The sequence below is a fragment of the Dermacentor andersoni genome, chromosome 7, assembly GCF_023375885.2.
Source record: "Dermacentor andersoni chromosome 7, qqDerAnde1_hic_scaffold, whole genome shotgun sequence".
In the NCBI taxonomy this organism is placed as follows: Eukaryota; Metazoa; Arthropoda; class Arachnida; order Ixodida; family Ixodidae; genus Dermacentor; species Dermacentor andersoni.
In genome coordinates this window covers 74,027,127-75,050,216 of record NC_092820.1, presented here as the reverse complement: position 1 = coordinate 75,050,216, position 1,023,090 = coordinate 74,027,127, and the positions used below count along the sequence as shown (strand labels likewise).

The following is a 1,023,090-nucleotide window of genomic DNA, read 5'->3' as shown; positions in this document are numbered from 1 at the left end:
ACTGAAGTGTCCATCGCGAGGCTACACTGTCGCGTACCGACGCTAAATTTCTATCAACACAGGTCTGGGTTGGTTACCTTACCACTGTGCCCATTCTGCCTGTGGCGACCCAGAGACAATAAACAATTCCTTTTGGTCACGAGAGAAAGACCTTTACTAACTCCGCTACGCAGTGTTTGTATCGATTCGTCCGTAGCTGTGTTACTCTATCTTGGAGCCTCAATTTTCGGTGTCAGCTACAGAGAGTAGCAAGCCAGGTACTCCGCTTTCTGGCCGACCTCTCTGCCTTTCCCAGTCAATAAACTTTTTCTTCAGCTACAGAAATATTTGCTCGCCTGCTCGAAATTTTCTTAGTAGCTCTCACGAACTTCCATGCTAAATTGATTCTTAACTTTTTTAATTCTGCTTTTAAAGTTGATTTCTTTTCTACTTCATACCGCAGACTAGACTTTTTATCTGTCACTTAGCCATTTCCGTTCTTTTCTTCCTCCTTTTCTTGTCCGTTTCTATATTTTGGACAATCGACAGCAGTGGATATGCGCCAAAATTATTAAGGACAACAACAGCAACACGCAATGGCACGCATCGCAAACGGATTCAAACTTGCTGTTCGTGAAACGTGCGAAATGCACGCCCAACGGCAATGCTTTTTTTTTTTTTTGTGATGGCTTACTGTACCGACAGCGCGAGCCCAACGTAAACAGTCTTTTTTTTTCTCCTTCTTTTCTTCTTTGTACTAATCTCTCATCTCACGCCTACTGTGCCGATGCCCTTTTCTTCCTCTTGCACATCGCTCTGCGCAAACCCGGAAATCTTGTCGGCCGAGCAGGGACACATGTAGCCCAATTACTAGCTTATAACGTCTGCTCACACCAGAAGACGGACGTGTAAACACAGGTCAGAGCATTCAGACTCAAGCTGTACAAGCGATGGTTGAATCCAACGTAGCACCGTGCTATAGTTCTTCGTGTTTTATTAGAATCGTTCGAACCTCTTGCTTAAAGGACGGACGCGTTCAGCCCATTCCCTATAACTCGCATAACTGTCATACGATCGCCGTAAAGATAGCGGTGGTTGTTGACAACACACGGTTACAGCGAAACGTTATGCCGGTACGAAACCTCTGCTAGTAAACATCTCGGCTGGTTTACGCGCCTATAAAAAAAAAAAAAACCGCGAGTCAGCACGTTCGTCAATAACGCTCGCCTCCCTTCCTGTTTACCGTTCTGCTAGCATCTTAGTAATGACGAGAACACACAAACACACAAAAAAATATATAGCTTAATGGACTGGACGTTGCAGCGACGCAACCATGAGATTTCTTTTCAGTCATCGCCGAGACGTTGAAAGCGACAACAATAAAATGAGTGCTCTTTGCTGACCGGGACTGCAGTCGCCCATTGATTAGGTGAGGCAAGGCGCCGCGGATGTGCGTCCGAGGCTCTCGAAAAGTGGGAACATTCCGAGACGCAATCACGTCTCGGTCGATCCCATACGTAGAGGATGGCACGCCGGAAAAGGGGGCTATATTTAGCAGGTGATCCTGTCGAGCCGATACGGAAGGCATGCAAGGGAAGCGTCTTCACTGGCGCACTGCACTGGTGTGTATACGCTTGGCGGGCTCTTGTCGCACCCGCTATGAGGTCTTGTCCAGTAACGCGTTGCGTTTCCACTTCTTGTTGTGTACTGTTCGAAGGCGAATGGAAAGCTTCGCGTGCGAAGGGCATGGAAGACTGCGGAGCTTGTCGACACACACAGAGACACATCAGGCGTTACTTCACCAAGCTGAACCGAACGCGGTGGGGTTCTTTTTTTTTTCTTATTTCTATTTTTATTGGACGGTGCACCTACGAAAACCGCTGAGAAATATCTGGCACCGCATTGTAAGAAGTATCCACAGACAGCCACGAAAGCTGTGTTCTTTTGTTGAACTTTCATTACATATTACCACGCATCGCCTAAAGGGCAACTCAACGGGTCAAGCGCGTTGACTTTTATACATCAATCGTCGAATGTTCCAGACTAATCGCTGGGACCCGTGTGTCTGCCACAAAGTTCTACACTATTCGCGTCACGCATACATGCAATCAGATTACACAAGGTTCGGTGACAGACAGCGGACGGAACCATCGATAACATTTCAGAAACTTCCTATACATGCAAGCGCGTCCTGCGCTGCGTGATAACATTTGTTAAGCGGTGAAACGTGGTCAACCGAGAAAAATAAACATGTACGTGTGTGAATATCATATATCCCTGGAATAAGTGCGAAAAATGGAATGTTACAAGCAGCGACCAATAAGACTGCTCTGAAATATATTCGTAATGACTACGCGGCCGCAATCCACATTTTCCCGGATGGCTCTGCAACTCGTCGCCGCTCTTCGCGCGTACTTGCAACGATTATTCTTCCATCTTGAGCGAGCGATATCCTCTACGTCAGCCGAGCTATTTGGCAATAAGGAGGTCCTCACGTGTGTACTTCGACCTCCACCAAGGCGCTGGGTCATACTTACAGATTCGAAAGCAGCCCTACAAAGTATGTGAATAAGGCACAGGCACCGCAACAACCAACTAGCGGCCTATGATGTCTATCTTCACCGCAAGGCCGACAATGCTGGGCGTTGCATCACGCACCAGTGTATACCTTGCTACTCCAGCAATTCGGCAAACAATATATCGAATGAAGCTGGCCGAAATAGACTTCAGTGCAAACATTTTTGACGAATGCTTTCTTTTTCTTTTTTTTTACGAAAGGCATACGCTTTGAACATGACAAAAAAAGATAAGCCTATGAAAACATGGATCGCATGCGGAGCCTGCCGCTTCACCAAGATAACTTCCTGCGATCGTTGTCTCCGGAATGAGATAAAAATCCTACGGCGACTTTCTCGTCAGTCAGGTACATTGTACCACAGGCTTCAACTGGACGTACCGTTCCCGAAGAGTTGTCAATATTATGTAGGGCGTACCTTTGATCCCTACTGTAATAACTGTGGCAGTTTAGAGGCAGTGGAACACGCAATATTTGAATGCCCCGCGCACCATGACGAAAGAGTTTGTCTTGAGGGCCAAAGATAACCTGATTTGTCACGATCCTGTAATGTTACGTGGCATCTTGAGTCCAATGCCCTACCTTCGAAACAGCGGCGGGCTTTGGACTTCTCTAAGAAACTGGTTTTCTCGCAAAGTTTCCAATAAGATTCGCATCACGGTGCCCCCCATCACCACCAAAATGTCGCCAGTAAATAAGCTACGCAGAAACAATTTACACGGTACAAGTATCACAACAGTGGCGAATATTAAAGCCAGTCCACGTAAACGTAAGGAACATCGTCTTCTTCATCCAGTGACCTCTCTCTTCTTCGGAAGTCATGTAGCAATGTAGAAAAGCCCAAATTTTTTGCCATCGCCTAAGCTGTGAATATCATTATCAGATTTACTAGCTCGTTTTGTTTTTATTTTCCTGTTTGCCCCCTCTCCTCTGAAATCTTTTAATCCCCTTTCCCTCTCTTTATACAGAGTAGCATGCCATCAGCGTCGCAAGCACGCCGGCAAAAATATTTCCAATAATCAAAATTCCAATAAAGAGCTTCTCTCTACATGCATATCTTGTTAAGATTTTCATGGAGTATGTTGAAATGGAGGCACCGCTAGAAATGAATATGTCATTTATGGTAATAACATTTTATTGAAATGTTTAATATTACTTAGCTACATGAGAACGCAGCCGTCTCCTAAGAAAGCAGCATGTGTAGGAGGAAAGTGTCTATTTATTTATGCTCCAGTGTACTGTCGTGGACTAGTTACGCCCATCGCGGACAACTAAAACACTAACAAGTTGGGGCTAACTAGAACGCCTTCACTCGTTTCTGCTTTTACTAGTACGTGTGATACCGGCGTGAATGGCCCTTGTGCCCTTAGCGGGAGGCGTATGCCATAGTTGGCGAGCGGCATCTACGCGAGGTTGGGCTATTAATTACGTTATTGTTCACGAAAAGTGTTTCATTTGTACATGACTGTACGCTAAGGGCGATTGCCATCCTCGCAAGAGAGAGGCACAAGAAAGGAAGGCAGATTAGCCAGAAGCGCGTCCGGTTTGCTACCCTACACTGAGGAGAAGGGATGAAAAGGCGAAGAGAGACAAAGAAGGGGATGCAAAGAGTCGCTCACAGGCATGAACGAGCACGCCGATTCTATTATGAGCATTCGCAGAGGCCCACTACCCCTGCGCGAGCACATAACAGAAAGATACCGAATCCTTTGAAAGATAAACACTATTTCAAAGTCCTAATTCGGTCTCTCGTCAGTACCGCATTCCTGGCACAACGCTCGGACACGGGAGTACTTACATTTTGTGAACGTTACTGTTGTGTGAAAATTTACGTTTTTTGCACACGAGCTTTGTGCACATGAGTGTCTCTGTATCTCACTCTTCTTACTCTAACTGTTCGTGTTATAAACAATAAGGGCACAAATAACAATTCAGAGAAGAGCAGCATATCGTGCCAAACAGAGGCGCCAACCTCTCCTTCAATAGAGTTAATAATAAAGTACTGTTTGAAAACTTCATTTTCGTTCATTTCGCAGTAAGTTCATTTTCAGAACACAAAATTAAAGCCAAATTTCGATTTATAGAGTTTCGCACCTAGACCACAGCGCCGGTACGCCTAAGTGACGTCACGAACGACAAAGTTTTTTTTCCGTATTTGAGCCGCCTTGGTGCAGTAAATGTTATTTTTAAAACTGGCTAAGTTCAGCTTTCGCTTTTTTATAATACAGTATATATCTTTCCCAACAGAAAGTTAGCTACAGGCCAGAGCAGACCTCGTCAAACTCCATGACGTGACGCAGATGACGTGACATACTTCGAAGAGGACAGTCGCCACCCATCTACCGTTCTTGGGTCTTTTCAAACTGTTGTCACAGTAGAATGACTTTGTTTGCGTTGTGAAAGATCAGTGAGCTAATACTACTTAGGTAATGTTTCATCTTTATTAGACTTCTAAAGCTATTTGAAGTAGCTGCGGCAAAACGAAACACCACTATTTAGAACGCAGCAACAGTGTCACTAAAGAATACACGCACACCAGCTTGCCCAATTTACCGCCACGTGATCTCATCGTAAGGTGCATCGGCACCGTCCTCTGTCAACAGCCGATCTAGAAGGAGAAGTACGATGACTATCGGTAATCGATGGTACAACCATCAGACGCTGATATGGCCATCAAGCGTCTAATATGCTCCTTTATTTTCATTTTTCTCAGCTGGAGAATGCACATACCCGTACATTTTGAGCACCATCAAACTGTCTCGCTTGTGGAAAGGTCAACTTCACGTCCTGTCTGCTGTTATGTTCTTTAGATGCGCATTCAATGTTTTGCGCTCGAATGAGGACGAAGCCTCAAAAGTTCAAGGGTCAACTGGAAACAAAGAAAAAAAGAGAGGTCTAGGCTTTTTTTCTGTCGTTTTCCTGCTGCTTACATGAAATTCTACTTTCCAAAGCTTTCACTGAAATGACGTGTGACAGAAAGGGTTATAGGACTGCGAATGCAGTGGCCGGAAACCCTTTAAGTAAAAAAAGAAGGAATGGGGAAAATACATCGAACGGAACGTCTGAGCATTCCAAAAATAGGAACGGGGAGGCTAAACCACGCAGCAAAATAAATTCTAGCCGGCTGTCCCACCAGCCAAACCCTTCCCCTCCGGGAATTCGGGTCTCTTCAAAAGAGAGAGCCCTTCCGGTCGGGCTAGGGATATAGTTCGAGAGTGCTGTGCGCAAAATATGTGGGAGACGGCAAAAGGGTGCCCTTCGAAGTTCTCCAGCTGCGCCGTGAGAACGAGAGAAGCCTAAGCGTACACTTGCCTTCCCCACCACCCGTCCCGTCCTTTTCCCCTTCGTTGCATTGCTTCACGCGCGTTTTATTACCTTCGTTTTTTAATACCCTCTGGTTCTCGTAGAGGTACGCTATAGTGCCGCCTACGCAGCACCGTGCCTGACCGAGCGCGTTTGTCCATGGCGCGTCATTCGGCCAATTCTCGAAGCGTGCACAACGCGTGGATGTCGCTGCTCACAATGCCAGGATCTCTAACGAAGGTTTAAAAGCCGATTACGGCGTAACAGACGATAAAAAAGCCTTGTCGTCTGGTTTTCTTTGGTCTTCAATAAATGAAGACGAAAGAAAACCAGGCGACAGAGCCTTTTTATTCTACTGTGCTTATGCAGTGTTTTCTAGTGTTTAGAGGCGTGAGAGAGAGAGAGAGCACAAACACACAATCACAGTCAATCATGATTGGCGCATATTATGACAGCACATAATCACATGTAGCGCAGTTAGCAACAATGATGGCTAAAGTATATTATGTAGGTTTGTGCTTTGTCGCCCTCTAGTGCGATGGCTTATAAGGTAGGCCTTCCAAAATGGTTCTTTTTTTACAATGTCCCTGAGCTCGATTATTCGGAGAGGTGGACATTACTAGCACGTGAAATCAAGACACATATTCAACTAATTAACAAAAATTAGCTCATTAACTTCTTAAATAATTACTTTACGGCACATACTGCAACGACGCATTGCAACACTGCATCGAGAATCACCACACCACCGAGAATCAAATCCACGACACCATGTTCAGCAACAGAACGCCATACTTCCACTGAGCCACCGAAAGGGGATCTCGACTCCCTTTTCAGACTATCTTGCTATCACCAGCGTTTCCCACCCGTAGGTTAGTGCGGGTAAAAGAAAGCAATTTCGGTTATATAAGCAACACGGAGATTCCCGTCTATTTAATATTATCACTCAGAAACTACGAAAACAGCAACAAAAATTGCGGCAGAACCAACGTTGCGATGACTGTAGAAAGTAATGCGTTAGCATTGAATCAATATAGCGACAAAACGTATTACCACCGTCGGAACGAGTTACGTATGAGCCGTGTACTGCAGCGGGACTCTTCTTTCGCGTTTCCATAAGAGCACTCAGTGCCATCTAGCGCCACTGGCGCTAAGCCGGAGCATGGCCTCCGAAATGCGTGGCGCGCCGGTGGGCGAGAACGCTGAGACACGCGTCGTGCAGTAACCGGGCGCTTCTTTCTGTAGACGCCGCGCCATCTGGTGGCACCGCCTAGAAGTCCGTGCGTGGCCTCCGAGACGAGAAGCGTGGAACGCCTGAGACTTAGAACGCTGAGAATTGTTCATCGACATGTCGCGCACCAAGTGACCACAGTTGGCGAGAGGCTCATTGAAGAGCGACACATGCAAAGTTCATTTGTGCCGTAGCCAGCTAATGTGTCGGGTTGCTGTCCTTCAGGAACCCTTGTGATACATAGTTTCAATTCCGCGAATTAAGTCTCGTCAGCGCTGTTTGCACCGGCGAAACGGCGTGCCTCCATATTGCAGGCCGCCATGACCTATCTTTATACACAATGAAAGAAACAAAGTGATCTGACTGCGCTTGCGCACACGAGGCGAATGTCAACGGGTGTCCCAAGCTGAACAAGAAAGTGAACACATTGAACCGAATGAGCAAGACAAGCATGTCCCACAACCAGGTGGCAGCGTCAGTGTATCATCGCATGAGGCTGTCACGACGTCGACATAAACAAACTGTAGGAAAGAATGAGAGCTTCCTGGCTTCAACTCCGCAGGTCCAGGAGGAGGGGGTTGAATCGGCCTGGGTTGATCTTCCAGATAGATTGCGTCAAGCTCGAGCAATGCAAGCCCGTACTGGAATGCATGCCCACGCATGTCGCCTCGGATTCAGACCTCGGAATGTCGGAACGAATGACGACTGTGCGCCGAGACATCCCTACCGTACTCTGCCATCAGGGTCATGCCGCGGCAATTATCGACGCCCTGAACTCGCTACTTTCTAACTTAATTATGCCGGTGGCGTGGACAGGTGCAGAAATAATGAATGCCATGCATACACGACGTCCTAGCTACGCTGCAGTAGACGCGACCCCTGCCCAAGAAGATGTGTGTACTGTGAAGCGTAATCGTACGCGTTTCACAGAAAGTACTTGCTGTGCAGCTCTCATGATGATCTTCATAATTATACCAACCTCCCTAGTCATCCTATCCATCATGCTCCCTCAACCCCCTTCACCAGCGTGGAGTAGCAGGCCATAGGGACTTCACTCAGGTTGACCTCTCCACCTTTCTGCCATTAAATTTCCTCTTCCTTCTTTCGTCATTGCAGAGCGGCACATTACCAGTGGCACATACCTAGTAAGCGAAGTTGGAATCATAGACATTCATTGAAGAGTGGCTGGGCCACCAAGACCCAAGGTCTGGCAGCCGCCTGAGAAAGGGGGCTCCGGTGGTGTTAGGCTCCCGGCCTAACATATTCATATTCATCACATATTCAGTGGCCCCATTTTGTGCAAAGGTTGGATTTGAACCCTGTTACCTAAGCACAGCTGCCTGATGCACTACCCTTTTGGCCACTGACTTCCCAGGGACCTAGGTAGGTGGAAAATGACTCCAGACAGACAGACAGACAGACAGACAGACAGACAGACAGACAGACAGACAGACAGACAGACAGACAGACAGACAGACAGACAGACAGACAGACAGACAGACAGACAGACAGACAGACAGACAGACAGACAGACAGACAGACAGACAGACAGACAGACAGACAGACAGACAGACAGACAGACAGACAGACAGACAGACAGACAGACAGACAGACAGACAGACAGACAGACAGACAGACAGACAGACAGACAGACAGACAGACAGACAGACAGACAGACAGACAGACAGACAGACAGACAGACAGACAGACAGACAGACAGACAGACAGACAGACAGACAGACAGACAGACAGACAGACAGACAGACAGACAGACAGACAGACAGACAGACAGACAGACAGACAGACAGACAGACAGACAGACAGACAGACAGACAGACAGACAGACAGACAGACAGACAGACAGACAGACAGACAGACAGACAGACAGACAGACAGACAGACAGACAGACAGACAGACAGACAGACAGACAGACAGACAGACAGACAGACAGACAGACAGACAGACAGACAGACAGACAGACAGACAGACAGACAGACAGACAGACAGACAGACAGACAGACAGACAGACAGACAGACAGACAGACAGACAGACAGACAGACAGACAGACAGACAGACAGACAGACAGACAGACAGACAGACAGACAGACAGACAGACAGACAGACAGACAGACAGACAGACAGACAGACAGACAGACAGACAGACAGACAGACAGACAGACAGACAGACAGACAGACAGACAGACAGACAGACAGACAGACAGACAGACAGACAGACAGACAGACAGACAGACAGACAGACAGACAGACAGACAGACAGACAGACAGACAGACAGACAGACAGACAGACAGACAGACAGACAGACAGACAGACAGACAGACAGACAGACAGACAGACAGACAGACAGACAGACAGACAGACAGACAGACAGACAGACAGACAGACAGACAGACAGACAGACAGACAGACAGACAGACAGACAGACAGACAGACAGACAGACAGACAGACAGACAGACAGACAGACAGACAGACAGACAGACAGACAGACAGACAGACAGACAGACAGACAGACAGACAGACAGACAGACAGACAGACAGACAGACAGACAGACAGACAGACAGACAGACAGACAGACAGACAGACAGACAGACAGACAGACAGACAGACAGACAGACAGACAGACAGACAGACAGACAGACAGACAGACAGACAGACAGACAGACAGACAGACAGACAGACAGACAGACAGACAGACAGACAGACAGACAGACAGACAGACAGACAGACAGACAGACAGACAGACAGACAGACAGACAGACAGACAGACAGACAGACAGACAGACAGACAGACAGACAGACAGACAGACAGACAGACAGACAGACAGACAGACAGACAGACAGACAGACAGACAGACAGACAGACAGACAGACAGACAGACAGACAGACAGACAGACAGACAGACAGACAGACAGACAGACAGACAGACAGACAGACAGACAGACAGACAGACAGACAGACAGACAGACAGACAGACAGACAGACAGACAGACAGACAGACAGACAGACAGACAGACAGACAGACAGACAGACAGACAGACAGACAGACAGACCGACCGACCGACCGACCGACCGACCGACCGACCGACCGACCGACCGACCGACCGACCGACCGACCGACCGACCGACCGACCGACCGACCGACCGACCGACCGACCGACCGACCGACCGACCGACCGACCGACCGACCGACCGACCGACCGACCGACCGACCGACCGACCGACCGACCGACCGACCGACCGACCGACCGACCGACCGACCGACCGACCGACCGACCGACCGACCGACCGACCGACCGACCGACCGACCGACCGACCGACCGACCGACCGACCGACCGACCGACCGACCGACCGACCGACCGACCGACCGACCGACCGACCGACCGACCGACCGACCGACCGACCGACCGACCGACCGACCGACCGACCGACCGACCGACCGACCGACCGACCGACCGACCGACCGACCGACCGACCGACCGACCGACCGACCGACCGACCGACCGACCGACCGACCGACCGACTCTGGAAAGTGCGTGGAGTACCCCAAGAATGCAAATGCATCAAAGGGGAAGATTATTATGAAGATTGTGAATCGCATTGTAATAGAGGCAGGCACCAAGGGAACGAAACATTTTTCTACCTATGCGAAAGTTAGAAATTTTTGAAGACGTAAGCATTCCTTTGCTTCTAGAAATACATTATTTAAAGAATTCACTCGACTACAATGCTTCATGTGATGTCTCCTGCAAAACTGGAGCATGAAAATGTACACAGCTCATATGAATGTGAGTGCTAGTTTGCGCTTCCCCAGGCTGACGACGAAGTGCCCTCTGAGCTAGGCTGCACTACGTCGCGTCCACATTTTGTGGTTTATCAAGCTTTCGTGACCAGGAGACAAATGTGATGTTACCGAAAACCACGCGAAAAGTGGCATCTGCACTTGATGGTCACGAGCGTCAGTAATGGTATCAATCTGTGCTGCTGAGTAGGGACTCCACATTAGGTGAAGCGCAGCCCCCCCCCCCCCCCCCCCCCGTGGGGAGCCCAACATGCCAAGAACACCAAAGCCAGAGCAAAGGCATCAAATGCGTTGAAAAGCAGCTTTAGACCTTTTGTAATTCGTCCGACGCTAAACGTCTAGTAAACGTCTTTTTTTCTTTGCATTAGGAGACTCTCGTAGCAGGGGTGCTTTCACATCAAAGGCACCTTGAAAGTTCGCCAAAGGCTAAAAACAAGCTAAACAATTTGAAACTTCGCAGAGCTTGAAAGATGGGAAGGCGTTCGTTTTATTTTCTTGCTCAATCTATAAATGTAGAGATGTTTCTTTTTCGTTCTGCTTGCAGAACCGCCAGTCAGAACATTCGGCCAAGGCGATACATCACCGACGGTCGTGCCGTTGTGTCGTCTCAAGAAAGCTTACGTAGGGAAAAGAGAAGCTAGCTTGGAATAGAATACTGGCCTTGATCTTGATCGTTTCGATGACTTTACGCAGCGCCGACCTTTCCCTAAAACCATTTTTTTTTTACCATGAACGCCTTATCTAAGAGGAAATATTATTATATATCGACATTACACCACGCTCCGCTACATGTTTTGCGCTACCTTCGCTTCGAAAAAGAGATTACACAAGAAAAGCACAGCACCGTCACGTTTCGCTGGTAAGACAATAGCCCGTTCTTTCGCTGCCACTTGAAAGTGTTATATAAAGGAAAATGAATTCTACCTAGCCGCAACAGACTGAAAAAAATAAACAAAGTACTTGATGGATGATACGCCATTATTCCAAAGTAATTACTGTCTAGGACAGCTGCGGTACGCCTGAGTCGTTATCGGCAGCAACGCCTTTCTTGTTTTCGCCGTAGCCAAGATCTCAGTGTCGAGCGAACGTTTGAAACCGATAACAACCTCAGGCTGCAGACAACGAGGGCTGAATAACAAAAAGAGGCGCGAAGCAGACGGCAACTTCGAGGCACAAAGCCACTGACCTCTTACATCGATTACCTTCTAGCAGACGACGCGAAGGAAATAAAAGGGCAGTAGGGAAAAGTACCGTGGCATAGCGGTGTCACCGTGGTGAGAGAGACAAATAAGCGTTTGTAAACGAGCCACCACCATGAGGGGGGTTGCATACACTCGCCTTGCCTCGTGTACGCGAGAGCGTTGTTTAACAGGTTCCCCGGCCACGAAGCAAACTAAACACCGCAAGCGCGTTTCGAGGGAGAGGCTTCTCGTGCCGTCAGACGTTAATGAGACGAAACTGCGGTTGTAACACTACTGTTTCTCCACTCCAGCAACCGTCGCGCGAAAAAAAAAAAAAAAAGCCTAATCAGAAGACCGGCACGTTGGGACCAACCCAGCGATGGTGGCACCGAATGGCAAAAGTAATGTTCGCGCCCAATAGCTCCACCCTTGCGGCGGGTAGTGCCTGTGGAGGCCAATGTACGTACACATGAGACCAGGCGGTCCAGTGTTGCCACCTCTCTTGGCGCTTTCGCATTCGCTGTAGCACTGTGGTAATTATGGCGACATTCAGGGAGCTGTCGTTAGAAAGGCTTACAATTCATTTCCCTGCACCGGTGGCAACTGGATTCACTTGGCATAGCAAGTTGTACGTGGTGTTTACACTGACTGCCTAAGCTTCTTGTCTGTCGTGTGTGTTTTAGAGATGGCTAATAACGCCTAAGTTTACGTGGGATAGAAATTCATTATTTCCGTTTGTACTGGTCTGCGTCATCTTGCGTGAAGCTGCTTGCGTGTCATATGTCTGACCATGCAAAAAAAAAGTAAAGCAGGAAAAAGATGCAGAGGTGTCAGCTGAAAGCTGATAGGAAACAGTTGTTATTATAGCGCGTGTTAGGAGGCTCTATTTTATGCCGCACCATCGTACACGTATATGCTTCACCTTAAAGACGTTGCAGCTACACGTTTCTAGCACAGGTCTGCTAAGTTGCTCCTAAAGCGGTGGTCAGTGAGCAAGAGCACTTACGCTAGTAACACCACATGCACCATAGCAAGTTGTACGTGGTGTTTACACTGACTATCTAAGCTTCTTGTCTGTCGTATGTGTTTACGAGATGGCTAATAGTGTATAAGTATACGCGGGACAGCAATTCATGATTTTCGTTTGTATTGGTCTGCGTCGTCTTGTCTGAAGCTGTTTGCGTGTCATATGTCTGACGATGCAAAAAAGTAAAGCAGGAAAAAGAAGCAGAGGTGTCAACTGAAAGCTGGTAGGAAACAGTTGTTATTATAGCGCGTGTTAAGAAGCGCTAAGTTATGCTGCGCCTTCGTACAGGTAAAGGCTTCACCTGAGGCACGTTACAGCTACACGTTTCTAGCACAGGTTCGCTAACTTGCTCCTAAAACGGCGGTCAGTGAGCAAGAGCGCTTACACCAGCAACACCACATGCAGCTAATACAGTTTCAGTCGCAGTTTATGCAAATAACATTTACGTTTTAAGGGATAAGGTTGAATTTGCGATAAACTTCACATTCTTTTGTAAAAGGACATATGAATAAAATCTAGAGAGACGACACCTTGTCGCCTGTGGGAGCTGACAAGTTGTCTTTTCGCAACTGTCTATTAGCCTCATGTGGTTGTCGGTTGTCGTTACGCGAGCACAACTGCCGCTAAGTAAAACAAAGAAGGCTAACATACGCAAGTGTCGCTACACACAGTCCAGTGTCCCAAACCAAATTAATCGGAGCTTTGGGCGTCAGAGGACTCGGGTGATTTTGGTGCGTCCGGTGCGCTCGATTGCTGCGGTAACAGACGGGTCAGTCGGTCTTTTCAATCCCTTCGCGAGCTCAGAAAAGGGGCCTTTGTCCCAAATCCGGGACAGTCCGGCGCCGTTGCGCCGAGGTAATCACCTTTTGCGTGCACAGATATTCTCTTTACATGTCGCGCCGCATGGACTCTTACGTCATGCACGTTTTGCAGACTCATGTGCAGCGTGCCTCTGGTTGCGTAAGCGCGGCGCAGTGTCGACGGAGATCGGTGCCGACGAACGAAAGGTCCACGTGGCTTGTCCGCCATGCGAGAACCGGGATTTTACTTTCGCTTCGCACAAGGCGCAGGTTCTCGGAACCTGCGTGGCGCGCGAAAGTCATCAGAAGTTGTCAAGCGCGAAAGTTGCGCTGTATGGCTGAGTCATTAGAGCGTCTGGCTTCTAAACAGCACATTTCTGCAGGGGCACGCGACCGAGTCCCAGTATATAGCGGATTTGAGCGAAAGTATGTTCATGCTTCCCATGTCGCGAACATGAAGCTGAGAATACAATGAGGTTGCGTGTGCGCCGATGATGACGTAAAGATACGACGCACACAGCAAGCACAATTTAAAGCTCTTGCTGCAGCCCCACTATAAAGCATTGATGCTAACGTAAGCAAAAATATATTCTGCGAGCACGGTTATATTCTGAATGAGTTCACAAGGAATTGTTACCTTCAACGAAGGCTTGATCAGTTATAAAGGCTAGAGAAGCGAAGAACAGATGTCGGCATCACCCTTGAAGGGCCCACACAAGACACCTCTGGTAATTCAAAGGACAATTTCCTGCTCCTTTCCGGGCTTTTCCTGTCTTCGCGCATCGTGAAGCCAATGGGGTCAGCCACGCGACGTCACCAGCTTAGAAGCTTTCGATTGGCCCATATACGAGGGACATCAATTTCAATCGGTCGGCTAGCACGCCACGCCCGCTATTCCTCCTTTTCTCGCGCGTCTGCCGTGCGCAGAGAACTGATTTCATCTCGTGCAGAGTGTTTTTCAGTGCGCTTGCGGACGTAACAGCGTCTACCAGAAAAAAGCGCACCATCGAGATAAGCGGAAGTTGGTGGTGTTATCAAACAAGAAATAATATCGAGGCCACAACAACAACGACAACAGCAGCCAAAACAAAAATAAAACAGTGTCTGGGTGACGTTACGGTGGTAATGTAGTGTCCACGTGAGTCCTAGAAAAGTACGCGGCAAGGAGAAGAGAGTGCGAAGGCGATAGAGAAACCGTTTGCACGCCTTTCCAATTCGAAGTGGTTTAGCGGCCCTTCAATGTTTGCACCCTCGTTGCTCGCGAAGACACGGATATTCGTAACGTGCGTTCGGGACTTGACGATACTTGGAGACGAAGAAAAAGAATATCGTGTTTAAAGGGAGCCGACTCAGCCTCGAGGCTTCCAGGAACAATTTTTTGGCCCATATAAATGCCCAAAACATAAACTAATATACAGTAACACCGGTGGTATGCCACACGAGCATTTCGGACCAACGTTCTCGGACCAAGCGCGGTATTTAAATCATTAAGCAGCGAAAGCATGACAACAAAAATTTCGCGCTTGTAATAAAACGTTTTATGCAAAAGGATTGGAGATGACATCGCAAGAGAAAGCCCCAACGTTCAACGCTGACCAAACTGCCTCCATTTAAAGGGCCTCTCACCAGGTCTCGCCATTTTGAGCTGACAAGCGCAGAGAATACATTGCGCGATAACAATCGTGTCTACAAAGTATTGCATCGCTACGCGCCGCGGAAAATCCTGGAATTTCAATTAGAACGCCGTTTCCCTCTTCACTCGCGGCGAATCCGCCCGTAGAGCGACGGTGACGTAGTAGGGCTCCTGCGCCTACGTAATCGTATCCGCAGTGTGACGTCGCTTGTGGTGACACGTGACTCGATAATTGTTCGACATCTGTTATCTGTGTGATCTCTTGCTTGAATTGACGAATTGAAGTTTTGAGAAATAATAAAACACACAAACGGAATGTCGGTGCGTGTTTTGTTTTACTTCGCATGGAAGCAAGGGAGATGTACTTCCGCTTCGTCTGCTTGTTTGCGCGGTCGTGCGGTCACGTGCGCAGGTACCGAAACTATGCCATTTTCTATCGTGTTCCAGCGCGTGATCACGCTCTGCTTGACCTGAAGGCGCGAAACGACGGTGGACGAAGAGGGAACACACACATACGCAGGGCGTGTGTTTTCCCTCTTCCTCCACCGTCGTTGTCGCGCCTTCACTTCAGATCATGCTTAACCAACAGGCCCAACTATTCATCATAACACGCTATGCGATCCGCTTGTTCTGCCTCAGTATTCGTGCGAGTCGGAGGAGGCGCGATCCCGGTAGTGACCACCATCCGTGTACTCGGCCTCTTCATGCAAGCTCACGGGCGCAACGGCAACACAATTCATAAACTAGAAGCATGCGTTCAACAGACGATGCGACTCATCTCAAGAATTGCCAACCGACAATCTGGCATGAAAGAAGCCAACATCATAAGGTTCGTACAAGCCTTTGTGCTCAGCCACATCACCTACATCACCCCGTACCACTGCCTCAAGTGATTGAGAGAGAGAAAATACAGGGATTTATCCGGAGGGCCTATAAACAGGCTCTTGGGCTACCTATCAAAACGGCCAATGCTAAATTGCTAGCCCTAGGTGTGCACAACACCTTCGAGGAACTTGTGGAAGCGCACCTTATATCTCAATACGAAAGGCTATAGCTCAGAGTGCCACCGCGCAAAACATCCTCCAGAATCTCGGCATCAACTACAAGTCGATGCAAAGCACTAAAGTAGACATCCCTCACGATCAGAGGCGCCATCTCAAAATTAATCCACTCCCTAAAAACATGCACCCCGATTTCCACAAGGAAAGGAGGATCGAGCGGTCCAAAGCCCTACATCAGAAATTCCACGCCTTCAAAAACGTAGTCTATATTGACGCAGCAGAATACATAGAACGCAACTGCATGTCCCTTGCAGGGGTGGACTCCTCAGGTCAAATACGCGCTGGTGGTTCAATCCGCACCAGAAGCTCTGAAACAGCGGATGAGGCGGCTATCGCTCTGGCGATAGCCTCCGCACATTGTCATTACATTATTAGCGATTCCAGAGCAGCAGTACGCAATTATGCGAAAGGTAGGATCTCGGCTCCCGTAAAACACATACTAGGCACCAACCAACACCCACGACCAATCCAGATCATTTGGGCACCAGCACACTCCTCCCTACCCGGCAACGATGCCGCCCACACCGCCGCTCGAGGACTCGCCAACCGAGCACCTGGACAGCTCATGCTGGGATCAGAGAGGGATCGTATGGTCAGTTACCAGGAAATACCTCAGCACTACAGGTTAGCCAGGACAGTGTACCCACCAGCACACAAATGGCTCAACAAGCGACAAGAAGTAGCTTGGAGACGACTTCAGACGAACACTTACCCCAACCCCGTAGCCTATATCACTACTACTACCCGGACCAATACCCTTATACATGTAACCATTGTAAGAAAAAAGCGGATCTGTTCCATATTATGTGGTCGTGCCCAGCAGAAAGTCACACAAATCACGATATAAGTAATACTGCGCAGTGGGAAGCCGTGTTGCTCAGTTCCGACCCTAACCTGCAGGCCAAGGTCATCAAAAGAGCTGAAGAAGCCGCCCGGGCCCAGGGGCCCGTGGCTGCCTAACAACAAGTCATCCGTCAATACCTTGCTTTCAAATAAAGTCTTTACTCACTCACTCACTCGTGTAGCACTGAATTATACCACTAGTCACGTTTCCTTAAGCACAGCACGCAAAATCGTGCGCAACAGCAGCTAGCGAGCGACGCCGTCGGTGGAAATGCGTAGCGCTGAAAAAAAAAAAAAAAAAGCGAGGGGTAAAAGAAAAAAAAATGAACGCGGGGCCTGTGACGTATGCTTCACGCGATCCTCGAGGTCCGGTATGGGAGAACGCAGGGAATGAATTTCGATTGCGTAGCTAGACGGGGCGAGTGGAGAGAGCGTCTTGCTTGGCACTGGAGCCCGCCTGCTGAAATCATGGGTTCGCGGCACTGAAATATTTCTGTCTCAGCTATTAATGAGCCGATTTGAAAATTTTTTGCGGCAGAACGCTTTCTATAGGACACGTAACAACTTCTAGCGTATAACCAAAATTTACTATGGGGTCTCGTGAGGGGCCCTTTAATAGAAGGAGTTGATGGAAGGGGAAGTTAACAATAACGCCACCCTTGCGCAGGGTAAAAATATTCTGCTAATAATATGTGCTGGGCATAGCACGACTGACATGAAGAATGAACTGAGAATAGGGCGACATACCGCTCTTACGAACGTCCTCTGGACAGTCTGAAATTGGTCCACACATTCGGTTTCTGGCATGTGTGTCCCACGTGGGCGTACGCAATGTCCCACTCTGCTGCACTCAACTACACTGAAAAGAAGTGCTGGTCGAGTTTTGCTGACTCTTGCGCAAAGTGTGATAAGGACAAGATGCTTAAGCCAGCGTATTTCATCGCGTCGAAATGGCGGATCCCGAGACGGCCAAAAAGCAGGCTGCATGAGATTAATCTCTTCTTTTCTTACTTTCTGGAATCCCTTTTTCTTTTACTTACCTTTAGTGCACTTGGACCCTATTCGAAAAAGTTCTCTTGAGTAAGGGCGTGTCATCGTTGGTCAACATTTAGTGGCGTGCCAATTATGATAGCGCTTAGCGTGATATAAGAGGACCTTCGCCGCGGTGATGGTTAATCACAGGTAGCACTTACGCAAATATATAGTTTCATGCATTATGAAATTTTCGTTAACGCCTCCAAAGTCTTCCTTGTAATATAACGCGGCAATGGGAGATAGAGAGAGAGGGATATAAGGAAGGCAGGGATGCTAACCAGTCAAGAGGCTGGTTGGCTACCCTACGCTGGGGGAAGGGAAATGGGAAAGAGAGGGAAGGGAGGAAGTGGGAGAGAGAGAGGGAGAGAGAGAGGGGGTATAGAGACGTACACAGATAGTCATTGCGTCAAAGCCGCTCGAGCAAACCAGACGTTCTCAGAAAGCACAAAAGTGCCTTCACTGCCTTCTCAGTCGATGATTGGTGGGGACGGTGAGTACTGTCTGTTCACTCAGACGACGATCATCTAGTTTCCTCAATGTGTTGGACAAAGAATGTCTTTGTGCTTGAAACTTGGGACAGTGGCACAATAACTGGTCAATGTTCTTATCGCATCCGCCAACATCACACGCAGGACTATCAGCCATTCCAATTAGTGCTGAGTAAGCTTTCGTGACGGCATCTCCCAGCCACAACCGACACAGAAGAGACGCTTTGCTTCCGCGCAGTCCGGCCGGAGGTCTGAGTTGCAGGGAAGGGTTTAGTATGCGCAGTCTGGTGTGCCTTGTATGTGCGGTATTCCACTCTGCTAAGAATAGCTTGTGGATAACATGGCAATGGAATCTTTGCAGTGGCAACATCAATGCCGAGAAATATAATCAAAAACAGTGAACAAATACTAGTCTTTGTTTTCTTTTCTGTAGGCTAAGCAAAAGAAAAAGAAGTACTGGATTCTTTCTAGGAGGATATTTGCGTGACGATGTTATGGTCAGCTTTGTTTGAAAAGAAAGCACCGTTTACCTCTGTGAACCACCACTGGCTGGCAATTGTATATTGTTCTTCAAAAATATTTTCACGCTTTCTCGCGGGGCATATTTATTGACTTGAAACAAGCATTTTATTCAATCATTGGAATATTTTGATATCCATTATCAGCTCCAGAAAAAAAATAAAATGTCCTAATTTTCTCAAATCTTGAAGAAATAACTATGCAATCCGCACAGTCTTTTCAATTTTGTCAAAAAAACATTTTTGTTATTTTTTGTGCCGACTGAAAAAGAATAAAAAAATCCCGCTTTTCTCTCGAGCATTGGGAATGTTCAGAAACTCATATCTACTGCGAAGCGCATACCGGGTTACAACGACAACCAGACATTAAGATTACGGACTTAATTGCGGTGTTTGCAGTGTATATGGGATGAACAGTGTCTCCGCCACACCACGTATAATTGCGTCTCCACCATGCGTCTGCGCAAGCATGCCTGTGCAACTCAGACATCCGGTGCTTCGTTTCAGCTGAAAGTTTTCGAGGGAGGCTTCCACTCGTGTCACAACATTGCTTTGTTGCATTTAGGTGTCACCTATTGCGTGATAGAGAGAGAGACATTCTTTAATAAGTGCTGGAGATGTTCTCTTGGACAATATGCCGCATGTTTCTCCAGATGAGATGAGTAATGCAGGAAATGGCTCCCTGATGCACATACAGTACACACTCACACAGAACAAACACAAAAAAAGCAAGGATGCAGACTAACGAAAATCTATTGCAACAAATTTACATACTTATCTTCATATTTTTTATTTCATCTTACATTACTAACCGAATCAAAAGGAGTGGCCGTCGCCAGCGAACCGCTACGACCTCTGTGCCAACATTCAGAAAGAGTTCTTACGCGAGCTTTCTTCATAAACGGAAACTCCAGCCAATCCTGCAGCTGGACATATCATTAGCGAAGGGCAATGGCGCAGAACTTTTACGAATGAAAGGCTATGTAATTAAGGGACAGTTTTTGTACGCTCTCATTAAAAAGAGTGGATAAATAAAAGAAGAGCCGATGTAGGCTCTGTGTGTGTGTGTGTGGGGGGGGGGGGGGGTATTCTAAAGACGGTACGCAAGTGTTTTTCTTTTTTTTTATAGGAATGCTGGCTCCACGGCTGGACACGAACACGCATTAAAACACACGCACGAACGCACCCACGCGATGACCACAGGTGACAAATACACAACGTAAAGTGCTCGTGGGATTATAGAAGCACAATTATCGTCAACAAGCGGCGTGGACGAAACATTGCGTGCGCTGCTGAAATGAACGAGGCTTCACGAAGCTTTTCATTTCTGAGAGGAAGCTTTAGCTCGGTGTTGCGTGTCAAAACGGAAATGAGAATTTTGTTTTTTACTGCTCATCACGAGGCGACACCTTGACCAGCGCCCGCCTAGACGAGGACGGAGCCCGGCGCCGACTATTTACGAGGTCAACAAAGAAGCTCCCTTCGAGGCGACACCGACCACCGCATTCTGTGGAAGTGGTGTAAGATCGTCAAGACCCCGCTTCTCAACTCGCTACAGGCAGACTGTCACGGGGAGCCCACTAATTGCGACAAGGAGCCAATGTCGACGACGACAGCGTGGAAGCCCTGTTACCCGAGCGCCGCCTCATTGTATTGTAGACGAGTTGGACGTAAGAGGCGGAGTCCAGAAGGTGGTGCGACCGTCGGCGGAGTTCTGTGAAGAGCGCGACGCCTCTGATTGACCGAGGCACGGTTATCAAGTGTCCTCGTCTAGTTACCTAGTGGGAACGGTTGTCTTAAAAGCGGACATCTTTGATGCAGTGTAGCGTGCTGACATCTGGCGTGCCCAGACGTATAGTGAGATCAGACATGTAAAGTGCTCCGACATCGAGTGTGCTCCCATATCCATGGAACGTTGTGAGTTATTTTTTGAACATCACCGAAATATTCAAGTAAGACAGACAAGGAGGTTGGAGGCTTGAACGCGTGAACAGTGGTAGGACAAGTAACGTCGCCGTAGCCAACGTTTCGACAAAGGAACTTGTCTTAACGAGGGCAGCGACAACTTTTCTTAGCAGTGATTCGTTCTGCGCGTAATTCATTCACCCCTACTCTCAATGAGGAATAAGGAGGAGAGTGAGCTGGTGCGTGGAGTTTCAAATCATATCAGCTTTAATTTTCCTTGAAAATACCAGGAGAGGGCAGTTGCAGAAAGCTGCATTAAGCAGCAGCCTCCACTGTTGGCGACTGCCCTTATAGCGGTCATTAGCCCACACAAATTAAGCAAACGATAAAATGGTAACAGCTGACCGACTAATAAAAAAAATAATTTGAGCAAGGTTATAGCACCAGAAACGCCAATGCATGAAACGCTATTGTATGAAATGTAAGCAACGCCAATGTATGAAAGCATCTAACCCTACAGCTAGAATAGAAATGGCAGAACTTTCTAAGTTAATCAACAAGCGTAAGACAACTGACATAGGGAACTATAATATGGATAGAATTGACCATGCTCTCAGGAACGGAGGAAGCGTAAAAGCAGTGAAGAAACTAGGAATAGGCAAGAATCAGATGTATGCGTTAAGAGACAAAGCAGGCAATATCATTACTAATATGGATGAGATAGTTCAAGTGGCTGAGGAGTTCTATAGAGATTTATACAGTACCAGTGGCACCCACGACGATAACGGAAGAGAGAATAGTCTAGAGGAATTCGAAGAGAGAGAGAGAGAGAGAGAAAACAAGGGTAGGAAAGGCAGGGAGGTCAACCAGAACAGCATCCAGTTTGCTACCCTACACTGGGGGTGGGGGAAAGGGGAATAGAAAGAGGAAGAAAGGGAGAGAGGAAGCACTGAGTGCGTGTGGGAGCGACACCATACACAAGGACACTATAAACGGTCTGTTAAGCCCGTGCACTTCAAGTACCGCACTAGTGCACGAATCGCTTTTCGAGCCAGTGACGGGTGTGGCCACGATCCGAGTATCTTTGACTCGGTGAAACATCTCGAGTCCAGTCTGCGTAATGTTGCCCGCAGAGAGAAGCGTTGGACATCGTAGCGAGGGCAGGTACACAATAGGTGCACGATGGTCTCCTCGCACCCACAGGAGTCGCACATCGGGCTCTCGGCCATTCCCATACGGTAGGAGTATGCGTTCGTGAACGCCACTCCCAGCCACAAGCGACACAACAAGGTTGCTTCGCCGCGGGGAAGGCTAGATGGCAGTTGTAGCCGTAGCGTGGGGTCCAGTTTACGTAATCTGCAATTTAGGCCACTTGAAATCCAGAGATCTTGGGACTTCTTACGCGCAAGTTGGCGAAGTTCTCTGGCAGCGTCCGAGGAATCCCACAAGTAACGCCGGGAGAAGTAAAGAAAGCGTTGGGAGCTATGCAAAGGGGGAAGGCAGCTGGGGAGGATCAGGTAACAGCAGATTTGTTGAAGGATGGTGGGCAGATTGTTCTAGAAAAACTGGCCACCCTGTACACACAATGCCTCATGACCTCGAGCGTACCGGAATCTTGGAAGAACGCTAACATAATCCTAATCCATAAGAAAGGGGACGCCAAAGACTTGAAAAATTATAGACCGATCAGCTTACTGTCTGTTTCCTACAAAGTATTTACTAAGGTAATCGCAAATAAAATCAGGAACACCTTAGACTTCTGTCAATCAATGGACCAGGCAGGATTCCGTAAAGGCTACTCAACAATAGACCATATTAACACTATCAATCAGGTGATATAGAAATGTGCAGAATATAACCAACCCTTATATATAGCTTTCATTGATTACGAGAAAGCGTTTGATTCAGTCGAAACATCAGTAGTCATGCAGGCATTACGGAATCAGGGTGTAGACGAGCCGTATGTAAAATTACTGAAAGATATCTATCGCGGCTCCACAGCCACCGTAGTCCTCCATAAAGAAAGCAACGAAATCCCAATAAAGAAGGGCGTCAGGCAGGGAGATACGATCTCTCCAATGCTATTCACAGCGTGTTTACAGGAGGTATTCAGAGACCTGGAGTGGGAAGAATTGGGGATAAGAGTTAATGGACAATACTTTAATAACTTGAGATTCGCTGATGATATTGCCTTGCTTGGTAACTCAGGGGACCAATTGCAATGCATGCTCACTGACCTGGAGAGGCAAAGCAGAAGGATGAGTCTAAATATTAATCTGCCGAAAACTAAAGTAATGTTTAACAGTCTCGGAAGAGAACGGCAGTTTACGATAGGTCGCGAGGCACTGGAAGTGGTAAGGGAATACATCTACTTAGGGCAGGTAGTGACCACGGATCCGGATCATGAGACTGAAATAATCAGAAGAATAAGAATGGGCTGGGGTGCGTTTGGCAGGCATTCTCAAATCATGAACAGCAGGTTGCCACTATCCCTCAAGAGAAAAGTATATAACAGCTGTGTCTTACCAATACTCACGTATGGGGCAGAAACCTGGAGGCTTACGAAAAGGGTTCTGCTTAAATTGGGGACGACGCAACGAGCTATGGAAAGAATGATGGGTGTAACGTTAAGGGATAAGAAAAGAGCAGATTGGGTGAGGGAGCAAACGCGAGTTAATGACATCTTAGTTGAAATCAAGAAAAAGAAATGGGCATGGGCAGGACATGTAATGAGGAGGGAAGATAACCGATGGTCATTAAGGGTGACGGACTGGACTCCAAGGGAATGGAAGCGTAGCAGGGGGGGCAGAAAGTTAGGTGGGCGGAGGAGATTTAGAAGTTTGCAGGGACAACATGGCCACAAGTAGTACATGACCGGGGTAGTTGGAGAAGTATTGAAGAGGCCTTTGCCCTGCAGTGGGCGTAACCAGGATGATGATGATGATGATGATGATGATGATGATGATGATGATGATGATGATGATGACACCATATACAGATCGCCACATGACGCAGAAAAATAATTGGTTGGTTGGATGGTTCGTTAGGGTGTCTACTAGAGGCGTTGTTAACCTGGCAGATTAGGCTGGCAACTGTTGTGCCTGTCCGTCTCTTTCGCTGTTAGGGAATCTGCTACCACATGTATATCAGTTTGTTATTGCATAGATGTTGGAGTAGAAGAAGGGAGACCTCCTTACGAAGTATCCTCGGTCCTTCGGGGCACACTTATTTATCGAAATATTCATTTTGATAATATAAAAACGCGCATGTGCAAGAAAAAAGAACTATTACACATGGGTGAAACACAAATGCATTGAAATGGCAATGATGTATAAAAAGCACAACGAATAACATAGATACTTCCAGCTCGAAGTTGAAGAAGAAGTTCACGCCGTGTCGTGAAAGCCACGTCGGCTTAATCGACTCAGTACAAAATATTGTGGGAGGGTGTGGGAGCGTGCTTACTCATTGTGGTAAAGGTGCAAGTAGAGTGAAGAGAGTCGAAATGTTTAAAAATAAAGGGAAAAGAATAAAGACGGGGGGCGGGGGAGGGAAGGTCGTTGGTGCTTACTGGTGACGATGACAAATCCCCTTATCGAAACATTGGTTCCAGCGACATTCCTTGTTCTACCACTGGTAAGTACCTATACCTTCACTGAATATATATTTGATTTTTATTTATTTATTTATTCATTTATTTATTTGTTTATACATACTGCAACCGCAAGAGAGTTATTTCTGGAGTGGGGTACAAAATTTAGGGTGCCACACCCACAGCAAAAGAGGGTACACAAGTCAAAGGTAGAATACATTCCCGTGTGTGTGTGTGTTCCCCGATTGATGCGTTTTCGCTCCATTGTGCTTTCATAGAACGTGTTAGTGGAATGCGCGTGCTTCTTTATCGTCCACATGTTACCCCCACCGCCCCCCTCTCCTCATTTTGGCCTCCTTGCGACTTCGTTGCCGTTGTGCACGATCGGTTAGTGATGCCAAACGCATTACTGCAGCTCCAGTTTCTGCGACGAAAAGTCATCAGCGCTCAAGATTTACAGACGTGGGAATAACACCGAAGGCACCATCTAGTTCCGCTTCTACCGGATCAATTTGCTATCAACGTTGGTCATCAGATAAGGCGAACAAAATTACAGCTGAAATAAAAAAGTACACAGCCGGTTCTCAAGGCGATCTTCCTTTAGTCGTCTATAGTCATTTTCTTGTTCTCTTTTCTTTTTTCATGTTTCATTTTTTCTTCTGTTTGGCGGTTTCTGTGCCTATTTGGCGCTCCAGCCAGTGCTATTGACGCAAGAACGGTGATTCAAGCAGTTCCCGCGTCTAACCTGAGTGAATGGCCGCTATGTGCAATTCGTCTTTCGAGACTGCGAGCTTATATTGTGGCGCAAAAAAATCGTTCGCTGAGACTTCTCCGGCACCATTATTTTTACCGAGAGAATGCCACCTTCACTGAGCAGCTTGTCTGCTCCATTCAGCTTCGCTACAAATGGTGATGGATAGTAACAGCTACACTCCATCAGCCATGTATTGGGGCGTTCGCCTCGAAGGTGCCCGCGTATTATTTTTTGTGGCGCGTAGGATTTGCAGAATCCACTCGTAAGATGTGCGCGCTATTCTCTCTTCTCTTATTTGCCATGTTCGTCGACAAAAAATACGCACGCGGCCATTCTTGCTGCCCGAGTAAACATTTGCTACGGGAACCCTGCATTAATGTATCGTGTGCTTAGCAGGAACGGTCAGGCGTAACAAGCAACTTAGCAAGGCAAGACTAGAGCTTGCCAAAAGTCAATGTTATAAAGCCTTTAGATGTCGCCTTCTTAGATCAAGCGGACAGATTTACCCTCTCGGTTGACCGAGCAACCGCAGTTTGCTGCTGCCGTTTACGTTATGGTGGCATCATTAATAGTGCTGCCGTTTGTTTACTTTATTACGGCTATAGCAATTATACTGTTGCCGCCACTGTCACGCTGTCCCCACTGAATCCACAGCGGCGACAGAGCAAGGGTGGTGTTCTTTCTGCCTTCGATTCACTGCTCGCTGCGATCGTTGTACGCACGGTACGCTACAAGCACATTAACGTTCCCGCTGAGCTGCTGCGCGTATGATCTGGTCCGAGCGAAAAACGTCGAGCTAACGCTGTTTAATCACTTCGCCGGGTGCTAGCTTACGCCGACGGCTTCTCCGTCGGTCTTCCTCTCGTGAACCGTCTGGACAAAGGACGCCCGCAAACGCCACTGGTGGCGCTCGTTACGTCAGTGTTGTGAGGTTCTCGGTAGCTGCCAGGGCGCTGTTCATTTGCTGTCAGTGCCTTCGTTCGTCGGACGAAAGTTCCGAACTCTTATTACTAGCGTAAAGAATCTTTCTTCGTTATTTTGCCCGTTTTCGTCATCGGTGGTTCGACGTTATGCACTTTCACCGATTTCACCGCCGTTACAAAGGTGCTGATCAAAACGCCGTTATTAGTATTGTTATTAACGTGATAGCGTTAAGGGCCCCAGCGTCGCAGTAAATCCGGTGTCGGCGCGCGGCGTCAGGCGTCAGGCGAAAAGAATTTCGAACCACGCATACCCAACCACGCAGGCCCTCCATGCAGCGCATAAATGTTACTGAACTGATTGAATTTCTCAAGGTGAGATACGCAGAAAAGTCGTAAAGTACGACTTACACACAACCTACAGACATGCTAGCGTCAGACTAATTTGAATACAGGCGAAAACATAATTCCGCTGCGCGGAAACTCAAACACAAACCCCTTTTAACGCGACAGCGTTTTCCAGCTGCTTGCCCACCGTCACAAAATAAAGAACCGCAAAGCTCGCCTTCGTGCATAGAGTTTCTACGCCAGCGTTTCCCGGTGAGCGTTACGGTTACATAAGCTGCAGTTGCCGGGAAGCGTGAGAAGCACTCGGGGAAACTTAAGCGTCCTCTAAACTTTATTATTATTACTATTATTATTATTATTATTATTATTATTATTATTATTATTATTATTATTATTATTATTATTATTATTATGCGCGCGCCAGGACTCACACCTTGGGGTTGTTCCTGGGCACGGTAACTTATTTATTTGTTTATTATGCCTTATGATTTTCTGCCCATACTAAACGCGTTGCAATGCAGGGTATGCGCTCACTTCGCTCTGTTTGTGGACTATCGATGGAATTCAATTCTACTACACCGTTCCGCAAGTTGTACACAACCATCTGTCTTATTCAACTCGAATATGCATCGGTCGTTTGGGATGGCTTTTCCAGATCCAACAGTGACTTTATACATCCGGTCCAGACAGAGTTTTTAAGCATATATCATCATCTCTTTGCGAACACGGACACCAAGCCTTGTTCCAACACTGCTAGATTAATTGTCATTGCCCTTACTTCGCTGCCAACGTAATCGCGCTGAGCTTCTGTTTCTTTTCAATCTCCTTCAGAAACTTCTTCAAACTCCTTTACAAACTCCTTCTTTGTTCTTATCGCCTTGTACTACGAAAGTTGGTGCACTCTCATGCAGCATGACTGTACTCAGAATGATTTGTCCCGAGAACCCCAGAAGACTGCAAAGACCTCCACGCCTCCATAATTCCCGTCTCAAACGCCAAGGGCATTAAGACAGCCGCGAAACCTCATATACAAGGACAAGGCCAAGGAAAAGGCCACAGACAGGGTCTGTTCTCGGACTTTGTCTGTAACAGAAAATTCAATAAAGGAAAGTGGAAATGAACAATGTGCTTTTGTCCCTTCTCTCTATAAAGCCTTCGGGCGTTTGATAATACGAAAGTAAGTAAATAAATAAATACATACATAAATAAATAAAATAGGTATAAAGAAAAGAGAGGACTGCTTCAAAGGTATTTTTACGTGGAACCTGGGGCGCAATAGGGTCCAAACTACGACGCGAAAAAAGTCAGCAGTTCAAAAGCTTAATCAAAAGTTGCGTGAAAATTAGGGGGAAAAAATAGACAAGAACTTATCGTAGGAGTCGAAAATTGGCTCAAGTATGAACACGCATGAGCGGATATACGGTCGAACATGTAGCGCCCCCTTGCGTCGATTCTTAGCTCACGCGTTATTATGCCCGATAACGTATCCGCACGCCAGACACCTTTATTGGATTAGGACGCAATAAGAACGAGTTCAGCTGAGATAGAACGGAACGAGGTAAGTATGAATGCGCGTTGCACATTATCGACGCACCCCCCGAAGGCGGACATGCCCGAATAGCTCCACCTCTCTCGATCAGGAACAGTGGAATCGAAAGCAAGGCGCGTCTTGGAAGCCGGGCCAAAGCGGGCGAATCTTGAATAAGTAAGCAGGCCGAGAGAGTATCGCAGTCTGGCATTTCCCTCGGGCTGCTCAGCACGGCAGACGAACTTGGCTATAACGGTCGTCTGCTGCCTTCCATATAGCACTCTCGGCTCCAGTCAGTGGAATAAATTTCAGTGCTGTGTGGCTCGAATATTTGCTTATTTTGTATGCGCATAGCTGAATCGGCGGTATATCCGTTCGCGCCTGCATTTTTTACACTCCCGTGTCTGCGAAAGAGGACAGGAAAGCTCAACGTGCTTCCTTTTACTTTTTTTCTTTAGCCTTTCAGCCATCCTTAACGCAGCGGTGAACGAGGCGTTATATAGAGCGCAGAAATATGCAGAGGCAGCTTTCCCGCCGTTCCACACTGTGACACGGGCATCCGCAAATGAAAATATGCAAATAACGACCGTAAACGCACGATCCCATACAGCTGAGATAGTGGTTGTACATGAAACACTGGTCGTATACGTTGGTTATCTCTTGGCTTCGCGAACAATCGTGCAGATGCGGACAAAAAAACGAGGGAATAAAAATATGCGAAATTAACCGTTGCTTTTTTATTCGGTACGCTCTCAGCATATATATATGGCGCATCCATCTTCAGATACGCACTGAATTTGTATGTGCTATTGCAGGAGGAGGAGGAGAAGATTCTAATGAAGAGAAAGGAGGAGAAGTCGGCCTGGAGAGCGTGTCTCTAGCCTGCTACTCCTCACTGGGGAAAGGGGCCGTGGGAAATACAGGGAAAGGTAGGTGGCGGGCAATTATGTTATGGTACAATGAGATACTATATACACGTTGTCCAATATGTGGATGCGCACTGTAGACGCAATACACGTAAGAGTAATCTTGTCCGCGCAAAAAGTAATCTTGTCACAAAAAGTTATTGCGCAAACACATTTCGCACTGACTGCACGTCTCACAGGTTCTCACAAACCAGTCTCACTTAAAAAGCTCAAAAGGGATTTTATGGCACGTTGGGCACAGTGAACACTCCTCCACGCGCCCAAAAGCTTTTCTTCTGAAAAGGGGTGGGAGTCCAAGCTGTCAACTGTAGATTTGAGTGTTCTTCGTTCGGCCGCATATTGAGGGCCCACGCATAGTACGTGAGCTATTGTCTCGGGAGTGTGACAGACGCTACAGACAGGGTCCCGTGCTTGTCCAATCAAGTGGAGGTATCGGTGGGTGTATGCCACACCCAGCCGTAATCTTTGAATGAGTGTTTCCTGGCCTCTCCGCAACCAAAGTGGAAGCCGGAATTGTAAACCAGCGTCAAGTCTATAGAGGCGCTCTTGTCGATGTTCGGGGTTTTCCCAATGTCGCGCCATAGAACTTTTGATGGAGTTACGGAGCAAGGCGTTAATGTCATACCGGGAAAAATGAATATTTATAATGGTTACTTTATGGCCAATGTGCGGCTTTTTTGCTTCCGCGTCAGCCTGTTCATATCCAGCTATTCCACAATCGCCAGAAATCCACTGCAGCACGATGGTATGCCCGGAATGAGACGCCTCAGCAAGCAGAGACATGATGTCATAAACCAGAGGAATATATGCGGTTCTGTCATTCATATAATTGCTGATGAGTTGCAGTGCTGGTTTTGAGTCACACAACACTGTCCACTTCTCGAGGCTTTGTTGCAGTATGCACCGCACTGATTCTCAAACTCCGGTCATATCAGCTGCCGTAGACGACGTCCTGTGTCCTATCTTGAACCGTTGTGGGATCCCCATTCCTGGTACCGTGTAGGCCGCCGCGGAAGAGGTCTGTGTCACAGAACCATCTGTAAAAACATGGTCGGAATATACACACATGTAAGCAATGTATGATAGCGCGAAATGCTTTAGCCCAGCAAGCGGCATTTTGGACTTCTTCGTTATTCCAGGGATTGAGAGTCTCACCGTTGGCTTTGCCATCGTCCAGAGTGGAACTTTGGGTATGTCATACGGTTCGAAGTCCGACGGCAACTAGTCTTGCTGCGACAACACGGCTTCTGAGCAGGCGGCCACAGGCCGTATGCTTGTCACGTTCGTGAGTGGATGATTCCTGTGTCTATTCAGTAGCCTTAGATGCACTCGCAATGGCTCATGTTGCAGATAAACTCGAGCTGGGCGCGCACGTGCCTCTGCAATAGTGCCCCAAGTAGACGCACATCGTGGTAGTCCTATAGGCAAATTCTCAGTGCGCGAGCCTGAGCACTTTCAAGTGTGCGTACAGCAGTTCTACTAAACCGAGAAAGTACAGGCGCACTGTAGCGGAAATAGCCAACAAAAAGTGCCTGGTAAAGCTGCAGAAGAGATGATTTGGATGGCCCCCATGATTTTCCAGACATATGTCGAATGATATGAGTAAAGCTAGCTGTCCAGCTTTTTTCTTAATCCAGAGAGGGGCTTCGACCAAGATAAGTCACGGTCGATGATGACTCCGAGAAACTTGTAGTGGGTTACTTTCCCATCAATCATAACGGGGTAGCAGGCCATTGACTTCCGTGTAAATGCCATGGTTACACTTTCTTCCGGTGAGAGCTGCAGTCTGCGACTGTTAAGGTATGTCGACGTTATTGACACCGCGCGCTGCAGGTTCGTTTGCACTTGCAAGCGCGTTAAGCTCGTGGTCCATATACATATGTAGTCTGCGTACACAGAGACCCAGACTGCGTGTTCTTTCACCAGTCCAATGAGAACGACATTAAATAAGGTTGTGCTCAATACACCTCCTTCAGGCACTCCACGATAGACGGGGTGGTTCTTTGTTTCACCATCTGCAGTTGTCATGAATATCATTCTCCCTTGAAGATAGCTGGCTATCCACTGATGCATACGTCCATCGATGCCACATTCCTCTAGGGCATTTAAAATTGCATCATGTAGAACGTTGTCAAAAGCACACTTATATCTAGAAAGACAGCAGCCGTTAATCGACGGCGACGTTTCTGATGTTCAACAGTTGTTACTAGGTCAATGACGCTGTCGATTGACGACCTACCCTTTCGGAAACCTGTCATTGCGTCTTGATGTCTATTACGCTTCTCAAAAAACCACTCCAGGCACGTCAAAACCATGCATTCTATGGTTTTACCTATGCAACTGGCAAGCGCCACAGGTCTGTAGGAAAGCATAGCATTCGGTGTCTTGCCTGGTTTCAATAATGCCATGATTTTGCTTGTCTTCCAGTGTGCAGGCACAGTTCCCGAGGACCAAGAGAGATTGTATAAAGCCAGAAGCTCTTCAGTCGCTCGAGGGCCTAGATGGCGCAAGGCAGAATAGGTAATGCCATCAGGACCAGGCGCACTTGAGTGTCTTGAAGAGGAAATCACTACACGTAGCTCTTGCAGCGTGAACGGGAGGTCGAGACGATCGTCCATTGTTGGAGAAGCACACGTGAGCACTGAAGCTACCGATGTTGTAGATCCGGAGAGGTGTATGCAGAAATCTTTCGCGATTTCCTTCTCACTGCGCGTCTGGATGATAGCCAAAGTTTGGAAGGGACGTAGCTGTTGTGGATAAGATGGCAGTGCTCGTACAACATGCCATATTGTGGACAACGGGTTTCTTGGGTCCAGGCTGGTGCAAAAGGACCTCCAACGTTGTCTGTCGAGCTTGTCTGAGTATCTTTGAATTTTCTTTTGCACACGGCGTGACGTCGTCAAGTCTGATATCAATTTAGTTCGCCTGTATTTCCTCTAGGCACGACGTCGGACTGCCCACAGCTCTTCATATATAACGTCAACGGATGTTCTTGAATTTGCGATTGCAGATTTTAGCCGTTTTCTGTGGGGCTGCTAATAGACACCGTCGTTGTTGCGACACCAACTACTTGCGTTTATTTCGACACGCCACAATGTAATCTTAGAGCGCGTGAGAAGAAAGCGCCGTGTCACCGCCGAAATATTGATGCGACCTTAACGTGGCAGCTCTTCCAAGAGCACCGTAGCCACACCGAGCAAACAGCCTTTGCTGTCGATAACATTTAATATGCCCGAGTGAAGAAAAGAACTGGGCTTCGGGGGAGCACATCTGTGGCCGAGCTTGAATAACTTTTCCGTTTGTAAGAACTGTTCCTTACTGTCCGATGATTTCGTCATCATCTGACCCTCTATTATTTGGACAGCTGCCATTCAGTCGCACGAAGAGCTTCTTGGTGAAGGAAAGGGTTTTTTTAATTCTTGAAAGTGATGCGGACAACAAGCAAACCTGAGCTCAGAAGTAACAGAGAAGCATGTGGGGACAATAGAAGGAAACACGGCGGCTTGACTAATATTTATTTCAAGTACTCTCAAGTTCCGAACGCGTTACAAAAAGAACCTGTAGGACAACAACAAACAGAAGGCATCGAAGGTTATCGTGAAACTGAGCTATAGCTTGTCCATTACACTGCCGCGTTTCTCGTGCCTTATTGGGGACCCCGGGGTACTCAATGACCACACCTGCGAAATTATCCGAAGCCATTGCTGGCATGCACCCAATCTTGATTTGTGGTGATGCCGGTGCATTAGCTGGCTTGTAAGGTTCGTTCACAATTAAAGCACGATCTTTAGTTGACCATGTCGTTGATTTCTTCGTTTTCTTTTGTTTTCTTTTTCCTTTATTTTTCGCAGGTACTGTGTAATTTCCACGCTCTTCAAGCGTGCACTCGTGGAAAGACCGTGACATCTTCCCAAACTACGAGGGACCTTCCGAATGTAAGGCTCGTCATTTATTTTCACACAGAAAATTTATTGGCAAGAAATACAGCATGTCAGCATAAACTACACCTCGAACTATTTTTCCACATAGTGGCCACTGAGATTGAGACGTTCTTTTCTTTTTTTTTTTTTGTAGTGGGCAATTAGTTTGAAGAAACCACTCTGGAAAAACTCGGTGGCCTGGCCTGGGACATGAACTCTTCACCATACACGATGTGTAGGCGTTCGTGTATGACGGTCACACTAGTCTTATGGGCTCATTCACACCGGATAACAGTACGAACTTTCACTGGTGACCACGTTGTCAGCACGCGTCTGCCTGCCATCGTGGTTTACACTCGAATAACCTCGGCCACGCCGGTCTGCTGCTACTCTCTCTTCTTCGGCGCTCTGCGCATGCGTCATTCTTCCTCCGCTGACGCTCCTTTCGTCGTTCAACCATCAACGGGCGTGGACATTTATGGCGATTGTTTATTTCACCTGGTGTACCATTTCCGCTTTAAAAAAATGACGAAACTTACTTTCGGAGCGTCCCTCATACTTACATCTTCTTCTCTAGGCGCTGCCATCGCAGTTCTTTTTAAATATTGTAATTTTCATGCCAGGAAACTGTACAACAGAACTGGATGAACTAGACAAAGACATTGGGCAGAAACCACCAGAGAGTGATCGTCAAAGTTACGATAGGCCTGCTGAGATATGTTGAGGCGGACATGCACTCATCTAAGCCGTTCGCCTTCGCTGCGCAGGTGTCTGCCCGTCTAATCATCCGGATACTCATCCTGGCCCTGGTTCCCGCCGCTTCTGATGCCACGGCCCTCAGCGAACCACTTCGCTGCGAGTGGCCCGCCAGCCCTTGTCTGCTGTCTGCTACTACAGATAGCCCGGCAGCGCCACCGCTGCCGTGCCTCAACTGCCCCTGGATTCACGCACCGTCATCGACAACAACCGAGGAGCCATCTATAAAAGACCATCACCAACGCGCGGCACTCTGTGGGCTCGGTCGCTGTGCCACGATGCACTCATCTAAGCCGTTCGCCTTCGCTGCGCAGGTGTCTGCCCGTCTAATCATCCGGATACTCATCCTGGCCCTGGTTCCCGCCGCTTCTGATGCCACGGCCCTCAGCGAACCACTTCGCTGCGAGTGGCCCGCCAGCCCTTGTCTGCTGTCTGCTACTACAGATAGCCCGGCAGCGCCACCGCTGCCGTGCCTCAACTGCCCCTGGATTCACGCACCGTCATCGACAACAACCGAGGAGCCATCTATAAAAGACCATCACCAACGCGCGGCACTCTGTGGGCTCGGTCGCTGTGCCACGATGCACTCATCTAAGCCGTTCGCCTTCGCTGCGCAGGTCAGTAATCAGTATTGTCTTTTCACAAAAAAATCAAGTAACTACTGTCTCCTGCAGCTACCGAGCCCACAGTGCTGCCTTTCGATTGTTGTTGAATGTTATGATGTAGTACGTACCTTGTTGCTGTTGGCTGGTGATATCGAGTCAAACCCAGGTCCCGACACTGTACTCGCAGAACTAAAGAAGCTGTCTACTGGTCAGTCACAACTACTCGCCGAGGTTCAAGGCCTTAGAAACCAACTAACAACTACTGAACAGGCTATATCTGACCTCAGTAACAGATTATCCAACCTAGAAACTCGCTATCAAGACCTGGTAACACTACGCACCGACATGGATGCGATCTGCACTAACACCACCCAAACAGCCAAAGATATCAAAGGAATAGAAGCCCGCCTGGATGACGCCGAAAATCGCTCGCGACGAAACAATTTAATTTTCTATAATATCACAGATAACAATGCATCGGAAAACTACGCCCAATCTGAAGAAACTGTCCTGCGCCTCTGCCGTGATCACTTAGGTCTAACCATTGACCCAAAAGAAATTGAACGGGCTCACCGTCTTGGGCGCCATTCTTCTGGGCGCTCTCGCCCAATTATAGTCAAACTGACATTTTTTAAAACCAAACAGCTAATTCTTTCAAATGGCCGTAAGTTAAAAGGGACTGATTACAGCGTCGGGGAGGATTTTTCACGCCCTGTCCGAGATGCGCGAAAGCATCTAGTTAGATTTGCCAAAACTAAAAACACAAAATTTTCCTTGCGCTACAAAACATTATTCATCGGTCCGAAACAGTACGCATTCGACGAATCATCGCAGACAGTAAAAGAAATCTCATAGCATACGGTTCATCGTCGTGTAACTAAACTTCCTGGTAGCAGCCCTCGTGGTAAACTTCCAAATCTTTCTTTTTCTATTATTTTCACAAACATACGCAGTTTCCTCCCCAAACGTGAACACATCTGTAATCTTGTTTCATCATCTTCCAGCAACATACTTGTACTAACTGAAACGTGGCTAACAGATGACGTCACTGATACGGAAGTTCTTGCCAATCTACCTAATTTTAAAGTTTTCCGCAAGGACCGCAAGGGCTCCAGAGGAGGAGGTGTTCTCATTGCCACTAACCAACAATTGCCTTGTTCTGTTATTAATATCCAATCAGAACTTGAAATACTATGGGTAATCTGCCGTTCCGCACCTCAAACCGTCATACTAGGTGTCTGCTACAGACCCCCCTACAGCTATCCACAATTTTCTTATTACCTAAATGATAGCCTAAATCAACTTACTACTACACATCCCAACGCGCGCATTCTTCTTTTTGGCGATTTTAACTTCCCGTCTATTGACTGGCAGAACTTCACACCAACAAGCAATGAAGAAATAACTAACTTCCTTGACGTCTGTCTAAATTTTAATCTCACCCAATTAGTAAAAGAACCTACACGCGTCGTACGTGATTCGTCAAACATCTTGGACCTTATACTAACTAATCACCCTGAAAGTTTAGCGAATCTTACTTATCTCCGCGAAGTTAGCGACCACAAAATTATACATGCTACTTTCACCTTCATCGCGGAATCGCGCCAAACGTTCCACAAAACAATTCGCCTTTATGACAAAGGCAATTACAATGAAATGAACAACCAATTGCTTGCTTTTTTTCCAGAATTCGAAAGAGATTTTCATGACCGATCAATTGAGGACAACTGGCTTACTTTTAAAACCAAGCTTGCAGAACTAACATCCAAATTCATTCCCACCATTACATTTCGTGCCAATCATAATAAACCATGGTTCACAAAGTCCTTAAAAATGCTCGAGAACAAGAAAAAACGACTTTTCCGTGCAGCAAAACTAAACCCAAGCGAATGCGCATGGAATAAATACTACGAGGTTGAGTCAACGTATTTGCGGTCCATTTCTAATGCCAAACATGCATTTTTTCATACTGACCTGCCGAAGATCCTAAGCAATAATCCCAGAAAGTTCTGGCAAGTTCTAAACCCTGATTATGCGCCTATCATCACACTTACCGACACGGATGGCGAGGAAGTGAGCGACGTTGAGTGTGCAAATATATTTAACACTGCATTTTCATCTGTGTTCACAAACGAAACTGATATGCCAACATTTGTCCCAACTTCCCAACCAAGATCGCTCATGCCACCAGTCACATTCGCTGCACACGGCATCGCCGGTATCATTGAAAATATTAAGATGTCATCTTCTGCAGGTACTGACGAAATCACCAGCAAACTCTTAAAAAACATACGTCATGCTTCTTCAGAGTACTTATCATTACTGTTCACACAATCACTCTCCACAGGTAGCATACCCAGCGATTGGAAGGTGGGGAAGGTCGTTCCGGTCTTCAAATCAGGTAACAAAGAATCGCCCCTTAATTATCGCCCCATCTCTTTAACAAGTGTGCCATGCAAAATCATGGAACATGTAATCTATTCTTGCATAATGGACTTTCTCGACTCTATTAATTTCTTTCATCCTTCTCAACACGGCTTCCGTAAAAACCTATCTTGTGAAACGCAATTAGCTATTTTTGTCCATGACCTGCACATGGCCCTTGATTCTAACCTTCAAACTGACTCAATCTTCCTAGATTTCGCGAAAGCCTTCGACAAGGTTCCCCACGAGCGCTTGCTACTAAAACTTTCTTGGTTAAATTTGCATCATAACATACTGCAGTGGATAAAAGAATTTCTGGCAAACCGTACCCAATTTGTTCACGTTAATAATCAAACCTCTAGGTCTCTTGCAGTAACATCAGGCGTCCCGCAAGGATCAGTTCTTGGTCCCCTTCTATTTTTAATATATATTAACGACCTACCAACACAGGTCTCCTGTAACATTCGCATCTTTGCCGATGACTGTGTTATCTATCGCACAATCAGTAACCCCTCTGATCAACTAACTCTTCAAAGAGATTTAACTTGCATCCAGGACTGGTGTAACCAATGGCTCATGGAACTAAACCCCGATAAATGCAAACTCATGTCATTTCATCGAAAACGTAATCCTCTCCTGTTCCCTTATACAATTTCGCACGTCACGATAGCATTAACACAGTCTTACAAATACCTAGGCGTAACGTTGTCTAACGATCTAACCTGGAACGCGCATGTCACTAGAGTGATATCATCTGCTAACAGAAGCCTTGGTTTCCTAAAACGTCATCTACGTCTAGCGCCACCAAACCTAAGATTGCTTGCATACAAGTCACTCGTACGCTCTAAGCTGGAATATGCCTCTGCCATCTGGAGCCCTAACCAAAAATATCTAACAAACTGTCTAGAATCAGTACAGAATCGTGCCACAAGATTCATCCATTCATGCTATTCATATAATGTCAGTATATCATCGTTAAAAGCAGAATCCGGCTTAACAAGCCTGACTTGTCGGCGTCGTATCGCTACTATGTACTTATTTCATAGGTTTTTTTACAGCTCACTTCATCATCCACCCTACATCAGCCCTCCTGCACGCATTTCTCTCCGCATTGGTCATCCCTTTCAAGTCGCCCGTCCACGTACGCACACTACCACGTTTGCCACATCATTCTTCCCACGTTCAGCCTCGGACTGGAACGGCCTTCCACACGACATCGCCGCAATCACCTGCCCATCGACGTTTTTGAACTGTATAATTAACATATTTACCAGCGAGCAAACTTGTACCTAAACATCTTTCCCTTGTGTATATAATTTATTTTAATAGCTACCCACCCCTTATGTAATACCCCCAATCCTGGGGGCCTTTAAGGTAATAAAGTGAAGTGAAGTGAAGCTAGGCACGTGCATGCTGTCACGCTGCTCGGCCTCCGCGATCGGCCCGCATTAAACACTCGCATGCACTGCTATCTGGATCAGCCAACTAAGTCATACTCTATGACTGCACTGTTTCCACGTCGGCTTATAGTCAGAGAGCCGTCCATGCAATGATGATGTACGGGAGCCCCTTTCTCCAGTGCAGACTAGGCAGGCTACTACTGAGAAAGCCGGCTGAAGTATGTCGCAAGGTGTGAGACCGGGCTAGTTAGTATTCCATGATGATATAACCAAATATTGCTTGAGAGGAGACAGACTTAGATTGGGATAAATTGAGCTTGTTTATTGCACGAAGCGCGCTCGGCGCCTTCTGAAACCCGTTTGCGCCGACCTCCCCCCCCCCCCCCCCTAGGTTGTAAAAACAATCGTGCACGGGGCCTTCTCTAGTTTGTCCATGGCTGTCCCCAGCAAAGGTCCCGGCCCCGCGGTCGGGGCACGGCACAAGAACGCCTCCACCCGTCGTGACGTAACAGCACCGCAGTCGTCTGAACGTGGTGCTCGGTAGATATCGCAGTCCGTGGCGTGTACTCGAAGTCGTAAACGTGGGTCGCGCTGGTGGTTGTGTAAACGGTCGCAGCCGCCGCTGCCCGTGTCTCCTGCAGTGGTTCGCGCCTGGCTCACGGGTGTACGAGGTGTTGACGGAGACATTCCGACCTACGTTGTCACGGAGGTCCGAAGGCGCGCTCAGACGGTGATGCCACGCTGCAGCAAGCGGTGACTCGTGTCCATCTACGGCGTTCCGCCTGCAATTCGGTTCTGTTTATGGAAGCCGCCCCCGACATCGACGCCTGTATTGCGGCGTCCACGTATTGCGTCAGATGCGGCGTCGCTTTGCCTGATACCTCCGCCTCCACTGCGTTGCATAAACATATCGTGATGCAACACGTCAATGTCCGAAGCCAATGTCTGTTGCTGCTCGGGAAGGCTGAGCGATACACATCGATTGCGCAAGGAGTGCATGCAAACTAGTGATGACCCACGTACTCTGCCAAAAGCCCACCGTGTTACGACCACTACCACATATGCAGGCATTATTTCACGCTTATTAAAATGTACCATGATCATCACCCTTACCTCAATGTATGTCTGCTTTCCGACAGCGACAACCCGTCTGCATTAACATTAAGCTTGCGCACTTTTGTGTACCATCATGAAATTAAACCTCTGTTGTAACAGTGTCTAACGCATCAACCCACGATCCCGAAGTCACTTCGGAGTAAGGAACTTACAGGGATTATGGTCATCACCACAGCGACACATGCGCCATAAAGCCGCGCTTCCAGGCACAGGGCCTATTTGACCGCATAGTTATCCCAATGAATTGTTGTCCAGCGATTTTGGGGCTCTTATTAGCTGCAGGCCAATGAGCGGAAGCAGATGACCTCTAGGCAACTAGTACAGAAGACAATAACACACAAGGCGTGCTTGTGCCTTCTAGCAAAAGGTTGGTCAACGGAGTGGATAGGAACCATCCGCTCCCTGTTCCGTGCACTCACTGATTGCATCTCTGCATGTACCGCTTAACATCCCTTGCCAATTTAGGGGCCTTGACACGCTGCAGTGTCTCCTTTTCGCCTAGACGAACCGACAAACTTCAACCGCGAGCGAAGCACACTGCACCTGCACGTATTGGTTGTGCTGCCACGAGTTGACTACGTGACCCACATTTTATGTAGTCTTTTTGGTTTAGTGGATAATCCATAACATTCATGATGTGGCTATGTGCTTGCGTTTTTCTACCGCCGCTTCCTTCAGTGTGCGGTCATCCGCATCACTTAACCTGAACCACGCACGTTTACCGACGTCTTCGTCTCGCTCCAGCTCAGTTGTTTGATCCACCTCATCACCAATACGCACTGCCTCAAGTTGCGCGTTAATCTCGGTAGGTCCATGCTTCACTCTAAACTTTACAAGTATCCCTTCACCGTGACGACGAGTTCATGAACAGCGATGATCTCCTGTACTAACGGTAGGCGGCTGGGGTAACCAGCGCATTTAGCCCGTCTACAAGCTTATCAGTCACTGCGCACAATATCCCCGCATCACTCGCTTTACGGAGAACGATGCGCGATTTGCGTAGAAGTCTGACTGGAACATGGGTTAGCTCAGCCAATGTCTGTTCGTCAAATGTTCCCCGTCAGTTTTATGCTTGCTCACCTCCATATAACCTCAAAACAGATTTTCTGATTACACGTTAGAAGCCGTCGGACTTGGTGGTAAGATGTATATGTGGGTGTGCAACTACTTACAGAGGAGACCATTCTACGTGCACACAGAAAATGGCCCGACATCCGAGCATTACAGTAGCCGAGGAGTCCCTCAAGGAGGAGTGCTTAGCCCGACTCTTTTCAATCTCACCCTCAGTGGATTGGTTTACAACCTGCCAAGCACGGTAGGACTTTCCATCTATGCGGACGACATCTGCATTTGGGCATCAGGTGTGACACGACTTCAGCTTCGCGCTCGGCTTCAGAAGGCAGCCACAATGACATCTTGCTACCTTCGTGAACAAGGACTTGAAATTTCGTGCGGAAAGTGCGCAATGGTGGCATTCACGAGGAAGCCAATGTCTGGTTACGGCGTAACTATAAACGGACAACTTATACCATACAGCAGAAGTCACAGATTCTTGGGAGTCATAATTGACAGAGACCTGTCTTGGACTCCGCACGTCAGTTACGTGAAAAAGCGGCTGACTGCTATCTGTCACCTGTTCAGGTTCCTTGCAGGAAAAAGTTGGGGAGTATCTATACAGGCTATGTTACAGCTTTACATGGCGTTGTTCGTTGGATTCCTGCGATACAGCCTGCCTGCAATATCCAACACCTGCAAGACTAACCTGCGTACGATTCAGAGTATTCAAACCCAAGCCCTTAAGATATGTCTTGGCTTACCACGCAGTGCATCAACGGCTGAAACCATTGCCCTTGCGCAGGATTACCCAATCACGACGCACATTACCGTTGAGACAATGCGGATGCATCTCAGGCATTATGCTAGGACCCCTTCCCACCACTTGGCGAGCCTCACTGCTGCAAGGCCCTGCTCGACCTTTAACAGTATTGTCAGTGCACATCGTGCGTCGTTTACTTCAGGGTACGCACCTGCGGCCAAGCCAGCGTTTCCTCCGTGGTGTTTGAGCCGTCCACAAGTACATCTAATGATTCCGGGACTACAGAAGAAGACAGATCTACCGGCCCCTGCTCTAAAACAGCTGAGCTTACTTCTTCTGCACGAAAAGTACAGCAACCACGTGCACATCTATACCGATGGGTCGACTACGTCGTGCAGTTCTTCTGGTGCCGTGGTTATACCAACGCGAGGAATGACACTGCGGTTCAAGACATCGCATGTCACGACCTCAACGGCGGCAGAACTAACGGCCCTGCGTCGAGCACTGGAATTCATTGATTCTGAAAGACCTAGAAAATGGGCTGTGTTCTGCGATTCAAAACCAGCACTACAGGGCACGCAGTCAGTTCTCCGACACGGATGTCATGACCAATTGACATACGAAGTTGTGAAACTTTACCATGATGTCCAACAAAAAGGTCACGAGGTCGTTTTTCAATGGATACCTGGTCACTGTGGAATCAGTGGCAATGATTCCGCCGATAACGCTGCTCGCACAGCACATCAAGGAGAGCACAGCGTTTCAATTCCGCTTTCGAGGACTGACGCTGCAAAGCAGCTTCGACACCTGGCACGCAGTCTCACAGAGACCGAGTGCAACTCACCAAACTTACGACTCACGCGACTGCATCGACTAAACCCCTCCCTGCAACTTCGACCTCCACTCGGACTTCCTCGACGTGAAGCTGCACTTCTCTGCCGCCTTTGGTTAGGAGTGGCCTTCACAAAGGCATACTCTACATTAATTGGAATGACTGACAGTGCAGCTTGCGAGGTCTGTGGCACCGAAGAAAACATCGACCACCTGCTGTGCCACTGTCCAAGATATGCCTCAGAGAGACAAGAACTTGCCAAAGCTTTCCAAAAACTGGACAATCGGCCGCTTTCTGTGCAGGTGCTGCTAGAACACCGCCCCCATCGCCCGTCGTCCCATAAAGCGGTGAAGGCGCTTTTGTGTTTCTTAAGGACGACGGGTTTGTGCGACCATCTGTGACCATTAACGCGATTTCTGTAAGACCACAGGCGTCAGCGAACTCGCCGCAATTTCCTTCTTTCCTTCCCTCCTCTCTCCCTGTGATCTTTGTTTTCCCCTTTCCCATTCCCCCGGTGTAGGGTAGCCAACCGGACGTTATTCTGGTTAACCTCCCTGCCTTCTACTTTTCTCTTTCCTCCTCCTTCTGATTACACTGGTCCCTGCTCCAGATTCAGTGCTTTCTTCAATTTCGAACTTGCCGCACTCCAGGATTATACTCTTTACAGAATTAAGTAAGAGGGCTACCATCGCGTGCTTCTGAGTCACCATCTCTACACTTAAACTGCTGTCCCTGTCTGGGTTATCTGTTAGCACCATATTCACTCTATCTTTCTGCGCCGTTGGAAAGTCTCGTGCACCATGCTTAATGGATTTACAGACAAAGCGCTGCCTGAGCCCTTTATCAGTATCTTGGTTGCCCCTAGTAAAGTATTGCTTGCATCAAGAAACATTCTTAGTCCTTGACTTGTGACGCCTGCGTCTGTGTTCAACTTTTTCATCATGCTTTCTTCAAAGCTCTCTGTCAGTACGGCGGTCTCAGATGTGGAAGGATCAGGGTCCTCAGCACATCATTCTGGTTGACAATTGTGCGGGCTTCCGAACACAGAGTTTCAGGAATTCTGCTTGTCACCACCAAGTTACTGAATTGCACCATACTGCACACTTTTTAGACCGTTAAAGTAATAGATCAAATAGTTTTCTATTCTCACCGCAAGCTGTGACCATGTCTCACGACTGTTTCTTAGATTGAGAAAACAGGCAGTGATACCTATATAGCGGAGGATAATCGAAATTCTTTAAGCGCTGAAGGAGAGTGTGCTGGGAGGCTAGTTGGTAAGACATATTTTTTTTTCTGTGAACTTGCACTGCGCTAGGGACGCGACACCGAAGTAGAAAACAGGACGAACGCAGCTCGACGTGTCTGCGTTCGTCCTGTCTTCTACCTCGGTGTCTTGTCCCTAGTGCAGTTCAAGTTGACAAAAAAAAATGTCTTTTAGCAGTACATCCTCCACGGCTTCATAATCCCTTTTTTTTTTTTGGCCTCCACTCAGATGGACGAACAAAATTATGGCCATTTCACTGAAACGAGGGAAAACCAGTCCTGCCGTCCACTCACGTGGCCCTTCGTAACTATAAAGTGTCGCTTCAACACCATCGAACCATGATGGAGCCAGCGATTCTCGGATATACATAGGCACGAACGTATATTTCAAAAACTCGTGTGCTTTAGCCTGCTTTCCTCATTCAAACCCACCTCGATGCTCTGAGTATTTGCGGCGGCCTTGGCCCTCTTCCCATTCCTAAGCGATCCCATGGATAGTTCCATTACCACAGGTTCGACCTTCATTTGCACATCGCCGTTTGGCCGGAGCCCGACACCCCCGTGGACTTCTCAGTGTGTGATGAGTGTACTGGACATACGGAGTGAACGAAGAAGTGTGGGCGATGGTGGGCGGCAGCGGGGCACGCGAGACCTGCCGGAAAAACTGGCGCGGGCCGACAAGGATCGGCAGTAACGTGTCCCTGTGGCGACCAAGGTGACTACAGGTCGGCTTATGTGCCGGTTTCTGAGGTGCAGCAGGACCAGCAAACACGATCGGCGACCGGTCCGCTCGGGCACATGCCTCGAGGACTCGGCGGGTCAGGGGACGACCCCGGGCTGCTGACCGGGGTGCCTTCAGTCCTTCCGGAGAGCTGCTGAAGAGACCGAGCGGCGCTACGGTTCGCGTCGCCGTCAGCAGTGCTGCCGGCCCAATTAATCTGGCAAACACCAGCGGAGCTTGTCGCCAATGGATTCCGCTAAGCCCCTCGATCCCGAGGTTGGCATACCTACCTCCCCGGCGCCAGGGCATGGACAGCTCCCCAAGACAACGCCCCCTCACATAGCTTGCGTACCGTGAGACTGTACATGGGATAGTCGGCTTTCAAGTGAAAACGGACAGACTTACGATAGCGTACTATACTGCTTATATACACGGATGGTCAACGTAGGGTAACGCAATATTTTCTTTATATGCTTAAGTGTTGTATGTGTTCTTGTTTTTGTTGTGTTTATAAGTGCCATGTCTGATCAGAACGTGGAGATAAAAACAATGATTGTTCGCCATGCATCCCTTACTGGTTTTTGAGTCCATGGGCCCCCGAACCTTCACAAGTGTCCCTAGTCACCTCGACGTTCAAACCCACATCCATCTGCTTCCCCCTCCTCCAAAGCTGGTTGGGTTCCATTCGACTAAGCCCGCAACTGCGCGAGTCGTACCCGCTGATCATAACAAGCTGCGAGCCAGTAACCTAGTGAGACATCCACCTACGCTCCTTGTAATGCCAGAAGTGGTGGCCTAGCCTCTTGGATCCACGCCCCAGAATACTTGTCCCAAATCATTCCTTATCTTCTCGTCCACGACGACGGATGTTCCCTCCAGTTTTCTCATCAAGCTATCCTGTCGACTGCGCCAGAGATGTTCGGGCATCCCTTTCTCCACTGCAGACTGATACTGAGAAAGCCGGCCCTGGTATGTCGCTGATAAGTGGGGACGCCGTATTTTAGAAAGGTGCTCGACTCTACACTCCATTCCGACTCGAGAAAGTTGATGGCAGCGCAGCCTGTCGGCAAAAGTGATCACTGTGATTCATAGACAGCACACGACCATTCTTAAGAAACATGGCATCATCTTCACCCGAGGGCGAGGGCGGTGCTCAACTCTGTGGACAGGAAGTTCGAGTGGAAGGTTGTGTGAGAATACAGTGGCTAGAGTGGGATAAATTGAGCTTGTCTATTGTACCATGCGCACTAGGCGCGTTCCGAAATCCGTTTCCCTCGATCCACCCCTAAGGTTCGTTTAAAAATGCTACAGAAATTCTGAGAATTGTCCACTAATGCGCAAGCATTTTTTGTCTTGGCTTTTATTTCGCTTTTGCCTGCTTATGTTGCTAGCTTATGCATGTATACTCATCGCATTTTCCAGAGCGAAAGAATGCTTACGCATTTGTAGAAAATTCTTAGAATGTCTCTAGCATTTTTGTTGCTTATCGTGTCTGTCCTGCTTAGACAATATCATAAAGTTCCGAGCACAATTCCATTCCACACAATCCCGGGGATTAAAATGTTCTTTTGCTGCGTTCTGTACACTGTTCTACTCTGAATCAGACAACTTGAATTTCTTCTCTGGAGGTAGGAAACATGGTTTATGTTATATCATTTTGTATCACTTGATACTTTTAATTGCATCAAATGACTATGTCCAGGCGACGGCGACGTGACGATTCTTTTTTTTTTATCGAGCATCGCCGTAATGGGTCGTAAGGTCGTAATGGATCCTCTTCTGAGCACCTCCTTTCATCTCGATGTCGATTATCTCGTAGTTCCTGTCGCCGTTCTCATTGTTCCTTCTGTCGACTACCATTTTCGCGAGTATCATTTTACACATTTTTTATTGGATCAAATCACTATGTCGAGGCTACGGTGGCGTGACCAGCTTCTTTAAATCGATTCTAAAACTGCCAGTCATATACAGTTACACTATTATAACGATTAAATCTCTCAACTTGACTAGTTGCGCATTTATTTTCCAGTTACAAGACGTTACTGGACAGACACGGTTTCTCCGGGGTACTCGTCAAAGAGTGCTTACGCATTAAAATGCTCCTGTGCGATGTCTTCTCTAGCTCTTCTACGGCTCTCCCAAGCGAAGGTCACGGTCCCGCGGTCAAGGCACGGCAAATAAGTGCCTCCCCCCGTCATGACGTAACACCACCGCAGTCATCGGGCCATGTCGCTCGGTGGAGTCGTAGTCGGTGGTGTGCACTTCAAGTCGTAAACGAGGCCCCGCCCATCGTAGTGTACACAACCGCCGCTGCTGCCCGTGCCTCCCGCAGTGGTAGGCGTCGGCCGCGAGGATGTACGAGGCACTGACGGAGTCATTTCGACCAGCGTTGTCACTGGGGTCCGAAGTCGTACTCCCGCGGGAATGCCACACTCAAGCAAGCGGTGACTGACGTCGACTACGGCGTTGCGCCAGCCACTTGGTTTTCCTTTCATTTCACGTAATTTCAGTTATTATGCCCTCAGAGCCTTACGACATTACATAGGGGGGTGGGAGAGATACACAATAAAGATCACTACACGCGAGAAGGTACAAACGTCTCCAATAAGAAACAATAGAATATTAAAAAAAAAAAATTCAGGACACATGTACAATCCGAAAACAAAGGGAAATCAAAAGTCCATAATCAGAAACAACATTATACAATCCAGGTTAGAAACGTTTGAAACAGCCAACAACAGAATACTTTATCTGTGGCAGCCACAAAACATTGACGTCAGTTCTGGTGCTACCGCGTTTTCCATCAGGCATCGCCTCGCTTTGGCTTTGCCTGACACAAGCTTAGATTTCCTAGGTATACTTTGTGGCGCAAAATACATTTCTTGAAAAGGGACAGAAAAAAGGGAGACAGTGAAGCGCCAAACTACCAACTGTTTAATGACAGCCTGAACAAACGTATAGAAGAAAATACAACTACCGCTCATGCGCAGGGAGCCAATTAAGGTGTGACAGAACAACATGGTCATGATAACATACTTTGGATGAAGCACATTTCTGCGGAATATTATACGATAGATGTATCACTGACACAATCAGACCATTTCTTTTTAATATAAAACGCTTCCAACAACTCCCTTGCAGTTTGGTTCCTACTTTTGCCAAGAATCAATACTAGTTCAAAGCATGGCCTACAACGACAGGCTTTACAGTGCGCAGGAAGGTGCGCGTTGTCACACTTGCCGATGCTATTAGCATGCTCCCTCAGTCTGTCATTAATACAACGTCCCGTTTGTCCGACGTATGACTTGCCGCAATCTAGGGGTATCTCGTAGACCACCCCTTCAACGCAGTCCTTGAAATGTTTGGCGTGCTGCTTCTGGCAGCCCCGCGGCCCCTCGCGTGTGATCCGGGGGCACAATTGAGCTAACTTGTTGGGAGCCGAAAAGGCAACCGGAATGCCATATCTGGTAGCTACCTTCTTGAGGTTATGGCTCACACGGTGCACATAAGGTACTACTTCTGGTTTTACTTGCTCCCTTTCCTTCGAGTGCGCTTTCCCACTCGCAGTGGTAGTTTTCAGCTTCTGTAGGAGGGGACTCGACCGCGGCATTTAAGGCAGACTGAGGGTAGCCTGCTTTTTGAAGTCTCTCAAGTTGATGAAAAAAACTCGCCTGCATTACATGCACACATGACTTGCGCAGAGCCGATTCCAGGCAAAGTAAGGCGATTCCACGCTTCACAGTCTTAGAGTGCGCTGAGTCATATCGTAGCAATTCTTTTTTACCTCGAGGAAGGAACGCACAGCAAACGTGATCACGCTTAAGTGTTAGGTTAAGGTCTAAAAACTGCAACGAACTGTCCTTCGGAAGCTCGTTAGTAAAAGTAAGTCCTTTTGCGTTTGCTCTAAAAACATAAAAGCTGCTCAACCATTTCATGGCATGGCAAAAGGCGTCTATTGTCAATAACAAATAAAAAATCGTCAACGTATCTAAAAACTTTAAGAACCTTTCGAACGATTATTAGTGAACGGAACACGTGGCAATATCAAGTCAGCAGTTTTTTGTTAAAATCCCTGCAGCTTCTTCAACTCAATGACCCTTTCTTGAATAGGAACTCGGATGAAGTTTTTGAATATTTCCGTGACAGCCAAGAAATAGGCTATGTGTTCTCCGTTGATGTAAATGACCTTTTTTACTCGGTTCCGCATACTGAACTTCTAAAAGCCGTTAAACAGTGCATTGAGGAAAGTGGTGAAGCTGATTTTGTGTCTAAAATGGAGATGTCGGCTTCGAATTTTGTTTCCCTCTTGGAAGCTTATCTCAACCGCACCTTTGTAACTTTTGAACATGGCATATTTTTGCAGAAAGAGGGCATCTGCATTGGTTCACGTGTAGCACCCATTTTATGTGACATCTTTTTATCATACTTTCACCACGCACTACAATGTGTTTTCACTTCATCTCATCCTAATGTTCTTAAAGTTTTTAGATACGTTGACGATTTTTTTAGTTGTTATTGAAATAGATGCTCCTTGCCATGCCATGAAATGGTTGAGCAGCTTTTAGATGTTTTTAGAGCAAACGCAAAAGGATTTACTTTTACTAACGAGCTTCCGAAGGACAGTTCGTTGCAGTTTTTAGACCTTAACCTAACACTTAAGCGTGATCACGTTTGCTGTGCGTTCCTTCCTCGAGGTAAAAAAGAATTGCTACGATATGACTCAGCGCACTCTAAGACTGTGAAGCGTGGAATCTCGCCTTACTTTGCCTGGAATCGGCTCTGCGCAAGTCATGTGTGCATGTAATGCAGGCGAGTTTTTTTCATCAACTTGAGAGACTTCAAAAAGCAGGTTACCCTCAGTCTGTCTTAAATGCCGTGGTCGAGTCCCTCCTACAGAAGCTGAAAACTACCGCTGCGAGTGGGAAAGCGCACTCGAAGGAAAGGGAGCGAGTAAAACCAGAAGTAGTACCTTATGTGCACCGTGTGAGCCATAACCTCAAGAAGGTAGCTACCAGATATGGCATTCCGGTTGCCTTTTCGGCTCCCAACAAGTTAGCTCAATTGTGCCCCCGGATCACACGCGAGGGGCCGCGGGGCTGCCAGAAGCAGCACGCCGAAAATTTCATGGACTGTATTGAAGGGGTGTTCTACGAGATACCCCTAGATTGCGGCAAGTCATACGTCGGACAAACGGGACGTTGCATTAATGACAGACTGAGGGAGCACGCTAATAGCATCGGCAAGTGTGACAACGCGCATCTTCCTGCGCACTGTAAAGCCAGTCGTTGTAGGCCATGCTTTGAACTAGTATTGATTCTTGGCCAAAGTAGGAACCAAACTGCAAGGGAGTTGTTGGAAGCGTTTTATATTAAAAAGAAAGGGTCTGATTGTGTCAGCGATACATCTATCGTATTATATTCCGCAGAAATGTGCTTCATCCAAAGTATGTTATCATGCCCATGTTGTTCTGTCACACCTTGGCTCCCTGCGCATGAGCGGAAGTTGTATTTTCTTCTATACGTTTGTTCAGGCTGTCATTAAACAGTTGGTAGTTTGGCGCTTCACTGTCTCCCTTTTTTCTGTCCCTTTTCAAGAAATGTATTTTGCGCCACATAGTATACCTAGGAAATCTAAGCACCAAGTAGCCCAAGAAGTCTTTTTGACACATGCTATGTGTGGGGAAGAGCCAAGAGAGAAACTATACATGTGCACATAACATGCATGCCTGACATGTACAATGCTACAGGTCAGATTTCCGAATAAAAAGAAAAGAAGATTCGCTTTAATGTATACGCCGTAAATAATAACGAAAGCGTGTTGTAAACTCCACTGAGGTTATTGGAATCCGGCATTACAGCGATAAATGCAAGAAAGTTGTTCCAGTGGACGCGTGTTATACAGAGAAAAGGTTTGCAAAACACGGCACGTATTAAGAAAAAAACTCTTAGGATAAAACCATTCGTAAGAGCAAATTTTAGCCAATCCTGGATCTGGACATATTATTAGCGAGAGCAGCCGACCAATGGCGAAAAAGCACTTACGAACGCAAAGCTTCGTGAATTCGGCTCCAGTTTCGTGCGGCAAGCTGACACTAACGCTGAGGATGGTGAAAAGAAATAGATAGGAAAAGCATAAGCTGAAGAGTACGGTAGGTACACTCTTGGCCAAAAAACTTGAACCCACTGTGAACGGCCGGGGAGCGGCTGCGCTCCGATATCGCGGCGCTACCACCGCCCGCGCACGCAGCCGCTCGCTTGCGCCGAGGATAAAGAGGACGAGGGAAGCATGTCTCTTTCTCTCAAGCATCCTTTCATAACAGCACTCGTGAAAAACTAGTGCAACGTTCGTTCTGCCAGCTGCGAGGTCGTCACGTGGCCGCCGTGGTACGGAGCTTTGTGCGAGTAGATGCGCTCGCCTGGGCAAAACTGTCCGGCTTCCATGGAGCGCATTATAGTATAAAAAATTGTCCTAATCATTGAAATTACCTATTACAATATTATCCTACACGTTCCAAGGCGAGAACCTTCACATTATGTTTTTAGATAAACATTTTTAATGTGTTTCTGAGTGCGGTGAAAACAAAAGGTACAATATAAACTTACATCTCTCAGTGCTCTCTAGCGTTGTTCCAGGTTTTATTGTAATATGCGGGCAATTCAATCATCGTTCGTTCAGAAAAGACCAGAAGAAGTAATTTCAACTCCAAATGCTCTCTTCGGAAAGGGCTTGTAACAACCGTTAGAATATTTCAAATACGTTGAGCGCACTTCTCCACTAAGGAACGACCACACGAGTGCGTTTGGCGTTGAAGTTGTTTAATTAAACCGAGAGTGAGATTATGAAAACCTTTCGGGACTAGAAGACGTTTGGCCTGCCTGAGTAGCCGATTGAGTTAGACCCATTCCCTCGGCATCTTGTAAAGTGGCCACTACCTCGCCTTTTTTAATATCTTCGTGCACACTGCCTCATTGTCGTTACGGCCCACTTTCATGCACACATGAGGCTAGTGTAAGTTTATCCTGTTTGCATTGGCATCACTCGTTTGAAAAGTAGACCAGGGCCACGAGATTATAGGATTCTCGCATAGTGAAGGCGTCATACCGGCGCTGCTGTCGCTGTCACGGGTTCACTGGAAGAAGTATTTTGTATATAGTTTACTGAGGTATCGTTCACCTCTACGAGAAAGGGCTTCACGGGCAGTTAAAAAAATGGGTTATACGTAGAAGAGACCTTGACTAGTTTGCGGTAAAACACATGGGCAAGTTGCAATTGTTCGGGGCGACCCCAGACCAATCCACACTCAATGTCCTGGAGGCATGCTTCCCCCTGTGATTTCGTCGAGAGATGCAGGTGCCACCATGAAGTTTACGCTTTCTTGATTAATTTGCTACTTGTGGTATTCATTATGACAAATACGAGATGCCGTTGTGGCACATTATTTATTGTGTCATTCAGCTGGCCGAAGTCAGGTCACAGCTGCGACCCTCGCAAGGTGCCCGTGTTCGAGCTTGCGCAGGACTATTCATAGCGTTGTTCCTTTAATTTGGTCCCGGAAAACATTAACTGATGATGACGATGCTCGGAATTGCGAAATTTGAGTGTATCGCGTTCGACAGCGGTCGCCAGAGACCCCCGCCCGCCCATCCAGCCTACGCTGCAAACGGCACGCTGGCAGGTCGGGTGGGTACCGTTTCGCCACCGTCGCGTTCGCGCCGCACTAGTTTTTCGCGAGCGCTGTTATCAAAGGATGCTTGAGAGACATGCTTCCCTCGTCCTCTTTATCCTCGGCGCAAGCGAGCAGCGGCGGGCGCCGACAGTGGCAGCGCCGCGATAGCGGAGCGCAGCTGCTCCCCAGCTGTTTACAGCGGGTTCAAGTTTTTTGACCAAGACTGTACATACATCCCACGCGTTTACAGCAGTCACAACAGAGTATAGTCCTCGTATTCAGGAAACAAACGTTCTGTTTCGAAATGTGAACCAAAGGAATAGCAAGTGAACTAGTCGAGGCATACCCTATATATGCACAAAGATTCGGCCTCGTGTGTAAGCCAAGCTCCTATTACCTTACCAAACAAAGAAGTTCTTAACGAGTGGCCTGAGTCTCTCACTCAGTCCGGTCGCCTTCTAAAATCGCAGCAGCCCTTATTCTGTGGCCTTCAGCAGTTGTGATATGCGAAACCGCACTTCTCGTCTTCTTTCTTTTTTTTCTTTTTGATTTTGAAAACACGCTGCATTAATAAGACAACACGATTAATAGAAACAGACACACATGCTTCCAAGTCATCGTGTTGTGCTTTTTTAGGACAGTTCGTTCTCAATATCAACATGTATCAACCAGCACCGTTTGTTGCTCTGCTGCCACAGTCTTAAGATTGTGTTCAACGAGAACAGCTACAAGTCCTACTGGGGGTTTCTTTGCAGGGTTAAGAGTGTCTTGTCCGTATTTGTTCGTTTTATTTCATCCGTGACTTGGCATTTCCTGAATGTGTAGATGTTGGAGTCCGCGTAGCGTTCATGCTGTCGTCATAATTTTCTTTGCGATACACTAGTGTAAAGCTGTGGGTTCAAACACGCAGGTCACGTAGGTGGTGGTGCTCTAGAAAGCAGCTGGGGCGTCACTAGCATCATTCAGTCAAAGTAAAGTCGTCAAGGCTAAATTGAAATCCGGAAACTGTGCGCAGCAAGGCTTGTGATAATGGCGTCATTGTTTTGTACTGTGCCGATAACATCATAACTATCCCAAGGATATGGTTAAAGCATCGGACACCACGCGAGCGGGAACTGTGAAGGTCACAAGAGGCATTTGTAGCGTAAAGAAACAGTTGAACTGAGTCGCTGTACACTACGTCACCATTTCTAGTGATCCTCATCAACATATTCGTCTGACCATATCGATCGGACTTTGGGAACATCGCGAAACGTGGTGGCCTTAGGGGAAACTTGTGTCATCGAGGTGTATTCTTTTGTCGTCTCTTGTAATAGGAAAGCGGCATGATAAAGTCATTGCCGCGCTATAGCGTTCGAGGTATTGTCGCAGCGATAGCACCAGTACCTGTAGCGAGCGCTAAATTTACATACCGTCTTTGTACAGCGACATAAACCTATAGAATCGGGAGGACATTAGTTACACAACCTTACCGGTCAAGTCGGCGCTTTAGTCTATCCTTCTCCATGGGCCGCGGAATGAGCTGAACCGTGGCCTCGTTTGCTCTAGTAGGACCACCGATATCCATTCTATAGGCATAAGGTGAGTTGCCATTATCTGTTCTACACATCATACGCGGCCAGCACAACTCTTAGGTTATCTGTTAACCTAATGCCTATCATATTTCAGTCTGTCATTCGTCGCCCGCGACAATAAACTTAAGCTCGCTCACAATAGGCACCCTGCATAGAAAAGATGGCGCTGTCTCTCATAGAGTTTCTCACTATAGCACCTAGAGGGAAATCTGGCGCCACCGTCTATGGGAGTTTCTTAAGGGGCGCCGCGCCGTCGTGGGAATGACGGTATATGCGTCTGCGGGGCTTGTGTTGGCTGATGTTGTAAGAGGCTTCGTCTAAAACGTGGATACGGCTACACAAATAACGCGTCCTTAAAGTAAAATCTTCATAAAATGTTTACATTCACTCAAATTGCATCTTTACTTACCTACGAGCATGGTGCACCGGATTCGCGTTGGTGTCGGTGGAACCGTTATAGACGTATGATAGGTGCCAGTGATACAAGCCCAAACTGTGAATGCTGTGAGGTGCCAAAAACAGTTGAACATATATTTTGTGCGTGTCCTGCGTACGCGCAAGAACGACAGCAACTTGTCTCTTCCATTGCAAATATCCATGAGAGGCAGCTATCAGACGAGCTTGTTTTAGGTCCTTAGCCTAATTCAAACAGCGCAGCCCTGGTAACAAGGGCCGTTATAGCTTTTTTCCAAGCCACTGGGCTGGACGCACGGCTTTAGAGATGTCACAACTCTCTGAATTTGTACATACGCATCTCTTATACCATCATCATTCATCAGCCCTTTCCCTCCCCGTTCCTTTTCCTCTGTGTAGAGTAGCAGGCCGGAGCAAGTTATAGCTCAGGCCGACCTCTCTGCCTTTCTATAAATAAATTTCTCTCTCTCTCTCTTACTCAACAACAATGCATGACGAAGGGAAGAAAAGCAAGAACAGACGACAAACTGTTTCAAAGTGAGCGCAAATCTTGTCTGTCCTCCAACTTTAGCGGCCCGCTGATACTTTTTACGTTTCATATAATTGTGCATGCAGTATCAAATTCTCATAGTTAAAAAAACATGTTTTTGTGTAATAATAAAGCCAGAACAGCTTTTTACGTGCTGTTTTAGTAGAAAATTAATCATTGTGACAGACGGAACGGTGCTTGCCTGGCTCTCCGAGAACGATGCCAATCCGAAGTCACAATATACCGGCATTCCCATGCATACCACAGCGCAGCAGCGCCAGATTTCCCTCTAGGTACTAGTGAGAAACTCTATGGTAAGTCTTCCATTTCTAGCACCAGCGTGGCCAACACCAGCCGCTAAGGCGGCGACGAAAAAACAAGAATTTCTAAAACAAAGCGATGCACCCGTGCATCTTGACTCGATTTACGGCTGCACACCAAGCTTTCCCGAGTGCCACGCCGGCCACCCGTCGGGTTGTTCGTTCGTTCTGCCGTATTCAAACACTACCATGCGTTACGGTTCCAGCACGGTTAGCGTAGCCTAACATTTACGCGTCTGGGGCGCTCTTACCAAGTGATAAGCGATCGAAAGTATCAACCGCAATCTGAATCACGTCCCTCAAATGTTGCTTTCTATCATCCCTCCCCATATTGTTGGGAACGCATTTATTGCCTAAGGTAAATACTAATTACGGTCGCTCTACACTACAGTTTACAGGCACCACAGTTTGGAATAGGCTTGATAGTAACCTAACCACTCTAAGAACATTGCATACATTTCTTAAACAATTAAAACACTCACTTATTGGCAATGCGTTACACTGCGCATGCTTGCACACGTCCTCACTTTTCTTTTCCTGTGCCGATGTTTTCGATGATGTACAAAAAAAAAGCTGCTAGAGAAATGTGTCTCACTTGTGAAATTTTCCCTGCTACTGTATCTTCTTGTTTTGCTTATTTCAGCTATTTCAGTTTTATGCGATTTTACGTTGTAAAAAAGCAGCTGCCATAGAAGTGTTTTTTCCTAATGACAATCGGTAGGGACCCTCTAACAAATTTGTTGGGTCCCGAAAGTGTGTATTTTTCAATTGTATCCGCTATTTATGTTAAATAATATTTCAAACTTCCCGATCGCTAGGCTGTGTATTGCGGCGATGCGGCCAATCGGGGAAAGCTTCAACGCCGGTTGCCTATAAACTGAAGAAACCACGGTTTCTCTAATTTGCTTACTAAACTACAGAAAACTACGAGACAACTAGCTCAACTGTGAAATATATTGCAGGTAAAACGAAGTTTGTGGCGCTAGTTTTATTTCGTCAGGCAACCTTTTCAATGACCTTTTTCTGTCCATCTTCCCTTGAATGTGGGAGATCTTGACTGTAGAAGAAGGTAATTCGAGGCGCTGAAATCATTTTTGCGTTTGTTGAACTTGAGATCAATGAACACCGGCAGGGCTGCTTGTATTTCTCATTCAATATGCAAAACAAGTACGTAAAACCACCGCGCAGCCCGGATCGCAGGTCTGCTTCTACTGCGATTCCCTTTTGATGTGGCGAGGCTGGCGAAACCTTTTGAAGCGTGGCGAAAATCTTTTCGACAGTGAGGGTGGCGTGAAATCCTTTTAGCATCCAATTTCCATCGAACAGACACGCTTTTCCTTTTAAGTATTTCCGGAAAAAAAGATTCCGAGTCTGGGGATGAAGAAGCTTTTAACACCGTGAAAACGCATATGCCGCGTAACGTAGCACACGCAAGGCCGCAGGGACAAAAGCACAACAGGGAAAGTACGAAACTCACCAAAAATTATAAATAAGATGAGATGGAGAGATAAATCAAGTTCCTTTGAAAATCGCGCAAAACACGTTACCGAATCTTTTCACACTGTCCTTGCAACGAAGGGCTTATCTCGGTGTGAAATTATTAAGAATAGTGTTCGGGCTTTTATCGCTTCGGGACCTCGCTGAAAGCATAATTGATGGAGGAAAAAAAAATACAAACATATAGATTGAACCAGGAATGGTTGTAAATATAATCGAAACTGAATCCATTTTAAACAAAGTTGCCTCAAGGAGCAATCCGTTTTAAGTGAGCCCTAGACAGGCCGACGTATACGGTGACTTTTTCATGGCGATCGCGTTTTGTGGAACTCAACTTGCAACACACATTAGGGTCGCTTAAGTGGCTAGTAGCTGGAAATTTACCCTCTTTATTCAAATACATGTCACACAATGAAGTGTACAACCACTAAATTTGTTTTTTGTTTTTTCTGAAAGAGGAATTGATGTTATAGTAGTAGCTGTACTGGGCATTGTCAACGTAACATTTTTGAAGAGTTGCGATGTCACTTTCTGCAGAGAAGTCAGCAGTGCGCGCCTGGTGCAACAATTCATCGAACATTTCCACACCTCGGTCAAATTTAAAAACCTAGTTTAAGGCGTACATAAAAAGTCTGCGTCTAATATATGTCACTACAATCAAGCTCTTGCTATTAAATTAAACATGTTTTATCCGACTCGGTCAGGGGTAAACTAAATCACACTTGTCTTCCTCTTACATTTATGTTATCGAGACCAACAGCTAGGACATTTTTTTAAGCGCCGTGAAACGCGTGAAATGAAGCAGGTCAACACGCTGCGCCTAATAAATATGCAAATCATCCAGTATTAGCAATAATGTGGACTCCCTTCTTGTTCATTTGTTTTACCTTGCGGGACGATCGATTGAGCTCACAGGTGTGAGCTGACGCACAGTCAAGTAAAGCAGTGCACTACCTACGTCATTCTGCTTGTGTTTACGAACAGCAAGTCCAATAACCTAACATGTGGGCTTTGCGCAGGAGGTGGGCAGGTTACAAATAAACACAAAAGAAAAAAAAGGCAAACACGATAAATTCAAAATATGCACTTCTGCAGAATGTACGAAATAAAACAGCGCATAATATGCAGTAGGCATTCTCAATATCCCCAACGACGTCCGTTAATTAATAACACTCTTTCCTCGACTTCTTATTTTTCTGTTTTATTTGCTGGTTCATTCTTTCTTTTTCTTGCTTTTTATGACGAAACTTGCTCCTGAGGGGCTATATCGTCTCCTCGGCCTGCATGTGGTGTACGATGCTGGGTCAATGTCTGTACCGCAGCGGTCGCGCGTCTCAACGCGACCACGGATCGTTACACAACCTCCTTACTACTTACAGGAAAGTGACCTGGCTTCCGGTTTGTGGCACATCTTTTTTTTTTTTTTGGTCCTTCTCTGTGAGGAATGTGAGCTCTGGTATTATTTGAGCTCTTTTTACATTCCTTTGGTAGTGCGTGGAAACTGAAGTGATTTTCTTTTTTGTTCCTGCGGACCCTTCTTTTGTGGCCAGAAGGAACGTAGCCCCGACAGCGCAATTTCGACGCCTAACAAGTTGCCTCCTTGCCGTGGTACATACGGACCGTCATGCTTTCCAGCGACAGCTTGATACCGTAGTGGTGTCATTGTAAATTAATGTCGTTCTGACATGTTTTCTCTGTAAATATAGCGAAGTCATGCGAGTCAAGGCTAAAAGCTACCTATCTGCTCTTTTTCGACTGCAAAAATAACTTTCAGACGCGGAGGGTACTAGCAGCTGAAGCATGTGAAGTGAATTTTCAGCTTAGATGTCAATTCCAGCTATTTGTGCTGGCGCTAGTAGGTACACATAGTGTTTTTGAAGCGCAGGCGTCGTCTGGGCTAGTTGTCTTGTGCAGCGCTCGAGAACACCGGACGCACAGAAGAAAACACGACGCAATGCTGAGTTGCGTGTGCGTCATTGTTCTTGAACGATGCGAAAGAAGTGATTAACACGTCAAAGGGACCGACAATCGCTCAGAAGATGAATCGAGAGGACCCTGCTGACCGAACGATTCCCTATCGTAGTGGCTAAAACGATCCATGCTTTTCTCATTAAACGTGGATTTATATATGTTTCTCTATTCATCACTACAAGTCGCGAAAAATGGCCTTTGGCGCCCCACGCGGCAAAAACACGAAGCCGCATAAGAGGTGCCCCACGTGACCTACTAGTGTACACGGTTACTGGTCTTTTTATTAGTATTTAAATGCAGTATATTTTTTTATTATGTAATGAAGCAGACGCGCCCCTGTGTACGTGCCGACTGAAGAGGAAGACGAAGGACGGCGCCGTGACCGCGAGTGAGCCCCGTGCTACGGACAGCCCTTGCAGTGCCTACCTGCACCTAGCGTTGCGGCAGCGTTGTCAACGACAATACACCTCGTCGCATTTGCCGGAACGCTAGGTACAGGAAGGCACTGCAAGGGCTGTCCGTAGCACGGGGCTCACTCGCGGTCACGGCGCCGTCCTTCGTCTTCCTCTTCAGTCGGCACGTACACAGGGGCGCATCTGCTTCGTTACAATTATTCTAAGTTTTTCGTGACTTACAATGTGCAGACAAGCCTTCGTTTGTAGTGAGCCCAAAAGTGGCGCTGCCTTCGCCTTCGTTTGCGATGAGTTGGCTCGGCTCGTCTTTCGACAGAACGACGACGACGGGGCCAGCCAGCCACGACGTAAGCGTATACTTGGGGGATAAACGCGGTACGAATATAGGAAATGTCGGTACACCAAGGCAAACTCATTGCACGAGCTTTTTTATTCGCAAAAGTGGTTGAAAATGTAAAAATTTAGGTGGTTACCCCCAGTTATACTCACTCCTGCGAAAGCAGAACGATGGGCGGCTTTCACAATTTGTGAGGCGGGCTATCGACATCGCTCTTACTTCTCAGCGTTAAAAAAAATTAAATTATGGGGTTTTACGGGCCACAACCACTTTCTGATTATGAGGCACGCCGTAGTGGGGGATTCCCAAAATTTGAACCACCTGGGGTTCTTTAACGGGCACCTAAATCTAACTGCACGGGTGTTAACGCATTTTGCCCCCATCAAAATGCGGCCGCCGTGGCTGCGATTCAATCCCACGACCTCGTGGTTAGCAGCCCAACACCATAGCCATTAAGCAACCACGGCGGGTCCTCTCAGCATTGCTGGAGGAGGGACTGTTACTTTTTTAGACGCTGCTCAGATCGAAAAATTCTGCTTAGTAAATTTTCTCGCGCTTTTGGGAGTAACCGCTGCGGATGTAAACACTACCGAGGGTGAGCTTTGCTTTTCGCCATAAAAAAGAAGAAAAAAACTACGTTCTTACAATTTGGTTTGCCAGTCCTTTTAACACTTCAGGTCTAACATGCTTATATTCTGCATTCGTGTCTTCTATACACCCGGTAGGGTGTCTCTCAACACGTGCATGTTGAAACATAGGAGTCAATGTGGAAAAAAAATAGCATTTCTTGTTTCGCACTAAATGTGACGTAGTTTCCGGTAGTAAAACAGCGCCAGAGAACACGAGGGACCAGACGAAGAAGAGCGACACGTACGCAGGGTTCACTAACAATTTACGGTTTATTCACGGCATGCGCATAACAAATACTGGCCGAACATGAATAAACACAAGATAGGTTCTAAGCTTGTAAAGCGTAGCATTGTTCATTTGTCATTCGACAATGCCTTAAAGAAATCACTCGTTCATCGGCTGCGAAAGAGTTTCTACGAGCAAGTTTTTCGACTAACTTAAGCGGGATACCCGCGAGCAGTGCTCTCTGCAGTTGCGGAGAAGATGCTTAAGCTGAAGAAGCGAGGCACCAACACCAACCGAGCGGGAACACAAGAAGGTTCAAAGAATGTGTCCTCTATTCCTTAGATACATTACGTTTCGCATAATCTGAAGAAAGTGGCGAAAAATGGCCGGAGTAAAGGTGGTTTTCACCGCCCCCGACAAGCTAGCAAAAATGTGCAGCGCGGGTGACAAAGGAGATGGGGAATCTGTGTGTACTAAAAATCCTCGCGATAAGCCCGTACAGTGCGCTGGTAACGTGGTCTACGCAATTCATTTGGAGTGCACCGCGTCTTACGTATGGCACACGGGAAGATGCCTAAATGAGAGATTAAAAGAACGTAAGTACAACACAACAAAAATAGTATCATGCACCTAGGTATTCATCCTAGGGACTGCGGCTGCACACCTTCATTGAAAAAAAAAACTATAATTATATCGAAATCAACACATAGGCTAACAAAGAAGAGCGTTGAAGCCGTGGAAATAAAAAAAACTGGGTGATTCTTGTGTCGGCAAGCCGTCTCTCATGCCCTCGGAGAAAGACGTCAGATTCCTTACGGGAATCGTTCTTCATGCACAATAGGCTTGAGCATGTGATGCTCTTCCATGTCTCTTATATTGTCCTATCTTCTGTTCGTTCATGTTCAAACAGCGCTTATTCTGCGCATCCAGTGAATAAACCTTCAGTTGTTAGTGCACCCTGTGTACGTGTCGTTCTTCTTCGTCTGGTACGTTCTGTTCTCTGGCAATGTTTTACTACGGATACTCTCACGGTCACCGATAGAGTCGACTGCTTCGTTCCATGAAGACGAAACGCCATTCCTCGGTGTTCTTGATACGGCCGCCGTTGCACACCAACAACCAACTAGCCCAAAAGTTCGTCTTGATTAGTAGCTTTCCAGCAACGCGCAATGTTTGTATAGTACTAGGCAACCGCGCGACAATCAACGTAGGTATGGCAGAGCGCGCTAAGCGAAACCATTTGCCAAAATATTTCACCAGACGGAGAGATACAGAGCGCAATTATTACTTTCGACAATACAGCCATTGCATGCACAGATGCACACAGAAAAATATCCACGAGAAAAAAATGACATGGAAAAGCAGCAATCACGCAGCGCAGCGAAGGGCCCTTCTCGCACAGCTAAGCACCGCTACAGCCAGCCGCACATACCAGCATCACCATCTTGCCCGGTCTGACGATAGATTGCGCCACTGACACAAGATGGTTTCACCCTCTAGAAAATGGTCTGTGCTGTCGCGTTCTATTCGTTGTCATTGTTTTACTTTAGTCCTTGTGGCCTATCATCTTGTCATTTCTTTACTCTTTCCTTCCTTTCTTCGTATCCTCCATTTCTATATGTTTCTGCCCCATATCCTTCCTGAAGAGTAGGCAGGCGTTGTGTCCCTTCTAGTGGCAATCGCCATTCGTTTAACAGCGCCAAAAAAAAAAAAAAAAAGAACATGGACAAGGAAGAGCACAGGACCAGCTCCGACTGGCAACATCTTTATTGAAGCCCGCACAAATTCGCAATGGGCTGAAAGAGAGAAAGGAAGAAAAGGAAGGCGAGTCATCGTCAGTCAACTCCTGCTGCGCATGCATCAAACGTAAACTATACAAATGTAAAACACACAATACGGATACAATCGAAACTGATTACCTTCTAAGGAACTCAACTCAAGTTCCTTATCGCAAAAGGCTATAAAAGGGGCGCTTACGCAAGTGGCTCCTAACTCACAAATTGAAAAGGCCTCGAAGATTTCCCTGGCCATCTGATCGCTGTATCTTCTCAGCTTTACATTTGACGCAGGCGCATCAAGAGTTGATTGACGATGACGCGCCTTCTCTTTCTTCCTTTCTCTCTTTCAGCCCTTTGCGAATAGTATATACCTGTGCGGGCTCCAATAAAGATGTCGTTGGCAGTCAGCGCTGGTCCTGTGCTCTTTCTTGTCCATGTGTGTGTGTGTGTGTGTGTTTTTTTTTTTTGGCGCTGTTTAAAATGAATGGCCCGTACCAACTAGCTCGCACCCAAACCCTTCTAAGGCAGTTGCCAGCCTCCTCGTTACTTTCTTTTGAGATCTTTCGAACGTAAACATGTTTTCCAGACAAATAAGATTTACTCTTCAGCCAACACCACCGGTGTCAGAAAGGCTTGAAGTAAGAAGCATAAGCTTCACTTTCAATAAGCTCTTTCATGTCGTCTGTGTGTCCAGAGTGAAACAAATCTTATGCTATGCAGTGCCCAAATTATGGTATTGTATGTGTTTTTTTTTTTGCAGGGAAAACGAATATACAACGACTCGCGTAATCTTCGGTTTTGTTAAACGCGTTTCACAAGTACAACGTTGAAGTAGCGTTTGTCTTATCAGTAGCGCTTGTCATGTCTGCTTCTCGGATCCTTTGTCCGAGCTTTTTCGCGCTGCTTTCAACATTCCGACCACGAGTGCGCACTAACTCGCCCAACTTTCGGTGGTTCTGAATAACGAAGAAGTGTGAAAATGCGTTTTCGTTTCTTTTGTCAGATACGGGTGACATAAAATAATGAACGACATCCTTTTGCATTACATACATAGTGCAGGCCAATGCCAGGGCGACGAAACTCAGAACTCGTTCATCAATCCTTACGTACTACGTGCGTGTGAACCTGCAACTCGCAAAGTACAACAGGGGAAGGAAAGACTAAACAGGCGCACTTTTGGCTGACTATCATTTTTAATCAAAAACGTAGGAACAGGTTATTCAGGAGTCAGGTCACGCTTGTGCCATGATAAAAACAGTCTGAACTAGAGCGTGTTGGTATGGCTTCATTACGGGAAAATAGCGCGGGACAAAAATGGGTGAAGGAGGCTGCTGCGTTCGCAAATGTCAGAGTGGTGTACTCGGCGGCCGTAAAACTGGGTTCCCTCTACAAGCGAGTGAATAGCTCTCGCTTGGAGAAACAAACCTGCGAAAAAAAATACATGCAACTCGCATCGTTCCCTTCTAAGCAGAGGTGGCGTATGAGATTTTTACGTCACGTGGACCCCTGTAGATAGGGCAGCCGAGCCATTGTATAAACGACCGTTTGCGTGATGGTGCTAACAATCCAGATGCGAAGAGCGGCAGCACTTTAGCTGTACACTCTATTCCAGTGCGGATGCAGCCCTCGTATTCGTTAGACGCGTACCGCGCGCAGTTAACACGATAGCTGTGCTCGGGAAATCTATGAGGCGTTCGTTATGCATTCTATAGGGCCTTCATGTGTCATTTCACCACCAGTTACAATAACTGACAAAGAGATTAAATATCTCTGCAGCCGAGCGCTTCACCGTCCTAGATAGGGCAGGACGCATCCGCGTGTTTTACCGCCCTCTACTGATGAGTGTCGACTTAGACCTTCTCGGCCGATTTCCGGAATCTACATCAGGAAACAAATGGGTTGCAGTCGCGGCGGACTACGCGACCCGCTACGCCGTAACCCGCGCTCTTCCGACCAGTTGCGCAACTGATGTTGCAGACTTCCTCCTGCATGATATCATTTTGATTCATGGTGCTCCGCGTCAATTGCTAACAGACCGTGGCCGTACGTTCTTAGCCAAAGTCATTGACGACATCATGCGTGCCTGCTCAATACAGCATAAATTTACCACCTCCTACCATCCTCAAACGAACGGCCTTACTGAACGTTTGAAGACATGACAGACAGACATGCTATCCAAATACGTTTCAGACGACCACCGTGACTGGGACCAGGCTCTACCTTACATCACCTTTGCGTACAACTCTTCCCGTCTCGACACTGCTGGCTTTTCTCCTTTTTACCTCTTGTATGGCAGTGAACCGACGCTACCACTGGACACTGTGCTTCCGTCCACCACAGCATGAACTAGCGCTTATGCCCGCGATGCTATCGCCCATGCTGACCGTGCTCGCCAACTTGCGGGTGCTCGTCTACAAGCCTCTCAAGACAAACAAAAGCAACGCTACGACATCCGTCACCGTGATTTCAATTTCGTGCACGGCAACCTCGTGTTGCTTTGGTCACCATCGCGTAAAGTTGGCCTTTGTGAAAAACTGCTTTCCTGCTACACGGGCCCATATCGCGTGCTTCGCCAAGTGACCGATGTCACCTACGAAATCGTTCTAGCCACGCCCACTACGTCCTCCGCTGTGACAACCAGTGACATTGTCCACGTCGCCCGACTCAAACCCTACAACTCTCTACGCCCCTTGGATATTTAACAGCACCGTGACGGAGCTTTTGCCGCCGGTGGGTAGTATTACGATATCATCGAGGATGCTCAAGGGACGAGCCGCCGCGAGAACGACGACGAAGTGGGTCTGTGCCTTTGGCGCGAGTGAATGCCGGCCTGGTGCTCTGGCTCCAGTCCAGTGTAAATAGCCTGTAAGTAGCCTCTTTTGTCTGTGTCTTTCTACATGTAACAATATATCCATGCTCGCAAAAATAGACACTATTGCCGCTAGTCAGCGCCCGTGCAGTCTTTATTTCTTGTCTCGGTTGTTTTTTTCGCGCTGTTTTGTCGTAATGTATCACGAATCGCAATACCTTCTGTCACACCGAAAAGTCGTGAAATGATCTTGGTGCAGAGAAAGTGAAAGAGTAGAAAGTGATATCCTCCTTTCCACGCCAAGCGTCCTTAAGGCGTTTAATTATTCCTGCGCTTTTAATAAATTTATATCTTGTAACTCGATGTTGTGTCCTTTTAGTCTTTCTTTTTTGTCTCTGTAAGCGCTGCAGTTCACAAGTATGGAACATCAACATGCGCAGCGTACCATTCGTGTAAAGCACATTGCTACGTTTGTGGACGCGTGCGAACAATGTAAGCGCTAGACCGCGTACGAAGAACGAATGCACTGAGTGTACGCGAGCAAAGTACGAACATGCACGCATGAATGTACGAACGTACGTTAGCAACGTATGAAAACATGCTCGCGGGATGGAATCCCGGCGACGGCGGCCGCAGTTCGATGGGGGCAAAATAAGAAAACACCCGTGTGCTTAGATTTAGATGCACGTTAAAGAACCCCAGGTGGTCCAAATTTCTGGAGTCCCCCACTACAGCGTGCCTCATAATCAGATAGAGATTTTGGCACGTAAAACCCCATAAGTTTAAAAAAAACGCATAAAAACATCTTCGCGTATGTGTACGAATACGAACGCCCACATGTGCAAACGTGTACACTTAAATGCACAACGTACGACACCAATGCACACGCTAGAGTGCACACATGTGCGAACGTAAGCGAACAACGTAAGAACACGTGCGCATGCCCGTACGAACGTACGTCCGCAACATGTGGAATTATCTTTGCATACTAGTGCGAATACGAACGCACAAATGTACGAAGGTGTACGCAGACATGTATAATGTACGCCCCTAACGTAAACGCTACAGATCATATATATACGAACGTAAGCGAACAACGTACGAACATGCACGCATGAATGTGCGAACGTACATTAGCAACGTATGAAAACATCTTCGCATACTTCTGCGAATACGAGCGCTCGCACGTACGAACGTGCACTCTTACATGCACAATGTAGGCCCCCAACGTACACGCTGGAGTGCACGCATGTACGAACGTAAGCAAACAACGTACGAACATGCTCGTATGTATGTACATGCTCGTATGGATGTATGAACATGCTCGTATGTATAGTATGAGTGCTGTATGTGGATACATTAATTGGCGTTTATTTCCTGGCATTCACTCTTCTTTCTGTCTCTCGCTTCCTTCTTTTGTTGTCGTTCTTAACTTTTCATTCTCACACGGCAGACGGCGACGTTCGTGGCAGGAGCGGATGGAATCAATTACCGCGCTCGACTGACGGCTCTGTTCGATCTCGCTAACGAGATTACGCCGCGAAGATGCGCGAGCCATCGCGCGTGGAGTTAAATTCATTTATGCTTCAGGGAGCATCGGCCATGCAGACAGGCCCTCGTATATTCCGCAGGTCGAGAGAGAGAGAGATAAGGCACGGATTTCGTCAGAAAGTAACGGGGTTCATAACACTTCCTCTGAAAAAAAAAAAGAAGATTGGCGCCGGCTAAAAATAGAAATGTGAGGCGCGTCGCGTAAATGAACCCATTCTATCAGAACCCATACAAGAGCCTGCGTGTGAGATGAACAGGAGCTCACGTTCGGTGCGCTAACCCTGTGTCGAGAGCCGGGTTATGCGCGCACCTAATATGGAAAGAGCGTCTAACGCAAGGCGTCGGCGTCAGCTTGGCAGAAACGCGAGAGAAACTCGTCTGAGACGACGTAGGCGGGCTACATGACCTTCTCGACGCCAGACTAAACATAGCTTAGCAATGCGATTAGGGCTGGAGATGCAAACGACGAGGACAATAAGAAGACGCCTTATACGAAGGGCAAAGCTCTCTAATGTAATGTGCAGAATAACACTATCGTTGCTTTTGTGGGTGTGGAAGGAACGCATCGGGCTATGATGTGGAAAGCGCATGGTCACTACGTATTACCGACCCCATAACTGGGCCCTTCTCAAGCGTAACACCGGTGATCCCTCATGTAGTTGCATTCCTTCTAGTAAGAACTCACTCTCGTGTATGTGTATGTGTGATTATATGCGCTGTTAGTGCTTATCACTGTATGTATCATAATCATCACCCCGCACCTGGAGTAGAACGTCAGGCGAACAGCCAGGCTAACATCTCCAGCATATCATCAAAGCTTGTTTCTCTCGCTCCAATGTAAGAACTGGGAAAAATAAGGCTCTTTAAGAAAAAGAACCGGTGGGTTTTATGCCCCTGTGACACAGGAACACTAAATTCAAATGATATTCGCGCCTAATATCATAAGCTCGCTGCTGCACAGGAATATTTGCTGTCATTATACTAAAATGATAGGTTCCTAAATGACGCACTCTAAATCAGGGTAGTCATCGTTGCTTCAGCAAATAGAGCTGCTTGTTTAGCACTTGGGAGAGCCAGTTTTCAGTTTCCTATATAACAATCTCTACATTGCAAAACAAATTAACAATATACGTAAATCTCAATGTGACAGCGACAGCTGGCGCTTTATTTCTTTCCTGTTTGAACCGACTTTCATCCGTCGATCGTTGTCGGCATCTCTGAATCAGAAGCGCTTAATCCTAATGAAATACTGTCGCAACAAAGAGATCAAAGAGAGGGGGGGGGGGAGTTGCCGCTTTCTCATTGGTGACTTTGCTTCAATTACTGTCGAATATAATGCGCAACAGCACCAAATACAATACATAGTACGCGTACGTGTACATCTGTTCGAATGCACCAACCAAAGTTTTCCTTTAGGAGTAAAAAATAATAATAAAAAAAAATAAGCAAGCCAGCAAACGCATCCCCCGGGCGCCAAAATAGAATTCTCAACTAGATAACACAATGCAGAGATAGAAAGACGGCTCAAAATATTTATGACCCAGAGCGGGCGGAGGGAATAAAATCAAACAAACTGTTCCGTTGAGCGACGCACTGAAAATTGTCTCTGTTCCATGCGAAGCGGAATTTCAATGCGCTGTTCGCGACATCTTCGAAGCGTGTGGCCGGGGCCTCGAAATTTGATTAGGCAGAGAGCTATACAAAGAGTGAGCTGTAAACATTTCGCAACGGCGAATTCAGCGTTCGTCAAACGAACCGAAAAGCCGTGGGCGCGAATGGAAGGAGGCAGCGCGGCGGAAGAGACAATCCCGTGGCAAATAACGCTCGGAGCAAAAAGGCTGTCTCGCATGTGCACAGAAATGCGGCGTTGACTTTGAGCTTCGCGGAGCGCATAATTCTGCCTTCGTTTATTGCCTCACTGGCGTCCTTTCACAGGGTATAAACTCGCATCTTTGGGAAATGTCAGCTGGCAGTTCGCTCTCACAAAAGTATAAAAAAATGGCGAGAGAGAGAAAGAGAGAGAGAGAGAGAAACGGCTCACTTAAACTTGTTACAGGAAGCGAATGCGGCGCCTGAATTGGTTAAATCTAGTTCTATACAGTGAAACTGTTTCTCACTGTATAAGTATACAGGGTGTTACAGCTAACTTTAACCAGAGTTTAAAAAGATGCCTATGCACACTCAGACGACTCGACCAAATGCATGTTGCTCACTTTTGTATGTAGTGTGTCACGCTGTCTTTGTGTTTTGCTTAATTACATAATTACCCAAGATTAATTAACCAACTTCTGAAGCAACGAAGTTAGGCAATAAATTCCAATTAGGAAGTCGCAAAACGTCCCATTAGACAGTTTCTAACTTTCTATCTATTAATTATTAGTGTTCTTCAGCTTACTGCGGATGCTCGCTAAAAAAAAAAAAAAAAAAGAAGATACCACGTGACACGCCTGCTTGCGCACCGTGGTTGCAGCGCTCCCAAACTGTCCGCGTACAAACGAACATTGCCTTTACATATGGCATCTAGCAGAGCGTGCTGCCGCTTAAAAAGCGATATGCCAGTGACGAAGGCGTTGGCTGTGCGATTTACGCTAGTGATATGCTTCCTTCGCGGCGGTTCATGATAGCGATGAGCAGACGCAGCAGCAGCACACCCGGTTAAATACTAATACTTAATAGGTAGAAATGAATGAATGAATCAATGAATGAATGAATGTGTGGTTTTTACTGGCGCAAGGGCCAGGTATGGCCAAAGAGCGCCAAGACAACGTTAGTGATTTCGTGGTGGAATGATGAGTTCTGTGAAGAATATGTGACTTGGCTGTAAAGGGGCGTGATATAGTCGCTGTAAAGTGCGTAAAATCTACGTGCTATAATATTATGGCGATGTCTAATGACGAGTACTGTGAGCCTCACACTGCAATGCGGGAGAATGATATGATATAAGAAACATGTAAGATACAAAAATTAACTACAGCACAACTGCCTCACCAGAGCCCTTGAAACACAAGGGCCTGGAGGCAGGTGCTATACAGTACAACTATCCCAGCGGCATCCTCCAAAGAGAGGAAGCGCTGCGAATGTATGGGACTAATAACATGTAAGACCACATCTCTGAGGAAACCTAGGACTGTGTCTGTAGTAAAAAGCGGTTCTGGTCCGAGAAACATTGCAGGATGAAGAGGAATGTGCTGCCGGTATGCTAAAGGAAAATGTCTCTTTCTCTCAGATTAGGCTTCCCGGCACTCCAGGAGGACGTGGAGTACGGTCAGCCTCTCCCCGCATCTACCACAGGTTGGTGGCTCTCTTCCAGTAAGTAGAAAATTATGTGTGCCAAATGTGTGTCCTATTCTGAGACGACAGAATAGGACATCTGTTCGGCGCGATATTGTAGTAGAGGGCCAGAGTCCTAACTGTGGCTTTATTAGGTGAAGCTTATTATCCGTTTCCGCGTCCCACATGCGTTGCCAGTGGTCCCGCAGCCTCCTTCGCAAGAAAGGCCACAGATCTGTGACAGGCACCTCAGCGGTAGGGTTAACGGCTCGCGATGCGATAGACGTGGCCATCTCGTCCGCCAGAACGTTGCCCTCGATGCTCCTATGGCCAGGCACCCAACATATAATTATATGCTGGTTAGATATGTACGCTTTACACAAGACGGTATAGAGTTCATTAAGTACTGGATTTTTGTGTCTATAGAGTGACATCAAGGCCTTCACGACGCTTAGGGAGTCTGTAAATATCGTTTATTTTTGAAATTTTGATTTTCTTATATGATTTACAGAAGACAGTACTGCGTAGGCCTCGGCCGTGAAGATACTTGTTTCCGGACGCAGTACACCAGATTCTGAGAAGAATGGGCCGAAGGCAGCATAAGACACCCCGGCATTTGACTTCGAAGCGTCTGTGTAGAACTCTTGTGCTGGAGTTCTAGAAAATGCATTCGGATTTTTATCTCTGGTGCGTGTTTTGTTACTTCTAAAAAGGATATGTCACATTCTATCAGCTGCCACTCTCAAGGTGGTAACAGCTTGGTTGGATGCATTAGGCGAAGCTCGAGGAGTGGGACACGCATTTCATCACTAAGCTCCCTCACACGAAGCGAGAAAGGCTGTCTTACAGAGTGACGGTTATGGAAAAGTGTAGTACATGTCATATCGTTAACAGTGTTAAAACATGGATGTTGATGATTGGAATGTATCTTCAGGAAATATGTAAGGCTGATGTAAAATCTCTGTAGATGGAGTGACCATTCATTTGATTCTGCGTATAAGCTTTCAATAGGGCTTGTCCTGAAAGCGCCAGTGGCTATGCGGATACCTAGATGGTGTACAGGATCTAGAATCTTTAGTGCGCTCGGAGCGGCAGAGTTATATACAACGGCACCATAATCCAATCGTGATCAAATTAGACTCCTATAAATATTTATCAGACACTTCCTGTCGCTACCCCATGTTGTGTGGGACAGAATTTTAAGTAAATTCATTGTCCTTAGACATCTTTCTTTAAGATATTTAATGTGCTGAATTAAAGTAAGCTTGGAGTCAAGTATAATACCTAGAAATTTGTGTTCTTTGTGTTCTTTGTTGATAGGTATTTGATGTCCACACAGTTGGACACAAGGATCTGGAACAAGGCATCTCTTTCTAGTAAAAAGAACACAAGAACTTTTGTGGGGGTTGATTTTAAATCCGTTTGTGTCTGCCCACTTGGAAACCTTGTTCAAGCCCTGCTGCACCTGCCTCTCGCATACTGAGAGGTTACAGGATTTGAAGCCGATTCGAATGTCGTCTACGTAGATGGAATAAAAAATGGCAGGTGGTAATGAAGCACGAAGCGTGTTCATCTTCACGATAAAGAGCGTACAACTAAGCACGCCTCCTTGGGGTACAACTGTTTCTTGTGTGAAATGTCGCGACAATACGTTGCCGATTTTCACGCGGAAGATACGATTCGACAAGTAGCTTTCAATTATTTTCAGCATATTTCCACAGATGCCAATTCCCGACAAGTGTCGCAAGATCCCGTAACGCCATGTTGTGTCATACGCCTTCTCCATGTCAAGGAATATTGATAAGAAAAACTGTTTATGTAAAAATGCATCACGAATATATCCTTCAATGCGTACAAGATTATCTGTTGTCGACCTGCCTTCTCTGAAGCCACACTGATAAGGATCACGTATATTGTTGAATTCAAGGAAATGTATGAGTCTGCGATTAATCATTTTTTCGAAAAGCTTGCACAGGCAGCTTGTAAGAGCTATCGGGCGATAGCTTGCCGCCAGGGATGGGTCTTTCTCCTGCTTCAAAACAGGGACCACAATTGCTTCTTTCCATGTGTGTGGAAGGTATCCGGCAGCCCAAATAGTGTTGAAGAGTGCGAGTAGTGCAACTTGTGTGTCAGTGTGCAAGTTTTTGATCATGTCATACACGACTCGGTCAGGTCCCGATGCAGTGCTGTTGCATGAGATCAAGGCAGCTCTCAACTCTGCAATACTGAATGGCCGGTTATACGCTTCCCCGTGTCTGCATTTACGTACAACTGGCTTCAGCTCTTCTATTTCTTTATATTTAAGGAAAGATTCAGAATAGTGCATTGAGCTCGACACACGCTCAAAGTGTTCCCCAAGAGAGTCTGCCTGGTCTTGCAAGGTATCCCCTTGGTCGTTCACCAGAGGCAACGGATGGATTTGTTGCCCTTGTAGCTTTCTCAAGCCATTCCACACTTTTGCCTCCGGCGTGTATGAATTAATGCCGGAGAGGAACCTCACCCAGCTTTCTCTCGTTGCCTGACGTCGTGTCCGCCTTCCCGGCGATTTAATCTGTTTAAAGTGAATTAGATTTTCGGCATTAGGCGATCTGCGCAATACGCCCCATGCCTTGTTCTGTCTCTCTCGCGCCTCTCTACAGTCTTCGTTCCACCAGGAAACACGTCTTCTTAGTCAACCACCATTCGTCTGTGGAATAAACTTCCCGGCTAAATCAATAATAAAAGCGGTAAAATATGCAATGGCATCATCTATAGAAAAATTATTTATAAAATCTGGTGATAAATAAGATGATTCTTTAAAATGCTCCCAATCCGCCGACGCTAATTTCCATCGAGGAATATGCGGAGGGTTCTCATGCAAAGTTATCTGGTTTAAAATTAGAGCGAAGTGGTCACTTCCATACAATTTATTGACCACGGACCTTTCCAGGTGAGGCACAAGAGAAGAAGAACCGATTGCTAAATCTATTGCTGAATATGTGTTGTGTTGGACACTGTAATACGTCGGCTCCTTCTTGTTAAACAGGCAGGCACTAGAGGTCAAAAGAAAATTTTCAATTAATCGACCTCTCGCGTCGCATCGCGAATCTCCCCACATCGTGTTGTGGGCATTAAAATCACCCACGAGTATGTAGGGGTCAGGAAGCTGATTCATTAGGTTATGGAAATCGGTTTTTTTCAGGTGACAGTTAGGCGGTATGTATAAAGAGCACACAGTCACCAGTTTGTTAAAAAGGATTGCCCGAACCGATACGGCCTCAAGGGGCGTCTGGAGGCCAAGCTGTTGACAAGCTACAGATTTATCCGCGAATATTGCAACACCGCCGGAGGCGTTAGCCTCATTGCGGTCTTTGCGATAGATTATGTACTGACGTAAAAAGATTGTCTATGTGGGTTTCAGATGTGTCTCTTGAACACTCAGCAACCTTGGATTATGTTTGTGTAACAGTTCTTTAATGTCGTCGAGGTTACGTAAAAGTCCTCGTACATTCCACTGTAGTATTTGTTTTTCCATTATGATAATGTATTGGGTGCTGTGTGTTTAAGAGATAAGGATTAGCTCACGGCCTTTTTTCAGGCGCCGTGACGGGAGTTTTGTCTCTTTTGGAGCGATCGAGAGTGCCTCGCCGCTCCTTAGGCGGTTGTGTCCATCGCCTCTTGCGAGGCGCTGGACAGGCGCTCATCCGAGCGCTTTGTTTGACGTGAAGGCCTCGGCACGTTGGACGAAGCCTTTGAAGTCACCTGCCAGGAGGTAGATGGCCTCTTCTGCTGGGTTGGCGTAGCAGCGCTAGCTGCAGGCGCCACCTATTCAAAGGTGGTGTTCACTGCCGCCTCACTGGGTGTGAGTCGGACAGTCGCCGGAGACCGTTGTGGCGCTGCCCCTTGACGCGCCACTTCAGCAAATGTGTTCTTGGGCAGGTAGGATACCCGCCTGCGTGCCTCCTTGAAACAAATATTTTCCTTGACTTTTATCGTCACAATTTCTTTTTCTTTTTTCCAGGATGGGCATGACCGCGAGTATGCAGCGTGCTCCCCTTCACAATTTACACAATGGAGAGTGTTCTCGCAAGCTTCAGAGGTATGTTTATGAGCACTGCACTTCGCACAGGTTTGACGGCCTCGGCAGCTCTGCGAACTGTGGCCGAAACGTTGGCATTTGAAACATCTGAGCGGATTGGGCACATATGGCCTAACACAGAGCTTGATGTACCCTGCCTCGATTGACTCGGGCAGGACACTTGATCCGAAGGTGATTATCAAATGCTTGGTTTGGATTTCTTTGCCATCTCGCCTCATCTTAATTCTTTTGACATTGATTACATTCTGTTCACTGAAGCCCTCCAAGAGTTCAGCTTCAGTGAGCTCCAGCAAGTCATCGTCCGACACAACCCCGCGGGTGGTGTTCATAGTACGGTGTGGGGTTACTGTTAGTTGGTTATCCCCAAATGACACTAGCTTAGGCAGTTTCTCGTATTGCTTCTTATCGCGGAGCTCCAGGAGGAGATCACCGCTTTCCATCCTGGTCGCTTTATAACCGGCTCCAAAAACATCAGTCAAAGTCTTTGATACAAGGAACGGTGAAATAGTGCGCACTGGTTTGCCGGGTATTTCCGAGTGAACTACATGGAAACTGGGAAGTTGTGGACTTGGCGTCCGAAAAACTGAAAAACTTCATCGGTGCGCCCTCTTTTCTGAGGGCGATCAGGGAGCGGAGGAAAGGAGCTATACATAAAGATATGTGAGATTTCGGCAGTACCCTTATGAAAATGACTGTTGAAAAGTTGTTGGCATATTGTTGACGAATTGTTGACTCAATAGCCTTTCAACAATACCTCAACAATTATTGAAACCACAGGCAATAATTCAAGAGTAAAATTGTTGGGCAGTTCACAACAAAAAAGTCGTTGACTAAATTCTGTTGGTATATTGTTGAATAGTATTGAGTATTATTGAGCCATTGTTGAGCAGTTTTCAACAATAAAGTCATTGACTAAATTCTCTTGATATATTGTTGAATAGTATTGAGTATTATTGAGCCATTGTTGAGTAGTTTCCAACAATAAAGTCGTTGACTAAATTCTGTTGATATATTGTTGAATAGTATTGAGTATTATTGAGCCAATATTGAGTAATTTTCGACAATGAAGTCGTTGACTAAATTCTCTTGACATATTGTTGAATAGTATTGACTATTGAACCATTGTTGAGTAGTTTCCAACAATAAAGTCGTTGACTAAATGCTGTTAACTTATTGTTGAATAAAATTGAGTCACGAGCAATATTGAGTTTCGAAGTACATGTGAAAAACACACGCACATATATATGTGTGCGTCTTTTGCACATATATGTTGCTTTACTGATCACTTGATCACCATTGCATATATACAGGGTGTTGTTTCACGTTACTTGAACCATAGACGTATATACACGTGTTTCAGCTAACTTTACTCAGAGTTTAAAAATATGCCGATGCACAATAAGACGATGCGACCAAATGCATGTTGCTCACTCTTGTACGTGTCACGCTATTCTTGTATTTTTCCTAAGTAGTTAATTAGTCAAGAAAATTAGCCATTCTGAAGGAACAAAGTTAGGCGAAAAATTCTAATTAGAAAGCTCTAGAGCACTTTGCAAAACGTCCTATTAGGCAATTTCTCACTTTCTATCTATTAAGTGTTAGTGTTTTTCAGCTTACTGCGGATGCCCGTGAAATAGAAAAAATATCACCTGACATATCCGCTTGCGCGCCGTGCTTGCAGCGCTCCCAAACGAGCATACCATCGAGCAGGGTGTGTTGCCGCTTAAAAGGCAACAGGGCAGTGACGAAGGCGTTGGCTGTGGTATTGACGCCAGCGACGTGCTTCCCTCGCTGCGGTTCATGATGGCGATAAGCAGACGGGTGTTCACACCGGTTATATGGCATGTTTTCGTTTGTGCGCAGAAGGCTTAGGAGCAGTGCAATCACGACTCGCAGGCGGGCATATGTCACGTGGTGCTTTTTCTATTTCGCGAGCATCCGCAGTAAGCTGAAAAACAATAATACTTAACAGATAGAAAGACAGAAACTGTTTATTCGGACGTGTTGCCAACAGCTCTGCAACTTTCTAATTGGAATTTCTTTCCTAACTTCCTTGCTTCAGAAGTTGGTTAATTATGTTTGCCTAATTAGCTAATTAAGCAAAAATACACAAATATCGCGACACGCTACATACCAAAGGGAGCAACATGCATTTAGTCGCGTCGTCATAGAGTTTACACTCGGCCTAAAGTTAGCAGAAACACCCTGCATATATATATATATATATATATATATATATATATATATATATATATATATATATATATATATATATATATATATATATATATATATATATATATGCAGTTTCAGAAGACAAACGTCCCTACAACCGATGATTGGACGCATCCTGCATTTCCATCGGCGTCCATTATAAGGGGCCAGTGCCCTGGCTGTGTGTTAGGAAACGGCATTGCATGCCTCCATGTTAAATATGATCAAGGTGGCGGAGAACGTTAACAAAATTCAAGTCTGTGGTTTGACGTGCCAAAACCACGCTTTGATTATGAGCCGCACCGTAGTAAGAAACGCCATATTTATTTTTGCCATCTGGGGTCCTTTAACCTGCACCGAACGCACAGTACACGGTAGTTTTTGCATTTCACCCCAATCGAAATGCAGCCGCCGCGGCCGGCATTAGATCCCAAGCACTCGGGTTAGTAGAGCAACAGCTCAGCCACTATGCCACCACGGTGGGTGCGGCGGAGAAAGGAGTGAACATCGTTTTTACAGAGTGCGTTTCGCTTACCCGTTAGCGCGCTATACAGAACGAAACGAAAAGCTTGGCCGATATGTACGACATGGTGCTCATATTTCACATGGAGGCCAAATTCTTTTCTGTGACCTAGACGGGGTGCTGGCGAATGTGTTCGGAATCTGCTCGGCCACCAAGCACAATCTGCGCTGCTATACGTTCTCGGTGACAAATCGCACAGCGCAGGAGCACACGCACAAATGTTTAAAGAATGGGACGACAGACCGCCCGCAGTTTGCCATGACGTCGAAATAAGAAGCACAAACAGCGACGTTTCTGTACTTTTCTGGTCAATAGTTCAGTTCGCATGGTTGCGGCACGCATTACCTTTTTTTTTTAAATCCAAACGACGAAAACTTTGCGCGCACAAATTAGCGCGGCGTTTGTGACGTTTGAATTTGGCGCCTTTTCCCGCGCATGCCATTAGCTCCGGCCGGTGCACAGCGTTACTGCGCTAAAGAAAGTAGTTCATCAAAAAAGCGAAGCAAAAAACTTTTATACACTTGCAAATCGCCACAATTGTTCAGTAATAACATGAGATTACATAATTTTTTATCCAATGGTACAATTTATGATAATATAAGCGTGTATTTGTATGAGTGTACATGTATGATTGCGCGTTTGCGATGTTGCTGCTTGGCGCATTCCGGCGAGTTCGTGCACGCCGTTAGCTTGACAGTTTCCTGCGTTTTCTGTGTTCTTTGTGTGCTTCGCTGTGACATCTTTGGAATATTCCTGCGTGTTGCTCGCTTTTTATGGACTTGTTGCCTCGAAGATCGCCATGATCGCCTCCGACTCAGCGACATCAAGGGTGAGTGAGTGTTTCGAATTCCCCTTGTTCGTCCATTGCGACGCGGTGAACGGAAGCGGGGAAATGATTTCAGCGCTTGTGCGTGTCTTCCGCGCGCGTCTTTTCTAGTTTTCATTCCTAGTACTATCCTTCCGTTGCGAGAATGGGTTGTACAGCACTAGATTTGTGGTAGATAACGTGGAGTTTTGTCCTGGTTTAACTTTACACTCCGCTTGTGGTGACGTAAGGCAGCTATGTGGTGCCACCTAAAACAGGGCATGTTGTACGCCATGATTTCTGATACGGTGTTCGAGCACCGATTGAGTTAGCCTTATTAATGAGCGCAAAACAATGCGACGTGAAACCATCCGATCTGTACTGTAATCGAAGATATTTCGTTTGCGCCACGCTAGTACAAGGCGTGTGAGCGAGCTTTCAGCAAAAGGTGGGGGGGGGGTGCGGTGGGATTGGCGAAAGTGTATTCTGTTGCGCTGTTCCCTTCAGGATCGAGTGACTCTGCGGTGCTTCAAGGCCACTATCTGACACGCCGTGCGGCCGATGTTCGCGCGATCGGAAAACACAGAGGAGGCTGTCGCGCAATAATAATAAAGAATTTCAAGGGTGTACATGCGATACGTGAGATACAATAGGGTTGATGCCACAGAGTGCTGCGAAATCATCGACTTATACGCCTTGCCAACCGCGTGCGTTTTGTTTTCCCCCAGGTCGCGCGCATTCAACTTTATTTTTTCATCTCCGTTCGTCGCCATCGAGTGCTTCGCCCAAACGGCTTCGCGTAGGCGCTCTTTGCATTCCCGGAAAGGCAGATTTCATGGCACTCCAGGTCCTACAACATTCAAAATAATGTAATTTCGTGAAATTGCAGCTTTTCGCACTTCAGTAACTGATTTAACAATAGTTTCAAAATCAGTAAAGGAACGAGATGCCTGGCATATCTGCGTTGTCGTCCCACTGTGTTTCGAGGCGGCATGTATACGTTATCGGCAACATAAACATCAATAATTAGCATTGTTTCTTGTGACTATAGAAGTAGCTAGTTATGTCGAAAAGCAATTTTTGCTTTGAATCAGAGCACTATAGAGTGAACAGATTGAAAGGGGAGCGCATCGTTGTGAACTAAATCACGACGCTTTGCCACAAGCTTGGAATAATGCTTTGTCGAAAGTGCAGTTCTGTGAAATTCTTTCTTTGAGAGTAAGCAAAACTTCAGTAGCATCAGGTAGACGGGGAGTAAAAGAATGTAACACTGGTTTTATATGAAGGAGCTGCCTTTAATATGTGGCCATAACAGTTAAGTAGATGCGTGGAAATAATGGTTAAAGTGACTAGAGGAATGTGAAATAAATTTTTTGACAAGCTCACACTGCCATTGGCAAGAGCGGCCACACTTTAGTGTATTCAATGACTAGTCATTTGTATCCGTCCATTTATGTCAGCCTAATGGTCAATGTAGCTCTTTTGATTGTCGCTTTTGCTGCATCGTGGCTTCACGTTTTAATAGTGACATCTTTTTTCAGATTCAAAATGAGCTGGGAGAGGCCCCAGCTGGAACGGTATAAGTGAATTCTTTGGCCATCCATTCTGTAGCGTCACGATGATCAAATACAGTGATACCGTGAAAATGTATTGCAGGAAGCAGAAAAAACAACAACATTGCTGATGCAACTGCAACGCATTTGCTCCAGTGATCAATTGGTGCAGAGTGCCTTCATTAGGAGACATGGTGCCTTTAAGCACTCAGCTTAAAGACTTTGCAACTGCACCGGGACTGGGAGTGAATTTCATTGTCACTTGTGAACATATTAAACGCGGAATGTGCCGTTTTCAGTGTATATGCCTGATATGAGAGGGGCGTTCAGAAACTTAGTGTGGACATTAGTGCACACTAAGTTTCTGAACGCCCCTCTAACTAACTAGAGTGCACATCTTTCTAGTTTTACCAGAACGAAGGTATTATGACCTACGTCATACAGCAGTGCACAGCTAGAGGTATCAAACCAGAACAGCAGCACCCTTTGAGAAAGTTGGCTGAAGAACGAGCAGCGATCGGGGCTTTCTGCATTTCAAGGGCCAAATTCCAAAAAGATTGATGCCGAGCTGGACGGTGTGAAGTGCCGGTCACCACATGCTGTAGCCAGCATGGCATTTTTAATCTCCTTGGCATTATGTCTCGTTAAGATACAGAAATTGCATCACTGCTCATAAAGAAATTGGAAATTGGGAGGTTGAGGGGAAGTGGAAGGGCTCCCCTCTGGAGCAGCCAGTGCATGCCCTTTGCTATACTGATAATCCTACCTTAATGAGAACCAGTGATGCATGTTAACCTATTACGCAGCGAAGTGCATTCCTTGTTTTGTATTAAGGGGACACTAATGACACCTTAAATGAATTTAAAATAAAGCATCGTCTTAAATAACTACTTCTGTAACTTTCTTGGTAGTTGTTTGATTATTAGAGAAAATAAAGCTCAAAGTTCAATTTTCTGAGTATCGCCCCAAAATCTTTGTGCTGACACCTCATTGTCACATCATAGATTCCAAGTATTTTTTCAAACTTGGGCTGTATTGGTTCTGTAAAAGTTCCTGACGCTTCTTATTTTGGGTTTTTGGAATACGATGAAGAACATCTTTATTTGTAAAAAAAATTGCTACACCTCAACAGACATCATCAAAATCCATGACGTCACAGCAAGCGGGTGTGGTAACTTCAAGGCAGCACTGCCACCAATCTTTCCTCTTGCTGCTTTTACAGTTTACTCAGCCTCTTGTCACGGTATGAGTGAATCTCTTGAATTGTAGGAAGGTCATGTACAGATACATCTAAAATAATTTTTCTCTTTAGTGCTTTCATGCCGTAGTTGCTTAGGGGTGTTGGCACAGCTCCGCTAAGCACGAGGTCACAGGATCAAACAGCCGCATTTTGATGGAGGTGAAATACAAAACTGCCCAGGTACCTTGCAGCCTGATTTGGTAAAAATTAGTCCAGAGTTCCCCACTAAGGCGTGCCTAAACATCAGATTATCGTTTTGGCACTTAATACGCCAGAATTTAATTAATTTCATTTTGCTTTAGTGCACCTTTAAGCTGTAGAATTCATGATGTTTGCAAAAACTCATGCTCAAAGTATTCTCCATAAAGATTAAATAAAGAGTAGATATAAGTGTCTATTTATATTTTGAATTGTGGTGATACATGATGACTATTAGAACGGTGGTACGAGACAGACAGAATTGTAATACAATGTATGACGGCACGATGATGCACATCGAGGAAATGACTGAGTTTCCCTAGAGGTCCCTGACGTGGACATCAACTGACTGTCCACAAACTTCTGAGTTCACTCCGTGATCTTGTGCAGCCTGTGCTTTGCGAGTCGATTAATTTAATTGAGGTGGTGGTTGGCACATACTGTCCTTGCAGCTTATGTACATTTCATACAGTGGAGTGGAATCTCGCATATTACTTCTGCAGCACAGCAAGCTAACGTGACGTGTAGTGGTAATCTTAGTAATGATCGACAATCATGTCCCTCTTTGAGCTCCTAATGCTGCTTGCCAACACAAGCAGCAGCAGTTGCCCAAGATAGCGGGAAGGAGATTCATTGAAAAGTGGCATATGCCCAGGGTCGCATACCCAGTCACCCAAGCTGTTCCAACGGTTGATTTTGAACTCTTCCCTTAACATAGCAGCCCAATCTCCCCATTAGACCATGGACTACCTATTGACACAATTGGATGGGAAAATAGAGACAAACACCTGAAAATATGAAGTATCCTAAAAATGGTAATCACAATAAATAGTACTAGATGTGCATTAGCGCAAGCTCTTGGGCCAGTTGGTGCGTGATGAACTTGAAAAAGGGGGGTACCAGCAAAACAAAGGACGCGCACACACGTAAAAGGCGTTAGACAGGGACGGACGCTGGTCCGTCCCAACGTCCGTCCGTGTCTAATGCCGTTTCCTTGTGTGCGTGTCATTTGTGTTTCGCTGGTACTCCCCTTTTTCAAGTACTATATGTTTGGATACTTTGGCTTATTATTCTTGTTTGTGCTGGATTGTTTTTCTGAAACATGTGGCGTCCAGACAGCATAAGAAGCTTGTAAGAAGTCAAGTTTAGCAATCTAGATTTGCAACAGGTACTTTTGTAATTTATTTGCAGTAGGGCTGTTGTGTGAATGTGCTTGAAATGCTTAAAACTGTTTTGCTAACATTTACTTAAACATGCAGGTTCACATAGGTTGAAGGAGTGCACATTGAGAAGGTTATCCTGGCACAGTTTACCATGGCCTGCCATGGTAGACCAGGAAAGTTTGCAAGGGCCTTGCTTCACCATGTGTTCACAGAGGAGGGGCTCATGGGCCATTTGGGCTTTGGAAATAACACCAAGGGGCAAAAAAGGCTCTTGACCCCACCAGGGTCAGTGCTGTTATAGGCAAGTACCATATATCCTGTCTGGTTGCATTTTTACATTCACATTTTTTTCTAAAATTATGAACTTGCCATTGGCATAACAAACGACTTTCAAGTAGCCCATGTGTTCAATTGTATGCGACAATAGCCTACTATTTGGATTGACTGTTCGTACGTTCTTAAGTTCCTAATGCCGCCATACTCAAATGCTTCTAAAATTTAAAAGCTGCCTTCACTGCTGAAAGTTTTTAGAGGCTCCACCACATAAAATGAGCTGCATTTGCGCATTAGCAGTGTTACTTGGCTGTCATTGCAAGGAATAGTTGTCTGTGAAGCACGCTCCAAATCTATTGGCATGGAGGACATGTTAGCCTGAAAAGTTATTCTAATACGCGAATTGCGGAGAAGGTATGCTCTAGTGTGGTTACTGCTCAGCTCGAGCAGGAGCATGTTCACCAAATTGCAGAAGTTAAAACAGCTCTCCAGGTTCTGAGATGTGAAACAGTAGTTTCACCAATTTTAACAGACCACATTGAATTAAGGTTGCTCCTATATTGAAGGAGGTCCATGTGATGCCAGACAGCAGCCTTTTAGCAGAGGGAACCTGAGTGGTGTGGCAATTTTCTTTTGGTTGTTTCAATCAAAGAAACAACAGGGACAGAGTTGCAAGCATTGCTGTCAACAGTACTACGTTTAGTGGGCGCTTACTCATTCTAAGCACTTAACCTATGACTCGTATTTATTAACGCACACTTTATCACTTTGTATTCTAAGATATGAAAAAAATATTTATGTGTATTCTAAGATATGAAAAAAATATTTTTGTGGCTTTTCCCCATATACTTCAATAAATTGAGAATAGGCTCTTGGGGCCTAATGTATAAAGCTTCTTACAGACCATCGGACATGTCCACTACTCCCATTCTGAAATTGTTAGAATTGATTCCTGCTTCCTTACTTCACCTACCTGTTAACAGGGTTATTATGAACCATTGCCAAGTAGATTATGGGCTTAAATTAATCAAAAAGATGAATGGGCTTTTCTGTCACTCTTGTTTAGCCCGTTGAGGATCACATTTTGGGGAGAAATATGCCTCTCTAATTTAGGAGTTATGTATTTTTTGTGGTGTACAAATGCTCAAAACTTTCGAATTGAATAGTGTCCTATTCAATTTAGTCTTTGAATGGTCACTATTTGTAAATGCGAGTATTCTAATATTTCGAAACACCAATAAAACATGAAATTTGAGCCAAAGTACGGTAAATTCTCGCCTCCAATAACATAGTGTAGACATAAAACGTAACAACTTCTAATAGCAGACCAGGCTACGTTACTTCAGTAGCTGTACTTTAGAGGCTGTACAGCAATCATTTATGCTTACTGAAGAGTCCTGTGCATGTGACGAAACTTTCTGCTGCTCCATTTGTGCTATTAATAAACAGCTTTTCATAACATAACAATGACAGAAACTTGCTAACTTTAATAATACTAGGATGTGAGCCTCATCTTACATTAATTGTGATATCAGCTGTTCATTATTCAGAAACTATCCATTATTTGATTTGCTTCTAGCATTATTCGGTTCAGCCTCAAAAATCACTTTTCGCGCACCCTTAATATTTTTATTGCAGATTTAAGTTCTTCAGAGTGACATTCCGAGAAAATAAACTGGTAAATAATATTTTTAAATAACAATAAAGTGGCAATACCATTTCAGTATTTGCAGTTTTACATGTTTTATTTTTTTATGCAGGATAAAGCAGCATAATTTTTTTGTGTAATGAAACTTACAAAAAACTTGTGGCAACACTCCCAAATTACTGCAATGACAGACACCAAGGAGCTAGGTGAAAAATCAGTTTTGGAGAAACCCAAGGAGCGACAGCACTATAAGAATATTTTCTAGAAGTCTCAGAAGGTTGCAGCACCTCCAGTGGGATGCTAGGCAACACTTTGTTCTGAAAAGGCAAATTTTTTTCAGAACGTTCCATCACAGCCACAGATGTACGGCAGTGAACCCTAAAAGGGTTAAAGAAGTCAGTCCTATCGCATATGGCTCTTAAAAGACTGCATTTCTTCGTCTCTGTCACATTCTGCATGTGTCATGCTAAGCAGCTTGGTGCACTACACGGAATCCTCATTAGAACAGTAATTGAGTCGTCGAGGCAGAAAACATACTTCACTATAAGCAGTGTCTTCTTTAATGTAGAAAGTCTTAAGTCATTGTAAGGCGAGAAGTACATTCCGATTGCATGTGAACTCAGGAAACCTAACATCAAATGAAGCTACACTCAGTTGTAGTGACATGACAGTATCGTATTTGGAGCATGGAAAAGCACAGTGAAGTGCAGCAAATTTTAATTATGAAAGTTACAAGAAATAATTTTAGTTGTCAGTTCAGGTTTATTTATGAACGACATGAATTTGTTTCACCATTTCGTTTCTCAGCAAGCAAAGCTCACATCTTTGACATTGAGGATATTCATAAAGTTATTTTGCTACAGTGTTTTGTTCCTCTTTGCCCTTTCCTGCATTTGACACTTAGTGGAGTCCTGTGCCGCACTGAATAAATTTAAATGGTCATGCTGTAAAGCTGTACCCGTGGAAAGTTGGACTAAAGCAACACAAATACATAAATCAATTTCGTTATAACGAGGGCAGATTGCATGCCATTCTTTTGCATTTGAAGGTGCTTTTTAAAACTTGTTCTGGCTTCTTGTTTTTGCAGGCTTCACGTGTCGCAAATTGCCTGGTACCAACATGCCCTATGTAAAGAACTGTGGCCTCGCTTCTCGCATGGGACCAATAACCTCTCAAGAGCCCAAGTTGGACAGCTCAAACCAAAACACAAGTGTTGTGCTTTTGTAACTCTCGACATTTTTATGTTCTGTGTTAGTCTCCTGAAGGGCCCAATTTGGATTTCTCAAATGAGCTTACAAATGTTGTGCCTTTCTATGCCTTCACATTTTTATGTTAATTTTATTTATGTTAATTATGCTAGTCTCCTGAGAGGTCCACATTGGATTGCTCAATCCAGAATACAAGTGCTGTGCTTTGTTATAGTTCACTACATTTTTATGTTAGTTTTTGGTATGGTTCTAGTAAGGAAAGTGTTTCCTTATTAGTATATTTTTTAAGTATCTTAAGCCATTTCATGCCAAACCACCCAATTTTGTCAAGAACTGTTCCATTATGGCAAACCATTTCAAGTTTGCTTGATTTTGAGTAGGTACAATGAGAAAATTTGCTTTCGTACATACACTTGAGTCATTCTAGGGCAACCAACCAACGTTCTTTTGACCATCACAGATATAGTTGAAGCTCCAAACTCTTGCTCCCCATTTATTTTCCTTCGCAAAAATTTTTTTGAACTTTGGCAAAAATTTATTGTTCTTGCCCAGCTAAGCTAGAAGGCACTGATACACGTTTCTTTTGAAAGGGAAATTGTATGATCCAAATATTCAGATGGTGTTCACGTCAAGAGACTGAAGTGGTGTGAGTGCCAAAATTTGCAAAGTTTGAATTTTCTTCTAACATAGGGAAATACAGAAGGCACAAAATAAATATAAAATCAGACTGGTTGACTTGGGATAGCTGCAAAATATTTCAAGCCTTAGAGGTTCAGATGATCAGCTAAAAAACTGTAAAGTTCAAATTTTTTGCAAGAAGCTTCGTGTTGAAGGTAAAAAAATTAGCTTTGGTGGTTGGCACAAAAGTATATGTCGCCCATCGTTACACAGCCCTACATGTCTGCTATACATGTGACAAGTAACAAAAAGGTATTATTGTTTAAGTGCGATAAATTATTTTTTATAATGTTGATTTGTGGATCACACATACAGCATAAATATAGCATAAATATATGAAGCCATGTCATCTAGTAAGGAAATATTGTTAATATAATTAGCCACAAGAACTATTCAACAAACTGACTGCCTTTTTTATCATTGCGAAGGCAGGTGACGTCTAGCGCTGCAGCTGCAGTCTCAATTCGTATTTTTTTAACATGAACACAAGAAGTGGTTGCCAATGGTGTCTGACCACATCAGACTAAACATGGCACATATGACTTATAGATGAGCATGTTCCGGCTCTAAAACAGTGGTAGCAAACAACACCACAAGAATTTGTTCGTACTCATGTAGGTTTTCAGTCCTAATTATGAAGGTGTTTTCTACTTGCATCGTCATTGGGCTTCAGGGAGCAGGGCACAAAGTGTCCTGCTCCCTCTATGTTGCATTGCACTGCGACATGCCCTTTTAAAGGCTTTGTATAAACAATATCAGTGCTCTTTCTGGATTTACTGTCTACATAATAGCTGATATTTCTTTTTGTAAACTGCACGAACCATATCTTTTAGCACTGCAGGATTCCCTCACGTATTTAATACGTACGAGGTCTGTTAGAAAAGTATTTGACCTTTTTTTACGAACACCTGATGAATATGTAACAAGTGCATTTTCATCAGCCGCCCTTGAACCTTTGTGCGCATGCACGAATTTTTTCCTGCCTGCCAATAGCGTGACTTGCTGGGACGCAGCATTTGAAGGAGGTAGTACACAGTGCTCTCGTCGGTTTTTTATTGCAAGGAAAATGGCGGAGTGACTGGAGCAGTGCTACTGCATCAAATTTTGCCAGAAACTGGGCGACAGCCAAGTGGAAACCATTCCGAACATTCAGACTGCTTTTGGTGACTATGCTATGAGCAGCACACAGATTAAGGAGTGGTACAACCAGTTTAAAGACGGCCACGCATCGGTGGAGAGCGAGCCATGCTCCAGTCGGCCATCAACATGCCGAAATGACCAGGTCATTGCCGAAGTGAACCCCGTGGTGATGCGGGACTGTCGTGTGACTATCCAAGAAATTGTGGTAGAGGTGGGCATCAGCACATTTTATCCACATTCCATTATCACTGAAGATTTGGCCATGAAGAGAGTTGCACCGAAATTCGTTCCCAAACTGCTCATGATGGAGCTAAAGCAACTTCGTGTTGAAGTCTCACAGACATGCTGGATTCCACAAACAGTGACCCCAACTTCATGAACACCATAATCACTGGTGACAAGTCTTGGGGGTATGTTTACGACCCGGAAACCAAATCCCAGTCATTACAGTGGAAGCATTACACGTCACTAACCAAAGACCGCTAAGTGCGCATCAACGTTAAAGTGTTGCTGACTGCTTTCTTTGACTTCCGCAGTGTGGTACACCACGGGTACACACCACAGGGTCAAACAATCACTGAAGACTACTACAGGGATGTCCTCCATGGCCTCTGTGATGCTGTGTGGCGCAAGATACCGAAGTTGTCAACAGGAAATTGGCGCATCCATGACGACAATGCTTTTCTCGCACTTGATTCAGACTTTTTTGGCGAATAACCAGACTCCTGTAGTTCGACAGGCTCCTTGCTCTCCTGATGTGGCCCCCTGCGACTTCTGGCTGTTTCCCAAAATCAAGAGGCCATTGAAAGAAGCGCGATTTCAGACAAGAGAAGACATTATGGCTGCAACGACAGCTGAGCTAAACTCCGTTCTGAAAGAGGCCTTCTCGGAATGCTTCTAACAATGGCAGCACTGCTGGGAGAAGTGACTGGAGTCCCAAGGAGACTACTTTGAGGGTGATTAGGTTTCCAACGCTCCAGTTATGCCAGTTTTTTTTTCTTCAGCCAAAGGTCAGATACTTTTCTAACAGACCTTGTATTGATAGTTTATGTGCAATGGCTGTATGGTTTACCTGGCCCACACCAAACACAAGCCTCGTTGCGTTAGATCATGTGGCCCTTAGCAATAAAATGCAGACCCTAACACCGCTTCTCTGTCATCTGTGTGGAGACAAAGCCAGCTTTGTCGTGTGCATTCCCAGCCGGCAAGCTGTGCGCACATCCGAGAAAAGTCGGTGCTGACAAAATTTCAAAAAAGAATTTCTCGCATTTAAAAATAATGCCTTCTTTAACTTCACACATGCATAGTAGACATGTAGAGCTATCCAATAATGTATCACATATTTTTTGGCCAACTACGAAAGCTGTTTTTTCCTTCAACATGAAGCTTCTTGCAAAAGATTAGAATTTGTTTCTTTTTTTACAGGCGATCAGCTGAACCTTCAAAGCTGCACATATTTTTTTGCTATACTATGTCACTTGGGCTACCATTCTGTATTTAAGTTCTGTCCTGTGAATTTTTCGTTACGAAAAAAAATCTAACGGATTGCAATTTGACTCATTTTTGCCGGTGCCAAAAGCAATTGAAGTATTCAAATATTTGAAAAATTGGCTATTTTGGCAGTTGCATCACTTCACCGTATTTGCACGCACACCATTTGAAGGCCTCGATCAATACAATGTGCATTTGAAAAAGAATGTTGATTGATGTCCTCTAGCTCAGCTGAGCAGGAAAACTAAACTGTCACCAAAATGCTACAAAATATCTGGCAAAAATTAATAAAAGTGGGCAACGAGTTTTGAACTCTAGTAAACACATGGCGATGTTTCAGCTATATGTGTGGTGTCAAAAAACACTGGTCGATTCGGCATGGAATCGCACACCTGCAAGTGCATCTGCGCCATTGTCAGAGTTCAGTAAAAACTGCATTTTACATAGCTTTGTAAACATGGTTTATTGCTATCTAAAATACATGAGTAAAAATTATTAGGTATAAGTCGGCTTAAATTTAAAATGCAACAAAAAATCTCCGGTCATGGCAATGATGTGCCTTTCATGTTTGCATGAAACCATATCTTTTTCTGAATTCTTTCGTTATTTTTTGTGACAGTGAATAAAATTGAATTCACAAAAGGAGTAACTTTGTTTTATTCCAGCACATCACTAATAGTTTTTTTTTTCATATAAAAATTTGAAGTAGTTAATATGAATAAGTCGCTTGATATGGAATGACCTGCGCAGGAACGTTATCATGGCAGAAAACGCAACTGTATCATGCAACAGCAATGCAGCATAATAAACTGCTCCCATAAGCATCACTTATTGTGATTGCCATATTTCAGAAGTATGTAAGGTTTACTGAAATTGGCACACACTATTCAACCAACAAATAAGGATTGTACAGTGGTCCTTTTTCAGTTTTACAGATTTTTTTAAAGTTGTCTGTGCCAGGTAGCATAATTTTTCTTCTTGAGCTGGATTATTCAGAGGTGGACATTACTAGCACAAGAAATGGATACATTAAACTGATTCTCATAAATTTATTAATTCACTTAAACATCACGGCACATATTTCAGTTTGCAAATTGTAGCCAGTGAGGTTGAAAGACATATTCACTTGAAATTAATTTCCAGGGTGTTACCAGTTGCGAGATTTTTTCATAAATGTGAGAGAAATACATGGGCATTCCGGTTACTTTTGTGCTTCAATGCATAACAGTGCGTTTTGTTAACAAAAAAGTGCTACAGCAGTGCATTTCTACAGCCAGTTTGATGGCATGTGTCTCGTTACTGGTGTCATTCTGGAAGTTCGTTCTTAGTGCATACACCTTGTAAAATTACCGTCTACAATTCGTAAAAACTTTATTAGGAACTGAGTTTTTCTTAATCAGCTGACTATGGTGTCTTGATTTCTCATGCAAGTAATGTTTGGCACTCTGTATCTAGAATTATGTTAGCTGCAACAGTCCGTGTTTAATAAATTCCATGAAACTTAAAGATAACCACCCTGCATATCAGGTCTCATTTGAGTGCGGTGGGCTCAAGCAAATCGTGCCATGGTAATAGTACCACTGGCTCCCTAATAGAGAAAGCAAGTACCTTTTTGAGTGTTCTTATTGACAGTCATGTCAGTCTGCTTCTACATTTATTTATTTAGGTATTTATTTTTTTAAATTTATTTCTTTTGGGAAATGTGTTTTACTTGAAGGCCACACATACTACACCTTCAGTATTCAATTTCGTTATGGTGTCAAGCTGCAGGAAGTTTGTACTGTGCAATAGTTTTTAAGTTTCTGATGTTCTCAAACTACAAATGGTTGTACATTTACACAGATGTTTGGTTACAAATAAACAGTTCACCTAGAAAAATGGTTTTTGTCTGCATCAGTTCAGCACTCTTAGTTTTGTGGAGGACCATTCACTCTGACAATTGAAAAAAGTGGCATAATAGTACTGCTAACAGTTTTGCAATACGTCTTATTACAGCCAATCTGGGAGCATGTTTTGAGCCCAGGGTGACAGAGGCCTGCGATACAAAACGGCTGTATTTAAATTTTATCCCTATCCTCTCACAGCAAACATACCAACGTGACATCAAAGGTAATTATATGTAACATAGCTCAGCAGTATCTTAAGGTAAGTGCAGGTTTAAACTGCTAAATACCCAGTGGGGCATAAAGGGATTTCAACATAATTTGTGTTGATGTTCAACAGATCTGCAACACTTCTTCCATGGGCTTTCAATATTGACGAACAACACATTTCAACAATACGTCAATGGGCTTTCAATTTTGAGACTGAACACATCTTCAACAATGCTTCAATGGGCTTTCAACATTGACAAACAACACATTTCAACAATACCTCAATGGGCTTTCAATTTTGAGCTTCAACAATGCTTCAATGGGCTTTCAACATTGACAAACAACACATTTCAACAATACGTCAATTGGGTTTCAACATTGACAAACAACACATCTTCAACAAGGCTTCAATGGGCTTTCAGCATTGAAGTACACCATAGTTTCAACGATATGCCAATGATCTTTCAAATTGAGAGGCCACAATGATGTTTCTGGTGAATGTCGCGGGCCAATTATCAACACTTGTCAACAATTTCCTCAATGATGTTTCAACAATTCCTCGATGATCTTTCAAGGTCATTTGTTGACGTTGAACAATGATACGTCAATAACCTTTCAACAATTTTTTTTGTAAGGGTAACGCCAGCCACCCACCGTGGAGTCCTACAAGGGGACGCTGCAGGACCCGTGAAACACGGCCTGCAAACGCCAGCTGTACGTTACCACTATAACCAAATATGAAATAACCTAGGTTGGCTATTCACACAAGGTTAACCCTTGCTGCCTGGAAAAATTGAAAGTAAAGGGAAAGCCAGAAGAAGACAGGAAAGGTGGAAAGTAAGGGAAAGACGACGGTTGTAGGGAGAGAGAGACAGGAAAAGGCAACTACCGATTTCCCCCAGGTGGGTCAGTCCGGGGGTGCCGTCTACGTGAAGCAGAGGCCAAAGAGGTGTGTTGCCTCCGCCGGGGGGCCTTAAAGGTCCGAACACCCGGCATCGGCTCAACCTCCAGGATCCCCCTTTCCCCGGACACGGCTAAGCCGCACACGGCTACACGCGGGAGGGTCCAACCCTCGTGTGCTCGGGTACGTGGTGTCGCAACACACCAAACGCCTGCTTACGCAGACGCCCCTGCGGGGTTAATAGCTAGAAAGACGGAAACTGTTTATTCGGACGTTTTGCAAAGCGCTCTGCCACTTTCTATCTATTATTTTAATGAAAGTGTTAACATCAGCAACAAACGCCTGCAGGAATGTCAGCTCTTGTAACTATAGGTGTGAAGCTAGCGGGGTCTCCAAGTTGCGGCACGCGCTTTATGTACCTGCAGAGTAAAACAGCGGAATGTAATGAGCACGATGATGATGATGACCAGGATGACAATCATGATCGCGACGATGATGATTAAGTGCCTCTGTGCATCTAGCGATCCACAAACGGTCTCAGCCGTCTTAGCGCAACGCCTTGACTGATCGCACGCAATAGTTGAGGAAGCTTTAGCTCGGGCTCAACTCCGATGCGGCCTATTCAAATACATGTAAAACGCAGAAATGTTTTTATGAGATAACCCCTGGACTTATTTTGATGAAATTTGTTGCATTTGAGAGAGAAAGTTAAATTATAGTGACTGTTGGAAGCGGAATTTTTATTTACGGCCTGAATATTGTTAAACGATTTTTCAAAATTTCGAAAGTTCGGAAATGATAGAAGCACGAAGTTTACAAATTAATAGCTCTGCATCAAGAACAGATATTGCGGTTCTGTAAACGGCATCCATTAGATCATTCAAAGCAGGAAAATTCTGAGTCAATGCATATCTAACGTGAACTTGTTACGTTGTGTACAAGGGTCCTGCAAAAGCTGTATTTGTATATTACTAACTTTTTTTAGGTTCATGTGTAACATATCAATTTTGTCCGCTTTAGATGTACTGTTAGATGCAGTTAACATAATTGTGATATCACCTTTTATTCCTGAGTTACAGAATTGTAAACTTGATAGTTTCGTTTTGTGATAATTTGCGATTTTTGCCAATCTTTAATGAAAAATTGGCGACGTAAATCGAAAATTCGAAACCAGCAATCACTAGATTTTCAGTTTTTCTTTTAAGTGCAACAAACCTGGTGAAATTTCGTGCAAGCGGTTACCGAGAAAAACGAATTCTCCTTTTACATGTATTCAGATAGGAGCACCGGAGCTAAAGCTTCCTCTTATGGCTCACTCACACCGGTGACTCGCGGAAGTCCAGCGATTAAGTCGATAGCAAAAGCGATCGGTGACCTTAATCGCGCGACAGCGGTCGCAGACCTACTCATAAGCAATCAGCGGCTCATGAGCAGGACGTCTGCTTTCTTCGTCTGGTGATGGCGGCGCACGAGAGCAGAAGTATAGTGCAGCAGCAGCAGCGAACGGCGTCAATGGCGACGCATTTCGATGTGGCGACAGGCCGGTCGCGGTAGGTCGCGTGATCTCTGTCAATCGTCGGTGTAAAATGCGCCCTGCCTCTCAAGCACCGCAGAGTCTTCCGCATCCTCAAGAAACCCGCCACTATCTTTTATTAACGTTAAAAGGAACGTATTGCTGGTTATGCGGACTCGTAAGGGCATCGTCCTTACATTCCTTCCCTTTCCTTTTACTTCATTGGGCAGTATTTCTTTTTCAACCGTTTTATCGTGTCGAACATGCTTGGAGAAACATCCGAAGCCAGCGCAGAAACGTGCGAGAGGGAGCACAAGTGTGTCGTGCCATTGATACGCGGTGCTTTAGGGCTGGCAGGAAAGCCTGCGTAACAGAAAGCGAACATCATCGAAAGAGTAGTGTTCCTTTCTCATTCTTTAGTAGGAAACGCATGCTGCCTAACGCTCACGTGGGTGCTCGCAGTCTCGTCACGCGTCGTGTTCACTTCGGGTTTGGAGTATACAGTATTCCTTATTTCCCACTCCACCTGATTGGAATCGTTGACTCGCATATCACGCGCTCCGAGCGAAGATGTGCGGTGACTATCGAGGGCCTTCTTTGCCACTGTTTCCTCTTCGACGAGCAGAGTGGACGACATCTGCCCCTTGCCGAATCGAGTCCTTCGTCTCTCATAAGCCCCAATGGCTGCACGAGCACGTCTGCGCTACCCGAAGGCAACAAACGCGGGTGCCCATCTATAGTATCGACCTGCTAAGCCTTGTCTAGTGCACCTGAGCCCTCTGGACACTTCCCCATTTTCTCTCTCTCTCTCTCTCTCTATGTGTGTCTGTTGCCTTTCTTTTTCTTTTCCTTCTCTCCCTTGAGAATTATGGACATAAAACAAATACATCCAAGACGCGACATTTCAGTCGAGAATGGCTTTCTCGTCGCCAAAGCTCCTCTTGTTGTGGACAAGAAAAGCTGTCCGCATACATTGTCGATGTCGTCAACATCACCTCAACGGCGTACGTACGACAAAGCATTTCTTTTTTCTTTGCTACGCTTTCTTTTTTTCGGCGTGCAACGGCAGCAACCTCAGCCCTTCACTTTCTTTTCTTTTCTTTATTATTATTATTTTTTTAAGCTGCGCAAAACGATAGGAAAGCCTACTCGAATGACCATTTTCGTATCGGTCGCATAGACGCCACGAAGGGCCAGCTCGAGCGCAGCTGCTGCCAGGCTCGCAACCTGACGCTGCAGCAAGCGCGGCGATGGCTTTGACGGACAGGCGCGTCCAATATTTGCGTGCGAGCCGAAAAGACGACAGGCGCCCATTCCCCGCGACGACGGTTGTAACAATAGAATCGGTACGGCGCGCTGACAACAGGCCGTCGGCCCTGTGTGTCAGCTAGCGACGGTACGTATACCATCGCTAGCTGGCGCCACTGTTGTCTTCACAGGCGTGAACAAGTGCTGACCGTTGGGGGAAACCAATGATATGCTGCTTAGTCGTATAAACGACAGGGTCCACGGCATCAACCATGTAGTAGCAGCCAGGCAACGGCCGTCGATTTGTAGAATAAACACGCCAGACAGAATGCTGACAGAACCATTGAAGGATTGTTATTTATGCTGGCAGCAATTATTTTTATAGCGCTAGCAATTATATGGACTCTCCAGGCGCATTTGTGCAGTCACCGCTGGCACCGACGCCGGCGACGTCGAGCTGTCCTGCTATCGATGACTCATGCGAGCACCGCGCGTGATTCGTTAAAAGCACACGACACTTGCCCGAAGAATGGGCACTCCCACGGAGCTACCTATACGGCACGCGGAAAGCTATTACTAGCATTCTTTTGGCTACTGATGGTGTTCGATGTCAACGGAATGCATGCGCACATGCAGTAGTGAGGCGGCCTTTACGAAAGCCGAGGTTGGTGGCCTACATTCAGTTTCACTTCCTGTTTCGGCTTCCTGGTGCACTAGCGCGTGTTCTGTGCCGAAGTGGCCGCTTGTATACTGCAATTTATTGTTTCTTAGTGCAGTGTAGCTCATAATAAGGATATATATCGGCACAGTATATTCTTTTATAAGCAATTATTTATTTGGCTTTGATTTGTATGAACGCGGCTATGTTCTTGCGTTTAGTAAGGGTACGATAAACAGATAGCACAAATGTGGAGTACTGCAATCTTACATATTTTACGAAAAACAATGTGGCAGAAAAAAAATCAATTTACTACACAGTGTCAAGGAAATGCCAGAAATGGCGCACATGTTCTGTTTAAAAAATATATGTTCGAGCTTTGGGTAACCACAGGAATAATATCCAGCTGCGCAGGCATTTAATAATATCAGTGCTTATACATGTATGCAGAAAACACCGAATACAGGAAACAGAAAAATTCACAGTCACTTAAGAGTTCTTACGTTTGTTGGATACGAAAATTTAAATTCACCCTATTCCACTTTACTCCAACTTAATACATCTTAATTCATTTTCACTCACTTTACTCCACCTTAAGTAACCTTACTCCAACTTCTAAGTTTGATTCACATTCATTATCGGCCTATATTATGTCCCCTGCCGGACGAAGGCCTCTCCCTGCGATTTCCAATTGCCCCTGCCCTGCGCCAACCGATTCCAACTAGCGTCCACGAAATTCCCAATTTCATCGCCCCACCTAGCCATCTGCCGTCCTCGACGGCGCCTCCCTTCTCTTGGCACACATTCTGTATCCCTAATGGCCCGCCGGTTATCTAAACTACGCATTACATGACCTGCCCAGCTATTACCCTGCTTATTTTTTAGTGCATACATCTTGGTTTGTTCTATGCCAAGTTTCCTTCTCACTGATTTCATGCTGCGTCCATTTTTTACGGCTTCCTAAGTGTTCCTCACGTTATAATTTCGAATGTCCCATATTTTCTCTTTTTTAATTAGTTTTGATAGTTTCGCGAATTCTATCTTAACTCTTGAGTTGCACACTTTCATTCTTTGTCGTTTCTTTATTAGGTCCTTTGTTACTTGGAAGAGCTTGCCTACTGATTGCCTTGGTGCCTTAACTCCTACTTAACTTGCCAAAGCTTTCCAAAAACTGGACAATCAGCCGCTTTGTGTGCAGGTGCTGCTGGAAAACCGCCTCCATCACCCGTCGGCCCATAAAGCGGTGAAGGCGCTTTTGTGTTTCTTAAGGACGACGGGTTTGTGCGACCATCTGTGACTATCAACGCAATTTCTGTAAAACCACACGCGTCAGCGAACTTGCCGCAATTTCCTTCTTTCCTTCCCTCCTCTCTCTCCCTGTGATCTTTGTTTTCCCCTTTCCCATTCTCCCGGTGTAGGGTAGCCAGCCGGACGTTATTCTGGTTAACGTCCCTGCCTTCTACTTTTCTCTTTCCTCCTCCTCCTACCTCCTACCTCCTACTTTAATTGCTGCCTCTGAAGCCAGCCTAATTACGGTTCCATTCATAACCTCTATCTCATCTTCATCTCTCTGTTCTAAGGCTGCATATTTGTTTGTAAGTAGCAGCCTGAATTTGTCTTCTTTTACCCTTACTGCGTCTAGATTGGCCTGTTTCTTCCTGACCAATTTTACTCTTTCTATCTTCAAACTGAGCTGACTCCTAGACCTCACCAACCTATTATCACTGCACTTTACTCTACCTAACACTTCAACATCCTTCACTGTGCTGGAACCGGCAAAAAGTAGGGCATTTACTTCATTTCTTATTTCTACATTAGGGCTTTTCCGGGTCCACTTTCTGTTGCTACGCTTCCTGAAGAAGGTGTTCATTATTCGCAGCTTATTCCTTTTCGCGAATTCACGTTACTTAACTGTAATTCACCTTAATTACCTTTAATTCAAATGATTACCCATGATTACAAATAAATTACGTTGTTATACCGTTTACTATCTTGTGTATAATTACTGGTGTCATATAAGACGCTGATGACATCACCTCCTCCCCATTGGCTGCGCCGTCACGTCTTCAACGACCGCATACACTAGGCTACACGTTTACTCAGTAAGATGGCTGCGACGTGACGTGTGCAATGACGCATGCACCAGGCCCACATTTAGCCAATGAGAACCGCGGAGTCACCGTGGCCTCGGTGAAGCGTGCTCGACTCGCACCACAGGGACCCGCGCTCGATTCCCACCCAGACCAAAATTTAGTGAAGTCTCTTCTAAAAGGCATTCATTTATTTTGTTTTCAGGAACCTCCTTAAGAAATGTGACGTCGGTGCGCGCGTTTCGTGGCGTGTTCTTGCTCCCTGCACAGTTGGCCATTTTTCCAACCATCGCTTGATCACGCCGGAGTTTCTGCCGCATGGGACGTATTTTACGCTCGCATGAAAAAAGTAACTGTTGTTGCGTTTTAAGCAACATTCGGAGCGCCTATTTCTCTACCCGCTTGGGGAGAGCACACCCCACGAATCCCACAGTAACATGCCGGAGCTTGTCCTAGGTGCGGTGCGTGGCCGTCACTACGACATGTGACGTGGGAATGCAGGAAAAGACCACGAGAAGCGAACTCATCTGAGATGCTTACCAACAGTAGGGAGCCTTGCGAGATCCTCCCCGCCCGGCCGGGGCTGCGGGCCCAAAGGGGCCTTTTGTGCCGGATGGAGAGAGTAGCCAGGATCACTGGGGTCCTGGAATAGGGACGCAGCCGCTTCCCTCCCACCCTACCGTTTTCCTTATTCCCCTCCTTTGCTTTATCAATAAAGTTTTTCCTCCTCCTCTATACGAAAGGTAGGGCATCTCGCGTATCTCGTTTATCACACGTAACAAGAGCCGCGAACATAGTGTGCATGTGAGAGTAGCCACGAATGAACTTTCGCACTGCGTTATATTGCTGAGCGTGGATCTGCGCGTGTTCTGACACCAGTGATTTTTGCATATCGATCGCTATGTTACTGTGTCACTCCTTGCGATCAGCATGTTAGCGAGGCTTTTTACCTTTCCATACACAGTGATGATGATGATGATGATGATGATGATGTGTTTAGTAGCGGTAGAGCCAGCTATATGGCCGAAGAGCACCAAGCGGGTCGTCATGAATTGTCGATGGAGACATGAATTGCTAATAGTAAATGTGACCCCACGCCCGCCCTCCCCCATGGCTGTATAGTGGCCTAAAATATTTTGCTTTATGGTTCCTTAAATATACAGGGCGTTTTTTTTTTAGCTGCACTAATTTTTTTAAAGCTTGCCTATGACAGATAGCACAATTCTAACCCTTGATCTAAATTACTCTGCAAGGCGGCCATTATTTGTCCAAGAAATTAAATGTTCGATTGAATAATAAACGTACACTAATGAACTTTTTAATTAATTACTTTACACCACATGCTTCAATCTAAGAATTACAGCCGCTGAGTTCGCGCAGCGTATCCACTAGGAACGAATTCTCTGGACAGCAGCAGTTGCCAGATATTAATTTTCAAAGTGTTCGACGAAATGCGTTGGCGTTCCAGTTACCCTTGTTAAGTGACCGCTGTTGTATGCACTGAAGCACGAAAGTAACTGGAATGCCAATGCATATTGTCGCACATGATTATTCCGGAGAGTAGCTATACACAGCTTCGCTGTAGAAACAGCGCCAAGTACATTGAACGTCTAACTTCACGCTTTCATGGCCAAGTCGTTGGCCATGGCCCAGTTGCAGAACTCTCCATCGAAATATGTTTACAAGTCTGTGCGTTCGATTTTCGCCACACGGCTGATCGAGACCACATTCGCAAACTCCATTGCGAAGTCCTGCTGACGCCCGTTGCCGTCTATCGCAGCACAGTAGGGACTCCAGTAAATCGTTTATACATTGTTTACTGTCCAGTTCTCTGCGTATCTGAACAGTTATACTTCACTCCTTAAAGGCTTCGCCTTCGTCAGTCAGGCACACGTCGCAACGCAAGTTCGAAAAAATACAAAAAAAGAAAGAAAGAAAAAGAGCAGTTGGCAAACGGCCGATGGTGATGCAGAAGTCGTTTTTCACCGTTAAAGTACGCGTAACATAGCTGCCAGCACTGGAGTGGAACGACGCAGCAAAGCAGGACAAATGAACCGGACAGCTCGAGAGCTGACGGAGCGCTGGAAGGAAGTTTGTTTCGCCCATCAAGAACACCACGCCAAGAGGAAGTAAGAGAACCCTTCGGGCAAAAATGACAAGTGTCACGATACTTTTGACACCAAATAAACACACGCAGAGAACGAGTAGAAAGACGCTCTTGGAGGTGGTAATATAACGTTCGTACAAGGTTTGTCTGTACAACTCAAGGTTGTTCCACTGTAGCCCACAGCACAAGCATCATATAGGAAAATTTTTTTCTGTTGCTTCGTCGAAGATACAAATAAAAGCCCCTGTATTGGTTGAGGAAAAAACACATGTATACCCAGAATGATGCGTCCTATGAAGGGTTGAACCAATGTGAGCCGCTTTGTGCTGTCACCAAAGCAGAGCAGCTGGGAGGAAGCTTAAAGAAGGTGTCACGAAGCGCAGGCCGAGCTCGACAAACTGTCAGGCATTGAGAGTGTCGCTCATGAGTGGCCAGCGCCTGCTGTACGACAATAGCAAACTAATACGCACATACGGTACAGCAGACGAGTAATTTGGCCAGTGAAAAAGAATTCCGCTGCTCTTCCCGCACAATTACATACATATTGCCTTGTATAAGTGTGCGATAAGGGGTAGTAAACAGTTCAAAGTAGAAAGCTTTGTCCAAATGGCGTGAAGCTGATGTCGCGACAGTTAGCGCATTAATATTGAATAGTAAATAACTGAGCACCGTCCTGTTATACTACTCTTGCTTTTGTTAATTCACTGTGTAATGTTTAGATCCAGTGCGAAGCTGCGTGTGTAGGGGGTCTGCATTTATTGTTAGTATCTTGGAGTTGTATACGAGTAAAATCGCATCTCTCGTGTTGCCATCTGCCTTGTAAGGGCTTTCCCGGCTCTGTCAAGCTGATAACGGCCGCATTAAGCAGGCGAACCCTTCTTGACTTTTCTCTTTTTCTGAGAAATACGGCAAATTGAATTAATATGCGCGGTACGACTCACACTGCTTCGAACAGTATCGATTGAAGAAAAGATTCGCAGGTCCACACGTGCGGTTTGCATTGGCGAGCCATGACTATCAATCAATCAATCAATCAATCAATCAATCAATCAATCAATCAATCAATCAATCAATCAATCAATCAATCAATCAATCAATCAATCAATCAGTCAATCAATCAGTGAAACGTATTAATGGTGTCATGCCTGATTTAGCTGGAAGGTCCGTAAAAATTGGGCAGATCTGACGCCTGTGTCGGAAATTTCAGAACGCCAAGCGATCGAGATGTTCTTGCCTGACGCTGATGCCTTCGTTGTTTAGTGCATAGCATTAGCGTCCTCTTTCGCCTTTCTGCTTCTTCAGAGATCTGCCTAGGCATCTCTGGTGGCCTCGTCTCACTATCACTTAGATTTACACCATAAGTTTCCTTGCCCGTAAGCAATTTCATGTCATCTCGAACACTTGGTGAGACTGATGCGTTGATGCCTCACTGTAGTGTGTGTCCGTGTGTGTGTGTGCTGTATTCGTGAGACGGTAGTCAGCCACCGCCGAGAAAACCCGGTAGAGTGTCTAAAGAAGGTTGCTCTTTAAAACACTTATCGGTGCAAACATAAATGCTGACGCCCTTGTACGATAAATAATGGGTTGCTGGTTTGCACGAGACCCTGGATTGTTCTGGCCCTCGAGGCCACATCTTAACGGTGGATTAAAGACTCCTTGTAGCCATTGTCAGACAAAAAAAGAAAGCTGTAATAGTAGAGGCGCAATGAAGAGAAATGTAGAGGCGACCAGAGCCACGGAGACGAAGGGCAGCAGTGGAAGTGTAAAAAAGGAAGGAAGGAGCGCATACCTTACCCGTCGCAGTGTGCAGGCGCCGTAGTTTACCATCATGTGGTCATCACTCTCGTACCAGTGTCCCTGGGTTCCCGGTATGCGCATCCCGAGACGCTGACACTGTTTCTTGGTACCAGCCACTAAAGGAATGCAAACGAAAGCAGTAAAACTGTTTGGAATGTTCTAGTGTTGCTTCTACAGAGATCATTTACATTTGTTTCGCCGAACAACGTCGATTAGGAAGCAATGCAGCAACGGCAAAACTTTCCTTCTGATTTTTACACTGAGAACGCTTTGCCAACGAACTTAGTGTGACAAAACGGATTCCACGACGTTCCCACGAACTTGGGCCGCTTCTTATGTAAGAAAGGGTCCGCGAATGCCGCAGGTTGAGTCCTCGCTAAACTGTGTGGTCGCCGTATCAGCTGGATCTCTCCTAAAGTCTCCATTGCAAATTTATCGCTTAATAAATCGACATTGTTGCGTTGTGTGGTCTCGGGGTCGGAGTAGCATTTACTCATTTTAATGTGTGACCCGCCTATGTCGAACTCTTGCGGCACCGAACAGACTTTTGAGCACCTCCTACAACATTGATCTCGTTTCGATGTTTAGCTCCCTCTTTACGGTCAACGTTAAAACAGCTGGAGTGAAGACCGTTTTCAGAGGCGCAAACCAATGGAGAATGGCCGCGCCCGTAGCCGCCACAGAAAGTAACGAGAGCGCTACTGCAGTTCCTGAAGTTGACGGGACTCGATGTATAACTCTTGACTTTCGTCGAACTCTTGACTACATCTAAGACTCGATATGCACCTACACAGGTGCGCACAACTGCGTCTCTTTCTCTCTCCACCAGTCTTTCTCTCTTTTTTGCCACTCGATTCCCTTCGCCCCGCGCAAGGTAGCAAACCGGAAGCGCGTCTAGTTAACATCCCCATCGTTCCTTGTTTGTCTCTCTTGCAGGCGATGCGAAATATCTTCGTTCACATGCGCACGAAATCAGGTGCTATCTGCACACACATTGTCACGGGAGAATGGTGTGGAAAGTTCCTGGTCGGCTTCGCTATCCACATTCCACTTTCGCGAGCTTTGGCAGCAAAGAGGCTTCCACTCGTAGCAATGGTAATCCGGACGCGCAAAACGTAAGCCTACAGAGCAACTTCGCACTTCTGCTCAATGACCCTTTAAAAGCAACAGCCAAGCCCGAACCACAGAGTAGGTGTCCAATCACAGACCATTCGTAATATACGAGTAACTTTCTAAATTCAGCATCCGACTCCCCCGACGACATTTCTATCTCCAGAAGTGCTACATAGCGTCTCTGAGAGAGGGCTGGACAAAGTGCGAGAGTATTGTAATCCGGCGGCGGCAAAGCGTGAAACGCTGTCCAGAAATTGGCTCACTGCCAAAACTGGCTCGGACTCGAAATCGCAAACGATCGTGCGATCTCGTCTCCACCACAAGAGCACTCGTTTATCTCCCGCCCACTCAGAAGTAGACGGAAACCAACGTCCAGACGTCTAGGCGGGCTAGCTGACGTCACCACTAGGAAGTCAAGGGCGGGAAGCCGGTGTCTTCCGCAGCGCAAACAGCTATTGCTGTAGCTGTATAGTCGCTGTCCACATCTCGATTTTTTTCGCCCCCTGGAGGCAGAGCTATATCTCAAGGATGACAGTGATAGACTGTCACTGCTTGGGTCAATAGGGCTGGCCAGGCCCATAGCTGTCACCGAGTGCCTGGCATACGTCGATGCTTCTTTTTATCTCCTCAGCAGGCTTATTGCGAGGGCTCTTGTTGGAACGAGTGCACCGATATTGGCAACTTATTGCACTTAGATTTATTTCGCTCTAAAATGTTTGTTCTATGGTCCTGTTCTGAGGCGCCTTTCGCAATGCTTATTTATTTGTTTATTCATACATACTGCAGCCCCTTTATGTGGCTATTGCAGGAGTGGGTTAGACAAAAAGATGTCATGCAAAAAAAAAACAAGTAAACAATAACATATTAAAAATTCACAATAAGGCAGATGACACAAATGAAACTCAACATAACAGCAACACTGAGAGTCAGTACAAAAACGAGAATGAGTCGATACGCTGTAACAACAAGAAAAAACATAAAATCAGGTGTAGTTAACTTTTAACAGGATATCGTTTCATGACAGTGACCTAATAGTTCCGGGAATTAAGTTCCAGAATTCAATAGTACGTAGGAAAAAGCTGTATTTAAATTTATTACATCGAGCAAAGTAAGGCTTAATATTAAGGCTATGGTGACTCCTACTTGACCGAAGAATATCTGAAGGAATATATATGGGATGTGAGACACGATAAGAAAAATTGGCGATGCCACGCAGAAACTTCAATGACTCAATGCGACGGCGTATGGATAAAGGGGTTAGGTTCAAAGTAGATAAGGCACGAGAGGGTAAAAAATAGTGATCATAGCGACGATATATGAACCTAATAGATTTTCGTTGTATGCTCTCAATGGAGTTAAAGACGCGCTGCTTATGAGGGTTCCAGACAGGAGAAGCATAATCTAGGATTGGGTGAATTAAAGTTTTATACATTAGTAACTTAGTTTCCTTTGGAGAATCCTTGAAATTGCGCCTCAAATACCCGAGCTTCCCTATTGCTTTAGTGCAAATGAAATTAATGTGTTTTTACCAGGACATGTTAGTGGCAAATATGACGCCAAGATACTTGTATTCCGAGACCTTGTGCAAGGTTAAGTCGTTGAAAGTGTAATTGATCAATGAAGGAGAGGCACTATTAGAAAATGACATTATCACAGTTTTAGTCAAATTTATTTTCATTTGCCGAGTGCTGCACCAGGTACAGAAGCTGACAAATGAGGAATTTAGTTCAAGATGACGTTCTGGTGTGTTAATCACGCGATGCAAAACACAGTCGTCCGCATAAAGGCGTATGTGGGAAGTGACGTTTCGAGGTAAGTCATTAATGTATAGTAGAAATAGTACAGGACGAAGAACCAAGCCTTGGGGTATACCAGATGGCACGTCAACAGAAGAAGAATGAGTTGAATTATAACATACGAATTGTGACCGATGAGAAAGGAAACTGGCAATCCAGCTAACCAAGTGAGAATTTTTCAAGATCATGTTAAGCTTTATTAAGAGATTAGAATGCAGTACAGTATCGAAAGCCTTGGAAACATCTATAAATATAGTATCGACCTGGGTGCCGATAGCAAGGGCGCAGAGAATGTCGTGTGAGAATTCAGCTAGTTGTGTAAAGGTGCTGAAACCTTTCCTAAAACAGTGCTGAAAGTTTGAAAGCATGTTATTAGATTCCTGAAATTCCATTATATGTTTGTGAATTATGTGCTCCAGCATCTTACACGAATATGATATTAATGAAATAGGTCTATAATTAGATAAGAGCGAATTGTCTTTTGGTGCAATTATATGTATTTGTTATCATCTGCCGCGCCAAGTAGAGCCTTGCGGCTATACTAGCAGTGCGCAAGCGTACTAGCCAATAGCGAACGGCGAAATGGGATCCAATAAAGAATGGGATCAGGGAAGGGATCTCTGGAAAATCTTGGACCCCATGTCACAAAGCGTCCTTTCCGCTATTATAGCGTAGCATGTGGGATCATTCACGAAACAGGATAAATATATAAAGGGAAACTGTTGAGGCATACTGTATAGTTAAAGCAGAAGATAAGTGCGTTGGCATAGCCTCAATTTGCCTATCAAAGTTAGAGATGTTTTCCAGGATAGAGGCCTGCACTTGTAGTGCCCCTGTGCACATGCTCGTTCTTGTTGTGTTCTCGACAATTTATAGATGCCCGGTGCTTCTCGAATAAACTTCAGTTGGCAGTCAGCGCTCGTACTGTCGTGGGTGTTTTCTTGTTCATGTCCTCACCCCTTCGCGCTGCTTCAAGTTATATTCAAGATGAACCACCTTCGCCCAAATCAAGTTGTTTTTTAGTCAGGATAAATATACAAAGCGTTTCTCTTACCTACTTCCTCAAAGCATTACTCTAAGGGGAAGGCTGCAGACTTATTTTCTTAAGAAAGGAAATCAAGAAACACGCACTTAAGGTTATCTGATAGTGCTTCATGTTTCAGCAATAGCTAATTTATTTGAGAGGGACAGTACAAACAACCCTCCGCTAAGGGACATTCCGCGCACGCCCCTGGTGCTTACAGGGCCGCTTTTCTAAAACAAAGACGTTGCAAATCAGTGTAATCTCCTGTCGAGGTTCGACCTCATTCCACGTGGCACACACGACACGCGCAAGTGTAGGAGGTGCACGTTGCAGCTGCGTATTTCAGGAGCTATTCTATGTGCCCGTGCAGCATCAGTATGCGGTCGGCGTTCAGACGATTGGGCCACCTGCTAACGAGAAAACGCAACGAAGTGAAACTCGACCAGAAGCTCTACGCACCTTTTGCACATATTGGTGAGATGACGAGGTGTGGGGTTTAATGGCGCAAGGGCCAGGTTTGGCTGAATAGCGTCAAGCCAGTGACCACGAGTTCTCAGTAGCTCAACGAATTGTGAAGTGTCGATGTAACATGGCTGTAAATAGGACTGTATTGGTGAGGGTACTACAGGACTGGCACTAAAATCTTCAAGGACGGAATGAATATGGAAATAAGCCTCGTTATATGGGGCGGCTCCATAGACGCTGACGGAGGCGTCTCGGAGGTCATAATGGTCTCCATGAACACTTCTGCAGGCTTGACTGATCTTTCTACAGACTACAGAGTCAACTGCAGATTTCATTTGGAAAATCCGTTACTGATGCACGCACGCGCCTGAGGCCTTGCAAACCTGCAATGTTTTTAAGAAACAAGTTAAACATAAACAGGCTGATTTGGTTATTCTTGTGTCCTCTACAAAGCAGTTTCTATGCTAAGTGCTGACATTGTCATGTTGGTAATCACCAATAATACGAGCGAACCAAGACGCGGGCCAAACGGAACCGACGGCACGAACGCTGACAAAGGGTAAAGTATTTTATGGCCACCCGGCAATAAAATTGCCAACTGTTAGTGTCAGCGGTTTGTTTCGTCCTTTTATTGTGTCTGTGTGTGTGTGCGTCACACTCTTCTTACCACACATCACGGCGTTTTCCTCACGCCTTGCTTTATTTCACAGTGGTAGATGTGCTGCTTGTGGCTGGGAGTGACGTTTACGAACGCCTACTTTTATCCTACGGGAATGCCCGACGTGCGACTCCTATAGGTGCGAGTAAACCATCGAGCAGCTATTGTTTAACTGTATTCGCTACAACGTACAACGCCTCTCTGTACAGTACTACAATACTGGCACTAAAATCTTCAAGGATGGAATGAATGTTGAAATAGGCCACGTTATAGGGGGCCGCCTCCATGGACGCTGACGGGGGCGTCTCGGAGTTCATAACGGTCTCCATGAACACTTCTGCAGGCTTGACTGATCTTTGTACAGACTACAGAGTCAACTGCAGATTTCATTTGGAAAACCCGTTACTGATGCACGTACTAGCCAATAGCGAATGGCGAAAGGGGATCCAATAAAGCATGGGATCAGGGAAGGGATCTCTGGAAAATCTTGGCCCCCCCTGTCACAAAGCGTCCTTTCCGCTATTAAAGCGTAGCATGTGGGATCATTCACGAAACAGGATAAATATAGGTAGGGAAACTGTTGAGGCATACTGTATAGTTAAAACAGAAGATAAGTGCGTGCGTTGGCGTGGCCTCATTTTGCCTATCACAGTTAGAAATGTTTTCCAGGATAGCCGCCTGCACTTGTAGTGCCCCTGTGCACATGCTCCTTCTTCTTGTGTTCTCGACAATTTATAGATGGCCGGTGTTTCTCGAATAAACTTCAGTTGGCAGTCAGCCCTCGTACTGTCGTGGTTGTTTTCTTGTTCTTGTCCTCGCCCATTCGCGGTGCTTCAAGTTATATTGAAGATGAAGCAGCTTTCCCAAATCAAGTTGTTTTTACGTCAGGATAAATATACAAAGTGCTTCTCTTACCTACCTCCTCAAAGAATTACTCTAAGGGGAAAGCTACAGACTTCTTTTATTAAGAAAAGTATTAACCGACTAGACTGGAGACAGTTCGCCTACTGAAAGATATTCAGACCGTGGCCACATCCGCCGCTGGCACAAAATGTGACTCGTGCACTACTTCAGTACCTGAACTGCACCGCCAGGGGCAGGGGGGGGGAGCAGATGGTGTCACCACCTGCTCACTGTGTGCGGGCCGGACAGCCGCCTGAAGCCGTTGTGTCGCTGCCCCCTGACGGGTCACATCGGCAAAAGTGTTCTCGGGCAGGTAGGATACCCGCCTGTGTGCCTCCCTTGAAACTTACATTTTGCTTTACTTTAATTGTTACAATTTTCTTTTTTCCAGGATGGGCACGACCGCGAGTATGCAGCGCGTTCCCCATCATAGTTTACACAGTGGAGAGAGTTTTCACAAGATTCAGAGGTGCACTGCATTTCGCACAAGTTTGGCGGCCTAGGCAGGTCTGTGAACTGTGGCCAAAACGCTGGCATTTGCAACGTAAGAGGAGATTTGGCTCGTATGGCCTAACACGAAGCTTGATGTACACGGCCTCTACAGACTCGGGCAGGGCAGTTCAGCCGAAGGTATTAGGTGATTGGTCTCGATTTCTTTGCCATCCCGCCTCATCTTAATTCTTTTGACATTGATGACATTCTCCTCACTGAAGCCCTTCAAGAGTTCAGCCACTGTCAGCTTGAGCAAATCATTGTCCGAGACAACGCCGCGGGTGGTGTTCATAGTACTGTGCGGGGTTACAGTAAGTTGAACGTCCCCAAATGAAACTAGACTGGGCAGCTTTTCATACTATTTCTGATCATGGAGTTCCACGATATCACCACTTGACATCCTTGATGCCTTAAAGCCTGGTCGAAGTGCCTCAATTAGAGGCTTAGAAACTAGAAAAGGGGCGATTGCTCGTACTTGTTTATCCAATTTTTCTGAGTGAGTGACGTGGAGTCGTGGGAAGCTTGATCTTTGACGTCCAAAGAACTGGAACACATTTTCGGTGCGCCCTCTTTCTTGAGGGCTATCAGGGAGTGGAGGGAACTAGCCATAAAGGTATCTTGAGATTTCGGCAGCAGCGCCCACCCACAGTGGAGCCTTACAAGGGGAAGCTGCAGGACCTGTGAAACAGGTCCTGCAAACGCCAGCTGTACGTTACCACTATAACTTAGGTAGGCTACTCACACACGGTTAACCATCGCTGCCTAGAAAGGCGGAAGTAATGCAGAAGAGAGGAGAAGGTATGAAAGATTAAAAGTGAGAGATAAAGACGAAGGTTGGAGAGGAGGATAGGAAAAGGTAACTAGCAATTTCTCCTGGATGGGTCAGTCCGGAGGCGCCGTCTACGCAAAGCCGAGGCCAAATGGGTGCGTTGCCTCCACCAGGAGCCTTAAAGGTCCAAACACTCAGAATCGGCTAAACTCCCAGGATACCATTTTCCCCTGACACGGTTAAGCGGCGCACGGTTAGACGCGGGAGGGTCCAACCCACTTGTGCTCGGGTACGTGGTGTCGCAACACACCAAACGCGTGCTGACGCAGACGCCCAAGAGGGGAAGTCCAAGAAGATAGAAATTTAAATTGAACATTTGTGAGCAAACCAGCAAAGCCTCAAACCTGAGCCAAATCTTCGACAAGTGCACTTGTATTTTTCAGCTCTTGCATCGTCGAATACAAGTGTCCTTGTTGGAAAATTGACTGAGGAGTGAAGATTCTCTTGCCCACACCCATGTTAAGAATAGAGAATTAACCATCAGGCGGATGCCGGCACGTTTGCAATATTTACAAGAACAACATTATACCTAAGATCCTAGCAAGCGTGAGCATTGAAATGCTGACAATTACGGCATTGCTGCAGGAGTGTGTGACTTCCTTGCAGGGTGGCTTAAGATCCATTCTAATTAGACTCCTCGCCCCCGCTGCCGTAGTGAAAATTGTCTTCCGAAGCCAGCGTGTTTTTAGCAAGCGCTGGTTAAATTGGCGACGTTCGTTGTGATATTACAACGACAACACGGTTTCCAGGACTTCTACGAAAAAATTCAGGTATGGTGGAAAAATTCGAGATGAGCAAGCAGCCCTCGCCGACCGTCACGGAGGGACAGCCAAAAGCCGCAAAGATTGGTGTGTTATAGCAGCATTCTCGGCGAGTTGAGATGCGTCGACTTGTATAGGTGGCGCAACCGCTAGCGAGTCTGTTGTGCCGTTGACCCCATCCTCCTTATAATTGGCACAAGGAGGATTGTGTTCGCGCTGTGTCCTTTCCCACGTTGGAATCAAAAAACGAAAGCGCAGGTGTTGTTGCGCTCCTTAATTCGCTGCGAAGGCGGAGTCAACGGTGTCTTCAGACCCCCTTACTGGAGGGACATGACATCACCGATTTCCCTGGTGTAGGTATCTGAGGAAGGCGAGTTACATTTAAGCAGACATCATGTGTGCTCCGTTGTGCTCGACATGTAGCGTGTTCCGATAATCATGCATCGATGTGTGCTCTGAGGGAGCCCCGTAATCCTGTAAATATGTGTGTCCCGTATCTGTATGTAGAATGTAAACAAAACCCTTTACTGTCCTGCAACCTCCCGACCTCTCACCAACATGCCACTTTCTTCGCGAAGATACGGATGACGGCGTGGCTCACTTATCCTACGTGTGACGCCCCTGCCCCGCATACAGGACAGCTAGCTCTTTTTCGAGACACTCCGACAACGTTCGCTAGCGACTCTCTGTGTGACGCCCGACTTGAACCACATTCCCCAATGTCACACCCTCTGTCGAGCGATTATATACAGTATACAGAGCCTCAGTTCTAGACAGGCTCACGTAACATGAAAATATATTTGCGCATTGTTTCTTTACGATAGGGATGCTTCGTGAGGCAACATTATCGCCTCGTAGCCCGACAAACGTGCGACGTGCTCTTCTGCGATGTCCGCAGATTAAAGTCAGCAGAGCTCACCTAGGCCTTTTCACCTCCTGACTGAACATGGCTTCCGCGGCCTTCATTATGGTGGCAATAGGCTACGACTTCATTGTACGGAAAGGCGGGTGCGCAGACACGGACACAAGTAGAACAAAAGGTACAACGCAAACGCCGACATTAATGTCTGTTGTCCTTCTCGCTCTACGTGTGCCTATGTTTGCACACTCACCCCTTCCGTGCACCTGCATCCCTACCGACTCGCTCAACTTTAGCCGTTCTGAAACGACTACTTGATGTTTCAACCCCGTCGCCTGATTCTGGCAGCCTTATCAACAGAGTTTCGAACACAAATATTGAACACGAAATAACTCTAATTTGAGGGCTCGAATCTTATGGCAACCTGGACGCAACTGTAGACACAGGTGCCACATATTGACGTCCGCCACCACAACAGGGCCAGTTATGATTGGCTCTGTGACGAATGAATCAACATTTCACACCCGTCAAAGAAAGCATCGGAGCTTCGTAAGTTGAAAAAAAAATGACGTTTCGCCCACAATGCAAATCAGTGACGCAATAGCTGGCGCAGTAGAAGCAGTATGTCTTGCACTGTTTCGTCTGCTATCGGTTTGATAGCAGACCAACACCCCCCCCCCTCTCCCTATGACGGAACGTATATACAGCCTCGAACTGCGCATCATCCAGCCGTCAAATTCCGGTGTAGTAGCGCCTGTGGTTAAGCTTCACTATTAAAAATTTCACGCAGAAACTCCTGTATGTATGGGTTGAGGCAAGCGTAAGCATTGCCCCACTTGCTCTTCTCCACGCAGCCGGATGTCATTATTCATGTTATTAAACTTGATCCGGCCAGTCGAAAACGACAGCGCTGCGGCGACACGAACTGGTGCGGACGGTGGCCCGAGGTGCTTTGATGACGCAAGCAAAGTACTGCAGGTGGCGGCGCCAGATGAGTTGATGACGTCCCGATCATTAGAAGCCTGCATCGCTGTTTGGCCTCTTTAGCGCCTTCAAACCGTTACAAGCGGCTGCGTATGGCACGGCCGCGCGGACCGTATCTTGAAAGCGATCTGCGATGCGGACAGTGAGTGCCGACTGCTGATAGCTTCGCGCGCTGTGTTCTCGCCGCAGCGTTGAAGCGAGACGCGTGCGCCCGTATCTTGAAAGCGATTTGCGAAAAGGGCAGAGGCAGGCGTGTGCTGAGAGCTCCATGAACGCAGTGTTCTCGCCACTTCATTGGCATTGAAGCGAGAGGAGGCACGAAGGTGAATTCACTCACCGCTGCGGGCGCCACTTTGAAAGCGATCGTTTTAAGGGACGGATGGACGTTTTTTTTTTTCGTTGGGTAAGCATAGAAACGCTTCTGCATTTAAAATAGAAGTTTCACGTTACGCAAACTTGCAGCGACACTTTCGCTACGCTTGCAGCTCAAACGGGACGTAAATCACTAGTGTAAAACTGTGGGTTGTTCGGGCCTGTCCTACTGCTCTCTCTCGCGTTCACGTCCCATTTTGCTTTGCAACCGAAATGGCTCCTTGCTACAGCATAAGCCTGCATAGCTCCAGACATCCGCCAGCTGCAAATCTTCTCTTTCTTTCTATTTTTTATCTCGTTTTCATCTCATGACATAGAAATTTTTAAAAGAGTTAATTAGCTCGTAAAGATAAACTCTGGAGCTTGGAAGTCTTAATTCTATATGACCAGTACAGCAGCGAGCAGTCATTTTTTTCTGTTGACCAGGGACGGGGCGAGAGAGAGTGGGAGAGGCGCGTGCCTAATGTGCCCTCTTGGCTACGCCACTGTATACAGCCCATCGTGTGGCGATGACTGCGAAAGTTGTCGAACAATGACTTGTATTTCACGCTGGCAGGCCTTCTGCCTTTACAGGGACCAGAAACACTTTTTATCGAAGTGGATAAATCCATTTGATGTTGAAATTGGGTTATTATAGTGAAGCTGTACATGGTATTATGATGGGCCTGCAGGGGTACCGACGTGCAAAATTTTCCCGGCTCGCTGCGATGACTCGCTTTGTAAAGACAACAATGTGCCGTTTCAACAGCCGTTTGGCGCCGGCATGTCTAGACACATTCGGCGGACCGTGTATTGTTGGTCGAATCGCGGTCGCCTTCACGGTTTGCTTGGAGCGGGGGAACTCCTGGAAAAGAATGTTTTGCGGTGCTTTCCCACGGGCCCCAGAAGCCGTCACAGTCAATGGACAGGCGTGGCGGCCGCTGACTGCGGGGTCAGCTCTGGGATCAAGAGGCGCCTGCTCGGGGCAAGACCCCTGTCTGCGAGGACCCTCTCGCCTCGGTGTGTTCAGCGGAAGTAAGTGTGTAAACCCTCCCCCTCAAAGGCGGGTCCGTTCAACGCCTTCTAGATAACACAAGGCCGGTGCACTCCGATTTGTGACATCATCCTACTTGGACCGAAATTTCCATTGCCAAGCCCAGCGTGACGAAGACGATGACGCCAAAACCACCGCGGCTCAATCGGGAGCGTCCCCATTAGATACTATGGCAGTCGGGTAAGGTAGCATGACGTCACGGATCGAAGTGCACCGGCCTTGTGTTATCTAGGAGGCGTTGGTCCGTTACGATGTCTATGGACGCTCCCATTGGTCGAAGGTTGAACGGCCGTTTTCTCTCACCTAGAGATTTAGGGAAGACAGAGTGTTTTTAAGCAGCCGTTGTCGGCTGTTCGGTGTGCATACTCTTTCAGTCATGCTAGACTGACGAATTGTAACGTTCTCCACCCTTCATGTTGATATTGTAAATAAATCCCATATTCCTAGTTCTCTATGAGAACAAGTACCTCCCTTCAACAACGTCGTTAGCGTGGATAAGCTTATAGGACCTTTACTGAGCCACAGCGGCCTAAGTGCCAAAACATAGCTTGAAATTCATGACCTCGCACTGCAGCCTTTGTTTTTCCTCTAGTGACGGACCACTCACGAAAAAATCGCGAAGTAGAATTTCAAACAGACACTTCATCAGTATAAACTCATGTAGCGTTTCTGCTTAATATCAATTCAAGCACGTGCTAGAATGCAGAGAATTTTCTTGGCGGGTAAATCGTGTGGAAAGATAGTCTGATCCCGATAAGACCTATAAAAAGTTGCATATTTTATATTTTATTTGCCTTAAACTGCGACCAGCACTCTTCACCTCAACTATTGGTAATCCCTAGAACTTTGGATGTTTTCAATGTATTTCGTCAGGGCTAAAGTTTATATCAACAGGAGAAAAGTCCAAGGACGCAAACCGTGGCTGTACACCATGGCTGCGCGAAGTGTTACGCTGCAGAATGTATAGCATGACACAAGACCCTCAAGTTCACGTTGCCCCTGCAAAATTTCGATAGCATCAGTGCTATCCTCAGAACTAAAGTATTACAAAGACATCCAAGTCCACTTGGATGTCGTTAAGATATACAGAGCGAGCTACCTTTAAGATTTGAATATGTGCATTCTACTTACACATACTGACATGTGTGTATACACTGTTTAGCTTGTGTTTTTCGGTGATTATTTTTCACCGGGTAACCACTGTCACAAAGTTATCGCTCGGCGCAAGCCGCGCCTACACGTATCTGACATTTTCCGAGTGTTGTGGCGGTTTTCTAGAAAGGGAGCTTTGCCTAATCATATTGCGCGCTCGACGTGAATGATTGCGTGCGTTCTCGAACCTATGCGAGCACTAACGATTACGCTGCAATGCAGCACGAGTCACGTGTACACAACCGACGCACGTGACTCGTGGATCAGATTCGTGTCCAAAGTGTGTACGTCGCCTTGTTAGGAACGGCCTGCAGAGGTGCCGACATGCAAAGTTTTCCCAGCCAGCTGCAGCAGCGGGGTTGGCGTTTTCTAGGAAGCGACCGTCAGTCTCCAGCCGAACGGCGCCACTAGGTCTACTGTGGAGACTTGTTTTGAAAGGTCGCGACAAGGCGTCATTCCGCAGCCTCTTGGCGTCACGATGTCAGCTGCGGCGACTGACTTTGTGAGGAGGACAATACGCCGAGTCATCAACTCTTCGTCGCCGGAATGCCGAGACGAGGTCGGCGAACGAGGCTTTGTCAGTGAACTCGCCATCACCGACCTGGTCTGCCGGGAGCGCAGGAGCTCCTGAAGGAATGTATTTGGCGGCAAAGTCTCACGCGCCTTTCAAGACGCAAGACAATGGAGAACGCGGCGGCCACTCTGCGGGGGTCAGCTCGGGGATTAAGAGGCGCCTCCTTAGGGCAAGACCCAGTTCTGCGAAGACCGTCTCGCCTCGGTGGGGGCAGCGAAACCTGTGCGGAAACGCGTGTGTAAGCCCTCCCCCTCAAAGGCGGCTCGGCTACGATGACTCTGGTCGAACGTATTCCCTCACCTAGGGATCTAGGGAGGACGGAGTGTATTTAAGGAGCTGTTGATCGGCTCCTCAGGGTGCTTTCTCTCGCAGTCATGCTAGGCTGATGAACTGCAACGTCCTTATGTACACACTGTAAGTAAACCCATATTCCTCGTTCTCGATGAGAACAAGTCTCTCACTTCACCAACGTCCTCAGCATGAGGATGAGTTGGACGACGGCATGGGCCAGCTACCATCTATTTCATGCCCGACTCCAAACATTACAACCTCACTGGTAGGCACTACACTACATATTGTGAGAATTCACGTATTGCGTAGAGTATACGATGGCGGCTCCGGACACATCCAAGCGAGCAACGAGTTACGACGGTGACGAATACACAAATTGTGTGCACTTACTTGTCATAGGCAGAGTAGTTCAGGCGCTGTCCAGAAGTTTCGCCAACGCTTCCAGAATGGCGTGTGTCGATCGGGCGCATCCATACACCTTTGTCGGTAGACAGACGCTCCAGCAAAAACGAGAGCCTGTCGTAGTTTCGATAAAACTACAAAGTCGCATTTCCTAGAGCTGTCTAAAGCTGGCACGCTATACAAAAAAAAAAATCAGGTTCAGGAACAAGGTGACGACGAAAAAAAGTGATGCGACCCTCTGCGTGCGAAGGCACATCGAGCTTGCGGTGTGATAATGTGGACATTCACCCTCTGTTCGGTATCACAATCACGTTTGCTCCGATTCGGTCGGAAATAGTGAAGTAGGAGAAAGCGAAAATCTTTATTCAACACGTCTCCCAGTCAGAGGCTCGGCGGGAGCCGCCAGGTGTCACCCAATACTCATGTATTTATTCATTGATACTGCGACAGCGATATCGGGATTATAGCAGGGTGGGGAAAAAGTACTAAGCAGTTTCACAAAACGGGCAAAGTGTAAACGAAACGAAATGAGGGCGCAGGTTCAAGCGCTGCAGCCAGCATCAGGAATACAACACTTCAACCAGATGTCAAACAGTAAAAATAAAATATACAATATATAAACTAAAGTTACAAAATATAGTCACACACACTAGGGAATATGTTGTGCGAACAACGTCAGTGGCTGTTGCAACACTTCTTTGTTAGTGAGATTATTCCAGTCGGCAATAGTTCGCGCAAGGAGCGAATACTTAAAGCAGTTTCTACGGACACACAAAGGAGTTAAAGTTAGCTGATGTCCTTGTCGGGTCGCGCACCCACACGAAAGAAGAAGTAAATGGGTGGGTTCAGTTCTGTAGTGTGCATTGCAATTAATTGGTACACGAGTTTAAGTCGTGCAGAACGATTTCGCTCATGCTTGTCGGACGTGTGACACGTGGGCCCATGGGAGCTCTGCTGATGCCTCGCATATTATGGCGAGCCGGTATCCCGAGGCAGTGGGGATGTGCGGGTGGGTGTAATGTCGAGTGGCCGTGTCGCATTGCCTCTTGTGTATGCTGGAAAAGCTAGAGAGGGGACTGTTACATCCTCCCCCGCTTATAACTCACAGGAGAATACTGCACTCTCATCTAGCATTCCAAGGTCTCACCCCACCCCCTCCTCTTTTCTTTAATTTTTTTTTAAGTATGGGGTTTTACGTGCCAAAACCACTTTCAGATTATGAGGCACGCCGTAGTGGAGGACTCCGAAAATTTCGACCACCTGGGGTTCTTTAACGTGCACCTAAACCCAAGTACACGGGTGTTTTCGCATTTCGCCCCCATTGAGATGCGCCCCATCGAAATGCGGCCGTCCTCTTTTCCTAAACGACGCAGTTATCAAGCTCCTCTAACTTCTACTTCCTCTCATTCTTCCGGGTATGCCATCCCGAATGACTCATCCCTCACCATCCCGAATAACGCCATCCCGAAAAACAAAAAAGAAGAAACGCCCGTGTCCCTTGCATTAGAGGCCCGTTAAAGTTCCCCTGTTGGTCAAAATTAACGCGGAGTCCACCACTTCGGCGCGCCTCGTAATAAGATCGTGGTTTTGACACGTAAAACCCGAGAATTCGTACAACTCGCACGCCCTCTGTAGCGCCCCACGGGCAACGCGACTTATTGGTCATATTAGTCAAGACCAATTTTCCACACTGTTACACTGATCGAGTGTGCCTCACAGGTGAGCGAGCACCAAGCAAGCGCCCTTGTCAAGCCGCGATATCGGTCTCTTCCTGTTCGCCCGACGTAGCAAGACGCGTTCCCGAGCTCCGCCCCTGTGGCTTTACCTCCGGAGCAGCTCCAAAGTGCGACGCCACCGCGTGCTCCAATTAACAGTAAACTTTATTGTACATGCGTAATGCGCGCACTGTTACCTACAGGGCTTGCGTACAGTCTAGTCACACGTCCAGTGACGCTTATCACAGAAATTGACGGCTGTGACAAAAACATAGCTGTCATGAGTCGCAAGCTACACGCCAATGAATTCTGAAGATTGGCGTTATATTGCCTAAATTTGCCAAAATCTTGCAAGTTCTGGCTTCTGGAAAATGCCTTGAAAATGCCGACGTAACCTACAGGTCACCAGCGAATGACTTGGTGCTCCTATTAGCAGTTGTTCACTTACCTTTAGCGGACTTGATCACGGTCGCGCAGAAGCCGACGGCCTCGTTGAAAGATAAACGGGCGATATCAGAACACCAAGAAATAAAACGAGCCAGTTTGTGTTCCTTTACACTTGCAACGTTTATTCAACAGAAAACAATTTCTCCAAGATGGCAGCAATAGCAGCAGCATAAGATGAAATATTATACAGGAAACGAGTACAGCGAAGCACGCAGCCTAGAACTGACCCAACACAATACAGGCGAAGGTCTCGAAACACTGCAGCGAGACACGCGAATAAAATATGCAGACAGCAATGAAGTGGGACACTGATTCTTCACAAAACAGAGAGGGAAGCGATTTCGGTAAAGCACAGCGAGAGCTGCCCCAAATAAGCACACGATATTTGAAACTTGAATACAAAATGCTATAGCCACCGGGTAATGGAATGAAACCGGAGAAAGCTTTTTCGTGATGCGTTGACATCTCGGATGCTTGCTTGTGCACTTCAACAAATACACTTCTGGTTTTCACCGTGACGTCCGTCACATGTGCCGAAAGTGACACGTGCTGGTAATTTAATGCAGCTAATGCGCAGTAACACGCTTGACACCTAACTGTTACGCCTATTCAAGCGTCTTACATAGTTCCAGCAAGTATGGGAGCTCCTTAAGGTAAATATATCGTGCATTGCATTCTATTTACAAGTTTAGAAACTGCGCATCAAATACATCTACGTCACATGCCAAGAATCTGGCACGGATGTTGCAGTGTAATTTAGGCGTGACACGCAGCGCTGAAGATCAAAACCCACCAAAACTTCATTTCACCCTTGTGTAGAAACTGGCAATTTTAGGTCGAGTTACCGAGAGCCAACCACGCCGTACCATGTTAAGCGTAACAACTTCAGCCGTGACCTTACCGTTTATCGCCCGATCCTTAACGCATATTACCTCTGATAATCAACATCACTTAGCACCCTCTAGCGCAGACCCGTCAGTAAAGTCGCATTTTATATTGCCATTTCTTCCAGCTACCCTTTTATCCTGTGTTATTCAAACGGGTCCTGTCACTTTCATATGGAAAATTCAGTTCGCGCGTTCCTGAACACAATGTCACGCTTATCGCATACGCTACATGGCGGCACTGTTCAAATCAATTCTCCAATATACCTTCCTTTTGTTCGTGCCTTGTGTTGCTCTGTAACAAACCTTACAATGTCTCCCATGCTGTCCACAACTAGCTGGGGTTTCCACGAACGCTGTACGCTCTTAGTTCGAAAATCGCGAACGAAAAAACATCCGCGAGCAACTCTGCGTCACGTGTTGCAGAGAACACCACAAAAGAAAAGAAAAAAAGAAACCAGCTGCAACCTGTTTTTGTAGCAGTGTGTCAGTCACACTGGTTTCGTGTATTTACACAGGCGTAGTGTACGAACAAATATACTCGTGGTAACAAGACTAATATCCAAAAGTGGACACATTACCTTATCTTACATTACATTTCACTTAAAACCGGAAGCCGAAAACGAACGATGGGCAAGGACTGCGTCATTATGTTCTACCGCGAAGTGCTAAACGCCGGTGGCTTGATAAATCGGCAATGAACAGCGAAACAGACAGAGATAAGGTCAGGCTGCTAATGGAAATAACGAGCAGATTACAACATACCGATAAAGTTCAGCAGGCCGGCTGGAGTGTATGACACAGCGCGAGATATTACGCCTAACGTGTGACCTAAATGACGACTAAAGAATAAGCAGGACCACGAGTTAACGAAGCAAGCCCTCACACCGGGGCACCTGAGCGGCGCGTTCGATTACAAGAGATGGCTTTAAAACGCTACTCTACGCCGGTGGGTAAATCTGATTTAGTCAAAATTATGAAAGAAGCAATTTACAGGCCGCCTTCCAGAGCACGCCGAATGCTGGATTTCGAGAGATGAAAAACGTACACGCGAAAAAGCCAAGTTGTTCACACAGTTCTACTATTTACACACCAAAAACCGACAGAACAGGAAAAAAAAAATAAAAAGAGCAAGAGGAGGAGCCAGCGTCTCCAAGAAGTTACGCCTATATGGTTGGAAAACTGTTAGCGCTAAGGGGGGCTTCAACACGGATGATAAAGCACGGACATTTCATTTGTATTCTAGACAAACCTAGCTACGAGAAACGGCAAGCTAACTCTTATTTACAGACATAGGTAAACCGCCATTCCTTCTTGGAACTCTCTACAGCCGCTGTGTCCCGCTCATGACCTATAGGCGCTTCCGGAACCGCGCACTGACGCTTGTGCACCTTCTCAACGCACTTGACCTTTCGGCGTACGAGACAGCACAATGTCTCAGCCCTAGCAAGCTGAACGTGCATTATCACAATCACGCATAGTCCCTACGGAAAAGAAAAATATCTCCAGCCTATCCCAAAGTTCCTTCTTTCTGAACTGAAAAGGAACGAGCGAAGAATGAGAAGGGACTATCCCCTCAGAAAGAAAAGAAAGGAAACGCACAGTGCGTTGGGATGACGTATGGGAAAATATGAAAATTTGGTTGGGAAAAAAATTAATGAAGGCTATTAATGCTTTGCTACGCTGACGACCGCGAACATGCCCTGCCGTATGTAATAGGGGGTATAGAAGCGATTCAGTTTCCTGCGAAAAAACGTAATGCAGATTCTATATACGTTGTGCGTATGTGCATACACCTGGTGTTAGAACAGTGGAAAGAATATGGACAAAAAGAAAGACCAGTCCTCAGATAGCGGATACTTCTAAAGCCGATTATCAGTGCACCAGTGATGAAATGTGAATATAATACGTCAGCGCAAGTTGATGACGAGGTTAGTGAATCTATCGGCTTTTTTACTTGCTGACAAATATGAATTGAGAGAGTAATAATTTCCGATTACGAATCGTAACCCTTACGCAAATTCGGTTTGCCATATAAACGCATTCTTAGAAGCGCGCCGATCAAAACTCAATTGACGCTGCCGTAATAGCTTAGTGCTCGTTCAGATGAGACTTTCACTTTGTAAAATATAAACTAAGCCTGACAGATCTTGCGTCACGTTTCAATTTGAGTTGAGTTGACGTAGCTAAATATATTAGCGACGAATGAATGAATGAATGAATGCACGCAAATAAAACGAAGTGTTCTCCCTTGATAAAGCTTCCCAGGCTAAAACTGGCAAACGCTTCGAAGACACGAGTATTATTAGGTGACGCCGTGCATGTTGTGAGCAAAGCGAAGCATGGTATCCTCGCAAGCGTCACAGGCGTCAATTACCTATAACAACATCAATGCACCTAAAGCAAGAATAGCGAGATACTGTCCGAGACACCGTTCAAGACTATCTACCTTTAAATACAATCATAACAGAAACAGATGTCTCGTACGAACGCGCACAACACATTACACGAGAATGACGTCACGAGTGCAAGAAGAAAAACCTGACACACCAACGACGGTTTACGGTAGTCCTAACGCTTATATCACCTCTCGCCACCTCTGATACGTCCTTACATTGCAATTGAAGGATCCTGGTTGATACTTCAGAAACCAGAAGCGAGGTTACGCTCGAAGCGCGTCCCTTGTCGGCTTCAACTCCTTATACCGCTTAAACTGCAGCAGCTTCACGCTTAGCAGTAGTACAGGCAAGCCTACACAATCGCCCGCAACGCGGCGGCAGAGCCGACATGCCAAGAACCTCAGCCCTCACTCTCCTTTATAGGTAACCCCCACGAAACCGCCTCATCCATAACGCACAAAGATAAAGGAAAATCACGCTCGAGGATGTATGCGGAACTTGTCGGGTTCGAAGCGAAACGCACTGGCGGGCAAGGGGTATCACGCTTAAACGTCACTCATGGGAGATGCGCGAAAGGTTGTGTGTCGCACAGGAAATTGTTGCGTTCGCAAAACCACCTACAGCACGACACCAGGGCGTTTCAAGTCGCCGCAAGGTCTTCGAAGGGTCGTCGAGCTTGTGCGATAACGGCCTCAACGGCGCCTCTTTCATCGTTCGAAATCTTACGCGTTATGCAGTTCAGTCTATGCGTGAACTAACGCACGTCGTTGATCTTATCACAGACCTTTGCGGATAAACCACTCACCCACCGAGAACGTATGGGTAATTCGTCACTGGAGCAATGGAAAACTGACCAGCCTCCCTAGGGCAGGACAAACAGCACGCTTACTGCGAGTTGTTTTCTCCTTGGGGATGACACAGTTAAATAAGTTGTTAAAAGGAAAGGGAATGGGGAAAAAACTGGACGGGGTGGGGGTGCTTGGACAAACGCCAAGCGTTGGGTTGATGAGTCTTTCCGTTTGGAATGTTTTCAGTTCGTTAACGAGTACGACATGCTCGTGAGAGGGGATACTTGAGTGACGCTTGTGACGAAATCAGAGCGGCCGAGGGCAAATCGCGTTCTCGGATGCACTTCGCTTGTCGCCTGCGAACTGACGACAAAGTGGCGGGGCATCCAAATTTTGAAGATTACAGCATTGGCGGTCGCCGTCCGCAACATACAGCGGCGATAGCGACGACGTCTTTACAGAGTATATTAGGCGACGCAGGCAGACGGAAACATGTCTGCAGCTGTTCAATCGTCGCGGTAGCTATTGAGCATAAATTGCAATTTTCTGCATCTGAAACAGCTAAAAAGCCAACTCCTTCAGTTCACGGTAGCTTTAGCGTCACCAATAGCAGTCTGGCCTAATAGCACGCAAAGTATCCATCGCAAAAAAAAAAAAAAGTTCGCAATGTTAAGCGTCAGCAGGTTCAACTATGTCATTTCTGTGATATGTTCGTGACCATGCAACTGCGTTCGTTGTCAAGCGTCACCAAGCTCACTCTGCACGATCAGGTCGCGAACAGCGTGTGGAATGCTGTTCGTGTTTGCCGAAGCCAGGGCCAGATGGCGCCACGCGACACGTCGCTGCAGGCGGCGCCGCTCGAAAGCTCGTCGCACTTAAGTGACCTTCGGAGCACATCGGCACGTGATTGCGATGGGGAAATCGAGGCGCGTTAAGCAAAACCTTTCCGATCTTAGCATAGTGAGGTGCACAAAGGTATAGCTTGCCAGGCCATCCGTCAAACAGAAAAGAACGAATTCCGCGTTTGTATTTGAAAACACCTTTAGACAATGCCCGTGAAGTTTTCGCGCAACCTCTTTCGACAATAACCTTCGCTCGTATTTTCTTCTTGCGGCGTCATCTTTGTTTAAATTTGTTCGAGGTTTTACATATTACCCACTTTGTCCTTCAAGCGCTAGTCAATGTATAGGCTCCCGTTTTCCAAAGTTACTTTCGTACAGCCCTGCACCAATCATGTGGCAGTAACAAAAGCTCATCAGTATACGCGGGAAGCCATACCATGGCGAGGGTCTGGACATTTTCCAGGACAATTACATTTTCCAGCGCTTTCAAATGACAGATTGTTCCAATACTGCAACGTTATACTTTCATGAGAAACAAATATAAATCTAAACAAGAATGAGTTGGGCACATTACTATCATAACATGCAAGAGTGTATGCCGATCTAGTGAGGATGTTCAGCCGTACATTTAAAAAAAAACAATAAAGGTTCTGGTGGCTATCCTTTTGAAGAAGTAAGAGCTTCTGGCAGACTTCTCATTTTTGAGAGCGTTCGCATCCCGTGACGGAGCGCCTCGATAGAACGAACGTTGCCTACCTTTGAGCACACGAAACTCGAAAACGGTAGTGGGAACGCAGCAGTTACATCCGGAAAACTGTCGGCACGCTCTAAGAACGAAGAGAGTGCTGGCGCTTTTCCATCGAACCGGTCGCACCCTGGCAAGCTTAATCACGGACACAATCGACTCAAGTTTCTTCGCCCAAGCACACAGGCACAGACTACACGACATCCGCTTTTTCGCGATTTCGATTCCCTAAGACAAGAAGGTCAGGTGACCGGTGTCTCCAAGGTCGCGGTAAGCTTCCCAGCGGCGTCGCGATGATTTGATGCTAATACGCGCTACTTATGCAACTGCTTCGTGCAACGGATTTGGCTTGGATGCGCCGAGGAATTTTGAGAGCCAGCGCCACGCAAGCACCACTGAATGGATCGCCACTTGTTACCGATTGGCATAGAAAGGAACGCAACTGCGGTAACCGAAGTGTCCCCAAAAGTTCTTTTTGACAGGGAGGAACCCGTAATACGAAGAAAAATAGTTAGCATACGGGTTAAGTGCACTTACACGACACTTATTGAAGCCCGCCGTAGTGGCATACCTCCAACTAGGCAACACAGGTATATCAGGGAAGTGAATAGTATGCAGGGGGGGGGGGGGGGGGGGGTAAGCGCGCGTTATGTATAGTCAACGAAGTATTGCAGTGTTTCACAGTTCTCTCCTGATACAGTCGAGAATAGGGTGGTTCACAACCATGAACCGGCATGCACATTGTTTAGCTTTCGTTGTGGTCATTATACGATCTTGTTCAAAGACGGGCCCTTTAAACGCCGGCCGTAACAGTTCTGATCTACAAGAACATAGGAAAAAAAAATTAGTATTTGCATGGTTCGAAACTTGAGCAGAAGTTGTGTTGTTGGGGTCTCACTTGAACTTGGGTTCTACTTTCAATAAATTGAAAAGAGAAGCGTCATTGAGTTCGACACCTTCAAAAGCAATGTGCTCGTGATGCTTACAGATGAAATTTTCGTTTGAAAACAAATGGAAAAATACACAAGTTTGGAAGTGCCGTGCATTTAGCCATTAGGAATGTATTAAGTGCGCGTCGGTTACGTCGCGCTAAATAACTCGTAGACTAACAGGGCCGCTACTACATTCACACTGCTTTCAACACGAACAACTATTACAGAGCGTTTCACGGGTGTCAAAACAAGAACGACACTGCACACAGGTGAAATAACTTTTTTTAGACGCATTGTCAACTTTTGACGGTGACTGGGATCCGTTACAATGTGACGTTTGTGAATCCACAACCTTTATTACGTTAAGATTATCAAGTATGAAATTTAATATGCCTGACAATATTTGTTCAACACTGCACACCAAATCATTAAGCGGAGAGAGCCTTGCTCTATTTGAAAATGTGAACAGGGGATATTAGGCGAACATCAACACAGCAGACAACACGAAGCAGACGACGATTTAACGTTAACAAGAGGAACAGATGACGACGATGACGACGACGCAGTCGCAGGCAGCGCCATCTTGGTACCGCACTTCTGGGCTCTCCACCTCCTCCTGACCACCATCGTCGGAAATACCACCGCCATGTGCCGCTCAGTCCTTGAGCAGCTTGGTGGCGCGCTGATTGGCCGCCGAGATGCGCGACTCGTTGGACTGCGCCTGCGCAAACGGAGGGGAATTGGCCCAAAGCCGGTGGCAATGCTGTCGTCTGCTTGCGGCCGCGCCAGCCAGTACCGTCTGCTCCGGGCTCCTTCCTCCTCCTCCACCACTCTCGCAGCTGTGCAGCTGCGCTCCTGCTTCATTTTAGCAGCTTTGTGGCTCGTTTGTTGGCCTCCTCGATGCGGAGCTTGTTGGACTCCGTCTGTAGGTGTGCGGTGGATGTCAATGGTTGGGGGGGGGGGAAGAAAGATGATACCAGACCATGAATGAAGCTATGGATGAAGCGTGCACGCACTGTGGGGTCGCCGTCGTTCAGTGATGACACTGAGAAAACGCGCAGCTTGCGATGCGACAACGCCACACGGCTACTGTCAGTGACGTCATCACTCAGTGACCACTCTCTCGAAAACCTTAGTTTCCCAACAATCGCTTAACTAACTTGAATGCAGAAACCTCGCACGCGATTAAGGTACACGACTGTTACATTTGTTCCTGTTTGGTTCCTGCTTGACGTAAAAATAACCAGTACTTCCAGGCTTGCGCAAATTATTTACGAGCATGCGAACGCTGCGGGTTTTATACTTCGACAGGACAGCTTAAAAAACTGCAGGCTTCTCGCACAAGGCTCCGCCTGAAGGAACTTTAATATTAAAGTTGGGTCTCCTTTACACATGGTCTCACTGACGTACAGCAACGGTCAATAAGACTGCCCGCAACACGGTATCCGGGGGCGGAGGGGCTTTATGTCTGTATGGGGGCGCCGACATAAGAATTGGTTTAGCAATTACAAACAATACGAACCGCGCTATCCAAGTGTTCGTATGTTTGTATCTTCGGTCCGCTCCGACCACGGATACCGTGTTGTAGCTCACATTGAACGCAGTTGTACATGCTTCCGTTCATTAATGGCCGCGTATTTCGAACGAACGATAAGTCTGCGAACTTGCTGCTGCTGCTGCTGCTCTATTCCAGCGCCACCTAGCGCACAAAAGGCGAATGACGGATGTTGCCTCCGAGAATTCCGTGAGCACCTCGGCATGTTTTATGGCTTCATTTTTTTTTTTACGTGATTAGCCGCACGTCCTACAAGAGGCGTTAAACAAGCGACTCGAGCAAGTGCAAACCCGATGCGCAAACACTAGGCACCACAAGGAACATTTTGCGAGATTACACATCTCGGAGGCCAACACGATACATTAGGCGCTTCATTCTAACCACTGCAGAAGCATAGGACAGCTTGTTACGGCAAGTAAAATGAGCCCGACGTTTAGACTAGCAACGCTGGCCTGACCGCACCGTCGGCACTTTTTAATGACAGTTGATGTAATGTACGGCGCCCCATGTATATGCGCTCATAAGATCACTGGCGAAGATAAAACATTGAAATTATTTCAATATATTTTACGATTCCGGCGGCGTCTTACCGAAGTGGCGCTGAAGAAGTTGCCACAGCAGGAAAATGGCGCGCAAGACCGTGAAAGTCAAGATGCAAGAAAATGGGGAGTCCGCAAGCAGTAATGTAACATGACGGAAAATGGCAGGTCACAACATGAGATAAAATTTGTGAGGGGGCAAGCGCAGTAAGCGCGAATTGCAGAGGGGAAATGACGGATGACAGTTCAAACATACCCCACAAGGCGACGAGATCTGAAAGTAGGGTTCTACGGCGATGCAGGTGGACAAAAATATAAAGGAAGAATGCCACCGATATCAAAATGCTAATCTGCTCAGCTAGAGGGCAGGAGGTTTAGGTGGAGCGAAAGCCATGGACAAATGCCATGGAAAATGCATAATGAATATCATGAAGCAAATTATTATTGAGAGTAACCATGGTACCCAGGACGGTGCAGGCAGACAAAGTTTTAAAGGTATGCATAAGGTTTCTGCTTATGCAGAACGCTTATGCAGGACATTCCCAAGAGAAGAAAAGCACTAAAGAAGGACACAAGAAGGACACCAAGTGCGTTTAAATTTTTTTATCGGAGCATCAAAAAAAAAAAAAAAAACGAAACCACAAAGGCGTGGCAATAAACACATTGTTCAGGTAATTGCAGCCTTAAAAAACAAGAACCGGTGAGGATATGCCGTTCACATATTGTTGCAGACAAGAGTCTCTTTTTTAATAAAAAAAAAGAAAATCGTCAGTACAGTCATGCAATCAACGAAAAATACATTAATGAACATAAAACCCCAGCCGAACGTGTATCACCGATTGCTGCCACCCGACGCAAATACATCTGCCGGGTGCCACAGGTGCAAAGATTACTGAATTAGTCAAAACAGGCTAAAATGCAAAAAAGGAAACAAAGAGTTGGAATAGACTAGGCAATGTTCAGCCTTTATCGTAGTTTCAATAGCCTCAATAAGCGATACATTTCATAATTTTTGCGGCTCGCCAACCCTAAAATTGAAGCAATAATTTCTGCACCAATGCCAAAAAATCTTTCAGAAAACTGCAGGAACGATCCTGCAAGCGTGCAACAAAGCAACCCAAGCAAGCTCTAACAGAACCATAAAATTTCTCAACAAAACACGCCTGTGCCAACGCTCGAAAACAGCGCAACAAACAAACGTCGTAAAAATAACGGTACACGCGAGCGAAGCCTCTCTTTGTAGACGGAATGAATTGGGGTGCGGGCAGTCGCCACTCCTTCAAACTGCACTCTTTCTCTCCCACACACACTCTCGCAACGCTGTACAATAACAAAGCTCCCAGTTGAGATCAGTACAGCACACACACGCACACACAAAAATCGAACCGGCGTCGCATGCTGTGCAGGGACTGTTTCCTTAAGCACTCACCATACGCAGCAGACCCCCGGCCCACGAGTTGTCAGCGCTCTCTACATAAACACACGTAGCTTTCCATACAGCAACCATCTCGAACTACATCGCGTGCGCCCGAGAATTGACGGCGCAATCATCTAAATGGGAGCGGCGGTTCCGCGCAAGCCCGTGACACGCCACAGATGTTGCAGCGTATACTATACCATACCACGCGCCGAAAATGCCACACGTGGCCGCCACAAAGCCGCCTTCAATATACGTCACGCGAGTGAAGAACCGCACCGCGTTCGCTGCCCGTACGTGCCATGCGGCGACCGCGCATGTCGTGCTGCATGCGTGCCTAAAAAAGGCTAAACGCCTCTTGCGGGCTCCCGAGCTGTCTCGCCTCCCTTTCCTGGTTGAACGCTTAGCTAGGTCTTGCTTGGCTCACGCTGTCAACGTTCATCTCAACAGGGGTACATCCTGAACTGCTCAACGACTGTCGTAGGGTTATATGCTGCGGGGGAAAAAGAGACGCGACACAGTATCCTGTCCTCGTCGCCTCTCAAATGCGTCGTGCGCCTTGACGATATTCTGCGAAGCCTCGGACTACGGTTGACCGGGGCGTCTCAGTTTCAGCGAACAAACCGCTGACTTCGCAACAAGCTCGTATTCGGCGCGCACTAACGTCTGCGAGCGCTAACGCTTAGAGAACGACGTTAGTGCTATAAGCGTCTGCATCACACAGTCACGCGCCTTACGTGCCATGATGTTCGATATACGCGGCCGATTAGCTATAGTCTCGCCAAACTTCCACTAGCTGTCCTGTCGTCAACGCCGCCCACTTTAGCAACGCTCGCGTCACATACACGTGGCGAATTGACCCGCTCGTCAAAAGCCACCCAGTGAACGACCACCTAACTTTCAGCGAACTTAAGCATATGACATCAGTAATACCTGTCGGGTCCTGCGGCGAAGGCTCGCTACATTAAACACTACGATGCACGACCAAACATCTTCCAAAATCGAGTCAGCCCCGACGCTTTAAACACTGGTGGGCCGGGTCACGCCGCACGAAAGTCCTTTCTATAGCCACACTCTGCTCGCACGAGTCCGCACCACGCTGGGTTCACAACAACACTGTCGCGACTAAAACGCGCCTTTCGGAACAAGGTAGGAATGCATCGCTAGTGACTACATAGTCGCGCCTAAACTACACACGGGGTTATTACACTCGGTGAATTTACCAGGCCCACTACCTTGCGTGACGGCACCGGGCCAGTGCCCGGCTGGCGAGGAGGTTCGCCGGGGGACGCATGACGCGGCAATATTTATTTGCCGCGGTGGAGGAGTACAAATGGAGAAAATATGTAGAGCTGTCAGTAGGAAAGTGGCAATATTGTCCTGACCACGAAAGCGAAAGAAAAAAAGAAAGGATGAAAGAAAGAAAGAAAGAAAGAAAGAAAAAGAAGGAAAGAAACATTTGCTGGCTTGCGAACAGGGAGCAGTGCAGTAATATACGGTGCGGTATGCAAGCGACACAGCCAAGCACAACATATAGAATGAAATGCGAAGAGAACAGGGTTGGGAGACCTGATCGCACTGATCCACGACCATCCAGAAATGTCCGGCGTGAACTATGCTGTGCGAAAGGCTGCCGGCAAGAAACGCGCTTAAGATTTGATGCTCGTAAGAACCGAATGTAAGGGCATGCGATAGGGCTTTCTACCCTGTATATTTTTTCCTTTTCGTTTGTTCACAGAGCATTCGTTTTAATGTAATGTTTTACGAGTTCTTCGTCCGCTACGTCTGACAAATTGGAATTAAGTGTATTTTTTTTTTTTTTTTCACATACACGCTGCGCAGACTTCCGCATGGATGCTCCAGTACTTCTGAAGCGATTCAGCACGTTACTCCTCCGGATAAAGCCACGTGTCAAGGCATCTAGGCATCACAACCATGCTCAGTTCGCGCCTCGTTGAGCCCATACGGCACATGGCACACATAACTAAAAAAAAAAAAGAAATATACTCAGTAGTACACTGCAAAGGAAAAAAAAAGTAGTGCAGTCAATGATATGCGGTGTTACGAAACGGGGATATGAGCTCGTTTCAACTGCTGAACGGATGATATAAGCCATAAAGCGCAATCGAAACATGCACATGACACAAAAGCCAAAGAGTAGCCACTGCGACACTAATGCTACATAAAGTAGCGCACAGTATACATGACAAATGAGAGTGTTGCTGCATTTTTCCATGGAAACTTTTTTTTCTTGATACGTTCTTTCTTTTTCTCTGCTATCGCTCATGGTTGCCGAAGCCACGCTAGGCAGTAGCGTCCCTATCGAAGAACCTTTCTAGCCCGTGGCGGGCCGATCAGTGTTCTTACAGTTCGCGAAAAAGAGATGCATGTATGACACCCTATACTGATGATCTGATTTGTTGCGAACGAGTGAAAATCTTAACACGTGCCCAAGGCGGACCAGAAACAAACGCCGTAGCCATAACACCACGCTTCAATCGGCCTACCACTTAAGACAAAGCGTACAACTTGCCTCCGTTCAGCGGCAACATCGTCAGAGAGTCTCCTACCTACCGTAAGGCGAAGCAGGAACGGCGATCTGATTTAGGTGACACCTGCGTGACCCTAACGTCTGAAAACTGAATAGAAAAACGGCAAGAACCCGGGGACGACCAAACGGTTCACTTCTTTGTGCCGCCTAACAGGCTAATCTAATAAGCTAAACCTCGTAAGCTAATCTAATAAGCTAGTCTAGCAGTGTATTCACGAGCCAAACTGCCCACGTTCCGGAGTAGGCGTAAGGACACGGACCACCAGCGCACCTGAATTTTCGAAAGCTAAACTTGCTACTCTAAGAAATGAAGACTTCGATGGAAGGATGCCTGCAATGAATTTTTTTTTAAATGAATTTCGGAACATATAAGAAAAAGAAAAATGAGCCAAACAATCAGTTTAGGTGGCTGTTCTGTAGGAGGCGGAGGGCGATGCCAGAAAAATTACAGCATAGGCGCGGACATTTCGTTGACGACAATACCTTCAGAAATGCAGTCCTCACGATCATTAAGTACAGAAACATGATAAACAAAAGCCAGGAATTACGGCAAGCTGTTAAAGCAGCATTCGGTTAGCCCTCTGAAAAATTTAAATAACGCCAGAGCAAAGCTGACGCAAAAAAGAAAAGAGAAAAATTTCGAACAGCCAAGTGTAAGGAAGGAAATATTCTTTAAAGCCACCAAACCCTATAGGAATCGAACTAAAGCTGCGAAAGAATAAAAAAAACAATATACAAAGTAAAAAGATAAGTGAATGACTAAATTAGAAAAAGCCTAACCAAAAGACCAATGAAGGCCGAAGCCGCGGGCAAACAGATGTGGATACACCGCTGGTTTAGAAGGAGAGCAGGTGTAGTTTCCAAGCCTAAGTTTAGAACGGACACACGCGAAATAAATGGAAATGACGAAAAATTACTACTTTCAAGCCCTAAACCAATAAAAATCCGCAAGAGACACCGTGGTGACTGCGCCAAGTTGTAAGAAGAAATTACTCGGATTTGCGCCGACTTGTTTCTGCCTACACATTCTCCCATCCGAGTTGGCTCGGGCGAAATGGCGACCCTTGGCATTATAAACGCAAGGCTCCAACTTCAGAAGAAGCTTCGCGTACGTGCAGTCACGTCGAGTTTAGAGCCAAGCCAATCCAGAAGAAGAACGTAGATGCCTCTTTCAAGGAACCAGAAGGAGGTGAGGAGGCAGAAGAAAAAAAAAACTAATAGAGGTAAAATGATGAAAAAAGATAAGGCATGGAAAAGGAATAGAGGCGCCAAAGTCCTAACGTCTGGAAAAGATCAGTGCAGAATTTAGGGCCAATTTTCTTGAGTGCTGCGTAGAAATACGGGAAGAACACGGGGAAGAAAAGAGCAGCCAGGACACTCCTACAGGCAGAAGAGGCCCGACCTTGACATTCACTTCCATATTTTTTTTAAGCACCTAAGGCAAACGATAATAAAGTGAGAGAATGCACGAGGCAGGCGAGGAGAAATATGGCTTTAATCTACTTGGCCCGAACGGGAGTTATTAACCATGAGCTTATGAAGAGGTCACCCTAGAAAACGAAAAACAAAGAAAGGAGGAAAAAAAGCACGACGCTATACAAAGTGCTATGACAATCTTGTCGCATGCTCATATATAATATCTACATGTACGAAGTAGAAAACGTCCCGAAAAGTAAACCAATAAACCAGAAAGAATGACCATTCTGCCGCCGTTCTTTTCTTCCTCCCTTTTCTTTCGTTCAAACTAAAACGCAACGAGCAGACTATTGGAGTGAAATGAACATTAAGTTCGAGGCAATGAATAAAAAAACCTTCGAAAGCCTGGCTTTGACGGGCCCTTGAAAAGGATGAAGAGGTGCCTGCTCCTTGGGAGCAATCAATCGTGCACTCCGAAGATGACAAAGTTTTTTTTTAAGAGAGGTGCCCACACGCCAAAGGAGAGGAAAGGACATAGGTATATATATATATTTAAAGAAGGACTATGGTTTTAAAAAAAATTTTGCAGGATAACTCTACCAGTTTTTTGCAAGAAACTGAACCTTTGATAAACTCGCAAGGAGGCCGTCTCGCTGAAAACGTGGACATACGAAAAAAAGGTCAGCGTAAAAAAAAACAAGCTGAAATTAAAAAAAAAAAAGAAACGAAGGAACGGACCACGTGGTTCCAAGAGTTTGATGAAAATGGCGAAACGGAGCGCTACATGTTTGTCCATTTCGGTGGGATAACAGCGAGCGGACTGTAAAAAAGGTGCAAGTGCCGTAATATGCCACAATTAATTACCGTGTTGGTCAAACCAGAGAAGAACGAAAAAAAAAAAGTATAAGAGCCATTAAAAGAAAGGCGCGAACGTCGAAACAAACGACATGCTATATAAAAAAAAATCAGTAACACTTGCTTCGCAACATACAGGCTTCCGTGAGCCGCTGTAGTTTCACGGGCGCTTTACATATTCACACACACAAAAAAAAGCACAAGTAAGAAAAAAGAAACTGTAGGACACAAGTTTCATTCAATCACAGCACCTAACCAAAAAAAAGAAGACACAAAGAACAAACTTCGCGCTCTGCAGTTAGGTGGAAAAAGAAAGAAGAGCCCTAACATACTCATTCATTATTTGCCTTCGACAGGAAGACAACGGCCGCAAGTTCCGACACTCTTGCGACACCCACTTTATGCGTGCCTAAGATAAATCTCGTTTCCGCACAACCACGTGAATAAACTCAGCCTGATGTGGCACGACAGCTACATTGGGCGAGTTGTCGAATATTGACACAGGGTGTCAATTATTCGACGACTCGAATATCGAGCCCCCTGTCATGTTCGGCGCGGTAACACTTCTAAACAGTGCCAGTGCACATGCTCGCGCACGTTCTCATGTAGATGCCTTGGAAACCTGATGGGCACTACGTTCTACATTATGTATTTTTCTTGCAGTTATTGTAATTTTATAGTTACTGCAGGCATACTTCCTGCCTTAACAATGCGCTCTCTGTTGCCCACACTGGATATTCGTTCATAATGAAGGAACATTTAGAATCGACGTGCTGGAGACATTTAAAAAAAAAAAATGGGTTATCGGTGCTAAATAAGGATTTAAAAAATAATCGTACGGAAACCTTTTTAAGACGATCTGACAGCGGCTGAAGCTGGAAAGCGCTTGCACCTCGGCATACCCCTCGAGAGACAGGACTTTGCTGACGCACTGTATTGTCCTTATCACATAAAGTCAGTGTCTCAAAAAGAAATAATAATAATAACCCTTCAGCGAAGAGAGGAAAGAAATTTAAAAAGTTGATGTGCAATCGCTTGTAGCAGGCAAGTGTAAACACAGCAAGTGCATGTGAGTGCGTGTGTGTGTCACGGGTGTGTCTCTGTGCAAGTGAGGACAGACTAAACGAACAAAGAAAGAGAAGAAAAAGAAACACCATCTGTACAATTCAGAGTGAACATTACAAATAAAAAAAATAAAAAAATAAAAGCAGACACGCAATCGTACGACCGGTGTGAAGACGTCCCCTGTCGGTACTTTTTTTTTTTTTTTTTTTTTCACTTTCGGTCTATCGCCAAAGTCCGTAGGAAGGCCAGGTGGGAGGGAAGAACGACACACGACGTCTCCCCGACGGTCGATGATCGCAGCCCTGTTGGTTCTTGGTGCGTCGGTTGTGTACGTGTTGTTTGTGTGTGTGTGAAGATAAAATCCGTCAGTGCAACATGGTGTAGTTGTGTGTAGGTGCAAAACGAACAAAAGAAAAAAAGGGTAAAGTAAAGTTGGTGGCGGAACGCCGCTCAACTCTTGATGAGTTTGGCAGCCCTCTCCTGTGCGCCTTTGACGCGAACCACGTTGGACGCTCCCTGTTCGTGAAAAAAAAAAAAAAGTGGAAGGAAAAAAAGGAGGGGGAGGGGAACGTGGGAGAGAACGAAAAAAAGCAAAACAAGTATAAGCAAATAAACAGGGAAAGGGCGAACGAGAAACAACAAAACAAACGACGTCGATCAAATTCTAAAAACACACACACACGCCATACTTATTTCTCGCGAAAGATGCCTCTGGGGACGGTTTGTGTGCGAGGCGAGAAAGCGGCATAAAAGATAAGACGCACTGAGACATCGGCTCGTTCCATTTACCCTGGTGGCTCGATCTTGAAGCTTTATGACATCGCAGATGTACGAAGCTGCGTTTGTCGCCTAGAAAACCTGGCAGAAGTCGTACGAGGCCTAGACGACCGAGTGACACCGCACGGTCGTGAGCTCGTAGCCTTGGCGCTAGGTCACAAGGGTTTGAAGCAAGCCGGTTCAGATTATGAAAATAAGGATTAGTTCTTAACCTGCTTTGAAAAGTGTAATGGCAACAGTGGACACCATCAACACCAATGCCGCCTACTCGCAGTACAGAAAACCGAGGGCAAAAAAAAAAAAAAAACAGCACCAAAATTATCGCCGGCTAACAAATTACACATCGGCTAACACGCTAGAGCAAACAAGCGTCTGTGCGAGGAAATTGTAAATTAATGCCACGCATCAAATTTACTGTTCACGGCTATGATGCACCTGAAAGTAGAGAGCTCCCTATCATCGGTGACAGGTGACTAACATCATCATCATCATCATCATCATCATCATCATCATCAGCCTGGTTATGCCCACTGCAGGGCAAAGGCCTCACCCATACTTCTCCAACTACCCCGGTCATACTCCCATACTTCTCAACTAACCCGGTCCAACTACCCCGGTGACTAACAAGCACGGTCAAATCGCACCGCAGCTAAAACACCGAGACCACCCCAGAGGCATGCGAACCTTCCGACCCCAGAGGCATCTAGAATGGAGACGCTGACTACAAACGCGCTGAGCTTCAGCATGTTCTACTAGAGCACTAGTGCAATACACAGGCACACGGCAGTACCCTAGAAAGGAAAGGCTAACACCAGAGCAATGCACTAGGCATTTCAATATCGGGCACGGTATCCCACAACAAAAAACTGAGCCTCTAGCCCTGAAACTATACATGCGGTAGAGCTATACCAGACCACAGCATCGACCTTGGTGCCCCTATACGGTGATATATTGAAAGTTACATGTTACTACAGTTATGTTCCTACAGTTACAAGTTACTTGAAACACATTACAAGACTCCAAACACGACAGGGCTCAAATGAGCGCGAGTACAGACACTGCTACATCTAACCGCAGGCCAAGTAATTGTGCCGACATGGTGCGTCGCTATCACTACTGCGCGCGTACCTAGTGCCACTACTCGATCACTTCATGCTAAGCTTTCGACACCGTAATTGGAAGGTGCCGGCAGCGCTGGCGGGACGTACGTGTCTATTTTCAGTGCTCTGCATAAGGCTGGCAAAGCACTACTCGGTTTTTACAATGACAAAAACAAACAGTCTGCTAAGAACGACGAAAATAAAGAAATACTCGCTAATATGACAAACAATTAAATTGAGGCGAAATTATCGAAGCAAATTAACACAAGCTACAAGAAAAAAAGAGACAAGACAGACAACCACATTCTAACTGAAAATATAAATGCGCAAACAACAGCGGTAGGAACAGGTGAACGGGGGAAAAAAATTAACCTAGGAAATGGTAACGCCGTGAAACCGAAGATTCCTCGGGATGCCGGGAAGGTTCGGCCAACGAGAACCAACAGAATATATTTTTGTTTTCTAAAGTTCGCTTCACCTGCTCAAGCGACACCTTTCATAAACGTAAAGCCGGCTTTCCTGCGGGGATGTTTGTCCAACTAGCGGGGCGGTGCAGTCGTTAATGCAAGCAGCACGTGACAAGAGTCGTTTGCGTGTCTAATCGCGTGGAAAAAAATGTATAGACGTGGCTCTCGCGAGCATACTATTCGCGAGAGACAAACCCCCCCTCTTCCCCGCATGCGCGGCTATAACCATTCGGCTACATTTGAACGCCAACTCGGGCAAACGTGCAGTACAGGGAACGCTCAGGAATTAGGGAAACGCGTTGACGGAGTGGATGGCTCCCCATTGTACGACCGACCTGGGCCAGCGAGGTTGCCGAGTGCGCTTCTCGACGCCAGGGTTACATTAGTGCTCGCGTTCCGAAATAAACGAGAAGCGCGAGTTGCTCGTGCTAGTAACGGTACAGCTACATTATTTTTGCCGCGACAGCCGCGTCATGTTCAATCGCGTAAAATCGCTATCCGCTCGTGTAAACATTGGTTTCCCCTCCCTGTTAGACTGGAAAAGTTTTCAGGCTTAAGAACAGCCGAGGCGTTACAGCGATCCTTAACGTCTATCTAAATCGGCTGAGACGGGTAGCCGTCGTTATCCCCACTCGAGGTACAGTTAGCAAGGCGAGGTTTGTCCGCGATGGGAAGGAACGTTTGATCACCGTAAATTTTTCAGGGTGTAGGTCATAAGCGCTCCCACATCCGAAAGCTCTTTGGAGACAGATTATAGAGCACGTTTAATAGAGCCAATAAGGATACATTTAACAAACAGCGGAAGAAAAGGAAAATAATTGCCGGAGAGTGGTCGGGAACTCAAATCCTGCGTTAATGAAGTTTGACGTTATCGGCGAAAAACAATTTTTTTTGACCCCGATTCTTAGCGACAATATCTACACGCACATGTTTGCCTGGATCACATTTCTCCTAACTTCATTAGCACCCCATTTTCTTGCCAATCTCGGCGCAATATCGCAGGTTTAGAATTCAAGCTATCCCCAAAATTTGTACCAGTACTTTTCTTTTTTTTTATAATTTCGCTGCGTTATCTATTCCTCGTTTAACCACAGCAACGTTAAAACCGCACGGCGTCAGCACGGCGAGGTGAGCAGGATTCCTCGAACGAATAAAAACAATCTTAGCGCCATTGTGCGTGACAGGTACGCGATGCGAAGTCTCTCGTACGAGTGTGCGTCGTAGCGCACCAGGCGGTGTCCAAGTGTACCGTGCGAGTGCGTGTGTGTGGGTGTCCACAGGCTGTGACAAGTTGCGCTAGTGTCGCGATGCCGCCTGACGCGCATCGGCATCACTGCAGTGGTCGTAGGCCACGCAGGTTAGCTCGTAAAGCGCACTCGATCCAAGAGCCAAGCGCAAAGAGCGGTGAGAACAATACAAACACAGGAAACAACAACAAAAAAGGAGCACGTTTCTGTCACCATTTGCTCGTTCTGCGCTCTTCGATCCGGGGCGCTTCGAGAAGTAACGTGAACCGCTATTTACTTGCTGCTTTCTGGCTACGACAAAGGCGTTATAGCTCTACAGACCCAATGGGCCAACTTATTTCCTCGGGCCGGTTAGTTCATCCGTGACTTAAATTATTTTTGTTCCTTTGACGCGAACGGAAACAGAACGCACACAAGCAGCCACTAGCGATAACAATTACTCCAATTCCAAGACTTGCACGAGTACCAATGGTAGGCGTTGCTTTGCCAGCAACGTCTTCTACTTTGGGTCCCGTTTGATTCTGCGCGTCGCATCAGCTTGACGTAAAGCGTCGTCTAGACGCCACCCCATTTAAATTCAGGGCCATCCGCGCGCTACTGACTGTACCATAAATGGAATGCATCATGTAACCGCACTGAAAAACAAGGGACAAGGAAGGAACACAGAAGACAGGCGCGGAACTTCAACACGCGCCTGTCTTCTGTGTTCCTTCCTTGTCCCTTGTTTTTCAGTGCGGTTACATGATGCATTCCATTAACGACCACCAACTAGCCCGCTTATCCCTGTTAAATGTACCATAAATGAAAAAAAAAGGCATACCCACATCAAAGATTAGGCAGAACGTTACGCTGCGTACCCAAAAGAGGGACTACAAACGACAAGTTTAAGAGAAAAAAAAAATCCGCACAACGTTTTCAGCTACGTGCAACGCTGTCGAACAACGTTAACGTCTTCAGCTCTATGGCACATAGCCAAATGATGGGAGAGCCCGGTTCCGCGGAGATATCATAGAAGTAAGCGTACTGTAGCGTCTTAGCTCAGTTTGCCTTAACACAATGTCGTGACAGCTAAACCGCACGCGCCGGATAAAATAACCTCGCGACGAAAACCGAAGAATTGAGCAGCAAGCCGCCACAATAGCCGCGTTTCACAGTTCCTCAGAGCTTAGTTATTTAATATTTTTCAAGGATTGAAGAAAAGCACTTGCGAAAATAGCGGTAGATAAAGATAAAATGACAATAAGAATAAATGTAAAACGCTGACATTACGGCTTACAAAAACTTAGCACTTATAGCATCCTAAACCATGGATACGGCAGTTGCCACTGACACAGAGGAACGCTATAAACTATAGATTTACGTTTGGAAAACATAAGCAACACATGTGCCATGCCACTTGCACAAATTAAAACAAAACAAGAAGTCTAATGAGGACACCTCTTACGTGTCATTACATGGTAGAGAAATGTGAAACGGCCCTGTAGCCAGTTTCTGGCCATTCTGCAGTAAAAAATAATCGTTTCGTGACCCACTTAAAAACAAAACAAGACAAAAAATTGGTAAACACCGGCGAAAATAGACACGCAACAAGGCACGCTAATCGCTTTTGACTAGTTCACGTTCGGATTGCTTCGTGCATACCAAGTATCAGTGACATTACTGAACCTTTAATGATGACAAGTTCGAATTCCAAACTTATGGTAACAGGACTTAAGTTTTTCCAAGTTCGCCGACTTCACGGCAACAATGTAACCATTGCTATCACGATTAAATATAAGGCCTGTACAGAGGGTGAAATGAAAAAAACAAAAACAAATAATAATAATAATAATAATAATAATAATAATAATAATAATAAAGAAGCAGGCCAAGAAATTATTACCAGACGATAACGTACAAAAGCGTTGTCAAATCTACCACCCCAAATTGCATCTGTGACACAGACTGTCATCAAATACCCCGGCACGCAGAAATATGACGGAGAGCTTGCTTGGAGAAAACAGCCTAGCATAGAGCTCTAAGCCCGCTTAAAAAAAAATAATAAGCGCACGCAAAGTACGAGGTCAAGTACACGAAGTGACAACAGATCTCCAGTTAAGGGAGGGTAAACAAGGAAGACTGCGTCATCTATCGGCCCAGAAGCTATAGCAGTTCGCTTAACGGGGGCGTCGTTCCATTTGCAAGCGGGTGAGAAAAGAATAGTGCACCGGCGTCGTAAACACGGCATGGCGAGCTCCGCACTGTCTCCTTCCAGAAAAAAAAGAAAAGAGAAAGGAGGAAGAGAAAGAGCGCTAGCCAAATTTCGACAAACAAACAGCAGAATTCCCCCGGCTCTTCCGAGGTCTCTGTTTTTTGTATAACGCCTGCCAGCCTATATCGACAATGGTGTTTACCGTTTCCAGTTTCCTAGATTTCGGTCATGCGTTCGTCCGCACACATACAAAGAAAAATGACAAGAATTAACGAAATATCGACACTGAAGTTTGCACCGTTTGTAAACACACACACACACATACATAAAAAAAAAAAAAAAAAAAACGCACTGCGTCCAGCAGTATCGTGTCGACTGTGACTCGAAAATGGCCGGCGAACGTTGAGTTAACACATTGCCTTGTCGTGAAGGTTTCAATGTTTCTCAATTTCAAACGCGAATACCGGCACAAGCAAACTTGCGGAAGACCCGAGGCCTATCGCACTGCTACTGTCCGAGCGGGGTATTATTTCTCCCAAGACGGCGCCGGCCCGCAAGTGTTTACAGAAAACAGCTGGGGGATAAAAAAAAAAGAAAGAAAAAGTAACGTACGCGGCAAAATTGCACGTAAGCATAGAGACGAAAGCCAACGAGAACTTGCTCAACAACGTCTACAAGACGTCTAGGCAAAGCTTCAAGTGTGGACGCCCTCTCAAAGGCAGAATAGAAGGCGTTTGAAAAAGAGAGGGAGGGAGAAGCCGCATGCGCAGAAAGCGATGACGTCATGCCATGAATGACTTGCGTCCCGACGCACGATGTGAAAAAAATGAGAGAGAGAAAAATGTATTCTGGATAGGAACATACGTCACCGTGGGTAGTCCGCACAGCTTCTGGTGGTGGGGAAGACGTTTCGGAGAAGACTTGACAGTTAAGACGGCATGCAGAAAGAGAGGTCGTGCAGACGAAAAAAGAGAGAAAGAGAGAGAGAGAAACAGAGGAACGTGCACACACTTACAGATGACGCAAGACATCGGTGCGGGAGGTCACGAGACAGCTGATGACGTCACGTCCGGTGCCGTGCGTTCGTTGCGGCCGGACGCGAAGAAGGACTAAAGTAGTTCAAATTTCAGTTTCCCTCCTGTCTGCCGATTCTAGAGAGCATGCCACTGAATTACAGAACAACGCGCAAAGACGAAGTGTCCACAAGTGAAATGGCATTGTGGCAGACGACACTTGGCTGAAGGAACTATATGGAAGATGATAGGTTAACGGGGTATGGTAGAAAAAATGGCTCATCTTGTTTTCAGCGTTATATTTCAACAACTGTCCCATATTTTGCTGTGAAGTCTTTCGTGTTGAATGAGAACGCATTTGGCCATCCCTGCATGTAATTTTTTTCACTGCAGCCTTTTTTATTTTTATTTTTTGTATTTGAGAACCAAATTTTAGGCTGGGTTGTAAAATTAAACGTATTCTTTTATCAGGAATAAAAAAATAGCATGACCGTGAAGTATTGCACAATAATTCCAAATAATAGTGGCCTTAATGCAAACCTAAAAAAAAAAAAAAATGGGTTCCTACACTTATCTCACAAGAAAAACAAATATATCGCCCTGTCAGGTATCGTGAGAGAGACTCATTTTTTTTTTCAGAATTATAAGTGAGCTTTTAAAAGTTTTGAGTTCTGACTATTTGCAAGACATTTCAGTAGAATTTGAGAAAATTTCAGCGTAGACAGTAGGATAGGTTTCCGGAAAAGGTATATCAAGGTTCGAAAAATTTGGAAAAATTGATTTTAGAAAAAAAAGAACGCAATTTTATGTTTAGTTTTAAACACCAGGAGGCGCGGTTTGTTTCGGACCATTATTAAATGGCTTCGAGCGCTCCTGCGCGTTCACCAATGCAAGGTTTTGCTGCGCATAGCGTATTTTCTAGTAATGAAATCAAAGAATAGCTTTTTGTTTTGTGTCCATTTGCCCTACCATACCCCCTTAAGAAATTAACCTCGGTGTTAACTAAACCTGTGCGAAACTTATCGTCCGCGCAGATTTTCTCGCGTTCAGCGCATGCGCATAAGTATACGGTGCCGTAACTCAACCTCAGTTGTTCCTGGCGACTTTGCGGAGACGCGTAGCGTGTTCGTAACACCTCGACGTCAGCGACGGTCAGTCCGTACTCAACCGTTCCAGACTTTGACAAAGACTGCGCGCTTTTTTTTGCGTCTATTCAGCCCACTATCGTGTTTCTCTTTCAACGAGCTAGCGCTTATTTAACCAAGCCAATCTTCCCCCAACATGGCGGTCATCCGACAGTCCCGAATTCACTGCTGTTTTCCTACTGATTACTGCTTTCCTTTCAAATGTAAGCACTCTGGACTAACACTTGCGCCTTGACAGGAACCACTCGAAAAGAAAAATTGAAATTTATACAGTAGTAAGTGTCCAATGCGTAAGTAAGGAGACGTGTATTAATGCGAAGAAAATGCGACGCGTAGTTTCGTAGCATGATTACTAAAGTAAAATTACAGCCTAGGCGCATAGCAATAGCTGGAATACAACGCCCCCCCCCCCCCCCCCCTCCGCCCCCCGCCCACACCTCCCTTCCATGCTCTTTGCTTTATTTCATTCAACTTCCTCAAAAACACGACATGTTTAAGTGCTGCAAGCACAGAAGTGCTGTTCATCCTGTGGCTACTTCAAACTTCTGTGCGGAAAAAGCTAGTTGTTCCGTTAGTTCGTTAATGACACCTTTCAATGCGAAAACTAAAGAATGGGCGGCTGGATAAGATAAAATAATCATTAACAAACAAAGCACTTGCTACCTTGTGTCCAATTAAAAGCTGGACGAAGATTCAGTCATTTTCTCTATTCGGGGGACTCGCATCCTTCGCTTACAGATAATCCATGCTGGGGGGGCTGGCTGGACCCCTCGAAAAACAACGCACAGGCAAAAGCTTTACGCCACCCAGATGCCAATTGGCTTTCGACGTGTCATTCTACGAACGCTGATGCGTCGCGTTCCTTTCATGCGGTGCTAGCATCTGGCCGCTGTGCTCCTGTCAGGCGAAGCCAAGTTCTCTTTAACTAAAGACACGTTAAACACACGCAAAAAGAAACCCCAATTTAAAACTTGCTTTCTCTCGACTTTGGCGCCGTCGCCGCTTTCGAAGAGTGCGCGCCTGCGTGTGGGTGACGTCGGAGGCTTCGCTTCAACCTAATCCTTTATTTTCTGACTCAAGCGACGACGCGGGCTCGAAGGAGGAGACACTCACTAAGATGCTCGGTCGTCAGTGAATTCAATTCTCGCCCAGCCCGCTCCAAGAATAATAGGCCCAAGTCCTGTCTGTTTAAATCCCGTGACATTCGCAGAAAGCCCGAGATGCTTTCTTATTACTCTTTTCCTCCTACACGCGCGTTCGACCGCGCTACCCTTCATCGACACTGAAGGATTACAATCACGCCCGCAAGCTTCATGAAAATTTGCATTGCGCGTGATTTGTTATGTTAATTAATGTTTTCTTACAGTTATCTTCCGTGCATGAATGCTTGTACACCTTTTCTGTGCGTTAGGCTTGCTTTTCGTCCTTTTCAATTTTTTTAAAATCTCAATATTTCATCAAACTAGCGGCGCCCCGCCGCAAGTCCACCTTTCTAACCAGCCCAGGCAAATCAGTATTAAAGCTGAGACTACTTCGCAACTAATGTAACCTCATGTGGATCCCACGTTGCGTACGATGAACAGAAGTTGTGAAATGCTGAGAACCCCGGTTAAATAGCTCGAAGAGAAACGCTGCCTCACTCGTCCTTCCCTGCTTTCGTCATTTCAACACGCTAAGAGCTTCCAAGAGCCTCGGTCAACGAACAGAGTACAAGATAACTGCGCATTCTTACATCATCTACATCATCATATTACATCGACAGAAACGCCCGAATTAGTAGTACTCGGCGTGAGCGATGAACAAAGGTTCGCTAACCTGGACTTCGGTGAATGACTAAGTCAAACGCAACGACCCACTAGACAAATGAGTTAGTGAAGGCATTTAGGGATGATGCGGAAAGGTGGAGTGAGTGACTGACGTCTGAGTGAGTGGGTTGACAGTGAGCGAGTGTATGAGTGAGTGGGAAACACGTCTGTGTGACAGTGAGAGCAGACGACACGGCACACCACCAGCGAGGACGAGGAGGAAGAGGAGGAGGAGGAGCACGGGTGCAGACGACGACGACGACCACGGGCACATCCACCTTGACGCGAACGCCCCCACTCGTCACCACGTAGAGCGAGGGCGCAGAAAGGAAAGAGAGGGGGAGGAGAGAGAGAGAGAGAGAAAGAAAGGACAAAGAGGGGAGGAAAGAGAAGGAAGCAAACGACACGGCAACACACACGAGACAGACATCACCAGCTCCACCACCACCAGTAGCGGTAACAGATGCATCGCCGGCGTCGTGACCATTCCAGCAAGGCGCGTCCCCCTTGCGGAGGAGCACCGCTATACTATGGCATTGTTACTCTCTTCCACTGAAAACGACGTGCCAGGATGATGAACACAGTACGGTCTGGAACATAGATAACTAACGTGCCGACAAGGCAAAAGCGGGCTGCGTCAATAATAACGATGACACTAAAGCTTACAGCGCCACCTATCACAATGGTGGCCTAAGCCTTGCATGAGCCAGAGCAACCGGAGAGGCATCGTCGTATGGGTTGCAGTACACCGAGTTAGAAAAAGAACTCGCAGCTTTGCGAGTTGTTTAATGTGATAACTTAGTGCGATTCTACTTGCGTTTTACCATAGCCCAAGGCGACCGCGTTTTGTAACGTCGGCCTCAGCATCGTCGATGCAGTGTTCCTGCATATGCTCTTACCTGCTGCGGAGGTTTTAAACACAACTTCTGAAACAGGTATTAAGTGCGAGAAGTGAAGCCAGGCTACCGCCATCTTACCTGGCGCCCGAAAAGACAGGGGCTTTACTGAAGAACAGGAAGTGCTTTCTTACTTCCTGCGTGCTTAAGAAGGCTAATTTCGCCGTACAGATCCTACTGAACGTCTATGTGCTATTATTACTTTAAGGATGGAACCTGAATGTTTTGGCACATTGTGTGGGAGACCATGATACTCAGTGCAGAGCCAGATATAATATTTACACCACAACAACTAATTTTTATTTTTCTGTTTAACCTAGCGTTTACATTAGCAGAGCGGAAGCACTTCAGCTGTGAGAGGAGCTCTAGCTGGCGGAGCTGAATTTAGAGGTAAAGTACGGACAAGCGCTGGCTTCACCTCTGCTGGTAAGAGTTAGTTAGTTAGTTAGTTAGTTAGTTAGTTAGTTAGTTAGTTAGTTAGTTAGTTAGTTGGTTAGTTAGTGAGCAAAAGCAACTGGGACTATGATGCGCCAACCACAATTTAAGAAGCTGCGGCGGCCATCCCTCTAGGGTAATACTCTGCTCGAAATGCAGGTAAGTGTCTCGCGCGTTTCTTCGGATGGTTGTAGGAGGCGTTCGCGGTACGCTACTCCACCTGTGGCTACTACGTTCACCCTGCACTATTAAAGAAGCAGCAGTCGGAAGAATGGCTAGCGATTGTGTCAGTTGTGTGGCACTGTGTCAGATTCATCACAGACTCACCGAGACGGTTACACCGTTACGAGCTACTTAAGCAAGCTAACTCAACAAAACCAGGCTAGGATTGGGCTCGGACCACGAAGGGGCCCTAAACGTACTCTATATATACCTACGATGGACTGGTAGAATGATCTCGTAGGCTTGTACGTCGGACAGTGGCACGCGTACGGTGGCTCCCTAAGTAACTGATCACCTCGCAACATCTCTCCCTAACGTCATAGGCTTTCGCAGCGTCCGCTTCGTGTTAAAGATTTGAGAAATGAAAAAAAAAATAATAACCCGGCCTCCTGATTGAGCAGCGTCAACCTGCAATGTTTTGTAGAATTTTCCTGCACTGAAGGGAACCAAACACGAAATACCGCCCTGCACTTTTCACGTCACGCTGACGTCTTCGGCGCGCGGGCTCGTCTGTTAATTCCGAAAGTAAAGTTCCAAGCTTGTTTGTTTGTTTCCCTTCCGCGTAAGGACTGAAAAAAGAGCGACGAAAGAATAATCCATCACTCGAAACCGACCTAGCGTTTCTCTTATGTAGGCAAGATGTTTTAACGAAACACCGGAAGAGAGAAAGTAGAGAAAAAGGCTCGCCTGCATAATTCGCGGGAAATAATGTAGTAGCGGTGCGCTGACTACAGTTAACTTGCGGCCCCTACGGCAGCAGCACGGGCTTCGTTCCCGAATGGCACCATCCGAGCGAAACGTTATTTGGAGGGAAACGTTATATCGAGGAAACGGAGAGCGAACGCGGGCGCCACGGCGAAGATCGCGCTAAACGGCGGAAACTTGCCGAGCCACTCGTACGCGTTGGGCTGGTCGTAACACGAACCGGGCAAAAAAAAAAAAACACCGACCGTCACTCGACGAAGCAGCGAATGCCGGGTGCTTCGCGTTAACGAGGAGACGCCGGCGCTGGCGCTGAAGGCCGGTAATTTGTGTACCACGTGCACGAACACGTCTGCTAGAACGTCCGGTTAAAGCAATGAAAAAAAAAAAAAAGACAGTTGGCTGCTTACTTGTAGAGCCGTGGACGTGATACCGAAAGACAGACCTCTTTGTTTCCCGACCTCACGTATACTATACAAAAAAAAAAAAAAAAAATACCAGCGCGCAGATTCGCTCTGCCTAACGCTGCTGTGTCTGTAGCTACGTGTTTGCGCGCGGAGCTAGTAGCAAATTTATTTCAACTTCCAATGATGGTGGTATATCCGTCTCGGCAGTTCGAGGCAGCCGAAACAAAATTTACCCTACATAGCCCATTAGGGAAGCGGAGGAAGTACTCTGAAATACACGTTAGAGCGATAGAAAAAAAATAATGAAAGAAAAAGGTAACCGGGCTACATACAGAGACAACGTTGCACTCTCGTGGACTTATAGCCACTACGCTAGCCACACAGCTATAGCACGTTATTAGGGTAAACTTCAATATGGCGTCACCACTCCACGTTTTCCGTTAGCACGCCACACCATTCGCTTCGAAGTGCGCGTGCGCCGTTATTCACGCGCATGCGTAGTAGGCGACCGACGGCTTTGGAAACGGCACTAACGGTAGAACGTTAACGCTGTGTCAGAGTGCTCCAGTATGCACGCCGAAAGGAATAGTTCTACTTCAGGAAAACGACAGCGTCCTCACCATAGTAGCTACCGAACTTTAGCCGATTTACTGAATTCAAGCTAAGTTCGCGATAGTTATCATTTCGGCCCTCACTGAAATAAAAATAAAGGCAAAAAGAAGAAATAAAGAAGGATGAGAAGAAGACGAGTTCAGCATCGTAAACATAGAGAAAGACCCTGGTGTAGCTGATAGGCTGCTATACGCTGGAATAGCGAACGACTAACCCAATACCGAACCGAAGAATATAAGGACTATAAGAAAGGTCGGAAAAGAAAAGGCAACCAACCAACCCACCAACCAAACAAACAAAAACAAATTATCTAACCCAAGTTACACAAAAAAATATGCTAGAACGGCCCATGTTGTGAGTATTCTAGGACGTACGCAGCTGTTTCATAGCCAGTACCGTAAATGTTAGCCGTAGTCGCAACCTCTTTGGCGTTACTGTAGGGCCACTTTCGCAAGAAGAAAAAAAAAGTAAAAGAGAGAAAGAAGAAAAACCGAAAGAACACCGATCCTGCGGTAGTGAGAGCGATTTACGTCGTAAATCATGTTGTTCTGACGAGATCGTTTTACGTCGCGGCGACAAAAGCCTCTTTTCCTCGCGAGAAAACCAACAGGCCCTACGGCAGCTGTTCTTTTCCGCCGTTTTTTCCAAGACTATCTGCGCTCGCTTTGAACTAGCTGTGGGGACGGGACATGTACCTTATGACTAAGCGGATGATCCTGTCATATCCTTGACAGGGTGTGTCGACCCCGGGACGCGTGGAAATCCGATAATGGTGTCGACAGCAATTTGCATATTAAAAACAAGGCGTTGCTCCACCGACAAGCCTCCAGCAGTCGGATGCAATACATTCGGTACCGAGTCGTCGACTTTTGCGCGCGTGGAGTCCTTTCGCTTTCAGCTGCTCCGCGGTCCCCACTCAATTATACCAGAACGGCGCAACGTTACGAATCGCAAATACGCTACGGCGGGCAACCTCTATTTGGAGAGACGGTGAATTCTGCTCAAATTGCGAATTCGAACCGATCGGATCGGTGCTCTCCCCTTTCTTGCTTCGTGCGCTAAAGAGAAGGTGGTCAGACGTTTCCAATACTTGATGCTTTATTCTCTGGCGGCAAATCTGATTTCTTGTGACTCGCGCTTGGAGGGCGATACGAGCCAAATCTTTGAAGCGCGCAACTTGGACGGAGGTCAGTAGCTACTAAAAAAAAAAAAAAACGAGATCGCGCATGAGTTAGGATAAATTTGATAACTCGATAAAGGCGTTGGGGCAATGTATATATGACGAGAAGTGTCCTGGGGCCTTGTAAAAATAAGAAAAAAAAAAGGCGAATGAAAAGAAAGACACGAAGTTGAGAACGGCGGCCGAACGTGAAAACCTTCAGCCTGGAACCAACGTCTCAATACGAGAGCATTTCTTGGTCATGACTGAAACTTTTGGCTGTACGAAACAGTCGTCAAGTGCTCTTTACTCGCGTTTGCTTCGCCACAGCTATACCTGAAGGGGAGCATGCCACTTGAGGAGGCGTTTTCTTAGGATTTGTTTTGGCAGCGAGTTCTGCGCCGACATTCGTCTGTCTATCCGATTGTTTCTATAGTGAATATGGGTGCCTACTTGAATATAAAGCGTAACTTGGGGATCTCCGGCTTTTTCTAACGTGCTGTTCAAGCCGCGTTGGTTCCACGTCCACCGCCTGCGCGGGTGCTTCGCGTGTCTTGGATCCGACGGGGAGGGCGTCGCAGCGAGTGTCGTCTCGGGGAAGACACGTTCCGTCTTCCATACGTTGGCAGCGCGCTGACGGTTCCGCTGTCAGCCAACTGCCGATCGTTTCAATTCTCCAGCTTCCCCCGACTTCGTCTGTCAAGTTGGGACGGCGTTCACAACGACGCGGTCTCGCAGTAGTCGACCACTTACTCCTAACGCGTATTAGAGTCACTGCGCAGTCCGCGGAAATTCTGGCCAGAATTACGCATGCTCACGTCCCGTGACGAATCGCGGCCATCCGTGATAGTAGACGTCGGAAGTACCTGCGCGTACTATTTCTACGCACGGGCAACCACGTTAACAGCGGGCGATCCTTCTGCGCATTTCGCAGCGCCGCCAGCACGTGGCGCGCCCGTGACCGCAATGCGACGCCATCTAGATTGCCGACGCCTGAACAGCCGTGAGCAGTGTGGGGAAGGAGGTAAAGGGACGGCAAGATGACAGAGACAGGTAGGAAGAGAGTGCTCGGGGCTAATTAAACTTAGCGGGCATAAAAATGCTCTGCCAGCAGAGCTATCAAGCTGCCAGCACTTCTCCGCCTTCCTATCCTTTTGTCACGTTCTCGTCCCTTCTCCTCCTTCCCCACACTGCCCACCGCTGCTCAGGTGTGAGCCGAGCGCTAGACAGTTACGGTGCGGTCGACCAAGCTTTCCTTTTCTCTGTCAACCCTCCCCCCTCTCTCTCACATCTTCACCGCGATTGGCCACCAACCTAATTCTACTTCTTGCCCCTGCATGGCGTCGCAGCCGCTAGCTGCGTGGAGCACTAGCATTGCCGGCTCCCACTCGCTCCCTATAGATACCGCCAAGTCAACTGCTGCTAAGTACAAGTGCGCACCGCCGATCACGCTGTCCTCTCGCGACCATGACGTCATGTCCGGCAAAAACGCTTGAAGGAAACAAACTAAGAACACTCGCCACGTAGCGCAGTTCGCGCCCTTCAACGTAAGGCAACTTTAACCGCGCACGACATCTTTCGAGCCTCTTTTTCACTTCCAAGAAGCGAGCTAAATTTTGATGCAGATTGTGAAAGACTTGTTTCCTTCCCAATTGTTCCTCCGCCCTTCGTTAGTATCTCACACGCCGACGCAACTGCCGTTATAACAAAACGCGACGGACGGTATGAAGAGAACGGCCTCGACAGAATACGTTTAACTAGAAAGTACAAACCCTGAAACTCGATACTGCTTCAATAACTGATTATCCGGCCGCGCACAGCGTGCGATGCACACCGGAAGTTTGCTGCACCGTGCGTTCGACTACCTGTGAAGGGCTCCTACGAGTAAACTACACGTTTTCTTTTTCTTTTTGAAAGACAGGGCGCAGAAATCCTGGATAGATCGGGAGCCGTTGGCAGTAATGACCTCGTGTGTGTACGCGAGAGAGGAACGCAAAGCAACGAAGATCAGCTTACTGGTGAAAGCAGGCTCGCCTGGCTGAAATATTTACACATTAGAAAAGCGAGCCTAGTTCCCGCGAGGAATGTAGCACCGGTCGTTACGCGGTAACGCTGGCGCGAGGGGGGGGGGGGGGGGGGGGACGCGAGCGTCGTTAAAGCTCGCGTCTCGAGACAGGAACGAGGCCCGTGCTGCCTAGGGGGTGTCGTTTGCGGATGGACGCATTCCTTCTTGAGGAACCGCCGCCTTAATTTCCTGCTTGTGGGGGACGTACATACGGTTGGCCCCTTGATGCGAGTCCAGCTCACCCTATCTGTTTCCAAGAAAAACCCAGATAGCAAAGCGATAACGCGAAAGCCTTATTATTCATTGCGTTGGTAAAAGATTCACAAGTACAAGCGAGTTTTGAAGAAGGAAAGCTTGGCCTTCCTGGGCCGACATCGCATGAATGCATCGAATGATTGCTGTGTGGTTATCTGAGCTCGTTTCTCGAAATTTTTCGCGTCTCGAGGCTATCGTTTTTTCCCCCTATATAGCAATGAAATAACTGATCGATAAATCACTGGTCGTGTACACGGTCTCTTAACTATTATTTGAAGCCTATCACTATTCAAGCATGCATTATTTCGACATCTCTTACGTTTCATTTGAAATAACAGGTCAAATCCCATTATCGGACGCACCTTAATCTTATCGGGAAACAAACAGCTTGTGCGAGACCCCCACCCACTGGGACTACTCGCCAAGAAGCCACACCTTAACGCCACCTGGCGCAGAACACACAACGCTAAGCTAGACGCGCGATCTGGTGCGTACGACAGTAGAGAACGTACGACGCCACGGCAAAAACACCTACAACGCAACCGGCTGTGGCACAGGTGCTACACCCGACAACTACGTTAAAATCTAGCGTAGGTGGCTAAAAAAATGCATTCAGAAAAGACCCGTGTGAGGCATTTGTCAGGTGTCTGTTCACTGAATATTAGTGTACAAGAGGTCTTTATATTAAATTGATCTGCGACCGCTGATTGAATGCTAACGCGGTATTTGTACTGAACAGGCACGGCCGCGTACGCCCGCTTCGCAACGCGCAAGTCCAAAAGAGTGGTCATCGCTGCACTAGATTAGGTGTGGCTTCTCCACCACACACGGGGCATATTAGGCATAAAAAAGGAGCGCATTAAACAAAACGGAAGAAGAGGTCGCTATGACGACCTTCCGGGTGACTAGACTTGAACAAAAAAAAAATTAATTAGAATTATGTTAAAGAGGGATAACAAAAAGAAGAATGCTGCGCGAGGATCTGAATTAATGCGCTAATGTATTTGACAAATGGCCTAAAACGAGAAACATTTGGAGAATATTAGAAGAAACAAAACAGCACACCTTGTCGAAGCGAAGAAGAAACAACCTCGAAGGATGCGCGGAAAGCTTTCTCGTTTCTGTCTCTGTGCGTTCTTTCGCACAGAGAAAGAAAACTTATCTCCCCTCACGTTTTCTAGCACCCTAAATTAACAGGAATCCAAGGAGCGGGGATATGTTTTCCTCTGTTCTCAAGTAGACAGAACATGACTACAGATATTCAAAAGCCTGGCTACCAGGACAAGGACACGTACGGTCGCTGTCGAAAGTTTGCAGTTTGTGAGCGCGGCTGGTTAAACAAAAAAAAAACATACAACACTGCGTTGTCGTTATACCTGCACAGATTTGAAATCGGAAGAGCACACTGCATGCCCAGGCTGCGGAAATATTCCGCTTTTTTTCTTTTTTCGCATATCCCAAGCACCGTAAACGTTTGAAGCCGACTGCACAGGTGTAGTACATAAGCACTCTGCCACGTAACCGCTAAGCGATATACAGTTGCTACTAAACCGCACGACCTGAAGAATTCAATCCGTGTTGCCGCCATACGGACAAAAGAGACGCATCTGCTAAACGGGACAGCGTGCTTCCTAACACCGCACCGCTCTTAGACTCCTATGTGATATATAGGCGGGAGTCTGCTCCAGTGTGACAAGGTGTGTCGGCAGGTGCTCGCAAAGAGAAGCGGTGTTGTTGTGTGACATGTGCGTGCCACGGCTACACTCCGTCTCAACGAATACAGGCGCCCGCCCCACTGGCCACGCGCCAGCCTGAAGGCCGGCCCAAAGACCGGCCCGTCATTCTCTATGACCCGAGCCGTGCTGGAAATGTGGAAACGGAATGAGGAAATGTAAACGCTATCGAGACAGGCAAGACCTGATCTAGTATGCGTTGCATATCGTTAGTATGTATTTGCATGTGGGTGCAAACCACAACAAAGTTTCGCGCGTCACTTTCTCGGATACAAAAATGTACGTGGAACATTAGCCTCCCCCCCCCCCCCTCTCCTCAGCTTACCTTCTGCACACATTCTTGCGTCGGCTGAAGCGGTCCCTACGATAACGCCGCGTTTACTCCGTACTCAAACGCAGGGTGAGATATCGGGGCACGAAATATGCAACGTCACGGTGCGATGTGCGCAAAAGCCCCTGCGCCAGCCAAGTGTATAGTGGTCCGCGTACTTCGGACAAACAGTGGAGCGTTGAGACGGAGTGAATATAAATGCAATGTGTGGCGCGATAATGGATGTGTGTCGCTTTAGCGTGGTTTGTGAGGAGCGCCGTCAAGGCAATGGTATTTTTTTTTTTTCGTTTCTCTTTTCTGCAGATGCGGGCGCGACAGACCACGTGCGCGTCCGAACGTACCTTCTGGTTGATCCTGTCGATCTGCCGATTTTGCGACTCAATCTCGCTGCCCATGTCGATTGCCATGTTGCGCAGATTCCCGATCATGGTGGACACTTGAACCATGTTGTCTTCCATCTCGTTCTCACGGTCGTCGTTTGTAATTCTGCAAAAAAAGAAAAAAGAAGAAGAGGGAGGAGGGGATAAGAGAAAGTCCCAACTGCACGGCTATGGATTGGATTACGAGGCTTGCGGTTATTTTCCCAGTAACCCAAATCTATGCACGCAAATGTCTATGTTCCCCAAATGTCTTTGCATGCCCATCTAAAAAAAAGAGTGGTTTCGACTAATGATGTTTTGTGTCCAAAAGGAATTAATACGTGAACTATGAGTGACACCGTAGTGGGAAAGGAAAGGGGGGGGGAGGCGACGAGGCAAGCTTCAGGTTGATTTTGACCACACGGAGGGCAGACTGCTATGACTCTCGGGTACTTAACACTCAGGCGGACGTTAAATAGCCTTACGAGTGGTCAAAATCAATCTGTATTAGAGCACTTTGCCCAGACATATCGGCTCAGAATTGATTATTATGAAGTCCTTCGCCACAAGCCACCGGTGAAATCGACCTACGCGCCCGTATTAGCTCAGGAAACGGGACCGACAAACAACCCACCTAAGGTCACTCTGGCTGCGGGTAGGGCCAATACTGGTCCGCGGACCCTGAGCTACTGGGGCGAGAATTCAATTATATTCCGGGGGTTCGCGCATCAAAGCCGCGATAGGATTACGAGGCACGCCATAGTAGGAGACTCCGAATTAACCTGGGAATCTTGAATCTATGCCTTAATCTAAGTACACGAGCGGTCCTCTCTCTCTCTCTTATTTTCAATTCGCCACTACTGCAGTGCGAGCGGCGCGGCAGGGGTCGAACCCGAGACCTCGACCTTAGCCTGCTGGCGCAATAAACGTCACCCAGGGTGGGTCTCCTACGTCGGCATTTTCAAATCGCCAGCTTTCTCTACGTTTTCCTTGTCTGTCTTTACGAAAATTCCCTTGCAGTCTATGACACTGGTGGTCTCAGGAGCAAGGAAAAAATCGGCAGTACATAGTCTGCCATGCTACCCTACTCCGGCTCGTAATATTTCGACAACTCTCCTACTACACGCCCTAAGCTTGCAAATCACGTGCGACGGCTGCGGCATCGGATATAAAGAGTGGACTGCATCTTGCGACATTCCAGCCGCCGGGTCGTGGCTCACCCTCCCAACAACAGCAAACGACACCGTTATTTGCCGGTCACGCACAGGTTCAGTTGAAAACTTGGGCTTCCTTTCGGCAGTGCCTTTCACCTCATCACAACCACTGAATGTACCATTTCCACCGATCAAAAGAAAGCACGGCGGAAATTCCACGGTAATTATTTCCCCGAACCCTTCCGGAACTCACACATTCCCTGATAATGGCAAGTTGGCGAGATTTTCCCCAGCGGTGGACGCCCACCCAATCAGGGAACATCCGACTAACACATACAAAGAGAAAGAAAGAAAGAAAGAAAGAAAGAAAGAAAGAAAGAAAGAAAGAAAGAAAGAAAGAAAGAAAGACCAGAGGCACGCAAATTGCGTCGTTTCCATTACGTTGCACGTGATGCGCGCTTTGTTCTCATTTGCCTCGAGGCGCGTCGCAGGTGGCGATCGATCGGGCTCTCGAAAGAATCTCTCGTTCTGCTCTCGTGCGCCACGCGAACCTTCGCGAGGAATGAAAGGCAGCACCAGCAGCTCGCCGGCATGCACGGCAGACACCTGCACCATCTCTTCGTGCTCGAAGCACCCGCACTGGTTTCTCGGCCCTCGGCAAGTCTGGGCATCGATTTATGCTTGAAGCGAGTCCGTTAGGCAGGAAAACGGTAAAAGAACAAGCAAGAATAAACAATCTCGCTGCTCGTTGGCCGCGGCTTGTTTAGCACCAGGCTGGCGCCCCGAGTGGAGGTGCTGCCTCTCTTTTGGTCCTCGCGTTCATTACGACGAAACACTCGTAAACAACAACAACAACCCAGGGCCACTCAAAACAAGCATTTCCTTTTCTCTTTCCCTCTGTTGAATCAACGCACTCGTAAATAACGCAGCCACGGCGAGCAACAACTTGGAGGAGTCGTGCAAACAGTTCAGGCACGGGTGTAAATCAAGACATGAAATTGAGGGGGAAAGGGGGAGGGGTGTAAGCAGGGAGGAAAATTATACCTTTCACCAAGCGATTCCAGCACACGGTACGGCCTAAACGAAGCCAGCATCGACGTTCGAACGGGCGTGAAAAATAAACAAAACAAAGAGCGAGCGAGCGAGCGAGCGAGCGAGAGAGAGAGAGAGAGAGAGGCCGCTCGCACAGCATACCAAACATGCGATAGAGCACAAGAAACGAAGATTGCGCAGCGGTACAGTAGTGAGTGCATTTGCTGCGGCTACGGCTACGGCTGACCATTTGCCGGGACCGATATCGAACCGTGGAAAAGGCCGGAAAGCCGACAACGCCGGTCTGGCAGCGAAGCAGAATCAATGGGGGCGTGCATATATAGCATGCAGGCTTATGATGCCGCAGCACGCACGGACCACGCAACGGTAGTTTACGGCTTAGAGAGAGAGAGAGAACGAAAGCCAAACCCGGGTTCGGGACGTTTCCTTCTTGTGACTTTGTTGTCGCGCACGAGCTCGTCCGCGCATGGCGTGACTACACAGCGCGCAGTACGCGACCGGTGCGGGTCATAATTAGACACGCGGGCGGGTTCGATTCGCGAGCCGCACAAAGGAAGGGACCGCAGGGAATCCGTCACGCGGCGCACGGCGGTCGGTGGACGCGCCACTGTTTTAACTCGTCGACTCTTACGTTACCCGACTATAGCGACCGGTCTCGTCACCGAACAGCGGTGACAGCAGCCGCCCGAAATTCTACAACCATACGCGGGTAGAGAGGCTTTCTCGAGGTGGCAATCCATGGCGCAATAAGAAGGCCGACGCACGCGAGCGGCGCTTACGTCCAACGATTTTCCGAAGACATTGTTGAAAGTGAGCGCCGTTTGCGCATTTCGATCTGCGTCCCCCCGCCTTCCGGGCTGTGCTCGCGTTGCCGTTACTACGTCTAACCGTCTCCGTGTAGTGAAGCGAAGGCTACAACTCCCGTTAAGTCAATCGGCATAAGCAGCGTCGGTTGTGCGTTCCGAGACGGAAGGAGCGCTCGCTCATTGTAAGCCGCTAATCCCGGCGAGAAGCTTCGATTGAGTCGGCGTCTCGCGGAAGGTGATCACAGGCGGACAATGTAAAAGCCGCCCCTTCTGGTTCTCTATCCTGATTGGCTGACGCGACGCGTTGTCTTCACGGCACTGTGGCGAGACAAGCGCTACTTCCACGAATAAGACAAACGGCGCGCATCGCCTCGCTTTTCTTGCGCGTCGCATTCATGTAAACTGTAGTAATGCGCTAGAAAGTCGAATCTAATTGACGCTACAGGTGAGGACAGTTCGTCTCGCGTGCTGCACGTAAAGGCTAGCGTGTCGCACTGACGGAAGAGAGATGCCTGCCGCCGTGCGCTCTCCTTTATTCGCCGGCGGAACGAAAAACGCTTGAAACCAGTCCCGGCTTGTTTTGGACGAGGGCAGATGCTGTTACGATCAGCCTGCGGGGGCTTGTGATCTTCGGAGAGTAGACCTCCGAACCCTCCCCGCCCGCTACGACGACTCGCTTTGCAAAGACAACAATGCGCCTCGTCAACATCCCGACGGCACCGGCATGTCTAGTGACGGTCGGCGGACCGAGTATTGTTAGTTGATTCGCCGTCGCCTTCACGGTTTGTTTGGAGCAAGAAAACTCCCGGAACAGGGCGTTTTGCGGTGCGATCTCAAGCGCCCCAGAAGTCGTCACAGTCAATGGACAGATGCGGCGGCTAGTGACTGCGGGGTCAGCTCTGGGATCAAGAGGCGCCTGCTCGGGTCAAGATCCCTGTCTGCAAGAGCCCTCTCACCTCGGTGTGTTCAGTGAAACCTGTGCGGAAGTATGTGTGTAAACCCTCCTCCTCAAAGGCGGGTCGACGACGACGACGACGACTTTGGACTATCCCATTGGTCGAAGGTTGAACGGCCGTTTTCTCTCACCTAGGGATCTAGGGCGGGCAGAGTGTCTTTAAGCAGCCGTTTTGCGGCGCTTCAGTATGCATTCTCTTTCAGTCATGTTAGACTGATTAACTGTAACGTGCTGCACCCTTCATGTAGATACTGTAAATAAATCCCATATTCCTCGTTCTCGATGAGAACAAGTCCCTCTCTTCAACAAGTCCTTAGCGTGAATGAGTCGGATGACGGCATGGGCCAGCTACCATCTATTTCATGCCCGACCCCAACCCTTACGATGCACCATACGTGACCGCTATCGGATAGTAATCCCTCCGATGCGCTGAAGAATGCAACACGCCAACGTCGCATTCGAGTAGACGTAGCTTACGTAGCAACGGCGAAGCGCACACAGAGGCTCCCGTGGGTTCCCCTCCGGCGAGACGACGCGATGCGTCACGACGGTCAACAACGGCGAAACTCGCGTTTCCGGGAGCGCCCCGCCGACGACGAGCGTCCCAACTTGGGCCCGCAAATATTAGCGAGCGTATACTGGGCATAAATCACCCGGCGACGCCACGTCGGCCGAACCGGCCGTCGGGGAGCGAGGAAGCGTGCAACGAGCGGGATGCACGCGAACGAGGTTTTCTAGAACAGGCGTGGCGTGCAAGAAAACGGCTTCCAAACGCGACGCTGTCTGGTAAGCGATCTTCATGCAGAAGCTCCGTAACGTATTTCTTCTTTTCTTTTTCGATGCGGTTAAGCGTGGAGACGGTGACAGTGACCCGTGGGTGCTGGGCCGCGTACGGGGGAGCGTCGCGAGTTATTTTGCTGCCCCGCCTGCGCAAGAACACAACCCTAACCGTGTGACAGCCTCACTTACAACAGGGACGCGTTAAGAAAACGCAGAACTCGAGCCGACTTCCTACCGAGTCTATTACGCGAATTACGGCAGCTTATACACACTCCGTAGCGCGTAACTCCTGCAAAAACCCTCGCATGCACAGACACACACACGTCGTAAAATTTGAGGCCACGGTGTAACAGTGTGACGCTTGGTCATGGTGCTGCGCCACGAGACTGCCACCTTTCGGGGTGCGATCTCGCGTTAAAGACTGCGCAGGAGCGGTGCTTCCCAAGGGCGACGTTAGGAGTGTATACACAGACTGCCGCAAATGACGTAATAAACTCAGTCGGTCAGCAATCGGCACGTGCCTTACATTTTCTCTGCACGTCCCTCGTGTGTTAGCTGCGCAGCTGCCATGCGGGTCGTTGACAACTCGCCCGATTCGCGATCCTTATAAGACGACCACGAAGACGTTGGGTCGTGAAAGAACGCTAAACCTGCGACCCGGTGAAATCGATACGCAGGGAAAGAACGCTTCGTCGCGATCGAGGCCGGCCACGAGTCATCCTAGCCGTTACCCTATCGCAAGCACGCACCTGACCTCCGGTACAGCAACCAACCGCGGTGATTGATCTGCTTATTTCAAAGCTTTCTTACAAAGTTAGTCGCTTTTAAGCTATTAAAATAGATGCTATAAATAAACAAAAGGGATGAGACGTAATAGTTCTGCGGAAACCCGCAAGGTGGAGGGACGTAATTAATAAAGAGAAAATGAGACATCCACCCAATTGTAGCAATTGCTAAAAAAAAAAAAAAACCCATACGGGTTCCTTCAAAGAAAAGCCTCGCAGTTGAAGAAAAATTCGTCGTGGTCCGGGACTCGAACCCGGGACCACCGCAGCCGAGTCCCGGACCAGGAAGAATTTTTCTTCAACCGCGAGGCTTTTCTTTCCAGGAGGCCGCATGGGTTTCCTTTGTAGCAATTGGTACAATTAGGTGGATGACTCTTTTTCACTTTATTAAAAAAAAAATGAATGAGACAAGATACACGAATGAATAAAAAAAAAACGGGGGCGGACTGGGTACTGGCGCTCCCTCTCGTCTGCAGCTAAATAAATTGTGGGCATTAAGGTCCCGAAACTGGGTCCTGAAGGACGCCGCATTGGAGACCTACGGATTAATTTCGAGCACGTGGTGCCCCTTCCAAATGCACCCGAAGCACGGCATACAGGCATGCGATCCGCAACGGTCGGCGACCGAACCCGCGACCTCCTGCTCCGCAGGCTAACACCATAACAGCGGAGCCACCTCAACGGGTCTTTCGTCTCATCGTAGCCAAGAACTTATACATACAGGCGGACTCAGTTCGATTATGAATTCAAGTGCGCCCGATAAGAGAGCTCGAGTTTGAGGCACTTTCGGAGGAAACGTCGAAGGTCGAGAAGACTACGAGAAAAAGAACCCGGCGGTAATTCGGACGCCGAGGAGGCGAACGAAGACTTCAACGCTGTCGAGTTTATCGCACGACCCAAACAGCCACGGCAACGTAATAGTCGCACGAGGCTTCGTTCCCCGTGCCTTTCAATAACAGGAGAAAAAAGCGTCGTGGCGCTGAGTACGACGCGTTACTCCGAGCCACCTGCAATTCTTCGCGCAGGAAATGGAAATGCATCTTACAGATCAGCAAGTGCATTCTTCGACGCTTGATTAAAATGCACGAGGAAATAGGGGCAAAAAGAAAAGGAACCTACCGCCTACACATAGGCCGCTCTGCGGGGAGAGCAATTTTCGGCGCGAAGAAGCCGACGATTCACACATAACGCTATAGCGTCGGCGCCACTTCCGAAAGCCGCGTCGGCGGAAACGCGGAAGTGGCAGCGGTAGGCGCCACTGCGGAAGGGGCGGCCGAGAATGAAGTGGGGAGGCGTCAAACGATTTCCTATCGCAGGCGAGGAAGCACCGTCTCTCTACCTCCCCTACCTTCCCAGCCACCGCTGCCCCCCCACAGTTCCCTTTCCCCTTGGCTTTTCAAAACACGTCGGCTACTCCAGCGCGCAACCAACCACCCCACAACTTCCTCCTCGAAAAAGAGTCAAAGCAACGCCTCCTCTTCGTCTAACCGTCGATGGCTGACAGGCGGGAGGGGGAGAAGGAGAGGGTAAGCGGCGGAGAATGGCGGCGCGTCAAAGGCAGCTTGTGTCCAAAACGGGTCCCCACAAGCGATCGAAGGAGAACAAAAACGGGACGATAGGGAAGCGGGCACTGAAGAGCCGGCGCATAAGTGGGTAGTTGCGCTTGCCCGCCGAGCTACCGTTGGCCTGCCTGCTTGACTGCTCGCTTGCTTGCAGGTTGGGTGGCTTCAGCGGGGCCCGATGATTATACACTGCCTCTGCGTCGAAGAAGTCGTTACCGAAGTTGCGCGCTGAGATGGCGGGGGCCCGGAGATGATAAGCGACTCTCGCGAGACGGGACGATGCGTCGGCGTACACAAGGCGCGAGTCGAAAGCGAATGAGAAAGTCGAACCAGGCGCGCGGAGAACAAAAGTGAGATGACGAAACGTTTTGATTCGATACGATCGAATCGAAGACCAGCAACAGTGCGCAGAAGAGACGCGCGACGCGAAGACCGACTTCCTGGAAGTGCAAGGTCCGAGAAGTCGCTTGCGGGTGACACAATACGCGCGAACGTGCGATTGTGCTTTGGCTGGAGGCGTCACTGATTGATTGATTGACCTATCGACCGACTAATTAATCTATCGACGGACTGACTGATATTTCGATTACTTGATTGATTGATTGACTGATTGATTTGATCCATTGACTTCAACGTCTCACTGATTGATTGATTTGATCAATTGACTTTAACGTCTCAAAGGTATCTGCCTACAAGAGACGCCGTTGTAGACCACACCTGAGTAACTTGATACGTTTGGGATTCTTCAACGTGCAACGCCATCTCAAAACTGAGTCAATTTTGCTTTTTCCGTCTTATTAAATTACATTATCGCGACAGTGAATCAAAGCGGCAATGCCGCGCTCAGGAGACAGGCATAGCCGCCAGAGCCATCGCGCCGATTACCCAGTTCTCGTGTGATCAGTTAAGGTTCCTAAGTGCAGCCCTTACATACCATAGAGAAATTAACTAAGTAAAATATTTGCAAATATACCTCCTACGGTGTTCGAAACACTTGTCTAGAACGCGCGAGATACGTACTTCGGACTCCGCTGGGGATATTAGCGACAGCAGGGATTACGAAACCGGGTCGACATGATCATGTGCGGCTCCTTTTACTAGATGCCTTGTCTCATCTTGCCCTGCTGGTCATCTATTGGGTGAGCAGCTGCTCTGATCGCCAGAAATGAATTAATTCTGGGGTTTTGCTTGCCAAAACCACGATTTGATTATGACGCAGGCCATAGTGGGGGGCACTCCGGATTCATTCTGACCACCAGTGGATCTTTAATGCGCCCTCTATGCACGGGACACGGGAGTTTTTTTTTTTTTTCCTTAATTTCACCCTCACCGAAGTGCGGCCCCCGCCACCTCGTGCTTCAGCAATCGTGAGCGTCAGGAAAGCGTGCAACACTCGGTGCAACGCATCTCGGCACAACACACACAGACTACGTCAGATATGCAGCAGCGAAAACGCCTGCGCCCCCAAAATTCGCCACAGGACCGGCCGGACACACCGAAGGTGCCAGTTTAAGCCGACGGCAGCACAGGTCCCCGGCACTCACCTGGCGATGTATCCGCTGGTTGGACCGGCTCCGTTGCGGTCGTCCATGACCCTGGCAGGCTGACTATTCACCACCTTCCCGTCCTCGTTGGCCTTCCACGTGCTGGCGTCTTCCTTGAACTCCTTGCCCCTGTGCGTGGGATAAATCGCATCGAGAGGAGGGATTGGTCTCATCAGTACTGTCCGCGTGTATAGGGCGCACCAAAAGTCCACAAATACTTAAGATATCTTCGTTCTGCTCAGCACTTCACCTCCTTTATTCTTCCTTCTTTTTCTTTTTTTTTTATTTGTTTTGAGAGAGCAGGCCGAGTAGGGTTCCTCCGACGTACATCGGAGAGCTTTCCTTCCGTGCTTCCAAGCACGCGAGTGTACACATAAAATGCTTTCTCCGCAATAATGGCAATATCGCTGCAAAGCCAGATTTACAGGCAGCTTCGATCCAGCGATAATTGCATCCAAGGTACACTTACTTCAAAATTCGTGTTTAAACCTTTATTATTTTATTATCGTATCTCTGCGAAAGTTAAGCAAGATGCCAAGGAAGCTAAACGAGATAAAATGTACTAGAGTTGCCATAAGGAACCTAGCAGCCACCCCTCGAACAAAATGAGCGTCATCAATCCCCGCAAGGAAACTTTCCTGCATATTGGGCATTCGTGCGGAGAAGACATACGGTACCCCTACAGCGTCGAATGCAAACTATATGCCGCAATTTCAGACGATTCATCAAAACTTTCGTGCCAGAATAAGAAAAAAGAAACCTCAACATATGTAGCACTCACTGAAACTAAAGCGGCTCAAGTAAGCTTTTTATCAGTTAGTTCATCGCCGAAATCTCAACTAGATAAGGGAACACATGGGTGATTTCCCACTTTATGCCTTAGAAATGGGGAAAAAGACGGCACGACTACAAAAAACATTGCCAAGCTCTCAGTAGACAATCTGAACATTTTTAAAGGAAAATGTTATCTATCTCGTTAACCTTGTGAAAGCCCAAATGCACGCAGGTAAGCAGTTATCCGTTATCATAAGTGACAGCTGCGAAAACACGCGACCCAAACGACTACACTAGAACAGGCGTCCCCTGCACACATACCAACCAAATACCAAGTGGTGCGGTACCTACACCAGATTACAGAAGGCAGGAAGACATCAAAATGTCTGACCCCCAAACGTTCACAAATGCACAACCACCAAGGAGGGGACCAACGCCAGTAAAAAAACGCTAAAGCAATCAAATGCACCTAATAAGCGATAGGCAGCAAGCAAGGTGAGGCCCACCACCAACGCAGTCACACCAACTCGACTCCACACGCCCCCACCTTCACCGACATTGCACATTCCGGTAAGCAGAGAGCGTAAAAGGCCCCTCTTAAATGCGACCCGATCAAAGCCAGCACCACAGCGTGCGCTCCACACGCAGCCCCAATGGTAGCACTTCGCAAGGCATTTACGTGAGTGTCATGGCCACTTCCTCAGCCCTAACCAACACCCTGAAAGGAGAAAACAAGACGAAGCGAGGTAGACAATGAGAAACTAATACAACGTGCACAAAGATAGGAGGAAGCACAGCTCAAGCCACAGCATCTGACAGGTAAGAGGAAAGGAATGGAGGTTAGCAGTTTAGGCGCAGAAGAAGGCAACGTGAAGATAAAGTGAGATATGATCGAAGGAAGGAAGTTCGAAAGAAATCGTGCACGTAATGAAGCTTACATTGGACACTACTATCTGCTACAGCATCTGGCAGGTAAGAGGGAAGGAATGGAGGTTAGCAGTTTAGGCGTAGAAGAAGGCACCGTGAAGATAAAGTGAAACATGAGCGAAGGAAGGGAGTTTGAAAGAAATCGTGCACGTAACGAAGCTTACATTGGCCACTACTATCGTATAATTGCACAGTGTCCAAAAGAAAACGTTCGTACACAGGTTCGCAAACGTTTGCTTTTAACTTGCCAGACTATGATTAAGGCAGCGAAGGTTAGTGGAGCAAGATATAGGCGCCGCAGAAACCAAAGACAGCAACGAATACGCTTCTGCGGTCCCACTTCGACCCACAACAACACCGCAGGCAATACAAGCAAGAAACGATCACCACCATTACACGCAAGACGACAGACCACGAGGCAGGCACATCACGACGGCCACTCGAAGGCGTGGAGCCGAAAAACCTCCACCGGAAAGGCTATAGCTGGCAAGAACAACAACGTTACAGAAGGGGAAAAAAACCACAATGATTCCGACAAAACGTAAAAAAAGTCCACTCGCCGCACAGTGTGTCACCATATCACGTGTACGAAAATGTCACAAGTACTTGCCATGCCTGAAACCAACACACCGGCGTACTTACCGTACCACTGCACGTTACCCGCCTCGTGAAACAGAGACAAAAGCTTTCACCTCCGAGATCCGAACCGGCTCTGTTTGAAGTCTGTCAAAGCGCTTGGGTTCACTGTATTGAAAGGGGGGCTGGCTGGACAGATAGTTCTCCCAAAAAACTGCCGCACTAAGTTTTTCACTATTGGGCGTTAGCGTGGGGTAGTTAGGAATACCACGTGCTGTTAGTCAGAAGGAATCAGAGATGATGTGACCCCGCAAAGGACACTGGGGAAAAAAATTTGGCTCTACTTTGACGCGTTGTTAGTAAGAGCGTCACGTATGATGGAAAGGTTTCAACGTGGCTGGAGAGGGTATAGGAAAACACAGCAAAGATCTACGAGAATTCTAAATGATATCTCTTTTTACACTTGCAAGCACCAGTGTGCCTTCTCCTGGACAAGTCTCAAACTCGAGGAAAACACGCCCTAACGAAGTTCCTGGCACCACCGCTTCGTGTCACATTAAGCTCAGATGCCCTCCTCTTCACATCGAGCGTTCGTCACCACATTTAAGGAAAACACCTAGTGGACATTATTTACAGTACAGTGAATGTCTTTACGGTAGAATACAATGAGCACAGCACCTATATTGCACTGACTCCACAGAAAGAGAAATAAAAAATGTAACCGATAAATGGAACACTTCAGCTTGTCCTCGCGACCGGCGGATTAGTCAATCCTAACGAGGTATCGGCTAAACGTAACTATCCTGAAATTCTGACAAAAACTCGCCACGATTCCACCTGCGGTTCTAAAGAATCCGTCGAGCCCAACTGTATATGTATATTCCTATCTTTACGCGCTGAACCACGAAGTCTGCTACAAAAATTTACGATAAGGAACTGTGATCCCTTAGTCCCTAGAGGAGCTGCATATACGGGCCGGTTCAGCCAGCACGGTAACGACGTGCCATGGATTTCCCTAAACTTGCTCCTCCTGACTTCGAAACGGCTTCGTGACTTTGCAAAAAAATTATAATTTTGAACAAAATATCACGTATACATCACACAATGCGTGATGATTATACACGCGCGAAGAGTCTTCTTGCATAGCTGTGGCTTATAGCGCTACGAGTGCTTGGAAATTTAGAAAAGGCCAAGCGTAATAAAACAAAGTTGCAGGAACGTTTGAAACAAGAAGCCCGTATATTGAACAAATCCACACTCTAACAATCATTTCTACAGCGATTCAACAATGGCAGCGCCAGAGTTCCCTGTGGTATACGTTTTGTAGGAAGCTCCGCGGGCTGAACACGCTGCGCGGGAGCTCTTTCAAATTGCGCGCAGTCACCAAGACGACTAGCGAAGCTCACGAGCATTGAATGTGATCCGCTAAGTACACAACGGTCGGAATAAACATGCGCGCGGGCCATTTCACGAATGCCGAATGCCTACGGTGTGTCGCTGGAAGCGAAACCATTTGCGTTTGCTCGTGAGGAGCCGGAGCACCGCAGACAGTAGCCCTCGCAAGAAAGAAAGAAAAAAAAAATCTGAGTAAATAAACCACGCGATCTGAGTGCGCAGAGAGGGCTGGACGAGATGGGAGAAAAAAAAATAGAAAGTTCATTTTCTAGAGACGTGAGTTGTGCGGAAAGCTTCTCTCCCCTCTCCCTCCCCGTCATTAGAGAAAGGGCAACGCCATTACCGCGAGACGCGCTTGCCGGGTTGAGAGCGGAGTAAGAAAAAAAAGAAGAAAGTAAATTACGCGGCCGGTCGACACAGAATAAAAAATGCTCTCGCTTCCCACAACGGCCGAGCTTCTCCGGGAGGCAGGAACGCAAGACGTCAAACACGACACAGAGACACGACGACTCGAGCGGACCAACGGGAGGCTGCGAACTTACTCGGAAACTCGTTAAAAATCGAGTTTCTTCTGTATTAACGGATCGACGTGCCGTCCTCTCGGAGTGCCTGACAGCCTCTCCGGTGGTCGTTAGGCCTATCAGAAGAGTAACTCAAAACGACTGTAAACCAGTCCAGTTTTTCTTTTTCTTTCTATTTCTTCTTGACGGCGGTCGCGATATAGAGCATATCTACGTAAGTTCGCGTCCGAGCTGAAATCCACAATCTCGAAGCTAATCTATGCTTAGGCGTACGAATTATGAAAACGAATTACCTAAAGGTCACTTGCACCAGGAGCAGGAATCGCGGCAGTTTCCCGCTTTTCCGAAGTGCCATCAAATGAGGTTTGAAACTACGACAAACATTAGCACATAAGCGAAGAAAGAAGGGCAATCTTCAATTTACGAGGCAGCGAAAACTTCCACTTAACAAATCCCAATTTTATGAGCCTGTTGATCGAAGGAGCGAACACATCACGATTCACTCGGACGGAGTCACCAAAGTCGCATTCTCTGTAACCACACTAGAGATATCAAAATATTACTGAAAACTTCTTCACTCTGCTCCAGTTGGAGTGACCTACGCTTGTAGCAGCACGTTTACAAAGCTCGGTCGCCGGAACGACACTCAAAAAACCAGATTGCGAGGTTTCACGAACAAAAGTGATGCACAGGCTATGCTAAACGCAGAGCTGCGGGTTAACTTACAGCGCCAGGGTTTCTTAAGAGAGCACCTAAATTTAAGTACACACACGAGCGTTTTCTCACTGCGCCCCCACCGTAATGCGTCCGCCGCTGTCGGCAATCGAACCTGCGACCTCGCGTTCGGCAGCCGAAAACACCAAAGCAACAGAGCCGCCACGCCGGGGGTGAACGAATCCTCCGAAAACAGGCGGACGCCCGGACAGTACGACGAGTGGCTCATCGGAAAGGGTCGTGAAGCTAAGGCAGGGAAAGCTCGGCATACGAGGTACGCCGCGTATCGACGGACCATAGGCCGGCCGGAAGCGGAAGTGAATTACGCTGCTCGTGGTATCGACCGGGAAGTCCTCCGCGAAACTTTCAGGCAACCAGGAGACTAAGGACAACAAAGAGGACGACAAAGAAACGATGGGTGATCAAACTCAGCTCGGGACGCCCCCCCTTCGACAGGACCGAAAGTGGCGCGTCACTGGTGTGCCCAAGGCGGGTAGAAAGACCGACGAGACGGAACTGACAGGCCCAGAGCGTGCGATGGCCCCCAATATGGAATCTAGGTCTTCCGACGTGATTGATCGGCCGTTCCGCTGAGAAACCGTAATAAACAGGTCCTGGTCGAACAGCTAAACAAAACGAAAAACAAGAAAGATAGAAAACGTCCTGCTAACAGCATGTAGAAACTACTACTCCTCGAATGACGGCATCGTGGGCGCACTAACTACCATCAAACGGATTCCTGTAACTGACCCACGTTACGCAATACAGCAAGCATCGTTGGATCGGGAGTGCCCGTTTCCTTTATTCTTTCCAGCAAAAACTTCTAGGCTCCGATGTGCGCGTCAAACACGGAACTAATTTCGATTCCGACTTTCCCTCAACCAAACTACAGCGTTGTTGGACTGGACTACCACGGCAGGTAACTTTTCAAAGCAGTCAAAGAACGCTGCGCTACCCAGAGCCACTCGGGAATAGAACGACGAAAACTCGCGGAAGATATCAGGCTGCAACTCACAACCTCCGGGTATGCAGAAATGTCGACCTCAAATGACCTCTAAGGCAGATTTCAATCGTACCTACTTTATTTTAAACGAGAAAACCATCGCAGTGACTATTGAAGAAAATTTTTACTCTAAGGCCTCGAGTTTTGCTTCATACGCTGAAGCAACCCGGAGAAGCCAAAACTTAAGATGAAAACGGGCTATTTTTGCAACTATAATCCGAGTAGAAAACACACAGACTTCACTGAACAACAATATATGTAACTTTTCAATCGGACATTTAGGCTTATCGATTTAATTTACATTAAATCCACAATAACCCGGCGCCAGCTTACGTGAGCTTCGCACATGCCTTAATAAAAAAGTAGTGACGAAGTCATGTATCATGCGCTGTGGGTTTCTGTTCCATTCTCACGCACCAACCGGTGCCGTTGACGAGACTGCGCTACCTATTTCCGGTGCGGAAGTAATGGGCCACCTACACAATATTTCACCGAGTTTTCTTAATTGAACCTTTGCCTATCCTGCGGGGCGCCGGACACCCTTTTACCCACATGGTGATGGGGTGCCCTAATCTTGACGAACACAACAATCAAGAAGCTCAACCAAGAACCGTAAACAAACGCATAGAAAAAGATTGGGAAGAAGCGTGGGAGGCCATGCTCGCGGCCCCGGACTTGGACAACCAGCGAAAGCTGGTGAACCAGGCCAGGGAAGCACCAAAGGCCAATGGTTACCCGGACTGAGGAGGCCACCCGCCTTGGGTGAAGAAAGAACTCTTCCTCACTGAGTCGCCATATTAAACGTTTGTTCTCTCTCTCTCTCTCTTTGTCGTCACTTTGAGTATATAAGAAAAATGTCTGCTCCTTAAATACGCTAAAGGTTCTCGTTTATATGCAAGAAATATAATAGAAATCTGTTTTCACGGTTATATGAGACGCGCGCCCCACTTTTCATAACTATAGGCTATTTGGATAATGAAGACTGCAGCCCAGGCTTCCCTTAGGTACGTAAGCGGTATAAGACGACACCACATCCACAATTTGGCGTTGTTAAAGAGCCTTTTGTATTATTTTCGCGGTGCCCTCAAACTCGTGACCTCCAATAAGCACCTCCTCGCTTCCTCGATAGCCCTCTTCCAGTTTCCCAGACGATTTCGGGTCAGGAGGTCATTACTGCTTACTCTTAACAATTTCTTCGTCGTGTTCGTCGTAGCGATTATCACCAGAGAAGCCTGTCCACTTTGACCCGCCAGCGCTTACATTTTTAGGATGCGTTGTCAACCCCTCCCCCCTCCTCTCACCCTCTCCTTAAAACGTGCGCTCCGGAATCTGCGCGCGCCCGTGTCCTCTCTTTCCGGTCCATTTCTTACGCTCGTTTCCGGCGGCCCCCCCAGTGAAGCTTCCTTATCGCCGACTGCCAGGTCAGACAGAGAAATGCGATCTCGAATCGGTGCTCGCGAGCTTCGTCTCCTTCCCCCTCGCCCACCCGCCTCCTCGCACACCGCCATCGGGAGCCATTAGCTGCGGCTACGAGCTCTCGCCAAATTAAGCCTAGCGACCGCGACGCCACTCGACCACGCGGCGTCGCCTTACCCGCCGCGCGCATCAAGCACCACGGTGTACGTTGTCCGGTGCGCGTGTATCCAACTCGCGAGCCGCACACGAACTCCGAGACCGCGCGGATCGCGATACGGCCAAGGAGGACGACGAATCCACCGCGAGGCACACAACACGGCGAAGCACATCGACAAACCGAAGGCGAGAGAGAGAGAGAGAGAGAGGAATGTTCGGTGCGCGCGCGGAAAATGCCAGAAGGTCGCGTCGGGTATATAGGCGAACGCGACGAGCAGCCCGAACGCTAACGCAACGACAGGGCGGAAAAAAAGAAGAGAGAAAGAAAGGACGATAAGCCACGAATCGAAGAATAGCGATGAGACTACATTACGCCGGCCCCGACAGCAATAGTGGAGAGCCCAGCGCTTCCCTGTGAGCCCACGTGCCACCGGATAATCACCGGTCGCATAACGACGCCGCACGGTGGAAGGCTGAGAGAGGGGGCGCGTAAAGCTCGGCAGCTTCTTGCCTTTCGCGCACGGGTTATACCTACTTCCTCTCGGAGGGAAGGCCCACAATTATGTGCAGCGGAAGGGGAACTCGCGAACGTGGCTGATCCGTATACGGCAGCACTGCGGCGAGAGTCGGGCACCTTTCCGAAATGGTTCCTTCTGCGTTTATTAATTGTGTTCACTTGCGCTGCTTCAACATCGTCATCAGATCAAATCGTGTCGACCGCATGACGAAGGCCCTCCCTCTACCAGCAACCTTTAATCAGCTCCTGTTTTGCAACCAGCTGGCACCTTACTATACCTGCAAATTTCCTAATTTCGCAGAACCCTTTAATTCTCTGCCGCCCTTGAGAAAGTGTCCCTTCCTATGGCGCCCATTCTGGAAATTTGGGGAAAAGGGAATTGCTGGTTGGTACCTGGCTTATTGCGCAAAGAAGCACGAGGACGGAACACAGACTGCAAAAGGCGTGTTTTCTTGCCATGTGTCCCATCATTACCGCTCTTTTTTACAAGAAACTGTTCGCACTCCTATAATTCCTCACGTTTACATCGCATAATTTGTGTAGAAGTAGAGGGTTTAACGTGCGCCGTGTTTTCTGAATCGGCCGTGCACTGAGCCTATTCTGTCTTGCGCATGTACCACCTTAACTGGCCCAAACGCTTGCCACATAACATAATGCTCTTCCGTACGGTAACGAGGAGCTAAAACTCACTAATAAAGCCAAATACATCCGGGCTGCGAATTATTTCTGCATGACTATTGAGAAAAGGGAATTAAATTGTGACTAAATAGATCGAACCATAGCAGCCGGGCAAGTTAATCAATGTTAGTCTTTAATAAATAGAAGGTGCAGCGAAGACAAAACACCACTCTCTCTCTCTCTCTCGTCGTCATACACTTATTTCCGTGTTTCGACGTTGTTGCGCTACTGCTGCTGAAAGACTGCCCGCTCTACGCTATCGAAAGTACCATTGCACGTTCCCATAATCCAGACGTCTTCTGTATTATTTATACGAGAAGGATAACGGAATGAAACGGAGTCAGTATCGACCGCATGCGAATACTTTTGGAAAAACACGCAGAGAGAGAGAGAGAGAGAGAGAGAGAGAGAGAGAGAGAGAGAGCCTTCACCGTACGAAACTAATGAAGACGACTACTCTCCTTCGGCTGTTAAGTCAGTAAATGTCTGACTTACGTACTCTCACGCATACTTATGGCCGGAAAATAAATCTGACAGCTTTTCTATCATTCGCCAGTGCGCTATTCCTTTTCTCTAAAAATGGGCGCCCAACGAGGTATGCAAATCATCCGCGTGCGTTAATGCGTTTCTCCAAGGAGGGCTCCAAGAGCCAGGCATTATAATAAATGCTATATATATATATATATATATATATCTTTTTCTCCGCTAAAGTGTTAAAATGCTATAACACAATTTCAAATCTGTGACGACACACTGATGCACCGAACGGAGCTGCGGTTTTCGTGCGATATGCGAGGGAAGATTCGCCTTCCTCTTTTCCACTCGTATTCTCTTTTTCTCTTTTTCCAGCGAAGGGATGAAAATATAGTTACGAGAGAGCACTCCACCAATCTAAGTTGACTGAGTGTCTTTTTTTTTCTCCTTAGGATCCATTTAAACTTAACCACACGCACTCCATTCGTGCGTCCTGCCAAGCTGCGACAGCAGCCAGCGCCACTGCACGAAACTAGGCCGCAGTAGCGGCGTGGTTTCGTGCAGTGGCGCTGAGACACAGAGACGAGGGAAGTGTACGCGTTACGAACGCGAGATCCTAATTGCCCTCGACGTGGCTTTTTTGCGACTTGTTCCGGATACGTCCTGTTTACTGGCCAGAAGACGAAATCCGATAGCCATGCCGAGGTCAGCGAGCCGTGTGCAACACAACGTACTCTGGCGGCTAGCGGTAAAGTTCCGGCCCAGAACGAGAGGGGTTTATTCCACGTGACGTATACACCTCGTGTAGGGTTTAGGTACCTCGTGAGTTACACACAGTTTGCCAATCGATGAGCTTTGTTTCATTTTATTTTTTTTCATTTTTTACTCTTGTTCTTGCGCTTAGCAACACAAGCGCGGAGTCATTATTACTCTAGCATAGAACTACGATGACTACCGTAATGACCGACCCTTGTATTCTAGAAAGTCCCTACACCCGACAGTCCATCTCGATTCCGTGGTGACGATGACAATGACTCTGATGATGACGTAGGCATCTCTCTACACGGGGCTGTCACATGATACCAAAGTGGTTCTCATACTTTCTGATATATTTAAATCTTTAAACATCCTTAACATCTAAGCTACGTTATTCACTGAATATAAAGTTAGCTTCATGCATGGTATACCTTTCATGGAGTCACCAGACTTCCAGAGGTGTTTTACTGATCTCAATGGACTCAGTTTCATTTATACTGTTTTTTTTTTAACTGACGATTCAGTGAAGCATCGGTACTCTAACCTCTGACATTCTAACATAATGACGAAATTTTCAGTAATTTGAAATTTTCATTAGCTTTAGCAAAAAGAACGATAGCCTACATTTAAACAAAAAATCGGCTTGCCGAAGTCCGTACATGTTATCTCATTTTTTTTTCTAAATTTTAAATGCAACAAACCTTTCTCAAATTCGGTGAAGCGAATGCCGAGCAAAACGATTTCTCCGTTCCCATGGATTTCAATAGAAGTTCCTAAGGCGCGCGCAATAAACGCGAATAAAAAGAAACACACACAACAAAGCCACCGGACACGGAAAGTATTCACCCAAAAGCAGTATTCACGCATTCGCAACTTAACGCGCGGAAGAAGAATGCCCTGCACCGAGCGAAACGAGCATAAGAAAAACGTTTTAAATTTCGCACAGGCGCACAAACAAAGTCTCCGCAGAGACAATACATCCGAACACAACAACAAAGCCAGGCGTCTCGGTCGAGTGGCGCCCACTCCGACAGTGGCGCGGCAAACTCCGCAAAAGTCATTAGAGTGCGCGCGCAGAAACGAGAGCGGCCATAACTCGTTCAATTCCGCGGGGCCAAAACCTTCCGACTCTCTCTTTCTCTCAAGAGTTGCACGAAGCACCGGCACACCGCTCTCTGTCTCGGACCACTGCGACAACACACGGCCTCCGCCATCGAGGCGAATCCTCAGGCAAATAAATGCCGGAGGGTAAATAACGACCGCCAAACAATGGAACACTTACACGCGGCGACGATAAGTGCCGACGTACACTGCCAAATTTTTTTTTTCTTTGGGGGGGGGGGGGGGGGGGGTCACAAGAGAGATAACAAGAAAGAGAAGGCGAAGGTACAAAGAAGAGTAGATGGCGAACGATAATCTGCGCAACGAAATATATCGAACAGGCATGCTCATTAAACGCGACCTCCGGGATTTCGGGTCAGTAGCATTGCGTCCATGTAACGGCGGATACATGGGAGATAAATTGGGCTAGACACGCGAAAGGCTGCCACGGCGCAAAGATAAGCGAACAGAGGGAGCACAGTGGCGGTCAGGCGAGCCGACAGAGTCCAGGAAAAAAAAAAAGAAGAGCAACGAAGATGTTTGGCGCCGACAGCATGCGGATTCTGTCCGTGACGGCCGGTAACGCCTGCCCGACCTACACAAGATGTTACCGTGGAACCGATAACCGTATACAAATTATTCCCACGTGGAGTGTTTATGCAAAACAGTCACCCTCGACTACGCGAATGTGAAACACGGACGTTTCGCGACGTCCTAAGTGAAGAACTTCGCAGGCAGCTGCACCACAATCCAAAGCGCCATGGCATGATGAAAAAAAAAAGAAAAAAACTATCTCGCGCAGTTGCTTATAAGGTCAGAACGACTCTTCAGGGCACGCGCAACATCGGAGAAGCCAAGACAGCAAGATTAGGAACAGAAATAATAATACCAAGAACAATAAAACCTGAGCGGCGCAAGCTGAGGTCCGAGCGAAATGGGTCCAATAGCAAGATCGCTCGTGCTGTTCGGATCCACCTGCCGTAATTTCTCAAACTTAAGCACCTCTTGAATTCGAGCACCTCCATCTGTTGTCAGGACGAAGAGAGAGAGAGAGAGAAAAAGAAAAGAATGAGGAATGAACTAATCTACGCCAAAGTTTTATTCGCTATTAATAAAAGGGACCTGCCTCCTCTAAGCTCCTCCAATACCACCACGTCGGTCACCACAGGTGCGAACGAAGGGGCACGCTTAGGTCACAGCAAATACGGTAGCACGCGAACGAAACCCGGGAATGAAAAACAAAGCAAGCGATTCACGACGGTGTTAATAGCGCTGTTACGCCAGCGCAATTAGGAGAACCCGGCAAAAAACAACAACGAAACTTTTTAAAGGTATATACGTGGTAGAATCTATTTGAAAAAATGACGAACACAAAACTTAAGGTGTGGACGCGAGGCTGGGACTTGCAGAAATAGAAACAAAAAGAATACGGCTGGCCCTTCATAGCGAAGGTCCTCGCAACAAAGTTTATTACGACGTCTTGATCGTGCGATCGCACCTGCCATTCGAGGGGGACAAAAAAGAAAACTTCAGGTAAATTCGCAGCTGACCAACTACACCATCGCATGAACCAAGCAAAGAAAATGAATGAATATATATATATATATATATATATATAATGTGCCTGTGTGTGTGCGTGTGTGTGTGGAAAGAAAGGGAGGAGTCCTTCAAATGACGCCCTAGGGACAAGTGAGGACGTAAACCTGCCGTCTGAAACAAAATAGATAAGAGAGACAAAAAACAACTGAAGAAAGCACGTCCACGAGAACGCGAGGCGTGATCAGGGGTTTAACCTTTTGCTCCCGCTGCCTAACGCTAAAAACAAGAGTTTGGCTGCTTGTCTTTACTAGGCAGCAACGTGAAGTAAAACGCGCGTAGCATCAACCATGCTTTTTTTCTGCGGCAAGCTGCCCAGTGCAGGGCGGTAGTAACAACCGCGTGAGAAACGAGTTTTCGCACTCTAATAACACTGTGTCACTGTGCCAGTCGGGAAAAAAAGAAAGCACATACCGGGAACCAGAAACACGCCCGAGCCTCTCCTTTTTATAATGACCGCTGCTATGGAGTCATTCCGCAAATCGTTTGTAAGTTCGACGCTACCCATCCCTCGAGTATCAATATCCTTCCTGAGAAAATAAAAAAAAAATCAATGAATAAAAACTACCATCGTTCCTCGGAGGAGGATGCGAACATGCGACCAACAGATTGGCAGTCCAGGATCCTACCTCTCAGCCACCCTGCCGATGCTACAGCGGTGGATCGAGAATACTGACTATGAAGAGCGTGATCGTACGACCAGCTGCCATGAGTGGCTAACGCCCACTCAACATATGTGAGCTAGAAGGTGTTGACACCTTCTTCGTGTGCCAGGCGCAAATTTCGCAAAGCGAATACGACTCATACGTCTTTTTCTTTCTTTCTCTCTTTCTTTCTCTCTTTCTTTCTCTCTTTCTTTTTTTCTATCTTTCTCTCTTTCTTTTTTTTCTATCTTTCTCTCTTTCATTTTTTCTATCTTTCTCTATTTCTGTCTGTGTCTGTCTGTCTGTGTGTCTGTCTGTCTGTGTCTGTCTGTGTCTGTCTGTCTGTCTGTGTCTGTCTGTGTGTCTGTCTGTCTGTGTCTGTCTGTGTCTGTCTGTCTGTGTCTGTCTGTCTGTCTCTCTCCAGCAAGCACCACACGAAACAGTCCACGGCTTATTTGCGCATTGTGCTTCGCCAGCTATCGCATCTCTAATTTACCGTTAAAAGCAAAAGCTTTTTTTTTCCTTAGAGGAAGACAGCACAGTGACGCCATCTATCGTCAGTCAAGGCGCGTGAATGCAAGGTAAATGAAGTAAGGGCTGAACCTGTAGGAAACAAGTTAAACAACTAAACAGACGCAAAATTACCCGCCCAAAATAATACCGGACAGATGCAAACGAGACGGATACCACCAATGCTAAAACTATAAAACGAGCAACATTTGGCACCGTTTGGGGCTTAGCTTGTGCCCGAACAATAAAGGTCATCAATCTTGCGACCCTTTCTTCCTTTACCGCTGAGCTCGCGGCGCATTTAGGTCACGAACCGCAAGAGTGCGTGTAGCGGCATTACACAGCGTTCCTGACAGGAAAGTAGCGAGCAGGGAGTGCTAAAGAAAGGAAGTAACGGAGATCTACGAAATTTATTGTTTAGGGATAAGCCACAAAGGGCGTAAAAGAATGTTCATAGTATGCAAGTGACATCTGCTTTAGACTGGTCGACACACGACAGGAATAACACCAAAGAGCATTTTTATGCCCCATGCGTGGCACTTATTTCTCTGCAATGCTAAGAGAAATGCCATTGGTGCAGTTACATATCTCCTTATGTCGTAACGCGAAATTAAGAACCTTAATAACCCAATGAGCGGCTCTCGCGAGCCGTAAAAAAAATGTTTCGCATGCTTCCTGCTTCGCGTAGCGCAGCGTTCGGTAAGCTCCGATTGTAAAGTCTAGCGCTCACAGCGTCAGCGGCTTCTTTTAGCGTCCCCTTTGACTTAGCGCTCATTGCGGGCATCAGGAATCCAGCGATCAACGCACGATAACCCGTCGTTGGTTAGAGCTCGCTTCTTTCCCTCGTTTGGAGCCCGGTCAAAGGCGCGATAGAGATTCGAAATTCAGCATTGCATTCAAAGCTTGACTTCCGTGAACTTTCGGTTTATGCACTCCGGAATTCCAGGAAAGAAGTTCGCAATTAACTTGTTCGAAAAGTCAGAAGGAGAGAGGTGGGTAGCACGTTAACCATCAAGCAACGTGGCGCGACACTTGCAAGTACGTGCTTTCCACGAAATCATGAGACCGACTGGCTCTCCGAGAAGCGGCGAGTTTAACGGGCAACAACCTCCGGACTAAAGGTCAGAAACTAGTGAGATGCAAAGTGCTCCGAACGATGCCAGGCAAAGGGAATCCACGCAGCCAGCTAACAAGTTCGCCCGCTTCCACCGCGAATTAAAAAAGGAAAAACAGAACTACAAGTGAAGCAACGAACCAAATAGATCAGCTTGCCGAGCCATCCCGATTAAGCGCGCACCGACCGGCTGGTTGTCGCAATTTAGGCGCCGACAAAAGCTCTGCTCATTGGCGTCACGCTCCGGTCTCTCGCCGCCCCCCAAAAAAGCTGCGCGTCGAAGCGACGGTTAATCTGCCGGACAAAGAACTCGCCACCACGTGGTCCGCGGGCGGGACCGGATCTAATCCGGCCGGTAGAGCTCGTTAACAGCGCATAAAATTTGCAAGCCAGAACGCGGCCCCGACGGCCCGCGAAGTTTGCCCCCTGTACGAGGCGCGCAGACACTCTCGAGAAAGTGCAAGAGAACGAATAGGAGGTCTCTACATTGTATTTCCAGGAAAGTTAGGGAGGGCGGACGGCGTTCCAAATGAAGAGGGTCGTAAATAAGACATCGCAAATGGAGAAGAAAAAAAAAGGAACGTGGTGAGGTGGAAGTTCAGGGCAAGCTCTTTGCAGAGTTCTCGGACTACACGATTAAGAACGGCCAATCGACGTAAGCTTTTTTCTTTCTTGTTTTTTTTTTTTTTTTTTTTTTTTTTTTTTGGTGGTGCGATGTTAGAAGTAAGGCTGGAATGTTGAACGTACGCATCGATGGGGCTGCAATGAATGTATATTTGCGAAGGGGAACGTAGTAAGGGAATACATGAAAAAAAAAAGATTGAGATTGGGGGATCATTAGGCGATCCGATTTAATGAAGCCAGGATACCGTTTCGAGGTGGCGGCAAATGAAGGTGTGCATACGTGCGGAGGGAGATCACGCGAGAAAAAAAGAAATTGTGAAGTAAGAAAGTTAGGAGAAATGCAAGACGGGGGAGGAGACATGGGGAAGAAGGTGGGGGGGGGTAAGGAGAAAAGAAAAAAAAGAACAAAAGAAAACGAAATCAGTGGCACTGGAAAGAAAAGAGAAAAATGAAACACTGGCGCAAAAGAAAACTCAACTTGCAATAAATCAAGAACATATCAACAAAAGGAAAGCATACCGTGAACTGAAAGAGAAGCAACACAGTAATTAAAACACAGGCTGAAAAAGATGTAATCGACAATGTTTCAAAAACACCAGGAGCTGCAACCAAAACCAGACTCATCTATTTTGTATCATCTCATCGTTGCATATGCCGGAAATACCAGCCGTCTTTAGCTTTTTATGATCATGGGTCTAAAACGCCAACGTTCACTTTAAGACACATAAATGTGCATATAGCTTTGCTTTCTCTGAAAACTCGTCAAGAACGAAAACAATAGAAGTTCGACCTTGTTTGTCGAGCAGAATTCCAGTAAACGAATGGAAATTTAATAACCGCACACTGCAATGCAATGTTCGATGGTCAATCACGGGGTTATTCATTCAGTCGCCAACTACCGCCAATACATTTATCGCTGCTGAGACTGTTGTGCCAGCTGTTATTCTACGACAATTATTATTCAGTTATCCGCCGTTCGATTATAACGAAAAGGACAACACAACACAACACTGTGTTGCACTTTTTTTGTTCAACTTGCGTCCATGTTTGCACGCCTGTCGTAAATCCTTTTCCGACTTGCGCAACCTGCAGTCGCTCTAAGATCGTACAGCTACGCAGGTCATAGTGGTAGCTATATATGTGCTCCTTCCACTGTGGTTCTACGATCATGGTCGACAGACCTTTCCAACGAGAGCTCCTTAGTCGCTGCCATTATATACGCGGCAGACTGTTGCAACTTGTGAACCACGTGTTGAAAAAAAAAAAAAAAAAGCACTATAGTGCTTTTTTTCGAACGTGCCGCCGCCGTCTACATATAGACGGCCGCGGCACGTTCGATTTATACATACGCCCAACAGGGAAAGTAAGGACGTGTTTTCGCTTGCCGACGACTGAGAGGTCTACAGAACAACATAAATGTCATGCTAAGCGATGCCCCCTCCTCCTTATTTTTCATCGTCCACATTTCAATTATGGGGTTTTAGGTGCCAAAACTACTTTCTGATTATGAGGCACGCCGTAGTGGAGGGCTCCGCGAATTTCGACCACCTGGGGTTCTTTAACGTGCACCTAAATGTAAGTACACGGGTGTTTTCGCATTTCGCCCCCATGGAAATGCGGCCGCCGCGGCCGGGATTCGATCCCGCGACCTCGTGCTCAGCAGCCTAACACCATAGCCACTGAGCAACCACGGCGGGTTTTTCACCGTCCACGGGTCAGGCGATTCTCCATCAACAGGAGCACCTATATCCAATGGAAGTATGCTGGCCGGAAAGATAGTGGTGAACGTATTTGCGTTCTTGACCTGAAGCTGCCATACCTGACCGTTTGCGACCGCTATGCGCATTTTTTCCCACAATACTCGCGACACTCAAACACAAGTTCTTCGCAAACAGTAGCGCCTGCACGAAACGAAAACTCCGGTATCCGCCTCGGACACGTGGCCCCCTATCATTATACAGGTTCACAGACAAAAAGAAGAAGAAAAGGAAAACGAAGAGGCAATGGGTTAGGGATAAGGTCAGAGAACACGGCGGCTGCCGACGATAATATGATCGTGTAGCGTGCTCGAAACGACGTATAAGCTCAAGCATTTCGAAAACCGCGAGCGACGTTATTTTTGGGGTATTTCGAGGTCATTTTGTGCAAATCGGACCACAGCACGAGCCGATACAAAAGCGTTTCCGTTTATGACGTCTTTCTTTGCGTGAATCTGCCTTAAAAAAAAAGAAAGAGAAAGATATCCCGGGGATACTTCGGACGAACCGCCAATGCCAAAAAGAACTCGCCCGCTGTTTGCTATCCAGTCGGGAGCAAACGTTCGGGGATAATGTTGGCGCGTGCATACGTTATTCGAGAGGATCCCGACTCGGCGACCCAAATTTGCATATGCGGCGCGCGCTTGGTCTGCGGAGCGTGACCCGGCCACGACCCGATCAACAGTGACCGCGCCGACTAACGGCCTAAGACCAGCAGACTCGCCCCCAAAGACGACTGCCCTAAATCTGTCCTAACCGTTACCATAACGATCCTTGTAATCAGCCGAAAGGCTAGGCCTAACGTCGGCGAATCGGCAGTCCTATACGCTAAAGGCAAGGCTGCACGCTGGACCCCCGTTAGATGAGAACGTTCAGACTCTAGTTTCTAAACGAATGCGACCGAAGACACCGTTTCACACAACATGCTCGGAGTACACAGAGAAAAAAGAAAGCGCGTAAGAACTTGAATTCACGCCGGACTTTGACTCCAATGTCCCGAGCTTGTAAAACGCGATTGCGAGTAGAGGTTGCGCACGTTTGTGTGACGCGAGCTGAATATTTCCCTACAGAAAAAAAAAAAAAGAACAGGAAATGAAGAGTTAAATGGCTGCTATTCACAAACGTGCAGCTTTAGTAAATCTTCACGAAGCCCGCTTATACTGGCTTTAAAGAAAGAAAAAAAAGAGAGAAAGAAGCTTTCAGTTCCATCGATACGAGACACGAAAGGTTTCAAACCATTATACGCCCCGTGGTTTGCACAGAGCGATGAAGCCGGCAATGTGTATTCCGGGCGGTTCACGCAGTTAGGCAACATTTAAACGCAGAAGAAGTTAAAACGAAGGCGTTTCGAGCGAATCTTCGCCCTTGCCGTTTGTTGTATCGCTTAAAGCTTTCGAGCTGCATATCAAAGCGCCGTATATCGCTCGTAAAGGGGTCGCTGCCCCGTTTCGCGAGAAAGTGCTCGCATAGAAAACACGAAGTCTGTGAAAAACGACTGCGTCGATTTAACATACGTGCGACAAGGGTTACTCACGGCATCGATTCGAGCAAGCTTAACAGCAATTTTTAAAGGGAAAGTTATAACCTTTAGAGTATGCACAACTTTCGACACACATAAAGAGAACGTTCTCAGCCCCAAGTACGCAATCTGAACATATACGCGCTGAAAAGCAACCTTCTCGGCAACAGTGCTCTTCGACTAAGCTTATGTGCTTAGAATGCCACTTATCCACAGAAGAGAGTGAATTCAGACAGGCGTGCTGAGGCTTGATGAACACATCAACGACAATAAACGACACCCTGCGTAAACCATTCAACCTTGAATGAATAGTAAGCAAGCAACACGAGACTGTGAAGTTGTTTGTGCTGATAGTCCTACTATGATAGAACTCTGCTCTGTGCGATACAGTTCTTATTTTTTTCGTATTGCTTGATCCTCATAAAGGAGACGGCAAGGGTATGCGACACATCTGCAGACAGGCTGCAAGGGCGCTGCCAGCATTCCAAGTCACGCACAACAACAGCAGCAGCCCCATCGCGTGCTTGCGAAAACGCCCGTCTCTAGTTGCCTATTTCACTAATTACCCATGGCGTACACGTCATTTAAGAACCGTGTATAGGCGGCGCGAGCCACCGTCGCATTACGCAACTAACCATGCATATATATATATATATACAATCAAAGCTCATTCGCAGTGGCTACTCCTCAGATTCGACATCAGCTGATGCTAGACTATGGTTTCTTTTTTCTTTCTATTTCTTTTTTTCCTCTCACAGTTGCCTGACGTGTCGCTTCTGCCTCTATTGAACGGGAAAACGAAATTGAAACGTAATTCCACAATTATTACGCATTCCTCGTTAAATATCACTATCACTGCGCTTCGGAGCGCTATAGCTCTTCATTACAAATGTCTTTTTTTTTTTTTTCTTTTTCTCGGCACTGCAGGTGCTTGGCCAACCGGCGTAGGAGTATACATGCTGCGCACCCGCGCGACACATTAAAGCACTGCTTGTTTGAAGCGTGAGCAACAGCAGCTGCGCAACAAAAGGACTGGAGAACAGAACGTGCATTCATCAGACGCGACAAAAGGAGCGCACCGTGATGCGTACTCACTTCTGGCAAGGACAGACGCAGATGCCACAGCACTTCTCCATTCCGGTTAGATTCTTCTCGGCCTCTTTCATGTCGGCGTTAATTTTGTCCATGTCCTCTTCGATGCGGTCCAGTTGCTCTGCGAGGGCGCGCCGCAAACAAAACAAGGGTTTCGCGCGGCACACATTACGCGAAGCACGAGCCAGGGTCCTGACGCCGGTTGAGAGCGTCTCGCCCGCGGTCTACCCTTCACCGAAGCCCACAATCCGCGACACTTCTACGAGATGAACACAGTTTCGGTTCTCATATTTGTCGGACAACACTTTCAATACTTCCAAGTATTGCTTCACTACACACGTCTTCAGTACACGTCTTCACGTCTTCCGACCTGATTACACTGGAAGAAATCGGCACGAACACGGAGCACAACGAAGCTGACATAAGAGGAAAGGAGCTGCGCTTGATTTTAACTCTGTGCTAACTGACCAAGCTGTCCAGAATGTTATTTCCAATCTTGAGACGGACGCGCTGGCTCCCAAAATTTTTTTTCTCTGTCCTTTCTTTGCGAATACCCTGCTCCGAAGACGTTCGCGCTCTGGGGCAGGGTTCAGTGGATTCAGCAGAAAAGAATTTTGCGTTGATCGCTCTACGAAACGGCGCAGTCCACACGACAAATATGAATTAATCTGTGGTCCTGTGACCGTATCGCAGATTTTGTTTCTTTTTCTTTCTTTTTTACATCTATTTGTGACTTTCGCGCTTTATATGCAGTGTGATGCTCAGCCTTATGTTTTCTTTTCTTTCACGCATACATGAATCTGTGTTCTTGCCTTGCCTCGAGTTTCCTTAAGCAATTCTCGCGTAAGCTCCTGCAGACACCCTGAATATTTATCTTTCGTTCTTCTTGTTTAAGTTGGTAGATCGGTAAAACCAATGCCGCGAACCCGGGGGCACGCGCCCAATCAAGTACACACTATATATATATATATATATATATATATATATATATATATATATATATATATATATATATATATATATATATATATTCGTCCGCGCTCCAAACATCCGTGGGATGTCGAATAAAGCTGATTTGAATTGAACAGAGTTGACCATGCTAACTATATCACGTGCCTCAAAGCACACTACGCGTCTCCAGTCATCGGACATGGTGAAAAGCGTTAGCCGGAGGAACCGCGACATCACAAGGGAAACGACCGGCACATTATTTCAACGTTAGCCTACGGGCAGCCCCTTACCGCCTTGCTTGTCGAGTTCCACGATAGTTTTGACACCAGCGTCCGATGCCTGGATTTTTTTGTCAAGTGCGAGGTAACGAGGGGCGACAAGTGTGCGAAAATTCGATTTTTCGAACGCAACGTCGCACATTTACCGCAGTTTTTTTTTTTTTCAGTCGTACGGGCGTTTGCAATGAGGCATGGGTGTGTGGAGAAGCAGCGTGTAATAGGCCAAGCAGACAAAAAAGAAAGAATAATAATAAAGAACGCAGACCCGAAAAATGCGTAAAACACAGCCCCGGGAGTGTTGACCGAAGCAATTCAAAAATTGTGACGCGTGGCACCCCAGCCGAAGTGAAGAAAAAAATAACAAGCAAACCAAAGAAAACCACAAAGAACACAAGGCATGGCCGGGCAGAATAGGCGTGCATTCGGGTGGCAGACGCAGTGCAGGTCCGGTGCACAGGCGATGAACGTGTTGCAGGATACAGCAGAGCGCGGGAACCAAGGTGTGGCAACCATGAAAAGAAAACAGAAAAAAAGAAACAGAAATGCGAAACTGAGGAAACGAGATAAAGAAAGAGCCATTCTCTTGGCTGAAAGCAGACAAGGAACGCAGTGGCCGCGCTTGCTTAGTGCGTAATATTCCTCCGCTATCAGTTGTAGCACACAACGCGATAAGGAATTTTATGAAATTACAGTGATAAATGAATGCACTAGACAGAACACCTACGCGACGGTTATTCTCGTAAAAAGAAATACTTTGCGCCTACATATGCAGAAAGCACGCTGAGGCTGAACATTACAATTGAACTCCGTTGTTTTACACGCAATAAAAGCCATGATTTGATTATGAGCCCCGCTCCAGTGTGGTGACTCCGGATTAAGTTTGTGACCACCTGAGGGTTATTTCACGTGCATCCAATGCACGGTAAGCGGGATCGAATATTTTTTTTTGTTTTTTTGCATTCCGCCTCTGCCAGAATGCGGAGCCGCTGGCTGGGGTCGAACCCACGACCCCGCGCTAGGCGGCGCAACGCCACAGCCAGTGAGCTACGACGGCGGTTAAGGTTGCCGATAGTTACGTGCAAGAAAAACTGCGGCAGGATGGGCGAGTAGTGTCCTTCAAAAGCACACCTGAGAAGGACCCTTCGAGCGCTGTCGGGCACACCAAAAGACGCGCTCAGCGACAAGCGCTAAGCGCGTTTATTATCAGCTCATTGTGGAATTTTCCACTCAACTTCCGAAGCTAAACTAGAGAAAATGTGCTCCGTAATTTAAAAAGAAGAGGAAACGTTGCTGCACTACGCAAGCGGCCGACCAGCGGCATACACTGAAGCAAGGAACTGAAGGTGCGAATGTCAACGCAAGAAAAAATAAAGAAAGACAAGTCGTCACTCATCTACGGCAAGAAAACGTCAAACGATCAAACGGCAACACAAGTGGCTCAAGCAACAAAATAGATATAAGTACACTATACTCCTACGACATCGCAAAACTGTAGAAAATAAAATGCGAGAGGACGAGGAGGAGGAGGAGAGGTGCTCGTGCGGGTCAGAAACCCCAAGCATGACGTCACGCTGGCCAGAGCGTGACGTAAGAGGCCCAGTCCTTACCTCCTTGTTCGTCGAGAGCAACTAATGTTCGTATGCCAGCTTCCTTGCTCTGAGGGGGAGAAAACGTTTGGGGCCAACCGCAAAGGGCGGGGGCAAAGAGGGAAAGGGTAAAGGCCGACACAGTGAGTAAGGACAGAAAGTATGTAACAGGAGGTTAATGGGGGGAAGATATCGACACTGGAGGGAGAGTAGGTATAATAGGGTTTACACTAAGGCTCACAAAGGGCAGAAGGGAGTTTCATACACTTCGCATTCTAGAGGAAAATCTGGCGCCACTCTGTGCCCCACCAATCGGGCTGTTTATCAAGCACGGGAACGATGGACAGTACAGGGATTCCCCATTGACTGTGTCGCTAAATTATTCAGTCACGGAGTTAAGCGTCCCGAAAATGTATACGCCGGGTTGCGAGGGGAGTCGAAGCAGAGGTGTTCTGGATTAATTCTCACCACGTGGGGTTCTTATCCAAGCACCCAAAGCAACGTACACAATCATTCTTTTATTCTGCTTCCAATGAAAAGCGGCCGCTGCCGCGGCGGGGCATCGCAGCCTCAACCTCGTGCTCGGCAATGCAACGGCTTTCGTTCTAACCATTCCAAACGACATTGAGGGATTGTTATACCAGCATAATTTTTTTTTTGTGCTCATCTTTGATCGCTGAATCTTCCTACGGCAACAGTTAGCCTCACATTTCCAGCATGCTATGCTTTCTAAACGGACACACACAAAAGTTAATGATACAGAACATACAATTACGCATTCTGAGAGTTGCCCAGCGAACATCATCTACATTTAACGACACGCACGCAAAGTAGCGGCGTGATTTATCGACGAGCTCGAAAGGCTCCTGGTGCTCCCGGAAAAGGTTAGCATGCTACGCAATTCGGTCAAAAAAAAAAATAAGAAAAAGTCTACAACTAGCTTGCCCAACGAGTCTAGGGGGAATAGAAAAATAACCCATGTGCTGCCTGTGGGTTCCAGGATGAGTGAAACAATTTCAGCGCCAAACTTTCCTCTAGTAAATACAATGTGAAACACTGCATACGAACGTAACGCGTTCACTGAGGCAACACAGTTGCTAGTTCCCAAAGATAAAGGTCACAGGGCTGCACGAAAAAGGCACAGTGTGGATGGATACACGAATTGTTGAGGAAGAAAAAAAATACGCAGCAAGATTCACATGGCAGAAACGTCAAACTTTAATTACAGGCTTTAAGAAGCAACGATGCTCGATACAGCAGCGTAGCGGGCGCCTAATTTCAGAAAGCGTTTTCAGAACGCGATATCTAGACGTGCTTCGACCCAGCCTGCTCGCATTGCGTTTGTCTTAAGAGACAATGCTTAATAAAGAGAAAATAAAACTTCGGGCGGCGTTCTGACAGCAGACGTCGCTCCACCGGTTACGACCCTGTTTCGAGACTTGCGCAAAAATCTTGCGCGGGGCGCGGGGAGACCCCATTATTATCTAAACATAGAACGCTGCACAAATGACCAGTGAGGTCAAACCCATCGCACCAGTGCGCGAGGCGTAGTACAATTCGAATGAAATTGCCTTCTGCAAGAAAGTTCTGCTCGCCATTATTGCTGCTGGTATGTTACCACGTCCTCTTTAATTTTAGCGAAGGAATAGATACGCATCTGTCACAAAAAATCAGAGGCTAAATTTATGTTGGCATCTCTACTTGCAACAGTCTTCGCTACCCATCCTGTTCGCTGTACCTCCTTTACTTCTTTCTTTTTTTATATCTCAGAAGAACGTAGTGGTTGGTCAGCTTGCGCAAAACCATCGGGACGCATTGCAAGCACCGCAGAAGGCTATTATTCATACGACAGGAGACACGCAGGACGTGATGAAGGTATCCGCGGTCGCATAAAAGCAAGAAGGATTTCTCGCTTTACTGCAGACAATATCCCGAACGAAATCGAAGGCTGAATGACGTTTGCCTTCGATGGCGAGGCGAGATAACATACTACAGGCGTGCGAGGCCAACCACGTGACACCGCTTAGAAACCACTGGAAAACGAGAGATACGTAAGTAGCGACGAACAGACAAAAAAGCAGATGCTAGCGCTTCCTTGCGGCAAGGAGTATTCCATTCGCAGTTTTAAGCACCAATAAAGAAACAAACAGATGCGTAGAAAACACGAATGCAGGCAGAGCGCTTTGCCGCGCGAGTCTCTTCTACGTACGCATGCATTTGCGATCGCTTCAAAAAATACGAATGAAACAGGCGCGCCTTTACGCAGATAGTTTCTGAAAGCGATTTTACGTGGTCGGCGTCGTAAAACTCTTCGTCGCGTCCTGCGTGTCTCCTGTCATATGAATAGCCTTCTGCGGTGCTTGCAATACGTCCCAACGGTTTTGCACAAGCTGGCCAAACACTACGGTCTTCTGAGATACACACACACACAAACACACACACAAAAAAAGACCAAGTAAAGGAGGTACAGCGAACAGGATGGGTAGCGAGGACGGTTGCAAGTCGCGATGCGAACATAAATTCAGCCTCTGATTTCCTATATAGTTCAATGGCAATATCGACAGTTCTGCCGCCAACCGCCGCCAACTCACCTCTTTCCCTTCCCCATCCCCCTTTTCGCCACTGCTGTTGCTTTTTTACAGCTGGGTCTTCATGGATGAAGACAAACATTTGTCTTAACGCGCACGCCAGTTGCGGCTGCGCAAGTTTCAAAAGCGAGGTCAAGTGCACTCTTATCAACAGAAGGTTCGGGAATCAATGCTACAGCGCCTGGCAGACGACACAGTAAAGTTAATTACGCAATGAAGGCCACAGGCTGCCTTTGGAATGCCGCAGTCAAAATACTGTCACGAACACAAAGCCATAAAGAATAAAATCATCGTTAAAGAAAAGAAAAGCGAAACGCTGCCAACCAATACATTTGCTAATTAATTTGCCACAATTAAACAGTCACGTTTGTTTTGATTCCCAGGCAGCCTAGCCTAGAGCGCAGCAAAATAGGGACATATCTGCGGCTAGTAGGATGATAATACTAAGGAATACGGTGTAATCGTGACAATGGAATTTCTGCCACCTACTAACATTATACAACTACTGTAAAGCTACAGAGATGACTAATATTAACAAATACTTTATATTTCCTCATATTTCTTTATATTTCTCGAGACGAAGGTGCTTAACAAGTGTTCTTGAAGTATTCGTTAATATTAGTCATCCCTGTAGCTTTATAGTAGCTACGTATGCATATATATAGCAAGAACAAGTAGACAGAAAGTCACAGCGGGAGCTATGAGAAAATGACTAAGGATCGCTAAAAAAAAAAAGACAAATAGAAACGACCGAGTCATCGCGCGGCGTCGCAAATAAATACAAAACGCTGGCGCGTTATTTACTGCTCTAGGCCTAACGTGCGGCGAACGGTGCAGGAGCACATCCTCCTACTTGTTCATAAGACAACAGCTCGCGACAGCTCCCGCCGCATCCGCATTCACAAGGCCGCACAGCCCCGCGCGCCATACTTAATTCATCCCACGACGGGCGCTCGCGAATCAGCGCTATACGGGAGCTACAGGTATACGGGCGCGTAAGTAAAAGTTCGGAACAACGAGAACGTCCCCGTAGCAGCGGGCATACGTGCGCGGACGGGAGGCCCGCCATTAATTTGCGTAAAGGTGTCAAGGAGAGAATAGAGATTTGTAGGCAGCGTGGTATATATAGGGCCCGTAGACTGCTTTTTGTCGCAGCCAGCGAAGCTGCGTGAACGCGGTTATAGGATCGCGGAATCATAAATTGCGAGCGCGTGAAAAAAAGAAAAGAAAAAAAAAAAAGAAGGCGATTCCGCTGGCACGAACGATCCGACACTGGCGCCGATGACAACGGCCGAAGATTAAGCTTTATTCTTCTCCTTGAATGCGCAGTAATGGAGAGTATCCAACGGCGCTGGATACGAGCTACAGGTGCCTACAACGAACGCAGGAGGAATGCTTTGCGGTGAAGAAGACCGACAAAAAAAAGAAAAGACGACGTTCCACGCAACGACAGTGAAATTGAGTCAGACAAAGGTGCCCAGGCGTCGGTTTTAATTTACAGCCTCACACGCAGGACGTAACAAAATTTGGACGGAAACAGCTCAGTGAACAACAAAAAGAGGGAAACAAGGCGAAACAAAGCAAGCAATAAAGCGTTCTAATCCAAGCTTACGCTTGGTAGCTTTTCATTTATTAGGGTATTTTAAACATACTTGGCGGTGTCTGAAAGGCGTATCCAATTTGTCACAATATGCGCAAGCCCTATCTAAAAAAAATGCCAGCCAGTCTGACAGGCGCATTAAAAGGAAATTCAGAATAAAAAATGAAGTAACAGCGCGCACAATAACGACTACGAAGTGTGGTAAAAAATATATATATAAGCAATTACCAGCCGGGTTGTAGAGCAAGGCCAAAACTGAGGTGTCCTCGCGGAGCCAGCGTGCCCTAGTTCCGTATTTGTAAACAAACTACGTTGCAGCCCGAGTCGAGCGCAAGATTATAGGGGGGAACATTTCTCTTGCGGAAATAAACAAGGCGGTAGCTCTACGGCGAAGACTATCGCCCTGGCGCAGAGAGAGAGAGAGAGAGAGAAAGAGCGAGAGAGAGAAATCCTCAGCGTCGGATGCTTATTAAATATTCCGGAACCCGGATGAGAAATGCCCTGGAGCGTATACTGCACCTCACACTCGCACCGTGGAGCGCAAAAAAAAAGAAATATATAAAAAAAAGTAATGCAGCCAGCGGCTGCGCTTCTTCGAGGACTGGAACAACGCGACATTTGCATACAGAGCTATACGTGGTTCCCTCAAGCCGGAGCGAGCGAGCGAGAGAGCTCTGGTGCATCACCCCGTTGTGTATACGCGCGCAAAAGCGGACAGGTGTGGCTTCGCCTTGCGAGCAGCGACTAGGAACACGCGAAGACGCGCCTTTCGAGCAACTTTCCCGCGCTTCGGAAACGCCGCCGAACCCAATTTCAATCTGGCGATCCTCACCCCGGACCACAGACCCGGACTTGGGCTTTGAAAATAAATGCTGCTTCTCTCTTTCTCTCTCTCTCTCTCTCTCTCTCTCTCTCTCGAAGAGCTGGAGCAGCAAGCACCGCAAGTTTCTGCGACGAATTTGCAAAATTACTGGACACGGGGGACTCCGCACTTCGCCTCGCCAAATCCGTCCTTGTGCAGCGAAGGCTAGGACTTGTGTCAGCCAATCAGCAACGAGAGTCGGCTTTGAGCCGCAAGAATAAGGGGTTCGATCTTTTTTTTCTCACTTACGACCGTACAAGGCAAGCAGACAACGGAGACGGGAAAAGCGAGGGTAACATTAACTGTTCTTGCTTTAACTGAAATGCAGAAATCGCCAGGAAAAGGGAAGGGAACGCGGACGCAAGGACAACTTGCTGCGGGAGGGAGTCGAACCTGCGTCTTCTACATTACGCAGGTGGTGCTTTACTACCAGGCTGCCGCGCAGTTGCCTCGTAACTTGAGTATTTGCTGTACGTGTACAGGGCTAGGCCTTCGAGCCTCAGCCAGAGCCACTGACGTCAATGGCGGCGGGTGCATCAAATCCTTAGAACCGCAGGCACCGCGTAGTACCCAAACTGCTATTAAAGTACTAAAGATATATTCAGAGCGTTGTTATTTTGCGTCTTAAGTTAACTTCACTGTTTCACCTCACACGATGTTGCTGCACACGATCTGTTGTGAAACGTTCTCAAAAGAACTCTTGAAAAATATGCACTACTAACCATCGCTTTCGAGTGGGCCATCTGTTATGGGCTTTTGTAGACAGCTTGAGACTTCCCGATGCAGCCGTAAGCGTGTAACGGCACTGCCAGGCAACTATTTGCCTACAAAATCTTACACGTCCTTTAAGCGAGTCACACGATCAAAGCAAGAATTGTTGCGCCGGCGCTTTCGAAACATTACACTGCTTCCTCCAATGCGACGTGCTTTCTAAACAACCTCACTATATGAGAGGCAGATAAATTCAGACGTCTCAAGTAACCTACCAGCAATACCAGGCCCACTGCAGACCGGTCTATGTAGTACATCAAGTAAATGAAACTAGCCTGGACGAAATTTGGCCATACGTTTCCCTCTCAAGAGGTTGTTTGAAGAAAATAAGAATATGGAAAGAACGTATGCAGCACAACCTTTTTTTTACGAAGCGAGGTTATGACCAGAACGACGTTTGGCACATTCGCCAAATCGAATATGCTAAAGAAAGCGCGATTCGGGGCAGGAATGCGAGAGCCGTTGCCATCGCGAACGACGTATAAATCTGACGCGACAGCCTGTCGAGTTGAATGGAGTTACGCTCGCTCGTTGGCGCAGCCCCAAAAGTGTCACTTCAACTGAGTTTCCCGCCCGAAAGGGAGGGGGGGCTGTGCCTCGAAATGCCTCCCGTGGAATTTCGCCGGCGCGAAGCGGGGAGTCTAAAATCAAATCCATTAAATTGACTAGGCCCAGAGTAAAAACGGCATAAAATGAAAGCGAAATAAATGCGCGTCTAAGTCGAAGACACAAGCTTAAGTTTGAAACGCGTATGACTTAGGAAACACATGCAGAAAAAAAGAAAGACAAAGCAGACGAGAGCGAGCACTTGCACACGACCACCAAAATAGCAGATCAGCTTTTCTGCAGCACTCCACTCTTTTCAAGATGTACCGTCTGCACTGGAAAAAAAAAAAAAAATCAAGGTAACGTGGTCGAGGAACGTAAAAACAAAAATAAATAAAGGGCTGGAGAAAAGGAGGCAACCAGGAGAAAAAAAAGGAACGTAAGGACAGGAAAGAAACCCAAAGGAAACAGAAATGCCTTGGATGCAGACGACCGAGCAGCGAAATGCGGTCGTCTGTTGCGATCCGGAGACAAAGAAAACGACCGAGACCCGAGGAAGGGAGTGTGCGGGTAGTTTCCGAGATGGCGGTGACGAATGCTACCGGAGCGGAAGCGGCAAGCAGTCCGTGCCAAACCTCGCCGAGGCTATTAGGAAAACCTGTCATTCGCCTATCCGTATATACACACAGCCCGCTTTTCTTTTTGCCCTACAAGAGACACCGGCAGCCCACCACAGGCTCTGTGTTCTCTCTTCATCCAAGTGACGGTAATGGGCACTTAAAGCAGAGGCAAACCATCAAAGGAAGCACCGATGTCTGCAATAGGCGGCTGTCTTTCTTTTCGTACTGGGGTTGAAACAGCTTAAAACTAAATGTCGCATAAAGGGGACCGAACATAGAGAAAGTAAACGCCTGCTGAGGCACCTGCGTCCGACGCTTTATTGAATTAAAACGGTTTAAACGGCGTCGGCGCACATTATTCGATTTTTCTTTCTTTTTAACTGTGTAATTGAGTTGCGCCTTCCGAACTCATTTCTCAGCACGAAATAAAATAACCTTAATAAATAAAAACTCTAGAAACGAAGCGTTGCCGTTCTGAAGACCCGAGTCCCGTAGTGCTAGAAAATGGATGCCGCATGCGAAACAAAAACGCACGCGGGATAAATTTCGGCGCGGTGGTCATCTGTGCGAATGGGCCGCGCAAATGGGAGAAAACTCTCGAAACGGTGGCCGTCGACGAGGCCGAATATGAGGCAATTTAAATGCTAACGACACTCCATGCAGACAGACAGACGGCCTTTATAAGCACGCGCGATTGATGCTCACAATGAAGAGAGGGCATACACAATCCGAGAAATCGTTAGCGGCCAAGTGCGCACGAACTGCCAAATGCGGGCGTATCGCATCTTCCGGGTTACAGTCGCTGCGTGTATGGTTGTGCACTGCGATGTAACGATACGTAATAACGACTATAAATAAAAATTTTGAAAACGCGTTGCAGACGTCTGAAGATAGATATTATTGGACCTATATAATATGTAAAACATAATACGCGCTAACTGGGAATGATAAGAACTGCAAACGACGACAAACCACGGCCGTCAAATAAGTTGCGCTTGCCTCGACAGCCTTCATTCGAATGGCGTCAATGAATTCTAAAGAATACTATTCCGTGCGTTTATTAACGAACGTTAACGAACCTGGGTTAATACGTAAGAGCGAGAAAACGCTTACATGCTATCTCTACTGTGGCTGGCGACTAAACCAATGCTGGGCGCAATGGGGAAACAAAAAAAAAAAAACGTAATAACGATAGCAAGAAATAAAAAAAAAGAACGAAAGCCATACAGGAGTTCTTGTTTATCTATTTTGATAAACCGCATCTTGTAAAAAAACTAATAAATGAAGAAATAAAAAAAATATACAGCTAATCCTCTTTTGACCTTTTCTTTTCAACATGCGCATTTCAAGACAAGCGCTGTGGACGGCACTAAAATCGGGCCGCAATATGCCACGCGCATTTTCATGGCCTCCTTACGACGCGATCGAACGCTCAGACGTGACCTTGCATGTTTCTTGGACGGCCGCGGTTCGACTTTTGCCATCCCACTGCCCTTCACGGTCAAAGAGACTTCCACGAACTCGTCGATAACGGCGAATGAAACGGTATTCAAATTCGGCCGGGCATAAAAGAAAGCCTCCTTTAAAAGGAGTCTGTCTACATCGGCGTAGGCTTGCGACCGAGTTCACTGAACTACTCGCTGCTGCGTCGTCTGCTTCGGAAACAGCATCGCAAAAGAAAATGCGAGGCGATGTCGCTAACAGGATCACGATCTCTCTTTTTTTTTTTCTCTCTCTCTTCTAGCGGAGGGCAAAAGCTGATGCGGCATAACTCTTTCGTGTCCTGTTGTTGCCGTCATCACAAAGCCTGGCTCAGGTGGTAACTGACCGGGCACTGTTCGCTGAACGTGCGGGCACGTGTGTAGTGGGGCATATGCAAGGCGCAGAACAGAAGGCGAAAGCAACGGGGTCGTTTCCTGGAAATGCCAGTCTCATCGTGACGCAAAGAGCTACGACATAGAAACTTATTTGCTGTAGGCTAGTCCGTGAATGTTTTGCATGGACACTGCACGGACATTAGACACAGGTAAGGTTATTACGCGAGCACTGTCTATCACACATAATATATTAACTTTTACTAACCGCTTTCTCTGAAAAAGTGACTTGGTGACGTAACCTTTTGGACTGTAGGGGCACATACAGAGCTCCTAATTCATGTAGTAACAAGACATCAGAGACCGCAGTGACAAGAAAAGTATATTTCTTTAAATGTTATTAGCGCTATTAAGCGGTACATAGTATGCAGTAGACAGAGTCCAAATAATTCACCTAAAACACACATGCACACAGAAAAAAAGTTGGCGAAACTTATTTTCCCGAACCTTCTGTTCCTTTTTTACGAGTGCATGACCTGCATGTTCGGTCCAAACATATTGCGACATGCGTGAAGAAATAGCGTCAACTATAGATGGATGCGACACTCGCGGTGCCCTCGTGACAGACAAATGGCTCATCCTCCGGGTCTAGACGGGCGAGCCCCATGTTTCGTCACTAGGTGCACAGGACAACCTTGGGTTCACTGCGCCCGTTCGCGGCCACGGCTTAAACACACGCTCGGCTAAGATATGCAACGCATCGCGCGCGCAGCTCTGTCCGCAGTTAGGGGAAATAACCTCGCTGGTGTCCGAGCGCTCACAGAAAACTTAAAACTGGCAGGCTAATGTCATTGACAGGAAGCTAGATCAAGCGTCGCACAAGGCACATAAAGGCACGCTTTCGCTTTGTACCCTCGGACTTCACACTTCGCATTTGCAGCAGCTAGTAATGTGCTTGTACCTCATGCCCTATTGTTCTCAATCCTGGATTTAACAGCGCAAAACGCAGACGGGACACGAGACGAGAAGACGACACCACAAGCGTTTTGCGCTGTTGACACCGGGATGGAAAACCAACAAGCTCAAGCTGCTATTCTAATGTTCTCAATATTACGCCACACTATATGCAAAGACGGCGGCATCAATACATAAGAAAAACTAAGTTTGCGCCATCAAGTATAAGAAATGCTGAAGTTATATTGGCTTGAATGTCGCTGAGGCGTTCACCTTGAAGTGGACAAATATGTACAACATGTAAGGCGTGTTCTAGTACTTAACCCGAACACGCCTTAACAGCCATTTTGCTTCTGCTGCGGAGGCTGCTGAAGAGTTCAATGCAAATTTAAGTTATTTCTGCACTTCGTATGCCAGAAAGGCGGGGAACCACCACAAAAGGCTTTCTCAATCGATAGCTTGACGGGATCCCGGTAAACTTAGTTTTGATTGTGTTGACTGGAATGTGCCAGATTAAATGTGCCTTCTTTTGAAAGCATTCAACGTTTACTCCCTTACAACCAGTGTTTGTTAATGCTATCCCGTTATAAATCTGTTTTCCTTGATCCGGTTAAGTCTGACGGCAGCTGCACGTGCCCTTGAAGCCACAAAAATTTACGAAGGCTTTTCGTACCCACTGCTTCAGACTCAGACTCACAGGAGTATAATAATCGAATAATGCCAGAAGCGAATCGAGTATGTTTAGAATAGTTTCCGAATAATGAACAGCCGCCTTTGCTATTATAATGAAACAATCTGCAGATTATCGTATATTCACAAGGTTGCCAAGTTTCTGTCATTATACTGCAATTTATAAGGAGTTGCTAATTAAAAGCCCACATGGAGCATTAGGAGTAAAGGAGGAGTTCATTCCTATCCACAGGGCACATTGGCGAGTGCGAACGACACAGGGCTACAAATTTGCCTCACTGGTTGACGTAACATGTTCCACTACCATACTTCGCATTTTATGTACAATACAGTCGCCACGTCAAAAATTTATCGTAACTTCGATTCAATCGTGTACTTGATCGCGCACAACTGGCGATTATTTAATGTGAGTTAGCGTTCCGAAATATTCTAAAGCTATTCGAAAACTAGTCGTATTTCCGAATAGTGACCACTCGATTCGGAGAGAGAACAAAAAAAAAAAAAAAGCAATATTCGGTTCCTTATTCGAAAGGTTCGAATATTCGCGTAGACCTGTGTGGATTTCGCCTTCATTACGCGTCGCTGTTAGAGCTCTGGCGAGTCAGGGAAATACTGCCCAAGGAAGGCGGGATACAGTCCATGGCATTTTGACACCACAACTTAGCCTGCGGACATAAAACAACGTCAGAGTAGAACGCAGACATTGTTTTGTATCCAGCTGCGTCGAAAGCTGGCAAGGCCCAGATGACGTTAATCCATTTCCCAGTCACGAGCTCGTAGATCTGTCACGTGCTTGAATGTCACTTAAATCGAGCGACTTAAACAAACAAACAAACAAACAAACAAGAAAGGAAGGGGGAGGGGCTGCATGCAGGCCCTCACAGAAAGCTACACATCACTGCACTTGCCAGGGAATTTCAGGTCGTACTGTAAACGTTTACTTGCGCAATAGCGCTGCGTAATGAAGAGTAACGAATTACACTTTGACAAAGACCGCTCAATTAAAGTGACATCCAACAGGCCACGTGCGACAGTGGCGTATGCCCAAGCGGATCCAAGGACGCGCTAGGAAGTTCGAGTCCTGTCATGTGGCGCGCAGTTAACGAGGCTTCCATGTCGAGCAAATGGCTCGGGAAAGATGGACCACAGGCGAGCCTTAAAGAGACACTCTGAACGCAACTAGCGTTTCCCGATTCGTCCGTGGCTTGGCTGACAGTAACGCCTCGCAATCCTCTCTCCCTACATCTACGGGCGCTGCACCGGTGATCGATACGAGACCAATACGCGCTAAGTACGCTCTTAGATTTCCGGTGTGGGGTGCTGAGACTGCGGTATTTCGCGAGAGAAAATACTGTCAACGGAGCCGAGGCCGGCAAACATTGCCCACGGCGCTGCCAAAGACAGTCGGGCGAGCCGCTATATACGCCTTTCCAGGAGGCACAGGAACAACCTAAAATTGAGCTCCGACTCCACGAACACACAAATACGCGATGACGGTAGGAAACGCTGAGGCACGAAAAGCAGCTCATCGTGCAAGAACGACCCTCCCGCTATGATGTTCCCGATTATTGGTTTCCTCTTTCGTAGCCAGAATAAAGAGCTGGAGAGATTAGCAGCACCTAATACCCACCTGCCCTCCACTCCCCACCCCGGCGGCCCACCATCCCCAATTTCTTTTTCTTCTTTCAACGCTATAGTAGCCAGCTAGTCCCGCTATGATGTTCCCGATTATTGGTTTTCTCTTTCGTAGCCAGAAAAACGAGCTGGAGAGATTAGCAGCACCTACTACCCACCTGCCCTCCCCCTCCCCGCCCCGCGGCCCTCCATGCCCAATTTTTTTTTTTATTCTTTCAACGCTGTAGCAGCCAGCTAGTAGCCAAGGGGCCTAAGCTGCAAACAGCTACGCAAGCGCGATTATCGCAGCGGGTCACCTGACGTACCACCCAGGCTTAGTTGCTAGGCCTCAATTTCGGCAGCTTGAGAGGGGTTACAGTGGGCCTCGTGGAGAGCCTGAAAACTGCACGCCACAGGTCACGCGTTCAAATCGCGAGTGCGCGGAAAGCACAAAACGGCAGTCAAAGCACGACAGAGAGAAGGATCAGGAAAGAGACGCTCACCTCTTCGCATAGTGATATCATGTTCCTCGTCCTCTCCAACGACTGCAAGAAAGAAGGAAAAAAAAAGAGTTAGAAATTGAAGGCCAGAAATCGCTCAGCAAAGACAGAACGAAAGAAATGTGCGCAGTTAAGCAACACACGATAACGGCGTACATCCTTGTCCAGGCCGAAAAATGGTAAAATTTGGCAAAAATGAAAAATGTGTTTTTACCCAACGAGTTCACAGCTTTGATAAATATAAGATTTGTTACGTCAGTACGTTGTGAACAAGCAACGTGCTCTACATTCTCAATCTATTTCCACATAACTTCATTTTTTCTTTTTTTTTTTTTTGCAAATACGTTCCACTTCGATAAACCTATGTGGAGCGGACTCCGAAAGTGAAGGCTATAGTCGTAGCAAGAATTATCTGAGCCCAAGACAAATTAAAATGTTCACGCAGTTTTATTGGTCAGATGTTGAAGTGACGGTAGCCGAGGTTTCGGTCGTCGTTATACATTGGCTTCGAAATGGGTGGCGCTGCAGCTGGTAGCTACGCGTAATTGAGCCATCCTTTGTAGCATACGACACAGAGGCTTCACACACACATACACACACACTATATATATATGTATATATATATATATATATATATATATAGCCGGAGGAAGACAAGACACGCGTGACGTTTGTTTCAACGGTACCGCCACAACAATGCAGCGGAAGGAAAGGAAACTAGATAGGCAGGCGCTTGAACCGTCGACAAAGAGGGCGTTGCCAACGTAGACATGGCCGACGCAGGTAGCACAGCGGCAAATCTTTGAGAAACCTCTGTTATCTACCTGACGACGGGACCGCCGCACCCAGGAGCCGAATGAAAGTGGACACGTGTGACGTTTCAATGGGACCGCCACCAGGGGAGAGCGGAAGGATAGGAAACCAAGAGGGCGAATTAGATAGAAAGTCTTTGCCCCCTACTTTTTATTAGCAAAAATAAGGTACATACAGGTAAGTACAAATACACGTACTATTCTACGTACCTTACACATTTTTTTTTTCCACACAGTCCCCGCACCGGTTCAGACCCAACTGTCCCATCGCAGCACTAAATTTGACATGCCCCTGCGTCATCAGTCAGTGACGCAGGCAGCCTCCCCGAATGCTCATTGCCATGCAAGTCTTCTGGGCCCTTTTCCGAACTCACAACGCCACCACATCACGCTTCTCAAAGCGAGATACCTTTCCCCATACGTGGGCTGCATTTCTCTGAGGAATTTCGATACGCGTTCCCCCCTCGTTCCATAGAAAACGGATCACATTTCGTTGGTCGTACGCCGTGGACGTGTGAAGCCCAACTGCCGTCTTCAACGACTGACAGCAGCGCCGTGCCGCGGATATGCCGGCAGATAAGGCCGGTCCGGTCCAAGAAAGGTCCACACCGCTGGGAACAGATGTGTTGACTTCCCGCTCACTGCCGTAATTTGGCTAAAAAAAAAAAAGTTGGGGCGAAGATCTTCTCATTCGCCCTCGTAGATACGCAAGCGCATCGGAGGCCGCCAAGGAGAGGGCGGTGCGAATGTATACATGGCCGACACGGGTCGTACAGCAACAAATCCTTGAGAAACTTTTATTTGATATCCCACAGTCTTTGACAGACTTGAAAGATATTGAAAAATGCTGCCTACTGATAACTAATCTACTCAAAATGCGTATCCAAGCGATGGCACGTATAAGCTTTTGCGTAAATTCAAACGATTTTGCACCCCGTGTTTTTTGCACAGGCAGAACAAAAATGCACCGAACCCTAGCCGTGAACAGCTTCGCTGTAAAATCAGGCTGTGAAAAATCGGTCGATGTATGCACCCGTCGTGTATTGAAATCCGCTTTGCCCTAGACTTCAAATCGGCTTTGCTCCAAACCGGACTCAAACCGGACTCAAATGAAATATCTTGAACTATTGATATCCTTACGACGATCGTAAGCGAGCTCTAAACAATCGGACATGTTACGGTGAAATCGTGCAAAGTTTACAGGTACGCAGATCACTTCGCAGACGTGCAAGCGGACCTCCTCTAGCATAAGTAGCACTTGAGAGCTCGATCAGGGCATCAGGGCATCAGACAAATCGAACTCCTGACCCTCGGCAGTTTCACAGCACCCGAAATTGCACGGCAAAGACGCGAGAAAGCAATTAACCAGCAACGCTCGCGTTGATAGCGGCTTGAATTATTTATTTCAAGAAAGGCCGAATACATGGATAATGTTGAGAACGCGGGCACCAGCGCGCGAACAAACAAACACTAACACACACAGACAGACATAGCGCGTTTCTCTTTTGCTTCGTTTAGTCCCCAATCGGCGATATTCTAAGAAACAATAAAGGGGAAATAGAGGAATAAACGCTGTTTCGTGACGAACAGGAAAGCCAACAGCGCGAAGGCGTACACGCTTTGGCAACACAGTTTCGACACAGAATTTCCCGCTAGAGTTTGAGGCTCTTTGAATGTAAACTATGTCAAACAAATATTTGTTTCTTTCCTTTTATTTTCCTGCAAATGCGACAGCGTCGCCCGGAAATTTCGAGAGAAAACACTGAACGAGCCGGGATTTTTCGCACGCAATGCTCGAGTCACAAGTTTCTGTCCGGCCACTGAGATATGCAGCAACGGGTTGTTAATGAATGAATGAATGAATGAATGAATGAATGAATGAATGAATGAATGAATGAATGAATGAATGATATTTTGTAGGGTTGGAGGAAAAGCAAGCATCTCTCTCTCTGCTGACAAATGGACTGTTCAGCAGGGAAGCACGGTCATTCCCAGGCGAGAGCACGGCCATTCCCAGGCGGCCTCGTTGCTGAGTACTTATATACTGACCAAGCAAAGCTTGCCGCTACGTTTCGACGACCTTTACGGAATCGGCGCAATCCAGCGTCACATGCCTGAATGCCGCAAGCCACCGCCCCCCCCCCCAAAAAAAAAAAAAAAGAAAGAGAAAGTTATCCAGTGAAGAACGGACACGGCGACCGACAAGGGAGCCCGAACGCATATAAAACGGCCAACACCATTTCCGGGGGATAACGAATTATCGACCGCCGGCGGCCGTAGCAGGCGGTCCGAGTTTACCTAGACCCGGGGTCTCACAGCGCTAGCCGACCTGTTTCCTTAAGGACCCCGAGCTGTGACGGGCACAAGAGTGAAAGTGCGCCATGTGCGCTAACAACGCGGGATCCCGTGCCGCTCTCGCTCGCGTTTTCGCAGGAAAAAAAAAAACAAAACAGCTCGCCGATTCGGGACGCAATCGAACTACAACGGAACAAGGGCTCTTCTTGGGAAGGCCGGGTATACCCACCACCTGATCCCCCAAACCGTTCGTTCATTTCGCTTGCGAGACCGAGAAACGCGCTGCGAAAGATGGCCGCTGCGAAGCGGAGCAGACGAGAAGGAGCAGACGAGAAGGAGCAGACGAGAAGGAGCAACGGGACACGCTCGGAAAGGAGCACCGTTCATTAAGGGGGCTTAATTAAAAACAAGTGCGCCGCACGCCGGGGGATCCGACGCGTGAGCCTCGAGCCCTGCAGATATGCGCCGGTATAAGGCTTTGAACAGGCCGGCTCGGACGCTCCCGAGAGTGATGACGCCAGGGAAACGGCGACAGATAGGGACGAAGAAAAGAGGACGCTGCCAAGCTGCGGCGCTGTACGGGGGGAAAAAAAGCGCAACCCGCTCTTCCTTGAGCTCACGCGAGCGTATACAGTGAAGCCGCTGAGCGCGCGCCCGCTAGCATGCTCGTCAGCCGGCATGAATGTGTGCACGGAGCCAAGGTACAGCAAAGCGATGGCTTTCATACAAAAAAGAAAGCCAGAGAAATTACAAAACGGGGACTCTGACGCTACATAGACGACGGGAGCTGCAAGCGAGGCGGTTTAGACAGAATGAGAATGGTGTACATGGATTTGCCTCAGCTCCGTTCTTCTGGCTTCAAACGGCATTGTTTGCTTGCATTTTTTTTTTTTTTTTTTGCGAACCAATTAATGCTTCTCCACGAGATATTGCACTTTAAGGCGACACATTATAGAGGCGAACGGTTTGAGCTGTGTTATTAAATCACCCGTTGTTAGATACGGGACCTTTTCCTGAGCCTCCTTCGAGTTCGCCAGACCACATCGAATCGCGCCACACCTAAGTAAGGAACGCAGAAGCAGATCTACCCTGTTCCCGAGGCGCGGCACGTGCAAACCAGTTGGCGTCCCCCACCTCTTGCGCCACAGGTGGAGCTATTCACTGCTTGACTCTTCCCGAAAGTGTAGCGAGAGCCTGGCACTGTTCCAGGTAACGTGGGTCCCGAGGCAAGACGGCTGTAATGCACCGTGAAGCCCTGGCAGCAATCCCCCCATCCGCCTTTGTGAAGGCAGTTGCAGACCGGGAAGGCAATACCGCAGAGAGAAGTAAGCCCTCGGACAATTGGGGCCCAAGGAGCGACCCTGTGCGCCGGGTGTGACACAATCGCACGGGCACCTACCATTGGCCGAACATGGCGTCACCTGAGCGGGCTCGCCGATTGGCCGAAAGTGACGTGACTTCGAGACACCGAAGGGCTTAAAAGCTAGAGACCGGGAGCAGCAAGGGGGCATTCCTTCATTCATCTCTTTCGAGCTTCTTGCCACGGGCCCCAGCGTCCGAGTTGCTGCCGGCCCGTAATGACTTTATGACTTAATTTCTTTATACTCCCACTGTAAATAATGTAAACAAACCTCCAGTTTTCATCTCAAAGTCCTCCTCAACCTCGGCCAACTCCCGCACCGAACGGCAAGGTCCAATAATCTGGGGGACAGCAATTGGGATCGTCCTCCAGATCCAACACCATCCACAACAACAAAACAAGCCTCTTCGCACCGCGACAAGACGCTTCGTAATCCGTAAAAGAGACACGACAACGAAAAGTATAGTGGCGACGCCGTCTTGAAATTCCCGCACCAGCTCGACGTGACGTCACGGTTTTGACAGCGTCTGCTCGGGCCTACAGTTCAATCTTTATCGACAAAATAGGAAGAGTCAGAACACAGAGCTTGGCAAGTTTCAAAAGCTTTTACTGAAGCTACAACTACTACAGCGACCAAAAAGAAAGGGACTTTGCAATACTTAACAGCACACTGACGTTTCGGCCATCCAGCTTCAGCGCGAAATTTTTAAAAATGAGACTTCAACCGTCACTTTCTGTTCTATTGATCAAGCTGTTACCGCGAAATCTACGACAGCAGATTTTTTCGACAATGCTCTATCAATTCAAATTGATTCAGTGTTACGCTTGCAGCTTGCCTTTAAATGCAAAAATTCGTAATGTGGACATGAAACTACTGCCTTTGTACCTTGAGAAAAAAAAAGAACATTTGCAAAGGGTAATACATAACGCCGCAAGAACATATGAAGCTACAAGCACGAAGATTAGTCCAACCGGTGTCGCATAATAGCTGATGCGCGCCCGCGGGGCGCTTCATTCCCCGCTGCTGCTAACTGCCGTCGCAAAAATGCGGAGAAAGAACGAATGCGTGCACAATGCACTCGTCACTGTTAATTGACGTTAATAGACGTAATTGAAATGTTCATTGACGTTAATTGTGTTGGTGAGAAAGGCGTCGTCCTGCATGCAATCATCAAGGTGATTTGACAGGCGGCACTTCAGAACTGCCCGTGGCACAAACGATCCCGGCTCCGTCTGCGCTAGCGCCTAGTGGTTTAGCTCACTGCAGTTTCAAGCTTCACCAAAATAAAGGGACAACAAAAAGTAGTTATATATTCGAGTCAGGAACCAGAACTCAACGCGAGGCACGTTCAGCTCCCATGGTACCTCAATGAAAGGATAGATGGATGCTATAAGCGTCCCCTTTGAAACGGGGCGGGGTGCTGCACCACGAAGCAGTTTTGATTTTGCATAATGTCCTACCTATCTCTTCGAACACACACACACACGCACACACAACACACAACACACACACACACACACACACACACACACACACACACACACCACCAAACCTCCAATCGCCTCCTACTAATCTTTATTGCGGACATGTTCACTTTCCCCTGCTATCCCTGAACCCAAGGGCTTCAAGCAGGCCAGAGGAACCTGAATCGACAGCTGGGTAGACATCTTCACATTCTAATACATGTTCCGTCATTACCTTAGCTTAACCACAGCAAGAACATGCTTCTTCCTTGGTGTAACTGGGTTTATAGCTACGCGTTCTAAGAAATCCTGATCTCGCCTCGAAAAGTGAGATTTCCTTTGAGTTATGAATTATTTCTTTACTGATTTCATAGTTTCCTTTTAGCTAGTTACTCACAGCAGGTTTCTTTTCCACTGCTGTCACCAATGTGAGTCTCGCAGCCTCTCTGACTTTCAGCTCAAACGTCCTTCGTTGCCATGATGCTCACCATACCGCTCGCATGCCTGTTGGTAAGCTTCCTAGTTCTTTTCCTCCACTGTGGATCAATTTTTCTCCCGTAGAAATATCTGAAAGCTCTCGAAACCCATTCACTTTCTTCGGTATTCCTCAATCATTCGTCAAAATCAATTTTACTCTGAGCTTCCCTCCCTTCAAACTAGTCCAGCCCATGTCATCCTGCGCAGCTTCATTTGTAGCCTTCCCCTGAGCGCTCAATGCGAGGCGTCCCACTGACCTTTGGTTAACATCGAGTCCTGACTGTCTGTGCCTCTGACTTAAGCAAACAACCGCATTTTCAAATGTAACTCCTGCAACCATTCCACTTTTCCACATACTCCGGAGTACCTCACACCTATTGTATTCCCATAGCACTCTGTGTTTCATTATGGCCGCATTACTCGTTCCCACGGATATTGTGTTTTCCTATGCTTCCAATATCTGTCGCCTTCATTTATACATGAACCAAGGTATTTGTACTTTTTTATCCGAGGTATTTCCTGGCCCTGTATTGGCACTGCCTATGCACCACTTTCATTGAATACCATAAAACCAGATTCTTTAAGGCTACATGTTAATCCGAAATTCTTACATCCCTATCCACAGACATTAACCACATGTTGCATATACTTTGCTTGTTAGCAAGACACAATGTCATTTGCCGAAAACAAACCTGGAAGCTGCTGCTCTACTATTGTGCCCGCCTGCTTGTATGAGATATTAAGCCCGATACCGATTCCTTCTAGCGCAATTTCCGTCCTCACCATGTACATCACAAATAGCAGCGGGGATGAAGGGCACCCTTGTCTCCCTCCCTTGGTGATATCAACTTTCCCCTCGCTCCCCATCCCTTCCCATTCAACGCAAACGGTACCTTCTAGGTAAATCTCCCTCAAAAGCTGTAGACAGTCGTTGCCTAAGCCTTTCCCTTCAAGAATATCTCACAAAATGTTGCGGTCTACGTTGTCATACGCTCCGGTAATGTCTAGTGTCGGTCTGCTTTCTTCTCTGGGTACCCCTTCAATGGATATCCCCTGAACGACCACCGCGCCAGCTCCCTGTAGAATTATTCTGTAGAAAACTCCTATGCAATAAAATGGAAGATTTGGTTAAGTTACGTTAGTAAATTAGGCTTCAGCAATGGCGAAACGGACGCTCCTGCCACGAAGGAAAGGCTTGACAAACTAGAAAAGCTGCGAGACCCGAAAGACAAGTGAACGACGCCGTTTCTCAAGCTCGTCGCGCAGTCGAAATTTCCGAATCTGATCGGCTCTGAGCAATCGTTTCTTGCTTAACAACAACATCATAAACTAAAAAGAAAACGAATGTGCGAGCTAGCAAGCCTCCAATTACCTTTTTCCTGCGCCCAAAACGGTCCAAATACGAGAAAGAACTTTCGAATTCTTGACAATCCACTCGCGCACAGGCTTACATGCAGGCTTAGGCACAAAATTCAAGAGTATGCAAGTAAGTTTTCCAATTACTTTCTCCAGATATAATCGACTTTCTTTTCGATCAGAAGAGGCAAAGCAGAGTTATAAAATAACACATTATTGGTTTAAATTATGTACCATGCATTTCAATGTCGCTTTCACAGACAAGAAACCGTGAGAAAACACAAATGAAAGAACGAGTATTTCTCGTTAAAACTTTATGAAATGCGTCGGAAACACAAGCCTTAGTATATTGTGGAACCCGTACTGCTTCTTCTTTTTTCTTTCTTGAGGATCAGGAGCAAAACATATAGGATGAGGAGCTTTATGGAGAGAAAGGTGGAGAGTTCGGTCTTAGTGACGTGCCCCTCGCCTGCTACTATCACGCTAGGGAAGTAGTTTGGGGAAGGAAGAGGAAGGAGGGTGGGATGAAGTTGGAAATCATATTCTGCCTTTTGGTCATGCATTGTTGTCATCCCGAATGTCTTGTCAAGGGTTTATTGGCCCGTCCAAGCTGTCCACGAAAACTTTTTGATAATGAACCCTATCCAGACACTGTTTTATCTGGGGGAAAGCAATATGATTTGATTTGAAGTTGATGAGAGCTGTATACAATACTGTTTCTATGCAATGCGTACGGGCACGCTTCAACGTATACCGACGGGGTGGAGAAGGGCCGTTATCTTTCGATAGGATGATTGGTGATGAATTTTAATCGACGTGCCCTTCGAAACGGGGCGGCGACAAATGGTCACCTAGCCTGCTTCAGCTAATAAAGCTTTACTACATCTAAAGTAGCCTAGAGCATTTTGCCTAGCTCTTTTCATTAAAGTCTGTATCTCTCAAATTGTAGTTACTTATGCCTGTACCGACACCGGCTCTGTTGATCTCTTCGATGTATTTCTTTTTCAACACCTTTACTCCAAACGACTACTGTGTGCGCATTAAAAGCGTAGCCTGCAGCCCCGGCGCGGTGCCATAGTGGTTATGACGCTTTTCTTGCGAGCACGAGGTCGCCGGTTCGATTCCCGGGCGCGCACGCCGCATACAACGAACACGGCATGCAAAAACCCAGCTCGCGCCGCGTCGATACGTCAGCACAGGTTAAAGGGACACTAAAGGCAAATACTAAGTCGACGTAGACTGTTTAAATATCATTCCAGAAACCTCGCACCACTTGTTTCATTGAACGACTTAGTTTACTACGACAAAATCGCATCTGAGGGGTTCGAACACCTTTATCGCAATTCAAATCTCCCGCTACCGAACCGGGAAAGTGGTGGCGTTGCATATGCCACCACAGCCCCTTGCTGCCCTCGTTGAGTTAAACGGCGTCCGACAGATGGCTGTACAGTTTTTCTTTTTTTTTTTTCGCATAAAACGCGAACCCGCGGTCGCAGAGAAACCGAGCCAAGACAAAGCGGTAGATTCGCCGCTGCTGCTGCTTTTTGGGGAAGTGGCGTGGACCGCTCGGGCATCCCGCATATCACACGGACCTGGAATTATCTGCTACCTTTAGTTCATGCCGAATTTCGCGAGCGATAACGAAACTACTGACACGCGAAAGCGCAGGCGACGGAGAGTCGATCGAAAACGAAACCTTTCGAACGCCACGTGGTTGTAAATCAATTCCTTTTTCTAAAGAATTAAATATAACTGGACAAGCAGCATTTTGTTTCGTCTTATAATTCAATACAACGGTGTATTTATGACCAGTGGTTGAGTACTGGTGACAGAATTTAAATGAGCAGCGCCTTCGTCATCGGGCAAGTACTTGAATGTCCCGGGGGAGTCTGCAAGCCTGCACTGCTTTTACGTCGATTTCTCGATTACTAAGGCTCTGTTCGCGATAATATTGACAAATTTGAGATCCTCGAGCACTAATCTATCACTTTAGTTTCACGTAATATTTGCCGTTAGTGTCCCTATAACTGCGAACACATCGCCCGTTCCCTCCCTTCTCTCCTCCCCTCTCACAACCATTCGGCAACCATGTTCATGGTTATAACCACGATCGAAAATCCAAGAAGGTGTGAGCTCGAGGCTCCCCAAGCCCTCAAAGTTGCATAACAAATGTAACCGAACGAAAACCATCAGAAACAAAAACGGTCTTCAGGTAACACAAAGAACAAGAAGCGCACGGAAGGAACGAGGCGGCGCCACTTGGCAAAAGACGCGTTGAAATCTTCGTCTACAACGCGCACACTCGTGACTAGCATGGCACACAAAACAAGTACGTTCCACACGAGGAAAAGAAAAGAAAAAAAAAACCCGAAATAACTCGAGCGAAGACCAATCGACAACGCCAAAGGCGGGGGCCCACTATACCGATTTGCCTCCTCTCCGTGTTCCTCTCTCCCTGTTCTCCCTCTCCTCCCGACTTTTCCCCCTCACTACCCATTTGCCTCCCCTCCGTGTTCCCCTCTCCCCCACGACTTTTCCTCCTTTCCGCCCCCAATGCTTTCGCCATCTACGATATTTCCGGAATGCGGAACGCGTACCACTCAAGCCAGAGTGGCCCGTCGATCTCGAATACAGCGGGCTTCGGGTCCGTGGTGGGAGCCCCGCGGCTCGAACGCCGGTGCGACAATGCAGGCGGCTTTCCCAGAGCGCGCTCGCAGAAAGGGAAGTGAAGGAGGGGGGGTATGAACGGCGGAAAGGGAATATATGATGGGCGAAAAATGTACCACGCGGGACGAATTTACCCGCGGCGCTAATCGCCCGTCCCTTCCGGGCTGTGCCGCCGTAAATCATTGTTCCCGACGTCGGGCGTCCAACGGGCAAGCGAGGAATGTTGTGACCAACCACGCAGCGACGGTATCGCCGGCGCCGCGCGAGAATCTAAATCAATGACGCGCTCACTCGCGGAGAGAGGCGGTTCGGAGCAAGAGGAAAAAAAAAAAAACTAGTCAAGATAAAGAGAAATAGCAAGCGAAGCACACGGAGTTAATTACCTGGCGACGCGAAGGGCCCTCTCCCGAATTAACAAACGCGAGCAGGGGCGCCTGGGTATACCTGTAACCGGTGAAAAAAGCAAAAGTTGGAAGAACGAAAGGCGTCTACCATCTATACGCCATCTTGAAGACGACACACGGCGGCGGGTCCGGATACGTTGCTGCTGTCATGAAGCAGACGTGGGGTGAGACCCCGTCCCAAAACGAGCGTTTCGCCAAGTCGTGACGCTGGTTCGTGCGATAACAGGGGAGGGAACTGCGGGTGCTCAAGCCGACGACTGGAGTTAGGCCATCCGGCTACGCAATGAAATACTTTTTTCCAACTACAGGGTGAGCTGCGCCGCGGGACGCGCCGCGGGACGCGCCGATACCGCGGGACGCGCCGTGTAAGTGCATTCAAATGTCTGTACTGTACGGAAGCTGTTCACAGAACCCGTATATAGCTTGAGCACTTATACCACAGAATGTTCATTCGAGACAGGTCGTGCACTTTCCTCACTTTGTATAGAGGCTACGAGACGAGCGATGCAGCCTGAGCACCGCATTCGGTACTGCCAGTGCTGTACTGGGCGATGATGACTCGCCTGCCCAGTACGTAGCGTTTTCGGAACGACCGCTAATAGTGCGAAAGAAGGACTCGCGCCTTCTCCTATACCGATTTCTGGCCTTAGGTGCTACTGGTAAGGTGTTCTGAATAGGGACATTCTAGGGCGCGGCCGCCGCCGAAGCTGAATGACAGGCTACGTAGCCCCACCTGAGCAGCAAGACATAACCAGTAGCACTGAGTACGAAAAACACGGGCTCAATAACACCGGCTATATTCTAGCCATTCCTTGATCATTTCGCGGTAAGTCAGAACTTCCAAAAATGATGCCGCATTAAAGAGTACAAGGACATGCGTATTGCCCGCGGAGAGGTTCGTATAAGCTCGTTTTTTGCTTTTTTATTCTTTTCTTTCTTTTTTTGCCGATACTCGTGACTGCGACAAGAAATGAGCAGCCACCACCAAGTATAGTGGCAATGCCTCGCGATGCTTTATCCGCTCAAAAATGGCGGCACCAGACGGCTAAAGGAGGCGGCGCCTTGCGCGCTTATCCAATCACTGGGCCGGCAATCAGGCTGGCCTTTATCGGAGGACAAGATTCAAGCGCCCATTAGCGAAGGAAAAGCCAGAAATCAAAGCACACAAAGAGCGAAGCTTCACACCTCAAGCCATCGTTCACTTCTTATGGCAAGGCGATGTCGCTCCATGGAGCAGAAAACAAGATCTGTCAAGGCAGCCACATTTCAGCGAAAGGGCTAGGCAACACTAGAAAGGCGCGCGCTAGCGAAACATAAGAGGAAAATGCAGTGCTTCGAGCTCGAGAATACAAAAAAAAAAAAAACGGTGACGTTCGCTCTCAAACGACTTGCATTCCTCTACCACTGCAAACGCGGGAGCCCCGAATTCCTGCTGCCAACAACTAGAACGTTATTGGAGTTAGAAAACCTCCTGCCTGTCGACAAGGGCACGCTCGATCGAGCTTATAGTTCACGATAACCAGAACTTGCGACCAGCGTCCAACCAATATGTAGCCGATCTCCATCCAATGTACACAACCAATGTCAAGTGCAGAGAAGGCCGAAGTCAGGTCAGTCTCAGGACCGGCGATTCACCGCCAACGTCCGCCAGCCAGCCATCGCCAGATCCAACGCGCACACATACCGAGCCCATTTGTGCAGCCCGCATTTCCTTTACGATCTCGGTCGTTTCCGCCGGCTGCCAAACATTCCCCGCGGACACACTTGCAGTTTGCGACGAAAAAAAGAAATAACGCGCGCACTATTTATGAACTCCCACGACGAGGGCCAATCCGCGGGGCAGAAGAAATAAAGGGAATCCGGGCACAGTCGAGTCAAGGCACGCCCGTAGACAAATTCGGCGTCACATTTCCCGAGCTGGTTAGCCTAGGGGAAAAAAAAGAACATCTAGCGGTGGACAGGCGGACATCAACGGAAGAACTCGTCGTCGTCGTCTTGGTGATGTGCGGTCGTTTACGGAAACCAAACTATTTCTCTTTCCTGGAGGCCAGAACACCTTTACTCAGACCTTTTGGTTCCCTTACAAAAAAGAAAGAAAGGAAAGAAAACATCGATTTTCTTTATATGCCTCGCTAAAGGTATCTCTGGCGAGCAGTCAACTGTAAAGCACCCCCCCCCCCTCCAGCAGTCCCCAAAGCGGCACCATTTTCTCTAGAGTTTCTTCGCCGAGATCCGGTCTCGTGAATGCCAGTCACGAAAGCCGCGGAATACGTTTTTTCTCTTCTTTCTTTTGTTATCTGTTTCTCTTTCTTTTAATATCTGTTTTTCCCTCGCGCAAACACTTTTCGCGGTGTATGTCCGTTACCCGGCGGCAAGTTTACTCCTGGGAAACCGTGGATTGCAGACGGCAGCAACAAACTAGCCGACTCTGGCTATTTAGGTTTATATATCCCATGGCCAAAAAAAAAAAAAAAAAAATACGAAAGGGACCACAAACGAAGGGACTGGAGAGATTGGCCGCTACAGTGGCGCCCCCGCGTGGTCAGAATGCGAAGTGCCTAGCAGTAACACCAGCAGCGTGGCAACGGGAGGTGATGCATTCGTGCAATCTATACCATCAATTCGTGGCTTAGTGACGGCACAGAGGGAACAAGAACTTCAGTATGTTCGAGAATTCCAGGCCCGAGTCCCATAACCATTGATCCGCTTAGCTATTTCATTCTCATGTCACAGTGTAGTAGAAAGCGTCGTAAACCTGGTAGTAGAAAGGCATTACGTACGTCGAACTCGTAAATACAATCTGCAGTAAAAAAAAAAAAAAAAAAGGCGGTCGTTTTTCTTTCTTGATATCAGCAGTGATAAATGCCTATTTACCTTAAACGGAAATGCAAGTCTGTCTTCCGTAAAATGCCTGGTATCTTTTTCATATCGGCGTTACTTCTCTGGAAATACTTCACAGGTTAACTTCATCAGCTTCGTGCATTGGAAATTGCCAATAGCTCGAGTGAAGGTCTATGCTGGAGGAGTATGGCGCCCCTTGCGAAGAATCAAGATCGTCCTCAATACGAGGCGTCGGATACGCACCCTTGCTGGTGATCTTGTTTAGCGCGGGGTAATCAACTCAAAATTGTGCCGATCCGCCTTCCTTCTGTACTAAAACGATGGGTGATGTGCTGAGAACTTGCAGAGGGGCTCGTGATGTTATTTTTTGAGCACGTCGCCGACGTTCTCCTCGATGACTTGGCGCTAGGCTAAATAAATGCGGTGGGTCGGACGGCACCAAATAGTCTGGCCATATCGGTGTCGATTCAGTGGGACGCAACAGATGTTTGTCAGAGCCACGAAGAACTGGAGTCATAGAACGCCTAGTGCTTCGCGAGGAAATCCAGCAACAGCTGACTTCGGGACTTATTCCGGCACCAAGGGCGGACGGAGTAGCGGATTCATTCGGCCGAGGGAAGAGTTCGAGAAGCACCAAGGAATGCAAGGGAGACTGGTAGAGTGCCCAGAACAGCAGGTCACAACGGTGCCTTACGTTAGAAGAGTGGTCTCTGGAGTGTTGTATTCAACGCTGTGATGAACGCAGATCCATCTTTAAAAACGCACCAGGCTTGAAGCGAAGACAACCCCACGGGAAGGACTGCAGCCCCGAAAGCAGTGTGAAGCACCATATGAATAAAGCGTACAGAGGGGACGCATGAGGCGAATCTGATACCGCAGGTGATTTAGAAAGCGCGGAAGTCCAGCGTTACATTTGCTACGGGTAAATTCGACTAAACCTGTACAACAGTGCCTAAGAAATGCAGAATCAACCATAAAAAAAAAGAACAAGCGTGTCGACAATGTTTGCTCGCCTACATGCAATCTACAGACGTTTCGTCTGGATACCGCGCTGTCGCGACAGCAAACAGTGAAAAAAAAAAAAAGAAAGAAACCGGAAATGCACAAGTGTAGTCACAATGGACTGCTTGTTTCTTTTTTTCTATTTTCTTACTTTTCTTACTATGCCCGTTTCATACGCATAACAAAGACGAAACACACAAAAAAAGAAAGATAGAAGGAAATAAAGAGTTCCGCCTACAAGTTAGGAGAACCTGGCTTTCACGTCAAGGCGAGTGAAAAAGCTGTGTACTTAAACCTGAGACAAATGATCCCATTACGTTTGCCTAAGCTCCGCGGGAAAGACAACGCATAAGCAATACCGTTACCAACGAAAGCGCGAACAAAGTTAAAGAAAAAGGAAAGGTAGTAACATTACTAATGTAAAAAAGGAAAAACGAAGAAGCTTCTGCCAGTACTTGCATAAGAGGATTTCTTAAAAGCAGGCAAACTTCATTACGGAAACTTCCAGCGCCCCAGAAGCAACGAACAACGATTCTAGTACCGCAAGTGCAGAGAATCGGAAGTAAGGAAATCGGAACGACAAAGGAAAGAGAACAGCATGCAAGAAACACATTCCTTCGGAGCAGCTTCGTAGGTTAGGCACAAATGCACAGCACACGGAGCCAGGCTGCCCCGTTACACCGCAAAAGAGGCAAGTATACGTATGCGGTGGCTTTCCTGAAAGGCACCCAACACGCACGAAGCTTGATGAAACATACAAAACAAGTGCACAAACAGCATTGGCGACAAACTAGCCTCTGTTCCTCCTCATTATCTTTGCCTTTTCGTTCCCCCATTTTTTACATCTTTTCGAACTGTCTGGAAGAGGAACTTTCGGATTCGATTATTCCGTGAGGGACCCAACCTTCGAGAGGAATGCCCGTCGTTCACCAAGTTTTATTCGCTGCGGCGCTTCTCCCACTGCGACGCCGAATGAGAAAAGAAGCAGAATGTAAAACAGCACGAAGAAACTAAATTATTTTGCACCCCCTCCTCCCTTCTCGAATGACGAAAAACTGACTGGCGGCAGACATACAGACAAGAAACGCAGCGAAGCGTTCCCCAATTTCTCGCTCCAAAGCGGAAAGCGTGAAGGCGAAAGAAGAAACCCAGGAACCACCAATATCCAAGCCCCCCTCCCCCCTTTTTTTTTTGCCCTACAGATCAACTCTCCGCATATTAGTGCGCGGAGTAAATGGAAAGCTCCGCGAATCGAAATCGGGAGAGAGAGAGTCGGTGCTGTCGCATAAAGTTCGACGTCGTCGACCGTGCGATTACAGGCGGAACGACAATTTAGCGACCTTGGATCACGAGCGACGCTAGACACTGCACTCCGACGAAAAAAATAGGAGGATGACGTACGCAAAAAGGGGGCCGCGGAGTCGGAATGACACGCGGTATAGGGAGTCTGTGAGCGTACGAAGAAGCAAAGCGTAACGCGTCTTGCCAGCTTCGTTAGTACGATCGCCGGTCTCCCGAGTTCGGCATGAATAGTCTACTCGCGTCCGCTGCTTTCAGAGATTCGAATCGGAATTACAGTGACGCGCGCTGAGGTGCATTACAGCATCCATCCCCAGATGCCTGCGCAGTTTTAACTACGCACGTGGATAGCACATTCCAAAACAACGAGATGCGTCCGTGACTTGGTGCGGGAGGTGCCGCTTCGCATAGCAGCGCGAGACAGAACGAAGCACGAAGGGACGAGAGAAGTGGTTCTTGTGGGGAAGAAGGAAAGGCTAGCACTATCTTCTGCAACCCATGCGGCGGCACGGCTCAGGGCCAGCAGGGTGGGGAGAAGGGATTAAAAGAGAGAGAGGGTAGGAGGGAGAAAGCTAGAGGGTCGTCCCACAGCATCAGAGCAGCCCGGCCGGGAGGGCCCAGCGCGTTCGACCGGAGGAGTACGCTGGAGGTAGACCGTCTAGGAACACGAAGGGACGCGCTTTTACAACGAAGCTGTTAACTCATTCTGTGTCGGTTTTTCTTTTTTATCTCTCGGATAATATAAAACGAACACAACGATTCATTTTCGGTTATACGGCAGGAAAAAAAGGAAGAGATGACGCGGGTAACTGGAATTTCACTCCTAGTATGGTGCCCTCACGAGAGGCTGGAGAACGTACAGGTACGTGGGTGACGCTGAAAGGGTAACGGGAGTTCCGCAGCGCTCTTAGGGCGATGCGGTGAAGGCCGCGGCGCGTGGTCGAAATCAAATGTGAATGCGACGCAACGTCTGCTGGAAGCCTCGAATATGATTTGAAACGCAACGATCGAACGATTATAAATTAAAAGTTACCTCGTGTATATCTCCTTCGATCAGAAAACAACTTCATTGCACGACTTTTTGAACCAGTAATCGGTAATTTGTTGTAGCTCGCGACGCGTTATACCGGAACCACATTGGAGGTTATAGCTAACGGATTCGATACGGCTGCGGCAATGAAAGTTCACGCCTTCGTGAGGCAACGCAGCCTGGCAGCTTCGAACAGCCAGCGGCGGTCGCGTTCGAACTTGGCAACTGCTTGGCCGCGACTGTGTAGCGATGCCTGCTGCTCGATTCTATGCCACTCCTATCATCCACCGTTCACAGCCAGCTGATCCAGTCGATAACGCGGGCGAGGCGTCGCTGTGACCACTGACGAAAAGCGAAAAGGAATAGCATCGATAAAAAAAAGATCGACGACGATACTTCCTAGCTAATGCGAAATTTCAGCGCAGCTGTATACCTGTTTTCACTTCGCGATATTCTGGCCGGCACGGGCGATCTGTCTCGTGCGGCACGTTGCAAACGGAGTGATGTGCGGCGCGACTGCCTCGATAATCGCGAAATCGCGGGAGGCGGCGCGTCAGTGACGAGTGGAGCACGAATTACAGCAGCCGCCGCAGAGAGACCTCCGCTCAGGCAGCGCTTTGTTTCCATGCAGACGACGCGCGCTATCCTGGCGCAATCTCGTAGCCTTCGCCGCCGCGAAGCCCCGGCATGCGCGGTACTACGCTTTTCTTCTCTCGCCTTTCACTATGCCCTCCTCCTCCTCCGCTTTTCGCCTCGTGGTTCCGCTGCACACTCATCCTCCGCTATCCTCGTCGCGCTCTCTTCGCTATCGCCGTCTTTCATCTCCCGCTGCGTTCAGCGTATGCTTTCATCCTTCGTTGTGTTCGTTCGCTCGGTTACGAGGGACAACGACTACGCTCGATGCAGGAATGGGCGCCTCAGAGCTGCGCTTTAAAACCATTGCTGCGTTCGAGCGCTGCCGTAAGCAAGGAAACTCGCTTATAGTACTTCCGAAGGGTGTAGATACTCGCTTATACATTTACGCTGTTTTAGATGCATCAGATGTGAGATCGGCGTACATCTCTGAAATTTTTTTTCTTTTTTTCTGTGGCACCATTAGCGAAGAAATGAACCCATACACCAACTCACCCAGCTTTTCGTACTTCCGAAGAAGTGATTTTCGTGAGCGGAGAAGAGCAAATAACAGACACCGCTTTAATGAGCACTATGCTGACCTGCTGTCGACAGCGTCAACGCCAATCACGTAGTTTGTAAGTAGTACTTTGGGGCGCACAGAGCTCCTGCCGCCACATCATATAATGATCTGTTTCATGCATCCTCAACGAAGCACTTCAGTTGATCACGCTCTAAGTAAGACCCTGCCTTGCACAATAAACGAGGTTAGATAGAGAGTGAGGGATAGACAAAACAATATAAAGGCGCGTTATCACGTCGAGTCTTCGCTAAGGACGTACTCTGTAATCAGGTAAACGAGCACCAACGATATCATCTACCCTAACCACCTACAGTCCTGAAGCGTGGTGCAAAGCTCCCTTATCACGTACTTTTATCATTAAACCGTAAAAGCCTAAGGGCTGGTTCGGAAAAGGCCGGCAGGTGATTACTTTTCGCCGAAAGGGCACGGACATATATAGCTGACGCAGGTTTAATTTGGAAGTCTGAAAAGCCTTCAGTTGCGAAATTCGCTCGTTAAAACCACTACAGCTAACAGGGCGCGCCCGTTTCTGGAACACGCCTCCTAAAGGAAAAATAAACTTGACTACGCAAACCAATTAGTGCAGATCAGGTATAGCCGCCGGCAGTGTGCCCACTTCGGCCTCTATGCGAGAGTCGGGACAGCAGCGAAGCAAAATGAAGAAAGCCTATCTTTCATCACATGGTTAAGGTTGAAGTAAGCGGCCATGAATGCGCGAACTGAAATCGCCGACGCCGAAAAGCAGATGGCACCGGTGAGCCCGACTATGTTGCCTCACGATGCGATCGAGGGAGAGACAGAGAGAGAGAGAGAGAGAGAGAGAGAGACGCAAACAAGATGTACTATCACCATCTCGGGCACATCCGCTCATTAAGGGATACATCACGGGTCAAGAGCTTCGGTTAAGAATTTGCCCCCACCGAACCCACTCATCCGTCTTTATTCCTTTTCGGCAGCCTGCACTTCGCGAATACCCCGGAGAGAGAAAGGGAGCACGCGATGCAAATGACCGCGTGCATTCGACCAGCAGCGCAAACAGAACCCCGGTATTTGCGTGCCTGCGAGGGGGGGGAAGTGGAATTCGAGAAACCTACGTGGACGACGAACCAAAGACAAAAAAAATACTACCAACAGCCGTTCGATGCGACATTCATGGATGAAGCCAAGAAAAAAAAGGAAAGAAAAGAACAAGAGGGAAAAGACCGGTAGATAACTCTTGCACGTGGGACGGCAAAGAAAGAGCGCAAGCAAAACCGAACAAAAAGGCAAAGGCAAAGCAGGGCAGGCACCCTTGTCGGCAAGCGCATTACGATTGCTTAAAGGGGCGGGGCACGCGCTACCCCTTCTATCGCCAGCGCCACTCGGAGAGAAGACGCTTACAACGGGAACGTAGCCTCCCTTTCTCCTTTTGAAGGAAGAAAGGAAGCGTGGATCGCATGGAGCGAGTGTAATTTAATCACACGTTTGTCCTCGGAATATTTGTTTTCTTCCTTCGGGCCACCAGCGACAGCTTCTGGCTTTGTGCCTGCGTGGAGTTCAAGCTTCAAGGACTGCATGGTATCCCTATGGATCGGGGAGCAAGATCACAGTGGATAGAATTGTGATGCCCATAGCACGAGCGCACAGCGGCCCAAGGCAAAAACAAGGCAACGAAGAAAACGTTCGAGAGAAATAATATAGACCACCAAGTTTAGATAGAGTTAAGATTAGATAGAGAGTTAAGATTATACAGAGAGTCAAGATTATACAGAGAGTCAAGATTATACAGAGAGTCAAGATTATACAGAGAGTCAAGATTATACAGAGAGTCAAGATTATACAGAGAGTCAAGATTATACAGAGAGTCAAGATTAGACAGAGAGTCAAGATTAGACAGAGAGTCAAGATTAGACAGAGAGTCAAGATTAGACAGAGAGTCAAGATTAGACAGAGAGTCAAGATTAGACAGAGAGTCAAGATTAGACAGAGAGTCAAGATTAGACAGACAGATAAGATTAGACAGACAGATAAGATTAGACAGACAGATAAGATTAGACAGACAAGATTCGATGGCTAGACAAGATTCGATGGCTAGACAAGATTCGATGGCTAGACAAGATTCGATGGCTGGACAAGATTCGATGGCTGGACAAGATTCGATGGCTGGACAAGATTCGATGGCTGGACAAGATTCGATGGCTGGACAAGATTCGATGGCTGGACAAGATTCGATGGCTGGACAAGATTCGATGGCTGGACAAGATTCGATGGCTGCACAAGATTCGATGGCTGCACAAGATTCGATGGCTGCACAAGATTCGATGGCTGCACAAGATTCGATGGCTGCACAAGATTCGATGGCTGCACAAGATTCGATGGCTGGACAAGATTCGATGGCTGGACAAGATTCGATGGCTGGACAAGATTCGATGGCTGGACAAGATTCGATGGCTGGACAAGATTCGATGGCTAGACAAGATTCGATGGCTAGACAAGATTTGATGGCTAGACAAGATTCGATGGCTAGACAAGATTCGATGGCTAGACAAGATTCGGTGGCTAGACAAGATTCGGTGGCTAGACAAGATTCGGTGGCTAGACAAGATTCGGTGGCTAGACAAGATTCGGTGGCTAGACAAGATTCGGTGGCTAGACAAAATTCGATGGCTAGACAACATTCGATGGCTAGACAAAATTCGATGGCTAGACAAAATTCGATGGCTAGACAAAATTCGATGGCTAGACAAAATTCGATGGCTAGACAAAATTCGATGGCTAGACAAAATTCGATGGATGGCTAGATAGGATTGGATAGCTGGATAAGATTAGATTTGATAGCTTTGATTGCATGGAGGTATAGGACAAAAGATTAGCCAGATAAGGTTAGATAGGCCAGATAAATAGATAAGTAAGAAAGATAGGTGAAGAACAAGAACAGAACGATGGATGAAAATCCAGCACAAACGTCACTGCCGAAGAGTGCAGGCCCGCGGCGGGTGCCCGCCTACCCTCGGGTTCCCTCGGGAGACTGCCACGCTGCGAGAAGAGTTGGGAACAGGAAGCGGGGACGAATAGCAAAACGAATGCAATCGCGGACGTGCGCGCGTTAGGGGAGCAAGTGCTACAGAAACAATCATTAAACAGCGCAGAAGGAAGGACTGACGCGGTATGCGCACGTAGATCCGGATATACTGTTCTTTATCTATTCTTTCTTTTTCTTTTGAATCACGCTCTCCACAGTTTCGAGGAGTCACTGCTGCTAGCTCAGTTCAACGTTCTAATCTGAGCAAGGGATCTCAAGTGAGCGATGCAGTGAGCATGATTGCTTCCAAACCTCAGTGTATAAAATGGGACGTTTTAGAAGGACAGGGACACCAAAGTCGGGGGATGCAATCTGCCGGACGAACAAAAGAACGCAAAAAAAAGCCTACAATGGTGTTTGGTTTGAGCACTGCGCCAGCGCTCCCTTCACCGGTTGACTCGATCGTGCTACAGGCCTCAACTGCGAGTGTGTGCAATGCGCTATCCCGGGACTTTGCAAGCATAAACGGGCTGTTTCATATCGGGAGCGGGATGGCGAAAACAGAACGACGGCTCTCTCTCTCTCTCTCTCTCTCTCTCTCTCTCTCTCTCTCTCTCTCTCTCTCTCTCTCTCTCTCTCTCTCACACACACACACACACACACACACACACACACACACACACACACACACACACACACACACACACACACACAAGAAAAGACCAATAAAAACGTAACGCACTTCGCAAACGATTATAATTATAGCATTATACCCAGTACACAACAGTAATAGGAGCACGGCATGCGACAAGAGAGTAAACTGATTCGTAGCCGATGCATACATCCTCGAGTACATCCGCAAGAACATCAACGTTGTTCACTGAAGGTTCAGTCTGTGTGGCGAAGTCGCAACGAAACTTTATTTCCCTACTCCGAAAACATTTACGGTCGGCTCCACATAGTTGCAAGTAAGACCACTTTCGCTGAGGAGGCGACTGACTCTCAGAAAGCACACACGACCAATGTCACAAAGAAGTTAGTTAAAAAGGAGCGAGGAAAAATTGATATACGTTATGGAACATGTAAAACATTGTGCGTTATTGCTAGCCACAGTGGTGCCACTGGAGAACACTAAAAACCACACGCAAGCAGCCGACATCGCCAATCATCAATCACTAATTTCAGAGTCAACGTTCCGAAATAATCTTCGAGCGAAAGAAGCATACAGAAGTTTTCGCTGGGAACTTCGGGGACAAAGAAAGGGAAGCGCTAAGGAAAATCTAGTAGCATGAGCGCAAAGCTAACCACAGACGCAACACTTTATTAAAAGCGACAGTGCGCAGTTTAAAATGCCGCTGAATGTGCCAACTTCAAGATCGCGAGAGCATAACACCGCTCTTTTTTTTTTTTTTTGCCGAGCGGCCGACGAAAGTGCTGCCCTCTGCATGCCTCGAGGCCTGTCACAAGTGCGCTAGCGTCTGAACACGCGGCGATTAATGAGAGCAACCCTACACGACGTCCTCTCGCAGCGAATTTCTACGCCGCGAAACACCCCAGGAATGCCAGCAAGATCTCAAGTGTTCCTTGAAGTAGGGGTATAATTGAAGCGGTGTAACTGCAGACGCCTAACTCTTCTACGAAACTTATGCGGACAGAGTCTCATACGACCGGGATAAGCAGCGACACAAAAGGACGTATACGTTGTACGGAGTGATTAAATTCAGGAGGGGGGGGCTCCATATATATAAGGAGGGACTCGGCGCCCCCCCCCCCCCCCCGTCCTCTTGGCAGGCTAACTGCAGCACTGCGGCAGCGGTTCGACAAGCGGTGGAGGTGATTTTTATTACCAGCAGTGCCTTTGCGAGGGGCAATTATAACTATCCAATTTTACGATTAATGATTTAACCGCGATTAATCGGATGATGTGGCATAAGTAAAAACACAGGAAGGCAAGTGTTATCGTACTGCTGAATGAATTTCCCCGAGACACTACACATGACGGTCACCCCCCTTGTTCGAATAAGATTCTTGACACGGCGTGCCGTTTCATGAGTCACCTGAGCGTGAAAATACCTGCTCGTGAATTGGTGAACGTTCTCCCTGATTCTTTTATAGGTAACTAGTTAATTTTCCCTCGTTTAGATGTGTATTACGAGCACTGTGTTATACCGAAGAAGCATGAATTTTGTTCACCTTCGTAGGTAAGCAACTGTGAAGCCCTAAAAAACATTGGTGTAGTGCATGAGGTTATCGATGAAGCAAGGCAACTAAGGTTCTGTGTTGCCGCTAGACTTATTTCAGAGATCTTTAACCCTTCACCTCCCGAGTTATTCCTGAAAAATCGCTTCGAAAATGTCAGTTTTTTTCCCCAAGTGCTTGATTGAATCGCCACATTAAATAAGTGCCCGCAATGCATTCGATATTTATTTGAAGCACACCTATAAAAATGTATCTCTCTCTCTCTCTCTCTCTCTATATATATATATATATATATATATATATATATATATATATATATATATATATATATATATATATAAGCGTTTGTGAGTGTGCGCGCATTACACTGGTCGCCTGCATAAGAGACCCCCCCCCCTCCTCTTCACTAAAGGAAGAGTAAGCTGTCTCGTTGTACGAACCTCAAACGGGCAACCTAGCTGACTGGAGAGAAACTGCAGAGTGTGACATCACAAAGGTATGTCGGTGCGGCACGTAAGATTCACTGAGGTTAAATCGAGGGGGAAAGAAAGACAAATTCTCCAGACTCGGCTACAGTGTTTCGTGTGAAGGCAAGATTAGAAGACGTGATCAAGTTTTTAACGGTTACCTGCCAATATATATATATATATATATATATATATATATATATATATATATATACTTGTTCGAAACTGCGAATAGCAAGAAGAAAGCCGCCATCTCATCCAATGCGGGGACCTCGTAGTGGCGTCGCCGAATATTTCCTCCGTGCTCAAGTAAAGCTTGAAGCAGCGCAATGAAGATGAGGACAGGAATCGAAATCAAACAACAGGACGAGCGGTGTACTGCCAACTGGAAAATTCTTTGCGCTGCTTCAAGTTTTACTCAAGATGAACCAACTCGCACAAATTAAGTTGTTGCTTCATTTGCGCGATTTGTCAGGCTTATAACTCGCCTCCGATCAAGGTCAGAGTGTTTTCTTTTTTGTGTGTGTGTTTCAGAAGTGTAATTTTTAGATAGAGTTTAACTCTACACACATCTCTTCGGCACCTACTTCATATCTGAAGGGCACTGCTTCAATCAATACGCGGTTCCAACGCACGAGCAAACATTAAAACGTATGCCAGGTAAAATTTGCAAATGATAAGGGAACGCTCTCATTCTCTGCAAACGCATCCCATCTCGGCAACGCAACTGCATAACTGAACGCAGCGGCGATGTACGATGGACAGAGCTTAAGCGAAACCAAATAATGTGCACAACGTCAAATGCCACGCACCAACCAATAAGGAGACCTACCTTTACGGCACCATTGCACATAACACCGCTAACGACCTAATCGCATGCAAGAGCGCCATAGCGCGCCCAATACTCTTTTACTCTTTTACAATACTCTTTTACTCTGCAGTCGACACACTGCAGGAACCGCGGCCTCGTGATCATGAGCTTCTTCACCTCCTTACTGCTGTACTTTCTCTTCTTCTTCAAGTACTTCTAAAGACTCTGCAAAAGCTGCATGTCTGTCAAAACACGACCTGGATAGAAAGTCCTTCGCTAGCGCCATTAGCAGCTAAGCAGTCTACACTTGTGCACATAATCTGTACTTTCTAATATTACTCCATTCTATATTCGATTTGGCTCGGATATTAGTATGTGAAGCTTTCGAAATATTCGAAACAAACGAATACACGTATTTTTCCGAGTATAAGACGCAGCCCCCCTATTACAACATTCCGGAAAGAAAAAGAAAAAAAGAAAATGTCCGAGCGGATAACCCGCGGAAAGAACTGCGTACAGCGCCTGAATATTTGTAAAAGCAGTCTCCATTCGCAGATGCACAAATCGTCCATGTCATATCTTAGGCCAGCTTATGTGTTCCCCACCTCTTCGGCGACACTGATGACGAAGAAATTTGCTTTAAGATGGTTTCACGGCATTGCGACTCTTATTGCCGTGAAGCCACCCCTCAAATCAAAATTCACTTTTTACTCTAAGATGGTTTCACGGCATTGCGAGTCTCGCTGCCGTGAAGCCACCCTTCAAGTCAAAATTCACCTTATATCTTGCACCCCAACTCTACTGCTATATATATTAATTTAGTCTGTGCAGTTGCAGAGCGGAACAGGCTAATCCCGCGTGTTGACGGAAAGCATCAAGCTGACTTTCCGCAACACAGCGTAAACTACCGGTATCGCGCAGGCAACGTCACACTTCACAGCATCGCGCAGGTGCACGAGGGGCGAGCGCGAAACGCTCCCGCGGCTTTCACCGACACAATATGTTAAGTAGACTAAAGCACAACAGTGAGCAAGAATCCGTAAAGAAATATGCTGCGCAGCTGGAGTTGTGAGAAATGTTGAACTTGAAGTTTGCATGAAGTATGTTAACGGCAGTCGGAAACAAACTGACTTCAGAGATGAACCTTTGATACTTGGCAGAACCAACTTTCTTAATTTCGTCAACATCTGGTTTTTATGTAGAGGCTTTATGTAAATCTCAAAACTATTTGAACTATTTGCTTCGAAATTATTGGACATTAATTGCCACTCACATCGAAACAAAAAAAAATATTTCGCACGAGCCTACAAATAACTACTAAAATGCCGAAAGATAAAGGTGTGTGTGTGTGGAGGGGGGGGAGGGGGCATGAGCAAATGAAAATGAAGCATTTCCCTGCCACTGATGCCAGCGTCTGCCTCGATGCTGCTATAGTGCTGCAACTGTTGGCTTGCGGTTCAGATATCAATTTGGGGAGCAGGTTAAGCATGGTGTCACAACATCAAATGCAAGTTATGGGGTTTAATATTCCCTAGCGTGGCGCTAGCCATGCAAGAAGCCGTGGGACGGGGACGGGGGGACGGGGGTGTGGACGGTGTTCCGGATACATTTCGATCACTCTGGGTTCATCACTGTACGCTTAAAACCAGTTTGCACACAAGCATTATTGTCCGAGCCTCTCCTACTTTGTTTCTTTCCTCCATTGCGGCAGTCAATTGCCAGACCGGAAGTGAAGTCACATGAGGTCTCATGTTCCGCCACTTGCCGACACCACGCAGCGGATAAGGTACCACACGCGAAAGCGATTAGGGCTAAAACACTAAAAACGCTTAGCGCTAAAACTACAGACTTGAGCGAGCGTACCATCCTCTCGATATAGTGCTCAGTCTGCACCGAGCGGCAGGCGCTGTGCTATTTAAGACCGTGATTCATGAAGCCTGGTACAGTACAGTCACGAGCAGAAGTTCACAGAACTAGGCATCCGCGCAAAAATTATTTTCTGGTACGGCCACGCAACGTGGAACTGTCTCAATGCATTGCACTGATCGAACAAGCACATGTAAACTGTAGCCCTCGATTTCAGCTTGAATGCGTCGGCTGCGATGAAAAAAAAAAGTTCTGTGCCATCTGTGACCCTCAAACATTTGTCCGAGGACTGTACACTGCACACCAAGGCTAATGGTTCCTCGGCAGCCATTGAAGTACACAAAGTACAATACTGCTACTAGGGGACGAGAGAAACTGGGTGAACAGAAAAGCCTTGTCCTACAACCAAACAAAGCCGATAGACAGCTAAGCCAATATTTCCACTACGTACCATCAAATTACCGACGTCCCCACTTAACGTCTAGAGCACTCAATTGAGAAGGCAGGTGAAGGAGAAATAACACGGTGTTTCAGAGCATCGGCTAAGCTTCACGAAATCTGCTCGTGCCAAGGGGCCGGCCTAATGGACAAACACACGGTACAGCCTTAGGCAATCAGTCTAGAATCCAGCGGCCGGTGTTGTTCCACGCTTTGTTAGCTCTGCCGTGCACAAATACAGCCCTCTGCAGACTGGCGTGTGGAAGTGTGCACAAAGAAGTTGTGCGACTGACACTGAGCACGTAGCAGCATTCTCAGCAATCTTCGCAAAAAAGAAAAAAAATATGGAAGTTCGCACAAGGACCTATTCACTACAGCAACAGATACCGAAAGCGACCATTTAAAAGGCAAGAATGATAAAACCATCTCTTCCTAGGCCTACTTCGTACGAGACGGGAACAATGCACAATACTAATTAAAAAAAGGTAGGGGAGGGGGGAGGTCTGAATAACGGAGTAGGTTAGAACAAACCAGGTAACGAACGGCGTTGCGGTCCGTTCGAGACGGAAATTCCACCTCGCTGCCAAGGCAACGGCGACAGAATTAAATTTGCAAAGCGAGAATAACACACCGACGCCACGCTTCGCGCACCCAAGACAGCACACTGCCTCGAGCGCGTTCCCACCAATTACGCAGCGCGGATAATAACTCTTAGTTACGTGCGCGAAGTGCACAGACACCGCACGTATACACGGCGACGCAGACGGGGGCTTCACGGTAACGAGACGTCCATTATTTTAGAGAACTTCCAGAAATAAGTCCGGACCTTTCGCACCACTTCGCGCTTCTGCAACGCTCGTAGGCGAACTCGATTTAGTGCGGCTCGTCCTCGCAAATATATCACGCTGCAACCGTAACAATGGAACACCTAAGGACGATGACGAAACGCCGGTGAAGCCCTTAGCAACCAGTGCCTAGATCCCGTTTCCACGCGCACTGTTTTCTGCCACAGCAGCGAGTCGGCTACTGAAGCTGTTAACCGAAGAGCCTTCATACCGACAGCAAATGAATGAATGAATGAATGAATGAATGAATGAATGAATGAATGAATGAATGAACCACAATGACAATTCGGAAGCGCGCTTCTCTGCATGGGTGATTTGGCTTAGTAATGGCGGCGCTTGTAATCGTTTAAACGATGACGGAGTGCCAAATGTACGAGCTGGGGCCTGCCTGTTGCACGTAGTTTGATCGCTAGAGGCACGTCTACATTTTTCCTCCCCTCAAACAAAAACTCCGCAAAATAGAGACTGCCGGAAACGTTCACTGCGCCACCGATACCTTGAAACACTGCCTGCCGGAAAAGCTAGCTTTACATTTTAGGGAAAGAAATAGTATATTCATGCATTTTAATCATTACTATCAGCATCGTTGTCGTCATAGTTCTAAATTACGTCCACTGCAGGACGATGGTCAGCCGATGGCGATCATTAATCTACCCTGTCCTGCGCCAGCCGATTTCACGCGATGACAGCATATTTCATCATTTAATCAGACCGCCTATTTCTCTGCTGTCCCCGGCTGCGCTTCCCTTCTCCTCGGCACGTATACTGTAATTAATAGACCACCGGTTATCACCAAGAATTTTTCGTTCCGTCGCTCGTCAAGCGGCCCTTAAGCTTCAGGCATCTTGTTTCACTACCAAAAACATTACGGTCACGAGAAACAATAATTCATCCACAAATTAAAAGGCGTATTTGCGGTTATCTCCTTGTTTACAATGAAACAAAAAATTGACCTTTTTTTTTTAAGCAATGATGAGATGTTTTTATTGAATAAACGCTCAAGCGTACATAACAAGCAATATATCAACAGAAATTGCTAACCGCACCTATATTCTAAAGATATAAAGTTCAGAAACATGCTTTAGAGTGTAATATTTCTTACAAATTGTAAAAAATTAACTTTACTCAAAGTACAGAAAAGTGTTTACGGTATCGTGCCGGTAACATGACACTAAAGAAACAAAGTACCCCGAAATATGTAAAATGTTCTCACTTCTATTTCTTACAACCCATAAAATCTTCTAGTGCATAAGCCACTTGTGCCACAAAAATGGTTTTCTACCTAATGGAAACTGCCTCTTTCCGTTGATTGCCACAAATATTGGGCAAAACGTTACACTCTGCTGGGCTGGCGGAAGCAAATCTCCACCATACGCTGTAAAGACAGTGCAAATAAGACCTATAACGTTGCGAACTTCTCTACAACACATCTCACGAGAATTACCATCGTCGAGACACCACCGTGCAAATCAAAATCCTACGACCTGACATCATTTTCAGCCTCACTGATACTAGCAGCAGCCACACGAACATCTAAACACGCAGCTGAATACTCGAAACCAACGTCGTCCTCACGAAGACCCATCTACCCGAGCGCCTGCCATCCTCACGATCACAAGTCGGGAACTTCCACTGGCCTCGTTAAATGTCGCTGCCACACGGAGAAGAAATAAACTACTGCAAAACTGAAAGTTTACTTGTTATACTATGTTGTAGATGACGCAGCGATTCCGTAAGGGCTGCTGGAGCCTCGAAATTGGGCGCAACACTCGTGAATCGCGCGTGACTCACGTTTAAACGGCAGTGGGTATAAGGAAAGAGCAAAGTTTCGTTATCGATTTCCACAGGAATCTGCCAGAAATCAAAGCCAGGATACCGCTTCCGCGCCAAAATAATAACATAAAAAACTAAACAAATTCGCGTTCTGAGGTGTTACCCAAACGGAAATCGAAGTCTGCGCCACCACAACCACTTCTGGCTTTCCGATTTTTCGACCGCTCGCTTTGCTTCCCCCCCCTTCTTTCTTTTCGGGCACGTGGCGACACTTAAGGATGTTTACACCGCACCATCTCGTAGCTCGCGCACGAATGGCCGTAAATGACATTTTGCTGCCCAACCCAGCCAGTGCTCTCTCGTACGTGAAGGCCTTCAGGGCCATTTCCAGCTCTCTAATACCAGAGGTGCCCCCCCTCTTCCGCAGTTTTTACATTTCCGCCCCAGTTTTCCGCCGATCCTCGCGAAGAAGGAAGGAGGAGCAAAGTAAAAAAAAAAAAAGGAAGAAAGGAAAAAAATAAGGGGGCGGTCTGCGTTCAGAGCAACAACGATGAAAATTCCACGCATGGCACGAACCGCGCATGCGCCGCCGCTCTACTCCCGAGCACGAGGAAAGCTTTCCTTTTTCCTTTTTTTCCCTCTAAGTACGATTCCCTCCTGCTCGCGGGACAAATTTCTTTATGCAGTACATTTCCCTTCACAGAGCAGTCGACTATGCCTTAATAACAATAATGCATGGAACAAGGCGCTGCGCGTGAGTCGCCATATAGCGCTGGGCGAGAAGACGCGAGAAGGGGAAGCGGTGGGGAAAAAAAGGATAGGGAGGGGGAAGCACTCGCCTTCCCTTCCGAACAGCGGCACTACACTGCTGCTGAAGGTCATTTTCCCTTCTCGGAAGTCAATTCGTGATGTAGAAAAGAAAGAGAAAGCGGGATAAGGAAAAGAGGAGGAGGAAGTCGACTGCAAAGATGCTTCCCAATCCTTCTTTCCCTCCTCCGGTAGAGACAGGGAGGCCATTATTCCCCATTCCCCTCCCCCTAAATCCTTCTCACCGTGCCAAGAGAGGAGAAAGAAAAGGGGGAAAACGGAAATGAACATCTTGCCGCGGGCCAACGCTGTGCGTGAATGCTACTGACAGAGTTGGGACGCCACCACCGCACCAAGTAAGTCGAGGCTTAGAAAAAAAACATTGATTCTCGAGTTTTACATGTCACGATCTTATTATTAGGCACACCGCAGTGGGGGGCTCGGCATTCCTTTTTTTTTTTTGGTCCATCCGGGGTACTTGCTAAATACGTGTCTTTGCATTCCGCAAACATCAGAATGCGACCTCCGGCGTCCCGGATCGAACCCGCGACCTCGTGGTCAACAGCGCAACGCCATAGTCGCCGAGCTACCGCGGCGGCGGGTACCCCGAGGTTCCTGAACAATCTCCTCGCGACGTCATGCATTCTGTCGAGGCCTGCTCGCGACTGTTAATAGCGCGTCGATACAAACCATAATTCCATGGTATTTTCAGATAGCTAAGGCTGCGACGGAGAGAATTTCGGGAAAAATGTCTGCAATGCAATGCAAATCTGTCCTGCGTCGAGAACACAACATATATACATATACATATATATATATACATATACATATATATATATACATATATATATACATATATATATACATATACATATACATATATATATACATATACATATATATATACATATACATATATATATACATATACATATACATACATATACATATATATACATATACATATACATACATATACATACACATATACATACATATACATACATATACATACACATATACATACATATACATACATATACATACATATATATATATATATATATATATATATATATATATATATATATATATATATATATATATATATATGCTATCTCAAATACCGACTTCCTAACTGCCAACACACACAAGGGAACACGATCCCTCATTGTGATTGAATTCAGTGTGGAAAGAACAGTCCAAAAGATTAAGTCAACCTACAGTACAGCTGGCGATCACTTCAGAGTGCAGAGGCATATGTACCAGTGCTCAGGTCAAAGGAAACTCGCACAGACACGCCAGCCGATTCCATTCGCTTACTGCCGCGACGTCAAGCGCGTTTAACACGGTTGGTTTCGCCGCACACAGATCTACGTTTGCGTCACTGGCTTTCAGTATCACGAGCGGACGCACTGGCAAATTTTTATGGGAGATCGCAATATCCATACTAAGCCAAATGTGGTAGTTTAGCTACAAGAAACAACGAGAGCTTACAATTCAACAGGTATCGCACGTAGCCTAGCAAATCACTTGCACTTAAGCTGGGAGCGGATTTCAGCTCCACCTGGCTCCACCTCCCTGGGGCACGGGAGGTGGAGCCAGCGGTTGGAGGTGGAGGAGCGGATGGCTCAGGTGGGCTGCGGTTTTGTAGGTGAAGATGGCGCTGGATTCTTACGGTCTTCAGCGATTACAGCGTTACTATTTGGTGTCCCTTTGACAAAAAAAAGGAAAGAAAAAGTTTCCCATACAATATTTAGCTATCGCCCTGCAGTATCCCCTGCACCGCGCGATGTAGACAACGCAAGAACCTGACGCCGCCATCGCGCTCCAAAGAAAAAGATAAAACGATGAGTTGCAGCCGGGGAGGGACAGAGAGAGAGAGCAAACAAAGCGCCACCCCACAAGGAAGCAACGCTTCGCTCTCAGCGGCATTCGTCGGAAGGAAGCGCTCTCGGTTGGCGCCCCAGAGAGAGCAGGCAGATGCGATGCTCTCCCACGGGTCAATATTGGCGCGCGCCCAAGCCGTCGACTGTACTAAGGCGGCCGCTGGTTTCGAAAGACGCACGGCAGCGGAAGCACGCAGGGGCGAGCGAAACAGCCAGCGTAATCGATCATCCCGACTGAATGCCGGGTTGATAAGAAAAAAAAGTAGTTCAAAGTACGCGACCATTGGGAGTATTCTCCAATCTTTCGTTGCTTTTGCTCGTTTCCTTCTTTCTTTTTCGAGCAGTTACGAAGTACCGTCAAGTATCTGTTCTCCTGCACTCGTGGTAGCATATACCCTCCGAGCTTCGCCACTGCTGCGAAGGAACTGCCAGATGTGTGACGCGGATCAAGAACGACCTGGCATGCGACGTACCGGCTTCGCGCGACCGCGGCGGTTCTGCGTGGGTGTGCACGAACAGTAATCTTTTGAGACCGAATCTAACGCGAATCGAACCGTGCTAGCCAAAAATGGAAAATAGAATATCTAACAGCTTTCGAATAAAGAAAGAAAAAAATGCGTTTTCACCATTAACATAAACGATGTTAATATTTGAGTATTAGATATGTTAGTAAGTTTCTGTCACAACGTTGCAAATTATAAAGCGTTGTTTCTTAGAAGTCAAACGGCGCATTCGGAAGCTATAAGCAATCTGCACACATATCTGTGATCCCTCGGGGAGTGGGAACGGTCGCTGTTCAGAAAGGAAAGAGTGGCTCCCTTGACAGAGCTACATAGGGCGCTATACTGCTAAACTTGGCGCGTTTCATGTCTGCTATAGCCACCGGGATCAAAGTAAGCGCAATTTCGCAACAACTTTATATTTCAATAAGTACACTTGAAGATTTAAACTATTCCAAAACTATAAAAAAATATTCGTTTTTACAAATACCGACTGTTCGAATCGAAGGCCGTATCGAATAGGGCTTAATTCGATTTGTTATTAGAGAATTTTCAGCATTTCGCACACTCGTAGTGAGCTTGATGTGCTTATAGTTGAAGCAATATTTTGCCATCTGGAAGACTTGTCCTGTAAAAAAAAAAAAAAGTCGCAGTTTCGCCCGAAAGGCGAAGCATCGATTGCGATAGCAAATTAGACAGCTATGCGAAGTAAGGATAGTAGTGTTATCGGCCGTATAACCTAGTAAATATTCGCTTACCAACTAAGTTTTAACAAGCATGCCTGGTGTCACGCGGGCAAAGGCAAACAAACGCATCTCACTCGATGACCGCGGACACTCGCTGTCAAAACGCTGGCGTGAGGAAGAGCGGCAGCAGCAGCGAGCGAATTGACGTTCGTACTGCCTCGCTTCAATGCGACCGAAGCAGTGATAACACAGCTCACAGAAAGCTATCAGGCCTCGGTGCATCTAGACACTGCCCCCCCCCCCCCCCCCGCGCTTCTGGCTACGCCACTGTTTGTAGCCTATGTAGTGCTTTTCGTACGCTAGTTAAGAGTTTTCATATTTCGATAGTACAGCAAACCAATTAATAATTATTTTCTGTAGTAATTAGATTATACTTAAAGAAAAAGTAATTGTATTCTTTTCACAAATGTTCAGGAAATACAGGTGAAATGGTTCTAATTTTCTTTGATGTGCGACAGCGAGAATTACATGGTTAAAAATAACTGAAACGAATCATTTCGTACATTTTTCAATAAGTGCATTACTCGGTTTCCTCCCTCTATTCCGTTTGATATGTTTTCCTTTCTCTCCTTTTGACTTTCTGGTTCAACTTTTCTGCTTATAGCTGTGCTTCCAATCTCCTTGCTCGGTACGCTCGTTCTCGCCGACTTTCGTAACGTAAGCAATACACAGCCACACCGCGTAAGTCCCCCGACTCGTCCTTCGTTCGGCGACCTCGGTGGGAAGACCCAAGTGCCCCCGAATCCAGAAACGCGCCTTAAACCTGCAAGCCCGCGTGCTCGGCTTGGCCTAGACAACGCCTGGCGCGTAGGTGCCCCAAGATACTCACCGCGTTTCCTTCGGCGCGTTTCCGGCAGGCGTCAATTTGATGAAGTCAAACATGGCCTTCCAAGTTAACGCGCATTTCTGAATGCGGCGAGGGGGGGGGGGGGGGTTTCCTCAGGTCTCCTTGCGCCGCTGAACACTAGCCTGGCGACGTTCTTAGTCAAAACAACGCAAGGCGACAACAGCGCGATAATCAAGTGTAATGAAAGAAAATCGCGCCGCGAATACGCCCCCGCAGTCTATATATTGTCACGTGGTGGTGACGTAGAAGAACACAGTAGCAATACTGTGAACGAGAAAACTAACTTTTATTGGGCGAACTTGTGCCCACAAAACAGGCTACACTTATAGCACAACGAAAGCGGCGAACACAGTCGGCGATCGTCGGAAATCTGATCAGCGGGTCAAGCGCGTCGGCTTTTATACAGGATCGTCGAATGTTCCAGACTAATCGTTGGGACCCGCGTGCCTTCCACAAAGTTCTACACCATTCGAGTCAGGCGAATAAATCAGATAACAGAAGGTTCGTCGACAACAGACTGTGGATAGAAGCATCGATAACTTTCCAGAAACTTCGGATACATGCAAGCGCGTCCCGCGCTGTGCGATAAGATTTGTTAGGCGGCCAAACGTGGTCGCCCGATAAATATAAGTACACGTGTCAATACCCCCCTCTTAAAAAGCATCGTCCCGATGCTACAAATATAAGAGAGCGACACACAAAAGGACACTTATTAAACATAAGTAACAAAACAACGAAAAGAAATCAAGTCTAAAAGTCAGTTACGCGAAGTCCCAAAGTTCGTCAACGCTGGTGGTACGGCTTGAGTCGCACAACGTGGACAATTTCAGGTCGTGAGCGACGCCGCTGTGACAGCGAAATGCCGTCTGGCACGACCTCATAGTCCAGTACGCCAATACGTCGGATGATCTTGTACGGTCCGAAATAGCGACGCAAGAGCTTCTCGCTCAGTCCTCGTCGGCGTATAGGGGTCCAAACCCAAACACGGTCACCGGGCTGGTACTCGATAAAGCGTCGTCGGAGGTTGTAGCGTCGGCTGTCGGTCCTCTGCTGGCTCTTGATCCGGAGGCGGGCGAGCTGTCGGGCTTCTTCGGCGCGCTGGAGATAGCTAGCGACGTCAACATTCTCTTCGTCAATGACGTGGGGCAGCATGGCGTCGAGCGTCGTCGTCGGGTTCCTGCCGTAAACCAGCTTAAACGGCGTGATCTGTGTTGTTTCTTGCACCGCCGTGTTGTAAGCGAAGGTTACATACGGCAGGACCGCGTCCCACGTCTTGTGCTCAACGTCGACGTACATCGCTAGCATGTCGGCGAGGGTCTTATTCAGGCGCTCCGTGAGACCATTAGTTTGCGGATGGTAGGCAGTTGTCCTCCTGTGGCTTGTCTGGCTATATTGCAGAATGGCTTGGGTGAGCTCTGCTGTAAAAGCCGTTCCTCTGTCGGTGATGAGGACTTCTGGGGCGCCATGTCGCAGCAGGATGTTCTCGACGAAAAATTTCGCCACCTCGGCTGCGCTGCCTTTCGGTAGAGCTTTTGTTTCAGCGAATCGGGTGAGATAGTCCGTCGCCACGACGATCCACTTATTCCCGGATGTTGACGTCGGAAACGGCCCCAACAAATCCATCCCAATCTGCTGGAATGCTCGACGAGGAGGTTCGATCGGCTGTAGTAACCCTGCTGGCCTTGTCGGTGGTGTCTTGCGTCGTTGACAGTCTCGGCATGTCTTGACGTAACGGGCGACGTCGGCGGTAAGACGCGGCCAGTAATACCTTTCATGTATCCTCGACAGCGTCCGGGAGAATCCGAGGTGCCCAGCAGTGGGATCGTCGTGTAAGGCGTGCAGTACTTCTGGACGCAGCGCCGACGGAACAACAAGAAGGTAGTTGGCACGGACTGGTGAAAAGTTTTTCTTCACGAGTAGGTTGTTTTGAAGCGTGAACGAAGATAATCCACGCTTAAATGCCCTAGGGACAACGTCGGTGTGCCCTTCCAAATACTCGACAAGGGCTTTTAGCTCCGGGTCCCCTCGTTGTTGAACAGCGAAGTCTTCCGCGCTTATTATCCCAAGGAAGGCGTCGTCGTCCTCGTTATCTTGCGGCGGCGGGTCAATGGGGGCGCGTGATAGGCAATCGGCATCTGAGTGTTTTCGACCGGACTTGTATGTTACAGTGATGTCGTATTCTTGTAGTCTGAGGCTCCACCGTGCCAGCCGTCCTGAAGGGTCCTTTAAGTTAGCTAGCCAACACAACGCGTGATGGTCGCTGACCACTCTGAATGGCCTGCCATATAGGTAGGGGCGAAATTTCGCTGTAGCCCAAACGATGGCGAGGCATTCCTTTTCCGTTGTGGAATAATTGCCTTCCGCTTTTGACAACGACCGGCTAGCGTAAGCTATCACGTGTTCATGTCCATCTTTTCTCTGGACTAGGACGGCACCGAGGCCTAGGCTACTGGCGTCAGTGTGGATTTCGGTATCGGCGAGCTCATCGAAGTGCGCAAGTACGGGCGGCGACTGCATGCGTCGTTTGAGTTCTTCAAATGCGTCGGCCTGCGGCGTTTCCCACTTGAACTCGATGTCACATTTAGTTAGCTGTGTCAGCGGCTCAGCGATGCGTGAAAAGTCCTTGACAAATCGCCTGTAGTAGGCACACATGCCAAGAAATCTACGCACTGCCTTCTTGTCGGTGGGCTGCGGGAACTTTGCGATGGCAGCTGTCTTCTGCGGGTCGGGGCGGACACCAGACTTGCTGATGACGTGGCCTAGGAACAGAAGCTCATCGTAGGCGAAGCGGCACTTTTCTGGCTTCAGAGTGAGCCCTGATGACTTGATGGCCTCGAGTACTGTTGCGAGCCGCCTAAGGTGTTCGTCGAAATTTTCGGCGAAGACAACGACGTCATCCAAGTAAACGAGACAGGTCTGCCACTTCAATCCTGCTAAAACCGTGTCCATCACGCGCTGGAACGTTGCAGGCGCCGAGCACAGTCCAAATGGCATAACCTTGAACTCGTAGAGGCCGTCTGGGGTGATGAAGGCGGTCTTTTCGCGATCTCTTTCGTCGACTTCAATTTGCCAATAGCCAGACTTGAGGTCCATCGACGAGAAGTATTTAGCGTTGCAGAGCCGATCTAATGCGTCGTCTATCCGTGGGAGGGGGTATACATCCTTCTTCGTGATCTTGTTCAGTCGACGATAATCGACACAGAAACGTAGGGTTCCGTCCTTTTTCTTTACCAGGACAACAGGGGATGCCCGCGGGCTTTTCGACGGCTGGATGATGTCGTCGCGCAGCATTTCGTCGACTTGTTCTCTTATAGCTTCACGTTCCCGCGTCGAAACTCGGTAAGGGCTCTGGCGTAGTGGTCGAGCGCATTCTTCGGTTATTATGCGATGCTTTGCGACTGGTGTTTGTCGAATCCTCGATGACGTCGCAAAGCAGCCTTTGTATCGTCGAAGCAGACTTCTGAGCTGTTGCTGCTTAATCACGGGGAGACTTGGACTTATGTCGAAGTCTGGCTCGGGAACTGCGGTTGTCGGGGTAGATGCGATGGAATCCGAGAGGACAAAGGCATCGCTGGTTTCCACAATTTCCTCGATGTATGCGATCGTCGTGCCCTTGTTGATGTGCTTGAACTCCTTGCTGAAGTTTGTCAGCAACACTTTCGTGTTTCCTCCGTGCAGTCGAGCGATCCCTCTTGCGACGCAAATTTCACGGTCGAGCAGTAGACGTTGGTCGCCTTCGATGACGCCTTCTACGTCAGCGGGTGTTTCGGTGCCGACCAAAATAACAACGCTGGAGCGAGGCGGGATGCTCACTTGATCTTCAAGCACACTCAATGCGTGGTGACTACGAGGGCTCTCCGGCGGTATTGCATGATCTTCCGACAGCGTTATTGACTTCGACTTCAGGTCGATGACTGCGCCGTGTTGGTTGAGGAAGTCCATGCCGAGAATGACGTCTCGTGAACACTGTTGGAGGATAACGAAGGTGACAGGGTAAGTCCGGTCGTGAATGGTAATTCTTGCCGTGCACATTCCTGTCGGCGTAATCAGGTGTCCTCCAGCGGTCCGAATTTGAGGGCCTTCCCATGCAGTCTTAACCTTCTTCAACTGGACAGCGATGTGTCCACTCATTACGGAGTAATCGGCCCCTGTGTCGACTAAGGCAGTGACTGCGTGGCCGTCGAGAAGCACGTCGAGGTCGGTTGTTCTTTGTCTGGCATTGCAGTTAGGTCTTGGCGTTGGATCACGGCTGCGTCGTGTTGAACTGAAGTTGGAACGTCGCGTCGTCAAGTCGTCTTTCGTCGGTGTAGTTTTGGCTTCCAGACTTCGTCGGGACGGCGGCGTGTCGTTATGTCGTCGAAATGGTCTCTTCGTCGTCTTCGTCGGCGGCGGAGGATCTTCGTCAGTTCGACGAACAGCAACCGCACCTCCATCGGTTGCTGCTTTTAGTTTTCCGGATATGGGCTGACGGACCGGCCCCGGGCTGGGCCAGTGTATGGTCGGCGCTGCGGCGACAGGTAGCGGCCTGGTGACGGCGAACGGGAAGCTCGTCGAGGGCTCCACTGAGTGGCGGCGAGGTAGTCGGCGATATCGCGAGGTCGTTCGCCAATCTGTGGCCGCGGCGCGTTAACGGCGAAACCTCGCAGTCCCATCTCCCGGTATGGGCATCGGCGGTAGATGTGCCCCGCTTCTCCGCAGTGGTAGCAGAGCGGGCGGTGGTCAGGAGCGCGCCAAATGTCCGTCTTCCTCGCGTAGGTCCGCTGGGCGACGGGTGGTCGTGCTGGCGCTGGCGGCGGCGGACGACGGAACTGCGGCGTGACAGGGCCCTGGCGCGGTCGCGGAGGGGGACCTTGACGGCGTGCGACGGCGGCGTAGGTCATCGCTTGCGGCTCAGGCTGGGGCGATACAGGGGCTACTCCAAGTTGTTGTTGGAGCTCTTCACGCACGGCGTCGGCAATCGAAGCCACTTGAGGCTGTGATGGTGGGAACAGCTTTTGTAGCTCCTCCCGCACGACCGCTCGGATAGCCTCGCGCAGGTCGTCGGTGGCCAGTGATTGAACTCCGGCGTAGTTCGTCGAGTTTGTGCGGCGGTCGAATTGCCGGTTTCGGATCTCGAGTGTCTTCTCGATGCTGGTGGCCTCGCGAAGAAACTCGTCCACGGTCTTCGGTGGGCTTCGTACCATTCCGGCAAAAAGTTCCTCCTTCACACCACGCATCAGCAGGCGGACTTTCTTCTCCTCGGGCATTTCAGGGTCGGCGTGGCGGAAGAGACGGCTCATTTCTTCCGTGTAGATCGCGGTCGTCTCATTAGGTAGCTGCACCCGGGTTTCTAATAGCGCTTGGGCTCGTTCTCGGCGTACGACGCTTGCGAACGTCTGCAGGAAGCCGCTTCGGAAAAGTTCCCAGGTCGTTAAGGTGGCTTCTCGGTTCTCGAACCACGTCCTGGCCGCGTCTTCCAAAGCGAAGAAGACATATCGCAGTTTGTCGTCGCTGTTCCAGTTGTTAAAGGTAGCGACTCTCTCGTACGTCTCGAGCCAGCTTTCCGGGTCCTCGAAAGTTGAACCGCGGAACGTCGGAGGCTCCCTGGGCTGCTGCAGCACGACGGGTGACGCTGGGGCTGCCATTGGGGTTGACGTGGTGGCCATCTTCCTAGTCGTCTCAGGCAAAAGCCCGTGCTCCGGGGGCAGTCCTTGCAGCCTGCGGCTACCTCGCTGGTTCTTGGCGACGTTGGTGTCTTCCGAGTGAGGGCTTGGGTCACGGCTTTGTGGGGGCGTCCGGTACATGAACGCAAAGCACCTCCACCAGATGTCACGTGGTGGTGACGTAGAAGAACACAGTAGCAATACTGTGAACGAGAAAACTAACTTTTATTGGGCGAACTTGTGCCCACAAAACAGGCTACACTTATAGCACAACGAAAGCGGCGAACACAGTCGGCGATCGTCGGAAATCTGATCAGCGGGTCAAGCGCGTCGGCTTTTATACAGGATCGTCGAATGTTCCAGACTAATCGTTGGGACCCGCGTGCCTTCCACAAAGTTCTACACCATTCGAGTCAGGCGAATAAATCAGATAACAGAAGGTTCGTCGACAACAGACTGTGGATAGAAGCATCGATAACTTTCCAGAAACTTCGGATACATGCAAGCGCGTCCCGCGCTGTGCGATAAGATTTGTTAGGCGGCCAAACGTGGTCGCCCGATAAATATAAGTACACGTGTCAATATAAACAGACGTAGCATACATACTTCCCTCTACGCCAATGAGCGAGCGTGCCGACAGTGGGGTACACGCAGGACAGACTACGCAGTATATTCGCTAAGATGGGGCAAAGCGATAAATAACAAACAAACGAAGACATAATAAAAGGACTCCTCCATTCCCGTGACTGCATACGGCATACAGCGAGACGAAATCACAACGAGGCTGATTATTCGACAATGGCCGGCACATCGGAGTGCTCGACGGAGTCGTCGATTTTTTAATATTATTATTATTTTGCTTTAGCGGGCGCACCCGCCAAAACCAGTCAGCAGCGGCAAGATCGCGAAGCCTGGATAAACAAATATAAAAAAACGCCTAGGGAGTGTTAGCGTTAGCGGCGATAAGGATAAGGGGAGCGGAAAAAGCGGGGGCGGCAGCGATTTTCCCAAATTACCATTATCGCTAGAGTAACATTCCTCGCACGCCATAAGCGCCAACCTCGCGTGGATATCCGCTTCGCGAAAGCGACCAACGTTCCCGGCTGGTCTCGTTATACCGCGGCTATTCAGTCAGACTTTTCCCGTTTGCATGTCGAAGATGGGGGTTCCATCGGGAATCCTGCAAAGACCTCATCAGGATTCTGTGCCACGAAAAAGAAAAAAAAAAGAAGACCGACGCTTGGTCTATTTAATGTCAAACCTCTGTTCCGCGGTATACAAGAGGATGTAACATGCTGGGTAAGACGGGGCAGAAACGAAAAAAGGCCCAAAGCGAATGAGGCAATAAACTCTGCAGGGTACGTCGTTGGGGTGAAACGGGTACTGAGGTGGTTCGGGAGCGTCAGCTGGTATATAACGCCATCTTCCCGCAATGTGACACTCGACTCAGATGGCGCCAATTAGGGAAACGACTGGTGACTTTCTTGCTGGAGAGGTATAAGCGTGGTGGTTCCCTGTTTCTTTTATTTACGGACACCTGCAACGATGGTTTCGGGGTATAATATATGACGTTACGCTGATGACAGTGAGGTCGCCGGTCCGATATGCATCCTTAATGACCGCGTAGCGTTTGTGCACGTGAAAGAACACCGCGTGCTGCCGCTTATAACAAAGAACTTCCTATAAGGGTGTCTTCTCACACATGAAGTCCAGAAAACGTAAATATACGACATACATTTATTTTAAACGCCGAGCATTTCCTGCAGAAGCATCCATCTTGTTAGCAGGAATTGTAGTCAATGACAACGCGACCACGTATTCTAAACTTCGCCCTATCGCACCACTCCCTGTTCTCCACTGCAGTCCCACGAACGCCTCGTCACAGCCTTTCTCGTCCCAAAGGTTGACCACTGATGGACGTGCTGTCACAACAGAGCACCGGCCGTCAAGGCACTCTTAAATAAACGAAGGAACGTCGAGAAAGAAAAGAAAAAAAACAGGGTAACAGCGAAAGAGGTCAGTGGCACCACGGGCACTCCGTCACTCCACCAAACAGCACCCGCGGGTCTTGCGCGTAACCCTGACAATGACACCCCCATGCCGTGACACGAAACTCTCCCAAACGGCTTCAACTAACGCAAGTGCCTCCCCGCTCCCATTCTGCTCAATCCGTTCATCCTTCCAATTTTCTTTTCTTTCCTGCACGTCACACACGCAAGCGGGCAGAGCCGTCGCTCATTCCTTAGCGGGTTTGGCACGGGAGGCGACGAGGAACGTGTGTATAGCAGATCAATACAAGCCGAAGCAGGCACGGCTGCAATCCGCCGATGACGTCATCAGCCAGCCGCGCCACCCGCTTCCTACCGGTCACGTCCGACACGGACACTGTTCCTCCTGGCATCCGGGAGACGTGCGCGGATCCAGAAATAAGACGGGCCAACGCGACGAGGCTGGCGCATTGCAGGGGCAGAAGCAATCATCGTTGGCCGCACGCCTACCTCGCCAGAGAAAACTATGCAGCGCGAAGAAGGCTGACGACGGAGCCGAGTGCTCAAGAGACTACTGGAACAACCGACCAGTCGCCTGACTAATTGGTTGATTAACGGGCTGACTGATTGGTTGAGGCTAACGTCGCAGAGCTACATCCCAAAATGGCCAGACTGACAGGGCTTAAAGTTCCAAAGCAAATGTAATTGTCTGATCGGTCGATTGATCAGTCCATGGATTGATCAGTCGCACTCCGTCGAAGCGGAGACGCGAACACACACACACACACAAAACAAGTACAATAAAAGCACTGCGTGCTGTCCCTCCTTGCCTCGCGAAGCTGTCTTCTCCGCCATGATTACCGACGCGGCCAGAGGCTGGCCTTAGATAATCTCAGCCGATTGGAAGTGGCGGTTCGCCCGTTAGACTGCCCCTGACAGGTCGAAGCCCTCGCGCTCGGACCAATCGGGACAGTCATCGAGGCGACAGCCAAGGGTCTACTCACTTCCGAGACGCTCTTTACGCGCGAAGGGGTGTTCCCGATTCGAACTGTAATTAGTTCGCCGCCCGCGTGCGCTTTAAGCGGCTCAGTTTAAGCTGCAACTTAATTGAGACGGGCGGCTAAATTATTCGCAAGACTTGTAGGCGTCCTAAGAAGATTGGTCGCCAACTTCAGCTCCGGTGTCCCCTCCCCCGTCCTCGCCTTGAGCTTACTGGGACTATTGGGCGGACCCCGCCACGCTCGAACGAGTTCGCAGTTTTGCCGAAGTGCGAAGAAGTGGGGGAGAGGGGGGTTTATGCCCTGGCAAGCTCCCGTTTTTTTTTTTTTTTTCTCTCACAGAAATAGAGCGGGCAAGAGCGACAACGACGACCCATGGAAGGGCGGAAAGACAGAAGCCTGCAAGTTTCGAACAGTTTTAAGCTTCAGTTTTAACAACCAATTTACAAAGCCCATTTCGCCGCACATTAGTCGAGAATTTGCAAATATCTGTACTTGAGGCACACGATAAGCATTCTTCTTTATTATTATTTGAAAACGTACAAACACCGTTTAGTTGGTAGCGCCAACTTGAAAAGACGCTTCTTTTTTTCTTTTCTTTTTCGGCATAGTATAGGTTGTTAGGATATACGACCGGAAGTTTCTTGGGGTCACGGGCACACTCTTGGCCAAGAGACGTGACCTGCCAAGGAATGTTTCCTCTTACCAGTGGTATCACGCGACTCAGTAGCGTCCATCTATAGAACAGCGGTCGCGCGTAGCTCACCACCCTCGGAATCAAGCAGTCGACGAAAACGGAATGACTAAAGCCAGCGTAGGGAACGGCGGATACACATGTCCACGCGGATAGGCCTGATCCCTTTATCAACGGCTAGAAGTTAGCCTTGCGCGTATCATTGGAGGTGTATATTTTAGCGCCACAATTCAAATATGAGAGAGAGAGAGAGAGAGAGAGAGAGAGAGAGAGAGAGAGAGAGAGAGAGAGAGAGAGAGAGAGAGACGAAATATCTAGCGTCTCTCTTCTCTACTTTCAACTGTGGTGCTAATAAAGCATGCCCCAACATCGAAACCAACCGAGCCCAGCAAGAAGCTCTTCCACCTCGTAGATCAGGCGCACCGACCATAGGTCACGTGTGCCACGTCACCCTCAATCACATACTTCAATGATTCTGGGCCAATCAATTATGCATCGCGCGCACGCCACACTTGAGGAGACCGAGCTCAGAAACCACACTGTGTGCAGGAAAGGTGATACGGCAAACGCCGACGACGGCACCCACGGACGCATCCGAGCGAGTCCGATTACGGTGCGCGTTAACGAAAGTACGCGGAATAACGTATAATAGGTTAGGGCTTTAACAGTAAATCATGCTTTTGCGGCTCTTATTACGTATACCGCTAAAGAGCAGGCTCGGTAAGGCAGAAAAGACGGAAAAATCGAAGACGGGAGGCGACTCGACGGAGAAGTTCCCGCGGCGGTTCGACGTGACGTCACGATTTCGACAGCGTCCACTCCGGTCTAGATAATTGATTATCGGTAAAGAAAAGTTCCAATTCTATTATAAAGGAACAACGGACTCGAAGTAGAAACTTTCGAGAATCATTCCCGTCTAGAACGGCACGACTACGGAAAAGAAAGTACTTTGATATCCGTGACGTCCCAATCACGCGCAGAAGCTGATATTTCGACGCGAAATTGTAGGAGGGGAAGTACGTATTCCTTTCCTCTAATAGCAATCAACTTAGCCACCACCCCCTAACGGTAGGAAATAAAGATTAGTATACTTTACGTGTCCTACTCCTGCCACTAAAGAACCACAGTCGGTCAAAATTCTTAAGGAGCTCTCCAGAACGATGAGGTCTACCATCGCTTCTGCATCGCTTTGAGACCTTAGCTTCAATCGAATCAGATACATCACGGAGTCGAGCAATCAGTCGATCAATAAACACGAGCCGAAGAACACGGAAAAGTTGACGCTGCAAGGTTTTAAAAAGAAGAAAAGAAACGAAACGACGTAAATTAAAGCGGTAAGCTGATCGAGCTGCCCCGCATGCTGCAGCAAGCACACCCACGCGCCCGACAGAGCTGCACGCTACTAACGAGGCCCAATGCAAAGGCGGCGGCGAGGCGGCAGTCCGAAGGTCGAGATCCATGATCGGGTCACTGCGCCCGCGATGGGGCCAGGAGGCGGACGCTTTCGCCGAACGACGAGGACACGGCCGCGATCGAGATGCCTGCCGTATATAGAGCTGGGCGCGGTGTAAACGTAATAAAGCTGGAACGAAGCAGTGACAGAAATGACGCGCGGACGTGCGTCTTTCGTGCGTCTTTCTTCTTTTTTTTCCACGGCGTGGCGAGCCCCGCACGATTCGTGGGCGGACAGCCCCCAAAGAGGATTGGCTCGGCTATTACTATACGGCGCAGTCGTCGTTACAACGGTCGTGTCGCGCTGGCCGGGGGTCGTGTGCACGTACAAGCCCCAGCTGAAGAGTACCGAACCAACACATCGCATCTCACTGCAGCGGGCGCAGACGCGATATTGTGAAATTGAGGCAACGGAGCAGTGGGCAGTAAAGTGAAGCAGCGTACTGTATAAAGCGGGCACGGGAGGGCACGTTGCGCACCGTACGCGATGGCACAACGGGAACTGTGACGTGTGGTGAAGTAACGGTTAAAAAAAAAGAGAGAGAGAGCGAGAGAGGTAGCAAGCGCGCCACTGCATTCGTCTGACCCACCGGTCGAAGCCGCTGCTGTTGCTAAAAGCCACCTACGAAGTGATTTTGCTTTTCTCACGCCATCAAAAACGTACGTAGAGCCTTCGAAAACAGGCATCACTTAAGAAACCGCGTTTTTTTTTTAACTATATTGCCGTTACCTATAGCTGCCAACGCTGTCGACCTTTCAAGCAGCATGACCATTGAACGTACATCTGCGCGGACAGCGCAGCTGCATGAGAGTATTTTGTGTTACTATTTTTGTGTGTAAATAGGACAACTATTTTTAAAGGTGTTGTTCGGTTTCGCGCTTCAAATTATAGGGTTTAAGGGACAGACATTCAAACTCAATGGAAGGCGCACGAGCCAGATGAGGAGAAAAAAAGGGAGCATTCAGCATTCACACCAGCAGTGAGTGTGGCTTTTACGCGGTAGCTTAAGCTTTTCATGCAGATGGGAACACGGAAATGTCCCGCATTCCTTATTCTGCATGTTCTTTATACCTTTGCACGAGACTACTGCCGCAGTCAAAGCCACGGTACAGCAACGGTGTAAGAAACTGCGAACCGAATGGGTGCCTAGTAAATCGGGACTAAATATTAGTAAAGCAGTTCTCGTGGGATCGTCGAATGTGCAAAACTGATGACGTCGAAGAACACACTTGGAGCACGTCTAGTATGTTCTCTTTCCTTCCTCTGGGAGAAGGATTTAGTGATATAGAGACCGCGTGAGAGAAGCTTTAGCTATCTCGTTAGCCGACAGCCTATGGTAAGATTACCGAAGCTAATCAGCGCAATCGTAGACGTATATATTGGTGAACTATATGAGCGGCGCTACTTCTAACTTCTGTGGGAGCAGGCAGACCTTTCCATTAATTTAGTTTCAAGAGTTTCCCAGAACTATCGGGGTGACGCAAACAGCAGAAAGAAAGGAAAGGCGAGTTCGCGTAATCAGTGCCCAGCGTCTCGGCACTTTGTGTGATTGCACTCAAACCGATTCAATCAGGGAGATGTCGATGCCGAGAAACCAGCGTGGATGCGCTGCGAGAGGGAAGTTCGCGATTTCATTACGCAGATGCGACTGACATTCGCCGGCAATATATGCAGGAGCAAATTAACGCCAGCGTTGGACCCTTTTCGAGGCGTGGGAACAGTTGCACGTGCTCGAGAAACGATTTTGATTTTGCACAGCGAGTGAAAGAAAGACTACACGCACCTGTACTGATGAGGCACGTAGTGCGCGAGCAACCGATTTAAATAGTTTTGTTTCTTCTTATACTCGAAACCGGAACGATTACAGAACAGCGATAGTTAATATATGCGCAGGAGAGCGTTACACTTTGAAAAAGAAAACGCCCGAATTGGCCAGTGATAGACAGGTTATGCGTGCAGCGAACCCGGAATGTACGCTCACGAGCTGAATTTGAAGACCACAGCATCAGCACAAAGAAGAAGAAAAAAAAACAAAAAACAACAAATTATTGGAATCAACGTAAGCGAAACCTTAATGTGCTGCTTGCATCGATTCGCGAGAATCAGCGGTGACGGTGGCGGTGAGTATTTAGTTTCTTCGGCGTTTAGTATGGTACGAGAGTGGCGAGTTGACGGTAAATGTTACCTTGCGTGTATGCCACCGCTGCTTGTCTGCGTAACACACGCAACACCCAGCGAGACGTGTTCGCCTGAGGCGTTCTTGTGCGCCATTTTTCGAGGAGGTTGGACTCCTCCGTGCCTCAGTGTCAGAGAAGGTTAGGATTGTCACAGAATCCTCATTGTCACAGAAGGTTAGGATTGTCACTGCCACCGCGTTTTTCTCGTCTTTCAGGGCGTTTATGCATGGACCCGACCCAGGCGGGTCGAGTCGGCTTGTCGGGCTGGAATGTGCCTGTCGAGCCGACGTAAACGCTAGCCGGAATTGCGCTGAACAAGCGTGGAGTCGGGCTGCAGTCAGCCCGACTGAATGCTGTCGGTTGATCCAGCCCGACCCGTTTGCAGCGTGCACGTAAACGCGGACGGGTCGGGCCCACCAGCGCCGAGACTCGCGCGGGACCACTGTGACGTCAGGATTTATGGAGCATAAGGACGAGGTCAAGACAAGCACCGTGCAAGTGCAACCTCATCGTAGCGATAAGAGCCACGAAATACAGCTGTTGCAGACGGCAGCGGGAACCGGAAAGCCCGGTTCGAACGCGTTGATGTGTCGACTAGACGCTGGGTGCCGTCGTTCTACCTAGGAGCCTGAGGCACCTAGATAAGAAAGATATTGTTTTATCTAGGGACCTTAGACTCGTCGGAAGCAAGTTCATGTAAATGCGGTCACGTCGGGCTCGGTGCGCCCGACTTCTGACTCGAGCCGCTCCCATCGCGTTCACGTGGCCTTTGTCGTGCTAGTCGTGCAGTGGTCGGTGTGATCACTCCTGACTGACACCGGCACGGTATACAAAATAAAATAAAAGTTCACGAAGCCCACAGAGCACGAAAGGTTGTGTTTTGAGTACTGTTTGCAGCGACAAGGGTATTAAAGTTATCCAGTTTTCCGCAACCGCTGTCGTCTCTAGCAGTAGCGTTTCCTCGCCTTCTCAAGCCGTCTCTTTTCTCTCCCACCTTCCCCCACATACATGGGAACTGCCAGCGAAGCGTCGCAGTGCTGACATTCACTCGTTCCACGACTGCGTCTGTTCTACCACTTCTCGACTTCATCTGCCTACCTTCCCTCTGGGTTGTTTGTTGCACGATAGTTGAAAGGTAAGCACTGCAATTACTGCGACGCTTTTGTGAGAGGTCACGGAAAATTACAGCTGTCAAGACGATATTGTGCCGACCCGCAGGCAGAGGCAGTTGTGACGACCGTCGACGGATGAGTTTCTCGCGTCGCCTTTCGTCTCTACCGCGCTCCTGACATGTAACTGCGCGATCTGAAACACCTCCCGAGGCGGATGTAAGACAGCAGTAGCAGTGGAAAATGCGAATGAAGGGACATAGAAGGCTTAGTCTTAAAAATTCATTTGTTCTAGTGCAGCTCCTCAACGTGGAATTGCTTGAATACATTGTATTGGTAGAACAGTTGTTTCAGCCGGCCAGAAAAAAAAAAAATCGTGGCGGCACTGACATCGAAACTTCTGCTCGCGACTGTAGTTGAAGTCTAACGAGCCAAACGGAAATGTGTCAAAAGCAAGATCAGCGTAGATACGCAAGTTTCATAAATATGCAGAACAATACCGAGAAATAGGCTCTCACGCACTTTCAAAGAAAAAGGCAACGTACTATAAAATGAAGGTAGACCGTTGAAAGCGCTCGTTTGTTCCGCAATAACAATTGGCATTGCCTAGCATCGCACCTTCTTACTTAGCCTCATGCTCAGAGGCGCTTGTTTCGCAGCAGCGCTTCAGCCCAAGTGAGATGCACATTTATCGACATGCACATGATCAACGTCGCCAGTCGAAAGCAGAGCACTCGAAAATGGTCGGCGTTATTCTTCTTCGACTTTGAAGTACAAGCGAGCGTATAGAGAAAACAAAAAAATACAAAGGGTAGGCAAAAGGGAACTAGTGCGATGTTTTATTCAATGCCAACAGGTAAAACCTACCTATGCCCTCCTCGGTGGTTACCATCTGGAACCGCACGATTACGAAACGTCGATATATCGCCTCCGATGTTCAGCCAGTGACACGAGCCTATAATGGACGGGACACGCAAAAGGTTGAGAAAGAAATAAGAAAGAAAAATAAATAAATATAAAACGTGTCGGTAGGTGGTTTCGGCGAGACAGCGGAGTAGTATATACCGTGATTATGACGAAGAGCTGCGTGGAACCAAGCCATGCCGAGCCGCGCGGGCAGCCGAAAGTGGTCATAACCGCGACGACGCCAGACAACGCCGGTCAAGCTCTGCTGACCATCGATTGATTCGTCCACGCAACGAAGGAGGCGGCCAGCGAGGCACGCAAAGGGCACGTTGCACGCTGCCTGCAAACGCTCGCCCGCTGCGTCGAGGTTTGCGAAACACAGACTATACTGCAACCCCGCTTTATAAATAGAGTTCTGTCCTTCGTCGCTCTGCACAGCGAATATATCTAGGTGCACGGCGCGTTGCTTTTGATTGTGTGTTCGCGAAAAACGTGCATGCATACGAAAGATAAGCTGTACGTCGGCAAACATATAAAGAAGAAGGTACACCACAAATTATTCACGGCGGCCGCAAAGAATAAGAGTTCGGGCTCAGGAGAGACCGAAAGCCAGTGTGGACGAAAATCTTGGCGTCAGGAAGCTGAAGAATAGATAATGATTATGGAAGAATGAGATCTTAACGCAGAAAAAAAAAAGCCGAGGACACCTCTCTGAGCGCAGAGGGCGTCGCCTACGGTTTCGGCCGGAGGAGTTCCCCACGTGGGATCTCCAACGGCTTGAAACTCCTCAGGACTTCAATAAAGTTTTTTACTGACTGAGGACACCTCTGCAATTCGCCTGAGTCGTGAACGCGAAATCGTTAATGTCCAATTGAACGGCGCTGAGCGGCATTTCGAGCTTGGCGCTGTGAGTAATGTACTATAGCAGTACGTGCTGCCCAAGCCAGCTAGCAGCAGCATCCTGTTGTACCAACGCCGCGTGCCACCGACGCGGTGATGCCCTCTCCCCTAAAGCCACACCTGGCGCGCTAAGGCAGAGCAGCTGTTCCCTTTCGTCCATCCTGCCAACGCCTATATATCGCACGATGCCTGTGCACTTCGAGCCATGACGTCATGTTGCCCCGCCCGACTGCCTTAGTATCTAATGGGCGTGCTGCCGAGTAAGCCGCGGTGATTTTCACATAACCGCGTTCGTCACGCCGGGCTTCACCGTGGGAATTTTGGTCCAAGTAGCATGGCGTTATAATGCAGAGTGCGCCGGCCTGTTATCTAGGAGGCGTTGTGAGCGCTCGTGCCGAAAGCGGCAGCAATGGTGACGTGGCGTCGCGGCGATGCCCTCTCCCCTCACGCAACACCTGGCGCGCTATCGCGGCACCTGCTCCCTTTCGACCGCTCTGCACCGGCAAGGCGCAGCTTGTGGCGCGGCGCCGCAACCGATAGCGATGCGAGTTTAGGTGCCGTTTCGCTTCTACAGACGACACCGGCTTTTTCGTTCAGAGGGTCACATTTGGCGCTTTCTCATCAAAAGAAAAAAAGAAGGAAGAAAACTGTGTGTTACACGCGCCTAGGTAATGGAGGCGGCAATTGATTCTTGAATTGCATGTTAGTGTCGTTTTGCGTTTTCCACCCGATTTTTGGTCAATCTCCTGTAGTGGTTATATGCGCCACGAGGCGAGAGAAAAACAGCAGCAGCATTAACACTTTACTGGCTCTTTGTAGCACGTGATTGTGCACGCACGTACCCCACAGGCCAGCGCTGATAATGTCGCCGCGAAAGGAGCACTCGTCAGATAACGCGCGTATCTCGAGGAACAAAAACTAACAGCGCCATTGAGGCACACATATTTTCAAACACATCCCGTAAAGCTGGATTCACACGAGACGGGACGGATCGCTAAATCAGTCCGCATACGGGTGTGACGTGGCTGAGCTACAACGAGTCATGTCGCAAGCAGCGCATCAGCGGCCTCCTCGTGCGAAGCCTCGATTCGGCGGCACTCAGCACCGTCATGCACGTCCACAGACTGAACTGGTGATCAAACCCGTCATGTGCGTCCAGCTCAAATCGTTTCGTGCCCGGTTAACTTTCGTGTAACATCTATCACGAACGAGAGGGGTCGTCGCATCTGCGCAGCTGACGCCACCATCGGCATCACCAACATGCGTCCAGGTTAACACATGTGGCAGCCAATTACGTCCACGACCGCTAAATTCAGCGCAATCTCGCCCCTCTCTATCCTGGTAGACTTTCAGGGACGGAGTGACTACATTAAGGCAGGCAACTTGCTCACATGCGTGAGCAAGTGAAGGAAAACACAACTAGGACACAACACCCTCGCATCTAAGTTCGAAACTCATAGGGGAGAGCTCACTCACTGGGAGGATTACAAGCAGGAGCTGTAATCACAACATGAAAGTGTGGTGGCAGCATACACGTGCGGATGCTGCCACCACACTTTATCCTTCCCTTTATCACATCATTCAAGTTTTCATAATGCGTGTCTATATAAAACCTCGCTAACTAGAGGATGCTCGGTCACCTTTACAGTTAGGGGGAAATACGCTTTCCTAATTTCGCATATTGTCTAAAAGCCCGTGCGAGGCTGACGGAGAAGCGTGGTGAAGAGCAGTAGAGAAACGGCTAATGGAGAGGAGACGCCTAGAAGTTTGCCTTTGACGTCTTCGCTCCGCTCTTTTCTTTTTGATCAATTCCTGCTTTTTTTTAGAACTATGCTACTTTTCTTTTCTTACATCGGCACTCTCTGTAACTTCTCTCACACATTTTCAGTGCCTTCGCACGTGATGAATTGAAAGGACATTACCACCAACGTCGCTATATAGTTTCACATGACGTTCTTGTCATTCATTCATTCATTCATTCATTCATTCACATACTTTCAGAGCAAGAGCGCCTTACAAAGAGCAGCGGCTAAGAAAACGTATCATTCAGTGCTTCTTGCAAGTGCCAGAATCAGGGGTCGCAGCAACGGAGGCAGGAAGATAGTTTTGAGTAACAGCTTGGCCTGTATAACTTAACTATTCCAATCTGTTTGTATTCCAAATCGGCCATTATCCCTCCGTGATGGATAAAAGTGGCTCGGGTTCTGCCTGTATGGATGTGGCGCCCGCCCATATGGGCTGGACCCGAACCATTCTGACCTATCAGGGAGGGCTAATGGCTCATTTTGTATAAAAACAGACTGGACTAGTTGATATTACGTTATAGGACCCATTGTTTGCGACAACACAAAAGAAGCATGGCATATATTCCTCTCCGAAACTTGGGCAGCTTTTCGAAAGCACCTAAAACACATCAGCCATCCGTTCGCGTCAATTCTTTTTCTGTCTGCTTGCGAAATTTGTCAGAGCAGCAATTTGTTAAACTACAAAAAGGCTTTGAAAAGATCTCGCGGACTCAGCTCAGCCCGGCTTTCAATAAGTTACCGACTGCGTCAGCAGAACGACGTTCTGCTGCCATTCGGTTGTTCCGCAGCCAGGCTGAAGGGATCGGGCCCCTTGTTACGTGCTCTTTAGCCTGAAATGCTGACGAGCGCGCACGTTGTCTGTGCCCTGAAGCGCAATCCGACTATACCTACTCCATCCCTCCCTCGCCAAGAACCGGCGCAGCACAAGTCGGCTACTTTAAGCAATCGCATGGAGGGAAACTGCTGGCACACTTTTGGACAGAAGTCGAAAGAGTGTGAAACAGTGAAATAACGCTTTCTGTATTCCATTGTGTTCTTGTCCCTGGAGCCTTCAATACTAGTCACGGCTTAGTGGCTGACTCAGACTTTCACTTTATACCACTTTTCTCGACGGGAAGGTCATATGCGCATAGAAGGTTTTGCCGTTACAGACTCTTTCTTCGAATATCCTCTACTTTCTCGCTGAGTAAAGCTATGGTAGATGCCTACAAGTAACCGAATTCAGAACTGCAGAAATCAGCGCTCATACGCATGTTTTTAAGCCAAGGCATACGTAGCTAGCACCGCGACAGTATTTGTTAAGCTGGTAACATAATCGCCCACCTTGTACCGCCTAAACGTGATAAACATATAAAGCCTAACATTCCAACCAAATAATTTTTCTGGTCGGTCGATAACAATAAAAAAACCTTTTTTTGCACTCGACTTCTGATGCAGGAGGTTATAGCCAGCTATGAGAAGTCGTGGCTGTTACACGGCGTGAACATCTCTCAGTTTAACCAGTGACTGCATGATAGCAGCTCTGGCGTAAGCCTGGACGTTATTTAGTTGTGGAATCACGCTGTCTCTAACAACGCAAAGCGTACACCAAGGTGACGCCACGCGATAAAATAATGTGTCGCCCTCAAACACAATCTTGTTCTTTGTTTGTATGTTTTTTTTTTTTTTTTTTCACAACGTCTATGCTATTCCGTCGCTTTGTGCTTCTAACAGAAACCAGTGCAACAAGCATGCTTCTTCTGTACACTGACTAAGGAAGACCGTAGTTCCACGCTTCGAATGTTATGCCGAGTGCCGCATATACGCGAATATAGGTCGACCTCGGTATATTCAACTCACCGAGAAATGAAAAAAGAAAAAATGATTATTTGAACACAGGTAAATCCATAACTTTCTTTAGCAAAAACGAAAAATGTTTGGACATGACACACCTTTATTTACCGAGAGGTCGGCTGCTAAATCCCGCTAGTCGATGCCACAAGCTGCATCGTCGTCGGAACTGCTTGAGAAGCCAACCTCGTTGTATGCTTCGCAGGCGTATTCGCCACACAAACAACCTCGTTATCGGTACCGTCCAGCGCGCTGAATATGCGTCACTTCTTAAAGCCAGTCTGGAGAATCTACAGACCGGCTTTCTACAGATCGGTGCTATTGCTAGCTTTGTTCACGAATGTAGTTCGAGATTCTTCGATCACGCACGATAGCCCATTTTGGGTAACATTCTCGATGAAAAAAAGAATATCTCGACCTATATTCGAATACATACGGTATTCTTAACTTCAACTAGACCTGTCTACAGAGAACGGCTTGTGATGTCGGTCACAATACTTAGTGATGACCAGAAAAACACGGGATATTTCTGACAGTGAAAATGATCCCGTATACAGCGCGACCCGGCCAAACATTTCTGGAGGGTAATTCAGTGACACAACTGGTTTTTTTCTTTTTTCCTTTTCGAGCCGAGAAACTTCCTAAAGCACACGCTGGCGCTACACAGGTCACAAGAATACGAAGTACGCACACACAAAATAAACGGCAACCCGAAAGTCTTTCGCCAGCACGCTCATCGGTGCCACCAAATTCGCGCGATCTGAAAACTTGCGGGGGCGGAGCCGAGCTTGTGTGCAAAAACCACGATGCGTCACTGGACACCGCTTAATCAGGCTGTGTACGGCAACAGCGGTTGGTTCCCGAACAAGGCTCATCTTACTCCTACTTATTTCATGCGCATGCAACTAGTTTATTATTTCCAGTTTTATCACTGAGCGGGGTGGGGGGGGGGGGGGGGGCGTCCATCTCGCAGCCTTCTGTCTCCCTAACTTTGGCGGCGCACCGCGTAACCCAACACCAGTCGTGTTCTCTCCACAAACCGGCAGCTCGCTTACCTAGCATTCGATACCCTTTCTTCCAATTCGATCGAACATCCTCACTGTCCTGCCAGGAGACACGGGGTCAAGTGGTCAGTCGAAACTCTAATGTCAACCCACCTTCGCGCCCTCAACTCCGTTAGTCAACAACCCCGTTATAGCCGACCTCTCAACAACACCACACCCTTTTCCTCCCAAGTCACTGCAGCGAACACCGTCCACGTCTGACCGGTTGTTGTGGCCCTGCTCGGCCATTCCCCCTCGCCTCCCTTGCCCAACCGTGCGTGCCCTTTCCACCATCAAACACCCTCGTCCGTCTGACGAGGCGACATTGTTTAGGGTTGCCCATGGCAACGCGTCGCACCGCGTCGCGTCGCAAACGCCATGCAGTCGAAAGCGGAGACTCTCCGCCCGCTAAGAGCGCAGAAGCGTCCTGCTGGCAACCTTCTGCCGCTCGCAGTCGCCGAAGGCACGACATTTGTTTTCCCTTTTTCGCTTGCTGTCTTTTTGATAACGTCGCTTCACGAACGATGAATGAAGACGCGTGATCTCTTCTACCTTTTTTTTTCTTCCCCCCCCCCCCCCCCCTCCGACACATCGAATCGGTAAAACGCGTCTGACACGTGAAACCTCACCGCCAAGCTTTCTTTTATTAGCAATACCCATTAGTTTAAGTACATTGGTTTCAGTACATTCGATGCATCGAATGCCATTCGATTCGAATGACATTAAATCTTCCGGTGTGACAGAGGTATTAGAGGTTAACGAAGAGGTTTGAGAAGAAGCTACCGGCCGCGCGAGGAGCGTTGGAAAAGAAAAATAACGGGCGAGAGGTGAAGAGACAGGAAAGATAGCAGCGCAAAGGATTGGAGAGGAAACGAGGTACCACATGTACTAAGCACGTGCTGGTGGGCGAGTTGATTATGCATGATTACAACGAAGGCGCCAAATCAAACAACGGACGAAGGAAGGAGACGTGCTAGTTGAAATTAAGAGGAAGAAATGGAGTTGGGTTGGTCATGTAATGCCCAAAACAAAACAAAAAATAATAATGGCGTTTTACGCGCCAAAACCAATATGCGATTACGAGGCACGGCATATGGTGATAGGCACCGGATACATTTTGACGTTTCGATTGGCACCACTGTCGAAACGCTTGCCAGCCATTTTTCAGGCACTTTACCTCTGTTCATCTACCTTCTATACCACAGTGTGCTACTCCAACCGTCGGCGCCCTTCTTGATATTTGGATTGCTGCATGGAGAATTTCAACGAACCACAGTTATACGCCGGGAGACAGAAAAGTCAGGGGAGGAGCTGTCCCGTGGGCGCCGAAATCACAGCACTGTCAAAATCGCCGTTTTCACCATTTCACCCCAATCTTAATACGGCTCGGAAGTAAAAAAAAAGAAAAAATAAGAGAAGTTGGTGAAGCATCGCATGATTCATGTAAAATTAAATCATGGGGCTTTACGTGCAAAAACCACTTTCTGATTATGAGGCACGCCGTAGTGGAGGACTCCGGAAATTCAGACCAGCTGGGGTTCTTTAATGTGCACCTAAATGCAAGTACACGGGTGTTTTCGCATTTCGCCCCCAACTAAATGCGAGCGCCGTGGCCAGAATTCGATCCCGCAACCTCGTGCTCAGCAGCCCAACACCATAGCCACAGAGCAACCACGGCGGGTGTGATTCAGGTACGAGCGTATGAAGATCGAAGTCTCACGAGAGCTTTATATGAGCCCCGTATGGAAGCCACTGACCCGACGAAATTATTATGCACTGTGCATTTAAAGTCAGCACACTTGTTTCTCTCTCTCTCTCTCTCTCTCTCTCTCCACGTTGGTATACGCGTAGTGCGCGCCGATGGATGCGCCACTAGTGGCGGCCTTGCTGAGAACACACGGGAGAGGAGCCAGCCTCGCACCGTAGTTTGCTGCATCGTTTATCGTGCTTCTCTGTCTTATTCACGTTTTAAGAGCAAAATGGGCAACACCCTTCGCATGTGTGGTGTGGCCAAAGCTTCAAGGAATGTCAAAGAAGAATTGTTGCAGGGTGGGAGGCTCAAATACAGGCAAGGGCGTGCCGGCGATACGGTTCTAATCATTCCCCGCAAAGCCCCATCAGCGAGAGCAACGGTAGCAATGGAGCGTCGCTTCGGCGGGAAATTTCTTGTTCTAATCCTTTCCTTTGTCGCGTCGGTGTTTTTTTTTACTCTCGATCATAGTGAGACGCGTAAGCGACGAAGTTCGTGTGCAGCGCAGCATGCGGTTTAAAGGCATTTCGCTAAAGTTCGGAATGTCGTTTGCCGCTTATATTGTTTTCCGCTTCTTTACCGCGTTGCGCTAGCTAGGCAGCACGACTGCACGAGCGCATTGTGTTGTATGTTGAAACTACCGAAGTTTGCAAGAACTGAAATTCTTGGTTTTATGTGGCCCGGTAAATCTTCGCACCAGCTGTTCACTCCTGGCCGTTCCTTGTTATACGCCTTGGTAGACTTCGCTTCGTATAGAGCTACTGACAGCGCTTCAAAATGTGCAAGTTGGATGTGGCTAATATCCGTCTCTCAAGATGGTGCAGTGCAGGACAAAGCCGCTGGCGCTCGCCGAGTAGCACGCCCAGGCTGGAGCATACGAGTGCGACTACGCAGTCAAGCTCTGTCGAGCACCAAGCAATCGCTGCGCATGCGCACTACAGTTACACGTAGCTGAGGTCTGCTATAGTTAGCGTAAACACCGCGGGGTGGCGCGACGAGCCCGCTCGCTGAGCACACAGCGGCTCGCTGAGGAAAACCGCGTTTGGCTTACGTTTGGAGCGACGTAGGCGGCAAATATCGGAAGTATAGTGGTGACTATGCGAACATCCAAAATCAAATTTAAACTGCGCGCCACGGTGACGTTTAGTAGGCGGAGCGTTGCGCGCACACCCCGCTCCGCCGTATTATTCGCAGTGCAAGGCATTGAGGAAGGAGCAGAAGCACCGCCAAAGGGGTTGCTTGATTGCCAAAAAATTCGCTTCTGCCGAACGCACCGAAGTAGTTCTGAAAAAAAAAAAAAAACCCTAAGTTTTCCTTAAAAAGCGTTCATCCACTTGGAAAGCGGTTCAGGGCCCCTTTAAGCCTACTCTGGGTTTTACGCACCAGAACTACGATACGCTTATAAGGCGCGCCCATAATGGGGGACACCAGTTTCATTTTGACCCCCTGGATCTTCCTTAACGTGCCCCCATAATCAGATGCACGAGCGCTTCTTTTTTTTTTTTTTTTTTTTTGCATTTCGTCCCCACCGATACGCCACGGCTTGAGTCGAACCCCCGACCTCTCGAACTCAGCAATACACAACGCCATGGCCACTGGGCTGCCGCGCATTGGGTAACAGAAACAAATAAAATTAAAAAAAACTGGAAAAACGCGCATTCGCACCGCACGCGCCCCCAACACACACACCACACACGCGCCCACGCAGTGCGCAGAGAATAGTCAAATGTTTGCTGTGCAGGCGTGTTTACCCACCGTCGCAGCGACGCCGTTCATTTGCCTCGGGAAACAGAGACGCCTCCCCGCGAGCCCACACACACACACACACACCGGCGTGGATACGGCTAGCGTGATTCACGCAGAGTCGGGCTATCGGAGTGCCTGGCATCGGGATACCAATCGAGCTGCGGAGATGAGAACCGACGGCCTCAAAGAAACCATCCTTTCGTTTTTATTTTTCGTTTTTCTTTTCCTGAAGAAAAAGAAGCGAGACAGACGGAAGAACGAGCTCGGAGAGGAAATGAAGTGACACCAAAGCGTGACCAAATAACTCGTTTCACACCGTGGCCCAGATCTCCGTATATGCGAGGTTAAAAAAAGATGAGAAAACTCGGAAAGGAGGGGCGCAACGCACGAAAACTGAACACGAAGAAGAATGCAGACGACAGCATACCGCCGCGTCTCGAGACCAAATTTTATTTTGAAAAGTAGTAGTCCTAAATATATAGCGGAAGATTGCTGAAAGTGACAGAAAATTGCACTTCACAGAATAGAGTAGATTAATATACAAACGTACTCGTCTACCTATTCCCAAAGCTACGCGTCAACGTTTATGCCAGCCTTCCAAAAAATTAATAACTCGTGCTCGTGCGGCATGACGTACCATATGCCGACACCTAGCTGATACACGTGGCGTTAGTTTTGGCGGTGTGAAAAGCATCGATAGTTTGCCCCAGTCAGCTAATCCCTACGATGCGGAAGTTGTAATGTCACGGAATAACGGCGAACAGCCATACTTGAAAACGATGGCCTTTCAGGTGCGAGTAACAGACAATGAACTTTTATTGAGGTCCTGAGGGACTAGCCGGCGGAGACCCGTCGGGGCCCCCGGCTCGCCGCTGGCTGCTCCCATGTCGGAATCGGGAGGCCAAGCCTCTCCGCTCTTTCACGGGCCCTCAGGACGGCCACGGACTGGAGCTTGAGTTCCGTACTAGATGTGGCCTCGTCCCAGTCCCGTTCGCTGTTGAGGGACGTATCCCGTAACGCAGGACACTGGCAGAGCATATGAGATAGAGTGCTAACCTCCTCCCCACAATCCGGGCACTGTGGGTCAATTTCTGGGTAAATCCTTCTTAAGAAACCTCGCGAGGGATATGACCTCGTCTGAAGCATCTGCATAGATTCGGGTGTGGAGGCGGGAAGCGCCTGCGTTCCTCTTCATAATGGGAGACGATCTCACGTGCGAGTAAATATTTTTTTTTTTTTTTGTATAGTGACCGTCTGTGTTCCAAACGCAAACATTTGTTTCGGATAGTAACCAACCCAATTATCTACATTATCTGAACCGTCCTTCGAATATATGTTAATAGGAGGCTTTAGATCCCATTTCCAGATTTAAATGCAATTGAAATTTACAAATGCTCCGGTTACACCAGCGCTTACACGATTTGAATAGATTTTGCTGCTGCACTTAAAGAAAACCAATTTCCACCAACTGTTGGAATTAAAGTTTTCATGCTCGGCTTCATAGCTTTTTACAAAAATTTAATGTCGAATATTAGAAAAAGAAGAACAAGAAGGAGAAGAAGAAGCACAAGCATTTACAAACTATAAGCTCCTCAACTATAAACCTTAACTGTCCGTTGTAGCTGTATCAATAAGTGCGGTTTATAGATCTCTTCATAGATCTGACACAGTTGAACGCTTCTTTTTCCTGTTTCCTTATTGTAGCTAATTCTGCGACATTAACCAACTTGTGCAAAAAAATAATAATATTGATGGCCTAAATAAAAAAAAATCAGCTCTCCCCACAATCATTAGATTTTACCTCTTTCATGAAAAACATAAGGGGAGGGGGGGGGGAGGGAGACCTGCTCAAACTTGGTGCAGTGGAAGACGAGCGAAACGGTTTGTCCCATTCACACAAATTGACAAATTTACACAGGAGGTCCAGGGGTCCTCTTAGGACAAGTGATGTCAATAACGACGACGCCAAGGACACGGGGACACGCGTCCAGTAATGCAGACACAATCCGCAAGTCTCAAGTAAGGACGACGCAAATAACAGAGTGAGGGAAAAAAGAAAAAAGGAAAGTCCTCAAAGCGAAGCAGCGTTGGTCGCGTTTGTCAATGCACGCAACCCGACGGTCGCGAGTAGGAAGCGAAAATAAGTTCTCGACGAGTGTTTTTTTTTTTTTTTTTCGAACGCAGGAGTGCATACGCGCAGAAGCGCATTCGCAACGTCATGTATGTTCAACAGAGTTCATGTATGAACAGAGTTCAAACAAAAAAGCACACCAATTTGGTGGCACAAACACCACGCACAGGGCCGTTACAGACACGTGGGCAAATAAAGAGCTCGCAACTCCAGTGAACTGTGTCACGATTAAAAGCGTGCAGCTGCGTGAAAACTTGAGACGCTCGCCGACCCGCAGGAAAGCCGAACTCGCGGCGTGCAAAGCTCCTCGCACGTAAGAGAGCGCTTTCCTTAGCGCGCACCCCGTGCGAAGGTTTAGCCAAATCACGATCGCCGATAATAGGGCACGCCCAGACCGACCAATCAATTCCGGACCGGAAGCGCAAGCAGAAGGATCACGTAAGCGGTAGCGCAAACTGCGCCGTAGTTGGTGCGCGTGCAACGGTATAGCGAGTTGTCGGCAGGATGCGTGGAGACTATACCGAGGTACGCACGCGTGGACGTTGTCGTATGTCGCCCGTTTCACGTTTTTTATGCTCATCTTCCGCCAGCTGCTTGTATAACCAACGTATCTGTGTGAAGTCGTCCTCCGAACTGCGCTGCGCGCAGAGAGCTGCAGGTTTCGTAATACTGCGTTGTTTTTTGGTAGCGGAAAATGCAAAAACATGTGGAGCTCGCGTGTGTCCCCAAACTAGCGCGGAAGGCCGCGCACGCACGGACGAACGCGCAAGCACATATATATACAAACATGAAAACGCGCGCGCACCACACACACACAAACGCAACACACACACACACACACACACACACACTCTCTCTCTCTCTCTCTATTTCTCTCGAAACTGTTACAATTACAGGTTCGAAAGTGTTACAATTCTCACTTCCGGCAGCTGCAGCGAGCGCAAGAGGCTTGCCACTCGACAAAGCGAAACACAACGGCGCAACGTCTGACACGAGCGAGCTGTGCAACACACAGCAGTTCCGGCGACGCAAGCATACATTGGAAAACAGCAATCAGCGCAAGGAGGACCCGACGTCGAACGCGCGAAACTGCGGCCATATATTACTTTTCCCGTAGCGCGAGGCCACGCGGAATCCGTAGGCGCCGTTACGAAGGGGGCGCAGAAAGAGAGAGAGAGAGAGAAAGCGGTCCCGGGGCGTCAGCCGGCGCTGCCCGAAGAAGCGCTAATTAAAAGTTCCCCGTCCCAGAAGGCCCAATTTGGCCGAGGCTCGTTCGAGTTAAGGCTACGCAAAGGACAACGGTGCGTACAGAGGGCCTGATAAACTTACAAGGAGCCTCCGTCGATTCCGGTTCCTCTTCCACTCAGCCAGACGCACTCCTCTGCCCTCCCCCCCTCTTTTTTTTTTCTCGAAGTCATTAGAAAGAAGTGGTGCGTATACGCATACGCACCCTCGGTTGTTTGGAAGCCGCCTTACATCTAGGCTTTGAAGCTTAATCTAAGTCTGCGCGCCTCTAATTAGGAACCTGCCCACACTTTTTCGGAGCGCTACCGCTTAGCTGATAACAAAGAAAGAAAGGCGGAAAACGTTGTCCTACGCTACGGTTGACTGAATCAAGAGAACGAAGAAGAACCCTTAATTTGTCGCTGCTCTTCGTGCTACCAACGACGCACTGACTTTCACTACGGCGCCTTGTGTCTTTGTTGGACGGCGAGCAACAACGACGGAGAAGAACGAAGCAGTGCGTTAGCGTCACAAGATGCACCGCTCAGAGTATGCACGGTCATGCTGTTATTTAACAATATCAGCGCATCAGCCAACCTGCGGCGAAGCAGACGTGGTCGCATGAAATGGAAGAGAAGGCGATCTTTACAGTATGCGTGGAACCTCGGCCCGCTCAGCGTATGTTCTGCCTAGTCATGGGCATGGACTTCAATATAAGTATTAAATGGATAGTTTACAATAAATCAACGTGTACTTAACACATTAAATAAAAGAACGTGTCATTATTCATTGGTGTGCGACCACTAAAGCGGCAGCTAACGGAAATTCATTTGCTTGAGATGGCCAAACTGAACACCCGCAGTGCCTTTTCTCTTTTTTTTTTGTTTTAAATCCTAACTGCGAGTTTATTACCATTTTCCGCCTGGGCATTTCGTAGACGGTGAAGTGCGGAAAACGACCGACAAGAGCTCACGTCAGTGAGAAGAAGAAAAAAAATTAAAACCGCATGCATTTTAATGCCTTCGCATTCCCATCGAAAAATTAGAACGGGGAATCTTAAGCATGTGCACCCAAAGAAGCCCCGTTTGCCTTTAAATCGTCTTTTTTTTCCTTCTATATCGCTCGGAGCTTCCATTTACAATCGTGATTTGCACTTCTCCCCGAGCACGAAACGGCCTTCCGAGCTCAGTAATGTCGATGGGCACGAAATTATAGGCACGACAGAAAGAATTTGCTTTGCTCTAGTGATTACTTCAGAAGCTCTTCGAAGCACTTTCCCCTCTCCATTACACATTCTTGAGCGATCAGCAATTCCGATCACGAATTCTCTGCTTCAACACAATGCGCCTAACGAAATCATTGACAAGAAATGAAAAAAAAAAATCTAGCATATATAAACATCCAGGTTTTGTAAGAACTCTACATACTTCGCGCCGTACCCGAATACCCAAAATACCAATGATATGTAAATGCCAAGGCATCGCCATCGAGAGCTAAAAATCCCTCGTGGAATTTTAGCTACGCACTGCACGCTGCAAATTAAAGCGAAAAAAAGAAGGGATAACACGTGTGGTAAGCCTTAATGCTCTCACTTTTAGTATTGTCCCGCGTTTCTCAGCTGGTCATTCAGAATCTGAATCGAAGGTGCATTGCTACGAGCAAGAAAACCGGTTATATAGCATCATGACGAATCACAGGGCGCGCCATAGAAGAAGTATATTACAGGAGCGACTGCGTTAACGAAACGACTACGTCTGCGCTACATTTGGCAAGAGCAAAGACGAAAGAAAAAACAAAGAAATAAAGCGGAGAGGGGCTGCAAAATCCATATTTGCGCATCCCCGCGAACCCGCTATAACCCACTCAAGCTACGGTACACCAAGCCTGCCTCAAGCACACGCGCAAAAAAAAAAAAAAAAAAAAAAAAAAAATGAAGGAAACCTCTTTCTCTCCTTTATTTGTTCCAATACCTTAATCACGCCTTAGTACAGAATCATATCTGGTAACCGAGCAGAAAACTGTTCTTCGCGAACCGTAGCAACTCAGAGCCACAAGTCCTGGCACCCAACTCGCTCTCTCCGCTAACCGAGAACACTGACTATCCACGAATCTCCGGCGCTTGCGACAACAACCAGCAACATCTTAACGCGTTCCCCCGCCAGATTAAGCGCGGGGAATCGAGGCCAGGAGGTGAAAGGGGCGGGAAACCGGAAGCGGGAAAATTGTGCACTGCTGTCCGAGGGAGCGAGACCAGAAACAAAGCTAAACAAGGGGAAAAAAACGTCAAGAAAGTTCCACGCCGAAAAGAGGGCATCATGAGGACCGTATGGCCCGGTGCCGCAAGAGAATGAAAGCGCAAGGACTGGTAGCAGTCTCGGCAACGACGCAAATGATATAAAAAAACAGAGAAAAGGGCAGGGAGAAGCACGGGGAGGGGGGGGGGTGACAACTCGTAAGGGAGGAGCCGAAGACGAAACACGGGGTGCGACAAAAAGGGCGCGCCAAAGCGGAACGACGAGGAACAATGGTTCAGACTCCCCCGCCGGACACCTCGGAAAGGACGGGTCGAAAGCCCGGGGGCTCTCGTCACGCAAGTACCGTATACTGCCGATAGGGCGCGCTGTTTATAAGAGCGCGGCCGAACGAGGGAACAATGGGAGGCGAGCGCGGGAAGACGCCTTTTACTGCGCACGTCAGTCGAGAACGACGGGCAACCGCCAGGCGTCACTATAAGCTCGTCGAGAAAGCCTGGGGAGGGGGGGGGGGGGGGGGTGTCGAAACACCGCCGAGGCTAAACAAAGGCGGCTTTCTCGATTCGCGAAGCAATGAGGGGGGGGGGGGGGGCGAACGATGGAATAATGAGCAGTCACAGCGACAGAGCGGCACACAAGGTGTGAGCGCATTCAGTGGCAAGAAAGCGCCTTTCACCTATGTCGTACGCGGCGAGGGCAGGACGCGCACGTCAGCAGTGTACAGTACGGTTCCACAGCACATGCGTATCACCTCGCAATTAAGCGAGAAGCAATCGCTAATACCAATCACCGGGCGTGAGAGCCGTAAAGGACGAGGAAGACTCCACCGATAAGCGGTCATTGCAGATATTGCGGGACTGAATAAGGAAGCGAAGAGTGATTACCCAACAGATAAAAGGGTGTGATGAAGTGAACGGACAGTGCCGACTAACGCAGTCGATCTGACTGATGCGAACGTCCCACAGCTACTCACAAGATATGCGACGGACGCCGGATGCATGTCTCGTTGAAAGCTGCACATTAGGTCATGCTTCCTGCTATTCCTTAAAAAGCCGTCGAGAGGGGGATTTTGCGTACCGGCTACATCGAGATGCGGAAGCCGCAGACACGAATCGAAGAACACGCGACCATCCCGATCAGCAGCTTAATGTGACAGCCAGCGAGCCAACTCGGCAAGACCTCTCGTATTTTCCAGTGCCCCCTATCCAGATTCAGCTGTCCACTCCATCAAATGTCCGAAATTTCCTGACCTCATCGCACCGCGTAATGTTCTGTCATCCGCTACTGCGTTTCCCTTCCTTGGGTACCCATTCTGTCCCACCGGTAATCGGCTTCAAGCATTACAAGAACTTATCCAACTTCGTCTTCCTCCTCTCAGACCGTACCATAGAATTCCATGTTGCATTACTGACTGTGTACGAGGTAAACTCGTTTGATCTGCTTTTCATAACCGAGTCAGCGTTGCGCCCACCATTCGTTCTGTATTTTTTGCACGGTCTCCGGCTTCTTCTCAAGCTCCTTTTAAAATAATATTCCCGAGTTTCAGCTACATGAGCTTCAGTCATAACCCGAGTGTAGCGAAAACAAATCCCGCTCACTGACCCTATAGACTGAGACGTGCTTTCCATATCCGGCCTTTGCAAGAGCCGATGCACAGAATGCTCGAAAGCGGGAGAGAGAGAGAGAGAGAGAGAGAAATCCGACTTTCAATGAAGGGACAGGTCAGGAACATACATTACGTTCCCATTTGAAGAGTGTCGTTCAACCACATTTAAGTTAGATTCTATTCCTACTTTTTATTTTTTTCCCTATCCGCGCCTCGCGATGGATGCCATCGATCAAACGCCAAGCCACTTCAACCATTCCCAGCAGTGACGTGACTCGGGTGAGAGAGCGGTCTCCAGTTTAATCAATCACACAGGCCGCGCATTATTCGTAGTCATTCTGCATGCTTCATATGTCCCCGCTCCCAACCATGTATGGGAGCACGCACACAAACATAAAACAGCACTCGAACGCATTCATGCACGAGCTTACGCATGCACAAACACATAGAAAGCACGAACACAATCTATGGTGGACGCTGGAGAATACGTACCGGCTGCCTGGCGGTACGTTCCGGTTGAAATACGAGCACGCCTACTTAAGGCAACAAAAAGGGGCTGACCTCACAGTGAACAATGACTAACAGAGAAGCCTCTGCCAAGGCAAACCGCGCTCTGCACGGGGATAAATGTGCTTCGCACAGAGCACTTTGCAGCGCTTCGCGATGTTGCCTGTTTAGCCGACAGGATATATCGTACATAGTTATAAATAAAAAGTGAGGACAAAAGAGCCCACGAAATACAACGGGCCGCACAATAATTTTGCCGAACAAAACCAAACCTGTCTCATCCCAGCAGTTCGCGCAGCGTACATACCTCCTGTACGTACTACGTGACACGGTGAATATCTGCTGGTTTAGAAACAAAAGGAGGACAACAAGCGCTAGTCAGACTAACTATTGGGTTAACATGGCTGTTCCAGGCGTCCTTGTCTAACTTATTCACACTTGTCTTTCCAGTCAACGTGCGAGACCAACTAGCAAAACGGTTAGTCCTTCCACTGGGTTCAGTGTTCCTGTGAACTGGTTCACGGCGTTACGCACAACTTGCGCGGGTTTCTGATCATTTTACGTAAACAGTCTGACTCGCAGAAGTAACGTTAACAAGCCTTTTCGGCAGCAGCGGAGGGCAATCAGATCTACCAGTGAGTGGCGCAATAGAACGATTTGGACTCGCCCAACAACCGGCCACCAAATATACTAATCACTCAATTATGCGGCGAAATGTGACCAAAATGTAGCCTTTTGCAGGAATACGTCATCGAGTGACAACGATAATCAAATAGGAGCGGTGCAGTGAACGCCAAAAACACTTTCCGCAAACGGAGAGAGAGAGAGAGAGAGTAGCCACCAGCCACCCCGTAGGTCTGGTGCGCTCTTCGGCACCGCTACTTGTACGCTATTACCAGCTATATGTACATACTGTATGAAGCTTTTAGTCTCCTCTCAGCCTGCTCCAAGAGTCCGTCTGCTCGTCTTAGACCCGAGTCGCAATAGTGGATGGTGGCTATGGGATTTGCAAACCAGTAACGCAACAAATACTGCGCCGATACGGAACATTTGCACATTGTAAGGAACAGTAAGCACTGCACCGCGCAGGTAAGGCCACGAAACTTAAATAGCAGACTGACTTTAGGAAAAGAAAAAAAATAGTTATTTGATGGCCGAAAGAATGGCAGCGTTCTGCTGAGAACGAGTGTCCCAGACCTTTAGCCCTTCCTATTAGGGACCTCAGAGTGTCCACGAGATGAAGATGCGAGCATAAGAGAGGCTTCTGCGAGCTAAATCTAATTATCCGCGCATGCGTATATTAGCCTTACCGCAAGGTCGTACTCTGATTTTTTTTTCAGCGCACGCAGAGACACGCAAGCACTATTCCAAAACCGCAAGAACCGATACACACTCCGGTAGATCGCAATACCTTGTATAGCTATGCACCGGTGCACCCTACCCAATCGTGCTCTACCTCTCAAAGTTGCGTTTCCTTGCGGACTGCTGCTTACAGGCAAAGTTACCGCTACTACACAAAAGGGCGCACTACAGGCGGTTCAGGCCGCACTACTCTCGTATGTGAACAGAATCTTCTTTCTGAAAAAAAAAATAAATAAAGAATTCGGAGACATTTTTTTTTTTTTTTTTTTTTTTTTGTGCACACACGTCGACCAACTATCTTCCATACAACACACGGCGCTCTCGGGCGAGCCAGGAGAGCTTGTTCCTAGTTTCTGCGCCCCCCCCCCCCCCCCCCCCGCCCGTGACGTTGTAAGAATTCTCAATCAACACAGACACGTGTGCTGAACGCACGAACAGTTCAGCCTTGATTGAAAAAAGGCACATAATCCGACAGCAGGATGATCAAAGGAATAAGGCGAAGCCCCGCGCGTAATTGAAGGCCTAAGGCGCCAGAGTTGCCGCCCTTCGATCTCGGCTGGCCGCAAGAGGCGGCGCCACGAGGCACAGGAACGCACAGCACACCGTCGGAATACGGGTCAGGCCTTGCCATCGGCGAATCTCGTTCGCACTCGGCTTCGGGCACGGCTCCTTCCGCCTGACAGACACAAGCCGTCTCCGTCGGGAGCCACGCAATTCTGCGCGGAAAAGCGGAACAAAGCCCGCGTCTTCTTCTCCTGCCCGTCTGACTTCGTTACGAGCCGGCCGAAGGGAAGACTGTGGTCGCCCCCTACCCGCCTGAATCAAGAGCAGGGCCACTTCAAAAGAGAGCAAAATACGGCAGTGCGTGTTTCACTTCGTTCCTGATCGCTGACGCTGCAGATTTTCGTTCACGAATTCCCGATCGCTATACCCATAGCTGCCCTCGGGGTTTCGCCGTTCCCCGTTCCCTAGCGGTGAACAAGTCCGGTTGAGCATGCCACGGTGGTCAAATGAAACGAAAGGGGTGCAGCTCGAACGTATAAAAAATAATAAAAAATTGTAATACACTAGCTGAGACGGGATAAATGAAGTGATGGCGCGTCTGACGAACTTCGCCGAGCGATGGACTGATATTGTTATTGCACAGCGGGTATCAACTAGGTTAACGCGGGTGCCTATGCGACGTTTCTTCCGGTTTACTTTTGTACTACTTGACAGTTACGTTTTCTTCTGCAGACTTGGCATGTCTCTGTGTATTTAGCATGCGTGTGCGTGCCATATGGTCAAAGCGCCAGCCTCAATTTTTTTTTTTTTTTTTTAATTCGAAAGCATGCCCTTAGGCATAATACAAAAGATGTTAGAAATACACGAACAGATTCGACTCGTGCAAGAAATCTAGGAGTGAACGATGATGGGGTCCATGAATCCAACGTTCAAGGTCGGGTGGGCGGCCAGGCCGAAGGCCTGTTGCCCGGAGATGGCGGAGACGGCTTAGATGAAGCCCTGGGCACGTCCATAATAGGTGTGTCACTGTCACATTTTGGATTCCTGTGTTGCAAAATGGGCACGATGAGCCATAAGGACCATGGTATTGTTGTGGCCAGAGAGCGGTCACAGACGGGGTGAGTGCGACCCCGACACGTAGCCTCCTTAACGTAACCTCCTCTCGGCGGGTTAACCCGCCAGGGAGGTCTGACCCACACGGAGGTATGAGAGCTCGTGTGGTACGTCGGAGGTTTTCCTTTTCCCGGATCAGTCGTCCACAGGCGTCTTCAGGAAAATGTGGAAGTAGGTATGTTGTAATCTGTGGGTGGGTTGCCATATCTGCTTCAAGGAGACCCGGCAGGGCTGCTCGAGGCACCCACTGGACGCGTATGAGGATATTCGCAGTGGCAGCAAGACGGTGAATGCTATCTGAGAATAGAGTGGACCGAGACACCCTACGTATGTCGTGGATGGCTTGAGTCGAGTCTGTGCGAATGATGAGTTGAGAGTAGCGAGCATCTTGAACAGTAGGTAGCAACGCGGCCAAGCCGTCTCGTATGGCAGCAAGCTCGGCAAGGTAGGCCGGTGGTGCAGGATCGGCAACATACGAGCACGTTTGGCCTGCCTCTGGTATCAATGGACACACGAGAGCTGTGTGAATCATGGTGCCATTAACACTGGCATCAGTGTATGCTACAAGAGTCGTATCGTCTTGATTGTCATCGGCACGATGAAGGCGGGAAACATGGGCATTCGCCTGACGAGGAACCGGGCTATACAGACGACCAAGAGGCTTATTGTCACTTAATTGTACCCTTTTCCACGGAGCTACAATTCTTTAACTGCGCTTTGGGATAAGAAGTTGTGATGCAGTTTACCTTCCCGTTCATAAACAGCTGCTGAGAAAACAAGCTGATGATAATGATTACAATGAAAAGCGAGAACTCATGTGGCTTTGTTATCACTTCTAATGCATCGGACAGTAGCTTGGTAGTACTCGCAACGAACAGAAAAACACAGATAAAGTACACCGCATAGTTCACCCCCAGCTCCACAGCACTAACAAAGCAAAGGAGAAACAAAACAACAACATCTATGCATTTCCTTACATCGTATGCGTGCAAAGCAAAACCCATGCACTCGGAAATATATTTTGACAAGAACGCGAAAAAGGAGAGGAGATGCAATATTGGAGAACTGGAGAGAAGTAGGGGTCCAGGACGGTAGTGATTACGCGCTTGAATTTTTTAGGACACGCCAAAAAATAAAATGCTGTAGGCAATACTGTAGTGTCCGCGTCCACTCATTGTAGCAAGTAACGCACAGAATGGTACCATTCTTTTTTTTTTTTTTTCATCTACTTCACGCCACAGGAATCGGTGGTTTTAGCACTCAGCATCTTTAACTCGGCTGAGCTCAGCTCTCTACAACAGACACTGGTGGCCTCAGAAGCACGGCATTGGTGCTCTTAGCTCTCCGTCACACTATGAATTTACGGCATCCTGTTAGAACCAACGACCGCCACCACCACAGCACAGCTCACGGTTCACAGGATTGCGTTCGCCGACATTTACCGTCACTGAACTCCAGCTGTGGTAATAACATTTCACTATTACAGCTCGAATCGTTTCACCACCGTTACGATTACAGACTACGGTTACACTACCACGCTATACGAAGGCACGTAAGTGAAGGAACCGAGCGAGAATCGCGTTTCGCCGATTCATAAATGGACGAAAGTTTCGCCGCCATTCCTTCCGGCCGGTGGCTTTGGGAATTTCGCCGCGCGAAACTTGCGGGAACAACTTTCGCTCGCGAAGCGCGCTGACATTATGGAGCGTGAAGAAAGTGCCCCCACGAAGTGGGAGGAAAGGGGGGCGGCAATCAATAAGCGGGCCACGCGCCAAAGGCTCGGCGAGGCCGACAGCTTGGAGATACAGAGTTGCTTACGCGCGCAAAGATTACCGCGGGGCCGCACACGCACACAATGCCCATTGTTTCGCGCTTGTGCCCATTCAGCAGAACGCTCACCACCCAGCCTCTCTCTTAACGGCGAAAATAAATTGGCCTACTTCGGAGATGAAAACTGCATTGTTTCGCTGAGGTGCAAATTGAAGCCGGACTTTCGCGACCACGGTACGGGCGTGCCGGTTATAGTCGCACGGCGCACCCAGTTCGTTCACACCCTAAGCGAGCGTTAAATTAATCGCGGCGGTGCTGAGGTGCGAGCGTTCGTGAGTCTCGCTGGGACGCACGTCGTAGTCGCAAACGGCGATTCCACTAGAAGCTGTTCCTCTGCTCCACGGGGGTGATAACTGAATTGCCTTCTAAAGGAGAGGAGAGGAGATGCCATGTTCCCCCCCCCCCCCCCCCCCCCACTCGCGCATGCTCTCCGAGTTCGTATGCAAATCGAATGTCATTGAATACGCTTCATTTCCAACACCTTGCCGTTTCTATAATAAGCGCATGATTAGACTATTCTGAGGCCAGATAATTTTTTTTTTTTTTTTTGATATCACTCTGGTCCTTCTCTGCTTATTACGCGAAACAAATATTGCAAATCTCTTCCTTATGTTTACTGTGCCAATGTTTACCCTTTCATAACTGCCTTTAAGCCCCGAGGTTTCATAGATATTGATCAAATGTTTTTCTTTTTTTTTAATGTATATTCCGACATTCGAAAAAAACAGTGCGTAATCGACTTCGCAGCATTTTTCGCATACTACGCACAGGTGATAGTCTTCGGTAGAACTCCTAGAACTTCACGTTCTTCTACAGCCTGCCCAGGCCTTAAATGTAAGTGCACTGCCCATCGAGTTATCGTAAAGCAGTTTCTTCTTGATCTGTTTCTTTTCCATATTGAGAGTATGCCATCGTTGGCATATTTTCGCTTTTTCTCTAACCACTGACTTCACTACACTTGTCTGCAGTTGAGTTTTATGCGTTTTGCCCAAGCGAGACGTATGAAGGCGCCCTACCGGCGAGCGGATCACAGCGCCGGCCATCGGCTGAAGGAGACACCACACTACAATACCGGTCTGCGACGATTTCTACGACAAAATCGTTGCTTGACAAACATCGTCACTCCAGTGCTTTTGAAAAGATGCCGACAGCACCTGGATAGAAAATTTTCGCTGAAGAATCGCCGTGGAGGGGGACATTCAAGTGCAGTAACCACTTGAATCGATAGGCAATGCTGCCATCCAGTTTCTTAAGTCCTGGTTTAACGTCGAGTAGAGGAACGTTCCGAAATGTAAAGGTCAGTTCGGACCGCCATCAGCTTCACTCGACCTTTACCGAGTTCGTTGCCGTTGCAGTGCTTCTAGTTAAAATTAAATTATGGGGTTTTACGTGCCCAAAACCACTGTCATCATGATGAGGCACGCCGAAGTGGCGGGCTCCGGAAATTTGGACCACCTGAGGTTCTTTAACGTGCGCCTAAATCTAAGTACACGGGTGTTTTCGTGTTTCGCCCCCATCGCAATGCGGACGCCGTGGTCGGGATTCGATCCCGCGACCTCGTGCTTAGCAGCCCGACACCATAGCCACACCAAAGCGGTACGCCTCGGACTACGTTCAATCCCACCAAACTGAACCGTCATTGCCTGATGTATGGCGGCTAAAAAAAGGTACAATATCACTAGTGACCTCACATAAGGTCCCTCCGCAACTGAAATCCAACAGGCGAATTCCTCGGGTTATTTCTTGGACAATTAAATATTCACGAGCGAGACAAATGTATTGAGATACGTGAAACAAACACAGCTACAGTTTGACCGAAGGCACTGCTACACCACGTTGTGAGAACGGCTTCGACTTGCACTATCAACACTCTCGGAATCAATCAATGCACTCTAATATAAACTGTGGGCACGAAGCTTAGTTACCATCACTAGAGCTCCTTTACACCGGAAGGGTCCCCACCCACTAGGCTAAATGGTTCCTCAGATACACACACACAAAAAAAGATCATAACATACTCAGTTAACAGCTTCGGCTGGAGAAATCTAAAATTCTGCTAAAGTGTCTCGTAACAGCGCAGGCGGTTGGCATGTAAGCTAGTCGGCGACTTGACATGACGAATAGATATATTGAAAACACAGGGCAACGGCTTACGTCTTTGAGCTGTCGTCCCGTGTTCAAGCTATTCGTTATTGAATTAATTGTTTTTGTGCGCGATACGTCATAGCGCCTCTGCTACAGGCGTCAAAAGCTTACGAGGCCCGGGTACCGCAAAAAAAAAAAAGGAAGGTAATCTACCGCAAAGGTGACCCCAACTGTACACTTGCAAGATGGCAAAAAAAAAAAAAGAGAAAATCACGTGTTCCCCTTTTAACAGTGGGCAGCAGTGTACAGTGCGGACAGCTGAAATACGGACAAGTTCGGGATAACTAGAACGCGTACTTTCGTTTAGGCTTTCGCCGATGCGTGTAAATGCAAACACACCTGCTCGTGCGCATAGTGTGAGGTCCATATCGCGAAAATTTGTTATAGGCAGATGGTCCGTGTGTTTTTGAGCGCTGCCCTGCCAGTGCCATCCGGCAGGGCAGCCAGATAACGACCGGAGAGGCGGCCGGTGCGAGATCGTGCTCTCGACTTATCAGTTGCAAAGTTGGTGCGTTTATTATCCATTTCTTGTTCGCGTCTCATTTGTCCACGAGTGCGTATTACGAATCTGCGCAAGCGAAAGTAAATTAAATCGAAGAGCTGGCAGCAGGCTGTGACACCAAATTCGACGCTGCCTCCTGCAAGCTTTCTTTTTTTCCCGCAGGTCCCAGACCACCTCAACGATTTTTTTCTTTTTAAAATGGTAATGTCACACTTAATTACGAAGTATCGCGCACAAAACGAGGGTAAGGCAATGGAGTCCTCCGGTGTACCGTGCATCAAATTCAAAAAGGAAACGACAACCGTGAAAAAAGAAGAAAAGGAAAAAATAGAGACAGACACTTTTGAAACTGCATCTCACAGAACGAAAAAAAAAGAAACACTAACAAAGAAATCACTGACCTCGGCTGTGCCATCGTCGATTTGCTGTTGCAGCGTTAGAGCAGTTAATTGGCCGCCCCCATTGGCGGCACCGTCGACGGCGGCGTCCTTGCCCTGAGGCGGTGCAGGGGCTGCGACGGTGGTCGCTTTGAACACCATATTTTTTTATTTTTTTTTGCCTCGGAGAGTGATGTCACGGGTTGAAGGTCACGGCGCTGTATCCCACAAACACACGCGCGCACACACTCACGAACTCCACGTATAGGCCGGAAAAGCGAATCCACGAGTGGCCGGACACTCGAATTGGGTGCAGGGGTCACACGATCCCGGTGTCTCTGCTAAACGCCGCACCAACCACCGGAGCCTCGAGCACAGAGTCTTGCAGGAGAAAGTTCGGTAACGAGCGGCTATAGCTAGCTCACCGGTAATGCACGTTTCTCGTTTCGTTCAACAAATTCGGAAATTCCGGGCGAAAGCCGGAAAGATGGTAGGTTCGAAAGACCCGAGGGGAAGTCAATAAACGAAGCCAAGGGAAGTCGCTGACGGAACTTCAAGGGCTTCTTGAAAGCAGCCAGAAGGCGGAAAGGGGAAAAAGAACAAACGAACTCGGAATGCTGACGCCAGCTGCCTCCGAGCACCTCGTTCAGACACAAACGCAAACGAAGTTTGCAAGAGTGCTCTCAGTATTGTGCGCGCGAAATGTCCGAGTCGCTTACGCACAAGTTTCCGACACCAATTCGTTTCTGCTTACGCTGAACAGAAGAACGGTACCTAGAGACTCCCTATACCACTTTCCTCTTCTTGTTGTGTACAAAAATAACGCAAAACGGCGGCCTTTCAACGATTATGCGTTCGATATGGCGAAACAATCTCCATCTAAATGCAGCCGTGGCTTTCGCACGCTTACACACGTAGTGCACAACGCAGAATATGGCTATTTCCAGAACACGCTAAAAAACGAGGCTTTATTATTATTATTTTTTTCTAGTGAGTGGCCGCGTTAGTATAAAATCTAATAAAAATAGTATTTATTCATTTAACGAGTAACTTATTTGCTGATGTTTTTTTTTCTTTGGCGTGAGTTACTTTGAGAAGTGGCTGAAACGACAGTGCCGCCAAGTGCACTAAAGAGCTTCCGTTCTGCAATGTCAACAACACCGATCTCGCTCAAGACGGGCCTGAGCAGAGCGGAAAGTCAAAGGTGGCCGAGTGGGAGTAAAAAGGTGGCCGATTCAATAGAGCTCAGCCCGAAGCGAAAATATGGTGAAACTGTTTTCGAGGAGATTCTGCGCCTTAGAGGTAGGGAGACAAACAAACAATGTTTTGTTGGCGTTGATGGTGGAAACGGGGTCGTTCTAAGACTGGAGGCCAAACTCTAAGGTAAGTGCGTAAGCTGCCACTTTTCTCTCACAGACTTTCCAAACTTTCACGGGTCACGAAGTTGCGAAGCCTCGCCACTGATCGTAAAAGCTAATCCGCAAAGGAGTCAACGAAAATATACAGTTTACGCACCAAAGCAAGTAGCAGAAAACCCAAGCGAGAGAACAATTGCGTTAAGAGCTACCAATCGTTTTCTCTTTTTTTTTTTTCTCTCTCTTAGGGGCTTCCAAAGAGGCTTAGCTCCCGAGAAAGTCGAGAACGCCTTTTAACGTCAACACGAATTTCCGCAACCTCGTTGGTTTCGACGCATCAACATTCGGCACAAAATGCCCCAGAAGTCGAACGAGTCTCGCCTAAAACAAGATCTGGCGGGGTCAGCCACCGAAATTTCTTAGATCTTGCAAAAGGACACCGATAAACGATGCAGTCACGCCACGAAAGCCGAGAGCAACCAGTGGATACAAACGCCAGAAAAATTTTACGTCGACCAAGGAACGTTACGTGCGAAGCAGAAAGGAAAGCAAGACGGCTCCCGCTGCTTGTTTTGCGAGTACCGACTGAAAGCCAGACTTCGGCGTCAGTGACGGTCACACTCGCCGAGAACACAACAGCACTGACGATGCGAAGACGACGTGCCGGTGAACAGACGACAAGTGAACGGTCCGCTTTCCACTGGAGTAAATTGTCGCACGCACGATGACGCAATCAGATGCAACCGTAACTGCGGCATGCGCACTCAGCTGTCGTCTGCTGTTTGTTCGTAGCCAACTGGATGAAGGATTTATCAGAGAATATCGAACGCAAACACTGGCTGAGCGCTCGAAGAACGCACGGTTGACGACGCTGGTTGTTATTGGGATAGCAGACGGAAAGCAGACGCGATCACGTTGGCGATTTCTTCTCCGAAGAACACTCAACGCACTCGAACGAAAGGTGACACAGCCTCAATGCAGAAGTACGGCACGAGAGCCGTAACGACGGCTGAGTTTTCTTGCTTTGTACTTTGCGACGAGATACCACGAGAGCTGCGTTTGGACAAACGAAGCGTCTGGTTCTGAAGCGGCTGGAACGTACACCTGAATTTTCTTCTTCCTCGCGGTATTACTACAGAGCACTTCTGCGCGCGAAACAACGGCCCGGTACTTATCAAGAATTCTAGTAGCTCAGGTGGTAAATGGGGTCACGGAATAATATCGTTCACATCGACGACATATCTATTATCTTTGGTAAACTGGATCGTCCTCAACAAAAAAAAAAAAATGAAATTGGCTGAAAGCACCACTAACGTTAGATACGCTTCCCGTTCTCCCAAACCTTTCGATTTCTACGACGTTACTCGGTTATTGCCTCAACGTAAGAAAACTTTCGGGACACAAACGAAACGCGAAATACCGCCCATGTTGGGCCATTCTGTGCAACACGCTGCACTCACTGTCGAACGATAGCAGCAAGGCGAACACGGTGTGTTCACGTCTAATTACGGGAAGAAACGGCGGTTTCAGAAGCTTGCTTCAGCGCTGGCTTGCAGGGAGAAGAGGTCAGTTGGAAAACGCGCAAAGGAAGTTCCAACGGCCGTTTCCGCAACCGGAAATTTGCTTCCTGTCAGCGGGACGCGCAAGCCGACGTCACGTCAGAGCAACGAGGGACGTAGGATCCGCGAAAAAAAAAAACGCCGCTGTCATCACTGAACGACACAATACGATGTGAAGACGCCAAGTTTCCCACAAATAGTTGCGCACTGTAACAGAACTTTCCAACTTCCGACGAGATTTCAACCGAAAGTTTCCGCGCTGGTGTTTCGGCTGACACAGATAACAGGTGCCTTATCCCGGAAAGCCGAGAAAATTATTTCTTTCTCTCTCTCTCCCCCAGACGGTGACGACCTCCCTAACGAGATTTTGACGATGTCAGAGACAGATGTTGCGTGGTTACTATTGCACCGAGCTGGGACGCTCGCCGAGTTGGGACGAATGCTGTGCCTCTCGCGGACTTCACTTCCTGTTCACAGTCTGTTGCAAAACCGGACGAGTTGAAGCAGCAAATCTCCAATCCTCGGAAGTTGTTGCCACGTGCCCAACGACACTTGTGCACACACACAAAAAAAAAGAGAATCCCGTATGTCGTCTTATAATCCAAGGCGGGCGAAGTTCACAAAACTGAAAAAACGCGGGGAAAAAAATGAAAACGAGAACACCCTCGGAACGACAGGATGACGACTCCAACCACAAATCGAGTCTCACACACAATGCTGCTGCTCGTTCCCGGGTTTCCTTCGACGCGGGCGAAACACGTTCCCTTCCCTGGTGGTTTGGGCCGGTAGCGAACAAGTAGGCGGAGACGCCCCGCACGGTGGCATGTTTACGGCGAATGGGGGCTGTTGTGGCCTCGTCCCGTCGCGACCACGACCAAACTCGCGTCTGACCAGCGGACGTGCCACGCGCTGGCTTAAATTCGCGCCGCTACGCGGGAAAGGCGAAGGGAAGCCGGGCGAGGGCTGGCTGCGGAGGATGAGAGAGGGCGGGAGGCGAGAAAGGAACGGAGAACGGGGAATGCCGCCGGGCGAGAGAGCGCATGCGCGCCCGGTACACGTCACTGATGACGAAGGACGCAGCACCGCCGTGACACCACCGCCAACGATTCGTGCGCGCGCGCGCGCGCGAACAAGGCCAACCAAGCAGCCCAACACTGGGTAAGTTTCGACTCGCAGAGCGGCGCGAAACGTGGCCGGAATGAAAATCGGAGGCGCCCGCGCGCTGAGCGGCAATACAGCGCATTCGACGAGTCGGGCTTTATCTTCCGGAAGGCTTGATTTGTGCGCGGGCTTTTAAGTGCGCCACCAGAGCAGAGAAGCGCTACAATCAAAGCAATCTCAACAGGCTACGACAAAAAGTGCAGTCAGCATCAGCTGGTCATTTCCCGTTTCCCGCGCGAAGCTGAGGAGGGCAACCTCTATGGCACCGCCATGCGAATCCTGTGTCAGTTTTTTTAACTTTAGTGGAATATCAAGACCTATGCATATTTTCCCAGTCCGCATCAACTGCGTCCCCCTAACATCCACATGGCGGCAGGAGTACCCACACAAACAGACGCCACTATACCAAAACCGGGCGGAGCTGGCCTGTAGAGGGTGCACCACTGCACAGATGGTGGGTATTGGAAAAAGCGAACTTCCAGTGAACCTGAAAACTGGACGCTCGCTTGACCAGAAGTGCCATCCACTCCCTCTTCCCTACACCCCCCCCCCCCCCCGAACCCTTCCCTCCCACTCGCCTCCCGTGTGAGAGACCAAAGGAAACATTGTCGCCTTGCCTGGTAGCTGCACTTACATAAGATGAATACGCATGACGAGGCAAAGAGCGATAAGAAAATCCGTTTCGACAACTGGTTTCGTGCTGCCATTCTAATACTTTATTTCCTATCGCGACACATTTTCTGTAAAGTACATGTGCATTAAAGCCAATGAAATTACATGCACAGGCAAGTATAAAAAAAGAAGAAAGAGAATTTGGAAATAAGGGAAGGAGGTCTCCCGGGCCAAGTACGCATGCGCCAAGCTTCCGCAACCTCCAGCTCCTCCACCTCGGTTCCAGCACTCAAAGCGCGGACTGTCAACAAAGACGTACTACTTTCCTAGAGTGAAATAACGCCCACGGTCTCAATAGAAAGCCTCGCCGTGAAAGCCATTCGCAGGCTGCGAATGGACCGCTGGCGGCGACATCCTTTCCGTGCCATTTCCTTCGAGCGCGTATCTGCCAGTACAAGGAAAACAAACTAGGAAAAAAACGTACCTTATCGAAAACTAGGAGAAAGAACGAGACGAGATAAAGAACACTCAACTCGAACGTCTTCAAGAAGGAGCGGGCCCCGGCGGGCACAGAAGACTGATCTACACACCTCCGCCAGTTTCGTATTGTGTTGTGCTTTCCGTCTTTCTGGAACCGACGCCGTATTAAAAGGACAGGCTTTTAGCACGAAAATTACTTCCCCGTCTACGACTGCTGCACTAGCGAAACGCGCGAACTCTCGAAACACCACGAACGAACCTTCAGAAAAGAACCCGCGGAACTCGTTCTCCCCATTTGCAAAAGCTTTACGAAAAAAAAAAAAAATTCCGCTCAGCTCGAAAAAGTGCGGCGAAGAATTAACCGCGCTTTGAGGGGCGAACTGTGGTGGCTAGGAAATTGTCACTTGAACGCCTTTATTCACAAATTTAGCGGCGACACGACAGTTAAACAGACGTGCGACGTGGAGCAGCAAATGACAGTACAGCTCTGCGGAAACTCGTGTCTTTGCTACACTCGAGCAGCGCGGAACTAACCTACCGAACAAGGATCTAACTATGCAGATAAGTATACTAGCATAGCGTTGTCCATGTACATCACAATGTCTTCTTATTTCTCCCGGCATGGTGCGACACCGTAATGGATGTGCTGTTGCGACGAAGAATTCCACACAAGTACAAAGGATGTCAGATACAGTAGAGCTATTGGGACAAGAAAAAAGAAAGAATCCGTTAAGCGTACTGGAAACAATGTGGAAGTAAGCAATACCAAACATAAAAACAAAGACTCGTAAGGCTTGCTTACGTAATCTCAACGGCTTTCTCCAGCGAACTGAACGTAGTTGGCAATGATCACGTATAGTTCGCAGAAATAGTAGGAGGGTTTTTTTTTCTTCGACTGCGGCACTTTCAGGCCACGCCTCTTCAAAAAAATCACTGCGCGTTTTATATCTCCTCCTCCACCTTCTTTTTTTTTTTTCTTTACGAATGAAAAAAAATTTCACCTGATTTTTTTTTTTTGTTGTTGTTTTACGTTTCAATCGGTCATTTCTCTTCGCCAGCTACGACACAAAAGCGGCGACACGAAGACTGCGGACATTCTATCAATTCTATTTTATTTTATTATCGTTTTCATTTTTCCTTCCCCCTCCGGAGTACTGCGAGCCTTTTGTAACTACGATCCTCTCACAGGGCTCTAAAAATAACTAGGAGCAGGCGTACACGATTTATTTTTCTAAGAATCTCGGTATCGGAACTGAAAAAAAAAATGCCTTCATTCTCCCTTGGAATAAAGAAAACAAAAAAGAGATGGAAAGGGCACCACAAGAAATGAAGAAATGTAAAAAAAAAGGGGGGGGGGGGGCGGGACCGCTTGAAAGCTACCAGAACAAGTAACTGTGGAACGACGACAGGCCGCGAGGGAGCACGAAGAAGTGTCGTAGATCACGTTTCTCTCTCGCACACCACGTGGGTTCGTGCGCCTTGGGGAAGAGCGATGCGGCAACCCCGTTCCGAATCGGCACAAGTCGCGGTGAAAGGACGGCCGCCAGTAGGAACAGCGCAGGACAGGGAAAGGGAGGGAAGCGCACTAGACGTAGGCACCGAGAGTCGTAAATCTGCGGGGGAAACGGTCAGGTGAGCACAGCGCCTTCTCCTTCTCTCTTTTTCTCTCTCTTCCACCTCTAAAAATTCAAGCGCTCCCGCTTCTTTTTTCTGCGTATCTCCACGAGCAGAAAGCGCGGTGACGTAAGTAGCACGTGGAGAACAAATGTGGTGACGGCACTGAATGCGGAAAGGTGCGTGAGGACGGGTCCGACATGTTTTGTCGCGCGCACGCGCAAAACATCGTTTGTATTTCAAGCACTGCAGGAGGGAAAACTGTAAGAGAGAGAGAGAGAGAGAAACCGAATGTCGCCATAGTTGGTACAAGAACAACAACAACAAACGGGTCTTCCTCTAGCTTCCCCCAGCACCGCGCCCATTATTCATTTCCGAATGCGACAGGATGAAACAGTGAAAAAGATGAAGCACCGCTGCAGCGCGAAACCAAGTTGTGAGGCAACAACGACAACAACACAGACAAAGCGCAAATGAAAACTTTAGAAGAGAAAACGGACCGAAATACACGTAGTAAACTATTCAAGTGTATACGAACGCTGAGGGGGATAGACAGCCTTCAAAAAAATTATTCAAGTTGACTGCGCCCTTCACCGCAGTTCCCAGATGTGCAATGCACAGAGCAGCAAAACACATAAATGACGTACGAAGTTTCCGTTAGTTGTGCAGCCAGCGTTTATGTAGAAGTGTCCTTGAACAAGAAAAAAAAAACGAATGTAGGAGACGCGAAGGAAAGTTTTTCAGCAGAGACGAAAGCAGGCGACTCGGGACACAATGCGACACAAAGGACATTTAGCATCATTTCAAGCCAGTATAGAAAATCCGAGTCGCTTTCTAGGTGCAAAGGCAAAAGGAAAACAACTCGCACAAGGGGACCTTGTAAAATGCACTGCGACAAAAACTTGTCCGCACTTAAGTGTCATTATTCATCCGCACAGCGAACCGAGGGAATTGGGAACACAGAGAGCTTGGGACACGGCTCTCACACCTGCGCCGGGGACTACATCTTTGTTTTCCCTACTTATTTCGCTTATTCTGTTCGCCCTCACGAACAGCGAACGATCAGTGAGAAGCTATGAGAAAGAAAGAAAGGACGGCCATGGATCCAACGCAAGGGCTTATCCCAAGAGAAGGCACTGCGCTGACGCCATCTGCCGGGGTTATTGACAGGCCAGCTGGCCAGCGCCCAATAAGGAGGTGGCGACGGTACTGTGCTACACCTCCCCCTTCCCTGTCCATCTATCTTTCGGTTCTCTCGGGGCGCCCTGGTCCACCGGAAACCGTTCTCGATCTCTCAGGAAGACAAATTTCCCAGCTCATCTTTATCGGGGCGAGAACCTAGCTGGGTCCATCGGCCACTATATACGTTGTCCCCCATGAACGGCGTGCAGCGCAACGAAGGCTGTAAGGCTCGCGAAGCCCATCGGTAGCGGAAGCTCTCTGCGCGTTCTGGCGGCAGAAGAAGGCAGAGCTGGCTCAATATTGGCTACTAATTATTGCGCGACGCTTCAATTTAGTGGGCGCATCACAAAGGACGATGAAAAAGGCAGACAGTGGCGCTGGGAGTTGGCGCTGGGATGGCAGACTGCTTGGCCGACGCGACCCGGAGCTTCCTCTGCAGTGCATGGGTGTGGTGCGACGAAGTACAAATTGAGCTGGATCAGCGCGTTCTTCGGGGCCGACGAGTGGTGCGATGACCCGTCCAAAATATGTGAAAAACTGAAGGACATGCATAAGAAAGGGGCGGATTGAAAAGAAAAAAGAAAAAAAAACGTTTAACTGTGTGGCTCCATGCGGCAACGACTGCAGGACACAAAGGAGCGGGAGGGGGGGGGGGGGCGCTCCCCCCTTTCTCTCGCTCTCCCCCTTCCCGATACATACCGGCACATCAGCGATGGCAAAACTAAGCGTGTAGTAAGCTCCCCCTACGCCGGGTTCACTGTCTTATATTAGGCCCCCTGCCTTTGCACCTGCCTCGGATCCATCCTCTGGCTGCAACCAAGAGTCCTCATTGTCGATAGTGGTCGGATAGGCAACCTTTGATATAGCGCACATAAACCGAGCAACTACTTATAACGACTTGCTGAGGACCAAATTAATTGTGCATGCATACTTGACACAGTCAGCGCACAAAACAAACACCGTCCAAATCAAAAGGGATGAACATGCGTACGCCCTTTTCCTTTCATCCTGCTTTCTTTTTTCTTTTTTTTTTTCGTTTTTCGCTCACTAACCCTGTCACGCAGCAACGCCGTCTAACATCCAATTTCCCTTTACTGCGATGTTTGAGTGAATCCAATGCTACTACTCATGCCTGCTCAGAGCTTTCCACGGATATGGTGAGGGCGTGCGATTACATATCTGTCGCCTGCACAGGACCTAAAAACACTACTATTTCATCATCAAAAAATTAAATCGTAACATATTAAGAGCGGTATAAAAGTTAAAAGTAGCGATACGGTACCTCTAGAAGGCTGGCCAACGTTCCGATAGTAGCTCCTCCTATCGAAACTTTGGCCAGACTTTCTGAGGCACCTTATATCCATACTCAAATATTACACACGGCCGGCTCCTCAGTCAGTCGGCGCCGTTCTTGATTTTGGATTAACATACGACGAGCGTTATTCAAAAGCTTCCGCGTGCATTGTCTTCTACCTTGAAATTTTCTTTTCTTTATTATTGCGCCAGAATGAGACGATATCCGTATAAATTTCGCATCGTTGCTGCAAGAATAACGTGGTAAAAATGCGGAATTATCACAGTGCGCGTGGGCGATATCGCTATTGAGTTAATTACCGCACATGACAGTGCAAAAAACCTAAAGGAGACTTCAGCCCGTCAGCCCAACACACGACAGAAAAGTCTATCTTTCCAAACAGTAAGAACGACTAAGAGAGTAAACGTAACATCATGGTGCTTTTACGCTCTCGCTTACATTACGAGTTCCGATACAGGGAAATTTGGGGTTCCAGGCTTCTACACCCACGACAACTCTCTCTCTACACACACACACACACACACACACACACACACACACACACACCCACACACACACACACACACACATTATATATATATATATATATATATATATTCTGTCATAATCAAAGGCTGGTCCACCAGCCAGAACGTCAGTACAATATACTGTGCTTATTCAACGTACGTCGTACTGCTTCTTGATTTTACTACCGGGGCCAGCGTGATTTGCTTAAATCATAATATTATATTATATATATATATATATATATATATATACACGTCTGCTTGAAAGCAAGGCTGTTTACTAATTTCAGATGCAAGTGCTCACTCACTAAAAGAATGTTCCGCAATCGCGCGTGTTTTGATGTTTCAAAGTGTGCTATGAGTTGGGAAAAATAAAAATAAAGAGGAACAGCTATGCCAGCTACCGAGACAACATTCTTCCCGGCTGGTTGGTTATATAAAAAAAAGAGGCTGAATGGCAAGTTTTTTTCTTCTTCTTTCAAGTCACTGATTACTTCGTGCAGTATGTTCAATCTGAGCCGAGCTTGTTCACAAAACGCCTTCAGGCTTCGCAGCGTTGAGTATCTAGTTTTCTTAGAATGCAGTGTAATTCCTGTTTATTCTTTAAAAAAAAAGAATTAGTGCCCGAGCAGACGGTTACCAAACTTAACGACGTCACAACAAGCCGGCGCGGGAAGTTTAAGCCCGTATTTTGCTATTGTGCCTTCTTCAAGCTTACCAAGACCCCGCTTACGATAAGACCGGCGCTCCCACCATCCCCCCCCCCCCCCCAACAAAAAAGAAGAAAACACTGCAATTTACCAGATCCAACTTAGTCTAACTTTAGCTTGCCTTTGATGGTTTGAAAGAGGCAACGGTGTCGCAGCGACCGGCGCTACGTCATCGCTGTGCACTGAAAGACAAGCGCGAGCTTCTCGTCAACCAGTTCTGACAAATGCAGTACCTGGCGTATTCGCACCCACGTTCTCAGCCGCCACAACCGTTTTCACCTCGACACGTTGCACGACTCCACAACCTGATTGAATGAGTGCACAGAACCCCACGCGCAAGTCAAGGCGCAACGAGGCTGGAGACGTCCAACCGAAATATCGGAAAAATAAAAAACGACGTAGGACAAGTATAAGAACAAGAAGAAGAAGAGCGATACGAAGACGGTTAAGAAGCAAGACAAACCTGAGAAACAGGGCGCAGCAACCAGCCCACTTTTGCCACAGGTAAAAAAGCAGCTCGAGAGCTTACTGAACGCATTACACGCATTCGCCCCTTTATCCCTGCGCCTAAACCCGGTATGGTATGGCGAAACTTTATTGAGGTCCTGCAGATCGTGAGTCACCTTTTCTTTTTCTTTTTTCTCATCCCCTTCCCCAACTAATGCTCATCTGGCCGCAGCACATGGAAAGCGAGGTGCGAGAGGGGGGAGGAGGAGAGGGTGGGGTCGTTCCTCTTGCACCCACGCTAACCGGAAGCAACTTCCCGAAAGCGGAAGTCAGAGAGCCGCCCACGGCACTTTCGCGGGTGGACGCGTCGGAGCAGGCTGAAAGGGCAGAGCAGGCCGGGACACTAAAATAACCGCGTCATATTTCTAAAGAAGAAGAAAAAAACGGGGAAACAATGAGCAGGAAAAAAAAAAAAAAGAAAAGTCGGAGTTGAGCGCTCTATTCGGCACAGGAGCGGATGCCGCGGGCTATATATAGCAGTCACCTAGCTCGCGACCTGTTAGGACGATAAGCTGCAACTCGCCGGTAGAGAAGATTACGACACGCTTGAGAACTTCGGCAAATAACGCCTGCTTTTCTTTCTTTTCGTTTTCTTCTAATTCCCTTTCGCTTCCTCATCACAACTCATGCGTAAGCAGCGACACCGCAAACAAAATATGCAAATTTCTTTAAGCATCTGCTCTCCATGCGCGTTTCGGGATAAATCGAAGCTGTCGATAATCCAGCTCAGGTCAATTCGTTGTCCTTAATTGCGTAATATTGGACAGTGAGAAGTTCATAGCAAACGTTACTGACGCCTCTAACTGCTTTCAACTCCATGTTAGGTACACTTGCCGAGATGTTACATTTTATTTTTCCTTCTTTTTAACACATTTGTGTCCCGCTAGATGTCAGCAAAAATTTGGCCAGTTTCCTTAACGACATATGCAGATGTTTAGAAAACAACTCTGTACGGTTCAAGGACACCTATACGAGCTACCTAATAAAAGTAAAACAAAACGACAGCCCAGTATATTTACTAGACTTGATGCAGTTGTAGCAGTTACCACCTATCAATGCAACTCGAATATAGTAACAAAAAGAAGTCTAGTGGTCCCGACAAAAAAAAGTAGGAAGTTTATCGGCGGGAGATATGATCCCACTCCCCTTCCAACAAAAAAAAAAGAACTACTTGTTTTCCGACACGTGAAATGAATGCGCTAGTGTTCGTGCATTACACTGTCTGCCTTTGGAACTTTGGAATATGACAATACCATTTAGGGTAATAATAATATATGTTAAAGAAAGAAAATAACTTCTATTGCACAGGCTCGCTCTTATGGTGCTCTTACGCAGCTGTGCCTCCAACAACAGCACCACTCACACCAACACCAACAGCGCCAACACCAGCACCAACAGCGATGTCACTCATTCTCCCTCATGAAAGGAAGTTTCGCCTGCTCCCCGTTCAGCAACTGGATACATACAGATTGCGCGAAACGGGCCCGACTAATGAAACGCTTGCGTTTCAATTGACACCCACCAGTGGCACGTCAGAACGTAATCGCTGCACGAAAGAGCGACGGAGCAAATAGCGCGGCGAACTGAAGAGCGCGTAATTAAAGGAAGAATGCAGGCGAGAGCGGTGGGCGACAATCATTAACCCTTTGAAATGCCAACGCTTCGTTCAACGCGCGACATTTGTAGCGCACAATACCCTACCTGCACACAGGCGGAGCGTTCTAGAGTGGGTGACATCAAATCAGCAAGCGCACGTCCAAAGCCGCGCAGCCCCAATTTTATCGCATGGATGAGAAGGCTTCGTTATTCGAACTCTGAAATGTCGAACCAATGAATGAATTAATGAATGTGCTCCTTTTTAAAAGGTGCTGCTAGGTTAGGGAGCCCTCAATGCAAGGCTCCCCTTTTTAGATTTTTCCAGGCGCTCCTGGCTGCATACTTCGTCTCAACAACTTGATGCAGTGCAGTGAAGATGAACACGTGTCGGCCAACGAGTAACGAGAGCCGGTTTGAGTGTTCTGAAAAGGGCGATCGGCTCGCCCATCGTACGCCACTAATCCTTCCATAAAGCCTTCGTTCGGCAGGCGTCGCGACGTAGGCGATCACATGCGGGGCGAACATGAGTCCCCGTGGTTCCCGAATTTGCTTCGCTGACTGACGTGACCCGTATCTTTGATTGCCCTGTTTGGAGCTGGCGGGATAAGCCGGTAGAATTGGTCGTGCAGGTTCTCGACGAGAATTACCGAGTCCGGTGAAGACAGGAGAAGAGCAGTGGCGGTTCGCATTTAGCGAAGCATAGTGGATGCCATGTAAAAGTCGGCAACCGAAGGCGACATGCCAGGTGCTGCATCTTTCGGACTATGGCTTCGAAGGTTCGCGAATCTGGCTTTGACGCTTGCTTACAGCTTTGAAAATCCAATCTGCATTGATTATGTGACCAATATTCGCCCGCTCCCAAAGAACCTCAAACAAAAAAAAGATACAAAGAGAGAGAGAATTGCGTACGAGTTTAACGTACAGAAGATACGAGTACAGCGCGAGTAAACGTTATTAACACGCTGAGAAATTAATATTTCAAAAAGCCCCACCATTGAAGCCACACCCAGGGGTGTGCAAAAGCGAACACACCCGAATTTACGGGCGTTGAAGTTTCACGGCATGGTGACAGACACTACCACCACCAGTTGTCTTGCTTAAAAGGACAGTGAACTCCAATCCACCGAGGGACAATAGTTTTCTCTCACTTCAATGAAAAGAACAGTGTATACAGTAAAAAAAAAATACAAATGGAGGTCTTGGAGGAGTTAAAATAGCCGATTTAGCAGAACGGCTACATTGTTAGCTTTTTTTTTTCCCCGAGTGAAGCAACGCGGCAATTTTACGCTGCGTGGCATACAAGCAGACGAAGGCTATCAAATGCAACACAAAAACCAGGAGCATGCAACGAGTCAGACGAATGACGGCGTTAAATCTTCATCTAGCGCCCTAAAAAACTTCAACGAGCTTCAGGGAAAAAAAGTCTCTGTCGCTAACAGGGCGGTCAGACAAGTGAGACGACTGCGGCCAAACGAAGAGTCGCATAAGGTATACCAGGTACGTTAGAATCACAAAAAGCTTCAGTAGTAGCAGTACGCGCTATATAAAGTGCACTCCTGCATGAAGAAACTACCTCCCCGCTACCAGGCAAAAAAAAAGAAGAAATTAGTAGTTCGGAAGAGACACATAAGACTGCTTGGGTGTGGAAATACGAAAGCATTACTGTTACACCTCACTTTACACACTCACGGTCTTGCGTCGGGAGTGTTGTTGCTGTTTCCCTTTCACATATTTGGCTCCCAGCCACTACGGGGGATTGGCCATTCCGAAATTGAAAGATCGTCCGCGCGCCATAGAAGACGATGACGACGGTGACCCACACACCATCAACATTGTTGCGTGAGCATTTGCACATGGGTGAGACGCCATGCCGGGTTGTCTAGTAAGACACTGAGAAATTCGTCGTCAATCCGAGCATTTTCTTGACGTGTTTTTACTCTCAGCGCCGTCGACCATCTTTTGGTACCATATTTTGGTCACGCTGACGCCGGATTTTTGCGAAATGGGGCATGTAAGGCTTTCGCCTTAAGATCATCTTCCAGCAGTCAAACCAATGTACCTGCTCTAAGTGAAAACTGTAGCAGCCAGGCAGTAATATTGATTGTAGGACATGGATTTCCTGAGCACTACGGAAAGAAGAGTGTTGCAAATAAACGCTTCATATTTGGCATAAAAAAGAATAAGACAGCTCAATTACACGCCTTCACCGGTGTTCGTCTGTGCTCAGAACTTCTAACCACCTGCGGTTCTTTACCGTCCACCAAAAAAACGCGGTACACGAGCGACTTTTCTCAATACTCAGCGTTTCGTTCTTGCTTCAATGAAGTCAAAACGCCAGTCGCCGCGGTCGGGATTCAAACGTGCGAACCTATGCTCAGCTATAGAACGAAGCTACTGGTCAATGCGTCACCACGCAGGCCGTACCAGACAGTCAACTGGAAAAAAAAAAAGAAAGGTAATAATGAAAAAAATATATATAAAACTCGCCATTCCGGCCCTGCGAAAGTGGATGTCCAGCGAAACTGTTGAAAGCCACCACTACAACTGCTGAGAGTGGTATGCAACGCTTTGTGGCCTTATAGTAATGGTAGTAATGGGAAATTAGTGTAGGGGTAGTAATGGGAATTTTGACAGCACGCCGCCGCCCATAGCGGCGCTGCAACAACACTGAAATCAGTTGCCAGGCTGGTAACTTCATATACGAAAGGCTAGGGACGTCACTCCCCACGCCGAAAGCTGGCGTCACGGCGGCAGCTTGTGAAACTATAATCTTTAGCGGAAAAAGGTATGGGGAGTGCTACATGCTTCGCATTGCTATCACGAGCGCCTCATCATCAATTATGTCGTTCGGATGCTTGTTCCTTATTGAAACGTATATGCTGTTCTGCATGTTTCATGCGTGGTTCCAAAGAATGTATGCAGTGTTAGCTTCACTTTGCTGATTAGTCGTAGCCTCTGCCTTACGGGGATGTGAGCCACTGCATCTTTTACTTGATTACGGGGTATGAGTGCTTAGTGTTTACTGGTGTGTGAGCCCTTGATGATGATAGTTTTAAGTCCACGGACGCGGAAGAACCCCGGGATCCTAGCCATATACAGCTTCGCTGTGAAACTAGGGGCACGGCTCTAGTGTAGGAGCTTTGAAAAGGTGACAGAAATCCTCGATCAATACCCCAGATGAGACAACGCAACCCTATGCAAGAAAGAAGAGAACGAAACGATCGAAGAGCAGGAAAAAGAATACACTAGTGTAGGGCGTGCTACAGCGTATGGAGCACTAATGTCGAAGACAGCAGAGGAGCAACGAGACGATCTCGCATTGTTTCTGGGCAGAATACGTATTCGAATAAGTTTCGCGAGGGTGTAAGAAGTGATAGCACGAAATCTGTGGCAACCGAAACGGAGACTGATAACAGAGACACAAAAAGCGATAACACGTGAAAGAGTGACACAAAAAACGTGGGCCGCATTTAGGATCAGCGCTGACCTAATTGATAACGAGAGCGATTGCAGCGAACTTGAACAATTGAAATTCTTGTCCACATAAAAACGAAGTTGCGGACTATGCTGCAACAGTCCGACAAGTTACAGCATGAACCTATGTCGACGGTAAGGCGCAACCGATAACCTTTTGCCAGAAAGCTACATGAAATCCGCATGAGAGCACCATGCCAAGAAAAAAAAAAAGGGAGGGAGGGGGGGGGGAAAGAGCTAGAACATCATTGGCCCGATTTAGTGACGCACTGGCCTCGAAAACAATGCCAGGGATTCTATGGCAGCTTGCCCTCGTCGCAGAACAATCGGGGGCGGCTGCAAGCAGATGAAGAAATACGTCGTGTCAGAGGTAGGTAACAGCGCGGTGCATAAGCCACCAGCCAGCCAGAGCCAGCCGCACACATAAAGCCCCAGTCAACGGCAGCGCTAATAATCCACCGGCGCAACACGGGCCACCGAAACAGCGTCGAGACCCCACCGCCAGCCCAGCACCGGAAGACGAGCAGAGCTATTCTTTCTAAAGAGAGAGAGAGAGAGAGAGAGAAGAGAAAGAAGGAGCGCGGGTAGACGGAAGCAACAGCAGCAAGGGAGCCAGACTGCATACAAAGTGCTGAAACCACCGCAACGCTAGGCGCGCAACATCCACCACCCCCGCTGCTGCAACGACAGCCAAAGCCGCAGCCATAACCGCAGCGACGAAGCCGATCATAGCTCATCCGGAGCCATAAAGGAGCCGTAACTGCGGGCACCCGGACGCCGCAACACGGCTCGGCACGGCGATAAACACGAAGTGCCGTGCGATCGAGAGAAGGAGAGAGAGAGAGAGAGAGATGGACGGTGATGACGCTTGCACCGGGAACGGCAGTCCAGCCACCGTAATCGTGACATAAAATAGGAACGAGATTAGGGGAGCAAATAAAAAAGAAAATATCGAGCACGGTGGGAGGCCGTAAAACTGTCATCGGCGACCCTTTGGGGGACACGAGGACAGTTCGCGCTCGTGCAAGCCGCTTCCTCTCGTCGTGGTCCTTGGAGGTGCCAGAGGAGGTGGCGGTAAAGAAAGAGCAGACGACGAGTGAAGGGTGAAGAAGAAAGCATACCTTGTTACAGCGAAATTAGTCAATATTATTTGAAGAAGACCACCGATACAATAGGAGGACAATTGGAATCTAAGTGTGCTGACTTTCAGTAATAAAGTGAAATGAAAAGTTAAAAAAAAGGGAGGGGGGGGAGAGCGGGCTAGGAAAACAATCGCGGGAAGGGAGAAAGATTCCTTGAAGTCGGAGACATGTACCTTGTACGTTCTCGAATGTACAACAACATCGAGCGTTCTAGCACGTCGCTCTCGCAGGAGTACGACCACCAAGCAGAAAAAAAAAATGAATGACAACTATACGAACTTCTGCTCGGCTCATACGTTGTAAGGATTGGGAGGCCAATCCCACCGTTCGTAACCAGTTGTCAAGATGTTGGGCATGAATTAGATGGTAGCTGGCCCATGCCGTCGTCCAACTTATTCACGCTGAGGACGTTGTTGAAGGGAAGGACTGCTTCTCATCGAGAACGAGGAATATGGGTTTATTTACAGTATCTACATGAGGACGTTGCAGTTCAACAGTCTAGCATGACTGCGAGAGAAAGCACACTGAGCAGCCGCACGAAAGCGGTTTATAAACTCTCGGTCCTCCCTCGATCCCTAGGTGAGGGAAAGGTTCGACCATTCATCGTAGACGAGCCGCCTCTTTGCGGGAGGGCTTACACACACACACTTCCGCACAGGTTCACGGTCCCCAACCGAGGTCAAACGGTCTTCGCAGAACTCGGGGCTTACGTCATGAACGGTGCGAGGGACGGGGCCTCCAAATACGTTCCCTCGGGAACTCCCTCGTTCACGGCAGACCGGATCGGCGGTGGCGTGTTCCGTCACAAAGCCTGGTTTGTCGAACTCATCTCGGCTCCTGCGACGGAGAGTCGAGGACGCGGCATTGTCCTCCGCACACAGTAGACTTAGTAACGCTGTTTGGCTAGAGGGTTGCGGTGGCTTTCCAGGAAAAGTCGACGCCGCTCTCGCACCTGGCTGGCAAAACTTGCACCTCAGCGGGCCGTTCTTAACAACGTCTTCTATTGCCCTAGGCGCATGTTTCTGCTGAGAAAGTCATACAATTTCGTGCGCGTTCTCCGTTAAAACACTATGCCAGAGTGACAAGTTGGATCTATCGCAGCACAACGCCGCATTTTTTTTTTTTTTTCGCGAGTCCGGCACAGCCAGGCGTCAACACTCTTGGCGTGCGGCCCGCACACGCGTGCGGTTAACAGGGCGGCCCCAGGCGCTACGACCAAGGCGGCGCGGTTCCTCACCGCGAGACGCCGCAACAATGAAAGAGAAAAAAAGAACAAGGAAAACAACATGTCTCGCAAATAAAAAAAATGAGAGATCGGAGGGAGGAAGAAAGAGAGAGAGAGAGACCAGAAAGAAAAAAAAAGCATCACGCCCGAACGTAATATGGCGATGCGGAAGACTAGCGCCCGAACCGCTGAGGAAGAAACCGCAAAAACAAAGAAGAAGAAAAAAAGCGCGCCCTGCATGCGCACCGATATGAGTGCAGCCGAAGAGACAACCGGGGTACACACAGGGGGACGCCGCAATAAACAGGCGACGACGAGGAGCAGCGCGTCCTGCACGCGACATGCGGGAGGACAGGAGGACGGGTCTTCCAGCCACAGTGTTCCCGGAATTGCATTAAGGGTCCCTCACGGCTGGCCGCCCCATACGTGTGCGTGCGTGCGGCATGCGACCCGGGGTTAAGCAGAGCAGACTAGGCCGAGTAAATTGCTTCTTTCTTTTGTTGTTTTCAATGTTACGAGGCTTCGGCTGCGGTGGCGAAGCTAATACCGGGCGAAGCTATCATAACTGTGTACGTTCACGGGAACCGCGAAGGTGCGAATACCACGGTAACTCGGAGAAACGACCCGTGAAACAGCGCTGCGTATAGCACAGCCGCGGTCAGGCTTAACCCGCACAATCAAGGCACACGCCTGGCAGCCTAATTCTTACACGGCCAGGCTATAGGGAGCAAACACCGAAGGCTTTGAAAGAAAAACGCGTAAAGCTAGCAGTTTAGACGCACCCCGGTCAAAAATATACCCAGCAACACCCGCAGAAGAGACTAAAAGAAATATTAAAGTTGTTCGGTTAACGTAATAGCTCTGCGGAAACCAGCAAGGTGGAGAGAAGCAATTATTAAAGGAAAAATGAGACGTCCACGCGATCGTAGCAATTGCTACAAAGGAAACCCATACGGGTTCTTCGAAAGAAAAGCCTCGCAGTTGAAGAAAAGAAAATCGCCCCGGACCAGGACGAATTTTTCTTCAACTGCGAGGCTTTTCTTTCGAGGAACCCGTATAGGTTTCTTTGTAGCAATTGCTACGATCGAGTGGACGTCCCATTTTCCCTGTAATAATTGTTCGCGTTAAGTATGGCGGAGGCTGTACATGGTTAGCAGTATAGCTTTGCTTCGAATTGCAACGTCTCGACCTTGCATAACCGCTCCGGATCATTTCTCACCACCCGCTGCGTGCTGAGCGACTTACACCAAAATTTGTGTGAACAAACGCACTTGAACACCTCAGCAAAGCGTTCAAGTGAAATCACCGAGAAAAAAAGCCTGCCGGACAGATTCACCAGCCGAGTCAATTTCGTCGCGACAGGATAGCAGCTAAATCGAGAGCACCACCCCAGAAAACACAAAGAACCGCCAGAGTGCCCGCGAATGTGTTACACCTCCGGCGAGCGACGATGCAGGCGTGAGAACACAGACAGAGAGAGAGAGACACACACACAAACACGCACACGAGCACACACTAGAGAGTGTCCTGACGAAGAAGTTGCTCGGTTTAACAAGGATTTACGGGCAGACACCGACTCCTCGCAACGCGTGGAACCGGCGAAAGTATTCGGGAGGGAGGCACCGGCGGCGCAGCAGGCGGTACGAACGTGCCGCGTATGAAGACGGTGGCAGGGCGCCAGCATCTCCCGCTTCCCATCTCTCCCGTCAAGCACGTGTGCGGGGAAGTTGCCAGGGAAGCGAAGGGCCTCCGGGGCCTGCTCTTCGTCGCGTCGATAGGCGTGCACGTGGCGTTGAAAGAAGGCGCTGTTTCGGAACCAGACGGCGCTGCCTTCTGCTCAGCCAAAGCAGACGACGTAATGCGCCAAGGGCACAGGGATGCTGCAATGCGCTGATGCGATAGAGAGAGAGAGAACGATGAACAAAGGGAAGTACAGGCAGGCTAGCTGCATGGGAATATCCGGTTTGCTACACAGGGAAAAAAGGTAAAGCAAGAGAGAAAGCCCACCATCGGAGAGACTGCGACACAGGTGCGAAAGCAAATTAAGCCGAAGTGCTGCAGTCGCCCGCACAAGCCAAGCTAATCGAAACAAGCGTACCATGTTCTGCGTCGAACCGCTTTTGTGGTGCCTACCTTTTGTACACGAAACGATGCCAGCTGTATACATACAGGGTGTCCCAGTTAACTTGGACCAAGATTTTTTAAAACCTCAAGAGCTCTAGAGAAATCGTACCGACTGCATAGTAGCGGCAGCCGTATGTACTTACAGCCAGTATTCTTTTCATCCCGAATTATTAATTTGTTACTTTTAATTAGAGAACATTTTAATTGTTGCTGGAATTGCAAACATATCAATTACAAAGTTGTGGAGCACCTTAAGTAACCTGCAAATCAAGCATTTATTTCGTGCTGAAGTGGTTCTGGTTGTTCTTTCCAAGAAAAAACCAAAGCCCGCAAAATACGCAAATTGCGAAATAGATGCGCACTCGCACGCCGCTACTCAAGCGCCTACAAGCAACGATCGAAAGATATACAGCTGCATTCTCTTATCGCCACATCGTACAAGACTCCGCTACGCTCACCAAAGCGTCAGCGGCGTGTTCTTTTGATGCCACGACCATCACATAGCGTGAAGCCCTGTATCGAGCTGCCGCCGCTAGTAAAGCCGTGTATCTGTGGATATTCGCTTGGGAGCGCTTGAGTAGCGGCGCGCGAGGGCGTATCTATATCGCATTTTGGATGTTTCGCGCGCGTTTGTTTTTTCTCGGACAAACCAACGAGGCAAAGATGAGCACTAAACAAATGCTCGATTCGGAGGGTATTTGAGGCGCCCTACAACTTTGCAATTGATATGTTTGCGATTCAAGCAATAATTAAAAAGCTCACTAATTAAGGGTAATTAAGTAATAATTCGTGATGAAAAAAATACTGGCCGTAAGTACATACGACTACGGCTACTATGCAGTCGGTAGGATTTCTCTAGAGCTCTTGGGTATCTTTAAAATATTGGTCCAAGCTAACTGGGACACCCTATATATCGCTTGCACTCCACTCGACGGATTCCAACAATGTGCTAAGTGTATCGAGTACACGCATGGTACTTGGAGCCGACGAGGAGCGCCGGTTGGATGAATGCGAGAGAACCAACGCCGGAGCATATGAGAACGAGGCCTGGAGTGAATTTCGAAAGCATTGTAGAGGCACGGGCTTCAAGCCCCGCCGTCGCTGCCCCTCATCAGGGCGTCGAAATGCACGAATAGTTGCATGCCCTGCGGTCGAGCGAATCCCGCATTTCGCGCTCCGACAGACGGAGTATGCCCGTGCACTGCAGAGAAACGCCGCTTGCGAGCCATTATACATCAAGCTTAACCACGTGCGAAGAGGCGAAGTATACGCCGTTTTCCGCGAGCCTGCAACGTCATGCATCGCAGTTACTCTCAAAACTTATTCAGAACAAGCGGGGCGCGGTGAGGTTACACACGCTATCACCGCCCTTTACTGTCGTCAGTGAGTAAAACGGTGCCCGACAGACGGCGCTACCGATTTTCCTCGCGCAAAACGCACAACGCGCGGCCATGGAGAAACCGAGCCAGGACAGAGCGTTGGATTCGCGTGCTGCCGCTGCTCTTGGTCAAGTGGCGCGAACAGTTCGGGGCGACATCCGATGAACGGGGCATTCTACGCTGCTTGCAGTTTGTGCGAGTTTGGCGAGCCACCAAAACCGGCGAAGCACTGCGCGATAACGAAAACTGCTGAAACGCGAAAGCGCGGGCGGCGCGGTGTCGAGCGAAAAGAAAGCCTTTCGACCACCCGCATCGTTGTCGGTGAGTTATTTGTCCTAAAAATGGAACACAACTGGACAGAAAACACTTTCTTCGGTCTTATAGTGCAAGGAAATAATCTTTTTATTACGAGTGGTTGAATAATAGTAACAAAATTCTAACGAGCAGTGCCTTCGTTATCGGGCCAGTACTCGAATATCCCGCGTGAGTCGCAAATCATGTCCTACATTTACCGCAATTTCTAGATTACTAAAGCTTTGTTCGCCATAACACTGACACCTTAGACGGTATCGAGCATTTATATATCACCTTAGCATGACTTAGTATTTGCCTTTAGTGTCCGTTAACAACACAGCAAATGACGGTGAAGAAAAAAGAAACTTGCACTAGCATAAAAAAGCTGAGCTTCCGTTTAACGAACGGAGATGAAGAGGAGAAAAATGAGCAGAAGAGAAATCAGACGAATAATGCTCATTAATAGCACGCCTGCTTTTTTTTTTTTTTGCACATATATTTTCTGTTCTTAGATAATCTGTTTGACATGCACGCGTCCTTTCGTCGCCCAATCTTGACCTCCCCCCCCCCCCCCCTTGTGGGTAACGTACCGCAGCAGAGGAGTATCATCATCATTCCCAGATCCACAACGAAAACGGGACCTACCGAACAGTTACCAGCTCGCCCAGCATTGCATTCTTGCTGAACTCCCGGTCATTTCCAATGCTTTTTCGTTTCTGCGGCAAACATCAAGCTAACGCATTTGTGACAATGTTAGATCATCCTGCTTGGCCACAGCTGGTTCAGTGACCTGGCAACTTAAGCCCTGTTATTACCAAAAAAAAATAAAGAAAACAATGACGGTCAGAGGGACACTGCTACTTCGACAGCGGCAAACAGGGAGCGCTGGAACAATGGAGCTGCCCTTATTATTTCTGCAGTCTGGGTCATTTAACGTCGTCTCAGGATTTCAGGGCTTAAGCTAGTCCGTGAAACAGGAGCTTACAGCTTTCAAGCCTGCTCTACGGTTTATTTGTACGCTATACGTGTGCTTACAATAGCCACTCGCGCGGCCACTGAAAAAAAAAATAAAACTGAGCCATAATCTTAAAGATAGCGCGAGGGTTCAATGCTCTAGCGGTAACGAGATGACCGTAAACATCATTGCCGAAGTCAATTTCCAAATTATGAAAGCTTTAACTTAAAGCAGCAATAAAAAGGCAAACTTACTACAGTAAGAGACGCCATGTTTAAGGCTGATATAACGACCGCGCATACAATAAAAGAAGGCGAGAGGACGTTACAGAAATGAAGGTAAAGGAGTGACAGGCAATCTTTAAAAGCTGTACATGCTTACTGATCAGAAAAAAGTGCACGAGCAGCTTGTAACCTCAATAAAATATTTAACAAAGCAAGAAATAGAGCGTTAATAATAGTTTTGGCAAAACAAGAACGATCTCGTTTCAGAGATCTGCGTCAGGGGCAGAGAACCAAGAGATGACCACGGCCGAAGCACTAGTTCAACGGCGCCAATACCCTTCAAGATTGCTACATTTTCATTCGTAATTTTTACGACCACCAATGTTTTTGGCGTCGTGATCGTTATTTCACCCTTTTCCTATGTTTTCACGTATATTTGCTCTTACGCTCTAATATTACAGTTATCTCAATGAGTTATGTAAGCAAGTGTAATAAAAAAATGAAAGGGAAGGAAGGAAGAGGTAGCAGCCATTAGACTAGACAAAAGAAGTAACGTGAAAAATACGAAATATTTAACCAGTCCCTTACAACTGTTATGCTTCCTGCACACTGGAAAATAGGAAAAGTAGTACCTGTTTTTTTTTTTTTTTTTATAGGTAACAAGAGTTCTATCGAAACTCACCGTCCCATATCACTAACCTGCATTTGCTGCAATTCGTTACAGCACATTATCGCATCCCGCATACACTCTCATCTTAATGTAATAACTATTTTTTACCGAAACAGCACGCTTTCTGAAAAGGATCTTCTCGCGAAAACGATCTATTAGAATTCACGTCAGACTTACACTGCGACATGAACAGTAATAAACAAATCGACTGCATCTTTTCGAACTTTTCAAAAGCATTAATCGTGTAGCCCACAGTCACCTGATATCAAAGCTCACTGCAATTAAACTTGAGTCACTAACCATATTACGGATTCGTAATTTGCTTTCTAATCGCTAACAGTTCACTGTTTTCAACTTTTCCTCTCCCTTGTCTGAAGTCACCTCCGGTGTACCTCAAGGCAGTGTACTCTGACCTCTTCTTTTTTGTTTGCATTTACATTAATGGCTTACCGAATAATATATCATATCGTGCCCAATTATTTGCCGATGACTGCATTGCATACCGTTCGATTAACTGTTCCGTTGACCACGTGGCGCTCCAAAATTATCTTGATCAGATCAGTGATTGGTGTGCTACGTAGCTCATGTCCCTAAACTTGTCGAATTGCAAAGTAGTTTCCTTTTCTCTAAAAACTGTTAGCTCTCACTTTTATCGATTTGATTCTAACATAGAATCCACGTCATAGAATATAAGTATCCAGGAGCTCTCCTTACGCACAATCTTTCGTGGACTAATCAGATCACCTCCATTTTAGCTAATGCCTGCAGATCATTAGCATTCCTGCGCCTTGGCCACTACGGAAACTAGCTTACTTAACTACTGTAGGACCGCAAATTGCTTACGCTGCTTCGACGTGGTCTGCTCATCAAAAATGCCGCATCGAACTGCTGCAGAGCATACAGAATAGAGCGAGTCGTTTCATTTAAAAAAAATGATATTCAGTCAAGTGTAACCTAAATAAAACGAGACTTTTCGTTGTAGCCACTAACTACTCGCCGCAACATTCCCCTTCCATCATTATTTCATAGATACCTCCACACAGTTATCGTATCCTGATCAAACCTGTAAAAAATGCATCCTCGACGCCAGAAAGACTCCACAATCTGTTCATCTATAGCCGAATTTATGACAGTACACACGCTTTTAATTTTTCAGCTTTGCCCCCTGCCGTCCTTCTATGGAGCTCTCTCCCAGACAATTTGACTTGTCAATCGAAACACAATGCACTTCAAAATCTTCTAACGAATCAATATGCCGTTTGAACCGTCTGACACATCTTGCCTTTCTCTCCTTTCTTTCCTGCATTATTCTACAAGTTAATAAAGTAATTTCAGTGATCATCTTTGCGTGCGTGTGTGCGTGTGCGCTTGCTTGCTTGCTACTGTGTTCACTGTTTTTAATGTTACTGCTCTTCACATCGTATTTGCTAACATCGTATTAATGTTCCATACTGCTGCGTTGCGTCAGCAGTGCTTCTATTGTACTGATGTTCTACTATTATTTTGCTTCATAATTTCTTACGAATGTGTTAACGTACTTGCCCCTACGCAATGCTTTGTTGAAGGCCAGTAAGGTATCTGTAAATAAATAAATAAATAGACACCTACCAGAACACAACGCTATAGCACTTCGGTCTGTGAACTGGTATCGACACCATGACTGCGCCGTGGGCAAACCAAGCCCATTCGGAGTTCGCTCGCCGACAAACGTGAGAAGAATAGATCGACCGTCAGCAGTGCAGTCCGGCTCCAGCTTGCTTTCATTCGACGCCCACGCCAATTCGGAGATGCTCGGGCAAAGGCGAGCCGCGTCTCGACGTTCCCCAACCTAATCAAGTGTTCCGCCATGATTTCAACACAGGGATAGAGAAATGCACATGAACGACAAAAAGAAAGAAAGGAAGAAAGAAAGAAGGAAAGAAAGAGAGAAAGGAAGAAAGAAAGAAGGAAAGAAAGAAAGAAAGAAATAAAGAAAGAAAGAAAAATAACTGCGGGATTGTGACAGAACTCGCCTAAGAGAAACGATGGGTTTACAGACTACGCAAGTAGACAGGGATAATACTGGCAGAAACAGGACAGAAAAATAACCCAAACTTCATCGCTCGAGGCCTGAAGACTGGCCAGGCAGACGACAAGTGTAACGAAGACACACGTTTATTTCCCGTCTCTTCGGTATGAAATATATATAGCGCAGACGAAGAACGGACGCAGCGAACGTTCTCGGACCCCGCGAGAGCACCTGGAGGAAAAAAAAAAAGCTAAAGTGGTGAAGGTAATCAAATTTTCTGCGCTTGAGAAGCCAGAAGTAAATGGACGGCAAAAAAATAAAGAAAGAAAGAAATAACTGCGTGCGGAACCGGGACTAGCACGCAAACAAGCGACAAAGGCCAGAACTGTCGTCGCACTGTATATGAGACGGTACACGGTCTGACACAACTCAAGGTTGAGGCAATGGAAGCACAGGGGCGACTTGTGCAACTACGCCAGACCAACGCTGAGTCTGAGCGAACATGAAATATGAACTTAAAGAAAAAGCAGACGAGAGAGAGAGAAAGAAAGAAAGAGAGAAAGAAAGAAAGAACGAGAGAGAGAGACAGATCGTGGGAGGGGGCAGGTTATAGTAAGAAAAGGAATGAGCTTTCGTGGCTGACCAGCGGGTGCAATGACCCAGCACCGACGTTTTCCTTTCCCAATACGCTCTCACTCGACAGTGCTTAAAGCCAGGCAAAACGGGGATACCAACCGCTACATCACTCGCAATGTCTAGAAAACCTTTCTCAAACTCCTATCAACGCTGCCGCAAAGCGTCTCACTCTGCAAAAGTGAAAGAAAAAAATACAAAGAAAGCAACGCCTAGCATTCTCCGGAAATACTGGCATACGTGCGTGGGTTGACAAGTAATCCTCGGACACTGCGACGACAGCACCACGTTTCCGAAGTGTCAAAACTGCACTTTGTAAACAGACGCGAGTCGCACGCATTGGCTAGGCAAATTCTCGCACACCCCCGAAACGCTTTCGCGACAGTCAAACTGCTTCCCAGACCGCGTCAACCGTGCAACAAGAAAACAAACACAAACGCACGCGCACGCAATAGCAACAAGGTGATCACTGAGGTTGGCTCCATAAACGACCCAATTACTTTCCCTCCGGCCAGCAATTTCCCTAACGCGATTGGGTGCGCACGATAAACCGCGAAAACAATTTCGCGGCAACCATCGGCGATGACTATCAATGTAAGCGCATAACCGGACGATTACGGTGTGCTATTAGCTGCATGAAACGAATAATGCCCTTGAAAGCACGTTTTATTGTTGTTTTTTCTGCAGCAACGATATTTAGGTGGCGTTCGTTGTTTGCGCTGCGTGATTGCGTAGAGAACGCAGCCGTTAATGAGCACGTCTGTGGCGGCAGTATACGTGGCTGCACGTATGTACTACATGTACCATCGCACCGCCCGATTTGTAAAATTCGCAACCTCTACACCTTCGGTCCCCCTAAAAAGGTCTCCCGCGACAGGACGCGCGTTTACAAACGCCAACATGCGAAAAACCATGAAAGCGATCGAGAGAGCCAAAGAAAGCTATTCGCTTTAACAAAGTGTGTGTGTGTGTGTGTGTGTGTGTGTGTGTGTGTGTGTGCGTGTGTGCGTGTGTGCGTGTGTGCGTGTGTGCGTGTGCGTGTGCGTGTGCGTGTGCGTGTGTGTGTGTGTGTGTGTGTGTGTGTGTGTGCTTGCACCGCTGCGTGACAACAAATCTGCAGGCAAAGTGCGTCGATAGCACACAGCGCCATTGTAAGCTTCGTTACAGCGAAACACAAGACACGGAAAACAGGCGCCATGACGACACGGCGCCATGTCGTCGTTTTATACCTTCCTTTTGTCCGTGTTCTAGTCCTAACCAAGGCGGCCTAACTTGCCGCCTTGATGCAGCACAGCGCCATATCCGTCGCGGTATTCTATCGAGACACCCTGTCGGTGACGCCTTTAATCGCGACCCAAAGAGGGAACCGATCACGCCTCTACATGAGCACCACCACCAAGAGGGGGGGGGGGGGGGGTGACACGGAAGCCACGGACGCAAGGAACGAGCCCGGGAATAGCCGATCCGAAAAGCGAGCCGCATTAACCCAGTCGCCGAGGCGTCGCAGATGTGATGGCGCGAGGTGCGCGACGACTCTGCGTGGGTGATCGAAGGCGGCAGCCGTGAGCGGAATAACAGGCCAGACGCCACCACCACCACACATGCGTCGGGGAGGGGGTGCGGGGGAGGGGTGGAGGCAAAGGTCAAAGGAACCGGACTCGCGTGAACCGCGTTGGTCGCCTCCATTCGCGCGCGCTTGGCGCGATAATTACTGCCGCTTGCTGCTCGAGCATTCCCACAACGATTTATGGCTCATCACTTCACCTACTTGCGCGCTTGTCTTTTTTTCTTCTTCTTTCTTAATACAAGACATTTAGGAGGCGAAGGTGCCTTTAGGCGCAGCCGGCTACTCCTTTTAACGCAGAACAAATGTGTACTAGTTACGAAATGGCAAGACCGGCAGTGAACGAAAGGAAGGCGATAAGCACGGAAGAGGTCAAGCAGTCTGTTGACGCGAGTGCACCAAAAACAAGTCCACGACAGAAATCACGTCGCAACACGTCGCAACAAAGTGATCGCACAAATCTGCAGAGAAGACGACTCACAAAACAGGTCGCATCAAACACACCGGAATGTATAAGTCGGCTTACGTGAATACAACAAAGACAAACCGTAAGAGAGGTCACGTAATAAGACCCGCTGGAACGTAAACTCCTCTCTCGTAGATAAAATAAATACAAAAAACCGCGTAACAGACAGGAATACAAACTGCAATCAATATACTTCCAACGACTGCGCTATCCGTAGCTTTAATTTAGACCGCACGCCGGACTCACCCCAGACTGCTATTAACACTCGCTCTGGAGGCAGATGTACTAATTCCCACTGGAGAGAAGGCAATTATTTGGCACCGCGCGAGGACGCTTCGCGAAAAATCGGGAATACTGGGCCGCCGGTTCGGCTAACGAACTCACAAGAACACCAAGAACCAATTACGAATTAATTTGCACTGGCGAACTGCTGCTTCAAGATGTGTAGTTTCTAACGCTGCGGACGAACGGAGAGCAGGCAACCAAAGGAAAGGCGCATAGGGAAGTCGAGCAGCGTCCGATCTGCTACCCTACACTGTGGGGGGAGGGAAAGGGAGAATCAAAATGAGGGAGAGCGTGAGCACCGCGCCCACGCACGAGGATGAAGTAAAGCACGGCAGGAAGAAAAAAGGATCATCAAAAGGCATTGCTCAATGCGATCGCAGCCACAAACGCGTCGGCCCAACACGTGACCGCCACGTCAGAGCGGGCGCGCGGTAGGTTTTTACGTGCTCCCGCTTCGCAAGCAGGCCAAAGAAAGCACGCATCTATTAAATACTACCGGGGGCCAAACATTTTCGCCCAACACGCCGAGTGTCAGAGGTGGCGTGACTGACCGTTAACTGCGAGGAGAATGGTTCCGCGGAGAGTTCGCTAGCTAAGGTTGGCGGGGTGACGTCATGGTCCCACCCAGTTGGTTTCTGTCCTTTCCTCCTCCGTGACAGGATGACTGTAAAACGGTCACTCAGAGAGGTGTATGCACTCCAACAACGCAGCAGATCGCGAATGGATTTCCGATGCAGCGACGAATGCGGCCACCAGTGTAAGTATTTTCGCCTCGGAAAAAAAAAATGTTCTGGCGTCCAGCCAGCTTCAGCGCGCTTTGTAAAGGGATGCGCTGGACTCAGTATTGAGGGAAATCGCACGACAGGAGTTCGGCGATATTTCCTCAGACCCGCAAGAGCCGCACGTTCGCTTTCCCGCCATTCCGATATACGGCGGGAAAAAATTTTAATTATCACGACGCAGAAAATAAAGGCCTAACAGGCATTCTCTTTTAAATTCCGGGCCCTATAGCCGCAGAACTGCGAGAGTCCGTTTGATGCCACGGATGTTAAATTACTTTCTCCTATCTGCGACGTTTTAGTCCACATTTTTTCAAAAGTAGGCATAGGCTCAGTCTCCAGTTTGTTTAAATGCCATTGCGTTGCTTCCTTATTGAGAAACAATTAGCTAGGCAGAAAGGGACGCTGATTATTATTATTATTATTATTATTATTATTATTATTATTACTATTATTATTATTATCTGGCTTAGCGGTACATCCACCCACTCCGGAGCGGTGGCTTTGCTATTGTAGGAGCATTGTTTACTAATTCGGCATAAAAATTAATATCCCTCTTTAGTGTCGCTTTGAACGAAAGGACCGACGGACGCTATATCGCCGAGTAAACGCCGCGTCTGAAGTTCAGCGACGGGTCTAGGTTCCGACGTCATGAGACAGCGCATTCGTCAGGATATTCCATATGGCGGGGAGATCGAGTGATAGAGCCAAAGTTAAACAGTTCACGGCCTAATTATGATCGTGAAGTAATCATGACTCTTTGACCGCTCATAAATCTACCGGCTCACGGACGGACCCACTCTTGGCTTAAAAGTGAAGCAGTCGATCCGCGCTATAGAAAAAAAGAAATACTTTTAGAAAGACCAATGTGTTAAGTGGCGTAATGCCGAAATGGTCCATCTATATTTCCCTATATATAATTATTCCATCTGGTGTGGCCATATTTCCGCCTTCGTCATATGGGTCATTTGGTAATAAAGGTGCTCGCTGTAATGAGAAATTCGACTCCATAGGAAAAAAGCTCAGAGTTTAAAGATATGTAAGATAAGCGAGGCAAAAACATCTAGACCAAAGAGGAAAATGTGTGTGCGTGTGTGAGTGGTGTCTGTCTGTCTGTGTCGATGTGTTCAAAGCTGCAGCAACATTCCGGAGCTTTAGGAAGCGGGACTATAGTGTACATGACGTAAAATGAAACGACAAAGTCGCAAGAAGATGCTATTTGCCATGCCGAGAGCGAAGAACCGCGTGGCAACGTACATTAATTGATTCGAGAAAGAAAGCGAGACAAGAACAGACACTTACGATAAAAGCTCGTTATCAAAACTTTCATGACATGCTAAAAATTATGAATAAATGGGACGCAGGATTAACGCGACGGTAAAAAACCGGCATGCGTATTACATTACCAGACAGTGCGTTTCATCCGCGCACGAAAGGCACCGCTCTCTGAATACGAAGTCTAGCGCGAACACCTAGCATTACGGGCGCCGACGACATCGCTTACGAAATTCCTCTCCTGGGCGCGCCCAGAAAAGAGGCACGGCGCCTTGACCTCACGAGAAATAAAGAAACAACGAAAGGAGGACGCCTGCAAAGCAAAGGCGTCATATTCGATGCTCTCCCTGGTCCATCTTCCTTGCCCAAGGTTCACTCAAACCTGTCGTTCCTAATCCGATTTCCGGATCTCTGCTCGCTCCCCACGCGAGACACGGAGGGCAAGGAAGTAACTTCCTCTCCTGGCAGCAGCAGCAGCAGCGCGACCAGCGAAGAAATGCAGCCGGAAAAAAAGAAAAGAGAAAAAAAAAGCAACATCGCCGAGCGATCGAAACACACACACCACATTCGGGCCGGTACATCTCTCCGAGAGCGAGGAAAAAGGTAGGGCCCGCCTGCGCTGCAACTACGAACGGAGCGAGAGCGCACGCTCGCCGAAACCTGGCACGCTCGCGTGGCGGCGCATCGCGCGGTCATCGCGAGCCCCACGCGGTATAGACGGTTTAGTTCCGTGCAGCAGCGGCGCGCTAGACCAGAACGGCGTTAGCCATGTATGTACAAAGTAGTGCGAAAGCATTTTTTTTCTTTTTCGGCGGTATGCAAGTACCTTCCATGCTTCGAGAATGCGTAAGGAATTGAGGGGGCAAAAATATCCACAACCGTGGCCAGCAAACGAGCGATATCTAGTCGCCGCGAAAAAAATCCGCGACGTACCTGTCCGTTCCTGTAAACTTGTAAACTTAAAAAAAATAAGAAGGAGACGATTGGTCTGATAATATTGTATAACGTCTCGAGTTATAAAGGCAAGCCGTATATAGCGGATGCTTCCGGCCAATTTTGACCATGCACCTCGGTTTCTTTACCGAGCACCCAAAGCACCGCACTACCTTTCTTTTTTTTTTTTTAAGCGACAGGTTTACTGGCCTCGAACTTGCGATTTCACCGTGGCGGTGCTCCGAGGAGGCACATGACGTCACAACGCGCGCCTCGCCGCGGATATTTCTCTCTCTCTCGCTCCCTAGTCACTACTGCACATGCGCCACTAATAGCACCGAGCCACAGGTGTTCCGCCGCTGCGCAGAGCCGCGCCTTCCCTCCGCCGCCGTTTGGTATGACGTCACACCGCGTTCCTCGTCGTTGCGCTCGCTTCCGCTGGCTTCACCAGCTGCGTCGCATGCCTGATAACATGTCGGAGGATGGAAAAGGAGAGCTCGCGTGCGCCGCAACCACATTTGAGGCGGCAGTGTGGACGGCGACAATTCTGATAAGTAGGAGGAGGCCTGGAATCGACATCGGAACGAGATGAAGAGGAAACGAGTCGCCCCGGAAACAGACGAACAGCGCGCCGAACGACTGGCTAAACGCCGCAGCATAGCTAGACAATCAGACTAACCTGGACTTGCTTCACCTTCAACGTAATGCGACCGCCAGCAAGGTCGCAGATCGAACGTGCAACCTCGCGCCATGAAACGAGCGCCAGCAAGCATTTCGGTCCCATTATAAGGTTTACGAAATAACCATGCGGATCCCCAGCGTCTGCAACAAGTCAGCGCCTGTACGTCTTGTGCTCTGCTCTCCGCTATACCTTTTGTCCCTTTTCGTTTTTCATTGACGACACGTAGCCCGGAAGCACTTTACCCCGTTTCGACGTCTGCCCTGCAATACCCTCATTTCAGCCCGATTAGGCCCTTAGGCGAGTCATCTAATTCGAACGCTAGTTTCCAGTTGACCTCCATTACAGCCTTGCAAAGCTTTCGGCGACAGAAAACTCGGGGCATTCACCTTACTGCCACGAGAGGACAGAAGCCCAGCCAGGTCGTTTCTTTTTTGACACGATCGATAGTGAGCGCGCGTGGTACTTGGCTCCTTTCGCATTCATGGCCGAACAGCAAGGACACGCCGCGCGGAAAAGCCCCAACTTTTGTTTTTTTCGCTGCAGTCAAAGTACGCGACGGGTGACCGCGAAAGGTGATTGCGCAAGAAAACTTCATTCCAAGTATGGAAACTCGTGCGCATACAGAAGAAACAGCCGCCTCGAGACTGAAAGTTCATTCTATATTCAATTCCTTCTGCACACGCCCGTACGGTACATTCAGTATAGGCAAGCACGTAGATTCACCGATATTCCTTACTCCGCTTAAAAAGTAACATAGTAACATCTCCCACAAGAAAAAAAAAACAATTCTTTTTCCTTGGTCTTTAGAATATCTTCGTTTCAGAAATACCGACGAAGGAATGTCGCCTACTGATTCTCACATCCAGAATACAAAAAAAAAGAAAAATTGAGATACATGAATAAACAGAAATAAAAAAGAAAAAGAAAAGAAAAAAATAGAGAGCCACGCGGTTTCTAAGGAGCGAGCAAATTTCAGACTGGGATATTTCGCGGACCCTTTTGGACCAATCTACGTTACCTGGACTAATTTGCATATAGACCGTAAGGCGCCTTCAGTTTATCTCCAGCCATATTTCGTTCTCGAGAACATAACGCGTTCCCTTCAGAGCATTCTGTTTTCTTTTTTCTTCTCTTCTTTCTTTCTCTTATTTTGAATTCGGTTTGTAGACCGCCCGTGCCATGCGAAGAACGCGGAAACCTAAAGAAGAGGCCTCACGGATAGTAACAATCATTTCAACTGGCAAAAAAAAAAAAAAATGCATGCCACTAACTTCCAGTACATTAACGTCTACGACGTACACCGGAATCTGCGGATGGCGCCTATTACGCTCCGACCGCGCTGCAGGAAGTATTGACACTGCCGAGGCGCACAGCGCCCACAGCCAGTCCTTCTCGCATTCGGGCGTTGCTGCGTGTAGATAGCGATGATGCACCGAACTACCGGGCAGCAGTCTGGCATCGATCGCTGCTATCGAAAGGCACGCACAGCCGGGCCTACAGGCACCTAGCGGCAATAACTGCGCATCGCCCTTCCGCCCGATAGCTATCGTGCATCGGCTCGGCTCGTCTGGACCACTTACGCTACCACCGTGCTCTGGAGGTTAGTGAGTGAGTCACGTGCCCACTGGCGAACTGTTGCGGATGCTGGCAGTCGTGGCGCCATGGACCTCCGAATCGAAGCTGCGCACGAAACTGAAAAGCGCTACGGACTCTGAGATGGCGGGCGACTGCCAGCTCACGCCAGGCCTCCGAGGTGGTGTGCACCTCGTGTACGGCATTTGGTAGAGCTGAAAGAGCTTTAATAATGACGATGATAATAAATAGTTCATTGGTTACAAAAAAAAAAAGTGTAGGGATGACCGCTGACTTAGACGGCCGAAAGACCCTGGGCGCCGGCGGCCTTAATTCTCGGCCGAGAGACCCCCACCGGCTTTTGCACAGCTGGGTCAGCGCTGCACACCAACCAGTGCCAACCAGTGCCTCCCACTGCTTCGTAATGTTCAAGTTATCGCGCGGAAAAGGTAGTTTCTTGCATTATCACATGATGTGGGTGAGTTTCGCGGATTCATTACAGAACTTACAAGTGTCCGCGTATCTATCTGGATAGATACGCGCGTGAAGCCTCGGTTAGCGATGTGTATTCGTCTGTAATCGGTGCCAGGCACGTTCCCCAGCCTTGCACAGCTGTTTACGGCCTGGCGGTAGTGTGCGACGAGCTAAGCGCGCGGTTACAGGGTCCACTGCGCGAGAGCTGCTTCTTTGTTTCTTTATGTCGGAACAGTTACGGAAGTTACGGTAGTGGACTTCACAGGCTGTCTACTGCTGCTGAGCTTTCCTTTCAAGAACGCATGACGTCGTATATTTGCAAACGCTCCGAAAGCCGCCAGCGCCGTAAACTCCAAGGAACTCGCCAAACGCTATCATTTCCAAAACTGTATTTCGAATATCCTTTATCCCAAGCAGCCGCTTCTTTTTTTCAGTTTCTAAGATTAGTAAACGAACAGACAAGCTCAGATGAATAAAGAATTGGATAGTCCAGCGACAGACATTCGAAGGACGCGGAAAGAATGTGCAAGACTGAGCGGTAAATTACGGTAAATGAGAATGTGGCGCCACCTGCAGAAGCGTGCAACAACTGCGACCCCTGAAGCACGGTTCCGCGCTGCGCGGGCAATCTTGAGTGGCCGTGCGCAGAGCACAGACCACACGAAAATGACAGTGCCCGCCTCCGATAAATTTACTATTTCACAGGCTTAATAGGGGAAGGGGGGGGGGCAGTCAATTTAGGAGCCTTTGTACCGCCTGGCCAAATTAAATGTCGCCAAGAGTTAACAATAAACGGACGACTTTAGTAAAACGGCGCCGCTGTAAGCTGATGAGTGTTGTTCATGCTAGTCAATAGAATATGTTCTTGCGGTAACCCATGAACATGACAAGCAAGCTATTTCCTTCAGTGCGCATGTGCGCACTCTTTCTGTCACACCTTCCCTCTCCCCTTATCTTTTCTTTATATTTCCGAGCGTGAAATAAACCCGGCGTTCTTCGGCTGGAACGACTGTCTCGTTCACTACGGGAGGGGCCTTGCCTCCGCCCGTCAACCATCGCAACAGTGGCGACGAGAACCCCCACGGATACGCAACAGCGACCGGGCACCAGCCACGACACGAAGACGCCCATCAGCCCAGCCGCGACCATGGCCCTCAGGCTTCCGGATTTCATAGAGGACACAGATAAGTGGAACGCATACCTCGTAAAAGTCGACGCTTACTTTGAAGCAAACGAGGTTACAGACGACGCCAAGAAGAGAGCCTTGTTGGTTGCGGCGTTAGGATCTAGGACCGTGGAAATTCTTTGCGGTAGAGTAGCACCTAGAAAGCCGAGCTCACTAAGCTATGAAGAAGTTGTTTCAACCTTGAATGAGCACTATGATCCATCTCCTAACGAGATATCGGAAAGTTTCAAGTTCTTTCATCGAAGCCAACAAGAAGGAGAGTCTATGCAGGCGTTTATCGTAGCAATTCGTCGAATAGCCCATAACTGCAATTTCTCTTCGATGTTGCAGCGAATGCTGAGGGATCGCATCGTTTGCGGAGTGCGGTCGAAAAACTTGCAGAAACAGCTACTAGCCAAGAAGGATTTGACTCTTGCGGAAGCCGAAGCACTTGCTCTAGCAGCAGAAAGCGCAGAGCTAGGTTCGCAACAGATAAGCAGTCAAGGTGACGCCATCGATGCGCTCAACTTTCAGCGGAAAGGGGAACCCGCAATATCAAGGAATGAACCGAGTATGTCAGTGCAACAATGTAGCTGCTGTGGCAGACAAGGGCATCAAGCCATTGCGTGCTCGCTGCGAAGGCGCCGGTGTTACAAATGCGGGCGACAAGGTCACTTGGCGCGAGTATGCTCGCGAACAGTTCCCGCCCATCGAACCTTGGCGATAACCGAATGTTCAGCTGACATTGAAGACAGCGGCAGCAATGCATTGCAAATATGGTCAGTAAAAAGTAATGAATGTCTGGTTCCGCCCATACAGAAACTTGTCACGTGGAATGGAATTCCGCTGAAAATGATAATCGACACCGGTTCGCCTGTCTTCGTGGTGCCTAAAGCAATATACGAAGCTCATCGTCATAAGTGGCCACCGTTTTGTGAGGCTGCGCTAACCCTTTCATGTTACCTTGGAAAGCTACCACTGCTGGGCGTTCTGCAAATGCAAGCTTCCTATAAGTCTGCGACAGTTGACTGCAATCTCGTAGTGTTGAACTGCGAAGGCCCTAGCCTTTGTGGCCGTGACTTACTACAGAAACTCGAAATAAAAGGGGCGCCGCTTCTTCAGATCACGTCGCAGTCAACCGAAGTGAAGCTGGAGAGCCAAGGAGCTGCACCCGTGATGGAGCAGTACGCTGACCTTTTCACGGAGGGCTTGGGACTCATCAAAGGGCCACCCGCACGGCTGCATATAAAGGATGGAGCAACACCAAGGTTCTGCAAGGACGAAGCGGACCAGGAGGATGAGGCCCAAATTGTACTGACCATGGACCAGTGGGATCAGTCTGCCATGCCGTTAAAGGAACTCAAAGCGCTCGCCGTCGCTGATGAGGTACTCTCACAGGTACGCAAGTACACACGGGAAGGTTGGCCGCGCAGTTCTGACATGGAAACGAAAGAGATGGCAGAGTTCTACAAAAAGCGGCATGAGCTCTCTGTTACTGAAGAAGTGCTCTACTGGGGTCATCGCCTTGTAGTGCCGACAAATGCGCGAGGGAAGCTGCTAAAGCTACTACATGCAGCCCACCAAGGCGTGTCCGCTATGAAGGCAAAAGCCAGGTCTTTATTTTGGTGGCCCGGCTTAGACCACGACATCGAGCGCATTGCAGCGACCTGCCACAACTGCGTGCAAACGTTACCGATGCCTCAGGCAAAAGAACCAGTAGGTTGGCCCGATACGCGCGAAAGGTGGTCGCGCTTGCATATCGACTATGCGGGACCAATCAAAGGGAAAATGATTCTGGTAGTCGTCGATTCACACACAAAGTGGATTGAGGCGGTTCCCATGTCGCAGGCTAACGCTCACAGCACCGTTAATGCCCTCAGGACAATATTTAGCCGTTTCGGTATACCGCGAACGGTCGTGTCAGACAACGGGACGCCATTCACAGCATGGGAGTTCGAGCAGTTTATGAAGCGAAATGGAATAGTACATATTCTGGCACCTCCCTATCACCCCCAGAGTAATGGCCTAGCCGAGCGAGCCGTGCGCACCGTCAAAGAAGGCTTGAAGAAGATAGGAGGCAGTTGCATCATAACGTCGTTGGCCCGGCTGTTGTGCAATTATCGAAACGCACCACACCAAGGAGGCCCTTCTCCTTCAGAGATGCTATTAGGTTACCGGTTGCGCACAAGACTGGACATGTCTTTTCCTCCCAGAGCCTGCCCTGCTAAAGCTGTGACTGACTCAAGCTGGAACTTTGCACCGGGAGACTATGTGTACGTGCGAAATTACGGCGTCGGCGATAAGTGGGCCCCAGGCACTGTGGAAGCTACCTCTGGCGCTCGCCTCCTGGATGTTAAGACTGCAGACGGGGTTGTCCGCCGCCACTTGGATCAAGTTCGTAAGCGGACCACAGATGAGACCCCAGCAGCCGTCGACCTGTCCAGGCTTCCCACAACGGGTTCCCCGGTATTAAAGGAACCAAGGACCTCTGAAACACCAGAAGCGCAACCTCAGGAGCTACGTCGCTCCACACGAACAAAGAAACCTGTCGTGCGTTTTGGTTACTAAGGGTGAAGAAATGCGGTAACCCATGAACATGACAAGCAAGCTATTTCCTTCAGTGCGCATGTGCGCACTCTTTCTGTCACACCTTCCCTCTCCCCTTATCTTTTCTTTATATTTCCGAGCGTGAAATAAACCTGGCGTTCTTCGGCTGGAACGACTGTCTCGTTCACTACGGGAGGGGCCTTGCCTCCGCCCGTCAACCATCGCAACAGTTCTTCATTGCGCAAAAATAACTAAGTTATTTAGCCAGCTATTATTTACCTTAAGTGATACAGACTCAATCCAAAAGCTGCGAAAGATATTGAGAAATGACTAACAACAGCATTTAGAGCAACCTAGGCTTCCTGCGACCTCTCGTTTTTTCGACTAAAAAAGAAATCCCGCCATATTTGAAGAAATAAAATTGAAAGAAAAAAAAAAAAAGAGGAAAACGTGACAACGCGTCTGCGCGCAAGCGAATGCTGCGGAAGAAACTTAAGTAGCCAACGACCAGGGAACGAGACATGAAAAGGAAAATGACAGCCGTTAGGTTAAGAAAAAAATCGGCGGACCCCACGCACTGCAGAAATCGATGTAAGCGAAGCTTTGTATGCAGTTTGCTTTGATTAGCGATAATTTGCGGTGATGTTGGCGGCGAATGTGTAATTACTTCAGCGTTTAGTCCAATACGAGAGCGGTGAGTTGATCTCACGCGTTACCTTGTGTGCACCACTGCTGTTTGCCTACGTGGTACACAGAACACACATGTAGAGGTGTCTGCTTGTGGTGTTGTGCCGTCGTCCTTCATAATGTCTGAGAGCGTTGGGCCTTACCATTGCCCCACATGGCACATCGCACCGTGGCAGAAGTGTTAAACTTTATTTGAATTATGGGGCTGCACGTGATTCAATTAATCGTTATAATTGTATGCATACATTGTATGCATACATTCGCGCTTTGCACCACGTTTCGCTGCGTAGCGAAGACGCTCCTGCTCCGCGCGATGCTTCGTTCGGGCCTGGGTGTCCTCGATGTTGAGTGCACGCTTTGGAGCCATTTTGCTGGCGCGTGCTTAGGTGCTGCTTCTGCATACGTGGCCAGCACGCTGTTAAGACGCCAGCTCCAAGCGCTCTCTTCAGGCCATGGACAATTTTAATGTTTACGCTATCACCGCCCAGCATGCGACCTCCACAGCCCAGCACCTGTAAATTTGTCACATAGGAAAGCAAGCACAGCACGTGCTATACGCACAAACGTCGCAACGCAACGCGTCTTCGCATTCTACTAAAACAAGCTCCGTCGTTTCCCTAGCTTTACCGCAGCAAGCACATTCTGCTACGCGCGGTGGCATGCGCCATCTGGTGGCGTTGCAAGAAACCCAGCAGCATGCGCGGGAAAGTCGAGAGAAGAGGAAAAAAAAAAGCTTCGCTTTAATAAGGCCGCAGTAACTGTACGCATTCGAGAGTAAATCCATATAGCCGATGTTCCAGCTGCGAACAAAAGGAAGGAATGAAGTTGAGCTAAGTATGCAATCAGCAGAGCGTGTGGTAACTGGTGGTCTACTGAATTAATACAATCGGTGCAAATGGAAGAAATACGTAGTCGAGGACGGTAGTGAATTAGGTTGTGTGATGAGATCCGAAAATTTGCAGGCGTTTAGCGAGCTGACTATAGACATGTAGGGATAATGACGAGAGGACCTTGTCCTGCAGTGGACATGATGATGATGTTCGTGGTGACACCTGCGAAATTAAATGTTAAGACTAAAGCGAACTGGATCCATCTTCTGGTTCTGCAGTAGTTCCGCTTGCGTGTGACGTTACAACCCGCAGTTTTTTGCCGCACTGCAGCAAACATACCTCGCGACGCGGCCATCAACTCCTGCATGCCCTTGCTGACAATGCCCTCTGCTACTAGGCCGACGTAAACATGGCGCTGACTGTGGGCCGTCCGAACATGTTTGATTTTTGAATTTCTTTCGACTGCCCGGCACGTTTGCTTTCCCTAGTTCAGCGGACCGGCACGAGCTGAAAATGAGAAGCACGCTAGTAATCGATCCGCTCTACGGCATTCGAAGACTGCACACAGTGGCCACGTGGCGCCATCTATGAACTGTCGCGTAAAGCACACTCATGTGCAGAGAGAGGTAAGAGCAAAAAAAAAAAAAAAATGTACTGCGAAATCAACGCGGGAGAACTGAGGGGGACATGGCGCCTGGAATAAAGAGACGAACTCAATAGGCTCAGAAAACGGAACGTTTTCAATTTGGAACAAGAAGCACTCGACAGAGCACAAAGACCGAGAAGGCGCTGGCTCACTCTTTGCACCGGCTTTAGCACTGTTTGCGACGACCTCATTTAGTCGCGCTGTTGCATTTTGAATCCAGTTTTATTTCCAGGGCATTTCGTAAGCAACACAGCTGCAGCTTTCTTTTCTCAATCATACCACGGCTATAGGTAACATGAATGTGTTCTGTAGGCCAAGAAAGTTCTATTCTTTTAAAGCTTTTTTTTCGGCAACTAGAACGCAGCATCGGCAGCACTGCACAATTAGCCTTGTTTCCGGAGGAATACTCACACTTATCACCATCTAGCACGCAGTGGAATTAAGCATAATCTAGGCTATATTATTGGAGCTGATGAAACGTTCGCAGCATTTTGAATCGTGCCGAAGGCTACTCACGAAGCCGAGGTGAGGTGCTTAGAACAAACCGTCATCGGTTCCAGCCCGTCAGGAAGAAATTCGAATGGACATTGGGGTCGCGGCCTGGCAGCGCCTAGAGCGGTTGCTTTTCTTTTTCCTAAGCGTGTTCTCCAGTAGGAGCTGCCACTGCATTTTCAAGCAGTCATCGCCTACATAGCGCCTGTCAGGTGCTTTCCTCACCAACGCCGAAGTGGCATATCGTCCACGTGCGTCCTTAGAGCCTCAGTATTCCGAAATTAACGAAGAGGAAGCTTGCGTACATAGTCACTGTTAGACCCAAAGCCAGATGACAGCAGCTATAACGACCCGTACATGCACACACAATATTGCTGGGTCGGTACGGTGGACTACGCAGATAAAATTGGCTACATCATAACGCCTGTCCATTCAACTCTATCGAAGGTCGTTAACGTGCACCGCGGATGTAATGATAGTCAGCTCTCCGTTTACTTCCGTGTGCGTGCGTCATTTACATTCGTGAATATACGAATAAAGAAAGAAAGAAAGAAAGAAAGAAAGAAAGAAAGAAAGAAAGAAAGAAGGAAAGAAAGAAAGAAAGGCTTTTGGTGACTCAATACGAAAGTTTACGGGCTGACAGCTAGCGCCACCAGGCTGTGCAGGGAGCAAACGGCGAGCTATTTGACGAGCGCCATCTGCTGAGCGCAAGGCGAGCCTTGCGCCAGTTATTTACCGAGCGCCATCTACGAAGCAGACGGAGAAGTGTTTATCGATCTGTACCGAAACAGACGACGACAAAACTCCGTAGTCTCGTGTGCCATTCTCGCCGAGCCTCGCAACCCTCGTGCTCTTTCGAGCCTACAATGCTTCGCCGCACGAGAAAGGCTAACGAGCGTTCGCCAGGAAGCGGTTAATCGAGCGTCAGCGCCACGATCAGCATGACGCTCGGGCGCACCCTGACCTTCGCACAGGATTGTTCCTGTCTTGGTCACCGTGCACTCGGCGACGTTAACGATACTGGCATCAAATGAGGCGTCCAGGGTCGCCCGCAATAAAGGACGCTTAGACGATCTGTCCACAGTAAAAAACGCTTGGCGCCCGGCTGATGCAAGTTTGTCTCGTCCCCGTCTGCTCGATATCGTACATTCCTTCTTCGTCTGCTGCAGTTCATTTCCGTGCGTCTACGCACTGTAGACCCTCTTTGGCGGAGCACTTTCCTTTAGACCAACGAGATGGCGCTATGGGCGGCGCATCGCGCGTTGCCTCGGCGAAAGCATGCAAATCCGAAACTATTACCGCTTCTGCCCTGCTATACTACTGTGCGATCAAGCTGTCGGAAATGCGACTGGCTGTTCGCTAACGCAATGTGCTCCATTAGTGCTGAAAAATGTGGAATGGTAGAGGGAAGACACGTGCAGTGGTTGGCTGCAAAAAAATGTGACTGGCACATTGAGGAATGTAATGAATCTGCGTGATCAAGTGCGCGGACCGCTGCTACGTAAGGACAGTCTGGGTAGCGGGCCGTTCGCGATGCACGACTTTCTCGGAGGATAAAAAAAAAATTCACTCTTCAGCCAGCGCTGTATCACAAACTTCCAAAGGAAGGCCTTCCGCCCGGTGTAAGAGTTGTCGGACGATCCCACCGCTGTCAAACAGATGTAGGAGTTGTTGGACGATCTCGCCGCTGCCACCATTTGAAGGAGATGAAGGTCGTAGAGAGGAACTCGGTGAACAGGATTTATTTACATATTAACATTTAAAACAAGACATACATCGACAGTCTAGCGTGACTCCCAAATGGAGCCCGCAAGACGACGCATACAGCAAACAGCTCACTAGTACATTTCGAGCATGACAACGAGCACGCAGCTCACTAGTACATCTCGAGCACAACAACGAGCACTCAGCTCACTACGACGAGCACACAACGAGCACACCCTAGCAGCCGGCAAACGCTGCTTATAAGCACTTGTTCCCCCCTTGATTCCAAGCGAACGGGAACGTTCGTCCAGTCATCGTTCGACGTCACCGTTCGACGTCACCGTAGATGACCCGCCCTTTTGGAGGAGGGCCAGGGCTGTTGTAGGAGGATGATGACTCACATACACGTGCCGCACACACACGGGTGAAAAGGGCCGGAGCCGACGTCAGAGGGCTTCGTAGAACTCTGCTTTGTCCCGGGCGGCGCGGCCGAGGACCACATTCCTGAGCTGACCGCGCGCCACGTGGCTGCCGGCCATTCGCAGTTCTCCGAAGTGCGCCCCGTCCACCGGATTGGAACACGTGGAGCGGGCTGAAAGCTGGCACGTTGTCACCCCGTACGGCCATTCCTAACACCGGAACGTCGGCAGAAAGGAGTAGCACCGCTTCCTGGCCAGAGTATGCTTCTCCCACTCTATCTACACAAAATCACCCATAACTCACAGGCCAACTATTTCGCTAACGTATCAAGAATAAGTGCGCCGAAGTACGGTTGACGTCTTCTGCACTGACTACAAAAGAATTTTGCAAGGCACAACGTTTCGTGGCGATCCACAGAGGGTAAGCGAGTGACTAGCGGTAACACGTCATCGCTACAAGCTATTGCAAAGTACGCAACATCCACGTTCCAAGACTTGTGCGCAGCAAAAACAAATGTACCGCAACCGAGTACACCTGCAAGCGATTAGGCAGAGAATAAACAAGCGTATTGTGAATGCACCGAGAAAACTAGATTGCAAACCGCTGCTTCAAAGCGCTTGGCGAATAAAGAATGATGAGGAAAACACACTGATCCCGAGATAATTCATAAGCGGAACGTTAGGACCGCTTAGGGTACGTCTTTTGACCCACTTTTAGTATATGCACCATACACGCTCACGCGTTGTTTGGACAAGGAGTAATGAGCAGCGAAAGCGCGTACGTTCCCTCTGAAGCTATAGCCAAAGCTTCGTATCGACGAGCGCCCAATCACCGTATAGGATATCCGCCGAAACAGAGGTTCGATCGATTGATTCGAAGTGAGTTTTTTCGATCTTTGACATTTCGTCACTGCTGAATGCTGAGCTAGTCGGTTGTACTGGCAACACGGCTGCAGCGCTAAGGAAGACGACAAGATTGGCCGCTCAGTACTGTGCCAATCCTGTGCAATGCCAAGGATTCCGCAACAGGGTTAGCCCTTTCTTATCGGAATTTCATAACTCAAGCGATAAATGTACATTGCGTGCATCTGAATGACACAAGGCAGAGAAATATAAACAAAAAAAAATGTTCTCAGTGCAGTTTTCCGTAACTAATCAATGTTTGTTTGTTTGTAACATTAAGAGGCTCGACATGTAGGAAAGCAGAGTTGCAACAGCCCAAAGCCAAAAAACAAAACAAGAAATTATCTGTAGCGCTCGCCGGCCTGCAGACTCAACCGAATGGTGTAGTAAGCGTCCTGAAAACAATAAGGATACAGTTAAGCTACGTAACAGGCCGGATGTGCTACGAAAAACAACCAAAACACATAGAAACAAACCAAAGCCGAAAATCAAACGCTCATAAAAACAAGCATTGCCGCAACAGAACGAGCCGTTATGTTCGCGGCGATAGCCAAAAAAACATATTCGCGCGTAAACAGGCGCAATTACCGTCACGGCGACAGTAAAACACTCTGTAATAAGGCGGATGGTACACAACGTTTATAGCTATCGCTCCCCTTGGCCCGCAGTACAAGCGCGGAACCGGTGCGAAATTTATTATAAGAGGAAAAGAGATGGAGGCAGGGAGGGGGGGAGGGAGAGAAACGAAAACAAGGTAATGTGGCCACCACCGTAAAAAGACAGCGCAGGCGCACGAGAAATCCAAATACCAGACCGCGCCTCCCGCCGCAGAGCCATCTCGTCGATCGATCGAGAACCGCGCGGTGCTTCAAGAATTCATTCATTCATTCATTCAACCCGGTGCCACGCGGGGCGGTATTCTCCCGCGCGTGGGAGCTCGCGTCGACTCCGGTTTGCATGCGATGTCACCCGAGAGGTATCCGCCAATAGGAACATCGCGGCAGAGTTCACACAACAAGCGAAAAAAAAAAAAAAGAGATGCGAGTACAGCTTTGCGCCGCGGCTGAGTGGTGCAGCGACGGTGGTCCACCGGTTTGTCTCTTTGTTTTTTTTTTTTTTAAACGAAATAAAAGACACTCTCGTGCATAAAGAAAGACACCGAGGAACCCCGGTGGGCGTTGCCGTGCGTGAATTATTTACACTGATGTTCTTCGCAAGCGACAGAGCGGGGCGAACATGCCGGAACAGATGCAAGATTGACGCGCCGCCGCTGAAGATCGCGGCGCCGAGCCGGCGCAATTGGAAGCGATACCGAGCACGCGTTACCCCGAAAGTGGTAAAACGTGGACAACAAATGCCGATGCAGAAGTAGAGAAAAAAAAGGGGGGTTGAGGCGGAAGAGGGCACAGCCGCGCGAAAGAAAAAGAAACGACGGCCTGCGAGCTGGGTATTTTTTTATTATTGCTAAATTTCGCCAGCATTTCTTTCGCTAGGTTCCTTCACGTCTTTCTTCGTGTCGCCGCGACAGAAGGGCGCCGTCTGCTGCGCCTGTCGAGCAGAGCGATGCGGTAAATTTGTTACGCGTCAAGCAGGCCGAGCAAGAAAAAATGCGTTTCTTTATCCTCCCCCCCCCCCCCCCCCCGATATTCTGCACGTTTGTATTCTTTTTTTTTTCTATCTTACAGTAGAAGCGCTCTCAGCAGACATGTCTACATGAAGAAGCACCAGATGTCTGGCCGGACAACACAATAATCACGTTAGAAAAAAGAAATATCTAAACTGCGAGTCCTACAAATAAAAAAAATAAAGGGAGGCTGAAATTAAACAATGGAAACAAACAAGCTAAAGAACACCCCCCCTCCTCCTATCAGAAATGTAAAGGAGGAATCAAAAGGTAGAAACAAGAAGGGAATGCTTAAAAGAAAAGAGGAATAGAAAAGGAAGCAGGCGCCTTCAACTACAGCCTTTGTCGCCGAGTTCGCGTGAAAGGTCAGGAGAACTGCGAAAAGGCCAAGGTCGTGCCATGTCTCGGCTCCAACCCCTTAATTCTCACTCCGGCTCTCTCTCTCTCGCTCTCTCTCTCTCTCTCTCTCTCATTTCGCGCATCCCTTCGCTTATACCTTCTTATCTTTCCTTCCTCTTGAGAGCGATATATGAACGAAGAAAGACGAATAAAAACTACAATAAATGAAACAGGCAAGATGCGGACGACCCAGAGACTCATCACCGGAACTACGAGCAATCTGCAGAGAGATAGCCGCCCTTGTATATCTGTTCACCAATTCCCGCCGGAACGAAGCGCGCCAGCATCTATAGGCGAGGCCAAATCCGAGCCAGTGTGCGGACATCACCTCCCCGAGCTGCTCGGTTCATCGGGCACATTTCACGCCACGGCAATGGGAGACACGCAAACTGAGAATGAGCCGCACCGACTGCCAAGCGGAAATCGAAAAAGGAAGAGAAAAGAAGGTCGAAGACGACCAGCGGCATGGACTGAAGGAGGGGCGCCGTGCAAATAGAGCCACGTTTTCTTCGAGCTCGACACCATCTGTCGTTCGGGATGCAAGCCCCCGGCTTCCTCGCGGGACCAGCCAGATCGATAGATGGGTGGTGTGCCGCGGATAAAATAGGTTCGTTACGAGCGAAAAAGAGTTGCGCAACTGTGTGTACAGAACTTCCACCTACGCAGCATCGTGAGCAAGGCTTCCGTAGCAGCTAGTTGCTACGGCATGGTTGCGGGTTACTATGCGCGTTTTACGCGGAGTAGCCAGATCAAATAAAAGAACTATTGCTAGTGACTGCGTACCTGTCTCTTCCTCTGTGTTGTGTGGTTACTGCGCTATCTATCGGCTAGAGCGCAGAAGGAGAATTCCACATTGTATACTTATTTGGTCAATATCGATGCCCTTAATCTGACTGCGAAAAGCGCGGCTGCTTTCAGATGCACGACACACAGCAATATTCTGGTGGTGTCAAAGATGGGATGACCACCCTTCAGGGGAAGCAACAGAAAACGTGCAAGCATACTTTACGAAAACAACCTAACATCAAAACGGACAAACAAGTAACAATTCTTCAGGTTACCACGCAATCATGCAAAAGTCGTAGTCCAGCCGCCGACTTAAGTCGGGTAATCATAACGGCCGTAATCTCATAACGGTTAATCATTATTACGAAAAAAAATTGCAGTAATATCAAGTGGTTTGAGGCTGCGGGCTACGTGGTTTGAGGCTGGGGGTTAGGAAATATGCCTTAGGCTTTAGCGTGAAGAAAACTTTAAAAAAAGGGGGGGGGGGAGGTATTCATACTTAATTTGCATCACCCAAAACGCACAAACATTGGGGAAAACGAAGTACACCAGCGCTTTTTCACACTGCCCAGTTGGGAACGGGATCGGGAAACGAACCCGAAAGCCTCTCGCGCTTAGCACTATAACGCCACACAGTCACCTTGCTACCATGTCACCTTGAATATACAGGCCGATCTTTCCGGAAGAAAATTCACCGCGTAAAAATCGCTTTTCTTACGTTTTTTTTTTTTTCGTTCACGTTTACGTAAGCACTGATTACGGAACCGGCCACGCCACTCGGCGACTGCTACCCCAGTGACCACATAAAGCTATATTTATACAGCTCATCTTCGTACTCCTCTCAACCCCCTCCCTGGCTGGCGATGGCAGCGGTATGGCGCCTTCGCTAACCCTGTCCGAGAGTAACTGGTTTTCCCGCTGCGTTGCCTAATACCGCTGGCTGCTGTCGAATTGATTGCTTCTGCTAAAGATTACGAAACCACGACCAGACACTCACTGCCAGTGCTCGATGGTGATCGCCATCACTAGACCCCAAAATAACTAATGGTGAGAAAAGGGGGCAAGAAAACGCAATGCACAACACCGGTCGTGTTTTCCATCGCGGTAGCCACGGACGCTGGAAGAAAGAGAAACCTGTGCCAAGTAGTTAAACCATGTCCGCTTTTGTGGAACGCAACTTCGCAGAACAGCACTCTGAATGGCGAAACGGTGCAGGTGCGTTTGTGTTCTAACTTTCAGGAGAAGCCAGACCAACCGTCATGACTTAAATTATGTCCGAAGACATGCGCTCGCGCCGTTCTCCGATATATATGCATTCGAGTTTACGCGTACAGGAGCATAAGTCTGCCACCTCAAGCACGACGACAAGAAGGAGGCATCACCGTTAACGCTAAGCTAGGCCAACAGAATAAGCTAAAGGATCACGCCTTCGGCAACTTGAGCTTTCTCCCGCATGTCGCCGTAGTGAATGCAGAAACGCTGGTACGGAAATCTCCGGAACTACAGAGTGCAGCAAGCATCCGGAAGCACAGAGCCCAGATGGGGAGAGACAATTTGACTTATTAACATACACTGCACGCGACACGCCGTACCATGGCGATATGAGAACAATACAGAGGCGACACAACTAGGCGAAAGGGCGCCAGATGCACACGTCTAGCGAACCACGGACGGCAGCCGTACGGAGAGTGGACGCAGTGAACAGGCCGCAGGAACCGCAGGAATGACGGCAGGAACAGGAATGACGGTAGGAATGGCGACAGGAACATCGTACAACTAGTAGCGTTATAGAAGCGTCAGGTCACCTATAGTACGGTCCTAAAAAAACGTTTTTACTAAAGTAAACAGGGATGAACTGTGGTGTAATTCACCAGACATCGAGCGCGGGTAGACGACCTTCTAACTGTTGCGGCTAACAGGCAGAGATCAAGTTGGACAGATGCACATAACGACTTGAAACAATGACAGGTGGTGCGTCATAGTAATCGAATGGGCGCCAAAGGAAATGCGAACACACCCGAGTCTGGCAGACGATTAGACAGAGTGATGAAACTGCGCAGTTTACCGGGAAGTATAGGGTGGGCTCGGTTCACGCACGACAGGGCCGCGCAGTTGGAGATCGGCGCTAGAGGATTTCGTCCTGCACTGTACTCGAAAAAGGCGGACGGCACCGGTGTGAGGAAAAAGAAACATTTAACGAGGACGCCACCTGAAATACGAAATCAAACTGCGGAAACTTTCAGCAACCTCTTCTTTCTTTTTTTTCGGAAGCCAGAAAACGAGGCAAGTAGGAAGCACGCCTAACCATGAAAAAAAGCAAAGAAAGACATCGGGGCAGAAGAAAACAAGGCAACTGTGAGTGTAGCTATCTCAGCCAGTGTGTCCCTCCTACGTGACGGAAACAGGACGCGCATTAGGAGCACGTCAGCCCGGGAAAAGCGGGCGGCGAACGTGACCAAGCGGTCCGAACCAGGCTAGCTCAAGCGCGTAACGTCGCATCGTGCCGTACAGGAAAGAAACAGCGCTACAATGCTGCAGCGCCGGGCGACTGCTTCGTGTCCTTGCCACGCGTGTCTGCACCTTACTGCTACGAAGTTCGAGTTACTTCGGCCGAAATTACGAGATTAGTTGTATTCTACGCTTAGTAAAGCTTAGACAGGACGAGAAAAAAGGAAAGCGGAGGGTGGGAGAGGGGGGGATGACAGGCGATACTCAGCCGTCAGCAAAAACGTCAGCAAAACCAGCGACTTTCATGTGGCACAAAGGAAGTTTGCGTAAGTTACGAACTTAGTGCGCCACGCTGAACTTCATTACAAACAAGCGTAAGAAAAAGTAAAAGCGCAAGCGCCATCGTCACAAAAGAAACGTGCTCGCGCGTGCCGCATTTACTCTCTGTCGTCAGGTCAAGCGAAAGGCTTGCCGACGACAAAACTGGTAATTAGGCAGCAGAGAAGTCAGGCAAGTTGGGAAGAACACTTCTCTGGTATGCATTTGATCAGGTCTTCCAATTATATCTGGCGAGACGAGAAGCATGTCAATGTAAACAATGAACTGCTAGTTTGGAAGTCTATTGTAAAAGGAGATATTAGGATTTATTGTCCGACTGCAATATATAAAGATGAAAAATATCCACCATATTCAAGGTATGAGTGCCTCTTTACTACTACGTGTACGTGTACGATTATTTATAACATTAGGCGTGAATCCAATGAATACTGGTAACGTGCGACAATGCTACCCAGTGTTTAAATCCCCTGTAAAGCATGATTTGCCTGTGTAGCACTAAAGCGTTAGAAGAAGAGAACGCAACAAGTGAGAGAAATACTTGACAGCGACTAAGTTCGAAGATTAACTAGCAAAGCGAGCAAGCTAAATGATTTCTGAAGTAAAATAATTTTCAGGGCGTTACTTGTTATTTCAGACATTCGGCGTGAATCCAATAAAACATTGGTAAAGTGCGACCACACCACCCAGTGGTTAAAGCCCCCTGTAAAGCGCGCTTTGCCTGTAAAGCTTTAAAGCGTTAGAAGAAGAGAACGCAACGAGTGAAAAATATATTAGATCGCAACTAAATTGCAAGAATTGCAACTAGGAAAGCGAGCGTGGTAAATGATTTCTGAAGTAAAATGATTTTCGAGGCATTACTTATTATTTCAAACATTAGTGTAGCGACATGTTTTCCCTATGCTAATGCATTTTGGTGCTTTTCGTGTTCGTGTGTGGCCGCGTTCCTCCACCCGAGGCGGAGCGGCTCTTGACACTCGCAAACGCCAAAAGCGTGAAAGGCATTACAATCGGGAAGAGGCATAGCTACAGAACTGCGGCCTAGGAATGAATCCAATGAAACATTGGCAAGGTGCGACAACACCACCCAGTGCTTAAAGCCCCTGTAAAGCGTGTTTTGCCTGTGCAGCTTCAAAGCGTTAGAAGAAGAGAACGCAACGAGTGAGAAATATATCGCGACAAAGTTCAAAGAATTGAAACTAGCAAAGCAAGCGAGGTAAATGATTTCTGAAGTAAAATAATTTTCATGGTGTTACTTATTATTTCGAACATTAAGTGTGAATCGAATGAAAGATTGGTTAAGTGGAGACAACACGACCCAGTGTTTAAAGGTCTCTGTAAAGCGTGCTTTTCCTCTAACTTCAAAGTGCAAGAAAAACACGCAACGAGTGAGAGAAATACCAAATCGCGACTAAGCGAAAAGAATTGAAACTAGGAAAGCACGCGTGGTAAATGATTTCTGAAGTAAAATAATTATCAGGGCGTTACTCATGCGTACGGCCAATTCTTTCTTCTTTTTTTTATCAAGCAAGCGCAGAAATGTTGGAAAAGACGCCTGGAAAATTGCTGTTTTTATTCAGTAAATCAGCAGATAGACCTTTAGCTTGGCCGGCAGGAAAATACAAGATGAACCTTACGGCGTAATTGAATCAGGGTATTCAACAGATAGCAAGCTAAAAAGCACGTGGTTCACAGTGGTTTAAAAATATAACAAAAGCAAGGACTCTGGTCATGACCATTCGTTCAGAGGCACTAGACAGATACGAACGCATTGTGGAACATTCCGTTTTACTGGTAATAACCATCTGCCAGGAAAGATTTAGGATACGCAACAATATTAAAGACCACGAGGCCACATCTGAACAATTCCAAAATTCTGAGGCTTCACGTGCCGAAACGACGACATGATTATGAGGCACACCGTAGCGGGGGACTCCACGTTAATTTTGACCACCTAGCGTTATTTAACATGCGCCCAATGCATTGCAAACGGGTGTTTTTTGCATTTAGCTCCGATCTAAATGCGGCCGCCGTGGCCGGCATTCGATCCCGCAACCACGGGCTTAGCAGCCCAACACAAAAGCCACTACGACACCACAGCGGGTTCCGAACAATTCCGAGTAACACCGGCGATTCCCTGAATAGGGAATACGCGGAAAAGGCGCGTGCCGAAAATGAATGAGCGCTACGAAAACGTAACGCGAGTTGTAAAGCGTGCTCCGCAAATAAGGCCACACCGAGCCCGTGGCAGTGTCAACGCGAGAGAAGATGGAAACCAGAGGCAATTGACTCCCGCGCAAACGCCTTTCGCAACTGTGACGCAACACTCGCAACAATTGCGTAATCGCGCACGCAACAACGCAACGAGCGACAGGACAAAAGCGCGCTTTTGTACGGCGTGTCGAAAGATCGCGCCGGCGCAGCGAAAGCGAGACGCCACGTCGATACGCGCACCAGACATGTTCGGCGAAATGCCCCCCCTCCAAGACCTCCGCGAATCGGCGGGTCACAATTCTCGTGCACTGCCTTCCTAGAAGATGCTACATGCATGGCTAAGGCCAATCGCGCCCCCCACTCCCGCGGGGAATATCAGAAGCCACAAATGTGCGCTCCAAAGAACTCTCCCTCCCCTTTTTCCCCACTGCGTTCCCTGCCACCGGGAATACGGCACGTGATACGCTGACAAAACAGAAGCCGCTTCGCCTCTCCCTTCCCGCCCCCGTCCGTAACCTTCCTAGAGCGTTCACTCTCAAACAATACTGGCACCCCAATGGTTTACCTTCTCTCGTCCTCAACCCAACACACTTAGTTTTGTTTGATCGTTCGACCCCTGTCTTTGGCCTCCTTTCGTCCCCATTTATTTCCCCAGTGCCTCTCTCCTACAGTTATCGTTCTCTCCCGCCAACTCCTTCACATTTCTTCTTCCTTTTTATTCTTTTCCCTCAACCCTTAACTCTCTTTCTTTTATGATCTTTATTTTCTTGACATCTCCCTCTCTCCGCCCTCCCTTTCTCCGCACACACACAAAGAAGTTAGGCGAAGGACGAACGCACCCACAGAGACAATCGATCCGGGAAAGCCGAGGTCACGCGCGCTCTTCGAACGCGACGACCACGTGCTTGATCCAAGTTTCGACGCTTGAACTCGAGGCGGCGCCACGCGCCCGGCAGCCGAGGCAGCCGACCGACGTCGCAGAAGTTTCCGGGCGCCGCCGGATGCATACAAAAAATAAAGTCGCTCGCCAAAAGAGAGGAGGCGAGAAAGGAACGCTCTCCCCTTCCGTCTGGGGACTCTCCTCCCCCGCTCGCACGTTTTGCGGCAGCGAGTACTTCGCGGCGCTCCGGCGCAGCACCCCCACAGGACGGGCGCCACCGCCCCTGCTTGCACGGACACAGACAGCACTGTCATGCGGCGTCGACACGCCAACTTGATGTCACGCGACAAACGCGTTAACAGACAGGGACGCGTTAATAGTCAGTATGGATTAGAGAGGGCGAATGCGGGGGAGCCGTATTCGATAACCCCAGCGTAGCCGACTCCGCGCAGTGCAGCCGCGTGAACTACGCGCCGCGCCAGCCAATCAGAAAAGAGAACCAGAAGGGGCTCCTCCATTGTACGTCTTTGGTGCCACTCCTCCGCGACACCGACTTGGCGGAAGCGTAGCGGTAGGACTAGCAGCGCATAACGAGAGAACCGTCATCTCTTCTGTTGAAACACGCCGCTAGCTCTCGCCACTGAGAGGCTGACAGGAGCCCTAGCCTTCGCTGCCGCTGGGCGGAGTTGGTGAGGCGCAGTTGAGATGCGAATAAATGAGCACACTTGGTCAAATCACGTACTGGGGGGTACAACGTATACCGGTGTTACACCGGTATACCGGTACGCGTTAATGGCACGTTAGTGTAAAATAACGGGTGCCAAGGGATGGGTAACGCAGTCGACGACGGCGGAAGTTTAGGTGGTAATGAGAGCAGGAAACTATCACAGGCACGCGACGGAGTCTCCTGGATAAGTGTACATCGCAGCGAGAGACCCTGGTAGAAGTATCTATAATTGGGTGTCCACTGTAATTACCCGCGCAAATGGTTTCCAACAGAGCGTACTGACACGGACAGAAAAGGACGATGACACCAACGAGCTCCTAAGTAATTACCGATCGCAGTGAACCATATTTCGGCTAGTAGTATAACAGCCGCCATCGCGAAATGCGACACGCACGCGCCGACGTCGGCTGACGTTTATACAGCGCGTTTTACGAGGGAGTGCGCCCTCTTACGGGGGCGCCGCGTGAGACTCTCCTGCGCTCGGAAGTAAGCGGAAAGCGCCTTCCTCGTATCAGGGCACGCCGCTACGCTGTCTGTGGGAGCCATTCGAGGGGCACGTTAAATGCCGCCGAGTGAGCCGACGAGTGCCATGTCCGCGGGAAAGCAGACATCCGTTTCTCAACACCCGTTCAAGAACTGCGCACGGCGATCCCCAGAAGGCAGTCAGATTTACTATCACATCAAAGGAACATGCTGGATGTCTCCTACAGACACAACAGTACACCTTACAGAGCTTGTGAGAAGTTAGTGCAGAAGAACAAAACCCCGAAGACCATATAAAACACGCGGAGGTGGGGCACGTAGTATGGTGACGTAAACGCATTTTTTTTTTTTATTTGCTCGATCAACGACATAGTCGTAGCGCTGTTTGATGAAACAAACCTTCTGTGGGTCGAGAAACAGGCGACCGCGAGGAAGTGTTCGTTTCGGGTATCCTTGCTACAGACCGTGGCGTTCGCAACGTTGTCATTGCACTCAAAGCCAGCACACTGACAATAAAACGCCCATTAAATATCTGCGAACAGAAGTAACAGCATCTCTTAACAGCTTATCTATTTTGCTACACACTACACCTACACTATGAGAAATAAATGTGAAAAAAAAACTAAGAAAGAATGGGAAGTTTAAAAAAACCAGCATATTCCACTACAAGAAAAAATGACTTTTTCTGTTTATCGTCAAACGTAAAATTTTTCGTGGTTTTACCAGAATCTATCACCATACGGTAAAGTGGATAATATTACACCAATATACTGTAAGCCAAATTAGATTTCTGCGTCTGTTTAGTACCCTCGATTAATATTTGTCTGCACCTTCACCAGCCCCACAAGTACAGGCAAACGGACCTCGTATCCGCAATAAAACGGGTCTTCCGTTTCTGAATAAGCTGCAGGTGCAATAAAGGGGGGAGTGATACTGCTCAGGTCATGACTATATAAACTCGTAGAGAAGATACTTCGATGAGTCGCGAAATGCGTATAGTTGGACGTGCGTATAGTGTGTACGTGAGTGCACACTTGGATGTGTCGCATAGAGGCTTTATGGGTGGCCACATCTTATATGTTGCACGCAGCTTTCTGTATGCATGTACAACGTACGAAGTGTCACAACTGCGTTTGATTCTTTCGTACAACATGAAAAATGCAGGCGGGAAGGTAGTAACAGTGACTCCCTTAAGTGAATAGACGATCTAACATTTCGTTTTTTTTTTTCTGTAGTACTACAGAAGGACAGCAGACAGTTTGTTTTGGTGAAATCACAGAAAAAACAAGTTCAGAGAATATAGAAGAGAACAGAAATTATATATTACAAAAATTACTCTAGAGAAAAGACGGGGAATGCGGCAGATGGAAATTCAAGACGATGAGCAAGACGTCAACAAGGTGAATGCAGGAGCCAACGTTTCGACAAGTGGACTTGTCTTCTTCAAGCCTTGAAGAAGACAAGTCCACTTGTCGGAACGTTGGCTCCTGCATTCACCTTGTTCACGTTTTGCTCAAAGATTACTCCAGTATCTTGGGTTTTTTTTTTTTTTCTCACAAAAAATTTCTCACAGTGTAGGAGCATGCCCCAAACTATAGTGCCATCATAGTGCATTTATACTAACCCTCGGCAAACATCTTCGCACGTGCAGTCTTAAATATAAGCTTTCTAGCTATATTTAGGAAACTCAGAATCACCCTTGATTTCCACCTGATTTGCGCTTTCAAAGTGCGTAGAAAATAAACTTGCGAACCGCTCGCGGAATATTTCGACAGAACGAGAGCTACTCTGCACAAAAGGAACAAAACGAAAAACCATTCACAATAATACGCAAACAAGAGAGGCTAGCAGGAGCTGTCTAGAGCGCAATTCGTCACCCATGTTATTAACGCGCTAGAAGGAGACACACACACATAAAAAAAATGCGCGGAAGAAAAACAGACAAGAAAAATGCGCGGAAGGCGTTTCATCCTCTGAAAAATGCACGCGCTATCGCGCTTGCTTTTGCGTGAGGAGATACCAGAGACCTTCAACCTGTCCTTATACGTTCCCCCGCTTAGGGAATGCCGGAGACGCAAAAGAATGGTCGGCAGAAGCAGCGCTACCAGCGCCATCTTATAACCGTTTCTTCGATCACAAGACATTAGAAACGTTCTCGCATTGCACGAGTGTACAGGTAGAAGGAAAAACAAACGAAAGCAAAGAAACCAATGCACGTTACTGATCGTACCGTTACCGACTCCTTTACTCCGGCAGCCGAGTGGAACTTGGTGAGCAGCACTACTGTGGGCTCTTGTTCAAGCCAGCGCAAACGAAATGGAGGCAGCGTCTACGCGTCCCCGCTTTTCGGTTAAGTGGTGACACGTACGCCGCACAGGCCACAACTGTCTCACAAAAGCAAACGACAAGCTTTACAAAGTCGCAAGGCGTACTTGAAGCACTTACTAAATATATGCATAGCTGAATATTTCGGGACGCATATAAACGGCAGTGCAAAGCGGCGGGAAAGCCACATTCGTCGACCATTCGGGACGATCGAGCGGAGAAAAGGCGTAAGCGGGCGGTTCGCTAGGGACGAGGGCGGACGCGACAGCGAGCAAGCGGCAGGGAAAGCTCACGAAGTGTTTGAGCGGAAAGGGAGACTGTTTGCGGATAAGCTGGAGTGGTTTAGTCGGTTCCGTCGCGCCGATATACTCAAGGCGACAGGGAAGACGAAAGAAGAGCACGCACGCACGCGGGCACACGATATCAAGAAAGAGAGCACTCGAAACTGTTTACAGAGCTGGGTTAAGGGTACAGAAAGCCCCGCGCAAACGCGGAAGCCAGTTGCGGCCAGTGTTTACCGTCCCTGCCGTCCAAGATTCGTCCAAGTCAGCGCTCCAGTTAGGGAGCGTTAACCATTTCCAGGTTAGCGCGCCCTAAGTCACCCATATGGGCACGAGGCGTTTCAGAAGCTACGCAACCAAGATAGATATGGGTGTACAAACGCAATAGACTACAAGACTTCCGATCTTCGACGCGCTCTAGGATCGTGCGTGAAGTGACGGAAGCGTCCCTGTTGAGCTTGAAATTTGTCGAGCTGATGTCAATAAAGCAAATGCGTGCGCTTGATGTAGAATTGTAAATTTACTTGTATAACCCTCTCTCTCTCTCTCTCTCTCTACTTGTACCAGTTTCTGGGTATTTTATTTATGAGGGTGGTGAACAATATATTCAACTACGCCGTATATTCTAGAGGAGTATACTTGGGCTCTGATAGGACACTCAAATTATGGCGGCTAGAGCAGCAGGTGTACCGACCGACCCGTCTGGAGCGTAGCTCGCCACTTCTCCACGTCATGACGCAAAAGTGGCGCTGCGCTCAGTAAAACCGTTCTCAACGACTCAAGTCGTTCGGTACTTGTGGCAGACGGCGCGCAACAAATAAAGCACGCGGAGGTAAATATTCATCTGTAGCTGTCAGTTTGTGCAATGAGGAGATACGAGTCTCTGTTAATGCGTGTTTGCAAGTTGCTAAGATATGTTGAAGCTTCTACGACAAAAAGGTGAGCGGCATGGTCAGCGGAAGCTCATCTCCGACGGCGAATAAGCGGAGTCCGCAGCAAATAGTGGCGGTATTTCTGATTCAGAGAAAATCAACAGGCACACTTATTTCTTCGCTCTGAAGTGTAAGCCAAAGGAGGCCTACAGCAGCTGCGGACACCTCTCGTGGGCGAGGGACGTCTTTAGGAGCTGTTCCTCATGCGCGATTTCACCCATGTTGTCGACTAAGAAAAGTTTATCAAAGATGCAACAATATTGTCATCCCGCTCATCTCTACACAATATGATGCCCGAGAAAATATGAGCAAACATTATTTGGAACTGTGATCACATAATGTGATTATGACCGCGAACTCTCGGAGAGATCAAAGCAGCAAACTGCGAATGAACCCTGCGCAGATTACAACGTCAAGATTTCTGTGACGGGGCTTGCGGAGCTTGTCATCGCGTATGTGTTGCATGATGCTCGGTCACTGGATCTGTAAGTGGAAGGTTTCAGGAGTCGCGCATTTTCTCCTTGAGCGAAATTAGTTTTGAACATCACGCTCGATAAGGTTCGATTGCAAGCGTAGAAAGTTATGGGCAAGGAACCGACGGCTGCACCGGATAGCTGTTCGCCTGTTCTTGAAGTATACGAAATATTGCCAGTTACGGCGTAAATGGTTGTCACGATATATTACTAAGCTGTAAGGAAGGCGAGCGACAACAAGACTTAATTACACGGTAGCTGTAAATTCAGCACTAAGTGCAACATCCTTGCTCTAAATGGAGTTCTTACCCACCGTGATGACTCGGCGGTTATTGTTGAGCTGCTGGTGATGAGGTCGTCGGTTCGTTTATGCGGCCGCGTCCTCATTGAGTCGCAATACAACACTCTCGTGCACTTAGATTTAAGCCCACGTTAACGACTCTCAGGCGGTGCAAAAAGTGTTCCGGAATGCCCCACTGCGGCGTCTCTCATAGCTATACCGCGTGCTCGTGGACGTTCAGCCTTTTTATTTATTTGATTCAAGCGATACTTGGCTGCCCCCGAATCTACAGTTCATAGCCTAAATCTCCAAAATAACTCCACGCTCGTCGTTCAAAACCGCTAAAGCCGCAGTGCGAGGTTCTTACATGGAAGTTAAAAAAAAAAAAGTAGTTCCAGCACTTCGCGCTTTCTGACAATAGCACAATTACACATACAGCTTTGCTTGCACGTCACAAAATGGTACTTGCAGCTTACGTCATAGCTGGTAGCCGCGGCAGGAATATCCCCAAACACGCAATTTGTCTTCTTTGCCTACACACACTCTTCGCCGCGTACGCATTAAGACGCGCGCAGGAGAAGCGTTGTGTACTGACAGCAGCGACATTTTTCTTTTTTCTTTTTTTTTGCGTCATGATGCGGGATTACCGGGGAACTAGGCTCGGTCGGAACACCTGCTCCTCCTCTAGCCAATCATACTCATGGCAAGGCTCCTCAACAATCTGTACCGCGTGTCTTATTTTTATTTTTTTTAATTCGCGTGAAAACGTGAACCGATACCTTTGCGCAAGTTAATTCTCGGCCTCACCAACATCCGTCAACCTCTCACTCGGAGTGAGCGCAACAACGCCGCAGCCACTAAGCCAGCGGGGCACAAAAGCGCGTGGAAATGAAAGGGCGCTACGACGGCGCAAGCGAAACCGGCAAGCGAAACAATCCGAGACAATCCTTAGTGGCCGGCCATAAAAATCGGCGCCAGTGACTCAACGGGCGCGCCTCCCCCCCCCCCCCCCCCCCCCCCGCCCCCGCGTAATTATTCGCATTCCTCTCCCCAGAGTATCACAGGCAAAGCGCAAAGAGAGAAGAAAGGATTACGACGAGCTTTATTATACCCCACCAACAAGGGTGGAAAATTCAAAACGACGATAGCGGGCACGAAATACGCGGAACACCCGATTCTCTGGCACTGAGCTAATGACGTCGGCAGGAAGAAGAGACAGAGGCTGAGGCCATAGGGAGATGGCGAAATGTTGAAACAGACGTCCATTACCATAACACAACGACCAGGTTTTGTGTCAGCTTCCTCTTTTTTTGTGCGTGTGTGTCTATTTTGCCTTAGAAGAATGAATAAGCCTCGATCATGAAACAGGAAGCAGTACGTATCTCGCTGGGGTCGGAACTCTAGAAAAAAAAATTTGCAAATATAACAGAACGAGATAAAACTATAACGAACTCGACTGGAAATCCCCCTAATTACCCCGTCCAATCGCCGTGCGCTGGGCTATGCCGGAAAAAAGTCGTTTCAAAAAACAAAACAAAAAATAAGAACGAAGAAAAAATAGGAACATTTCAGGAAAAAAAGGAAACAGGAAGCGAGAGGATAATTTCACCGTAAGTGAAGAAACAATAACCGCGCTCAATAAAATACAACAGAAGTGAGAGACCGGGAACAGAGGAAGCGAAAATTTCTGCCCTGGAACGCGGTGCTTTGGCGATCTGGTCAGGAAAGGTTGGGAGGCGATACAAAGCGTTGCGTAGGGAGAAGAAAATGCGACGCTTCCTCTGGCGCCCCTATGTTCTTTTTCTTCACCATCCCTCCCCCCCCTCCCTCCCCGCTTTGTGGTTGGTGGCGAGAGACGATCATAAAGCGCGCCAGGGACGCTGCGATACGTGTGGATGGTACGCGGCGCCACGCATACCAGACGTGTTTCTCTTTCTTTTCTTTTTTTCATTATTTTTTTAACACGTGAATGTTAGTCCATGGCACGCCAGCGCTCTCTTGTGCGGGGAATTGAATTATCGACGACCCGATTACGAGCTCGACGGAGATTACAGAAACAGCGTTTCTTTCTCTCTCTCTCCCCCCTCTCTCTCTCTGCTTCTTTTTTTTTTCTTTTTAACTATTTAAAAAGAACGTTTCGGCGAAGAATAGCCCTGTTTTCAATGCGTGGCTCCGAGATAGAGGCTCGATAATACTGCTGCGGTTCTGGCTCGCTAGATTCTCGTGGGTCTTTGCAGCGCGCAAAAAAGAAGAAAGCAAGTAAGGAATTTCGACCGCCTCACGAAATTATTCAGGCACTGCTGAACTCGCACAATGAACATATGTAGCCCAACGACGCTCTCATTAAGTCGGCGACGCGCTTCGTTTACATTAAATGTCTTTATTCACATTCAACGTATTGCCAAATTCTTGGCTTCTGAATGCGCTCCATTAATTTTCTTTTTTTTTTAACTGCCGATGAAGAAAGTCGTAGGTTTCTTCATACGGCGTTGATGCGCGTTGCTGAACGAACTAAGGCATATGAAAAAAATGAAACAATGCAATAATTAACATATGGTAGAGAATGTCATAATAGAGGCCCCCAATGCTTGCGCAACCCGATGAGCTTTGAGCACGGTGTCCTTGGGGCAACGCAGGAGATAAGGAGCGTCATGGATGCGGTTTCGCGCTTGCGCTTTGCGTCTCGCGCTCGCTACGGCCTGAATGGCCCTAACCAATCGGGTAACGAGTTACACGCATGCTGACTGTTTCTCCGAGACAGCGAGTCCATGCACGTTTGGTGCATGAAGCACGCGTGCCAACAGCGTGACAGGTGCATGCTTTGGCGGCAGAACTGCGAGCCATGCACGCCAGGCCAACCCCTCGTCCGCTGCCACGCCACCACCAGCACATCAGGTGCGTGGAGCGCCACTGCGCGGCTAAACAGCGAAACTATGAAACAATGAACGGTTGGCAAAATGAGCGCTTTCGGCGTACGCTAGTGAGACTTTTCAAGAAGAAACTTCAGCGTTAAAGGTTACGTGCGAACACTTTATTTCGACCACCTGCGGTTTCTTAGTACGCACTCGAAAACAAGGCACATGCGTTTTTTAAATATTACTTTAAGGGCGGGGGGTGAGGGGGAGAGGGTTATTTGCATTCCGCCGTCCTCCAAATGCGGCCGCCGCAGCTGGGAGTCTCACCTTCGACTTTGCGGTCAGCAGCGAAATTCCATCGCCCGTAAGCGAATACGGCAGGATAACAGGAATCCTGCCTGTACGCAAAAGCACTGTAGTTCGTGCGCGGAACAGGACTGTTTCTTTAGCCGGTTATACAAGCAGGACACGAACAAAAACAAATAGAGCTCATTTAATTCAGATTTATTGATTAAAAAAAAAAGAAGTAATTACATGACAAATATGCAGAGGAGGGTCCCAAAGTGACAAAACTGTAGTGGGACCCTCGGTCCCACTACAGTTCTTTTATGCTTGTATGCTTTTATGCTTGTACGCTTGTACTACAGTTCTTTTATGCTTGTATACGTAAATGGGATCTGCGGTAGCAGATCCCATTTTACGTATACAAGCATAAAAGACAAGAACAAACAAACGGAACACCGTCATTGTTTATTTATTCAAACTCATTAGTTTCACCGACAAGTAGCCTGAATGAGCATTCAAATTTCAAACGTGACACATAACGTCAGCCAAGCCCGAAATATTTGACCAAGACCAACTCATTACGCAGTAACGCAGGCCATAACAGAAGCACAAAACAATCAACAACCCCCACACTTTCGCCTCATTCGTTATCAAACATTTACAGTTCGTGCAGGTCTGAAGAACCATGTACATAAAACAGACCTGCAAAACATAAATGAGACTACACCTGAGACTTCACTAAGCGTTCTCAAACATCCACTTATACGCCGGTCTCCCATCTCTTCGAGTTGTTTAACGCATTAATGCAGTTTCACGCTAAAAGCGCGGGCGGCTAAAGGTCAGAAGCTAAACCCGTCGACCGGGAAGAGATAAACAAGATTGCTGAAAAAAAAAAGAATAAAGAACCGAGCGGGTTAATGCCGGCATTAAGAAGAAGCACTCGCGTGCTTGAAAAGATAAACATGAGCGTAAAGCAAGGAAAGCCACACTCACGCATTGATGTGAGGTTCGAGATCTTTTTCGAAGAACGCTTTTACATCGAGAGAGCCGGAAAAAAATATGAGTCGGTAAACACAGGCACAGAAACTGTTCCCGACAAAAGAAGAACGGTACACACGGGAAATAAGCTTCTATGAGTCGATGAGGAAGAATCACAGATCGCTTAGTAAAAACAAGCGACCATCAAAAGCGAGCTTAAGATTACGCCAGCCATCAGACGGACACGACAAGCTTCCTTAGAACAACATTTGTTCTTTGCGCTAGAAAGAAAAAGAAAGAAAGAAAGAAAGAAAGAAAGGAAGAAAGAAAAAGAAAGATAGATAAGGAAACGGACGAACAAACAAAGTGGAAGTGCTTGCTAATGATTATCAGTTCCGGCTAGTTGACAAAGAAAGACTGGTGAGAGATCGAGTAAGATGGAGCCGTAAAAGACAATTAACGAGTGCGCGATACATTGCAGTGGAGTTTTCCATTGCGAAGGACCATTCACCGCCCGATAACACGGAAACGCAAACATGGTCGCAGATGGAGAACAAAAGATATAAAGAAAAGAAAGCAGACATGTATATAAGCAAGACAGGTCAGGGACCATTAGAAAGGCAATAAGATTAAAGCTTTGGGCTAGCTAGGTTTGCAGTTCGCGAATATGATTCGAAGCATCTAATGAATGTATCTGTTCTTCCAGCGGACTACTATCCATTTCCAATAACCATATGCTTTGGAAGGATTTAGCGAACGTACGTGTTGCATTAAAATGTAATTTAAAGATAAGCAAATTCTCCCGACCTAGGAACATTTGCTTTCGGCAGCGTTACTCCATTCTGTGACGCTGTCCCGCCGGGAATTTTGTATAGCCTGGAGATTCTATTAAATATGTATAATTACGGTCGCACGAATGAAGAACGCTGCTTAACAAATATCTAGCAGCAACTCAGAATCATAACGAAGTGCAGACCAAATAACGAAAAAAGCAAGCGCCTCTGCAGCCCGTGCCAAACGGCACAAGTTATACAGAATGCCCACAAGGAGTAGCAGCAGGCAATCCCCATACATGATTTATGAATCGAATAACACGAGGCTATATTTTTGCTACGCTAAGCCTACAGAAAAACGCTGAAGAGGAAATGAAAACATCGCGGGCTGACATAAGCTAACGCAAACACGCCGTACTTGTAGATGAACAGATAGGGAAAGAAAAGTGCGGGGGGGGGGGGGGGGGGGGGGGTGTACACCAGAAAAGAGGTGGACAGGAGGAGCACTGTACTTAGGACTGCGCTTTATTCTTGAAGGAACTTACACGGATAAAAAAAAAATGTCTACTTCTTTCTTTATGAAGGCGTCTTCTTTCGCTGATTTTCTGTTCGTCCACAAGCAACTCGGCCAGCAAGAGTCTGCTGGGCAAACACGCCAGACGAACGCCAGCAGACGTCCGTCCGCCCGTCTATCCATCTACCTATCCATCTATCTTATCTTCTGGGACATTAACGATAAACAGGAAATGAACCGAGTAAAGCAAGCATGCGAGTAACATGAAAATCAGAAAGACGCCACAGAAAGAAAAGAACCGGAAAACCTAAGACATGAACCGAAGCAGGACTTAGGGAGACAGCGCATAACCATCCGCAAACTTCAACTGTACAGGAAAAGGGTACACAAAGGCGGGGTAAGAGCGGGCAGAACGAGGAGCGCACAAAAAATATTGCCCTATAAAGGACCGTGCTCATTCGCGCAGAAAGCGCCAGGGATTAGGCCAAGTGCAGCGAACGGGAAACTGGCCGCGAAGCAGCGCGAGAAAAGATTGAGGTGGCGCTGAGAGCGGGGGAAAGGAAATAGGGAAAACGATAAAATGAGGAAAAGGTAGTGCACAAAAAGAAGGACAAAAAAGGAGGGAGGGAGAGAATCGCGCTGAATAACAGTGTTCTCAGCCGCCTCCTTTCACTCTTAGGACTCAGCGGGCGTAACGAAGACTAATGAAGGACGTACGGAGGCAGGAGCCGCTAGGCGAGCGCTCAATCCGTCGGAAAAGGGCGTAGCAGACGACCGAAACAAGCAAGCCTGGGGCGAGACTACAGCGGACGACGGAATTAAAGGAAAAATTAGGAAACGAAGGACAGACGATAAGTAAAAGTTGCGGAAGCGTAGCAGACGACAGGAATGACGAGCAATGAGGAAAGCAATGGCAGCAGAAGTAAGGAACAAGGGGAAAGAAGACAGAAAGGAGATGAAGTACGATGAAGCTAGGCCTAAGAGTGAGCGTGCCCCTGGGTATTAAACGAAATCGAATAAGACACAGATGCAGCACGAAAACAAACCGATAAACAAGCAAACAAATCTGCGGCGATACCCGAAATGCAATGCGTAAAGAGATAAAGGAAAAACGCTAGGACAGTAGTGCCAGAAGACTAACAAAAAAGAAAGAAAACTTTACTAACAAGTAATAATTTGGAGACATACGACAGCTGAATGCCTAACTGTTCGTAATGCAATAAAAGGCGCAGGCATGAAAATCCTGCGTCGAATTCACGTAAATATCCCAGGGAGCATTAAGAGGCGCAACGAAGTAATTCAAGGAAGACACCGAGAAACAAAAAATGTGAACGTAGGAAGATGTAGAATAGGTAAGCGTAAACTGACACAATGTACAGTTAACAGGAAGAAGAGGCAAACAGTGCTTCCAGAATAATGAACAAAATGGAGAAAAAAAGGCGACGCAGAAAACAGGGTGAAAGCTAACGGGACGTGTCATCGGTAAGAATGGATTGTGCGCACGTAACATGTCATAAAACATTACCCAGCATTGAAAAGTAAGAAAAAAGCATAAAGAGGGAGCAGAAGATACAGAGGAAGACGAAATTAGCTTGCGAGACTGCAATCATCGCGTCAAAATGAAGGCAACGCAGTTGACAAATGACGGGAATCGAGAAGGCTGAAGAAGTACGAAAAAAAAAGTAAAAGGTAAGAAAGAAAAAGGGCCACTGATCATTTGCTTCCGTCATACGGGGTTGTCCCAGTTAACACGGAGCACGCTTTTGCTTGCTACGCGTTATCTGTCACACCGAGTTTATCACCGGGAATTAACACGACAAAAATTGGCGAAAATTAGCTGGATTCTGGAGTTTCGAGTGCAAAAACCACGATCCCATTACGAGGCACGCCGTAGTGGGAGATTCCGGAATAATTTAGACCACCTGGCGCCCTTTAACGTGCACCGAAATCGAAGTACACGAGCGCACACGGGGCCTAATTCGACAGCTCGAGCTCAGCTGCGCAACGTCATAGACACTAAGCTACCGCGACGGGTCAATAAACGAACAGAACGTACAAATATTGTGCTTTATCTGCAAGAAAGCAGTTGATGCCAAAATCACTGTACAACGCCTGCGATTACTCAAAGCATGCCACAAGCGTTTGCAGACGTATCGAATCTTATATGGCTACCCTCAAGATAGATGAGAGTTAGCATGTCAAGTCGACCATTGAGCTCCACGGCTTGCATGGAGCCTGGAGAAGACCTGGCAGATATTTGCGCAACAAAAGTACTCTTACTTTTCATAACCTCCTCTGCACCCCCCCCCCCCCCCTCGCGAATACACACACTTTAGGACACTTGACAAGAAAGTTCAGCTAACTTCCACTGCGTGTGTTAATGTACGTTGTCCGCGAATGTACGCCATTTTGTAGTACCTGTCATTCCATGCATCATTCATACTGTCAGATGTCGACAGTTGCCACTACGGCCTGGCAGACATCTCCACTTTTGATTAAATAACGTCACTGTTTTTCTCTGCGACAGGCCATTGAAGAGCTCTCCAAAAAATTAGCCGCGTGATACGAAAACAGAAAAAAAAAAGTATTGGCTTAGAGGTTGTTGCACTCTAGCGCAAGAGTAAACGCCGACGCATACAGATCCCCTCTCCCCACCCCGCAACCATTATATTCATGCAATACTCGATAGAGAGCTCGTGTGAGGACCTCCTACTGCACCCACCCGAATACTCGGGAGGCCGAGCGGAATCAGACGCGTCTGAAACGCGCGGACACTGCGCACACAAGAACTGACGACGCGTTCAACCCGATTGTTCAAAAATTGGTGGGCTCGAACAGCGACAGAAGAAACCTCAGGAACGCCTTGAAGGCCCCTACAAGCACATTCGTCGAAGAAGAACAACAGGCGAGACAGAAGAAGAGAAAAAGGTTCACCTACAAAGCTCACGCACATGAACGTCTCTCCGGGCTGATAGTGAGCACAGAAACGGGATATTCGAAGGAGGCAAATCCCCCACACAGAAAATGGAAAAACAATCACGGAAATCGAGACGTCTCGGGACATAGAGAAGTCTTTTTCGACAGCTACTGCTCAGGAAACAAGGTGCACGCGACGCAAAATGAGCTGGCTGACGCGAGGTGCTCCCAGGAAAGACACGAATCTAAACGGGAGCAAGAAGAAAAAAAGTAGAGGTGTATGTACGGAACCCTCGCGAGTCCACGAACGTTGATAAGCCCTCAAAGCAAGTAAGCAAAAATAAATAAATAGAAATAAAAAAGGACTACACTGAGTGTCGTGCACGACGAATAGGACAACGCGCGAGTGTTATCGTATCCCTGAGGTACAGAGGAACCAAGGAAGGCAAAGGAAAGCGAACGCCAGTCCTTGCTAGTCCGCTCGACTGGCGTGCGTGTACCGTTCCCATTTAGCCTGTATTGAACAAGCGTTCTTATTATCTATGTGTTCTCGGAAGGAGGGAAGAAAAAAAAGGAAAAAGGCAAAAGCGGTCAGTAGCAGCGCGTCTGGAAGAACATATGCCGTGTACCCGGGCTCCCTTTCTACCTTAATTGGTTTACCGCGCGCCCTTTATTTGTTCTTTGCTTAGATATCGCCTTCGTCCGTTTTCTGTCGCTTCGTATCGCCGCAAGACGGCGCTAAATGACACGCTGCTTCGGGGAGGCGATTCCGAGCACACGCTGGAGTCAGCACAGAGTCAGCGCGATTGGGCGCGTGCATAGGCGAAGATGGAAAGGATAACAGGCATTCTTGAGTACCTAGTCTTTTTCTGCTGAAAAGAGAAAGCTTTCTTGCTATGTTTTTGGCGTATTGAACGGTATTTTCCTTTAGGGAAAACGAGAATGGCTGATCCAGCTAAACAGTACAGGCGCCGTCGCGCGTGATAAGGCGTTTGCCTTCGCACAGAGCTCATCCCGACATGAATACAGGCCAGCTCTGAGCCACCGACCACGCAAGTCCATTCGCTGTCTCGATATCGTATAGTAAGAGCGACAGCGACAAATCCGGACACGAGACAAGACGATTAAGCGGAGAAACACGAGCGCATTTCGTGCTTTCTTTTTTTTTTTATTGCAATAAAGACTTGCCTTTAAGGCTTTCGTCCAACTACGTTCGGAAAGTTACGGGCCGACCAACCCAGTCAATCACGTCCTGTGGTTTCATTAGGTCAACCTAGCGAGTCAGCGCGTAAACGAGTGATGCTTTGAGCGGGTGATGAGGCGGAGGGGTGGATCAATTGGCGAGTGAATGAATTAACCAGCGGGCACGCAAATGTGTGCGACAGTGGGAGTGTACCCGAGAGTGAGATAGACCGAGCAACCCTGTCAAAGCGAGAATGAGCGACTGAGTGAAAGTAAGTCAAACCTAAAATGAATGGAATGAAACAGTTACTGACAAGTGACAACACGAATGAACGAACGAGCGAGCCAGTAGGTGAATAATGAACGAGCGAGCGAGCGACTGAGTGAAAAGGGCGGGAAACAATGAAAAGAAGCTATGCGCGGACAGTGAGCGAGAGAGGGAATGAGCAAAGTGCGTAACTGATTGAGCGCTTAATGAAATAGTTCATCATAATTAACATATTCCAATCAAATAGCTGAAACACTGCCAGGTTTACTTTCAAAAAGAAGGGTATATACAATATGCATAAGCTAGGCATCTGTGGTGCTTGCCGACGTAGAGTTAACTTTCCAGAGCGACACACGGCCTTAAAATAAAATGTGGCCTCTGTAAATCTGTCCCCGATCATGTCTCTGCAGCAATATTACGGCAAGATTCACACGCCTTAGTTAGCCGGATGGATATTAATACGCCTCCTGCATCCCGTCGAATAAAGTAAGATGCCGTTGTCAATCTGTCTGCCCGAAGCGGCGCACTCGTGTTGTATACGTCGCGCTGAGCGTGCGGAAAAGAGGGAAGAAGGGGACAGAATGCTTAAGACATGTTTCTTGTAAAGGTATTTCCAAAGCCGGAAAACAGACTTAAAGAACCGAACTTAAACGAAGATAGTGCTAACCCGTTTCGACCTATTTGGCAGGCAGCTCTCGTTCCATCCCGTGAGAAAACGAGGGAAAGCCGAACGGCGTTCTCCGATGAAAGACAAAAAAAAAAAAGATGGCCGGAATAAAAGAGAAGAGGAATAAGGAAAACGCATCTGGGGAAGGCGACGCGAGCCCTGGCACCCAAGGCCATAAGGTCCAGACCTCGGTGTGGGGAACGATGAAGTAGGGAATCTGGGGAGGGGAAAGGGAGACAGGGAACGCGGGGAGGCGTCGGGATGGTCGATTCGCTAGATAGGAGGGGGAGACAGCGGGAGGAAGGCCGTAGGAGCTGGTCCTGCAGGCGGTGGGAATTGAGGCCCGCGCGCACGCGCCCTCTCACGAGCGTTCTAGCCAGGGCGCGGTGGCACGTAGAGTAACGCGGCTAGGATAGCAGGGAACTGGTAACACGCCGCTAAAGTTCAGGAATGCTAGGCGGGCATGGGTCTCGAAAAAAAGGGGGATAGGGGGGAGGGGGGGGGGCGGCGCTGCTTGGTTCGGATGAACGCCTGGAGAAAAGGTCAATGCGTAGCTCTCTGCGGTCGCGCAAAAGGGGGCACGAGACATAAGAAGGCCCGATGCGTGGATGTAGTAGAAAAAAAGGAAGGAAGAAATGCAGGAGAACACACACACAGAGAGAGAGAGAGAGAGAGAGGAGACAGGAGGCAGAACCGAAGGAAAGACAGAATGATAGAATGCAGAGACAAAGAGAGAAGAAAGAAGAGAGGCAGGAAGGTTTACTAGAGGGGAATATCCGGTTTGCTACTCTACGCCGGGGAGAGAGGGGAAGGGGATGTAAAGTGATATGAAAGTAGAGAGAAAGAAAGGCAGCAGAGATGGTATGGAGGTGGATGGAGGCAGAGTTGGGGGCAGAAGATAAGCAAAAAAGGGCACGAAGAGATCGCTGACACGAAGGATAACGAGTTCCGAGGAGCAAGATGGAGAGGGTCAACTAATGGAACAGAAAATAACAAGGCATTCAGAAACAGAAAGACAGGCGAAGGAGGCGAAAATGAAAGAAAGGATAGGCGAAGGCGAGGATGACAAATGTTTCGCGCAAAATGAAGGAACACCCGGTAGAACAAGCAACTCCGGAAGAATGTGGGAAGTAAAAGACAACGGGAATACAGGGAACATGAGATCCATGGGGCTTCTTGGGGAAATATCAGAAAGGCGCGAGGAAGCGAGGTCGCGAAGAGAATGAAATTGTTCACCTACAGCATGTCCTCTATGAGGACAACATCGAGCTTGCGGGAAAGAAGGATGAAAAAAAAATAAAAAAGGAAGGAAGACTGCCAGAGCACCCGCAAGCCGGCCTTACAGCGTTCGCTGGGCACGGAGGATTCGCTCTGAAAAGTCGCAACGAAAAAGGTCGTGTATATTTTTATGTGCCGCCAGATTTGTCGTGTAATGAGCAGCACACGTGAAGCACTTGCCAAGCGGAATGGTAGTAAATAATAAGTAACCACGCAATACGGCGTCAGTACACCGTAAACTGCATCAACGCGTTGCGAAGCGCCTCCATAAATGTATTCAGGCCAATGTGGGCTTCCCTCGGGTTTCTCAATTACATCTCTTTCCATCTGAGACGCGAAATCCGGCAATCATGTTCATTTATATATTTTCCATACTCGGCAGCGTTCTGGAAAGGCTTACAAACCGACCGAAGGAAGACGCTACGGAAAGACCCGGTTTGTGAACGAGTAGAGCTAAACGCAGCTAACTGGACCGGAAATTGGAACCGTGCATATGTTGTCGACAAAAACGGACAGAAAAGCAGCTTGTACATTTGCGTATAGTTTTACAAAAGAAATATTGAACGTTTAGAGAAGCAGTTAACAAGGTGCCTCATGACTAAAGTTTAAATTTTTGTTTTGTCCAATTCTGTCTCGTCATATTAAAGCATCGCTGCAAGAAAGCTCACTTCGCTTCCATACTAGCTGCGTTTTTAGTTCAAAGCAAATCGAAGTCTCTTCAAATTTCGAATCTAAGTCACTAGCGAAACATGGCCACCCTGAAACAAGGCGCCTACCAAACCAGCTCCGATGCAGCTAATAACGTGCTCATTTATCAAATCCACAAGTTTCTATTCGTAACAACGTGGAATCGAGAAGCATTCACGCAAACTCTTACAAAAAGCATAAGAACACAAACTACAGGTCTTAGCCACAAATCATTTTGACGTTTCGTAAATTATATAAAAACATTTCTGTGACACTAAGACAAGGCATTGAAACGTCACTGCGTTATAGCAACGAAAAACATAGCTATGCGCGTTATGTCTCTAAACAACTTGAATTAAAAGACGCCGTTTCAGACAGCGCCTAGGCCACGTCGTTAAAAACCAAAAGCGCGAAGAAAAGCGGCTTGTCTATTGTTAAATGCAGGATGCCACTGAAACTGCAGCAGCAGAACCATGTGGGCTTCATAGGGAACAAAAGGGGGCGAATAATGCCACCGCGGGCGCCATATGTGAACAGGGAACAAAGCAAGAAAAATAAGTGATGCAGAAGGACTTTTCTCTATTACCCATCTCCGCGTATCGACCAGTGGGGAGCACTTCTACCGTCAGGCGCACGCAAAAGACGTAGCAAACGGCATCGCGTGATTCGTGCAGAACCCGGAATGCTATGATGCGAAGCAAAGTAAAACACACACACACATACATTCGGCCAGTCAGTCAGTCGATGGTAAAGTAAGGTTTCTGGATGCCGTCGCCTGCTCACAGGATCAACAATACCGAAAGCAACGCAAGAACTCATACAGGCCACGAAGGAAACGAGCGCTGACGGGCGCGTAGCGACAACGCACAGTGCATACAAAGGAGGCGAAAAAAAAATTTACTAATGGAAGAGCGCGACACAAAGAGCAAGAAATTCCATTATGGGAGTGCCAAGAAAGCATCAGTGGTAAGCATGAAAGCCTATTGTGAGTGTTGTGAATAGGTCGGGTGAAGGGGTGGGAAGGAGCGGGGCGTGCGATTTACCGGACAACACAATACGTAAGGCTTCGAATTCGTAAATAACACCCAAATGATGACGCTAAAGAAGCGAAAGTGCAATAATAAGAGAATGAAGCACGAGGTTCGAAAATGGAAGCGTTATTTACCCTCTGCAATCTGCGAGCGTGCGACGCACAACTGACAATGCCGGTCCTGTAAAGGGTGCACCTCCACGCTAACGTTCACAATGCGGTGAAGCACCCCGGCGCCTGGCTTCGATCGATGAAGTATCACAACGTGTAAAGTGTCGAATAACAAAACAAAACACTACCAGCACTAGTATTCGTGCGCATTTATTGCAATATCGATGTCTATTCGAGATACAAAACCTTAATAAACTAACTTGTAAAGGGCGCTCCACCACGCGAACCTACAGAGTGCGGAGCAGCATCTCGGCGATTGGCTTCGGTCAGTGAAGTATCATGGTGTGCAAGGTGTCGAATAATAAAAGAACACATTCCCAACACTAGCATTCACACATATTTTATTCAATCTCGTATGTACATTCAACAGACAAAAGCGTAATAAGCTATACTGAGAAAGATGCTAGTCCACACTCAGACCGACAATACGAACAAGCCCAACGTCCACAGCCTTCGTTTGACAACGACAAGTGCATGCACGTTATACGTGGCGGAAATGGGTAAAAAAAACCGGACTTTCTGGGCGTTGGTTAACGCAGCGTCAAAACTCGTCACCACTTGTACAACTCTATCGCTATACTTCTGCAATATTAAGGCAATGAGTAATAAACGAATGTCAGGCCACAAATGCCTGTAGTACGGTAATTAGCTGGGCGAGTTGGTACATGTGCATTATTATTGGTTACAGCACGCACTCAAAACAGGGACAAAGAAAAGAGAGACTCGTGTTTCATCTCCCTTCTTCGTCAGTGTTTGAAGTACGGGCTGTAAGTAATAATAATAGCACAAAAGCCTCTATCGAAGCTTTCAAAGACAAACTCGACAATATATCCCGCGTGCAATGAGCCAAGGAGTCACTCCGAAAAAGAGAGGAAAGGAGGAGGGGAGGTGGAGAACACGAAACGGAATGTCTAGACAGTCGTAGACAAAACGATGCGGCGTGCCCTTGCATTGATTTGACAGGTAGAAGAATGCTAAGCACATGCAGGTAGAAAAAAGATAGATCGCCAGCTGCCGACCAATGCGTGACCTGCACGAACAATCGGGCCTAGTTCCGTCACATCGTCGTGTCTGTATGCGGTGCAAGGTCTCCGCCTGTCTGGCCCGGTCGCCTGTTCTCTAGGTCACATCGCTTTCTCTCTCTCTCTTCTCACTCCCTTTCTCAAGGCAGCGCCATCTCTGGTTCAGCGGACCATAACTATCCGAACGAGAACTACTGGTCAAGCACCTTGCGCACCGGCGCGAGAAGCTAAAACGTGCCGGGAAACGTTAACGGCTGGAAGGCAAGTCGGCGAAACAGTCGATCGGGGCGGCGGGGAGGCTAGCGCGCGCCAGAGGTTCGACCAGTGGTCATCGACCGTCGTCGCTCGCGTGTCCCGCTGCCGCCATTATCGACCCTTCCGAACATCGTCGCCGGCAAAAAAAAAGACATGGCGCAGAAAAAAAGTGACAGACACAGTGAGCGAGAACTCGGCATCCCTAACGAACACTGCGAGGCCAAGAACATGTATGAAGCAAGAACACAACAGAGCGCACGCCCCCGACAGCTGACACGATGGACACGCGAAGCGGCGTCGTGGTCGTTGTTGTTCAGAGCGCTGGGCTCGGGTAACGATCCGGCGCTCGCCGTCGTCTTTCAATCAAGGGGGGCGCGCTTTACTTGATTCATCCCCCGTCCCGGGTGGCTAAGTGGAACCGGAACAAATAGCCCGCTTTGTTCAGAAAGACGCACGAAAGGAATTGATCTCGCGGACGCACGAGCAAAGAAAAATTATAACGAGAAAAAATAAATAAGAGAATACGTACATGCAAAGAATGAAACGAGGCGGGGCAGGTTCGTTCGCCTCCTGTGTCTATATTTCTCTTCAAATCTTGCGCACGTAAGACTATGTGCGCAAGCTAAGGTCAACAATTAGCCCACCTCTCTGTTTCGACCGAGGAATTGGTCTTTTGAGTATCTCCATGTGCTTAGCCGTAACAATGCCGAACTCTCTCTCTCTCTCTCTCACTTCCTCCAATCGTCGTAAATCACCCTCGACTGCAACCCCTTCAATCACCAGCGTTTAGTTTTCCCGCTGAGTCAACCTTCGATCAGAGAAACAACTGAAACCACGGCCCCGGTTTTTTCTTTCGTTTTTTTTTTTTTTTAGTGCAGTAACTATAACGTGTTGCTTTGCATTATTCATAGGCTTTGTATTTTTAGACCTTACAATAATGACAACAATTAAAGCTGCAAGAAGAAGCTGGTATTGGAGCAGATAAAAAAAGTGGCGGTATAGTGCCAAATGCAGAGAGAAATCCGTGAGCCTTATGTTGCACCTTTCTGAGGTCCTGGATCCATGATTCAAACCGCGTTCACTGTATTGGAAAATGTTCAGGAGATCACTCGACTCACGTCCTGCCTCTTCAAGCAGCGAAGTGCAATTGACGGTGGTCTGGAGTAGACCACTGTCAGTTGCACTATTACGCATGAATGCATGCATGCATGCATGTATGTATGTACAAATTACGGCTGTAAATGCCAAGTCAACATATTCATTCCCAGCAAAGGACGTTTCTTGGACCGGCACGGCGCTGCTGTCACTTGTTGAAGATGGCGGTTGTGCTTCACACGTCCGCGCTTGTCTTCATTTTCATAAGCGTTTGTCTTCGTCTTAGTTTCTTCTTGTGTCTTTGTTTTGTAGCGCTATATCGATAACATTGAATGAGCAACGAAGTGTGATTCCTTTACTATGGAGCAAGGGACGAAGGTGCATCGAAATCCACAGGAAATGCAGCCCACGTATGGGGAAAGGTGTCTCGCTTTGAGAAGTGTTAGTTGGTGGTGTTCTGAGTTCGCAAAGGGCCGTGAAGACTTGCATGACAATGAGCGTTCGGGGAAGCCGCTTGCGTCACTGACCGACCACAGGGGCGTTTCAAATTTAGTGCTGCGACAGGACAAATGTCTGAACTGGTGTGGGGACTATGTGAAAAAAAATAGTTTAAGGTACGTAGTATCGTGCGTTACATCTGTAATTACCTGTATGTACCTTATCTTGGCTAATAAATATAAGAGCAAAGACTTTGTGATCCGCGCGCGCGCGCGTGCGTGCGTGCGCGTGCGTGTACGCGTGTGCGTGTGTGTGCGTGCGTGTGCGTATACACGCATGCATGTACAGTCGACCGATTCTTGAACAGTACTGCGCGAGCGCCGACTGGCCAACCGGCAGCGCCTTCTAACGGCGCGAAACGACGAGAACGGCAAGAGTAGCACATGCGCACTAAGTTCACTCCAAGCGCAAGTTTCGTCTGCTAGGCTCTTCTTACCAGCACGACACAGCCCCTGACACGATTAATTCGGCTCAAGCTTCCCGGCTTATTGGAGATAGGAGGAGCGTGTGCCCCTGGCTTGCGTCCTTTTCATTTTTCTTTTTTTCTTCTTTTTTAGCATGTGCTGCTCTAGTGCGCATGCACAGGAAAATAATGAACGAAACGGGCAAAGCCGCGGTGCAACTGCATCACACCGGCAAGAAAGAGTAGCGCAAGAGGGGATTATCAACTTTTCGATCTAGTTTCAAGTGTGGCTCAAGCTTCCACTGAGTTAAGCGCTACAGGGGTGGTCTCATGCCTGTGGGAAGAGCCTAGAGGACGAAACTTGCGTTTCGAGTGAACTTTGTGCGCATGCGCTACTCCTGCCAACCTTGTCGTTTCGCGCCGTTAGAAGGCGCTGCTGGTTGGCCAGTCAGTCAGTCGAAGCTCGCGCGGTAAGAATCGGCCAATGGAACGGAAGATACACGAACTTCTAAGCTCTCCCATTTCTTTACCTCTAGCACTTTACCGGCTCCCTACACTTCACACATACAATACTTTACAGCGAAGCTGTTTATGGCTAGGCTTCCGTGCATTTTTGTTCTGCGTCAACAAAAACTAGCATCATCAGCAATGGCTAATAAGCAACAAATGCAATGGCTCATCCCTCTCGTAATGCAGAGGCTGTTATATAGATGTGTTTGATCACGATGACTACCGATCAAGACAAGGAATGTGTTCGTACCTTTGTTCAAAATTTTGTGTCACCTCGGTGTCATATGCTAAACAGATGCGCTGGTCCTCCACTTCAACAGACTGGAATGGCTGAGGATGCTCAGGGATCCAGACTTTTGCGGCTCAACTGCTACAATTCCCACCAACCAATGATTCCCGAATACGTGATAGAAACTGCTTCTTTAATTGATTCTAATGCTTCATTTGTGCTTTTACAAAGCAAAGCTCAACGACGTGGAGTATACCGAGATAAGCATGCTAACGTTGCGAATATACAAGGCTTTTAAGCAATGCTCGAAACGTACCGTCACTCCTTTCATGTGTTTCTAGCCCCCCCCCCCCCCTCACCAAAGGAACAAACCTCCAAAGCCGACCACGAAACAGATGTGCTGCACGACATCGGTTCACTCCAACGACCCGTTTCTCCAGCACTCGCACTTTTTCACGAAAGGCGCAGCCGCCATTAGATTTATTGCCTATTTTTTCACGCTCCTCGCATTTAGAAGCGCCAAACACGACCCTCGTCCTCCTTACGCACACATAAATCATGCACACTGCAATCGTAAAGAGTGTAAAGAACCGACTCCACTCGTCCTTTGAACACAGATGCAAAAAAAAAAAAAGAAAAAACGAGCAAAAGAGGACACGCGCATAAAAACGACGTGGAAGAAGCAGAAGACAAAAAAACATACGTAAGTAGCGGTTGAGTTCGCTGTCGGCCCGTTCTGCGGCAATGTGTCAGAAAAAACTTACGTCACGCCAGATCTCACATTTCCCACGCAAGACGGCGCCTTTCGGGTCAAGACGCGACAGCGCAGATACTTCAAGTCCTTTTATGCATACGCACATATTTTTCTTTGTCGCATCGTCTACATTCTTTTTTCCTAGGTCAATAAAAGAAACAAAACAACAAAAACGACTCGCGGGACCTCAAATTAAAGCCGGGAAACGGGACCCGTCGTATGAAGAAACACGAGATTCCTCCGAAAGCAGAGCTTACAGATGGTCGTTAGTAAACACGTACTGTCGGCTTTATTTACTCGAGGCACGCGAACCAAAGCGCGTACTCTTTTCCTTTCAGCCTGCCTATAACCTATTACTGAAGGAACTGAAAAGGGAGACGCCCAGTGCCATAGCAAAATGTTTCCTCTCCGTGATAAGTTTCCACGGTAAAAGCAACGAGGCTAAACAAAATGTGCCTGGGTGAACCCACCGTCCCAGTGCACTAACTTTCTCGAGTCGCTTTCTCGCGGTAAGCACTACGATAATGAGGTCGCGTCGTCCAAGCAAGCGACGCGAACTCGTTTCCCGACTGTTTATTCGGGCCGCTGTGCCCCGCACACGTGCACCGTTTCGCCATCATGTTATCGGCATTTTCCCTTTCCAACTTCACTCGCGCACTCTTCTCTCCTGTACTGTGTTAAAGCGGAGCAAAAAAAGAGAAAAAAAAAACTAAAGAAAATAAAGAAGAAGAGAAAAGCATTATAATCCCTTTAGTGAATTGTTTCCGATCGATGTTTTCGAATTGGGAGGCAGCGCGCTCGTTTTACACGCTCGTGACGTGGCGCCACCTCCTCCCCATTGGCTGCGCCGTCACGTGGCCAATGACGCACGCACTAGGCCCCACCTTTAGTCAGCCAGAACCGCGGAGCCGTCGTGGCGTCGGTAAGGCGTGCTCGTCTCGCACCCCGGAGTCCCGGGCTCGATTCCCACCCAGACCGAAATGTACCGGATTTTCGTTTCGAAGGCATTATTAGACCTTGTTTACCGAAACCTCGCAGGGAGATATGACGCGAATGAGAACATTTTTGACGCATTTTTACTCTTTGCGCCGTCGGCCAATTGTGACACCATCGCACGGTCACGACGACGACGACGGATGTTCGCGTAATGGGGCGTATAATCCTTTCGCATTAAAAACGCCGCCCTAGACGATGCGGACCACAGAGGGTCTCTCCCGAAATATTCCGGGCAACGACGTAGGCGCAGCTTACGCAAAGCTGATCTATTAAGGGGGTCCAGTGCGATGCTCGAGAGCCCCTCCGCTCCCCCCCCCCCCCCCTCCGACACACACACACAGACCACGGTTTACGAGTTTCCCAAAAGGCGAGCGTCACCACGTCGGAATTGAGCAAGCGGCCACGCAAAGCGGACGCCGAGACCGCGGTGTACGCAACAGCAGTGGTCGGGCTTGCGAGAGAGTCGCTGCTGGAAAGGTCAGACACGGTCGCTACCGCCGCAGACGTCTGGAGTTTAGACACGGGTTAGCGGAACTCCAATCTTCTTATCTTACCGCTGCAAGAGCTTCTTCGCCACCGAGGGTTATATAGTTGAACCGCACCCACTGACAAACCTTTTCTCGATGTCTTCTCGAGTTGCTGCGGCTTCGCGAGCTCTTTCATCGCTCGGCACTGATCGTCTGGCTAATCCTTCTTAGCGGCGTCAATGCGCCTACTCGTGGCGACGGCGGCGTTACACTTCCGATAACCTTGACACTGTAGTCCGAACTTTGTGGGAGTTTATTAATTACGAGAGCTGCAGGGCGACCGAAGGATGAAGGTTCACTGCTCTTCTCTATAGCCTTGCACATTGCGATGGAAATTAATTGGCCCGTTGGGTGCGCAACCGGGCCCTCAAGGCAACGCGCAACTTGATCAAACCGCTGAAAGTACTCGGTACGCGAAATATTAAGCATGAAATGCTTCTAGCTGCCGTCGTCGTCGACCTTCAAGTGACCTCGAGCCAAAAGCCAGAGCTGCTATCCGGGCACTCGAACGAGAACATCCAGGCAAGTTGCGAGAATGAGATCATCCGGGCAACCAGACAAGACAGCATCACATACTCAAGTTACTTCCAAAACAAGTTATAAAAAAAATATTGCTTCAGAGTTCTTCCTAATGTTTGTTCACAATAACATTCATGCTGCTAACTTCTAGTACACTGACGTTTTATTTGTCATTTCCAATAGCGACGCTCAAAAGGCAGATACAGGGCATTATAACACTCGATTGTCATCTTTTGGCGCCTGTGCTCTTTTCACCGCCAGCGGTCCGTTAAGTCCGCGGCGCGTCCGGTGGACCGGCAGCGCCGGTAGCGTCCGTCGTACCGTGGATGGCTGTTTGACCGAGACGAGACTTGCAATGAGGTCCTGTCTGTGAGTGAAAACTATTTCGTCCATTTGGAGCAGTGCACAGTATGGCGCGGTGCGGTGTAGCGTGGTGGGGTGTGCTGTTGCGAAATGCCCCATAACAATTTGAAGATAGTAGCTATTATCATCTCCAACCAATCTGCTTTGTCGGTAGCCATTGCATGCCTATACCTAGCCTCGATTACGGGAGAGCCAGCATTTCTTTTTTAAGTCACAATGACGAGTTCCGCTGATAGCAATGATATTTTATAAGAATTAAAATATTCGTTACAAATGCTTTTCTATCATGTCGTTTTACGCTGGTTTCTGGCACTGTTGACTAAAATAATCTTCAGTCTGAATTATGAACCGAGTTCGGCTTCCATAACGGTTGCACGCTCGGATCATCAGATAGTCTGTGCCGACGTTGGGCAGTGCTTTTGCAATAGCAGTATTCAACTACTTTTTAGCATAATGCGGTTCTTTGTTCGTATCCCCTTAGGGTGATGCTATGCACACATAGCAGCGCAGCAGCTTTGTAGTGGGAACTTGATGCCGCATTGAAGGTGGCATGGCCACGAAGTTTACAGCCAGTCAATCTTGGATCGGGCAGCCCCCATGAGAGCAAGTCAAAACTAATTACTTCAGAGTGACGCACAACTAAATCGCGCGTAGAAAGCTTGTCTGTTGACTCTGCCACTTTCCGCTCGGTAACGGCAATAATTGGTCTTTCAGTGTTCAGACTCACCATGGCCTCCATGTCATTAAAAAAAAAAAAAAAAAAACTCAACCACCTGAATGGCATCTGACTACAGGCAGCGCTTGTTTCTCTTCGTCACGGGTGCGAATTGGCTATCAACCCTCGTCTCTCTCCCTGAAAACGAAGGATTTCGCAAAATTTGGGAAGGCGGCGATCTCGAACTTGCTGTTCGCGCATAGGGTGACATTATAGGACAGAGTGCGGCCTTACATCCTGCGTCAGACCGGAATGTGATACCATGGAATAAAGGCGCCGGGTAGGTCGCAGAGGGCTTCGCGAAGACGAAGTTAAGCGCCCAGACGAACAGAATGGGGACGGTCCAATAGCGATTCGAAATCAAGCTGCCAAATACCTCGCGAACCCGGTAGACCGCGGGGCGAGGAAACAAGCGCACAGCACGGACACTCGGTTCTTACGCATCCCGTCTGCATTCAGCTAGCATTGGTTAAACTAGAAATACAGCAACGTCTTTGAAGATAGTGTTTGCTCTTTCTCTTTTTTTGTCAAAGTCTCTCGCGTACATTTAAAGAATATGGCTCAGGAGTGTTTACAAGGCATTGAATAAGAATAGAAATTGACGTATAAGAATGGGTAGGGGGAAATCATGTGTTCTTTTTTTCCTTGAAAGATATAAATCAAGACGAATGTTAAACTTACAGTAGTCTTTCGGGATCAGTATTTAAAAACAAATGCGCATACGCCAGAACTGCTCGTAAAGGCAGGTCCTGGCCAAGTGTGATGTTGAAGACGTTATTAGCGCAGGCGGCCCCGCCAAACGGCAAATAGCTCTTACGCACGAGAAGTTTCGCGAAGACTTCTCTCCATGCCCTCCCCCTCCTCCTCCTCCACCGTATTCTAGAACGTTCTCTCCAATCTACCCTCCACCTCGATCTGAGAAAGTGCATAGCAGCGCCACCCTTAATTCGGACAGAAGCGCTCACAGCTCTTCATTGTCGCTTCTCGGCAATTCTCGGAAAGTGTCCCATCTTTTTTTTTTCTTCTTTTTCAGTCGATTGAGTGGAGGAACTCGGTTGAGTGGTGGAAGAGCTATCGACTGAAGGAACATGGGAGTTCATCCCCATGTTCTTAACGAAGGAAAGGAGAAATTACAAAGGGCAATGTGCTCGCGCTCGAACACCGCACAAAAAAAAAAAGAACACGTTAGGGCGCGAGAACACGAAGGCGAGATAAGCGGATGTAACAATTATCCCCCCCCACCGCCACGCACGTTGCGTCCTACCACGCAAGGCACGTCGCGGATGACCCTCTGCGCGGCGCAGTTTCCAGACCCAGGGTCGATACGGACCCGAGCGCGTCGCACCCAAACGCGGGTCCGCCAATGTATGTATATCCCGAAGGCACGTCCCTTCCGAGAATCACAGCGCTTAACGCAACAGTTAAAAAACAACTGCCAGCTATAACGCGCAACACAATTAAAAAAAAAAAGGGGAAGAAGAAGCACGGGACCATGTCGCACCTTCATCTCGACCACAGACCACCAACTGCGATCACCTCGTGTCCACTTCTGGGAAGAATAACGAATCCTGGAAGGTCGACGCCCGGGGGCGTTATCTATTTCAGGCATGTTACAGGCGCGGCGGCGCCGCTGCTAGTGGGAACGCGAAGCCGATGACATCGCTGCGCCAAATGCCCAACCACCGGCGACTCGTGCAGGCTTACGGCGCAGGCGTAATCAAAGCGACTGGCGAAAAGCTCGGGGAGTCGTCTGCTACAGCGAGTCGTCTGCCAAGACTTCACGAGGCGCCAGGGGTGGCGCTGCGCGCAGCGCTACCACGCGCTCTCGTGTTCCCGCTAGCAGTGGTCGCGTCTGTACATGTACAGGCAGGGTTAAAGCATTACCTTATGCGGTATCTGCAAAGAAGCTGAATATTTCCCGAGCCCGGGCGGGCAGCCCGGATTTCAAGTGCGTTGGGCGTATTACGGCGTACGCGATCAACATAATGTTGCAGTGTTTCGATACCTTTAATCTACAACAGGGTTGATGCTCGACTATTTCGCGGAACCCGCAAGCGGTGAGGTTTTTCAGCCTACCTGTACATTCATCACGAGTGCGCAAACAAAACACCGACTGGTACACTTCGAAAACGACCCGCACCACCCCCTACACGCAAGCGCAATCACGATCTTCCAAGTGGGACAGCTACCATTACGGGTGCCAGATAGCAATGTCGCTCTTTTTTTCCTCCATCTAGAAAAGTTTGCGTAGGTAGATCAAATGGAGGATATTAATAACTGCCCCGAGCGCTATCGGTAAATATTACCGCTCCGAGTTTGAATTATCTCGTTAGGTTTTCATTTCGGACACGACGTGTCCACATGTCTCACATTGGGACGACTGAACCGTCGAGATGCATACTCCATAAACGTGAAACGGGTCGCTGGCAAATATTAGGAACACAATAGGGGCTTCGGAGTCCCGCACTGATTCGCAATTACAACGTGTCAATATACACCGAGCTGAGGCAATCTTCAACTTATTATCTATGCCCTTTCTAGTTTAAAAAAAAAAGTGAATGAAAGACCACGTTTTTGCCGCACTTCGGCAAGTTCAAATACGGTACCGAGCTCGGCGTAACGTCTCGCCATACGTAACGTTTACTACCGTAGCGTTTTTCGTAACCACGACACAACGGGGGCCACTACATTGAGGTGCTACGCGCTGGGAGGTTTATTTCGGCTTCGTTATCGATGTACCACCTGCCGCTGACCGACGTCTGATGGTCCGATGTGTGGTGGCATGCGGAGTATCTGGCGTCGTAAAAAAAAGGTCGCCGCACATATTCGGAAGGACGAGGTGCTTGAGTTGACGTTCAACTTTGTATAGGAGTATTATAAGAACAGTGCAATGGCACAAAGCACTGGTGCAATAGTTGAAGTATTAAACTCGCTCGACAGTAACCTGAGCGGAGTACGTGCATCCGATTGCACTGCGGAGATGAGGGTACCCGTCATCTAAACGAAGTGCAATGCAATTTATGTCTAACGCAGCCTTTCACAAACGGTCAAGTAAACTGTATATACAACTAAGCCCACGGCGCGTACAATTATCTTTATATTCATCTTATGCAACGTGTAATCTCAATGTTCATGCGCCGCGCAGGTTACAACTCTAATACCATGCAATGTGGAACAAAAAAGAAAAAAAGGAAAAAAAAAACGAATCACGGACTATCTTTGATGTGATTTCTACCAGTTACGAAATGATACGACTTCTATCAACAGGTAGACTAGGTAAACGAGAAATAATAAACATGAACAGACATATACCTTTATAGTTACCGTGATCTTCTTGTGTAGACGCAACTTCTGAACATTCCAGTTATTGGTGACAGGATAGAAACATTGAACGTAGCGCTGAATGTAAACGCAACCTTCTGCTAACGAAAAACAATATCACAAGTGGTTTTAGCATGAAGAGTAATACAAGACTTCGATATGTCACGCGGTGCACCGCCAAGTTTGACGAGAACTTGGGCGCGTTGCTCTGCGCCACTGCTGCTATAGTATTCGTTCTTGCGTCAGAAGTCACTCAACCGAATAACCAGTGCGTCTACTCGTAAAAATTATTTCGGTTCTTGTCGCGATATAACGCACCAACTATAAGAGGTCAATATTCTTAACCAATTTGTTTTTGCGACTACGACGACTCACCTGATATTGCAGAAATATTTATGCTACGGGAGCAAACTTGTATCGTTCTTTTTTTCTTTCCTGCAATGTTTGCGCCGCGTTTTTAAAAAAGAAAAAAATTGGGGACCTTAAGAACAGTAAGTCATATTTGGCGACTGAAGGGGATAATAATAAAAAAAAAGAAAAGAAAAAAACGCGTCTCTACGCTACGGCTTCCATCAGGGTGAAAAGCTCTACCGGCTGCAAACTCAGCTCCAGCCTCGTCTGAGCATTCCAGCAAAACACTAAAAAAAAAAAAAAAAAAAAAAAAAAAAAAAAAAAAAAAAAAGAACACCGAAGCGAAGGAGCGGTAGCGGCGAGGGAACAAATCCAAACACGACTATAACCTCGAACCAACAGCGAGTGGCCGACGTAGCAGACGACGACGTATATACGCGGAAGGGGGGGAGGGGGGGGAAACTTCGGTTAGGGGCACCAAGCCGAAAAAGACGATTCTAAACCACGGCGGAGAGTGCGTGTTCGTGCCGAGGCATGCCTGAGTGCAAGCACGAGCAAACAATGCCTGCGAAAAAGCGCGGCAATGTTTACCTTCCGCGTCGCTGCTCCCGCAGACTTAAGCTTCCGCCACCAGAGAGGGAGCGGGTGAGATACAAAAAAAAAAAAAAGAAAAACAGACGTGGGAGATAACGCGAACTTCCGAGAGCAGCTTAGGGTGTGATGCGCCGCAGTTAAATCCAATACAAACGAAGTAACGGTAAGATCCGAGAGACACTGGGACAACGCGCAGGCGGCTTTAGAAAGGAAGAGGATATCTCTTGCGGTAATAACTGCTTTTCCCTTTTTTTTCTTTTTTTTGATCTTTCATTGTTTGCGTTGTGGGTAAGACTGAAATAAAGGGGAAAGAAAGGCAGCTATGGGGGAGACAGGATGAAGTCTGTTTACGCCTATGACACGCTTCAAAGAGCCTTAGAGGAGATATTACGGAATTCCCGGGATTATTTTTTTCTCCCTCTCTACCTCCCTCTGTCTCTTGCCGCATCCAACACTTATCTGGCCTGCCGAATTGAGGCATCGGTGGCTGTTGAAAATATGAAGCCTCCCTACACTAATCCCCCCATAAGAACATTATACCTTTCCGTTGTTCTCCTATCCAACAATAGTCGTCTAAATAAAAAAAGAAGCAAATTCCGTGTCTGTACGTTCCAGAACCACAATACGATTATCAGGCGCGCCCTAGTGCAGGACTCCGGATTAAATTCCACCACCAGAGGTTCCTTGACGTGGAGCCAAACTTAAGTACGCGAGCGTTTCTTTCTCTTTTTTTTTCCTTGCATTGCGCATGCGCTTCCGAAACACGGTCGCGGCGACCGGGTATCGAAGCCTTGACCTCCTGCTCAGCAGCGCGACGTGCCCCCATGTAGACAGCTAAATATATAACAAGTAGAGAGATATATGTACAACCGTCTATACATGGCGCAGCATCACGAGGTCGGAGGCGCCATTCTTGGCGACGAAGGCCACATTTCGACGCAGGGCGGAACACACAAAAAAAAGAGAAAAAAAAAAAAAGTGAATAACGCTCCTGTGCTGTGTTTTCACTGCACGTAAAAGAACTCCGGTGTGTTAAAAATTATTGCGGAGCACCGCACCTTGGCGTCCCTCGTAATACACTGCGCGTTTTCGGGACGTTGAACCCCACAGTTACATTATTTTAGATATACTATAACAATCGTAAATCTTTCTTTCTGCCTCAAAGAGAAATACCGTTTCCATAACGAAACCGATGAAATACCATTTAAGTTATAATTTAATTATGCTATTAATTACATCGTAATCGGTGTGATAAGCTATCCACAACTCAAAACTCGCTCCGGCGAATCAAAAACAGTGCGATAGGCTATGATTCATGTTTCCCGTGCCTAAAATAAGAATTATAAGGTATCAGAACTGCCCAGCGTATCTGATATACGTTGGACATTACAGAGTTAACTATGGAAGAAACGCCTGCGCGTTTATTCCCTTCGTATTTGTTTTCTGAGATTTTTCACAACACGTTCCGAAATGACCGAGATGTTCCCGCTTTTTGAAGCACGGTGGAACCACAATGCAGAACAAGAAGCAGAAGCAAAACCTAGGAGCGCGCATTGAAGAGCGCCTGAAGGTGCAATCAAGCAGTGACAGGAAATAAAACAATAAAATGAATTAAAATAAATAAACCAAATGAACTAGAGAAAAAGAATGATGGCACACCTGTAGACTCACGACAGAAACTTTCCACGACGCCGATAGTCTTCATTTAAAAAAAAAAAGGAAAAAGGAAACGGCAGGAGTACAAGCAAGGTTTGGGTACAAGCTAGTTGGTATTCCATGGTATCAATCGTCACAGCGCATACATAGACGAGTAACAAAAAGGACGACGAAGACAACCGCTTGTCTTCGTCGTCCTTCTTGTCCCTCGTCTACGTATGCGCTGTAAGTGACGATTGATACCATGGAAGTACAAGTTCGGAATCTTGCAAACTTACCTCGCAGTAAAGCAACAATGTTCAGCAGCAAGCGAACGATGGCAAAAATAAACAGGAAAAAAAAATAAAGCGAAAAAAACAAAAGCGACAGGCAGAAAGGAGGTGACATTTGCAGAGGCAGCAATGACATCCGTGTAATGCAAACAATATATATATATATATATATATATATATATATATATATATATATATATATATATATATATATATATATATATATATATATATATATATATATATATATATATATATATATGCTACGGCTTGGAAGCGTGAAGAGGATCCATCACCGAATGACACAGCAGCCGTGAACTTTACGGGGCTCGTAACAAGAAGAAATACAAGGAGCAGCGTTAAAGCAAAATAAACGTGTCCTCATTCCCCTGCTTGCCCAGAGAGGCAGAAGAGCGTGGCGGGGCAATTCAGGTGACGTTTCTGTCAAGTAAGAAAATGACACCGTGCGCGACCTCAAATTAAGCGACAGTGGAAAAAAAATAGAAAACACCTCGGAACTGAGAAGAAGCATACACACACACACACACATACCATATATATATATATATATATATATATATATATCTTGCGAGAACCTTCACACTTGCCCATATATCTGGCTTCTTTAATGAGTTAGCTTACACATGCGAAGAAAGCGTTCGCTGTATGAAAAAAAAAAAAAAAAAAGGTGACACTGGAGCTCTTTTTTTTTTTAGCTCATTCATTCATGGCGTCGGTATTACGCAAGCCTTTCCAGATAGCCAGAGGCGCACCCGGTTCTAAGCACTACTCCGAAAGTTGTGCGGGCATGCATACGGATATCCGCTTCAATAGGTACACTGCACCGACTCGAATATCCCGTCTTCTTCAAAGCAGCGCCTATCTAGAACTACAAATTCAACAGGACAAAAAATTGTAGCGACCCCAACGAAGATGCATAAGCGAAAAAGAAATTCCAGCGTCAACTCACGCTTCCGGCAACACACCTGGAAGTGATGGTGAAGTGATGAAGGAACATTTTCTTTTTCTCTTTTAGTCCTACGTATACTTTCTTGCATACCAGCTTTATTTTCAGCAATCTTCCACTCGCCGCTTGCGAAAACCCTCGCCATTTGCATGCGTAGTCGATTACCTTTACCGCGTCTAGCACCGCCTGTTTTTCAGTGCACAGAATGAAAATATACAGGGCCTTTTTCTGCCGATTCTTCCATCAGAGCCATTTTATAATACCTGTATACGCAATAACTCTGACGCTCCCGCTATCCTTTCAGCAGCTTGATATCTGGCTTGCGACACCTCCGGCAGCTGCCACGTGCATTCCTTTTCCCCCATTGTTTTTCCTCGTTTTTTCGTGGTGGGGAGGGGGTGGGACGTAGTCACCTCGACAGCATTCGCCACACATGCGAGCAGTAAGAGCGCAAGAACTTGCGCGCATTTTTTTATCGTTCTTTCGGCGCCTCGACTCACGCTCGGCTCAGACCTCTATATACCGCCAAGCTTATTAGGTACGTGGGTGCAGCGCAGCTTCTGAATTGATCCCACGAAGGCCGGTTATACGCGGCAAAAAAAAATAAAGTAAGGCGGACAGGGAGGCATTTCCTACTCCGTTTCCACACAAAGACAGCGCAGAAAATACGTGTCCCGCTACCAAAGTCGAAACGACGAGCGCCACGCCGTATACAGTGGACCGGGCAACGAATTTCGAGCTCTATCGACCGTCTGCAGAACAGAACACCCACCCTCCAATTTCAATCGAAATCTCAAACAGAGGAAGAAAGGGGCAAGGAGGGAGGGAGGGGGGCGAATCGCCTGTATACCATTCAACACAAATGCGTGCAGCGCTAAAAGAAAGCGCAGCTGTCGCAACTTATGCTGAAGCAGTACATATTTTTTTTTTCATCAACTAAACCAATTCAATTTCGCCTGCCCAATACAAAGCGCAGCCGGATACACGTTACAGCATTGGCAATTTTTTTTTTTTTGCGGGGGGGGGGGGGGAGGTTTTGGAACAGCTAGCCGAACGTGCTAGGTGTTCCAAGAGCAATCGGAGTTAGCCACGCGATCCGAGTTTATTTTGGATCTCGGTCGCACTCCCTGGTCGAAGGTGAGAGCGCCTCCGAGCGATCTAAGCAGCACATGGCGCTCTGAATGAACCACGCGAATGTACTCCGAGCACTCGATTTCGTCGAGCCGAATGTAAACCGCCCCACGAGAGCGCTCGAAAGCGACCCGTCGAATGTGTCATAAGTGATATTGTGAAGCGGATGAAGACTAATTCAATATAGTCTGTAGCGGACAGCGCAATTCTGTGACGTGAGCTGCGTAGCTCGCACAGGTGGATGCCGTTACTTCAACGACGAATCGCCACGTGATGTTAGCCAATTAAAAGCCTGACTGATCAACCGCAATTATTAACTTAAGAATGCCTTTAGACCTCGTCATGTTCATATGCTGCGGTATTTGCAATACTACTATGTGTATATATATATATATATATATATATATATATATATATATATATATATATATATATATATATATGTTGATAGTTTCAATAAAGATCTAGTTGAGAGTTAGCGCTCGTTCTGTCTGCTTCTAGTCTTTGTGTCACTTCGCGCTACAATTGAAGATCACCCTGTCTCAATCGCGAAACTGTGGCCATGAAGTCCGCACCATTAAGCAGAAATGTCTGCAGTTAGCACCTGTTCCGTGAATGTTCCAGGTAACACGTAAGAGCTCTTCCATATTTTAAAAGTGCCTACAAGAGTACCATATAAATGCACTTTATAAAAAGAACGAACAATGAGCGGCGCATTTTTCACACCTCTCTATCCGTACCCTCGAACCGGAGTGGCCGACGGCAGGAGCACGGGTACCCAGCAGCGCACATCATATGCCGTATATCACCGCCGAGTAGGTCGACAGAGGTGGCTTGGACTCTGAAGCCCCCTGCTGATTAATCCACCGAGCAAAATAAGGTTTAGCTCACCTCTAGCTTTAACTCTCTCTCTCTGTCTCGCTATATATATATATATTGCAATGAGGGTGTTCGCCTAGCAGAAGGGTAACTAGATATAGGTTGTAGCGCTAGGCGTAAACAGGTCGGCGCTATATCGTAACGGGGAAGCAAGCACTTCTCGTCGTCTTCTCTTGCACCCGCACACCAGCACCATGCCCACTGCCCAGTGCCTTCAGTACAATTACTCCCCACCGAAAGAGTAGCCATCCTGGCGACTTAAGGACAGGAGAACACAGGGGGGTCATGGCACTGCTTGAGCCGGGAGACGTGGACAATTTCCTGGCCCCGACGACGCTGGTCGGAAGGCGTTTCGAGTGGCTCGATGAGGTAGTTGACCGCGGATGTTTGTTTCAGTACCCGATAAGGACCGTGGTACTTGGAGAGCAGCTTGGAGGAAAGGCCTGGAGGAGTAGAGGGCACCCACAACCAGACCAGCGAGCCAGGCGCAAAGCACGGAGCCGTAGTGGATGAATCGTGGCGAAGCTTTTGGCGCCACTGGTCCTGGGATGTGAACGAACGAGCGAGCTGGCGACATTCTTCGGCGTAAGCAGCCGCTCTAGAAACAGTCGTACACTCCGAAGCATCTGGCCGGTAAGGTAGAATCGTGTCCATAGTGCATGAAGGTTCGTGTCCGTAAAGGAGAAAGAAAGGGGAGAACCCAGTGGTGCTTTGCGTGGCGGTATTGTAAGCGTAGGTGACGAAAGGTAGAATGCGATCCCAATTCGAGTGGTCAGATGAAGCATACATGGCCATCATGTCACCAAGGGTGCGGTTGAAACGTTCGGTCATCCCATTAGTCTGAGGATGATATGCTGTGGTAGTGCGGTGAATGATGCGACACTCCTTTAGCAATGCTGAAAGGACGTCAGAGAGGAAAACGCGACCGCGGTCGCTCAGTAATTCTCGAGGTGCTCCATGGCGTAAAATCAGATTTTGAAGGATAAAACTGGCGACGTCTTTTGCTGTGGCAGATGCTAGGGCTGAAGTTTCAACGTACCGCGTGAGGTGGTCGATAGCAACAATAACCCAGCGGTTGCCGCTTGGAGTGTTGGGAAGCGGACCGTATAGATCAATGCCGACGCGGTCGAACGCGCGCGCGGGGCATGGTAAAGGTTGCAAGGGGCCGGCGGCATGTTGAGGTGGCGTCTTGCGTCGTTGGCATATGTGGCATGACCGGACATACTGGCGAACGAAACGGTACATACCGCGCCAGTAGTACCGAAGCTGCAGGCGAGAGTATGTTTTTAATACACCAGCGTGGCCGCATTGTGGGTCGTCGTGGAACGTGGCGCAGATGTCGGAGCGGAGGTGTCGGGGTATAACAAGCAACCACTTACGGCCGCTGGAATTGTAGTTGCGGCGGTACAGCAGGTTATCCCGAATGATGAAGTGCGTGGCTTGGCGACGAAGCGTCCGAGAGATTGGTGCTGGCGACTGGCTGGACAGGAAGTCAATAAGCGAAGAGATCCATGGGTCTTTGCGCTGCTCTGATGGCATGTCGGAAATGTTGAGGGCGAAGGCACCGCAGGTAGAAATAGACGAGTGGACAGGGCCAGAGGGCAGTGGTGACCGGGATAGAGCGTCTGCGTCTGAATGCTTTCGGCCTGAGCGATAAACAACGCGGATGTCGTACTCTTGTAGGCGCAATGCCCAACGGGCAAGCCGACCAGTTGGATCTTTTAGTGAAGATAACCAGCATAGGGCATGATGGTCGGTCACGATGTCAAATGGACGCCCGTACACATAAGGACGAAATTTGCCGATAGCCCAAATGATGGCCAGACATTCCTTCTCAGTAACTGAGTAGTTCGCCTCGGCTTTGGTAAGGGTGCGGCTGGCATATGCGACGACGTACTCTTCGAAGCCATCCTTGCGTTGTGCAAGAACAGCGCCGAGCCCGACACCACTAGCGTCCGTATGGATCTCAGTTGGAGCAGAGGGATCGAAGTGTCGCAGTACTGGAGGCGAGGTGAGAACGCGTCGTAGTTCTTGGAATGCGTCGTCGCACGCCGAGGACCAGGCTGATAGGTCAGAACGGCCGGTGAGAAGCTGCGTCAAGGGGGCAATGACAGAGGCAAAGTTACGGACAAAGCGTCGGAAATAGGAGCACAGGCCGATGAAGCTGCGAAGCTCTTTCATGGTGGTTGGTTTAGGGAACTCGGATACGGCGCTAAGTTTTGTGGGGTCCGGAAGGATACCGTCTTTTGAAACTACATGGCCGAGAATAGTAAGTGTACGAGCGCCGAAGTGGCATTTCTTCAAATTTAGTTGCAGTCCTGCAGTGGAGAGGCACGCAAGTACCTGCTCGAGGCGGTTGAGGTGCGACGCAAAGTCGGTGGAAAAAACCACAATATCATCTAAATAACAGAGGCACGTTTTCCACTTCAGCCCTCGAAGAATGGTGTCCATCATTCGCTCGAAAGTGGCAGGCGCGTTGCAGAGGCCGAACGGCATGACAGTGAATTCATATAGCCCATCAGGCGTTACGAAGGCTGTCTTTTGACGATCGGCCTCTGCCATTGGCACTTGCCAGTACCCGGAGCGCAAATCGAGCGACGAAAAGAATTCCGCTCCCTGCAGACAGTCCAAGGCATCGTCGATGCGCGGCAGAGGGTAGACATCTTTGCGCGTTATTCGGTTAAGGCGGCGATAGTCGACGCAGAACCGAATGGAGCCATCTTTTTTTTTAACGAGGACAACCGGAGATGCCCAGGGACTGTTAGAGGGCTGGATGATGCCACGCTCCAGCATGTCGTCAACGTGCTGGTCGATGATACGGCGTTCAGCAGCCGACACACGATAGGGACGCTGGCGCAATGGTGTTTGCTGACCGGTGTCGATACGGTGAACGACTGCGGACGCTCTACCCAAGGATGGTTGGTCAATGTCAAATGAGGAACGAAAACGTTGGAGGAGTTTGATGGTTTCTGTTTGCTGCGCAGGTGTGAGTTCTGCGTCGACGGCGCGAGCGAAGACGTCTACAGGGGCATCAGTCGCGGCAGGATTAGTGACGGAACAAATCGGAAGTGATGCCGTGTCGCCAAACATGGTGGCCGGGAGAACGCTATCGAAAGCTTCAGCGGTACCCAGGCACTCGCCGCGGAGTAGGGATGATGGGCAGGCGGACGGATTGCACACGTAAAGGGCAGCAGAACCGTCGCAAAAAGTGACGACAGCAAACGGAAGTAGAAAGTTCCGGCGGCGCGCACAAGTGGCCGACGGTGTAAACAGAACAGATGACTTCGCAGCAGAGTTACATGACACAGGAACCAGAGCGGCGGAGAAAGGTGCGATGTCGATGTCAGAGGCGGCAACAACTTTAGGAGAAGAATGGTCGTCATGGTCGCAGCACGGCACGGATAACGTAAGTTCGGCACGAGCGCAGTCGATAAGAGCTTGATTGACAGATAAGAAATTCCATCCAAGAATAACGTCGTGTGAGGAACGAGGTAGGACGACAAATTCTATAACATACATAACGCTTTGAATGACAACCCGGGCTGTGCACGACGCTGAAGGCTGAATGCGATGCGAGGTTGCCGTACGCAGAGAAAGAGAGGTAAGGGGAATGGTCACTTTGTTCAAATTGCGGCAAAGCTTCTCACTAATAATAGAAACGGCGGCTCCGGTGTCGATAAGTGCGTGTACGGTGACGCCGTCTACGGACAGTTCAATTTCGTTCACCGGGTTAGAATGAGGCCTTGAAATGTTCGACGTAAACGCAGTTCTTGCCTCTGGAACTGCGACTGTTAGTTTTCCTCACGGGCTGGGCTGGGTCGGCGAACCATCGGGGAAATGGATCGGCGACGGGGAGAAGGTGACCGGCGTGCATCGAAAGGGAGGCGACTGTAAGATGAGTCCGGAGGAAGGCTAGATGGGTCCTGACGCGGAAGTCGAGCAGGCCTGTAGCTTGAGGCGCCCCCACTGGCAGGTAAACGGGGGCTGCGACGGCGGCAGAATCGTGCTACGTGGCCCGGAAAATGGCAGAAATAGCATATTGGCCGGTTGTCAGATGTACGCCACGGGTTGACGACAGGCGCTCCAGCGGCCGAGTAAGGGACGACCATCGGGCGTGAAGGTGGCGGCGGCACATGGAAGGTGCCAGTGGCCCGGTAGGCATCAGGAGCCGGAGGAGCGTAAGGCCGGGCAACAACGTCAGCGTAAGTGAGCGGTCCGGCTGCAGGCTGCGGAGGAGGGGCAGATGGCAGCGCCGCGGCAACTTGGGTCTGAATGACGTGGCGAAGCGAGGGAGCCAAGGTTGTCGACGGCTCGGGTGTGCTGTTCGCCAGAGAGAGTTGGCGTGCCACTTCCTGACGGATGAACTGCTTTATCTCCGGCATTAAGGCAGAGATATCGGCAGCGTCGCGGCCGAAATCCAACGGAGATAGATCCGTGGTGTCCTGCTGAGCAGCGCGCGTTGATGCACGCTGCTTGCGCAGCTCGTCGTAGTGCTGACAGAGCTGTACGACCTCGGCAATCGTCCGCGGACTCTTCGCGACGAGCATCTGGAAGGCTTGGTCATCGATGCCTTTCATGACGTGCTTAATCTTGTCAGCTTCGTCCATAGATGAGTTGACGCGCTTGCATAGCGAGAGCACGTCTTCAATATAACTAGTGAAGGTCTCCTCCTGGCGTTGAACTCGACCACGCAAGCGCTGCTCAGCGCGAAGCCGGCGAACGGCGGGACGGCCGAAGACCTCTGCCAAAGTTGCCGTGAAAGCCGACCAGGTGGTAAAATCGGCTTCATGATTGCGGAACCATAGGTTTGCCACGTCAGTCAAGTAAAAGATGACATTTGTGAGCTTGGCGCGGTCGTCCCACTTATTATAGGCGCTTACACGGTCATATTCGGCGAGCCAGTCTTCCACGTCGTGGTCGTCTGTGCCGCTAAATATAGCCGGATCGCGCTGCCGGATGACGCCAGAACAGACGATGGCGGGGGGCACGGGAGCAGCAGCCTGGGACGGTCCCGGTTCATCCATTGCAACAGCTGGTGGTAGCGTTCGGCTGCGGAGTTCCAGGATGTCGAAGAGAAACCCCGCACCTCCACCAAATGCAATGAGGGTGTTCGCCTAGCAGAAGGGTAACTAGATATAGGTTGTAGCGCTAGGCGTAAACAGGTCGGCGCTATATCGTAACGGGGAAGCAAGCACTTCTCGTCGTCTTCTCTTGCACCCGCACACCAGCACCATGCCCACTGCCCAGTGCCTTCAGTACAATATATATATATATATATATCAACTGTGGTGGTAGCCGCATTTCAGTGGGGCCGACTGCAAGAACGATCGAACGGGATCCTGTAGCTATGAGGTCACCAACTCCATAGATGCGCAGTTCGACGCGACAACGAACTCGAAGTCAAATTCAAAGTAACAATGAGAGCCATATAGCCTGCTATGCGGCTTGGAGACGTAAAATCCCACCTTTCTTTTTTTTTCGGCAAAGCTACCGACCTCAGCCTCTCCACAGCTGCGCGTTAATTCTGCCGAGCCAGAACCGCGCGAGATGGGGTGGACGTCGGAGCGCTCGTCTTTCACCAAACAACGGGTACACCCCCATACCGAGTGCGTGCAACAGCCCCGGAAAACAAAGAAGACACCGTCTCGCTCCCCACCACTGGCCTGGCTATAGCTGGCTAAAACAAAGCGGCAGCGGCCATTTCCCGACCCAAATGAGCCGGCACTTGTAACGCCACACCTCGTCGCGCGCTACCAGACGATAAGGGTGAGAGAGGGAGAAAGAAGAGAAACAAAAAAGGCTATAGGGGAACCCGCTCAAGCACGGCGAAAGACGCTGATTTCCCGTGCCGAACGATCGATCGATCGACGCAAAGTGAACAACACGGTGCGCGGCAATACGATGCACACGCGAACTGTTCCGTCTCCCACGCCGAGCCACAGAGCGAACCGACGAGCGGTGTAATGAGGGGAAGCACCTCGGCAGCGAGCGGGCGCAGGAGAGATGTGCAAGACGTGCCGGGAATCGAGAGCGCCGGAGCCGTACCGTCCGTGAATACATACCGCCGCACGTAATGAGGAAGGCGGGATCGCGGGGTGGACGTCGCAGTGAGTGAGACGGGCGAATACGCCTTGCGCGCACTGCGTATAGCCGAGGGTCGGGCAGGTCAACAGCTGCAGCGGAAGGGACGAGTAACGCGGACGTTCGCTCGCTTCTTCGTACACGGGCGCGCTGCTCCTAACTGATCGCTTCCGCACGCTGAAATGCAAAGAGGTTCCTTTCGACGGCGTACAGTGATCGCGACGTGTAAAGACTGCCGGAAAGGAAGGGGGAAAAAGTTAAACGTAGAAGACTACGGTTCGAACTCACAGAAAGGTTCTTACAGTAGAACTCTTCGTACGTGCGCATATGCCAGCCAATCATGATGTTCGCAGACCTGCCAACCTCAGAACTTAAAATATACTAGCGGAAAGAAAAAGAAATAGAATGTGAAGAAAAATATTTAAAGTTTGATTTCTCAAGATGTTCATTATTAAAGATTCGTAGACTTTACCCTGTAGGAACACTCGACAGGCCTCTGCTCTACGGTCCCTTGCAAAAAAAAAAAAAACAGTTACTACATTCGACAGAATTTCAAAACAAACCTTATAGAGGGCCACAAAAAATGCAACAGAAACAGCGATTTGTGTAAGGGGTCGCCAGCAAGAATGTTCTGCGCCACAAATGTTTATGAAATGCATTTATGAGACATTCGCGTAACGGCGGTGCGGGTGACGCTACACATTGCGTCTACCGTTGACGTCGCTTATGCTCGGGTAGGTTCGTGTATTCTACCACTCCGAGAAGCAAGCAATTAAAGATCTGCCATGCCCTAAGCTAAGCATTAATAAAAAAAAAGACGGAAATAACCAATGTCAGCAAGTAAGCTGCGAACACGCTCTAACAATAGGGCACCTTACGATAAAGACCGCGAAGATTGACCGATACGTGTATTATGCAAATATTATTTGTGAGTCATCAAAACTGAGAGCTGGGCGAGTTGGTGTAGTTCCATCTTAATCTCTTTCACTTCTACGTTTTTTGCTCACTTTTTCATTAAGATTATTTGTGAAGGCGGCTGAACAACGAGAAAGGGGGCTTACGAAGGAAAATGTTCGCAAATTCTGAGCCGTGCAAGCATAGACGCAGCTTATTATCGCGAAGCCGTACAACCACTGCGGATAAACACACATTATCTTTTATTTTATTTGTTAAGGCGAAAGCCTTTCTAGGCTCAAGGTGAAGTTTGTGTCAGTGAAATTTGTGCAACGACTAAAATTCATCAGAAATGACTAAATATGCTTAGTAATGACCAGTAATGACTAATAACGACTGACATGGCTTGTAATGACTACTAATGGCTATGATATGACCAACATGTCTAACGACGGCTTGTAATGACCACAATTGATTACAAATGTCTAAAAATGCTTAGTAGTGCGCAGTAATGACTAAAAGAAAGAAGAGAAAGAAGAAGTTATCCATGTATACTGTCGCTGCAATAATAGGTTTACGAGTTCTGCCTGAACTCGACGTCACAACAATTAGTGAGAACACAGCTTTCCTTGACGGTCATCGAAACGTAGTCCGCACGAAATGATCAACGGAAGCCCTTGCCAACTGTGTGCCTGCACGCGTGCTTTCAACTTTATATTACAGCCACTTCAAAAACAGGCGGAATGAAATCGTAGAATTTACGTTCGCGCTATAACCGCAGACAGAGAGAGAGAGAGAGAGAGAGAGAGAGAGAGAGAGGGGTACTGAGCTTGGTACGCGAATAATGCATGGTCTGCGATATCACGGGGATGAAGATTTCACTGAACAGGAACGCAAGATAGCACAATGGCAAAACAACAACTATTCCCAGTCTAAAAGAAAAAGAAAGTTGGCTATCATTAGAGCGTCAATTCTGAACGTGCACGAAACCGACACAGAAAAAAAATCATGCATCCCTGCCTGGCGATTTTTTAGGTTTTTATTATTGTTCTTTTTTTTTTCTTATGATCAATCAATGCGTGCTAGATGGCACACACGATGGGATAAGCACCGGCTTAAACGCAAGAAACCGCGACGATTAAAACGGTAAAAATTGTAGCGCCACGCGCAGGATAATAATCATAGCAATAAAATTACCGAAGACAGGCGCGTGCTCCTGGACTCAAAGCAGCTTCCCTAACTCGAGTTCATGGCACGCGCAGCGGTGCGAAAATCGCGGGTTAGTTTCAGAACGGCCGCAGTTCAGAGCCATAACGGTAAATCCTCGAAGTGTGCGAAGTACCGGGGTGCGAAAGCGGAATTGGCCGGGCGACTGCCGGCGTTAATGCTCGCACCGAACTTCCTGCTTTCGAGCAGGAGAGGCTTCGAGAGGCCATATTCGCCGGATCGATAGCAATGGCGCCGAAGGCTGTGGGCTCGCCGGTTTTACGTTTATACCAGGACACGTTAGGCGAACGTACCGCATGCGATACATATTGGCTACAGACACCACGGATTTTGTGTATGACTACCTGTAGACTTTATGTGGCGAGGAAATTTTTTGGTAAGATCGAATATATACTTAAGCATAATACAAACATCTACATGGATCGGATGTACTGTGATATCACTTTAAAGAATGCATTTGACGAAATTGATTATGGGTAGATTGAATAGGCTTCACTTTTTCGTGCTCTTAATCGCTCACTTACTCACGAGTGAGTGAGTGAGTGAGTGAGTGAGTGAGTGAGTGAGTGAGTGAGTGAGTGAGTGAGTGAGTGAGTGAGTGAGTGAGTGAGTGAGTGAGTGAGTGAGTGAGTGAGTGAGTGAGTGAGTGAGTGAGTGAGTGAGCAGGATATTTCCAAGGCAAGAAGATAAAACGTGGTTGCCCCTAATAAGCTAGACATCCGAGAAAATTAATGCGAAAAAAAAAGATTCTCGCATTTCCAGTTTGTTTTTGTTTTTTTATCCTGCACCGGATGTGACGACTGCGCCGTCGCACCATCCTAACGTCACAGTCCAGAAACCTTGTCTATACATCGTTGCCTTGCCTACGTGAATATTTTCGCTTCATATACAATTTCCGGACGGTCTGGAATGTAGCACTCATTCAGGGTCACAAACATTATTTCGAACGTGAAAAAAAAAACTTGGGAAACGCTTAACCTTCGCCTTTAAGAGTACAACGCAAAAGCATTAAAGGGTCCCTGGCTGCTTCTCACGCTCCCCGGCAACTGTAGCTTATGCAGCCATAATCTTTACTGGGAAACGCTTACTGCGAACGCTATGCACGAAGGCAAGCTTTCTGGTTCTTTTTTTAGTTCCCCCAGCCCTCGGCGCAGTCGCTGTGCAGATGGTAGAAACGCGGCGCGCCGCGTTATGATTGACAGAAAGCACGCGGCAAACGCTGCTCTGTGATTGGTAGAAACGCGCCGCGCGCCGCGCTGTGATTGGTGGACACGTTTCGCTCACGGTCAACTCACACTCAATGACACGGACGGCGTGCTCCTCACTCACTGCGCAACAGCGCCCTTAAAGCTATCGTTTTCACAATGGTTTATAAAAGCTATCACCTCCGAAAGCCTAGCTCGGCGTACCGTTGTAATGAATGATAGTGGCCCACTTAACTACCAACCCCCCTCAGCGTACTTAAATTATGCAGTGCTCAAGAACGGATACAAATATTGCAGGTGCGAGGTACATCTTCTCTTTAAACCAGCCGGCCGTTTAAGGGAAGAGTGGTCGCATGAAATAATCCGCTTGTACCAGATTCCTCGTGGACAAGCCGAGCCAATTCCGTGTTTTCGTTCGGAAAGGCAAATCCGCTTCCTCAAGTATCATTCTGCTGCTCTGCTAGCAGGTTCCTTTCTTCCATGGCTGAAGAAAGGGCGCCTAATGCGGGCGCTCTCAAATTCCGTCATAATGTCGAATTTCGCCATGTTTTCATTTTCAGGCACTCAGAGAGGGCGTGGCCGCCCTGTGAACCAATCAGAGCGATCAAGATGGCGAATTTTACAATACGGCGGGACTTGGCAACGTCCAGAATGCATAGCGCCCGAATTGTAGAGCACAATAGGTCGAGACGAAAGCGAAAATAAACACGAAGGGAACGAATGTTCACCTGAGAGTGAAGGACTTACGATAACCTACATCAGCGGATAACTACGGATGTGAACGTGCGTCATTTTTTTTTTCGTCGACAGAGGTTTCAAGAAAAGAAATAATCGCAATTGCGTGAACGCTGCTTCTCTGCGTCTCGCATCGGCCTTACGGGTCAACAGATTCTTCAACGGTTTATTAACAAAGGATGAAGAAGGACGTACGTGAAGTTTCGCGATTCTCTTCTTTCCGGTCTTTTGTCCATAACTGCCCAACTTAGCGTCATATTAGATAAGAGCTTTCAATACGATTGGAAACAATGCTTGTATGTTCGCGGTTAAAGGCTTTAATCCTTGTAGTAAGTTCTTTTTATTTATTTACAACAATTTCTTTTATTTTCCTGCATAACAGCACAGCCCAGGAGTACAGGACTAAACGCACCTGATTAGGTGTATACGGAAGGGCAACCTTGTTGCCACAGACGCCCGCAATTTACAGGCCTCCTATATGTTTGCAAACAAAACTCTCTGACGTCACTCCCGCGCTGTTGCGTAGGGAAAAAAAAGCCTCCGCTGATCAGTGCGGTGATCTAATGCATACAGACACACTGAGTTGCGGACATCACAGCTTAGTAATTTCATTTCTTACGCACTCAATTCATATCAACGCTAAAGCTTAAAAGAAATGTAGCGAGAAATTTACGGAGTGCAGCATTTTACAGGCAGCAACAACTGCCGCCTCGAAAGTGGCGGTACGCATCAGAGTTTCTTGATACCGCTTGTCTCCTTTTATGAGGGCGCCGATACATTCCTCCCAATTGATTTAACAGAGCGAAAGACTGAAAAACGAAAGGGAAGAACAAAGTACCTACCGGTCACGCGGACAGCAGTGAATCCACGTTCACATTGCGGATCTTTGAGGAACTCATTAGGTCAACCAATCATTCAGCATTGAGGGCAACAAAGCCGCGACACTGAGGTGTGACAATAACAAACGAGGTCGTCTGCAAGAAAAACCGTGCGACCAATCACCGTGAAGGGAACAGAGGCGCTATTCTTAACAGCGCCAAATTCCGTCATGTTGTCGAATTCAGCCATGCTAGCGCTTTAAGCCAATCAGAGCACGCGTACGCAGTCGCCTTCTCGGATAACCAGAACTGACAAGACGGCAATTTCATTGTGGCCGAGTTCGACAGCGTCCTCAACAGATGGCGTCCGAAACACGGCAGCCACGACGTGCTTCCGGCTCTGCAAACACTTCCGGCGCATGCCGCCAGCAAAAGCATAGACTTCGAGATCTGTTTCCGTTACTCAGAAAGAGCAGTCCCTTGGGTGCGGATTTGGACACCGCCTACACAGCACGCGAAATGGCAGACGTGCCGGTGAGGAGACGTCCACGGTGAGCTGAAACCAAGAAACGATTGGCTGGGCGCCTGAAAGAGAGACGCGGGGAGGGAAAAAAAAAAACACCGCAAACGGGTGCAGCGTGCGCACTCACCTCGTCCGTCGTCTGGTTCATCTTGAGCTGGATCATCTCCAGCTCACTGCGGTTCGTAGGGGCGTCTTGCACGGCGGCCGCCATTGCTCTGCTTTAGCTCCGCGCTGGGGCCGAGGACCGCCACTGCGCATGCGTGAAAAGAAAAGAAAGAGACTGCGTCACTACTGAGTCGTCGTAAGGCACGGCACAACAATGACACTGGGAGAGCGTAGTGTGGCCACAGCGTCGGCGGAAGTACGCGCGAGCTCAAATGCGCGAAAGAGGACCGAAAACAAAAGCTTACAAAATGGCCGGGGTAGAACAGAATGTACAGCTTGAAAGAAGAAAAAAAGAATAGGCAAGGGAGTTAACCAGAGATTATTTCCGGTTGGCTACCCCATACTAGAAAAGGAGAAAAGAGGTGTGAAAGGTGAGAGGATAGCAGTAAAGAAGGTGCGGAAGAACAGGGGCGTGATGTTGCGGTATCTTCCACTCGATTCAGTGCCATTCTTATGATCCGGCATTCACGGCCGGGTGACGCCGTTGATGACGCAGACAGAGCGTAGTTCGGACCACTAACTAGCGAAGCGTGAAAAAAAAAGCAAGAGCATCGGGCAAGGAACCGCTACAAAATCGCGACTGTACGGGCGCTGCCACACTGTGAGGGCGCAACATCGTCACACTTGCACCGTCACACACGGTGTAAACGTCGATTACAGGCACATACAACGTCATAGGGCAGTGTCGCAACATGACAGATTTGTTTCGCAATACAATCTCCTAAGTAAAGCCGCAAAGCGTTTACGAGGGTAAATATAAAAGCTTTACTAAAGGTACATAACACGTTACGCGCAAGGTACGCTCACAATTAGGGCGTATTACGCCAACAGCTTCAAGAAGCGTAGCCTACGAAACACACACGGAAGGCCCCCTTCGCGAGGGTTTGAATGCGTAACGCGAAACAGGCGCGTTCTCGAATAGTCCCCCAAGCGGTTCGAACAGTTGCAAATCAAGCCGCTTTAGTTTCTAATAGTAACTACAGCGGCACCTAGCGAGAGCGCTAAATAACACGAAGATACATCCCTCGTCCCCGCTAGGCGCGATGCGAGCTACAACTCCCCCCCCCCTCCTCTTCCTCCTCCCCCCCGTCTGGCACTTCCAATGAAGAGACGCGTCACCTGCGTCACCACGTCTCGTAGCGTACAAGCACAGCTCGGCGAGGTTCAGCGGCGGCTGGCGCGCGCTGCAGCGAGACTGGAAGTCGTCCGTGCACCAGGTCGCCCCAGGTATCGCTGACGCGAGTCTTCCGTCTCCTTAACGCAGAGTGGAAGGCGAACGCGGAGTGGAAGGCGAACGCGAAGTGGAAGGCGAACGCGGAGTGGAAGGCGAACGCGGAGTGGAAGGCGAACGCGGAGTGGAAGGCGAACGCGGAGTGGAAGGCGAAGTATATATGCGTCCGACACGTTTGTCTCCTCTCCACAATATCTCATTCTCCGCAACGCGAGATCTACATGTGCCTCAGACGAAAAGATTTACATTTAGAGCGCACACACAGTCAACTAACAGCCGGTAGAATGAAATTCCAACGCAAAGATGCGGTTGCGCAAGTTTAAATTAAATTCTCACAAAATTATGCAAGCCGTGTGTGTGTGTGGGGGGGGGGGGGGGATTAATTGTGACCACCTGGGGCTCCTTGATGCACACCCACTGCACGGTACACGAGCGTGTTTATTTTTATTTGTTTTTTTCGCCCCTGATAATGCAGCCGCCACGGCCTGGAAGGCTCGACAAGTTGCGACTAAATTACGCTACACTAGATAACATTTACACCACGCAACTCCAACGGGCCGGGGCCACTTTCGGCCACCGAATACAGTAAGGACCATTGCAACAAGATAGACCCAAAAGAGAGGAACTTGCGTAAGCACGAAAAAACAGCGGTGGAGCACCAACGCAGGTAGTGGTGCAACCCATAAATGCAGCCTTCGAGAAAGTTCAACCGTCTATTTATAAGCGGCGAGAAACCTTCTCGACGAAACCGTCGAGACCCACTTTCTCTGATGGAAGAGGTTTCTCTCGAATTGCGCCGATGCCTCCCGTTTGCGCGAACAGCGGCCGGGGGTGAAAAGCAAAATATAAAAATAAGATGAACAAGAAAAACACAAACGCGCAAAGAAAGTTCGTCCAAAGGCGTGTGTAAAAGCAAGCCTTGCGCCCACCCCCTATTTCCATACCTTTTTCCCTGTTTGTTTCGTTTTCACGTCTACCATACCGAGACTTTCAAATTTCCAGCGTCATTCGACAGAGAATCCATTCGGTGCTGAAAAGCGCGAATATAGCGTACATGTGCTGAACGAAGGTCTGTTAAAAATGCGGGATCGCAACTGAAAGACGACGCGCCGAGTTCATTTGCATGAAGTAAAGGAAACGCAGTGAAACGCTACATATGTGTGTGTGTGTGTGTGAACGAGAAGAAAGGAAACTGAGGGGCCTGATTTCAATTAGTCACATCAAACAAGCCAACAAACAGACACCAGGGACAGCATAGGGAAATTACTTCTGTGCATTAATTAAAGAAAATGATAAATTAATGTAAATGATAGTGGATGAAACCATAAAAACTGCCCGTAGGTGGTATACGAACACACGTCATCGCACGCGTGCGAAAACGTGGGTTCGTATACCACCTGCGGACAGTTGTATTTTCATCCACTATATATCATTGCCATTAATTTATCATTCTCTTTAATTCACTTAATAAATGCAAGTAATTTCCTCTATGCTACCTTTGGTGCCTGTCTGCTGCCTTCTTTGATGTGAATATATATGTATATATACATATATATATTGAAATGAAAAGAATAATCTACTGTTTGGCGAAAGGTGGAAGCAATCAAAGAGCACATCGAACGAAAGAAATTGCCATAAAAAAAGCGCCTAGAGGATAAAAACAAGTACACATAAAAGGAAACAATCCGAGCTTAAACAGCGACTCCGCAAACACGTGAATCGGGAGCTTTACTCACTGCTATTCGCTCTAAAGTTCTCGAGTAAAACAATTACTCTTATCTCTATCTAAAGCAGGAACAAGAAAAATTGCTGGCTTCAAACGTAAACGTAACGTTTCATTTCGAGTCGATGCAGCGCGCGCATGTAGCTTGATTTTAGCTTGCAACATCTGGCTTCAGTCGTGGTCGGACCGCAGGCTAGCAAGTTTCCGAGCGACGGTTAGGACCAAACGCAGGTGAAACACCACCATTTAAAACGAACAAGCGCTTCGACGCTATTCTCCGTGGTCCAGTCACGTCCACGCACCTGTCCTGCCTAATTGACAGCCGAAGAAAAGGGGCGAGGGGTAGCAAAAGATAAATGGGTGCAGTCGTTAACGCAACGAAAAGATTAATGCGCTTAACTGGAATGTTTCGCTGACCACCAAACAACGACGCTTCCAATACCGCTAAGCTCACCTTGATGTAAGCCAGTGTAAACCGTTAAGAATAAATAAGCAAGAATAATATCTAATTGTTGCCGATCTCAAATTACACACACACAAGAAGCTGCACGTCATAATGTCAAAATGGGAGAAAAGGAAAAGTAAGCTAGTCGAGATAACACCGGTCGTCGGGCGACAGGGGAGGGGGGGAGGCGCCCCCTGGTGGCAATGTCGCGCGTGACCAAGCGTTCCGTGTGAGCCACTGTTTACACGTCTGCCACTTTCGCGTCAGGGCTATTTCCAGCATCTACACCGGAGAAGCCATTAGCGCTAAGCTCTAGCGGAACAGCCACTCTCGCATCGTCGGCGAAAGGGGCACGATGCGCTTACAACTGAGCTACACAGCAGCTGCAAAAGAGAGACAGAGAGAAAAGAGAATGAAACGGATGAAAACTTCGGAGGCGCTGTTTTTTCCACTGAACGCGCCTGGGATCTCTCTCTCTCTCTCTCTGACATACGATAAAGAGAAAACCGCCTGAAAACGGTGTCACCGATCTACCGCGCGCGCGCTCAATGCAGCTTCTCCGCGCGACTTTCCATTTGCCTTGTATAAGCTTTCTCCCCACATTACTATTCTCGCATACGATTTGAGCGATTGATTAATTATTTGATTGATTAAGTGTTTGATTGTTGATTCGAGTGATTGATTCGAGTGATGCAGTCTGCGCTTACGCGTTTGCATGCGCACGCGTTTTTTTTTTTTTTTTTTTTTTATGTTCCGCGTGCCCGTAGTTCTGAAATGGCAAGACCACGTGTCCTGCCGTTAGTAAGGATACGCCTTCGAGCGCAATGTGCCCGACTTTGTAAGACAGTTCCCTCTACGCCATTCCTAAACACCATCCATGCTAGCTACATCCGACCGTCGGCGTACATGGAGGAAACATGTTTCCGTATATTTCAGTCGAGTACGCAGCGTTACTCGCGCTGGGCGACGCGGAGTAGCATTCACGCTCACTATTTCGCTGACGTTCGCGGGCACCAGCTTTGCGCTAACGCTCGCGTCACTATCGCGCCTGCGATTCAAGGACGTTCAAGTTCACTAAAACTTCCTCAGATTCGTGTCTCTGCCCTCTAATTAAGTAACGAGCATGACAACGCTCATGGGCGAGTTGTCCGCAATTACTACCATTCAGAGCCTCCGCGACCATAACGTGTAGTAATTTCGCGCGGCTTTGCGGTTAAAGCATTCCCGCAGCGGAATCTGAGCTTCTTGAGCAATTTATCAGAAACCGGCAGCCATGGTGAAAAATTCGCATACTTCAGGCATTCCTCTAATACATTAAAGAAATATGAATGTGCATGAAAGAAAGAAAGACAAAGAGAGGGCCCGGCCCATAAACATTGAAGAGGAAAAAAGGAATGAGCATTGAAGGAAGAACAAAGCCGGTCTCCCAAGTAAACTTGCAACGCACATGGGCGATTGCATCATCTTTGCCAAGCAAAGCAAATAAATAAGCCCCTAATTATTGGCGCGTTCCTGTAATCTTCTTCCCATTTTTCGTTAACTATTTTATTTTTTATTTTACTTTTCTGAACATCGAATTCACTAACATTTCGTCAGTCTCCATAATTATTAGTAGTATTATTTCGAGGGCGGGTCTCATTCGGCACCCATCGCACGTGGTTTTCTTCATAGCTTGGCCCCCCGCGACCCTTAAAGCCGGCTGCAGCGAGTGCACCTTTTATTACTCCCCCCTCCCTCCTTCCCCCCTCTCTCTCTCTCGTGGCAGCCATTTGTTTATTAACGTTACTGCGGCGAGTTTTCCCCGCTCGATAGTCTTCGGCACTGGCAGCTGCCAGCGTTGGCAAACGAAAGTTTCAACTTGATGCCGACGTGCCCAGCGCTTCAAATCGCCTTCGCTTTTCGTCGACCTCCACAACCTTCTGTCGAGGTCGATGCCAGTCACTCCTCGTTGCACTCGAGACAACCCGCCTTCCTCCCCCACATTCCCCACCTCCCTCCCCCTCTCTGAAACCATCGTCTCACCTTAAAAACATGAAAGAAAGCGAGCCCTCTCGTACAGGGCGCGCGTCCAAGCGGGTCCCGTCATAAAATACCGGGCTCTCTCTCACTCGGGCGTACACACGCATGAAAAGCCGCAAACAATGAGATAAAACTAAACAAGCAACGCGAAGTCGAAGTGCCAGCTCGATGCGACGCCAGAGGAAGCTTCACGTGAAGAAAAACGGGTAAAAAGCTAAACCGTGTGCCAAAAAGCAGGGACGTCAATTGTTCCTGGAAATCCCTGTGGGGGCGGGGGGGGGGGGGGGTTTCGAGAGTAAGGAGGCAGATGATGAAGCGCTCTTTCTCCGCATGCTTCTCTTCTTCATCCCAGAGTTGCCACGCCAAAAAAGAAAAGCGAGCAAAGAAGAAATCGAGCAATGGTGCAAGGAAAACGACAGACGGAATAAAGAGAGAAGAAAGAAAGAGGCGGACAAGCGGCGCATTAAGCGGCCGGCGAGGCGTCAGCGAGTTCCGGCTCATCACACCGCGCGGGCGCCTTGATGCGAGTAAATGGACGAGGCTCCCGCCACTTTCCTTCACCCCTCTCTCTCTCTCTCTCTCTCTCTCTCTCTCTCTCTTGGCTTTCTCTGACATTCACGGCCGCTGCCGGCTATGCTACTGCCGACCATGCAACATCAGCTCCGACAAAACGACGACCGAGTTAGACGCGCATATCGTAAGCCGAGAGAAGCAATCATGTCGACATGCCGAAACTGGCGACGAATGTTCCCAAGAAAGAAAAGAAAGAACGAAAGGACACTCTCCAGAAGCATAAACAAGATTGTTGATGTACACTGCGGAATAATGACGGCGACCATTAACACCGAAAATAACACAAACATCCATATTATTGATTGACTGATTGATTGATTGATTTTCTTAAGTAGCACTGCGGCTACAATAAGCGTCGTAGCGAAAGGAAGAGTTCATTTTGACGATCCGGCGATCATAAACGCGCACCCACAGCGAAGTTATACACGAGCGTTCTCGTCCTTCAGTTCCGTCAATATACGGTCGCTGTGGCTGGGGATCGAACCCGGGACCTCCCGCTCCACCAAAGAACGCCACAGGCGGCGAACCATATGGAGACCAGTGAAACAACATGCCAGAAAATGCCGTACTTGCAGCGAAGGGCGAGGTAATTATATTCCTCGACGTGACGTCAAAGCGTGCGACGCAGAATAAGCAAAAAAGTTGTGCGGAGATGACCGCTATTCAGAGGCAAGGCTCTTGCCACAAATAACGCTAGGAGAAAAGTCAAACACCAATACACGCGCCTCCGCAATGTGATACACGAGTCTACGAGAGCTGTGCAAACAGGCACACTATACACACTGTACATCATCATCATCATCATCAGCCTGATTACGCCCACTGCAGGGCAAAGGCCTCTCCCATACTTCTCCAACTACCCCGGTCATGTACTAATTGTGGCCATGTTGACCCTCCAAACTTCCTAATCTCATCTGCCCACCTAACTTTCTGTCGCCCCCTGATACGCTTCCCTTCCCTCGGAATCCAGTCCGTAACCCTTAATGACCATCGGTTATCTTCCCTCCTCATTACATGTCCTGCCCATGCCCATTTCTTTTTCTTGATTTCAACTAAGATGTCATTAACGCGCGTTTGTTCCCTCACCCAATCTGCTCTTTTCTTATCCCTTAACGTTACACCTATCATTCTTCTTTCCATAGCTCGTTGCGTCGTCCTCAATTTAAGTAGAACCCTTTTCGTAAGCCTCCAGGTTTCTGCCCCGTACGTGAGTACTGGTAAGACACAGCTGTTATACACTTTTCTCTTGAGGGATAATGGCAACCTGCTGTTCATGATCTGCGAATGCCTGCCAAACGCACCCCAGCCCATTCTTATTCTTCTGATTATTTCACTCTCATGATCTGGATCAGCAGTCACTACCTGTCCTAAGTAGATGTATTCTCTTACCCCTTCCAGTGCCTCGCTACCTATCGTAAACTGCTGTTCCCTTCCGAGACTGTTAAACATTACTTTAGTTTTCTGCAGATTCATTTTTAGTCCCACCCTTCTGCTCTGCCTCTCCAGATCAGTGAGCATGCATTGCAGTTGGTCCCCTGAGTTACTAAGCAAGGCAATATCATCAGCGAAGCGCAAGTTACTAAGGTATTCTCCATTTACTCTTATCCCCAATTCTTCCCAATCCAGGTCTCTGAATACCTCCTGTAAACACGCTGTGAATAGCATTGGAGAGATCGTATCTCCCTGCCTGACGCCTTTCTTTATTGGGATTTTGTTGCTTTCTTTATGGAGTAGTACAGTGGCTGTGGAGCCGCTATAGATATCTTTCAGTATTTTTACATACGGCTCGTCTACACCCTGATTCCGCAATGCCTCCATGACTGCTGAGGTTTCGACTGAATCAAACGCTTTCTCGTAATCAATGAAAGCTATATATAATGGTTGGTTATATTCCGCACATTTCTCTATCACCTGATTGATAGTGTGAATATGATCTATTGTTGAGTAGCCTTTACGGAATCCTGCCTGGTCCTTTGGTTGACGGAAGTCTAAGGTGTTCCGGATTCTATTTGCAATTACCTTAGTAAATACTTTGTAGGCAACCGACAGTAAGCTGATCGGTCTATAATTTTTCAAGTCTTTGGCGTCGCCTTTCTTATGGATTAGGATTATGTTAGCGTTCTTCCAAGATTCCGGTACGCTCGAGGTCTTGAGGCATTGTGTATACAGGGTGGCCAGTTTTTCTAGAACAATCTGCCCACCATCCTTCAGCAAATCTGCTGTTACCTGATCCTCCCCAGCTGCCTTCCCCCTTTGCATAGCTCCCAAGGCTTTCTTTACTTCTTCCGGCGTTACTTCTGGGATATCGGATTCCTCTAGATTATTCTCTCTTCCATTATCATCGTGGGTGCCACTCGTACTGTATAAATCTCTATAGAACTCCTCAGCCACTTGAACTATCTCATCCATATTAGTAATGATATTGCCGGCTTTGTCTCTTAACGCATACATCTGATTCTTGCCAATTCCTAGTTTCTTCTTCACTACTTTTAGGCTTCCTCCGTTCCTGAGAGCTTGTTCAATTCTATCCATGTTATACTTCCTTATGTCAGCTGTCTTACGTTTGTTGATTAACTTCGAAAGTTCTGCCAGTTCTATTCTAGCTGTAGGGTTAGAGGCTTTCATACATTGGCGTTTCATGATCAGATCTTTCGTCTCCTGCGATAGCTTACTGGTATCCTGTCTAACGGAGTTACCACCGACTTCTATTGCACACTCCTTAATGATGCCCACAAGATTGTCGTTCATAGCTTCAACACTAAGGTCCTCTTCGTGACTTAAAGCCGAATACCTGTTCTGTAGCTTGATCTGGAATTCCTCTATTTTCCCTCTTAGCGCTAACTCATTGATCGGCTTCTTATGTACCAGTTTCCTCCGTTCCCTCCTCAGGTCTAGGCTAATTCGAGTTCTTACCATTCTGTGGTCACTGCAGCGCACCTTACCGAGCACGTCCACATCTTGTATGATGCCAGGGTTAGCGCAGAGTATGAAATCTATTTCATTTCTAGTCTCGCCGTTCGGGCTCCTCCAGGTCCACTTTCGGCTATTCCGCTTGCGGAAGAAGGTATTCATTATCCTCATATTATTCTGTTCTGCAAACTCTACTAATAACTCCCCCCTGCTATTCCTAGTGCCTATGCCATATTCCCCCACTGCCTTGTCTCCAGTATGCTTCTTGCCTACCTTGGCATTGAAATCGCCCATCAGTATAGTGTATTTTGTTTTCACTCTACCCATCGCCGATTCCACGTCTTCATAGAAGCTTTCGACTTCCTGGTCATCATGACTGGATGTAGGGGCGTAGACCTGTACAACCTTCATTTTGTACCTCTTGTTAAGTTTCACAACAAGACATGCCACCCTCTCGTTAATGCTATAGAGTTCCTGTATGTTACCAGCTATATTCTTATGAATCAGGAATCCGACTCCTAGTTCTCGTCTTTCCGCTAAGCCCCGGTAGCACAGGACGTGCCCGCTCCTTAACACTGTATATGCTTCTTTTGGCCTCCTAACTTCACTGAGCCCTATTATATCCCATTTACTGCCCTCTAATTCTTCCAATAGCACTGCTAGACTCGCCTCACTAGATAATGTTCTTGCGTTAAACGTTGCCAGGTTCATATTCCAATGGCGGCCTGTCCGGAGCCAGGGATTCTTAGCACCCTCTGCAGCGTCGCAGGTCTGACCGCCGCCGTGGTCAGTTGCTTCGCAGCTGCTGGGGACTGAGGGCCGGGGTTTGATTGTTGTGTTCATATAGGAGGTTGTGGCCAAGTACTGCACCAGGGTGGCCAATCCTGCTCTGGTGAGGGAGTGCGTTACCGGTTCTGGTCACCGGCATCAGGCCACACTCCAGGCCTGTTCATGCAATTTTATCAACACGCGGATTTTTTTTTTTAATCCGGTGGAAAATTGCGCGGCACCGGGATTCGAACCACGGACCTCTTGCACGCGAGGCGGGTGTTCTGCGTCTACGCCACCGCTGCACCCATTACACACTGTACAGGAGCTTTCTAAATGACAGAGACGGCCTTATTAGTAGGCCTGGTAAGATTACACATATTCTACACCGTGTAGGGGTTGATGGAGGGACTGCGGGATGAGAAACAAACTTGGGAGGGTTTATTTTACATTATATACAGAGAGGTGAGAGTCAAGTAACAGTAGTACAGTCATTACGGGCCGGCAGCAACTCGGACGCTGCGGCCCGCGGCAAGAAGTTCAAGAGAGGTCAATCAGGGAATGCTCTGGTCTCTCTGCAATGCTTCTTTTAAACCCTTCGAGGACTGGAAGTCGCGTCAAGTTCGGCCAATGGGAGAGTCCGCTCCGATGACGCCACCTTCGGCCAATGGTAGGCACCCGTGCGGTGAGGTCACACCCGGCGGCTCCCCGCGGTCTTGCCTTGCTGTGGTGCAATGCTCTCTTCAAAGGCGGCGAAGGGGGGATGATTGGGCTCCATTGTCCGAGGGCCCACCTGCTCCCGGTGGTACGGCCCCGCTGTGGTGGCAAATGCCTTCTTCAAAGGCGACCGGTGCGACGCTGCCAGGCCTTCCCGGTACATCACAGCCGTCTTGTTTCGGGACCCACTTTCCTTGCAACAATGCCGGGCGATCCCTTCGTTTTCTGGAAAACTCAAGCATTGAATAGCTACCGCGGTGTACGAACTTGTTGGCACGTGAACTTGTTGGCTCGAGCGATCCTCTGGAATGTGCTGCGATTCGATGTGGTCCGGGGAACTCGAAGTAGGCGCATGAAACAGCTCCATATCTAACAACCGTAGTATTGTTCATGCTTCATCTACCTCATAGTCCTCTAAAGACAGAAATAAATAGCACAAAATTCTTTGCGTCATTAAGGGTATACATCAGGCCCCTTGCATCTGACCGATGAGGTATAGCGTTACAGAAATAGTTAATTATGCATGATTCGCGGGCCTCTCACATTTCTCCTTGCTGCTTCTTTCTTCTTTTTTTTTATGGAGACGCCGGAATTCCAACCAGGAGTTTGTAGAAGTACAAACACGAGAACCTTGCGAGGGCACAGAAGCCCACAACTTAGTCAGTGCATGTCTCGGTCAGGTTGCCCAGCATTACGAAGTGCGGAAAGAAAGCTGACGATATCAAAGATGAGAAACGGACTTAAAGAGCGAAGAAAGACAACAGTCCTTACAGAAACAATTTTCACAAACTGAAGAATATCCTTTTCACCTTTATATTGTTTTCCTCTATTCAACAAATTATAATGACGCAAGCGAAAAAAGAAACGTGCTTGTGCTTGACAGAAGTGATAAAACACAGAGAGAGAAGTTCCAGGAATGGAAGCGTGAAATTCAATAACGCGACGGCACATCAGGGAACATTGCATGAATTCGCGAAGCCTGCGCGCAATTTCACCACCCCGAGTTCTCAGACGGCGAGAAAACTGGCGAGAAGATCAACAACACGACGAGCTGCACGAAGACTCTCTCAAAATAAACCAATAAATAAACAGTAGCGGGGGAAAGGACGATGGGCGTGTAAACATTTGCCGCACGAACCCTGTCTTGAGCACATGAAAAAAAGAAGGAGCATAAGTAAGAAACACGAGTGCAGAGAACAATCATTACAGAATAGACGAAGCGAATGCTTCAAGTTTGAATAATGAGGCTGGAACAATGAGTGAGAAACAACAAAAGAAGGAAAAGAAGGGAGAGCAACGGCCTCTTAATTGAATGCAGCTTGCACTACGATAACAGAGGGTCGCCCATAAGCAAGAGTCCACCAGCTTTATTCACTCATCATCCATATCGCCCGAGAAGGGTGAAGATCGAGGCGGTAGGCACGACTACACTAAACCAAGAATGACGCCCACGTCGCAATACGAGCGAGACGGAGCGGCATTCTTCACAACACACGCTGACGGAGACAAAACGGATTGGCCCCCAAAATGCTCTAAACGTAATAAAATAACGCGGCGTACGAGAGAACTGGATCGGGGAAACGGAACCCAAAATAGCGAAAGCGGCGTACACGGGGGATAAGACTGGGAACGACCGCTCCAGCCTCTTTCCGGCTACCGTCCCTCCTCCCCCCCCCCCCCCCCCCCCACCAAGGCCCCGCTCAAGAACCATTACGAGACGTGTTTCGGCCGGGAATTCGATTGATTTCGCTTATGCTTTCAATGTCGCCAGAGGCCGCCTATATATATATATATATATATATATATATATATATATATATATATATATACGTGTGCGTATGAAACGCGCCTTGTTCTCGACGCATCGAGAAAAAAGAAAATTGCTCCATGAACTGGCGTTCCGCCAGCAGCGATGCGCAGACGCGGGAATGCGAAACCTGAAGAAAACGCGCGGAGAATAATGCGGTTAACATCGCTGAGAGACGGTGAAGCGAATGCAATTTATTGGCTGCAGGTGTCGCCTGCGCGCGGCTCGATTTCGCGCCGCAGGCGGCAAAACAATAAAGAAAGAAAACAAGTAAGAAAGAAAGAAAGAAAGAAAGAAAGAAAGAAAGAAAGAAAGAAAGGAAGAAATTGCGCCAGCATAGGAAGCAAATGCTCTTCGCAAACAGATTAATTAACCGCCGAGTAGCGGCAACAGCAAGCGGACCCAGCTTAAACGACGCGTGGAATCCGAGAAAGTGAGTAGGCGGGCATAATTGAGAATCTGCTTCGGTTTTCTTGCTTCCTTTTCTTTTTCTTTTTCGCCGGGCAGACAATGCGCGGTAATTCTGGCAACCTCTATTCCTGAAACTCCCTAACAAACTTACTACGCTTTACATGCTGCAGCAGCACAGTGGACTGCGAAGGATGTCGCAGCGGAGCCGTCCGTCTTTCTCAAGGAACAATGGCGCGAACGAACAGAGACGGGCCAAAAAAAAAAAAGAACACAAACATGCGCAGACTAGCAACAAAAACACGCTAAATATGTACCCTGGCACGAACACGTGCAAGAGCTTATAGATTACTTGCTAAATAATAAATTTTTAGTTCGTGCAGGCTCGCGAACTAGAAAAGTCCGTATTAATTTTGGTTCGCAAGAGGCCCCCCGGCCCGAAATCTCAATTTACGTACACGAGCGCTTTTTCCTGTTTTTTTCTTTCATTCCACTCCCACCAATACGCAGCCGCCGTGGGCGGGATTCGACCGCGTTGCGTCACGCCCAACGTCAGAACTACGTATAGCCAAGAGCTACATATATAATCAGAAAGACAGGGATGTCACTACTTGCGTACCGAACAATTTCTACCAAGCTTTAATCCCGGAAAGGCAGCCTATGCCACCGACCAAAGCTTTTTCTTTTCTTTCTTAATACCATGCATCGCGTAACGCACATATATAAACCACAATTGACAGCAATTCGCTGCAGCTGAAGGGTCAACATTAGAAGAGCTGAGCCATACATTGCCGCGTTTAAACGTTTTACTAGCACCAACGGTTCACTGTAGGACAGCGAGCACACAAACATTGTTTTAATCGCGAAAAAAACTTGTAAGCGTTTTTTTTTTTTCATCTACACTTTCGCAGTTTAATATTCAATACCGAAGAATCGTGCATCCAAAGTTGTCTTTCGATTACATGTGCACCAACGGAAAGATAAGCGTGAGCTCGGTATATTAGGCGATAAAGCACCTTCAAATTAGGTAAATGAACAAAGAAGAAAAAAGAAACAAGGCGCCAAAAGCGCGCCCAAGCACAAAGGAGTTAGACGTATCGGCTTCCACGCGGGAGCCTCGTTCAGTTAATAAGGCTTCCATGAGGAAACCGGAATGTGTAACCCCTTTGAGCACACCACTTCAGTCGGCGCGTTCTGCTCTTCCGTTCCTCAATGCGAATTTCCTTTCAGACCCGACCCGACGAGACCTCGTCCAATTATCGATTTCGATCAGCGCACCCATTCAAATCGACGGAAGTGCATTACATTCCTTCGCAAAAATCGGTCAGTATAGTACGTCTGATTTAACGGCGTAAACGGGTACAGCGGGCCGTAGCAAGCTCGTAGCAGTAAGAAAGTGCGGAAAGAAGTCCTTAAAGCCGAACCCGAAAAGTGATACAGTGCACAGTGCAACAAGCGCCCAAGTCCAACGGTAAGCGTATCTTTAACGTCCGCCACAATCCCACTGGATGTGCTTTTTCTGGAAGTTTTTTTTTTTTTTTTCGAGAGTAGCTCTTGTTTTGGACACCGTCTGTTTTCAAAGTAGCAGGCTCAAAAAAAAAAGACATACTAAGCCTAATTGATTGTGAAGACTGCTCCCACGGCGAACAACACAGGCCTCAAGCCCAATACATCTCATATACATCATTTGTACTGTCCTATTATATTTTGATGATCCCAATCCTTATTATTATTACTAATTTTATTGTTACCAACCACTCCTTGCTGACGTTATTCTAATTTCCTCAAATGAACCCTTACCGCGATCGCTTCACTGCTTTCGGATCTAAGATCTAACCCTAACTAAACTAATCGCTGTGCCGATGCATTTTGATCACAAAATCTTAAATGGTACAAACAGTACCAATCCAACAATGAAAAAGTATCATTTCCATTTGCGAAAAGAAAGGTGCGTCATCGCATAATGAAAACAAAACATTCAAAGCCAAACAACGACTACAAAAGATTTTTCTTTTTTCAAATCCTACACTAAGAACATAACCTAACAAGCAGACTGGGAAAGGAAAACGTGTTACTACTTTTGGTCTAGCAGAACAGTCGATTATTACGCTTTCGCATGATTTCTGTCGCCGGCCAACCTTCCTTCCAGCTTAACAGTTGCGCTTGCCTTTGAATTTACACAGAGGTCAAGTAATGGACTAAAGTGAATACATTTGAGGCACTCATGGAATTGGCCTTCGCTCACGCTACCGCGCTTCGTCAACACACACACACACACACACACACACACACACACACACACACACACACACACACACACACACACACACACACACACACACACACACACACACACACACGCACGCACGCACGCACGCACGCACGCACGCACGCACGCACGCACACACGCACGCACGCACACACACGCACGCACGCACGCACGCACGCACGCACACACACACACACACACACACACACACACACTTCGCATATGTATTTCCGTATGCATACATGTCTGCGCGTACGCTCAAACGGCCACATTAAGTTTCTCCTATCACGCAAGGTAATGCCAAACGCAAATACACATTCCGAGCTAATCTCATTCCACTAACGTGGCGCCGACCTGCAAACGCGGGCACCTGGCAAATGCGCAAGCCCAGCACTAATGCTCGACAATAGCAGCGGTGCAGTCCTGCCCAATAGGTGTTTCAGGTTTCACGTCAGCGCAGGAAATGCGTTAGGAGCAGTGATCATAAGTGCTTGATGATGCGTTCCTAAACGCAAGACCACGACTGCCAAACCCCCTGTAAAGCGTGCTTTGCCTGCGCAGCAGAGCTGCTACGCGAGAAAGCCCATAGTGACCATACTGATACCAGCAAGTTCATCTACCTTTTAACAATCCCTGAAAGAGTTTTCTTTATTTCTTGTTCTTTGTCTTTCTTTCTTGCGACCACAGCATCCAGCTATAGCAAAGTCTAAACGCCAAAGTAATGCTTTTACCTCTGCAGGAAAACGGTATATTTTTCCATCAACCCAAATTTGGGTTGATGGAAGAATTTTCATTTGCCGAAAAATAAGTGTTGACACTTATTTTTCGGTGAATGAGAATGGCTCCCACAAAATATTCATATAATGAAATAAAAAATAATAACATGGCTGTGTTTGCGCCCAACGGCACGTGGTGACCTTGGAATTTAAAAAACTAAAAAAAAAGAAGTGAAGCGCCCTTCCATCAGCACCTAAAATATTCACGGGCGACAGAACAGCTGTTAAGCTAGCAGAAGCAAGAAAGCAACCCACCGTCATAAATATGACTATACCCATTAGTATCGCTCGGCTAGAAGAGAGTGAACTAATAAACAAGCTTACTAAAGAAGATTAAAAATATAGCAAGACGAGGAGAAGCGCGAACGAAGAAGGCCACCGGGGGGGTAGGGCCCGTCAGTCGCACGCCACGTTTTTGCATAATTGAGTCGCGCGGCGTAAATGGATAAAGAGATAGGGCGCCGAGCGCGAGCCAGTCGCTGCTCATGGCGGACAGCGTACCTGGCGCGAGACGATCTTCTAATTACTCATTTTCGCATTTCCTTTTTTCTTCTTTATCTTTTCGGGCTTCGTTAGTGCTCCCCTTCGACCGCAAAGCGCCCGATAAGGGCAGCCGAACAGGCGACGGACGCGCGGACATTTCGAGGGAGATACGAGAGGGTCACGCCGAAATCTACCACCGACGGCATTTCATTAGGGCATCAGAAACGACGGAAGTGACTAACGCGCCGCATAGCGAGACTGACAATGCAAGGCTCACCTGAAAATAAAATGAGAGCATGCGCACGCTGTCCTACGGACGTTCGTGGTACACGCGTCTCTTCGCGCCTTCTCGCTACGACGAGTACGACATCACCAGGCCATCGGCGAGTCCCTTCAGGCCCTTCAATCGAGGCATGCAATTTACGACCAACGGCAGGAGGCTCGTTCGCGTGGACTTTCGCTCCGCGTCGAACGACTCGAACCGGCAGTATACTTAAATTAGGGCCTGTATCGAACTGCCGCGGCGCTGGCACAGTAGGTGTGTAGCGAATTTGTACCGCACGCTGCTTACAACAGACGACCGCGCTCGCTGCTTACAACAGACGACCGCGCACACTGCTTACAGCAGACGACCGGCACTGTCGCGACAACACTACACCCGCCGCAGTCGCACATTAACGAGTTGCAACGACAGGCACTGGCTGTACAGGAGCAGCAATTGCGGCAACGTCGGGCCAGCAGCAATAATAATAATAAAAAAGAAGCGTGCCCAGCGGGACCAGACAAGCTCGGTGCCCGCCGCTAGATTACGCAGCAGCCTTCAAGGCCAGGCAGACCGACATCACTGTCCAGACAGACGACGGGAATAAAAGAGGACCCACGCACTCGATGGAGAAATACGCAAAAGGCGCGCACGAAATACAGGCATCGTCCAAAAAAAAATAGTAATAAAAGGAACCGAAGCGAAGCCCTACGCTCCCGCCTGCGGCTAAAGCCCTTCCCCGCCGCCAGACCATCGCGCTTGGCGTTCGCGCAATCTCTCAAGTCGCGCCCGACAGCGACATGACAGCGCCGACGCCAGAACGAGACGCAAGCGAGAGAGTGCCCCGCGGGCGAAGCCGGAAAGGCCACGAAGAGAGCCAGTCGGCACCGATCCAGGATTAGCAAGCGGGTACGCGCGTGCCGCTACGCATCACTAAAGGGGGGGGATCTCGGTGGGAAGTGCGATCGACGGCCCAACGCTGTTGCAGCTGAGATGCGCGAGCCATTTGGGCGAAGGGCGTTTCGCCGACGAGCACGAGGTTAAATTGAATAACGCGAAGTCGTGAACGAGGCAAAATCAGTTCTGCGGAAGGCGGCGAGGTGGAGAAAGGTATTTTGGAAGAGTTTATTGTTGGGCTAGGTGGTTTTCCGTAGCTGAACAAGTAACTCAGCGCAATTGAAACCGCAGACACACACATACACACAAAAAAAAAAAAAGTGGGCGAAGACAAGCGATTTGTCTACCTTTGCATTCGTCCACTTTTCCTGTTTCCGTTGTTTTTGTTGCGCCAAGTTACACGTCGAGAGATGGAGGAAGGTTCGTGAAAGGGGAAACGTCGTCATCCGCCCGACTGTAGCAAGAAGGGTTACCTGATAGCAAGTTTCCCAGTAGAAAGAAAAAAAAAACACGACGAAACCCGGACGAGGACGAACTTTCCTGCAACTGCGAAGCTTCCTAGGAAATCGGTATGGCTTTCCTTCGTAGCTTCGCGCTAGAGTCGGGTGGACCACATTCTTTTTTTCTTCCGTTCGTTAGATTATGAAGTTCAACATGCCACACCCGCACAGGCACGGAGTCCTCCACACGCCGGCATGCAGGGCTACGAATTAAATTTTTGACAGCGTGGGGTTCCTTAACGTGCGAACGTGCACTCAATGCGCGACACGCGAAGATTATGCAATCGAACCCGCGGCCTCGTGTTCATCAGCAGAACGCCGCAGCTACAGAGCTAACGCATCGGGCCACGAGCAAGAGGTCGGGTTTCGTTTCCTTAAGGCAGAGACCAACATCCGACCCGCGGAGGCAAGCAAGAACACTTGTATACCGCGCACTGGACGCACATGAAGTAGTATAATATGGGTGAGCATTAGTCTGCACCAGTCCAGTGCGATATCGCCCGATGTGACCCCGTAAATCCGTGCCATTAAACACACAGTCAATCAATCAATCTATCAATCAATCGGTTCAGAAAACGGCTGCATACTCCGATTTCAAAGCATTTGGAGGACGCTTAAGCTTCGCCTTTTAAGAGCGGAACGCGATAGCGTTCAAGGACCCCTCACTTCTTTTCATGCTTCCCGGCAACTGCAGCTTATGTAACCGTAACGTTTACCGGGAAACGCTCGCTGCGAACGTTATGCACGAAGGTGGTGGTAAACATTTATTGTTTGAGCCTCTTTACAACATTACTTGTGAGGGGGCTCAGGAGCGCGTAGGGTGTCCGGGAGTTTGTGGCCCTCGGCGACCCTCAGAGCCCAGTCCACCAGCCGTATTTGGTCGGCTGGGTTGGAGCTAGACACCGCGGTCTCCCATCCCTCGACGTCGGTGAGTTGCCACTCAGAGGGTGGCTGGAGCTCAGGGCATAAGAACATAACGTGATGGAAGTTAGCTCTAGGTGCGCCGCAGAGCGTACATTCCTGTTTATATAGGCCTGGATGAACCAGGGCGAGAAAAGCTGGAGAAAGAAAAGTTTGTGCCTGAAGCTGGCGCCAGGTACTTTGTTGGAATTTTGTTAAGGATTTATCTGGGGGAGGGTATCTCAACCGCATTTCGCGGTAGTGGCGAGCTTTCTGGTAGAAACGCGGCCTCTTGCGTGGGTCGATCTTCTATTATGGTTTCGCACTCTTAATATATCACTCTCAGAAGAGCTAACATAAAGGACATGCGCTGTCGGTGTTTCTTCCCCTTACATTTGTTTGTGGGCTGCCGTTCACAAAATTCCGAGGAATAGCTTTGTAAAGAATGAAAGACAAGGTGTGAGCAACTTCGGTGGTACAGAAGTGATTGGGTATGCGTGGTTCGGAATTTGCTAAGACATTCTTTTTGCCCAGGCGACGTCCGACACCGCACGCCCGATTTCCTGCGACACGGGCTTCTTGACGCTGTCGCGCAAGCCAGTGGCGTGTGTCGCGTCCATGCCTTGGGGTGGCGCCACCATCGAAACGACGACAGCGCGCCGCCGGCAGCGGTGCGAATACGTGCGTGTGCCATGTATTGGGCGCACGTTAAAAGAACCTCAGGTGGTATAAGTTAATCGGAAATCCGCCACTACGACGTGCCTCAAACGTATGGGGGTTTCGGCACGATAAACCCAAGAAGCTACTTTTAACTAATCACAGATACGTTTCGATTCAGCCATCGCCACCGCCGAAAGTTGCTCGATGCCAGCAATAGCTGCAAGTGTCCTCGGAGTCCGATAGAGCGTACAGACGAGAAAGAAAAACAAATGGGGTGAGCAGATGTCCACGACACATTCACATAGTAAAAGAAACTGCGGCGCCGACCAGTAAAATTGTTACTAGTCTCACTGTTACGCACAATGCGCTACGTAGCACGAAAGAACGAATATATATATATATATATATATATATATATATATATATATATATATATATATATATATACAATTAAACATAGTCTGCACCTCTGTCGTACGCTATATATACCATCGGTTCGCTTTGTCAGCGATTGCAAGCTTCGAAAAAAAGAAGAAAAAGACGGTTTCTCAATTCAGTTTCCCTTTCAAGCTTTCGCAAACAAAAAAACGCCGCAGGCCGACAGAAAAGTTTTAATGCGACGCAGCCGGTAGCAGACGGAAATAGAATCCCAACGTGGCAATCCATCCCGTGGGCCGTAGTCGAGACATCTCAGCCCACACTGCTGCAGAAGACATCATGGGGAGCGGCGCCGAGCGTTTATACCGAAAGCTTCGGTTGCGGTGTTTTATGAAACGCCTCCGCATAATAAAAGAGTTACAGAAAGGCGATTCGGGGACGTTATTCAATCGACAGATAAAAGGAGACCGAGATAAATAGAGGTATTTTGTAAAGCTCCCTTCTGCACAGAAATGACTCCCACGATTCCCTTCTTTTTTTTTTTTTTGAGCGAGACGTAGTGGGTTTTGTTTTTGTTTGTTTTTCACCTGTCTAAAAAAGAAACGGCGTGTATTGTTTTCGCAGACATCCTTGCCTTATATTGAACGACCTCTTACGTCGAGGAACGAGCTTCCTGGAAACTATTTTCAGCGTCGCAATTGCGTAATGCAGGCTATGCGACAAAAAGTTTAAATAAAGGCCGTATCTTGACACCCATGTTACGCAACGTCATTCAGAAAGAGAGAGGGAGAAAGTAATTAAATGTACAGATCACGAATCCAAGAAAAACAGGCACGTAGTATGGCACACAGCGGCGAAATCATAAAAAAAAGTAAGCAGGGCCCAACCCGGAGTCCATATAATGCAGAGGTCGTGAGCAATGCACCCTGAATGTTCTAGCAAGGATTCTAGTGTAGTACCTACCGCGCGGCGATCGCCGGAGACAGTGAAACGTCACCGAACCCATTCTCCTTATAACACTTAACCAATAACGCTAACTAATGCCGTATCCCCAGAAGCACATCTCGGCAGGTCTGCCGTGAAGCTATCGCTTAAGTTTGGTCGATCATTACAAATGATTTCATGAACTCGGCGGAAAATATAGGTAAGCCCTACCAGAGAAAACGAAGTCCAAACCCAACCCCCCCCCCCCCCCCATTCTTTTTTTTATTAATTTTTTATATCACGTCGATCTGCTGCGGGTTAACTTCCTGCCTTCTCAATACTCCACACAGGGTATCAGAATGACCATTCTTCATATTCTTTTTTTTTTAACCAGTGCAGCAGCATAATTAATTGACAGACCTTAACGGTTCTTCCTTACTATGCCTTTACGACAGGCAAAGCTTGCCTCTTTAGCTATATTTAACGTCGATGCTAACACCTAGAAACGAACGGCCACGCGATATCAGAGTCGTTCCCCCGCTACGCTTCCGTATTAAAGTAACGATATTCTATAATCTATCTGCACACCTGATTTTCCTAGGCAAGAAACCGTTGTGAAACGACGACGACGATGTGAACAGCTCGGTCCTAATAAACCCGGGTGCACGAGGTTTGGTCTGCTTGGTTGGACATAATCGAACTAACGCAATGAGAACTGAAGTGACGAAACACGGGCACTGCCAACCAACTGGCTCATTCTTTTAAGAAACAGTCGAGGTTCCAATAAGATTAAGCCTTGGCTTTCATCGGTGGAGACGGATAACGCGCTCGACACGCTCTCTTTTTTTTTTTTTAATTCAACGCCGTTTTACCTTCAACGTATAAAGCCTTCTCTTCGTCGCTCCAAATTAAATTACGTTCATTGCGTTCAGAGCATTAACCGAAAGCACAGCGTTGTGACAATTCGATTTCCGTCAAGGCACAACAGAGACAAAATGACTCCTCGTATCTCCTCTAACTCATCGTTATTGGGTGGAAACGAACGTCGCGCGAATCATTGATTTCTGCGAATACGGCTCATGAAATTTGAATAACGGAGCTAACATCTCCGTGATTAGTTCGCCGAGTTCCCAACGGTGCGTTGGGAGCGTCGTGAAGTTTGTCCACGACTGGTTCGCGGGCACGAACGAGTCCGATTGTTCTTTAAATTTTGAAATTGATATACTCGAGTGGGCATACAGTTGTCAACTTTAGGCGTGTTTACAGCCGCAGCGCTTTTTAATGAAAGCAGTGTACCTAATCAAGCATTATTTGAATATGGATTGATTCACATGACCTTTATATATAGGGTACGATTTTTTTTTCTTTCTCTTTGTACGCCAAGAACGATAAAATGACGATGCCCACAAATAAGTTTTAAAATATACCTCTAGGAAGCTCTTTGTCGGCGACGTTAAATTCAATGGAGAGTTGCATCCTGCTTACAAACGACATATTTGCTTCCGAAAGTCAACATCAAGTTCGCAATCACCTCATATGAACACTACGAATGGCAAAGTGAAGCAGGCATCTGTCGCCTGATACACATTCAAACTTATAATGCACGAGAATGGGAGCACAATACTGCTGTTTAAGAGGGGAAGAAATGCACCCTGAAGAGTTAGTTGCATGCATAGATGAGCCTTACGATATACAATGTCAGGGACGGCGCGCTATACGCGCTCGAGGAACGCAGCGGCCCGAAGCCTCGATGCCAGCCAACGACGCAACCTCTTTCACGTCGAGAACTAGGCCTCCTTCGTAGCAGTATTCACCTTTTCTTATATTTCCACCTCGAAAGATAGAAGCAAGAGAGTGCAGTGCCGTGCTCGGTCATAAAACCGGCCGTTATGGACGGCGAAGCACTGCTCGCGGTCGCATTGGATTGCTACCGACCGCGTGGCCATGGCGCGTGGCGTTCCCGACATTGACGACGAGACAGCCACAAGCGGCGCTGGTTGCCAACCGACGGTAGAGGCCCCTGGCGGATGCGGGTCGCCTACTGGCGGTCGCGACAAAACGGTTGAAGGAGCCAAGGAAAGCTGTTCGCTTCAAAAAGAAGAAAAAGAAACAAAAGCAGCCAATGCTGCCGCTCGTTCCCCCTCGTATATAGGAAAAACGCGCCTTCTCTTGGCGATCGTTTTTGACGGCAAACATTCGCAGTATATAAGCTTTTTTTTTTTTACGAAATTCTAAAATAAGATTGCCTGTGGCAAATAGCGCAGTTGTGACGCCTGAGGATTTCAATCGCTCGATGGGGCGGCTATTACATCAACGAGAAACCAAACGCTTAATTTAATAATTAACACAATTACGCTAATTGATTTTCTTTTATTAATTTTTCAGTTTAAGGCACATATTTCAATCTACGAACGGCAGCTGGTGAGACTGCGATGTATTTCGACTTGGAACGAATTCCGAGTATGGCAGCGATTTCGGGATATCCGCCGTCAAACTTGCGATAAAAATGCACTGTTGTTACGCTTACTTGTTTTATGAAAATGCTGTTTCAGGCACTGAATCAGGATAGTCACTGGAACACCAATGTATTTTGTCGGACACGTTAAAAACTAACTGGTGTAGTCGCAGATATTTGTTCCAAGCGGATACGCGCCTTGCGAATTCATCGGCTATAATTCGTAAATTGTGGTGTGTGCCTTAACGTCATGAATTAAAAAGTTATTTAGTGTAATTATGTTAATTATTAAATTAAGCAATTTGATTTCTAGTAGAAGTAATGGCCGCCTCATCCCGTAATTTTTAACCTCAATGGTTACAATCGTACTATCTGCCACAGTCAACATAAAAAAATTTGGTGCACCTAAAAAAAAGAACACCTGGTAGGTAGCAGTCCGTTAGTACCACGCAGTTACACGATGTTCGAGCTACGTAAAATTATTATTATTATTATTATTATTATTATTATTATTATTATTATTATTATTATTATTATTGTTATTATTATTATTATTATTATTATTACCTTCGAAGTGCGTGTAAAGCTCCTTGCGACGGTCCAGACGCAGTGTAAGTGAAAAATAAACGGAATTCCAAGCTAATTATTTTCATTATTTGTCTTCGTTCAATTTTCATTTCGAGTAGGAAGGTACCAGCAGCAACAAGAGACATGATAACAACGCCTCACATATTATTGCTTGAAAAGCAGCCCAAAATAAATGGCTTTTCCACGGGAAGTATAGTTTATATTACTCAAAGAACTGTCTTCGCGCGCACAAACCACCGCTACAACCATCATTATCGTTGTTACTATATTTCACAGTTTCACCTCCGCCTCCTGTTACTGCCTTGTATTGCTTGGGCGACCAAATTTACCTTTTCTATTCATTTTGTTTTATGTATTAGTTTTTAAGTGAACGAGTACAAAGGTTTCATAGCTGTTTCTGGGCTCTATAATAAACATTTGATTGATTGAATGATTCATTCATTCATTCCCTACTGATAAAAACCGTATTCCCCATAGCTCCTATATCCAATAACATGATATAACATACAGGAAAAACGGTTTTTTTTATGGGATAATATATGTTTAACATCGGATTATTGGATATGGGAGCTATCGTACAAATAGATTTTTCTATGGGATTCATTCATTCATTCATTACCATGCATTTATTGATTGATTGTTCTCGACACTGTATCCTACAATTCCACCGTGCGGACAAAACAGCCAGTTGTCTAGAGATCTCCGATCATCCCAACCCTGCTAATACGTTGTTCCCCACTGGAAGTGAAACGCAATGGAAGGCGGTGGTAGATTAGATTGAACGATGACGTAAAAAAAAAGAAATAAGTACACAGTATAAGCTAATCTGATGCTCCCAGAATACACAGGCACAAAGCTGAAATGTGCAGTATGTCCAACCATAGAAAACCATTTTAAAAAATTATATATATAAAAATGAAACACCATTAAGAGCACGCGAACTCGATTTTAGGTGCGGGTGTTTCGACACACAGTCGAGCAACAAACGAAGCACCCTCGGTTAACTTTGCGCAAGCTGCCAATGAAGCTCACGGACGACGAGGGAAGAAGCCTTGCAGGAATGAAAACAGCCGGAAGATTAAAATTACTCCGAATTTCAGCGGAACGTCTTTTGTTGCGGAAAAGCTTACAAGAACGAAAGGCGAGAGAAAAACGTATAACCCCGAAAAATGCCCACACCAAATTTCGCTCCGAGGTAGTGCCATCGTGTTGAAAAGGCAATACAGACATCTCGTCAACTTGTTCGTATGTCTTTATCTTCTTTGCAACGACAACTGATTGATTGATTGATTGATTGATTGATTGATTGATTGATTGATTGATTGATTGATTGATTGATTGATTGATTGATTGATTGATTGATTGATTGATTGATTGATTGATTGATTGATTGATTGATTGATTGATTGATTGATTGATTGATTTTCGCACTCAAGAGAGGAGGGTCTCCGAGAAAAAAAAAGGTCAGACAGGGCTTAGCGAGTTCTCCAGCGGGCCCAAACGCTTAATTGCTATATGCTTATGTCCGCGAGCGATAGCTCGTTTTATTCTCGCCATTTACACTACACGTGGGCTACAGCAATTGAAAATTATGAAAATATGCATTTAACGCGTTTGAACAACGCTCACGAGATTTTAAATGCACGTCAGTGCCGTTACTCTTCCGATAACTATATCTTGCCGAAAAGAAAGGAACAACAATACTTCGTACCTACTCCATTACCTGTTATTCTTTCGGAATTACGTGACGTGGTGAAATGCCTGGCGCGCAGGTTATGATTGCTCGAAAATGAGAGAAAGAGAAAGCCAGGAAACAAAGAAGGTTGCGAAGCCGAACCAACCGCTCAGAACTTCCACCCACGCGGAAAACAAGAAAAGAAGAAAAAGGCGCGACGAAATTCTCGCGGTTCACTCGCCGTCACCGCGTGTTTGCGCAAGAGGGCTTCACGGCCGATCCCCGTAACGTACCTCTCACTCAATTTAACACACCCTCTTCATCCTCCCTTCTCAATGTGGATACCCAGCAACTTCTTTCGCAGTCGGCGCTTAGCTATAGGCGCTCTCACATATATAGCAGCTATATAATACCTCCCCCTTGCCCCCTCGATACCCAATGCACTTTGAAAAACCACGTCGGTCCGAAATAAATGGAAGGGTAAAAAGGTCTCGCCGGCAAGCATTTACGCGGAGGGAAACGAGGTTTATAAAAGTCGATCGAATCCCTGCCGAAAGACCGCTCGCTGCACCAAAGCCCCCCCTCCCATCAGCCGAGGTTCCACTGCACACGCGCCGTGTCTACGCCGTGATAAAAGTAAATTCCTTTAGCGGAACAGCGTTCGATAACTTCAAGGCTGTAATCGAGAAAGGAAGCGTGATTAAGTTCCTCGCGCTGTCTTATTTTTTTTTCATAAATAACCGAACCATGTACCCTATCCAGCTGCGTCTATTCGTCTTCTGCGTGCCCCGATAAAAACGTCGGCATTTCGAAAAGAAGGCCCGCCGAGGCGACTCAGATGGAAGTCGGAGTTTGTAAAAGAACGGAAGCGAAGTTCGCAAATTGAGTCGTTTGCCCACAGCGCGGAAGAGGAGGTTTCGAACTGTTCACGTCGGCGACGGAATCCAATCAACATGCAGAAGCGAGTGGGGCGGAATCGTGGCTGCCGAAAGCGACGTACATGACGACGCGGCTCCTTTACGCACAATCACGGTCAAAGTTCCATTCCACGGTTAGTGTTCCGCCCCATACGGCAACTTAAAAGCTCGTGGAATACTTGCAAAGTATAAATCATAGTAATAACATAAAAAATAAGAGACAGGCTACGCCCTCAAGCAGATTTCGCGACATCGACCGCAGAAAAGAAGTGGGCGCGCCGCGACGTTAACGTAAATCGACGTTGGCGGGTAGTGCTCGTGATGGGCGCGTCAAATTATGCTCGCGCAATTACCGTCCGGTATTTCAGCGCCGCTGCGCCGTAGCGGCTCATAATGTCCAAACTGCCTTTCGTTCGCGAAGATAAACTGCAACGAAGTTTACCGAGTTTGACAGATCGTTTAATCCTTTGTTTGACTGATGGACTTATTGATCGATCGATGGATGGATCGATCGATTGGTTATCCATTGATTGATTGATTGATTGATTGATTGATTGATTGATTGATTGATTGATTGATTGATTGATTGATTGATTGATTGGTTGATTGATTGTGATTTTAACGCCTCAAGATATGCTAATAAGTTAGAAGCAATGAGCTCGCGTTAGCAATTTGCGAGCCGCGGTTTAATAAGCAGTTTTATTCAATGTTAGCAATGTTGCATCCCCGCCCTAAAAGTAGTAGTAGTGGATACGCCTTGCGAACTCACCGTACGCAGTTCGTAAATTGCGATGTTTTGCAGTAAAATAAGTTATGGAAAGCTTATTTAGTGAGTTTTTGTTAGTTATACAAGTTGCTTTCTCGCGCAAGCATAATGACCCCCTCTGCGAGTAATGCGGCTCCATGGCTAGGATTATGATATCTGCCCAACAGAGTCTCAACCCCGTAAAAGATTTAAAACAAAGGGCGGAAAAGCAACACCGCACGGCGCTCTGAGCCAGAAGGGACGCAGTAAACGAAAGCCAAGCGGCGACGCCATCTGCAAGCCCGCGCACCACAGTTCACAGTGATGACGTCACAGACATTCGAAGCCTCTATGCCGGGATAGTTAATTGCTTGCCAACGAAAACGACTGCAATGCGTTCTAAAGCAAGAAAGGGCTCGAACCAGCAACTCTCGAAAAGCTTTTTTCTGCGTGACAACGACGACCCGGAAACAGGAAAGTGCCGTGGAAACAATGATGCCACATTAGAGAGGTTTAGCTTGTCCGGTATTAGGGTAAACGCAGGCGAAAGGGGCGTTGGGGCGGAGGCATAAACGGGAGCGGTCTGCATGGTGCAGCAACCTGGTGGCGCAGAGCTCACAGAGACAAAAGCAGCTAATATTGCCATAAGCAAGTTTATTTTACTTTGCTGCGGATGTAAATTTTTGGCAGCAACAGGATTAAGCCAGTGCCGAAAATTTACACCAGCAGCGATGTAGAACACACTTGGTTACAGCAACATTAGCTGTTTTTGTCTGAGCTCTGCGTCACCAGGTCGCTGCTCCATGCAGGACGCTCTCGTTTACGCCTCCGCCCCAACGCCCCCGTTCGCCTGCGTTTACCCGAATACCGGACAAGCTAAACCTCTCTATTGTCGCGATCTCTGCGCGGTTGAGACGCGAAATCAGAAAAAAAAAAAGAAATCAAGCGAGAGCTTGGCTTTTGTTTTCTACGCAATAATGAAACCATTTAATCCTGAAAGAAAAAAGACAGAAATAATAGATAAGAGTTTAGAGAGAATTATGTGCTCGTATAAGCCGAATTGAAAGTGTGTTTATTACACACCCCTCGATGACTCAGCGGCTATGACGTTCTGCCGTCGAGCACAAGGTCAGGAGTTCTCGATTCCCGAACGTGACACAGTCGCCTCCCAATACTGGCGGAATGCAAAATGCACTCGCGTGTTTCAATTTACCAGAACGTTAAACAATCAGCGGCAGCCGAAATTACACGGGAACAACGCCCCTATACGGCGGGTAAACTGCAATTGTTTCTCTTTATAACATTCATTTATGAAGCGTACTACTGATTCAAGCGAGAACCCGGGCAAAAAAGGAGCCGCTACGAAAGAGAAATTCATCCCCCCCCCCCCCATACACACACACATCAGGGCGTGCAGCATCCCTTCTACAACAGCCAGCCTTTCGATCGTTTCCTTTTACGAGTTATCTCGGAGAAGCTATGTGCATTCGCTCTCCCGGCGGCGAGAAGTCACTCCAGGGAAAACCACCAGCGCGCGCATCGTGAAAAAAGGACAAAAAAAAGGAAGTAGGGAAGAAAAAAAAAGTCTGAATAGAGTTGAATGGTATTGTCGTCGATGGTAAAGTGCATCAAGCGACCGACTCCCTAAGCTCCCGTCCAACACACTTACCACCCTCCCTACCCCTCTTCCTCACCCTTCACCTCCACGGCCTCTTCGTTGGAAGCCTCCTCGTCGGCTTGTTTGAAAGGGGTGCCCGACGAAGATGAAAATATGATCTCGACTCGAGCTTAGCCAATTCTCCCTCCCTTCCTTTCATCCATTTTTTCTTTGCGTAAAACGATATTTCGTAAGAAAACGCGCGCTGGTTCTCAAAACTTGCCACTCTCAGGGGGGGGGGGGGGGGGGGGGGGGCAGGAGCGCGCGAAGCGTATAAAACACAAGAGATGTGGCGCGTGAAGACGCTTCGCAACAACAGAACCATGGCACTCTTCTTGAGAAAAATATCTTCCCGCTTTATTTTTATTTTTCATTGCTTTCTAGCACAATAGGCAAAGAAGCTACAACACCCGGGCCACTGTCAACATTTAAAACCCAAGCGAACCGACCACAGACAAAAAGAAAACAGCTGTCTGTTCTTTTTTTCTTTTTTTGGAAATTCCTAAGTTGAAGAGACAGAACGAAGGAACAAAGGGAATATTGAGCGACGCACTGAAAGTCCAGAGCACGCTCAGAACCTCGGGGACGAGATAAGGAGGTAACGGGACGGAGGAGAAAAAAAAAGAGAAGAAAAATAAACAAAGACACTGCCGGTTCCCCCAACACCCGCCCACCCAAAGCGGACGCCCACCGATGCACACAACCCACACGCACGTAAGAGCATGCGCACGCACCCTCTTCTGGTGTGGCCACCGGCGACGCTCTCCGGCGCCCAACCGCGCAGAGAGAGATAGGGAGCAAGGATGCGGCTTTCCACGCGGGTCATTTGTTTAGCCGTCGTAAAGAGACTGCGCCGGGGGAAAAAAAGGCGCCGCCTTTTTTTAAAGGTCCGTTCCCTATACTACAGCCACGCAGGGTCATTTTTATTTTTTAACGGCGTTCCTTGTTCCACGCCTGACTCGAGTTATACGCTGCACTTAAGGTTGAGTAACACTGCGACGGCAAGACGCATGTTGCGAAAGGTGCGCGGTCAAAGATCGCCAGAACCACGTCTCGCCAACTCCGCGCGGGGCAGCGAGGGCTAGGGCTACGTGTCGGTCGACCAGTAACGACCGCCGATTGCGATCATTCGGAGAACCGTTGCGAGGAGCTTTTATTCGACGTATTAGTTATGCGGAAAGCCGCAAGGTGGAGGGAAGTAATTAATGAAAGGAAAACTGAGACATCCACCCATTCGGAGTAATTGATAGAAAGGAAAGCCACACGGATTCCTCGAAAGAAAAGCCTCGCAGTTGAAGAAAAATTCGTCCTGGTCAGGGACTCAAACCCGGGACCACCGCCTTTCCGGGACAGCAGCTCTACCATCTGTGCTAACCACGCGGCTAGCAGATGGCAGGCCGAAGTCGAACTTACCAACATGTCGAAGCAAAGGCGGCGTAGTAGTTCTACGGAAATCCGCAAGGCGCTGATAAGTTCGAATTCGTCCTGCCGTGTGCTTGCCGCCAGGCTAGCTCAGATGCTAGAGCGGCTGTCCCGGAAAGGCGGTGGTCCCGGGTTCGAGTTCCTGTCCAGGACGAATTTGTCTTCAACTAAGAGGCTTGATTTTCTTTCGAGGAACCCGTATGGGTTTGCTTTATAGCAGTTGCTACGATTAGGTGAATGTCTCATTTTCTCTTTATTAAAGTTTTATTCAGTCGGCGTCGTGGGGAAGGTGGTCAAAGAGAGAAACCTTTACCGATCAGAAAGGCGGAGAGGTCGGCCAGAGAAGCTTGTCTCTAGCCTGCTACTGCACGACCGAGCTAAACGGTTAGGGAAAAACAGGGAAAAGAAGAAGGGAGAAATGAAGCGAGGATGCAACATCACAGTCAATGCTGGTAATCAGTCCACTGCACGGTACACACACCGAGTAAAGTTCTTACAGATGCAAGTCACGTGCTGCTTTGTGCTTATAGGAGACTAAAAGTAAGTTATACGGCCGCCCGTATGTCCTTACACGATTCTGTGCTACACATGGGCGCATTATACATATGCTAGGTACCGCGAAGAGGTACACGAGGGCTTTGCATTTAAGCATGTGCCACGTGGGTTAGCGAGGGTGATCAGAGAAGGACCATGCAGGAGCACTCCTGGCTCTCTTTTCTGATAGGCTAACGCGACCCGCTGCCTTCGCTTCGCTGCATGGCGCTGTCAATATGTAATATTCAGTGAAGATATAACTGCCAAACATCCCGTAAGCTCCAATATCACAACGGACGCAGGAAGTAACTTCTTCGAGCCTCTGTTAAATTTTTGAATGACTACGTCACGTTCGCGGAATGGTTGCCTCCGCGTTTCCGTCAGAAGAAAATATCCGTCAGCAGAATATATATATTTTCCAGCCTAACAAAATATTGTTACAGTAGGAACAAACAACAGCATAAGCCTATGGCTACCACAGTTAGGTCCCTGCTTAATCTTATCTTTCTAGACACCGACTAGAAGAAATGCAACTCAAGGGCCACGCAACGCAGAAAACAACCGACGATAGCACGCAAATGTAACCTACATTACGTCGTAACAAGTTTCATATCCTGTTCGTTACTATCACTCCATTATCATCTCATGGTGATCTAAGCACAAAAAAATCCACGACAAAAGTTGGAAAATCGCAAACACGAAACACGAGGTTTTTTAAAGACTGAACATCCTAAATGACACCTTTGACATCAAGCCAATTAGTTTCATAGATAACAGTACACATTCAGAAGAACGACTATATATTTATAGTCGTTCTTGCCTGTAAGAGTTGGGGTCGGGCACGTCAAAAAGGGTAACCCGTAACAACTTCCAGCGTATAACCGAAATTCGCCATGAGGCCCTGGTGAGGGTCCACCTGATTACCAAATTATGCGGGCATGAATGGGACCAGCCGGATAGAAACGACAAACGTAAAAAAAACAAGATTTTAAACATTCCAACAACTGTCCAACAGATACTGACCGTATAAGTCTGTGGCGAAATGGCTATAACACTGCAACAAACAGCTACGCGAATCACAAGCACTTCCACTGCCTCAAAGTTTCTGCTGACGCATCCAAAAAAAGGTCGAGAACCGGAGACAATACGCGCGGTCATTTAAGAAACAACCCCGCGCAAGGCGCATGCACCGTGCGGGGTTTAAAATTTCTAAAAAAAAAAAATTTAAATTTAAAAAAAAAAAGGGGGGGGGGGGGGGGAGTAGCGATGTCGTGAAAACAAAGTTACAGCTTCCACAAGTTCCGCGTCCCGGGAGATAAGCAACTCGGGCAATAAATTACAGTTCGTAGGGCGCATTGGGAACGCCAGCCATACATCGTTCGGCGAAATACGCGAAAAATAGGAAAAAATAAAAAACATCTCCCACCCTGTCGCAATAATTCAGTCGCAATCTTAGAGGGCAGCCCTGTAACTATAGGGTTGCAAAGTTCAGAGGAGAGCGTACAGAAGTTCTGAAGAAAAAAGGGCACTTAAAGCAAGAAACACGTAAGAACAACAAACAGAAGGAGTAAGAGACCCGCTAACTTCAGCGAGAAAACTCGACAAGCACCATTTGTTGTTTCTCTTTCTTTTGTATTTATGTTAAACAGCGGCTTGATTTTACGCACCAAATAACAGCGAGTAGATTTTTCTTCTCGCTTGGTTATCCTCAAAACTATGCGCATGCCTCTGAAGGCCATTCATTGAGGCACTGCCAGCGACACACAAAAAAAAGAAAAAGAAAAGAAGGTACAAGAAGGGGAGTGTGCTGTTCCAGAATATAAATGCGACCGAGCAGCCCGGCTTGGTTAGAAGCGCCAAGGCGAAGCCTGCCATCGCAGCGTTAAGCTTAACGAAGAAACAGGAAGCGAGCTCCCGTTTTCTTTTATATATTTTTTTCAGCGCTTCCATTTAGTGCGCCTCCCTTGATAAGTGATGATTATGCGCCACAAGGAAACAAACTACGCCGAACTGCTTTCTTCTCGCGAAGCCACTAGCTGATCTGGGACCACCGTAAACGCTCCTCCAGATATCCCTCCCTTGCTTCCGCTGTTACTCCTCTCTCTCTCTCTCTGCGTCATCCCCCATTTGCCTATTTTCCTTTTGTTAATGCATACCAGTTTATATGCCTACCCAACGAGGAAACCCATCTGTCCGTCCGTCCGTCTCGTATGACGAAAACGGAGAGAACAAGGCGCTATCAGTTCTATCGGCACTCGACGCACTTTTCATCGCAGATCGCTTTCAAGATAGGGCCCGTGCGGCCGCGCAATGCGCAGCCGCCGCCAGAGCACGCTTGATAATGATTCGCCACGGATGCGTAAGGCGGTAAAGAGCGATAAGGGCTTATGACGACAGGAAAACGTCATCGCACCTGGCCACCCCGTCGCCTGAAGTAGTTTGTTAGCGTCGTCAGTTCACCTTGCGCCGCCGTCCGCAGCAGTTTCGTGTCGCCGCAGCGCTGGTCGTTTCTACTGGTCGGATCAAGTTTCACAACAATGATAATGACAACGGGCTCCGTGGAAATAAGCAAGTGGCACAACGCTTACGCATGCTTATACAACTCCCAGAGAAGTTACTGCGTGTTTTTTTATATATATATATTTTTTTTGTGTGTGAGTGTGGGGGGGGGGGGGGGGGGGCTATAAAGGCGGCCAGCATGCACGCAGTGCTCAAAGGGAGGGAGCGCTGATCGCCGACCAAGCGTGCGTCCGTTTGAAAGGAACTAAGAACAAGTTTGTTTTACTTGCCGAGCGTTAACCCTTACAACATTTTTTTATAGAAAGTCTATAGTCTATAGACGTCTATAGACTGTCTATATATAAACGCGCATTTCAGACGTATAAAATTTTTGTAAGGGAAGATTCTAGCTCGCTGGTAGGACACTGTGGAATTTCAAGGACGCTGTCCCACGGGAATAAGCAAGCGCGAGCGTGCGCGTTCGCTCGATAGTTAGTACCCGTCTTGTCAAAGCGCTTGATTAATCCCACGTTTGATCTACTGTTACCACTCCCCGTGTTTTGCGAACTTCTTTTTTTTTTTTTTTGAATTGCGGGTATACACCGTCCAAGGCCGTAGCCGCTACAGACACTGCGGGCAAGCGCGAACCAGCAGGACGCGCTCCACAACAAAATGCGGAGGCAAAATTACTAACCCGGTCGCGGCACGCTTCGGGACCCGCGGGGGGGAGTCCTAACTATAGACGCGGCGATGCGCGGAAAACGAGGATAGAAGGAACCTCGGAAAAAAGAGAGGGAAAAATATGGGCGGACAAACAAAACAAAATAAACAGACCCAGCTGCTCCTGCCTTCCGAGCAGGATCCTTCGCGTCCACAATCCACCAAACCACAATCTTCCACTGCCCCTGCTCACCCGTATACCAGAAGAGCCTGCAGCGGTAGGTTGATACGCGCCTAACAGAAGAAGCAAAGTAGTGCAGCACAACGGACACAAGCGAATGTGTACGGTTCGTACCCAACGAGAACTGGAAGCCGACACAGTTTTTCGCCTTACCCGGGGGGCCTCGCGTCAGACGCCGAGCGGGTTCTTTTGACACGTTCATCCTCTCATAGCTAGTGTCGCAGCGAAAGTTCCCTACTATTTTTTATCCTTTTAGCGCGTTCTCGCTCTTTCGAACGTGCTCACAGGCTACCAGTTTATATGTTTCTTTATTCTTTCTTTACTTTTAGTGTGAGCTTCGAGGTATTATCCTGGCGCTTAAACACGTATACACCATGCGAGCACACGGCCTAAACAGCGGCTCTTTTGGACGATACCTTCACGGCGTTCGTCGTACATGGAGTCACGCTGCGAAGAACGGTGACATATGCTCAGAGATTTGTAATTCACGCGGCTGGTTGACGTATAAACCGCGCGAGTGCGTCGGTCGGTGCGCGCATTCTCAAACGCAGAGAAACGCAAACGAACCAAATAAAAAACAGAAAACTCGTTCTCGATTCACGTGACTCGCCTAAAGCGGCATCACGGCCACCACGTACCTTCGTGCGGGTGAGCTAGTTTTTTTTTTTTTTAACTTATGAATACTGCGGTCTTGTACACAAGATCATAGCAGGTGGGAAATATTGTGTTAAGATACAGAATTACAGACACAAAGAAAACAAAATTGCACATAGAAATTCAACAAGAGAATACAGCGACAAGGTCAATTAACAACAACCAATTCAAATGCTCTTGAAATGAATGTAATGATGTCTGTCTGACAACATCCTCCGTGACGTTATTCCAATCAGTGATGGTCCTTGGAAAAAAGGAATATTTCAAACAATTAACTCGCGGATTTAATGGTGTTATAGAAAGTGAATGGTGATTTCTAGTTTGGTACCCCGAGGAATAGGTAAGGATATTGGAGGTGTCAACTTTGAAATTATTATTAATTAATTCATAGAAAAACTTTAAGCGACATATGCGATTTCTGTTACGAATAGAGGGTAAACCGCTTTGTTTGAGGAGGTCACTGACTGATGCTCGCCCGTAAGTGTTATATATAAACCTTACTGCTTTCTTTTGGATTCTTGCAAGTTTATTTATGTTTACCTTTGTAAAAGGGTCCCAGATAATTACTGCATATTCTACGATTGGTCTAATAATAATTCATCTTGCTGATATAATTGTGGGGTTTAATGTCCCGAAACTGGCATTAAAACATTAGCGAAATTTTGGGGTTTTAAGTACCAAAACCACGATATGATTGAGGCACGCCATACTGAACAACTCCGCATTAATTTCGACCACCTTCGGTTCATTAAAATGTGTTCCCAAAGCATTGTACGATAGAGTTGTTGCATATCGCCTTCGTCGGGATGTGGCCGGGAATCGAACCCACGGCCTCGTACCCAGCTACGAGGCCATAGCAACTGAACCCCCGCGGCGGGCCACCCGGTCCTTCCAGGTAGGGGTGGGCTAATTAATAAGTAATTTGAATACGAATCAAATACTTAGATTTAGAATTGAAGTATTAGGTAGTAGAATTAGATATTTGACTTTTTTTACATCGATTGGGGCCACACGTACATATTAATCGCGAATATCTAATCCTATCTATCAAGCAAAATAATATATGCGTATCACTGGCCATCCGCGCTAAGCGAACTGGAAACTAAGGTGACTAATTAAACCTTTCATATCTTGCTGATTTAGAAGCTCACAGATGAACGGAACCACCAATCAAATTTACGTGTAACCGGGAAATGCGACGGTCCTTTTTTTAATCACTGTTCTTTTGCACGTTTATTTCTACTTACAGAGCAGAAATATATTCGGAAATCAATTTAAAATTTTCACTATTCGAACACAACTACATTTAAGCAATTAACAGTGGTTGAACGAGTGACATCTTATAAGTTTGAGCCAATGTCTCGACAAGGGTATCTGTCTGTCAGGGAGAAGACAAATAAGTGCCCTTGTAGAAACGTTGGCTTCGAGCTGAGACATCCCTCGTTCGTCTACGGCTGATCACTTAAAGGCTCCGTCATACGGAAAACCCATTTGACGACAATGCCTTCCTTAGCGAGTTACCCCCGTTGTCACCCCCCCCCCCCCCAACCCCTTTCTTTTTTTCTTGCGTGTCGAGTATCTAAGCTTATATTCTCTTTTTTCGAGGGAGGGGGGAGGGGAGCAATCCCGCGGGTATTTTACTGTCTAAAAAATGTGGTCCGATACCGAAGATAGTACAGTCAAAAAATTTAAGCTGCCCGACCTTCGCCCCCAACTCCCTCGGGAAAGAGATTGTCTTTGATCCACATCAACAGGCCTCCCAACTTAATTGTCTCGTTCACAACACCATATTTTAAGTCATACTGCCCTCTCTCACCGGCAAGAAGCCGCCGCGACCGGGGAATCGGGTCCCTAACCTCACGACTCAGAAGCGAGGAGGAGAAAAAGAGAAATCGGAAAAGCGTGAGGTCGAAGGTTGAAGGGCCGCACGCAAACAAAACTACAGTCAAGAAAGCGCTAATTTTCGCCGAAACAAAACTGCGCGCGCCGAGATGCAAAGAAAACGACCCCGGAAGCGAGGAAGTCCCAACTGCCGCGCGAGATATTTCACGGGAATCAAGATAAGAGCACCGCTGAATGAACGAGCCGGAAGGCTGTACTTCGCCTCACAACCACTATGCAGTGCAGTGAAACTCGCATCGTGCGGAAGCTGACATCAGCCAACCAGTACGTATCGATATCAGGCCGCGTGTTCAAGCGAAGGGAGCAGCGACTCGCCCAAGGCGCGCTACTACACCTTTCCGCGATGGACCTTCGGCATAGCGCGAAGGGCGATGAGAGGAGAACAATGAAATAGCCTTTTCTTTTTCTTTTTTCTTGTTCTCCTTTCTGGCTGGCTGACGCGACGCGGAGCTTTCTTCGCAATGTACGGAATTTGCGAGATGGAGCTGATAAAACGAGGAAAAACTGCCACCCACACGCTGGTAAATGAACTTCGAAGAAAGGTACTTTTGAAAAAGAAAAAAAAATAGCAGGAACGTGACACGACGGCACTGCGCTCCTTCTGCAGACGAAGGAAGGACGACGTATCTTTATACTTCCAGGACACGTTTCCTCTTTTTTTTTTTTCTTATCTTGGGTAATTCTGTATAGCGAGACAATATATTAAGCTCGGGAACATGTACCGTCGGACTCGCTAACAGAGAAAATAGAAATGCACACGTAAGCGCACGACTGCAAAACAAAAGTTAACTCGTGTCATATCTCTCGCGACATTCGACTTACACTTCGCACCATACAAAGCACAAACAAGCGTCAAGCGTGCTACTAACGCTACGTTGTGCCTGGAAGTGAACGCAACGTGAGATTTTGAGAAAATGTCGCCAGCAGAAAAACAGAAAGAAAAAAACTTATTCTGAACAGAGACAGTGCAGCAAAAGATATGTGTCGAAGTAAAATAATATCAACAGAAAATAACGAAATTAGCCGCGCAAGTGGGGTGTATATTATAGGAGAAGAAGCGTCGCGCAGCTATGCCATTGATGAAACACACTTAAACCAAACAACGATGCGAAATCTTCATCAAAATTCAACAAGGCTTTCTGATAATGGCAAACCTTTACACCGAAGGCAAAAAAATGCCACCAGGCTTACAGTGAAAAAGAAAACGCAACAGATATTTTAGCCTCAACGGGACGTAATCAGATAAAAAATGGCGTCCAGATCCCTTCTTCGCCCAACAACACAGTCCCTGTTGTTTACAACACACTACTATAAAAAAAGGATGAAACTAATGCGAAACAAATGCCGCAAGTGGCATCGAGCGGTATCGAGAACAATGGCCCAGAGGCGATCCGAAACGAGTTTCCGAGCAGAGTGAAACAAATTAAATAAAAGGAAAAGGAAACCGCAACGAAAAGAAACGGAAGGCACTTGAGGCCCCTGCATTCCGACAGAAAACTTAGCCGCTGAGCCTGGTTGTTACACAGAAAAGCCGAACAAACAGGACGCCGCCGCTGGCAAGCTGCCCGGATAGCCTCATCCTCCGCGAGACGGAATGAAAAGGGACAGACGGAATCCGAGAGGAGCGGAGGAAGTGAAATAAAAGAAAATGAAGGAACAAGACATCGGTTGAGCGAGTTCCGTTGTGCCACGACGCGGATCGAGGCTGATGAAGATGACGAGCTCTCTGCTCAAAGAAAAGAAAGTAATAATAAATAAATAAATAAAACAAATGCAAAGATCAAGGCCAAACCAAACGGAAGCCAAGCCAGACGTAAGGCAACGTACGCCGAGAACTCGGAAGCACTCTGAAAAGAAACTTCTCGCTTTGAAAGAGAACGGGGAAAAAAATCGACATCGAGCGTGAATTGAATAGTGATGTTGGATGACGAATGGCATATCTTGAAGCGCGGAAGTGCACCAAGTCGTAAAGAAACGGGGGGAAAGAATGTACAAAGCTTTCGTTTTCTTTGAATGGGGATTCGGTGCGCACTGTTCGTGAAGCGTAAGCGTATGCATCCTCTGCTGCTAACCACAGTTCCGCTGAAACAGGAGCTGCGCAGAATGGCCTGACGTCTGACAAAACCCCACATCCTTCCGGTTACGGCGTATATAACTAAAATCCCGGCGACTCGGTCGGTCACCGTCTGAATGCGCTGCCTGAAGTGCGTTCCTTTCCGTTCTTTTTTTTTTTCCGAGAAGACGCGAGAATGCAGACAAAGGAAATGAACAGAAGGAGAAAAGTGGAATACTGTTTTCGGGTGACAAGTTGCACACTGTGTCGCCCACCGACGCTGAACAAAAACGACTTGCACTGCTACAAAAAAAAAGAGAAAAAAGAAAGGAAGAAAGAAAGGTGAAGGAGTCAAAGGAAAGAATAACTACAAGTTGATATTATATATATAACTTGACGGCAGAACGGCCACCATGGTCGCTTAATGGCCGGTAGAACAACACCACGTGTGTAATTAAAAACAAAACTAAATATAGACTATGGGGACTTGCATGCCAAAGCTACGATCAGATTGCAAAGCACGCCGTAGGGTTGAGGACTCCCGATTAATTTAGACCACTTGAAGTCCTTTAACGTGCACCTCCATCGAAGCACCCATCGGTAAGCCGCAAGATGAATCACAGCGTGACGTAATACAGAGGTTGCGGACGACGTAAGAAGCTTTCATTCACTAAGTGGTGCCCCCTGGAGCACTGGAGAACTCACGCTCATCCGAAAATGGAAATGAACAACTTGCGAGAAGGACCCAAGAGAGAATAAGTGACGCGATGGTCGAAGCAAGACAGATCTCCGAAAAGGGAACAAAACAGAAACAAAAAATACTGTCGAGAGGGTTTTGGGTAGGAGGTACGAAACCGTAAACAGGGTTGGAGAGATACGTAATCCGGCAACAAGAAAGACGCAGTACGTGGAGTGCTTGAAACATCAGGGAATAAACCGGAGGGAAAGAGGGGGGGGGAGGGGTCAGAACCTCGGAAACGCTTAAGTGGCTTGGCCCGGAAACAACCAAACCCATTTGTCCCAAGATGGGAGAGAAAAGAAAAACTATACAAAAATAACAAGAACTCCTCCGGATACTATTAGAGTAAGGCGAATTGCAACAACGGAAAAGGACCGACGACCTAGTGACCGAAAGAAGCAGTGCCCGTAACATAAGGGGAGACGGGAAGGCAAAGAGCACGGAACGACCGAGTCAACAGCGCCAGGGAAGTGGGGTACGCCCGGAAAAACAGAAACCGCGAAGGAATAACGGCCAAACGAAGTCGGGTTTCGTAGGGCCTTTGCGAGCTCTCGCCGAGGCAAACAACAAAGGGAAGCGGTGTGCACATGTTTATGTGGTAGACGGAAAGAAATCTCCTGAAGTATTCATCGCGCCCAGTCTCGCAGCACGAGAGGAATATAATCCCCGGCTTTTTTGGGGAGGCTCCTGCGTAGACGGGACGAAGCAAGAACCGGCGAGAAAAAAAAAGGGGGAACAAGGGGGTCGTTAGGGAAATCGCCAAGTGTCGTTAGGGAAGAAAAACAACCAAACCAAGGCGCGGCTTATACGGCTCCAAGAATAGGCAATTTGAAAGTAGAGGGACCTTCGCATGCTTGTACTGGCGCCGGCGAACAAGGAGGCGGCCCAGCCGCGGTCGCACATTACGAGCATAGAAATCGCCACTCTGCGCTCGGAGGACAACTCGCGCATGAGCACCAGTTCTGTTCTTTTAACTTTTTCGTCAGAGTTTCTCTGTCTCTCCATAAAAAAAAAGAAACAAGAGGGCGCATGGCAGTCATTCTCGGCCATTTCCACAGCACACACACAACCGCGAGCGTCTGTGAATCACTGGGTCGTTTGGGGGCTCGTATATGGAGCGCGTATACGTAGAGGCATACACAAACGTGTTAAGAATGGCGGCGGCGCTTGCGAAAGCTAGCGCAACGTTCAACGGCGCACAGCGGCTTCCCAAGTTTGAAGATGGCGGCGCAGCGGTTACGCCACAGAGCAAAACCAACACCGCACGTTTACTGCACGGGCCAGTGCGTGGACTGGATATTAAAATAAGTGCGATACGAACGACACGCGTTCAAGAAGCTTGACTGGCAAGAAAAAGACCCTTCTTGCAAACTTGGTGCATTAGGAAAACATGCGCTGCGTGGGCGAACGCCAAACACATACGCGCGGGAAGAGAGGGAGTGGGAGAAGCTTAGAAGCGTTCCAGCTAAAAAAAAAAAAATAATAAGGTTAGTTTAACCATTGTTACAATACTTCTTTCAAGCGTCCACTGAAATTGGCAAGCCTCACTGATAACGCGAGTTGTCGCTGATCGCGCAAATTCCAAGAGCGGGCACACTTTCTGAAAAGTTATTCCTCTCGTATAGTTTAAAACAAACATACCGATGAAGCGCAACCTCGCAAATTTCAATAGTGTCCAGAAGCGTGCATGTGACGCGGAGACGATTTCGCAAAAGCTTACGGTCACATCGTTACGCGCCGGATTGGAACGGAGAGGGGGCAAATTCGTGCGTGCATTAAACGTTCTGCCTACAAGTGACCTCCCCCTCCCCCCGGCCCCCAAGAAGCGACTAGCGAGGCGTGGTTTCTGCAAATCAAAGTCGTTCCGAAGTCCACTGTCGGCACCGGGGCCTCGTCCGGCGCGAAAGCACGCGAGATAGCGCGTCGTTTCCCAAGTAATGGGGTCGCCGCGATAAGAGCGTGCGGATGTGCGCGAGGCCAGAGGTCCCCCCCCCCCTGCCTACCTCCCCCCCCCCACCCCCCGTCCACGACGGGCGCGCTTTCCCGTTCGCGCCATTCTTGGCGCTGGCCGCGGACACGAGCCGCCATTACGGAGACACGCGTACAGATCGGCAGTGACAGGTTAGAACGGCTAAGAGCTCGCTCTATAGCAGTCGTGTTAAGGCCAAACTACACGTACGCTTGCCGGCGCGCGACAGCTCGCGTCCTCGCGAGTAATGGCGGTGTGGACCCACATGACGCGCGCCGGCGCTCGCACCCACTTCTTGGTTGACTAGTTTCGTCTTGGTACACGTCGTTTCGTAATTTCGCGAGGCAGCCAGAGCACCTACATGCCACTGGAGAAGATGGCTGTGCTGGCGCCGCGTTTCGACGCGTATACGATCTGCGTAGCACCATCTGCGCATGCGCGCGCGCGTGGGGGCGAGCTTTCGCGCGCCGGCAAGGGTGCGTGTGGTTTGGCCTCTCGGTATCTCTGTTTATTCCATATTAAAAAATTATTGGTCAATTGATAAGCAAGTTAAACCATCCTACCGGTGACAGGACTGTCAATGGCATTAGCGAATGACAATGTCCTAATATGGTGAAAAAAGCACCGCAGTTACCCTTCAACGAAGATGTTTTCTTCTTTACCGTAGTTGCACCTAACTAAAGAATAGCTTGCCGCAGGAAGGCAGATATAGATCACGTCCAGGCAACATGCGAACCTGCCCACGCGAAATTAAAAAAAAAAAGTTTTCCCACTTGCACAGCAACGAAGAACCGCGTATGGCACTACTGCCGGCGACAGTTGGCCGGGGAAAATGTGGGTCTAAGCTAAACTAAACAAGGAACGCGACTTTCGCAAATTTCCCAGCTTCCTGCGAGGTAGTGCAGCACGTAAACCACGCCCTCGCCCTTTTGCTTTGTTACCGCATTGCCAAACTCACACGCGAATACCGACGAGGCAGGCTTTCGACCGCCTTCCGCCGCGAAACTTCGAAACCCGCGTGGCACAAAAAATTTGTCTGAAACAAAAGACTAATTACCACGTGCGAACCTTTGAAAACGTTTCCGCCGAAATTACAACGTACTGCGGCAGCACGTGGCCCTCCGTGCAAACGATCGACTTAAACCCTGACGCTACAGCCTGCAAAGCTTTTCGGGTAAAGATCACCGCCACAAAATCCGGCCGGGGACAGCGAAAGAGAAGAGAGAAGCCTGCGAATACGTTTCACGCGTGCACGCGCAAACGTACGCCGCGAGCGTTTGTGCATATATGCATGCGCGTGCAGAAACTAAACGTCGCCCCCTTTGTATGCAAATTTCCAGCCACGTCCATACGTACCACCTATTCAATATCCCGTTAGGGAAATGACTAAAAAAAACATCGGCATACATCTTCCCTTCTTCCCTTTCACCATTTTCGTACCCGCGACATCGATTGCTTAGGTATACCTGCAGCCACCTTCAGCACGTTGGACGGGTTTATCGAAGCCTAACATAGGCTAAACCTCCCCCGCCCCGCTCCCCCCCCCCCTTTTTTTTTTGATAAGGGCACCGCCCTAAACGGAAACAGTCACAGTGAAAGTTGACAAGGACAGTCGATCGGTCAATCCGCGCATAATGCGTCTCGAAACTCAACATGCAGCGACGGGAGTCGATACATGCATAGAATAGGGTTTTCTTTCCCCCGACTCTTTCACGCATGGGCCAACGCAATCGGTCAAGTGACTCCCCCCACGCCAGGCGGAGAATACGTACTAAACAAGCGGTAAAAAAGAAAAAGTTTTGCACATTCGCACGTACGGAAGTTAGGGAACGCGTTCCCCTAATATCCGTGGATGGGAGAGGCTCGTCTTTCGAATCGAATATTGGCGACGACACCGTAATCTAGGTTTCACCGAATTGCTATCGGCACGCCTTCACAAGTGGAATCCGCTCGACTAGATATTTCCAGCCGCTCGTTCGCCCGAAGCGGCTATAACGGCTAATGATACGAATATATGCCAAGGTTTTCACTCTCTAACATTACACAAACCTTGAAATCTATCGAAAAAGATAATTCGAGCTGTGCTAGTAAATCATCCTACTATTAAAAAAAATACCTCTTACAGCCGGTGAGAAAAGGTTTGGCGAGGCAGAAAACATGTAAAAAACCACGGACGAGTTGGCGACGACGCCTCGCACCAGCCCGCCATGATGTCATCAATTTTGGAGGCGTCTATACTCTGCAAATGTTTTAATGGTAAAGTCGAACTACATCGTATTCAAAATGAGCCAAGTACTGAAGTTTGAAGAACATTCACTGAGCTAGCGACAACGCCCTAAAACACGAAAAAAAGAAGGAAATACCTTGAAATCCGTGACATCCAACTGACGTACCGCCGTTGAGGCTTTCAGCGCGATAATAGTTGTGAAAAAAAAAAGTTTTCCTCTGTCTAAAACGATTCAGTGTTTCTCTTTAGTATCACGTTAATTTGTCACTGCCTACGCTGTTGACTACTACACGAACGCTTCCCGCAGAAAGCGAGCAGACGACAGTCACGGTGAAACAGACGGCGTTCAAAGCAAAGGACCGCGAAGAGGCCTACTACCCACACACCGGCCTTTTCGCGTTTCCCCTCACGCCACCGGACAGCTCCAAGAAAAGTAAATGACGCGTGCATCGCGTGACGGACGAGACAACACGCTGACCGCACGGCATGAGAAGCGATCGAAGCTCGCCGACGGCAAAGGAGACGACGACGACGAGAAGCCGCGAATACCTGTGCGCAGACGCGTACACAAAATAAGAGACTCAGGTTTCGTGGTGGCACGACATGATCGCCAGCGAACGACCGTGTCGGACGCTCGTGTGGGCGATACGGAACACTCGCAGGCGACTGAGAACAATAACGGGATCCGAGGGGCTCCACTTATTTTAGAGCGCAGCTCTATAAGCGCCCGTTCTTGTGTTGAGCGTCGGCGTGCCTCGGCGCTGTACCTCGTAACCGAGCAGACGAGCACAGCGGTAGATAAAAGCGAACGCGCAGCAGGTAGATGAAAGAAGAGAGCGCGAGGAGGAGAGCGGACGAGGAGGCTACGGTGAAAGCATGAGGCGGAAAGCGGAGGAGGAGCGGAAGGGAGATGGCCTGGGCATGCACCGAGTCGCCGGCGGCCACGGCATCCGCATTCGCGTGGGCGATCTCATCTACACTTCCGGGGGGGGGGGGGGGGGGGGGGGAGGCTGAGTGGCGTGAGGTGGGGAGGGCTACGCTCGTCGGCGGCGTCGTCTGTGCGCGGTACCAGCGTGTTTGACGGCGATCACTGCTCCTGCAAGGCGCGATGGCGAGCGGCTACGAGTAAGGCTCGATGTGACGCTCCCTTGGGTGTTGTCACCGCTGACACTGGTGGCAGGATTTCCCCGCGACGAAGGGCCGCTCTCGTCAAAGTTGGAACGAAAGCGTGAGAAGAAAAGTGCAGTGCCGCGCAAGACGGGATATGCGGCGACAATGGCTACGATATGGCGCCAGAGTACCGCGCATCGCCTGTATGGAAACAAAGCGCTGCATAAGAGGAAGTCTGTCTGAGGCGGCTGCTGTGAATCGCCCCCACGAGTCACCTACGCGCTGACTCTCGCTATCTCCCGATTATCGAGGCAGTAGCGCCACACTTCGCTCCGTCTGCAATGTACCGCAAGAGGCAGATTGTCCGCGCCAGCTACGCTGCTCACGGCATATCTCTTGGTAATGTAAACCGTGTACCTATATAATCATAATAGAATTATAATGACACAAGAAATGAAAACGCGTATAGAGCTTCGCTCAAATTTCACATTATGGAGTATCGTAATCGCCGGTGAATTTTTTATTAGCCACAACCGTGGGAAGTAACATACAATGAACGCAGAGAAAGCACACGGGAAATTCAGCTGTTATGTTTAGTTGAAGCGTAGAAATAAGGTAACGCGAATCGAAAGCGTCATTCATCGGCGCACGCCGCTAATTCACCGCGTTACACACGGGAATTATCGCCGGAGTGATGTCCCGATTAAGAAATAAGGTGTATTCCAACAATGCTTTAGTCTTTTACGCTTTTCTATTTTAAGTCGCAGACTAGCACCTCGACCAGCTATAGTTACGCGCTACATTTAGTGTTCCTGCAGCAGACAAATACGTTGACGCGAGGACGTCACAAGTTCACGTTATTGCGTGCTTTCTACACGACGGACCTCGTACATTCAGTGTCCTGGAGTCTGCAGCCTGCGCGAAAGTAAAGCTACTGCTCGCACGTGCCACTACGTGTATATACCTCCGGAACGTCTATCGGCGTCCACTCAGCGGAGACAGCTATTTTCGCAAAGTCTTTTAACGCCCATAAACATTAGATTATCTGCAATATGACCGTTACACGACAAAATGTACACTGCTCACGTGTCGACGAGCAGCTGATGATGTTCACTGCCATGTTCCTCCCTACGGAAAGAATACTTAACCGCCACCAACGCCTGCTTTCGATGTCAGGCGGCAACCGTTTCCCGTTATATACTCCGGTAATCCATCACCGCATTTCTCGCCGCGGTATATGCCGAGGCACGCCAGGCTACTCCCGACAGGCGTCCTGACGCGCGCCTTTCTCTGACAGGCGCGGCGCACACTGTTTCGCATCAGACCTATACGCGGACGCGCGTCAGAAAAGACGGCGCACTGCAGGGCCAGCCGTCACGTGATATTCCTATCCTGATGGCGTAAGTGCGAAGAACACACTCGAGTGGATGAGGTGGGCGCCGCTCGCAGCGCGGAGCATTCCGGCACGTCTGGTCGGCGTACTTCTCGCGTGTATCCTTGCATGCCAACGAGCAGACGACGTGTGTACGTATAATAAAGCGTAGAGCTTGTCCGTAAACGTATTACCGGACGAGTGTGGCAAGTTCGACTAGTATTAGAGAGTTTGAGCGGTGCCGCGTTGACGCGTTCGGTAAGTGCGGTATACGATATACGGTATTAACGTTCCCTACCCTCCTACCGCGGTCACCGAACACGTTCTAGCTGCGTGTATGGCTCGATGCGTGCGGTAACGCGATATTGACAAGAGTGGCTAATATTCGGACCTTGCAGAATACAATAACTGTGTGCTGAGTGCGAAATGTTCATTTTGGTGAATACCAGAAAGCTTTAACTTATCCATACAGGTATAATTTTTTACAGAAGCGCCGGGTTGCTGCAAACGCGGAAGGCCAGCCATAAAGCCGGTACCGACAGCTTATGACACTTTGCCCAACAACACGCGAAACCCTCTTTTTTTTTATTTTTTGCTGCATAGGTGCTTTTGTCGAAGCAATATATATTAAAAAATTGACTCGCCATCCCGGCCCTGCGAAAGCGGATGGCCAGCGAAGTTGTTGCAAAACCACCAAATGCTGAGGGGGGTAAGCAATGCTTTACTGACGGTTCGGATGCATGTTTTCAGCTTGCTCATTATTGAAAGGTATGCTATTCTGCGTATTCTATTGGCTGATTTCAATGAATGTATGCACTGTTCGCTTCATTTTTCTGAGCGCTTGTAGCCTCTGTCTTTTGGTGGTATGAGCCATTGCATTTTTCCTTTCTTGCGGACGTCTGAGCCATTGCTGATGATGCTAGATGCTTGTTTTGAGCCTATTCTTTATTGAAACGTACGTTGTTGTGTACGTTGGATGCTGTTAAGAACGGCCAGCTGCAGTGCAAGTTTGCCACCCACTTACGACTATAGGCGGCAACATCCCGGCGCTGTTAGGAACGGCGAGCTGCAGTGCAAGATTGCCACCCACTTACGACTATGACGGCAACATACCGGGTGCGTCGCCGCCAACTTCTAGCCACAGCGTGACTAAATCGACTTTGTGACGGAATGAGTTCGGCGGGCCAACTATTGTTCCCAAACTCCCCAACGCGCTACTCGGAACGGCTCAGAGTTCTACGGAGCCCTCTGACGTCGGTTCCGGACCTTCGAACGTGTGTGCTTTTGTGCGTGTAGATCGTCCTGCGGAGAGGCGGCTAGTTTGCGATCACCTTGTATCGCGGGAGGACCGAGTGTTTAAAAACTGCTGTTGTGCGGATGCAGGACACACTTTTCTTAAGCAGTCATGTTGGACTGACATTCTCTCTCAAGCAGTCATGTTAGACTGATGTACTTTCTCAAACAGTCATGTCAGACTGATTTAAATACTGTAAATAAACCCATATTTCTCGTTCTCGATGAGAAGCAGTTCTTCCCTTCATCAACGTCCTCAGCGTGGATAAGTTGGACGACGGCATGGGCCAGCTACCTTCTAATTCATGCCCGACTCCACTCTTGACAACGGATCACGAACGATGGGATTGAGCCCCCAATCCTGACAAAGCACTGTTCGCTTCACTTTGCTGGGTGCTTGTAGCCTGTGCATTACGAGAGGGATGAACCATTGCATTTTTGCTTGCTTAGGCAGAAGAAAATACTCGCAGTTGAAGAAAAATTCATGTTAACTCAGATATGGTAGAGCGGCTGCCCCGAAAAGGCGGTGGTCCCGGGTTCGAGTCCCGGACCAGGACGAATTTTTCTTCAATTTTTCTTTCGAGGAACCCGCATGGGTTTGTTTCGTAGCAATTGCTATCATAGGATGGATGTCTCATCTTCCAATTGTTAGTAAGCAGTTTGTGGAGAAGCTAAATCTTCGTAATATTGCGAGCGTACACCGAATTCGTTTTTAAGCAACGATTACTCGCGACGCGGGGATTAAATGTGAAGTGTTAACATGCAACAGATCGCGTTCTCCTTAACAGTTAAAGACGTCGAACATGTTCACGGCTTTTTGAAAGCAATTTGCGAGTTCTCTGTCGCACATTGCGCGAGAAGTTATACATCAACCCACGAAGTCTATTTCCTTCATTTTCCACCGGAATCGTTAAAATGACTTCATCCAAGGCGTCCGAGATCGAACGGCGCGCGCCGACGATGGTTAACAGAAGGTCGTTGAAATAGCTTCGCCGCATGCCTTTCGTGTATCGCTTGCTCAAATCAGCATCATATACGTTCTTTCTTTTTTTCTTTTCTTTTTAACAGCGGAGCTATTTAAGCTTTAGTTCCGCCGCGGAGCGTTATCAGAAGACTCAGCCCAGCTGTGCGCCGTCTCGAGTTGCCTAGCAACCACATTCGAGAGCACCGAGTCAGGTAACCTCCTCGCACCTCACGCGCGTAGGGCGGAGTCGTGACGTCACAGGCGAGCAAACGCTCGAGAGCGCCCTACCACAGAACACCTATACAAACTTAGAGAAGGGAAACTGTACCTTCCACAGTGCTACGGAAATAAGCATAGCGGTGGCGTCGTGAACTAAAGTATGCGACCACAGGTGGCGCTGTACAACAGGAAACGGAAACGGGGTTTTGCACACGCTTTACCAGGTGTTCTTTGGCTTTACTGGGTGTCTGGCTGCTGCGCCTCGATCGTGCAAACGTAGCGCCTACATAATGTAGGCGCTACGTTTGCCACACAGCAACCAAACTGGCGGGAGCACGATCGAGGCGCAGCAGAATACATGTAGCGCTGAGTCATATCGAGTTAAGGCACACTCTAAACTGACTTTTAAGGGCATTCCGAGCGGTTTTTCGTTTATTACGCCGCCGTTACCCTGAGTTAAATTGTGCCGCCGCGCTCCAGCTGTTGCATTTCGTGTAGGGCTACTGACAGAATGCGGTTTCCAGGTGGCACGATGGCCTCGACTGGAATAAACGCACACGACACCAAAGATTGAGTAAGCCTGAAAATATTTTATTTGCATTTTACAAGTACAACAAAAAGCACACATGTACGCATCCACACAAACGCGGTTACATAGTCAAGAAATGGCTCATTAATAATGGTAGCACAAACGCACAAGAAAGGAGACCTAAGCTACAAAACGTACGGTCGGCTGCTAAGTATAATAATTTCCCTGTCACCGCGTGTCACTTTTATACAGCATCTTTACAGCACTACCAGGCCGGGTAGTTTGGCGGAAAGAACGCAACCGCTTATACGGCCGTCAGCTGCCTCTTCCTTACGGGTGTCATAATTATCCTAATCTCCGCATCAACGTCGTGCAAGTTCGCATACAGGTATCTGTATCTGAACCATATGTGCCAGCTTAATACACGTGTAGTGAAATTATGATAACCACTGCGTCTTATCAAACGTATTGGTTTTGCAAATGCGCATTACAGCTGACGGAACGACATACTGTAAGTGAAGCACAAGAGAGCAAGGACAAAAGGAGGATACAACACTTGAAGAAATGAAGAATTAGTAGGCACACAGCAAACAAGCGATGACGGAGAACACACAATGATGCATCGGGTGTTCTGTGACATCGGTTTGCGTACTTGCGGTGTTATGGAGATCAACGGCATAAAAACGTACCTTCAAGCGTACTCCCTCAACCTCCGCCGCATTCATTATGATAATCAACGCCTAAACAAAATGAGGCACTATTCTTTGCCAAGAGTAGACCTTCTTACAGCAAGTCTATGTAATGACTCGCAGACGAAACCAGCATGCTTTCGAAAATGTTTTACCGCCGTAGTATTCGAACGCCAACGGCCAGGAAACACATCGATACCAATAGGCTGTCGGCTGTCGGTGGTTAATCGAGCACAAAAACCTTGACGCTATGACTAAAAAGCAGCTTCAACAATCAAATATTTAAAAAATCAACTGCCTCTTTGCCTGAGGTAAAAAAGCATCCTTAGACACCTCGATTGTTCATGTCAATGGTTTGTGTAAATTAAAAAATTCAGCATGTTCAGCGCCCCTAGCAGAGAAAGCACAAATTAAAGTAGTCGACCAAATTACAGTAGCTCCACTTGCGCGCTTACGCTGAAACGCGCCTCGATTGATTTTTCGCCCTCTGTGGCCATTTGTTGAACTTGAGAGTGTGCGGGGCCTGGCCCTACTACCAAGCGAGAAGCGATGCGTCGCCGCCGAGCAGATCCGGAACACCGCGTCGAAGCTGCGGCCGAGAAGAGGCGACGCCGAGTCGAGGGTCCCGAGTTTCAGTCCGGGGAACGCGAGAGTAGGCGCCTGAACGCTCGACGTCGCCAAGAAAGCGATCCCGGCCTGCGACTGCAACTAAAACTTCGAGCGTCAAGCCCGCCTAGACAACAACTTGGCTAAACCTAGCATATAACCTCGAAAACCCCGGAAACAACTTAGCCAAGCCTAACATAACTTCGCAAAACCTAAAAACGACTTGGCCAAGCCTACCAACAACTTAGCAAAACCTGGCATAACCTCGCAAAACCTACAAATAACTTAGGCATGCCGCGTAAAAGCTAGGTGGCCGCAAGCGCCATTCTCGACTCCAGCCTTGGAGCCCTACTGCAAGCTGCGCACGTTTTTTTTTTTCGTTTTTTTTCTGTATTCTTCGCTATTCCTCTGATCGTACATTATAGTTCCAAGGTCGTAAGACTTAAGTTGTAAGAAGCTGAGGAAGTAAGCGCATGTTTCGTCTGCTTCTCTGTGGTGCGCGTTGAACAATTATCAAGTTACTAGTAATGAAGCATTAAGTCGACAGGGCGAATGAGAGCCCGTTGCGGAGGACTCCAGTTCAATTTTCACTACATCCAAGGGGCTTCTTTGAGGCGCACGTCATATCATCTCGGTGCACCTACAGCGATCCCGCCTCCCCCTCCCCATTTTTTCCCTTTCTTCCACGTCAAAATTCGGTCACTCTATGGATGCAAGGGAAGTCGGAACCGCGATCTCAAACCTTAACGCCACGGCGCCACATCCACCGAAACTTGCAGCGCAAGGATGCAACCGCCAAAGCGGGCGACGTGAGCAGACGTTAGGTATAAGCACACGTCAAACATTTACAGCCCGCGAAACAAACTGCCACTGCAACGATATGTGCTCGCGCATCGACGATCCCAGCGGGACTCAACAATAACAGGAAGGACGAGACAGGAAAGAAAAAAAAAAACGAAAACGCGAGAAGCTCGCGGCCCCGACGAAGGACGCGACGTGGTACAGTTGCGTACGCCGTCCGCGCAAAAGGCTCCCCCTATATATATATATATATATATATATATATATATATATATATATATATATATATATATATATATATATATATATATATATATATATACGTACGCCGTCCACGCAAAAGGCTCCCCCGATATTATATATATATAAATGTATTATAGCACAGTGGACATGCTAGACTATACGCACCCGAGGGAGAAAAAGAAGCGCGAAACGAAACGCAAGAACGAAAGAAAAGAAACCAAGAGGCAGCGCGGTTGTGCGCGGCTGCGAAAACCAGATTTGCAAACGCGGATGCGGCGAGTACACACGCAGCCCGGAAAGGAAGGACACGAAGGCTTAGCGAGTTCCGCGCGAGGCTTAGCTGCCGATGAAGGAAAGAAAGAGAGGCGCCGCAAAGCGCCTTATCTCTCGCCCGCGGCATGAACGCCGCTGGGTCCGTCCGTATATGTGCATGCACGCGGGAAATCTAATCACACCGCGCGCGGGAAACCAAACAGCGTATGCAAAAACACGAAAACGTGTACATGTAGATGCATACGTCTACAGAATTGAGGTGACAGCTACTAGTGACGCTGGTTGATGGTGTTGTTGCTGTGGTGTAAGTTCCTGTTGTTGTTGCTGTGGTATAAGTTTCTGTTGTTGTTGTTGTTGTTGTTGTTATGGTATAAGTTTCAGTTGTTGTTGCTGTGGTATAAGTTTCTGTTGTTGTGGCTGTGGTATAAGTTTCTGTTGTTGTTGTTGTCCAGACCCGATAGAGACATGTGCAAGTAGGTATAATTCTGCGACGCATGCGTGTCTTTCTGCATGCTTCCTCTTCCTCGCCTTTCGACTGTGCTCGTTTTGTCGTTGTCGCTTTGCCGTCCACCACTCCAACTTAATTAAACGGTTACCCTGCAGCAGCATTGCACACTGTAGCAGAATCAAGATGGGTGTGTACCAAACACACGAGAGGCTCGACAAAGTTCTTCCAAGCACTATGTAAATGTGAATCTAAGGGAAATATCACGCGTATACGTTTAGCTGCCCGGTATACCGCATATCTTTTTTTTTTTTTTTTTTTTGCACGCAAGAATGGTCACCTTTAGCTAAACCTTGATCTTACAGGCGCGAAGCCCTATATATAAAGCGAAAGCTGGTAGGCAATGCTGCCCAGAATTTCTGTGCAGCCTCGCCGCGACGTGACAGTCTGTGGCATTCGTTTAATGACTTCGTTAATGACAAACCAATCATTACGTCGCGTTCGCAAATGAAGAAAGCAGGGAAAGCTTTCCCGATTTCATCAGCAACTAATAAAAACAAACTGCATTACGATAATCAAAACTCTTAGCGCCAACTTAGCCAAGGACATTGTGATATATTGGTTGTTACGATGGGCCACCGGGGGTACTGAGCTTTTAGCCTCTCCTGCGCCAATGCGAAGAATCGCTTCGCGAAGCTAACAATGCGTCCCCCGCGGACAGACCTGCGGCGCCCGCAAGGCAAGACACGTTTTGTGGACCGAATATTGTTTGTTGTGTCACTGTCGCCTTCATGAACCAATGGGAGCAAGAACACCTCTGGAAAGGGGTGTTCCATTTTCTCACGGACTACGGTAACCGCCACGGTCGTTTGACAGACGCTCCAGCTAACTGCGGGAAACGAGACGCGCCAGCTTGAGTCAAGCGTGACAACCCGTGTCTACGAAGCCCTCCTCTTTTCTGTGTGTTCAGTGAAACAAAGGCGCGTGAGTGAGTGTGTGAACCCTCGCCCTCAACGCGGGTCATTCGACAACGTTGGACGCTCCAATTGGACGAAGGTTGGACAGCAGTTTTCCTTGGCCTAGGGATCTAGGGAAGACAGGTGAGGTTTTAAGCAGCCGTTTTCGGCTCCTCGGTGTGCTTCGTTTTCAGCCATGCTATACTGATGAGTTGTAACGTTCTTCGCTCTTCATACAGATATTGTAAATAAATCCAGTACTCCTCGTTCTCAATGAGAACAAGTTCCGCCCTTTAACAACAACCTTAGCGTGGATGAGTGGGACGACGGCATGGGCCAGCTATGACATGCCAGACCCCAACTCTTACATGGCACAGTTTTTTTTTTTTTTTTAGGAACAAGAAGTTCGGCAGTCAAGCTTCCCTCTACCAAGTCAACTTTCTTTTGCTTTTCTTGTTGACACGCGCCTAGACTTTCTTAATAGGAAAGCACACACTTTTGTGACTGCGCTGGGCAGCCTTCACATAACGAAAGGCTTCATAGAAAATGAAGAACGGGTGGCAACGAAATATAATTTTCGCGGTATCATGCATATAATGCTGGCGGCGCCCGCTCGGTCTACATTTAGACAACAACAAGCAAATTCCTAGAACCCAAATGCGCGAAATTGCCTGAACATACGTGATGTCGCAATGACATACTCATCAGCACCAAGGTCTGAGCGAGAAATTTAGATCATAAAGGAAAATAATCGCCTTGACTTTCCTCGCTAACAAAGTACTTTTTATTTCTCAGCAGAAAAGATGTTGATCGTGCTGTTTTCTAAATGACTTTACGAGCGCCAACCACTGTAACGCGATTGGACGTCGCTGCATGTGACCCGAAAATGAAATAAATAAAATAAGGCAGACGTGACGGGCAAATCCTTGCGTAAGTTAACCTCCGTGAGCGAACGATGCCCGAGGTCAGTACTGAACGAGTGGACAAACAAATGGAGTATCCTGCTCGTCAGCCCTCTCTCCCTCTCACTCACCCCCCTTTCTCTTTGTTGGCATGCACCGAGCGCCGTGCAGCGACGAGGCCGGAATGAAGCAGCGCTAGATTAAAGCTCAATAGCCTCACAAGGATCGAGCCTGGATCTGGCAAAGCATAGCGCGAGCGCTCTGCGACACAGGGTGCACCAAATAGAGAGTATGCCACGGCGGCGGCGGCAAACAGCTCTCAATGAAATATAAAGTTTTACGTGCCAAAACCACTTTCTGATTATGAGGCACGCCGTAGTGGAGGACTCATGAAATTTCGAACCCCCCGGGGGTTCTTGAACATGCCTTTAAATCTAAGTACACGGGTGTTTTCGCATTTCGCCCCCATCGAAATGAGGCCACCGTGGCCGGGATTCGAACCCGCGACCTCGTGCTCCGCTGCCCAACACCTACAGCCACCGAGCAACCACGGCGGGTGCAAGCAGTTCTCTCCTCTGACGGCTCGCAATAGCTTGGAACGACAGCAAACGGCTCAGACCGCACATGAGAAATAAAAAAAGAAAGAAAGAACTAGCCGACTCACTGCGGTACATTCACCTTGTCAGCGATGCGCGTAGGCGATGATTGTCAGGGCGCAATTATGCAATCTACTAGCGTGTACAGACAAAGGGAAAGAGCAGGGGCAAGAAAGTACCGCTTACAGATCGTTATGTCGTCCGCGTTTATTTCCGGCAGAGTAACGAAGTGTCCCGGGAAACTGGGCGAACTGGGCCAGCTTCAGTACTCAAACCGCCCGCAGATCAGACGCATACACTTGGATGAAAGCGACAGCTTCAACATTGCAAGGGATGAGGCGGGTTAATTTCCGCGGCAACTTTCAGTCACGTGCTCCCGTGTCGCGCGCGCTCTCCCAACGGTGGGCGTTACAGTAGAGGTGTTGCTCGAATGCGTTACAGGGACACTACGGAGAAATATTAGTTCGGCCTCGTTAGTGAAATATCCTTCTGCTGTAATAAAAAAAAAAACAAGGCCACTCTTAAGTTGGAGGAGGCTTGAGGTAAGCCAGAAAAGTCTCAAACGAAATACAGGTGTGGACGCGCCCTTCTACTTTCTGCACCAGTTTGCCGCAACGTCTTAGGTTTTGACGCCACGTGTTCGGTCCAAGTTATTTTGTTCTTATCCATAAGCATATACTACACCTTGTATTAAAGGAGACAAAGACTGAACTTCACAAGTTCGGAGAAATTTCGCTGCACCACATTGGCCCAATTACCAGAAGATACAATGAAAGTCAGTACGGCACAGTATGTCACACCGACGTACTGCCCCTATGGCTACGGTGGAATCGGGAAAAAAATTTGAACTGTGGCCTTAATTTTTCTCATCTATTAATGAACATCTCACTACGAAACTAACGAGCATTGAGTTTTCAAGGAGTGCCTTATCAGATTTAACTATAATTTAATGTTATCTCTTTAGTGCTCCCTCAAATACATATAGAATAAAGTTCCACTTCTATATAGCTGAAATATCTTTAGGCTCGTCTTTTTTTTTGCGCACCGATATTTGACGTCGATTACACTTCTGAAGTACCAAAGAGGTAAGTCTTAAGCAAGGGGCGGCTTCGTAAGCGTGGCAAAGACGGAAAACTAAAGAACAGATGGTGATGCCATATCAAGGCCAAAAGTAGTCCAAACACTCCAAAAATGTAAAACATCGCACAAAATCTGTGACGTAATCTGCGGGGTCACTGCGACATTCGAACGCTGAGCAGTTGAGCACGCTCTTCAAGAATGGGAACTTCGGCATTCATTTTCTTCACTATAGAAACAAATCTCGCCTGCCGTCAAACGAATGCAAATCGAGCCTCGAAGGAATACATTACCGATCTATTGTATGTATAGCTGGTTGTTGCTCTCTAGTATTCTATAGCCCGCCAGCGAAACTTTTTATTCTTCCTCGAACACCAACATAAGAAACGCATCACAGTGTGACGGTGCAGTCGATATTCTCTTCGGCACTAATATATGCAGAATGAAAGTGACGTCGAAAACACGACGCCCGTCCACGGATGCTTTCGTGCAGGTCGACGAGCCCAGAGGACGTTCGGCGGCGATCAAAGCGTAACCTTCTGAGGGGGCCCGTATTCATCGCTGATGAAGAAAAAAAGAAAGAATACACACCGGAGCTGAAGAAAGGCTAGAAGCATAGGGTTTCTTACAGTTACCTAAAATAAAAAGCGGCGAAGCGGTCCGGTCGAACGCATAGTGAATGACAAAGAGTATAGAGATTCGTATCAACGAATCTTTCTCACGCGTCTGGGTGTTCCCTCTCTCGCAATGGCCGAGTCTCAGTAAAGCAACGGGTAAAATTATGCAGTTTCTCTCTCTTTCGGTACCACACAGCATGTAGGAACACTTGTTATTCAAATGTAAGCAGTCGCGCAAGGGGGTGTGCGTTTACGTCGAACTCGAACGATACCAACGGGTCGCTTAAGTTGGAGGAAAGAAGAGAGAGCTCTGCGCATATATTGTGCGCGCCACTCTCAATCGTGCATGTTTCAGTTTCCACTCGCTCGCTTCACGTACGCCGTGCACGAGTAAACGTCACCGCAATACGCACAACGAAGAGAACCAAGGCGTGTTACGAAAACTTTCATTCTAAGAGAAGTTCCATTCGTGCAGGCGAGACTACAGGTGCTCTGGGGAAGAGCCGTGCGTTCAAAGACCAGACGAAACCCGTCCACATCCCTGGCATTCCCTCGGCGACGCAGAAGTCCGTCTGGAAACCTCGCGTAGAACGGGTGGTGCCAGATTGGCCTCCTTTAAGGTGATATCGTAAGAAACTCCAGGGCTAAAAAGAAAGAAAGAAAAAGGAAAGGGGGGGGGGGGGGGGGGGCACATCGGCGCTTCGCGCGAGCGGCGAGAAGGGTTGTCGATTTCGGCGCCGACATATTACCCCGCTCAATCTCATCGACCGGTCGTCGCGCTTGCTCTGGAAAGCGGGGCATGCGCAAGTCGACTCTCCTCGACACAATATGCTCGCGAGCCATATGGCGCTTGAGGTCCGCTCCCTCCGAACCTCCTGCGTCCACGACGCCCAGCCTCCAATTCGGCGCGCGGAGACCTTTCTCTTTTAAACGGGTGGCTTTCGTTCTCCCAAATATAGCTCAAGCGCGCGCGCGCGCGCGCGGACTGCAGCCAAAATTGTTTATTTGACTGTTTTCATATATGACGTCTAAGCTGATCATTTTTCAGTTGCGCCTGCCGCTTGCAGCTGGCGAAGAACCGCTGATCCGGTGACACACACACACACACACACACACACACACACACACACACACACACACACACACACACACACACACACACACACACACACACACACACACACACACACACACACACACACACACACACACACACGGTACGAAACTCCAGCCAGAGCAGAATGGGCACTACGAGTCTGCCATTCATTCATTCATTCATTCATTCATTCATTCATTCATTCATTCATATAGATATAGTGGGTGACAAATAGTAGGCGGGAGCTTTGTTTTCATTTAAACATACTCCTCACTTGTAGCGTTAATTTTGATAATCGCAATAATCACAAACGTTTTCTATTGATCGCAATGTGCCGTCCTCTGCAACGCTACCGCTCAGGCAAGACCCTGAGTCACTCGATGACACAAGCAGGCACGTGGAAGCACTGCGCACAAACAAGTTGTGCTCGCTTCCTCATGCGCCCAAACGTTCCGATCCGTTGTTACGGCTCAACACCACAAAGGCGTTAATTGGACGTTTGCCACAAGGCAAACACCCACCCGCCCATCCATCAGCGCCTATCCAGACGTCAACGCAGCGTAGACACCGACTCTTGACGGGTCCCAAGAAAGGCCACCAACCCCACCATTACCTGACAGCCTTAACTAAAGATGAAAGTGGGGGCCCCATCCAATGCTACCCAAACAACGACGGCTAGCTGGGATTCGCAGTCATAATGAATCACCAACAAGCCCAAGCTTCCACGCTAATTCGCAGTTAATTAGACGTTTGCCAAGAGGCCAACCACCACCCTTCTATCAGCGCCTATCGAGAGGTCGGCGAAGCGTGGACATCGACTCTAAGCAGGTCCTCAAAGGGCCACCAACCCCACCATTACCTGACAGCCTGAACTAAGGATGAAAGCGGGGGCCCCATCCAGTGCCAACCAAACAACGACGGAGACCTGGGAATCGCAGGTTGCGATCCTGCCGCATATTCCATACCATCGGGCTTGGGAGGCGGAGTTACTGCGCAGTGTTGCGGGCACGGACGTGGTGGTATCGCAACGGAGTCGACGATTGTGATTTGCTGCTGGACAGTCCTCAGATTCCCTAGTCAGACGACGGTATTAAAAGCGGAGACTTTTCGAGCAGAAGACAGGTGGTCCTCATGTGAACTCAGACGTTTAACTTGCTCCTGCATGGAGGGGGCTTCCGCAACTGGAACCGTGTAACTAAGCTAATAAACCCTTCTTCCTTCATTCTAACAACATGGCGTAGCCGTCGATGGGCTCGGTGGATTCCTTTCCCTAACGCCACCCCAAGCCGCAACACCGCATACGACGACGCGTCGGATAGATGGCACGCTCTCGCTTATAGTGGAGCCTTGCTGGATTACAAGAAGACACGTTGGATGCGATAGGTTGTGCTTACAAGTCGAACGGGTTTTGTGAGGTGTGTCTTCTTTTCCCATCTTTAAGGACGAGTACAGGAGTATAAGGTGCTGGACTCAGTTAGCGCTTAAAGCTTAAAGCCATTCCAACATGCTTACATACCGTAACTGGCAGAAACTGCCAAACTGCCACACCTGTGCGATAAAACGCACGTCTGTAGTCTTGAACTGTGTTTGTGGACATGTCGCAGACATGTCAACGTGACGCAGACAAAAGAAGAGCGCCGAATGATGTAGAGCGTATATCCTGCGTTTACAGCGCATTTCATGTCTATTTCCTTCGTTTTGATAGCGTTAGGGACCCTGCGTGTCGCAAAATATACGATGCCGGCGTCTTGCGTCGTATGGCAAGAAATCATTCCGAACCACAACTACGCCGGTCCTTTGCGTGGCGCAGAGGCGTTACTGAACTAACTCAAATCCTCAAAGTAAGACGCGTCAGAAAAATCGTAAGGTGCAATCTAAATACAACCTACAGACATGATAGCGTCGGACTGTAATGTGAACATATACCAGAAAACGTAATTATGTTACGCGGAAGCCCGAACATTAACTTCTTTTCCAGCGTTTCTACGATTCATAAGGCGGCGCGGAGAGCTCGGTTCTTTGCAACAACACGATCCAGATGGCGCTCGCTTCCGCGCATCCGCGGCCCACGCAAGAGGCCGCCTTTCTACCAGAAAGCTCGCCTTCGTGCATAGCGTTCGGTGCAAGCGTTTCCCGGTGAACATTACGTTTACATAAGCTGCCGTTGGCGGTGTAAAAGTTGGGGGTCGGGCATGTAAGAAGAGGTGGCTGGCCCATGCGGTCGTCCAACTCATTCCGCTACAGACGTTGAAGGGAGGAACGTGTTCTTATCGAGAACGAGGGGTGCCGAGTTTATTTACAATATCTACATCAAGAGTGCAGAACATGAAGAGTGGAGAAGGTCTAGCATGACTGAAGTGAAGCATACTGAGGAGCCAAAGAAGTTCGCTTAAACCCCCTCTGCCCTCCTTAAATCCCTAGACCAGGGAAAACTGCCGTCCAACCTTCGTCCAATCGGAGCGTCCAAAGTCGTCGAAGAAGCAGCATTGAGGGCGAGGGTTCACATACTCGCTCCCGCACCTCTTTCACTGAACACACAGAAAGGACGGGAGCTTCGTAGACAGGGCTTGTCACGCTTCACTCAAGCTGGCGCGTCTTGTCTACTGGGATGACCCCGCAGTTAGCTGGAGTATCTGTCAAACGACCGTTACGGTTACCGGAGTTCGTGAGAAAACGCCTTAGAACACACTAGCCCTGGAATTTTCTTGCTCCCATTGGCCCGTGAAGGCGACAGTGAAGCAACACACAATATTTGGTCCGCCAAACATGTCTCGACTTGCGGGCGCCGCAGGTCTGTCCTCGGGGCGCACGTTGTTAGCTTCACGAAGCGATTCCTCGCAGTGGGGCAGGAGAGTCTAGAAGGTCACTGGCCCCACTGGCCGATCCTAACAGCGGGAAGCGTGAGTGGCAGTCAGGAATCTGTGAATGCTATCGCGTTCCACTCTTAAAGGCGAAGCTTAGACGTCCGCCAATTCCTTTCATTTTTTATTTTTTGTCTGCGTTACGTCGCGCTGCCAGGGCACAACTACATGTCCCTTTATACCCTTTATACCCACGCACTGCGCAGCACCTGCAATGCGACACCCAAAAACTGAGGAACGCAATTTTGAAGCGCAGTATTGAATAACGACGCGTGCGAAACAGAAAATCAATCTACAGCAACGCTGGTTGTCCTTCTGCTGCCTCATACAGGATTTCGAAACAAGGCCAGATCTATTTCTTTTTCTCTTTTTTTTTCACTTCGCCAATAACCCCTACTATAAAAAAACATTACGTATTTCCAGGGAAAGAATCGTGGGCGTCGCCAATACGCCCTCTCGACTGTTGTGAGACCACGCGAGCACGCACCTGCTCAAAAAGCAGAACGTGCGTTTTCTTAAACACGTGACATAGTTCAGAACGCAGGATCGCTTGCGCTTCTGTGGAAAGGTGGGCGAACTACACAATTGAAGTTAAATTATGGGTTTTACGGGTCAAAGCCACTATCCGATCACGAACGCCCGCCGTACTTGGAGAGGGGGTCTCGACGGTGATTTTGACCCCCTGGGTTTCTTTCAACACGCACTCAATGCACGGTATGCAAACTTTTTTCTTTTCTTGCATTTCACGCACCACTATCGGAATGCGGCCGCCGCGGTCGAGATCGAACCCGCGACCTCGAGCACCGCCTTAGCCACTGGGTTATACCGCAGCGGGCCGCATTACACAGACACAGCTCCTACAGCACCACAGAGATTACTCCCCAGAGAGGGATAACCACAGGGTTATTGCTTACTGCTGCAAGTTGCAACTGCAATCACCACCCCAAGCTAGAGAGGTGCCTCGAGGAGATGCGCGTTCCACTCAACTCTGCAACATCAAACAAAGAGAGAGAGAGAGAGAGAGAGAGAGAAGAAAAATAAGTTAAACGCACGTGAAGCCTGACAGTGCAATGAGTTTTTAATTCGCAAAGCGGAACCCTTCGTAGCGACGCCAGACGAAGCACAGGTCGTGAAGAAAGTGAATACAAAAAAAAAAAAAGACCTGAAACAATATGAAGAGCGACCGGTCTGCTGCAACGCCTCGCTTAATCCGAATAGCGTGCGAACGCGGCCACAGTACTCGGAACCGCCGGTCGACTCGGATGCTCAAGCACTTGCACCAGCCCCCTCCGTTCCCGACTGGGCCGTCGAAGCCGCCGAAGCGACGTGAACGCGGCACGAAACACGACGCCTCCGCAGCCGCCTCGCGGACTGCGACACCGAAGCGATCCGACCAACGAACGCGCCGTGTCGTCTCTCCACGGCAAGCGACAGAAAAAAAGAAAGTAACGGGAAACTCTCGCGCCTGGCTAGCTACGCAGCATGCGGGCCCCGTTCCGAGCGCAGTTGGCCACACGCAACTTCGACGCAGCACGGTGCCGGCCCCGCCCAAACCGCCACCAGACCGTGGCAGCGAACTGCCAAGTCCTCGCAGAACACAGACGCACACAAAACACCATCACACACACCAAAATGCGCAAGCTAACAACGGTTTTATCGACCTTCGGAAGGCAAAGTAAATATACGTAAACACAAAAAGCAAGCAAAAAAGAAAAACGAGGTAGCCATCAGAGACAAGCCCATTACAGGCATCCGACTGTCTCTCGTCGTCCCTACACGTGATCGACACAATGCTCGACGGCGATAGGTATGGAGAGCAGCGTACATCCCTCCCAATCGCTCCTGCCTCGTGTTATGCTCTCCATCCTGTTATTCCTTCTACATACATATACTGCAACGCCATTTGCCTCATGGCGGCTAAGGTAAAGAATAAAACGCAACGTACCAGTTTCATAATCTCAGTACAGTGAGGCATAACACAGAACACAGCTCGAGGACCCCACGGACCCATGTCCCAGACAGCCTGATTCGCTAGGTCATCGCTGCCGCGCAAAGTCTGTCAACACTTAAACACAGCGGACTCTAAGTAGCAGTTGTGGTCGGAGACGCTTGTTTCTCGAGCTTGTCTACTGGTCACGCAGATTCGGTTGTCGCGAGAAAAAATATAAAAATAAGAACCGAGTCTCGGGAGCGCTGCACAGAATACCAGCAGAAGCGTTATCAGTTCCGCAAGCAACTTTTTTTATCTTCTTTACGATGGTCTACACGAATTTAACTAATATGTCGCGTGGCCGTCTCGTCCGATAAAAGAAATAAAGAAAGGAGGAAGAACGGCACCAGGACAATTCACTGGCGAAGTTGGCGAAGCTATATAGAGAGTGTTCTTTTTCCTTCTTTCTTTGAAAGTTTGTACAGTGATCTTCCAACTACTATTCCTTGCATAAGCATTTGTCTAATCAACGTGCTTGTGGCTTCAGACATTGTCGTGGCGTTTATATAAACATTTATGCCACACGTTTATACAAACACACGTCGCCTGTGCGGAACCCATGCGCAAGCGTACTGTAGGCGCGACGAGGTCGATTTATGAGCGCGGTCTTCCACACGGCGGCGCAGAGTTGAGAGCAACGACCGCGGGAATAAAAAAAAAATGAAGAAAGAAAGAAAGAAGGAATGTATAGAACGCCTTGCCACTACCGAGAGCCGAAATGTCCCAATGCGTTTCGAAATTTCGGCACTTCTAATTTCTCGTGCTTCTTAACCAGCGAAGGAACAATGCCGCTCGAAAAAAAATAATAAAAAAAACCGACTAACGCAGCGAACACCCCGCCGATGCGAATAATTAATCACCATACAAAGCGATAAAGTTAGGCACGCTATAGTTAGCTCTGTACACTGTATTGCGTTGGCGAACGCAGTTGTGACAGCTATTCAGAGATAATTCATTGCAGCCAGCACTAAATATTGCTGCTGCAGAGTCAAAGAAGCCGCGGCGGTGACATGAAAGCGGAGATGCCGCAGCCTCATAACGATCCGAAGGAAACCGGCGAGTAGGATGAAAGGAGGAATTACGAAAAAAAGGTGGCGAAGCAAAACCATTCCGCTTCGCTAAATAAAAAAAAAGAAAGGAGGAGGGGGGGGGGTACGTGCCCTTGCCCTCAGAGTGCAAATACGACAGCGCTTATAACAGGACATGCCGATCTGCGTGAGACGAAAAACCCAGGTTCAGTCTGAGTGAGAACCAACGAAAGGAACACTGTAAAAGATTCCTTGCAGCGGCGCAAGCATGTAGCAGGATACGCCTTAGGTATCCATTAAAAAAAATGCTAATACTGAAAAATGAAAAGGACATACCCGCGCAAGATGTCAAAATGCCACATGATCTCCCTGTACTATCATACTATAAGCACGATTAGACAAAAACACACGGCTACGAATAGTACCGGACACCATATCAAGCTGCGCTGCGGCGCTGCTCTTTTTGCTCGCTGCCATCAGTTTTGTAGAAATTTATTTATTTATTTATTTATTTTCCTTCTGCACGACCTGTAGCGGACAGCTCATATTTAAGAAGAAAAAGGAAGAGCCAACAACGCGCTGAGATAAAGTGCAGTGTGTGTACAAAATCGAACTTCCAGCGCCCAGTAAATGTGTTAGTCTATCGCTGCTATTCGCTCAACGCTAAATCGCCGATGAGCTGGATACATTAAATAAACAAAGCAATACTATGAGCAGACGAGGACTCGCAACGCCGACTTCATCCTTCTAAGGGTATCGATCGTTCAAAAAAAGAAAAAAAGAAATAGAACCACAAAACCAAAACTCAACACATCATCGGGTAAATCAGCGCCACCTATAGACTCGTCCGGCGACCTAAATTACCGAAACTGAGGAAGAAATTGCGAGTACAGAAAACAAACGGAAGTGCGTCAGCGTTTATCGCAACATCTCGTTCTAAGTCTCAACGGTTCGCGACCACCCGGTCGTTAATGGCTAAAAAAAAAAAAAGAAGACATTATCGCTAACAGAGACAGCAGTGGTGAGGGTAATGGAAAAGTAACGCATCGCCGACGAAACGAGCTTTTAGTAATCAAAATGATGAGACAGAGAGAAGCACGGTTTCTTACGGGATGCAGGAAACGGGGTGGGTGGTGGGGGGTGGAGGAGGGGAGCAGGGCAGGCGCCGACAGACCGACAGAAAGTAATCCACTCTTGATGGCTGCAACGACTTCGCAACGACGCCCCGTCCGAAAATCCGGGCCCACCGCGATATTCCATTGCCCTAAATGCCGTCATCCCCCTTCTCCCGTCTCTCCTTCGTACACTCTCGCTCTGCTTCCGTACCCTTGGGTCGTCGTTCTTACCCAGGACATAGCTAGCCCCCGTCTCCGGCACTAAATAAGGAAGCCCCCCTCGCCCTCCTTCACCATGAAAACGGCCACTTCGTTGCGGGGAACGAGGTGTTTTTTTTTTTTTTTTTTTGTTTAGTGCATCCGGACAGCTTCCTTACGTTCATTTATACCAGAGCGCGCGCCCGCGCGCAGCTAATGAAATACGAGAAACAGAAAAAAAAGAAAAAGCTGGGAAGGGTCAGGTACTAAATTAGCGGGGCTGAAACGGGCGTAAGCAGAGCGGATCCCGTCCAGCGCTTATGCGAAGGCAACAAAGAAGCGAGTCCCAGATTTCGAAACAATCCGGCCATCTTCTTCCGTAACGGCGGGACACGAAAGGGGACGCTGTGCGCTTCGTGTATATATATATATATATATATATATATAGACGCATTTGTTAAGGAGAATAGTGTAGCCGTCTATATGTAGACTTCTAGGATCACACCTTCATAGAAAAAATCGAAGTATTTGGTTTGCGAATTTGATTCAAATTAATAATTTATTCTTTAGAAAAAAACTACTGTTTATTCATTTCGCGTGTATAGGTTGGTGAAAAGCTGAAGCGCAAAGCTTATCTTGAATTTCGCGGCCAGAAGTCAGCGCTCTGCACGTCTGTGTGACGTCAGGAAGTTCTTTTTTTTTTCTGTCTCTCGTGTCTGACTTGGTCAGACGCAGGAAAAAAAAAATCACGACACTTGCTAAGATGAGTGTTTGGTTCTCTTAGAATGCCATTTAGTCATCTATAAACAGAGGTCGTAGCAGATGCTGTTAAAATGCACCATGCCACATAGAGCTAATGCAGGGACATTACAGAGCACAGTCACTACTCCTCTTTCGTCTTCTGCAGTTTTTCTGGCTCAGAACGTGCTTTTTTTCTCCCGGCAATAGTGGCTTTTGTCGGTACCGTAGAAAGGCAATTTATTAGTTCAACTAAAATGATCTTTCTGCTTAGTGATCCTTTATGAAGCGGCTTTTCAAGAAAGGAAGCAATGCTTATATTAGATCAGGACCCAAGAGCTTTTCGAGAAAACGAGGACGTAACGGGGCGCACACGAATTACATTTTGCGACGGCTTCAAGATAAGTTTGCAGAGGAGAATCCCTACCAGTTTTTATTTATTTATTTATTTATTTATTTATTTATTTATTTATTTATTTATTTATTCATAAAGAACTCCCAAGCGAATATTTGCGCATTCCCTCGTGCGGAGGTTTTCCGTGAATGTAAAAATACCTACGAAAATTATTCGCAATTACACAGCGACACGACAGCTTGCGGGCAATAATCTAACAAAACTATTACTACGGGAAGGTCAATGACCATATCATTCGTTATTCACTTCCGTAAGGAGAAGCAAGTTACTAGCGCTGAGTATTCAATAACATCATCTACACTTCTTTTTGGGCGAGTTGGTTCATCTTGCAACATATGGGTAACAGCACCCACAGACGACCACAAGAAGGGGGAAAAGGTAAACACAAGCGCTGTTGGGTACGCGTCTCCCTTGTGGGTGTCTGTTTGCGCTGTTACCCACACGTTTCAAGATTCAATAACATCGGCGTCATCCCATGCCGACGACGCTGGGGAAAAGCGCACGACAGCGCCGACCTTTTTCGCGCATGCGCTCTTTCACGCACGCATCCTCCCTCTACACTTTCCTCGCTATACTTCCTCGCCCGGTACTTTCCTCTCAGGAATGCTATATAACCGGCGTTTCTGCGAAGACCTTTAGTAATTACTTAAGAGCCGCCTGCGACAGGTGGCATAATTCTAGTCCTTGAGCTGGTCTACTCGTAGAGGCGGATATTACTTGCACGAGATTCGGAATGCGTCATCTACTAATTAAGAAAAATTCAGCAGTTAAGCTTTCATCCAATTACTAATTACGTCACATATTGCAAGTTCCAAATTCTAGCTCGCGAGACTGCCAGGCAGACACGTGCTTGAGAAGAATTCTGCGGATTCCGTCATTTTCAAGATATGCGCCATCAAACTTGCTGTCAAAAAAAATGCACTGTTCCACTTATGTTTTAAACAAAACACTGCTTTACGCATTGAAGCACAAAAGTAACTGTACTGCCGATGCATCTCTTCGCAATGTTCGAGAATCAATACCTCGAAAGTGGTGTCGTACTGAGAATTCGCTCCAATTGGACCTATCTTGCGAACTCCCATGGCTACAACTTCTAAATTGCAACATGTGCAGTAAGGCAATTAGTTGAGAACTTAATTAGTGACTTTGTGAATTAGTGCTTCATTCATTTCGATTTCACGTCCAGATAATGTCCGCCTGTTTCGGCAATCGCGCTCAAGGATTATAACTGTATTATTTGTTATTTTATTTATTTATTTACCAGGGTACCCACAGCGCCTTGAGTAGGCATAACAGTGGGGGGAATTACATTTAAAAAAAAAGAATATAACACAGGCAACATAGAATAAAACACAACATGTTCATGTCTATACACTATTACATCATGAAGCGACTGTACGAACATATCATTTGAAGTTATTTTGACACTGTCACTTGGTAACCGATTACAGACTCGAGTTTATAGGGGAAAAGAAGACTGACTAAATACGTTAGTTTCACATAAAGTTTCTTTCACTTTTAGTTCGTGATCAGCTCTCACAAAAACGTAGTCAGGCATATGTAAATACTTCATGCGATCAACACCTGTTCTTGGAATGAAAATATTACAATGGGACAGCTTTAATTCATGAATTATTCCTCGCTTGTGCGGCGTGTCCCATCCAATTTTCTTTTCTGCCACCGATGACGTTTTAAAGATTACTTTAAAGTTTAAAGATTACCAAAACGCTCGCCGTCCGTGACCTGACGAACCGAGAGCGCCACGTTAAAGAACGGAATAATCCGGCTTGCTATAGAGAGATGATAACTGTCGCAAGCCACGATGAACCACGAAAGACGGGAATTTTTTTAAGGGCGTTGTTTCTGAGCTTCGCGGGCCACGGGCGAATGTGCGAGAGTCCCACGTGACCCGCCTCGCAAGAGAGAAATATGCATACCGCATCTAATTCCAAGAGGCGACGCGAGCCTTTCAAGGTTACCCCCAAGCGAATTCCGAGAGCGTTATGCTCGTTATATAAGGCAGGTCGCGTGTACGCGTCCGCATTTACCCCTACATAATGTACACGCCTCTATACACGTGGGCATTCGAGCGGATAAAAAAAAGAAGAAGTGTCTAGCTCCACGCAACTCCTTTTCAGCCCTCCGCCTCGATTTTGCACTTTACCAAGGAGTCTGTTCAACCCAGAAATTTCGTTTTGCTCACGTTACCGTCATCGTGCTGGCATTTGCAAATTAACAAAGAAAAGTATATTGTCACGAAAGCGCTTCTCTGTGCAGACGACGACGCAGACAACACAGACAGACGACACATCCAACATTAAGCGCGCAACTCGATTCGACGCAGACGACACACAAAACTCTTCTCCGAGCGGACGATGCAAACATGTGCACCACCGTGCAAGGTAACGCATGGCAAATGGCGCTAATTCAGGGCTTCGCAACCATTAGCGGGCACCGTGACCGACGCCGTCGCGGCACTGCTCTAATGCTAGACCGCCCCGAAAAGGCGTAAATAGGTACACGGGTCCCAGCGAGACGCCCTACATATACAGGTAGACGCGCCACGCATCGTTTCCCCGGAAGGTTCTGCGAGACGAGGCGAAATTTGCGCCACTATGCCGCAGTATAACGTCCTAAGAATTTGTACGAAAACTACTTGGGACCGTCTTCATAATGAAGTAACGTCAGTATACGGATGAGGAAGCCTGCGCTCCGAGGAGGCAAGGTAACTATATCCGCAAGTTCCAACCGAAGAACGTCTGTGTCACCGCTCAACAACCGGACATGACATCCGGCATTTCCGCAATTCACGGCCCGCTGAGCAGCAATTGAAGTCCGTCTGCGTCGTCGCGGTATACCGCAGAGACAAGCGTAATATTACTTCCAAGCCAAAGGCTAGCCGGAAGCCTAAACATAAACAACGGATGGAAACGTGCTTATCACGAAAACAGCCGTGACGTGACGTCGTACGTAGGGGACGACTCACTCCCAACTTGGACGGCGCCAGCAGAGCGGACATTGCAAACGCTGCTGCTCACGTCCTCAGAGAACGCCGAGGAAGCAGCGGCGCGTTAATCACATACGCACTCACAATGCATCTACACTACTACAGTGCTAGCGCTCGAAGACACTTCCGGGTCCCGATATAAAAAAAAAAGAAGAAAATGCGCTAAACTGTTTCTTAGTCACGGTGGTGCCCGTATGTATAGCAGACATGGGCAAACTGCGAAAAGCGAGAACGGCAAAAGTACTGAACGTCTTGGCTAAACTGGAACTTCCATCCTAAACCTAGACGACAACACTCCCCCTCCACGACCTTGACGCTGCAGCTGCGGAAGAGGTCGATATCGACCGGCAGTTAGAGGCGCCCGCATTTGTTCGTGATTAACAACACGCTTCTCCCCGGACACCAGAGCTGTTTCAAGCTGAACAAGCCATTATTCTTGCGAGCTGTCAGGGTGAGAACGCCCGCCTATTAGTGCGAGAAGTTATACTATCCCGTTTTTTTTTTTTTTAATAGGTCACGGTGACGTCAAGCTATAGCAGGACTCGAGACTGCAAAAACAAACTTGGGCGTATTTTCTTTTTGTTCGTTTTTGCAGAGTACGTGGCCGTAACGAGCGCTAGCCAACTAAGTAGGAAAACATCACTCGTGTTCACAATCCAAGATAATGGCGGCGCCCGAGATTCCAAAATCGATGACGTCATTTATCAATCGGTCGAGTCTAAAGGGACGGAAAAGAGGAAAATAATTCAATTCGGCTCTGTAAGTAAGTTAAGCTTCTACAGTGCAACAAAAACCACTCTCACCGTCAGAGGAGGCTTGACGCAAAAACGAATGACGGTTCCCGCAGCAGCTGGCCGTGACGTCACAGGTTTTGACGGCGCCTGCTCCAGCCTAGTTCATTTCTTGCACTGTATTTCAAAGGAGTCAGACACTGAAACTGGCAAGTTCTGAGAAAGTTTACTGAGCTCCACAACGGGTCAAATAGGAGAAATTTTCTTGAAATCTCTGTCGTCATGCTGACGTATGCCGGCGCTGGTGTATTTAGCGCGAATCTCTTAGTGTTAAATGATAGAGAATACTGTTTTATCAGCACACCTTATTCGTCTAAACAGATCACGTTCTTTTTTTTTTTGTCCCTTTAACGTTTCGAACTCAAGCGTACTATATGAGCGTCGCCTACAAGACCGCACTAATGTCGTAGGCCACAGTATAGGATACGTTCAATGGACAGCTCCGCACTGATTGGGACGACTCGAATATCACCAACGCGCACCAAAACCTCGGTACACGAGTATTCTGCGGATTCCGTCACCGTCGTGATGTGACCTCTACTGCGGGTCGAGGAAGCGAACCCGCGACCTCGTCTTCAGCAGCAGAACGCCCCAGCCAGTCGGGCACCGCGACAGCGCCACTATCTATAGACGATTTTTCGTAGGCGCCGCCATCTTGTACAAAACATTTTTTTTTTTCAGATCTGTGCGTATAGTCACGTCAAATTAACGTTGTCGTGAAGACGGAACGCATCCCTACAACCACTGGGCCGCCTGGACCATCCGTCCCTGGAAGTTCTCAAACTGCCCGAGGCTCTTCCATCGGCCAACGTATACGTATAGTAGTTAGTATACCGCCGCACGTATACGTATGCGTATATACGTGCGGCGTCACGCGCCAGTCCTGGACAGTTCGGGACGACGAATGGAAGAGGCCCATTCTCCTACGTAAGTATCGACTGTAGTGCGCCGTGAATTTTGGTCGTTACAGGCAGAAAACGACACCGTTAAGAGCCCAAGACGGCGGCACTCAAACGCTTCCCCTAAAACAGTATATGACGACCACCGCCGCCATTTTACTCTCGCACCCGCGTTTAGAACAAGCAGGCTTACCAGATCTCTAGCCCCGTTGCGCCGACTGTCGGCGCGGAACGCGCAGGGACTGCGGGTTAGATCACGTGACAGCCGGTGGCGAGCCAACACTGGTGGCAAGCATGCGACGTAAGAACAGGCTGAGCGCTATTGTGGCCGTTCGTTTCGCCCGTTACGGCAGTTCCCGGTAAAAAAAAAACAAAGAAATGGCTGCCACCTAGACGCGCTGAAAAATCTGGTACATCGACATTGGATGCAGTGGCTTGTTTATAGGCGCTATCTATCGCTATAGTACACTGAAGATAGTGTCCTATATGTAGGCGCTATACAGAGTATTCGTAGAGCACTAGTTGTCTAAGCTCCTCCCTATACAGAGGGAGAAGCTTAGAAAAATTCGGGCAGAACTTACCTACGATGACTATCCAAGTATCGAAGCCGCAACGCGCCACGTATGATGCACCTATACAGGAGCCGGGCTTCTCTCTATCTCGCTTCCCTCTATAGGCACACTGCCCCATCTAGCGACGCCGCCTCGAAGTCCGCGCGTACGCAGTGGCACATACCCGCGGGAGCATGGCCCACATTTTTTTTATAATGCACTATCTCCGGGATCCGCCCACATTTTCGGTTAGGTTCAATACCCGCGGTAAGAAGCCGGCCTTACAATGCCGAGAACGCTATTCGCATTTAAAGCGGCCACGTGACCACGGCACCCACTGCGACAATGCCCTTGCGCGTGGACCCGCCATTCTTTTTTCTTTATTTCGTCCTCGGAGAAAGACAATCACCGATGCAACGTGGGCGCGCGCACAATTGTCCGGGCGAGGCCGCAAACGAGCTCGCCGTCAATAAGAGCCAAGCGACGAGACTCGGGGCGAAGCGAAACGGCCCGCCACGGCGTCTCACAATGGAAGGGTCCCGGAACACACACAATGCACGGTTCTTCGCGGAATAATCTAGACACCGCGCGAAGAGAGGAAACAAGGAGCCACCAGAATGATTACTGAGAGTGCGCAGAACAAAAGCGCTCTGACTGCTTCGCCAGACTATATATATATATATATATATATATATATATATATATATATATATATATATATATATATATATATATATATATATATATATATATATATATATTGATAGCTTACAAAAAATATAGGAAGTACGGAGGAATCTGCAGAGAACAAACAAAAAAAAATCATTCACAGACTAAACGCACAGTGTATCAGCTCGACCTTTGTTCCACTACAGAATAAAGCACTGCAGTATCTTAGATCGAGCTTCAGACGTTGATAGTGTATTGTTATGTTGGGATACGCAGTACCGACATATTATATATATATATATATATATATATATATATATATATATATTGTGATTTAGTGCTGGGCTGTTGTCTCTGCCTTTGTGCCCGCTTTGACGAATGCGCAGGTTTTGTTCGTCTCAAAACGACGCCTGCATTGGTTCGTACCAGAACTGGAGCGCACAAACGTTGTCAATCTCTTTAATTGATCTCCCAATTAGGAGACCAATTAGGAGAATTAGGCTTTTAAGGTTCCCATGTGGTCACTATAGCTGTAGTCAAAACGTAATGCCTCATGCCTACCGCACTGTTGTTTCTACAATAAGCATTGCTTCCCCCCTCATCTCTCTGGCTTCATCCCTCGGAAAGAGAAGCCTAAACGGGCAGAAGTGGGCGCATAACAACCGACATTTTAAAACGTCATCGTAATGAAGACACCGACAACGTCATCTCCGGCCAATGTTTAATTCTAGTGCAAAGTGAGAAAGGCTCCTTCTGGAGATCTCCAATTACCTGTTTATATTATTATTATTATTATTATTATTATTATTATTATTATTATTATTTATGCCAGTACTACATGTCTCCATTTTGTGTTACTTGTGGGTTGTTGCTCAAGTGCACCTCTTTTTATCCCATAATCTTTGGCGTATATATAGTTGCTTTATCTTCCTACCTTTCTTTCTTTTTCACGGTGCGCCAGAATTCCGACATACAGTTGTTTCTGGGCCCATAAAATAAGGTCGATAGACTGACTGACTGATCGACCGATTGATTGATTTGCGCCAGCCGATTATGCCTGACATTTTCGAGTTCGATTCCTAGGCCCGAGAGACCGAATCATAACGCAGCTGCGGAATGCAAGAAAAAAAAAAATACTAAGAAAAAGAAAACGCTCGCGTACCGCGCTGAACAAGTCCCCCAGGCGGTCAAAACTAGACCACGAGCGCCAGGGACAACCGGAGCCGACTGTTTCGAGCGCTCCGAAGAGAAACGCACAGGCGACGTGCGCTGCGAGTATAGACACTGCGTATAGATATATGTAGCACGTGAAACAAGAAGGAAAAAAGAAAAATGCACTCTGTCCGCGCAGCTGCCGCTCTCGCGGCTCACGTGACGTCTGCGTGCGAGAGTTCAGCGCGACAGACGTCACAGCGGACAGGCAGGCAGGCGATGCGGCCTCGAAATGAGGCGCGCCGCGCGTGAGGTGTATACCTGCACGACACACACAAAACGCGTAGATTCCCTCATCTGCACACCAATCGATGACGACGGTGTGGCGGGTGTTGGTGCCGGGCGCCGATGATATAGTGGCGGTAGTCGGTGTTTATTTAGGGTATCCCAGCTAGCGTCAGCCAAGCTGTTCAACAAAAAAAAAAGTATTGAAAGAACAAGGCGCAAGACAAAAGCTTAACACCTACGGTGTTAAGGTAGGTGTTAACACCTACGGTGTCATAGATATGGCGACCGAACATCGTTTATAGGTTTTAACAAATGTATCATGCACTGTGGAATTGTTATATATATATATATATATATATATATATTGGTTGAACAAACTGGCTAACGTTAGCTGGGACACACGATATATGCTACGCTATATGTTGAATAAGCTTTTAGTCGAGCGACGGCGGTGTAAACTAATCAATACGTTTAAAATGCACCTGAAGAAGAGCTGCGACCCATGGGAACTGAAAGTGCGATCTCGTATAATCCGCAGCAGGACGTAATTACGGCCATTGCGGCCCAGCGGAAGATCCATCACAGGAGTAAGCAACGCATATGCGCGGTATGCACACGGATGTCATCGCATGGGCGTCCTTTTCGTGCGGTTACGCCTGCATTTCCTCGCGAAATAAAGTTTACAGTACACTCGGCCCTCGAGGCTAAGTCTCCAACGTGTTTTGAATTCAGTGCCGCCTCTCAATAAAAAAAAAAAAGAAAGATGCGAGACTACAGATAGCTATACCGTCAGGCGTTTCCGATTTCTATCACCTCACGTGCGGCTGGTGCGAGAATTTGCTAAGGCGCCTCACCGGCCCCGTCGATCGATTTTACGAGTACGTCACTATATCCTGGCGCACCAGGCTCCATCTCTCGGTGAAGGCCATGTAAGCGCTATTGAAGAAGTGTGACCAAAAGAAACTATAGCTCATATTTCTTTATTGCATTATTTATTTATTTATTTATTTATTTATTTATTTATTTATTTATTTGAGGCTAAGTTACAATCCGTCATGCGAAAATCGTTGCCATTCCAAGCACAGTAGTCAGAGCCCATGACAGCTTTTGTGACTATAAATGAAGTTACAAAGTTTGATAACGAAACAACGCGGAGGAGGGGGTGGGGGGGGGCGGAGTTGCAGAAAGTCAACGGCTCCAAGCTCCTCGTGACAGTCCCCAATTGCCCGGATTAATTTCACGATACGAGCGCGCCGGCCGCCGTCGCGTCGCGCACAGCTGGTGCGCCTCGCGACTCTCGACGCACACACGAGACACGGGAGGACATTTCTGCGTTTGCAGGGAGAGTCGACCTCGGAGCCGCGCGGGACCGCAATAAGCCGCGCTCTTCAGCTCGCGGCCGAATGGGCAGCGTCGTCGTCTGCTGCCGAGATAGCAGACGAAAGTGTTTTCCTTTCGACTCAAGAACAATAACAAACCAAGAACACCAATGAAAAACAGAAAGGCACAGAGAGAAACGGATCTCGCAGCGCACGGCACTTCAGAAGTACTGCATCTTCCTTTGACATACACACGGCGAGCGGCATTCTCGACGACCGTGTGTGAAACAAAAAATGAAATCGGCAAGGTATATGAGCGCGGGGGTCACGCATGGTATCGTTCATTCCGTTGCAGACGACACGCGCTTCTTTTTCGGGGTTTAATGGAATCATCTGCTCCGATAGCGGCAGACGACATTTATACAGCAGCAAACAACGCTACAACATATGGCAGAGGCTTGTGTCACAAAGGTCGCGATGCTGCGCACTATCTTCTGCTCAGAGCTGACTTTCTAGGCCCAGCCAGCTTTCTCCACGGCGCACATAGAAAAGTCAGATTGCCGAAGGGCACCTCTCCCGTTTTATCTGCATATGCAGATGGATATGCATGTCTAAATATCATCGGGGCCCTATCTCTGAATTCCGTATACACGGTGGATGCCAAGCCGATCACGAAGTCTCGCTCACTGTTGAACAAAGGCTGCAGGTACGAGCAACGCGAAGTTTTAAGCGAGTCGGCTACGGTTATATGCGAGCCACTGCGGATATATCGCAGGGCGACTAAGTGCTGTCACAAGGAAAGTTGCCACCCCTGTCGCAAGTGGCTGGCAAAACTTGCACTTCAGCTGGCCGTTCTTAACCGTGCTGCAACCGTCCTTTTAAGTGGACGCAAAAGCAAATACCTAGTGAGGCTAGACTTTGTTTCGCGAAATGAGATACGTCTCGTACAGGAGAAAGCAACTCAATCATGAAAACCATGTGGCGACGCTGCACAATTCCCGAGTGAGTTCCTATGACGTCTCGTGCATACCTACCTACCTTGAGAGAAAAACCAGTCGCAACCAGATAACGACCCTTTACCGAATTGTAAATTAAGCTTCTGTGCAATGAAAGCTACTATATGATACTGGTAAGCATTTATAACGACACCTCTAGGCATGAAAGACGGCCCTCCTCACTTATAGGCAAGGGCCCTCCCCACTTATGTCGTGGAGAGCACGTATAGGGCGGCTGCAAGTGTCTCTTATCCCAATGTGGCAACCCTAAGACGGGAAGCGGCTTTCGTCATATGTCGCTACTTTACTAAGCACGGAGAGCACATCCGTGACACGATCGCTGCTAAAAGGGGCCACGAGCAAAACGATGTAGATATATCTCTGACAGGCATGTGTGTATGCGGGCAACTACCACGAGTCTACGCGCCAGCGGGCCACCAAAAGAGGAACGAAGCTTGAGGGGAGGGCGTCAGACGATGTTTGGCTTGACAAGACTTTAGCTGCTTGACCTCACATATGACTCCTCACATTTTTTTTTCCTTCTTCCACCGCTTTAGCTTAAGAAAACAGCAGAAACCAATAAGCGGATATGGACGGTTGCAGGACCTCAATACCACACTGAACGCGCTCAAATGTGAAGTACACGATAGGCTTTTTATACGCCTAGTCTGAATTCTGTTTTTGAGGTAACAAACACATCCTACACTGTAAAATAATTTACACCCCAAAAAGTGAAAAAGGGTGTAAATGTGTCTATAACTCACACCCTTAGGGTGTCCGTTATATAGATAACACCCTAAGGATGTGAGTTATAAACACATTAACACCCTTTTTCACTTTTTAGGGTGTAAATTATTTTACAGTGTATGCAACTGAACGAGGAAAAGTAAGTAAGAAGACAACTTCCAAAGCTGTTTTCCCCGATATGCGATATGCCTATGTCACAAATTCGGTATCTTGCGAGGAGCTTGTGGAGCTTCGTATTTCTGTATTTCAAACAGAAGTGCCCGCGAAGGAATCGGCGCGAATTATTCTGAAATTCTTTTCTCGCCCCCGCCTAAGAAACTGTGCATTCGTTAGGTTAGGTTAAGGCTCTAAAGATGCGACTCATTAGACCATAATGCGGCACGTGGTAAAGCGCGGACCTTTATTTTTTTCCTTTTTTTTTCTAAACTTCAGAGAAAAGCAAGGCCTACATCATTAAGACGACAAAATATATTCGAGTTGATGACGTACTGGTTTTTCTGGTTGTCTCAGGTTTTATTATTTTCTCTACCGGATATTCCTCGTTTGGAAAGTGTTCCTTCGTTCAGACAGTTCCTTCGTTCATAGAGAACCAGAATATTTCATATTCCCATTCGTACCACCTCCATTTTTTTTTTTTCTACTAGGCATATTGTAGTAAGATACACACTTTCAGTAACGAAGGTGCGCGTAATTAACACATATACAAGTCAGGACAAAAATAGACGACAAAGCTTTCCCGTTACAGTATACCCACCGGGTATTTTTAAAAAAAAATGGCGGCGCCCAGCCACCAGCTCCACCGAAATCGTCTGCCCCGACGCTTACACCCCATCCGCTATCGCACACGCAGTTCACGAAAGGTGCTGAACGGAGGAGATAAATGCGGGACAGAACTTCAGCACGAACGGGAGAGTCAACTCAAGCCTCCTTTCCCCGAATATTCAATGCCCAAACATTCGGAGCGCACTCGCCGAAGATTGCGTGCGCGGCTTGTTTTTCGCAATGCGCGCTACTGCAAATGGGGCGGAAAAGTCCGCAAAACAGATTGCTGCGTAATGCCCCGGGGAATGCGAACGCCACACCGTGTGCGTCAAGGCCCGGGGCTTTCTCACTGCGCAGAATGACTGGCCTGGAGTCAGGTAACCCGCGAAAAAAAAAACTAAAAAGGATGTGTGTGTGTGTGTGTGTAAGGGAGGGGGTAGTTGGGTAACACCGAAAGGCGAAACGAAACGACTTTTCCCGAGGTGAGTCTGTGCAGACAGAGAACCACATAACCGCCAGGTGGCGGCCGGGAGGATTCGACGCAGGAATTTCGAAACACGCAATTTCGGATTAGAGGAGGCGCGGCGAAATGCGGCCCTAAAATATCAGCCCAGCGAAGAAAGTCGGCGCCTTTCTCTGTGCGGGGCGTCATCGCCGCGCAGGCCCACGTGTAGTCATAGTATGCCCGCTCGCACGCACACACATGCACGCACACGCACGCACACACACGCACGCACGCACGCACACACACACACACACGCACACACGCACGCACGCACGCACGCACGCACGACGTTATTACCGGCGATACGGTGGGTGGTTGAGATAAGTTGTATATCGGAAGAAACGTACTGCTGTTCGGGTTTGACCATTCTTTCGACCAGCAACGTTTAGTGCATACCATTTACGGCAAGCTCGAAAGAAGTCGTGATGGACGGTGTGCAAGAGTTAAGGTCGGGCATGAAATAGACGGTAGCTGGCGCATGCCGTCGTCCGACTCAAACACGCTAAGGACGTTGTTGAAGGGAGGGACTTGTTCTCATTGAGAACGAGGAATATGAGATTTATTTGCAATATCTTCATGTAGGGTGCAGAACGTTACCGTTCATCAGTCTAGCATGACTGAAATAGAATGCACACTGGACAGCCGCTAAACGGCTGCTTAAAAACACTCCGTCCTGCCTAGATCCCTAGGTGAGGGAAAACGGCCGTTCAACCTTCGACCAATGGGAGCGTCTAAAGTGATCTTAGTCGACCCGCCTTTGAGGGAGAGGGTTCACACACTGACTTCCGCGCTTTGGTTTCACTGAACACACTGAGGTGAGAGGGTTCCCGCAGACAGGGGTCTTGACCCGAGCGGGCGCCTCTTGATCCCAGAGCTGACCCCGCAGTCAGTGGCCGCCGCGTTTGTCCGTTGACTGTGACGATTTCTGGGGCCCGTGGTAAAGCACCGCAAAACATCCCCTTCCAGGAGTTCTCTCGCTCCAAGCAGACCGTGAACGCGACAGCGAATCGACCAACAATAGTTAATCCGCCGAACGGCTAGCCCTGCCGGCGCCGCTGGGCTGTACGAGGAGGCGCATTGTCTGCTTTACAAAGCGAGTCGTCGCAGCAAGCTGGAAAGGGTTCGGAGGTCGCTTTTAAGAAGATCGTCAGCCCCCGCAGACCGATCGTAACAGGGGTGACACAATAAATAGTAATCGCCAAGAGTTGTGCCACATCCGTTGGATATCGTAGAAAATATTCACGAATCATTACAGATATCCGCCAAGTAAGCAAACGCCAAATAAACTATTCCCTATTAACATCTTTTCGTATTTTATTTTTCCTTCTCTGTAATTTCGTGTGTTTCACAGCAGGCAACGGGCGACAACGCACAAGTTATGCAGGGTGTCCAAACTATCATGCACCAAATTTTTTAAATGTGCAAATGCCGCGTAGCTGGACAGAACAAAGGTAATGTTTGCCGTCGCTTGGAGATACTCAGATTATCTTTTTTCTTTTGCAGTCCGCCTAAATACGTAATTGGTCTTAATAAACTTCTCGAATATTGCAGCTAGACGAAAAATGTCAATGAGAAAATGGTAGGGCGACATGAAAAACTCCCGATACAGCTTTCTGCATCTCAATGCGTGCTACGTGAAAGTTTATTCAGAGTTCGAAAGAAGCCCGCGAATACACGCAAAGTGCCTCGAGGGGCCAGTCGCGCGGCATTTCTTGCGCGTATATTCGCGGGCTTCTGTTGACCGATCTCCTTGTATTGACGTCAAACGCCTTCCGGCATGATGGTTAGTAGTAGTGTAGATACTCGCATGTTCAAATTAAATTGAACAAGCCTGCCGTTGGTGGCCGTGGGCAAACGACATTGCAATCGTCTAGCGACACTCTCAAAATAAGATATCTGGAATTGTTGTTCGATGGACAGTGTCCCTCGCATAGCCCCCTATTCGGGGGTTTAATTTGAAAAATTATATGTAACCCCCAACCTTCAAGTAATTCCAGGAGCACATTTATCTTCAAGGAGTCTTAGGGGTCCTTGAGTCTCTTTAAATTCAAGGGTTTCCAAGGACTTCAAATAGGTGTACAAACCCTGGTATATACCGCGTGACCCAGCTAGCGTTAGCCAAGCTGGTCAACAACAACGACGACGACGACAACTACGAACAGTTTACAAGAACATAATGCGCGATACAATGACAAGACCTACACAATGTTCGGTCAGAGGGCTCACAACCAAACGCCATAGGACTTAGGACTGTAGCTTCCACCGCGTGTTTTTTTATTTATTTTCGTTGAAGAGCTAGCCTAACGTTAGCTGGGTCAACTTTTAGATTAGTGGACGAGTTTCAGAACGTGAACTCACGAAGTCCGTGGCGACATTGTCATCGCGCGCAACGTGCAGGAAAAAAAAAAAGATAACAGACCTATGAGAGTTTTCCGGAGGTTACTTTTCCCATGCTGCAGTTCAAAGCGGCGAACAGCTCGGAGCACCGAGTTTCTCGAACGTGTCTTGGCTTAATATAGCTATTCCCATACAAATGATGCTTTCACAGAATGAAATCATATAATATCTTCATTTGCCCGTAATATATATTTGGTTATCACTGACTAGAATTTAACACAGCAAGCATGCGAAGAAAAGAAAGAGACGCTTGAAAGTGACGCCCAGTGGGAGCAGGCCTTGTAGTTTTTCTTGCGGCCGCCGGTATACTCCTTACGCTATAGGTATGACTGCACAACCCTGCGTGCGTATTCGTGGCTTAACAAAATGGAAAAAAAATAACGATATGGTATCATATAGTACTCAAAAAAATGCACACGTTTTCTTTACAAACTGTCTGTGCATTTATACTTCGTCACAAGCGGCAACCGATCAATCGACTTTGATTGACGCGCGGCACAAGTTTCACCGCTGCAAATACGTGGTGTCCAAAACGTGGCCTCCGTGATGTCGTTCACGACCTCCGCAATCTTCTCAGTGGCGCCCACACGCGGTCAGCAAAAGCATAGCTAGCCTTCGAGATCGGTTTGCGTTACTTGGAGGGATGCCGTTACCCGTTGGGGGCGTGCATTTTGGACACCACTTATTGCAGAAAACTGCGAATATCGCAGAATAATAAGCGAAACAGAGAAGCGCGAAAGGAATGACGAAACGCGCGCTGGAGTGACAGAAGGCCGTCAATATGCGCACGCGCTGCGTCACCAAACGGGCGAGAGTGAGTGACGGAGAGAGAGAGAGACGCAGGGCCGCGCAAACAGCTGCGACGTCCACCGCCATCGTAGCAAGAGCCCTAGGCTCGCGTTGAGCACACCCACACACACAATATATATATATATATATATATATATATATATATATATATATATATATATATATATATATATATATATATATATATATATATATATATATATATATATATAAAGAGAGAGGGGGGGGCTCCCGCGCCAGCAGGTTAAGCGCAGTCGAGCACGCAGCAATCGTCGCCGCGGATAAACAACGTCCTATATCGGCGCTGTGGGCTCAAACTACGCGGCCAGCTTCACGTCCAAAAAAAAAAAAAATAGCGGCACATATGGGGCCAGCGGAACATTATATTGCGCCGCGCATACGTATACATATCAAGACCTCGAGCACAGATGCGCGCGAAGCCAAGAATGCAGCTTTTTTGCGCACAAAACGAGGGCGAAGGAAACACGAGCGCAGTACAGTGTCCGCAGCCTCTTCTACGCCCTCGTCTTGTGAGCAAAAAGCTGCATTCACGCCCTACCAACATGCCCAAACAGTCACCTTCGCGAAGCCAAGCTGACCCGATTGGGAGCATTGAAAGGTTTGGAATAAGGATTACAAAATTCATCAAAACTTCCTCTTGAGCGAGTTGGTTCATCTTCAAACGTATACGGGTAAGAGCGCAAACAGACGACCACTAATTCTAATTATGGGGTTTTACGTGCCAAAACCACTTTCTGATTATGAGGCACGCCGTAGTGGAGGACTCCGGGAATTTCGACCACCTGGGGTTCTTTAACATGCACCTAAATCTAAGTACACGGGTGCTTTCGCATTTCGCCCCCATCGAGATGCGGCCGCCACGGCCGGGATTCGATCCCGCGACCTCGTGCTCAGCAGCCCAACACCATAGCCATTGAGCAACCACGGCGGGTCTGACGACCACAAGAAGGGAGACACGTACACTCAAGCGCGTGTGTGTACGTGTCTCCCTTCTTGTGGTCGTCTGTTTGCGCCGTTACCCGTATGTTTCAAAGATCACAAACTTCGAAACCTTGCGAAAAACTCGAGGACAGGCGTGCTGAGAAGCAAAGCGAATGCCGTCGTGTTTCCCCAAATATAATGACGCCGACAAACGCCGGGCGTGCGGGTCTGCCGCTAGGCCCAGAATGGACAAAAAATATATATATATACTGACGCTGCGTGCTGCTGCTCCGGAGCGCGAGGTCTCTGGTTCGATTCCTGGCCACCGCCGCCACATACGGCCAGATTCAGAAGGAGGGTGGTACTGAGTTCAGGATCTGGAGAACACACTGTACACATTTTGCGCCAACAAAAGGAGGGCCTATCTCTCATCCCGCTTGCCTGACTGGGGCTATACCCTCAGGAGTCGAGACACATCCGAACGTAATTTTTTTTTTAAATTGTTTCTTGTTAGGTGATGCGCAAAATTTTCTACGCGGTATTACGGTTATACAGGCTGACGCAAGAAAGGAGGAGATCGCTGGGAGAAGCCTTCGCGTCCCACAATGGTCCTATAAAGTAGGGCGACGATTACATGTTTGCACCAGCTCCTTGATGTTTGCCACCCTATACGCTGCATGACGTCCTGGTCTTCCAGTCGTATAACGGCAAGCTTACGAGTGAACATAGCAAAACGGCGAATCTGCAGCTTTCTTTCTTTTCTCTCTCTCTCTCTTTGTTTTTGTGCCACTAACAAACTAAACCTAAATATGTCATGCAGGTCTTTTTTTTTCCAATCGCCTCGCGGGCCGGCCTTCCGCTGTTTTGAACGGCGGCTGTCCTCCACCTCTTCGTGACAGTGTGATCGGCGTTGGCCATTCCAGTGGGCTCGCCCGGCATTTTCGAAGAGACCCCCAACTATGGTTCCACGTTGGGCTTGCCGGTATACGCCGTACTAAAGGCTCTGGGCGTAGCCGCACCCGACACATGTACAAATATGTAAGTACAATTGTTATATTAAAAAAAACTGACATACTGCGTTCTTTGTGGAAAAATGTTATTACGTTTCTAAGCTAGTGGATGCTGTAGTCTTTTCGGTAATGTCAAACAGGGTCCGCGCAGCTGCAGCCAAAGAGACAGAGACGGATTACGTTTTGTTTACCGACGGCGTCATAAAGGTCCATTTTCAGCTTTCTTCACTTCGTGCTGCTCCCTGCTGCTTACAATTCCAGGTGTGTATGGGAGTGGATGTGTGTTTTTCTCTCTCTCTCTCTCTCTCTCTCTCTCTCTCTCTCTCTCTCTCTCCAACTTCTTTGATCTCTTAGGATATATCAAACCTGTAGCTGCATACCATGCCTCCCGCTCGGCTAACCTGTTCAGTTATGGTTAATATCTCTCTCACCAGCGTGCACGTATTTTTTTTCCCCCATAGCGATTGACATAAACGGTTTCCTTGGGTTGCATTCTTGGAATATGCAATTGTGTACACGATGGGTACAGGCTACGCGGTGCAAATAGCATAGCATGCGATTGAGTGTTCAAGAGGCTACGGCACACGGAGCTTGCTAGCAGTTCGTTAAACTGCCTATTGATGGCGCCCATCCACGAACCGGCGAGGAGCCGGGTCAATTGGCGAAACACTCAGCACTTTAGTATACCGTCCATCAGGCTCCTGACAGGAGACGCCGGTTTGCTTTTTAATCGTTTTATTTCTTTTTCCGCGCAGAGATGACCCAAAGAAGCCATTACGCAGCGAAATCTGTGACGAAACAGTGGCGTCATCTGAATCGCTAAATTAGCGCACGTAAATTGAAAAAAAAATAATAATAAAGATAAAGACGGTGGGCGAATTCGGCCTTCATTTCCTGCGGTAGTGCCAGACGTTGTATTTATTTATTTATTTATTTATTTATTTATTTATTTATTTACATGTTAACTTATTTAAACTTTATTTAGTCACTGCACAAAGGAAATTACAAGAGACTTCCTAAGAACAGTCTACCGGTCTAAACCAATTCGGTATACATCTGGCCTTGTATACCGGCTCAGCAGAGCTGTCCAACGAAAAAGCCTGTTCAGTCGACAGAGGTCTGGCGACCGAACACTAGATATGAAGAGCGTATATTACACCATGTGTTTTTCACCTTTTTTTTCTCTCTCTCGTTGAACAGCTTGGCTAACGGTAGCTAGGTCACTCTACATAGTGTTCCTTTCAAGGAGCTCTGCGACGATCCAGCGGGCTTCCGCCGTAATGCCCAAGCTTTCAAAAAAGAAGCGCTAAAGAATAAACCTCCACGCGGTGGAGCCGAATGTAAATATCTTTGAGCTTCAATGTTGCCAAAAGAAAGAAAGAAGGAAAAGCGCCTATCATTTGTCGCGATAAATAAGCAAGCGATGAACAGAAAATACCTAAATATTTATGAAAGGCCCGGGGCTCTCTTTCGAACTTCTTTCTTTAAACTCCCGAACGAAACGCGCCTCTCTTAAGAAAGAAAAAAAAAATAGATTACGAGGCATGGCGTTCGTAGTAAACGCAGCCTCAGTTGATGCAGCGCAAGCCCAACGCAGCAAGCACGAAAAAGTCAGAAGCAGCAGCCGCTTTACGAGATCCTAAAGTTCACTGAACTCTCTCGCTTCCGAAACACGCACCCAATAACGTCGACCACGTCAAGTGCAGAAGAATGCCCCAGAGAATATGTGGTAGGAAAAAGGCTGCCCCTAGACACCGACTAATAAAACGGAAATTGCACTTTAAGGTGAAGGTTTTCTTCGGGAGCTCCTACGTAATATATATGGAAACGAAAATAACGTTTGGCTCGGCAACAACTTGGTCGAATTTGATGTTGTCGGTTGCACTTAAAAGGAAAGGTTAAAATATAGTGACTATTATGTGGATTCCTTATTCAGGCCAACTTTTCTTCACACAAATCTTCAAGTATTGCACAAAAACTCAAATGTTTACAGCTTTGTAACTGAGTAATAAAAAGAAAGCTATATATCACAGTTATGTAAACTGCATTCAACAATACATGTAAAGCGAACAAAGATCCTGTATTGCACGCCACTCTGTAATGGACCCTTAATTTGTGATCAGGAGTTTTCTAGAACCTTCGTAAACATTAACAATTTCGCGCAGGCTGTAGATTCACGTATCGCATTTGTCCACTTTAGACACTAACAGATTATGTTTACAGAATTCCGATAACTCTCGATAACGTAGAGTTAGATTCGTAAACTTCAAGCTTCTATTCTTTATACTTACCAATGTTCGGCAATATTTGTAAGAAGAAAACGAAGTTTTAGATGAGAATGCTGCCACCAGAGTTGCTAGAACGTAACTTTTTTTTTTCTCAAATGCAGCATATTTCATAACTAGCAGGAAAAAAATGAACACCAAACATCCTTTTATTTCACGGCAAACTTCAGCGCCTGTAAGTAGCCGCCTGACCTCACATATTTTATTGCGACAGCAGTTATACGGACATTCCAGGCGCATTACTACCCATTGCATCGCCATCGCCGTGATGTACAGCATAAATTTCAGTTTTTGCTCCCTTTCTTTAGAATTTGCGTCATTTTAGTGCAGGAAGTTATCGAAACTTAGTATTCTGTGTCTCTCACCCTTTTTAAATGCAATGTAGCCCCTATTTAGCAACAACAAAAAAATCCCACAAGACGGTGTAAAAGTACCTGACTTCACAAAGAGCTGGTGCGGGAAGTCCAAGGTGGCGCCGCCACCCGTTTTCCGGTTTTGCGTCACTTTCCTGCCGCACCGAGCCTCTCTTAACGGTACAAACATAGTGGTTTACTTGGTTTCGACAGAAATGCGTTTTACTAGTTAACACAGATCAACTTGCTCGCTGTTCAGAGTCCTGCCAAAACCTGTTAGGGCCCCTCGCACGGCGACGACAGTGAAAAAAGCCGGCAAAACGTCCAACTTCGCTTTCCGTCCCAGCATTATCTGCAGGCATGACCAGTTCACGTTTCATTGTGCCACAGCAACGCGGATTACCAGTGCCCTAAGATAAACGGAAACTATTCTTGCTTCGTAAAGCGAAATCACTCCAACTGTACAATACGGACGCGGGAAAGAAAGAAATGGCGACCAAGCAATAAGATAACCCTGGACACGTAACTTCGTCACAATCAACGACGAACGCGCATCTATCAAGTGTGAGAGGTTAGTTGCACGGGAGATAAGGGAGACAATGGCCCGGCCTGCCCGCCTCGCAGTGAATGCTGTACAAAAACGGGCACATTCCTCGCCCACGTCAAAGTGCTTTCAGCCGTACATGTCACCGGACATTGCTCCGACCACGAGGATGAGCAACAAGAGCCATTTCAAAGCTACATGTAATGCCACAAAAACGACACCCGTCTAACGCTGTTACAGTTGCGTAATTGACATATCACTCAGCTGAAAAATATATATATATATACTGACGCTATCAGCAACAAAGTCATTAACAAACTGTTCTCTGCATTACGGACACTCACACCTGCGACGCGACCTGTGGTTTATATATGTTGCGTGTAGTGGGTTAACGCATTTGTTAGCCTTGGGATTCCGTGTGAAACGTCTTCAAGTTTTCCAGCACTTAACACCGCTACAAGGTTTGGTAAATGCAGCTAGAGCTGTAGATTGTGCAGTAGTAAAACGAATAATAGATCAAAGAGATGGTGTGCGCCCAAGTCATCTGTCATTCCTAACGCTTCGTCACATCGCAACAAGAACGACTTCGTAAAAAAAAAAAATAATAACTCAGCGTCCTCCTACTCTGCGAAGAAGGATGACCAGCGAAGCTGTGTGTGGGCCCCTTAATGGCGAACTGCACCTCCGCCGCGGGTCGGCCCGGCATTGCGCTATCTCCGGGATCGGCCCATGTAGAGTTTTTTTATTGCCACGCCAACGACACGAGAATTTCCTTGGACAGTAAAGGTATACAGCTTCGCTGTATCAAAAGCCGCGACTAATAACCCTGCCGAGCTCTAGCCGGATGAAAAATCAAAGAGAGAAGAGAGAAAGAAATTTGAAACAAAGATACAAACAAACCCAAGTCGGAAAGGAAGTTCTACCCCGGGTGTAGCAGCGCACTAACGGAGGTGCGGTGCACACACATTTCCGATCAGAATGCGCCGCAACTACTGCAGCGCGTCAGGAGCGATGCCGACAGAACCGGGGCCCACCGCAGCCTTCTTTGCATGCATCGCCAGGCGACGCGCAAGGAACGGGCTGCCACGCACACTCTTCTCGCCTGTCAATTCCGTGCAGTGCATGCATGCAGGAGCCGTGGGTCATAAAGTAGACATACATACAATGCACCACGAGTGCTCGGCTCTACGCGTACCATCTGTTCACAAAACGATTACCTCCCTGTAGGACCGTAACAGGAGCGCGCGAGCGCGACCTTGTCGCAATGACGCCGTTGCGCTGGCATAATTAATTACGCGGCACCGACAGCACCGCGAGCGAGGAAGTTCCTGCAAACTTTTGTAAACATTCATCTCTTTCTCGCTCTCTCTCTCTACTTCCTATTCTGCGCCCTTTTTGCCACACTACTATTAGCACCCCTTCCGGCCCACGTCTGGGTAGGAAATTAGTCGATGCGCCATGCGGAATTGTTGCGTATACAACTTTCTCTCTATGAACTACTCTCGATAAATAAATATACCGCCGAGTCCTGTGGACGGTGGACACGCTGACCAACGTGCCGAAGTTGTAAACGCTATCGACTGCGGTACAGCCGCGATGCCTTCCAGCAACACCTGTGATAATCATCGCAGCATATATATATATATCTGTGCGTGTGCATGTATTTTGAAGAAAAAGCACTGCCCTGACGAAAACAGTTCAAGCTCTCGATACCGTTGGCATAAATAGACTAAGTTATCGTTTACCCCAATGCTTCCAATGTGTCATTTCTTCAAATAACAACTGGCCCATTGATCTCCTACCTTCTCCTGATTTAGGAGGGGGGAAGAGCAGGGGGGTTGGCGCTAAGGCCAGGCTTCTCCTTGAACATACGTCATCGTCGACGGCGATGGCGCAAACCGCCAAGCGAGAACTTCCTAACAGTATATATAGGCCAAGCCGCACTTCCCCCCGCCGCACGCTGCACGCAATTGGCGAGGCGCCTGCAACGTGCTGGGGCACAAGCTCCTTGGCGTGTAGCCGCCCCTTCGACCGCGCTGCCCCGCGTACTTGACCCGACCGACCAACGCGATGGCGCTGCACCCGTCGAAAGGCGGCTCCGGTAAGGATGCGCACGTCTCCCCATCGAGCTGCGATTCGGCCGGGCGATATGTTTGGGACGACGGCGAGAAGAGTCACGCCGTTCGAAAAATGTGCCACCGACGCGGTGAGTCGGACTGCGGACGCGTATCGACTGAGCCAGGGGTCTCCCGCCTCCGACATGTTTGTTTGTTTTTCTTCAGCCCACGCTGAAGGCAACAACACTGGGATGAAGAGTGCCGCATGGCTTTTATGAGACGGTTTGAATCTGGGCTTGCACTCTTCCGTCATTTCCGTTATAGGCCATAGTTGTTATCGTGTCGCATTGGAAGCACCCAATTTTAAAAATAAAGGGGGGGGGGGGGGGGGGGGGAAGGAAGCACGCAAAAAAGAACACGCGAAATTGACGGGACGAGCGACACCGTGAATTCAAACCGTATAGGAATAGGAACCAACTAGCGCGCCTCCCACTCCGTCCCCCGCCCCTCTCCCCGCGTATGGACAGTCCTCCTCGTCGTAAGGCAAACTCCTCGTGTCCTCTCATTAGAGCCGGAACCGGCTGCTGCGCCAAACGAGAACCAAATTTACTTCTCGTATCCTCAGATTTTCCTTCATCGTATGAAAGAAAAAAGGAAATAAAAAATAACACCACTATCAGCCAACCGCACCGCCACTATGCGGATCGAACTCGACACCCTTGAGGCGATGCACCGTCGAGAGACGCGACGCGCTGCCCGCTGAACAATACCGTGGCACAGAATCGCATCCCCTGCAGCGACGGCTTTCTCGCAAAAGCGGAAGCCAATCTCGAAAGCCATGCTTTTGTGCACTGGGAACGCCGGAAGCGACTGTAGGAGCCGGAATCACATCTTAGCCGCCATTTTCATCACCGTGCATGTATTGACAATGTGTGCGGGGCCGATAACGAGCACGTCGTGGATGGTTCGAAGAATCATCACCCACGCACTGCGCAGTTTTGGGGCGCTAAACTCCACGAACAGTGTGTGTGTGTGTGTGCGCGCGTGCGCGTGCGTGCACACACACACACACACACACACACACACACACACACACACACACACACACACACACACACACACACACACACACACACATATATATATATATATATATATATATATATATATATATATATATATATATATATATATATATATATATATATATATATATATATATATATATATATATATATATATATATATATATATATATATATATATATGTACATATACATATACATATACATATATATGTATACATACTATTTGTGCGGGGTGTTGTGGGCCACGCAGACTGAGCGATGCAGTGCCCGGCGATACTGCAGCGAACAGAGACGCCATTGTGCGCGTAGGAAATAAGACCGCGCCACTGAGGAGATGGCCACGTCCGCCGTGAGCGACCTGCTACTGTTGCAGTAAATCAGCTAAAAGCTCCGAAGTGCGGAAGCCCGCCTATTATATGTTGTTTCTTCTCTATAATAACACGTGCCTATAAGCCTACAACAAAAGCGTAGCACGCGTCATAGCACCGGCGTGTTGTTGCCTTTGCCGTACAGAAATACCGAGAAGACGGAAGCGAGACGATTGAACGCGGAAATGAATTAAGGCGCCGTGCCCTAAAGAAACGCAAAGTACCTTTCATTAGGAGGACATTAGGGAACGTTTTATTGGAGGTGTTCCGTAGCTGCAGGGTGTCTTTCATTATAGATCGGCCTCTCCCCGTCAGCGGCCACAAAGAAAAAAGGAAAATAAGAAATGGAGAAAAATGATAGTGACCACACAACAAAGTGCTCCGGAAGTTAATCACTGGATTACCTGTTCGAACAAACTGCTCCGGAAGTTAATCACTGGATTACCTGTTCGAAGGGAAGTACACTCTCCTTAAAGGATAGGCAAAATAAAAGCTACCTCTCCCCACTCAAGCCTTAACTTTATGATACCGAAAGACGGTGCCCCATAAAACGATAACTTGGCTGCAGACGGTTTGGCACGACCCGTGGGAGCCAGTAAGCCTATAGCCCCGAGAAACTTCCGGTCACGTGGCCACATATCAGTCTAACATGCTTGAAAAAAAAAAAAAAAAACGGGTGTGTGGTTTTTTTCTTTTTTTTTTAATAGGAAGCTTTAGCTCGGCAATATCGCATTTTCCTATATTCAACACACGTAAAACACAGAAATTATTTTATAAGACAACCATTGCACCGATTTGAACGAAATTTGTTGCATATGATAGTTAATGCCTAGCAACTCTAATAAAAATAATTTTTGATTTAGAACTTCAAATTCTGGCTACAAATATAGCCGAAAATATTTAAGTATATATGAAATGTAGAAGCACGAAGTTTAAATATCCGTACCTCTGCAGCAAGGACAAATGCCGCAGTTCTGTAAACTACATCTGTGAGCATCTGCAACGGTCAAGCATGATACATGAACTTGAGGCTTACGTGAAACTGTTACATTGTTTACGAGGATTTAGCAAAAGTACTGCTCACAAATTAGTGGCACACTTTTTGTCCAATTTAGATGTATTATTGGTGCAGCTTACAGAATCGGGAAATCGTTTTTCTTTTTTTCTTATTGGCGAGTTACGTAGTTCTAAAATTGATAAATCAGTTTTTCTGAAATTTCGAAGAATTCTTGTAAAAATGAATGTTGCCTAAATAAAAATTACGCTTCCTACAGTCACTAGATTTTAGCTGTTACGTCTAACAACCTTCACCAGATATCAAATTCGGCGCAGTGATTGCCGATGAAAACTATTTCTCCGTTCTCATGTATTTAGGTAGAAGCCCCCGAGCTAAAGCTTCCGTGCAGGGTGTCTCCTTTACCTTTTTTTTTTTTTTTCAAATGAAAGAGAGACGGCATCAAGCATCAGGTATAATATGGATAACTTTTCGTATATCTTACCGGAAAAGTGAGTTCTAAATTTGTGATCTCCTGCAGTGTAAACAAGTTAAATACATGCGGGCTCTTGTTACATTTATTTATTTATTTATTTATTTATTTATTTATTTATTTATTTATTTATTTATTTATGTGCAATTGTTTATTTTGGGGCACTGCTGATCGCCGTAATCTTTCATGTCCCCGAAATTAAGCGCCCTAATGTCCATGAGAACAACCGGAACGGTGAAATTAAGGGCCTATAACATTTTCGCACGTCTCGTTAACAAAATTTATTGGACGGGGAACACCGGCGAGGAGGTGAGCCACGACAGAAGCCTATCCCACCCCCGCGGAGAGAGAGGGACGGCCGAAAAAAAGAGGGAACAGGAAATTGGCAGCGCAACCGAAAGCGAAAAAGGCGCCCGCTTTCCATACACATAAAGTGAACGCGGACGCCAAGATTTCTGGCACCGTTTTCTCAGTCGCTGGCTCAAACTCGCTGACACCCGACGAGAGGGCATCCGTTGAAGCCTGTTTGTCGCTCCTGCTGGCAGCAGCAGAAGACAGTCGCCGTGCCGGAATGCACGGGTGACAGACAATGCAGGTCACGTGACTAAATATACACACAACGCCGCCTGACACCTGGCGCCCTGGAAAGAACAGCGGCGGCAAATGTGGAGCGACCCATACGAAATCGCCGCTATGTACCATCGGGTAAAGACGAAAAAAAAAAAAAAATGCGCGTCTGAAAGAAACGTCGCGATAAGAGAACTATGGGCGTACCTTGCATTTCTCTTGCTTTTGATAATGTTGCTTTGTCTCTTTATACAAAAAAAAAACATAGCATGCAACATTGTTTGGTGCTGGGCACGTTGATGCATATAGCTTGGCGAAACGACAAAACCCAGCCTCCGAAGACACGTACACAAGGAGAAAAAGACAACCGTGGCACGCACACACAATGGGTTGACGATAAATGCGCACGGTATTAGTCGACCCGCGCCTTCCGTGCGTTCTCTCCCGTATCTTATCGCTGAACTTGTACGACAATCGAGTAACCCTAGCCCTCTCTGCGCGCTGATCGACCTCGTGAGGTCGTGTGGCGTACGTCGATTAGCACCCAACATTTCCGAAGCTGCCTCGGAAGTAAGCAGCATCGCGTCAAAAGTTACACATCGCTCTTACTTTATCGTTTTATCATTCACCATTAGTACAGAAGGAGGTCCCGGAGTTAACAAGAACTGTCAGGAGGACCTCCTATTAGTAATTTAACAATGCAGGAATTAATACATTATGGTAACATAGCAGCGACAGACATGAGAAAACACGAAGTTAATGAAGCAAATAAACAAATACAAAAAGGTGCCTACAATAATTAAAGTTCAACATAAAAGCAAATGAAACCGATACAGCGTATGAATAAATAAATATGTAGTAATTGACACGTTATGTAAACATAGGAATGACACATATCAAAGAACACGAGGTTAATGTAGCAGATAATTAGAAACAAATATATGCTTACAATGCGCAAAGTACAAATGTTATATAGACTATGCGACAAAAAATTTAAAACGCCTAAGAAAGGAGAAAGAAGAAGACAAATGGAGATACAGAATAAAAAATCAATAAAAGCTATCGATACAAGGTAAATACAGAATCATTGAAAAAACTGGAAAATAAATTTGTACACAATATATACTTTTAGTAATGGATCAGTAGTCAGTAGTGTCGTTATTAAATATTTCTTCGTATCTCTCCTGAATGTTAATGTTGTGCGGCAGGCTTTAATATGGGGTGGTAGTTTGTTCCAGTATTTAATGGCCGTAAAAAGGGAAGTAAACATTCCATAATTAATGTTTATTCGAGGGAGTAAAAATTTCTTCGAGGAAAATCTCGTATTGTCAGTGTTGTTGAGAGCACAGTTATTAAAACCTTCTATTCCGATAAACGCCGGGCGTCTCGCGTGAGCTCTGTATACGGCAGTGCGGCGAAGTTCTATGAGGTGCTGACTGCCGACTAGAAAATGAACTATATACCTTACTTTCTCTCTCTCTCTCTCTCTCTCTCTCTCTTTTCTGCGATAAAGACTGATTCTCGTTAAGGTATACACGTCGTGAAACAGGCCCGCCGCGTCAAGAGAAGGCCTCGTGCATACCAATCAGTCGACTTCCAGGCCCACAATGTGCATATCGGACGCAGCGCGGCGCTACACATATACTTACTGACATGCAGACTATGTACCGCACTTCCCGGACCGCAGTCCGCACACGGGAGGAATTCAGCGTAAAAGTACGGCTTCCGGCAAGTTCGCAAACATTAACAATCGGTAAGCAAAAAAAGAAAGAAAGTATTGTTAAGCAGTAAGATGGGCTGTTCATTAAACTGCATATCACTGGACTTTTTTGGTTAAGTTCGCTATTCGATTTAAAAAGACGATGGAAGGGGCTGGTTCGTGGTCGCTCGGATTATTTTTTTTTTTTTTTCTTGCGCTAGTGGCGACGACGAAACATGAATAACGTAGACAAAGGAAAGGTGCAAACGTGATTTAGCACGTTGAAACGACCCAGGCGCAGTCGGGCGTTCTCCTCCTTTCAAGCACGCCGCGCGATCTTGAATGAAACAATTGTACGTCCGCACGGCACGACATTTCTCAACTTTATTAAGCAGGCACAGTTGCCCGACTACCGCAGGACAGATACGGTAACACCGAATACGACTTTGCATTCGAGCAGACGACACAGCGTCGCTGGGCGAAGGAGGACGCCACACTTCACACCGAACGTAAGCTATATATATACACACACACACACCGACACACTGTTTTCGTACTCCCGGAAAACACTTTTTTGCGTCGTCAACTCTGCATCCAGGCAGAAACCAATGCGAATCGGGCGATTGCGATTGCCACGCACGTCCTTTACACGCGCAATGTGAGAGAGAAACGAACCGTAAAGTTTTTTTTTTTCTTTTCTTGCTTTTTTTTCTTTTTTGCTTCTACAGCGTTGACCAAAGACGAAGCACGCGGACGGTGGATACGACGACAAGACTACATAAATACAGCTACAAGCAGGAGCGCTTCGCCGCAGAAGCCATCGAACCGCGCAGCTACAAACGACAACATCCACGGGCGCGCGCGCCCACCGGCTTGCCGCTGTGACGTTATCCTACAACGCCACGTAACAGTCACCCGCAAAAGTTTACGAGACGCGGGATTTGCGAAAGAGTCAAATTTCCGCGAAGCCTGCGCACGTAGCCTCTAATTAAAAGCTCCGATGCGTAGCAGTTCTTGCGAACTACACTGCGATCCCATAAATTAGAAGCGCTATACGCCTTGACAGAGCAGACATCCGCATTTGTCGTGAAAGCCGTGCCCCGTAAACTTCTGCGGGTGACCGTACGTGCCCTAGTCCCCGTGGGCCTTTTAATTTCGCGCTCTCTCCAAAATTATTTCATTCTCGCTACACTTTATTTCACACGAAGACGAATCATATCGTCCGTATAGTACTCTATGTGGAGCGTTCGTATAATCGTGCACCGTCATTTCCTTCGGCTTTGTGTGTCTCGTTCGCGCTCCCCTGCCTTCACCGTGGAAGCTTTAGTGCCTTGTATGCCATAACGACGTGGCACGACAGCGCCTACACAGCGATAAGTTACGGTTTATATAAAAGGCAGATATCTCCTGTCTAGTTATCTGCATTACCATTCCCCTAATGGCCCTTTCGAGTGCTAACAGCGTTCGTTCGTTCGTTCGTTCATTCATTCATTCATTCATTCATTCATTCATTCGTTCGTTCATTCGTTCGTTCATTCGTTCGTTCATTCGTTCGTTCATTCGTTCGTTCATTCGTTCGTTCATTCGTTCGTTCATTCGTTCGTTCATTCGTTCGTTCATTCGTTCGTTCATTCGTTCGTTCATTCGTTCGTTCATTCGTTCGTTCATTCGTTCGTTCATTCGTTCGTTCATTCGTTCGTTCATTCCTTCATTCCTTCATTCATTCCTTCATTCATTCCTTCATTAATTCGTTCAGTCATTCGTTCAGTCATTCGTTCAGTCATTCATTCAGTCATTCATTCGTTCAGTCATTCATTCATTCATTCATTCATTCATTCATTCATTCATTCATTCATTCATTCATTCATTCATTCAGCTTCTTTTCCCGCTCACCAGAGGGCAGAGGCGGCGACGCTGAATCGACCGAGCCGTCGCATCGATACGAGCACCCATACATACACGGTCGAGCGACAACCGGCTATGCACGACGAGCAAGCAGGGGAAAACTGTTTCTCCGCACGCACCACTGTGGTGCCAACGATCGGGAAAACAGTTACCTGCCACGGCGTGTCCCCGACTCCACAGACAGTTCGGTGCACTCACCCCGCGCCGCACTTCCCAACGCACGTACGTAACCTGCGCTCGAGGCCTCCTGCAGTTGCGTAACCACGCCAAGCGGGCGGAACGACGCCATCGGTGTACGGACTGTTAGCAAAACAAAGCCCCCTGCTCTGAACAGTCTGTTCTCTCTTTCTTTTTTTTCATTTTTCTTTTAAACGACCCAATTCCCGTCGTTACGAGTTACAGCGCCGAGATAGAGACAAGTTATTTAGAAAAAAAGTATACAGTACATATGCAGTAACGCTTTTTATGGGGAAAGTAATTATTTTTTTTATCCTGCTGGAATTAGCCGTCACGTGGACGCGCTTACGCAACACCGGCAGTGTGTTTTACGCCTCTCTGCTTTTTTCGACGTCTCCTCAGCGCTATCAAAAAAATAAAAAATAAAAAAAAAGATGTGCTGAGCGAGCGAAGCATTACGAAACGAACGACCGTTGCGGGCATATTTGCTCAATAATTAAATTTTGCCGCCAGTGACCTTTCAGAAAAAAAAAGGAAGCGCGCAGCGAATCCAGGCAACGCTGATTAGTGAGGCGTTTCGACACAGCTGACGCACCGAATAAATATCGCCGTACCACAATCACGCAGCGAGGAATTATAAAGACGGGTATGCCTCTACGCAGTATACCGTGCGTCCCAGCTAAGCTTAGCGAAGTTGTTCAATACAAAAAAAACAATGTTTTAAAAAAACGCGGTGCAAGACAATTACAAGACTTACGGTGTTTGGTCGCCAGAGGTCTGACAACCTCACACTGTAAGTCTTAAACTCGTACCTTGCAAAGTGTATTTTTAAACATTTTGTTGTCTTATATACTACAGCTGCAGCCTCGCCTGATTAAGCACACCGCTGCCGTGGATATGGCGTCGCGCTGCTTAAGCACGAGGTAGCGCGCTCGACTCCCTGCCGCGGCGGCCGCATTCGGACCGGGGCGAAACGGAACTTTGATTTAGGCGCAGGTTAAAGAACCTCAGAAGGTCGCAATTATTCCGGAGTCCCCAGTTACGGGCCGGCCGCCCCATAATCATACCGTGGTTACGGCACGTAAAAAAAAAATTAATTTTTTTTGCTTGATTAAGCTAGGAAGTATTAGTAAGATAACATTTCTGCAATAGCGAAACTTTCACTCACGCATCGCGCCAGGTGAAGGACACCTGGCAACACAGAAAGACGCAGTAGCGAAACACGGGTAAGACGCCACCCTAAAGCACTCAGTCTGGCCGTGACGTCACGAATATTGAAAGCGTCCGCTCGACTCTACGGTTATAAATTGTTTATCGACGAAAAGGGGGCTACACTACGTCCTAGAAGAACTAAGGCCGAAGACTGGCAAGTATGGAGAAATTTCCCCGCGACGAAACATGCTAAATACGAGTACTTCAAAAATCGGTGACGGCACCGTAACGCACCGGCGCTGAGGCTAAGACGAGCAATTTAAAAAAAAAAAATTAATACTGACTTTCATATTTTTCGGTAATGATGAATTTTCTTTTGTGAAACGAATAACAAAATCGGCTTTGAAAGAATAACTTACCACACTAAACTGACTCGGTGTCTCCCAGTGTCCCTGACTAGTGCTGCGGCCATGGAAGTTAAACATGCAAAACGAGACAAGCATGACGGCTACCTTTTTTCTTTCTTTCCTTTATTTATTTATTTATTATTTTATTTTATTTTTTTGCGAGACGATGGTCAGCATCTGCTGCATACGACACACCTAAAAATATATGTCTATACAAAAGTGTGCAGCTGCACAGAGCGTTCGTCGAAGCTGGCTTCACCACACTAAGGTCCCTTGTGGGGTGAAGCCCACTTTAGGGATTCTGTTCTATAGTACACGTGCAGCACAACGGTTCGTGTTATAGGCGCAAATTCAAACGCGAGTGACTCGAAAATCATGCAGAGCGCCGTCTTCCGTTCCCTCGCGTACCAAACTCTATGACAAACAGAATTCGGTCTCGGCTACGCAACAAGGTCTGGCAGACTGTACGTCCTCGTTTCAGACGGTAATCTCGAGTAACTTATTTTATGTAATTGCCCGAGGAATGTGCAGTGGTAATCACTTCAATGCGAAGACATTAGAGACGACCTCACTCAATTCGAAGACATCCGTCTAACCGAAAACGTGGACCGACTGCGGAGCCAGTATAATAGTACATCTGGCCGTTGTCATACTAAACTGAGAACAGGGGGGGAGGGGGGGTATTCTGTAAGTGTCCACCTAGTGGACTGTCCATTTCGGACGCTGCTGATTGGCTAGGGCTGCTCGTCTCCTCCTCTCTCGTACAGCTGCATCCAATCAGCAACGGGGGAAATGGATGGACAGTCCACTAGGTGGACTATTACAGAATACGCCCCAGTAATCGCTGTTTTTCAATATGTTCTGGAGAAGATGAACAATCTTATAGCATTTAAATAACCACACCAAACAGTGATGCGGACGCTGTTACTCAGAAGATACTCGGGTATGGCCAGACAGGATGCATTAAACGGAAGACGAGTAAGGACGACGCCCCGAACCTTCCGAAACGGCACGTCGTGAAGTTACGAATTTCGACGGCGTCCGATTGGTCACAATTAAACGACCACTGGAAAAAAAATGACCATGTTGTACTATAAATTATACGTGACCCCCATTCTCTAATTATAATCCACTTCTACCAAATCATTAAAAGATGGTTTAGCGAGAAGCCTAACAGCCTAAACTAACTTTATGCTGGTCTTTAATGTACCTCTGTGCAAGCGTCCAAGGGCTCCTAAGCGATTAAAGAAAATGACAAACGTGTTTATTTTCACGTAAACGCACCTCTACCAGATCTACACACAACCTCCTGTCGAAAGAAGAGATGCGAGACAGCCATAGAAAAAAGAAAGTTCTCAACCGCTCGCTATGAACATTTTCGATGGAAGATACGGTTGAAATAAAAAGCGGCATTTATTGCGGCGGTTTCTTTTGTTCTTTCGCTTTTGTTTTATTACGTCTTACGAAGAAGGAAAACCGCCAGAAATATTCCAATCGTAATGTGACGTAATCTACTAAGAAACTAAGAACAATTTCGTCTTGACGAGGACGCACAAACGCGTTATCGACACGAGCTAGATAAAAAAAAGAGTCGACCCGCTTCAGTCACTCAAGGGGGAGTGATAAGGGCAGAGCAAGGCGCACTACTAAAGTCAACGACGTTTTCTTTAAAGAGCCTGGCCCGTCGGAGGACCTTTTTCGATACTTCCGGCACAGCCGATGGACGACTTTAGATAAAACCGTATAGCAGCAGCAAACGACGTGTTTAAGAGGCCGGCATCAAGACAAAAAAATATATACGACGACGCTCTCCTTTTTTAACCATGTAGGTGTGCGCCCTTTCATGCTCGGAGCACATTCTGCACTGTATACCATAAGGACGTGTTTTTCGACGGCTTGAAGTCACCCGGAAGTGTACTTCCTGCCTAGGACCAAATGTGCACAAAATACCGCAGTCAAAATGCCGCAGTCACACACGTGCCACATAAAGAACGTGCGCTATAGAGAACTTGCAACTCATGCGCTGCGCATAGAAGTATATACGAGCAAGAACTGCAGAGGATCACTCACGGGACTCTGTTTATTTATTTATTTATTTGTTTGTTTGTTTATTTATTTATTATTTATATAAATAAATAAATAACCTTCACTGCGTGTTCTGCTTCCCGCCTTCATCGTATATGCCAAATTAAACAGCCGCGTGGAGTTTTGTGTCTACGCAAACAAGCCAGTAAACAGGGCAGTAAAGTTAAGGTGCATTAGTAAATTACGCTTTAGAAAATAGCAGAGCCGTCGCTCTTATCGTGAGAAGGAGGCTTAAATACGAAGCCTCCCTCTCAATAGACGCAAGAACGAAAAACAGGCGAGGACTTTCGTACGCCGTGATGAAGTTTCCGTATCACCTGCCCTGTGATGTTCTGGATTTCGACAGCGCCTTGCTCGAGCATAACTATATTTAAAAAGCAACTACAATCTCAAGTTATAGCAAGTTTGCTTATGCGCTAAGGGCACCCAATATGCTATAAATATACCCTGATATTACCGGGACATGTCGACTCTCCGGCTTCGGCGCGCGATTCCAGAAAATCAAGTGTAGCCTTCAAATTTCTCGGCTAATAGCTTCTTTCTTGTCGGCATAAAAAAACTTGAAAGAGCATTTTGAGCCTATCTAAACTGATTTATCGTTGCCATTTAGCGTCCCTTTAATGTCAAGCGCAGCGATGGCGTCTTCACCGCGTCGTCAACTTTCCTCAGCCCACTCGACAGATCGACGCGTTCGCACTCCGAAAGCTCGGGAAGAAATGGCCCTCTCGCCTGTCCTAGAGAAACGCTTGCGCGCATGTAGATACACTATAGATGTAACACCTGTGACGTCATCGCTACGTCACCTAAAATGGCGCCACCACAACACAGTCACCGAAACTAGCATCAACCGTATACCGACAACCATGACGACGGCATACGTCGAACACCGACTCACGGGACGTTACCCTCAGTCCTTGCCTCAAGATTTGCTGCCGACTTGGGCATTCTTGATGCCTTCAGCGCACGAGTGTTTATTTGCACAGCTGCCTCCCTGTATGTGACACGCGCGGTTAAACGGTTGTTAAACGCCCAGGCTACGTATTACAAATGAGTGTACGAAAAAAAAAAAAAAAAAGATGTCAAGGTAAGTGGACGGGGGGACAGCCACCGCCGTAGCTCAATTGTAGGTTTCGCTCCCGCCTCCGACCAAAGTTGTATTTTCTTCCAATTCCATCTGCATGTGTTAATACGAATATTACCGCTAATTTATACCTTCACATTTTGCATCGTGCATGTGCGAAATACAACGACCCTCATATTTAGCAAGCATATCGTTCAATAAAAACAAAAAACAAACAAAATATATTGCCTGATGGCTTCCTATTTTTCCTTTCCCCATCATTTGAAGTTTATCCGGCATGCCGTGACGACATCATGGTAGTTTTACGACGCACTGTCGGACACACCATGAGCCAGAACGACCCGTAACAGCTACCGCAGTTAAAAAAAAAAGGAACAAAAAAAAGATTATATTTGTGTGCGCTCGAGTAAAATATGTATTGTATTGTATTGGGTTTTATGGCGCATAAGCAACTAAGGCTATCATGCGCCAAACACATGGTATAATTTATTTCAAAAATTGGGTATTCTCAGCGAAAGTCCTTGTCCGGAAAAGGACTCTGAGGAGCCCAACAAACCAAATGAAGACCTCAGCCTTCTTCTCAGGACTGAGAAAATGGGTGAGGTGCATCGTAAGATGCGTGAAAAAACTGGGTAATAATTTTTACAATTAGTAGTTCTGTGATATATTATATTTCGTTTAGGATCGCTGCGTCTTTCAAAAAACTAAGAACAGATGAAGTTCCTAGAAGTGGGTTATCTCCTAAAAGCAGACTGGGATGGAAGGGAATGCGTTCATTGTAAAATACAGTAAAATATTTTTTCCTTAGCCGTTCGAGTTGTGTGCACGAGAATAAAATGCGATTTACAGTGAGTTCACCTCCACATTTCTCACATAAGGGTTTGTCATGTTTTGTCAGTAGAAAGTTATGTGTTAGGTGTGTGTGACCGATGCGCGGGCGGCATAAAATTACTTCTATAAAACGTTCCTGATGCCTGCATGATCTCCATTCTCCTAGAATAGGTTTTACTAAATGTAGTTTGTTATTTTCTTCGCTATTCCATGTACACTGCCATTTTTCTTTAAGCTTGTTTTTCACTAACTTCATGCAATCTGCATAGGGTATACTTACAGTACTGACATCCTTATGGCAAGCTTGAGCTGCGCACGCATCAGCTCTCTCGTTGCCTCTAATTCCGTGATGGCTTGGTATCCAACAGAGCTTAATTTCGTGTCCTTGTGTTTGAGCGGTTATTATGTTATGAATTATATTTCCTATTAAAGGTTCCCTTACGTTTCTGGCTTTCAGTGCTGTTATTGCACTCAGCGAGTCCGTGTAGATAATGCTGTTCTGGATGTTCATCTCGACTATTTTTGATACAGCCACCGAAATGGCATGACATTCGGCTGAGAAAATTGACGCGCACTGAGGCAACCTGACTACCTTTTCCCGTTTATCTTGCACTACAGCACTTCCGACGTAAAGTGATGTTGTAGAACCGTCAGTATAAAATGCTGTGTGTTCTTTGTACTTTTCGTCTAGCGCCAAAAGTTCTTGTATTATATGTTCACGTGGAGTTTGCTTTTTATGAAATTGTGTCAGTGTGTAGTCACCTACACTGGGAAAGGTGTGATATTAGTGTTGTGCTATTGTTAGCATTACTATTGTATTACTAAAATATAATTACTATTGTCCGCTTCCAGGCGAACCGTCTCAATAGTACTGAAACGCTCGCAGGGCTGCCTAAGTTCTTGCAACGAACGCTTTCAAGCTGGTTTCGTTACTAGACACCTGTACAAGGCTTCGCATGCCGGTCACTTGTTTTAACGTAAAAAACTATCGAAGGAAAAGCACCGAGTTCTAATGAGCTGGTTTCGCCTCGGGGTATAGCGACGCTGTATCAACTTGTTAGCGCGGGCTGACTGCCCCCTTCACTCGCTGCTATATAATTTATTTATTTATTTATTTATTTATTTATTTATTTATTTATTGAGTTCGAAGGCTAGAATAAACATTGCAGTTGAGGGACGCCACAGTTGAAAGGCTGCAGCTTATTTAACGTGCACATATATCTAAGTGCAAGAGTATTTGTATTTTATTTTTTGTACTTCGTCCTCATCGGAATGTGCCCGGCGCGGGCGGCAGTCGCACCGGCGACATCGCGCGCTCCGCAGCACAAGGCCACGTGTACACTGGAGCCAGGCAACCGAAGGGAAAACAAACCTACGCTTCATTTTAGACTGTCACACATTTCTTGCGCAGGTGAAGCACTTAAGAGCAAGTCGAGGACATGAAAGGGACAGCCGTCGCCCCATTAAATTCCACGCCTTGGCGAAGTCCTCATCATATCTATACGGACATTCCCGAAGGGTATATAGGGGGTGCACCGCTACAAGCGCTATCAACGCTTCTTGGCCACAAAACATGACACAGAAAATATGCTTTCCCTCTTTTTTTTTTTTTTCACTACGGCTAATTAGCTCTGCATTTTTCAACACTGAGACGGTCGCATGGACGCACTGAGCAGTTTTCTGAACGCGCGTTTAGTCCATCACGCCGCTTGACCGAAATAAAACATGCCACCGGCAAATTAAAATAAAATAAATCCGGCTATATAGTCTGGGAATATTAAACAACGCGTGAAGCAACAGCAAAGCGACGCCCCTAAAGGTCACGCGAGTCTTCGGTACGTTATCCTAGCATAAAGAAAAATACGGGAGGACATTCAGTCGACTGACAGTCGGCATCAGTAAACTGAAAAAAAAAATGCCCATGGACGCATTTGTCGCTGAGAGTCGCTTCACATTCAAGCTACACCCTACGACAAATCAGTCACGAGGCAGCCTGCACCACATTTACACGCGTTCACATGCGCCCTCTCTCTTGGTATAGTGAACTCGCGTGTCTCTTCGTCGACATTGTGAACAGGGGAACCCAGTGCCCAAATTTTGCATCGTTTCATTGCATTCAGGCGTTTCGTTTCGATTACGTTTCTTACTCGTCGTCAGAGAGGGTTCCGTCGAACATTGGGCTACACGTCTCAGCGCATGCAACGCTACGAAAAAGCTATCGCGCTTTCATAATTTCGAATCTTCTCGGAAAGCTCCACTAAAGCCGACAATTAGCCATGCGTACGACATGCGATAAATATTCCCGATTTACATTAGCCTTAAACCCCCTCCCCCTTTCTTTTATTCCTGCATAGAGCCAGCGCAAGAGCTTATACCGCCAAATTAGCTTATGGTTACGTAAGCCATCGTCCCATTGGCTTGGAATGTGCGGCCTTTCAGCGTAATTAAAGAGGAATGCCTTTTTTTTTTGTTTGTTTCACCGTCTAATATGCAGGTCAAACGGGCCGCGGGGCAATTTCGATCCCCTATCGCAATTGGTTCATTACCGCAGCTTGCGCAAAAGAGCCAATCGTGATCGAAAAATTCTATTGCGATCCAGCTCAATCGCGGCCTAAAGCTCATAGTTTGCTTACATCTTCTAAGGTCCTGGATCCACACGGCCGATCACCAGCAAGAAACGACCTCTGCGCTGCGGACAACGATAACGCTCAAATCGAAGCTCACAGACCCACTAATAGAACCCCTAAATCAAGAAAAGGAAACTTGGTGGTGCCAATAGTTTAGACTGATAAATCAGTTTAAACTAAACAAAATCGGTTTAGAGCTTAAAACTACTTTTCGACAATTAGCGGCTGGAGCATGATATTCAGAGAGAAGGCATAGTTTAATTAAAGCTAGTTATGTTTCGCGCCGGAACTCCAGCACAACTGCGTCACTGTGACGTCACAGATTTCAAGAGTACTTTCTCGCATTTTCGAGTTCTTCTGGCTCAGTTCTCGAAACTTGCTCTGTTCAGTTTTTTTTTTCTCTCTCTCTCTCTCTCTTAGTATACGACGCAGTCAATCTTCACCGGCAAATAAATTCTAGGCCAGAGGATGGCGCCGTAAAAAAACATCCGTGACGTCATGGTGAGAGCTGCACGGTGCCGGAACTTGCAGGCGGCGTTGCGAGCAGGATGTCGTTCTCGCGTGTTTTCTGGCAATCCTAATGAAAATTAGTTACCTCCTGTTTAAAGCTCATTCTTGGTCTCTAATAGTTAACGCTTCACTTTTTTCACTAGCCTGTACAAGCGTAGTGCGCAACAATACCAAAATGTAATATCCTTGATGTAAATGTGTCTGCGTTTGTCTATTTGATTCGATATTCCATACTTACTATTCGTATTCGATACGAAGAATTTAATATTTGCCCACCTCCACAAATTAGACTTTAGTGACGAGTGTTGATACAGGTAACATACCCTAATTTTTTTTTTTCTTGCCGAGTTTTGGTCTTGTGTATGAAGTTCCTGGCTAAATGTCTTCGACCCACACTGAATGAAAAGCAGCAAATGTAATCTGTTGGTTAAGCCTATGAACACAGGGCGAGGAAGAGGAAGTTGCGCACGCGACTCGCTTTTATTTTGAAAGCTCGGTCACAGGAGACGGACCGATGCAAGATCTCCGGCTGCATTGGTATCGCACACGTGACTTAAAGTAAATGACCTGTGCACACCCATGGTTCACATATGACGAGAGCTGTCTGTACAAATTCCGAACGAAGCCATAAGTGGATTGGGGTGAAGCCCAGTTGCGGTTTCCTGCCTGGTGTTTGGCTCCCTGTTACTCAAAAGGTTACTGCAAAATACTTTTTTCTTAAAGTTCATTATGCTTATTCTTCGTGTGTTTTGCACGGTGTTTTGCACGTTTAGATAGAAAATGAACATTTTTTTACGGTATTCACATGTTCAGTCATTAAAGGGTTGAATAGACGACCCGGTCCTGTCGTCTTGTTTTGCGCCACTTGTACAAAGATGAACCTGTACCATCTAAGTCGGCAACAAGTCCTACTCCATTCCCACTAGAAGATACTTTGAAATCAGTGACGTCACAGAGGCGCGTCGCGCCAAGATCAAAGAAGGTTGCCAATCATTTTCTCCGCACGTAATCAGCCTTTCTTTAATGAGAAGCATTCTTGGCCGAGTCAACTCAGTTTTTTGCCGTGTATCCGGCCTCTTCCGCGGCGCAGCCAGAAAAGAGGACGAAAACGCGGTTTGTATTGTCATCGTGCATGACAACTGAATTAAAAGCTTTGTGCCCCCCGAAAGAAAGTACGCAGAGCTGCGTAATTAACCATGACATCAATGCGCCTCGCGAGAAACTGCTTCGCTTAAAACGCCGGACACCCTTGCCCTAGATTTCGAGGCCGCACTTGCAATGCCGGCCACGAGGGACCGCTCACGTGCCAGTCCCACTCTGCTCAAGTTACACTGACCGTGCACTCGATCCGCCCTGGGCGCCTGCTGTTCCCAAAAATGCACGTACACAGTGCAACCGGCGGCAAGTTGTTCTGTCTCGCCCAGTTTCGTTTCCCTTTAATTCAGAACTTCCCACACTTCCAATTAAAAATACGATAAACGTACCCTATGTGATTTCCTTTGCTTCATTAACTGTTGGCTGCTTTATCGTTGTGATTAACAAAAACCTGGCCCCTCGGTTCCCCTTCTCAGACAGACCCATAGGATACACACGTCGCAAGAACATAACCGTTCGCTGCAGAACACTTGTGTGACTCACAACCATTCTGCACCAAACTAAGCATGATTCGCATTACGTAGATGGCAACTCTCCGCAGAGTTGAGTCAGCTTATTTTCTGTTCTCTCTCTTTTAGTCAAATGAATAAAAATGTGTTTTTGAAAGGATACTTCACCGGTCTGTAAAGGTTACTCAGTGCTGCTTTTGTAGTGCCCATTTTCTTTCACGGGACAACAAAACACGAATTTTTTTCCTTCTCTCTCCATGTTGGCCGCTCACCAACTGGTTCCCCTTTGTACCCTACTTGAATACGTGCACCACCTATTCAGGTGTTTGCGGGCGTTACGGCGCTCAACAGCAAAACCAGCCAAGCAGCGCAGACGACCAGCTCTTCATGCAAGGATTGAACGAATGCTTTACCGACGCCGGCCATAACAAAACTCGGAGGGGGGGGGGGAGTAATTTTTTTTCTTTTCGCTCTCATTTCTTTTCTATTTCTTATACGAAAAGGTGTGCCGACGACCTTGGCAACAATACCCGGCGCGTATACGAACGCGTCACGCCCCGAAAGCGGCTCAAACAAAGGAACTCTCGAGGCAATCGGCAGAGGCGTGCGTATTCTCGGCGCTTGCGTTTTCCCCTCGAACAACATCCTTCCGGCGTAACAAGGCGTCGAAGAGATGGAACGACTGGCGATAGTTGCGGCGTGTGACGCCTTCTCCCGCTGTGACTCAACGCACGGGCCTTGACAGTTCCGCGCAGACGATTCCTGGGCGCGCCATTCGTAGTGGCTGACACAAGCGCGGCGTACGCTATACGTCTGTCGCTGTCAAATTCGCTTGTCAACAAGCGGTGCGGACGAGAAAGGGTACGCAGACGAGCTGGCTGGATCTGCGCACTGTGGGACAGTTTCCGACGGAACAGGTCCAAACGTGGGACAGAAAAGGACGGACAAGCGGTTCGATTCCCGCTTCATCTGCTCTGCTATTAGCGGTTCGTCTCGTTTACGGTCATCTTAATCTGTTCTGCCAGCCCTACAACACAAGGTGTACATCTGTGATGCCAAATGACCTGGAACAACACAAAAAGTGACGTAGCATGTTTCACGCACTCCCCGCCCTGCGGTGTGTGAATGAACGGCGAAAAGAAAAAGGTGTTATTCGTAAAGCGCAACTGCCGTTTGCAGCAGAACTGATTACCCCCAAGCTCGTGAAACATGGGATTGCGTGTCAATCAAATATCGGTGCAGGGATAGAGGAGTGATCGACAGCCAGGAATTCCAACGCTTTGCAACAATGCGCTTGGTATGAAACGTCAAAACGACCTCGCATTCGAGGCTACCACAGCGACTCACGCAGCACGGTTCACGCGACCGCAGCCCAAGCTACAGAGAAGGTCATCCTATTCATTAACTTCAGGCCTTCCTTCGTGGACAGCGTCTACCTCTTGCAGACGACCTCGACCGCGCGCGCGCGAAGTACTGAATCGAGCATTCCTTCGCTTTCGCCAAGAGCCCACGAATTCATCTTCCATGCCTGAATATTATTTTACTTCAACTTAACAACAGAACATCTCACTACAATTTCCTATGGCTATGCAGACGCATTAAATTATTAGGTTTCACGTGCCAAAACGACTGATTATGAGGCACGCCGTAGTGGGGGGACTCCGGAAATTTCAACCACTTCGGTTTAACGCGCACCTAAATCTAAGTACACGCGTGTTTTCGCATCTCGCCCCCATCGAAATGCGGCCGCCGTGGCAGGGATTCGATCCCGCGACCTCGTGCTCAGCAGCCCAACACCACACCACCAAAACCACGCCGGATTATGCAGATGCATGACGTATGCGAAACATTCCCATCCGAGTCGGAACCATCGACATTACACGCGCATGTGTCGATACGAATCATTCAGTTCGACGCATATGAATGTGATCGACGAAGTCGCACTCGATCGTTTCGCACCTGCGGCGGCGAATCGCGCGGAAAGAAATGTGAATGACGGGTGTGAACGGCTCGGGGGCGGCGTCCGTGAAGTGCAGATGAGCGAGCGAATCGTCTCGACACCGTTGCTAGCCTGAAACGAATTATTCGAGGCGTTCTGCATGCATCTCTGGTCGCCTCTCGAAAGAAACTCAGCGGCGCGCAGAACCGGAATAACTAGTAGATATAGGTCGACGACAGGGCCGATAACGTAATCAAACGGATACACGCACTACTCACGAAACGATGACCGGTCTTCCAGAATCTAGTAAACATGGTCGAATGTCCAGACGATACCGAAACCTTGACCAGTAATTCTTTTAGATGAAAAACCTGGCCAGCGAGCCAGGGGCACGGCCTATATCGACGTATACTCAGAAAGTTCGGCAAGTTTATTTGATCTGCGCTGGGCAAAACATACCTGCTGGCTCGGGAACGTTCAAGAAAACTCGACAGACGATAATCACGAAGAGAGGTGGGGGGGAGGGGTGTAATCGAGCAGCGGTACCTTCCTGATACGACACACGCGCGCCTCGAAGAACGAATGCGTCTCGCGCCGTAATGGTTTTCATTGATCTGGAGAACGTGACAGGGAGCAAAAGCGAGAGAAAGTGGGAAACCGTCAGAGGCGCAATCGTTTTTAACTTGGCACACGAAACGCGTCCACGCGTCATAGTGTACAGCGCCTTTTAAAGGGCCGCAGTGAACCCCCCGCGCCGTCGTCGGCAAGGGGGAGTGTACGGAGACGGCAACAGAAGGACCGGCTATCACTTTCACGTCACATCCGCGTTGGTTGCAGCTTTAATTAGGCTTAATCGGCGAAAATGCTCACCGCAATCACACCCACCGGCTCGGGAAGGCGCACAGAACGCGTACGGCAGCACGAGAGAGCGAAGCCGCGGAGTAGTGGCGGTTGCGATTCAAGCGCTGACGCCAATGCGGCGGGCGCGGGCGCGCTTCTCCGCCAGACGCCGGTGGCCAGCACGGAGCGCGAATTACACACACTGCACGCACGCTCTACTCACCGTGAGGATGATTACCGTCGAAGGTGACACTCCCACGGTCCACGCGACAAGAAACGCGCGCACAACACCCGCAAGGAGCTGCTTGTGTTGTTCTCGAAGTCTCGGCTGGCGTCGACGAAACGGTGCGGTCGCTGGGAGGCTTGGCCGACGACACCACACACACACAGCCAAGCACGGCGCACTCTACGACGCCCCGAAGCACGCAGCTCTCACGCAGGCGTTTACGGGCGCCTATCAAAAATCTCGCCTGTTCGCCCGCAAAACACCGGAAGCCGGCGAACGGATGTGGCGTTTTCCTCCTGCGGCTGTGACGTAACACAAAGCCTCGCACGCAGCCATCTAAACTCACTCATAAGTACCGTTCTCTTAAGCAAGTTGTCAGAGTAAATGAAAGTGTAGAAGTCGCAATAAAACACCTGTCAAATAGTTTTAGTGACATCTAACTAAGAAATGAAATGACAACGTGCAATGTTTATGTAGAAAAGAGCTGGTTCTAGAGTATTGAGTCCTGGCGCGTGCTGGCGGCATGTCGCTAGCGTTGGCGTGATTTTTGAGCGTGCACGGCTCTTAAAACGTCGAGGACATGACATGGTATCGAGCGTGAAACATGAGACAAGCATTGCGAGCTATGGGTGACAGTGCTACCCGTTGCCGTTGCGTCGAGCCGTTCCATCTTGCGTAGTTTCTGTGCCGACGAAGCACTGCTAGCTGCCGCATAACAAGAAGCACGAGCTCGCACAAAACAGTCGTGGTGGTGTGTCGAAAACACGTGGTTGTATCCATCGGCAGTAGGCTACGATTTCGGGCGACATCGCCGACACTTGTGAGTCGGCCCCCGTGCAATGATTGATTTTAAACAAGTAGGAGACGACAGAGTCAACGTCGTTGCATCGCGGCATCGCGCCTCGCGTTCGCTGTGGCGAGCCCCTGCACTACAGTCGTCGTCGACGAAAGTGCTGTGCCTTCACACGTGCCAAGTGATGCCCTCGCGTGATGGATGCCGTGGGTAGGGCCCAAGGATGTTTGACTTGCGGAATCGGGACTTTCAAGAACAAGCAGGTGAGTACAGCGACGTGTCAAAATCAGTCTCGTTGTGCACTGATCTCTCCGGGCAAGTCGCGCGTAACCTGCCTGAGAGACCGGCATTTAAGTAATCTGTTTCAAATGCCGCAGCGACCTGCAGGCTTCTCTTGCGAGCGTGTGCAGCAACGATTAAAATTTACCATGCTGCCGCCGGTCGGTTCTGGCGCAAGGTCAACACGGAGAGAGCTTCCGCTAAATAACGAATCTGCGCGCACACTGCCCTGTGGTTCGTGTACCTCCTGAAAGTTTCTCATAAAATTCACGTGATAGGCGCTGTGTTATGATGACGACGCAAAGTGTCTCGGGAAAGCGTGAAGCTACTTGGAAAAACTGTCGGCAGGATTCACATGGGAAATGTGCAATTCACAGCTTAATATATTAATCGGTAACATGCTGATAGTGCAACTCTTGCGCACAATGTGGTCAGTCTTGCTAGAGCTTCGAAAAGCCACAAACATTTCGTATCACTTAATCAGCTTTGCAACAGCTGTGGAGAGCAAAGACAGCCCTCAATTGATATTCCAGTAGGTGAATGATTAGTAAAAGTTAGCAAAGTAATGCTCTGTGGAGTCTTAACCAGACCAGTACCAGCAGGTAAGAAGTCTTGACCAGAAAAAAGAAAAACTTGCTGGCCAAGGTAAAAATTGCTTGCTGTTACATGTTGCTATTCGACTTGTGTTCAGTATTTGGAATACTGAACATAAGTCAGACACAATTCAAGCAAGATTTTCATTGGATTCATTTGACTGTCTATCACTGCAAGTCTTGCAATAATGTTTGTGGAAAAGACCTGTACAGACTCCACACTTTGTGACAGATTCTGTAACTATTGAAGACCTGATTCTGTGTGAGTTCAACACGGATATTACTGCATTGAGGTCTTGCAAAGCTGAGCTGGGCCACCATTGGTATATATTTTCCTTTTTGATTGTTTCCAATAAGAGGTAAAAGCTGCAGCGTGAGACACCCTCAACCTTCGTGATTCAACAGGAGCGGGTAATGCATGCATAATCAATTTCACATAATTAGAGAGCATTCACTTGACAGACGGCATACACGTGACTGAAAAATATGATTAATATAATAGCACGTAATCAGGTATTAAATAAAAGATGACAGAGAATCTGTGAACCAAGTCCGCGTGAAGTTGTGATTGTCAATGCCAGATGCGTTGTAAGAGCCAAAGAATCTGGCTTGCAATGTACTTTCAAAGTGCAGTTAAAACTAGAACTAACGTAGAAATTACCATTCCACAGTAAGTACCCATAAGGTTCAATGTTGTCATCAACCTGAATTAATGAAACTAGCTTGCATTAAACCCAATTTAACGAAGCTTTTCCAGAAATAAAGCTGTGATTTCTTTCTTATTTTGGCACAAGCGGGTTTTTCTTCGAGCACGCACTCTAACGGTTAAAACATCTAGGCAGCCTAGTCATGGCCCTGGCTTTATTTTGACGAGGCTGCATACCGCGCCTATGCACGGAATAACGGACTCGGCAGTCATTAGCGTTCTTACGTACCCGATAGTCCTATGGGCGGCAGTAGCTGGGCCGCTCTAATGGACTCTTTACACGCGCAGGCATGGGTTAGCACCAAATGCAATGCCGTGGTACCTTTTTAGTGTCACAACGTCACATTTTTAGATTTTGAAGGACCAAAAATGGCCTTAGTCGATTTTCCGAACTTACCGATTTAACGAAATAATTTGAGCATGGTCATCACTTCATTAAGTCAAGTTTCAACTGTACTACTGATCACAGAAGTCATTTGACCTGCCACTTTGCAAACGTGGACAGATGCATTTGCGTCCTATCTCTTGCAGGAGCAGTTTCAGCATAGTTTCTCGTTGGAGCACCACACAAGAGTTGACGAGCAGTCTCAGTCGTAAGTGCCATGTCCTCTGTAGCTTGTGTCAGGACCTGGTCTTCAGCTGACTCGGCACCACACTCTTAATTCCAAATCTTCACTTATAACCAGCATTGGAGATACGCACCTCTCAATGCCCTCTTGTGTAGCAGGCAGCTGTGTGGAATATGTGGTTCACTGTAATTACTGTAATTGGCAAGCATGGAGTCTCTAAAAAGGCCCCTGCAACACTTTATAGCAGTTACGTCTCAACCAGCCAAAACTAAACTTGGAAATTTGCCTGGAGAAGGTCACTTGTCTCCTTTCTAAGGGCAGGCCCCTAGCAGACAAGGTACATAGCTTCTGCTTGAATTGCCCAAAATCTAACTCACACCTGTTATAAAAGGCGTCCAGCTGTGCACATACCATGGTTAAGTGCACCAGTTCACATTAGCTGTCCATTTACTGTGAGTTGAAATGGGGGGGGGGGGGGGGGGGTGTAACCAAACAATGTAATATACACATAAGCAGAGATTAAGCAAGTCTTGAGAGGGGGGTGATTGGCATTCTATACCACACGCAGACCTTGTTGGGCTATCGTGCGGTGATACATGCAAATGCAGGGCTCTGATTGCACTAAATGGCAGAATGAATGAAATCGGGGCATGCAAAGTTTACGGTGCTACTTCATTCGGTCTGTGGGCAGCAATCTTTCACGCTTCTCACACCTCACGTGTGCCAAGACATGCTTAGGAACCTGCATAATTTTAGGGGTGCAGGGGAGCCATGGTAGTTTGTGAGGTGGGCTGTAGCAGTCGGCAGTGCACATGACCCATCTCATGGTGATTACCGAGGCGTCGCCAGCGTTACATGGGATGTCAGTAGTGGTAGCCGTTTGCGGACTTAATGGCAACTACAGTTGCTAGTTGGTTAGCTTTATAATCATCCTGTGATGCTTCCTGCCAGTGATAAGCTGGCTCAACTCATACCACACCTCTTCGGTTTGATCATCGGTGACCGACGATTTCATTCCCTAATTTCAACAGGTTGAGATAGTTGCTCAGATGCATAACGCTTATCCTGTGGGTAGCCCAGAAGAAGGGCTTGAAAAATGTGTGTTGGTTCTGTCTCTGCAGCAAAACTAATCTTTTATGCAACGGTTAGTAGAAGCGTGCACATGTGTCGAAACTTTCCTTCCTGCCGCTCATGAAAAAAAAGCTTATGCGCCTCATGATTTGCAGTGCATCAACACAGAATCTTTGTTATCGAAGTACTGGGATTTAGGTCAGAGGACAACATTACGTTGTCAGATGTACATCTCGCCGAGCTGAAGGATGATAATTAGAAGAGAAGGCTGGCAGCTGTCTCCCACTAAGCATAGGTTTCGCATGGTAAATACACCTAGTAGCGAAGCTCCCACAGGTGCCCTGCGTTCAAAACATGGCGGTTCATCGGCGGTTCATGGAGCTTAGCACCATCTGTATGTGGAGGGAACACTTAGGTCGGAAGAAAAAATAATCTGATGCCATATCCGTTAAAAACAAAAGTGACATCATTCTGTTTTCGAAGGCGCGAAATTTGTGTTGTTTGCTTGCCTTTGGAGCTATATATTCAAATGCCCCACCATTCGACTTGATGGACGTTTCGAGCTTTCAGCGCGGAAAGGATGCAGGAAAAGGCCAGCTGTACGGTTGTCGAAATCGCACCCCTGCACAGAACATACTTTCTTTGGAGGCCGACGAAAGCTTTAGGTGTAGAGTGCTGATCCTATCGTCGGATGCCAAGCCCGTCGGCCAGCGCAGTCGCATGAAAACAACTACACAATTATCTGGCAGTCATAACTCGCTATTTTTGACTGAACAGGTACAGAAGTGATGAAGCTACCTACGTCCCCAAATTCAGACAAACCTCGACAAGCAAGAAAGTACGACGTGTGAGGGGGGCGTATTTCAACAGGTGAACTTTACAGGCACGCCTTTCTGCACATTTCAAAAGCTGCATTGCATTGCGAGTGATAGCGGCGTCAACGCCCCCTTTAACGATGGGCGCTGAAAAGAAACATATTTATTAATAATAATAAAATGAAATAAACTTGTATTTTTTTAACTCGTCACGAATATATAAGATTGACCAGGAATATTATATTCATTGAATGAATTTGTGTCTCGTGTGAATTAAAAACGCTTTTTTCTTTCCCAATGTTTATTCTCTCCAAAGATAGTCGCGCTTCAATCGCTGCTCCCATAACCACCCTTGCTGATGGTGGTGACAATTTGTACTAAACCGCTTTTTGCCCAAAGCTTCGTGGCCTATTTGGATCGACCTTGGGTTTCTTCCCTGAAGGTTTTATTTCTCCCCAGTGCCACTCCAGCAGGTTGGCCACACATCAAATATGCAGAACTAAGCATTTTCACAATGTTTAAAGCAGTTTCAGAGCAGCGCCAACTTCGGCCAGTTGTTCAGAATCCAGCCTGTCCAGCAGCTTGGTGTGACCTAATAGAGAAGGTCACAAATGCATTGTTACTCGAAAACGAGTGCCAGAACTTTAACACATATTGCAATATGTGCCACCCGGAGCATGAAGTTGAACAAAAAATGAATTTTTGTCTCACATAGTACAGGAACAGCTTCAGTGCATGACGCAGGCACTGAAAATACCGACCTCTCCGTGTTTTGTACCAAAAGAACAGTTGTGTATTGATGCATTTGAGAAAGTGGTCTTGGAACATTTATCTGGGAAATTCACAATTTCTTTTTTTTTTCTGTCATTATATTGATTTTAAATAACTTTATTATTATGTGACCACAAATTTCTAGGCTTAGCAAATTTCTGTTAATTACTTATATTCTAAAAAAACTTTTAATAAGTATTTGGAAGCACCAATTACTTTTCTGAAACTTATAATGCTTCATTACATGTTAAAGTGTACTTAATTGGGCCTATTTATTATTATTATTATTATTATTATTATTATTATTATTATTATTATTATTATTATTAACCCCTGGAAAATGGTCACTTTTCCCATAGTAACAAAAGTCTTAAACCCTGTGCCGAGTAGGTGAGGACAAGAAGATGTAAAATGAATTCATAAATCGAACCCACTAGCAAGACTCAATGTAGGTGCCCCAGGCACCCCTCTCAAGGCTATACTCCACAGTTGCCCAGTGCCAATGGCCTCTGAGCACAGAGTCACAGATTCGAATCCTCAGACATAGGAGCCACATTTCGATGATATGCAAAGACACTCGTCCGCTGAACTTTGGACAATGCACATTATAAAAACCTAGCTGGCCAAATTAATCCGGAAGCCTCTGCTGTGGCATCTCTCGTAGCTTTCATGTTGCTTTGAGATATTGAAGCCCATTAATTGATCAATCCGCTCAACGTTTTCAGTGTGAAAGTGACCGTGACTACCTGGCAAAAGATCCTTTAGAAATACTAGTAGTTTGTAAGGTTATCAACAACTAACAGCCTATTAGTAGGCTAATAACTTCTAATAAAGAGAATGAATAGTTCGTTTACTTGTTGATGGCCCATAGCCCACTCAAGCACACTGCTCGGCTTGCCAATTGTACAAATCTGTTTTCTTAATGGTTATGCACTCTACTAGGTCAAGTGGCTTTCTCATGTGCACCTATACACACAACGGCAAACTTGCAATGACAATTCACTTCAATCACTTACACCCACGATTTCACGCTTTCAATCATGCCTGCTGTATATAGGCAAGCAAAATTTGGGTCACAAAGTAGTGCCAGTGGTTCAAGACAAATGTGTAAATATTAATTGCAGATTTATAACTTTACGAAAAGCCTAAATGCTGCTCTCGGCTGATCACGCTGAACTTCAGAGATCTCTTATTTGAAGACTCAAATTGTAATTATGCTGTTATTAATAACTATTCTGCTGTTTCGCGACATTACTCGTCTATTGACTTCAATTTAATTGAAATTCTGATACAAATTCCAATGCAAATGTATTGTAAACTATTAGTCTGCTACTACTACTCACAAGGCCATAAAGCTTTATCTGTAACAATCATAATTCATTGACAGTGAATCTAATATGTGTTTTCTATTAGCGTATGAGCAAGTACTATTGCATTGTATGGGCACAAACCAAATTACTTGTTAACTAATATATGCCAAATTCACATTCCTAATGGACTGACAAGAACCTAATAAAAGAAATTTGTACTAGGCGAATATAAACTTCTATCAGACCAATAAATATCTGATAAATCACATACAAAATTGGTTTAACTAATACCAGTCTCATAATGCTTGCTATCATAATACTTACAGAGCAGGTGTACATCCGCTTTGAGCGTGATGAGATCAGTCCGTTGTTTACCATAATCAGAAGGACAGTCGCACCTGGCGCTGGAAAAACACAGCGAAGCATGGGCACAATACGATGAACAGTTGTCACCTGCTGCAGCAGAGTGTCGAGAGCTTCATATTCTCATTGCGGAATTGATTGCCTCCCAATCAGCTTCATTGTCAGCTTAGATTACTGACTTGAAATTTTCGGTGTGTAATTTCTTTCTGGTAAATGAAGGTTCAAGCAGCGTTCCCAAATCTCAAGGGGATGAAGTTGGATCTAGGGGAGGTGGTGGCTGGTGACCACCGACCCTGTCAGTGCCAGCATCTACCAGCTCGTATGTGCAACAAAGTCGCACAATTTTTTTTTTCTTTGGACCTACAGTGTCGTGACTTACAACAAAAAAGGTGCAGTATATTTGCCTAGACAACATGGCTACCAACACAGATAGATGCATTGTGAATGGTTTGGGCCTACAGCAGCACTAGAATTAGAACAAATATGAAACCACCTTCATGTTTGTGACAGTGGAATAGAAGACAAAAGAGAATGATGTGTGAACAAGCTGTCAGCCTTTATGAAAACGAAATCAAGTTTATTAATTTTTATTCAGTAAAAAGCAAAGGTCAAGACATTTAGCTGTTCTGGCACAATCAAGTCGGTACTTAGGATACTTACTGAAAAGTTGGGATTGCCTTTGTGAAATTTGGGATGGCTGGCAGTCGTAGGTTTTAGCCCTCTGTACCATAGAAAAAACACTGCTATCAAGTGTGTCCTAACTAAGCCGCTGGAATACTTGTTTCCTCAAACCAGTTTCAGTGCCCACTAGATGGATGCGTCATGACATCATGACAGGCTGGCGCATTCTGTTCCTGCGATCATTGCATCTACACAAACAAGCACTGCCCAAAGAAATATGTGCAGCTCTTTTTTCTTATGATATGAGCAATATCATTGTATCGAGCCTTATTGCTACATTATGCTGCTAAATATTTCTCTACATCACAATATCGCAATAATGTTGATGACACCAGGTCCGCCATTTCGAGACCAATTTTAGTTCCAAATTAATTATCTATAATAAATGTATGCCAACCTTCGTACCTTCTAAATGTCATTCTTCTAGATGTAAAAATTTTTTCTAGAACTTCAAAAGTACTTCAAGGGCAAACTTCTGCACGGCCAGCCGCTTGCACATTTTTTCCCCCTATCACTTGGTTGCAAAGCTCCCCTGTCAGAATTTCAGATTGTTTCAAGTAAATTTGCAGAAATACTTCAGCGGGGAGTACTCATCCTGCTGCCTATTTAGTGCACAGAAAAAAAATAAACTATTTTTGTATTATTAAAAAGAAACTACAGAACACCCGAAATGCCTGTCCATGGCTAATAGGCTCGAAAAGCAAGAAAAGTGTACTTAAAACACTGTTCTTCAATTTCCGTGCTACTGCCTAAAGCAAGCGTTTGCACAACATGGTGGAGCACAGCCCTGGTAAATGTGCCACATCTTCTTCTATGCTCAATGATGCTGTAATTCTGGCACATATTCACAACAAAGCATACTCCCAAGAAATACCAAATAGGTGATGCTGCTTTGTTGCTAAGAAAAGTGTTCCGAAGCTTTCGCACACCTTCTGAAGCTGCAACTAATACAAAACGCTCATGCGGAATTGGTGAGACCAGCTCAAAGCACTGGAAACGGAGTTTTGCAGAGGACGACAGAGACGATGTGCCCGAGGGGTGGTGCTTCCATAAAGAAATTACACACCGTAGCTCCATTTTTCGGGCAACAGAGGGTGCCGGTGCCTCTTTAAAATTTCACTTTGCAATGTTTGTGAAAGTAAGATGACGACGCATTTCTGTGGTGGGAACTATTTTTCCCCCGACTTTGGTACACACACAGAAGCATGCTTCCCACCGCTCGTGAAAGGGTTGATTCAGTCAGTACAGACTTCAGCGGACAAGTTCTCATCTTTCGCTGCACTTTCTCCCCTCCCCAGGGCTGGGTAGCCAACCAGGCTCAGCCTGGTTAACCTATCTGCCTGCTGTTAGAATAGGTATACAACTGTGCACATACCTTACCTCATACCTCATACATACCTCATACATACCTCATACATACCTTATTACTCTCTGTCTCTGTCTCAACATGCAGGAGGCAGACGCAAGCAAAAAAAGCTATGTGTGTAGGGTGGGGTGGACCTCTTGTCGATGTGTGCTCATTAAACAGCGGTATGATTTAAGGATTAGATATACACAGCAAAAGCTCATTCAAAACAGCAACATTTTTCTTGTCGTTTGAAGCATCTAGCAACGTAATTTTTCAAAAACTTACCATCTTTTTTTTTTATGCCTGGCATTCTAGGTATTATTAAAATCGATATATAGGCTATCCTAAAATGACAAGAGCTGAAAAGTAACTGACGAATTTTTCACTGATGGGCTCATACTGTGAGCAGGAGGAAGTCGTTACGAGTTTCCAACATTCTCCGATTTGGAGAAACGAGAGTAGTACAGTAAAAAAAAAAAAAAAGCAGAACACAGATTATATCATTGCAGTACACTATGCTGGTGCGCTACACTCAGAAAGAAGTTGAGAACAAGTTCAGGACCGTGCAAAGAATGGTGGAACGAGAAATGTTAGGTGTAATATTTAGAGACAGGAAGAGAACAATGTGGATATGAACAAACATGGTATAGCCACTATTCTAGTTGACATTAAGAGAAAAAAATTGCGCTGCGCAGGCCATGTAACGCGTAGGGCATATGATCGGGTGACCACTAGAGTTATAGAATTGGTGCCAGGTCAAGGAAAGTGCAATCAAGGACACGGGTGATGAAGTTACGAAATTTGTCGCCACAAGTCAAAATCAGCTAGTGCAAGATAGGGATAGGAGATCGCTGGGAGAGGCTTTCATCCTGGGGGGGGCAGCGGACATAAAAATAGGCTGATGATGATAATGATGCCGTTGTGTAAAAAATCGCATATTTTGCTGCTGCATGCCACACAAAGAAAAACACTTAAAAGGCTGCATAAAAGTGAATGACAGCTTCGTGAAGAGGAAAGCAAAACTACCAGCATGTCAAGCTTTATACAATGGTTTCCTTATTAATGGCAAAAATGGTTTTCTCACATATATCTCTCCTTCGCAACTGTAAAACCCAACCACTAGTCTTGTAACTATAATAGTGGTGAGGCAACTCAAATGCGAGTACAAAATGGGGGAGATTTTATTTTATGGAAATGGTATGATGGATGCCTGGTATTGGAGAGTTTGAGCTTTGCAACATACAGGGTTATTAAAATATGGATGGCAGTAATAATGCTAATAGTGACATCTTGGGATGCTTTGTCCAACAGCAATGTGTTTGAAGCATTTGTGTGTTACACAACATTTCCTGTTTAAGGAAACAGAAAAAAAAAAAAGGCTGCACATGGACATTTTACACAAGCAGCTAAGTAGAATACTGTTGCTCGCAGCAATAGTGGCACTCTGTCCTCCTCTTTGATTAAAAGCTCCACTTCAATGCAGTGCCACTGTGGCTATTCGTAACTTTATTTTCGGTCCCCCGTTATTCTGTCGAGTGTGACATGTATGCATGGACAATCTCAAACTGTCCATTTCTAATATAGGCTTTGGCCCATGAGACAGCTATAGCATAGGATAAAGCTGAAATCCGCCAGGTTACTTTGCCTAGCTCGATGTAATCACATACTTCTTTCGCATGTTGCCCTTAATGTGTGAGGACAAGTTGTCGTATTCAAATTCCGATTTTACTTGGTAGCGCAGCTTGTGGCATTGCTGAGGCCACTATCTTCGCTGCAACTACATAGTGCGCATTCATGTTTCAGGACTTGGTGTCACATCTGCAACCTCTGCAAGAAAAAGGCAGGGCCACTGCAGAACTTTGCTGCCCACCTTTGTGGCCGCAAGCATCGCCGGGCGGTTGAGATGTACAAGGAAACGTGGGTGATTGCCCGGCCGATCTGAAAAGCGGTCATTTTTCTCTTTCTTCCTTGGGCAACCTTTGGCATCTACTCCCCTTCTCTGAGAACCTCATCTACAGTTTCCACTAACACGTATTTGTCACCTTCATAAAGCACTACTGAATTTTGATGCCACCCTTGGGCCCCCGTCTTAGAGAATGTTCAAGAGGCACAGTTCTACTTGGCGGGCTTATAGGCACAATAAGGAGAAAACAATGCACCAATTTAGACTGATAAAGCAGTTTTCAAAACTATATTTTTCATTAATTTCTTGATAATTGATTGGTTATTAGAAGACAAACAAAGTTCAACTTTCTAAATTTTGCACCAATTTCTTAGCGCTGGTACATCAATATTACATCACATAATTCAAATTATTTTTCCGTATTTAGGCTGTTGGGGTTCCGTAAAAGTGCTTGAGGCTTGCTACATTGGCTCGTTTAAAACACACTGCAGCCTATTTTACTGATAAAAAAATTAAGATGGCCACAAGTAGACGGAATCAAAATTTGTGATGTCATGACAAGCTGGTTTAGATTTTGCAAGGCGGCATTGCCACCCGTCTTTCGTTCTTGTGTATTTGCTGGCCTACTGAGCCTTTTTCCTCATGGCAATAGCGCCATTCTTGGTATTGTAGAAGGGTACCCGCCGTGGTTGCTAGGTGGCTATGGTGTTAGGCTGCTGAGCACGAGGTCACAGGATCGAATCCCAGCCACGGCGGCCACATTTCGATGGGGGCGAAATGCGAAAACACCCGTGTACTTAGATTTAGGTGCGTGTCAAAGAACCTCAGGTGGTCGAAATTTCTGGAGTCCCCCACGTGCCTCATAATCAGAAAGTGGTTTTGGCACGTAAAACCCCATAATATAGGTATTGTAGAAGGGTAATTTACTAATAGAACTCAAATAACTTTTCTCTTGAGTACTTTTAGGGCCATAATACTGCGCATCATGTTGGAGCTGTGGTGCGATTGCACACCTTAAGCAGAGCTAGAACAATGAACAAACATGACTTGGCAGTAGGGTATGAGGTTGTGGGTTCGCAGAAGAAAAAAAAAGCAACTAGCAATGGCTGAGGTCCGACAGGACAAACATGTTCAACCAGTGTGACAAATCCGTACGTATTTTGACAGAAGAAAACACGAACAACGAGGAGGACAGTTTGAATGCCGACTACCTACTGAAAGGGCCACTAAGGAGAAAAATCACTTCAGTCCAATCAGTAAATGGCCTTTCTGCAATACCAAAAAAGCCACTCTTGTCACGAGAAGACACTTGGTAACCTAGAAATAACGCAAGATTGAAAAACCGGAGGCAATGTTGCCTTGAAGTTCCTGCACCAGGTTGCTGTGACACCGTGAATTTTGACGGTGCCTGCTCGGGCCTATTTGATCTCTTCTTCACAAAGATGGGATTCACTGTGTTCTACAAGAGCTGAGGACTGAATTCTGCAAGTTTTCAGAACATTTACGGAGTTGCAACAGTCAAACTGCATAGAAATACTTTAAATCTGTATGGCACACTGATGTACTAGGGTTACGGTATGACACTGGAACCCGCCACCCTCCTTCGCGTAACAACATGCCCCTGCCTGCACCTCGTACCGAGGCTAGCCTGCAGCACGACAGCTACCAACCTGCCTTGTATCTGCGCCCATACAACTCATCCTCTCACTGCTATCATTGTGGTTTGCGCGAGCACCATGCCGCATCGCCCCGCTTCCCAGCCTGAGGTAAACGTTGCTATCATTGTGGTCTCATTGGTCACTTCAGCATGGTGTGCAACAAGAAGCGACAGGCCGTTGCTGTTCGGGAGCTTAGTGGCCAGACATTGCCCAACAATGAAACTGACAATGAACTGTCAATGAACTGACAATGAAACTGGCTGTGAGCATTCTATGTGTGACCGCATCCGGCCGCACCAGAATTCTAGTCGAGGTAGCAGTCGGTCACACGACTTTAACATTCCTTGTCGACTCGGGATCTTCAGTCTCCATTCTAGCGGGTGATCTTTTTGATAAACATCTTGCAGGACAAGTGCTGCTGTCTGCACCCCGTGCGAACCTGTTAGATTATTCGAAAAAGCCTATCCCGGTGCGAGGATGCTTTCTTTCGAAAGTCACATACAAAGCGTCCATTCTGTTCTATGTTGTCTCGCAAGACACATCACTTCTGGATGTCGACGCCATTATGGCTCTTGACTTCCAGATTAATGGCTCGTCCCTCCTCTGCTCCGAGACTACTACGTCAACTAACAGTGCTACAAACGTACAAGTTCCATTTCACGAACCAGTTTCATCTGCACATCTTCCAGCACAGTTGCGCAGTGAATTTGCATGTCTTTTCAACTCCACCCTCGGGCTAGCCAATGGGTTTGTGCATTGTGTCAAAGTAAGGCTCTCGATTCCGCCCATTGTAGCAAAACTTCGCCACCTTCCTCTTTCTCTCCAAGCTCAGGTATCTGAGGAACTTCGTTGGCTAGAGCAGTTGGGCACGATAGAGCGCATTAACGCTTCAAAATGGGTGTCTCCGATTGTTGTTGTTCAAAAGAAGGATGGAGGCATTTGTGTTTGTGTCGACTTACGAGAGCCTAACAAAGCTGACGTGACAGATAGCTTCTCTCTTCCACACACCAAAGAACTTCTCCACAGTCCCATTGGGGCAACACATATTTTGAAGCTAGATCTCACATCGGCCTACTACCGGGTTTTGCTCGATCCCGAAAGACGTGACTTGACCGCTTTCATAACTCACGATGGCCTCTTCCGCTTCAAATGCGTCTGCTTCGGGTTGGCATCTGCCCCTGCTGCATTTCAAAAATGACGAAAATCCTTCAAGGATGCTCTGCTGTTTTGTTCTTTGTTTACATCATTGTTTTTGGGAAGAGCGAACAGGAACACTTGGGCAACCTGACTGCTGTACTGCGAGGCATTAAGGAAGCAGGGCTCAAGTTGAAGGACAAGTGCGTATTTGGCGTACAGGAACTTTCCTTCTCGGGACACAGGATCACACCGCAAGCATCTCTCCTGTGTTGGAGAAAATTACTTCCATTATGAATGCTCCAGCGCCCACTGATTGTACTAGTCTGCGCTATTTCCTCGCACTGATAGAGCATTATGCCCAGTTCGTTCCTACGCTTGCGGACGTGTTAGAACCAATGCGAGCTCTTCTCCGGAACAACCAGCCATTCATTTGGAATGATGCTCTAGACGCCGGTTTCGCCCAGGTGAAGTTTCTGCGCTCTTCCAGCAAAGTTCTGCGCATGTTTGATGCGTCCCTTCCGGTTGTAGTGTCCACTGACGCGTCCGGCCACAGACTGGGTGCTGTTCTTCAGCAGGTGGATGGCCACAGGCTGCGAACTGTTGCCTTTGCTTCACGCACACTTTCACCTGCAGAGAATAAATACGGAGTGGAAGAGCGTGGTAGAGGAGTTCTATAGAGATTTATACAGTACCAGTGGCACCCACGACGATAATGGAAGAGAGAATAGTCTAGAGGAATTCGAAATCCCACAGGTAACACCGGAAGAAATAGAGAGAGCCTTGGGAGCTATGCAAAGGGGGAAGGCAGCTGGGGAGGATCAGGTAACAGCAGATTTGTTGAAGGATGGTGGGCAGATTGTTCTAGAGAAACTGGCCACCCTGTATACGCAATGCCTCATGACCTCGAGCGTACCGGAATCTTGGAAGAACGCTAACATAATCCTAATACATAAGAAAGGGGACGCCAAAAACTTGAAAAATTATAGACCGATCAGCTTAATGTCAGTTGCCTACAAAATATTTACTAAGGTAATCCCAAATAGAATCAGGAACACCTTGGACTTCTGTCAAGCAAAGGACCACGCAGGATTCCGTAAAGGCTACTCAACAATAGACCATATTCACACAATCAATCAGGTGATAGAGAAATGTGCGGAATATAACCAACCCTTATATATAGCTTTCATTGATTACGAGAAAGCGTTTGATTCAGTCGAAACCTCAGCAGTCATGCAGGCATTACGGAATCAGGGTGTAGACGAGCCGTATGTAAAAATACTGAACGATATCTATAGCGGCTCCACAGCCACCGTAGTCCTCCATAAAGAAAGCAACAAAATCCCAATAAAGAAAGGTGTCAGGCAGGGAGATACGATCTCTCCAATGCTATTCACAGCGTGTTTACAGGAGGTATTCAGAGACCTGGGTTGGGGAAAATTGGGGATAAAAGTTAATCGAGAATACCTTAGTAACTTGCGATTAGCTGACGATATTGCCTTGCTTAGTAACTCAGGGGACCAATTGCAATGCATGCTGATTGACCTGGAGAGGCAAAGCAGAAAAGTTGGTCTAAAAATTAATCTGCAGAAAACTAAAGTAATGTTTCACAGTCTCTGAAGAGAACAGCAGTTTACGATAGGTAGCCAGGCACTGGAAGTGGTAAGGGAATACATCTACTTAGGGCAGGTAGTGACAGCGGATCCGGATCATGAGACGGAAATAATCAGAATAAGAATGGGCTGGGGTGCGTTTGGCAGGCATTCTCAGATCATGAACAGCAGGCTGCCATTATCCCTCAAGAGAAAAGTGTATAATAGCTGTGTCTTACCAGTACTCACCTACGGGGCAGAAACCTGGAGGCTTACGAAAAGGGTTCTACTTAAATTGAGGACGACGCAATGAGCTATGGAAAGAAGGATGGTGGGTGTAACGTTAATGGATAAGAAAAGAGCAGATTGGCGGAGGGAACAAACGCGAGTTAATGACATCTTAGTTGAAATCAAGAAAAAGAAATGGGCATGGGCAGGACATGTAATGAGGAGGGAAGATAACCGATGGTCATTAAGGGTTCCGGACTGGATTCCAAGGGAAGGGAAGCGTAGCAGGGGGCGGCAGAAAGGTAGGTGGGCGGATTACATTACGACGTTTGCAGGGACGATATGGCCACAATTAGTACGTGACCAGGGTTGTTGAAGTATGGGAGAGGCCTTTGCCCTGCAGTGGGCGTAACCAGGCTGATGATGATGATGATGATGATGATGATGATGATGAAGAAGGGAGAGCGTGAAGTGCTGTCATGTGTTTGGGACTGTGATCATTGGCATGCGTACTTGTGGGGACGGCATTTCACGTTGCGCACGGACCACCAAGCTTTGGTCTCGCTGCTCTCTTCTCAAGGCACTGGGCGCCGCCCCCTTCGCATTGCACGCTGGTTGGAACCGCTGCTTCGCTACAATTATACAGTAGAGTATTGGAAGTGGTCTGAAAATCAGGTGGCGGATGCCCTTTCCCGCCTTCCAGTTCCATCTCCACAGGAAAATGTCTCATTTGTTGAGGCTGTGTCCTTTGTTGAGTTACCGTGCCTCACCAAAGAGCAGTTTCAACAGGCCCTTCGTGAAGACTGCATGTTAGAACAAGTGAAGATCTATGTCGCCACATCTTGGCCTGCACATAAGACACTCTCGGTTGCACTTCAGCCTTTCTTCTTGGTATGTGAAGAATTGTCCGTCGTTGACAACCTGCTCCTGCTCGGCAAACGAATCGTCATTCCCTTGTCTCTCACACCACAGGTAATCCCTGCTGCCCATGAAGCTCACCCTGGTATAGTTCAAACAAAATGCTCGGCTACGAGGACGGTTCTGGTGGCCAGGCATGGACAGGCAAGTGGAGCTTTCCATCCAGAACTGCAGCATATGCCAGATGGCTGACAAAAGTGCCAAGACTGCTGCTATTTTCTTGCAGCCAGTACCCCTGCCAGAGCCATAGAGTTTCCTACAATACTTACTAGAGAGAACTCTGGCGCTGCAGTCATTACGCCACCATGGGAATGATGGGAAGTACATGAATTTGGCTGATCTTCGTGCTTGTAGATTCAAACGTTCTTGTGGCATTGTATATTACGCTATACAAATCTTAGTGTTGTAAATTTCAGTGCAATCTATGCACTTCGAAGTGCAGAAGACGCCGCGAACACGCACAATTGCTATTAGTTGCAATGATTGAGCTTGTTCAAGTGGCCAAATCGAAACGCGCCAAGCGTCTCAAGGCACTGGCAAGCCCAGGATAAATTCATAAGGGCGTTTCATTCGCTTGTCGATACATGCGTCCGTGGCTTAATGGTTTCACTATCAGGCTTCTGTGCTAGAATTCCTGTGTTCGAATCCTGCCGCCGGACAATCTTAATGATGTTTGTTTGTTTGTTTATTCATTTATTGATTGATTTATTTATTACGCAGTACATTGTTGAAAATGACGAGTTTACAAAGTTACGAGGCCGTTTGAAGCCAGAAAGACAAAGTTTAGGCAAATCTATGTACTTCCCATAATTCCCATGCTGGCACAACCGTTCTTGTTGCAGCCCTGTAGACATTAGCGCCAGAGTTCCCTCTAGTAATTATTGTATGAAACTCTATGGCCAGAGTGTCCATGGCAGAAGCTTGTCGTTGACATCGTCGGCCCTACAGAGAGAGAACCAGATGACTAGATACGCCATTACGCTCATCAACTGTTTTTCCAAATGGCCAGATGTTCAATTCTGCAGTTGAAGTATCATCCCGCACCGTCGTAAACTTTTTGCTTTCTGTGTTCTGCCGCGAAGGCTATCTGGACATGGTGGTCTGCGACGATGGGCCCCAGTTCTCATCTATGGAGTTCATTGAGTTCCTCATAGATCACGCCATCCGCCTTGTGCACTCCTCCGTTTACTACCCCCAAGCGAACAGACTTGTTGAGCGGTTTAACCGAGTCTTCAAGAATTTTGTGCAGGTCGCCATGCTGGAGCAGTGTCTGCTTTGCCAAGCAGTAACCGAGTATTTGGGTATATATCGCTGCATGCCACATGCCACTGCGGGAGTTGCACCCTCTGTTCTCCTACATGGATGGCGGCCGAGAACACGTCTTGACATTGTGAGTCACCCATCACCAGCTTTCTTCAGCGATCCTGTTTGCACACTTCATCGTCTACGCCAACTAGTTAAGAGCAACCAAGACTACACCAAAGAGTACACAGATCGTCGCAGGGCTGTGAAGAAGACAACACTGTCGGTTGGTGATTACGTTAGAATTAAGAAACCTGGAATATCAGTTAAGGGAGACCTCACATCTAGCCACCTGAGGAAGGTAGTCTATCAGCAAGGTCCATCATCATTTCGGCTTGGTGATGGACTAACCTGAAACGCGTCGAAGCTATCCAGGGTACCTGCTGCTTCAGCCACATGGAATCTACAGCATAATGCTGTTTTCGAACCTGCGACTCCGTCGTTGGCATCTCAGCAACGCAACGATTATACCTCAACAGCTCGACCCGAAGCCTCAGCAGCTACGCCCACGCTACGAGCTCCAGCGCCAGCTGTGTCGGAGGACCCTGTGCTTCAACGTCAGGTCCAACCACTGAGGAACAGGCCTCCAGATCGACACTGGGACCACATGTAGCTTGCGTGCTAGGTGCAGACGGGTGCAGTGCCAGAGAACTTGAGTGCTGCATGAACTGTGTGCAGACAGTTGCGTGTCTCTGTGAGCGTTTTTTTTTTTTTTTTTTTTTTTTCTTGCATTGCTTGTTCTAGGCCATGCTGTATAGTTGTTCTATACAGTAGTATAGTGAAGAGCACATGCCATGTATGGTTGCAGATATTTGTAAATTTTTGTAAATGCTCTATATCTGTATAATAGTACTAATCTACTAACTATTACTTACCTCATTCTTGTAGTGTATCAGTTTCTGTTTGCCCTTACACGCCGCCAGTGGCACCAGTGTATATATACACGCTTCTGAATAAAGAGGAGGTCTTGTTCCGCTGCGGCTGTAACTGTCTTCATGGTTCAAATGCGGCTTCCGCCAAAATACAAGCGCAAAATTAGAAAAAATTTTGGGCTTTATTTTCTTCTCTGCTAATCAACCTATTACAGTTAAATTGACAAAAATGCTGTTTTAAACTAACACTTTTCAGCCTAAACTAACTTGGTGTTTGTCATTAGCATCCCTTCAAAAGTTACACTTTTTTATCACCACGCCATCCACCTTGCCTCAGTTTATATTCACTGTTTGTATCGTCCTTCTCATTCTTTCTGAGTCTATGTGTCACACGCTTATAATTATGTAACGGGAAAGTGGTTTATTAAGTATTTATGAATTCTAAACTGGGAGACAGCAACAATGAAGAAGCAACTTTCATGTAGCATGAGATGTCCACTGAACCCAACACGCGAAAAGAACCCACCATGGGCTCGAAAGCAGTTGGGAAAATAAAAATAAATCACCGACAGTTGAGACAAGGAGGCGTTGTTCGTGGGCACAGCGGAGTACCTGAGAAACTAATCCTACATCGCCTGAATAATAAACTCCGAGCACGAGTACATAAGCATGTGTTCAATGTGCTCTTATAACACTGAAATTGCAGAAAAGGTGACTATCGCTCGGGCCATAATTTCACTCAAATGTAGGTACATCATCTGCGACTCGCAGTTGGCCATAGGAAACTACGCGTAGGGAAGAAAATCACCTGAGGCCGCTGACATACTCCACAGGAAAGCCCAGCTCATATCATCCGAGGAATTCCAAGAGAGATGCATCATTTGGTTTCCAGCCTACACCTCCTGCGAGTCCACAGCTCCCAGTCTCAACAAGGAAGCCCACTGCGTCACACGAGGTCTCACCACTCTCGCGAAGAAGCTTCCCCCGAAGGAACGGGAGGGGAAACCTGGAAGGAGAGAGACAGAATGTTCAGATTCTCTGATGTCACCTACTTCTACCAAAAGTCAAGGTGCAGATTCCCACGTCCTAGCTCCAAATTAGACAGATCTCAGGCGGTTGACTGGAGGCAACTTCAAACCAAAACCTTCCCCAACCTGGTGCACCTGCATCGAATCTACCCTGAACTGTACCCAGATGACTTGTGTAAGCTATGTAGGACAGAACACACCACCCTAGAACAGATTTTATGGGAGTGCGCACATGTACAGGACAAAAATGCAGCCTCCTCAGAACAGCTTGGGGTGGGGTGGAAAGCCGCACTGATCAGCAAGACCAACTATGGGCCATCCAGTGAGCTCGAGAGGTGGCTGGCAGACAGGGTCTCTCTTTCACCCCTGGCGCAGCCTAGGCCTAGGCCTCAATCCGCTGGTTTCATTAATAAAGTTGTTTCACTCACCGATGATTACAATACTCCCTAATGTGAAATGTGAGCGCACCTCCATGTGTGTTTTCATTTTTTGATTTAGTGGCTGGCACGGACAATCTGTCTCATGCGGCACGTTGCAAATGGAGCGAAGTGCGGTGCGACTGCCTCGCTAGCACGTGGGTGACGCATGGGCGCGATTCACAGCAGCTGCTACTGACAGACCTCCCAGAGGGCGCGCACTACTCTGGCGCCATCTCCTAGCCATTGTCGCTGCACTACGCTTTTCTTCTCACACTTTTTGCCATACCCTCCTCTGCTTTTCGCCTCACGGTTCCACTGCCACGCTCCTCTCTGCTTTCCTCCTCGTGTCTTTCATCCCCCGCTGTGCTCTGCGTTCGCTTCCTTCTTTCGATGTGTTCATTCGCTGGGTTACTCCGAGCTACAATGCCGATGCTCGCTAAGAAACGGCCGCCTGAGAGCAGCGCTCTAAAACCCGAAGTCAAAGTCATTTCTGTTAGAACTTCAAGACGAAAAGTAGACGAGGACGAAAAGATGTCCGCATAGTACAAGTGAGGCCTTCTGTTGGTCCTTGTCAAGTTTTTGCACTGAAGTTTCGACGTGAATATCTACCAGGTTGCTCAGTTTCCCTATTTCCCCTAGATTACCCTATTTACCAAGTCGGAATTTGTACCCTCAGTCACTGCACAATGGCTGTCATAACTCCTGTAACTGTGTTGCTCTGAGGTCTTTAATGCAATCAGTGAATCAATCAAACATTTTGTTAGCTCTAGCAATGCCATAAGGTCCCACAGGAAGCTGTAAGCTGGTTTCCTAGGGAACCCTTCCACATGGCAGTATATTCAGAATGCGGTACTTGTCCCAGGCAACTTTTGGAGCTAATTGCTGTTTTGTGTACAAATGTGTGTAGTTGCGCCGGAGGTCTTTAACTATTTCACTCTCGGGTTTTTTTTTCGGAGGTCATACACTCGGCGTTGGGTTTCTTTGTCAGATACAGTAGACTTCTGTTCATTTGACCCCTCTTAATTTGATTCTTTGTTAATTCAACCCCGACCGCAGCTCTCAGTTGGCGCACAGGCATTTCTATGGGCACAAACTTTCGTTATTTTGATCCTAAAATTAGCCTTCACCAGATAATTCGAACGTGGCCAGTCAGCGTGTATGCGACCCCTTTAGTGGCAGCATGTCTCGGCAAAGCTTTGGGAACAGTTAATGCATTAAACGAATGTAATCTCCCACCGAAAAGACCTATTTTTAGCCTACGCTAGAAAGATTTTCAAGCAACAATGGTAGCTCATAATGTGTAATTGGGGTATTCACCTGATTCAAACGCTTCCTTTGTTGCTTTTTCCTTGGGAAAATTGTTTTTTTGATGGGAAACCGAAACCTCCTTTGAAAAGTTCGTATGCTTTTCTGCACAACATGGCTTTATTGCAGCGAGGCTGACTTTAGGACACCGGCCGCTATTCTAAAAAATTGAGACCATGTTAGATTTACAGTTTGTTTAGGAGCTTTAATGTGCTCTCTGTGTTACTTTTGTACGTTTGACACCTAGAAAGCATACACATGTTTGATTCAGAAGTATGTTAGAATCGGGCAAATAGTGCCAAATGAACCAGCAATGTGTTCTTGCATTTCTGCTGCATCTTGTGTCCTTCAACCGCCGGATAATTCGATCAATTTCGTCAGTCCCCTCAGGGTCGAATTAATAGAAGTTGACTGTATTATAAGATGAGCACAACAACTCTTTTTTTTTGTTGTTGTGCAGAAAAAGAAGAAAGACGCTAATAATGGCAAATGTTTTCTTTTGGTGTGGCCCTCACGTTCCTGTCTGACAAAAGGAATGCCAAATGTAATATGGATGCAGGACAGAAATGCAGAAATGTTGCAGCACGTCCTTGACCTGACGTGGTCAATACATGCCAAAGTTTGTTAGACCTCGCGCTTTCCTAGGATGGTGTAGGAAGTGCACAAGCGTGGCTTAGTAGCTAGGAGTTGTTCTTTCTGGTAAGTGTACAGTCATCTGACATTGCAGCAGCCGACTTGTGGTTAGTGGCTTCGGCACCTTTCTATGCACCTATGCAATGCGTTCATATAACTTGCACTTGCAGCTAGTGCACCAGTAAAGTGAGTGCCCCATATTGGGCGCTGTTTTCTTTGACAGTGTATTTTAATGTACACTGTGAGGGCTTTGACAAAGAATTTACAAATGACTGTCGGAGTGTAGTCAGAAATGTGGGCCAGAATTTGTCGTGCGCATCAAACTATCCATGGTAGCATGTGAGCCTGCGAGGTCACCTCGTGCTCCAGCAGTCACCACGTAGGTTCCCGATCAGCTGCGCATTGTTTTATGGGAACATGACAGCAAATGGAAAGGACAAATAAAACATGTTGAACAGCGTGCTGGCATGCATTCATGCCGGTAATAGCATGCATTGTTCTTGAGCAGCACGGCAGACACAGGGATCGTAATGGCAAGAACCAGCAGCAGAGTTCCTTGCCCGCACTCGCAGCGTTTGTGGCATTACAGTTCTCGCTGTCGTTTGTGACCTGTTCTCATAAAATGGGGCTATGTTTAATGCCATTGTGTCGCAGTTTAATTGCTTTATATAAAAATTAGAATCTTAGGTCTCACTAAATCTGTTGTAGTAGCACTGTGGAAGACAATAGCCACAGTGGACCTGGTGTTATTTCTGTAATGTTCCTTTCATGTGAAACCGTCGACTGTGTTTGTTTCTTACCCTTCTTCTGTTTGCCTCTGTTTAGTCTGGCAAGGGAAGAAGCATCCAGAGCCAAGCCTAAACCAAGCCTAAGACAGAGCGAAAGAGCAAAGGGTGTGTCCAAAGCCAACAAAAAGACTCCACTTTCCAAGGGAAAACAGGTCAAAAAGCTGACAAAAAGTGGGGCCACCGCCAAAAAGAGCACTAAGCAGGTCCTCGAGAACTGCGATCGAAAGACTAGATACGGCAACCAAGGGTCCCAAAGGTCAAAGGATACCAATTCACAGGACTACAAAGACACCGTAAGTTTACCACGTTCGCTGCCTTTACATTATCAGGCGTAGGATGTTTTGCTTTTCGATGGTGACTGTTTTTCACTGGATTGCCACTCATATCGACTTGTCACTCGGTACAAGACGTGCCAACTGTGTCAGAAAATTTTTTTAACGTTGTTGCGCTTCTGTAGCGAAAGAGTCTTGTCTAATCCGATTGCTTGCACAATGTGAACGCTGTTGCACATTCTAGAATTTAAGCGAGCTCGAGCGATCACTGTGGCATGCACTGTGAGCTGCTGATGGACAGGGCCCATACTGCCATGAATACTCTGTTTAGCGCAAAACAACGTTTGTTGTTTTGTGCTAAACAAAGTATTCATGGATTCGCACCAACTAGCCTGCCAATGCACTGTACCCATACTGCCAGGCACACGAGTTGCGGAGCGCATTTTCCGGCGAACACCAACTAGCTCTTCGAGATGCACTTGCTGTCACGTGTGAGCTTCGTGGCGTCTGAAGGTTTGGGTGCCGTAGCGCAGTGTTCAGCTGGGACAACCCTTTTCTCTTAACTGCCACCGTCTCCCCATGTGGCAGCTGTGTTAGAAGACTCCGGCGGGAGAGGAGGACGGCAATAGCGTCATGCGGCAGTGCTTGCACCGCTAGAGACCATACAAAATGACAAACTGGCCTGTATGTAAAGCCACCTATGCTACTGCTATGAGTGTGCAGCTTAACCGCTTGGTCCTGTGTGGAATTATACAATGAAACAAGTGGCCACCTAGATATCCCCATTATAACAAATATTTGCCATGAAGTGCATCACCAAAAGTGAATAGTCTTCTGGAAGCGTTCGGCTATTCGCTTACATTGACAAACATTATTGATGGATTCTGCACAATTTTTTTCTTCCATGTCTTTTGCTTCGTAGGCTAATACTGGCAGAATGCTTTAGTTGTGCCCTTATATTTCCTGGCAGTCTAGTGGTCAACTTCACGACAAGCTTCGCTTTCAGCAGCAAAAGGAGCCGTCAAGAAGAGTGAGCTGGCCATCTGCCGGATCTAGAGCCAAGCCAAGCAAGAGGGCGTCTGTTCAACGAGACAGCAGCGAGCCAACGCTCTGTCGGAGATCACGAGACGACGCTCGCAACCCTTCCTCCAAGGACAGCTCATTTGAAGGGGACTCGTCACCGGTAGAAAAGCCTGGCAACGACGGTGACTACGAAATGAACAGGAACTGGAATGGGCCCCCTCGTTTTCCGATGGGCCCGTATGGTAGAGGGGGGGCCCCCTTCATGGGCTACGGCGGACGGGGCAACCCTCCTCCTTGGAGCAGACCTCCTCCACCACCACGGCACCCTTTCAACCGGTATGACGGACCTAGGCCATTTAATAGGTAAGTTCTTTTCAGAAAACAGTGAACACAGAAGTCAGTAGGGAATGCAGTCAAACCTTAACATAACAAACCTCTGTTTAACGAATTTCGTACTGTGACAAATTGCTTTAATTTACCAATTTTGGTTTCATTGAAAACCATGTATTATTTTTTTTTCACCACTTAGCGAAGTAATTTTGTGACGCACTTTCGATTTAACGAAGTTTTCGGCCATGTCAAGCATGTACAGCTGAGTGCAAAAGTTAAAGGACCAGAGGTGCCGCTAAATTTTTTTTTTCACAGCCCTAGGTGCAAAGGCTGAAATCAGGTGGTACTGCCTATGTGTACCTGTATTAGCTTCATGCATTAATATAACTTCACATTACACAGCTGTGCTCTAGACATTTGCACTCGTCTGTACTTGTGACCTGTATGGCTGGTGAATCTAGCTAGAAAACTATGAAAATGTTGGCCGATTAAAAAATTATTTGCAAGCGTTCTTCTGCAGGAGAAGTTAGAGTGGCAAAAACTCAGTCAAAGCACGCACACTGGGATGCAGTATGCTGCTGCGCCTCTTGTTACATAACAACTTGTGGAGGGCGTGAGGCACGCAGCCGCTCAGAGCCTTTGGAGAAACATGAATGCTGACAATAACTTAGCACAAGGGTGGTGGGGAAGAGGCGAGCGTGCAGTAATGTGATTAAGCACCAGCTAAGGGGGGTGGGGGGGCTCCAGAAGCGCGCGCCTATCCACCCTCTCTCCCTAGCACATGCGTGTCTTCTACCCTCGCTGTAGCTGCCCGTGGCTGTCCATACGTGGGCCACGCACCGTATCTTGGAGTTAATCTTCGGCAAGTGCAGAGGCCAAACCAATGTGGTTGGTGCCTTGATGCGCATTTTGCTCCCGTGCTTCTAGGGTTGGTGGTCACATAATGTCAAGATTCCGAAACACGGTGCAAAGCATTGTTGACAGCGAGTGTTCTTGGTCATCGAGTAAGATCTTTACCTGAGCGTGCGTGACACCCATGAAGATATGAACCTTACTTCGTGTAATTGTCTCATTGCTATCGCCATCAATGGTTTACCTTTCTTGCGAAACTGGGACATTTCTTTTTTCTTTTCCATGGCGAATGTCCGTGTCTTCTTGCAGTATTGTTTTTTAATATGAGGGTGCCATCTGATGGCGGCTGCTGGTACTGAGTGGGGTCAGCCATGTCGTCCGAGATTTACAGCACCGCTAGAGCGTACTAGAACTGTCGAGTGGCGTGACTGAAGCGGGCGTCCCTTGCATACCAGTGTCTCTTCTTTTTTGGAGAAAGTAGCAGTGGTGTAGGCCTTGCGTACTCTTGAAGCAAGTTGCCGTGTTCCGACTTGTAATATGTGTGCATGTGCACGTGCGAACTCTGCCGCACATTTGTGACTCAAACGAGAAAAAGAAACTCCACACAAATCACTGGTATGCGCCTGGGTGCAAGACTGGATATGTGAGAGAGAAATCTGTGCAGACCTGATAAGCCCCTCAACACCGATCGCACTGCGTGCGAGCTTCACCTTGAGGCCTCATTTCATAGGGAGGGACTATGTGCACATAACGCATTTACTCAATTCTAACGCGCCCTCGATTGCAGCGTGCACCTGTTTTCTGTGACAAAAAAGAAAAAGGGGAAAAAGCGCCCTCTATTGCAACGTGCACTCGTTTGCCGTGACCTAAAAAAAATAAAGGAAAAGCCCTTCACAGTACCGCGCACCTCATTCTTTCATACAGAAATACAACTTTCTCTTATTTGGAAGAAAAAAGATTTGCTCCCAATGCACTAAGGTTGTGATAAATAAGAAAAATCACAGTTTCGCCCGAAAGGCGAAGCATCGATTACGATAGCAAATTAGTAGACAGCTATACGAAAAGTAAGGATAGTAGTTTTCTCGGCCGTATAAACTTTCAAATGTTTGCTTACTAACTAAATGAACAAGCATGGTGTGACATGCACGGTAGCTAACATGAACACATCTCACTCAGTGACCACGGAAACTAATAAAAACGCTGGAGGGAGGAAATGTGGTAGCAGGAACAAGGGAATTGACCTTTGTGCAACCTCTCGCTTCGATGCGAAGTTAGCGACGAGAACACAGAGCGGTGCGCCTAGAATATAGCTATATATATATATATATATATATATATATATATATATATATACACACACATACAGTAAAAGCTCGTTAATTCACTACTCGTTAATTCGAAATTTCGGATAATTCGAATTAGTTGCCGCGGTCCGTCCCACAATGTATTGAAAGCAATATGTAACACATCCCGCTAATTCACACTGAAATTCGCACCGCCACCGATAATTCGAACTCCGCATCATCGTGGATGGGGAGAGTGCTAGTGCGCGGGAGCACGCAGGCGTCGCCGCGCGGGTCGCGCAGCTTTGCTTTTTCGATCAGCGGCAAGGACGATAACACCCTCGCCGCGCGCCATGTTCTTTGCGTACGAGCGTGCGAGGGTGAGCCGGCGAACGCGGCTCAATCTCGCGTGCGCCAGAGGGGAAAGTGGGGCGGAGCGCGCCCTCTCTTGTCGCGCGCGAGGCAGGGGGGTGAGGCGAGGGAGGGACCGGGGGACGATCTTCGGCGGCTGAGGCGGCTGCTGCTTACGGCGCGGCCATGCGGCCGCCGCATCTTGAAAGCGATCTGCGACGTGGCCAAAGTGCGCGCCCGCGTGGGCCTCGTCTTCAAAGCGATCTGCGGTGTTTGCAGAGTGCGCGTATTGCCGGTAGCTTCATATGCGATGTGCTTTCTACGTTTCGTTCGCGTTAAAGCGAGGGCTGTACGAACGTCAATTCGCTCGCTGCTACTGCTGTGTGCCCTCACTCCAGCGTTTTTCAGCGAGTTTCCGCGGTCATCGAGCGAGATACGTTCATGCTCACCTGTGCGCGCGTGACACAGTGCTTGTTAATTTAGTTAGTAAGCAAATGCTTACAAGTTTATACGGTCGATAAAACTATTATTCTTACTTCGTATAGCTATCTACTAATTTTCTATCGCAATCGATGCTTCGCTTTTCGCGCGAGACGGTGACTTCTTTTTTTTCTCCGCCCCAGTCAGCGCGACGAACGCGCGGATGGAGCAAGAGCCATCTCGACATCGGGCGCGTCGGACCGCTCTGGCCGCGTCCGGTTACGTTGGCTGCGCCAGAGCTTCGAAGTATAGACGTTGTTCACGCTAATGTGATGTAGCGTGTGCGCGCGTGCTCATGCCACGTCAGACTATATACGCGCCTTAACCGAGCGATTTTTTTCTCTGACTTTCATTAGTTCGAATTTTGTATAATTCGAATTTTCATAGCATCCCCACGGAATTCGAATTAACGAGCTTTTAGTGTATATATATATATATATATATATTTACACGCGTAGACTCTTGTCTCCGTCGCAGATCGCTTTCAATATAGGGGCCTTGCGGCAGCGCCATGCGCAGCATCCGCTGGTGTAGAAATCCTCTCCTGTTTGCGTCAGTCCTGCACACAAGTTTCGGGAACTTCAAACGGCCGTGATGCGGCCCGATTTCTGTCCGTCTCTCCACATTTGATCGATTTCCTTTTAATTGTGGCACCATGATGAACTCGGCATGTCTTTGCAGTCGGCACTTCCATGCTGATAGAGCAAATGCAGGAAACGAGAAGACGGACGGAGCATTAGCCTAAGCCAAAGGAAGCATTGCCTAAGTACTCGTACTACAGCACGTGGAGAACTCTACGGCAGCTAGGCTCGAAGCGCGTATGAGGCGGCCATTTTGAAATGCCGATGGCGATGTGGTAATGCAGATTTAGGGTTGTACTCGATTCTAATGTGCACGCAACTTTTGGATCCATTTTATTAGAAAAAAATGTGCCCGTTAGATTCGTGTAAATATGATAATCAGGGGAACAGAACAGAAGTGCCAAGACGGAAACCAACTCTTCAACCTGACGGGGTTCTGACTGTGCGCCTTCATATGTAACCAAGGAAACACCAGCACTGCGGCTTCTGACAAAATGGCGTCTGTTCGCGTCTGATAATGACGGCGGAATTTGTTGCACTTAAGAGAGAAGGTTGAGTTAAAGCAACTGTGTGCAGCTGAATTTTGATTTCAGACGCTGTACTCTCTACAGAAACATACAAAACTTTGTGCCTTAAAGAAAAATACGGGATGAAGCTTATAAATCTGTAAGTCTGCTTTAAATCTAGATATCGCAGTTGTGTAAACTGCATCTGTTAAGGCATCCCGAACAAACAAATGTGATACATAAATAAACAGCTTAGAAGAAATATTGACACGTGTACTTATATTTATCGGGCGCCTAACAAATCTTATCGCACAGCGCGGGATGCGCCTGCATGTATCCGAAGTTTCTGGAATGTTATCGATGCTTCTATCCGCTGTCTGTTGTCGCCAAACCTTGTGTTATCTGATTTCATCGCGTGACGCGAATGGTGTAGAACTTTGTGGAAGGCACACGGGTCCCAACAATTAGTCTGGAACATTCGATGACTGCTGTATAAAAGCCGACGCGCTGGACCCACTGATCAGATTTTCGACGATCGGCGACCGTGTTCGCCGCTCTCATTGTGCTTTAACTGTAGCCTGTTTCGTGGGCACAGGTTCGCCCAATAAAAGCTAGTTTTGCCTTTCACAGTATTGCTACTGTGTTCTTTGACGTCACGACCACGGGACAATATTTGCAATGTTTACGAAGATTTTGCAAATTTGCTTCTCAGAAATTACGGGCGTGCTTCAGAGTTGTGTATAATATACATCAATTTTGCGGACTGTAGATGTCCCAGTAGAATATTGCAATATAATATAAAAGTTTGCGACATTTTGTTCCGTGCTGAGCTAAATGTGATGCTCGACCTGTTTTCTTTTTTTTTTTTACTATATTTGTACGAAGAAGATTTACAGCATTCATAAAAATTCTCTTTCCTACATTTCATAATTTGAAAGTTTTCTTTCACAATGCAACAAACCCCATCAAAAATGGTGCAGTTGATGCTGAACAAATTGATCTTTCCTTTCGCATGTATTTATGTAGGAGGTAAATGTAAGCTTCTTGCAGTTCGAATAAAGAGTCTGATAGCAGACACTATCCACCAATAAATAGAGCCTTTGGCAGAATTGCGACTAAATTAATAATTATTATGCAGCAGTTCCAATACTGCTCACATGCTCCGCTGAGCTCATGAGAATGCGTTTGGTGCTGGAAACTTGATAATAAATATGCAATAAAATGAATTAAGGAGATGGATTGCTTCAATAGGGACATCTGATCCAACCTGCAAGCAGCAGGGCAATAACACGGTTTTCTAGAATAACGTTATTGCCGCCTTCTCCACAGCCAGTCGTCTTACAATTTTGCGCGTCATAACAGAACCTCTCCGAGCCTGCCGGGTGCTCGCCCACTGCAGATTAGTTGTAGCCGGTCCAGTAATGGCAGTTCAGTTATGATGAAACATCCATTTTTATGTTCCTTTTATGGAAACTCACTGTTTGACGCAGTAGTTTTGCGGAAACCTGCAAGGTGGCAAGGAGTAATTAATAAAGGGAAAAACAGACATCCACCCGTTCATAGCAATTGCTACAAATGAAACCCATAAGGGTTCCTCGAAAGAAAAGCCTCATAGTTGAATAAAAATTTGTCCTGGTCCGGCACTCGAACCCGGGACCACCGCCTTTCCGGGGCAGCCGCTCTACCATCTGAGCTAACCAGGCGGCTAGACTGTGAGGCTTTCTTTTTTTCGAGGAAACCGTTTCCTTTGTAGCAATTGCTACGAACGGGTGGATATCTGATTTTTCCTTTATTAAAGACTCACTGTTTGTGCAAATGCACTGGCAAGCAGCCACCTGCGGGACTGGACGATGCTTTCAAGAGCGGTCAACAACAGCGCCACCGTTACTTTTCTACATGCAAAGGTCCTCTCCGCGACAGCCGGTCGCGCCACTCACAAGTGTTCTAGTACACTCTAGCGCCGCATGACACAAGACGCTATCCTCGGATGCTGTAAGCCATGCTGATGCATCTTGCTCGGTGGGGTGGATGTGGGATCGCACTGGAGGGTGCCCAGTTAACATGCTGTTGAGGATGAGTGGCAAGCTTGATGGAAGTGTCGTGACCTGGTTGCATGCACTTGCATGGATGGTGGATGAGCCAAGGGGGAGAGGGGATATCCAGATTTCTGACAGGTGGCAAATCACGCCGAACCTGACAATAAAACGGTGCGGATGGTGCCTGCTCTTAGCGGTCGGCATGGGCTATGTGTGAAGCAGGGATTGAGTCATGTGACATGCCGTCTTTTCGTCTGTCATACAGATTGGTCTTATGATCACCCACCTGGCGTAAAGTTGGGAAGAGTTGCGATATTGGAAAAAAACTGGAAACCAATACTTTCTGTGCAATAAATAAATTAAATTTATTGCTGCAAAGCACAGGTCCACTATTAAACTGAGGACCTTATTACTATTCAGTACAACAGAACTTCACTACAGTCAACGACTGATATTCCGTACGACTGATTTTCCGGACATACCCGATAATTTGGACGCCTCCGTGGCGCTGCCACGGTACCCCATAGAGTCACAGTATAAGAGTATCTGAAATTTCGGATGCAGAACCCTTCGCAATCTGATTTACCAGACACTTTGCCATGATTGTAGGTCCGAGACACCATTGATTGACGCCACCACCGCCACTGCCGCCTCAAACAGGCGCTCTCACACGCAGATCTGCTGGCACCTGTAGCCACCACCGCTAACTACTTCCACATTCGTACCAAGCTTCTGGCTGCTTAGTGCCATGTTTTTTATTGAAACGCTTCACCGCTGTTGCAATGGCGCCGACTGCGTCTTTGTAATCCTCGCCAATGACTTCGAAGCTCGGAAAACACGACACATTGCATAATGCCGGTTCCCGAAAGTTAGCTTCGCCTCAATGCAGCAGTGTTACGCGGTGAAGCTTGTGCGAAGTGCTGTGCGGCATATATCGAGAGTGGGAAGAGAGAATTGTCACGGGACACCAGTATGTATTCCGTAACTGTACTCGCGTGCACCCATCATCAGCCACAGTGTGTTCACCAATACGCCTAATAAGTGTGCTGGCAGGCCTTCAGAGCTATCTATGACGTGCCTGTAGCGCTTAGAGCCCTTGGGGGCAGTAAAAGGCATGCATTTGTTTTTTCTGGCATCTTCATGGCCCCTAGGGAATCTGAAAAATCGGATGTTGACTGTAATTCACTAGTTTCACGGGGAAAAATAAAAGCACTCGATTCTGCCTAAAAAACTTTCAATTGATAAAAAAATATTTGCCCAACTGTCATCCAGTTTGGTGTTCCCTTTAGTAAGAGTAGACCGTGCGATATTTCTTGGATTTCTATGTACCTGACAGCTTGCTACATTCTTGTTATACAATACTAGGAGACTCCTGAACCATGTACAGCACTGTTGTTTCCCTACCCAAAATTAGTAAACAATAAATTTTGTGGAAAGATTTCTGATGTTCAATATTCGATTCGATATTAGTTTTCTTGGTTCGATTCGAAATCTACTGTTGAGTATTCGCACATGGCTAATTATAAGAGACGCACAAATTCGCACATGCTGCCACTATCACTTCTTTTATTAGATCCTCAGAAGTCACCTATATATGGCACATAATATGTAATTGGTACCGTGTGCAATGTATAGGCAACTTTAGAGGCTGGGTGAAACTGTGGGTAGTGGTGCTCCCCATGTCTTTCCTTCCCTGTGTACATGTGTCAGTTTGCGCTCTTCTTCAAATAACAGAGCAGAACCTCTGTGCTTCAGAAGATTGTAGCATCTGCTGTGGAAACCTGTTGTCACAGTAAGTGATCTGACACCCAAAAACGTTGCTTATTCTGATGCTTCGTATTCCTTTCTGCTGATGAGGTATGAAGCAGCGACTTCAGGTTCTGCGTTTGATACTGCAACTTTCGGATGCGTCGTTTCTTCTCAGTTTCGAGGGCACTTCAAGTGCAGTGTTCTGCATTACAGTAGAACCTCGTTCATACACTCTGGAAAAAAGAAGTATGTACTAACCAGTAAAATGTACGATCCGAAGTCACTAAAAGTTTGATAGACTCAACCGTACTTGACATCTACGTAATGCAAAGCATTGTGGGAATTGTTGCAGCACGAGACGTCAGTGCATGCTGAGCTTGTGAAGGAAGCAAAAAACTTTAAGATGAGAAGGAGCTGGCTGCTGGGCAGGTTCCCTAGCCCAGAGCTTGACCCGCCGCAGTTGCTTAGTAGCTATGGTGTTGGGCTGCTGAGCACGAGGTTGCAAGATCGAATCCCGGCCACGGCAGCTGCATTTCGATAGGGGCGAAGTGCGAAAGCACCCGTGTATTTAGATTGAGAGGCACGTTAAGGAACCCCAGGTGGTCTGAATTTTCAGTCCCCCACTACAGCGTGCCTCATAATCAGATCTTGGTTTTGGCACGTAAAACCCCATACTTTAATTTTTTAATTAGCCCAGAGCTTGGTTCTACCCGCTCTCTTCACCCTTTCTGCAAGCCATAGCAGACTTGATTCTAGAGCTGGTGAGGCCAGAGTGTTTTATCGTTTTTGCAACTTTGGCAAGCTAACATCACCGCTCCTCGAATTCGGCCTTGGTCATCAGCTTCGGGGCATTCTGATGGGAAGATTTTATATGCTCACTCGGTGTGAATCGTTGCGGCAGGAGACGCTAAACACTTTTTGTAGTGTTTTAGGTAATTTTCGCTGCAATCCTACAGTGCCACGGCAGCTCAGTCGAGGGTGCTATTACACACTTTCTGGGAGCAACAAAATTGGTTGGTTGATGTGTTACAACCAACTTTAAATATATTAAACTGAAAAACCTGTGAATATGTCCAGCATAATTTGGGAATGAATATCTGGAAAATGTTGCTTGTCTAAGGACTTATGCTTAGTGGATAAGACTTCATTGCATCCTGGCTCCTTTGAGATGCTACATTTGCAGCTGATTATCAAACCTGAGATTTCATTTTCGATAAAACAGCATTGTAGCCCGAGCCTGTGCAGCATTGAGCATGCATTGTTAACTTTTCTGCAGGTACAACCATCATCCGCCGGCAGAGGGCCCCTCCCCATGGAGCAACGACGACTACGGCTACGGCTCTGGATCGTACGGAAACGGTGGGTGGCAAGGTGGCAGCAAGCATCGGAATTGGGATGCACACGAGAATGACACGCGTCAAGGCAGCGACAACGCCAGCAGAGATGGCAGTCACAGGGCACGTCACCATTCTCCAGAAAATGCGCCCAAGACTGGTAGTCACAGTGAACACACTGCGACTGGGGCTAACAAGGAACAAGGTGAAAAGTCAGCAGGCCGAAGCAGCAGCAGCAGTGGCATCAGCGGTTCGTCTAAGTTGCATGGTCTGGGTTCCAACGGAAAGTCCCCTGTGGCCGCAAAGTCAAGTACTCCAGCAAACACCAGTGAGCATAGCAGCAACAAGGTGTCATCGTTACCAGCAAAACCTTCAAAATCAGCCTCTGGAGGAGCAGCAGGGGCCACCTTGGCGAAAGATCCGCCTGCTCGGAAAGGAGAAGGCAGCGCAAAGAGTGATTCATTGTCACGCCAGCCTCAGAAAAAGGATTTGGAGGCGCAGAATCCAAGCAAACCTGTCAGCAAGATCGTCAAGAAACCTTTATTGCAAGCTCCGACCATCAAGTGTACCTCCAGGAAGGCAAATGCAACATCCAGTCCAAGGCTATCGCCCAGGAGCAAACCGGCGGATGGTTCAAAAAGTATGGCAGGTCCTATCAAAACAGGAGCAAGTTCATCAGCACTGGCAACCAAGGTTGTTGGCAAACCAAAGCCCACAACTAGGAGCAGCACTTCGCCCTCACCGGTGGCGACTGAGATTAAAATAAAGGTGAAACAGGAGGCCAGCGAAAGCACGGGAGGTGCAACAGAAACCACCACAGCTGCATTATCATTTTCATCTAACCGGAACCACCTCATATTTCTCTCCTCTGAAGAGGAAGATGCAGACGCACCCGGCGAAAAGGTGACATCAAAGAAGAAGCCAAGACCAGATGGCGACACCTCGACGGGAGAGAAAATGGTGCCAAGGGCAAAACACAGCACTCCTGCTGCTGTGTCCATGCCCCCTCCCAGTCCCGAGAGGGGGGAGCCTCAGGTGAAGAAGGTGGTGCTGAGGAGCCCAAAGCTTGGGCCGCTTTCGAACAGGGACATCTATCGCAGAGATGTTCTGGACAAGCTGGTGAACTTCCCGTCATCACCACAGGTGCAGGCGCAGCTTAACAAGTGGATGATGGAGATGCAGAAGTCCCAAAGAGTACGTGTGCCGGATATTTGTTTCTTGTTTTGGTTTGAGCTTTGTGCCGTCTTGCCAACTCAATCCAGTACCATAAAGCCTATTTCTCGCACGGGTCAATGGGGAACAAGAGCCAGCTATACATTATTTAGGAGACGGGTACAGAGTGTTGCCCGTCGTGTGCTGCTAATTGATCCAAGGCTCTTAGCTGGCATTGGTCAGCAGGGAATCAGTGGTGGACAATAGACAAGCTGTTCTTCTGGCTTCCCTTTCTGATTGCCTGACACAATGCATAGCTTAGGGTGCACTTCATTGAGCGGGTGAGACAGATTACGGAATGTATGCTGCCATGATGACAGTGCAAGATAACTTTTGTGTACTCTAACGGCGAGTACTGAGCTAACCAGTATGACAGGTTAGGGCTCTGCAGTGTCCATAACGCTGCAGTACTGAGAACAGAGCTGTACTATGCAAGAAAATAGCATGAACATAGGATGGATGGGGTCGGCACTGCCAATGTGAACAATAAGTACCCGGTACGTGAGGTATTTGAGGACATGGCTTTGAATCGCCATAGACATTTAACATTCTCATTCTCTCTATCTAGGTGCTTAAAGGAGCCTTGAACCACTCTTTATCGCAGTGGAGAAAGGCATTTGAAGTGAAAATAAGCTATTTCAGAAATACCTTGGTGCAAAAACTACTTCAATGCGTTCAGCAGAAGCGGAATCGGCATTCAAACGTAGCCTCCATTATGCTCCCGTTCCTTCACTGCCTTGCACTGCGAAGGCTGCGGCACAGCGGGGTGTGCCCACGATGGTCTGCCTTGTAAATGTCACTATTTTGAATGTTAACGTAGACGCCACGACTTGAGCCTTTGGTGCCTACGACGCATAAATATAAGCCAAATGTGCTTGTCCTCAGTTGGCCGCAGTGCGCTTAGTGGACTTGTGGCAGCATCCCGCGGCAGCAACATTATCTACACCACGTAGCCGACCACAGCTTGAAGTCAGCTGTTGGCCAATAGCAGCCGTCTGAGGGAATGGCGAAATAATGTTTCCGATTATGAAATAAAGTGTCCAGAAAGGAGTGAGGACAAAGCCTTCTGTTGAAAAGAGAGCGTTTGAGAGAAAGGTGACTTCACGATCTGCTTGCGAGCTCCACGCACCGCGTGCGACAGCAAAACTTGGCTGACATGTTCATAGCAGCGTATGCCACCCGTAAACTATGTTATTTCACCAAGCCCGAGGGGTGGTTCAGGGCCCCTTTAACTTCGTCCGCACCAACCCTTCTGTCACCTATGTAGCACATTTATTCCAGGGTATCAGCTGACGCTGTAAATAAAGCCATACATTCCCCTAGTTGCCTTACATGCCACCCACAGCAACTTGGATATTGCCACTTTCTTGAATGTCGTGAAATATTTTTCAGCTTGAGACAAGAGTTCGTGACCAATTATCATCCGTGACAAAGACGATTTAGTGCTTCCAGTGGTCGGTTGCCATTCAGGCAGTTCAACCTGTCTAGCAGGTGAAATTCACAATAACTGAAAACCCTGAAATACCAGTTATTGCCATTGTCAAGTCAGCAGCTAAACTTCCGGGGCATTGATTTCCATAGGTGCCACTTCTAAGTGATGGATTCACTTGCGCCCACAACACCTGCATCACCCAAGAACGTCTGGTTGCGAACTTCTGCAGCCACGTCACCCTCAGTACGGCGTCGTAGTTCCAAATATCTAAACCAGTATGCTGCTATGTATTGTGGGCGTAACTGAAAGAAAGGCTAACAGACAGCCACACAATGATAAAAACTCGCCAAAGCCTGCTATTGTGGATGCACTGCCCAACATCAACATCCGCTACCTGATCTGAGTATGTAGATATAATCAGAGCCAAACTCAGTCCATAATTGAGGCTGAAGATGGTTTTATTTAAAAGTCTTATAAAAAAGTAGCAAAAAAAAACATCGCAAAATATTTGAAGTGAGTACACCGAATCTTGTATGACATGTCAGTGCTATTCCTGAATCATGATTATGTCCTCAAATTGTACCTCGTGCAACGGGTATAATGAACATTAAGTATCGCAACCATATCTACTGTGACTTGCATGGTGTCGAGTGGGGCACAGGTAGTATTATGTCCAGTGCTTCCCCTGGCTCTCGCTGCAAAGCCAGTTTTCTTGCGGAATTTGCGTTAGTCATTGACTTTCAACAGCAGAACACAGTGGTCAACCACCAGGGTAAAGTTTTGATCTTGTGCTCACAAAATCTGTAGCACAGGTGTACAAGGCCTCTATTCCGATCACGTACATTGATGCGTACCATCGCGCTCTTGAGATTGGTCTACCTTTCAATCCTATTCAACAAACATGCCATGCAGGCATGCACTTTGCATTTAGCCACGGAAACTACCTCAACCTTCTTAAATGCCTTAATGGTTATCACTGGACCAGGGTGCTTGAGGATCAATGCCCAATCTCGGCCACTGCAAAGTTGACCTTCGTGGTTTGAGATGCAATGTTCAAATTCATACCACAGTGTCATTCTCGCACATTAAAAGGCCCCTGAAACACTTTTGAACATGGTAAGAAAATGTACCTGATCAGTCATAGAGGCTGCTGTGAACATTATCTTTTACGTTAACTTTTACCGCCGTGACACTCAACTTTGGCTGAGGCTTTGCCCTTTTGGCTTGTCCGCTGTGTAGTATCGAACGTGCTAGCGAGAAGAGAGAGACTGCTGGTTATCGGTGTGATAACTCCACTTACACTTGAAGAAGTAAAAACATATACATGTATATATGTATGTTTTATGTGTATTGTGCCTGTGCCCTTTATATGCTTTCATTGTCTTTCGCGTTGTTTTGCTCCATGCTTTGTGCTTATTAGGGTTTTTTGCTGCTACATACACCATTAAATTTGTGCCCTATAAACAAGAATATAGGTCAACCCTTGATCTTGGCTCTTCTATTTGATGGTTCACAATATGCTAAAGACCTCTATATATAAGACGAAGGGAGGCTTTAGCTGTTGTTTTTTGGGAAATCATTTCAACCTATATTCTCGTTTATACAGTACTGTAGTGCACCACAACCAGGCTGTTTGGGGTCACATATTCAATAAATAAATAGATATGTAAATGAATGTAATAAAATTCTATGTTTCACACATGTGTCGACAGTCAATCATAATTCGTGACTGAAGGGGATACGGTACAGACCCTTTCACTCTTTACAAGCATAGGGCCTGGACTGCTTATGATTTTGCCCTCTGGCATAGCCCGCTAAATTTAGCAGGCAAGAAGGACAAGGACGAATAAGAGGAATACCTTAAAACAGAAGCCCATAGGATTTCTATATTTTTCCCCTGTACATAACTCTAATGTTACAAGGCAAGTTTACCGTTAGTTATACAAACAAGTATTAGTCTAGTGGCCTAAGGCACTCGTCTTTTTTCTGGAAATATAAGAAGAGACTTTCCATACATTGAAACAACCTAAAGGCACTTTTTCTTTTTCTGTGTCTCTCTCTTTCTCTCTTTTTTTCGGTGTAGTAGGCTGATGAGACCGCAGGGGCTGCAGGCTTGCTGCTGTTATGACGCACATGAAACCGTGTATAGATTGATGTATTGAGTCCATGTTTTCCTTTGCTGTCATGTCAGTAAGCATCGTTATTATTATTTCTTTCTATTTCTTTTTTTTATTTCTTTTCTAGGAGGTTTGTGGTGTTAGCAGTTGCAAATTTTTTGCAAAGGGAAGAAAATCACTAAACTTCTTTTTAACGTGTCTGTGACCTTAACACATATGTTCAGTACATGGTAAAAAAATGCATGCCACCACGTGGGCTGCCCTTGATTCAGTTTTGTAGCGATATTAAGCCATTAAAAAAAGAAGAAAAAGAGCTCGTCTCTGCCTAGATAGCATAAATGACATTGTTGGTAGCCATTTAAGTTATGTGTTCTATACATATTTGATAGGCCTGCACAAGAACAAGAACACAATCTCATGGTGGCTTTATCAATGCCAGGAGGTCTTGCTTCATGCCCTCAAATTATTGTTTCTTCTTTAATTAAATTTGATCTTATAGAGGGCTTTACTCACTGTAGGGTATTGCAGAAGTTGCACAGGAGCACGTGACCTGGTGCATGCAATGTGAAGTTTCATACCTGCAGAACAAATCAAGCTTGAAGGAACTTCTGGACATTGCATCACTTAGGGACATGGGTATACATGTCTTTTCCAGTTAACCGCAGTCTCGTTTTGCGCCCAAAGTTTGCATGCGGATGTCATTTCATTGTGCATTTTGTTGTCCAGCGGTACAGTCTGACAGAGCTTTTGCCCATCTGTTTCTTACTTGTGCAGTCGGTGACATCGCGGAAGACGATGAGGCTGTGCGCGACACAAGCCCGCCTGGGGCAGGAGGATGATGCCTTGCTGGGCAGCATCCCCAACATTGATTTCGACGTGCTCGTCAGGCAGGTTGAGTCGTGCGAGCTCCCCGAGGAGATGCTCAAGAGCCTAATGCAGGCTCTCAACACAGATGCGGAGCAGCCTCACTCGACCGCGGCCGAACCGCCATCATCGATCACGGCAAGTCTCAGCTCAAAAGCGAGTAGCCTGCGCTTAACACCAGAGTTGAGGGCAAGCCCTCAATCGACGCCACCTTTGGGCAGCGCAGCTGCAAAGTCTGCTGCCACAAAAGCAAGTCCGGCTTCCATGAAGATCTCGAGTGCCGCGGAGAGCCCTGGTGGGAAGAGCGCTTCACGTGTGTCCATAAAGTTGGAAGCGGCAACAAGTTTGGCAGATGCTGGCACTTCGTCTTCGGAGGACGAGTGCATAGTGGTTCCGAGCCCAAAGAAAAACGTGGTGCCTGTGCTGATAGACTCGGATGAGAACGGCTCCACGGACGAAGAAGACAACAGGCCGAGCACAACGACGCCGACTGTGAAGGCGTTAAGTGGAAAGGTACGTTTCAGCCACACTGATCATTCTCGCCATGAAAACTTGGCAATTTCCATCGGCAGGAGTTTCATCTGGTTGTGACAAACCTGCAGGTCGGCAGTTCTTCGTATATGCGAATACACGCTTTACAGTACCGTACTTGCACGATTCTAATGCGCACCTTTGTCTAATGGAAGATGCATGCAAACTTGCATGGGAATTACAATCCTAACTAATTTTACTCAAAATTAAAAACGAAGCCGATTCTTACTATGCAAGGTAGCTAGGCACACTGTCATCGAAGGGTTGTCTGAAGAAAGCGACGCTCAGAAACATCGCAAGGTGGGTCCGTGGTGCGTGGAATGCCCTCCCACAGACGATGCTTGGATGAGCCACCTGAAGTGACATTTCTAATGCATTAGATGGAACTGAAGATTACTTTATGTGGTCAGTAGACAGCGAGAGGGAGGTGTCATCGGACTCTGATAGTAACTAGCTGCTAAAATTTAGCTGTGTGTATGTCTGTGTGCCTTTTGTATGTTCCGTAAGATCCTTTCAATGCGGTACGTGCTAGCTTGGGTTTCGTTACTTGATGTGCATGGTAAAATCGGCAAGAAGTTATTATTTTTTCTTTAATATTTGAGTGGTAATATAACTGCATGTTACAATTGGCGGCGTGGTAGAATCATGCAAATGCGGTATTTCGCTTTGCAGCAGCAGAATGTGTAATCTGAAGTGTTGCGAGAGCTCCCACTTGTCAAATGAGCAGTTTGTGCATAAAGTCTTAGCTCAGGTGAATAAGGTTATGGAAGCATTAGACTCGTGGACAAAGAGAAACAAGCTAAATATGGATACAAATAAAATCAAGGCAGTCAATCTTAAAAGCTAAAAACAGACAAATTTCTACAAAATATAACATCACTTTTCAGTCTTCTAATTTAGTATGGTGGTTGCTACGAACGGGTGGATGTCTGATTTTCCGTTTATTAATTACCTCTCTCCCCCTTGTGGGTTTCCGCAGAGCTACTACGTCACACTTGTTCAAGAGACAACATGGTAAAGTTTAGTGATCTATACCGGTATAGGCTAGGGTCAGCGTATTCTCTAGGTGCTAAGCAATGGAATCTCATTTTTGCGGAAACTGCAAATGTAGAAGGAAGTACTGCCACCTATGACACTCGGAGGACTGAACTATGGAAAGTTCCGACTAGCCGTTCCACGTATAGTTTACAATCGTTGAACAATAGTTTGCTGCCCTTAATAAATTAACTTTATGTATTGGGCATGGACTTTTTTCTAGTTGAGCAATCTGATTTGGCTGCATTATTCATTATGTGAATTACTTCTGTTTATACAACTTGTTTTTGAGTGCATTTGTTGAGGCACTTGTATATGTCATGCTGCCTTCTATTGTTATTGCCATTGCCTGGTTCTTGTTGACCCATTTCGCAACATATCTTATAAGCTCACGCACTTGTCAGTGGTGTTTACTGTATGTTCTGACATGCTGCACCAGGTGTATCTCTTCATTGTCCTTTCTTTTTGCTATTAGTTTTCTTTATTGCATGTTTTGCTGACTTGTATTGCTGTCATGCTGCCACAGGGTGGAGGGCAATCAAGCTGTCTTTTTACGGCTTTTTTCTCACCCTCCTGCATTGTTCAATGGAAAATAAAGTTTCATTTATTCATAGCAGTAGCGTGTTAATTTGAAGTTGTGAAGACGAGAAAAATGAGTTTCGAATTGCTTTGTGAACTTGGTGCTTATAAAGTTAATTCAGAAAAGAATAACCGTATGAATAAGTCTTCTCCCCCATCCCTTGAATTCTCTTCAAAATTTTTGCGAGGGAATGTCACAAGGGAAGATGTTCTTTACATGTATGATAAGTGTGTATGTGTCATATAGTATGCATTTGGTTTGATTAAGTTGATTTCAAGTGATCTCATAAAAGAGCATTGTCTTTGTTACAAATGTGCACATTTTTATCTTGTGATAATGTATATGTATGTAGCACGCAAAAATTATGCAAGGATTATTTTAGACTTGCTGCTTTCTGCCTTGCAAATGGGTGTTCTGTGGTCATCAAGCAGATGAGTTCACTTTTTTTTCGTGTCCATGCATTCCACAAGTACTTGCACATGCAATAAAATTTTGATTTGATTTCACAACATCCACATGCAGGCCACACCTGAACGTTGTGCTCAGTCATCGTCACCGCTGGCACAGGAAGGCGGCCATAGAGTGCGCAAAATTCAAAAGCACGCACGAAGAAAAGGCAGGCAGCCTTCCGAGAGTGTGGACGGCATCCTTGCCGACAGCGCTGCAGCATTGTCAAGGCTCCTGCCCGACGAAAGTGGCAGCAGCAACGTCAGGGTGGCGGAATTGTCCCAAGAGTCGAAGAGGCCGTCGCCAACGTTGAAGAGCGCCATACCTACCACTGCTGCCCTCTACGCCGGCTCCACAGCCACGGTCTCCTCGTCGGTAGCGTCCAGTAGTCACGGCAGGTGTTCTGCACAGATGTCAGTTTCCCCGCCAACCTTTCCAGAGGTAATCTGCTGTGCCAAGTTCCATCAAATCTCAATTGAATTCAAAGAATGACAGGAGTTCTCTTGTATGTGTAGCTCTCCTTGCCGCACTCAGTGCAAATACTGCCCACTTGCTTTCTGCCTGTGCCTTGAAATGCGTCGGAATTTGTAATATTGTGCAACATCATTGCCTTCTCTATTCAAGGAGTACAGCTCAGTCAGTACCTGCTCCTTTCTACACTGTGCCGCAATGCACGGGGCAGCTCTGCACCGTCAGCAAGTTTAAACAAGTTATTTAAACAACACTAGGGCATTTTAGCAGTGTTACTGTTCTTCCATTGCCACTAGCACTTTCTCCTAGCCATGCACAGTAAATCCCATGCATGCGCCGTCAGGGGCATGTGGTATCGATAACAATAATTGCAAGCTGGCAACATTATGTTAAGATATTCTACTGCAGCAGCTCTTTGCCGTCTGAGATGTCTGGCTGCTTAAAGTTGCACAGATCTCACCAGTTTCTTTATATCCAGGCTCCCTTGGAACAGCTAGCAGCAGGGCATTCACCGCTGGCAAACATTGCAACCTCGCCACCACTGCCGTCGGTGGCAACCGTACCCAAAGTGGAGCCACCACCAACACCACCACCTCCTGCCACACCGCCTGAAGATGCTACACCACTGGATGCCATTCCACCAGGTGCCATGCCACCAGGTGCATTTCCACTGGGTGCATTTCCACTGGGTGCATTTCTACCAGGCACATGTCCACCGGGTGCCATGCCGTCGGGCACCACTCCGCCACTGCCTGTAGCAGTGAAGAGTCTGGTCGGCGACCTGACACTCCGATGCCAGCAGGAGGACGCCATCCGCCAGGAGCTTGCGCGCATTGAGGAGGGCATTGTCTCTGCCCTCGCCACATTGGAGCAGCTCAGGAAGAGAAAAGAAGAGGTGAGAGATGTAGAGCAGGCATTGTCTTAGCATTGCTTCCAAGACCCAAGTCCATGTAGCCATGCAGTTTCCTACAAAAATTACTCTACAGGAAACTCTGGTGCTACTGTCTACAGAAGCTGGAAGTATGGCTCTTCACTTAGCATGCAGAGGTGGAAACGCTGTGCCAATTGTGCCATTTCGCACCGAACCATCCAGCTACACCGACTTGCTCCAAAACACTTATTTCGAATGAGTCCCTAAATTTAGCAAGAATGTGCACAATAAATGGCAGCCACGCAGCCATAGTTGTGCATTGGCTAGTGTTTTGGTCTTGAATCCAGTCCTGTGCACTCCCCCCCCAGTGGCAGCTTCATTGCAGTGTGGGTGTTTGATGGTGCATTCAGACTAGTCCACCAGAAAATTAGGAAGATTAATTGTTTTTGTGCTATCTGATACATTACGCATGTTCGTAAGTGTTTGTCATACTGACATTCTTTTTGTGGAGCAGTCGGCGAGAAAAGCTGTGCTTTCAGCTTAGTCATACGGTCTGCTCTGTGTGTAGCCCGTCACTTTAGTTGCAGTAAAACTTCATTAATTTGGATTCCGTGACACCAAAAAAAAAAATTTTTTTAGTTAGCCAAATGTCGGCTTACGAGGGTACCAAGAAAACAATAAACAAATGCTTACTACGTAAACTCTTTTATTTACTGAGTGGGACAGCAAATCCTGTTTCTATATTGCACAAAAGCAGTCCGGAAGCTGTGATTCTCATCATCTTGTGATTGGTTGGCTCTCACAGCAGCGAAGGCCTTGCGACTTCTTTCGCAGTGCGGCCGCGGCACGTGCCTTCGTCTGTAGCACTCTTTTTTACTACCACGACACATCCCAATTATTTTTTTCGCCAGTGAACTGACTGCCAACAGATCATCTGTCTATCTCAATGTAGCTGGTGCTCTTCACACTCAACAGCTTTGCTCCAAGTCAAAACAATACTGTTTGCCACAACCGCTGAGAACAAAACCACGGCTGCTATCGGCTCTATCGTGGACGGCGACCTTGCGGTTCTGAAGGCACACAGCTGACGCTCAGACAGAACCAAACTGTTTGCTGCAACAACTGAGAATGTAACCTTGGTCGCTATTGATGCGATTGTGGATGGCAACAACACAGCTATGAAGGCACGCGTCCGACGCCGTGTTATGTGCAGTGGTAAACACGAGAATAAAGGCTTTAGAAGCACCAATAGAGACGAAGCGTTACGGCGTTTCTGTCATTTACATAATATTTCCACTGATGACCATGGCGATGCGCTCTCTGCTGCTTCATTTCTGTTGGATGCTAGTGCCGTTTTTGCTCTTTTGCTGCGCACATTTGCGGCGTTCGGGGGAGCTCTGAGATTTGCCCGAATTGACCGATGTAGGGCCAAATAGTACATCCAAATTAATGAGAGCTTGATCACATTAAATGCATACACCTGCTGAAACCAGAGGATGAGTCCGATTTTCATAATTAATAAGGGTCGAATTAACAATGTTTTACTGTATTGTAATATATTTTAGCGCTCGCTTGCCCTATCTGGTAGTCTGTGACAATTAATGGCAAACATCATCCTTGCTATGTAACGTTCAAAATATATTTTGCATGTTCACCATGCCCGGTCACTGTGATGACAGTGCGGTACGGGGACGTAACGTCTGCTTGCTCTTGTTAAACTTTTTGACCACAAATCTCCAGCAACAGTCGTGGTTGTCCCTCAAATTTTTATTCCGGCTACCCAATTTCCTGCTTGACAGCACCGTTCCAAAACATACTTTTGCCACTGCAAAATGCAAGTCGGGGGGTCGAAGATTTTGGTTTTAGTCAACGTTAGTGTCCACACGGTGTTCCTAAAATGCTGGTGAAAGAGACAGAGCAGATACTTTGTTCGCAGTAACAATGTTGTCAGTGTGTTTTGTGCAGATGGAGTCCAAAAAAGTTTAATAAACCATCGTTCGACTTCCAATTTTCAAGGTTTCCGTTATGCACTGGCTCTGTGGATCTCGTCGCAGTGCCACGAAAAAGCCCAAATACAAGCGTTTGCAAAATATCGGCATCTGAAAAAAATCGGTCCGCAACTGTATAGCCTATGCTTTTAGTTGTCTATGTGATGCCAGTTAACCTTCATGTTCCCTCTAGTAAAAAAATATCAATGCTCCTGAAGTGGTGTGGAAACTGGCAAACATGCCATAACGTCACATTTATCCTGTGGTAAATCAATACCTGTCACTCATTCGTTTGTTTGGGCTATTCACTTTAATTTACAATCGCAGATGGTTTCCACACAATTTCTGCTCCAAAACTTACAATTCCTGTTCGAAACCTGCTCCGAGGTGGCAGACTCGCTGCTGCCAGAGTGGCTCCAAAACACTTTTGGTCACTTCTACCCCTGAGCATGCTATGGGAATTACAGGCACTCCACAGATATGTCTAAACTTCGTTTTTCTTTGCCTTTAAAGAGCTTTGTTTCTTTGCCAATTCATCAGTGTCTGCCAGAGATTGCATTATAGTTTTATAAATGCAATTTGCACTCATCAGACTTGTGAACAGAGACGGACTGCATTGCTATATTTGCAAAACTACCATATTTACCCGATTCCAATGTGCCCCCCGAATCTAATGCGCACCCAATTTTCACGGATTTAGTTAAAGCAAGAAAATAAAAGTGCACCTGAATGTAACATGCCCCCAATTCATGAAAGAAAATTATGGCGTGCCCCCCACTACATTCGCGATCAGAAAATACGATACATGCATAATTTAACTTCAGTTGCGGAATCTTTAATTGTTTACTGAGCTTTCATAAGGGAGCAGTGCATCATCATCGCCATTTGCACTTAATTTATTGCATGTACTAAGCACACAGGTGGTATTCTCAAGTGATCACTTTTTAGAAATACTATTATCACTCTCGCGGGGCCCTGCATTGGCCATGTTGGAGTACGAGTCCGACAGCGTTCCTGGCACCGTGCGCAAATAGCAAGCTTGGAAACGAGCCAGAACCGATGGTGGCCGATTGCGCCAGCGCATCCGGTGCCTGCCGACTTGCACTAAATATCACAAAAGTGATAGCATGTCTGGAAATGACTGGGCAGGAAGACTGCTCTACATCATAGTTGAGCTCAGAATCAACCAAGAACAACCTTCACAAAAACATGCTGCGTCGCCATTTTGTGATGACGGTGATGCCGCAAACGCGGTTTTGCAATGGGGGAAATTTTCGGACCCATTTCCTCAGGAAAAAAAGGTGCACGTTCAGTTCGGCCTAAATGGGGTGCGAGTGCCTGGAAATTTAGAAAAACATAGAATGTGATAAGTAACATCACACAAATGTTTGAAGCCACAATCACAAAAATCCATGTGCTGTTACTCCCACGGTAGCTAAAATACCACAGCGCCGGAGTGCCTTGTAAATTTTGTAGGAAAACCCATGCTTTTAGCATCCTCAGCTAATTATATTGTAGTGCCTACCTTCCATGGCAGTTCAGTGGCTATTGCATTGGGTTCTGCTGCTGAACGCAATGTCGCAGGTTCGAATCCTGTGTACATTCTGGCGCAGGTGGAATGCAAAACTGCTGAAGTACTTGGATGTAGTAGTAGGTGCCATTGAAAATCCCCAGGTGGTTCTGAAATTAAATTGGAGCTATCCACTATCCCACACAGCCCTTGTATTATTGCCTTGGGTCATCAAACACTACGATTTTGTACCGGTGCGACTGTCGCTTCCAGAGCCGGTGAAGGAGACGGCTCTTGCGCTCAACCTGGGCGGCCATATTGTCTGCTGCTCCCAAGATCCTGTGGCCGGCCAGCCTAAATAAACCGTGGCCACGGCGGCTGCCTCTTCGCCCCACCTCCTACAATCTCTTTACTAATGCTGTTTCAGCAGTACTGGAGAGGTCATGCCTGGCAGCATTCAGTCTGTACTGCAGTGGGTTGTATTTTTATTCTAGCAACTTTATAAAAAGGCTTTGCACTTACTGCTTGTGCTGAAATTTTGCAATGAGGTGACATGTTTTCGGTCCACATTATTCAGTGGTACTGTGGGCATTGTTGTCTGCCTGGTTCTTCGTTCTTCCAGAAAAAAATCTTTAATGGAAGTGGTATATAAGTGCAAGCAAGCTGTTACATGGACAAGGAGTTTGACATGGACATGTTGTTCTGCGTGTGTTGCACTGACCTAATACTAGTAAAAAAATGTATAGTTTGCACTAGTAACATCGTATGTGAAGCTTACTGGTGCCCAAGGCGGCAGTGGCAGTCGGACATTAGTACTCTGAAATTTTCTAGCATGTGTTGCCATAGTTATCATTGTCTTCGTAACAGTGAGTGCCACATGCTTCAACGATCATCAAGATGCATGTCTACTCTAACAGTCACAGACATTTGCCATGTGTGGTCTCATCATTGATTTCTCTCTCTCTCTCTCTCTTAATCTTTTGCCACATTGGTGTTTCTGGGTCATGCAGTATGAAAAATAATGACTCAAAGTGTGCATTTCCAACGCGTGCATCAGTTTTCATCCTGTAGTGTTTCTTTTTCACTAGGACTGTCGAGTACATTTAACTCCAACAGAGCCGTACGTCACTGTCCAAGTTGTGTAACTTACAGCATCATTTCTCAGTCGTGTGGAAGGCGCAGGTAAACCTTGACATGTAACTAACATGGATATTACCAATTACTGCATATTATACTAATGAAGTAAATAAGAAATTTGGTTGGCCGTTCCTTACCTCAGTGAGTGCTTACTGCTACTGTAGCAAACTGAAATATGCAAGGTCCAGGACAGTGTCAATTACAGCGAGGCAAATATTTGTTCACTCGTAGCTCAAAATATGTATTGTGACAGCAAAAATGGCAAGCACTGAGCAAGAGCTCAGCGTAACATGCCCGAGCGTGTTATGGCCAGTGGCTCGGCTGCCCCAAAGCCTGCTAGCCATAATGCCTGTCCCATGTGATCGCACACGCATTGACCACCATTCTAACTGCATTTGTAATTTGTAGTTGTTCACATGCCGCATATCAACACAGCAAGCCACCGATGGGCTGTCGGAGGCATCAGGATTGCATTTCTTTCACTACCGGGCCGCAGTTTTTTTTCCAGAAATATCAGCCTGTACACTTCAAACGAATATTTGATATAACAAAGGTATTTTTGTGTAGCATCCAACTTGACTATAATGAAGCTTGACTAGTTTGCTTACGTTTGCACTGACCAACCCTTGTTTTGTCTTCTTTCATGGTACTCACCCCCCCCCCCCCCCCGCCACCTCCTTTTCTGGGCTAGCTGCTGGGAAGAGAAGCTCAAGTCAGGAAAGAAAGGCTGGAAATACTTCAGTGTCTTCAAGGTATGATAGATCCATGTATTTCTCACACACAGAACTCTGCTATTTTAAGATCTTTTTTCTTTGTTTTTGACTGCCTTAAGGATTATATAGTAGAATGAACGAAAGGGTATAAAAAACAAATGCATGCAGCCCTATGTGGTGCAGCTGCAGCAGCAATGAGGGAGCGCACTTGTTCGTTATCCAACAGGTATATCCAACACGTAGCAGTGTCCTCTTGAGCATTAGGCTTTAGTTTGGCCTCCCTAAGCATGTTATGCCTGATGTTTGCCGAGTACCCGGGCACAGCCACAAAAGGTGACGAAGGTCTGCTGTTGATGGTTCCAGCCTTTTAGTACCGCTTTGTGTGAAGGACACTTATAGAGGCAAAGGTCAAGAATTTTTATACCTTGCCAGTCTCCATAAGCGTTGCAGGTCTTCATGTCCAGTTCACCAGGATGTCCTCATTTTGCTGCAAAAACTAGGTGTCACAAAATTGTTCCAGACGCACTGTCTGGCAACTTCTGTCTGCAAATAGCTGCATTGCATGTACAGCATGCACCCTGCGCGTAAGTCAAAAAGATGTTGGTGTACTTACTGCGCTTGAGGGGTGCACTACAAGAAATGGCATTGGCTGTGGCAACCAATGTGGCATTATTCACTGGTCTGCATCCCCTAAAGCAGCATGTGCCTACCCCCACCCGTCTTCTCACGTACTGCGTGCCGCTGGGTTGCTCTGCTTCCCTTGGCAGGGAGCCTCCGTGTCAGGCCTGGTGGTGAAGCATAGAAAAAAATGGTGTTTCTCACAATAACCACCTAGAGCGAAACGTGGCACCACAATCTATGCGAGTTTACTAATGGTCATTGGACCGCCTTAGGAATGCCAGGATGCGGGTGTCCGAGGCTTTGTCTCAAAGATGGCTTGGCCTAAAACATGGTCGTGGCTGCACGGACAACTCTTCCTAAAATAAAATGTTGATAGAATGTTTTCATTCACCTGTGTTACATCCTTCATTAAAATTTACTCACCTCCAGTGCATAGGCAAGTGCTGGCAACAAGAACAGACAACGAACTGTCGCGAAGCAAGCGCAGACCTTATCATCTGTTCTCCAACTTTAGTGGCCCGCCAGTACTTTTTACATTTTGTATAATTATACATCCAAGCACAAGTCCCCATGATTATATAAAAACTGTTTTTGTAATACAGTAGAACCCCGCTGTTACGTTCCTCACTGCTGCGTTTTCCCGGCTGCTGCGTCGTTTTCATCCGGTCCCGGCATAGCTTCCATAGGATCCAATGTATAAGGAACCCCGCTGTTACGTTGTAGCTGTGAAAACGTTCCCGCATGATACGTCGCAACTTAGCACCCCGAACCCGCCTCGGCTAAAGTAGACAACGCGCTCCAACCGCTATTTTGGCTTTTGACGAGTTTGGGCTGGGCTTGGCTATGGAACTGGCTGCAAGAAGCCGCACGCCAGTTCGAGAGGCCGCATGAGGCCGCCACTAAGTGGCCATTCGTGAAAAATGATCTTACTATCATCACTGTGATTACGGTCACCGCTTGGTTGGACGGGTCACGGAGGAAGGAAACTCGGGAGAGGCCCTGACGTCACTCTTTGTGAAGCTAAAGTGAAACCGGAAGTTGGCGTTGCTCGTGGCGTTGCTCCGCCTATCGGGCCTGCTCTCCTCTCTTGTTTACGTTTCTCCCACGCCGCGCTGCGCGCAACCGGGCTGCTCGGACGCGCGCGCTCCGCAGCAATACTAAACAATCGTTAGCACGTTAGCATGATTATGCCAAAGAGGGCAAAATTTCCCGCGGATATTCGTTCGTCCGTTGCCATTGCCGTGGCGCGGTGGCGACAAGGAGCACGAGCCGCATGATGCCGGGGAGTTTCCAAATCCTAGCTTTGGAGAAGCCGTCGCGGCTCTGGGCCTCCTCCGCAGGTACGTCGCACCTCACAGCGACGCTGACAGCAATGCGGCCTTCCAGGGTATTGAGAAACGTGTGGCGATTTATAGCGAGCGAAAGAAACGGCAAGCCACCATTCTAGACTTTTTTAAGTCCTAAGCGCACTCTGTGGAAATAAATTGTCTATAGTTGAAGCTGACCTTTTTTCATTCATTTTCGGAGCTTTCCTCACTGTTGCGTTTTCCCGGCTGTTACGTTTTTTTCCCCCGGTCCGGTGAAAAACGTATGAACGGGGTTCCACTGTATATTAAAGGTAAAGCAGCTCTTTACATGCTGTTTTAGTGATGAATGAATCGTTGTGATAGACGGAGTGGTGTAGCCGAAAGTGCCTTCAAGGTGTCCTGACTTCGCAAGAACAATGTCTATCCGAAGCCGCAACATCCCAGCATTACCATGCATCCAACTTTTCCTCGAGGTAGTATAGTTAGAAAGTCTATGGCAAAAAAGAATAAGTACTGCAGAATTCAAAAGGGGAAACTAATGTGCAGGTGTACAGCAGAGGTGCGTCTCCGTTGCTAGGCAACACCTGGTCAGGTGGAGCACACGCAGGGCAGACCCATCCGCAATGCACTGCAAATATAATTTCCCTCCGCTGCAGTTGCTTTGTTCTCAAGACAAGCTCAACAGATATTCCTACAGTGAAATTTCTTTACAGTTAGCCTCTAAAGGTTTGGCCAGAGAGCACAAGGCATAGAACGACAGAAAGCTGAGCTAGTTGGTAAGGATTCATTATGCAAAAAGGAGATGAGGCGTGCAGACAGGACACAAGAGTAGAGAAGTGGACAACACGAACGCCGACTATCAACTGAAGGGAGCATAGGGGCGAAGGAGCACAGGGGCACAGGGGCGTTCATGTTGTCCACTTCTCTACTCTTGTGTCCTGTCTGCACGCCTCACCTTTTTTGCATAATGAGAACAAGGCAGCCTTGCCTGTCTGCCAGTTCTTCCCACCCAAAATGACACATGCCTAAGCAGTGAGCACAACAGCAAATTGACCTGAGCATTATTTCAATCGCTTTTATGTGACAGGGGCTGCATCGGCACTGCCAGGTGACAATCCACCCTTGCTGCACTTCACGCTGCCGGCGCAAAGTCCCACAGCTGTGGAGATGCTTTCCTCGTTTGGCACCAGCGGTACCGACGTGATGTTCGGCGCCTCGCAGGTCCCACCAGGTGGCGCTTCTCCAGTCACCGTCGGACAGGTACATATGCATTTGGCTCAATTTGTGCACTCCATTCATTTACATGAGCGTTCCTCTTGTTCATTTTTTCGTGCGCGTGTTTGCGTGTGGTGTTTGCAGTCGGCATCTTGAGAAAGCACCCTGCTTTGTACTTATAACCGTAGTTGCAAAGGCATCAATTTAGCACACTCTATGATGCAGTAAATTTCCTGGATCCCCCAATCTTGACTCCATTGAAGAGCCTGTGTTTATTTCTCCAATTTAGCACAGTAATTTTGTTTCACAGTTTTAATTTAACAAAGTCCACGTGTAGAACATATATGTACAGTGTGGTCTGCTGTTAAAAGAAACACTGTAATGGGCAGCTCTTACTGAATAGAACAGTCCAAGCAGACGGTGAGGCAGGAGAAGGGAAAACAACCTCACAAACAACATGGCCATTAATATACAGTAGAACCCCATTGATACACTCCCATTTCGTACAATTTCACGGCGCCAATGTTCGTGATTGCGAATATGAAAATTGACCCAATACCGTTGCCGGTTAATACATTCCCAGAATGCGCTATCTTTTCGCATCAACATTTAGTACATAGTTAAACTGCTACCGTATGATATGCTTTCCGACCACTAGATCCCATGTGAATAAGAGAAGGCACGAGGCATGCCCGATTGAGAGCAGCAGCTTCCCTGCAGTACTCGCTCGCCCGTGTCACACTGAAATGCCAGCATGCCCTCACTTTCTTTTCCCGGTGCCAGCAAATTTCCTTGCGCGTTATCGCACGTCGCATTCACAGCTATGACCACCAACCATATTGGAATAAGCATCTTCATCTATCTAACTGTTTCACAGTATGTGTGAGCTACAGTGCAGTCCACTTATAACGATACCACGTATAACGATATATCGGTTATAACGATGGGTCGACATGAGAGTGTCATTTTATGCATTAGGTCTATGGGGAAAAAAACCATTTATAACGATAGCTTATTCACCGCATATCGGATATAACGATCAAAATTTTGCAGTCTGGACGGCGTTTTCCGTGCCAAATAATCGTAACGTTTGCGTTGCTTAGTTCCCTGAAACGAACGATGTCGAGACGAGGCGATGTTTACCTCCGTAAGTTCATATCTGCCGCCATTATCGCGCAGCGCGTCTCGCCCCGCCCGCGCACGAGTAGGCGCAGCCAACGTTTGCGCAGCGCGCCACAAGATGGCGCTAGCTGCTTCATGCGCGTCGGCCACAGTCGCTCCGAAAGAGAGAGAAAGAGAAAAAGAAGCGACAAGCAAAGCGGCGCGGTGGCGCCCGTCCCGCGTCTCTCTCGCGATAGCAGGCTGACGCCACCGAAGCAGCGTGCAACCAACGGTTCAACCCAGTTCGAAGATAGCGCCGACAAAGCGCAAAGCTGTGTCGCTTGACACGAAGATGGTTATTTTGCAGGACTCTCGATGCGGCTTCAAGGTGAGCGCCCTCGTGAAGAAGTATGAGCTCGTCCAGTTAACGATATCAACCATCTTGAAAACTGGGAGCACCGCGATTGTGAAGGCAGGAGCTATCAGCGGCCATTCCGATCAGCAGAAAAGGGGTTAGAGACCCCTTGTACGCCGATGTTGAAGAGGCGCTTTACCAGTGGTTCATCACCAATGGCTTAAAGAAGGCGGGCTTTGTGCGTAAGGACGAACTTCCCCAACCCGCTGAGACCGACCCGGTGGAAGTCACTGACCGAGCTCTGGGAGCTCGTTCCTACTGGTGTGTCGAAGGAGGAGTTTTTGACTGTAGACAGTGCTGCCTCGTTCTGCAATGAGGTCACCGACGAGGCGATCGCCGAAGATGTGCTGTCTCGACAGACGCAAAGTTGTGCGACGGTGGCGACGGCATCAGCGACAGTGACAACGAGATCGACAGTGGCTCCTTGACCTCGACCACGATGTCCACGCAAAGTACACTGTCGTCGATCGACTCCTTAATTGATTTTATGCATGCTAAAGGATTGCCGCCAGTGTTCGCGCAGCAGCTGGAATCCATGCACACCGCGGTTGTGAAGCTGAAGCTGCCGCAAATGCAAGTGCAGATTTCGGACTATTTCGGCGCGCCTAATCCTTGACACGGTCATTGGCGCTAGAAATAAAGTTTGTTTTTCACGGCCTACTGTATACATCATCTATTCTTTAGAGCAAGTAGCGAATTCGAGTTCAGAGCTGCAAAGGTAAAGAGCGCAAACGCGTTTAAAATTTTTTTTTTGATAACTGCAGTCCAGATATAGCGATCATCGGTTATAACGATCATATTTTTCGTCTTTATCGATATCGTTATAAGTGGACTGCACTGTAGTACCGTTGGAAGCATACACAGCGAGCCTTTATTAGGCGATAACCCAAATGCGCCACCATCCATTCCATCTTTCCCTGCTACAGGTGGCACAAAGTGAGCGTCATGTTTCGCTCTCACGGCATCGTATTCACGCATCCTCTACCAGCTCGATGTCGTTTTGGTTTCCCGTCTTGAAACACTACGACTACGCAACAGCAAAACAGAGTGCATTGCAGCGTTCGTCTCGTGCCGCAACAATTCACACAAAGTGAGCGCACCTAAACCTCCTGCCAAAATTACCCAACCAAAGAAGCCGCTGACCCAGACTGAACTTGAAGTGCATAAGCATAAGCTTGTGGAAGCCACAAAAACAAAAATGCGCTTCTCGGGCTGCTTTGACACCACCAGCTCAGCACGCATCGGCATCTCATGCTGTAATGATTAGCACAACTTTTCTCATTACATAGATATCAGCAACAGTTAAGTCTTCCACATTTTTTAGTAGTTCAAATCGAACGTTTTCTTGATTAGTATGTTTTCTCTAATTTCTTTTTTTTTTTTTTTATCCATGACGTATGAATGAGGTTCTACTGCTACTTAGCTTGTGCCGTAGCTGTAAATTCCGGATATAGCGAAGTATTTAACTTTTCATAACCTCTTGTCCGTAGGACACCATGCAATTAGAACCTCAATATAATGAAGTGTGTTTGTATGCGATTTCAATATAACGAAATTTCACTTCTGCAGCAAAGGAATGCCATGACAATGAATAGAGACTTCCGCAGATGCAGATGGTAAAATGGTTGAATTACAAGCGGCTGCTTGCAAACGCACCTCTCAAATCGCGTGCGGTGCGACAAGAGCAACTGCCGAAGGGAAGCCCCCATCATGTTCCATGTAAAGTCTGAGTGTGATAAGATCTTATTGTGTCCCGCGCGCTTTGTGCTTTTGGTGTGAGTGAAAGTGTGCTAGGGTGAGAAAAAAAGATGCTGGCTTCACGCACGAGTGACGCCTCCCCGTGCGAACAAAGGGAAGGAGGGGGAGGGGAGCGAGCTCGCAATAATGCGAACAAGCGTACCCGAGGGGCGGGGCGGGGAGGGGGGATAAGTGTGCGCACTTCACGATTTCTGTTGCGCATCTCAACCGCGCATGGCCATAAGCTCAGCTGAGTGTATACGCAGCCGCATACCCTGCTTTAGACGTAATCTACCGCATGTGCAAAGGGTGGGCGTGTCGAGACGGCGTGGCATCGCGTAAGCTCTCTGCCCACACATTTATGATTAAAATTTTAGTGACCCATTGGAGCGGGAGGCAGGCGAAGTCTTCACTCCCCACTGCCGGCGCTTTTCATGATAGCATCGTCCCACTGGGGACAATGCGATCAGCCGCGGGGGCATAGTGCACGCGAAAGCGTGGCTGGCTTCGCTTAATTCGTACGGCCTATGTTAAGATATCATCGACGTGGCATGAGACCGTATAATTCATCACCGACTCCCAAATTTATCAAAGTGAATTGTTTTCTCATTCAAATTTGCTTTTTTCGATTGCTCAATAATTCGGAAAATTCGGTGGCACCATTCCGCGTAAGAAAAATCGATCGGCGACTACTTATTTGCATAAAAGGTTGCATTTCAATACTACAAAATTTCGATATAACTAAGCAAATTGCCTATTTTACCTGCTTCACTATATTGAGGTTTAAATGTATAACAAAGTCAGTAAAATTGGCAATTTGCTTCATTGTACATGTATTGAAATTCAATGTTTTATGCAAATAAGTGCAGTCGCCGGTGAAGCTTTCCTATACAAAAGGGGCCTCAAAATTTTTCTGAATTACCATGCAATCGGAAAAGGCAAACTTGAATGGGAAAAAAATTCATTTTGTTGAATTTGGGAGTCTGCGACAAAAGATGAGGTTTAATGCTGTGTCGACAATATCGAAGTGAAGCCATCCACGGTTTTCTGTCCACTCTGAACCTGCAGCTGATAGTGTTGCCGGCGGTGGGATGACTCTACCACGAAAAGCGCCACCAGAGGTGAGCGAATGTTTCGTCTGCCTCTCGCTTCAATGTGTCTCCAAAACTCAAGATAGTGCAACCTCCAGCACTAAAACAAAACTAAATGTACGGGAAGACAGCACATGATGCCACACCATTTCAGCTCAGCCACCCTGGCAGCCATGCACCCTTAGAAATAGGGACATGCACCAGCCTGCCCTCCACTTAAATTTGAAAGTTAAATACATACTTCGTTGTATTGAAAACTTTGTTACATTGAGGTTTGTTAAATCAAGGTTTAACTGTACATACATTGCAGGCGGGAGGGTCATTTCCCCTAGCATCTGCTCCCACGGCTAGGGAGATGGCCCAGCTCCTGCTGCCACACCTACAGCAGTTTGGGGCAGACATTGACATCAACAACTTGGCCACATCGATAGCTTCGGGTGGCTCATCGATGCCAACGATGTCACCCGAAGTGAGCGGGGGACCATCGTCAAGAAGGCCCACGACAAAACGGAGAACAGCAAAGGATGGGGAGCCAACCACGACGAGGTACACAAATGCTAAAGCGCCTAGCTGTTACGAATGAAGCAGGTCACTGACATAAGCACAAAGCATGGCCATAAGACGGGTCACATAGCATGCCCATTAGACGGGTCGGGTCTCTAGGTAAACTCGAAAAATGCATGATGTATTACAGCCGCTGAGAAGGACATGACAACCAGACTATGTCTTGAATCTGTAATCATTCAAAGCACTAGAAACACAATGAACAGGTAATCTGGAACCGTCAACCACTTGAACTTCAAAATTTTGCTTTGTGTGCGCTCAAGACTATTTAAGGGCATTCTTCGTAGCCAGCTTTCCATTGTGAGCATGAGGTCCACACAGATCTCGAAACATTATTTTGTCTTGACTAAGGTCGGTGGCCTGTTTCATTCCTAGCAATGGTTTTACCTGACTTGATGGTATATACTTTTAAACTCTTTGACTACAACACCTAGATAAGCATTTTTGTCGGGTGCCTACAGAGGACTTCACTTCATGTACATGTGTTCGTTCATTTTTCCTGTACGTATAAGTATCTTCAACGAAGTATAAATAAGTAGGGAACAGAACATATCTTTGTTTGCATATGGCTACTCTGGCTAAGCAACCTACAAAGAAAAATGCAAGAGATGTCAACTGTGTGGGGAATTGAGCAGGAGTTCACTGCTGTTTTGAGCAGCGAAAACTGACCAAATTCTAAGAAACAAAGTTGACAAATGCCCTAGCTCGAAGGCTGCTTTTAAAAAAACGTGTAGGGTGTCTACCGACCAGGAAAACCGGGAATTCTCAGGGATTTTGAGTAGTCTGGAAAAACTCAGGGAAAACTCAGGGAATTTGTGCCTCTATCAGGGAAAATTAGCTGTAATTCTATTGAAAGGGTTGAAAGTCGCGGTAATGCTGACTGGAGTAACTGACAGGAATGGTAATGAATCGTCTTTGACATCCTGTCGTCGGCTGGAGGTGTTGACAGTGTACAGTCAATGGCCGACTTTCCGGATTCCCGATAATTTGGACGGCTTCGCGGCACCACCAAGTGCCCCATAGAGTCAATTTCATTTCATTTCATTTCATTTCATTTTATTTCCTTAAAGGCCCCATTGAAGGGGTATTACATAAGGGGTGGGTACATACATACATAAAAAAATTGAAGGCCAGATTTTTATTGCAGGGTAAGATAATTTGTTACAGAACGTCTGAAATTTCGGACGCAAGAACTTTTAGCCGTCCGATTTTCTGGATGTTTTGCCCTGACCGCAGGTCCGAAACGGCATTAACGCCACCACTGCTGCCATTTTGATTACCTCGCCGCTTCAAATCGGCGCTCGCATGCAGATCCGCTGGTAGCCGTAACCACCACTGCGGCAACGCTAGGCCTAGCTGCTTCGACATTCACTATGAAGCTTCTTGCCGTTGGGTGCCGTGTTTTTTATTGAAATAATTCGCTGCTGTCAGCAATGGCACGGACTCCACCTTTGCAGTCCTCGCGATTGGCTTAGAAGCTTGGAAAGCACAGTGCGTTGCATAATGTCAGTTCCCGAAAGTCAGCTTCGCCTCCTTACAGATATGTTACTTGGTGAAGCACACGCAAAAGTATTGCAGTGAAGCATAACAAGCGTGGGAAGGGGCTATTACCATGGGACACAGTATGTATCCCTTAATAATACACGCATGCACCCGGTATTTCCTGTCAGAGCACCAGCACCGATATGCCTAATACGTGTACCGACAGGCCTTCAGAGCATTTTCGAATGTGCCTGTAGCGGTGTGAGCCCTTAAGGGCAGTAAATGGCATGTATTTATATTTTTCCATCTGGCCAATTTTTCGGGCGTTTTCGTAGCCCCTAAGGAGTTCCAAAACTCGGACGTGGACTGTGCAATTGACCAAGAAGATGCTTCAAATGGTCCGTGGGGCGAACGAGTGGTGGAAGGAGTACAAGAACAGAAAGGACCAACGCATTGAGGCATGAACGGGAGAGGAAGCGTGCTGCCACCATTTTGGAGCTTGAGCTCAAAAAACCAGCTTGAGCTCAAAGAACAAAGTCTTGGCTGATGCCAAGATGCAGGTGTCCCTCATCCAAGCCAAAATAAACTCTTTAAAGCAGTGAAACACAACACTGAGGTGTTGTGCGTGGGCTGAGAATATGTCAGGACAGTTGAAGTTGACTTACGAGCTCTTGAGAGAGAATCTCAATTGTGACAAAGTTCGGGCCTCATACCAGTGAGCTTGCTATCAGTTGATAGAAATGGCTTATATTCCAAAATATTTGCTTCTGTATACATCTCCTTTTTATTGGTATTTAAGAATGTCCGACTCCATTTGCGATTTTTTTCTAAGACATGTTATTTGCTGTGAATTTTACTAACCACTCCCTTCTATTCTCTTTTTGAATAACAAACACTACTCCTTAGTATTCAAATGGGATTAAGTCGTTTTTTTAATTTTTTCTCATATGCTTACTCCATATCGGGTGATATGATTTCAGCCCGTCTTGACATAAAACATAGGTGTGCATCACTCAGGGAATTTTGCAAAGGCACTCAGGGAAAACCTGGAAAGCTCAGGGAATTTGGAAATGTCAACTTGGTAGACACCCTGTGTTTATGTCTGCAGCGATTACTTCCAAAAGCACATGAATATTTAGTAAGCAGAATTTTTTGATCTGAGCAGCTTCTAAAAAAGTAAGAGTCCCTCCTCCAGCAATGCTGAGAAATGAAAGCGATGTCAATAACTCACTTCGCAAATTGTGTAAAGCTGCCTATTGTTCTGCTTTCACAGGAGTGTAAATGTGGTTAACCATCGGCGTTTTGACCTTTTCAAACACTTTTGAAGGTAAAAAGCTGCTGCAATAAGTTCGCATTTTTTCCCGAGTGCACGTCTACCATACATACACAATTCTAAGTCGACCTATGTTTTTTTTTTTATTTGAGAATCTGAAGTGGAGGGGTCAACTTACAATCAAAACCGAAACATTGCACCGCAAGAAAAGCAAGACCCCCAGGATATCAGGGGAGCTACAACGTAGTTACGATTTTATGTTTACTCTACAGCCCTACCTGTAGCTTTTCGCTATCTCGCGCGTTTGTTCGCTTTTCGGAAGGGTCTTTCAACATTTGTTAGTTTTACAGTGGGTGCAACACTCATTGGGGGTTGTCGGTAGTTCATGGAAGTGCTGGTGTTCCCATTTGCGGCAGCACCCTCAGAACAGCGGCGCTTGCGGGGAGTATTGATAGTTCATGGAAGAGCAGACACCGCTCACATGTTTCTCTTTCCCTGTAGCTCTTTAGTTTCATGCGTTCGATTTGACTGCTGGCCACGTGCTACTTCCGTGCTTCCTCAGTTCAGTCGTCATGGGTGTTCTGAGTCCACTAAACATTCAACACTTGGTCACAGCAGCGTTCAAAAGGGCTGCCATCTTTTTTTGCTGAAGAAAGAAATAACTGCGCAGTAGGCCGCAATTTCGATGTTTCTGAACGGGTGGTGCGAGAGTGGTGACTGCAGCGAAGCGATATTTTCACCTGTGACGGCAAGCAAAGATGTTTCCGCGGGCCGAAGTCGGGATGCTTTCCGGAGCTGGAGGCTAAGCTTACGGCGAATGTCGATGAAATGTGTGATTGGTCCCTGCCATTGACGTGTGACATGGTCATGAGACAAGCCTGGATCTTCGCCTTTTAAGGACCTGCTCCTCCGTGAGTACAAGTGGCTGGCGGCAGAAGACTGCGAACTTACGCCAACCGGACATGTCAAAAGAGCCTCCCTGATGGCAATGACGATGGCAGCACTAGTGAGGACAATGGCACAAGTGAGGATGAGTAGTCCAGTGACCATGCCAGCTACTAATAAATTTTCGTTATGGAATGCGCCCGCGGCTATGCTCTCCTTTTCTTTTTCCCCTGTCGCACGCGAAATGGGGGGGTCGACTTACATTCGAGTTGATTTACAATCATGTAAATATGGTATGTCATGGCTGGCTGGCCCCCGAAGTCGTTGTTCTGTCGATAGACGAGCCAGGCCAACTCATCGAAAACGAAGGCGAAAGGAGCGTCACTTTTCTGCTCACTACAAATGAAGGCTTATCTGCACATTGTAAGTGAGGAAAAACTTATAATAATAAAAAGTATACAGCAATCCGATACTAATAAAACGACCAGGAAACGTGTACACTAGTAGAAGGTCACGTGGTGGACCTCTTATGCAGCTTCATGTTTTTGTCGCGGGGGGGCGCCAAAGGTCATTTTTCGCGACCTTTAGTGGTGAGTTAAAAGTACAAATCCACGTTTAGTGAGAAAAACATGCCTCCTTTTAGCTGCTACGATAAGGGATCATTCCATCAGAGGGGTTATCTCGATTCATGTTCCGAGCGGTTGTCTGTCCCTTTAAGGGGTTAAAAGAAGGCCAGCTGGAGTAAAATTCACGAAGCTTTTCGTTTGTGAGTGCCTGGCATCACGATTGGCTGTCATCTGCTCCTACAAGCAGTTGTAGCATAATAATCTTTTTTGGATGCTGCCTCCGATCTAAACTTTTTGTGGCTGCGCTGAATTATTATGGTTTATAACTATTCCCAGATGCTATTCTCGTTGAGTACTGTAGACTATCATTTACAAAAGGTACGTCCCTTTGTCTTTTTCTTTTAACTGCAAAGGGATGTGTATTGATTTGACATCTTTGTAGCTTCTGTTTGTTACGAGCACATGATGCTCTGGCAAGGTACTTTAATAAGTTGCCCATTACTGAAACAAGTCTTGTTTTGATATCGCAGGAAAAAAGCAAGGACAGCTAAGCAAGACGCAGACGGGGAAATTGGTGAGCAAACAGCCAGCCTTTTCTCCGCGTGTCTGTGTGAGTGTGTGTATTAAGATCTGCATAGGGCCTTCCATTTGCTCATCTAAATCATCTAATTGGTAGCTTTGTTTATGAATCAAGAATACAGACTGATGAAATCAGGTGTGATGCATGGCTTTCTGAATTGGCATAGTCATCTTCTTTCCTGCAGTGATTAACGTTAGCTGGTAAGCTAGTGGTAGGGAGCAGCTTATTTGAGGTGTCTGATTTGTGCTCAAATCTTAAATAATAATTGTATGTTAGAGAACCCCGAGTGGCCAAATTAATTCAGAGTCCCCCACTACAGCATGCCTCACAATCATATTGCAGTTTTGGCCCATAAACCCCAGTAATATAAATAATGTTTAACACTTCAGCCATGTACACCGTCGTTGCCTGGACACACACGGACACACACACACACACACACACACACAAGTGGTGTATGTCCGCGTAGTATGGGCAGCATCAACTTGCCCCTCTCGCATAGCACCAAGCTACCTTAAACATTCATCATCAACATCTCTGCCGATTCCCACTGACTAACCCAAGAGTACAAAAAGCTTTGCTTACGCCGATTCCCACAGTGCTTGGGGTCTGCGTAATTATTTCATCTTGTTACTGCCTTACAGAGGAGTCACAACTGGATCAGATTCCTCCTTGCCAAGAAATTTCAGCACATGACTCGCCCATCGTGGCGCTCAAGGTAAAACTGCCACGTGGATGCCTTTGTTGCTTGTTTGTCTGTTCTTATTTCAGTAGCATTCCGACCACTAGCCTACTCTGTAACTCGATACAGTTGATGTCCATTTACCTATACATAATGACCTGAAATTTCTTTACCTGATGGAATATGTTTGATGTGCGCTTAAAAGTGTTAGTGTTCTGAGGGCAAGGAAAAAGGATATTGTGTTATCATATCGTGTGCCAAGTCAGTGTGGAACTTGTGGGCTTGCTGCAATAAACCAATGACATGCGTCGGGCGCGGAAGAGAATGGCTTTGTGTCATCAACTTGTGTGGCTGCATGTATTTTTACTGCGACAACAGCTACAAGCCTAGAACTGGGCTTGCTCTATCTGGCCGTCCTTTCCGTTACACCGTAGTCCCCTGTCCTCATCGCGTGACCCCTCGGCTTCACCTTCGTCATGTGGAGAATAGAAACGAAACCACCATCACCACCACTGGGAATAAAAATCGGGCCCCTGTGCAGCATTGCACAATTGGGAGCCACTGCGCTGTTGATCACACCACTTTGGGCCTTGTGAATTCGTATGCGGTTCTGTACGCCACACGCTCTCTGAGAGCAGCATCTGCACATGTATTTCCAAGGCCATGGTGGACAGCACTGTTGTAGACAAAAACGATGTTGTGTGCACTGCGACAAAGTTCCTGGTAAGATGAGCAGTGTTCTCTGAAAAAGCCTGCTGTCGGCACAGTATACGAGTTCAGAGCCGAAGGAATCTCTGAAGTTTGCAGATTATTTTTTTCTTTTGTTTATTGACTGTGCCGTGTAAACGTGGCATTTGCAGTACCCAGCAATTGGAATGTGCATCTTCTTATTCACAGCTCTAGTCAATTTCTAGTTTGGTTGCGTAAAGACTATTGACAGCTCTGACATTAGTTTTCTTTTTCTTTTTTTCTTGACAGCTTCTCGGGCATTACGTCTACTCCTGTTCCAACGATTGTTCTGCCCGTCGTCACAACCTCCTGGTGAGCTGATACCTTGAGTCATAAAGTGCTTGCCATATGGCAGAGCTAATGCCATTTGTTTGCTGCTTTGAGACAGCATTTGAAGTCACTTGCAGTCTAGTGTGTGTTAAGAACTCATTCAGGTTTGTCTTTAGACTGAGTGTGTTGTCTTGACAGAATTCCTAGCAGAAAGCTGTATTAGATGAACTTGCATTTTATTATGCTAAGGAAAGGTGATGCTTGGTACCACATTTACTTGCATAATGATCGCCCTCGTGTAATGATCGCACCCCTAAATTTTTGTCATCAAAATTAGATTTTTTTTTTCCCCGCTTAACCCTTTCGCTGTCGGACGTTTCTGGCCGTGACGCACCCCCAGTGTCGGCTTGGTTTCAGGGAACGAGCATAACAGGGAATGAACATAGCAATTTATTTTTGATTATGATTGGTATACAAATAACATAGTCAATGCAATATGCACATTTCAGTGTTCTGCAGCTGTTGTTAGTAAACATCATCATCATCATCAGCCTGACTATAAAATCCGTTCAACATCCGAATCTGACGATGCGGAACCCTCTTCCTCTCATGCGACTTTGTCCGAGTCCGAATCCGAGCTCGGCTCGTATTCTGAATCGGAATTCAGCCACCGCTCCCATGAGCAGACGAAGGTCCCGCGCGCCGAGCCATCCGAAAGTAACCGCGCGCAGGGAGGATGCGCTTTCAGTCGCCCGCGCAACGGAGAGAAATGGGACGTTGCGTGATCAAGAAGACAGAGGGAGATGGAAAAAGGCTAAACAAAGTTCGAAGGGTTTTACGTTTACTGCTGCAAGTCGGAAGCGAGGGTGCGGCGGGAGAGCGAAAGCAGCAATCGAGTCACCCTTTTTGGAGAGGCAACGGCACGTGCGCCTGAACTTGACGCGCCGTAGCAGGCACATCAACAGAAGAAAAATAAGAACCTTCAAACCAGCGGAGATTACAGAACAACCCTTGAACCCATAACCACACGCGCGCGACGCATGATCCAGCGAACGCGGAGCCACCACGCCACTCAGCAAAGAGAAAGTGGGGAGTGGCAGTCACACCGTACTCTTCAATACATGGACTAACACAGGTCGGGGCGAATATACGAACTTGTAGAAAGAGTCAACAGATGGCGTGGCAAATCCAGGAGCGCCTGCTTTGCGCTCAGGCGCAAACTTTTGAACGCACGATAGAGAACGTACCGGTACGTCAGTGACACCGTGGGGGGGAAGCGCGATGACGTACCGGTACGTCCGTGACAGCGAAAGGGTTAATGATCACACCCTGACCTTGCTGCAGCGACATGTCGTGTGCCAAGTTAGGCTGATGATGATTGTGCTTACCATCTGTCGAAGGCTACGCGAATGACTATTCAAGACTTACCAAGCGGTCTGCACGCACCAAACAAATTCTTAGCAGATGCCCCATTTGATTCCTTTCATCACTTTCTGCACTACCAAGAAAAAAAAATCAAACGTGCCTTGGCTTTATTATTTGTAGGATTTAAAATTATTGTGGACAACAACAACAACAAAAAAAGGCGCCTTTTGATCCCTCTCGTCTGCACTCATGGGCGCGCAACAAATCGCAAGCAGCAACGACAATAGCCACACTTGCATTGATACGTTTATAAGTGTATCCTATTCATACATACACCGGAGCTTGTAACACAGCTAAGATATTCACCCACTGTTAGCGGAAACGTGCTGTATTGGGATTGTAGTGAAGACAAATGCCGTAGTATTCGCAGCATGCCTGCCATGTGTTTCTGTCACTGGCAGCTGAGCATACCAATCTCTGTTTCTGTCCCCTCAAAGTAGACATGGCTACATTAGTGCCACATACCTGCCGATATTGACAATATTATTCATTATTGATACAACCAAATCTGTTTCAGTGCATGTAATGTACTCACAAGAAAAAAAAAAATTGCCTTCGGCGCATTCGACTTGCTCCGTTGGCCGCCATTTTTGTTTTGATGATGCGGCACTGTTACAGCACTGTTACAGCTGCAGGCGCCTGTTTGTCGACCTGTGGTCATCCCGCAGCAAATGCGAGATAAAAAAAATGTGTGAAATATTTATCCCACATAATAATCACACCCCTTAATTTGCGTCAGTTTCTTTTGGAAAAAAAGTGTAATCATTATGTGAGTAAATACAGTATTAGCCCCCTATGCGCATAGCCATGCTAGTATTATGACCTGTTGGTTGTAACTTTCATCCTTATTGCTTACTTGCCTTAAAGGTTGTTGTGATATGGAGGAAGGTGCCTTTCTTTACATGCATGCCTGCAGATGGTATTCTTTTTTTATATGGTTTATTGGCAATTTTTATCTTATAGCTCTCTTATTGATTTATGACACTTGCTGTGTCGAAGAAGGACTCATGAGTACTTGCAGTGCAACATAAAATAATATCGCACTGCTGAAACATAAACTAATGTATTTTCACAGAGCAGCACGTTAAAGGCGTGAGTGCACGTGGTAGCTTGAATCAACCAGCTTTTGCCGCACTCAAGTCGCAAGTGGAACTGGTGTGGCCAAAATAGGGCTTGTGAACCACCTGTGCTTCCTCGTACGTCTATGCAGCTCATGGTCGGATATTCCATCAGGCTTTCGCTATCTGCCATTGCATGACGATGTGCAGTATTGTGCCAGGTTTTACATTTTCTCGTCTCTTGTCTGTTTGTCTGTTTTTGCCAGGCTTAACCACAGTTCTTTGTTTTCTGTGGGGGGGAAAAAAGGATTCCAGCCAGTGTGTCAAGTACCTGGGAAGCAGCAAGACAGTGAATGCGATTGAGGTGCACAATGCGAAGAGCGTGTCTGCAGTGGTGTACACCGGTTCACTCGACGGGATCCTTCGGTCCTACGACCCTGAGGTGAGTTTTCTGAGGTAGGCAACTTACACATCACGCTTTCCTGAGGTGAATGCACTTGAATCTCATTACAACGAAGTTGAAAGGGAAGCCGAAATTATTATGTCCATTATTACCGTTTACTACAATATGTGCCCAGTGGGGTGCAGAATTGTAAACATGGAAATAAGAAGACGGCTTTTCAGCCCGTGGAACCGCTACACGGCCATGCATGCGATGAAATTTCAATAAAAGAACAAAAGAATCCTGGTCGTGTGCAACACGCGACTTAGCACCAGACGCGACAGCCTTTAGGCCTTCTGTTCCATTGTGATGGTCTTTTGCGCCCGCTTTCCACTTGGCTCGTCACAGTCAAGCAGCACGTGGCATAACACCAAGCACTGTGCTGTGTGATTGAGGAGGCAAGCTCGGCCGGCTCTTGGCCTCTGAGATTGCACAGATGCCAGTGCAATCTCTGAGGCCCTGCCTAGCTGCTAGCCCACATGGCACGTCGCATGGAGAGGGAGAAGTGAATGCACTACCTATGCATGACTCATGAGATTGCACCCGGAGGCCCTTGAGGCCAGGCCCAGCTGCGGCTGCAGGCGCGGCGCATCATAGAGAAAGAAGTGAATGCCCGAATTTTTCGCACCGCAAGTCTCGCCATGCACAGCATGGCGAGACTTGCACATGACCCAAGAGATTGCACTGGGGAGATCTTTGAGGCTATGCCCACCTGGCCACATAGGCAGGCATGCGCAAGGGGAAGTGTAGAAGTGCGACAGTGAGCAGATACTTATGCGCAGACGTGCAGCCACATGTGGCAGTGAAAGAGACCAGTGTTGCTTGACAACATATTCGATACGGAGTCGCGGGAGTTTTTAACTGCCACAGCGAACGAGTGCCGAACCCCGCGGAAAGCGATGTAATAATTGGTGCTCAACGTTTGGGCATCTTTAGTTTCGGAGACAAATCTAGTTTGTTGTATCCACTAGCAGGACAATTTTACTTCCTTAAAGTGAAGCTTTAAATACATGGATCTCTATGGAAGTTTCAAGGGGAACATCATTTACTTTCTTATATCCATTATTTCATTATACAGTCGACTCATTATAACAGACCCTGATAATCCGACAAAAGACATCCATTTTATCCAAAGTCCATAATATCTCAAACTCCTCACTTCGAAGCTTTTGTCGCAATGTCTGACAACTTTATTGTGAAGAGTGAGTGACATACAGTGCAGTCCACTTATAGCAATAGACAGTTTTAGTTTAGCGTACGCAACTATAGCGTACACTATACTATAGCGTATAGCATACGCTACGCAACGTACGTTTTTACAGCTTTAGTTGGCCTGCGACATCTTCAGATCTTGGAGGCCATATGCCGTCGTTGTGGCTACCTCCCGACTGTAGCTATAGGTGGTGCTGACATCTCGAATGTTTCTTTCGTTAGGCTTCGACTCATTCGAAACGAGAAGCAATCTCGAAAACACCACAAGGTTATCCATCATACTCTGTCGTCAAAGCGGCCTGAGAATAAGTGAAAGCCATTTACAGTCACTTGCTACGAACGAAGTGCATTTTACAAAAGCAACGCCAAATTCAATTCGAAGCCTGCATCCGGGACCGCCGCCATGTTTCACGCAAACTCCGCAAACTATGCAAAGACGCTAACGCTAAATTTGAGAAATAGCGTGCGTACGCTGTACGCCATAAGTCATTTAGTGTTCTGCGCATGCGCAGTCACGACCAGCTATGTTATTGCGTACGCTAAACTAAAACTGTCTAGTAACACATATAACGATATATCGGTTAGAACGATGGGTCAAGGTAACAGTCATTTTATGTATTAGGTCTATGGGGGAAAAAACTATATAGTAATAAACATTTTCTAAGCTAGCTCCTAGCTGCCATTGCCCCCACCTGTGCCATTATGCACTACAGCAATGCCTGCTTACAGCGTTTTTAAGACCCTTTGGTTCTGATCGACTTCTCATTTATCTTCTGTTCATTTCAAGACTGCATCGTGTAACGAATAGATAAATCTGCCATAAAATCCGCACATATGCTAATGCAAGGTTTTCTATTGAATACCAGAGTTCTTAATTGTTTTAAATATTTTTTTCCAACGACGAAGCATTTTTTTTTTTTAAGTTGTGTTTGCGTAAATTATTTTCTCTTTCTTCTTTTCTGGTCCAAAACTTTTTCCCTCGCATTTAGGTTGTAGTTAGTATATATGGGTGATCAACAGTGCGTGCGGGAAATGCGTATCCCTGCCAACACCAGGCTCCTCTCGCAGACTGGGGAATACCTCAGCAGCTTCAATGCGGAGGCACCCATCATCTGCACGACACTCGCCTGGGGCAAAATCTACCTTGGCCTGCAGACAGGACACGTCGCAGTGTTCAACCTCAAGGTAATTGCACGCCAAGTAAATTGAAAAAGGCACACCTCTGAACACACAGCCGAACCAAAGTCACACCAGACACAGGAAGACCTTCGCTGTGTCTGTCATTTGTTATAAGCCTAATGCTGATGTCGGTGGGGAATGAGAATTTGTGGTTGGCTCTGAGCAAAAAAAAAAAAGAACATCAGCAAAGGGTCTCCTGTTCATTTTGATGCTCGACAGCAGCTGGCCATTCCAATACAAGGCACACGAGCGATGCTAAATATTGCAAACGCACTTTGCACCTTCACTAATGTGCAACCATGCAGTTGATGTGATCACACGGTATTGGTGTGTTGGCTTGCTGGCTGAGGGGCTAGCCAAGCCAAGCCATTTTCTGAAATTTGCACGCACGTACAGAATGTGCCGTCTCAGTTCGCTCGCTCTTTCTCCGAGAGTATTTGACATTTTTGCAACTAGAACATATTTTTGAGCTGCTGAGCGACTGAATATTTGCTTCCCCGTAGCCAATATTATCTCGCATCTTGCATTTTCAGTTTCACTATAGAAGTGGAACACTTATAGATATAAGGCCTGGCCAACCAAATTTTAGACTTCCTATTTACTCGAATTTAGGCCGGCCCCGATTCTAAGCTGACCCCCAAATATCCGAAGCCAGAAAAAAAAAAATTTTAATTTACCTCAAATGTAGGCCGAACAAGAAAGGGAGGACAGCGTTCACAAAATGAAAACAGCATTTATTTAATATGAACATGCCGAGCTCACTCTACGTCATCATTGCTGCTAGCCTCTTACGCTTGCAGACGCACGCGAGCTGCATCCGCGTGCTCACACATACGCAGACATTGCAGCAAGGCTCGTACGCATCGAAACACGGCGCAATCTTGGTGAACAGCTCCTCTCTGTTATCACGCGCTTATCTTCCTTATCGCTGTCATCTCCTCGTTGCAGCACACGTAAAAGGTGCCTCCCATTGCCCCCTCCAACGACGGACATTTTTCTCTTCGATGCTGAAGTCCCACCCACCTTGAACATTTCACGATGCCTCTGTGGCTAGCACAACTTTTCGTTTGAAAGCGGTGCTATAGTGGTTACGATGACGCTGCACCACATGGCTATGTAACACAACTCAAAATGATGATGTTGCTCGTGTACTTCAGTTGGCTACTGGCGCGGCTAATAGCGGCTGCAATTCTGACTTTTCTGTATGGCGCTAGCTATGCACCATAGTTACCATTTTCAATTACAAACTGGCGTGGTTCTTAAAATTCTCGAATCTGACCCGACCCTAGAGTTTGGTATATGATTATTCGAAATAACTATCGGCCTAGATTCGAATAAATACGGTACCCCAATATATTTAACAATTCACTATATCTTTGTTTGATTGAATGATTCAATTTGTAGCTTTGTTACAACACCCGCTGCTTACCATATCTTGTCCCCGACCCCGCATTTTGTCTAGCTTTGAATACGATGAAAAGAGACGGAACAAAGAAACTTCAGAAGAACTCTGAAGGCAGATATTGAGACACTAAAAATGTTTGTCTCATTCTTTCCCACAGTCTCAGAAGTTCCAGGACAACTTCTACTGCTCCAATGCCTCTGTGAGCCGCATCACAACTTCGACGGAAGGAGCTCAGAAGCTCCTTTGCACCATCACCTTCGACGGCAGCATCACAGTCCGTGACCCGTCGACTGGTCTGCTGTTCCGGTGCTTCGAGGGGTGCGTGCAGCCTCCGTGCTACATCGCCATCAACAATGGCACCGTGTACACATCTTCGACAGACCGCACGATACGCATCCATGAGCTTCGGGTGAGTGCGTGTCACTGGCTCAGCCACTTGATGCTCAGCACTGCTCGCATGTCGATCATGAGAGCGTAAACTTTATTTTCAAATCAATAAGATTCGAGTCCGGCGTCCTTTTAGTGGGTCCGGGCACCCGCTGCTGACACGGTTCCGAGACCTTGTCGAGACAATGTCGATCATGAGGATCCGGACAAATCGCTATGACATGGTGACGACTCATCCAAATTTGCGGAGGGGACAGGAGTTGTAAGGGTGCGCGAACATTTGAAACGTTTGAATAATGAATTGAAGGGCATCCTATTCGATTCGGTCTTCGAATCAAATAGTTGCTAGTCGTTAATGCAAATATTTTTCGAATACTTTTTGAATATTTCAAAACATCAACTGCACCCAATGAAACATAAAACTGAAGCAATAGTACGGTAAATATTTCACCTAAGTAGGCATAGTATAGACACAAAATATAACAGTTTGTATAGTTGCTACATCACTTATGTATCCATACCTTACAGGCTATACAGTGATCATTCATTATCTCTGTAAAATCCTGTGCATGCAAAGAAACTACGTGTTTGCTGTTAACGCTCCATTCGTGCTTTTAATAAACACCGCTTGATAACCTGCTATGTAAAGACAGAAACTTGCTGACTTTAAGAATACTAGTATGCGAGCATCGTTTTATATGAATTGGGATAACAGCCGTTCATTATTCGGAAACTATTCATTTCGATTCACTTCTGGCAACATTCTATTCGTATTCAATTCAGTCTCAAAAATCACTTTTCACGCACTCCTGACGAGTTTTAAAACAGTCTAAGCCATAATGCATTAACTGCGTGCATTCTGTTTCAAGATGACTCAGACATTCTCTCTGGCTGCGGTGGATGATATGAATTTCTGAACAGCCGAGATCCATCACAGACAGTGTACTGCAGTCATAGCTTACAGTTGCAAAAACAGCATATAAAATCTTGGCCTCCCTCGCACCGGGTGGAAAACCGACACTTTGATATGCTCACTGCAGCGTGCTTTTGAACACCGGCAGTGCAGGTGAAGACGCGAACGTGAAGTTTTATACATTAACGCAGAGTCTCCTCAAGAGCATCGAAAGAAGAAATGTCCAGAAAGCCATCAAGGACTTCTGCAACTGAAAGGAACTGCCATAAATAAGCAAGAATGTTTTACCTTCACTTTGGTACTGTGATTGTAGTTTGTTAAGGGTCATACGAATCTCAGAAGATGTGCATATTTCTTTCTTGTTGGAATTGAACCATGGCAATGCCTAGAATCTCAACTGCATACCACTAAAGCACTTGTAGCGTTCCTATGGGATACAGGGGTCAATGCGACTCTTTACCAACTTTTGTGTTAGTGCATGTGTTATACTGAAGTTATACCAGACCAATACATTGATGATACCTGCCACGTCCTTCTCATCTTCTTTTATGATAGATAATGAAGCTGGCAACAACCCAGTACGAACTTTTAATGCATATTTTCATTCCGTGTTCATTACTGACAGTAAAACAATACCCTTGTTGGACACTTCCTCTTCTTGCTGTTTCTGATATCACAATCTCAGCAGAAGGTGAACTGAACTTGATCCTTGAATTAGACGCCAAGAAATCTCCCCGCCCCGACAACATTCACAGCTGCTTCTTGTTGCACTATTCTTCATGGACTGTCAGTCATTTTTGAAAAATTATTACCTTCTAGTAGTATTGTACCCTCTCCGTGGAAGCTAGCGAAAGTTCTGCCTCTGTATAAATCGGGTGGCAAGTGCATACTCGTCAATGACAGACCAATTTTGCTAAGGTCCCACTCTTGTAAAATGCTTTAACACATTGTCCACAAGCACATCATTCATTTCTTAGAAATTCTCAACCTTCTAATTAGTGTGCGACATGGTTTCCAGCGTGGATTCCGCACTGTAACTCAGCTGACAATTCTCACACAAACTGACAGAGTTCTCGCACGACATTTCTTCTCAACTAGGTTTAGGCAAACAGATCAACTCAATTTTTGTAGATTTTTCTAAAATGTTCTACATAGTGCTTCATTCTAAACTTTTGTTTAAACTAAGGACTGTTCTAAAGAATGAAAAATTAATTGGCTAGATAGCCAGCTTTCTTTCTAACCGGTCACAATTTGGAAGTTTTAATTGCACAGAATCTGCAAAAATGCGAGTTTCATCCAGTGACCACCAGGGTTCAGTTTTAGGTGCTCTGTTAATCTTAACCTGTATAAATGACCTACAAGATAACTTGCCCTCTAAAACCTACCTATACGCCAATGTCTGCTTTATAATGAAATTGAAGCCCCCAGAGGAAACTCCCGAATTCATTTGCCCTGTTTCGCACCTGTTGTGAGACATGGCAAATGAACATCAATTTTTCAAAAACCATTGTTATGTCATTTACAAACAGGACTACACCTTCATTTTTTTTATTATTCACACAATAACTCAGCTTTAAACAGGGTATCCAACTATATATATCTAGCTGTCATCTTCACAAGTACTCCATCTTAGGGTCAGTAGCTAACAAAGCATTAAAAGAGCTAGAATAGGTGAAACGTGCAATTCCATCTGCCCCAAAAGAGACTAAGCTTCCATTATACAAAACGCTAATCCGGCTCGTACTAGAATACGCCTCAGTTGTCTGGTGTCTGCACCATCTCTGTCATGTAAGAGAAATTGAGGCGGTACAAAATGAGGCTGCGCACGTTATATGCCCCAGATTCGACAAATACTTCTCCTCGTCATGTGCCTTTCCTTCACTGAACTGAACTCTGTTTGTTGTGAAATCGATTCACTGAAATTAATGTACAAATTCACAAACTCTTTTTGTCGACTATCACATGGTGAATATACTTTTCCATTGCCAAGCAGTCTTTGTCTTGCAATTTTCGTGAAATTTACCTGTAACTAGTTTTTGCTCACACTAACACATTTAAAACAAAGTTTTTTTCCATGCACCATTGAACTGTGCAGTTCTTTACCTGGCAGTATCTATTCCATCCCATCAAAGCAATTTGTCACCACAATCGTTGTAGACAAAGCATAGTACCATTTCCTCTGTTTTTTGTATAATTTCTAATTTGTTGTTACATACTTTTTCGCACTGTACTTTAGATTTATAACCCACTTTTACAATAGCCCTTTCAGGGCTGTAGTATGTTTAAATAAATGAATAAATAAATGACCACTCACAAGTGGATTGTATGGATTGTATGGGCCCATATGGTCCAGGTCACATGGTGTGGTGTTATCTGGACTGGTTGAAAAGCAGTTTTTATTCCTGATTGTTTATATCTAAGGCCAAGTGCAAAGTCTCAACACGACCTTAGCTACCAAAAGTATTTTTTTTTTCTTGTCCTCCTTATTTGACCAGACGGGCTGCCTCCAGAAGGTGTACGAATGCCGAAGTGCTGCCACGGGATTACGCTTCCACAGGGGCCTCATCGTGTGTTGCTCCTTTGACGGTCTGATACGCTGCTACCGCGCAAAGGTGAGCAGCTGCGGTCAGGCTGGACCTCCCAGTCGTTTGCTACATTTACGCGGTGCTAATGCACCTCGGAGTCTTAATGTATACCTAACTTTTATTTTATTTTTAATGTATTACCCTCTGATATTCACTCTCTGAAAAAAAAGTCACACATGCAGAACTTACCTTCACAGAATGGAATGCTATTCACACTTGTCATGTCATAACATGTCATCCTTTGCACTGTCCAGTGAATTTGAAATGGCTTGCCTCTTGAATGACTTCGCAACCATCAACAGCGGGGTAATGGCTCAAGCCTCAACAAACCACTTAAATGGTTCATCCAACAACACACAAATGCCTCCAGATGCTTCGCACATGCTTCGGTGCGTCCTTTTTCTTTTGAATGAGTTTTTGTAAAGAAAGTGGTGCGTTGTCGTTGCAACCACTTTCACATTGTCATTGCAACATGACAACGTGTTCTGCGGCTGTCTTGTGATGCCAGTCATAATGGAGTTGGCTTTGATGGTAGGCTGTTGCCGCAATCACAAACATAGTTTTGGTTGGCGGCACAATACAGGACATTTGATTTTCTGGAAACTAGACGTTTTCATAAAGGCTAGGCAGTGTTTACATTGGTAACTGACAGCACTCCTGTCGACCTGTTCTAGTACCCTCCTTTAGTACGTTTGCACAGTATTGCACAGTATTTGCGTAGTATACACAGGAGCAAAGTGTGACATCCTCCATAGTACCTAGGCAAGTGCACATTAGAAGCAAGAGTCTAAAGCAAAACGTCCCCAGATGTGTGAGTCTCTGTCACAACTCACACATGTGCATGACGCTCAGCCAAAGACTATAAAAACGGTCTCATTTTGGAGTTTATCCGCTATGCAGCTCGACTAGGGATAAATGTGCAAAGTATACCCTTCTCTATGGTACTGTAGTACCTACGGAAAGAGAGATTCCAAGAGGCGAAAGTGCCCAGAGGAGGTATTCTGATTGGCTGCGCTGGGCTGCGCATCCGCGGCAGCGAGGCACCACAACCAATCAGCACTTCAGCAACAGACGCAATGGACATGTCCACTAGGTGGACTCTTACAGAATACTTCCCCAGATGTCTGTCTTATGCTCAACACTCGAGTAAGTATGAGGGAAAAAGATCTCCATGCTCCCCCTTTTCTGACGAAGGGGATGGCTCAGTGAGGAAGTTGACTGCGCTCCTCACATGTTGGGTTTGCAGTTTCACGTGGATCGTCGTATGAAACGGGACGCGTGTAATCTCACTTGGTGTGATCACGGTTTTTAATGCATTGTCTCACCAGGACCGCACTAACCCATCTTAAAACCGATGTCATTGCAAAATCGGGGGACGTATAACCAGGGTTCCACTGTATAGCTTAAGCTAACCTTAACATGAGAAAATTATTAGGTTCCTAACAGTACACATTAGCACAAATGGGAACATGTGATATAGTCCATGCAAAACAGTTCATTGTTGCAAGATGAGCAGGGCGAGATAATGGGCAAAGTGGCAACAAGCTCACCAATGCTTTAGCGTTACACAAGTCGATGACTGGAGAACAGTTGTGCCGGCCTGTGGCAGAGGAATGGGACGTCCTGGTGAGGCAGCTGTGTGCGAACTCAAGCCCAAAACCCGACTGCTCCATTCTTCCAACAGGCATGGCCTGGCAAAGTCACGAAGCATAGCGAAGCGTTGTGCAGCACTCGACTGATAGCTCCAGATGGGTGAAGTCTTGGTGGCTCGGGTCCGGAACCTGGTGGGCCGTCTTCAACTCCTGGTCCGGTGGCCAATCTTCTTCCTGCGTCGCTTCCTGGAACTCTGCCCTGTTCTACAATGTGCTTCACTTCTTCTTCCCTTCGTGGCCTCATTTTTTCTGAAGATTGGTTTCCATTGGAACTCCGTGTTCTTCAGTGATTGGTTCTTTGGAGCTCCTTGGATTCCTGCGATTGGCTTCTGTTTCCTTCATTTATTTTTTGCACCGCATGCCTTTGCGCTTGGGTCTTTGTCGTTGTCTTTTCCGAAGTACTGCACTCGGCCTCACACACTTCACTCATTGCACTACCTCTAAACAACATTGCTTACTAGCTTTGACGATTAGCAGTGAGCTGTTTAACCAAAGAATGAAGGGATGATTTGTAGTTTTTCTTTTTACTTTCACCTAACTTGTTGCACTTCTGTTCCTCTTCTTCTAAAGGACTTCTCGTGCGATGTGGTCTACTATGGTGCAGGCAAGAACATGGTCATGAGCATGGATGTCAGCGGCCCACTGGTCAGTATTGTTTTGTTGAAGGCTGCCATCCGCATTGTAGTAGTGCTTAATTGCTTATAATGCCAGTGCTAGAGGAAGGCAGGTGTGTCCTCTGAACGCTCATAGACCTTTAGCCGGCCCCTGATAACACACTGGTGGTAATCAACGGTTGCTTATGTACTGGGATATTTGTTGTGTGACCACATTTCAGATGGAGAAATCGCCGTGTTGTCGGCCCCTTTTAAACTAATACACTAAGTGATTCTAGGAAGCAGTGGTTCCAAACTGATTTCAAAGATTGTGAGGCATTTGTTGTACCCAGTTCAATACACTATGAGATATATTGGAAAGGAGGAGAGTTTCCCATTGTTACCATTCCAGTTTCCCATTGTTAACTCCGAGTGAGTGCAGATGTGAAAGGACTATGTGGGTCACGCACACAAAACATACACACAAGCTCTGCAAACCACGTGTGGTTTGTGGTCCACATGTCATTGTGTTCGAGGCCCCTGCTTTGGAGCCTAAACTGCTTTCAGCACCACTGAAACCAAACACCATTCCACAGCAAAAGAAAACTAAAACTTTTTCGCGTTTATTTATGGCCAGTGAAAGTGCATTCATGCTAATTAATTGATAATTGATCAGTAACTGGTTCGCTGTGTTGTTCTCAACCGAAAGTTTGCTTCAGAATGTCAGAAACACTGGTATGAGTTTGGCATTATGTTTCCCACACGTCATTTTGGAGTATCAAAGTTTGCCATCAAACATGTAATATTGGGTGTTATGGGATTGATGTAATAGCATTGTACAGAACAATCCCCCGGCCTTCATTCTTGGTGTCAGCACAAAATAAAGCAGGCCGGTTTTAAAGGCACTGTAAAAGACCTCCATAAAGGTGATTGTAATACCAGTGCAGTGACTGCACGATGTGTGCTTTTCAAGGTTTTTTTAACCCTTTACACGCCAAGAACGAATCTCGCTCGTCCAGGTACTTTCTTTTCACTACTGAGTGCCACAGACAAGTGGCATTCGTTCCACAGTTTTGATGTGAATGCTGGGCTATTTTTAAATGGCACCAGCTTCCCAGAAAACTCACTTTTTGAGAGCTCAGTTGGCAGAAGCAATGCTGAAGTGTGGTTTCCCCGGGTCTTAATAATGTTGGCGGGGGGTGGAGGCGGCTGCAGCTACGATGGTTGCCTTTTCAATATCAGAGCCAGTTTCTTTCAGTGTTTGTTTCCTTCTTTTCTTTTCTTTTTTCGACTCGAGTAAAACAATTACGCCTGGCAAATACTAGTGGACCATGTTGCGAGCTTCAACTTAGCACTAATGATTGCAAGGAAGATTTAAAACCTCTAGCAAACTCTCTTGTGTGGACATGGCTAGAAAAGAGCACTTTGCAATCAGCACCTCTGCAATTTCCTTTCTAAGCGGCACTAGCAGAGTGCATCACGTGGAGGATAACAAAAGCGGACTTGACTTCGGTTCCAGGAAATATCGCACTTGATATTGACTCTTTGTGAGGCCTTGCTTATGCGCAAACCATGAAAAAAATGATTGACTAATAAACAACAAAACACGAACTGCTGATATTGCAGTAATGAAAGCTGTTCATATTGAATCAGTTATCTAAAAAAAAAGGAAGTTGGCATAGAAAGGGTTAATGCCTTGGCATTATACAGATCCAAACTTGGTATTCAGTGATATGGGGAGGTATGTTCTCGGCAGAGTGACAGAGTCGGCTAGGAGGAGCAGTGGAGTGGTCCGACATGAAGAAGTGCCTCAGTCTTGTACAGAGAGGCACGTGACACGACGAGTGGCCGTGTTTGTGTGGATGTACGACGGGCACGCTCCATTGCACAGTGCTCTCCACCACGCTGCATACCTGCCAAGTCTCGGAACATTTTTTCGTAATGTTTACAAATTTGAACTCGTGCGATTTTTATGAATGTTGCTTTAAAGGGACACTAAAGCAAAACACTAAATCAATGTAGACTGATAAAGTATTGTTCAAAAACAACTCTAGCGACGTTAATTTCGCAATAATAGGCTGATTATTAGAAGAGTGAAAGAAGGTCAGAGTTCCTTTCTTCTTCTTGTTTCCTTTTTTTTTTTTATGCCGAAGCTTCAACAAAAGTATGTCACTGTTATTACGTCACGGATTTCAAAGTATTTTTTCATGTTTGGATCGTGTTGGCGCAGTAAAAGTTCCCGAAACTTGCCATGTGAAGTCTTTGGTTCTTTTAGAACACAATGCAGTGTATTTTAACCGATAAAGAATGAACTAGGAACTGGCAAACCTCACCAAAATCTATGACTTCACGGTGAGTTGGTACGTGAACTTCAAGGCACCATCGCCACACGTCTTTCGTATTTTTTCCACCTTTTCTGGCTTGCCAAGCATCTTGCAATAAGGATGGTGTTCTTGGTTTCGTAAAAGGGTAATTTACTAATGCAGGTGAAATTATCTTTCTCTTTAAGCCTTGCGTCCCTTCAAGTCTTACAGAAAAAATTATTCTGTTTGCAAAAGTGTTTTAAAGCTCTCGATAGATAGGCAGCGAATGTTGCAAGCATGCACTCAAAAAAAAAAAAAATTGTGATTGCACTTACGCCACCCTCTTGTGGCCGAGCAAGGTGCCAGGTCAATGTTATTTCTTGCTTTGAGCAATTTTTTTTTTTTTTCAGAAGATTTCCTTAAGCGCATGAAACTGCAGCAGCAAAGTCACTGAAAAAGATCACTAAGATCTAAAAACAGTGCATAGCTAAAAATAATGCTATGCCATTGGTCTAAAGGATTGTCTAAAGGACTAAAGGCCATGGCCTTGAGGGATGCTGGCCTAACAATCTCTGGGTAGTCATTGTACATGCGCATAATAGCCAAGAATGTGGATGTGGGAACAGCCATCACTGTAGCACAGTCGGCGGTGCAACATGCATGTATCCGGAGGTGTGGATACGGCTTCCACCGGCGGCAAGTTGGTTTTTTTCTTCCACCTTCATTTCTCTTCAGCTTATCATTTCTACGCTTCAATTAAAACTATGAATAACTTTCCCCATGCTTCCGTTTGCTTCGTATGGCTGTGATTTAACTAAAATTGGGTCCCTCGGTACACCTTCTTGTTCATTGTCAGCACTGTCTGGTGTTGTAGTTTGCTGCTGGTGTGCCGCGTCTGGAGGTAAATTATTGTTAATAAAGTGCATATGTATCCCTCAAAAAATGTGTGCCGAGGGCAAATTAAAAAAAAAATGAAAGGAAAATTTGCTTCCCCCCTCTCCTCCTTTCTTGCTGCATTCCCAGGATTCTTAAGACTTTTAATGTTCACATGTTGGCAGTTATGACGCTGTAATGTATGGAGTTTGTTCTAATAACGCAATGTAATAAAGCAATGTAGAATGTCATAATACCATTGCATTACAGGTGTATAGCGTGTGAGGACCTATGATTTTGATTTATCTGCTGCATGATACTAAGATATCTGAGCTGGTGGGGGATACTCCTGTCTTTCTCGGTTTTATCTGTGTGTCATCTTTTTGCACTGCATACAACTAGTAAAAACCATTTTTGATCATTTGTAGGCTCTGTGTCAATCTGACAGGCGCACAGCTTTAAGAAAATTGACTCGCATTTTCTTAATTTTTTTTCTGGCACGACACGTAAACCTCTGGAGCAGGCCACAGAAAGTTTTCGGAAAGCTGTGATCTCAAAATTCTTTTCTACCTTTATTGGGGGGGATGGGGGTCAGACGTCCATGCCATGGACATCTGAACTTCCTTGCAGTAGAAGGGACGCATTAGCACTTGGCGTTCCAAGGTAGTCTCACTAGCAAGCATCAAATCGCAGTGCTGCTTATCTTCAGTAGTCTGAATAAAACAGGCCTGTTCGGCCTGACATGGCCATTTGGACTTGTGCCTTTGCTTTTTCACACCGTGCTTTCAATAGCTTTGCTTTTAGATGCCTAATGCAACCTGTTTGCCCTTGTTTTCTGGCTTCGCTTCCAGATTGCCACTGGCAACCGCAAGGGCAAGATTGAAGTCATCAAGTTTGATAAGTCAAACCTGCAGACCTGTGAGGTAAGTTTTGGAACATTCCCTCAGGAAAGAAAGTGCAGAATTAACAATGTAGGCAGTTTCACTAAAATGTCACACAGGCACTTCTGCACTGTGCTGATAGTTTGATACTCTGACTCTCAAGTTTGCAGGCCTTCCAATGATAACATTCATAGATGCATGGTGTTTCTAATGGCGCATAATTTACTGTAACCGAGTTTGTTATAACCCGGGTTTTGCTGTTGTGGAAGATGCACAGAATGCTTGTGGGGGAGAATACTAACTGGCAAGAGCTACTCATTTTTTTCCCCAGATTCGTTCGTGCAACCTCAAGTTTGCGCGGGAGGATGACCTGGTGCATCATCTCAAGCGGGAGCACATCGGCCTCGGAGCAAAGGGTGCCATGACGTGCCCATGGAACCAGTGCCAGATGAGCTTTTCGGGGCCTAACTCCAACAAGGTGTGGCTTGGCATAGTGAGGCTATATGATTGTGGAATGTGTGCTCTGTGCAAATGTGCTTACTGAATTAATTTTGCAGAATGGTGATGATAACATTGTTTTCATTCAGTTCAACCTCCCCTCTCGAAAGGCAACTGCAATGAAATTTCACTTTCACCAAATAGGTTATAGACGAGTACAGTCAAACCCACTTACAACAATACCAGTTTTAACTACAGTCGAATCTCGATAATTTGAACTTGGGGCCCAAAAATTTCTTCAAATTAGAAGAAGTTCTAATTGAAAGGACTTGTTCTTGAGATATTCGTGCACCATAGCACGATGCATGAATGGTGTGAGTCATAAAATATTGTGGTGCGCAAGCGCACAGCGAGCAATGACCACGAATCTGCCCAAGCCGGCCAACGCTCGCTTCCCAACAACGGCAGAAAACGCTAACCTTCAGGGAGCGGGCTAAGCTGGCGCTGGGTCGGTGCAGCTGGCGGCGCCGGCACGAAGGCGCGCATGCGCAAAGCCCGTTGAAGGTGAGAGATTTGAGAGGAAGGAAAGGGAAGCGTAGTTGCGAGGAAGGGCAGGAGGGAAGCAGATTTTTTTTTCCCGCCAGCTTGTTGAATGGCCTAGTCCGGCCTTGGCTACTCGAGTGCTACCGAAGCAGCGGAGTTTCCCAGGCTGGACTGGGCCTCTGCCAGCGCTACCCTCTGCATGCTCGCGTGCTTTTTCCATCGTCTGCTAACAGATTGACAGTGTGTTTATGTTCTTTGTTCTGCATTCTTAACACGAGTCATGTCTTTATGAAGATGACAAAGTCGTTGCTGCTGATCATAATCATGTTGGTCTGTTTCCTTCTGTTGTGGGGTCATCGTGTTCAAAAGATAAGGGGAATGAGGTAATGGGCGTTGCCCTCGCGTCCTTGTATTCAGGGTCTGTCTTGTCATACAGGATCGAATATGGTGTGCTGGCTCCAACAACCTTTCTATCAGGATGGCTCGGTTTAGACTCGTCGTTGTAAAAAAAAAAAACGCCAACGAGACCACACCAAGCCAGCCAAAACAAGTGCAAGCAAGAGCTGACGCGTGCAAACGATAGTGCTGAACAAGCGGTCCAGCTGAACCAGATGCGAGAAGGAATAGAGCGGTCGGGCGGGGCCACTCTCATTGGTCTCCTCTGCTCGCAGCTCGCTTGCCACTGCGGCGAGCTGGGAAAAATAGGACAGGACCGATCCCTCCTGCGGCACACATTTTTCCTCTAGTGTGGCTGGGACATTACGGCGCGACGCAGAAACGGCGACCTTGCCGTTTGAGAGAGGGTGAAATTTCCGCCACCTCCTTTTCTTTTTTTCTTTGCACGCAATGTTGTGGGGTCTCTCCTAAGCTTTTCCTATATGAGGGGTCAGAGCAATGCTGGTCGGAGGCACCGCTGCGGGATTTGGCACACTGCTGAGAGCATTGTCGGTGTGCAGTACATTTGAATTAACCATCACAAATACTTGCGTGTTCTCGTCCATTGGAATATGCATAACTTTGATGGAACCATAGCGTCGGTTTGAATAAACCGGAAGTTCGAGTTAAGCGTGTTCGAATTAAGGAGATTCGACTGTATACATATATCCGATGTAACAATGAGCAGTTGACGCAAGGTCTACTTTTGTATGTCTGCTATAGAGTTCCCAACCTGAATTTATGCCCCTGTCACTCAGGCACGTTGCAGCACTGTCGATTCCAATCCAGATCCGGTGTTTCCACACGGGCACTTTCAACTATGATGTTTCAATATCCAGATCCAGTAGATCATGATGGTAGGCTGAAGTCAAGATGCCACACTGTACGGTTAGCATTCTTTTTAGAAATGGGCTACTTAATCATCGCTTGTGCTAAAGCGCTCACCTGCTTGCAGCTTGCTACTACACAAATTTTACGATCAAGCGCGCACTGACATACACGAGGAAGCACAATGTGCATCGCACGCGCAAATCAACCGATGCTCAATGCATCACTCAAAGCATGTCGAAGTAGAACTGCAGCGATATTCTTGTCATCACGAGCAAACTATGATGACTGCGCTAGAAGGCAAAGCAACAACACTGCTGGGAATAATAGCAAACAACAAGTAAAACAGCAAAGGTTCGCATTCAGACTTACTGGATTCTGCGGGTGGCGGTTGTCCATGCCTGCCTGCGTTCCTTTTCATGCCAATCGCCTGATACTGATACCCGGGTGCTTCTGTTGCTGTTGCGGCAGTTGGCCATGCAGTATCAGGCACCTTAGCTACCCGTCCGCTGGACCATTGCGAAACAATGGCGACGCAAGGAGCAATATTGCAAAGCTTTCGGGCATTGCGAGCACCTCACGGGTGCCAGCGGGTGATGCGGCTGATGTCGCGACACCGCTCTCTGCCAGGGGGAAGAGTGGCGCTGGCATCTGCTGGCAAAGTTGAAGTGCAAAGCCCTATGGTGAAATAAACTGCTTACTACAATGTACCTGTGCTGCTCTTTCGTTTATAACTATGAAATCTGGCTAGTATGTGTGTGCTCCAAAGGGAAAACACCCACCTTTGTACCACACACCGCCATGGCGTGCCTTCGTCGCATTGCACCTCCGGCCTAGCATGCGCCTCTCTCCTGTTTCTTTTCCACCCTCTTGCCAATGTCGGAGGGGTGGAAGCCTTTGTGGAAGCCACACTAGCCTTTGCGCCTCACGGCGCAAAGGCTAGTGGGGCAAAGTGGCCTGCTTTTTTTTATGCGAAGCATATTACGAGAGCTCAACCCAGCTCCTCAGGCGCGGCGGTGTCGCCTTCAATACCACGTGACACCGTGACGTCACGACAGAGGAGAAACGGGGCTCCAACTCGCGCCGTCGCTCGCGGCGTCGCGGCGGTATATAAGCAGCTGCGCTTGCCTCTGCTAGACACTTACGAGGTGAGATGCCTCCTGGAGACAGAGCTGCTCGTTGGAATGAGAAGCGAAGGTTGCGGCGTGCTACAGAGACTGATTTTCTAGGTGGCTTTGGCTCAACTCTTGCAAGATGGGCTGGGTGGGAATCGAACCAGGGTCTCCGGAGTGTGAGACGGAGACGCTACCACTGAGCCACGAGTACGATGCTTCAAAGCGGTACAAAAGCGCCTCTAGTGAATGCGGTGTTGCCTTAGAAACGAGCTGTTTCTAAGGCTCAGGCGTGCGTCGCTTGCTCAGGCGCACATTTCGTTGCCGCGCTGAACGCTGCGTTGCTCGACGCTCACCGCGTCCAATGCGGGGCGCGTAGTCGCTGCGCCGTAGCCCATTGTCTTACACCCCTTGGCGGGTCGACGGGAACGCTGTCGCGTTCCACTCTTGAAGGCGAAGCAGAGTAACGCATGAGTTGTTTCTTCGTCTAGCCGAACCAAATATAGCCAAGCAACAGCAGTTCACCAGGCTAAACAGTGGTTCAACAACTAAAATAAAGGCTAGTATGCTTCGCATCCTGGGCTTAACCTTAGCTAAGCCACGGCCATTTTTTTTTTTTTTTTCAGACACCCAGTAGCTAGATTTAATTGATATAGCCTGTAGTGCAGCATGGGAACGTTCTGCAGTCGGAAACAACTTACGAAAGCAAGAGAGGCCCTACCCAGTTCGAAGCGCGGACTGCCATGTTCTCTGTCGGCGGGGTCACCGGTCATCCGGCTCATGATGGCAGTCTAGAGTGCACGCCCATTGGTGGCGGCTCGTGTGTAATCTGCCTTTGAGGGGCAAGTGCTGCTGACTTCTAAAGTTGTACCCGACTATAGCAAACGGGTTATTTTATCATAGAACACACATCAAAATTCGTGGTGGCAATGGTTGCTCTTTGTTACATATGAGTATTGTTGAAACTGATAATGTTATAAGTCAGCTCAACTGTACTTCTTTCTAATTAAGATGTTTGGATGCTTGTTCCCTCTGCTTTTTGTGCAACCTGGTTATAACAATTATTGGTTAGAACAATGGGATTGCCTTGGGGCTTGAATATTGCTTGTGAGTGGGTTCGACTGTACATAGTACGTATACCATCACCCTAGCAGCCTATCAGACCAGGCAGGCATCAGGTGATTAACTTATGTGACGCATATTCCAAAACATGGCTTACAGTGTACTATTCAGCATGTCGTGGGTACCACCAACCTCGGAGGTCATGCCTGGGTGCCCCACTGGTTCTTGAATGTTCTGGGTTCTGCATCATTTCCGGCGAGCAGTAATGACAATGTCTTTTGTTGCACGGTTAGGTAATAGTGAAACTAAATATTTGTCATTAGGTAATAAAAAGCAGCTTGGTGTGCTTCAACAAATCTATATAAAAACAAGCTTTCTTTTTAATTGATTACAGTGTTCAAATACTTTTCTCTTTTACTTCAAAACAGACACCATTTCACTCCTTAAAAAAAGTGAAAAATTACAGCTAAGTCTGTGGGAGTCTCGTATCTCACAGGTGTCCCACCAACCGCAGGTTCGAGCTTAGCAAGCGGCAGGGCCACGCCAACCCTCGCCTCGCGTAATCTAGTGCACCGCTGCACGCAACTTATTTAGATACTTCTATAGTTTCTGAACTCCTTGCCTATGAGTAGCAGGCTGCCCGCTGTCGTTCCCACCACCACAGCGCTCTGGTCAACGTTTGCGCCAAGAATGGGTGCGTCGTCTGCTATAGGCTAAGGAACAACTCGAGCTCGTAGAAAAATACACCCAGAAAATTGCGACCACACTGCAGACACCCTGTGTGGACGCAAAGCTTGCCCACCTTTGGGAAGCACGACACAGCCTCACCAGACGCTGGAAGAAACAACGACACAACAAGAAACTTCGCAAACGCATCCATGATCTCAACAAGCAAGCAGCTGAATACGCGTCCAAGCTGTGCAGAGAGAACTGGCTGAGCGTGTGTGATGGACTGCAGGGCACCCTTTCTACCAGGAAGACGTGGTGCCTCCTTCGTCACCTGATCGATCCTCTCGGCAGCAAGAGTGCCACTAATCGAAGCCTCACGCGCACCCTCAACAACTATACTGGGGGTGCCGACAAACTCATCAACGACCTGAAGGCCAAGTACCTGAAAACGGAGAAGGGTGATATCGCACCTCCCGACTACGCAGGACCTACCAATGAAGCGTTAGACAAGCCATTCACTGACACCGAGTTGATATCGGCAATCTCCGAGAGCAACAGGGGCAGCGCGCCGGGACCCGATACCATTACCTACAAGTTACTTAACAACCTCGGGCACAAGGCCCGCAGACAGCTGCTCGAGTATATGAACCGGGTCTGGGAGTCTGGCAATCTTCCACACGAATGGAAAGAGGCAGAAGTCCGCTTCATACCCAAGCCTGGGAAGACACCTCACATCGACAACATGAGACCGATATCCCTCACGTCCTGCGTGGCGAAGGTCATGGAACGTATGGTTCTTAAGAGGTTGCAGCGACATCTTGATGCCACCGATCAGATGCCAGAGACAATGTATGGCTTTAGGCAGCACCTGGGCACCCAGGATGTTCTCGTACAACTCAACGAACTGGTAATTAAGCGAGCAACGAAGCAATCGCCACGAGCGATACTAGCGCTAGACCTCACAGGTGCCTTTGATAACGTCACACATGAAAGTATCCTCCGCAACCTGCGCAACACGGGTTGTGGAGTGAAAACTTACAACTACATCCGAGACTTTCTTCGTGACCGAACGGCAAGGATCAGAATAGGAGAGGAGACATCCCAACCGATCTCCCTGGGGGATCGAGGAACGCCGCAAGGTTCGGTCCTTTCCCCCCTCCTATTTAACATGGCTCTCCTGCCGTTGCCCAAGCTTCTCGAATCAATAGATGGTCTGGGCCACGCATTATATGCCGACGACATCACCCTCTGGACTGCGAGGGCAGGGTCGGATGGCTGGATGGAAAACACGCTCCAAAAAGCGGCTGACACGATCAACAGCTATGTGAAGACATGTGGCCTTTGCTGTTCGCCTCAAAAATCGGAGCTGACAATAGTCAGACCACGTGCATCAAGGACACAAGCAGAAAACATAGAAATCACTTTGGAAGGGAACCGGATCCTCCCGGTACCTCAACTCAGGATCCTGGGTCTCCTGATCCAGGCAGACGGCAAGGCAACAGCCATGATTAGAAAAATGAAGCTCACGTCAGACCAAATCTTGAACATGATCAGACGAGTGGCCAACAGGCAGAGGGGTCTGAAGGAATCGGACACCTTGCGCCTCGTTGAGGCCTTTGTTATCTCACGAATCGTCTACGCAGCGCCGTACCTGCAGCTCCTCAAGAAGGACGTCTTACAACTTGACGCAATAATCAGGAAAGCCACGAAGCAGGCCCTGGGTATTCCCATAAATTCATCCACGACAAAATTACTTCAAATGGGAGTCCACAACACAGTAGCCGAGCTCGTAGAAGCCCACCTATCCAATCAAAGGGTACGCCTTAGCCAGACCAAGGCGGGCAGAAGCGTCCTCCGCAAGCTAGGATGGCAAGAATCGCACTACACCCGCCACGACCAGTTACCCGAAAAGTTCAGTGAGAAGTTGGAATGCAAACCGCTACCACGCAACATGAACCCCACAAGGCATGTCGGACGACGCGACGCCCGGGCAAGAGCCATCTCCAGGACCCTGGAGGAAGACGACACTGTTTTATATACAGACGCCTCTCTATCGAAACGCTCCACGAGGGCAACAGTCGTGGTCACCGGGCTAGAAAAGCTGGTCACCTGCGCATCAATCTACACTCCGTCTTCGGAGGAAGCAGAAGAAGCAGCGATAGCTCTCGCACTCCTACAACCAAACGTCACCAAGATCGTCACGGACTCACAAGCTGCATACAAGAACTACAGATCTGGCTGGGTGTCCCTTGCGGCACTAAAAATTCTTGGTAAAGCTACGCCTCCTAAACAAGCGATCGAATTAGTTTGGGTCCCGGCTCACTCCTCAGTTGAGGGCAATGAATATGCTCATCAACAGGCCCGAGCGCTAAACTCCCGGGCCAACGAGGAGGAGGCAAGGGGATGGCAACCCATCACAAATTATAGAGATATAGTCAAATATTACAGGGACGGCAGGAAGACATTCCCGCACCCCCACCACTCCTTGACCAGAGCCGAACAAACAATATACAGGCAAATCCAGGCAGGATCCTTTCCCCACCCCTGCCTCCAGAACAAGATATACCCAGAGAGATATAAGAACACATGTCCTCACTGCAATGCATTAGGAACCCTTCAGCACGTCATAGGAGAGTGCAATTTTTCCATACACCACCCCCCACCTATACCCATAACTAACCCCCCTGCTATCCCCACCCTTTACGAGCGATGGGAGATCATGCTGTCCAGCCCCGCCCTGGAAGACCAGCTCAGACTGATCCACAGGGGCCAGGCGGCCCTGGAAGCATATGGAGCCCGCGAAGAGGGAGCCACCCCATCAGACGCTTAACGCGTTTCATTTCATAATAGACCAGTAAAGTTTCTCTCTCTCTCTCTCTCTCTCTGCTATAGATTCTTGCAGTTATGGTTGTTTATCACAGTGCTCGGCATTTACATCAGGCTCGCAGAATAAAGAAGCCGTCAGGCTCCACAACATTTTATTCTTTTAGTTACGAAGACCCTAACTGGGAGGCTGAGTACACAAGCTGTGTCTCGTTGAAGTCTGAGTAAAAGTGGTGTGTCTTGCAAGCACCCTCCTTTAAAGTAAAATGAAAGCCGTGTCCGGGAGCGATCTTCGACGCCCCGTGCACAAACCGTGTGCTGCGAATAAACACCTCATCTTGCCGTGACACAGTATAGTCGAAATTGGGCCTTTCCTGTCGTATAGTCACACACGGATATCATTAATTGGCGCATAATCAGATGCACACCAGAAGCATTGCGTCATCGCTATCCACAAGCATAACAGCTTCAGTGCATTTAGTTCGAGAGCTCCAAGCTCGCATATTTTTCATGTACTTTCGCTTACAAATGTCCTTGAGGAATCGGCTATTTTCCGTTCAAAACACGACGTGCCCACATATCAAGAATGCTCCCTCGCGGGGCCAAACTGCTGCCCTGCTCAGACCACAGCTAGCTACATCCAAGTGCTGGAGTTTTTCATTGTCAAAATTTGAAGGCTGGTACATGTTCCACATCTGTGTGGGGTACTTGCTTGTAGTAAAATACTGTTGAATTTATGCCCACGATCCGAATGTGCTTCAAATCTTTTGAACGTCACGTAGATACCCTTCTTGTGCCAGCCTGATATAGCTAGCTCTTGGTTCAACAGTATTCTAAAGTTCACGTTTAAAGAAGAAAAGAAAAAGCAACCCACTTTTACCATTCCCACGTGAGTTAAGGTGTACTCAGAATGACTTATATATGTATTATATATATACCTGTATATAAAGCATATATACACCTGTATTATAAAGCATAATGCACATCACGAGCACACAACAGTCAATGCCCTTCCCCAAGTATATCATTTAAGCTTGGCCTTTTACATCATTAAAGTTTGGCTCCCGCTGCGCTTTAATGGCATGATCTTTTTCGTGGTACATTTTATTTGCATGAAAAGTGCATGCGTGTTACTAGATGGGAAGGATCTCCAATTTCCCGACCTTCCCGATTCTGAATCCCCAAGCTTAAGAGGAAGCTTTAGCTCGGGTGCTCCTATCTAAATACATGTAAAAGGAGAATTCGTTTTTATTGGCAACCACTGCACCAAATTTGACGAAGTTTGTTGCATTTAAAGAAAAAGCTTAAAATCTAGTGACTGTTCGTTTCGAATTTTCTATTTAGGTCGTCAATTTTTTATTGAAAATTGGCAAAAATCGCTAATTTTCAGAAAATGAAACTATCAAGTTTACAACTCCATAACTCTTCAAGGAAAAGTGATAGCGCAATTCTATGAATTGTATCTGATAGCAAATCTAAAGCGTACAAAATTGATATGTTACACATGAATCTCAAAATAATTTAATAACATGGAAATACAGCTTTTGAAGAACCCTTGTAAACAACGTAACAAGTTCACGTAAGATGTAAAATGGCATATCAAATTTGTCCGCTTTCAATGGTCTAATGGGTTCTGTTTACAAAACCGCAATATCTGCTCTTGATACAGAGCTATGAATTTGTAAACTTCAAGCTTCAATTTTTTTTTTAGCTTTCGAATTTTTGAAAATTCTTGTAACGATATTCAGGACCCAAATCGAAATTCCACTACCAACAGTCACTAGAATTTAAAATTCTTTCTCAATTGCAACAAATTTCATTAATATCGGTCTAGGGGTTATGTCAGAAAAACGTTTTTGCGTTTTACATGTATTTGAATAGGCCGCTTCGGAGTTGGGCCCGAGCTAAAGCTTCCTCTCAAGTCTGAAGCCCTAACAAAAAAGCCTGGTGGATGAGAAGTAAATGCACACGTACTGAGCGCTGTACCGGAGAGGTCTCTCCCGCGCTCGCTCTGCCCACCACACCAGTCGTGCCGCCATCGTGCCGCGGCCATCATGGTCAGCAGGGCAAAACGCCACTGCCGCAGACCAGTCTATGGCAAAGGCCGCCACCCCCAACAACCGTCGCGAGCAGAAAGGGAGAGGCGTAGGGACGACAGAACAGGTGAATGCCCACACAAAGGCCCTGGGGAGCAACTCTGTCCCCTCAAGTAAAAAGAAACTTCAAATATTTTTTCCTTCCGTCTTATTTTTTCTATATCCTGCATTGTGCAAAATGGCCAACTTCTGGAATGATTTCAGACTTTGACCCAGTGAATAAAAGTGAACCAGTTACAATTTTAGTACCCTCATCAACCATGATAAAGAGGAGAGCAGAAGCAGTATATTAAATATTTTACTTGTATGAAATAAGTTGTTTCCTTTTTTAGCCAAGGGCATCATTGACACTGGCCATTCCTCTTAATTTTCAGGACTTTGAAAAACACCTGATGGACCATGCATGCACGTGAAGCCGCCGCCGGGACTCTTGCCCACCGGCTGCCACCAGTTGACATTTCTTCTGTGGCCATCTTCAGTGCAATCGCGTCAAGATACATTTTTCTCGCTCTGCGTTTGAACTGCAGGGCCACGGACCTTTAGTCAGTCAAGCGTTGGAACATTATCGTCATAGTTTTTGTATGATTCTGCTGTTTATACATGCCTTGTACATAAATCACATCCTACTGCTTTGTACACCAAAGTCACCATGAAGCTTGTCATTGTGAGTGTACATGTGTTTGTTACACAAGCTCAAAACCATAGCAAGACCCAGCCAACTCACAGAAAAAGGCACAATCTTGCCAGTGCTCATTGTCTCATGTCATTGATTTTTCATCCTCATGTTTTTTTTTTTTTTGATAGTTTCTCTAGTTTATCAGTCATTGAACAAAAGCATGACTAAGGTGCCCCATGAGGTGAAGTGTATACAAAGACCTGGTGCTGTTGTACTACTTTGTGTATAGTTTATTATTGCTTTGGGTTCAGTCTTCTGACCCTTCTCTTATGCTTCCTACCTCTTTTTTTCTTCTTTATTGTGTTGTTTTTATGTTTGTTTTCTACTATAATTGTTTCATGCGAAGATTTGCAGAATGTATCCTCCCAATTCCTTTCCTTCTTACATGTGGTACTGGGAGCCATATTCTCGCTCGGCCACTTTCAGGGATCCTTCCCTCACTTTCACATGGTAGTTTAATCGGTGTCATGATGCCTCGCTGGAGGAGAGATAGGCATCCTGCCTGCTGATTTACTTAGCCAGTCGGCATCCTCTAAAAGGGATACTCCTGAAGGTAGCCGATTGAGAATGCTGCTCCCGTGTTGTACGCATTGCTCATTCTTCTTATCATGGCTTGTCAGAAGTTTGGAGGGGCCAGAATAAAGCATGCTGTTGAGTTGGAGGCTTCATATTGCTCTTTACCTGTGTAACCGTGTGTGTGTGTTGGTTGAGTATTAGTGCCAATAATGGCATATGATACTGCTGCTCTGTCCTCCTCGGACCGAACATAATATTAGCGATACAGTGTTATAAACAGTTCTCCTTGTCAATCGGTATGTTACGATTCTGAAAACCAGTAGATTGACAAGATGTCCCGGAGACATATGTACAGCAGCACCTCCATGTGTGTAGTCCATTTATCCTGTTTCTTCAGATAAAAAACATCTTTTGCTTGCCTTAACACATACATAAACACAGACTTGGTCATCACCTTGGCACTGCATTACCATCACTTTTTATATTCATTGCTGATCCATCTCATGGAATTTGAAATGTACAGTTAAACCTTGGCATAACAAAGTGGGTAAAATCGACTATTTACTTCATTAAACCGAAATTTCGTTGTATTGAAATTCGACCTTTTATGCAAATAAGTACAGTCGACGATCGATTTTTCGTACACGGAAAGGGGCCGCAGAATTTTACGAATTATCGAGCAATCGAAAAAAGTACATTTGAATGAGGGAATTCATTTTGATAAATTCGGGAGTCGGCGACGAATGATGTGGTTTCATGCCACGTACATTGACGAGATCTTCACATCGGCTGTACAAATTAAGCGAAGCCAGCCACGCTTCCGCGTGCGCTCCGCCCTCGCAGCTGATGACGTCGCCCGCACTGGGACGACGCTGTCGGGAAAAGCTCCGGCAGCGGGGAGCGAATGCTTCGTTGTCCTCTCGCCCCAAGGGTCGCCGAAACTCGAGACTACGCAACGTCCAATACGAAACGCGCGGAAAGATAACTTACACGGTGCCACGCCTTCTCGGCACGCCCACTCTTTGCACACGCGGCAGATTACCTCCAAAGAAGGGTGTGCGGCTGCGTATGCACTTAGCCGCACTTTTAAAGAGACCTTTTAATCGGGTGAGGAGGAAAGGGCGCGCGGCGAGCCTTTCTTGTAAAACGCTTTGTGGGGCTAGTTGGTGCATAGCTTTCAAAAAATGAAGCGCCAACGGTAACGGCACACGGCCTGTCCTGTCTTTTGTTCCTTCTTTGTGTGCCGTTACCGTTGGCGCTTCATTTTTTGAGCCTTTCTTCCTCTCGGGCTTGTGTGATCCGGCGTGGCGCTGCTTGAAAGTATTGCTGTCTCGTGCTGCGGAAAGAAAAATAATTCGGGTTTTACGTGCCGAAACCACTATCTGATTATGAGGCATGCCGTTGTGGGGGAGTCCAGAAATTTGGACCACCTGAACATCTAAGTACACGGGTGTTTTCGCCTCCATCGAAATGTGGCCGCCGTAGCCGGGATTCGATTCCGCGACCTCGGGCTTGGCAGCCTAACACCATACACGCTTAAGCAAAATTACACCCTTTTGCCACACAACGATAATCGTCATCTGTATTGTCCGCATTTCCTTTCTCTAACGCGGCGAGCCCGGTAATTTACAATAACGAACGGCATGCGTGTTATCAGCATGACACTACATTCCCGACAGGAAAGTAGCGGAAGCGGCGTTTTCAAGAAAGGAAACGCAAGCAAGGCAGATGATTGTTGTGTGGCAGAGATACACGCCAAATGGTGTACCTTTGCCTAAGAAAGCAGCCGCCAAGCAATCACAGCAGGTCGTGCTGCGGAACAATTTGGAGATGTTTTAGCTCGTACTTTGTGAAATTTACGCAATGCCCGTTCATACGAGGTCGTCGAGGAACCAGTGTGTAGCCTTTTAGTGCATTGGTAACTACAATATGTGGAAATATCTCTTGGGGGCGCAAACATGTGACGTGCATTATGATCAGCGGCGTGCGTATGTGTTGTGAACTATTTTGCGTGTATCGGTTTTAATTCAACGAAGAGAACCGGCGTCTGTTCCATCTGTGTCAGGAAATGGAAAATCCGCTCGATATCTCATCGCATGGCGTAGGAACTAAAACATAGCGCAAGCTCCTGTACGGCCAACATATTTGATAGCGCCCGGCGATATCAAATATTTGTTGTACACCGGCATCGTTCTCACGCATTTAAGTCTAGTAGACTTGAAATCGCCATGCTGTGTCTACGCTAGCCTCCTGTATGAGGCCGATATGGCGCTGCTCAACACAGCTATCACTGCGGTCACCCAGCCCCAAAGGGTGTAAACTTTTTTAGTGTAATCGTCATCTGCCTCGCTTGCGTTTCCTTTCTTGAAAATGCTGCGCTCGCTACTTTCCTGCGGAGAATGCTCAGTCATGCTGATGACGCGCACGGCATTCGTGACTTGGAAGAGCTTGGAAGTACCGGGCACGCAGTGTTACACTCTTATACAAAATTACACTTCGGGTCGTATCTGGCCACAGAACAATAATCATCAGTCTTGCCCGCATTTCCTTTCTTTAATGCTGCAAGCCCGGTACTTCCCAGTAACGAACGGCATGTGCGTTATCAGCATGACAAAACATTCCCGACAGGAAAGTAGCAAGCGCAGCGTTTGCAAGAGAGGAAACGCAAGCAAGACAGATGACGATTATAGTTGCCCGGCAAATATAGAACCCAAAGGGTGTAAACTTTTTTTAGAGTGTAAAGAAAGGAAATGCGGACAAGACAGATGACGAGTATCGCTGTGTGCTAAGATATGACCCAAAGGGCGTAATTTTGCTTGAGAGTGTATTCGCCGTTGATATATTGCAGACAATGTGTGTGCCTATATACACGCAAATCGATCTCGCACGTTAACGCAACTTCGAAATGTGCCAGTATTCCTTCACTCTAAAAACAGTTACATCCTTTGGGGTGTATATTTGCCACACAACAATAATCGTTATCTGTCTTGTCCGCATTTCGTTTCTTTAACGCGGCGAGCCCTCTACTTTTCAGTAACGGACGGCATGCGCATTATCAGCCTGACAGCATTCCCGACAGGAAAGTAACAAGCGCAGCGTTTTCAAGAAAGGAAATGCGGGCAAGGCAGATGACGATCGTTGTGTGCCAAATATACAGTCCAAAGGGTGTAAACTTTTCTTAGAGCGCACTCTAAAATCAGTTGCACCCTTTGGGGTGTATATTCGCCACGCAACAATAATCGTAGTCTGTCTTGTCCGCATTTCCTTTCTTTAACGCGGCAAGCCCGGTACTTTTCAGTAACGAATGGCATGCCCGTTATCAGCATGACATAGCGTTCCCGACAGGAAAGTAACGAGCGCAGCGTTTTCAAGAAAGGAAATGCGGGCAAGGCAGATGACGATTATCGTAGTGTGCCAAATATACACTCCAAAGGGTGTAAACATTATTTAGAGGGTGCACTCTAAAATCAGTTGCACCCTTTGGGGTGTATATTTGTCACACAACACTAGGAAAAGCTTACATCCTTTGGATGCCCCTTCTGGCACACAGCGATAATTGTCATCTGCCTTGATGCGTTTCCTTTCTTCAACGCTGAGAGCCCAGTACTTTCCAGTAACGAACGACATGCGCGTTATCAGCGTGATATCACTCTCAACAGGAAAGAAGCGGGCGCGGTGTTTCCAAGAAAGGGAACGCATCAAGGCAGATGACGTTTATTGTTGTGTGGCAGAAGGGGCACTCCAAAGGGTGTAAACTTTTCTTAGAGTGAACAATAATCGATCTGTCTTGTCTGCATTTCCTTTCTTTAAAGCGGCAAGCCCTGCACTTTCCAGTAACGAACGGCATGCGCATTATCAGCATGACAGCATTCCCGACAGGAAAGTAACGAGCGCTGCGTTTTCAAGAAAGGAAATGCGGGCAAGGCAGATGACGATTATCGTTGTGTGCCAAATATACACTCCAAAGGGTGTAAACATTATTTAGAGGGTGCACTCTAAAATCAGTTGCACCCTTTGGGGTGTATATTTGTCACACAACACTAAGAAAAGTTGACACCCTTTGGAGTCCCCCTTCTGGCACAACGATAATCGTCATCTGCCTTGATGCGTTTCCTTTCTTCAACGCTGAGAGCCCAGTACCTTCCAGTAACGAACGGCATGCGCGTTATCAGCATGATATCATTCCCAACAGGAAAGTAGCGGGCGCGGCGTTTCCAAGAAAGGAAACGCGTCAAGGCAGATGACGATTATATTTGTGTGGCAGAAGGGGCACTCCAAAGGGTGTAAACTTTTCTTAGAGTGAACAATAATCGTCATCTGTCTTGTCTGCATTTCCTTTCTTTAAAGCGGCGAGCCCTGTACTTTCCAGTAACGAAGGGCATGCGCGTTATTAGCATGGTAGCATTCCCCACATGAAAGTAGCGGGCGCGACGTTTTCAAGAAAGGAAATGCGGGCAAGGCAGATGACGATTATTGTTGTGTGCCAAATATACACTCCAAAGGGTGTAAACTTTCTTAGAGTGTGCACCCTCAAACCAGTTGCACCCTTTGGGGTTTATGTTTGCCACACAATAATAGTCGTCATCTGTCTTTTCCGCATTTCCTTTCTTTAACGCGGCGAGCCTGGTACTTTCCAGTAACGAATGGCATGCGCGTTATCAGCATGGCATAGCATTCCCGAGAGGAAAGTAACGAGCGCAGCGTTTTCAAGAAAGGAAATGCGGGCAAGGCAGATGACGATTATTGTTGTGTGCCAAATATACACTCCAAAGGGTGTAAACATTTCTTAGAGTGTGCACTCTAAAAGCAGTTGCACCCTTTGGGGTGTATATTTGTCACACAACACTAGGAAAAGTTTACACCCTTTGGAGTGCCCCTTCTGGCACACAACGATAATCGTCATCTGCCTTGATGCGTTTCCTTTCTTTAATCGTCATCTGTCTCATCTGCATTTCCTTTCTTTAACGCGGCGAGCCCTGTACGTTCCAGTAACGAACGGCATTCACATTATCAGCATGACACAGCATTCCCGACAGGAAAGTTACGAGCGCAGCGTTTTCAAGAAAGGAAATGCGGGCAAGGCAGATGGCGATTATTGTTGTGTGCCAAATATACACCCCAAAGAGTGTTAATTTTCTTAGAGTGTGCACCCTCAAAACAGTTGCAGCATTTGGGGTGTATATTTGCCACACTCTAAAGACAGTTGCACCCTTTGGAGTGTATATTTGTTCCACAACAATAATCGTCATCTGTTTTGCCCGCGTTTGCTTTCTTTAACGCTGCGAGCCCGGTACTTCCCAGTCACGAACGGCATGCACGTTATCAGTGTGACGCAGCATTCTCGACAGGAAAGTAGCGAGCGCCGAGTTTTCAAGAAAGAAACGCAAGCAAGACAGATGACGATTATCGTTGTAGGACAAATATACACCCCAAAGGGTACAAACTGTTTTTCGAGTGCACACAATAATAATCGTCATCTGTCTTGCCCGCGTTTCCTTTCTTTAACGCAGCGAGCCCGGTACTTTCCCGTAACGAACGGCATGCGCGTTATCAGCATGATATCATTCCCGACAGGAAAGTAGCGGGCGCGGCTTTTCCAAGAAAGGAACCGCATCAAGGCAGATGACGATTGTTGTTGTGTGGCAGAAGGGGCACTCCAAAGGGTGTAAACTTTTCTTAGAGTGAACAATAATCGTCATCTGTCTCGTCTGCATTTCCTTTCTTCAACGCGGCGAGCCCTGTACTTTCCAGTAACGAACGGCATGTGCGTTATCAGCATGGCATAGCATTCCCGACAGGAAAGTATAGCGGGCGCGGAGTTTTCAAGGAAACGCATCAAGGCAGTTGACGATTATCGTTGTGTGGCAGAATTAAGGGGCACTCTGTAGGGTGTAAACTCTTTTCTTATACACTCTTAGGCAAAGTTACACCCTTTGGCTTGCCCCTTCTGCCACACAACGATAATCGTTATCTGCCTTGATGCGCTTCCTTTCTTTAACGCTGCGAGCCCGGTACTTTCCAGTAACGAACGGCACGCGCGTTATCAGCATAGAACAGTTTACACCCTTTGGAGTGCCCCTTCTGATAACGCGCGTGCCGTTCGTTACTGGAAAGTTCCGGGCTCGCAGCGTTAAAGAAAGGAAACGCATCAAGGCAGATAACGATTATTGTTGTGTGGCAGAAGGGGCAAGCCAAAGGGTGTAACTTTGCCTAAGAGTGTAGTGTAGAGGGCTTGTGGCAAAAGGGTGTAATTTCGCTTAAGAGTGTATTAGCGGTTTTTCTAGCTTATGGTTGGCAACCATGAACACTTGCTCTTCGGGTTATTTATACTACGCCGGTACAGTGCGTGTAGTTATTTTATGGTAGTGCAGTGTAACGTTGGTGCTATCTGGCAATGTCTCCATAGCTGTGTCAACTGCGATGGACTGTGAAGCGGCAGCTGTGAAACGTGGTCGCCCACGGAAGTACGCCTCAGAAGATGAAGCAAGGCAACACAAGAATGCGGCACTGCGAGCAAAGAGGCAGGCGCTCGCTGCTGCTAAAACCACCACCAGCATGTCTCCAAAGGAACGCCGTGCCAGTTTACAACGTGCACGACGACATGCGGATGAAGGACTAAGACAACGCGAGGCCAAAGCTAAACGTCGAAAGCGCCAACAGGATAAAGCACTTCGACAGCAAGAGGCTGAAGCTAAACGACGGAAACGGAAAGAGCAGGCCGAAGCTCGCGTCAAAGTGGCTCATCAAGCCGCAGCGAATTGTTTCAGCAAGGCGTCTGTGCAGAATCCGTGCGGCAGTTCACTTCACCAAACTGACTATGATGCTTTCGCATTCCCACACGTAAGCAGTCATACCGACTTTTATGATCGAGTGAGCTTGTGGCGGGAAGTGTGAAATGGACGTGAGTGCTCACGAGCCGATCAGAGTGAGAACGGTCAGCGTTTTTATTCTTTGCATACTGACAGCAGTGCCAGATCACATAACCTAGCGAGCGAAGGAATCGTACCTTTTCGGCGATGTTGCGCGTTCACAATTCCCTCTAACCAGCGTTTATGTCAAGGCAAGCGTTTGCGCCCTCTTCACATGTGTAAAATACAACTGTGCATGCTGTAAGGTATGCGTTTGAACTTTGCCGTGGATCGAACAACGCTTCGCCTATGTTCAAGCAAGCTGTGAAATGGGCCTTTGCGGTGCCATTGCAAGAGGTCCGGGGCCAAGTGACTTTTCTGTTTAAAACAAGACGTCTCATTTCCGTCGTAGCCTAAGTGGCAGGCGTCGGCAGAACTTGTAGGAAGTTGAAACAGCTGAAGCACGATCTGGCCAGTGCATGGTGCCTAGTAGAAACCACTGGGAAAAAAGTGGTGAAGCACAATATGTTGGAATAGGACATACTGTTACTCAGTTTTGCTGTTCCTTGTTGTTGCGATAGCGATAATACGGATGCTCAAGGCACATTTTAGCCACCGTCGCTGCCACCATGTTGTCACAGTCAGGGGTTTCGGATGCCTTCAAGACACCACAGATATGCAGTGTGTTTGGCTGCAATAATGAAGACAGTGACGCACTGTCACATTATGCCAAATTGGCTCTGTAACAGATCAAGGACAGTGTTTCATCTTCCACTTCTGGCATGCACATTGTTAGCACAAACACAAGTATGCCAGCTGCGCAGCTGTGTGTCTGCAGTGGTGTGAGCAGAACGGACAGTAAAGTTCAAGCTATAAATGCTAGTCTCAACCCTTGCACTATCAAAGTGTGACTCCTGCAACCTTATCAGCCAGCGTTGTGAGATGCCTGATAGCTGCCAGGGCACAGTTTTTGTAGCACTACAGGAGTTTTCTTGTGTGCTGTGTCACACCAACATGTAGTGCTCACTTACAGTTAGAACACAGTGCAAGCATTTCAAGTGCAACGCTGCACCTTGCTGTCATTGTCAAAGCTTTAGCTAACCTGTGATACTGCCCAATCTTTCGTTTAAAGTTTTCAACTATAATTCAAGTTGGCACCTGTGTCAGCTTTGGTTTAAATGTTTTACAAAATGTTTCCAGTCGTGACTGCATACAACTTAAACTGGTTGCAACTTCATATATTGTCATATATATTGTCAGTATATTGTCATATACTGTCATATATTGGTCCTGCCTTTGGTCGGTCTATGAGAAATTGCTCACCCAATGTGCCGATACTGTTTCGTCCACATAGTGCACAGACTCCAGTTGCAAACTGCGTAGAGCTGGCTTGCAACTGGAGCCAGCATGTTTAATTGCAGAAACTTCAACACATTTACAGTCATTCCAAACTAGCGCAGCACCGTAACACAATATACCACACCCCCGGAGGCAAAGAAACTTGCCCAACATCAATACCAGCCAGAAAGGTGGTCAGTGTAGGTGATGGCACCAGCTGACCAATCATGGAAAGTTACTCCAGCAAACTTTTCTTGCTGTGCCATATTGAAAAAGCCAGGATGGCAAGGTGTAACATAAACATTAGAAAAATGATCTGTGCCAATTATTTAGCAGTTGGTGTTGGTGATTACAGCCTGTGAAACAGTTTAATATGCCATCCTAGTGACACTTCAAGCTAAATTAAACTCAGTGTTTTAAAAATGACTTCATTTACCAAACTAAGGCTATTTGTGCGTGCAAATTGTGGCCATGCAGCTTCATAGCATTAAGATCAGATCATATTGGCAGGGCTGTCTAGGTTCTACTCTACACATGAAATTGGGTCAATCAAAGAATTGCATTTGTTTTTTGCTCTTTGATCGCCCGTAACTCCTTTCATACAAGGTGCATTGAAAATGTATTTTCGAGAGGTGTGCGGATATTAAAAATTCTGAGTACGAGTCAATAGTATTGCTATTCAGTTTATATTCGATTTCGTAATTGACTATTTCAAATGGAAGGACGAGGTCACGGGATCGAATCTCGGCTATGACGGCCACATTCCGATGGGGGTGAAATGCAAAAACAACCGTGACTTAGATTTATTTAGGTCCATGTTAAAGAACCCCAGGTGCTCCAAATTTCCGGAGTCCCCCACTACGGCGTGCCTCATAATCAGATCGTAGTTTTGGCACGGAAAACCCCATAATTTAATTAACAATTTTTAACTATTTGAAACGGTCGAATATGATATGATGGATGTGAGGATTGTTGTGACTTATTAATGTTGCAGGAGAGCTATGGCTGTTACACAAAGGCACCAGTGCCTGAGCAAATGCATGAGGCAGATAACTTCTGGTCAATAATTTCCAGTCATTGAAGAAGAATGACTTGCTTTTAGCAGCCTATGTATGAATTGGTTGTCTCAATGTAAGTAAAGCAATTTATTACTTAAAGGGCATGACACCAAATTTTCGAGCATAAAGTATCTATTGCATGTTAAATTGTGCACATCTTATAGCAAGCTGTCAAAGTTGAGTGCATTGACTGCAGTAGAAAATTTGTACTTTAATTTTTTAATGTCGCAGTTCAGCCGTAAAGCAGTCTGATGGCACTGAGTGGCGACGAAATGAATGGGCACCCCCTGAAACCCTTTCTCGGGTAACAGAAGCTGGTCTCAAAGGCCATGCTTTTATGTACTGCAAACACCAGAAGTGATTACAAGAGCTGGAAATAAGTCATGGCCACCATGTGTCATTTCGTTTTTGCATGTGCGTACCAGTGCATTTTTGTGGTTTGCTACGGCTTTTTATCTCCCAAGTGAAGGAATTGCAGGCACAGTTCAGCGCCAACGCCATTGCTACTCCATTGTGTTTTATGGCGCTCGGAGAAAGACGTCTGATGTGCTTTCGGACTGTTTAATAGCAGTTGACACTAAGGTGGCCCTTCAGTCCTTGTCGTCACAAAGCCTTGACAAAATTGCGGTTGCTGTTGGTGTGAGGGGCTGAGAGGCAGTGATATGAGTTTGAAATTTCGGGTTAAAATGTGTGCTGAGAGTCAGTTTTCTTGTGTGTATAACCATATTAGGCCCTCTACTATCAGTTAGAAAGGTAAACTGAGAACAGCCAGACAACCGTGTCAGGGGCCCTTTAACTACTAGTCTCAGCCTGTTTGAATCCCTTTAGAATAATGCGCAGTACTGTGGTATGGTACTTCTCGTGGTTAACAAACACAGCACTTTTCATGTGCATGTGGAGACATGCAGTTCCTGTGTTTCATTATTGTTCATCATGGTGCACCAGACAACTTTTGATGAGTTCTCATTTGCAAGCTCCTCGGCTCACAGGATGTCCAGCTTGGAACGGCACTACATGCATGTGTGAAATAATTTAAATAAGTCTTCTTTTTTTTTCCCACTAAACGAACTCCACACAAACTTTATGTTTCACTTTGTTTAACAATGAGGAAATATTCTATACAATATTTCAAGGTCATTTTACTTGAATGTTTGTATTTAATTTGATTAAAAAATTTTGCCATGCGAAACACCCCAATTGTTTTAAAAGGTTTGTGAGATACCTTTTAATACTGGACTCATTACATACCTTTCACCTGCCTCAGTAGCCCATTCGCTAAGGCACTGCGGTGATGAGCTCAAGGTTGTGAGTTCAATCCCGGCTACTGCGGTCACATTTCGATAGAGGCGAAATGCAAAACGACCATGTACTTAGATTGAGTTGTACTTAGACGTTAAAGAACCCCAGGTGGTCAGAATTAATCGTGTCCCCCCCACTATGGCGTGCCTCATAATCAGGTAGCGGTTCTGCCATGTGCCCCAGAAATGAGTTTAATTTTAATTTTAGCAGACATTTGATTAAAGGTGTTGTAAAGTTTCTCCTGCGGCTGTCCATCTGGCTGCACATAGTTATGTGGCCATCCAAGTCCATTCTTCTACTCTTCTACCAGTTTAAAGTAGGTGACATTTGGCACGTTCACCTAAAAACCTTTTTTTCTCCAGCCTGGCTCCCGGCAAAAGTTTCTTTCTTGGGTTGACCGAATTTTTATAACTCTTAAAAGGAAACTCCAGCATTTTCTTGACCATGTTAGGATATTGTCATTTTCAAATGGCATTGGTAGTTCTGTCACCGGTAGGGTGTTTCGCTTTGCGTAGAAACTCGTCAGTAATTTTAAATAACCAATAGACGAGGTACCAAAGCTGAAACGGGTAGCTGCTTCGTGTGATGTCTACGATAAGTCGTTGATGTCAGGTCCTATGCTACTGTAATGTAAGCAAGCACAATGCATGCTAAATGTGCAGTACACGTGGTGCTAATGCCAAGAAAGCGAAACTGTCGATGTTTTCTGACAACACGAGGAGCTTTTCCAGCTCTTTCGAACTAGACAGCAGCAATTTCAGCAATGTCTTTAGTGACAATATAAATGCTGAAGGATCGCCATTTGATTTTGACCTGCCGCTGGCACATGAGACGGCTGACGTGCCCCAAGCTCAATGCATTGTGCTGCAGCAGGACGAAGGGAAGCACCAGTTATCATGTCTGCAAAAATTGTGATTTTTCGGTGGCAATCTCGTAGAAAGAGGAGGCAGCTTCATTGTTTCTGGGTGAGGTGGTGCCGCAGCCTGTGACGTCACAAACGCAAGGTGGCCAGTAAAGAGTAATACTTCCATGGGCACAAGTTGGGAACGTGCAACCAATTTTTAAGTCATTTTCAGCAAAGCTAAATTCGTAGTAATGTTTTTTGGCACAGATAATCGAAGTGCAAAAGAGAACACATGTTCAACATTTTAATAAGGTCAGTGAACACTGAAATATCGCCAGAGTCGTCATTTCATGCCTTTAGATTGATTGTATGGTTGTGTAAGAAAACATTGTATAGCTAGTACAGTTGAATGCTAAGGAAAGATCTTGCAAAAAAGAAAGGAGTTACTTTAGCTACTCAGCTGATGGCTTTATCATGCGATTGTGTTGTTACTAAAAGAGTGGGTCTTGTCAGGGAATACTGTGTTTTCCATAGTTTTCGTGCGTGGTGTACAAAAACCACTGGCACTTCGAATGAACATTAAGTGGGCGAGCTTCCTGGCAAGTGGATTCTCACGTGTTGAGGTACTGTAACTAACATAATGAAAACAAAAGATGTAGAAAATTACAGTGAAAAAAAATCTTGGTGCATGACCCGTGGCACTCAACACCGCATGCCCACTGGTCCTTTTGATGGCACTTGCGCTCTTGTCGGTCTGAAGGCTGATTGACAGGGAAATAGTGTTAGCTTTTTGCACTTGAAAAGCAGGATGCAGAATATTGCACCCCTGTTTACCCACAAGGAGTGCATATTTTAAAGAAAAGTTGTCATGCGAGTGTCTCTTCTTTCTTTGTCAAGGTTTTGTAAACCTCGCAACTTGTGTACAGGATGGATAATGAACTGTCATCTTTGTCATCTGGCTTGTTCTGATCTGGCTTGTTCTGCGCTAGAATTCCAAGTGTGAGAAATTACCAACTAGCTGGCTTCAACATTTTACTGTTTCTCAATAGCGAAATGTCTTATTAACTAAGTGCAGCATATCCTGTGGGTTACTCCTTCATCCTTTGTCTTTATTGAGTTAGAATCTCTCATCTCTCTTTGGGTTAGCTTCTTCAGCTTCTCGTGATAGGTGAGGTAATAGCGCAAAGTTTCGTAAGATGCACTGCCTTCTCAGCACTTGTATGGTGACGGATGACAGTTTCTATGGACGATGCTTCATTTGCAAGTTCGGTTGTACTTGCTTTCGGTGCATCTTCATAGCAAAGCGTTGCCCACGCTGCTTAATGCTAGTGACTACTATGATTGCATCGATGACCAACCACCAACGCTGAACTCGGGCTCTCATCAGCTTGGATAAGCATGAAAATATGACCGCACGCATAGCTAAATCTACACGTTCGGTCAGTACTATCCGCTTTCGTGGTCAGTCATTAATACGACTGTCGCAGGCACTAGAATTGAGCAGGCTGGCCGATGCTTTGCAGCAAAAGTACATCAAGTGCTGCAAACATGACCGAGCCATGAATAGAGAATGGTGCTTTGGGACTGCCACCCGTCAAACCAAAAGCACTGAGGAGAAAATGCATATTAGCTCTCACCTATGTCTGTTCCTCTGGGAAAGTCACTAACTGCGATGCATTTCCTTTCGTCTTGTTTTTTTTTTTCTTGCAGGATCTCTCGGAGCAGGTGGCAGAAGTGCCTCCTCTGTCAAACCCTGTGGCAGTCGCCTCACCTACAGCAATCACCGTGAAACCAGAGCCGCCCTCAACGCCGCCACTACAATTTCCATTGGACAGCACACCACCACAGTCGCCATTGAAAACCACATCACTACCATTGGCTTCGAACAGCAAGCCACCACCGCAGTCTACACTGAAAACCCTAGTTGACAACTTGGCTCTTCGGTGCCACTGGGAGGATGCCATCCGCGAGGAGCTCAGATGCGTTGAGCAGGGAATGGCATCTGCTCGTGCTGCTCTGGAGGAACTCCAGAGTAAAAAGCAAGAGGTGAGCAGTGGGAGGGGCTACCGGCTTAATTTCAAACACAAACAAGTTCAAAGTGACACGAACGCATCGCTGCTCTTTCAGGTTTGCCTGAACTTGTAACAGTGCCTTAAAGGCACACTAAAGGCAAATACTAAGTCGACGTGAACTATTTAAATACCATTCTAGAAACCTCGCAATGCTTGTTTCGTGCCAAGAAAACACTTAGTGTACGAGAAAATTGCATCTGAAGGGTCCGAATGCCTTTTTTGTAAATCACACCTCCCGCCACCCAACTGGGAGAGGGATGGCATCACATACGCAATCACCGCCCTTTGCTGCCATCAGTGAGTAAAACGGCACCTGACAGATGACGGTATTGAGCCAAGACAGAGCGGTGGATTCGCCAATGCAGCTGCTTTTTGGTCAAGTGGCTTAGACCGTTCGGGCATCCCGCGACTCCACATGGAAGTTGAATTCTCTGCTACTTGCAGTTTGTGCGAGTTTCGCAAGCCAGCAAAGCTAGCGCAGCACTACACGATAACGAAACGACTGAAACGCCAAAGCATGGGCAGCGCCGAGTCGAGTAAAAACGAAACTTTTAGACCGCTTGCGTCACTGTCGAGGGTAATTTCAATGAGCTCCTTTTTCAAAAAAACTAAATAGAACTGGACAAGTAGCATTTTATTTCATCTTATAACACAATACAATGATGTTTTTCGCAACGAGTGGCTGAGTATTAGTGACAGAATTTAACTGAGAAGTGCTTTCGTCATCAGGCAAGTACTTGAATGTCCCAGGGGAGTCTCTAATCACGTCCTGCATTTGCATCAATTTCTCAATTATTAAGACTCTGTTCACTATAATATTGACGCCTTAGGGATTCTTGAGCACTAATCTGTCACTTTAGCTTGATTTAATATTTGCCTTTAGTGTCCCTTTAAAGGAAGATTCAAGAGAAACACTCACTACAACTATAGTACCTTGAATGCATGTTTTGCTAGAAAATGAACTGAATTGTTTTACTGAATTTACTGTACTGAAAATTTGATGAACTTTGGCACAGAGTACTGCTTCCTGTTAAGTTTGCTAAGGTTTATGCTTTCCCTTCACTTTTTCGATAGCTACTTGCAACAGAAGCACAAGTCAGGAACAGAAGGCTGGGCATATTGCAGCGCCTACAAGGTACGAAGCAACACACACCAGATAATTTTCACATATCCTTCTTAAAGGGCCCCTGAAATGGTTCGGACAAATTTTGTAAACGCGTCACGTACAGCTTAAGTAGAACATTCGCACCACAATTTAAGTGAAGCGTTACGTATTAATGGAGCTACGAGCGATTACAAGTTACCCTCCTCCCTGGCCATGCTTTTCCTCCTCAACTCGTTCGCCGAGCGATCGGGGCTAAGCTCCGCCTTCACTGGCTCTGCGTCATGATGCGACGTCACATCGTCCACTTCCGGTTGTTTTGGAGCCCGCCCTCGACCGCGAGAAACCTCTCCGTTAGCCGCGTGGCCGTCGACCCCAAGCGAAAGCTATTGAAGCAGCGTGCATTGCAAGCATTCTGTCGTAGCGCCGAATGTGTCTGTTATTCCGGTAATCACACATTACCTGAATATTTCGACGAAACGGTGAAGGCATAAACACAAGCTGGTGAAGTAACTTTAGCGTAGACGTACGTGAGCTGCCTGATACGGGTGCCTGCCTCCACGGTCCAGACACCCGTTGGCGCAGAGCTTAACCGGCCAAAGAAAGAGCTAATATTTACAAAGACAGCGTGTTAACGATTACACTCCTGCGAAAAATTTACACCAGCAGCAAAGAAGAATATATTTTGTTACTGCTACTGTGTGTGGTTGAGCTATATGCCACCAGGTGGCTGCACCGTGCAGACCATTCACATTTGCGCTTCTGTTCATGGCCAGGCCCTGTCCCCTTGCGCTTGCGTTTACCCTAATACCGGACTCGCGAAACGCTATTGCGTTAGTAATCTTCCGGTGTAAAGTGACGGCCGCAATCGCACAAATCCTGGCGCCGATCGGATAGTGGCAGTCCGATGCGCTGCAGCCAGTCAGCTCGTGTACTGGCTTGCAGAGGGACACGATGTCGCAGCTTGACATATTGCCACTCGCTACGTCTGCAGTCCACAACGCAACAAAGTCGAATCATAGTGCTCGTGAAAAGACAGACCGACACTGACTGCGGAGCTCTCGTCAAAGACGGAGCACGTTGTAACACAAGCAGACGACACTTGCTGTGTGCCGGAAGTGCTTAAGTGTACTGAAAGATTGTTCTGGTGCATTCTCTCTATGTTACTTTCTTTTTATAAATACAAATTAACTAACATTCCAACTATTACGAACATCATTTGTTTACCATAAAGTTTGAAACATTATCGATCACGCGCCCTGGTCAGCCAATCGGATAGCTCGCCCCACTGACGTCATATGGGTGATTTCAGTCATATGGGTAGGGGTGGCTTAAAATTACGCCAAGCAGTGTGCTGAGATCGGCAGCGATGTGCATTTTTAAAACCTTATAATAAATTACACGCTTTACGCAGAGCACTTAGATGTGTCAATTAATGATCAGAATGACCTACTCTAACGACTCAGTACGTTTGTAGAAAATCGTCAAAATCGTTTCAGGGTCCCTTTAACTCCATTTATTATATGTTTTTCTAGTTGTCACACGCCGCTGGTCTCAAGTTATAGTTTGAATTTGGTTGCCCTTTTGGGTTCTAAGAAACTCTCTGCATTGTTGCTCCTCATCATGGAGGTTAAACATGCCTTTGTTCTTGTTTAGTTCGATTTCAATCACGAAAGTTTGAAAATAATAGTTAATGGAATTTTGAACCAGCTCTTGTTCACATGGTTATCAGAAAGCAGTGATCACAACGGAATCAGATATTTTTGTCAGGTGAAATAAGGTAGGTTTGTTTTGTAAATTGCAAAAGATAGCGAAGACTTATTGAAGCTGCAGGAAATATATAATGAAATACTTGGTGCTTCAGAATATATTTGCGTACACAACATAGGCAATGTCTTCACACACTGTCACATCGTCCAGTGTGACTGGGATAACCTTGTACATGTATTTTTTATTGTACGAAGGTCGCTCTATGCATCACAGCAAGGGTCTGTCGTAACAATTATGTTCAGGACGGCTTTCTGTCTTCATGTCACTTTAAAATACTGGTGTACTACTGTAGTCGACAAATGAAACCTGGAAAGAAAAGAAGCCATTAGTTAAGATGGTCTTGGTAGAGGCAAGGAACATAACCAGTGTGTTTGATAAGAACTATGATGTGCAATACACGCAATGTGTGTATGTGCAATCTTTGAAGGGGAATGCTAATGGCACTCTTATGTTAAGGCGATTAGTGAAAACGTTTTTTTTTTATTTCCCACTAAGCTTCAACAAAGACACTCCCTCCCCAGAAAAGGAATCGGCCTCCCTGGTGTAGTATTCGGCCTCTACCTCCCTAATGACTCCTTTGATGAACCAATGGTCTTCAGTCCCCACCCCAGCAGCTGCGGAGCACCTGACCAAGGCGACAGTCAGACGGAAACTGAACCTCACAACGTTCAACATACGAACCCTCTCAAGTGAAGCTTGCTGAGCAGGACTCATTGAGGAATTATCAGGTATTGCATGGAATATTATTGCCTTTAGTGAGGTTAGAACTGGTGAGGCTTATACAGTGCTGACTAATGGCCACATTCTCTGCTACAGAGGACTTCCAGATAAGAGACAATATGGGGTAGGGTTTCTAATCTATAAGGACATAGTGGGCAACATTCATGAATTCTACAGCATTAATGAGAAGGTAGCAGTAGTAATAATAAAACTGAATAGGAGGTATGGAATAAAGGTAGTACAAGCCTATGCTCCAACCTCCAGTCACGATGATGATGAAACAGAACAGTTTTATAAAGATGCTGAATTAATGATGAGAAAAGTGCAAACTCAGTGTACTGTAGTGATGGGTGACTTTAATGCAAAAGCGGGGAAAAAGCAGGCTGGTGAACAAGCAATTGGTAACTGCAGTGTCGATTCTAGGAACGCTGCAGGAGAGGTGTTGGTGGAATTCGTGGAAAGGAATAAGCTCCGAATAATGAATACCTTCTTCAGGGAGCGTAGCAACAGGAAGTGAGCCTGGAAAAGCCTTAATGGAGAAACAAGACATGAAATAGACTTCATACTATCTCTCGATCCCAGTATAGTGCAGGATGCGGAAGTGTTAGGTAGAGTAAAGTGCAGTGATCATAGGATAGTGAGCAGAGTGTCTACCAACTGAGAAAACCGAGAATTCTAGGGGAATTTGAATAGCCTGGGAATACTCAGGGAAAACTCGGAGAATTTGTGCTTCAATTATCGAAAGCTAGCTGTAATTTTATTTAAAGTGAACGAAAGTTGCGCTAATGCTGGCTCCAGTAACAGAGGAATCGCAACAAATCGTATTTGACACCATGTCGTCGGCTCTAGGAGTTTCCAGAGTACAGTCAAAGACCGATTTTCCAGATGCCCGATTTTTCTGACAGGCCCGATAATTTGCATGGCTTCCCGGCACCACCACGTACCCCATGGAGTCAATGTATAAGAACGTCTGAAATTTGGGATGCAAGAACACTTCACCGACTGATATTTCGAACTTTTTGCCATGACTGGTCCGAAAAATCGAACTTTGACTGTACAACTGACCAAGAGGATGCTTCAAATGGTCCGTGGAGTGAACGTGTGGTGGAAGGAGGACGAGAACAGAAAAGATCCATGTATTGAGGAATGAATGGGAAAGGAAGCGTGCCGCTGCCTCTCTGAAGAAGCTTGAACTCAAAAAACAAAGCGCCGTGATGCAGGTGTCCCTCATCCTAACCAAAATAAACTTTAAAGCTGTGCAACCCAACACTGAGTTGTTGTGTATGGGCCGAGAGTATGTCAGGACAGTTGAGGTTGACTTTCCAGCTGCTGAGAGAGAATCTTAGTTGTGACAAAGCTCAGGCCTCATACCAATGAGCTTGCTGTCAGTTGATAGAAATAGCTCATATTCGAAAATATTTGCTTCTGTATGCATTTCCTTTTCATTATTATTTGAAAATGTTCGACTCGATTTGGAATGAGGTTTGCCATTTTTTTTTCAAATATATTTTATTCGTTGTGCATTTTACTAACACCTTGCTTCTGTTGTTGAATAAAATAAACATTACACATTACTATTCAAACTGGATTAAGTCATTTTGTGTTTCAACATGCTTACTAGAGAGTGACAGCATTGAGCAGCATGGTGTCAGCCCATCTTGACATATGACAAAGTTCTGTCTCATTCAGATAATTTTGCAAAGGCACTCAAGGAAAGCCTGGAAAACTCGGGGAATTCGGAAATGTCAACTTGGTAGACACCCTGAGTGAGGTCTTGAATTTGCCTCAATATGAAGAGAGAAAGAGTAAAATTAGTCCATAAGAAACTGGCCAACCTAGACACAGTAAGGGTAAAAGCAGACCAATACAGGTTGGTGCTTCCAGACAGATATGCAGCTTTAGAACAGAGAGATAAAATGACGTAGAGATAATGAATGAAACTGTAACTAGGCTGGTTTCAGAAACAGCAGTTGAACTGGGAGGCAAGGCAGCAAGGCAACCAGTAGGTAAGCTCCCCCAAGTATCAAAGGACCTAATAAGGAAACGACAAAGCATGAAAGTGTCCAACTCGTGAGATCAGATAGAATTAGCAGAACTGTCAAAACTGATTAGCAAGGAGAAAGTAAGGGGTATTTGAAATTATAATGTGAGAAAGACTGAGGAAGCAGTAAAAAATGGACGCAGCATGAAATCAGTGGGAAGAAAACTTGGCACAGGACAAGCCAAGATGTATGCACTGAAAGATAAGCAGGGTAATATCATCAGCAATTTCGAAGATATAGTAAAAACAGTAGAAGAATTCTATACTGATCTGTATACTACACGGAACAGCCACGATACCTGCATTTGAAGTACTAATGAACAGGTTACAGAGGCTCCTTCTACAACTAGTGATGAAGTTAGAAGGGGCTAGCAAGACATGAAACGGGGAAAAGCAGCAGGAAAAGATGGAATAACAGTCAATTTAGTCAAAAATGGAGGAGACGTCGTGCTTGAAAAGCCTGTGGCTCTTTATATGCAATCCCCTCGCAACTTCAAGTGTGCCAGAAAACTGGAAGAATGTAAACATTATAATAATCCACAAAAAGGGAGACGTTGAATAACTGAAAAATTACAGGCCCATTAGCCTACTCCCAGTATTATATAAAATATTTACCAAAATAATCTCCAATAGAATAAGGGCAACACTGGACTTTAGTTAACCTAGGGAACAGGCGGGCTTCAGGAAGGGATGTTCTATAATGGATCACATCCATGTCATCAATCAGGTAATCGAGAAATCTGCACAGTACGATGAACCTCTCTATATGGCTTTCATAGATCATCAAAAGGCAATTGACTCAGTAGAGATACCAGCAGTCATAGAGGCATCATGTAATCAAGGAGTACAGGAAGCATACCTGAATATCTTCGGAAATATCTATAAAGATTCCACAGCTACCTTGATTCCCCACTAGTAGAAAGTTGCCTATCAAGAAAGGGGTCAGGCAGAGAGACCCAATCTCTTCAATGCTATTCACTTTATGCTTGGAAAAGGTATTCAAGCTATTAAACTGGCAAGGCTTAGGAGTGAGGATCAGTAGCGAGTATCTCAGCAACCTTCGGTTCATCATCATCATCAGCCTGGCTACGTTTACTGCAAGGCAGATGCCTCCCCCATACTTCTCCAACTACCCCGGTCATGTACTAATTGTGGCCATGTTGTCCCTGCAAACTTCTTAATCTCGTCCGCCCACCTCACTTTCTGCCACCCCCTGCTACGCTTCCCTTCCCTTGGAATCCAGTCCGTAACCCTTAATGCCCATCGGTTGTCTTCCCTCCTCATTACATGTCCTGCCCATGCCCATTTCTTTTTTTTTGATTTTAACTAAGATGTCATTAACTCACGTTTGTTCCCTCACCCAATCTGCTCTTTTCTTATCCCTTAACATTACACCCATCATTCTTCTTTCCATAGCTCGTTGCGTCCTCAATTTAAGTAGAACCTTTTTCGTAAGCCTCCAGGTTTCTGCCCCGTACCTTCGGTTACCTTCTAATGTCACCTGCTATTGTTACCTTCAATGTCACCTGATAACCTTTGGTTAGCAGGTGACATTGTCCTGTTCAGCAACACTGGGGACAAATTACAGCAAATGATTGAGCACCTTAACAGAGAAAGTGTAAGAGTGGAGTTGAAAATTAGCATGCAGAAGACAAAGGTAATGTTTAATAGCCTGGCAAGGCAACAAGAGTTCAGGATTGCCAGTCAGCCTCTAGAGTCTGTGAAGAAATACATTTATCTAGGTAATTACTTACAGGGGACCCTGATCACGAGAAGGAAATTTACAGAAGAATAGAAATGGGTTGGAGTGCATACGGCAGGCCTCGCCAGATCCTGACTGGGAGCTTAGCACTATCATTGAAAAGAAAGGTGTACATATGGTGCAGAAACATTGAGGTTGACGATAAGCTCAAGAACAAGTTAAGGATCGTGCAAGGAGTGATGGAACGAAAAATGTTAGGCGTAACGTTAATAGACGGGAAGGGAGTGGGGTGGGTCAAAGAGCTAATAGGAATAGCCGATATTCTAATTCACCTTAATAGTAGAAAAAAAGGCAGCTGTGCAAGCCATGTAATTCGCACGATGGATAGCCGATGGACCATTAGACTTACAGAGTGGGTGCCAAGGGAAGGGAAGTGCAGTCGAGAACGGCAGAAAGCTAGGTTGGGTGATGAAATTAAGAAATTTGCAGGCGCAAGTTAGAATCAGTTGGTGCAGGGCAGGGGTAATTAGAGATCACAGGGAGAGGCCTTCGTCCCGCAGTGGACATAAAATAGGCTGACGATGATAATGACGATAAATTGTCCGGTCTGCATTTCATTTCTGTGTGGTAGTACACAGGTATTTTGAAGTGATGAAGGCAGCAAAAATATTGCTGTGAAAGTGCTTCGTTAGGCCAAATTTGTTTGTTTCTTTGTTGCTGCAAAGCTGAACTTCAGGGCAAAATTCGTTTACACGTACACTTCGCGTTGCCATGAATCGGCACCTTAAATGGTCCCTCAATAGGCCTCATCACAAATTTTAGTTATACAATGGAAGTTGTAAGGTGCCATCTAGGGAGCATCTTGCTGCCAGAACTTTTCAGATTGGTTCGTTATTACCAGGAGATATGAGAAGCCGAAATGTCTCCCTCCTTCCTTATTTTTTCTTGTTTTGCTGTTTTTCCTGCGTGGCACGCTCCCAGTATTGCACACTCTGCGCAGATGGTTTACCAAGGTAATGTGTCGTAATCGGTTGTGTTGCAACCAGTGCATTTTGTGTAGACAAATTTATGCGTGCAACCTTGACTCTCTTGTTGGAAGCAGGGCTCCCTCTAGAGGAAGGGGTGCTTGTGCTTCTGTTTCAAATTTCAGCTGTTTTCAGGTCGTGAAGCTGGTTTATAATTTGCACGCACAATTCCCACTGTGTGATCTACGCACTTGCCTGTTTGCAATGTCCAAACATGGTAAGGGGCCCTCTAAGACAAAATTTGGTACAAATTTGTTTTGCATTGCCATGAAGCCACACCTAACAGTGAAGTTCTGTACACGCTTGCTTTTTCTTATCATGAACTCGCACTTTAAGACAGGATTTGTTTACAAGTTCCTTTTCACATTACTGCAAAGTTGTACCCCAAGGTGAAATTCCTGCACAAATTCACTCTGCATTGTCATGAAGCTGCGCTATGCGTCAACAGAGAGCAGCACAGAAAGGCTAGATTCCTTCCGGACTTTTTGCGTAGTGTGAACAATTGTGCTTTTTTTAATTTGTAAAGGTTAGAGCACTGCAATGTGCAGTTATTTGTGCAGATTATAGGCAGGCCGTTCTTTTCCCCCTTTTTTTTGGAGTGTTGGTATTGGGGTGTGAGAATTGTGTGCTTTAGAAGGACTTACTGTTGAAGGACTTAAGGTTACCATTATGCCTCAAGAGAAAAGTGTATAACAGCTGTGTCCTACCGGTACTCACGTACGGGGCAGAAACCTGGAGGCTTACGTATAGGGTTCTACTTAAATTGAGGACGACACAATGAGCTATGGAAAGAAGAATGGAAGAAGAACATTAAGAGATAAGAAAAGAGCAGATTGGGTGAGGGAACAAACGCGAGTTAATTACATCTTAGTTGAAATCAAGAAAAATAAATGGGCATGGGCAGGACATGTAATGAGAGAAGATAACCGATGGTCATTAAGGGTTACGGACTGGATTCCAAGGGAAGGGAAGCATAGCAGGGGGCGGCAGAAGGTTAGGTGGGCGGATGAGATTAAGAACTTTGCAGGGACGACATGGCCTCAATTAGTACATGACCGGGGTAGTTGGAGAAGTATGGGAGAGGCCTTTGCCCTGCAGTAGGCGTAACCAGGCTGATGATGATGATGATGACTGCTGCGCTAGTCAGTTTTGAATCCTGTTGTAACTTATTATTGCAAAGTTGTGGACAGACACAGAGTAACGAACAAAATAGTGGGGGGAACAAAAACAAGGCAAAAGCAAACGCCCTTCTTCTGCCTTTCTTTTTTTTTTCTTGCCCATATTTTCTTTTCTCTCTTCGTTTTTTGTCGCTTTGCACTAAGTTACCATTGTCAGAACGACATTTATGCATAAGTAGCTCGTGTGCACACAATTGAGGCAGCTTCTACTTTCTTTTCATTTTTGCATTCTCTTGTTTGCTTGTCATTCTCTTCAACAGGAACAGCGTCCTCACGGCCAGAGGATGGCCAAGTGGCCGAGGGTGCGGCACCTACAAAAATACACCCACCACCCACTGGTGGGACAAGGCTTATGTTTAACGTCTCACAGGTCCTGCCTGATTGTGCCCCTTTGGGTGTGACTCAGCAGGTATTCACATTTCGTGTTCTTTGAGCCCCTTTTGGTGCCAGGTGTCTCTCTGAAGAGGTGCAACAAATTCATTTACTTTCTGAGTAACAGATTGCCAGGCTTTAAATTCAAATGCAATTTATCGGCAATACATTGTTAAACATGTGACAAATTTTTAAATCTGGGAACTCAAACTAGGACGTATGCCGGTTAACAATATCTATTAGGATAATTGGTGTTCCTCAGGCATTAGGGCCTCTTCATCGTTGTTGTTGTTCTGCAAAGGCACCTTATAATCAAAATCGAAGTCTTTTGAATCGGGGTTTATGAGAAGCTCTTGAATTTCTGCATTGTTAAAAAATAAACTCCAGCTTTTTGTGCCGGTCCACCATGTCGGTCAACAAGAAGCACAGCTAACACCGACAGTTGGTAAGCTTCTTGCACCACCTGTCGTTTGAAAGCAAAAGATATAGCAAAATTTTAGTTCAAGCAACTTTTGGGTAGATGGTAGAACAGGCTACAGGTTTTTCATGTTCACAAGTAGTCACAGGCATTGGTCAGGTGTGTGCGTTGACAGCCAGACAAGTACATTTGGGTGCGGCACTTCGAGATTTAACGATACTGTTCAATAAGAAGGGTCGGTGGAAACAAACATTTGCTGCTGTGCACACCATAACTTTGTTGCTCAAAGCAGGTGCGAGAGCTCGTGCCTGGAATATAGGAGTCATCCACATTTAGTCTTCCCATGGTCGACTCCCTCACAAAAGAAAGAGCAAGCGGTACTGTTCTTATCTTTGGTGATTTGGCGAGAACTGGCACATTCTACATGGCCTGGTCGACTTGTATTGTGTACCCGGGAACATCTGCAAGTTGGGCTAGATGAAATGGATTTCTCCTTGGAGCTGAGCTCGAAAAAGAAAAGAAGAGCATCGAAGCCAAGGAAAAGGACATGCAGGACGCATATTTAGCATGATTAAAAAGTGCAAAAAGAAATAAAAATAGTAATAAGAAGAAAATAAGCACAGCATGAAAAGAAGAGTAGGCAAGAGATCTCACATCTACTTTTTCTTTCGTGCCATGTTTGTTCTTTTTTTTTTTCTTTTCTGCTCCTTAATCATTTCAAATATGCACCAGCTAGGCCCTCTGGAAGTCCTTTTAACACAGGGAGCAGGTATTCTCACAACTACAAGCAGCAACCTCTAGATTTCCTATTTCTTAGAATTGCTGCATTTAACACCTGGCTCAGTAAGTATGTTTGAGTTGTCACTGGGGTTTGTTGCTCAACTGACCATGTAGAAAATTTTCCTAGTAGTAGTTACCATTATATGCAAGTGATTGCAGTAAGGGTTATGGCGAGTGCCTCTGCTTCGCGATCTTGGGACTGCCCACCGAGGAAGGGGTGCGAGTAGCGTAGAGCCGTGTAACTCGAGGCATTGCGGCACCCTTTCTGTCGAGAAGTGTTCTTCATTAAGGGGTCAATTACAGCCGTTCTCTTTTTTTCTGTCCCACTGTTTCTAGCACTTAACTGTGCTAATAATGTAATAATGTGCTGCTGTACAACTTCAGATGTCGTGTTTCTGTTTGGACCTGACGAATAAATAACTTTCTCAAATGTTTCGTATAGTATATTCACTTTCATTTGCATTGGAATCAGAATCAACTTGTTCAACATTGACATCAAGGATGGTGATGAAGGAACCTACTAAAATCCTGTGAAAAAGTTTGATGACGCCCTTTCAGTGCCCCCTAGAGGAGTCTTGTAGTCGTCTTTGTAGTCACTCATACGTGCAGACAGTGTTATGGCAAGAGCACTGACAACAAAATAAAGAATGCAGACGCAATTGAAGTGTTAACCTTGACATAGGTAAACGCTAAGTACTATGCTGTACATTGCATAAAGATGTATGGTTTAACAGAGACTATTTTTATTGCCTATTAAGTTGATCTATAATCTGTATTATCAATTAAATGCCTGAAATTGTTCATCCAACTTGTGTATTTGTGAATTTCTTTTTAAAAGGCTGTTCCTTTGCATAAATTAAAGTCTGTGTCTTTTACCCTTATTATGTAGATTGCTACTGGCAACTGCACAAGCAAGGTTGAAGTGATCAAGCTTGATTAGTCATGACTCCAAGTTTTCAGGGTAAGGGCATTTTAGTTTTTCTTTTTTTTAAACTTGTGCAGAATTAATTCTTAGGAGAATGTTCAGCCAAAACTGAGTGATAACCTACATGTGTTCAGTAATCATAGTGGCCAGCTATTTCATACAAGATTACTTAAAAGCCAACAGCAATGAAATTTTGAACATCATAAGAAGCCTGGTTAAAGATAGTGCAGATCTAGACTAGCCTCCCAACAAAACATTACGTTTAAAATACAAGTGTACAGTGCATGTCAAGAAAAGCTAAGAAAATTATACATTTTTAATACCTGGAAAAAAAATTATCGCTGGAAATTAGCACTTAGAAACAGGGAGTGCTTAGAAGCATAAACTAGAATGTGATTGCATATTTGGCACTGTTTATGGAATGCCAGTAAGTGTTAACTGGAACATCAACACATTTTGCCTCATATTTTATGGATTTATTAGCCCGCAAGGGCACCTTGAGACTCAAGGTGATGGTGCTTGGCGCCACCACGGACCCTTAGCCCCCATACCGAAGCTGTAATCCGCACCGTGGCGAGAGGTTGTAAGGTGAAGGGTAGAAACCATGAACGGTGGCGGTCGGGGCCATGGTCAAGCCCAGGCCGACGGGCTCCCCGTCTGTTTGCCAGGTGGGGGGCTCCGGGACCTTCTTGTGTCTATAAGGGTGAAACACAGGTGACACAATAGGAACCCTTAATCCATACATGCCGCATGGATTCTCAATTTCCCCCTCTAAAAAAAAAATGATCGGAACCGGAAACGGTACCGCACCGAAGGAATCAAAGTTCCAACTCAGAAATGTGCAGAAAATTTTCCACAGTTCCTGGTAGTTCACGCTGTTGAGCAAAAGGTTCCAGTGGCCACTCTATCAGTGTTTGTACTACAAAAGTGGCTAGTAGCTAACATAGGCGAAGAATATGAAGCAAAAAAACTGTCCTCAGGAGATCTGCTTGTAGAAGTCAAATCCAAAAAGCAGAGTGATGCGTTAATCGCACAAAAGAAGCTTGCTGACCTTAACATTACTGTAACACCTCACAGAAGCCTGAACAGCGTTCAGGGAGTAATTTCTGAGCGGCTGCTAATGACAGAAAACGAAAATGAGCTCCTCGAGAATTTGTGAGACCAAGGAGTAACGTCCCTGCGCCGCATAAATATAAAGCGCAATGGCGAAGAAAAAACAACACCTCACATCGTGCTAACATTCGGCAGCACTCGCTTGCCCGAGTCTGTCCGGGTTGCATTCATCAGGTGCCCAGTGCGCCCATACATCCCTAACCCTAGGAGATGTTTCAAATGCCAAAGGTATGGCCATGGCAGCAACACATGTAGAGGCAAGGAGACCTGTGCGATATGCGCCGAAACCGAACACAATACTGACAACTGCCAAGCAAGTGAAACAAAGTGTGCAAATTGCAACGGTCCACATGCAGCGTACTCACGAACCTGTGAAGTATTCAAAAAAGAAAAACAAATAATCAATCTGAAAGTACGAGAAAACATATCTTACCCTGAGGCAAGGAAAAAGTTCAGTCAAGAGACATCCAGGTCATATGTTGACGCCGTGCGCCGGGGGGCCGAGCGGCGTCTGGTGACAGTGGGCACACAGTACACCATTGTTGATGTGTGCCTGCCCCGTCCCCCACCCGAACGGCACTCCGGTGTCGGCACCATTGACATCCCGGAGGTTCACCTGACGGCGGCCTCTGGCACAACCAAAGTTAGTGGGAGTGGCGACACACCACTCCAACTTCAGGCCACTGCCCAGGCAGGGCCATCCACAACTCTGACAGGTGCAGCCAAGGCTGCCATACTATCACAGAGAAAAGGCTCGCTGGCCCCTGAGCCGGTAGGCCGCAGGGCTTCCCCCCATAGGGAGAAGCCACAAATCCGTACCCCCGTGGGTTCCCCGCGGAAACCCATCACCTCGCTGGAGGCGATGGATATAAGCAGTAGCCCGCCTCCGCAGCAGCGGCGGCGCAACTCCCTTGATCACAAAAAGGGAGGAAAAACTCCAATAACGGGCCCCACAAAACCGGTAGCATAGGTTTTTGAAATACTTTCGTCAAATTCATTAGGTATGGCGTTCCTAATTCACTGGAACTGTCGAGGCATATTAAAAAACTACGGCGACATAAAAGATATCCTTGCTGTATATTCCCCGGTTGTTTTGTGTCTCCAGGAGACAAACTTGGGATCAAAACATAAAAATATTTTAAGTAAATACAAAGTCTTTCGTCACGACCGAGAGCAAGCAAATAGGCTCTCTGGAGGTACTGCCATAGTTGTTCAAAGTAGTGTGGCTACTCGTGAAGTCAAGCTTCAGACTGCACTTGAAGCCGTTGCAGTATCTGTAGTACACTTTAAAACAATTACAGTATGCTCCGTATATATCCAACCAAACCTGATAGTAACGCTCCATGACTTAGAAGACCTTTTAAAACAATTACCAGAGCCATATCTGTTAGTCGGCGATTTTAATGCTCACTCCAATTTGTGGGGAAGCGAACAAACGGACACTAGAGGCTGTATTTTAGAAGATTTTATTCTCTGCAATAATATATGCCTGCTCAACAGGGGCAAACACACATACTGCTCTCCAAGCTCCGGAAAATGGAGCTGCATAGATTTGTCTCTTACATCGCCTTCTGTTTTTAATGCTTTTAAATGGGATGTCTTGGACAACCCGTATGGTAGCGATCATTTACCTGTTTTTATCAACCTAACATCATCTCCGCAAATCATTCCTACAAAACCACGACGTTGGATGCTCCATTTGGCCGACTGGGCGCTGTTTCGAGAAAGTGCCAGCTTAGAAAAAATAGATCCACATCATTTAGGTATACATGAACTTAACGAAACTGTCACAAACTGCATTATTTCTGCCGCGCTCCTGGCCATACCTCAATCTTCTGGAGTGGTGAAACAAAACCACAAAACCTGGTATACAAAAGAATGTAGGTTAGCAAAAAAGAAACAGAACAAAGCATGGGGAAACTTTCGAAGGTACCCCACGCAGAAAAATTTCATAGACTTTAAAAAGGCAAGAGCACAAGCCCGATATATCCGCCGTAGAACCGAAAAGACTTCGTGGCAAAATTACGTGACTTCCATAAATAGCTCAACCACATCAAAAGAAATGTGGGAGAAGGTACGTAAGCTAGATGGTAAATAATCCCCTTTCACACTTCCCCTTCTAACAGCCCCTGGTGCACAGACAAATATCGAAGAACAGGCAGACATTTTAGGTGAATATTTTTTGGCAGTTACCAGCTCATCAAACTACACAGAATCATTTCTTACGTACAAAAACAGAGCCGAGAAACAAAGACTCCCTACAAGTGGATATACAAATGAACCATATAATAAATTATTCACAGTTCAAGAAATCAACACAGTCTTATCCGCTGGTAAACAGACTGCACCCGGCCCTGACGGAATACACTATCAAATGCTGTCCCACCTCTCTGAACCTGCCGTAGAGGCACTCTTAAGTTTTTTTAATAAGGTTTGGGTATCGGGTAAACTACCCGAAGCCTGGAAGAAGGCCATCATCGTTCCATTTTTAAAGTCCGAAAAACCACCAACCTCTCCCAGTAGTTACAGGCCCATAGCGCTCACCAGCTGCCTCGCAAAATCCTTTGAAAGTATCGTGAATATGAGATTAACCTTTGTGCTAGAAGCCCGTGAGCTACTCGATGTCCACCAGTGCGGTTTCAAAAAGGCATGCTCCACAACAGACCACCTGGTTAGTCTTGAAAATACTATTCGTGAAGCCTTTATACACAAACAACAATGTCTTGCTGTATTTTTCGATCTAGAGAAAGCTTATGACACAACCTGGAGGTACGGAATTCTTCACGATTTGGCTGAACTTGGTATTCGGGGCAGGATGCTGAACTGCCTAAAAGACTTCCTGTCAAACCGTTCATTCCATGTACGCCTCGGTTCAACCCTGTCGAGAATTTTCATTCAAGAAAATGGAGTGCCCCAAGGGAGTGTTTTAAGCACGACCCTCTTTGTTGTTAAAATGAATTCAATCGGTAAAATAATTCCAAGGTCAATTATGTATTCAATCTATGTCGACGATCTTCAGATAGCTTGCGCGTCCTTAAACATAGCAACATGCGAAAGACAAGTGCAGTTAACAATAAATAAACTTTCAAAGTGGGCTGACCAAAATGGTTTCCGGTTCTCCCCACAGAAAACAGTGGCCATCCTTTTCTCACTAAAACGTGGCCTACAGACAGATCCTATACTACACCTGAACGAAGCAGAATTGCCGGTAAAAAATGAACACAAATTTCTGGGCATAACTTTTGACAGAAAACTGACCTTCTTGCCACACATAAAGAACCTGAAGAAGAAAACCTCCCAATCATTAAACATATTAAAGGTGCTTTCACATAAACGCTGGGGGGCTGATAGGACCTGCCTTTTACACATCTACCGCAGTATAGTTCGCTCTTGCCTCGATTATGGTTGCATAGTATACAACTCAGCTCGACAGTCCTACCTGAAGCAATTAGATCCAGTTCATAACTCAGGTCTGCGCCTTGCAAGTGGGGCATACAGGACATCACCCATAAATAGCCTATATGTCGAATGTAACGAACCAGCCCTCGCAGATAGAAGAGCCATGCTCACATGCACATATGTCCTAAAAACCCGTTCACTACCAAAACATCTCTGCTACTCCATAGTTACGAAGTGCCCGTCTAAGCAGCTTTTTAACAACAAACCGAATGCGACGAGACCCCTTATTCTCAGATTTGAAGAAATTTGCCAGGAATTAGGTATTCTAGACACACTGCCTGACGTTGCCCAGAGACCCGAACCACTACCACCTTGGCACACCTTTCCCAGTGTAGGTGACTACACACTGACACATTTCCATAAAAAGCAAACTCCACGTGAACATATAATACAAGAATTTTTGGCGCTAGACGAAAAGTACAAAGGACACACAGCATTTTATACTGACGGTTCTAAAACATCACTTTACGTCGGAAGTGCTGTAGTGCAAGATAAATGGGAAAAGGTAGTCAGGTTGCCTCAGTGCACGTCAATTTTCTCAGCCGAATGTCATGCCATTTCGGTGGCTGTATCAAAAATAGTCGAGATGAACATTCAAAACAGCATTATATACACGGACTCGCTGAGTGCAATAACAGCACTGAAAGCCAGAAACGTAAGGGAACCTTTAATAGGAAATATAATTCATAACATAATAACCACTCAAACACAAGGACACGAAATTAAGCTCTGCTGGATACCAAGCCATCACGGAATTAGAGGCAACGAGAGAGCTGACGCGTGCGCCGCTCAAGCCTGCTATAAGGAGGTCAGTACTGTAAATATACCCTATACAGATTGCATGAAGTTAGTGAAAAACAAGCTGAAAGAAAAATGGCAGTGTACATGGAATAGCGAAGAAAATAACAAACTACATTTAGTAAAACCTATTCTAGGAGAATGGCGATCATGCAGGCATCAGGAACGTTTTATAGAAGTAATTTTATGCCGCCTGCGCATCGGACACACACACCTAACACATAACTTTCTACTGACAAAACAAGAGAAACCCTTATGTGAGAAATGTGGAGATGAACTCACTGTAAATCACATTTTATTCTCGTGCACACAACTCGAACGGCTAAGGAAAAGATATTTTACTGTATTTTACAATGAATGCATTCCCTTTCATCCCAGTCTGCTTTTAGGAGATAACCCACTTGTAGGAACTTCATCTCTTTTTAGTTTTTTGAAAGACGCAGCGATCCTAAATGAAATATAATATATCACAGAACTACTAATTCTAAAAATTATTACCTAGTTTTTTCACGCATCTTATGATGCACCTCACCCATTTTCTCAGTCCTGAGAAGAAGGCTGAGGTCTTCATTTGGTCTGTTGGGCTCCTCAGAGTCCTTGTCCGGACAAGGACTTTCGCTGAGGATACCCAATTTTAGAAATAAATTATACCATGTGTTTGGCGCATGATAGCCTCAGTTGCTTATGCGCCATAAAACCCAATACAATACAATACAATATGGATTTATTATTTCTTGGTCATAATCACAGGACATCTACTAAAGGATGTTCATTACTGCTCAGCTTCAATTTTCCAACTGGGACGTGTTCTCAAGTGAATAATTACAAAGTTCAATAATGAAGTTTTGTTAATTAGCCAACATCATGCTGCATTTTGTCTTGCAAATACAATGTCCACCTCTTCAAAAAATCAAGCTGACGTTCGAGTTTGCAATATCTATCACAGGATATCTTTAATAAATTTGTTTCCACTAAAGAGACTAAAAAATTAAGGGGGGAGGTGAATCTTAAGCCACAAATTTTTAATATTGTTATTCTTTGAGATATACGGCTGAAAACTTGTACATATATGTAATGTTATGCGCTTATTTTAAACATAAGGTCCATTTTCACTTACCTCCGTTGGTTGAAATTTTATGCAAGCTTCTCTTTTCTTACGCAAAGATTTTACAAACTAGCTGTTCCTTAGATTTAACTAAATAGGGTGTCAGTGACTTCTGTATAATTCAAGACATGCAGTAAGACCAACCTTATTATATTTTCTGCCTTGCCTAGAACACAAGTTGTGAGCTATTGAATTTTAATCTAAAAAAAAAGTTTTTATCATGACTGAACTTTGACATCTTGCAACTGTTGTTCTAGGTAAGGCAGAGCAGTAAACTTGGTCTTATTGCATTTCTTGAATCATACAGAAGCCGTTGGTACCCTGTTCAGCGAAATTAAAGGAGTTGATATTTCGAAAGTCTTTTCAAAAAATTATTTAAAGGAAGTGTGCATAAAATTCAGACTACAGACAATAACAGACTACATATTAAAAGAAATCACGTAACGTTACATATATGTACAAGTTTTCAGCACCATATGTCAAAGAATAATTTGTTTTTTAAGTGTTGAACTGGTACAGGAAAGGTCCAAATTCACTTCTGCTGTAAGCAATTTCTCTCAGAATGTCACATACATGCCATTTGTACAAAGCGTCATTAATTTGATCTTGACTAAAGGTGGCACCCATACATTCTTGCAGGCCAAAATTTCGTTTATTTAAATTCCCAAAGTTGCCCTCGCCATATAATTTAAACTTGACTGGTGAGCACGCACATACCTCCTGATCCAGTGGTAAATCCAATCGAGGCAACGACTGCAGTGCCTGCTTTGTCAGGGGGCAGTGAATGCATTGAAGACATGTTACCTCAAAGAAAAAAGAAAACTGCCTGCTTTCTGACAAATTTCAAAGCAAAAGTGGTAGTTGGCAATAAAATTACTCGTGTTTATCTGATTCTAGTGTGTGCCTTCTTGTGCAAGAAAATGTACTAGAAAATTTCCTGTGCATTGCAGTTGGATGCAAACCAGAAACCACATTTGCAGCGTTAGCAACAGCCTACCGTCGGTGCCAGTGCCATCACATGATGGCGGCAAAACAAGCTTTTACAGAAGATGGCGACAACAATGCGCTGCTTCAGGCTTTCAATTACAAAAGCTTATTCAAAAGTTGTTATTTATTTGACATGCTGATCTAGTGCCAACTGAGTTGCATCACGTGTTTTCGGCACTCCAGAGACTCGCACTCATCGCAGGACATACAAATAGCAAACCGGTTAGTCTTGGTGTGGGCCGCCATCCAGTTTGCAATTGTAGCAGAGTGCTTCGAAAAATGCCTAATACCGAACATATTGGACTGCACGGAAGGTTATGTGTTGTCTATAGACAGCGATAAAAGACTACCCGTTGCGTTAGTCCAGTGGCTATGACGTTGCACTGCTGAGCTTGAGGACGGGGGTTCGATCCTGGCTGCGGCAAAAATGCAAAAATGCTTGTGCGCTTAAATTTAGGTGCACATAAAAAAAAAAATCCCGGGTAGTGAAAAACAAACCGGAATCTCCTGCTCTGGCGTGCCTCACAATGGGATTGGGGTTTCGGCGCATAACACCCTAGAATTAAATTAAATTTAATTAGTGATAAAGATAAAAGGCTGTCTGAGGTTGATGACAATGCATGTTAAGTTCAAATAAATTTTCATTCTGTGGAGGTATACTTTGCAGGTGTCATCATACTTTTGATTGCTGTAATCGGAGGAATGATAGGTTTGTTTTAGAGTGCAGCATTTAGGTGCCTGTTTCAGTGGTGAGTGTCGACATCTCTTGGCGTCCCTCGTAACCGAGTGAACAAGCACAACGAAAGATAAAAGAGCGACGAATGTGGAGCGGGGCGGGTGATGAAAGACAGCGATAGAGAAGAGAGCGTGAGGGGGAAAGCGGAGGAGGAGGGTATCACGACAGCGTGAGAAGAACAGTGTAGTGCCGACCAGGGGCTCTGCGGCGGCGATGGCTGCAAGATGGCGCTGGAGTAGCGCACCTCAGACATACGGAAACAAAGCGCTGCATGAGTGGAGGTCTGGTGCGGCCTTTGCCGTGAATTGTGCCCACGCGTCACCTACACACTGCCTCTCACAATCTCCCAATTAACGGTGCAGTCGCACCAGACTTCGCTCCGTTTGCAGTGTCCTGCACAAGACATTGTACCAGCCATGCTACTCACAGTGTTCTCTTCTTAGTATAAACCTTGTACCTATATAATCATAATAAAAAATGTATTATATTTTATAAACATATAGAGCTTCGCTCAAATTTTTGCATTAGGGAGTATTGTTATCGTCGCTGAATTTTTTTTGTCTTAAAATCAAGTGTGCAATATATTTTGGTATATTTTGTTTACTGCTATGAACCCATAAAAATTGGGTGCACGTAAGGTTTGGGAACGCATTGGAATTGTGTAAATAATGTCGAATGAAGTGGCAGTATGCTTGAGTGTTTTTTGTGCCTCTTTATTCAACCCACCCGATAAGTAGATCCATTTGATCAGTCCTGTCAAGGTCAAACTAACAGAAGGCAGTTGCAGAACATACCAACAGCATGTACATAACACAAAAATTTGCAAGGAATACATGGCGCATCAAAAGTTAAATACACATGCTAAAAAAAAAGGAAAGAAAAGCAGGAAGGCAGTAAAGGCAAAGTTCACAACAGTGACAAAATTTTTTGAAAAAAGAATGTGACATGGAAATACAAAGTACAAGCAAGCAATGCGACAACAGTAATGGCAAAGTTCGCAACACTAGGAAAATCCCAACAGTGCATACAATGAGCAAATTGAAAACACGATGAAAGCAAGAGCCTTGCGTTTTGACAGGTGGACTTGTCTTTTTCAAGCCGACATGAGACGACATAGTGCATACACCAGACTAAAATTTACGCAGAATTTTCATTTGTATGCAAGACAAGGAAACGCAATACATAGAAACAGAAACAAAATACAGACATCACAATGAGATACAGAATTGCCAGGTGCATACTTTATTCTGCTCTGTTTACTCTGTAGTCACGTGGTTCTCGGTCTTGCTTGCAGAACAGTGTACTTGTGAAATATACTAAAGTGTGTTCTTTATTTCTCTATTTGCAGGCCCATGGAGAGGATGCTGGGAACTTCCAACTATCTCAGACGCAAGCCAGTCTTCAAAAGCCTTTGAAAGACCATGTCTGTACCTGATGAAGCTTCCAGAACCAGTTTCAGTTAGCCATGATTTAATGATGTACAAGTCATGGCTTTGTTTGCTGTGATAGCACGAAGTCATTATTTCCTCAGTGTGTTTTCAATACAAGGCCTTTGGAACACGAGCCATTCATGCTTTGGAAAACTTTTGTCCATTACCTTTTGTTTGTGTCTTTGTATGTCGTAGCAGAAATATTAATTTTATCTGGTACTGGTTATATAGTTTATGCATGTTTTTCTTTAACTTTCGAACATACTTTTAAAAGTTACCTTTGGTAAATAGGGGTGTTCCATCACTTCACATGGATTATTGAATGAGAATGACAACGACCTTATTTGCATGGTAACTTTCAGTGTCCTGGTAGCTTTTTAAAAAGTTGCACCAGTCGAGTAATTAATTATTTACTTTAGGTCAGATGTTACAGTCGCACAAATATGACTAGGGGTGAAGCCGCAATTTCCTAGCAGAAAACTAACACCAGTTCCGAGAGAGAATGTCCCCAAAATCGTCTAAAATTCTGATTGGAGGACCACTTAGGCCAAGAGAATGTAGTGGTTCTATTTTAATTCTGTTCCTTTGTGCACTTGGTCAGTGGTCCATGCAGTACTTCGTTTACATCAGCACGATCAGCCAGTCATGAGTGGCTGATGGTGAGAATCGAATGTAATTAAGGTAAAATAAAGCTTTACATTGTGCCTTAGTTTCACAACAGAGTGCACAAGAAAGGCTCTGGAACTATTAACTGAAACATCAGTATATTTCATAGCTTATATCCGAAAGAGTTATCTCAGAACTGGTGCTGGTCTCAGGATTTTTGTCAAGCAGTAGGAAGATTTCACTACTGCCTGGCCTCAATTTTGCAATTGCGGCATATGTTCTTAGCAAGCAATTAAAAGGTAAATTGACATCACTTTGTTACCTAGCCATCTGAACATAACCCATTCTGCAAGGTCCACTTCTTGAGCTAATCCACCTAGAGAGGCTGAATTGGATATATGCCACCTGCAATTTTTAAAGGATCTGTTCAAGAAAAGAAAAATGGGTATACCTTGCATGTTCTTCACTTATTCACATGTTTTTTGTACCAAGTGAACAAGGATCTATTAGACAAAGTGTCAGAATGCCTGCAACTTTTAACGAGCTCGCATTGCAATTTAATGTGCTGTCAGGCCTTTGAAGGGCTATCACCTATTGTTCATTTCCTGATACCATTGTACTTGCTATGTTTTCCTCTTGATTATGTTAACAGATTTATTTTGACTTGCTCACATGTGCAAGACATTTATGTGTGATGTTTCATGTGATGTCTTATTTGTTAGTGTTTCTTTAGCTTGACCTTCGTTTTTGTTGTTGCTGGATTTGTTTACTGTGTGATCATCAAGTCATTTACATCTTGTCAGATGTTGCTAGGACCAAAAGGAAAGAACACTGTTTCAGCCACAAACAGAACGTAATGTAATCTAATGGTTTGCCTTATAATGCAAACTGTTATAAGTTTGAGGTGGCTCTGACTGGTCTTAGCTCTGTTTAGGGAAAGAAAATGGCTGGACCTATTGAGCTGATTTGATTAGGTTGTCTGACTGTTGAAACATCCTTTCTTTTCTACTCTTGTGCTCATTAATTCATAGATTGGCTTGTTCTTATTTACGGGCTAGTACTTGTAAGCTTTTAAATGTTGGTTGTTCTTATTTATTTATTTATTCACTTATTTATTGTTTTTTGTTACATTCATCAGTTTCTTTTTTGTTTGACGAGCAATTTTTGTTGTTGTCATGACATGGCATGCAGCAAGATCTCCACAATGAAACAAACGTGCATGTAGCTGAAAAATAAATGTTACAGAAAGCACGAATGCCATTTTAAGGTTGTGATTAATGAAGAATGTGTTCTTTATATACCAGTCGTACTGTCTGTCATGCTACTCCAAAATGAGTTGTACTTGATCGCTTGCTGTTAGGAGGGACAGTAGATGTATATATTATTGTTTTAGTATCTGCTAGTTATGAGCAAGCTTTAGCTTGGGCCCAACTCCAATGCGGCCTATTCAAATGCGTGTAAAACACCAAGATGGTTTTCTGAGATAATCCCTGGACTGATTTTAATGAAATTTGTTGCATTTGAGAGAGAAAGTTCAATTCTAATGATTGCTCGAAGCGGAATTTTGATTTACGGCCTGAATTTTGTTAAAAGAATTTTAAAGAATTCACATCTTCGAAAAAAATAGACGCGCGAACTTTATAAATTAATAACTTTGCATCAAGAACAGATATCACAGTTCTGTACACGGCATCATTTAGATCATTCAAAGCGGAAAAATTCCATGTGTCAATTTATATTTTACGTGAATTTGTTACATTGTCTACAAGAGTCCTGCAAATGCTTTATTTCCATGTTGCTGAATTTTTTTACCTTCGTGTGTGACATACGAATTTTGTCTGCTTTAGACGTACTATCATATGCAATTGACATAATTGTCAAATCATTTTTCCTTGCTGAGTTACGAAGTTGTAAACTCAATAGTTTTGTTTTCTGAAATTTTTGCCAACTTTTAATAAAAAATTGGTGACCTAAATCGAAAATTCAAAAGCAGCAGTTCTAGATTCTAAGTTTTTATTTTAAATGCAACAAGCCTCGTTAAAATTTGGAGCAGTAGTTGCCGAGAAAAACGAATTCTCCTTTTACATGTGTTTAGATAGGAGCCCCCGAGCTAAAGCTTCCTCTTAACGCTGAATGGAAGACGATGATTGCCACTATGTGCACCTATTAACTTTACTGTGGTATACTGAACAGTGAAGCAACATTGAAATAGGGCACTGTCCATGATGACAGTGCTGGGCATAAGTTTAGCAAGCCGTGCCCTTTCGTAAAGCACCAGCTAGCCAGACTCCTTGTATGACTGTAGAGAGGCCTAGCTATGTAATATTTGCAAGTTCAGCGGCTGAAGAGAGAAAAAGGAAAATCTTGGATTAGCATGCACTGCTTCTCTGGGTGTGTGCAGTTGGCTTGCGTAAATGGTTTTCATGCAAACACTACATTAGGCATGTGTGAGGTCTTTCGTAGTAAATATGCAAAGAGCCTAAGAGGCAGTGAAGGAGAAAAAAAAAAGGCGTCCTGGTGACGCAGTACTGAGTGTTATTTCTCGCAGGCCGAATACCATTTGTAAACAGTCTGTCGTGCCTTCTTTAATTCTATCATTTTGTTATTTTCTTTTCCTCATTATTCAAGCCTGGTGTTGTTTGATACCAATGATGTAACATTTCACTGTATTGCACCCCGCTTGGTATTATTCAACCTGAATGATGCAATGTTTCGGAGTATTGCACACTGATTGCTTAAACTATATAGGGGCAACATTTCGGAGCTTGGAAGCTTTTGGTATCATGCGCTGGCTTAATTGTATGCCTGTTCTATTGCAGCCTCTTTAGAGGAGCAAGTTTGTACAATTAAAGGTGAAAAACAAGTGTCAGATAAATATGTGCAAACTATCATGCTTCTGCTATGTCACTTGCGCTTTGCTCTTGCTTGTTTGAGGGACAAGTGCTTATTACCTTCATATCTAGGGCAACCAACATTTTTTTTTTTAAGGAAAGATTAACGTTCTCCTTTTTGATGCACTACCCACTTCTGTGAAGAAAGAACTGAGCATGAGTAGTCACTGAAAAAAAAAAAAGTTTCTACATTGAGATTTAGTGTAGGCAAGATCTGCTTGCAAAGACACGTACCATCTTAGAGCAGCAGCCTTGGTGACGCAGTCCTATGGTTAAACATAACATGTTGGGACATGCTTGTGTTGCATGACTTATGAGTTGTAAAGAGAAAAGACTATATTTTTGGAATCATTATGCTGCCATCAACATGTCCACGCCAACAAATATGGGGAAGCACAATTGCTCATTGCTGTAAAGGCTGGGTGCACTTTTGTTTAATGCACCGTCACGAGTTTTGCTACGAATGCTGCTGCTTGTGTATGGTACGTCTACACTGTGCTAAACATCTCTGAACATGCTACGCTTGCAGATAAACGTTCCAAAGCTGCACTTTCATTGCAACAGCAGAATATGATTGACTACTAGTGGGCCTCAAAAATTGACTGATAGCCACAAGGGAGATGAGCCACACAAAAGGAGGTTAACACACACATAGAACGGTGACAGATAAAACAAAAAGGAGATGTGAGGGACACAACTTGCAATTTCTTTTTATTCAGCGCACATCACAAAGTTGCACCACAGTCGGCATCCTCAGCAGCATAAATGTCCTGGTGCTTCACTCAACTCATCCAAAGCTGTTATAATGGATCTGTGGCTGATACCTAACTGATATGCATCAAATGTCAATATGTCTGATGTCGAATAAGTTAAACAAGAATTGCTAGTCAGAAATACGAGGAGCATTCTGTGGACGGAGAAGTGGCAGCAGGAAAAAAACTTACAGAAATTCAGAGTATTATCTCCTAACGCATAGCTTTCTTTGGCTCAGCTTGTACTTTACTTTCCAGCCTAATTTGTACTTTGCTTATTGGCCCATCCCCAATTTCAAGTTTAGCAGGATGCATTGTTGGGCAAGTTGGTTCATTGTATTTGTAAAGATTGGATACGCTTTGTAGACGATCACAAGGAAGAAGACAGGACAGGCGCAAATGAATTGCGCCAGTCCTGTCTTCCTTGTGATCGTCTACAAAACGTATCCAATCTTTACAAATCCAAATTTCAAGTTGGCCTACCCCAAAGTTTAGGTTGACCCACGCCAAATTTCAAGCTGTCCTACCCCCAAATTTAGGTTGGCTCGTCCCCATATCATCCCCAAACTCAGGTTGGCCCACTCCCATATCAGCCCCAAATTTAGGTTGATCTACTCTGAAAATATATATAGCGGCTCCACAGCCACCGTAGTCCTCCATAAAGAAAGCAACAAAATCCCAATAAAGAAAGGCGTCACGTAGGTAGATACGATCTCTCCAATGCTATTCACAGCGTGTTTACAGAAGGTATTCAGATACCTGGATTGGGAAGAATTGGGGATAAAAGTTGATGGAGAATATCTTACTAACTTGCGATTCGCTGATGATATCGCCTTGCTTAGTAACTCAGGGGACCAATTGCAATGCATGCTCACTGACGTGGAGAGGCAAAGCAGAAGAGTGGGTCTAAAAATTAATCTGCAGAAAACTAAAGTAATGTTTAACAGTCTCGGAAGAGAACAGCAATTTACAATAGGTAGCAAGGCACTGGAAGTGGTAAGGGAATACATCTACTTAGGGCAGGTAGTGACGGCAGATCCGGATCATGAGACGGAAATAATCAGAAGAATAAGAATGGGCTGGGGTGCGTTTGGCAGGCATTCTCAGATCATGAACAGCAGGTTGCCATTATCCCTCAAGAGAAAAGTGTATAATAGCTGTGTCTTACCAGTACTCACCTACGGGGCAGAAACCTGGAGGCTTACGAAAAGGGTTCTGCTTAAATTGAGGACGACGCAACGAGCTATGAAAAGAAGAATGATGGGTGTAACGTTAAGGGATAAGAAAAGAGCAGATTGGGTGAGGGAACAAACACAAGGTAATGACATCTTAGTTGAAATCAAGAAAAAGAAATGGGCATGGCCAGGACATGTAATGAGGGAAGATAACCGATGGTCATTAAGGGTTACGGACTGGATTCCAAGGGAAGGGGAGCGTAGCAGGGGGCGGCAGAAAGTTAGGTGGGCGGATGAGATTAAGAAGTTTGCAGGGACGACATGGCCACAATTAGTACATGATCGGGGTTGTTGGAGAAATATGGGAGAGGCCTTTGCCCTGCAGTGGGCGTAACCAGGCTGATGATGATGATGACTCTGAAAATCAAGCTGCCCCAGCCCCAAATTTAGCTTGGCCCTCTACAAATTTCAATTTGGCTCACCTCCATATCACTGCCACATTTAGGCTGGCCCACTCCCAAATTCAATTTGGCCCACGCCACCACCATGTATTTTGTATGGAGCCCTATGTAGTATTCTTATGGGAAAGGTGCCATGCTTTTGGTGTTACAGACATGATTTTGCATGATTTTGCTAGCAAATTGCTGGGGGTAGTCATCAAGGAATGCAACGCATTAAAAAATGCTTGATTTATTTCAGGTTTATTACAATGAGAACAAATGCTATTAATAGACCATCTGTGAAGGTAAAAATTCAGGCTCAGAACTGCAGACCAGCAGCTCTGTAATTTACTCTTGAAGTGTTATAAAAAGGCATTTGCTTGTTGTGTTCCACAAAAATTGTAGGTGTCGGATATTCATGAGAGGAAAACAGGGAAGATGATTCAATACACTTGAAAAATAAAACCTTTAAATGAAGTGCCTAGGTGTTCTAAAAGGAAATTGATGAATAATGTTTAAAACTGGACAGAGCCGCCGAATGTTTAAATTGGGTGACTCGGGAAGTTTTCAGCACCAGTAAAACCTAGCAAAACAGTTTTTCAATGCAGTTTCACACAAAGCTGCACCCAAGTTACTGCAGGGATCAGCCTCTGTTGCGACGCGTGTTTCTCGAAGCTGCTGCGCCGCTTTCGGTGTGAATGTGCCTTAAAGGCACATTCACACCGAAAGCGGCGCGTCTAAGCGGCCAAGCGGATTTTCAACGCGGCGAGGCGGTGAGCACGTACGCCTGTTCAGACCGGACAAGCTTGCCTGGCGTCCCGCGTCGCACGGAAGGCGGGGCATCTCGCAATTTCTTTAGCAATGTCAGGGACGTGCCGCCATCTCGCGGCACTTTCTGTTTGTACGCGCACTTTCGATATTTTTTTCGTCGTGGGTTGGCGCGCTCCCGTCCGCTATCTACTTCTGCAAAATGATGAGCTCAGACGAAGAAGACGAGATCGTTGGCATTTTACTCGCCCCTTGCGTAGCGCTGTTACAAATATTGAAAAGCGGCAACACAAGACAAGGGCCAAAAAAAAAGTATAAAGTGACGACGCGGCGCCGTGTCCTCGTTTTATACCTTCTTTTGTCCTTGTATTGTGTTGCGCTGTAACAAACCTTACTATGAATCCCAACCAACTGGCCCAACTTGCCTTTTTTACGCTTTTCAAGAACATAAGCGAAAAACCCAGAGAAACGCATTTGTTTACATTCGTTCACCAGCGCTTCCTCAGCGTCGGGCTTTGATTGGCTGCGGCCAAAGCGGCCAACTTGTCCGCGCGGAAAAAATCGGTCCGGGCGCGATCGGGCCAAGCGGCCGCGTATTTTCCGCAAAGCGGAAAATCCGCGGCCGCTTGGCCGGATCCGCTTGGCCGCTTGTCCGCTCCGCCTTCGGTGTGAACGTGCCTTTACTATTGGGTAGCCTGGCGTTGTCGGCGGGTACCATGGCGACCAGGCAAGGACGAGACGATTTCTAGTGCGAAACTTGCACGATTTATTCAATGGTTGGCGAAAGATAAGAAGCGAATGAACTGAAAAAGTACATGGCGGGACCCTTTAAATAGGCCCACTAAAATCGTAGGCGGGATCTTGCGCACGTCAACGTCACGTGACATGCACGGAGTCTCGTGGATGGGCGGCGGATCCATGCTACCCGATGAGTTTTTACGGGCCCGCCTCCGCAGGTGGCAACCCGCAGAACCGGGATCGGTAGGCGGCTGATTTCTTCTCCCAGGTGACATTTCACGAGCTTGCCTCCGCAGGTGGCAACCCACGGAGTCTAGTCGGGGATAGGCGGCGGATCCCTTCTCCCCGGTGAACTTGCATGGGCCCGCACCTGCAGGTGAAAGCCCGCAGGTCCAGGACCGTAGGCGCTTAACCTTTCTTCTAGGCGACGTTGGTTCGCGGAAAGCGTTCTCCCCTAGAGTTTGGACAGTTCGTGGAAAGGGTTCTGAAGTCGCACACACACAAAGGGGCCTGTAAGCACTGTGGGGCGCCAGCCAGACTGGCAGCCCCTCGAGACATCCATCGCAAATTGGGAATCCATCCTTCGTTTCGCTTAGGCATGCTCACACACGAAGGGGCCTGTAAGTAATGCGGGGCGCCTGCCAGACCGGTAGCCACTAGAGACAATCACAGCAAATTAGGAGTCCATCCTCCGTTCCGGTTGAGCAGTGTCCCCCGAGCATCCTTTTTTTCCCGGGGTGTTGCACGCCAAACGTAACACCTCGTGCAGCACAGGTGACAGTAGACTACTGGAATCAGATGATGTATGTCACTACATCACTTTGATGCTTTAGTTACTTGACCACGGGACCACTACCTCCTGGTTTCATTGACGTGTGCTACCTTCTGCTTTACATCCGAACCTGTGCTGCACTTGGTGCGCGTTCTGAACTGGCTTCAAAAACAGGTGACTTGGATATCTTGTTGCACTGTCGAATAGTCGAGGCTAAAAGAAGCCTTGAAACGCTTTTCCACCTAATCATACAATAAAAATAACTTGAGCTACGTCACCTAAGAAATAATCTGCCGCAAAAATTTTGGAATCCTTCGAGTGCAACCGAAGTTGCACGTGGTTATCGGACCGATCAGCGGCCTTCTGTCTCCTTTCACTATGGTTTCATTCCTTTCGAGCTCGCCGTACTTTCAGTTCCACTAGCGCGCTGGGGGGAGGGGTGGTGGTGAAGTGTTTCGAACTAATTGTCGAAGCTCGAGTTTCCTATGTTTATTTCATCTAGGGCGTACAGCTACACGCGACCTTCCACTCTTCTCTGGAGTAGCGTCGTGGTGAAAACTGTTGCCTGGGGCTTGCCGTCCCGGTTGCTTCGCCCTCCTCTCCGTTCCTCGGGCTGCGTGCCAAGTCGTAGTGCATGCCGGCGCCAGAATGCGCTTTCGATGCAAGGTCGATGTTTGCGCGATGCATGCACGGTCGATGTTTATGACTTGCGCCGTTTCGTTTCTCGTTTGCTATACCACAGGGCGCAAGGGAGCAATGCCCCACTGACCTCGTCCGAAGGTTGAACGTGAGACGGCTCGTGGTGGCGCCTCGTGGCGGCCGCGGTGTATGCGCTTCGCTTTCAGTCCCGGAGGCGACGCGCAGCAGCGCGCGACTATGGCATAGCGCAACTGTAGGGTTTTCAGACTGGCCGTGCGAATATAAAATTATTTCCCTCTCCGGAACGGACGCCCGAGAGCGCAGCGCCCGGTTCTGCGGCGAGCGTCGGCGTAACCGAGCAAACGCGCACAACGAAAGATGAAAGCCAACGCGGAGCGCAGCAGGGAATGAAAGACGCGAGGAAGAAAGCGGAGAGGAGGGTATGGCTAAAGGGTGAGGAGAAAAGCGTAGTTTGGCGACGAGATGGCGCCAGAGCAGCCCGCGTCGTCTGTCAGCACGGACATGTCTAGACCTCGCATACATCAAAGCGCGACAGGGCAGCTCCTGGGAAAATCTTCAGGAAACACTAGGAATCGAGCACTGCATACTACGCATCCGAGTAGAAGCAGGCGTAGTCGGGAAAATAATTGGACAAGCCAAAATCGCAGACTGCAACGCCTTCAGAACAGGAAGTGAAGACCAGCTGGGAAATGTAACGTCATTGTCAGAGTGGTGCAGCACACTTAACAACGTTCGCGATAAATGCACCAAAAGAATCGACAGAACGGCAGATACCACGGAAGTACACGGGCACCGTCTGGGGCTATAGGAAGCTAGAAAAGGACTTATCAGGTGATGGAAAATACAAAAGCACAATATAGGGAAACGAAGCTTGAAATTGTTGACATAGCAGTTAAAGCCGAGACATCTGCCGCGCAACTAGCAAGACTCAACGGGGAACAATTAAGCGACGCTTTAGGAGGAACACTAGGTAAGCCCGAAGCTGGAACCTTCTGAAAACACTTATCGACCCAACCAAATCCACGACAGAAACCAACAAAGCACTAGTGAGACCCCCTACGCACATTCAGTTTCAGTTTATTGATGCGATTGAAATGTTTTACAGAAAAGGTAACTAACTCTAGGAGATCCCATAGTCAAAGACAGGGGAGGGAATCCGAACTACTCGACAAAGCCCGCGAAAATTGCTTCGTAATCAACACCCATTAAGTACGAAGAGCTCTACAAAGGCGCTGAGAAGACAAAACTTGACAGACCAATCAGGAAAGGTCTACGCGGCCCTCCGTAACACCACAAAGAGCACGGCACCCGGAGCGGACCGCATAGCAGACGCCATCATACGCAATCTCAGCGACGAGGCAGTACAGGAACTCGCAAACTTCATAAACACCCACTGGGAGGAAAAGAAACACGCCAAAGTCATACTAATTCCCAAACCCGGGAAGAAACTGCAGGTCGAAAACCTCCGGCCCATCTCGTTCCACAGACTTCAAAACTACATGGCAAAGAATGACCTCTTTCCACACACCATGTTTGGCTTTCGGACCAGGCTCTCCACGCAAGACGTGCTGCAATAACTGAAAGAGCAGGTCCTGCAGAGGGTGACCACCAGAGGGGAACACATTATATGGCTCTTGAGATCAAAGGGGCTTTTGATGATGTTAGCCGCAGGGTACTACTCAGAGGTCTGGACGGCTTAAACTGTGGAAGACGAATCCATGGCTATGTGAAAGCTTTCCTCTCTAACCGAATGATCACGATTGGATTAAGCAATGCATGCACGGACACAATCAGAATTCCAAACAAAGGAACACCGCAAAGGCTGAGTTAATTATATCACATCTACTATTTAACGTAGCGATGACAGGGCTGGCGAGAAAACTAGAGGACACCTCGGACATCAGACATGCTATGTACGCGGATGACATCAATATGAATAACTAAGGGCTCCTTCCAGGAAAAAGAAGCCAGACTACAGGATGCAGTCACGTGTTGAGCAATATGTCCGAGCTCGTGACCTTGCATGTTCCGCTGAGAAATCAGAACTACTCAGAGTATGAAGAAACAAGATGAATCGAACAGTTCCTACTGAACCACGCCTCCGCTTTAAGTTGTATCTTGAAGGCAAGGAAATCCCAGAGAAGTCCATAATCTGGATCGTGGGGACGTGGATACAATCCAGTCAAAGAAGCGCCCGCACCCTATAGCCCTCGTTAAAACAACAACAACATAGGTCACTCAGATGATCAAACGAATATCAAACAAGAGCAAGGATGCGTGAAGAAGACACCCTGAACTTATTACAGAGCTTGGTAGTGAACAGGGTCACTTACAACCTACCGTACCAAAGCATGAATCTCTACGAAGAATAAACAGAAATAATCATATGCAAGGCGTACAAAACAGTGCTCAAGCTACCAGTCAGCACGTCGACAGACAAGCTCCTAGCTTTGGGCGTACACGACACCTTCCAAGAACACAGAGAGGCCCAACTCAAAGCACAAACAGGGATGCTAATGCAAACTCCGACTGGCAGAGCGCTCTTTCCGAAAACTTGGATACACCAAACAGATAAGGGAATGTCCAAAACAACGGACATCCCAGACTAACTTTGCTGGAGGCTCCGAGTGGCACCAATTCCCCAAAACAAGGACCCGAACCTCCACCAAGGTAGACGAGACGCACGGGCAGGCTATATACAGCTAACCTATGCCAACAAGAACTACAAAGTGTACGTGGATGCGGCCACGCAAGACCCTAAGAAAGGAAGAATGGTGGCCACAGTGATAGGCCCGGAGCACCAAGAAATCACTAGGGGATCACTACAACACAATAACGTAACTGAAGCCGAGAACCTAGCTGTGGCTGTAGCAGTGGCGGAGGGCTACAGGACTGGAAGACCGCACAACCTTATCTCTGATTCACAAGCGGCTTGCCGAAATTTTCTGAACGACTGAGTAAGTTGCCCCGTGTTCAGCGTACGCCTCGAGGCTGAAGGCGACACACCATCTACTGAACACCAAGCGGCCGTCCAACACAGGATCGTATAGGCGCCGGGGCACGAGGGGATAGCAGGGAGCACAGAGGTTGACAGGGCAGCTTGAGGCTATATACTACAAACTCAGCTCTCAGGGAACCCAACCTCGAATATCCCTCACCAGTCCCCGAGGAATACTCGGCCATTCTAGCATATTACAGAGTGATCAGTAAGATATACTCGCCCCCATGTAGATCTCTAACTGGGACACAGACAATCGACTGGAGGCAATTTCAAACAGGCACATTTCCCAACCTATACATGCTAAATAAAATGAACCGTACACGATACGCAGACAAATGACGCTGGTGCAAGATGAAACCTACCCTCTACCACGATACATGGGAATGCTAGAAAACAAATGCGGTTCCCATAATTACAAACCCACCTGTGGAGCAATGGGACGTACTGCGGGCCAACGACCGCCGCGAAGACGAAATCTGTCTACTGCAGTGAACTCGCAAGGCGGCTGAGGCCAACGGAGTCCTGAACTAAGGGAACTGACCCTGCATGGTGAGCCCAGCTGGGAACAGAAGCATCGAAACTGAAGATCCCGACGGGCAGCGGCGCAACACGTCTGCAAAGAGAGCCAAATAAAGTTAAATAAGTTCAATAGAATAGACCATGTATGGAAACAAAGCGCTGCATGAGCGGACGTCTATCTGCCGCGGCTGCTGTGAATCGCGCCCACGCGTCACACACGCGCTGCCTCTCGCGATCTCTCGTTGCAAACATCGCTCCGCTTGCAACGTGCCGCACGAGACAGGTTGCCTGCGTCAGCCAATATGTCGCGAAATCACGTATACAGCGGCGCTAAAATTTCTCATTAGAGGGTATCGTAATCGTCGGCGAATTTTTTTAAGATCACAGACATAGTTCTTATTTATTTAATTCAAATGGGCAATAACTCTATAATGAGAATGTTCTCGTGGTCTCGAAATCAGCCAATAGCGCTTGTGGGCTCAGCTGCTTGCGATGAAACTGCGTGACGACATTGCGCAAGCGAGAGCAAGTAATTTTTCGCTGTTTTTGACACGGCATTGTAAATCATCTGCTGTATGCAGTGCAATAGTATTTGACTCGCACGTTCACAGAAGCCTCATGAACAGATCGGCAACGTCATCTTCCAGTGTTCATAAAGTATTGCAGGGCTCCTTTAATTACAATGTCAACAGCTGCCCAAAAGCAAGCTAAACTGTCTGCATTTTCGATCACGGTCGAACCAACCGACGAGACTCGTGAACCGATGTCAGTGAGCACTTCAAAACCGAGTAAAGGTGAGAATGTGCAGTCGGGCACGAAAGTTTAGCGGGACGATGGTTTGATGCCAAATGCGAGGAGGAGGAGTAGATTTTAATGGAGAGAAAGGAGGAGAGGTCGGCCTGGAGAGCGTGTCTCTAGCCTGCTACTCCTCACTGGGGAATGGGGAAGTGGGAAATACAGGGAAAGGTAGGTGGCGGATGATTATGATATGGTACAATGAGATACTATATACACGTTGTCCAATATGCGGATGCGCACTGGAGACGCAATACACTAAGAGCAATCTTGTCCATACAAAAAGTAATCTTGCCACAAAAAGTTTTTGCGCAAACACATTTCGCACTGACTACACGTGTCACAGCTTCTATAGGCGATCATCTAAACCAGTCTCACTTAAAAAGTTCGAAAGTGCTTTTATGGCACGTTGGGCACAGTCAACACTCCTCCACGCGCCCAAAAGCTTTTCTTCTGAAAAGGGGCGGGAGTCCAAGCTGTCAACTATAGATTTGAGTTTTCTTCGTTCGGCCGCATATTGAGGGCACACGCAAAGTACGTGAGCTATTGTCTCGAGAGTGTGACAGACGCTACATTCAGGGTCCCGTGTTTGTCCAATCTTAAGAATGTATCGGTTGGTGTATGCCACACCCAGCCGTAATCGATGAATGAGCGTTTCCTGGCTTCTCCGCAACCGGAGTGGATGCCGGAATTGTAATCCAGCGTCAAGTCTATGGAGGCGCTCGTGTCGATGTTCGGGGTTGTCCCAATGTTGCGCCGTAGGAGTTTTAAGGGAGGTATGGAGCAAGGCGTTAATGTCATACCGGGAAAAATGAATTTTTATAATAGTTCCGTCAGTGTGCGCCTGTTTTGCTTCTGCGTCAGCCTGTTCGTTTCCAGCTATTCCACAATGGCCAGGAATCCACTGCAGCACGATGGTATGTCCGGAATGAGACGCCTCAGCAAGCAGATACATGATGTCATGAACCAGGGGACTATATGCGGTTCTGTCACTCATATAATTGCTGATGAGTTGCAGTGCTGGTTTTGAGTCGCAGAACACTGTCCACTTCTCGAGACTTTGTTGCAGTATGCAGCGTACTGCTTCTCGAACTCCGGTCAACTCAGCTGCTGTAGACGACGTCCTGTGTCCTATCTTGAAACGTTGTGCGATCCCCATTCCTGGCACCGTGTAGGCCGCCGCGGAAGAGGTCTGTGTCACAGAACCATCTGTAAAAATATGTTCGTAATATCCATACATGTAAGCAATGTATGATAGCGCGAAATGCTTGAGGCCAGCAAGCGGCATCTTCGACTTCTTCGTTATTCCAGGGATTGAGAGCCTGACCGTTGGCTTTGCCATCGTCCAGAGTGGAACTTCGGGTATGTCATACGGTTCGAAGTCCGACGGCAATAAGTCTTGCTGCGACAACACGGCTTCTGAGTAGGCGGACACAGGCCGTACGCTTGTGACGTTCGTGAGTGGATGGTTCCTGTGTCTAGTCAGTACCCTTAGATGCACTCGCAATGGCTCATGTTGCAGATAAACTCGAGCTGGGCACGCACGTGCCTCTGCAATAGTGCCCCAAGTAGACGCACATCGTGGTAGTCCTAGGCAAATTCTCAGTGCGCGAGCCTGAGCACTTTCAAGTGTGCGTACAGCAGTTGTACTAACCCGAGAAAGTACAGGCGCACTGTAGCGGAAGTAGTCAACAAAAAGTGCCTGGTAGAGCTGCAGAAGTGATGACTTGGATGGCCCCCATGATTTTCCAGACATATGTCGAATGATCTGAGTAAAGCTGTCTAGCTTTTTTCTTAATCCTGAGAGGTGCTTCGACCAGGATAAGTCACGGTCGATGATGACTCCGAGAAACTTGTAGTGGGTTACAGAAGGTATAATCTTTCCATCAATCATAACGGGGTAGCAGGCCATTGACGTTCGTGTAAATGCCATGGTTGCACTTTTTTCCGGTGAGAGCTGCAGTCCGCGACTGTTTAGGTATGTCGACGTTATTGACACCGCGCGCTGCAGCTTCGTTTGCACTTGTAAGCGCGTTAAGCTCGTGGTCCATATACAGATGTCGTCTGCATACACAGAGACCGAGACTGCGCCTGCGTGTTTTTTGACCAGTCCGATGAGAACGATATTAAATAAGGTTGGGCTCAATACACCTCCTTGAGGCACTCCACGATAGACGGGGTGGTTCTTTGTTTCCCCGTCTGGAGTTGTCATGAATATCGTTCTCTCTTGAAGATAGCTGGCTATCCATTGATGCATACGTCCCCCGACACCACATTCTTCTAGGCCATTTAAAATTGCATCATGGAGAACGTTGTCAAAAGCACCCTTGATATCTAGAAAGACAGCAGCCGTTAATCGACGGCGACGTTTCTGATGTTCAACAGTTGTTACTAGGTCAATGACGCTGTCGATGGACGACCTACCCTTTCGGAAACCTGTCATTGCGTCTGGATATATATTACGCTTCTCCAAAAACCACTCCAGGCGCGTCAAAACCATGCGTTCCATGGTTTTACCTATGCAACTGGCAAGCGCCACAGGTCTGTAGGAAAGCATAGCATGGGGTGTCTTGCCTGGTTTCAATAATGCCACAATTTTGCTTGTCTTCCAATGTGCAGGCACAGTTCCCGAGGACCACGAGAGATTGTATAAAGCCAGGAGCTCTTCAGTCGCTCGAGGGCCTAGATGGCGCAAGGTAGAATAGGTAATGCCATCAGGACCAGGCGCACTTGAGTGTCTTGAGGATGAAATCGCTGCACGTAGCTCTTGCAGCGTGAACGGGAGGTCGAGGCGATCGTCCATTGTTGGAGGAGCACACCTGAGCACTGAAGCTACCGATGTTGTAGATCCAGAGAAGTGTATGCAGAAATCTTCCGCGATTTCCTTCTCACTGCGCGTCTGGATGATAGCCAAAGCTCGGAAGGGACGTAGCTGTTGTGGAGGAGATGGTAGTGCTCGTACAACATGCCATATTGTGGACAACGGTTTTCTTGGGTCCAGGCTGGTGCAAAATGACCTCCAACGTTGTCTGTCGAGCTTGTCTAAGTATCTTTGAATTTTCTTTTGCACACGGCGTGACGTCCTCAAGTCTGATATCAATTTAGTTTCGAATGCGAATTTCTGCTCTGTTAAGGCATGGTGCTCGTATTGAATCACTCTGTAGGCCTCCAAGATCGCACCGACGCATCTTCGCGCGCCGGTGCAATTTCGGAGGCCACGCCTACAGATTGAAACTTTGTATTCCTGGCTATTGGCCGCAAGATCGAGCGGAGTCGCCGCTAGGCGGACACTGGCTGAACCACGATAGTGAGGATGGCGCGTCGCGTAGCTATCATTTAAAGCCTCATCTGCTCCGTGGTTGTAGCGCAGTGGTAAATGGTTTTGGGAGGATGATGATCTGGGGTAGTTGGTTTTACATTTTAGACTGTGTGGTACAGCGCGAAGCGGGACTAGGGGACACAGGAAAAAACGAGGACAAGCGCTTACTGCCAATTGAAATTTTATTGCCTGATATAAGGTGTTACAGACAAAAAAAACAGAGGGAAAACGACATAAAAATACATATGTAGAAAACGAACAATAAAGACGAAAAAATAAAGAAGAAAAACATTATAAAGATGCCATCACCACTCACTGTTCGCGCTGCCATTGTCTAACAATGCCATCTCCCTTCGTGTAAGGCCAGGGATGGCTTACTTATGCTCAGGAATACTTTCACGTGCCATGCTAGCCGATTCAACGATGATGCGCGTTCGATCATCCCTGTGTGTGAAGATTACTTTTGTTTTTTTCCAAACAGAGGGGTACATACGCATGCGCTACAATGCAGGGCTAAGAAACCAAGAAGGTAAATGGTGGCAAATATAAGGTAAGTATAGGTCGATAAAAAGGCAAATATAGGTAAAAAATAAAAATGTAAATATAGGTAAATGGTGGTATGCATTTTTTGACGGTAGATAAAGACTCATTTGGCTTTGTGCTGCACTCTTTGCGCGGCGATAAGATCAGTGACTGTGCCTGTGAGGGCACGATGTGTGATCGTCACGTCCCCTCCGTTCGTCACAATCATTCAGATTTTATTGTCGCATAGAGATTCAAGCACCTGAAAAAAAAAGGGGGGGGGGGGAAAGGCGTCGTTTTAAACAAATGAAGTGGTCGCTGCAATACCTGAATGCAGCGCTTTAGCAATTCCTTGTACCGATTTTCTGATCAATCTTTGTGATACTACGAAATATCAGCGAGGTTGCGTGAGACCACTCAGCAGTAGCAAAGAAAATCTTCAGCACTCATATGATGTCGCAGGATACAATTCATCTTAGGCGTATGATTGCATGATTGTGACATGATCTTGGCTTGTAGCGCGAAGTGAACACGGACACAGAAAGGAGCAGACAGGACGAGCGCTCGTCCTGTCTGCTCCTTTCTGTGTCCGTGTTCCCTTAACGCTACAAGCCAAGATCATGTTACCGTACCAACTCGCCCAACTGTCTATCCTTTTGCATGACTGTGGTTGGGACTGTGGTTAGTGGTTGCGCGACCATCCTTGGCTGTTTCTGATGCGCCTTTTTATTAAGTTGACATCGAACTACGCGGAAGTAATCTTGCCTCACAAGTGTATTTTCACGCCTTGGTGAATTTATTATCTGTTACAAAAAGGAAACAGAAAACAGTATTTGGAGAGGATTATGTGTAACATTGCAGTCGCTATACACAGGACGTCGTAAAGCTGAGTGGCTGGCGGCCTAATGTTTCGCATTTTTTCACATTATATTTCACTCAGTCGCCGTTATTTTCACAGCTAATAAAAGCAACGCAATAAGGTTGGCTCTTCAATTAATTTAAATCAATCGCTATGGTGTCGGGCTGCTGAGCACGAGGTCGCGGGATCGAATCCGGGCCACGGCGGCCGCATTTCGATGGGGGTGAAATGCGAAAACACCCGTGTGCTTAGATTTAGGTACACGTTAAAGAACCCCAGGTGGTCAAAATTTCTGGAGTCCTCCACTACGGCCTGCCTCGTAATCAGAAAGTGGTTTTGGCACGTAAAACCCCATAATTTAATTTAATTTAATTTAATTTAAAATTGTTCGCACCATTCTCATGCACATGGTCATGCAAACACACGCTTATATGCTAAAATGCTACAGGAACATCTGCGTGGCCATTTGCGACTATCTCTTACACAAGAAGGCTACCAGGTTAATTCTTGAAATCAATAATTCGATAGATGATTAAATCGCTCATTGTGTCTTCGAAATTATTTAATACCACCCAAAAAGAACACAAAATTTCCTGTTTATGTAAATTAGATTTTTTAAATTTCTATATCTGCCACGTAAACCTACTTCGTAATTAACATGAACATTATATTTCACCCTGATTTACTTTTCCGCTTAGGTCTTCCTCTCTCCCGTTCCCTTTAACCTTTAACCGCTGGCTTATTGGCCAATCCCCCATAGTGCCACAAGTAAGGTGCAAGCAAGCAAGCGATCCTATCGAAGCGCTGTGACTCATAGTGCCATACCTTAGTTTTCTTTAACTAAACTTAGTAACCGTATTGTATTTGGCAGAGAATCGAAAAAGTCGAAGGTACTTATGTACGCGTACAAGCGGTGGGTTAATAATAGCGGCAGGGTAACAATAACTAGCTATTTAACTTCAGTGTACAGAAATGCAAGCATCTCTATAACCAGTGCTAGAATACCAGAAAGCTGGGTTGCACGACAGCTGCGCCAACGGAATAGGCTGAACACAAGCCGAACGCCAACAAAAAAGTACCGTGGACGTATGAAACTGTTTTGCGCTCCTTTCATGTAAAGTAGGAATGTTCCGTGCGTTTCGTGCTAAATTGTGGCATAGGAGGGAAATATATCATCAGTTCACTTCAGTCAGCACGTTTCGATACCGCACAATTGGCCCAAATCGTTTACAACGCGAAAAACTTTGGGTTGTCAGTCCACCTTGTCGTCACGCGAAGCTCATTGAAATACCTTGTCGTCTTATTTTCTGCTTGAGAGTGCGCCTAGAACCCGCCTTCCCATCTGCTCCGTGCGTGAAAACAAACAGCGCTCGAAGGGGGACGGGAAGGGCTGTGCGCGGAACACCGTGGTATGCATTGTTCGCAACAGAATGAGTCTTTATGCGTGCAAGCTTATTCAAGGCAGTGCCGCTTCATCATACGGCTCTAAACGACCCGCCTATGGACTCCCGTCCAATAATTCAAGGCAGAGGTAACGAGCAGATACATAAAAAAAAAGGAGAGATATGGATAACAGCACACAGTGCACGCAGTCTGCCCCAGATTTCAAAGTTGTGGCGACAGATGCATACCTTACTGAGCACCTCAAAAACCAAAAGTGGCTGTTCGATCAGCAGTCCTGGTGACAAATACTATGATCACGTCTTCTATGTTGGGCGTGGCGATCCTTTTCTTGTGAACGGGCAGAGCGAGAAGATGTTTTAGCCTCTTCTTCGTCATGTGGTTCCGCAAATAAGTTTTCATCCGGCGTAAAGCGCTGAATGAGCGTTCTGCCGAAGCTGCAGATGCAGATACAGAAAGAAGAAGATGCGTGTATTTGACGACTTGGTCTAGCAGCTCGTGGACTTGTTGAGATTTTGCCTGCGGAGTCTTCGAAATGCTTTCAGTTGATAAAGACTCGACATTGGACAACATAGAAGGAAAATGTAAGAAATACGCCGATAGGCGGCCCAGATCAAAATCAGCTGCGCGCACGACGCCTGATGCCGCGTTCAGGTCGTCAGCCGATAATTGTCTTCCACTGGCGGCGTCGGTCAGCCAATGTGCGTTTTAATTTCATTAGCTTCTTCATGCCAGACTGACCAAAGGGCCGCCGCATTTCGCTCGCAATACGGTCGGTCGGCTCAAAGTATTCTTTGCGCAATGCTGCTTTGGGATCGAGCGCAACTGGCGGGAGAGACGTCCCGGACATCTTAAACCTCCTCGGTGGCTCTGTAGGCCTCCCACGTCGACGCTCCATTAGACATAGCTGAGTTGCGAAAGCGATCGTGTGGTTCCGTAACCTCTGAAACGCGGTTTCAGACCACGGGTGGGACATTGACTTGCACATTTATAGTCTCTACAATTTCTTTCACACATGAAGCGCGAAGCGTTGAGCGCTGGAGGACCCTTGTTAGTTCTTCACACGCACCAAACAAAGCTATTTATTATTTGTTATTATTATTATTATATTTATTACATTATGGAGGTATTTATTGCCAACAACGTTTCAAACTTTATCAGGAAAGTTTGGTGTCCTTTCAAAACGGCTTTGCTTTTGTCTATCATCGAGCTTGTTCCTTGAAGGATCTCACTCAATGTTTCTTGGACCCTGGCGTAGTTCTCAGAGTACCTTTTCACCGATTATACCTTGATTGTCCAATTTGTCGGGCAAAGACTATTTGGCATTGACTCTGGCTTATACGTTGTATTCCCTGCTAAGGGAAGAACAATAGACGAATAAACACTTCTGCGCTTTTTAAATTCAAGAATGACTTTGGAAATATCTTTTACGGCACTCAAAGCATCGATAATAATATCGCAGCTCTTACTAATTTTGTGCAATACAAGATCTAGGCAATGATTGGTGCAACGTACATACAGAGATCTCGGCTCACCATCATTAATCTTTTTCTGGAGCCCTGCAAAAGGGCCGGACATTTTAGCTACCCCAGCAAAGCAGTGGCAACGAATATTGTGGAAATCAAGGCCAAGCACAAAATGAGGTCTTTGATGGCCATGTCTAACGTGTCAGCCCTCATATCTGGTGCATTGTATAGGCCAATATAGTTTTCGTGGACGTTGAGGGCCCATGTCAGCCCAACGAATGCAGATGGCAAACGGGTCTTCACCTGTCACATCAGTTGTTCCGTCAGCTATTATGCCGTAGAATGGGCTACAAACCGTGTCTATCACGATTTTCCGCTGTATCGTGTGGTACTTGATCTCAATAGACTTGTTCTGCACGTCACTGCTTATCCATTTGTCCCTTTTTGCCATCCATTTCCTCAATGCGGGAACATCCCCTGACCTTTCATCCAGTGAATCGTATTCACTGGATGAAAGTCTATCGTATTTAGTGCGCCCAATTAGAGCTTGGCCCGTGCGACACAGGTAGCGAGCGGAGCTTACAATGACATGTAATGACGTCCTGGCTTCCTCCTGCTGCTTAGAACACCGCTGTGTTAGGAACTGTGTTACGCGGATGCCCCTCCGCCTAGACTTGTTGGGGTTCAAAGAATCTAAATAAAACTGGCTTTTCTCACGCTGTCGAAACCCCTGTACAGCAGTCTTCGAGTCATTGAAACCAGTCTTCACAAAAGCTGGTTCTTCTGATCCAGGCCTGCAACCCTTTCCCTTGGAAAATGAAACGCACTCGGGACAAAGCACTGCATCGATATTTCAGCCGTAAGATAACCATGACAATTTTTCAGACCACTGCCGCTGGCAGGACCTGCTACTCTCTTTTTTTTTTTTTTTTTGTAAGGAAGCGATCGAAAGCCGGATGGAACTGACTCGTCTTCACTCAGTTCGTTCCGCGGTTCGCTTCCACCACCAAGCAAGTGCGTGCGGCCTGCCTTGCTCAAGTCCACCCTTTTACTGGTTTGGCCAGCTGGCTGTAATGGCTCTATGCGCATACTGAGAGTCTTCCCTCATTTTAAAGTGGTGGGGCACGCATTATAGCTTCAACACAGGTGAACATTTACTTGCGGAACAGTCTGTGTACGACGGCGATGACTGGGAAGACTGGTTGCGATCAGGCTGTAGTCGTTGTCCGTCGGCGACACCTCTGTGGCAGTCGCAAGTTCCTGCAGGGTTCCTGCGAAAGTCACGAGATTTGAGTTGCTTCCATTAGTGGCAGTTTCAAACCGAGTTTTATTCGAGAAGACTTATCGTCAGTGCATGTTTCTTGCGTAATATATGACTGCATCACTGGGACGGACACTCAGGACAGGCACATACCGCTAACAACGCAAAATGAGGAAGCGAATAAAGCGATAAAATTTCCACATGTGCGGGAGAAGTGTAAAGAAACACGTAATGTAATACACATAATATAATACTTGGTGGAGTTTCGGTTCAGGCACTTAAGAGTTTTGGTGCTAACAGAAAGAGACAGCTTATCTTCTGTTGAGAAGCCGGCATCGTGGCGCACATACGAGTCTCCACGATGCGCCACGATGCCTCCGAGACTGAAGTCGAGCAGCGCGGATTGATACAAACTAGGCGCTAGAAAGTCCGACAGGACTTTACACGGTTGTCGCTGCCAGTGAATTATGTAAAGATGGGTGGTTAAGAAAAGTTCCTAGTCTTCAGGAGTCTTTAAGCAATGTTAGCATCTTACAGTTTTATCCTTTTGCGCGTTACTTTTTTTTATCACAGCAAAGATAGTGCTACGCGGAGTGTGCGAACGCGACATGTCCGGGCAGGCGACGTTGAACGCGCCGAAGGAAGTGACCGTCTGATGCAAGTTTGCGCAAGACCTTTAGAGCGCAACTCGTTGCTACGGCGAGCGTCGGCGTAACCGAGTAAACGAGCACAGCGAAAGACGAAAGAGCGAACGCGGAGCGCAGCGGCGGATGAAAGACGCGAGGAGGAAAGCGGAAGAGGAGGGTATGGCGAACGCGTGAGAAGGAAAGCGTAGTGCAGCGACGATGGCTACGAGATGGCGCTAGAGTAGTGCGCATCGTCTGGGTTGGTTGTCGGCGGTGGCTGCTGTGAATCGCGCCCACGCGCCACCCGCGCGCTGGCTGTCGCGATCACCAGAATATAAGCGAGGCAGTCGCGCGACACTTCGCTCCGTTTGTAACGTGCGACACGAAACAGATTGTCAGCGCCAGCCAGTACTACATGGCGAAATGAAAACACGTATGGAGACTGCGCTCAAATTTCGCATTGGGGAGTGTAGTAATCGACGGTGAATTTTTTTTCTTGCCGGCGTATATCTGAGCTGCTTGGCCTTTAGGATTGCGACAAATGCGCCAGTCTAACTGTTGACACATTCGTGGCGCGATTGGCGTGTATGGGCACTGTGCTTCACGGCACGCATATATGTATAGCATGCGTTCGCAATGACGAAAGAGTGCGAATAAAATAAAAGAAGGAAGACAAGCATCGCGACATCTCGCTGTTTACAGTAATTGATGTTGCTTGTTGCGGTGAAGGTCTGATCTGAACTCGCAGCCCAGGTGGACAGACGGTCGTATCGACGCCGTAGTCAAGTGTTACGTACTGCGCGGAGCAAACGGATACTTTCATTCTATACACATCTACTCTAAAATAATTTGCAAGCGCTGTCGGCAGTGCATTCCAGATGCGGGCCTTAATGGAGACACTTTGTATGCGAGCATCATACTCAAGCGAACTTTGTGTAGTTGGGTGCAGTGGTTGCACAATACTCGACTCGTGACTTGTTTGCGTATCAATTTGGCGCTACTTGTGTAACTGTGTCGGACGTTGTTCTCGACAGCCCGGACACGGTGAAGAGAAAGTTGTTTGAAGAAACGTTTAAGGAACCGACAAGGTGCTGCTCACTGAAAACTTGGGCTTCAAGTCGAGCAGCTCCGCATGTGGGGCCCTTGCCAAACTTTGTCACCGACATGTCTGAGGGTAGATCAAACACCGCTTTTTTGCCTGTTTGACCCACCGGCATCATCAGAGAGAAAGGGCAGGTAAGACGAGAGAAACGGTGAGAGATGAATTGATGACTAACTTTTTGTTTATTCGACATACTGGCAACAAGCAGTAGACGGGGCCATGACAGGCAAGGGGCAGCGGAGATGAAAGCCAGATAGAGTGGGGTGGGGTGTGGGGGGGCCTGAGCCTCGTAAAAGAAAACTCCAGGGGGGTTTCCGAGTAAACCTGCCTTCCCGTTTCCGGACTCCCTGATTGATGGGCTCTTGCTAAAATATAACATCTTATCATCTTCTCAGTATGGCATCATGCCTGGTAGAAGCACGCATATGTGCTTTTTGAAGAACTGTCGGATCTTTACCAAACATTTGAACGCAACCAAGTAGCCTGCGGGCTTTTTTTCAGATATATCTAAGGCATTCAGTTCTGTAAGCCACTGTATTATATGTGCTAAACTACAAAATTACGAGTTTAGGGCACATTTCCACGCATTCGTACATAACAACCTGGTAAATCGATCTCGGATTGTATGTGCTGGCGACCTGAGGAGTTCTTTGCGGCATTTAACGCAGATGTTCCACAGCGTTCAGTTTTATATCCGCTTCTTTTTAATTTGTACGTTTGTGAATCGGGAGAGGTAACTACTTCATGTACAATTTTCCAGTATGCTGACAATACGCTGCTTCTTTCTAAGCAAGTACGAAGCAGCTGTCGCATCACTTCAAAGAGGCACAAAAGATGTGATGAATTAGTTTCGCAAAAAAAAAAACGTATAAAAGTAAAAGCTATGTTTAGGGGAATTTCAGTTTCCTCAAAATTTCCAAGTATTCCCGAAAAAGAAAAGAAGTAAACGGTTTTCTTCCTCCCTCTCAGAATTTCCCGAAATTTTGCATCTCCAGTAGAGGCGAGCACGTGCCTCGTCCAAGGGATTTCGCGCAATCGCTATAAAGCTGATCAGGTCGTCGGGGGCCGTGACATTACAGACGCAAGCATCTTCGCTACAGGACGCACATAAGACCTAATCACAATGGCGTACACGTAGGCGTGGGGGTCAGATGTAGGGATAAATGAAAGCTGCCGGGTGGCTAGCTGATTGACCTCGCCACCACAGCAGCCGCACTGTCCGTGTGCGCTGCACGTAACTTCCGGGCCGTACGCGCACATCTTCCTCGACTTACGTTGCTCAACCGCGTGCCAGCCTCCGTTCTCTCCCATTTTTCCCACGTCGCACTCGCGCGTGCACAAATGCGCGCGCTCGACTCGTTCTGTGCGTGATGTTGAAAGCCGACGGGGAAAGCGAGCGGCCGCCGCTTTCGCCGGTGCTCAGACTGAGGATGCCGAGCGTTTGCCTGCACGTGCGATCGGCACGGCGTACGCGCCTATCGACGCGTACGAGTCAGCTTACGCGACTTGAAGCTCGTGAGCGCCTGAAAGGGGTTCCGCCAAGGTCAGGAACATTTCCGCCAGTTGCCGTGGTCGGTTCCTCCGCGCTTTCCGCGAAGTTTCGTAACGTGACACCGTAAAGGCTTGAAGTCACGGGGTAGGCTGAGGGGGCCAGGCCCCGCCTACCAATTATTTTTCTTTAGGGGGGCAAGGCACGGCCCCCCTTGCCTGACAATCAGCAATCAACAAGCACACACATGCATGCAATTCCGAAATGCATATTTTAATCCCTTTCTTCGCCCTCCCTATACAGAGTATCAAGTCATCGGTTGTATACACGGCAGTAAAGAAAAAAAAAAGAAGAATCTATTTTCTATTAAAGAACTTCTCTCTAGCTCTATATGTATGCGTAAGAGCCCCCTTCCACCATGACATTTATTTGCGCCAGTAAACCTGGCATCAAAGTACGTGTCACAACGCAGGCCAACCTCTAGGCTTCAAAGGCCGGTCGTCTTGATGCCACACCTTACCTTCGCGACCGAGGTGAGGAGGTGCCCTGCGAAATTCGTGCACCGGAGTGAAAAGAATAAGAGGAGATCGATTTTTCAAGCATGAAATGCTTTTCGCTCCCGTTGTCGGCGACCTTCAGGCGACCTTAAACCAAAAGCCAGAGCCGTTATCCGGGCACTCAAACGAGAACATTCGGGAAAGTTGCGAGGACAAAACGAGATCATCCGGACTACCAGTCGAGACCGCATTACATTCGCTAGTTACATTGCAAAGAAGTTACAAAAAATATTGCTTCCGAGTTCTTGCAAATGTTTGTTCGCAATGTCACTCAAGCTGTAACTTTCTAGTACGCTGAAGTTTTATTTGGCATTTCCAAAAGCGACGTTCAAAAGGCACATACAGGGCAGTATACGCTTGATTGTCATCTTTCGACGCCTGTGCTCTTTTCAACGCCAGCGGTCCGTGAGGTCGGCGGCGCGACTGGCGGACCGGCAGCGTCCAAGCCCGCAGCGTCCGGCGAACCGCGCATGGCTGTACGACCGAGACGAGACTTGCAATGAGGTCCTGTCTGTGAGAGAAAACTACCTGTGCGCAGTATGGCGTGGTGCGGTATAGCGTGGGGGGGTGTGCTGTTGAGAACATACCCCATAACAATTTGAAGATTGTGGCTGTTATCCTCTCCAACCAATCTACTTAGTCGGTAGCCATTTGATGCTTACGTCTAATCTCGATTACGGGAGAGCCAGCATTTTTTTGTTAGTCACAACTATGCGAAGTAGCAGATAAAAGCCTGAGAGTACATGCACAAGATTAGTTCCCACCTGCAGCTAGTAATCTTTTCGTCTACTTTCAATTTCCTGTGCCTTTTTATTTTCTCTGTCAGTTGAAGATAACAATAAACTTATAGTATCCTTTCTCTGGCTTCATTGCCTGCTTCTTACTGCGGTTGTGACTACTCACCGGGGGGCTTAAAGTGGAAAGCCAATCACGTCACACGGGATCTATCAATCGACGGACAGCTGGTATAAGGAGGAGGCACAGTACGCGAAATGCTGTAATTAAGGAATAGCTCCCTGAATTATTTTACGTTAGCTATTTAAAGAAAAAAAAATGCGACTGATTGCAATTTTCCGCTTGTTAAAGTTTCCTGTAGAAAAGGACGGATCGAGGTGCATCCGTATGCTGTCGCGCGAAGCGCCTTTCTGTACTTCCTTCTCGCGTTCCTTTCCCTTTGTACGAAGCGCTTATTGTCGGCTTCCTGGTGCAGGCCCTGCCCATCATAAGCATTTTGTTGAGATCCGTACAGCTACGAAAAAAAAAAAAGGCATAACAATAAATAAACCTGAGTTGCCATCTTAAGGGACACCAAATAGAACTACTAAATCAGCTTGGACTGATGAACTATTGTCCGGGAAGTTTTCATTAATTTCGCAGAAAAAGGTCGATTGCTAGGCGAGAAAGTCCCATTCCTTTATTTCTTGAATTTCGGAATTTCGCGCCGAAACCCCAAAGCCGCAACGTAAGTGTGATGTTGCCGAATTGGAAACATTGTTTCGACGCTGAAAAACTTCGCCGACAATTACGATACTCCCTAATACGAGATTTGAGCGCAGCTCTCTATACGTGCTTTCATTTGGCGATATATTTAGGCTCGCGCGGACAATCTGTCTCGTGCGGCACGTTGCAAACGGAGCGAAATGTGACGCGACTGCCTCGCTAACTGGGAATCGGCGTTATGCGGAACATTTAAGTAAATTCCTTGTAGTAATCTTTCAGGCTTCTCTACATTCCGCGGTACTTCCGCTCGATCGGAAAGTGGCACGTGTTGTTCCTATATTAAACAAAGGTGACCCAAGCTCAGTCTTAAATTACCGACTGATTTCCATATTATCCTCTTCTTGTACATTAATTGAACACATCGTTGCTGATTACATTAATGATTTCTTAAACGAGCGTAACATATTATCTCCATTCCAACATGGCTTCAAGAAGGGGCTCTCGACAGACACCCAATTAAGCACAGTCATTCACTCGTTTGCTTCTGTCCTTGACAAGGCTGGCCAAGTAGACGTGATATTATTGGATTTTCAAAAAGCATTTTATGTAGTTCCTCATGACAAAGTAATTTTTAAATTAGAATTCCTTGGTCTTCCTGGCTTTATCCTGTCCTGGGTTTCTGCTTACTTGACGCGTCGAAAACAGTACGTAGTGATTGATGGGCAGCAGCCCGATTCTCTTTCAGTAACCTCTGGCATGCCTCAAGGCAGCGTGGTTGGCCCACTGCTATTTCTTATTTTTGTAACGACATAGTTGATGTAATAGAGGCCCCTGTCAATATTCGTCTCTTTGCAGAGGACTGTATAATTTTTAACGATATTGGTACAGTTAATGATCAACTATCTCTTCATTTAGCCTTAAACCACATTCTTGAGTGGAGCAACAAGTGGGAAATGAAACTTAACTCAGATCAATCTGTGCTTCTACGTATAACAAACAAAAAACTACCCCCGAAGATTTCTTATTCTATTGGCCAAGATCCCTTGGCCGAAGTGAGCGAGTACAAGCATCTTGGAATCACAATTACTAACAACCTAAATTGGAATAACCACATTGCTGCTACCGCCTCTTCAGCTTTTAGAAAGCTATATCTACTTCGTCATTAGCTCAAACATGCATCCCAGGAAGTAAAATCATTAGCCTATACCACTTTTCTTCGACCCAAATTGGAATACGCGTGCGTTATTTGGGACCCGTTTACCAAAATCAACATTAACGCTTTTATTTTTTCCAAATACGGCCGAGAAGAGTCTATAACTGAATTACTGCGGACAAATGGTTTTCACACCCTTCAAACGAGGCGAAAAATAATACACCTGTAGTTCCTTTACTCCTTCCTAAACAGTCAATTTTCTTTAAATCCTAGTCCATACATAACTCTTTCTGCATCCAGGAAAACCCATCATTACCACCCCCTCGCTCTCTCTCTCTCCTTACGTTGCCAGGACAAACCTCTTCAAATTTTCTTTCTTTCCCCGAACTACAGGAGATTGGAACATCATCCCTTTCCATCATCTGAACTCCCCTGAATCAATTCAGACACATATTATTAGCATTTCCTAATTAACATTGCTATTTCGTGCTATCTTGTTTCATTTCTTAAGTTTCATATTGTGCAAGTCTGCCTTATTTGTTACCTTGCCCCACCTGCTTGAGGCCAGACGGCCTGCACTATGATGTAAATAAATAAATAAATATAGCGAGAGCCAGCGCATGGCCAGGTGACGCGTGGGCGCGGCTCACAGCAGCCGCCGCCGACGGACCTCTCAGCCAACGCGCACTACTCTGGCGCCATCTCGTAGTGATCGTCGCCGCACTACGCTTTTCTTCTCACCCTTTCGCCATACTCTTTTCCTCCGCTTTTCTCCTGGCGCCTTTCATCCCCCGCTTCTCCCCGCGTTCGCTCTTTCATATTTCGCTGTGCTCGTTCCCTCGGTTACGCCGACGGTCGCCACAGAGACGGGCGCCTAAGACATGCGTTCTAAAAAATACTCGAAACTAGCTAGGTCGACGAGCTCTTGGTTCCTTGAAAAATGGAACGTAGTCCTTCTGTACGAATAAACAGTTAGCTATACATAGACCTGTGTACGTGCTGCCAAAAAGCCATGACGTCACGGCAAGCTGGTTCGGGAACTTCACGGTGGCGTCGCCAGCCGTCTTTCGTTTTCGCCTCTTTTCTGGCTTACAGAGCCAGCTCTCACGGAAAGAGCTGCGTTTTTAGTAAAGCAAAAGAATAGTGATCAACATAAGAATTTGCTAATACAGCTCAACTTATCTTTCTCTTTAGCATCCCCGAGAACCCTTGGTGGACACAGTGCCCTCCACTACGGCGTCTCTGATAGTCCCAGTGTTGCGTTCAATCGGACTCTTATTCCCACCCCTTCGCTATAGCCTCCCCGTAGCAAGGACATCATTCAGCGTAATTGTTTTTCCGGTTCTTTGGAAGGTGGGGTTGTCTTTTATCAGGGTTTGCGCGGACCTCGTGTATAAGCATAAAGATAACGGGGTTTCTGAAAAGTTATGAATATTTGCAGTTGGCTGCACCCCTCCTCTTGTGCGAGAGGTGGAGGGAGCGCACGCAAAGCGAAAAAAAAAATTATGGGGTTTTACATGCCAAAACCATGATATGATTATGAGGCACGCCGTAGTGGGGGACTCCGGCAGTTTGGAGCACCTGGGGTTCTTTAACATGCACCTAAACTTAAGCACACGGGTGTTTTCGCATTTCGCCCCCATCGCAATGCGGCCGCCGTGGCCGGGATTCGATCCCACTACCACGTGCTTAGTAGCCCAGCACCACAGCCACTAAACAACCGCGGCAGGTTACACGCAAAGCGAGGGCTCTGTTGCGTCTGCAAACTATACGTCGGCATTATGGTAACATTCCGACAAGATTCGTAACACTGCGTGGTGGGAGGCTCCACATATTACTAAGTCGACAGATGTGGAATTTGCGGCTCGGCGCGCGTCAGTTCATCGACTTAAGGACCTCCGAGAAAGTGGACCACACTTTGAAAAATTTATGGGCACTTTGCTGAGCTAAACTGTGATAGGCGAAAGCCGATCTATGTTCCTTTTTTCACTCGGAACCACCTGTCACCTTTGGTGGATCGCCCATTGTTCACCTAAGGCCACCTGTCAACTTTGATGGATCACCCATTGTTCACCTAGGGTCATTCATCAAGCGCTGTGACAGCTGTCACCGGCTGTGATTGATCACCGCTTTCTTGCGTCCACCACGAACTGTGCACGGACACACATGAGCCACTAACGGCTTACGACTTAAAATAAGCTTTGCAATGTGTTCTGTCAGTCCACATGGATCCCACGGCCAGCTGGCACTTCAAGTAGTGGAGCTTCACCGGCTGCCCAAAAGGAGAATGCCATGAACATATTTCGCAATGGTTTACCTGGCCCCTGTGTCATCATCACTGAAGGGCTGCGCAGACGAGGCCGTTCGAGCATCACGAGAAAACGCTAACTGTGATTCAATCCCACATATAAAGATGGGCACAGCGAGTCAACTTTGCCATGCGCGCATACTGTCATTAGCCGAGTGAGATTGGCTGTACTAGGCGCGCTTCACTTTAACTCCAACGTCACTCGTACTGCCTCAACTCGAGTGAGTTCTTCCACGGTGGCTGTCACTAGGAGTTGCGCACGCCAAGACGTATTCAATGTTCATGGGGACGGCTGTATGCGACGCCCGCGTTGGAATGCATCTTAGTCCTCTGTCCCTGCACTTGCGAACCTATTGCTCAAAATTGTCCGCGATTTGACTTGCGGGGACAATCACTCTCAAACGCATCAAGATGACTGGACTGGATGACTCCATTTACATGGGCACTAAAGCGCCGACTTCGCGGCTACGGTTGGTCTACAGTACAGCGAATGCCCGTGTGTACTTTTTGAAAACTATTGCCACATCTGAACAATTTTCGATGCGGGACGCTGTTGTTGCACGAGCAACGACAGCGTCTCATACTCCGTCTCATGCCCCATCTCTGATGTTTCCCTCTGTTTTACTCCTGCAGTGTGAGGTATTCGTCCGGATGCTAGTTGGTTTATCCCTTGTTAAGAATAGCGTTCCAGTCGGGCGCCTGTTCAGGTGGGATCGTTAAATGACCACTGTTCTAGGAACGTCTACAGGAGGTCTCATCGACTAAGCGCAGATTAGCCTGCAGGTCCCGACGCTGAGACTGTGGCTACGAGGTGATCCCCACGGTCGGTCTACGCAATAGTTTCCTGGGAGCTCCGACGAAAGAAAGTGTTCCTTGAAAGGGTCACTCTCTCTTGAAAGTCGCCTCTTTCACTCGGATCAAGGTGTGACTAGATTGCCTGGAGAGAGGCCCCCCCTTTCGGCGAAATGTTGATTTTCCATTGCCTTTTCTCCGGCAAAGGCTAATTTGTGGCCGCTCTGGTTGACCATCACCAAGTTCCCTGTTCTAGCGATTATAGGGGAGTCCAGTTATATGAAAAAAGGCATCTGAAGAGTCGTCGGAGTGCTTCTAAACTCACGTGGTTGGAGCGAAATAAATCCTTTGTTCCTAGCTAGCCCTTCGAGAGATTCCCTTACCGCGTGGGCAAGCGAACCTTTAACGCCCGCCTGCTTGCTACCCAATAACCGGCGGAAGTGCTGCTCGTATCCAAACTGGTCTCACCCTGCTTTCACTGTTGTATTTCGTCTCTCTTGGCAAAAAAAAAAAAAAAAAACCCTCGCCGAGCTGCCCGCGCAAGATCGTGCGGCCATGCACGTGATAGGCTAACAGTCAGACGAGGAAATTAAAATGCCTTCGCGGAAAACGAAAGCCCTGCCCCTCTTCCCGTCTTTCCACGAACGCTGTGCAGTTAGATGGTGGGATGGGAAAAGCGGGCGTACGCGGAAGCGAGCGACGTTTAGCTGTGACAGGTCGGCGGAGGTATATCCCGCGCGACGGGCAATAAACGGGCACGCACCGTGGGAATTGTCTGGGACGAAGCTTTCGTTTTTCCGCGTTCGACGCGCGCACATGTCGTGACGAAAACGAGTATAACTGAAAAAAAGAAAAGAAAGAAAGACGACAAAGAGCGTCGAATGAGCTTTTCCTGGTTGTCCCCATGCCGACGTGTACGCCTGCTTGTATGCGTGATTTTGCGACATACGTACGTTGCACGCAGTCACGCCCGCCAGTCGTGGGAACCGAGTGAGCCTGTCTTTCGTGCCGCGTCCTGGGCACGTGCAAACGCATCGGTGCCCTAGCTGGTCGCGAGGTTGAGAGGCAACACGGTGGTATGCAAATAGGCCAGCGGCGACCACGGAATGCACGTGCGTTGGTCAGCGTCCTTCGCAGCGATGATGTTCCTATGCAAAAATATTAAGGGGAAACTGTGGCGCTACAGTTTCTGTACGGGAGCTGCAGGCGTGGTGGTTCAGCCAGCACGAGAATGGTGGATGCGGTCACGTGGATTTGCCTAAACTTCGTACTTGTGGCTCCGAACGGCTTCGTCATTTTCGCTGGAATAAACGATTAGCAAAATCACGAAACCCTCTCCGGCGGCGGTCAATGTCCGTCCGTCTACGCGTCGCGTCGACACGAAAAAATTTTCGTCTCCAGTTTCTAGCGAATGCTCTGTAGCTGTCAATCTAATGTAGCTTTCCGGGGAAAAAAATTACACTTAAATTTGCCTCTAAGATGGCTATATCTTTACGCCGAGCTTGATTTACTTGTCTTAATTAGGTAGTTTTCAGTGAAGTTATAAATATTGTAGAATTTTCGTCTGCCAGGCGGTGGTATAATTGCAAACGTCACTACTTCATAAAAGAATAAGGATAGATCACTCTGCAGTAAAAAGATGTATTCGTTGACTGTGTCCTTCAGTAATAATAATAATAATAATAATAATAATAATAATAATAATCAAACGTGTTTATTAAGGTGCGCAGAAAAAACAATGCAAGCTCACACACACAGAAAAAAAAAAGAATAACAATTTCGCGAATACAGATTTTAACAGAGCATAAAATGTGTACACGAAGAGAATACAAAGTGAAAGCGCAGAAACAGCGAATAGGATTGCAGAATGACGGAACACACAACAGATATGAGAGTTTTTGTTCAGTTTTTAATATTCCTCTGCAACTACTTTCAGAAAAAATGTTGAAATTAGGCATGAGGATGAGAAGAAGAAGAAGCCGACTAGTGCGGTCGTGCAAACATCGGCTCCCGCTTCGATCAATGTTTTTGCTCCGAATTTCTGTGCCACCCCTGAGAACCTGGTGGCGATCGACGCCTCGTGTCACAAGGATTACGTGGATGCCGATTTTTTGCCGGTGGGTTCATTTTTCGCCTCGTTGAAAACTGTTTTCTGCGTGCCACGTAGAAAAGGTGCCAGCCCCTGACTCGCGCTGTAGGCCTAGGCCTCACGCGCACGACGGAGTGTAGGCATGGCCTCCGGCTTAGCTGTTGAAGGCATGGAGATCACCTCGGAGGAAGATATCGGATGGATGACAGCCATCACTCGCCGAAGGAGACGCGCATTAGCCGCTGGCGGGAAATCCGTGGCTATAAAGGATACCAACCATGGCGGGAAAGGTAGTCGCCGCACGACCACCTCGCAGAACGTGCTTAAGCGCGTCGCTACCGCCTCTAGGATCCCGATGCTACCGAGGGATCACATCAAGATAATTGTCCGCCCCCGTGGCGGCCTCGACGTTAAAAAGTTCAGCCTGGTACATCTCTCCAGAGCGCTGGCCATGGCAGCAGCCTTAGCGCCGGAAGACACGACGGAGGACACGTACTGTCCGAACGGCTGTCAAAACATCTTGGTGGTATCGACTCCGCGGGAGGCAAACGCAAGAGCTTACGCCAAGGTACGCAAGATCCATACGAGGGATGGACCCTTCGAAGTGGCGGCCTACACCGCAGGAGGAGAAGATACATGTAAGGGTGTTGTTCGCGGTATCGACCTGGACATTAGCGACGCGGAACTGAAAACCCTTTTCGTCAATCACCGAAATCCGGGCCTCGTTGAGGTACGTCGGATCAAGCAAACTACAACGGTGGTGGTACTTTTTGAAGGACAAAGAGTGCCAAACCACGTTATTTGTGGTAACGTACTCATGCCCTGTTACCTCTACCGACGACAGATAGATGTGTGCTACGGCTGTGGTGAAATCGGACATAGATCCGACGTGTGTCCCAATCCGGCAAGTGTTAGAAAGTGTAGGGGCTGTGGAATCACTTCCCCACCTGAAGATCATCATTGCGATCCCAAGTGCGCTATTTGCGGTGGCGCACACCACACTGGGGGCCGAAAATGCAGTCGAAGATTCCAGATGCCTTATATTGTGAGGCAAAGGCGTCGAAGGCGCCAACGACAGCAAGCACGCTGTACACAGGTGGCCGACGACATTTAAGACAGCGACAATCCCCAGCGCAACGGGGTGATGCAAGAAATTGACCCCAACTTGCGCTCTCGCACGAGAGGACGCTCCAGCTCACGAGGGCGCTCCCGCTCCAGAGGGCGTTCTCGATCCAGAGGACAACCCAGCTCTGGAGAATCTTCTGGTGTTGACCAGCAACCCTGAGGACCTGGGGCAAGATCGAGGTCCCGTTCACAGTCGACCCCAAGAGCAACCTGGGCCGATCGAGTCAAGAACGGAGGCCTTGGGAAACCAGGACAACCGACAAGGGCAAGGTCTAGGAGTACTAATGGTAGGGCACAGCCGGAACGTGAGTCAAATCCCCGAATATTGGCATTAGAATCAGAAAATCGGAAATTAAGGCAAGAGCTGCCTGAGCTCAGGGAGGCTTTCAAATCCTTTAAAGAAAGGTCCGAAACACCCCGTAGTCAGATGGAGACAACGGCTCCAAAACCCTTGGCCGGCAAACCTAAACGTAAAGCCCCCCACCCCGTTCCCATTAGCGAAACAGAGGAGGAAGATTTAGAAACCTCTGAGGCAGAGAAGATGGGAGAGAGTGAGGCACCCCCCAAACACAAAAAAGTCAGAATAGCCGCAAGGTTAGCCACAATAGACAGGACTCTGGCGAAAATCATGGAGCTCATCACTAATCTAGATGCTCGAGTGGGTCAACTAGAAAGGCCCAAAGTTAAGGCAAAGGCAAGCGCAGCGGCTGCATCGGCAGGCCACGGAGGCACAAACGGTAGCCCGAGCGCGGACTCTAGTGGTTCGGGTAGTCAACCAGTGGTATCATAATGGCTTCAAATTACAACAATAACATTAAAATATGGCAGTGGAATTGTGCGAGTTTCCGAAGGCGCAAGGCTCCCCTGCAGCAGCTCATTAGATCGGCCAAAGTTAAGCCGCACGTTATTCTCTTACAGGAAACACTAGCTAAGGAGGATATCTCTCTACCGGGTTACAACTCCGAAACCTTGACCATTCCAGGGGGTCGGGGAATAGCGACTTTGGTTTGAAAGGGTACCTCCTATGAAACTCACGAGCTTCCCAAGTACAAGGTTGGTCTAGAAGCACAAATGATCGAACTCATCCTGAAGAACAAAAAAGCAGCTAACGTGTATATAGCTAACGTTTATAGCTCTCCGCAAGATAGGAAAAGGGATTTTAAGACCCTCTTGGGCCGCATTTCCAGTAAGGCAGATACAGCCCCACTCGTAGTGGCTGGGGACTTCAACGCTCCCAACAAAGAATGGGGCTATGGTCATCAGAGCGTCAAGGGTACTAATTTAGCAACCACGGCAAGTGAATTCAAATTTGCTCTTATTACAGATGCTAACTTCCCCACGAGAACTGGTACCTCCACTACCAGAGATACAACCCCCGATCTTACATTCCTTCGGGGAATTGAAGGCTCATGGGACAATCTGTAGGAGAATTTAGGAAGTGATCACTACATAATTGAAGTCATCTTACAGACGCAACCACCACCACTAAGGAAATATGAATACGTGGACTGGGATCGCTTCCGTAAGCTGCGTAAGGAAACCAGCATAGATGACGAATCTTATGAGGAGCTTTTAGATCAGCTAAAGGCAACGGTTAAGAAAGCTACTAAAGTAGTCTCAACAGAAATCGAAGTCCCAAAAATGGACTCCAAGCTAGCTCACATGCTGGAAGCGAAAACTGCCCTTCTAACCAGATGGAAGAGTCACAGACTCAATAGAAGACTTAGAGCCAAGGTCGCCCAAGTTAATCGTGATATCGAAACATACGCGGCTCAACTTTCACGTCAACAATGGGACGAAACTTGCTTAGAAACAGACGGCAGATTGCGCAGAGGAGGCAAATGGAACCTATTGAAGAGCCTACTTAATGACAAGCTCTCCAGGGGTACTACAAACCTCGCCATAAACAGGCTCGTCAATAAACAGATAACTATAGGGCGGACAGCAACAGAGGTCGCAAACGACCTCGCACACATGTACCTGCCACTTAAAAATGAATATGAAAACGAAGAAGAAATAAGCGAACCTTACTCCGGAATATCGCAACCGGACTTGGACAGTGACTTCACTGCAGCTGAGATAAGGCATGTACTTTTTAATTTAAATGGGAGATCTGCCCCGGGTCCGGATGGCATCACAAATAAACTTTTGCGAAACCTGGACGATGATGCCATAGACATAATCACGGTCAAAATTAATAGTCACTGGAGATCCGGCACTGTCCCACCGGAATGGAGGGAGGCCAAGGTGACGTTTATACCGAAACCCGGCAAACCACTAACAATGGAGAACCTTAGGGCCATATCACTTACATCCTGTATTGGCAAAGTAGCCGAACATGCTATTCATAATAGGATAATAGAACACATAGAAAACCAGGAGCTTTTCAGACACAATCTCATAGGCTTTCGGAAGGCATTATCCACACAGGACGCAATGCTAATGATCAAACGGGCTATTATTGACGACACTAGCAGGGACGTAAAGGGCCTCCTGGGTCTGGATCTTAACAAAGCATTTGATACGGTTGCACATAAATATATCCTACATGAAATCTCAGCCTTGAACCTGGGAAGCAATTTTTACAATTATGTGAGGTCCTTTCTAGCTAATCGGACAGCTCGGGTCAAACTCGGGATAGTCACAGGCGGTCCATACAATTTAGGCAACAACGGCACACCACAAGGTTCAGTATTGTCCCCACTCCTCTTTAACATTGCCATGCACAGGCTGTCGGAGGAATTGTCCAAAATCCCGAGCTTGGGGCACGTCATATATGCTGACGATATCACAGTGTGGGTCCAAAGGGGGTCACTCGCAGCACTAGAGCAGACACTACAGGCAGCGGTAGACACCACAGAATCCTTCCTTAAGGGCACCGGACTCAGGCTATCACCTAGTAAATCTGAGCTGCTGCTCTTCAGACAGGGGAGACAAGGTGTTAGAAACCTTGTGCCTTTAGAAACTCTGCCAATAAAAATCACAGACAACACAGGACGGGTCATACCCAGAGTAGAGCAAATAAAAATTCTGGGTCTTCTCATTGACGCAAGGAGCTGTAACGCTACGGCCCTAAACCGTCTCACAGGTCAGGCCAACAGTACTTTAAAGCTCCTGGGCAGGGTCTCAAACCGAAATGCAGGCCTCAAGGAGGACAATATTCAGAAAGAAATCAAAACTGTATTTTTCCAACAAATGACACCTGTTTTTTGTAATTTATTTCCTGTTTTTTCGACTGATATGCAATTTCATGCGTTGCAAGACTTTTTGTTCCCATGTGGCCTTTTGGCCTTCCTGTATCTTTCTGTACGCACTTTATTTCTTCATTTTCATTATTTATACTGATTGTGTTGCAATGATTTCTTGTATGTATAATTGTAACATTCGTATATATAAGTATGTATATGTGTGTATTATGTGTATATATGTATATATATATATTTTTTTGCACTGTTGTCTGCTGTGCTCGTGGCGCCAGGGGCCTAGTCAGGCGTGTATAGTCTCGCCTTTTGCTCCGGCGCCATGACAATCTTGTATTGTCAAAATTCTAATAATAAACTTCAAACTAAACTTCAATCTCATCAGAGCATATCATGCATTTTTCATCAGTCATGTGACGTACATTGCATCATACCTGAACTGGGGGAAGGGAGAGAAAGCTAAGCTAAACGCACTTATACGCTCCGGACTCAAAAGGGCTCTGGGACTCCCGCACGGAACGAGTACCGAACTCCTCAACAAGTTAGGACTTCATAACACTATAGATGAGCTCATTGAGGCACATTCGATGTCACAAATTGCAAGACTTTCCAACACTAAGCCAGGGTGTAAAATTCTAGATGAAGTCTGAATACTGCCTCGAGGAGGAGACGTCTCTAAGTTCAAAATACCCAAGGAGGTGGAGACACAATTAGTTGTAGACCCCATACCTAGAAATATTCATCCTGTGTACAACAAGGGCAGAAGGGACGCCAGGGCCAAATGCATTCTGGGTAAACTGCACTAACAACACAGCTCAGCTCTTTTTGTCGATGCAACTAGTTATGGATCGGGCAACCGCTACGCTATTGCCGTGGTCGATGAGAGCGGTAAATTAATAAACGCGGCGTCACTAAGAACGACCTCCATTCATGCCGCCGAAGAAGCAAGCATAGCACTTGCAATTACAATGAGGAGAGGCTCCACGATTTTCTCTGATTCCCGTACAGCTATTAGGAATTACTCAGCCGGCTTCATCTCAGTGGAAGCACACAAGTTACTTATACACAGTATTGATACTCATAATTACGACCAACTGGATAACTCACACCTAGTCTGGTTTCCGGCTCATCAGGGCCACTCGGTCAGCCCCAGTGGCTGCAATCCTAACGAGCAAGCTCACTCTGCTGTGCGAGATCTCACATGCCGCGCATCAGATCAGGAACTGCTCCAGGATGACTGCGGCTCCTACAAAGACCCACTGACTACTTTTCACGAGATCGCCTCACACTATAGGGAAGGCAGGAGGTTTTTCCCTCCCCCCCATCAGAAGCTCAACCGAGCTCAGGCAGTCACATTAAGAATGATTCAAACTAAATCTTATCCCACACCTTTTGTGCTTAACAAAATTGACCGGGATTTTCCCGCGGAATGTAAAAGTTGTGGACACACTTCGTGTCTATTTGATCATATGTTCTGGCTGTGCCCCAACCAAAGGGCTTCGGATCTCAACAGTGAGGAGGACTGGAGTCGGCGCATATCCAGCGAAGTCCTCCAAGATCAACTCCTGGCCGTCCGGAGAGCTCACGACATCGGGAAAGCCTTTGGCCTACCGGTGCCTACGTGGGCGGAGCCACCGACTTAGCCTGGGGGCTTGTGCCCTCGGACCCTAGTTTCTCTGGACTAAAATAAAGTTCTTGCCATGCCATGCCAGGCATGAGGATATCCAGGAATTCTGAACGGGCGTTATCTGTCGCCTGCACTCTAGATAGAGGGTGACAAAAATCTGAAGGCAGAAAGGCGCTCTGTTTCCTTGTGCCTTTCTGCGCAATGTAAAAGCACACATTAGAAAGCAAGTGCGAGCAGCACATTTTTCCATGTATTAATTTGTGAAGAAAACGATCATTCGATTTATTGCGTCTACAGGTGAGGGTAGCTAACGTGAGTGTCTCTGTTAGCTCTATGGAGATGGAAGCCTTTTGACAGAATCGCTGTTTAAATATAGACGTGAACTTATTTTGCGCATTTTCGAGAAGTTCGCAATTTGATCTACAAGTGCCGCCTCAAACGACAGAGGCGTACTCAAGAAGTGGAAGGCATACGCTTTTATATAAAGTTACAAATGAACCAGGTTGTTTGAGGTTTCTCGTCACCCGGCGTACTGTCCGGAGCGATCGAGGTGCACGATACCTCATCTGTTGAGCGTGGGGCGAGAAGCTCAGACAGCTATCGAAGTACACTCCAAGGTTTGACGTAATAGTTCTGCGGAAACCCGCAAGGTGGAGAGAAGTAATTCATTGAGGGAAAATGAGACATCCCCCGTTCGTAGCAATTGCTACAAAGGAAACCCACACGGGTTCCTCGAAAGAAAAGCCTTGCAGTTGAAGAAAAATTCGTCGTGGTCCGGAACTCGAACCCGGGACTACCGCCTTTCCGGGGCAGCCGCTCTACCATCTGAGCTAACCAAGGCGGCTAGTAGCTAAGCAGGTGGCTAGCAAATGGCAGGACGACGTTGAATTCATCAACAGCTCGAAGCAAAGGCAAGAGTTTGACGTAATAGTTCGGCGGAAACCAGCAATCTCCACCTTGCGGGTTTCCGCTGAACTATTACGTCAACCTCTTGCCTTTGCTTCTAGCTGTTGACAAATTAGCTGTTGCCATCTGCTAGCCGCCTGGTTAGCTCAGATGGTAATGCGGCTGCCCCGGAAAGGTGGTGGTCCCGGGTTCAAGTCCCGGCCTAGGACGAATTTTTCTTCAACTGCGAGGCTTTTCTTTCAAGGAACCCGTGTGGGTTTCCTTTGTATAAAGTGCTACGAATTGGTGGATGTCTCATTTTTTCTTAATTACACTCCAAGGTCCTTTGTTCTCCGAACTCATGGCGGAAGAAGGTCTCTAACGCTATAGGGAAATAAAGTCCTGCTAGTCTTCGGCGCGAAGCGTATAACTTTCGTTTCTGATTCATTTATGACCAGTTTGTTTTCAGTGCACCATGATGCAGAACTTGCAATGTCCTTCTGTAGAGCGGCGCAATCATTAACCTTTTTTACCGCTTTGAAAAGTTTCGCGTCATCAGTATATAACAAAATTGAAGAGTTTTGAATGACTGCCGAAACGTCGTTAATGAACAGCGAGAAAAGAAGAAGGCCAAGGACAGACCCTTGAGGAACTCCACTTGTAACCACATAAAGTTCTGACGACTGACCATTTGCGCTAACGTAGCAGTACCGGTCGCAAAGCTAGCTTTCTATCAGCGCTGTGACGGAGGGGTGCAGATCAAACTGTGTCAACTTTTGAAGGAGTATTTTGTGGCATACGACAACAAACGCCTTACTGAGGTCAAAATAAATGACATCCAGCTGTCCTTTCTTATGCAATGCTTGAGAGGCATGCATCATGAAGCTAACGAGGTTGGTAGTTGTGGAGCGTCCCGATATGAATCCATGCTGCTGAGGAATGATAGTATTTTTAATAAAGGATGGAATAATTGAGTGCAGAGTCGAATAATTTAGATACTGCGCATAGGAACGAAATAGGCCTGTAGTTACTCGCAGCAGTTTTTACCCCTGACTTAAAGACGGGAAACACCTGCACTGTTTTTCAAGCCTTTGGGAATGTGTTCATCTTTAAAGCAGAATTAAAAATACAAGTAAGCACTGGAACAAGCAAGGACCCGTACGTCTTAATCAAAGCAGGTGGAATGTCATCCGCACCACACGAAAAAGACGGTTTTAAGCATTTGATGCTCTTAAAGACAAGTTCCTCTGAGACCGATAGACTCGAATCCAGGGAAGACTGATTGGAAAGCTCACTAACTCCGTCACTGTACACTTCACCGACTCTAAGTGTAGGGTGAAGGCGCCCGCGACATCTGGGACAGGTTGGCTGTCGCCACTAAGTATAGAGATATCTTGTTTCGTATTCTTGGATGACTGTTCACGAACCTGTCTCCAAAAAGACTTCGTGTCTCCACGAACCAGAGTTTTTAGAAGTGCTAGCTTCCGCATGTGCTATATAAATGGAACGATCACGCTTGTAAACACCTTTAGAGCGTGCCTTGTACATTTTAAAATCTATATTCCTGTGTTCCTGATTGTACGCTGTGCCTTTCTGGGAGCACGGTCTTTCAGATTCAAAATTGTTTTCAGTTGAACAGAAAACCAGTGGGGGAATTTAGAGCCTTTAGCACCTATTAGCGGTATAGAGTTCTTCATTCCATCGTGAATAATATTCGTGACTGCCGTGACTTGGTCATTAACATCTCTTAGTTCTACTACTGAAGACCAGTCCGCGTTATTAAGTTAGTGGTAAAGACCACATAGTCGCCGCTTGAGAAATTAAAAGACCGAAGTGTTGCTGTATCCTTTAATCTCCTGCCATTAGATAATAATTAAAAAGAAATAATAATAATAATAATAATAATGTAAAACACCCCAGCTTCGCTGTTCGTCCTTCTTCACAGAGGGGAAGGGCTGATGACTTTTTTCCAACAAAATGCTGCTTTATAAAAGCGACAATTTCGCAATAATACATCATGCGCGGAGAGTCTTATTGCTTTCTGCATTTAGAAATATGTGATTGCCAAGAAATTTGGTCTGACAAAGGGAGACAAATCGAAGTTAAGACATCCGCGAACACGTTCGAATCCACAAGCACGAAGATTACACAAATCCGTGTATAGCAAACGTGATAAGCATGCTAGGGTGGCCTACCCACGCTTTACATGTACCAGCGCTGGCTTGATGATCACATCGCCAGAGTTGCCTCTATTGCCTCAGTAAGAAGCTCTACGTTTCGCATGGCTCCCCGTCGTACGTACGAAAATCGGTTTGGTTGATTGACGCGGTTTAAAAGAGAGGGAATGCAAGGATATATATATATATATATATATATATATATATATATATATATATATATATATATATATATATATAGAGAGAGAGAGAGAGAGAGAGAGGGAAAGGTTAACCGGCATAGCGTCCGGCACGGGGTAACACATGCAGGGGCTACAAGAAACACTACAGTGAAGGATTGCAGAGTAATTTTCACCCACTCCCCCCTCCTTGCACCATATTTTGTACTCATTTCCGTTAGGAATAAGAGCTCGCTGATGTGGGCGAAAACGCTCACTTTGACTGAGCTGTTGATAACGAACATTGTTTCGGTGTCAACCTGACGACGCCGAAAGTGTGATCACTACGTGGCCTTTTTTGGTTACGAAACGGCATTAGAGTTAGTAGACATGCCAGCTGTCGTGGAGGGATAGTGTAAGAGCTATCTACTGAGATTACACAGCTGCCATTAATCTTCGCAAGGAAAATGCTGAAATGCGAGTTGAGGACAGTGTCGGGCAAGGTGGCACAATCACTTCATTTATTATTTGCGCCGTGCTGAGAAGAAGTGCTTAGGATGATAGATATTGGAACGAATCGGGTGTAATGTTACCGGGGTATGTTTCAGCAACTTGCGCTTTGACGATGGCCTTGTCCTGTTCAGCAGAACAGTGCAGGTTAGTGACCAAAATGATGGAAGCCTTGAACCGTCAAAGTTCGAGTCTATAGATTTGAATACTAATACTCGAACGACTAAGGCAAGGCTCAATAGCCTGCCAAAGCAGCAAGATATTGCGATTGGTATAGTCAAATTATTCGGGGCAGTAAATTATTACGTTTATCTGGGCGAGTTATAAGCGCTATCTATGCGCTGACGCAATAGAGGTCGCCGAATTGCAGTGCATGTCAGCACGGGGCAAAGCTGCGCGTTATCTAGATCCGCTTATCTCCAACGGCACAGCGGAAGCTGCGAATAGGACTACAAAATGGCTTACGCGACGTCATGTGATCTTGTTATCGCAGATCTACAGATACAGATAAATAAGACAACAATATCGGGAAGTATGCGCGGTGAATCAAACGGAGCAGAACTAGGAATCCTGGGCTCAGAACGATGACAAAAAAAAAAAAAGAGTGAAGAAAGCAGGTCAATGTAACGTTCCGCGCTGTAAGCAGCGTCATCAGAACTCGAACGCTCCAGGAAATGCAGTGAGGAGGAGGTCCAGAGGGGAAAAAAAAAAAAAAGGCGCACGGACGGAAGGCGGAAGTTGGGTGGGATCCCGCTCCAGAGGGAACAACAAAATAATAATAGTAATGATAAGCATGCGTAAACGCATTAAAGGCGGTGAGGAGGGGGGGGGGGGCAAACGCGGAAACATCGCCGCGAAATCTACGGTGCGCTCGGCGACTGCATGCGCGCGCTTCCTCGAGGTCACGTATACGCACGGGCGTTGCGTAATGATGCCCGCCGACACGACTTTGTTCGCGCTTGCCAGACTGCGCGCACGGAGACCGGGCGCGTGCAGGTAGCTCGAGCGAAGTGCAGGAACCAATGGCGGCAGCCCAATGTGATTTCGTCACTCTGTGTGCGTACGCGCTCGTAGTACAAGGCCGCCGCGGATGCTCAGAGACGATGTCCTGTGCACAAGAAAGAAAAAAAGAAAAAAAGTGGTAGGCAACCGTATATCTTTGACTTAGGTGTCTCTTAGTGGCGCCCGCACCTCGGTGTTGGAGCTCTTTAGGTTAACTTTAGGCGAACGCAACGTACCAACCGAACTCGGAGGCAACTGTTTTCTATTAATTAGCCCGTTAAATATCGGGCTGCTTTCTTGTGTGTGACGCCACTCGTGACGTCATTACTTCTGAAGTGAAGGCGCTAAAAAGACGGAGGACAAAGAAGAAACACACACACACAGGGCGCCCTGTGTGTGTGTGTGTTTCTTCTTTGTCCTCCGTCTTTTTAGCGCCTTCACTTCAGAAATCATGCTTAACCAACACGCCCAACTATCCATCCTAACGTCATTACTTCCGCTTTCTACTTCGGGCTTTGCAGGAATTTCGCCAAAGTCGTGCTCACGCGGCGGGTTAGTCTCTAAAAGTTTACGATTCTGTGCTTTGGTGTGCGGTAATCAGTGATTTCTAGCTAATTCTAATTATTCCGGATACAGTTGAGTAACTTAACTCGTAACTAAACTTATGCTTTGATATGCAATGAAACCCATAAATTTTTGTACTCCACTATGTTTCTTTTTTGTCTTATTTCTTATTTATTTTGAATTTCGTCCCCAGTCGTCTCATGAGGCGAGACAGAAGTGCTGCGCAAAAAACAATAGTGTCACTCGATGCTCGTGCCACTAAAGATAAATTAAAATAGACGTGCGGGGCTTAACGTCTCGAAACGGCACGCTGAGTTGTGAGGGACGTCGTATAGTTGCGGATTCCGTAATGATTGCGGCCACACCTCGGTGATCTTTAGCGTGCCCCTGAATCCTGCCCCCATCAGAATGCGCCCGCCGCGACCGCGAGTGGAACCGGAGACCTTGTGCCATATATACTCACTGAGCCACTCCCCCTCTCTTCCACCCCCCCTCCAAAAAAAAGAGATCAGCATACTTCAGTGGTTCCTCGAACTCAGAACTCGCCTACCAAGACCACAACACCTCCTCTACTTATATTTATTTGACTAAAAGAAAGAAAAAGAAAAGAAAGAGCTACAGCAGCAGGTTCTCGCATGGCCATTGCTATCTTCTAAAAAAAAAAAAAATACCTCTGTGCGTCTTGCCTGCCGTCAGCTCCGAAATATATACGCAGCCCCCGCGACTACAGTTGAACGTCTTTACAACGAAGGCCTCTCGAGAAGCGACCTGTATAACGAAACATTGCCCCTGCGGAATTCCTATCATTGACATCTATTGCGACAACGACTACGACCAATTTGCCTGTACAACGAAGAAACTGAGGCGTCCCGGACAACCGACTTGTTGCTTTACAACGAACGCCACGTATACCGTTGCCGCCACTGCCATTTCGCGGACGTCACTGAGGTGCGCCAGCGCTAAGAGCAGCGCTGGCGACACAACGTGACAAGAATGCTGATTTCAGAAGTTTAGTGCTGCTCCACCGCTCCAGGAATCGCTCAACTAGTGCGCTGCTTGCTGCAAATGCCTCAGTGGGGGCGACGGCTGACGAATACGCCGCAGTTGATGGCGATGTGATGATGTAATCGTAAGTGAGGACCGACGATGTCTTCAAAGCCATCTATAGGGTGGAAAGGACGTGAATGTCAAACGAAGGTGACAGTGATAAACAAACCAAGAATTTTGTCGACAAGAGCGGTAATAGGGGCACTCGATGATCTGCAGCTTTAGATTGCGTAGCACATGCCTATCGCAGAGGAGCATGCTGTCAACCTTGGTGCAGTAAGGTTGGTTGCGCACATTCATCTGCAAAAAAAAAAAAAGAAAGAAAGAAAGAAAGAAAGAAAGAAAGAAAATCAGCGACTTAATTCACTAAGGCTCTCTTGAATAATTGTTAAATACATATTTTGTATTGTTGAAAGTGCTTACCATGCTCTATCGCATAACAGGTAGTGTGCGACCTTTACAACGAAGTGACCTGTATAACGAAGAACTTTGGTGGTCTTCGTTATAAAGTAGTTTGACTGTAAACTCTTGCAGTTTGTGTGGCGCACAAGACCGCCCCCAAAAGCTGCCAGATAGCTCAGTGGTTATCGCGCCCAATTTTAAACTGCTCAGTTACGCATTGATGCGAGTTCGGCTGCAATTGGCAGTGATGGGCTAAGCTCTGCAATTCTTCGCCATACCGTGAGTGTCAAGCTAAGGATGAGGAGGTGACCCCATGTCAACAGCGTAAAGGAAAGGACAGACGGACGGACACATGAAACTTCGCCCAATGCTTGACGGTTTTCTTTTTCAGGCGAGGGTGGTACTTGGTAAAAAAATTTGGAGGATGGTTAAGCTTCGCCTTTCAGAGTGGAACGCGAGTGCATTCAAAGATCCCTGACTGCTTCTCACGCTTCCCGGCAACTGTAGCGTATGTGATCGTAATGTTTACCGGGAAACGCTCGCGGTGAACGCTATGCACGAATGCGAGCTTTCTGGTAGAAATGCGGCATCTTGCGTCGGCCGCGATGTATGGATGGATTGATGGATGGATATTATGAGCATCCCCTTTGGAACGCGGTGGTGGGTTGCGCCACCAAGCTCTTGCTGTTATACTGCCTAATGTCCGTCCTAGGTTAAAAAAGAAGAAACAAAAACTACCGTGAACTGCCACAACCAAATTTTCTGACCCCCTATTGGGAACTTTGCTTTTGTACGTCTCCGTTTTTTGTCGTTTCCCTACTTCCACCAATCTTCCAGTCGTCTCTTACTAAACTCTATTGCGGACATGTTTACTTTTCCCCTGCTCTCGATGAACCAAAGGGCTTCAAGCAGGCCAGTGGTGCCTAAATCAACCGCTGGGCAGATGTCTTCACATTCTAATAAAAAATGCTCCATCGTTTCCCTAGCTTTACCGCAGCAAGCACATGCTTCTTGTTCCTACTTATATCTCGCTTTATAGGTGCGTGTTCTAAGGCATCCTGATCTCGCTTCGAAAAGTAATGTGCTTCCCTTTAAGTTATCATAAATTCTTTCTTTCCTGATTTCGTGTTTTCCTCTTCAGTAGTTACTCATGGCAGGTTTCTTTTCCATTGCCGCCACCCATAAGATTATTTCAGCCTCTCTGACTTTCCGCTTCACGTTCTTTGTTGCTGTGTTGTTCACCCTACAGGCCGCATACTTGCTGATAAGCTTCCTAGTTCTTTTCCTCCACTGTGAATAAATGTTTCTCCTGTACAGATACCTCAACACTCTCCCAGCCCATTTACGTTCATCCATATTCCTCAGTCGTTCTTCATAATCAATTTTAGTGTGAGCTTCCCTCGGTTCAAAACTAGTCCAGCCCATATCACCCTACGTAGCTTCATTTGTAGTATTTCCGTGAGCGCCCAGTGCGAGGCGTCCCACTGACCTTTGGTTGCCATCGAGTCCGGCTTGTACCCCTGGTTTAAAGCAAAACAACCGCATTTCCAAAAGTAAGTCCCGGAACCATTACACCTTTCCACATACCTCGGAGCACCTCGTACCTATTGTTTCCCCATAGCGCTCTGTGCTCCATTGACTTGACTTTATTGAAGTTTAGACAACATACAATTGTCCAGGTGAAGAGGGCTAAAGGTGTCGCACATGGTCACCTGACTAGGCCCTAGACACCCTGCATTCATGTAGGCACAGTTTCGACATGATGAATGACGAAGCACAAACAATTTCTTACAGGAAGACTACAACAATTCACATACAGCAATATACACATGAAAAGTACACCGTACATTCACATCAGTCTAATTAAAAATTTACAATAAACCACAAGCATGTTTACTTGTCAAAAAAAAAAAAAAAGCAAGAAATCCTAATTGTATCTCCTAAGCAACAATAACAAATGTTCACTTGAGAAACATATGGCTGCATTTCTCTTCCACTTTACCGTTATTGTTTTTTTCTGTGTTTCCATATATCTAGTGCCTTCGTTTATCCATGTGCCAAGATATTTATCTTCTTTTACCCGAGGTATTTCCTGGCCCTGACACTGCTTTCATTGAATACCATAACACCTGATTTTCTATCACTAAATTTCAAACCTAAATTCTCGCCTTCCTGTCCACCGAATTAGCCAGACGTTGCAAATCACTTTGCTTGTTAGCTAGCAACACAATGTCGCCAGCATCAAATAAACCTGAAAGCTGCTGCTCTACTACTGTACGCACCTGTCAGTATGAGAGATTAAACCGGATATTACTTCCTTCTAGCACCCTCTCCATCTTCACCATGTACATCATAAACATCAATGGGAGTAAAGGGCATCCCTGCCTCATTCCATTGTTGATATCAACGTTCTCCTCGCTCCTCATCCCCTCCTATTCAACGCAAACGGTATTTTCTAGGGAAATCTCTCTCATAGCTGTAAACAATCGTCACCTACGCCTTTCCCTTACAGAATATTCCACAAGATGTTGCGGTCTACGTTGTCATACGCTCCTGTAATGAGTAAGGACAAGTACGTTACCATCCAAACGCCTACCTATTCTGAAGCCATTCTGAAGTTCTCCCAAAATGTCATTATTCTCTGCCCATGCTTGCAGCTTTAATTTCATTGCCTGCATTGCTAGCCTGTATATTACTTGTGTAATGGTCAACGGTCAACTGTACGAGTGAATTCTGTCTTTCTTTGCGTTACCTCCATAAATTAAATTATTTCTACTTTGTCGCCAAGTGGCTGGTATTCGTCTATATTTTAAAGTTTTTTCCACCGTCTTCACCAGAGCTTCCTTAATACTTTTTGGTCCTAGTTCATTTTCAGCCTAATGGGAACCTCGTCTAGTTCTGTGCCTGTGCGCTTAGGAATTCTGTCTTCGGCTTTCTTCCACTTGAAATTTGTCAGCACCAACTCCTTTTCCATCTGGTTCTCTTTCATGCTCTTTTTCTCTTCAAATGCAACTTCGTCATTGCCTTGGAAAGATTCGGCTGTTATTTTTCGGATGTAGTTTAATGTCGCTTCCCCTTCCAGTTTGTTTCCATCTTCGTCTAGGACATGTTGTTGTATTGTTGATTTCCTGCCTAATAATTTTGTGTCGTTCCAAGATATTCTAGATGCGGCCTTCTTTTTCTCACGTATTTGTGACAACCAACGTTCACTTTCACCTTTTATTTGCTTGCACCAGTAGTGGAACCATAGACTTTTTCTCCCGGTATATTTTCCATTTACTGGCTACTTCATCCTCCGGCAACTGTACCTTCTTTGCCTGCCTGTGCGTGATGCGGCGGAGGTGAGTGCCACCTGGAAGTGTTTCAAGCAAGCGGGCGCGCCGATTCGTGAACTCCGAGATATTCACGCACCGTTCCGAAATCTTTTCGCCGAAACGACGTCCGACGCCGACACAGGATTTTCTGCGCAGTAGCGCGCCTAGAATCTCTGCCGGGGGAAGGGTGAATTTTTGTAGGGGTGGGGAGGAAGCATTAAGAGTGAATTATTAAATACAAGTCAATGATCGAGTGCTTGTGTTAATCAGAAAGATTCGACCTCAAGCCACCTCCTGAATTGTGATGACAATGGGAGCAGAGCCTGAAGGTGCACGTTGGACTTGTGGGGCTGGATGCGTGTGGGGGGGGGGGGGTTAGAACCCCCCCCCTCCCACTCCCCGTGATGCGCCACTGTTACTGCGACACGAGCGCCTTAACGCTATCGCGTTAAAAACGAATACTGGGCTAAGGTTGAAGGAAAGCAAGAATAGACAATTGACGTTTCGAGGCTGCTACGGGTTCCTTGTTCACAATCGTGGACAATGGTTTACTAGCGACCCTGAAAAGTCAATTATATACGCTTGTTGTCTTTCAATATTCGTCGGTGTACTCGTTTTATCGACCACACGTGAAACTCAGCTTCTCTATTTTAACTGCTGTTGCACTTGTGCGGAGAGGATATTTCGAGGGGGTGAGAGTATTTCGTGCTCTTTTTGTACGAGTTTTCGAAGTTTGAGGGATCTAGATGGTATATACAGCTCATTATTATTTGACTATTCATTCTGACGAATATTTGTTTTCGGAGGTTAGGTCAGTGATTTTTGCTCGTTAAATCACAAAAGAAACCGTCTATAGCACTGAGGACTCTCCAAAAATCTGCGCTATATAGTCGTGCGTCGTATTAGCGGCACGCATATTCATGCTATTACGTCGCGCATTGATCTTGTAGCAGTCGCAGCAGCAATATTAGTGATAGTAGAAGACGTTGGCAAACCTGCGGAAAGCCGCAAGCTCAAGCAACTTTCATGAAAGGCAATTTTTTTCATCGATCACGCGGTTTGCCACGTGCATAATATTTAAGTAAATGTGTGCAGCTCCTTCACGAAAAAAATAAGCTGTGTAAGTGGCCTGTTGAGCTTTGCATACGTAACTAACTCTCCGTAGTCTGTGGGCTGGCCTGTCCGTGTCCGGGCACCTATAAGCGCTTCTTCTCTTGTGGCCTTTGTTGAGCATCCGCTGCAGACGTGGGAGCAGAGCACTTTGGGCACTTCACTGGTGTCTTCCGGTACTGGGTCTGACGCAATATCATCTTCAAATGCATCTTCGACCGCTCGATGCGCTCTACAAGTGCTGTATGCTCTTGCACCTGTGTTTGAAAGCTCGCATTAGAAACATGGCTCGCTAGCTTCTGCCGAAGCGATCCTTTCAAGAAGTCAATAATGGCTCAAGTTATCAAGTGAAGAATGCCGCACGTTATCTTTTCGTCTCCTTTCATTTCACTTTCTTTCATATACATTTCAATTACAACCGCAGCAATTTTCCTCTATGCTTTCCTTGGATTCATGGTCTGTTGGCTTTATATGTTCATAATTATAAAAAAACGAGCCCCTCAGTTTCCCTCCTTCTCTCGTCCATTCAATTCTTCAGTGGAATGCGAGAGGCGTCGTCACGTATTTCTGATTTTCATCAAATTGTTCATGTAAATAGGTTCTTGGTGCTACAGTAATCCGTGAGCCAAACGTGTCAAATATCCTCAGATTACCACGATACGAAGATTTTGTCTCCCCCACGTGTGACAAAAGTAGCCAGGTCCTCGTTTATGTTCGCAAGGAACACACCTACGTGACCCAGGTCGTGCCTTACCACTAGGACAACCAGTATGTGTGCCATAGCATAAAGAAGAGGCTCTCGTTCGCACTCGTCCCAAGCTACATTTCCTCACCAAGTTGTTGCAAAAGCTTGAAAATTCATTGGCGATGACCTCCGTTCCCGGATTTCCCAGACCGAAGATTTTAACGCTCGCCATCTACTTTGGGGAAGCGCAAGAACTAATTTAAGATTTAGGACTCCAGTATCGTTTGCTTGTGACCATGACCTTTCGCTCTTGAACGCATGGCAGTCCGTCACTATTGAGAGGATCATAGTACAGCAGCTTCCTACATCTGACTTTAGTGTCACAATGCCTTATCTCGAGCGTCCACTGGTTTACCGGCTTGGAAAACTGTGGAAGTGACCATATTCGTACTTACATTGCTCTCAAGCTCTAAGCAGTACGTTTTCACCCACGGTCTCTGAAACAATCGACTGGTCCGCACTTCAAGCCTTTGTGAACACCGAATGCAAGGTGGCCTTGTACTTAGCATAGAGCTTGCGATTGCGGATGCAATGTATGTTGCAACGCGCTGCTTCTCACGGTCAGCTACTCGTACGGACCTTGACATTTAATTACAAAGGCTCCACGCAGTACGTCAGGACGCTGAGAGAAGATATAGACACACAAGGTCGACTTTCGACGTTAGGGAGGCCAGGCGTACGAAAGAAAAAAACCCGCCGTCGCATAGACAAATTAGACAGGGAACGATGGAAATCATTCTGTGATTCGTTGGACCCCTACAATCCACCCTCTCGCGTGTAGCGAACTCCCAGAGCCTTCGCTCGTCTTCTCAGCAACGCCGTCCCTTTGAAGCACTGGCTCTCCGCCAATGCTGTCGAGGAGGGGATGTTGGATAACCAACTTTTGTGAGACTCGCAGGTGAGGCAGTGTTATTAAAGAATCTGGAAGTGTGCGAAGTTCCCTTCACGCGAGATTCTGCAAGGGACGAACCTTTCTGCACGAAGGAACTGGAGGCTGCCTTGGCTTCTTGCAGGCGTTCCTATTCAACTGGACCCGGCAATAGAACGTACGCTGCTCTACGCCTCTCTCACCATTATAATGCACGGGAGATACGGCTAGATCATTTCAACGTTTCATAGAGTGATGGTAACCCCTTCTGAATGGAAGCGTAGCCGTCCTGTCCCATTCATAAAGCGAGAATATTGGTCTCCCCTTGAACTAACATTTCATCGACCTATGGCTCTTGCCAGCAGTGTTGGCAATTCGATGAATAGGATGATGCTTACCCGCCGGGAGTGGTTTATTGAACATTACAATGATTATCCAGACGTGATGACAGGCTTTTGACAGGGCCGTTCGTTGACAGACAACATCATTGATCTTATATATTCCATTCAGCAAGAGAAATCTTCCAAGCGCCTCTCCGTAGGTCTATTTTTAAACATGAAGGGTGCTTATGATGTTTCTTGTGAAGCCATCCTTGACGCCTTCGTGGCCGCTGACATTGGAGGCCGCACTTTTCGGTGAACTAGAAGCTACCCGACCCTTAGGAGCTTCTTTGTGTTGATCAAGGATGGCCAAAATGCCATTTCTTTCTTGAACGCCTACTCATCCTAGTTGAAATGGCTGACAGCGCCAATTGCAACTCATTTGGTGTAGAAGAAACGATCAAACATCTCCTGTGTGACTTCCCAACATACGAAGATGAGAGGATTGCCCTTCAGACAGCTTTCGGACGCTTAGATTACATTCCTATCATAGGGGAGATCTTGGAACCGCGGCCTGGTGCGTTTGTGATCTACAAAACCACAAAAGCGCTACTGCGTTTATTGAAATGCATCAGCCTCAATGACCGCTTGCGATTGACTCGACGAAGAACGTTTGATTGCTTGTGTACTAGTGCAAAGTGTGAACTTGTCTCCTCATTCTCATTTTTCCGTCCCCTTTCTTCAGTGCAGGATAGCGTACCGAGATCAGCCTGGTTGACCTCCCTGCCTTTCCCTTATGACTGGTCTCTCTCCCTCTATCTTCAAATACAATAGTTCTACGGACTGCGCGGGGGCTGCGACCTCTGGCGTCAACGAATTAAAAGGGAGGAAAGTGTCACGCAATTCGGGCTAAACAGAAACGGATGAAAATTTTTCCCTTTCAGAACGAGACCTTGTTCGCTATGGGTCGCACCCACTCTCGGATAACGGCCAAGGATAGTGGGGTACAGATTAAAAAAATAATAATAATGGACAGAGAGAAGGAGTGAGAAGAGATTGAATACAGGGAGGTCAGTGTCGTAACAAAAGGGAGTCGCGAATACAGCAGGTCGAGAACCAAGGGCGACTGGACGCCTTCGATGCCGTCTTCACCGGAGCGGCGGTCGTACGAGTCTCTCGAATTCCGCGACGAGCACCGAGGTTTCCTGAAGGAAACCGTGGTGCCCGAGTGGCGCAGGGTACGGCTCGCGAAGGCGGAAAAAGAAGAAGGGACGCTCGTACGCGGGAACGTCGATGCACGACCGAATTAGTATTTCGCAGCGATGTGGTCGGTGTTGTTGCTGGCGGCGCTGCCGCAGAGGCCGACTGGGGCTTTCCTCGGCGCGCTGGGATAAAAAACCCATTTACGGCGTCCGGTCACGAAGGGAGCTCTCTAGGGAGAGCAAACAGCAATACAGAAATATTCCGCTCCCTCCCTCCTCCTCCTCGGCCTCACCCCCTCCTCTAGTGCCATTGACTCCGAATTGAGGTCGCGTTCCGGCGCCTGGTAAGCGCGTTATTTTCGGACCCGAGAAGAAGGGTGCCTCGCTTATCTTGTTTTGTCTTGGCGTGTTATCAGCGGAGAACCACCGTACGAGCAAGTTCCGCATGCAGTCAGCCCGGAAATTTTCACCGCGTAAGAACTGCAAGAACCATGCCGACCCGCCCACCCACACACCCACCTTCGGGGCTCAAAAATAGCCCGAAAGGTCTCGAGAATAGCCGCGTCATGGCAACGCAACAAGTTGTATTCGCGATACAGCTTAAACTATTGCTTACAAGGACCCACATAAAGTGCATGATTAGCTCTCACAGCCCATCATCACCATCGTCGTTATCATCATCAGCATTCTTCACCCGGTTTGAGTCATCACTATCCTTGTATACGACAGCCAAGCAGACCCACCTGACTGCAAGTTGCTTGACCTCACGGCATTTGATCCTGCACTGGTATCGGCTGCATTTCTCTGCCCTTAGTGACGCCAATTTTATTACGCTAACGGATTATCTGTTATATGTTCTGTCACCATTACGTGAACCTACTTAAACCTAATTTCGCCTGTTAACTAGGATCATCTACCTGCGCTTGCTTTTCCTTTTTCAGTAGTTCACACTGCCGCCTTTCTACATCTTAATCTTACGCTGGTCCTTTTCGTCGCTGGTTGCAGAATATTTAGCAGTTCCAGGTTCCAGGTTAGTATACTGGCACAATAGTGATATATTCTTTTCAAGCATTGAAATCCCGGCCATATACTTATGTCCGTGCGTATAGAATTGTAGTTTAGTTTATAGTTATAAAACGACACCTTTTTGCCTGAAAAACGTTACTTAAAACAACAACTAAGTGCGCCGATGTTTTTAGTGTAACAAAGCGTGACTTACGTTGGGCCTTAGCCGACGTTCAGCTTAACCATGGTTAGTACGGTCATCTTACTAGCAGTCAAAGTTGCTGATAAAGCAGCTCGCCGAAGTCGTCTGCAGTGATGGTTACATTTTCGGCTCGGCTGCAACTGCACAGCACATTAGTAGTGGGACCAGACCTGTGGAAATACCTCACACATGGTTGGTTGTTGCGGGATGGGCACAGCGCCAGAGCCTTGTCGCAAGTGAAAACCGTGCCTGCGGGTCCACTTAGAACTAATGTGCTGTTACGCGTTTGTTTCGTGCGTGGTGCAGATTCGGCAGCGCAATCGATTGGTACCTGCCGACGAGTTCCTGCACATTGCCGTTTTCTTATTCGGTAAAGTTTAATAAGTAGTAAAACTCTCCGTCTGTTTCCTTTTTCGAATTAAATATTACGTTGAGATATTTTGCGTACAGGCAGAGAAAACACAAGAAAATAGAAGTTTACTCCCGGAAGCCTTTCCTGCTTACCTATAAAAGCATACGCACATCAACTACCCCGTTTAAAAGGTTGGTCTAATGCTTCTAATGGCAACGAGTAGGTGGCATTCATAAAGCTCTGCCAGAATAACGCATGTTGAAGAATGTGCTCAAATTGACGGAATATCTCGGCAGCCGTTCTCATCATGCAGGCAAGACGAGTCAATCTGCTCTATTTGCTGGGAGTTGAGTTTTCATATCGGTTACTTCGAGACTCAATTCTAAAATTGAGAGATAGTGCCCACGGCAGTTCATATTAGACTTCTCTTATCTTTAAATGAGAACTCAGCATTTCTTGAAAATTTACGAAGATATTGACGATAGGGCACGGAAGAGTTGTTTCGAGCACGTGTTTTTGAGAAGTGTAGTATATATATTGCATATATTGTTCTGATGAAAGTGTCAGTGGGAGCCGGTGTGTGTATTCTTTCTTCGACCTTGTAATGTATCGCTGTTTTTTCGCCGTGCACCTGTACCAACTTGCCGAAATGTCGGCTCTCATATCGCATGCGTACATTGATTTGAGGGATATGTATAACTATAGCAGGTGAGTTGAAAGATGGATTAAGTGGATCTGTTCACTTTGGATCCTCATCGGCCTTCGCGAGTTTTAACGGGGCGCTCGTACGCTGACCAGTAAGAACTTGTGAAACAATCGCAACAAAGTCGCATAGAACAGAAGAAAGCAGCAGCTTTAAAGCAACATGCATTTCGTAAGGAAGGTACTATGACACGATAAAATAGCGACAAGTTTTTTAGCGGCTTGCGAATAACGCCAAGTTGCGAGGAAGACTTGCAGGCAGTGGCAGTAACGATATAATGCAGTATCGGAGTCATCAACGCATCAACATGCAGCCTGCGCGCTGGCCGGCTGACTAGAGCACGTGGGTTAAAGCGGACTCACCCAATAGAACAGTGATAAAACGCATGCGCGATGTCGAGTCAGCCAAGTTGCATAATTTTTCAGTACTTTTGAGTAACATCACCTACAATTAAAAGCAACACTTTTCGGGAAAAATATTAGCAACATGGAAACGGCTGAAAACGCAATTCGCTGCTCAAACCCTGCTGTTTACAACATTGTTAGTAATTTCTTTTCCAGTTTTCTGACGCGGCAGTTATCTTTTGGCAGTGTTGGCACGACGTCCACTGCATGACCTTCAATCTACGAGGCACAGGTATAGTGCTGTTCGGGCTTTGCGACTGCTGTTCAGGTTCGTTTCCAAATCTGATCGAGATGTGCATCCACGCAACGAGCGTCCTTCCGTTACTGCGCCCATCCGTGCCGGTAAGTTTTCCTTCGAGGCAAGGATATTGCATACGCATAATCTCTTCATCAGGAAAGGTTGACCGCGTAACGCAAAGCGCCAACAGCGCGCTAATCGAATGTAAGATGTCCTTGTGAGTGCGGACCTTGACTAAGTTTTGCCTGAAAGATAACACACCGACTACAAAAATAGGCAGCCTCCTGAACGTCGCCGTGGCGAGATCTATTCGCAGATATCGTGTAGGCTTAATTGTGTTGAGTACCACACGAAGTTGGCCGTTTCCAGGATTAACTTGGTATCCCAATGCTCCATATAAAGTCCACTCCCATTGATTACGTTAAGATCGTGACATTTAGACGCGAGAGAGAGAGGAAAGGAAAAAGGCAGGGAGGTTAACCAGAGAAGAAGATCCCGCTTGCTACCCTACGCTGGGGAGAGAGGGGAGGGGGAGGTAAAGTGGTAACAAAGTAGAGCTAAGGAAAGAAAGGAGCATAGACACGCAATCACAATCGGTCACTGTCACCGAATACTGTCATGGCACAGCACAGTGACACTGGCAGCACTATCAGCGTCTGTTCAGGCTCCAGAACAGGAACGCTGAAGCCCCTTAAAGACTGAACTTTGCTTCGCTGAAGGAATTGTGAAGATTCGGGAAACATGTTCACCCGCCTTCACTGCTATGCACAAAACATCTATAGATTTTCTTCACTGGAACGTAACTTTCGCGTGTAAATGCCATAAGTGTCAAGAAAACTGACAGAAAAAAGTAGTTTTAGGTCACTGCATTTATGAAACATACACATAATTGTACAAATGCATAAAATCTATTTTTGTAAGAAGGAAATTGGGATTTTCTGTGCGCGAAATAGTTGCCCGAGTTTCTATTAGGTGCGAACAAACGGAAAGATCCACAAATGTGAGGCAGTCTAGCGCTGCGAGTACAGCAGTGAACGCGTTAACTCGGAGCAATGACGCAGGTTTGCGCAGAGGACGGTAGGGACCGAGTTCTGTATGAGTGGTAATCCATTTCGTTCACTTCCGAGGGCCAGAGGTGAGCACCGGCATATTGCTTATTAGAGTCCCACACACGAGCTTTTTTTATATCAGAGCTACGGATGCATCGTCCCTTTCACGCGATGACGAGGATGGGGTTGTCGCGCCCTATCGTTTGCCTAGAAGTAGCATTGAAGGCGGCTCCAGAATAGTGGCACCAGTGGCAGGTCCTTGCTTGTACTGTACAGTGATCTGAACTGGTACACTAAACGGCCTCTCGCCACGACCTCGACAGGAAGCGGCGGCGACGACGACGTCGCAGCCGAAGAAAGTGGTTACCGAGGCACCTCGAAAAAAAAAAGCATTTCTTGCAGAACTTGCAGCACCACCGTTACGTCACACCATGCAGCACAGTCTCCTTCGGTCCACCAATCCCGGCGCGCAGCGTATACACTAAAAAAAAAAATCGTACGAGCCACCAAAGATAGGCACAGCGCAGGAATTTCACTACGCACATCAACAAAAAGGCCACCGCCCACTAGAAACGGCGCACCGATCCGATGTACAGGATCACGTCCGGATCACAGCTGCGGATGAGGAACATGAAGGGCCGGTTCACGTTGTAGTTGAAGCTGACGCCCGCGTAGCACATCATGATGAGCGGCGTGAGGAAAAGGCCCTCGACGCCGTCTTCGTCCACTTCGACCACCGCCTTGTGCTCGACACCGGTCACCCTGACACCGGGGGTCTTGCTGACCCCTCCGAGGTCGGCCCGGTCCGTGAAGAGATCCTGGATCCCCAGCGTCTCCAGGGTTCCTTGAAAGCTGGAGGTGTGCTCGAGCTTAAACTTGGGCAAGTAGATCTCGACGTCGTGGTCCTCGCCGAGTGACCTGAGCAGGTCCTCCAGCAGGGCCGGCGTCAGCTTCTTCTCGAGGCGGTCGAGGCCGTCGATCTTTTGCGGCCGCAGTATGACCATGGATAGCTTCTTGCCCACGAACGGCATCTCGAGCGCGTCCACCTCGAGTTTGTCGCAGCAGCTGGTCTTGTAGTTCTTTCGCTGGTACATCATCTCGACCATGGATGTCTTGTCCTTGGTCTCGTGGAACGGGCGGAGCGCCGTGTACTGCGGGTTGAAGTGCGAGTCCCAGAAGCCCGTGAAGTACATGGCGTTGACGAGCAGTAGCGAAGTGCGCGCGTCCACTTGGCCGGACTGGATGATGTCGGTCACTTTGCACTTGGTCTTCTCCTCGACCCAGGCGTTGATGACCGCGCGGGCACCGTTGGGGTCGCTCCGGAAGTCGACCTGTTTGACGGCGCCGTCGTACGCGGACTCCACGAGGTCGCAGAAGTCGTTCGGCACGTCCAAGCTGCGGTCGGCGAAGATGGCGTTGGCGAGGTGGATGCGAAAGTCCGGCCCGCAGTCAGCCAGGCGCTGTGTCATGTCCGTGAACTCTTGGCGTATCTGCGCAGGCGAAAGAAACGAAAATGCAGGTGAGAGATTCAGGTTAGCTCACGGACCGGGTGGAAGTTGACAGAAAGGATAACGCGAGCCGTTGACTGGTCACTGAGGCTCGCGTGACCAGTCACGCGAGCCTCAGTAGTGTACCAGAATGCATGGCCGCACTCTGGTACACACTACTGGTCACGCACCTCTTCGATGAGCTCTTCGGGCAGCCGGAGGGCCTTGGCAATCTGCGCCGCAGTGGCTTTCCCGCTGCCGGCGTGCGTGGCCGTCAGAGCCAGCGCGATGGCGAACGGGGCGCTGAGCACGTTGTCCCTGAAAAGGGCGTCCTGCTCGGCCAGCTGCTGTTTGTGCAGCTCCACGGAGAAGTTGAGAAGCACCTCACGCAGCCGGTTGGGCGGCGCGGGAGCCCTCCAGAAGAGGTACCGCAGGAATCTGCGAACGGAGTTGAAAGGTCGCGCGTGATTGGACGCTGCACCGATGATAATGTGCGTTGATGATTGGCGCAAGGACCAAATATGGACACAGAAAGCCCTGCAAGAGTACACGAGTTGTTGACAGAGAAATGGATCGCTAATGCTAGACGTAGCATGACCGTTTCAGAGGACTGAAGAACGTTCGCTGCAAAGTGCGTAAAATGTATACGCACTACAAGTGTGACAGGGACCTTAGTGAAATTTGAGACGAAAGTGAAAGATACGCGAGAAGGGGTTGACATTACGTAGACGTAAAAAGCGCGAGTGGTGGTATTTTATTGAGTAGCACTACTGCTTTATCACGGCCATTGAACGCAAGGGCATGTAGGACAGTGCACCGAGGTTGCGCTGGCACGTGGTATAAAAAATACAGTCGTCAGGAGAGATTGGCGTTGGAAGTGTGATGGATACTGCCACAGGCACGTCAATTCGTATCCGGGATGACTATTCCACGTTACTATTTCACACTAACGTTACTATTTCACACTAACAACTATTTCACACTAACACAACTATTTCACAGTTAACTTTGAAAAATCACTGAAAGCGACGTGCCTTATTATGTTTGGAGGTGTCTCAAGGTTAAATTAGAATGAGCGGTGACCATTCCGTGAAGAGATGCCCAGTCGCCGTTATGGAAACTTCTGGGGATCGGATACTTTCTCGCATGAAAGCACACGTGTGGGTCCGTGGATATCTCGCATAGCTGCTTGAGTCACCTACAAGCTCGTGCCTGCACTTGTTTCCTTGATAGGGACGCTGCCTTTCCTGAACATGTCAAAGGTATCGCGGACATTCTCGTCGCATATTTTCGCTTTCGCACAAGATGACTGCAACCAACGTCGTCTTTTCCTGGTCGCACGTGACCATCCGACCCGATGACGAACGCTGTTTCCCTCTTGAGTTGCACGAAAACAGCGTAGCACTAATTTAGACAGGAAGGATGTGGTAGGCGCGAACAGCACGAGCTCGGCACGCAAGTGTGGACATGGAATTGCATGATCAGCAATTGGTTCCCGAGCAAGAATATGCATATACTCTGATTGGGTAATGGTACTCTAAAGTAATAGACGAGCAAGATAAGCAAGTTACTGCGGTACTTCTCGTTAACTGCCATACGACTAGAGAAGACACACATCAGCCATAAGATATTACGCTTTTATTTATTTATTTACAGGATACTGCCGGCCTTAGTCTTAGGCCTTGGGCAGGAGTCGACAGTGCGATATACAGATGAACAAAACAAAAATTAACAGCAAAAATCATTACAAGAATTCAATACATTGCAATAGACACATTCCCTGATCCGCACAAGCCGTGGAGTAAGAAAACGCGTAGCAGTTTAAAGGCAAAGAAATTACGTGTCTTACTTAAAGGTAATTTTAAGTTTACTATACTCAACTTCTCACAAGAAATGGTTTTCTTAGGCGCGTTTCCCTTTGAGCAATGCGCCAGGACACAGCGAGAAAGCTTACAACAGTGTTACTTTGACAACTACTCTGTCCAGCAGAGCTTAATTAAAAAGAAAAACGAATCTGGAGATTGATTCCAAAGCTCCTCCACCAAAACTCCAGAATAATTGTAACCATCTCAGATTCCCTGTAGGACGAGACAAATACACAAAAAAGTGTTTTTGTCTATGTAATAAATTTGCAAGATACATCGAGAATGAGCATAATCGTCAACCTTTAAAAAAACATAGTATAGGGGTGCAGAACCAGGTCGAAAATTGGAAGTGAGCTTCACCCGAACCCACCTAAGGCTTCGTTTAGAACTTATACACACAGCTCTAGGCATATGTGAACCATACGTGTATACATTGCGCTTGCTTTACATTACATGTCTGATATCATCGCAGCCGAAGGTGTTGCACTTTTAGTATGCGAGCGAGCAGTCAGACTAACCGATAGGTGAATGTTAGAAGAGGCTACAATGAAAGAGAGTTAATCTTAGTAAAGATGTTTGAGAAACCAATTTAGGCGAAATGAACGCAGATCTGTTATGTAGAATAAAAATACAGCAATTAACAGGGCAATTGTTTTGTCTCAGTTAAATAATCAAACAGTGCGGAACAAACGCCTCTGACTACAGCATAGTTTGGGGCCCCAAATGATGACAATACTGGTATACTTAACCCTAATCCAATTTTGCAGAGTGGAGCTTCGAGTAATATCTTTCTCTGGTGTGAATATCATTTGCATGATAAAAAGTGGTGGTCTATTGGTTCAATTTTCCTTACAATTGGGGCAGAGAGGGGACATTATCAAAACAGCTCTATGTAAACAAAAATTCAATTGCGGAACGCGACAGAGTAATCTACTGTATATAATGTCGAATTGCCGAGAAGGACACCACTGTTTATTCCAGCAAAAAACGAGATGCTGAATGTCTAGAGATGGTATCAGCGACAGTTTACTTAAATAATTTTGCAAATAAATCCTCAGTACCTTGTTGCGGTGACGTAAGATGTATATTCGGTAAAAAAAGAAGAAGGATTTTACGTGCCAAAACCATGATCTAATTATGAGGCACGCCTTAGTGGGGGAACTCCGGAATAATTTGGACCACCTGGGGTTCTTTACGGTGCACCTAAGTCTAAGTACACAGGTGTTTTCGTATTTCGCCCCCATCGAAATGCGGCCGCCGTGGCCGGGATTCGACCCAGCGACTTCGTGCATAGCAGCCCAACACTATAGCCACTAAGCAACTACGGCGGGTGTGCCCGGTAAAACAGGAATCAAAGGCCAACTTAAAGATGTTCTGGCTAATAAACCTGCCATTAAGTTTAAGTACAAACCGCGGTGTTCCGGAACCCACAGCAAATTATTTCTTTTTTGTAATGTTGTAGGGATTAAATCTTGGAACACACTTAAGATAGCCGTATTCGTTGCCTTGGTAAGCGATGAACATACTTATAGAATCTATAACTACGACAGCTGACGAATGATTAGCGGGAAGTCTGCGCACCCTTAGAACGCTGGCCAATAACACTATGAAAATAGGCGTAGGAGAGGAGATACCCACGCCAGCCTTCTCTTCAAAGCGTGAAGCATCAGTAGCTATTAAATTGCTTGTTTCCAGGAGAGAAAGGTAATATTGTAATTGGTCATTTAAATATTGTTATGACATTAGTTCAGCATTTGAGGGGAACATATCGTCCAATTCTATCTGGAGGGAGGCTTATCTTGTATAGACTTGGTGGCTGAATACGTTTAATTTGCACATTCAGTGGTGTTAGCTGTGTCTATACGAATACGATCTGAGGGGTGTGTAGTCGCCACCAATGATTAGCATATCGCACTTTCAAACGAAAGTGAGTCGCATTCCAAACTTCTTTTTCGTCCCGTGTTCCTGCTCTAAACCAACAAACGACGCTTGCTGCATTGCATTCCGCGTTGGCCGAATGCAGATGGACTGAAATTCTGTACTCAATACGGAAACTCAGCTAGACAAAAATGTATTGTGTGTTGCCTATAGGCAACACTTATTGCCCATGAAGGGTTAACTTGCGTGCAATGATATCGGTTCACAAACGCGTAATTGCTTGCGTTTCGCCCCGACCGAAATGTGGCTTTTGTATATGTGATTGCAAACATCCGCGTTAGAAGTACGAGCGCTGCACCAAGTGGGAGTTCCTCGCCACGTTATGAAAAAAAAAAAAAAAAAAACCAAGGACGCCCAGAGATTGAGCGCGGCTAATAGGTTTGTTTGTTCGGGACATCGCAAGCCTTCCGTCCTGTCTCGATCTTTGATCTGTCTTCGCTTGCCCGGATGCATGCATTCGCAGAAGCAGCCTTAACCAATATATTGCAAGTCACCCGAGATCGCTTGGCATCGTGATACGTTCTATAGTTGGCGAGACGCGGCGCGGCCGTGACCTATAGAATCTCGAGCCAACGTAACTCGCATTTAATGTTTTCCTCACAAGCGCTAGATGAGAGAGTTTTAAAAAGAAAGAACAAGCGAAATGGTTGGCACTAGGCCCTTCCTTCACACTTCCTTCAGGCGCTATATCGCACGCAGTCGTGGCTAACTGGACCGAGACCATGCTTTCAGATAACCTGCACTCGCGCGACCGACATGTCCAGCTGCTGAGCCGACCGCGTTTCGCTTGTCCGTTTACGCCGGCCAACGACTGCGCTAAATGCAGTCGCAACAACCCGCATCGCACGGATCTCACGGCCACGCGAAACGACGGCACATTGCGCGTCGCCGCCGTATATCAACTCTGCGCCAAGCACGACAATCGGTCGGAGCAAGAACGCTCGGTGAGAGAGGGCACGGGTAACGGAGTTATACACTATTATCCCTTCCCGCAGACCTCAAAGCCGTGCAAGGCCGTCCAAGGAAGCGATACAGATTACCTAAGTTGCGACAACCCGATAACAATCTCGTTGCGAGGGGTTGTATATCTCCTATCTCGTAGAGGGCGGCGGCCGCCATTCTATTTCGTCGAATGGACTGAAGGTTAGCACCTTGCTCGAGGTTTCGTCGTAAGAAGGAAACCTTTTTTTAGGTCTTTTATTTTTTTAAACACTCACCATCTCAGTCTCCAAGTGCTCCTACGTGCAAGGTCTTTTGGCGCTCTTTTAATCGCCCCCTTCCGTGTCGTGACATTGCTCGGGAAAACACGCGCACAGCTCTACGTGGCCAGAGCAGATTAACGCAGCCAGAGTCGCCAGACTTGGCCAACCGCCAACTTTCGTGTTCCCTGACGACTACCGTCTTTGGCGACGGCGAATTAACTCCCGCTCAACCAATGAGGTGCGGTATGTATGTATCCTTCTGAGAAGCACGCCCATACGCATGCGGGCCTACGCAAATTTAGTTGGCTGCGCAGCGCGCGTTGTTAGTACCGCGTGTTTTGGGTTAACGTTCCCATCAGGGAGTATTTAGAAAACGCCCATCGAAAGCTATAGCGGACGCAACGGGACTTGTGCCCTCTGTGCGTAAAGAGTACAACGGACGACACGACAACTCTTTTGTAGTGTTTTATTTTGCGCAGTTTTTTGTTTTTCATTATGCATTATGCATGGACTTGTGAAACCCGCACTCCGACCAGTTGCAAGTATCCAAATCTGATAGGAAAATTGCGTTGACCCAAACGCGTAATTACAGGCATTCCTGCAGACTAAGATATTCTTGCGTCGAGGAAGAACAGAAAAAAAGATTGCCGTCATTGCCATTTCACGCTCAAACGGTAATGCGAAGGCGGCAATACGAGGGTTGTTATTACCTTACAAGGCAACAACAACATCAACGTATGCTAACCGTGTCAGGCACTGAATAGTTCATAAGACGAAGAAGGGAGTTTGGAGGGGGGGCGGGATGAGGGAGGGTACACTTGGTACGCGCGAAAGAACGATTATTCTTACGTAAGTGACAACTACGTGTGCCGCCTGTCAAGGTGAGAACGGACTCAGAGGACCAATATTCCTGCTTACGAAAACCGACACATACGGTTTAGTGCGCAACACGTTGGGCGCGGAATTTCCATACCAGTCGACGCAGTGTTATTCACCGACAGGATCTCGTTCCTGAAGGTCAAAAGCTGACGCGTTGGTGCGTGCTGGGCAGAACACTCTCCCATCTCCGATTAACGCAGAGTCATGAAATGCAGCGTTCGGAGAGCGAATGAGTTTTCGCTCTTCACAGTCAGAAGTTGTCCGCGAGAAGGCAGGATTCTGCCACTTTCCTCGATGGCAAACTTATCCCCTCCGAATGCAATTTGGCTCCGCATAATTTCGCGAGACATTTCTTTAAAAAAAAAAAAGGTTTTGCAGCTTCCCTAAAGCGCCGATTCGTCGTTCCTTTTCTATGGCAGAGGACGTCATGCGCTTTCACAGCAAATCACCAGACTCTCAAGGGTTATTTAAGCCATAACGACCCTTTTGACTAAATAGCACCAACATTACTGCTTGTATTTTTATTTATAGTTTGCTCGAGCCTTTAGTAAAGCCGAAGGAAACGGCGAGAAGCTGTTGGCCGGCTGCAGACGGAGGTATAGCTCAGAGACTTGTCGGCAACTGCTCTTCCCAGGTGCCCGAGGACGTTTCAGTGAAGCCGTATTGTTCATCCATTTATTCTCTTCTCACGAACTTCTCCTAATCGTGTCGTTTCTACTACTAGAACGGAATTTATTGACAGGAAAGACAGAGGTTGACCTGAGCTAGTGCGCTCTAGTCTGCTACTCTGCACTGGAGAAGAGGGAAGGGGAGTGAAAGTACTGGGATGGATGATGATGATTAGAGAGGCGGTGAGTGCTTATGCATGTCGTTTCTACTGAAGTTCATTAAAAGAGTCGTCATTCCAAATGAATCGTCAGCTGTCTGCTTCTTGCAGCCACCGTGATTCCCGCGGAAATTTCTAGAGGTCTTGCAGCAGGACGGTAGTCTTTAGTGTCGCTTCTACCGAAGTTAATTAAAAACTACCGTCCTGTTGCAAGACCTCTTGGAATTTCTGCGGGAAACACGGAGGCTGCAAGAAGCAGACAGCTGACGACTCGGCTCGCTAGGACTTGTGCCGTGCTGGTACTGTTCATTGAGCGACCCGGTATGGCAATACAGACGACAGGGCAAGACGATCTCCACAGAGGACAGTGCGAAAAGGCCACTGTGTTCTGTTCTCACGTGAGCACCTGCTTGATGAAGTAATGACACGCATGTTTTCGGAAACAGAACCGGAACTATACAGTTCGCAGAAAAGCTTTTACAGTAATTTAATTAGGGTCCTATGAGGATTGCGAGTACTTTCTAGGGTTTTGAGGTCTAGGACCTTTAACGAAAAAAAAAAATAAGCACGCAAATTTACGTGAGTTTTTTTTTTCAGCCACTAAAAAATGTCATGATAACGTCGCGACAAAAGCAGCGCTCGGTGCGTGCATTATCACTGGCACACGCAGTCCTCTGGCTAAACTACCTACATATAGCGATATGGCAGCTGCAAGTATGTGTCACGCAGAAAAGGTTAAAGAAGGACAACTCATGAAGACAGCAAGAGTGCCATGACTTTCACTATATTTCGCCGGATGCACAGTGCATGTTCAATTCTGTCTGCCTTATATTTGATCGGGATGCATTACCAGACCAACTGGTACGTTTGTGCGTTCAAAATATCAAGGACACGTTTATGTAGGTGCACTTACTCGCTTTTGTTTTAATGCGTTAGCATAAGGAGTGTCAAAGTTAAAAAGAAATACGTATTTGTCTGAAGTGTGGGAAGCCGGTCACGTGGTAGTGGTGACGAGGCGATGGGAGAGCTTAGAAGAGCGTATATAGGCATATAGTGCCACTGACGGTGGTGTGACAGGTGCTCACCCGTTTCTGTCGGATTTTTATACCACCGAATCACCACTGACATTTCTGTCTTTTAAATAAGTCTGAGGCTATGGCCGTGTCAAAGAGCCTTTTTGTTCTTTTCTTTACGATCACATTTAAAGATTATTCTTTAGGCATATTAAGCAATGAAATAGTGAGCAGTCAGAAGCATGCCGTTTCCAACATCACCAGTTCGGTCCCCTGTTTAGAGGAATGTTTAGCTCGGGGCAACTCAGATTTCTTCATTCAAATACACGTGAAATGCAGATACAATCTTATTAACCAACCTCTGAGACGACTGGAATAAGATAGGAGCGCGCCTGATGTATAGGCGTCCCAACTGCGTCGACCGTATACCACCGTTTGGCTGACCGGAGAGTACACAGTTTTCACTGCGGTGTTGCACGGCATCGATGAACGGCAGCGCAAGTTCGTGAGCGTTTCTCGCGCGTATTGAAGCGCAAAGGAATTGGGCCCACGAACTCGTGCCTAGCAGGAAAAACGCATGGCCGCTGAGCAACCAAGAAAGAATAGAGAGCTTTAGTTTAGGGGACGCAAGCGGCTTGCGTACGCAAGAACTAGGGGCCACGGTACTGCGCATGCGCAGACTCAGACGTAGCGTCCTGCCCATGCGCAGTACCGTGGCCCCTAGTTCTTGCGTACGCAAGCCGTTTGCGTCCCCTAAACTAAAACTCTAATAGAGAGCTTTTGTTTAGGGGACGCCAGCGGCTTGCGTACGCAAGAACTAGGGGCGACGGCACTGCGCATGCGCAGACCGCGACGTAGCGTTCTGCGCATGCGCAGTACCGTGGCCCCTAGTTCTTGCGTACGCAAGCCGCTTGCGTCCCCTAAACTAAAGCTCTCTAATGGCACGAGCACACGCTGGGGGTTCGTGCTTTTCTTTCTCGTCCCCGTGGGTTCGCCGCCATTCTTCCTCGAGTATGGAATACCAACACGCCCAGCATTCAGTACTCCTGAGCAACCGAGTGGTGCATGCAACAGTGATGCAACGAAGTGTAGTGCAGACACTTTTTTTTTTAATGCTGAAGCGCAAGTAAAATTTCTATGCGCGTGTCGTAAGAGTAATCGTCTCCCGGGCAAGTGTGCATTGCGGAAAGGGCTGTACATACGGAGAGGTCGACAGCTGCTTAACGACAGGATGATTAGGTGAAAACGCTGCTCGTTAAACAAACGAGCAATTCGTAATGATCAAAAAAAAGCGAAAGGAGAAAGGCGCGCTGAGCGCCGCGCGCGACCTTATACAAGACCAACTAACGCTATGAATTGGGCAACGACGCTGTCGCAATAGTCATTCAGTTATCTTTTCTTCCCCCCGCTCTTTTTTTATTCACTGTTTAAAGAGCGTTGAGCTCGCTGTAGGACAGAACAGAAAATTGGTGTCGGGCAGAGATAAATTACGTATACATAAAAGAATATGAAGTTTCATGGCCTGCCTGTCGCACGTAAGAATGGCAGGCTTCCGAATTGGAATGAATTGGGCATCTGTCAAAGATTAAAGGTTTAAGGAAGAAAAAAAAAGGAGATCTACCATAAGCGTGATAACGTCAAGGCTGCAGGTCTTACCGTTTGAAATATACTAAAAATAATAGACTAACCTATAATACAAGATAGTTCGCACTAGAATAGGTCAGACGGTTATCAACATGAAGAAAAAAGGAAGATGAAGTGCATCGTCAACAAAAAACGGCCATGACTGAAATGTGGAAACGTTAGTGCATGAAAATGTTGGGACACGCCATCGTAGATCTTAGTAACACAAATGCATATTTGTAATATGCACTCAATTCTAAGTACACGAACTTTTTTTTTTTTTTGCATCCTGCACTCAGAGGGTTGAAGCCGTACTACGTACGGAATCGGTAAACAATCTTGTATGCTAGAGGGATAACAAAAAATTTGCAGCCTGACTGGTTATATGTGCTCACGGCGAGACGGTGCCACCGGGGGCCGCGAACGCTCCATTTTATTTTCCAAACTCTTCTCCCTTCTTCATTGGCTCGGACTTCAGCTGGATGGATGTTATGAGCTGGATGGAAGGAATGGATCGATGTTATGAGCGTCCCCATAGTAGCGGGGCGGTGGGTTGCGCCACCAAGCTCTTGCTATTATACTGCCTAATGCCCTACCTAGGGTAAAATAGAAAAAGAAAGAGAGCAAGATGAAAAAAGAAAAACAAAACACGATGAACTCGCACAGCCACCGCTCAGACACGACACAGGCGGCGCCAAGCGGCCGGTATCTACCCTCCGGCACGCCGCCTGCACGTGACACGAGGAAAGAATGGAAAATGAAATGAAAACGCTAGGATAATGAGGGTTCAGTACGGCCTCCCTCTTTTGCAGATCGTATCCAAGGATCTGGAAACTTAAATTAGGCCGCAGCTGGGGTGCACCGCTAAGATTTCAGCTGCGAAACTTTCATCGGCGTTTCTGATACTTCGCGAAGTAGGCGCGCACGAAATAAAAGCGCTGCTGCGAATATCCATTGAGAACTCGTTGAACGCGGCCGCCGCTCACATCGACGTTCTTTCGCAAGTATAACTCTGTGGCCTCGTGTGGAAGCAGTCGTCGCACGGCAGTATCGGCAACGTCGTGTTTCTTTTCTTTTTTTAACCTAGGTAGTACATTAGGTAGTATATATAATAGCAAAAGCTTGGTGGCGCAACCCACCGCCCCGTTCCAAACGGGACGCTCATACGGTTCATCCATCCATCCGTCGCAGTCACTGGCACAAGATTCGCGAAAAGCGGGTCGCCACTAATAAAAGAAATACGGGAAATTTTCCATCACACGCTATTTTTTGTTGTTGTTCGACTCCCGCTTGTGTAGGCGAAATTAAAAAATATATATATATAAAATAGAGATTGAGAAGGAAAACCCAAACTCGCCAGCCAAGATGGCGCCGCGTGCTATACTTAGGCCCTAAAGGTGTCATTAAGACGCACGCGACGTGACGGCGCAGAAAACAAGGCGAGCCCGCCGCCGAGATTATTATGGCGCCGCCGGTGGTGGTACTCTGGTTTCTCCTTGACTAGGATACGCGCGTCACAAGGCGATGTGCGTTTACGAAGGCCCGCATGCACGCGCCAAAACAGGTTTGCGGTCATTGTTGGTGGATTGCGCTTGTATCGCGACGTCAAGACGCGCACGGGGCAGACTCTGAACAGCGTTACGGCAAACAGCGTTAGCTTTGTTCGCCCTCGGGTGTCTGGCTGTACGTATAAAGAAAAAAAAAAGCAGTAGCAAGTGGCTCGTTTACTGTACTCCTTAAAGCGTATAGACGTATTTTGATGGAGGAAACAAGAAACTTGTGGTTTGAATGTTACGTTCCGAATAAAACCACATGCCCAAGGAGGACATTATTCCTTTCTTTTCCTCGGCAGACTACGCCCACTTTCCTAAAGAATTGCAAAGTTCACGAGTTTTTTTTTTTTTGTGAAAGACCGGAACAAACAATGCCCCAGAGCGTCAACAAAATAGTTTGCGGTAGATAAGGGAAATATCATTCGCGAACTTTTTAGATTGTGGCGATAAACAGGGTAGGAAGGACTACTATAAAGCTAGCGGAGTGTCGCGCAGGTCGGAACCTTAGTTTTGCTCCAAAATCTATCCCTCTCCTGTTTTTTTTTTTTTTTTTGCTGATCAACCAGTTTTTTCTCAACGCCCATCATGCATGGCTGTTATAATAGCGAGAATTACCGAGGTGTTTTAAAGCAGAGTGTAACAAAACCCTCACAGGGTTGCAACAAAACGCAGCAGGTTGGATCCAACGTTGTTTTTGAGCACCGCATTCAAAAAGAGAACCGTGTTAACAAAAATTTTTTAATTTTGTTTGCCGACGACATGGACGCGGCATGCGGCACGCGTTTTCCCGAGCCACGTATATATAGTCAAAGATTTGTAACTTGATTTGACTAAAACCGCAATATCTTTGTATCTATAGTACATTATTACTGCTTACTTCGCAACATTTAAGCGCCATCTCACTTTGCCAGTACGCCCCGAAGGCTAACAGAATCATCGCTTCACTCCCACCTTCCTGGTGCACTGCAAATGGGCTCATGTACGGCACACCTGCATCTTTCGGAAGACCGTTTCATCCTTCCTCAATTGTCTAACCGCGGAACGAGCCGTCTCTTTTTGGCCTTGGTCCTTGAAGCGAGGCAAGTGAAACACCGGATACTAACAACGCGGGTGGTTATTAAGGAGCGAAATTATCGACGACGTGCAACGCCGCACGTAACCTTTGCAGGCGATCCCGATCGCAGCCCCGCCGAACAGCGCGAGCACACAAACTCAAAAGAAAAGAAAGAAAACGAGAAAGAAGGAAAAGAAGCGTGTCTGTAACGGCGGTGCCGTTAGATGCGTGTCAAGACCGCTTCCTCGATCAGGGCGCATTGAATCGCACCATGAGTTCGAGTATCTTACGCAACTGCGACGGCCGCGATCGTACGAGAATGTCATTACGGCGAGACGAGGTGCCTTAAGTGCCTGTATTCGATTACTTCCAGGATGCGTTGAACGCCGTGAATGTAGGAGGCATAAAACCCCCAAGGGCCCTCCTGGGGCACAGTCGAAGCTGTCTGTTCGCATACATATATGATGCAGGCGACGTGTGGGACGATTTTGTAAATAGCTGAAGTTATGCACGGAATGATGGTGGTGGTGGTGTCGATTATGTCAAAGGTTGTTTCGAATACCCACTGCGGGGCATCGGCCGAGAATCGGCTGGCCATGGCAAACACCGCGTGCAAACACCAGGCAAGCAACTAACTTTAACTTAAACCTTCCTTTTGCAGCAATGTCTACGGTGAACGATTATTAGAGTTCTTTGGCGCTACAACTTGGAACACTGTGCCTGTGGAATTAAAAGTAACCAGAAATTTTGATCTTGTGTGTAAACACTTCTTGTCTAGCCAAACGTAAGAGCTCTTCGTTAAAAAAAAAGTACATGTTCATGTAAATGATGTTCTTACGTACTAAATCTTTATTTTTCATTTTAGTAAAGTGCATTTTCAATCAACCAATCAATCAATCAAAAAGTGAGCTTTATTTAAACAGTTCTAGAAATGCGTACAAAAATAGTTGGACCAATAGCCTATGTGGCTAGTAGCTGGTACAATGCACAAAAATACATATACAGGTCAACCAAGTACATATCAATGAGGACTCATTGATATGTACTTGGTTGACCTGTATATGTATTTTTGTGTACTGGACCAGCTACTAGCTGGTCATGGATAGCTACGCATTGATATGTACACCCTTGCAATTTTTTAACAATAGCAGGCGAGCGTCGACCGGAAGGCCTGTCAGCGGCCTTGTAGTGGCGACTGACGGCGGGATTGGCAACTTTATGTGTGGTCGTGCAAGGCGAGTTCCAGTTCGAAGGTGTACTGTTACTCTATTCGCTTCAGGAGTGCCCCTCACCGCTGCAAGGCCAGTGACACGTCGTGCGGTCGACGCTCGCGCGCTATTAAAAATTGTAAGGGTTTACTTGGTTGACCTGTATATGTATTTTTGTGCATTGGACCAGCTACTAGCTGGTCATGGATAGCTACGCATTGATATGTACACCCTTGCAATTCTTTAACAATAGCACGCGAGCGTCGACCGTAAGGCCTGTCAGCGGCCTTGTAGTGGCGACTGACGGCGGGATTGGCAACTTTATGTGTGGTCGTGCAAGGCGAGTTCCAGTTCGAAGGTGTACTGTTACTCTATTCGCTTCAGGAGTGCCCCTCACCGCTGCAAGGCCAGTGACACGTCGTGCGGTCGACGCTCGCGCGCTATTAAAAATTGTAAGGGTTTACTTGGTTGACCTGTATATGTATTTTTGTGCATTGGACCAGCTACTAGCTGGTCATGGATAGCTACGCATTGATATGTACACCCTTGCAATTCTTTAACAATAGCACGCGAGCGTCGACCGTAAGGCCTGTCAGCGGCCTTGTAGTGGCGACTGACGGCGGGATTGGCAACTTTATGTGTGGTCGTGCAAGGCGAGTTCCAGTTCGAAGGTGTACTGTTACTCTATTCGCTTCAGGAGTGCCCCTCACCGCTGCAAGGCCAGTGACACGTCGTGCGGTCGACGCTCGCGCGCTATTAAAAATTGTAAGGGTTTACTTGGTTGACCTGTATATGTATTTTTGTGCATTGGACCAGCTGCTAGCCACATAGGCTAATGGTCCAACTATTTTTGTACGCGTTTCTAGAGGTGTTTAAATAAAGCTCACTTTTTGATTGATTGAAAATGCACTTTATTAAAATGAAAAATAAAGAAAGATTTAGTCACCCTGTAATGGCGACAGCTACTGATTTTTCACGTAATAGTAATAAATGTATTGTAAGAAGAAATGTCACCGGTCCGGAAAATCTGGATGGGAGTTGGGAAATAGTGAATAAAGTCCATACAAAACGCGCTAATTCAACCGACTTTCAAAGCCTCCACAAACGAAACCGAGAAAAATTAACAAGCGTGATTGAGAAATCATACGCGGGCGGTATTTCTCGCTCGCTTTAATTACAAGGAACGAAGTGAAACATCGAAGAAACAGACAGGAAGAATTAAAAGAATAACCTTGGCGAGTTAACTGAAGGTAACGCACCGAAACTTTCTACCGAAAAGGGAACGGTTTCGTTTTAGCGACGGTCGTGAGGAGGGTCTAGATAACAGGTCATCAGCATAAGAGGATAGCGGGGTCATTACGTCACAACGGCAATTTTCCGGCGCTTTGCGCAGTTGAGGAAACGCGCGCATAAAAAAAAAAAAGAAAAGAAAAGCGGAGACGTTCGCTGCAGGCGAAACGCGACACGCTTCGACAAGCGCACTTTGACAAAGCAGGCGCGTGGACAGGGAAGGCCGGTTTTTGCGATGACGTGTGTTCTACGTGCGTGAAACGATGCGCTACGCGTGAAACAAAAGTAACTGTAGCCCGAGAAGCTGCTACTTAACGGTTCCATCGGGATGCATTTGAGGTCGTATAGCCGGTGATCAGCGGTTGCGTCCAATCCCACTGCGACAAAAACTGTCGCGGCATTCGCGCTACAGGGCGTACTATCGAAGTATTCAAGCGACTCGGGAAATACACTGGAATATCTCGTGTAACTCTTATTAGCTTTGGGAAAATACGAACGTCGACCAGAGATGAAAGGGTTTCCATCAAACGGATTGCGCTTCCACCGAGTAGCTTGGTTAAAACTGTCAGCTTGCGCTTGTTCGAATAGCGTGAAACAATTCGAAAGGTCGTCACGCTATGCTAAACGGTATCTGGATGAATCTCATGTTCTTTAAAGAACCTTAGCCTTTCATAGAACTATACTTCCCTACTGATTGCTGATTTCCCGAGAAACCAAACTGGTCGCACTAAAGTAGTCATTCTATCGTTGTCGTCGGAACTGCTAGAATCTTCTGCTGGTAAGTATGACTGGCTAATGGACAGGTAGACGCCGCAGCAATCTGCCTGGAACGGGCAAGACTTGTTGCTACAGCGACTTTGAATGGCATGCGGTGAAGAGAAGACAGGGCTCCGGCCTGAAGTGTTAAAAACGACGATTTGTGTTAAGGCAAGCGTTCGTGAGGCAGTGGAAGACGGCAGGCTAGTACAAAGCTAAAATTCGGTTCAATGTTCAAGCGGAACCCAGAGGCGGGGGGAGGGAATAAAGGGCTTTTAATGGCAGCTTGCCGCTTCAGCGCGGACTTCTAGGGATAGGTAGGAAGTTCTTTCATAGCTTCGTCATGCCCTGTTTGTTTCGCACTGAGCACACACGCATACAAGAAGAACGATGAAAACAAAACGAACCCATAAGGAAGCAGGCTGACGTTGCGTACGTTTTCTCAAAGCTGGAGCAAAGAGGCTGCCTTTGAAAAATTGTGGCTGGCTTTCAGATAAGTTTAGCTGATTTGAACCAGTTTTCGGAGACGGTAAGCGATAGCTCTGCTTTTTCGGCTTGCTTGCTAATTTTACATGTTAGGAAAAGGCAGTGCACTGAAGTATCGAACCATGCTTTGTCTTAACTTTCCGCTTTTTCAAAAGTCTTTCGCGCTGCTCCCAACGTGAAGCCATGTTTTGTGCGCGTGTTTTTAAGCACTTCACGCAGGCCTTGTATAGAGAAGCCGTGAAGTGAATTGGATTGTTCACCCTTCTAATCACATATGTAAAGGCACTGTGAAGAAGGAAAATTAAACTACATAAAAGAGCAGGCGCACGCGAAATTAACTCAAGGTAACCGAGCCGCGAGGACCACAACAGAAATGACCAAAGGCGCTTACCTGGATATTATGTCCATTGTGTCGTCTGCTGCTTGGCGCTTTCTTTTTCTTGCTTGTCGTCTGCCTTCGGCGGTTTCTGGCTGACACTGCTAAGCCTCGCCCGTTCTCGGCGTTTCGCTGTAGAAGAGTGCGGTCGCGGACACTCGGACAAGGTGGGACGGACGGTTGGCACGGGACGGGCGCTCGCCGGTTGTGCGACCTGCTCGGCCGACTGCGAGCCGTGCTTTTCCTCGATTCTTCACGGACTGTGCCCGCTTTCCGGCCGACGGGGCCGGGCGATGGGAAGGGCGAGACCTGCGCGAAGGGCCGGCCGGTTTCGAAGACGAGGCAGACAGGCAGGTGAGTGAGGTTTCGGCCGGAGAGAAGGAATGCACCTCCTTCTGCTGGACTTGAGTGTATACTCTGCCCCTTCACCGCCGCCGGCCTGCAAAGGGGGAGCGAAGCAGAAACGTAAGAAGCGCCATCTTGTCGAAGAGGGAAGGGTGCATGTGAGAGCGACTTGCGTCTTCAGCGCAAGTGGTGACCCCCTTCCGCAGGCAGACGCACTCAAGTCGAGTGCGCGTATGCGGGAAAGGGGCGGCGGTGGGTGCAATGTTTGTATTCCGCTGTCTTGGTTAGAGCAGCGCATCCGTCGGAAGGCTTTGGCTTGATCGTCTTTGACGGATGACACGTCATGAAAGGATGGAATTTTGTGTGCACAGACCTTTGGAAACAGTCTGCAGGTTGGCTGGCGCCGTTGTACTTGTCAATTCAAGCTACTTTCCTGGTGACTCTTTACTCGACTGTTAAGATCTGTCGTTCGCGTAGAGAATAATTGCGCCTTGAAATATTTGTATGCCCTAAGCTAACATTTTGTAGATGGACAGTGCTCACGGAATGAAACGCGTCAATTTAGGGCTAAGTAATGCGCATACTTTCGTTTCAACCGGCTGGAGTTCGTGTCACATCGACGTAATTCTGGCGCGTACACTTACATCGGGGTCCTCGTCACCTTTGGTGATCAAATTATTAGCGACATGACATGGTGCTCCCGCGTACTTCGCACATATGTAGGGTTTTACTAAATGCTCCGCGTCCCATTTCATTCCGTGAGCCATTTGCCTATCATGATGGGTCCCCTCTTTTTGCTTACCATTTCGGCTGGGCGTCTTCAGTCTTGTTGAGTCAGAGTCTGCTGAACATGGAAATATCCCGTCGTCCCTTCTTAGCTCGAACGCAAAGAGAACCACCGCTACAACTTCTCCCAAATTCTGCCTTTATTTCTTTGTAACTGCGGCGGCGCGTTCTGGGAGCTCTTGCGAAACTGCACGAAGACAGAGCCCATCAAGGTAACAAGTGCGCATGCGTATTTCTTCTAGGCAAAATGTTGTTATTGTCGTTGCTTCGGCAGTTCACATCAGCCAGATGCGAACACTGTAGTGGCCTATGCTACAAGTGTGGACGAGATGTCTTGCAAATGAGGCCTGCGTACTTTGTGCGAACGATGCGCCTGGGGAAACGAAAGACTCGATTTGTGCCGAGCCAGCGAGCTGAGCGCATGATGCAATAATGCGTCATCGAGCACGCTGGCCAGCCCACAGAAACGAACAATACTAGCGTTAACGAGGTAGCCCTTACTGTGAGAGCTCAGCTCGGCGCCACGCAAGGAAAGGCCACGTCTGTCGATTTTCTGTCAAAATTGGCCGATTGGCTGCGTCCCAGCTGATGAGGAGGCTCACTTTATCGACAGCTCAGTCAGGCTCGATATATTACAGCGCACATTTCCGATAGAAATGCCGCTTATTTGCACATGCGCGCAAGCTGAACTGCCGACAGTCATAACAGAAGTGATGTTAAAATGCTTACTGCATTTTTTAGGACACATTCTGGTATTTTACGTGCCAGAAGCACGATTTGAATGTGAAGCACGCCGTAGTGGGGTCTCCAGATTGATTCTGACCACCAGGGGACCTTTAACGTGCCCCCAGTGCACGGAACACGGGCGTTTCTGCATTTCACGCCCATCGAAATGCTGGCGGGATTTGATCCCACGACCTCGTGCTTAGCAGGGCAACACCATAGCCGCTAAGCCAGCACGGAGGGTAAAGCATTTTTTTTTTTTTTGTTGCAGGCTAGTCCAGCGGTCCGTGCTAAACTTCGTGTTATCAAAGTTTACATGCTATATCCTCGTAGGCTTAGAAAACTCCGCGGCTTTTGAATGCAGAAATATGCAATCGACTGCGTTTGTTGCGTGACATTTTTCTTCTGTGCCTATATATAGCGATGAACGCACGATTCTGGTCCCGATGCCCAACAAGAGGAGGCAATTTATTAGTGCACTCCTAGAGCGTGGCCTTGATTACTGCTGCCGTGCCTGACACTCTCACGCCTTTTACTTCCTTTCTTTCAACCTTTCTACTTTCATCTCCTTACAAAAAAAAAAGTTCCTGACAAACCTGGAGTTGCCGATCGCTTGGCCTATTGCGAAAGGTTACCCACGAGTTGTCAGGAATGTCTCTCATTTCTGTCAGGAATGCCTCGAATTAAAGAAAAAACGCATTTGAGATGTTTAGCATACCTCGGTTGTTTACTCCGTCAGGCTTGAAGGCATGGTGGTAGCGAAATCTTTCAGCCCGTGTCACAATGCACGACACCTTTAGATAACGAAACTTACACGAATAAAACATGAATGCGGGTTGATTTGTGGGGTACGGACTTGTTGGGATACGTAGGCAAGAACTAAGATATTCGCAACATAATTAATGAGCGTTAAAAAGATTTCCGTGACACAAATGGGAAAAGTTCCGTGTCCCTGAATCTGTTCTGGGCCAGCCTATAGGTAGAAGGTATACCTCGGGCAATCTATCGCCCTGGGAATATAACACAGAAAGCACGCAGATCCAACGCGGTATTGGAATAAACCTGACGCTAAGCTCGTTCGAGTTAGCGAGGTAGCAGCTGATGACACAAGCTGAGCCTCGTCGCCTACAGCGGCTAGCTGGCTGCGTCACTATTGGACGAAGGCGATGTATGATGCTTGTCGAGGGAAGGATGCTTATGAGAGGCCTACACGCACATAGAGGTGCGGTGCTTATACAAATACATTTAAGGCTTCAAGTTCATTGTGTCCCAGCAACACATTCGTTCAGGGGGATCAGCCAAGAGTGGGCTCGTACCCAGTCTCTCCCTAGTTGTCTCTCTGAATTCACAAGTATATTCAGCTAGGAAACTAAGGTGAACACAAATCCCCGAGGAAGAGGCAGGTAAAGCAGTGCGCTTATAAAATAAACGATTTCTCAATGGCACTCAACTCCCCACACGCCCAACACGCAATAGGTCTAGTACAAACCGACGAACCACCTCTACACAGCAGCCCGCATGCATCTACGAACCGATTGCTAGCGAAAACTTCCGAGTTAAGGACTCCACTCGTGCGCGCGCAACTACCTGTCTTATCGTCGATCAAATGTTTGTCCTTGACGAGAACGACACTTGGACACATGAATAGATGACCATCACGTAACGCTGGCGGAGATGCGGCAGGCTGTAGCGACAAGGAAATGCGAGGATTTGCTGTCCGGATTAAGATATATACGGAAGTAAACCATGCGTTCGCCGCAACTTCCTTAAGCACACTTTGTCACGCAGTTGCTTCCCGAGTCTGGTATCGGAAATAACGATGGGAGAACACAGTGCTCCGAGGCGCGCTTGTGTTTTCTGAGGGACGGAGACAGAAATGTGAAATGTTGCATGGCAGCGTAACCTGAATGTTTGTAAAACAGTAGGGGCACTGTGATGTACGCAACCCTGACCTGCAGTAAGAAGTTTCCTCAATGCGTATGCAGGTTGTCTACGTGTACATAGGTGCAATAAGGCTTCGGGTGCCGTAGCTCTCCCAAGAGCAACGCCCAGGCAAGAACTGTAGAGCTCCGGACAGTAACGAGAGATAGTAAATAAACAAGTTTGATAAAACATCTGTGATATCAAGTCGATCAGTGACGTTGTGAGCGTGGACATGGTATACCGGAGAAGCCACGGGGACAACATAAAAGTGGTGACGCCACCTTCATACTTCAGCAGCAGTGCCCCGTGGTGTCACATGGCAGCGCCTTCCGAGTCTCAGTTAGTGATAGAGCAGACTTCGTATACCAGAGAAGACGTAGAAAAAAACTCAGTGCCCTTCCACTCTGTGAAGAAGGATGACCAGCGAAGCTGTGTATGTGGGCCCCTAAATGGCGAACTGCGCCTCCGCCGCGGGTCGGCCCGGCATTGCACTGTCTTTGGGATTGGCCCACGTTTGGGGAGTGCTTAACGCCTGCGGCACCTCCGCCGCGGGTCGGCCCGGCATTGCACTATCTTCAGTTTTTTTTTTCTACAAATGGACACGATAGTGGGGAAAGTAGCCCGTTAACAGCTTCGCTGTAAAAATAAAATAAAATCAGCGACGTCACCTTCATATTTCCGCACTAGCGCCCCATGACGTGACGAATTTTGGCAGCGCCTCACGAGCTCCATCTAGTGACTTATTAATCTAGAAGCATTACATTGCATCGGAAAAAAATCGCAAAACAATTAAATCTCGCAGATTTTACGGAAATTTCACACACACGAAGGAGACCCAATTACCCCAAAACAGACGCGAGATCTCTGACATTGCTGAGAGGCCTTCAGAAGCACGGTATTCAAGAAGGAAAATTGGCCACGATATAACTCCGCGGATAAACAATCTCCTTCCGCCGAAAAGAATTGCAGATAAAATTTTGATACGATTGCAAACATGATGTTTTTCTCTTAGACGTTCTTCAACCGTAAGCCGCGCAGCTTTTTAGCGGCCCTGCGCAGGCATTTCTACTGCCGACTTCACACACTGATCAAATAAACAGCATACCGCAGGAAATGCACGTTCAGATAGCACCGGGACAAAATCGAGCACGTGCCTGGGCTACAAACGGCGCGAGAAATATAGAACGATAGTACGCATGCAAGAAAAAAAAATGAGCCCGGCTGAGTCATGCCGCAGAAGTTAGCTGCGACGCGAATAAAGAAGAAGGAAAAAAAAAGCGTCGGGTGGTCACGAATACGTGATCGCTGTGTCTTTGTCTTTCTCTACTACGAGGAAAAGTTTGGGTTCCACGAGACCGTGAGACTGCACTGTAAATAAAGGACACGTGTGATGGTGATTTCCAGTGACTCACGCCAAAGGCATTTAGTTCTCCCAGCACCTAAGGCAGTGAACTAGCGCTCATGAGCTTTTCGCAGTAATTCCCGCCAGTGGTTGACTGGACCTCACCCATAAAGGACAAAATTTAATGTCTGTCTTTTTTAAAATATTTAAACTCAGGTATCACTATTCATGATGAGACTCAGTAAACTAAGGTACATTCAGGCAAGCTCATGCTCAGGCATCCTTTTTCTCTGAATTCGCTTAATTTCTTTATTTCTTTTAGAACATTTTGGACACAAGTGAATGCCGCCGACTACACCTCACGCAGCAAAAAGGAACACATGCCACTACTCCTATAAAATTTACGCTCGAGTGCGAACACTATCGGCGCACTTTCTATAACGAAGCTTCGGTACAGAAGTGCCGTTACCTCAATCGATTTAGTACAACGTAACTTTGACAAAATTCTAAGGTTAGGGAAACACTACACATCGCATTCAATTAACTCAGTGAGCGCACAGCCGTCTGTCTACATGTGCGCGCTCGGGTCGAATGACAAACTTTAAAGCCCACTCTGCCCATGGCCGTGAGCCTTGCAGCAGTAGTACTGTTAATGTTATTTAGTGCTGGAAGTACACCCTTCCACAATAGCTTACGCCCCATGGAATCTCCGAAAACATATAATTCCCGAGCAGCCTGTAGCAGTGGCCGGTAAAACTGTATTTATTTATTTATTTATTTATTTATTTATTTATTTATTTATTTATTTATTTATTTATTTACAGTACCTTCAGGGCCCAGAAGGGCATTACAGAGGGTGTGGGTACAATAATAAAAAAATACAACACGTTCAACCAATTATTAGTATTTAGGTGATAAACTCGAAACATAATAAGTTATTGCAATCTTGAAAGATGATGCCTCCTCAATGCAGGCGACGGAGGGGGGAAGGCGGTTCCACTCGGCCCTGGTTTTTGGCAGAAATGAATCAGAGAAAACATTTGTGCGACAGAAAGGAATGAACACTTTAAACCGATGATCAAGACGCGACGACATGTACGAAGGTTCTGAAATGAGTTCTCGTTTAAGTGAGCTATTTTGGTGAAGGATTTTTTGAAAAAGGCAGACACGAGAAATCTTTCTTCGAAGCTGCAAATTAACAAGGCCAAGGTTTAACTTCATTAAAGAAACGCTAGCTGTGCGGGAATAATTTGAAAGTATGAAACGTGCTGACCTGTTCTGAACTGACTCAATGGTATCTGCTGTTTTTTGACCAGGGTCCCAGACAGATGACGCATACTCTAGCTTCGGTCTAATTAGTGTTTTGTAGAGCAGTAACTTCAGATGGGGTGGGGCTTTAGAAAAAATTCCTGCGAATGTAGCCAAGAGATCTGTTTGCATTGTTCGTGATATGTTCGATGTGCGCATGCCACGATAGCCTACTGTTTAGCCGGATTCCAAGATGTTTATAGGAAGTCACGTGCTCAAGGTTGGTTTCATTGATAATATAGCCGAAAGGTGTTGGTGAGTTTGAGCGACGCTAGGCAGACATAATTTTGCATTTAGTCGGATTTAAGAACATTAGCCACTGTGAGCATCGCCTTAAAATGTTATCCAGATCTGTCTGAAGCATACAGTTATATGCTGATTAGTTATTTCACGGTATAGAACGCAATCGTCAGCAAAAAGTTTAATAGAACTATTAACTACGGCAGGTAAGTCGTTTATATAATTTAGGAATAGTAACGGTCCCAAAACGGAGCCTTGAGGAACACCTGACTTCACGGCGCAGTGCGGGGATGCAGAATTGTTTGCTGTTACAAACTGGGTACGGTTGTTTAAAAAACATTCTATTCATTTCAGAATATTAGGGTCAATATTAAGAGTACTAAGTTTAACAAGCAGTACGTGATGAGACACCTTGTCAAACGCTTTCGCAAAATCTAGAAAGACACAATCAATGACTTGGCCTCTGTCTAAAGAGGAAGAAATGTTATGCACAAACGATATTAGTTGTGTTTCGCAGCAGTAGTTTTTGCGAAACCCATGCTGAAATGAAGTGAAGAAAGAGTTGGATTCAAGAAATGAGACAAGATTGGAAAATATTACGTGTTCAAGGATTTGGAAGGCATGGTGGTAAGTGAAATGGGTCTGTAATTGAGAGGAGAATGCGGGTTACCTGATTTCAACAGAGGGACCACCTTCCTCACCTTCCAGTCTGCGGGCAAAGGGGAGCACTCAATAGATTGGGTGAAAAGGTACATAAAAAATATAGAGGAGTAGACAGCAGTATTCCTCAAAAATTTCGAATTAATTTCGTCGGCACCACAGGAAGACGATAGTTTTAAATCTTGAATTACCTTCGAAATCCCCGCAAAATCGACAACAAGCCGATCCATGGGAAAAAAATCTTTGCGCATGTGTGGCACTGTATCAACACAGCAAACAGAAAATTATTTCGCGAAAGAATCATTTAGGACATTGCAACATTCTGCATTGCTCATGGTGTTACCATCCGTATCTGTAAGAGATATGTTATTTTTCTTTTTTATTTGAACAGTGCTCCAAAATTTTGACGGATTTGTAGAAAGAAGTGAGGGTAGATGGGTATTAAAAAAAACGTACTTCGCTTCTTTTAATGCAGTACGATAAGCATGCAGGTATACGACAGGGATGTTAGCATATTCTAGTCAAGACCTCAAATGCAAATACCAGGCTGCGTTGTGAGGTTGCGGAGATATATTCAGCTTTTTTTCACGTTTCATGGGCCATAATATGTTGTGGCCAGATGTACAACCAGGGTGAAGGACACTGAGAAGGACAGCTGCTCTCAGGCTAAACAACTTCGAATGGCCGTCATTCGGGCCGTCTCTTATGTGGCTTGGCTGCTGTCGCGTCCCAAGGCTTCTGAAGCGGTTTGACACGTATAGTGCACGTGGGGGCTCTATAGGGGCTGGTTATGCTCTATAGGGGCTGGTATGTGTTTACCGATCCAATCGGTAAACACATACGATCGGCGACGCCGACAGACGTTGAGAAGCGGGTGTGCGGCCACAAGGTTTCGGAGTTGCGCAACACCTTCCTTGTGCGACGCGTCGTTCAAACGTGCATAGATTCTGAAAGCGATAGCTAGTCGAAAGGCACTGCGATGAGTAACTGCACAGAGAGAGAGAGAGTAAACTTTAATGAACACCAGCAGTTCTGTCGGCTGGGCCTAGGCCTCCCACGATGGGACGTCGAGGTCTTGCCTCTTCGCCGCTTCGTAGGCCTGCTGGGTCGCCCAGAGTTGGTCGTCGAGATGGGAGCTGCGCAGGGCGGCGTGCCATCTCGACGAGAGGGTCACGGGATTAAGGTCTGTGTATTGACGTTTGCACTCCCATAGCATGTGGGGGAGTGTTGCCGATTCAGTTTTACAGACCTTGCACGTCTGGCTCGGGTAGATGTCGGGGTATATAGTGTGATAGCGTGTGAGGGAGGGGTATGTATTCGTCTGTAGCAGGCGAAGGGTGGTTGCCTGTGCCCTATTTAACTTGCGGTGAGGGGTGGGGAAGGTTCTTCTTGCGAGGTAAAATGACTTTACAAGGTCGTTGTATCTTGTAAGGCGGTCGCGCCCTGCGGGTGCACCTGCACCGTCTCCGGCACGGTTGACTAGTCCTCGTGCTACGGAGTGTGTAACCTCGTTGAGGTTGGTGAGGTGCGGGTGGACAACGCCGGCGTGTGCTGGGATCCAGACGAGGGTGATTTGATTTTCAGACGAATGCGGGGCTTGTCGTAAGATACGGAGTGATTGATGAGAAATACGACCTTTGATGTAGTTGTTGACTGCTGCGCGAGAATCGCTCAGTATGGTGTGACAGGATGGGTCAAGAGTGGCCAGGGCAATGGCCACTTCCTCGGCCGTCTCGGCATTTTTTCGTAATGATGCTGGCAGCATGTCGGAGCAAGCCGCCTGCTGTGGTAACCGCCGCAAAGCGCCGTCCATCTTGGTACTCAGCTGCGTCGACGAAGGTGACACCCGCTGTGTTGGCGTAAGCTTTGATGAGGGAAGTAGCTCGTGCCTTCCTGCGTTCTTTGTTGTAGTCTGGGTGCATGTTTTTCGGAATAGGGTCGGCGTGTATCCATTGCTGAATTTCGCGTGGTATTGGGTGTTTGTCTCCATGTTGACGGTGGTAGGTGATATTAAGCTTGTTTAGAATGCTGCGGCCCGTTTCCGTGAGAGTAAGCCGCTCTAGTTGAGATCGACGTTGGGCCTCGATTAACTCGTCTAGCGTGTTGTGGATACCTAATTGTAGTAGAAGATCCGTGCTGGTGTGGTTGGGTAGTCCTAAGGCCTGCTTATAGGCTCCTCTAATGATGATGTCCAGTTTAGTCTTTTCAGCTTTGTACCAGTTGAGAAAGGGCGCAACATAAGTAATGTGACAGACGATAAAAGATTGGACAAGGCGGATGAGGCTGTCTTCCTTCATACCCCCTCGCCGGTTGGTCACTCGTTTCAGCAGTCTGGATGTATTGGCGGTCTGTCGAAGGATCTTTGAGATAGCCGTAGAGTTAGCTCCGTTGGCTTCTATGGTCATACCAAGAACGCGGATGCAAGGGACCACGGGTATAGGTCTGCCATCCCTCAGGTTGAGCTCTATTTCCTCGTATTGGCGTTTAGTCGTGGAGCCCCGCGGGGGGCGTCCACGGAGTGTGGGTCGGTATAGGAGAAGCTCCGACTTTTCGGGGGAACAGCGGAGTCCCGTGCCTTCAAGATAATTTTCTACGACGTCAATGGCGTCTTGTAGGGCAGTTTCGATTTGGCCGTCACTGCCCTTTGCAGCCCAGATTGTAATATCATCGGCGTATATGGTGTGTTCAATGCCGTCGAGTTTTTGTAGTTCTTGTGCTAGTCCGAGCATAACCAGATTAAACAGTATTGGGGAAATGACAGAGCCTTGCGGTGTGCCCGTGCTGCCGAGGGAGAGTTCCTCTGATCGAATGTCTCCGACCGACAGGAAGGCCTTCCGATTGGATAGAAAGTCCCTTACATAGTTATAAGTGCGTTCTCCAAGGTTGAGCAAGGAGATGCGCTCGAGGATGGTGGAGTGCCTTATATTATCGAAGGCGCGCTCGAGGTCGAGGCCCAAGATCGCCTTCGTGTGACGGGATTTGCCATCTAGGATTTGATGCTGAAGTTGGAGCATAGCGTCTTGGGTGGAAAGATGCTGTCTAAAGCCAATTATCGAGTGGGTGTAAGCACATGTGTCTTCGAGGTGAGTGTTTACACGGGTTAGGAGTGCGTGCTCCATGACCTTGCCTACACATGAAGTTAGCGATATGGGCCGGAGATTGGCGAGGCTAGATGGCTTACCGGGTTTCGGGATGAGAATTACTTTGGCCGTTTTCCATGTAGGGGGAATTGATCCCTGGCGCCAGCAGTTGTTGATGTATTCGGTGAGTTGTTGCACCGAGGGGTCATCTAGATTTCTTAGTGTTTTATTCGTAACCCCATCTGGGCCTGGCGCCGAACGGCTGTTCAGCTTATGTAGGGCAGCATGAATCTCTGCCACGCTGAAATCTTCATCAAGGGCAGGGTTGGAGGTCCCTGTGTATGGGCCGTGAGGCTGAGTGGGCCCAGATGGGATGTACTTTTCACATAAGCTATTCTTAACGTGGTCCTGGCCATGCGTTTTGCTTTCTGTGAATAAAAGCTTGGTGAGGCGATCTTGTTGATATGAGCGGGTGGTGGTGCTATCAATCAAATGTTTGAGGATTTTCCACGAGCGGGGATGGTGGAGTTGCCCGTCTAGAGAGTGACAGAGCTCTGTCCATTGTTGGTGACTTAGAACGCGGCAGTGTGCTTCAATTTCCTTGTTGAGAAGTGCAACCTTCCGTCTGAGTCTTCTATTGAGTCGTTGTCCCTTCCATCTAGAGAGGATGGATGATTTGGCCTCGATAAGGTGGGCGAGTCTACTGTCCATGCGCTCAGTCGGGGCGTCTGTTGTGATAATGCGGGTGGCCGATTTAGTATCAGACAGTAGATCACGTGACCATGATTCTATGTCGGTAATGGGAGTGTCCGTCGCTGCTGTTACACGGCGTTTACGGAACGCATCCCAGTCCGTCCAAGTAAAGTCCCTTGTTCTTCTCATAACGGCTGTTAGGTGTGGGAGAGTAATTTCGATGATAGAGTGATCACTCCCGAGGTCGTGTTGGGTGTTGCGCCAATGGGCGTTGTCTGCGTTTTTGGTGAAAGTGAGGTCTGGCGTCGTGTCTCGTTCAGTAGAAGTGCCGAGGCGAGTGGGGAAGGCTGGGTCAGTAATGAGCGTAAGCCCGAGATCATGGGAGTCTTGCCATAAGTTACGACCTGCAGCAGAGCTGCGTCTGTAACCCCATCCTGTGTGCGGGAGATTGAAGTCACCTCCGATGATAAGGGGGCCGCTGCCTGCGATGTTAAGGGCCTTTTTGAAGAGGGTTAGAAATCGGCTATGGCGTTGAGATGGAGTATTGTAGATATTGAGGATAAATATTCCTTCCTTTCGTTTTCTGTGCGGGATGAGCTCAATGAAGAGGTGTTCGGTGCGCCGATCGTTGAGATCGTGTTCGATTGCGGTAATTCTTTTTCGAACGAGTGTGGAGACTCCGTGTGGAGCGTTGTTCGCAGTGAAAGAGTGATATCCTGGAAGGCTGACCGGAGTATTGTGCGTTTCCTGGAGCAAGATTACGTCGGGTTGACATGAAGTAGCACGGAGGTGTTGACGGAGAACGGGTTGTTTATGGAGGTAGCCGCGGCAGTTCCACTGCCACAATGTTGTGTCAGTTTTAGTGTGGGCCATGATGAAGGATAGGGGATGCCACAGGTGGCAGGGTGGCGGCGACGGTTCCTGTGGTGTCCATGGGTACGGTTTGAGCGGTGGAAGCGGGTTGTGTGAAAAGGGTTTGAATATTAGCTTCCATGGTGGTGACTCTGTGCATAAGGGCGATTAGAGAATTCTGTAAAGTTTCCACCGTGCTTTGGAGTGTTATGAGCATATCCTTGACTTCGGAGCGTACTTGGCCCTGAGCTCCTTCTTGGAGGGCTCGCTTTTTTGGGGCTGGTCTTGAGAGTTCTTCGGTTTGGCTGCTGGTAGCGGGTTCTGGGGTGTTAGGTGTGGGTTGGGTTTTGGGTTGTTTGAGGCTGTGAACCTCCTGGGTAAGCTTTTGGATTAAATCACGCATAACTGCGTTTTCTTTCTTAAGGTGTTCGATGTCTGTGTTATCTGTGTTGTCTGTGTTGGGTTTAGGCAGTGGGGGGGATTTAACGTGACCCTCTCGCGAGACGCCCGTCAGGGCCTCTGCGAAGCTCACCTTTTCTGAGGTATATCTTGCTCCTGGAGTCGACGTGGATCTTGATCTGGACCGACCTCGATCCGACCTCGGTCTGGAGACGGAGCGGGACCGGGACCGGTGCTTGGTCTCCATGGACGGGAAATCTTCTGAATGAAGGGCTGAATGCTGTGCTACTCGGCGTTCTCCGAGGCGTCTTCGTATAACGTACGGCGTTTTGTATCTGGCAGCACAGGCTTTGTCCGCTGTGGGGTGGGGTCCACCACACAACATGCACTTGGGTGTACACTGATGATCTTGATCTGGGTTGCGAGCACCGCAGCCCCGGCAGATCTTGTTATTAGGGAACGGGCAAACGTCCATGCGGTGCCCGAGGCGGCCGCAGTGGTAACATATATCGATCTGCTTGCGGTACAGGGAGCATGGGATTAGTGTTGCGCCATACCGAACCATGTATGGTACGTCAGGTCCGTCGAAGGCAATGATGATGGTCGTGGTGGAACCGATTCGCTTTGCGGCCAGGGCTAGAGGATTACGATCATTTATGATGTTAGCATCGACTTGTCTGGCGTCATCGGTGAGAGGGATGCCTCTGATGACTCCTTTGGTGGTATTATCCGGGGCGGCTTCGTACGCGCTGACCTCGTGGGTCACCCCGTTGACTTGGATGGACTTGATTCTGACGTACCGGTCCGCATTTTGCGGGCTGGGCGTGCTGATCACCATGATGTTTTGCTGGTTGTTCGAGCATATTGTGTCGTTTTGACTGTCTTCTGAGCTAAGTTGCGCTGCTTGAAGAATAGCTGCAGTCACTGTAGGGCTGCCGACCTTGGAAATATTGAGTGCTCCTTTGGGTCTGACGATGATCTTGATCTCATTTGCTGGTAGTGGGAGCATGCGCCCGGCCTTGAGAACCTGAGTTCTAACTTGCTGCCTGGGTCTATAGCGAGAGCGAGAGTCTTGCGTCCTAGGTTGTTGTTCTTGGGATAGTTTTCGGCCCCGCTGCTCGTCTGGGCGACGGGCGGTACACCGACGGGAACGGGCGGTACACCAACCCATCTCGGCGGTTAACTCTTCTGGGGAAATATCTTTGCCACATACACAGAGATGGAAATATTTCTCGTTGGTGTGATTGCCGAAACGTTGGTAAGTGGACGTGAGGGCGCCAACCGACGCGTGTGCAGAAATAGTGGCAGGCACGGACGAGTGACTCCAGTTACTTGTCGAAGCGTCGGCTCCCGCTTTTACCGTGTTTTCGTTTTGCTTGTCGTCTAGAATTTCCATCTCCCGCCGTGCCCGTGTTTTACCCAGGCATGCGGGCGGTTTTGCGCCTGTCGTCCGTGCAGAAGGTAATAAACAAGATCGAGGAGATCAGGTGATCATCAAACATTCATAACAGAAACTTTTTAGTGCTTGAAGTGCTAGTGAAAGTTTGGTGCATATGTTGACAAGTTCTTACTAGAGTAATGATTCGTGCGTATGCAACTGAAGTTCTGTAATGTGGAACGTTGGGCTAGTTGGTGATTAATCATCGTACCTTCTTGGTGAAGCAGCACTGACACGGACACGGCGAAGACGCACAAGAATGTTGAGCAGCGAGTGTAGTGTGTTCTTGTGTGTCTTCACCAGCAAGGTATGATAACTAAAGTTCTGTTACCTGTGAGATGCTCTTAGTCCAAGCTAATTTTGGAAGAGAACGTCCTATTTGCAAAATTACTCTGTAGCTCTTTGCAAACGCTGGCGGATCCAGAGGGGGGGGGGAGGGGGTTCTGTATCTGCAAGAGCCCCCTCCCCTCTGGGCCTCCTCCTCTGACTCCAGACCCCCCCTCCCCCTTACCCCCTCTGGGGCTCTGGATCCGCGAAAAGGGGGGAGGGCGCTCTGGATCTCAAGGAGTCCCAGGCCCTACTGGAGAAGGCCTGCACATGAATGCTCACAGTACTAAGTAGGCACCATATAACGCTCACGTTGTAGCCGGTGGTTACGAAAAGGCAGTAAACTAAGATTGTTTTTTTTTTGTTCTTAGTTCTTCTCATGATTTGGACTCCATATTTTTGAGCGAAATTTGAGGTCGCGGATTAGAGGAGCGTTTTCTCTTACCATGTGACCAATGATCATTGCTGAACATGACACTAGCGAATGGCGGTTCTTAAAACAGTTCATACACAACACAGACCTAACAGCATGGGTATAGGTACGAAACATTTTGCATTACGAAAACACAAAAAACGTTTGCAGCTTGGCTAGAATGACCGACCGTGGTTGCTCAGTGGCTATGGTGTTGGGGCTGCTGAGCACGAGGTCGCGGGATGGAATGCCGGCTACGGCGGCCGCATTTCGATGGGGGCGAAATGCGAAAACACCCGTGTACTTAGATTTAGCCCACCCCGGGTGGGCTAAATTTCCGGTGACCTCCACCACGGCGTGCCTCATAACCAGAAAGTGGTTTTGGCACGTAAAACCCCGTAATTTAATTAATTAATTGGCTAGAATGGCGAAGCGTTGACAGCGCGGTAGCAAGATTTAGTGCCGCGCTCGAAGCTTTTCGGACGGTGTTTCTCGGGCGCTACGCCAGCACGCAAGGCAGCTCCCGCTGGGAAGAAAGGACTTCGTACATTTCGAAGTGCACAAGTAAATTGAAGTCGAGCAGCGCCCCTGGCGGCTGTAGCAGGCGTCTCACAACGCTGGGGTCGGGCGCCTGGACAGTCGGCGTTAACCAGCGCGTGGTGTGAAACATTAGAGAACGTTAACTTGACGTTTAGTGTCCGTTCCACTCGGAGCACCATGCCTTACACACAGCTGGTCAGCGGGTACGCTAGCGTGCTTAATAAAAGTGACATGCGCACAAACGCTGCCCCGTAGCTCCGCCACCGAGGCTATTGAACCTGTAGCGTTGACAGGCGGTGAGATAGAGAGAACTAACTTTACTGAAATAGTGATTGTGCTTGGTAACTACGGGTGGAACCCAAGGAGGTTAAAGAAGAACTGCTGGAGTGGAAGCACCCGTAACTTCTTACCAGGAAAGGTGAAGCCAATGCTTGCCCCCTCCTTCACCTGAAATAGAGCCTTGTCCGGTGATATGCGCTTAGAGATTGAGTGATTTGGCTCTTTTATTGTAATGCTAGGCCTAATTAGAAAATAAAAGCTGGTTGTTCCCAACGAAAAAAATCCTCTGAATATTCATGACGTTCTCCCAAATACAATATTCCAGGATACTCAGATGTCACACTAAAACCAGTAATACAGATATACACGTAGAAAAGTATCTGTCTGGTAAAAATAAGGTAGATTAACCGAGGAGCTTGATTAACTCGTTAGAAGTGTGCAAAAAGTGCTTCTTCATCGTTTTGAACGTTCATTTATAGTTTAACCGTGCCCCTCCTGCGCAACTTCACCTTCGGGACATTGTTTCCATTCTGCGCTCTCTGGGTGCACCGTCGCACTCTGCAGGTATCGTCGAGCGGGAGAGAGAGGGGGGAGAGATAAATCGAGTGCAGGGATTTTAACCAGTCAGGAGTCCGGCTGGCTACCCCACGATGGGGGAAAGGACAAGGGGAATAGAAAGAAGGAAAACAGAGACAGAGGGGGCAGAGAGACATGCACGGATAGCACAGTGAAAGGCGCTCGCACAAGTCAGGCGTTCCCAGAAATAACACAAACGGGACTTCACTGCCTTCTGAGCGGATGGTCTGTGGGCACAGTGTTTTAGTATTGTCAACGGCGGCGCGGTTGTGCCTTGAGCGTCCGTATAATTGCTACTGCATGGTTGCTATTATTATCGCAGTCAAAATAAATAAATAAATAAATAAATAAATAAATAAATAAATAAATAAATAAATAAATAAATAAGTAACAACTTGCACTAGTAGACTTACCGTAGCTAAAGCCTCGATATTCGAACAGCTAGCTCGTCACTCCGGTGACTGCGTCGGTAGGGATTTCTGGGCAAGACAGATGAGTTTGAATTGTGAACCACTTAGTTCGACACTCGGAATCTAGCTCCACGGCGAGTTATGGAAAGTGTCATAATAGGTTGGTTTAGATGTTGCACCAAAGGTGCTATGCCTTGGCTTGATTTGATTCACTCGATGATATCAGAAATCTGGGCAACTTTTATCGCCCACTTTTCCACCACATCTGGTTGTCTAATGAAGAGGCGCTACCTCAGCGAATAGGTTATGATGCCAAGTTATTCTTTTATCACCACTGAGACAGAGTCTAAGTAAAAAGAATGTAATGAACCCGGCTGTAAATAAAACGGGGAAATCTATATATGTCATTGCTGCGAAAGCGGCCAGGTCACGTCCACTGACCCGCATAAGAGCGGAATAAATTCAGATGAGGGATTGTGAGGGTCATCTCGAAACAGCTGCACTTGTTAGAGTTCCAGAATATAGCGTAAAGTAAACCGCGTCAGCGCTGCATGACGTTTCACGTAGGAAGCCCGCAATGTCCAAGCGGAACAGCAATTCTCGTTCAGCGGTGCACAGAGCCCCGAGGAACAAGAAAAAAAAAAGCCATCCTAGCCAACCACCTAATTGAGCGAAAATTACATTAGCAGTAATTCCAGCGCTGTGGCTTTAACTGACAGCAGGCCCAGTGGGCAGCCGGGGGTGACACTCGGGACACCGCCAAATTTCGCCGTGTGTTGTCGGAATCGCCATCTTGTCACTTCTGATTGGCTCAAAACGCGGCTGCGCCCTCTCCGATTGGCCGAAAAGGCAAAGATGTCAGAATTTGACGATGTGGCGGCTTGTGACAGTGTCCACAATCGCATTCTCTCAGGCCTCTGCCGGCTGCGAAGTGGAGCGATAAAAGTGATCGGTTTCTAAAGCTGGATCGCAGTTTTCAGAACCCCCAAAAGGCGGCGTCTCGTCGCCGTTTAGCTAGCAAATCGCAAGAAACTCGGTGTTCAAAATTCGCCAGTAATTGTTTTTTTAGCAGCCAAAGGCTAAACACTGTCACGTACAATTATGTCTTGCTAACTCCTGATTTCTCTTACCTGCTGCATTTAAAACGGGCTGAAATATCATTAACCTCTTCCTCCCTTCCAACAAAAAGTGTTAAAAAACTTTATTTTGATCTGCATAGTGATGCTGTACAGGTGAAGTGCACACACACGTAGTGCGCTCGCACACACACTTTGTTTCAGCGCTACCATTTCTTAATACCAGTTGCTTTGAAGTCATGCTGCCACGCACAGCATTGTGCATAGCACATGCGCATTGTCCGACGATGATAAGAACACAAGTAGTTAGCCTTTTCTTACACACGTAATACCAAATCGTGCTCTAATTTGCTGTTCCGTATATCTACACTGTATATCTACGTTTACCCAGCAGTTAAGCGCCGGACCCATAACTGCAGCGTGAGAGTAAAGGATTCGATATTCCACGGAATGACTGAATGTTTGGTACGGATTTCGGGGCTCTCGGAGGACGCGCGGGAAATTGGCTGCGTGAACTGCAATACACGGGATGCAGAGTTTTCTCCGTGCGACGCGAGAGCGTTTTGAAACGCGCGATCGCTTGATAGTCGACATTGCCTACACCTACTAAATAGGCGGGTATGGGGGTGAGCACTAGCACAGCAATCAGAACAGTTGAGAAATGGGCGCTAGTTTCACCATTGGCCCACAGCACAGCGCCCGGTTTCTCAACGTCTAGCGTTTCTTTTTTTCACTCCCTTTAGCTAGTGGAAATAATTCGCACCTCTCAACTGCTCTAATTCACTGAGTTGGGGTTGAGCCAGGCTAAGAAGGAGAGCACTTTCTTTTTTGAGTTTTTTAAGGCGCTCACCTCGTTTGTATACGTGTTCACGTTGCATAAGGCCAAGCGCCTGCGAAACAGTACAAGTTAGCACGTACCCGACGTCGTCTTTTCGTGTGAGTATGAGCAAATTATACCACAGTTCGTTGAGAAAGAGAGAGTTTAATGTTAACTGGGCAGGTTAGGCTGGTCAGCTGGCGTACTGTACTCCAGCAGTAATATATGACGAATGATGTCAGAGAGTGAGGGAAAGACTGAGAACAACGCACGGACACACATGTACACGCGCGCACATACATACACACACACGTACACACACATGTACACACACATGTACACACGCGCACATACATACACACACACACACACACACACACACACACACTCACGCACACTTGGACACGCACACGCGCACACGCACACACGCACACGCGCGCGCGCACACACACACACACACACACACACACACACACACACACACACACACCACACACACACACACACACACACACACACACACACACACACACACACACACACGCACGCACGCACGCACGCACGCACACGCACGCATACTTCGACACGCATGCACGCACGCACGCGAAGCAGAGACAGGCCACAGCTCCGGGAGTGTAGCTATTCACATACTAATTCGCGACGTCACCTGTAAAGGGCGGCGCTACAGATTCCTACACTCTGCCTGCCTTCACCTCGAACACTGGCAAAGCGGCGCATACATTTCTGCCCGCTCCTCGCGTGTGATCCAGTTCACCGTGCTGCAAACCTTGATTGCTTTGTTTATACGGGGCCGCAGTTACCACGTTATCGTTTCCGGTCAGGCAACGCGACCGAGACAGTGTGGCGTAAACGTACAGAGCGATGGCCATCGCATAGCGCGTCGTGGGCGCATTAACTAGTTCGCGACGCGTGACCGTGCTTCTGTAGTTTCTCGTTCACGAGCAAACGTGATAGCGACTTCCCGGTTCAGTATATACAACTCCCTCGCATTCGGCTTGCCTTGTTAGCGACAACCTCTTTCGGCGTCCCTGATGCATAGTCGATGGTGCTGCGCGTTGCCAACGGGTCAGCGTGTCAAATGAATTCTACAGTGGCGCTATGGTGAGGCACAGGGGAAGTGATTTTGCTGCATCTGGGCCGAATTGCACCCCTCTAACACAAACTGGAGGCGAAAGTTCAGCCTCAGTTAGAAAAAGATGCGCGTCCCTAAATTAATGACGCTGTCTGGCATTCTCTAACCTGGAAATATTGATAATCCTCATGAGCAACCTAAATTGCGCTCACTGCGGAGCAAAGGCCTCAAACAGAGATCTTCAATTACCCCTCTGTCTTGCGTCAGCTAGCTCTCCATCCTATTCCATCAAATTTTGTCGTTCTGCTTTGCGCGAAATGTGGGCTTCCCTTTTATTGACCCTGACACTACAAGCGTGAATCACAGGTGTCATTTGATTCGCAATTGACGCACATTCGTCGCGTGAGTTCACTGAGAGCTCGAGAAAAAAGCTGGGCTCGTCGCCTCGCGGGACGCCATCCCCAAAGTCGTGGCACGCACGCACAACTTTTCACTGGGCCGTATAGCCGGAACAAGCGGGAAATCACGGGCAAGGCTGACGTTAACGATAACTGAAAGCTCTCGCTGATTGGCTACGCCGTTGAAAAATGGATGTTGCGAAAGCTACGACGCAACAGTAGTCAGCGTTATTTTCGTACAGTTCTGAGGTTCATCGAAATGATTGCCACCGCTACAACGGGGCTGAAGAATTCATTCGCGCTGTAAATGCGAGGGCAGAAAGACTCGTAGTGCAACAACACGTACACAGGGCTGTGTGTTGTCGCGCTGTGTACATGTGTTCGTGTTTGTAGCCCCACTAAATTTCTCACCACGGCAGACCAACTAACCCTGGCCGTATTTCTTCAAGCATACCAGTTTCATAACTGCGCTTCAAGTTCCGTGCATGCTTGGGTACCTTTATGTGTTGGTGGACGGGGAGAAAGTGAGAGAGAGACGTTTATTAATGGCAAAAGAAAAAAAAAAGAAGGAGAAGGATAAGAGTGCGAGGAATCAACTTACGCGCTCCTACCAAGTTTCAAGATTAAGCTGCATGCTCTTCACCCATCGCCTACGAAAATGTATTGAAAATGGCTAACCTCACTAATCTAACGTACTGCGTATTTGGTTTCGCTTTCAGTGCGGGCTACGATCTTGTTTTGTTGGCGTTGCTGGAAACGTGGCGCTTTATGGTTAGTTTGGTGCTCCATAGCCGACGCAAAAGTTATCTGACTCCCCTCGTTGTTCGCTAATCACAATCTCGGTTTTGAAGAACGCGATCAATGGGGGGTGGGGGGGGGGAGCTATTTGCAGGTGGTGTGATTTAAGAACTCTGACCCAAATTACAGGATTAGCCCAATGAGGAGCCCACATCACCCGCGCTATAAGATGGCGGTATCCCTGAAGGTGAGCGGCTAAGCCTATACAAAGTCGGGCCAATGAATATTTTTATGACAAGACTACTACAGGTAAGCCTGCGCTGAAGTCCTTCAAAACCATGGCAATTTTGGGCATTCCCGATATTTTTCTGCAATATGGCACGTATTCATCGAGAACGCGTGCGAGTCATTGTCGTGCGTGCACTGTTGCAAGCTCTTAGTGACATCGACCATCGAATTTTACGCAGAACCTTAGATAACAGATATAATGAAGGACAAGACGGACCCACACTCAAGCGCAAGGGATATTTTGTTCCCGCGAGGACAGTGGATATTTGGGAAAGGGGTGCTTCGGATCGCCCTAAAGTTACTCCGTGATACGGGGTCGGAGTGTTGTGTGGGTCGATGCGGATTGGACAACCCACATCCTGTTGCGCCCCCGGCTCGAATCCCTTGTGTTGCCAGATGTAATGTGACGGGCTTCAGACTCTACAGCATGTACTCGATAAGTGGCAATTGCCGGCAGCATTTGCAAGGCTAGGAGAGCATAGGAAAGCATAGGGAGAACTAACTTGCTTTTTTATGTTTTTATTGAACTCTGTACATTTGTCTATACGAGTGCTATTCTGGCGTAAGCTTAAAAAAAAAGTCGCAGTTTCGCCCGAAAGACAAAGCATCGATTGCGATAGCAAATTAGTGAAAAGCTATACGAAGCAAGGATAGTAGATTTATCGGCAGTATGAACTTGCAAACGTAGGCATACTAAGTAAATTAACAAGCACGGCGTCACGCGCGCACAAACAAACATGAACACATCTCACTCGATGACCGCGCAAACTCGCTGTCGAAACGCTGGAGTGAGGAAGCGCGGCAGCAGGAGCGAGCGAATTGACCTACGTACTGCATTTCGCATCAACGCGAACTAAGCTGCTGAAAGACAGCGCAGCGCGGACTTTGTACCTGTCCGCAGATGGCTTTAAAGATACCGTTGCCCGACTGGGCGAGCGCGGTCGCCCGGGCTGTCCGGAGCAGAGCCCCCCCCCCCCCCCCACGCTGTTGTATCGGTGCAACGATTATCAAGCGTTACTTTGTTACTGTACGCCGCGTATCTGATCTCCGCGGTCACTGTTGACATGTGCTAGTGTATCGCTAGCCAATGGCATGACTCGAGTGCGCCCAGGCTCCCTTTATAAGGCGAAGCCACTATAAAGGGAGCCTGGGTGTTCATGGTACTGTCCGAATATATACTTGACTTTACGGCATCGGCGATCGACAATACTACCCTCAACCTGAAGGCTTGCGCGCGACGAAAGACGGCGCGCTTCCTCCGCTGCCAGTTCTGTCATTTGAGCTGATGTCTCGAAGCTATGCACTCATCTTCGTGTAAGTACGTGCTTCAGTGAACAGCAGTAGACTGCCGCCAAGTATTTGCTTTCCACAAACGAGCGTCTCGGATAGCGTGACGCAGGCCGCCAGTACACAAGAACGCGAGCAGCTATATCCCCCGCAAGCCTCATCTTCACTGATTGTTGTTCGTATGTGGACAAACAAGGCTCCTTTTCTCTGGTAAACAGGAACGACCAAGCGTGCTGCATGCCGGAGGTCGAGTCTGTTAGGAACAAACAAACAAAACAGAAAAAAATGAAACGAAGAAAGGAAAATGAAAACGAGGCCTAACGGTGCAGTCAGACGCTGAGGAAGCTCGAGTGGACATGCGTAAAGGAGGAGGAAGCTTTAATGAAGAGGAAGGCGGAGAGAACATCCGCAAAGTTTTGTGGATCATAATGGGAGGGGAGGATGCAGCTATGCACTTGCATCGGTATAAGCTGGGGCTCGTCCGTGCAGCGGAGCCATTAGGAAAGCGAAGCCGCGACGCAACAACACGCAATCCGCACTTCGTGACTCACTCGCGACCACGATGAAACTTGGGCACGAACTCGTACGCGCCTTGTCTTCTTATCCTGCAACACGAAGCTGGGGTACTTGCGGCTTGGCTTTTTCAATTTCAGCTCTATCCATCTCGCTATTTCTTTTTTAAGAAAGGGGCGCTGTTTATTTTTCTCAGCGAACAAAAGTTGAACAGTGCCGCTAAATAATCTATTGTTTGTATACTGTAATGATGAATTGCTAATTGCCGACGCGCTTTTACATCCAAAGGAACCAATAAAGGTGGCGATTATGTTGCTGGTGATGGTGCTTGCTGTCACGGAAAGTACGCGGGACTTTGACGCGGTTATCACTGGAAAGGACAGCAGAGGCGCATGCGCATACATTCAAGAGAACGACCTGCCACTGCATGCAGGTTCGCACCGCAGCTCCACATGCGTATGCACACACATCCAGTTCTACATGTTACGCATCTACAGTAAGCTACCAAGCGTTGCGGTTAAATATGCATGCGTGAAACAGCTCCCTCGCACACTACGTATAATCCGTTACCTCTTGTAATTTGCATGTGCCTGCTGCAGCAAAAATCCGGAGACAACTCCGCACGTCCTATTGGAATGCGAAGGTATTGCCCCAGAGTGACCCATACAAAACGGCCACCTACCAGAAACACAGGGATTTCAAGCAGATAGAACTGGCCAGCAGTCGAGATATGCTAGAGACGTTTAGGGTATTGGTGGAAAATAGCAGGGAAGAAACATGATAGGACCACATTCGTTACAGGCATAGGTAACGTTACGCGGTCAATAAGTAAGTTTTAAGGAAGAGTGGAATGGTTAAGGAGAGAGGCAAAATGCTAGACGGATAAATATATCTAGAATAGATGAATAGCTCGGGCAGGCTAGGTGACTGCTCGAGCTATGCCAATAAATCATCATCGTGGCCATCATCGAAGTGCGATAGAGCGGCCCGCCTGCCGCGCGTTTCGGCGTTGGTGTGTCACTACATTGGTTCAATGCTGAACGTCAACATTCATCTCGAGGTTTTGGTTCTGCCAGATTTTTTTTCTTTCTTCTTTCTCGTAATGCTAGCACCCATCGGTGGGTCGTGTGCTTCGAGCCATCCAGTCAGTTCCTCGTACTAAAATAACCCCCAAATATTGCGCATTAAATCGGCATTCAGTTACACGGCAACCATGTGTAATACTGGCTAGAAAGCGTACAAAACATCGTCCTACTGCCTTTACCTTATTTCAGTGGCGTCCGAAGCACCTGGGAATGAAATTTGCTGACACATTCGTCCGCAGTCAATCATCATAATTCGTCACCGAAGGGGATAAGAACACCATGCGCGTCACCGCAAGGAGGAGGATAGAGCATTTATTGACAGAACCGAAAAAAGACGCGAATGACGACAGCTGCGGCTTCTCTTCGCTTCCGTGTCGCGCCAGCGGGAAGGTTCCCGTCAGTCGCGGGGCGGCTTGCATCAACATTTAATGACGAAAATGTTAACCAATTTTGGAACGCGTTCTTCAACGTTCCACAGACAACGCCCAGTCCGCACAAGAACGCGCTCTTAAATTCGTTATTATTTTCGTTATTAAATGTTCGTGCAAGCTGCCCTTGGAGTGTACATGAAGGGGATCACGGTCACTGACCAAGTCTGGTGACTAACCCGACGTTTCGGAACCGCGTACGGGTTCCTTGTCGCTAACGATTTCTTGTTCACTACGGGTCCCTTGTTCACTGTTCAATAACGAGGGTACAAGGAACCTGTACGCGGTTCCGAAACGTCGGATTATTCATCAGACTTGGTCAGTGGCCATGATCCCCCTCATTTCCATGCCTGACCAGACGAACTTTCGTCGAGCCCTTGATTACGGAGTGTACATGTACGGGCTGCCGGCACCCTCGACCGGCCGGTCCGCCACGCCAGCTTCCGCCACGAACAACAGGTCGCCGTACAACCGCAGGACCCGTGTGCCACGTCAGGGCCAGCCTCGTCGGGTGCCCGCGCCGTCGCTCTCACTCGCGTAGTTAGCGCCTTCCTCGTCGAGCTTTTTTTTTCCTCGCCGCAGTTTAGGCGAATCAGCCCCGGCGCGAAGGTAACAATGAGCGCCGACCTTGCTTTCCGGCACGGGACCCCTTCGCTGCCTCAGCGGCGAGAGCCGGGCTGGCATTACTCGCTCCACTTCCTTCCTTCATCACGAGTGCTTGGTGTCTACTTGGCTGCGCACGCGCTTTCGAAGGTGGGCTAACCTTGCTCGAACAGGGCTTTGCACAAACGCCGGTCTATAAAACTCTGCTTACATCGAGTTTCTGCTTTTATGGCTACAGAAATATATAAAAGAATTATGGGGCTTTACGTGCCAAAACCACTTTCTGATTATGAGCCACGCCGTATACGGAGGACTCCGGAAATTTTGACCACCTGGGTTCTTTAACGAGCACCTAAATCTAAGTACACCGGTGTTTTCGCATTTCGCCCCCACCGAAATGCGGCCGACGTGGTCGGGATTCGATTCCGCGACCTCGTGCTCAGCAGCCTAACACCATAACCACTGAGTAACCACGGCGGGTCACAGAAATATATAAGACATGCGCGTGCTGCCCGTATAATAGTGTTCTTATTGATCAGTCAGCATCAACTTGCATTAATTTATGCGGGTGCATACGAGATGCTTCTTCAGTTTAGTTTTACGTTTTCTTTCCTTGTTGATACTTGCGTTTCTTTCTTTGTTTCTGTATCTGTGCCACTGAGCACGTGCTGATTGGGCTATGTGGTTATACATGATTACAACGAAGGCGCCAAATAGCACAACAGACGAAGTAAGGAGACACGGGACAACCACGTAGGCGCCTACGTGGTTGTCCCGTGTCGCCTTACTTCGTCTGTTGTGTTATTTGGCGCCATCGTTGTAATCCTGTATCGGTGGTATGTGTGTGCGCGAGTGGAGCATAACTTCTGAACTGTATCTTGGGGTAGTCGTTTCCGACGTAACCTACCTTCGCGTTCATCAACTGTTCCTAAACAAACAAACAGCCGATATATGGCGGACGCACGTTTCTTGAAGATAACGTCATCTTCACTGAGTTCAGATGGATTTCGAGTTCGTGGAGTACTTATTGGAGTTTCCAGGGAGCAAGATACACACAAGTGGTTCCGGAATAATACCGCTGCAGGGCAGCAGTGGTTGCTGCGGAGAGGCACCTGTTGCTGAGCGAACGCATCGAGTATCATGCTCAATAAGGTGCCAGTCATTGAATAAGCATCCCTCGCCTTTGGACAGGCTGCGAATTCGTTTACTCGATTCACGCAAATTGTTATTTGGATAATCTCACCATATGCGCGTTCCTTTGAACCGATGTGCTGTGCTCTGGTGTTACATTATGCTCCCATAACGAATGCAACAACTTATGTGCGTCTGGTGACGCGCTGTTCCTCTGTTTCATCGCCGTCATTGTGATGGTGGGCCCGATACGCTTGCTTTGCTATTTGTATTTCCTATTTGCATACTTCTTAGTTGATCAGACGTTGAACTCGGAACGGCGTTTACCACTGACGTAAATAAACCTCCTTCATTTCTTTCTTCTTCTTCTTATTTTTTTAGCACACGGACTTCACCCAGCTTTTATATTGCGCTTTGTTTATAAATAAAAAAAAAAGAAATATTTGGTATTCGATTCGGTTTTCGAAGGTCATCCTTCCCAAATATTCGTATTTTTTATTCGATTCAGAAATTTCGTTGTCTGAACACCCCTAAATGCAATGTAATGGTTGTTTGTCGATAGAGAATTCAATAAACCATGGGAGTCGCTGACAAAATCACTGACGTCACGGGAGGCTGGTTCAGGAACTCCAGGGTGGCGTCGCCATCCGTATTTTGTTGTTTGCGTATTTTATGGCTTATATACGGAATTGTGAGATTTTGGCTGCGAGTTATGAGTAGTTTGTATTATACTCTGGCTCCACTCACGATAAGCGGGAGCTTTCTTTTTTCAATCTTTCAGGGGCATTCTTTACTAAGACAGGTTAACTCAATATTCCTACCTAATGTCTTTCCAATGTCTGTCATATTCCGAAAAATATTAAGTGGAAAGTAAGCGGGGTTGCTTGGTTCTGCTTTTGTCTTTCTCTTGTGTGCTCAGTTTGTGCCATATAGTTACAGTACTGCAAAAAAAAAAAAGGGGGGGGAGAGTAGCTCACTAGCATCTACTACAGAAGCAAGTAGTCTGGTAGAGAACACCCTCAGTGACGTGCGCTCGAGCGCTCCGATTCGATGACGACAGCAGCCGCTGTGAACAACACGGAAGGCTCGCGTAGCCTCAGAACACGTCAGGTTAACAGATTGCTTTGGCACACCACTGCCGCTATATAGCTACGGTCTCTGCCGCTTGGCTGCATTTGCATGGCCGGCTAAGACACGCTAGGTGTACGTGCTTTGCGGCTTAGCCAGCACGTGCATAGCGCTACGAAGCATTCCGCTTTGCAACAACGCGCATGCCACTGGGCACGTGCAAAGCTGACGGGTGGCCCAAACGGTAGCGATGAGAATAAAGCCGGTAGCGGCGCGCTAAGACTCGCTATCCACAGTTTCGAGAGCTGCTCCAGTGGGGAGTCAACCGACTACCGAGAAGGCAAGAGCCCTCGATTAAATCGGAGCCGGCCCCGTCGTATAGGGGCGGAAGAAGGCCTTGAAGCAGAAGGGCAAACGGTTCGCACTGTCCCCTTTCTTAATTCTTTATTCCTTGGGTTGATTCGACCGGACATCAGCAACTGTAGCGTAACTGCCTCCGTAAACGTGTCCAACATACCCTATAGCCTATTTAAGTTATTCTGGGGTTGTACGTGCCAAAACAACGATATGGTTATGAGGCCGATCGTAGGTGGGGGACTCCGGATAGTTAATTTTGACCACCTGGGGTTCCGTAACGTAAACCTAAATATAAGTACATGAGCGTTTTTTTTTTATCATCGAAATGCGTCGTCCCGACCGGGATCGAACCAGCACCCTCGAGCACAACAGCGCAAGACCATAGCTAATGAGGTGGTACCACGGTGAGCCCTCCATACCCTATCCATGCCATGGGTGCATCCCTTCTAGAAATAGATTTTATGCATTCATTCATCGCCCACTGTCTCACGCTTCGTCTTTTGGGCCTCCATTTCTCATCCTATTCCTGCTAAAAACAGGCGACAGCCATTCTGCTGGGGTCAACATGCGCGGCGTTTGAAACCGAATTGAAACAGACGCCAATCAAAGTTCGCTATAGTAATACTTGGCCGGGTGTCCTTATGTATACAGTGAAACTTCGATTTACCGAAGTCGATGGCACTTCAGAATTGTTTCGTTAAATCCAGAACTTCCTTATAAAGAAAGCACTTCAGTGACGCCCATAATATTGTATTTATACAAGAGAAAAAAAAACGGATATCATAAATTTTGCCTGCTTGTGCACCACCATTCCGAAGCGGTGATAGCGACCCCATTTATCCCGTCTCGTCTTCCGTCACCATAGCGGAAATTGTTCTTAACAGGTCCATGCCGACCGTCATCTCAACTGTAACCCGTCATAGACATATTTTCTCAATATTTTCATGACATTTCATCTGAACGCTTCGTTATATCTGGCGAGACGCTGAGTTAACCCTGTGGTCTTCGAGGTTTTCAACGCCATGAGGCACTAAAAATATATGTGCATGGGAATGGAAAGCAATGCGTTAAATAAAAAATTCACGCAGAAACTCCTCTGGGAGTTGTCTAAGTATGGGCAAACATTGTGCCACTTGCTCTTCTCCACGCAGCCCGGTGTCACTATCAACGGGCAGGCCTTCATCGCAATTTAAAAAAAAAGAAGTACAAACGACAGTGCTGTGGGGACACGAACGGGCGCGGACGGCAGCGCCAGATGCGCTGATGACGTTCCGATTATTATGAGCCGCTATCGCTCTCTAGCGCCTTATCCATCCGCGTCGAACCCTTGATTAAGAGCACTCGGGCAGCGGCTTCGTATGGAACCACCACGCGGGCCGTAACCTTGAAAGCGGTATGCGATGCCAACAAGGAGCACCGACTGCTGATAGCTTCGCGCGCTGTGTTCTCGCCACTTACTCAGCGTTGACGAGAGACACGCGGGCCCGTATCCTGAAAGCGTTCTGCGAAATTGGCATAGTGAGGCGTGTGCTGAGAGCTCCGCCAACGCTGTGCTCTCGCGGCTTCGTCGGCGTTGAAGCGAGAGGCTGCCGGCGCTATCTCGAATAGCGGTCGGCCTACGATACGGACTCAGGGGACGGCTTTCTCGCTGGGTAAGTATGGAAACGCTTGCGCCTTCAAAACGAATTTGTAGAATCGAATTTCGCTGGATATAAGGCCTGACTCTATGAAGAAAACAAATCGGTTACCACGAACTCTTCTCGTTTGAAGCCACGAGTCAGTGTACGTCATGTGCTCCTTCACTAGGCGATTTCAAACCAAGGCATGCGCAACTTTCTAGCCGCACTAACGAGGAAAAACAAGATGTTGGAGGAAGTGACACAGGAAAGTGGAAAGATGCAGAAGCGAAGCAAAGGAAGCACGAAAGAGAGAAAGAAGTAAAGACCAGACGTGGTTCGGCTCGCAACCCTGTGAGGGAAAAAAAAATGCGAATAAGAAGAGCTCGAGCAGGATCGACCTACTGGGGCCCGCACCAAGAGGAAGGAAGCACGCTTTGTACCACCTCAGCTGCTGAAGCAACTACTTCTCTCCATTCTTTTCAACCCTTTCCTTACTTCCTCCACCTCCTCCTCCTCTTCCTTTCCTTTCTACAGCCGCAAACAATGGTCGTATAATTTTCACACGCAGCTCCATGCGCCACTTTTTCCAAGTAATTGCGTGCAGATACTAAAGCTCGTGCCCGGCGCCTACGCAAGGCCACCCTCTATTAGTGAATCGGCGATTGAGTTCACAGCCCCCCCCCCCCCCCCCAAAAAAAAAAATAAATAAAGAGAGAGATACCTCCTTTAATGGGTCCTGGAGGTGCTTGCCCGGCCATGCGACAAGCACGCTACTGCAGCTGTCGGCGGTGACGCATGAAATGAGTCACATAGTACGGAAGCGCGTAACACACGCAAGTACCAAGTACGCACAGTGACAAACACATCTAAGGCATTTGGTTCAGGCCCGTGTCTGGGAGGAAGACTGACAGCGCCTTCGTTTCAACCAAAGTGTTAATTAAACAACAGTGCTGCTCCAAGGTCAAAGAATATGGTGCAGCTCGAAAGGAGCTGCCATGCGAAGTTAAAGCAGCAGATTTTCGAACTACTGTTGCGGCTGCATAGCTCGTACCACACGCCAGAGCACGTGACACGAGTCATCGCACGGATTGGGTTGACGAGGGAGTTACAGCGTGGACACTTCCGACAGCTAGAAGGTGGGCAAGTGTAGTAACCCTGGGGCCATCACTTTCGGGGGGATACTTTCACGAGATTCCATGCGGCTAGCGATGGGCTCCTAACGCGTTCTAGGCGCGCGTGAGCGCGTCTAAACGCGCGTTAGTGTTCCTGGCACAACGCCGAGCGTAGTGCGAAAAGTATCCCGGAAGTGATCGCCCGAGAACACCATACCGAAGCTACAGGCGGCTGTGGCGTTCTGCTGGAGCGGCATTTTCAGTCGATCACTTTCGGGGATGTCAGATTTAGTCGACGCTGATTGGCTAAGCCAACGTGCAGAACGCCCGTCGCTCCAGTGAGGCGTCGCGCCAGAGGCCACGTCGCGCGAAATTCAAAGCGCTTCCAGATGTGGTCGACTGAGAAAACACTGAGAGCGAACGAGGTCACTGGTTGGAATTGAGGTTACGGTGACGGAGAGAGATAGCGAGAGAGAGAGAGCGAGAGTGATTATAAGCGAAAGACTATGAGGTCGGCCTGAGTCGGTGTATTCTAGCTAGCTACTCAGTGCTGGTGCGAGGGGAACAAAAGGAGAGCCGAGAGGATGATGATGATTGGGAGAGAGAAGCTGACACACAAGAATTAAAAGGACGAAACGGGAAGCACTCAGAGTCGCACGTAGAGTACGCTGTCTCTCGAAACAGACACAATGGCTTTCCCTGCCAGACAGTAAAGAATAACTCTGAGAAAGTTGCCACTTAAAGATAATTAAAAAGAATGGTCCAGAGCCCATATCAAGAGGACTGTCGAGGCGGTAATGCGTGAGCATTGAGTCAATACAGCGACACAACGTATTTCCAGCGTCGAAACGAGTTGTGCGTGACGCGCGTACTGCAGCGGGATTCCTCTTTCGCGCTTCCCTGTGAGCACTCGGGGCCATAGCGCCGCTGCAACCGTGGAGCCTGCGCAAAGCCACTGCAAATAACCAGGGGCTCATGGCCAGTGCACAATTGTGGCGTAGCCTGCTAATACGTCGGGCTGCTGTCGTTGAGGGTACGCTTGTGACTTGGGTTTGATTCCGCTCAGCATCGGAGAAGTTTCAGTGATCTTTTTCGCATACCTAGTTACCTACTTTTGAGGTCACAGACGGTCATCGAAGAGTAGCACGCAGCTACTGGAACATACCCAGTGACGCAAGTTGGCGTCGAAGAGGTTCGTTGGAGACCAGAGCAGACCGGGCGGCACACACATAGTACTTCAAGTGAGCGTAAAAGAGTTTTTTTCGGACAGCGGTACCTACCCAGTCCTTCGTCTACAGTGACCCATGTCAGCGTGAAAGAGGTTCGTTGAAGAGCGGCACGTATGTACACATTGCCTCGTCCTCGGTGACCCAAGCTGGTTTCGAACCTTGTCTTCAACACAGCTTGCCCGATGTGCTAATCTTTCCACAATCTTTTCCCAGGTAGGTGAGAAAACGGTTACACACTGACTTTAATTTCCATTAATTTATCGTTTCTTCATTTTCATTTACTTAGCAAAAGTAATTTCCCCTATATTGTCCTTGGTGCCAGTGATGTGACAGGAAGCTGTGAAGCTTATCACGTTTCGGCAACACACTTCTTATGTTAGTGAAAAACAACAGTGATGCAATGTGGTGACGACGGTCTGGTGCACGGAGCGTTACACAGGGTTCAGTGGTTCACTCAGTCCCATCACCGAATAATGCTCTTTCCTTGCCATTGTTATTTCTTGTAAAAAGAAATGACATCTTCACGCGGCGAGTTGTAATTCAAATTGGTTATTTATGTACTTTGTGCAATGAGATGATTGGGCGTAACGGTCATTATTAGCTTGACAAGGTGCTGCCACCACTTTGACTAATTGAAATACAAGACGTAGCACTCTCCAAAGAAAAAAATTACGCTGTGCACACAAAGGAGGCACAGCACAAGGAAAGAAATAGTCACAACAATCAGCGATTTCGATAGTTCGTGGGGACGAAAGGTCAGGTGCCTTGATACGAGTTGAAATGAATTGAATTTGTGTTTGCCAAGTATAACTTCGGTAATGACATCTAGTGATGAAAACACTGTCAACCGAAGCGTACGACTCGCGTCCTAAACTCATGGTTGTCGTGATATGTTCTTTTCTGTATGGCGTCTTTATGTAGGTCACGCCACGACCTGCTATACTTTTGGCAAAATGACATCATCGCAGATCGAGCAAGGGGAGTCCTCACACGGTGATCGCATTCCAAAATACAACGTCATCCGCACAAGACAGTGTAGCTAAGAGCATTGTACATTCATTGCACATCGTCGCACCCATCGCACCTTATGTCGTGTGCCTCTCCACGTCCTACCACTTCTTCTCCGCTCCGTCGCTCTCACCACGCCAGGTGGTCCACCGAGGACAAACCTCCTTACCTTGCCGAAAGACAAGTTTTGATCTCTACACCGCTATCCTACAACATTTGCGATGGCAGACACTGTGCACTGGTATCGGGATCGGCCCAACCACTCCTTTTACAGTGCCTTCGAGATCGGCCCGTGCTGCAAACCCAGGCACAACGCCGACGCTCCAGTTTTGATGTGTATATTGCTGTTAAATTATAGGGTTTAGGTTTCATTGTCCCAGTCGGGGTGCTAAACCAACGCCACATTAATGTTAATCGGTGGGGGAGTCGTGACGAATCGCTTAAATACACGCACGTGGATGTTTTTCCATTCCTTTCGCATCTGAACATGGACATCGCGACAGGGAATCGAACCAGGCACATCGTGACGAACAGTAGAGCGCCGTTGACGTTGAATCATCGTGGCGGCTTTCACTGACTCGCGACGCAAAGTTCTGCAGTACAGCGCGCCGGCATGCCCATGTGCCCTTGTTTGACCTAGCAGAGACGCGAGAACGGCGCCTTGACTATTCTGGATGCGAGCCTCCCATTGTGTTCTGACGGGGAAAGAAAAGGCGGACGACGGAAAACGAGCTCTGTGTGTCGGGCGCCCGTCGTAGGCACATACGTGTCGGACTTATAAGCACGAGGAAACGTGGCCACGTACGTTATCGCGCTTTCTCTCGCCGAGCCTCTGTACTAAGGGAGGGGCGGGCGGCGCTTGTGCCAAGAGTGATGAGATTTCTCCAGCGACGCGAGCAACCGTCGCATTCGTGTGAAGAATATGTGCGGCACGGCCTCCACCGCAGAAGAGGAGCGGGAAAAACGCTCGTTACGCTCTGCCGGCCTTTGTATTCTCGCTGTTCCCTATGGTACAGCTTAATTGGCGTCGCCAGCCGCGAAGTCACACTTGATGCTTTTTTTTTGTTTCGACCCCCCCTTTCTTTCCTCCTGAGTTTGTTTTGTCGCGCTGGATAACTGTCACCACGGGAAAATTACGTGGCAATGTTGACCGGCCGCGAAAGAGAAGGGCGCAGGGTTTTCCGGCGCGCAGGCGTGTCGAGGCTGTCTCGTGCGACTGGAGCCGTACGTTTTCATGAATTCGACATTTGCTGCGTGGAGTCGACTATAGACGGGTCGATATGAAGTCGTCTGCTTCACATGCTTCGAAGCGCATGCTTAGTTTATCCGAACCCGACTCGAGCTGGCCGAGTCACAAGTCGAGCTAGCCCAACCCGACCCGACAGCGCTTGCAAGACATTTTGCCAAGCAGTTCGACCGAACTCCCCTCGACTTTCGCTTGGCCCGACGCGCCAGCGCTTACACGAACGCGCCGACCAGTTCCCGGCCTGATAAACTGATGCGACCCCCGACTTTATAAGGTTCAAGTAAACGTATATATTGTACCTCCAGCTGGTCGGGTCGATGGAACGTGGGTGAGGTTTGGGTCGGCCCGCCACCTTCAAGGTTCGACTGATAGCAGGATAGCTATAGGGGCTTGTTGGCACGTCATATCTTATTTTGTTGTAGCGCAGGCTGAATGACAAGGACAACAGAAAGGCACATATGACGTACACAGCGCAAACCTGACGCACAATAGATAAATGTTCCGGATTTTTTTTGGGGGGTTGTAGCGCAAACTTTGGTCGGAGCCCCAAGACGTCACGGCAGAGTTCTTCCGGTATATGTATGTTTCAGGTCGCATTCACGCGCACTTTGCTTACCCGGTCACGTAGCTGCCTTAGCTGAAGATTCGTTCAACGAATCTGAATGATACTTCAACGAATGAGACTCGTTCAACGGGCTCTATCGTGCACGCACTCCGGCATCCTTGCGGTATAGTCACCCTCATCGTCAACGCCGTGTGCAGAGCAAGGTCACTTAGTTTGTGCATAAGGAACAAACTTGTCCCAGAGGATATTCGAGCGCTCTTTGGAGGGTGTACTCTTTCGTATGGACAGAGGACAAGGATGCTAAAAATCCAGCGCTTAGAATGGCTCCGAAAGTCTCGACTTTTCAGAGCCTTTCTGGGGACGCAGCTGCGCAGCACCTATGAACCGCACACCGCGGAAATGCAAGTCCGGAAGCATGTGCCGCTTGCAGATCAAATGACGGAGTTCCACTGGAATCTTCAGCTGAGGCATCTACCTGACTGGGTGAGCAAAGTGCGCGTGAATGCGACCTTGAACATATATATACTGGAAGGACTCTGCCTCCCTGACCCTGTGCCTGACGTCTTGGGGGTCGGACCAAAATTTGCGCTGCCACCCCTAAAGAAAAAGCCTGAAATTTTATCTATTGTGCGTCAGGTTAGCGCTTTGTGTGTCAGATGTGCTTTTCTGTTGTCCTTGTCGTTCAGCTTGCGCTACAACAAAACAAGATATACCTTGACCAGCCTGACAACACACACGTAGACGCTGTCTTGATCACCTCGACTTCTGACTCGGCCTCCTCGCGTCGAGTTTATGCAAGCGAAGCTTGAGTGGCCGGTGAAACGGGGTGTAGAAGGTCAGGGTTTCCCAACGTTGTGAAATTATACTTGCTGTACTTACAGCCATCCGTTCTATACTTCTCTTCCAATGTCGTGGCCATATGCAGCAACGTATTCAACTGTTAGTGCCAGTAGTTGTGACATCCTTAGATGTAACGCCCCGGCTTACACCGCTATAAGTTTACCCTCATCTCTGATACAGTAGCACGTCCACGTATAATGAAATTAACGACACTGTTACTGCCAACAATGACAGCAATGAAATGTTGCATAGCTAGCACATATCTCACAACAGGTATCGCTGTACAAAATACGGGTATATAACCACAGTGTAATGCAGCGCGCAACCCGACTCTTCGTCGTGACCGCGTTTCTAGAACGCGTCTGCGTTTCACACAGCGCTGGCAGGTATTACAAGAGCGAGCAACACCGCCGAAGGTGCGGACTGAAAAGAAACACGGGACGCTAACGAAGCAGCAGGTAAACAAGAAAAGTAAAGAAGTTGGTCTTGGCAACGAAACAGGCGGAGGAGTTAGCAATGTATCTCGTACAGCCAGGCTGATAAACGCGAGCAACGGAGGCCAACAACGTGGAGCGCATTTATGAGCTCAACATTTAGATGCAGCACGCGGCCTGCAAGGTTAGAGGACACCTTGAAAACCACGCGTCCGCGCATGCTTTCGTCTGCGCAGATGCTGATACAGATAAAATAGAGATATGCAAATGATACCGCGGAAGATTCATAACGCAAGCGACACATATGGACTTGCCCGGCTGAATGCCAAGCGGTTTGATTCCCCCCAATAAAATATAAAGAAAGAAATGAAGCTAGTGTGGGCCATGGCCAGCACAATAACCAAAGCAACACTTCAACACACGCGAAACCGAAATATTTTGTATTTGTTTGGTGAAGACTGGAGGCGACGAAGAAGAAGGCAGCTCCGCATTTTCTATAAACGCTTTCGGTCGAGGCCCTTCATGTGTGTGTCTCTGTGTGTGCTTTTGTTTTAACCCCTTCCTTTCTGTAGTCTTCCTAACCCCTATCTCCCAACCCCAGTGTAGGGTAGCAAACCGAAGACTAATATCTGGTTAACCTTCCTGCCTTTCCTCTTCATCAATCTCTCTCTCTCTCTCTCTCTCTTTAGGTCGAGGCAACCTATCTAGGAGCAGTTTTGGACTGTGAGACAGTGACTGTGCCGCGCAAACCGCTGCATTTGTATTTTTGTTCACTCACAGCAGCGATTTAGTGAGGAGACGGTACTTGAATTTGAACTCACCATATGAGCACGTCAGTTGCAAGCTTTTCGCCATTTGTGAAAAAAAAAGGAAACATGGAGAGGACGCTAATTTGCAGAAATATCAACGGAAGCTGGTATACGAGTTTCAAGTCGCACGGAAGTAAACAAGCCTGAGGCGTAGTACCACCCAAAATAGGCAGTAACAATGGCTCGCGAATACTTGGAAGAAAAGAAAAAAAAAAAAAATGAGCGAAACGCAAATGGCGTATAAAATGCGCAAGACCCGAGCAGGCGCAGCCAAAAGCCTTCATTGTAAACTTTTTCAAGGCTTCCCCCTCAGCTTTCGCTTGTAATTTGCGTTTTAACGCGCTTGCCGCCATTGTTTCGCGCTTGGCGACCGACCTCGCTATTTAACTACTCGTCTTATTTTGTGGTTTTGCTTTCTTTTTAAGACGACCGAAACATATCATTTCGTTGCTTCCTTTTCTTGCGAGCGAACAATTTAGCCAGAATGAAGTCGCCGCACTGGTTTCCTTCAGTGGGCTTATTGTGTGACTGCTTGGGTGACCGCCAATTACACGCGTTGCCTTCTAGCGCAGTCTCGCATGTAATTGGCTAATTTTATCCATTTCTTTATGCCCGCGCGCGTGCTTACTTCATCACCTGCTCCTCGTTTCCTTTTTTTTTCATTTCTTTCTTCGTGCCTGGTGGAATCAACAGACTAGTTTTCTACAGAAATATTTTACGCCTCTGTTACATTAAAGCTTCAGCAACGACCTAATTCTTCGTAACGCCAGCTGCAAGAGCCAAGTAGAGCTGTTTAGGATGTCCCGTTCATTTATGAACTGATTGATTGATCGATTGATTCGGTGATTGTTGGATAGGTTGATTTATTATTCTATACATTTATCTGAATTTGGTGCTGTCGTTAACAGTAGCGATAGAGGTAAGGGCCAGTTCGGTTCCTCGTTGTAATCTGGGTCGCAGCGGCCCCCTTTCGGACCCTACAACGAGACAAGCCAAATCGACGCACTCTCTCACAAGTTTACAAAGCACGCAACGTGGTCCAATGAGACGAAGCGTTGTGGTGGTTCATTTGTGCCATCATGTCACAGAAAATAATATCAACACTTCACCTGTTCCAAAGCATCCATGTCAAGACACTGAAGCCAGCAAAGGTAACCACGTTATTATTTATTTTTCTACTTTGACGTTTATTCGCGAGGACCACATTGAGCCTCTTCAATTTTTTTGTTCTCGCTACCCGCTGGCTGCCAGAGCCAGCCAGAGCGCATATGTTTTTCTCGTGTTGCCCCGACCACCGCGCGGCGCACTTCGTTGCGCGTTCGTTTTTGTCTGGCCGAGTGGATTTTCGCCTGGCAGAGTTGCGGACGCTTTCTGGATAGCAGACGAGTAAAATATACAATGGCCGCTCGCCGCCATCACTGTGGGGACTCGACGGATTGCAACGCGTTCTCTTGAGAGCAACCTCTCAGAAAAAATTTTGTCTCGCCGGTGTAGAATACCTAACAATACGCGTATGGTTTTCTGTGGACCAAGCGTCTCATGTTTTCTTCCATATTCCTTCGGTAGCGACATTAGGTGCCCTCAGTAGGCTTGCGATTGTGGCCAACGTGCTTTCCTTGGAGTTTATTTCGGTGCTCTGGCCCCACAAAAGAAAAAAAAACAGACGTTGTCGCGGCGCAGCGAATTGCCGCATGGTAAAAGTTCGATTTCGTTACTTCTTCTCTTCGGAAAGTAATGGGCCACGGGATGCTTCACTTGCCAGATGCTCTTATTATATTATTACGATAGCAATTATATGGACACTCCGGGCGCATTCCTGCCGTCGCCGTCACCCTCATGTTCCGCATGAAGTCCAAGGGCGATAACATCGTGACCGCACGCCGCGTGCTGCATGTGCGAGTGAAAACGCAGGGAGGGGGGGATGGCATGGGTGAGCCGACGATGGTGGCTAAGTCTCGTGTCCACAAGGGAGAAAAGCGGGGAGGAAGCGCGCCGACTTCCGTCGCGCGCGATACATTGGGGGGAGTAGAGGGAGGGGGGGGGGGGGTCCTAGGATTCTGCGATCTGTTAATGTGTGATTGCCGAACATGTTGATTTACCTTGTTTGACGCATTTCGTACAGTGACTTTTTCTTCGATATCTTGATTTATTGGAGATTGATACGTATATTTAGATATCTTGCTGCGATGTTTTGTGTATACGTGTATGGTACTTTGTTTCCAGTGACACTTTTTTTTGCCCTCTATCAAGCTATAGTTTCTCATTTGTACATTCCATTGTATATTCGCATTTCTAATGTACGAGGGCAAGTCATATGAGAGTGAGCCAACCCACCCTGCGTAATAACGGTTCGGTTTATTATCTGCGAGGCATGCGCGTAGCACACAGGCATCTGCAAAAGTGACGCGCAGGTAGGACGATAAATGTTCTTTAATGCTCTCATACACTGGTTTGAACACGGTTGCGTGAATTAATGGACGCTGCAAAAGTTGTACAGCATGGTGTCGTGAGGTTTTTGACAGCTGAAGGTGTCTCCCAAAAGGAAATTAGTCGCCGTATGGCTCGTGTACGTTGAACATAGCATTTCATTGGCCACTGTGAAGCGTTGGAGCAAACGGTTCAAAGAAGGACGTGAAAGTTGGAAAGACGATCCAAGACCGGGCCAAAGCCACCGTGCAATCAATCCCAACACAATTGCGAAGGCCTATGAGCTGATTAGATAATAACGAAGGATACACATCGATCAACTGGCAGAGAGTGTGAATATCAGTCACGGTTCGGTTCACACCATAATTCATGAACGTCTCGGTCATCGGCTCGAGAGTGCGCAATGGATGCCCAAAATTTTGAACCACCGACAGAAGACGCAGAGGTCAGGCGTTGCCTTGGCTAGTCTGATCCACCATTACAATGCGGGTGACGACTTCTTGTCTGCATTTGTCACCTGGGACGAATCATTGTGCCGCTATTACGACCTTGAAACACGATGGCAATGCTTACAGTGGAAACATTCGAATTCACCACCCTCAAAGAAAGCAAAAGCCGTCGTTTCTGCCTGAAAGGTGTAGACTTTTTTTTTTTTTCGACCGTCAGGGGCCATTACTGAATTTGCTAAACCTGGAGAGACTATCAATCGTTTTCGATATTGTGAAACGCCGGATCAACTGCGTGTCGCAATCAAGAACAAACGAGGTGAAAAATGGACGAATAGGGTCATCTTGCACAACGACAATGTCCGTCCTCACTTCGTTGAAGTGGTTAACACAAAACTGGCAAAGTTCAAGTCGGAAACGCTGCAACATCCGCCATACAACCCAGACCTGTCGCCTTGCGACTTCCACATAGTGGGGCAGTTGAAGAAATAGCTCATGGGAACCAGACTGGTGTCGGACCATGACGTGAAAGAGTCAGTTGCAGATTTTTTGAAGTGGCAACCCAAGGATGTTTATGAGACGGGAGTCATGCGTCTCGTTATTCAGCGGGACAAATGTCTGAATGCTCACGGAGACTTTTAAGTAAAGCACCCAGTTTGTCATATATTCGCAATGGTTCACTTTCATTTTACTCGCCCTCGTATATTTTGCAGAACTCCTGCTTTTTGTATGTGCTCCCTGTTGCTACTATAATTTCGGCGCAATTACTCACAATACACGATCGGTGACAGCTGCTCCTGCGCAACACATTGGAACAAAGGGCAGCGTCATTGAGATTTTTCCCTGGTCGTTGCATATGTACAAAAATGTAAACAAGGTTCTTGACTGACAAAGTTTCATCGAAATATTTGTCCTCAACTTGTTCATTTCACGGCCTTTACATTTTTCATATCAGTGGAATGTACTGCTTTGCTGGTTTCGAAATCATATAGTTGTAACGTTCGTGTGATATTTTCTTTATTTATTTAATAGAAAAAAAAAAACATGGAAGCATTGACATCAGTTATTTCGGGCACAATTTTTGGGGTATATACGGGTGTATTCTTTTATAAAAAAAATATTTTAATTGTTTTGACAGTGCGTGGCGTTCAAAAATTTGTTTGCAGCATCTTTGACAACGACAATACGGTGATTATTCATGTATTTGATCCCTCGACAAATTCTATGAGGTGGAGGCCGAGCGGCAGCGTGAGACCCCTCCTCCCCGAACGAAATTTCTGGCTACGCACCCGCCGTGGTTGCTCAGTGGCTATGGTGTTAAGCTGCTGAGCACGAGGTCGCGGGATCGAATCCTGGCCACGGCGGCCGCATATCGATGGGGGCGAAAACACCCGTGTACTTAGAATTAGGTGCACGTTAAAGAACCCCAGGTGGTCGAAATTTCCGGAGTCCTCCACTACGGCGTGCCTCATAATCAGAAAGTGGTTTTGGCACGTAAAACCCCATAACTTAACTGGCTACGCAACTCTCCCTAACATAACGTACAACTGCACGAGTTCCTTCCAACTGTGTATGACGTAAAGACGTCTGCGTAGAGGAGGGGGGGGGGAGGGGGAGGGGTTTAGTTAGAAGAGCACCGTCACCCAACAGGAGTCCCGAGCGCACGAAGCTGAGGCGTAAGTGTACCAACGACTCACGCGCAATTCACACGGACTCGCAGTCAAGCAAGCTTCGGGCCGTAATAACCGGGTTCGCACTTTCCTCGCACCGTAATTTGGCGCAGTATTGCGTAGGCGCTTTCGCCTGGGTTGGTTATTTCGTGTTGCCCCCGTTGCGTTTCCTTCTGCCCGGATGGCACTTTGGGCTTCGACTACATTCCCGGCGTTTACGGTTTCGCGAAATTTGAATCCACTCGCGTTACACCATGTATGCCCAAGCACACAGGCCTTGCGTTATGCCGCGGTTTGTTGAGCATGAATGCTGTAGCGGAAAGTACACGCCTCTTGCGAAAATTGCCGTTCTGGGTGCGTGTCTTCAATCCTCGTGGATGCAGAAAGCCGCACCAGCACTACTACAAATACTGAAGGCAACGTACTTGCTAGCAAATAAATAAATAAATAAATAAATAAATAAATAAATAAATAAATAAATAAATAAATAAATAAATAAATAAATAAATAAATAAAAAAATAAACAGAGAGGAGAAAAGAAAGAGAGAAGGCAAACATGTTAACCAGAAAAGCATCTGGTTGGCAACTCTACACTTAGGAAAGGGAAAATTAACTAGTTAAATTATGGGGTTTTACGCGCCAAAACCACTTTCTGATTGTGAGACACGCCGTAGGGGAGGACTCCGGAAATTTTGACCACCTGGGGTTCTTTAACGTGCACATAAGCCAAGTTCACCGGTGTTTTCGCATTTTGCCCCCATCCAAATGCGGCCGCCGTGGGCAGTAGTCGATGGAAAGGGAAAATATGAATAGAGAGAGAGAGGAGGAGGAGGGGAAAGGACGCGGAGAATTTGGACGCGCACGCGGACGGCCCTACTCAGTCAAGTGCGTTCGCACACGCCAGCCGACCTCAAGAAAGGCTGAAATATGCTCCCAGCCTTGTGGGGAGACGGCCGATAGGAACGGTGTTGGAGTAGCACCTGCATGGACAGTGGCCCGTCGTTCAGGCGTCGCAATGAGTTGCAGAGTGTCCTGCCGATTGAAACCGAGTACAGGAACACAGCATATGCACTAGCCACCTATGTCCTACTGAAAGTAACTCACTGAAACTGCACAGTTAGAATAACGAATGACGTTCACCTCTGTTTGAAGACACAATGGAATCGAGTGAAGGCAAACAGCGAATCCATTGGGCCACGGCGGCTTGTGACAGCTGCGATTTATTTTGTAGCACTTGAAATATTTTAATCCCGACGATGCTTTGTCCGTACTCGGCGAAGCATACTACTTCATCCGCATCTTTCGCTAAAGCGCTTGACGTCTTGGTTTCGCTGGTTCGTCAGAAGAAAGGAAAGAGCGACAGTCGTGAGCACACCTGGCCATCGCAGACGCGAGCTGCTGCAATGCCGGGGATTCGGTTAGCCATCTGCCAGACGCTAAATTTCTGGGTGAATCAGGGAAGCACTACAAGCTTATTTTTTTGTTGTTTATTAAGTTGACCAACGCGAACCAGGAAATGCGATGTTGGTTCGAAAGTTCAGTAATAAGGGAGCAGCTGTGAGCACGACGTCTCTATTGAAAGCCGCAGTAATAAGCGCCTTGGTCACTGTACTGGTGATTACGGCTAGCCCGCAGCTCTCTTCCGCAACTTGGTTCCGCAACAAGCCGTAAGTTAACCGCCCTTCGAGCCACTGCAGTGTAGTTTCGCCATTCACTCGGTTAGGCTTTCTTCTCTCCGATTGCATCACCTTATAACCTGTCGAGCTGGAATATGTTATCGCGCTGCGTCGATCTTTATCTCGCACTTCTGGGCCATCTGGAAGGCGCTCGCGCGACCAGCTTTGCCTGTAGCAGCAGAAACCGGCCTCTCCCAGTAGTATGCGAAACAGTGCACGCGCTCTTGCTTCCGAGAGGAAACTTGACTGGAAGCACGTCCTACCGTGTGAAGGCTTGCGTAATTTAGCCGAGGGCTCGACGAAGTCTGCTTTCTCGTCAGCGATGAGGTCATCGAACGTGGATAAAGGTGTTGTCCTGTTAGACGCGGTGACGCAACTGCTGGATGCTCACTCTCGATCATTATGATTAGGTGTTTGAAAAATGACGGAAAACGTGCCGGTTTTAAGTGGCACCGGTTCTACCGAAAACCTTCATCGTATGCGACTAGCCTTTTTTTGTTTTTTGCTGCGCCTATTGTTAGCAAGAGAAGAGACTGAAAGTGGATTACGGTGCTCGTGGTCTCCCTCATTCCGTGACGCGACTGGTGTTACACGCAGCTTCACGTTCGACGTGAAGCTGTCTGACTCAGATAGGTAAAGAAATGAGCTGAGCGACACTAAAGGCTCGTAAAGCCACCTGCTTCTCGAGACGGGCACGTTTCCTCGACCCAGCTGCCATCACCTCTATCAGTCACGTCGAACTTCTGCCGAGCCAGCTATAGGTGCAGGAAAGTGCGAATATTACTGGCTTCACGCGTGCGTTAGGTTTATTGCACGCGCTCTGGGTTTTCCAGGTTTCCTTTGGTTTCGCTTGCCTCTCGTGGGGCTTCTCGCCTGCTTCTCTTCTGTTTGGTTGCTTCCTGTCTCATCACTTGGGTTTGTTTCTTCCATTTACCATTGATAGCCTGTTAAGACCTTTACGCTTCTCAGCTATGCCATGAGTTGCAAGGTATTAAAGATTCAGTTGATCTGTTCCCGTACAAGCGGAGCAAAGTAGTCAAATGCGACAGTTTTAGACTGCTTACACGCAATCATACCTTTGATCTTCAGGTGTCTGGACATGGTTAAATTGCGGTTTAAACGCAGCGCCTAATTACTGTGACGCCTATCTATAGGCAATAAAATTAAGAGTATAAAAGTTAATTTAAGGAAATGGAGAGAGAGAGAGGGGGAGAGAGAGAAGCGAAAAGAAAGAAGGCACACAGGCCAACCTGAGCAGAAAATTTGGTTTGCTACCCTGCATTGAGTCACGTGGGAGAAGGAATACTGAGTATGAAACAGAGAAAGTAGACACCTTACTCATACAAACGCGCACAGCCAGCGACACTAGCAATGCGGACTTTGTCAGTCGGCGTTACTGGTGAGTTCGGCATTCTAAAGAATGTCGGTAACGAAAGCGGTCAGTCATCAACGCAAGCTCGCACATTCGTGAGCGATGCTCTTTGGGCACTGTTAAGGAAACTCCCACAAGCAATATGCTCAAGGATCTCCTCGCATACGCAATGGTCACACGCAGTGTTACTAGCCGTGTCGATGTGGAAAGCGGACTTCGTAAAGGACCTCATATCCAGTGAGAGCAAAGATAACTTCCGCGTCGGGAGAGCCCAGATGGTATGAGAAAGCTGAGTGGAAGGGTTCGGGCAGTTGAACACGTGAGGCAACGTCGCGGAGAACGGTATCGATCTCCGGTATCGAACGCAGATCGATTGATCTTAGTGTGCCGTTTTCATGAGCTCATTTAGCAACGTCGCAGGCGTGCTCTTTGCCGCTGACGCCGCGGTGACCCGGAAGCCGCTAAAACTGTCCTGGTGTCCTACTTCGACCGAAATGTTGAGAAGTTCTCTCGAACACCAAGTGGTCGTGCGGTCTGCCACAGCAGTGCTGATAGTAAAGAAAGGCTGCCGTCCTAAAAAATTAAATTGTGGGGTTTTACGTGCCAAAACCACTTTCTGATTATGAGGCACGCCGTAGTGGGGGACTCCGGAAATTTCGACCACCAGGGGTTCTTTAACGTGCACCTAAATCTAAGTACACGGGTGTTTTCGCATTTCGCCCCCATCGAAATGCGGCCGCCGTGGCCGGGATTCGATCCCGCGACCTCGTGCTCAGCAGCCTAACACCAGGCTGCCGTCCTGTCTTTGGGTCTCAGAGTGCGTACAAATTTTGGAAGAGTTCTTGGCTGAGAAGACGAGGTGCAACCATCGTCGCCGAGGCCATCGGACTGGATGCAATAAAGGAAGACGTTATAATCAAATAGTCATTGAGATCCAATGAAATGTTCTATAGCGAAGGCCGTTCATACCAGGAGCATCGAGAGTGGGCTCGTCAAATACGCTGGCATAGACTCCATTGACATCGACGAACACAGCGGATTATATACGTTTACGCGGGATTTGGTGCTGGGTGTACGTAATGAGATTATCTGTCTATTAAACGTCTTGTCAAAAAATGTTGAAGGTTTGGCCTCAACCTACACATCATGAGCACGGTACAAAAAAGAAAAATACGGTATATATGAGCGTCCAGCAGACAGAGTTGCGTCATTTTTCATCGGCATTGTAAGTGCCACGTTGTGACCATCGCGTTGAGTCGGGTACTTGAGCAAAGGTCTAAAGTGTGGTAAAGGCAATTTCGGGTCGCGCGTCACGGCCCAGATTTTTATATCGCACTAAGCGCTTGTCTTGAAATTACAAAAAAAAGCTGTACTGTTTCGTGATCATCAAAGGGCTCTTCGGACTTACTCCTTTATTTATTTGTTAATAGCTACAGTCACTTTTGTGTGTGCTGGCAGAAGGCTTGTCAATACGTGCGATATGAAATTATAATCTACATTACTTGCATCATTGCGCCATTCTTGAGAAGCTCACGCCGTCAACGAATACGCATGATCCAGGGTTGGAGTGGTCAAGGCTTCGGTCGGCAAATAAATCCCCCAAGAACAGCACCCATCCTGTCTATTCTTCGCGTTTTGGGCCTGGCATTGGTGACATCATTAGCCCCAATACCGCGATTCCTATGCTTCTTCCTGTCCGTTCCGGTACACCACTGTGAATGCAGAACACTTGCTGTGGGTTCGTCTTCCGACTTCATTAAGTCCGCCTTCACAAACTCCATGCGACAGGCCCAGGATGCCCTTCCAACTATGGAACGCTGGATCCATTGGCCGTATTACCGTTTCGTATAAGACTCGCTGCACGAAATATTTTTTTTTTATGTATTCGTAACCACGTGTCATTAGGCCTAAAGGCTTAATGGAATGGCACGCAAGGGCTTAGCTTATACTAATCGAAGCTGTACTTACTTAACCTTGCATCGTCAATGCTGCTTGCTGGCTTGTGAACTTCAATGACAAATCTTGTCGGCCTTGATTGTCTTGCCGTGCACTTCCGGCCGCTAACTCTTTGATTGCGAATCACATGATGCACCCAGTGCGCATATATACATATATATATATATATATATATATATATATATATATATATATATATATATATATGAAGAAGAGTACGATGTACGTTCAATAAGCACAGTATGCTTGACTGACGTTTCGGCTGGTGCACTAGCCGAAACGTCAGTCAAGCATACTGTGCTTATTGAACGTACGTCGTACTCTTCTTCTTCATTTTAGTACCGAGGCCAGTGTGATTCCCTGAGGCATAACTATATATATATATATATATATATATATATATATATATATATATATATATATATATATATATATATATATATATATAATATATTTTCGCAGTAAACTTTCAAACTTTCAATTGCAAGTTCAACGCCATGTTTGTCATCTTGCTTTCTTCGTCTTCGTCCCTTGCGCTGCCCGCTATACCATGAGCCCAAAGGCATGCTTCCGAAGTAAAAAAAAAAAGTTAATCTTACTTCTATCGCTTCCACTTCTGGTGTCGATTCGCATTACTGTTGCACCCCCGCGGTGGTATAGCACGCCCCCAGGCTTTTCGTATACAGCGGGCAGTACAGCCGCAACCACCCACAGCCGAGCGTCTCAGCCGAGTGGCACTGGCACTGCTCTCCTTCCGCATTTGCTTCCTCCGGTGAAAACGCGGAAAGAAAAAGCATGACTCGGCTTGCGGTGCCTCGCTACTGTGCCGTCGGGGATAAGTCGGCCCACTTCAGGCGCAGTGCATATCCCGTCCGTCCGTCGGTCGGCCCGCCCTCCCGCCCGGCGGGGCCACCCGTCGTGGGGCCGGACGGCCGAGACGCCGTCGAGCCGACGCATTGGAGCAAGGTCAGTGACCCGACGGATGTGGAGCGCGGTCCAAAAAACACGCCCGCTGGAGGTCGTCACGGCTGACGCGCCGAAGTTAAGGCGCACTCGCCTGTGTTTTTTTTCTTTTTTCAAACGACGCCTGGATGCATAGTGTAGTTTAATTACGGTTTTGGAAGGGCGTCCCCGTCGAGACTCCTACATCAAAAGCAAGCGGGATGTTTAAACGCGTTTTTTTTTTCATTCGCGAAGAGAAAAAAAAAAAAACGAGAAAAGAAGGCTCGAGGTTGCGTGAGAGTATACATCCCTGCCTTTACTTGGCAAAGAGTAGGATTAGCTCTAATTGAAGACGCTATTGATATAAAAAGATTACAGCTCGACTAGAGGAAAAGGAGGAAATGATGGCACGTAGCGCTTTGTCCTGCGCCTTTGTAGCGTTATGTATGGTTGTTCTATAATTGTTTACTGTGGGCATTCCTTTCAAAGCTTTCCTTTAACGCGTCTTGAGGCATGCATCCACACTGTTAGCGAAGTTATAGCTGTCCTCTGAATCCACTTCACCTCCGTCTGTGTCGACTTGCTAGGACCCTTGCCGCCATTCGAAGGGTTCCACTATATCCTGGTCACTGTTAATAGCTTCACTCTCTGGCCTGAGACGTCTCGATTGTGGAACATGGCGGTTGATATCATCGCTTCAGCCATCGGTTCTTCAGGAACTGCTCATTTTCGCATTCCCGCCTAGATTGATAGCGACAGGGGGCATCGCTTCGAGTCCTCGCTTTTGCTGAAGCTCACGTGCTCGATCTTCGAATCTGCCATATCAGAGTACCACAGCCTATTATCATCAAAGCAGCCGATTGGTTAGGGTGGTTCCGCCGCCCACCCAAGACTTTCCTCATGGCTGATCATGTTCACGACCGAAGGGTTGCTACTGTTCCGTGGAGCGGCTAGGTTCCCGAGCTACTAAAGAAACTCTCTTCTGCTGTCCTACCCACGTCGTGCCCTCCTCGTGCCCTCCTCGTGCCCACCTCGTGCCCACCTCTGCGTCCGCCAGGTGAATACTTGCGTCCTTCACCACCGGACAATCGTATTCTCCAGCATTCGTGCAATGCCGACCGGGGCTCGACAGCATGCAAGACCTTTTATATTCCGCACTCTCTCTGAATCTTTCCAGGTGCTCCTACGAGTGGACACTCCGCTCGGCGTTCTCTACAGCCGCTATGCGCTGGGCCTCATGATTTCGCAACGAGAAGACAATCACGATACATTTCAGGGGTAGTGACAACGCCGTGCCCCTTGACCGCCTCGAGCCCGGCCTTGTCGAAAGAGGCCTGTTTACATTTCACGAGCGCATCTATGTATTGCCGTCCACCTAACGACTTCTTCATAAAATGATCAATGCCGCCACAGAACTTCACGCGAGCCACTGTTAAATGGCAGAACTGCATTCCTAAATGCAGAAGGTTTCTTGTGGAAACACTGAAGCGAAGTATCTCGGGCAGCATCACTAACAAATGACCCTTTCTTTCTTTCTTTTTCTTAAGATGAGGTGACTTGACTGACCAACTGTCAGAGCAGACTGACTCTTGTTTTGAGAAAGGTTTGTGCTTTTTCAGTCTCGACTATAACAAAAGGCTCGGTCATTTGACAGAATTATGAACAGCACTCGAATTGTCCATCCTAGTTCGGTGAAGTTACTACATCTGTACCCACACATTAACGTAGATATAATTAAAAAAGGTAGGTAGGTTTTCGCTTTTGCTAAATATTCGGCAGACACACTTAAGACTGCTTACGTGTGGCAACGCGAAAGCATTATGGTCGCTTTGGTTAAATGTCTTTTTTTTTTCTCCTCGTTCCTTGTCCGCGCAAGCTCTCGCCGGCGCTTTCACTGCGTCTTGGTAAGGCCAAAGGAAAACGCGCCAAGCGACTCAACGCGCTCACTTGCCCGCGAGGAGTTCAGAATTCGAAGTTCAGACAAATTCCTACCCACATCTGAGGCTGTGGCAGGCCATCTAGCCTACGGCCTATCCCCGCCACTGCCCGTGGGGCGGGAGGGAGCTAACTGCCATCCACGTAACGTGGGAATGCACGAGCAGGTCCTCAAAATTCAATTCCTATCCTGTTGCGATCCAAAATCACAAATAGGCAGCAGTGGGAGACAATCCTCGCCGGCACGGACCTGGAGAACCCGAAGGGTCTCCTCGACCAGGCCCGGCGTGTAGCTCTGGCCAATGGAGTCTCGGAATAGGGACCCACCCTCCCGCTCCCAACACCCCTTTCCTTTTCATTCGATGAAATATTCTCTCTCATAACTCGAAGGACTCTCCAGCGGCATTCAATGGGACATAAATACTTTCTTTGTTTTATACTCTAGCCACTCATGACATGGCGCCACCTCCTACCCATTGGCTTCGCCGTTACGTGCTCAGCGACGCACGCACTAGGCCACATGTTTAGCCAGCCAGATGGCTGTGACGTGACGTGTACAATCGCGCACACACTATGCACATATCTGGTCAACCTGAACCGTGGAGCCGCTGTGGCGTCGGGGAAGCGTGCTCGTCTCGCACTGCGAAGGTCCGGGCTCGATCCCCACGAAAACCAAAGTTTACCATAGTTTTCTTTGCGAAGGCATTAATTTACTTTGTTTACGGGAACCTCACTGAGAAATTTGACGTCAATACGAGTATTTTTCGATGTGGCTTTACTGTTTGCCGTCGGCCATTACGGTACCATCATTCGGTCACGCCGCCGACTACAACGCCGGATTTTCGCGTAATGGGGCACATGATGCTTTCGCATTAAAATATTTGCAGTAAACGAGTTCCATTAACCATACGGACAACATAACTACTGAGGTGTGTGCAGAGGGGCAAAGCACATGCGTGAAAGCACGATTCTAGACCGTTCTTGTTATTATCTACTGCTCGTTTCCTCCTCCGCAACTCACGTAGCCGGTCGAGCACGTGGCTTTAAGTAGTAAATTTAATCATCACAGATGCCAATAATGTGTTCTTCATCGGCCTTTCTCGCTGTTTTGGGCACGCGCCGTCTGCTATTACTTCGTGCTCGCGTCGTCTGGAATGGTGCCACTTGCTATGTATTCTGCTCGGAGATATTTTGAGTGCCGCCGTCTGATTCGTTGGAGTGCTGCACGCGGCGTTTCCTATGCGTCTTCTGCCACGGCCGGCAAAGCTAATCACGGAGACGTGTTCTTGTCGCTTCCTCGTGGTTGCTTCCCGTGATGACGTCGGTGTTCGTCCTTGATGATGCTATTTTGCTTCTTCGCCGCAGTCATACGTCGGTATATTTTCACCGCGGCATGCGTTAAAAACATGCGCAGCTGTAGCAACGTGTGCGTTCTGTTTTGGACGTTCGCGACGTGCACGAATACTAAACTTGGAGCTCACTCACGGCCTTTGGGCGTTGCGTGTTTCAACAGTTCGCCTATTCTAGCACTGCTGCTAGTTGTTGCGAGTTGGGGCCGGGCGTCACTCCAAGGGTTCACTGGCCCACGGTGTCGTAGTGTCTTAAAAAGCGCAGCTGTACTATACGCTGCCTAGCTGTCTCATGAAGGGCTAGCGAGCCCACACCGTTTTAAGTCTCCGAATGTCGAGTGTGGCTTGCCGATGAGGAGTGAGAGGTCGGGAGGCGAATAGAAAAGGGGGGGGGGGATTTATTTTGCGGAGTTATAGGATTTAAGGAACGCACAAGGAGCACACTCACGACCCTCGATATATCTTCAAGCATTGTCGTTACGTAGGTTTCTAAGGCTGTGTTCTCGATGACCCCAAAGTATGGCCAATCAAATGGCCCAAAGTCGGCGTAGGACTCCGCCGGTCGGCAGCTTGAAACAAGCGTGCTGTCCCAGCGCACAAGATACGGAGAGAACGCAATAGGGAAGCAGGAGTCGTCTCAGCGTCCGAGGTGGTGTAAGGGCAATGCCGCGACGGGGTCCTCCCTCAGAATTTTCGACGTCCTCGGAACAGTTGAAATAGGGGGCTCTTCCGCCGCACAAGGTGGTGGTCGCTCAGTATACTCGCAGTCGCCCTGAAACACCTATATAAGCTAAGTGCAAATGGAAAACTGGAGACATCAGTTGACCAATAGGGGTACAACGAGGGTTGCCTCAGGGTGACGCAGACGATTCGTCGCGTGGAAATGTTGGTTCTAGGCCGAAGCCTCTCCTGTTCGGCCACTGTAGCTCAGTTGGGGAATGAATGACTCTTTCAAGTCATAAAGGTTTTGGTGGAGCTTCCTAGAAGCTATGGTGGAAAACGCAAAAATCATCTCGAAGCCGTGATCTCCAGGCCAGGATTCGCTAAGTAATCTGCACATGTTCAATGGCATGTCAAGAAGTAGTCTGCTGAAACTTTTGACATCGGCACAGGCCCTCAGACGCCATTCTTAACACGGAGAAATGTTGCTCGGTTGCTCCAGCGTCAATTGCAAACAGGCGCGGGCCCGTTGTGTGGGCTGTCGAACGGTGCACGTGTAGTTAACCCAACATTATTTTGGCTCGTTGGTCGGAATTTCGGGCATTTCACGCGTAAGTACTCGCTCGTCCACATATTGGAATAACGGTGTTTTTTTTTATACAGAGGAAAAAAAATTCAAGGCCATTTCACCCTGCGAAGGTGGATGACCATCAGAGCTGTAACATTATGGTAAGAAAACTTATGGTAAAGGCTTCATGGGCATCACTCATTGTCACTTAATAACGACGGTAACAATGGCTTTGTGGTCGCTATGATATACAGGTTGTCCCACATAACTTCAGCCGATGTATTAAAAATGAAAGGCACTCCGTACGCGAGTAGAACCGAATGCATAATGTTGGCACTTGGATAGAGTTACTCAGGCTATTTCTTACTTTCCCCTTAACTAACGAATTAGTTATGTTTAATTATTCAACTTTTTAAGTATTGGCTGCAGACCCCAAGTGTGATACGTAAAGTTGTAGAGCACCTTGAGAAACCTCTCAATAAATTGTTTCCAACACGATATATCTCACGCGGTCCTTTTCTTCCGCGTTCTAAAGAAATCCCGCGAAATATGAAAGAAATACCACGTGACGGGGCGATTGCGCACTGTTGTGCGCAATAGCAGTTCGCTGTTCGCTGTTCAAGGGTGTGAAGGGGCTCAAGGGTGTGAAGGGTGTGAAGGGTTCAAGGGTTCGCTGTTTAAGTGTCCGCTGTTCAAGGGTGAGATGGATGAACAAGGTCGGCTGCAACGAGACTGGCCCGAGACAGGCCGTTATGCCTGCTGTAGGTATCTGGGCATGCGGCCCTTATCCCATGACGGTGCAAATGTGTGCTGCGAGCCAGTCTCGCTGCAGACGACCTTGTTCGTCCATCGCACGCTTGAGAGCAGCACAATAACAATGCGCAATCGCCCCGTCACGTGGTATTTTTTTACATTTCGCGGCATTTCTTTAGAACGCGGGAAAAAAAAAGACCTTGTGAGATATATCGTGTTGGAAACAATTTAATGAGAGGTTTCTCAAGGTGCTCTACAACTTTGCGTATCACACTTGGGGTCTGCAGCCAATACTTAAAGAGTTGATTAATTAAACATAACTAATTCTTTAGTTAAGGGGAAAATAAAAGATAGCCTGAGTAACTCTAGCCGAGTGGCAACATTATGCATTCGGTCCTACTCGCGTCGGGAGTGCCTTTCATATTTAAAACTTTGGCTCAAGTTATGTGGGGCAACCTGTATACTGATAGGCGTACTCGCAGGTGCAAACACATTCTTTGATAACGTCAAATCGATGCACGCTCACCGCTGGGTGGTCAGTTGGGTCGGATCGGTGTGGCATCGCAAAAGATATGTCTGCAACATGAAACGCGTAAACCACTCCCTTTTCGGTCCCGACAAATCCGCATTGAAATCAGCGACAACGACCACAGGGGTAGTGTCATCTCAAATAACCCACGCAAAGTGAGTAGCCATGAACCTTCAGGGGCCATGAGCCATTGCATTTTTTGCTTGCTTACAGGGGGAGGGGAGGGGGGAGGTATGAACCATTGCTTATGGGGGATATGAGTCATTGTTGATGACAGTTTTCGGCAGTCTGTTCTGTATGTTTTATGCGCGATCAGCAAGAATGTACTCACCGTTCGCTTCACATGGCTGAGGGCTTGTAGGTTCTGCCTTACGGGGATATGACCCATTGCACTTTTGCTTACTTACGGGGGTATGAGCCATTACTGATGACAGTTTTTGTGTGCGGACACGAAAATTCTGTGGTACCCTAGCCATATAGAGCTCCACTGTAAATAAGGTGATTTCAGACTTTCTAATTCTTGTTTGTTTACACAGATAGTGCAAATGCTTGTCAACGCATCTAGCAGCGGATTGAAAGTGGTGATGGTGAAATTGTGCAAGAAGAAATTAAAATGGAGATCTCCGCTTTCTGGTGTCGATACCAGAAAGCGGTCTCATGTTTAGTTTAATGTGGGCTCATTTACTGTCCTAGTATGCAGGTGTGGCTACGGGACAGTCAGGGGCACCATAAGCAGTGCACAGGGGCCGCGAAGGTGAAAGTTGCTGACAGAGTAGTCTTGAAAATTGTAGAGGTTAGTATGACAAAATATCCGGAGCCGGAACAGCGACACATTCCTGTAGAACACAGTTGGGCGGCAAATGGCCACCGTTATGGAGGGTCGCTGATGGTTTGATTCCCACAGCCAGGATATATCCTGAGGCACAGTGGTGGTTGTAGTGCACCTATATACTTTTACCGTAGCCTACATTTTTGTGGGGGATCTCCGCTCAAAACAGACATTCTGCAGCTTCCATTAATATTTGCAGCTCCAAATCGTTGAAAGCACACAGACAGAGGATTAAAATGTATATGAGCCAATTAACTCAAGCAACCAACTAGCCTATACCTTTCGGCGTAGTCCGATATTTTGATACTCTTCTAAAATCGTACACATCACCCGTGTTTTGCTGTGCACAGACAGACAGACAGACAGACAGACGGACGGACGGACGGACGGACGGACGGACGGACGGACGGACAGACGGACAGACGGACAGACAGACAGACAGACAGACAGACAGACAGACAGACAGACAGACAGACAGACAGACAGACAGACAGACAGACAGACAGACAGACAGACAGACAGACAGACAGACAGACAGACAGACAGACAGACAGACAGACAGACAGACAGACAGACAGACAGACAGACAGACAGACAGACAGACAGACAGACAGACAGACAGACAGACAGACAGACAGACAGACAGACAGACAGACAGACAGACAGACAGACAGACAGACAGACAGACAGACAGACAGACAGACAGACAGACAGACAGACAGACAGACAGACAGACAGACAGACAGACAGACAGACAGACAGACAGACAGACAGACAGACAGACAGACAGACAGACAGACAGACAGACAGACAGACAGACAGACAGACAGACAGACAGACAGACAGACAGACAGACAGACAGACAGACAGACAGACAGACAGACAGACAGACAGACAGACAGACAGACAGACAGACAGACAGACAGACAGACAGACAGACAGACAGACAGACAGACAGACAGACAGACAGACAGACAGACAGACAGACAGACAGACAGACAGACAGACAGACAGACAGACAGACAGACAGACAGACAGACAGACAGACAGACAGACAGACAGACAGACAGACAGACAGACAGACAGACAGACAGACAGACAGACAGACAGACAGACAGACAGACAGACAGACAGACAGACAGACAGACAGACAGACAGACAGACAGACAGACAGACAGACAGACAGACAGACAGACAGACAGACAGACAGACAGACAGACAGACAGACAGACAGACAGACAGACAGACAGACAGACAGACAGACAGACAGACAGACAGACAGACAGACAGACAGACAGACAGACAGACAGACAGACAGACAGACAGACAGACAGACAGACAGACAGACAGACAGACAGACAGACAGACAGACAGACAGACAGACAGACAGACAGACAGACAGACAGACAGACAGACAGACAGACAGACAGACAGACAGGCAAACGAGTGGGCGGGTGGGTGGGCGGGCATGCCGGTATTGTGCGTGGGCCAATAAATTCTGATGATACGGCATGCAGTGCTTTGCCTTGCCCCTTTTTTCCGTGCACGTTTTTTCATGCGCCGTTTAGCCACGAAGACAGACCTAAAGGAAAAGCATTCCGGTATGAAACTGCCATCTACGCCTCCTCGAAGGACAATTAAACGACACTAAGCTTTGTAATTTGCTTCCTTTATGAAATGCGCTTTCCCCGGTATCCTCAAAGCATCAGACTAACCAGGACCCGGAACTCGGACCCTTTCTTGCTCCAACTGGAAGCGAATTTGCAAGCAAGGAGTGTGCAGCTGGCCCCAGACAGCGCGCGCCGCTCTCCCTCGCTCTCATAACCTTCGCGGAAGTCGATGCTCTCGCGCTGCCCGTGTCACGTGGCGCGCTATCGAGGTCGGCGCTCACAATCGGCGAGTGCCCCCCCCCCCCCCCTCCTGCTCCCCCGACGGTATCGTTACCCTTCCCGAGGCTGGCGTGTCCGTTCTATTCCAGAGTCTCATTTTCATCCTCCTCTCGGTTTGCCACGCGACGCTGTTGTGACAGCTGGCTGGTACGTGAACGAAAGGGAGACGGCAGCCAGTTGTTCGTAGCGGATATTTAGGCCCCCGCGTCCGCATATACATATCCTGGTGAGCAAAGAAGCGTCGCAGGGCACTATTCTAAGCAGAGTTCTGTGGCAGAAATAGCTGCATTGGTTCTTACGAGCAGCGGGTCTTTATCTGGACAGCATTGTAGCAGCCAGCGCCTCCACGACAATCCAAGCTTTGGGGTACTCGAAAAAAAAAATAAACAGCTTTATTCATTTGCGGCATACTTGCATAACATTTAAGATAAGGAAACTTATTATTGCGAAGCTGCCTCGATAAATATTTTGTAATTCGAAAACATCTACGCCTCACCTCGATTGTTGTGTGTCGAGGCAAAACATTGGTTGAGCAATGTTTAACAAAGCTGACCGATTGAAGTCAGTTTACGTGGATAGGTATTAAAGCGAGTTTGACGATTATAAGTAAACAGACTCTTGACATTCTGCTGTCGGGAAGCACTGCTTGTTTGTGTGTCTGCTTGCCTACCCGTCCTGACCTTCCTGTTCTGTTTGATTGTCTGTGCGCATGTCTGTCTGTCCGTCCGTCCGTCCGTCCGTCCGTCTGTCTGTCTGTCTGTCTGTCTGTCTGTCTGTCTGTCTGTCTGTCTGTCTGTCTGTCTGTCTGTCTGTCTGTCTGTCTGTCTGTCTGTCTGTCTGTCTGTCTGTCATGTATGTCATATCTGTTTTGTCTGTCCAGGTTGTCCATCTTTCACGTCTTTTCGTTGTATTCTGCCTGTCTGTCATGTCTATTCTTCAAGTTAGGTCAGTCTGTCCTGTTCTGTTCCATCTGTCTATTCTGTTCTGTCTGTCTGTCTTCGAGATATCTATCCCGAAAATGTGCCACAAAATACATTGGCACCCAAGTTAATTGTTTGGAAAAAGATCCTCCTATGAGTAGCGTGGCGCAAAAGTGAGTGTGCTAGCAATGTATTTGCATAGCTCATTTGGTGTAGAATAGGTCGAAATTCGTGTTTTCTGCTGAAACGGTTGTCGGATTTCACTACTGCGCAATTTTCAATGGCAGAATTTCAACTTCTGTCATAAAGTGAACAATTAGAGATGTACAAATCGCGGAAGCAAAGGAATGATCTAACCGACTTTTCCGGAACTCATAGTCCGCGGGTCAAGTCCACCTCTCCAAGATAGTCGACGCAAAGGGGCGAAATTGTGTTGAGTGCCACTGAAAACTGATTAAAACTGACTTCAAATAAACTTGAAATCAATTTGAACTAAAGAGCCCCAGGATTCTCCCGAAGCTTTGGACGTCCACACCTATGAGCGCACATACCGCTGAACACCGGACCGCTATCTCTGCGGGAAAAGGAGCATCGCGTCTTATAGCGGCGTGCTTAGAGTCGGCGTTCTGCGCGACTGGAGCTGGGCGACCGCCGCGGACCAGACGAGAATTTTAAGACCCCGCTTTCAGAACACAGTGGTCCTTTTCGGGCTATATATACCCTGCACACAGAATAGTTCGTTTACGCTCCGCTTCTTGCCTTCCTCCGTTCGCGTCGCGGCTCCATGGAGTCAGCGTTGATCTTCGAGCGGGGCGAACGGTGCCTGCCACTTTATGGGCCCATGAAATTTTTTGCCGCGCCGAAGACAAGAATAGGCTGTGCGCACTGCACTCTGGCCCGTACTGTTCATACAAAGCGCCCAGAGAGCTTCTTTTCTCCTTCTTCTTCTTTTTATTTTGTTACAGCAATGCTGTACAGGAGAGCTTCACAATGGTTTTCGTGCGGCGGCGGCAGCAACGTGTGGAAGCGTGCTCGGTGTCGAGGAGGCGCATTTTACGGAGTGGAGCCGGTGCAGCAAAGAGCAGCGCAGCACAGAGAGAAACATGCGTCGTATATAGCGGAGAGTATAAAGACACTGAACTAGCAAATACCGAAGAGTTAGGAAAAGACTCGGGTATATTGGATTCCCTGAAGCTCATAACAGAAAGATCTTGAAGCGCAATGTCACATACACAAAAAGGGAACAGAAAAAAGAAACAACAACACAGGGCTTCTACACATGGAATTTATCCCCCCTTAACCCTTCCCCGCGTGCTGGTTAGCCAACCGGAACTACCTCTGCTTAACCTCCCTGCCTTTCTATGCATTATCTCCCTCTCTCTCTCTCCCCTTTTGTTTGTGCGCTCTCGCACTTCAAGATCCTTCTGTTGCAAACATGAAAAAAATAGCTAGCCCAACTCTCTCTCTCTCCATATATATATATATGTGATATATATATATATATATATATATATATATATATATATATATATATATATATATATAATATGATGCAGCGTTCGAAAACTCTTGATCAGATTTCGGGCACAGGCAAATCAGATCCACAGGGCCTCCGAAAGGGTGTGCGAACGCGCGCTCATGCAGCGATGCCATTTTTAAAGTGAAAGCTTTACTGGCCGCACACTTGAGATTTCGACGCGGCGGTGCTCCGAGTAGGCACATGACGTCACAGCGCGCGCCTCGCCACGGATATTTCTCTCTCTCTCCCTCTCTCTCGCTCCCTAGTCACTACTGCGCATGCGCGACTAGTAGCACCGAGCCACAGCTGTTTCGCCGCTACGCAGCGCCGCGCCTTTCCGCCGCCGCCGTTTGGTATGAAGTCACGTCGCGTTCCTCGTCGTTGCGCTCGCCTCCGCTCGCTTCGCCAGCTGAGTCGCATGCCTGATAACATGTCGGAGGATTGAAAAGGAGAGCTCGCGTGCGCCGCAACCAAAGTTGAGGCGGCAGTATGGACGGCGACAATTATGATAAAAAGGAGGAGGCCTGGAATCGACATCGGAACGAAATGAAGAGGGAACGCATCGCCCAAAAAACAAACGAACTGCGCGCCGAACGACTGGCTAAACGCCGCAACATTGCTAGACAGCCAGACTAACCTGGACTTGTAATCAAGATTAACTAAGGCTAACCATGCTATGCCTTAGCTTTTGCTACGTATATCCTGGCATAGCCGAGCTAAGCCACTGCCAATTTTTTTTTATGTGTGCGTTGCTTAAATTTGCATACATCTTCGAACATGATTCTCGTTAGGCCCAGTATTGTGGGCTAGCAGTGTCATCTAAGTGCTGCACCCTATAAATAGTGTAAACGCTGAAAAAGAAATTCCCGAAAGGCGATGTGCTAAGACCGGTGAGCGGGCGACGGTTTAATATGGCCACTGAGAGCATTCGCTCTGTGTGACACTGCGTCGAAGAAGAAATGCCGGAATTTGTAGCTTGTCACGCCGTAAAACGAGGCCACCGTATAGTGAATCGTGTGCAAAGCATTTATTTACGTCACGCTTTGGTCGCATGACTGCGATTAGCAGGCCGTGCGAAGTTTAGGGCATGGTTAGACGCCGCTTAGCGCATTCATTGACTAGGGGCCGCATCCTCCGAGGTAAAATCGCTCCGTGGGCAGCATTCGAGCTGCATCCAATCCACTTATTCTGTTTGCTCTCCATTACCATCCTTAAAACGTCACACTCTCCGAGTGCTGGGCATGGCAGCGCCAAGTTCATATTTGAGTGACAGTCCGGTCAACAAGAATGATTTGCTGTTGATTACGTGTGCTAGAACTACCGCCGCCTTGTTTACGTTTATGCTTGTTTATGCTACTATAGGAAACTGTAGTCGTGCCTTCACGCCTGTTTTGACCCTAAACCACAGGCATAGCCAGATCTATAAGATGACATGCCACTTTGTACGAATGCCGCATTCAGTACTTGTGTATGTGCCCGCCCGTGCGTGTGTGTTTTTATGCGCCACCTGAACCATAGGGCCATAGCACAGACATTCCTGCTGGAGCCGCCACCTGCGTGTCTATGTTATGGAATTCGTCGCAACATCAACCGTACTTCGAGTTGGTGTTCCATCGAAAGCGTGAAACAGTATGAATAAAAAAAGGAAGACGACATTCATTTAAGAAGAGTTCTGTAATGGCAAACGCTTTCGTCGAAAATAAAGCTTCGCAGTATATGAAAAGCATCATGTTCCTCTATTCGATCCCGGGACCACAAGGTTTCCGGAGCCGTCGGTCTGCAGACGTTCAGAACTACAGAAACTCAGCACCAAGCAGAAGCCCAGCAACACCGTGCTGAATCATGCAGTTGACTACTTTTTAAACCTTGGCTTAGCTCTATAAATCCATCTTATAGCTGCGAGACGCATCCTTCAGCTCTCAACGTGAACTCGGAGAGTGATAATGAAATTAACGATCTATACGTGTAGTTTTCTCTCAAATAACTGTCAAGCAGAAGCTACTGTATGTACCAGCCATACGTTCATTCTCGGACTCTCCGCTGTACATCTATGTCGCCACCCTTTTCTACACATTCACATTGTTCGCCTTCTTGGCCCGCAGTGCATTTAACAGAGGCTTAACCAAAAAAAGGCAACGTCAAAATTAAAAAAAAACTATAAAATGGGTAAAGCAAGATGCACACACGTGTGATCTGATTCGAAGTTCGCCCCGCGTCTGCTGCCTCCAACACGGGAAAATTATGACAGCCGGAAGAACGGTTCATTTCAAACATCGGCAACATAACTGATATCCTGATTGCCGAGCAGTGGTCTGCAGAAAGAAGTTTTAGCTAACTGCGTAACTTAATACATTATGACTTCTCTAAAACTCTTCATTCGCAGACATTGGCACACCTAACTTGATCAGTTTCTGTACGAACGTGAAATGTAGTAGACCAGATGTTGTGTGCCAAGTCTTCTACATCAATAAGCCTGTAAAACACGTTTCGCAAGCACAGCTTTGCGTGCGCATTAAAACGTTACTTTAGCATGCAGAGTTGCATTGTTTCATAATTTTCGGTAACCCCATTTTATTTGATGACAAAAATAACACCGGCCTTCGTTCATTATCTCGCATGGATGCACGATCGCCGCTGTCGTTCTGGTATTTGTTCGCTTTAGACTGCACTTCTTTCCAGCGCTGGCAAGATCAGGATGCAGCTTCAGCAACAGGGATGAAGTGTTTTGTTCACAGGAGAAATTGCCCCGCGCGTAAATTTTGCGTGTATTCGCGGGCTTCTTTCACGCTCAGAAAAACACCTTTATGTAGCACGTATTGAGCAACAGGGAGCTGTGTCGGGAATTTTTCATGTCGCTCTACGAATTTAATATTGACACTTTTCATCTAGTTATAATATCTGAGAAGTTGATTAAGTAATTAATACCAAATGCAATTAGGCAGAACGCAAAAATATCTGAGTATCTCCAAGTGACGGCAAACGGCATTGCCTTGGTTCTGTCCAGCTATGTGACATTTGCATATTTTTAAATATCTTGGTGCAGGATAGTTGGAACACCCTGTACACGTAGCGCTGAATACAGGGTGATTGGTGCGTTGCGTAGCCTACTATGCATGCATATTTAACCGGAACCGTCCATAGGCAGAGCAACTTTGTACAGAGTCGCATTGTTGAGTTGCATTGTAGAGTTGAATTGTGGACTTGCATTGTAGAGTTGCAGTAGCCGCTTGCCTGGGTGCGTTTTGACATGACGGAACAAACATTGAACGAATCTCTGCGACCTTCGCTGCAAATGACTTGTAAGCGCAGAAGCGGGGTGGCGCTATGTCAGTACGTCACGTCCGGCAAGAATAATTTATCGCACATACTTTATATTGGTATATTTCGCGGGCTTTCTTTGCAACCCGGAAATAAGTGCTATGTGAGACATCGAAAACAAAAGAACTGGATCGGTGGTTTCTGAGCGTGGTCTACAAATCTGCGTATCAAACTTGGGGTCCTCAGCCAGTAATTAAAAGTTTGGTAATTAAACCTAATTAATTAGGGAGCTGTGGAGAAAACAAAAAAATGTCTGAGTTACTGTAGGCTATTGCGAATAGTATGCGTTCGGTTCAATTCGCGTCCGACACGCCTTTCATCTTTACAATCTTGGCTCAAGTTACGTGTTACACCCTGTATATTTAAGCATGTGTATGAAGCTGCTTAACTTGAAATTGAGCATCGAGAATTGCTTAGATTGGGACAGGTTTCAGTCAGTCATTACTCCTAGGAGCATTACACCCGTGAGCAAAAGTATACGGACCAGGGATTGTCCGATAAAGGTGATTTTTTCCTCTGCCTGTGAATGCAACTTGAAATTGAGCACTGCAGTCCAAACTTGGCATTGTGAACTTTCCAGTGCACTCGACAATTTCAGTTTATACATGTCAGTTACAAAAAAAATTTAGCATTTTCGGCAGCCCTGTGGTCCGTATGCTTTTGCTACGGGTGTACGGTATGGCTGTGCCGTTAATCGTAATCTGGTAGCGGTGCATCGCCTTGCGTGTAAATGCAAGTGCCGCGCACTTCGCAGGTGCTCATTGCAGACCTCGCTGCTCCAAATACTTCGAGGTGACTGAACACTGCACGTTGCAGTGTTGCACGAAGTTGTGGCTGCGAAACAACAGAAGCCCATATGCAGGTATCGTCAGCGTATAGGCTCATGCTGGTAGTCTCTGACACTCCATCGGCGAGTCCAATAAGTGTTTTATTGAACAGCGTAGGCCGGAGTACGCCTCCTTGAGGAACGCCACGCCTGTTTTGATGACGACTGGTCTCCCCATCTGTCGTCGTCATAAATATGGTCCGGCCTGTAAGTTAGTTCATTAATCATTGAAACATGCTACCTCCGATTCCTAACTCCTCATGTGCGTCAAGAATGGCGTCATGCAACACATTGTCATATGGACCCTTGCCGTCCAGAAAGAGTGCTCGTGGCAAGCGTCGACGCTTCTTATCCTGTTCGATGGTTGACACCAAGTCAATCACGCTGTCAGTGAAGGATCTTCCTTTGTGAAAACCCGTCGTCATGTTTGGCTGAAGGTTGTGCTTTTCGAGAAACCACTCTAGCCTCGTCAGCGCTATTCTCTCCGTGATCTCGCCCACGCAGCTTGCCAGGGCAATGGGTCTGTAGAAAGATATGGCATGAGGTTTCTTGCCAGGCTTCAGAAGCGCTACAGTATGACTGGTTTTCCATTTCTCCGGTACAGTGCCTGAGCTCCACGATGCAGTAACGAGGGAGAGGAGAACAGTGCGTGCATCTTCTCCCAGAGAATGCAGGGCAGCGTGTGTCATGCCATCTGGTCCAGCCACTGATGATCTTCGAGATGAAGTCAGTGCAGCGTCTAGTTCTTGCATTGTGAACATGATGTCAAGACGGTCGTATGTAGATGGTGGGCCTTGTCGGTCAATTGTTGAATGTGGGCCAGAAGCTACAGCCACAATCATTTTGCAGTAGTCATCTGCAACCTCCACCTCGCATCTACATTGTACCACTGCGAGAGCACTGAATAGGTACTTTTCTTGAGGGGGAAAGCGTAATATCGTAATCGAAATCGTAATCGTAATCGTAAATTGTCATATTTTACAGAGTGGTTTGCACGGATCAAGAGAAGTCCAAAATCTCCTCCAGCGCTTAGTGCCCAGCTTGTCAAGGTGCCGGCGCGCATGTCGTTGAGCACGGCGACAGATAGTACCGTCTGAGGTACATTTCGTTCTTCGGTATTTCACGTTGTAAGAGAGATACCTAGAGAAAATGTAGCCTTGATGATATTCTGGCATGGCAGCCAGTCTCTAGCGAAGCCTTTCTATAAGCTCTTTATCTGCGCCTTTGAACGTCACTGTGGGGTTTAGTAAAGTTGGTTATGATTAGACTGAAAAACATCTTATAAAGTAGAAAATTTCAACGGAAGCAATCAGTGGCGTCAGAATCGGAGGACGGAGGAAAAAGTAGTAGCCTCCTCAAGCACTACTCCCCTCCCTCACCCCGGCCATTGTATACTTCGATATGACTGTAATTGGAGATACTTGGCGAAGCCGCTCAGTGGCGGGAAATAATCGCTTTTACTCTTTCCCACTCTTCGCTCCCCAACTGCCAAGCATTTGCGACACCACGGGAAATGATGATCCCGCGTATGCTCGAGCTGTCGCTGTTGTCTCTTCAGTTAAAGCGATAGGGAGTCAAACATCAGGCTAAGTGCGCACAATGAATAACGTGCGGTGGACTGGGAAATCGAGTTGGTGCCATCCATCCGTGTATCTACGCGAAAAACAATCCACATCCACATGCCATCACGGTGACCTAAACATCTCCGAGTGTCTCCTTTGTTTATTTCTTGTTTTACTTTTTCGCCGGTAGTAAACACATGCCCTCTCCGAAAACGAAAATTCGTTTTTTTAAAGACAAGGCTATTTCATTTAGCCCTTTATTTATCTAAGAAGTCTTTAACTGTAAATTCTCAAGCGTTAGTTATAACCTTACTTATGGCAGCGTCTTGGTACCATGATCCGCATAATGGTGAACTAAACCCTCGCAAGAGCTCCTTGCTAAAACTCCATTTCAATACGCAAAATAATGATTGAATGAAAGAAGGAAACAAAGATAGGAAGAATGAATAAATGAATTAGTGAATATATTTGAACATTATCAGCTCCAACTCACAGGCGCTTCTGAGGAAGGTGTCACACAGGAATTTCTCCAGCCACTCGCTCGCGGAAAGCTACCCAACGTTTGGTGGCCTGTAGTACGTATCCTATCCGAGTAAAACAAACAAAAAAAAAAAAAGCCGGCTACTAACCGGGTCGCGTCGTAGGCCGGGTTTTCTGAAATTTCGCAGCTGCCGGAGATATGACGTCGGAGCATTTTTTTGTGTGTGTGTATGTGCAAAGACCAGCTGTGGTCCCCATCTTGTTCACGTTTCTGTGCTGTACGTAGGCGCACAAGCAGTGCATGCATACAATGAGTTGAGCCTCCGGATCCCTGAGCGCCCTAATAGCCTAATTACACGAGCACGGTAAGTGCGGTTACGAATGACATCACTTACATACCACCGCGGTTAGGTTTAGTTACAGGGAAAACCCAAATGCATTTACATATTCAGTTGATAAGGCTTAGAGAAAAAAATCTTTTGTAAAGTTTATTGTGTAGCGTTGTTATTTTTCTGTGTGAACAAAGAGCCGGAAGTCTCATGTTGAGTTTTTATATTATTGATTTTTCCTTGAAAAGAAAATCACAGGCGTCAAGAAATCTGCCTTCATTAAACTTGTTCTTCTTTTTCCGTCCACGATTCGGAGCGCACGAGCCTTACAGGATGCAGCTGCATTTCTTTAACGATTTCCTGTTCAAAGATCATTATTGTTCAGTTTGAAAAGACATTGTCAGTTATTTGTGCTATCCTAAATGTTACCAATGACAGAGTGCACTCAACGTACCAACGCGTCCGCCCTTCGCCTATCTTTTAACTTGTATTTTTCAAATGCTTGCCATTTCTTCATGAATTTGCGCTGCTGATTTGGCATCCTCTCCACAAAATCACTTGTCGTAGTAGGAGACTTATTGTGATGTCTTTTATTTTATTTTTTTAATAGTCAGGATGCCAGCTTTCTTTGTGCAGCCACTGCGATGCTAAAGGTCACGATTACGAGAACAGGGCTTTGAACTAAGTCACATGGAATCTGTTCCACGGCTGCACGAAACGACGCCGAAATGCGGAAATAAATATAACAGGCAACATATCTGAATAAAAGCTGCGTGTCGTTCATATATGTTTTCTTTAGTGTCGACACTTTATGCTGCGTGGCACATAGCTGATAGCTGTCTTTCTTGGACCAGTCAGTACAGGCATGGTACCTAACTATACAGAAATAAGTAGCCCTGCTGTAAATATATGCGTCTACGTTTGACAATTCGATATGCGATCCGGTATTCGATACTCAATATTCGTATTCGATTCGTATCCGAAAATTTTGATATTCTCCCACCACTAATTATAGCACATTTCTCTTACGAACCAAGCCAAACCTTTCAGCATCCTATAGCTCACGGACCGACCCCATGAAGAGTACAAGTTATGGATCATTGCACATTATCAGGAACATGAAGGGGTGGTCCACAAGGAAGCGTTTTTTATGCGAGATCAAGCTGCATTCTTCTACAACTTCTGCTGTCACCGCCGCCACCTCTGTGCCTTTTTCATTGATCTCGATGTAAGCCTTGTGTATCACCTCTGTCACCAACAGCTTGCCGTTCTCGCAGATTCCCGAAAGATCGCAGTCAGTCGAGAAGAGGTCCTTAACGCCAATACGCTTCAAAGTGTCGTTCAAGGTTATGAATTGCTCCAGTCTGAGCTTCGGGAGGCGCAATTCGACGTCCCTTCGAATGCGGAAACTATGAATGAGGGTGACCAGGTTGTCTGCCGTTACGTTTTTTGCCAGGAACTCAATACCGTCAACCTCCTCCGGCAGCAGTATGACCAGAGATGTGTTGAGGCCCTTGTAAGGAACTTCCAGGGCAGTGACTTTCATTTCGTCGCTTCTGGTCATGCGGTAGTCGCTGTTCTGCACCACCATTTCGACGAACTTCTTGTTTCTCGAACCCAGGTAGAAGTGGTGGGGCTGGGTGCACAGCGGGTCGACCTGGTCCTTCCACAGGCCCCTGAAGTAGATGGCGTCGACGAGAACCAGGAGAGTCGAAGAATGTACGACTCCCAGAGCAAGCAGGTCCTTGATCTTGGACGACGTGGCCGGCTCGACCCAGTCGTTGATCTCCCGCCTCACCTCGTTCGCTTGGTTTCGGAAGTCGACGGATTCCACGCTGGTGGCTTAGCTGTCCCCAAGAAAATCTAGGTACTCCTTGCGGACCCGGAGCTCCTTTTCGCAGTAGATACGGTTGGCGACGTGCAGCTTGACGTCGGGAGCGTAACCGGATATTCTGTAGCGCAGAAAGCTCGAGAAGTGTCGGTGGTGAGTCCGCTCGTCCGTCACGTGAAGGGCATCGCGAAGTTGCTGCGCGGTTCGTCCACGCTTGCCGGCTAGAGTCATCGACAGCGCCGCCGCGATGCTGAACGGTGAGTAGAAAACGTTGCCGCGGCATTCGGAACCAAGGTACAGCTGCTCGTAAAGATCCACGGAAAGCTCCATGAGTGATGTGCCGAGTTCTCTGTACATGTTGCAATTCCTCTGCAAAGACGGTAAAACGGTAAAATATTCCTGTAAGAATGTGCACTGATTACTATGCCAGTTAGGGCGCTCTAAATTGGTTTATCGCGACTGTAGCTCGCCCACATTCTGCGTTGCACATAGAATGATGCTGTACCAAAACGCGGATCATTATTTGACATGATAGTACATGCTAGTATACCATTAATACGAGCGGTATAGTTACCAGAGGCACTGCTACAAAGTGAGGGTACCAGGCAGTTCCTGTGCCATGTGACCGCACAAATGGGCAACGGCCACAAAGCCGATACAAAGGCGATGCGACGCACGAAGCTAGGCACACCGGCCTCACTGCAGAGAGGAATGCCACTGCTTCAGCGATTGTTGCCTGTGAGATCAAAAAGCACAAGTGACAAATATTGCTCGCTGATCGAGTGCCTTTGCTACTTTTGAGATGTCGGTTTCGATATTTCAGTTTCACGTTCGACAGTAACATGTGAAGCTGTTTTGACTAGTAACACTTGTTAACGTGCCGAAGGCAGCTCCAAGAGTGCCGTGGTTTTGAAAATGCAACTGTAATATCCCTTTGCTACATCGCGTACTTCAACGCTGCACTTTTCTCGGCTTCGCAGCCTGTAAGTTTAACAATTTCTTCAACCTTCTCACCTTATCCGGTAACCCGTCTATCATTCTACATCGTTCCACTGTTTTTAGTGCGTTTTATCCACTCTTTCTGCAGCTCCTTGGTGTCTAAGCTGAAATGAAGTTTGATCACGTTTCTAATATCTCTTGCGTTTCTAAGTTCCAATTCCGGGACGGTAGCAGCGTGAAACCACTTTTTTTAGCTGAATAAATTTTTAGTTATGAAGTACTTTTAGCCTTTTCCTCTGAGGGGTACAGCTATACATGTTGAGGCTTGAGAATCTATTCGAAAACAACACTTTGGTACGCGATAAGACCCGCGAAATCATTTCTACTTTGGCAGCACACGCGATGGGTATGTGAGCCAGAACAAAGTGCCGGTACCGCTGCCTTCCAGCTTGGCTTCGTCGTGAAATGTGAAGAAACATGCGCTGGGGTCGTTCACAAGTACAGCGTATACAGTAGTGCCATCACATTACAAAAGTTAATAAGCTTCTGCGATAAACCCGGTCGTGTTTGCTGGTGACCACACCTTTTCACCGTGGTTAATCGTCCGAAGTTTCGTTATCCATGGGATTGCGCCTTATTAAATTAAAGGATCAATGAGTCGCTTCTCGAATTCTCCGGGCACTTCGACTTCTCTTTTCGCCCTCTTTAATTTCCCTTGTCCTAATATATTTCTACATTTCAATTAAAAGAACGGTTAGTTTTCCCTACGTCTTCCTTGTATTCCAGTAAAATAGAATAGCGCAAACCAGGACGACCACAAAATGAGAGGGACACACACAGAAGCGCTACTAACAACTGCTTTTATTCTCCCGCCACAACGCACATATCTGTCCCTCTCATTTTGTGGTCGTCCTGGTTTGCGCTATTCTCTTTTACTGGATATGTACCAACTCACCCCTGCAGAAGTTTTACTCAAATTCATTTCTTGTCTTCACAAGGTTGTAAATATAGTAGAATATGGAGTCCCTCGGTTCCCAACATTCTGCTCGCTAATTGCATAGCGAGGGTTTGTACTTTGGTAGACATGATGCCCTCAGGTGACATACTAGGCTTTGTTGTCCAACTGCATACCCTTAACGTTCACGTGTTGGTTGGGGGTGGTGGTGAAAGCCTTTATTCAACAAAGAGAGAGGGTGAAGCCCGTGGGCTCCACTAAACTGTGTGACGTCCTTAATCCGGCACGTCATTGGTTGAAGCCGCTGCTCGAACCAGTTGGACCAGAACGGTTGTTCCTCAAGTCTGGAACTGATGAGCAGGGTCGCCTCCCAGTTCTCTCTAGTGGGGTGGGGAATAGGGGATAGTTCGGGATTCTGTTGGCAGGCCCAGACTATGGTATATATATCTGCCAAACCACCACAGCTCTGGCAGTGCCCATTAATTTTTGGATCGAAATGTTTAACGACAACGCAGTGCCTCCGAATCAAAGGATGTTCCACATCCGCCGCCGTAGATGTGAGTGGCACAAAAGCAAGCAATCTCAATACCAGACCTATTGCTCAAATACGCAATAATGTGGTCGGGGCACAGCGACCACTGTAGCTATATTGGTAGAGCATAGCAGGCGCAATACGGAAGATACGGATTTCGCTCCCACCAGTGGCATGTTCTTTCATTATCCTTTTCCATATTTCTTTCTACATTCCTAAACTTATAGTCAGCAGTTATACACCACAGATTAAACAGACAGCACGTCTCCTGAGAAGTATAATTGTCGTACGTAGCGTCCGAAAGAACACATGGGCTATGAGGCAAGTCGTAGTGACGGGCTCCGAATTAGTTTTGCCATCTTGGGGTTCTCTAACGGGCAAAAAAAAAAAAAAAAAACTGCGCGTTTTTCTATTCCGCTAATCAAAATGCGGATCGCGGCCGGAAGGCGAACCCGGGACCTACTGAACAGAACGCCGTACACACTGAGCCACCGCAGCAAGCGTACAACTGATGAAACCAGTTCTCTATAACGAGTTGTAAACACTGCGAGCTTTCGTTTGTGGTCTACGCGTTGAGGTCTACGCTTCCGTTGCAGACGACGCCCTCAAAGCGAGAGTCGTTGCTGCTCGGCTACCGGCTTCGGCTTTTGACTGCATACACATTGCAGTGTCTTATAGCTATGACGTTCCGGTGCTATGCGTAGATCCGCGGTTCAATGCGGAGCCAAAGTGATCATACTGTTAGAGATGTGCAATGCAAAAACACTGGTGCACTTACATTTATCGAGCCCTGCACCATGGTGTGTTGTCCATGATTCAGCTTTGGGATGCGAAGCCTCGTCAATTATTTTGATGATTAATGCGAAAGCATTACATGTCCAACGTGGCAGAAAAGCTGGCGTCGTCCGCAAGAGTGATACGGAAAATCAGTGTGACGTCATCAGCCTCTTGTATGACGTCAGTAGTAATACAGAAAATAGTAAATGGTACAAAAAATTAATTAGCAAAAATTATGGGTAATTATTGCGAGACAAAGTAAACTACAATGAAGTGAATTAAGTTAGAACAAGGTTGAGTAACGTGAATTAAGGTATAGTAAAGTGAATTAGGGCGAAATGGATGAAGATGAATTAAAGCGCATTGAAATGGATTAGGCTTTGTGGAAATTAGCCGAAGGTGGATTAAAGTAAAGTTGTGAAGGACACGAGAACATTTATGACGTCACGTGTCATGGACGTAACCAATTAGAGAAGTCATAATTCTGTCGCTTACAAATCACGTAAGGATACGTAGGTGACTACCCGCCGTGGTTGCTTAGGGGCTAAGGTGTCGGACTGCTGAGCACGAGGTCGTGAGATCAAATCGCAGCCACGGCGGCTGCATTTTGATGAGGACGAAGTGCGACAACACCCGTGTACTTAGATTTAGGTGCTCGTTTAAGATCCCCAGGCACTCGAAATTTTTGGGGTCCCCAACTACGGCGTGCCTCATAATCAGGTCGTGGTCTCGGCACGTAAAACGCCATAATTTAATTGTTTTACTTAAGTGACTGTCAATATTTGCTGTGTGTTGAATGGTCTCACGACCGGAAAATGTTAATTGGTTGTTATCACTCCTAAAGTTTAACCTCACCTGTCGCTGCCGGTACCAGTGCCCATTGTATCGCCATCGCGCATGTTGTGAAGTTAGAAGTACCAATATGGCTGTCAAACACACCTCTTGCAAAGAAGTCCGAAGAAACATTCCACAAATCAAAAGCAGGACACCTCCTTTATTACGACTAGACACTTCAGGATATTGTAGCGTAAACAAGTAAGAACAATTTAGTGGAATATGCTAGGAAGGTATAAGTGATTGGACCCCTATTACGTGCTTCGCTGCAGTCATGTACCCGCGCATTTCGCTGCTTAGAGTTGGCGGACAGACCCCACGAAGAGCACTACATCTGGATCATGGCTGCGTATTAGGAACATGAACGGACGATCGACCACAAATCGAATGTCGTCGAGTCTTGCGCAGTAGGTCATCATCACAATAGCAGTGGCCGCAGCAGCTTCCGTGCCTTCCTCGTTGACCTCCACGAAAGCTTTGTGAAACACTTCTGAGGCCAAAAGCTTCCCACTCGTGCTGATCCCGGTGAGGTCAGCAGACGGCGTGAAGAAGTCTTCAATTCCCATAGCAGTCAGCGTTTCCTTAAGGTTGATCGTCTGCTCTAGCTTGAACTTCGGGAGGTAGAGTTTGACGTCAGAGCGAAACGAAAGATGCTTCAACAAGTCAGAAAGTTTCTGACTGGTCAGGCGGTCCTCAATTTGAGACAGTCCTTCGACATCGTCCGGCAGAAGGATAAGCATGGAAGTCTTTCCGCCCCGGTACGGTATCTCCAAAGCAGTCAACCCGAGTTCTTCACTGTGGCCCATTTTGTAATCGTTCTTCTGGTACATCATGTCCACTTCCTTCTTGTTCTTTTTGTCTAAGTGAAAATTGGAACGGTGCGTGGACTTGGGATCAAACTGCGAGTTCCAAAGACCCTTGAAGTAGATGGCATTGACTAGGATCAGAGTGGTCAAGCCGTCCACGCTTCCAGGCGGAAGAAGGTCTCTGATTTTCGATTCCGTGGCTTGGTCGACCCAGGCGTTAACCTGCTGCCTAACTTTCTCGTAGTTTGTTTTAAAGTCCACCGATTCGATGGTGGCGCTGTAGGAGTCTCGAAGGAGGGCGAGGTAGCTGTCCAGTACCGGAAACGTCTGCTCCGAGTACATCCGGTTGGCCACGTGCAGCTTCACGTCCGGGGCAAAGCCAGTAAGCGCGGAGAGGAAGCTGGCAAAATGCTTGTGAACGTCGTCGCTGTCGACGTGCAGGGCATCGGCGAGCTGCTTTGCAGTGGCACTGCGTGCTCCAGCCAGTGCCATGGAGAGTGCGGCGCAGATGCTGAAGGGAGAGTAAAAGACGTTTCCGCCGGAACCACTCTTTGAGACAAGCTGTTTGTACAGGTCCAAGGAGAACTGGAGCAGCGAGTCTCCTAGGGGGTTGGCGGCCACAGGCTCTGCCATCTGCACGAAAATTGCAACAGATGTGTGAGATGCACATGAGCACAAGTAAAAACGCGCGCATGAGTCTGAGCATATGACATAGAATGGTAATAACATGGTGCTCCACCATGGTCTAGGATGGAAATTAAATAAAAATGGTGCAATTTGTGCCCGGCTTTCAATATTTAGTAAAAAAAAAAACTTAAATTCTGGGTTGTTACCTGCCAGAACACGATATGATTATGAGGTGCGCCGTAGTGGGAGATTACGGGTTAACTTTGACTACCTGGGGTACTTTAACGTGCACTGAATACGGTGCCCCTCATCGGAATGCAGCCGCCGCGGCCGGGATTCGATCCCACAACCTCGGGCTTAGCAGCCCAATGCGAAACCTACCATGCCACTACGGCGGGTAAGTTTAAGTGAAAGCCGCACTAGGACTTTCGAAAACATTAGCGACAGTTAAGAAAACTTCACTTATGTTTAATTGTGCCTCATACTTAAGGTTCAGCGTTCTCGGTTTTTCCTTTCCGCAAATTCGACGCACTTTCTTCTGTTTCTTTTCTTATCTTTGCAGATAATTTCGCGGATAGAGCTTACCGATCATTTACCTGTCTTTCTTTTTCAGCGAATATTTGGCTCACTGACTTTGGTGATGCTAAAACATTGCTACATGCAGCCGATTCTGATCTTCAACACTGTAGTTGCGTCCAATAGACGGAACTACAAAGTTTCGAAGAGGCAGTCACGAACAAAAACACAATGCCATATCGCGACGTGACTATGCGGGAATTAAGAGAAGTCGTTTGGTATGCCAGCACAGAGTGAGACTTCATTTGTAACAGTATGCTGGCAGAGTGCTCTAACGAATAATGCAGACAACTAGAAAACTGGCAAGGTAGACACGACCCCGCGGGGCCGTAAGCGAGCTTGCCCTGTTATCTGCGTAGCGCGAACACTGGAAGGACGCGGTCCAAGGTTTCCCCGTCCATCCGCGACGCCCCCCCCCTTTCTCTCTCTCTCTCTCTTTTAGTTTCTCGTTTTCGTCGCCGCGACAAGTAATATAGATGCAAATAAAATAACAAACATTGCTTATGCGGTAGGTGGCCTCAACTTTTTCGAGGCTCAGTGCATCGCAGTGCACGCTGGCTCTCAGCTGCGAGCCGATAGCGATCTTAGCTCTTCGGCAATTTTGCCTTTCACAGAACCGCTTCGAATAAAACCGAGCTCCCGAAAAAAATTAAAAAATGAGAAACTATTCGGCATCAATCTTTTTAGTGCCATTCCATTAAAACCGAAAATGCTAAACACAATAGCGTGCGGCACGCTCCACGCTATCCCTATGGGTTCGGTTCATTACATAAATTTTTTTCCCAGAAGGCAGCGCGTCCTATTCAATGCCATTGAAGCAAAAATATTAAAAATTATATTACGGTTTTTTTACGTGCCAAAACCACTTTCTGATTATGAGGCACGCCGTAGTGGAAAACTCCGGAAATTTCGTCCACCTGGGGTTCCTTTACGTGCACCTAAATCTAAGTACACGGGTGTTTCCGCCCCCATCGATATACGGCCGCGGTGGCCGGGGTTCGATCCCGCGACCTCGTGCTCAGCAGCCCAGCACCACGGCCACTGAGCAACCACGGCGGGTGAAGCAGAATATGTCTTCACTTATATATAATTTAGCAGCTTTTCTTTTATTTACGTCGTAATATCGGATATATTTTGGTAATACTTGACACAAGTAGATTTAAACAAATAAGAAATTGCACTTCCCGTAACATTTAAAAATATACAACGCAATAAAGAAATTCTAAAATACTTAAAGCAAACTTTTAAACAGACTGTGGAAGCAATGAAACAGCGTCCGTAAGTTTACTCGTTCCGGAGATTCTGAACTTGAAAACTGTACTAATAAATTTTTAAAAGCAAGCTTCCCTTGCCTTTCTTGTGCCCCCTCCTCTTTCTTTATTTTTTTTAGTGCTGGCTACCGGCTATCTTGCGCCATTGTCTGGTAGCGGGAATGCGCCTCGTGCAAGCCATCGCTTTGAAACGCTTGCCGCGTTAGCCGAGTCGCCATAGCAACAATTCACTTATAAAAAGTGAGCCGACACTGAAGACAGGAATTACGCGGTGCGTTCACTGCCGAAATTCGCTGCTCGTCTCTCCGCATACTTTGGCGCTACGGCGAAAGTTTCTACGAGGTCAGTTACGTCGTGTCTTGTGATTCAACTCCGTTTTAATGCTGATAACACTTCCACTTGGTCTGGAAGCTCCGTAACGGTGGCTGACAGACGCGTTCGTCACTCAAATGTGCGGCGCGTATCTTGTCGTAACGCGGCATTTGCCTCTGCCTACTTGCTTACTACATCTTGGCGTACACAGGTTCGCAGAATGCGTGGAAATTGTGCTTTTCCTTTTGGTACTGGGGGCGAGTTCGACCACTGGAAAAGCTGGCGCCACCGTCGGCGTGACGTGGCATGAGGGATCACGTGGACACAGCGGCCGCGTCGGCTGCTTAGGAAGCGCCGAAGCGAGCTGAAAACGAAAGTTTAAAAGTCCCACCTGCGCTGCGGTTCTGATTAAGTGGTGAGGGTTTCCCGCCTTGGGTGTCTGCTTGACAACATTTAAAGCACTATAATAGGTAGTGGCTGCCTTTGGAGGCGTGCAGCATGGTAAGCTACTGCTCGGTGCTACAGTGTCGGACGTGCACAACGGAGCCCGGTGTCAGCGTTATTCACACGTAGCCGCAGGGCAAGAAACTGCGTGAAACTTGGCTGGCGAAACTTAGAACCGGCAAACAGCCATCGGCTACAACTCGGGTATGCAGCAAGCACAGACGCGAGGAAGATTTCTGCTACGGCGCCGGGACTGCGCGATGTTGGGTGAGTAGCAGGAAACGCGCACTGAGGCGCTCACCCGCGCCCGCTGCCCGGCTAATGTCACGATGGTTCGGTATATGTTCGGTATGTTGATGCTAGATACTGGCAAGTTCACTGGAATGGAAAGGGAGCGGTAAGAAGCACATTAAAAAAAAGGCATGGCATGTGGTCATGTTTGTGTTTTGAATAACGCACTAGATTACGAAAAAGAAGCAGGGGGAAATCGTACGCTCAAAATGCCGATAAACATACAGTGCGACGCAAATTGGGAAATAATATTGAAACGTCCAAGAATTAAGACAAAAAAAGATTGAATCGTCGTAACCGCACCTCACAGTGGTCGCAGGCGTCGAAGTCTTTATAACGAAATTATGCTTGAGCAGTTCCGATAGCGTCCACGCAACAATGGTTGCTTGTGTACTATCAAATGCTCATATTCTGCGGCCCAAAGCTCACGGCACGGTGCGACAACGCGCTCGCAGCGAAAGCCAGACATTGTGCGCGGACATGCATGCAGACGTGCAGTCGGTCGCTGCGAATCCGTGCGATCGCAGCATTGAGGATTCATTCTGTTATGCTCCATTTGGTTATACAGACAGCCCACTATACGAATATATTTCACATAGTTTACTCTCAGCGTGTGCCTACCTTTCACGCAAGAAGCCGGTTCGGGAGACTCCATCGCGGCGACCGCGCGCAGTGGCGTTCACTGTACGTATTCGGTAAAGAGATGGCGTCTGTAAACGATTTTGCGCTTTCAGTTTGGCCAAGATTAGTCCCTCGTTTTGAGAGAACTTACATAAATGTCCAGGAGGGTTGCCGCGTGGTCTTTTTATTGAGCGCCGTAAGCCGGACATATGAGGAGCGCGCCGCGTGATCCCTCATTCTAAGGGAGGCGCTTCCGACAGATGGCGACTCCGTAAGTTCTCGCCCCCAATATGATTATCAAAAATTGTTCCGCATATAATCATGCGGCGAGAAAAATTAAATTAATTTGCTTATTCCATATTACTTTTTGCTCTACTGGAGCATTTTCTTGTGGAATGTACGTATTTGAGGTAAGGTTAACGGAGGTCTCAAGAGGAAGCCTATACTATACGTAGGAAGCGCTGGGTTTCGACACTGCGTATTGCTTCTGAATGGGCATTCAAACAACCGGACACTAACTGGGTGTTTCATGTATTTCGGCAAACATCTACGTGGGCATCAAAAAAAAGAAGTCTGTTTGTCTCTTCCGTACACTGCAATTTTATTCTTTGTTATGTGCGCAATTGTGTACAATGTTCATCTACGTATTATTCCCTTAAGTTCTTTTCGTGTGTTTTTTTTTTTTTTTTGCTCGATACGCGAATATAATTACTGGGGACGCTACAAGAACTCCCGCAGGCAGACTTTCGCCATCAGCCCCGGCCCGCCCGATTTTGCGGTGTACAAAGAGCACGAATGCTGGGTCAGAATAACCGGCTGGAGACGCACTGAGTTCATTTTTCAAATTGAAAAGCCGAAATGAGAAGCTAACATGCAATTCGCGGACGGAGATTTGCGCAATCACCCCTCGCACAGTTGAAAATGATCTATGCAGAGAACATCGAACATGACGGTGAGTGCGGGAGAATCGCCGAACACTTCGAAAAAAACCATTCGCTTTATTAAAAAGTATGGGTCGCTTGAAGGTTTATATGTGAAGCAGTGAAAATATTTAGGTAGCGTTTGTTGGTTCATTGAGCAATTCCAAAGGGCACAGGACCGTTAACCATCACATATGTAGTCGTATAGTATAAGGTGTCTGAACGTGCATTTCAAAGAGTTTCTCGCCGTTGGACCAGCTCAACGACGAACTTTCCCCGCAACTGAGTTGCCCATGCGCCTTTTGGGTTGGCGTCTTTGTTTCGGTAGTGAACGTAAGACGTCCGACTGTTGCTTACATGGGTATGAGCCATTCCTGATGACGATATTTTTTGCATCCCTGCACTAGACGCTGCTTTCATTTACGGGTATTGGCCATTGCAACGAGCCACTTTAGGCTTTCAGCTTATATATATCCGTAACGGTTTATAACGGTTTTGGTTCGCATGCAAAAATTTTCGAAGGAATGTAACGATAAAATCATCGTTTTTATTTTTCTCAATAAGTGAATTATGAATTCCGAGATCATGCTCAGTGCCTTTAGTCAAGGTGTTGGGCATGATCCCAGAAGCAACGCGTCATCGAGTGAACTCGCTGAATAGCGGGACCGTTGTTCCGATAAAACGAACTTAAATGAGCGATAAAACTTGGGTAACGAAGCGTTGTACCCGTAGAAAACGAAACTATAAGCTCTCCCGCGCTCAAGCCCTTGGTTTTGCTGCGATGCCGATCTGCTAGCACACGGAGCGGCAGGCTTAGATTAGTGGATCGCTCAACCAGCTACTGTTCGCACCATCCCTGCCTGAGGTACGCGTTTATGCGGACCCCTGAGATATGCGCTAATTCTGACGTTGTCTAACGTCGGTTGTTTCAAGTTGCCGACTTTCCCCTTGATCCGAAAACCGATCAAGAATATTTCGGTTTCACTTCGAAACAAAATAATAAATAACGTTTCGATTACGTTCTCGTTCCGGTCAAAAACCTTTTTTTTTTCGTTTTTGTTTTCGTTCCGTTCGGACACACTGCATATAAGTTCACTGCGACATACTGACACCGTCATTTCAATATCACTGGGCGCGCGCGGAACACTATAACGAAATAAGATTGGGAAATGCTTATAAAATGGTATTGAAACGCTGACAGCGGTGAAACGTTTCACCGGCAGGCGAAACAGCTTAAAGCTTCGGCTACATTTTCAACTAGTAGTTTATTTTCAGCTAAAGCCCCTTATTTTCAGCGCGCTTAGGGCACCCTCTTGTGGCTGGGAACCAAAACTCTCACAGAAATTCGTTGTCCGAAGAAGAAAGGCGGCGCTAGCATCTTTCTATTCTACATACGAGCGTGTTGCTTCTCGGGTCAGTCATTTACAAAGCCCTCCTCGCGACCTGTGGTGGGGAATTCTCCATGTGTTATGGGGCATGATAGTGTCCTGCTCTTGTTTCTTGAGTGCTGCCGAGGAAGATAACGTACTATCAAGACGTCAGTGAACTGTCGTACGCGTACGCATACATGATTCGAGCAATCCGAAAGCAACACAACCTGATCTGCATCGCAGTGGGGGGTCACCGCTGACCAACACGGGTGTTGCAGTCGGCACTAAAATGCAGACAGCTTTTTTTTCTTTAATTTTCAAAACCGCGTTCTCGTCTGCCACGTCAAGCTTTTGCTCCGAAGCAGAGCTGCACATTAGCTGAGACGCCGAGACAGGCATACGAATATACACACATGTGCGCGGACGCCTTTGCGTGCTCTTCCCATCCACATCTTGTACTCGTGTGGCCGATACTTCGGTATCACCCAACTTCTTCACAAGCACAACTGTGAGCTTACGGCAGTGTACTAAACGCACCTACACCAGCGGATGACCGTATAACAAACCCTCGGTAGGTTCGGAGATCGAGTCAAGCGTAGAGCATCGCGAACACGGCCGGAAGACGGGTCTTCGCGTACCGGCCCAGCTGCAGCGAAGCGTGGGCCAAACAATAGCGACGGCGATATCGAGGAGGTGGAGCACAAAGGCAAGCGTGAGTCATCCCACTTCAAAATCGTGCAGCTGCGCACCGCTACACATGCGAGCTGGACGTCTTTCGCTAACACGCTCGCATGTCGTAGTACACACTGCACCTAAACCACTCCGGAGGGCGTCCCGCCGCTAGTGTCGCAATAGCCAAGACACTTGCGTGAGTCACGCCGAAGAATGCCGCTTCGCATAACGACGTATAAGCTTTCGAAGATACGCGCTCAACAAAAACTGCTGCAGCCGGAGCGTGTAAATGCATGCATAGACGCCACAGTCATCATCATCATCAGCCTGGTTACGCCCACTGCAGGGCAAAGGCCTCTCCCATACTTATCCAAAAACGCCACAGTAAACACAGAGAATGAATGAATTCTGGGGTTTTGCGTTGCCAAGACCACGATTCGATTATGAGGCACACCGTAGTGTGCCTCATAATTTTGACCACCAGAGAATCTTTAACTTGCCCCCAATGCACGGCACACGGGGCGCACACAGAGGGCTGACATTGAAAACGCGTACAGGCTCAGTTGTTCACCTGATTATGTTACGCCTTGTTGTGTAAACACTACAACAGCACCACGACGTCACCACAATTTGTGTTGCCTCGTGAAACCAGTGCAACGGATAAGATGTGATAAAATGGATAAACGGCCAGTTGACTGCTCAACAGCAGGAACAACATGCAGTGAAGGAATGTTACGTACTTCATACGCATCCACGAAGAAACGAAACCAAGCGGATGGAAAATTAAGCGGCTGTGTTTCCGTTTAAAGAAAAGCGTACCACGCTCCTCCCACATGAAAAATAAATAAATAAATAAATAAATAAATAAATAAATAAATAAATAAATAAATAGTCAAGCTACGTACCCTTTAAGTATTCATGAACTGTTCATTGTAATCCAAACAGACCCGCAAGAACCCGTATGCCGAAGCCGGTAGAAACGAAACAGGCAGGCACTGCTGTTTACCAACCTGTGAAAGGTTGGCTTCACGGCCGTCGAGATTATAATTTAATTACGCTCTTGGGATGCTCACTGTCATGCTCCAGTGACCGGAGGAAGGTCCGTGCATTAGTTGAAAATGCACATACCCCTTTCTATGTTCAATCGAGCGACGATAAGCGTGCTGTAGCGGCACGCCACGAAAGGCACAAAAATAGGAAGAGAGAGACAAAATAAAGAACAAGCACACACACCTCGCAACACTCCGCTGGTGCGGTGTTCTATACTCCGCTTCCACTACGAATACGATGTCCAAACTTGACAAGTTCGATGCGCCGCCGGCTGGGCGTTCTCGAAGTGGAAGCCGATATTTGTAAAGCGTCGAACAGGGAATGGAAAAGCACGCAGCGCGGGCTTTCACACACCTTATCGCTCAGCTTCGTCACAGTAGGGACGTGGCAGATGACCTTTCGTGCAGCACTAACAGCTCGATTACTTCACTGTTGCATTGCTAAGAGCGGAAGGAAACGCGAGACGGCTCCACACTAGACAGACGGCGTGGGCCGGGCATTCGTGTTGCATTCCAGTTGCGACGCGCATGGAGAAGTAGCGAAAACGGGGCGACGCCCCTCAGGGACCGGAGGTACCTAGGAGTTGTCCCGAGACTCTCCGACGTCAGAATTCCCTAGATGCGCTCCAGTTTCCCCGTTCGTCGTTCTTTTCGCGAATATGTTCCCTAAAAAATGCGAAATTTCTTCATACGCGCCGATTTCGACTCACGTACGAAAGGGCGAAGTGGTACTACATCAAGCTGCTGAAATGAGCAGCTTTTTTTGTTGTCAATTCGCTTCTTCTAGAAGAAAAATAAACTGAGTTGATTGCATTTGATGATTAAATAGACACATTTGTTGGCGAGACAACCCTTGCAGAAACCTTGCCGATCGACAACGGGAAGATGAGGCATGCCGTAGTAATCGACTTCAGATCAGTTTTGACCATCTGCGGCTCTTTAGCGTGCTCCCAATGCACCGTACAATGACGTTTTATTACTATTATTATTTTTTTTTTACATTTCAGACTCATCGAAATGTGGTCGCCGCGGCCGGAGTTTAGCAGCGCAACTCGTGCTTAGCAACCTCGGGGTGAATTCGCATAGCTTTTCTTTCGTAAATGCGATTAGCCATTGGCCGGCCGTCTTCGCTAATTATAGGTCCAGCGTCAGGATTGGCTGCATTTTGCTCTTACGAACAATTCTAGCCCAAGAGATATTCGCGAGTACAGGCCCTCGTGTTCAGCGAACTCTAGCTTAGTAACTTCGCGCTGAGCAGTGAAACGCCGCAACCACGGCGGGTTCATTCGGGTTTGCCTCACGCGTCGCGCCCGATGCGCATCTCTCAGATTTTGATCGCTCTTATAGTCGAATTTTAAACTAAACTCTGGGATTTTACGTGCCAAAACCACGATGTGATTATGCATGAGGCAAGCCGTATCAGGTGACTCCGGGTTAATTTCCACCACCCGGGGTTCATTAAAGTGCACCCAATGCTCGGCACGCAGGCTTTTCTTGCATTTTTTGCGAAATTCTGAGATGTTCTGCGCCGAAGAGTTTTGGTGCGTTTTCCATCGGCATAACACTTCAGCGGAGGAGAACTAAAATTAAGTACGGCGGTGGCTGGGGAAAATTTCGTACGGACATTGCGGCAGTGGCGTCACGAGAGGGTCAGCGCCATTCGGGACAGTGGCCCTCCGAGTCTCCACCTATCCCCCTCCCGTCCCCTTCCCATATTTGGTACTAATCTTTCCGACATCAATAGATTTCACTCGTTACACAGCGCTCCTCCTGTGTCTTTCTACCTGTGTGTATTCCGTTGTTTTAGCGCTAATAAGTAAGTACACGTAAAACGAACACACGATTGTTTTGCAACATTCAGTATCATGGGTGCCAGCGTATTTCATGTGGATTGTGAATGTTATACAAGTTTTAGAATAGAAAAGTTGTGATTACTTCAATTCTCTCATCCCACTAACAACTGTCGCCTGCCAAACGACGGGCCGACGCTTTCAAACATACCTGAACTATAGCAAATGGCGCCAAAAATGAGACCTAAAAAAAACAACTCAATTAGCACAGCATATTTATTGCTACTTTATATCATAGTTCTTTTTGAACGTGTACGATGAATGACTGGAGCACTAGGAGCAACATCATCGCGCTACACGAATAAGAGCAGGCACCGAAAAAATAAGGACAGTAATACAACGCTCCGAAGACACCAAGGAAAAGAACAAACACTCATTGAAAAGTGCGGCGTATAATTTCCGTAGCTCTCGCTGTACATCAGTAGTAGGCCACATATTTCACAACACCGAACACCCCTTGAAGCGTCATGAGGTGCCTTTCCTGCTGTGCTTATATCATTGTTAAGCCGTTCCACGCATCATTAGATCACCGTTTCCCTACGAGTCCTTCAGTGTTTACGAACGGATCCCATGAAAAGCACAAGTTCTGGATCATGGCTGCGAATTAGGGACATAAAGGAGTGATCGACAACAAATTCACTTTCCTCGAACTTCATGGCACCGCAGCGCATCGCAAGAACGGCGGTTGCGGCTGCTGCCTCTGTGCCTTCTTCTCTGACTTCAACGAAAACCTTGTCCACCCCTTCCGAAGCGGAAGGATTTCCCCTCGCACTGATACGGGAGACGTCCGCAGCAGGAGCGAAGTCCTCGATGCCCATTGCACCTAGCGTTGGCTTCAAATTTATGGTCTGCTCAAACTTGAACTTCGGAACGTATAACTTGACCTCACTGTACCTGCTGTTAGGGTCGCGGTTCCTCAACTTTCAAATCATATCTTTCTTGTATCACTGAGTAGAATATTGAGTTGGTTACACCCTTTTACGAGTTCTCTAGAGTCTACGAACGGATCCCATGAAGAGGACAATGTCTGGATCGCGGCTTCGAATGGGAAACATGAACGGGTGGTCAACGACGAATTTCGTCTCTATGAACCTTGGAGCGCTGCAGCCGAAGCCCATCACAACAGCGGTTGCCGCCGCGGCCTCCGTGCCTTCCTCGTTGACTTCCACGAATGCCTTGTGGACGACTTCGGTAGCCCAGAGGTTTTCGTCGGCACTGATACCGGTCAGGTCAGCGGAAGCCAGACTGAAGAGTTCTTGGATGCCCATTGCAGCGAGCGTTTGCTTCAGGTATAAGGTCTCCTCAAACTTGAACTTGGGAAGGTATAGCTTGACGTCAGTACAATTACGCAGGTCCATCAAAACTTCTGCCACGTTCTCGGCACTCAAAGCCTCCTCGAGTTTGGACAGCCCGTCGATTTTGTCAGGCAGCAGCACGACCATGGAAGTCTTGCCACCTCGGTACGGTATTTCCAGAGCTGTTACTTCGAGCGCCATGTTGTGCGCCATGTTGAAATCGGATTTCTGGTACATCATATCTACCAACGTCTTGCTGTTCCGGTTCAGGTGGAAATCTGAAGGGCGCGTCCAGTTCGCGTTGAACTGCGACTTCCAGAGTCCCTTAAAGTAGACGGCGTTCACCAAGATAAGGGTAGTCAAAGCGTCCACGCTTCCTGGTTTAAGGAGGTCTCTAATCTTCGATTGTGTGGCTTGATCGACCCAGCCGTTAACCTGCTGCCTAACATTCTCGAAGTTGTTCTTGAAATCGACGGATTCAATCGTGGCACCGTAGCAGTCCCTAAGAAGGGTGATGTAGCTGTCTAGGACAGGAAACGTCTTCTCCGAGTACATCCGGTTGGCCACATGCAGCTTCACGTCCGGGGCAAAGCCTGGAAGCTCAGAGATGAAGCTGGAGAAGTGCCTGTGGACCTCCTCGCTGTTGACGTGCAGGACATCGGCGAGCTGCTTGGCGGTGGTGTTCCGAGCTCCTGCTAGAGCCATAGAAAGAGCAGCGGAGATGCTGAAGGGCGAGTAGAATATGTTTCCGCTAGAGCCACTCTTTGAGACAAGCTGCTTGTACAGATCGACGGAGAATTGGAGGAGCGGGTATCCAAGCGGGTTGGTAGCCATTGCGGCTTTCAGCTGCGAGAACATTGGAAGCAAATCGTTATGGCAAGCAGAGACAACCTAGTGAAGAAACGTAATCGTGTACGATTATGCCAATGAAATACGCGGCACGTTTGCCTTTTAAGGACGTACAATAATGATTTATCTGAGCTCGTTAAGCCGTCACGCCTAATGTGGTGATTACAGTTATGGTCAGTTTACATATCAAGGTGTCCTGGTAACTATAACTACATTATGCAACATAACAGACGGAACGCAAAGGAGAAGAAGGCGGCAGGACAAGCGCCGACTCGCGACTAATGTTTACAGTAGTTTGGTACTAAGCGCAACCATATGCGTCAGTGCTATTCGGGGTACGTAACTACTAATAGGTGGCCGTTGAGCAAGGGCATGCACTTTGAAACAACACTGATTTATTGCGACATTTCGACCCCGACCGTACGAACATCGCACGTACAGTGCGCACCCATTTTATGTTGCTTTTAGCGGTGACACGATTTGCAGGTGCTTGCGATACAATTTCGGAGGAAATTACAGACATTTAGGTATCTACAAAAAAATACAAAAATTATGTTATAAATTGGGAGGGAATATAGAGACAACTGCACTTCTTCCTCAGGTCGCAAAGAATTGTGAGGTAAAAGGCAGAAACTACAATAACGCTTAGAGGATGTGGAATTGGATAGCGACATTTCTCGCCAATCTATGCTTCGGAGTCATACCGGTGGCCTCTCCCTGCATACCGATATGTCCAGTGTACACTTCTTGCTCTGCTTTGTTTGTTTTTTTGTTGTAGTTGTCGACCAGGCGATCAATAAATAACGGTAGGTCAGAGACATCACGACAAGCACGTCGATGTAGTGGCCGATAGCAAAACCGAAAACACAATGGGGAACAAATGAATCAAGGCGTGGCGTAGATACGCTACAATCGTGCTGGTATTTTTGTTTTGTGCACCTTGCCCTGAGGCACAGACGTGTATGTAAAGAAAGGCGCGCGGGCTCTCCTAACGTGAAAATTGCTGTATATGCATAGAGGGTTTATTGTGGGTGGAACTGGGAAGAATGAGTGCAGTCTTTCTTTGACTACTTTTCATTTGACTAGCTTTCGTAATGTTGACGACTACAGAACGTGAAGTGGTCGGGGCCACACTGATACAACTTTATATCAAACAGCGATGAAGACCGGGTCACGTTAATGAGCAGTAGCATAGCATACAACCGCGCGAGCTGAGGCGAATGCCAAAACGTACCTACTTCTAGAGATGTCCTGTCGCCACGTGACCACATTCTATGTCACTACGTCACAAAAAAAAAAAAAAAATCGCAGCCGAACGAAACGGATACTTGTTCGAAGAAAAGCTATTAAAGTAATTAAATTATTCAGGGCACTATGATGTCTGACAATCTAAGTCTCAAGAGCCTGGAGATTCACTTAACGCAAACAATTACAAGTTGCACATTTCATGTCAGTATTCGTTGATAAACAAATCAGTGGCCACTTAGCGGTAAATGCGAGAGAAATGCGCTCGCATTACGTCGCACCACTTTGAGGTCTGGGATCTACGATTTAAACCTTGCAAAGTGTTATTCAGGGGCTGACTCGAACACACGGCCTGCCTGTTTGTGCAATTGGCGGTTGTTCGGAGCAGACCACCGTCAGTTTATACATATTACACGTTTCCCCCCTTTGACACTCCTGCTACTAACACATCAAAAAAATAAAACCACGACTCTGGCCAGAATCATAGCGCGGGTCCAATGCCAGCGATTGCGAAGTGAAATACCGGGCGCAAACACAAGCCCCGTTCGGCAAGAGCATCCGACGTCGGGTATAGCGCATTTCTTAAATCAAAAGTACACTTCGGACACACTCGATCATTTTTTTTTTTCTTGGGTAGCGTTCGTGCCTTTTGTTGTTCCACAGGCGGCAACTGTAATCGAGGTTTACGGGAAGAGCACAAAAGTGCGAAAGAAAGTGAAAAATGCTCACCTCTGCAAGTACTCTAGCCTTGTTGTTGAACATCCCGCCTTCAGATAGGACTTGCACTTAGCGCTACACTTTCGATGCGCCCGCTCAGTGTCTCTCCCAAAGTGGGAGAGACGTACTGTTGACGAGGGGTGTCAAATGCTATCGCAGTAGCCGTCTGGTGGAAAGTACAGAAAGCCCCGCAGGTTATCGCTCGACACAGTGGTGGCTCCGTCAAATTTCGGAGCGTGTACTACTGTGATGAAAGGTACGCAGACAGCTATGCAAACAGCGGGGCGATGTTACACAGGGACGGCGCGGGCCGCATCGGACGTTGCCCTTCGCTTGCAGCACGAGCAGCAAACGAGTGGCAACAACAGAGACGCTAGCGACATCCATCGGGAACTGGAGGTACACCCGGGAGCGCGCAGTCCACGAAACGCACGAAACTCCCTGACGGCCGGCACCGCTGGCTCCACAAGTTCCCTAGTCGCGTCCTTAAATTCCCCAAGCGCGCCATGTTCAAACGGCTGGTGGGATGATTTTCAGCAATGACGGTGATAAAACTCTGGTATGTCCGAAGACACAGCGCACTGAAGGGGGCAAAGAGGTTGGGAAAACAGCAAATGGTAAGGTTGAGCGCTCTTAACCGGAATTCGCGAAGTTCCTTTGAGGACTTTCCGAACGCGAGTGGCCGGTAGGGATAACGGCGCAAAGCACGGAAATGCTAGTTGATTTTGTGTCTGCGTGTGTAATCGGGAAAAATATATCATGTTGGGCAGTTCAGCATTTATCGATCCTAGGTATTGGGTGTTCACTATTGGATGTTGGGTCTGGTTCAATTCAGTTCCATTATCTTCAGGCCGCAAGCGCTGTCGCCTGACCTCAGCATTACTACAGATTAGCGTGCTCAAATGCGTGCCAGCGTAAGCAGCAGAGTGCCTCATCCCGTCCCCTGGTGCATTGGAGTGCCTCCCACAATCCATTCGTGGTGTCCTGATGAGCCCGCCGCAACTTTAGAACGTTAATCTCCGGTATTTTTCATAAGTACATCATACAGATCATTAGAACTGTCAATGCAGACTGGCACTCTCCAGTCTGCATTGACAATGCATGGACGTCTATTGCCGGGGAAAAGAAAGGGAGGGTGGGGACTCAGTGAGCAAATATAATAATTATAGTGCTTACAGCACTAACGCGGAACCAAAGCTCAATACATGATCAGGCCCCTAAAGTTAACCTCAAAATGATTTTACCCGAAATTAATATATACACGGTCTATATATATATATATATATATATATATATATATATATATATATATATATATATATATATATATATGTGTGTGTGTGTGTGTGTGTGTGTGTGTGTGTGTGTGTGTGTGTGTGTGTGTGTGCGTGTGTGTGTGTGTGTGTGTGTGTGTGTGTGTTCTCGCTCCGGCACTTGTCCTGAAGGTGCTCCTTTTCATCCCCACTGTCCAACCGCGTTTTGTCTCTTCGGTGACGATATCATAAGAGCGAGTTCTGCTTTGAGCAATTTTAATCACATTGCAACTCACCAGAAATATAGTTCTTCTTGAATCATTCAGTTTGTTTGTAATAAAGATGGCACGTACGTCGCAAACCGGCGGTGCCGCGAAACGTGCAATCATTTTAGCGCGCACGGCGATGCAAATTTCATCAGACTAAGCATGCGTCGTGAAGCAGTGTCAATTGTGCAGCCCGTGTAAATTTATGTGTTGATAGTGTAATTAAACGGTAATGTCTAATTATCGCTGTCTTGACGAAAAAAAAAACTTTATTTGCCATTCTGTCGCTACCGATTTCACATAGTAGTGAGCGCAAATATCGAAGCACTTCATTTATTAACGCGCTTCAGTTTCAGTCATATTTGTACCTGTTCGTTGTGTTGGAACCGGCGCACACATTTATCGTTCATAGGTTTTCTTGAAAAACGCGGAAACATTTACAGTATAGCATACCTTACACTATACTATACTAATACTGTACCTTCAACGCTAACTTGAGAGAGGTGTGGGAATCAATGGCGCTACAGCTTCCTTCGTCATTTGTGAGCGCAAAACAAGGAGTCCCCCTTTATTGCTGAGTGGTTTCAGAAAGAGAGCGAAAAGAAAGGGAAAAGGGAGGTGGGGAGGCCAATCAACCAGGTGCAACTCCCCGATTTGCTGCCCTACACCGAGGAAAGGGTATAAGGGAGAACAGGAAAGAGGGGAGAGGGAGGGAGGCATTAGCAGTGCGAACACGTGGTGCGGTCCAGCACGCCTGCAACAGGGCGGTGAATAAAAGAAACCGCATTGAAAAACCGATCGATTAGCATATCATTGCGTAGGTCCTCTTTCGCACGTGAGCCTACTGTGCCACTTCACATCCATTACCAAGACCATGTTAAGTCAAGGTCAATTACTCACAGGGGACCCTGATCATGAGAAGGAAATTTACAGAAGAATAAGAATGGGTTAGAGTGCACGCGGTACGAATCCCCAAATTCTGACTGTAAACTTTCGGTTGTCGTTGAAAAGCAAAGCACACAATCATTGCGTTCTACCGGTGCTAACATATGGGGCAGGAACTTGGAGGTTAATAAAGAAACTCCAGACCAAATGAAGGACCGCGCAAAGAGTGATGGAATGAAAAATGTTAGGCGTAACGTGAAGACACAAGAATAGAGTGGTTTGGATCAGAGTGAAACGGGGATAGCCGATATTCTAGTTGACGTTAAGAGGGAGAAAAATGGAACTGGGCAGGCCATGTAATGCGTAGGGCGGATCCCTGGTGGCCCATTAGAGCTACAGAATTGGTGCCACGTGAAGGGAAGCGCAGTCGAAGACGACAGGAAATTAGGCGGGGTGAGGAAATCAAGAAATTTTCAGGGGCAAGTTCGCATCGGCTAGCGCAAGAGCAGCATAACTGGAGATCGATGGGAGGTCTTCGTCCTACCGTGGACATAAAGATAGGCTGATAATCGCGATCATGATTGAGTCAACGACTCAGTGTTCCTCCAGGAGCTTGTGTATCTAAAGCATACCAGCATTAAGCGCCACATAGGTAACAAATTTCACGTCAGCGATCAATTAGCAGATTAAATTCGACGAACGGCGCCCATGAAAAGCACAGCTTCCGGATCAGAGCTGCATATGAGGAACATAAAAGGGCGGTCGACAAGAAACACAGTCTGTTCTTCTGCCGCGCATTCGCAACAAATCTCGATGGCGGAGACACCGGCTGCCTCAGTGCCTTCTTCATTCACTTCCACGAATGCCCTGTGGAACGCTCCCGAAGCCGAGAGGTTACCCTTCGCGCTTATTCCTGTAAGGTCCGCGGCAGCAGTGAAAAAGTCTTCGATACCCATGGCGCTCAGCGTCTGCTTGAGGTTAATAGTCTGCTCCAACTTAAATTTCGGGATGTACAGATCGACGTCGTAGTTAAGAGAGAGGGACTTTAAAAGTTTAGACAGTTTGGCCGGGGTCAAGAGTTGTTCTAGTTGGGACAGCCCTTCGATATCATCTGGCAGTAGGATAACCATCGAAACCTTTCCACCGCGGTAAGGTATCTCCAGTGCGCTTACATTGAGGTCATCGCTGCGGCCCATGCTGTAGTCATTATTCTTGTACATCATGTCCACTTCCGTTTTGTTCGTTTTGTCTAAGTGAAAATCGAAACGCTGCGTTAACTCGGGATCAAACTTGGAGTTCCAACGGCCTCTAAAATATATCGCGTTCACTAGGATCAAAGTGGTCAAAGAGTCCACACATCCGGACGGAAGAAGCTCTTTGATCTTCGAATCCGTGGCCTGCTCCACCCAGGCGTTAACCTGGCGCCTAACTTTCTCGAAGTCTGTTCTGAAGTCGACCGATTCAATCGTGGTGCCGTAGGAGTCCCGAAGAAGGGCGAGGTAGCTGTCCAGCACCGGAAACGTTTGTTCCGAGTACATCCGGTTGGCCACGTGCATCTTCACGTCCGGGGCAAGACCAGGAAGCTTGGAGAGGAAGCTGGCAAAATGCCCGTGAACCTCCTCACTGTTCACGTGTAGGACATCGGCGAGCTGCTTGGAGGTGGTGTTCCGAGCCCCTGCCAGAGCCATAGAGAGGGCCGCGCAGATACTGAACGGCGAGTAGATGATGTTTTCAGAAGAGCCACTCGCTGAGACGAGCTGCTTGTACAAGTCGACGGAGAAGTGGAGCAACGAGTCACCGAGCTGACTGGTGGCCATTTTTGTCCAAGCCTGCGAATGACAGGGAAGTACGGCTGCTTTAAACCAGCAGGGTGTTGTCAACCTTCTGTACTAGTTGTGAAACGGTAGGAAGTTCGGCACTCTAAGGGACCCGCTTTTCGAAAATCGCAGCTAAGAAGGAAACAACAGACAATGTAGAGAAAGAACCAAGAGCAAAGCAAATAAATAAACAAAAGAACGAGAACTACGAGCAAGGATTTACTTAAGGAAATTAAGAAAATATTTGTTATTTATTAAATGGTAATGCCCTGGGAAGAACAGGCCGCGAAGGCCCGTCTATTCCAATTATAATAAATATATTCCAGTGGTGAAGAAATGTAAAAAAGAAGAAACGAAAAGAAAAAACCGAAAGTATTCTTAGATATACACAAAGCAAGCATATAACAGTTATACCTAATGTTCAATAAATACAAAAAACAACACAGCTATCATAACTGTGTGAGGGCGCACAAAAATAAGGAACAGTTGTTAGCGTTCAATTTAATTTGCTTTTCACATGGGTGTGTTTTTGTATGGTTCGCAATAATGAAAAATAAATGTGAGCTCAGCATGCGTGATACTTAACGCAGTGGTGTTCACTGAATGAACAGGCACATGTGAAGGCTAGCACTTATAGAAGGAAACTGGGCGAGTTGGTGAACGGTCATTGTATTGTGGTAGCGCTGCTGAGAGAAGGAGTGAAGACAGCAGGAACTGTTTTGCTGTTTACAGTGCTGGATCCCGGCACCGCAGCCGCAATACAATGAACTTCTAGAAGGCTTCAGAGTGCAGCTTATTTTGCTTGTTGATCTGCTTCATCTATCCAGTCAATGTAGAGGCGTGCAGCGTTCATGAGACACACGAGAAAAAAAGAATGTCAAATGCTTCCAAGGTTCAGGATTTAGTGAAATCTACGTTGGTCGAGATTTGCAGGAACTGCATGGAGACATGATAGAAACGTAACAAGCCAAGGTAATCTGTCACTTAGAGGCTTTGCAATTGAAGTATCGAAAGAATGGCTGACAAAGAACGGCGTGGTTTGCGTACTGTGCGTAATAACAATGAGGATAGTTGCGTTTGTTCCATCCGTGTGAAATGAATGAAATGAGTAAGTTCTGATTGAAGTGCGTTTATGCAACGTTATGACGTTTTATCTATATATATATATATATATATATATATATATATATATATATATATATATATATATATATATATATATATATATATATATATATATATATATTATGTTGCTGCGCGTCGTAGGTGGGTGACAAATTGTTGGGAGTTGTTCGCATCGGGCATGAGTAAGGAAGTTTTCGCAAAGCGATAAACTAGTGAAACTGTTCCTCATGAAGGACAGGAAAATACCACGTCCGAGAGGAAGGTCAAATATTTTGTCGCCATATCGCGTTCTTCAATACACTACACAAAGCTTCAAAAAAGAGCGCCTTGATGCGTTTTTGTTTCTCGCATTCGTGACAAAAGGCCTTCGCGGTTTTAAGGCTGGCATGCGCACCTTCACTGGTCTCTGACATCAAGCCAGATCTCACGTTGTTCCTCAGAAATACACACTTACTATCGCGCAATAATGAATATTGAATCACCGGAATACCTGAGTCACGCACGCACGCACGCACACACAAACGCGCGCACTCTTAAATCTACTAGCATGGAAGCAAGCGTGCAGAATTTTCCTCGACTCTCCCCGATGCAATTACTCGGCAGAAAGAAACATAGCTTCTAACTTAAGACATCGCGAGAGAAAGAGAGAGACTATTAAAAACGCACCTTCAAATAGTTCACACTACGGTGGTAAATGGCGTAAAGTGGGAACGAGGCGAGGTCTGGCCGGCGTGGCCTTTTTATTCCCAGCTGTGCGTACCCGGAGCGAGGCTGAGCGACGTTCTAAGGACAAACGGTGCGTGTCGCTATCGCGGCACTCATTTGATAAGCACCCCCCCCCCCCCCCCCCGAAAAAAAAAAAAGAACGCCAAGCGTACGCCTACATCCGCTAGGTTGTTGCGCGCCGTCAACGCCGAGTGTCGGAAAGAGGTGTCGCGGATAGTCGCACATTGTGTGCAGCGGCGGTGACCTCGCTATCCTATCGGAAAGGCAGCAGTGGCGCGAGAGACTTACATTAATCGGGCGCGTACATTGATCACGCTTACAAATTAAAGTTAAACCTTGCCCTCTTCTCCGGCACCTCTTGTGTTGTCGATAGAAGCATGAAATTCATTAGCAGCAAACTTTGCCTTACTAAAGGATTCATCGTCTTTCCAAAAGACACTGATAAGCTATTTGGGAACTATTAATTTGTAATTTTTGTAACGTTAAACGTAAAAGCCGCCATCTCCCTCCCTTCATGCTTGCCTACTATGAGGTGTAAACGGTAACGCTACGCATGGGCGTCCGTCAACGGCGTGACAGTTGCGACTTTCACGCAGTTCATTCTTGGTTTTCTGCGTGATAGTGGTCGGAAATAATTACGCTGCATACATCAGCAGCGTCAAAAATATGCGTGTCTGGAACCGGTTATAAACTCTCAGGATGATTGTCTTCAAGTATAGCATTGCGATCAATCGTCTGAGTGTTTCAGTAGAAGAGTTCGAGTAATTTCTATACTTGTCTAACTAATACGTCGAATGATATCATTACGTAAGCCTCTCTGGTAAAAGCAATACCACGGAAATTGCTTAATTAACCCGTGTTTTATACTTTGGAAGAATTTCGAACGTATTTTTTGAAACACCCTAAAACACCCTGAAGCAAGGCTTACCAGACACAAGCAGCTATATCTGTCTAGAGCAAGGCAACGTAACGCATTCACTTTCTCGCTCATTGACTCAGTGACTGACTGGCTCACTTACTCTCACAATTCGGGCGATTATTATCGTGAGTCTTGGTGTCCTCGTCTGAGTAACTCGACTACTTGACCCTAACTAAATTGCTGTGGGCCCGCTGTGTTTTTGTTAAGTGTGCAAGAGGAATAAGCGGATCTGAGGGTCCCAGTTTCTTTTTTTGTTAGCGACAACCACACCAAGCGACAGACTATGAAGCGGCAGCAAATACAGGGGAACGTATCTGTTGTGTTTAATTGAGATGTAGAAATAATCAGGCCAGCAGAAAAGAAAGTGGACAAAAAGATAACTTGACGCAGGTGGGGACCGATCCAAGTCAAGCCGTGAGCCGTCAGTGCTCATGGCTAACACTTTGAGGGCTTATCTTGTGTACAAACACCTACGAAACCGTTCAGAGAGATGGCGCCGCGGTAGCTTAATTTGTAGAAGCACCGCGCACGTAATTCGAAGGATGTGCATTCAGTCGTTGCCCGTGGCAGGTTATCTTTTCGTCCCATTTCGCTAACCCATGTATGCATTTCTGTATATTTCAATGAAAAATATCACTTACCTTTCCTTACGCCTTCCGTGGCTTCATATTTTGTCACCTAGTTGTGCCGAGCGTGATGTGAGTCACGGGTAAGAAGTACGTTGTGAAGGAATCGCTTAGTGGACTAACGTTAAATTTTTTCTTTCTTACCGAACTGTTAGGTCTGATTGCTCGGTGGCCGAGAATTTCGAAAAATGTGTGACTGAACATTGTCGCAATGACAATGACAATTTCTTCCTCGTGCACGGTGTCTTAGATGGAATGGTTGATACCAATGAAGGTTTGAGTCCTGACTATTACGTTACTCAGTTTATTTAGTTTGTGGAGTTTTAACTGCAGTACAAGATCGTAGACATCATGTATCGCTACTTGGGGGAGGGGGGGGGGGGGTAAAGGCTCAGGAAGCCTTTAGCCTTCAGTAGGCTGAAGGCTCACTGCCTAACGAGGCCCGTTAGCCTTCTGGTGACAAACCCTGCCTTAAACACATTGGCATGAAGGTTCTACAAAGCAGCAGCATGAAATATACTGCAAATTATTACTCGTGGCACATCAAAAATGGCAAATGATAACTTTTTTCCAACAAGAGATCAACAACAAAGAATAAATTCAATACCAGCTATAGGAACAGAAGAAGCGAGAACGTTACATTATTGCATAAGCAATAGTTCAGTTACTTTTCGTACATTGTTCTATGCGGTAGCTCAAAGTATGAATTTTTACATATCTTTGGTGTCCTGAAAATGTTAATAACTTTCGCTTCTTACGCCTTTGCCGACGTTGACTTTCTGATTCTCTCTGCTGGCGTGCTCCCTTAAATTTTTTTAGATTCGACGGTCATCCTGTCGATTTTCCACTTCCGAACGTTCAGTTGGCTCAGTTCTGTTCGGTGCTGAGTGCCCGACAACTGTGTAGTGAATATTTTTCCCTATAAAAAGAAACCATATATATATATATATGTATATATATATATATATAAACAAGAAAGGCCTAGGGAAAGTGCCCTTTGCCTTTCGTGCATTCTTTTTTGTCAGGAAATCTATGTAAAGGTCGCGTAATTCCCGTAATAATCGTTCGTATAGATAACTCGCATGATTACTGGACCGCATACGGACCGTTTCAGTACGGATTCAACTGGCATGCAATGTCAGGCAATAGTGTCAAGTTAGCAAATTTGGCTCTCTCGTGCAGCAACGCCGTTTCCTTACAAAAAAAAAGACATTTCAAGTAAGCGGCACCGGCGTTCCTGTCCCGAACCGCATTTGTAATCGCCCTGTTGTTTCGCCGAACCAAGAAGCCCGATGGCACGCAAGCGGCTAGTGTAATTAGCAAACCAAGACGTTCCAACACTAAAAGCACCCCAATATTACACTGAGCAGACAACGCAGTCGTCACTTCAAAGAACGTCGCGCACGCAGAGCTGATTTTATTTGAACTAGGCAGCTAATGCAACGTACGACATCAGTAGAAGTAAAAGCACGTCGCACCAAAGACGTCAGTTCACCAGACCACTAGGGTGATATCAGACTATTTATTGCTCGTGCAGAGTTCTGTTAACACACTCTGTCAAGACACCAGTTTGCCAGACAGCTAGGGTGATCAAACTACTAATCGTAGAGAGCTGGGTTATCACATTCGCTCAAGACACCGGTTCAGCAAAACGCCCGGGCCATCAGCCTACTCCTAGTACAGAGCTTTGTCATCACATCCAATTGCAGTGTTGGATGTGCAACACAGTTTTGCTTGTTCCGGCTAGTAACAACGAAAATATATAACAAGTCACTTTAGGACGGAGAGGAGAATAATGGAAGCCAAGGAGTTCAACTTTTATTGAATATTTTGTTGAACATACAATTGTAAGGTTTTATAGGAGCCAAAAACACGATACGATTATGAGGCACGCGGTAATGGGAGATTCTGCAATAATTTTGACCGCCTGTGGTTCTTTATCGAGCATTTAAATGCGTAAGGGCACGAGCATTCTTTTATTTCGTCGCCGTCATCGAAATGGGGCCGTCGCGACCGGGATCGAGCCCGCGACCTCGAGCTGAACAGCGCAAGGCAAGAGGCATTACGTAACCGTAGTCGGTCGCCCAAACCCCATTTAAGGCAGATAAAGGCCTCTTTCATTCATTCATTCATTCCGCGCTGTCTCGTGCCTCATGATTCGTGCCTCGCTTTCTCGCGAAGTCATCTTCATCCTACTAATAAATGACGACAGCCATTCTGCTGGAGTCAACATGCACGGCGTTTAAAACCAAACTGAAACGCGCGCTAAGCAATGTTCGCTACTAATACTTGGCCGGCTGTCTGTATATATACAGTGGGAACTCGATTCAACGAAGTCGACCCGACTGGAAAATTGTTTCGTTATATCCAGATCTTCGTTAAACAGAAAAATTATTTTGCAAACCGTGACCACATTTATAGCGCCTTTCGAAGACCGCGAAAGACTCTTTGGGACGTGAAACCACATAATGTAATTTAATTTCCGGAGACAGAGAATCATTTGCGAGAGCGCTTTGTCCAGAGTGAATTCTTGCAAAAAATGCAGGCTGGCCAGACGGTGCTGGTGGATGAAATGTTGACGCTTGGAGCTAAATTTGATTTTTTTCGAGCGTCTACACGGCGTTTTCGAAAAATTGTGTGTACGAAATATTTGACAGCATGCAATGTGTGATAATTAGTGACAGTAGGGCTTTACTGGCGACTGATTATTTTTACACTACTGTGGAGTAAACAGCAAATAGAAGACACTTTAGGAGTAGAAGTCAAGCGCACAGTTTCAGGCTGAGTAGCAACGCCAGTTCACAAAGTCACAAAAGCAGCCACTAACCTCAGGTACTACATGTTGTTACGAGCAACTGGATCACAATACGCTACTGATGGCGTGGGAAAATATCCTTGTTCAACATATAAATGCTATGGCGTTAACTCTGAATTGGAGTCATCCGAGGACGCAGGCGTTGATGAGCTGCTTTCGGAGTTTTCTGCTTCTGCATTAGCTGAAAACAAGGAACATTCATCTGCTTCAAGGTCGCGAACAGAGCCCACGAAAAGGATAGCCTCTGGTTCGATACTACGTATGAAGAACATGAATGGGCGGTTGACATTAAACAGAGGCGATGAGCAGTAGGGCACAACCTTGATCGCCGAAGCAGCAGCTGCCTCCGTGCCTTCCTCGTTCACCTCCACGAAGGCCTTGTGGAATACTTCGGAAGCCATAAGATTGCCCGTATCGCTTATTCCACTGAGATCAGCAGCCGGCGTGAAGAAGTCTTTGATCCCCATGGATGTCAGTGTTTCCTTGAGATCGATTGAGTGCTCCAGCTTGAACTTCGGCAAGGACAGATGGACGCCGGATACCAAGACAAAATTATTCAAAAGGCCCGAAAGCTTTTCGGCTGTCAAGCCGTCCTCAAGTTCGGACAGTCCTTCGTATTTATCGGGCAGGAGGACAACCATGGAGGCCTTGCCGCCGCGGTACGGTATTTCCAAGGCCTTTGCCGCTGGCTTCACGAGACGACCCATCATGAAGTCATTTTTCTGACGCATCATGTTTACTTTTCTTTTCGTCTTTGAATCCAGGTGAAAACTCATTCGGCACGTCGACTTGGGAGGAAACTGTGAATCCCAAGTTCCCTTAAAGTAGATGGCATTTACGATGATCAAGGTGGTCACTGCGTCCACGCTATTATCGGGGAGAAGATCCTTGATTTTTGATTCGGTGACCTCTTCGACCCAGGCGTTAATCCGATGTCGAACCTCTTCGTAGTGGTTCTTGAAGTCAACGGACTCAATGGTGGCGTCGTAAGAACCGCGAAGACGAGAAAGGTAACTCTCCAGAACCGGAAACGTCTGTTCAGAGTACATCCGGTTGGCGAGGTGTAGCTTCACATCGGGGGCAAGGCCTCCAAGCTTAGAAAGCAAACCAGAGAATTGCTGGTGAACCTCTTCGCTGGTGACGTGTAGAACGTTGGCCAGCTGCTGAGCCGTGGTACTCCGCGCCCCTGCCAGAGCCATGGAGAGTGCCGTGGAGATGCTGAATGGCGAGAAGAAAATGTTGCCTGTACGACGACTTTTCTCGGCGAGGTGCTTGTACAGGTCGATGGTGAAGTTGAAGAGTTGCTCGTCAGGCGTTTGGCTCTCCATGATTTCGGATACCTGGGAAAAAAGGGATGTCGCTACGTGAGATAGTCCGTTCAAGATAGCGGAGTTACATAGAACAAATGGTCAGAAGGAATACGATATGGATTCGGTATGTCAAGAACCGGCAGTAAGTTATAAGGGCAGATGGATATACAATATGAATCAAAACATGATCGACAGGCAGTCAACGAGAATAGTCACGTCGTTAATGCAGCGTTCTTGTGATAGCAATGCCGACGCGTCAGATGTTTCCTGTCAGCATGATGAAACGGATTAGTCAACATGAGAAATAATAATAGGAGAGAAATTCTTTTTAGATATAGCAGCGGGTATCGTGTGCATCACCTCTTTCCATGGAGGTTCGCTAGCCAGGAATGATTTTATTACTGTACGAAACTCCAGAAAACTCACTCTCTTCAATGTGAAAGTTGTAGTGCAATAATAACACTGGACAAAAGAGCTTCGAAGCACGAGAGCTACCGAAAGTGCCGCTGACGAAGGTACAATCGGGGCTAGGTGCACTGTTCTTGTTGCGCCAGAAAACAAACAACTTTCTTGCTAATTGCCCACTACGCTAGTAACCATGAAGTTTATGCGTCTTGACTAATCGGCGAACAGTGTTAGCTTGCCCATGCTGACGCAGTAGGGGCCGAAGAGCGGAGATGGAGCAAGTGCTTTTACCGTTGGTGCTCACTGTCGCGTGCATCTTTATAGAACCCTCTTCATAGGGCCAGTTCTGTCACTGCAAACGAGACGGTGTTTCTGCCGCGTCTGAACATTTCCTGCCTCATGATTCGCCATGCACACGTTGTCTCCACAGCGCTTCGACTCCCCGTCGCGGATGCCGCGTTCCGATAGAGGTGATATGCAAAAACGCTCGTGTGCTACATGTGCGTGTACGTTAAAAAACACCATATGGACCAAATTATTCAACAGCTCCACGCTACAGTAGCCCTCGCAACCCACTGTGCAATTTGAGGACGATAAACCCCACAATAAAAAACATTTGCTATGTATGTTGTACGCATACATACTCGTGTAAGGCTGCTTCCGAGTGAATGGATTGACAGTTGTGGTATTTTCGCATTGATCTCAGTACTAAAAGCTGATCGGCTCGCATTGTTTTGTGTTGTCAATGTAGAAGCATAGATAAATGATTTCGACAGAAACTACCTAACGAAGACTGTTGATGTGGATGCGATTGGAATTCAGGCAGTGTAGCGACCCACCGCATTATTGAAGACACTTTTATCTAGAATCAGCAGCGGTGGTTCTGAAATTTCCATTGGTTCGACTGTACGTGACATGCACTGTCTCCGGGATAGGCCCACTTTATAATGAGGCTCGCTCGTGAAGGTCGCCCGTGGCGATCACGACATCGCGACGACTGCATGGGGGGGAATGACGAAGAAGGAATTACGTCGATGGAACGACTAAGTAGGTAGCAAGACGGTGGAATAAAGACAATGGGATCACGACGAGTGTATGACAGCGATGACATGACCATGACTGTGTGATGACGCCTGTGTGACGGGAAAGGAACGACGAAGCGGATCACGACGACGGTATGACAACGAATGTACGACGACGACTGTAAGATGACCACGCCGTGACAACGATTCCACGATAACGGCGGCATAACCCCGCTTGAATGACGTAGCATGACTACGACGAAGTGGCGAAAGTATGACGTCTATGGAACGACGAAGGCGGTATGATGACGACGGCACAACAACTGGATGAAGTTTCTGGAACGATGACGATGGTGCGACGACAACCGGATGGCGGATACTGTATGACGATGATGGCATGATGACGGCATGACGAAAGTTGGGTGACGAACTTGGAATGATGACGATGCAGGGACCACGGCGGCATCACAACCGGGAGCACATCGCTTGTGGCCAAAGCTACAGTAGACAACTTGGGTCACTCGGTCAGCGTGAGAGGCTAGATAGATAAATAAATCAAAAGGTAGGTAAATAGATGGATAGAAAGAAACTCAAAGGGACTGGAGTAGGCAAAGAATGCGAACTACATTAAAAGGATGTACCAATCCTTATGACGACCGTGCCATCACCGCGATGTCCACGCGTGGCGCGTGTCTCAGCATACATTCAAAGAAGATTGAATATATATGACGCGGGCTCCTAAGAGGAAGCTTTAGCTCGGGTGCTCCTATCTAAATACATGTAAAAGGAGAATTCGTTTTTCTCGACAACCACTGAACTAAATTTGGCGGGGTTCGCTGCATTTAAAAGAAAAGCTTAAAATCTAGTGACTGTTGGTTTCGAATTTTCGATTTAGGTCGTCAAATTTTTATAAAAATTTGGCAAAAATCGCAAATTTTCAGAAAACGAAACTATCAAGTTTACAACTCCGTAACTCAGCAACAAAAAATGATATCGCAATTCTGTAAATTGTACCTGATAGCACATCTAAAGCGGACAAAATTGATATGTGACACATGAACCTCAAAAAATGGAGTCATGTGTAATTACAACTTTTGCAGAACCTTCGTAAACAACGTAACAAATTCACGTAAGATGTAAACTGACATATCAAATTTGTCCGCTTTGAATGGTCTAATGGATGCCGTTTACAGAATCGCGATATCTGTTCTTGATGCAGAGCTATTAGCTTGTAAACTTCGTGCTTCTATTTTTTTCAAACGTCTGAATTTTTGAAAATTTTTTTAACAAAATTCAAGCCCTAAATCAAAATTCCGCTTCCAACAGTCACTAGAATTTAACTTTCTCTCTCAAATGCAACAAATTTCATCAAAATCGGTCCAGGGGTTATCTCATAAAAACGTTTTTGCGTTTTTACATGTATTTGAATAGGCCGCGTCGGAGTTGGGCCCGAGCTAAAGCTTCCTCTTAAGAGGAAGCTTTAGCTCGGGTGCTCTTATCTAAGTACATGTAAAAGCAGAATTCGTTTCTATCAGCAACGACTGCACCAAACTTGGAAAGGTTTGTTGCATTTAAAAGAAAAACATAAAATCTAGTGACTGTTGGTCTCGAATTTTTTATTTAGGTCGTCAAATTTTTATTACAAGTTGGTAAAAATCGCAAATTTTCAGGAAACGACACTATCAAGTTTACAACTCTGTAACTCAGCAAAGAAAAATGATATCACAATTCTGTGAATCAAATCTAATGATACACCTAAAACAGACAAAATTTATATGTTACAAATGAATCTGCAAGAACTCAGTAATATGAAAAAACAGATTTTGCAGCAGCCCAGTACAAAATGTAAGAAATTCACGTAAGATACAAATTCACATATCAAATATTTCCTTTTGAATGATTTAATGGCTGCCGTTTACAGAACCGCAATATCCGTTCTTGATGCAGAGTTGTGACTTTGTAAACTTCGTGCTTCCATTTTTTTCAAACCTTCAAAGTTAGGGAATCTATTAAACAAAATTCAGGCCCTAAATCAAAAATCCACTTCCGACAGTCACTAGAATTTGCCTTTCTCTCTCAAATGCAACAAATTGCATTCAACTTGGCCCAGAGGTTACCTCAGAAAGGCGTTCTTGCGTTTTACATGTATTTGAATAGGCCGCGCCGGAGTTGGACCCGAGGTAAAGCTTCCTCTTAAAGGACTGTTCGTTCTGTCTTCAAGAGTGGCACATATCCTGTGATCCAAGTTGGCGCGAAATAGATTAGAATCCGATGAACATGCATGTCGCAAATCGGGCGAAGTACTCAAAAGAATGGTAATCGCATTGGGATGTCGAACCATCGTGCATGTTTTACTGTAACGGATCAATCTAGCGGTTATTTTTCATGAAAGGCAAACTTTCAGAAAGCATGTGACGGCCGGATAGCACCGCAAATTTAGTAGGCACACTTTCGGGCTTGTAAATATGACGTTTTTAAGTCTCACTAGCGTCAGGTAGTGAGACTTAAATTCATTGAAAATCAGTAACACTCAATCAGGCAGTTGAAATGAGTGAGCACAGTAGCTGCCATTCAAGTCAATGAGTCGTTTACGTGTGTTGCGCAATAATGTTCAAAGCTGAACGTTTGCCTTCTTTATAATTGAAACGGCATGAAAAAATGGCGGAAGGAACAGGAGATGACAGACAGAGCACTGGCTACCTACTGAAGCTTACTGAGGCAAACAATCAACGCATATATATAACACTTTCATGCACACCTACACAAAAGGAAGAGAACGAGAATGTATGCAATACCCATTCTGATTTCCGATTCGCTAGGCACAAATTTTTTTTTTACCCAGCAGGGCGAGGGATGGGGGGGGGGGGGCGATCGAACACACCTATCGCCAGCTTTACGCATGTAAGATTCTTCAGCAATTTCACGTTCCTGCTTAGTATATCTCTTCTTCAGCAACTTAGTCTTACCGAACAAATCTGTGCAAACGCGCTCTTTGAAATCAAATACTAAATGATTGCCGTATTCATTTTATGTTGTTTTGGTATTGCCTGGCGCTTGATTAACACATTCTCGAGTCTGCCCTGTGCAAATTTTACCAGAGTTTAGCAGGATTTCATAAAATACACTTGATGTTTCCAGCATATCCTTTTTTTCCCGTGATTGGTGGAGCATGCCGATTGCCCTTCTTTACCCGTAAGGTTGCACACAGCGAAGAGCTTGCAAAGATAATTTAAAAAATCTTCTGTGGTATAGCTACTTTCTTGAAATCATGAGACCGGGTGCCCATGGCACCGTGGTAAAAAGCATCTATATGTCAAAATTTTGGGCGCGCGTAAGACTACACATAGTGTGGAGTGCTAGAAGACGCAACGCGTTTCTTGGAGTGAGGGTCGGACGAGTCAGAACGCGATCTTTCTTGAGAGTGGATATGAAGTCTTCATTAACAGAGCCCTTCATTTCTTGACCTTTCTGTCATATGTGTATATGTTTTCGTACCGAATAATAATAATAATAATAATAATAATAATAATAATAATAATAATAATAATTATATATTCATAAAGATCAATCAATCAATCCATTAACCAATCAATCAAATGTTTATTATAGTGCCAAGGAACAGCTCTACGGAGACTACGTACTGGGGTAATGAGGGACCAATATGCGAGACAAAATATACTGAGAATCAAATGTGGAGGACAAAACAACGTGAGATAGAGAAACATATGCGGGAAACAGAAAACAACGAGGCGGCGTAAGCGGGAGTTATAGGGGTATTATTCATCTCAGGCATGTTCAACTCGCGCCTTAGAATTTCTTCATTGGCAACGTGATTGCCATGATTGCTATGGGTGCCGCGTCTGCTTATGCGTTTCATATTTTGCAGGCTTTGTCTAAACGTGGAGGGGAATTTATATTTCAAGTGTGCTCTCAAGTCGTAATTTGGGCATAATGGTCATAATGTTAATCATTAAAATGTCAGTAGGTAATTAGTAGTATGTATTTAGGGAAAATGCGAATAAAGATGTACTAGAAGCTTCCTCAGCCAACTGCTGACAACCTACAGCTTGTTCCGCATCGAAGGCTTCATTGAAAAACGAAAAAAAAAGCAGTTGCTGTATGTTAACTGAGGCAATCTGCATACATGTGCTCAGCACACGTACAACCCTATAGGACTGAACCATATTTGGTGGGTGTTCCTGATGGTACATACATCAAGAATGCGCAAACACACTCTCCCTGATACTTGAGTGCACAATTTTGCAGTGGGAAAAATGTAAGGTCTGCCCAGAACTAGAGTTACAACGAAACCTGGTTATAATGATTGGCTTTCTAAGTTTTGAGGATATGGACAAAAGTACTAACGTACTAGTGTAAAACTAGTCAAGGCCTTAAGCAATAGCTTTATACTAAACTAACAGAATGTCCCGTATCTAACGGTTATGTACGAGCAGACCAATTAAAGAGTCTCGCATGTATGTTACTGCTGACATCCTTGTTCGCCTGACTCTACTACTCCACTTGTCATCTGTAGCACCGCTTTCTTAGTGCGACAGATGCGCATTTCCATTCTCGACGATGCACAGCGTAGTTTTAGATCAGTAGTTTGTAGCTGTTCCAAGCGTATGCAGTCGCATGAGCGTCCTTGGCTCAATTATAAAAAAAGTCAGGGGCTCGCTATCCAAGGGTACAGGGTTCGACCACCGGCTTAGCGAAGGACAGACAGCATTTTGCTTCTATTTTGTTTGATGATCAGCGACGAAGGTCGTTTGTTGAGGCTGCAAAGCAGAGAGACTGTGGTCGAAGACGAATGCTGTGTTTTAAGCGAAGATTCCTTTGCTCGTTCTTCCCACTCCTCGGATACTACCAGCAGCTGTCTTACCGACAGTAAACTTGTGTCCCTGCGAGTGTGCCACAGGGTATGTGCCCGGCTTGACAAGTTAGGCCACTATGTATGTGAACTTCGGAAGAGTATAGGCTTGGGCTGGTTGGTAATGCAAAGTTGGCTACAGAGAAATGAAGAAGACGGCAACAGGAGCAGCCGAGTGCGCAGAAAGAAGTTAAACAAAATAGGACCACATTGTGTGCTATGGCGGCCAGTGGTTTAACACTTGTATCATTTACCCGCTTTCGCCATTCAGAGTGCCTTTGTCAGAAACAGTCCTCGAAGGCATGTGAAAATGATCAACGGTAGTCGATTGACATTGCATGCAACTATTCCATCCATAAAGGAAGACAGAAACCAGAAAATGTGCCCGCCAATGCTGCTGAAGACATTGACAAGGCTGGAAGGTTTAGGGCTCTAGAGCGGGCGGGCAAGCGGGCATGCATGAAAGCGGGTATGCGTTTTAAGTACTATCGGCTATACAAAGTCTCATAGAGACATGTCGGCAAGGGCTTTTACGTAAGGCTTCTTGAACATAAAAAAGCTCCACAATGTACTTAGAGTTTATTCTTTGTAATAGGAAGAATGGTCTAAGGTATTTGACCACAGCCATTTTTACTGCACGTCAATAAACGCGTTTAGTGTTTGTTGGTAATAATGGGACATCATTGTACACGTAGGGTGACGAAGAGACACATGCTGTGTCCCGCCTGTGAAATGAGAGCCGCAGACACGCTTCAGCAACGTAAAACGGTTTATTGCAACATTTATTTTTTCTGCAACATTTTCTATGCCCTGGAATAAACCAGCAAGTCATTTGTAACATCGATCAAAATGATCAACAACGAAGCAAAGGCCTATATTTGTTTCAATTACAAGTCGCGAACTGAGCCCATGAAAAGCACGAGATCTGGGTCGCAGCTACGAATGAGGAACATAAATGGCCGATCCACAACGAATTTGTAGGTCTGTGGCGGCATAGAGGACATGCAGCAGGGTAGCATCACTACTGCTGTGGCAGCCGCGGCTTCGGTGCCCTCTTCATTTACTTCTACGAACGCCTTGTGCACCACATCGGAAGCTGACAGATTTTCCTTCTCGCTAATGCCGGACAGGTCGGCTTCCGAAGAGAAGAAATCCTTGATTCCCATTTCTTGCAGCGTTTCCTTCAGACCGATCGCTTGTTCCAATTTGAACTTCGGCAGATATAGCTCAACGTTCACAAAGCCGCCAAGATTGTTCAGCAGGTTCGCGAGCTTCGGAGCCGTCAACACCTCCTCAAGGTTGGACAGTCCTTCGACGTCGTTGGGTAGAAGCACGACCATGGAAGTCTTGCCGCCTCGGTATGGTATCTCCAGGGCCGTGACACCGAGTTCCTCACTGCTGGCCATGCTATAACGGTCCTCGTGGTACATCATGTCAACCAGTTTCTTGCTTTTGGAGTCCAGGTGGAAATCAGAACTACGAGTAGCATCAGGGTTGAACTGCGACTCCCAGAAGCCCTTAAAGTAGATGGCGTTTACCAGGATAAGAGTGGTAAAAGCGTCCACGCTACCTCCGGGAAGGAGATCTCTTATCTTAGATTCTGTGGCTCGTTCGACCCAGGCGTTGACTTGCCGTCGAATGTTCTCGTAGTCTTTCCTGAAATCGACGGACTCGATAGTAGCTCCATAGCTGTCGCGCAAAAGAGCCAGGTAGCTGTCCAAGACTGGAAACGTCTGTTCGCAGTACATTCGGTTGGCAATATGGAGCTTCACGTCGGTAGCGTAGGATGGTCGTTTCGAGAGGAAGTCAGAAAAGTGGTTGTGCATCTGTTCGCCGTCGGCTCGAAGGACAGCCGACATTTCCGTGGCAGTTCTGTTCCGTGCGCCTCCAAGAGCCATTGAAAGAGCAGCCGAGATGCTGAACGGCGAAAAAAAGATGTTCCCTTTATGGACGCCCTTTGGCGACAGCTGGTGGTACAAGTCCACGGCGAAATTGAGGACGGAATCTCCAAGCTTGTTGACGGCCATGCCTGAAATACCTGCAGGGAAGTGAAATCGATTTTTGAGAGTCCTGTAATGGGAGCGAACCACGCTAGCGGAAATTAGTCCCTGCGGCTCCTCAGTATGGCCAGAACAATAAACGCAGGGTTTATGCAGTGAAGCAGTAGGAAACATGCAGGCATCAACAAATTGCGAAATTCACTGCGGTGCTGAATATATGACAGTAATTAAGAAGTGACTTTGTGCTTGGTGTCAGTGCCAACTTACAAGCGTAGCACTCGCTTCTACAGAACTGCTAATAGAAGAGAATGGTTGTATTCGCTATTGTCAGAAACAAGCGGAATGCGTCGCTGATCTTTTTGTTCAAGTACCAGGCGTGCCACCAAACAATAATAATAGTTTACCTTATGGGGGCCTGACTTGGCTCGTTACCTTGCTGAACACTAAGGGGTTGCTCGTTACGAACTTTTCGAATAGCAGCTCGTGCATGGCTTGTCTGGCCATTTCAGCAGGCACACGGCGTGTTCATGCGTGAAGTGACGTGGAAAATAATGATGTGTGCCCAATGTGTGAGCTGAGAGGTGCCTTTACTGACATACCTTTTTGATAAAATTTATAGATAATCCTAAAACCGGCGAAAGGGCTAAACAGATTGCCTGGCCTACCACGCTTTTTTTTCTGTTGAACAGGGGAATTTCCTCTTGGTGTTCGCACTTTGGGAAGTAAACGTTTATTTGCACGTCAGCGCTGTCAGTGCGTGCTTTTTTTCTTATCTTTGTCCTTTTAGCGACGACACTCTTTTTTCAAAATGATTCACGATGCTGCCAACAAATTTTTGAAAGCTACGCACTGTCAAGACAAGTAAAATGTATATTTTTTCATAAAAGAATACACTCGTATGTCCCAAATGTAGTGCCAGAGATAACTGATACCAATGCTTCTGTGTTTTTGTCTATTTAATAAGTAAAGAAACTATCACACGAACTGTAGAACTATATCAGTTCGAAACCAGCAAAGCAGCTTGCCCTACTCTGAGGGGCCAAATTGTGAAAGCTTTTAATTCGTAAGTGCTCTTTGCTATTGGATAGCCACCTTAACTAATATGTACAACATCAGTATTGGCTGCAATTTGCTCTTCGGAACAATTCTAGCACAGGAGCTTTTTGTGCATAGGGGCCCAGTGCTTTTATCATAAATGCCTTCTCTATTCCGTCTGCCAAATAGGAAAAGCACATGCGAGAAACGTGCCTCAACACAACAGAGCTGTACTCTCAGCTTGTTGGCACACGGGGAAGGCATTCTTACGCAGAGTTAATACTGTTTCTTTTTGCAAAGTAATAACAGCGTGAAGAGATATAATGGCTGTTTGCTCCATACTCTTAAAAACGTTGACGTGTGCAGTCTTGTGTACGACAAAGATGATATCCCGAAGCGAAATCCAAAAGTTTTAATTTTTGTCCTTGCGTTTTGTGTGTGTGTGTGTGTGTGTGTGTGTGCACGTACGTGCGTGCGTGCGTGCGCGCGTGCGTGTGTGTGTGCGTGTGTGCTTCTATCTTTCTTGTCGATTTATTAAGCAAATATGACACGAACTTTAGAACTATATCAGTTCGAAAGCAGCAAAGCAGTGCATGGCGCTGATATGAAAAATGTAAGAGTGTCAAATGAACAAGTTGAGGCCAAATATTTTAATGAAACTTTCTCATTGAACAACCTTGTTCTCATTTTTCTACATATGCAACGGCCAGGGAAAAACCTCAATGGCGCTAATATTTGTTCCTATGTAATACTCAGGAGCAGCTGTCACTGTTCGTGTATTCTCAGTAATTGCGAGGAAATTATAGCAGCAACAGAGAGCACATGCAAAAAGCAGGAGTTCGGTAAAATATACGAGGGCGAGTCAAATGAAACTGAGCTAATGCGAATATATGACAAATGGGGTATTTTATTTCGAAATCTCCATGAGCATTTAGACATTGGTCCCGCTGGCTAACGAGTTGCGTGATTCCAGTCTCATAAGCATTCTTGGTTTGCTGTATAAAAAATTCTGTAACTGACTCTTTCATGTCGTCGTCCGACACGAATCTGGTTCCATTGAGCTGTTTTTTCAACTGCCCCAAAATGTGGAAGTAACAAGGCGACAGGTCTGGCCTGTATGGTGGATATTGCAACGTTTCCCAATTTAAACTTGCTATTTTTGTGTGAAGCACATCAACGACGTGGGGACGGGCATTGTCGTTGAGCAAGATGACCCGATTCGTCAATTTTTCACGTTGTTTGTTCTTGATTGCGGCACGCAGCCGATCCGGCGTTTCACAATCTCGGAAACGATTGCTAGTCTCTCCAGGTTTAGCAAAGTCGATCATTAATGGCCCCTGACGACCGAACAAAAAAGTTCACACCTTTCCGGCGGAAATGACGGCCTTTGCTTTCTTTGGGGGTGGTGAATTCGAACGTTTCCAGTATAAGCGTAGCCGTCGTGTTTCAGGCTCGTAATAGTGGAACCATGATACGTCCCTGGTGACAACTGCAGACAAGAAGTCGTCACGCTCATTGTGATACCGGATGAGATGAGTCAAGGCAGCGTCGAACCTATCCTTCTTCTGGCGGTGGCTCAAAATCTTGGGCAACCATTGCGCATACTAGAGCCAATAACCTTGATGTTCATGAATTGTGGTGTGTACCGAACCGTGACTGATGCTCATACGCTCTGGCAGTTCACCGATGCGTATCCTCTGTTCTTGTCTAATCAGCTCATCGGCCTTTGCAGTTGGGTTGGGGGTGATTGCACGGTGGCTTTGGCCCGATCTTGGATAGTCGTTGAAACTTTCACGTCCTTCTTTGATCCGACTGCTCACACGCTTCACTCTGGCCAATGAAATGCAATGTTCAACGTACACGGCACCCATACGGCGACTAATTTCTTTTTGGGAGACACCTTCAGCTGTCAAAGGGTCACTACACCATGCTGTTCACTTTTGGAGCGTCCATTATGTCACGGAAACACGTTCAACCCAGTGTATGAGAGCATTAAAGAGCATTTATCCTCGCACCTGCGTGTCTCTCTTAAATGAGAGATGCCTGTGTGCTACGCGAATTCATCGCAGATAATAAACCGAACCAATATCGCGCGGCGTGGGTTGGCTCACTGCCATTTGACTCGCCTCGTGCATTAGAAATGCGAAGATACAATGAAATATACAAATGCGATGATAGAGCTTGATAAAGGGGAAGAAAGTGATACCGGAAACAAAGTTCTATGCACTTATACGCAATATCTTGCAACAAGATATTTAAATACACGTATAAGTCTGCAATAAATTAACATATCTAAGAAAAACTCACTGTATACGATGCGTCAAAGAAAGTCGAAGAATCCTAAGGCCCGCCGCCCCTCCCTCCACTCCCCCCGATGTATCGCGCGTCACGGAAGGCGGCCCCCTTCCTCCCCGCTTTTCTCCCTAGCGCACACAAGACTGAGCCACCTGCGTCAGCTCACCCATGCCACCCCCCCCCCCCCCCCCGCCTCTCCCCCGCCCCTGCATTTTCACTCGCACATGCAGCATGCGGCGCGCGGTCACGATGTTATCGCACTCGGACTTTATACGGAACATGAGGGCGAAGGCGACGGCAGGAATGCGCTTCGAGTGTCCATATAATTCCTATCGCAATAATATAATAACAGCATCCAGCAAGTGAAGCATCCCGTGGTCCGCTACATTCCTCAAAAGAAGTAGCCAAATCGAACTTTCGCCATGCGGCAATTCGTTGCGCCGCAACAACGTCTTTTCTTTTGTCGGGATGGCGCACCGAAAAAAAAGAAAAAGAAAACTGAGACGTAAGCACGGTGGCTACAATCGAATGCCTACTTTGGGCGCCTAATGCGGCTACCGAAGGAATATCGAAGAAAACGTGAGACGCTTGGTCCACAGAGAACCACACGCACACTGCTAGGCATTATACAGTGGAGAGACAAAACTTTCCGGAGAGGTTGCGCTCAAGCGAACGCGTTGCAATCCGTCCCCACAGTGATGGCGGCGAGCGACCATTGTTTATTTTACTCTTCTGCTTTCCAGAAGGCATCCAAAACTCTGCCAGCGAAAATCCACTCGGCCAGACAAAAACAAACGCGCACCGAAGGGCGCCGCGCGCTGGTCGGGGAACACAAGAAAAACGCATGCGCTGTGGCTGGCTCAGCCCGCGGGTAGCGAGAACAAGAAAATTGGAGAGGCTCAATGTGTCCTCGGCGAGTAAACGTCAAAGTAGAAAAATAAATAAGAACGTAGTTGCCTTTGTTGGTTTTAATGTCTTGGGAAGGATGCTTTGGCGGAGGTGAAATGATATTCTTTTCTCTGAGGTGACGGGCACAAATGAACCACGATAACGCTTCGTCTTATCGAACTTCGCTGCATGCTTTGTCAACTTTTCTGATGGTGTGTTGAATTTGGCTTGTCCCGTTGTATGGTCCGATGTACGACCTTAGAAAAGTTGATGCAGCTTTGGCGTCACATATTTAAACAACATTAAACCCACAACGTTCCGGCATTGAAAATGTAAAGCCCGACTTTGGAAGTATCAAGGCACCTTTCGCATCAGAAGCGTATGAGAACTTTATACCATAAGGTTTCGGGATTCAAATCCATGCGCTCCGTAGGTTCCGCGGCCTCCGCGAGATGCCGCGACGAGCTCGCTCGTCAACAAAACGCCCTTGAAACTGTGCTCGGGTGGGGCTCCTCGCGTTATGCTACTCCCGGTGCGTGGGCGTTGCAGCGAAATCCAGCCCGAGTTTGCCATGTTCGCGCTGAAATGTCTTTTCGAGCGTGAAAAAGACATTGTAGACAAAATAGAGAATGATTTCCAGCGCCGGGGGTTGTTTCAGTCGGCGGTGCATGACAGCACAAAAAAATCTGGGGGGAAGGGGATCTGCAGCCCCATAAGCACCCCCTGTCTACGCCCCTGGTGCGTGTGCGTGTGCGTGCGTGCGTGTGTGTGCGTGCGTGCGTGCGTGCGTGCGTGCGTGTGTGTGTGTGTGTGTGTGTGTGTGTGTGTGTGTGTGTGTGTGTGTGTGCGTGCGTGCGTGCGTGCGTGTGTGTGCGTGCGTGCGTGCGTGCGTGCAGAAAGCGATCATGCCCCGTATACAGAGCAGAAAAAATGCCCCTACCCGAGATTTGGCGCAAGTAACTTGTAACAACAATTGGCGCACCGACGAGCGTTTATAATGACTGACACGCATTCCCTCTCGGCCCAGTCCATCTCTATTGTGAAGTGTGTATGCGACGTCGCAAGGAGTACTCGTCGGCATGGCCGTTCTGGTTCCATCTGAGGTCAAACACCCAGACAGCGCACTGGCAACTTGCCCGTCCATCGATCGGTGTCGACTAATTTTCTTGATGTTCACGTCTGGCTTAGAAAGAAGACGGCTCTTAGAAATATAGATTGCAGAGCGGTATCATTGCTTATTTGATAGTAGGTATCAGTTTGGAGGAGGGGTTAATACGCAGAAGTCTAAATTAATGATCACTAGTTTGTCAAGAGAACATAAATTCGTGATTGATAGTAAGCCCCGTACAAGCTGTGCGAGAGTACATTTGTCAAAGAAAGAAACTCCCAGAAGCAAAAAAGAGGGAATGAGGGGAGGGCGGATTGGAAGCGCTTAGGGAAGGCATTTCCAAGTAATTATCGGTAAGTGACCGTTATGATTGGAAAAAAAAAAACGTAGAATCGATGGGTTCTGCCGGTACTAACCTGGGAGTTAAGAAAAAAAGCTCGAGAAGCAACTATGTAGCGCGCAACGAGCGACGGAACGAAATCTGATAGGCTTAACGTTAAGCCACAGGAAGACAGTGGTGTCGGTTAGTGAAGAAACGGTGAATAGATATTCCCTTAGTTGAGACTAAGTGAAAGAAATGGAGTTGGTCAGACCACGTAATGCGTTAGGCAGGTGACCGATGGTCTATGAGATTAACAAAGTGGGTACCACGGGAACAAAAGCGCAGTTGAGGATGGCAGAGAAGTAGGTGGTGTCATGAAATTAGGAAATTCTCAGGTATAAGATGGGGTACAGCTGGTGCAAGACGCGGGTAATTTGACATCGCTGTGAAAGGGCTTCGTCCTGCAGTGGACGAAAAGAGGCTAACAATAATGACGATGATTTTTCACGCGTAATTTCATTTGTATTCGCGACAAAAGAAAGTGCAATGAAGTTACAGAAAACAAAGATTAGGCCACGGGGGCGGGGCTGGGGGGTGGTGGTGGCGGCAGGAGTGTAGTGAATCTGGGCTCTCAACTTATGTTGGTCAGTTGTGTTCACCGCACAGATGTGTTCACCGATGGGACAGCCGAAATCAGTCGGTGGCATGCGCGTGCTGAACAGGTCAATTAGCAACACTGTGTTTTCCTTGTTGGTAGAGGGCAGAGAGCCATATGTAAGGAGAATCGTACCACAAGTAACAAGTAAACGCCATTTATGTTACAAGTACGCATTACTCAAAATACACATGCAACCGCGAAAGTTAAGAATACACCTATGCGTTTTTTTTTGTCAATAGAAATACCCATAGTGCTTGTTCACACATTTAATCCACTTGTATCGTCTGAACTGAGTTCTTCTGTATGCTTGGCTACTGCATCGAAACCGGATAAGCCAGAATAAGTACGTTGAAGGCCACCGATATAACCGTAGAGGATAAAATGTAGCAACGTTTATGATAATCACTGTTTAAGTATAGGTCTGCCACTCACTATTCGCCAGTTCAGTAGACTTCCTTTATAATTTCTGACTACGATTTAGTGACCTACCACTTTGCAGTTAAATATGCTTGGAGGCCGGTATAACATACCGAATAGCTGCCGTTGTTCGTTAAGGCTGCGAAATATAAAGTGTCCAGAGACTTCACGAAAATGGCTGTGAAAACGAGAGAGAGAGAGAGGAAGAAACACACCTGACAGTGATCCCCGCAGCGATGTTTAAATGATGTCGCTGGCCCAATGAGCGCGAAGTGGGACAGCGCGGTCGCTGTTAGCGCCTTTCTCCAATGTGCCGGGTGGGCGTTGCCGAATGCCGCGCCGGGGAATTCCAGCCGGCTACGTCGTTGTTTACAAACTCGTTCGCCGCTGAAACACGGTGGCAGCTCCTTTACGAGCTCGTTTCTTTTACTCTCGCTTTAAACGGGGGCCTCGTTCAGCAGCTGATATCTATTTTCGGGCTTTTGTCACTTCGCCACTGTGTAATATATCAACGATGTGGCTGCGGCACAACTACGAGGGAGCCTTCGGTCTCGGCGACGTTGCTTTAGCTTTCGACACCCCCCATACAGAAAGCACCCGCGCCGGCTGCAATGACGCCATCTATAGAGGACACGTGGTAACCCTGTTCGAAGACTCCTGGGTACTAAAATTCTCTAGCATCGACCTCGCTTTCCCGGCGTGTCACAGCTTTTCCGCAAGGAGTCCCTAGGATATCTCAGATGTCCCCAGCAGCGCTCTTTCTGTACAGAGAAAAATTACATCCCAGGACCGCGTTCCGGCAGCGAAAGAACGTTGCTTTCTGTTGGGTTCGTGTCTGATATTGATGTCATCAGTCTTGTGACTGAGTGCGAAGTGTCTCATGTGGAGTATATAAAACGAGTTTGTTATGGGATCGCGTTCTGTTGACACGCGACTTTATTGGGAGGAATCCTCTTCTATCGTCTCTCGGCAAGAGAGAATAAAAGAAGCGGTAGAAAACGGTGCATGTAAAAAAAATAGAAATAATGATAATATGGAATAAATACATAAATAAAAGAACAAAAGAAAGGGATAAAAGAAGAAACACACAAAAAACACTAAGCAAGCGAATGAGAAATAACTAACTGCTCCTGCATATAGCTTCAAATTTAGCATAGCGAATAGATTCTGAAGCTCCCTTTGAAACGTTTATGTTTATTGGTCCCAATGTCTTGAACTTATGGATAAGGTGTGATTCTCTGTATTTTCTGTCCCGCGCAAAACGGAAATTTTACTGCACGATGTTTAGCTTAAGTTCATCAAAGTTATGACTTGCTTGGTCCAAATGCTCGGCAATGCCTTTGGGAAAATATTTAGCTTCGTCCGTGCCACATCCGTTTTATGATAGGTTAGGTTAGGTTAGAATGGTTAATTCTGCCGTTTCACCGATATATTGTACCTTACAGAAGGAACATTGAAGCATATAAATCACATCGGATATAGTGCAAGTAAAGCTAGCTTTCACTTCGTGTGTACAGGTTCTTGCGGTGCTTTTAATTTTAATGTCACTTTGAATGTACCTGCAGGCATTGCACCTGGAGCGGGAACATACTTTTATTACGGGGAAATGATGTTGGTTGACTTTTGCGTGCGCGAACACGTCTTTAATGTTTCTGTTGCGGTGATAGGTCACCCTTGGTGCAAGCGGCAATGCTTTTCTCAGACGCTTGGTAATTGATAATATTGAGTGGTATTTTTCGTAATATGCTGCTTATGCTTGAGAAGACATTAGAATATTTTGTTATAAAAGCTGGTGGCCCGGTTGTCATAAAGGCTGGTGGTCCTGTGGCTGGTGATACTATGCCGAGAAAAGCATATGTTGCCTTCGAAGAGACAAGTCCCCTTGTCGAAATGCTGGGTTCCCGCTTTTACCTTATTCTCATTTTGCTCATCGTCTTGAATTTCTATGCCCTGGCTTCCCCGTGTTTTCCCTAGATAGAGTGTGTGTAGTACTTAAACGAAGGCATAAAGTGAAGGAGGTATAACTGTTTCAAACGGTCTTGCCTGCTGTATCCCAGCGTATAGGCGTAATATTTACGCGAAATAAGCTGGCACGTGATGACACTGGCCGCTTGAGGCGACAACGAGTAAGTTCGTGGTTGCGCGCGCGTTCTCCAAGGATCAGCCATTTCTAAATGCAGACGTTGTTTTGTCAATCTGACGCTGGTGATCTGTTCTAGCTTGTACTAGCTGGGTGACATTTCTGGTGGAGGTGCGGGGTACGGTAGATATTAAGATCCTTGGAGCATACCCCAGACCTCAGGCCGACGAGTAGTTCGGCCGAGGTTACCCCCGTGCACGTACGTGCCAACTTATTTCGCGTCACTATGTCAAATTTTACGCTCTTAAGCCCCCTGTTGTTAGAATAAAGGACACTCACAAAGTGTAAAATATGCCAGATTTTTCTTATTCGGGAAGTATGAGGCATTTAAATAAAAGCCACTTTGTGCGACAGCACCATTTTGTGAACATCAGCCTTACTGGCTGCTTCTGCCTTACGAATAATATGTTTTTAACCTACTTGTGAGAGATGCTTTTGCTCCTGAAGCCTCATTTAAACCGCAGGATTTTGGTGGGAAAAGAGCACTTACACCGGTTCTACATAATGGAATTTCAGATCCACGAGAGTGTCTAATAATTTACCAGCACAACCCTGGAATAACGTGTGTTTAATATTCAGGCGACTGGGAAACAGAAATAGCGTAGGATCAGAACGTTTACATAGCAGAGTATAAGCCAGAATATAGGTCGGCTAGGAATATAGGTTGACCTCCTGCCTTGACTTGGCCACACGACGACCCACAATGTGCTATAATGATCGCTATTAAAACGAGGGGCTAGTTAAGGTGCTTTTTTTAGGCAAAAAACTCAGGACCTATGTTGCGGTTTATCAGGTACATAAGTTTGGCTTTATTTGATGTACATAACAAATACTTGATATCACTGCATTAGACTACGAACAGAGTGCTACAGAGGCATCCTGGAATAGGTGTATCTATGCACAAAGAGGCAACACTAATTAGAGTATCGCTTCTACGGACACTTACTATGCGTACGGGCATAATGTTAAGCCTCTGGTGTCATCATTACTCCGCTCCTAGGTCACGAATGGGACCCATGAAAAGAATAGTTTTCGGATCAAGCCAGCATATGACAAACATGAATGGTCGGTTTATGGTAAATGTTGGAGAAGTACAGCGGGGCACACGATCCAAGGCTCTCGGAGCAGCAGCTTCCGTGCCGTCCTCGGTGACCTCCACGTAGGCCTTGTGGAACACTTGCGAGGTCGAGAGCTTACAGCTAGTGCTAATTCCAGTGAGGTCAGCAGCTGGGGCACGTGAAGAGATTTTTCACTCCCAAAGCAATCTATCTTTCTTTAAGCTTAATAGAATATGCCAGCTTGAATTTCCGGAGAAAGAGATCTATGCCGGAGCGGCGGTGAAGATTTCTCAAAAGCTGAAGAAGTTCCTCGGCGTTCATTCGCTTCTCAAGTTTGGACAGTCCGTCATACCTGTCGGGAAGAAGAACGACCATGGAGGTCCTGCCACCACAGTACGGTAGTTCGAAAGCACTTGCCCTGAGCTCGTCGCTGTTACCCATCTTGTTATCGTTTTTCTGGTTCATTATGTCAATGCTTTTCTTTTTTTTTTCGGGTCTAGCTGAAAATACGTAGGGCGCGTTGACTTGGCTTCGAACTCGCACTTTCAAATGCCTTTAAAATGTACGGCGTTGACGTGGATTTGGGTGGTCAGATCATTCACGCTTCCGTCGGGCAAAGGTTCCTTGATATTTGATTCGGTGGCATGTTCTACCCCGGCGTTTATCTGGACTCGTACCTTCTCGTAGTTGCTCTTCAAGTCGACGGACTCCATAGTAGTGTCGTAAGAACAACCTAGAACGGAGAGGTGAGTGCCCATAAGTGGAACAGTTCAGAGTACATTCGGTTGGCGACGTCGAGTGCAAAGCCGCGCAGCTTAAAAAGAAAACGCGAGTAATGCATGTGAATCTTTTCGCTGTCCACGTGTAGAACTTTGGCGATCTGTGTTACCACGTGCCCCTGCCAGAGAAATGGAGAGTGCCGCAACGATGCTGACTGGAGAGAAGAAAATGTTTTCTCTGTGGTGATTTTTCGCAACAATTTCCCTGTACAGGTCGACTGAGATGTTGAAGAGTGGCTTTCCGAGCTGTTGGACCTCCATGTTTTTAGGCACCCGGAAGAAATTGGTATTGTTGCACGCAGGCACTCGTCTGAAAATAGCGCTTCTAAATTATTTTTAGGCATTGGAGTAAACTGTCGCTCTGCTTTCGGAAAAGTAGACATGGAGATATTTGACAAGATGGCAACAATATTGATGGTACATTTATTAAAGCATTTCATATCCTACGGAAAGAGACGAGAGCACAAGCAATGGCTGATGCTACGTGACGTAAGATACCTTGGGGAGTTTTTCCATAGAAGCAGTCAGAGTCCTATGACTTCAGTTGTTATATGAAAAAAGATCGTTTATTACACGACATTCGATGATGTTGATGTTGATATTGAGTGTAATGGCGCATAAGCAACTAAGGCCATCATGCGCCGATCGCAAGGTATAATGTAGGAAAAAGCTGGGTAACCTCAAAAGATCCTTTTCTGATAGAGGACCCCGAGGATTCCAACAAATTAAATAAACACCTCAGCCTTCTTCTCAGACATAAGAATGTGGATAAGGTGTGTCACTGGTTGTAAAAGAGAACAAGGTCAGGCTGTACAATTTTTCAAGAAAACCGGTTTCTTTTAAAAAGCTAAATACATGAATTGTCCCAACCAGTGCATCTTCACTTAAAATCAATGAAGGATGAAAAGGAATGTGTTCGCTGTAAAATCGCGTAAAATATTTTTTTTCTTAATGTCTCAAGTTGTCTGCATGGGAGTAAAATGTGGGTTACTGTAAGTTCGTCTCCGCATTTGTCACAAACAGGCTTGTCCTTTTTTTGTCAGCAAGAGATTATAGGTAAGGTGTGTGTGTCCAATGCGGAGGCGACATAAGACAAGTGCAATAAACCGTTATTGGCGTGAACATGACTTCCACTCTTCTATGGTGGGTTTTACAAGGCGTAGCTTATTGTTCGTTTGATTGCTCTATGCGGACTGCCATTTTTCTTTCAGTTTATGGCCCACTAATTTCATGCAATCTCTGTAAGAAATTCTTATGTTTTTGATTTCCTTATTTCGAGCTTTCACTGCACTCTCGCGTGCTTTATCATTTCCACAGATTCCTGCGTGGCTCGGTACCCAACAAAATTTGATGTTTTGTCCCCGCCTCGTGTCTCTTGTTATGTTGTGTAGGATGTAATCGATTATTGGTAGAGCTGCATTCCTAGGCTGAAGTGCTGTAAGTTTGCTTAGTTAGTCTGTATAAATGATGCTGTTTTCAATGTATTCATGTACTATTCTTTCCACAGCCATGGAAATTGCATGACTTTCTGCTGTGAGAATTGATGCACATTGCGGCAGCCGTGCTATTTTTTCCCAGCTGTTCTGTGTCACAGCACATCCCACGTAGTGTGCAGCTTTGGAACCATCGGTATAAAATGCTGTATATTCCACATATTTTTCTTTAAGTGCTGAATATTCTTGGAATATATGTTCCTGCGGAGTTAGTTTTTTCTGAAATCGTGTCAATGAGAAGTCACAAACAGAAGGCAAGCAGTATCATGGTGGCAGTGGATCGGGTTTCCGGGCAATGTTAGGCAGTGTGTTCGTTACATCTAACTCTTGTAATTTCTCTTCACACCGGAGAAGAAGTGGTCTGATAGCCTGGGGTTTGTTTATGAACAGTATTCTAGATGGGCATTTGTTAACTATATTGGGTAATATATGTTTTGGCAAGGAACGGATTTTTAGAACATATGAGCATGTCAGCATGCTTCTTCTGTCTGCAAGTGGGGGTTCGTTAGTTTCTACATACAAACTGGTTATGGGCGACGTCCTGTAGGTACCAGTTGACAAGCGTAAATTGTGTACCAGGTCCTAAATTGTGTACCAGGTCCAATCGTTTCAAATGTGATGATCTGGCAGAGCCATACACTATGCACTCATAGTCCAAGGAGGGGCGTATGACGGAGCGGTATATTTGAAGAAGGCATGCCCTATCAGAGCCCCAGCGTTTCCGTGAGAGGACATTAAGTATGTTGAGTGCTCCAGAGGCCTTGTTTTTCATAGTGTTTATGTGAGGTAGGCAAGTAAGCTTTTTGTCAAAAGTAATGCCTAGGAATTTGTGCTCGTTTTTGCTGGGAGTTCGGATTCATTAAGGTGTAGGGTGGGATCAGCCTGTAAACATCGTTTCAGCGTGAACATAACAGCCACTGTTTTCTGTGGAGAAAACTGGAATCCATTTTTATCTGCCCATGTTGCTAGTTTGTTTATCGTCAAATGTACTTGCCTCTCGCATGTTGATACGCTTGATGATGTGCAAGCTATCTGTAGATCATCAACGTAAATTGAATGCATAATGAATTTTGGAATTATTTGTGCTAGGGAGTGCATTTTTACAATAAAGAGGGTAGTACTTAAGATACACCCTTGTGGTATCCCATTTTCCTGACTGAACTTCTTTGAGAGAGTTTAACCGAGCCCTACATGGAAGGAACGGTTGGACAAAAAGTCACGCAGGCAGTTTAACATCCTGCCGCGAATGCCCAGATCTGCTAGGTCGCGGAGAATGCCATACCTCCAGGTATATCATAAGAAGCCAACAAACACTGAAACCAAGGCTGTTGTGTTGGCTTCCTATGATATGACTAATAAAAATCGGGCCCCTCGGTTAACCCCCTTTCTTCTCGTTTATACCTCCAGGTAGTATCGTAAGCCTTGTCCAGATAAAAAAAAAACGGCAAGGCTGTGTTGTCTATGGACGAATGCCTCTCGGATTGTGTTTTCAAGTCGAATGAGGTGATCAGTTGTAGAGCACGTTTTTTAAAAGCACACTGTTTGATGTCAAGCAGTTCATGGGTGTCTAGAATAAACATCAATCTAATATTCAGAATGCTTTCGAAAGATTTTGCCAGACAGCTGGTAAGGGCTATTGGGCTATAACTACCGGGAGATGTCGGTGGCTTTCCAATTTTCAGAAAGGGTACAATAATAGCTTTTTTCCAGGCCTCCGGTATTTTCCCTTGTAACAGTATCTTGTTAAAAAAATTCATAAGTGCTTTTAATGCGGACTCGGAAAGATGTGCCAGCATTTCATAGTGAATTTCGTCGGGCCCTGGTGCAGTTTGTTTCCCGGCAGACAGTACTCTAGGGATTTCTTGGTGTGTGATTAAACTATTATACGTCTCATTTATGCTGCCACTAATCGGAAGCCTTTGCTTTTCAGCCATCTTTTTATATTTTAAAAGTAACTCAGTGTAGTGTCAAGAACTAGGGACTGCAGCGAAATGTTCTCCTAATATGTTGGCATGTTCCTCTATACTTGTTTGGATGCCAGGGGTTGTCAGGAGAGGAATTGTAAATGGGGAGTAGCTACCTGGAGCTTACGTACCTGCTCCAACATTTTTTTAGTTGTGACTGTGCTATTTATTGATTGAACGTATGCTTGCAATGACACCTTTCCGGCATTACGGCGGACGTATCGTGCTTTAGCTCGTGCCTTTTTAAAGATTAGGAGGTTTTCCTAAGTGGGATATCTGCGAAAGACACCCCAGGCTTTAATTTGTTTTTGCTTTGCTTCTTTGCATTCCCGAGTCCACCACACCTTGTGATTTTGTCTCGCCACTCCTGAAGTCTGGGGGATAGCTAAACTGGCAGTGGCTAAAGTACAAGTTGTGAATAGTTCATTAACATCATCGACACTAAGGTCTTCAGAAAAGACTTCATACAGATTGGATTTCTCTCTAAACAGTGTCCAGTCAGCTGCGTAGAGCTTCCATCGTCATGGTTTGTTTGGGATGATTGCAGGTGGGGATGGAAGAGTGATTATGACTGGTAGATGATCGTTTCCATATAGGTTGTCTATGACGTCCCATTTAAAATCGTTAAATACAGAAGGTGAACTAAAGGATAAATCAATACAGCTCATCTTTCCTGAGCTTGGGGAGCAGTATGTTGAATTGCCTGAATTCAGCTAACAAACATTATTGCTTAGAATAAAATCTTCTATAATTTGTCCTCTTATGTCTGTTTTATCGCTTCCCCAGGAACGGGAGTGCGCATTAAGATCCCCAGCTACCAGATACGGCTCTGGTAATTGTTAGAACAGGTCCTCTAACTCATGAAGGGTTATTTTTAGGTGTGGTTCCAAATACACAAAGCATACCGTAATCGTTTTGTAAGAGAGCAAAGTGGCTGCCACAGCTTCAAATTTAGTTTTTATTTTGACTTCACGAGCTGCGATGCCACTTTGTACAATGATGGCTACCCCTCCTGAGAGCCTGTTTGCCTGCTCTCGGTCACGTCGGAAGACTTATATTTTTTTAGTACACTTGTATGCTGAGGACCTAAGTTCGTTTCCTGTAGGCACATTGCTACAGGAGAGAAATAATTTATGATCTCTTTTATGTCACTAAAATTATTTAGGAGTCCTCTGAAATTCCACTGTATTAGGAATGCCATGTTGATTTATGTGTGTGGGGTAGGAAAACGCTTAATTGGTTTTGGCCCTGTGATTCGGGGGTTTTCTTTTTTAGCGCTTTCCAAGGAGTTCCGCCGTCCCTGTGACGTTGACGGCACGGAACCAACCTGACTTGTCTTATTACCTCATCAGAGGTGCTGGAGGGTCGTGCAGAATTCACGTCGGCACTTTTTTCAGACCTCGCCTCGTGGGCAGAGGCCTTGAGGCTTGCCAACTCGAGGGATGGCATAGCCTGCTTTGCGGCTGGTGGAGCAGCGTGAGCGGCTACCACCGGGGGCGAGGATGGCTCCGTCCCAGCCTCACTGCGTGGTCTGGGCAGGTGCCGGAGGCTGGTGTGGTGGATCGCCCTGTCGCACCACATCGGCGAAGTTCATGTTCGGTTTGAGTGAAAACTTGTGTTGGACTAGGATGCGGTTTCTGGCCGCTTTGAATGAAATGTTCTCAATTGTTTTCAATGTAGTGATTTATTTTTCTCTCTTTCAGGAGGGACAAGATCTGGAGTATGCAGCATGCTCTCCTTCACAGTTCGCACAGCGAGGTGCTGCTTCGCATATTTCAGAAGATGTCTTTGGATGCGCATTTCGCGCAGGTTTTGCGACCACGGCAACTCTGGGAGCCGCGGCCAAATCTCTGACACTTGAAGCAACGTCGGGGGTTCGGTATGTATGGGCGAACTGCAAATTTCGTGTACCCAACTTCATTTGTCTCTGGAAGTGTGCAGCAGGGGAAAGTGAAAATTAGGTGCTTGGTGGGTAACTTTCTGTTGTCTTTTCTTATCTTAATTCTCTGAACATTGCTCACGTTTTGTTCGGAAAGCCCATTTAGCATTTCTTCTTCGGAGAGATCCAAAAAGTCAATTTCAGAAATCACCCCGCACACTGTGTTCAGCGATCTGTGGGTTGAAATTGAGACGGGGATGTCTTCAAACTATACGATATTAGAAAGTTTGCACACTTGAGCTTTGCTTTGGATTTATAACAGTAGGTCACCGCTAGCAAGCTTTGTTACTTTATAGCTGGACCCTATGGCTTCTTTCAGACATCTTGCTACTGAGAACGGATATATTTTTCTAGGCGGTTTTTCTGGCTTTTCACTGTGTATCACGAGATACCTAGGGAAGACTTCTTTGGTTGTTTGGAAAAAATCAGCAGTCGGTCCGCCCTCTTTTCTGAGGGCGATCTGGTTGGGAGAGAGGAGGTGCCATGGGAAAATGTATTATTTGGCCGCGGTGCCAGCCACCCACCATGGAGCCCTACGAAGGGGCGGGAGAAGAACTTGTAAGCAATTCTTACCCAGGCCAGCTGTACAGCGCAGCTATAACCAAATATGGCTGAACTCAGGACAGCTCGCCACACAAGGTTAACCCTAGTCACCCAGGAAAAAAGGGAAAAACGCAAGAAGAGAGGAGGGGACAGGAGAGTTGTGAGAGAGGAGATAGGAAAGTGAAAGATGGAGGGGAGGCAAGGAAAAGGCGACTGCCGATTTCCCCCGGTCGGGTCGGGCCGGAGGTGCCGTCTACGTGAAGCAGAGGCCAAAGGAGTGTGTTGCTGCCGCCGAGGGGCCGTAAAGGTCCAAGCATCAGGCGTTGGCTCAACCCCCAGGATCCCCTTTTCCTCGGACACGGCTAAGCCGCGCACGGCTACACGCGGGAGGTTCCAACCCTCGTGTGCTCGGGTACGTGGCGTCGCAACACACCAAACGCCTGCTGACGCAGGCGCCCCTGCGGGGATTACACGACATTTGATAAAGGATCTAATTGGAGAGACGCCATAGCAAACTGCCTATCTGGGTGTCCGCATCGGTGCACAGGAGCTGCCGTACGGGCAACTCCTGTGCACCGATTATTCTCCGGTATTCACAGCTTGCCACTGCATATTTTTGGACGACATTGTGGCATCATATTTGGAGTATGGAAAGTGGAGCACATCCACACATCCTAGAGCTAGAACTTTCTTTCGAGCTGTTTGCGCTATGCATGCTTACAAGACTTGGAAGAAGCTGCAATTGTAGCATAATTGTAGCAATTGTAACAATTGTAGCTCCCTTCACCCTTCTTTTTTTTTCTGCGTTTTTCAACCTCCTTTCCATCATGTCTGCAATTTTATGTTCTGGCTGTTGATTGTTTTTCTGCTAGCTCCTCACAGAAGAGCGCGCTGTTAGTAAGACGTGCAGATTTCATTGTAATGTCAAATAATCTTTATCGAGAATACCCTAAGCAACGCGAAGAATGGCCAGCCAAACACTGAGGTATACTTTCGTCGGCGAAGTCCTGGTTACGGTTCCAGTTCCGCCATAGCATTGTTCATTTGTTGATACCGTGGTTAAGTGGAGGCGTAAAACCTACTTTTTGTTTATGCCTACCACTGTTGAGTAAAGGCTAAAAGTCCTGCTTTACGTGTGAATAGACGCGCAGATGAATTGGTGACAGATGGAGCGTATACTTCAGGCCACTCTTCTTGTTTTTCTTTAAATAAGTAACCTTGTTGCTATATAGCGTCTGCTCCGACACCAGAAGAATAGTTACACCACAGATCTATTGCCACATCTTGCATTGTCAGTCAGGGGTTGTTTTGATTCGATTATTTGCTGCAAGTCATCAGTATCAGCTTCAGCTACACTAGCGGAAGGATGTCTAATCATACTAGTCAAACAGAAAATGATCTAACCATATTGGCTCTGCAATGCGATGCAGTTCTTCGCAGAGATAGCGGGATCCGGCGCATTACGAGGATTCATACGACGTTATAAAGCCCAGAGCAGGAGACCACTTAACATAAGTGTCACCAGGGAATCACGGGGCGCAAAATACGAATTAGAGGTCAGTGTAGTTTTGCTGGGCGGTAATAAACCGGTGACTAATTAGGGCTAAAATAGCGTTATTGTTTGCTTTAACACTAAACCACTCAACTGGGTTTTATTTTAATTAGTAGTTCATGTCTCAAGGGTAAATATTTTCGCATCTGTCGACCAAGACAACCGAAAGTGATGCAGCAGTTCAAGTAATGCTGTCGTCAAAATCCTACCGGCATCATTTGCTCTGTGAGGTTGCCTCGCAAAAGCAGGCCTTTTATTGCTGGCTTTATAAACAATAGCGACTTGAACTTTTAAATGAATTGAGGCATATAAATCTGATTTAGACATGCCTCAACGGGATGGTCTTATATATACGAACTCGTCTTAATCATAATTAGGCATCAGTAATTCCGCTGTCCCCTTTCCATGTTCCAAGTAGCAGGCCGCAGCACGGTTACAGCTGAAGCTACCTCTTTGCTTTTACGTAAACGAGTTCTTTGTAGCTTCATCAATTTCATTAGAAAAACACAAGGCGACTAGTCTGCATTCATTGTTAATATCATGGCTCCAAGGCAGTTGAGTAATACACAACCTAATCTTGCCTCAGGGAGAGTTACGACAGGTGAGACTCGCAAAACTGATACATTTATTCCGCTGAAATATTTGGGCGTAAAGTGGCTTTGAGTTTACCGTAACTTTTGAGTCATCAAAAGGTCGAACCGTTATAAAATGTTAGTTTAAGACATACCGAAAATGCTCTTCACCTATCGGGGGAGTACAGACAGAGCACTGGCTGGACAGACTGAAGCTCATTGAGGAAAAACGCCAGCGCATATAATAACTTTCATGCAGACCTACACAAAAGTAACAGAACGAGAATGTAAGCAATACACATTGTCATTCCCTATTCTCTAAGCACAAAATTCTTTCTTTTTTTCAGCAGGGCGAGGGATGGCTCTCGAACAGGTTTATCGCCAGCTTTACAGATGTAAGATGCTTCAGGAATTTCACGTTCCTTCTTGGTATTTGTCTTTTTCAGCAACTTAATCTAACCAAACAAATCTATGCAAACTTGCTCTTTGAAATCAAGTACTAAATCATTGCCGTATTCATTTTTATGTTGTTTTGGAATTTCCTGGCGCTTGATTAACACATTGTCGCGTCTGTCCTGCGTAAACTTTACCAGAGTTTAGCGGGATTTCATATACTAGGTTTTATGCTGCTCGGGTACCTTTATATTGCATAATTGGATATTGCAGGCCGATCGCTCTTCTTTACGTGTAAGATTGCACACAGTGAAGAGCTTGCAGAGATCATTAAAAAAATCTACATTTACTTCTTCTCCGGTAAAGCGACTATCTTGAAAAACGTCTCGATGTCAAACCTTTTGGTGCGTGTCAAACACTACACATAATATAGAGTGCCAGAAAACACAACGCCTTTCGTAGAGGGAGGGACGCACGAGAAAGGAACGCGACCTTTCTTGAGTGCGGATATGAAGTCTTCTTTTATTGAGCCTTCATTCCTTGACCTCCCTGTCACATATCTATGTTTTCGTACCGAATAATAATAATAATAATAATAATAATAATAATAATAATAATAATAATAGTAATAATAATAATAATAATAATAATAATAATAATAATAATAATAATAATACTATTAATAATATAATAATTATAATAATAATCAATTAAATGTTAATTATAGTGCCGAGGGACAGCTACGGAGCCTAGTACTGGTGTAATTAAGAAGCAATACGCGAGACAAAATGTACTATGACAAATGTGGTAGACAAAACAATGTGAGATAGAGAAACATATACGGGAAACAGAAAACAACGAGGCGGCGTAAAAGGGGGTTATAGGCGTATTGTTCAGCACAGGAATGTTAACTCGCGCCTTAGAATTTCTACATTTGCAGCGTGATTGCCATGATTACTGTGGGTGCCGCGTCTGCTAATGCGTTTCATATTTTGCAGGCTTTGTCTAAACGTGGAGGGGAAATTATACTTCAAATGTGCTCTGAAGTCCTAATTCTGGCACAATGGTCATAATGTTAATCATCAAAAGTTCAGAAGGTCATTAGTAGTATGTACTTAAGTAAGATGCAAAAAATGTGTACTAGAGCCTTCTTCAGTCACCTGCTGACAACCTACAGTTTGTTTGTTCCGCATAGAAGGCTTTGTTAAAAAACGAAAAAAAAAAAGCAGTTGCTGTATGTTAACCGAGACTGTTAACTGAGATTGGCTTTCTAAGTTTTGAGGATATGGAAAAAAGCACTAATGTACTAGTGTAAAACTAGTCAAGGCGTTAAGCGATAGCTTAATACAAGACTAACAGAATGTCCCGTATCGAACGGTTATGTACGCGCAGACCAATGAAAGAGTCTCGCATGTATGTTATTGCTGAAATCCTTGTGCTCTTTACACTGCTACTCCATTTGTCATCTGTAGCACCGCTTTCTTAGTGCGACAGAATGCGCGTTTTCATTCTCGACGATGTACAGCGTACTTTTAAAGCAGGAGTTTGTAGCTGTTCCGAGCGTGTGCAGACGCATTAGAGTCCTTGGCTCAGTTATAAAAAAAATTCGGAGCTGTCTATGCAAAGGTACAGGGTTCGACCACCCGCTTAGTGAAGGAGAGACAGCATTTCTCTTCTATTTTGCTTGATGATCAGTGACGAAGGTCGTTTGTCGAGGCTGCGAAGCAGAGATGCTGTGGCCAAAGACGAATGCTGTCTTTTAAGCGAAGATTTCTTTGCTCGTTCTTCCCACTCCGCGGATGCTGCCAGCAGCTGTCTTGCCGACAGTGAACTTGCGTCCCTGCGAATGTGCCACACTGTATGTGCCCGACTTGACAAGTTAGGCCACTACGTATGTGAACTTCAGAAGAGTATAGGCTTGGGCTGGTTGGTAATTCATAGTCACACTAATGTATGTGCCTGTGGACGCGTGGCACTGGGGCTGCGAAGTTTTAGCGATGGCTCCTGCTCGATTCAATGTTACTTTTATCATTCAATGTTCATGGCTTGCTGAACAGACTGATAACACGAACTGACCGTCGCTCTGATTATCGACGGAGCGGGAAAGACGCGTCAAGGAATAGCATCGAAACAGGCATCTCTACAAAAGAGTGCCCTGAATATGTGTTCATTCTTATCTAATGTCCGAGAACGAGTATCTGTTGCTAGGTAGGTGTCCGAATAGACAAATGTAACAAGTGGCAATAAGTGAAAGAAAGTAGGCAACGAAACATTGTCGAAGTTGGCTACAGAGAAATAAAGAAGACGGCAACAAGACCAGCCGAGTGTGGAGAAAGAAGTTAAACAAAATAGGACCAGAGTGTGTGCTTTTGGGGCCAGTGGTTTAACGCTTGTATCACTCAGCGGCTTTCGCCAGTCAGAGCGCCTTTGTCAGAAACAGTCCTTGAAGCCATGTGAAAGTGATCAACGGTAGTCGAGTCACGTTGCACCCAACTATTTCATCCATAAAGGAAGACAGAAACCAGAAAATGTGCCCGCCAATGCTGCTAAAGCCTTTGACGAGGCTGGAAGGTTTAGGGCTCTTGAGCGGGCCGGGAAGTGGGCATGCGGGCAAGCGGCTATGCGTTTGAAGAGCTATCGGCCATACAAAGTCTCATAGGGACATGTCGGCAAGGGCTTTTACGCAAGGCTTCTTGAGTATAGAAAAGGTCCACAATGTACTTAAAGCTTATTCTTTGTAATAGGAGAGAGAGAGAAACTTTTATTGACAAACGATTTACGTGCAGTGGTCGGAGACCCTTTAGTCCAAGGCCCCGCTGGCCTCGGCCGCCCACTTGACCTGTCGTATGAAGGACTGTTGTCCCGCCAGGTCTGAGCTGGTTAGCTGTGCCTCCCATTGCTCCATTGTGTGGTGTGTTTTATCAAACGGGTGTGATTCACAATTCCAAGCAATGTGTTGTAGTGTTGGTATGCCTCCGCACCACAGGCAGTCGGGCCTGTAGCGAGTGGGGAACATGGCATTCTGTAACTTAAGGTGAGGGAATATCCCAGTCTGAATTTTGCGCCAGCAGGTAGCTTCCTCTCCACTGAGTTGTGGGTGAGGGGCAGGGTATTTTTTTCTGGTTGCACGCTGATGAGCGAGAATCTCCCGGGCATTCGTTGGATTGGGGTCATTACAGTGGCTACATGGGACCGTCCCAGTCGAGTCGTCCTGGTTAATAATACCTCGGGCTAGCGAATCGGCCAGTTCGTTCCCCTCAAGGCCTGTATGACCTGGACACCATAGGATCCGGTGATGATGGGCGAATTTCGTCGGTATTATTGAGTGACATGTTTCGGTCACGTGGCCCCTGAGAAAAATTCGACATGCTTCTTGAGAGTCTGTTATTATGGTGACGCTCTTTTGCGTGCGTTCCGCGTGAGCGAGGGCCATTGTCACGGTGAAATTTTCGGCAGCCGCCGGAGTACCTGCCTTGACGGATGCCGTAAATTGTTGCTGTGCTTTCGTGTCGACGATTGCCGCTGCGTACCTCCTGATATTCTTTTGGGCATCACTGGCGTTCGAGTATACGTTCGGATACGCTGCTGCGTCCGTGTATATTGTGTTGCACGTGGGATTATTTTCATACATTGCTCTAATATGTTGTGCGCGTGCTTTTCGCCTTGCTTTATTGTATTCAGGGTGCATGTTTTTGGGTATGGGGGCCACTGCTATTCGAGCTCGTGTTGAGGTTGGTAGTGGTAATACGTGTTCGCTGATAAATTGTGGGTGTGGGGAAATACGTGCCCTTGTCAGTAGGGCCCGTCCTGCGTGAGTGTAGCTCAAGCGTTGCCTCTGGGACATTAGTGTGGCTTGTTTTAGTTCTTCGAATGTGTTGTGTACTCCTAAGGCTAGCAGGCGATCTGTGGACGTCCCCTTGGGTAGACCAAGCGCCGCTTTGTATGCTGATCTTATTATGATGTCGACCTGTCTTTCCTCCTCGCGACTAAGGAAGTGGTAGGGCAGGCCGTACGTGACTCGGCTTATTACTGGTGCTTGGACGAGCCTCAGCGTGTCGTGTTCTTGCATGCCCACTTTCCTATAAGTTACGCGACGGATCATTTGCGCAGTATTATTTGCGGTAGTTTTCAATGTTTTGATGGTGTGGGATGCGTTCCCGCTACTTTGGAGCCAGAAGCCCATGATCCGCATCACCTTAACTTCTTGGACCGTGTGTCCTTGCACAACGATGTTGACAGGTCCGTTGGATATGTAGCCCCTCGAGTGTACCCGAATGATCTGCGATTTTTCGGGGGCACATTTGAGGCCACTGCTATTCGAGAATTTGTCTACTTCCTCGGCTGCTTGTTGTAGTACTTGTTCTTTGTGTCCCAGACAGCCCCTTGCTGCCCACAGCGTTATGTCGTCCGCGTACAGTGTGTAGCCCAAATCGGGGATTTGGTCCAGCTGTCGCGCCAGGCGACACATCGCTATATTGAACAGCACATGTGATATTATTGCCCCTTGGGGTGTTCCTCTACTGGGCATATTGAACTTTTGGGAAGCGACCTGACCGATTCCTATTGTGGCGGTGCGGTTGGCGAGAAAGGCCCGCACGTAGTTGTACGTTCGTTCTCCGCATCCCGTCAATTCTTGTTCCTCCAATATTGTTTAGTGCGAAACGTTATCAAATGCTCCCTCGAGGTCTAGTGCGAGCACTAGTCTTTCCTCTCCGCGGGCGATGTTAGCTATAACTTCTTCTCTGATCAGTAAGAATGCGTCTTGACAGGATAGCCCCGTACGGAACCCTATCATGGTGTTTGGAAACCATCTTATTTCCTCACGGTACCGCTGCAGTGCTATTTGTACTACTCGTTCACACAGTTTACCTAGGCAGGAAGTGAGAGAAATGGGCCTCAGAGCGTCTATTGAGGGGGTCTTTTTAGGTTTGGGGATCATAATAATTTTAACGTGTTTCTATTCCGGGGGCAATTGGCCTTTGAGCCAGCTCTCGCCATTGAACAGTTCTGTGATTTTAGTCAGGACTCTAGCGTCCAGGTTCCGGAGCATCGCGTTCGGGATGGCATCAGGGCCAGGAGCCGAGTTTTTGGCGGCTGCTTGAGCTGCCTCAAAGACTTCTGCATAGGTGAAAGGTTCATCTACTTTGGAATTCGCCTTTCCAAGGTATGGTCGCGTCTCGTTTGGGGCGTCTGTGTTCAGTGGTGGTCCTATGTATCGTTCTTTCAGTTTGTCTAGTAGCTCCGCGTCTGTGCCTGGGAAACTGTCCGAGATGATTTGGAGTCGTTTGTTGTTTTCCGTGCGTGTGCTATCCGGGTCGAGCATTCCACGAAGGATGCGCCACGTGCCAGCCGTTCCCAAGGTCCCCGAGAGGGACCCTCAGAACGTAGCCCACTCATTTTTCGCTAATTCGTCAGCGTGTCGTTGCGCTTCCTCCGCCAGAAGTGTTATGCGGGCACGTAGCTGTTTGTTGAGGCGTTGCTTTTTCCAACGCTTAACTAATCTGTGTCTTTCGTCCCACAAGTTTACTAGGTGGGAATCTACCACGGGGGCATCCGACGTGCGCTCTATGGTTTTGGTAGTGTCCTTGTGTGTTGACTGGATGAGTTTGTCCATTCTTGTATGTTGTCGGGAGTCTTTGCTGTGTCGAGGTTCCGTTGGAGCTCCCTGTATTTTGACCAGTCGGTTAATTTCGCTGTGCCAATAGTTCTACGTAATTTGGGGGTCGAGAGTGAAATACGAATCAGATCATGATCACTCCCCAAGTTTTCGTTTAGTGATGCCCACTGTGCGTCTTTGATGTTTAGCGTGTACGCGCGATCGGGTGTTGTGCCCCTGCTCACGCTGTTACCTATGCGTGTGGGCGTGCCTATGTGGTTTGCTGTCTGCATGCTGAGGTTCTCAACCGATTGCTCAAGCAGGGCTCCTTTAGGGGATGTGGACGCGTAGCCCCACATTGTATGTGGCGCGTTGAAATCGCCCAATATCACCATTCGGTCTTTGGTGCCCGCTATGGTCTTAGTGTCCGATAAAATTTGGGGTAGGTACAGACCTTTGCTTTTGGGAGGGCTGTAAATGTTTGTTATGATGCTGTGTGCTTTGCCTCTTTTCCGCGGTAGCACGCTGATCGTTACGGAATTGGTTTCCCCGTTACGTTGGGGGAGGAATATCATTTGTGCCGTGATTGTCTTGTTCACCAGCGTGGTAACTTTAGGATTTTGGGGGTCGCTCAGAACATAATAGCCCTGTAGTCGGGCCGGTTTGGGCCCAACCTACCGAAGGCATATTATGTCCGGAGCTACCTGAGAGCTTTTAATAAATTGCTGGAGGGCTGCCGCCTTTCTAGTTAAGGATTGGCAGTTCCATTGCCAGATCTCTAATTGTTCCGGGTTGTTTTGTTTTGTTTTCTCTTTAAGTGTAGTAGCCATGGTTCCCACTCGTTATTTATGCTTTTGACATCTCGGTGTCCGAGCCGTCCATATCAATTATGCGGTGGGCCGTCTTGGTCTCGGCCGTTCCGGCCGTTCCGGCGCCGACTGCTATGGCGCGTTTCTTAGTCGTTGTGGTTTTGGCTGTGGTCTTTAGCTGCTCCGTCACTTGTTGTTTGTGCTTCTCGAATTCTACCAGCACTTGTGATAGGAAATCGAGGAGTTTCTGATTCACGAGTGTTATCATATCGTGCATTAGTAATTTAGAGGCTTCTGCCAATAATAGTTGGATTTGCGCCATTGCGGGTGGCGCTTCGGTATCTGGTGTTTGTGGTGTTGGTGTTGGTGATTTTGGTTCACTACGTGTGAGAGTGTTAGTATTTGAGGTGATTTGTGTCGGTTCTGTGGCCGATTGTCTACGATCTGATTCTAGCTGTTGTATTTTTCGTGTGAGGCGTTCCTGTAGCTCCTTAATTTTCTCGTCGGATCGCTGTCGTTTGCGTTCCTCGTCTCGAAGTTGTGCGCGTAGCTGCGCGTTTTCCTGTTTAAGTATTTCATAACCGGGATCTCGCTGTGTGCTTGGTGTGTGTTGCGGAGCATTGGGAGATACAACCGTCGCCCAGCTCACCTGAGGCTTTTGTGACTTCTGGTGCTGCGGGGGCACTGGCGCTTGTGCGACCCTGGACGGCTCCCTGGATGGGCTCCTACTTCTTTTGCCATTAGGGGATGTGGATTTGTGGCGATGGCTCTCTTCCTCGTCCTCTGAGCTGAACCATAGCAGTTTCTTCTGGCCCACTCGCTCTCGTGAGCGGGACTGACGATTGGTGTTCTTGGAGCGAATGTTCTTTAGCTTCTGTGGACATTAGTTGCTTCCAGTCGCGTGGCCTGCTGCCCCGCACACGGCGCATTTGATCACACACTCGTGTCCAAGGGCGGGGGGATCCTTCAAGCCGCATTTCTTGCAGATGTTGATCGGGTGGGGGCACACATCCGGTCGGTGTCCCGCTTGGAAACATTTGGTGCATATTTGAACAGTGGGCTTTTATGGATGGAATCGCATCTCTCCTCCCATGTAATAAATAAATTTGGGAAGGGAGCCACCGGTGAACGTGATGAGCGCCGTGGATGACTTGCCTAGCATCCGAGCTCGTTCAATTTGAACTCCGTGTGTCCGTACTCGCATGTTGGCTACTAAATGTTCCATGGGTGTGTCCGCTGGAATGCCGTGAACCACACCTCGATAGCAGTTGTCGGGGTCAGCTACGTATGTGTTGAATTGGTGCACACGTCCGTTCCATTCGAGTTGCCTGATGCGGCGGAGTACGTTGGCCACTTCCGTGCTGCTCACCGATAGAATTACAATGTTCGATCCGGGGAGAGTGCGGAGGATGAAATCCACGCCTGTGATTCTCTCTCGCTTCACGGGTCCATGTTGAGTTCGACTGAGATGGTCTTGGATTGGTTGGCTTGCCTTGAGAATGGCACTCGCCAAGGTTGGTATTAGTATGTCTTTGATTGTTAATCCCTTTGTGGGACGCATGATGATTTTTACATCATCCTTTGGTAGTGCTGGCACAGGTTTGCGCTTTGGATGGTGGAAGCGATTTCCTTGGTTGTCAGCAACACCATATGGATGGTCGCCACGTTCCCCTCTCGGGAAGTTTGCCTGACTAGGTGAGCCGCGTTGCTTCGGAGAGTGGGCTTCCTTGCTTTTTTCGTTCTTCTTACGTTGTTTCTTAGCTCTTTCTGATTCAACAATGTGCCAACTACCGCCAGTGCGGTCGGCAGTTGTCGGGTCGGTTTCGATGAGGTCCTTGTCGAACTCGTGTTCCATGTCGGTGGATGAAGATTGTTCGTTGTAGTCGTTCAGTGAGTGCCCTGAGGTGGAGCACATTGGTGCCGGTGTTGTGCCGGTAGCCGTCGTTGGCTCTTGGGAGGCCTTCTCAGACATTTTCTCTATCGTTGAAGCGGCAGCGGTCGTAGCGAACGCCGTGCGTTTCTGTGAGCGTACTTGCCGCGTTTGTTACCCGACGCAGCTGCGCCCGCTTCGGATCTTTAAACTTGGATATTGAGGTAAAAAATTCGCCTACCGGTTTGAAAATGATGTCCGGGTGTATATCTCGTCGAGTATAGTGCAGTCGATATATTGGATGTTGTCCTACGGTCATTAGAACGGGCGCAAATAGTGTTTTGGTGGAGCCGATGTGAGGCACGTCCACTCCGTCTGGCCCAGTCTGGCGTCCAACCTTTGTAATAGGAAGAATGGTCTAAGGTATTTGACCACAGCCATTTTTACTGGACGTCATGAAACGCGTTATGCGTTTGTTGGTAATAATCAGACATGATTGTAAACGTAGGGTCACGAGGAGACACCAGCGATGTCCCGCCTGTGAAGTGAGAGCCGCAGACACGTTTCAGCAACGTAACACGGTTTATTGCAACATTTATTTTTTCTGCAATATTTCCTATGCCCTGGAATAATCACTTGGCAAGCAATTTGTAACATCGATAAAAATGATCAACAACGAAGCAAAGCCCTTTATGCGTTTCACTTACAAGTCGCGAACGGAGCCCATGAAGAGCACGAGATTTGGGTTGCAGCTACGAATTAGGAAAATAAATGGCCGATCCACAACGAACTTGTAGGTCTGTGGCGGTATAGAGGACATGCAACAGTCTAATATAATTACTGCTGTGGCAGCCGCGGCTTCGGTGCCCTCTTCATTTACTTCTACGAACGCCTTGTGCACCACATCGGAAACTGACAGATTTTCCTTCTCGCTAATGCCGGACAGGTCGGATTCCGAGGAGAAGAAATCCTTGATTCCCATTTTTTGCAGCGTTTCCTTCAGACCGATGGCCTGTTCCAATTTGAACTTTGGCAGATATAGCTGAACGTCCACAAAGCCACCAAGATTGTTCAGCAGTTTCGCGAGCTTCGGAGCGGTCAACAGCTCCTCAAGGTTGGACAGTCCTTCAATGTCGTTGGGTAGAAGCACTACCATGGAAGTCTTGCCGCCTCGGTATGGTATCTCCAGGGCCGTGACACCGAGTTCCTCATTGCTGGCCATGCTATAACGGTCCTCGTGGTACATCATGTCAACCAGTTTTTTGCTTTTGGAGTCCAGGTGGAAATCTGAACTACGAGTAGCCTCAGGGTTGAACTGTGACTCCCAGAAGCCCTTAAAGTAGACGGCGTTTATCAGGATAAGAGAGGTAAAAGCGTGCACGCTACCTCCGGGAAGGAGATCTCTTATCTTGGATTCTGTGGCTCGTTCAACCCAGGCGTTGACTTGCCTTCGAATGTTCTCGTAGTCGTTCCTGAAATCGACGGACTCGATAGCAGCTCCATAGCTGTCGCGCAAAAGGGCGACGTAGCTCTCCAAGACTGGAAACGCCTGTTCGCAGTACATTCGGTTGGCGATATGGAGCTTCACGTCGGCAGCGTAGGTTGGTAGTTTCGAGAGGAAGTCAGAAAAGTGGTTATGTATCTGTTCACCGTCGACTCGAAGGACAGCCGACATTTCCTTGGCAGTTCGGTTCCGTGCGCCTCCAAGAGCCATTGAAAGAGCAGCCGAGATGCTGAACGGCGAAAAAAAGATGTTCCCTTTATGGACGCCCTTTGGCGACAGCTGGTGGTACAAGTCCACGGCGAAATTGAGGACGGAATCTTCAAGCTTGTTGACCGCCATGCTTGAAATACCTGCAGGGAAGTGAAATAAATTTTTGAGAGTCCTGTAATGGGAAGGAACAACGCTAGCGGAAATTAGTCCCTACGGCTCCTCGCTATGGCCAGATCGATGAACGCATGCTTTATGCAGTGAAGCAACACTAACGGCGCAGGCACCAACAAAGTACGAAATTCACTGCAGTGCTGAATATATGACAGAAATTAAGAAGTGACTTTGTGCTTGGTGTCAGTACCAAGACATAGGTGTTGGACTGGCTTCGAAAGAAGTGCTAATTGCAGGGAGTGGTTGTATTTGCTGCTGTCCGAAGGAGGGTGAATGTGCTGCTGGCGTTTTTGTTGTGGTAGCAGGCATGCGACTAATTGCCCCGTACCAAACAATAAGAACAGTTCACGCCATGTGGACCTGACTTGGCTCGTTAGCTTGCTGAACACTAAGCGATTGCTCGTTGCGAACTTTGCGAAGAGCAGCTTGTGCACGGCTTGTCCGGCCATTTCAGCAGGCACACGGCGCGTTCATGTGTGAAGTGACGTGGAAAATAATGGTGTGTGTGCAATGTGTGACCTCATAGATGCCTTTTCAGACATAACTTTTTTATAAAGATCATAGATATTTCAGCAAGAGGCAAAAGTGCTCAACAGATTGTCTGGCCTTCCACGTTTCTTTCTCCTCTTGCACAGGAGAATTTGCTTTTGGTGTTCGCACTTTGGGCAGTAAACATTCAGTTGGAAGTCAGCGCTGTCAGTGTGTGCTTTTTTTCTTATCCTTGCCGTTTTAGTGCCGACACTCTTTTTGAAAAATGATTCACGATGCTGCCAACCAATTTTTGAACGCTACGCACCGTCAAGACAAGTAAAATATATATTCTTTTATAAAAGAATACACTCGTATGTCCTAAACGTTGTGCCCGAAATAACTGATATCAATGCTTCTGTGTTATTTGTCTATTTAGTAAGTAAAGAAAATAACACACGAACTTTAGAAACATATCAGTTCGAAACCAGCAAAGCAGCTAGCCCGACTCTAAGGGCGAACTTGTGAAAATATTTAATTCGTAAGGGCTCTTTGTTACTAGCCAGCCACCTTAACTAATATGTACAACATCAGGATTGGCTGCAATTTGCTCTTCCGAACAATTCTAGCACAGGAGCTCTTTGTTCATACGGGCCCAGTGCTTTTATCATAAATGCCTTCTCTATTCCGTGTGCCAAACAGGAAAAGCACATGCGAGAAACGTGCCTCAACACTACAAAACTGTGCGCTCAGTTTGCTAGTACACGGGCCAGGCATTCTAACGCAGAGTTCATACTCTTTTTTTGCAAAGTAATAACAGCGTGAAGCGATATAATCGCTATCTGCTGCTCCAGCCTCAAAAGAATCTCAAGACTCTTAAAAACATTGACGTGTGTGGTCTTGTGTACGACAAAGATGATATCCCGAAGCGAAATCCAAAAGGTTTAATTTTTGTCCTTGCGTTTTCTCTATGTATGTATGTATGTATGTATGTATGTATGTATGTATGTATGTATGTATGTATGTATGTATGTATGTATGTATGTATGTATGTATGTATGTATGTATGTATGTATGTATGTATGTATGTATGTATGTATGTATGTATGTATGTATGTGTGTGTGTGTGTGTGTGTATGTATGTATGTATGTATGTATGTATGTATGTATGTATGTGTGTGTGTGTGTGTATGTATGTATGTATGTATGTATGTATGTATGTATGTATGTATGTATGTATGTATGTATCAGTGGCGTAGCCAGAAATTTCGTTCGGGTGGGCTCACGTTCCACCTCGGCGTCCCCCTCATAGAATTTGTCGAGGGATGAAATGCATGAATAAGAACTGCATTGCCATTGCCAAAGATTCTGCAAAGGAATTTTTGAACGCTACGCACTGTCAACAGAAGTAAAATATATATGTTTTCATAAAAGAAAACATTCGTATATCCCAAATGTTGTGCCCGAAATTACTGATGTGAATGCTTCTATATATTTTCTGTCTTTAATAAGTAAAGAAAATATCGCACGAACTTTAGAACTATATCATTTCGAAAGCAGCAAAGCGGTGCATGCCGATGATATGAAAAATGTAAGACTGTGAACTGAACAAGTTGAGGCCAAATATTGTAATGAAACTTTGTCATTCAAGAATCTTGTTTACATTGTTGTACATATGCAACGGCCAGGGAAAAGCCTCAGTGATGCTGTCCTTTTTTCTAATGTATTGCGTAGGAGCAGCTGTCACTGGCCGTGTATTCTGAGTAACTGCCCCGAAATTATAGTAGCCACAGAGAGCACATACAAAAAGCAGGAGTTCGGCAAAATATACGAGGGCGAGTCAAATGAAAGTGAGCCAATGCGAATATATGACAAACGGGGTACTTTATTTAAAAGTATAGTCTCCATGAGGCTCTGGAGCGGGCGGGAAAGCGGGAATGCGGGCAAGCGGGTATGCGTTTCAAGTACTATCGGCCATACAAAGTCTCATAGAGACATGTCAGCAAGGGCTTTAACGTAAGGCTTCCTGAATATATAAAAAAAAGCTCCAAAATGTACTTAAAGCTTATTCTTTGTAATAGGAACAATCATCTAAAGTATTTGACCAAAGCCATTTTTAATGGAGGTCAAGAAACGCCTTATGTGTTTGTTGGTAATAATGGGACATTATTATAAAGGTAGGGCCACGAAGAGACACGTGGTGTGTCCCACCTGCCAAATGAGAGCCGCCGACACGTTTCAGCAACGTAGGTAGCTTTATTGCAACATTTATTTTTTTCTGCAGTATTGCCGATGCCCTGGAATCGTCAATCGGCAAGCCATTTGTAACATCGATAAAAATGATCGACAGCGAAGCACAGCGCTTTACTTGTTTCACTTACAAGTCGCGAACGGAGCCCATGAAAAGCACGATATCTGGGTCGCAGCTACGAATGAGGAACATAAATGGCCGATCCACAACAAACTTGTAGGTCTGCGGCCTCATAGACGACATGCCTACCATTATTACTGCTGTGGCAGCCGCGGCTTCGGTGCCCTCTTCATTTACTTCTACGAACGCCTTGTGAACCACATCGGAAGCTGACAGATTTTTCTTCTCGCTAATGCCAGACAGGTCGGCTTCCGGCAAAAAGAAATCATTGATTCCCATTTCTTGCAACGTTTCCTTCAGACCGATCGTCTGTTCCAATTTGAACTTCGGCAGATATAGCTCAACGTCCGCAAAGCCGCCAAGGGTATTCAGCAGTTTCGCGAGCTTCGGAGCGGTCAACAGCTCCTCAAGGTTGGACAGCCCTTCGACGTCGTTGGGTAGAAGCACGACCATGGCAGTCTTGCCGCCTCGGTATGGTATCTCCAGGGCCGTGACACCGAGTTCCTCGCTTCTGGCCATGCTATAGCGGTCCTTGCGGTACATCATGTCAACCGGTTTCTTGTTTTTGGAGTCCAGGTGGAAATCGGAACTACGAGTAGCATCAGGTTTGAACTGTGACTCCCAGAAGCCCTTAAAGTAGATGGCATTTACCAGGATAAGAGTGGTAAAAGCGTTCACGCTACCTCCGGGAAGGAGATCTCTTATCTTGGATTCTGTGGCTCGTTCGACCCAACCGTTAACTTGCCGTCGAATGTACTCGTAGTCGTTCCTGAAATCGACGGACTCGATAGCAGCTCCATAGCTGTCGCGCAAAAGAGCCAGGTAGCTTTCCAAGACTGGAAACGTCTGTTCGCAGTACATTCGGTTAGCGATATGAAGCTTCACGTCGGCAGCGTAGGTTGGTAGTTTCGAGAGGAAGTCAGAAAAGTGGTTATGTATCTGTTCACCGTCGACTCGAAGGACAGCCGACATTTCCTTGGCAGTTCTGTTCCGTGCGCCTCCAAGAGCCATTGAAAGAGCAGCCGAGATGCTGAACGGCGAAAAAAAGATGTTCCCTTTATGGACGTTCTTTGGCGACAGCTGGTGGTACAAGTCCACGGCAAAATTGAGCACGGAATCTTCAAGCTTGTCGACCGCCATGCTTGAAATGCCTGCAGGGAAGTGAAATAGATTTTTGAGAGTCCTTTAATGGGAAAGAACAACGCTAGCGGAAAATAATCCCTGCGGCTCCTCACTATGGCCAGAACGATGAACGCATGCTTTATGCAGTGAAGCAACAGTAAACGCGCAGGCATCAACAAATTGCGAAATTCACCGCAGTGCTGAGTATATGACAGAAAAGAAGTGACTCTGTGCTTGGTGTCAGTGCCAAGACACAGGCTTTGGACTGGCTTCGAAAGAAGTGCTAATAGTAGGGAATGGTTGAATAAAGGGAAAATCAGACATCCACCCGTTCGTAGCAAATGCTACAAAGGAAACCCATACGGGTTCCTCGAAAGAAAAGCTTCATAGTTGAAGAAAAATTCGTCCTGGTCCGGGACTCGAACCCGGGACCACCGCCTTTCCGGGGCAGCCGCTCTACCATCTGAGCTAACCAGGCGGCTAGCAGATGGCAGGGCGAAGTCGAATTTGTCGACAACACACGAGGCAAAGGCAAGGTTTGACGTAGTAGTTCTGCGGAAACCCGCAAGGTGGAGAGAAGTAATGAATAAAGGGAAAATCAGACATCCACCCGTTCGTAGCAAATGCTACAAAGGAAACCCAAACGGGTTCCTCGAAAGAAAAGCTTCATAGTTGAAGAAAAATTCGTCCTGGTCCGGGACTCGAACCCGGGACCACCGCCTTTCCGGGGCAGCCGCTCTACCATCTGAGCTAACCAGGCGGCTAGCAGATGGCAGGGCGAAGTCGAATTTGTCGACAACACACGAGGCAAAGGCAAGGTTTGACGTAGTAGTTCTGCGGAAACCCGCAAGGTGGAGAGAAGTAATGAATAAATGGAAAATCAGACATCCACCCGTTCGTAGCAAATGCTACAAAGGAAACCCATACGGGTTCCTCGAAAGAAAAGCTTCATAGTTGAAGAAAAATTCGTCCTGGTCCGGGACTCGAACCCGGGACCACCGCCTTTCCGGGGCAGCCGCTCTACCATCTGAGCTAACCAGGCGGCTAGCAGATGGCAGGGCGAAGTCGAATTTGTCGACAACACACGAGGCAAAGGCAAGGTTTGACGTAGTAGTTCTGCGGAAACCCGCAGAACTGTATTCGCTATTGTCCGAAGAAGGGTGAATGCGCCGCTGGCGTTTTTGTTGAGGTCGCAGGCATGCCACTAATTGCCCCGTACCAAACAATAAGAAAAGTTCGCATCACGGGTTCCTGACTTGGCTCGTTACCTTCCTGAACACTAAGTGATTGCTCGTTGAGAACTTTTCGAAGAGCAGCTTGTGCACGGCTTGTCCGGCCATTTCAGCAGGCACACGACGCGTTCATGTGTGACCTCATAGATGCCTTTACAGACATAATTTTTTTATACATAAGAAATTTCAGAAACAGGCAAAGGTGCTAAGCCGATTGCCTGGCCTCCCACGGTTTTCTTTTTTTGATGTTGCGCAGGAGAATTTCCTTTTGGTGTTCGCACTTTGGGCAAGAAATATTTAGTTGCATGTCAGCGCTGTCGGTGAGGGCTTTCTTTCTTATCTTTGTCTCTTTAGCGCCGACAATCTTTCTCCAAAATGATTCACGGCCATCTAGCCCGACTCTGAGGGGCTAAATTGTGAAACCTTCTAATTAGTAAGTGCTCTTTGCTATTGGCTAGCCACCTTAACTAATATGTACAGCATGAGGATTGGTTGTAATTTGCTCTTCCGAACAATTATAGCATTGGAACTTTTTGTGAATACCGGCTGAGTGCTTTTATCATAAATGCCTTCTCTCTTCCGTGTGCCAAATAGGAAAAGCGCATGTGAGAAACGTGCCTCCACACTAAAGAGCTGTATCCTCACTTTGCAGGCACACGGGGAAGGCATTCTTACGCATAGTTAATACTCTTTTTTTTTGCAATGTAATGACAGCGGGAAGCGATATAATCGCTATCTGCTGCTCCAGACTCCTAAAAACCTTGACGTGTGTATTCTTGTGTACCACAAAGATGATATCCCGAAGTGAAATTCGAGTATGTATGTATGTATGTATGTATGTATGTATGTATGTATGTATGTATGTATGTATGTATGTATGTATGTATGTATGTATGTATGTATGTATGTATGTATGTATGTATGTACCAGGTAAGCAATGGATGCCGCTGATATGAAAAATCTGAGACCGTGAAACGAACAAGTTGACTGACTGAATAAACTTTATTGAAACCAGCAAGAGATGGTGGCTGGGCCTAGGCCTCCCACGTGGGGACGTCGAGGTGTGTTGAGGCGAAATATTTTAATGAAACTTTGTCATTCAAAAACCTTGTTTACATTTTTGTACGTCAATAACACTGTCCTTTGTTCCAAGGTATTGCGCAGGAGCAGCTGTCACTGGTCGTGTATTTTGGTAATTGCCCCGAAATTACAGTTGCAACAGAGGGCACATACAAAAACCAGGAGTTTGGCAAAATGTACGAGGGCGAGCCAAATGAAAGGGAGGCAATGCGAATATATGACAAATGGGGTATTTTATTTTCAAATCTCCATGAGCATTTAGAGATTAGTGACACTGACTAACGAGTTGCGTGATTCCAGTCCCATAAACATCTTTGGGTTGCTGCTTCAAGATGTCCGTAACTGACTCTTTCAAGTCGTCGTCCGACACGAGTCTGGTTCCCTTGAGCTGCCTCCGGTCTGGCTTGGCGACCGGTCTGGCCTGTATGGCGGATGTTGCAACGTTTCCTACTTGAAATTTGCTAGTTTTGTGTTAACTATATTAACGACGTGGGGATGGGCATTGTCATTGAGCAAGATGGCCCCATTCGTCAATTTTTCCCGTTGTTTGTTCTTGATTGCGGCACGCAGCCGATCAGGCGTTTCACAATGTCGGAAACGATTGATATTCTCTCCTGATTTAGCAACTTCGATCATTAATGGCCCCTGACGGTCGAAAAATAAGTCAGCACCTTTCCGGCAGAAATAACGGTCTTTGATTTCTTTGGGGGTGGTGAATTCCAACGTTTCCACTGTAAGGTTTGCCGTCATGTTTCAGGCTCGTAATAGTGGCACCATGATACGCCCTCGGTGACAACTGCGCAACAACTCATTTTGTCACCGGATCAGATGAGACAAGGCAGTGCCGAACCTCTCCGCCTTCTGGCGGTGGTTGAGAATCTTAGGCATCCATCGCATATGCTAGAGCTGATAACCGAGATGTTCATGAATTATGGTGAGTATCGAACCATGACTGATGTTCGCACCCTCTGCCACTTCATCGATGGGTATCTTCGTCATTGTCTAATCAGCTCATCAACCTCTGCAATTGTTTTGGGGGTGATTGCACGTTGGCTTTGGCCCGGTCTCCATTTGCTCCAATTTCTCCAACGCTTCGAAGCATTTGCTCCTACGCTTCGCAGTTGCCAATGAAATGCAATGTTCAGCCATATGGCGGCTAATATCTTTTAGGGAAACACCTTCAGCTGTCAAAAACCTAATGACACCACGCTGTTCAACTTTTGGAGCGTCCACTATGACGGGCAACCGTGTTCAACCCAATGTATGAGACCATTAAAGACCATTTATCTTCCCACCTGCGTCTCACTTTTTAAATGAGAGATGCCAGTGTGATACGCGCGTACCTCGCAGATAATGAACCGAATCATTATTGAGCAGGGTGGGTTGGCTCCAGGCACGTACCCAGGATTTTTTTTCGGGGGGGGCCCAACCGAAGGTAACTTTTCTATGTAAATGAGGGGGGTGGGGGGGGTACCTTTACTAGTACAAATGTGCATAACGCCCACCACTCGATAAAAATACGCGTAAACCCACGAAAGAGAAATGAAATAAGGTGTATTTTACAGGTACGCCTGTGCGATACACCTCTCCTTTACTTGGCAAACAAAGAACCACGTCAAATGGACTCGCGCAGAAAAGAAGCGCAGGAAGAACACTGCGAAGAACAAGCAGCCCCCGGAAATGTAAAATAAACATTACTTTAGTAGAATAGAACTTAAAAACAGCACTTGGCAACAAAGGCACACGTACCACGCGGAGTTGTTTCTCCGCCAGCCAGTCACAAAACCAAACAAAATCGCCGTCATGCGGCCTTTTCAACATGGCATCGTACTTGATACCTCCGGACGGAGCTTCTGCTGTTCTTGAGTCTTTTCATCGGCGGAAGCCATGAGATGTGCAACAGACATGACAAAATGTATGGAGTCTGCTCATTTCGCATGAAACTTCACTGCCAACTGAAGTGAAACTTCACCACAAATAGTTGTAGCGAAGCATGCATGTTATTTCAGTTCAATAAAGAATTAGGCATTCGCCATTCCAATATAATAGGTGAGGGAAAATTGCGCGCTAATAATTTTATTTTTGTAGTTACCGTCTTATTTAGGTTACAAAAAAACTTTGAAGTGCGAATTATTTGCAGCCTCGCGGAGGAACAGTGGCTGGCGGTTATAAGGACGTGGGCGGGGCTTCAGTGCAGACTTAAGTTGTATCCGACTATAGCAGCGCTTTTTCAATTAGCTCTGGAAGAATTATACAGAAATATGCATTTGCGGAACAATCACAGTTCTTTTTGGCTCCTCGTTTACTGCTCTAACAAGTCAAGTGCCACAACCGACTCGTATTGTTATTTGGGAAGCTACGTAACGATGCGTGGTCGCCAGTCGTGTACAACCGCGTATGGCGCAGGAAGCTGCGATTCTACACGTACTGCGCCCACCGCGGAAGGTTAGAAAAACACCTGCATAAGCACAGCAGAGAAGTGGCTACGTTATGCGGCTCGAATGATAATTGTAGAAGCTTCATGCAGCACACACGGAATTGTCCTCCACTTCCGGCGGCGTTTTCTCTACTTCCTTCTTAAATAAAAAGATGTTGATCCATGAATATTTTCATAAAGAACGGTTAAATTCGTTCATTTTCGCTTTTCCTTCTTGTTTGGCTGTTGCTTTGGCACTCTCCCATAGTAGATCGCTTAATTTCTCAAATCCTTGCGACTCTTGTTTCCAGTTGGCAATTTTGCACGAGAAGAGCTGTACAATTAGGGAAAAGCCAGACGAGTTAACGGGTGACAGTCATATTCCCTATGAGTGTAAGAGTTATTGCAGGGTTTGATGATAGACGCGGTCTCGCATTATCTTATTTTCCTACTTATCTAACCTATATCACGGGTATAAGGTTCCGAGGATCTGTCAGCGTCGCGGCTAGCCGTCACTCGAGGAAATAAGGAAACAAGAAGAAAAGCTAAACGTAATTGGCATTTTCTCTGGCCCCAACTCGTTCCATGTACATACAGACCAGCTGACCACGAAGCGAATCCCTTTCCTGGTCCCTGGATCAGTCTAAATGAAGAAGGTTGAACTAACGAAGCAACAACGATGAGCGCGACCGTTGAATAAACTGTCACAACTGAATGCATCTGAAGTTGATGAGGAAATTGGCCTTCACATCCCAGGAGACGCCGATAATTACCGCCATCCAAAAGGAGGGAAAATAAAGGCAGCAAAATTTTGTTGACCGTCGAATAGCTGTCAAGTCTCAACATTGGTTTGGCGGCGCTTTAGGAATGTGTGTGAGAAGTGGTGACGTGGGCGGGGAGGAGGGGGGGGGGGGGGGGGGGGGTATGCGTCCTAATTTCGGGGGGGGCCCGGGCCCCCCCGGGCCCCCCCTTGGGTACGTGCCTGGTTGGCTCACTGCCATTTGGCTCGCCTCGTGCATTAGAAATGCGAAGATACAATGAAATATACAAATGCGGAAATAGAGCTTGATAAAGTGCAAAAAAATGTCACTGGAAACGAAGATCACTGCACGTGTACACAAAACCTAGCAACAAGATATTTAAATATACGTATAAGTCTCGAATATATCTACTTATCTAAGGAAAAGTCGCTCTATATGATGCGTCAAACAAGGCAAATAAACATATTTCGCAACCACATATTCACATACCACAGCACCACCTCCCTGCATTCCTCTTGATGTTTCGCGCGCGACAGGAGGCGGCGCGCATCCTCCCCGCTTTTCTCCGATGTGCACACAAGACTGAGCCACGAGCGTCGGCTCGCCCATGCCCCCCCCCCCCCTCCCCCCCTAAATTTTCCCTCCCACATGCAGCATACGGCACGTGGTCACGATGTTATCGCCCATCGACTTTATACGGAACATGAGCGCGAAGGCAGGAATGCGCTTCGAGTGTCCATATAATTGCTATCGCCATAATATAATAGTAGTATCCAGCAAGTAAAGTATCCCGTGGCCCACTACTTCCCGCAAAAGAAGTAACCAAGTCGAACTTTCGCAATGCGGCAATTCGCTGCGCCGCAACAGCGTCTTTTCTTTTTCTTTTGTGGGGCTGGAGCACCGAAAAAATAATAAAAAAAAACTAATAGGAAAACACATTGGCCACAATCGAGTGCCTACTTTAGGCACCTAATGTGGTTAACGAAGGAATATCGAATAAAACGTGAGACGCTTGGTCCTCAGAGAACCACATGCATACTGGTAGGCGTTCTGCACTGGCGAGACAAAACTTTCCGGAGATGTTGCGCTCAAGCGAACACTTTGCAATCCATCGAGCCCCCACAGTGATGGCGGCGAGCGACCATTGTTTATTTTACTCGTCTGCTTTCCAGAAAGCCTCCAAAACTCTGCCAGGCGAAAATCCACTCGGCCAGATAAAAACAAAAGCGCCCCGAAGGGCGCCGCGGGGTGGTCGGGGCAACAGAAGACACAAAAACAAAAACGCATGCGCTGTGGCTGGCTCTGGCAGCTCGCGGGTAGCGAGAACAAGAAAATTGAATAGGCTCAACGTTTCCTTGCGAATACAGGTCAAAGCAGAAACAAGAAGAACTAAAGTACCTTTGCTGGTTTTAATGTCTTGACAAGGATGCTTTGGCGCAGGTGGAATGTTGATATTCTCTTCTCTGACGTGACGGGCACCCATAAACCACCATAATGCTTCGGCTCGTCGAACTTCGCTGCATGGTTTGTCAACTTTTCTGATAGTGTATTGATTTGGCTTGTCCTCTTGTGTGGTCCGATGTGCGACCTTAGAAAAGTTGATGCAGCCTTTGGTGTCAAATGTTTAAACAACATTAAACCCACAAAGTTGCAGAATTGAAAATCTAATGCACGACTTTGGAAATATGAAGACAACTTTCGCATCAGAAGCTTATGAGAACTTTATAACGATAAAGTTTTGGGATTCAAATCCATGCGCACCGTAGATACCGCGGCCTCCGCGAGATGCCGCGACGAGCCCGCTCGCCATCGAAATGCTCTTGAAACTTTGTGCTCGGGTGAGGCTCCTTGCGGTGTGACTCCCGGTGCATGGGCGTTGCCGTGACATGGAGTCCGAGTTTGGAATGTCTTTTAGAGCGTGAAAAACACATTGTACTCAAAATCCAGAATGATTTCCAGCGCCGTGGGTTGTTTTGGTCGGCGGTGCATGACAGCACGAAAAAATTTCGGGGGGGGGGGGCGGGACTGAAGCCCCAGTGCATAAGCCACCCCCCTGGCTACACCCCTGGTATGTATGTATGTATGTATGTATGTATGTATGTATGTATGTATGTATGTATGTATGTATGTATGTATGTATGTATGTATGTATGTTTGTTTGTATGTATGTGTGTATGTATGTATGTATGTATGTATGTATGTATGTTTGTGTGTATGTATGTATGTATGTATGTATGTATGTATGTATGTATGTATGTATGTATGTATGTATGTATGTATGTATGTATGTATGTGCGCGCGGGTGTGTGTGTGCGTGTGTGTGCGTGCAGACAATGATCATGCCACGTCTACAGAGCAGAAAGAATGCCCTTACCCGAGATTTGACGCAAGTAACTTGTAACGAAAATAGGCGCACTGACGACGCAAGTTTAGCGTTTAGAGTGACCGACACGCCCTTCCGGTTGGCCCCGTCCATCTCTATTGTGAAGTATGTAGGCGACGTCGCAAGGAGTACTCGTCGGCATGGACGGTCTGCCTCCACATGAGGTCGAAAACCCGGACAGTGCGCTGGCAACTTGCCGGTCCAGCGATCGATGTCGTCTCATTTTCTTTCCGGCTTAGAAAGAAGCCGCCTCGTTGAAATATAGATCGTAGAGTGGTTTTATTGCTTATTTGATAGTAGGTATTAGTTTGGAGGAGGGGTTAATACGGAGAAGCATGAATTAATGATCACTAGTTTGTCTAGAGAATAAAAATTCGTGATCGACAGTAAGCCCCCTTACAAGCCAAAAGAAACAACCAAAAGAAAAAAAGTGGGAATTAGGGGGGGGGGGATGGAAGCGCATAGGGAAGGCATTTCGAAATAATTATCGATAAGTGACCGTTATCCTCGAAAAAAAAAAAAAAAGTAGCACGGATGCATTCTGCCGGTACTAGCCTGTGGGACGGGAACAAGGGAGTTAAACAAAACAGCTCGAGAAGCAACTACGTAGCACGCAACGAGCGACGGAACGAAAAACGATAAGCTTAACGTTAAGCCACAGGAAGACAGTGGTGTCGGTTAGCGAAGAAACGGTGAATTGATATTCCCTTAGTTGAGATTAAGTGGAAGAAATGGAGTTGGCCATACGACGTCATCCATTAGGCAGGTGACCGGTGGTTTATGAGATTAACAAAGTGGGTACCACGGGAACAAAAGCGCAGTTGAGGATGGCAGAGAAGTAGGTGGTGTCATGAAATTAGGAAATTCTCAGGTATAAGATGGGGTCAGCTGGTGCAAGACATGGGTAACTTGACATCGCTGGGAGAGGGCTGCGTCCTGCAGTGGACGAAAAGAGGCTGACGATAATGAGGACGAATTTTCACGCTTGATTTTATTTGTAGTGGCGATAAAGAAAGGGCAAGGAAGTTAAAGAAAACAAAGATTCGGCCACAGGGGCTGGGGTCGGGGAGGAGTGTGGTGAATATGGGCCCTCAACTTGTGTTGGTCAGATGTGTTCACCGCACTACCCACCACCGATGCGACAGCCGAAATCAGTCGGTGGCATGCGCGTGCTGAACAGGTCAATTAGCAACATTGTGTTTTTCTTGTTGCTAGAGGGCAGAGAGCCATATGTAAGGACAATCGTACTACAAGTAACAAGTAAACGCCATTTATGGCACAAATATGCATTACTGAAAATACACATGCAACCGCGAAAGTTAGGTGTACACCTATACTTTTTTTGTCAATATAAATACCTATCGTGCTTGTGTACACGCTTAATCAACTCGTATCGTCTAAAATAAGTTCTTCTGCATGCTTGGGACGGCAGAAAAATCGCATTAGCCAGAATAGGTACGTTAAAGGCCACCGATATAACTTTAGACGATAAAATCTAGCAACGTTTATGATAATCACTGTTTATGTAAAAGGTCTACCACTTTCGATTCGCCAGTTCAGTAGACTTCCTTTATCTTCTCTGACTACGAATTAGTGACCTACCACTTAGCAGTTAAATATGCTTGGAGGCCGGTATAACATAGCGAATAGCTGTCGTTCGTTAAGGCTGCGAAATACAAAGGGTTCAGAGACTTTGCAAGAGTGGCTGTGAAAGCGAGAGACAGAGGAAGAACCACACCTGACAGTGATGCTCGCAGCGATGTTTAAATGATGTCGCTGGCCAAATGAGCGCGAAGTGGGACAGCGCGGTCGCTGTTAGCGCCTTTCTCCAATGCGCCGAGTGGGCGTTGCCGAATGCCGCGCCGGGGAATTCCAGCCGGCTACGTCGTTGTTTACAAACACGTTCGCCGTTGAAACACGGTCGCCGTACGTCGGAGCTGCTTGGCGAGCTTGTTTCTTTTACTCTCACTTTAAACGGGGGCCTCGTTCACCAGCTGACATCGATTTTCGGGCTTTTGTCACTTCGCTACTGTGTAATAAATCAACGATGTGGCTGCGGCACAACGACCAGAGAGTCTTCGGTCTCTGCCACGTTGCCTTAGCTTTCGACACCCACATACAGAAAGTGCCGGCGCCGGCTGTAGTGGCGCCATCTGTAGGGGACACGTGGTAACCCTGTTCGAAGACCCCTGGGTACCGAAATTCTCTAGCATCGACCCGGTTTTCCCTGTGTGTCGCCGCTTTTTTTGCAAGGAGTCCCTAGGGTATCTCAGATGTCCCCAGGAGCGCTCTTTCTGAACAGAGAAAAAATAGATGCCAGCACCGCGTTCTGGCAGCGAAAGAACGCTGCTTTTTGTTGCGTACGTGGTTGATATTGATGTCATCACTCTTGTAACTGAGTGCTAAGTGTGTCACGTGGGGTATATAAGAGGAGTTTGTTATGGGATCGTGTTCTGTTGACAAGCTACTTTATTGGGAGGAATCCTCTTCTATCGTCTCTCGGCAAGAGAGAATAAAAGAAGCGGTAGAAAACGGTGGTTGTAAAAAAAATAGAAATAATGATAAAATGGAATAAATATATAAATAAAAGAACAAAAGAATGGTATAAAAAAAGGAACAGGCAAAAAAACACTAAGTAAGCGAATGAGAAATAACTGCTGCTGCGTATAGTTTCAAATTTAGCATAGCGAATAGATTCTTAAGCTCCCTTTGAAACGTTTATGCCTATTAGTTGCAATGTCTTGAACTTATGGATAAGGTATGCCTCTCTGTATTTTTTGTCCCGCGCAAAACTGGAATTTGACTTTACGATGTAGAGCTTAAGTTCATCAAATTTATGACTTGCTTTTTAGATTTTTAGCTGTGTTTGCGCGACATCCGTGTTAGGATAGGTTAGGTTAGGTTAGGTTAATTCTGCCGTTTCAACGGTATATTGTTTCTTACAGAAGGAACATTGAAGCATACAAATCACATCGGATATAGTGCAAGTAAAGCGAGCTTTCACTTCGTGTGTACAGCTTTTTGCGGTGCTTTTAATTTTAATGTCACTTTGAATGTACCTGCAGGCATTGCACCTGGAGCGGGAACACTCGTATATTACGGGGGAATGGTGTTGGTTGACTTTTGTGTACGCGAACACGTCTTTAATGTCTCTGTTGCGGTGATAGGTCACCCTTGGTACAACCGGCAACGCTTTTCTCAGACGCTTGTTGATTGATATTATTGAGTGGCATTTTTCGTAATATGTTTCTTATGCTTTGGAGGACATTAGAATATTTTGTTATAAATGCTGGTGGCCCGGTTGTCATAAAGGTGTTCCTGTGGCTGATGATACTGTGCCGAGGAAAGCATATGTCGCCTTGAAAAGGACAAGTCCTCTTGTCGAAATGCTGGGTTCCCGCTTTTACCTTATTCTCATTTTGCTCATCGTCTTGGATTTCCATTCCCTGCCTTCCCCGTGTTTTCTCTACATAGAGTGAGTGTAGTACTGAAACGTAACGCATAGAGTTAAGGAGGTGCAGCTGTATCAAACGGTCTTGCCTGCTGTATTCCAGCGTATAGGTGCAATATTGACGTGAAATAAGTTACCACGTGATGACACTGGGCCCCTTGACGCGAGGACGAGGAGGTTCGTGGTTACTCGCGCGCTCTACAAGGATCAGCCATTGCTAAAGGCAGACGTTTTTTTACCAATCTGTCGCTGGTTAACTATTCTAGCTTGTACTAGCTGGGTGACATTTCTCGTGGAGGTGCGGGGTACGGTAGATGTTAAGATCTCCGAAGCATACCGCAGACCTCAGCCCGGCAAGTAGTTCGGCCGCGGATACCCCCGTGCACGTACGTGCCAACTTTTTTCGCGCCAAATATTCGAATTTTATGCTCTTGAGCCCTCTGCTGTTAGAACAAAGGAGACTCACAAAGTGTAAAATATGCCAGATTTTTCTTATTCGGGAAGTATGAGGCATTTAAAGAAAAGCCACGTTGTGCGACCACACCATTTTGTGAACGTCAGTCTTGCTGGCTGCTTCTGCCTTCTTAGAGAAATATGTTTTTAACCTACTTGTGAGACATGCTTTTTGCTCCTGAAGCCTCGCGGTAACCCGCTGACTTTTGGTTCGAAAATAGCACTTACACATGTTCTACATAGCCGAATTCCAGATCTACGGGTGAGTCTAATAATTTACCAGTAGAACCCTGGAATAACGTCGGTTAAATATTCCAGAGACTGGAAAACAGAGGAATTGCGTAGGATCAGAACGTTTACATAGTACCGTATAAGCCAGAATATAGGTCGGCTGGGGAATATAGGTCGACCTATTGCCTTGACTTGGCCACGCGATGACCCACAATGTGCTATAACGATCGCTATTAAAGCGAGGGGGCGAATTCAGCTGCTTCCTTTTTTTTAGAAAAAAAGTCAGGACTTATGTTGCGGTTTATAGGCTATGTAAGTTTGGTTTGATTTGATCTGCATAACAAATACATGATACCACTGCAGCAGACTACAAACAGACTGCTGCAACGGCAGCCTGGAATAGGTGTATCCATGAACAAAGAGGCAACACTAAGTAGAGTATCGCTTCTAACTATGCGAAGGGGCATAATGTTAAGCCTCTGGGGTCATAATTACTCTGTTCCCAGGTCACGAACGGAACCCATAAAGGTATAGCTTTCGGATCAAGGCAGAATATGACAAACATGAACGGTCGGTTTATGTTAAAAGTAGAAGTACAGCGGGGCACATGATTAGCAGCAGCCTCCGTGCCTTCCTCGGTGACTTTCACGTAGGCCTTGTGGAACACTGGCGAGGTCAAGAGCTTACCACTAGTGGTAATTTCAGTGAGGTCAGCAGCTGGGGTGAAGAGATCTTTCACTCCCAATGGAATCAATGCTTTTTTAAGCTTTATATAATATGCGAGCTTGAATTTCGGGAGAAAGATTTATGCCGGAGCGGCGGTGAAGATTTTTCAAGGGCTGAAGAAGTTTTTCGGCGTTCAATCGCTTCTCAAGTTGGACAGTCGTATGTATGTATGTATGTATGTATGTATGTATGTATGTATGTATGTATGTATGTATGTATGTATGTATGTATGTATGTATGTATGTATGTATGTATGTATGTATGTATGTATGTATGTATGTATGTATGTATGAATGTACACTGTAAGCAAAAATTAGCCGAGATGGGAGTTTTATCGGCTTATCAGCCCCAATACCTCCCATGCCCCAAGCATTTACTCCGTCATAGCGGAGTGAAGACGGCACATGTCTTCATTATACTCCGATAGGTTAGGAACGGAGTATAAAAACGACATGACACGATTATACTCCGCACGGAGTTTCAGGTCACGTGGTTGGAAACTCCCCACGGAGTAAATAGCGACGTGCGTGCGTGTGTCAGCGCGCGTCCGTGTGAACCTTGTGAAGCTCCAGTGCCTTCGTTGGTTATTTCATGTGATCATTTGCCGAGAGAACGTATCATCAGTGCACCGAGTAGCTGCAACGACCGATTAGTGTTTTGTGTGAACGTGTCAAGGTTATTTGCACTCGCTGCTCAAACGCGCTGGACGTCTTCCCTGGGTTGTACGCTTGAAAATCCGCGATAATATTTTCGGTGTCCGAGAAAACGCCAATGCGACAAGATGTCGTGCGCCTGTGCAAGGCATGTTTTGGCTGTGTACAGCCGCTCAGTCTACGAGATCGCGCCGTTTGTACATTGAACGCAAAACAAGTCGTGGTATACAACTGTCGGTAGCAGTTCACAAACTTGAGCAAATTGCAGCAGAAAGTGCGACTTCTTCGTCACAGCGACGTTTACTAATCGAAACAGACGACGAAATGTATCACGCTGCCTCCTCGTTGCGTCGTCTGCAGCTGTCGCTGCCGCTTCCCTGGCAATCCTATTGCAAAACCGCCCAGTATTGCAAAACCGCCCAGTGTCCAATACAACGCCGGATTATGGGCCCGTGTCGCGCGGTGCATGCTGGGGCGCTAGTCAGGCACGGCGTACTGGTGCGAAAAAGAGCTCTTGCGCGTTAAATACGTGGTGCCCGGAAACGTATATATATTTTTATATTATAGAAAGCAATAAAGAACGTACTAGTGAAAAAAAAAAAAAAAAAAGTCAGATTAGGAATCGAACGACTGACCTTCAGATCCCAAGCGCGGTGCTTTACCACTACGCCATGTGAGCAGGTGGTACCTTAAGGATAATTCACCATAGTTTAATTGGGCAGAGAGAGGTCTCTTACAGATAGTGAATGTGTTATTGCTCACCAACTAAAACTCACGCCTGTACCAGAGAACTAAAGTTACTGTTCTTATTGAGTAGTATGCTTGGAAGTGTCACGACATCGATTTGCACTTGCGATAGGTACTTTAACTACGAAAAAAGTACTAAATTAACCGCCGACCCGGGAAGCTGTATGGGCTGTTACTACTGATTTCAATAGCCGTTTCTTGTTCTTCAGGCATGGGATATGCAACGTTTTCTAAGTTCAGTTATGCGATTCAATTGACACGTCCGTTTAGTCATATATCTTCGTCAGAGAAGCGCAGGCTAGTGCTGGCAGCCTTCGGCGACAGCACGTATACTTAATTGTGTTTATGACGCGTCACATCGGCGCGCATCGCTTCTTGTACTGGCACCGTAGACACGAAAGAAAAAAACAGTTTATTTAAGAACACCGATGCGAAAGTTGAAATATGGAGTGATTTATCCTTGTTTAGTCTTGTTGGTTCCTGAGCAGAGACGCGCCGATAGCGTGCAGACGGACTCGGCGGATACGCCTGAGCTTCCGTGGGGACCACTCCGTGGCGGGGAGCGATCTCGGCGCGGGTAGCTGGCGAAAGCTAAAATGCGTGTATTTGAGCCCCAGAACCTTCTTTTAGTACGATAGGGAAAGTGGAAGCGCGCGAATCGCCTCAACTTCGTTGTCGGTGCGATAATATCAATCAGCGGTAGGCTTCGAACTCGGGGTCCGTTCGAGCGCGTCTGAACAACTGGATTTCATGTCCACTCCACAACACTGCGACAAATCCCAGTCATATGTTACGCCCAAACTACTAAAAAACGCGGCGTCCTCTGCGTATGCGTGATTTCGTTCAAGAATTTAGCTATCCGCCCAGTCAAAAGGGAAAATGCAAGAAAAACGAGAGTGATCTTCAGTGTCAAATGTGCATGTATAAACAGGGCAACTTACGCACCTTTGCACCAAGCTGCGACACGAAATAGAGTGTTATGACCCCAAGATATAACGTTATTTAGGACAAGAGACTAGTATCAAGCGATGAAATTGTATAAAGCATTTAATATTCAGCAGCGATCGTCCTCGCGCACTGGAACCAGCGCGGCACAAACACACCCAGCGCAGTTTCCAGTGCGAACCAGCGAACTGCAGCGAGAACCAGCGCCTGTACAGCACAAACCAGTGCGCCCGAGAGTCATGGCAGTGGAACCAGCGTCTCGTCCAGTGGGACCCAGCGTTCTCACGTGTCCCAGTCAGTCCCAGCGAGCGCCAGCGTCCCCATGTGCGATCCAGTGTCAAAAAAACGTGCTGGTTTCACACTGGAAGGCACTGGAAGCAACAGACTTGAGCGGCGGCGCTCTCCGTCGCGTTCGGGAAACACCTGCTTTGCGAGCGATCCACCGTGCAACGCGTCGGAGTGGTTTCCGCGGCGATTCGTGTGGTATACGAACAAGCCCCTGCAAACACGACCAGAATACTTCGCAGCCAAGAAGCTGCAAACAAACGTCTATGCTCAGCACTCCTTCGTTTTACACAAAACGATCTTACTAAACGCGAGTGTCGATGTTATGTCGACGCGATGTTATCAACGCGAGTGTCGCCGCAGCGGAGTGCCGTCTATTTAGGCTCCCCTTGCAGCCGCTGATATCGCTGGGAGCCACTAGGCTTAGAACCTATCTTCGTCAGGACAATAAACGTCTCTACAATTTTGTCGTGTCTGATGAAAATGCCGCTGGCTGTCCTGACATGGTTGGCAGCGATGAGCAAACACATACGCAAGCCACACAAACCACCGCGACTCACGATCGCTGTGCTGCCCGCCTATATATGAGTCAACTTGTATCGCGGATCTCGAGTTGTGACTAAATTAATTAACGTCGTGCCTCAGGGACGGGAGGGCCACATTTAAAACGCCAGGTCCTTTGGAGCTGGCTACTTATATACGTCGAGGTGGTCTTCAAGCACAGCTGCAGAACCAATGAACCAAGAAAAATTGCCGTCAGCCGACATTGTCTGGCCATGACATAAATAAACTGCCAACATAGTTAAGCAGAACACGCATAATCACGTAACTGTAACCAGAGATGAGGAATAGTGTAACCTAGCGTCTCATGTTACCAAAGTTATATGTGCTATGCTGAATAAAATCTCTAAGCTTACGCCAAGACAAACTGCCCTAATCTAACTAAACATAGAAAATTAAGGCTAAGCTTTAATAACATCAGCTTTACACGTGTGACAGGTGGGCCAGTACGTATCGATTCACCCTAGCTTATGGAACATGCTAATGTACCGAAACTCCTTCAAAGTGTAAGCTGCTATACCATATCTAATACCTGTCACACTGGACATTTTAATGTCATTAGATGCAAATTACATTCAGTGCAATAAATGCCATTCGACCTGTGGTGGTGGTACACAACAAAAATTGATGTCATTCGGTCATGATATCAATGGCAATCATTGCAAAAAAAATTGGTGAGAGAACAAGAGCAAGGTACATGTAGAATGTCTATGTAGAAAGTCAACTTATTTTAACATAAATATGGCGTGTCACTTCACCAGAATAACACGCATATAAAACTTCCAATTCCAGAATTTCTAGCCACTACAAGCAAAAACAAGGCTTGACCAGCTTAGTAGCCATAACCAATAAATTGAAGACAAACAATACGGCTGACATGGCAGTGCTGGACGACGCTCGGTTGCAGTAGCCGAAGCCGTCAGTTGTTGTGTGCTTTGCATTGTGAACAAAGCAATCGGAGGAAGAGGCGAGACTGTCAAATAGATGCATACAGGCACTCGACTGCTTGCAGTATGACTGACCAGTAAAGCGACAGCCGCCAGACGCCACTGAGGTGGAGAGTAAAAAACATTTTGTGAAAGCCTGCCGTACAGCTTTCCTCTAGTCGAAATAGCAGATGCCTTAAATAACACAAAATTAATTACCTCTTTACATTACTGCTTCTGAAATTATGAATGCTCAATGTCATTTTAGTCATTCGCCACGAGTGCAAAGCCGACTGATTTTTTTCAGATTCATTTGATTGCAGAAGTAATTCGATTCTAATGGCATTAAATATTGCTGCGTAACAACCGAATAATGTCATTCAATGCTAATGCCATTCGATTCGAATGACATTAAAATGTCCACTGTGACAGGAGTATAACACAACCACTTGTGAGCCACTGGCGATGTTACCACTATCCATTCATCTTTAGAATGCTGATTAATTATGTTTCAGAATGATTTCATTAAATATGCTAGTCCTATTCCCAAGCCTGTGTGAATCAGTCACTTGTGAAGAAACTTTCCATTTTTCTGTGAAGTATGGGTTAGGTTGCTGCATCAGCTCAGATAGGGTACCAGAAATTGTTTCTACCCGTCAAATGACGAAACACAAGTCTACAGTTACCTTCATTGCCTTTACATTGCACTTATTGCGCAAAGTATAAATGGTATTGCAGCTTTCGAAAAACTGATCCAAAATCAGCTATTTATTTTGCATCCGTATTTTGCTCATGGTGCACATCTTTCTACAGAAATTGCTATATCAATGTCAGCAGCAGAAGCAAAACTAAGGTAGATCATTCTTGTCGCAGATTTTTAGAAAACATTTGAATAAGAAGTGTATTGCAAGCAATCAGTGCAGGCTGAAATTATTTATTTGCTTCATGACTTACAAACAACAGGCGATGGAGGAATCAGATTTTGTGTATTCATATAAATACTTTGTACGTACAAAGTAACTATGCATGGCACAACATATAATACTCCTGAATTCATGTCGAAAGATTGTAACGCATACTGTTGAGTAATATCTCGTGTCTTTTTAACTCTAGAAGTCAACAATGCACCTATGAAATTTTTGTAGTTGGAACAAATGATATGAAGAAATCATATATACTAATTCAGATGAGTAGACAATTACATTTGCCTTTAACATAGTGCACAGCCCTCAGCACTGAGAACATGCTAGAGATATTGACACATCATAGCAAGATTCACATACTGTAACAAGTTTAGATATTTTGCTTTACAGCTCGATGTCCAGAGCTGGATTGCTATTATCTTGTAAAATTACCACTCACGTCAATTTTCAAGGAATAAAAAGCCGGATCATTTCAGCCCCATTACAGATATTTATTTTTTTATTATCAAGCAAGAACGTCTATAAAAGGCCACTCATTGAAGAAGGCAAACAAAACACTAAATTCCACAATCACAATGCAAGGTCATGCAAACGCCTCGTGGGTTCTATCGCAGATGCAGGTAAATCACAAAGATAACCAGGAAACACTACGTAATCGCGTTTATTCGCTGGAACGCACTGCAGCCACTTGGCTGTAAAAACATCGTACACCACCGCACATTTCTAGTACACACCACGTAGGACACATGTACGCTGCAGATATATGTGTTTTTTTCTGAGGAATGTTCGTGAGTCGCACGATAAACACAGAAGGCACGGGCGACAGGCGCGCAACCCGCGCACATTGAACACACCGGCACGAAAGCAAATGCGGACGACACCGGTGTAACCTGCGCTACACGAGTGATGAACCCTGGTAGATTTGATGCTTTCCGACTGAAACAGCTACAACACGCTCGGAAACATCGCACGCTGCACAAGCGTACACCTGATACCGTGTCAACAATTCCTGAGGCTACAGTTGATGTTGATGACAGCAGAAAGTTATTTAAAACGAAGTGACAACGCACGTAGCACGGGCAGGAGCTCATAACGCCATGAAAAAACTTCAATACAGCTGACTTGAAGTGCGGTTCTCGGAGGCCATGCTTTTGCTGGCTGCATACGGCAGAAGTTGTTCAAAATCGAAAATACGCCATAAAATTTTTTTCTACAGTAAAGTATAGCGTGCAATATAGACGCTTCAATGTTCGTTTTTTCTGTCTCGCAACTATACGTAGTTGGGCGCAATACGGCACAAAATGAGTGGGTACTGGTTAATATTAAGGCATCACGGGGGCCACACAACCGCAAAGGTCTACAGATGACGCTCGCCCCATGCGATCGGTTGGTGGCGCAACCCACCACCCTGTTTCAAAGACGCTCATAGCATTCATTCGTCTACTCTGCTCTCTATTTTGCAACTGCCGGTCGCCGGGCGGTTGCGCGAGCCGTTGTGGCGTGTTTGTCTAATCGTGTGGTTTTGTGTTTGGTGTAACGAAATGTGACTTAGTTCGCGAACACAGAAGTGCCAGAAGATAGCTTGTGTCTCTCTGAAACTCGCCATATGCGTGGCGTGCCAGGCAAATGGGGACCAACGATTTTCATGCCCTGGAGTGCGTTCTCTTTTGTGTCTGGTTGCGGGAAGCTCGCTGGACGTCGCAAAGAAATATTGTGTATTATTAGCGTGCCTCAGCTCGTCCACTACGTAACGGCGTGTAGACTGGGAGTCGACGCAGCACCGGCAACTTGGAGAGCGCTTTTCGACCGCGTCGTACCATTCAAAAGGTAAGTAATCGTGCTTGCTAACCACACGTGTATTGTGCGTGCACTCGTGTGTGCACAGAGTGCACGAGCGTAGAATAGAACCAATAGAACTGCCACGGCAACAGTGGAACCCGTGCTGATGCTTGCTGAGCGCTGGTTGTCAGAATTTAGCTAGGCAAGTTTATTGTCTTAATGCGAAATTGAAAATCATTATAAGCGTTTTCTTCCGTTGAGAAATATTACGTTCGGAAATAATCGTGTTCATCATGTGCGCCTGTGCGTGAGCTCCCGCTTTTCTGCTTAAGTTGCATAACAACGCTCATCTGCATTTTAACAGATTCTTACTGCAATGACGTTTCCTCGCGTATAAATGCTTCTACGTTGTAAATAATCTGTGCTTACGCGGTTCTGAATTTACGACCAGTTTTGGAAAAAAAAAACGTAAGCAGTCAAAGCTTGCAACAGGTGCAGATTACTAAATATTTTTAAGACAAGATGTGTTGACATAACTTATGCATAACTAAACATGACCCGAGACAGTTGCTTAAACTAAGTCATGAAAAAATTGAATTGGTATGTAAACAAAGATTCTTTGTAATGTGTTGCTGCTGTGTGTGTGTTAAAAATTTTACGGTGATGAAGGGGTCCCTCTGTTGCCACCCTTCATTAATGCAAACATTATTTTCGTGACTATTTTAGATGCTCCTTGCATGTGTTCACACTGTGACAGCGTTAATGTGCCACTGCTATAAATTAACTGCGAACTTTCCGAACTTATTTTGTAGTGGCGAGGCCGTAACCCACACCAGTGTCCACATAATGGAGGAGCCAGCAGAAATGCAGGGAAACCTTGAATGACTGCCATAGCGCAGTGTGTAATCTGATTGCTTGGTTCAGGTATGTATGATGTGTATGTGTTCCAAAGAGTAGGACCTCAGTATCATTCGTGAATAAGTTTATCAACATATTACTCAACACAGCTTACTAAGTAGGCTAAGTATTTTTGCAACTTGCTGCTTATTTGTGTTCATAGCTGTTATTGTTTTCTATATAAAACTAGATCTAACATGTCCTGATGTTAAGTATTTTTTCTTGCATCAATTGCTTGGCTGCAATTTAAATTTCATTTTTGTTTGGCAGAATAGTTCTTGCGGAAACCCGCAAGGTGGAGAGAAGTAATTAATAAAGGGAAAATCAGACATCCACCCATTCATTGCAATTCTCGCAAAGGAAACCCGTACAGGTTCCTCGAAAGAAAAGCCTCGAAGTTCAAGAAAAATTCGTCATGGTCCGGGACTCGAACCCGGGACCACTGCCTTTCCAGGGCAGCCACTCTACCATCTGAGCTAACCAGGCGGCTAGCAAATGGTAGGGTGAAGTCAAATTTGTCAACAGCTGACAAATTCTGTCTGATTTTCCCTTTATTATTTTTGAAAGAGCGTAGGTTTGGGCATGTTGGCATTCCATAACTTCTAGGTTTTTGGCGCACAGAAAGGGGTGAGAGACAGAGGTACGACGCGGACACAGCGCTAACTTCCAGCAATTGTTTTATTCTACGAAGCGGTACACATATATATAGGTAACAGACAACAGCGTACGCATGCGCATATGTACTGGTTTCTAATCAAATGAGACAGCAACGAGACATGTGTAATGGAAAGTTAAGATGATATCGAAGATGAAAAAGCGACCATGCATAGCCAAAAAATTTTGTGTAATTGCAAGATTAAAATGCCATCTCCGTCAAGCCACCCTCTGTGACGTTTAAAAAATCGAATTCTTTTTTTGAAAGATCGATTGAAGGCGTGCTAACACAGATTATTGAAGCGGCGAAGATCGCTAGTTTGGGGAACGCTCGTGTTAGCGCACCTTCAATCGATCTTTCAAAAAAAGAATTTGATTTTTTTAACGTGTCACAGAGGGTGGCTTGATGGAGATGGCATTTTAATCTTGCAATTACAAAAATTTTTTGGCTATGCATGGTTGGTTTTTCATCTTCGATATCATCTTAACTTTCCATGACATGTCTCGTTGCTGTCTGATTTGATTAGAAACCAGTGCATATGTGCATGCTTATGCTGTTGTCTGTTACCCATAAATATGTGTACCGCTTTGTAGAATAAAACAATTGCTGGAAGTTAGCGCTGTGTCCGTGTCGTACCTCTGTCTCTCGTCCCTTTTTGTGCGCTAAAAGCATAAAAGTTATTATTTTTGCTTAGTACACGGTGTATTTCTGACTTTTTTATTTTGGCTTTATTGTTTTGAAACTGTTTCCTATGCTGCAGCTTTTATTTCCATCTTCTTTTCTGTTTATTCTACACGCTTGTGCAGTTTCTGTGCACATAAGAATTCAAAGTGTAGTGGGACAACTACGTTGCATGTCTAAGCACATGGCGTGCTTACCATTGTTTAACATTCATATTTGCCATTATTTATCTCTTGTTCCCAGAATAACTGCCACTGGCAAATACACATTTGATGAGCCGGAACTTTATGAAATGATACATGAAGGTCATTATTCACTGTGCTGCAGTTACTGCTGTAACATATGGGTAACAGCACAAACATGATCAGAAGAAGGGGGACACATACACACAGTGCTGGCTAATAACTGGTTTTATTGGCAAGGATAGCACACCTTATATATGCCAGTGAAGCAAAGGAAATGAAGGGGAAAACACGTCAAGGGTGATAGCGTGCTAACCACGCAAGCACAATACAGCCAACCAAGCGCAACAATATGCAAACAATTATTTTTCTTTGCCGTCTGAAGCCCCGGTAGCCACATGTAGAAGATCAAATTCAGCATCACAGAGAGCAAGGGAAGGAGTGCTAAAGCACCTGCTACCAAATTTTCTAATGTAGTAGGCTTCTAAACTGATGCGTGCGGTCGTGTCACTGCCCTTTCCTAGAATCGTCTCTTTCAACCAGGCCACCCATTCAGTATACTTGCTAACGTTCGCAACTAAATGTGCATATTTATCATCTAGTTTCTTTTTTTCACTTTTTGAGCGTGTTCCCTTAAACGGTCATTTACACAGCGACCAGTTTCGCCGACGTAAACCATCCCACATGACATGGGGATGCAATACACCACTCCAGTGGAACATTTTACTAACAGCGGTTGGTGGTTCTTCTGGCATCCACGTTTTCTGGCGTTACAGATATGTGGACACAACTTTCCCAGCTTAATTGGGGCACAGCAACAAATTGACACACCGTGCCTACTTGCCACCTTCTTAAGATTGTGGGAAAATTTATGGATGTAAGGGACCACCTCTGTCTTACGTGCCTTCCATTGATCCTCAGCCAGTGTACTTCCTGATCCTCACTTGAATTTTGGAAGTGGGATTTCAGAAACGGCAGTCAAGACCAAGACGGGGAACCTGCAGCCAAAGGCGGCTTGCCTGATTATTAAACGTGGGCTTAATCTGAGGTGGGCACGATTTTTGGAGAGCTGATGCCATACACAACACCGCTATACCTCTCTTAATTGTCTTGGAGTGTGCAGAGTCAAAGGGCAGCAACTTCTTAGCTCGTCGGTAGTAGCCCCAGCAAACATGTCCATCACAGAACATGATTTCTAGGTCTAAAAACTGTAAACTTGAAAGGTCCGGGAGTTCATGGGTGAAACGCAACCCATGTCTATGTTTGCTAAAAATGGAAAATATTTTGCCTAATGTAGAGGGGTAGGGGAAGGTAGGCTGCTTTTTTAAAAGCACTAAAACATTCTCAACATACCTAAAAAATTTTAAAACTGGCATCCATTAAACATCTGTTCCAGTGCATTTTCCACCTTGGCCAGAAAAATGTCAGAAAGAATAGGGGCTACGCAAGAGCCTATGCAGATGCCATCGCGCTACAGAAATGACTACTCGTGAAATACAATAAATGTAATTAATTTAGGGAAAATGAGGTATCCACCAAATCATAGCAATTGCTACAAAGGAAACCCATGCGGGTTCCTTAAAGAAAAGCCTCGCAGTTGAAGAAAAATTTGTCCTAGTCCGGGACTAGAACCCAGAACCACTGCCTTTCCAGGGCAGCCACTCTACCAGCTAACCCGGTGGCTAGCAGGTAGTAGGGTAGCAGATGTCAATCGTAGCAATTAATTGCTACGATTGAGTGGATGTCTCATTTTCCCATAATTAATTACTTATCTCCACCTTGCGGGTTTCCGCAGAACTATTACCACAATAGAAGTAGAGTTCAAATGAAACTGCAATAATGATAGAAAGTTATGAACGGACAAACCGACAGTGTTCTGGAAGGATACGTCGCCATTATTTTCAATGCAGTCTTTGATACACGCTAGCAGTTGATTCTGCGGGACAGAATGAAACAAGTCCTGCACGTCTGCTGAAAAACCGAAACCAACATGATCATTTCCCTTTAAAATCTACTACTGCGACTGATTGCTTTAGAAGAAATGGGTCGTTCAAAGCTAGCGTCTTCAGCTTCTTAGCAAAAACTGGCTAACACACTTCTGCCACGATCCCTCTTCACTAACAGTAGTGCTAAATGGAACTTCGGGCTTATGTGTCTTGGCTGTGAAAAACCCCCTCAAACTGTTCCCTCTGCTGTTAGATATGTCCCTGGCAAAATTTTTGAGGTCTAATTGCTTACAAAACTCAACGAACTTGGTTTTTACTTGCACTTCACTTTTCTCTCCAGGGTCAAAGTTCTTATTAGCCGCTACCAAACCTTTTTCATTGTAAGTTCTCTTGGCCAAAATAATGAACCCACCCTGCTTGTCAGCTTGCATAAGCATCAGGTTGTTACTCTTAAAGAAAGAGATGTCATTCAACAATCTAGTACGGTACGAGTCCGGGGTTTTCGGAGCAAACTTTCGCAGGCAGTCAATATCTTCAAGAAGGCAGCTGTCCCGATTATCATCTTTTCCTGAGTGGCCACTTTTCGATTCATTGCAGTGATATCATGCACAGGAACATCAGCTTGGACCCCAAATTTGGATCCTTTCTGCAGATGTTGCATAATCTTCTCTGGTATATGGATGTCCCCCATGACGCTGACATTGCTTCCATCTTGCGTCATTTTCTTGTCTCCTGTACAACAGAGCAACATATTCAAGATGCACCTACACCTGCACTCCATGAGCTGTGCCACTAGGCGCTTCAAAGACGCGAGCTTCTAAATCACAAGCCAGTCAGGATGGTCCTTAAATCACAGAAGGTGCAACCTGTCCTGAGCGACTTATTCTGCAGTCTTTTCACGTGCCCCCACGCTGGTTTCACAGGGCCGAAGAGGGCACTTACTTCGTTATGGACGAGTCATTTCCGGATGGAAAAGGCGAACTGTCTTGACTAGCATGTTGCATGGGCGATGTGACTGAGTAGAAGGTTGATGGTGGAAAAGGTGCCTTACAACCTTACAAGAGGAAGGAAAGACACTTCACCTTTTGCATCCGGAAAGGACTCGTCCCTAATGAAGTAAGTACCCTCTTCAGCCTTGTGAAACCAGTGTGGGGGCATTTGAAAAGATTTTGCAGAATAAGTCACTCAGAACTGTGACAACAAGTCCAACTTTTTCAGGACTGGTTCCATCTTCTGTGTTTTAAGGACCATCCTGATTGGCTTGCGATTAAGATGCTTGCATCTTGAATGAGTTGCTCCGGTGTTCAGGAGGAAAATGACGCAAGATGGAAGCAATGTCGTCATGGGGGACGTCCACATACCAGGGAAGATTATGCATCATCTTCAGAAAGGATCCAAATTTGGGGTCCAAGCTGATGTTCCTGCACATGATCTCACTGCATTAAATTGGAAAGTGGCCACTCAGGAAAAGATGATAATCGGGACCACCGCCTTCTCAAAGGTGTTGACTGCCTGCTAAAGCTTGCTCCAAAAACCCCGGACTCGCACCATAGTAGATTGTTGAATGACATATCTTTTTTTAAGAGCAACAACCTGATGCTTACGCAAGCTGTCAAAGAGAGTGGGCTCATCGTATTACCCAAGTTAGAGAAATTTATTTACAGAAAGGCAGAGAGGTCGGCCTGAGCTATAACTTGCTCTGGCCTGCTACTCTACACTGGGGAAGAGGGACGGGGAGGGAAAGGGCTGATGAATGATGATGGTATAAGGAAGAGATGCGTATATACAAATTCAGAGTTGTGGCCTCTCTAAAGCCGTGCGTCCAGCCCAGTGGCTTGGAGAAAAGCTACAGCGGCTCTTGTTACCAGGGCTGCGCTGTTTGCATTAGGCCAAGGACCTAAAAGAAACTCGTCCGATAGCGGTCTCTCATGGATCTTTGCAATGGAAGAGACAAGTTGCTGTCGTTCTTGCGCGTAGGTGGGACACACACAAAATATATGTTCAAGCGTTTCTGGCACCTCACAGAATTCAGTTTGGGCTAGTATCACTGGCACCTATCATATGTCTATAACGGTTGGTGAATGCGACACCAAGGCGAATCCGGTGCACCATGCTCGTGTGGCTTCTTTTGAGCTTGTGAGGCATACGAAATTTCATTTCTTGGTCCCATTTGTGTAATCGCTTGTGTCGTCGATCTGGTTGGGTCCAGTGTTTCTAACGTAGAGTTGCGGTTTACGCGACGAAGTAGGACGTTTGTGTCTGCACGTGAGAACGGAATGCGTACTTTACAAGCATTATCTAAAGCAGTTTTCGCTTCAGCTTCTGCCTGTTCGCTCCCGATCAGGCCACAGTGTGAGGGTATCCACTGAAAGGTGACATTGTGGCCATATCTAGTTGCGTGGTCGAGCCGTTCTGTAATTTCTATAGCCATGGAATAATACGGGCCCCGTCTGAGGACACAGTCAATCGTTTGAAGAGCTGGCTTGCAATCGCAGAATATTGTCCATGCGTGAGGAGGCTCCTCGGAGAGAAATCGAAGTGCCTCCTGGATAGAAACAAGTTCTGAGGCAGGCAGTTGATGTTGAGCTATGGCCTAGTTTAAACCGCCGAGCAATGATCAATGAACCGTAGGTATCGCTACTCCGTTAATGATTATCGGATACCTGGTCATTTGTTTTCGCGTGAATGTAATCACAGAACATTTTTCTGTTGAGAGTTGGAGGCCTTGACGCCGCAGATACTTAGCTGTGATTGTCACTGCACGTTGAAGCCTAGCACGCATTTGGGGACAGGTGGCTCCAGATGTCCGTATATGCGCTAATCTTCACCGTGCTAGGAAGTTCGGATGCAAGGCCAATCACTGCAACATTGAAAAGAGTTGGACTGAGAACTCCTCCTTGTGGAACACCTCAATGTATATGGTACTGTCCGGTGTCACCATCACTTGTCGACATATACACCGTGCGGCCACTGAGGTAGCTAACAATCCATGCATATAGCCGGCCACCGACGTCTAAATCTTCCAGTGCATCAAGGATTGCATAATGGAGTACATTGTCGTATGCACCCTTAATATCCAGAAAAACAGCTCCAACTAACCGACGGCGACTTCTTTCTTGTTCAACAGTGGATACCAAGTCAATAACACCGTCAATGGAAGAACGGCCTCTTCTAAATCCATCCATAAAATCAGGAAAGCAATTATTTTTCTCTAGAAACCATTCCAGCCTTGACAAGACCATTCTTTCCATTACTTTGTCGGCGCAACTGGCTAAGGTGATCGGTCTGCAGGAGGAGAGCTCGTTAGGGTATTTCCCCGGTTTAATCAGGCCTACAACGCAACTGCATTTCCAAGAATCTGGAACATTTCCTGTCTCCCACATCATATTATAATAAGATAGAAGAAGACGTCATGATTCGATGCCAAGATGGGTCACGTCGGCAGCAGGACCAGACGGAATCCCATACGTTACCCAAGGGAATTTACAATGAAAAATGTTTGGTAGCGGCTAATAAGAACTGTGTCCCTGGAGAGAAAAGTGAAGTGCGAGGAAAAAGTTAAGTTCGTTGAGTTTTGTACCAATTATACCTTGGAAAGTTTGCCAGGGACATATCTAACAGCAGAGGGAACAGTTTGAGGGGGGTTTTCACAGCCAAGACACATAAGCCCAAAGTTCCGTTTAGCACTATTGTTAGTGAACAGGGTCGTGGCAGAAGTGTTAGCCAATTTTTGCTAAAGAAGCTCAAGGCGCTAGCTTTAAACGACCCATCACTTTTAAAGAAATCAGTCGCAGTAGTACAGTTTTTAGAGCGAAATGATCATGTTGGTTTCGGTTTTTCGGAAGACGTGCAGGAGTTGTTTAATTCTGTTCCACAGAATCAACTGCTAGCATGTGTCAAAGAGTGCATAGAAGATAACGGCGACGTATCCTTCCAGAACACCGTTGGTTTGGCCGTTCATAATTTTCTATCTTTATTGCAGTTTTATTTGAACTCGACTTTTATTGTATTTGACAAGCAGCTGTTTTTGCAGTGCGATGGCATCTGCATAGGGTCTTGCGTAGCCCCTAATCTTTGTGACATTTTTCAGGTAAAGGTGGACAACACACTGGAACAAGTGTTTAATGGGGGGCCAGTTTTAAAAATTTTTCGGCATGTTGACACTTATTTGGTGCTTTTATAAACAGTAGCCCACCTTCACCTACCCTCTACAGTAGGCAAAGTGTTATCTATATTTAGCAAACATAGACGTGAGTTGCCTTTCACCCTTGAACTTCCGAACCTTTCAATTTTAGTTTTTATACGTAAAGATTACGTTCAGTGATGGACATGTTGGCTGGGCCTCCAACCCACGGGCTAAGGAATTGCTGCCCTTTCACTCGGCACACTCCAAGACAATTAAGAGAAGTATACAGGTGTTGCGTATGGAATAGGCTCTCCAAAAATCGTGCCCACATCAGATTAAGCTCAGTTTTCATAATCAGGTAAGCCGTCTTTTAGCTGCAGGGTTCCCCATCTCGGTCTTGACTGCCATTTCAGAAGTCCTCCTTGAAAAGTTCAAGTGTGGATGTGGAAGTGCAATGGTTGAGGATCAACTGAAGGCACCTAAGACAGAGGTGGTCCCTTACATCCACAAACTTTCCCACAATCTTAAGGTGGCAAGTAGGCACGGTGTGCCAATTTGTTTCTATGCCCGAAATGAGCTGGGAAAGTTGTGTCAACGTATATGTAATGCCAGAAAATGTGGATGCCAGAAGAAGCACCAACCGCCGTTAGCAAAATGTTCCACTGGAGTGGTGTATTGCATCCCCATGTCATGTGGGATGTTTTCTGTCCGTGAAATTGCTCGCTGTATCAATGACCGTTCAGGGGAACACCCTCAAAAACTGTAAAAAAAAACACTAGATGAGAAATATGCACATTTAGTTGCGCACGTTAGCAAGTATACGGATTGTGTGGCCCAGTTGAAAGTCACGACGATTCTAGGAAAGAGCAGTGACAAGACTGCGCACATCAGTTTAAAAACCTTCCACATTAGAAAATTCGGTAGCAACTGTTTAGCACCCCTCACTTTGCTCTCTTTGATGCTGAATCTGATCTTCTGGGTGCGGCTATCGGGGCTTCAGATTACAAAGGAAAAGAAAAATAATTGTTTGCGCTTTGTTGTGTTTGGTTGGCTTCATTGCGCTTGTGAACTTGGCACGCTGTCACCCTTGACATGATTTTCCCTTTCATTTCCCTTGCTTCACCCTGGCATATACAGGGTGTCCCACATAACGTGAGCCAAGAATTTAAAAATGAAAGGCACGTGTGAAGGGAATTGAACGAAACCCATACTATTCGCAATAGCCTATAGTAACTCGACAATTTTTTGTTTTCCCCATAACTTGCTAATTAAATAAGTTTAATTGCAGAACTTTTAGTTATTGGCTGAGGACCCCAAGTGTGGTACACAGATTTGTAGAGCACCTTCAGAAACCACCGATCGAGTTCTTTCCTTTACTAAATGTCTCATGTAGTCCGTTTTTCCTGGTTGCAAAGAAAGCCCATGAAATATGATGAAGGCCACGTGATGGAACATAGTGGTATTGTGCTGCTCTCAAGCGTGCGTTCGGTGAACAAGGTTGGCTGCATCGTGACTGGTGACGAGAAAGTGGCAGGGCATTCTTTATCTCATTGGCACCGCTCCGCCTGCAGCATGCATTTTCGCCATCATCCGACGGGAGCCGACCTTGTTCACCGAAGGCACGCTTGAGAGGAGCACAATACCACTGCGCAAGCACTCTGTCACGTGCCTTGTTTCATATTTCGCGGACTTTCTTTGCAACTCAGAAGAAATGACTATGTGAGACGTATCGTAAAGCAAACAACTCGATCGGTGGTTTCTGAAGGGGCTCTACAAATCTGTGTGCCATACTTGGGGTCCTCAGCCAATAATTAGAGTTGGGTAATTAAATTTAATTAATTGGCAAGTTATGGGGAAAACAAAGGATTGTAGGAGTTACTATAGGCTATTGCGAATAGTATGCATTTGGTTCAGTTCGCTTCCAACGTGCCTTTCATTTTTAAAAAAAATTCTTGGCTCAAATTATGTGAGACACCCTACAAGGTGTGCTATCCTTGCCAATAAAATCAGTTGTTAGTCAGCACTGTGTGTACGTGTCTGCCTTCTTGTGGTCTGTTTGTGCTGTTACCCATATGTTTCGAGATGAACCAACTCTCCCAAAAGGAAGTATTGATGACGTTACTGCTGTACTGAGGTGTTTTCTAGTAAGCTTGATTTTTTTCTCTCCCATAAAAAAAAATTTGGCAAGCTATGTCCATTCATGCAAATAGGCATTGTAGCAGTTAAGAGTCTATGTCCAGTTACATTATTTTTCACTTTAAGTAAACACAGTATAGATCACATAGCTGATAGATCCGTGTATTGATGCTCAATCATTAAAGAACACTATTTCATACATAGTGCTAAATTGTCTGGTTGCATTTGCTCGTTGTTGCTCATCAAATGAATTTAATTTCAACTGCAACACATAGAACATTCCGATTGGCACTTCTGTAATTTTAATAGTGATAATCAACCAACAAGCCCTAATTCAACAGCTGTCATGAATAATTTCTAATACTTTGGGTCCCTTTTCATGTGTTCTGTTTCACACTATGTATTTGGTCAGCGCAGTGGGCATTTTTATATTCAATCTGCTTGGTGCTGTTGAGGTCAGAATATCTTCAACCAGCAAGTCTAAATTATAATGCTATCAATAAAACTTCGATTACTGGGCAGATGAAAGCATTTTATCTCATTCTAAAAGTATCTTTGTTGTAACCACCAGTGTCTAGAGCAAGCATCATATGCACAGCAACTCATAATAAGTTTTTAAGTTGGATGGGCGAGTACCTATAGCTAAGTATACCTGTGCATATACTTTCTACATATTAGCTAGTATTTTAGCCACACGAAACAGCCTATGTTGTGTTTGCTGAAGTCAAATTTATGGTTGATGCACCTGCTTTTTTTTGTTGTGCACTTACACTTCTGTGGTCTCTTAAGCACTGTAGTCGTGTGACAGCTGAAGTATTGCAGTAGTGTCGAAGTTAGCGTGCTACACTATGCCGACACATACCTATCACCGTATTCGTGCATTTTCCGAGAACCAGCTGTGTTCACTAGGTGAAATTTGTAGTGTCCTTATGAGTTTGCCATTCAGTTCATGTAACTTTTCAGGACAGAATTTGCACAGGGAGGGAAGGGAGACCATACAACATGACTGGTGCTATGCATCAGATTTAGATTGTTCATCTGTTTTTTTCACCTTTGGTAACGGAATCCCCAACAATAACAGTAAGGAATATCACTTAAATACTGGGACGTGTCAGTCCGCTCTCATTATGATTGTGTGGAAAAGAGGAACACTCTCTAAATGACACAGAATAGCAATCACTCTGTGCTTTCTAATTCTATTTGTTTGCAACATTTGCCCTCATTCTAAAAGAACGTTTGTGCAGTACAAGTGCACATGCAGTGTAAATATTTTCTGTATTCCTTCCCATAAAATAAACATTTAAACATTGAATTGCTAGCTTTTGTGCGCTGTGGTCTCTCTTCTGTCCCTTGTGTTGTATGCAAAAGTTAAACATGAACATGCACCAACTTTCTCAGTTACTCGTCAGTCAGTGTTGATAAACTCACAATGTTTCCAGCCAGAACATTCTTACCATTTATGTCACATCCAGTCAGTATAGTACTACTCTGGCTTTTCATAAAGCATGCTAATATGTACTTCTGCATTTATAGTTTATGTAATGATAGCCTAACAGCACAAGCCAAAAGTTGTAGAGATACAAGCCGTCTAATTGCTCAGAGGGTGATCAGAGGCGGATACTAAGAGAGCTCTTCTGATTGGCTGGTACAACCTGTACCACACAGTAACTTTCTCTTGAGCGACTTGGTCATTGCTAAATGCCATGCTGTTGTAGTGCAACAAACTGCAAAAAGAAAGATACAAAAGGACAGAAAGAAGGGAAAGAAAGATGGCACTACACTTACAACTGTTTATTAGGCACAAAACTTGCTACATATATATTGCGCACACTCTTGACATCAGGGGCAGCAAAAAGAGCAAGTGACAGGTCATGTTGTTTGTGTGAAACCCAACAATTTCATTTCCACATCATATAAAAACATATGTTTGACTAACACATGCTTGACCACTGATCTGAATGTGATATGCCTCTAGTAGTTCCTGCGCGGTTTTATCTCTACTCATACCTGGGATTCTCACCTCAGAAAAACGTGGCTTACAGGAGCACGATTTGCAATGTGCAGAGAGATGGGTGTTCATATCCTTTTTTAAATTGTTTTTGTTCCCTCATTCGGTCATTCACACAATGGCCAATCTGCCCGACATAGGTTTTCCCATAACTTAACGGTGTCTGGTAAATCACGTGGACTGCTTTTCCACATAGCTTTTTTGTCTAGTTTCAAGCATCGTGTCCAGCAGCTTTTAAATGCCAGATTTCCTCATTCGGTCATCACCTAGTGGCAGAAACCTCGCTGCAGCAACTCAAATGTTACAATAATCCAAAGGGGAGTGAGGGAAGTAAGCACGATTCCCAAAGAAAGGCTCAAGTGGCTCCTTATTACCACAGGGTGAGCCACAGCCTCAAGGCAGCGAACAGGTATGAGGTACCTGTTGTTTTCTTCCTCGAACACGCTGTCTTGCCTATGTCCCCGAATCATAGAATGTGCAGTGCAAATGTACGAAGTCAAACATGCAAAGTGCTACGTGGAAAAGTGTTCCACTGCTGTGGTTTACCAGATACATGTACCGCTAAGTTACAGGAAAACCTACATCGGGCAGACTGGCCGTTGTGTGAACGACTGAATGAGGGAACATGCAAACAATTTAAAAGCGCATATGAATGCCCATTTTTCTGTGTATTGTATACCGTGCTGCTGTACTGTAAGCCAAGTTGTTCTGTGGTGAGAATCCTAGGTAAGAGTAGCGATAAAACTGCGCAGGAACTGCTAGAGGCATGTCACATTCGTATAACTGGTCAAGCGTGTGTTAGTCAAACATCTGTTTTGTTATATGATGCAAAAAGAAATTGTTGGGTTTGACGAAAACAAGATGATCTGACACTTGCTCTTTTCTTCCCCTGATGTCGAGAGTGTGCGCGGTATATATGTAGCAAGTTTTGTGTCTGATAAACAGTTGAGTGTGGCGCCGTCTTTCCCTTTTTTCTGTCCATTAGAACCTTTCTTTTTCCAGTTTTTCGTGCTACACCATGCCGTACAACCTGTACCACTTTCTACGCTTCACAAAGCTGAAAGTCAACTTGGGCTCACTGAAAGTCGTTGTGTATTGCTTGTGTAGTCTCTTTAAAGATTACTTTCAAACAGAGGTAAGCCATATAATTTTGTGTTGAGCCCCTACACTAATGCCACTGGACATACTTCTTTTTGCTGCCAGCAGTTAGTGACATAAAACCAATGGCTGATTGCACAAACAATAAAGATGCATAAAAAATGCTTGATGTCAGATTTCTCAGGTTCCTGTAAACAAAGCAAATTAGCTGCTTTAATGAGAAAGTTTGGCAGACTGGGTGGGAATAGAACCTGGGGTATGAAACAAGGACACTTCTGTGATGCCACAATATCCATGTGCTTTTGGAAGTAACCGTTGCAGATGTAAACGCTACTGAGGGTGAGCTTTGTGTTGTGCCAAGAACTAGGTCTTTAAAAATCGGTTGTCAGTCCCTTTAAGGTGTGCCTACTGTGTGTCATATCGTGCACGTCACATTGCAGCCATCTGGTTCACTAAAGATGCTTTCACGTTCCCACACCTAAGCAGTCTTAACGTGTCTCTGCCCTTTTATTGCAGGTACACCTAGCAAATGTATACATTGACGAGGAGTGGCACCTGCTCTAGTGCCATGGCTAGGACTCCCTGTTCTGCAAAGAACTGGCGAAACTGGTGTGCGGAGTTCTGGCACTCAGGATAGGAGCATCACAGGGGCTCTTTGGTGGTGCTTCCTGAACGACCGCAATTTCATTGAGAAGCCGGCATTGAGCCTCCATAAATTGGAAGCTGTGGACAGTATCATCGACATTGTTTCAAATTTGTTTGTGTAATGTTTGTAACAATACATGTATTACAGCGAAATGATTAATTTTCCAGATGCACTTGATGCATATCTTTCGAGATGTGGTGCCCCTGAGGAGGAGAAATCGCGGTGCTCAAAATGGACCGTAGCCTAGCAGACATGCTGAGAGAAATTAAGTAAGCGTGTAATTGCAAACATGTGTACATGCAGTAAACCTCATTAATTTGAACTCGTGGGGGCCATGCGAAATGTCAGGACTAAGCAAACGCAACCAGAATGGTTTAAAATATATATTTATGTTTCGGCTTCCCACGGGAGCCTTGTTCACAATGAAACCAGCAGCAGAGTAGGTAACGTTCTTATCTGCAGCTCAAAACATGATTAAGGTACTTGGCATACATGGACATGGATGATTAGAGATTCAAGATAAAGACGCGTAAAATGATTTCATTCCTTAACAATCAAGCGATATTTTTCCTAGCTAATTGTGATGTAGTTGCGCAGTGCTTGGCCAGGGCATTCGATGCAAAGTATCGTTTCTGGACATCATTCCTGTGCTGTTTAAGTCTTTTTTTTGGAGTTGCCGGTTTCTCCGATGTAGACGTACCGACAGTTCGCACACCGAAGGACCTACACTACGCCTGGGAACTTGCCCTTTTCCGAATGGTCTTTCACATGCATGAGCTCGTGTTTACGTTTTGGAACGTGCACAGCCTGCACATCATATGACCACAACGCATGCAAGGGTCTCGCTTATGCAGGGGACCTATGGTATTGAAGCCCATTTTTCGGGGGGTCCAGGGAGGGTGGGTACTGCGCAAGCCAGCTGACACCCTACTGTGTCAATGGAGTACTCAGGGTATCCACAAGCCATCAATTCCCACTGCACAAGTGAATTGTCTGCCATGTGGTCTTCTACTGTTGTGCACACATTTTTCACCCAACGAAGGAGAGAGCAGACAACAGACCTCTTTTGCGAAGCAGGGTGCACCAATGTGTAGTTGAGGTAGCGCCCCGTGTGAGTTAGCTTCCTAAACACCTCGAATAACAGGTTTGGCCCTTTATGCTGCACGAGGCTGTCCAAAAATGACAGTTGGCCTTCAGATTCCACTTCTATGGTGAACTTAATTGCTGCTTGCATTACTGTTTAAGTGAGCCGTGAGGAGGTGAATATTCTGTTGTTGCAAAACTCTGAAACAGTCGACATATCTGAAAAAGACCTTAGGTGTCGATGTAAACGAGCTAACCTTGAGTTAAACCTCGACCTCTTTACGGCTCACTTAAACAATTGCAAGCAAAATTAGGTTCACCATAGAAGTGGGATGTGAAGGTCAACTGTCATTCTTGGACTCCCTTGTGCCACGCGAAGGGCCAAACCTGTTATTTGAGGTGTTTAGGAAGCTAACTGACACGGGGCGCTACCTCAACTACACATTGGTGCACCCTGCTTCGCAGAAGAGGTCTGTTGTCTGCTCTCTCCTTCGTTGGGTGAAAAATGTGTGCACAACAGCAGAAGACCACATGGCAGGCAATTCACTTGTGTGGTGGGAATTGATGGCTTGGGGATACCCTGAGTACTTCATTGACTCAGTAGGGTGCCAGCTGGCTCACGCAGTACCCACACACCCTGGACCCCCCCAAAAAACGGGCTTCAATACCGTACATCCGTGGCATAAGCGAGACCCTTGCTCATGTGGAAGAGCACGGCAGGAAGAACAAATCCTGACAGGCTTGCCAACTGTCACGAATTTCAGCGCTTCAGGAATGGACAGAGACGCAATGCAAATATGTTAAATATTTTTCCCAAGACACAATGTAACCCAAAACAAATGACCAGCAAAGTAAGTGTGCACAAAATATACCCTGTACACAAAAGAGATTAACAAAACTAGGTATATACATAATCAAAACAAATGAGAAATTAGCTGTATAATGTTTATAGTCTGACTGGCCAAGTGACAGTCCCCAAGAATTGAATGTTCTGACTGTCAGAGTAGCAGTGAACGTCGGCAAGGCGTGGTGCAAGATGTCAGCCTGCGTAGTTGCAACATGACGTAGACATAGACCTTCGTTGTGAGTGACGAGGTTGTCGCCCCCTTACGAGACTTGCATTGCACAGGACGCAGTCTGGACTAGTCAGGCATTGTGTGGCCGACGTGGTCAGGTGATTGTGGCACTGGACGAGGCCGGTTATGGCAGTGTGGCGTTGGGTTGGGGTTGCAGAGCATAGTCATGGCGATGTAGTCAGGTCTTGGAAGCTGTTGTTGGCCAACTCTTGGATGTCCTCTCGTCTGTCCGTGGTCCCAAGCTACTACTTCCCATCTCCAAACACAGCTAGAGATGCAACTGCCTTGCTTCTCATCCATGTCAGCAATGCGCGCTCCTTGGTTTTCCTCCCCTTTTCCTTCAATTTTTCTCTGACACTTCACATGCTTCCTCACCTCATGTATCCATTCTCCATTTCACTGACCAATGTCGTCTGCTCCACATTATCGCACATGCTCTGCCGGTGACTCGTGACAGTGTGAAAAGGGAAAGCATGGCAGCAAACGTATCCACTTGTCAGTCAGCACTGTGTTTGTCTTTTGTTTTATCTCATCTGTTGGTACTGTTCCTTGCCAAGGTGGCCAAGGTATGTATTCAACATATGAAAAGAGTGCAGTGCAAACCGGAAAAGAGATGGTACCCTAGCTTGAATGGAAGCATACTTCGTTGACTTCAGTTGCACAAATGGCCAGGAGTGTACACCTTGAGACACTAGTTTATGGCATTGTAGGTCTTGAAGGCCGTGGAATTGGCTAACATGGCTAACACGTTTCTGCATGCTTCACTTGATTATCGTAAACCACAAGTGTTCTCAGCATTATGTTCAAATGCCTTATGCCATTTTAATGTGATGTTTAACATGCCTCCCTTCTCTGCTACTAGTGCACTTTTTATTTCGTTGCTTATATGTACCTTTTATTTACTTATTAGTTATGTGTAATATCTGCAGTGTCATTGTCTTACAGCGACACTGTTACGAGGTGTTTCACAATGGTTACAGTCTATATTCTTTTTTTAATTATGTGCAATATATGCAGTGCCATTGAGGCATCCAACATCTTAAGCGATGCTGTTAAGAAAAGTTACAATGTGGATGCAGCCACATTAAATGTAAATGCAACGCTGGTTCGGAGCCTTGAACTTGTTTTGAGACATAATTATCAACAATTATAAAATAAAAGTTGCCTGCATATACCTTGTTTGAATACATAGCTTATTTTCACGGTTTCTGAATAAGTAATTCATAATTTTTGTTTCTCGCATTTTATTATACTGGCTTTGTGTTAAAAGTCGGCAAGGACCTTGTACGGCTGCTGCCATAAAAGCAGATGCCAAGCTGCTGCTAGCCTGCATGCAGGCTATCACTAATACAACCAGCCTTGACCATGCTCGAGCGCAGCAGCACTTGCTGTGTGCAAGCAAGGCTGTGAGCCAGCAATCAGATCCCTTATTCCTCTGAAGGGTGTGAGAAATCTCTTATAACAGTGTTGTCAGATTGGCACAGTAAAACTTCATTTGGGCCTAGTTGGTACATAATTCTGAACTTAACGTTACAGCGCAGACACCTAAGACGAACCACAAAAAGCGCCAGTGTGTGTCGTGTCTTTTTGTGGTTCGTCTTAGGTGTTTGCGCTGTAATGTTAAGTTCAGATTGGCACACTTCTCTAAAAGATTTTTTTTTTTACTTTTTATCCTTCCCAAGATGTTACGGAATGAAGCTTCCAAAAGTTGTCATCTCAACTAGGCCACATGTTCTTTTATGATGCGGTCTTCAGCACTGCCTGTTTTTTGCCTTTAATCGTCAGAAGTGAGCCCATGGTGGTTCTAAGGCTCTGTAAGCCTTCTTGCACCAGCAGCATTGTCCAGGTGGAATATCAGTAAGGAAGTTTGGATGATGGCCATCAGAAGCCCACTTGTCATTATTCTGCCACTTTTGTTGCTTTTCTTGAGACTGCTTTTTCTTTCAATGTTATTGTGTTAAGAAATTTAAGCATGACGTATGTTTGGAGCTAAGGGCATGATCCACCGGCTTCAAAGTTCCTAGAGTCAGTCTGCGCAAGGAATTGTGAGGCGGTGCTGCTATTAAAAGCATGCACTTTCACCCGCTCTTAAAATCGGGGTACAATACAATGAACATTTTACCATCCCTTACGACTCTCTCTTAGCCACTATGTTTGCCTTTCGGTAATATGGGGGAAAAAAGCAAAGCTGAACTCTGCTTTATTTAGTCCACTCTGCCAGCTTGTCACAGTAAAAATGGCTCTGTTAGTGCCTACCAGAACTTTCATTTTCCTAATCATTTAATTTTGAAGTGCAATAAGTGTTTTGGCGTCTTCTCAACTTTTTGCTGCGTTAACTCTTGCACATGTCAATATTAATGAGAAATGATGTCCTCTTTACCTTTTGTAGTACCACAGTCTAGATTTGTCAGAGAATGCACTGTTATAGCTACGTTATTTCTACAATAACTGTATTGCACCTTGTTCAGGCACTTGTGGCTGATTTCCATGTATTTTTTATGTACTTCATAAGGTCTGTGCTTAAACCTGCAGCTGGATGAGTTGCTTTCTATTCTTACTGTTTGGTTTGTGCAGATAACACATGGGCAAGAAAGAATCAAAAACCAGTTAAGAGATTGTGCTTGCGTCGTCCATTTCTTCCTTGCCTCTGCTTATGCAATAAATTTATTTTCTACAAAGCACTACTTTGCTTACTTTTGTTTGCATCTTCTAGCTTGCAAACCAATATATTGTGTATTTCTCAGTGTGGAAACTCAATATTGAAAATTCTTAAATTGGCATACTAGCCGAGTCATGTGAACAGATACTCCCATATGTTCCTGTAAAACCTCCATGATCATTGTAAAGAAATACTATGGTACTTTGAAAAGCCTCCCTCGAATGTAAAAAAGTATTCCCATAGCTTCCTGCAAAAGCTCCGTGATGGATGTAAACACATGCTCCCATAATTCCCTGCATAAGCTCCTTGATGGAGGTAAACATATACTCCCATAGTTCCCTGCAAAAGCTCCGCGATGGAGGTAAACACGTGCTCCCATAGTTCCCTGCGAAAGCTCTTTGATGGAGGTAAACATATACTCCCATAGTTCCCTACAAAAGCTCCGCGATGGAGGTAAACATATACTCCCATAGTTGCCCGCAGAAGCTCCGCGATGGAAGTAAACATATACTCCCATAAGTACCTCCACAACCTCCGCGATGGAGGTAAACATATACTCCCATAGTTGCCCGCAGAAGCTCCGCGATGGAAGTAGACATATACTCCCATAAGTACCTCCACAACCTCCGCGATGGAGGTAAACATATACTCCCATAGTTGCCCGCAGAAGCTCCGCGATGGAAGTAAACATATACTCCCATAAGTACCTCCACAACCTCCGCGATGGAGGTAAACATATACTCCCATAAGTACCTCCACAACCTCCGTTCAGCAGCGGAGTAAATCTTTTACTCCGCCTACCCGGAGTATATTTACCTCCCATCAGGGAATGCGCTAGAGGACAAGCCATTTACTCCCATCTCGGATCATTTTTGCTAACAGTGTATGTATGTATGTATGTATGTATGTAAATTTAGCTCATGTTGATATACGGCAACAATTAAGCCATTCAATTATGTACAAAGCGGCGCATAGTGCTGTTTGAATTGGGCATGCCATAGAACATTAAAGGGAATGACCATCACCGGGTTCAGGCTAGTGAAGGAGTACATGTTTCATTCGCGTATCGCGTAGGCGTTACTGTGTTCTGGAACTTTCACGTACTCATCTCCAAAGACTACAGAGTGATGCTTGACGTCGTAATAGTCTCGGACTAGCGCGAGGTGTCTGTAGGATCCCTAACCGAGTAAGACCGTACTGGCCACATCATGTCATGTGCAACGCCTGCAAGCAGGTATAAAAACGCAAGTTAATTACTTGCAGTCTTCCTCAATGTTGACGAACAGAACGTTGGCGCGTTGCCTGGCGGCGCTATTTTGGCCCTTTGCCATCGCACTTGAAAAGTGCAGCTAGAACACTGAAGAGGGAGGATGAATTGTTTCTAACGTGATAGTTATCTTTTTGGCTATATGCTTCTAGAACACAACAGAAAAGTTTTAGCAGTCACTCTGTAAGCAGTTTGGTCGCCACGGTTGTAGTTCTAGTCAGTAAGTCAAGAAAACTAAAGTGGTACACAGAGCAAGCGAGGATGACACAGCATAAAAGATTAACCACTGTTGCCTGCAAGCTGGATTTCGTGAACCACCGCAAGAAAACACAGATTGTAACAGCGCCCACTGCGCCAGCTTCACAAATCTAATTTCTATCGCTGGTCGAAGTCATCTTGATAGAAACGAAGAGATCAGCGGGAGATTAATAGGGGCCAGAAAGAAAAAGATGTAAACTAAGCTAAACCGGTAGGTTAAACTAATGGCACAATAATGAGAACATTGTTAGGGCGAGTTGATGGCCGCTCAGAATTGACTAAGATTCGCCCTCAGATGTTTTCTACTTGCAAATGGTTCCCATTCAAGAGTTTACCGACGTACGTGTGTTCGTCTGTATGAATGCTTGCCTGGAGTTCTGGCCTCTCTTTTTTTATTTTGCTTAAACACCCAAGCCTCTGTCGTAAAACAATCGTGTCCATTCTTTCCAAGTTACAATGAGCGTTTCTTTCTTGCTTTCTTTCTTGTTCAAGTCAAGTATTTGCGCTTCATTGCGATGAACTTCCAGTCTATAGCTTCTACAAAGCCACCAATCATATCAGGAACGATAAAATGTGTGTCTGTAGTTTCTACATGCTGTGGTTCTCCGAGGATGCTACGCGAAGCTGACGTGCCTCGATGGCATTACTGGTGCCGCAGCTTTTCGCTATGGCGGTGCATGTTTACAGGTTCGTACTTTTCGACCATAATATGTTCTCGCGTCTACGCGTTCGTTCATAATTTTATTGCGATAGCAATTATACGAAAACGCCAGGCCCGTTTCTTCCATCGCCGTCGCCGTCGCCGTGAGGTTCCGTATAAAATTCAAGAGCGATAAAATCGTCGGCGCGCGCCGCATACTGTACGTGCGAATGAACGCGTGTTATGGTGAGCCGCTAAACGCGGCTCAATGTCGCATGTGCCAGCGAGGAAGGCGGACTTGAAGCGCGCCTTCTCCAGTCGTGCTATGCACGGGGGGAAGGGGGGGGAGACGATGGAGTGGGGACGTTCTTCGGCGTCTGCTACCTACGGCGCGGCCGTACGGGTGCTGTTACGTTTCGCCTACGACGCGCGGTATAGCCGGCGCGGATGAAACGGACGCCGGGGCTTCGTTCAAAGCGGCGGACATTTTGGCCCGTTCAGCGCCGCCGATACGCCTCCCCGCCAAGCGCGTCCAGGCGTGTTTCAGTGCCACGTGTCTTCGTGTGTGCGTGTGTGTGTGTGTGCCACGCTTGTCAAAGCGCAGCAGCCGGGGAGAGGAGCTCCCCAAGTGTGAAGCGAGGAGGTCTGATCGGCGCCGGCTCGGCGATGCGTCACTACACTCGTCTCAACATGTCTCTCAGCCTGTCCGGGCCCAGAGTCACGTGGTCTCATCCCGAGACGTTCCTTCTTGCCCTCAACTCCGAGAGTATAAGAGCAGCTGCCCCCGGACGCCGAGAGAGAGGCTCCGATTTCTTCTGTTGAGCAACGTGCACTCCCGTCTCTCCACTTCGGTCTACCTGACCGGCCGCTCTTTTGCGATGTTAGAATAAACAAGTTGTTCTGTTACCGGTTGACTCATGCTTTGCCGGGACCTTCGGATGCTTCCAGTGCCCCAGGCCGCCAGGCCAACGCTACCCTTGGGGCTTGCGACCCATTTGCAATAACGGGCGTCAGCACTCAGGTTCCAACAACTCGTGCCAGCGGTGCGATTACAACAACCGGTGGCAGCGGTGCGATTCCAACAACTGGCTGGTAGCGGTGAGATCGCGACAACGGAGGCCAGCAGCGAAGACATGCGGTTGACTGTATGCTGAGCAGCACAACGACCATCCGGGAGCAGTGCAACGAGCCCTGTGTGATGACTGGTTGCCTGCAGCGGAACGACTGCGCTGAAATCTTGGCTGCGAGGTTTGGTGAGTGCGGGACTTTCTTCTACTGAGTTTTGCCAGGCTTTTGTTAGTGTCAGAAACAGAGCTGGTAATTGTGGTTGTCGTTGCTGCCGGGTTAGTTTGCGGCAAGACAATAGTAGGCAGTAGAGAAAGCAGCATTCAGAGCAGCCATGGATTTGAAGTCGTTGCGCAAACCGAAATTGCTGGAGCTTGCAAGAGAGTTGGGTCTGGATGTCTCAGACAAACTCAGAAAACCAGTACTGCTGAGGGCTATTCTTGAGTTAGAAGCTGAGGATGACGAGCTGTCGGAATGCCTTGAGACCATTGAGGAGCGGGCAAAAAGACAGGAGCGCGAACTTAAAGAACAGAAAGAGAAAGATGAGCGCGAACGAAAAGAACAGAAAGAAAAAGAAGAGCGTGAACGTAAAGAACAGATAGAGCGAGAGCAACAAGAGAAAAAAGAAGAGCGCGACCGTCAACACGCTTTGGAAATGAAGCGTCTCGAGGTAGAGATGGAATGCGCTCGTAATGGAAGTCAGGCACACGGTGCAGGAGAACGAGTATTGTTCAAAATGACTGACCTGATGCGGCCGTTTAAGCTTGGAGAGGACATTGGTTTGTTCCTGGTTAACTTTGAGCGAACGTGCGAGAAGCAGGGGTTCTCTCGGGAAACGTGGCCACAGCGCTTGCTCACTTTGCTACCCGGCGAGGCGGCCGACGTAGTCGCTCGCTTGGAGAGAGAGGAGGCAGAGGATTTCGACAAAGTGAAATCGAGTCTGCTAAAAAAGTACAGGCTGTCAGCGGAGGCGTTCCGTCGGAAGTTTCGGGAAAATGAGAAAGGCAGAAGTGAGTCATATACAGAGTTTGCGTACAGGCTTATGTCAAACATGCAGGAGTGGCTCAAAGAAGAGAAAGCGTTTGGTGACCACGAGAAAGTTCTGCAGTGTTTCGGGCTAGAACAGTTTTATAGTCGGTTACCTGAGAACGTGCGGTACTGGGTCTTGGATAGGCCAGACGTTAGTACGGTGGCTAGAGCCGCCGAGCTAGCCGAGGAGTTTGTGACGCGTCGGGCTCGCGGAGCTAAGGACGGTCAAATGGGTGAATTTGGCTCCAAGTTTGAGAGGCCGAAGTTCACGCCCATGAGAGCAAAGGGGGACACACGTAGTGCGGATGCGAGTGAAAGCAGTCCGACCGAACGTAAGGAGACGGCGGCAACCGAAGCCGAACGCAGAAAGAGGTTCGAGACGAGGCAAGCGCGCGTTTGTTATACGTGCCAGAAGCCGGGTCACTTTTCGGCGCAGTGTCCAGAAACAAAAACAAAAGTCGTGTTTTTGTCATTATGCAGCACTGACGAGAACATGAAGCTTCTCGAGCCTTACATGCGAGACCTCCTCGTGAACGGGAAAGAGTGCCGAGTGCTTCGCGATTCCGCAGCTACGATGGATGTAGTTCACCCCTCTTACGTAGAACCCGATATGTTCACGGGCGAGTGCGCATGGATCAAGCAAGCCGTGGAAGCTCATAGCGTGTGTCTGCCCGTAGCAAAAGTGCTTATTGAAGGACCTTTCGGAGCGCTTGAGACGGAGGCCGCAGTGTCATCTATGCTGCCCCCCCAGTACCCGTACCTATTTTCGAACAGGTCCGATCACCTCCTGCGCGAGAAGGGGCTTTTGTTTGGTGAGGCTAGCGTTCAGGCCTTAACCAGATCGAAGGTTCGGGAGCTCGCTGCAAAGGCGGTAGTTGCGGGGCCGACGTTGTCGTACGATGAGAAAGGGTCAGAGGCGCAGCAAGCTGATATTCAGAGCACGCCCGAACTGAATAAAATTGAGCCTGTAGCGTTAAAGGCACCAGATACTGGGGAGGAAATTCCCGATGCGGGAAAGTTAGAAGAGCTATCTGCAGATTTGCTCATCGCGCCTACGTCAGATGGACTTAATAGGTTGCTAAAAGTCAGCCGGTCGGCTTTGATAGCCGAGCAAAAGAAGGATGGCAGCCTAGAAAACATCCGCTGCATTGTCAAGGAAGGTATCGCCAAGAAAAATGCTCGCTTTGTGGAAAGAGGTGGGGTCCTGTACCGGAAGTATCTAGACCGCAGGGTAGTGGAGTTCGATTAGCTGATCGTGCCTCAGTGCTACCGTCAGGATCTGTTGCGCTTGTCGCATGGGGGTTCGTGGTCCGGACACCTAGGCGTTAAGAAAACTAAGGACCGTCTCTTGCAAGAGTACTATTGGCCAGGGTGTTTTCGGGACGCAGACCACTTTGTGAAGACATGTGACACCTGTCAGCGGGTGGGCAAACCAGGGGACAAATCGAGGGCGCCGTTGAAGTTGGTACCTATCATTACGGAGCCTTTCAGACGGCTCGTTATTGATACAGTGGGACCTCTGCCGGTAACAGCCACGGGGTACAGACACATTTTGACTGTGATCTGCCCAGCGACAATGTTCCCTGAAGCAGTGCCGCTTAAAGAACTAAGCTCAGTTGAGATAGTCAATGCACTACTGTCCATATTTGCGCGAGTTGGTTTTCCTGCGGAAATCCAGTCAGATCAGGGCACGGTGTTTACGAGCGCTTTGACGACAGCCTTTCTCGAAAGGTGCGGGGTAAAGCTGTTACACAGCTCAGTGCACCACCCCCAGTCGAATTCCGTTGAGAAGCTCCACTCCGTCATGAAGCGCGTGTTGAGAGCATTGTGGTTTGCACAACAAACTGACTGGGAGCTGTGTCTGCCTGGGGTGATGTTTGCATTGAGGACCGCGCCGCATGCGACTACGGGGTTTTCGCCAGCTGAGCTAGTGTACGGTCGCTCGCTGCGATCTCCGCTTCGCATGCTTCGAGACGGATCACTGCCCTCTCCAATGGCTGCAGACCATCTCTTCCACAAATGGCCGCCTCCTGCGCTGGAGCCTCGCTTTGCAACAATATTCCTTTGAGGTGCGTTACAAAAAGGGGAGTCTCAACGGTAACGCCGATGGCTTAAGTCGAAGCCCCTAACGTGGGAATCAGCCTCAAAATTGTTTGTTACTGATGTTGTTCTTCCTGAGGCAGGATTTTTAACATATTGCTTTTGTGTAGTGTTTCAAAGTGATGATGTGCTTTCTAGTGCAATTTTTCGATTTGTGGACGCGTTCTGAGTGCTGCTAAACTAATGTAAGGAACTAGGCAGTAGTATAAAAGGGGAAAGAGCCTGGCAGCGCTTAGTGAGGGTTGTGCCGTGCTTGCTGACTGAGCGGTTGAGTTTCGGCGCAGTTCTAACGCTTGCTGGGAACGAGAACAAAAATGGCCACTCTCCCGAAGTCACTTTGCAGTGTCCTGTGTGAACCTGAACGTGAGAACGAGGCCTTCTCGGTGCGCTGCGCTCAAGAAACGCCGAGGGACGACCGACTTCGGTTATGAGCATCATCGAGCGACATCCCTCCGGACAGCGGATGCAGTCCCCTGACCATCGGGATCTCCTTCCCCCGGCGGGGCGGTCTGTTACGTTTCGCCTACGACGCGCGGTATAGCCGGCGCGGATGCAACGGACGCCGGGGCTTCGTTCAAAGCGGCGGACATTTTGGCCCGTTCAGCGCCGCCGATACACCTCCCCGCCAAGCGCGTCCAGGCGTGTTTCAGTGCCACGTGTCTTCGTGTGTGCGTGTGTGTGTGTGTGTGCCACGCTTGTCAAAGCGCAGCAGCCGGGGAGAGGAGCTCCCCAAGTGTGAAGCGAGGAGGTCTGATCGGCGCCGGCTCGGCGATGCGTCACTACACTCGTCTCAACATGTCTCTCAGCCTGTCCGGACCCAGAGTCACGTGGTCTCATCCCGAGACGTTCCTTCTTGCCCTCAACTCCGAGAGTATAAGAGCAGCTGCCCCCGGACGCCGAGAGAGAGGCTCCGATTTCTTCTGTTGAGCAACGTGCACTCCCGTCTCTCCACTTCGGTCGACCTGACCGGCCGCTCTTTTGCGATGTTAGAATAAACAAGTTGTTCTGTTACCAGTTGACTCATGCTTTGCCGGGACCTTCGGATGCTTCCAGTGCCCCAGGCCGCCAGGCCAACGCTACCCTTGGGGCTTGCGACCCATTTGCAATAACGGGCCTCAGCACTCAGGTTCCAACAACTCGTGCCAGCGGTGCGATTACAACAGTGCCGTATAATGAAAGCAATGTGCGGCGTTTGCAGAGTGCGCGTAGTGTCGGTAGCTTCGTATACGCTGTGCTTTCGATGTTTCGTTCGTCACGAAGATGCGCGAATGTCAATTCGATCACTGCTACTGCCGCAATTGCTCGCTCCAGCATCTTGACATCGAGCTCATCGAGCGAGATGTGTTCGTGTTTACCTGTGCGCGGGCTACACCGTGCTGATTAATTTAGTTAAAACAAGTTCACGGCCTAGTTGGTTTCAATCCATGATAGAATGCGTAAGCGCGACTGAACGAGGATGCCGAAAAAAGCAGACACACAGAGACACAGAGACACATAGCGCTGTCTCTGTGTATCTGTCTCTTTCTGCGTCCTCGCATAGTCAACGCACATTATAGAGCAGTCGGCTGGCCTCGCGTCCTGTTTGAATGCGTTATGAATTGTTCTCGACATGTGTAAAACACAAAACCTGTTTACGATGGGATCATCTTGCTACTAAGAACGAGAACAGCCTAACAAACGTCGCAAAAATGAAAGCGAGGCAGATTCACTCAAACTTTCTTATTGATCCATCTGTTTATGACAGTGTCCCGCCTTCGCTGCACTATACCCCAATTCTTTCCGCGCATATACGTTGCCTCACGTAAAATAATCAGTTGCAAAATGTTTGTGTCGGTATCTGTAGCCACGTTTCTTTTTTCTTGCACGGCTTTGGTTTTCAACACCATGGGGTCAACTAACCCAGCTGCATACTTACTGTCCACCTTGCTATTGAAGTGACGTCAAAGTTCACTGTGCACATTTCATATATAACCAGTGCACCTTGCGTAAGATCAATGGCATGATAACAACGTCAATTAAGTGAAGCCGATGATCGATCAAAAGTAAAAATTAGTCAATGCAAATGAAGCACTGTTGTCCATATATTAGTGCTAGCCTTCTTTTTCTTGCCGAGAGCATTTGCAAGCTCAGTACTACTATACTTGAAGGGCGAACGAAAAAAAGAAAGAAAAGAAAAGAAACGAAAGGGGGTGCTATGTGGACAATAGCTTCAAGTATAAAAGTATTGTATTTACACGTTTTACGTGTCAAAACCCCCCAAGATCACTATGAGACATGCCGAAGTCTTAGACTGCGGATCAATTTTGACCACCAGGGGTTCTTTAACGGGCACCTAAATCTAAGTTTACTAACGTTTTCGGCCCCATCGAAATGCGAACAATACTACTGTAGGAGTTTTTTTTCGGGGATTCGGGCCTAGGTTTGGCTATTTTGGTCCATCTTCCTGTCCTCCCTGTCCATTATGCCGCTTTCGTCACCACCAAGTGGTTGTCAGGCCACCTTCAAGTTCAGCGCGCATGAATCCGCGCTGGATTTCGCGCACAATATAGAAGAATACTCTGCTCGATCAGGGGCGGCTGAGCAAATATTTCGAACACCTTAGCAGGCATCACTACATCGTTAAATGAGCACGGTTCGTGCGTCTCACAGGAGGTACCCTTGAGATGTTGGTTCTAGGACGAATGCCATCGCGATACAGAAAGAGACAAGACACACGGGCTGTTCTTTCCAAACAAGTTTTAATATACAGTCGTGCATGATTCGTACAGAGATGTGAGAAGAGAAGCAAAAAAAAAAAAAACAAAGAGAAATAAGTTATCTAGATTTGCCCATGCAATCAACAGCAAAAAGAAAAGATCAAGGGAGGACAAATGTAGCGGCTAACGCGAGATCACCGAGTGACGTACGCGCAAATGGACAGAAGTGTGAAAAACCAAAATACTACGACGAACGCATCGTTACGCAGTCACCAAAGCACATCACCACCTCCCCCTATAGCAAGAAGGCATGAGTCTTGTCCCTTTCTTGTTCCCCTGCTGACGTTCATTTAAAAAAAAAAATGTATCAACTCGTGCACCGACTCGCACAAACATCCACCTTGCCGAAAATAGCAGTTGCCACTCAGAGAGCTTGCTCCCTCAGCACTAAACGGGCGCAAAGCAAGAAGAATCGCTTGAGAGTCTGTCGATTGCCGCGTAACCTTAACAAATGCTTGCCTCCCCTTCTTTACTTTTTTTTCTTACGTTCTTTGCGCAGCTGCTCGCGATGGGCTGTTGTTGGCGCAGCCGTTCTCGCAAGAGACCCCAGGATAATATGATAATATAGGATAATATAGGATAATATGGGCCCGTGCCACACGTGCTTGGCGGCCTATGAGAGCGCGGCGTACATTTTTCGAGCGAGGTGGTCGCACTGATGCGATGTGCCGGGGGGGGGGGGGGGGGGGGCGGCGAGATTCTCGACGACACTCTCGCCGCCCGCGCGGGAAGTCCGCTTTGAACACCAGTTTGTTTGCCACCGAATGGTGAGCATGAATTTGACGCATGCAAGAGAAAAACCGCATAAAGTTCTTGCGTCTCTACGATCGGGTCAGTTGGGAACATAAGATTTAAAAATCGGACAATTTCGCTCTTTAGAAAAACTGATGCGCACAAATTGGGCTTGTAAGATTATACTCGGTTACTACTACTTCTATTACTATTACTATTATTATTATTTAATATCGTTAATATTTCCGTCATCTTAGTTTAATGCGAAAATATGTTGCAGAGGCAGTATGGCCACTGCCTGCTGGAAACGCACAGCGCTCGCCTGCCTTAAGATGATGAGGGCGTAACAAGGGCACAGAAGTTGATCACTGAGAAATCGCAGAGTGGAAATAGAAAAGAGAAGCAGAAAAGAGAGTGACACGGGAGGTAGTGTAGAAACAGTGAGATCAGTCAGCACTCTAAGCCAACAAAAGAAAGAATGAAAAAGAGGAAAAGGGAAATAACACGCAGCAGCAACCAAAATGCACCGAGCGGAAAGCAAAGCGATGCGACATTACACGGCGAGGCAGGCGACAATTGCTCCAAGAGGTATCACAAACTGTCTTGTACAAATCACTAGCTAGAACGACAAAACACTTCCTGCAAAAACCGTCTCAGCATGACTACCAACATTATTGCGATTAGCATTGAAGCAATATGGAAGCATTGAAGCAACATGTGACGCCGAAACGCATCACATGCGAGACGTGTACTGCGGTTTTCCTCTGAACACGTGGCGCCATCCAGCGACGCCGCCGAGAAGTGCACGCGTGGTGCATGGCAGAATGTATATTTTAATAAAGGGAAAATAACACACCCACCCGTTAGTTGCAATTGCTACAAAGGAAACCCATACGGGTTCCTCGAAAGAAAAGCCTCGCAGTTGAAGAAAAATTCTTCCTGGTGCGGGACTCGAACCCGGGACCACCGTCTTTCCGTGGCAGCCGCTCTACCATCTGGGCTACGCAGGCGGCAAGCAGTTGGTAGGGCGAAGTCGAATTTGTCAACAAATCGAGGCAAAGGCAAGAGTTTGACGTAATAGTTCTGCGGAAACCCGCAAGGAGGACCGAAGACCAGGACGAATTTTTTTTCAACTGCGAGGCTTTTCTTACGAGGAACCCGTATGGGTTTCCTTTGTAGCAATTGGTACGAAGGGGTGGATGTCTGATTTTCCATTTATTAAGTACTTCTGTACACCTTGCGGGTTTCGGCAGAACTATTACGTCAAAATGTATATTTACACAACGTTGTCGGACTGTAGGTATATGACGCTGGCTTGTTTCTGTCCTGCAGGGGATAAATTGTATTTTCGCCACTGAAGAGTGGCGCAAGTACAGTGGCACATACCTAGGGTGCGATCTTGTACACGTTCCAAAATCGAACGCAGGCGGTCCCTTCTTTACTTCACGAAATAGGCGGTCCGTTCCGTAGCGTTCGTCCGATAGCAGATGACACGGACTGATTGACAGTAGATATCACGTTACAATTGACGTCATGGCGTTCGTCACGGTTCAAATTGACGAATCGTGTGCGGCTCGGTAGAACGGACCGCCTCCGTTCTATTTTGGAACGCGTACAAGATCGCACCCCAAGTGACTAAAGTCGGCGTCAAAGAGGTTCGTGTCGCATATCGAGTACCACATACTCGGCGACACAAATTCTCGGAACGGCTCGTTTCGACCCATTAGACGACGAACCAAAGTTGGCGTGGAAAAGGTTAAAAAGGACACACAGACAGACAAGCGTGCCGCAAACAGGTTAAAGTTCTGAAAGAATGCTAATCACATTAACACAAGGTCTACGAAGTGAATAAAGCCTGACCCACAGACACTGAATCTTGCCAGCTTCATTCTTCTGTAGAATCGCGCTTTCTACGCAGCGGTGGCGATTCCGAGGAGCCGTGCCCCTGCATCCCTCCACGAGGCCAATAGCGGTGTGAACAACGCTGTAGGGGCGCGCGAATTTCCAAAACTTTCGAACAACCAACCCAATATTGTCTAACTTGACTCGGTCTACGAATCGAACGTTCACTATGAATCAATGCGAATATATTTCGAATCGTTTTCGAACATTTTACATCGTCATTTGTGGCCGATCAAACAGATTCGGAGTAGCAGTGCGATAAGTGTTATCCAAGCAGTCATAATAGATATAAGACCCGACAAATCACGTAGTGCGCCTTCGCTCAGGGAGCCACAATTTCCGGGATAAACCACTATCATTCGAGAACAGTGAAGAATTCTCAGCATGCGTGCAAACTGCTTATTTCTAATGATCCAGTAGTTCTTTTTAATAAACAACACTATCAATAATGTCTGAAACACACCCCTTGCAAACTACGCGGGAGCCAAACATGCACCCACACCTACACGAAGATCAACAAATATCTTCACAAATACAAGAAATGCGAAATCAATACCGAATCGCATTACAGTTGCTGGAGCATTAAAAATAATAAGAAAATTACCAGCGGAGGTACCCGAAAGTTCGATATTTGAACATTACTAACATGTTGCTTGCAATGGTGTACGTATAATATCGCCTTTAACATTTTTGTATTGCACGGCCACTTATCTCAAGCGCTGACCGTTTACATGTACCTGTAATGAACTGGCTTCTCTGTTTTGATTTTTTGTAACCTGTAGCATAGTTATGTGCGAAAATCCGGTGTCGGCGCCGGGTGTCGGACGGCGCTTCGTCAAAAAAAAAAAAGTTTTCCGATCCCCCATACCAAAGCCATCCATGGGACGCGATTATTTGCTGAACTAATTGAATTTCTCAAGCTAAAATACATGGAAAAATCGTAGAGTACGACATACACACAAGCTACAGACATGATAGCTCTCGGATTGTAATTTCGCTATTTGAGAAAACAAAATTCTCTCACGCGAAAACTCAAAGTAGCCCCGTTTCCAGCGGTTCTACAATTCACAGACCGACCGCGGCGTCCGCCATTTGCGCACGCCGGCGCGTGGGTGTCTCGGAGGCCACGGAGCGGCGCGCCCGGTTCCTTGCAATACCTCCAGCTGGCGCTCGCCGCCGCATCGCGGCCGAAGCAAGGGGCCGCGTTTCCAACACAAAGCCCGCCTTGGTGTATGGCGTTCGTAGCCAGCGTTTACCGGAAAACATTACGGTTACATACGGAACAGTTGCCGGGAAGCGTGAGTAGCAGTCAGGGATCTTTGAATAAAGCCCCTTAACCTTCTTAGATTATTGCCACGCTTTGAAGACTGCCGCTTCCTCCTCGCGCGCTGTAGCCAAGGCCGAAATGGCGTCGCTATTGGCCTAATAGCATCACGTGGGCCCTCGCGTCATGCATCAGCAGCATTTTTGCTCGAGAAGCGTCTACGGAGTTGCCAGGAGCGCATGTTGGCGCCGTTGCTACGCTCGAGAAGTGTAGGCGGCGCGACGGTCGAGGAGGGGGTGTGAAAGAGAGAAGAAACGAGGAGGAGTTAAGGCAGAGGAGGAGAGTGTCGCTACTTTACGAAGTTTAAGGGGCTTAACTTTGTTTACTGTCGCGTTCCACTCTTAATGGCGAAGCTTAAGCGTCCTTCAAATTTTCTTGTCACCTTATTCCACGAATCCTGAATTCTCCTCTTGCATATTAATTTCTTTGTGGCCCTAAGCTCTAGTGCTTTTTTATCACTTTAGCTTATCTATTAGCCGTCTCGTTCGGTAACCGTAGGCAGTTACCTAAACATATACTTCCCTGCTTTCCTGGTTTCCACTTGCGGGGTGCCAATTATCTACAAAGTTTTGCTGCAAAGTTAAATGATCAAGTATTCAGGGCATCAAAAAGCAAAACGCTTCCCTTCGCGTTATAACATATTCTATTGTTTATAAGTCCTGTAGAGCGGTAACCACTATTTAGCTGCATTCCTGTTCTCCAGTAATTTACCTCAGGATGGCTTTCCTTTTCAAGGTAGCGCACAGATCTATTACCTTTTATGACATCCGCATTTACTTGCGAACCACCGTATTCTTGAACAACCATTGCAGCTATACCTGACAGCTTTCGGTACTCATCTCCCTTTGCTTCAACCTTTGTTCGTGATAAAGGGTGGGTTCCGTTTCTCGTGCTCGAGTAAAACATCGTCGCGCTTGAGGTTTATTCAATGCATCGTCCCGGTTGCTCCCCACTTTAAACAAAATGTCTGCGCCTACAAGACCATTAACCGTGCATACTACCACATTGTTGATGCAAGCGGTAGCGCTCATAATGCTTCACTGTGCTTGATGATGGGTGCCTCGTCTAAAGGTATAGTTGCCGGTGCATTGACATGCTAAACCTACTCACCCCTCCCCACTCCCCCAGACACATGCGTTTTTCACATACGGATTTGTATACTTCTATTTTCAGTGTTTTTCCACTTTAATGTAGCTATCTGGTCAGTCAGTAGCACCAGTAAACACCATGAAGCATCAATCATTCGCCTCAATCATTCCTAACTACAAAAGAAGGCAGCTTCAACATCTGCCAGAATCTCAATATCCCTCTGGTTATTCGATCACAGAACAACCTAATATTACGTTAAGCCCGGTAGATGGTCTCGTTTATGCGAAAGACGAAAGCCGAACTATAGACATCGGGCGAGGAAGAAAGGACGCGCGAACTTTTCCTATTATCTCTGGCTTGTGCGATCCGGCGAGGCGTTGATTGGTTGGGTTGGCGTCGCGTGCTGCCAAACGATTTGGGGAATGTTTCTGCTCGTTCTCCGTTGAATTAACGGGATGTCAGTTCATACAAAGCTGTCGAACAACAACTCTGTAGCCTTTCTGTGCAGCGCTAACTAGAGCATGAGGATATTTGTCCTGGCTGCGCAAACATGCGACGTGCATCGTGCGTGTATGTTGTGAACTCTTTTGGTTGCATCGGGTTTTCTCGCAGGCTCGGACTAAGCGGTATATAGAACGAAATATCCATTGGGCCAGGCAGCTACCACTGCTTCAAACGCGCGTTCAATGCGCAGCCAGCCGCTCGACCACTCGACAAGTGTGATTGAGGCAGTACAGTGCGCTTTTATAGCTAACCAAAGTAATTTGTTCATGGGCGGAAACCTCTTCCAACCAACCAGGTAGTTGCACAAAGTGTCACAGATAAATATTTCAACGGTTGTGAAATTAAAGAGCGCAGCTTATTTCGTAGAAGAACGGTACCCACGCTGTTAAGATCGTCATATGTTTTGTAACTACTCATTGCTGCTAAACCACAGGTTAAACTACAGTGACAAAGCTGAAGCAAGGGCGCATTAGCGAAAAAAGAATTCAAAAAGGCACCATTGATCTACGAGGCTGATTGTAGAATCAAACACGCGCGTTCCCATCGGGCTCGGTGCTCCGGCCATCTCAACGGCGCAGAAACGTTGGTCATGCCGATTTAAATCCTGTCAGTATGTACATGAGTCAGTACGTTTTGCAGAACTGCTTTCGACGTAGAAGACATCACGTCACACTAAAGAGTCTGTACGAGCCAGAAAACAATCACCAAACGCTGCCTCCAATCGTATAAGTGACATACAACACGGAGCGTTTGCCCGAGCCAGCATGCCGACTGCCCATAGATGGCGCCACTGCCTACGCAATATGGCGGCATCCATGAAAAAAAAAAGAGGTCTACGCTGAGACTCCAGTGCGCCGTTGCCTTCTGACGCTAAAACAGCGACGCCTACTACTTAGCTTCGCTCAGATACAGTTCGGTCACGTGCGCCAGTCGCATCAGCGAAGCGCGCTCGCAGCCACATTTATTGCCGTACTACAGCTTGTCGCCGATGCTGAAGTTCTTGCGCAGTACAAATATTGGCGCGAAAGGATGGCGCATCTTGCACCTGCCAACAAAGTCAGTCATGTACACGTTGAAGTAAAGCCAGGCAAAGCGCTTCCGCGGCTTCTTCTCCAAAACGTACTTCATCTGCGTAAACAGCACACCCGTCACGCGCCGAGCACGCGCACGGACTGTAGAGACTGACCTTTTCTGCCACAGTAACGTCGTTGTCGAAGACCAGGACCACCTTTTGTGTTTCCTGGCCGTAAGCAATGTTGGTGTCCTTGACGTGTGCCGTTGAGCCACTCTCGCAACCCTGCAGGAAAAAAGAAGCGCTTTATTTGTTATGCAGCCCTTCTTACTTATCTGTTCGTAAGTTGTACGAAGCCCACCGCCAAAGCCGATGGCTGAGGGTTACTGTGCCGCTTTACGTTTGTTGGTACGTCATCGTGTATGTCTTCTGCGGCGCCGAGAAAAAAAAAAGAGTCAATGTTGAGTGAAGAATAAGTGCACATCAAGGGAAAGCGGTTTGAACGAAACGATCATCGTTGTCTTTGCAACTGCTGTTTTGCGCAAATACAAGAGAAGGTGGCAGTTATCATCATCATCATCATCATCATCATCATCATCATCAGCCTGGTTACGCCCACTGCAGGGCAAAGGCCTCTCCCATACTTCTCCAACTGCCCCGGTCATGTACAAATTGTGGCCATGTTGACCCTCCAAACTTCCTAATCTCATCTGCCCACCTAACTTTCTGTCGCCCCCTGCTACGCTTCCCTTCCCTCGGAATCCAGTCCGTAACCATCGGTTATCTTCCCTCCTCATTACATGTCCTGCCCGTGCCCATTTCTTTTTCTTGATTTCAACTAAGATGTCATTAACCCGCGTTTGTTCCCTCACCCAATCTGGTCTTTTCTTATCCCTTAATGTTACACCTATCATTCTTCTTTCCATAGCTCGTTGCGTCGTCCTCAATTTAAGTAGAACCCTTTTCGTAAGCCTCCAGATTTCTGCCCCGTACGTGAGTACTGGTAAGACACAGCTGTTATAAACTTTTCTCTTGAGGGATAATGGCAACCTGCTGTTCATGATCTCAGAATGCCTGCCAAACGCACCCCAGCCCATTCTTATTCTTCTGATTATTTCACTCTCATGATCCGGATCAGCAGTCACTACCTGTCCTAAGTAGATGTATTCCCTTACCACTTCCAGTGCCTCGCTACCTATCGTAAACTGCTGTTCCCTTCCGAGACTGTTAAACATTACTTTAGTTTTCTGCAGATTAATTTTTAGTCCCACCCTTCTGCTCTGCCTCTCCAGGTCAGTGAGCATGCATTGCAGTTGGTCCCCTGAGTTACTAAGCAAGGCAATATCATCAGCGAACTGCAAGTTACTAAGGTATTCTCCATTTACTCTTATCCCCAATTCTTCCCAATCCAGGTCTCTGAATACCTCCTGTAAACATGCTGTGAATAGCATTGGAGAGATCGTATCTCCCTGCCTGACGCCTTTCTTTATAGGGATTTTGTTGCTTTCTTTATGGAGGACTACAGTGGCTGTGGAGCCGCTATAGATATCTTTCAGTATTTTTACGTACGGCTCGTCTACACCCTGATTCCGCAATGCCTCCATGACTGCTGAGGTTTCGACTGAATCAAACGCCTTCTCATAATCAATGAAAGCTATATATAAAGGTTGGTTATATCCCGCTCATTTTTCTATCACCTGATTGATATGGTGAATATGGTCTATTCTCGAGTAGCCTTTACGGAATCCTGCCTGGTCCTTTGGTTGACGGAAGTCTAAGGTGTTCCTGATCCTGTTTGCAATTACCTTAGTAAATACTTTGTAGGCAACGGACAGTACACTGATCGGTCTATAATTTTTCAAGTCATTGGCGTCCCCTTTCTTATGAATTAGGACTGCGTTAACGTTTTTCCAAGATTCCGGTACGCTCGAGGTCATGAGGCATTGCGTATACAGGGTGGCCAGTTTCTCTAGAACAATCTGCCCACCATCCTTCAACAAATCTGCTGTTACCTGATCGTCCCCAGCTGCCTTCCCCCTTTGCATAGCTCCCAAGGCTTTCCTTACTTCTTCCGGCGTTACTTGTGGAATTTCGAATTCCTCTAGACTATTCTCTCTTCCTTTATCATCGTGGGCTCCACTCGTACTGTATAAATCTCTATAGAACTCCTCAGCCACTTGAACTATCTCATCCATATTAGTACTGATATTGCCGGCTTTGTCTCTTAACGCATACATCTGATTCTTGCCAATTCCTAGTTTCTTCTTCTCTGCTTTTAGGCTTCCTCCGTTCCTGAGAGCTTGTTCAATTCTATCCATATTATACTTCCTTATGTCAGCTGTCTTACGCTTGTTGATTAACTTCGAAAGTTCTGCCAGTTCTATTCTAGCCGTAGGGTTAGAGGCTTTATACGAGGTGTCAATATGGCAATATATGGCAATTATACGAGGTGTCAATATGGCGGTTCGAGCCAATCCGTCAATGTGTAAATAAGAGGGCCTGATACGCAACCCTCTTCCGGCTAAACCGTTGAGTCGTCCGCAATCAGATTTGGCACCGAGATTGCATTGCGCGGGTGATAGAGCCGATTACCCATTTCGTAGAACAAATCACAAGGAGTCTTCTCTGGCACCGCTGCAGTTGGAAAATTCGAAGCGCACTTGTGAGATTATGCTTTTTATGGTGAATAACATTAAATACTTTTTTTAGCGTTTCCGGTATTGCAGACTGCAAGCGGACTGGTCGTTATTGCCGGTTGAGTGGAGGCGCTACAGCCACCGGGTGGCACAGTGCTCAGCTTGGCTCATCTTGGCGCGGCATTGTCTGCGAAGCGGTGAACGAAGCGGGAGTGGGGCGGGAGTGCTCATAGACAGTTATGTGAAATTGTACTGAAACTCTACAGTGCACGAACAAAAAAGAAAACAGCGAACTGTGAGAGACCGCAAAAAACTTTATTTTCCTGTGGCACCTAAAACGCCTGCCCTGTGTTAAAAGGGACTAGGAACAAACTTACTTACTAACTAGACAAACATTGATCTAATACTGCAGTAACCGATTCTAATCTACTTCACTGCTGGGGTAAATTTTCAGCAGCAACGTAATCGTGTTGTTGCAGGAAATTTACAGCAGCACCAAAGTAAAATACACTTGGTTACTGATATATTAGTTGTGCTTACCTGCACGAGCTCAGCCCCACCGTTGGCTGTATCATGAGGCCGTTCACGTTCGCACCTTGCCCATCCGCTAATACGACCAGACCACTTGCGTTTACAGGAATACCGGAAGCGCTAAAATTCTCTATGTTAGTTATCCAACAAAGATTTGGGCCGATCCTGAAGATAGTACAGTCTAAAAATCTAGGCCGATCCCGAAGGTTGTGCAGTTTTAAGATGTGGCCCGTTCGCGTGAGTCTGTGTTGCTCTTCAGTGAACCTCTTTGACGTCCAATGGGGTCACAGTGCATGTGCCATTGGTGACTCGAGGACTTCGTAACTGCGTCGCCTGAATGCGCAATGTGTCCAAAGCGTAGCGCGCGAGTGGAGACGGCACGCCTCATACGTGACGCGTTTTAGGTTATTTGCATACCTGCATCGTCCTCATCGCTGAATTCTGCCAAATTTTATTGCATGTGTAATGAAGGTGAAGAACAGGGCGCAAGCAGCAGTGGGGCGCTATCATCGATGTAGGGCGCTAGGCCAGAGCGCGAGCGGTCGGCGCCGAGACCGTTGCTCCCTTGTGACTGCACTGGTTTTTCGCCTGTCGTTTGCCGTCAATAAATCACCTTATCAAAGTGGTGGAGGTGTCGCGTGTTCTCCTAACCTATCCTGGACCTCCCAAGCTGGACGTTGCCCACCGCCGCTACGACAATGCCTGTTAACGCCACCTAGCAAGGCGTGGCCCAATCTCCGCCGGTCATCGTGTCATCGTGTCTTCTTTGATTTCGCCAAGGCCTTCGACAAAGTGTGTCATAAATTGCTTCTATTTAAACTTGGTAAACTTAACCTTCATCCTAACCTGCTTGCACGGCTTGAGCATTCTCTCCTTAATCGGTCACAATATGCTGTGTCAAACAATCACATGTCCCCATTTAATCCCGTAGACTTTGGTTTGCCCCAATGATCAGTTATAGGCCCTCTTCCTTTCTTAATTTTACGTTAACAATTTATCCAATGACGTGTTTTTCTAATATTTACGTTTAGGAGATGTCTGTGTTATCCTCTGTGAAATTTCTAACAAATGTGATGAATTCTTACAAGACGACATAAACGCTATCTCTAGCTGGTGCAGCGTAGGGTTAATGCAACTTAACGTAACTAAATGTAAATGTATGCGTGTAACTCGCACCAATAACGGAGGGTGGACGCGCTCCGCATCGGCTCCACATACAGACCTGTTCAGCGGTCAACGAACCCGCCGTGGAACTCCACTGCCTACCTCAATCAACGCAGCAAGGTGAGAGCTTCCCGAAGACCCCCCATTTTTTGAGATCCTACGTTCTCCGGCTGAGCCGACAGCCTTCCTTTCTGGCAGCGGCGCAGCCGCCGCACTAGGCCTCGCGCGGCCACATCCCAGGCTCCAGCATTCAGGTCACAGTGTCCGCAGTGGACTTGAACCCGTCCGAATACAACCCCCGGGACCGGGAGCATGTCCTGTCCATGCACGCGTCCCGTCGGAACACGACCAGAGCCTCCAAATCGTCTCCCGCGTGCCCAGGATCCAGCATGGGGACGCCACAGAACGCAAACGCCACGACGCCATCGCCGCCCACGTTCCAGCCTCGCCAAGAACAGCTGCGCGCTGCGAGAGCAGCAGCGTTCAAAGGTCGCCAACTCGCGCCATTGCCTGCCGACGCTTACAAAATTGTCTACAGATCACAGGGAGGGCTCGCGCTTCTCGACATCCCACCGAGTTCACTATTCGCCACAATCATGCAAGCAGCGCAGCTACAAGGACAACAAGACATCCAGATCCAAGTACATCCCACAAACAACACGTGCACCATCGCCACCACGTGCCAAGAGACCGCCCTCAATCTCAAGGAAATTACACTTCGCGACCGAAAATATGCTATCACAGCCTACATCGCCCCACCAGCCGGGTCGGTGCGCGGAGTGATCACAAACGCATTTTGGGATGAAACCCCCAGCGAGGTCATCGCAGACCTTCAGGCCCGAAATTCTGAAGTCCCCATCATTGATGCCCGACGTATGGGGAGAACACGCTCAATCCTTATCACCTTCGCCTACGGACCAGTTCCGAGGAAAATCATCTACGGCGGCGGTGTCCACCTATGCACGGTCTACCGGGGACACATCGACGCCTGTGCGAACTGCAGAAAACCAGGACATCGAGCAGATGTATGTACCATGCCCCGCTCCCACCGATGCCCAAGATGTGGCGAAACTCATGAAAGAGTGGACCCCCCAACCTGCGCTCCACAATGCATTCTCTGCGGTGGAGGACACCTGACCGGAACAAGTGGATGCAAAGCAAATCGATGAAGTCCTACTACACGCCAGCCGCGGTCCACTCAAAAGAAGGCAGAACATCGTCAACACCATCGATCCAGTCCCAGCCCGTGTAGACGCTCCGACAGCACAGCTTCTCGCCCTTTGGACGCTCGACCTCTCACATGGGCCGACCTGGCCGCCAGAAGACATACCCCCCCGCTCACCCAGCCTCCCGAAGCGCTACAACAGGAACGGGAGCTCCGGGCCCTCAGGGAAGAGGTAAGTCGCCTTGCTTCCCTCGTCCATACCCAACCCCCGAGACGGAATCTCCCAGCTCACCTCCCACGAAAAAACAGCGAACCACACAAGAAATACCACCCGCTCAGTTGACAGACATAGATGCCAAACTGGCAGCGCTTGAGGCTAAATTCGATCGTAAACTACAAGAACTCGAAACACGCCTCGAGACTAAACTCACCCACCTCGTAGAAACCCTCACGGAGAAATTAGAGCAACGCATGGATGTTATGCTTAACAAGATGCTCGAAAACATAAAACACTGCTTCACACAAATGCGCCCTCCCATACCCTCGCAACCCGCCCTTCAGCCTACACAATTCATCCCTCCTAACCAACACATTCGAATGGACACACAACTAATCCCCCCCCCGTGTCCGCCCCCCCCACGCTCCAGTATGGTGGCGCGGGAAAATAATAATCTACAAACTCTAACTTGGAATTGCCGTGGCTTCCACGGCAAGCGTGCACCTCTGCAGCTTTTACTTCCTACACTCACTGCTCAGCCCCAAATGCTTTTACTCCAAGACGCTGCACATTGTGCAACACTTCCCAGCTACACCTCGGTACATTCGGACGCCACAGACAAACCTAGGGCGTCCACACTCATACACCGTAGCATCACTCACAAGGTACACCATATCGCTTCAGATACGCCCTGCGTGATCACTGAAATCATACACCATAAACACACGTTACCATACATATTTATTGTCAACATTTGTCACCTCCCATCACACCCGATGGCGTCTGTAGAGTCCCTACTTCGATCGGTCCACCGGCTGGCAGGGAAGCACCACCTGTTAGTCGGTGGAGACTTCAACAGTCAACATACAGACTGGGGATACAAAACAACACACCGAGGTCGCAGGCTCTGGCTGCTCCTCCAGAACCTCCACCTCACCGTACACAACAACTTCCTGACGCCCACTCGGATCGGCAATAGCGTCAGTATGGACACCAGCCCGGACCTGGTGCTGACCCACTCTCTCCAAGGCGTCACCTGGACCAGAACCCAATACAGACTAGGCAGTGATCATTACATTATACAGGTCACTGTCACAGACAAACAACCCCGTCACACTTACATGACACACAAACTCATAAGCTGGGACTCTCTCCGCACCACTCGGGTGGCCTGCTCTGATACCCCCTATTTCCGATATCGAAACCTGGGTGAAATCACTCCAGGATGACGTCCAACGCAACACAAAAATAATTGAAACCCCTACAGAAACCCCTACATTAGACACCCGACTCGCCCACCTCTGGGAGGCCTATCACAACTTCCTAGAACGGTGGAAGAGGAATAAGCTAAACAGGACACTTAAAAAGCGGCTGGCAGCGCTGCAAACCCAAATCCAACAACATTCTGAGGAGCTCTGCCGGTCCAACTGGGGCCAGATATGCGACGGCATTGCTGGGAACCTGTCCACCAAGCGGGCCTGGCAGCTCCTCCGCCACCTTATAGATCCGACGCAGACAAAAACAGCAACACAACACCATGTAACAAGACTTATCCACGCACACATAGACAACCCTGACAGCCTTATAGACACACTTCAAAAAACCTACACCTCCCCAGGCACACCGACTCGCTTGCCTCCCTAAACAGGGCAGCCCAACCCCACACTCGACACGGACATAACGGAGACGGAAGTCAGAGCGGCCCTCCTGACTCACCGTACCAGCTCCGCACCTGGCGCCCACCAGGTAACCAAATCCATGCTTCGTAATCTGGATGATCAATCCATCACACAGATTACGGACTATGTCAACCAGTGTTGGAGGGAGGGCACCCTCCCCCAGTCTTGGCGCCATGCGAAGGTCATTTTCATACCCAAACCCAACAAACCACTTACACTCCAAAACCTTCGCCCGATCTCGCTAACCTCATGCCTCGGAAAGCTTTTCGAGCATGTAGTATTATCAAAACTCACACAACACATGGCGGAAAACGACCTTTACCCTCATAGCATGGTGGGCTTCCACCCCCATTTATCCACGCAGGAAGCCATGCTACAACTCACGCACGACATTTTCGACCCCCTTATCCCGGGGCACACAAAGGCAGTCTTGGCTTTGGACCTCTCCAAAGCCTTTGACAGCGTAGAACACCAAGCGATTATGACTGCTCTCTCGCCACTGAATGTAGGTGTACGTACGTACACCTACATTCAAGCATTCCTGACCGACCGCATGGCTGAGATACACTTTGGTCCACTCACCTCCCTCTCTTTTACTTTACGGAGTGTTGGCACCCCGCAAGGGTCCGTTCTGTCCCCCTTTCTATTTAATATCACCTTAATCCCCCTGGCCCGACAATTGGCAATCATACCTCATCTCAAACACACCCTCTATGACGACGACATCACGCTGTCGACTAGCCACGGCAGTGACGGCGGTATAGAGGACACTCTCCAGTCTGCAGCCACCTTGACCCAAAATTATGGTGCCAGTATCGGTCTTTCTTGCTCCCCAGAAAAATCCGAACTACTACTCATCTGACCTCGTAATCACTGCTCCCCATGCTCCCCATCACGATCGAACTGGACGGACGCCCAGTGCCGGAGGTTGAAACCCTCTGCATACTGGGACTCCATATCCAGAGTGATGGTAAAAACACCACCACCCTGAAGAAACTCAAGCAGATTGCAGGTGCGATTTCACACCTCATTCGCCGGGTTTCAGCCTACCACAGAGGCATGAAGGAGCACGACCTATGTCGCCTCATCCATGCCTTCGTCCTCAGCCGTGTGCTTTACAAAACCCCATATTTACACTTATCCCGACACGATACTAATGCCTTAGATGCCTTAATATGCAAGGCGTACAAAGTAGCACTAAACTACCCCTTAACACACCCACAGATCGACTACTCGGCCTGGGCCTCCACAACACTATCGGGGAACTTGTAGAAGCGCACCGACAGGCGCAATACATTCGCCTGACGCAGACATACACTGGGCGGCACATCCTGGACTCCCTCGGGATCCGGATACCGGCCAACGACCCTAAACTACTCGCCACCCCACGCCACATCCACCGGGAGCTGCTTATTAAGCCGCTCCCGAGGAACATGCACCCACAACATCACGAGGAGCGCCGCCGAGCTCGAGCTAAGGCGCTCCATCGCTATTACGGCCCCGAACCAGACGCCGTATGGGTGGACGCCGCATGCATGGGAGAGCAAGTGGTTGCCGCCGTGGTGGACTCCTCCCTCTCCCCACTCATCACACTACCCCTCCCCCCACACACTTCCCCAGAAGCTGCAGAGGAAGCTGCGATTGCCATTGTCATCACCCATACGGAAGCCCAGTACATAATAACAGATTCAAAAACAGCTATACTAAATTTTGCACGAGGCCGAGTCCATGTTCCTGCTTTTTGCATACTGGACTCGCCCGTTGCACCTCCACCCCGCCATGTGGAGCTGATATGGGTGCCTGCGCACTCCGGGAATCCCGGAAACGAGGCTGCCAACCTTTTAGCCCGAGGTTCTATTAACCGGGCTCAGGTGGCCTCCGATCCGAGATTCACGAAAGAGCGCATGCACTCTTTCAGCGATCTGACGCAGGCTTATAGAGCCGCACGTCAGATCTACCTCCCACCTCACCCATCCCTAGACAACAGACATGCGACAATTTGGAGGCCACTGCAGACCCACACACTCCCCTCCCCTGTCACCCTATCCCATTACCATCCCTCTTTCCCCACCCCCGCTGCGCCCTCTGTCCCGAACGGTTCGCATCCGCCATCCACATCCTCTCGCTTTGTCCGGTGGACCCTCCCCCGCGGGGCCTGGAGCAACTGACATCGTTGAAGGACTGGGAGACCGTGCTCCGCTCTGAGGACCCGGCAACGCAGACCATCGCGACCAGCCGGGCTGCCAGTGTTATGGACCTACGGAACATAAACACTTGAGTGGAGTACGGTCGTGCGGGGGCCCAGGGGCCTGCGTGCCACGAACACCTTTGTTTGATTAAAGTTTTTAACAACTACAACAACAACTCAGCAATGGAACCACCTTCCGGCGCAGTTGTCGCAATCAAGGACAACTCAAAGTTTAGTTCCGCGTTATCAAACATCATCACTTCCGGATACTATTAACTAATCAGTTTTCCTCTAATAACTAACCATTTTTTGCCGCTTTGTTACTTACTTGTGTATGTTTTTTACCCACTCCCCTTGTAATACTTCGGTCTTGAGGGTAGAATAAGAAAAGTATGCTGCGCCATCGCGATCCCGCTTTCTTTAGCGGCACAGATGATCGTGACGTAGAAGATTGGCTGTCGTCGTTTGAATGGGGGAGCGCGAACAACAAGTGGGACGACGCTAAGAAACTACGCAACACCCTGGTCTAACTAACAGACCTCGCAAACATCTGGGCCCGCAATCGCATAAAGCTATTACCCTACGATTGTTGGTAAGAGCTGATACCAGCCAATCCTTACGCTGGACATCTCATTAGCGAAGGAGGTCGAGCAATGACAAAGAGAACTTACGAACTAAAAGCTTTGTGAATTAGCCCTTGGTTTCAAAACCATGAATCTGACTTCGCCACTTGGCTTACTTTCAAGATGAGCTTCCCGAAAGTGTCCAGTCGTCCCGAAGTGCACAAGCTTCGTGTTGAGCAGTGTCTATGCGAGTGGGCGCAGCAGCAGGGTGAGAACTTCAACGAGCTGCCTCGAACATGTCATTGACTTGTGCAAGCGCGTGAATCCTTCTATGACTGAACAAGAGAGGATGGAGCACATCATTAAATACACAGACGATGACACCTTTCAGATGTTGCAGATTGGGACCCGCGCACCGCGTCTGAACTCGTCAGCTTGTGACAGAGCGTCGACGAACTTCGTAAGCAACGCGTCTTAGCTCAGTGGCAGACGTCAATAGACGATTCCCTCGCCGCGTTGACCATCGGTGGCGACCGCACTCTGCTGCTGCCACAGATCAAGGAGCTTGTGCGTGAGGAAGTTGCTCGACAGCTTTCCTTCTTCCCAGCCATGCAAGCGCCTTCCCAGCCATGCATGCGCCGCCGACCCAAACAAGCGCTGGCGCCGGAAATCATTCTGGATTTTGTGTCCAATGTCCTTTTCACGCTCGAAAAGACATTTCGGCGCGAATATTGTGAACATGGCTGGATTTCGTGGCAACGCCCATGTACCTGGAGTCACATAACGCATTAGCCACATCCGAGAACACAGTTTCACGGGCGTTTGGATGGTGAGCGGGCTCGTTGCGGCATCTCGAGGATGCCGCGGAATCTATGGAGCGCATTGATTTCAATTCCGAAACATTATGGGTATAAAGATCGCGTAAACTTTTGATGCGAAAGGTGCATTGACATTTCCAAAGTCGTGCTTTAGGTTCTCAATTCCGGATCTTTGAGGGTTTAATGTTCTTATAAACATTGGACGCCAAAGGTGCATTGACTTTTTTAAAGTCGTACATCGAACCATACAACGAGGCAATCCAAATCAACACACTATCACACAAGTTGACAAAGCACGCAGAGAGGTCCGATGAGACGAAGCGTTGTGATGGTTCATTTTTGCCGTCATGTCACAGAAAAGAATATGAACATTTTTTTCACCTGCGCCAGTGCATTCATGTCAAGACACTAAAGCCAGCAAAAGTAACTACGTTTTTATTTATTTTTTCTACTTTGACTTTTATTCTCGAGGACACATTGAGCCTCTTCAATTTTCTTCTTCTCGCTAACCGCGGGCTGCAACAGCCAGCCAGAGCACATGCGTTTTTCCCGTGTTGCCCTGACAACCGCGCAGCGCACTTCAGTGCGCGTTCGTTTTTCTCTGGCCGAGTGGACTTTGCCTCAGAGTTTTTGACGCTTTGTGGCAAGCAGACGAGGAAAAGAAGCAATGGTCGCTCGCCGCCACCACTGTGAGGACTCGACGAATTGCAACACGTTCGCTTGAGGGCATCACTTTCATTTCGATGTTATCGCAACCTCTCCGGAAAGTCTTTTGTCTCACCAGTGTAGGATAACGAGCAGCATGCATATGGTTCTCTGTCGACCAAGTGTCTCACGTTTTCTTCGATATTCCTTCGGTAGCCACATTAGGTGCCCAAAGTAGGCATTCTATGGTGGCCAACATGCTTTCCTTCGCGTTTTTTTTTATTTCGGTGCCCCCGCCACACAAAAGAAAAAAAAGAGACGTTGTTCTGGCACAGCTGCTTGTCGCATGGTGAAAGTTAGATTTTGTTACTTCTTCTTTTGAGGAAAGTAATGGGCTCTTCAGTTCAACTCTTCAGTTGCCGGATACTCTTACTATATTATTGCGGTAGCAAATATATGGACACTCATGGCGCATTCCTGTCGTCGCCGTCATGTTCTGTATGAAGTCCAAGAGCGATAACATGGTCACCGCGCGCCGCATGCCGTATGTGCCCGTGAAAGCAGAAGTGGGGGGGGGGGGGGGTGAGCTAAAGCCCCTTGAACTGAGGGTGAGCCGACGACGGTGGGTCAGTTTTGTGTGCGCAACGGAGAAAAGCGGGGAAGAAACGCGCCGCCTTCCGTCACGCGCGATGCATCGGAGCGAGTGGAGGAAAGGAGGGGGGGGGGTGCACCTTAGGATTGTGTGATCTGTGAATCTGTGATTACGAAACACGTTTAGTTGCCTTGTTTGACGCACTATACAGGGTGTTTCAGCGAACTTTAGCCAGAGTTCAAACATATGCCGATGCACTCTAACACGAAGCGACCAAATGGATGTTGCTCACTTTTGTATGCAGTGCGTCACGCTATTTCTTGTGTTTTGGGTAATTAGATGATTAGTCAAGATGAATTAACCAACTTCTGAATAAACGAAGCTATGAAAAAAATCCAATTAATAAGTTGCAGAGCGCTTTGCAAAACGTCCGAATAAACAATTTCTGTCTATCTATTAGCTAGTAGTGTTTTTCAGGTTACTGCGGATGCCCTCGAAATACAAAAAAAAAATACAACGTGACATGCCCGCTTGCGCATCGTAATTGCACTGCTCCCGAGCGTCCTGCGCACAAACAGCCATAGGTTACTGCCGCTTAAAAAGAAACAGGGCAGCGACGCAAGCATTGGCTGTTCGATTTAAGCTAGCAACCGTTATCGCTTGCACTGCGTAAAGTGACTAACGGACTAACTAACGGTGGTCGTGGTAGGTGGTAGTTCTAGACAGAGATGAACAGATTATCGTGCATCGCTGTTAAAGCGCGAGCAATTTTGCGATGCCCTTTTTCCTACCAAGAAAAAGTAGACATGATTCTTGTCCTAGCAGCTGCAAGCGGACAGAGACGACAGGCTGCAAGAATATTTTGAAGCTGGCACCCGGGCACGAGACCGAGCTCGATGACAATATTCAACACCTACGAGTCGCTGAAGCAAACTGGCAGCTTCAGAAGGAAGAGGCAGAGAGCTTCAGTCATAAATAATGGGGTTCGCTCCAACGTTTTGTCTTTCATGGCGGCGAATGCAGACGTTAACACGTACAGTGTACTGCTCGGTGTGTCCAACTCAACTACCTGGAGGATTTTGAAAACAGCTGGACTGCACCCTTCTCATCTGCATTTACATCAATGCCTGGGGTCAGGGGATCTCCAAAAGAGACTCGACTTTGCGAATTGGATTTTGATTCAGGAGGAGCAGGACTCTGACTTTCTCACCAAGGTACCCTGGACTGACGAGGGAACTTTTCTCGAAATTGCCAAGTAAACATCCGCAACGCCCACTATTGGAGTGGGCAGAATCCTCACTGGCTAGGACGATCCCGCCACCAATATCAGTGGTCGTTTAACGTTTGGTGCGGAATACATGACAGCACAGTCATTGACCTAGTGTTTTTTAACGACACTGACGGGCAATAGGTATGTGAGTTCCTCAAAGGGCCGGTCGAAGACTTCTGCTGCAACATGCCACTAGCCCGGCTTGACTCAATGTGGTATCAACACGACGGGGCCCCAACCCACAGCTGCAATCAAGCACGAGCATGGCTTGATGGTACCTTCCAAGGGCAATGGATAGGGAGAAACGGGCCTGTCCTGTGGCCGGCAACGTCGCCCGACCTCAGCTCTCCTGAATTTTTCTTGTGGGGCCATGTTAAGGACTACGTATACACAACGCAAACGACGACTCCAGAAGCCTTACAGGAGAAGGTAATTGAAGCCTGTCACAGCATTTCACTGACGGTGCTCAAGGCAGCGACAGCAAGCCTTCTCCGAAGATCCTAGTGTTGTATCGCTGCAGAAGGTCACCTCTTCGGGAAAGCTGGGAAAGCGCTGGGAAAGCGCATGAAAAATAAACGTAAATTCAGTGAAAGACGGCGGCTGGCCATTTAGGATACTCTTATTCTACCATTTTTAGCCTTCTGAAAACTGAGTTTTTTTTATTTAGGGATGTTCAATTAGCTTATAGCTATCGCGGAATGACGGACTTGTTGCTTCAATATCCGCTGCGTCTGCTTATCGCTATAACGAACTGTCACGAGGGGAGCATATCGATGGCGTAAATATTAGCACAGCCAACGTCTATACGTCGCTGCCCTGTCGCTTTTTAAGCGGCAGTGCACCTATGGCTGTTTGGGCGCGGGAAGTTTGGGAGCAGTGCAACCACGACGTGCAAGCGGGCATGTCACGTGGTGTCTTGTGTTTCGTGGGCATCATCAGTAAGCTGAAATACACTAATACTTAAGATAGAAAGACAGAAACTGTTTATTCGGGCGCTTTGCAAACTGCTCTGCATTTTTGTAATTTGAATTTTTTCCTAGCTTCATTACTTCAGAAGTGGGTTAATTATTCTTGACTAAAAATCTAATTAGGCAAAATAAAAAAAATAGCGTGACACTACATACAAAAATGAGCAACATGCATTTGGCCACGTCGTCTTAGAGTCCATCAGCATATTTTTAAGCTCCGGCAAAAGATACCTGAAACACCCTTGCATACAGTGAATTCTGCTTAGATACGTAGATTTATTGGAGACTTATACGTATATTTAAATATCTGGTCGGGACGTATTGTGGATACATGCAATGAACTTTGCTTCCAGTGGCACTTTTATTGCCCTTTATCAAGCTTTACCTTCGCATATGTGTATTTCATTGTATCTTCGCACTTCTAATCTCTATTTTGCAGAACTCCTGCTTTTTATATTTGATCTCTGCTGCGACTATAATTTCGGTGCAATTGCGATACACGGCCGGTGACAGCTGCTCCTGCGCGATACATTGGAAGGAAGGACAGCGTCATTGAGATTTTTCCCTGGCCGTTGCATATGTACAAAAATGTAAACAAGGGTCTTGAATGACAAAGTTTCATTAAAATATTTGTCTTCAAGTCGTTCATTTCACGGCCTTTACATTTATCATATCAGCGGCATGCACTGCTTTGCTAGTTCGGAACTGACAGAATTCTATGGTTCCTTTAATATTTTCTTTACTTATTAAATAGATAGAAAATGTGGAAGCACTGATATCAGTTAATGTCACAATTTTTGGGACATACGATATTCTTCTATTAAAAAATACATATTTAACTTGTCTTGACAGTACGTAGCGTCCAAGAATTCGTTTGCAGCATATTTGACAATGGTAATAATGCAGTTATTATTACTGTATTTGATCCCTCGACAAATTCTGGAAGGAACAGGCCGAGCTGCAACCTGAGCCCCCCCAAGCGAAATTTCTGGCTACGCCACTGGTTCCCATGATCTGATTCTTGGGTGGGTATTTCATCATGTAATCACAACGTTATCGACTGCGCGCGTGCTCAGGTTGAGCTTTCTACCTTTTGTGAGACGCCTTGCACCCGTGTGACCGTTCCCGGGGATAGAAAGTTTGTCGTTACCGCCGATACTGATCTCCCGCCTCAGAGCGCCGTCATTGTTACCTGTTTCCTGTGCCACCGTCTCCGATCCTACCGTTCTGTTCACGTCATCCGACATGCTTAGTGGACACCGCATTATGTCACTGTCATCTCTCTTCCTCGCACTTCAGCAAGATAATCCTGGATTACTTATTTGCCATCCAAAACTCAGGCCCCCTGACTTTGTACCGTAATGAAACGCTTGGCGACGTTCAAGCTGCAGACGCTGATGCTTTCGTGTCTCTGGATCTCCCCGAGCCTGAGACAACACATCAACTGAATGCCCTGACACCTCACCTTGCACCCGACGCCATGCTCTCAAGGTTTTTTTTTCACCGCTCTATTGACAATGACCTTGCTCCGGCTTAACGGGCTCAGCTTCTTGCCCTTATACCGGAGTTCCGCACTACATTTGATTTCCCGCACGCATTACTAGGCAGAACAAATGCGGTTGTCCCCACGATCGACACTGGCATTCAAGGTGCTTTGCGACAACGTCCGTATCGTGTGTCACCTGCGGAGCGTCATGTCATTAGAGAGCAAGTTGACGACATGCTTCAGCACGGAGTCATCGCGCCTTCTTGTAGCCTGCGGCTATCTCTTGCTGCTCTGGTTAAAAAGGATAGATGGCTCAATTAGATTATGTGTGAACTACCGGTGCCTCAACAAGATTTCTCGCAATTATGTTTCTCCTCTTCGCCGTATATACAACGGCCTCGACTGCTTACAGGGTGCCGAATTTTTTGCTTCCCTGAATTTGCTATCCAGATATTGGCAAGTCCCTATGGCGCAGTGTGATCGTCCGAAGACGGCGCTTGTTATACCGGATGGTTTGTATGAACAGAGATGCCATTCGGACTTTGCAATGTGACCGCACCATTTGAGTGGATGATGGAGGGCATTTTACGTGGCCTCAAATGGAAGATACGTCTCCGCTATCTGGATGACGCCATCATGTTCGCCCCCTATTTCGCCACTTGTCCTGCTCGTTTACACGCAATTCCACGTGTCTTACAAACGCACGCATTCAACTCAACCTGTAGAAATATTACTTGGGAACTCGCCGGCTCACCATCTTTGGCCACGTCGTCTCTAAAGATGGCATTATCACTGACTCGGAAAAACCGCGTGCTGTTGCCGAGTTTTCCAAGCCTCCTGCCATCGAAGAATTTAGAAGCTTTGTCGGCTTGGCCTCTTATTTTCGTCACTTCGTCGAAAATTTTGCCTGAATCATATTCACACTTATGAAGCTGCTCGCCGGCCCCAGCGGCCTTTCTCACTGGACACCAGCCTGCGACGACGCCCTTGCAACACTCCGCCGACTAACTAATTCGAGACCCGTGCCGCACCATTATGATCCTGCTGCGTCAATCGAAATACATACAGACGCCAGTGCTGTCGGTCCCGATGCAGTTAACCACGGAATGCAAGCCCGGCTTGCCTGAATATGTTGTTGCGTGTGTAAGCAGCGCCCTCACGAAGGCGGAAGCGAATTATTCGGTCACCGAAAAAAAGTGCCTGGCAATTTGGTCGGTGTTAGGAAAAGTCCTTAGGAAAAGGAAAAGCCCTTATTTGTACCGCAGGCCTTTCGACGTTGTAGCAGACCATCACGCACTCTGCTGGTTGGCATTCCTAAAGGATCCCTCTGGTTGCCTCGGTCGTTGGGCTCTTAGTGTACAAGAATTTGACATTCGCGTCATCTGCCAATCCGACGGGGTACAAGCATTTTGAAGTGAAAGCGCTCTCTCGATCACCTACGAAATCCGACGAAGGGCCACCTTGAACATCGTTCTTTTCCAAGCTTTACGTCGTTGTGTAATTGTTTCACGCGTTATTCAACTGCCTTCCTAGTCTTTTGCTTTGATATTTACCTTTCGCTTTGTTGCCGGCACACTCTTCTTCTCACAAATCTTCTTCTATTCATTGCGTGACAGACCAGCTCTGGGAAGCCCGGCAAGCCGAAGATGCCGCCCGAGTCCAAGGACTTCGAGCCGCCACCTGAGCCTACCAGAACAAAAAACTGCCGTACCATTCATTAATAAAGTTTCTTCTTCATTGCGTGTTTATCTTCCAATCTTCCAATCGCCTCTTACTAATCTCTACTGCGGACACGTTTACTTTCCCCCTGCTCTCGCTGAACCCCAAGTGCTTCAAGGAGGCCAGTGATTCCTAAATCGACCACTGGGCAGAGATCTTCACATTCTAATACAACATCCTCCATCATTTACCTAGCTTTCCCTAGCGAAAACAGGAGCGTTTTCGCATTGCACCCCCCCCCCCCCCCCCCCCCATTGGAATGCGGCCACCGGGGCCAGGGATCGAGCCCACAACTTTGTGGCTAGGAGCGCTACGCGATAAGAACTGATCCGCGTACCCCGCGGACTTTCGAGTTTCGTACAAAAAAACTGTCAGGACGGTGCTGCGATCGTTCAGCTGCCACGGGATCCCCGAAGTTGGACGTGTCTGTATGTTAAATGACATGTTTTTGCCGCAAGTTAACACACACGAAAGGAAGACACAAAGAAAAAACGGGCGCCCGACACATAAAGACAACATGGGCGGCCGACACTTCAAGACAACATGTCTTTTAGCAAGCACCAACTAGGCCAACAAGCAGTTCTGGTGCAAAATGTGTCTATATGGCCTCGTGCTCGGGGCTTCAGACGTGTTCTTGGGGGGTTATTTTAGAGCTTTAGGTTTCTCATTTTACAACTGTCTCAGTTTTGTAACCACGGCAAGGCAATAAAAGTTGGTGCACTTGTACGAATACTGCGAAATGTCGTGTGTTTGGTTGTGAAACGATCAATCTGCACAGCAACAAAGCCGTTTTGAAGCCAAAAAGTTCGAAGTCTGGGCAAATCTATGTAATATGCCCATCATTACACCCATTTGGCTTCCGCAGTGCATGTGCTTTTATCCTTTGCTTCAACACCACGTCTGACCCGGAGGGTTCTTGCTAAGTTGAGCTACGCACTAGAGAGGGACGAGGTACTGGGAGGAAGATGCCGCCTTAGCGGCCACAGATTAACGCATAACAGTACTTTGTTAATGCGAATCCATTTTATTCTACATTATCCATTAGCAAGTTATCCTGAGGTTCGTGCTCATGGCTAGGCCGTCGTCAAAGACCTGGGCACTGGCGGTATAGTGACGCTGGCAAAATGGCGAGAGCACTGAATCCAGAATGGGAAGCATCCAACCTTGTTAGGCCCGCCCGAGTGGCCCGGCCGCCAATCACTGACGGACACAAAATTGCCGCTTCGCCATTACGGACTCTGTATCGGCCACTGCGCCGTCTTCCGCGGTTGTAGGCAAACGCATAATTTGAGCAGCAACGGACTCAACATTCCCCAGCAAAAAGTCTCCACATGTCTGCCTTTCTGAGGACTTTTGAGTAGGGCACATTTCGATAAAGACAGCCGATCGTCCCGACTTTGGTGTTGGCCGAACAACTACACTTTCAGCTCTCGTAGACACTAGCGTGAACGGCCGCTCAATTGAATTGGGTAGGAAACGATAGCATGATTTAAAATACAGGGATGCTGCTCCGGTCGGGAGACAGCGTTGCAGCAAAGCTCTACAGGTTTACAAAACTGGCGACTTCATACCATGTCCACCGGCACAAGGCTCGCTGCCTTGCATTGCTGGCACACAGGGTTGCGAGTGAGGGCGCTGGCCGGGTCGGTCTCAAAGCTGCACATCAAGGCACCCATCTCAAGCGAGAGGCCCACCACGACGTCCTTGTTGCCGTAGATGCTGTCACTCGCCTCATTCACCAGCTCCATATGCCGCTCCTGCGAGTGTTGCGTTGGTTGCACACTTCCGTTGGGTGCACACTTCGAGGGTCCTTAACGCTGTCAGGCTAAATCCAGTGCCTTTACACTCTGTGAGGAAGGACGATCAGCGAAGCTGTGTTTGTGGACCCGTTAATGGCGAACTGCGCCTCCTCCGCGGGTCGGCCCCACTATTGCACTATCTTCGGCATCGCAGCACGTGTGGAGAAACCGAAAAGCCTGCTTCACCTCCGCCGCGGGTCTGCCCGGCATTGCACTACCTGCGGTATCGGCCGACGTATCGTGAGTGCTTAACGCAGGCTTCACCTCCGTCACGGATGGGCCCAGCATTGCACTACCTAAGGAATCGGTCCACGTATGGTGAATGCTTAACGCCTGGTTCACCTCCGCCACGGGTCGGCCCGGCATTGCACTAACTGCGGGATCGGTCCACGTATCATGAGTGCCTAACGCCTGCTTCAACTCCGCCGCGGGTCAGCCCGGCATTTCACTACCTGTGGGATCGGCCTGGTATTGTGAGTGCTTAACGCCTGCTTCACCTCCTCCACGAGTGGGCCCAGCATTGCATTACCTTCGGGATCGGTCCACGTATGGGGTGTACTTAACGCCTGCTTCTCATCCGCTGCGGGTCGGCCCGACATTGCACTGCATTCGGGATAGGCACACGTATGAAAAATTACAGGTCTACGCGCGGACGCGATCCACCAGATCCTAACCATAGACAGCTTCGCTGTAGAAAGGTAAATCACAAAACAAAAAATGTTTCGTTAAAAAAAACGGTTGTGACGGTGTTCCAGCTCAGTTGATCTCCAAATTTGGCTATGGTGTTAGGCTGCTGAGCATGAGGTCGCGGGATCGAATCCCGGCCACGGCGGCCGCATTTCGATGGGGGCGAAATGCGAAAACACCCGTGTACTTAGATTTAGGTGCACGTTAAAGAAGCCCAGGTGGCCGAAATTTCCGGAGTCCTCCACTACGGCGTGCCTCATAATCAGAAAGTGGTTTTGACACGTAAAACCCCATAATTTAATTTTAATTTTTAATCTCCAAATTAAATGCACAATTGGTTAACACATGTTCTCTTTATAATTGTGTGACAGTAGATGACTTGTAGCAATAAGTGCACATGCATAAGCTAGCTAAATAAGTAAGCAAAAGCGATGAAGCAGCCGAACCAAGGAATGCTTGCGCATTCGCAGACAATTCTCAGAATTTGTGTCTGGAGCATTTCGCGAAATCAAATTTGTTCATATTTTTTCTTCTCATTCATCCTATCGCTATTCGCCTGCGGCCTTTTACGCAAAGCACGCGGTACCTTGACCAGAGCTATAGCTCGCGCTACGAGTTTTCCAAGGGTGGCCATTCTGTCGATGACATTGAGAGAGCCGTAGTGCATGATGTTCTTCGCCTCCAGCAACTTCAGCGAACCGAGCGCCTTGTCCTCAATGGAACGATTCGACGCCCTGCAACAACAAGAACGCAAGTAATGATGATAGAATCTATTTATTGAGGGATGGCTCAAATTCGTGAACAGCGCTTTGGCACTTGTGTTCGCGCCTAATTCACTGGACCAATGGTTGATGTGTTGCAATAACAAATATATTGTTTTTGTGAGCATTCGGATTAACATACGTTGTAACGGCGTGTTCGTACACACACAGACTAAAGGAAGGAGCGATGGAAGCGAAGGGAGACACGAGGTCTTTACTTCTGGTCTGGCGGCCCCGCCCCATTAATTTCTTTAGCGCCGAGCCTTGTAACAACACACACACACACGCACACGCACGCGCACGCGCGCGCACACACACACACACACACACACACACACACACACACACACACACACACACACACATATATATATATATATATATATATATATATAATGTATATATATATATATATATATATATATATATATATACAGTCATCACCGTCATCAATAATGAAACTAAGGACAGCTTGTTCGCTTCCTACAGGACTAATAATGCTCCTTCACACACAACCATATATATGTATGTTGTTACAATGCTCGGCGCTACAGAAATGAATGGGGCGAAGCCACTAGCCAGGAAAGAAACTAAAGTCCTCGTCTCCCTTCTCTTCCATCGCTCCTTCCTTTAGTCTCTGTGTGTACAAACACGCCGTTACAATGTATGATAATCCGAATGCTCACGAAAGAATGTCTGCTATTGCAACACACCAAAGATTGGTCCGGTGAATTAGGCGCGAACACAAGTGCCAAAGCGCTGTTCATGAATTTGAGCCATCCCTCAAATAAGCCTTGTAACAATATATATAACTAGTCATCACATATTAAGCGAAGGAACAATGAAACTAAGGACAGCTTGTTCGCTTCTTACATGACTAATAATGCTCCTTCACACACAACCATATATATATATATATATATATATATATGTATGTATGTATGTATGTATGTATATACGCGCGTGTGGTGTGTGTGCAGCTTGTGTAGTATGCAGATAAGCGCGCTCGTAAAGTTCACCTGCTACTGTACCCCCTGATTACTAGTACCTGACGGGACTTCCTTTTTTTTTTACCGGATATGGCGTCACATTATTTGTTTGTTCTACCGTAAGTGCTTCCTCGTCACACCGACGGCGCTAAGCCCCACGGACCAGCGATGGACTACCATGTTCTGAACGTGTGGGGCCCCTGTGGAAGCTTCGGTACCAGGAAAACTTAATTTACCTTGTTTTCGCCGTCACGGGGTGCGTTCCCCTAGCTCTACGCACTAGGGGGTGAAACCCTATCGTATGGGACACATGATATAAAATTATCAAATGGGGCATGTTAGAGCTTGTTTGTTTATCGCGCTTAGGAGACGGGTGCTCATCGTCGTGCCATTTTGCTCCTCAGGAGCTGCTAGCTCGCGAAAGTGCTTCGCACGCTCGGTGATCCATTATATCTGTGTTTTGTGCTATTCCACTGCGCTATGTGCGTTTCGTCTTTGAAGACAACACGGTATCCGCCTGACCTCAGAGGTCTACCGCCGGGCATGTCCCATGTGACATACGGGAGCATAGGGTCTTGATATGGATACCCATATGTTCATCTAATCATATGAAACCTGTGCCACGTGGCATACGAGGACACAGGGGTCTTTGTACGAGTCTGTGTATGTACTAGCGGGCTCAATGTGAGTTGCAACACGAGGGTTCGTCTTTTTTTGCTTGTGTGTCTGCGTGTGTGTGTGTGCGTGTGCGTGTGTGTGCGTGTGTGTGCGTGCGTGCGTGTGCGTGTGCGTGTGTGTGTGTGTGTGTGTGTGTGTGTGTGTGTGCAAGCGCTGCCATAAGCTTCCATACAATGCCCTTATGACAATGCTGTCAGTATCTAAACAAAAGAACATTGCTGAACGCCATTCCGATTGCTGGTAGCGCCTTCTTTGCAAGAAAAAATAAATGGCAGTTGTCATTTTTGTTGTTCCAATAACTGACAGGTGTATGCCGTGTTGCAACTCATATCGTCACGTGGTGGTGACGTTGAAGAACAGAGTAGCAATACTGGGAACGACAAAAATTTTATCGGGCGAACGTGTGTCCACAAAACAGGCTACACATATAGCACAACGATAGCTACGAACACGGTCGGCGATCGTCGAAAATATGATCAACGGGTCAAGCGCGTCGGCTTTTATACATCAATCGTCGAATGTTCCAGACTAATCGGTGTGACCCGCGCGCCTTCCACAAAGTTCTACATTATTCGCGTCGCGCACACATGCAATCAGACTACACGAATTTCGGTCACAGACAGTGGATGGAACCATCCATAACATTCCAGAAACTTCCCACACATGCAAGCGCGTCCTGCGTTGTGCGATAACATTTGTTAGGCGGCGAAACGAGGTCGCCCGATAAAGTTAAGTACACGTGTCAATATCGAGCGCGCTGGTACATCTAATCACATGGGGACATGCCATATATAAAATGCAAACACGTGGCTTTTTTTATATTGGATACGTAACGTGCATACGGTATTACTGGATATAGAGCATGGGTGGGTGGGGGGGGGGAGGGTTCGATAATCACGGATCTTCCGTTGCTCCAAGCACTGACCTCACGTCGAAGGAGAGCCCCCCTTGAGTCTTCTGGTACTTTGGCATGCGTTCCTGGAACACCTTGAAGCTGGTGATGAAGCGCGTTGACCAGATTTCACTGACGTAGGAGCGGATGTACACGTCTGTGTAGTAGATGTAGTGGCAGACTCCATCCATCGGGTACTGCCTGTTTTCGGCCGCAGTGCCGCCCACGGTGCAGATCAGCTCCCTGCGCGCTGTGCGGTTCGCATTTCTCAATGTTACGTCACCCTACATACCGCGGGTAGTTTTCTTTTACTCCATACTCGATATATAAAAAAAAAAATCCCTGTTGCAAGTGACAATCGAAGAGGCAGATGTTACTCGGCACGAGAAGCCGAAACGCATAGTGGACTAATTAGCGAAACTCGCGGCGTGTAATACAAAAGTCTAATTACTACAAATTATATATGCATCGAGTCTGAAATAATCACAAGGATAAGAATGGGCTGGGGTGCATTTGGCAGGCATTCCCAGATCATGAAGAGCAGGTTGCCATTATCCCTCAAGAGGAAAGTGTAAAACAGCTGTGTCTTACCAGTACTCACGTACGGTGCAGATACCTGGAGGCTTACGAAAAGGGTTCTACTTAAATTGAGGACGACGGAACGAGCTACGGAAGGAAGAATGATGGGTGTAACGTTAAGGGATAAGAAAAGAGCAGATCGGGTGAGGGAACAAACTCGAGTTAATAACATGTTAGTTGAAATCAAGAGAAAGAAATGGGCATCGGCAGGACATGTAATGAGGAGGGAAGATAACCGATGGCCATTAAGGGTTACGGACTGCATTTCAAGGGAAGGGAAACGTAGCAGACGGCGGTAGAGAGTTAGGTGGGCGGATGAGATTAGGAAGTTTGCAGGGACAACATGGCTACAATTAGTACATGACCGGGGTAGTTGGAGAAGTATGGGAGAGGCCTTTGCCCTGCAGTGGGCGTAACCAGGCTGATGATGAAGATTATATATGCGTCATGAAAGTGTACGTTAGTTTTATTATTTAGTTGTCTCGTGAGCGCGTTACTTGTCTGAGAAATTGAAATGCGAAGCCGACTACTTGAGAAACATTCGTGTCCTCCAATACAAGAATGTCGCTACTACACATGATATATAGGGGATGAAAACTTCAGTTAGTTATATGATGCTGAGTAGGTACGTGCAATGTGCTATGTAATCATGTCCCTCTGTAGAACTTATTGTCAGGGTCAAGGGGTCAGTGTAGTCAGGGGGCCGGGCACGCGTCCAACAAAATTGGCGGAAGTGTGGCCGCCGCTCCAGGCCCTGTAATTAGCAGTACAACGACTCTCCCACCCACAGACATACATGAATATGTTATGGGTAGGCGTGTATATGCGTGCGAGCCCCCTCCCTCACTTTTTTGAGCAAAGGGACATAATAAGCAGTGGCTACTCGCCTGCCAGTATTGTGATCTAGCCTTGTCTTATCCCGGAAAACGTGGAGGGCTTTTATTTGTATATATACAAGTTTATGCGTGTTCCTTTGCTACCTCTTATTGTTTTCCAGGGGGTTGTGCAGAACCCTGTGTATTTTTCTGCTCTGTTCACTATATTTAGTGATTTTCGGTGCTTTTGGCAATTCCGTTTTGTTTGCCACTCGACCAGGAGCATCCCGTGCCCTCTAAAGGCGCCAACCGTACTCCACAAATTCATGCGATTCGGTTGTTTTTTAAACTAATTACTTGAGGCCACATACTGCAATTTACGAAATGTAGCCAGCAGTTTCGAAAGATTTCGCAAAATGTGCCACGAAATTAATTCCCAAGGTGCGGCAGTGTCTGTCGAATACTGAGCAGTTGACCACATAGCGACAGCTTTTCCCGGAGGTGTCTCCATCCTTGAGCTGCATGATCATCGTTTGGAGCACACTATGCACCTGCTGCCTACGTAAGTTCGAAGGTAGCGAGCGCCATTCCATTCTTGCCGCTCCTTTCCTCCTCTTATGCTCCTTCTACATGGAGCGCCGCTAGCGCCACCTGTGTAGCATTTTCAAACCTCTCGGCAAGCCTTCGAAAACAAATACCTTTTTCGTTTGTGTCGGACTGCATTAACTATCAACAATCCTTTTTAAGCTATATTCCATGCAGCATGTTCTTTATTGATGCGTATGTCGGCGTAAACCACGCTACGTGAAATAATAAAAAAAGAAGTTTTGCCACCTGTCGGTGGTGGTGATGATCAGTGCGGGCACATGGAAAAACCACGTGACCACACTAAGCCAATGACGTACGGACACAGGCGGGAGCGCACGAGGATGGAGAGGACGGCGTCTTGATTACAGAGTGGCGCTGTCTTGAAATGTGTTCATCTAGGGAGCCCAATTTGGTGACGGGCCGTTGCCCTTTAAGGTATTTAATTATTAGAGGTCACAGTATCCAAAACACCGGACAAAAGCGAGCGAAGACAATGCCCTAACTACGTAATAGTTATTTTAATTAATAAATAATAACTAAAGTGTAGAATAGCTTAAGACTAAATTAATTAGACCAAATCTAGACAATTCGTTATTGTATCGCTGTTGTAACCTATGACGGTAATATCAGCTGACATACTCTAATATGTTACCGTACTTGTAATATACACGGAGGGAGCAATTTCAAGCGTAGTCGTAAGACATATAAAACGGAGGTTATCGGTGTAAAAATGCGCCCAAGCATGCGCGATTGCCAGCGGTCGTTTCTTTTAACCCCGCGCAGCTGCGCTTAAATCGCGTAACGCGGGGTCAGCCGTGCTTGCATTGCGTGGCGAGTGTCGCCGTTGCGAAGGCGACAGTGCTTCCCGGTGCCCAGGCCGAGAGCTGATGACCTTGAGTAGGGCGACCTGAGTGAGGCACACTGCACGGTTCGGAGAAAGCGGCAGCGACTCCGGCTGCTAGCGCTACCAGCGTAGTAAATTAGGGTGCGGCGCGGGGACGAACCATACTTACACTGGCTGGAGCATAATTTTTATGGACACGCTGTTCGCGCGCTGGTTTATATATAGTCATTATTAAGCGCACTCGCTTATCGTGGGCGAACGCTAAGTAATGGCCACTGCATCTAAGTCCCCTCCTAGGTGGAACCGACCCTTAAGCAGTTCAAACGCTGTCGAGACGGGTGCCCAGCGGACGTGCCGATGCGTACGGGAAGCGTAGGAGGCTGCGCTGTGGGCGGTTGCAGGGACAGAGGCAGAGGTCCGGGAAAGATACACCGCAGTGATGGCGGGAAACTGATGGCAGCCAATGCTGGCGCGTTTGACACTTTCTTCTGTCCGGCCACGCAGGTCAACCATGATGTGTCGTGGGCTGCGTCGGATGACTTCGCAAGGGCCCGAAAATGTCTGCTGGACCAGTTTGCGGTTGCATCGGACGGACGCGGACGTAAGCGTTGATAGTTTGACACTGACAAAACCTCTTGACGAGCAGCTGGACGCGTGGGGCCGAGTCTTAAGCGCCGCGTGGCGTTGCCAAGCTTCGCGACAAAATCAGGAGGATTCTGGCTGTAGCTTGGCGTAACGATAAAGAACTCTCCCAGGAAGCCTGAAGCGCATTCACAGACGAAGTCGGCTGAACCGCTACCGATGTCTGCTCTCAGGGAGGCTGGGATGTCGAGCAACGCAAAAGGCAGTGCGTGATGCCATGCGGACGGATCGCGTGCTTTCGCACCGCTTCCGAGTTGGGCGATACATGCGCCCTACCAGTCCATTGCTGGCTGGGTAGCATAGGTGGCCATCCAAATCCGCGCAGTTACAAGTAGTTGCGTCAGGCTAGAGAACATCGCGCACTCAAACTGCAGACCGCTGTCCGTAGTAATGAGCGAGGACATGCACGTGCCATGGTGTGAGCCGTGATATCCGGTAGGGGAATTACCGCAGGCCAGCGCGCAAAACGACCTACGTACGTCAAGGAGTGGCACCGCGGCACGGCGGCAGGGCACCGACGGTGTCTAAATTGTAGCAATGCAAAAGGCTTAGTCGTTATCGAAATATCCATAGTACAGAAACTATCGACAGTACTATGTCGATGACGCACAATTGTGGCAGGGCTTGCGTTGGGCGCACTGTGGTACTATCGGTAATGCAATACCGGTAATGTGAAACTACGCAACGTGCCCATCGCAAACCCTGCTACATAAAGTTGGCGCTGCTTTCCTGTTCCCGAATGCATGAACTGAGTGTTACGTGAGGTCAGTTAACGCAAAACTACCAGTAATATAATTAGTGAAAGACTTGAAAACTATGGACTGGACTGTCGATAGCTTACTACCCATAGTACTGCCATCGATATCTTTTGTTATACTATGTATGGTTTCGTAGCGAAATATTCATTCATGCATGTCGCAATACTATATAATACTATCAATAGCCTTTTTTACACTATCGCATGTTTATAAAAAGACTATTCATAATCAATGATTGTTAGTTTTAGACAGTTTTGCATCAAGTGGTTGTGTTCAAAACACCCACTTGGCACGGAGAAGGCACCGATGGCGCGAACCGTGTGGTGCTGAACTTTACGTCGCTGGCACCTAATGCGAATATCGCGGTCAGTGGCGAACATCGCGGTCAATGGTCCCCCACCCGCAGCGGTCCACGATGAGGCACCGGGTGGCTCGTACGCCGGTCGAACCAAAGAATGCAGCTCATCAAACATTACGCATCCACACTGAGCGGCCACGAAAGGTCCGGGCCATCCGGTCAACATGCCACACACGATGGAGTCCGAGCTGAACGGCAGCTTCACTTCGCCAAATGAGAAGTTCGATGCTGTGGTGCGGAGGTGTAAGCCCAAGACACTGCGCGTGTCTTCGTCCACGGCGAGAGCAGCGAGGACTACACTGTCACTGTGGGTTGCCTGGAGTGCGAAGACAGCGGGTCGGGAACGTGCATCAGCGAGGACATTTTGCTGCAGCCGCAGATATGGCGGAGACCTTTTTTCGGATTGCCCGAGCGTCATGCGCTTGCCTGAGTTGCGAGAGAGTCTTCTGGGCACTTTTGCACCTCGGAATCTGGCTTTTCCTAGGTAATACACTGCCACTGAGGAGGAAGCGCTTCACTCAGCTTGTCCCTGGCTGTGCTGCACTGTGTTGGATATCCGCAGTAAATTCTGATAGGAACGACATCTGGCGCTGCTCTCTGGCTGTGTGTGCGCGTCCGTCTGATTTCAGTGATCGGAGAGCAAACGTGCGAGGCTTGTTGTCAATGAGGTTGCAGAGATCGGCTGCATCGTGGAAATGGTGGAAGTAACGAACTGCTTGATAGGCGGCTAGGATTAGTTGCGTAACTTCATTGCGCTACATGAAGGGCCTGCGTGTTTGCGTATGCGCGGCTGTGGATGATTTTTGTCGAAACGATGGTCGACGCCGGGCCCGGCCGAACCAACGCCTCCTAGATAACACAAGGCCGGTGCACTCGGATTTGTGACATCATGCTACTTGGACCGAAATTTCCGTTGCCAAGCCCAGCGTGACGAAGACGATGACGCCAAAACCACCGCGGCTCGATCGGGAGCGCCCCCATTAGATACTATGGCAGTCGGGCAAGGTAGCATGACGTCACCGGTCGAAGTGCACCGGCCTTGTGTTATGTAGGAGGCGTTGGCCGAACGCGCTGTAGCGCTGTTCTGCGGGCGCTACTTTGCGAGAGCATAACGCAATGGATTGCAAACTGTGCTTACTACGTTGTTGTAGCAACGCTGCCAGGGTAAGCAGCCTCCACCGCAAGCCAACGACGCGAGTACGTTTTAGAGCGATAGCTATATTACTCGAGGTACAAACACAGAAAACGCCTGGTGACGTAAATCTGACCTTCATGCTCAGCCAAGGTCAAACTTGTGCGGCATGCCACTACCGGCTGCTGCTGCGTACTCGGCGTGGGCGCCCATATCTTGAAAGCGATCTGCGACGTAGACAAAGTGCGCGGTCGCGCAGGCCTCATCTTCGAAGCCATCTGCGATGTATTCAAACTGCGCCGAGTGCTGGTGGCTTCGTGTGCGCTGTGCTTTCGATACTTAGTTTGCGTTGAAGCGAAATGCGGCATGAAGCTCATTTCGCTCGCTGCTGCTGCCGCTCCTAGCAGCGTTTGTGTGTTGTCTCTTGGTGCAGTTGTAGATGCGGTAGTTGCTGACGGCGCCGGGAAGCATCAGTGTCCTTTCCCAAAGAAACCAAGTTAGTCGTGCTATCGCTCGACAAACTTAGTTTGTCAAACTGCATTCGACTACGACAATATTTAACGCGAAAGCGTTAAAGGCCACGTGTCGCAGATAATGTGGCACTGGCTTTACGCGCCCAGAGTCGACCATCGTTTCGGCAAAAATCATTCACAGCCACGCATACCCAAACACGCAGGCCCTTCGTGAAGCGCTATGAAGTTACGGAACTAATTCTTCAGAGTAAAATACGTCAGAAGAATTGTAAAGTACGACTTCCAGAAAACCTACAGACATGATAGCGTCGGATCTCAATTTGAATATACGAGAAAACATAATTCTGTTACGCGGAAACTCAAACACAAACCCCTAATCAAGCGTTTCCAAAATTCACAGCGTGGCCATGGCCTCCGAGATTTGCGCGTGCGTAAAATGAATCTGCCGTCGTACTTCCCTTTTCCCAGTGTCTTATTCCGACTGACGCTGAGCGCAACCCCCGATTGAAGGCACTGTCACTTTAGCAGCCGTGGCAAGACGGACTGGTCTATCATGCCGCAAATATTCAAGCTTCCTCTTACGCCACCCTACTACGCCACAGTCGGGTTGTCCCACGAATGGAGTTTCATACAATTACTATAGCGAACCTTGGCGCTAGTGTCTACGGAAGCTTCAAGCTGGGCAGGTCAGCCAGCACGGGAATAATGGGTAGTTCATGCATTTGCCTTAACCTTGTCCTTCTGGATTGGAATGGCTTCGTGACTTCACAAGCTTGTCATTTTTAAGGAAGTGCTGCGTTATAAATAGTTAAATAAACGATACTAAAATTGTTCGACGGCAGGGTTTGAACGTAAGACATTTAGCACAGAAAGCCCGATATTGAGACCATTACGCTGCGGACGCATGGACAAGCCGAACCACTGCCATTAGCAGCGATAATGCATGCGCCCAGTCTTCCTACCTTCTGCATTCAAAGAAAGTACAAATTGCTTTGCAATTTAATCCAATTTAGGAGCAGATAAAACGTAATAAAGCAAGTCACAAGAACGTCAAAAGCCCCAAGCATGAAGACCGGACATATCCAGTGTCTTAAACATCATTCCCATGGTGGCAGAATGATCGCAGTGCCAGAATTCTCTCGAGTAATTATTGTAGGAAACTCTACGGCCCAACGAGCGCCGTATCGCTGTTCTGCGTTGGTAGTCTGGTAAACGGAATGGATTATTTCAGGCCAATTGTTTCGTTTAACAATCTTTTTCAAAGGAGCAAATACGGAACCAGACTTTTACGATGATTCCGTTTAACTTTCGAGTACAAACATTTGGACTGATGTTTGTAAGTATTAATTTAACTAATGTAATTAGTTTATTAGTGAATTGATTGTTTCTCTACATTGTTTTGCAAATTATGTCGGCCTTGGCAGATAATTCATCTATAGTGATGTATTTCCTGTATCGCGTGTAGGCTTCTCTTTATAAAATTTACCGCCCTTCCCTTACTGTGAAGAGGGGTGCAAGCGAAGCTCAGGAATCGCGGCTCTTCCTTGTCGTAACGCCTCAGCTTCGCGCTCCCTCACTGCTAGGTCGGCACGTCGACGTCGAGCCCTTTCTCGAGCGAGTTCGCGGCGGCGTTCATCAAACGCCGCCTGTTCTGCGGCCGAACGTACGCCGCGCGGCCCGCTTCCGCTGCCGTTCATTCAACGCAGCCTGCTCTTCGGCAGAACGAACCCAACGCAGACTTCCCATCGGTCTGCCGGGCCTGAATTAGCGGGAAACGGCGGGCGCGAGGCGAGCGAACATGCAATCACACCCTTTCCGTCCTCCGGATGGAGGGGACGCCTGTGACTGGGTCGCGCATTGCGCTGCGCCTACTTCTTCATGCATAGAAATCTCGTTTTAAGGAGTGCGAATGGTGTACTGGGTGTGGTTGAATTGGTTAGCGTGGTAGTCTCGCAACATAGAGGTAGGTGCTTCGAATCCGTAGCCCGACAAGCAGATTTCATTTTCGCGCGACTTGAGCTTTTTTTGTCGTACTGCAACACCAATGGCGACTCGCGCGAGGCAATGCAAGCGTCGCTTGAAAAAAATTGTCGGATGTAAATATGAACTGCAGTAGAACGCAGAAATGGGCAGGTCGGAACGGAAATTAAAAGAAACAGCGTTAGAATACAGGAAGACGAAGAGAGGAGCCCATATTTGTCTCTTCTTTTCACCGTCCAGTTTTTTTAGAGGTGTTGTGTTTCGACGCAAAAATCATTAAAAGAAAACGCTCGATATCAATATCGAGTGTAAAAGCAAAACTCGGATGGTGCGCCACGTTAGTCAAGTCGTATATGTGTCCGGCTTAGTGAGGCACGAGAGTTAGATCTTCGGAGCCTCTTTGACTCATCATCTGTGACCAACCAGTAATCTGCTGTAGGTCGTGATTGCGGCATGTCATGCCTTTTTAAATCCTGATGGTGTGGACAACAGTCGCTGTCGGTCAGACTCCTTGGCGCAAACAAAGATCGTTCTTAATTTCTTCCTTTCTTCGACTAAGCTACAAGGTGCCCATGCCAAAGAAATACAAAGAAGCGATAATTATGGCGACATCGTCCTACTAGGTGGTATGGAATTGCTTCGACTGCACGCTACTGCCATCTCAGCTACAAGAGCTCTGGGTATCACTCACGTAGGACAGTCGGAGTTGGGGCCGCTCTAGAAGGGGTAGGTCGAGCAGGTGGAGGTCGGTACGACGGCGGATGCTGAGGAAAAGCTGGCGGAACAGGTCGACCAACTGGTGGAACCTGAGGACTAGCTGGTGGAACCTGAGGACCAGCTGGCGGAACCCGAGAACCAGCGGGCGCAGGCTGAGGGCGAGGTTTTGACGAGGAGGTTGTCGTGGAAGCAGTGACCACAATCGGTAGGGGCAGCGGAGCAGGACTGCCACCACCTCCGCCTCCATCTCCAGCTCCCCTTCCACCTCTGACGTCGCCGACATCAGAATCCGCGTCGCCGGGTTCATCGTCGCCTGCATATCGCGCCACTCCTTGAACCCGTGAAGCCCCGCGTACAAGCGCAGGCCATCTACCTTCTCAGAAATACAAAAATTTTGGGTAGTTGCTACGCCCTCAATAACGGGACCACTAAAGAGTAATAAATAAGTTTGCTTTTATGAGCTATACGTAAAGAACTTTATTTTAGTTCATTTCGAATTAAAGGAGGGGGAGTCGAAGGCGCGTTTGACTATTAGAAAAGAAAATGTAAGTTAAAGTTTGAATTCCGTGGTTTTGCGCATAAACGCCGTAGGATTTGTTTATCAGTATGACGTCGCAAATTTTTATGTTTTTATTTTATTTTGGGACCATTCGTGTTCTAGTTCTCGTTCTTGAAACTTCCTGGGCTCAGTCCTTGACTCTTCCGTAAAACAAAGTACTCTGGGCCCCCCCCCCCCCCCCTCTCTAACGTCACTGGGCTGGAGCAGGCGCTGTCAATCAAAATATGCGACGTCACAACTTGCTGGAGCAGGCATAGACTTTCCCAGAATAATTACTTAAAGTAACGCCGGCGCTGCATTCGTTGAGGCACCATAAGAATGATGGGTGGCCCATGAATTTGTCTGATCTTTGTGCTTCTGGATTCAGACGCTCTTGAGGCTCATGATCATTGGTAAGTCTGGTGCATTCATTAGAATGCCTAGCTAATATAGTGGTTTCTACAAAAAGCGGTATACAGCCGCATTGTGCGCAACGAACACCTAGAAAGCCTTCCCGCCCTTTGCACACTTTATTGTTGTGTTCTTGTAACCTAACGTTAAGACATCTACCTGTCTGCTCTACATAAGACCGACCGAATTTCAGAGGTATCTTGTATTCTCTGCTCCAAAAAAACTTGCCCAGCTTTGTGTCAGAACGAATCCTGTTGCTAAGGAACGTAGGATTTCCAGTATTAATCATAGAAAAAAGCATACAGTGCGTTCGAAAGGTGTTCTGTATAAGATACCTCTGAAATGCGGTCGGTCTTATGTAGGGCAGACAGGTAGATGTCTTAACGTTAGGTTACAAGAACACAGTAATAAAGTGCGCAATTGGCGGGAAGGGTTTCTAGGTGTATATTGCGCCTGTATGTCGCTTTTTGAAGAAACCACTATTTTAGCTAGGCATTCTAATGAATGCACCATTCTTATCATTGAAGTAGCAGCAATTACTGATGGTGACTCAGTTGGCAAGCCATCAATTGCATTAACAGAAAAAGCACTTGTTTTTCTGAGGTCGCACATGCGCTCTCGTTCTTCTTAGGTCATGAATTTTGAATGCATACTCATGTCGGGTTGATGCTTTGTAGGGGGCGCTTTTGTCTTGGTGTCTCAGTATATATGTATATCTATATCCATCTATCTATCTATCTATCTATCTATCTATCTATCTATCTATCTATCTATCTATCTATCTATCTATCTATCTGTCTGTCTGTCTGTCTGTCTGTCTGTCTGTCTGTCTGTCTGTCTGTCTGTCTGTCTGTCTGTCTGTCTGTCTGTCTGTCTGTCTGTCTGTCTGTCTGTCTGTCTGTCTGTCTGTCTGTCTGTCTATCTATCTATCTATCTATCTATCTATCTATCTATCTATCTATCTATCTATCTATCTATCTATCTATCTATCTATCTATCTATCTATCTGTCTGTCTGTCTGTCTGTCTGTCTGTCTGTCTGTCTGTCTGTCTGTCTGTCTGTCTGTCTGTCTATCTATCTATCTGTCTATCTATCTATCTATCTATCTATCTATCTATCTATCTATCTATCTATCTATCTATCTATCTATCTATCTATCTATCTATCTATCTATCTATCTATCTATCTATCTATCTATCTATCTATCTATCTATCTATCTATCTATCTATCTATCTATCTATCTCTCTCTCTCTCTCTCTCTCTATATATATATATATATATATATATATATATATAGACAGATAGATAGATAGATAGATAGATAGATATAGATGTACATTATGTACCCATAACCTAGCCTGCATTTCCTTACTTTGTTCTTATAAGCAGAAACGCTCAAAGGACGCTAAAGCGACAAAAATAAGTCAGTTTAGACTAATGGAACACTGTTTGAGAACCCTGCAGGCAGTCATTTAAAAAAAATAGTTTATTAGATGAGAAAATGGAGGTCCAAGTATCAGTATGTGATTTTCGCGCCGATACCCCAGAGCCGGTACGTCAGCGTGACGTCAGGGATCCCAAAGTATGTTTTCGCATTTGGGCCGCGTTGGCTGAGTAAAGGCTCCCAAAATTTGCCCTGTTTATTATTTGGTTTCTTTAGAACATAATGTAGTTAATCTCTTCCTCTATATATATTTAGTAGGCGCTAGAAGACGCCATCAAAGCCCAAGACGTCACAGCCACGAGGTGCGGGAACTCAAGTAGGCGTCGCCACCCGTATTTCATTCTTGCGATTTTTCTGGCTTACCAAACGTCTTATCGTTGTAAGAGTGGTGTTTTTGATGTTGTAGAAAGGTGATTTTCTTATGCAGAGGAAATGATTTTTCACTTTAGTGTCCCTTTCAGGTCCCCAATAAACGTTCTTCTAAGCTTCATAACCGCAATCGTAGTCCCCACCTTGGCTTCCGGCCATTTATATAACGTTAGTAAAGTGGAGCAACAATTATTTTTTTTCGAACGCAGTCGAGCACACAGTCGGTTAACACTGCATATATGATATAATCCACATACGAGCAGTCGTTTTCTACGGCTATACTTTAGAGATGTACCGTCTGGGTCAAAAAACTTGATCCCGCTTCGAACGGCTGGGGAACAGCTGCGCTCCGCTGCTTGCTTGCGCCGAGGATAAAGGGTACGAGGAAAGCATGTGTCTCAAGCATCCTTAGATAACAGCGCTCGTGAAAAACTAGCGCGGCGAGCGCTGCGCGAACGCGATGTTGGAGAAGCGGAAGCCACCCGACCGGCCAGCGTGCCCTTGGCAGCGTATGCTGGACGAGCGGGCGGGGGTCTCTGGCGAAGCGCTGTCAAACGAGATACGCTCGAATTTTGGAATTCCGAATATCGTCATCACCAGTTAATGTTGTCCGGGACCAAGTTAAAGGAACAACGCTATGAATAGTCATGCGCAAGCTCGAACACGCGCACTTTGCGAGGATCGCAGCTAAGGTCTGACTTCAGCCAGCTGAATGATATATTAAATAACGTGCCACAACGGCATCTCATATTTGTAATCGCGAATGTCACAAGTAGCAAATTAATCAAGAAATCATAAGCTTCAGGGTGCCACCTGCCTCTCCCGACGAAATCACATGGGGGAGCATGGCTTCAAGGCATCAAGTGTGGCTTGGTCTGTGGTTGCCTCCAACAATTGCAGCTTGCCCATGTGTTTGACTGTAAACTAGCCAAGGTCTCTGGTTGAAAGGACGCTAAGTATAATCCATCTTTTAAAGCTGCGTGTGAAGCCCTTACTCATAGAGACGAACAATGCCTCAGTAATCTATATCCAAAATACTTCTTCCAGTGAACCCGTGACAGAGACAGCACCGCCGGCATGACCCCTTCACTACGCGAGAATCCTATAACCTCGTGGCCTATGGTCTACTTTGCGCGAGTCAAAAGCGCGATGCCCAATGCAAACGAGATGAACTTACACTGGCCTCATGTGTGCATGAAAGTGGGCCCTAACGACGATGAGGAAGTGTGCACGAAGACATCAAAAAACGTGAGGTAGTAGACACTTTCCAAAATACCGAGGGAATCGGACTAACTCAATCGGCTACACAAATCAAATCAAATCAGTTTATTCGAACACCCTGAGGTGCTTAGGGGCAGGACAAAAAGCCCTGAAAAGGCTTGACGCGGGTCCGTGCCCCTTTCTCAGGGCAGGGCAAACGTCTTCTAGTCCCACAAAGTTTTCATAATCTCTACTGTGGGTTTAATTAAAGAACATCAACGCCAAACGCACTTGTGTTGTCGTTCCTTAGTGGAGAAGTGCGGTCAACGTATTTGAAATTTTGTAACGCTGGTTACAGGCTCTTTCCGAGAAGAGCCTTTGTAGTCGTAATTATTCCTTGTGGTCTTTTCTAAACGAAAGATGACTGAATTGCCCGCGTATTAAAATAAAACCTGGAACAACGCTAGACAGCACCTGAGAAATTTCAGTTTACATTTTGTTTTCATCGCACTCAGGAACACATTCAAAATGTATCTAAAAGCATAAGGCGAAGGCTCTCGTCTTTGAATGTGTAGGATAAATTTGTAATAGTTAATTTCTATGATTAGGACCACTTTTATTGTATAATGCGCTGCATGGAAGTCGGGCATGGAAGTGCCGTCCCATGGCGGCCGCAAGACGACCTCGCAAGCTTGCAAAACGAATGACGACGCAATCGTTTTTCACGAGCCCTGTTATCGAAGGATGCTTGAGAGACATCCTTCCCTCGCCCTTTTTATCCTCGACACGAGCGAGCAGCGGCGCGTGCCGGCAGCGCCAGAACAGCGATAGCGGAGCACAGCCGCTCCCCGGCCGCGTATTAGCGATTGGTAGTAGGTACAGCGGGGCGTGGCACTTGCGCAGACGACGGACGTTTGCGCGCATGCGCGAGTAAGAGCGATTGCGAGAGAGGAAATGTGGGGACTGTTGCACTGCTTAGGCACTCTGCCTAAGGAGTTTCCACAGAGTTTCCACTCTGCCACTACAGAGGAGTTTCTTAGCGCATGTTGTATGCGCTTGTCCCTAGGTGTGCCGGCAGAAGTTGCAGGGAGCGGTATTGCAGAACTTAGCATCGCAATTTGGCTGCTCGACGCAGTTATATTTATTCAATCGTGTTTTTTACTAATTAAAACAACGTGTCATTATTTCGCATTAGTAATGCGTCCCAGGGAAGTATAAGATCAGCTGTCCGCTATCGCAGACAGCCAATTTTTTATGCGAACACCCCCTGGCCCGCTTCGGCTTCCACGGCCCCAACCCACGGGCCGCCCTTCTTCCAGCTTTGATCCCCCCGCTACCGCTAGTGTGCCCCGGAGATCCTGCGCCGCCTGCTTTAATATAGCATCAGGTGCTCTCCTGAGGTCTCCGTTTGACGCTTACATGTGACCTCCTGGAGCAGTGCCTCTAAAGAATGCAATCTATCGTCGCACCAAAAAACAAGCAACCCGCGACTTTTACAACACCAGTCAGAACCTTGCCCCTTCAGACACAGCGATCACGAAATGGGGCGTCCGTGCCCACTGCCTCACCGCGCGGGCTGCCAGCGGTGGAGCCTAAACTGGACTGCACTCCGCAATGCCGGCATGCCTAGGGGACAAACGCACATAACACGCGTTAAGCAACCTCCTCCGTTGTGCCTTGGCACTCATATTCAATGAGCAAATGCCCCCAGATTTTCTCTCTTGCACCCGCTCTTACTCGTGCCTGCGCAGAAACGTCGAGAGCTGTGAACAGCGCCCCACCCCGCTGTACCTATTAGCAATTGTAAAAACGCTCCCCGGCCGTTCACAGCGGCTTCAAGTTTTTTGGCCAAGACTTTACCAACTATAGCGCAAGAAGGTGTCCTGTACAAGTTGTGGCTCTGTTAAATTACTTTTCACTTTGGTCGCTACAAAAAACACGATGTTCTTCTACAGACAGGAGTCGTTCAGGATTTACTCGTATTCTTGCAGTGGAAATGAAAAGTGCTTAAGGGAATACTATAGCTCGAGACCAATCCTAACTTCACCTTTTCAAATACATTCAAAACGCAGCAGTGGTTTTGTGAGACACTACCTTGACCGATTTGAGTCAAATATGCTACATTTGAGAGGGAAAGCTTTCTGTTGACATTAGGAAAAGGAAGTGAAAAGGAAGTTATTTAGAGCCTTGATTTTACAAGAAATAAAGAATTATTGGTAAGTTGAAGTAATGGAAGCCTGAAATTTACAAGTGCGTACCTCAGCATCGAAAGCAGACATCGCATTTCCGTTAAATGCATCCGCTGGATCACTTAAAACTGACAAATTCTGTATATAACGTTACTGCTTAAGTCAATTGGTCGCAAAGTTCAGAAGGGTTTGGAAAAGTCTAACAAATTTGTTTCATATTTCAAAGCACTGTGTGATACATCAATTTTCTAGACTTCAGATGTAGTAATCGGCGCAGTTTACAGATTTGTGGTATAGTTTTTTATTGCCGATTTACAGCGTTGCATAGTTGATAGTCTTGTTTCTTCAAATTTTGCAGTTGTTAACAATATTTAATTATAATTAGGCGGCAAAGATAAAGAACTTGCAGTTTCTCCCAAAACGCGAAGCATGCATTGCGATAGCAAATTAGTAGACAACTATACTAAGTAAGGACAGCAGCTTTATCGGCCGTATAAGCTTGTAAACATTTGCTTAGTAAATTAACGAGCCTGTTTTAAACCACACAGAGGCAAAGGTCAACACCACAGTCGATGACCGCGGACACACGCTGTCAAAACAGCTGCGTGAGCAAGCGCGGCAGAAGCAGCGAGCGAAGTGCTGCCTATCGCTTCACACAATCTGAGCGGCAAGAACACAGCACGCACGCTACTTTGACCGTCGGCTTCTTTGGCGAACCTAGACTCCGTCCGCGCATAGCAGATTGCTGTCAAGATTTGGCACGCGGGGTCGCGCCATATGCAGCAGTCGCCGGAGTAGGATGACCTCGCCCCCCCTTCCCGTCACTCCCCTTTCCCCGGAGCCTTCGAGCGACGGAAGACGGCGCGCTCCCTCCCCGCTTTCCTCCGTTGCACACGTGAGATTAAGCCGCGATCGTCAGTTCACCGTCGCACGATTTCACTCGCCCATACAGCATGCGGCACGCGGTACGAGGCTATCGTCCTTGGACTCTATACAAAACATAACAACGACGGCAGCGGCGAACATTCGCCTGGAGTGGCTGTATAGGTTAATTTTTTATTTATTCATTTAGTTTGCTTATACAAGAAACCAAAGGGTCCCGGGCAAAAGGCGCTTCCTTGCACCTGACTTGGCGAAGTGTACATGGAGGAAACAGCGCTATAGAGCGCAAGAATTGCTGTGGCAATGAAATACGCGTCCTAATATTACATTTTTCCTTTTAGTGTAGAAAAACCTACTGTATTCGGTGCAGCAGTAACCGAGAAAACGATTTCTCCATTCCCATGTATTTAGGGGAGAGCACCCGAACTATGCATCAAACATCACTTACAGCGCATACATAGACAAGGGACCAAAAGAACGACGAATACGAGTCTTTCTTTTGGTCTCTTGTCTATGTATGTGCTGTAAGTGATGCTTGGAACAATGGAATACCAACTAGCCCATACCCAAACCTTGCTTCAGTAAACTTTGCTCTAGAGGTTATGAGACTGAAAAAATTTGTTCAAGCATTCAGCGTGCACATTTTCTACAGCAGCTATACCATTCTTGGCGCAACGACTGAACCTGCCAAACAAACAAGTAAATTCTGGACATCGGGTGAAAATCAGCCTTCCATGTCACTAGCGTATTCTTTAGTACAGGAGCCAGTTTAGGGCTAGGTCTGCCGTAAACTTCCGCCATCGGAATGAAACGGAAACTAAGTCACGGCCCGACATAGCGACGTCCCGCCTGCCTGCATCAAGCCAAATGGGTAGCCATATTTGAGCCATTTCCTCCCTTTACACGAAGTATTCCGGGCCACTACAGCTTCCCATTTGGCATCCAAAATCACATACTAAGAGGCGACGCACTAATGTTAGGGAGAGAAAGACCCCATTCCAAACGTTCAGGTCCTTTATTCACCGAGTATCCGGCATGGAGTGCTCTTGCACCTATTTATCCCGCAGCAACGGTGGATAACGAACAACAAGGCCGTCAGTGGTTAGAGAAGGGCTCCGAGGCCACATCTAATGATCCTAATTCATCCTCTTTTCCAGATGGTAAGCCCAACAAGTAGCCAAGCACCAGGATAGGGACCATCTGTAGCCATAATACAAACCGGTGGCTTTCCAGCGGCACCAGGATTCGAGCCCAGTCCCTCCCGAATGCGAGGCAAATGCTCCACCAACGAGGCGACCGCTGCAGTCGGCGTGCATAACACAGTGACAGCGTCTCTCGGCTTCAGAAAAGACACGCCGAGGCGTTTTTGGAACGTTCGTAGGGCTGTGTACCTCACAAATGTTCGAATCGTTTCGGGACGTGAACTACCACAAAGAGAGAAGAGCTACTTGAAGCCGAGCCAATTCAAGCCAATGACATGGCACGTGCCTAGATATTGACTACCAATCTAAAAAAATAAGGACGACCAAGATATTCAACGTCCGCGCACATTTTCGTAAAGGGGGCGAAAACGAGTCAAATTGCTACATCTTTCGCCTGAAGCTGGCCTGCTTCCATGTTGGCTCATGACGTAATTCTGGTAGTGGCAGACCCAGCCACAAGCCGCTTTTGCGGTAAAAGAAAAAAACTAACATTGAGGTGGCCATAAACAATAGGTGGCCAAACGTAGATGCCGCTGCTAATGCAGACCACGGCGCAGTCCCGAAGCAACGAAAACTTGAGTGACGCAATCTGCACTGTTCGAACTGTTGGCGCGATACGATAAAAGCACCCGTGCAGCTGCCATCGACGTAACGAGCGGCGTTGCACGATTTGCAAGTCACGATAGAAGCGCGCAGGTCTATGTCGGACTTAATTGTACGAATCAGAGAAAACAGCAACTTAGTTTCAGCAGTTTTTTTTTTACTGAATGTGAGATATAGTGCCATTCGGTCTGCTCAAGGAAAGTTTTTGAAAAGACTCACACTGGTTGCGTTGCGAATCTCGACGTCGAAGTAGCTAAATGAAAGGCATTCACCAATTAACGTTGTAATAATTCGCTTTAATGCCCATTGCAAAATTAAGTTGGCCAGTAGTGAAGTCACGTTTGCTTACGAGAAATCGTAAAACAAAACTACCTTTGAAATACCGGACTTTAAACCGTGTTTCGAAGTACACTGGTCTCTTAGTTAACTCTTCACGAGAAGGGTACGCTAAACAGTTCAGGATAGTCTTAGCACCAATCCATACTTAACACCAATTCATGCTTTATCAGAGTTGGGAGACGGGATATCTGAGAAGTGCCCTTAGCTTTAGTATTTCTGCGCTGAGCAGACATCGCGGCACTATGCTCCTCAGCTTCAATTTCGCAAGGCAGTGAATAAGTTAGAAATCAATAAAAAGTATCTTTAATTAGCTACCTGAAAATTGTGACCCCTCGTGCATGTAACTTCCACATTGTCAGCAAATTTACCTAGACAGGGATAATAGGGCAGTGTATGCTACAATACATTTTTTATTGGTACAAATGAAAGAAGAACAGTATTATACGCCAACCAGATACGTGTGTGTGTGTGTGTGTGTGTGTGTGTGTGTGTGTGTGCGTGCGCGTGTGTGTGTGTACGTGTAACGCTGAAAACCAACTTACTCATGTTGAATGTGCACTCGAGGTTTCCCTATAGATGTCTGGCTGCTTGATGAACCTGCAACATAAAAAGTGAAGTGTTGCTTCAGAAGACAAACACCGGAAGTGCAAGAACGTCTGCTCCTGCAGCAGAGTTTATTCGGATCAAATGGAACACACGGTTGGCGAGTAAGAATAGGCGCCTAAGAGTTAAAAAGTGTCGTCACTGCGAGAATAACTTTGAACTTCATTTCCGATCCGTCGTACATACAGGGAACAGGGACAGAGATTCCCTTATTTCAGATTGGCTAGACTGGCGTTCGCTATGAGTATGATTGGCAACACGAGTAAAAACTGCATAAACGGTCTAATAGTTATTCGTTAAATATTGGTTAAAAAAGCAGTAGAAGGACATAAATGTTCGTACGTAAGTGTACTGACAGAGCTTCATACCGAGTGGTCTTCCCTTGTTTCTATTACTGCAGGCGTCACGCGTGTTACATTTGCCCGAGAATGGCAGAGATTCGGCCTTGTCGATAAGAGAATGCAACGCTTAGTGCGAATAGTATACACGGAACGAGGAAGGTAACTTCAACAGACACACACACAGTAATGGAATGTGCGAAACTCTAACGGACATTCTTTCAAAAACGATAACTCTTCCTTTAGAGGAAAATAAAGAAGGGAAGCATGCGCACAGAGCACATAGCAACAAAATATTCGCGGCTTCAGCTGTAATCCTATTAAAAGTGCCTTCGTTCTTCGATAAAATAGTATATTTCTGAATAGTAACTGTTGAAGTTAGCTTACGGTCCCATCTCTATCATTAGACCATGTTTTCTTCACTCTATTCTTTGCAACATCTTTTCCTCTGCTACAGGGACAACACGACGCTACGGACAAGATGCGACCACTCACGCGGGAACGGTACCCTGGTTAAAGACGGCGCCTCACCTGAAATCTCCGGGTTGACAGACCGAGCTGACTGCGTCCAACGGTTCGATTAAGAGCGCGTGCTTGGTAGGCTTCGTTTTCATCGGCCGGCTTATGAGCGTTTCCGTCTGTTCTTTTAATTGATAATGATGATGATCACCTTAAATTCATTGGCACATATCCACACAGGGGTTTTGGCCAAGATTCGGATAGATTTTATATATGGGCTAAGGGAATAAATTTAAGGAAGGCGCCGTTCACTTCTTGTCCTATCTTTTGACCGCGTTAGTGCTGCAAGAAAAAAATGCTTGAACAAACTCTTCGAAGATTTAATGTTTGAACGAGAGCTTTTGGGGGAGGAGGGTATGGGTGCATGGTAGAAAACAGTGCTGTTGGAATCTGGGTCGCAAGCCCCAAGGGTAGCGTTGGCCTGGCGGCCTGGGGCACTGGAAGCATCCGAAGGTCCCGGCAAAGCATGAGTCGACTGGTAACAGAACAACTTGTTTATTCTAACATCGCAAAAGAGCGGCCGGTCAGGTCGACCGAAGTGGAGAGACGGGAGTGCACGTTACTCAACAGAAGAAATCGGAGCCTCTCTCTTGGCGTCCGGGGGCAGCTGCTCTTATACTTTCGCAGTTGAGGGCAAGAAGGAAGGCCTCGTGACGAGACCACGTGACGGCGGGTACGGACAGACTGAGAGACACGTTGAGACGAGTGTAGTGACGCATCGCCAAGCTGGCGCCTGTCAGACCTCCTCGCTTCACACTTGGGGAGCTCCTCTCCCCGGCTGCCGCGCTTTGACAAGCGTGGGCACACACACACACACGCACACACGAAGACACGTGGCACTGAAACACGCCTGGACGCGCTTGGCGGGGAGACTGCGGGAGCTCCGAACGGGCCAAAATGTCCGCCGCTTTGAACGAAGCTCCGGCGTCCGTTGCATCCGCGCCGGCTATACCGCGCGTTGTAGGCGAAACGTAACAGACCGCCCCGCCGGGGGAAGGAGATCCCGATGGTCAGGGGACTGCATCCGCCGTCCGGAGGGATGTCGCTCGATGATGCTCATAACCGAAGTCGGGCGTCCTTCGACGTTTCTTGAGCGCAGCGCACAGAGAAGGCCTCGTTCTCTCGTTCAGGTTCACCCAGGACACTGCAAAGTGACTTCGGGAGAGTTGACATTTTTGTTCTCGTTCCCGGCAAGCGTTAGAACTACGCCGAAACTCAACCGCTCAGTCAGCAAGCACGGCACAACCCTCACTAAGCCCTGCCAGGCTCTTTCCCCTTTTATACTACTGCCTGGTTCCTTACAGTAGTTTAGCAGCACTCAGAACGCGTCCACAAATCGGAAAATTGCACTAGAAAGCACATCATCACTTTGAAACACTACACAAAAGCAATTTGTTAAAAATCCTGCCTCAGGAAGAAAAACATCAATAACAAACAACTTTGAGGCTGATTCTTACGTTAGGGGCTTCGACTTAAGCCATCGACGTTACAGTTGAGACTCCCCTTTTTGTAACGCACCTCAAAGGAATGTTGTTGCAAAGCGAGGCTCCAGTGCAGGAGGCGGCCATTTTTGGGAGAGATGGTCTGCAGCCATTGGAGAGGGCAGTGATCCGTCTCAATGATAAACCTCGAGCCGGCTAGGTAGCACGACAATTTCTGAACGGCCCACATGATACACGCACACTCTTTCTCGGTGGCGCTGTACGCCTGCTCACGACTGGTCAGCTTACGACTAGCCTACAGGACGGGGTGTTCTACTTCTCCATTTTCCCGTTGGCACAGTACAACGCCCATGCCTCGCTCACTAGCATCACACTGAACAACGAACCCTTTTGTGTAGTCGGGCGATCGTAGCACAGGCTGGCTTGTTAGGGCGCTCTTTAGGGCGCTAAAAGCTCTTTCCTTCGTCTCATCCCAGACGACTGTTTGCGGCTCTATCTTTCTTAGAGCATCCGTCAAGGGAGCCGCGATATCAGAGTACCTGGGGATGTACCTCTGATAGTAGCCGGCGACACCTAAGAACGACCGAATATCGGTCTTCGTGCGCGGTTGCGGGAAGTCACGCACAGCGGCCACCTTTATTTCAGAGGGGCGGCGACGACCCCGACCAATCACGTGACCGAGGTAGACAACCTCGGCCTGTGCTAACTGGCACTTGGGAGCCTTGACTGTCAAGCCCGCATCGCGCAGGCGGGTTAGCACTGCCCGCAAGTGGGCCATATGCTCAGGCCAGGATGCGGAGAATATCGCTACGTCGTCTAGATACGGTAAAGCGAATTCTTGCTGTCCCCGCAACACTTTATCCATGAGGCTTGAAAAGCAGTATGGCGCGTTCTTCAAACCAAAACTCAAAACTTTAGGACGGAATGTCCCCATTGGTGAAATGAACGCCGCATACCTACTAGCCTCTTCTGTAAGTGGAACCTGCCAATAACCCCTGACAAGATCTAGGGTGGAAATAAACTGAGCGCTACTCACTCTCTCAAGGCGCTCCTCGATGTTAGGGATCGGATAAATTTGATCCTTAGTGATGGAATTAAGCCTGCGGTAGTCGACGCAAGGACGAGGTTCCTTGCCCGGTACCTCAACTAATATCAAAGGGGAGGTATAATCACTCTCACCCGCCTCAATAACACCGAGCTGTAGCATTTTCTTTACCTCAGCCTCCATAATATCGCTCTGGCGGGGTGACACCCGGTACGCCTTGGATCGTACTGGCTCTGGGGAGGTAAGTTCTATGTCATGAGTAAGGACAGAAGTCCTATCAGGCCTCTCAGAGAACAGACCTTGAAACTCTTGTAAGAGCTGGTGTAGTTCGGTTTTCTGCTCAGGCGACAGCGATGCTTTACTGATTAAGTCACTAATGACTTGATCGGTGTCTTTCCTGTTCGTCACTGAGCCTAGTCCCGGAAGATCGACCGGAAGCTCTTCGGGAGCGTTTACCATCATGCACACCACTGCTTCCCGTTGTTTATAGGGTTTGAGCAGATTACAGTGGTAAACTTGCTGTGCTTTCCGCTTTCCTGGCAGACTCACCACGTAGTTAACGTCCGACAGTTTGTGAACAATCCGTGCTGGGCCCTCCCACTGCACGTCGAGTTTGTTCTTTAGCGACGTGCGCAATATCATGACCTCATCGCCCACCTCAAAACGACGGGCCCTGGCTGTCCGATCATAATAAACCTTGGCCCTCTGCTGGGCCTTTGCCATTGCTTCACCTGACAACTCCTGTGCCCTTCTTAAGCGTTCGAGGAGCCTAAGCACGTACTCCACCACGACTGGGTCGTCGCCCCTGCCTTCCCACGATTCTCGAAGCATGCGAAGCGGTGATCGCAGCGAGCGACCGTACACCAGCTCAGCTGGCGAAAACCCCGTAGCCGCATGCGGCGCGGTCCGTAATGCAAACATCACCCCAGGCAGACACAGCTCCCAGTCAGTTTCATGTTCAAAACACAATGCTCTCAACACGCGCTTCATGACGGAGTGGAGCTTCTCAACGGAATTCAACTGTGGGTGGTACACTGAGCTGTGTAACAGCTTTACCCCGCACCTTTCAAGAAAAGTTGTCGTCAAAGCGCTAGTAAACACTGTGCCCTGATCTGACTGCATTTCCGCAGGAAAACCAACTCGCGCAAATATGGACAGTAGTGCATTGACTATCTCAACTGAGTTCAGTTCTTTAAGCGGCACTGCTTCAGGGAACTTTGTCGCTGGGCAGATCACAGTCGAAATGTGTCTGTACCCCGTGGCTGTTACCGGCAGAGGTCCCACTGTATCAATAACGAACCGTCTGAAAGGCTCCGTAATGATAGGTACCAACTTCAACGGCGCCCTCGATTTGTCCCCTGGTTTGCCCACCCGCTGACAGGTGTCGCATGTCTTCACAAAGTGGTCTGCGTCCCGAAAACACCCTGGCCAATAGTACTCTTGCAAGAGACGGTCCTTAGTTTTCTTAACTCCTAGGTGTCCGGACCACGAACCCCCATGCGACAAGCGCAACAGATCCTGACGGTAGCACTGAGGCACGATCAGCTGATCGAACTCCACTCCCCTGCGGTCTAGATACTTCCGGTACAGGACCCCACCTCTTTCCACAAAGCGAGCATTTTTCTTGGCGATACCTTCCTTGACAATGCAGCGGATGTTTTCTAGGCTGCCATCCTTCTTTTGCTCGGCTATCAAAGCCGACCGGCTGACTTTTAGCAACCTATTATGTCCGTCTGACGTAGGCGCGATGAGCAAATCTGCAGATAGCTCTTCTAACTTTCCCGTGTCGGGCATTTCCTCTCCAGTATCTGGTGCCTTTAACGCTACAGGCTCAATTTTATTCAGTTCGGGCGTGCTCTGAATATCAGCTTGCTGCGCCTCCGATCCTTTCTCATTGTTCGACAACGTCGGCCCCGCAACTACTGCCTTTGCAGCGAGCTCCCGAACCTTCGATCTGGTTAAGGCCTGAACGCTAGCCTCACCAAACAAAAGCCCCTTCTCGCGCAGGAGGTGATTGGACCTGTTCGAAAATAGGTACGGGTACTGGGGGGGCAGCATAGATGACACTGCGGCCTCCGTCTCAAGCGCTCCGAAAGGTCCTTCAATAAGCACTTTTGCTACGGGCAGACACACGCTATGAGCTTCCACGGCTTGCTTGATCCATGCGCACTCGCCCGTGAACATATCGGGTTCTACGTAAGAGGGGTGAACTACATCCATTGTAGCTGCGGAATCGCGAAGCACTCGGCACTCTTTCCCGTTCACGAGGAGGTCTCGCATGTAAGGCTCGAGAAGCTTCATGTTCTCGTCAGTGCTGCATAATGACAAAAACACGACTTTTGTTTTTGTTTCTGGACACTGCGCCGAAAAGTGACCCGGCTTCTGACACGTATAACACACGCGCACTTGCCTCGTCTCGAACCGCTTTCTGCGTTCGGCTTCGGCTGCCGCCGTCTCCTTACGTTCGGTCGGACTGCTTTCACTCGCATCCGCACTACGTATGTCCCCCTTTGCTCTCATGGGTGTGAACTTCGGCCTCTCAAACTGGAGCCAAATTCACCCTTTTGACCGTCCTTAGCTCCGCGAGCCCGACGCGTCACAAACTCCTCGGCTAGCTCAGCGGCTCTAGCCACCGTACTAACGTCTGACCTATCCAAGACCCAGTACCGCACGTTCTCAGGTAACCGACCATAAAACTGTTCCAGCCCGAAACACTGCAGAACTTTCTCGTGGTCACCAAACGCTTTCTCTTCTTTGAGCCACTCCTGCATGTTCGACATAAGCCTGTAGGCAAACTCTGTATATGACTCACTTCTGCCTTTCTCATTTTCCCGAAACTTCCGACGGAACGCCTTCGCTGACAGCCTGTACTTTTTTAGCAGACTCGATTTCACTTTGTCGAAATCCTCTGCCTCCTCTCTCTTCAAGCGAGCGACTACGTCGGCCGCCTCGCCGGGTAACAAAGTGAGCAAGCGCTGTGGCCACGTTTCCCGAGAGAACCCCTGCTTCTCGCACGTTCGCTCAAAGTTAACCAGGAACAAACCAATGTCCTCTCCAAGCTTAAACGGCCGCATCAGGTCAGTCATTTTGAACAATACTCGTTCTCCTGCACCGTGTGCCTGACTTCCATTACGAGCGCGTTCCATCTCTACCTCGAGACGCTTCATTTCCAAAGCGTGTTCGCGCTCTTCTTTTTTCTCTTGTTGCTCTCGTTCTATCTGTTCTTTACGTTCACGCTCCTGTCTCTCTTTCTGTTCTTTAAGTTCGCGCTCCTGTCTTTTTGCCCTCTCCTCAATGGTCTCAAGGCATTCCGACAGCTCGTCATTCTCAGCTTCTAACCCAAGAATAGCCCTCAGCAGTTCTGGTTTTCTGAGTTTGTCTGAGACATCCAGACCCAACTCTCTTGCAAGCTCCAGCAATTTCGGTTTGCGCAACGACTTCAAATCCATGGCTGCTCTGAATGCTGCTTTCTCTACTGCCTACTATTGTCTTGCCACAAACTAACCCGCTAGCAACGACAACCACAATTACCAGCTCTGTTTCTGACACTAACAAAAGCCTGGCAAAACTCAGAAGAAGAAAGTCCCGCACTCACCAAACCTCGCAGCCAAGAATTCAGCGCAGTCGTTCCGCTGCAGGCAACCAGTCATCACACAGGGCTCGTTGCACTGCTCCCGGATGGTCGTTGTGCTGCTCAGCATACAGTCAACCGCATCTCTTCGCTGCTGGCCTCCGTTGTCGCGATCTCACCGCTACCAGCAGCTGTTGGAATCTGGGTCGCAAGCCCCAAGGGTAGCGTTGGCCTGGCGGCCTGGGGCACTGGAAGCATCCGAAGGTCCCGGCAAAGCATGAGTCGACTGGTAACAGAACAACTTGTTTATTCTAACATCGCAAAAGAGCGGCCGGTCAGGTCGACCGAAGTGGAGAGACGGGAGTGCACGTTACTCAACAGAAGAAATCGGAGCCTCTCTCTTGGCGTCCGGGGGCAGCTGCTCTTATACTTTCGCAGTTGAGGGCAAGAAGGAAGGCCTCGTGACGAGACCACGTGACGGCGGGTACGGACAGACTGAGAGACACGTTGAGACGAGTGTAGTGACGCATCGCCAAGCTGGCGCCTGTCAGACCTCCTCGCTTCACACTTGGGGAGCTCCTCTCCCCGGCTGCCGCGCTTTGACAAGCGTGGGCACACACACACACACGCACACACGAAGACACGTGGCACTGAAACACGCCTGGACGCGCTTGGCGGGGAGACTGCGGGAGCTCCGAACGGGCCAAAATGTCCGCCGCTTTGAACGAAGCTCCGGCGTCCGTTGCATCCGCGCCGGCTATACCGCGCGTTGTAGGCGAAACGTAACAGTGCTAAAGAAATGGAGTAGACGGAAGACAGGACGAGTGCCGCGGAACTTTCAACAATTGCTTTTATTTTGCATGCATATATGGGTTGAAAAGAAAGGGCACTTCTTGAAGAAACCCGAGGGGGCAAGTCTTCGAAGGCATAGCCTGTTCTTAAGAGAACCTGTCTTTCTTTGTTTTGGGACCCTTACCTTGAGATTTAGCCACATGGTTATTTTCTCCGCTGTCCAAATAAGCACGAGGTCAAACGAATATATTCCCGGTTAAATTTTGTATGTTTTCCTTTCTTCTTTTGTGAACTTTTCACTTGGTGATTGTTGATTTCAATTGAACACGTAGGTTCGCCTTTCAACTGCCCTTACCTTAGAGCAGTTCTAAAAATCCATTTTTGTAAACAGCTTCGAATAATCCACCCAATTCACGGCCTCTTTCTCCTAGTGGGTACGAGTCACAGAATCGACGGGTAGCAGCCAGCGGCACCACCAGCAGATAGCGCATGCCGTGACTGCTGTTACCGCGTAAGAGTTGCGTTCCCGGGCCTTGGCCATACACAAGCAATACGGGACTTTAACCTCTACAGCCTACACGGACGCGGGTTCTTACCCCAGACGCGCAGCCACAGCCGCCACCGTAATCGTCAACAAAGAACATCGCAGCAGCATTTTGCTCACACGAAACGATCCCCTCCAAGCCGAGGAAGCGGCCATAGCCCTCGCGCTCTCCCAAACAGAGGTTGCAGTCTTAGTGACAGACTCCCAACAGGCATGCAGCAACTTTGCCAGCGGCAGAATTCATACCACTACGCTCCAGGTCCTCAATCAAAAGCCGCCAACGAGATCAGTCATGATCATCTGGGCGCCAGCTCATCACGGCATTCCTGGCAACGAGGTCGCCAACAACATGGTTCGAGATCTGACCCACCGAACCGACGCCGAGGAATCTGAACCCGAGCGCATGCACCCTTTAATATCGTACCAAGTCATCAGACAACACTACAAGCTAACCCGCAGAACATATTTACCCCACACAAGTCACTACCTAGAGAGTAGGAGCGATTCCTCCGAGCTCTACAGGTTAATACATTCTCCCATGATAAGGGATGTAATGGGTACAGTGAAAACCTTTGAATGTTTTGCTATAATGCATAGAAAGGCTCTCCTTTTTGTCACTAGAGCAGGGGAGAAGAGCGTGCAGGCACTCCTGAATGTACATGTATTTGCAAACTTCATATATATAGGTACATACATACATACATACATACATACATACATACATACATACATACATACATACATACAAATAAACTAAAGGCAGGGACGTTACATCTTTCATCCTGTATTGACTTGTACAGCGCAAAAATACAACATAGAGCAGACCCCATAGAAGGACACATGGCAACAAATATGATACACACTTTAATTCAACAAATTTGATACTTCAGGTACGCTACTTTACACAAAAGGGAAGGGAATGGGGAGAAAGTCATAAAATAGAATGCAATTGAAAAGAAAGCAATCGTGCCAAAAAGCATGAGAAGCATCGTGCAGCCAGGATCACCAGCAGGATATCTAAAAATGACAGTGATAATACTACATACAGGATAACCTTACGTATTGTTTATTCCAATCAACCCAGATCACATGTAGCCATTACTGCAATCAAGTTGTTTCCTTATGTAATATAAGGGAGTGATGTGGGCCCGAAAAACATTTTAGAGCTGAAGGATTGTGTTCTATGCTAGCCTCTTCGCCTGTCTTTTTATCATATTCTTATCAGCGGCTCATGCTAGGGTCAAAAAGTAAGAGTACGATCTGCTTCCTGGTTCACCATTCCACGCAAAACGTGTCTTTCTTACTATATGTACATGCAGATGGTCCATGTATGGGCCATCTGCATGTACAATTTGTTGACATGTGTGCCTGTATGTGGTCTGGTCTGCGTTGTATTTTTGCGATGTACAAGTCAATTTGGCATGAAAGATGGAACGTCCGTGCCTTTAGTTTATTTGTACAGATATATATATATACATATATATATATATATATATTGTAAGGAAGAAGAAGTGCGCCATGCCGAGCTCCGCAGCCGGATCGCCAGTGCTACTGAAGTGGGGCTCGGGCTAGACGCTGTTCCTGATGTGACTGGCTAAGCCTACGCTGCTGCGTCTTCTTGTCCGCGTCCTTCGTGTCGTCCACAGCCGTGTCGGACTTCTTTGCCATAATTGGTGGAGGTTTGCTGGGTCTCCTGCAATCCTGGAATTGCGCAGCCGGACTCTCCCTGCCATCATGACCACCGAAAGCGCCACGAGCTTACCACCACCTGCTCACCAGTCTACCGTATGCCCCGGCACGTTCCGCCAGCGGGACCCTCCTATCTTCAGCGGCACTGACGACCATGACGTTGATGACTGGCTCTCATCATACGAACGCGTCAGTCGGAAAAACAAATGGGATGACATTACTAAATTGACCACCGTCCCTTTCTACCTCACCGGAATTGCCCACTTGTGGTTTCGGAACCACGAAAGTGAAGTCCCAAGCTGGACGATGTTCAAGACAAAGTTCAGCGAGGTCTTCGGCCGCCCTGCTGTTCAAAAGCTTCGTGCCGAACAGCGTCTGCAGTCGCGCTCTCAGCAGCCTGGTGAGAACTTTACCAGCTACATCGAAGATGTCATCGATCTCTGTAAACGCGTCGATGCATCCATGACTGAGTGCAATAAAATCAAGCGTATTATGAAGGGTATCGACTAGGACGCGTTTCAGATGGTCATCTCAAAGAGCCCCTCTACTGTTGCCCAAGTTATTGAACTGTGCCAAAGCTATGACGAGCTCCGCCGTCAACGCCTCCTCACCCGCCGTCCTGTTCCCCATCAGGAATCGTTGTCCGGCTTGACCTCTCCTTTTCCAGATGCCACCCTCCTCTCGCAAATCAAGGCTTTCGTCCGGGAAGAAGTTGCTCGCCAGCTCTCCCTCATCTCCAATCCACCGGAGTCAAGTTCGTCCCTTAGTCCGACCCTACGACACGTTATAGAAGAACAAGTGTCCGAGGTCCTTCCTCTGGAACGGGCGCCTCAACTCACCGCCCCATTGACTTACGCCGACGCCGTCGCACGACCACGACCACCGACATTCCGGGCTCCGCCTCCAATGCCTAGCCCTGTTTTTACCCCCACGCCGCCACGACCTCCAGTCCATCGAGTAATTAATCCCTGGCGTACAGCGGACAATCGGCCCATCTGCTATTCGTGCGGTATTCCCGGTCACGTTGCACGCCTGTGCCGCCGCCGTCCACTTCATCCACGTGACGACCCACGCACAGCCGCGTACGACCATCCGTTGCCTTACGCTCCTGACCGCGATTTACCCCTTCCCCGCCAAAGCCTTCGTCAAGTTTCTGACCGCCGTTCTTCTCCTCGTCGTCGCTCGCCCTCCCCGATGCGTCGACGTCCCTCTCCTGCTGACACCGAAAACTAAGTGGCGCAGTTCCTGAGGCAAGAACTGCGTCATCGCCGCAACGCTTAAGCCCTCTTCTTTCGCCGCCTAACGTTATTGATGTCGCTGTGGAAGGTGTCTCTGCTTGCCCTCATTGACACAGGTGCCGCCATATCTGTAATTGCCGAAAAACTTTGCCGCTCAATACGAAAAGTCACTACGCCTTTCTTGGGTCCTTTACTCCGCACGGCCACAGCACAGCACGTCCAGCCGGTGGCTGCGTGTACCGCCAGACTTGAAATTCAAGGTGTGCTCTACACAGTCGAGTTCGTCGTTCTTCGCCACTGTTCCCACGATATTATTTTAGGTTGGGACTTTCTCTCCCGTCACCAAGCTGTTATTGATTGCTCCCGTGCAGAAGTCGCCTTCTCTTCGCTTGGCAATGCCATATTTGATGACGTTTCGCTTTCCTGCACCAAGTTGTCCCTCACTGACGACATCCTAATACCTCCACACGCATCCGTTCTGGCATCTGTATCCTTTTCCGTTGCCTCCGACGACACCGTACTCTTTATACCTTCGACTGCTTTCGTTCATCGCCACCTCTCACCACTCCCAACTGCGCTGCTTGGCCTTCAAGCTGGCGCGACTAACCTTCCTGTATACAATTACTTCCCGTTCCCGATTACGTTGCTTCGCGGTGAATCTCTCGGCACTGTGGAGCCTTACGACACCATTACCACGTTGCAACTTCCTATTGGATCGTCAGAAGTCAACACCCTCTACTGTAGTCCCGTGACTGCCACATCGCCTGAAGACGTTTTCAACCATGTCATCGACAATGCCTTAAACCCCAAGCAACGCCATGACCTTCTTCGCCTCCTCGAGAAATTTCGTCCTGCTTTTGACAGCCATACCACTTCTCTGGGCCGAACGACGACTGTATGTCACCGGATTGACACCGGTTCTCACTCACCGCTACGGCAGCGACCATACCGCGTATCGTCGACCGAACGGCGCGTCATCGACGAGCAAGTAGGTGACATGCTAAAGCATGATGTCATTGAACCATCCGACAGATCATGGGCATCGCCAGTAGTTTTAATTAAAAAGAAAGATGGCTCGATCCGCTTTTGTGTAGATTACCGTCGCCTAAACAAAATAACCCGAAAGGATGTTTATCCATTGCCGCGGATCGACGACGCCCTAGACTGCTTACAAGGCGCAGAGTTCTTTTCCTCCCTCGATCTGCGCTCTGGTTATTGGCAGGTGCCTATGGCTGCAGACGATAAGCCTAAAACTGCTTTCATCACACCAGATGGCCTATACGAATTTCGTGTGATGCCATTCGGACTTTGCAACGCGCCCGCGACTTTTGAGCGGATGATGGACACTATTCTCCGAGGCCTCAAATGGAACACGTGCCTGTGTTATTTGGATGATGTAGTAGTGTTTGCACCAGATTTTCCTACTCACCTTCATCGCTTGGAGCAGGTTTTACGCTGTCTCAGTGACGCTGGCCTCCAACTAAACCTGAAGAAATGTCACTTTGGCGCACGCAAGCTGACAATTCTCGGACATATCGTGTCGAAGGACGGCGTTATCCCTGATGCCGCTAAGCTCCGTGCTGTTACAGAATTCCCGAGGCCAACGTCACTAAAAGACTTGCGCAGTTTCATTGGCCTCTGCTCGTACTTCCGCCGCTTTATTCGAAATTTCGCTTCGATTATGGCACCACTGACAGAGCTTCTTCGAGGAGACCCCAATCTTTCCTCATGGTCCCCGGCTTGCGATGACGCCTTTGCGACGCTACGTCGCCTCCTCACAACACCACCGATACTACGCCATTTCGATCCAACTGCTCCCACAGAAATCCATACGGATGCTAGCGGTGTTGGTCTTGGCGCTGTGCTCGCCCAGCGAAAGCCCGGCTGCCAAGAATATGTTGTTGCTTACGCGAGCCGCACTCTGACGAAAGCTGAAGCCAACTATTCCGTCACGGAAAAAGAATGTCTCGCGATCATCTGGGCCATCACAAAATTTCGCCCATACCTGTACGGCCGGTCCTTCGATGTCGTTACCGATCACCACGCACTTTGCTGGTTGTCGTCTCTCAAGGATCCCTGCGGCCGCCTAGCCCGGTGGGCACTGAGGCTCCAAGAGTACGATATCCGGGTTGTCTACCGCTCAGGCAAGAAGCACGCCGATGCCGATGCTCTTTCGCGCTCGCCTGTCCACGCCGACATTGTCAGTGTGTCCGTCCTAGACGACCCACTTCTCCCATTCGCTTCTGTCGACATGGCTTTGGAGCAGCGCAAGGACTCCTGGATTTCATCTTTGATTGATTACATCTCTAATTCACCTACACGCCCACCATCCCGAGCGTTACGCCGACAAGCTTCGCACTTCGCCATCCGCGACGGAATTGTCTATCGCCGTAACTACAGTTCCGACGGCCGCAAATGGCTGCTTGTAATACCTCGGCAGCTCCGCACTGATGTATGCGCCGCTTTCCACGCCGACCCTCAGTGCGCACACGCTGGTCTCTTCAAGACCTACACCAGACTACGTCATAGGTTTTATTGGCGTGGTATGTACACATTTGTGCAAAAGTACATTCGCTCTTGCACAGAATGTCAACTCCGGAAGCCTGATCCTTGCCGCCCTTCTGGACCAATGCAACCTTTGCCGTGCCCTTCGCGACCCTTTGACCGGGTTGGGATAGACCTCTACGGGCCTCTGCCATACACAGCTGCTGGCAATCGCTGGGTCATTGTAGCTGTAGAACATCTCACGAGGTATGCAGAAACGGCCGCTCTGCCAGCCGCGACGGCTCGTGACGTTGCCTCCTTTCTCCTTCAACGCTTCGTTCTACGTCACGGCGCTCCCCGCGAACTCCTGAGCGACCGTGGCCGCGTCTTTCTCGCCGATGTCATTCAAGAACTTCTCGCTGAATGCCGCATTATTCATTGCTGTACCACCGCATATCACCCGCAAACGAACGGATTGACAGAGCGCTTTAACCGAACTCTTGGCGCCATGCTTTCGATGTATGTCGCCTCCAACCACACCAACTGGGACCTCATCCTTCCCTATGTCACGTACGCCTACAACACGGCACCCCAGTCAACGACGGGCTTTTCTCCCTTCTTTCTTCTATATGGCCGCGAACCATCATTTCCCATTGACACTATTCTCCCTTACCGTCCCGACTTATCAGAAGGTACACCGGTTTCCGAAGCCGCCCGGTATGCAGAAGAATGTCGGCAACTAGCTCGCTCCCTTACAACGCAAGAACAAGCGCTACAGAAATTTCGTCATGACGACGGGCGCCCCCACCACCACTTTTCGCCTGACGCTCTTGTTTGGTTGTGGGTGCCTCCTACTTCGACACAAGGTGTCTCTTCCAAGTTTGTATCCCGATACCATGGACCTTACCGGGTTCTACGCCAAACTTCTCCGGCGAACTACGTTATCGAACCTCTGACGCCCCCTACGGACCTGCGTCGCCGAGGCCGCGAAATTGTGCACGTAGATCGTCTCAAGCCGTATCACGAGCCCTTCGTCCTCACGACGCCTTAGGCCTCCTGTGCAGCTCCGTCTTCAGCGAGGGGGGAAGTTGTAAGGAAGAAGAAGTGCGCCGTGCCGAGCTCCGCAGCCGGATCGCCAGCGCTACTGAAGTGGGGCTCGGGCTAGACGCTGTTCCTTGTGTGACTGGCTAAGCCTACGCTGCTGCGTCTTCTTGTCCGCGTCCTTCGTGTCGTCCACAGCCGTGTCGGACTTCTTTGCCATAATATATATATATATATATATATATATATAATGTTTTGAAATACATGTACGTTCAGGATTGCCTGCATGCTCTTCTCCCCTGCTCCAGTGACGAAAAGGAGAGCCTTTATATGTACCATAGCAAAACATTCAAAGGTTTTCACTGTACTCATTACATCACTTATCATGTGGATCATTCACATTACAGAATAGCAGTGGTCCATAATATTAGCCCATCCTAGCATAACTGTAAATTAGCACATACTGACATGCCGTGAAATAGCTGTTGCAAAGTCGCTGGCGCTGGCAATTTCCGTAGCAATGCAGTGGTACAACTTAGTGGGCACGTCCATTTCTTCTGCTGCTAAAGTGCTGATTGGCTGTGGCGCCCCACTGCTGTGGACGCGCAGCCCAGCCTAGCCAATCAGAACTTCAGCAGCAGACGAAATGGACATGTCCACTAGGTGGACTCCTACAGAATACCTCCCCTGATGTCCACTTACTGGTGGCCTGTGTTTCAGGCACTTCTGGCAGTTGACTGGGTGCTGAGAAATACACGGCCTAGGTTGTCCCTACAAAACATACAGGGTTATGTCAAATATTGCAAATGTACACACGCCGGCATTTCATAATTAAGTCGCAAAGCAAACGAGTGAACCAATGTGCTGTAAACAGAGTACGCATTATAATATAGGTTGTCAACCGGTAATTCATTCCGCGAAAAACCTAATGCATAGGAAAGACAATATTTATGCACAAGAAGCTAACAGACAATTTAATTCGCTCTAAGTTCTTCCGTGCAATATAACATAGTGAAATTATTATGTGTCTGGCGGTTAGAGCGTTTAGTGTAAACTACGCACTAAATTGTGTACCCTGCCAAACGTTTCTTCGAGACGCACCTGTGCGCGCTTCGAATGAGTAGCGTTGTAAAATTTACGTACGCGGCATTTAATATAGTCGCTAAGCACGAATTTCCTTTGCCCTGTGTCGTGTACAGGGAGCTCATATGCGTGCTTTTTTTCTGTATTAGCCATAGTGCGTGGCACTGCACCTATACACGCGTCAGTAAACCTCACGACACAGAAATAGAAAAAAAAGAAGTGCTACTCACCAAACGGCATGGAATGGTGCAGCAGGTTCATTGTTCGCGGAACGGCAAAACCCGTCGCATTCACGTTGCGGAGCATTGCATATCGCCCTGCTGCCCGCGCAAAGGGCGCAGCCAACCCAGCTAAAAAACTTTGCAACCGCTTTGCACAGATAGTCCGCAGAACGGGAGCTTCGAGAAGGCGCGTCCGCGCGGCTCCTCCGATGTCAACCCGAAACTTGCTCCTCTCTTGTGTGTGTATCCCCATCAGCCTGGTTACGCCCACTGCAGGGCAAAGGCCTCTCCCGTACTTCTCCAACTACCCCGGTGATGTACTAATTGTGGCCATGTTGTCCCTGCAAACTTCTTAATCTCGTGCGCCCACCTAACTTTCTGCCGCCCTCTGCTACGCTTCCCTTCCATTGGAATCCATTCCGTAACTCTTAATGACCATCCATTATCTTCCCTTCTTATTACGTGTCCTGCCCATGCCCATTTCGTTTTCTTGATTTCAACTAAGATATCATTAACTCGCGTTTGTCCCCTCATCCAATCTGCTCTTTTCTTATCCCTTAACGTTACACCTACCATTCTTCTTTCCATAGCTCGTTGCGTCGTCCTCAATTTAAGTAGAACCCTTTTCGTAAGCCTCCAGGTTTCTGCCCCGTATGTGAGTACTGGAAAGACAGAGCTGTTATAAACTTTTCTCTTGAGGGATAATGGCAACCTGCTGTTCATGATCTGAGAATGCCTGCCAAACGCACCCCAGCCCATTCTTATTCTTCTGATTATTTCAGTCTCATGATCCGGATCCGCAGTCACTACCTGTCCTAAGTAGATGTATTCCCTTACCACTTCCAGTGCCTCACTACCTATTGTAAACTGCGGTTCTCTTCCGAGACTGTTAAACATTACTTTAGTTTTCTGCAGATTAATTTTTAGACCCACCCTTCGGCTTTGCCTCTCCAGGTCAGTGAGCATGCATTGCAGTTGGTCCCCTGAGTTACTAAGCAAGGCAATATCATCAGCGAACTGCAAGTTACTAAGGTATTCTCCATTAACTCTTATCCGCAATTCTTCCCAATCCAGGTCTCTGAATACCTCCTGTAAACACGCTGTGAATAGCATTGGAGAGATCGTATCTCCCTGCCTGACGCCTTTCTTTATTGGGATTTTGTTGCTTTCTTTATGGAGGACTACGGTGGCTGTGGAGCCGCTATAGATATCTTTCAGTATTTTTACATACGGCTCGTCTACACCCTGATTTCGCAATGCCTCCATGACTGCTGAGGTTTTGACTGAATCAAACGCTTTCTCGTAATCAATGAAAGCTATATATAAAGGTTGGTTATATCCCGCTCATTTTTCTATCACCTGATTGATATGGTGAATATGGTGTATTCTCGAGTAGCCTTTACGGAATCCTGCCTGGTCCTTTGGTTGACGGAAGTCTAAGGTGTTCCTGATTCTATTTGCAATTACCTTAGTAAATACTTTGTAGGCAACGGACAGTAAACTGATCGGTCTATAATTTTTCAAGTCATTGGCGTCCCCTTTCTTATGGATTAGGACTATGTTAGCGTTTTTCCAAGATTCCGGTACGCTCGAGGTCATGAGGCATTGCGTATACAGGGTGGCCAGTTTCTCTAGAACAATCTGCCCACCATCCTTCAACAAATCTGCTGTCACCTGATCCTCCCCAGCTGCCTTCCCCCTTGGCATAGCTCCTAAGGCTTTCTTTACTTCTTCCGGCGTTACCTGTGGGATTTCGAATTGCTCTAGACTATTCTCTCTTCCATTATCGTCGTGGGTGCCACTGGTGCTGTATAAATCTCTATAGAACTCCTCAGCCACTTGAGCTATCTCATCCATATTAGTAATGACATTGCCGGCTTTGTCTCTTAACGCATACATCTGTTTCTTGCCATTCCTAGTTTCTTCTTCACTGATTTTAGGCTTCCTCCGTTCCTGAGAGCATGTTCAATTCTGTCCATATTATACTTCCTTATGTTAGCTGTCTTACGCTTGTTGATTAACTTCTAAAATTCTGCCAGTGCTATTCTAGCTGTAGGGTTCGAGGCTTTCATACATTGGCGTTTCTTGATCAGATATTTCATCTCCTGCGATAGCTTACTGGTATCCTGTCTAACGGAGTTACCACCGACTTCTATTGCACACTCCTTAATGATGCCCACAAGATTGTCGTTCATTGCTTCAACACTAAGGTCCTCCTCCTGAGTTAAAGCCGAATACCTGTTCTGTAGCTTGATCTGGAATTCCTCTATTTTCCCTTTTACCGCTAACTCATTGATCGACTTCTTATGTACCAGCTGCTTCCGTTCCCTCCTCAGGTCTAGGTTAATTCGAGTTCTTACCAATCTATGGTCACTGCAGCGCACCTTGCTGAGCACGTCCACATCTTTTATGATGGCAGGGTTAGTGCAGAGTATGAAGTCTATTTCATTTCTAGTCTCGCCGTTCAGGCTCCTCCACGTCCACTTTCGGCTATCCCGCTTGCGGAAGAAGGTATTCATTATCCGCATATTATTCTGTTCCGCAAACTCTACTAATAACTCTCCCTTGCTATTCCTAGTGCCTATGCTATATTCCCCCACTGCCTTGTCTCCAGCCTGCATCTTGCCTACCTTGGCATTGAAGTCGCCCATCAGGATAGTGTATTTTGTTTTGACCTTACCCATCGCCGATTCCACGTCTTCATAGAAGCTTTCGACTTCCTCGTCATCATGACTGGATGTAGGGGCGTAGTCCTGTATAACCTTCATTTTGTACCTCTTATTAAGGTTCACAACAAGACCTGACACCCTCTCGTTAATGCTATAGAGTTCCTGTATGTTGCCAGCTATGTTCTTATTAATCAGGAACCCGACTCCTAGTTCTCGTCTCTCCGCTAAGCCCCGGTAGCACAGGACGTGCCTGCTTTTTAGCACTGTATATGCTTCTTTTGGCCTTCTAACTTCACGGAGCCCTATTATATCCCATTTACTGCCCTCGAATTCCTCCAATAACACTGCTATACTCGCCTCAGTAGATAACGTTCTAGCGTTAAACGTTGCCAGGTTCATATTCCAATGGCGGCCTGTCCGGAGCCAGGGATTCTTAGCACCCTCTGCAGCGTCGCAGGTCTGACCGCCGCCGTGGTCAGTTGCTTCGCAGCTGCTGAGGACCGAGGGCCGGGGTTTGATTGTTGTGTTCATATAGGAGGTTGTGGCCAAGTACTGCACGAGGGTGGGCAATCCTGCTCTGGTGAGGGAGTGCGCTACCGGTTCTGGTCACCGAGATCACACCACACTCCAGGCCTGTTTATGCAATTTTATCAACACGCGGATTTTTTTTAATCCTGTGGAAAATTGCGCGGCACCGGGATTCGAGCCACGGACCTCTTGCACGCGAGGCGGGTGTTCTACCTCTACGCCACCGCTGCAGCTCGTATGTATATATATATATATATATATATATATATATATATATAATCTTTCTGTTCTTTCTTGCATGCGTGGTGAGTTTGTTTATATATGGCGCTTCGGCACTTTCGGCTTCTCGTGTGTAGAGTAACCGAGTGCACAGTGAATCTGGTTAACCTCTGTGCATTTGAACATTTTCTCTTTGTCTCTCTCTCTCTCTGTCTCAGACAGGGAGGGGCGTTCTCGGAAAGATTTAAGCTTCCTGACACTGCATGACATAAAACTGGTATTTTTCGCCACCGTCTTACCTGTAAATATCATTTTGACGTTTACTCGCACATCTTCTTTCTGTTTTATCAAAATTTATTCTTCGCTTTCCTCAGCAATGTTTCGATGCCGTTCCCCCTCCATATGCAGAGCAGCTTGTCAGCGGTCATATGCACAGCGGCAAAAATATACGCCGCTCACAGTCACTCGCATGCCGCGCATAGTTGGTGAATCCGCGGAACGCACTTCATTGCGTCCCCCTTCAGAGTTTTCAGGCTGACGGTTCAACCGCAGTTTGAAAACAAAATTCAAGTACAAATATTCCAATGCAGCGAATGCGTTCTCATTTTGTCAGGCATCGTGTACGACACATACGGTTTCACAAGCAGTGCATAATTCAAGCTCACACATTTAGTCCCAATATTTCCAAGGATCTAATCGTTTAATAAGCAACACCCAGGGAACAGAAGAGAGAGAGAATAAGCATTTTTATTGGGTGAATCCAGCTTTGCAGAGGCGTCCTCATTCCAGAATACCTTGAGTTCGGGCCGCGTCCTGGGCCCTCGCAATCAGCCGTTGCTGATCCGCGAGGTCGGAGCTGGCCAAGGCTCTCTCCCAAAGCTCGTTTGTGGGGTAAGGGTTCGGGGGATATAATGGTGCCGCTCTGCAACCCCCTGCTATGTGCCTCAGGGACTCGGGCTCTGCGCAGAAGCGGCGTCGCGGAGAGAATTGTGTCGAGGCTATGAGGTGATTTCTGGTTGTGTGGGGGAATGTATTAACCTGTAGAGCTCGGAGGAATCCCTCCTTCTCTCTAGGTAGTGACTTGTGTGGGGGTGAATATGCTCTGCGGGTTAGCTTGTAGTGTTGTGTGATGTCTTGGTATGATATTAAAGGGTGCATGCGCTCGGGTTCAGATTCCTCGGCGTCGGCTCGGTGGGTCAGATCTCGAGTAACGTGGCTGGCGACCTCGTTGCCAGGGATGCCGTGATGAGCTGGCGCCCAGATGATCATGACTGATCTCGTTGGCGGCTTTTGATTGATGATCTGGAGCGTAGTGGTATGAATTCTGCCGCTAGCAAAGTTGTGGCACGCCTGTTGGGAGTCGGTCACTAAGACTTCAACCTCTGCTTGGGAGAGAGCGAGGGCTATGGCCGCTTCCCCGGCTTGGAGGGTATAGTTTCGGGTGAGCAAAATGCTGCTACGATGTTCTTTGGTGACGACTACCGTGGCTGCTGTGGCTGCGCGTCTGGGGTAAGAACCCGCGTTCGTGTAGGCTGTAGAGGTTAAAGTCCCATATCGCTTGTGTATGGCCAGGGCCCGGGAACGGAACTCTTGCGCGGTAACAGCAGTCACGGCATGCGCCATCTGCTGTTGCTGCCACTAGTAGCTGCCCGTCGATAGTGTGACTCGTACCCACTAGGAGAAAGGGGCCGTGAAATGGGTGGAATATTCGAAGTTGTTTCCAAAATGTTATTTTTAGAAGTCTATTGTAAGGGCAGTTGAAAGGCGAACCTGCGTGTTCAATTGAAATCAACAATCACCAAGGGAAAAGTTCAAAAAAGAAGAAAGGAAAACATACAAAATATAACCTGGCATATATTCGTTTGACCTCGTGCTCATTTGGCCAGCGGAGAAAACAACCATGTGGCTAAATCCCAAGGTGAGGGGCCCAAAACAAAGAAAGACAGCTTCTCTTAAGAACAGGCTATGCCTTCGAAGACTTGCCCTCTCGGGTTTCTTCCCAAAGTGCCCTTCCTTTTCAAACTGTATATGCATGCAAAATAAAAGCAATTGTTGGCAGTCCCCCGTTGATCGTCCTGTCTTCCGTCTACTCCATTTCTTTAGCACTGTTTTCTACCATGCATGCACACACCCCCCCCCCCCCCCCCCCCCCGAAAGCTCTCTTTCAGACCTTAAACCTTCGAACAGTTTGTTCAAGCATTTTTTCTTGCAGAACTAAAGCGGTGAAAAGATAGGGGAAGAGGTGAACTGCGCCTTCCTTAAGTTTATTCCCTTGGCACAGTTTAAAATCTATCCGACTCTTGGCCAAGACCCCTGAGTGGATATGTGCCAATGAATTTAAGGTGATCATCATCATTATCAGTTAGAAGAACAGACGGAAGCGCTCATAAGCCGGCCGATGAAAACGAAGCCTACCAAGCACGCGCTCTCAATCGAACCGTTGAACGCTGTCAGATCGGTCACTCAACCCGGAGATTTCAGGTGAGGCGCCGTCTTTAACCAGGGTACCGATGCTGCGTGAGTGGTCGCATCTTGTCCATAGCGTCGTGTTGTGCCTGTGGCAGAGGAAAAGATGCTGCAAGGAATAGCATGAAGAAACCATGGTCTAATGAAAGAGATGGAAGTGTGCGCTAACTTCAACTGATACTATTCAGAAATGTACTATTTTGTCGAAGAACGAAGGCACTTTTACTAGGATTGCAGCTGAAGCCGCGAATATTGTTATGGTATGTGCTCTGCGCGCAAGATTCCCTTCTTTATTTTCGCCTAAAGGAAGAGTTATCGTATTTGAATGGATGTCCGTTAGAGTTTCGCACATAGCATTAGTGTGTGTGTGTCTGTTGAAGTTAGCTTCCTCGTTCCGTGTATACTATTCGCACTAAGTATTGCATTCTCTTGTCGACAAGACCGAATCTCTGCCATTCTCGGGCAAATGTAACACGCGTGACGCTTGCAATAAGAGAAACAAGTGAAGACCCCGCTGCCTTGGTGGTATGAACCTCTGTCAGTGCAATTGTGAACGAACCTTTATGTCCTCCTACTGCTTTTTTAACCAATATTTAACAAATACCTAGAAGGCCGTTTATGCAGTTTTGACTCGTGTTGTCAATCATACTCATAGGGAACGCCGATCTAGCCAATCCGAGTTAAGCGAATCTCTGTCCGTGTCATCTGTATGTACAACGGATGGGAAATGAAGTTCAAAGTTATTCTCGCAGTGGCGACACTTTTTAAGTCTTAGGCGCCTATCGTTACTCGCCAACCGTGTGTTCCTTTTGATCGGAATAAACTCTGCTGCAGGAGCAGACGTTCTTTCACTTCTGGTGTTTGTCTTCTGAAGCAACACTTCACTTATTATGTTGCAGGTTGATCAAGCAGCCAGACATCTAGTATAGGGAAACCTCGAGCGCACATTCAACATGGGTAAGTTGGTTTTCAGCGTTACACGCACACACACACGCGCACGCAAAGGCACACACACACACACACACACACACACGCACCCACAACCACACACGTACATGCAGGCACGTACATACACGTTGCCGTTTGTCATATAATACTGTTCTTTTTAATTTATACAAATAAACATCTATTGTGCCATATATTACACAATTAGGCCTCTCCAGATAAATTTGCCGACAAGCTGGAAGTTACGTGCACGAGAGGTCACAATTTTCAGGTCGCTAATGTTGGGGTCTCGGTGCTGGCGCCCGTTATTGCGAATGGGTCGCAAGCCCCAAGGGTAGCGTTGGCCTGGCGGCCTGGGGCACTGGAAGCATCCGAAGGTCCCGGCAAAGCATGAGAAGACTGGTAACAGAACAACTTGTTTATTCTAACATAGCAAAAGAGCGGCCGGTCAGGTCGACCGAAGTGGAGACGGGAGAGCACGTAACTCAACAGTACAAATCGGAGCCTCTCTCCTGGCGTCCGGGGGCAGCTGCTCTTATACTCTCGGCGTCGCGGGCCAGAAGGAAGGTCACGGGATGAGCCCACGCGACGGCGGAGCATGAGCCCACGACGGCGCGCACGGTCGAGCCGAGAGACATGCTGAACCGAGTGTAGTGACGCATCGCCAACCCGCCGACGGACAGACCTCCTGGCACCTCACTTGGGGAGCTCCGCTCCCCGGCTGCCGCGCTTTGACAAGCGTGGGCACATACACACACACGCACGCACGAAGACACGTGGCACTGAAACACGCCTGGACACGCTTGGCGGGGAGGCGTTGCGGCGGCGTCGAACGGCCCAAAATGTCCGCCGCTTTGAACGAAGCCCCGGCGTCCGTTGCATCCGCGCCGGCATTACCGCGCGTTGTAGGCGAAACGTAACAGACCGCCCCGCCGGGGGAAGGAGATCCCGATGGTCAGGGGACTGCATCCGCTGTCCGGAGGGATGTCGCTCGATGATGCTCATAACCGAAGTCGGGCGCCCGTTGGCGTTTCTTGAGCGCAGCGCACAGAGAAGGCCTCGTTCTCACGTTCAGGTTCACACAGGACACTGCAAAGTGACTTCGGGAGAGTTGACATTTTTGTTCTCGTTTCCGGCAAGCGGTAGAACCACGCCTGAAAGTCAACCGCTCAGTCAGCAAGCACGGCACAACCCTCACTAAGCCCTGCCAGGCTCTTTCCCCTTTTATACTGCTGCCTAGTTCCTTACAGTAGTTTAGCAGCACTCAGAACGCGTCCACAAATCGGAAAATTGCACTAGAAAGCACATCATCACTTTGAAACACTACACAAAAGCAATAGGTTAAAAATCCTGCCTCAGGAAGAAAAACATCAGTAACAAGCAATTTTGAGGCTGATTCCCACGTTAGGGGCTTCGACTTAAGCCATCGGCGTTACCGTTGAGACTCCCCTTTTTGTAACGCACCTCAAAGGAATATTGTTGCAAAGCGAGGCTCCAGCGCAGGAGGCGGCCATTTTTGGGAGAGATGGTCTGCAGCCATTGGAGAGGGCAGTGATCCGTCTCAATGATAAACCTCGAGCCAGCTAGGTAACATGACAATTTCTGAACGGCCCACACGATACACGCACACTCTTTCTCGGTGGCGCTATACGCCTGCTCACGACTCGTCAGCTTACGACTAGCATACAGGACGGGGTGTTCTACTTCTCCATTTTCCCGTTGGCACAGTACAACGCCCATGCCTCGCTCACTAGCATCACACTGAACAACGAACCCTTTTGTGTGTGGCTGGCTTGTTAGGGCGCTCTTTAGGGCGCTAAAAGCTCTTTCCTTTGTCTCGTCCCAGACGACTGTTTGCGGCTCTGTCTTTCTTAGAGCATCCGTTAAGGGAGCCGCGATATCAGAGTACCTGGGGATGTACCTCTGATAGTAGCCGGCGACACCTAAGAACGACCGAATATCGGTCTTCGTGCGCGGTTGCGGGAAGTCTCGCACAGCGGCCACCTTTATTTCAGAGGGGCGGCGACGACCCCGACCAATCACGTGTCCGAGGTAGACAACCTCGGCCTGTGCTAACTGGCACTTGGGAGCCTTGACTGTCAAGCCCGCATCGCGCAGGCGGGTTAGCACTGCCCGCAAGTGCGCCATATGCTCAGGCCAGGATGCGGAGAATATCGCTACGTCGTCTAGATACGGTAAAGCGAATTCTTGCTGTCCCCGCAACACTTTATCCATGAGGCTTGAAAAGCAGTATGGCGCGTTCTTCAAACCAAAACTCAAAACTTTAGGACGGAATGTCCCCATTGGTGAAATGAACGCCGCATACCTACTAGCCTCTTCTGTAAGTGGAACCTGCCAATAACCCCTGACAAGATCTAGGGTGGAAATAAACTGAGCGCTACTCACTCTCTCAAGGCGCTCCTCGATGTTAGGGATCGGATAAATTTGATCCTTAGTGATGGAATTAAGCCTGCGGTAGTCGACGCAAGGACGAGGTTCCTTGCCCGGTACCTCAACTAAAATCAAAGGGGAGGTATAATCACTCTCACCCGCCTCAATAACACCGAGCTGTAGCATTTTCTTTACCTCAGCCTCCATAATATCGCTCTGGCGGGGTGACACCCGGTACGCCTTGGATCGTACTGGCTCTGGGGAGGTAAGTTCTATGTCATGAGTAAGGACAGAAGTCCTACCAGGCCTCTCAGAGAACAGACCTTGAAACTCTTGTAAGAGCTGGTGTAGTTCGGTTTTCTGCTCAGGCGACAGCGATGCTTTACTGATTAAGTCACTAATGACTTGATCGGTGTCTTTCCTGTTCGTCACTGAGCCTAGTCCCGGAAGCTCGACCGGAAGCTCTTCGGGCACGTTTACCATCATGCACACCACTGCTTCCCGTTGCTTATAGGGTTTGAGCAGATTACAGTGGTAAACTTGCTGTGCTTTCCGCTTTCCTGGCAGACTCACCACGTAGTTAACGTCCGACAGTTTTTGAACAATCCGTGCTGGGCCCTCCCACTGCACGTCGAGTTTGTTCTTTAGCGATGTGCGCAATATCATGACCTCATCGCCCACCTCAAAACGACGGGCCCTGGCTGTCCGATCATAATAAACCTTGGCCCTCTGCTGGGCCTCTGCCATTGCTTCACCTGACAACTCCTGTGCCCTTCTTAAGCGTTCGAGGAGCTTAAGCACGTACTCTACCATGACTGGGTCGTCGCCCCTGCCTTCCCATGATTCTCGAAGCATGCGAAGCGGAGATCGCAGCGAGCGACCGTACACCAGCTCAGCTGGCGAAAACCCCGTAGCCGCATGCGGCGCGGTCCTTAATGCAAACATCACTCCAGGCAGACACAGCTCCCAGTCAGTTTGATGTTCAAAACACAATGCTCTCAACACGCGCTTCATGACGGAGTGGAGCTTCTCAACGGAATTCGACTGGGGGTGGTGCACTGAGCTGTGTAACAGCCTTACCCCGCACCTTTCGAGAAAGGCTGTCGTCAAAGCGCTAGTAAACACTGTACCCTGATCTGACTGGATTTCTGCAGGAAAACCAACTCCCGAACCTTCGATCTGGTTAAGGCCTGAACGCTAGCCTCACCAAACAAAAGCCCCTTCTCGCGCAGGAGGTGATCGGACCTGTTCGAAAATAAGTACGGGTACTGGGGGGGCAGCATAGATGACACTGCGGCCTCCGTCTCAAGTGCTCCGAAAGGTCCTTCAATAAGCACTTTTGCTACCGGCAGACACACGCTATGAGCTTCCACTGCTTGCTTGATCCAGGCGCACTCGCCCGTGAACATATCGGGTTCTACGTAAGAGGGGTGAACTACATCCATTGTAGCTGCGGAATCGCGAAGCACTCGGCACTCTTTCCCGTTCACGAGGAGGTCTCGCATGTAAGGCTCGAGAAGCTTCATGTTCTCGTCAGTGCTGCATAAAGACAAAAACACGACTTTTGTTTTTGTTTCTGGACACTGCGCCGAAAAGTGACCCGGCTTCTGGCACGTATAACAAACGCGCGCTTGCCTCGTCTCGAACCGCTTTCTGCGTTCGGCTTCGGTTGCCGCCGTCTCCGTACGTTCGGTCGGACTGCTTTCACTCACATCCGCACTACGTGTATCCCCCTTTGCTCTCATGGGTGTGAACTTCGGCCTCTCAAACTTGGAGCCAAATTCACCCTTTTGACCGTCCTTAGCTCCGCGAGCCCGACGCGTCACAAACTCCTCGGCTAGCTCAGCGGCTCTAGCCACCGTACTAACGTCTGGCCTATCCAAGACCCAGTACCGCACGTTCTCAGGTAACCGACTATAAAACTGTTCTAGCCCGAAACACTGCAGAACTTTCTCGTGGTCACCAAACGCTTTCTCTTCTTTGAGCCACTCCTGCATGTTTGACATAAGCCTGTACGCAAACTCTGTATATGACTCACTTTTGCCTTTCTCATTTTCCCGAAACTTCCGACGGAACGCCTCCGCTGACAGCCTGTACTTTTTTAGCAGACTCGATTTCACTTTGTCGAAATCCTCTGCCTCCTCTCTATTCAAGCGAGCGACTACGTCGGCCGCCTCGCCGGGTAACAAAGTGAGCAAGCGCTGTGGCCACGTTTCCCGAGAGAACCCCTGCTTCTCGCACGTTCGCTCAAAGTTAACCAGGAACAAACCAATGTCCTCTCCAAGCTTAAACGGCCGCATCAGGTCAGTCATTTTGAACAATACTCGTTCTCCTGCACCGTGTGCCTGACTTCCATTACGAGCGCGTTCCATCTCTAACTCGAGACGCTTCATTTCCAAAGCGTGTTCACGCTCTTCTTTTTCTTTCTGTTCTATAAGTTCGCGCTCATGTCTTTTTGCCCGCTCCTCAATGGTCTCAAGGCAATCCGACAGCTCGTCATCCTCAGCTTCTAACTCAAGAATAGCCCTTAGCAGTTCTGGTTTTCTGAGTTTGTCTGAGACATCCAGACCCAACTCTCTTGCAAGCTCCAGCAATATCGGTTTGCGCAACGACTTCAAATCCATGGCTGCTCTGAATGCTGCTTTCTCTACTGTCTACTATTGTCTTGCCGCAAACTAACCCGGCAGCAACGACAACCACAATTACCAGCTCTGTTTCTGACACTAACAAAAGCCTGGCAAAACTCAGAAGAAGAAAGTCCCGCACTCACCAAACCTCGCAGCCAGGAATTCAGCGCAGTCGTTCCGCTGCAGGCAACCAGTCGTCACACAGGGCTCGTTGCACTGCTCCCGGATGGTCGTTGTGCTGCTCAGCATACATTCAACCGCATCTCTTCGCTGCTGGCCTCCGTTGTCGCGATCTCACCGCTGGCAACCAGTTGTTGGGGTCTCGGTGCTGGCGCCCGTTATTGCGAATGGGTCGCAAGCCCCAAGGGTAGCGTTGGCCTGGCGGCCTGGGGCACTGGAAGCATCCGAAGGTCCCGGCAAAGCATGAGAAGACTGGTAACAGAACAACTTGTTTATTCTAACATAGCAAAAGAGCGGCCGGTCAGGTCGACCGAAGTGGAGACGGGAGAGCACGTAACTCAACAGTACAAATCGGAGCCTCTCTCCTGGCGTCCGGGGGCAGCTGCTCTTATACTCTCGGCGTCGCGGGCCAGAAGGAAGGTCACGGGATGAGCCCACGCGACGGCGGAGCATGAGCTCACGACGGCGCGCACGGTCGAGCCGAGAGACATGCTGAACCGAGTGTAGTGACGCATCGCCAACCCGCCGACGGACAGACCTCCTGGCACCTCACTTGGGGAGCTCCGCTCCCCGGCTGCCGCGCTTTGACAAGCGTGGGCACACACACACACACGCACGCACGAAGACACGTGGCACTGAAACACGCCTGGACACGCTTGGCGGGGAGGCGTTGCGGCGGCGTCGAACGGCCCAAAATGTCCGCCGCTTTGAACGAAGCCCCGGCGTCCGTTGCATCCGCGCCGGCATTACCGCGCGTTGTAGGCGAAACGTAACACTAACTAAAGATATTATTTACTGCTAAGTTATTCACTGCCTTGCGAAATTGAAGCTGAGGTACATAGTGCCGCGATGTCTGCTGAGCGCAGAAATACTAAAGCTAACGGCACTTCTGAGATATCCCTTCTCCCAACTGTGATAAAGCATTGATTGGCGTTACAGCTAAGACTATCCTGAACTGTTTAGCGCACCCTTCTCGTAAAGAGTTAAGTAAGAGACCAATTTACTTCGCAGCATGCTTTAAATTCCGGTATCTCAAATGTAATTTTGTTTTACGATTTGTCCTAAGCAAACGTGACTTGACTATTGGCCGACTTAATTTTGCTATGGGCCTTAACGCGAATCATTAAACCTTAACTGGTGAATGCTTTTTATTCAGCTACTTTGATGTTGCGAGTCGCAACGCAACCAGTGTCCGTCTCTTCAGAAAATTCCATTGGACAGACCGAATTGCACAATCTCTCTGTTGCTGTTTTCTCTGATTCGTACAATTAAGAGGAAGCTTTAGCTCGGGTGCTCCTATCTAAATACTTGTAAAAGGAGAATTCGTTTTTCTCGACAATCACTGCACCAAATTTGACGGGGTTTTCTGCATTTAAAAGAAAAGCTTAAAATCTAGTGACTGTTGGTTCCGAATTTTCGATTTTGGTCGTCAAACTTTTACAAAAATTTGGCATAAATCGCAAATTTTCAGAAAACGAAACTATCAAGTTTACAACTCCGTAACTCAGCAAGAAAAAATGATATCGCAATTCTGTGAATTGTACCTGATAGCACATCTAAAGCGGACAAAATTGGTATGTTACACATGAACCTCAAAAAATGGAGTAATGTGTAATTACAACGTTTGCAGAACCTTTGTAAACAACGTAACAAATTCACGTAAAATGTAAACTGACATATCAAATTTGTCCGCTTTGAATGGTCTAATGGATGCCGTTTACAGAATCGCGATATCTGTTCTTGATGCAGAGCTATTAGCTTGTAAACTTCGTGCTTCTTTTTCTTTCAAACGTCTGAATTTTTGGAAATCCTTTTAACAACATTCAAGCCCTAAATCAAAATTCCGCTTCCAACAGTCACTAGAATTTAACTTTCTCTCTCAAATGCAACAAATTTCATTAAAATCGATCCAGGGGTTATCTCAGAAAAACGTTTTTGCGTTTTTACATGTATTTGAATAGGCCGCGTCGGAGTTGGGCCCGAGCTAAAGCTTCCTCTTAAGTCTGAAGTAGACCTGCGCGCTTCTATCGTGACTTGCATATCGTTGAACGCCGCTTACGTCGATGGCAGCTGCGCTTTTATCGTATCGCGCAAACAGTTATAACTGTGCAGATTGCGCCACTCAAGTTTTCATTGCTTCGGGGCTACGCCGTGGTTTACATTAGCAGCAACATCCACGTTTGGCCAACTTTTGTTTATGGCCGCCTCAATATTAGTTGTTTTCTTTTACCGCAAGAGGCGGCTTGTGGCTGGGTCTGCCGCTACCAGAATTACATCATGAGCCGACATGGAAGAAAGCCAGCTTCAGGCGAAAGGCGTAGTAATTTCTGATTCGTTTGCCCCCCTTTACGAAAATGTGCGCGGACGTTGATTATCTTGGTCGTCTTTTTTTTCTTTTTTGAGATTGGTAGTCAATATCTAGGCACGCGCCTTGTCACTGGTTTGAATTGGCTCGGCTTCAAGTAGCTCTTTTCTCTTTCTTGTAGTTCACGACCCGAAAAGATTCAAACATTTGTGAGGTACACAGCCCTACGAACGTTCCAAAAACGCCTCGGCGTGTCTTTTCTGACGCTGAGAGACGATGTCACTGTGTTATGCACGCCGACTGCAGCAGTCGCCTCGTAGGTGGAGCATTTGCCTCGCATTCGGGAGGGACTGGGCTCGAATCCCGGTGCCGCTGGAAACACACCGGCTTGTATTATGGGTACAGATGGTCCCCATCCTGGTGCTTTGCTACTTGTTGGGCTTATCATCTGTAAAACGGGATAAATTCAGATCATTAGATGTGGCCTCTCTGGGAGCCTTTGTCTAACCACTGACGGCCTTGTTGTTCGTTGTCCACCGTTGTTGCGCGGTAAAATAGGTGCAAGAGCAATCCATGCCGGATACTCGGTGATTAAAGGACCTGAACGTATGGAATGGGGTCTTTCTCTCCCCAACATTAGTGCGTCGTCTCTTAGTAGGCGATTTTGGATATCAAATGGGAAGCTGTAGTGGCCCGGAATACTTCATGTAAAGGGAGGAAATGGCTCAAATATGGGTACCCATTTGGCTTGATGCAGGCCGGCGGGACATCGCTATGTCGGGCCGTGACTTAGTTTCCGTTTCATTCCGATGGCGGAGGTTTACGGCAGACCTAGCACCAAACTGGCTCCTGTACTAAAGAATACGCTAGTGACATGCAAGGCTCATTTTCGCCCGATGTCCAGAATTTACTTGTTTGTTTGGCAGGCTATGGTATAGCTGCTGTACAAAATGTGCACGCCGAGTGCTTGGACAAATTGGTACAGTCCCATAACCTATAGAGAAAAGTTTACTGAAGCAAGGTTTGGGTACGGGCTAGAGTGTATTCCATTGTTTCAAACATCACTTACAGCGGACACATAGACAAGGGACCAAAAGAAAGACTTGTATTCGTAGTTATTTTGGTCCCTTATCCATGTATGCGCTGTAAGTGATGTTTGAAGCAAAGTTTAGTTCGGGCGCTCTCTCCTAAATACACGGAAACGGAGAAATCGTTTTTCTCGGCTACCACTGCACCGAATACAGTAAGTTTTGCTACACTGAAAGAAAAATGTAACGTTAGGAAGCGTAATTTCATTGCTACAGCAATTCTTGCGCTGTATAGCGCTGTTTCCTCCGTGTGCACTTCGCCAAGTCACGTGCAAGGAAGCGCCTTTTGTCCGGGATGCTTTGGTTTCTTGTATAAGCAAACTAAATGAATAAATAAAAAAACTGAAATTATATGTCCACTTTAGGCGAATGGTCGCCGCCGCCGTCATCGTTATGTTCCGTATAGAGTCCAAGGACGATAACGTCGCCGCGTGCCGTATGTTGTATGGGCGAGTGAAATCGTGCGACGGTGAACTGACGATCGTGGCTTGATCTCACGCGTGCAACGGAGGAAAGCAGGGAGGAACCGCGCCGTCTTCCGTCACCCGAAAGCTCTGGTGAAAGGGGAGTGACGGGAAGGGGGGGGGGTCATCCTACTCCGGCGGCTGCTGCATATGGCGCGACCCCGCGTGCCATATTTTGACAGCAATCTGCTATGCGCGGACTGAGTCTAGGTTCGCCAAAGGTGCCGACGGTCATAGCAGCGTGCGTTCTGCGTTCTTGCCGCTCAGATTGTGTTGAAGCGATAGGCAGCCCTTCGCTCGCTGCTTCTGCAGCGCTTCCTCACGCAGCTGTTTTGATAAAGTGTGGCCCCGTTCATCGAGTGTGGTGGGTTCATGTTTGCCTGTGCGCGGGTTATATCATGCTTGTTAATTTATTAGGCGAATGTTTACAAGTTTATATGGCCGATAAAGTTACTGTCCTTACGTAGTATAGTGGTCTACTAATTTGCTATCGCAATGCAGGCTTCGCGTTTTGGGCGAAACTACCAGTTTTTATCTTGGCCGTCTAATTATTATTAAATATTGTTAACAACTAAAATTTCGAGAAACAAGACTATCAAGTATGGAACACTGTAATCTGCAATGAAAAACGATATCACAAATCTGTAAACTGCACCTAATGCTACATCTGAAGCCGAGAAAATTGATGTATCACACAGTGCTTTGGAATATGAAACAAATTTGTTAGTAAGACTTTTGCAAAACCCTTCCGAACTTTGCAACAAATTGACGTAAGCAGTGACGTTATATACAGTATTTGTCTGCTTTACGTGATCTAGCAGATTCATTTAACGGAAATGCGATGTCTGCTTTCGATGCTTAGGTACGCACTTGTAAGTTTCAGGCTTGCATTATTTTAACTTACCAATAATTCTTTATTTCTTGTAAAATCAAGGTTCTAAATAAAAATTCCTCTTCCTAATGTCAACAGAAAACTTTCCCTTTCAAATGTAACACATTTCATTCAAATCGGTCAAGGTAATGTCTCACAAAATCACTGGTGCGTTTTGAATGTATTTGAATAGGTGACGTTGGGATTGGTCTCGAGCTGAAGTATTCCCTTAAGCACTTTTCATTTCCACTGCAAGAATACGAGTAAAGCCTGAACGACTCCTTTCTGTAGAAGAACATCGTGTTTTTTGTAGCGACTAAAGTGAAAAGTAATTTAACATAGCCACAACTTGTGCAGGACACCTTCTTGGGCTATAGTTGGTACAGTCTTGGCCAAAAAACTTGAAGCCGCTGTGAACAGCCGGGGAGCGTTCTTACGATTGCTAGTAGGTACAGCGGGGCGGGGTGCTTTTCACGGCGCTCGATGTTTCTGCGCAGGCGCGAGTAAGAGCGGGTGCAAGAGAGAAAACCTGGGACCATTTGATCCTTGAATATGTGAGTCTGCCTAGGCACAACGGAGGAGGTTTCTTAACGCGTGTTGTGTGCGTTTATCTCTTAGGCATGCCGGCATTGCGGAGTGCGGTCCAGTTTGTTTACGCTCAGACGCTATCGGCCAGCGCGGTGAGGCGGTGGGCACGGACGCCCCATTTGGTGATCGCTGTGTCTGAAGGGGCAAGGTTCTGACTGGTGTTGTAAAAGTCGCATGTCGCTTTTTTGTTGCGACGATAGATTGCATTTTTACAGGCACTGCTCCAGGAGGTCACACGTAACCGTCAAACGGAGAACTTAGGAGAGCACCTGAGGTTATATTAAAGCAGGCGGCGCAGTATCGCTGGGGAACTCAAGCGGTAGCGGGGGGATCAAAGCTGGAAGCAGGCCGGCCCGTGGGTTGAGGCTGCGGAAGCCTAAGCGTGCCAGGGGGTGTTCGCATAAAAAATTGGCTTTCCGCGATAACGAACAGCCGATCTTATACTCCCCTGGCACGCTATACTGCCCTGGCACGGTAAACTCCCCTGGCACGCATTATTAATGCGAAATAATGACACGTTGTTCTAATTAGTAAAAAAACACGTTTGAATAAATATAATTGCGTCGAGCCGCCGACTTACGATGCTAAGTTCAGCAATACCGCTCCCTGCAACTTCTGCCGGCACACCTAGGGATAAGCGCATACAACACGCGCTAAGAAACTCCTCTCTAGTTAATAGGCAGAGTGCTTAGGCAGCGCAAAAATCCCCACATTTCCTCTCTCGCAAACGCTCTTACTCGCGCATACGCGCAAACGTCCGTCGTCTGCGCAAGTACCACGCCCCACTGTACCTACTACCAATCGGAAATACGCGGCCGGGGAGCGGCTGTGCTCCGCTATCGCGGCTTCCGTGCCGCCGGAGCGCGCCGCTGCTCGCTTGCGCCGAGGATAAAGAGGGCGAGGGAAGGATGTCTCTCAAGCATCCTTCGATAACAGTGCTCGTGAAATACGACGCCTCGCCGTGCTACCTCTTGGTTCGCAGAATCAAGCGTAATCCTTTCTTTAGATCACTATCACAGCGCTCGTGAAAAACGAGTGCGTCGCGGTTCGTTCTGCCAGCTGTGAGGTCGTCTTACGACCTCGCAGGATGGCACTTGGTGCGAGTAAATGCGTTTGCCTGGACAAAACTGCCCGGCTTCCATGCAGCGCATTATACTATAAAGATTGTCCTAATCATTGAAATTACTTAGTACAATTTTATCCTACACATTCAAAGGCGAGAGCCTTCGCCTTATGCTTTTAGAAAACATTTTGGATGTGTTTCTGAGTGCGATGAAAACAAAATAGAAACTGACGTTTCTCAGGCACTCTCTAGCGTTGCTAAAGGTTTTATTGTAATACGCGGGCAATTCAATCATCGTTCGTTTATAAAAGACCACAAGTAGTTTTTACGACTACAAAGGCTCTTTTCGGAAAGGGCCTGTAACCAGCGTTACAATATTTCAAATGCGTTGACCGCACTTCTCCACTAAGGAACGACCACACGAGTGCGTTTTGCGTTGATGTTCTTTAATTAAGCCCACAATGGAGATTATGAAAACTTTGAGATAGATAGATAGATAGACAGATAGACAGATAGATAGATAGATAGATAGATAGATAGATAGATAGATAGATAGATAGATAGATAGATAGATAGATAGATAGATAGATAGATAGATAGATAGATAGATAGATAGATAAACTTTATTAAAAGAATAATCATAAAAACCGCTAATGGTCGGGGCCCTTTGTCCAGGGCTCCGCTGGTTCTTGCCATCTTCTCAGCTCTCTTTATCAGCTTGAGCTGGTCGTCGAGGGCTGAGCTCGACAGCAGTGCCTTCCATTGCTCCCTCGAGGAGTTCGTGTCTGGGTGTTCTGTGTTGTGTAGTGTGCACTCCCACGTAATGTGGTATAGGGTTGGTGTGGCCGCACACTATGGGCATTCGTCCCTGTAGGCTGTTGGTTGTATCAGATGTAGTATGTGTATGTTCTTGTAAGTGCCTGTCTGGAGCCTACGCCAGGCAGCGGCATCTAGTGTCTTTAGATTTCGATGGGGTGGTGGATATCGCGAGCGACGCCCTCTGTGGTAGTTCACGATGGCTGAATACTCGAGGTCGACAGGGTCCAGATCTTCTGCAGCCGGCGTAATGAGTGCTCGGTTATGTACGAATCCGTGAGCTGCTCTGTCGGCCTGCAGGTCGCCCATGATGCCAGTGTGGCCCGGTATCCAGATGATGGTTTGGGTGGTGAAATCCTCAGTGTCCTGCTTGAGTATTCCGGCTAGGACTTGTGCAGCAGGTCTTCCAATTCTTCCCTGTAGGAAGTTGCGGCAGGCCGGCTTGGAGTCCGTGAGGATCGTCAGTGGTTGGTTTGCGTGTAGGCCCTCGCGGATGGCTAACGCGATGGCCAGCTCTTCGGCTACCGTAATCGTGCAGGAGCGGGTTGATACAGCGGAGGTAACGTGGCCTCGGTGGTCACATGCCACTGCAACTGCGCCCTTGTTGATCGTCCCATACATGGCGGCGTCCTTAAAGCGGGCAATGGTACTGAACCTGAACGCTTTCTCTGTGTACTTGGCCCTTGCTCTCCTCCTGCCGGAGTGTAGGCTATGGTCCATGTTGCGTGGTATCGGGGCAACATGAAACCTGTCCTGGACGTGACGAGGTATCAAGCAGGTTTCTTGGGTTCGTGTTGTTATTGCTGAACACCCCAAGGTTTGTAGGACCTGCCAATCGGTGCGAGTCCGCGCAAGTCTCTGTTGTTGCGAGACGTAATGGGCTTCTGCCACTTCGCTGAGGGGGTTGTGCAACCCTAGCGCCGATAATGTTTCAGTCGATGTCCTCATCGGCAGGCGCAGAGAGGTCTTCAAAGCCATCCTCAAAAGTGTGTCGGCCTGCTTCGTCTCAGACTGTGTGAGGTGGTAGTAAGACTGGCTGTGCGTGACTGTGTCGTTACCCCGGCCCCGCCAGACTCGTAGGAGCTCAGATTTCTCGGGGGAGCATTGCAGTCCCCGGTGGCTGACGTATTCTTGGATGAGATTTCCTGCAATTCGCAGCCGTTCTTCTTTTTCAACGAGGAACCTTGTTGTGGTCCACAGTGTTAGATCGTCTGCGTAGATTGCGTGCCTAAGACCTGCTAGGTCGTGCAGTCTGCTTGCGAGATCGATGATGGCGACGTTGAACAGCGTCGGAGATATGACAGTACCTCGTGGTGTGCCCTTGTTAGGAGGGTGGTACACTTAAATCTGGATCTCTCCCATCTTCAGCTCCGCCGTGCGGTGCCTCAGGAAGCTCTGAACATACTTGTACGTTCGCTCGCCGCAGTTGGTGTTGGCCAGCCCTTCTAGGATTCCTTGGTGGCTGACGTTGTCGAATCGAAAGCCCCTTTGATGTCGATTGCTACGAGGACGTGTCCGCCGTAGTTGGAAACGTTAATGAGGACTTCTTCCTTGATTTGGAGTAGCACATCTTGTGTGGAGAGGCCTGCGCGGAAACCGAACATGGTGTCCGGCAGGTGTTTGTTATCTTCCAAGGGGGCACGCACCCACGTCAAGCCTTTTCAGGCCTTTTCTCCGTGCCCCTAACCATCTCAGGATGTTTGAATAAACTGATTCGATTTGATTTTCGTAGCCGATTGAGTTAGACCGATTCCCTCGGTATTTTGGAAAGTGCCCACTACCTCGCCATTCTTGATGTCTTCGTGCACACTTCCTCATCGTCGTTAGGGCCAACTTTCATGCCCACATGAGGCCAGTGTAAGCTTATCGCATTGGGCATCGCGCTTTTGAATCGCGTAAAGTAGACCATGGGCGACGAGATTATGGGATTCTCGCATAGTGAAGGGGTCATACCGGCGGTGCAGTCTAGCTCTGTCACGGGTTCACTGGAAGAAATAATTTGGATATAGATTACTGAGGTATTGTTCTTCTCTGCGAGAAAGGGCTTCACAGGCTGCTTTAAAAATGAGTTATACGTAGCGTCCTTTCTACCACAGACCTTGGCTAGTTTACAGTCAAACACATGGGCAAGCTGCAATTGTTCGGGGCAACCACAGACCAAGCCACGCTCGGTGGCTTGAAGGCATGCTCCCCCATGTGATTTCGTCGAGGGATGCAGGTGGCACCCTGAAGCTTATAATTTCTTGATTAGTTTGCTACTTGTGACATTCACGATTACAAATACGAGATGCCGTTGTGGCACATTATTTAATATATCATTCAGCTGGCTGAATGCAGACCTCAGCTGCGATCCTCGCAAAGTGCGCGTGTTCGAGCTTGCGCAGTACTATTCATAGCGTTGGTCCGTTAATTTGGTCCCGGACAACATTAACTGGTGATGACAATACTCGGAATTGCAACTTTTGTGCGTATCGCGTTTGAACGCTGTCACCAGAGACCCCCGCGCGCTCATCCAGCATACGCTGCAAACGGCACGCTGGCCGGTCTGGTAGCTTCCGCTTCGCCACCATCGCGTTCACGCCGCGCTCGCCGCGCTAGTTTTTCACGAGCGCTGTTATCAAAGAATGCTTGAGAGACATGGGGGAAGAAGAAGTGTCGAAGCGAGCGGACGCACGTCGCATGGGCTCAGCCAATTTTCGAAGTTTTCGACAGGACAATTTTATTAGGCCACCAAATTTTTTGGCAACATCAACGTAGCTGATCGTCAGGACCACGAGGATACCACCTTCGAGCCGGTAGGCCCATTTTTGGACTTTTTATCGGACTTTGAAGATTGAAGATCTCCGACGTGGCCGGGGAGCTAAGTCTCGCGTTCGGCTTAGCCACACCCGACACCCGGGCGGGCACCAAGTAGGTCGGAGCGACAAGACTTCGACCGAAATGGATCCCCGGGGCGCTACCAACCCTGCGATAAGCAATTTTATGGCCGGGCCGGCCCAAAACCCGGCAGAATTCCAAGATATGAAGGAGGCGCCCGCCACCACGCACTCGAGCACGGGGTAAGCGGGCACCGGAGCCGCAGAAGAGGACCTCATGCAGCAGGACGCCACGGGCGAGGCGAGCCGGCAGCAAGACGGGGAAAAAAACTGGCAAATCTACCATTCCAGGTGCCAGAAAAAGAATCTCAAGCGCGCTACAGAGAGCGACGTCATTTTGAAGACGAGAGGATCCCAAGCCACGGAGAACAATAACAAGATGACGCCGGCAGCCACAGCTGGCAGCGGCGTCACGCAAGACGGCGTGACGGGAGCGCTGCAGCAACAACAACAACAAAAGGTGGGAGCGCCGCGGCAGCCGAGGCAGAGGCTGCCACCGCTACCGACGGACGACGCGAAGATCATCATCCGGCCCAGAGGGGGGCTGAAAATCAAGGACATGAAACCACATCAAGCAACGCAAGCCATCATAGAGGCCTGCGGGATGAAATTCAAGGAAGAAGACTTCCTGGTCAGGCTCCGACCAGGGTCCAACATCGTCATCGCAAGTGCTTCCAAGGAAGAAGTAGCGGACGTCATCAGGAAGATCAAGTACCTCCCATACAGCGGCATCAATTACGAAGTAAACGCTTACGTGGCCATGCCTGGGGACGTAAAGCGGGCGGTCATCCACGGGCTACCGATAGGATAACCATCTGAAATACTGGAATCCAAGCTGCGACTACGTACTCAAGGGGTGGAGATCCTGGCGGCAAGGATGCTAGGGCAAGTCAGAGACGGCGCTAATCACCTTCGACGGCCCCATCATTCCCAAGTGGGTCATCTTCAGCGCAGTAGAATACAAGACATACCCCTACAGACCAACCAGACAGTTTTGCTACGTATGCGGCACGCAAGGACACCGCTCGGACGTCTGCCCAACGCCGGGAGCGAGAACCTGCAGGCAGTGCGGAGCAAACAACCCAGTTGAAGGACATCAGTGCCAACCAAAGTGCCTGGTATGTGGAGGCGAACACGCCGCCGGTACCCGGGACTGCCGGATGCGCCTCAAGAACATCGACGAGCTGCGAGGACGAGCCTCGGAGGAAAGCCGAGGGCGGAGCCGGAGCCGTAGGTGCCGTCCCAGGTGGCTGAGCTCAGAAGGAGAGCAGAGCCGCTCGCGGAGCCGGGGCCGCAGCCAAACGCGGAGCCGGGACCGGAGCCACTCCAGGGACAGCTCCTTCCCACCGCTGGGGCCACCACCCGCAGCCAAAGGGCAGTGGGAACAGCAGCCAAAACCAGAACAACACCAAAAGAAGGGCGGAGTTAAGGTAAGCTGGGGGGCAGGCCCTCCCAAATCACTGTTTCCGCACTCGGACAATAACAATAACGACAACGAACTTAAACTACTAAGGGAAGAAAACAAGGCTCTAAGGCGAGAACTAGAGCAGAGTAGGAAGAAAACAGAACAACTAGCGGAGAGAATCAAAGAACTAATCAGGGAACTGCGAGAGCAAAGGGTGGGTAGCCTGCCGCGACAGCAGACTCCACCTCCAGCTATGGAGCAACAGACACAGCAGCCGGAAAAGGGAACCATAGAATTGCAAATGCAATCCTTTATGCAAAAAATGCAGGAGCAAATGAATTTGATGCAACAAAAGATCGCAATGCAAGATCAAAGCTTTCGCAACTACATAAAAAATCAAAATACGCAAAAGATAACAAATGAGGCCAGAGATAGACTCTATCACGAAAAAAGATTCGGCACCGAAAACCAAAGTATAACAACAACCAACAATAAACCAACATGGCTAGAAACAACACATTAGATATATGGCAGTGGAACTGCAGAGGCTACCGCAAAAAGCAAGACCCGCTGCAGCAATTCATAAATTCACAGTTAAGTCCTCCTGACATAATCGCGCTGCAGGAAACAAACACCGTGCCGACACTCAAGGGATACACGTGCCAAGAAAAAGATCGCATGGCCACCTTAATTAGTAAACAACTAGTCGCCATAGCACACGATGAAATTCCGAACACGCGGATAGAACACATCGTGACAGAGATAATTCCAAAGAAAAAGGGAAAACAAAAAAGCACTTTTATCATAAACTTATACAGTCCACCGCGACAAAATGACGGGGATTTTCAGAAACTTTTCATAGGAGCCAGCAAGCTAGCGAAATCTAACACCCTGCTTATAATGGGTGACTTTAATGCCAGGGGGCAGAGCTGGGGATATCAAAAAGACACTAAGAAGGGAACGCAAGTTGGCGACGTAGCAGAAATCACAAGCTGCACCCTTTTAACGGACGCAAACCATCCAACGCGCCTAGGCAACAGTGTTAGTCCCGACACATGCCCAGACCTGACATACGTCAGGGGAGCTAGGCAAGCCACGTGGGAGAACCTGCTGGAGAACCTGGGTAGGGACCATTATATTATAAGAACGCAAGTGTCAGCAGAGAACATCAAGCGCAAGATAGGAACAGCCAAAATAACTGACTGGAACGCTTTTCGCAAAGAATGCAAGCACATGGAGGGGGCGATAACCTCCATAAAGGAATGGTGCAAACAACTTAAGGAAATACAGCAACAATACACCCAGGAGGTCGAAAGTTCAGAGCAAACACCGGAGGTGGACTCGCGACTCCTCAGGCTATGGGAGGCAAGGCGTGGACTAACAAAAAGGTGGAAGAAACAACGACTAAATAAGAAGCTAAAGAGCAAGATAGCAGAGGTTACCAAGGAGGCAGAGGAATACACAGCCCAACTCACACGACAAAGTTGGCAAAAGTTTAGCGACTCGCTGAATAGAACCCTCAGCACCGCAATGACCTGGCGTATCCTCAAGGCTCTAATGGACCCAACCAAGACCACGTCAGAAAGTAACAAGGCCATCCAAAGACTAGTACACCAATTTGAAGGGACAGAAGAAGAGCTACTGGAAAAAGTCCGTGTAAAGTGCTACGGGCAAGATAAATCCGAAGCGTACACGGAGAGATACCGAGGCGAAGAAAACTCCGACCTAGACAGACCCATCACCAGGGAGGAAGCTTTCGCAGCCGTTAAGGCATCGACCCGGAACACAGCAGCAGGTGCGGACAAGATTCGGAACGCATTACTCCGCAACCTAAGTGATGAGGCGGTCACACAGCTGACGAACTTCCTCAACGCACATTAGGAAGCGGGGACACTGCCAGAGGAATGGAAACATGCGGAAGTAGTTATGGTCCCCAAGCCAGGGAAAAAGCTACTAGTAGAAAACCTACGGCCAATATCACTCACTTCGTGCCTTGGCAAGTTGTACGAGCGAATCGTGACAAGGAGGCTACAACAATACATGGAAGATGAAGATCTGTATCCCCACAGTATGTTCCGCTTTCGCCCCAAGTTATCAACCCAAGACGTCCTACTACAAATTAAAGAGGGGGTTCTAAGCAACATCCCCTACAACGGAGAAAACATAATAATGGCATTCGTTGTCACGCGGCCATCCTAGAGGGACTGGACGATCTCAATAGCGGACGAAGAATCCACGGCTACGTGACAGCGTTCTTATCAAACAGAACAGCCACGGTGGGGTTAGGAGACCTGCGGACAGACAAGTTCCACACGCCTAACAAAGGAACCCCGCCGGGATCCGTGATCTCACCGATCCTTTTCAACATTGCAATGATTGGGATAGCCCGGAAGCTGGAAGAGATCGACGGCATACATCACGCCATTTATGCCGACGATATCACCATCTGGACTAACCAAGGCTCGCTCAGCCAAAAAGAAGAACGACTACAAGCCGCTGCAACACGCGTGGAAGAATGTGTTAGGGAAAGAGGCCTCGCCTGCTCGACGGAGAAGTCAGAGCTCCTGCGAGTCAGAAGAGGAAGACGCTCGGAAGAACAAATCAGCGTCACCCTAGAAGGAGAAAAAATACCAGAAAAAGGAGCCGTCAGGATTCTGGGAATGTGGGTGCAGAGCAATCAACGCTGCACACACACCATAAACCTACTCAAGCAAGCGACGGCACAGGTGGCACGTATGATCACCCGCGTCTCGCAAAAAAGAAGTGGCATGAAGGAGGAAGATACAGTCAAGTTGGTTAAGAGCCTCATAATCAGCCGGATTACCTACGCCCTCCCATATTACAACACAAACAAAGGCGAACGGGACCAGGCCGACGCCATCATAAGGAAAGCGTTCAAAACAGCGCTTCACCTGCCGGCCAACACCTCGACAGAGAAGCTGCTGGCCCTTGGACTCCACAACACGTTCGAGGAGCTCAAAGAAGCACAATTAGGGTCGCAACTACTCAGACTCCAGCAGACTACCACGGGCAGAAAGCTCCTAAAAAAACTGGGGCATAAAGAAATTGAAAGGGAAGAACAAAGAACGGCAAACCTACCCGATGAGTATCGCAGTACCATCAAGGTAGGGTCCCTGCCAAGAAACATGGACCCGAATTTACACACAGCCAGGCGGAACGCTAGGGCAAAGTATGTAGAAAAATACCTAGCAACCAAGGCGAACACGGTATACACGGACGCCGCGGTATATCCTCGAGAACGAAGGGAAAAAGAACAAAGAGTCGTCGCGGCAGTAATAGGCTCGGACTATAGGGAAATCGCTTGCGCGTCGGCACGGGATTGTACGGTAACCGAGGGAGAGGAAATGGCTGTTGCTCTAGCAGCTGTGGAGGGCTACCGCACAAATAGATCCCTTATAATTCTAACAGACTCCAAGGAAGCATGCCGAAACTACATTAACGGCAGAATCGGTCTAAAAGCGCTCCAAATCTTCGTCCGCGCTGGCCAACAGAATAAACGCATTAGACACACCATCTTTTGGGTACCGGGGCGCACTGAGATTGAGGGCAACCAAAGGGTAGATAGGATCGCTCGCGAGCATACAAACCGAGCGGACCTAAACAGAGATCCTGAGGACTTCATGACAGTGATCCCAACGTACTCTGACATACTAAATTACCATAGAGGGACGAGGATCAGATATCCCCCGCCTCACAATACACTCACTCAAGAACAGGCAGTTTACTGGCGAAAGCTGCAGACAGGAACTTTCCCAAATTTACATAAACTATACAAAATGTTCCCAGGTCAATACAGGGACACATGCCCGTGGTGTGGCGCAATACCCACACTTTATCACATCACATGGGAGTGCAATACGAATAAGGCATTCCACAAAATAGAAAATCCGAGTGCGGAGCAGTGGGAGAGCGTGCTCTCCAGCGGCGACCCTAGCCTCCAACGGAGGCTGGTGGATCATGCCCGACGAGCAGCCACGCTCATCAGTGGTGCCCTAGAATAGGGGCGCCAACCATGCAGGCCGGAGATCGGCATCAACCAATAGAAGATGAAGACATCCGGCCCGACCGCTGAATTACTCTTTCTAGGGCAATAAAGTTTACTTCCTCCTTCCTTGAGAGACATGATTCCCTCGTCCTCTTTATCCTCGGCGTAAGCGAACAGCGGAGCGCAGCTGCTCCCCGGCCGTTCACAGCGGGATCAAGCTTTTTTACCGACAAGGTATATTTTTAAAATACAGCCGTAGAAAATGACTGCTCGTATGTGGCTTATATCATAGATGCAGTGTTAACCGACTGTGTGTTCGACTGCGTTCGAGGAAAAATAATTGTTGCTCCATTTTCCTAACGTTATACAAATGGCATGAAGCCAAGGTGGGGACTAAGATTGCGGTTATGAAGCTTAGAAGAACGTTTACTGGGGACCTTAAAGGATCAACAAAGTGAAAAATGATTTCTTCTACATCAGTAAATTACCTTTCTACAACACCAAAAACACCACTCTGACAACAATAAGACGTTTGGTAAGCCAGAAAAAGCGCAAGAATGAAATACGGGTGGCGACGCCTACTTCAGTTCCCGCACCTCGTGGCTGTGACCTCTCGGATTTTGATGGCGTCTCCTAGCGCCTGCTAATTATATATAGTGGTACAGACTAACTACATTGTGTTCTAGAGGAAGCAAATATTAAACATGGCAAGTTTCGGGAGCCTTTACTCAGCCAACGCGGCCCAAATGCGAAAAGATACTATGGAATCCCTGACGCCACGCTGACGTACCGGCTCTGAGGTATCGGCGCGATATTCAAATACTGATACTTGGACCTTCATTTTCTCATCTAATAATCAAACTATTTTTTTGAAATGACTGCCTGAAGGGTTCTCAAACAATGCTTCATTAACTGATTTATTGTTTCGCTTTCGTGTCCCTTTAACGTTTCTGCTTATAAGAACAGAGTAAGAAAATGCAGGCTACGTTATGGGTACGTAATGTGCCCATGTGTGGTAAACGCGAAGGAGGCACAAATAATCCATGCTCGCTTCTCGTCGCAGCGTCGGAGGTGGTCATGTTGTCCGAGGTGGAACCATTCGGTAAGTGTCGTAGCTTTCATACTGAATGACAAATTATCTGTCTCTCTCTCTATTGAAACGTGAGCTCCTGCCGCTAACTCAATCGAGAATTTACGTCTTGCCAAGCGCCAATTACCCATGCAGGCGTCTTAAGGGACGGCTTAAGCACAATACACGCAGCTTTCCGCATGCCTGCCGCATGCGTGCGGGACTTGCAGAAAATTGCACGTGTCGTAAACAGACGTATAAATTTAGGTTTACACTGCTCAGGCGGACCCAGGCTAAATCGAAGTTTCGCGCTTGTGAGTGAGATGTGCAGTTTTCTGCATTTCCGCACACGTGCGATAGGTGTTCGGAGGGCCGCGCGGATTGAGCATAAGTCGGCCCTAAATCTAGCGCGCTGTGCCTTCTCGGTTGGTCTGTAACTACAAGTCCCCTCTCTCCAGTTCACTTTCCTTTCGCTCTCTCCTTTGACGTGGCGCCGCCAAATTCAGTGCGCAGCAGCAGGCGATATTCGGCCAAGGGTAGGCAAGTCTAATGCTTTAAGCGCCAATTGAAACAAACTTTTACTCGGCATAAATTGGTTGGATGAGTATTGTATATTACTGAATCAATCTTAACAATGTGGTCCGGCGAAGAATCGGAGGACTTGTGCGTGCACAGAACCTTTAGACAACGCTTTCATGCATGCGTTATATATCAACGAAACTGGGCACAAGGACGACATAAAGATGTCAATAGGAAGTATTTGGTTGACAACTAGGGCGTGACGGAACGAGGCTAGAAAGGAAAATCCAGGGACGATTTTCAGGAAACTGTATATCGCTCGGTGTGATTTCTTATTTCTAACGTGAAAAAAAAAAAAAAAAACAGCTACTGTACAATTCACTATCGTCAGCAACTACTGCGAGGCTGTTGAGCCGACCTTCAGACAGTGCGAGATTAGGCGCAGAGTACTGATTGCGACCTCGATGCAGTATACCGGCCTCGCCTACGTTGCGATATCTCAGCTCTGAGCAACTCGAAGGCTTATGCAGCGTGGATGTATAATCAAGCAACATGTCTTTATTACTCCTTTCCTCGACATCATGCGTGACGACGGGGATTGTGGCGTGTGGCTGTGACAAGACGAAATGTTTGAGCAGCCAGCTTGTAGTGATGGTGATTGTGTGGCAACAACAAGAGGAATTTTAATGATGGCGGTTACGGAAGAAGACCGAGTGCCTCGAACAAGGAAGCGGCGTGCGTAGAGCGTGAGTGGGTGAGAGTGAGCGGGAGGCTCGTACGGCAGCTCGCTGACCGGTGGTCGAGGCTCGGGCACTAGCAACCGGGTGTCCTGCTTCCGTTCGGACCTGGGCTGAGATCTCGCTCCTGGCTGTGCTCTGCAGTGCACCAGCCGGCTGCTGTCACAGCGGCCTGGTGCAGTGCTTCGTGCGGGGAACCGATACGTTCCAGGAGGAGGTGGCTTGTCTCTCGCCTTTACAGCAGTGGCCTAGAGCTCTGCCGGCCTGCCCCCATTTCCACGTCGCGACCAGGTGCGACGTGGTGGCGGCGGCGTAGGACGTGGCCGTCGCAAGCAACTTCCCAGCTGCGCTGTAGATTTGGAATACGCATCGACACAGCGGAAACTACAACCGTCAAGGGCGCCCGCAGCACCGACTCACATTATTCAGACGGACAGACTTCTTCAGAACTCATACTCCAGCCTGCATGCACGTGAAGCGTTCTGCACCCAGTCAACGTGTTCCTTGTATATAGTCTGTGTTGCATGTAAAGGGCTGCTGCGCTCCACCTGCCGTGTAATTACTGAACGTATCCTAGACCCAACAGAAACAGCAAGTTTCCTTCACAAAATTAAATGTATTGAAGAGGTTTTATGTGCACAAAATGTTTGAAATATGCATACGAAAATTGCGAAAGGCGATGCTCTGACGGTCGGCAGGGTAATCTCCCATTTCTGTAGTCGCACGTAGACATAATACCTTACGGCGGGACAATTTGCATCTGTTACGAGCAAAGTTGTATTTATGCCTGTTAGCCAAAGCGCAATGCAGCGTTACCTTCTCATTTGTAGTACTAGTCGACGTTAGATAGCGACAGTCTTGATGCAGCATAGGCCCACTTAAGTCGCACGCAACGAATAACCCCCCCCCCCTCCTCAATATGTTCTTCAAAGGTGCAGTAAAATATAGAATTGTAAAATTACCTGGTTGTATACGACTAGGCATATTGCACATTCTCTCTCCCAATTCTCCTCGTTTTACTAAACATACCATGCTGTGCCTTAGCTGGGGCCGAATTCTTCAAGCCTTTTGTTCGTGAGTGCTCTCTGCCATTAGCCAGCAAGCGATCGGTAATAATATCTCCAGCATCGGGATTGGCTGAAGCTTTCTGTTACGGACAATTCTAGCGGAAGACTTTTTTGCGAATACGAGCAAACATGTTTAAGTACCGCCGCTCGTCTCGCATATCGGCCTTGCACAAGGCAGCCAATGGGCGCGCGTGCGAATCAGACTAGCGACGCCACCTGGTTTCAGATGCGCGTAGTAGTCCCAGCACTGTGACATTTCTGCCTGCCTTTCGATGTTTTAAGCACGGTCAAAGGCGCCCTTAACCAGCGACTAGCGCATGCTGTCGATTTCCTCGTCGCAAGTCTTGCTTCTGTTTTACACGAACTGTTTACACCATTCTGCGACTATGGGTGGTATGAGTGCTAGGTCGCGAAGTATCTAACCTACAATATCTTTTTTTTTTGCATGCGGGTAGCCTGCACGCTAACCAGGTATTCAACCTGTCACTCCACTGTGTTTGGATCTCACTGCCAAAACGTCACGATATCATTAAACTGGCCTCCATGCTATTCTAATAAACAAACTATGTCGCCTTATTGTTCATAATCTGGTTACTCGAACCAATTCCTTAGTAGTTTTCCACGTTTATTCACATGGTAATTCGCTACTCCCTCTTTTTCGGCCCCTAACATTGTGAATAGTGTACAGATTACGTTGACATTTCAAATAGTGTGATTCACGAGGGTCTTTGGCTTCAGTTAATCCTCTCTAGGGGGAGAAGGGGAGCGACACGTCTGTGGTAACGGATCCATATCGGTGCCGTATCCACCGGTAGCAGCTGCCAAGCGTTTACATGTGCTTAGCTGGTGCAGTGAATGGCTAATGGCTCCAAATAATAGCGAGAGCATGGCGCACCTTATGTGCCTACATGTGCTGTGTCGCACCTCAGGGTTCCTCATAGTTTGAATAACAGTCTTTCCTAGAGTTTAAGTTACATCACGAGTAACAAAAGCCGTGCACTCTTGGCTACGATATGATTTCACCTAAGCGCGCTTCCTCAAGAGTAGCTTCGGCAACATGAGATCTACCCTGCACATCGCGCAATAGTGATAACCTCGAATCAGTTCAAAACAGCTCAATAATTGATAACATAGAATAGTTATATGCACGTTACTTAATAATCGTTGAGGAAATTTAACCCGCCACACGCGATAACGTGGACGCAGTTCGGCGCTCACTGTATTTGATAACATAGAAGCAGTTCAGCACTCTCAATCACTCATAACCTGAAAGCAGTTCAAAATGCACATTGATTGATAACCTGGAAACTTGTCAAAGCACACACTTATTTGTAATCTAGAAGCCCTTCAGTACGAACATTGATAATGTGAACACCACACTTGTGTTGATATGTTCCTAACCAGTCAGTTCCGTTCAGTGCGATTGCTGACAGGAACGGCTTATTATATGAGACGGAAGGAAGACGTAGCTGCCCTACATTTTTTACATCGCTAGCCATTTTATCGTTGTCGATTAAGTGCTATTTTTCGTTTATCTGTGGTGCTTGAGTGTTTTACTACATTGTTACACTCATTCTCTTAGTCGTTTCGATAATACCTGACCATTTCTCTCGGACCAACAGTGATGGATGTCTCAGGCTAAAGCCAACGCTTCGAGAACGGGCAGCACTTGTCTACGTCGGAATAGCAACTGCTCGACTTCTCTCACACTGTACTTGCCCTCCTCCACAATTTGGGTGGGGTACAGTGAACCGGAGTGTACATAAACACTGCCAAGGAAAGAAGTTGCCCTTGTCTCGGAACGTCGGATCCAACCCGAGGCATTCCTTGTCCTACCAATGTTGAACATTCCAAGTCTTATTAAAACAAACATACGGCGCAAGCTAAACGCAGACAGAGTACACATAGAGTACGGGTGCCGTAGGTGCTCTGCGTCCGCGCTTAGCTTGCACCGCATATTTTCTTAAATATCACACTACCAACTAGCTGAACACCAAGATTATACTGCGAGTCTTCAACTTGTCTTGTTTAAACCAGTTTGTCCTGCTTTCATTTCACCTCGCCATGAGGATGCCTCTAGGGTTAATGGCAATAATGATAAATTCTGAAGGACGCACGCATAATGCTGTAGCTTCACGTCAAGGACTGTGTATTACGTGACCCGTTTCTGTACGCGTGAATATCAGGTATCTTTCCTTTTCAGGCGGGGAGTCAGGCAGTAAGTACATACCCATCCCTTACCTTGTTCTTCTGTCTTTTTTTTTTTACTCTCGTCAGTCTTCCTAGATGTCTGAGCGACGGAAGATCGCTTGCCGTTAGTATTAGTTTTTTTAAAATAATAAGACAAGCAGAAGTTGATGTCGCGTTGTCTCTGTCACTTTTCGAACGTTTTCTGAGTTATTCCATCTTTGGAATTTCTGAGCGTGCGAGTTATTTTCATGGCGGCAGGAAACATAGCACCGCTTTCATGCTTATTCGAATTCGCGACCCTTTTGGTCGGGATCGATACGTTTGGGAAACCCCAGGCATGGTTTCATTCATTGTGTTGAAGTGGAAAACTATTATCGAGTTCTTGTTCGGACGTTTCGGTTCGGTTCAGTTTCAGGTGCCTAACAAATAATAAAAAAAACGTATCCAGTTCATTTGACGTCGGCTGTACGAGGAAGGTCTATCTTAGCGATAACTAGTTGCCGCCATCTTGCTCCAGCCGATTCTATCCATCACATGCAAACTGCTTAATTTTGTCAACCCACTCAATTCTGTACCATTCACGCCTGCAATTTCGTCACTCCCTTCCTGTTACCCTATCAAATGATCGTTGATCTGCCACATACGCATTACACGGCCCTTGCACGCCAATTTCGTACTCTAAATTAAGCACAACCATAATGCGGTCTCGTAATAGCAAATGCAATGCGTCAGTTTGCTAATCCATTCTTCCTGGTGCTTTAAAGTTTGACTGTTGCAGTATTATGAAGTTTCTTTCTTATCCTCCACGTTTCTGCTCCAGTGGTAGAATTCGCACTTTTCATCCGTAATTTGTAAGGAGTCATTCAATGACTTGAGAACGCCTGCCGAATGCGCTCCATGCATTCACCTCGTGATTAGCTGCGTCTATACTTACACTCTAGAAAATAATTACCGACACCATTTAACAATTATCTTGTACCCAAGCAATATTCGACATCTGTATTGCGTGCATTCTCCTTCTTTAACCCTGCGCGCCTCGTATTTCCAGATCACGTACTGCATACGCGTTATCAGCGTGACATAGCATTATCGACACGAAAGTACACTCTCAGAAAAGTTTACACCCTTTGAGTCGTATCTTGCCACACAACAATAAACGTCATCTGTCTCGTCCACATTTCCTTTCTTTAACGCTGCGAGCCCGGTACTTCCCAGTAACGAACGGCATGCGCGTTATCAGCATGACATACCATTGCAGACAGGTAAGTAGCGGGCGCGGCGTTTTCAAAAAAGGAAACGCAAGAGAGGGTGATGACGATTATCGTTGTGTGGCAGATATACACCCCAAAGGGCGTAAACGTTTTTTAGAGTGTAGGGAGCGCAGAGTTATCAAGAAAAAATTAAAGTGCAAGCAAAACAGATTACGACTGTCCTGCGGGGCAAAATAAGCCCGAAAGGCTGTATGCGTTTTTCAAATTGACGCTTCGATCTCATGAGGAGCTGACAAACAATGACGAGCTCTTGTTCTCTAGACTGGCTATCGTCGATTACATCAGTATTTTTAAAATTTTTATTCTCAAACATATTCTTATTACATACTAGTTCAAGTCCTAGGCTAAGATTCATTGCATGACATGTGACAGATTGCTTCATGTGTTCTGGAAAAAATTAGTTGCCGATACGTCGCCCATTGGTCATTACCTCTAATCATCCACAATCGAGACTTCAGAATACTTCTGACTGACCTAAAATTGCCAGTTCTCGCCCACAGTAAGCAGCAACAATTCTTTTTCAAATATGATCCGGTGATTGACCCTGCGCTAGCATCCGGGCAACCTCTTCCATAAGAAAGAATATCGTGAGGGCACAAATTAAGGCCGGAGATGCTCTTTGTAGAGTAGACGACGTCAAGTGCAACACGCGAGGGACAAATTAATCTTTGCGTGTCTAACAAAACTTCGTTATGGAACCCATAACGAAGTTTTGGTTTGGAGCCTAAGCAAGAGTTGCTTTAGGCTCTCAGTTATTTCAAGGTCATTGAGAGCAGACTCCTACAGCCACCAGCAAACTAACCGATGTCTGTTTAGCGGACGGGATCATGGCAGTTGAGAAAAGCGGTCGAGGAACCTTCCGGAGGTCATTGCGGATACTCATGATGGTGCGCCCCAGCCAGAAAACTGTGTCTCTTCTTTTTCTCAACGTGCTGTACGACTAACGAACGGGAATTACGCGGTTACCGAAGTGTCAGGAAAAAAGAAAGCTCACAGTGCGTTTGCGGGCGTGTAAAGCGAATGTTTGATCGTTAGGTTAGGTTAGGTTACGCTAACCTAACCTCGGGCCTCGGAGTTTTCGCTCCCGATCTCGAGCTCGCCGAATCCCTCGGGGGTCTGAAGGTTGCGCTTCCTCACTTACATTTCGCTGTAACGGAGGTTTCGTAGAGTTCTCGCTTGAACTACTACGCGCCTCTCGGTTTGCTGGAATGCTCGACGGCTGTCTACGCATGCGCTGGTGCAGCCGGACGCGCAGCAGTGCGCCACGAGAGGCACTGCCAACGCCGCGACGTTAAGCACCACATGCTTAGCCAGCTTGCGAAGGTAAAGGCCAGGCGATACTGCAGCTGCAATCGGCAGGCTTCGCGTCCCGTGATGCTTAGCGATGCACGGAGGAGAGCCCCGTCTGATGATTTCTGAGGGAACTGAGCTTTGCGCCACGTCACCGACCACTTCTCTCTCATTGGGCGAATCGCCTTTGGACAGCTGTCTCCCCTCTCACCTCTCTCCCTGCGAACCATGCCGGCGGTGCGAAACTGCGCAACAAGAAAACGCTTTAAAAGCAATAAGAAACTAAAGCCAATACGGAGCTGAAGATTAGGGCATGCAAGAAGAGGCTTGTGTTCCGCTTTCGAAGGCTAGCCTCTTGGCTTAGCGAAACTCCAGCAGGCTGAGGTTCTTGACTATACCACAAGGGCATCTAAGGGATGTTTGAGGGATACCATTGTTTGGACGTTGGGGACATCCGCTGCATATGCCATAGTGGTCCTCAACACATCCAAAGTAAAACACCGAAAGATGACCTAGCTCGGCCATCTGATGTACCAATGATACAGCTCGGGTTTCAGCGGTACATCAGTCCAACATCTCGACCCTGGCACAGGTCGTTATCTGAGGCTGCATTCATGAAGCCTATTGCCTGTAAGTGTTTTTGTCATTGGCTGTCAACTTTCGCAAATTGTTCGTAGAGTATAAGTATTGCCCGGAATTTTAGCTTAAGAAAATTTTTGCGTAAGAGGCTTTTGTGAATACGGGCCCTGGATATCATTGGTCAGTTAAAAACGTTTGTTGTGCTAACCTGCGATTTTCCAAGATCGTAAGGTGTTAAGCAGAGCCGTTATGAAAATTTCGGTGATATTTAACAAGTGTGTACCAGATGCCAAGTAACAAACAAAAAACTAACGAAGGCACCCTTACTTCCCTCACAGGTTCAAGTAAGTAGAGATTAGTAAAAAAACAACTAGCTGAGGTATCGCTCCAACTGCGAACGTCAATAAGATGTCAGAAAATGTCCATGAGGTGGCATTACTTCAGTCTATGCGTAACGCCAGCAGTGAATACTGCGTTTGCAGCGGACATTCGCAGTGCTACGCTGTAGATGTTTAAAGTTCGTAATGTGTTAAGCAGAGTCATCGTGCAATTTTCAATGGTCTATAACAACAGCATACAAGATGACAAGCAACTAAAGCAAAACTAACGAAGATGCCCTCGCTTCCTTCACAGCTCAAGGTAAGTAGAGGTTAGAGAAAAAAAAAACAGATTCCTGAGGTGTCGCAGCGACTGCGAACGTCAATAAAGTGTCAGCAAATGTCCATGCAGTGACATTACTTCGAGTTCATACGTAACGCCAGTTAATGCTACGTCTGCCGAGGTCATTCACAGCACACGCGGCGGACATCGAACGCTACGGATCGCATCTATGTCACACATATGTTACGCAATGCCCATCACGCAACATCTGCCGCGTGCAGAATGCCGAAATGGTATGACTAGATACAGATTCATCTGTTAAGGCATACTTTCCATCTGGTATGGCGGTTACCTTATTTATTATGCTCGGCCTAGTGCAGGTAGCATGTTCAAACAAATAAAGTTTTCACAGACACTGCTATCGGAACTTGCAAATTACGATGCGTATAGGAGCTGGAGACCATAAAAGGTTTGGTTTATAATTGAAACATATTACAAAACACACATTTCCCCCCAGTTTCTCGGAGCCTGATGATTCGTGGGTAGGCCGAAGACAAAGTCCGGTTGCATATCCCAGGGGCGTGCATTGCAGGATAGTCTAAACTTTAAGGTAAATTTGGATAGAGCACCCGTGATGCTGGTACAACGGACGCCCTGCGGTAAATCTCTGTCACAAATTGGAACTAGGTGTAGGAGGTCCGACGGATTGCCTTACTTGGCTTCGGACGTGCGGATCTTAATCGGTTATCGTTGGACATAGCGTGCGATCTACGTCAATACGCGAGCCGATTGCGTGACCTAACTGCAGTGGGTCGCTGGTCTAATGCGCTTGTATTTGGCAGGTCCCTACGAAAAAACAAAAAGAAAAAAGCACCCTGCGGTTACCCGTGTGGCTCGCAAGCTGCAAAAAGACAATAAATGTATGCGTTGCAATAAATGGCTGGACTTGTGCAAACACACCGGGAGAAAATGTGCACAGAACCACTGGCAAACAGCTTGGACGAGTGCGCACGGATAAAAACTTAGCACGAAGCAAGCACGCTAGGACGAGTTCACCGAGAGCATGGTCACGTGTTGGGAAGACTTTTCGAGGACAGGGAATTCAAAGGCTGGCTGCTCGGCGAAATGCTCCCCATCAGCTTATTTCCTTCTTCCATCTTGCAAACCTTTCCTTAAGTGCACGCACGGGTAATAAAAAGGCACAAAGTTAAGAAGGAACGCCAAGTAGATGAATTCATTTCACATTAGAAAAAGCTATGATAATCCTTCGTCCATGTAGTACATTAGTCCATGTAGTACAAATTAGTACATGACCGGGGTAGTTGGAGAAGTATGGGAGAGGCCTTTGCCCTGCAGTGGGCATAACCAGGCTGATGATAATGATGATGATGAATCTTTCGTCCATCCCGGCTATATGTCGCTTTGAGTGGAGAAAGAGGTGCTAGAAGATACCTTAGATTGTGTGAATGCGCACAGAGCTCTGTATTTTGGGTCCTTTCTGATTACCAAAAATGAAATTGTCAATTCAGCGCTTGTGTTTCGGCCATGCATCTCATGTGCCCCGCAACCGAAATGGATCTCAACCAATAACTGGGCCACCTTGCGGTTGCGCGCGTTCTGGCTTCCTTTGCAGCACCAGATTCCATGTAAGTTTGATCGCTTGAAGAAGCCGCTTCATCTCGCGGATAATGCGTTGATGCGCGTATATTCGGGGGCAACAAGCAAAAATCATGCGAGGAAAATATTAGGGAAGTGGTTTTCACGTCCACAACCTTCAGAATAAAAGCGTTGTAGAATGATAGATTGATGGAGAAACATCGTTAACCCGCCAGGAGCGGCATTATGGGTGGCTAGAGGCTACGTAGCAGAAGACGGCGTATTAATTTTCTTGCATGCGAAGCTCTGCTATGCGCGTGAATTTAGATTTCGCGCTCCTAGGAATGCGGCCGTCGCCGTCTTATGCCATTATTCAATGGAGCCATTGCATTGGATAATATGGCCAAAAGGAGGAATAATTTACGCATTGTAAGCTCCAACATTACTACTTTGCAACTCGCACGAGAAATGAAATGTTTATGTTGAAGATATCACATTTATGTGCATCTTTTGTAGCGATTGCTCGGTCCTTTTTTTTTAAACACCCCGTGATTGGTGAAGCAAGCTTACGTAAGTGACATAGCTTAAAACGAAAATGGGTCGTTGACCAAAAAAAGAATTATGAATCATAGGAAAAACTGGAAGTTGAAAGAATTTCGGGATGTTGCCATTCAAAACCCAATGAAGCATTCAAAAGAAACACACTTCTTTATTGCTGTGCAGTGACTCTACAGCAAAGGTCGGTGTTGTCATATTCTTGCTGTGCCTCGGCGTGGCAGCAATCGCCTTCTTCGTCATGGCCGGAACCATTGGTGGTGAGCTGCCACCACGTCCTCAGTTAGCAGATAGTTGACTTGAAGAGGCTCGTTTTTGGCGCGATGGCGCAACGGAAGGAAGGAAGGAAGGAAGGAAGGAAGGAAGGAAGGAAGGAAGGAAGGAAGGAAACTTTATGTTCCAAAAAGAAAAGTAGGCAAGCGTGGTTGGGCCCTTAGTCCAAGGCTTTACTGGCGCGATCGGTTCGCTGGGCTTGATCCAGGAGAGCCACTTGATTCTCCTTTACCTCATCCGCAAGCCATGCCTCCCACTGCCCATTTAACATGAATGGATGTGCAGTCATGTATCGGCTAGTAATATGTGAAGGCCTTGAGCAAACAAAAACGGATGAAGGTAGACGCGGTGAAGAAATAGTGCCGCGCTTGTCTTCATTACATATTTTTGTGTCATCGCTTACTCTCTGTAGCGCCATCACACCAGCAATGAACCTATACAGTATTGGTGTCGTTCCACTTAACATTCCAACCTGAAACGTAAACGTTTTGAAAATATTTGTCTTATTCAAAGAGACTGACAACCAATTTTTTATGGTACTCATTATTTGTAAGTGCAGTAGAAAGCTTACCGGTAAGAGTATCGAATCATGCAGTGGCAACGTGGAAAACGCCCTGAAACATTGCTTATCAGACATTTTTTTGATCTGCAGTCAGGATGTAGTCATTCACTGCAAGCGTGGTGGAACAAGCGCAATAGCAATTATACGCCGCCATTGGCGGGTGGCAGACAAGCCCGGTCGCAGCTGGGAGAAAGTATTGTTCCGTTTATCAAGACGATGTTTCTGCGAATCATGTTTTTCGAACCGTTACACTACTTCTATAATGAGAACTACGCCTGTTGATATAGTTTCCTCTCCAACGGCTTTGGTCTTAACCAGTCAAGACTTCTTTTTCTTTTTTTATCCAAGCCAAGTTAAGTTCTCTCAAGTGAAGCCACGCTCTTAGGCATGATACGCAGTTCAGAGCATGTTGTCGTACTCACGCGTGGGCTTTTTCATTTCCGAAGACCCGTAGCGTCTCCAATACCTTAGCGAGCGGGAACAAAGGATTTTTCTTGTATGCGAGCTCGGAATTTCATGTGCGTACAACGGCCATCACGTGCACCACCGTGCATTGAGAGACACGAGCATCGCTCGTTAGCGCGAGCTTTTTTTTTTTTCACTTCGTAATACGCATAGAATAAAGCGGACAAAGCCCAATTATGTAACAACTGCAATATTAAGCTGCAAGTATATATGCGGCACTTAATAACGGCCGACTTCATGTACAGCAATCTCATAGATAGTGCACGCGAAGTTATACCAAGGCGTCAACGGCAATTCGCGTCAGTTGCTGGTTATTTTAGAGCTTCCTTTCCAATTTCAAAATATGAATTCCTACCTAAATCTCGAACACCACGCTCATTTCTACCACTGTACATGATAGTGACTGAATTTCCTTCAAAGGCTCACAACACATTCTGTCATGTTGTCAGTCGCTATAAATGGAGCGGCGTTCCTCCTAACATTGCAAATTACAGGAAAGGGCGTTTCATATCTGGGAATTTTCTTTTTTTTACTTCTGAAATACATGCGACAATAAGTACGCGGAGGTGTGTTGGAAACGGACGCATTTATGTGAAGCAGTGTTTCACATATCTGTAACTTTTATGTGGACAAACCTACTCACTCCTTTACCTAGAACCGTGTTTAAGTAAATATAGGACGATCGTACTTGTGGTACCAGGTAGAAGTACGTGACCCAGTGTTCCAGAAAATTTGTACAGGCCCGTGGAATGCTCTCCCCGACATGAGTGGCTGTTTCACTGGAAGACAGTTGCACACATTTATTGTCTTGTCTATGTAAAAAGTAAATCGAAATTCAATTCTGTGGAACTCCGTTCGATATATTTGCGAATATTCGCAAAATATATTCGAAAAATATATTCGAAAAATATTCGCAAGGACTTTGTCGCTGCAACCTAAGTGGTACGAAATTAAAAGAACAGTAAACAAAAAGGATTTGAGTGGTATGAATAATTTATCGTTATAGAATACAAGAAACAGGCCAGAAAATACGCACGAACTAAAGGCGACTGACGCCGCTCGCTTGATATTCCCGCACCCACAAGGTTTCGTACTAGACAGAACTACGGGAATGCTGGGTAGCGTACGGACTTGCCAGAACTTCGTCCTTTCGGCTTTAAACGCCTTTGCGAACTGGTCGTTTTCAATGAACTACCGTGTAGAAAGTAATTAGACGCACATTATCAAAATTTCCCTGATGATGGGATCCAGCACACACGCCCGATATTCAAACCATCACGCCGCGCAAGCATCCGACAACACGCGGTGTAGAATGCCCTTACGGATTCCTCAAGGGCTAGCCGGAGGGTTGAGACGCTTGGCGCATTTCGATTTGGGCCAGCTGGAAAGCCTGAACCGCGCTGAAATTAGTAGCGATTGTGCGTGCTCGCAGGGCCCCCTACGCTTGAAAGTTCAATGAGCAGAGCCTCAAGAGCATCTTAATCCACAAGCACAAAGATCACGCAAATTCATGTGCCACCCATCATTCCCGTGGTGGCTCAACGAATGCAGCGCCGGCGTTACTTTAAGTAACTATTCTGGGAAACTCTATGCCTGCCCCAGCAAGTTGTGACGCCGCATATTTTGATTGACAGCGCCTGCTCCCGCCCAGTGACGCTAGGGAGGGGGGCAGGGACAGATTACTTTTTTTACGGAAGAGTTAAGGACTGAGCCTAGGAAGTTTCAAGATCGAGAACAAGAACAAGAACGGTCCCAAATACGAAAAAAATGCTTTAAAATTCGCGACGTCATACTGATATGCAAGTCCTACGGCGTTTCAGCGCGAAACCACGGAATTCAAGCTTCAACCTACATTCTCTTTTCTAATAGTCAAACACGCCTTCCTCTCCCCTACTTTAATTCGAAATGAACTAAAATAAAGTTATTCAAGTATACTTCATCAAAGCAAACTTATTGTTTCTCTTTAGTGGTCCCGTTATTGAGGTCGTAGCAACAACCATAATTTTTGTATTTCTGAGACGGTAGATGGCCCGCGCTTGTACGCGGGGCTTCACGGGTTCAAGGAGTGGCGCGATATGCAGGCGATGACGAACCCGGTGACGCGGATTCTGATGTCGGCGACGTCAGAGGTGGAAGTGGAGGTGGAGATGGAGGCGGAGGTGGTGGCAGTCCTGCTCCGCTGCCCCTACCGATTGTGGCCACTGCTTCCACGACAACCTCCTCGTCGAAGCCTCGCCCTCAGCCTCAGCCCGCTGGTGGTTCTCGGTTTCCACCAGCTGGTCCACCTGTTCCGCCACCTGTTCCTCGGCATACGCCGTCGTCCCGAAGTCCACCTCCTCGAACTACACCTCCTACAACAACCACAACTACGACTATCATACGTGAGTGATACCCAGAGCTCTTGTAGCTGAGATGGCAGCAGTGCGCAATCGAAGCAATTCCATACCACCTAATAGGATGATGTCTCAATATTTATGGTTTCATTTGCATTTCTTTGGCACAGGGGACCTTGTAGCTTAGTTCAAGAAAGAAAGAAATTAAGAACGATCTTTGTTTGCGCCAAGGAATCTGACAAACAGTGACTGTTGTCCACACCATCAGGATTTAAACGGCATGACATGCCGCAGTCACAACCTATAGCTGATATCAAGTTGGTCCCACATGCTGAGTCTAAGGGGCTCCGTAAATCTAACTCTCGTGCCTCACCAAGCCAGACACATATACGACTTGACTAACGTGGCACACCGGCCTAGATTTTCTTTTACATTGACATCGATATCGAGTGTTTTTTATGGTTTTTGCATCGAAACACAACACCTCTAAATAAAGTGGACGGTGAAAAGAAGAGACAAATATGGGCTCCTCTCTTCTCCTTCCTGTATTTTAGCGCTGTTTCTTTATTTTCCGCACGAACCTGCCCATTTCAGCGTGCTAGCCCATTTCAGCACTCTACTGCAGTTCACTTTTACATCCGACAATTTTTTTTCAAGGGAAGCTTGCATTGCCTCGCGCGAGTCGGCGTTGGTGTTTCCGTACGAAAAAAAAAAAAAAAGCTCAAGCCTCGCGAAAATGAAAACTGTTTGTCGGGCTGCGGATTCGAAGCACCGACCTCTATGTTGCGAGACTACCACGGTAACCAATTCAACCACACCCAGTTCACCATTCGCACTCCTCAAAACGAGATTTGTGTACACGAAGAAGTAGGCGCAGCGCAATGCGCGACCCAGTCACAGGCGTGCCCTCCGTCCGGAGGAGGGAAAGGGTTTGATTGCATGTTCGTTCGCCTCGCGCCCGCCGTTTCGCGATAATTCAGGCCCGGCAGTCTGATGGGAAGTCCGGGATTAGTTCGTTCTACCGAAGAGCAGACTGCGCTGAAGGAACGGCAGCGGGAGCGGACCACGCTGCGTGCGCTCGGCCGAAGAGCAGGCGGCGTTTGATGAATGCCGCCGGGAACTCGCTCGAGAAAGGGCTCGACGTCGACGTGCCGGCCTCAAGGAAGAGCCGCGGATCCGGAGCTTCGCTTGCACCCCTCTTCACAGTAGTGGAAGGGTGGTCAAATCTATAAAGAAAAGCCCACAGAAGTTACGGGAATCGCATCACTCCAGAAGAATAATCTGCCCAGGCGGACATAATTCACAAAAAAGTGAAAAGAAATAATCAGTTCAGTAATCAACACATTGCATTCCTTAAAATAATAGTTACGAACATTAAGGCAAATGTTTGTACTCGAAAGTTGATGGCAATAATCGTAAAAGTCTCGTTCCGTATTTGTACATTTCAAGAAGACTGCGTAAACGGGAACAATTGGCATGAAATAATCCGTTCCGTTTACCAGACTACGCACGCAGAACAGCGAAACGCGGCTCGTTCGGCCATAGAGTTTCCTACAATAATTACTCGAAGGAATTCTGGCACTGCGATCGTTCTGCCGCCATGGGAATGATGTTTAGGACACTGGATTTGTCCGGTCTTCATGCGTGGGGCTGTTGACGTTCTTCTGACTTGCTTTATTACGTTTTATCTGCTCCTAAGTTGGATTAAATTGCAAAGCAATTTATACTTTCTTTGAATGCAGAAGGTTAGAAGACTGGAAGCACGCATTGTCGCTGCTAATGGCAGTGGTTCGGCTTGTCCATGCGTCCGCAGCGTAATGGTCTCAATATGGGGCTTTCTGTGCTAAATGTCTTGTGTTCAAACCCTGCCGTCGAACAATTTTAGTATCGTTTATTTGTTTATTTATAACGCAGCACTTCCTTAAACATGAGAAGCTTACGAAGTCACGAAGCCATTCAAATCTAGAAGGACGAGGTTTAGGCAAATCTATGTACCACCTATTATTGCCGTGCTGGCTGAACTGCCCCGTTTGAAGCTTCCGTAGACACTAGCGCCACTCTTCCCTCTAGTAAGTGCATGAAACTCCATTCGTGGGACAACCCGCCTTTGGCGTAGTAGGGTAGCGTAAGAGGAAGCTTGAATATATGCGGCCCGATAGACCAGTCCGTCTTGCCCCTGCTGCTGAAGTGACAGTGCCTTCAATCGGGGGTTGCGCTCAGCGTCAGTCGGAGTAAGACCCTGGGAGAAGGCAACTACAACGGCAGCTTCATTATACGCGCGTGCAAATCTCGGAAGCCATGGCCACTCTGTGAATTTTGGAAACGCTTGATAAGGCGTTTGTGTTTGAGTTTCCGCACAACTGAATTGTGTTTTCTCGTATATTCAAATCGCGATCCGATGCTATCATGTCTGGAGGTTGTATGGAATTCGTACTTTACAATTCTTCTGACGTATTTTACTCTGACAAATTAGTTGCGTAACTTCTTTGCGCTATATGAAGGGCCTGCGTGTTTGGGCACGCGTGGCTGTGAATTGTTTTTGCCGCAGTTCGTCGTTTCCACAAAAATCATTCACAGCCACGCATACCCAAACACGCAGGCCCTTCATGTAGCGCAAAGAAGTTACGCAACTAATCCTAGCCGCCTATCAAGCAGTTCGTTACTTCACCATTTCCACGATGCAGCCGATTTCTGCAACCTCATTGACAACAAGCCTCGCACGTTTGCTCTGCGATCACTGAAATCAGACGGACGCGCACACACAGCCAGAGAGCAGCGCCAGATGTCGTTCCTATCAGAATTTACTCCAGATATCCAACACATTGCAGCTCATCTACGGACAAGCTGAGTGAAGCGCTTCCTCCTCTATGGCACTGTATTACCCAGGAAAAGCCAGATTCTGAAAAGCAAAAGCCCCCAGATGATTCTCTCGCAACTCAGGCAAGCGCCTGACGCTCGGGCAATCACGAAGAAAGGTCTCCGCCATATCTGCGGCTCCAGCAAAATGTCCTCGCTGATGCACGTTCCCCACCCGCTGTCATGGCACTCCAGGTAACCCACAGTGACCGTGTAGTCCTCGCTGCTCTCGCCGTGGACGAAGACACGCACAATGTCTTGGGCTTGCACCTCCGCGCACAGCAGCGAACTTCTCATTTGGCGAAGTGAAGCTGCCGTTCAGCTCGGACTCCATTGTGTGTAGCATATCGACCGGATCGCCCGGACCTTTCGTGGCCGCTCAGCGTGATGCGCAATGTTCGACGAGCGGCATTTTCTGGTACGAGCGGCGTCCGAGCCACCCGGTGCCTCATTGTGGACCGCTGCGTGTGGGGGACCATGGACCGCGATATTCGTCAATGGATCTGCATTAGGTGCCAGCGACGTAACGTTCAGTACCACGCGGTTCCCCCCATCGGTGCCTTCTGCATGCAAAGTGGGTGTTTTGAACACGAACACTTGATGCAAAACTGTCTCAAACTAACAATCCTTGATTAGGAATAGTCTTTTTATAAACATGCGATAGTGCAAAAAAGGCTATTGATAGTATTATATACTATTGCGACATGAATGAATGAATATTTCGCAACGAAACTATAGATAGTATAAAAAAAAATATATCGATAGCAGTACTATGGGCAGTAAGCTCTCGACAGTGCAGTCCATAGTTTTCAAGTCTTTCACTAATTATATTACTGGAAGTTTTGCGTTAATTTACCACACGTAACACTCACTTCATGCATTCGGGAACAGGAAAGCTGCGCCAACTTTATGTGGCAGGGTTTGCGCTGGGTACATTGCGTAGTTTTACATTACCGATAGTAGCACAGTGCGCTTGACAGTACTGTCGATAGCAATTGTGCGTCATCCATATAGTACTGTTAATAGTATTTGTACTATCGATATTTCGATAACGACTAAGCCTTTTGCCTTGCTACAATTTAGACATCGTCGGTGCCCTGCCGCCGTGCCGCGGTGCCATTCCTTGACGTGTGTAGGTCGTTTTGCGCGCTGGCCTGCGGTAATTCCCCTACCGGATATCACGGCTCACACCATGGCACGTGCATGTCCTCGCTTATTACTACGGACAGCGGTCTGCAGTTTGAGTGCGCGTTGTTCTCTAGCCGTACGCAACTACTTGTAACTGCGCGGATTTGGATGGCTGCCTATGCTACCCAGCCAGCGATGGACTGGTAGGGCGCATGTATCGCCCAACTCGGAAGCGGTGCCGAAAGCACGCGATCCGTCCGCATGGCATCACGCACTGCCTTTCGCGTTGCTCGACATCCCAGCCTCCCTGAGAGCAGACACCGGTAGCGGTTCAGCCGACTTCGTCTGTGAAAACGCTTGAGGCCTCCTGGGAGAGTTCTTTATCGTTACGCCAAGCTACAGCCAGAATCCTCCTGATTTTGTCGCGAAGCTTGGCAACGCCACGCAGCGCTTAAAACTCGGCCCCACGCGTCCAGCTGCTCGTCGATCGGTTTTGTCAGTGTCAAACTATTAACGTTTACTTCCGCGTCCGTCCAATGCAACAGCCATTTCGGGCCCTTGCGAAGTCATCCGACGCAGCCCACGACACATCATGGTTCACCTGAGTGGCCGGGCAGAAGAAAGTGTCAAACCCGCCCAAATGGCCGCCATCAGTTTCCCGCCATCGCTGCGGTGTATCTTTCCCGGACCTTCCTCTGTCCCAGCAACCGCCCACAGAGCAGCCTCCGGTGCTTCTCGTACGCATCGGCCCGTCGGCTGGGCACCCGCCTCGACAGCGCTTGAACTGCTTAAGTGTCGGTTCCACCTAGGAGGGGACTTACATGCAGTGGCCATTACTTAGCGCTCGCCCACGATAAGCGAGCGCGCGTAATAAAGACTATATATAAACCAGCGTGTGAAGAGCGGGTCCATAAAAATTATTTTCCAGCCAGTGTAAATATGGTTCGTCCCTGCGCCGCACCCTAATTTACTAGGCTGGTAGCGCTAGCAGCAGAAGTCGCTGCCGCTTTCTCCGAACGGTGCAGTGTGTCTCACTCAGGTCGCCGCGCTCGAGGTCATCAACTCTTGGCCTGGGCACCGGAAAGAACTGTCGCAGTTGCAAAGGGGACACTCGCCACGCAATGCCAGCACGGCTGACCTTGCGTTATAGGACTTAAGCGCAGCTGCGCGGGGTTACAAGAAAGGACCGCTGGCAATCGTGCATGCTTGGGCGCGCTTATTCCCCTCATAACTTTCCTTTTACTTGTCTTACGACTACGCTTCAAATTGCTTCCTCCGTGTATATTAGAAGTACGGTAACATATCAGACTATATATCTGAGCTGATATTACCGTCATACGTTACAACAGCGATACAATAACGAATTTGCCCACATTCGGTCTAATTAAGCTAGTCTTACGATATTCTACACTTTAGTTATTAATTAATAATGCAAATAAGTATTATGCAGTTAGTACAATGGCCTCGCTCGCTTTCGTCCGGTGTTTTGCATACTGTGACCTCTAATAAATATATCAAAGGGCAACGGCCCTTGACCAAATTGTGCTCCCTAGATAGACCCATTTCAAGACAGCGCCGTTCTGTAATCAAGACGCCGTCCTCTTCATCCTCGTCCGCTCGCGCCATTGTCCGTACGTGATTGGCTTAGTGTGGTGACGTGGTTTTTCGACGTGTTCGCGCTGATCATCACTAGCACCGACAGGTGGCAAAACTTGTTTTAATTATTTCACGTAGCGTGGTTTACGCCGACATACGCATCACTAAAGAACATGCTGCACGGAATACGGATTCAAAAGGTTTATTGATTGTTAATGAAGTCCGGCACCAACGAAAAAGGTACTTGTTTTTGAACGCTTGCTGAGAGGTTTGAAAATGCTACACAGGTGGCGCTAGCGGTGCTCCATGTAGGAGGAGGATATGAGGAGGAGGGCAGCGGCAAAGAGGGAATGGCCCTCGCTGCCTTGGAACTTACGTAGGCAGCAGGTGCATAGTGTTTCCAAAATATTACCATGCAGCTCAAGCATACAGCCACGTCCGGACTGGAAAAGCTGTCGCTATGTGGTCAAGTGCTCAGTATTCGACAGACAGTGCCGCACCTTGGGAATGAATTTCGTGGCACATTTTGCGAATTCTCTCGAAAGTGGTGGCTACATTTGGTAAATTGCAGTATGTGGCCTAAAGAAATTATTTAAAAATATTCCTAATCACATAAATTTGTGGAGTACGATTGGCGCCTTTAGAGGGCACCGGATGCTCCTGATCGAGTGGCAAACAAAACGGAATCGCCAAAAGCACCGAAAATCACTAAATATAGTGAACAGAGCAGAAAGATACACAGGGTTCTGCACAACACCCTGGAAAACAATAAGAGGTAGTAAAGGAACACACATAAACTTGTATAAGTATACAAGTAAAAGCACTCCATGTTTTCCGGGATAGGACAAGGCTACATTACAGCACTGGCAGGCCTGTAGCCACTGCTTAATATGACCCTTTGCTCAGATAAGGTGAGGGAGGGGGCGCGCACGCATACACATGTCTACCCATAACGTATGCCTGTATGTCTGTGTGTGTGTGTGAAGCGTTGTGCTGCTAATAGCCGGGCGAGGAAAGGCGGCTCCACTTCCACAAATTTTGTTGGACACGGGCCCGGCCCTCCGAGTACACTTACCCCTTGACCCTCACGTTAAGCTCTACAGAGGGACATGATTACATAGCCTATTGCGCGTACTTACATATCATCATATAACTAACTGAAGTTTTCATCACCTATATATCATGTGTAGTAGCGAAATTTTTGTATTGGAGGACACGAATGTTTCTCAAGTAGTCGGCTTCGCATTTCAATATTTCGGACAAGTAATGCGCTCACCAGACAACTAAATAATATACCTGACGTAAACTTTCATGAAGCATATATAATCTGTAGTAATTAGACTTTTGTATTACACGCCGCGAGTTTCTGTGATTAGTCCACTATGCGTTTCCGCTTCTTGTGCCGAGTAACATCTGCCTCTTCGATTGTCACCTGCAACAGGGAATTTTTTTATTCGAGTATGGTGTAAAAGAAAGCTACCCGCGGTATACAGAGTGACGTAACTCTGAGAAATGCGAACCGCGCAGCGCGCAGGGAGCTGATCTGCACCGTGGGCGGCATTGCGACCGAATACAGGCAGTACCCGGCGGATGGGCTCTGCCACTACATCTACTACACAGACGTGTTCATCCACTCGAACGTCAGTGAAATCTGGTCGACGCGCTTCATCACCAGCTTCAAGGTGTTCCAGGAACGCATGCCAAAGTACCAGAAGACTCAAGGCGGGCTCTCCTTCGACGTGAGGTCAGTGCTCGGAGCAGCGGAAGATCCATGATTAGCGAACCCCCCCCCCCCTCCCCTGCTCCATATCGAGTTATACCGTATGCACGTTACACATCCCATATGAAAAAAGCCACGGGTTTTAATTTTATGTATGGCGTGCCCCCATTTGATTAGATGTACCAGCACGCTCGATATGAGTTGCAACACGGAATACACCCGTGAGTTATTGCAACAACAAAAATTACAAGTGCCATTTTTGTTCTTGTAACGAAGGTGCTACCAGCAATTGGAATGGTGTTCAGCAATGTTCTTTTGTTTAGATACTGACAGCATTGTCATAGGGGCACTGTATGGAAGCTTATGGCAGCGCGCACGCACGCACGCGCACACGCACACACGCACGCACACACACACGCACGCACGCACGCACGCGCACACGCACGCCCGCACGCGCACTCACACGCAAGCAAAAAAAGATGAACCCTCGTATTGCAACTCACATTGAGTGCGCTAGTACATACACAGACTCGTACAAAGACCCCTGTGTTCTTGTATGTCACGTGGCGCAGGTTTCATATGATTAGATGAACATATGGGTATCCATATCAAGACCCTATGCTCCCGTATGTCACATGGGACATGCCCGGCGGTAGACCTCTGAGGTCAGCCGGATACCGTGTTGTCTTCAAAGACGAAACACACATAGCGCAGTGGAACAGCACAGAACACAGATTTAATGGATCACCGAGCCTGCGAAGCACTTGCTCGAGCTAGCAGCTCCTGAGGAGCGAAATGGCACGACAGTGAGCAGCCGTCTGCTAAGCGCGATAAAAAAGGAAGTTCCAACATTTGATAATCTTATAATATATCATGTGTCCCATACGATAGGGCTCCACCCCCTCCCCAGGAAACGCCGTGATGGCGAAAACAAGGTAAATTAAATATACCTGATAGCGAAGCTTCCATAGGGGCCTCACATGTACAGAACATGGTGTTCCATCGCTCTGTCGTGGGGCTTAGCACCATCGGTGTGACGAGGGAACACTTACGGTAGAACAAACAAATAATGTGACGCCATATCCGGTGAAAAAAAGGAGGTGATGTCATTTTTGCTGCCAAAGGTGCGAAATTTACTTTCGTGGTCTGCCTAGGCCGGTATGTTCAAATGCCCTGCTATTCGACAAGACGGCCGTTTCGGGCTTTTAGCGCGGAAAGCGACGTCCAGGCAGTCGCAACCATGCACGGGCCGCAGTTTCCTTGAGGGCCAAAAAAATTTCGGGTGTTGCGTGCTGGACGCGTCATCGGACGCCGAGCCCGTCCGCCAGCGCAGCCGCACGAAAGCATCTAAGTGAATCAAAAATCGCGTCGCGATAGCGACTCGCTACATCTGACAGAACACGTTGCCCGCCATGAAACGCACCTTGCGAGCGCAACGCCACCAGAACTCTTACAAAGGTTGGCCCTTTGTGAAGTGACGTCATGTACCAGTAATCAGGGGGTAGAATGGTGAACTTCACTACGAGCGCACTTATCTGCATACTACACAAGCTGCACACTGCACACACAGAAACACACGCGTAAATATATATATATATTGTGAGAGTTGTAGGACGATCTCACCGCTGGCATCCAGTTGTTAGGATTGGGGGCTCAATCCCACCGTTCGTAACCAGTTTTCAGGATTGTAGTCTGGCATGAATTAGAAGGTAGCTGGCCCCTGCCATCGTCCAACTTATCCTCGCTGAGGACGTTGTTGAAGGGAAGGACTCCTTCTCATCGAGAACGAGGAATATGGGTTTATTTACAGTATCTACATCAGGACGTTGCAGTTCATCAGTCTAGCATGACTGCGAGAGAAAGTACACTCGAGCAGCCGCACATCAGCGGTTTATAAACACTCGGTCCTCCCTCGATCCCAAAGTGAGGGAAACGTTCGACCAGTTATCGTAAACGAGTCTCCTCTCTGCACGAGGGATTACACACACACACACTTCCGCACAGGTTCACAGTCGTCAACCGAGGTCAGACGGTCTTCGCCGAACTCGGGGCTTACGTCAGGAAAGGTGCCTTTTATTCCCCGAGCTGACCCCCGCAGCGCGGCTGGTCGCCCATTGTCTTGCGTCTCGAACGGTACGTGGGCAGGGGCCTTGAACTACGTTCTCTCGGGGACTCCCTCGTTCAGTGTAGACCACGTTGGCGGTGGCGGGTTCAGGCACAAAGCCTGCGTCGTCGCGCTCATCTTGGCTCCAGCAACGGAAAGTCGAGGACGCGCGTATTATTCTCCACACACAGTCGACTTAGTGGCTAGAGATTTGCGGTGGCGTTCTAGGAAAAGTTGACACCCACTCTGGCAACTGGCTGGCAAAACTTGCACATCAGCAGGCCGTTCTTCACAATATATATTTACGTGGGTGTGTGTGAAGGAGCATTATTAGTCATGTAAGAAGCGAAAAAGCTGTGCTTAGTTTCATTATTGATGACGGTGATGACTAGATATATATATATATATATAGTTAAAAGGCACGACGCTAAAGAAATGAATGGGGCGGGGCCGCCAGACCAAAAGTAAAGTCCTCGTGTCTCCCTTCGTTTCCAACTCTCCTTCCTTTAGTCTTTGTGTGTACGAACACACCGTTACAATGTATGTTAATCCGAATGCTCACAAAAACAAAAAAACGGTTATTGCATCACATCAACCATTCGTCCAGTGAATTAGGCGTGAACACAAGTGCCAAAGCGCTGTTCACGAATTTGAGCCACCCCTCAATAAATATATTGTATCATCATTACTGCCGTTCTCGTTGTTGCAGGGCGTCGAACAGTTCTATCGTGGACAGCGCCCTCGGTTCGCTGAAGTTGCTGCAGGAGAAGAACATCGTACACTACGGCTCTCTCAATGTCATCGACAAAATCGCCACCCTTGGAGGCCTCGTAGTGCGAGCTATAGCTCTGGTCAAGGTACCGCATGCTTTACGTAAAATGCCGCAGGCGAATGGCGTTAGAATTAATAAGAAGAAAAAATATGACCATAAATGATCTCGCGAAATGCTGCAGACAGAAATTCTGAGAATTGTCTGCGCATGCTTAAGCTTTCCTTAGCTCGGCCGCTTCTTCGCTTTTGCTTACTTATTTAGCTAGCTTATGCATGTGCACTTATTGCTACAAGTCATCTACTGTTACACAATTTTAAATAGAACATGTGTTAACCAATTGTGCATTTATTTGGAGATCAACTGAGCTGGAACACCGTGACAACCGTTTTTTTTTTAATGCCACATCATTTCTTTCTTTTGTTATTTTCCTCTTTATGGAAGCTGTCTATGGTTAGGATCTGGTGGATCGCGTCCGAACATAGACCAGTAATTTTTCATACGTGTGCCTATCCCGAATGCAGTGTAATGCCGGGCCTACCCACGGCGGCAGTGAATTAGGCGTTAAGCTCTCACCATACGAGGGCCGATCTCGAAGGTAGTATAATACTGAGTCCACCCATGGCGGAGGTAAAGCAGGCGTTAAGCACTCACGATACGTGGGCCGATCCCGCAGGTAGTGAAATGCCGGGCCGACCATATGCGGAGGTGAAGCAGGCGTTAGGTACTCCCATACGTGGGCCGATCTCAAAAGTAGTGCAGTGCTGGGCCCATCCGTGGTGGAGGTGAAGCAGGCGTTAACCGCTCACCATACGTGGACCGATCCCGCAGGTAGTGCAATGCCGTGCCGACCCTATGCGGAGGTGAAGCAAGCGTTAAGCACTCCCCATACGTGGTCCGATCCCGAAGGCAGTGCAATGCCGGGCCGACCCGCAGGGGCGGTGAAGCAGGCGTTAAGCACTTCCCATACGTGAGCTGATCCCGAAGGTAGTGCAATGATGGGCCCACCAGTGGCGGAGTTGAAGCAGGCGTTAAGCGCTCACCATACGTGGACCGATGCCGCAGGTAGTGCAATTCCGGGTCGACCCGCGGCGGAGGTGAAGCAGGCTTTACGCACCCTCTACACGTGGTGCGATCGCAAATATAGTGCAATACTTGGGCCGACCCGCGGAGGAGGCGCAGTTCGCCATTAAGGGGCCGACAAACACAGCTTCACGGATCGTCCTTCCTCACAGAGTGAAAAGGCACTGGGTTGAGAGTGACAGCGTTAAGGACCCTAGCTGCGAAAAATCCGATGTCGCCGTCGGACGTCGATGGTCTAGAAATTATTCCGGACCTCAACCACCGAGGCCCTCCACGTGGCGCGGATGCGTTACCGAACTAATTCAGCTCCTTAAATTCTGTTTCGAGTAAACTCAAACAGAAACCTCTTTTCCCAGCGGCGCGGCCCGCTCGGTTCCTTGAAACACCACCATCGCGCTTGGCTCCGCGCATCCGCGATAAAGCGGCGGTTGCCGGGAAGGGTGACAAGCACTCGGGAATCTCTGAAATTTATGGCGTTCCACTTTTGAAGGCGAAACTTAAGCTTCCTCGAAATGTAGTTTCGAATGCTACCAATCACCTACTATTGCATGATTATAAAGATTACATCTCTAAACATGAAAAATTATGCATTTATTCTTCAGATACCAGGCGTCAGGGAACAGACAGGTTTTGCTGGTGCACTCCCCAGTGAATGCTTCTCCATTAAAAATATCTTACAAGGAATTTTACTTCTCTTTATTTCAATTTCCCCCCCCCCCCCCTCCAACCGGGCAAATATCCGAATGTTTAGCATTGAAATGGCGTTTCGCTACAGGCTCTCAAGCGGCTCCAACAGGGCGACCCAAGGAAGAAAACCGTAATCGCCATCGGCGGGATCGGTTACAGCAGCGCACCCGCCTGGAGACAGTACAAGGATTCGATCAAGGAAGCCGCGAATGTGGGCTCCGGTATCGACACCGTGATCGCCATTTCCTCGGTCAGCGGCTGGCTCGAGGAGATGTCCATGTGCAAGACCCTGCCCCCGGCCTTCATCACGGCCTCCAACAATGACTATCCGTCTCTGGTATACGAGCGATATCCTTGTGCTAAGTGCGTGCGCAGATGTCGCTTCGTGTATTCGGACTAAAACGTCGTCATGACGCTCCTCTTCAGGCCAGGTTGCCAAACGACACTCGAACCCATCACATTACCGGGCATCAGGCCTGCTCTGCTGGAATCTATACGTTCAAGAAGAGACCGTATTCCACTTTCATCAATAATTATATCATCCATGTTTTCAATGACCTCATTAGCAGACGGATGCGGAATTGCGCTCGAGGCACTGGGTGAGAAAATGGAAGTAAAAAACTTGTTGAAGCAGTTAGTTTTTTCTAAGTCATATTCTATTTCCACTTCTATAGGCTGAAGTGATGGAATACATACTTTGTTATTTCTATTACATTTGACAAGATTCCAGAATAACTTTTTTGTTGTTTGAAATCGAGAATGGTAGAAGAGCGAACCCTTGCGTGAGCCGCTATGCGACGGAGGCGAGCAACATATGGATGTGTTGCAAGGAACCTGGCGCACCACTTTATGGTCTTTTAGGTTTGCGGGCGCAAATCTTGGATGCCATGGCCATTCTATGAATAGTAGAAACGCTGGAAAAGGGGTTCGTGTTTTCTCGTATATTCAAATTAGAATCCGACGCTATATCCCACCTGTAGGTTGCGTGTAAGTCGTATTTTACGATCTTTCTACGTGTTTTACCTTGAAAATTGAATTAGTTCTGTAACTTCCTTGCTCCACATGGAGGTACTGCGTGGGTGGGTATGCGCGGTTCCAATTAATCTTTTTCTGAAACGATGTCCGACGCTGGACGCCTGCCGCAGGACGCCGACTTCGGATATTTTGAGATACGGGGCCTTTAACGCTATCGCGTTATTATTTCTTCACAGTTCTTTATCAGACATCGTAAGAATACATTTTCCCAAGAATGTATGAAAACGTGAAAGTGAGACAGTTTTGCCGCCACGGCATATAAAACCCACTTCCTTTTTTAGAGTTTCACAGCGATCATCACAATTCTCAGTACGTGCATTCTGAAGACGGAAGTATGCAACCAACGCAACACTCGCAGGAGCGGCACATGGAGCTGGTGAATGAGGCGAGTAACACCATCTACGGCAACAAGCACGTCGTGGTGGGCCTCTCGCTTGAGATGGGTGCCTTGATGTACAGCTTTGAGACCGACCAGGCCAGTTTCCTCACTCGCAGCCCTTTGTACCAGCAATGCAAGACAGCGAGCCTTGTGCCGCTGGACATGGTACGAAATTGCCATTCTTATAAACCTGTGGAGCTTTGCTGCAACGCTGTCTCCCAACCGGAGCAGCATCCCCATTTTTTAAAACATGCTATCGTTTCCTACCCAAGTTAATTGAGCGGCCGTTATCGCTAGTGTCTACGAGAGCTGAAAGTGAGGTTGTTCGGCCAACACCAAAGTCGTGACGATCGGCCGTCTTTATCGAAATGTGCCCTACTCAAAAGTCCTCAGCGAGGCAGACATGTGGAGACTTTTTGCTGGGGAATGTTGAGTCCGTTGCTGCTCAAATTATGCGTTTGCCTACAACCGCGGAAGACGGCGCAGTGGCCGATACAGAGTCCGTAATGGCGAAGCGGCAGTTTTGCGTCCGTCAGGGATTGGCGGCCTGGCCACTGGGGCGGACGTAGCAAGGTTCGATGCTTCCCATTCTGGATTCAGCGCTCTCGCCATTTTGCCAGCGTCACTATACCGCCAGTGCCAGGGTCGTTAACGACGGCCCAGCCATGAGCACGAACTTCAGGATAAATTGCTAATGAATAATGTAGAATAAAATGAATTCGCGTTAACAAAGTACTGTTTTACGTTAATCTGTGGGCGCTAAGGCGGCATCTTCCTCCCCGTACCTCGTCCCTCTCTAGTGCGTAGCTCAGCTTAGCAAGAACCCTCCGGGTCAGACGTGGTGGTGAAGCAAAGGATAAAAGCACATGCACTGCGGAAGCCAAATGGGGAAAATAATGTAGAAACTTGGAGGACACTTAAGCTTCGCCTTTAAGAGTGGAACATGATGGCGTTCAAAGATTCCTGACTGCTTCTCACGCTTCCTGATTACTGCAGCTTATGTAACCGTAACGTTTACAGGCAAACGCTGGCCGCGAGCGCTACGCAAGAAGGCGAACTCTCTGGAAGAAACGCGGCCTCTTCCGTGGGCCAATCCCAGATATTGCACACAGGCACGCAAGAAAAAAATCAATTTGACGTTTCTGTTATTTCTTTGCACTAATAATATTTGTGTCTGAGAATATTTAACATAAAAGGCGTGCGCTGTTGGTGTTTTCTTTCTCGAGATTTGTATGTGGGCTGTCATTCTCAAAATTAACAGGAATAACTTTGTCAAGAATGGAAGATAAAGTATGGGCAACATTAGTGATAGAATTGTGGGGCATTGTAACCCGAATATACCGCACGCCATATAGCAAGGCGTGGCATATACATACACCTAAATATATGCGAAAATTTTCACTCACGAGTAACTCCGCCAGCGTCGACACCCCATTTTCGGCGACACGGTACCCTCAACGCTATCGCGTTGAAATGCAGCACTATTGCAAAAAAAAAAAAAAAAAAAAATATCATCATAAACGCGATTCGAGCCCAAGGCTTGCGCTGTGAACGAAGAGTGAGCATTTTCCGGAGCATTTATCTGCTGTGGCGTGGCGCTTCTCGCTTAGAGAAGAACGCAGGAAGGCGCGTCCTTCGTAGCATCTGTACTCCATTCCATACATAGCAGTCAAGGCTGTGGATGCAAGAGACTTCTTGCAGTGGCTTCGTTCGCACTTGGATGTAGTTCGATATTTTCGGACCGCAATTGTGCGCAACTGTTCTCTTCTTTATTTAGATAGGCTCAGCATTGAATGAAACAAGTTTTAATCCTTAGAAACAAACACACTGTGCTGTACGGCTGCTAAAACGCTGTTTTAGATCATTCTTATTTTTGTTGTTCTTTTCGTGTTTTTTACTTGCAACCCGCCGCGAGGAGCCTCACGTGCGTGCTCGCGCGAGCGAACGCTGTTGACGCGTAGAGAAGCATGGACGGAACACGCGGAGTGAGAACTCTTCTTGACCGAACTTCTTCCGTAGCTTCCACAACGTTGACTACTATGTATGAAACAGAGTATAGGGAAAGGCCGATTCGAAGAAGCAAAAGTCGCCAGGTATCTCTCTCGCAACTCACGCATATGTGCAAGAGTGTCGGACACCTTCGAGAAAGACGGTCTTTGTCTAATGATGGGCATATTACATAGATTGGCCCAGACTTCGCACTTTTTGGCTTCAAAACGGCTTTGTTGCTGTGCCGATTGATCGTTTCTCAACCAAACACGCGACATTTCGGAGTATTCGTACAAGTGCGCCAACCTTTATTGCCTTGCCGTGGTTACAAAACTGAGATAGTTGCAAAATGAGAAACCTAAAGCTCTAAAATAACCCCCCAAGGACACGGCTGAAGCCCTGAGCACGAAGACATACAGACACATTTTGCAACAGAACTGCTTGTTGGCGTAGTTGGTGCTTGCTAAAAGACGTGTTGTCTTGAAGTGTCGGCCGCCCTTGTAGTCTTTATGTGTCGGCCGCCCGTGTTTTCTCTATGTGTCTTCCTTTCGTGTGTGTGAACTAGCGGCAAAAACATGTCATTTAACATACAGACCCGTCCAACCTCGGGGATCCCGTGGCAGCTGAACGATCGCAGCACCGTCCTGACAGTTTTTTTCTACGAAACTCGAAACTCCGCGGGGTACGCGGCTCAGTTCTTATCGCGTAGCGCTCCTAGCTACGAAGTTGTGGGCTCGATCCCTGGCCCCGGTGGCTGCATTCCGATGGGGGGTGCAATGCGAAAACGCTTCTGTTTTCGCTAGGGAAAGCTAGGTAAATGATGGAGGATGTTGTATTAGAATGTGAAGACCTCTGCCCAGTGGTCGATTTAGGAATCACTGGCCTCCTTGAAGCACTTAGGGTTCAGCGAGAGCAGGGGGAACGTAAACGTGTCCACAGTAGAGATTAGTAAGAGGCGATTAAGAAGAAGAAGAAACTATACTAATGAATGGTACGGCAGTTTTTTGTTCTGGTAGCCTCAGGTGGCAAATCGAAGTCCTTGGACTCAGGCGGCATCTTCGGCTTGCCTGACTTCCCAGAGCTGGTCTGTCATGCAATGAACAGAAGAATAATTGTGGGAAGAAGTGTGTGCCGGCAACAAAGCGAAAGGGAAATATCAAAGAAAGAGACTAGGAAGGCGATTGAATAACGCGTGAAACTATTACACAACGACGTAAAGCTTGGAAAAGAACGACGTTCAAGGTGGCCCTTCGTCGGATTTCGTGAGTGATCGAGAGAGCGCATCCGCTTCAAAATGCTTGTACCAAGCCTGATTGGCAAATGACGCGAATGTCGAATTGTTGTACACTAAGAGCCAAACGACCGAGGCCACCGGAGGGATACTTTAGGAATGCCAACCAGCGGAGTGCGTGATGGTCTGCTACAACGTCGAGAGGCCTGCCGCACAAATAAGGGCGAAATTTTCCTAACACCGACAAAATTGATAGGCACTCTTTTTCGGCGACCGAATATTACGCTTCCACCTTGGTGAGGGCGCGGCTTGCATACGTAACAACATACTCAGGCAAGCCGGGCTTGCATTGCGCGGTGAACTGCATCAGGACTGACACCACTGGCGTCTGTATGTATTTCGATTGGCGCAGCAGGGTCATAATGGTGCGGCACGGGTGGCAAATTAATTAGTCAGCGGAGTGTTGCAAAGGCGTTGTCGCAGGCTGGTGTCCAGTGAGAAAGGCTGCTGGGGCCGGCGAGCACTTCATAAGTGGGGATATGATACAGGCAAAATTTTCGACGAAGCGACGAAAACAGGAGGCCACGCCGACAAAGCTTCTAAGTTCTTTGATGGCAGAAGGCTTCGAAAACTCGGCAACCGCACGTGGTTTTTCCGAGTCAGGGATAATGCAAGCTTTAGAGACGACGTGGCCAAAGATGGTGAGCCGATGAGTTCCCAAGTAATATTTCTTCAGGTTCGTGCGTTTGTAAGGCATCGTAGAATTGCATGTGAACTAGCAAGACAAGTGGCGAAATAGGAGGCGAACATGACGGTGTCATCCAGATAGCAGAGACGTATCTTCCATTTGAAGCCACGTAAAATGCCCTCCATCATCCGCTCAAATGGTGCGGTCACGTTGCAAAATCCGAATAGCATCTCTGTTCATACAAACCATCCGGTATAACAACCGCCGTCTTCGGACGATCACACTGTGCCAAAGGGACTTGCCAATATCCGGATTGCAAGTTGAGGGAAGCAAAAAAAATTCGGCACCCTGTAAGCAGTCGAGGCCGTCTATACGGGGAAGAGGACAAACATAATTGCGAGAAATCTCGTTGAGGCAACGGTACTTTACACATAATCTAATTGAGCCATCTATCCTTTTTAACCAGAGCAGCAAGAGATGGCCGCAGGCTACAAGAAGGCGCGATGACTCCGTGCTGAAGCATGTCGTCAACTTGTTCTCTAATGACATGATGCTCCGCAGGTGACACGCGATACGGATGTTGTCGCAAAGCAGCGTGAATTCCACTGTCAATCGTGTGGACAAGCGCATTTGTTCTGCCTAGCAACGCTTGCGGTAAATCAAAATCAAAGTGCGGAACGCCGTTAGACGGGCAAGAAGCTGAGCCGGTTGAGCCGGAGCGAGATCGTTGTCGATGGAGCGGTGAAAAAAAAAAAATTACCGACGATTACGTTACTTCCTAATGCGAAATTTGAGCGCAGCAAATAAGCTGTTTCACCTTTTCGATAGATTGAGGCAAAGAAATCGAGCAACACATGTATGCGCTATCACAGAATTTTTTTTTTATTTTTCACACGTATTCCTTTAACAAAGACTCCACTAACAGTTCTTGACAGTCATGAAGGAAGCTTTGTGGTCGGAGAAATAGACTGATATATGTTCGACTTGGTACACCAATGCTTGATTCTCAAAGACGAGATCTATACAAGTGCCTCGCGAGGTTGTCACAGCCGTGGGACGCGTTACGAGCGAGAGGAACGGGATGTTCTCCCGCATAAGTGTTAGGAAATTGCTGTTTGTCTTTATGTCAAGCCGCCACCGATCTGGCTCTCTGATTGCCACCGCACAGGGCGAACGGCAGCGGCAATTTCGGCTCGGGCGGTGCACATATACAGATCCGCCGCCACCGATCTGGCTCTCTGATTGCCACCGCACAGGGGTTGCATTGGAGGAGGAGCGAAGAAAGGAATTAAGTTCGAGCCGGCGCTTTGACAACCGGAGACTCGCAGGAAGAGGGGGGAGGGGGGCGGCGTGTACACCCAGCGGCAAACGATGGGGGCAGAAGCGCGCGCAGCAAGCGGACAGCACGATAAAGGGAGGAGGGAAGAGATAGCAGCGACTGACTGATGCCGCTGACGCCGATAGTGAGTCAACCCCAGCTGCGGAGTTGGTTTCAGGGACAACGCCGCCGATGCCGACACAAACAATATGATACCCTCGCTTCCGCAGCGCTAAGAACCAGGTCTAGCCGTGGGAAGGTGGTCACGTATTCGTCGACGTGCCGGGGCCTGCGTGAAATAACCGGCGCGTCGGCAACTGAAGAGCACCCTATCCTCCACACAAGAACAGGGGGGGGGGGACCCTTTCCTCCTCTTTCTGCATGGCGGCGACGGTGTTCTATGCAGTCACGTTATCTTGACTCTCTAGCGGCGTCAGCGGCATCCAGCAGTATCAGTCGGTCGCTGCTAGCGCTGGGGGGATGAAAGGGGGGCGGAGCTGGTTACGAGGCTGACGACAACGCCGACGACGACGCGAAACCCAGGAACGGACGCCAAAGAGCTGCGCTCTAAAACGAGGGCATGGCGTCGGGTGCAAGGTACAAGCACAAGTGTCCGTACACCTTCAACCAACGCTTCAATAGCAGTGGCCGCAGACAAGCGAGGACTTAGACAGGTGGACAACGGCGAAGCTTCAGAAGGCAGTTTTCTTCAGAGTCAGCTCAGAAGCTTCAGCATTGTTTTCCGGCACAAGAGCACTCGACTGGCGACGCCTACATATATATATATATACATATATATGCGCAGGCGGAAGAGAGCGGCGGCGTTGTGAGGGCGACCGACGAGAAGCGAACGATTGGACTTCGGAAGTGGACTGACGATCGCGGGCGTGCGCTTCAAGTTCTTGTTTTGGCAGCGTGTGCGATAAGGAGGTCGGAAGGAGTAACCCGGATGTCTCGGTGCACTCGTGGCCGCCGCGATACGTCGGCGACAGCAGTGTGCAACATCCGGAATTCCGCAAGCTTTCCAGATCAGTCGGTTGTCTGCAGTGCGCCAAGGATTTCCATATTGCGGCGGTGCCCCGAAGAGTGGCGTAATTGGCAATGGAGTCGTTGTTTGAGGGGTCGATATCGACAGCGGACGTGGCTTCATGACGACATTCACATAGGTCAGTGGCTAGGTGACACGAGTCGGCGGAGAGGCAGATGGCACCGAAAATGAGGGCGGGGTGGTAGTGGCGTAGCCAGAAATTTCGTTGGGAGGTGAGGGGGGCTCACGTTACATCTCGGCGTCCCCCTCACAGAACTTGTCGAGTGATCAAATACACTAATAGTAACTGCATTGCCAATACCTATACAGAAAGAGCGTTGACTCACAATGGCGGAAAAGAACTAAGAAGCTAACCAGTAAAGGCTTAAACCCCATGAGCGCGATTTTGTGCGCGACAGCGACGAGCGACGGCTTCGAGCGACGCATCGGGACGTCGCGTGAACAGATCGCTCGGTCTTGTCGCGCGATCGCTCGGTTCTGCAAATCTAGAATTCGTCGCTCGTCGCCCGGAAGTGCTACGAGCGACTAGCCAATAGCACGAAGCCGGAACTGGATGTACATAACTCAAGTACTTCCGATTGTCGCAGGGAACGAGCAAACGATTGAATTTTTATACGTGCAAGAATAAGAACCTACTGCAAGACTTTCAGAATTATTTTATGCTGCTTTTTACAGTAAAACACATCAACTTAAGGTAATAAAGCACGCGTCACGCTAGTTTCGGCGCCTATATTGCTGCCCTCATACCGGCAACACTGGGGAGACGTCGCTTGAAGTCATCGCTCGCATGGGGTGCAACTTGTAGGCGACGAGCGAACGCGGCAGCCATCTCCATCGCGTCGCTTGTCGCTGTCGCGAGCAAGATCGCTTGCATGGGGTTTATACTTAAGTGTGCCAGACACGAGGACGAGGAAAGACAGACCATTAAACGACAGGTTAAAAACGCGGAGGGTAAAAATTGGATAAATTCAATGGAAAAGAAGCATAGTGTTGAACTATATCGAGACTGGAAACAGCAGATCAGGAAGGAAGCGTTTTATGATAACTCAAGAGGCAGTGCCCTTGTCTTTGAAGCTAAGTCAGGATGTCTTAGAACGCGGAGGTATAAAAAGAAATTTAACGAAGAAGAAAACACATGTACTGTGTGTGGTAAATTTGTAGAAACAATAGAACACCTCATACTAAAATGTGATGGTATCAATCCCGATGTCGATGCGGCCACAGTCACGCTTCCTGAGGCCATAGGGTTCAAAGATAATAATAGTCATGTAAATAAATATGCGGTGGAATTTAGCAAAAGGCGATTGGGGGATTGGTGGCTCAAAAGCAGAAAGGTGACGTAAAGCTAAAAGGGTAGGAAGACGTATTTGAAGAAACTTGAGAATTTTAATAACACACAGCACAGGTAAATAAAAATAAAAGGCAAAATAAAAAGTTGAGCATGGTGGCAACTGCTATCACACCGTTTCAAAGTGGACGCTCCTACCTTCCATCCATCCATCCATGCCGCCGCTCAGAACGTTGCTGAAACATACGCGCCGCGCCCGACTTGCGCTGCTCACGTTGGTTGTCGAGTTGCATATTGCACTATAATTTATTTAGTTTGTCGAGTATGTTAACGAAACACTGCTGAGGTGCTTATAACGTAAATATTTAATGTGATACAAGCGATACGATTGCGTGACATAGCCGCCGCGTTAGTAGCGAGCAGTTTCGTCTGTTCGTTCAGGTAATCCGAGGTCGACTAGCTACTAGCCAAACGAATCGATTGTCACTCACTGAGCTCGGCAAAAACGTAAAGCGTAATAGCCAAAAACTGTACTTGTCCTCGATCTTGTGATTTGCCCTGCTTTTTCAAAAGCTTTCGTTCCCACGGCCCAAATTTTCTCGCAAGTCAACCACATGGGACATTTAACAATCGAACATTTATTTACAGTAGTTATCTAAACATGTCAAGAATGCAACAGTTCACATAGCATGCTACAGCTTTAGAAGCTTCCGTGACAATGGCTCCTTTGCATATAATTTGGCAATTGAGTTCTTATCTTTAGTATTAAAAGCATGGCTAGACAGCAGTAGTTTGATGAACTGGCGGCACAAGAGTTCAAGAAACATCTTCCTGTGGCCAGGCTCTTCGTTCTTGCACATCAACACGGGGACGTCCACAAGCACATCAACAGCATGTTCTACACTGGTTTCGAGCGGTTTAGAAATGAAGTTCCTGTGAAACAACATTATGTCGACAAACCGCTTGAGACCTATCAAGACGGACATCGACTCTTTGGTTGGATATTTCAGTCCACCACGTTCTTGGTACGCAATCAGCCCATCAACAGGGGCATTGGCCTTTGGTTTTTCCACAAGTTAAATACAACTCTCGCAGCTCAGCCTTTCTGACAAGGCTCTGGCTAGATATCCACAAATGAGGGCAATACTAGCCACTTCGGGGTTGGGGAGCCATGGTGTAGTGCACAGGTCCCGGAACCTATTCTTTGCTGCTGATGGGAAAAAACCCTTGCTTGTACAGCTGCGTTTCTGGGTGTCTCCATTGGAAACTGCTGCATCAGTACGGAATGAGGTTGAGCTGTTCACATTGCTTCGAACTGATGCAGATACATTACCAGTCTTTAACATCTTCTCAAGTCCGCAGAGTACAGTCTTCACGTCCATCTCATCATTGCAACCTGCTGTCCTTCGAAGGAACCCGAACAGTGCCTCAATCGGATCACTTGAGAACTTTCGAGTCAAAACAAATATGAGCTTCTTTTCCTTCAGAAGAAAACGAATGCATGCTACATTCGATGTTGTAGTCAGGACCAGTGCTCGGTATGTCTCACTGGTAAAGAAATTGTCAGGGCGGCTCTCCTTTCTCAGCCTTTCGATATAGTCAAGGAAATCGGTCTCTAGACACTGCAACCTCATGTCGTCAACGTCACTGAAATGCCGGCTGTCAGCGTCATTCCTGTGGACATGCTGCTCTGTGTTGCTGACATCCATCAGCACAAACCACTTGTGCATCGTGACATAAATTAAACAGTTGGGCCCACTGACCTTAACTCCAAGTCACAGGTGTGACCAGCCTGGTCTTTCAAATACTGGAGTGCAGCAGTAACTGGAGGAGAGAAGATTTGCACTGCGTGTCTCACACACATCTTCTCAATATTTGATAGATATAGGTATTTCTGTGTTAAATATCGTATTGGCTTCACAGTTGAGCCTCGCTGCATTCTGTACAGTTCTTTCAAAGGGGCTGACGAAATTTGCTTCTTACCACCTATGTCCTTTGCAAGGAATTGTGATCTGACATTCTTAATTATGTGCGATTGGTTAAAAACAAGATAGAGGAGTCTTGAAGGATCCGCTGGATGTGGAGCAGACATTTGAGCCGTTCCCTTGCTTAATATGTCCATGGCAGCGACGTTTGTCTTGTGGTTATCAGTGACAAGACGAACTATTTCAAAACTGAGTTCTTCTGTCTTCTGGACAACGTCACAAATGGTCTGCGCGAGCTCGGCTCCTGTGCAGGCTTTAGTAAAAAAGTACCCGACAGGTTTCTTAAAACTTGTCGACAGGCCACAAAGCAAAAAACAAAGCAATGAATTTGCTAACTGGTCGCTGTCACTTGGTATCAGATGCTCCAGATCAATGCTCATATTGACGTCACCAATAAAATGATCTCTTTGTTTATTCAAGCTTTTGCTTGATGTTCATTTCGTCTACTACCAAACTGCACACTTTTGACTGCGATTTTGTAAGGCAATGAAGCTCTGTTTTGAGCCTGCAGCGAACCAGAGGGCTGAAGCCAATTTCCCCAGTTGCCGATCCAATATACTTTTGCAGAGTGTTTCTACGCGGTAAACGCAGAAGATGTCCAGTCCGCACATACTCATAGGCCTTGGTTGAGACATTCATCAGGATTATGCAGTACCTCATGGTAGTTCCAGACCACGTTGGTCTCTTCCTACCGTAATTGATGACTTGGTCCACAATGAACACAGCCTTTGCTTTGTTTTGGTGCGCATTGGCTACAACGTCTACAAAGACACGCACATTGCTGTCCTCCTTCAGCTTGCAAAGTTCTTCTTTGTAACTTTCAACTGTCTGTTGCAACCTGGCGATCTGTAACCGAAGGGCTTCCTCTTTGGCTCGCTGTTTTCGGCGACCTAAGAAACTGCTTGAACTTGCGGCCCTTTCCGTCTGAGTTGAAGATATTCGCTTCGCGAACGCCGCTGTTCTGTATTAACGCTTCAGTACACACTGCCGTCGCTACAGCTCATACTGTGCCACTCAAAGGAAGAGATCCGTTCGAGCATGCTGGCCTGTTAGTTGGCGCGAAGGCCGAACGCGCAAGTACTGTCGTCGCGACGCCAGGGCAGCCAGGTTCTTCATTCTCGTCGAAGGTAGTAGCAGTTACAGCTTTCCGTTTTTTGCTAGCCTTCTCCTGGCCGCAGTCGAGCTGCACAGCGCGCTTTCGACTACTTGCATCACAACGGACCTTGGCAAGTGCAGGCTTCATGTACGAGGGGTAGCACGTGAACACGCCTGGGCACCGCTCCCTTGTTGAATTGTCGGATTTTAGTATCCTGCCGAAAGTCCGAGGCGACGAAGTGCTTACTGCACACGACGGAGTAATTAAATGTTGTATTCGGCTCCCAGTTCTTTCGTGAGATCACCTTTAGCCATCGTTGGCGCAACTCGAGGTCGGCAGGAATCTGGTGGAATGATATTCCGGCGTCCTTCTTTTTTGCATTTCATGTGCCCACAGGCACACAGCAGTACCTCATGCTGAACACTGTCCGTACACAAAACAGAAGCAAATCAAACTTCAGGGCATCTTCTTACGCACGTCGACACTAGCGAACAAAAGATTGCTTTGTTTACCTCGCGCCACGAGTCCCGCAAGCCCGTGCACGGCCGAGACGGACGGCACACTATAGAGTCAGCCGGCAGCGCCGTGAGCGGGAAGCGCTGGCATATGGAAAAGAGCGACAGGAAAGGGTGTGATTGAGCAGGAAGGGCTCTTTTGACAGGCATAGTTAAATAAAGGAGGCGTTGGCCAAGACGAGCCAAGCTGAGCATTGTGCCACCAGGTGGCTGCACCGTGCAGGGCGTAGACGTTAGCGCCTCCACTCAACTGGTAATACGACCAGTCCGCTTGCAGTCTGCAATACCGGAAACATTAAAAAAAACTATGTAATGTTATTCACAATATAAAGCATTATCTCACAGGTGCGCTTCAAATTTTTCAGCTGCAGCGGTGCCAGAGAAGACTGCTTGTAATTTGTTCTTAACAAAACCGGGAGCCAGTAATCGTACGAAATTGGTAATCGGCGCTATGACCCGCGCAATGAATCATCGGTGCCAAATTTGATTGCGGACGAGTCAACGGTTTAGCCGGAGGAGGGTTGCATACCAGGCCCTCTTATTTACGCATTGACAGGTTGGCTCGAACCGCCATATTGGCACATAGTGTAATTGCCACCTTCTCTTCTATGTGCTCAAAACAGCCGTTGCAAAGAGAACGATGATCGTTTCGTTGAAACCGCTTTCCCGTGATGTGCACTGAATATTTACTCGACATTGACTCTCTTTTTTTTTTCTCGGCGCCTCAGAAGACATACACGATGACGTACCAACAAACGTAAAGCGGCACAGTCACCCTCAGCCATCGCCTTTGGCGGTGGGTTTCGTACGAGGTGCGAACAGATAGGGTAAGAAGGGCTGCATAACAAATGAAGTCCTTCTTTTTTCCTGTAGGGCTGCGAGAGTGGCTCAAAGGCACACGTCAAGGACACCACCATTGCGTACGGCCCGGGAACAAAAAAGGTGGTCCTGGTCTTCGACAACGACGTTACTGTGGCAGAAAAGGTCAGTCTCTAATGTCCGCGCGCGTGCTATGCGCGTGACGGGTGTGCTGGCTGCGCAGATGAAGTACGTTCTGGAGAAGAAGCCACGGCAGCGCTTTGCCTGGCTCTACTTCAACGTGCACATGGCCGACTTCCTGGGCAGGTGCAAGATGCCCCAAGCTTTCACGCCAATCATTGTACTGCGTAAGAAATTCGGCATCGGCGACAGGCCGTAGTACGGCAAATAAAGTGGCTGCCAGCGCGCTTCGCCGATGCGACTGGCGCGCGTGACCGAACTGTATCTGAGCGAAGCTAAGTAGTAGGCACTCCGCAAGCTTTATCGTGTTTTAGCGTCAGAAGGCAACGGCGCACTGGAGTCTCAGCATAGACCTCTTTTTTTTCATGGGCGCGGCCATATTGCGTGGGCAGTGGCGCCATCTATGGGCAGTCGGCATGCTGGCTCGGTCAAACGCTCCGTGTTGTATGTCACTTATACGATTGGAGGCAGCGTTTGGTGATTGTTTTCCGGCTCGTACCGACTCTTTAGTGTGACGTGACGTCTTCTACGTCGAAAGCAGTTCTGCAAAACGTACTGACTCATGTACAGACATACTGACAGGATTTAAATTGGTATGACCGACGTTTCTGCGCCGTTGAGATGGCCGGAGCACCGAGCCCGATGGGAACGCGCGTGTTTGATTCTACAATCAGCCTCGTACATCAATGGTGCCTTTTCGAATTCTTTTTTCGCTAATGCGCCCTTGCTTCAGCTTTGTCACTGTAGTTTAACCTGTGGTTTAGTAGCAATGAGTAGTTACAAAACATATGACGATCTTAACAGCGTGGGTACCGTTCTTCTACGAAATAAGCTGCGCTCTTTAATTTCACAACCGTTGAAATATTTATCTGTGACACTTTGTGCAACTACCTGGTTGGTTGGAAGAGGTTTCCGCCCATGAACAAATTACTTTGGTTAGCTATAACAGCGCACTGTACTGCCTCAATCACACTTGTCGAGTGGTCGAGTGGCTGGCTGCGCATTGAACGCGCGTTTGAAGATGTGGTAGCTGCCTGGCCCTATGGATATTTCGTTCTATATAGCGCTTAGTCCAAGCATGCGAGAAAACCCGATGCAACCAAAAGAGTTCACAACATACACGCACGATGCACGTCGCATGTTTGCGCAGCCAGGACAAATATCCTCATGCTCTAGTTAGCGCTGCACCGAAAGGCTACAGGGTTGTTGTTCGACGACTTTGTATGAACTTACATCCCGTTAATTCAACGGAGAACGAGCAGAAGCATTCCCCAAATCGTTTGGCAGCGTACGACGCCAACTCAGCCAAGACACGCTGTGCCGGATCGCACAAGCCAGGGATAAGGAAAAGTTCTCCGCGCGTCCTTTCCTCCTCGCCCGATGTCTATAGTTGGGCTTTTGTCTTTCGTATAAACGAGACCATCTCCCGGGCTTAACGTTATATTAGGTTGTTCTGTGATCGAATAACCAGAGAGGTATTGAGATTCTGGCAGATGTTGAAGGTGTCGTCTTTTGTAGTTGCGAATGATTGAGGCCAATGATTGAGGCTTCATGGTGTTTACTGGTACTACTGACTGACCAGGTAGCTACATTAAAGTGGAAAAACACTGAAAATAGAAGTATACAAACCCGTATGTGAAAAACGCGTGTGTCTGGGGGAGGGGTGAGTAGGTCTAACATGTCAATGCACCGGCAATTATATCTTTAGACAAGGCACCCATCATCAAACACAGTGAAGGATTATGAGCGCTGCCGCTTGCATCAACAATGAGGTAGTACGCACGGTTAACGGTCTTGTAGGTGCAGACAATTTGTTTAAAGTGGGGAGGAATCGGGACGATGCATTGAAAAACCTCAAGCGCGACGGTGTTTCACTCGAGCACGAGAAACTGAACCCACCCTTTATCACAAACAAAGGTTGAAGCAAGTGGAGATGGGTGCCGAATGTTGTAAGGCATAACTCCGATGGTTGTTCAAGAACACGGTGGTTCGCAAGTAAATGCAGATGTCATAAAAGATAATAGACCTGTGCACTACCTTGAAAAGGAAAGCCATTCTAAGATAAATCACTGGAGAACAGGAATGCAGCTAAATAGTGGCTACCACTCTACAGGTCTTATAAACAATAGAATATGTTATAACGCGAAGGGAAGCGTTTTGCTTTTTGATGCCCTGAATACTTGATCATTTAACTTTGCAGCAGAACTTTGTAGATAATTGGCACCCCGCAAGTGGAAACCAGGAAAGCAGGGAAGTACATGTTTAGGTAACTGCCTGCGGTTACCGAACGAGACGGCTAATAGATAAGCTCAAGAGATAAAAAAGCACTAGAGCTTAGGGTCAGAAAGAAATTAATATGCAAGAGGATATCCTCTTGCATATTAATTTCTTTGTGGCCCTAAGCTCTACGAATCCTACATTCTAGAATGTAGGATTCGTGGAATAAGGTGACAAGAAAATTTGGAGGATGCTTAAGCTTCGCCATTAAGAGTGGAACGCGACCGTATACAAAGGTAAAGCCCCTTAAACTTCGTAAAGTAGCGACACTCTCCTCCTCCGCCTTCATTCCTCCTCGTTTCTCCTCTCTTTCACGCTCCCTCCTCGACCATGGCACCGCCTACACTTCTCGAGCGCAGCAACGGCGCCAACATGCGCTCCTCGCCACTCCGTAGACGCTCCTCGAGCAAAAATGGCGCTGATAAACGGCCCGAACGCCCACGTGACCCTATTAGGTCAATAGCGACGCGGCGTCGGCCTTGGCAACAGCGCGCGAGGAGGAAGCGGCAGTCTTCATAGCGTGGCAGTACGTTACGACGTTTAAGGGGCTTCATTCAAACATCTCTGACTGCTTCTCGCACTTCCCGGCAACTGTTCCGTATGTAACCGTAATGTTTTCCGGTAAACGCTGGCTTCGAACGTCAGGCACGATGGCGGGCTTTGTGTTGGAAATGCGGCCCCTAGCGTGGCCGCCATGCGGCGGCGCGCGCGAGCTGGTAGTATTGCAAGGAACCGGGCGCGCCGCTCCGTGGCCCCTGAGACACCCACGCGCCGGCGTGCGCAAATGGCGGACGCCGCGGCCAGTCTGTGAATTGTAGAACCGCTGGAAAAGGGGTTACTTTGAGTTTTCGCGTAAAAGAATTATGCTTTCTCGCATAGCAGAATTACAATCCGAGAGCTATCATGTCCGTAGATTGTGTGTATGCTATAGTTTACGATTTTTCCGCGTATTTTAGCTTGAGAAATTCAATTAGTTCAGTAAATTCCTTGCGTCACATGGATGGCCTTGGTATGGGTGACTGGAAATTGTTTTTTTTTTTTTTTTTTTACGAAGCGGCGTTCTAGATCCAAGCGCCGACGCCGGATTTTCGCACATAACCGAGTTTCTTCGCGGCTGGTCTACGCAGTACATAACCGTCTCCCGAGGCAAAGTCTTTCTTCAGCCAGAATAATGCTCAATTCGGTTGCCCGAGTTCAGAGTGTATCTGTATGTGCCCCGGGTACCTTTAATAAATTCGAGGCCGACAATAATGCTTTTGCGTGGATGCGGTAATGAGTTTTGTTGTTGTTGTTGTTGTGTGTGGCAAAGCCAGTGTCAAGCAGACACCATTTATTATTTCATTTGTTAATCTGTTTTGTTCACATCAAGTATGATGTATTTTATGTGATGTACCTTATATTGCACTTTTCGTTCCTGCCACAGTTGTAAGCGTGCCTACGGGTGAATAAATTTCCTTGTCAAGTGTGCTACAGGTTATAAAAAAATTGAAACAGAGAAGCCAGTTCATTACACGTACATGTAAGCGGTGAGCGCTAGAGATAAGTGGTCGTGCATTACAAAAGTGGTAAAGGCGATATTATACGTGCACTATTGCAAGCAAAATGTTAGGAATCTTCAAATATCGAACTTTCGCGTTCCTTTGCTGGTAATATCTTTATTATTTTTAATGCTCCAGCAAGTGTAATGCGGTTCAGAATTGATTTCGTATTTCTTGTATTTGTGACGATATTTGTTGATCTCCGTATAGGTGTGGGTGCATGTTTGGCTGCTGCGTAGCTTGCAAGGGGTGTGTTTCAGACATTATTGATAGTGTTGTTCATTAAAAAGAACAACTGGATCATTACAAATAAGAAGTTTGTACGCATGCTAAGAATTCTTCACTGTTTTCGAATGATAGTGGTTTATCCCGGAAATTGTGGCTCCCTGAGCGAAGGGGCACAACGTGATTTGTCGGGTCCTATATCTATTATGACTGCTTGGATAACACTTATCGCACTGCTACTCCGAATCTGTTTGATCGTCCACAAATGACGATGTAAAATGTTCGAAAACGATTCTAAATATATTCGCATTGACTCATAGTGAACGTTCGATTCGTAGACCGAGTCAAGTTAGACAATATTGGGTTGGTTGTTCGAAAGTTTCGGAAATTCGCGCGCCCCTACAGCGTTGTTCCCACCGCTATTGGCCTCGTGGAGGGATGCAGGGGCACGGCTCCTCGGTATCGCCACCGCTGCGTGGAAAGCGCGATTCTACAGAAGAATGTAGCTGGCAAGATGCAGTGTCCGTTGGTCAGGCTTTGTTCACTACGTAGACCTAGTGTTAATGTGATTAGTATTCTTTCAGAACTTTAACCTGTTTGCGGCACGCTTGTCTGTCTGTATGTCCCTTTTAACCTCTTCCACGCCAATTTGGGTTCGTCGTCTAATGGGTCGAAACGAGCCGTTCCGCCAATTTGTGTCGCCGAGTATGTGGTACTCGATATGCGACACGAACCTCTTTGACGCCGACTTTAGTCACTTGGGGTGCGATCTTGTACGCGTTCCAAAATAGAACGGAGGTGGTGCGTTCTACCAAGCCGCACACGATTCGTCAATTTGAACCGTGACGAACGCCATGACGTCAATAGTGACGTGATATCTACTGTCAATCAGTCCGTGTCGTCTGCTATCGGACGAACGCTACGGAACGGACCGCCTATTTCGTGAAGTAAAGAAGGGACCGCCTGCGTTCGATTTTGGAACGTGTACAAGATCGCACCCTAGGTATGTGCCACTGTACTTGCGCCATTCTTCATCGCCGAAAATACAATTTATCCACTGCAGGACAGAAACAAGCCCGCGTCATGTACCTATAGTCCGACAATGTTGTGTAAATATACATTTTGACGTAATAGTTCTGCCGAAACTCGCAAGGTGGAGACAAGTACTTAATAAAGGGAAAATCAGACATCCACCCGTTCGTAGCAATTGCTTCAAAGGAAACCCATACGGGCTCCTCGAAAGAAAAGCCTCGCAGTTGAAGAAAAACTCGCCCTCGTCTTCTCTCCACCTTGCGGGTTTCCGCAGAACTATTACGTCAAACTCTTGCGTTTGCTTCGACTTGTTGACAAATTCGACTTCGCCCTACCATCTGCTAGCCGCCTGCTTAGCTCAGATGGTAGAGCGGCTGCCCCGGAAAGGCTGTGGTCCCGGGTTCATGTCCCGCACCAGGACGAATTTTTCTTCAACTGCGAGGCTTTTCTTTCGAGGAACCTGTATGGGTTTCCTTTGTAGCAATTGCTACCAACGGGTGGGTGTGTCATTTTCCGTTCATTAAAATATACATTCTAGCATGCACCACGCGCGCACTTTGCGTCGGCGTCGCTGGATGGCGCCACGTGTCCAGAGGAAAACCGCAGTACACGTGTCGCATGTGATGCGTTTCGGCGTCACATGTTGCTTGAATGCTTCCATATTGCTTCAATGGTAATCGCAATAATGTTGGCAGTCATCCTGAGACGGTTTTTGCAGGAGGTGTTTTGTCGTTCTAGCTAGTGAGTTTTGGCGCCAGAACAGCGCCGGTGCAAGCGGGGTGCCCGCGAGGAGTGTAGGACGTATGTTTGCGGTACGTGCGTTCGACCACGTGTCGGTGGATTATTTTTTTAGGCCCCTGTAAGTTTTCTCAAAGTCAATTCGTGGCTTATACTGACCAACATCGATTCGGAAACAGTGCAAAATACGCGAGTGGGCTACCCACTTTGCCTCATCAGGTTGAGGCGCCCGCAAACGCTGCCGATGGAGCAATGCATGGCAAGGAATAAAGCGAACCATGTGCAAATTGCTATTTGTATGCATGAAACAGCCGTGCTCTGTCTGCACAATTAAGATCACGGTGAGTTTGTGGCGGCAGTGGTAAGCTTGAGAAGCAATAATGATCTCCTATATTCTGTGTCCGAAGGAGTCGTAGAACGATTGCCACGGTCGGAAACCAAGTGCGTACAAAATTTATGCTGTCATTTCGATATAAATTGTGGAGTACATTTTGTGATACCTCTTGGAGCGCTTCTCGCCTGGCCCGCCGTGTAATGTGGCATCGGTTTGCTTTCCGCTCGGTGCATTTCGGTTGCTGCTGCGTGTTATTTCCCTTTTTCCTCTTTTTCATTCTTTGTTTTTCTTGGCTTTGAGTGCTGGCTGATTTCAGTGTTTCTACACTACCTCCCGTGTCACTCTCTGTTCTTCTTTTGTTTTGTATTTCCAATCTCTGTGATTTCTCAGTGATCAACTTCTGTGCCCTTGTTACGTCCTCACCATTTTAAGGCAGGCGGGCGCTGTGCGTTTCGAACAGGCAGTGGTCATACTGCCTCTGCAACATTTTTCACTTCAAACTAAGATCACGTTAATAATAAAGATATTTAATATTATTATTATTATTATTACTAATAATAATAATAATAATAATAATAATAATAATAACAATAATAATAATAATAATAGAAGTTCCAGTAACCGAGTATAATCTTACGGGCCCAATTTGTGCGCATCAGTTTGTCTAAAGAGCAAAATTGTCCGATTTTTAAATCTTATGTTCCCAACTGACCAGATCGTAGAGACGGAAGAACTTTATGCGGTTTTTCTCTTGCATGCGTCAAATTCATGCTCACCATTCGGTGGCAAACAAACTGCTTTTGAACGCGGACTTCGCGTGAGAGTGTCCGTCGACCGTCGAGAATCTCCCCCCCCCCCCCCCCCCTGCAGACCTCATCAGTGCGACCACGTAGCTCGAAAAATGTACGCCGCGCTTTCATAGGCCGCCAAGCACGTGTGGCACGCGCCCATATTATCCTATTGCAAAAAAAAAAGCCAAACTTTCTCTCTTGCGGTCTCATGCGAGAACGGCTGCGCGAACAGCCCATCGCGAGCAGCTGCGCAAAGAATGAAAGAAAAAAAAAATAAAGAAGGGGAGTTACGCGGCGATCAACAGGCTCTCAAGCGATTCCTCTTGATTTGAGCCCGTTTAGTGCGGCGGCACCAAGCTCTCAGAGTGGCAACTGCCATTTTCGGCAAGGTGGATGTTTGTGCCAGTCGGTGCACGAGTTGATACATTCTTTGAATGAACGTCACTAGGGAACAGGAAAGGGACAAGACGTATGCCTTCTTGCTATAGCGGGAGGTGATGGTGTACTTTAGTGACTACGTAACATTGCGTTCGTCTTAGTATTATTCTTTTTCACACAGAATATATTGGTTGACTTGTTCCTTTGTGCATACGTCACGAGCTCGATGATCTCGTCTAAGCCGCTATATATCTCCGCCCTTGATTTTTTTGCTCTTAATTGCATTTGAAAATCTAAATATATAAGATAATTTATTTCTCTTTGTTTGTTTTTTGCGTCTCTTCTCTCATCTCTGTACGAATCCTGCACCACTGTATATTAAAACTTGTTTGGAAAGAACAGCCCATGTGTCTTGCATATTTCTGTATCGCGCTGGCATTCGTCCTCGAACCGCCATCTTCTCAAGAGTACCTCCTGTGAGACGCTCGAACCGCGCTCATCTAACGTTATAGTGATGCCTGCTAAGGTGTTCGAAATATGTGCTCAGCCGCCACTGATCGAGCAGAGTTCTATATTGTGCGCGAAATTCAGCGTGGATTCATGCGCGCTGAACTTGAAGGTGGCCTGACGACCGCTTGGTGGTGACGAAACCGGCATAATGGACAGGGTGGAGAGGAAGATGGACAAAAATAGCCAAACCTAGGGCCGAACCGCCGAAAAAGCTCCTACAGTAGTATTGTTCGCACTTCGATGGGGCCGAAAACGTTAGTATACTTAGATTTAGATGCCCGTTAAAGAACCCCTGGTGGTCAAAATTGATCCGCAGTCTAACACTTCGGCTTGCCTCATAATGATCTTGAGGGGGTTTGACATGTAAAACTTATAAATACAATGTCATATTAACTTTTAGACTTGAAGCTATTGTCCACGTAGCACCCCCTTTCGTTTCTTTTCTTTTCTTTTTTTTTTCCTTTGCCCTTCAAGTATAGTAGTACTGAGCGTGCAAATGTTCTCGGCCAGAAAAAAAGAGGCTAGCACTAATATATGGACAACAGTGCTTCATATGCATTGACTTATTTTTGCTTTTGATCGATCATCGGCTTCACTTAATTGCCGTTGTTATCATGCCATTGATCTTACGCAAGGTGCACTGGTTATATATGAAATGTGCACAGTGAACTTTGACGTCACTTCATCAGCAAGATAAAGAGTAAGTATGCAGCTGGGTTAGTTGACCCATGGTGTTGAAAACCAAAGCCGTGCAAAAAAAGAAAAAAACGCGACAAAAGATACGGACACAAAGATATTGCAACTGATGATTTATCTTGCGCTGGACGACGTATATGCGCGGAAAGAATTGGGGTATAGTGCAGCGAAGGTGGGACACTGTCATAAACAGATGGATCAATAACGAAGTTTGAGTGAATCTGCCTCTCTTCTTCGCGGCGCTTGTTAAGCTGATCTCGTTCTTAGAAGCAAGATGATCCCATCGTAAACAGGTTATGTGTTTTACACATGTAGCGAACAATTTATAACCCACTCAAACAGGACACGAGGCCAGCCGACTGCTCTGGAATGTGCGTTGACTATGCGAGGACGTCGAAAGAAACAAATACACAGAGACAGCGCTGTCTCTGTGTGTCTTTCTTTTTGTACGTCCTCGTTCAGTCGTGCTTACGCATTCTATCATAGATTCAAACCAACTAACCCGTCAACTTGTTTTAACTAAATTGACCAGCACGGTGTAGACCGCGCGCAGGTAAACATGAACCCATCTCGCTCGATGAGCTCGATGTCAAGATGCTGGAGCGAGGAATTGCGGCAGTAGCAGCGATCGAATTGACATTCGCGCATCTTCGTGACGAACGAAACATCGAAAGCACAGCGTATACGAAGCTACCGACACTACGCGCACTCTGCAAACATCGCACATTGCGTTCAATATACGGCGCCCGTACGGCCGCGCCGTAGGCAGCAGCCGCCGAAGAACGTCCCCACTCCATCGCCTCCCCCCCCCCGTGCATAGCGCGACTGGAGAGGGCGCGCTCATAGCCCGCCTTCCTCGGTCACACATGCGAGATTGATCCGCGTTTAGCGGCTCACCATCACACGCGTTCCCTGGCACGTGCAGTATGCGGCGCGCGACGACGATTTTATCGCCCTTGGAGTTTATTCGGAACCTCACGGCAACGGCGACGCCGATGGAAGAAACGCGCCTGGAGTTTTCGTATAATTGCTATCGCAATAAAATTATGAACGAAAGCATAGACGCGAGGACATATTATGGTCGAAAAGTACGAACCTGTAAACAAGCCACCTCCGTAGCGAAAAGTTGCGGCACCAGTAATGCCATCAAGGCGCGTCAGCTTCGCGTAGCATCTTTGGAGAACCACAGCATGTAGAAACTATAGACATGCATTTTATCGTTCCTGATATGATTGGCGGCTTTGTAGAAGCTATAGAGTGGAAGTTCATCGCAATGAAGCGTAAATACTTGAACAAGAAAGACGAAAAACGCTTCTTGCAACTTGGAAAGAATGGCCACGAAGGTTTTACGACAGGCGCTTGGGTGTTTAAGCAAAATAACAAAGATATGCCAGAACTCCAGGCAAGCATAAAGGCAGGCGAACACATGTACGTCGGTAAACTATTGAATGGGAACCATTTGCGAATAGTAAACATCTGTGAGTGCGACTCTTGGTCATTTCTGAGCGGCCATCAATTCACCCTAACAATGTTCTCATTATTGTGCCGTTAGTTAAACCTACTAATTTAGCTTAGTTTACAACTTTTTCTTTGTGTCCCCTATTAATCTCCCACTGATCTCTTCGTTTCTATTAAGATGACTTCGACACGCGATAGATTAGATTAGATAGAGATTAGAATAATTAATCTAATTAAATTAGATTAGAAGCTGGCGCAGTGGGCGCTGTTACAATCTGTGTTTTTCTTGCGTGGTTCACGAAATCCAGCTTACAGGCAACATCTGTGGTGGCCAATATATTTTGCGGTAATTTAATAGTGGTTAATTTTTTCTGTTGTGTGATCCTTGCTTGTTCTGTGTATCACTTTACTTTTCTTGATTTTCTGACTAGAACTACAACCGTGGCGACCAAACTGCTTACAGAGTGACTGCTAAACTTTTTTGTTGAGTTCGGGAAGCATACAGCTAAAAAGATAACTATCACGTTAGAAACAATTCATACTCCCTCTTCAGTATTTTAGCTGCACTTTTCAAGTGCGATTGCAAGGGGCCAAAATAGCGCACCCAGAAAACGCGCCAACGTTCTGTTCTTCGACATTGAGAAAGACTGCAAGTTATTAACTTGGCTTTTTCATACCTGCTTGCAGGCGTTGCACATGGCATGAGACTTGCTCGGTGAGGGATCCTACAGACACCTCGCGCTAGTCCGAGGCTGTTACGACGTCAAGCACAACTCTGTAGTCTTTGGAGATGAGTACCTGAAAGTTCAAGAACACATTAACGCCTACGCGAATGAAACCTGTACTCCTTCACTAGCCTGAACCCGGTGAATGTCCTTCCCTTTATTGTTCTATGGCATGCCCAATTCAAACAGCCACATGCGCAACTTTGTACGTAATTGAACGGCTTAATTGTTGCCGTATATCAACAAGACACTAAATTTGCATACATACATACATACATACATACATACATACATACATACATACATACATACATACATACATACATACATACATACATACATACATACATACATACATACATACATACATACATACATACATACATACATACATACATACATACATAGGTACTCTAAGTGCCATTCTCTAAGTTCATTCCAGTGGATACGCCTCGCAAACAGACCGGTTACATTCGTAAATTGCAATATGTATTGTAATGTAAATAATGGAGAAGCTAACCATTGATTTTTAATTAATTGAATGTTTTTCGATTTCTCGTGAAAGTAGTATCCGCTTTCCTGAATAATCGAGCTCAAGTACTGGAATTAGGTGACCCGCAGCAGGCTAACTCTAAAAAAATCCGGGAACACCAGAAAGGATCACCCCCTATTTTAAGCTGTTGGTTTAACACGAAAATTCCATGGGTAAAAAATTGAAAATTTACCGTGGTGCTGTCAGCTGTGCAAGACTTCGAGAATTTCATCAAAAAAAGTTGCAATATCAATGACCCCGCTCTTCCAATCACACGCGAGGGTTGTTCGAAAACGTCTCACTCTCGCAAAGCTACATTTGCCAAAGGGCCTTCGGGACGGAACAACGGCAGCGGGGAAAGAAATCGATGCTAGCGAGTTTCGGCGCCGGGGAGTTCCTGGAACCAGCGCCGAGTACTTCTTGGCTCCACTGGGTGGCTCTTGTTGCGGTCATAGCTCCCTCGATGTCGTGAGCACCGCAATCAAAAACAGCGTCGCCAGAACTGCCAATTTTTCGACAGAGCTGCAGCGCCACAGTTTAGGGTTTTGCCTCTGCCGGAAGTGGACACCGCCATCAACGGACAGACGGGACACGTGCGTGATTCCCATTATCATTTGAAAAAAGAAAAAGACTCGAGCTGTGCGCTAAGGTTTCCGCAACGTACAAACACGCGCAATATGATGTAAAACACCTGTGCCCGTGGTCGAAGGGGCTCCAAAACTGTACGGCTGTGCAGACACAGGGTCACTTGACCCCTGGACACAACTTCAATTAGTGGTGTTTATCGAACAGCTATTTCGCATGTCAGAGCAACCGCGCAGCCCTGGAGCCCCGTCGATCACGAACAAGGGTGTTGCAAGTCATAATGAACGCGACTGTACATAGAGTGAGTGAACAAACAACCTGCGGCGCTTTGCTGCACCCATAGCCACGCAAACTTTGGAAACGCCCACACGGCTTGCAGTGATGTGGCGCTGAGAGTGCGAGTGACCACGTTCGAACGCCATGCCTAGAAGCACTGTGAGGTGTGCTTCTTCCTCTAGTTCCTCTTTTTTGTTATTATTGTGTCTCACTGAATGCAAACCACTTGGCTACTAGAAGCATCACTGGTAGATGTGCTCGCTTATGTTTTTTCTTCGAGCACGCCGTCATTATTGTTTTGAGTTTTCTGAACGTCTTCCATTTCCATATTGACAGTGACGAGTAATGGTGATGACATGAAATAGCTGAACCTTCAAATAACGGGCGATTCGCTTGGTGTAACATAGGCCGAAATAAGTTCTGACAGCTCGCGTCCCAATTAGTTTTTGACATGAAATAAACTCGGCACTATGAAATTCTATAGTTGGTCAATGATTCTACAACAGGAATGTACGGCGTACATGTGTCCTCTACGAAATTCCCTCCACCTGCGAAATGTTCTACGCTCATCGCCACGTCATACCGTGATGATGATGATGACTACAAAAATTTATTTCGCACCTCCTCCTCCAATGCAAGAACACCCGAGCAAGCATCACAGCGACACAACTAATAGCAGCAGACGCAGACCCAAACCTCCTCGCTGAAAAGTGGGAGGCTGCGATCTTCGAGCCGGACCTGGTCGACATGCGCGAACTCGTCGAGTGGACCCAGAGGGCGCTCCAAGCGAGAGGATTCCTGTATTAAGGGACCCTCCCACCTCGACTGACAAGTCACTGCTTTAAATTATGGTGTCATTCTCTCTCTCTCTCTCTCTCTCTCTTAGGAAACGTTTATAGTTATTTCCTGGCTAGAATCGCATGGTTGAAGGGGAAGAAAATGGGCCGGATGGACGGGCCAGTTAGTCAGTCGAGCAGTTCACTCGTCGCAGCCAGCGTTCTCCATAATCGTCGCGACCACATTATCTTCGCCCCCTTATAATAACCGTTCCCTACGGTGGTCACTTTGGACGAATATGACGAATAAACTTGTGAACATTGTGATGCTGGAGGTCTTCATAATCATCAGCCAAACCAAGCCCACCACCACATAATGATTACTCAGTGACAAAGTATACGTATTGGGAAATAAATTAATATTTAGCGGGTATTGAATGCTGGTCGCTTTCGCGTGGTTTCCCGGCACGGTGGTTCAGACATCAAACACAGAGAGCGCCCGTGCATGGCGACTCATGTACGCATATATAGAAACGGCATTCTTGTTCTCGACATATCTTCCTTATTCTTCTCACATCAATTTTGAGAAATCGAACTACAGGTATATGCGTTCTGTATGTACCTCCGTGTGATTTCCTCAAAAATAGTTGTGCAAACGCTTGAAATAATTGGGTCACGTTTGAAACATTTCACTAGGTATGTACACAGGCAATATACATCGCGTGTTCTGCTAGAACAAGTGATGCGCGAGTTCATCGGCCGCGCAAATTTGAACTACTGAGCCGCGCGTGATTTGGGCGCTTAATTTATTTTATGTTAATTATGTTATTCAACATTTTATTAAGGTCAGTGAGTGTCCATCGAAAATTCAGCTGAGTTGCCCTTTAAGTGTCGCCGATTCTCGCTTGTGTTGAAAACGTCCAGTCCTTGAATGCTCAAAGACCCCGTGGCCATGGGCCTGGTTGTGGCCGCATTTCGAAAAACATGGTAGGACGCTGGGTGGTAGTCTACTGAACAAACCGCATTCTTAAGACACGTCAAGTATGGTTTTTGAAAGGTCACATAATGGAAAAAGAATATTGTGCCTTCTGCTTGCCTTTTTCCTGGCGTTAACTTGTGGAACAGCTGCCGTTTACCAACGGCAAAGAAACTCAGGTGGAACAGTTCTCTTTCTTAGGCTTCTATTCCTCTGGCAACTTCTTCACTGAAGTGCGGTGCTTTACCGCATAAAGGGTTCAAGTTAGCGCACATTCTCTATGAATATATTGAATATATTTGCTGCTACTAGCACTTAGAAAGAGTGTTTCACGTCTTCTTTTTATTACGTATGTATATCCCAATTTTCATGATCATCTACGCAGCTGCTACCTGAAGAAGAAGAAGAAGAAGTGGAAGAAGTAGTTGCAGAAAAGAAGAAGAAACTTCATTAATGATTCCCAGTAAAAAAATCCGACAGAGCGAGCTTGTTGGACCCACAGAGTTTTTGACGGTCCTTCAGGATTTATTATTGGTGCCTTTCAAACACCGACAAGATTCCTGATGGTCCCTCAGGACAGCCTGTGGGAACGCTTCCCACACCAGCAAGATTCTTGAAGGTCCCTCAGGACGCTCTATGGGCACGCTTCCCACACTGATAGGATTCCTGAAGGTCCCTCACACCTGCTGTTGGCGAGCCTCCAACAGCAATATGCTTATTGGATTTCCCTCAAGGCTTTCTATGCGGATTTCCCTCAAGGCTTTCAAGCTTATAGGCGACCCTCCAACAGAAATACCATTTTTGGACATGTCGCTTCAAGACCCCTTCCAACAGCGATACGATTGCGGAATCTTATATGTGCCTGGTATATGCTGAGCACTTCTGGGCTTCTTACATTTCATAAAAAATGTAAGAAGTATGTATGTATGTATGTAATGTACATTTCATACATTTCATAAAAAAACTAGTAGGCAGACCACTTAATGTAGTCACAATAGACCGACAAGGATGTGACTGACGAACGCGAGTCCTAGCAGTCTGCGGGCTTCGGCGACCTTCCATGCAATACCGACGAAACACCCCGATCGATTGCCGCACCACATATCAACCGTTTATTGATAGCGCAATCTCCACAACACCTCCGTATATATTTTTACTTTCTCAGGCTCCGAAAGAATGGAACCTTTCCTCTAGAGTTGGAGTGAACAAATTTCGATCAGGCTTATCGCGTTTAGCGAAGGATATATATGTAGCGCAGTGAACGAATTCGTACGCGCACGCCACCGGCGGATTTGAACTGACAACTGTTTTTATGGTGCAGTTTGCTTTCGTAGCGATGCAGTGCAAGCGAGAAGCGGCGACACGGCGCGGTGCCGATGCCGCTGTTCCAGCGAAAGCTGCCGGTGTCGCACTCGATCACCGCGGCGTTTCGCTGAATGAAATGTGGCTTTGTAGACGGCTGTATTTGTGCGCAATGTTATGTTGACACGTTTAGCTTTTCAGATACAGTGGTTGCTTTTTATTATAAGCGAAACAGTCAGCAAGCGACTGTCATTTGACACAGCAGCCTCGCTCGTCCAATATCAGTGCGCTCGTGAAAACCACTTCGATCTGAATGTTAAATTTCGACTCGATCGAGCACGCACTTCTACGACGCAGAGCTACTATAGATGGCAATGTTTTGATGTTTCTCGTACGTTATCGCGCAAGAAACTGACGTGAACGAGCTTGTTTTATTCGCGCATCTGCTTGCACTTTCCGATTGCGTAACGCTTCTGATGTGCAGCTTCGTTGACAATCTGAGGGGGCGCCAAATGCGCTTGGTAGCTGTGCCATTCATTGGGCACACTGCCCGAAGGTCTACCGCGATAATCGTACCTTTGCGGTATCGATTTTTCAAATAACCCGTTCTCGAAATTTACGTTGTTTATATATATTGTATGGTACCTATACGTCTGAAATGCAGCCAGCGAAGCATGAAAACACTAAATTACGCTTAACAACTTGGCAGTGGCGTAGCTAGGTCGTATGGCACCCGGGGCCCATAGGTCTTCTGTATTTTGCGCGATACTGAGTTCCTAGTGGTCATAAAGACATATAACCTGATAGAACACCGGGAGATATCCTCACCAGATTCACCCTTTTGTAAAAATACATCACACTGTATTTGTGACATGAAGTCACACAACAACAACAGGAGGAGGAGGTAAAGTAGGAAAAAAAGAAGGAATGAAAGATAGGGAGGACGCACCAGACGCACCAGACGCACGTCCAGTTTGCACGTCCAGACGCACGTCCAGTTTGCTACCCTAGACACGCAAAGGTGCTTAAGGAAAGAAAAGAAAGGGGGCAAGAAGAACGTACTATCAGTGCGAATACGTGCGATGTCCATAACATCGCACCTATAAACAGTCACTGAGGCCACTCAATTTCATGAAACGTAGCAGTGCCCGCATCACTTTGTGAGCCGGTGAAGTGTGGTGCCAAGGTCCAATTATCTCGGCCTGTGAACATGGTCTGCTATCTAATCGGTTTAACACCCCCTGAAGAACGTCGCATTCGATCTCATAGAGATTACAAAAACACAACACGTGCTTGATCGTCTCTTCACATTTGCACGAGTAACAAATCAGTGTGTCGGTCATTCGAATAAGGAATGAGTAGGCTTTCGTAAAAGCCACCCCTAACCAGAGGCGGCACAGTAAGGTTGCATCATGGCGAAAGAAGTTCGATGGAATCTGCTGCGTCAGTGTAGGATCCAGCCAGTCGAGATGGCAGTAGGAAATAATCGGGGTGTTCCACAAAGTTTGAGTCTTGGTTTGGGCAAGTAAACGACCCTTCGCAGTGTCTGTCATTGATAAGGGTATAGGAAGTGTCATGGTTTCTTTATGGACTGACCGGAAGGCATCATCAGTAAGGTCATTTTTGACGATGCGACATTGCCCCGGAAGCCATCGGAAGACCATGTCATGTCCGTTTATGAGGGCTTGATGGAGAACCTCTCTGGTCTAAAACAGCAGTTGTTTGTTCATGGGTCTTGCATCGTAAGGCTGACTGCAGAATCTGAAGGGCTGCCTTGGAGTCACAGAAAGCGACCCACTTTCAAGGTTTGTCTTGTGCGATGTAATTAACAGCGGCATGTAGAGCGGCAAGTTCTGTTGCCGTAGAGGTCATTATGTGAGGCACTGCTAGTGACTTATTATTCAGTGCAAATCTGTGTTTTTTGTTCATATGTCTCGTTCAGGAATGACGGTGTAAACTGATGCACAGCCACTGTTGATTGATGGGTCTTCTTCATAATTCCCAGAATCATGAGGCGTACTTGTAGCTGTCGTAGGCACCAGAGGGGTAACAGTGGTCTCGCTGTTGGGTAAAGCCCAACGGCAGGTAGCCTTGATGTGTCGCTACAAGTTTGGAAAATGCGGCTTGATGTCTTTGTACTGGCGAAGCAGCAATATACTGGGTAATGTGTGCTTTAAGTTTGTCATTCATTATGTATGTTGGAACCAAGTAAGTTCTAGTAAGCATGAGTGTTGCGCGAGTGGAGGCACATCGTGGTAGTCCAAGACATGTCAGTAGAGCCTGGCCTTGCAAACTTTTGAGGGTACGAATGTTTGTTTTACATGTGTTTGCCAAAAGCCGGCAAGCTGCACAATAAAGAGCTCAAAAACAGTGCCCTGTAAAGCTCCAGCATGGAACATACCGACGTGCCTCTGGTTTTTCCGCACAGGAACCTCATTAAATGTACAATTGAAATTAGTCTCCGCTTCAGGTAGATGCAATGGGGGCCCCATGAAAGATCCATGTCAATAATTGCACCTAAGAAGCGGCGATACTTCCGATATTTGATATCCTGGCCATTGAGAGAAACAGGGTATAGTGCCATGAGTTTGCATGTAAACGTGATTAATGGGCATTTTTCGATGGACACACTAAGGCCTTGTTTGTGGACATACGAACAAGTAAGGGTGGCTGCCCGGTGAATTCTGCCGCACACTTGAAGACGAGTCACCACAGAAGGTCAAAGATAAATATCATCAACGTAGACTGGTGAATTGTCTTGGATAATATTTCAGCAAGGCCAACCATAGTTAAGGTAAAGAGAATTGGGCTCAATACCTTGCCCTGTGGGACGCCATCCTTATGAAAATGACTGTTGAAATGTTGTTGGCATATTCTTGATAAATTGTTGACTTAATATCCTTTGAAAAATACCTCAATAATTATTGAAACCACAGAGCACTATTTCAACAATAAAGTTGTTGGGTAGTTTACATAAAAAAAGTCGTTGACTAAATTCTGTTGACATATTGTTGAATAGTATTGAGTAGTATTGAGCCATTGTTGAGTAGTTTCCAACAATAAAGACTTTCACTAAATTATGTTGATATATTGTTTAATTATATTGAGTTTTATCTAGCTGTTGTAGAGTGTTCACAACAATAAAGTCGTTGACTAAATGCTCTTAACTTATTGTTGAATAACACTGAGTCTTCTGGAGCAATATTGAGTTTAGAAGTATATGTGTATCACGCACATGTGTATGTGTGCGTTTTTCGCACATATATATTGTTTTGCTGATCACTTGATCACCATTACATATATGCAGCGTGTTCTCTCGCGTTACTTGAACCATAGACGTACCTACCGCGTCGGCAGGGGGGCAGTGACCCCTGCCCACTTAGTAGATACGTCTTTGGTTTATGTTACGTGAAAAGCCCCGCACGTATGTATATATATGCAGGGTGTTTCTGTTACCTTTAGGCCGCGTTTAAACGCTATGCACTTTATGACGACGCGACCAAATGCATTTTGTTCACTTCTGCATGTAGTGTGTCACGCTATACTTGTATTATGCTTAATTAGCGAATTAGTCAAGGGTAATTAACCAACTTCTGAAGCGATGATGTTAGGAACGAAATGCCAATTAGAAAGTTCCGGTGCAGTTGGCAACATGTCCGAATAAACAGTTTCTGTCTTTCTATCTGTTAAGTATTAGTGCTTTTAAGCTTACTGCGGATGCCCGCGAAATACAAAAAAAGAACACCGCGTGACATGCCCGCCTGCGAGTCGTGATTGCACTGCTGAAGTTTTTCGCGCACAACCGAACATAGCATTTAACCGGTGTGAACACCCGTCTGTTTATCGTGATCATGAGCCGCACCAATGGAAGCACGTCGCTGGCGTCAATACAACAGCCAACGCCTGCCCACGCCAACCACTGCCCTGTCGCCTTTTAAGCGGCAACAGACCCTGCTCGATGCTATGCTCGTTTGGGAGCGCTGCAAGCACGGTGCGCAAGCGGGTAGGTCAGGTGATATTTTTGTATTTCCCGGGCGTCCGCAGTTATCTGAAAAACACTAACACTTAATAGATGGAAAGTCAGAAATTGCCTAATCGGACATTTTACAAAGTGCTCTAGAACATTCTAACTGGTATTTTTCGCCTAACTTTGTTGCTTCAGAATGGCTAACTTTCTTGACTAATTAACTAATTAGAAAAATACAAGAATAGCGTGACGCATACAAAAGTTAGCAACCTGCATTTGGTCGCGTCGTCTCATGGTGCAGTGGCATATATTTAAGCTCTGAGTAAAGTTAGCTGAAACACCTGGCATAAGAAAGAATGCGCGTGAAAGACAGAAAGTTGTTTTCAAATAAGTGCATCAACTTTTCACACAGAACCTTGCGGCAACCATATATGCCTCTATCCTGAAGTAACTTAACACGTCAATGAGAAAATTGTAGAGCGACATGAAAAATTTCCCATGCGGCTTTCTGTTGCTCAATACGTGCCACATAAAAGTATTTTTCGGAGCGTGGAAGCAGCCCGCGAATACACGCAAAGTGCCTCGAACGGCCAGTCGCGGGCCAATTTTGCGTGCATTTGCGGGCTACTTTCACGTTCGGAAAAACACATTTATGTAGCACGTGTTCAGCAACAGAAAGCTGTATCGCAAGTTTTTCAGGTTGCTCAACAATTTTCTCACTGGCACTTTTCATCTAATTAAAATATTTGAAAAGTGGGACAATTCATTACTAATAATTTTTTAATTAGACTGAATGAAAAAAATGAATAATTGGAGTGTCACCAAGCGACGGCACACAAAATTACTTTGGTAAGAGAGTGAGTTTTTCAAGAAAGGCATCAACTTTTCAAATAAAACCTGGCGGCAGCTATAGATGCCTCTATCATTAAGGCGCATATATATATATATATATATATATATATATTACATACACGTGCGGGGCTTTCCATGTAACATAAACCCGAGACGTATCTACTGGGTGGACCGGGGTCACTGTCCCCCTGCCCACTCCGTAGGTACGTCTATGGTTCAAGTAACGTGAAAGAACACCCTGTATATATGCAATGGTGATCAAGTGATCAGTAAAACAATATATATGTGCAAAAGACGCACACATACACATGTGCGTGTTTTTCAGATATACTTCTAAACTCAATATTGTTCAAGAAGACTCAGTGTTATTCAACAATAAGTTAACAGCATTTCGTCAACGACTTTATTGTTGTAAACACTCAACAACAGCTCAATAATACTCAATTTAATTCAACAATATATCAACACAATTTAGTAAACGACTTTATTGTTGGAAACTACTCAACAATGACTCAATACTACTCAATACTATTCAACAATATGTCAACACAATTTAGTTAACGACCTAATTGCTGGAAACTACTCAATAATGGCTCAATAACACTCAATACTGTTGAACAATATATCAACAGAATTTAGTCAACGGCTTTTTTGTTGTAAACTACCCAACAACTTTATTGTTGAATTGTGCCCTGTGGTTTCAATAATTATTGAGATATTGTTCAAAGGATATTGACTCAACAATTCATCAACAATATGCCAACAACATTTCAACAGTCATTTTCATAAGGGTGGCGTCCCACAGGGCAAGGTATTGAGCCCAATTCTCTTTAATTTAACTATGGTTGGCCTTGCTGGAATATTCTTCAAGACAATTCACCAGTGTACGTTGATGATATTTATCTTTGGCCTTCTGTGTTGACTCGTCTTCAAGTGTGTGGAAGAATCCACCGGGCAGCCACCCTAACTTGTTCGTATCTCCACGAAGAAGGCCTTAGTGTATCCATCGAAGAATGCTCATTATTCAGGTTTACATGCAAACTCATGGCACTGTACCCTGTTTCTATCAATGGCCCATGTATCAAATATTGGAAGTATCACCGCTTCTTAGGTGCAATTATTGACATGGACCTATCATGGAGCCCCCACTGCATCTACCTGAAGCAGTGACTAATTTCAGTTCTACATATAATGAGGTTCCTGTGCGGAAAAACCATAGGCATGTCGGTATGTTCCATGCTGCAGCTTTACAGGGCACTGTTCTTGGGCTATTTATTGTACAGCTTGCCGGGTTTTGGCAAGCACATGTAAAACAAACATTCGTACCCTGATAAGTTTGCAAGGCCAGGCTCTACTGACATTTCTTGGACTACCACGATGTGCCTCCACTCGCGCCACACTCATGCTTACAGAAGCTACTTGGTTCCAACATATATAATGATTGACAAGCTCAAAGCACACATTACCCAGTATATTGCTACTTCGCCAGTACAAATACACCAAGCCGCATTTTCCAAACTTGTAGCGACCTCTACTAATGACCTCTACGGCAACAGAAATCGCCGCTCTACATGCCGTTGTTAATTACATCGCACAAGACAAACCTTGAAAGTGGGTCGCTTTCTGTGACTCCAAGGCAGCCCTTCAGATTCTGCAGTCAGCCTCACGATGCAAGACCCATGAACAACTGCTGTTTTAGACCAGAGAGGTTCTCCATCAAGCCCTCATAAACGGACATGACATGGTCTTCCGATGGCTTCCGGGGCAATGTCGCATCGTCAAAAATGACCTTACTGATGATGCCGTCCGGTCAGTCTATAAAGAAACCATGACACTTCCTATACCCTTGTCAAGGACAGACACTGCGAAGGGTCGTTTACTTGCTCAAACCAAGACTCAAACTTTGTGGAACACCCCGATTATTTCCAACTGCCATCTCGACTGGCTGGATCCTACACTGAGGCTGCAGATTGCACCGAACTTCTTCCGCTTTGATGCAACCTTACTGTGCCGCCTCTGCTTAGGTGTGGCTTTTACGAAAGCCTACTCATTCCTTATTCGAATGACCAAACCACTGATATGTTACTCGTGCAAATGTGAAGAGACGATCAAGCACGTGTTGTGTTTTAGTAATCTCTATGAGATCGAATGCGACGTTCTCCAGGGGGTGTTAAACCAATTACATAGCAGACCATGTTCAGAGGCCGAGATAATTGGACCTTGGCACCACACTTCACCGGCTCACAAAGCGATGCGGGCACTGCTACGTTTCATGAAATTGAGTGGCCTCAGTGACTAATTATAGGCGCGAGATTATGGACATCGCCCGTATTCACACTGGTAGTACCTTCTTCCCTCCCCCTTTCTTTTCTTCCCTTAAATATTTTTGCCTGTCTAGGGTAGCAAACTGGACGTGCGTCTGGCTGACCTTCCTTCCTACCTTTCCTTCCTTCTTTGTTTCCTCCTCTACCTCCTCCTGTTGTTGTGTGACTTCATGTCACAAATACAGTGTGCTGTATTTTTACAAGGTAAATATTGTGAGTACATCTCCCGGTGTTCTATCAGGTTATATGTCGTTATGACCACTAGGAAATCGGTAACGTGCAAAATATGGTAGATAATTAATAAAGATATCCTAAACACCTGCTTAATTGGCAATTATAGAGGAAGCATTTCAATTTGGGAATTGAGGACCAAGTTCATATCATGAACTCAACAAGATCTTCTTTTCTAAACAAAATTGTCTTGGGTGCTGAGCATGCAGTACTTTGGCACTGCGGGCTGGCCAATATTGCAGTGCAGAAATAAATATGAAATAGTGCCCCAGTAACTTCGATTTCGCTATCCTCTCCTTTGCCAGTGCAGACCAACAGTAGCACAAGCTTTCTCTGGCCCGGCCATCATAGTGGCCTTTTAGTTTTTTGCATGGTGACGCCAGCAATCGACGCGGAGTGTGCTATATTGTTTCCAATCTTGTGACAGTACAGCATATCGGATGATCACGTTTACCGATAACAACAAATAAAGAAAGGCTTTATGAATAAGAATGAAGAGAACCTGTGATTGTCATAGCATTGTCACCTGCTCAGCAAAGCAAGCAGGTAGCGTTTTCTGACAGGGTGGGGAGATCAGCGTCACTGACATGCTGTACAATTTTCCCTTTGGTTCAGAGCTGATGACAGCCAAAATACTGCACGCCGTAGTATACCTACTACGATTTTCGTGATGTTCTTGGTCAACATATGGTTGTCGGGCTTCAATTTTGCAAATGCAATACCACCTCTAAAATTGCTAATTAAAACTTTATTTGTATTTCCTGCCAAGCCTCACAGTCTGACAGCAGATGTGCAAATGCGCCTATCACAAGTTATCAGTGCAGAGCTGTAGCTGTGCTATTTGGCGCGGAAAATAAAACAGCCTGCGTAACTGCTACATTAGCGATCTCTGGGAATGAAAGCCAAAAGTGAAGGGTCCAAGGCGGCTTGGGCCGGGGCTCGAACACCACCCCACACTCCCCGGAAATTTTCGATATCCTCGCCCTCCTGACTACACCGGGGGGCGGGGGGTAGAGGCGGGCTGCAGAGACAGTGGACCTATGCGCCCCGGGTGCGAGACGACCTAGCTACTCAACTGCCAAGTTGTTAAGCGTAATTAGGTATTTTCATGCTTCGCTGGCTGTAGTTATGACGTATAGGTACCGCACAATATATATAAACGACGTAAATTTCGAGAACGGTTTATTTGAAAAATCGATACCGCAAGGGTACTATTATCGTGGTAGTCCTTCGGGCAGTGCGCAGGGAATGTCACAGCTACCAAGCGCATTTGGCGCCCGCTCAGATCGTCAACGAAGCTGCATATCAGCAGCGTTACGCAATCGGAAAGTGCAAGCAAATGCGCGAATAAAACAAGCTCGTTCACGTCAGTTTTTTTGTGCGATAACGTGCGAGAAACATCAAACCAATGCCATCTATGGTAGCTCTGCATCGTAGAAGTGCGTGCTCGATCGAGTCGAAATTTAACACTCAGATCGAAGTGGTTTGCACGAGCGCATTCATTTTGGATGAGCGAGGCTGCTGTGTCAAGTGACCGTCGCTTGCTGACTGTTACCCGTATAATAAAAAGCAACCACTGTATCTGAAAAGCTAAGCGTGTCAACATAACATTCCGCACAAATACAGCCGTCTACAAAGCCACATTTCATTCAGCGTAGCGCCGCGGCGCTCAAGTGCGACGTGCCGGCAGCTATCGCTGAAACAGCGGCATGGGCACCGCGCCGTGTCGCCGCTTCTGGCTTGCACTCTGCGAAGGAAGATGTGGTCTGTTTCAAATCGCTACGAATGCAAACTGAATAAAAAAAAGCAGTTGTCAGTTGAAATCCGCCGGTGGCGTGCGCGTACGAATTCGTCGACTGCGCTACATATGTATCCTTCGCTGAACGTAAAAAGCCTGATCGAAATTTGTTCATTCCGACACTCGAGGAAAGGTTCCATTCTTTCGGAGCATGAGAAAGTATAAACATACACGGAGGCGTTGTGGAAATTGCGCTATCGATAAACGGTTGATATCTGGCGCGGCAGTCGATCGGGAGTTTCGTCGGCATTGCATGAGACTTCGTCGACGCCCGCACACTGCTAGGACTCGCGTTCGGCAGTCACATCCTTGTCGGCCTATTATGACTACATTAAGTGTTCCGCCTACTAGTTTATTTGTGAAATGTATTTAAGAAGTCCAGAAGTGCTCAGCATATATGAGGCGCATATATGATACCGCAATCGTATTGCTGTTGGAAGGGTTTTGCAGCTACATGTTAAAAAATCGTATTTCTTTTGGAAGGTCGCCTATAAGCTTGACGGAGCTTCAGGAATCTTATTGGTGTGGTAAGCGCGAGCATAGAAAGCCTTGAGGGAAATCCAA

General features: G+C 47.3%; 11 protein-coding genes, 2 long non-coding RNA genes, 1 other non-coding gene and 1 pseudogene across 28 annotated transcripts; 5 read left to right on the top strand and 10 right to left on the bottom strand.

Moving 5' to 3' along the window:
• The first annotated feature begins 34,138 nt into the window (after positions 1 to 34,138).
• On the top strand, positions 34,139 to 36,637 carry LOC126534289 (uncharacterized). Its single transcript, XM_050181561.3, has one exon. The coding sequence runs from the start codon at positions 34,426 to 34,428 to the stop codon at positions 35,605 to 35,607; it is 1,182 nt and encodes a 393-aa protein (XP_050037518.1). The 5' UTR covers positions 34,139 to 34,425; the 3' UTR covers positions 35,608 to 36,637.
• Positions 36,638 to 76,794: 40,157 nt separating this feature from the next.
• Positions 76,795 to 89,398, top strand: LOC126534301 (uncharacterized). Its single transcript, XR_007600307.3, has 4 exons — positions 76,795 to 76,952; positions 78,470 to 78,505; positions 81,179 to 81,383; positions 84,091 to 89,398. It is a non-coding gene; the product is annotated as an uncharacterized lncRNA (long non-coding RNA).
• Positions 89,399 to 115,892: 26,494 nt separating this feature from the next.
• Positions 115,893 to 477,887, bottom strand: Snap25 (Synaptosomal-associated protein 25kDa). Of its 8 annotated transcripts, none has more exons than XM_055072787.2 (9): positions 477,607 to 477,887; positions 369,176 to 369,298; positions 194,587 to 194,628; positions 180,451 to 180,499; positions 179,213 to 179,330; positions 160,799 to 160,837; positions 159,346 to 159,474; positions 150,689 to 150,833; positions 115,893 to 123,108 (listed from the first exon to the last, which is right to left on the bottom strand). In XM_055072787.2, the coding sequence occupies exons 2-9, from the start codon at positions 369,257 to 369,259 to the stop codon at positions 123,043 to 123,045; spliced, it is 672 nt and encodes a 223-aa protein (XP_054928762.1). In that variant the 5' UTR covers positions 369,260 to 369,298; positions 477,607 to 477,887; the 3' UTR covers positions 115,893 to 123,042. The 8 variants fall into 8 exon arrangements, with proteins under 8 accessions (XP_054928762.1, XP_054928761.1, XP_050037523.2 ...); XM_055072786.2 differs by lacking the exon at positions 180,451 to 180,499 and adding an exon at positions 182,046 to 182,094 and having other exon boundaries at positions 477,607 to 477,886; XM_050181566.3 differs by lacking the exons at positions 369,176 to 369,298; positions 477,607 to 477,887 and adding an exon at positions 268,593 to 272,364.
• Positions 477,888 to 478,098: 211 nt separating this feature from the next.
• Positions 478,099 to 569,169, top strand: LOC126534280 (uncharacterized). 6 transcript variants are annotated; one of them, XM_050181548.3, is made up of 23 exons: positions 478,099 to 478,665; positions 480,512 to 480,573; positions 488,712 to 488,825; positions 500,726 to 500,981; positions 501,970 to 502,346; positions 511,428 to 512,679; positions 517,021 to 517,623; positions 519,779 to 520,144; positions 520,653 to 521,069; positions 526,372 to 526,432; positions 529,409 to 529,581; positions 534,191 to 534,426; positions 539,181 to 539,224; positions 539,875 to 539,948; positions 540,891 to 540,953; positions 543,702 to 543,836; positions 546,117 to 546,233; positions 547,790 to 548,041; positions 551,428 to 551,544; positions 553,740 to 553,814; positions 557,790 to 557,861; positions 558,151 to 558,297; positions 568,200 to 569,169. In XM_050181548.3, exons 1-23 carry the CDS (start codon positions 478,600 to 478,602, stop codon positions 568,236 to 568,238), a joined length of 5,118 nt encoding a protein of 1,705 aa, XP_050037505.1. In that variant the 5' UTR covers positions 478,099 to 478,599; the 3' UTR covers positions 568,239 to 569,169. The 6 variants fall into 6 exon arrangements, with proteins under 6 accessions (XP_050037505.1, XP_050037504.1, XP_054928763.1 ...); XM_050181547.3 differs by having other exon boundaries at positions 501,967 to 502,346; XM_055072788.2 differs by having other exon boundaries at positions 501,931 to 502,346.
• Positions 569,170 to 575,227: 6,058 nt separating this feature from the next.
• Positions 575,228 to 606,041, top strand: LOC129385740 (uncharacterized). 3 transcript variants are annotated; one of them, XM_055072792.2, is made up of 6 exons: positions 575,228 to 575,857; positions 582,115 to 582,450; positions 583,551 to 583,611; positions 592,275 to 592,423; positions 594,474 to 594,545; positions 604,056 to 606,041. In XM_055072792.2, the coding sequence occupies exons 1-5, from the start codon at positions 575,438 to 575,440 to the stop codon at positions 594,522 to 594,524; spliced, it is 1,017 nt and encodes a 338-aa protein (XP_054928767.1). In that variant the 5' UTR covers positions 575,228 to 575,437; the 3' UTR covers positions 594,525 to 594,545; positions 604,056 to 606,041. The 3 variants fall into 3 exon arrangements, 2 of the variants coding, with proteins under 2 accessions (XP_054928767.1, XP_054928768.1); XR_008613269.2 differs by lacking the exons at positions 594,474 to 594,545; positions 604,056 to 606,041 and adding an exon at positions 585,844 to 586,076 and having other exon boundaries at positions 592,275 to 592,364; XM_055072793.2 differs by lacking the exons at positions 583,551 to 583,611; positions 594,474 to 594,545; positions 604,056 to 606,041 and adding an exon at positions 585,844 to 586,076 and having other exon boundaries at positions 592,275 to 592,364.
• A 55,611-nt stretch (positions 606,042 to 661,652) lies between these two features.
• Positions 661,653 to 679,829, bottom strand: LOC126534286 (ipis-1-like). The gene is made up of 3 exons (XM_050181558.3): positions 679,419 to 679,829; positions 663,526 to 663,772; positions 661,653 to 663,337 (listed from the first exon to the last, which is right to left on the bottom strand). Exons 1-3 carry the CDS (start codon positions 679,433 to 679,435, stop codon positions 662,414 to 662,416), a joined length of 1,188 nt encoding a protein of 395 aa, XP_050037515.1. The 5' UTR covers positions 679,436 to 679,829; the 3' UTR covers positions 661,653 to 662,413.
• Positions 679,830 to 744,489: 64,660 nt separating this feature from the next.
• LOC126534296 (ipis-1-like) lies at positions 744,490 to 745,443 on the bottom strand (annotated as a pseudogene).
• A 4,000-nt stretch (positions 745,444 to 749,443) lies between these two features.
• Positions 749,444 to 764,548, bottom strand: LOC126534287 (uncharacterized). Its single transcript, XM_050181559.3, is given in 4 exon segments — positions 749,444 to 749,634; positions 749,636 to 750,742; positions 761,105 to 762,253; positions 764,231 to 764,548. Coding segments are annotated over 4 exon segments (2,442 nt in total). The 5' UTR covers positions 764,264 to 764,548; the 3' UTR covers positions 749,444 to 749,481.
• Positions 764,549 to 765,988: 1,440 nt separating this feature from the next.
• On the bottom strand, positions 765,989 to 770,688 carry LOC126534292 (ipis-1-like). Its single transcript, XM_050181563.2, has 2 exons — positions 770,231 to 770,688; positions 765,989 to 768,451 (listed from the first exon to the last, which is right to left on the bottom strand). The coding sequence occupies exon 2, from the start codon at positions 768,437 to 768,439 to the stop codon at positions 767,309 to 767,311; it is 1,131 nt and encodes a 376-aa protein (XP_050037520.1). The 5' UTR covers positions 768,440 to 768,451; positions 770,231 to 770,688; the 3' UTR covers positions 765,989 to 767,308.
• A 2,940-nt stretch (positions 770,689 to 773,628) lies between these two features.
• On the bottom strand, positions 773,629 to 791,591 carry LOC126534809 (ipis-1-like). Its single transcript, XM_072289218.1, has 2 exons — positions 791,196 to 791,591; positions 773,629 to 775,990 (listed from the first exon to the last, which is right to left on the bottom strand). The coding sequence occupies exon 2, from the start codon at positions 775,976 to 775,978 to the stop codon at positions 774,749 to 774,751; it is 1,230 nt and encodes a 409-aa protein (XP_072145319.1). The 5' UTR covers positions 775,979 to 775,990; positions 791,196 to 791,591; the 3' UTR covers positions 773,629 to 774,748.
• LOC126534810 (uncharacterized) lies at positions 783,009 to 828,207 on the bottom strand. Its single transcript, XM_072289480.1, has 6 exons — positions 827,145 to 828,207; positions 812,396 to 813,542; positions 799,742 to 799,981; positions 794,856 to 794,911; positions 794,216 to 794,347; positions 783,009 to 784,295 (listed from the first exon to the last, which is right to left on the bottom strand). The coding sequence occupies exons 2-6, from the start codon at positions 813,529 to 813,531 to the stop codon at positions 783,145 to 783,147; spliced, it is 2,715 nt and encodes a 904-aa protein (XP_072145581.1). The 5' UTR covers positions 813,532 to 813,542; positions 827,145 to 828,207; the 3' UTR covers positions 783,009 to 783,144.
• Positions 816,419 to 817,552, bottom strand: LOC140219581 (ipis-1-like). Its single transcript, XM_072289479.1, has one exon. The coding sequence runs from the start codon at positions 817,550 to 817,552 to the stop codon at positions 816,419 to 816,421; it is 1,134 nt and encodes a 377-aa protein (XP_072145580.1).
• Positions 828,208 to 836,754: 8,547 nt separating the features above from the next.
• Positions 836,755 to 853,072, top strand: LOC126534297 (uncharacterized). Its single transcript, XR_007600302.3, has 3 exons — positions 836,755 to 837,134; positions 837,899 to 838,010; positions 851,332 to 853,072. It is a non-coding gene; the product is annotated as an uncharacterized lncRNA (long non-coding RNA).
• Positions 838,395 to 838,469, bottom strand: TRNAS-GGA (transfer RNA serine (anticodon GGA)). Its single transcript has one exon. It is a non-coding gene; the product is annotated as a tRNA-Ser (tRNA).
• An 18,790-nt stretch (positions 853,073 to 871,862) lies between the features above and the next one.
• LOC129385848 (uncharacterized) lies at positions 871,863 to 876,679 on the bottom strand. The gene is made up of 4 exons (XM_055073007.1): positions 876,585 to 876,679; positions 876,391 to 876,502; positions 872,132 to 872,242; positions 871,863 to 872,073 (listed from the first exon to the last, which is right to left on the bottom strand). The coding sequence occupies exons 1-4, from the start codon at positions 876,677 to 876,679 to the stop codon at positions 871,918 to 871,920; spliced, it is 474 nt and encodes a 157-aa protein (XP_054928982.1). The 3' UTR covers positions 871,863 to 871,917.
• Positions 876,680 to 1,023,090: the final 146,411 nt, after the last annotated feature.

Excerpts from the sequence above, each read along its gene's own strand:
- LOC129385848 (XM_055073007.1), bottom strand. The coding sequence starts at position 876,679 with ATGCTGGATCCTGGGCACGCGGGAGACGATTTGGAGGCTCTGGTCGTG. Across the intron at positions 872,243-876,390 it reads ACCTTGCTGCGTTGATTGAG|GGTTGCGAGAGTGGCTCAAC; the intron begins GTAGGCAGTGGA and ends TTTTTCCTGCAG. Across the intron at positions 872,074-872,131 it reads ACGTTACTGTGGCAGAAAAG|ATGAAGTACGTTTTGGAGAA; the intron begins GTCAGTCTCTAC and ends CTGTTTACGCAG.
- LOC126534289 (XM_050181561.3), top strand. The coding sequence starts at position 34,426 with ATGCACTCATCTAAGCCGTTCGCCTTCGCTGCGCAGGTGTCTGCCCGT.
- LOC126534280 (XM_055072788.2), top strand. The coding sequence starts at position 478,600 with ATGGATGCCGTGGGTAGGGCCCAAGGATGTTTGACTTGCGGAATCGGG. Across the intron at positions 521,070-526,371 it reads TCAGGAAGAGAAAAGAAGAG|CTGCTGGGAAGAGAAGCTCA; the intron begins GTGAGAGATGTA and ends TTTCTGGGCTAG. Across the intron at positions 557,862-558,150 it reads CAAACCTGCAGACCTGTGAG|ATTCGTTCGTGCAACCTCAA; the intron begins GTAAGTTTTGGA and ends TTTTTTCCCCAG.
- LOC126534810 (XM_072289480.1), bottom strand. The coding sequence starts at position 813,531 with ATGGCGGTCAACAAGCTTGAAGATTCCGTCCTCAATTTCGCCGTGGAC. Across the intron at positions 799,982-812,395 it reads ATGGGCTCCGTTCGCGACTT|GGCGATCCACCACACCAGCC; the intron begins GTAAGTGAAACG and ends GTGGTGCGACAG. Across the intron at positions 794,348-794,855 it reads TGAAGAGCAACTACGAGAAG|CTGCTGACCTCACTGGAATT; the intron begins GTACGAGTCCAG and ends CACGTGCCCCAG.
- LOC126534286 (XM_050181558.3), bottom strand. Across the intron at positions 663,338-663,525 it reads CCGAAGAGCTCATCGAAGAG|ATACGCCAAGAGTTCACGGA; the intron begins GTGCGTGACCAG and ends TCGCCTGCGCAG.
- LOC129385740 (XM_055072792.2), top strand. The coding sequence starts at position 575,438 with ATGGACTGTGAAGCGGCAGCTGTGAAACGTGGTCGCCCACGGAAGTAC. Across the intron at positions 582,451-583,550 it reads TCCAGAGTAAAAAGCAAGAG|CTACTTGCAACAGAAGCACA; the intron begins GTGAGCAGTGGG and ends CTTTTTCGATAG. Across the intron at positions 592,424-594,473 it reads CTTTGGGTGTGACTCAGCAG|ATTGCTACTGGCAACTGCAC; the intron begins GTATTCACATTT and ends CTTATTATGTAG.
- LOC126534809 (XM_072289218.1), bottom strand. The coding sequence starts at position 775,978 with ATGGAGAGCCAAACGCCTGACGAGCAACTCTTCAACTTCACCATCGAC.
- LOC126534292 (XM_050181563.2), bottom strand. The coding sequence starts at position 768,439 with ATGGCCACCAGTCAGCTCGGTGACTCGTTGCTCCACTTCTCCGTCGAC.
- Snap25 (XM_050181566.3), bottom strand. The coding sequence starts at position 268,730 with ATGGTGTTCAAAGCGACCACCGTCGCAGCCCCTGCACCGCCTCAGGGC. Across the intron at positions 159,475-160,798 it reads GAAGTGGCCATGACACTCAC|GGGCAAGGAGTTCAAGGAAG; the intron begins GTAAATGCCTTG and ends TCCCACGCACAG. Across the intron at positions 123,109-150,688 it reads TCGACAGGATCAACCAGAAG|GCGCAGTCCAACGAGTCGCG; the intron begins GTACGTTCGGAC and ends CCGTTTGCGCAG.
- LOC140219581 (XM_072289479.1), bottom strand. The coding sequence starts at position 817,552 with ATGGCGGTCGACAAGCTTGAAGATTCCGTGCTCAATTTTGCCGTGGAC.